The 1,028,343-nt window shown below is 46.4% G+C and overlaps 119 protein-coding genes, 7 long non-coding RNA genes and 2 other non-coding genes across 279 annotated transcripts in view; 57 read left to right on the top strand and 71 right to left on the bottom strand.

Annotated features, from left to right (window-relative positions):
• Nucleotides 1-1,771: 1,771 nt before the first annotated feature.
• On the top strand, nt 1,772-5,106 carry LOC133397576 (uncharacterized). 2 transcript variants are annotated; one of them, XM_061668621.1, is made up of 11 exons: nt 1,772-1,872; nt 2,137-2,320; nt 2,425-2,609; nt 2,678-2,815; nt 2,897-3,005; nt 3,076-3,262; nt 3,803-3,938; nt 4,030-4,179; nt 4,264-4,310; nt 4,722-4,801; nt 4,874-5,106. In XM_061668621.1, exons 1-11 carry the CDS (start codon nt 1,832-1,834, stop codon nt 4,979-4,981), a joined length of 1,365 nt encoding a protein of 454 aa, XP_061524605.1. In that variant the 5' UTR covers nt 1,772-1,831; the 3' UTR covers nt 4,982-5,106. The 2 variants fall into 2 exon arrangements, with proteins under 2 accessions (XP_061524605.1, XP_061524604.1); XM_061668620.1 differs by lacking the exon at nt 1,772-1,872 and adding an exon at nt 1,929-2,024 and having other exon boundaries at nt 2,126-2,320.
• Nucleotides 5,107-6,823: 1,717 nt separating this feature from the next.
• On the top strand, nt 6,824-10,755 carry LOC133397679 (uncharacterized). The gene is made up of 10 exons (XM_061668861.1): nt 6,824-7,038; nt 7,127-7,311; nt 7,627-7,764; nt 7,845-7,962; nt 8,064-8,247; nt 8,630-8,771; nt 9,289-9,441; nt 9,513-9,559; nt 9,989-10,068; nt 10,142-10,755. The coding sequence occupies exons 1-10, from the start codon at nt 6,931-6,933 to the stop codon at nt 10,346-10,348; spliced, it is 1,362 nt and encodes a 453-aa protein (XP_061524845.1). The 5' UTR covers nt 6,824-6,930; the 3' UTR covers nt 10,349-10,755.
• A 467-nt stretch (nt 10,756-11,222) lies between these two features.
• On the bottom strand, nt 11,223-19,904 carry otud4 (OTU deubiquitinase 4). Of its 2 annotated transcripts, XM_061668859.1 has the most exons (19): nt 19,606-19,904; nt 18,956-19,039; nt 17,968-18,018; nt 17,841-17,887; nt 17,701-17,773; nt 17,534-17,615; nt 17,039-17,223; nt 16,826-16,922; nt 16,696-16,760; nt 16,509-16,609; nt 16,033-16,121; nt 15,572-15,695; nt 15,386-15,515; nt 14,980-15,298; nt 14,478-14,879; nt 14,358-14,398; nt 13,402-13,549; nt 12,364-12,413; nt 11,223-11,490 (listed from the first exon to the last, which is right to left on the bottom strand). In XM_061668859.1, the coding sequence occupies exons 1-19, from the start codon at nt 19,717-19,719 to the stop codon at nt 11,275-11,277; spliced, it is 2,418 nt and encodes an 805-aa protein (XP_061524843.1). In that variant the 5' UTR covers nt 19,720-19,904; the 3' UTR covers nt 11,223-11,274. The 2 variants fall into 2 exon arrangements, with proteins under 2 accessions (XP_061524843.1, XP_061524844.1); XM_061668860.1 differs by lacking the exon at nt 12,364-12,413.
• A 912-nt stretch (nt 19,905-20,816) lies between these two features.
• On the bottom strand, nt 20,817-25,678 carry LOC133398103 (zinc finger protein 335-like). Its single transcript, XM_061669715.1, has 8 exons — nt 25,471-25,678; nt 25,207-25,398; nt 24,125-24,601; nt 23,993-24,053; nt 23,854-23,906; nt 23,398-23,440; nt 23,135-23,314; nt 20,817-22,730 (listed from the first exon to the last, which is right to left on the bottom strand). Exons 1-8 carry the CDS (start codon nt 25,676-25,678, stop codon nt 22,076-22,078), a joined length of 1,869 nt encoding a protein of 622 aa, XP_061525699.1. The 3' UTR covers nt 20,817-22,075.
• Nucleotides 25,679-29,184: 3,506 nt separating this feature from the next.
• Nucleotides 29,185-32,412, top strand: LOC133398102 (reelin domain-containing protein 1-like). The gene is made up of 4 exons (XM_061669713.1): nt 29,185-29,383; nt 29,514-29,778; nt 29,861-30,021; nt 31,122-32,412. Exons 1-4 carry the CDS (start codon nt 29,185-29,187, stop codon nt 32,084-32,086), a joined length of 1,590 nt encoding a protein of 529 aa, XP_061525697.1. The 3' UTR covers nt 32,087-32,412.
• Nucleotides 32,413-32,523: 111 nt separating this feature from the next.
• slc10a7 (solute carrier family 10 member 7) lies at nt 32,524-36,079 on the bottom strand. Of its 3 annotated transcripts, XM_061668863.1 has the most exons (12): nt 35,815-36,079; nt 35,196-35,278; nt 34,968-35,104; nt 34,670-34,745; nt 34,559-34,597; nt 34,441-34,476; nt 34,231-34,314; nt 34,006-34,171; nt 33,277-33,328; nt 33,124-33,197; nt 32,910-33,055; nt 32,524-32,658 (listed from the first exon to the last, which is right to left on the bottom strand). In XM_061668863.1, exons 1-12 carry the CDS (start codon nt 35,912-35,914, stop codon nt 32,626-32,628), a joined length of 1,026 nt encoding a protein of 341 aa, XP_061524847.1. In that variant the 5' UTR covers nt 35,915-36,079; the 3' UTR covers nt 32,524-32,625. The 3 variants fall into 3 exon arrangements, with proteins under 3 accessions (XP_061524847.1, XP_061524849.1, XP_061524848.1); XM_061668865.1 differs by lacking the exons at nt 32,524-32,658; nt 32,910-33,055; nt 33,124-33,197 and adding an exon at nt 33,679-33,723; XM_061668864.1 differs by lacking the exons at nt 32,524-32,658; nt 32,910-33,055; nt 33,124-33,197 and having other exon boundaries at nt 33,309-33,723.
• A 963-nt stretch (nt 36,080-37,042) lies between these two features.
• ttc29 (tetratricopeptide repeat domain 29) lies at nt 37,043-40,389 on the bottom strand. 2 transcript variants are annotated; one of them, XM_061669313.1, is made up of 11 exons: nt 39,674-40,389; nt 39,531-39,590; nt 39,395-39,454; nt 38,917-39,080; nt 38,673-38,852; nt 38,166-38,378; nt 38,014-38,099; nt 37,747-37,838; nt 37,518-37,641; nt 37,362-37,451; nt 37,043-37,278 (listed from the first exon to the last, which is right to left on the bottom strand). In XM_061669313.1, the coding sequence occupies exons 1-11, from the start codon at nt 39,733-39,735 to the stop codon at nt 37,123-37,125; spliced, it is 1,287 nt and encodes a 428-aa protein (XP_061525297.1). In that variant the 5' UTR covers nt 39,736-40,389; the 3' UTR covers nt 37,043-37,122. The 2 variants fall into 2 exon arrangements, with proteins under 2 accessions (XP_061525297.1, XP_061525298.1); XM_061669314.1 differs by having other exon boundaries at nt 37,203-37,278; nt 37,362-37,471.
• Nucleotides 40,390-40,703: 314 nt separating this feature from the next.
• LOC133397697 (serine/threonine-protein kinase DCLK2-like) lies at nt 40,704-47,388 on the top strand. 7 transcript variants are annotated; one of them, XM_061668915.1, is made up of 16 exons: nt 40,704-41,766; nt 41,835-42,827; nt 43,511-43,878; nt 44,228-44,354; nt 44,465-44,584; nt 44,666-44,754; nt 44,844-44,916; nt 44,989-45,094; nt 45,162-45,219; nt 45,436-45,555; nt 45,633-45,779; nt 45,839-45,972; nt 46,049-46,126; nt 46,207-46,303; nt 47,038-47,118; nt 47,215-47,388. In XM_061668915.1, exons 2-16 carry the CDS (start codon nt 42,437-42,439, stop codon nt 47,311-47,313), a joined length of 2,088 nt encoding a protein of 695 aa, XP_061524899.1. In that variant the 5' UTR covers nt 40,704-41,766; nt 41,835-42,436; the 3' UTR covers nt 47,314-47,388. The 7 variants fall into 7 exon arrangements, with proteins under 7 accessions (XP_061524899.1, XP_061524895.1, XP_061524892.1 ...); XM_061668911.1 differs by having other exon boundaries at nt 41,835-41,888; nt 42,245-42,827; nt 44,465-44,754; nt 44,844-45,094; XM_061668908.1 differs by having other exon boundaries at nt 41,835-41,933; nt 42,245-42,827; nt 44,465-44,754; nt 44,844-45,094.
• Nucleotides 43,134-47,722, bottom strand: LOC133397702 (uncharacterized). Its single transcript, XR_009767679.1, has 3 exons — nt 45,442-47,722; nt 44,233-45,209; nt 43,134-43,895 (listed from the first exon to the last, which is right to left on the bottom strand). It is a non-coding gene; the product is annotated as an uncharacterized LOC133397702 (long non-coding RNA).
• Nucleotides 47,723-49,307: 1,585 nt separating this feature from the next.
• Nucleotides 49,308-65,749, bottom strand: LOC133397696 (SH3 domain-containing protein 19-like). Of its 3 annotated transcripts, XM_061668906.1 has the most exons (20): nt 64,487-65,749; nt 63,786-64,282; nt 63,573-63,639; nt 60,972-61,994; nt 58,674-60,097; nt 56,749-56,785; nt 56,326-56,366; nt 56,191-56,251; nt 55,971-56,121; nt 55,747-55,903; nt 54,559-55,500; nt 52,969-53,098; nt 52,356-52,566; nt 52,139-52,291; nt 51,959-51,996; nt 51,666-51,859; nt 51,568-51,596; nt 50,239-50,413; nt 49,931-50,025; nt 49,308-49,856 (listed from the first exon to the last, which is right to left on the bottom strand). In XM_061668906.1, the coding sequence occupies exons 5-20, from the start codon at nt 58,762-58,764 to the stop codon at nt 49,749-49,751; spliced, it is 2,613 nt and encodes an 870-aa protein (XP_061524890.1). In that variant the 5' UTR covers nt 58,765-60,097; nt 60,972-61,994; nt 63,573-63,639; nt 63,786-64,282; nt 64,487-65,749; the 3' UTR covers nt 49,308-49,748. The 3 variants fall into 3 exon arrangements, with proteins under 3 accessions (XP_061524890.1, XP_061524889.1, XP_061524891.1); XM_061668905.1 differs by lacking the exons at nt 63,786-64,282; nt 64,487-65,749 and adding an exon at nt 63,272-63,441 and having other exon boundaries at nt 63,573-63,726; XM_061668907.1 differs by lacking the exons at nt 63,786-64,282; nt 64,487-65,749 and adding an exon at nt 63,272-63,441 and having other exon boundaries at nt 52,139-52,285; nt 63,573-63,726.
• On the top strand, nt 59,266-68,970 carry LOC133397695 (FHF complex subunit HOOK-interacting protein 1A-like). 4 transcript variants are annotated; one of them, XM_061668904.1, is made up of 17 exons: nt 59,266-59,363; nt 60,943-61,171; nt 61,247-61,421; nt 61,546-61,767; nt 61,829-61,991; nt 62,082-62,193; nt 63,894-63,995; nt 64,074-64,130; nt 64,232-64,291; nt 64,451-64,618; nt 64,685-64,764; nt 65,281-65,453; nt 65,531-65,642; nt 65,931-66,901; nt 67,132-67,310; nt 67,595-67,715; nt 67,828-68,970. In XM_061668904.1, the coding sequence occupies exons 2-17, from the start codon at nt 61,016-61,018 to the stop codon at nt 68,055-68,057; spliced, it is 3,081 nt and encodes a 1,026-aa protein (XP_061524888.1). In that variant the 5' UTR covers nt 59,266-59,363; nt 60,943-61,015; the 3' UTR covers nt 68,058-68,970. The 4 variants fall into 4 exon arrangements, with proteins under 4 accessions (XP_061524888.1, XP_061524887.1, XP_061524886.1 ...); XM_061668903.1 differs by having other exon boundaries at nt 64,205-64,291; XM_061668902.1 differs by having other exon boundaries at nt 63,894-64,130.
• A 1,191-nt stretch (nt 68,971-70,161) lies between these two features.
• On the top strand, nt 70,162-76,575 carry LOC133397699 (coronin-2A-like). Of its 16 annotated transcripts, none has more exons than XM_061668925.1 (17): nt 70,162-70,187; nt 70,280-70,352; nt 70,423-70,566; nt 70,649-71,478; nt 71,920-72,032; nt 72,980-73,180; nt 73,243-73,359; nt 73,432-73,581; nt 73,642-73,842; nt 73,902-74,018; nt 74,277-74,381; nt 74,488-74,584; nt 74,806-74,921; nt 74,988-75,078; nt 75,162-75,298; nt 75,424-75,585; nt 76,085-76,317. In XM_061668925.1, the coding sequence occupies exons 4-17, from the start codon at nt 71,334-71,336 to the stop codon at nt 76,187-76,189; spliced, it is 1,857 nt and encodes a 618-aa protein (XP_061524909.1). In that variant the 5' UTR covers nt 70,162-70,187; nt 70,280-70,352; nt 70,423-70,566; nt 70,649-71,333; the 3' UTR covers nt 76,190-76,317. The 16 variants fall into 16 exon arrangements, with proteins under 16 accessions (XP_061524909.1, XP_061524908.1, XP_061524907.1 ...); XM_061668924.1 differs by having other exon boundaries at nt 75,159-75,298; XM_061668923.1 differs by having other exon boundaries at nt 74,806-75,078; nt 75,159-75,298.
• LOC133397701 (acidic leucine-rich nuclear phosphoprotein 32 family member D-like) lies at nt 73,864-80,466 on the bottom strand. 2 transcript variants are annotated; one of them, XM_061668933.1, is made up of 7 exons: nt 80,296-80,466; nt 78,393-78,542; nt 78,192-78,314; nt 77,932-78,115; nt 77,736-77,836; nt 77,243-77,315; nt 73,864-77,146 (listed from the first exon to the last, which is right to left on the bottom strand). In XM_061668933.1, the coding sequence occupies exons 1-7, from the start codon at nt 80,347-80,349 to the stop codon at nt 77,067-77,069; spliced, it is 765 nt and encodes a 254-aa protein (XP_061524917.1). In that variant the 5' UTR covers nt 80,350-80,466; the 3' UTR covers nt 73,864-77,066. The 2 variants fall into 2 exon arrangements, with proteins under 2 accessions (XP_061524917.1, XP_061524918.1); XM_061668934.1 differs by having other exon boundaries at nt 73,864-77,143; nt 80,296-80,463.
• Nucleotides 80,467-81,407: 941 nt separating this feature from the next.
• LOC133397990 (endophilin-A1-like) lies at nt 81,408-87,322 on the bottom strand. Of its 3 annotated transcripts, none has more exons than XM_061669506.1 (8): nt 87,139-87,322; nt 85,285-85,353; nt 84,961-85,177; nt 84,741-84,874; nt 84,508-84,666; nt 84,300-84,403; nt 84,104-84,234; nt 81,408-83,822 (listed from the first exon to the last, which is right to left on the bottom strand). In XM_061669506.1, exons 1-8 carry the CDS (start codon nt 87,181-87,183, stop codon nt 83,626-83,628), a joined length of 1,056 nt encoding a protein of 351 aa, XP_061525490.1. In that variant the 5' UTR covers nt 87,184-87,322; the 3' UTR covers nt 81,408-83,625. The 3 variants fall into 3 exon arrangements, with proteins under 3 accessions (XP_061525490.1, XP_061525491.1, XP_061525489.1); XM_061669507.1 differs by lacking the exon at nt 87,139-87,322 and adding an exon at nt 85,603-85,827; XM_061669505.1 differs by lacking the exon at nt 87,139-87,322 and having other exon boundaries at nt 85,285-85,596.
• A 1,997-nt stretch (nt 87,323-89,319) lies between these two features.
• LOC133397825 (eukaryotic initiation factor 4A-I-like) lies at nt 89,320-94,502 on the bottom strand. Its single transcript, XM_061669162.1, has 11 exons — nt 94,436-94,502; nt 93,383-93,425; nt 93,158-93,290; nt 92,933-93,072; nt 92,242-92,410; nt 91,381-91,490; nt 91,127-91,270; nt 90,921-91,058; nt 90,742-90,831; nt 90,145-90,224; nt 89,320-90,053 (listed from the first exon to the last, which is right to left on the bottom strand). The coding sequence occupies exons 1-11, from the start codon at nt 94,456-94,458 to the stop codon at nt 89,909-89,911; spliced, it is 1,215 nt and encodes a 404-aa protein (XP_061525146.1). The 5' UTR covers nt 94,459-94,502; the 3' UTR covers nt 89,320-89,908.
• Nucleotides 91,592-91,731, bottom strand: LOC133398134 (small nucleolar RNA SNORD10). The gene has a single exon (XR_009767758.1). It is a non-coding gene; the product is annotated as a small nucleolar RNA SNORD10 (small nucleolar RNA).
• A 950-nt stretch (nt 94,503-95,452) lies between the features above and the next one.
• LOC133398015 (sentrin-specific protease 3-like) lies at nt 95,453-102,473 on the bottom strand. Of its 4 annotated transcripts, XM_061669549.1 has the most exons (13): nt 102,122-102,449; nt 101,710-101,815; nt 100,628-100,753; nt 99,134-99,796; nt 98,315-98,428; nt 98,122-98,233; nt 97,890-98,037; nt 97,679-97,726; nt 97,506-97,583; nt 97,296-97,433; nt 97,055-97,138; nt 96,933-96,983; nt 95,453-96,276 (listed from the first exon to the last, which is right to left on the bottom strand). In XM_061669549.1, exons 2-13 carry the CDS (start codon nt 101,723-101,725, stop codon nt 96,166-96,168), a joined length of 1,689 nt encoding a protein of 562 aa, XP_061525533.1. In that variant the 5' UTR covers nt 101,726-101,815; nt 102,122-102,449; the 3' UTR covers nt 95,453-96,165. The 4 variants fall into 4 exon arrangements, with proteins under 4 accessions (XP_061525533.1, XP_061525535.1, XP_061525534.1 ...); XM_061669551.1 differs by lacking the exon at nt 101,710-101,815 and having other exon boundaries at nt 102,396-102,473; XM_061669550.1 differs by lacking the exon at nt 101,710-101,815.
• A 795-nt stretch (nt 102,474-103,268) lies between these two features.
• On the bottom strand, nt 103,269-118,173 carry afap1 (actin filament associated protein 1). 5 transcript variants are annotated; one of them, XM_061669051.1, is made up of 18 exons: nt 118,119-118,173; nt 115,104-115,232; nt 114,753-114,835; nt 111,645-111,753; nt 111,358-111,569; nt 110,760-110,939; nt 110,065-110,145; nt 109,807-109,882; nt 109,570-109,725; nt 108,606-108,817; nt 108,393-108,538; nt 108,210-108,300; nt 107,744-107,908; nt 107,302-107,431; nt 106,619-106,783; nt 106,182-106,372; nt 105,657-105,824; nt 103,269-105,327 (listed from the first exon to the last, which is right to left on the bottom strand). In XM_061669051.1, exons 1-18 carry the CDS (start codon nt 118,141-118,143, stop codon nt 105,301-105,303), a joined length of 2,346 nt encoding a protein of 781 aa, XP_061525035.1. In that variant the 5' UTR covers nt 118,144-118,173; the 3' UTR covers nt 103,269-105,300. The 5 variants fall into 5 exon arrangements, 4 of the variants coding, with proteins under 4 accessions (XP_061525035.1, XP_061525034.1, XP_061525036.1 ...); XM_061669050.1 differs by lacking the exon at nt 118,119-118,173 and adding an exon at nt 116,901-118,108; XM_061669052.1 differs by lacking the exons at nt 107,744-107,908; nt 118,119-118,173 and adding an exon at nt 116,901-118,108.
• A 486-nt stretch (nt 118,174-118,659) lies between these two features.
• Nucleotides 118,660-130,261, bottom strand: ablim2 (actin binding LIM protein family, member 2). The gene is given in 21 exon segments (XM_061669712.1): nt 118,660-120,075; nt 120,264-120,344; nt 120,450-120,457; nt 120,579-120,639; nt 121,550-121,608; nt 121,705-121,813; nt 122,261-122,298; nt 122,592-122,645; nt 122,907-123,014; nt 124,746-124,817; nt 125,108-125,444; nt 125,528-125,605; nt 125,797-125,820; nt 125,822-125,856; nt 125,943-126,030; nt 126,280-126,373; nt 126,442-126,568; nt 126,644-126,756; nt 126,986-127,169; nt 127,838-127,987; nt 130,098-130,261. Coding segments are annotated over 21 exon segments (1,950 nt in total). The 5' UTR covers nt 130,114-130,261; the 3' UTR covers nt 118,660-119,961.
• A 1,863-nt stretch (nt 130,262-132,124) lies between these two features.
• On the top strand, nt 132,125-137,265 carry zcchc4 (zinc finger, CCHC domain containing 4). Of its 2 annotated transcripts, XM_061669032.1 has the most exons (13): nt 132,125-132,822; nt 132,898-133,016; nt 133,283-133,365; nt 133,696-133,968; nt 134,274-134,354; nt 134,476-134,548; nt 134,777-134,927; nt 135,036-135,136; nt 135,465-135,586; nt 135,703-135,778; nt 136,286-136,337; nt 136,462-136,600; nt 136,870-137,265. In XM_061669032.1, exons 1-13 carry the CDS (start codon nt 132,735-132,737, stop codon nt 136,961-136,963), a joined length of 1,452 nt encoding a protein of 483 aa, XP_061525016.1. In that variant the 5' UTR covers nt 132,125-132,734; the 3' UTR covers nt 136,964-137,265. The 2 variants fall into 2 exon arrangements, with proteins under 2 accessions (XP_061525016.1, XP_061525017.1); XM_061669033.1 differs by lacking the exon at nt 132,125-132,822 and having other exon boundaries at nt 132,926-133,016; nt 133,252-133,365.
• Nucleotides 137,266-140,228: 2,963 nt separating this feature from the next.
• On the top strand, nt 140,229-152,403 carry pde5ab (phosphodiesterase 5A, cGMP-specific, b). Of its 3 annotated transcripts, XM_061669207.1 has the most exons (22): nt 140,229-140,337; nt 141,292-141,754; nt 142,285-142,458; nt 143,123-143,212; nt 143,287-143,358; nt 144,198-144,287; nt 144,376-144,516; nt 145,031-145,098; nt 145,363-145,474; nt 145,542-145,626; nt 145,832-146,007; nt 146,131-146,181; nt 147,631-147,777; nt 147,847-147,972; nt 148,168-148,262; nt 148,341-148,428; nt 148,498-148,598; nt 149,370-149,447; nt 149,539-149,602; nt 150,411-150,485; nt 150,553-150,636; nt 151,030-152,403. In XM_061669207.1, the coding sequence occupies exons 1-22, from the start codon at nt 140,258-140,260 to the stop codon at nt 151,147-151,149; spliced, it is 2,580 nt and encodes an 859-aa protein (XP_061525191.1). In that variant the 5' UTR covers nt 140,229-140,257; the 3' UTR covers nt 151,150-152,403. The 3 variants fall into 3 exon arrangements, with proteins under 3 accessions (XP_061525191.1, XP_061525190.1, XP_061525192.1); XM_061669206.1 differs by having other exon boundaries at nt 148,341-148,598; XM_061669208.1 differs by lacking the exons at nt 149,539-149,602; nt 150,411-150,485; nt 150,553-150,636; nt 151,030-152,403 and having other exon boundaries at nt 148,341-148,602; nt 149,370-149,434.
• Nucleotides 151,967-154,712, bottom strand: mad2l1 (MAD2 mitotic arrest deficient-like 1 (yeast)). The gene is made up of 5 exons (XM_061669210.1): nt 154,560-154,712; nt 153,994-154,140; nt 153,157-153,277; nt 152,834-152,937; nt 151,967-152,744 (listed from the first exon to the last, which is right to left on the bottom strand). The coding sequence occupies exons 1-5, from the start codon at nt 154,621-154,623 to the stop codon at nt 152,572-152,574; spliced, it is 609 nt and encodes a 202-aa protein (XP_061525194.1). The 5' UTR covers nt 154,624-154,712; the 3' UTR covers nt 151,967-152,571.
• A 3,578-nt stretch (nt 154,713-158,290) lies between these two features.
• sox19b (SRY-box transcription factor 19b) lies at nt 158,291-160,886 on the top strand. The gene is made up of 2 exons (XM_061669059.1): nt 158,291-159,117; nt 160,625-160,886. The coding sequence occupies exons 1-2, from the start codon at nt 158,459-158,461 to the stop codon at nt 160,884-160,886; spliced, it is 921 nt and encodes a 306-aa protein (XP_061525043.1). The 5' UTR covers nt 158,291-158,458.
• Nucleotides 160,887-164,681: 3,795 nt separating this feature from the next.
• On the bottom strand, nt 164,682-167,527 carry LOC133397760 (mannose-P-dolichol utilization defect 1 protein-like). The gene is given in 9 exon segments (XM_061669037.1): nt 164,682-164,915; nt 165,079-165,181; nt 165,253-165,382; nt 165,623-165,690; nt 165,772-165,812; nt 165,814-165,905; nt 166,367-166,432; nt 166,515-166,661; nt 167,448-167,527. Coding segments are annotated over 8 exon segments (780 nt in total). The 5' UTR covers nt 166,642-166,661; nt 167,448-167,527; the 3' UTR covers nt 164,682-164,762.
• Nucleotides 167,360-171,340, bottom strand: mpdu1b (mannose-P-dolichol utilization defect 1b). The gene is made up of 7 exons (XM_061669036.1): nt 171,009-171,340; nt 170,737-170,802; nt 169,438-169,570; nt 169,276-169,361; nt 168,488-168,606; nt 167,933-168,043; nt 167,360-167,674 (listed from the first exon to the last, which is right to left on the bottom strand). The coding sequence occupies exons 1-7, from the start codon at nt 171,133-171,135 to the stop codon at nt 167,534-167,536; spliced, it is 783 nt and encodes a 260-aa protein (XP_061525020.1). The 5' UTR covers nt 171,136-171,340; the 3' UTR covers nt 167,360-167,533.
• A 106-nt stretch (nt 171,341-171,446) lies between these two features.
• On the top strand, nt 171,447-172,174 carry lto1 (LTO1 maturation factor of ABCE1). The gene has a single exon (XM_061669435.1). The coding sequence runs from the start codon at nt 171,498-171,500 to the stop codon at nt 171,945-171,947; it is 450 nt and encodes a 149-aa protein (XP_061525419.1). The 5' UTR covers nt 171,447-171,497; the 3' UTR covers nt 171,948-172,174.
• A 668-nt stretch (nt 172,175-172,842) lies between these two features.
• Nucleotides 172,843-175,234, top strand: mblac1 (metallo-beta-lactamase domain containing 1). The gene is made up of 2 exons (XM_061668557.1): nt 172,843-173,284; nt 173,840-175,234. The coding sequence occupies exons 1-2, from the start codon at nt 172,871-172,873 to the stop codon at nt 174,080-174,082; spliced, it is 657 nt and encodes a 218-aa protein (XP_061524541.1). The 5' UTR covers nt 172,843-172,870; the 3' UTR covers nt 174,083-175,234.
• tm4sf21b (transmembrane 4 L six family member 21b) lies at nt 175,131-176,762 on the top strand. The gene is made up of 6 exons (XM_061668558.1): nt 175,131-175,175; nt 175,243-175,455; nt 175,769-175,834; nt 175,918-176,069; nt 176,144-176,330; nt 176,591-176,762. Exons 1-6 carry the CDS (start codon nt 175,173-175,175, stop codon nt 176,591-176,593), a joined length of 624 nt encoding a protein of 207 aa, XP_061524542.1. The 5' UTR covers nt 175,131-175,172; the 3' UTR covers nt 176,594-176,762.
• Nucleotides 176,763-176,987: 225 nt separating this feature from the next.
• Nucleotides 176,988-182,607, top strand: gal3st4 (galactose-3-O-sulfotransferase 4). Of its 2 annotated transcripts, none has more exons than XM_061668556.1 (4): nt 176,988-177,156; nt 179,404-179,520; nt 180,114-180,414; nt 180,552-182,607. In XM_061668556.1, the coding sequence occupies exons 2-4, from the start codon at nt 179,405-179,407 to the stop codon at nt 181,605-181,607; spliced, it is 1,473 nt and encodes a 490-aa protein (XP_061524540.1). In that variant the 5' UTR covers nt 176,988-177,156; nt 179,404; the 3' UTR covers nt 181,608-182,607. The 2 variants fall into 2 exon arrangements, with proteins under 2 accessions (XP_061524540.1, XP_061524539.1); XM_061668555.1 differs by having other exon boundaries at nt 176,988-178,286.
• Nucleotides 182,608-184,376: 1,769 nt separating this feature from the next.
• Nucleotides 184,377-192,634, top strand: trappc14 (trafficking protein particle complex subunit 14). The gene is given in 12 exon segments (XM_061668553.1): nt 184,377-184,852; nt 184,854-185,033; nt 185,321-185,404; nt 186,260-186,389; nt 186,640-186,726; nt 186,798-186,921; nt 187,221-187,368; nt 188,057-188,118; nt 188,191-188,385; nt 188,387-188,570; nt 189,335-189,468; nt 189,885-192,634. Coding segments are annotated over 12 exon segments (1,794 nt in total). The 5' UTR covers nt 184,377-184,516; the 3' UTR covers nt 190,015-192,634.
• On the bottom strand, nt 191,990-229,424 carry zanl (zonadhesin, like). Its single transcript, XM_061669711.1, has 98 exons — nt 229,315-229,424; nt 226,387-226,412; nt 225,961-226,110; nt 225,622-225,887; nt 224,493-224,577; nt 223,861-224,013; nt 223,613-223,777; nt 223,200-223,297; nt 223,043-223,121; nt 222,010-222,203; nt 221,787-221,928; nt 221,435-221,679; nt 221,184-221,332; nt 220,957-221,085; nt 220,695-220,833; nt 220,455-220,596; nt 220,134-220,330; nt 219,906-220,044; nt 219,755-219,805; nt 219,482-219,675; nt 219,259-219,400; nt 218,907-219,151; nt 218,656-218,804; nt 218,429-218,557; nt 218,167-218,305; nt 217,927-218,068; nt 217,606-217,802; nt 217,378-217,516; nt 217,227-217,277; nt 216,954-217,147; nt 216,731-216,872; nt 216,379-216,623; nt 216,128-216,276; nt 215,901-216,029; nt 215,639-215,777; nt 215,399-215,540; nt 215,078-215,274; nt 214,850-214,988; nt 214,699-214,749; nt 214,426-214,619; nt 214,203-214,344; nt 213,851-214,095; nt 213,600-213,748; nt 213,373-213,501; nt 213,111-213,249; nt 212,871-213,012; nt 212,550-212,746; nt 212,322-212,460; nt 212,171-212,221; nt 211,898-212,091; nt 211,675-211,816; nt 211,323-211,567; nt 211,072-211,220; nt 210,845-210,973; nt 210,583-210,721; nt 210,343-210,484; nt 210,022-210,218; nt 209,794-209,932; nt 209,643-209,693; nt 209,370-209,563; nt 209,147-209,288; nt 208,795-209,039; nt 208,544-208,692; nt 208,317-208,445; nt 208,055-208,193; nt 207,815-207,956; nt 207,494-207,690; nt 207,266-207,404; nt 207,070-207,186; nt 206,545-206,669; nt 205,571-205,716; nt 205,257-205,400; nt 204,687-204,794; nt 204,238-204,407; nt 203,143-203,345; nt 202,783-202,927; nt 202,272-202,522; nt 201,707-201,884; nt 201,454-201,562; nt 200,848-200,942; nt 200,597-200,773; nt 199,975-200,328; nt 199,620-199,717; nt 199,393-199,539; nt 199,169-199,333; nt 198,301-198,428; nt 197,342-197,613; nt 196,459-196,667; nt 195,774-195,918; nt 195,138-195,385; nt 194,319-194,448; nt 194,054-194,240; nt 193,809-193,970; nt 193,440-193,570; nt 193,085-193,287; nt 192,686-192,821; nt 192,346-192,483; nt 191,990-192,078 (listed from the first exon to the last, which is right to left on the bottom strand). Exons 1-98 carry the CDS (start codon nt 229,422-229,424, stop codon nt 191,990-191,992), a joined length of 15,153 nt encoding a protein of 5,050 aa, XP_061525695.1.
• Nucleotides 229,425-230,003: 579 nt separating this feature from the next.
• On the top strand, nt 230,004-230,085 carry trnas-uga (transfer RNA serine (anticodon UGA)). Its single transcript has one exon. It is a non-coding gene; the product is annotated as a tRNA-Ser (tRNA).
• A 997-nt stretch (nt 230,086-231,082) lies between these two features.
• Nucleotides 231,083-235,697, bottom strand: c23h4orf54 (chromosome 23 C4orf54 homolog). The gene is given in 3 exon segments (XM_061669710.1): nt 231,083-231,140; nt 232,153-232,568; nt 232,570-235,697. Coding segments are annotated over 2 exon segments (3,537 nt in total). The 3' UTR covers nt 231,083-231,140; nt 232,153-232,159.
• A 1,786-nt stretch (nt 235,698-237,483) lies between these two features.
• On the bottom strand, nt 237,484-242,714 carry tp53 (tumor protein p53). Of its 2 annotated transcripts, none has more exons than XM_061668826.1 (11): nt 242,566-242,714; nt 241,729-241,811; nt 241,584-241,638; nt 241,313-241,492; nt 240,041-240,215; nt 239,020-239,132; nt 238,822-238,931; nt 238,624-238,748; nt 238,357-238,448; nt 238,214-238,284; nt 237,484-237,924 (listed from the first exon to the last, which is right to left on the bottom strand). In XM_061668826.1, exons 2-11 carry the CDS (start codon nt 241,809-241,811, stop codon nt 237,828-237,830), a joined length of 1,101 nt encoding a protein of 366 aa, XP_061524810.1. In that variant the 5' UTR covers nt 242,566-242,714; the 3' UTR covers nt 237,484-237,827. The 2 variants fall into 2 exon arrangements, with proteins under 2 accessions (XP_061524810.1, XP_061524811.1); XM_061668827.1 differs by having other exon boundaries at nt 242,588-242,714.
• Nucleotides 242,715-243,958: 1,244 nt separating this feature from the next.
• LOC133397664 (solute carrier family 2, facilitated glucose transporter member 4-like) lies at nt 243,959-250,400 on the top strand. Of its 3 annotated transcripts, none has more exons than XM_061668824.1 (11): nt 243,959-244,191; nt 244,596-244,691; nt 244,978-245,138; nt 246,513-246,637; nt 246,714-246,829; nt 247,185-247,263; nt 247,622-247,809; nt 247,885-247,989; nt 248,559-248,660; nt 248,738-248,941; nt 249,234-250,400. In XM_061668824.1, the coding sequence occupies exons 1-11, from the start codon at nt 244,159-244,161 to the stop codon at nt 249,450-249,452; spliced, it is 1,428 nt and encodes a 475-aa protein (XP_061524808.1). In that variant the 5' UTR covers nt 243,959-244,158; the 3' UTR covers nt 249,453-250,400. The 3 variants fall into 3 exon arrangements, with proteins under 3 accessions (XP_061524808.1, XP_061524807.1, XP_061524809.1); XM_061668823.1 differs by having other exon boundaries at nt 247,101-247,263; XM_061668825.1 differs by lacking the exon at nt 248,559-248,660 and having other exon boundaries at nt 247,101-247,263.
• Nucleotides 250,401-251,019: 619 nt separating this feature from the next.
• Nucleotides 251,020-253,786, bottom strand: LOC133397666 (Y-box-binding protein 2-A-like). Its single transcript, XM_061668828.1, has 9 exons — nt 253,661-253,786; nt 252,634-252,697; nt 252,526-252,559; nt 252,373-252,462; nt 251,895-252,116; nt 251,680-251,768; nt 251,423-251,603; nt 251,234-251,347; nt 251,020-251,163 (listed from the first exon to the last, which is right to left on the bottom strand). The coding sequence occupies exons 1-9, from the start codon at nt 253,737-253,739 to the stop codon at nt 251,125-251,127; spliced, it is 912 nt and encodes a 303-aa protein (XP_061524812.1). The 5' UTR covers nt 253,740-253,786; the 3' UTR covers nt 251,020-251,124.
• A 2,736-nt stretch (nt 253,787-256,522) lies between these two features.
• Nucleotides 256,523-263,966, bottom strand: serpine1 (serpin peptidase inhibitor, clade E (nexin, plasminogen activator inhibitor type 1), member 1). 3 transcript variants are annotated; one of them, XM_061668686.1, is made up of 8 exons: nt 263,869-263,966; nt 259,910-260,154; nt 258,903-259,127; nt 258,288-258,482; nt 257,996-258,194; nt 257,561-257,661; nt 257,360-257,446; nt 256,523-256,836 (listed from the first exon to the last, which is right to left on the bottom strand). In XM_061668686.1, the coding sequence occupies exons 2-8, from the start codon at nt 260,151-260,153 to the stop codon at nt 256,712-256,714; spliced, it is 1,176 nt and encodes a 391-aa protein (XP_061524670.1). In that variant the 5' UTR covers nt 260,154; nt 263,869-263,966; the 3' UTR covers nt 256,523-256,711. The 3 variants fall into 3 exon arrangements, with proteins under 3 accessions (XP_061524670.1, XP_061524671.1, XP_061524669.1); XM_061668687.1 differs by having other exon boundaries at nt 263,873-263,966; XM_061668685.1 differs by lacking the exon at nt 263,869-263,966 and adding an exon at nt 261,564-261,672.
• Nucleotides 263,967-263,985: 19 nt separating this feature from the next.
• On the top strand, nt 263,986-277,754 carry trmt10a (tRNA methyltransferase 10A). The gene is made up of 10 exons (XM_061668695.1): nt 263,986-264,411; nt 265,110-265,281; nt 265,352-265,423; nt 266,182-266,256; nt 266,512-266,661; nt 266,768-266,873; nt 267,088-267,274; nt 273,208-273,388; nt 275,286-275,434; nt 275,562-277,754. Exons 1-8 carry the CDS (start codon nt 264,218-264,220, stop codon nt 273,212-273,214), a joined length of 963 nt encoding a protein of 320 aa, XP_061524679.1. The 5' UTR covers nt 263,986-264,217; the 3' UTR covers nt 273,215-273,388; nt 275,286-275,434; nt 275,562-277,754.
• On the bottom strand, nt 268,396-277,917 carry slc1a1 (solute carrier family 1 member 1). The gene is made up of 12 exons (XM_061668684.1): nt 277,655-277,917; nt 276,652-276,792; nt 276,470-276,562; nt 275,303-275,417; nt 275,136-275,178; nt 274,960-275,058; nt 274,269-274,453; nt 273,667-273,774; nt 273,243-273,365; nt 271,872-272,066; nt 270,563-270,697; nt 268,396-270,162 (listed from the first exon to the last, which is right to left on the bottom strand). The coding sequence occupies exons 1-12, from the start codon at nt 277,752-277,754 to the stop codon at nt 269,922-269,924; spliced, it is 1,578 nt and encodes a 525-aa protein (XP_061524668.1). The 5' UTR covers nt 277,755-277,917; the 3' UTR covers nt 268,396-269,921.
• Nucleotides 277,918-277,964: 47 nt separating this feature from the next.
• On the top strand, nt 277,965-289,809 carry rap1gds1 (RAP1, GTP-GDP dissociation stimulator 1). Of its 2 annotated transcripts, XM_061668682.1 has the most exons (15): nt 277,965-279,238; nt 280,470-280,577; nt 280,647-280,769; nt 281,478-281,603; nt 282,497-282,643; nt 283,015-283,143; nt 283,436-283,561; nt 284,183-284,326; nt 284,410-284,541; nt 284,694-284,828; nt 284,980-285,105; nt 285,622-285,761; nt 285,875-286,001; nt 286,079-286,207; nt 287,418-289,809. In XM_061668682.1, exons 1-15 carry the CDS (start codon nt 279,235-279,237, stop codon nt 287,543-287,545), a joined length of 1,824 nt encoding a protein of 607 aa, XP_061524666.1. In that variant the 5' UTR covers nt 277,965-279,234; the 3' UTR covers nt 287,546-289,809. The 2 variants fall into 2 exon arrangements, with proteins under 2 accessions (XP_061524666.1, XP_061524667.1); XM_061668683.1 differs by lacking the exon at nt 282,497-282,643.
• A 95-nt stretch (nt 289,810-289,904) lies between these two features.
• LOC133397607 (tetraspanin-5-like) lies at nt 289,905-295,671 on the bottom strand. Of its 4 annotated transcripts, none has more exons than XM_061668697.1 (10): nt 295,233-295,671; nt 294,197-294,247; nt 293,837-293,983; nt 293,552-293,722; nt 292,835-292,960; nt 292,709-292,756; nt 292,249-292,365; nt 292,118-292,179; nt 291,700-291,799; nt 289,906-291,034 (listed from the first exon to the last, which is right to left on the bottom strand). In XM_061668697.1, the coding sequence occupies exons 1-9, from the start codon at nt 295,311-295,313 to the stop codon at nt 291,727-291,729; spliced, it is 876 nt and encodes a 291-aa protein (XP_061524681.1). In that variant the 5' UTR covers nt 295,314-295,671; the 3' UTR covers nt 289,906-291,034; nt 291,700-291,726. The 4 variants fall into 4 exon arrangements, with proteins under 4 accessions (XP_061524684.1, XP_061524681.1, XP_061524682.1 ...); XM_061668698.1 differs by having other exon boundaries at nt 291,707-291,799; XM_061668699.1 differs by lacking the exon at nt 291,700-291,799.
• On the top strand, nt 295,193-299,791 carry LOC133397608 (eukaryotic translation initiation factor 5A-1). 3 transcript variants are annotated; one of them, XM_061668702.1, is made up of 6 exons: nt 295,195-296,533; nt 297,852-298,024; nt 298,092-298,196; nt 298,275-298,406; nt 299,146-299,219; nt 299,365-299,791. In XM_061668702.1, the coding sequence occupies exons 2-5, from the start codon at nt 297,857-297,859 to the stop codon at nt 299,206-299,208; spliced, it is 468 nt and encodes a 155-aa protein (XP_061524686.1). In that variant the 5' UTR covers nt 295,195-296,533; nt 297,852-297,856; the 3' UTR covers nt 299,209-299,219; nt 299,365-299,791. The 3 variants fall into 3 exon arrangements, with proteins under 3 accessions (XP_061524687.1, XP_061524686.1, XP_061524685.1); XM_061668703.1 differs by having other exon boundaries at nt 295,193-296,533; nt 297,855-298,024; nt 299,146-299,791; XM_061668701.1 differs by having other exon boundaries at nt 299,146-299,791.
• Nucleotides 299,792-300,624: 833 nt separating this feature from the next.
• gps2 (G protein pathway suppressor 2) lies at nt 300,625-304,886 on the bottom strand. 9 transcript variants are annotated; one of them, XM_061668692.1, is made up of 11 exons: nt 304,746-304,886; nt 303,992-304,109; nt 303,787-303,896; nt 302,840-302,952; nt 302,680-302,759; nt 302,536-302,615; nt 302,179-302,350; nt 302,019-302,102; nt 301,159-301,235; nt 300,998-301,093; nt 300,746-300,915 (listed from the first exon to the last, which is right to left on the bottom strand). In XM_061668692.1, exons 2-11 carry the CDS (start codon nt 304,083-304,085, stop codon nt 300,823-300,825), a joined length of 999 nt encoding a protein of 332 aa, XP_061524676.1. In that variant the 5' UTR covers nt 304,086-304,109; nt 304,746-304,886; the 3' UTR covers nt 300,746-300,822. The 9 variants fall into 9 exon arrangements, 6 of the variants coding, with proteins under 6 accessions (XP_061524673.1, XP_061524676.1, XP_061524678.1 ...); XM_061668689.1 differs by having other exon boundaries at nt 300,625-300,915; nt 302,536-302,759; XM_061668694.1 differs by lacking the exon at nt 304,746-304,886 and having other exon boundaries at nt 300,746-300,939; nt 300,977-301,093; nt 303,992-304,103.
• Nucleotides 304,887-305,309: 423 nt separating this feature from the next.
• On the bottom strand, nt 305,310-307,757 carry LOC133397728 (gamma-aminobutyric acid receptor-associated protein). Its single transcript, XM_061668967.1, has 4 exons — nt 307,536-307,757; nt 306,325-306,403; nt 305,843-305,961; nt 305,310-305,763 (listed from the first exon to the last, which is right to left on the bottom strand). Exons 1-4 carry the CDS (start codon nt 307,623-307,625, stop codon nt 305,683-305,685), a joined length of 369 nt encoding a protein of 122 aa, XP_061524951.1. The 5' UTR covers nt 307,626-307,757; the 3' UTR covers nt 305,310-305,682.
• Nucleotides 307,758-308,555: 798 nt separating this feature from the next.
• Nucleotides 308,556-314,297, bottom strand: LOC133397899 (serrate RNA effector molecule homolog). 4 transcript variants are annotated; one of them, XM_061669316.1, is made up of 16 exons: nt 314,042-314,297; nt 312,963-313,085; nt 312,532-312,642; nt 312,314-312,460; nt 312,188-312,248; nt 311,773-312,070; nt 311,559-311,704; nt 311,136-311,468; nt 310,995-311,056; nt 310,846-310,924; nt 310,362-310,760; nt 310,139-310,292; nt 309,955-310,067; nt 309,657-309,888; nt 309,324-309,516; nt 308,556-309,246 (listed from the first exon to the last, which is right to left on the bottom strand). In XM_061669316.1, exons 2-16 carry the CDS (start codon nt 313,079-313,081, stop codon nt 309,171-309,173), a joined length of 2,523 nt encoding a protein of 840 aa, XP_061525300.1. In that variant the 5' UTR covers nt 313,082-313,085; nt 314,042-314,297; the 3' UTR covers nt 308,556-309,170. The 4 variants fall into 4 exon arrangements, with proteins under 4 accessions (XP_061525300.1, XP_061525302.1, XP_061525299.1 ...); XM_061669318.1 differs by having other exon boundaries at nt 311,136-311,429; XM_061669315.1 differs by having other exon boundaries at nt 308,557-309,246; nt 310,362-310,514; nt 310,596-310,760; nt 311,136-311,704.
• Nucleotides 314,298-314,401: 104 nt separating this feature from the next.
• On the top strand, nt 314,402-317,350 carry ift46 (intraflagellar transport 46 homolog (Chlamydomonas)). Of its 2 annotated transcripts, none has more exons than XM_061669319.1 (6): nt 314,402-314,529; nt 314,916-315,017; nt 315,110-315,402; nt 315,642-315,735; nt 315,807-315,938; nt 316,475-317,350. In XM_061669319.1, exons 2-6 carry the CDS (start codon nt 314,922-314,924, stop codon nt 316,820-316,822), a joined length of 963 nt encoding a protein of 320 aa, XP_061525303.1. In that variant the 5' UTR covers nt 314,402-314,529; nt 314,916-314,921; the 3' UTR covers nt 316,823-317,350. The 2 variants fall into 2 exon arrangements, with proteins under 2 accessions (XP_061525303.1, XP_061525304.1); XM_061669320.1 differs by having other exon boundaries at nt 314,402-314,674.
• A 1,391-nt stretch (nt 317,351-318,741) lies between these two features.
• Nucleotides 318,742-323,985, top strand: si:ch73-71d17.2 (RPA-related protein RADX). The gene is given in 19 exon segments (XM_061669709.1): nt 318,742-318,966; nt 318,968-318,998; nt 319,064-319,238; nt 319,377-319,480; nt 319,543-319,653; nt 319,725-319,888; nt 319,970-320,126; nt 320,616-320,727; nt 320,962-321,050; nt 321,135-321,251; nt 321,354-321,449; nt 321,509-321,670; nt 322,111-322,235; nt 322,334-322,476; nt 322,552-322,599; nt 322,682-322,776; nt 322,933-323,208; nt 323,396-323,545; nt 323,625-323,985. Coding segments are annotated over 19 exon segments (2,502 nt in total). The 3' UTR covers nt 323,747-323,985.
• asgr1a (asialoglycoprotein receptor 1a) lies at nt 323,932-326,234 on the bottom strand. The gene is made up of 6 exons (XM_061668968.1): nt 326,058-326,234; nt 325,882-325,971; nt 325,690-325,755; nt 325,483-325,575; nt 325,144-325,415; nt 323,932-324,160 (listed from the first exon to the last, which is right to left on the bottom strand). Exons 1-6 carry the CDS (start codon nt 326,194-326,196, stop codon nt 323,948-323,950), a joined length of 873 nt encoding a protein of 290 aa, XP_061524952.1. The 5' UTR covers nt 326,197-326,234; the 3' UTR covers nt 323,932-323,947.
• On the bottom strand, nt 326,078-328,731 carry LOC133397730 (cytochrome b5 domain-containing protein 1). Of its 3 annotated transcripts, none has more exons than XM_061668970.1 (6): nt 328,593-328,731; nt 328,050-328,177; nt 327,419-327,510; nt 327,130-327,348; nt 326,509-327,046; nt 326,078-326,165 (listed from the first exon to the last, which is right to left on the bottom strand). In XM_061668970.1, the coding sequence occupies exons 2-5, from the start codon at nt 328,171-328,173 to the stop codon at nt 326,816-326,818; spliced, it is 666 nt and encodes a 221-aa protein (XP_061524954.1). In that variant the 5' UTR covers nt 328,174-328,177; nt 328,593-328,731; the 3' UTR covers nt 326,078-326,165; nt 326,509-326,815. The 3 variants fall into 3 exon arrangements, with proteins under 3 accessions (XP_061524954.1, XP_061524953.1, XP_061524955.1); XM_061668969.1 differs by lacking the exon at nt 328,593-328,731 and adding an exon at nt 328,324-328,423; XM_061668971.1 differs by lacking the exon at nt 328,593-328,731 and adding an exon at nt 328,324-328,423 and having other exon boundaries at nt 327,419-327,495.
• plod3 (procollagen-lysine, 2-oxoglutarate 5-dioxygenase 3) lies at nt 328,607-334,862 on the top strand. The gene is made up of 21 exons (XM_061669708.1): nt 328,607-328,622; nt 328,696-328,806; nt 328,902-329,078; nt 329,516-329,607; nt 329,670-329,806; nt 329,886-330,049; nt 330,738-330,850; nt 330,923-330,986; nt 331,072-331,169; nt 331,352-331,453; nt 331,525-331,656; nt 331,897-332,018; nt 332,098-332,202; nt 332,275-332,400; nt 332,504-332,645; nt 332,741-332,854; nt 332,929-333,000; nt 333,510-333,614; nt 333,716-333,862; nt 334,060-334,185; nt 334,273-334,862. The coding sequence occupies exons 1-21, from the start codon at nt 328,607-328,609 to the stop codon at nt 334,426-334,428; spliced, it is 2,421 nt and encodes an 806-aa protein (XP_061525692.1). The 3' UTR covers nt 334,429-334,862.
• Nucleotides 334,863-335,501: 639 nt separating this feature from the next.
• Nucleotides 335,502-347,507, top strand: camta2 (calmodulin binding transcription activator 2). Of its 6 annotated transcripts, XM_061669180.1 has the most exons (26): nt 335,502-335,687; nt 336,190-336,283; nt 336,362-336,450; nt 337,325-337,392; nt 337,448-337,583; nt 337,662-337,733; nt 337,861-338,008; nt 338,087-338,215; nt 338,526-338,709; nt 339,362-340,100; nt 340,385-340,855; nt 341,153-341,279; nt 341,356-341,490; nt 342,072-342,241; nt 342,296-342,477; nt 342,698-342,776; nt 342,860-343,061; nt 343,133-343,258; nt 343,586-343,719; nt 343,799-343,971; nt 344,044-344,266; nt 344,335-344,406; nt 344,596-344,616; nt 345,117-345,313; nt 345,388-345,462; nt 345,524-347,507. In XM_061669180.1, exons 2-26 carry the CDS (start codon nt 336,247-336,249, stop codon nt 345,576-345,578), a joined length of 4,044 nt encoding a protein of 1,347 aa, XP_061525164.1. In that variant the 5' UTR covers nt 335,502-335,687; nt 336,190-336,246; the 3' UTR covers nt 345,579-347,507. The 6 variants fall into 6 exon arrangements, with proteins under 6 accessions (XP_061525164.1, XP_061525169.1, XP_061525165.1 ...); XM_061669185.1 differs by lacking the exon at nt 344,596-344,616; XM_061669181.1 differs by lacking the exons at nt 335,502-335,687; nt 336,190-336,283 and having other exon boundaries at nt 336,361-336,450; nt 337,271-337,392.
• zgc:85858 (uncharacterized protein LOC405879 homolog) lies at nt 345,821-346,612 on the bottom strand. Of its 2 annotated transcripts, XM_061669192.1 has the most exons (3): nt 346,362-346,609; nt 346,158-346,233; nt 345,821-346,094 (listed from the first exon to the last, which is right to left on the bottom strand). In XM_061669192.1, exons 1-3 carry the CDS (start codon nt 346,443-346,445, stop codon nt 346,054-346,056), a joined length of 201 nt encoding a protein of 66 aa, XP_061525176.1. In that variant the 5' UTR covers nt 346,446-346,609; the 3' UTR covers nt 345,821-346,053. The 2 variants fall into 2 exon arrangements, with proteins under 2 accessions (XP_061525176.1, XP_061525175.1); XM_061669191.1 differs by having other exon boundaries at nt 345,821-346,233; nt 346,362-346,612.
• A 66-nt stretch (nt 347,508-347,573) lies between the features above and the next one.
• On the bottom strand, nt 347,574-349,071 carry nppcl2 (natriuretic peptide C-like 2). Its single transcript, XM_061669193.1, has 2 exons — nt 348,970-349,071; nt 347,574-347,810 (listed from the first exon to the last, which is right to left on the bottom strand). The coding sequence occupies exons 1-2, from the start codon at nt 349,069-349,071 to the stop codon at nt 347,574-347,576; spliced, it is 339 nt and encodes a 112-aa protein (XP_061525177.1).
• Nucleotides 348,865-350,681, top strand: LOC133397837 (uncharacterized). Its single transcript, XR_009767698.1, has 3 exons — nt 348,865-349,077; nt 349,982-350,038; nt 350,582-350,681. It is a non-coding gene; the product is annotated as an uncharacterized LOC133397837 (long non-coding RNA).
• Nucleotides 350,682-350,752: 71 nt separating this feature from the next.
• On the bottom strand, nt 350,753-355,901 carry eno3 (enolase 3, (beta, muscle)). 2 transcript variants are annotated; one of them, XM_061669187.1, is made up of 14 exons: nt 355,399-355,901; nt 354,445-354,530; nt 354,269-354,364; nt 354,142-354,200; nt 353,296-353,365; nt 353,096-353,229; nt 352,545-352,661; nt 352,375-352,480; nt 351,753-351,950; nt 351,613-351,689; nt 351,417-351,541; nt 351,210-351,318; nt 350,990-351,048; nt 350,753-350,877 (listed from the first exon to the last, which is right to left on the bottom strand). In XM_061669187.1, exons 2-14 carry the CDS (start codon nt 354,527-354,529, stop codon nt 350,808-350,810), a joined length of 1,305 nt encoding a protein of 434 aa, XP_061525171.1. In that variant the 5' UTR covers nt 354,530; nt 355,399-355,901; the 3' UTR covers nt 350,753-350,807. The 2 variants fall into 2 exon arrangements, with proteins under 2 accessions (XP_061525171.1, XP_061525170.1); XM_061669186.1 differs by having other exon boundaries at nt 354,445-354,534; nt 355,399-355,900.
• A 986-nt stretch (nt 355,902-356,887) lies between these two features.
• Nucleotides 356,888-359,544, bottom strand: slc25a11 (solute carrier family 25 member 11). The gene is made up of 9 exons (XM_061669190.1): nt 359,336-359,544; nt 358,861-359,013; nt 358,682-358,799; nt 358,501-358,589; nt 358,106-358,196; nt 357,912-358,002; nt 357,449-357,548; nt 357,330-357,381; nt 356,888-357,246 (listed from the first exon to the last, which is right to left on the bottom strand). Exons 1-9 carry the CDS (start codon nt 359,398-359,400, stop codon nt 357,091-357,093), a joined length of 915 nt encoding a protein of 304 aa, XP_061525174.1. The 5' UTR covers nt 359,401-359,544; the 3' UTR covers nt 356,888-357,090.
• A 761-nt stretch (nt 359,545-360,305) lies between these two features.
• LOC133397833 (voltage-gated potassium channel subunit beta-2-like) lies at nt 360,306-363,375 on the bottom strand. The gene is made up of 15 exons (XM_061669189.1): nt 363,341-363,375; nt 362,664-362,937; nt 362,417-362,460; nt 362,296-362,333; nt 362,128-362,207; nt 362,009-362,053; nt 361,887-361,931; nt 361,782-361,825; nt 361,568-361,654; nt 361,365-361,450; nt 361,169-361,289; nt 360,955-361,049; nt 360,749-360,869; nt 360,590-360,678; nt 360,306-360,516 (listed from the first exon to the last, which is right to left on the bottom strand). Exons 2-15 carry the CDS (start codon nt 362,933-362,935, stop codon nt 360,424-360,426), a joined length of 1,260 nt encoding a protein of 419 aa, XP_061525173.1. The 5' UTR covers nt 362,936-362,937; nt 363,341-363,375; the 3' UTR covers nt 360,306-360,423.
• Nucleotides 363,376-364,180: 805 nt separating this feature from the next.
• On the top strand, nt 364,181-366,388 carry trappc1 (trafficking protein particle complex subunit 1). 4 transcript variants are annotated; one of them, XM_061669161.1, is made up of 5 exons: nt 364,181-364,205; nt 365,036-365,134; nt 365,642-365,712; nt 365,891-366,029; nt 366,105-366,388. In XM_061669161.1, the coding sequence occupies exons 2-5, from the start codon at nt 365,036-365,038 to the stop codon at nt 366,231-366,233; spliced, it is 438 nt and encodes a 145-aa protein (XP_061525145.1). In that variant the 5' UTR covers nt 364,181-364,205; the 3' UTR covers nt 366,234-366,388. The 4 variants fall into 4 exon arrangements, with proteins under 4 accessions (XP_061525145.1, XP_061525144.1, XP_061525142.1 ...); XM_061669160.1 differs by lacking the exon at nt 364,181-364,205 and adding an exon at nt 364,226-364,434; XM_061669158.1 differs by lacking the exon at nt 364,181-364,205 and adding an exon at nt 364,597-364,628.
• Nucleotides 366,389-366,888: 500 nt separating this feature from the next.
• Nucleotides 366,889-371,049, top strand: LOC133398024 (7SK snRNA methylphosphate capping enzyme-like). Of its 2 annotated transcripts, none has more exons than XM_061669589.1 (8): nt 366,889-367,265; nt 367,831-368,111; nt 368,503-368,747; nt 368,915-369,185; nt 369,875-370,412; nt 370,509-370,700; nt 370,774-370,882; nt 370,960-371,049. In XM_061669589.1, the coding sequence occupies exons 2-8, from the start codon at nt 367,834-367,836 to the stop codon at nt 370,995-370,997; spliced, it is 1,671 nt and encodes a 556-aa protein (XP_061525573.1). In that variant the 5' UTR covers nt 366,889-367,265; nt 367,831-367,833; the 3' UTR covers nt 370,998-371,049. The 2 variants fall into 2 exon arrangements, with proteins under 2 accessions (XP_061525573.1, XP_061525572.1); XM_061669588.1 differs by having other exon boundaries at nt 370,488-370,700.
• Nucleotides 371,050-372,619: 1,570 nt separating this feature from the next.
• On the top strand, nt 372,620-382,931 carry LOC133398023 (disks large homolog 4-like). The gene is made up of 20 exons (XM_061669587.1): nt 372,620-372,729; nt 372,807-372,917; nt 373,964-374,034; nt 374,696-374,812; nt 377,116-377,166; nt 377,497-377,621; nt 377,696-377,865; nt 377,941-378,077; nt 378,236-378,386; nt 378,673-378,941; nt 379,023-379,125; nt 379,272-379,368; nt 379,459-379,635; nt 379,715-379,752; nt 379,829-379,867; nt 379,980-380,081; nt 380,215-380,387; nt 380,493-380,602; nt 380,706-380,797; nt 381,233-382,931. Exons 1-20 carry the CDS (start codon nt 372,711-372,713, stop codon nt 381,337-381,339), a joined length of 2,259 nt encoding a protein of 752 aa, XP_061525571.1. The 5' UTR covers nt 372,620-372,710; the 3' UTR covers nt 381,340-382,931.
• On the bottom strand, nt 382,184-386,648 carry LOC133398025 (rano class II histocompatibility antigen, D-1 beta chain). Its single transcript, XM_061669590.1, has 6 exons — nt 386,540-386,648; nt 385,316-385,588; nt 384,047-384,263; nt 383,909-383,976; nt 383,187-383,300; nt 382,184-383,109 (listed from the first exon to the last, which is right to left on the bottom strand). Exons 1-6 carry the CDS (start codon nt 386,592-386,594, stop codon nt 383,078-383,080), a joined length of 759 nt encoding a protein of 252 aa, XP_061525574.1. The 5' UTR covers nt 386,595-386,648; the 3' UTR covers nt 382,184-383,077.
• Nucleotides 386,649-386,832: 184 nt separating this feature from the next.
• LOC133398026 (H-2 class II histocompatibility antigen, A-U alpha chain-like) lies at nt 386,833-389,777 on the bottom strand. 2 transcript variants are annotated; one of them, XM_061669592.1, is made up of 4 exons: nt 389,614-389,777; nt 388,524-388,772; nt 388,115-388,402; nt 386,833-387,304 (listed from the first exon to the last, which is right to left on the bottom strand). In XM_061669592.1, the coding sequence occupies exons 1-4, from the start codon at nt 389,663-389,665 to the stop codon at nt 387,183-387,185; spliced, it is 711 nt and encodes a 236-aa protein (XP_061525576.1). In that variant the 5' UTR covers nt 389,666-389,777; the 3' UTR covers nt 386,833-387,182. The 2 variants fall into 2 exon arrangements, with proteins under 2 accessions (XP_061525576.1, XP_061525575.1); XM_061669591.1 differs by having other exon boundaries at nt 386,833-387,312; nt 389,614-389,769.
• Nucleotides 389,778-389,841: 64 nt separating this feature from the next.
• Nucleotides 389,842-398,553, bottom strand: ctc1 (CTS telomere maintenance complex component 1). Its single transcript, XM_061669586.1, is given in 24 exon segments — nt 389,842-390,042; nt 390,239-390,335; nt 390,416-390,572; nt 390,648-390,703; nt 391,402-391,552; nt 391,629-391,657; nt 391,659-391,698; nt 391,771-392,082; nt 392,196-392,365; nt 392,427-392,516; nt 392,892-393,240; nt 393,316-393,430; nt 393,515-393,678; nt 393,943-394,157; nt 394,778-394,919; nt 394,994-395,229; nt 395,321-395,443; nt 395,506-395,763; nt 395,853-395,982; nt 396,595-396,806; nt 396,880-397,108; nt 397,171-397,261; nt 397,772-397,859; nt 398,420-398,553. Coding segments are annotated over 24 exon segments (3,591 nt in total). The 5' UTR covers nt 398,471-398,553; the 3' UTR covers nt 389,842-389,956.
• Nucleotides 398,554-400,209: 1,656 nt separating this feature from the next.
• LOC133397887 (high mobility group protein B2-like) lies at nt 400,210-404,139 on the top strand. The gene is made up of 5 exons (XM_061669301.1): nt 400,210-400,422; nt 402,112-402,270; nt 402,343-402,494; nt 402,592-402,766; nt 403,449-404,139. The coding sequence occupies exons 2-5, from the start codon at nt 402,121-402,123 to the stop codon at nt 403,572-403,574; spliced, it is 603 nt and encodes a 200-aa protein (XP_061525285.1). The 5' UTR covers nt 400,210-400,422; nt 402,112-402,120; the 3' UTR covers nt 403,575-404,139.
• Nucleotides 404,140-405,785: 1,646 nt separating this feature from the next.
• On the bottom strand, nt 405,786-415,043 carry zgc:158659 (uncharacterized protein LOC791141 homolog). 3 transcript variants are annotated; one of them, XM_061669270.1, is made up of 28 exons: nt 414,814-415,043; nt 413,601-413,710; nt 413,425-413,528; nt 412,844-413,006; nt 412,544-412,753; nt 412,091-412,158; nt 411,818-411,946; nt 411,704-411,757; nt 411,457-411,566; nt 411,249-411,390; nt 411,099-411,184; nt 410,817-410,922; nt 410,586-410,738; nt 410,375-410,506; nt 410,159-410,283; nt 409,998-410,079; nt 409,409-409,573; nt 409,226-409,329; nt 409,053-409,152; nt 408,911-408,982; nt 408,725-408,831; nt 407,994-408,115; nt 407,845-407,923; nt 407,602-407,772; nt 407,267-407,384; nt 407,057-407,208; nt 406,840-406,988; nt 405,786-406,376 (listed from the first exon to the last, which is right to left on the bottom strand). In XM_061669270.1, the coding sequence occupies exons 2-28, from the start codon at nt 413,683-413,685 to the stop codon at nt 406,252-406,254; spliced, it is 3,213 nt and encodes a 1,070-aa protein (XP_061525254.1). In that variant the 5' UTR covers nt 413,686-413,710; nt 414,814-415,043; the 3' UTR covers nt 405,786-406,251. The 3 variants fall into 3 exon arrangements, with proteins under 3 accessions (XP_061525254.1, XP_061525253.1, XP_061525255.1); XM_061669269.1 differs by having other exon boundaries at nt 406,283-406,988; XM_061669271.1 differs by lacking the exons at nt 412,544-412,753; nt 412,844-413,006 and having other exon boundaries at nt 406,283-406,988.
• Nucleotides 408,884-422,012, top strand: LOC133397891 (uncharacterized). Its single transcript, XR_009767702.1, has 4 exons — nt 408,884-411,634; nt 411,737-411,966; nt 419,846-420,106; nt 420,205-422,012. It is a non-coding gene; the product is annotated as an uncharacterized LOC133397891 (long non-coding RNA).
• LOC133397885 (TSC22 domain family protein 4-like) lies at nt 415,691-418,933 on the bottom strand. 2 transcript variants are annotated; one of them, XM_061669296.1, is made up of 5 exons: nt 418,855-418,933; nt 417,653-418,146; nt 416,990-417,111; nt 416,867-416,903; nt 415,691-416,338 (listed from the first exon to the last, which is right to left on the bottom strand). In XM_061669296.1, the coding sequence occupies exons 2-5, from the start codon at nt 418,127-418,129 to the stop codon at nt 416,129-416,131; spliced, it is 846 nt and encodes a 281-aa protein (XP_061525280.1). In that variant the 5' UTR covers nt 418,130-418,146; nt 418,855-418,933; the 3' UTR covers nt 415,691-416,128. The 2 variants fall into 2 exon arrangements, with proteins under 2 accessions (XP_061525280.1, XP_061525281.1); XM_061669297.1 differs by having other exon boundaries at nt 415,692-416,338; nt 417,716-418,146.
• On the bottom strand, nt 418,899-422,419 carry mogat3a (monoacylglycerol O-acyltransferase 3a). 2 transcript variants are annotated; one of them, XM_061669291.1, is made up of 10 exons: nt 422,127-422,419; nt 421,674-421,852; nt 421,540-421,600; nt 421,320-421,463; nt 420,984-421,114; nt 420,513-420,556; nt 420,312-420,402; nt 420,102-420,210; nt 419,902-420,021; nt 418,899-418,989 (listed from the first exon to the last, which is right to left on the bottom strand). In XM_061669291.1, exons 1-10 carry the CDS (start codon nt 422,218-422,220, stop codon nt 418,955-418,957), a joined length of 1,008 nt encoding a protein of 335 aa, XP_061525275.1. In that variant the 5' UTR covers nt 422,221-422,419; the 3' UTR covers nt 418,899-418,954. The 2 variants fall into 2 exon arrangements, with proteins under 2 accessions (XP_061525275.1, XP_061525276.1); XM_061669292.1 differs by lacking the exons at nt 418,899-418,989; nt 422,127-422,419 and adding an exon at nt 422,049-422,114 and having other exon boundaries at nt 419,600-420,021.
• Nucleotides 422,420-422,631: 212 nt separating this feature from the next.
• LOC133397876 (uncharacterized) lies at nt 422,632-426,508 on the top strand. The gene is made up of 7 exons (XM_061669279.1): nt 422,632-422,723; nt 423,533-423,905; nt 424,031-424,468; nt 424,542-424,935; nt 425,024-425,122; nt 425,509-425,565; nt 425,643-426,508. Exons 2-7 carry the CDS (start codon nt 423,813-423,815, stop codon nt 426,506-426,508), a joined length of 1,947 nt encoding a protein of 648 aa, XP_061525263.1. The 5' UTR covers nt 422,632-422,723; nt 423,533-423,812.
• A 50-nt stretch (nt 426,509-426,558) lies between these two features.
• On the top strand, nt 426,559-434,094 carry atp1b2a (ATPase Na+/K+ transporting subunit beta 2a). The gene is made up of 9 exons (XM_061669295.1): nt 426,559-426,645; nt 427,774-428,097; nt 429,899-430,027; nt 430,130-430,234; nt 430,894-430,973; nt 431,057-431,182; nt 431,791-431,850; nt 432,165-432,260; nt 432,862-434,094. The coding sequence occupies exons 2-9, from the start codon at nt 427,992-427,994 to the stop codon at nt 433,024-433,026; spliced, it is 867 nt and encodes a 288-aa protein (XP_061525279.1). The 5' UTR covers nt 426,559-426,645; nt 427,774-427,991; the 3' UTR covers nt 433,027-434,094.
• A 178-nt stretch (nt 434,095-434,272) lies between these two features.
• Nucleotides 434,273-438,199, top strand: eif4e2rs1 (eukaryotic translation initiation factor 4E family member 2 related sequence 1). Of its 3 annotated transcripts, none has more exons than XR_009767701.1 (7): nt 434,273-434,435; nt 435,335-435,410; nt 435,487-435,627; nt 435,692-435,796; nt 435,863-436,035; nt 436,673-436,809; nt 437,996-438,199. XR_009767701.1 is itself a non-coding variant. In XM_061669300.1 (7 exons), the coding sequence occupies exons 1-7, from the start codon at nt 434,419-434,421 to the stop codon at nt 438,033-438,035; spliced, it is 663 nt and encodes a 220-aa protein (XP_061525284.1). In that variant the 5' UTR covers nt 434,273-434,418; the 3' UTR covers nt 438,036-438,199. The 3 variants fall into 3 exon arrangements, 2 of the variants coding, with proteins under 2 accessions (XP_061525284.1, XP_061525282.1); XM_061669300.1 differs by having other exon boundaries at nt 436,699-436,809; XM_061669298.1 differs by having other exon boundaries at nt 434,274-434,435; nt 435,883-436,035.
• Nucleotides 438,200-438,279: 80 nt separating this feature from the next.
• LOC133397874 (retinal guanylyl cyclase 2-like) lies at nt 438,280-446,944 on the top strand. The gene is made up of 25 exons (XM_061669272.1): nt 438,280-439,325; nt 439,636-439,693; nt 439,815-440,062; nt 440,270-440,500; nt 440,583-440,738; nt 440,805-440,947; nt 441,156-441,311; nt 441,389-441,538; nt 441,597-441,813; nt 441,948-442,023; nt 442,315-442,399; nt 442,639-442,755; nt 442,821-442,904; nt 442,962-443,138; nt 443,210-443,363; nt 443,611-443,754; nt 443,829-443,977; nt 444,069-444,232; nt 444,324-444,447; nt 445,303-445,371; nt 445,445-445,619; nt 445,809-445,907; nt 445,984-446,069; nt 446,184-446,269; nt 446,363-446,944. Exons 3-25 carry the CDS (start codon nt 439,822-439,824, stop codon nt 446,448-446,450), a joined length of 3,171 nt encoding a protein of 1,056 aa, XP_061525256.1. The 5' UTR covers nt 438,280-439,325; nt 439,636-439,693; nt 439,815-439,821; the 3' UTR covers nt 446,451-446,944.
• LOC133397893 (uncharacterized) lies at nt 444,783-450,352 on the bottom strand. Its single transcript, XR_009767703.1, has 3 exons — nt 449,163-450,352; nt 447,443-447,528; nt 444,783-446,420 (listed from the first exon to the last, which is right to left on the bottom strand). It is a non-coding gene; the product is annotated as an uncharacterized LOC133397893 (long non-coding RNA).
• LOC133397890 (FERM domain-containing protein 7) lies at nt 447,300-452,031 on the top strand. Its single transcript, XM_061669306.1, has 12 exons — nt 447,300-447,598; nt 448,384-448,488; nt 448,556-448,598; nt 448,718-448,796; nt 448,884-448,981; nt 449,165-449,279; nt 449,691-449,838; nt 449,908-450,003; nt 450,086-450,240; nt 450,485-450,553; nt 451,053-451,128; nt 451,222-452,031. Exons 1-12 carry the CDS (start codon nt 447,488-447,490, stop codon nt 452,020-452,022), a joined length of 1,896 nt encoding a protein of 631 aa, XP_061525290.1. The 5' UTR covers nt 447,300-447,487; the 3' UTR covers nt 452,023-452,031.
• A 159-nt stretch (nt 452,032-452,190) lies between these two features.
• stk26 (serine/threonine protein kinase 26) lies at nt 452,191-460,315 on the bottom strand. Of its 2 annotated transcripts, XM_061669284.1 has the most exons (11): nt 460,084-460,315; nt 456,983-457,051; nt 456,260-456,421; nt 456,136-456,192; nt 454,991-455,099; nt 454,747-454,904; nt 454,477-454,662; nt 453,659-453,801; nt 453,379-453,550; nt 453,171-453,298; nt 452,191-452,758 (listed from the first exon to the last, which is right to left on the bottom strand). In XM_061669284.1, exons 1-11 carry the CDS (start codon nt 460,102-460,104, stop codon nt 452,743-452,745), a joined length of 1,221 nt encoding a protein of 406 aa, XP_061525268.1. In that variant the 5' UTR covers nt 460,105-460,315; the 3' UTR covers nt 452,191-452,742. The 2 variants fall into 2 exon arrangements, with proteins under 2 accessions (XP_061525268.1, XP_061525269.1); XM_061669285.1 differs by lacking the exon at nt 456,983-457,051.
• Nucleotides 460,316-460,793: 478 nt separating this feature from the next.
• zgc:77880 (zf-DHHC domain-containing protein) lies at nt 460,794-463,678 on the top strand. 4 transcript variants are annotated; one of them, XM_061669290.1, is made up of 9 exons: nt 460,794-460,927; nt 461,481-461,569; nt 461,648-461,721; nt 461,788-461,900; nt 462,112-462,173; nt 462,256-462,364; nt 462,458-462,530; nt 462,611-462,758; nt 462,819-463,678. In XM_061669290.1, exons 1-9 carry the CDS (start codon nt 460,803-460,805, stop codon nt 462,908-462,910), a joined length of 885 nt encoding a protein of 294 aa, XP_061525274.1. In that variant the 5' UTR covers nt 460,794-460,802; the 3' UTR covers nt 462,911-463,678. The 4 variants fall into 4 exon arrangements, with proteins under 4 accessions (XP_061525274.1, XP_061525273.1, XP_061525272.1 ...); XM_061669289.1 differs by having other exon boundaries at nt 462,611-463,678; XM_061669288.1 differs by having other exon boundaries at nt 461,648-461,900.
• A 302-nt stretch (nt 463,679-463,980) lies between these two features.
• On the bottom strand, nt 463,981-472,893 carry tbc1d19 (TBC1 domain family, member 19). Its single transcript, XM_061669305.1, has 21 exons — nt 472,164-472,893; nt 472,009-472,081; nt 471,890-471,935; nt 470,875-470,953; nt 470,706-470,777; nt 470,519-470,585; nt 469,481-469,527; nt 469,299-469,409; nt 469,151-469,223; nt 468,632-468,670; nt 468,457-468,569; nt 467,110-467,184; nt 466,982-467,044; nt 466,793-466,877; nt 466,675-466,719; nt 465,968-466,000; nt 465,789-465,898; nt 465,623-465,714; nt 464,842-464,957; nt 464,679-464,749; nt 463,981-464,188 (listed from the first exon to the last, which is right to left on the bottom strand). Exons 1-21 carry the CDS (start codon nt 472,257-472,259, stop codon nt 464,120-464,122), a joined length of 1,575 nt encoding a protein of 524 aa, XP_061525289.1. The 5' UTR covers nt 472,260-472,893; the 3' UTR covers nt 463,981-464,119.
• Nucleotides 472,894-472,994: 101 nt separating this feature from the next.
• Nucleotides 472,995-476,447, top strand: LOC133397877 (cholecystokinin receptor type A-like). Its single transcript, XM_061669280.1, has 5 exons — nt 472,995-473,358; nt 473,531-473,782; nt 474,358-474,619; nt 474,692-474,819; nt 474,937-476,447. The coding sequence occupies exons 1-5, from the start codon at nt 473,229-473,231 to the stop codon at nt 475,767-475,769; spliced, it is 1,605 nt and encodes a 534-aa protein (XP_061525264.1). The 5' UTR covers nt 472,995-473,228; the 3' UTR covers nt 475,770-476,447.
• On the bottom strand, nt 475,744-515,556 carry rbpjb (recombination signal binding protein for immunoglobulin kappa J region b). Of its 3 annotated transcripts, XM_061669282.1 has the most exons (12): nt 515,404-515,556; nt 487,194-487,232; nt 485,003-485,098; nt 483,847-484,012; nt 483,431-483,605; nt 482,201-482,338; nt 482,017-482,129; nt 481,800-481,940; nt 480,939-481,094; nt 480,690-480,793; nt 479,637-479,979; nt 475,744-475,846 (listed from the first exon to the last, which is right to left on the bottom strand). In XM_061669282.1, the coding sequence occupies exons 1-11, from the start codon at nt 515,502-515,504 to the stop codon at nt 479,667-479,669; spliced, it is 1,542 nt and encodes a 513-aa protein (XP_061525266.1). In that variant the 5' UTR covers nt 515,505-515,556; the 3' UTR covers nt 475,744-475,846; nt 479,637-479,666. The 3 variants fall into 3 exon arrangements, with proteins under 3 accessions (XP_061525266.1, XP_061525265.1, XP_061525267.1); XM_061669281.1 differs by lacking the exon at nt 475,744-475,846 and having other exon boundaries at nt 476,489-479,979; XM_061669283.1 differs by lacking the exons at nt 475,744-475,846; nt 515,404-515,556 and adding an exon at nt 501,804-502,033 and having other exon boundaries at nt 476,489-479,979.
• Nucleotides 515,557-515,578: 22 nt separating this feature from the next.
• smim20 (small integral membrane protein 20) lies at nt 515,579-517,164 on the bottom strand. 3 transcript variants are annotated; one of them, XM_061669303.1, is made up of 4 exons: nt 516,976-517,163; nt 516,628-516,684; nt 516,005-516,073; nt 515,579-515,746 (listed from the first exon to the last, which is right to left on the bottom strand). In XM_061669303.1, exons 1-3 carry the CDS (start codon nt 517,082-517,084, stop codon nt 516,039-516,041), a joined length of 201 nt encoding a protein of 66 aa, XP_061525287.1. In that variant the 5' UTR covers nt 517,085-517,163; the 3' UTR covers nt 515,579-515,746; nt 516,005-516,038. The 3 variants fall into 3 exon arrangements, with proteins under 3 accessions (XP_061525287.1, XP_061525288.1, XP_061525286.1); XM_061669304.1 differs by having other exon boundaries at nt 515,579-516,073; nt 516,600-516,684; nt 516,976-517,164; XM_061669302.1 differs by having other exon boundaries at nt 515,579-516,073.
• Nucleotides 517,165-517,220: 56 nt separating this feature from the next.
• Nucleotides 517,221-523,209, top strand: man2b2 (mannosidase, alpha, class 2B, member 2). 5 transcript variants are annotated; one of them, XM_061669276.1, is made up of 19 exons: nt 517,221-517,422; nt 517,487-517,633; nt 517,851-517,956; nt 518,026-518,198; nt 518,264-518,379; nt 519,026-519,203; nt 519,293-519,491; nt 519,617-519,807; nt 520,158-520,314; nt 520,382-520,518; nt 520,622-520,899; nt 520,967-521,158; nt 521,236-521,479; nt 521,972-522,082; nt 522,158-522,350; nt 522,451-522,570; nt 522,635-522,747; nt 522,830-522,947; nt 523,022-523,209. In XM_061669276.1, exons 1-19 carry the CDS (start codon nt 517,294-517,296, stop codon nt 523,123-523,125), a joined length of 3,006 nt encoding a protein of 1,001 aa, XP_061525260.1. In that variant the 5' UTR covers nt 517,221-517,293; the 3' UTR covers nt 523,126-523,209. The 5 variants fall into 5 exon arrangements, with proteins under 5 accessions (XP_061525260.1, XP_061525259.1, XP_061525258.1 ...); XM_061669275.1 differs by having other exon boundaries at nt 520,379-520,518; XM_061669274.1 differs by having other exon boundaries at nt 517,487-517,672.
• A 74-nt stretch (nt 523,210-523,283) lies between these two features.
• On the top strand, nt 523,284-526,980 carry si:dkey-19b23.7 (uncharacterized). Of its 2 annotated transcripts, XM_061669293.1 has the most exons (8): nt 523,284-523,546; nt 524,158-524,229; nt 524,313-524,384; nt 524,513-524,691; nt 524,776-524,839; nt 525,324-525,489; nt 525,555-525,752; nt 525,996-526,980. In XM_061669293.1, exons 1-8 carry the CDS (start codon nt 523,535-523,537, stop codon nt 526,100-526,102), a joined length of 870 nt encoding a protein of 289 aa, XP_061525277.1. In that variant the 5' UTR covers nt 523,284-523,534; the 3' UTR covers nt 526,103-526,980. The 2 variants fall into 2 exon arrangements, with proteins under 2 accessions (XP_061525277.1, XP_061525278.1); XM_061669294.1 differs by lacking the exon at nt 523,284-523,546 and having other exon boundaries at nt 524,215-524,229; nt 524,513-524,695.
• A 603-nt stretch (nt 526,981-527,583) lies between these two features.
• si:dkey-19b23.8 (uncharacterized) lies at nt 527,584-531,189 on the bottom strand. The gene is made up of 3 exons (XM_061669127.1): nt 530,878-531,189; nt 528,708-529,381; nt 527,584-528,069 (listed from the first exon to the last, which is right to left on the bottom strand). Exons 2-3 carry the CDS (start codon nt 529,288-529,290, stop codon nt 527,984-527,986), a joined length of 669 nt encoding a protein of 222 aa, XP_061525111.1. The 5' UTR covers nt 529,291-529,381; nt 530,878-531,189; the 3' UTR covers nt 527,584-527,983.
• Nucleotides 531,190-534,278: 3,089 nt separating this feature from the next.
• tnfsf12 (TNF superfamily member 12) lies at nt 534,279-540,262 on the top strand. The gene is made up of 6 exons (XM_061668653.1): nt 534,279-535,027; nt 536,449-536,530; nt 537,720-537,776; nt 537,858-537,881; nt 537,963-538,090; nt 538,273-540,262. The coding sequence occupies exons 1-6, from the start codon at nt 534,860-534,862 to the stop codon at nt 538,546-538,548; spliced, it is 735 nt and encodes a 244-aa protein (XP_061524637.1). The 5' UTR covers nt 534,279-534,859; the 3' UTR covers nt 538,549-540,262.
• Nucleotides 540,263-541,606: 1,344 nt separating this feature from the next.
• Nucleotides 541,607-568,291, bottom strand: chd3 (chromodomain helicase DNA binding protein 3). Of its 6 annotated transcripts, none has more exons than XM_061668648.1 (40): nt 568,077-568,291; nt 566,788-566,900; nt 566,548-566,715; nt 566,327-566,451; nt 566,003-566,241; nt 565,120-565,259; nt 564,924-565,053; nt 564,547-564,722; nt 564,204-564,458; nt 563,464-563,661; nt 562,885-563,087; nt 562,671-562,802; nt 562,513-562,612; nt 562,249-562,440; nt 561,839-562,039; nt 561,636-561,773; nt 561,190-561,311; nt 560,461-560,634; nt 559,670-559,811; nt 559,465-559,596; nt 559,282-559,399; nt 558,490-558,614; nt 558,186-558,417; nt 557,407-557,591; nt 556,493-556,670; nt 556,329-556,415; nt 555,350-555,435; nt 554,978-555,111; nt 554,751-554,895; nt 554,196-554,358; nt 553,949-554,058; nt 553,697-553,877; nt 553,507-553,593; nt 553,288-553,419; nt 552,918-553,026; nt 552,413-552,545; nt 550,829-551,024; nt 549,941-550,104; nt 549,537-549,633; nt 541,607-543,873 (listed from the first exon to the last, which is right to left on the bottom strand). In XM_061668648.1, exons 1-40 carry the CDS (start codon nt 568,252-568,254, stop codon nt 543,779-543,781), a joined length of 6,015 nt encoding a protein of 2,004 aa, XP_061524632.1. In that variant the 5' UTR covers nt 568,255-568,291; the 3' UTR covers nt 541,607-543,778. The 6 variants fall into 6 exon arrangements, 5 of the variants coding, with proteins under 5 accessions (XP_061524632.1, XP_061524628.1, XP_061524630.1 ...); XM_061668644.1 differs by lacking the exon at nt 541,607-543,873 and adding an exon at nt 543,880-546,583 and having other exon boundaries at nt 566,788-566,897; XM_061668646.1 differs by lacking the exons at nt 541,607-543,873; nt 568,077-568,291 and adding exons at nt 543,880-546,583; nt 567,837-567,905.
• Nucleotides 568,292-568,479: 188 nt separating this feature from the next.
• naa38 (N-alpha-acetyltransferase 38, NatC auxiliary subunit) lies at nt 568,480-576,899 on the top strand. Of its 7 annotated transcripts, none has more exons than XR_009767660.1 (5): nt 568,487-570,337; nt 570,875-571,049; nt 571,127-571,327; nt 571,427-571,475; nt 575,601-576,899. XR_009767660.1 is itself a non-coding variant. In XM_061668658.1 (3 exons), the coding sequence occupies exons 1-3, from the start codon at nt 570,302-570,304 to the stop codon at nt 571,264-571,266; spliced, it is 321 nt and encodes a 106-aa protein (XP_061524642.1). In that variant the 5' UTR covers nt 568,480-570,301; the 3' UTR covers nt 571,267-572,106. The 7 variants fall into 7 exon arrangements, 2 of the variants coding, with proteins under 2 accessions (XP_061524642.1, XP_061524640.1); XR_009767659.1 differs by having other exon boundaries at nt 571,127-571,347; XR_009767656.1 differs by having other exon boundaries at nt 571,127-571,475; nt 575,601-576,898.
• On the bottom strand, nt 572,250-576,177 carry dnajc3b (DnaJ (Hsp40) homolog, subfamily C, member 3b). Of its 3 annotated transcripts, none has more exons than XM_061668651.1 (12): nt 575,845-576,175; nt 575,643-575,765; nt 574,878-575,002; nt 574,718-574,792; nt 574,484-574,627; nt 573,876-574,057; nt 573,685-573,804; nt 573,509-573,614; nt 573,312-573,432; nt 573,104-573,236; nt 572,781-572,929; nt 572,250-572,490 (listed from the first exon to the last, which is right to left on the bottom strand). In XM_061668651.1, the coding sequence occupies exons 1-12, from the start codon at nt 575,915-575,917 to the stop codon at nt 572,345-572,347; spliced, it is 1,497 nt and encodes a 498-aa protein (XP_061524635.1). In that variant the 5' UTR covers nt 575,918-576,175; the 3' UTR covers nt 572,250-572,344. The 3 variants fall into 3 exon arrangements, with proteins under 3 accessions (XP_061524635.1, XP_061524636.1, XP_061524634.1); XM_061668652.1 differs by having other exon boundaries at nt 575,655-575,765; nt 575,845-576,107; XM_061668650.1 differs by having other exon boundaries at nt 574,484-574,792; nt 575,655-575,765; nt 575,845-576,177.
• cldn15a (claudin 15a) lies at nt 576,687-579,307 on the bottom strand. Its single transcript, XM_061668654.1, is given in 6 exon segments — nt 576,687-576,992; nt 577,066-577,173; nt 577,248-577,329; nt 578,822-578,894; nt 578,896-578,987; nt 579,059-579,307. Coding segments are annotated over 6 exon segments (669 nt in total). The 5' UTR covers nt 579,276-579,307; the 3' UTR covers nt 576,687-576,895.
• Nucleotides 579,308-579,487: 180 nt separating this feature from the next.
• fis1 (fission, mitochondrial 1) lies at nt 579,488-582,478 on the bottom strand. The gene is made up of 5 exons (XM_061668655.1): nt 582,410-582,478; nt 581,659-581,791; nt 581,493-581,569; nt 581,266-581,371; nt 579,488-581,192 (listed from the first exon to the last, which is right to left on the bottom strand). The coding sequence occupies exons 1-5, from the start codon at nt 582,452-582,454 to the stop codon at nt 581,089-581,091; spliced, it is 465 nt and encodes a 154-aa protein (XP_061524639.1). The 5' UTR covers nt 582,455-582,478; the 3' UTR covers nt 579,488-581,088.
• Nucleotides 582,479-583,269: 791 nt separating this feature from the next.
• Nucleotides 583,270-589,827, bottom strand: taf6l (TAF6-like RNA polymerase II, p300/CBP-associated factor (PCAF)-associated factor). 3 transcript variants are annotated; one of them, XM_061669063.1, is made up of 12 exons: nt 589,741-589,827; nt 588,535-588,748; nt 588,271-588,357; nt 588,035-588,185; nt 587,582-587,632; nt 587,418-587,512; nt 587,277-587,351; nt 586,248-586,468; nt 585,516-585,648; nt 584,826-584,954; nt 584,050-584,537; nt 583,270-583,831 (listed from the first exon to the last, which is right to left on the bottom strand). In XM_061669063.1, exons 2-12 carry the CDS (start codon nt 588,679-588,681, stop codon nt 583,498-583,500), a joined length of 1,911 nt encoding a protein of 636 aa, XP_061525047.1. In that variant the 5' UTR covers nt 588,682-588,748; nt 589,741-589,827; the 3' UTR covers nt 583,270-583,497. The 3 variants fall into 3 exon arrangements, with proteins under 3 accessions (XP_061525047.1, XP_061525048.1, XP_061525049.1); XM_061669064.1 differs by having other exon boundaries at nt 588,535-588,692; XM_061669065.1 differs by lacking the exon at nt 589,741-589,827 and having other exon boundaries at nt 588,271-588,352; nt 588,535-588,622.
• A 559-nt stretch (nt 589,828-590,386) lies between these two features.
• Nucleotides 590,387-592,639, bottom strand: cth1 (cysteine three histidine 1). The gene is made up of 2 exons (XM_061669469.1): nt 592,162-592,639; nt 590,387-591,255 (listed from the first exon to the last, which is right to left on the bottom strand). Exons 1-2 carry the CDS (start codon nt 592,168-592,170, stop codon nt 590,413-590,415), a joined length of 852 nt encoding a protein of 283 aa, XP_061525453.1. The 5' UTR covers nt 592,171-592,639; the 3' UTR covers nt 590,387-590,412.
• A 1,434-nt stretch (nt 592,640-594,073) lies between these two features.
• On the bottom strand, nt 594,074-605,894 carry mta2 (metastasis associated 1 family, member 2). Its single transcript, XM_061668832.1, has 18 exons — nt 605,708-605,894; nt 603,751-603,818; nt 602,148-602,241; nt 599,832-599,949; nt 599,657-599,720; nt 599,371-599,488; nt 599,206-599,308; nt 598,486-598,585; nt 598,222-598,410; nt 597,789-597,863; nt 597,598-597,656; nt 597,422-597,522; nt 596,914-597,053; nt 596,603-596,831; nt 596,446-596,535; nt 595,904-596,022; nt 595,690-595,832; nt 594,074-595,351 (listed from the first exon to the last, which is right to left on the bottom strand). Exons 1-18 carry the CDS (start codon nt 605,733-605,735, stop codon nt 595,195-595,197), a joined length of 1,995 nt encoding a protein of 664 aa, XP_061524816.1. The 5' UTR covers nt 605,736-605,894; the 3' UTR covers nt 594,074-595,194.
• Nucleotides 605,895-607,792: 1,898 nt separating this feature from the next.
• Nucleotides 607,793-621,647, bottom strand: eml3 (EMAP like 3). The gene is given in 26 exon segments (XM_061668833.1): nt 607,793-609,017; nt 609,361-609,491; nt 609,689-609,787; nt 610,037-610,124; nt 610,343-610,440; nt 610,508-610,596; nt 610,784-610,851; nt 610,912-611,043; nt 611,160-611,285; nt 611,663-611,814; nt 612,289-612,427; nt 612,739-612,873; nt 613,446-613,520; nt 613,522-613,542; nt 613,699-613,797; nt 613,891-613,960; nt 614,062-614,126; nt 614,128-614,212; nt 614,296-614,416; nt 614,751-614,786; nt 616,004-616,032; nt 616,121-616,231; nt 617,876-618,322; nt 618,836-618,941; nt 619,018-619,194; nt 621,399-621,647. Coding segments are annotated over 26 exon segments (2,886 nt in total). The 5' UTR covers nt 621,424-621,647; the 3' UTR covers nt 607,793-608,855.
• A 650-nt stretch (nt 621,648-622,297) lies between these two features.
• ecsit (ECSIT signaling integrator) lies at nt 622,298-627,145 on the top strand. Its single transcript, XM_061669628.1, has 7 exons — nt 622,298-622,358; nt 622,861-622,969; nt 623,141-623,516; nt 623,581-623,804; nt 625,110-625,316; nt 626,040-626,145; nt 626,221-627,145. Exons 2-7 carry the CDS (start codon nt 622,868-622,870, stop codon nt 626,448-626,450), a joined length of 1,245 nt encoding a protein of 414 aa, XP_061525612.1. The 5' UTR covers nt 622,298-622,358; nt 622,861-622,867; the 3' UTR covers nt 626,451-627,145.
• On the bottom strand, nt 626,748-635,679 carry si:dkey-28a3.2 (uncharacterized). 2 transcript variants are annotated; one of them, XM_061669624.1, is made up of 9 exons: nt 635,544-635,679; nt 634,937-635,232; nt 632,652-632,842; nt 629,458-631,252; nt 628,549-628,980; nt 628,023-628,081; nt 627,897-627,946; nt 627,516-627,827; nt 626,748-627,024 (listed from the first exon to the last, which is right to left on the bottom strand). In XM_061669624.1, exons 4-9 carry the CDS (start codon nt 631,132-631,134, stop codon nt 627,008-627,010), a joined length of 2,547 nt encoding a protein of 848 aa, XP_061525608.1. In that variant the 5' UTR covers nt 631,135-631,252; nt 632,652-632,842; nt 634,937-635,232; nt 635,544-635,679; the 3' UTR covers nt 626,748-627,007. The 2 variants fall into 2 exon arrangements, with proteins under 2 accessions (XP_061525608.1, XP_061525609.1); XM_061669625.1 differs by lacking the exons at nt 634,937-635,232; nt 635,544-635,679 and having other exon boundaries at nt 632,652-633,114.
• zfta (zinc finger translocation associated) lies at nt 632,300-639,848 on the top strand. Of its 2 annotated transcripts, none has more exons than XM_061669627.1 (5): nt 632,300-634,033; nt 634,713-635,216; nt 635,410-635,757; nt 636,961-637,308; nt 638,097-639,848. In XM_061669627.1, the coding sequence occupies exons 1-5, from the start codon at nt 633,898-633,900 to the stop codon at nt 638,582-638,584; spliced, it is 1,824 nt and encodes a 607-aa protein (XP_061525611.1). In that variant the 5' UTR covers nt 632,300-633,897; the 3' UTR covers nt 638,585-639,848. The 2 variants fall into 2 exon arrangements, with proteins under 2 accessions (XP_061525611.1, XP_061525610.1); XM_061669626.1 differs by having other exon boundaries at nt 634,710-635,216.
• A 578-nt stretch (nt 639,849-640,426) lies between these two features.
• On the bottom strand, nt 640,427-654,856 carry rtn3 (reticulon 3). Its single transcript, XM_061669629.1, is given in 10 exon segments — nt 640,427-642,755; nt 642,832-642,890; nt 643,242-643,288; nt 643,443-643,512; nt 643,947-644,085; nt 644,609-644,816; nt 646,421-647,062; nt 647,064-648,491; nt 650,316-650,363; nt 654,393-654,856. Coding segments are annotated over 10 exon segments (2,781 nt in total). The 5' UTR covers nt 654,484-654,856; the 3' UTR covers nt 640,427-642,706.
• Nucleotides 654,857-655,308: 452 nt separating this feature from the next.
• LOC133398096 (ciliated left-right organizer metallopeptidase) lies at nt 655,309-660,029 on the bottom strand. Its single transcript, XM_061669707.1, has 13 exons — nt 659,756-660,029; nt 659,115-659,208; nt 658,948-658,999; nt 658,700-658,849; nt 658,528-658,635; nt 657,849-658,070; nt 657,590-657,767; nt 657,183-657,252; nt 657,016-657,112; nt 656,643-656,901; nt 656,515-656,528; nt 655,836-655,958; nt 655,309-655,762 (listed from the first exon to the last, which is right to left on the bottom strand). Exons 1-13 carry the CDS (start codon nt 660,027-660,029, stop codon nt 655,313-655,315), a joined length of 2,091 nt encoding a protein of 696 aa, XP_061525691.1. The 3' UTR covers nt 655,309-655,312.
• Nucleotides 660,030-660,254: 225 nt separating this feature from the next.
• Nucleotides 660,255-667,208, bottom strand: lrp10 (low density lipoprotein receptor-related protein 10). Its single transcript, XM_061668714.1, has 10 exons — nt 666,913-667,208; nt 666,164-666,297; nt 666,054-666,086; nt 665,677-665,821; nt 665,314-665,507; nt 664,590-665,128; nt 663,561-663,997; nt 663,010-663,204; nt 662,070-662,199; nt 660,255-661,860 (listed from the first exon to the last, which is right to left on the bottom strand). The coding sequence occupies exons 2-10, from the start codon at nt 666,201-666,203 to the stop codon at nt 661,261-661,263; spliced, it is 2,313 nt and encodes a 770-aa protein (XP_061524698.1). The 5' UTR covers nt 666,204-666,297; nt 666,913-667,208; the 3' UTR covers nt 660,255-661,260.
• A 556-nt stretch (nt 667,209-667,764) lies between these two features.
• mmp14a (matrix metallopeptidase 14a (membrane-inserted)) lies at nt 667,765-677,671 on the top strand. 2 transcript variants are annotated; one of them, XM_061668716.1, is made up of 10 exons: nt 667,769-668,053; nt 672,896-673,044; nt 673,121-673,243; nt 673,316-673,620; nt 673,701-673,862; nt 673,935-674,074; nt 674,191-674,329; nt 674,705-674,855; nt 675,518-675,633; nt 675,705-677,671. In XM_061668716.1, exons 1-10 carry the CDS (start codon nt 667,976-667,978, stop codon nt 676,022-676,024), a joined length of 1,683 nt encoding a protein of 560 aa, XP_061524700.1. In that variant the 5' UTR covers nt 667,769-667,975; the 3' UTR covers nt 676,025-677,671. The 2 variants fall into 2 exon arrangements, with proteins under 2 accessions (XP_061524699.1, XP_061524700.1); XM_061668715.1 differs by having other exon boundaries at nt 667,765-668,053; nt 673,701-674,074.
• A 3,232-nt stretch (nt 677,672-680,903) lies between these two features.
• mrpl52 (mitochondrial ribosomal protein L52) lies at nt 680,904-682,608 on the bottom strand. Its single transcript, XM_061669327.1, has 5 exons — nt 682,550-682,608; nt 682,248-682,317; nt 681,821-681,888; nt 681,637-681,701; nt 680,904-681,148 (listed from the first exon to the last, which is right to left on the bottom strand). Exons 1-5 carry the CDS (start codon nt 682,581-682,583, stop codon nt 680,993-680,995), a joined length of 393 nt encoding a protein of 130 aa, XP_061525311.1. The 5' UTR covers nt 682,584-682,608; the 3' UTR covers nt 680,904-680,992.
• A 1,320-nt stretch (nt 682,609-683,928) lies between these two features.
• ajuba (ajuba LIM protein) lies at nt 683,929-691,359 on the top strand. 2 transcript variants are annotated; one of them, XM_061668706.1, is made up of 10 exons: nt 683,929-684,155; nt 684,261-684,462; nt 684,556-685,924; nt 688,297-688,398; nt 688,476-688,543; nt 688,620-688,682; nt 689,827-689,957; nt 690,046-690,097; nt 690,650-690,718; nt 690,821-691,359. In XM_061668706.1, exons 3-10 carry the CDS (start codon nt 684,619-684,621, stop codon nt 690,935-690,937), a joined length of 1,908 nt encoding a protein of 635 aa, XP_061524690.1. In that variant the 5' UTR covers nt 683,929-684,155; nt 684,261-684,462; nt 684,556-684,618; the 3' UTR covers nt 690,938-691,359. The 2 variants fall into 2 exon arrangements, with proteins under 2 accessions (XP_061524690.1, XP_061524689.1); XM_061668705.1 differs by having other exon boundaries at nt 684,261-685,924.
• acin1b (apoptotic chromatin condensation inducer 1b) lies at nt 688,296-706,959 on the bottom strand. The gene is given in 19 exon segments (XM_061668704.1): nt 688,296-692,479; nt 692,481-692,543; nt 693,348-693,445; nt 694,613-694,970; nt 695,427-695,534; nt 695,610-695,717; nt 695,947-695,958; nt 695,960-696,141; nt 696,202-696,358; nt 696,447-696,593; nt 696,756-696,907; nt 697,015-697,060; nt 700,003-700,123; nt 703,142-703,215; nt 703,498-704,547; nt 705,417-705,487; nt 705,700-705,811; nt 705,908-705,973; nt 706,788-706,959. Coding segments are annotated over 19 exon segments (3,291 nt in total). The 5' UTR covers nt 706,923-706,959; the 3' UTR covers nt 688,296-692,248.
• Nucleotides 706,960-707,013: 54 nt separating this feature from the next.
• efs (embryonal Fyn-associated substrate) lies at nt 707,014-718,029 on the bottom strand. 3 transcript variants are annotated; one of them, XM_061669514.1, is made up of 8 exons: nt 717,915-718,029; nt 717,442-717,572; nt 715,107-716,288; nt 714,718-714,840; nt 712,100-713,053; nt 711,954-712,010; nt 710,342-710,599; nt 707,014-709,987 (listed from the first exon to the last, which is right to left on the bottom strand). In XM_061669514.1, the coding sequence occupies exons 2-8, from the start codon at nt 717,451-717,453 to the stop codon at nt 709,802-709,804; spliced, it is 2,772 nt and encodes a 923-aa protein (XP_061525498.1). In that variant the 5' UTR covers nt 717,454-717,572; nt 717,915-718,029; the 3' UTR covers nt 707,014-709,801. The 3 variants fall into 3 exon arrangements, with proteins under 3 accessions (XP_061525498.1, XP_061525500.1, XP_061525499.1); XM_061669516.1 differs by lacking the exon at nt 717,915-718,029 and adding an exon at nt 717,685-717,908; XM_061669515.1 differs by lacking the exon at nt 717,915-718,029 and having other exon boundaries at nt 717,442-717,908.
• Nucleotides 718,030-718,226: 197 nt separating this feature from the next.
• dhrs4 (dehydrogenase/reductase (SDR family) member 4) lies at nt 718,227-721,546 on the top strand. Its single transcript, XM_061668952.1, has 9 exons — nt 718,227-718,428; nt 719,077-719,192; nt 719,258-719,435; nt 719,504-719,605; nt 719,691-719,761; nt 720,126-720,177; nt 720,255-720,389; nt 720,975-721,030; nt 721,106-721,546. Exons 2-9 carry the CDS (start codon nt 719,080-719,082, stop codon nt 721,218-721,220), a joined length of 822 nt encoding a protein of 273 aa, XP_061524936.1. The 5' UTR covers nt 718,227-718,428; nt 719,077-719,079; the 3' UTR covers nt 721,221-721,546.
• Nucleotides 721,547-721,962: 416 nt separating this feature from the next.
• Nucleotides 721,963-727,652, bottom strand: tinf2 (TERF1 (TRF1)-interacting nuclear factor 2). Of its 2 annotated transcripts, XM_061668950.1 has the most exons (9): nt 727,176-727,652; nt 726,405-726,607; nt 725,818-725,928; nt 725,649-725,744; nt 725,034-725,144; nt 724,837-724,960; nt 722,738-722,799; nt 722,123-722,196; nt 721,963-722,046 (listed from the first exon to the last, which is right to left on the bottom strand). In XM_061668950.1, the coding sequence occupies exons 1-9, from the start codon at nt 727,207-727,209 to the stop codon at nt 722,037-722,039; spliced, it is 825 nt and encodes a 274-aa protein (XP_061524934.1). In that variant the 5' UTR covers nt 727,210-727,652; the 3' UTR covers nt 721,963-722,036. The 2 variants fall into 2 exon arrangements, with proteins under 2 accessions (XP_061524934.1, XP_061524933.1); XM_061668949.1 differs by lacking the exons at nt 721,963-722,046; nt 722,123-722,196; nt 722,738-722,799 and adding an exon at nt 723,377-724,085.
• A 471-nt stretch (nt 727,653-728,123) lies between these two features.
• cideb (cell death inducing DFFA like effector b) lies at nt 728,124-731,105 on the top strand. Its single transcript, XM_061668953.1, has 5 exons — nt 728,124-728,290; nt 729,140-729,254; nt 729,323-729,472; nt 729,938-730,128; nt 730,214-731,105. The coding sequence occupies exons 1-5, from the start codon at nt 728,268-728,270 to the stop codon at nt 730,344-730,346; spliced, it is 612 nt and encodes a 203-aa protein (XP_061524937.1). The 5' UTR covers nt 728,124-728,267; the 3' UTR covers nt 730,347-731,105.
• On the bottom strand, nt 730,651-736,539 carry gmpr2 (guanosine monophosphate reductase 2). Its single transcript, XM_061668951.1, has 10 exons — nt 736,447-736,539; nt 736,043-736,137; nt 735,674-735,793; nt 735,513-735,596; nt 734,749-734,922; nt 734,104-734,185; nt 733,611-733,717; nt 732,640-732,682; nt 732,397-732,556; nt 730,651-731,959 (listed from the first exon to the last, which is right to left on the bottom strand). The coding sequence occupies exons 2-10, from the start codon at nt 736,127-736,129 to the stop codon at nt 731,770-731,772; spliced, it is 1,047 nt and encodes a 348-aa protein (XP_061524935.1). The 5' UTR covers nt 736,130-736,137; nt 736,447-736,539; the 3' UTR covers nt 730,651-731,769.
• A 1,033-nt stretch (nt 736,540-737,572) lies between these two features.
• Nucleotides 737,573-749,850, bottom strand: tesk1b (testis associated actin remodelling kinase 1b). Of its 4 annotated transcripts, XM_061669603.1 has the most exons (12): nt 749,450-749,850; nt 749,222-749,279; nt 748,370-748,471; nt 746,487-746,772; nt 743,788-743,909; nt 743,663-743,711; nt 742,895-743,041; nt 742,747-742,829; nt 740,788-740,878; nt 740,623-740,706; nt 739,804-739,890; nt 737,573-739,734 (listed from the first exon to the last, which is right to left on the bottom strand). In XM_061669603.1, exons 4-12 carry the CDS (start codon nt 746,661-746,663, stop codon nt 738,784-738,786), a joined length of 1,791 nt encoding a protein of 596 aa, XP_061525587.1. In that variant the 5' UTR covers nt 746,664-746,772; nt 748,370-748,471; nt 749,222-749,279; nt 749,450-749,850; the 3' UTR covers nt 737,573-738,783. The 4 variants fall into 4 exon arrangements, with proteins under 4 accessions (XP_061525587.1, XP_061525588.1, XP_061525589.1 ...); XM_061669604.1 differs by lacking the exon at nt 749,450-749,850 and having other exon boundaries at nt 749,222-749,310; XM_061669605.1 differs by lacking the exons at nt 748,370-748,471; nt 749,222-749,279; nt 749,450-749,850 and adding an exon at nt 748,074-748,355.
• Nucleotides 749,851-750,903: 1,053 nt separating this feature from the next.
• Nucleotides 750,904-755,869, top strand: faah2b (fatty acid amide hydrolase 2b). Its single transcript, XM_061669120.1, has 11 exons — nt 750,904-751,138; nt 751,316-751,398; nt 751,717-751,853; nt 752,718-752,927; nt 753,002-753,121; nt 753,275-753,410; nt 753,481-753,598; nt 753,940-754,059; nt 754,123-754,234; nt 754,458-754,643; nt 754,715-755,869. The coding sequence occupies exons 1-11, from the start codon at nt 750,953-750,955 to the stop codon at nt 754,909-754,911; spliced, it is 1,605 nt and encodes a 534-aa protein (XP_061525104.1). The 5' UTR covers nt 750,904-750,952; the 3' UTR covers nt 754,912-755,869.
• On the bottom strand, nt 755,002-762,452 carry nelfa (negative elongation factor complex member A). Its single transcript, XM_061669119.1, has 12 exons — nt 762,303-762,452; nt 761,080-761,289; nt 759,701-759,872; nt 759,432-759,593; nt 759,270-759,359; nt 758,884-759,011; nt 758,554-758,623; nt 758,372-758,460; nt 758,019-758,127; nt 757,540-757,871; nt 756,656-756,755; nt 755,002-756,415 (listed from the first exon to the last, which is right to left on the bottom strand). Exons 2-12 carry the CDS (start codon nt 761,287-761,289, stop codon nt 756,231-756,233), a joined length of 1,647 nt encoding a protein of 548 aa, XP_061525103.1. The 5' UTR covers nt 762,303-762,452; the 3' UTR covers nt 755,002-756,230.
• Nucleotides 762,453-762,947: 495 nt separating this feature from the next.
• On the top strand, nt 762,948-765,389 carry nicol1 (NELL2 interacting cell ontogeny regulator 1). Its single transcript, XM_061669121.1, has 4 exons — nt 762,948-763,174; nt 763,254-763,379; nt 764,288-764,376; nt 764,771-765,389. Exons 2-4 carry the CDS (start codon nt 763,262-763,264, stop codon nt 764,837-764,839), a joined length of 276 nt encoding a protein of 91 aa, XP_061525105.1. The 5' UTR covers nt 762,948-763,174; nt 763,254-763,261; the 3' UTR covers nt 764,840-765,389.
• Nucleotides 765,390-766,759: 1,370 nt separating this feature from the next.
• Nucleotides 766,760-769,915, bottom strand: LOC133398063 (uncharacterized). Its single transcript, XR_009767747.1, has 3 exons — nt 769,841-769,915; nt 769,380-769,445; nt 766,760-766,826 (listed from the first exon to the last, which is right to left on the bottom strand). It is a non-coding gene; the product is annotated as an uncharacterized LOC133398063 (long non-coding RNA).
• nat8l (N-acetyltransferase 8-like) lies at nt 767,189-775,281 on the top strand. Its single transcript, XM_061669657.1, has 3 exons — nt 767,189-767,645; nt 768,363-768,527; nt 772,640-775,281. The coding sequence occupies exons 1-3, from the start codon at nt 767,348-767,350 to the stop codon at nt 773,005-773,007; spliced, it is 831 nt and encodes a 276-aa protein (XP_061525641.1). The 5' UTR covers nt 767,189-767,347; the 3' UTR covers nt 773,008-775,281.
• On the bottom strand, nt 775,090-778,703 carry LOC133398062 (uncharacterized). The gene is made up of 3 exons (XR_009767746.1): nt 778,592-778,703; nt 778,348-778,422; nt 775,090-775,220 (listed from the first exon to the last, which is right to left on the bottom strand). It is a non-coding gene; the product is annotated as an uncharacterized LOC133398062 (long non-coding RNA).
• A 109-nt stretch (nt 778,704-778,812) lies between these two features.
• On the bottom strand, nt 778,813-801,637 carry poln (polymerase (DNA directed) nu). Its single transcript, XM_061669705.1, has 26 exons — nt 801,544-801,637; nt 800,726-800,840; nt 799,907-800,643; nt 799,688-799,740; nt 799,003-799,383; nt 797,547-797,701; nt 797,354-797,466; nt 795,517-795,647; nt 795,393-795,452; nt 795,252-795,312; nt 794,574-794,638; nt 793,457-793,540; nt 793,267-793,362; nt 793,128-793,184; nt 792,961-793,017; nt 792,813-792,878; nt 789,737-789,785; nt 788,188-788,265; nt 787,298-787,409; nt 786,273-786,355; nt 783,330-783,461; nt 781,566-781,676; nt 781,356-781,434; nt 780,347-780,414; nt 780,211-780,272; nt 778,813-780,021 (listed from the first exon to the last, which is right to left on the bottom strand). Exons 1-26 carry the CDS (start codon nt 801,635-801,637, stop codon nt 779,947-779,949), a joined length of 3,174 nt encoding a protein of 1,057 aa, XP_061525689.1. The 3' UTR covers nt 778,813-779,946.
• A 141-nt stretch (nt 801,638-801,778) lies between these two features.
• haus3 (HAUS augmin-like complex, subunit 3) lies at nt 801,779-809,053 on the bottom strand. 4 transcript variants are annotated; one of them, XM_061669649.1, is made up of 7 exons: nt 808,455-809,053; nt 804,658-805,629; nt 804,361-804,570; nt 803,617-803,849; nt 802,981-803,266; nt 802,109-802,186; nt 801,779-802,022 (listed from the first exon to the last, which is right to left on the bottom strand). In XM_061669649.1, the coding sequence occupies exons 2-7, from the start codon at nt 805,579-805,581 to the stop codon at nt 801,840-801,842; spliced, it is 1,914 nt and encodes a 637-aa protein (XP_061525633.1). In that variant the 5' UTR covers nt 805,582-805,629; nt 808,455-809,053; the 3' UTR covers nt 801,779-801,839. The 4 variants fall into 4 exon arrangements, with proteins under 4 accessions (XP_061525633.1, XP_061525635.1, XP_061525632.1 ...); XM_061669651.1 differs by having other exon boundaries at nt 808,459-809,053; XM_061669648.1 differs by lacking the exon at nt 808,455-809,053 and adding an exon at nt 806,414-806,481.
• Nucleotides 806,575-812,724, top strand: LOC133398059 (prostaglandin reductase 1-like). 3 transcript variants are annotated; one of them, XM_061669655.1, is made up of 9 exons: nt 806,575-806,711; nt 807,590-807,718; nt 807,804-807,849; nt 808,278-808,337; nt 808,509-808,676; nt 809,256-809,529; nt 809,594-809,699; nt 812,058-812,176; nt 812,257-812,724. In XM_061669655.1, exons 2-9 carry the CDS (start codon nt 807,613-807,615, stop codon nt 812,365-812,367), a joined length of 990 nt encoding a protein of 329 aa, XP_061525639.1. In that variant the 5' UTR covers nt 806,575-806,711; nt 807,590-807,612; the 3' UTR covers nt 812,368-812,724. The 3 variants fall into 3 exon arrangements, with proteins under 3 accessions (XP_061525639.1, XP_061525638.1, XP_061525640.1); XM_061669654.1 differs by having other exon boundaries at nt 812,055-812,176; XM_061669656.1 differs by lacking the exons at nt 812,058-812,176; nt 812,257-812,724 and adding an exon at nt 810,410-810,574.
• A 1,855-nt stretch (nt 812,725-814,579) lies between these two features.
• Nucleotides 814,580-818,089, top strand: txn (thioredoxin). The gene is made up of 5 exons (XM_061669658.1): nt 814,580-814,704; nt 816,429-816,533; nt 816,636-816,701; nt 817,707-817,772; nt 817,849-818,089. The coding sequence occupies exons 1-5, from the start codon at nt 814,681-814,683 to the stop codon at nt 817,918-817,920; spliced, it is 333 nt and encodes a 110-aa protein (XP_061525642.1). The 5' UTR covers nt 814,580-814,680; the 3' UTR covers nt 817,921-818,089.
• svep1 (sushi, von Willebrand factor type A, EGF and pentraxin domain containing 1) lies at nt 817,840-864,357 on the bottom strand. Of its 6 annotated transcripts, XM_061669646.1 has the most exons (51): nt 864,078-864,357; nt 863,223-863,794; nt 854,735-854,990; nt 853,420-853,596; nt 846,844-847,002; nt 846,558-846,737; nt 845,437-845,616; nt 844,523-844,717; nt 844,328-844,446; nt 844,125-844,254; nt 843,126-843,233; nt 841,368-841,499; nt 840,800-840,991; nt 840,574-840,695; nt 840,389-840,494; nt 840,112-840,288; nt 839,501-839,734; nt 839,267-839,428; nt 838,948-839,109; nt 838,319-838,480; nt 837,790-837,878; nt 837,616-837,712; nt 837,385-837,498; nt 836,874-836,987; nt 836,581-836,782; nt 836,116-836,273; nt 835,809-836,007; nt 835,002-835,177; nt 834,502-834,626; nt 834,226-834,355; nt 833,964-834,134; nt 833,578-833,751; nt 833,378-833,497; nt 832,854-833,030; nt 832,653-832,737; nt 832,293-832,484; nt 831,902-832,069; nt 829,978-830,650; nt 829,513-829,542; nt 826,850-827,061; nt 825,490-825,724; nt 825,263-825,418; nt 823,663-823,726; nt 823,414-823,587; nt 823,019-823,195; nt 822,765-822,938; nt 821,368-821,538; nt 820,115-820,210; nt 818,875-818,970; nt 818,690-818,783; nt 817,840-818,392 (listed from the first exon to the last, which is right to left on the bottom strand). In XM_061669646.1, the coding sequence occupies exons 2-51, from the start codon at nt 863,727-863,729 to the stop codon at nt 818,362-818,364; spliced, it is 8,334 nt and encodes a 2,777-aa protein (XP_061525630.1). In that variant the 5' UTR covers nt 863,730-863,794; nt 864,078-864,357; the 3' UTR covers nt 817,840-818,361. The 6 variants fall into 6 exon arrangements, with proteins under 6 accessions (XP_061525630.1, XP_061525625.1, XP_061525626.1 ...); XM_061669641.1 differs by having other exon boundaries at nt 826,850-829,542; XM_061669642.1 differs by lacking the exon at nt 821,368-821,538 and having other exon boundaries at nt 826,850-829,542.
• slc7a8a (solute carrier family 7 member 8a) lies at nt 862,063-886,272 on the top strand. Its single transcript, XM_061669653.1, has 13 exons — nt 862,063-862,249; nt 866,356-866,462; nt 874,145-874,326; nt 878,088-878,292; nt 880,023-880,174; nt 882,031-882,156; nt 882,761-882,914; nt 883,061-883,184; nt 883,741-883,844; nt 883,932-884,028; nt 884,109-884,258; nt 884,322-884,499; nt 884,865-886,272. The coding sequence occupies exons 3-13, from the start codon at nt 874,191-874,193 to the stop codon at nt 885,011-885,013; spliced, it is 1,575 nt and encodes a 524-aa protein (XP_061525637.1). The 5' UTR covers nt 862,063-862,249; nt 866,356-866,462; nt 874,145-874,190; the 3' UTR covers nt 885,014-886,272.
• A 1,090-nt stretch (nt 886,273-887,362) lies between these two features.
• pik3c3 (phosphatidylinositol 3-kinase, catalytic subunit type 3) lies at nt 887,363-897,498 on the bottom strand. The gene is made up of 23 exons (XM_061669647.1): nt 897,101-897,498; nt 896,214-896,402; nt 896,003-896,146; nt 895,601-895,730; nt 894,847-894,933; nt 894,620-894,715; nt 894,180-894,251; nt 893,971-894,075; nt 893,402-893,494; nt 893,146-893,331; nt 892,910-893,040; nt 892,594-892,675; nt 892,345-892,412; nt 892,159-892,264; nt 891,966-892,082; nt 891,599-891,730; nt 891,384-891,512; nt 890,955-891,024; nt 890,817-890,881; nt 890,617-890,701; nt 890,471-890,545; nt 889,604-889,989; nt 887,363-889,376 (listed from the first exon to the last, which is right to left on the bottom strand). Exons 1-23 carry the CDS (start codon nt 897,163-897,165, stop codon nt 889,362-889,364), a joined length of 2,628 nt encoding a protein of 875 aa, XP_061525631.1. The 5' UTR covers nt 897,166-897,498; the 3' UTR covers nt 887,363-889,361.
• A 1,148-nt stretch (nt 897,499-898,646) lies between these two features.
• rgp1 (GP1 homolog, RAB6A GEF complex partner 1) lies at nt 898,647-901,879 on the bottom strand. The gene is made up of 9 exons (XM_061669240.1): nt 901,489-901,879; nt 901,229-901,344; nt 900,898-901,031; nt 900,727-900,810; nt 900,497-900,646; nt 899,619-899,765; nt 899,421-899,548; nt 899,139-899,316; nt 898,647-899,032 (listed from the first exon to the last, which is right to left on the bottom strand). The coding sequence occupies exons 2-9, from the start codon at nt 901,342-901,344 to the stop codon at nt 898,809-898,811; spliced, it is 1,161 nt and encodes a 386-aa protein (XP_061525224.1). The 5' UTR covers nt 901,489-901,879; the 3' UTR covers nt 898,647-898,808.
• gba2 (glucosidase, beta (bile acid) 2) lies at nt 901,282-912,812 on the top strand. Of its 2 annotated transcripts, none has more exons than XM_061669238.1 (17): nt 901,282-901,440; nt 904,927-905,018; nt 905,137-905,252; nt 905,410-905,628; nt 905,976-906,215; nt 906,292-906,394; nt 906,469-906,622; nt 906,701-906,826; nt 907,365-907,549; nt 907,637-907,741; nt 907,828-907,935; nt 908,390-908,541; nt 908,641-908,747; nt 909,632-909,774; nt 910,072-910,187; nt 911,204-911,395; nt 911,745-912,812. In XM_061669238.1, the coding sequence occupies exons 1-17, from the start codon at nt 901,433-901,435 to the stop codon at nt 911,961-911,963; spliced, it is 2,385 nt and encodes a 794-aa protein (XP_061525222.1). In that variant the 5' UTR covers nt 901,282-901,432; the 3' UTR covers nt 911,964-912,812. The 2 variants fall into 2 exon arrangements, with proteins under 2 accessions (XP_061525222.1, XP_061525221.1); XM_061669237.1 differs by lacking the exon at nt 901,282-901,440 and adding an exon at nt 901,939-902,803.
• A 647-nt stretch (nt 912,813-913,459) lies between these two features.
• Nucleotides 913,460-943,468, top strand: mark2b (MAP/microtubule affinity-regulating kinase 2b). 9 transcript variants are annotated; one of them, XM_061668635.1, is made up of 21 exons: nt 913,460-914,751; nt 922,993-923,163; nt 924,478-924,531; nt 925,145-925,193; nt 925,294-925,359; nt 925,431-925,501; nt 926,301-926,357; nt 927,005-927,241; nt 928,228-928,347; nt 928,480-928,579; nt 928,668-928,780; nt 929,124-929,198; nt 929,364-929,421; nt 929,566-929,717; nt 930,113-930,207; nt 932,883-933,023; nt 935,330-935,596; nt 937,922-937,948; nt 940,517-940,555; nt 940,984-941,093; nt 941,535-943,468. In XM_061668635.1, exons 1-21 carry the CDS (start codon nt 914,701-914,703, stop codon nt 941,882-941,884), a joined length of 2,403 nt encoding a protein of 800 aa, XP_061524619.1. In that variant the 5' UTR covers nt 913,460-914,700; the 3' UTR covers nt 941,885-943,468. The 9 variants fall into 9 exon arrangements, with proteins under 9 accessions (XP_061524619.1, XP_061524622.1, XP_061524620.1 ...); XM_061668638.1 differs by having other exon boundaries at nt 928,477-928,579; nt 929,124-929,162; XM_061668636.1 differs by having other exon boundaries at nt 928,477-928,579; nt 940,520-940,555.
• Nucleotides 943,469-943,718: 250 nt separating this feature from the next.
• On the top strand, nt 943,719-948,112 carry zdhhc21 (zinc finger DHHC-type palmitoyltransferase 21). The gene is made up of 8 exons (XM_061669118.1): nt 943,719-943,785; nt 944,877-945,050; nt 945,538-945,636; nt 945,703-945,814; nt 946,278-946,416; nt 946,496-946,612; nt 946,879-946,922; nt 947,015-948,112. Exons 2-8 carry the CDS (start codon nt 944,897-944,899, stop codon nt 947,145-947,147), a joined length of 798 nt encoding a protein of 265 aa, XP_061525102.1. The 5' UTR covers nt 943,719-943,785; nt 944,877-944,896; the 3' UTR covers nt 947,148-948,112.
• A 5,736-nt stretch (nt 948,113-953,848) lies between these two features.
• On the top strand, nt 953,849-1,018,414 carry LOC133397741 (nuclear factor 1 B-type-like). Of its 7 annotated transcripts, XR_009767684.1 has the most exons (13): nt 954,397-954,817; nt 956,665-957,196; nt 987,695-987,751; nt 990,721-990,789; nt 993,295-993,415; nt 994,195-994,316; nt 996,992-997,126; nt 997,194-997,378; nt 1,000,224-1,000,362; nt 1,000,750-1,000,832; nt 1,004,083-1,004,171; nt 1,009,113-1,009,437; nt 1,018,401-1,018,414. XR_009767684.1 is itself a non-coding variant. In XM_061669003.1 (12 exons), exons 1-12 carry the CDS (start codon nt 954,036-954,038, stop codon nt 1,009,243-1,009,245), a joined length of 1,683 nt encoding a protein of 560 aa, XP_061524987.1. In that variant the 5' UTR covers nt 953,849-954,035; the 3' UTR covers nt 1,009,246-1,010,929. The 7 variants fall into 7 exon arrangements, 6 of the variants coding, with proteins under 6 accessions (XP_061524987.1, XP_061524983.1, XP_061524985.1 ...); XM_061669003.1 differs by lacking the exons at nt 954,397-954,817; nt 1,018,401-1,018,414 and adding an exon at nt 953,849-954,053 and having other exon boundaries at nt 1,009,113-1,010,929; XM_061668999.1 differs by lacking the exon at nt 1,018,401-1,018,414 and having other exon boundaries at nt 1,009,113-1,010,929.
• A 7,625-nt stretch (nt 1,018,415-1,026,039) lies between these two features.
• Nucleotides 1,026,040-1,028,343, top strand: part of LOC133398009 (uncharacterized) — a 2,337-nt gene continuing 33 nt past the window's right edge. Inside the window, exons 1-3 of the long non-coding RNA XR_009767737.1 lie at nt 1,026,040-1,026,132; nt 1,027,576-1,027,745; nt 1,028,274-1,028,343. The exon at nt 1,028,274-1,028,343 is cut by the window's right edge and continues 33 nt beyond it. This is a non-coding gene — a long non-coding RNA (uncharacterized LOC133398009). The remainder of the gene's footprint in view (nt 1,026,133-1,027,575; nt 1,027,746-1,028,273) is intronic.

Below are 1,028,343 nucleotides of genomic sequence, written 5' to 3'. Positions count from 1 at the left end.
GGACTATGAGGCAGATGTGCTAACCACTAGGCCAACGTGGTGCCCCCACTTATTTGATTGTTTGTGGAGCGCAGCATCTTTCAACTAAGCCTTTGCACAATGGTTGTAACACCCTGTTAAAAAAAATAGACACGTAAATCAGGTTGTTTGTTTGTGTAATGCAGTCGCTTGGAATGTGGTCGGCCCAGTTTGCTGTCTATCCATCTTTCTGTTGTAATGTCCAAAATCAGGAAGTTGTGATGTAAGAGTATGTTGTTCAAATATTTTAATAGAATTTGAGAACATGGGTGAGCACACAAGCGTCTATATAATTATGAATCGATTTAATGAAGCCATCTTCTTCCTTGTTCAAGTTAGTTTTCCACAAGATCTGCACGCATTCAAAGAACTGGTCTGGCAGCGGCTGGAGGATGGGATTTTTTGAAGTGCGATGTTCATTCACTACTCGGTTAGGTATTGCTTTGTTTCTGGGCTGGCCACACGGTTCAGCCGTGTGAGCTACTTTTCAAACGAACAATTCAAAATGATCTACCTACACTCAAAAATCCGAATATATACTGTATAGTCACAGAAGAAAATATGAGACCACTTTTGTTTCTGGCGTTTCTTGTTCATTTTAATGCCTGGTACCATGAAAGTTATATTACCCGAAGAATAAAATGAACATGACAAATTGTAGCTGATTTCATACTACTTGATGTCCTATTTGACATGCGTAAGCATAATTGTATTCCCAGTGATTTGGTTCTTATCCAGAAAACATGGAAATAGATATTAGCTCTTAAATTAAACTATGATGAGCTATTTTGGTTTTCATCATTATATTTGTACAAACAAATGAAGGCCTTTAGTTGCACCAGGCATTGAAAATGAACAAAACACTGATTTTCTCCACACATGCCGCTGAGAATTAAGGCCAACAATGTCTATCTTGGTCTCATCAGACCAGAGAATCTTATTTCTCACCATGTTGGAGTCCTTCAGGTGTTTTTTTAGCAAACTCCATGCGGGCTTTCATGTGTCTCGCACTGAGGCGAGGCTTCCGTCGGGCCGCTCTGCCATAAAGCCCCGACTGGTGGAGGGCTGCAGTGACGGTTGACTTTCTAGAACGTTCTCCCATCTCCCGCCAGCATCTCTGGAGCTCCGCCACGGCGATCTTTGGGTTCTTCTTGAACCCAAAGGCTCATCAAGGCTCTTGTCCCCCGATTGCTCGGTCCCAAACGTCTTCCATTTCAGGATTACGGAGGCCACTGTGCTCTTAGGAACCTTAAAGTGCAGCAGAAATGTTTTTGTAACCTTGGCCAGATCTGTGCCTTGCCACAATTCTGTCTCAGAACTCTTCAGGCAGTTCCTTTGACCTCATGATTCTCATTTGCTCTGACACGCACTGTGAGCTGTAAGGTCTTCTATAGACAGGGGTGTTGCGTTCCTAATCAAGTCCAATCAGTATAATCCAACAAAAGTGCATGCGAATAAAAAAACGATGGCGACAAAAGGTCTGCGCAAAACGAAATTGTACAGAAATAACAAACAAGAACAAAACGAGGTGGATGGAGACACAGCTGAAGGAAGGCACAAGCACTACGAGCAAAAACCAAATGTAACCTCCACGCGGTAGAAGTGCAGAAAACTGAAAATGGGTCCAAAGTGAAAACATGGGCACGTGGACAAATATCTGGATTATGGTGAATTGAATTAGTTATGCCAGCTTCTTTCTCATTTCAATAGTTGGAAACACTCACTCGAGATTGGGAGGGAATTGGATCGTTTCTCTGGAGGTAGGAGGAAGCGGGAGTCGAAATCCACTCCCGTGTCACCCTGTCGTCTAAACATGTGCGAGGAACTGGTCCGGCGACCTGGGACTTTTTGGACGTGAGTTGCATTTCCATTCAGCCATGAGGTGCAATGTTCGTTCTCGTCACTTATCTCCTCAAGCTCACGGGAATATGCTTTGGTTAGCAGGCCGAGCCCATATTGTTGCTTTTGAGATCAACGATTCATTCAACACTGCAAAATATGAAATGGTGTGTTGCGCTACTGAAGTCTCAGTACACAAACATGCACTATCGCAAACACAGACATACACACACGTGCACACGGTGCGATCGCACTGTCCTCATGCCAGGCCACCCCCAGAATCAGATTGCTCACTGCGATTCCAAGAAGCCGGTCAGACCAGAGGCACGCACTCGTCGCACAAGTGTGTCTGGCGTCCATCATGTGGGGCCGCCTGCTCGTCTTGTCGCTACTCGCCTGCGGCTACCGGGCGTCCGACTTCTTGGGCACAGTGATGACCTACGACCCTCTCTCGAACGATACGGTACGTACCCTGCGTCTATTCCTTTAGCTGTGTGTGGGGAGAGGGAAGGGTTGCCGTGGAAACCAGCTTAAGGTGCTTTAAAATGACCAACCCCTGCCCCGCAGGTGGCCATCGGCTACAAGGCGAGCTACCAAAACGAGTGCATCTTGGCCGATTGGACGTGCCAGTCAGGGGACTGCGGCTCAAGGTCTTTCGTCACCATCACTAAGTTCTTGCAAATATTGGGAGGCTGTTGCATTGATGTGGTCACGCATCATCGCGTTAGCCAGATCTCCCAGTTTGTGCTGCGGTAAGTCGCCCGGCTGCCTCGAGCACCTCGAAATGAGAAAAAAACGAATGGCGTTCTGGCGCTTCCAGCCTGGACGGCCTCCGGTGGATCAATGTCACCAACGACGTCACGGAGGCGCTGGCCGTCACACGCGTGGACATGAGGACGAGGTCCGATACCGGCCGGGCAAACGCGTCCCCCCGGACCGCCGTGCTGCCCGTTCTCAGGTAAGACCCGCGCCGACATTGAAGTGCGGTCGCCGTGGGGACCGGATGCCACCTCTAAGGCTGTTTGCGTGCGCCCCATAGAGTCCCCTCCAACTGCCAGAGGAACGTGACGCTGACCACCTTTGACCCCGACGGGGACGCGGTGAAGTGTCGATATCAAAACACGACGTCTGTTCTCCAACTCTCGCCGGTGAGCGACCCCTGAAAACAACCGCCTTCTTTCCCCCTGCCACTGAGTGCTGACTGCGCCTTCTTTGCAGGACTGCAACATGATCTTCACTCCCAGAGGCAACGACAGCGACATCGCGGAGGGCGCGTACGCCGTGCAGCTGATCATGGAGGACTTTCCTCGCCAGGACATCGCTCTGACTGACGGCGAGGGGAACGAGACGCTTGTCACGAGCGAGGACGCCATCGGCCAAATCCCCGTCCAGTTTGTTCTGATGGGTGAGCGCGCGTGCACGTCTGGATGTGACTCACTTCGTCGCTGCCCAGTAGTTCCTTTACTTCAGCGGTCCCCAAGCCTTATTGTGCGAAGGACAAGTTTCATCGAAGTATTTTGTTAATGGACTGGCAAAAAACAATGAAATCTAATGATTAAAACTCCCTAACTCTCCATTGCACTGAATGCAGCTGTTGTAATTGGGGTCGCGGGAGCGCTGGAGCTTATCCCAGGTATCATCGGGCAGGAGGCGGGGCGCACCCTGAACTGGTTGCCAGCCAATCGCAGGGCACATAGAAACAAACGACCCCCTACGGGCAATTGAGAGTCTTCAATTAACCTACCACGCGTGTTTTTTTTGGGGATGTGGGAGGAAACCGGAGTGCCTGGAGAAAACCCACGCAGGCACGGGGAGAACATGCAAATTCACAAATCATCCCGTATTTTAGGTAGGACTGCTGAAAATGTCCCTTAAATGCAGCTTTCTTCTTCGTGGAAGATGTTGTCTCATCCAAAGGTGCTTTTTCTTCTGTGTAACTGTGCAGTGGATCCTCCGGCGGCGTCCTGCGTGGAGGGAGAGCAGCTGCCCGCCTTAAGGCCTCCGACGCCAGCCAACGGAGAGCGCGTGTACGCCTCAGTCAACGAGACCCTCGAGATCCCCATCACTGTGGAAGTATATCAGTACGTGTTTGGCAGATGGGATACTTTCATATGGAAAAATGGTAGATTTTTGCGCTGCATGTTTCAGTCAACGAGAAACTTTGGCTTTCAGGCTCTCGGCGGTGCTGTTCTCCGGGCCGGCCGACATGCAACTGAACGTCAGCGCGGGCCGCCTGTTCCTGACCTGGACGCCGACTGAGAGCGACTTGGGCCAAAGTCGGCCCGTCTGCTTCCTCGTCCAATTGTTTGTGGAGGGACTGACGTACGTGTTTTCAGTCTACTTCCGGTCCGCTCATCAGTTGGCACGCACCTAGCATGCTAACGTGCCAATATGGCTTTCCCGCAGCCAGCATCAGTCGGAGATGCGCTGTGTCATTGTGACGGTCAGCCCTGGTGAGTAGAGACTCTTGCTGTCTGTTCAGAGCTTCTCCAGGTTTTTGGGTCCAGGGACCGCTTGTAAGGGAGACATTTTAAAAAATAACTGCCATCTGTACCCCTAAATGACATTGCAATTCAAAAGAATAGAAGGTGAGAGGAAACAAACAATTGTTATCAAAACTAACAATGGTTTCCATCTTTTTTCACGTTTCCCCAACTTTCTCCAAACAGTGATGTAAAAAATTTATGTGATGAGTCGTACAATCACATCAGAGCTTGGCCCAAAGCGAGGGGAGGGCGGAGTAATTGTCCAATTATTGTTTGTTTTATAGGGCGTCACTAGTAGAAATAATTAGACAACCGTATGACGCCAGCCCTTCGCCACCAGGCTAAGCCATGAAAACTGAGTGTGACTTCTGTCTTTAGTTGTGATTGTTGCTAGAGCCAGGCTCCTGTCCGCGTTCCCGCTGTCCATGAATGGCATCCAAGGAGTGGCCTTGACGCAGGTCCGTCATTCGGCATCGGGTGTGCAACGCATCAACACGGCACAGTTTGAGCGCCACTTTTTTGTCCCGCAGCTGAAGGAGCTGCTGGTGGCGCGAGGGCTGCCCGCTGGCATCACGCTGAGAGCGGTGAGCTTCAGTGAGGAGAGCAGCGAGAGAGCTTCCGAAGGGGGCCCTGAGTAGAGTGGGATGTTGGAGCCTTCTATTTGCTCCAATCACATTATGAATCATGTATACGCCACCTATAAACTCATTGCAGCGGTGTTACAGTGCTGCGACTGTCTTTTAATAAATAAATAATATTTACGAATAAACGAGTATGCTCTGCATTTATTGTTGAAGTTGTAGTCCAAGAACAATAATAAAGTGCAACAACATATAAACCCACTTACAGTTGTCAAAATAACTTTGAACAGTGTATTAAATTAATCAAATAAACCACATGTCAGGCAAATACTTAAGTAATGATGGAACTGAACAGAAGTAAGGTGATAACAACCGCAAAGTTGAAAACCAGGTCTTAAAACTATGTGGAAATGTGCAAACGCTTTCGTCAACAAAATAAACTACCTTCGTCCAAACTTAATTTGATGTGAAGTTAATCTTCTTAAATACTCAGCGGGACCACAAGCCACCACCACACCTTTTCTTTGGACTACCACTGCATTTACCGATATTGTTACCACGCCTTTTCCAGAAAGTACAACCCGAATTCCAATGAATTTGCGACATTGTGTTAAACATAAATCAAAACAGAATACAATGATTTGCAAATCACGTGCGACCTATATTTAATTGAAGACACTACGAAGACTAGATATTTCATGTTCAAACTGATCAACTTGATTGTTTTTAGCAAATAATCATGAACTTAGAATTTCATGGCTGCAACACGTTCCGAAAAAGCTGGGACAGGGTCATGTTTACCGCTGTGTTGTTGTTTTAACAACATTCAATAAACGTTTGGGAACTGAGGACGCTCATTGTTGAAGCTTTGTAGGTGGAATTCTTTCCCATTCTTGCTTGATGAACAGCTTCAGCCGTTCAACAGTCCGGGGTCTCCGTTGTCGTATTTTACGCTTCATAACGCGCCACATATTTTCACTGGGAGACGGGTCTGGACTGCAGGCAGGCCAGTCAATACCTGTACTCTTTTACTACAAAGCCACGCTGTTGTAACACGTGCAGAATGTGGTTCGGCATTGTCTTGCTGAAATAAGCAGGGGCGTCCATGAAAAAGACGTCGCTTGGATGGCAGCATATGTTTCTCCTAAACCTGTATGTACCTTTCAGCATGAATGGTGCCTTCACAGATGTGTAAGTTACCCGTGCCGTTGGCACTAACACAGCCCCATACCATCACAGATGCTGAACTTTGCGTCCATAACAGCCCGGATGGTTCTTTTCCTCTTTGGCCCGGAGGACACGACGTCCACAATTTCCAAAAACAATTTGAAATGTGGACTCGTCGGACCACAGGACACTTTTCCACTTTGCGTCGGTCCATCTTAGATGAGCTCAGGCCCAAAGAAGCCGGCGGCGTTTCTGGCTGTTATATCACTTACGGATGTAGCGCCGAACTGTATTTAGTGAACCACTGACATTGGTTTTCTGAAGTGTTCCTGAGCCCATGCGGTGATATCCTTTACACATTGATGTCGGCTTTTGATGCAGTGCCGCCTGAGGCATCGAAGGTCAAGGTTTTTACACGTCCGGGGGAAGCAGCATTGAGGATTTTTGTAGGGCGAGAGTTCCAGAGGCTCTGGAGTTTGGTGTTTGTGATTAAAAGCAGGCCAATGTCAGGGGAGTGCAACTTCCGGTGAAGGGGTGATGACCTCTGGTGGGGAAGTTGGAAGACTATCTGGAAAATGACATGGAGCCTGTGTTCTGGTTCACAGAGGAACAAACGCCACTTTAATTGTAAAATCAATTGTGGCCTGGCACACTCCCACGCGGAAGTTAATTGTGTAATGGCAAGCTGCCAGGCCTCACCCTCGTATTGCGCTCTTAAATTAAGGGGACGTGTTATTTTTGCCGAGAAGAACAAGTCAGACCGCATACAGGCGCTCATGTCAGGCGCTCATCAGTGACTTGTAGTTCGAAGTCGTGCGAGTGTCGTCCCGTCGTCCGTCATGCGAGGCTGCCTGTTGGTCTTGTCGCTGCTGGCCTGCAGCTGCCAGGCGTTCAACTACTTGGGCACGGCGGTCACCTACCAGCCACTGAAGGGCTCCGTCGACACGGTACGTACTCTCTGCCTTTCCCGAAGCGCACGTCGTCTTCTGCCTTCTTAATGTCACAAGCTTCGGCTTGCACCCCGACGCTCCACAGGCGCTCCTCCACTACAAGCTGGCCTTTCGGGAGTGCGGCAACGTCACCGTGGTGGACTGTCCGGTGAACCCCTGCACGGTGAACGTGGTGTCCGTGAAAAAGGTGGACGAGAACAGCGGAGAGTGGTGTCAGCGGGAAGTGATCGCGCACGTAAACGCAGCCAACTCCAAAGACTTCACGCTGCGGTGAGTCTGGAGAACTTCGCGTCCATCTGCTTTCCGTTCGGGCTAGTCGAGGCCTCCGCAACGTCGTCGTCTTTACTCTCCTTGTCCTCTGCACTTTTCGCTCGAGCTGCAGATATCGGCGAGTCTTCGCACGTACCCATTTACGCCACCGACTGTGCCTCCAAACCATCTGAATCAGGCCTCTCTAGCGTTGTCTCCAAAGCTTCCAGCGTGCGCTGTCCCTTATCATGAGCTCGTTCCTGATTCTGTCCATCCCGAATCCGCTCCAAAACTCCCAATTGCGCACAAAAAATAAAAATATTCCTGCTCTTCTAGCCTGGAAGGCACCCAGTGGATCAGCGTCAGGAATAACTTCACCGAGGTGCTGGCCGTGACACGCCTGGACCCGAGAAACAGGTCCGACACCGGCCGGCCGAACGCGTCCCCCCGGACCACTATGCTGCCCGTTCTCAGGTGAGGCCGTCCCGACACTGACGTGTGGGCGCCATGGCAATCAGCTGCCGCCTCACAGAATGTTTGCGTTCCTCCCTAAGGTTCCCCTCCAACTGCTACGGAGAAGCAAAACTGCCCACATTTGACCCAGACGGAGACCTCGTGAAGTGTACCTTTGAAAACTATCACAATCTCTCATCGCTTTTTTATGTCTCTCACGTGAGTGACTCGCCCCAAAAACAACAACACTCTCCTCGGTGAATTGAAATGAAACCCAAAAAAAAGTTCCCAGTCCAGGGCTGACTGTTCCTTTTTTGCAGGATTGTCACATGATATTCACTCCCGTGACAGACAACAGCAGCGTGGTGGGCTCGTACGCCGTGCAGCTGCTCATGGCGGACCTTGTTCGCAAAGACGTCAATCTGACTGACGGCGAGGGGAACCGGACGCTTCTCGCGCAATTTGAAATGATCGGCCGTGTTCCCATCCAGTTTGTCCTGAGGGGTGAGAAAGTGGAGCAAATGAGGGATGAAATCCAAAATTGGATATTCCAAAAATATCTTCGCAGATTGTGTAAAAAAAAAAAAAAAAAAACTCAAATAAAAGTCGAGGTACAGATTCAACTCCCATACCTAAAAGTAAAAAAGTACAGACTCTGAAAGTACAGATGATTTCTTTTTTTTTCAATTATATCCAAACACCATTTTAGTAACTTGGCATTAAGAAAATTGACTTCATGTTGTCATCCATGGAGGTTGAAAAATGTGACTTGTTGCAGTTTGACAAATAAATAAATACTCCAGGGGACGACAGACACCTGAAAAAATCACTTTGGTACAGTAACAAGTATTTGTGTGTCTCTCTTTTCTGCTGTTTAATTGTGTAGTGGATCCTCCGGTGGAGTCGTGCAACTCTGGAACATACCTGCCCTACTTTAATCATCCTACACCAGAGGACGGAAGTCATCTGTACACGCATGTCAACAGGACCCTGGAGATTAACATCCATGCAAAAGCCGCGCACTCGGAGTACGAGTTTCTTTGACGTCATGTAATATTGCCACAGAAATACAGGCTATCTCCTACTGTCAAACTACATTCCAGACGTAAACACGTCATGACAAATGTTCCCGACTGAAACCACTTCCTGGTTGAGTCAGACGCTGGATTATAAAAGCACGCATCTGTGCAAAGTACACAATACATCATACACACCGGAGATTATTCAGTTCTTATTGATTATTTAATGGATCCACATCTGCAAATAGCAAGATGTGTCTTGCTATTTGCATGTTTAAAGTAACCAGATGGCCTTTCAGTCCGCTAGCTTCATGCTAACGCTAATTAACATTTCTGTTGCAGCACTACAACCCTTTACGCAACGCTTTGAACACAAATGGTGCAGCAACACATGCAGGAAGACAATAGACAGTAGCCTGCTCAGTCATATGTATATTCTTTATCCTCTGCGAAGAACAACCGATGTTAGTGCCAAACTGCTGAATATTAGTCTGCATAACATCGACAACACGGACTTGTGTGTTAGGATCACAGAGGTGCTGTTCAGCGGGCCGGCCGGCGTACAAAAGGCGAAAGAGGGCGACGGGCATTTCGTCCTGAAATGGACGCCGACTCAAGACGACGCGGGGCTACGTTATCCCATCTGCTTCGTCGTTCAAGCGTTTCTGGACAAACAATTGTACGCATGTTTGCTCCTTGTTCATTGACACACACTTGGCACGCTAACACGGCAATATTGCTCTCCAACAGGGAACTTCACTCGCCGATGCGCTGTGTCACGGTGGCGGTCAACCACAGTGAGTGGAGTCTCAAACTGTCTCTTTTACAAAAGATTTGGCAGTGGCGGGCCGTGCTTTTGGTACGTGGACCTTCAGCAGGGATGTGCACGATTGAATCCACTGCCGCCATCACGTCACAATAGAAACCATCAATATGAGACAAAACTGCAGGAAAATAACACGTTTTGCTGGTCCAACACTTCTGTTTTGCATTTTTGGGAAAAATCTTTAGCTTTAACACATTAATACCTAATAATTTTGGGGTATTACCTAGTGACGATAACTGGTTTAAGTTAGATGGGTCAGCAGTACTGATGCTGAAGGCCCTGGGCAGATTCCATTGTTACGGCAACACATAGCGGCTGAAATCTGATCGGACAAGAACGGCCCACCACTGCCACTTACTGTGTCCGCCAGACCGAAACCTGAGTGACTTTTTGTCTTTAGATCTTTTTGCCCTGGATGCCAGGTTCCTGATCAGAAGTCACAATGCCTACTTGGAACTCCAAAACACAGGGTTACCTGAGGTATGCAGTCAACACTTCCGGAACACAACACATCGACGCGGACACAAACTGAGTGGCTCTTTTTGTCCCGCAGCTGAAGGAGCTGCTGGTGGCGCGAGGGCTGCCCCCCGACATCACGCTGAGAGTGACGGCCTTCCACGAGAAACTTGTAGAAACACCGAACGACGAACCTAACGCATCATCAGCCAACGTTCTCTTCTCGTCGGCATCTGGCGGGGGCCCCACGCAAATCACCTCCGCCCTGAATGCATCAGCAAGCAACTTTTCCGGTCCAACGTGACCAACCGACGTTTCACGGAACGTCATCCTTCGCTCTCGTCTTCTCAAATCTTACTCTATAGCGCGCTATACCGCGTACCTGTAAATAACATTTAGCACTTCGGATCTGCGGCGCGGTGACAGTCACGCCACCTAACCCGGAAAACAGGCTCGCGGACTTCCGGTGTACGCTGCGCTAACGAACATGACTATGAATTGATGACGCGATTGTTTGTAACCGAACTTGCTGAGCAGAGGTTTTCTTTATGGCTAGCGTCTACTAGGACAAAAGTTAAATACATGTATATTATTTATTTTATACAAACATCATATATGTGAACACAAACGAAGCCTGAACATCGAATATTGTCATGTTTGGTGTCCATGTGGTGACATTTTGTGTAAAATAAAGAAAGAAATTGCAGAGTTTGCAGTTCCAACGGCTGCTTTATTGCAGTCGTCTTCTCGGGAGGGAGGAAGTTCTTCGACCCGTTTTGCCGAATGTGGAAGCAGGTTGCAACTAAACCGGATTGGCTCGTCCTGCGGTCAGGAGTGACAGTGGCACGCGTCGCCTTGACATGCACTCATGGAACAACCTGCCATTATGTGCGTTCCTGTTTCCTTATGTTGTTGCACTTTTGCACTTTCCTAGTACAGGGTCATTAAAAAGATTATGCCAATTATTATATTTGAGTGATTGGCATCGATGCTGCACAACCGCGCTAAATTGTAATTGTTAAATCCCTGCTGCTGTTTAGGGTTAGGATTATAAAATAAAGCGTAGCGGAAATGGAGCAAAGTCCACGTGAAAGGGATCTAAACTTTGAGCAGGAAGCGCTTCCATTGCCGTCAGGAGCGGAAGCAGCACCGTCCCTGAAGACACGACAAGAGGGAAGTTGCAGTTTAGACATCTTTATTGAATAAAGTGCATCAAACGTCAACCGGAAGTCAGTATCCTCTGTAGGTGCCAGGTTGTCGTCCACGTCTCCTCCGGTAGCCCCCTCGCCCGCCCGGTCGTCGCCCTCCGTCGTGTCTGCTCGCCGCCGTCCTCGAAGCGTACGACTCGTCGCCGTCGTCAGTGTTGCAGCCCACCGACGGGCGCTGAGGCGGCGGCGGCGGCTTGTGGCCTCTTGCGGGGATGGGAGCCGCAGGGACTGCTCTTCCCTGAGCGCAAAAAAGGAAAACGGATACATTTGGAACATTTGAACCACAAGTCTGCATTTTAGCTCAATGGAAATACAGTGGAAATCACAGCACAATGGAAAAAAAGGAAACATTTCAGTTTTCTATTCAACCTTTCCTAAGACTAATCGCAGAATTGCCCAAGTTATTTTTAACTCAGTATAAAAAAAACAATTACGTACTGTTTTATACTGTACTGGATTATTTTGTTTGTTTTTTCCTGTTTCCCCAAAAACATTCAAGCTTATGCTCAAACTGCACAATTTTAGTTTACAATAAAACATCCATCTGGTTTCTGATGAACATTTAGGCCAATTACACTACATTATTTGAATGTTGGTCACTACGGGGGTACTTGGAGAGAAGTCGTCCCCCCTCACCTCCGGTGGTACTCTAAAATGTTTAAGAACCACTCATTTCAGCAATTATGGCTAACAATGTAAGATATGAAGATAAAACAATCATGGTACAAATCAGCAAAAACAAAAAAAGGTGGGAGGGAGGCCAGTCTCGAAGATGGAGTTAACCCTGGGGGAGGGAATAAAATAATATAAATAAATAAAGGGGGGCCTTACAACCAGTCCAGTAAAGTTTAAAAATACAGCTTATTACGTACGCTGTAGTCAACATCAGTGTTCAGTCAGTCAGTCCCCGCCTGCCTTTGAATTATCATACGAGTTGCTTTGGCGTAGATCACCGCCTGCTCCCCCGTTGCCCTCTCACAACAAACGACCTTCCCCTGATAGCCCCCCCCACCACCACCCATCCTAAACAGACAGAGAATGGGGGGGGGGAAAGCAAGAGAGAGAGTGCGGGGCGTCCCCCAAAAAGTGGTGTGACAAGGAAATACGCTACCAGTGCTTGGTTGACGTCGAGCGGTGGCATCACGTTCACGCCCTCGTGCCCTGAAGACACGCAAGAGTCTCGTCAATTATGTGCGCGTCTACACAGGTAAACTTAAAATACACCACTTACAAAAAGTTCTGCTACTGGGCTCGACGAACCTCAAATGCACTCGATCGTTTACAGGTCAACTTCGTTCCGCCTGTCAAGGTTTTTGTGCATTTGCGGTTCCTCCGGACAGTTCAATTCATTGCGTGAGCACACTCCGAACACGAAACGGTTGTACTTCAAATGGAAATGCCATTCATCCACGCCAGCCGTCCCCATAAAATAAAAATTGCCGTCATGTGTTCTAATGAGGGAAAATGGTACTCTATAACATTGCACTTTATAAAAACATACTGTCATGATGTAACTCAATAGAATGTAAAGAATGACTGCTTCTGCCATATGTCAATGGACACGGTCCCGCTCCTTGTGGTGTGCATGCCTTGGCCACCCGGGGGCAGGATATCCTACACATGGACACTGTCCTTGGTACACTGCAGTTATAGTCATTCCAGGGGATAAAGAATATATGCCTGTTTGGCTATATTGTCCGTCTTGTGTTTCAACAGCCATAACGTGAAGGAGTACAACACTTCGACACAGATGGTAATTGTTAGCCCGTCTATGGTGGTTTGCATTGCTGGTTAGCATTAAGATGAAGAAAACTTATTGAGGGCAAAGCTATGTGGTCGTTTTAAATACAATGTGGAATTCTCTGTTTTATGTCTAGTTTGATAGTAAACTTCAACTCAGAGGCAATAAATAGCTTGAAACCTCGTTTTCGAAGAAGTGTTCCCAGTCTACCAAACCGTTGCTTGTTGGGAACCGACGCTTGTATCTCCCGAAATTCTCGGGTCACTCGTATCTCAAGGCATCACGTTATCCCTAACTTGTCGCGAGTACTGTCGTGGTCCACGTTGGCGTGGGGGTACGACGGCGACACGCGGTTCGCCGGCTCGCGGGGTGCGGTCCACGCGTCAATGTAGCAGTTAGCGGGCTCACCTGGTTGCGCGGCGGAATACGCGGGCCGGGGGGCGGCGTCGGGGGAACGGTGACTCTGGACTGGCGAGACGATGCCGGGCTGCATGATGTGGGCTTGCTGGAGGGGCAGCAGGTACATGTAGGGCGTGTAGAAGGGCCAGTTGTATGCCTGAAGCACACAAACCCAAACAATAAAGCCCCCGTTTGCATTTGCTCAAAATCTCATCTTTTTGCTGACAATTGTGTCCATTTGCTACTTTTGCGTCAGCCCAAAGCAAGAAAAGTACTACTTTGGCGCCATCTGGTAGAAGCTTGGTCTCATTGTGAGGTTTAATTCCTTTTGGGGTTTTTTTTGGTCGGGGGCTCCTTAAACGAACGTCACGTGTGGTGAAAAGTGAAAGTACAGGTACATGGAAATAAACAAGAAACAACAAAATCATTTTAAATGTCGAAATTAGGCAGGAATGTGTCCCCTGAAACGTATTTCCCAAAGCGTTTAATGAACCTTAATAATGTTTGAGTACTGAAATATTTGTACCATGCTGAGATGTACCTATATGTTTCGGCTTACTTCCCGATATGACTTCCAACAGCCTCTCTAGTCAGCTTTGCTGTAACAATTTGCCTGCATTTCCTCAATTGCATTGTTTGTACACGTCAAAAGAAGAGTTTCATGCCTTAATACCATTTGTGTAAAGTGCTAGCGCACAGATTTGTTTGCCCGTGTGTGATGACACGTCAGTTTTGTGCTAATACTATCGATGAGCCTCGTGAACGTTTGTTTGTCTTTAATAATTTAACAACTGAAGTCATCCATGTAACATGGCTTCAGGATGATGTACATGCTAGCTGCATGGTGTTGGTGCTTTAGGATAACCTCTGGTTTAAGTGCTTTGCTGCGATTATGTGGCATCTATACGCAATTCCCACTTTTGGGGGCATCTGCACTAAAGTAGCCCCCCCATCCTTTTGTTTACCTTCACACCCAAGTTGAAGAAAAACCTCAGAACGTTTACATCTGTAGAAGGACAATCATCAATCAGAAGATCGGATCGGTTGACAAGATGTTTTGCAACACTTTATTGAACCTGCCTCACCTCGGGGGAGGTCTTCTCCCGACTTGTGGAGAGAAAAGTCTGGAGCCGGGAGCACATTGCCACTCTCTCCCAGGGGGAAGCCAGGGTAGAGGAGGTCCTGGTAGAGCTGGTGCACAGGGACGCCTCCGGGGAGTGTCGGGTGGAGTCCGAGGGGGACGGAAGTAGCGGCCGACGGTTGGGGGGTGTCAGAGAAGGGACCGGGCAAGGCCCGGTGAGCCGATGCATTCTCACTGGCATTCTGGGGTGTTGTGTGGATGGGGAGGGAAGGGAGTTGCCCCGACTGGACCTGATGGTTCTGGTTCTGAGGGGGATCCCTCACATCAGCCGCCTGATCCTTCAATTCTTCAGCGGCCCCCTGACCCACTGACACGCTCACGGCATCTCCAGCATCTGGACTTTGAGCTGAAAACACATCGGACAACTCTTATTGTACACTCTTCACAAAAAGGTCAGGGTATTTATTGGCCTAGGCCAACTCCGTGAATGAAGCACCGTGTCTTACTTGGCCCGGGAGCCCAAAGTCCGGGGGCCCCGGTGACTCGCGGAAGAGGCGGCGCCGGCGATGAAGACGAGGATCTCGGGTCCGCCGGAGGACTCGGTGAGGACAAGCTACGGACAGCGGCCGTCGCGGCCCCAGGAGACGGCGCGATGGGAGATATGAAGGTGGGAGCCGGGCCAATATTTGAGGACAGGGCGGCGGAGTCCGTGGAAGGGGGAGACGAGGGACACGCAGCAGTACTTTGAAGAGGTCTAGTGTTGCGCTTCTGTTTTTCCACAGCAGAGGAAGACAGCGCCACAACATCTTCAAGCAGACTCCCCCTCTGGAGAAGACAGATTTCATGAACCCCTGAGGGAAATATGATGCTCAGAACAAAATGGAAAGAACAACCGCTCCGTGATTTTCTAACCCCAAGCGCCGGGAAGCTGTGCTCATCCTTCAGCTGTATCTCCACCAGCGCCACATTCTGCAGCTCCTCCTCTTTGAGCAAACGCTCCTCCTCGGTCAGGCCGAAAGAGGCAGTGTCACATGCGCTCTTCCTGAGAAGCAACAACAACTTGGAACAACGCGGTGGCCAAACGAAGCGGGCACGTACCTGGACCGTCTCAGCTCTCCTTGCGGCGGCCGTGACTTCTGCTGGTGCGCACGCCCACTTGGGGCCGGAGCGCTCGCTCTGGGACCAGAGAAGGATTTTGGTCCGGACTTGTCCCAAGCCGCCTCTGGAAGAGCAAAACACACGGCCGACCCTTGACACGGACATCACGTATGAGCAAAGTACAATTCACACTGTACCGTATGAATGGGGGACAATTTAGTTAATATGAATGCAGGCAACAACGTACATTTTTTTTTTTTTTTTTTTTAAACAATTTCAGGAAAAACAGGCGAATTTATTGCAAGAAATATAGGAATGGACAATGTAAATAGTTAGATGATGGAATAAAGAGCAGACCGGATTGTATGCGTCTGCATGTCGTCAGTGTTTCTAACCTACAACGAGCCTTTTTTTTCTCCCCCCCACCGCTGTCCATCTTACATTGTGGAACATGCCAATACCTCGCGCTCCATCGCTAACTCTCCTCTCCCGACGGAGGACGGCGCTCCGACCCGGGCCATCTGACGTCAGGCTCCCCAGTGGGACGTGTCTGCAAACAGACGGCAAAGTCCGTCGCACGGCAATCAGCGTCAGTGTGTGTAATTAGAGGTGGTGACACTATATTGATACAGTCGTGTACAGTATTGATACTCCAACTACACGAGATGTCGAACTTGTCGTGGTGATCAGCTGATTTACTTCCAATTTAAATTGCATAATGGGGGTCATTAAAATCAGTTACTCATTTAATACAGCAATGCCTTGAGATACAAGTTGAATTTGTTCCACAAAACATTTCACTGTAAACTTCAACTGGGCATGGCAAAAAAAAAATTTTAAAACACCTTGAAGCCTCTTTTTCCAAGAATTGTTCTCTAGCTGCCAAAATGCTGCTTGCACCGCAATATATAGATTTGCACGCGTGTACATAACTCACAGTCGGCCTTCTTCTTCCGTGTAAACCGTCACCAGGCCACCACTGGTCGGGATCTCCTCGATGGTGGCATTGTAGCTCTGCTCACGTCCATCCCGCCACACCTACAAACATTTAGCAGCGATACATCTGTACATGCATTCAAAATGCCAAAATCCCAAATCAGAGGTTCAAAAAGTGCGGGCCAGACCTTACAGCGCTGGCCTACAGTGTACTGCATATCAGCAGCCATGCAGTGATCCCGCTTTTGTTGTGCTAAAAGACAATTACAGTTTCTTAGTGTGCGTAAACACGTAATGCGACGTGTCCACCCGCCTCACCTTTCTTGGACTTTTGCCAGGTGTCATACGCAACATTTCGGTACAGACTGGCACTCAATGAACGGCGCACACTTTCTGGCCACGGAAGTCCGCGGCCCTGGATTCACACAAAATGCATCGCGATATTTACATACACGACAAACAAAAAAGGGTAAAGGTTATCGTGCATTTTAGGTTTCACCTGAGATCCCACTATTCTGATGTTTGACTTACCCTTGACCAGCTGTTCTTGCCCCTGAACGCGTTGCCCGCGTCAGGGTCGGACTCGTCGCTGCTGGCGCACGTCGCCATGTTGTCGTCGCTCAGCCGCTCGCAGGCTCGGCCGCCGGCCCGGCAGGCCGGCAGAGCGTGCCGGCTCACCCGGAAGACGTCGGCGTACAGCAGCTCGTACAGCACGGCTGCGGCGCAAACGCACGTCACACCCGTTAAGTCTCCACCAAATTATGCACGACTGTCAAAATAATTTTGCGAGGTCACTCGTAGCACACTCTTGCCTCACTAGTAACATGCAGTTGTCCTACTCGCGTGCAAAAAAAAAAATCATACAGTAGTCGGGGGGGGGGGGGGGGGGGGGGGGGGTCAGAGTCATTCTACTCGTGTGCTGAATTGTCTTACTGGTAAAGACACAGAGCGCCAGAGTACACGGATTTTGAAAGCAACTCAAACTGCTTTCCATAGCAGGTGGACGATACAGTATTTGGGACTCACACTGGCAGAGCGCGGCGTTCTTTATATGGCTGACGGGATAAACGCTGTCGTAGTGATTCCCGTTCAGAAAAGACAACTGGACCTGGCAGAGGGGGGGTTAAATTTAAGCAACTGACACTCGAGTAGAATAGAGACGAAAACAAAAAACTGAGTATGTGTCACGGTACCTTCTCCTTGAACTTGTCACCGGTGATGTCCACTGGAGGTTTGCCTGGCTCTTGAAAGATCACAAAGTCCTTCCTACACACAAATGATTAAAAGCTTTAACAAGCTGAACCAAGGAGCAGTCATTCAAACTTGTTCTTACTTGTACATGATGGCCAATGCGTTCATCTCCACCTCGCCGGCCCAATGCTGCAAAAAACGGAAGGATGGTATCAGCGGCCACAAAAACACAAAAGGCCTTCAATGTTCAAGGTTCAAGGAGTTCTCACCTGCGGGTCCCGGAGCCGCTGCAAGTACGCTTCAAAATCCCCTTCAATAAACTTCACACACACAAGTTGAAAGTTTTAGCGGCAACACGACCAGCTCATGGTGCCAAGTCGATTATTATTATTATTATTATTAAGTATGACAGCATGTGCCGAAGTTCGGGGACACCCATTGTTGAAACAACATTTATTCGGTGTTGCTTTGTGTGTTATTTTACTGTTGTGTTTTTTTTTTTTTAATTATTATTATTATTTTGTACACTGTGACCTGAAATCAGTGAATCAAAAGCTTCACAGTTATGAAGCTTTTTAAAGTAAACCATGTGACGACTCGTACAAATGCGAGCAGGCAACAGCACAACAACGGCCAGAGGTTGAACAATCCAAATTGGCATGAGCGCTTTCATCCGCAAGCTCCCTGGTGGATGTCATGCGCACACAAAATGCACCCGGGACACACACACACACACACACCTCAGAGCAGCACTGGCCACAACACAGACAAAACAGCATCTTTGAGCACTGCGCCACGTGTTGGACCGGGTGAATCACCGCCAGCCCCGATGCAAAAACGCCACAACGTAGCACACAGCTCAAGATAATCCCGTAAGAGCACGGCAGTTTGGCAAATAGCAGCGGCATTCGTGTCACCCACGTTGCTCAGGCCAGAAGGGACAGATAAACACGGCGCGTCGTAAAATCAGCATTACATTCAAAACAAATGGATAAGTGACACTGGAGCAAGCGCAACAGGAAACAAGAGTCAAGGGAAGGAAGAGCAGATGAGATATTTCATGACTCACATATTGGCAAGAGAAGTGACATTTTAAACAATATGAGGGAGTTTGTGGTTGGTCTTGGAAAGCACTTATGTACGGTGTGCTGCCCAAATTTCCGCACATCCTCAAGTTGCTTTTGAAGTAAATGTACCAAACAGGAAAACAAAGCTACACCTTACTAATATCAACAAACTTGCTCAACGTGCACTCACTGCCGCATAGCTCTCTCTGTGCTGCCTCAGGAAGCGAACACACTGGGCCCGAACTTGCGAGTGAAGACTTTGGCTGTGAAGAACCTGCAACGACAGCATACGTGAGAAAATATGAGCATTGCGAGAAAACAGGTAAAAGACGGAACCGGGCATTTTCTATGTATTTCAACAAGAACGTTCCACTCTGACTAAATTGCTGTCATGAGCAAAGTATGTGAAATATGAGGTGTGTCAGAAAGATTCCAGGACTTTTAGTTGTAGTAACTCCACATAACACACAATTGGACTGCTCATTTTCTAAAAACCGGGTAAAAACGCATGAAAAGGTTAAAAAAGTGTAAAATATTGATTATGGATGAAATTTGAGCAAAAAAAAAAAGGTTACAGTTAAAAGGTGTAATTGATCGACTTTAGTATGTGATATAAGACACCCACGTGAAAAAAATTTAATCACCAAACCGTAGAATGCAAGATTGTTTTTAATCTGATAACTGTTTTTAACATTTTGGATTTATTATTTAGGCCCCATTCTTCTTCCATTTTATGGGTGGAATTGTGTTGCTATGCTCACCTTTTGACATGACGTCACAGGGGCTACAAGACTCACACTGACCTAGCTCGAATTTGCTCCAATGTCACTTTTCTTTTACCTGCTCGGCCACGGCACGAAACAAGCACGAGCCGTCCTTAGCGACCCGTTTCCGATGCAGTCCGATGGAGGCCAAGTAGTCGTCCATGAGCGTCTCCTCCTCGCTCGCTCGCATGTTTCTGGCGCAGTTTATGCTAGTTGACGCTAGCGCTTATGTTTTGAGCAACTTGCAACGTAGCAAAGACGAGCACTCGCCATCGACGACAACCTCAAAGTGACGCGTGCTATGGCGGTGTACACTTCCAGGAAGCCCTGCGCTTCATCGTTAACCGGGCGGTTATGAAAGTGAAAGTAAACTTTTCTACCACAAGCTAGCGGTTTAAAAGCGCACTACTTCCGGGTTCCGGCCAAATACTTCCCGCCAGAAACGCAAGGCGGAAGTCACGCACCCAATAGGCACGCGAGGAGGAAAGGCATCGTCGGGTTGTGGTTTATTTTTGTGTCCCCTTTTTAATTGGTATTAAATAGTGGCGTACTATATAATGGACATACATTCTAGCGCCTAACCTTGTGCTAATAATAACTGCAACTTGACAGTGGTGGTATTTAGAAATCATGAAGTCTCTCACACTCCCCACTGATGGCCCAGGTTCCAAATGCGCTGCTTTCTGTAGCCCCTCTTCCTCTGCTTCTTCCCATCCTCCTCCTCCTCCTTTCATTTAGTGAAATCTAATAATGACCTGTTTGTAAGCTCCCTCGGCTACAACAGGCCAGGTAACCCTGGCAACCAGGAAGGGGGGGCCCATGGCGATTGACACTCATCCTCCCACTCGTGTGTGTGTGTGTGTGTGTGTGTGTGTGTGTGCACAGTGAGGAGCGTGACCTTCATGGCTCTGACTTATTTATTCATTTTCGGCCTCGAGTCATACTCAGATGATGATCATGATCATTCCGAGGCAGAAGAGAAACCTCCATCAGGCGAAGGCGGAGGTGCCACTCGGCTCAAATGAAACTTTATTGATCAAGCAGAAGCAAACAGGATTCGGCGGAGGATACCACAACGACCTTCTTCTCCGGGATCCGTCCGCCTTCCGAGCACGGTGCTGTCCGTTGGCTCTGCTGAATCTGTGAGCTCATTCATGACAAAACAATCGACAGTCGCTGGTCAAACTGTCCCGAAAAACAATCTTGATATGGGACATATATATATATATATATATATATATATATATATATATATGTAAAAAAGGCGTATGATTAGTCTTTTTTTTTTTTTTTTTTTTGCGTCAGCAAGCCAACAAAGTGCACATGGGTCGCTATATACAACACAAAGATCAGAAAGAGCATCTTTGTCCTTCAGAACGTCCATCAACACAACTATTACGCAAGCAAATCAAGTGAAGTAACACACAGAAAGCAAACATTTGAAAGACAAAATATACTGCAGCTGTGATTTAGATTTGGTTTGGCAAAAAAAAATAATACTTTGATACATTTTCATGCACTTCATTCGGGCAACAAGCACATATAGGGATGCACCGATACCACTTTTTAGTACAAGTACTTACGTTTGAGTATTCGCCAATACTTGATTATGATATTACTTGCATTTGTGATATAAATGTGTTTTATCTTAACTAAATATTGTACAAAACACACATTTTTCTTGAGCATCCAATTACATGTTTTTCCAAAAAGTCTTGCCCCAAATTTCACTTCAATGTAGCCTGGAACACAAGGCATCTCAGTTCTGTGGTGTCTCAGTTGGAACACTAGGGGCACTATGTAAAAGGAGTGACGTCGAAGAACAAGAAGTAGAATGCAGAGTCTGGTGGATATAAAAGTAGGGATGAGGGCAATGTTACGTCTGTGTGGTAATGACAAACGACAGTGAGTAAAAAGAAATCCAAGATTGCTGCATAGCGGAGTTCGTCATCCATTTTGCAGGGCATCAATTGCGGCTAACAAAGTGTGTCGTGATCCGTGTTTAGCTTAAAGCTCTCCACACGGCTGACATGGCTCCTACTCCACCTACCCGGAAGGTGTATATCTCAAGCCGGTAAAGTAGCGTCAGTGCCATTTTTTCAAGCTCGAGTACGATTATCGGTGCATCCCTCATATTAATCGCTAATGTTCGTTAGCTGTGGCTATGAAACAAAAACATACATTTAGAGGTGCAAATGACCTCATGAGAATATTTACAGTTTTGGTCCCATAACATCACCATTGTGAAGATGGCAAGGGTTTAGGAAGCTGGCAGTTTCTGAAGGACAACGCATAGTAGTAATAATAATAATAATGATAATAATAGGTGATAATTATAAGAAAATGAGTCTTGATGAGCTAGAGTTGTAGTGATTAGCTAAAAGCAGGCGGCGGGGACTACGATGCCGTCGACGTTCAGCACGTCACTGTTTGACATTCTCAAACGTGGAAGCGGGAGCTTTACATCCATTGGAGTCAACAAGTCCGGAGGAGGAGACGTGAGAGAAAGAAGAAGGAGGAGGAGGAGAGGACGAGAGAGAAGACGTTCACGAAGATGCCAGGCCAAGGTAGCCGAGGAAGGAATGTTTGTTGGCGGAGGAGGAAGAGGAAGAGGAGGAGGAGGAGGAGGAGGAGGGCGGGGGCGCACTCGCGTGAGGCTTCAGCGAGAGGAGTGTCGTGATGGGCACAAGAGGAGACAAATCCCTCCACCCTGCGAGCTCACACAGTGAGGGATGAAGAGGAAGGTGGGGAGAGGAGGAGGAGGAGGGCACGCTGGTGTGCAGCCGCCGAACGTGTTTGCTGGGATTGTCTGCGTGCACGTAGGAGCGGTGCGTGTGCACGTTGCCGGGGGTGTGAGAGGAGGCGGCGGCGGCGGCGTGCGCGCCGTGCTTGACCTTGCAGTGCAGGCGCAGGCTGTCCCGCCGCTTGGCGCTGTAAGGGCAAAGGTGGCAGGTGAAGGGCCGCTCCCCCGTGTGCACGCGCACGTGCTCCACCAGCTTGTTGGCGGTGCGCGTCAGGTGGCCGCAGCGCTCGCACCGGTACTGGTTGCCTTGGCGATGACCCTGGAAGTGAACCAGCAGCTCCGGTTGCCCGGGAAACGACCTCTGGCAGATGCGGCAGCGATGCTCCGAGGTGCTCGTCTCCGGCGGGGTTGCCGTGGCAACTGTCGGCCCGCCGCCAGCGGGAAGGGCGAGGGGGCATCTGGCGGGGGCGCAGGTGAAGTGCGGTGGTTAGCCCAGCGCAAATTAAAACCGCACGCGCGATCGTTGCTGCCTTGGCACTTTTGTTGCTCGGTTTCGCAACTTTTTGCCCCCCAAAAGCACCGAGCCGCAAATTTAGCTAGAGTAGCTTTTACATTTGTTTGGAAACCTTTAGCAAGTTTTGAGGTAACCCAAATGCATTGTTTTTCTCTAAACGACACAAACTGACCTGCATGAACAAATGTCCAATTTTGCTGAGATCGCCGGTCAATTTGAGTAATGTCACTGTGAAATCTACAAAATGCTTTACTTCAGTGCATCTCAACCGTTTTACACCAAGCAGAATTGACACAGACACAAACGAGTTATCGACCCTGCGCAAAATAAGCGACGGCTGCTTCCCACCTGATGGCTCCGCCCAGCAAGTGCTTGTTGGCGTGCGCCCTCATGGCCGCCTCCTGATTGGTGGAGTGGTCGCACACGCAGCAGCGCAGCGAGAAAGAGCCGCGCTCCTGCTGCCGATGCTCCGTCATGTGAGTCCGGAAAAGGAGGCGCCCGTCGGTCTCGAAGCCGCACACGTGACACCTGAGCACGGGGGGGGGTGTGAGTGTTTCTCGTATCCGTGGCGACAAAGCGAGCTTCTCAGTGGATGACCTCCGGCCACTCACCTGTAGAAGAAGCTCACGCTTCCCGGCGGGCTGCTTGGATTTCCTAGAGGAGACAAAATCATCAGTCTTTTTTTTTCCTCAATCTTTTGCACATCTTTAAAGTTTGTATTCAACTTTCTAGGAAATGATTTTACTTGTTGTCACACGTTGTTCTTGCACGCCAAACTATTTTTTCTGTTGCAGTTTTTTTGCAACCCCAAAAGTACTTTGAGTTCTGTAGGCAACAAAGTGCTTTGTCGACGTCCATCGAGCCAAGCCCGCTCTTGTGGCTCGATGTTTTGTCATTGAAAGGCGCACGTCAGACATGTCAACAAACTGCCAGATCTGCTCGCCGCAATGAGTTTACGCTGTAGTCAGTGAATGAACGATTAATAATCGTAACAATAGAGGGCCCCGAAATCCAATTTTGCTTAGGGCCCCATGGAGGTTCTGACTGTGCGTGTGTGTGTTTTATACCATATGCAGGCTGCAAAGGGCAGGACCAGGCTGGCTCCGCCTTCACGACTGGACTGGATGTGACACAAAGACATGTTGCTTATGATGCTGCAGTAGAAGAAGAAGAAGAAGAAGAAGAAGAAAGTATCGGAACACGTGCCTGCTCCTGGCGGGGGGGGCGGTCCACTGTGCCGGCGCACCGCTGGACTTTGCGACCCGTTCTGGAGACCAAGAGCAGAACGTGAATGCGGCGCCGGACGAGTCAAACGCGGACCGCGCTGCGCGACGCTACCTGAGAGCTGGTGCAGCAGCGTGGACGCCAGGTTGACAGACATGTCCTGCCACAGCGCCGCACGCAGGCAATGCTCCGCCATCTTGGCTCCGGAACACAACTGGTCACCGAAGAACTGCCGCTCCTCCACGGCGACCCCCGAGAACAACCTGGGTCGGGCCTCCTCCTCCTCCATTTTTCCACTGAGGAGAATCCGCTCCGCCAAAGTGGCCGCGGAGATCTCCTGCTCCTCCTGTTTGACGCCAAGCGGAACATTAGGAAGAACGCCGTCCAGATGCGGATGCGCCGTCGCCGCCGCCCCGCCGTGCTCTCTTTTGACGGCCACAAGATGGTGAGCCCCGTCGCTTGGAGACGACAGGCCTCGGACGTCTGTTATTGGTCGCTCACGGATGACACCGGACATCCTGGGCGTGTCGATTTCCACGCTCTCCTCTTCCTCTTTGACCTTCGCGTCGGGCCGGGTCAGGAGCTGACTCTCTGTCAATCAAAACATTCTTTGCTCACGTCCTCCATCAGTCAACAGCGGAGTGCATTTGGTTCCTGCGCCTTACGCAACTTAATCCACAACTATCGTTGTTACAGTGGCTAGCTTGATACTTAATTCATCCACAAGGAAATTTCGCTGTTGCGGCAGTCTCCACAACAACAAAAGGCAAAGCAGCCATGTTGAATTACTCATGACGTTCAAAATATGAATAAACTGTATTTCATCTAACGTCTAACGAAACCGTTGAATGGAACGCGGGTCGATCGGTCACGCCTGGAGTCTGCGAGCAAGGAAACACTTAGTTTAAGTTCTGTTGGCCAGGGCCGCTGATCTGACCGCACACGCGCACTGGAGGCAGTGCGGCCGAGAAAAACGCAACAAAATGAAGACAACTGACTGTCGGGAATACGTTTGTCGAATTCCACGGAACAAATATGAGCATGAAGGTTGTAAATGTGTCACTGAAGCGGCGGCGCCGCTTGTGTACCGTCTGGGGCCTGCGATCGGCCGGCGACCGGTCCGGGGACGACCCGCCGCCCCCAGCGGGACAAGCGCTATGGAAAACGGATGCGTGCACGCACGCACGCGCACAAACCTGCCAGTTTCCTGAGCAGATCCGAAGCCAGCGTGTGGCCGGCGGCGTCCCCCTCGGGCGTGTGCGTGAGCGAGGGCGGATCGGGGCTGGCCCCGGGCCCGTCGGGGGACAGGGCCAGGCCCGGCTCCTCCTGCTGCCCGCCTCGTCCCTCCGCTAGACTCCCAGGGAGCACCTGGGCCTTCTGGGTGGCCTCTGAAGACACGCACAAAGAAGACATCAGACAGGCGGCGCCTGAGTGGCTTTTCTTTTTTTTTTTTTCACTACCTGACAGCCTAATGAGAAGGTCAGACGCCATCTTGCTGCTGACATCAGGGCTGAAGAGCGAGGTCGCCGCCAGGAAGGGGCTCGAACCGGTCGCGCGCGTCCCCGGCGGCCGGTGAGCCGCCCGCGTGTGTCGCCGGACCGCGTCCGGCGGAGGAGGAGGAGGAAGAGGAGGAAGAGGAGGCCGTAACACGCTCGGCCCACGCTTCATTTTCCAGCGACGATCGGGAACGGAGTCACACTCACAAGAGAGGCGAGCGATACGAGAGGAGGGATGCTAAAATAAGACGTGAATGTTCTTGGCCGCTCGGAGGCGAGGAGAGCATGATGGGAAGCTGCTCCCCCGACTGCTTCTGACCTGCGAGCGAAGGACGGACGACGGCTTACGAGGGAGACACAAAAGCCCGTCAAAGTCAATCTTCGAATCGGGCGCTTCTTGAATGGAGAAAGCCTGATCAAAGTGTCATGATCACATCGCCATGGTAACAGCCTGCATCATCTCCTGTCCTGACCTTATTTGCAACAATCAATTCTGATTGCGGGTGAGTAAAAATATCCATTAATCGATGCATCGGAACATTCCCGCCCCTAAATTTGAGGCTTTCATTTTTCACTTTTGCGCACCAAAATTGTTGTTATCTTACTGAATCGACATCAAATAATCGAATACCGAATCGCAAACTGAACAATCCGAATCGAATCGAGCCATGAGGTTCGTAACAATACCCAACCCAATAGTCATCAATAACGATCAGCAAGCTGCGAAATTTGGAACTGATAAAATCATCCCAAATGTTCTGCGCGTGTCAATCAAAATTGGCTAAAAATGTTTTTGTAAAACGATGACAAAAGAGTTGTGGCTATTCATTCCGCTGAAACTATTACAATGAAAATAATTAACAACAGTAAGTATCGAACACTGAATCGGTCCACTCTGAACCTTGTCAGCCTCTCGGCTCGACATCCGTGACCCCGTACCTCCATCCCGCCCTGCTCGGTACCAGTCGGACCCACCCCCCCCCCCCCCCCCCCGCCCCAACCGGACTTGGCTCTTCGCCGGTCCCCCTCTCCCTTATCCGCCACAACATGGCTGACACGCCGAGTCACAAAGTCAATTCCCGGCGTGGGAGGACGGTGCGCCAATTTGGTACCGAGCACGCGGCCAATTTGTTCCGTTCCAGCTGGTACCGGGAAGGAGGGCAGGTGTCAAGAGCCCAGTCCCCTCCATCACGCCCCTGCAACACGGCTCAACGGAACTCGACCTCACGAGACCTCTGAAGTCATCGGCTCGGGTCACGTCGCGTCGACAAGCCGCCCCGGGACGACCGGACGACGCCTTCTCGCCGCCGCCCCCCCCCCCCCCTCCTCATCCTCCGAGACTTACCGGTACCGGGGGGGCAGGCGGCGGCGGCGGTTGAGATGGTGCAGTCCGGGGCAGAGCCTATATATAGACCACAAATGATCCCGCCCGCGTCGACCTCCGGGCTTCCTCGCCACTTTGCAGTCGTGCCAGTGAAGGTTGGCAGGGGGGGGGGGGGGGGCGAGGGGAGGAGTGAGGAGGCCAAAGCCGCGGGGAGACGTCTTGTTCCAGGCCGACAAGAGGATGACGGGTCGGTCACTGAGCAGGGCAGATGGAGCTTTCCTCTCTCTCGCTCTCTCGTGCACGCGTGCGCACGCTCTCGTGTGAGCGCGCGCGCGCACGAGAGAGAGAGAGAGAGAGCGAGAGAGAGAGAGAGAGGGACGCAGTGGCTCTGTCCACGCGCCACGCGGGCACACGCAAGGTGAACAATTTTGCCCGTTTGAGGCGAACACGACAGCGCAGTCGAGACTTTTTCGCACAAGCACCAGCCAGAGCCGGAATGGAACCCAGTGGCGTGTTGCTGTGCTGAAATGCTGGCAAAGGAATTTCGGGATCTAGATTCTCTTTCCGACCACTTTGGACTTTTACTCCCTTCATTTGAAAACGGAAATCTGTACTTTCTACTCGTTACATTGTCAAAATCGGCTCCATTCTTTTTTTCTTCCAACCAAGGTGGAAGAAGAAAATAGAGAGGTAAAGCCAGTTGAGAGAGAAGCAAGATATTCCCCATCCGTGGCCTTATACACAGCATCATGCGGCATGTAACGTGATTAGTTATTTTTCTTAGTACGATGTAGGTTAATAAAATAGGGAAGTATGTTTGCTCATTGTGCCAAGTTATCAAGACAGACACTATGTATAATTGAGAGTAAAAAAAATGCAATTTTTTTTATTTGCTACTTTTGTTCCTTTACGGACGTACAGGAGTTGAAACAGGTACTTCTACTTTTCCCAGTTTTTATGGACACTGTGCACACTGTGTGCGCGGGGGATGCACAGTACTTTTGTCTACTCTTGCGCCCCAAGTGGCCACCGGCTGTAATTGAAAATGGCCCTTCTGTTTAAAACGTGCGGAATTTTGGGGCTTTTTTCATGAACTGACACAAAATGCTGACTGTTAAGCACTAAATTGGACATTTTGCGAGAAAATGACATTGTAAAAGTTGCGTTTCAACTTCATGTCAGTAACACGCAGGCACGTTGACTGCTGCAGTACCAAGCATGAGCCTCTAGAGGGAGCGATAGCAGTAAAGCGAGAAAAATGAGAGTCCACCGGAGTGAACAAAGTGTGTGAGACGGCAGCAAACTGTCACTTTTATTTGACTGCATCATCAGTTCATTCAAAGACATGTTGGATTTGAGGTTGGCCTTCACAGGTCCTTCTGACCGCCCTCGTCGCAGGCGCAGCGCAAACGCTACGTTGCAACGCTAGCCTGCGCGTACCCCGTAGGCACAGACGCAATCAGCGCTACGTTAACGGAAACATTTTGGTGCAGCCGTGACACATTCGACAAATGAAGAAGAACTTGAGATTCCGAGTGACATCTTTCGTGCTGTCGGTGGTCCACCGCTGGTCAAAGGTCACGGTGGTTTTGGGCCCGACCTGTGGAAGCCGACTTGGACGAAACCCCAGAGTGGACGCTCTGACCCGGATCGACTGGACTTTATGTTTTCCCGTGGCACACTAGACGATCTCTCAACGTACTTTAACGTGGGTGAGAATCACTGCAGTGGCACTGGATTGGATTTTGTGTGGACTGGGGGCAAGAGGAGGGACTTGCCTCTGTTAAATGTTTGGGAGATCCTGGAGGAAGGCGGCTGCAGCTGGCGTACATCCTGTTGGTGTGTCGGTGGGACGCGGGCGGGGGCGGGGTTAATCCTGTAGAAGCAGATCTTCTAGAAAACACAGAAGACCCAAAAAAAAAAAAAAAAATCCAGTTCTTTACACATCAGCTAGATCTGCATCCTTTCTAGTCTTGAACAGGCTTTTGGTTCGAATCATAGCTGACGCAGGAGCAGCTCTACTTCCTGTGGTTCTATGTCAACTGGCCCCCTCACTTCAGAGCCCCCCGGCCCGAAATCCCTCAAACGTAAAGCTCGTCTTCACATACTTGCTCTCACACAACAGCTGCTGTGCAACACTGCCACGACATCCTAGCAAGGTAGGAACGAACGTCATGTCTAGCCATTTACATTGACCTTTTGTTTGGACTATTTGCTTCATGTACGTTGAAGTTATCCTGAGAACGGTCAAAAGACTTCATTTAGATTTCAAATCAAAACATATAAATGATGATAGTATTGCTCTACCCAGCCCAAATGTCAAGCTGATCAATTCCTCTGTACTTCCTGTCAAGATGGCGTCCCCCCTGCTTTATTTGGCGACGACCGTGATCTTGTCATGCGCTGTCGCCGCGTTCTCTCGCGGCGCCGGTCCCGCTTCCTGCCAGACGATGAGTCCGGGTCACATCCGGGCCCAACCTCAGGACCCGAAGCAGAGCCACGTCACCATTCGCACGTCGCTGCGCTCGTATCTGCCTGGACAGCTGGTTACAGGTAATATTGACCATTCACTTAGTAACGATTGATCAGCACAGCAGAGTTCAGGTGATGGATGATGATGATGATGATGATGATGATGATGTAAAAATGGTCCAACGGCCTAAACAAGATCCTCGGTCCGCAGTGACTGTTCGAAGCTCTCGGGACTTCATGGGCTTCCTGCTGCAGGCCCGCAGTGGTGTCGATCCCGAAGCGGGGGCGGCCGCAGGGTCTCCCGCGGAGGGTCCGGTTCTGGTGGGCGGCTCCTGGACCCTGGCTCCGCCCGGGACCCACACGCTGCGCTGCCTGTCAGAGGGCGACACGCTCACCCACTCGGACAAACAGCTGAAGCGGAACCTGTCGTTTGTGTGGCGGGCTCCCGATGCACCCGTGGGAGACGTTCGCTTTTAGTGAGTCCACAGACCACACCCACCCGTTTGCACATTTCTGGCAGACTGTCCAACAGTCACTGGGCTCTCTTTGTCATTTTAGTATCACAGTGGTCCAGTCCTACTTTGTTTATTGGGCGGGGATTAAGTCTGCAGTGGTGCGTGACGGGAGTCGAAGTCTTTGGACTGGGAGAAACACAACAGGAGCAGAGCGAGAAAGAGCAGTTTTTGGTCTCCGTGATGAGAACTTGACCGCAGTGCCAGGTACAAATATCGAGCATGAGTGTTCCCTTGCGTTGTCATGACGAACACTCCTTCTGGTCTTAAACACAATCGACCTTCCGCAGGAAAACAAGGCTTTACCCCTGATGGAGTCTGGAGCAGCACTGCAAGTCCAGTGCCGCTCGCAGGGCACCAAATGGGTAGGGGGCTTAGTAAGAGGAACAACTCTGGAAATCAAAATCCAAGAAGTCGTTCTAGTGACAACTACCCAGATTTGGGATCCGTGGCTGAGGAGTCAAGAAGCGATCCTTACTCATCGCACCTTCCTTTCATCACCCCGCTCCCACCGGATGAACGTGCAAAAAGGTTTTCCGCTCCCGCGCCCCCTTTTCCGCTTCGCTCCCTCCGCCATTGGAAGGATGAGAGTAGGGAGAGAAAAGACCCAGAAACAAGGACGTCCAATCGAAATCTACTAAAGCCCTCAGAAAATCGCAGTCTCCTCAGCACGAGCCCTTCGGTGCAAACATCCCAGAAACCCACAGGACCACCAAATGTACCAACCAGTTCGTTTGCATACGAGACCCCAAGTAACTTTGCCACGTCCCAGAGGAGGCTCACAATACATGAAAACCAGAGCCAGTCTCTGTCTTTGCTTCAGTCATGGTCACACACTGACACAGATACATCTTCCACCAAGACAATTTCCCATTCCATTCCCTTTTTACCGAATCCTCTGAACTCCCCAACCCCTAAATCTCTTCTCCAGCCCCATACAAAGCCTGAAGAGAATCCATCCCATTCCAGAGACGGACCACCGCAAGCTCCCAGCAGCTCTCGTCAAACGCAGCTGCAAACTTTCTCGGCTCGATCTCGACAGCAAGTTAGCTACACCCCGAGAAATCTCGCCCTGTCTAACAAAGTAGTTGAGGGGCTGAGTACTAGCCCCCAACCACGGCCCCAAGCCCATCTCCAAACCGTGCCGCCCTACACCCAACCCTCAGTATCTACTAGAAGATTAGATGCGTTGCTTTTGGCAACAAGGACCGAACATGCCATTGTCTCTTCATCCACAATGGTGAAAAGCATCAGCCCATTCTATTCCTCCACTTCTTCTCAGGGCGTTATCTCCCTTCAATCTTCAGCAAGCCGCAAAGCTCCTCTTGACGTCTCTGAAGACACAACCACACAGCCATCTTTTACACGTTCCTCCAGCCAAGAAAAAAAGTCTCCTGGATTTTCTGCTCTCCCAAATCCTCCTCCCAAATCGATCTCGATCATTCTGTCCTCCCCTTTCCAAATGGTGTCCTCCTCAACATCTTCAACATTTCTCATGAGCGGTGTCATCAATTCTCCACCATCAGCTAGGCTCTCTTCTTCCAACCCAGGAACAGGGAGTTCCCTCTCTTCTTCTACCACCACCAGGTCTCCAGCTGTCCCCTCCTCCTCCTCATCATCATCCTTCTCCACCAAAGCATGCGTTCCTTCAACTTCTCACCCTTCTCCCTCCATTCCCACCTCAGTGGGACCCTCGTCTTTGATTTTGCCTACCCGTTCTTCCTCCCAGGCAACCTCCCCGCATCCAGGACCTTCTCCGGCTCCACGTCAATCTGACGACAACCGCCCCTCAATACCTCCCCCGCCTTTTCCATCCCCAAGACAGATCCGCGTTGCGTCGTCTGATCCCAAACAAAAGCGTAAGCCATCAACCTCCAGCCGCAAACTCCAATCCAACATCGGGGGTGTATTAAAACCAAAGTCAGCAAAGCCAGATACCAAGCTTCCCTTCAATCCCTCAAAAAGTCCAGGCATGGAGGGCAAGTACCCCGAAACTGTGCCTAGGCATAGCTCTTGGGAGCTGGGAATGCTGCTGGGCTGTTCGGCCGGCCTGGGGATGGCGCTGGTGGTCGGCGTGCGCTACGTGTACCGACAGGCCTGCGGGAAACGCACCGAGGTGACCCTGAACGACCGGGAGAGAGATTACGGGAGAGGCGAGCGACGGATGATCCAGGTTCAGGAGTGTGGCGATTTGGTCCGAGTCCGCCGAATCCGAGAGAACAGCCTTGTGCTTCTTGCCGAGTACGACATATTAGCATCGCCCGGAGACTGAAACGTAATGCGATGTTAGACACAGACACTTTCAAGACTCATTTATTTCCTTTTCTGAAAATAGATGGACATTTTGGATCATTTCTGTAAACCTGCGATTAAAAAGACAAAATGGCAGTCGCGGAGAGCCACAAAACGTTCAAACTCTTTGGTTCCAGTAAACATTCATAGCTTGGGACAACTCGGGTCTTAGTGTTCATGTTGTGTCGTCGTCACTTGGGTTGAACATCCAAGGCTTTAGGTCATATGAACTACAACCTATTCTAGCAAAAATCAAGACTATTGTAACCCAAGTTCACATTTCCCGTCAGTGGAAGCTGGAATAGCGAGTAGAAACTGTAGAAAAGAGCAATAAAAAGGGAATGGTCCCAGCGACACCATGCGTCCTATATCAAATATAAAAATGTACCTTTGCTTCTGTTAAATATAGAAGAATAAATGTTTTGGTTTTTGCCATCGCGAGGGGCAGCGAGGCGGCAGGTGGTCGCTGCTGGTCGGCCACCGGAAGGCACACGATCGCCCGGCGATTCGCTCGCTTCGTCAGACGGGCTGCAGGCTCGACATCTTCATCAGCTGGAAACACACAGAAGAGAACATTTGAAGTACGTGTGTGTGTGTGCGTGCGTGCGGCCGTGACAAACAAAGATGTCGGCAAATCTTTCTCACGCAAGCAAAGTTAATCAAACCCCCACAAGAAACCTTTGGTGAAATCATCTTTTGATGTTAGCAACTTTTGGGAAAATTAGCCAAAGCGTGTAACAACAAAGTCGAATCTAAACAAATCCAAAAAGTCCGGCAGGACGAACAGGAAGCGGCGCGCTCACCTTCTGGCGGCCGGTCATCCAGCTGCGGATGGTCGGCACCAGCACGGATCCCAGGAGGATCTGGGCCGGGTGGTAGATGAGCAGGGGGACCGAGATGAGCGACAGGCGATCGTAGCCCGCGAACACGATCTTCAGCATGGGGATACCTGCACGCCCGTCAATCAATCGCGGTCACAAGCCGCCCGCGTGCGTGTGCGTGAGCGCGGGCGCGTACCTAGCGTCAGCGACTTGTGCGTGGAGCAGAACACGATGGCCACCGTGTCGGCGGGACTGAATCCCGAGCCGGCCCTGCGGACGACACAAGCGCTCGGACAATGCGGTGCCAGGTGTTTGAAGAAGGTCAGAAATAACGTCCGCGCTCGCTCACCTGCTGGAAAATCCAAACGTGAGCAGCATGAAAGTGAGCTGGATGGAGAAAACTGCAAGGAAGCAGAGGATCACACAACCTTCTCAGACGTCCAGGCATTCGTCATTAACTCCGTGAAGTGCGTCGTGTTTTCTCACGCTTCCGACACGCACGTTCTACTCGCTATGGCGACACATTCTGCGTTTAGATCATCCATATACATACACTGTTGTAGTGGGAGTGGCCTTAACTTGCGCGACTTCCAACGTGTTGCCGTTTTTCTTCCTCATATTTAACACGACAAGCCAAGATCGACTGCCTAATCTTTATCTTCAACTCGAAAACTCTTGCTATTCTCAAATCCAAAGCGATGCGACGCCGCCATCCGTAGGAATCCGTCAGTCATTACAGTGGTTTACAAACCTGCATTTCACAGCCAAAATGGGGGAGACCCTCTTCCACGCCTACCTGTTGAAAAACGTACTTGAAGAATAGATACGTTGACGGCAGCAAATGATTGGATTCCTGACAAATATAAACGTCCACGGTAGTCAATGAGCTAACGATCGTGTGACACTAAATGTCATTTTTGATTCTGCGACATCGCAACACTGTTCACCTGCGATTTCAATTCAGAATCGCAGCAAAACGAGTCGCCGACAGTCGGTCACTCGAGAGAGTTCGGTCACGTCATTCGGACCAACCTGTTTTGGGCGCCGCAGACCGGCGTAGAAACATGAATTTACTCACTGATGAGAACGACTACAAGCAGGCTGGTGGGGTCCAGCTCCATGCTGGGGTTGCTGAAGGTGTCGCAGAAGGTGCTGTAGATGATCACGAGGAGGACGGCGCTGCTGACGGTGCCGAACGGAGGTTTCCTGCGCTCCAGAAACTCCCTCAGGAAGCGGCGGCACACCTGCGGGGGCGCACCGTGAGCACGCCGCTCGCTCTGCCCACGAGGTTCCGCCGGCGTACCTGACCCAGGGCGAGCGGCACCACCACCGTCATAAAGAGCTGAGAGAAGATGGAACCGAAGGCCACCGAGGATGAGGAGCCCAGCTGGAGGAAACATTTCAAAAGGTCCCTTTTTACCCATCAATATCTTGAAGGCGAGAAGGCTTTTTCTATATTTGTATGATTGTTTTTATGACGCGTCATCACACAAACATGTCGGCTGCAACTTACAAAAATCAGCAGCAGCGTCGGTGTCACCACGATACCCTGCGCAAGACAAGAACCCGGTTACACGCCGCTTCACCTCCCTCGCGCCACGCCACGCCACGCCACGCCACGCCAATCTTACCAGGAAGCTCCCGAACGCAGAGTTGAAGATGGCGGCCGCCTGGCAACACACGCCCGATCGGTCACCGTGGCAACGACACATTGTTTCTCGCCTGACAAGAGCGCGCCTTACCTCGTTACCGCCGACGGCTTTGGTGAGAATGACGGCCGAGGAGACCGGAGGCGGCATGCAGCTCACCGTTTGTAACCTAGGCAACGACACCCCTCGGAGTCAGGATGCTGTGAATGCTAAATGCTACTCTAAAGCGTGCGGCAGTGGTAAAACTAGAAATACAAAAGAATATACGTTTGCTGTCCCTCACGGATTTTCAGTGGGTGTGAAACAGATCCCCCATCCCGCCCCGTTCACACACTCCGGCCCTGAATGAGCCTTGTGTGAGTACGTCCAGGTCAAGTCAACAAAAAGTTACCCTCTGAGCAGCCATTGGTCGATGGTGGTCAGCGCCAGCACTCTGACCAGCAGCCAAACGGTCAGCGGGAAGAAGACCAGCGTGAACGACTGAACGAAGAGGTGAAGGCGCACGTGAAGCAACGCGCTGGTCAGCTCCTGCACGCACGCACGCACGCACGCACACACACACACACACAATACATTTCAATGGCCGGTGATGTTCCCGCATCTCATCGGGGGGCTTCACCTCTGTCTTCAGCGAGAGGCCGCTGTTGAAGAAGATCAGCGAGACCGCCACATACGAGACGGTGATCTCGGGCTTCAGCGGTCCTGATCGGGCGAACACACACACACACACACACACACAGTTTGAGGGGAAAGTGGTCACTATGGCAACCATGGAAACAGCAGCAAGGCAACGTGTAACATTCAGTAGCAGGTTATCGCAAGATGTAAAGGTGTCCGTGAACGTCTCATCATAAAACGCCTTTAGCTTTGGCTAATTACAAAAGAGAGAAATGGCCTCATCTTCACCAAGAGACACTTTCACTGGCTGTGGTCCAAATGTGCGCACTCGTGAGAGGCGTGCGCGTGCGCGTGTGCGTGCAGAATGCAACGTGTCACCAAACCTCCCTCGGAAACTTCCGGATCCCACACTCACCTTCCATTTGGAGAGATATGCATACTGTATTCTCCCTGTAGTGATACGTCAGACGAATGGGTCAAATTTAAACCTGCCTTCGGCGCACGTTACATTAACATTTGAAATGATTTATAATACTAAAGCCCATATTAAAACGAACACCACTGAAATGGGGCCATGTCTGCATGTCGAATGTGGTGACATGTTCGCATCCTGGTCTCACCTCCTTTGACACCGAGGCCGGGCTGCACTTTTGCCGACAATATCACCAGCACAATCCCAACGATGAACCATTCCTTCCGAATGCTGGCCAGCAGACCCATATTTCGGCACCGGCCACTTCCGGATCACCCGGCGGGCCGCTGAAACTCCGAACGGCCCGCGGCGGATCTCTTTTGCCGGTCTTCTTGTCCACACAAAGCTCGTTTGAAAAGAGTTCCGACTTGTGATGTCAAGTGTTCCTCAAACGCAGCTTCCTCTTCTTCTTGACATCATTGGCGGTTGACAAACAACAATGGCAGGGAAATGGCGCCACCTTCCGGTTAAAGTGCGCATTGGGCTGCTGGACGAGCGGTCGTTGTCACCCGACCCGAGAGGTTTGTGCCAAAAGTCAGCGAAAAAAACAGAAACGTAAAACTCAAACGAAAGTGAAAAGAAAAACAAAAGCGTAAGCGAAAAATACAAACGCAAAAATCGTCATCGCGTTTGCGATTTAAAAGGTTTTGTGTGAATCTTTTATGCACAAATCTGATTCCATACACAGACACAAGTAAGGAAATGTTGAATAACGCTTTGATTTTCAAATTCCATTTTTAAAACGAAAACAGAACATAGCACGGGACACAAATCGAAAAAATGCCTGTATTGTATTTGTTTTGGACTGGCGGAAGTTGTCACTGACAAGAACAGTGCTCATGCTGGCCAGCAGAGGGCGGCAGCGTAGTTCCTTCCACATGCCAACCGGAAGGAGGAGGGGGCCAAATTGGATACTTTTGACTTTATCTCGTGTAGTTTCTCTCATTTCTCCCCCTTTCCCCCCCCCCCTGAATATTACAAAATGTCTTCCTACTAAAAGTGTTACTTCTGGAACTGCCTCCTTCGCTTCTTTAGTGGCTGTTTTGGTGTACCGCCCACACCCAAAGAGTGGATCGAAATAATATAGTTTTGATTTATATTGCTTTATGTTAGCAGGCGTAGCCAGCTGATGATGCTAACTGCTAGCCGCTAAGCGCCCAACTAAAGATAAAGCGTCATTAGCAATATACATAGTTTTAAAACGAGAGCATTTATGCATCAGTAAAGTAAAAACGTAATAAAATGCCTAAAAGTATAATTGGTATTCTTATGGGTCGCAAAGCAGCAACATCTACACCAGCGTCCTCACAGGTCCAACTTTCAGTTTTATTCTTTCCAGACATTTAAACGCTTGTTTAACTGCTTCACTGTTTAAAATCAAGTCGTTTATTAAGTACAACAGTGACTTTTATAGTATTTCTTTGCTGATGGTGGGATTACAGTACATGCCACGAGTCTAATAGTCGCACACGCCAGCGTTGTCACTGCGGTCACGGAGTCCTCTCGACACCTTCCAGTCCAGCAGCCGTGAGAGGGCGGCAGGCGCGGGGGACTCCACGTCGGCGCTGTACTTCCCCACAATGCACCGAGTGTGAGCGCTGGCCAGCGACACCTGACGGACACGCGGGCGGCAAAAGTAGCCAACGTGCGCGTGAAGCACGTTCAGAACCAATGAAGAGAAAATTGCCGACGTACCTGAGCCTTCTGCACCAGAGTCACGTCTCCAATGTCACACGCCACGCTGTAACCCTGGAGCAAACTCTCGCGAGCTCGATCGTACTGCCTCTGCAGGGAGGGAGGGAGAACTGCAACATGACCGTGTTAGTACGTGCGCGCGTGTGCGTGAGATACCCTGTTGGTGTAGACGTTGCCCAGACATAGGCACGCGTCCACGAGGTGGTGATGTAGGCCGTTGCTACGAGAGATGTCAACTAACGTCTCCAAAAGCTGAATGGTGCTGTTGAGGTTTCCCTTGCTGAAACCCAAAACATAACTCAGGCTTGTGAGTAGCGTATATACAGCACACGCCAACTGGATGTGATCAGAAAAGGCGGCTCGATGTGGTTGGTTGCGAGCGCACCTTTCGCATAACTTGGCCACGGCCTTGTAGGCCTTCCCCAGGCCGTCGAAATCCTCCGTGGTGCTGCAGATGTGCATGGAGGTGTTGAGGTACTGCAAACAACAGCGACACGTCAACGCTTCTCACGCACTCAATAATTGGACGAAGTAAGTCCAAGTGAGGAGTAAGCGGTGCTTACACGGCTCCCGCGTTCACTCTCCCACTCTGACATTCACTTGCTCGCCCACACATTTGGTCTCTCTCACACACACACACACACACACACACCTGTTCGGACGTGTCATAGTCGCCGACGCTGTAGTACGCGAGTCCCAGCTGATAGGCGGCCTCGCCTTCAATGTTTTTGTTTTCAGCTGCAACAGGACGCGACTCGTTTTACGACAGGGACGACGGCGAGCGCGCGGCGGCGGTCCGCTTACACTCGGTGGCGGTGGCGTAGCCGCGGTGGAGCAGCTGGAGCGCCTCATCGGGATCGCCGGCCTTGATGCGAGCGTCCGCCTGCCGGCTGCAGATGGCCCACATGCTCTCGCGGGCTCGGCGCGGCAGCGAGCGACCGGACGAGTCCAGCCAGCCGCCTTCGTCGGCCATCTGCACGCACAGCTCGGCCTGCTGCCTCGCTTTTTCCAGCTGACCTGCGTGTGGATGTGAACCCGCTTTGTTTTAGAGGTGCTATGAATATGACAACGGCAAAAAAGTACATGAAGCCAAGGAAGTTTAAAAAAAAAAAAAAAAAAGTACTCTTGAAGGAAGTAAGGAAAGAAGATTAAGCAATTGAAGGATGTAAGGATGCATGAATGGCAAAAAGGTGTGAGGGAAGGAAAGCAGAAACATTTAAGCAAAGGAATGCAGGAATAAAAAGAGAGGAATGGTCAGGAAAGAAAGTAAAGAAGGCAGAAAAGGGGAAGGAAGGCCGCGCGCGCGCGCACCTTGCTGCAGGTAGAGCTCAGCCAAGCACGCGCGGCCCTCGGTGGCGTGCCTCATGCAGCCGTCTTCCCGCGCCTGCGTGCACGTGTGGTAGAAGTGCAAGCTGAGCCACAGGTCCTCCCGCTCGGCCGTGAAGTAGGCGCCCAAATGAAGACGCTGCTCGTACGCCGCCGGCCAACGACCTGCGGCGAGCGTTTGTTGGAGCCGTGCCGCCGACAGTCACCGCGCGGAAACGAGCGTCAGTACCGTCCCGTTGGGCCCGCTCGGCCCGGCTCAGGTGCAGACCGACGCTCTGGACTTTGGCGTGCTGCTCCTCCAGAGGCGTCTGAAGGCTGAGAGCCGAGTTGATCTCGGCCGCCTCCCGCCGCTCCCGATCCAAGCGCAGCAGCAGGAAGAGCTCCGAAAACGACCTGCAACACGCATTTACAGCGTTTCTTCCACGATTGTATTTCTTTATTCCCGACATCGCGAGTTGTCTTCATTTCGTTTCTCTCGGCTCACTCCGCTGCCTTTTTCTGCGTGGCGTGCATGCGCTTACGGCTAACCGCGAGGCGCTCTAAAGCGGCACGCCGGCAGACTATCCAAAGGGAAGATGCATTTGCAGGCTGCAGGCGTGGCTAGCAAGCTGACTGCAGGTCACAATAGCGCTGATGCGTCTTTGAAACTGTATTACTATTATTATTATTATTATTATTATCATTATTATCATCTTCAAGTGAGCTACCTGTGGAAGCCATGTTGGAGCAGGCCCACGCAGATGTTCTGCTTCCGACTGTTAATGAACCTATGAAGGAGCACACGTCAAATGAATTGAACGCTTCATAAAGTGATTGACGAGCCTTCCGAGCATATTTACTCACTTTGCGATATCGTCCTTGGAGAGAATCTGTGCTGATTTTTCTGAGGTTTGGGCAGACTTCCTACGTACGCACACAGAATGTTCAATGTTTCATTGCTGTGCGTGGACCTTTGGGAGCAAGCGTGGCCTGCAGGTGCACCTCACCTGCTTTTCTGCCTCCTGCCCCTCGACGTCACTTCCGGCAGAGAGCTGCCCGCCGCTTCCATCCTCAACTATCACTCCATCCAAACTGTAACGTTAGTGTATACCAACGTTTGGGCCACCCGATACAGTATATTAACTCTCCGTGATATATTTGAAAGTAGCGAGCTTTAGTTAGGTTTATCTTTCACTATTACCGATTAGCCGGCGACATGAGCACGCTAGCGGACACAACGGTGCGTTCCAGTACTGATAGAAAGTCGGTATTTCTGACCACTCGTTCAAGGTGGACTCATGAGATGTTATTTACTGTTGAACGCGAACTCGTTACATGATATTTCGTCTCTGTTAAATGTCGTAACTTGAATTAGTGACCTCACCTCCGCTTGGGCTGGCGACAACGACGTAAAGCACGCGTCTGCTTTGACGTTCTCCCCGAATTTCAGCGGGACGTTGGAGTTCCTACTACGTCACCGATGAGCTGTTTTCTGTGTTGCCATGGCAACTCACCCTTCCATGCGGCAACTTTCACCATGGCAACCAAGGCCAATCGTGTACATACCTCCCTTTAGTCTCAAGACAAAGTTTTCCATGAAATAAGCATTTCAAAGTCAACTCTGTACTCTTTTAAATATTATACGGGACCTCCACTTAACATTAAAAGCTGCACTTGTCACACGTTACTTAATAAAATCACAAAAGTTGCATGTTAATTGTGTGTCCATTACATTCATATCTACACACTGACATATGTTGAGCAGGCATTCCAGTTTCGATTTTTATTTTATCATCAGTATCTTTCAATATTAGGAAAAGCGCAACCAAGATTTGATTTACTTGGATTGTTTTTTTGTTTTTGTACTGCCAATAAAATGTTGTGATTCTGTACTTTATTCTGTACTGTTCCTGTTAAAAGCACTACACAGTAGTACAAGGGGTTAAATTGACTTATTAGTGCCCTCTAGAGGCTCGCTCACGTGACCCAGCGCGTAAACGGGAGCGCGCACGCGCACGCGCACGGTGCCCTCGCCGTTGAAGTGATATCGATGACGATTGCTTCATCAACTGGACGCGGCCGGCGGTCGTCGATGGCGGTCGCATGGCGGGACCTGGGCGGACGATTGGACGGTTTCGGGCGGGTGCACGGGAGAGGCGTTGCCTGGTAACGGCCTGCACGGATACAAGGCCCGCCTCCATCAACAGAAACTCTGACGCTCCATCGTATGAAGAATCTCAGACAGTGCACATAATGTATAATAATGTACGCATCGTGTACTCGTTATGTATCGTAGCGACACGATGATGGTCGTGGTGTCGCATCGTTACAAATGCATCCAAAGTTTGTCCGCACCGTATATGAACTTTTTAGCCCTCATCTTTGCTTTCGTTGGAAAATGTACGCCATGGTTGATATTAGCCGATTGGGTTCAAGAAGATTGCGGATACAAGCGGCTGGAACGAGTTTCCACCACGGGCTCAGAGTTGAGTCGCTGCTCCCCCGCGTCGACAGGAGCCAGCTGAGTTGCAGTGGCGTCTGGGCTCGCCTGCTGAAGCTGCTGCGACCTCAGATAAGCGGAAGTAAACGGATGGATGGGTTATACCCCCCCACAAATGAATTAAAATGAACGTCAATCACTCTATTAGACTTTGCTTTCAACCCTATCTTCGTGCACACGCATACATATACGCTTCAAATCTATCGATCGATCCATCCACCCTTGTAATGATTCAATTCCCTCACGCGTTTGCCATTTTTTTGGCTTTAAAGTGGCTGAAGTGACCAAAATGGGACATGATTGGGGGGAGGGGTCGAGCGAGCGAGACAAAAGACGCGGAGAGAGAGCGAGCCTCGGAGGAGGGGCGGCAGCGGAAGCTCGTCGTGCCGGCGTCTCCTCTCTGCTGCTGCCGTCCGGAGCCCGTCCCGGCGCAACCCGCGACGAGCTCGCCGCCGGCGCATCGCTAATCCCCGGATAGCGGCCCGGCCGTCGTCGCCGTCCGTCTGCCGTATCCAGCCGGAAAATACCGGAACCTGCGCACCGGGGAGGGCGGGGGGTAGGGGACCTCCATAGCGACAAACCGGCTCCACGGCATTATTGGTAGGTGCCTCCCGCCGCTGTGCACGCGCTTGGACGGATTCACGCTTTTGTTCTAATCCCGTGTGCAGGTTGGTGACTGGATTGCACCTGCAACCTTGACCGACACGTTTGCACGCTACAAGGTGATGCCGACTCCCCCGCTGCGAACCATCGGACCCTACAAACACGTGAATACGTTTGATTGGTGCGACTAAGACTGGACCTGGACGCGGACGCGGATGCCGTCGTGACCTCTCCTCGCGATTCGGGCGCCTTGCTTTTCAGGGTGTAACGACAGATTCGAGGCCAATTCTGCTTGCTACGCTTCTACTAAAATCATGTCAACCGTTACAGACAATGACAATCATGTATTTCTTTGCATCGCAATGTAGTTTTGTCGGCATAAAAGATCATTTTGCAGTGCGGTGACCCCAAAGTAGCATTGATTTTGTATCCTTACGTTGAATTGTGGCTTATCTTTCTTTTGTTTCATTTGCAGTGGTCTCCATTCTTGCCGCAGATTGGCATAATCTCCTGAAATCACCACCCGAAAGATCTCGAATGGCTTTGTAGAAACATCGCCGTGGCCTCTTTTCGAAATCAAACATCTCCACGGAAGCTTCTCAGCCGAGTCGAGATGAATCCCGAGTAGCACGACCGCGCGCCCGGACTCGATCTCATCAGTAAGACCATGGAGCTGGAGCACTTTGACGAACGCGACAAAGTTCGCCGCGGGCGCTCCGCTCGGGCAAAACGAGACGACTCGGGCCCGAGCTCGCGGGGCAGCAGCCTGGTTCCGAGCCCGGCGCACAGCACCAACTGCAGCTACTACCGCACCCGCACTTTGCAGGCGCTCACCTTGGAGAAGCGCGCCAAGAAGGTGCGCTTCTACCGCAACGGGGACCGCTCCTTTAAGGGGCTGGCGTACGCCGTTTCCAGCGACCGCTTCCGCTCGTACGACGCCCTGCTGGCGGAGCTGACCCGCTCGCTGGCCGACAACCTCCACCTGCCGCAAGGGGTGCGGACCATCTACACCATCGACGGCGCAAAGAAGATCAGCAGCATGGACGAGCTGGCGGAAGGTCAGAGACACATGCACGCACTCGCGCAATATATGGCCAGCAATAACGTGGGATCACATCGCGGTGGGGCTTGAGATACAAGCGACCCGACTTGAGTTCTTCCAGATACGAGTCGTCGCTCAGCCAATTTTCTGCTTTGACGTGTGAGCGAAACGTCGGGATACCAATACTCACAGACTGCTCTTTATCCTCTGCAAAGAACGACTATTATTCTTGCAGCAGCTGCGACTGTCCAAATGGCCAAGGGGTGCACAACGGAAGGATCAGCACAACGTCCAGTAAATTGAAGCAAAAAAACTGTCTCATTCTTCATATTCCTTTTAATTGTGTTTTTATAAAATACAATATTATAGCGTGGATGACGGCACAAGCTTGGCGCACCTATCTTTGGGCAGCATTCCCGACTTATAGGATTGTAGTTGAAGCGACTTGAACTGCTCCTTTCCCTGCGCTCGTCAATATTGATGACTGTAAAGACCACTAATGAGCACTAATGCACGGAAACTAAGACAGCCGCATCACTTTGCAACGTAACGCGTTCACACACACGTCACACAAAAAGGGGCTTTTGGTTAAGTTCGCCTGGAAAGGTTGCAGTGCATTTGCAGTTTACCAGAAAGCTCCACAACCCAAACTTTTGCTAAGCCGTGTAAGCTCCTCATGAGTCCCGTCTCTCTGCTCAGGCGAGTGCTACGTTTGCGCCTCCAATCAGCCTTACCGCAAAGTGGACTACACCAAGATCTCCGTCCCGAGCTGGAAACCCGGCGCCGGGAGCGCCGCGGCGAGCTCGGGCAGGCCCTCCGTCGCGGCCGCCGGGCCCGCGGTCTGCGTCGGCGGCAAAGAGCGTCCCGAGGGCCGAGAGGGCAAGGACTTCATCAAGCCCAAGTTGGTGACGGTGATCCGAAGCGGCGTCAAGCCTCGCAAGGCGGTGCGGATCCTCCTGAACAAGAAGACGGCTCACTCCTTCGAACAAGTGCTGGCCGACATCACGGAGGCCATCAAGCTGGACTCGGGAGCCGTCAAGAGGCTCTACACGCTGGACGGAAAACAGGTGAGCTCAGCTTGCACCTTGGAACACAAAACGGGACGGAACACTTAATCGACAAACTCTTTCCTTTCGTTTTTTGCTGACTTCTCATACAATGCCTCATTGTTGAGCTTTAATCTTCGGAGTGATTCAAGCCGTGACAGCTACACTTCTGCTTGAAGATACTCTCATCTCTTTCCGTAGACTTAACACATCATATGGAACTATTTTTAAACATGCGTGCACGCACACACGCTCATAGAGAAGAGAAGAGAAGAGCTGATTTAAAAAAAAAAAAAAAAAGAGCGACAGCAGCAGAGTGGACATAAAAAAAATTGGGAAAAGCTTGAGCAGTGTGTTTGTGTGTGCGCAGCTGACCTGTCTACAGGACTTCTTCGGAGACGACGACGTGTTCATGGCGTGCGGGCTGGAGAAGTTTCGCTACGCTCAGGACGACTTTGTGCTCACTCACGGTGGCAAGACGGCGGCCTTTGTTAACGGTCTCGCTCGCAGACAGAAGCGCATGCCATCAGGATGAAAAGTCACCCCAAAACCCAATTGCCGCAACTTTTCCCGAGTCGTGCGCTTAGAGCCGTCTGTCTTTTTTCAGAGTGCCGAGTCAAAGCATCTCGTCCCGCCGTCTCGACTCCTAAGGGTTCCGGTGGATCTGGTTTGGCCTCCTCCAAGGCTTCAGCCAAAGCTGCGGCCCAGGCCAGGTCACCGGGATCGGGTGGGAGCCGGCATCCGCACGGGACCCGTTCGAGACGCTTTCCTATCTTCGCTCAACACGATCCTTTCCTCTCCTCTGCAGCCAACGAGGCGTCAGGATCGCAGGCCCCCGCAAAGTCGTCCAGGTCGAGCCCCTCCCCCACGGGTCCCGGGACACGCAGCAGCCTCAAGGTGGGCTCTTCGTTAAGGTTGCGAGCCTACTCTTCGTCTCGTCTCCATCCTCTGCACCAACACGATCCGCGTCTCGCTCGCGTCCGCAGGTTTCCCCTCATCGCTCTTCATCCGTGGACGTCAACGGTGCGGCCGAGCACGCCGATGGCGTCACTCCCGAAGGTGTGTTGTCACGACCGCCAAACTGTCTGTCCGACGGCCGAGTCACCACACCGGTCAAACTTCTCTTCCAAGAGAATGGAAACCTGACGGTGTCGTCGACGCTCATCAGCAGCAAGTACAATATCGGGAAAGTCATCGGCGATGGAAACTTTGCGGTGGTGAAGGAGTGCGTCGAGAGGTAAAGATAAACCAAGTTTGGTTTTTGTTAGCCGAAAGCGCCGTGACGCTTCTGATGTTCCTGGCAGGTCCACCGGGCAGGAGTTCGCTCTGAAGATCATCGACAAAGCTCGCTGCTGCGGGAAGGTAACGCACACGGCAGAGGCACAGTTAGCAGAAGTCTTGCATTGTGGGTAATGTAGGCATAAATGGGTCAAATAATTGTCTAAACGTGCAGAGACCCAGACAGGACACGTGGGGTGGGGGGAGATTATACACATATCTCGAAACTGTGTGCACAAAATGCTCATTTGTGGCCACGACAAGAAAAGAATCCCCCCACGTCATGTTCCGTATGAATAGGAGCACCTGATCGAGAACGAGGTGGCGGTCCTGCGGCGGGTTCGACACCCCAGCATCATCCAGCTCATCGAGGTGGACGAAACGCCGTCTCAGCTCTTCCTGGTCATGGAGCTGGTCAAGGTGGCCTTCTTCCTCCCGCGTGCGTGACGACCGACTGTAGGGTCAAAGTTACAACTCCGTCTCTGTGCCCGCCTCAGGGCGGCGACCTGTTCGACGCCATCACGTCGTCCACCAAGTACAGCGAGCACGACGCCAGCGCCATGGTGTACAACCTGGCCGGAGCCATCAAGTACCTGCACAGGATGAACATCGTGCACAGAGACATCAAGCCAGAAAACCTGCTGGTAGGCGCCGGCCAACGTGGGCGCCACCGCGCCGTGTGACGCGTTTGTGTTCCCGGCAGGTGTGCGAGTACCCGGATGGCACCAAGTCGCTCAAACTGGGAGACTTCGGTTTGGCCACGGTGGTGGAGGGGCCGCTTTACACCGTCTGCGGCACGCCGACCTACGTGGCCCCGGAGATCATCGCCGAGACCGGGTGAGAGGACACAGGAAGTGAGCACAGGGCTTTCTTTTTGAGCTGGCATTCATCGCTTGCGGATGTGTGTGCGCAGTTACGGACTGAAGGTGGACATCTGGGCGGCGGGCATCATCGCCTACATCCTCCTTTGTGGTTTCCCGCCGTTCAGAAGGTCAGCGAGAATCTACCGCACAGGCGGCTGGACCCAACGAGGGTCCGAAACAAAATATAATTGTGCCTCGTCTTCCTCAGCGAGAACAACGTCCAGGAGGAGCTGTTCGATCAGATCCTCAGAGGCAAGCTGGAGTTCCCGTCTCCGGACTGGGACGCCGTCAGCCTTCCTGCCAAGGTGACGGCTACAGCCATCCACGGAAGAGTCTAGAAGAACGTCCCCAAACTCGTGTTCTCTGCTACATTTCGGATTGCCTACTGCGGTTCCATTACATCGTTTTTGTGTTGTTTTTCCAGCTTCGAACTTTTAACATCAATCATCAAACACAGACAACCCGGAAATATTGATTCGAGTCAATGTGAAGTGAAAATGTCTTCTAAATTTAACACATCAGAGAGAAAAATGTCAACAATCCTGCCAAATTTGAACGATCAAAAAAATATATATAAATAAATAAAACGCGTAAAATGAGGCTTCAAACTTGTGAAATAAAATCAAGCCATTGTCTCCGCTCTGGAATGTTCTAGGCGTGTCCAAACACAAAAAACAAATTCCTGCCTCTTCCGACTTTCTCTGCGTGACATTCGTGCGCTCGCAGCCGACGACGAGGCGCTCTAAAGCGGACGCGCCGTCGGACTATCAGAAGGGAATATGTATTTTCAGGGTGAAGGCATTGCTCACTCTACGGTTCACAACCTTTCCAGTCTGTTTTCAGCAATTATCTTCAAATATCTACCAAGAATTTAGAAACAAATCTCTGAATTCACTTTCTAGTCGTTAAATGTTTAAAACGTGCCGGATGGGTAAAACCATAATCTCCTTTACTTTGTCAATTTTCACAGATTACAAGGGGCGTAAAATGTATCCCCCGTGAAAAACGCAATCTCATTGTTCCGCCATCTTTTCCTCAGATGCTGATCAGTCAGATGCTGCAGGTGAACGTGGACGCTCGCTTCACGGCAGACGAAGTTCTCTCGCACCCATGGGTGACGGTGAGCTTTCCCCTTTGTGAAGATCACCTTTTTTTCCCCCTCTGTTGTTTGCCCCCCCAAAAACGACATCATTCCTTGCCGCGCGCGCTCATGCAGGACGACGCTCCCATCGACTCCGGCAACGAAGATCCCGGCGGAGCGGAAAAGGAACCTCCGGGGCTGGAAACCAAGCAGGTTCCTTCCCCGCTGGTCTAAACCTCAACCGCTGGACCGCAAACCTCACAACATGTCTTTTCCTGGAGAATGTCAACAAATTGAGAACTCCATTCCCATCGGTGACAATCCCCGATTCTTGTTTGTCCAATCACCGTAAGATTATCCTCAACTCTTCCGACTGCTGTCAACTGGAGCACAATCCAGTATTTTGGGAATATCCGCAGTTAGAATTAAAAAAAAAAAAAAAAAACAGGTGCACAAGTCCAGTCTGTGCATCAAGACTAGTGGACTGGTGAGTTGAAGCCTTTCCCCGTAGCCAGAATGTCTTCCACTTTTTCTGGAAAGCAACTTCCTTTTGTATTGGCGGCCCCCGGCAACCAATCTCCCAATCGGAGGCCAGAAGCACTGTGCCTGTCTACACTGATCCACACAGGGTTTAAAAAAAAAAAAAATAGAAAGCGGTCAACAATTTGGCATTTACGATGACCAACGCACTCCGCCGAAGGCCGCGTTTCCGTCTAACAAACCCTGTTAGCTTCCTGCCTTGTTAAAATATGTTGTACACGTTAGCTGTCGTGTGTGCGAGTCGGTCATGAAGTCGGAAAATGTAGTGCCGTCCTTAAAAAAAAAAAAAAAAAAAAAAAGAAGAAGAATGGTGCTTAATTATCCCATTCATCATTCGTGCTGTATGTTGCCAGTGAGGATGCGGGAAATTTTCTTGCTCAACGTGTGGATTTGAAGAATTTAAAGCAGGGGTGTTCAAACTACGGCCCGTGGGCCATTTGCAGCTCATCGTCCCTTTTTTTTTTTTTTTTTTTTTTTTTGCAGCCGGCGGCATACATTAAAATTCACAAGCGAGCAGCGGAGGAGGAAATGCATTTTTAAAATATTTTTAATTAATATACAGAATACAGTGGTACCTCATTTCAATGGGAATTTTTTTTTTTTTGAAGTGTTTTGGGTTCCAAGTAAGGTCACGAAATGAATTCAACTCTTATCTCAAGGCACCACTCTACTGTATATAAAACAACATAATTGCTTCGCATATCTTTACCCCCACTGATGGATTCAAGGTGTTCAATTAAAAGTGAGGGCTGTCAAATTAGCTACTGGAAGAAAACGTTTGGACACCCCTGACTTAAAGGGAGCATAAACCTGAAAAGAACAACAACTGGATGCAGTGTTATGACCCTTTGGTCTTTAGTATTACTAGTTTTCTCTTTGCTAACACCAAACCAAAAGGCGCCTTGCTGTGTGGATGCTGTTAGCACCGCAGACACACACACACACACACACACACACACACACACACACACACACACACAAGGTCGACTTGCAGTTCAAATCTCATTTAAAAAAAAATAAAAAAAAAAAAAAAATAAAAACATGCTCTAACTTATTATGTTTATGCATGTGCAAGACATCATGCCTTATTAACCTTCAATCAAATTCAGTAGATTAGAACTTTTTCCAACCACTTTCCATGACAAAGGTCCTTTTGAATTGCATTTGTGTTCGTTCTGCCACCGGCCACCTCAAACAGCATTTAGGAACGCTTTGCTCGCCCCAAAGCATGTGATCAAATGGGCCAGGGTGCGTTCAAAGACCTTGAAATGGAGGACATAGATGCATTCAACTTTGAAATAAAACTTCGACAGTAAAAACATCTATTTTGTCCTGTTGTAAATGAACACATTAACATAAACGTTTAACTACAGCTATTGCACATTTTTAAAATGTATGTTTTAAGACTTAAATATCCACTCGTTATATTTCTTTTTGAACCATTTTTGTCACCTTGTTTCAGGTACATTATTTGCTTGACTTTTTTATTTATTTATGTATTCACTTTGTTGTCCTTGCACTATAACTAGTTTTTGTTATTGCAGTTTTTTTTAACCCCCCCCAAAAAAAGCCATGTGACTCTTTTTCAGTAAATGCATAGTGCAATCCAATTCGCGTTTACCATTTGACCCTACTTTGAAGTTTGAGCAGGTAGCTCATTTGAACCATAACAGATGAGGTCAACATAATTAGAGAAATGTTGCAAAGTTTTATTAGGCTTTCAAAATTGGAATGTTTGTTTTGCCTACATTCCTATAACCTAACCGCTAACCTTCACGGCCGAACGCCGCTCCAGAAAAAACATGAAGCTCTACATCCATGCTTGCTCACGTGTCAACGTGCATTCATTGCATTGTGACACTTCACGGAAACATCCAACAAGATTGGTTAGTTGCGTTAATATTCCAACACGTTAGGACAAAGAAAGAAATGATCGCACGTTTGCGCCTCTTCGTTCAAGATTTTAACGGAACCTAAAGAGTCCGGCAAAGGTATACGACAGCGAGACGGAGGTTGCGGGTGTGGCCACTGCCGCTTCATTCGATCTTGTCAATCATTGTAGACTGAAATAGCGCAGTCTTCACGCACTCCGCACAACCCAAAAACGTCCCGTCAGCAGATTGTCCTCGTCAAAGAAGCAAAACGTAGTTTTTGGGCACAACTCCCCGCTTACCGCCGACAACTCCCACAATCCACTGCTCATCCCCAGACTCCACCTGCGTGATGATGTCGCCAGGCTGGAGGAAGAGGACAACAGCAGGGAAGAACACTTTGTTTGATGATGAGTTTTGACATGTTTCAATGAGCTCACCTTCACTGTTAGCTCGTCCTCGTGCTCGGCCGTGAAGGCAAATAAAGCTTTGGCCACGCCCCTCACTTCCGCCTTCCGGCTTGGGATTGGTCGATCTGAAACCAGGAAGAAACATTTCAGTCAATGTCTCGATAAACTCGGGAATTGATTTTTTCGTCGGCGATAGCAACGCGAACAGGCCCTGAAGTGGCAAAGCCGTTCCAAACCAACTTTGGTTGGGCAGGGCAACTTTAACCGACAGTAAAGAAATCATAAAATGATGACATCATATGACGGCGCTTGTTATTTTGTGGGTGCCGGTGTCCCACCCTGGCAGGCCTGCGTGAAAGCGGCGGGGTAAAGCCCCTCCCTCCCAGCAAGTCGGCCCCTCCTCCATTCGGAATCCACATGTTCGATCACTTGGATACGCGCCCCCTTGTGGAAGGAGAGATCCTCTGCGGTCTGACCAGGAAAGTCGAACAGCGCCACTGCCCATTCCTCCACCTGAGTGCAATTCAATACAGATATATTGCAATTGATAACGTGTCTTTTCTCGACGAGGGGACTCAAACCTTTTGGGTCCTCAATCTTAACTCCAGTTGAACAAATACCATATGTGCTCCTAATGCCACAGGAATCAAAACGTTGCCTATTTCAAGATGTTATGGTATAAAACCATTTATTTATTTATTTTTTACACAAAAAAAGTTGCAATATTGAGAGAATTGTTTTCTTCTTCTCTCAATTGTAATCTTTACATGAGCAAAGACGTTTTGTCAGGGTAAAACAGTCATTGTCTTCGGAGAATCGAGTCATACTTCCCAAGATCAAGTCATAATGTGGTAATAAGGTCAAAGTTTAAAGGGGGACCAAACCCAAGATGCCAAAACTTTCAGTTATATTTTAAATGTGCATATCTTCTTTATCAGCTGCTCTTTACCTTACTCTATTAAGCATTTATTTAAAAAAAAAAAACAAAGTTTAAAACATTGCATCTGCCTTTTGCTGATGGGTTTTCAGGTTTTTTTCCACTCACGAGTGCGCAAATTTGCAACAAATTGACGTTTATTCGCCAGTTCCGGCTTAGGGTGCATCTTTATTTATGAAGAAAACGATATAGCTATTAAATATTCAGCAACGACAAGCTAAATATCGTCGCTGTCGGGCGGAATCCTCGCGTGGCCAAAACGAAAGGAACAAAAACGCCATCTTGCTTGAGTTACCAAACATCACATCGTTCAAGTTGGTGTTAAATTGCTACCATACACAACAGCCCACCAACCTCAACACAACACCAAAATTGTGTTCAACTACTAATTAAATACACTAAGCGCCCACTGGCGCTAGCTGTCCACGTCAGTCTGGACTTTTGCCAGACAAACAGGCTTTACTACGTCACAAACGCAAATGACGCATTCACAAATTTTTCAGCGCTATGAGTAATGCAATAAATGAAATGACGAGCTTCCTTCTGCAGCAAAGCATTACAGCGATCCATTTTTAACAAAACAGGCTTACTCAAATGTATCAAAGCAAAGTATTTTCACTCATTATTGTCTAAAAAGCATCAAAACTCTCTATCTTGAGGTGACAATTATGCCGAAAGAAACACCAGGAGTAATGGAGAAAAGGAATCTTATGAATCGTTTTAAACTCACCTCTGATTCTTTTGAGGACGTCGGTGCGACTGAGGAAAAAACCAAAAAATATTGAATCATTAGACATCCAAGAATCAAAAACCAATGGCGTGGCTCACCGGGACTTTCTGGCGGGCGGTCCTCAGCGACTCGGGCGAAGCTCAGCGGGAAGAGTCCGACGCGTCCGCGAATCTGGCCGCGGGCCCACTGTCGGTCGAGCGGTTCCAGGAGGCCGATGGTGTCTCCCTGGGAGAAGCTCAGCTCGTCATCCTCCGCTCCCTCGAAGTCAAACAAAGCGACGTAACGAGGGCGGCTGCGCACACGCACGACACGGAAAGAAGTGAACAACAAATGGAGAGGGAAAAAAAAAAAAAAAAAAAACACAAACATGTTGGTGTTTGGTGTGTCGGACCTGACAGGAGGCGGCTCGGGGTGTTTCTGCATGGCCGGCTGATAAAACAAAACAAGTGACATTTAAGTTCCACGCACAAAAAGACCAATGGGTACATTTTATGAACAGAAAGCCTGCGAATTGGTGGGCGGTGGGCGGTCACTGTACTGACCATTGTTTCCATATCATCGCACCTCATACCTGCCAGCAAGTCTCCAAGCCGGATTCTGGTAGCTGTGCTGGGGGCAGCACGTCGAGGTCCAGGAGACACTCTGACGTGCTGCAAAGCGGCGTAACGGCGCTAGGCAAAGGCTCCGGCGGCGGGTCCTCCAGGACGATGAGGACTTCCTGTTTCTGGGACACAACAGTGTGATAGCGGTGCCCCTGGAACTCCTATTTGTGACCTTTTTGTCTGTACCGTGGAGCCGGGAAAGAGCGGATGTCCAGGGTTGGGCCGAGGGGGCAAAGGCGGCCCTCTCTTTGACGCTCTGTGACTGGCCGCCGCAGAAGAAGATGGCGTCTGTGGCCGAGGTTGGCTCGCCGACGACCCGAGGCCCGGAGGTGGCGGGCGAGCAGGGACGGATTTGATTGGTGGAGGTCTGGGGGGGAGGTGCTTCACACTTGAAGGCCTGCAGAGAAGAGCGGAGGTTAGTGCAGACAGGCTAGGCTAACATTAGCATCTGTTTATTTTGAGTCATAGATCTAGCGCAAGGTGTTCGCAAACATTTTGCAACACAGCACTTCAAGTTTTTTTATTTATGAAAAAAAGACTCATCATTGGGAGGATTGTTCAAAAGTCAACGGACTTGAAAATTATGCTGACCGTCATTTGCAGCGACTATTTAGCGAAAAGCTGGGGGAAAAAGTCATTTGGAACGTGGTGTAAATGCGACAATTTAACGCCGACTATTTTGCGGAGCCCCGCGTTAGGGCTCGCGGACCCCCTGTTTCAGAACCACTTCTCTATCGAGTAGTGAAAAAGGGGGCTTAAGAGAACCAATGAGAGATAAGCAGCCCGTCGTCGCGCGTACCTCGGGGGGAGGGGCGGCTCACAGATGCCGTCAGCATTTTTGAGGAGAGGGGACGGCGGTTTGGCGTGGACGGGAGCGGGGTCAGGTGCGGGAGCCTTGGAAGGGACTGGATTTGGTTCCAGAGAGGCTCCTGAAAAGATCAAAAACATACGCTATCATTTGAATCGAGCCCCTTTAAAACAGTCAAAACAGTGAAAGCGACTTTATTTTGAAAAGCATGTGATGATGACGTAGTCGTCAAAAAGTAATCACATGAGCTGGCAAAAATGAGTACCCGCGGAAAAAAATATTAATAAAAAATCATCTTTGGCAAGCTTGGGGTTGTGTCCACACAGAGAGGCTTCTTCTGCGCACACAATCAGCCAATGTTGAAGCCGAATCGGACAACCGCAACTCGCTCACTGTCGCCACACGTTTGCGTTTGGCCTCTGAAAGGCCGCATTGTGCTGCGGCGCACAGCTTACAATACCCACAATGCACCTCAAGAGGTCGGGCAGTTGAGCTGATTTGCAAAGACTCATTGTTGATTCCTTGGTTAGGAAGTATCGACAACATAAGGTGATTTCATCTCCCCGCAGGCACGGAAAGCAACAGGTTTTCCTTTCGTGACGCGTCTTTCCTTTCGTGCAATGTGGGTGTGGTGTATTGAACACATGAAGTTTCAGGGCCAACGGAGGCCAGTAGGTCAAGTATGTAAGTGTCACCTACATACTCACACACAGGATTCCATTGCGTTCACGGTGGGTAAAACAAAAGTCAACACACCCCTGTGGAAATGCCAGGATTTTGTAATATAAAAAAATTGAACCAAGATAAATGATTTCAAAACCTTTTTTCCCCCCCACAATTACATCACTTTCACGTATAACCTGTGTAACTTATTTCGGGGAAAAAAAATTACCATTTCGAAAGAGGAAGTAAAATTAATGAGATAATGTGGTTGCACAAGTGTGAACGCCCTTGGGAATGTGGCTGTGTTCAGAATTAACATTAACTAAGTTTCTAAAGGTCATAAAATGACATAATAACCCTGAGATACAAAGATATTGCCTTAGTTTTACATACCATTATTCATATAAATCAAATGAAATACAAATTGAGACAGCTGACAAAATTCTCTTTTTTTTCTTCTGAACGCATTGTAAAAAAAAAAAAAAAAATGTGATCGGGACATCACTATATGTAATATTTTAATAGGGCAATGATACATTCAAATGGTTTTACGGTCATAACAGCCCCCTAAGGGAAGCCATAACGTAACAACATAACATAACAAAGTGGCTTACGACAAAAATGAGTGTGAACAGTGACCCCTGTTTAGTGCAGGGGATATGTTCAACACCAACTGGCAATATGTGAAAATCTGCGATATAGGAGCGACATCATGAAAAAACGCTTTCAAAAATAGCTTGACCCCGCCACACGCTGCAAGTGTGCTCCTTGTGTTTATGTTTGACTTCTCCTGGTGTGACAAGCGCGTCGGTGACTGTGGTTCTCCTCCTCACATGCGAGGGCATAACCGCAAGCAATTAAAGTGTAGAAACCGTGGGGAACGCTGTATACCTTGGAGAAAAAAAGAACAAGACTTACCTGTCAGGTTCACAGTATCCTGAATGTGGGTTTGTGCCCCCCTGCTGACCTCTGTGAAAGGCCTGGGTGGCCTCGTTGGGGTCACGTGTCCGGGCGCGGTCGCCTTCTCGTGCGGTGGCGCGCCCACGCTCGTTCGTGGGGCAACCGGCGGTCTGGACGGAGATTTGGTTGCGGCTGGGGTCTCATTGTGGGAGGGTGCGGGTTTCTGTGGCGGGAGCCTGGGGGCCGGGACAGGTGTGGGGCAAGGAGCGGTGGAGGGGCGGTGACTCGGAAGGAGCTCTGTGATTAGCAGCGGTTTCGGGTTCAGGACCTCAGCGTGGCAATCGACGGAGTCCACGGCGGATGCTTTTGGGAGGCTTTTGGGTTTAGGCGCAACGGCGGGAGGAAGAACTTTGGCAGGTTGCCCTTGGAGACGAGGGCGGGGCCGAGGTTCGGGTCTCTCGGCGAACGCCTCCTCGCTGGTGCTTGGGTCGCCACGGCTCCCGTCAAGCGCCGCCTGCTGCTGCTCAAAGGCATGGATCCTCGCCCTGAGGGCCGCCATGTCCTCTTCCTCGTCCTCCGATTGGCCGAGGTCACTGTCGTCACCTCGCTGCTCAGGGACACCCCAGTCGTCGGAGCTGAAGGCCTCCAGAAGCTCCTGAAGGTATTTACCCCCACTCCCGTCCCGTTTGCCGACGTCACTGCGAGCGCGGGCGGCGAGGGTGGCCAAGCCGTCTTCCCGCAGTTTCACCAAAGTCTGAACCTTGACCTCGTTGCTGACCTGGGTCACGGTCGACCTGGATCGGGGGGGGGGCCTGGGACGCTCCGCCGCGTTGGGAAGGGGTGCGGCTGCGTGGAGCTGCCCTGATCGGCCGCTGTCGGAAGCTGCGGGCGAACGGGGGCCGATTTTACCGTCTGCTCGAGACGAAGAGGCGGGGATCGGAAGCCGCTGCGGTTTGAGTACTGAACAGAAAAAGACACTTTTTCACTTGGAGGGACGGAATAGTTTGACTACAATTTCAGACAATTAGGTGCTTCCACCGTATGGAGCATCTCTGATAGTAGTACCGTGAACCGCTGCCTAGTCGCAGTTCGCTAATCTCAAACTCAGATACGGTAGTGCCTTGACTTCTGAGTTTAATTGGTTCTGTGAGTGTTTTGGAATCATAGCTTGTGTTTCAACGATTGCTCAAACGAACTTCCTCTCACCCGGAGCTCCAGGAGAGGATCCGGTGTCTGTTTGAGTGGCGATGGTCGTTCTAAAAGCCGGATGAGACGACGATGACGGTGATGGAGCCGATGAAGATATGCGCACACCCTGCTCCTGCGTCTTCTCCCTGATCACTTCATCGTAGGAGGGAGGAGGCTGTGGGCAGCAGGGAAAATGTACAACTGCCACGTGGTACAGCGTGCCATCACGGGAGCGGCGATACCTGTATGGACGGCGGGATTGTGGGTCCCCAGATTTGCGCGGCCGGAGGAGGAGGCGGTGGGAACGCGCCGGGCGTTCCGGCTAACCAGCAAGGGGAGGGGAGCGGTTCGGCCGACAGGATGGTGATCTGTGGTCGCCTGGCAACGGGGCCCCTGAACAGGAAGTAAACGGGAAGAATAAAACACACGCGGTGACGGCGGGAATGACGAGAGTTCCTTTACCTGGCGTCTCTGTCCCTGTCTCTGTCTCGCGGAAGGTCAGGGAAACTGGACCTGCTGGTGGCTGATGGATAAAAAGTATTGGGACGTGCCTCTCAGGCTTTATCTTCAAAACATTTTGCATTTTTGTGTTCTCACATTTTTTGATGGCTGCTCTGAGGGACCAAAGTGGGCCTTGGCTGTACAGATAACAAGATGGAAAAACACCAGTTAGCTGAACGCGCAAACGGATTTCAAGATGTTTTGCGACGTCGGAATGGAGCCTGAGCTTTTTTGTTGCTAGGCAGATTAGGATAGGAGACCAACTCAACACACACACACACAACAAATCCACTTTGAGGTTAGCCCCATAAAGACATGCTGACACTGCCCCTGGCTGGTTGGCATGCCAACAGGCCAACAGCCCAAATACTTTCAAGAGTGTGTCAGAAAAAAAGTGGGGGGGGGGGGAACACAGCAGAGTGCGGATGGACTTGAAGCACAAAACGTTTTAGATGCCAAAAGGGACAAAGAGCGTATTGGGTTACACGCACACACAAAAAATGAAAAAAAGTGTTCAACCTGAGACGATTCTCTGGCTTTCTCCTGCCGGGACGACCTGCGGGGGGGCAGAAAGACGAGACAGAAGTTGTCACAGGAAACGCTCAACGTCAACGTGTCATCGGCAGTCGCCGGCCGTACATCATCCGCACAAGGTCTGCTGCCGAAACGCGACATTTGACCCCAAACCTTCTTTTCGTCGGCCAGTCTTCTCCCCACAAAAACGGAGACGGATTTTCTCGCCGTCCTTTCCGCCGGTCTCCTCCCTACTTTTGACTCCTGACTTTTCTGGCTCTCTCCTCTCCAGGAAGCGGCCCTGCGATTGGTTGCGACAACTTCTGCTGAAGTCATGGCGCCGCGCTTAACGCTTCCAGATGTTTGCAGCCCCCGCCCCCGAAGCTAATACAGCAGCTCCTTCTCTTGGTCACGGGTTTCATTAGAGAGTCTACTATTTTCCCAGTTTTTGTATATAATTGATGGGTTCTATGATTGTGGTGGACTAAGTCCCCACTATAAAATACACAGCCCACCGCTGCATGGACAAAGAATTCCAGGGGGGAAACACCTGCTCAGAACACCGCCTCATCGATCAAGAGCAGCTCGGCTTTCTCAGGCCTGCGCCAGACGACTTTTGACCCCGGACGGCGGCACGAGCACGCGTTGACACAAGAAGCGAGGCGGCGGCACTCGTTTCTAGTCACTCGGTGGTTAATCATCTGCTCAGCTGTTAGCGGGATCGCCCCCGACGAAAAAATAAATAAAAAGAGTCAAGAATCTGACACACCTGGTGTTATTACAGGAATAGTCATCTGATTAGAAAAGCTAAAAAGGTTTTTTTTTTGACAATACAGCCTTTTAATTTTTTTTAGATTAAAGGCATCTTTTCCAGAATAAGGCTGGATTTTTGACATTTCCTTCTTTAAAAAAAAAAAAAAAGACTTATTTCAAATCTGACACACCACAGAAGGGTGCTGTTAACATCCCTGCCAAATTTGAACGATCTAAAAAAAAAAAATGAATAATTGCCACATATATAAAATGAGGCTTCAAAATTGGCGGAAAAAAATAATAATAAATCGCAGCATTCTGTCTGCTCTCCAATATGCTAAAATCACGTCCCGCTCGACCGTCAACTGTTCTGCTACGACCTGGAAAAACGATTGCTACTTCGTCAAGCATATTTTTTATCCCTACGCATAACCGCCGGTGCGCGCACTTTTTCTTTACATTTATTTTTCCGTCCTCCTTGCACTTCCACTTTTCAGTGTGTGACGGGCGCGCACTCACGGCCAACAACGAGGCGCTCTAGAGCGGCCACGCCAGCGGACTATTCAAAAGGACGATGCATTTCCAGGGTGTCGACATAGCTTGCTAGCAAAACACACGTCACAATCGCAGTGGTTAATTGCTGATGTGAATGAAGGCGCTCAACTACTTATATAGTGGGGGAGAGGCGACTCATGCCGGAAGCTTAAGTGCATCAACGGGCATGTTGTAGTCACCCCCCCCCGAAATTGTGGAAAAACAGTTTAACGCTATACCTCCACAATTGAGTACTACATACTTTTGAGTCTTTCAGAATTTACCTTCAAACGTGGATCATGTCGTTCAAAACAAATCTCTGGATTCACTTGACAGGGTCTTTAAACTTGGACCTGAATACAGTATCATAACATTGCGACTTTATTCTTGGACGATTATGACTTGTCATTCTGACAAAAACATTTGTAAAAGTTAAAAAGAAAAATACGTAGATATTTTTCATCGTAACGACCCCACCCCCCGAGAAAATAGGCAACTTTGTTGAATAGGATGATATGAGGGGGTCCTTGTCCTAAAAACGTCTTGGACCCAAATCGTTTGAGAAGCCCTGAAGTAAACTCCACGCGGGGGAAAAAGAACCGTCGTGTTGGCGTCCCGCATTGGTCTCGTCTTGTTGTTTTTACCTTCGTTGCCGCTGGACTGCAGTCGCACGACTCGCCCCCCGGTGTCCCTCCTCGCACTCTCGTCGTCTTCGTCGGGCCTCGCCTCGGCCATGTCTGCCCGACTTTCGGCGTCTCTTTCCCCGGGCGGCGGCGGCGGCGGCGACGTCGTCGTCAACTCAGCCCTCCGAACGACTCCGCCGCCTTTCCACGGAAGCACTTGTTGTGTCGACAGCACAACTTTCTCCCAGCTCCGCCACCGCGGGTGCTCATCAACCGGCCCTATGACGTCAGATACTTCAAATAAAACGTTAAAAAAAATTAAAAAAGTGAATAGAAATACTGTTGTCGGAATTTCCAATTTAAAACGGTGGGTATTAAATAAACGCTAAAAGAAAAGCTATTATCGGCATTAGTTTCACTTGCCCCCTGGTTTAGAATAAAAAATAAAAAATACTGGCGGAAATGGGCTCCCAGTCGGAAAACAGGCGTTTTCAGTTGATATTCAAAACAAATGAAAATGTAAAAAACAACGAGAATGTTTCTGCCTCCCTGGGGGGCGTGGCGTGCTCGAGCCAGTGGGCGTGGTCAGGCATTACCTAGCATTGATGGACAGCTGGGACGCTTAAAGCCCCAGGAGCGCAGCTGAGTTCACAAAGCGCTTGGGACGTCCCTCAGGAGTGACTGCCAGGCCCCTAAATCACAACTGCCAAGGTAAAAACAAACTTCAACTGAATATTTTACATACAGTCAGGGCACATCGGCAATCGACAGCAATATAGCATCGAGCTTTGCATCGCAAATGTTGGAAATGAAGTTATATGTTCATATTCCAGTTGAATAAAACAGTGTTGAAAATGTAATTTATGAAAACATGCATTTTTGCGTTGATCTTTGAGAAACACCCTGTAGAAATGTTTGTCAACACCAACTCTAAAACATGCAAAGTCGACACTTTCTGCGTGTGTGTGTCGTAGAACCCGGTAGTCCATTTGTCGTCAGTAAAAGTCACTTAAATGCACAACTCGTCCAAAAAGAGGAAACCCTCCTTTTGTGTTGTGTGAAGGCATGTGATAGTATATGCGACAGTTAATGGGGACAACACGCACGCGCGCACAGCAGGCCATATGGGATTAAACATCACCGTCTCATTCGAGATTAATCTCCTTCCTCTGCAAACACGTTAGGGCTTCTATTCTTATGAGGGCCGAGGCCAGAGGTCACCAACATGGCGGCAGCCCCTGAAGGATCATTTGGGCCAGTTCGAAAAGTAGCTCAGCAGCGATGGGACATTGTGATTTCCTAGGAATGTTGTAGAAGTGATCAATGGACCATGTTGCCGTGCCGGAGGTGGTTATAAGGATTTGTTGGAGTTGGGAATTCACGGAATGTCCCGGAACACCCAGGGTGGGTCTCACTCCCATTTTCCTGTTTACAACCTCTTGTTCCTGTTCAAGACAATTTAATAGAGAGGTGGCGTGAGTTTTTTTTTTTTTTTTAATCCCATCCGGAATGATGAAGTACAGTGGCGCCTTGAGATACGAGTGATTCGATTTTATTTATTTTTTGCTTTGAACAAAAGAATTGAGATGCAAACGTCATAACCTTATTCGCAGGCATATTATTTATCCTCAGCAAAAAACGACTCTTACTTAAGATTACTGAGGCAGTTGTCAAACTTTTATCTCACTTGTCTGTATTATACTGCCCCCAAGTGGGGAAGGCGTGCACCAGAAGGAGCAGCACAATGTCAATTGAATTGAAGCAAAAAAAATTTTTTTATTTACGCTGCATCCCAGTGGTTCTTAAACTTTGTACACTAAGTACCACTTAAAAAAATACTTGGCTCTCCAAATACCAACATCATGACCATTAATAAATTTCAACATAGTAGGCCTAAGTAATCATCAAAAACCAAACACAAAGAAATAGTGCACTTAACTAATTATCCCATTGTATATTTCACCTAAAAGTTCAATGAAAAAACTCTAAATAAACCTTTAAAAACAGTTCTCAAAGATTGAATGCAAACGTACTGTACTAGTTAAATACAGCTGACCTGTACCAAGACAGTGATTCGTGTGCCTACCACAAGAGGGAGCCAGCGTAGCACCACTGAGAGTAGTAGCGCACTTTGACAACCACTGATCTATCTAATCATGTCATTACTGTATGTTTTAATAAAGTCGTGGAGTAATTGCATGTCCATTCATTTCAATGGGCAACTGAGATCTGAGTGTTTTGAGTAACGACGAGAGTGAAGTCACGGAACAAATTCAATTCGTATCTCAAGGCACCGCTGTATGTGACGCAAATACACACTCCGAGTGTCCAGCGCGTGATCCTGGGCTGGCAGCAATGGCCAGATGCCCGTGCCGCCCCCGGAACATGCCGCAGCTGTCCGGCCACAAGTCAGGATGATGGCCTCAGCCGTGGCCGGCGGCGATCGTGGGAAGTCGATGACGCTGCGAGGAGTGGACCCCGAGACGTGCATGATCGTGTTTAAGAATCACTGGGCGCAGGTGGGCGTGGTCCGCCAAAAAGCATCAGCATCGTGTGATGGCTTCTCTCGTTTACCAGCTCTTCTTGGCCTACAGGTGGTGAAGATCCTGGAGAAACATGAGCCGGGTCGCGGCGGCGCCAGCGCGCTGAGTTTCCTCTCCGGCCACGCCGGCGCCCGCCCCGGGTCCATCCCACCCGACGAGGCCAGCGCCGTCCAGAACTACGTGGAACACATGCTGTTCCTGCTCATGGAGGAGGAGGCGGGTCAAGGTGAGAGCCAAAAGAATGTATCGTTCTACAAGGAACCGTTGTGGACTTTGGGCGAGAGGCGGGGTGATCCCCGGACTGGTCACCAGCCAATTGCATGGCACAATCATCGCACCTCAATCCTCAGGAGGAGCGATGGGTCCCATTTTGGAGTTTGTGGTTCTGGAGGGTGTGATGGAGCGCCTATTCCTGTGGAGCTTGAGGAGACAGTTCACCGAGGACATGAAACTGGAGCAGCTCAGGATGTACCAGATGCTCCTGACCCAGGCCCACCAGCCGCTCCTGCACCACAAGCCCCTGCTGCGGCCGCTCATGACGCTGCTAGCCTCCTGCGGCGGCGCCGGCGCAGGTACGGTACGTGGCCTCGGTAAAAGCGACCCCCTCGGCTGACCGCCTTTGCGCTTTTTTAGACACCGGCGGTCGCGTGGAAGCGGAGCTCGTCCTCCTGTTGAACCAGCTGTGCGGGGCTCTGGTGAAGGACCCCTCAGTGCTGGAACTGTTCTTCCACACCAGCGAAGACCAGGGCGCTGCCAACTTCCTGCTCTTCTCCCTGCTCATCCCATACACGCACAGGTTCTTGAACACACACACACACACACACACACACACAGAGTGAAACTCATTTCCCTAGCGCACGCTGAAGGTCATCCTCAACCCCCTTAGACAAGGTCCGGTAGGTCAGCAGGCCCGAGAAGCTCTTCTGCTCATCATGTCGCTTTCGGCCTCCGAGCCTCGAGTGGCCCAGCACATTGCGCAGAGCACGTACTTCTGCCCAGTAAGTCTCCACACACGCAGCATGCATTCTTCATGAGCGAACAAAACCGCCACAACTACTCAAGGGTGCGTGCAGGTTACTTGATCAATGGGCCTTGACATAGAATTGTGGGAAGCAAGCGAGTTGCTCAGTGAATGTTTTTCCCGATCCCAGGGGAACTTTGATGGCGTTTGCAGCCACGAATGCGGCGGCTGTGTATTTTTGGCGATCACCGTGTCGTACGTTATGTCACAACGTAACGAGGCCATGGCGTTTGGTCAGGGGAAAGTTACTCCGGGTCAAACATTGGGAGGCTGCTGTGAGGGCTCCACGCCACCTGAGGGCGCCGTGCATCATCACCAGGAGCCATCAGAGGAAAAAGGGGTTCGGTGTTAATTTACTTCAAAGTGTCGGCCATGTTGGCTCCATCAGTAAGGAATCAGTCACTTATTCCCTACTCCAGCACTCTGTAATACTGTACTTCACAAACCCATACAATAATGACATAAATAGAATGTGAAGAACTAAAATGTTTTTGCAACATTTTTTGTTTCAACCCAATGCACATCGTGCTGCTCCTTCTGGTGTGCGCACACACCTTCATACACACAGACACTGGAAGAAGGGTTTCACAACTGACTCAGTAAGATGCACTTGCATTATATGAGTCATCTTTCGCAAACGATAAAGCCGGGAAAGGCTCCAGCACGCCCGCGACCCTTGTGAGGAGAAGCGGTACAGAAAATGGTTGGATGGATAAAGAATATATGCCTTTTGAGTATCGTTATATTGTCTTTCTACATGTATCGCAATTGGCGTCACTGTACAGGGATTTTTAGTGCACTTTTTACTGAACTACATAGTCCTCTATATGAAAAACTCTATATCGTGGCTGAGGAGTGGGAATGATGAATGACTCCAAACGCAGCCGCTGCGTTCGGAATCGTACACTCGTTCGCTACCTCCTAATCACTATATCGAGATTTTGAGTGGACTTTTTAGCCACAAAAAAAATACAAATAATCCCATGAGTACCAGTGTGTGCGGCAACTAACATTACGTGTCACCTTCAGATTTAATGCCATGTGACCACCCTGACCTCAATCTTCTTGTAGAGAGCAGATTAGTAAATCAGCACGAGATTGGCCGGCAGTCCAGGGCGGAATTAGTGAGTCTGCGTGTGACTGGAGCGCCATCGCCGCCATTGATGCTGCTCCTGTTTAGATTTTTTTGGGTACTTGAATCTGTGGCTCCTCCCCTTTCCCCAGGCTAAGGAATGGAGGGGACAAAAAGGGTGGGGGGGGGGGGGGGGGGGGTAAATCTCCCTCCCGTTTCTTTCCTGCATAATCCAGTCTGGAATTTCAATGCATGTTTGATTTTGTGTTTTGACCCATATTCACCTTTAGGCACAGCTGTCAAACATGAGGCCCTCGGGCAGATTCACACCACCACATCATTTTATCTGGCCTGCATTAAAAAATAAGTAAAACAAATCACATGCAGTACTTTGTTTCTTGCTGAAATATGTACCAAAATTCGATTCATTAGACTTCACTTCACAATAATTTTAAAAGCAATGATATAAATGAACAACATAAGTTCTGCCAACTTACATCTTTATCTTCAGTGTTGTGCATACACTGCGGACTGCTTTGAGTGATTTGCTGAGATTGTGATTTAACAGCGACAGTATTAAATGTCAAGCTGTGTGCTGGGTCCAGGTTCTGGCCACGGGTCTTTCTGGCCTCTACTCGTCTCTGCCAGCCAGGTTGCAGGTCTACAGCGAAGACTGGCACTGTTTGGACCGGCCAGACTGGCAACAGGTAACTGACAACCGCAAGCTGAGAGTGCAACACCCTGAGGGGCGAGCAAATGACACAAACATTCTGGTGTTTCAACAGGTTCCTGCTCTTGTCCACTTTTTGCACTCGCTTGGCTTCTGCAGCGCCGTCACCAGCGTAATGCAAACAATTGTAGTCTTAAAACAACAACAACATTGTTTTTTATCCTTGTAATCCGAGCCTCTTCACAGGTGACTCATCCTTCCATCCGCTCCCAGCTGCTGAGTTACATCCACAATGGCTTCTTGGTGCCCGTGTTGGCTCCTGCCCTGCATAAGGTACACAAAACACATCCCTGTAGTTCATCGTGATTTGAAGTTTTCGACATTATACCCCTAGCTTTTTGCTGTACGCAATCTTAAAACCATCTGTTGGCAAACAAGGGATGGGCATTTTGTGTGGGTGTGTGTGTGTGTACACGCGCATCTGTGTAACAGCTGACTGTGGAGGAGGTCATGACGACCACAGCCTACCTGGACCTGTTCCTGCGCACCATCTCTGAGCCCGCGCTCCTGCAGACCTTCCTGTCCTTCACCCTGCTGCACACCCACGACAATGTGCACATCCTGGACACTCTGGTCAGCAGAATCAACACACCCTTCCAGGTAACGCGCCCCGGCATGCTGGTGAAAGCAGATCCGGATCGATGACCTCGTCTTGGTGCTCCTCAGCTGGGCACGGTGTCGCTGGCTCTGTTCAGGACACTCATCGGTCTCTTCTGCGAGGACGTCATGCTGCAGCTCGTCTTCAGGTCAGCCTGATGAAAATGTCCGGTATATCTGTGTCTGTATTATACTGCCCCCAGGTGGCCAAGGTGTGCACACAAGAGGGAGCAGAACAATGTCCAGTTTGTTCTTTCTTTACATAGTCAAGGTCAGAGAACCAAGGCAAATAATAAGACATTTATAAATTAGATGACAAAACCCCAATGCTGCTAAAGTGGCTGGTGTGAGTGTGTGCGTGTATTGTGTGCCATAAACTCCAGTAGTGGTGTCCAGTGTTGACTGACCAAGATAGCGTCCCGGCACCAGGCGTCATTGATGTAAATAAACACAGAGTCCGCGAGAATTTTGTCCGCTCGGTAGCATGCGAGTCAGCTTGTTGTCCAGAGAGCGTACGTTGGCTAACACGGTGGAGGGAATAGCTGGCTTGTGTGGTTTAGCCGGTAGCCTAGCTCGGGTACCTCCGCGCTTGTGTTATTTTTCTGAATAAAAGGCGTAATACTATGGCTCACTTGTTTAGCTGAGCGCCGTGTGCGTGTCCCCAGGTTCTTGATTGCTTGTAGCCACCTGAGCAGGAAGCAGCGGTCCTCCTTAACGCACAAGGCCTGGTGCTCCTCAAGCGCCGCCTCCTTCCTGCTCCTCTTGCCCTCCTGGTGCCCCGTCCACCTGACGAACGCAAACGGAGCCTCGGCGCGCATCCACTGGCCCAAAGGAGCAGGTGAAGGTTGTTATTTGGTGGTGGTGGTGGTGGCGTGAGCCCGCCACACATTTACATTTGTGCGCTGTGATGGTCAGATGTGTCGGTGGCTGACAGCGTTGGTTACTGGCGAGGCTCAGACTTCCTGATGGAAGTCAACTACCTCCATTACCTCTCGGACGCCCGACAGGCCATCGCCGCCTCCAACAGGTTAGTGGCCTGTCCATGTGACACATTACAACAGCTAACTCCAGCATATGCGTGGTTTGGCTAACCAGTCGCCCACTGTGCCGCCGGCTATAGCTTTAGCAACTAAAAAAAAAAAAGAAAAAACAGCACTGTCCTGCCGTCTTGTGGTATCCATAGACAATTATCAACCTCTTTCCTAAATTACTTTCAGATTTTCACTATTGGCATATCCCTCTTGAATAGCGAGAGTTTACTGTGCAAGACAAATAAAGATAACTTGCCTTGTTGATTCGCCGTGGCATCCCTCAGGGCATGTCAGCGGTGGTCGGCACCTTACGACGGCCACAAGCCGCCGCCTGCCCAAGACCGTTCTGGCACGGCGGACGGCACCAACGTGGACGACAGAGAACGGCGACTAAAGAGCAACTCCCCTGGCGCCTCCCCGGCCTCTTCCTCTGTGGACGTCGTCTCCAAGAGTCACCAGGCAGGAAGAGCCGGCTCTGCTCTGGAGCTGGAGTGGGATGACCTTTTTGCAGATGAGGATCCGTCATCGTTGGTCGGCAGCTCTGTCGCGCCTTTGCCATCCTTACCTCCTCGCCACATCCAGGAGATGCGACGCAACGCCATCAAGCTGGTGCATGGCGCCTACGTGGAGGAGGGTGAATTTGAGGATGACGTTCTGGTCTACGATCTGGTCGCGCAAAAAGACGCCAACGCTGCTATTTTGGAAAGAATGACTGCTGCAAATCGACGAGCGCACGGAGGTGCCGTCCCCTCTGCGACATCAGGCAGGACGGTACATGAAACCGTTAACTGCATCATGTCGTCACGGAGGATGAGCGAGGATGGAGGAAAGGAGGAAAGAAGGAGTGAGGATTACAGAAGCCAGTCGAGGGAGACGTGTGAGGACCTCAACGATGGCATTACTGACGTTTGTAATGCAGACTGCGCACTGGACGCTCAAAATCACATTCCATTCAATGGGCATCCGATGTTGACAAGCGCAGACTCCACGTGTCAGCTGCCAAATCTGCTCAACAACAAAGTTCAGCGTAACAATGGCGACTTCCTGTCCCAGTACTATGAGCTCATGCGCTCTTTAGGGGCCGAGCCGGAGTGTGAAAACATCCTGGACGACGTCTCCAACTTTAGGAGGCGCATTCAAAAGCTGAAGCAAAGACTGGTAGAGGAGGATTGTGGAGAGAGAGAGGAAAGAGAAGAGGAGACGATGGAGGAGGAGAAGGAAGAAGATAGGGAACGGCACAGTGTTCCATTTACAGGTGGGTTAATAGAGCTTTTCACGATGACATTCACGAACTTCCAGGTGGCAAAAGACAGATTTCTCCGATGTCACTCTAAATACACAACCCCTTCGAGGCGGAGCTTTTGAAAAAAATGTTTTCCTGTCGTCTGTATGTTGATTGTCTGTCAGCAGACTCGGTGATGGATGAGTGATTATGGCTGCAAATCTCACGGTCGTGCACACTAACCTTTACCCATAATGCCCCAGGGCCCTTTATCAGTGTTCTGCTGTCCCGGCTGGAGAACCTTCTGGACAACTCCATCGCTGTCAACCTGCTAGTGACCGGCATCCTGGCTCAGCTGGCGTCGTACCCGCAACCTTTGCTGAGAGCGTTCCTGCTCGGCACACAAACACATTGGCAGGCTGGTGTGTGTACACTGCACCAGGTAGCACGCACGAACACACGCACGCACTCACGCCTCGACGAGCGTCACGGAACAAATTAAACTCGTATCTCAATGCACCACTGTATTCGTGACCTTGTTTAATAGAAAGGAACTTCAATTCAATTTTGTTAAATTCACTTACGTACCAATGATCGCTGGCTTTTCCGAACGGAAAAGCGGACGCCCAAATTAACGGCTGGCGGAAGCCAGGTGCTCCCCACACCCTAGTTTGAGAAGCACTGTCTTAAGGCGTCTCTCCAGACGATGTGTGCGTTTATGCCAAGGTGCTGGTGTCACTTCACGGCCAAATCGAGCGCTACATCCGAGCCCGACCAGAGTACCCCGCCTTGGTCACACAGGCGTGGAGGTTCTTGTTGGCAAAAGACCAGGACAGCAAGCTCAGAGGTTCGTGAGTGTTATTCCTCCACTGGCCACTTGTCGAAAAAGGAATACTGAACCTGTATTAAGTGATAACATGCATTGAGGCCCAGCACGTGTGTGTGTGTGTGTGTTCCAGAAAGCCTTCAGTCTCGGTGCAGCGAAGATCCGGACCGCCCTCTTCCCAACGGCTCCGTGAGGAACTCTCTTGCAGCACCCCACCTCGGCCACTTGCCGGCCTGTCCCGCCATCCCGCCCCAAGATAAGAGCAGAGTGTTCGCCATTGTCCTCTACGCAGAATTCCTGAAGGAGCTGGCCGCCATCGCCTTGGAGCATAGCATCGCTGCAGACTGGACCACAGAGGAGTAGATCTGAAAATGGCATTTTAAAGAGTCATTTTATTTATTTATATGTCCTGGAAGCCCTTGAATTTTTGGACTCTGCAGCAAAATGCGAATATGATTCTATTTATGTTGAATACAAGAACTGACCCTTCTTTTCATTGTATCTTTTGGATTCAAAATGTTTTTTCCCCCTATAAATCATACAATTAAAACATTGATGCTGTGAATTAAAATGATATGGCCAAATGAGACGTGCCTGTACCTTTGTGGGGTCAGTTGCTTTTCTCGTTCTCCTTGGATAAGTTTGGTGTGAACAACTTCTGCTTTCATATCCCATTTGTGTCTTGCCCCAATATTTTAGTTTAGCTGAGATGCTAAAGCTGAGAATATAACTTCTGTTGTGAATTGGCGGTGCACAGGGGCGGACTAACGTGAGGCTCGGGGCCGCCAAATACAGGGGAGGGGGCTGTGGCCCCGGGCATCCAAACGGGCTTTGGTGGGCATCTCTGAGTCCCTCCCAGAGGACCAAGCTTCTCTAAGTTAGACCCCAGAAAACCTGCAGGGAAAACTCCTTTCACTCACTTGTATCCACGATCTTGTTCTTTTGGTCATGACCCACGGCTTGTGACCATAGGTGAGGGAAGGAACCTAGACAGACCGCTAATCCGCCCATGGTGCTATATGAATGAAATTGACTTGAATTGATTTCAAGCGCTGGTTTTAGACTAAAGGAAATGATCTCATGTTGGTGAGCAGAACGAGCGACTACATCCTGTGTCTTTGCAGCCTTTGCTCACTTCCTGAAAGTGAGATCGAAAGCGCGCTGCGAGCGTCGTGTGATTCAAAATATAAGCTATTAAACGGGCAGAGGAGCTTTCTGGGAAGGTTGCATCTGACTGAGATGTAAAGCTGCATCGATATCTTGGTTCAACTGCAACGAAGATGAGCCCTCGATTCTTCTTCCTCGGTGGGTGCAGCGGCGGATCTTATTTGTTGGGGAATGGCCTCCAACAACCGTACGGATCCTTCCCGTGGAAAGTCAAATGAAGTCTCTAGATGCAGTGTGCTTCATACTTCGATCTTTTCAGTTTTAGCGGCAGCTTCTGTATGCCGAGGACAAAACCAAACCGCAACATCGAAGAACCGCACATCAGGTACAGACAAAATGGAGTTGAAATATTCGTCTTCCTGCCAGTCCACATCTCACCTTCTCCTTCATGTTTGCTCCAGATGCTCTCTCTACGTTGGGGACCCCCCCCACGGACACCTCAACCCCAACGGCGCTGTACCATCGCAACCGGACGTCCCCAAATCAACCCGGTGTGCTGTCAACTGCAACGGTGCGGCTGAGCTCCACCTTCATTCTTGTTCTAAGCCGGTGCCTCTCAAACTTTAGTAGCATCGAAAAAAATACCATAATAACATGCATTCAAATACAGTCTCATTCTAAAAGATTCACTGTAATTAAAAATGTACTGCACTGGATTTTTAAAAATGATTACGCAATTGTGCCAATTAAGTAAGATCTTTTCAGTTTTCTGAATTTAAACACACATATGTTGAAAGATGTTTTGTTTAAAGCTTGTTGTCATGGAAACAGTAATTAAAACTCATTGAATAGGCACAAACAGCCGGGACCGAAGGACCACCCTCAACAGTGAGCGACAAAGTCCATGATCCCAGTGAGCGGAAGCCCACAGCGCCAGCGGAGGAGGACCTGGTTTCCACAACAGCGGCGGGTAAAGTCACAATGGCATTCACCAATGCCAAGAACAAGTGGAAAGTATTACTGACGAGTGTTGTCTCTTTCAGCACCCGTGGGCGGCCATGATTCCTGGGGTAAGAATGATGTGATGTTGAAGATGTTCTGTTTGGACCCTTGACAAGATGCCGCCCACGTTCTTTAGGTTACACCCTCCTGGTGCTGCTGCTCCTGGTGATCATCATCCTTCTCGTCATCCTCTACCTGCTGAGGAGGGCGTCCCGGGTAAGAGCGGCACTTTGGCACGCCTCAACCGAGAGGAAGGATAGGCGAGCTTCTCGTTTTTAAATGTTCCTTGCAGATGTACTCGTTTGACCTCCAACGTCCGGCTCCTGGCAATCACGAGTTCGGGGCCTGCAGGCGACTTTGAGGCCCTCTCCCTGGATGACCAAGGTGTGCTCTTAAATAGCCTTTTTACACAGCGCTGGCGCCAGTGCTGACATGGTTACTGGTGCACATGCTGACAAATGCTATGACCCCAAAAGGCCAAGAGACTCCCTGTGACCGTTCCACATCTCCAGTGGCCAACTGGCACGGCTCCACAATCAGAGGAGCACGGTACCGTTTGTGTTCTTTTCAACTCAAACTAAAGGTGTGACGGACCTCTGACTGTACCTGGCTTTTGCAGCACCGCAAGAGGCGGCGCACGTAAACCACGCGAAGGCTTCCGACATCGGAGACTCCAACACGGCGATCGTCGACGACTCGCTCGAGAAGTCCGATCCATCGGACGCTGCTCAGGAGGAGCGTGACAAAGCTGACAACAGCCCATGTGAGACCCCACGTGTTTTACATTTGAATTCTAAAGTGATTTGTGCGGAAATACCATTGTGTGGTTAATGCTCTCTCTCCAGCTGGTTCCAGCGGCTTGTTAGCTGAAAAGGACCTGAATGAGCCATTGCGGTTGAAACCGCTCTTCGCTTCTCCAGAAACTTCCTCGTCCTCCTCTTCTGCTTCCTATTTGGACTGAGCTTTGATGAGGCTTTTCATTCATCTGTCTATGCCAGCGACATATAGTGACAAGCGGAACATTTAAATGCCTTTCCACTAGATGGCAGAAGGTACAACTGATCTAACTGTTGCCAGTCATACAACAGAATAATAGCTTTGTGTTTAATGAAACGGGCCCAGATTTCACACTCAGTAATAAATTTGAGTCAAACGAGACAATATCATCGTTACATCAGTATGTGGGGTTTTTGTCACATTTTTGTTTGGTTTTGTGCCGTGATATTTGGCTCAATAAAGGTTGGAAAACACTTCTCTTTTGTTTTATATTACAGTAAATGATTTCAAAGGGACTCTTGTTAGTTAGTTGAGGTGGGACGGGTCCGCAAAAAGATTTGTGTGAAAGGCAGCTATCACCTTTTTGCAGCAAGTGGAGGCCGAAGTTGTCATCGACAGGCCACCTCAGCGTGTCTGGCGGCGGTGTCGTATGTTGCGACGCGTTTGTGCGCAGGCAGCCGTGCATAACCCCCCCCCCCCCCCGAGGCTCATGTGCCTGGGGAGGCAGGACGTCACAGATCAGGAGGCGAGGCGATGCGGCTGTCAACAGTCAGCGGGAAGCAGTACTTCCTACTTGAGACTGTTCTGCGCTTGCTGAGAAGCCCAGCTTTCATCCGAGGGTTGTTCCAGCTGTCATCTCGGTGTTGCCAGGGGTCCACGCTACATGACTGTGTCAGAGGTAAGAAAGAGTATGAACAGCGGGGCTGTTATACCGCTCGAATCAATGACATCCTACCAAGATCAACTGATGACACAATAAGCGACATGCATTTGCAGTCTTCGTGCTACGCTCATCTGTAGCTTTGTCACACGGTCATTACGGTTTAAGTCAGTTGTGGTTTCTGGCATGTGCAACATGTGCGGCCGTACGGGGCGGCTTATTTACATTTTCTATTGTGTAATAGCGTGACATGACAATCATTGATGTCTATATGGCAAATTTCCATCCCCATGATAGTTGTCTCGTGATGTCACACACCTCTGGACACACCCAAACAAACAATTCCCTTTTCAGCTCAACTGTCATATACTGCCTGCAGTTCCATTATTGGAGTCGGGAGGGCGCTTTGCGTTCTCTCTCTCTCTCTCTCTCTCTCTCCCCTCCTTTCTCTGTTTTCAGCACCTGTCTCCAATCAGCTTTATCACCACCGGTATATAAACCCGCCTGTTCCAGGACATCCTCGCCGAAGTATTGCAGTTACTTTCGGTGGTACCACGGCCCATTTACCTCCCGTAAGTCACCCTATTCCTCGTTACCTTTTTGATTCCTGTCTCCTTGTTCCAGTGTTTTCCCCGTGTTTCTGATCCACGTTATTTCTCCCGCCAAGCCAGCCGCCTGTCCTCACCACCGCCATTACCTTTCATCAATAAACTATTCATTCTTTCACATCTGCCTCCGACTGCTCTTGGATCCAGCCACTCTCTATTCGTGTCATAAACATTCCCCCTTGTATGGAGAGAACCATATTAACTGGGCCCCAAATCCTAACGTGGACAATGTTACTCAATTTTCACCGCCGTCTTCGACTTTGCCAGCCACCTTCCTCTCATTTGCTTATTCGGAAGGTACATCCATTGGGAATTGTAAGAAATAAAGTTTCTCACGCTGTGTTTGGCAACTAAATTTGAGTGTTTCTGTGAATTAGGAGCTTAGCCTGTCACTTAGCTTTAGCGACATTAGCACAATAGTGAAACGAGCCTTAGCGCAACAAGGAAACAATGCGATACGTCAATGTTAGATTGTTGCGTACTCTGACTTCGCTAACGTACAAAAACCTCATTTCGGTGCGGGGTTTGAAGCGGCAAGTGTGTATCTTCCTGTCTTGCTTTCCTCCCCCACCTGCTAAATAGGAAGTTCAAATGTCACCTATTACTATTTAACAAGAAGTGATCTGTTGGAGATGACCAATTTGTCACTTTGCGTGCACGTGTATTGATTTATTATTGATGAGAATATTAAACCCAATACTGACGTTTGCATTATTGATTTGACCTGATCATGCAGCACATTGACTTCGGCACGCACACAGAGTGCTGGCCCTAGCTTTAGGGCCTGAAGCAGAATTTGGTCTATGACTCCCACCACAGCGAGCAAACGACAGTGTTTATCTCGAAAAACATAGTTGTAAGCATGCACACACACACACACACGCACGCACATCTCCGTTGGTCTCCTGCAGATGTCGTGGCGCTCGTCCTTCCACTGCTCCAAGTTCCGACACATCTTCGGGAAAGCATCCAGCAGGGAGCACGGCTTCGACGGCGTTCCCATCACACGTGGCGTCCATGACAACCAGTACTGCTCTGTCAATCCTTGTTTCATCGCCATGGTGACAGAGTGCGCCGGGGGCGGGTCCTTCCTGGTGCTGCCCATCCATCATGTAGGCACACTATCATCATGACTAGCCTGACAAAAGGAGATGTTTGACTTTCCACCTTCCAGACAGGCAGAGTGGACCCTCAGCATCCGAGGGTGTGCGGTCACAGGGCTCAGGTTGTTGACATCAAGTGGAACCCGTTCGATGACAGCTGTATCGCCTCGTGTTCTGAGGACTGCACGGTGTTTGCAGATCACTTTCTGTCTTCCATTCTGGTTCTACTGGCGCTCATGGCTGAACGTGTGACTGTACAGGTAAAGATCTGGGACATTCCGAGCTGTGGTGTCGAACGAAACCTCACCCAGGCCAGGAAGACTCTGATTGGTCACTCCAGGAGGGTAGGGCTGATCGAGTGGCATCCGACCGCTGAGAACCTCCTACTAAGCTCGGCCTACGACTACAAGGTTAGGTCCCGAATAAAGGCAGCGGTCTTGGAAATCATTCCAGAAGAAATCTGTCTCCAGGTCCTCCTGTGGGACGTGTCGCAGGACGGGGCGGTGCTCAGGTGTCCGGTGCGTGTGGTCATGGCGCCAGTCCACCACCGCTTCCCGTCAGAGATGTTGCTGCTGTCCGTCAGCTTCAACCTGGAAGGAAACCGGCTGGCAGTTGCGTCCAAAGACAGGCGCGTTCGAGTGCTGGACCCCCGCACAGGAAGGATTCTCCAGGTGTGTTTTTGTGTTGAGAGACTGGAGACAACACGTGACCTTGTGTGCTGGTGCCGCAGGTGTCCTGCAACAAATATCACAGGGCCAACAAGGTTGTGTACATCAGAGGTTTGAAGATGCTGCTGAGCACCGGTTGCTCGCCCTGGAACCACAGACAGATCGTCCTCTGGGACCCGGTAACTTCAGTTCCTTTTTACAGAGTAGAAAGTTAGGCCAAAAGTAAGTCAACATTGAACAGCTGGACAAGTACATTCAAAAGTTTAGAGAATGTGAAATTAAGGTCTCCTGTAAAGGACATAGTTCATTTTAGATTGATCCTGAAGCTTCACCCGAAAGCTGTATATCCCTGACGGGGGCCGAGTAGTGTATGATTGCACTAAAAGACAGGAAGGAAGCAGCAGCATCTTGTGTTTTTTTGTTTTTTTTGTGAGCAGGATGACTTGTCGGAGCCTCTGTACGAAGAAGATCTGGACGGTTCTGCAGGAGTTCTCTTCCCGTTCTTTGATCCAGACACTGACATGCTTTACCTGGCTGGGAAGGTCAGCGCATCCATTTCAATCAATACATGCCTTACAATGCTTCTATTGCTTTTCATCATCATTGCAGACCAATAGTAGAATGTCAGCTAAAGTAAGTGTGCTGCAGGGTGATGGGAACATCAGGTACTACGAGCTGAGTTCGGAGAAACCTTACATCAGCTTCCTGACAGAGTTTAGGTCCCCGCTGCCTCACAAAGGACTCGGTGAGATACGGACCAACACCAGCCAAGACTAATTCAAAGTTCAAACTATTCAAGACAGTCTTTAGATCAGTTGGCTACTCTCCAAAACAAAGCCTTACCAAATCATCAGTGGCAGAACTCAAACATCACAAACTTTAGTCTTGCACAGGAAGTTTAAGAATTTGCAAAGGGCTGATGATTTCATTTGTGCTACGCTAAACATAACCTCCGTGGCAGCGCAGCGGTGATGCCAAAGCGTGGCCTGGACGTCAACATCTGCGAGATATTCCGATTCTATCGCCTGATCGCTGTCAAAGGCCTGGTGGAGCCGCTGTCAATGATTGTACCGCGCAAGAAGGTTGATCTAACTCACGAGCTCAGTTGCAAATGTAGAAAGCATCAAATGTTTTGTCTGCTCCGTCAGTCGGCGACATTCCACGAGGATCTGTATCCAATGACAGCGGGAAACCGGGCCGCCATGACGGCTCAAGAGTGGCTGACGGGAATCAACAGGGGTCAGTGACCCATCCGAGCCAAGACGGAGGACAGTGGTTTTCCCACATTGACTCAGCAGAAACTCCTCCTGTGCCTCCAGCAGGCCCAGTCTTGATGTCTCTACATCCTGGCATTCGAGCGGTCAACCCTTACCCAGAAAGCCTCGCTGGGAGGAGCTGGTACACCAAGAGGCCGACCACAGAAGCACTGCCCCGCTCGACCCCGGGACTCATGGAGAAGGTACTAACTCGGGGTGGGAATTTTTTGTGTAACAAGCGGTACACTACATCCCATTATATCATTGGCATCGTGGGCAAATACGCTACCCTAACAAAACTTATCATCTTTTTTTTGTTGTTGACTAGAACTTCCTACAGGAACAGCTGGCCTACCAGGATGCCAAATATCACAGAGACACAGACATGCTGTCGGGCTGGCAGTCAGATGAGTCACAGCTGTGGACGTACGACATCACGCCCCACTGCTGCGAGCCTGCGGAGAGGCCGCCGCCCACCACACAGGATGAGGTAACAGGCCGACGCTGTATCACAAACAATCGGAGTTTGCGTTGTAAAATCTCCACCAACCCAAAAAATAAATAATATATTTAGAAAAAGAGTGACCATTTTTCTTTCCAGCTGCAAATGTGCAAATGGGTTCAGGGCTCTTCAAAATAGTTTCTTTTGTAACCAAGCAAATTTGATTACCCCGGAAAATAAAAATCTTAAATTCTTGTGGTTTTGACTTCTCAGAAATGTCCCATAAAAGCAGCTCGTATTTGTCATGCTGAGATGCCAACAAGTGCGTTACAAAAAACAAACACCAACGATACATGCAAATACCTTACAGAAAAACTGTTTGAACTTGTGGAGCCACGCCCTATGTACACATGCTAATGAGAATAGTTCCACTGCCGCTAAATTTGAGCCGGGAAAAACCTGCATATGATCAAAGAATGTCGCAGTTTAATTGCCCCCTAGTGGATAAACAGTTTAGAATCTGACAACCATCCCCGCCCCCCCCCAGCTCCGTGAAGCATTCTACAAACAGCAAGAAGAGATCCGAGGTCTCCGTGAAATACTCGACCAAAAAGACGTCAGTACACGCGGTCCCTGGCGTCCATCTTGGTGACATCGTAACGACCGCACGGCTTAGCTGCCCACTAATGTGTCTCTTCTTGCCACCTGACAGGTGAGGATCGCCGAGCTAGAACAGGAAGTCAGACAAACCAACAACAACCCGAGCGCGACGCGGTGACAGCTGACACGCTCGCTTTTCAGCACAAACCACAACAATAAAAGGAACAACCCACTTTATTTGTGCACTTCTTGTGTTCAACTCCTTTGAGGGGCTGACGAAGCTCCAGGAAATCAATCCAGATATGAGACAGCAAAAAGCAAAATGTTAAGATTTTATTTACAAAGTCCATTTTAGTTTGTTTTGTTTTTTTGGTAGTTTTTTCCTTTAACTTACAGAAAGTACAAAAAAAAAAAAAAAAAAAAAAAAAAAACCCTAGTCAGTGTAAACAAAGACTAAAAAGAAAAAAAGATCAAATAGACTGGAAACATTTTGCCCTGAGCACTCTGTGGGGTTGATGACATCTTGGGTTGGTTTGTTGGGGGACGTTTGGGTGCAATTACCTCCTCTGCCATTGCATACTTATCTCAACTAAGTATAAAAACGACTGTTCTACGAATTAGTCACGAAAACACTTAACGACCTTCTTGAGATGCGTTTATATAAGAGTCGGAGCTTTAGGTCCTGAGAAACTTTGGGATGACGTCAGCGACATCGACGATACAAAACTGAACCACATGATGTCTTCTCAAACTTTTAAGGTGAACTTATGTTTCAATGTCAGTTATGGGGAGACAAAAAAAAAAAAAAAAAAAAAAAACACACACACAAACAAAAAAATAGTGACGTGTGGCGTCAGTGGGAGGGTACCAGTTGGAGAAATGGAATGCAGCACGGGAGTTGGCGAGAGAACGAGAGATGTCAGGAATTACTAATCGTCATCTTTGTCGTCTTCATCTTCATGGTCCCTCTTCCTCTTCTCTCCTTTGGCGGGAGACGAGCCGTCGTCTGCTGTCACAACAAAATGCCCGTCAAAAAATATAGATATATATACATGAACATCGATCCACTTAATGGAAGTGTGCGTGTTGGGGCAAGGTTGCGCACCGTCCTCGTCCTCGTCGTCCTCTTCATCGTCCACGTCTTCATCACTGTCAACATCTCCGTTGACGTGTCCGTCCTGCCGAGACAGGACGTCAGAAATACGGTTTAAGAATTCCAACAATTTTCAAAGCCGCCGGTGCACTTTCAATTGCTTTCCAGAACAAACAAAAAACAAACGCGACTCTCAGCGAATATCCCGATATAAATTACTATTATTAAATTACTGCTACGTTAAGTATATACTGTGGACTACATATGTGCATTTTTTATTTGATTTTATTCATTATATATTTAAATTCAAAATGCTGCGCTGATCCAAATGGGACATCCCTATTTTTATTTGTATTTTGCAATGTCTTATGAGAATTTTTAAAGATATAAATTATGCTTATTAGTTCCGAAATAGCCCAGCTTCAGCGTCAAAATTGACAGGAAATTTGCAGCACTACTAAGAGATGAGTTTCCAATGTGAGAGTGAGTGTTGCGTTACATTCACCTCATCATCCCCGCTGTCATCGTCTTCGTCATCATCCTCTATTGCCACGATGTCCTCTTCGTCCTCCTCCTCTTCATCCTCAAAGTCTTCCGAGTCGCAGCCTGGAATTAAAAAAAATAAATAAAAATTTAAAAAAGGACTGTCTGAGTGGGCCAAAGGCGGCAGAGTTGCCGGAGACGAGGGCCTGAAGCCTCACCTTCGTCGTCGTCCTCGGCTCCGTCCACCTCGCCCTCAGAGTCGGACGCCTCGCAGTTGTCGATGTCCAAGCCGTCCAGGTAGGTGAGGTTGGGGAGCAGCTTGAAGATGGACTCTCTGTAGTCGGCCAGGTTGGTCACCTCGCAGTTGAAGAGGTCCAGACTCTTCAGCTGAGGCAGGTTTTTCTGGCGGGGAGGGGGAATGTGCAGTTTTAATAATGGTGTCATTTCACATCTGATTTAGCTGCCTCGCCGGACCTACCAGTGGTTCCAGGGTGCTGATGTCTTTAAACTTGTTGCCGCTGAGGTGAAGATGCGTCAAGTTCTTCAGCCGCTCGGCCAGAACCTCCAGACCCCCCGATATCCTGTTGTCGCTCAGCCCCAACTGCAAGGAATCAAATACACTCAGTTTCTCCGCTTTGGACAACACTGTGGCTGAGAACAAACGTGTATGAGTACCCACCTTCTTCAGTTTCTCCAGTCTGGGAATATCTGCTAGAGTGGTCAGCTGGACATTGATGAGGCTCAACGTCTCCAGATTGCAGAACTCTTCTGTGATACCTTCAATTCTCCCATCACTGGTCTGACTGTTGTCCAGAATCAGCTCCTTGACCTGAGTGCAGTTTAACCAACGGACTGGGTGAAGTTGTCCGGAGGACTTTAGAAACTCACCTTTGATTCTTTTATCAACTTTGGCAAATTCAGGGCGGACCGTCAAGCAATATGTGCATGATACCAAGTGACTCAAAACACTGAAATAAAGTGACAGAACTATTTCCCCGGATGACTCAAACCTCATGGAGGATACAGTTAGGAGAATGAAATTAGGTTTGAGGCAGCATATATAAAAGAGGCCGTCAGATTGGCAAAATGGGAAGATCTCGAACCTTTACATCCTGGGCTGAAACTATAAAGTCCCTATCTACCCATCCGGGACATTATAATGAGCACAGAGGTACCTACCTAGCGTCACCACAATCTCAAAATTCTGACGTCGGTACTATACTTGCATGAAATACATCCATACCGACTTTTGTTCAAAGAAATTCTTTTTTGGGCAAACATTTTGGTAAATATGCTGTACAATGTTTAATTCTTTGTTTTAGTGTCAAAATCATATAGACTTACCATTGAAATCTGAGTTGTAAACTATTGTGGTTTAGGCTTTTGTTTTCCATAGCAGATTGAGGTATTGTCCCTCTGCGTTTGCTGCACTGTTGTGTGAATTAAGAAAAATGCTCCAGTCTACCAAAGTCATCTTAGTTCTTTCCATAAGTACATTCTACTAGACTGACTAAAACAGCATGACGCAAGCACACACCGAACTGTACAGAAGAACCAGCACTAAAAATGCACGGTATCGTGTCATTTTTGACGGCACGGTATACCGCGATACCGTGCAACCTTCGTGGTTACCTGGAGTTAAAAATGCCTCAAATTATGCTCCTTTTAGTGAGGGCCCATGGCAAGTAGCTGTTTTTCTTCATGAAAACATTATCAATTCAAATCGTAAGTCCAGGTAAGACTGTATAATAAATGTTGGGACAAGCCGAAAGTGCGTTGCTGTGCTAGCTAACATTTACCTCAAGCGTAGTGTACAAAGAGAGTTCGAGGAAGACAGGAGGGTTGACGCTGAGCTCAGAAACAAAAAGAAGTCACGTCGAAGGCTCAACGAAGTAGCTTTCGGCTAGTAGCAGCTAACGTTAGCACCCCGCTAGTCGCGCGCCCTAAACGCGCTGCGAACCCGGGCTCCGACTAATACCTGGAACGCACCAGCCTTATAAACGCGTCACGGTGGATAAAGAAGAAGGGGGGGAAAAAACTAAATAGGAGCTAAATATGCGAGGGTTCGTTTAGTTTGCGACTAATAGCGCAAGTCGTTCAACTTCTCTGCTATTGATGTTTCGAGCACATGTGCGTTTACGCCGACCGGCTTCATATATATTACAGAATTGAAATGACAAAATGAAGCATAAGTCACGTCCTCGACACGCCGACGCACAAGTTGACTTTATTGGGGAGGAAAAGTTGACCCAAACCCAGACGCGTGTAGCACACACGCCAAACACAATAAAGAACATGGCGCCATGTGTCTGCTCGGCCGGGTCACTGACGAAAGACCTCGGCTTCCAAAGTACGCAGTTTTCGGCCGTTTCAACCCCATTCGCTCCGCTCCGGACTGCCTGCCTCAAGCTGACCCGTCGTTCGCACGTTTCCATTAATTTCGGACCGTTTCGGAACCCGCAAGAAGTGCGCCATGTGCTCGTCAGCCTCACTGCGTGCGGTTTTTCCCCTCCTTCTTCTCCTTCTTTTTTTTACGCCGCAACGTCTCTTCCACGGACTGAACTGCAAAAGTGTCTACTTACGTCTTTCGGCGACCGCTGGTCCAGCTCTCGCAAAAGCATTTTCTTAAGGTCCATTTCCTCCGGTTTTGGCTTCAGTTCGGGTCTCGGGCTCGAAAAACTTGTTTCTCCGCGATCGTCGTTGGTCCCAAACACGCCGGATGAGTGTGAAGTCTTTTTGTTAGAAACAGATGACTTCCGGTGGAGACTTTCAAAGCGAATTGACTCCGGCGCTCGGAGTGTAATTTAAAATGAAGTTAGAGAATAGTACAACTTCATCAATTGATGTTTATGGAGATGAAATGCTTTCATGCGTATTTCAAAAACCATCACACGCTTTTTGTCGGCGGTGTCTTTCAGGTCACGTTCATTTTAATTTATGATGAATACTACAGTTCCGGTCTGTAATCGTGCTAGTCATGTCTTACTTTATCCTCAGTGCTACGTACGAAAAAGTGGGTCAGCCGTTTACTGCTCCAAATGTCGTGTACTACGTCAATTATTTGAACGCATTTCAGCGTTAAGCGTCCGTTTTCTCAACCTGATTAAGAAACAATACATTCGGTGGCTTAACCTATGAATTCATGTATCCCAGCTGCTTTGTTGCTTTGAAATGGTTTGTAGGTGTTGTTTACTTATTCCTTCAGTAAACACGTCTCTTTAGCGTACTCGAACACACACACGTAACCTCTCCCGAGTGCACGTTCGTCGAAAACGATGATTTTACGTAGCTTGCAAGCGGTCACAAATGTCCGACTGATTGGGGAGCACGTAAATGCGTCGGAGGAAAGGAGGGAAACGCGTGAAGACGAAAACAAGTTTCAGCAGCGCCCCTGGTGGACACATGGCCAAACTAGACGACATTCAATTGGATTTTCAGTCGAATGACAATAAATTGTACAGTATATTTATCCTTCCAATACTGTTTTGCAAATGCATTGATCTTTTTTATTTCCTATATTTCTATACTTCTTCTAATGGAACCTGAAGCCGGAAAACCACTCCTATATGGTTCTCAAGTCTTTACACGCTTTCATAAATGATCTTCTCATGTGTTTTTAGAAACAAATCTCCGAATTCAAATTACAGGGTCTTTAATGGGACTTTCTGCCTTTAGTAAAAATAGTGAGCATCTGTCGTGTTTATCCTTTATTGTCAGTACATTGCAGGTCTCGTTCACAACAAGCAGATATACACACATTGGTCTTTTATAACATTGTCATCCGATACGAGGAGAGCAACAGTTAGTAACACTGGCTAGCTTGGACCACCTCGCGTCGCCAATGTACGCCACAGGTGTAAAACAATTTTTTTAAAATAAAGACAGGAATAAATAAATAATAAATACAATAAATAAGGTACGCGCGTAGCTCGGCAGAAGACACCAGGTAGGCGTGAGGCTATTTTGTACAGCCGCGAGGCAAAGCGAGGTCACACGATCGCACCGGTTCTGCTGCAGCCGGCAAAATGCCGCAGCGCACATCTTCAAGTACGTCACTCTGCGCGACGTGACGTGACGGCGAAGGCCGCACGGGTCCCTCACCGAGGTCAAAATCAACATGAAGTAAAAGCTCTCGGAAAGGGTATACACGACAGAGCGTCAGGCCACCAAAGCATGCAGCCCACAAACGTGGATTAGTTTATTGGAATATCCATTCTTATTGCCCTCGCCGTGAAAAGCTGTTCATATTGATAGCGGTTGTGTTTTTACTTATGGCAGGATCACTCATTCTTCAAAACGTCACCTTGTGCTTTGCGGCAAAAGTACTCACAATCTGCACTTAAGTCGAAGTACGTGTGTTAAAGAAAAAAGACTCCAGTGAACGTAGAAGTACTGATTTACTTGCTGAACTTGTGTAAAAAAGTACAGACTGACGTGTCCTTAAGCGTTGGCTCCGCTTTTATGCGATCGCGAAAACTAGCTAGCATTAGCTCGACTTTTATGAGAGCAAAACAACTTGCTCCCATTGCTTTGCTCACGTTGTGAACTGAGGTACAAAAGATGTGAAATGAGCTCCTGATAACAACTGAAAAAAAAATACACTTAAGTTATTTTTTTCCGATGAGATGGACAATTTTTGAAGGGCCGAAGTTGCTGGTTTTTAGGCTGGCACAAGACACAAGGCCACAAATCATTCTTAAAGTCGACAACATGGAACAATTCTCTGTTCGATTCTGCCGCTGCCGTCATTTTCTGCTTCCCGGTTCGCGTTCCTCAATGTCACTGCTGTCCCCTCGTGAGACTTCAATCAATCAATCAATCAATCAGGATCTCAAGTTGACTTTTTCTCTATTTGCATCTTATTTTACGTTCTGTCGGCTTCTGTGGAGGTTGAAAAAAGTAACTGTAGTATTGTAATAAGTGTTTTGACAACCTTATGACTTTGTTGTTATAACTACTGCGTTTTCAATGTAGGAAGTGAACAACAACAACAAATTAACATAAGTACAGTGAGGGAGTATTTGAACTTCTCTCCTTCCCACCGCTGTAATAAATACTCACTTAGTATGTGAACACTTTCGCCATTAGCGACCGTCGCTGGCAGTGAATACAGAACCGTTAAGGTGGCCGAACGCTGTTCCGGTTCCTGTTGAGGACGCCGGCATTGCAGCACATCGGCCGCCACCGAGCGCCCTCGTACGGCGCGGCACGGTACACTCGTGCGCTTCGCGTTGCCGCTCGGGTTGAATACAGCCGACTTGTGAAGTTTAATAAAGCCACGGCGACTGCTGCGCCTGCCGCTAAATCACTCACAATGCACCGCGGTGACCTCGTGACACATGTAACACCGATCGATCGATCGATCGATCGATTAATCGGTCCCGCATGCAAAAGCCACATAAAAAAAGAAAACAAGTCAGCGAGCAGCCTCGCGACACAAAACACTCAACTTGGAAGTGTCCGCCTAAGCCCGCCCAACACCGCCAACCTTTTTCTTTTTAACTTATTGCTGTGATCCCATGATGCATTGCTGCCTGACTAGAAGGGCTAGCTCATGCAAACAGCCCGAAGTGGTGTAAGAAGAAGGAAAAGAAGACGAGGCGAGAGCCATGCGACGGCGCCCTGACAGGAACGACGCAAACAAGACGACATGCACGCACGCACACACGCACGCGCACACACACACGGGGGCGACCCCGCTCGGTAGCGGCGCCGCCCGGCGGCGCGGAGCTCTGAGCCGGCAAACATCATCATGTGGTCATTTGCTCGCTCTTCTTCCCCTCGACTCCCGCAGCCTCGACGTCGACGTAGTCGCACGAAGCAGAAGAAGAAGAAGAAGACGCAGGAGGAGGAAGAAGAGGAGGAGGATGCCAAAACAGCACCGTGGCGACGGCCGTGCGGGCGGCGGGGCCTTAATGCGGCAGCGGCACCAGGATGTCGACGTAGTTGATGGGGAAGAAGCCCGAGTGGCCGTGGATCATCCCCTCGTACCAGTTGTCGTCGATCTGATTGGTCAGCGTGATGACGTCGCCCTCCTTGAAGCCCAGCTCGCCGTCGTTCTCCGGCTCGAAGTCGTAGAGCGCCCGGCAGCACGGCTGGTCCAGCGGGGCTGCCACGCACGCACGCACGCACATACACCGTTGGGGGACTTGACTCCCTGACCTCAGCAGGTCACTAGGTAGGCGGGCACCCTGGTAGGCACATTCGTACCTAGCAAGGTGGATGGATCTATACAGTGTCGTGAAAAAGTATTGGCCCCGTTCTCAAATTCTTATTTTTTGCCCCGATGAATGTAAAGAAAATGAAATGAAAATATGGGAATTCGAGAAAGGGGGCCCGTAGTTTTTGACGGCACTGTTGGCAGGTAGCAAGGCCTGCTCCTTTTGGTACCTGGTGATCTTCCGGGCGATTTTGCAGAGTGGAGGCCGCCGTTGTGGCTCTCACTGGGTGGCAGCAGCTCCAAGGTCATCCGCGGTTTGGGAACAAACTCCTTCCTGGGCTTACTGGACACTTGCTTTATCCTGAAGGTTGGAACGTCGGCTTTCAGAAGAATAGCGTAGATGACGACCGCACGGTTGTTGCGTACCTGTCGTCCATCTTGCCGGAGAGCTGCTGGAGGATCTGAGCCGTGCGACTGTGGTACTCCAACTGGGCCTGGACCAGCGCCGCCAGCTGGCTCACCTGCTCAATCTGCAACGCAAGTATACTGACTCAAAGAGTATTGACGGTTTCGAGAATTGGTCCCAGGTACCAAATGCACCTCCCTAAACCGTGACGGCCTATCGAAGTCTTACATCGCTCTCCAGAAGGTTGAACATGCTCTGCTCGGCGATCTCCTTGCTCTCGTCAAACTTCTCCAGCGCTTGCTTGATTTCGTCGTCCTGCACCTTGCCCTGACGCTTCTTCTTGTAGTCGAAGTCCAGGCGGCGACCTTCCATCTTCTTCAGGTGGTGCTGAGGAGGAGAGGAAGGAGATACAGCGCACGCTCGTAGGTTGCGATCTCCTGTGGCCGTTTCCTAGCGCTCACCTGGATCTCCTTTAGGTCTTTGTCGTGGAGGTTCTGCAGCGGGTCGATGAAGTTCTGCTTCACTTCCATGTCCAGAGCGTCCTTCACCTCGCCCAGCTCCTTCATCGCCTCGCCCGTGTCCATCAGCGCCAGGCCTGGACGGAGGAGGACGAGAGGCTGAAGACGATGAGGACGGCGAGGAGGATCGTGAGGCTCGGACGAGGAAGAGCAGGCTCCTCACCAAAGCAGGAGTCGTCCCCGAGTTCCCGGCCGAACTTCAACATGGCGTCTCCCAGGACCGACTCGGCCTGCGGGTACCCGGGACCCTTCTCCTGGCCGCGGATTTTGGACACAGTGTTGATCATGCTGAGTTTGGCTCTGGAGGCCGGGTTGGGCTGCAAGTACTCGGTGGTTTTGGTCATGATGTCCAGAACCGCTCGGCTGGTCACGTCCACTTTCTGAGGAGACACACACGCACACGCACACACACACACACACGAGCGCTGGAGACGCTACCGTCCGATCCTCTTCCTCGTCGTCTTCATCGTCACGTGACCGCGTTTACCTTTTCCATTTCTTTAAAGTCATCGTCTAGCTTGGTTCCTTCGGCGCCGCCCACTTTCTCGCTGACTTTCTGCCGAGGGAGAAGAGCGCGATGAAGTCTATGAACGGGGTGAGGAAGAGCACGAAGAGGGTGAAGCGAGTGAGGAAGTGTCTGATGAGCGAAGAAGAGCATTAAAAGCGTCAAGAAAAGTGTGTGGATAGAGAAGAGCATGAAGTAGAGTGTAAGGAACGTGAAGAATCGCGTGAAGAGTGAGGAAGAACTTGAAGAAGAGTGTAACGAAGCTGCGCTCGCTCACGAGAGAGTACAAACAAAACTCACGACTCCTCCCACACGAGCAGGGCAAAGACCCAAAAGAGCATCAAGGCGCAAACAGGATGGAGGATGCAGTTGCCATGGAGACGCAGCCCTCGGGGCACTCCTCACGCCGCATAAGCATCTCCGGAAGTTATTCCACGATTCCCGCCTCGTGTGTGTGCGTGCGTGCACATTCGCTCCAGACGCGTCTACGCACTCAGACAGGAAGTGGAAACACGACTGCAGAGATCTTCTATATAACGACAGATGAGCACCCCGTCAACTTTAATGGCAAGTCGACGCAAACGTCAACACAGAAACACACGCGCGCGCGTGTGCGAACGTCACGTGTGATTCCCTCGAGGGCCATCAATTATTGACCCAGCCAACCACAGTGCGAGTTGCACTTACTTGCCCCTCGCACGTTGCCATGGCGACAACATCCTCTGAACACTGGGTAGCGGGGAGGTAATTAGGCTGGAGGGTATTTTGGTATCTTACATTCAAGAGCCCGCCAAAACAAAAGCCTTTCGGGCTTGCTGTGAAATTAAAGACCGCTGCACCATCAGGACGATGGTAACCATGGTGACCTGGCAACAAAGTCATTTGGCAATAATATGGCGTAAGAGATGGCATAACAACTCACAAGTAGGGCTGCAGTTTTGGAATATTTTTAGAAACAAGTAGTCTATCGATTAAAATACTTGGGTATTCTAAGGAAAATTGATTTTGCATTATTAAATACAATACCATGTACTATTTGCTATTACTTTTGTCCACTGGGGTCGCCGCCCACGTGCTTTACTGTAGTATCTGTGACTGTTGCGTGCGTATAGCTTTAAAAGGCGAGGTTTGATACAATGAAGTGCTCTTTTTCTTCACGGAAAAAGCACGTAACAAAAAAGGTGTAGTGCCATTTGGATTCTTTCCAAAAGGGAAAATTGAACACGAGTCAATTTAGTTCTGATCTTGGTCACAGAAGCAAATGAATTGAGAAGTCAAGGTGAGGACCGTACAGCTTCTCTCGCCTGATATTTGATTCACTCAGGTGATCGAGGTGTCACGTTTCCGGTGTCTGATGATGGCGACGGCCGTGCACTAACGTTCACGCAAACACGCACAGGCCGAGATTTGTCCCACTTGCGGACCTCAAAGAGGATCACGACGCTGGTGCGTTCAGGGACACACAAAACCATTGGGCACGCCCAAAGGTGAAGTATGGACGTCCTGGGGACGAAGCGCCTGAGTCGGGAGGGGTCGGGTTGAGGACGATGGCGGAGACAGATGCTGTGATGGAGGATGGAGGGAATTCCCTGTGGTGTGCGGCAACAGCCAATCACGGACGCCGTCTCAAAGACCTTTCTGTTACGTAACATTACATCCCACCGTGCGCGTGCCAGCCACCCAGAAGACAGCATCCACACACGCCCATTCTTTGAAAACGGTTTGACAAACTGCAAGAGCGTGAGCAAATGTCGACGAACGTGTTGGAATGCTGCGTTTGGAGGCAGCCCGGCGCGTCGTGTTTGCTGGCGAGGATGCGCGCGCACGGCGGCGTACCTGCGTGGCTTTGTGGAACTGCTTCTTCAACCCCGCGACGGACATCACCGCGTCTCTAAAACGGACACGAATGCGAAGGAAAGGCGGCGACGCTTCGTCCACTCGTGATGATGATGAGGAGGAGGATTGCACGGACAGAAGCAGCAGCCTTTCGTTCGCTTTGCAGTCGACAGAAAAGATGAGCGAGAAGGAGGAGGAGGAGGAGGAGGAGGAGGAGGAGGAGGGTCCGCCAAAGATCGTTTATTAGGGCTTAGTGAGCCAACGTGGTGCATTGACGGTTCTCTGTCGGCGCTTCAACCGAGCCGCCATCTGCTTAACACAAACGATCTTTGTGCGACGCATTTTACTTTTTCACTTCGCCGCCGAATTGTTTTTTTTTTTTTGAACACGTAAAGGAATCTCATTTTAACCAATGCATCTTTTTGGAGATTTAAAGTCATATTTACAGTTTTAACCAGCGCAACTTTTGAAGAATTGTCGGTATTCTTATTTTAACAGGTAGATATTGCGTTTAGATGCGATCAGGCACAAGGAATAAATGAGGGAAATGGCTCCCCCTTGTGGACTTTCTGCTAAGAAATTGTGCTCACTGGTTTGCACATATTTTTCATTTGTTCGTATTTTCTTGTTCATACTGTATTTCAATTTGTTAATGATTTACATTGATAAAAGCATGATTTTACCCTAAGTAATAGGACAACTATTTCATTACCACTGAGCCAACAGTTGAGGACAAATGCGTCATAATGTGGAATTATTTCACACCTGCGACACATTTGAATGGAGACAGAACTGTGGCGCCCTCGAGTGGTCAAGTGGTATAAATACATGCCATCAGATCTTTAATCTGAATTACGAACACTGATTTTTTTTTTTTTTTTTTTACAATCAAAATATTCAATGTCCTTTTCAGCTTCACAAATTTAACATTCAGTTGCAAATTCAACTTTCAGTGTATTGCTCAACCTTTCTTGCACGTGCCCGTAACCTCACTGCGGGTACAGCCAGGCCAAAGCAATCGAGACAGCATCACCCAGCGACAGCCAATCATGTTGGAGCGCCCTTGGTCACGTGTGGCGCGTGCACGAAAGGTTGAGGAATACAGTAAGTTAAATATGCACCGATGTTGAAATATACACTAAATGCTGGCTTGCAACTGAATTCACATGACACTAAAGGCTAAATTTGTGAAGATAAAAGATAGATTGAATATTTTTATTTTAAAAATAATTTCAGTGTCAGTAATTCAGATTGAAAATCTGATGGCATGGATTTGCTTCTCTAAGCGTTTCCGGCCAGCTATGCTTTTACATTTGATGGAAAAGTAATTGTTGCCATGTTTGTATTATATTTTTGTTTTATTGTTAGAGCATAGTTATCGTTTCTGGGTTGACCGCCAATCAGTTTGATGAACTTCACGACAACTTTGGACCCACCAAATTTAGGATGCTGCAGAAAGCAGGTAAATCTCCTCGAGACCCGATTGGCCACTGGCCACTTTTTGGTCTGCCAGCTAAACAAGCTAGGGAGGGACTTATTTTAACACTTACTCAACAATGCAATTTACACTGTTATAAAGGAGACACCTTTATTTTTTTAAGACCATTAAAATAAATACTATACAGAATCCAATGTAGAAAAATTTTGATACACTGTTTCTGTCTCAAAAAGGTTAACAATTCCATAATCATTAAAAACAAAAACACCATACACCTCCAAACAAGATGCCCCCAGGCAGTTTTTTGTTTAAGGAGGCTGTGGAATCTCTATACTGCAAGTTTGGTCCTTATAGAACAAACAGCCCACCCACCACACACATTTTTTGTTGAGGTAGATCACACAAAGTGGCCACCGTCTGAACAGAAAATAAATGCAACACTTCAAAATACAGAGACTACAAAATGGAGTGGGGGCAGTAGGGGGAGGAGAGTTTTATCTACAATACATAAAGCCCAAAAACGACAACCAGCAGTCACAGAACTCACCGTCAGCATCCACGGGGAAGCCGTCCTCCACTGAGTGAGCATAGCGTGTCAAATAAAGATGCCGCGAGAGCAAGGGTGGGCAACCCAGAACAACAAAAAATAAAATAAAAAGCTTCTCGTTTTTTTTTTTTTTTTTAGGGCCCCACCCCTGCTCTAAAGTAAGAAACAGCAGTTAAGAGGCTCCAAACGGTCAAAGTTGATTTTACTGTACAGGTCTTTTTATTGAACATGCCCTGTGTAATGCTAAGCCCCCAAACAACTGGATGAAAGTTAAAGATGACATTCACTGAACTGGAGGTCGCCTTAACACTGCTTGCGCTCGAGTTTGCTTTTTCTATCAACATTCACACCAAACGTTTCAAGCCTCGGGGATGCTGCTTAATGTTAGATTTTCTCCTCGTTTTTAGGTCGCTGTCAGAATGTTTGTGCTTTTTGGATGTGGGGTGGGGCGTCCAGGTTAAAAAGTTCACAATGCAAATTAGCGCAAGGGGGAGAGGAAAAAAAACGAGAATGGAATGTCCGCATTAAACTCTTCAATTTCAGTGAGACTATGTGGCAAACTGTGTTAAGATGGGTCAAGCCAAAAACTGATTTGGGAAGGAATCAAGGCTGCAAAGTCTTCCTTCCCGAGTGGGAAACAGTCAAGTTCAGGAATTTGAACTTGGGGGGGGGGGGGGAAAAAAAAAAAAGTTGGACTTTTTCCTCTTTTCTTTTTAAAACTGGAGAGGTGTGGGGAGGAACGATGGCAGATGGATTTTGCTCTCATGGTTTGGATTTTTTCTTTTTTAGAAAAGATCAGCCACATTCATGGGCATCTCCTCAATGGTGGTGTTGTAGAAGGTCTCGATGTCCCGCAGGATGCGCTTGTCGTCGTCGGTCACCATGTTGATGGCGACTCCCTTTCTGCCAAAACGACCGCCGCGGCCAATCCTGATGGCGAGGGCAAAGAAATGCGGTGAAGAGGGGCTCGGGAGCATAATGGGTCTTGTTTTTTTGGGGGGGGGGACACAACGTGACTTACCTGTGGATGTAGTTTTCCCTGTTGGTGGGCAGGTCATAGTTGATGACAAGAGAGACCTGCTGCACGTCGATGCCGCGAGCCTGAAAGAGACACGAATGATTACTTTTCAGTCTTCGTCGCGCGTGAACGCCGCACGGGGAATGCGGTCTGCCGATTAGTTGCCAATCTGGGACCAGAGCCCAGCCGCAGTGGAGGGCAGACGACAATTTCTCTACCAAGGAACTGTCAGTCCTTCGCCAACACCAGTTGGGAGGAGAGGGAACCCTGGACATTTTTCCTCCCGTAGCAATGTGACAGACTCAGAACCTTTCCAAGGACTCCCTCATAATTCTAACACCACTTAAGCAACTATCATGGGTACAAAAGTAGTTCTTTGCTGCCTCTATAGACCATTACAAACCCTTTGGGGGGGTATTATGCAGATTATAACATTAGGGCTCAGTCCTTACCACCCCCCCCCCTAAAAAAAGACTACATTCTTGGGGGGGGGGGGGTGTATTTCGGGAGGGGCGCTTGCTCGTTTCGAACGGATGACGCGCAGTTTTATTTGTGGAAATGGGTTGTTTCTGGGTGTGTCAAAGCAACAAAGGCACATACCAGCAGGTCAGTGGTGATGAGGACTCGACTGGAGCCAGAACGGAACTCCCTCATGATCAAGTCACGCTCTTTCTGGTCCATTTCACCGTGCTACAAAAAAGTACACTTGTTAGAATTCCAGGAAGCGACAAGTGAGTGACCATACAAGGGAAACAGTTCCAAGGCAGAGGACGCTGTACCATAGCTGAAACGGTGAAGTCCCTGGACTGCATCTTCTCTGTGAGCCAGTCCACTTTTCTCCTCGTGTTGATGAAGATGACGGCCTGAGTGATGGTCAGGGTCTCGTACAGATCGCACAGAGTGTCCAGCTTCCACTCCTGAAAACGGTGGACAGGGATCAGTCGGGAGCCCCGATTCCCAGCAATCGCTTGTCCCGCGCGCAAACCTCTTTCTCCACATTGACGTAGAACTGGCGGATACCCTCGAGGGTCAGCTCTTCTCTCTTGACCAGGATGCGGATAGGATCGCGCATGAACTTCTTGGTGACCTCCAACACGTCAGTTGGCATGGTGGCTGATAGGAGGACAACCTGGAGAGAGAAAAAAAAAAAAAAAAAAAAAAAACACCGCAGCGATCCTTGAATAAAGAAAACCCACAAAAGTAGTGTGGTTCACAAACAGAGCTGTGAGGGACTCAGACCTGTGTGCTGCCAGGCAGTTTCTGGAAGATCTCATAGATCTGGTCCTTGAAGCCTCGGCTCAACATCTCATCAGCCTCATCCAGCACAAACATTTTGATGTATTTAGGAGCTTAAAAAAATAATAATAATTTAGGTCCAAGGTCATACTTGTAAACTACCCGATGGTATTCGGGACTTGTGGGTTGACAAACAAGCGCAATTGGGGTAAGCTGTATTCAGAAGTGTGAGTCTGATCACGTCTCGGGATCCCCGCTGAGCTGAGAACTCTGGCCGGCAAAACGCCGAGCGGAGTCGCAACCCAGCGGGGGGTTCCAGAGTCAGCTGACACGCATGGGTTTCATCACCATACAGCAAGTTGCTCATGGGCTTTCATCGCACACAAAACAAGCTTTTCTGAGAGTGGAAGTTGGCGTCAGAGCATCTTTACACATCTTAATAGACTAGTCAGAAGTTGGGGAGAAAAGAGGCGTGCATTTGGTTTGAAGTGGATGAACCATTGCGATTAGCAGATAAAGCGTCGTTTAGAGTCGAGCCCAATGGTTGCAAAAGGAGGCCCGTCTCTATTTGGGCTGAAGCACATTTGTTTCAGCGCTAAATAGTCTAGGAACCAGTGGAGGTGTCAGGCATTTCTTGGTTTCAAGTGGATGACCCTGCAATGAAATATGACGTGGTGCCTATTGGTTGGGAGGCCAATATTTACAATACACAGAAATGCAGTAGTTGTCTTTTTGTGGAGAGAAGCACACATTTGCTATATGCAGAAAAAGCCGACATTTTGTAGCAAATATAAACTAAAAAACAAAAACGAGGCACTTCGTTGTTTCAAGCGGACGCTTCCTGTAGAATCTAGGGCGACTCACAGATACTCCTGCGGGTCAACATGTCGAAGACACGGCCGGGGGTCCCCACCACAATGTGAGGGCACTCGCCCTGCAGCTTCTGGACGTCGATGCGGATGTTGGTCCCGCCGATGCAAGCGTGGCAACCGGCGCCCATGTAGTCGCCGAGAGACAGCACCACTTTCTGGATCTGATTTCAAGCAGAGGCGGGGCGGACATTTTCAACACACAGCGGTCAACTGGGGACGGTACGTGCAAGAAAGTAGGCCCAACCCGATTAGCAGCACAGAGATTCTGCATTTTTACACATATTGGCATCAGCCTTTTGTAAACAACAAAAAATGTTTTGATCCAACAGGTGATACGGGGTCAATTTAAAACTAGCTAAACTTCAGGGAACTATTTAGTCATTCAAATTTTCAGTTAACTGTAAGAGACACTGCTGATCCCGGGAACTCCCTACATTTTTTGTTTAAACATAAAACAGGGAAGATGAACATTTCAGTTATTTTGAAATCATCGAAAACTCTAATTACTATATAAAACTTAAGGGAGCCAATGATTTGTTAAGACATGCAGCACAAGGAAGATATTGGGTGAAACTTAAAAGCTGAAGCCACGATAACAAGGTGGGCCCCTCCTCGAGGGATTTATAAAAAAATAATAATAATAATAATAAATTAAAAAAAAGGGGGGGGGGGGGGGTTCCTACCTGTTGAGCCAGCTCCCTGGTGGGGGCCAAGACCAAAGCCTGGATGCCCTTCAGCGTCACATCAATCTGCTGGAGGATGGAAATGGCAAAGGTGGCAGTCTTTCCTGTACCAGACTGGGCCTGGGCAATCACGTCGTAACCTGGAACACAGGCGGACACGACACTGCAGTTTGTTGTTCAACCCAATGGTTCTTACACGAGATTCTGAGAAGAACAACTTCTCACCCTTGATACAAGGAAGAATGGCTCTCTGTTGGATGGCAGAAGGCTTCTCGAAACCATAGGCGTAAATTCCACGGAGCAAATCCTCGCGCAGGTTCATGTCATCAAAACTGTCCACAATATCGTTCCAGTTGCTCTGCGGGGGGGGGGGGGGGGGGGGGTAAAAACGTCCACGTTTCCAATCTGAATTTCATGTCCGAAACATCTGACGCACGAGTGGAAACTCACCTCAATGACGCCATCTGGCTCCATGCCTTCTGGGCCATTGTCTCTGGGGGTGAACAACAACATTTAAATGCCACCTCGCTCCTTTTTCAAAAGGTGCATAGTTTTTCCACGCGTATGCAGTCATTTGCCCCAAAAAACAACACCTCAAGAAAAGCATCACACGCGTCCGCCATTTTAGCTTCTCGCATTCAAGATGGTGGCCCCGCGGTAGAGAGGGGAGGGATGCTACCAGACCACATCCGAGCCCAGTCAGTTTAATTTCGCTTTTCTTCGCATTGTTTAGCCCAAATCAATCGCATTGGGTGGCGAAGTTGGTGTTAAAAAAAGGAGAATTAGCCATTTTAGCATCATGGCGCTACCTTTTCCGCCTCCTTGTTTTTTCGTGTGGCTTCAGCATCACCACCGCTGTTGTCGAGTCAGCAGAGTCACACACACGCACAAAAAAAAACAACAACAAATCTACCCAGGCCCACAAAAAAGGGACAGAGTATATGTTGCCCCAAATCGGCGGCATGCGGCCTACTCTTCCGGCATCGTTAGCGAGCACAGGCGTGTCCCCCGCCGCCATGTGCCGCCGCTAGCCAGCGAAAGGGCGAATGGACCTCCTCACAAGGCCGCGGTCAACCGGCGGCCGGAGAAAAGTGGCCATTTCACGCGTGGAATGTACAGAGCACGACATTTTCTCGGTTTCCACCGGAGGCCTAGCAGGTGCGAGGCCCGGCGGCCGCCTACATTAGCTCCAGCTAACAGCTAAGCGGCAGCCGACTACGCTGAAAAAAAAATACGACATTCATAATCACCCATGATATCGTCAGAACATCACCAAATGACACAAGCGAGTAGCGAGCTGACGAAAACCGGCACATTTCGTCCGCAAAATCTGGCATTTTTCCTTGAAAAGGCCACAAGGCAAACTCCCTCATTTGGCGTCGAATAACAGAATCCTCGCTGTATATCGACCACCGTGTAAATACAAATCTATTGAGGCAATTATCGAGGAAAACCCCGCAGGGGAGCGATCGTAGCTCGCTTGGTAACACGAACGATCCTTACCTATTGTCGTTGTCAGCAGACATTATTACAAAGAAAGAAAGTATGGCGAAATTTTCTTATATACGTCGACGGCACAACCTAGCTTTCTTATTGCAACGGACCGCCGTCATTTACAAGTGGTCCCGCCTACATCGGCTTGTGATTGGTCCAAAGGACGTCATCGACAAATGAGGGATCAGAGTCGTATGATACGTCACTTCCGCTCTGACAAGGTTTTTTTTTTTTTTTTTAATCTTAATTTTCTCTGCGTAAACGATCGATTTCTATTGTTATTCCGTGAATAACATAAATACTCAGGCTTTGATACATTGGAGTTTTCATTCATTCACAGGTTTGTAAAGTGCATCATACACATACGAGCAGAGGTCGCCCATCCGTGAACACATACTGGGTTCAGATCAGATTTTTGTTTTTTTTAAAAATAATTTTACCCCCAAGTTTATCCGATACCTTTTAACATTGAGCTTCACTTTAATGCGGTTTGTACTATAAGACAGTTCTAGTTATATTTTGTTGTTTTTCCATTCGGCTTCCCATCTCTGTATGTTATGTTCATGTGTAACTAACCCCTCGCTTTTGCTGGGCCGCAGACAACAACACTGCTACTACGTTCATTGTCTCGATTATCACGTCTCTTGACCTATGGTGTAACCCATGCATGGGTCAATCTGGTTCAGGCCACCCTATGTCCTCACTACGCTAACATTCCACCTCAAATGACGGTGCATTGGGTTAGCCACAAGGTCCAACTCATTGGTCAATTTACCTTTGCCCACTCATCTGTAATTTGCGGTCACGTTTGTCTTCATAAATGTACATGTCCACCCATGATGAGCAACCTGGGAAATAGCCATGTTGAAGAACAACCTCTATTATCCCCCCTCTTGACACATGGTTTGACTCATGGGTCAATTGTGCTTTTGCCTACATTTCATTGCATCATCCTTACACGGGAAGTGATTCACATCGTATCGGATGTTTTCCATGACAGAAACACACAAATATCCTTAGGCCAACTTTCTTTAAATTTATTTCTAGTGACCAGTATGTACTGTAGAAGATATATAAAACAGTCAACTGAATTTCATTACAACTTTTAGGAGGGAACATAAAAGTATTTTGTTACAAAAGTTACAGAGGACAATTTGCTTGATGAAAGAAAACCTGGCCAATTTGTATTCTTGCCCCCCCCCTCAAACAAAAGTAGAGAACTCCTCCTGTATTAACAGTTGTCAAAATGTAGCAACATATTGGAACGACATTAACGCACGTACAAAAACCCCCCCCCAAAAAACAACAGATAAATGCAAAGTAAATGACCTCAATAAAGGACACGTCACATGGCAAAAAAATCTAAATCAAAATACAAAATGTGTTGAAGAGATGGTTGCCGATTCTTCAACACAGGTCAAGAGAACCTTTTAGTAAGACAGCTCATATGTTAGGGGCATGTGTTATGTTTTCAGGTCCGCTCGCATAGCTGTTCCATACCTTTTCTCCATCAACATGGCTGATGTGAGGAAGAACCCTCGGCCCACTTAAAACACTCAGGCATCATTTAGCCAAGAAAGTCAGAACTGGATTGTTTTGGGGTTATCTACATTGAAGAATCCACAAGACGGTTGCGACGATCTACAACGAGGTGTCGGCTGAGAGCGTTCCGTCTCGAGCGCCCCCCTCCGACCCCTTCCATCTCGCTGTGGCTGGTGTGGTTTGGTGGGGGTGAGGGGTCACAGGGTGAGCTTACAGCGACACAGTTCTTTGTACATTTGCCTGCGCAGACGCGGCATGTCCTGCTGGCCAAAGCTGAACGGCTGCCCCAGGGCCAGACACTTGCAGTACTGTAACGATGCGGCGGTGGAAAGAGAAAACACACAAGTCAGTCCAACATGGCCGAAGCGCCTGCCTGAGAACGCTTCTGACTCGGTCAAAATAGGCTCGTTAGCTTTTCAACCTCCACATATGACGACATCACGTAAATATAGACATACAAGTAAGGTGTCATTTTGAACGCTATTTGTTTTGAATCCAAAAGGCTTCTTCATTTCAAAATTTTAGGTGGGACATCTCTGCATAAATGTGAATGACCGTTTTGCAATCGGGCTGGTGGTCTGAAGTGGCAAAATCTTTGGGGAAGAGACATTAGGACATTGTTGTAAGCAGACGCAGCTTCTGTAGGTCTTTTGGGTCATTGGCATCTCAAAAAAAAAGGCCTTGAGGGCAACAATGAAATGTTCGAAAGAGGTGTGAATTAAGAACTCGCTCTCTAAACGCCAGGAGGAGGATTGCGCATCACCTATTGTCCGTTTACTACAATGTCCTGACAAGGCAGCTGGTGATTTTTGGGGATGGGGCCACAGTCGCTGCCCGCTCAAACAGACACTTCCCTTTTCCAAATCAGGGGAAAAAAAAAAAACAGGAACACGGGTAGTACGAGTAACTGTTATTTGTCAGTTCGTTGTTGCTATTGTTCACACATGGAAGTGTGCAGACTTACCTGTAGCACGAACGCCCCACAGTCACTGTCATTGTTCTGCCGGCCCACCTTCTGAAACACACGGCCGGCAGTCTCAGTAACGCGCTCGCTGTACGAACGCAACGGAACATCAAGTCTCTCACCATTTTGAAAAAGCCTTTCCAGCCGGTCAGAAAGTCTTGCTGGTCTTTTTTGATGGCCTCTGCTTGCAGATACTTATAAATGTGCTGAGGGAAAACAAACACAAGACAGATCCAGGGTCAGGCACGGTGACGGTTTCATGTCCAAAATGTGTGCGGTGCTCACAGCGTCGCACAGTAGAGACCGCAGCATTAAATGTTCTCTGAGCAAAATGGAATCATTGGACTTTTTCCGCCGTCCCACCTTGGGGCAACGTCGGTTGAGGGTCCGCTGGGAGTCAAAGTAGGTGATGGCTTTCCGAGGAATGTCAACACTGACCAGCGACCAGTGGACCTCCAGGTGGATGGGGATCAACAAGAGATCCTTCTGGAAGATATCCACCTGGCAGGAAGGGATGCAGAAATGTACATGAATGATCTGATTGCAGAATTCAAAAAGGTACTGCTCGCTTACATTTTTCGTCCACCGTTTGACTCCTTCGTAGCCTTTTGTCCTTAGCTTGTCGTAGAAAAAGCTGTTGAAAAAGTGAACCTGAGGAGAGGCCAGAAAAAAAGGAGACGTTCTGACACACTGCGTGATGCAATCCGGTGGAAAACTCGAGGAAGTTTCAATTGGGCGGCGCGCACCTTCTCTGGAACAGAATCCATGACCAGGTCGCCATACATGTTCATAATCTGAACAAAATAACCAAAGGACAGCAATCGGAAACATTCTCAAGACAAAATTAATTCTAAACGAGCAGGGTTAGTTGCACTAATATTGTGAATGGTCAAGTTAGCGTTACTCGTATGCGTATTGTGAACGTTCGAGCTTTGGCTTCATTGCGTACGGTCATACCTGGTCATTGAGCCAATTCTGTCCATAAAGAGTGCCGAGGTCATCCATGATAAGAACGTGGCGTTTGTAATTGACTCTGAAGGTTTTGGCCAGAGCTGATCCCGAGGAACGCTGGAAGGATTGTATCAAGTGTTGGACCGTGGCTTTCCTAAAGCGTATTCACGTATAGGCGCAAAAAAAGAACTCAGATTACATGAGACAACCAACAAGAAGGTTATGGTGTGCGTCTAACCTGTGTGGCTGGGAGAAGTTCTCTCTGAAGATGTCCTGAAGCCTCTCCACGATGTCTTCGACATGGATTGGGATCAAACTGCCGTATTTCTGCAGGGATTCTTCCAGAATGCCTGGGCCCCGACAATAAAAGACGCGAGTTTATCCGACCGCGCGATGCCGTGCGGCCGCGAAAAAGGCTTACGGACGCCGACCTGTTACGCAGCTCACGTGCTCCTCAGAAAGCACCGGCTCCGCTCGCTTTTCCTCGACTTCCCGTCTGCCTCGCTCGGCGTGCCTGTCTGGAGAGCAGCCGCTCCGCTGTTTATCTGCACAAAAGGAGGACAAACGTTTGAGGTTACTCTTCGTGCAACTTGGGGGGGAATTGATGGGAGTTTTATTTCACATGGTGCAACTTTTTGCAGATTGAGGGAAGCCTTATTTTAACCGTCGCAACTTGCGTGGGATTGGCGATAGTCTTGTAATCAACCTCCGTAACGCTCAGGGACATATGCTCGTCTGACTTGAATTGTTGCAATGTTAACCGGCTTTTCGGTTGTCTCATTTCAACACGTGCGACTCTTTGAGGGATTTTTACATCTTAGTGATGGTCTTATTTCAACCACCGCAATTCTGGGGATTTACAGTATTTGGAAAAAAAACAAAAAAAAGACAACGGATGTCCTGGTGCAATTTTGGGGGGAACTTTACACTTATTTCAACAACTGGAACTTTTAAGGATTTATGGTAGTTTGATTTGGAATGATGATGATTATTTTTTTGTTTTTTTTACTTTAACCACCGCAAATGTTTGGGAGATTTACAGTGGTCTTTTTGAACCCCCGCAAATGTGGCGATTTACATTCATCTCGTTTCAACGTTTGAGGGATTTCCGGTCATTTTATTTCAAACTAACTTTTGGGGTCTCGTATCACCTGGTGCAAGCTTTCGGAGATTTCCAGTCAACCTATTTCAACAGGCACAACAATTGTGGGATTTCCAGTAGCTAAGGTCAATTTTGAGGATTTTAGTACCTCGAGCAGCCTCTGCGAAGCCTCCTTCCTCGCTGTTATCGTCATCGGTGTACAGCGATTGACGATAGCGTTTTATCCTCCTATGCTTGCTGTAACAGTACTTCTGTCCTTGCAGGCTCCAACGGAGCCCGAGGGAGTACACCCGCTGGGCCCGCTGCCGCCAGCTCTTCCAGTGCTGGCTCAGCCGAGAGCCCGGGGGGCCGTGGAATCGCAGCCGGGGCCGGCGCGGAGACCAGAATCTGTGCAGGCGGGGCTCCGAGGTCAGGCGTCCCGTTCCGGCCTGAGGGACCGGCGTCTCCTCCTCTTCCTCCTCCATCGTTACATCTTCATCCTTCTGTGACGCTCCGAAGTGTGCGTGCTGGTAATGCTGGGTGGACTGCGGGAGAAAGTCTGCGATGTCCAGCTCCACCACAGCCGCTCGCTCTTCATCCTCGTCGTCTCCTACTTCTTCTTCTTCTTCGTCGTCCTCCTCCTCATTTTCCTCCCAGCAGCCGCCCTCGAACTCGTCGTCGGCGTCCTCGGCGTCGACGTGGCCCATCCCGTCCTCTTCCACCTCATCCTCGCCGCTCCACACCTTTTCTTTCTGACCCAGGCGGAGGCGCACGGGGCTGGGGATGCTACGGTCGGACACCGGGACAATGAGGTGGTCTCCGGGAATCCCACCTACCGGCAAAAATAAATACTCATTACACTTAAAAGAAACTCAACATCCAGCCGTATTTTTGTATGGTTGATCAGTTCTCATACTCAATGGAACCCAACTACGGGGCCTGATGTCAAATCCTTCTGAATCCGCTTTTCAGGGTGTACCCCGCCTGTCGCCCAGGGTCAGCTGGGATAGGCTCCAGCACACCCGCGACCCGCGTCAGGAGAAGCCGTATGGAAAATGGATGCGTTAAACTAATGCCCCACCGCCCAAAAAAATGTTTGTTGGGCTTCTTAGGGAACACTGCAGTCAGATTTGTAATATGTAATCCAAAACACTACTAGCTAACAATCATATTTATGTCAGAATAATAACATTGGCTTAATACAGCTGCGATTGGCTGGCGACCAGTTCGGGGTGTACCCCGCCTCTCGCCCGAAGACGGCCGGGACAGGCTCCAGCACGCCCGCGACCCGCGTGAGGGGAAGCGCTACGGAAAATGGATGGATGGCTTAATACATGATACATTGTGTGAACAGACACGACCAGCTACAAACCAGACCGGTAGGCACTGGACTGCAGGGAGCGCACCAGGACGTTTGACACAATGAAAAATAAGAGGCTCTGAACTGTGAAATCCATTTTGCATTTTAGTGTAATCTACGCAGAATAAAAAGTCTTCCTTTGAGCCAGTGGACGGCGCGACATCAGTACGCGTTGAGCCAAGATAAGCCCTGTTAGCGTTGTTCGAATTGGGAATTGGCAAGACCAACTCCCAACTTGTTTGTCCAAAACACAATCTTAAGGTCGTCGGCTCATTGAAAACGAGCACAAAATTAGGAATTGACCTCCTCCGGTGTCTTCCTGGCCCACGGCGGTCAGACCCAGATCTCCCTGCCAGCGGTTCTGGGTCAGGCTACCCCCACTGTCTCGCATTATCCACGGACACCCCGCGACCTGCGCCAGCGCGTCACCTGCACACAAAGCACACGATGCTCACAATCTGCAAAAACACACAGGCAGCTTGGAAAGTCACAAAAGAAATGTACTCGCTCTACTTTGTGCAGACTTAGTTGATTCTAGAATACGTTGCCTATTGAATCAAGTGCATTGCATATATAAAATATATTCAGTACGCAGCGGTTGGGCCTAAAAAGCAGGTATACACTTTTTAGATGAAACAAAGGCAGGGAGGAGGGAAGAAAGGATGACAGAAGGAAGGTGGCAGGAAGTACAGAAGGAACGATAAAAGCAAGAATGGCAGGGAGAAAGGGATGAAGGTTTCAAGAAAGGATGGCTTGAAGGAATGAAAGACGGTCGGAAGGAAGAGCGTGGAAGGAAGTAGAAAGGAGAGCGTGGAAGGAAGCAAGAATTGAAGGTAGGAAGGAATGAAGAAATTATGGAAAGGAAGAGACTGGAAAGAATAAAAGGCTGAACAGAAGGATGGAACTATGATAGGAAGGAAAGAAAGGGTGGAGGGAGGCAAGGAAGGAAAGAAAAGGCATAATGAAGGATGCAAGAATGGAGGGTGGAAGGAAGACGAAAAGTGCTAGGTAGAGAGCAAAGACGAAAAGAAGGAAGGAAGCAAGGAAGGGATGGCGAAGGAGGACAGAAGCAAGAAGGGTAGGAATGGAGGTAGGGAGGAAGGATGGAGGGGAAAAGGATGGAAAGGAATATAAGGGAGGCAAGATGACAGGAAGGAAGGAAATAAGGTGGGAAAAAAATGTAAGGAAGCAAGGAAGGATAGATGGAGGGAGGTGAACTGGAAAGAAGGAAGCAAGGAAGGCGTGATGGACGAATGAAGTGAAAGAGGGTGCAAGGACAAATGGAAAAAGGGAAGGGAACGAAAAGTGGGGCGGAAGGAAGGGTGGCGAAGGAAAGAAAGAGAGAATAAAAGAAAGAAATGGTGATGGTGGATGAATTGAATAACCCCGAAACAATTCCATGGCACTTCTGTTTCGGTGCGGTTCAGATCATGAGGGGTCCTTCGGCGTGGATTTCTCCGCGTGAAAAGTCCTCACGTTCAAAACTAAACCCTAATTGGGAGACAATAAAGGAACACCGAGCGAATCGTTAGCAGGCTAATGTTAGCCAGAAGAAGCTTCGCTGTCCAACATTTTCTGCGTCACTAACGACGACGTGAAAAACAACAGCGGCGCCACATCATGAAAAAAAAAAGCGGAAAAATTCGACTTATTTTCGACGCTCGCTTTCTTTTGGGGAAATGTTTCTGCCGGGTTAGCCAGATCGTCGTTAGCAACGCCAGCTAGGCTAGCGTTTTTTATTGTATTAGTTTGCTTAAAGTCGCGACACGTCACCTCCGCGACGCAGCTCACGCTTACCGTTGAGTCGCCGATGTTGTGTAAAAGTGTGACCGAACGATTCCCAACTGTGTGGAAACTGCGTCCTTTTTTTGGGTTGTCCCCAAAAATCCCAGATGCTAACTGTGATGCTAACACTTCATTGAATGAAGTCAGATGAGGGGCTGACGGGAGGAAGCCAGCTGTCGCCTCCTCGGCCGAAAATCTTCAACGCGACCGTTTAAATGCTGCAAACACTCGATGGCCACGACGTTAGTGTCCACATAACGCACGCGGGGAAGGGGAAATGTCTCACTTGGCTCCCAAAGCTAACAGAGACGATCGGCGCTCGTCATCATGTCTTCGAGGCCGTCGCACAGCAAAGGCGTCACGCGGCCAGTTCCGACACAAGGAAACGGGGACACAAAGTCCACATTTCAACCTGCTGCCTTCACTCAAAAAAGAGCGATACAAAGTATTTCCTTTTTTTTTTTTTAAAAAAAAAAAAGCTATTTCTCCACTACTTTCATCAGCCTTTTAATCAACTACACTACTGTATTCATGCGACATACACAACAATGATGGCGTGTGTGTGTGTATTATGGATCAATAGAGTGGGCCAAAAGTAGGGCTACGCTTTAGAAATGACTCGAGTGAAGGAAAGAGGCAGGAAAAATGATTTAAAAAAGACGCAAAGGTGGTATGAAACGAAGGAAGATGCAAGGATGGTAGGGAAGGATGGAGGGCAGAAGGAAGGGAAAAAAGGAAAGGAAGTAGGATTGAAGGAAGCAAAGAAGCGAGGACAATTTTAAAAACATCCTTTCTGTACACAATAATAGGATTTTAATCATACTTTGCTCACCATTTTTAATAAACTACTAGATATACACACACATATTTATAGATATATATGTGTATATATACACACACACACACACACATGCTTAGATACAGCACAATAGTATTAGGCACACAAGCACAATTTCTAGTTTTCTTCTGAGGTGTACTTTGCTAGCACGTCAATCGTTAGTATTTTAGCAATTGTCATTTAAATTGAGACTACGCCGCATAATATCACGGTGGTTGTGATTTGATATAGCTATATATATATATATATATATATATATATATATATATATTCAGCTAAATGTGTTGTATTTTTGTACATGATTTTACAATGCAACGAGGCAACTTTTGAAGAGATTTATTATCATTCGGTCAACACAGAAGGTCTCTCAATCTATGTACAAAGCATGTTGCTGTCGTCAAGGTGGCGACTGTCCAAAATGAAATGAAGTCAAACATTGATAAGGTGCACCAGACAAACAAAGAAAACTCCTCCCCAAAACCATCTGCCAAGCTAAACTACGCTACATGTGGCAGGTTCACAAAGCCACATCATGCTAACAGCATACTTACCATACTAAACGTTATTAGCCATTATTTTAGACAACCAAGGACCTTTAGGGCTACACTGCAAACAAAAAGGATCTCCTTGAAATATTGCCTTATTTCATGGAAAAGTCTTCCAAAATAACAACTTTTATCTCTGACCTTCTCTTTGTGAAATCAGATTGCATTCCTTGGAATATTGTAAAATCAAAACTTGTTTCTCATCCAATTAGAAGTTTCTCTTGTAACTCTTTTTGTTCCCCCGTCACATCGCAGATCTTGTTGAAATATTCTCCAAAATGACTAATAACTTTTTCATTATAAATGACATCTTTATCTTTGAATTTGTCTCCCGTCCCCTTGTAATGTTGTACAATTAGGACTTTCTTCTTGTCTCATTAAATTACAACTTTATCTTCAAACTTTGTTCACTGAATCTTGTAATATTGTAAAATTACGACTTGCTTCTCATAAAGTGACAACTTTAGTCCTTTAAAATTACAATAATATCTGTACTTGGTCTTTGTAAATTGAGATTTTTTGGGGGGGGTGTAATATTGTAAAATTAAGCTTTTTCTAAAAAAATAAATAAATAAAAAACTTTAATTTTGTAAAATTGTACCTTTATCTCTGAACTTTGTCATTGTATTTCTAAACTGAGATTTTGGCTGGAAAATAGTAAAATGAACACTTATTTCTCATAAAATGCCAGCTTTATCTCGTGACACTTTTTTTTCGCCACTCATGAGACTTCTTTTGTTGTAATATTCAGAGCTTTGTAGTTTTCTCGATAAATAGTTTTTTTCCCCTTGTAATGTTGTAAATGTAAGACGTTATTTCTCATAAAATGACAATGTTACGTTAAACAAAAGTGTCAATGCGTCAGTCAATAACAAAATAAGAACATAATGTGTATAGGAACTGGGAATGGTCGACTAGTTATTTGACTTTTTTTCTTTTCAGAGTGGTTGCAATATTTGGTAGGGAGCGATTTAGCGCCACCAGCGTGACCAAAAAAAAAACAAACAAAAAAAAAAAAACAAAAAACAAAAAAACAACAACAGTATCAACAGGTTAAAGGAAGGTTCCCAAACTTGGGATCTGGACTCAAAATGCGTCATTTTTTTCAATTCATTTTCTACATATATAATTTAAATATATCAACATAAATAGAGGGAAGCTACTTCTTTTTTTTCTGGAAACATTTACAAATAAATATTGGATTTGGACTGAATCTGCTGAGAGAGACCTTGGAGTGAAAGACAAGAATAACAAACAAAAATCGGGCAACACAATATGCACAGGTACAGTATGTACACGAAGCATGCTCAACAGTAGAAAAGTGTCAGAAAACCAGCGTTTCTTTGTTTTTTTGGTTTTATGGTTAATACATAAGAGTGTGCGGAAAGACCGTTTTGAATAAATACATCTGTAATGTCACCGAAAGAAAAGAACCTAAGGCTATGTTCACGCTGCAGGCCAATTCCATTTATTTATTTTTTTTGCCCAATGTGTCATGTATCAGATCTTTTTGTCATGTCAATGCGAACAGTACAATTTAGAGTTTTGTTTTTATATCCGACCCAGGCTTCTTTTCATATGCGGACGTAAACCACGCGAATGCAGTGTGGCCGTACAGGTCGTTCGTGCGCATGCGCAACGCGGCGTCCTGTTTTCTGCGCGCGCGTGTGACGTCGCGGACATCGGAAGTCGCTTTTGTTATTTGGAATGCGAATGACTGCATAAAAAGATTGGATTTAACCCAAAAAATCCAAAGTGGGCATGATGCTCTGCAGTGTGAACGTAGCCTGGGAGCAAGCTGAAGGGATTTATGTTCCGCTCTTCTGTTCCCATTCCTGGAAAACAAACAGACACACATTTATTTAGGTCGTCTTTTCCTTTTGAAATTGCTTTTTTAAACTATTTACTTATTATTTTTTTTTATATGCTTGAAAAATGGAAAAACATCTTTTAAAATGACTTTTTCTATTCCCCAACACAAAATTATAACTTTATCTTCCACATACGCACATATATATATATATATATATATATATATATATATATATATAGAGAGAGAGAGAGAGAGAGAGATAGATTGATATATAGAGAGAGAGCGAGAGAGAGAAGGAGAGAGAGAGAGAGACACACACACACGCATGCCCGCACGCATCCATCTCGTGACCTTGGCCTTCCTGAGGACGTGTCCTCGCACCGGCGACGCCTTGGGGACGGCCCGCTGCCGGCGCAGCAGCGAGGCGCTGTTGACGGGCAGGGAGCAGGTCTCCGTGTCGCTGGTGTCGCAGCTGGAGAAGGGCGAGGACTCCTGCATCCGTCGTAACGCTGCCGGTGACTAACGAGGCAAAAACAGCAGTTACTAGACGAACTCGGCATTTTACCTTCATTGAATACAGCGCATGCTTGTGTTTTGGGATCGAATAGTGAGCGAAAGTAAACTAGTAATATCGCTTGGATTGAGGGGGGGGGGGGGGGGGAAACAGAACTTAAAAAAGGATATTACGAGAAAAAAGATTGCAATTTTTTTGAGGAAAAAGCCATAAAGGTTAGGAGTTGTCATTTGGGGTGCATAAAAGCAACTATTAGGAGGGGGGGGGGGAGTATTTTACAAGAACATTCCAAAAAGAAAGCTCGTAACGTTGTGAAGTTGAAATCATGAAGTTGTTAATTTTAGGAGGAGGAAGCAAGCGACCTGGACGGCCGCCGGAGCAGCTTTGGGTTCGATGGTGAGGCCCAGGGTGACCCCGCCGCTCAGCGCCTTCTTCAGGCTGCCTTTGACCTCGGTCAGCTCCAGCTCCAGGTTGACTCGCTCTTCTTCCTTCTGTCTGCACTCGTCCTCCACCTTCTTCAGTCGTTCCGACACGGAGGCCTGCGATCGCTTGCCTGTCGGGACAAACCGGTTTGACGTTTACTGTCGAACTAAACGTCAAAGAGAATGACACGTCGCGCATCGAAGTCCACCAGCTTCATGCTGACACATAACGTGGAAGGCAATAGACAGGCTAACGAATAGCATCTAGGCGCTCGAAGCAACGCCGGCTATAAAACGTCAACCGCGATTCAGCGGGCGAAGACGGCAGCGGTCGGATTGTTTTCGGGCCGTCCGGCCGCCTCTGACCTCCGTCTCACCTGAGGCCGCCTCAATAGCGCTACGCAGGTCCTTGCGTTCCTTCTTCAGAGCGGCCAGATGGTTCCGGATGTCGAGTTTCTTCTTGGTCAGCTCGTCGTCTTTGGCCTGCAGCCGCTTGGCGTCTGCCTCCACGCGGTTTTTCCCATATTTACATTGCTCCGCGTCTGGAAGGCAAACGAGGGGATCGCAATGACACCGTTGCCAGAGACGCAACGCGGGTCGGATCCAGATGAACCTCGACTTCGTCGATCGTGACCCTTCATTCACGTAAGAATTCGTACTTGACTGAACATTTTAGAGATTTCAATTGCAACTCACGTGGATCAGATCAGATCCGGATCAAACTTGACACACACGGCAAGGTCAACTCCAACAGGATAGATCATCTGACATTTGGATTTTGGCCTGTTTTACTGCTGCTTCCCTTGACCACTTGACATATGAGTTGTGAACACTCGTTTCTCATGTCAAATGGAATACATGGCCAACCCGGACCGGATTTCCAGTAAGGCCGCATACTCAGCTAATTTGGTTCGATTCGAATAAGAGTTGACAGAAAGAGGATTTGATCTTTTTCCACCTGCACAGACATATTCTTTGATGACTATCTCACAATACGCGGATCTAGGATGGAGACGGAACGTTTATTAGCGTGGACGCAAGTTCATTTGGCGTAACTTACCGGAGTTGCTGCGTTTCAGCGACGCTGTCCCGTTCATAGCAGCGACTCCGTTCTTCTTTTGCTGACTTCTCGGATCTGCTTTCTGTTTGGATGCAAGCCCGCTGCTTGCGCTCCCCTTCTTCCCCTTAAGCTAATCGGGGAAAAAAACGGCATTATTTTTGCCAAGGGCGGGTGACGACGTCAGCGCGGCATGCACGCTATGCAGAATAAACTTTCAACGCAAAGATCGCGGGAGAACTTAGACCCCCGACTCCCTGAATTTCCGCAGAAATGATGACCAGGGACGCTTAGTGAAAGCGTACGCGTCCACGGCTAAATCGCGATCCGGTGTAAAAGGCACAGGTTGCAGCTTTAATTCTGGAGGATCTCCGACTGACGTAGCAGCAGTTTTATTGGCACGGAAAAAGCAAAGCAAAGCAAAGTGTCTTGCGATGTTAGTCACCTGAGCGCCAGCTTTGGTTTTAGTGTCAGCAGTGAGGAACTTAGAAGAGACTTTACAAACGGGTGCCTGAGAGCGATTGGAAGAGGCGGACAGCTTGGCCCCGGGCACGTTTTCATAGGAGTTGTCATCGTGCGCTTTCTTCCCACCTGTGTCGGGACCGGAGTGCTGCACATTAGCGCCGAGAGAGGAGGAACAGAAAAGATGCGAGGGGACAGAAGGGCGTGAGAAGGAGAGACGTTAGTAGCGTCGGAGCAGATAAGAACAGGGGCCCCTGGCGCCCGGATGCCCGTCAATGCCAGTTCTCACAGTTCTTCCGCACAGCGATGGGCGAAAGGTCACATTTTGAGTGATTACGCCTCGCCCGTCTGTCTTGTTTGAGGGCTTGAAATTGCCAAGTCGGTCTGCTTCAAACGCAAATGCTTTGACTTATCTCCGTGAAAGGGGAAAGGTGAAAGGTGAGCCTCACCATTCCGTTGACGGGTACGTCGTGGTAGTGCAGCGCCGTCCCGCTGGGGCAGGCGTACGGGTTCGGGGAGACCGCACGCTTACTGGTAAAACTGGAAGAAACATCAACGGGTCGCTGAAGAATCGTGTCCGTCGGCGATTGGCCGCTTTGCCGTCTTACGGCCGCCCGTTGCGCGTCTCTCACCAGAGCGACTGTTTGGCCAGCTGGATTACGTTGGCGGTGGTCTCCACGTCGATGTAGTCGTAATGCAAGTTGGCCGGGTCCGCAGCGGAGCCCGTCTCGGCCAGTAAGACCCCTAGCCAGCGACCCATGGCTTCGGAGGAGGATGCCTGAACAGAACAAAAGACCATCGGTGTGCGTACGCGCCTCGGACGCTGATGACGGCGCACACGGTACCTCCAGTACAGCCACCTCCTGACCATTACGTAGCAAGCGGAAGGCAAAAGGGTGCTTGTGGTCCAGGCCGGGGCTGACCTCGCAGCCTCGGAGGGGCAGCGAAGCCATGTGGCTCTTCAGGTCATCCTGGTCTTTGTGCAGCAGCAGCTGGTTGTCTTTGAGGCGGCACCAGCGCTCCCGCCACTGGTTATTGGACAGCACGTTCAGGTAGCCTCAAAACGGGAAACGGGCGGTCAGACCGCAAATGGAACCGAGTGGCGCAATAAAGCCGTTAAATCCGCTAGCTAAAAAAAAATAAAATAAAGCCGTTAAATTAAATTAAGCCGTTAAATCCGCTAGCTAATCAAGTTTGCTCAATTTGAATGCTGAAGAGTTGCCACTCAACGACAGCGACGGAGAACAATTCATCGGAAAAGAGGCGAGAGAGATGTTTATTGAAGTTTGCCGTCAAACGACATCAAACAGGGACAAGTGTATTTCAAACCACATAACTTTGCCTCGAAGTCCGCTAGCTTAATGCTGAGGCATAATGGGAAACGCCATAGATGGGCTAAGGAATGTGGCAGTGTGGTCACGGAACTACTTAAACTCATATCCCAAGGCACCACTCGAGCTTTTAATTTGGGAATGTTTTGGGAATTTCCGGGCAATGTCACGTTTGCCCTGAACGAGCTGGAAAGTTTGAAATTGGAATCGGTCGAGAAAGGTTGCAGATAAATACGACAAATGTTGGTATGAAAATTCGGGCAACGTCCTCTTGCCGTTCCACGCGTCCTGAATAAGATCAACAATTGATCATTGTTGTGGTTCATGTTTTCAACTATAGGGAGTCAAAATCAAAATGTAAAAAATGAATAAATCTTCAAGTCAAGCGCTGATAGCTGAAATAGTGACTTCAGTGCAGCGTCAAAATATTCGCACTCGGTTACTTCCCACGTGTGCGAGCAGCGCGTACTGTGCTTACCACTCGTGGGGACATCTTCCTCCGCCGATGAAGTCTGCTCATCCACGGAGGGCTTCTTCTTGCCCAGCCCGATGATCTTGGTGATCTTCTTCCCGGCGCCTTTCCCGACCGTGCCGGTCTTGCCCTGCTCCGACTTGGAATTCTTTTTTCCTTTTCCTGGAATGCCACCACAGAAGGATCCCACGGATGAATTGGCACGGAACGCTCGGGAAACGAGATCTCCGTAGTGATCGGTACCGTGGTCCTTGTTGTCCACGTGTCCGTTCTCGTGCGCCGCTTCGCCGTCCGAGCTTGGCCTGTCGGACGAGGATTTCTGAAAATAGTGGACCAAAAAAAAACAAAAGAGTAAAAACCTATAAAAGGGTGCAGAATATGCACAAAATATAGTGAACGTGCACAGTTCAGTGGTATTGAACTTTTCATTTCGACATCTGCCGATTGCATTGTTATTATCGGTCGAGGACGAGCAATAATGCATAAAGGAATGAGTTTGACCTTTTCCAGTTCAGGTTTGTGGACTGGGGATGCGGAGCGATCCAATTCATAAGTCCCGTTACCGCACACCTCTCTCATGACCTGGAAACACGAAATACAGAAAGACGGCATTAGCCGCGAGGGGCCGTCATTGCCGTTAGAAGGAGTGGAAAATCGACACGCATTCTGAGGACTGCGGACGGGTGCGTACGGTGCCGGGCCTCGCTCGGCTTAGCGGAAAGTTAGGACCATAAAACACGGGCTGGATTAGGAATCCTGAAAGATTTCCACAGAATGAGGCTGCCTCAGTAAACGTGAACTCGGAATCGAGTTCCTGAGCCTGCAGACGTTTTTCTGCCTGAAATCAACTCGTTGGGATTTCTCCCGACTTATCGACGTCACTGGCGGAGATCTCCGCCTACCTCGCCGGCGCTGTCGACATAACAAGCACGTGACGGAGGCAACCGATCAGAGGAAGGGGGCGGGGGGTGGGTGGGATTCTTAGCCAAGTATGGACAAAGCGGATACAAAAGTGGCTCACGCAGAAGTAGCTGTCAGAGGGAGGAGCCCTTTCTGGTGTTTATTCGTTTTTTATTGTCCATGATTAGTTGGAAAAATACAATTAGATTTTCATAAGATCAAGACTTTTTTGTTTTTACTCCGCCAAAATAATATAATAGCGTACATTAGGGGTCTCGCTTGCACGCTGTTGTTACCTTGAGCCACTCCTCTGCCTGTTCTTTGCTCTGCACGGCAAGCACCAGGGCATCTGCCCCCTGGTGGACAATCTTCAGCTCGTGGCGTTTCTTCTTGCCGTCTTTGGGGACGTGGCTGATGCTGCAACCTGACAGGCTCAGCTCCATTTGCGGCGTCTGGTCTTTGGACGATTTGTAACACTGCGGCGCAAAAGACAAAAACGCATCAAAAAGCGCCCTCGGCTACGCACCGGAAAAATGTCGTCGTGACGACCGACATCGGGTGTTCATCAAAAACTAGGTTTGATTCCTGAAACGTTTTCAAATGATTGTAAACTACTGTAACGTGATGCACATTTTGCACATTTTAACAATGCGCGTAAATATAAGAAACTCAATTCAAATGTATTGAACTTGAAAGTTGAATAAGACTGAACAAATAAATAAACAGAGATTTGATGTTGCACTTTCCCCAAAATAAAAGTGACAAAATGTTGATGTTTGATCTTGAAATCCGCCCCTTTGTTTCCCATTTAGTTCCCTGGCCGTACGGTCATTTGACTCTAGATTTAGGAGGAAAGAGTGATTTTGGGAAGAACGTCGAAGAAGCACTCCTCACCAGGAGTTTGTTATCTTTAATGACGCAGAGAAGCTTGGACCACTGGCCAAAGCGTTTCTTGCGCAGCAGGAAAGCGCAGATCCGAGCGTCCTTCACCAAATCCATGGAGGCCTCTTCGGAGGGCCACTGGTGGCGCGTCTTGCGACCCTTGTCGTCCTCTTCTTCCTCGTCGTACGACTCGTAGGAGCTGCTCATAGCGTCCGAATCGTAGTCTGCGAGCGGAGGCCGTCAGAGAAGACATAAAAACAATGGATTCACGCTCTTTTGTAAATGTGCACGTCGCTCACTCGATGTGATGTATTCCGGCGCTTTGCCGGGGGTTAAAGGCACCGCTTCTTCGTAGTAACCTTCCGGTAGCGAGGAGCTGGGTAGAGGAGGAGGGCCGTCGTTTGGAGCCTGCGGCGTTGGGAAAACGAGCGACAACGTCCGCAAATAGGCGTCAAACGGACAGGCGACATCGGAATGGCATCTGGAAAGACTCCACACTTGACTTGTTTAGTGCAGCGAGACACGGCACACATTTGGCATTTGGAATATCGCGAGGCACACCAGCAAAATGTCGCAGAAAAGTAGATCCAGTAATCGGGCCCCATGAAAAATGTTTATAACTGCCTTTATTCGTAATGGAAAGCATAAATATACCACACGCTATGATCTCGAAACAGTCCTCTAACAACATTGCCCGTAAAAATAAGTTTCTTACAGATGATGTTAAAGTTGTGCAAACAAATGCACTGGAAAACTCTCTGTAACAACCCGGGCTAAACTTAGCCATTTCAGCACACGACTGTGGACCACATACAGTACCGACTTTCTGAACAAAGGGCTGGGAATAGGTCCCGCGGAAAAAAAGGCAAATAGTGAAATTCGTGACTATTTCACTAATATGTGAAAGATTAACGTATAGCGAACTAACGACCTTGTCTCAATGTCCTCTTTTGGTTTAGTTGGGTTGAACACAAGGCCATTAATCTGTTGTAGGAATGGCAAGTGGTGCAAACACAGGTTAGTTCGGTTAGCTGCACATTCTGCCATCTAGTGGAAGATATTTCATTTTTCTGCCCGTCACTATACGTCATTGGCATTGACAGATTAACAAAGCAGTGAATAAATCATAATTTCCCTGACATAGTTGGGACCCGCACCAGGTGGCGCTGTGACTCATAAAGTAACTTGACGCGAATCTCTTCAGGGCTGGACTGTCATCATACCAAAGAGTTTGGACCGAGACCTGGCCTTGCGCCATCAGAACTTTTGCCATCGGTCCCGCTAGCGTGCTTTCAATTTGTGAGAAATCCGTCAAATTCTCGTCTTGCAAAACGCGCGTTTCACAGCGCGGGTTCTCGACACTTTTCCGCGGGGCCTGTCATTGTCAACGTGCGTACCGAATTTCGTTTTGTTAGGTGAAACCGACTTTGGGGGTTCTTTTTCTCTCTCTTAACTCCCACCGGCGAGGGATCGGGCGTCCCGTTAACCTTAAACAACCTCATCTCGAATCTGTGCTGAATGATTGGATGCAAAAAAAAACAAAAAAAGAAGAAAAAGATGAGATAGAGGATCTGTCGAAAGAATGTTTGCGAGGGGGGAAAGACAATAATTACACGGTACTGCACGTCAGATGAAAACAAGGGAAAGGCCAAGGACAACTTTGGGTCGGAGAATATATAATTACGCCTCGCGACGATGAATGGAATTGAGTTGGAGTTGTAAAAGAAAGAGTCAAAGCTGAAAACCGCAAGTCTTAACAGAAAAGGTCAACGTCGGCACGGTTTGCATTATGGCGTTCGCGTCAGGCCTTCATTTCATGAGACACTCAACTCAAATCGAAGGCCTAGCGGGCCGCGGCTCGACGTGTTTCTCGCTTTCGGGATACGACAAAAAGACGGGACCGACGTGTGACGCGCGCGACGAGCGAGCATTCTGCGGCGCTCGCTTCTTCCAGGCGCGCCGCGGCCAAGCGAGCGCGCCGCGCTTGAGGGCGGCGTCCCGGAGACGGACTGAATATCCGAAGCGAATCACGTAGCAAACGGCGTCCTGAGCTCAGCCGCACCGGGCGAGCAGAAGACCCGAGACATGTCGGTGACCTACATACACGCGGGAAAACAAAAATCGCGTAGGCTGTGGAATTTTAACGCTTGCGTGACGCAACGCCCCGTGTGTCGACTCGCCGAGCGGAGGGAGGGTCCGGCCCCGAGGGGCTTCGCGAGAGAGGAGGGGGACGGGTCGAGGGGGGCGTCGCGCTCCAACATCAACACACATGGAAATCGTTTGCGTGCGATCGAAACGCAAAACGTAGCGCGTGACGTAACTTGAAGAGCGGCTCCAGAAGGCCCGAAGGAGCGCCAAACATATTTCTCCTCCTCGTCGTCCACTCGCACGGCCGCGCCGAAAGGGCCGGGCCGCAAAATCGGCCGGCGGCCGCCATCGCGAGTGCCTCGTCGTCGCACGGGACTCCGCGAAAGCGGACCGTCCCGGGAGCGAGCGCGACCCTTCCCGGCGGTCCGGCCGGACTGCGGCCGGCCGGGGCCCTTTCGCCCGCCCCCGCGCTGACCCATTTTCCCACATTTCACGTCTTCGGATCACAGCGACAAGTTAGCCGCACACTAAACCTTCTAATTCTCCTCAGACGATGACTTTCTTCTGCATTGACCTCGCGTTTCACTCGCCCCGGTTGCTCCATCTGCAACTTTACGACATTTGACTTATTGCGACATCTTTCTCCTCGTCTGAACAATGAAATGTTAAGATCTTTTTTCCCTGTGAAAGTATGACGGTATTCTTGTTAAATTTACTTTCCATCAGGTAACTTCCCTACTTTCTTCTTGGACTCGTTCCAACTTTTTTGCCTCTAACAGTGTAACTATACTTTTGTAAAATGGTAATCTGCTTCTTGGAAAACTCCCAACTGTTAACGAATTTCACAAATTTTCCTTTGCAAGATTTCAATTTGTTTTTGGTACTCGTCACAACTTATTTCTTGGAGTATTTACCAGTATGATCTTACAAAAGAAAACATTTCAGACAATGTGGTATCTTTACAAAATTATGACACAACCCAAAATAAATGTTTTTTTTCAAAATTCGGAAAATTAAATCTTTTTTTCTTGTAATGACGATGATGATTTTTTTTTTTATGATCATTATGATTCTTTTTATTTTTTTTGTAAAATGTATGAGTTTATTTTTGTAAAATAAAAACAAAAAACATTTTACTCTCAAAATTACAATTCTGACTATCTGGTAACTTTACGACTTTCTTCTGTAAGAGTGATTTTATTCGAGATTTCTTTTTTGGGTAGCATTTACAACTTTTTCTGGTAATATTTAAGAGTTTATTTTTTTGCAAAATAACAAGAAAACAAAGAGCAAAAATGAGAGGTCATGTCATGTCCTACCAGCCATGGGTGAGGGATTTCAGGCAGCGGCATTTGAGGGGGTGCGGGTAGTCCACTGTGGATCTCTGCTTTGCATAATGGCTCTGTGGAAAATTGAAATGTCATGTAATGAATGTAATCCAATAAATAAATAAATAAAAAACATTTCAAAACAATAAGCGTTCCCGTCATGTGCAATTATCTTGAGCTATTGCTCACACACGGACGGTAAATTTAAGTGAACTAATTGGGATTTGGTTGCTCATCAAAACAGCAGTACCAAGTGGCACGCAAACGCTCTCAAAATCGCCAAACATCTCATTTTTGGGGGGGGTCGTGTGATAAAGCGTTTACCGTAAAGTGCAACGGTACCTTTTTCCGAGAGGACTCGGTTGAGGATGTTGGAGAGGTGTGTTTTCTTCTCTCGGATTCCGGCGCTGAGATATTCCCGGTCCAGCAGGTCCAGGAACAGCCGGAGCTCGTACACCAACTCCTCCATTGCTGCGCAACCAGAGATACAATGAGTCCGTCAATGTCGCATATCAAAACAAAACAAAACGCAAGCCACTTTCATTCCCGCTAAGAAACGAACATTTTTTTGGTATCAGCAAAGGGGGAAAATTGATTCAAATCAGAAATCTGATTTTTTTTTTTTAACATTTCAGACTTTCTCCTACTATCACAACTTTTTTCTCATAATCTTACAACTTAGCAATTTTTCCTCTCTAAACTTTTTGCTTCGTAGCTATACGTACAAAATATTTTTTTATGTCCACGTAATATTACAAGGCCATTCTTGTAACATTACGACTTTTTTTTCCCCCTCATAGCCACGAAAGTCTTTTTTTTTTTTTTTTTTCCCTGGAGCTTTACTCGGCTCTACGCCAAACGGGAGAGCGTTACGAACAAATCACAGGACGGTCAGCGCGGCATTAGTTTCTGGCGAAAGACGAGCCATCTCAGGTCTGTAATTAGGACGTCGGGGCGCATTGAAAGCTGGGTGGAAACATCACAGGGCCGAGTCGATTGCTATCAAACAGGCGGTTTAACGCACAAGCGGATGTTTTCCGAGCCCAAAGTATCCATCTGCCGAAGCTTCGTGTGGAGATGGAGGGATCGGGGCGAAGGAAGTTTGGAGAGAGTGAAGATGCTCCCTCTGGTATTTCTTTCCCAAGGATAATTAGAGGGTGCTCAGATGCTAACCGCAAGCCTCCAAACTGCCGACTGCCTGGGATGAACGAGCGTCGCACAGCAGGCGACGTTCATAAAGCCGGTGGTGGCACCGGACCAAGTACAAATACTTCATGTACTTCAGTAGACTTTTCAGGCATCTTCACTTTACCCGAGTATTTATTGACCTGAGTATATCACGGCTCTTTCTCATAAGCTCTAAAATATATATTGATCAAAAATATTTTGCACAATTGAGATTTGTGTGGGTTTTTTGTTTTACTTGTCGGGACAGTTTGACTCTGTAATTGAGTTTGCGCTGTTTCCACGAGTAAAATGGCCCCCGAAAAGAGAAAATATATAGTATATTCAAAAAAAGTACTTTATCCTGTTAAAAAAAAAAAAAAAAGAAAAAAAAAAAGAAAATGGGTCCCCATAAGTCGTACTTATGAGAAAAATGTGTATCTATAATGACTTTGTTGTCGTACAATTTGGATTGTTTGAAAATATTCGTAAGACTAATGTGACAGTTTGAGTGTGTAATTGAGTTTGCATTGTTTCCTATGGGTGAAAGAGGCCCACAAATTGTCAGCAGTGTGCATGTTGACATTTTTCCAGGCACTCTGCTGGCTGCCCCTCATTCGACTGGAAGTAGCCTGGAGGTGTGAAAGTACATGAAAAAAAAAATGGTAAGTGAAGGAAGGTAGGTAGGTAGGTGGGGGGGGGGGGGGGGGGGGGTCCTATGACCTATATAAGTCATACTCCTCTGACACAAAGACTGTTCTTAATTAGGAATACATTCATCTCGCAAGAACAAACCCATTTAGGCAACAGAGAAGTCGAAAGCTTTGGTGAACGTAAATGTAGATTTTAATCGGTGTGTACATAAAGACGGGAAAATGTCGCCGTCACCAAGTCCGAAAGCGAAAAAAAAAAAAAAAAAAAAAAAGAGAAAAGCATCCAAGATGAGGCCATTCACAAAGTCAGTCGGAAACTCACCCCCGCTGGAAGACAAAAGCACAGGCTCGCTCCTCATCATAGAATCCGCCAAACGACGGTCCATACACGGTTAGACGTCCACGCTGTGATTTTTCGCCGTGGTTCGAGGCGTTTTTTTCTTCCTCCTCTCCTCACTTTCGCCCCGCAGTTTTTCTTCCTCCCTCACCGCCCTCGACGCGACGCCTTCACGGACCCTCGGAGTTCGCGGCACGCTCACTGCTTCGCTAAGAACTCGCGATGCATTCACGACCCGTGAGCGCCCCAAAGGAGTAATGGTCGGAAAGTAGGAGATTTCAACTTCTATCGAAACACAAACAATAAACGCTCGCGATGACAAGACTTGATGGATGTAATTTGATAAAAACGAAAAGAAAGAAGAAAGGAAAGACAGTGTTGAGAGCCACGCCGCCATTTCGGCTGAGCAACTTTGCCCGGGATGCCTGGGAGGCGAGCCTCTTCCCATTGAAGCGCACATGACTTTGCTGGGCAAAAAAAAGTCCTCATGTCACCAAAAACCTTGCAATGTCAGGACAAGACAATCAACAGGAAGAGTACGAGAATACATCGCAATTTGCGAGAAAGTTGCAACATTACGAAAATAAATTCATTGCAAAGTCACGATGATAACGTTTGAATATTATATTATAAGGAAAAGAAACAAAGAGAGGAAAAACTCAAAAGGTTATCAGAAACTTGCTGTAATTAAGCGACAAGAGCCCTAATAGAACAGTTGGAAACGTCCAAAAATATATACTAAATTCACAAGAACAAATGTGTAAATATGACGTGAAAACTCGAGGAAAAAAATATGCCATATTACGTGGTCATTGTACCCCCAAGAAAATACAAATTCCAGTCATATTTAGACACAAAGGGACATTGGTTGCACCCAAATATCCTAAAAATACACGGACACACAAATATACAATTGAAGAAATATGAATGTCATGCAAGCAACACGAATGACAAAGACGTTGTGACAGCTTGACGATCAATAAAACGAGCTTGCTTCCATTTGCCTCAATGACAGGACAATGCAGTACTACGCCCCCCCACACACACACACACACACACACACACACACACACACACACACACACACACACACACACGCACACACTCCCCAACAACAAGTAACAACTTCACTGCACAAATCCAACTACATCTAAAGACAGAAGGGCGGTGAAAGAGGGGCACACGAGTGGGAACGTAGCTCACCTCGCTCCTTTCTCGCCTTTTCCATCTTCCTTATTGTTCGTGCACCGGTGACAGGCAGAGGCGGGGCCGGACGTGACGTCACACGCAGAGTCAGCGGTACAGGGCGGGGCTCGTTGAATGCCATTGAGCAAAAACAAACTAAATACAAATAGCGCATCCATTCCTTTATTTTCCTTACCACTTTAAATAAATAATAATATAATTATATGATATACTAAAAAATCTAAATATTTATAACGTGAAAATTCCCTATATTTAAGATAACGATGATTTTCAGGATGACAATACATTTCTAAAGATGAACAAAGGTCATATCGTTGAGAATTTTTGAAAAAATTCACATGCTTCATTTTTGTTCGATACTATTAATATATGTTTAAAATGAGAATATCAAAACATTTTGAAACAAAAATATACATTTATATTTTAACAAATCTAAAAAATAAGAGAAATAAAATACACATACTAGCAAAAATGTATTTCAATCAAAACTAATAATAAGCACTGTACGGGCATAATGTCAGTGGACAGTTGAGCAGGCTGCGGTTGGATAAAGCACTTTAATGGCGCAGGAATATTAGAAACAGGAAACAGTGTATTACATACAAGGCGCAAAATAAACTTGATATGTATCCAGCTTCTAAAAAATTAAAATTCAATAGAAACATCCCTTCCTGCATATCATAAATAAGTTACGGCGAGCAGCGCAATCTTTGTTTAATATCATATCATTTCAACAGAAAAGAATCATTAGCATGCAATGGCTTGTATAGAGAAATGTATCCAATACAGCATATAGGGAGACGTACTCAGTAGTAGATCCGAACATACATCATGTGTTTTAGTTTTGCAGCACGCCGTGATTCTTTCAAGCAACAAACAAAGCAGATGAAGAGGAAGAAAGAGAGCCCAAACCATATCATATATAAAGTTAGAGTTTTGGATTCACGGCCTCAACGGTCACTCATTGCGGGATCGAGAAAAAAAGATACAGTATGTACGTGTATCGAAACAAATGAGACGGCGAATGGAAAAACGCAAGAAAACAGGACGTCGGATGTTCTCACGAGAATTTTGCAGCCAATCACGGGAAAAAATGTGAAGGAAAAAAAAGGGGGGGGGGAAAAAAAAAAAAAAAAAAAAAAAGAGCCACACTGAAAAGTGAAGGAAGCTTTGTTGACGTCAATGAAGAGACGACGGCATTTTAGTCAGTGAACGAAAGTTTGGAAACGTACAGAACGAAAGCCGGAACATTACGAGAAAAAAGTACGAAAATTGCAAGAACAAGTCGGAAACTAATATTCTGAGGAAAAGTCGTTATGTTCTGAGAAGAAAATGGTACAAGAATAAAGTTGTCGTATAACAAGAAGAAAAAAGTCAGAATGTTATGGTAATAAAATCATATGATGAGAAAGTCCGAAACTTACAAGAACAAAGTCCTGTTAGTACGATAATAAAGTTACAATATTACGAGGAAAAAGCCCTAATATTATGGAGGGACAAAAAAGTGAAAATGAGGAAAAATTGGTAACGTGCGGACAAAAAAAAAATAAATAAATTCCACGGGAATTAATCAGGAAAAAATAGCAAATTTGGATGCAGAAAAGTGGGAGACTTCCACGGCGTTTGACGGGAATCAAGGCTTTTCGGGCTAAATGATCGCGAAAACGCAAAGTTCTGCGCGTTTGACCGCGGGTGGCGCTACAAGCACGGGGCATGCAAACGGTACCGCAGCTGATCCGTAAAGTTGCCGGTCCGACATTCCCACTTGTATTGCACACGGAAAGCTTTGAGCCAGGGGGGCGGGGCCAGGGCGGGGCGCCGATCGCCGATCGGCTCCGTTCTAAAAAAGCCGAGCCCTCTTCTTCAGGTCATTTCTTTTCCAGAGGGCCAGACGGTCGAAGTGATCCAGAGTCATTCCGAACACCTTCCGGAAGTCGTCGGGCGAGAGATGCCTCTGGCAAACCGGGAGAGTCAAAGTCAGCGGCTGCGTTCGGGATTGGGTTTTTTTTCGGAATAGTGAACCGAAAAAGTCCACTTCAAAAGTTCACGATCACATCATCATCATCATCATCATCATCATCATCATCATCATCGCGATCGGGGAGTAGAGAATGAGCTGAACAAGCGGCGATTGACGCTTACCTCCAGTCGGGTGCGATCGACGTCTCTGGGAAGTTTCACTTTTACTCGATTTGTGACCGCCAGCATTTCGTAAGGGTACACCTGGAGAAATAATTGTCAACTAAATTATGTACATTTATCAATACATACCGTGGAATAATAAAATGCAATTGTGACATTTTGCCACGCACAAAAATGACGTCTTACCTTGTACTCTGGGCAATTGGAAAGAAACAAATTGAGAATTAATTAGATGAAGCACACACACAAAATGCAAGCTGTACTTGTAGCAGAAGCCATTGAACCAAAACAACAACAACAACAACAAAATCTCACCTCTCGTGCCTCCCCAGCTTCGGGAGTCTGGATCGATTTCATCCTCAACCATCTCAGCAGCCTTTCAAAAAATATGTAAATATACAGTATATATGAAATAATAAGAAAAGAAAAGAAATGAGACCAAGCTAAATCATTTCAAAATGTTTGCCGCCATGAACTTACAACCGGTACAACTCCATCCATCCATCCATCCATCCATCCATCCATCCATCCATCCATCCATTTTCTGAGCCGCTTATCCTCACACGGGTCGCCGGCGTGCCGGAGCCAATCCCAGCTATCAGCGGGCAGGAGGCGGGGCACACCCTGAACCGGTTGCCAGCCAATCGCAGGGCACATACGAGCAAACAACCATTCACACCTACGGGCAATTTAGAGTCTTCAATCCACCTACCGTGCATGTTTTTGGGACGTGGGAGGAAAGCGGAGTGCCCGGAGAAAAGCCACGCAGGCACGGGGAGAACATGCAAACTCCACACAGGCGGGGCCGGGGATCGAACCCCGGTCTTCAGAACTGTGAGGCAGACGCTCTAACCAGTCGTCCACCGTGCCGCCACCTGTACTACTCAATTAAAAAAAAGAAATATTTTCAAGAGGGTGAATTTAAAAAAAAAAAAAAAAAAAACTGAGATAATGTGGTTGGAAAAGTGCGCACACCCTCTCATCACTGGGGATGTGGCTGCGTTTAGAATGAACCAATCACATTCAAACTCGTGCTGAATGGGAGTCAGCAGTGCACACAGCTGCCACCATTTCAAGCACTTCTGATGAACCCCGAACAAAGTTCAGCTGTTCTAGTCGGCTTTTCCTGACATTTCTTTCGGGATTTGTGCTTACGCTGACCGATATTTGGAACTGTTCATAACTCCCTCCACTTCGACTAGGGGGTATGTTGCCTTTTTATACCAAAACCATACAAATAAAGGCTTCCCTTCAACTCGATGCCTCTTAATATAAACACAGCTCACCTTGTAGATGCCGTTCCTTCCGTAACCAGGTAAGGATGCAGATTTGTGATGAGGAAAATCTGACAAAATATATATACATCAAAATTCATATGGATTTGAATCGTCTGTCTTCTTAATTCGCACCGTGAGCCCAAACCAACAATTGTGCGACTCACTTGGCCGAGAGGTATTCACGGGCAAACTGCAGGTCGACTCGGACGGCCGGTGGTCTTCGGGGCCCATCGGTCCGTCGACGTCACTCTTCAGCGTCGCCCAACTGCTCCTCTAAAAATGGAAGAAAGAAAAAGAATCCTCACAAGGACGAAGACGTACTTCGGCGGGTTGAAAAGTCGCACTCTTACAAGGATATGATCCTATTTTTCCCCGAGATAAAATCGCCACGTTATGGTATAGAAGTCAAAGAAAAAAAGTCACAACTTTTACATTGGGAAAACTTTTACATTGTAGTACATACATATATATATATATATATATATATATATATATATATATATATACGCACAATTTATTTATATTGATTTAGTGTCCTTTTATTATGGAAAATGTGCCTTTATCCTATACATCGTATCATGGATGTTTTTTGGGGAAAAGTACAATTGTTCTTGGAAAGAAAAAAAGAAAATCAGACTACATACAAAAAAATTCCTTTAGTTTAAAAAAAAAAAAAAAAAACGAAGACTCGTGATGGTCAATCTGAAATGAGTCGCCCACCTTGCTATCGTCGCCATCCTGCCAGGACGTTCTGGAAGCTGCAAAATCCGAAAACGTTTGGAGAATGTCACACACAGACCCGGAAAGAAAAGTCACAATCTTACGCCAATGAGATGAAATCATATTTTTCAAGAGTCCAGAAGGCATCGTCGTTTGTCCTTCACGAGCTTGTATCTCCTTGTGAAGATACAGTATGTGTTCATATTTAGCAAGTAGCTACGAGCATTGCATCGCATGTAATTCTGGAGTCTGCGAGGAATGGAGAGCAGAAAAGGGGCATGCAACGCGTCGACCCAGGAGAGGGAAGTGTTAAATAAGAAGTGGACTGTACCATGCTGTTTGTAGATGGGGCGTTTTCTATAGATATTATCTTTGACCTCAGTCTCTGGAAATGGGAATAGGCAAAGAGAGGGATATCGAATGAAAGAAGCAAACATCAGAGAGAGAGAGAGAGAAAAGCATGAGTTAGCAGTTATTTTGGGGATGAGAGAGAAGCCAAAAAACCGCACTGCAGAGCTCGAGTCAACGCAAATGTTCCATTTGCTAGGTACAAAAAATGATTTGCTATCATCCATGCATTCAATTTGCAAATGTGCAATGAGAGGTTATTTATGAGCAGTAAGTGAAGCAGCGGTTTTATGCCTACCTGGGATGTGGAAATGGCGAGGGGCAGCCACGTACGTCGAGGTGGACGACGGGGATTTGCCGTCGGAGAAGGCGGACAAGCTGGGGGTACTGCGGCCGCTTTCGCTACCTGCGGTCGGGAACGGGCGACGGGGCGAACGTTGGACACAAAACGCGACAAAGAGTCGGTTAGCGGGTGGGTGGCCACAGTCGCGGACATTTATGATGAGCAAAGTGTGCAACACGGACGCATTACACTAAGTTAGGGGTTCGCCGACATTTTAGGTCCGGGGAGAATTTTTTTTCAAGGACACTCTCATCATCCTCATGCCAATTAAATGTGCAACGTGCACCTCGTCATGCCATAGCGATTAGCAAGTTGTTAGGATAAAAAGGGAGGAGTTTGTTTTATTGGCCACCGGACTCCATTTTTTTAATGCCGCCACATTATTCATTGCAAAACTTGAGAACCCCGGCGGTGTCACAGGCAAGACATTGCTCGTGACGGCGGCTCGAGACCGCCGACGCACACGGCGGCGCTGCTACGGCGGGCCCTCGCCTGGCTCGTCTGCGAAATTCAGGCTTGTAATGACTAACAGAGGCCTGTAGATGGCGGCGGTGCATCACTTCGGATTTGACATCAGCACAGCTTTTGAGGAGAAGTGAAAGATTTGGGGTGAATCGCGGCACGTCACGACAACTGCACGGGGGAGAAACGAAAGCGAGGGGGAGAATAGAAAGCGAACGAGGAATGCAACGTACGCCTCTACGAGCACCCCAGAGGTCGCGACACGCTTGACAAGTCCCCACGCGGATGACCGGACAGCAAGCGGAATGAGAAAACCGAACGGACCCGACGGCGTTAGAAAAACCGGCTCACCGTTCCACTGAGGCGGAAGGACCCAAGAGAACCGATGTTTTACCATCAGGGGAAGGGAAACCGACACGCAAGGATGTGCCAGGTCGGGGGTCTCGTTTAAACCCTGACAGATTTATTAGGATGTCATCCTTCGAACAAAGCAGCGGTTAACAGTGAAGTTTGCTCAAAGGTCGTCTTGCGTCACAGCACGCCATTGTTCGAGCCCAGCGGACCCCAAAGGGAACGCAGGCAATGGGAGATTTGCTGGCGGCAACGATACGCTCGCAGCCACGTGGCATCTGTAAAGCTGAAGGCGGCGGGCATACGAATGGGCAAGACGGAAAGATTTGTTTTCTCCGTTCAATTTATTAGATTTATTTAAAAAACATACTATCCTGCAAATATGCAGACACCGTTTTGATTCACGATCACAATCAAAAAATACAAATTCATTTCATGGTATGATAAAAAGATACACAACGAAGGCCTCCCCCGCAGTAAACGCCTTCATCGCAGTATCTATTATTTCGTCATCTATTATTTGAATTCAGTATCATTAGTTCTTTGTGGGGAAACAAGCAGTTGTAGAAATGAAGCCCCAATAGGTTGATGCGCTCTCATCGTTGCCACGGAGAGAAACGCAACTGAGCAGGAATGCGGATCAGCGGGGTCTATCGTACACGTTGTTTTGATTCTGTAGCCTTATTTTGTCCTGGAAAACGTCAATATGCACACACACAAATAATCCTCCTTAAATCCGTCCAGTACATTGTGACAAAATGTCCTTGTATGTATCTTACCCCTTGATTAGAATATAGATCGGACTGTAAAATATATGATTTGAACTCCGTATGCTCTCAGCGCTAACTGATGCCGGGTCCGCTCTGCAGCGGCGCCAATAAACGCGGAAGGCGCTCGTGAAAGGATTCCGAGGCTTTTCGGGAGCTTTCGTCCGCCCTCCGGCAAACTGTCCGCCGTCTGTCTGCATGGAACGAGGGATACCTCGGAAGTAAGGGATGAAGTTGTGCCGCTGCAGCACGGACAAGGTGGTCGGGTTGAGGTGTGACGACGCCCCTCGACCGCCGCGCCACCCGCCGCGCTACGCCCTTGGGGCCCCTGGCGATGGCGCACGGGCAAGCCCCGGCCGAGCCGCAGGTGACCTCGAGCGCACCCGGCCACTCTACTTCTGGTCCTGAATGTCAAAGGTTTTGTCACAGAATGAGGAAGAGTGCAAAAGGACGATGAAGGTGCACGGTCGACCCGTGGCCATCAAAGAGGGACGGAACATGAACGCGTACAGAACAGCGCCAACCCTGGAAACCGGCGCGATAAACGCAACGACGAAAGCTCGCCAACGGCGGTACCTGGTCGGCTGTTGTTCTGGGGGGAACGGGACGGAGTGTACCGTCCGTAGCCCCCCGCGGAGCTGTTGGAACTGGGGCTGGAGGGCCTTCGCTGACAGGGTGACTTCTCCCCGTCGCCCTGGACGCGCAAGGCCGGGAGGAAGCCAGAATCAACTTTTTGCGAGACCGTGGACCCCAACAAAGGCTCGTCTACCTCGCCATAGTGCCTCTCTTCGGACGGGTTGCTGACGTAGGGCGAGTATGACAGCATGTCCGGCCGGTCTATGTTGTAGATGGCCTTGGTCTTGGGAAGGGCCGCCAGGTCCTTGTAGTCCAGCAACTCTTCTCCGAGCTTGGCCTGGCAACCGAATCACGTCGGCCAATGAATGAATTGTTAATCGACGGCGGGAGAGTCGAGCGGAGTTGCCGGAAGGGTCTTACGAAAATGACTCTGTTGGGAGAGCCTGAGGCACTGGACGCCGGGACGGACGTGACGCTCTCAGACGAAGTCCGAGTCACCTGGAACACATTGGCTTATTTGTAGAAGCGAAATGGCGCCGTGCCCCAATGAATCCGCTTACCCTCTCACACAGTGTGTGTCAGGAATTTTTTATCCTGAAATATCAAACCTTTTTCGACTGCGGTCTGGCAGTCGCGTCGCGTCGCGTCGCCCCCCCCCCCCCCCACCCCCCCAGGTGCCGGGTCCTTACCTTACTCTTCTCCTCCTGCTTGGCAGGCTTGTCTGCAAGGCGGATGCCAGATGGAAGAACCTGCAGGAGAAGGACGGCTTTTTAGTCCTCGGTGACAGCCGCCCGCCTACATTTGAGGAGACCCTTCGAAAGTCTTCTGGCGCTACCTTGGAGGTACATCTCTTCTCCTTCCGCAAACATCTGCTCACAACGGGCACAGCGGGCACACGATGGATGATAGTGCTTCTCTCCGGCCTGTTGAGCGACAAAAAAACAAAAACAAAAACAAGATGTTGACGATTGGAGTACGGAGACGTGGTACTGTCGTCTGACCACTAGGGGGAGCCGTGCAGTAGTCTTCGGGAAGCGTGTACGGCCACTGAGCTCGTCACAGTATCATTAGCAGGTTGCGACAGAGATGCAGAGAGACTGGAAGAGTCACAGAAAGGCAAAGAAGGGCGACGGGTAGATCGACGGCGGTATTGCAGGCGAACAATGCACGACCTCCAAGACTTTTCCAGTGATGTACTTCTTGCAGCTCTCGCACTGGATGCCGAACATGGCGTGGTAGTCCATCTCACAGAAGGGGATCCCGTCCCTTGAAAGAACAGGAAGGAGGCCGTTTCAAAGCAACAATTACAAACGAAACGCGGTCGGAGCACTCACTTGCTAATGTACTCGGCATTGAGGACCTTGTTGCACACTTTGCACTTGAAGCAGCCGAGGTGCCAGTGCTTGTCCAGGGCTGCGAGGGACTGCTCGTTCTTAAACTCCTTCCCGCAGCCGCAGCAGTCTAGGCGGGAACCGACAGCGCGCTTGACTTTCGGGAGGTACGCGTGCACGTGCAAACCGAGAAGCCGCTACTGACTGTGGACAGCCTGGATGGGCGCGGGGCTGTTGGCGGGAAGAGGCTGGGTACAGTTCTGGCAGATACACTCCTTCCCATTGAAAGTCACTCGGTCGCCAGCTGGAAATGGCTGCCTGCGACATAAAACCTTCATCATGCGGCAGACGGAGACAAATGGAGAGCCCCCTCCGAAGCTCAATTCACCAAGTTCGACGCAAACTAGATGTTCCTATGATAAGACAGAAGACAGCTTCTCCTTGCCCGCGTGCGAGGGCACGAGACTTCAACCTTTCAGGGCGAAAGGTTTGCCCGCGTCCCGAGGAAAACTGAGAAAAAACACGGTTCGGTTTTCCGGTTCCTTACTTGCAGGAGGCACAGACGAAGCAGTGCGGGTGGTAGATCTTGCCCAGGGCGGAGACCACCTCTCCTTCGATGAAGTCCTGGCAGCTGAAGCAGCGAGTCCCGTGCAGACGCTGGTAGTCCAGAGTACACAAGTACTCGCCCTGTCGCACGAAGAAGCCTCCGTTGGCCAGTTCGCATCCACATACTGGCGAGGGGCAAACGACAAGGCGCTCGATTACTTTCACAATGCCGCCGGTTGGCGGCAAGTGGATTTTTCTGCTATCTGCACTTTACTTTGACTAAAGCAAGCCTTTCGTGTTTCCTTCCAAGCCGAAGTATTTTGCACACAAATGCAAGCCAACTCGAAGTCATGTGTGAAGGTTTGTGTTGGCTTTTCACAAGAACGTGAGAGGTATGCACTGTGCGTCTCACACGCCGGAGTTATTCTGCCACTCCTGCCGCCGACAGAGATGGGAACGCGCTGAGCTCGGCGAAGTTAGCGAGTCGACGTGTCTACATCCTTTTGCACTTTCCCTTTATTGGACTGACGCTCACGATGCCGCTACGCCGATGAAGTAACGGAGTAAGGTTCCCGCGGCAGGCAAAGTTAGCGAGCCGGCATGTGATTCCAGGCTCCGAAGAGGACTCGTGTTTACTACGCTGCTTTGGTACGTTGAGAAAAATGGAGTTAGGTTCCCCTGGTAGGAAACGTTAGCGAGTCAACATGTCGGCATTCTTTCAATTTCAGTCATTGAAGAGCTGATGTTTTTACGTCCTGGACTGACGATCCAGACTGACAAATGAATAACGTTAGGTTCCCAAGAGCGCCGACGTTAGCGCCTCCACTGCAACGTGACAGTGAGTGGCACACACCTTTACACACGAAGCACTTGATGTGGAAATGTTTATTTTGGACTCGCAGGGCCTCCCCTTTGCAAGGCTTTCCGCAGTTCTGGCAGGCGACGGGACCTCGTCCTGGTTTCTGCTGCGCCACCGGGCTCGGCACGGCCTGCTGCTGAATCACTAAAGGGCAACACGCACGCGCACGCACACGCGCACACACACGCACGCACACACACACACACACACACACACACACAGTGATGTTAAGACTGTGTGTGAGGAAACACACGTTCTATGCTGCCGGAGCCGCGTTTGCGAATGAGGTTTGCAAGGAACCTGCCCCGAAGGGTTCGGCTTAATTGCCTTTATTTTCACAGCAAACCGGTCTCATCGCCGCCTTCGTGATTGGACATACCCCAAAGGTTCAAGTCCACTTGTGAATGGGGACCAGGTCCGACCTTAGACAGAAAATAAATGTCGAAGTCTTTGGACTCGGCGAAGCAGCATGTGGCTCATTGCCCACATTTAAAGGGGGTTCTCTACTCTCTGTGGTTCCCCGGTATTCATTGCAGTCATATAAAATGTAGTTTTCAATTTTCCTTGATTTATTGCGAATAATGTGGCCCACAAACGCAAATCGTGAGCATCGTGTTTTTTTGCCAAATTACCAAAATTGTAAATTGCCTTCGCTTTGAAAACCAATCCGATACTGCAAGCATTTTTGTCCCCAACACTCCTTTTAAAAGGAATTGAAAATACTTGAACAAAAAGTTTTTACTGGCTTTGGGTATCAAAGCTACTATTGTGTAATAATATAAGGCGATCATCGATTTATATTGTTTGGCAGTCACGGCGGCCCGCCGAGGGAAAACAGTACGAAGTGGCCCGGACCGAAAATGAGTTTCACCCTCTTGGTCTCCTCTATACCACGAATCCCCTTTTAAAGATGCCAGGCTATACTGTATGCCATCTCTAAAAATAGGACAGCCCATAATACTCAACAGCATTCCTGTTCGTGAACTATCGGATATGGAGGCGTGGTCCGACGCTGGCATTAGCAGCAGGCAACTTTAACTGGACTTTGCCGTCTAAAAACGAGCGCAGCTCCGAGAAGTCCAAATCCATTTTTTCGTAAGCGTAGAAGAACATTTCGAGAAAGAGATGCTTCCCGGAAACGGCCCAAATGACTCTAAAATGGCAGGCAGCCTTCCGGCATCTTCAGAGGGTTTTTTTTTTGCACTTCTTCTCATGATTGACATGTCAGGCAAAACTCCATGTTGCTCACGTGGCTCGCAATTTATCTTTCAAATGGTTAGCAGCCTTGTGCGACAAGCGGAGGGCGATCAGAGGAATATCTTACGGGGGCCGATGTCACGCTGAAGCACGAGCTCGGATATTAGAGGGGCTGCCTCTGCAGAAATGTTGACGTCTCAATTTAAGGCTCTCGTGTTTGGTTAAACCACACCTGGAATGCAACTAATTCTCTTGCCCTGCTCACCCCCCGACATCTGGATTTTGGCCTGTTTGACTGCCCCCGCCCTCCGCCCCCTCCTGCTCAGAGAGGGGCGAAGTGACGATGGGCAAAGTGAGGCTGTTGCCATGGAGGATGCCCGTCCCCTTCAATAAATCGCAAAATGACACTTGCACTGCAGAGATTCTCCCATTACTTTTACATTGCTTGAAAGGATTTTGACAAATAACCGTAAATACGACGGATGCCCGAATCTAAACGTAGGTGGATATGACTCAGGAATAAAGCCTTGTGCATTGTTGTCAGCTCTTGAAGCAGAGCAACAGTCAAAACACAAGCCAAGCAGGTTGAACGAGGAAGGGGGCCAAGGAAGTAAAGACTTCATTTCTTATTTTGACTTTGTTTTTGTTTTTTAAATAAAACAATTTAATTAAAGAAAATGATGTCAAATGTGTGTTTATGTTTTTTTATTTAGCATTTTTTTTGGGGGGGGGGGGGGGGGGGAGAACTATTTTATGTAAAACAGGAGTGCAGAACATTCGGAGATTTAACATACAATAGTTGTAAGAATAAAAAAAAAAATAGAAATATAAAATGAATATATTATAAAATAATTATGATATCAAATTTGAAAAACAAAAAGACATTTTTGTATTTCAATAAATGTAAGCATCTAAAAATAATTGGAACCTGACCCAGAAAGTGCTCCACACTTACATAACAGGAAGCCCGTCCTGCTGCAGGTGTGTCACACCCCCCAAAAACAAATCCCCAAGTGCTTTTGTCTTTTCTACTCACACGCCGCGCGCTCATTCTTACCCGTTTCCTCTGGCATTTCAACGGATAAAGTCCTTGTTTTACTCGACGAGATCCAAGCAACCTTCCCGGAGCTCCTGGATTGTCCGCTATGCAGCAGTGGTGTAATAATAAATGAGAGCGTGCCTTCTATCCTGAGCTCTGGAATGAGCTGTGGGTCATGTGACTTTCTCTCTCACACTCTCGCTCTCTCTCTGTTATTCCAGACGCGGTATAAATAGAAGCAGATGGTGCGCAATGAGAATGACACTCGGGTGGGTGGGGGAAACTTTTTTTTCCTATCGGGAGGGGCAATTTGCTCCCCTAAATCGGGGGTTTTCGAACTTCCAGGGACCCCTTACTGGGGAGGAATTTCCCCAAGGATCCCCTCACAATCCTAAAGCCAATTAAACGCAACTGCCGTAGGAGGTAAACGCGGTTGCCTATTTTTAAGAAATGTAACGTTGTGATGACAAGTTCACGTTTTAGAGAAAAATACTGCAGTGTCATGAGAATAAAGTCCGATTTTTCCAACATAAAGTCATATTATTATGATGTAAAAATTAAAATACTGTACATCGTAGCAATCTCCAGCAACTATAGCTAGGTGCTAGCAAATGATCCGCCAACAGGCGAGTCCTTCATGGACAGCTTGTCAATGCAAGGCATGCTAACACTAGCCACACGCGCTAGCCACAAGCTCAGAAGCTCGTGGTGGACACCAGGGGGAAAGAGGTTGGATTGTTGTGGGATCAAACACGTTGACAACGGCTAGATTGTCTTATTCTGTCTGGGGATGCTTGCTGGGTGGGCGGCCATTCCTGTTGGGTACGCCGTCCACCACCCACGGTGGCTAAACCGGAACCCAATCGTGGATACCAAGGGCAAAAAAGCTCCCCTTGTGGGCCAACCAACCACCTAAAGGGGAACGAGCTCCAAGGACCCTGTCTGAGGATGGCGTTCCTGTCAGGGATGCCAGCCCCCACCGGCAGTGGCAAAACCAGAGCCCATCGGTGGACACCAGTGGTAAAGAGCTTGAATTGTGGGGGAACCAACACCGTGACAGAGATCAAGTTTGCCGTACTCTGTCCGGGGCCGCTTGGGTGGGCCTTCCTGTCGTGGACACCGCCCGCCACCTGCGGTGGCATCCTACCCGACCCAATGGTGGGTACCGTGGGTAAAAAGTTTGCATTGTGGGGAAACCAAACATCTTAAGAGGCGCGAGCTTGTATTACCCGGTCTAGGGCCGGTTGCTGGGAGGGCGTTCTTGCTGGGGTCACCATCCGCAGTGGCAACATCAGAACCCAATGAAAGAGCTCAAGGGTAAATAGGTTGGATTGTTGTGGAACCAAACATCTAGACAGGCTGACACATTCTAGGAAATATTTGTTTTTGCATTGACTATGGTTTCACAGCATCAATAACTCTATACAAGAAGCTAGCTCCAACCAAAATGTCTTACCGGTGTTGCTCATGGTGTCAATCGGATGATGCGCTGTAAATAAAGAGCCTCTCCTCACCGGTCCAGGATGAAGGATCCCAGCAGCTGTTGCGCGCCGCCCATTCACCACCTTACGTGGGTGCGTGGGGGAGTTATTCGTTGGGAGGGACCCACGGAGGGTCCTGGTGGCTCCCGGTTTGATGTGACTGACGTCTTATGGCCCGGAGACACTGCGGCAACGCCTCTCTAACGCAGCCAGCTTGGGCGTGAACGTACTTCGCGAAACAAGGCCTGTAAAGACACAAATACAAGTCCATGAGTTTCCTTGGGAGACTACTGAAATAAAAGCACAGCATTTATTGTTCATTATTAAATACACCTACACGCAAAAAATATTGCATTTTACTGCTTACAATAATTGCTCTTAAAGGTAGCCTTGAGTATGGAAAAAGAACATACATTAAAAAATATATATATATTAATTTCTCAAAGATTTTACGCTGAAAGGACACTTCCAGAACCTCCTGGATGGAACAGCAGTGAAATGACGACTCAAACTGACAAAGTGAGGCGCAGGCCTTGCATGGGAATTGCAGTCCCCGAAGGAACGCAACTCCATTCGTTTAGCATAGCGGGCGGCATATTTGGACTACAAGCTCGGGGGCATAACACTTGAACTGTCCCAAATGAAAAACAAGCTACGCTAGCTTGCTAGATAGCCATGCGTGTATGTATATGCGACCACAGTTGCTCCTCGCTCTCCTTAATAGGAAGTAAACTACAATTCATGATTCAAACAGAGTGAAGAGTGACGCGAGCCGAAGCTAACTACAGTAGCTAGGGCGAAATGTATGCTAAGCAACTGGAAGCAGAAGTCACTTTGGTCATTTGACTTACTCACTGGTGCTTATCCGTGACTGTTTTTATTATTGTTTATTTTGGATTATTTGTAGTTGTTGTATTGCGTTGTATATTTTGTTTCACTTCTGATTTTAAAAAAGCAAATACGTTAAAAAAAGAAAGGGGGCGGGAGTACCCGGAACTCTTTTCTGCTCATGTGATTCGTGACTGTCCAATGACAAACAAGGCCACGCCTTCCAAACGGAGACGTGGTTGCAACTTCCAACCTCGGTCTCGTCAAGTCTCTAACATGACTCCACACGTTTAATCGTCTTATATTATAAAAGTGTTACATTTTGTAATAACTACCCGCTTACCACATGGATACAGTCGGGCTGGACGACAGCTGTTTGGGATACGAGGTTATTCTTTCGGAGGGCGACAGATCAACGCCGCGCTGCCCACATGGTAAACAGGAGTCCAGACCCAGCTAATCGATCGTGAGCACGAGCGCTTGCCATGACATTTGCATTTGGTTTGCAGGACCAACTTTGTTATTTGAGAAAGTCGGGAAACGTGGCGAGGGAGGAAGGAGGTTTTACGCGTGCTCGGCTTGCAGAGACCGGAAGGACTGCAACTTTTTCCAGTGGGAGGACGAAAAGGTAGACATTTGATAGAAAACCGTTTTGTTTTAATTAATTCAGTCAATTTAGGGAGTGATTCACAAAAAGATGTGACGAACATCGCGTGATTTTTGCTTTTATGATTCTCGTGGACTCATCTATCTATGCCAGGCAGAATAATGAAATGGTCACCCACCACATGCTAGAAGGTCCAATTAGCCCGCGTACGGAGAACTGAGACAATGTGCAATATGTGCCTTGCTTGTCAATACAGAGTTTGAATGAATCCTCCGCTTGGTTTGAAGGTGTCGGAAGCCAGAGAGTTGGCCAGGCAAGCGAACAACAAAAGGCAGAGGGCCCCCTTCAGCCAGCAGCAGTACAGCGCCAGGTAAGATTAACGGCTATCTGCGGGCTTAAAATGCAAATGTTCTCATTTTGATTTTTAGGATCTCAGTGCAGTATTTTCGAGACATCTTATGCTTGCAATTGTTTTTCTTTCACTATACATAGGATAAATATAGGCTTGAGTATTGTGATATTGTCTGTCTACATGTGTTGCTGCACCGTTTGCGATCAAATCATCCTTAGAAGGCGTCCATGTTGTAACAACTGTAGCATCGATGACGTTTCGCATTTTGTGTTCGCATTCAACTGAAAGAAAAATGAATAAATCAGCGGCTAGCTGGCAGCCAAATGTGACGCCGCGTCGTCCCTGAAGGTTCCGACAGTTTATCTCCCTCCCGCCGGATGAAAAGAAGTTCTGTCAGGATTGCCAGCTCCTCCTCCTCGCCGACGAGATGGACGCGCACGCCGGGCACGCGCGCGTCCCCGTGGCCGCCGCCCTTTTGAGGCAGCCCAGCAGGCTGCTGCGTCCCCTGGACGACAACAAGAGCTACGCCCAGTATCTGTTCACCGAGCGCACTGCCCGCTTCCTGCTGGGCACCCTGGCTGCCCTGGGCTACAACAAGGTGCTATGCGTGGGCACGCCCAGGTATGTGACCGTTGAACCCGACGCGGTGTTCCCCCTGCTTATTTATCGCAGGGGTTACGTTACGTACAGACCCCACCCGCGATAGAGGAAAATCCAAGAAGTAGCGAAGCTTTATGCGTCACACCAGTCCGAAATGCGCACGTGAGGCGCAGATAATATTTTTGTCCGCCCGAGTCATCAGCCGCACTGCAGAGTGTGTGTGTGACTTTGAATGTGTGTGGCTTTAAAAGGCGGGGCCTGTCCTTGTGAGTGACACGGGAGTCGGTGAATGAGAGTGTAGAGTAAAACTACGGGACTCTTCCCAGACTCCACGAGCTGATCAAATCGGGAAACGCGGACGGAGCGGCCGAGCCGACGAAGAGCCTTCTGCTGGACATCGACTTCAGGTGGGCTCGCGCGTAACCGTCGTCGGCAAGACGCACCGTGTCGCCAGCTGCGAGGGAGCGCTGCGCACGTCCGTCCGTGTCGCGCACGTGACAGCAATCTGCGGTGTTCTTCTCTTCTCAGATATGCCCAGTTTTACGGCCGAGATGAATTCTGCCACTACAACATGTTCAATCATCACTTCTTTGATAGCGAGGTAATTAACAGAGGATGCCCAATGCAGTTTGATGGTTTTCTAAGGCACAAATATAAACAGAAGATATTGAGTCATGTTTTTATATATCATATTGCAAATGATTCTGGGATTCCCGACACTGCCGGTCGACTATATCAACGAGCCGCATGCTTGCTGATATTCTTTCGGTAGAGTATCGTATCGTAACGATCGTAGCGATGAGTCGGTAACGAATGATCTTCTTCGCAGGCCTCGAGTGCGGCGGTCCGGGCCTTCCTCAGAGAGTCGGACGGGGAGAAGGCGGTCACGGTGGCCGACCCTCCGTTCGGGGGCCTGGTCAAACCCTTGGCCGACAGCTTCTCTCGTATCTCGCAGACTTGGAGCAATCGGCAACGCGCTGGTCAGTGCATTTTTTATTTATTTATTTTTTTTTTTAATATTTATTCGCCGTCCTGAATATTCTGCTACGGGGAAAATATTTGACAGGTTTTCGTTTGTGTCTACGCAGACGGCAGTAATGTCGACATGCCCTTGGTGTGGATCTTCCCGTATTTCATGGAACCTCGCATCTTGGCCTGTTTTCCCTCTCTGACCATGCTGGACTACCAGGTCAGGGCGGCCATTTTGAGAAAGCCTGCGGTCGGTCGACTTTACGAAACGTAGCTACTTGTCCGTGGCGTAAATGTCGCTCTATTGCCTGAACCCCCATTATATCCCGCAAGTAATGACAACATATACATAGTGATTATAATGCAGTAAAAAGTCAACGTTGTTCCCTCCATATTAAAGGGTGTTTAAAGGGCGTGGGAGCGTTAAAACATTGTTTCATAATGCTTTTTGTTTGGCAGAGAAGTTGGAAACGTATCCTCTGCAATAAATGGGGCTTCGATGTCATTGAATTCTCTTTATGCGGACTTGGTTGTCCTCGTTCTCGCAGGTGGACTACGATAACCATTCCCTGTACAAGCACGGGAAGACGGGAAGGAAGCAGTCTCCGGTCCGACTGTTCACGAACATCACCCCCGCTGAAATCGTCCTCCCCGAGGAGGAGGGTTACAGGTAGTCCCGTATTCTCCCAAAAAGCAAAAAAAAAAAAAAAAAAAAAAAAAACCAAAACAAAACTTCCTGAAGGTTTTCGGGAGCCACGACAGCGCTTCTGCTTCTCGTCCCGCTAGATTTTGCGCCATTTGCGAGAGATACGTGGGGCGCCTCAACGGGCACTGCGCCGAATGCGACGTCTGCCCATCCAAGGTAACTCGCGGCCGTGACTGACCTTTTGTCACCGCTGTCCAATGGAAAAAGAACAACGGTAACCATGGACATTTGCCGCCATGACAGAAGTAAAAAAAAAAAAAAAAAAAAAAAAAAAGACATCATCATGAGTTCGAGGTTAATCTTTGAATTTGAATAAACTCTTACTTTGCACCAAACAAGGACAAAATTACAATGTTAGGGTAGAAGACAAAGTTATGAGATTTAAGTTGGACTTTTGAGTGAATAAAGTCAGCGTTGTATGCGGGAGAAAGTTTATTTTTAATTTTTTTAATAATAATATTACAAGCATTACTACTGTACGAAGAAAAAGAATTATGAGCTAAAGTTGTCATATGGCATTTAAGTTGTACATTTGAATGAAAAGTCTTAATTTTACAAGAATAAACAATGGGGGGAACGCAATGTTACGAGAAAAAGACGAAGCGATGAGACCAAATTGGTCAGTTGACTGAAAATTGCGTCCGATTTTTGTTCTGTTTCCAGGACGGCCGCCAGTGGAAACACTGCGCTCTGTGCGGGCGATGTGTGAAACCTTGTAAGCGCACGTTTTTTTTTCCCCGGTCTTACGGTCCATGACGTAACGAGACTTACATTTCCGACGCAAGTTTGCAATCCAGACGGCTGGAATGACCTTTTATCTCTCGCCACCCTCGACGTAGCATGGCGACACTGTCAGTCGTGCGGCCGCTGTGCCCTCCCGGACCACCCGTGTGACCGAAGCCCAGGCGCCGAGGGTTGCTACAACTGCGCCAGCCCGGCCCACAAACGCAAAGCTTGCCCTCTAAAACACGTCAGCAGGCGAGTGCACATTCATCGTTCAAACGGCACAAAATGTTACACGGACTTCAACTTTTTTTCTTATTATTGCATTTTTTAAGTACTGTTTAGTTGTATTTAAACGGTTAAGGATACCGCACCAGTGCTTAGTTTTTTGGAACTGTTTGTTTTCAAACATTTATTCAGATACAATTCGTGTTCACGTTTATCACATTTGAGTTGAGTCATTATTCAGGTGGTGGTTTTTTCGTTTCGACATTTATTCCTGACTTTTGATTTCCATTCCGCAGTCGTAGGTCCGCATCCAAGAAAGGACGCGTCGCCCGGACCAGGCAGCTCGCAAAACTAAGCGCGCGTAGCGGCGGGATGAAAAAAACCAAATAAAAAGATCTGACCAAAAACGTCTCTTGCTCTCACTTGCCACTTTGGTCAGGTTGAGCGTTTTGACCAGCGGGGGGCAGTGCACTACTTGCCCGGCTGAAGGCCGGGATTTCAGTGCTCTTGATTCAACATATTTTATTTTAGCGTTAATTTATTCGTAACGATTAATAAATACCAGGGATGTCCAAACCTTTTCCACTTAGGGCAAAAAAATGGAAGGAAGAGATCTACTTCAGGTCAACATATGCTAAGCAGTTGCAACGTTCGAAGTGTATACATTTTTTTTGTTTACGAAATTGGTTATATTTTGGAACGAATGTTCAAAATAAAATGAATTGTAATACAGTTTTAATTTGTTTTTGCAATTGAAAAAAAAAAAGGACATTCATTTTTCTATTTTTTTTTTTTTTTAAATAAAAATTGACACATTTTGATTACATTTGTCGACATGAAAAATAATTTCAGTGTGAAACTGTCACTTTTCAGTTTTGTATTTTTAAAATAAAAAGTAGCATGTCCTCTTGTAACATGATTTATTTTATTTATTTTTTTTTAAACAAAACATTTCATTGTTAATTGAATTCAATATTGCTATGATCATGTATCGCTCTGTGATTCCCAACCCAATTCGGAAGTCGGGGGCGGCTCAAAATATGGATATTGTGATCCATATATATATATATATATATATATATATATATATTTGCTGCGGTACAGTGGTCGGACTCATTGCTTTACAGTAATATCCAAACGGCATAAATTGTACACGGTTTTCTTCCAATTGTTCCTAAATCCTGAGCAAGACTTTTCGCTCGATGAAAGTTCTGCGTTTTTAGTCCTGCAAGCGTGGCCAGGAAATGACATCGAAGATAATCTGTTGAAGGAATGAGCGCTTTGTGCCTCTTGTGCTCTTCCTGTGACTGACTTTTGTTTGACGTTACGCAGACACGTTTGTCTGGATTTCGTCAAACGTTTGCTGGATGGGGGGAAGCCATCGGGGCGAGAGTTTGATCCAGCTCGCCGTGCGATTCTCAAGCAAAAGTCTTTATCTTTGAGGGGAAACTCAATTTGAAATTTAATGAGGAAAAAAGTCCCAACATAAAGTGGAATAATATTTGGAGATTTTTGTAAGACGACTAGAATAACGTGGACATTTTGCCAGACAAAGGTGAAACGAGAATACAATTTATGATCATCATGTATTGTTTATCATCATTTTGACATTGAATTAAAAACAGAACATGAAATGTCGCGAGAAAAGATAATGAAGTTGTAACTTTACGAGGAAAAAAAACATTTTCATGGAGATAAAGTCAAAATATGAGATGAAAACTGTTGTCATTTCATGCGAATAAGGTCGGAACAAAAATAATTAAGTGTGAATTTTGTGGGGAAATATAGCAATACTACATTGAGAGAAGAGAATTTGTAAAGTATAAAAATGGAGCGAGAATTTTGTCAAATTTGGGGGGGAATGACAGGATTTGGTGAGAGGTCCGAACATCATTAAAAAGTCGTACCGTTCAGAAAAGCCTTAGTAGTTTAACAATATGCGCGTGTACATGCACATGCTAACTAACTAAAGCCACACACGTTCAAAGCCACAGATACTACAGTGTAAAATGTGAGAAGGGTGACCCGACGGGGGCAAAAACAATACCTGCACTTCACACCCATATTTTGTATTGGTATGATGTAAAAAGTCTTTAAATGTATATGAAAATACATACATACATACTGTAATATGTGTATAATATAATGTGCACCCCAAAATTCTATCCATGTATAATGCATTTTTACAATGCATGATTTTGCTTCTACCGTATGATCAAAACAAAGTATTATCTGTATTGTTTGTTTTTTTAAATAATGATTCTGAAGTTAAGCACTTTATTTGAACACGTAATACTTTCTTTTTATTTACTTGCTCTTATTTTGAAATTCACAGACCTACTTTTATTTAGCAAATGAGAAAACACACAGATATGCTCATATGTTTGATTACCCGGCGAGAGTTATTAAGATGGGTACAATTCTTCAAAGAAAACATGACGAGCCAGGCGAAACACACTTCGTTTTATTTGAATGGAATAACCTCTAGGTGGCGGTGGCATATTAAAATTAACGTGTACCGCTTTTTCATAACCTCCAGATGGCGGCGGACATTTATAAAACGGGAACCTTTTCCCCCCTATACCCATGTATAATGCGCACCATTGATTCTTGACATTTTTTTGACATGCATATTATACACGAGAAATTACAGTAGTCGTCATCTATCGCGGGGGCTTCTGGAGTGCAACTCCCCGCAGATGTCATGTCCAACCGGCCCCTTCTCCAGGGACAGCGGCCCACCATCTGCCAGTAAGGGAACACCAGTGGTGGGGGAGGGGCCAAAGTCAAACCAACGCGCACACTGAAAAGACTGCAAGCTGTCAAACAATAAAAGTCCAGCACCGACAGGACGCCATCTCTAAAAATTGGCCACCCCCTCGGCTATTGCGAAATGTCTGTTGTCGTTTGCGCAACTAGCCTTCAGTGTGTTTTATCTCTTTAAAAGGAAATAAAATATACGACGAGAATTGAGTTGACCTTTTGCAAGAAACGTCGCAATATAGTTACAATTACGATGCGGTATTACAATTAAAAACCTGGCGGCGATGAGAATAAATGACATTTGTTTTGTTGGGAAAAAGTCGTAATAAGAATAGTTTATTTTCACAGCAGTTTATTTTCGTTTTACTAAGAACTCAGTGGAGGTTGTGTGCGGCAAAACGAGAACGAAGGCGAAATAGGGAGTGAATATTGTCGGGCAACGTTTTAATTCCTGCATGGCATTTTTGAGGTGGTCCTTGCAAAAAATCCCTGATTCGGAACTCGGTGAGTAAAAAGTGCAGGCGTTCCACCGACCTGTGCGTGTGCGTGCGTGCGCGCGCGCGCCCGCCCCTGACGCTTGTAACCCCACGCTACGCCACTGCGCGTCCTTCCGAGCCGGTTGGTGTCTGCGTTATCTCCTCATGTTTGACAAGAGGAAGTGTTCGCCTGATCTCTCTGCGTCCGTTTCCCTCCCTCGATTTGATCCCACACACACACACACACAAAAAGAAATTAAAAAAAGTGGCGTCCTGTGATACGCACGTTGACTTTTTGAGTGCTCTGGCTTCGGCGCATTTGTGCTTTGTTTTGTTTTTTTTTTACCTGGAGGGGGCCTGGGGTGGGGTGGGGTGGGGGGGAGGGGGAGGTTGCCATATGGGGAATCGTCGCGCTATTGTGGATATATAAAGGCAGAGCCACGCCATGGAGGACGACATGATGGAAGTGTGGCTGGACGACCACCTCGACTTCACGCGCTCCTACTTTGTCAGGAAAGCGTCCAGGTAAGCGCGAGGCACGTGCACGCGTTCTTTTAACGTCTTTCAATGTGTTCCGACTTGCAATGTGCACGTTACATGGAAATTGCGCAAGGGTCAATTAATGATTAACTTTTACTGTGCGCATTTTAATTTGTGCTCGTCAATGATTTGTCCAAAAATGTGGCTGGACTGTGCAGCAACGAAACACCGAGCGGTTGTTTATGCGAGTAGCATTTTTGCTGGGAGCAATCGTCAAGAATATTTTTTAATGCACATAAGACGCGACTTCCCTCAATTAGCAAACTGTTGGATGGAATGAATGTTCTGGACTCCTTCATCTTGAGTCGATGAAGGCTGGCCAGAGCGCGTTAGTGCGCCCCGAGATATCCAATTTCGCTTCATTTGCCCCAAAAGTATTTTTTACCGACTACAAATAATGCGACGTACAGTGACAGGCAGATTGCGAAAAATCTCAAGTCTGTGATGCCCCGCCTCCATTTGTTGTTTTTTTTTTTTTAAACAATTGCCTATATTAATAGTTTAAACCGTACATTTACCACAAACCATAATCCCGAAACAGTGGAAACTGAAAGTGACATTATCGATAAAAATAAAAAAATGCCTTCCAGATTTGACGTAAAAATAGGCTCATGTCGAAGACTATGTAACAACCCAGGCTAAACCTAGCTCCTCCCCAATCTACCAAGCTCGCCTCTCAGTCGAAATGAGTCACTTCAACAGACTTCTTTGCGCCGACCGCACGACTTCGTATTCAGGCGGGGCTTTCTTTGGGCGTTACAGAAAGCATCCGAAAAACGCCAAAGTTTTCAGCAGGAGGTTCATTTGCCAATATTAAAGCGCGGATGCGCACGGCATTATAGTGTGTACATTTTGCGATATTATTTGTTGGTGGGGTTTTGCCTGACTTCAAATATGTCGTTGATGATGAACGTATGGACTTATTTGCCCTCCTAACAGGGACATGGTGAACGCCTGGTTCGCGGAACGCGTCCACGCCATCAAGCCGCCCGCTTCCAAAGACAGCCAGTCCACCGTCGGCATCTTGGACAATCGCTCCCACGCGGCCAGCGCGGCCCCCAGCCAGTCGCCCGGGGCCCCGACTCGCAAAATCTCCGCGTCCGAATTCGACCGGCCGCTCCGGCCCATCGTGGTGACGGACCCGGAGGGCGCGGTGACGTTTCTGAGCGACGCCGACCGCGAGAGCGCCCCCCCGCGGGGCTGTGGCATGCCGGAAGGTGAAACCGGAGGCGGGAGCGCTAAGGCGGAGGCCGGCGGCGGCAGTAACCGGGGCGATCGTTGCGCTCGACTGCTGGAGCTGGTGAAGGACGTTTCGAGCCACCTGGACGTGACAGCACTCTGCCACAAGATCTTCCTCCACATCAACGAGCTCATTGCTGCCGACCGCTACTCATTATTCCTGGTAGGAGGAGGGACACCGCACTTTTAAAAACGCGATGTTTCTTCTCGGCACAACACCTGATAGAATGAGGGGCCGTTAGGGACATTATTCAGGATTAGCTCCCACGCTTACTATTCAAATGCTTTCACACGCACAAAAACTACTGAAAGGCTCTCATAAACACAACTCAAAAACTCTCATTGACACGACTCAAACACTCTCATACGCACAAGTGGTAATGAGAGCAAGACTCGTGTGTGTATGAGAGTGTTTGAGTCGTGTCAATGAGACCAAGACTTGCGGGTATGAGAGTGTTTGAGTTGTGTTTATGAGAGCCTTTCAGGAGTATGTGTGCGTGTGAAAGCATTTGAATAGTAAGTGTGGGAGCTAATCCTGTATAGCGTCCCCAACGGCTCCTCATATGATAGCGTTGGCATTTGTCAACTGGCGATTAGTCGATCAAAGGCCCCCCCGCTATTTATGGCAGGGCTCGCTTCGGTTGTATTTTTACAGCACGGCGCCGTAGCATGCCTTTTTGTTGGGGGTTTCAGGTGGGCGAGGACAGCTCCAACGCAAAGTTCCTGATCAGCCGCTTGTTCGACGTGGCCGAGGGCTCCACGCTGGAGGAATCGTCCAGCAGCAGCATCCGGCTGCAGTGGAACAAGGGCATCGTGGGACACGTGGCCGCCACAGGACAGCCACTCAACATCAAGAACGCTTATGAGGTAACGGTGACCTTTACAAATGTTACTCAAAACACGGACTAGAGGGTTAGCGGTGGTTTTATGCTGAGATGAACCGAATACCTTCCCGATGCACCGCAGTTTGGAAATGCAAACAAAAGGCCGTTGCATATACTATACATCGTAAACAATGAATGAAAGCACATCGTGTTTGCCCCGAGTCCTGTTTGTGCTTTCGTCAACTCTCTTGCAATTAATGAAGCCTGCTCCTCTAATTGCTGTCCAATTAGTGAGCCTCTCTGTGCGAGTGCTCTTGAGTGTTAAGTGTGTTTATCATTATTTAACAAGTCCAAACAGGCTCACGCGCAGGTCTACCTCTTTTCTTCAACTTGTCAAGCAGATGGACTCACATTAGATTCAAAGTTCTCCCCGCGGCCTTTGATGCTGGCTAAAACGAGGTCGAGCGACGTGCTCGCGGCATGCGTCGTGACGGTTCAACGTTCCCGCTTTTGTTTTGTCAAACGTCGTCAAAATCAGACGGCTAAATGAGCAATTAGCCCGAGTGATGCTAATTGGTCATCGGCGGGCTCTTCGGTCACTTTTCATCGAATCGCGGGAAGGCTTCGCGCGCCAATCGTTATCGGAGCAGCTTTCCTTTCGTGTTGGGCGTTTTGAATTGCTCTCGTTCCGGTTCGCCTCTCCGCAGGACCCTCGATTCAACGCGGAGGTCGATATGATCACGGGTTACAAGACGCAGAGTATTCTGTGCCTGCCCATCAAGAACCACCGAGACGAGGTAACGGCTACGAAAAGCCACGTACAGTATACTCACCGGAAATGGAATGAAATGTCCCTACCGCCCAATGGCAGGTTGTTGGAGTGGCTCAAGCTATCAACAAGAAGAATGGCAAGGATGGAGCCTTCACCCAGCAGGACGAAAAGGTCTGTAAAACTCTATTTGATCATTTTTGGGCCCTTTCCAGGGTTCGTACACGATGACGCAGCAGCATATTAAATGAGCCGTTAACGCGCCTTCTACGACAACGTACGCTCCCGTTGCGAAACGTCGGCTGAACGAGGGGGGGACGTGCTTGGAAAGGTTGGAAGGCCGTGTAAGTGCAGTGCGCTCAAGCGACGGTCAATGCGAGATCGGTCAATGAACTCGAGCGCTAATGTCACGTCGACGGTACTTGAGAAAAAGTCAAAATTCTACAAAACATGACAGAAAAAAGTGGAAGCGTTCCCATAAACAAGACCGAATGATAACACAGCCGCAACGTTACGAGAATAAAGTTGCATTTGACAAGAAACACGACATCATTTTGCAAGGAACGAGTCACGAAGTCACAATGTTAAGAGAATACTGCAGTTGTAAGAATAGCTGAGACGTTACAAGAAACGAGTCACGATGCCACCAGAATGAAGTTGTAACGTTGCAAGTTTGACGCTTCTCACGTTACCAGAAACTGCGAGATGAGAAAGTAGGTCGCAATGTGACGAGAAACAAGATGCAATGCGAGAAGAAAGTCATCATGTTACGAGGATGCTTGGAAGCTTACAAGGGGACCTTAATGTTATAAGAAACGAGTCACGATACAGTTGCAATCTTACAGGAAACAAATGGTAAGTTCCCCAAAATATCTTGGAATCGTGACAAGAAACATGACGGAATGTTACGAGAAATAAAGTTGTAATGATGCGAGGAAAAGTCTTCATACGATGGACCAAAAAAAAAAAAGAAAAAGAATTTTCGCTCTCTCTCTCTCTCTCTCTCCGAACAGGACTTCTCGGCTTACTTGGCCTTTTCGGGCATCGTTCTGCACAACGCCCAGCTCTATGAGACGTCACAGCTAGAAACCCGACGTAATCAGGTACGCTAATCCCTAAAATTGCGTTCAAAAACGTATTATTATTTCTCCATGTTGGAAACAGGCATATAGACCGCTCCGATGTTCTCAGGTACTGTTGGAACTGGCCAGTCTCATCTTTGAGGAGCAGCAGTGTCTGGAGGTTTTACTCAGGAAGTTCGCGGGAACCATCCTGTCCTTCATGCAGGCCCAGGCTTGTACGGTCTTCATTGCCGAGAACGACTCCACAGAGGTCAGCGTCTAAGTGACCCTAGAACACCTCTCGCGGGCCACGTATGGCCCACAGGCCGTAGGCGCCCCCCACCTTTGGTTTTTGGGACTTTTACTTGCTTGAAGAAAAACATCCTTCTCAAAACCACTTAGCTTTGCCAGTGACCCCAAGTCAAGTCCAAACACTGAAGGGTCTTCTATTTAAAGCCCTTTTTTTTATGACTCAAAAGGAGTAACGGTCTGCAAGGGTAGGGGAGCAAAGTTTTCCTAAACAGAAAAAGGCACTAGTTTATCTTGAACATCCTGTTAAAATGGGAAAAGAATCTTTTCGGGAGTGCATGTTGAGCAAAAACAAGTCCCTATAAGGATGGCGGGAGCAGAAGGAAGACATGGAATGTTGAAATAAACTCCCAATCTGGCAAGGCTTCATATGTAATGCACCAGGGCTCGGAACTGGGACAAGTTGCATTGTCTCAATGGCTTGGCTGCAAGAACTATACAGTTGGTTTGTCTTCACTTCAGGCTTTTTCTTTCAGAAGCCCTTTTCCAGTGTCTTCCACATGGAATATGAGGGGCGAGGTGAAGTCCTCAATTCCCCCAAGAGGTAAGGTGACCACATGCGGCTGAACGCAAAGGCTCGAGGCATTCAATTCAAAGTCCAACTGTCATAAGAAAACAAATACGATATAGAACGATATTACGAGAAACGAGTTGTAAGATAGCAACAACAAAAAGACAAGTCTAACCTTTCCCATAATCCAACAGTGCGACCGATGGCCATGCCAAATTCACGAAAACAAATATATAATGCAACATTGAGTTCATTTTCATTGTAATCTCTTGCACATTTTGCTGCAAATGTCCACAGGGAAGCTCGTCGTGTCAACCAGATCAACTACATGTACGCTCAGTATGTTAAAAACACCATGCAGCCCCTCAACATTGCCGATGTCGCCGAAGATCAACGCTTCCCCTTGACGGTCTGTATTTGTATTTTTTGCACCTTCCTTTTCTTACCGAACGAATGTTTTTGTTTCACGCTGGCAGTGTGAAAAGCGACATCAGACTCGTAAACAGACAAAGAGTTTGCTCTGCACTCCAATCAAGAATGGCAAGAAGGACAAAGTCATAGGTAGGAGATGCTACGAGCGCGAGTATCGCTACGTGAATAAAGTAAAGTGACGATAAGTTGCAGTATTACAATTGAACATTTGCTGAAATGAGGAAGCAGAATGCTAGCAGACCCAAGTTGCAAAACTACAAGAAGCAAGACCAAGTGTTAAAAGGAATAAAGCGTGGCAATTTTCCAAATCACAGAAACACGCGCGTGTCTGTAGGTTGCTGCCAGTTAGTGAACAAGATGGACGACGTGTCGGGCGCCACGAAGGCCTTCAACAGGAACGACGAGCAATTCTTGGAGGCTTTCGCCATCTTTTGTGGCCTGGCCATCCAGAATACCCAGATGTACGAGACCGTGGAGAGAGCCATGGCCAAGCAGCAGGTCACTTTGGAGGTCGGTAGCCGCCGCGTCGGCAGAAACCACAAAGGATCGAGGCCGGTCATAAGTAGGACCTCGAAGACGCAACTGCTGCTCTCTGCAGTGTACTCGATAAACTGCCGCTGGTGTGTTTTGCAGGTCCTCTCATATCACGCTTCCGCTGCTGCAGAAGAGTCCCAGTGGCTCCAGGTAACCACAATGCGCCCCAGATAGCAAACAAGCATACGGAGCCTTGAAAAAGTATTTGCCCAAATAAACCAATCAAACTCATTTTTTGTAACGACAGATGAAAGAGTATGATTTCTTTGTCTATTAAGGGAGAAACACAATCAAAACCTATCTGGGCCCCCATGTGAAAAAGGCATTGCCCCCTGAAGCTAATAAGTGCTTGCGCCACCCTTGGCAGCAGTAACTGAAATCAAGTGTTGGCAAGAACTGCTGATGAGTCTTTCGCATCGCCGTGGAGGAAACGGGGCCCCCCACCCTTCTTCGCACAATTGTTTTACCTTGGTCATGCTGGAGGATTTCAGAGTATGAACTGCCCGTTTAAAGTCACACCACAACAGGCGTGGATTTCTTTTTAGCCATTCATCATCGTCATCGTCATCGTCATGAAGTACGTCCCGGCTTCTAGGGGTTGTGAGTTCTAAGATTTGAGACTCGCAAAGGGCACTGAAAAGTGATGTCAGCTGCGGTTGGCCGACGTGGTTTGCCATTCGTAGGTGGACTCGTTGGTATGTTTTAAGGTTTGGCGCTTGATCTTGAGCGAAATGATTGCACGATGTTTACCTGCAGAATTTTCTGGTAGACAGCAGAATTCATTGTTCCGTTTCTCGCAGCAAGTTGTCCAGGTCCGACTCCTGAAGGAGCAAAGCGGCCCCGGACCATCAAACTGTCGCTACCGTAATTAACTGTTGACGTGATGTTCTGTATATCAAATGCTGTGTTATTTTTACAGCACATGTAATGGGCCAAACACCTTCCAAAAAGTTGACCTGGGCAAATGTGAGAAAAGCCTTTGTGTTGGTTTTGATCTCATCAGCAGTGGTTTTCACCTTGGAACTCTCCCATGGATGCCATTCCCCCCCCCCCCCCCCCAAGTGTCCTTTCATGGTTGAGTCAGCTACACTGATCTAAACTGACACCGGTTGTATTGTGACCTCCTGGCTTTGTCGTCGTCGCATTTACTCTTGGGAGTAATTTTGGTTGACTGACCGCTTCTGAGAAGGTTCGCCACTGTTCCCGGTCTCAAAGCCTTGGAAATGGCCTTGTAGTCCTTGACTACACTGACTTTGTTTCGCATTTGTTCTTGAATTTCCTTGGATCATGGTATGATGAAGTTCTTTTTTAGATCTTATAGCCTACTTCACTTTGTCTGTCAGGTACTTGGGAAGGTATTTCAGTGCTTTCTTGACTCAACAAATCTGGCAGGAATCAGGCTTTGGTGTGGCGCGTGAAATGGACCTGTTTTTCAAAAACAGGTGAACCCACGATTTAACAAAAGGTGGGAATTAGGTTTTTACATAACGACAGATAGATTCGTTTTTCCCCGCTTAACGTCGGAATGTTTTTTTTTGTTTTTTTTTTAAACATTGCGGTAACGGTTAACCACCTCGCCGATTCCTGTTCACTGCGCAGGCGGCCACAATTCCGTCGGCCCAGTCGCTGCGACTGCTGGACTTCGGCTTCAGCGACTTCGACTTGTCAGACACCGAAACCACGTTGGGCACCGTGCGCATGTTTGTCGACCTCGACCTGGTGCACAACTTCCAGATGAAACAAACGGTAGGCTTCATCATCGTGTTCAAAACGATCCAACTCGGATGAACAATCGTGACTGCTGCATGCTTGTAGAATTTATGTCAGTGGATTCTGAGCGTCAAGAAGAACTACAGGAAGAACGTGGCCTACCACAACTGGAGACATGCTTTCAACACTGCCCAGTGCATGTTCGCACTCCTTAAATCGGGGCACCTGCAGGTTAGTGAAGTTGTATTAGCGGCATAGCAGCAGTATCATATCGCACCAAATATTGCTAATCGGTGCAGAAACCGGGTAGTTTCCCCCCCCCCCCCCAATGCTCTTTAGTCGCGACAAGTCATGTTGAGTTGTAGCAGTAAACCGGTAAACAAAAAGCTCATTTCAAGCTAGTTTACAGCATTTGTTTCCTGAAAGAATCGTTTAAGGGATTTGGAGGTTCTGGCTTTGATGATCGCTACTCTCTGCCATGACCTGGACCACAGAGGAGTCAACAACTCCTACATACAGAGGTACGGAAGCAGAACAAGAGTCGCGGGAGTATACGCTGTAAGTCAGCCGCTGGGCATTTAACCGTGTTAAATCATCAGGAGTGAGCACCCGCTGGCTCAGCTTTACTGCCACTCCACCATGGAGCACCACCATTTTGACCAGTGCCTCATGATCCTCAACAGTCCAGTAAGCGCACGTGCACAAAATGGTGGCCTTTATGACACATCCGAGGTTCTCGTTCTCGAACTGTTTCAGGGCAACCAGATCCTGAGTGGCCTCTCCCTGGATGAGTACAAATGCACTCTAAAGATGATTGAGAGAGCTATTTTATCCACCGACCTGGCCCTGTACATGGAGTAGGTACAAAACACTGCAAATACAAAGGGAAGGAGGGAAAGACGAGCATGTCCAATTCCGATTTTCGCAGCAATAAAACGTAGGCGTTCGCTTTCCAGTAAGAGCGCAGGCTTCATTTACGGAACGGTCGGACCTTTCGTAAAAATGACAACTTTTCGTACCTGTAGTTTTTTCTCTGAGAAAACAACTTCATTCTGATCAACTCAGACTTGAAAAATGTAGATATATTTTAGTCTTATAAGTATCTATTCACCTAAAAATTAAGACAACAAATATATCCTAATAATAGACTTTATTCTCGTAATATGACTTATACAATTCCGACACTGTAACCTGTAAGATTTGTTTCCCCCCCTCATAGATTACCTTTTCAAAATGATCCTGTAAGTACCATTTGCATTTATTTATCTTTTTAAACTTTTTACACTTAGATGGTACTTTCCCGATTTTTTTTAATTTTTTTTTATTTTTAAATGGGAATGAAGTTGTCCATTCGTGAAGATTCTTCAATGGCGATCAAGCGGTTCTATTATGAGCAAAATTACTAGAATATTTGCGTGAAATTTACAGTCCATGTTTTGTTGCCCTCGTTCGTCACAGAACCACTATTCATGTATAACTTTACAACTTCAGAGTCCTAATTTACAATGTCCCCCCCTCATAATAGAACAACTTTATGAGCATTTTACGACCCGTTTCGCAAAACATCCCGACTTATTTCTCGTACGAATTGCAACTTTTGCCCCATAGCCTTGTCTGTCTGTCAACAGGAGACGCGAGGAGTTTTTTGAGCTCACGCACAACAGACGGTTCGTTTGGGAGTGCGATCGCCACCGAGACTTGCTTAGGTGAGCTCAAATTTTTCCGGTCGCGCGGCTCCATTTTGAATACCTCGTTTGCCGTCTCGATCGACACGAGGGCTCTGCGTTTCCCATTCAGGTCGATGCTGATGACTGCGTGCGACGTATCGGCAATCACCAAGCCCTGGCCGGTGCAAAAGAGGGTAACCGAGATACTAGGAAACAAAGATGTGTCCGATCATTGAAAACAGCGTGACGACACTGTGCCAAAACTTTGTTTCATTGGGTTTTTTTTGGGTTGTTTGTGAAGCTTCCGAAAAATACCTTATATTAAATATTAAGAGATATTTTTATTTATTTCCACTTTGCTCCCATTAAAATTATTTCTTGTTGTACTATTAAAACTTTTGGCTTTTACAAATGTTTTGTCTCATAAAACTACAACTTTATTCTCGTAATTTCTTTGCAACATTGTGACCTTTTGTCTCGTAAAAGTAATATAATATCATAATATTACGACTTTTTCCTTGTAGATTTCTGCCCACGACTTCATTCTTGGAAAATAATTAACATTTGTAAAATTTCAACTTTCTCACCTGCAAATTACATTTTCCGTTCCTTAATAAGCATTATTTTATGACAATCCCTGTCCTGGGGACGAACATAAAAGGCGCCCATCTTTGGACAGCAAACTAGTTGACACCCCCAAAACTCTTTTCTTATAAACAGAATAACTTCTTTTGACAAACTTTATTTTTGTGGAATGAACGTTTGGTTTACCCCCCCCCCCCCAAAAAAAAAATTCTTGTATTTTAGAATTTCTATATGTGAAATGACCCTAATTGACATAAAAATAAGATTTTCCTATCCGTTACGACATCTGCGCTAAATTCCGATTTTCTTAGCCTTTCAAATACGAGGCTCATAGAACGACTGCCTCATGAAATGACCTTTTTTCTGGAATCGCTTCCATTATAGCTGAAAGTCAATACTCCCCCCCCCCTTGTGCAGATCGCGGAGCTGGTGGCCACCGAGTTCTTTGAACAAGGGGACAAAGAGAGACGAGAACTGCGCATCGAGCCCTGCGTAAGCCAATGACGTCCCCTCTAGTTGTTATTATTCCACTCGCCGCTACGGTCTCATTTTATTTCAGGACCTGATGAATCGGGAGAAGCGAGATAAGATTCCCAGCATGCAAGTTTCCTTCATTGACGCCATCTGCACGCAGTTATACGAGGTAATAGAGCAGTAAATATGTTTCATTTACGGTTCCAAAATACGATACCGTCATTCTGCGATACGAAAGTACTGTTAAAAAAACGTTAAAAGGGCATTTGTGCATTTTTAATTGAATTTTCAGCCGTGAAATCGGTCGCAATGGACACATAAAGTTCCAAGAAAATATCCTCCAGATATTTTGACAACGATGAAAGACATTTTCAGGAAAAACAAAACAAAAAAACATTTGTTGTCATGGAAACGAACGACCAAAATGCGTTTAGACCAATTTTCTGTTGAAACCGGTGTTCTGTCATTTTGTTAAGAAGAAAGAAATGATTGCTCAATCTGGATTTGAGCGTACATCGGCGGGTACCGGTTCTGTCACTGTCCCCAACTTTTTTCACCTCAGACCCTGGCGGGCATGTCCGACTTTTGTTCCCCTTTGCTGGAGGGATGCCGGACGAACCGTCAGCATTGGATGTGCTTGGCGGAGGAGCGCGACAAAGGCCCGGTCAACAGTCTGGCGTGAACGTGAACGAGGACGCTCATGGGACTTGCTCACATTGTTCTTACTTTTTTCACATGTTTTTTTGTAAGGTGATGGGGGGGGATAAGATTCTTTTCACAACATATACGTTATTAAGCTATCACGAACAACAGCCTACTGACTAACGATACTGTGACAGTATTCCAAGCACATCACAATAAAGCGATGTATTAAAAACTGTCACGTCAATTTTGCCAATGATAACGATGGGTGTATCGGTACAGCAATCGTGCGATGCAACGGTAGAAAACTCGATTCATCACAATATCGACTGTTAGCGGAATCGCAGGAGTAACCCGCGATACGATATTGCAATATTTGGCCAACGGTGTCATCAGAATACAGAGATTGTGTGACAATTCACACGGTGCAACTTGCACATACAAAATGATCCCAACACAGCAACTGTGGCATAACGGACATGAATCTCAATTGATGCACGAGAAGCGCTAGTGCGTTTTTGTTATTTCCTTGTTTGTTGCATGTATTATAGGAATAGGCAAAGATCTCTGGTTACCATGGCGATGGTCCGCTATTGATGGACCAGCCATGACGGCTCTCCTTGCGTGTCGGTCGGTACGAAGACTATTAATTGCAGTGCTTCTCGCGAACACAAGTCGTTGGGCACCAATTTTTTTTTGTCAATACAGTACAGAGGCTATTTATTTTTATTGTTTTTCACCGAGTGGCTTCGAACTCATGATGAACACACAAGTTAAAAAAAAAAAAAAAAAAAAAAACTTCAATTGGGATGCAGATTATATCTACAGACTACTGCAGTGTGACTCTCACAAACATATTTATTTGTTGAATGTATTTATTAGCCTAATGTATATTGTCTTTTTTGAAGCACTTTTTTCAGAGGACACTATTAAATTGTTATTTTTCATACCAAGTTAAAAAAACACTTTTTTTTTTTTTTTTTTCCTCCACTGCCTTGTCATAAAATAGTCACAAATACATTTTGGGAAATGTGCACGGTGATTTAATTCAACATGGCTTGACAACCAGAATTTCGTAATCAGTTCCAATACGACAATTCGGAGCTACCTCTCAGACGACGTTGCCCTAAGAAATAAATTCTGTGAAAGATTGTTTTCTTTTGCCTCTTTCTTAACACCACAGCTCTGATAAGAAACACGAAAAGTTATTTCAAAGAGTTCCCTACCAAGGAACGCACAGAAACTTGTGTTGAAGTCAACACTGCGCTTACCTTCTCTTGCTTGCTTAATGGACGCTTTGAAAAGTCCAAGGAGTTTGCTTTCAAGCAGGAGCGGCTGTTTAAGTTGTGCATACTAAATGTACGAAAAATGATGTTTCATAATTATTGTAGGATTGGGTTCATTTGTGTTTGGGGTTTTCTTGAGTTTTTGTTGTTGTTGTTGTTGTTGCCCAGCCCGGGCTTTAAAGTGGGCACGTCTTCTTGTAAGTGACCTGGCTGCAGACTTTGTGGATGGTCGTGGTGAAGGAGCGCAGGCGCACCTCCTCCGGCTGGCTGATGTAGTGCGGGCTGGACTCCTCCCACTTTTCGGGGATGGCGAGGTCTTTGTCGGTGTAGATCAGGAGGTTGAAGCCGCCTGGCGGACAAAAGGAAAAGGTCGGGAGAGGCGGGCGTTAGGGGAGAAAAATGTCCGCGAGCAAACCGCGAGCGGGCGACTCGTCTTACACGGGGTTTCCAGCAGCGGCAGAAAGGTGACGGAGGCGGTGATCTGTCGAAGGACCGAGCGGATCTCACCCTGGATCGTTTGAATGGGCTTCTCTCGAGGGGCACTGACAAACGACGAGAGCTTATCATCATCAACGTAACGCTGTGCTGCCATCTTGTGGCGTCCGCATTGTAATGGAAATGTTGATATTTGATATTGCGCGACTAAAGTAAATTGCAACAATTGGCTTCATTAGAACACACAAGCGACTCCAGTCTGCCTGCCCAAGAACAATGAATGAACGGTTTTGTGCCGAGGGAAGGAACAAAACGGCGGAATCCACCTGCACTCCATGGCCGACTTGTCGCACTCGATGTCGAACTGCCAGCGCTCCAGCACCTCGTCCGTTTCCAGGCATGTGATCACCAACACCAGCTTCTGCACCGTGCAGTTGAGCAGCCACTCTGTACCACAACACTTGAGAATCGCTATGCTGTTTTGTGATATCGCTCGCCACATCAGAAGTCAGAACTGTCACACTTGCCAGCAGAAAGCAGAAAATGACTTCCTGTTTGATTTGTTCCGCAGCCCATTTAGGAATATGCCAGAGTGCGCCCTCTGCTGTTGCTGCCCTACATTTCAGGGGCCCCGTTATGGAAAATGTCCTTTTTAATGTTTGGGTGTAAAGAAACCGGAGTGACTTTTAGGCCAGCGAGTACGGAAGCCGAGACCGGTCACAACGATTGCAAACGCCGCAATACGACGCGTCAACGTTGATGAAAATTGACGCAGTCCGAAAGCGCAAGTACAAGCAAGACGAGTTCAACGGGCGGAGGAAGTGCCGGCGCTCACTTCAGTTGCAGCTGAATGTCGCGGTGTTGTGGTTTGAATGTGTTGTGGCGTTTGCAACTGTTGTGACCCGTTTCCGCCGCCGCAAAGTGAGCGCCCACACACAAACACTCGAGCATTCCCACTGCACCCCAAAACGGGGGGGGGCACTTTGGGAGGGCGTCAATTTTCAGAGGGCTCGAGTTCAGCAGAAGCCTGCCACAGACGTGTTCGGAAGACACATTTGACATTCTGAAATAAAAATGCATCATGTCTGCTTTAAATACCATCCACTGCTTCAGGAGTGACGGCGACACAACATCACTGTGGTCAAACATCACGCATCGGTCACCTTTGAGCTGCGACACCACACTGTCCAGATAGTTCTTCAGGTCGGGATCCGAGGTGACTTGGAGGCTCATGTCGTACTGGCTGACTCTGGTGAATTTCTCCGGAGGGTAGATGCCACGCTGGTACAAGATGCTGTTGATGCCGAAAGCTGCAGAATGAGCCACAAATCAATGAACGTCTGATCAAACTCATCGTCGTCCATCTTGAACACTCGTCGGCCGTTGCCCCTCACAATAGAGAAGCTGCGGTGCAATCTCAGCACTGACATGCTTGACAGGTTGTCATGGCTACACCCTCAATATCAAGGCACGCGAGCCCACCAAGAGAAGTGTTGAGAAGATGTCACTTCGGGCCTTCAAACATCAACATGTGGAAGTGACCTTCCATGACCTTTCAAAGTTGTTACACTGGCCGTGACACACCGGACTCTTACGGGTGAAGTGCACTTTCGCCGTTACTAAACATGTATTCAACAATATTGGGGCCCAAAGAGGACAACTGAACATCTTGTGCCAAATTGTGTTGGCCATTTTGGATAGTGGAACGCAACACAGTGTAAATACTTACAAAAGAAGTCGGCCACCAGCTCCGCGCTTCCTTTGAGTGTAATGCCTTTCAGTGTGCTGGTCATTGTGTGGTTTGCTTTTCGTCTTACTTTTCAAACGCATTAACAACAAACGTTGGCCGTGTTTTTTTTTTCCCCGTCTTGCTAACGTTGCTACAATGCCGCCCGCCGTTTTGTTTGAAAATGGCCCGCCCCATTAAGGCTACTGCGCATGCTCCAGATGTTTCGTCGCCACCACTTCCGGGCAACGAAAAAACATTTACCATTTCCGTGCCGACGGCGACGCGAAGCTAGGGAGGTCAAAGTCGTCAGCGCATTCCGTGTTTGTGGACGGCAAGAAAACCATAGGACCAACGCCATACAATTATGTAAGAACATGTTACAATTACTACAAGGGAACTGGGTGTCCCTTGCACATGTAAGAATGTTTTTTGTTTTCAGAATCATCTTTATTTGCCAAGCATGTCCAAAACACACAAGGAATTTGTCTCCGGTAGTTGGAGCCGCTCTAGTACAACAGACAGTCAATTTACAGAACACTTTGGAGACATAAAGACATTGACAAAAAACAATTGTGCAAAAAGATGCAGTTTGTTTGTTTTTTAACAAATGTTGCTATTGATAGCATACGCGTTGGCATGGACAAAACAGTAACCCCTCATGAAAATTGGTTGAGAAATGAGCAAATTGCCACTTAATTTCGGTGGTCATGCATTGCCTTGTATGGGGACGTCGACCTCCCCAACATGGCCGTCACGTCAGCACGTCTGTTAGCTGGGCGGCTAAAGTGCGCTGACCTATCTAATGTTCATATCTATGGGAGCTGCCTTCCTGCTTCCGGCGGGGTCTGGCGCCGCCTTGTGGCCAGAAGTAGGTCTGTTTTAGGAAACTTTTTTTTTAAAAACAAACAAGCTATGGTCTTTTCTTTTTTAAGCCTGTCTATGGATATGGTCGTGTTTTTTTAAGCCATACATACCAAATGTCCTTTTTTTTTTTTAGATTTAATGTACACATAATATACCAGGATACTAGGTAGGGTTGCGGCTCCCGTCTCACTTTACACACGAATTGATTTATTGTGAAATCTGGTCCTGTTTAGTTGAACACAAAGCTACTATTCTGTTGCATGGATGAATGTAGATTCATTGTACCCTTTTGCCATCAAATGAAAGAGGATTTAACTGCACGGCCTGTCACTACGCTTTGCTGACATAGATTAGTAAATAAAATATAATTTACAACTCCAGGTTACATTTTCCAAAATATGTCATTGAGCAGTATACAATGACTGCTTCTGTGCATTGATAACATACAGAATGTGGTGATGTGAGCAGAGAGAGAAGTACTGTATATATCTCAATTGATTTTCTTTGAGGAAAACCGCTTTTGTTGACACTTGATGCAGAGCATGCAATCCATCATCAGAGTGAATCTATATTTTCCCAATAGAACACTCCAAGAGGCTTTTTTTCTCAAATTTTAATGTACATCTTTTCTCCCCATCTCTCCGATCCCAGAAAACAAAAGCAACGGATAGTATCACGGCTCAAGTCAAATAATACCAAAACCAGAAAAAAGACGGAGCTGTAGACGTGTGGTCATTCCAAGTCCCAAAACCTTCACCGTCCAGGGATCCGCTTTATTCTTATTGATAGACTTGGGAATTCAACAGTCCATCTTTGCGAAAGAAACTCGTATTCGGTCCAAAGACAGTTCCTGAAATGCAGGACAATTCGGTGAAAACTACGTACAGCAATATTTCACCTTCTGTCGGACGAGCGTGTCTCGTGTTGGATTACTTTTGAGCGGAACCCAAAAAGTCGAAACAAAAGCGTTTACAGCCGAGAATGATTTCCGCCCCGAATAGTCGAGTAGATTAGCGGCACTCGGCTGTGACTGTGGAGTCCGCGCATCACGTGTGCAATTGGAAAGCGTCTTCGCGGATCACGAAGAGCGCTGGACGAACGTCTTTCGTGATCGCGATTATTATGACGAACAACGGCAACAGGAGCAAATAGCATGCACCTGGAAGCGCCGTGGGAAGTAAACACGCGCTGTTGTTCGTTCTAGGTGGCCTCTTCTTCTTCTTGCGGAGGCATTTTGGGAGCTACGCCCCACGCCCATCCCCCCCCCCCGGCCCTGTCACCCCCTGTTGGGCACCGGGTGGGGGGATTATGCGGAGTGGGAGGCTCGTAAAGGCTCTGCCAGGCTCTTTCTGTTGTGTGACGGATGGCCGGGAGGCTGAACGGGGGCCTGCTTTGCATGAGAAGAGGAGCCAGCAGAGGGGAGAATAGAGGCCCATTCAGGGAGTCCTGTCACCCTCGAATCAGCCCCCCGCCCCCCACGCACCCTCACCCTTCCTCATCCATCCCTTCATCCTTTTCATCCCTCCTCCATCATTGCTTTTGCTCAGCGGCCATCCTTACTTATTGATTTCATCGCCACTTCATTTCTGTTCCTTCACATTTCCCCTCCTTTCCATCACGACCCCCCCGCCACCGACCCTCACAGCCATCCGGTGCGTTCCGTAACATCGGAGTCGGGAGTCGCGCCATTGACGCAGGTCATGTGACTCGCTGCTCCCGACACTCCGTGTCCGGCGGGAGATTTTACCATTGTGATTATTCTTGTCGTTTTTACAGCATACTGCGAAGCCGATCCGCTCGGGGGCAGAAAACCACTTTTAAGACGTCCCGTAAAGTCATAATGGCATCACAACAACACAGGCGGTGTCCTGGCCGGTCCGCAAACGTTGGCGCGAGCTGGGGAGAAAAATCAATCCATCAATAAATAAATGTCCATTTCACATTTGGATTATTTGTATGCATTTCAAAAAATATATTGTATCCAATTACTTTTAACGTATTAGTTGAGTTTAGATTTCGTATTTCTACCCGAATTGAATGGAATGTAAAGAATGAAGGAGTTTGGGCGTTCCGATTTAATGATTGAATTTACTGGGCTATTCCTTCGGGGTTGCAATAATGCAGACACGAATGCAGAAGAGCTTCACAATTAGCTGCTGTAATGTTAGCCGTCTTTGGCAGAGGATCAAGAATATATGCCTGCGAGTGCTGTGACATTGTTTGTCTATGTGTTGCGCCACCATTTGACTTCAACGATGCGTCGCTCGAAGGGTTACGATGCCACGACTATCGATGCTACCTGTTAGCCCGTCAATGGCGTTTTCCATGACGTGGTAGCAGAAGTATGATAACTACTGGGACATATTTTTTTTTTTTTTTTTTTTTTGGTCATTTTAGGACAACCCCGCCTTTCCGCACCCTCTTGCCACTCTAGTTTTATAAAACCGTTTTGTTTTCCAGTTCATAGAAAAACCTCGACATGAAACTTGATTTTCTTTTCTAAGTGGAGATTCTGCAAAGTTTTGCCCTTATTAAGATATTGGCTCGCTCTCCTTTCGCCCTAAAAAAAAAAACACACCAAAAAAAGTCTTTGAGATGCTAATAGACGCGCTCACTCCTGATTGGTCGGCTGCAGGCCGGACGGAGGGAGGAAGTGGGGGGGGCCCCGGGTGGGGGGGGGGGGGCAGGCAGTCGGGCTCGAACCGGGAGAGCGCGCTCGAACAACAAGTGGTTCAGAATAACAAGTTGCGACCAAGAGAGCCAACTAACTAAGAAAGAAAGCAAAACACCCAAACAAACAAAGTTGTGCGTGGTTTTTGCCGCACTTGAAGAGAACGACGGCGCGCGCCGGTTGAGGCTAATTAGTTAAATCGGTTCACCCGGTGCTCCCGCACAAACTGCGGGAACACCAGGTGGACTTTGCCGGCCAGGTGCGCGGCGACCCCAAAAGCAGGGGGGGGAAAAGAAGAACGAGCGCTTTTTTGTTGTGTTTTTGTTTTGCTTCGAATTGTCCCCCTTCGAGTTCACCGCTCGCCATGTACAGCATGATGGAACACGAGTTGAAGCCCAGCGGGCAGCCGGTGCACCACACGGCCCAAGGCATGTCACCGGCCCCTCCGGGCAGCATGACGCCCGGCAACGGCGTCCCTCACCCGGGCTCCAAAAGCGCCCTGGCCCCCGGCGGAGGGGACCCCATGGATAAGGTGAAGCGGCCAATGAACGCCTTCATGGTGTGGTCCCGGGGCCAGAGGCGCAAGATGGCCCAGGAGAACCCCAAGATGCACAACTCCGAGATCAGCAAGCGGCTCGGCGCCGAGTGGAAGCTGCTGAGCGACGCCGAGAAGCGGCCGTTCATCGACGAGGCCAAGCGGCTGCGGGCCGTGCACATGAAGGAGTACCCGGACTACAAGTACAAGCCGCGGCGCAAGAGCAAGCCCAGCATGCTGAAGAAGGACGCGCAGGTGCCCAAGTACCCGCTGGCCGCCGGGAACCTGCTGGTGACGGCCCAGGGCCAGGGCGCCAGCCCCCGGATGCACGAGAGCTACGGCTGGGGCCCCGCGGGGGGCTACGCCGGGATGCAGGGCGAGGCGCTCGGCTACACTCCGCAGCTGCACCGCTACGACCTGACGGCCCTCCAGTACCCGCCCGCCATGACGGCGGCCCAGACCTACATGAACGGAAGCAACTCGTACAGGTGGGTCGCAGACATTCCAGCGTCGCTCGCCTCGGGCCATATTTAACAACATTTCCAACATCTCCATTCGCGCATGGGGGGGTCTTCTTCAAAAACTAGTCAAAGTCTCGTCTTGGCTTTGGAACATTTCAAAACATCTCGAGTGACTTTTTTGCTTTTCGAAATCTTCTGTTACAATGTTGTCACCTAACTTTTGCTTGTAGAACATACAACTTAGATTTCAAGTGACATTTTTGTCTTTTCGCTTTGAAATAAGTGAAAACATCTTAAGTTGCGCGTCAAGTCAAATATAGTTTTAAAATATACATGCATAAAAATTCTCAAGTGACATTTTGTCTTCTTGGAGCCCGAGCCAAGTCTTGGGTGACTTCATATTCAGGGTGTGGCATAAAATGCCATAAATATGCTACTATTCGAATAAGCGCGTCTTGCGCAAAGACAAAATAACCGGACAAGCGCTAAAACCTTCTGGCGAAATCGTTCCGTATTTGCGCAAACGGCAGGCGGGCTCCCGTCCGGAATGTTGATCAGCTGCGTGTGTGGTCCCTTTACCCACAATGCCTCAGTGCTGCCTCGCGCACCGTCCCGGTACGCGTCTCCCTCAACGCCTACGTGCCCGCTACTCTCTGCAGTTGAGTGAATGTAGAAGTATTATGACTTGTAAAAATAAAAACTATTCTTACGACTGCATTTATTTAAAAGACCTAACCTGACTGTTAAATATTCAAAATGTATTTCCATAAATAAAGGCCGTGCTCCGAATAAACGTCTGCCGTGCTCTGCGGTCAAGTAATCAATGCATTACTTGACATTTACTGATTTGTAGGAAAATGTATTCAATGTTGCAAATTTGTAAAAATAAAAGCCTCACCCCAAATAAATGTCCTGCCAATAAGACACCACCTTCTCTCTGCAGTCAATGAGTTGACATTTACTCAATTGTAGTAAATATATGAAATGTTGCACGTTTGTAAATAAATAAAAATACAAATTAAAGGCCTCACCCCAATAAAAGCCTTGCCTCTGATAGATGCTTTGGAATTTGTGCAGTTAATACATTTGCATTTACTCACTGGGAGAGAAATGAAATCACCCCCAAATAACGCCTGGCCCCTAATAGATGCCTGCTACTCTCTGCAGTTAAGTACGGTGAACCACCATTTATCACAGAGGATAAATTCCAGTCCGTAAATGTCCACTAATTTTCGACCCCACGCGCACTTTTTAACTCGTAAAACACAAAAATGTTCTCCAAATAAGAGGCATAGCGTGCTTGCTTCAAGCGGGTTCCTGTAAAACTAACGCGTCACTAAACATTTTCGATTTAAACGGCGATATGTTCAACCAAACCTTCTACTGCTAACATAGAATGGAAATGAAAATTAGCACGCCGCTACTTTTGACTCAAACGGAGCCTACGACAACATTGTCGTAGGCTCGCATATTGACTGGCATCCTTTTGCATGTATGCGCTGCTAACGATTGTGCCTCAACGCCGCCCCCGCAGCCCGATGTCGTACAGCGGCAGCCCCCAGCAGCCCGGCCCGGTTCCCGTGTCCATGGTGAAACCGGAAGCCGTGTCCCACTCGCCCCCGACGCCCGCCCACCACCGGGGCCCCCTGCAGGGCGACCTGCGGGACATGATCAGCATGTACATCCCGGGGGGCGGCGACGGCGGCGGCGACCCGGCGGGGGGGCCGGCCCCCAGGGGCTACGGCGGCGTCCAGCAGCACTACCTCGGCGGCACCGTCCCCCTCACGCACATCTAGAAGCGCGCGGGACAATCCGCACTCACGTCTCATGCTGTTCCTGTGGGATGTCGTCGTTCCGCATTGTACAAAGTGGCTTATTTTTAATACGCTTTAGTTTGTTTTTACTTTTGATGAAAATCTCTAGATGCCGTTGGAAATGCCGCATTTCGGTAGCTTTACGCGGAGGGCGTGGAAGCCGTCGGCGACGCCCTTCCTCCCGACGCCTCTCCATTAGTTTGAATGTGTAAAGAGAATGTATACTGCTAACGTTGCTGTTTAACTTCACCCGTGGCCAACGGCGTCGACTTGTTCTGCCTGTCACGATACGTCGCCGGCATAGATGAGCAAACGTTCCATTGTCATCGATCCGTTTCTTGTTTTTCCTTTCGTGTGAAATTGGCTCATTTGGTTGGGACTCATTGCACATGACTTTGAACGCAATTTCCCTCCCGAACCATCAGCTGCGATGTACTGCGTGTGTATAATCTGTACAGTATGTTGTAGCTGCTGCTATGGACCTACATTTGGTTTATTTCTCCATCCATGACTAACTAGATACACCGTATTATTATTATTATTTTTTTTTTAAATGTCGTGTAAATGTTTACATTTTTAGCTGTTTTTTTTTTTTTTTGTAGAATCCATTCTCTGTGGTCTAGTTACTGTACGTAGCGCTCTTGTAAATAATGTACACACTTTAGGCTCTTATACTAAGAGTCTTGATGCCTTTTTGATTAAAAAAAGTATGGATTTCATGACTATTAATAAAAAGTACAAATCACGTCAGTCTTATCATTGATCAAAATGGGGAAATGTGTGACCAGTATGGTAAAAAGGCTTTAGAATATTACAACTAAAAAAGGAAACGCCATGTAACGAAAGGCTTTGAAACACCATTTTATTTTTTTGAAGGTGTCGAGACTGCAGTGAAGTTCATGTATTGTAAATGTTATCGAAAGCATTAATACTATTTTGTAGTATTGTTCAAATTGAAATGCACTTGTATGAATAGGGCCTCCCCTAACGCGAGCGCCTTACCCCTCATAGTCGCCTGGTAAACTCTGCAGTTGAATTCCTAAAAATGGTCAAATGTTCTTTTGCGCCATAAACGAGGGGTGCTTTCGACTTAGCTTAGCGTAGCCTCTTAGCAAATTAGGAAGGCCTCCCCTTCGTGAGCGGAGCATCAGTCTCGGGTACCCTCTGCAGTTGAGTAGATGTATTTGAAGGGAAACATTTTGAATACATTTGTAAAAAGAAGGCCTCCCCTGGTACACTTCAGCCGAAATCATGTATATTGTAATACGATCTCAGAAATACGAGCAACATTTGTCCAAATGAGGCCTCCGCCCCCAATGAACGCCTTACCCCAAATGGGCACCGATGACAAACCCGTCGCGGCGCTTTAAACATGACGTCGTGCGTGTCCATAGAGGACGATGACGCATCAACCTTGGCTGCATGGGAACACGGGGGTGAATTGGGGGGGGGTCTGTGTGTGTGGGCGGCAGGGAGCGGGGGGGTGGATGATTTAAAGCTTTACTTTATCTTTGTCCTCTTTAAAATTCACTTTCTCCCCCAAACAACGCGCACACACAAAGCCGGTGGATGGCCCGCGCGTAATTGGCCGTTTCGGAGGCGCATTGTCCGCCGCCTTTCAGCACGCAGGTGCATGTAGTAAAGCCGCAGTCTCCGCTCCTCCCTCGGGCGTCTTTGTTCCCGTCTCCCGGCCCCCGCGCCCCCCGTGCCCGACACCCCCGCTGTGCAGAAAATGAGGGCTGCTTTCTGCTTTGCTCGGTCCTCACGGGCTTAACCCTTTCACCGACCGCCGCCTTTCTCATGGAAATGGGCCAGAACCCTTGCACCGGCTAATCGGTCGGTGAGGGGAGGGGACGGAGGTCGGAAAAGGGGGGGCGGAGATAGGGGGGCTTCCGCAATCAACTGAGATTTACCAGCGAAAAGTCTTTCAAAGTTCCCGAACGCGAGAGAAGTCGAAGCGACTCGCTCAACTCGCGAGGCCCTTCGGAAAGGCCCGAGTAATGCAGAGAAAAATGAGAAATGCCTCATCTGCAAAAAGGAAAAGAAGACAAAAGCTAAGAGGAATGCTCCGAACTGCCCAAAGATACGCGTGCCAAAAACATTTGTAAACACGGCCAATGCGACGTCAACAAAGGCTGCAGATTTCAGTGTTTTTTTAGTTCGAATACGTTTGCAAACATTTCTGAAAACATTTTCATTCTGTCCTTATCGGGCCATTGTTTGTAGGGTTTTGAAGAGGAAAAAAAACAATTGATTCCATTTTTCCAATTCGCAGATGCCACTTACCAAATATTACGCACCCGATAGAGACTCCCGGTGTGTTCAAGAAAACTGGGAAGTCGGTAATTTCCCACTTGACACGGAAACGCCAATCACAGTTCAGTTTCTGAATGTTTTACTGGTGCGTCCTAACGAAGCGCTGTATGCAGCCTGCTCGGATGAGAGGCGGAATGTCTTCTAAAAACGGTCCACTTGCCATCGATTCAATACCCCGAGAACAAACGACGACTCACTTCATTCGATTTGAGTTATTGACTTATTTTTACACTTCCAACACAGAAGAAATGTTCCTAAGACGAGTTTGGAGTCACGAGTGAATGAATGAATTGAACATCATTTCAAATCAATGATAAATGAGTGTGTTGTTTTGGCACCTTTCAAGGAATATGTGTGGTTGTTTTGGCTGGAGCGCATGGGGAGGGGAGGGGACGGGGGGGGACGGGGGTTTCTTGGGGGGGCGTGTGTGTGTGTGTGGGTGGGTGCTTTGTCAATGGAGGGATTTTCTGGTCCAGTAGCTCCAATCACCTAGCAACAGGCAGCGAAGCTTCAACAAGTGGTTGCCATGGATGCGCCGAGGCTGACTTAAAAGTTTGGCACAAAGAACTGCGGTAAGCGGAGGTGTGTGTGTGTGTGAGTGTGTGTGTGTGTGTGAGTGCATGTGAATTTATTTGTGTGTGCGCGCGCCGAGTTTTAATCGTACACAATTTCAAAACTAATCATCAATATGTTGGTGTGGCTTGCCCAAATAGCTGCAGCCTCGATTGCCTTTCTTTGGGAGCCACTTGTTCCATGATGGGCTTGATCACCACTAGAGGGCACTGTTCGGAACCGCCGATTTCATTTTGAAAATGACATGCATTCATTGGAATTAAATATCTTTTTCACAACATTAAAATAACTAATTGAATGGTGATCACTTACAACATATTTTTGTAAAAAAAAATAATATTTATTGTAATCTGTTTTCAGAACCAAATTAAAGAATAAAAGCAATGGCTTTCAAATTAAAACTACGTTTTAAATACTTTGAATTGTTTTTGAATAATTTGGTCATAAATGAAAGTAATACGTTTTTCAATTCATAAAAATATGGAGAAAATATTGAATTCTATATTTATTTGTTATTGTAATTTAATAAAAATAATTGCATCATATTTACAAGTACTTTTCAAAAATACATCAAAATGTAACGGTAAAGTATGTTTTAATAAAAAAAAATGACAATAAAATGTAGAATTTGAATAGACTAATTTATTTACAATTAAGTTGGATTTTTAATACATTTTAATTGTAATTAAATTTGAAAATATTCAAATAAAGTACTTAAAACAAATGGAATTGTCATTAAAGAAAGCCTTATTTGGAATCAATAAATGCTTTTATTTGATTTAATTTCATACAAATGTAATAATCAGAATAAAACAACGTACTTTTAATCAACCATGTTACCTTTTTAATACCTGAAAAATAAATCCATTAAATAGTAATCAAGCACAGCAGAGGTGTCGGTAGACCACTACAGTGTATCCCCGTGGGTACCTGCTGTCCTTTTTTTCGCCAGGCGTTTCCGATTCGCAACTAGGACGAGCGCATCTGCTGCTGCGTTCGCCGGCGCTCGTGTCGTAGGAAGCTTTTGGTGGGCTTCCGGTAGTAGAGCACCTGCGCCACGATGAGGCCGTTGCAAGCCACCGACACCACGTAGGTGACCACCAGCAGCGTGTCGCCCGTTTCCTGGGGACACAACATCCACGCAAATCGGTTAAAAGGTAAAACCGCCATCATAAACCTAAACGCTGACGCTGAAAAGCCAACAAAAACCACTGAAATTGAACGTAAATATGTATGTCTATCTGTATCCACACGATCATTAAAACTGCGTTTTTCTCGCACGTACCTGCACTGAGGTGAAGATGCGCGCGAGCGACCCGGCGAACAATATGGCGACGGTCAGAGCCGACAACTGGCCCGTGTGTGCGTTGCGAAGGTTGGTGGCCCGCCTGAATGATCTGCAAGCACCACTGAGCGTCAAAAACGCTCAAGTACGACACGCGACGATCGCTTTGGGAACGTTTGCCCGACCCTGCTGACGGTGACGGCGGGCATGTTGGAGGCCTGCAAGGCGGCGAGCGCTGACGAGGGGACCAGCGGAGACAGCGGGACGAGCAGGACGCCCGAGTAGACCAGCAGAAACAGCGCGCCTGCGGGAAAGATCCGCAAACGGCCGCGAGATCCCCAATCTCCCCTCGGACAAACGGCCCGAGAGGCCCACGCCGGCGTGACGACCTCGAGCGGGCTTCAAATTTGGCTTTTGTAGTTCTGCAAAGCGCTCATTTGTCCCCTTTTAATAAGCTGCTACTCGTGTGTACAGACGTGCTCGTGGATGCGCTACGCTTTGGATCGCGAGCAGTCGGGCGAGCTCCCGGCGGCGGCGCCCTCACCCGCGCCGCTCCTCCCTCGGAAGCGCTGAACGAGGAAGCCGACGGCGAAGAGCGCCTCGCCCCAAGCGCTGCCGGAAGGCACGTCACAGCGCGAGCGAGTCGGCTTCCGCGGGACGCGACGCGACGCCGGCGTGTGCCCGGGGACGCACCTGCAGGGGAACCCGTTGGCGACGGCGTACGCCAGCGAGCCCCGTGATGGCGAGCAGCTCGCCCAGCAGCGACGGGAAGCTCACGCCCTCGGCGCTCCTCGCGGCCATCGGCTTGACGATCTGAGGCAACTTCACTGCGCAAACACACAACTTGATTTTGTTGCCGTTTTTCATTCATTTATGTCATTGATTGATACTTAATTCTTTCATTCTAATGACATTCATGAAAAAAATAGAGTGTAAAAATTTGAATGATTTTATTATTAAAATGAACTATTTATGTTGTATTTGTTTGTTTCTTCATTTTGCTAATCAAATAATTAGTCTATGAATTCATGTCAATAAAAATAGACTAGTAGAATAAACGATTTTCACATCCAATTAAATTGTCATTGAATTTGCAAAATAAAAAACTCAAGTGTAAAATGTTTTTATTTTTATTTCTAATGCAATAATTGATCACAACTAATTAACTGCGAAGGTTAAAATCCAAATCCAAATGCACTTGCTTTTATAAAACTCAAAACGGGGCCAATTGAGCACGAAAGTTGGCCCGGCTCTGCTTTAAAGTGCAAAAAGAAGTTAAGCGGCATACCCAACATTGATCCCAGTAGAACGACGGTCCCCGGGCCTTTGCTGAGCAGAGTCTTCAGACACGGCCCTGAAACACAAAGAGCCACTTATTACGCCGCGTTGGTTTGCGGTCGTCGTGGCCCGAAAGTTCAAGAAACGCGCGTACTCACCGCCCGCGAAGTTGAATCGCAGGAAAAAGGCGTCGTAACATGGCTGCGGCATTAAAAACTCCAACAGACGCCCTTGAAAGGGATCCAGGAAAGAGGTCCCTTCGTGCAAAAGGATTTCCTCCGCCATGACTTTTCTTTTTTCAATGACTGAAGATTCAAAGTTCAGCGGATTTTATCAGTCACATGCTCTCTCTCTCTCTTTTTATTTTTTTGCAACTGGCAAGGAATTGGACCTTAAATTACATTGTCAAACTACTACTGTACAATAATACTAATTCTACTCTTAAAAATGAGTATAGTAACTTTAATTATTATTAACAATAATAATAAAATACAATCTTGCAAGACTAGGATACTTGGTTTAAAGATAGGGTTTAGTATATCATAATTAACAATAACACAATAAGTAATCGATTTTATTTGACAGGAAACGGATATGTATGATTGTGCATATGGTTTTGAATCGAGAGATGGATTTGCATTTACTTTCATTTACATCTTTTGAAATAAATACAGACAAAGAAGATAAGACGGTTTGGTGCATATGAAGAAAAATCTGATTCATACAAGAAATACTCACAGAAATACTCGTACTCATTAGCTAAGATCATTTTAAACTGACATTTAAAATGAACAATAAATGGAATGCGTTACAAAAATATAATAAATAGCGGTGATGATAGTCATTTTTTTACCATCATTCTTATTGACTTTCCGCACGCGCGCACAGCGATAAGAAGAGACCGGCTCGTCAGCGGCCGAGGGCAACTCGCGCGGCTTCCAGGAACGTTCCACCTCGGTCAGATACGCGAGGGAATGGAAGGAACGACGACAGTAAATCAAAGTGAAGCTGCGTACAGTTTTATTCATGTTCATAATCAGAATTCTGAGGAATTGTCAGAAACTGAGGAATGTCACTGTGGTCGTTTTCACCTTTTTGGGGGCACGCTGCGTTTCTCGTCAAGTTTCCCGGATCCCTTACAGCGCAAGAGTTGTTCTGGAGCGGAGGGATTCTTTGCCTACTCCTTCTTCTTCTTCTTCTTCTTCTTCTTCTTGCGCTCGGCCGAGCCGTTCCAGTAGTAGAGGACCTGCAGGGCGAGGATGCCGTTGCAGGCCGACGATATGACGTACGTGCCAGCCAGCAGCGTGTCGCCCGTTTCCTGCGGGCGCGTGCAACAACACAAGCTCATCACAGTACAAACGACAACAAATAAAGCAATACAATTGCGCGAGTAAAATACTCACTGTTCTATTGTCTATTATATTTGTTCTCAATCTTCCATCTTTTCTTTTTTTATATGAAGAAAAGCTGTGTAAATTTTGAAGTATTACGCGGAGTCCATTTCTTAAGTTAGCGGTATTGGAAGTACGTAAACTTCCCAGTTGCCGCAGTACGTTTCAAACAAAATGTCAGATACCTGCAGGGAGGTGAAGATGCGTGCGAGCGATCCTGCGAACAACAAGAAGACCGAAATGGCCGACAATTGGCCCGTGTGTCCGTTGCGGAAGTTAGTGGCGGCCTGAAGCAGCTGGAAAACACAGCACACACACACAGTTGGTCACGATACCGTTCTTCTCATATACATTTGACTTTTTGTCACATTCAGTAATATTATACATTTATTCTGATAACATAACTTTTTCTAACCCCCCAAAAATATATATGTACAAGTTGATCTTACCACTTTTTTGGTTTTGTTTTGTTTTTTTTTCTCTCAAAAATATATTCCGCTAATGGCTCAGCATCGTGGGGATTTACGCAACAGACAAGTAGTTGGTTGTGTTGCACAAAAAATGGACAATATAGCTCGGCCACCGTAGGAGGGCCGGGAAATGTAAGGAGTAAATCAATATGATGGATATGAATAAATATGGTAGTTTGTGTATTGGCTGAATCTGTGTACAATTGCAAAATAGCTACAGCATAACATAATTTCCTTGGTGTATATTTGACTGCGGCTGCGTTTGCCCACCCTGCCGACGACGATGGCGGGCACGTTGGCGGCCTGCAAGGCGGTCACCGCGGACATCGGGGTGACTGGAGACAGCACGAGGAGCAGCACGCCCAAGTAGACCACCAGAAACAGGAAACCTGCAAAAAAAATATTTCTCAATACAGCTTTTTTTATTCATTAGGGAAAAAAAAAAAACTCTTCGTATTAGCATACGATCACAACAAATGACATTTTTTTTCCTCTCGAAATATGACAACTTTCCGACTTTATGCTCGAAATAGCTTTTTTAAAAGGAAAAAAACGTCTTCATTTGTGTAACGTTACATATTCTTCTTGCTTTACTTTTTAAAATATCAAGACTGCAAACATGACAATTTTGTCATCACAACTTGGACCATTCGGACGCAATTCTTCTAATATTACACCTTTTTCTCGAAATGGTGCAACTTTTGACTGGCAAAAAAAATGATGTAATATCATAAGGGCCCACATAAATTTCTTCTGGGAAAAAAAAAAAAAAGAATACAGCTTTACCCCATTAACTCATTCACTGCCAGCCTTCCCAGTTAACATGGATGTTTGACTTCTAAAGCCGTCAATGGCAGTGATGTGTTAACATGGAACATGACTTTATTCTCAAAATATTTTATTTTAACAAATAAAAAATAAAAAAAAAGGTCTTCTCAGTCTTCATGTAACGCTATGCATTTTTCTTGTACAATTCTGACTTTATTCTTGAAGCATCTTTTTTTTCTTCCTACTTTGCATAAAAACAAATTCTTGACTCGCTTGACGTTGAGTCTCACCTCTGCCGCTTCGCCCTCCGTAGTGCTGAATGAGGAAGCCGATGGTGACCGTCTGCAGCATGAGGAAGAGCGCCTCGCCCCACGCACTGCCGTGACGCACACATGGTCGTTTAATTCGAGGCGGCGGCGCGCCGCGAAGGTGCCGCCGGCACGGGGTCCCACCTGAAGGGGAACTTGTTGGTGACGCTGTAGGCCACGGTTCCCGTGATGGCGAGCAGCTCGAGGAGCACCGATTGGAAGCTCAGTCCCTCGCCGCTCTTTGCAGCCATCATCTTCAGGATCTGAGGCAGCTTCACTGGAAACGCAACAAGTGGCTCAAATTAATATACAATACGGTGAAACCCCGTTTATCGCAGGGGAGAGGTTCCAGACCCACATGCAACAGGTGAAACTCCATAGACTCCTTGTGAAAAATACTGATTTGTAAAAACTCGTTTTTCCCCTCTCACATGCTTTGAACACATTAAAACTTATGAAAAGATACTTTTTATACACATTGTACAAAATTTGCTAGCATAAAATGTAAAGACTATTCTCATTCAAGCAGGTCATTTCATTCATAGGGCGGTGAATCGATCAGAATTCATCGAGATAATACGGCTCGTTCTGGTGTGCACGCCTCGGCCACCTGGGGGCAGTACAATACATCCGTCCATCCGTTTTCTTTACCGCTTATCCTCACTGGAGCCTATGCCAGCTGTCTTTGGGCGAGAGACGGGGTACACCCTGAACCGGTCGCCAGCCAATCGCAGGGCACATATAAACAAACAACCATTTGCACTCACATTCACACCGACGGGCAATTTAGAGTCTTCAATCAAGCTAGCACGCATGTTTTTGGGATGTGGGAGGAAACCGGAGTGCCCGGAGAAAACCCACGCAGGCACAGGGAGAACATGCAAACTCCACACAGGCGGGGCCGGGACCGTGCTGGCCAGTACAATACAGACATACAGATATACTGTACACAGAAACGGTCCCAACTCCTTCCGTCCCTCGCAGTAATAGTCGTCGTTTTACGCAGAGGGTAAAGACAATATTCCTGCCAGCATTGCTACATTGTCTGTCTACATGTGTTGCTTCACCATTTGTGTTCAAGTATCCGTTATTCATTAGCCCGTCTATGGTGTTTTGCATTGTTAGCATTAAGCTAAGCGGCCCGTCCAAAGGTAAAGCTATGTGGTTGTTTTAAATGCACGACGTGTGATTCTCTCTATTTGATCTGCAGTTCGACGGTGAACTTTAATTGGGATTCATATTTAATAGCTTGAAGACTCATTAGCGGGACAGAAGATGGTGGGTGGGTGGATGGATGAATGAATGAATGAATGAATGAATGGAAGAGACACGCCTCTGTGCCATTAAAGCACAAAGGCTATCATCACAACACTTTGCTGTGATTATTTACAACATAGTATGATAATATATGATTTGTATGGAGGTGTCAAAAGAGTGCTTTACCCATCACTGATCCCAGGATGATGGCGATCCCCAGGCCTTTGCTGAGCAAAATCTTTAAACATGGTACTGAAACACACAAACAGGAATACAATCAGACAGTCACCTGCACATTAAAATGACAGCAACATGAACAGCAGAATAAAATAGTGAAGACAATATCCCCAACGGGACGTGTCGTTTCATTTGGTTCTCAATTGCCTTTGGGCTCCGGGAAAATGAAACAAACGGCTGTTTTTGTTCGACTACATAATACTCAAACACTTGTCACTCACCGTCGAGAAAGTTGAAATTGAGAAAAAACTCATCGTAGCACGATTCTGGTATCAAATATGTCAGCAAGACGCCTTTAAAAGGGTCAATAAAAGAGGAACCTTTCTCCAAAACGACTCCTTCCGCCATTGTCGAGCGGTGACGTGCGTGTAATACAGCTAATACAGTCCGCCGACTACCAAACAAAGCTATTAACAAGGTTCCGTATGGAAATATGTCCAACTACTTTCCGTGTGGAACCAAACTTTGCACTACTAGCTATATTTTTTTATGACGAGCTTTCAATAACAAATAACATGGGGTTGTTTTGCATAAACCTAGCTCTGAAACAATGAACGGATGACTCGATTATTATTCTCACGAGAGGATGAGGGAAAAAAATCTTTCTGTTTTCACATGTTCGCGTCACGCGACGCCGTCGCATCTTGATCGCGTCACAATTGCGCCTCACGACGATTCCATCTCCAGTCTTTACGAAGACTGAAAGCCAAATGCGAAATCGATCTGGCATGAAGATGGCGGTCGACACAGACAACAACGATATATTTGATTGTATCGTCATGGCGGACGAAAAATTCCGCGGGGAGGGCTACGAAGAAGGCTTTAAGAAAGGGACCCACCAAGGTCTGCAGACTGGCCGCAGACATGGAGCCTCTCATGGGGCTCAACTGTCCGCGGAGATTTCCTTCTATTATGGATTTGTCGTGACGTGGAAATGTCTTGTGCAGCACACATCAGAGCCCAAACAAAGAAAACGCCTCAAAACCCTAGAATCGCTTCTGGGTTTGATCCAGAATTCCAGCTACGAAGAGCCGCAATCTGCAAAACTCAAGGACGATATGGGGAGGCTTCGGAGCAAATTCAAACAGGTCTGCTCCATCCTCAGCGTCCATACTGACTTCAAGGATTACACCAAAACGTCGACTGGAGCTTCGTTCTAAGTCTTGGCAAGACTCGAGTGGCAAACGCGACACGAGAAACTATATGACGTCATATCTGTAAAACCCAAAGACGCAGCGGCATTGTTTCGACGGATGTGCAACCTGGATATCCACACCACGATGGAGACGCGAAGCATTTGTTGAAGTCTTATTGTTTTGTTGTTTCATTCCAAAATACGTTGTATACGTATACGTTTGTAAAGTTGACAAATAAATAATGATTTGCAGTTGGGGTGAATCAATTTTGAACGGAACCATATATATATATTATATTTATTATATTGTCCATCCAAGTGAATTATTTGTAAGCTTCAAATTCCATTTCATTTTTTGTGTAGGGGTTAAAAAAGTACACAAAGGCTCAGCAAAACAGTAAAGAAACCAACAACTCAGAAATGAACACTTATTTGTATTTTTATTTCAAGTCAAGCAAAACAAACATCAAGAATAGTCAATAGTTGCAATGTGACCATACGAAAATAAATTCATTCATTGTAACCAGACCCCCCACCCCCCAAAAAAAAAAACTAAAAGCAGCATACATCATCTATTAAATTTGTCTTTGCCTCATAGTCACTATTATGACTGATTTTATTATCATACACACATTACGAGAATTATAGTTTGTTTTCGTAATATCAATCTCGAAAAGTTAGTTTTTGTTTTTTTTATCAGTGGCGTGTCCAATCCACGAGATGGCAGCAGAGACAAACAATTTGACGACTTGGGGCTCGAACGCATTTTTAAATATTATTAGCGCAACACGGATGGACAAAGTCATTTGTTTGCATTCATTTTTAAGCGTACAATCATCTTTAAAAAAATTTTTTTAATCTATTTGACCAATATGTATTCTAGAAGTTTGGTAGTGAACGTTTTAATGATGCGACGGCAATGACGTCATCAAAGGCGGACGTGCGCGAATGGCTTCGTGTGATGAATTTCAAAAAATCCCTCTGGGTGAATCTCAGCTGGACTTCCCCGGCCGCCCTTACTCGGTGTCGGTCCTGAAGGTGGGCTACAACCACCCGCAGCCCGACGGAAGCTTTCGAGCCGACGGAACCGTGACGCTCGTCACGGCAGCGGGCGGCAACAACATCCTGGTGGACACCGGCGGGCCTTGGGACAGGGACTTCCTCGTGGAAAGCCTCCGCAAAAAGGGGCTGGAGCCCCGGGACGTCCGCTTGGTCGTGGGGACTCACGGCCATTCGGACCACGTCGGGAACCTCGGTCTCTTCCCTTCCGCTGACGTCATCGTGGGCTTTGACGTCAGCCGAGGGGACGTGTATCGGCCCAATAAACTGGCGCAGGGGCACGCGCACGTCGTGGACGAGCACGTACGTTTACGCAAATCAGTTTGTAATTTGACGAAACACAAAATCGCAATCGCGTAATCATATGCAATTTTGCTCGGTTAAAAACTCGTAATTTGACATCGTTTCAGTCATCATTCACGACCATGAAATGGAAATACAGCAGGAATTCGGGGGCGTCGCAGGGTTTTGACGTTTGGGGCGGGGCTAATATAGTTTTTTTTTTTAAATACTTGATTTGTTCTTGCCCAAAATAGGGCGAGCAACTCCACTGCGTGAAGTCATCATTTTACGAGAAGTAATCATTTGCTAGAGGCCGAGCTGCGTAGTCATCCGTGTTTGTGTTTAGCAACCGAAAAGTGCCTCGGCCACTGTGGCTCTCCTTGCCCGCGTGGGAGGGCATCGCAGTCAAATGGCATACAAACCCATTTAAAGTGATCGCTTAAAAAAACAACAACAACAACACAAAGCGATGGAGCAAGGGAACAAGGGAACGTGACTTTTTGGGTGTAACATCACAAACGTACGCGCATGGGGAATACGATTTGTATTCTGATCACTCTGACCCGCGTGTTCCAGGTGTGCGTGGTTCCCACACCCGGCCACACCGGACAGGACGTGAGCGTCCAGGTGAAGGGAACCTCGGCGGGCACGGTGCTGGTGGCGGGGGACCTCTTCGAATGTTGCCAGGATGAGGACACGTGGCGCCACTCGAGCCTCGACGCCGCCGCGCAGGAGACGAGCCGCCGGAAGGCGCTGCGGACCGCCGACGTGGTCGTACCGGGCCACGGCCTCCCGTTTCGGGTCCTTCGAAACTCCTGACGTCGCGGGTCGCTGACTGCAGAAGACGCTTTGCGATATGATATGTATTACAAGAGAAAAGACAAGATCTTTGCTCATAATCATAAATTGTCATCAGAAAATAGTTTGTCCTCATTTCGACTTTCGCATGAAATGAGTAATTCACAAAAAGGCGCAGCTTGGCCAGATTTGTGATTTGCACAAATGGAAAGGAAACAAAATGGAATGTTATCAGATAGAAATGTGTTATATAGCAAGGCAAAAAAACGACGTTGCCAGATAAACAATCATTTGGAAATAGTACGGGAATTACGTAAATCAGTTTGTAATTTTACAAAAAAAGTCAAACTTTTCATACCGTCCGTCCTTGTCAAATGCCAAAAGTCATTTTGTAATATTCAGACTTTTTTCCCTTTTAAAACGCTAAAATTGATCAAAGTTCTGTTCTTCCAGAGATAACTTTGTTCCTGTGGCATTTTATTGTCACCTTAACTGATTTTGTCGTTTGGCCAAGTCCCTCCCTACAACATGGTCGTATTAATTATTACCCTCTGCACCCATCCAAGCTATCAGGGTGGCAGTGCCAGGCACCGAGGACATGCATCGTTTACGTAAGCGCCACGTGTGCGTGTGTGTCAACTGTTGGCTTTGGACGCCGACACGCACGAACATCTCCGTAGCGGCGTAATTCACAGATAAGCTCATCAAATTGCAACGCGCGCCTCTATCTGGGCAGTTGTTGCACAATTGCGCAATGCCATAAAACTACGCTTAGGTCCAAAAGTATCGGGACAGGTGGGTTTGCTTTTTGATGTGGTATGCTTTGGATGGTGAGCAGTTTCTCTCGAGATGTTTTTCACTGACATCCGTCTTCTCAAACTGTTCGCGTCTCATATTGACCTCAACTTGGACATTTTTTCTCTCCTCAAATGACCAATTTTCTACTCTTGCAAAGGAGAAAGACGCAACGCAAACAAAGCAGACTTTTACGGCTCCCGTGGCAACGCTGAAGATACACACGCCCATTACATACGGTCATAAAGTGTCTAATCAAGTTTTGTGTGCTTATCGGCGTCGATAGGTTCACCTTTTTCCACACCCACCCGCCCACATGGTACATATATATATATATATATATATATATATAGTCAAATATGCGAAACGGGAACTCCCTCTGCTAGTTTGCGCTTCGACCAGCAAGCATGTGTACGGGAGCGTGCGCCAAGGTGGTAGCGGTGCCCCTCTACATCCTGGCCTTCTTGTCCATCGTCTGCAACATCGTGCTCTTCTTCCCCGACCTCGACACCAAGTACGCGGCCGAGGATCGTGAAGGACAGGCCCGCATCACCGAGGAGGTGAAATACATGGGAGGGGCGATCGGAGGAGGAATAATGGTGAGTAATTCGGCGACGTGAAAAGGAACCGCAAACGGCCGCTTCCAAGCAAAATGGCCGACTTCCTGTGTGGGGTCTTGAGACTTTTTTTTTGTCGGTGTGCTCGTGACAGAAACGGCTATTAAGTTTCATGTTGCTCAGCGAAACTGGCCTGGAAAGGGAACCCTGGAAAACCCAAATGGCCGACTCGCTGTGTGTTTTCCTGCTCGTGACCCGAAAAGAACATTCCCGGGACACGAATGTCCTGTTTTCCCCCCCTTTTTCTTTGAATGCCATCTTTTTGTTGTTGTTGTTGTTGTTGTTTATCTCCAAGGTCCTCATTCCGGCCATCCACATCCACCTGAGCAGTTCTGGCAAATGCTGCGCCAACCGTTGCGGGGTGAGCACAAACGAGCCGTTTTCTCGCGTCGAAGTCCGCAAAAGAGCTCGCGGCGGCTTTTGACACGACGTCACTGGGCGCAGATGTTCCTGTCCATCGGCTTCGCGGCGGCCGGCGTGGCGGGCGCCGTGTACAGTCTGAGCGCGGCCGGCCTGGGCCTGGCCAACGGGCCGCTGTGCTACTGGAGCAACCGGCAAAATCCCATCCCCCAATGGGGGGTCCCCTTCGCTAACAGGTTTCCGTCGGCTGAATGTTTCGCGCGGAACGAGCGACGAGTCGACGGCGACCCTTTAATATTTGTCCTTGCAGCACGGGGAGCTACCTGACGGAAAAGGACACGTGGAAGTGGTGCGTGGTCCCGAAGGGCGTGGTGGAGTTCAACGTGGGGCTGTTCTCCACCTTACTGGTGGCGGCCTGCCTGGAACTGGTCCTCTGCCTCGTTCAAATGATCAACGGGCTCTTCGGATGCATCTGCGGCACCTGCTCCGGGAAAGAGGTCACGCTAATCCCGTATCGTTTTATTTGACCGGCGCCATCGTAATACGGCGCCTACGCGACGCGCCGATCGACCGGAAGAAAACATCCGCTTGAAGTGATTTGAACCGTGATACGCTGAAACAATGTTGTGATATTTCCGCGATACGGCGATAAGTGGGAAAAGCTCGGCGTCCGTTGGCCATTGGGAATCGGAAAGTGCAAAACGTCGGCGACGGTCCGACGGCAATAATCCCGACGTGCGCTTGTGTCGTTCAACAGTGAGCCAGGCGAGCGCCCGAAGAAGAGACCGCGTGGATCGACGCCATTTCTCCGTTTGCAATTGAAAATCTCGCCGGGATGGAAAAGCCTGACGACGCCGCGCAGGCCCTCTTGTTTCTCCGCGATGTGATTCCGCTCCTTTTCGCATGTACATGTTTGAACGTATTTTGTAATAAAGCTCAGGATTAACAACTGTGAAATTTCACGCATTTTTGGGGGGAAGGAGCTGAGCTGAAATGGTGTGAGAAATTTCAAGCCAATCCAACTTGCTGCATCATAGCCCACACACATCCAACAGCGGAAATTCGCTATTGTTACATACTACGGGTATTGGTGGTTTACTTTTGTTGCGCTGAGGTTTTAAATAGTCCGCGACAGGCCGGATTAGCGGCTGGAGGAGAAGAAGGGGGAAGGGATTGCAGAAGAACGCCGTCAACTTTCAAGTCCTGCGCGTAGACTCGTAAACGTTTCTTCAGCCGGCAGCGGTGGCGAGATGACCTTCAACTGGCCGCCGCGTGCAGATGAGACGCCGCAGATTTAGCGGCGGCAAAATATTCCAACGGCAAGTGAGTGACTCGGGCAAACTCCACCGCGACGGTACAAGTCAAACGGACTTTTTCTTCTTGAGGCATCTGCACTTTGCAATTTTCTGTCCAAATAATAGTGCTTACGTTTGTTTGTTGTTTTGACCATGTGACCTTCACCTTTGGGCTTGCAGAAATGTGTTGTTTTTTTTTTTTTTTGGACAATCGGCCATTTTCCAGGTGTGGCTTTATCATGTTCAGGTTTAGCAACAGTGTGAAAATTCATGTCTTTCTTTCAGAGGACAACGAGCCGCAATTGTTTGTGAAATTTCAAGTCAGTGACTTATCGTTTTTGAAGGATTATAATGTTGGGCTTAATAACAGTCGTCCCATCAGAGGAAAGTTTGTCAGTTTTTTGGGGGTGGAATTTTGTGAGCAATCCCAAACCAACGGTATTGTTGAAATGTGGGAAAGGCCTGCGGCCGCGTGAAGGGAGCGTCGGTCTCGTTCGCCATACGCGCGTCTCGCTGCAAGGCCGCTTCTAAATCCCCATTGATCAGCTTAAGGCGCAGACAGCCGGCCGCGATCTCGTTTGACCGATCCCTGCGGTCGGAACGTCAACGTAGCCCGAACGGGCGCAAGGAGCCTTACAGAGTATTAACAATCTAAAAAGACCCAAAAGTCAGAAAAGTTGCCATCGTGCCGAAATAAGATAACACAGAGAAGAAGACGAAAATGACGACGAGGCCTAGTAGTTCATAAAAAAATCTTATATTATTCAGTTTTGTCAATGGTTCCATCGTCTTTTTCGAAGCATGTAGAGGAGAAAACGTGAAATAGGCCCACACTGCTTGGTTTTATTTCGGAGGTGACCGGAAGTGCTTCCCACCTTCGCCGGACTTTTATTCTGCAAGTGAGCGGAAGTCAGCGGCGTCTTTTGTCTCGCTCGCCCGCTTTTTCTTTTCTGTGCACGATTAAGCAGCTCAAGCAAATCAAAAGCACAAAACACCTCCGACGTTTTGCGGCCCCGCTCGCTTTCCGAACCGAACCCCGGCCCCGGTTCACCTCCTCCCCGCAGCGAGATGTTCCGAGCTCCCGGCGGCTGCACGCGAACAACGCCGCCGCCGATACCGGTCCGGGGACACAGCGATGCTTTTCAAACGGAGAGCCAGGTAGCGTCCGCTTTATGCATGAGGGAGCAAAAAAAAAAGGTTAAAATTAAAATTTAAAAAAGGGTGCAGGTGGAGAAAAAAATGGAAGAAATTGCAAAACGGGGATTGTGTAGAGAAATAAATGCAGACATAGAAGGGGGTGGGGGGGCTCGGCGGGGTGTGCGTGTGTGGGTGGGGGTGGGGGGGGGGGTCCCTTCCCCTCCTCACGCAAAGGCCTTTTTTTTTTTTTTGTTTTGCTTTAAAACAGAGGTGGGTCAAGAAGAGCCAGCTCCGTTTTGAAATCCAGCCCACTGAGCATCTGTTGTTTGGGGTCCTCGAGTATTTCTCGCATCCATCGGGGGAGAAACATGTTGCAGTGTTGTGACGGAAAGGCTCGAATGTCAGTGCCATGACGGTCGCGTTGTAGGGTTACATAGTTCTAAAAGAACGTACGGAGTGTTGTGAGGGGGCAGGTCACAGTGGTCCCTGCAAAAAGTCCGAATGTTACGAGAAGGACGTTGTGATGTGAGGAAAAAAGGGCACAGTGTTATGAGGGTAACAAGATAATAGAGTGCGGGGGAAAGTCCACATGCTTACAATATTAAGGTCATAAAATTGTGGAGAAAAAGGTCAACATTTTGCAACAAAAAGAAAAATGAATGTCATAAGAATGTCGTCGTAACATTGTGGCAGTAAAGTCGACATTTTGTGAGGAAAAAAAGCTGCGATGTTTTGAGAATTTTTTTGGTCCAGAACAAAGTTTTCATACTGTGGGGAAATTGTCTATAGTTGCCCCCCCCCCCCCCCCAAAAAAAAATTGTGCGGTTTCGAGAATAACGTCATATTTTGGAAACAAATTGCAATGTAACGAGATTGAAAAGTCATAATGCTACGCCGATAATGTCATCATATTACAGAAAGAGGAGGAATGTCACAAGGCAGAAAGCCTTCGAGAATAATAACGTAATATTACGGAAAATAAGTTGTAACAAACAAACAAAAAAAGCCACTTTTACGAGAAAAAAAAAAAGTCATTCGTCATTTGAGGTGGAAATTGACCCGAAGGAGCGAAAGCTTGTCGCGGCCGCGGCCGCAAATGTGACATACGCTCATCTCGTGGCTTCCGCGCCCCCGGCAGGATGTTGCGAGCGCTGGCGTGCGGCCGGCTGGGGCCGCTTTGGATGTGGAAGGCGCTGCTGCTCTTCGTGGCCGTCGCCTTCGCCGGACAACTGCTGGGAATCATCTTCAGCAAGAGGTAACCGGAGATCTCTGGCGCACCGTCGCCGCCGGCAAAGTCGGACGAGGGTTAAGGCTGCGGAAAAAGTCACGGGCGTTACGGGAACGAAGTCAAAATCGGTCACAAGAAAAGTCGGAATATGATGAGAAAAAGACGCAGTGTCAATAAAGTTATTTTCCGAGAAAAAAAAAAACCACTTACAAGAAAAAAGTCGTAGAGTGGCGGGAACAAAGTCGCGACGTAGGAAAAAGGTTTGGGTGTTACGTGGAAAACGGTGCAACTTGCCAAGAAAAAGTCGCATCGGTACGAGATTGACGTCGGAATATTGCGACAAAGAAACTTCGTGGGAAAAAAAAAAGGGCGTAATAATGTGGAAATGATTGCGAGACTAAAGTCCTAATGTGAGAATAATGTTGTAATATTGGGGGGGTTCATAATGTTCGGGGATAAAGTCAGAATAGTAGCAAGGAAAAGAAAGTTTCGGGCGAAAAAAAGTACATTTTACCGGCGGAAAGTCCGAGTATGGCGGCATGTTAAAAGTCGTAAGGTTTTGTGGGAAAGGTCACGCCGCCGTGGGAATGACCGCGTTGCTAAGGCGCTTTCTTTTCCAGCGGCGTCCGTCCGGCCGCCGGCTCCATCTTCTCGTCCCCTGACGGCCGGGGTCCGTCTCTGGGCCCCTGCCGGCCGCGCACCCACATCATGTTCCTCAAGACGCACAAGACGGCCAGCAGCACGGTGCTCAACATGCTGTACCGCTTCGGGGAGGAGCGCGGCCTCCGCTTCGCCCTGCCGCCGGGCTACCAGCTGGGCTACCCGCTGCCCTTCAGCGCCCACCGAGTCAAGGGCTACCGGGGCCCTCGAGCGGTGGAGTTCCACGTCATGGGCAATCACATGAGATTTCAGAAAGCCGAGGTGAGCGCGCGAAAGGATTCGGGGGGGAATTCACGGCATTGAAACCGAAGCCAAATGTCACGGGAGAAAATGCGGAGAAACGTCCAAACGTGGCCGTGCCGCCCTTTATGCTAGCCAAGTCTTTTGTGTCGTCTCAGGTGGAGAAGGTGATGCCCGCGGACACCTTCTACTTCTCCATCGTCAGGGACCCCGCGGCTCTGGCCGAGTCGTCCTTCGCGTATTACAAAGAAGTGGCGCCCGCCTTCCGGAAAGCCAAAAGCTTGGGCGACTTTGCGGACGACCCCGGCAAGTACTACGACCCCCGCGCCCGCAACAACCACTACGCCCGCAACCTGCTGTGGTTCGACTTCGGCATGGACCACAACGCCAACTTCTCGGCGGCTCTGGCGCGACGCGGCGAGGCCGCCGTGCGCCAGACCTTCAAGCTGGTGCTGGTGTCCGAGTTCTTCGACCAGTCCGTGATCCTCCTGCGCCACGCCCTGTGTTGGCCTCTGGACGCCGTCGTGTCGTTCAGCCTCAACGCGCGGCAGCGGAAGCCGGACGGCGACGGCCGGGCGGGCGGGGTCCGAAGCGGGCGCCCGCCGGCCGGGGCGCCGCCCGATCCGGTCCTCACGGACGGGCAGCGGGAAAAGCTGCGCCGGTGGAACGCCTTGGACTGGCACTTGTATCGGGCCTTCAACCGGACCTTCTGGCGGGAAGCGGAGGCGTTCGGCGCGGCGCGGATGGAGCGGGAAGTGGCGCTCCTGCGCAGCCGGCGCGAGGCCCTGGCCGCGGCCTGCCTGCGCAACAGCGGCGAGCCCGTGGAGGCCCACCGCATCCGAGACAAAACCATCAGGCCCTTCCAGAGCGGCCCGGCCAAGATTCTGGGCTACGAGCTGCGGCCGGGGCTGGACAACGGCACCGCGGCGGCCTGCCTGAGGATGATCCGCCCCGAGATCCAGTACAAAGACGCGCTGGACGCCAAGCAGTTCCCGCGGCCGCAGTCGCCGCGAGCCCCGCCGGGGCGGCGGAGCCCCGTGCCGGCCTCTGACGGGTCTTTTTTCAAACGAGACCCATCGGGCACACGGGAGAAGGGACGGCGCCCCGGGGGCAGGACGGGGGAAGAGGGGCCGCTGGACCGGGACGGCGGGCGGTCGATGAGCCGGAACCGCAACGATTCCGCAGCGAGGACGAGGACGCGGGAAGCCGTTTGAGCGGAGCCCGCTCGGATTCAAAACGCTTCCCTTCTACTTCCGCTTTGGGCCTTTCGCTTGCGGACGCGTCAAGCCGGATGACGGCTGCCGCCGTACCAAATGAAACGAGCGCGGTAAAAGAAACCTCAAACGGTGGGGGGGGGGGGGGGGGGTCCAAAAGTTACAACCAGAAAGTTGCAGTGATGCGAGAAAAAAGAAGAAAAGTTACCAGTTAAGCTCACATGAATCAAGCCGGCCGGGAAAAGGTCGGAAGTTACACGATCCAGTTGGGCGTTTTACAGCAATAACGTCGTCCGGCTGCAGGATGAAGTCATCGTTTTACATGAATTACGTCGGAAATGTGCAAGATAAAAAAAAAAAAAAATGCAAAAAACATTACGAGATCCAATTTTTCAAGTGCAATTGTATTTTATGCCAACATAACCGCACAATTACGAAGAAAAGACTCGTAACGTTACCATCTTTAACTTTATCCGCGTCGTGTTAAAGTTCAAATCTTAGGTGATTATTTGATTTGTTTCGCGACAATGAAGTTGTCGTATTCCGAGGACAAAAAAGCTAAAACGTTACAGGAATAAGTTCGCTGTGTCACGAAAAATGTCCGAATTTTGCAAGAATCGGAATGTTACAGAAATAAAGTTAAGAGAACTTTATTTTATTTTGAGAGCTTTAAGTCGGAGTATTATGAGTAAAAAGTCATAATGCTACAGGAATTGAGGAATTTCATAACTTAGTGAGAATAAATTCATAGTATTCTAAGAAAACATCGTGTTAAAGGGAATAAAGTCGTAACGGCACGAGAAAAAGGTCATCATTTGTCAAGACGAAAGTCGCAATGTGACGAGAAAAAGGTCGTAATATTGCGAGAAACTGAGAAAAAAAAAGCCCTTCAATTGCAGGAATAAAGTTGTAAAGTCTCGAGAAATAAGTCATCATTTTCTAAAAGGCGAAATGTTACAGAAGTCGTAAATGTTCCCAAAATAAAGTGTTTGAGCAAGAACGAAGTCGTAATATGCAAATATTTGATTCTGCTAAAATGACGGCGTTTTTCTCCCAAAATTGCAACTTTTCCGAGTAATATTTGGACTTGTTTTTTTTCCCTCTTCCGTGTGCGGCAGCAATTTTGCGGGCGGACCGCATTCCCGTTGCTGTCCCAGTTGTTTACCTTGACGCATTTGCACATGCTTGAAAAGCCACTTGGAAGATACATATTCCGACCACAATGAAGAAATATTTCACGTGTTGCACAACAGCGGCTGTGAGAATTCAGTCGGCTTTTGAACAAAAGGGCAACAGTTGAAACATTTACATATTTGATGGGATTATTTGAAAGCTCTTCATGTGTTTATTCATCAAATTATGATATTAAAATGCAGGGCAAAGCTTTTTGTTCAATTTCCTCCTAAATTCTCGAATCGTGTCACGAGGCGTGTACTGTATTTCCTCAAATAGCGGACCCTGCTTTATTTTTTTTTTTAAATGCCGTGCCTCGACTAACGCAATGAATAACTAAGCAGCCTTTTTAATTATTTATTAAGGTAGATATTATTCTATTGATTATTTATGTGTACAGTCTGATATTACATATTCTAAAAACGCATTGGTACGAATGAAGGCCTTCTCGCTAATAATAATAATCGTACTCTGCCCTAAATAAACATCCCTGGCCACTATTTGAGGAATATTTTGCCACCGGAGAAGCCAAATCATGTGATCCTTGTCTTTTTTTCCTCCTTTCTTTTTTGTAATTACCGCATGGTTTTCCGGAACCCGACAACAACGCGTCCATTCATAATTTGTCACCGGACTCTGACCATTCGAGTTGACAATGACCTTAGTGTTCAAGTCCATGAAATAAAAAGGTCACACCAACAGACAACAGAGTCCCGAGCTAACTTTTCCAGTTGCACTGCGTCAACAAATACTCTTCATGAACTATTAATCGAGAACACAACAGATGTGAATTTGACTTCCGTGTACGTCGCTCACGCGCCAAACAAACACCAACTCGATTCCAGCCGGGTGTCACTCGACTAGGCCACGCCTCTTCAAGGCACACCCGACACACCGATGCTACGTGACGTTTCTTTACATCCTCTTATTAGGATTTTATTTTTTCATACAGTACAGCTCTATTGTTTTTCTGTAGCAGAAACATTACTTTTTTATTATTATTATTATTTTGGGGAGGCTTTCTCTTTTTTGCTTTAAAAAAGAAGTCAATGTTATGCACATTTTCTCCATACAATTAGCGGCTTTTCAAGAAAAAAAGTGGTAAAATAGTCACGTTACAAGAAAAAAGGAGTAATATGATGAAAATATGTTTTATGGAAAGACTTCAGTTACAATCATTTGTTTTTCAAGAAAAAAAAGTTGAAGGTCTCAATGGTACAAAAAAGGCCTAAAATGTTTCACATGATGTAACACAATCATTTGTTGTTTTACAAAAACAAAAAGTGGTAAAATTACAATAAATTGACAATGCCATGAGAAATATTTTTTACAGGAAAAAAAAGTAGTACAACTCTAACGAAATAGTCACATTGTTACGTGAACATATGCAAAAAATATGTCAAAAGTGAGAAATATGAATTACGTTACAACAATGAAGTCATCATATTACAAGACAACTTGCTAAATGTTATGGAAATAAAGTTGAATACTAATTATATTTAACATTTTGTCCTATTGTTATTGTGCGGCCTAAATCTAATTTGTGCAATATTACATATATTGTATTAAAAAAAATAGATACAATTTTGATGATTTTTAATTTTATGTGGTCGAGTAGCAACCGTCGTCGACCAATCAGCTCGTCGAGATTCAAAGGCTCTCGGCGATCGATGCCTTTGGTCTGGTTCAAACTACATCCGCATCATCGATGAACCACTCTGCTGTTTTATCAGCAAATGGTCCTCAACTGGGAAGTAAGCGTAGACTTTTTGGTTGCTTTGTCTTCCTTCCGACATTTTGCTAAACTCGTCTTGGCTTTTTCGCAACAACCGCCTCCCCCTGTTTGTTCACATGGCAACATATGGCTAAGCAGCTCCACTTGTTTTTATTCATCGCCGGTCATGGAGTCGCCGCTGTTTGGACACACAGTTTATTTTCCCGTCGCGGGTGAGGCGGCGGACCCGGCGAAGTGCGACACTCTTCCGCAGAGAACGCACTTCTACCTCGGGGAGAGCGTCTATTTTCTACTGGTTCTGCGTCAAGGAAGTTTGTTGAGGGCAAAGCAAATGGCACGACTTGTTCGCCGTGGCGACCGTTGGCGCCCAGCACGACGCTAATGAGAGCGTCGAAGAAGAAGGAGAAGCGGCGGAGGACCGCAGAAGAAGAAGCGGCCGCGCAGAACACCGGAAGTTCGTCGAGTGCTACCCGCTTCTCGGCCACAGCAATGCACGTCACAGGATGGAACCGGTCAAGGTAAGTCCCACCTTCTTCCACTAAAAATATTTTATCAATATCCATACAATTAGATATTTTTTCCAATATTTTGACAAAAAAAATACACATTCCGCCACCCGGTGGCGCCCTTGACTGTTAGGTTTTGTTTTGTATGTGTACCTTTTAAGGGGCGTGGCCTCGTGAGTAGTTCAGGTGCCTTACAACAGCTCGTTACCAGTGTTCTCGTTTTTGTTTGCACACTTGCGAGGGCATTACAGTGGCTTTGTTCAAGGGTCAAATATTATTGTGCTCTGCTTGTCCTGCAGTCGACGCCGTTGTCAGAAGAACAGGTTGCCTTCCGCCTTACGGTTTGTTTGGACGAACTTCCGGTCAACACTGTCCGAGCCGAGGTCAGTCCATATATCTCATGCTTTAACCTTTCACCTCTACTAAGTACATGGAATTTAAAAAAAAAAGTAATGTTACGCGAAATAAAGTCATGATGATTGGTGTAAATACCAAATAGTAACATTACAACAAATGAAACATAATGTTACGAGAAAATTACATTTTTTGAAGAACAAAAATATAGGGGGCGGGGGAAAGTTGCATTGTTACGAAAACAAAAATACACAAGTAATAATATAAATACAGTAATATAATGAGGAAACACCCAAGAAATAAAAATTAATATAACTAGAAATTCTGGGGGGAAGATATCTGAGAAAAAAAATATGGTGTTACAAGAATGTCTTATTAGGAAAAAACGGTATTGTAAGAAAATTTATATAATGAAAAATGCATTTTCCCCCCTAAAAGATAGAAACAATATTAGAAATATTGCAATGTTATTAAAATAAGGATGTAATAAAAACAGAACAAAATTTGTTATGAAAATAGTCATTTTCTGACACTCCCCTCCCGAAAATGTAATATAAATAAGATGTAATATAATAAAAATATATACATTATTGAGAAAAAAGTTGCTAAGAATAAATATTATAAGAACAAAATTCGAATTCTATGAGAATAGTCACATGAGAACCAAAATGTCAATTTTGGTTCTCATGTGGGGGGGAAAGGAATACTACTCCAAGAAAAACGTTGCAAAGAATATTGTTGTAATAATTAAACCAAAAATGAAATGAAATGTCACGAGCATGAAGTTGTAATATTCCTCCGGCATCATCGGCCGTTTGTAATTGGACTCCAGCGTTTGGCGGAACAATCTGCTATCCTGTCGCTGTGCCGTGTGCTTTTGCCAGATTGTCGTGAGCGTGTGGGAGCGAGACGAAGACCTTGCGGTGTCGAGGCCGCACGGCTGCCTCGGTCTCCTGCAGCTCCGCTCGCCCGTGCGCGCTTTCAGGGATGACCTCAACAAATTCAAGGCAGAGGGTACGGACCGTTTCACATCATTCCTCCCCAAAATATATTGACCAAAAACATTTACATTGTCATTTTTCATTTATTATGCCAGTGGTGTTGCGTGACAGGCAGGAACATGAAAGTAGTCCTTCAAATTAGCATACGAAGTCCACTTAAAACGGAGATGATCATTCAAGAAGAACACGCGCTCGTATTCCGTTCGCGTTACTCACTCAACTGTGCGAGCGACGCTTTTGACCTGCGGCCTCGTCCTCCCCAGTCGGCGCCACGCTGAACGTTCTGCCGCCCCCCGCCGTCGGGTGTCGGCAGCTGACCGTCTCCGGAAACCACCTGACGTTCCTCAAAGGTCTGGCGCGTTTCCGAGCGGCGCGGCGCGCGGCGAGGCTCCCGGCTTGACGGCCGTCCTCTCGCCCTCAGTGCTGAACGGCGGCTCTCGAGACGAGCTTTGCATCGCAGACGCGAGGATCCTTCCCAACTTCAACTCGCGCTACCTTCCCATGATGCCCGACGGTTCCGTTCTTCTCGTCGACAACGTCGTCTGGTAAGCGAGTGACGCGTTTCGAGCATATTTGCCCCCCTTTCAGTGTGCACACCTGTGCATACTGAACATGTGGCTGTGTTCATACATAACCAATCACGTTCAAACCGATGTTAAATGGGAGTCAGCACACCCCTGCCGGCGTCGAACGTGCCCCTGATTAACCCCAAGTACGTTTTGTCTGTTCTAGTAGGCTTTTCAAAGGTTTGCATCCCAAAACGTGCATTACGTAGCGGAAATGTTCACCTTTTGTTTCTATGTCTCCTTTTCTTACCTGTCTGACGTTTCTGTCCGCGCCCAAGCCACCAAGCGGCCGAGGTGTCCACGGCGTCGTTCTACCGCGTGGAGAGCGAGCGGTCGCGCCTCCCGAGCTCGCTCGGTGCCCTGGAGGAGCACAACTTCCTGTTCCGGCTGCAGCTTCGGGACAAAGACGACGGCCGGTCCTGTGAGGTGAGAGGCTGAATGGAAGCGGGTCACTTTTTTGCTACAGTATTCAGGTTTTTATATAAGCGCGATCCTGGAGTGCGTAAAAGACAGATCATGTCCAAAGTTTGGGATCATTCCCCACTTAAAACAAGAAGATAAAGCCCAATGTGTCTACTGCAAACCAGGACTGGCTTACACAACCGCACGTGTACGGTAAACATGGTTAACTAATTTAATCTAGTCTACCGCCGCTACTTTGAAACAAATTGTAATCCTCCACAGTCAACATCTGAGCTCTCATTCGCTGACTCGCGTCACGCAACCGGCCAGGCTCCGCCTTTTAAAGTGACACGCATTCAACGTCACAGATGCGACAATGTATAACCTGAGGATGGTGACCCCAAGTGGACAAAAAAAATACTTGCACCTCAATTGCATATTTTTTTTGATTGGTATTAGGGATAAAGCTTTAACGTATCCATGAATAATAACCAAAATATCTGTTTGCATATTTTCGTCTATCAAGGGGGGCTCTGGAACGTAAACCCCTGCGATAAACGAGAAACTTTGGGATATTGGGATGAAGTTAAAATGCACTATAAGCTTTCCAGGTGAACTTAATTTGAGCTGCTTTCAACTTCCGAATGCGCATGTCCAACTGTTCAATGTTGCCTTACTATTTATTTCTTATTCTTGTCTATTTTGCGCGTAGGGTTTGGAAGTCCCCCTGGTCGCTGTGTTACGATGGCGCCCGTCAACGGTCCCCGACACGAGGTAAGCGCTCCGATATCGGGCCGGGACCGCCGGCTCGCGGCACGGCTGACCTTCCGGCATTTTTCCGCCCAGACACATATCCACGTTTTACTCGCTGCCCGGCATCCGCTTGAATCGTCCTCGACTGGTGATGACCGCTTCCTGTCCGAGCGCCGTCAGGCCTCGCGAGAGCTTCCCAGTCAAGTACACCCTGACGAACGACCTGCACGACTTCCTGTCCGTTCGGCTGCGCTGGAATTCCGAGGGTGAGCTCTCCCGGCACGCGGCCTTCGGGTGGGTGCGAGACTCCGTTTTCGTCCTCTCTTTGTGCAGGCGACGGACGCGGAGGCCACCGGGCCACTGCGGCGGCGGCGGTGTGCCGGTCTCCCTTCGCCGACCTGGGACGATGCCGGAAGGGCTCCAGCATCTCTTTCACCGCCACCTTCCAAATCCTCGGAACGGGACTCTTTGAGGTACACGACCAGCAAACCATACTTCTCGCACTGGCACACCTCTCGTCCTTTTTGGTTCATTTTTTAAATTGATTTTTATCTTTTATAAAAGTGCTAACTTCCAACAGACAATGTTAACTATAAGATAATCAATTGAAAATGTTTTTATTTCACTACAGCCAAATGTTTAATTTAGTTTTATTCACCCAATTTGATGAAATGGCGCCTCAATGTTTTTATTTTTTTATAAAAATGTATTCGGTGTTTTTTTTTAATAATAGGACATCACCGGAAATGTCACTTTTCATAATTTCATTGAATAAAATGTTATTTTATATTCAAATATAAACCTTAAGCATATTCAATAGAATTTTGAAAACGAGCTGGCGGCACGGCTGGACGACTGGTTAGCACACCTGCCTCGCAGTTCTGAGGACCGGGGTTCAAACCCCGGCCCCGCCTGTGTGGAGTTTGCATGTTCTCCCCGTGCCTGCGTGGCTTTTCTCCGGGCACTCCATGCATTAATTGGGCACTCTAAATTGCCCGTAGGTGTGAAGGGGAGTGCGAACGGTTGTTTGTTTTATCTGTGCCCCGCGATCGGTTCAGGGTTTATCTATGCGCCCGCGACCCGCGTGAGGAGAAGCAAAACGGAAGACGAATGAATGAATTTCCCAAAAATCTGTCCGTGAACATCTGCTTTGATTCAAATGGTGGGTGATGTTCTCAAATGTCGCGAGCATCTTTTCAATTTGTTTCCGACTTTTGCCGCATTCGTGACACCTCAGCTAAGCCAGCACGTGAAACTGAAGCTCCGGTTCACGGCGCCGCCCGAGGAGCCCCGGTCGCCGGCCGACGGCGGCGCGGGACGATCCCTGAGCTTCTCCCACCGGCCGCCGCCTTCCAGACCGCGGCACGTCAGGTATGGAGGAACTACGCTTTTGTTTTTTTAACCTTTAGCGGCCACTGCTACTTAATGGCCAACGTCTTTTTTCATGTGAAAATTTGGCGGCTAACCGGTTGGGAGCTACAGCTAGTTAGTGGCTATGGTCACACGGGTGGAAAAAGAAGTGAACCGTCATATCATGTAAAAGCAGTGAGTCGCTTTGGATAGCAAGCAGCGACGCGGTGAATCTTTAGCGGCGGGCCGAGTTGACGACTCGTTTGGCATCAACCCAGTTGGTTGCTACTGCTAATTACAGGCTAACATGAGCAGCTAATGGTTTTAGGGGAAAACAGGTGATGATTCGTTTGGCGGCTACGGTTTTCTTGAGAAGGACACTTTGGAATGTTTTTCATAACGGCAACTCGCTAACGCTAATACTTGCCGGCTTCCAGGACGGGCAGCGCGACGGAGCGTCCGTCCGGCAGTCCCGCTTACGCGCCTCCCGAGCGGGGCCCGATCCCCCCGGACAAGGTTGCTAAAAGACCGTGTAAGGTGTTTGTGCTGGAGCACATCAGCAGGTAAAGAAAAGACATTTTCAGTCAGGCGTTGCGCACGTCTCCATTTGAAGAGGCTCTGCTGCGTTGGCGGCCATTTTAGTCACATTGCCTTCCCTTCATCCATTGCTCGTTAGGGTACGCTTCCACACCTGGCTCCATTTTGCCTTCCGACCTCAGGACACGTTGACACGTGCGGCCCATCCAAACGCGTTTTCTATTATAGAGTGGGATACGTCAACCCAGCTGAAGTCTTTACACTGGTGTTTTTCTATTCTCTATTTATTTTATTTATTTTTAATCATTTAAATTTGTTCTACTCATTTCAAATGCTTGATACACTGTGCACAGCACATAAATCCACATTTACCTGCTTAGATTTTTTTCTCATATTTAAAATTTCTCGTTAATTAGTGACTTCTCGATCTTATCCCTATCATTTATTCTCTTAATATTTTGACTTATTTTGAGATTTTATTTTGGGTAAATTATATATATATATATATATATATATTTGTAATAATACAACTATTCTAATATTCCCTTTTCAGCTTCCCCCCCCCCCCCCCCCCCACACATAATAATGTCTTTATTTTCATACTTAAAACATCGCCATACAATTACGACTTTCTCTTAAGACTATTCTTGAAAAATGACAATGATAAGACAAATATTCTCATCAAATTATGACTTAACTGTCGTAATACTGCAATTTATTTTTGATGTAATTTTCAGAATGATTGTAAATCATTATTTTGGTGCGTTCTAATCATTTCATTGCTTGGGATACTGTTTTGAAATGTATATTTAAGGTTAAGTAGCACGTCATATTTTCTCGTATTAGGTCAACGTTTTTTTTTTATTGTCAAATGATGACTGTCACAAAACATTTTTGTAAGTTTACAACATCTCAATGTTTATTATATTTTTTTCTAGTATAAAAAATTGCAAAGAAAGTACCTTTTCTCTGATGGTTTCAGCTGTATTTCAACTTTTATTTTTTGATTGGTACATCATTTTGAATGATAATTAGAACAATAAGCCATGTTTACCTGCTATGGGTACCAGCAAAACAATTGTCTATTTTAAGAATCAATATGTGAATTTCGTTCCCTTTTTTTGAAACGCGTGTCAGTTTTATTGATAAATAAAAGAAACCCAAAAGGTTGACTTAACATTCCAGTTTTGACACAATTTCAATCCCAGGAATTTTGTCATCAAAAGAAGAAAAAACATATTTTTGAGTTGGAATTTAATTCACACACAAAAATACAGAAAATGTAAAAATCTGCACTTATTGTTTCCAGTTTGTTTGACTGTATGTTAACAATGCAACACCAAAAGTGGAATACGTAGAACATTGACCAAAACGTCTCCTTTCCATTTCATTTGTACTGAAGAAGACACTGAAAATCACACTTTTATAATAACAGAAAACAATATTATCATCACATATTTGTCTTGTTGTTTGTCTTTTCATCCATGTTCTCATAATAGGGGACACCTACAAAAACAAAAGCACCCAAAAATCCAAATCAGCTAATATATGTTTCGAACGGAATATTTTTTGCTTCTACTGCATTTTTTTATTTTTTATTTTTTGGGGGGGGATTGAAATTGAATATGACTGCAAACCTTATACGGCATTAATATAATGGAGAATAAAATAATGGTGTTACATACGTGACGTAATTTTAAGCGTGTTGTCTTTCCACTTGTTTTTCCTGTGAACACAATGATGCGGACTTGGATTAACATTTTGGGACATTAATATGAAAATAATAGTACAAATCCAAGATAAAGCAAAAGAGGGGCAAACTAAAGAATGAATTAGTTCCGTAATGACCCATTTCAAAAATATACACTGATATAGGCATTTTTTTGTTTTGTTAAATGAATTGATATACATTAGAATGCCATCTTGAATATTTCTAACCGCTCGCTGACATTATTGCTATCGGTTTCAAATGTTTTAACTCGGAGGACAAAAAGGAAAAAGCGACTTACTTGCGGACGCTTCTGCAAACGCACACGACGGTGGTGACGACCGTGACCGACACCAGCACCGCGATCACGATGATCCATTTGCTTTCTGGAGGGCAACGTACGATACATATTTTCACACCCAAATAAACAATGAGTTACTTTTCCGCCTCATAAACCTTCAACTTTATCAAGTAAGATTCAGACTTTTTATCTATTATTCCAAACATATATATATATTGTAAAATTATGACTATTGTGTTAGTGACAACTTTGTCTCACAAAATGAAAACGAAAATTCTCATATTGCGAATATTATTATTGTATTTTCTTGCTCAATTCTGACGGATTCGGCGGCTCCGGTGTCGGATCTTACCGAGCCCGTCGGTGTCCGTAATCTCGTCCTGGCAGTCGAAGCCCCCGTAGCCTTGGGCGCAGACGCACGAGTAAGAGTCGCCGCCGATGTGGTTGCACGTTCCTCCGTTCCGGCAAGGGCCGCTGAGGCACGGACTCGCTGAAACACACGACACGGCAAGTAAGTCCTGCGCCATTTTTTGCGGAAACAGATTTAGTTAAAGATGCAAAAAGTTACCTTTCAAGTTACAATTTCATCATGTACATTTACCGCTTTTGACTTGTAATGTGTTTTTTGTTTTTTTTTTTGGAAATATTGTGACCTCAAATGGCATACGAAGCATCTCCTGGCACGCACGCACCTCTGTGACAATCGCGTCTGTAGTCGTAAATGGCGCAGACGTAACCGTCCTGGCAGCTGTTGGCTTGGCACACGGCGCCGGTGGTGGTGCATTCGCAGGATTGGGCGCAGTCCTCGGTCACGAAGGTCTCCTTCAGCTGCACGCCGGCACACAGAGACAAGACAACGTGCGCTCGTCAAACATTTGTTCTTTTTTTTCGTCATCCGGTTGAAAAACAAAAAAAAACCTATTTTGACAACGTGAGCGGGAGCAGGTGCCAGTTGAAGTTTACGATCAAACTAAACACAAAACAAAAGAGAATTACAACCGCGTTTTTTTGAGTCTCACCCAGATGAATGGCATTTGCATTCATTTCCCAGGAGAACGTCACGGACGTCGTCGATGAAGCGCAGTACTCACCGGGAAGTATCTGTCGAGGAAGCTGCAGCCGCAGCGCGCGTACGGCACGCAGGCGCCCTCGCTCATGACGAAACCGGCGGCGCACTGGCACCCCTCCACGCAGGAAGCGACGGCGCACTCCGACGGCGCCGCCAGGTCGGCGCAGGAGGCCGGGCACGCCGACATGCACGGCACGTACGTGCTGTTGCTTTCGCACGACAGCGCTGCCGGACGTACGGAAGGACGCTCGATGTTAGCTCGTGCGTTTCTTCTAGTTTACATTTGAAGTAATCTACCGCTTTAGTCTGAAAACATATTTTTTTTCTCCTCCAATGGCAATGTCACTAAAACATGCAACGACTGTCGAGCTTCTTACGACATCCCAGCTGTTGTCTCCAGAGTCCCAACGAGACTCCGGCCTCCTGGCATGCGGCTGCGTAGGCGTCGTAGCTGGCGCAACGCAGCTCTTCGCTGCCCCGTTCGGCGCACAGGTCGAACACGCAGTCGCTGCGCAAAGCAAAGAAGAATCATGTTGAATTGTGGGTTTGAATCTTGTAATCATATTTAGGATCATGTTGAAATCATAATTAGAATCACGCTTGGATTCGGGGTCAGAATTGCGTTGGAATCAGGTGGGATACGCGGTCAGAATTTTGGTGAATCTTGCTGGAATTGTGTTTGCGTCACGGTTGGAATCATGTTGGATTCATGGTTTGAATCACGTCGTAATGCCGGAATGACTCACTCCCGGTAGGTGGCGGGCGGCAGGACGGCGTGGCAGGAGGCAAAAGGCCCCGCGGCATCCGATATGGCGCCGCACACGGCGGGACCGTTATAGTCGTCCAGCTGGGCTTCGGAGCAGTCCGGCGTCTCAAATCCGGAATCGGGATCCGTCTCGGCTTGTCGCCTGAACGCCGCACAAGCGAGCCAACGCATTGACCGTGACGTCGCGCACGATACGGCGATCGTGCCCAGCGGTCGCCTTTGCACCTGTGAACGCGGAAGGCGCCGTCGCGAGCGTCCGCCAGTCGGTCGCTGACCCTCCAGCTTTCTCCGAAGGCGTTCAGGTCCCCGACGACCGTCCCGTCCGGCTTCGTGTACTCGTTGCCGCGGATCCCGTCGTAGTTTCCGCACAGCCCTCCGACGGCGTCCTTGTACGTGCTCGGCAGGATGATCTCTGGACGCGCAAATGCGGGAACGTGATCGACGGCGGCGGGGCGGGGCGGGGCGGCGCCCTCGTGTGAGGTTCCTTTACCTCCGCGACTTCTGCCGTCGAAGCGCACGGTGAGTCCGAAGTCGGCGGTGAGCTGAACCTGCCTGGAGTTCATTGTGATGAACAAACCTTCGGCCGGACTCAGAGGGGGCGACACGCTCTCCCCGTTCACCTGCCGGAGAAACACAAATCGGCACGCTTACGAGCTTCATTTCGTACGTTTTAGAAATTGCCTGATTCAGCTTTATCAAACTAATGTGTCACATTTTCGCCCTCATCAAACTACAACTTTGCCCGCTAACTGATTTTTTTTATTCCTCATCATATTCTGACTTAATTCTATCATTTTCTTGACGAAATGGACATATTTTCGTTTTGTCAACTACAACTTCATCTCGTAAATGTCGCACTTTAAAATTCCAACTTTGTGTCGTGAAAGTACGTACGTTCATCCTCGCGTAATGCTGCGACTTTCTCTCTTAACTTTGACCTTTTTCTCTTGAATATCAGGACTTTATCCATGTGCAATTCAGATCATCTGGTAACTTTCCAACCTCCTTCCTCATAATAATGTGATTTACGTTTGTAAAATTGCAAAATTCTTGGGTAAATTTACCATATTTCCTTGGAATATCATGATAAAAATGCTAACATTATCCTCTGACTCGCTAACTTTTTTTTCTCTTCATTCTTGAAAGTCTCTGACTTTTTTTTTTTTTTTCCCCCCTCACCGAAATTGTAGCTCAAACTGGTTCCGACGACTTTTTTCCTCATAATATTGTGACTTCGTCAACGTCATCTCGTAACTTTGATATTTGGAAAAGGAGGCGAAGAAGGAAAGCTCGACGGCAGCGAGCGTACCAGGACTCTCTTCCCCTGCAGGAAGCGTACGTCGAGGTCGTAGACGTCGACGAAGACCTGGTCCAGGAAGGAGACCTTCTTGTTTCCGCCTCGTCGGATGTTCTTCCCCCTCACCGTCAGGCGGGGCAGCGAGCTCTGCGGCCGGCGGTCGGCCGTCAGGACGTACGTGTAAGGCCCCTGGAAGTGATGCGTGAAACCGTCGAAGGTCCGGTAGTGAGGATCCCCCGAGACGCTGCACTTGTCGAACTCTACGAAAGGATTTGGTCCAAAATATTAACAATAATTGATCCTCGTGCTAAATGAGGGGAAACAATCCGCTCACTTTATTCTATTACAACTGTGTTTTCTGCCGGAATATTTCGACTTCGTCCTGTAAGATTACAATTTCATCTAACGTTATTCCGATTTGTTTTAATATTACGACTGTCTGGTAACATTTTTTTGTACTTTTTTCTTGTAAAATGATGACTGTCCTCATAGTATTGCAACACTTTGTCTTGTACAATAACGACGATCTGGTACAGTGACTTGACGCCGTTCTTATTTTTTTTTCTCTTCTGTTTTTCCTCGTAACATTGTGTTTTCCTTGGAAAATAACAACTTTGCGTTGATGGAGGCGTGAAAAGCGCGACTCACTGGCGGGCTTGCAGAAGACGTCTCCGTACTTGTCCAGGTCGCACACCGAGTCGCCGTCGCAGCTGTGCTCCGCGCACACGACCAGGCCGCCCGGGTTACAGGCGCACTTGGAAACGCATTTGGCCGTCAGCCACGAGTCTCCCGCCTACAAAAACGTACGAAGAAAAACAATGAAAACAAAAACAATGAAACAATTGTTCAAGTGCAATTTACAACATTTGTTTCGTAATGTTGCAATTTCCTTCTGTATATCTCGTACATTTTATAACATTGTTGTGAGATAGTGATTTATGTGCCTGTACTTTTCCCCCGATAAAGTTCGTATTTTATTTGCCAATTTTAAAATATTGCCCCTGTAACATATTTTTTTTCATGTACAATTCTAACTTTTCCCTCATAAAACTAAAATTAAATTAAGATCTATCTCATTATACAGCATTTTTTTCCAGCAAAAATTGAAATTTTTTTCATCGACAATTTCAACTTTTACCTGAAAAAAAACCCAACAAAAACCTGCTCATTTAATGACATTTATCCCATAATATTGCAATATTACCAAAAAACAAATAAAAATGATGTGGTTAACTTGAGAACATTGTTCCCTGTGGTCACTTGGCCGCATTTTCCCGGCGGTCTAAATACGGCGGGCGCTCCCGCCGCTCGTCTTTGGCGTTTGCGGACTTACGTCGTGGTACTCGTCGTCGGAGTCCACACAGCCGCATTTGTCCAGAGGCACGCACTCGCCGTCGCTGAGGACGAAGCCGGCGTCGCACTGGCAGCCCTCCACGCAGCCGGTGGGCGGCAGGTGGCAGAAGACGGGGAAGAGGTCGGAGCAGGTCGGGGGGCACGGGGCCGTGCAGTCGGAATAGTGGCTGTCGGGCGGGCACGGCAGCGCTGCGAAAAACGCGACCCGTTACGAATACTCAGAAAAAGGACAACTTTACACCTTTCTTGTTGTTGTTTTTTTTTTTATTACCCTTTTCTCTTTCCCTAAATTGCAAGTCTTTCTTCATTTCATAGCTATGACTTCATCGATGTAAAATGTATTTCCTGAAAAGCTCCCGTAAAAGTACACGTTTAGCATTCCAAATTTTGTGCCCTGTAAGATTGCAACTTTGTCATACGGTTACAAATTCATCTCATAACAACTTATGCCCCCTAATAATAACATTTTACATCTTGTTATATCCATTTATCTGGTTACAATATTCACATAAATTGACATATTTATCCTGTTCTATTGCAATTGTTTTCTTGTAATATTCATTCCTTTATCTGCTCCCCCCCACCCCAATATTGAATTTTATCGGAATACTTGATAACATTATCTGTGCGTAATCTTGTAAAATGATACCTTTATCTCAAAAGATTGCGAAATGTTTTTTGTCTCGTAATTATTTATAACTATCTGCTAACTTTGCAACTTTTTCATGTCATTCAACATTTTCCCGCCAATATAGCGATTTCCTTCTCGTCAAATGAGCGCTTTTTTCCCCGCCCCTCGGTAGACTTCGACCGACGTATTTGTTTTGGGGCCGCGGCGACGGGTTTTGCGAAGGCGGACTCACGACAGAAGGTTCGGTTCCTCCAGCCGACGGCGACGCCGGCGCTGCGGCAGGCCTGAGCGTAGGCCTCCACGTTGTCGCAGAGCGTGGCCCGCATGCCGTCGTACGCGCACATGTCGTACACGCAGTTCCCCGAGAAGGCTTCGGGGTTCACGGTAGCGCGGCAGGCTCCGAAGCTGTCGGACAGGAGCGCGCCGGCGCACCGGGACTCGTACCGCGCCTCTTCTTCCGCCGTGCAGTTGGGGTGCACGTCGGGCCGATTGTCCGGCTGGCAGCTGGGACCCAAAGCGCAAACGTTACAACGACATTTCAAAGGGGATGGAAAATACTTGATTTTAATATGCATTTTTTTTTTTTTTGTGTATTGAATCGTCTCTAATGAACCAAACTACTGAATAAAATAATGATGTAAAATAGCTATTTTTAATAATTTTATATGTCAATACAAATGTGCATTTAAAATAATTTGTTTGCATATTGTAATGAATTATCTAATGAGCAAATTATTTGACAAAATAGGTTAAAAAAAAAGCTTAAAATTGCTCATTATAAATAAAGAATTCCTTTTTTTTTTTTTTTTAATTATATATATATAATCAATTATTTATGGGTTTATTTTAAAATCATTTTTTTCACTTGAGTCCTATCTAATTTACTAATTATTCAATCCAATGTTTTGAAAAAATGACATTCGACTGTGTGAAATGGTTAAATTTGATGATGCAATAGTTAGTTATATATATCTAATTCACCCATCATTTTCAAAAAGAAGTTCAAAACCTAAGAATGTGGTTGTAAAGTGCATCAAATAGGTCATTTGAATAATCAGGCAGGCAGTTGATTTACTTCTTTGGCATGCAATGAGGCGCATATGAAATGAAGCAATTGTTGACTCAAAGAAGTAAAAGACAAATTGCGATGTGCGTGCGAACGAGTGGATTTTTCCCGAAAGGGTTCCCGACCCGGGATCGCCGTCTCCCTGCGCCTTCCAGCTGTTGCCCAGTTCCATGACGTCCTCGGCGGGTTCCCCGTCGGGCTTCAGGTTGTCGTCGGACGTGTTGTTGTTGTAGTTCCCGCACATGCCGCACAGCTGGGGAACAAATTGCCGCCAATGTTCATCGTCGGTGACCACTCCCCAACCGCGATGTGGCGCTTCATCTTTCGTCGCCCGTTTTGAACCGATTCTTTCGACGACGTCTTACGGTAGACGGTCCGAAGAGCGCTACGCGATGGTTTGGAGTCGAAAACGAGTAAATGCTAAAAACCGCGTTTCAATGTTTCATTGTGTTTCAAGCGTGTGGGAGGGGTCAAACGAGGATGATAACATTAGGATTTGACGCACAGTTGGCACAAATGAGAACTTTTCATCAAATCACCACTAATGGGAAGCGTCACACATTTTTATTTCCACGTAATATTGCAACTCGTTTTGGTAAAAACTGTTGATCTTGTAGAATTTGGACTTTTTCTTGGAAGATCGCAACCGGATTTACGCTTCTCATGATATTGGCAACTTTACGATTTATTCTTGTAAAACGATGATTTTATTCCCATCAAAAACGAGAATGCCTTTTCTCATAATATTGGCGACAATTCCGAATTTGGTTTGCGGGAAAGTTAAGGTTTTTCTTTTTACATTTTACATTTTACAACATTACCTGGGAACTGTCCAAGTTTTTGATCGCGACATTGCAGCGATTGTCAGAAAAACCGCAACATAATTTATGCCAAAATTAACTGACGCGTCATCTTGATTCTTGTCAAATTAAGATTCTGGGACGTTCCATTTCCAATTTTTGTCCGCAGCCCGAACACGCCGGCGACACGTACCTTATCGAAGTATTGGCCGGGCACGGTGATCTCCAGGCGGTGAACGCCGTCGAATTTCACTTGCAGACCGAAGTCGGTATCCAGCAGATTGTACGCGCCACTGCTGATCACCTTCGCTCCCGCCGCGCTCAGGGAAATGGGGGTCCGCACCCGCCGCCCGTTCAGCTGCGGCAAATGAAGTCGCTTGAAAGCGGAAGGTCAACGACTCGCCCGGAAAGCCTTACCAGAACTCTGCGGCCCTTGTGCAGCTCGACCTGGGTGTCGCGAGGCAGGTACACCTTGACGGAGCGGACGTAGGAGGCCTCCGGTTGGCCGCGCTCCTCGTTTTTGGCCACGATCCGGAACGGCGTCACCATGGCGGCGTCGCACACCTGAGAGAGAGACGGGCAAAAAAAACGCCGTCACTCCGTGCGCGGCGTCCATTTTGACCGCGGCGAGACGGTAGCGGCACCTCGACGAGAGTGTAAGTGCACGTGCCCATGAAGGTGTGCATGACGCCGTCGAAGGTGTAGTAGTGAGGGTCTCCGGCTACGTGGCACGCGCCTTTGCCTGAGGGAAGAGTACAACTTGACGGCTGACCGATCATGGACAAATTGTGACTGTGCGCAAAATCCGAATGTCTTTTCTCATCATAGGAGCAACTTTATCCCGGCGAAATGAAGACTTTTGTTCGGACAAAGTGAGTACTTTGAACTTTACTCGCGTAACAGGACATCGGCGACTTCGTTCTTTCGGCTTGTGAAACGAAGATTTCAATCGACGCGTCCTGTTTTTTTGGTTTTCCGTGGGTACGGATGACAGCGTACCTGTCGAGTGGCAGTCCAGCACTCCCTCCTGCGCTCGGCACTCCTGCGCGGGGCCGCACCGCCACGGCTCGCAGGTCACATTGCGCTCGCCGTGACACTCGCAACGCACCGAGCAGTCGGCCTCCGTGAACCAGGCGGCGCCCGCCGGCCTGTACCGGCCGTCCTCGTCGGTGCAGCCGCAGCGGCCGAGCGCCACGCATTTGTCTCCGCTCAGAATGAGGCCGGGGGCGCACGCGCATCCCTCCGCGCAGGGCTGGTCGCAGGGGCCTCCCGGGCCCGCCGGATTCTGACAGCTGGGCTGGGCGCAGGCGGAACCGCACGGGGTGTATTGACTTCCGGCGGGACATTTGAGAGCTACGTCGGGAGAAGGGATGGAACGTTACTCGCAAAAAGATGCAATCTTGTTCTTCTTCTCCTAAAACGACCTCTCCGGTTTTTAAGAACGCGTGGTGACTTTTTTCTTTACTATTGAGACGATTCTTTCCAAATTCCAACCATCCGGTACCTTTGACTTTTTCTTCCTCGTAACAATCACTTTTTTTTCCTGTTCTTGTACAAATACCACTTGCATCTCAAATAACGTCGCGTATTATTATCTTGCGGCAATTTCCCGCCGACTCACGGCAGAAGGTATTGTTCCTCCACGCGATGGCGACTCTCGCCGCGGCGCACATGTCGGCGTAGCTCTCCAGCGCCTGGCAGAGGGCGACGGTCTGGCCGCCGGTGGCGCACATGTCGTACACGCAGTTTTCCAAATAAGGCTCGGGGGGGACGACCGAGTGACACGGCTCGAAGATACCTGAGGCCAGAAGGACACGGGGAATGTTTTTCACATGACTTCCCACCGAGGATAAAAACCCCTACTGGCGTTACCGTTGGGATCGGCGATCACGCCGCAGCTTGTCGGCTTCTGGGCTTCGGCCTCCACCTTCGGGTCGCAGTCTTCCTGTCCGCCGTCGTTGCTGCAACTGGACAAAAAGCGGGAATAACACTTAGTGACGACAGTAAACCCACCAAATGATCATCTCTCAACCATTTTGGTCATTTTTAATATTACAGTCGATTTCTGGCGATTCGCGACAGAGAATGACCAAAACTACTTCTGTAACAGTGGCTGGTAAACGTTACTGTGCGACTAGTGGTACGCTGGCTCCTCCTAGTGGTGCACGAATGAATCACTGCCTAAGTACAGTGATCCTCTCCTCCCCCCCCCCCCAAAATAAACAAAAAACTAAATAAGCGGGTGACCGGGTCCAAAACACCGCGAGGAATCAGAGGGTGGGGGAAAACCGCAACTAAGGAGGGTTTACGCGATAATAGGTGATTGGTTCCCTCCAAAAATCTGTGAATAGGTGAATCCACAAATGCCAAAGCGCAAATAGGCGGGGTCCGCTGTTCGTTTTTAGGAATCGAGCCCCTGCTGATTCGGGTGATAAGAAACAGGCCCCCCGAAGCCGCGAATAGAACGTGTGGACTTACTCGGGCCTCGGGTCAGCAACCCGCCAGCTGTCTCCGAGTTCATTGGTGCTCAAAGCGGGCGTCCGGTCCGGTTTCAGGTTGTCGTCGCTGGGATTTCCATTGAAATTTCCTGTCGCACAAGAAACGCTTGCATGACCCGTTTCGACTGGTGTAGAAAGTTAGGACGTTTCTCGTAATATTGCGATTGAATGTGGGGAAATTTAGAAGGAGACCACATGAAAGTGGCTCAACCGCCAATATTGTTTGTTCTTACCACACATTCCGCAAAGCTGCCCGTTGTAGGAGGTCGGCACGGAGACGTCCGCGTGGTGGTTACCGTCGAATCGCACCCTCAGGTGGAAAGACGTCTCCAGGACCACAAACTTGCCACTCAAGTAGATCTTTGTCCCGCCGATCCACTCGACAGGCGGAACCACCGCCGTCCCGTTTACCTGCAGGTCACACAGACGCTGTGTCAAGGAGACAAAAACAGCACATCTGCTCCAGCCGGGAGCCTTTAGGGCCACCGTGCTTCTTCTTACGTGTAACAGCGATAGTCGGTAGAAGTCCGAACGTTGTCATGTCGCGATATTACAAGGGAAAATGAAAAATTGGTTCAATTTTCTCATGGAATATTGCTGTTTTTTTTTTTTCTTGGAATACAGGATTTGGTTTCAGAGAAACCAATCGGAGAAAGGGGACAAAAAAGAGGAACTCTTCAACAGGTCATTGGAATATATTATTTCGCTCACTGACAACAATTGATGAGCGCTGCAACGTTTCACAAATATTTTGTCGTAATCCTTCTGAGCAAAACGAGTAATAACAACAAGGCGCACCTGGACAGTTCGGCCTTTGCCGAGGATGACCGTCACGCCGTCCGCCAGCGCCGCGACGGCCCTGACGTACGAAACCTTCTTGTTGCTGCCCCGGCGCTCGTTTTGGGCGGCCACGCTGAAGTACGGCAAGCCGGAGGAGGAGACGTCGCAGGGCTCGGTCAGGGTGTACGAGCAGGCGCCCATGTAGTGGTGGGTGCGCTTGTCAAAGGTAGTGTAGTGGGGGTCGCCGGATACCGAACACATTCCATTTCCTGTTGGATGGGGGGGGAATTGTCTTAATAGCAAAAACGGGCCTTTTCCAGAATCGAAGGCGTGATACTACGAGAAATGTTACAACTTTATTCTCGTAAAAATGTGTCTTTGTTCTCGTAAAGATTCTGCTTTTTTTACCTCGAATAATTCCAACTTTATTGCGATTCACACTCTCGCAATATATGTTTTCCTCTCCAGAAACGATGACCTTTGTGTGCTAACGTGCCGACTTTTGTCTGGAAAAATGGGGATAAGCTACCCAAAGGACGGCAGCGGTATTCTCCATCGTGCAGCTGGCAGATCTCGGCGCCGGCTTCGCAGCTGCTGTGGGAACACCGGATCCGGCCTCCGTCTTGGCACGTGCACCGCCGCTCGCAGCCCTCCGAGTACCAGCCGTCGCCCACCTCAAACGCAAACACATCTCCGTGACGGGCAGGATAGCTCACAAGTGCTGCGCAAACAGCGTGAGCGTCTTGCAGTCAATTCGGAGCGTTTCGCTTGAGAGAGAATGTTGCAGTCGTGTGCGGAAGCTACAAATGGTCGGCGTTACGTGCGAGAGTGTTTCAGTAGACACAAATCGTGTGAGTGCCAAAACCTTTTCAGTAGCGCCACGACTTACCGGATGGTACGAGCCGGCGGTGTCGACGCAACCGCAGTCTTTGAGCGACACGCACTTGTCGTCGCTGAGGATGAAGCCCGGGTCGCAGGCGCATCCCTCCACGCACACGTCGCCGCAGCCGGGCGCTCCCGCCGCGCCCGCGCACGTCTCCGGGCACGAGCTCACGCACACGGAGTACGAGGTGTTGGCGGGGCAGTCCGGGGCTGCGCGGGACACGTCGAAACATCGCCGTACGTCAGATACGCCAGAAAGCAAATAAAAACCGTCCTATTTTTAATCCTTTATCATTTATTACCGTCTCTATTGCATACAGCTATCTTTACGTTGAAAGGACCACACGTGCTTATTGTACATTTGTATTTTATTTTACGATATCTTTTATTATTTTCAGATACGATATCATTGTATTGATTTTAATTTAGGAATATACACTGTATATCAAAATATTTCAATATTTTTGTTTTATTTTTAATCTTATGTAACTCATCTTTTTAGTCACTATATATAGTATATGTGTAATGTTTTAAGGGGCGCACATTTAGTATTTACTTTATTTTTTATGATTTGTTTGTATGATGTTATTATTGTGTTTATTTGTCTTCAGTAATATCCATCTGTATGTTTACATCCTTTACATTTGAAATCTTATTTTCTCCATATTTGTAATATTTTAAGGACACACAGACACATACACAATACCAACGCACACATATATTTGTTTTTCCCCCCCAAAAATATCCGATCATATAGATTAAGTATCCAAATAGTGTAAGTTGAATATTGTACGTGTTGTTAATTTTACACAATATTATACACAAATAAATCCCATATTGTGCATGTGGAAGGGGTACTTTAAGGCTTGAACGAGATTTTGTATTGTATTTTTGATTCCATTATGATGATCATAATTCCATATTTTAGATACAACTTATGCTTGCAATTTGTTTTTGCCATTCCAATATGTTTACGTGCGCTTTAATAAGTTGAACTCTGTTTAAAGCCTTTTGAGTTCCTGCCCATTACGAGCCCTCGCGTGTTCAATGTCGGATGTCACGGGTCGCGTCTGGCGTCGCCAGGTTCTCGACGGCGACTTACGACAGAAGCGGGGACTCCTCCACTGGTGGACTTTGACCCCGGCACTGTGGCAGGCCTCCGTGTAGGCCTGCAGCTGGTCGCACAGTACGCGCTGCCGCCCGTTGAAGCGACACATGTCGTACACGCAGCTCTGGAAGAAGGGGGCGGGATTCACCACGCCGACGCACTCCCTGAACGATGCGGAGATAAGGCCCAAACTCCGTAAACAATGCGGTAGGTGCGGGGGTTTTACTGGAGACCAGAGTCCAGCAGGGACTCCAAGAACTATAATACTAATCTGGCTTGAGAGATAAAATGATCTTGCTGATAACCAGAGTTGCGTTTAGAGCTACAGGACCCACACACAAAAAAAAACATTGTCCCGACAAATAAACTGAAATCCCCCAGCCCCGCTTATCGGTGACACGATCAACAAATCAAACGTCAACCCAACGAGGTAGGTGACTCACCGGAAGGGTCCGGCGCTATCCTTGAGCTTTCCGCATTTCTCCGGTTCGACCGCCTCAGCCTCAAGATTTGGATCGCAGTCCGGGTCGGGCTCGGTGCCTGGGGAACACCTGAGGAACCACAACAAGTACAGTGCGAAATACGTCAACACGCCATACGTTCCACGGGAATACACAACATTCATCCATCCATCCATCCATCCATTTTCTTCCGCTTATCCGAGGTCGGGTCGCAGCCTCACCGGGGAGGCGTCCTGGCCCCCGCCTGTGTGGAGTTTGCATTTTCTCCCCGTGCCCGTGTGGCTTTTCTCCAGGTACTCCGCTTTCCTCCCACGTCCCAAAAACATGCGCGCTAGGTTAATTGAAGACTCTAAATTGCCCGTAGGTGTGAATGTGTGCGCAAACGGTTGCTTGTTCGCGTGTGCTCTGCGATTGGCTGGCGACCAGTTCAGGGTGTACCCCGCCTCTCGCCCGAAGATAGCTGGGATAGGCTCCGGCACGCCCGCCGCCCGCGTGAGGAGAAGCAGAAGGGAAGACGAATGAACGAATGAATGAATGAACGCGAGAACTCACGAGTCGTCCTCGTCTTCTTCCGTCTGCCAGCTGTTGCAGAAGTCGTTGACGTTGGCGACGAGAGCGCCATCTGGCTTGGCGAAGTCATTGTCCGGGTTCCCGTCCAAGTCCCCACACAGACCGCACATCTGATCGTGGTACGAGCTGGCGAAAAAAAGCAGGATTAAGAGACGGAAACAACGTCTCCGGGCTAAGTCTCGCACGGACGGCCACAAGTCGAGAAGTGCGGAAACGATTTTGAACGATAATCGATGTTACATAAGAGGACGAGCAAAACAAAAGGTGATTGAGAAAAAAAACCATTCAAGACCGACCTGGGTACGGAGATTCGGGCATAATGGTTCCCGTCCCAGCGCACTCGGAGGCCAAAGGAAGTCTGCAACGTGACGTACTGACCGGCACGACTGACCGTGACCGCGGGAGACGGGGCGTGAGGTAGCGCTACACGTAGTCCGTTCACCTGTGAGGATGCATGGATGGATGGAGGAACACAGGACAACGTTGGGACCGCTCACTATAATACACGAGGCCTTCACTAAATCCCACTTTGTTACACGGCACAATTTGGATGGAATGTGTCGGCTTGGCTGTCCCAAAACGCAGCGGTTTATTGTAATTGTTTGTTTTTTTGACATGAATATAAATGCTATATACTGTTGAAAACATTTGCATATTGATGACAATGCAAGGCTCCGATTGGCTGCGGGTAACATCACGCGTTCTCAAACCTTTTACAAAAGTACCACCTCAAAAAAAATATTCAAACAATGATTCCATTAGAAATGTACTGCACATAAAGGTTAAAGAAACAATTTATCGAAATAAATGTTGAAAAACAAACAGTTGTTAACGATTAAATGCAAATGTGTTGGACTAGAAAGGTAAATCATCATGTAACTGATACTTGAACAGTACAAGAGCCAGCGATTCTTTTGTGTCGCACGAGAGGAAGCGCGACCTCCTACGTACTCCTCGTGATAAATAGGGGTTCACTGTATTTCAGAAGAAGAGTGTTGAATGTTCAAGGTTATGAAATATGTATTCGTGCTCGTCGTCGTTGAGGGATCAAGCAGATTAGGGATTTCGTGGGATGATGGCAGGAAAGATGAGGAAGATAAAGCACAAATAACGTGAAGGGAAGGAAGCCTTGATTGAGATGCAAGAACACTAGACCAGGATTAGTGATGCAGCTGGCGTGAAGAGTAAAGTTGGAATGCTATATGAGAGAAAAGCAACGCATGGGATTTGGTCCACATTTGTGTGACGGACTGCAAGGTGCCGTACTGACCAGGGTCCTCTTGGCTTTCATCAAAGTCACCGTGATCCCGTCCACCGTGATGTAAAGTTTTCGCAGGTAAGATACACCCGGTAGGCCTCTTTCCTCGTTCTTCGCCTCAACTGAGAACCAAGGTCCTGCGCCACAATGATCACAATACCAATTATACCGGAGTCACACATTTTCCAAGAAGGGTTATCGTTTTTCAGAAGTTAAGTGTGGCCCTCAGAGGACTTTATAGAACCGGAACCGGAAATGCTCCCAGATAGGGAAAAAGTTCCCTTCCCGTCTTACAATAATATGAACCTATCCTATTTCCCCACAAATAATCGCCGGGTTATACAAGTGGGTCACTGTAATATGGAAATAAAGACCACACCTCAAATAAGACCACTCAATTTGAACCTGTTCTGTGAAAAATAGACCGCTGTAATGCTTGAGTGCTGGAACTGGTCAGTTTTTTTTAATTTTTTATTTTATTTCCTGAAGTGTTGGTCATTTTGGAGACGTGAGGATTCATGTAAATATTGTTCTCACCTCTGTTGTTCCTGCAGGTTCTGGCCAACGTGTAGGTACAGGAGCCCATGAAACTGTAGAACCTTTTGTCAAAAGTGTTGTAGTGTGGATCTCCAGAGACGATGCAGTTCTGGGATCCTGAACATTGGAGCGCGAGAACACCGCCTTGGTAAATAGCCGAAAGTAACGTACTGTCTGGTGTTTGAGGGTTACTTACCTGTGGGATAGCAGCCCAGCTCTCCCCCTTGGACTTGACACTCGTGCATTGGGGGGCATTGAGATGCCTTACAGGTCACCAAGGGCGCGTCACAGCTACACTTCAGAGTGCAGTTCTCAGCATAGAACTCCTCTCCAGGCTGACAGAAACACAAAGTGCATATATCAGTTAGGTTTTTGGGTGTCTATCACGGTCCACGTGTACAGTTGCTTGTCCATCTCACGGTACCTGATAATACTGGCCATTGGTGTGTTGGCAGCCACATGAAGCGTTGGTGACACATTTCCCGGCACTCAGGATGTAGCCGGGATCACACACACAGGACTCGGTGCACGGGCCGCTGCAGGAGGGGGGTCTGCCCGAACACGTCTGCTGACAGGGGTCCGCGCAGGGCTCGTAATGGCTGTTGGGGGGACACCCAAAAGCTGTGCGGCAAATGAGATGGCTGAAGTTAGAAGCGTGTCTTTCAAAGTCATTGAGATCTGGACACATTCCAGAAAGAAGGCTACAGTAGAGTCCCATGTCAACCATCTGTATCTTGATACTCACGACAGAAGGTTTCGTTCCTCCAGGGTCCGATGTTGACCCCACGGTCCTGGCACGCATTGACGTAGGCCTCAATGGCTTCACACAGAATGGAATGAGCGCCATCAAGCTCGCAAAGGTCAAAGACACAGTCCTTGAAGTAATCCTGCAGGCACAACCAGCATGCGACATTCCATCTTCACGAATGAAAACTCAAAATTCCACTTTAGGGGTGCGAGGTTGGTCCAAGTACTTGTGACTTACATTGGGGTTGACCTTGGCGTGACACGCAGCCAAAGGACTATTTTTGTCCAGCAGGATGCCACAATATCCAGAGCTCTCATAGAGCTTCTGCTCCTCTGCCTCACATCCGGGATTAGTGGTGTTGGGTTTATTGTTACACCTTGCGCAAAAGGAAATATTAGACACAAACAAAGCACAAAGCAATGTTCAGAATCTGAAATGATCCAGTAGACATACAATACTTGCCAAAAATGAAATCCAAATCAAGAAAACTAACACTCACTCTGGATCAGTGTTCCAACTGTTTCCAAAGTCATTGGGATTGCGGGTCAATGATCCATCTGGCTTGCGGAAGTCGTCTTTGGGATCTCCATTGTAATCTCCACACAGTCCACACAGTATGTTCTTAAAGCTGCGGGCGAGACATTACAAGATCCTTCATTCATGAACTTCTCGAGCTACCTGTTCTTTTCAGTCTTCATTGACAACATGTGCTCAGGTTACACTCACTCTTTAATCACTTTGATGTCCATAAAGTGGTTTCCGTCATAGCGCACAGTCACACCAAAATCCAAGGACACGGTGTAGTGCTTTCCGGATTTGAACACAGAGACACCTGGGAATGGACTGACTGGAAGGTTGACTTTGATTCCATTCACCTGGATGCGGAAAGCAGGTGAGACTGATAAGTGACCAGGCGAGGAAGGGAATTATCCAATTTTGGTCACAGTACGGACAAGGTTTTCCTAATTCCTTCTTACATGCACAGCGCCACCTTTGAAGATGGAGACACCACCGGATTCTACATGCACATGAACCGCCTTCACATAGGAGATGGTGGGTCTGTTATAGCGATTTTCGTTGTCAGCGTAGACCACAAAGTTTGGTAAAGCCGATACATTGCAGACTCCAGTCATCGTGTAACTGCAGTTGCCCATGAAGTTGTACTTGCGCTTGTCGAAAGTCGTGTAATGTGGATCTCCGGATGCGATGCACGAGGATGTACCTTCATGGAAAACAACAAGTTCCTTTTGTGACACTTCAGTTACAGATGATCGGTTTGATGACGACTGATCAGAATGAAGCGTTTAAGAAGATTCCTTGACATGAAACCTTTCGGGTAGCATCCTGGGACACCGTTAACCTCACGACACTCCTCAGTGGGATCACAGGTGTTATCCACACATTCCAAAGTGTAGTTCCCCGCGCAGCGACACAGCTTTGAGCAGCCGTCTCCAAATACGATCTCTCCAGGCTAAAACAGGAATAAAGAACTTGCTGAGGGGATACTGCCTTTCTTTTGAACACAAGTATGGGTACGGGGTACTATTCGGACCTCGTAATAGTTCTGATTGTGATCCAGGCAACCGCATTTCTCCAGTGGCACACAGTGTCTCCCCTTGAAGACAAACCCCGGTTTGCAAAAGCAGCCGGTGATACAGGAGCCGCTACAGTTGGTGGAGGGTTCCATGCAGGTGGGGATGCAAGCTGGGCCACATTCGATGTACTCTGCATTTGGAGGGCACCGAACTGCACGGGGAAAAGAACAGCAACGGTTTAGTAGCTAGTGAGTAGTTCCTGTCTTAAGCTATTTAAACAAATGCCATACTTGGTTTTGGTGTCGTCGGTCTTGGAGTTGTTGGTCTGGGTGTCGTCATTCCTTAGATATCACAGACATTCATTTTACGTGAGAGTGCGACAAAGATTGGTTGTGTCCTTTGGTTAAATGAAAGAGAACGAGTGAAAGACTGTGAGCTTACCTGTGGGATAGCAGCCCAGCTCTCCCCCTTGGACTTGACACTCGTGCATTGGGGGGCATTGAGATGCCTTACAGGTCACCAAGGGCGCGTCACAGCTACACTTCAGAGTGCAGTTCTCAGCATAGAACTCCTCTCCAGGCTGACAGAAACACAAAGTGCATATATCAGTTAGGTTTTTGGGTGTCTATCACGGTCCACGTGTACAGTTGCTTGTCCATCTCACGGTACCTGATAATACTGGCCATTGGTGTGTTGGCAGCCACATGAAGCGTTGGTGACACATTTCCCGGCACTCAGGATGTAGCCGGGATCACACACACAGGACTCGGTGCACGGGCCGCTGCAGGAGGGGGGTCTGCCCGAACACGTCTGCTGACAGGGGTCCGCGCAGGGCTCGTAATGGCTGTTGGGGGGACACCCAAAAGCTGTGCGGCAAATGAGATGGCTGAAGTTAGAAGCGTGTCTTTCAAAGTCATTGAGATCTGGACACATTCCAGAAAGAAGGCTACAGTAGAGTCCCATGTCAACCATCTGTATCTTGATACTCACGACAGAAGGTTTCGTTCCTCCAGGGTCCGATGTTGACCCCACGGTCCTGGCACTCATTGACGTAGGCCTCAATGGCTTCACACAGAATGGAATGAGCGCCATCAAGCTCGCAAAGGTCAAAGACACAGTCCTTGAAGTAATCCTGCAGGCACAACCAGCATGCGACATTCCATCTTCACGAATGAAAACTCAAAATTCCACTTTAGGGGTGCGAGGTTGGTCCAAGTACTTGTGACTTACATTGGGGTTGACCTTGGCGTGACACGCAGCCAAAGGACTATTTTTGTCCAGCAGGATGCCACAATATCCAGAGCTCTCATAGAGCTTCTGCTCCTCTGCCTCACATCCGGGATTAGTGGTGTTGGGTTTATTGTTACACCTTGCGCAAAAGGAAATATTAGACACAAACAAAGCACAAAGCAATGTTCAGAATCTGAAATGATCCAGTAGACATACAATACTTGCCAAAAATGAAATCCAAATCAAGAAAACTAACACTCACTCTGGATCAGTGTTCCAACTGTTTCCAAAGTCATTGGGATTGCGGGTCAATGATCCATCTGGCTTGCGGAAGTCGTCTTTGGGATCTCCATTGTAATCTCCACACAGTCCACACAGTATGTTCTTAAAGCTGCGGGCGAGACATTACAAGATCCTTCATTCATGAACTTCTCGAGCTACCTGTTCTTTTCAGTCTTCATTGACAACATGTGCTCAGGTTACACTCACTCTTTAATCACTTTGATGTCCATAAAGTGGTTTCCGTCATAGCGCACAGTCACACCAAAATCCAAGGACACGGTGTAGTGCTTTCCGGATTTGAACACAGAGACACCTGGGAATGGACTGACTGGAAGGTTGACTTTGATTCCATTCACCTGGATGCGGAAAGCAGGTGAGACTGATAAGTGACCAGGCGAGGAAGGGAATTATCCAATTTTGGTCACAGTACGGACAAGGTTTTCCTAATTCCTTCTTACATGCACAGCGCCACCTTTGAAGATGGAGACACCACCGGATTCTACATGCACATGAACCGCCTTCACATAGGAGATGGTGGGTCTGTTATAGCGATTTTCGTTGTCAGCGTAGACCACAAAGTTTGGTAAAGCCGATACATTGCAGACTCCAGTCATCGTGTAACTGCAGTTGCCCATGAAGTTGTACTTGCGCTTGTCGAAAGTCGTGTAATGTGGATCTCCGGATGCGATGCACGAGGATGTACCTTCATGGAAAACAACAAGTTCCTTTTGTGACACTTCAGTTACAGATGATCGGTTTGATGACGACTGATCAGAATGAAGCGTTTAAGAAGATTCCTTGACATGAAACCTTTCGGGTAGCATCCTGGGACACCGTTAACCTCACGACACTCCTCAGTGGGATCACAGGTGTTATCCACACATTCCAAAGTGTAGTTCCCCGCGCAGCGACACAGCTTTGAGCAGCCGTCTCCAAATACGATCTCTCCAGGCTAAAACAGGAATAAAGAACTTGCTGAGGGGATACTGCCTTTCTTTTGAACACAAGTATGGGTACGGGGTACTATTCGGACCTCGTAATAGTTCTGATTGTGATCCAGGCAACCGCATTTCTCCAGTGGCACACAGTGTCTCCCCTTGAAGACAAACCCCGGTTTGCAAAAGCAGCCGGTGATACAGGAGCCGCTACAGTTGGTGGAGGGTTCCATGCAGGTGGGGATGCAAGCTGGGCCACATTCGATGTACTCTGCATTTGGAGGGCACCGAACTGCACGGGGAAAAGAACAGCAACGGTTTAGTAGCTAGTGAGTAGTTCCTGTCTTAAGCTATTTAAACAAATGCCATACTTGGTTTTGGTGTCGTCGGTCTTGGAGTTGTTGGTCTGGGTGTCGTCATTCCTTAGATATCACAGACATTCATTTTACGTGAGAGTGCGACAAAGATTGGTTGTGTCCTTTGGTTAAATGAAAGAGAACGAGTGAAAGACTGTGAGCTTACCTGTGGGATAGCAGCCCAGCTCTCCCCCTTGGACTTGACACTCGTGCATTGGGGGGCATTGAGATGCCTTACAGGTCACCAAGGGCGCGTCACAGCTACACTTCAGAGTGCAGTTCTCAGCATAGAACTCCTCTCCAGGCTGACAGAAACACAAAGTGCATATATCAGTTAGGTTTTTGGGTGTCTATCACGGTCCACGTGTACAGTTGCTTGTCCATCTCACGGTACCTGATAATACTGGCCATTGGTGTGTTGGCAGCCACATGAAGCGTTGGTGACACATTTCCCGGCACTCAGGATGTAGCCGGGATCACACACACAGGACTCGGTGCACGGGCCGCTGCAGGAGGGGGGTCTGCCCGAACACGTCTGCTGACAGGGGTCCGCGCAGGGCTCGTAATGGCTGTTGGGGGGACACCCAAAAGCTGTGCGGCAAATGAGATGGCTGAAGTTAGAAGCGTGTCTTTCAAAGTCATTGAGATCTGGACACATTCCAGAAAGAAGGCTACAGTAGAGTCCCATGTCAACCATCTGTATCTTGATACTCACGACAGAAGGTTTCGTTCCTCCAGGGTCCGATGTTGACCCCACGGTCCTGGCACGCATTGACGTAGGCCTCAATGGCTTCACACAGAATGGAATGAGCGCCATCAAGCTCGCAAAGGTCAAAGACACAGTCCTTGAAGTAATCCTGCAGGCACAACCAGCATGCGACATTCCATCTTCACGAATGAAAACTCAAAATTCCACTTTAGGGGTGCGAGGTTGGTCCAAGTACTTGTGACTTACATTGGGGTTGACCTTGGCGTGACACGCAGCCAAAGGACTATTTTTGTCCAGCAGGATGCCACAATATCCAGAGCTCTCATAGAGCTTCTGCTCCTCTGCCTCACATCCGGGATTAGTGGTGTTGGGTTTATTGTTACACCTTGCGCAAAAGGAAATATTAGACACAAACAAAGCACAAAGCAATGTTCAGAATCTGAAATGATCCAGTAGACATACAATACTTGCCAAAAATGAAATCCAAATCAAGAAAACTAACACTCACTCTGGATCAGTGTTCCAACTGTTTCCAAAGTCATTGGGATTGCGGGTCAATGATCCATCTGGCTTGCGGAAGTCGTCTTTGGGATCTCCATTGTAATCTCCACACAGTCCACACAGTATGTTCTTAAAGCTGCGGGCGAGACATTACAAGATCCTTCATTCATGAACTTCTCGAGCTACCTGTTCTTTTCAGTCTTCATTGACAACATGTGCTCAGGTTACACTCACTCTTTAATCACTTTGATGTCCATAAAGTGGTTTCCGTCATAGCGCACAGTCACACCAAAATCCAAGGACACGGTGTAGTGCTTTCCGGATTTGAACACAGAGACACCTGGGAATGGACTGACTGGAAGGTTGACTTTGATTCCATTCACCTGGATGCGGAAAGCAGGTGAGACTGATAAGTGACCAGGCGAGGAAGGGAATTATCCAATTTTGGTCACAGTACGGACAAGGTTTTCCTAATTCCTTCTTACATGCACAGCGCCACCTTTGAAGATGGAGACACCACCGGATTCTACATGCACATGAACCGCCTTCACATAGGAGATGGTGGGTCTGTTATAGCGATTTTCGTTGTCAGCGTAGACCACAAAGTTTGGTAAAGCCGATACATTGCAGACTCCAGTCATCGTGTAACTGCAGTTGCCCATGAAGTTGTACTTGCGCTTGTCGAAAGTCGTGTAATGTGGATCTCCGGATGCGATGCACGAGGATGTACCTTCATGGAAAACAACAAGTTCCTTTTGTGACACTTCAGTTACAGATGATCGGTTTGATGACGACTGATCAGAATGAAGCGTTTAAGAAGATTCCTTGACATGAAACCTTTCGGGTAGCATCCTGGGACACCGTTAACCTCACGACACTCCTCAGTGGGATCACAGGTGTTATCCACACATTCCAAAGTGTAGTTCCCCGCGCAGCGACACAGCTTTGAGCAGCCGTCTCCAAATACGATCTCTCCAGGCTAAAACAGGAATAAAGAACTTGCTGAGGGGATACTGCCTTTCTTTTGAACACAAGTATGGGTACGGGGTACTATTCGGACCTCGTAATAGTTCTGATTGTGATCCAGGCAACCGCATTTCTCCAGTGGCACACAGTGTCTCCCCTTGAAGACAAACCCCGGTTTGCAAAAGCAGCCGGTGATACAGGAGCCGCTACAGTTGGTGGAGGGTTCCATGCAGGTGGGGATGCAAGCTGGGCCACATTCGATGTACTCTGCATTTGGAGGGCACCGAACTGCACGGGGAAAAGAACAGCAACGGTTTAGTAGCTAGTGAGTAGTTCCTGTCTTAAGCTATTTAAACAAATGCCATACTTGGTTTTGGTGTCGTCGGTCTTGGAGTTGTTGGTCTGGGTGTCGTCATTCCTTAGATATCACAGACATTCATTTTACGTGAGAGTGCGACAAAGATTGGTTGTGTCCTTTGGTTAAATGAAAGAGAACGAGTGAAAGACTGTGAGCTTACCTGTGGGATAGCAGCCCAGCTCTCCCCCTTGGACTTGACACTCGTGCATTGGGGGGCATTGAGATGCCTTACAGGTCACCAAGGGCGCGTCACAGCTACACTTCAGAGTGCAGTTCTCAGCATAGAACTCCTCTCCAGGCTGACAGAAACACAAAGTGCATATATCAGTTAGGTTTTTGGGTGTCTATCACGGTCCACGTGTACAGTTGCTTGTCCATCTCACGGTACCTGATAATACTGGCCATTGGTGTGTTGGCAGCCACATGAAGCGTTGGTGACACATTTCCCGGCACTCAGGATGTAGCCGGGATCACACACACAGGACTCGGTGCACGGGCCGCTGCAGGAGGGGGGTCTGCCCGAACACGTCTGCTGACAGGGGTCCGCGCAGGGCTCGTAATGGCTGTTGGGGGGACACCCAAAAGCTGTGCGGCAAATGAGATGGCTGAAGTTAGAAGCGTGTCTTTCAAAGTCATTGAGATCTGGACACATTCCAGAAAGAAGGCTACAGTAGAGTCCCATGTCAACCATCTGTATCTTGATACTCACGACAGAAGGTTTCGTTCCTCCAGGGTCCGATGTTGACCCCACGGTCCTGGCACTCATTGACGTAGGCCTCAATGGCTTCACACAGAATGGAATGAGCGCCATCAAGCTCGCAAAGGTCAAAGACACAGTCCTTGAAGTAATCCTGCAGGCACAACCAGCATGCGACATTCCATCTTCACGAATGAAAACTCAAAATTCCACTTTAGGGGTGCGAGGTTGGTCCAAGTACTTGTGACTTACATTGGGGTTGACCTTGGCGTGACACGCAGCCAAAGGACTATTTTTGTCCAGCAGGATGCCACAATATCCAGAGCTCTCATAGAGCTTCTGCTCCTCTGCCTCACATCCGGGATTAGTGGTGTTGGGTTTATTGTTACACCTTGCGCAAAAGGAAATATTAGACACAAACAAAGCACAAAGCAATGTTCAGAATCTGAAATGATCCAGTAGACATACAATACTTGCCAAAAATGAAATCCAAATCAAGAAAACTAACACTCACTCTGGATCAGTGTTCCAACTGTTTCCAAAGTCATTGGGATTGCGGGTCAATGATCCATCTGGCTTGCGGAAGTCGTCTTTGGGATCTCCATTGTAATCTCCACACAGTCCACACAGTATGTTCTTAAAGCTGCGGGCGAGACATTACAAGATCCTTCATTCATGAACTTCTCGAGCTACCTGTTCTTTTCAGTCTTCATTGACAACATGTGCTCAGGTTACACTCACTCTTTAATCACTTTGATGTCCATAAAGTGGTTTCCGTCATAGCGCACAGTCACACCAAAATCCAAGGACACGGTGTAGTGCTTTCCGGATTTGAACACAGAGACACCTGGGAATGGACTGACTGGAAGGTTGACTTTGATTCCATTCACCTGGATGCGGAAAGCAGGTGAGACTGATAAGTGACCAGGCGAGGAAGGGAATTATCCAATTTTGGTCACAGTACGGACAAGGTTTTCCTAATTCCTTCTTACATGCACAGCGCCACCTTTGAAGATGGAGACACCACCGGATTCTACATGCACATGAACCGCCTTCACATAGGAGATGGTGGGTCTGTTATAGCGATTTTCGTTGTCAGCGTAGACCACAAAGTTTGGTAAAGCCGATACATTGCAGACTCCAGTCATCGTGTAACTGCAGTTGCCCATGAAGTTGTACTTGCGCTTGTCGAAAGTCGTGTAATGTGGATCTCCGGATGCGATGCACGAGGATGTACCTTCATGGAAAACAACAAGTTCCTTTTGTGACACTTCAGTTACAGATGATCGGTTTGATGACGACTGATCAGAATGAAGCGTTTAAGAAGATTCCTTGACATGAAACCTTTCGGGTAGCATCCTGGGACACCGTTAACCTCACGACACTCCTCAGTGGGATCACAGGTGTTATCCACACATTCCAAAGTGTAGTTCCCCGCGCAGCGACACAGCTTTGAGCAGCCGTCTCCAAATACGATCTCTCCAGGCTAAAACAGGAATAAAGAACTTGCTGAGGGGATACTGCCTTTCTTTTGAACACAAGTATGGGTACGGGGTACTATTCGGACCTCGTAATAGTTCTGATTGTGATCCAGGCAACCGCATTTCTCCAGTGGCACACAGTGTCTCCCCTTGAAGACAAACCCCGGTTTGCAAAAGCAGCCGGTGATACAGGAGCCGCTACAGTTGGTGGAGGGTTCCATGCAGGTGGGGATGCAAGCTGGGCCACATTCGATGTACTCTGCATTTGGAGGGCACCGAACTGCACGGGGAAAAGAACAGCAACGGTTTAGTAGCTAGTGAGTAGTTCCTGTCTTAAGCTATTTAAACAAATGCCATACTTGGTTTTGGTGTCGTCGGTCTTGGAGTTGTTGGTCTGGGTGTCGTCATTCCTTAGATATCACAGACATTCATTTTACGTGAGAGTGCGACAAAGATTGGTTGTGTCCTTTGGTTAAATGAAAGAGAACGAGTGAAAGACTGTGAGCTTACCTGTGGGATAGCAGCCCAGCTCTCCCCCTTGGACTTGACACTCGTGCATTGGGGGGCATTGAGATGCCTTACAGGTCACCAAGGGCGCGTCACAGCTACACTTCAGAGTGCAGTTCTCAGCATAGAACTCCTCTCCAGGCTGACAGAAACACAAAGTGCATATATCAGTTAGGTTTTTGGGTGTCTATCACGGTCCACGTGTACAGTTGCTTGTCCATCTCACGGTACCTGATAATACTGGCCATTGGTGTGTTGGCAGCCACATGAAGCGTTGGTGACACATTTCCCGGCACTCAGGATGTAGCCGGGATCACACACACAGGACTCGGTGCACGGGCCGCTGCAGGAGGGGGGTCTGCCCGAACACGTCTGCTGACAGGGGTCCGCGCAGGGCTCGTAATGGCTGTTGGGGGGACACCCAAAAGCTGTGCGGCAAATGAGATGGCTGAAGTTAGAAGCGTGTCTTTCAAAGTCATTGAGATCTGGACACATTCCAGAAAGAAGGCTACAGTAGAGTCCCATGTCAACCATCTGTATCTTGATACTCACGACAGAAGGTTTCGTTCCTCCAGGGTCCGATGTTGACCCCACGGTCCTGGCACGCATTGACGTAGGCCTCAATGGCTTCACACAGAATGGAATGAGCGCCATCAAGCTCGCAAAGGTCAAAGACACAGTCCTTGAAGTAATCCTGAAGGCACAACCAGCATGCGACATTCCATCTTCACGAATGAAAACTCAAAATTCCACTTTAGGGGTGCGAGGTTGGTCCAAGTACTTGTGACTTACATTGGGGTTGACCTTGGCGTGACACGCAGCCAAAGGACTATTTTTGTCCAGCAGGATGCCACAATATCCAGAGCTCTCATAGAGCTTCTGCTCCTCTGCCTCACATCCGGGATTAGTGGTGTTGGGTTTATTGTTACACCTTGCGCAAAAGGAAATATTAGACACAAACAAAGCACAAAGCAATGTTCAGAATCTGAAATGATCCAGTAGACATACAATACTTGCCAAAAATGAAATCCAAATCAAGAAAACTAACACTCACTCTGGATCAGTGTTCCAACTGTTTCCAAAGTCATTGGGATTGCGGGTCAATGATCCATCTGGCTTGCGGAAGTCGTCTTTGGGATCTCCATTGTAATCTCCACACAGTCCACACAGTATGTTCTTAAAGCTGCGGGCGAGACATTACAAGATCCTTCATTCATGAACTTCTCGAGCTACCTGTTCTTTTCAGTCTTCATTGACAACATGTGCTCAGGTTACACTCACTCTTTAATCACTTTGATGTCCATAAAGTGGTTTCCGTCATAGCGCACAGTCACACCAAAATCCAAGGACACGGTGTAGTGCTTTCCGGATTTGAACACAGAGACACCTGGGAATGGACTGACTGGAAGGTTGACTTTGATTCCATTCACCTGGATGCGGAAAGCAGGTGAGACTGATAAGTGACCAGGCGAGGAAGGGAATTATCCAATTTTGGTCACAGTACGGACAAGGTTTTCCTAATTCCTTCTTACATGCACAGCGCCACCTTTGAAGATGGAGACACCACCGGATTCTACATGCACATGAACCGCCTTCACATAGGAGATGGTGGGTCTGTTATAGCGATTTTCGTTGTCAGCGTAGACCACAAAGTTTGGTAAAGCCGATACATTGCAGACTCCAGTCATCGTGTAACTGCAGTTGCCCATGAAGTTGTACTTGCGCTTGTCGAAAGTCGTGTAATGTGGATCTCCGGATGCGATGCACGAGGATGTACCTTCATGGAAAACAACAAGTTCCTTTTGTGACACTTCAGTTACAGATGATCGGTTTGATGACGACTGATCAGAATGAAGCGTTTAAGAAGATTCCTTGACATGAAACCTTTCGGGTAGCATCCTGGGACACCGTTAACCTCACGACACTCCTCAGTGGGATCACAGGTGTTATCCACACATTCCAAAGTGTAGTTCCCCGCGCAGCGACACAGCTTTGAGCAGCCGTCTCCAAATACGATCTCTCCAGGCTAAAACAGGAATAAAGAACTTGCTGAGGGGATACTGCCTTTCTTTTGAACACAAGTATGGGTACGGGGTACTATTCGGACCTCGTAATAGTTCTGATTGTGATCCAGGCAACCGCATTTCTCCAGTGGCACACAGTGTCTCCCCTTGAAGACAAACCCCGGTTTGCAAAAGCAGCCGGTGATACAGGAGCCGCTACAGTTGGTGGAGGGTTCCATGCAGGTGGGGATGCAAGCTGGGCCACATTCGATGTACTCTGCATTTGGAGGGCACCGAACTGCACGGGGAAAAGAACAGCAACGGTTTAGTAGCTAGTGAGTAGTTCCTGTCTTAAGCTATTTAAACAAATGCCATACTTGGTTTTGGTGTCGTCGGTCTTGGAGTTGTTGGTCTGGGTGTCGTCATTCCTTAGATATCACAGACATTCATTTTACGTGAGAGTGCGACAAAGATTGGTTGTGTCCTTTGGTTAAATGAAAGAGAACGAGTGAAAGACTGTGAGCTTACCTGTGGGATAGCAGCCCAGCTCTCCCCCTTGGACTTGACACTCGTGCATTGGGGGGCATTGAGATGCCTTACAGGTCACCAAGGGCGCGTCACAGCTACACTTCAGAGTGCAGTTCTCAGCATAGAACTCCTCTCCAGGCTGACAGAAACACAAAGTGCATATATCAGTTAGGTTTTTGGGTGTCTATCACGGTCCACGTGTACAGTTGCTTGTCCATCTCACGGTACCTGATAATACTGGCCATTGGTGTGTTGGCAGCCACATGAAGCGTTGGTGACACATTTCCCGGCACTCAGGATGTAGCCGGGATCACACACACAGGACTCGGTGCACGGGCCGCTGCAGGAGGGGGGTCTGCCCGAACACGTCTGCTGACAGGGGTCCGCGCAGGGCTCGTAATGGCTGTTGGGGGGACACCCAAAAGCTGTGCGGCAAATGAGATGGCTGAAGTTAGAAGCGTGTCTTTCAAAGTCATTGAGATCTGGACACATTCCAGAAAGAAGGCTACAGTAGAGTCCCATGTCAACCATCTGTATCTTGATACTCACGACAGAAGGTTTCGTTCCTCCAGGGTCCGATGTTGACCCCACGGTCCTGGCACTCATTGACGTAGGCCTCAATGGCTTCACACAGAATGGAATGAGCGCCATCAAGCTCGCAAAGGTCAAAGACACAGTCCTTGAAGTAATCCTGCAGGCACAACCAGCATGCGACATTCCATCTTCACGAATGAAAACTCAAAATTCCACTTTAGGGGTGCGAGGTTGGTCCAAGTACTTGTGACTTACATTGGGGTTGACCTTGGCGTGACACGCAGCCAAAGGACTATTTTTGTCCAGCAGGATGCCACAATATCCAGAGCTCTCATAGAGCTTCTGCTCCTCTGCCTCACATCCGGGATTAGTGGTGTTGGGTTTATTGTTACACCTTGCGCAAAAGGAAATATTAGACACAAACAAAGCACAAAGCAATGTTCAGAATCTGAAATGATCCAGTAGACATACAATACTTGCCAAAAATGAAATCCAAATCAAGAAAACTAACACTCACTCTGGATCAGTGTTCCAACTGTTTCCAAAGTCATTGGGATTGCGGGTCAATGATCCATCTGGCTTGCGGAAGTCGTCTTTGGGATCTCCATTGTAATCTCCACACAGTCCACACAGTATGTTCTTAAAGCTGCGGGCGAGACATTACAAGATCCTTCATTCATGAACTTCTCGAGCTACCTGTTCTTTTCAGTCTTCATTGACAACATGTGCTCAGGTTACACTCACTCTTTAATCACTTTGATGTCCATAAAGTGGTTTCCGTCATAGCGCACAGTCACACCAAAATCCAAGGACACGGTGTAGTGCTTTCCGGATTTGAACACAGAGACACCTGGGAATGGACTGACTGGAAGGTTGACTTTGATTCCATTCACCTGGATGCGGAAAGCAGGTGAGACTGATAAGTGACCAGGCGAGGAAGGGAATTATCCAATTTTGGTCACAGTACGGACAAGGTTTTCCTAATTCCTTCTTACATGCACAGCGCCACCTTTGAAGATGGAGACACCACCGGATTCTACATGCACATGAACCGCCTTCACATAGGAGATGGTGGGTCTGTTATAGCGATTTTCGTTGTCAGCGTAGACCACAAAGTTTGGTAAAGCCGATACATTGCAGACTCCAGTCATCGTGTAACTGCAGTTGCCCATGAAGTTGTACTTGCGCTTGTCGAAAGTCGTGTAATGTGGATCTCCGGATGCGATGCACGAGGATGTACCTTCATGGAAAACAACAAGTTCCTTTTGTGACACTTCAGTTACAGATGATCGGTTTGATGACGACTGATCAGAATGAAGCGTTTAAGAAGATTCCTTGACATGAAACCTTTCGGGTAGCATCCTGGGACACCGTTAACCTCACGACACTCCTCAGTGGGATCACAGGTGTTATCCACACATTCCAAAGTGTAGTTCCCCGCGCAGCGACACAGCTTTGAGCAGCCGTCTCCAAATACGATCTCTCCAGGCTAAAACAGGAATAAAGAACTTGCTGAGGGGATACTGCCTTTCTTTTGAACACAAGTATGGGTACGGGGTACTATTCGGACCTCGTAATAGTTCTGATTGTGATCCAGGCAACCGCATTTCTCCAGTGGCACACAGTGTCTCCCCTTGAAGACAAACCCCGGTTTGCAAAAGCAGCCGGTGATACAGGAGCCGCTACAGTTGGTGGAGGGTTCCATGCAGGTGGGGATGCAAGCTGGGCCACATTCGATGTACTCTGCATTTGGAGGGCACTGAACTGTGGAGCAAAAACAAAAAGGAGTGGGTTGGCACAGTGGAAGACGAGCAGTGTGTCCAATCAAGCATCGCCGTCAGTAAAAATAAATAAATTAATTCATAAAAATTAAAAAATAAAATGCCTGATTGATTGGTTTAAGTTGAAGAATGTTTAAGTGGCCCTTCCCCCCATTTGTCTGTATGCGCCCCTCAACGCAAAAGGTTTGGCCACCCCTGGTGTATGACATATGTCTCTGCACCACACGCACAAATTGTGGCAGATGCGGAGGACAAACAACCCTGAAAGCAAAGTATCAATACTGGGACGGGCCACAAGACAAGACATGCCATACTTGGGTTTGGTGTGGTCGGTCTTGGAGTTGTGGGTTTCGGTGGAGTTGTTCCATTAGTTTGTGCTGAAGTCGACACTGGTGGTTGTGGCGTCGTTAGCTGACCTTTAAATGAAAGATTTATATTTTGAAAACTGCTGTCAGTAGAGATAGACTGCTTGACGTGAGGATTCAAAATGAGTCATTTCCAAAAATGAGAGACAACCAATGAGAGAAAATCCCCCATCGACAATCTCCTTTACAGTTGCCTTGATTGTTGTCAAAATCTTGACTCTTTGGGAAATCTTTTGACGCAAGAAAGTACAAAGGCAGTGACGGTAATACTGTTTAAATCAGCCTTACACCCTGATAGATTTTCATTTTCAGGATTCTCCACAGCTTCTCAATAGGGTTGATATCAGGGGATAAGGAGTTTTTTCACCATTTCTACCAATGTAATGTTTTTCCTTCTTGAGCTCCACAGATAATCCTAACCCACTGCAGTGCCAAGTATAACTGGCCAGTTTCTTACCTTGACAGGCCATGACACACACAGCATCAACAGCAATATCGGTCTGATTCGTCTCTCCGTAGGTGCCCACAATAACAAACTGAAATTCCATGTGAAAAGATTATTTTCACGCTCCATGTATTGGCGCGTATACAAAGACCGTAGCTCGAGTGTTTACCTGGACGCTAGTGTTCCCGAGGTGACGGACTTCTGCAGGCTTCCAGGCTGGACCCTGGTTCCCCGCGACAGTGAAGAGAGAGGGTCCGAGGAGTCCCCCTGGTAAGTGCAGAATGCAAAGTCAAGACCAACAAGGAGTTAATTTCATCTCATTGTATCCAGTTCAGATTGGGTGGCGATTGGGCGAGGCGTTTGTCTGAGTACGACCCCTGAAAATCTCAGAAAAATGACACCTTCATACCAAGATGGTCAACTCCCTGTGCGTTTCACAGCATGGATTCCTGAACGATTTTTGGGCTTCTTGTCATCGTGTTAATTTGACAAATCGGTGTCGTCTACTCCATGGGGTTTTTAGGGGCTCCCGTCCACAATTCCAACTGACGAAGGGGGGGGGGGAAGAAAAACACCTCTTACCTGTCAAGGTGTGGACACTGAGCTGCATGGTCTCGCTGGTGCCAAACAGATAGTAATGGAACGTAAGCTCCAGGCATCCGGAATGAGTGCCTATCACAGGACTTCTGATATGCCCCTCTCGTCCAGGGACAGAAAAGCCAGAATCCATCAGCATGTAGAATCCCACTAAGAGGACATTATAGAGTTTTCGAAATGAGTTGCTTGGGTGTAAAGCCTGACGATAAATTCCGTCGGCCCGAACTACTTACGCCCAGGCTTGGAGAAGTCATCATCAGGTCCGGTGCCTTCTGTGTCTGTTGGACCAGACCATTGCTCAAAGCCGGATATTTCCACGTCAGGTATGAACAGAGTCCACCCACAAGTGTCACCCGAGTTGTCAAAGTCGCAGCCAGAAACGCAAGCTGTGGACCAAACATAAGAAAGGCAATTTAGTATCCGTATAGTACCGAGATATCGTCGACAAGTATTACGATATGCAGTGCAGACAATACCTGAACAACCTTACACTGTGATCCAAATTGCAACGGTACCATGAGCAAGGCGGAGCCAGGGAGTGGCCTGGGGTGGACGCGGCCACCCTAGGCGGAAACACGACCACCACGATGGCAACCCCCGTCGTGTGTATTTTACTCACATATTTTCATTCCATTTACACAGAGTCACAAGACAACAAGGACGAACAGGAACAATTCCATTTGCACTCCTCTCCCCCCACCCTTGACGCTCGCTTTTCAGGTTCTCAATGGGGCTGAGGTCAGGGGATGATGAGGTTTCTCCCTTTCTACTCAATGTCGTGTTTTTCTTTCTTTCGTTCCACAGATATCCTTCACATACATTGTCATTGGCAAAATACTGAGATCACGTGGTGAGTTATACTTACTGGGACATGACCCTTCACTGATGATGATGTTGTCGAGTGCTGAGTCGCAGGAAGAGGAGGAACCTCGCTGGGCCTCGAAGACAATCTAGAGTGAGACAAGTGACAAATCAGTCAATAATCGGCAAGGTTAACGCGTCAACGAGAATTCTGATTGTCGTCAGCGTTACGTTCAATATTGAGGAACTTGATCAAAAAGCGCACTCGTCCATCGTGATTTGTTTGAGAAAGAGATTTAGCTTGGCTTTACGTCTATTAACATCTTTTTTTCAAGTCGTGCTATCATCTTCTGCGGTTGAAAAAAGCAACAAGCCTATTTTGACGAAGCAAGGAGTTGAAAGAACAAACGCCTGTTTTCAAAAGCAGGGTGTCAAAGTAAAACAAGGAAGAAAAATAAAGCACAGATACCTGAAAAATCGACTTAGGTACAGTAACAAAGTATTTGTACTTCGTTACTTCCCACCACTGCAAAGCATACACGTGAGAGCGTTAACTCGTGCTATCGAGAACGTACCGGGTGTAGCGCAACCTCAGTGTTTTTCATAAACGCTGATAATTGCTAACACTGCTGGGATTGCTTTACGGCAGCTATAAAAGCAATAAAAGGGCAAATAATTGAACTGAGACTGGATGAAGCGATAGGGCTAACTTCTACCTGCACATGTTTAGCTGTACTGATTAGATATTGGTCAGTGTATGCTTTTCTATTTCCCACACCAAAGTCCGCTGCAAATGATGGAGTGGAGAACCTATGGTGAATTTAAAACCGCATTTATTCCATATCCCAACTTCACCCCAAATCCCGACTTTAACCCTTGACCGAACCTTACTCTTCAGCCAAACCCTTACCCCCAATTCTAACTGTAACCTTTAGACCTAACCCTCAAGCCAACCCAAACCTCCTTCCCCAACCCTACTCCAAACCTTCACGCCAAGCTCAAACTTTCACCCGAGTCCTAACTCTTAACCCAAGCCAGCCCTTAACCCCAACCCTACTCCTAACCCCAACTTCAACCCTTAAACCTAGCCCTAATCTTAGTCACCATGGCGACAACATTTTCTCCTGATTTCAAATCCTCAACGTGCATTTGAAGCCACAATGTTTGCTTGTTGCTTGGAAGGGAACACTCACCGTGACCTCCTGACTGTCTGAATTGGACACGGTGATGTCGCCCTTCAGCCACGACTTACTCTGGGTACCAGTCTTCTTCCACAGCTCGTCCTCGCTATTCGGCCTCTTCGCCAGCACTCGCAACAGATTGGAATTGTCTGAGCCGTACATGTAATATCGGAACTGGACGCAGATCTGTGACGGCGGCATTAAGATCGTGGAACTCAGCAGACGGATCTTCTGCCCGTTTCCCACGTTGTCACATTCCTGGTAGATGTAGAATCCCTCTGGGAAAGAAAATGAATTAGATTTTTTTCCGAGTGGTTTTGGTGCTGATGGCCGATGAGGTGGAGGACCGACTTCCATCCGGGTAATCTCCTTGAGGGCCCGTGCCAGGCGTCGGGGTTGGACCTTTGTGCCGGGTCCAGTCGCCACTGTCCTCAGAGACCTGGCGGAATCCGCAGAATGGCACGGCATCGTTGTTAAAGTCGCAGGACGTCAGCACGAGAGCTGGGGAGATGGAACACGGGAATCAACGAAAGAAGGACTATGGCCATCCAAACCTTATGACTTTTACTGACACGTGTTTGATCAGTATTCATATTCAGTATTTACTAAATCACAGATTTTCACCTACAGCGGGTGGGTCGGCTTTTAATACGTATGCTTTTAATGAAAAACGTCGGTGTTCATCGGTCGTCGCAGGATAGCGACCATTCGTTACCCGGCTCACGTGCTAAACACTAGCACGCTAGATGCTAATAAAAGTCGGGTCCTTTAGCTTACCATCGTTGGTCGGCACGCTCTGGAGGCTGAAAGAGGACACAGATGAATAATTAGGCATGTCACACCTAAATATGACTCATTTTCTTTGATATTTGTTTGCGTTCATGTATTCTGAAGGCACGCCTGTTTTGAACAAACACGTTTTATAAGAAATCTCTTTTACGGTCTGAATGCTCTATTGCGTAACAATCTCACTTCACAACCAGTTAAAAGATTTTTTAAAAAGGTACAAAGGAAAAAAAACAAAAAAAGATAGATGTAAAATCTTAATTTATAATGTATGATTTTATGTTTATGATTATGAAATAATGTGATGCACTTTGGTATTACTTTTTACAGGTGATCAGAACACAAATTTGAAATTATAATTTTTGTAATCATAACCGTAAAAAAAAAAAAAAATCTTTTTTGTTGTGTTAAATTGGAGTTTCATTTTAAATCTCACTTTAAAATCCCCCAAAACGTTCGATGAATTCCTATTATCATATATATATATAGATGTATAAATTTAGTGGTTGACATTTTAATTTTTGACAAATGAGAGTAATAATTAATTAAATATTTTTGATTTTAAAAAACACTCTTGTGTAATTTAAATCAAGGAAAAATGTATCCCTATTGGGGGAAAAAAACGACAAAGTGTAATAACTTCAGGTGTACTTCAAATACTTTATTTAAATTGAATGTGCAGACGATTTGGTGATTACAAATGAAAATATTTGATTAAGATTTTTTTCCCCACCAGTATAACGGATGATTAACATTTGAGGGAAAAGTTGGTAATAGCCCTAAAAGTCTTGGAAAAAAATATGTTTTCCCATTTTGATGAAGTACTCTACAACAGAAAAGAATATCATTTTGTTGTTGTTGTTGTTGTTTCCATTGTCCATCCTATTCAAATGGATCGATTTTGGGGCTCGTGACCCCATCCACAGTTTGGGACTCACCTCTGCTGCTTTGTCAGTCCACACATCCATAAGAGCAAAATAAAAAATCGCATCGCGTCCACGGCTAACTGTGCAGCTAGCAGCGGATGAGGACGCAGGGACACAATGGGGGGCTATATGTATATCCACGCCGTACTGTACGTATACAGTGAGCGACTATTGGGTGGATACTGTAAACCGTGATTGTTGCAAAACGTGTAAATAAGTAACAGTGCTTGATATGGACAGGGTGCGTTCTTTGTTTGTAGGGGTGTGTCTTCTTTTTTAACTCTACGCACTTCACACAGGGTTAGTTATAAATTAGCTTATAAAATACCGATTTCTTCCGTGTGCACAAACCTCATCTGATTAGTGCATACGTACATTCCGATGTTTTTCATTTTATAGTAAAATGTGCTCTCCCAGTCAAAGTTGGGCTAGCCTCGTCATTCATCAAGATGGGGACAGTTTATTTGAATTTGGATGACAAGCGTTTATTTATCATACACAGGACAGGAATGGGTGGAACGGTGGGCGACTGGTTAGCACAGCCGCCTCACAGTTCTGAGGACCGGGGTTCAAATCCCCGCCTGTGTGGAGTTTGCATGATCTCCCCGTGCCTGGGTGGGTTTCCTCCCACATCCCAAAAACATGCATGGTAGGTTGATTGAAGAGCCTAAATTGGCCTCAGGTGTGAATGGTTGCTTGTTTATATGTGCCCTGCGATTGGCTGGCAACCAGTTCAGGGTGTACCCCGCCTCTCGCCCGAAGACGGCTGGGATAGGCTCCAGCGCGCCCGCGACCCTTGTGAGGATAAAGCGGTACGGAAAATGGATGGATGGATGGATGGAGGAGAAGGAATGTTCTTTTTTTATTTTGGTTTTGATCTTGAGACTTACTACTAACCATGCCAATGTAATGCCAATTCAAGCAATATACACAAAAAAACATTTTGTCTCTCCAGGGGAATGACTCAAAAGGGTAATTCCACATTTTATTGTTTTTTTTTTAGCAGTGAAAGCGCCTTTATCGACATGATAATGGACTTTCAGCATCAAGCGATAACATCATCGTAAACATCAATCGGACAAAGCTCCACCTAAACGCCGTTTACGGTAATGAGAACAATAAGAAGAGTATGAATAACTGGAGAATGCAGCTTTTGCAGAAATTGCGCGCTGAAGAGAAATGCTGTAGAATTAAGTACAATTTAGGAAAGGTACAATGTGAGAATTACAATACTAAAATAAATAAATACTGACTTATAGTACGAATAGAATGGGAATGACTAAAAATCAGTGCGACTGATGAGGATTTTGCATTTTGCAAATGCTGACATGCTAACAGTAGGTATGCTAACACATAGCAAAATAGTAACCTGGGAATGGAAAGCAAATGTCCCAAATAAGACACCAAAATTTCAAGGTAGAATATTTTAAATCCTCTATCAATTGGAAATTTTAGTGTGGAAATGTGGAATTCTGAACAGTTTTACTTACTGGAATGTGTGGAATGGTTTGAATTGGTCGAGAAATGTGGAAGGATTCGATGAAAATTCAACAGTTGGGAGCAAAATGTGAAATACTGAACACTTGTTGGATTTATCTTACCCAACATTATAAAAAATAGACACCAAAGGAATGAAGACGCTGGTTTCTTTTTCTCATGAGGAGGGCGTATGCGAGATTGTTCCGATTACAGCCTCTCAACACGCTCTAAACAATCTCTCCCGTCGCTCCTGTATTTATTTGAAATAGGGAGGTTTCTAAGTTTACAAGACATAACACACTAAGGGGAGGGTTTCAAGGTGATACATGGGACCAACACCTGCCACGTCCTTCTCTCTGATGATTCCTTCTGAGTCACCTCCTTTCTCAGAATCGTCCATAATGCTAATGCAAGCTAAGCAAATAAATGATAACTTCTACAATATATTTAACAACACTGTAAGACTTTGGGGGAGGTATAAATACCTTCTGATAGAGTGTATGTCACAAATTACCTGAATATTTGAGGGATGTAGAAGAACCCAGTCGCAAATGATTTTTGTCCTTGGAGGCTAGCCGTAGCGTCAATGGGCTTCCAACATGGCGGCTGATTGACGCATGTCATGATTAGTTTACCTTGTTACTTCGCCTGAGTTTCCGCATTAAACTCCAGTCTCCATTTTGCCCACAAGAAGTTTGTTTTCTTCATCTCCTCTGGAATAAAATTCGCCTCCTTAACGCAGACAGACAAATGAAAGCGTCCCACTCCACGTTTGTAGTTGTTGGCGTTTCCCGCCTCGACTAATGCGTTTGGTTGTGTCAGATTGACCATCGTTATGAAAAATATAAATCCAATTTTGTCTTCACGTTGCATTGGTGAATGACAGTATTGAGATTTACGTGCAAATCGGGGTTACATCGGTGTCGTCGGAAAGGAAATCCGTCGTAGGACCCCCTGTATTGACCTGTGCTGCCATCTGGAGGACGAAAAGAGAAACGACCGCAGTTTAGATTTACTGTGCAGTAGTAAAACTGAATACTGAGAATGTACGTTTCTCTCGCTCTCTCTCTCTCTCTCTCTCTCTCTCTCTCTCTCTCTCTCTCTCTCTCTTCTAACATGAAAAGCACTGTTATGTTATTGCTAGCGCTAGCTCGTGTTTGTCATCACAATTAAATGATAACTTCTTCTGCAAGTCTGCGTGTGGCTGCGATGGCCGAGTGGTTAAGGCGTTGGACTTGAAATCCAATGGGATCTCCCCGCGCAGGTTCGAACCCTGCTCGCAGCGAATTCTCTTTTATTATGTAAAACGTTTATTTTGGGCAGTGTTAAAATGAATTATGGTCATAATCCTTTGTACAGCTACGTTTGTCGTTGTATTATGACTATCATTGTAAAATTACAATTTAAAACCTAATTATATCATGACTATTGTAGAAAATTCAAACTTTATTTTGGTTTATTGCTTACTTTTCTTTGTTGCTATACTGTGGTTTTATTCTCGAAAACATTATTTTCTTGCTTTATTACAACTTTATCAACGCTTGTACCTTAACAAATAATTAAATCCGAAATATAAATCAGGTATAACTCTATAAAATTCGAATGCTGTTTGCTATAAATTCTATCCTCCCACCCACATACCCACATAAACAATCATACGGAATTAAGAGGGGGAAAAAATCCCCCCAATAAAGTTGCATAACAAAAGATTTACCCCAAATAAAGTTGAGCAGATATAAAAAAAAATGTAAAAATATATATATTTTTTTTATTCAGCATTGTTTGGATATGAACATCTAACAAAGTTGAGCATTCATATCGTATACGTGTTGCTGACAACATTGAAAGTATTCGAGTCATTTACACACAGACTCAAAGGGAAGAAAGGCAAGTGTGGGGGGAAAAAAAAGGTTTTATTCAAATGCTCTACCAGAAATGAACGTAAATCATCAACTTCTGTCGTGCAAATAAGAAGTGAGAAAACACAACTGTGGACTTTACTTAGATTTCCTTGACGGTTTTTCCCCTTTCAGTGTCTTCAGTGCTCTCGAGCAACCCCGCTCGTCTTACCATCCAAAATTGCAACGTACAACTCCTCCTCTTCCTTTCCACTTCCGTTTCCCTTCCCACCGAGGACATACGTATAGAATATACACGGGGCAGCCTATATGCGTACGAATACGTCATTCAAACTTGATCCGTTTGCGGCGTCACCCTGGAAATCACAATCCCGGTGTACGAAACATCGACACATTCATTCCTCCACAGGGAGGAGACATTCAAAGCCAAGCAGTCCAATCCAGAAGCGCTACATCGTGGCCACGCTCGTCTTCCAACCTGCTGGGAAATTGCAAGAAAAAAAACAAGTCAAGCTCTCATAAACCGCGACATTCAGACAACCAACCCGCGTACGTGTCCACTTACCTGCTGACGAACCATCTGACTTGCATACCTACCAAGTTACCAACCTACATAATACCTTAGCAACTTTACCTACCTACACCAACTAGCAACTAAATACAAAGTATTGCGCTACTTACATATCCACACTTCGACCAAGTCAATGCAATAACACCTGCAGCCCGACCAGCTGACTTGCATACCCACCTACAATCAACCGAATACCCGCCAACCGACTTGTTACCAACCTACCAACTAAACATTTACCGACTGACCGATTTCTTGCTTCCCGACCGAGTAAACACTCGCCTATTGAGCTGCTTATACGCTGTACCTACTTAACCAACGTTTCAAGGTTCAAGGTGTTTTTTATCGTCGATTCTTCAATATGCGTAACACTTACGTCGGTACTCGAGGGCCCGCCGTGCGACAAAAGACATCAATGTAACAAGCTACATAAAACTATGGTATCGACTGTAGAGAAAGCATGAATTGAATGTGCAAATATCAAAGATATGTTTGGTCTAAGTAAACATGACATACATGCGATTCCCGCCCCTCGGTATGCCGATCTGACGAGAAAGGGCAGCCGCCACGTCACACGCCATGTTTATGTAATCGGTGTTGATCGGAAGCCGGCAGAATTTGACGCGTCACTCTCTGCTTCTCCTATAAAAAGCCCGCTGACCCTGCCGCTACCCGCCTCGGTGGCTTTTGACATTCAGCGGCAGCTGAGGGCGTCCCAGAGGGTCTCCGTCGCACTTTCTATCCATTTACTGCCGTCTCACCCAACTGCCTACCGACACATTTCCCCTCCTACAAACCTTCCTTGCTACCCATTTAGATACATTTTTATATCCTCTGTGGCTACCTTTCAACCTACCACATTAAGATTAAGGGCACTCGCTTCGGTTGCTTTTCAGCAGCGGTATAAGTCGGGGGGCGGACTCACCTACTTTTCACCCGTGCTCAACCACGAAGCTCACGGTCGTCCCGTCAAACGAAGGTGGCGCAATAATCCGAGGGCCCTGCTGCGACGTGACGCCGAAGACCGGCCGCTCGCCACTGGGAAAACCCTGCTGCGGTCTGGCGATGCTGAGCACATTGGGGGTCCCCGGCGCGGCCTTCCCGGTGGTCATGTAGAAGGGCGTTTCCACGTACAGGCCCTCGGACTGGTGGGGCAGCGCTTTCTCGCTGCTCTCCACCAGCACTTGCGGCTGAACTAGCGTCCGGGTCGAAATCACAGGGGGCGACGTCACAAAACCGGGGTAGATCATGTAGGTGTGTCCGTATGCGGCAGAACCCAAGGCCATCGGGGAGATTGGCATGGGAACAGGGGTCACGGGAGGTAGGGGCACGGGTACCTGCCACGTAGTGGCCCGTTTCGGGGTCGAAGAGGCGTCGCGTGGAGGGTTGAGCCGGGGTGTCCACCAGGTAGTAGCTCCCACTGGTGGGATCCAGGAGCATCTTCCTCTGTGTGGCCTGGAAAGGGTCTAGCACAGGTGCGGGGGGTATCGCAGGGGAGAAACAGTACACCTGTGGCTGATTTGCGGACATACCCAAAGGCACGGAGTGATAAATGGTCGCAGCTCCGGAGCTTCTCTGGGCCTGCTCTTCCTGACCCTTACTACCTGGCGCAGGGATATGCAAGGGAAGACTGGTTGGGCGGGACTGGCTGGAAAACACCGCCAAGCCCTCTTTACCGCTGTTGGCGTGAGACTTAACCGGAATGGTGAGGTAGTTCTGCTCGGCGGCCAGAATTTCTTTCGACTCGCCGCTCGTCTTTGGTTGGAAGACTTTTAAGGGCATGGGTAATTTAGGAGACTTGGGGGCAAATGTTTTGCTGTTGTAAGATGCCGGCGCAGCGTTGTTTGGCTGCAGAGCCTTCGCGGCGACACCCACGCTGAAACCAACAGGAGCTGCTGCCAACCTGGCTTTGAGACGCTCGTCATGGTCTCCCCCAGTCCTTAGCCAGTTCTCAGCTGCCGCAGCTGGTGGAGTCTCGTTCAAACGAGGGTATGAATCTCTTCCTGCAAGTTCCTCCACAACGGAGGCCCTGAGTGCTTCCTCCTCACTGTTCTCCTCACTTGCAATCAGCGAGAGCACATGGCTGTCCATCAGGGGCCGTGTCTCGTTTTTCCTTTTCCATTCATTTTTGTCAAACACGTAAAGCTGCTCCATCGTTTTCACCGCTGCCTGAAGCTTCTCCAAAGCCACCTGGTTCGACATTGGTTGCTTCTCTGTAACGTCTTTCTTTGAAAGCACTTTGCTCTCGATTCCTGAACTCATCTCCTCCGGAAGATGATCTAAGATCCCCTGGGACGCTCTTTGCATCGCCGAACCTTTAGCTCCTTCTGGAGACGATGCATCCTGAGGTAGACCGCATTTGCTGCTGTTTGTATTCACCGACTGGCATTTTATCACAACGGGGGAGGCCGATGTAGGATGTTGACAGTCTTGGCGGCTGTCGGCGGTGGCAAAATTGGATTTGGGATCCAATGAAACAAAGTGATAGGAGCTTTTCACCAATTTACGCACATCCCTCACTTGGTGGATGGGGGTCTGCAGCTTCCCTTTACCATCCCGAATGCCTCGAACCATAAAATGCGGCGGTTTATCCGAGGAATCGCCCTTCAAAGACGCAGCCCGGGCCTCCTTGCCTTTCGAGTCATCGGTTTTGGTCAAACTGGCTGCGTTACAGCTCTGGAGATGAATTTTGATTTCCGGAGATTTGGACGCGGCGACACCTTTTGAGTCCGCGATGTAGAAAGTGTGGTCAGATCCGGGCTGGAGCTCCCTGTGCACCTCCCCGCCACTGGCCACACGTTGGATGTTTGGCACAAACAAATGTGACATTTTAGTCAGCTTGCCACCGCTGGCCGAGTACTCATCCCCCATTCCCTGTGGAGGTGCCGTCTCTTCTGGGGTTTTATGGTTTTTATGATCCTGTGGAAACTCTAGCTCCTCATTCCTCCAGCATCTGAAGGCGCTATTTTGGCTGCGAAGCAAAGGCCCTCTGGACACTTCCATTGCGCCCCTTTTAGCATCCATTGCTTTACCCGGCGTCTCTTGCGCCCGAGAGTCCCATCTCGAGCCGCAAGCCACAATGTCGGCCAAGTCGTCCGCGCTGTCGGAGTTGCTCTCGGAGAGTTTGGAGCTCTGTCTTTGCAGCGCCTTGCTCCGGCGGCAGCCACCCTTGCGGTGGGTTTCCTCCACCTCCCCCCTTTCCATCCGGCGCTCCTGCTCAAACTGCATCTTTTTGGAAAGCACATTTTGAATCACGCTGGACGCGAAGACGGCTTTCTTGTGGGCGCCCTCCATGCTTTTCGACTGAGCAGTGGCCCCTCTCCCCCTGCTGCCCGGCAAACTGTTGACGGTAACCTCATCCATGGAATGTGATCCCGCTCCTGTGGGGTTTGGAGCAACGCTAGCGCTCCTTTCTCCCGCGGACATTCCCGATTTGACGTTGCAGCGAAAATTCAGGGTCTCTGTGAGCCGTATCACTCCCTGACCAAACTTCCCCATAAGTTCTATTTTCTTAGTAGACGAGGCACTGTGGGGAGCTGCATCCCCATTCAGCTGCTGAGAAAAATCGCTTTCCAGCTCAGCTGTTGGCTGGGAAACAAGACTCTGGCTCACGTTGGAGTACTTGAGGTCAACAAACGTGGACCACCTATTGATCCCGTGTTCAGATGTAGAGGACTCGCTGGAGGTGCTGAAGTTGATGGCATCCAAGTACGGATAAGCAAGGCTCTTGAAGGCTCTGGCCGTCAGGTTGCGTACCTCCTTGTCAGTGTCGTCCAGCTCACTGGAAGCACAACTGGAATACTCGGGGCTTTCCTGCGCTTGCAATTTGCCGCCCGGTGCGGGAATGACAACCTTCGCCCTATCACGCAGCTCCTCGATGTTCCCGTCCACTCCCCCCGCCGCCGAGGGGCACGTATCGCTGGCGTCTTTGGCATGATAAACAGTATTTTCTTGGATGGGGTCATTTATAGCCTGGGAGGTGGTTTTGATTGACATTTGGACCCGTCCGCCATCGTCGCCACGAGCGCCAAACGGCAATGACGGATCGCTTTCGCGCAGACCGCTGCCCGCCGCGCCCCCCCCCCTCGTCATCATCAGCACTCCATTGGACTCGAACGAGGCGTAATCCACAAAGAAGGAGAACACCTGGTGACCGTCCTCCACATCCCACGTGGACGAGGAGGAGGAGCCGGCTCCCGGGTCCGAGTCGCCGTCGTGACCGTCAGACAGCTCCGAGAGCCGGATGGCGTGCGTGGTGATGTAATGAGACTCGTCCTCGGTCAGCACGGTCGCGTCGTCGTCGTCGTCGTCGTCTTCCTCACGCTCATCGGAGTCCGTTTCGATCCCTAAATCGGACATCTCTTGAGCCAGGTCTTCGAGCTCCCGGTTCAAAAGGTCGAATCCGCTCTCCTTCCCGTCGGGCTCCACGACTTGGAGGAGGTCCGGCACCTCACGGAGCGTCGGAGGCATCGCCGCGTGGCTCGGCTCTGTCTTCATAGCTTCGGCGCAGGGAGTGAGAGCACCCCGGGGTGCTGCTGCTGCAGACGGTGCGGCGCGCTAAACACCCCCCCTGCCCCATTGCAGCTGACATGGAAGAATATAAAAAAGGGGCCGAGACATTATTGACTCCTGTCTGGGCTACATGATACTCTTAAGATGTGAACCAATGGGAGGCCTTCTTCAAAATTAACTCATCTGTCCACGTTGTTCTCAAGCAAAATTGTACGAAATAAACCACTCTTATATCAACGGGAGAGTATGTGAACGTTGACATCGTGTATTCCTCGAGGGGGCCGGCTTCTTGCTGCCGATCTGCCCCCTAAATGAATGCGAGTCAATGGACTGACCTTCATACAGCGCCACCTTGACTCACCAGCAGTGTTGGGAAGATGACTTTGGAAATTACAATCACAAGTTACCCTGTCGACAATGCGATAGTAGTGGATGTTTCCTCTAAAATGGGGATTAACACCGTAGCTCATTGTTTTGGGAAACAACCACAAATATTAAAACTGATCACAAAATGTGATGAAATGTAAATCAATAACAAAAAAAAAACCTGTTTGTTGCATCACATGTACAGCATGTGGAAGACATGATAGCATGTTGACCTAGAGACAAATGTGCACAATTTAGACAATTTATCGCTTTACATGACAACCTAGATGAGTGAATGTTTGACGACTGTATTATACTGCAACCCGATTGGCCGAGGCGCGGCGTATTTTTGGGCACATTCTGTAACAGGCTATGATGCCAGAGCTAACAGAAAATTAAAAATTGGTGTCAAGGAAGTATGTTCAAGTCATACATTTTGACTTTTTAGGGTCTCTGCATGTTGGGTATAAGGGGCCAGGTTTAGCCTGGGTTGTCAGTGGATGTTCTTGAGAGTCTTTGCCACATTTGTATGTTTTTGCTCGCTGAAATCAAATCATCTGTAAACTATATATTTTTAAGGCTGTTTGTAAGAGGATTTTGAATTGAGATGAGTGTTTTGGGATCTCATTTTGTGGCATGCAGTGTATTTACTGTTTTCATATAAAATCAATTTTGTTGTCACTGTTCGTGGCAAGGCTTAGCGGGGGTTCACGATGTGTTGAAATTCGATGAACGAAACTCATTCTGTCACTTGAAAATAATCTTATATATAAAAAAATATATATACATATATATATATATATATAATATAATATCAACATGCTTATTTGTCCACACAGTTTGACGCGTGACTGATATTAGATTGACAGGACGCTACCATTTGGATTCTAGGGCGGGGGTTTCCGTTTCCACACACGGGCGGTATATTTAGCACACCATTCGAGTGCGACTCTGTAACAGGTCTTGAGAAGATACTGTTACTTGTCGAGGCCGCGTTATTAGCAGCATAAGGTTGTGGCCAACAATAGATAATAGAAAATTGAAAAATATTCATATGAAATAGGTAGTCATTTACAGCAATTGACAATGCAAACATTTTCTTATGCAAACAGACAATATTTTATATAAACAGTCTGTGTAATATTTGAAATCTTCAAGTTTAAAACGATGCCAAACGAAAACAAATGTTTACAAGGCCTTGGATGACCTTTAAGACGCGGGATAATTTTAGGGAGGACGTCAGTTTGCCAGAGCTTGGAATAACCCTCTTGATTTGTTTTACATCTGTCACTTAGCGTTAGCATCCAAGTGTGTGCGAGTGTGTGCTTGAGGCGGGGGGGGGGGATAAAGCGCCGTTCCATGAGAAGGAGCCTCTGAATGTAGTTTGGGGTTTTTATTCAATGAAAAAAAGGGATGCAGCAATTTATTCACGATTACGGCGTAAGGTTCAAAAGCGAGCGTACTGCAGAAATTGCCGGAAAGCACCGAATGACGTAACAGAAGACAGCTTGCTCCGCTCACAACGGAGGACCCGGGACCCAATTTTGGTCAGATTGCAGTCAAGTACATTTGATGATACAGTAAAAAACATTTTAAAAAAGGAATGATAAGTGAAACATAGAAAAATAAGAGTACAAATTCTTTCCGTCACCATTTGCATGTTTTTTGTTTGTTGTTTTTTTGGGGGTGGGGGGATTTTTTTGTTGTTGTTGGTGAGACTTTTTAATCCGTGTCGCTGCGCTCTTCTTTGAGCAAGAGTCGCTTCCCACTGGACGGAAGCGGCACGTCCTGTTTCACCGCCACATTGGACTTGTTTTTTCTGGAAGGGTAAAAACAAAAGAAAAATGTATAATTTCAAGAAAATGCATTCAGCATTTTTCAAATAGATATTCTATTTACATACGTTATTTAATTTGACAAAGTTTAAAAAATACTAACATTTTTAACGCTATCTCTGCCCTGAACGTCAACTGACGCCACCTGGGAGGCTACCACAAATCTTCGAGCAAAATCTCTCGAACGAGAAAAGACGCCCGCAAATGGCCAAAATCAACCTAAAATGCGCTCTTAAATCAAATCAAAGGTTTCTGTAAAAGCCATCTTCTTACCCTTCCTTTTCCAGCAGTTCCAGGCCGTCGTTGAGTTTCTTCAATATTTCATATCGCTCGCGTCCACGAACCTGCAAGGAAATATTACAATGTTTCAACAAATAAAGCAAATAAGTGAAAATTGTACCTTTGTGGTGACTTACCGCCAAATAAATAATGTCTTTGTCGTCTCCATCGGTGCTGGAAGTTGGTTTGGGCTTCTTAACTGGGGCGGCGGCCGCGACTGGGGTGCTCTCTGTGGATAAATTGGAACAAATTATTGTTACAAATGGATATTTCTGAGCATTTGTGGGGGAACCAGAAAATTCAGCCCCCAAAGGCAGTTTCACATAGCCAACACAAAAACTGCAAAAAAAGGCTCAAGAACCCGTGTTCGAAGGAGGCATCTGAGGGTCATTTTGACCACTTACTCCGTTTTTTGGTTTCCTTGGTGCCATTTTGCTTCTTGGTGTTGTTCTCCTCTTCGGTTTTGCGATCCCGGCCGGGACACGCGCAAATGCGCACCTCAAAACACCTGCGGCCCAAAATCAGCCCGCTGAGGAGAGGCAGAGATAAATGAGCCAGTAAAGGGACAAGGGGTCCAAGTACAATCAGAGCGCAGAACTTACTCAGGGGTCTCCAGAGTCATAATGGTGAGGATGGGCCGGCGGTTCATGCCCCCCATGCAGGAGCTGTTGCACATGAAGCTGAGCAGGATGGTCGTCATCTCGGAGCCCAGCTAAGAAACGGACAACATTTCGTAGTTTGGAGCGCATTTTTCAGCTGGAGCTGTTCACGCCCGCGAGGTCGACGTTTTCGCGACCGACCTGGGGGGGCTCGTAGGGGACGGTCACGCTCTGCCTCTTGGTGTGCACGTCCTCGAAATACTGCGCCCGCTGGCTGCCCTCCATTCGGATCAGATGGCTGCGGTACTCCGCGGCTAGACGTCAACATATGGACAATGTTTATGTGGACGCCCTTGGCAAACACTGTATATGCCGGAGAGCAAGGGTGGGCAAACAGTAGAAATAAGTACGCAAGTTCAACAATAATGTGGATGTAAAAAAATAATAATAATTTTACACCCAAAATTTGTTTATTTTATTATTTAGAATTGATTACATCTAATTAATTTATGAGAGAAAATATTTTCAAAAATGTTACAATATTTCTGTAAAATATTTATTTTAATTCAATTGTTTTATTTATAATTACATTATGATGAATGATTGAATGCAAGGATTTTTTTTAACCTTGTTATTGTGTAAGATACATAAAAAGTACGTTTCTAATGAATTCCCATTTCAATGGAATGATTCCTAATTATTTAACCAAATTCGCTAACAAATTAAATTAAGTTTCATTTTTAAATGACTATGCAAAATAGTTTATCAATAAAATAATTCTCAATTAAAAAAAATATTTTTAATCAATTAATTCTAATTATTCAACCGAATACTTTCATACTAATTATTTAACCAAATATAATCAATTTTTTCATTGCATGATTTGTAACTAACTCTATTACTATATGTCCATTTATCCGTAAGTAAAATTAGCAACAACAAAAATGTTAGTGTCCATAAAAGTTTATTTTAAGAATAACTCACTCATTTGTTAAATTTGATTTATGTTATGATTTAACTAGAGTTACCAATTAATACGACAGTAGAATATGATTTGTAAAATTGTTCATTTTACAAATATTTATTTTATTACTTACAACTAATCAATTGACCAATTATTCAAAGAGATACATGAACAAAAAATGAATTTTTGAAATGAAAATTTGGCATCGCTTGGGACGAGCAGCGCTGTTTGTCGTCAGGGTGTCGCGGGCAGACGTACCATCCAGGTTCTGGTGGTGAGGGCATCGGCGCACCACGTCGGCCACGTGGTCCGTCTTCTTGTAGACCGCCGTGGCTCGGAGGACGGCGCCCGCCGGCGGCTCTTTGCTCACCAGCACTTCCACCGGGCTGGTCTTGGCCAGCTGGCAGTACAGCTTGTCGAGCATCACGGAATACTGACGGGAAAGGCGCAACATTTATTTTTGGGGGGTTTTGTTTTACCTCGCCAAAGTCCGTTTTTAACCCCTCGTGTGCTGCAGGAAAGGCAGTGAGCGGAACATGTCCCGTCATGTTTAGCTCTTGCTATCAAGTCACCAGCAGGGAGAAGGTGGGGTGGGAGGTTTTAGGGCCAGATCAACCTATCTTGGAGGAGGGAAGAAAAAAAAAAAAAAAAAAAAAGAAAAGAAAAGGGGCCAACCGGAGCGCGCCGTGGGTCGCGTCGCAAGCAACGGCATTGGCTCGCGGCGGGCGAGAGAGAGCGATGGTCGTCATTCGGCCAGAGTGAATGACATTCTGCGGCGCGATGAGAGAAAGAACAAAAGAGCAGTTCCGAATGGATGCCAAGGTAGGATTTTAACTTGCATAAAACCTCGGTTCCAATACGTTTTCTATTCTCGCTTGCTGGATATTAGCATTCAAAAGTAGCCTGAGCAAAGCACGGATGGGGGTGGTGACCTGCTGCTGCTGTTGCTACTGTAGATAATCCACAATCAAACGCCATTAAAAACACACTACAAATATTTACATAGAAACTTTTTATATCCAAATTGTTTTCAATTTTTAAATAATTAAGGTCCCCGATAGTTCAGAATATTCAAATTCAGGTTCATGCCGTTCAAAGTGGAGGGGGGGGGGGGTTGAAGAAGAATTTTCAATGTTTAAAAAGAAAATCAGAATATAACACAAGCCTAGCACAGGTTTTCAGGTGAGTTCAGTTCAGTTTCAGGTTTTTGTTTTCTGTCTTATAAAATTATTGCTCACTTGTACTTTGGTTTTGTTGCAACTTTTTTTCTTTTTGACAGAACTAAAAAAAAAAAAGAAAACAAAGCTGAAGTCTTTTTTGAATCGTTGATTTTGTTCTAAAATTCAAATCCATATTTCTAGAATATGTAAAACTAAACTAAAAGGATTTTCAATGTATTTATTTCCTCCATGGCCAATTGGCGCCCATCCTTATGAGTCCCTTGAGAGGCACTGTACAAACCCAAGTTATTATTATTATTATTATTATTATTATTGATGATGATGAGGATAGTTTGAGCCTGGAACTCACAGTGGACGTGACCGACTTGGCGGTGCCAGAGTTGTGGAAACGGAGGAGGAAGCCATAGTCCCCGGGATGGTCTGTGGTGACCGGCACGGTGGAGGCCGGCGGGGGCACGCCGTCGCTGACGGGCGCCTCGGCCGCCATGTTGAAGAGATTCTCGTCAAATTGCTCCGGCAAGCCTTGGAGCTGCGTGACGGTGGCGTGGTGAGAAAAAAAAGACACCAGAGATTCGCCAACAAGGAAAAAGCAGACCGAGTACAACTATCAGGTGGGTTACCTGGTTGGTGCTCGATGGGTCATTATCTTCATTGGGAGGGAAGGGGCAAGTCAGGCTGGGGGTGGGGGGGGGGGACAAAAAAAAAAAGTGTCCGATTTTCCATTCTGAAGTGATACCACAAAGAAGAAGAAAAAAAGGGACTTACTAGGTGCCCCAGACTTTCAGGAATGATTCCTGGCTCATCTGGAGCTCCTGGCTGATAGACAAGTCCTCCAGGCTCGACTCCATCTTTCATGTCAAGAGACGGAGACGACAAAATGAGCAAGACGGCACGGGAAACGCTAGTTGACAACATTTCGACATTCAAGATGAAACTGCCATGGAAAGACAAACATCGGGAGAAATGATGCAAATCCCAGAACGGGGGAAGGCGAAAGTAGATTGGAATATGTCATTGTCTTTCGCTTTCTCTATATGTAAAGAGGGGTAGATAAAATAAGATTTCTATGACAAAAAAAAATAATAATCTGGGATTTTGCTAATCACAAGGTCACTTTACATCATGCTAAATTTTAGTATTTCAACTTTTTTAACTATTAGTATTTTAATTTCTTATTTTTGCACGTATTTAAACATTAGCCTCATTTTTAAGCGCAATAAATTTGATGTGGTGACTGTTTTTATTGTCCATCGTTGACTTGCAAATAAAGTTTTTTTCATCAATTGTATTTGTGGGAGGGAGAATTACATCCACCTCGCTAATGCTAATTGTTCAGCTAGCAGGCCATTTTGCACTTAATCGCAGTTGCCCTTACTCCAACATCGATTAGTTCGGTTTTAAACCGATTTGTATGCATTATGAAACCGCATAGCAGAGCGGAGTGCGTTCAACAAAGTCCGCGAAAGTCGAGGCGGAATGGCGTTAGCATAGCTGGCTAATTAGCATGGCCATTCGAGTTATGCAGCGCCATGGCCGACAGACTTTGTGCTCCAAATAAGTCGCTGTAGTTCGCCTCACGCACACACGATGTGACACACGCACCTGGTATGTATGCCCAGCTTACCACCGAGTGGCCAAATGAGTCACTTTGCGCGGAGGAATGTTCCGAATTGAGTCAGTCGAAAAACAAATGCCCAAATATTTTGAGCCCAAAACGTCGAGCACGTTGTTGTTTTGGGGTTTTCCACCAATCACTCCCACCAGAGAGTGGTGAGGGGGCGGGGCTTACTCCCTCGTGACTTCTCATACACCAATCAACGGGCCGCGGACCTGAACACCGCCAAAACCTCCTGCTGCGTTCATGGTCATCGTAGTTTTTTCAGTAATAATGAATGTATTCATTTTATTAATCTTCTATTCATTTATCTTATTCATTGAGTTGATTAGTTGAATAGTAGTAAAATAAAATCTTTATACTGAACAACATAGTATATAAATAACAATGTTCTTTTTATTTTGCTAAATAATTGGTTAATTCAACTATAACTACTACAATTTGGAATGGAATGACTTATCCAAATATAGAAATATTCAGTAAAATAAAAATATATAATGTCTGTTTTTTAATAATTGTTTACCTAGTCATATATAATAACATTTTTAAATTGCCGATTAATTATTATTGCTTACTTGCTACGTACTATTTAGATTTTTTCCAAACGGTATCTGAACACCCTGAAAATGGGAAAAACAGATTTGTATTTATCGATATCACCATGTATCGTTATTGATTTCGATACAATATCGATACACCAAATAATAGAATATTAACATCGTTACTCGATGCAGTACCAATGAAACCAATTCGGTTTTTTGCATTGTTCGGATGTTGTTCTGAGAAGTCGATACCGTATCGAAATCCTGGATATATGCGGTATGGATTTGGATACAGTATCAATACACCACACCGTCACATGTGGATACGGTCACTTTATGACTTCTCCCAATATCATCCGAACAACGAAAAACGGATTCGGTTCTACCGATATTGCCAATGGTCAATTTTGCTCGCCATACGATATCGACACATCAGCAAGAAATTGAAATGTCACTTTAAAAGCAAAACGCCCAACGACTCATAGAGTATGCGATTTTTGGGTGTGTCGAGCAGCGTCCCTTAATGATTAAGGTAGTGTGTTCCCAGATTGAGATTGCGCCAGTTCTCCCGTGGCTTTGTTGTGTGTCTCGAACACGAGGGTGGGTGGTGTTAGGGCTGCGGGCGACCTTCTGGCATGTACCCTAAAATAGAAATCCATTTACGGGCGGTGGGACGTACAGACAATGGCGACGATCGGGATCAGAGACGAGCCCCCCGTTCCATAAAAGCTGTCTTTCATCGCAATAGCCCAAAGGCCCGCTCACCTTTTTGACCTTGTTCTTCAAGCTTCGAGCCCCCCCCCCTCACCCCGACACTCCCACCAGCGACTACCTAACCGCCGCCCTCCCCTTCGGACAGAGGCACGCACATGGTTGCGCTCGGTGTCACTTTACAAGACAGTCCTGGACGGTGGACGGTCTTCCTCCAACGCGTTTCCCTTTTGGATTGTATCACGTTTTGCCTTGAAGGTTGACGTCCAAGGGGGGAGCTCGGCGCGCTCTCTTTAGGGGCGGAGGTCGACGGAGCTGCCAAAAGTCATGCCGGCCGGCTTTCAGCAACTCGGAGGAGAGGTCGGTGGCCTTGGGGGATTTGCCGGGGAGGGTTTCGGCCAAGCGGGTGCTCACGATTGGGATGAAATGTGCGTCTTCGGCCGAAAAAGCGAGGCCTCCGGAACCAAAACGTTCCTTGTTTGCTTCTGCGCTTTGACCTTGAGGTCAGCTCGTTTGACTGCTACGCCGCCCCTGTAGATTTTATTATTATTATTATTACGATGTTCGTCTTTGCGGAGTTCCCATTTAGTTAGAACGCGGCATCAGAAACCGCAGGCAAGGTCCCCTGTCTGTCACCGTGGAAACAGGTGCCTGTATGGTGGCCTAAGGGGAATATGTGGGTTATATTTATATACGGTGTGTATTATTAGGTGTGTACGCGTGTTTGCGCGTGATGTCTCTTCCAAATAATGTGCGTGTTGCAGACGGTGACCGGAACCCTGGCTCTATCGGTCTTCACTGCTGTCCTGGGATCACTGGAGTTCGGATACAACATCGGCGTCATCAATGCGCCTCAGAAGGTACGAGCAGGAGTCCGGAATTTCAGAAAGTTTCACTCAAATCGAATGCAATTAAAGAAAAGGAATACACACAATTGCTGTAAAACAAAAATACGCAATGAATGACATTGGCTTATTCGTCATTGAAAGTTCAAACTTTGGGCTGTTACTCCCGAGTCATGTGACCGGCTTCACCTTGACAGTCACGCACACACCAGCTGACAAGCGCAGCCAAAATAGGGGCCGAGATATTTATTTTGAACGCAGGCGAGCGTGGGCTCGTGACCGGATATTGTCGTGTGCTCAGATCATCGAGGAGGACTACAACTCCACATGGGCGCACCGGCACGGACAAGCCATCCCGGCGGGGACCCTCACGTCCCTGTGGTCCCTGTCGGTGGCCATCTTCTCCATCGGAGGCATGCTGTCCTCATCCTGTGTGGGCTTTGTTTCCGAGTGGCTGGGCAGGTAACCGAGCGAGCGCTACTGTAGAGTTCGAACGCAAACGCACGATAGCTCAGTAAGCCGCAGTAATAATATTACTTGGTCTTTGCAAAGGATAAAGACTATATACCTGTAAGTAGTGTTATATTATCTGTCTATGTGTGTTGCTCCGCCGTTTGTGTTCAAAAATCCATTGCTACGCTGCTATCCCGTCCACGCCGTTTTTTTTAATCGTCTGTTAGCATGAAGCTATTGCAGACTTTGGGCAACGCTAAGCGCTTGTGTGTTCTTACGACTTTTTACTTTTACTCCGCACGTTCCAAATCCTTCAGGGGCGGGGTACATTTGTTCAATGCCTGCGCTCGTAATTCAAAACACTCCGAACTTCACTTTGCTTCACTTGAATGTACTTTACGCTGCTCCTATTGGTCTGTGCGCCTCGGCCACCTGGGGGCAAAGGTGGGTAGTACGCGCGACATTTACTCAAGTCACATTTCCGATCGACTGTGCTTGTCAGAGTACTTTAAATGCACCGTACTTTTTACATTTACTTGAGTATTTATGTGAAGGAGGATCGATACTTTTACTCCGTTGCAAAGATGGATTTGCCGTTCGTTACTTTTATTTATCCATCCTTGCGCGTGCGAGTCTATTTTTAGACTCCGCCTTCGACTTCCGCATAGGGCGCCCGCTGCGCCAATCACTAAGGTCATTTGACTCCAATTCACCAATCAGACGACACAAGGCAGTCACGTGACCGCGCACGTAGCTTTGGGAGAGCCAATCAAAATGAGTCATTTTGAGGGGAAAATAATAAATAAATAAATCAAATAAAACAGCAGCGCTAGCGTGTTTACTTTCCAGACAACATTGCACATGTTGGTTTTTGTTATTCACAAGTTACTCTTTACTTGTGTAGTTTTTTCCATTTAGTACTTTCTTCCTCTTACTCAAGTATATTATTTGGATGACTACTTTTTACTTCTACTTGAGTCATATTATTGTAAAGTAACAGTACTCTTACTTGAGTACAGTGTTTGGCTACTCTAGTAGCCACCTCTGCCTGAGGGCAATATAATACAGACATAGTGTACAGCCAGTCAGAACTCTTCAGCAATGTTCGCTGTTTTCAATGTCGTTCTTCGCAGAGGATAAAGAATGGACGCCAGTGAGTATTCTTCAATTATCTTTGTCAATGTGCCGCTGCGCTGTTTGAGTTCAGAAATCTGTTGCCGAAAGCGTTACAACGCCGGAGCGTAGATGCCATTCGTTAGCCCGAGCTAGCGGACGTCTGCGCTCGTTGAGACACGGTGTGTGATTGTCTTTGTTTTATGTTCAGTTTCCAGTCTGTCATACGGTGTCAAGCGCTGCGAATCGATCCCGAGTGTCGTGTTGCAGGAGAAAAGCTCTGCTGATCAACAACCTGCTGGCCTTCGTGGGCGGCGGCCTGATGGGCCTGTCCAAGCTGTGTCGCTCCTTCGAAATGATGATCCTCGGACGCTGCGTCATCGGCGCCTACTGCGGTGGGCCTCGCCTCCCGCCTCGCGCTTTTCTTCGGCCGCCGCGATCGCGTTTGACGCCGCTCCTTTCGGCCCCCAGGGCTGGCGTCCGGCTTGACCCCCATGTACGTGGGGGAGATCGCGCCCACCGGTCTGCGGGGGGCGCTGGGCACGCTGCATCAGCTGGCGATCGTCACGGGAATTCTCCTCGCGCAGGTGAGAGGGCAGCGAGTTTCGCGAAGGACATTAACACACAACGACTTTAAGCCCCACCGGAAGTGCGCTCCCGCTCCCTCCGACTGTTTCATTCGTGAATTGGTTACCGGGGCCTCACGTTGCTCCGCTGAGGGTTAAAGTCGTTCTGTTGTGGCGTTTGCGTTTCCATTGCGCGTTGTGCTTTCAACATTTTGCGCTGCGGCGCTCGCAATTGTCGTGAGCCGTCTCGGCCACCGTAGTCACGAATCCCAAGGCGCCTGCCTCGATTTAGATCTTAGGGCTGCAGCAGCTGCTGGGCGGCGAGGAGCTGTGGCCCGTCCTGATGGGGCTGACGGTGGTGCCCACCGTCCTCCAGATGGCGCTGTTGCCCTTTTGCCCGGAGAGCCCCCGCTTCCTCTTCATCGTCCGCTGTCAGGAGCACCAGGCCAAGAGAGGTGAGCGCCGCCCAAGGGCGCAGCAGCCCCCGGATGACTCCTTCACGTTCTTCCCGAGTCCTCCTCGTCTTCCCGCTCTTCCACCTTTTTGTCCTCCCGCCTTCTTCTTCCTTCTCCCTCTGCCTCCTCATCTCCTCTTATTCTTCCTTTTCTGATTCCTCATCGTTGTCTCCATCTTCACCTTCTTTTCTTCCTCCTCCTCTTTCTTCTTGCTCCTCTTCTTCCCGTCTCCAACTCCGATTCTTCCTTCCCTTCTTCCTCTTCGCCCGACACGAAAGCGTTCCCGTGGCATGTCAACAAAAACATGAAACGCGGTTGACCGGCAGGAGTTTAAGCGGCGTTCCCGTCGGGTTTTCAGGCCTGCGGCGGTTGACCGGCCGTCAGGACGTGGGCGACCTGCTGGCGGAGATGAAGGAGGAGAAGAGGAGGATGGACATGGAGCGGAAGGTCTCCATCCTGGAGCTGTTCCGCTCGCCGGTGCACCGCCAGCCCCTCGTCATCTCCATCCTGCTGCAGCTCTCCCAGCAGCTCTCCGGGATCAATGCGGTAAGTTGCCCTCGGGAGATGTTCCAAATCTATTCGGTGATGTCGTTTCTTTTTTCTCTCTCCGCTTCCGCGCAGATTTTCTACTACTCCACGAGCATCTTCACCAAGGCCGGAGTCCAGAGTCCGGTTTACGCCACAGTAGGAGCCGGAATAGTGAACTGTGCTTTCACCGTGGTCTCGGTCAGTCGGAACAATTTCTCGGTTTTGGATTCACGGCGCTTCTCTTTTTCCACAGCCAATAGCGACAATGTGAAGAAAAAAGACAATCGCATGCACATTTGCTCTCTTTTGTCGATTCACCCGTGGTGGCAGTTTAAACATTTTGTTTAAACCAATGCCACAGCAGGTTGGCACATACCTCTCGGGCGCCATCAGGTTAGATGGGCAGCCTTTTTGTAACTGACTCACCGGGTCAGGCACACAGATTGAACCACAGATACTAAGATGGCGACCCCAAGTGGACAAAAATAATACATGCGCCTCACATGCATGTTTTTTTGGCATTATGCATAAAACTTTAAAAGATACACAAATAACAGATTTTCATTCATTTCATTCATTGCACTACTGAACATGAAATTTCATTGTTTTAATTGATTAACAAATAACTATTATGGAGTGTTTTGTCTAAAACTGAGGAAAACATTTCTTTAATCTGTTTTGCTGTAGCATCAACTTTGGGAAAAGTGGAGTGCTGAGAATAGTTTCCAGATATGTCAGGAATGAATGAGACTCCAACTTCTTCACAGCTCTTCCTCGTGGAGCGGATGGGCCGGAGGACCCTCCACATGCTGGGACTGGGCGGCATGTGCGTCTGCGCCGTGCTCATGACCGTCGCTCTCAGCTTATTGGTCGGCCTCCCCGCGTTCCAGTCCGCCCGCGCGACGGCGGCTGTTTCCTGACGCTTGTCCGTCTCCGCTCCTCACAGGACACGGTCCCCGCCATGAGCTACGTCAGCATGCTGTCCATCTTTGGCTTTGTGGCCTTCTTCGAGGTGGGTCCGGGTCCCATCCCTTGGTTCTTTGTCGCCGAGCTGTTCTCGCAGGGTCCCCGGCCGGCCGCAATGGCCGTGGCGGGCTGCTCGAACTGGACCGCTAACTTCGTCGTCGGCATGGGCTTCCAGTACGTTGCTGTGAGTACGCTCCCCGTTCCCCTCGCAATAATTGATCGTGTCACTTATCTAAAGTAGCTCCTCGCCAAGCAAAGAATATGGATTCCTTTCACGGAAGACTCATGATGTGGTATGCTTTGGATCACGACGGGCACATTTCGATACGTGATGTCATCCGATTTTGTTACCGTTCAATAGGCGCACGATGTGGTACGCTTTGGATCACAAACCGTTCCTTTTGACGGACGTGCTCTCCTGATCCCAAGCATACCACATCACGATCCAACACATCGGTCCGCTCCATTCCCGCCAGGAGCTGTGCGGTCCGTACGTCTTCCTGATCTTCGCCGTGCTCCTGCTCTTCTTCCTCATCTTCACGTTCTTCCGCGTGCCCGAGACGCGGGGGAAGACCTTCGACCAGATCGCCGCCAACTTCCACCGCAGCTCGCCCGACGCCATGATGGACATGGATATGGAGCTCAACAAGACCAGCACGGAATTGGACTACTTGGGGGACGAAAGAGTTAACTGAGAACTGGACATTTTCCATGACGACGTTTGAGGGGTTTTATTGTATTTATTATGGCGTGCTTTGGTTTCCGACAAAACGATTTTAACTCTTATTTCCACAGGACGCGTAACGCACATTTACTTTTAATTCCACACTGTAATTTCTGCACTTTAATAATATACATCAGTGGCTGTTTTTGTTAAATACAAAAAAATAAAGCCTCAAAACAGGAACGCCTGTCAAACATTTCATCTGACTTTAACCGAACGTATTCGACAGACTCATGGTAACGCTGAATTACAACATATTTGTCACATGGTGGGTAAAGTTCGATAACGAATCCAGGAAGGGCTACAAACAACTTTTCCCAGACGTTTTCATCCAAGAGCTACACAATTTGTAACCATGCTAAATTATAGACATTTTGCATTTTTTGTCAGTGTGTGAGCGAAGTTGTTAGGTGCCTTGACAAATCACTACCAGATGGTAAAATACAAAAGTTTTCCATTTTTTTTTTTTTTTAAATAATGGCATGACAGCAAAAATGGATTAGTCAGGTATTAAAAAACATTGCAGAAAAACAAAGCGGTCTTGGATGTTTGGCTGACACGAACCCAATTTCAAACATTACCAGATGAGTGATGCTAAATTACAAAACTAACATGTGCAACAGTCAATGATTTATTGAAAAGGCAAAGTCATCTTTGACGTTCCATCTTTTCACTACCCAATTTTAACCACATACTCGACAGTAAATTGCAACCATCTCAACTTTTTGCAATAGCTTTCACATCAAGCAAATTTAGCCAAATGCCCATCCCTGTAGTGAACATACATTGAGCCAGCTGGGACTTTGGAGTGTTTTCCTACTTAGAAGAAAATCTATTCCGTCAATACCTCGTGTAGATATTCATTTCAAATCATTTTAGATGTACATTTTCTGCCCCGATGTAAATAAACTGCAATAAAAACAGCTCAGGATTGCAAACATCGTTTTATTATCATTGACTTAACATTGCACATAATCCCCTCCATGAAAAAAAGAAAGAAAGGGGGGGGGGGGAGAAAAAAAAAAAAAAAAAAAAAAAAGTCTTTCCATTAATAATGCACCCTCTGACAAGGATAACGAACCTTTAAGAATTGTCCGGCGGTACCAAATCCCAGCCCCGTAATGCAGCTGCTTTGTTGTCCCCTCTTCAAATAAATTAAAAAGTTAAATAAAAATCAAGGCTAGTTCCTGTAGTAACTACTTGATGCGTCAATTTAAAGAAAATTCTTGTTTAAACAGGGAATTTGGGCAAGTACCGGTCATTCGATTTCCCTTTTTTTTTTTGCCCCTTGTAAAGATCAAATTAGACACCCGTCCCCTGTTTCGACACCTGCGTCCTATGGAGGAAGGCGGGGGAGGGGCCACAGGTGGGCCGTGGGGCGAAGCAGGTTTTGGGGCGTACAAGGAGGGGAGATGTGCGTTCTCAAATAGGGCCAGTCCTTCAACACATGGACCTATTACAAAAATGGAGGTACCAAAAAAAAAAAAAAAATACAAAAAAAAAAATACAAAAAAAAAAAATACAAAAAAAAAGGCTATTGAAACTGGATAAAATGTTACCATTTGGCCTGCTAACATTTAACACTGAACTAAAAGATTCATCTGCACCACTTCGAGGGTCCCACGACTGTCCGCTCGGGGACGTCACTCAGTCGGCGCCGGGACAGTTGTGTCAGCGGCTTGCTGCAAGTCAGCGGCAACAAGTCAATGCAGTCACCCTCTCGAACGAGCAGCGGTTTATTCGGCGACTTACCTCTGGCGATTTGGGTGAACTTTGAAGGGAGCCCTTCTGGGATTTGACTTGCACATCCACCTTGGATGTCTGAGGAGGGGTACCGGTTTCCGAGGCAGACTTCTCAGTACCGTTCTGCGGCGACAGAGTGGGAGCTCAATTCCGGTACAGACCTAACCAAAATGTGGAGTTTACTAGGCGCGGTCTCACTTTGGAGACAGATGACTCAGAGTTCCTCTGCCGGCGGCGGCCGGACTGGCGCCGCTGCTTCGGCCCGTCGCCGCCACCGCCGTCGTTTTCGGATGATTCCGGTTGGTCCTCGGGCGCGCTAGCCCGCCGCTGCTTATCTTCCGCCTTCGGCTGATCCGAAGCAGGCCGCGGACGGAACGGACTGGAACCGTTAACACATGCGGCAATCAATAAAGCAGCGAGTCAGCAAAGAAAAACAAAAAAACAAAAAACGTTACCGCCGATATGGCCGCCAGAACCGACGTCGTGGTGGTGGTCTTGATTGTGCTTGATCTTCTCCTGTGGCTTTTGGCTCGCCAGCTTCACCCTGAAAAGAAAAAACAAAAACCCTAAAACTGGATAAAATGCTAACAGTTGGTAGGATAATATTTGGCACAATAGCAATAACTGTACAGAAAATGCTAAGGCAGAACCATAAAGTATTTCATCTCACGTTTTGCGGCTCCGGACGCGGTCGGGGAGTCCTTTGGCGGCGCTGCTGGGGTCTGCCGTTCTCCGCATGCCCCTCCTCGTCGTCGCCTACGGGCCGGCCGTCTGCGGCCTTGTCGTCGGGCCGCGGGAAGAACCGCCGCCGGAAACGCCGCTTGTTGGGCGCGTATCGACTGCCCTTAACGGGCACCCCGCCGGGGCCAGTCACGTTGGCTGCTTCCGAACCCTTGGGAGGAGAGGTCATCAGAAAGAACTAGCAGTTTTGCAAGTTTTCAAATTTAAGTACCACTTTTTCCCCACAGTCATCCAAAAATAAAGTCATCACAATTTGTCAAAAATACAATATTCCTAAATTGAAGAAAAAAGTATTGTACAAACTAGCAGTATAAAATACTGGGAAGGAAATCAACATTTTTAAAGTCCTATTAAAATAGATTTTTTGTTTTTTTTTTAATTAAAAATCAAAATGGCTTTCAGCTCACCTTGACAGCTTCGATGACATCAAACTCGACCACCTCACCATCGCCAACACTCCGCAGGAACTTTCTCGGGTTGTTTTTCTTGATTGCAGTCTGACAAAAGACAACAAGTCACCAACAGTCACGAGCCGAAGCCAAACGTCAGTCTTGCTCTACCTGATGAACAAAAACATCTTCCTTGGTATCATTCCTAAAGAAAGAAAAAAAGATCAAATAAATGATTCTGCTTGTAAGATGATCCTAAGTACCAAAATAAATAAATACCTGTTTATGAAGCCATATCCATTACGTACATTGAACCACTTCACTCTCCCTTGCACCAAGGTGGCTAAAGCAATGTTAGCATTTGATTAAAAGCAGAGTCAATAAAACACACAATGCTAATCATGCTAACAACTAGCACAGCAGTAAGAATTTTAGGGGAGGGGGATTGTCCACATGATTCTGAAATCTGCATCATTTGTGTGTGAGATAATCATTAACAAGACTTTGAGATCAAGTTCACCAGGTTACAAGGAAGTGCCACAATGTCATAAAAATAAGTCAAATTCTCAAAACACACCACTTTCCATCAGTCATCTTAAAACAGGGCTCGCAATCCCCCCCCCCACTCAATCCAAATTTTCATCCCAATCGCAAAATCAGTTGGTCATTGGTCCTCAATTCAGTGTTCTCAAACATTACAGAACGTACTACCTAAAAAAATAAATTAAAAAAAATTGGCTCAAGCAACAACAAAATACAGTTAAAGTTAAATTTTACCCGTTTAGAAACAAAAAGTCCTTAAAGATTAAATTCAAACATATTACTCAAGTTAAATACAACTGAACTTTATGCAACTGTACTGTAGTTTAAGCCTCCATTTACTGTAAAGCAGTGATTATTTCACATACTACTAGTGATATTCATAGTTAAATTATTATTTTTTTGAACACCAATAGAAACTCCCATTTCTCCACCTCCCCGATAATGTTTCTAAAGTCAAGTTTGAATTCCTGGCAAACAAAAAAAAAAAAAAAAAAAAAAAAAGTTGAAAGGTTTTGAGCTCTCAAATTTGAGGGGCCGACACTTCAGTTGACCTCATTTCGCAATCACTTAATTAAACTGGAGGTTGCACCTGAGCCCACAAATACATCATTAAGTGCCCTGTTAGAGAAATGTAGGCCAAATAAACCACTCAGACTGCACAGCAACTTTTATCACAAACTCACATAACAAGACAATAAAAAATGGCGTCACAGGTGCGCTCACTTACGCCGTGATTGATTAGCCAGTCACACACTTGACCCACCTAAGACTTTTCTTTCTGCTTGTGGCTTGTCTTCCTCTGGGGCCGCAGGTGGAGCGCTCTGCGCCTCGGCGTCGGACATGCTGAGTGTAGTACCTCGGTCTCCTCGCCCTGACTCCCGACCTAAAGTTCTCCGACCCACCGGCCACCTGTTCACATTTATATCCAGACGTCGCCCGGTGCCACCGGGCGGAAGTCGCCTCCTGATTGGCTAAACGAGCGCAGGGGCGGGAAAGGAGGAACGGGTAAAAAAAAAAAACATAGAAGAAGAAAACGAAGAAAGGAGCGGAAGTTTGGTCGAAAGTGCAGGTAGGCGAGCTCTTATTTTACTTTATTTCTTACATTTTATCCCTCTTAATCGACACCCAACAGCAAAAATAAGTTACCTAAATGTAAAATAAAATAAACAACAAAACAAATAAAACTTCAGAGGTTCAGTATCTGTCCATTGTGGGATGGGAAGGTCCCTTGTTAATCTGTGTAAACTGTTAGCATCTTTATCTTTATTTATTCTTTATTATTTTCTCTCGAAAAAATGCCTTCACAATGTAACTTTGACGAAGAAGGCATTTTTCGACATTTACAACAGTCTATTTCTTTGTTTCCCCTGTAAAATAATTAGTTACAGTGGGTACGGAAAGTTTTCAGACCCCTTTCAATTTTTCACTCTTTGTTATATTGCAGCCATTTGTTGAAATCATTTAAGTTCATTTTGTTCCTCATTGATGTATACACAGCACCCCATATTGGCAGAAAAAAATATTTATTGAAATTATTGCTGATTTATTAAAAAAGAAAAACTGAAATATCACACAGCCATAAGTATTCAGACCCTTTGCTGTGACACTCATATATTTAACTCGGATGCTGTGCATTTCTTCTGATAATCCTTGAGATGGTTCTACACCTTCATTGGAGTCCAACTGTGTTTGATTGTACTGATTGGACTTGATTAGGAACGCCACACCCCTGTCTATAGAAGACCGTACAGCTCACAGTGCATGTCAGAGCAAAGGAGAATCATAAGGTCAAAGAAACTGCCTGAAGAGTTCTGAGACAGAATTGTGGCAAGGCACAGATCTGGCCAAGGTTACAAAAACATTGCTGCTGCACTTAAGGTTCCTAAGAGCACAGTGGCCTCCATAATCCTTAAATGGAAGACGTTTGGGACGACCAGAACCCTTCCTGCCTCGAGCTGGCCGTCCGGCCAAACTGTGCAAACGGGGGAGAAGAGTCTCGGTGAGAGAGGTAAAGAAGAACCCAAAGATCACTGTGGCAGAGCTCCAGAGATGCATTCGGGAGATGGGAGAAAGTTCTAGAAAGTCAACCATCACTGCAGCCCTCCACCAGTCGGGGCTTTATGGCAGAGCGGCCCGACGGAAGCCTCGCCTCAGTGCGAGACACATGAAAGCCCGCATGGAGTTTGCTAAAAAAACACCTGAAGGACTCCAACATGGTGAGAAATAAGATTCTCTGGTCTGATGAGACCAAGATAGAAATTGTTGGCCTTAATTCTCAGCGGCATGTGTGGAGAAAACCATCATCACCTGTCCAATACAGTCCCAACAGTGAAGCACGGTGGTGGCAGCATATTGCTGTGTGTGCTTTTCAGCTGCAGGGACAGGACGACCGGTTGCAATCGAAGGCAAGATGAATGCGGCCAAGTACAGAGATATTCTGGACGCAAACCTTCTCCAGAGTGCTCAGAACCTCAGACTGCGCCAAAGGTTCACCTTCAAAAAAGACAATGACCCTAAGCACACAGCTAAAATCCCGAAGGAGTGGCTTCAGAACAACTCCGTGACTGACTTGAATGGCCCAGCCAGAGCCCTGACTTAAACCCAATTGAGCATCTCTGGAAAGACCTGAAAATGGCTGCCCACCAAAGTTCGCCATCCAACCTGTGAGAACTGGAGAGGATCTGCAAGGATGAATTGGAGATGATCCCCAAATCCAGGTGTGAAAAACTTGTTGCATCATTCCCAAAAGACTCTGGATTAGCTCAAAAGGGTGCTTCTACCAAATACTGAGCAAAGGGTCTGAATACTTATATGGCTCTGTGATATTTCAGTTTTTCTTTTTTAATAAATCTGCAAAAATTTCAACAATAGTTTTTTTTCCCCTGTCATATGGGGTGCTATGTGTACATTAATGTGAAAAAAATGAACTTAAATGATTTGAGCAAATGGCTGCAATATAGAATTTTTTTTTTTTTAATTAAAATTTAAAGGGGTCTGAAAACTTTCTGTACCCACTGTATGTTACCATTTTTCAACATGAAATTATAACTTTATTCACATAATTTTGCAATTTTATTTTATTTTTTTGTCAAGTGAAAGTGTGACTTTCTCATAATGTTACCACTTTTTATAAAATGTATAATTATGACTATTCACTTTTAAGTGTAACATTAGAAGTTTCTTCTCGTAATGTTAGCATTTTTTGTGTCGGAAAATTTCAACTTTATTATTGTAATGTCACCACATTTTTAAACATAAAATTAAAATTTTACTCTCGTAATTTGAATACTTTTTTTTTTTTTTTTACAGAAAATTATGACTCCATTCATGTTACTAAAAAAAATGTTTATCTGACTATTAAAATATTGTAAGGTTAAAGTACAACTTGATAATGCTACCACTTTTTCCCCACATGAAATTGCAATTTTATTCTCAAAATGTTACTTTTTAAACTTAAAATAATTACTTCATTCCCAAAGTATTATGACTTTTTTTTTTTTTACTTTTAACTTGATCATGTTACCGCTTTTTTTCACATCAAGGGACTTTTCTGGCAAAAACAAATTCGCCTTGAGGCTGTAACTTTGATGACGGACACCTTTTTCAACATTCACAAAGAAAGAAGTTAAAACAATATATATATCTTTTAATAAATACAATATAAATACACACGTAGCATGGGAACAAGACTGAGTGAAAACGAGCAGAAAGAGGAAGTGCATCAGTGTCATGTCTGTCAAGTCCTAGTTTTGAAAAGTTGTCTTGTGGTGTCGAGTCGTCGTCGGTCGGATACGGCGGAAGTCGTGCTGGCTTCTCAAGCGGGATGACTGAACTGGCCCATGAACAAAATGGCCCCCGTGCGTTTGTGCTGGATCAAGAAGACAAAAGGCCGATCCAAAGTCAGCTCCTCCACTGCCATTCGGGAAAACATCACCGCGGCTGAAAAGACAGACAAATGCGGTCAGGACGCGCCCTTTGCACACCACTCTTGACTATCTCATATTAGGACTTTATTCTCGTAAAGTAATGATTTTGTCACATCAAATTATGACTTTATTCTCATAGTGTTATCACGTTTTCTCACATAAAATAACAACTTTAGTCTTGTACTTGTTACCACTTTTTCACGCAAAATTACAACTTTTTTCCTCATCAACTTTCCACTTTTTTCCCCAGCTAAAATTATGACATTCTTATTGTAATATTACCACTATTTCCCATTTAAAAAAAAAAAATCTTTTTATTCTAGTAATGTAACCATTTCCCCCCCAGCCTCTAACCCAGTAACGTTGGCCACTTTTTTTTTAACGTAAAAATGTAAACTTTATTTTCCTAATGTTGCCATCTTTTTCAGTCCAATGAGAGCGTTCCACTGCTATGCGGTTGCTCCGCCATGTTGTGCGCGTTTTTCAATGTATTCAAATGGAGGCCTCGCCCATCTGCAGTCGAGCACCCGCCTTACCCGTTGCCGCCGCTCCCTTCGTTCCTCGCTCGTTGACCTCAAACTTGACCGTCTGCAGGACCTTGGACACCCAAAGCCTCTCGTCGGCTGAAGGCAAGAAACCGACATTAAAAACGCCGTAGTTCCTCAAATAGGTGGTTAGATGCCGCGCCCCAATGAATTGCAACCATCTGAAATAAATGCGTTTGTTGTTGCACTCACTGGTAATGTGGCTGAAGTCGGCCGTGGCCGGACTGAAGATGTTGGCCAGGCCCACGTCGGTGAGCGCGGCCTTCAAGTTGACTTCCGAGTTCAGGGTAAACCTGCAAACGCCAACAAACGCTGCTTCATGCTATTCTCGCCTAAAAGGCCCAAAAGATTTAGCGACGTAAAATTACAACTGTAGTCTCTTCATTTTGTGATTTTTTTTTTTTTTTTTTTTTTTTTTTTTTTTTTTTTTCCCCCACTTCCAATTCCGACTATATTCTAGTAACATTTCGACTCTTTCCACAGAATATTACAACTTCATTGCGGTCATTTTGGACCTTTGGATTTTTTTCCCCGTGAGGCAATTACGGGAACGTTCCGACTTCGTTCCCGTAAAATGACAACTTCGGTCTCCCAGTACTGAATATTATATGCGGCGGGATTCCTTACCTGGGCATGGTTAGCTGCCGCCGAACGCTCCTGAGCGCGGCTCGCCACTGCCGGATCCTCTGGCCGCTCAGGTCGCCGCCGAGCGCGCTCAGCGGCACGTCGGCTTCGAAGGGCGACACTAGGAGCATGCTCAGCGAGTCGCTCTCGTACGGGACCTCCACGACGTCATAGTCCACGCCGCTGGCGGTCACAAACTCCCCTGTGGACGCAGTCAAAGGAGAGTTTAGACCAAGAAGTACAACAATTTAGCTACTGTACTTAACTAGATGCGTGAGTGTTATTTTGACGCTACCGTAGTTGAAACGGTTGATGAGCGTCATCATTGGAACGGGCACAGCGCTGCCGTTGGCGCAGTGGAACATCCTCTCGTGCGTCAGCTTGGGGTCGAAGGGCACCTTCCAGAGTCCCTGGAAGTAGAGCGCGTTGAGGAGCACCAGGCGCGTCTCGTCGCTCAGAGATCCCCGCGCCAAGAACTCGGGGATGGCCCCTGCAAAAAAAGCAACAGCGGCAGCGCTCAAAACGTGAAAAGGAAAATTAAAAGACTGAAGATCATTTTGGCGGGGGTACAAGGGAAAAAAAGGATGATTATTCTCGTAGCATTACAACTTTTTTGTTGTTTTCTTCCTTAAAATGAAAACTTTATTCTCGTAACCTTTGTAAAAGAATTTACGACTGTTCCACAAAATGTCAACATTTTCGGACTCCCCCTCGTTCTCGTAACAGTGCGACTTTTTAAAGTCGTCATGTTCCGACGAATATGGCTTTACTCTCGTAACATTACAGTTGTCTCGTTGCAATAATGAATTTCCTCCACGACTTTTCTCGGGCAAATCTTGACTTTGTTGGGACTTTTGCATGTAATATTGCGACTTTTATCGGGCACTGTAAAACTGTGGCTTTTGGGTACCGGCGGTGCGGTCCGAGACCCAGGCGTTGATGACGTCCAGCGCCTGCTGGGGCCTGCTGAAGTCCACTTGGTGCGGGTGGGTCCTGAAGGCCTTGGACAGCGCCCGGCGGTATCCTTTGTCCAGGCTCAGCTTCCTCTCCACCATGACCCCGCTAGCCATCTCCAAGCCGTCCTCGGCGTGGAGGTCGTGCTGCAGGAGGCGCTGTTGGCGAGACATTCCTCGCTCTGCGGGAAATATTTTTATTAAAGCGCCGCGTGAGCATTTGCGATAGGCTTCAAACTGTAGATGCCATCGCTAATACTTTCAACAACATGGGGAAAAATGTGTCAACTTACAATTTCTTTCTTGTAACATTACAACTTACTCTCGTCACGTTAAGATTTGTTTTTCGTGTAAAATTCTGCGGGGTTTGCTTTCCCCTCTGCAAAATGTGCATTTTTGTTTTAATATTCAGCCTTATTTTGACTTTGTTCCTGTAAAATTCAGACTTCTATTCTTGTAATATTCAGAATTGATACTTAAAAAAAAAAGTGTTAGTTTGACTTTTGTTTGTCAAATTTGCATTTTTTAGTTTTCTCATTATATTCAGATATTTCTTTTAGTAAAATTAAAACCCGTTTCATGTAAAATTCTGACTTTACTTGAGAAATTACTTTTTCCTCATATGCAGACTTTTTAAAAGTAAAATTGACTTTTTTCTTGTAAATCCAGACTTAAAGAATTCACTTTTTTTCCTTGTAATATTCACATTCTTTCGCAAAAATTACTACTTTCTTTATACTCGTACAATGCTGACATTTTCTAGCAAAATTGTAACTGTATTTTGTCAAATGTTGACTTTTTTCCCCTGCCCTTTTGACTTTATTTTTGAAAACTCATTCTTGAATTTTCCCAGCAATTCCGAACAAATATTTTGATCATTTTTGATCATAGGAGGCGAGCAGCCATTCACAACAATACGAGCAACCGCGTCTCCGTGGTCGTACGACGCGCATATCGTCGTCACCTTGCAGGGAAAATCCCATCGCGGCGGTCATGGCCTTGCGAGTGTTCCCCGCCGCTCCGAGTTGCGTCATCGCCAGGACGGAAGAAACGCCGTACGGGGAGAAAATCACGTTGCGGTCCGCCGAGGCTGCGGCCAAGCGGGCGAAGAGCCTCAAGCCGAAGTCGCTCTGTTTGTCCTGCAGAGAGCCCAGCGCCCCTCCGCTCGCGGCCAGCAACAGCACAACCGAAAAGTACCTGCTAAACATCCTGTTGACGAAAACATCACCGCTTTATTGTTGGAACTTCAGTCTCGTCATATTACATTTTTTTTCTCGCAATATAAATTCACGACATTATCCTCTTAATGTTACAAGCTAATTTTTTTTCTCGACTTATGTTCTCCCACCCAAAAATGGAGGTTATGCTAAAAGAAATTCTAAAAGAAATAAAAGTCGGATTTTATTCTCATAAAATTATTACTTTTTTTCTAAAACAAATACATGAAATTAGGAACTTAATCACATAACAATGCAACTCTTTGTCCTTGTAATATTAGGACTTGTTTCAAAGCAATATGATTTTATTCTGATAACATTTCAGTATTTTTTCTAAAATTACAACTCTTTTAAAAAAATAAGAGTTTATTTGCGTTTGCGTTCACACCGGCACACCAGCGCTTTTTGGCCGACGACCTTTGACTCGGGTCGTGTTTGCGCAACGAGTCTGCGCCAGCGTTGCGCAAACGTGCAGTCCAAATAGAGGCTTGGAAAAGTTCACATTTGAACATAATGACTTCATTTATTTGAAGCAAATGACAACTTTGGACTTTGGACTTTTTTTGTTTTTGATATTTGGTGTTTTCCCCCTGTAATAATATGGCTGGTCTTGTAACTTTACATTTTCTTTTTCTCGTAGCTTTTATGACATTTTATCATAGCATTAAGCAACAAAGTGTTTTTTCTTGTCACATTCACATGACAAAACGACTTTTCACATAACATTGCAACTTTTCCCATAATGTTTGGGATTTTTTTTGTAATAATATGACTGTTTCGCTCAACTTTACGACTTCTGATTCTGATTTCTTTTCATAACATTGACTTTTTCTTCTAACTTTCCAACCTTTTTTCCTCATAGCAATATAACTTTTCTGGTGACAGTACAACATTTCTTGTAACATTATGATTTTTTTTCTGTGACATTGTCATTTTATTCCTGTAACAATACGACATTTCCGTTTCCCCTTACATGACGACCTTTTCTTGCAAGAATAAAAACTTTTCTCGTGACATTACAACTTTCCACTTAGCATTAAGACATTTTTTTTGTGATTTTATGTCCCACCAATGCAATGACATCATTCTCATAATATGACTATTTTTTTCTTTTGAAAGTCTGACGTTATTCTCTATAAAAATATGACTGTCCTGTTATTAGGACTTTTTCCTGACACAATGACTAAATATAAGTAAATCAAAAATAAAGGTATAATGCAAAAAAATAAAAATAACGAAATAGATTTTCCTGCCACCATTACAACTTTTTTCCCTGCTAAAACGTTCCCAAATAGAAAACCTTGTATTATGATTGCCTTACTGGACGAGCGTCGCAAAAGAATAATGTCTGCAAGCTACGTATAACAAATAATTAGCAGACAATTATCGAAAGGTTCCTACCTTGTCAACGGCGTCTAAGCTATCACGTTTGCTGTGGCTGCTGCTTGAATGTAAATGACCCGAGGAGTTCCTTTGCTTTTATAGGGCTTGAACACACACGCACGCAGTAAGTTGCGGTCGAGTCTAAAGCCTAGCCCCCCCCCCCTCCCCGGCTTGCGCACACAGAGGTTATTTGTGATGATGATGTCATTTGGCACTGTCTGGAAAGGCTTCCTTTTCATACACTTGACACATCCGCCCACTCGTTCTGTCTGGTGTGTGGAAAAAAGTCACTTCAGTGTTTTCTCCTCGCCGCTAAAACACACACACACACACACACACAAATCCCTCTGGTATGCAGGAACTGTCCTCACAAGGAGAAAGTGAAACACTCAATGTGATCAATGACATAAATATGACAAGTATTTTGTAAAAATACGTTTAGGATGACTATGGCCCGATTTGTGGGAATAGGGAAAACAATGTGCATCATTGATTTAGATTTGTTTTGGTCCTTTTTTTTTTTAAGGGCTATACAAATAAACGTGCCTCAAAATCTAAACAATGGCTGCATCAGTACTGAAAAGATGCCCAATGGCGGTCCAGTCAAAGTGCGCACGAATGCGTAAGAAAACTGACTTTACATCACAGCGATGCAATTGACACATAAACCGGAGCAATGTTCGTCTACATGTCAATCATTAGACACTACTGTGACGTAGCAATGTCAAATATTACTAATACTTCATCATCATCTATTTTTTCCATGTATAACTTGACAGCTTTATTTCCCTGAGGTTGAATTCCACCATAATTCTCGACATCGTGTGTGCATGCTATGTATAATTGCTTTCAAAAAATAAAAATAGTTTATCTTGAACACAGTCGTTGATCTGTGGAGGGTGACGCATCGAAAGAAAACATTTTCTAGAGAATAACAACATTCCTTATCACTCATCTCACCGAGCATCTGGTATATGCAGTACAGTAAATGGGAAGTAATGGAATTTTTCCATTCTGGGCTGGGGGTCAGGCATTTGGCAACCCCCAAAAAGTCCCGAATGGGGTCATTTCTTATCTAACTGGAAGACTTATAGGCACCCGCACCATAAATGGAAAGGGAACATTTTAGAGGGACTGGGACAATCGTGTCTAAATATAAAAGGATGCATCAGCAACATCTGTTTGCTGTTAGCAACAAAACAAAGCTTTTTTTGAGGGAGGGGATAAAGCGCCTAAAAGGTCACACATGGCAAAAGCATCCAAAAGTACATTTGAAGCTTTTGCTATGCTCACAAATCAAAACTCCTCAAAGCCAATAGAAAAATTGCATGACAAAATATTTTTCTCAATCAGAATATGATGATTATTTTTGTTTTGTATTTGAACATCAACCTTTCGGTTTCTCCTAATGGGGTCTATCGCCATGGCAACAGTCCAGTACATACAAGCCGATTGTGTAAAGCGAGCGTGAGCGCGTTGTGTTGAAGTTGGCCGCCGCCTCGCTGACTCAGCAACACTTCATCCTTTCCATTCCTTCTTACCGCTCGATGACTCCTGGCGTGTGCTCACTTCATTCACTTTCCAAACACTAACATGGAAATATAGGGAACGAGGAAGCAAGGAAACAAGTAGGGTATGAAAGGAAGGGAGAAATGCAAGAAGGTAAGAAGGAGGAAGGATTAAGGGCAGGAAGGAAGGGGAGGATAGAAGGTGGAAATTATGAAGGGAGGAAGAAGGAATGTACAGAAAAATTAAGAATGGCATGAAAAGAAGGACACAAAGGAGTAAGAAAGGAAGGATGCACTGGAGGATGTAAGAAAAAGAAGGAATTAAGGAAAGGAGTGAGGAAGGGCAAGAGAAAAGATGGAAGTTAGGAGGGAAGGGTGAATAAAAGGAAGGAACGATGGAGGGAGGAAGTATGGGTGAAAGAATTAAAGAAAGGAAGGCAAGAAGGATGAAAGGGAGGATGGATGCATGGGAGGAAACAATTAAGGTATGACATGAAGGAAGGAAGGAAGGAAGGAAGGGGCTCACAGGCATGCAGTTCAACACACAACGGGACTTTAAACCTTAACACTGGTCTTGAAACCCCATTTTGAAACCTTAACCCCAAGTTAAAACCCTAACCCTGGCTTCCAACCATGACTTGAATCACTAACTGCCAACCCAAACCCAGAGCCCCCATTTGAAGACGCTAAACCTGCCTTGAAGCCTTTTTTTTTTTTTTTTTTTAATTAATGAAAAACGTTGTTGTGTTCAATACATCTAGTTGTAAAAAAAAACGTGTAAATGTAGTCAAAATAAAAATGTTTAAAGTACATACCTACCTTTGGCGCAGTCTGTATTAGGAAATGGCCATTAAATAACGTTTAAAATGTCTGTAAGCTCGTCGACGGTCGATTATGCGTTAAACAGAGACGTTTGAACGCACCTGGCGCGCTTAAATTACGTCAGCAATACGCGCCGCCATGTGTGAACTCAGCTCGACGTTGACATTCCTGTTTTCACTTGATTGGCATTTTGCTTTTAATTAAAATCCTGTATTCGGTATTAGACGTTCATTTGCATTTAAACTTGTTTTTCCTTTTTGAGGGGTGTTATAATAAATAATAATAATAGTAGTGAGTCGGTTTACGTTGCCCCTTTTATCGACAGGACGTCCAAATTAACAAATGGAAGATGACGACAGCGTTAAGGGCGATGACAGCAAACTCCTAAATAATAATAGTCACAATAATAATACTATTAAAACAGTGGACGGCGACAGAGAAGACGGAGAACCCACCGAGAAGCAACCTTTGTCCAAACGGCAAAAGAAGAAGCTTCTAAAGCAGCAGAAATGGGAGGAGGAGAGGGATCTGAGAAAGTAAGATGGAAATTCATCATATAACGTTTCACCCCCCCCTTCCCAAAAAAGACGAGCGTTGCAAGTGGGAAAAATACACACATTTTGTGCTGAAACAAAATTGGAATATTGCGAGGAAAAGTAATTTTACACCAATAAGGTCATACTAAAACAAGAACTCATCTAATTTGTCACATTGCATCCATCCATCAAGACCATAGTCCAAGTGGTAAATAGAGAGGGGAGAAAATATTATGAGACTCAAGCCGTAATATTCCAAGAAAAAAGTCACAATGTAGCAAGAAAAAAAATCTTCATTTTATTAAAGTCATAATATGAAGAAACAAATGTAATTTTAGGAGAAAGTAATTATGTAATGTGAAAACAAATTTAAGAATAAAATCATAATATTCAGAAGGAAAACAATTCAAAGGATTAAGTTGCAGTGTAATAAGGAAAAAATAAACTCTAAATTTTATGAGGATACATTTGTATTGAGAAAAACATGTTTTAAAACAGTAAAAAAAAAAAAGAACAGGAAAAACTTGACTTATTTGGAAATAAAATGTACATTATTATTGAATATTACATTTCTGCAAGAATAAAGTTGTAATCTAACAAAAATATTTATTCACAGGAATAATGTGACAGAATATTTCCATTTTATTGCATAGAAGACCTGTGACTGCCTGATTGACTGCAAATGTGTCGCGATGCAGGCAGAGGCGCAAGGACAGGAAGCAGCAGCGCCGCCTGCAAAGGCAAATCGACCGTCAGGAGAACGAGGGCGAAGACCAAAGCAGGGCCAGGAAGCGACCGCGGCGGGAGGTCACGCCTGCCTCGCTCAGGCTGGTGGTGGACTGCAGTTTTGACGACCTCATGTTGACCAAGGTCAAACGCATCTGGGAAGTCCCAAGTCCAACATTTGCTTCCCGGTTCTCACGTATTCGCTTCTCCTCAGGATGTGCACAAGCTTCACAAGCAGATCCAGAGGTGCTATGCTGAAAACAGACGAGCCTCGCGACCAGTCCAGGTGGGTCGCCACTGACGTCTGCGCATTTTATTCAGGAAGAGGTTATGGGCAGTCAATAAACAGACCAACACTTTTGGGGCGGCGATCGATTTTCCACTTCAAAATAGTACTGCAGGAATCTATGGAAAAGATGCTGCATTCAGCTCATCAGTTGGAATAATGCATGTTATTCATGAGGAGACTACGGGCAGAGGGAAAAGCTAGTGCATTTGGCACGATTGGTTTTTCACTTCAAATCAGTACAGCTTCAAATTTCGGAAAACACACCTCGCTGAATGCATTGGTCGGAATGACATTTTATTAAAATGGAGACTACGGGCAGCGCTAAAATGAAGCCAGTGTGTTTTGGCTGATTGGTTTTCCGCTTCGAGATAGCAGAATAATAGTTCTAGAATCTATGAAAAACCTGTCACACTGAACCGCTCAGCTGTAACAATAATTCTTATTTAACAGGAGATTATGGGCAGAGAGAAAATGGGGCCGCTGGGGTATTCTATTTTCCACTTCAAAGCGGTAATCCACAAAAAACATGCCGCGCTGAATACATGAGTTGGAACGGCCCATGTTATTCATGAGGAGACTACGGGCAGCATGAAAACAAGCCAGTGCGTTTCTCTAAGTTTTCTACTCCAAATCAGTACAGCTGCAAACGAGGAAAAACACACCACACTGAACGCATCAGTCGTAATGACATTTTTTATTCAAATGGGGACTACGGGCAGGGAAAGCCAAAGCTTATGTGTGTCCCTTTCGTCCAGTTTTACCTGACAAGCCTTGGTGGACAACTTAAACAGAGTATGGACGAAAAAGATAAAGGATGGATCAACTGGAAGGTGAGTACACTTTTTCTTTATCACACAATTTAGTTGTAATATTACATGAAAAAGTGCAACCATCAAACAATATAATGAAAATATTGAAAGAATTAAGTAACAATATTCTGAGAGAAAAATTTTAATTTTGAGAGAAAAAGAGCTATTACAGGGGACAAAAATATTTTTACAAGAATAAAATGGTAAGATTGCAAAAAAAGGAAGAAAAAAGAAGTACATTTTATGTGAAAAAGTCCCAAGTGTTTGTTTTTGCAGGATATCAGCATTAAATTGGAGCACTACAGCGAAGTGCTGGCCAAGGAGGATGTGGTCTACCTGACGTCGGACTCCCCCAACGTGCTGACTGAACTGGACCACAGAAAGGCGTACGTGATCGGCGGGCTGGTGGACCACAACCACCACAAGGTCTGCGCTCCAAACGCCTGAAAGCTGCCTCCGAAAATGTCCACGGTGTTCCTCAAGGCGCTCCTTCCTTCCCACCTTCATTTCTTTCTCCGTGCGGACTTTTCAGGGTATCACCTTGGAGCGGGCCCAGGATCAGGGGATCTGCCACGCCCAGCTTCCCCTCAGCAGCTTTGTCCAGATGAACAGTCGCAAAGTTCTAGCCGTCAACCACGGTACTGCGACGCTTCTCCTAATATTCCCACTTTATTCTCACTATCATTACATTCTTTCCTCGTGATAACAGCATGTCTTTAATCTCATAACATTGAAAACATTTTTCTCATAATATTTGGCCTTCATCCTGGTCACAGTAGTTTTTTTTACTTTATCCCCCCCCGTCGGACTGCGTGGCCTTTTGTTGAGGGTGTGGTGTTTGTTCCCCGACAGTGTTCGAGATCATCCTGGCGTACGTGGAGAAAGGCAGCTGGCGGGACGCCTTCTTCTCCGTGCTGCCTCCGAGGAAAGGAGCCAAGGCCGTGGCTCGGGACCCGGGAGACGACGACCCCCGAGAAGATGGACGAGAGGACCGAGCGGCCCTCCGCTCGGTCCTTGACGCGCCCCCATCGACCGACAAGTGAGCCCCAAACTCCTGCTACCGAATTATTTATTGAGCTTGTTCCGGGCTCCTTCCTTAGTTGAATTGTTAACACGACTTGACTTTTTATTTCCATTTTGAGGACTTTTGCTTTCTGATTGTGCCAAATCGATTTAAAATCCAACGGGATGACATCATGGATGCGTTTTGTGTTTATTGAAATGGTGCTCTGACACATTAGAAGTATTAGGGCCACACTCAATGAAGTCGTCATTTTACAAGAATGAAGTTGAAATATAATATTTTTGAAAAAGTAAAAAAAAAAAAAATCTCATTTTATGACTATTTCTTCTAAAATGAATGTATTTTTCTCATAAAATTATGACTTTATTCTTGTAAATTGTTTTTTGCTCAATACACCTTCAGTCTATTAAAAAAAAATTCTCGTGATATTACGAATTTATTTTTGGAAAATTAAGAATTTTCTTTCTCTCTCGCGAAATGAAGATTATTTTTCTTCATTAATACTACAACTTTATTCTTGCAAAATGTTTTTTTATTGTACAACGGTGCTTGTAAAACTAATTTTTTTTCACAAAATAAGGCTTCATTCTTTTGAAATAAAACGGCTTCATGCTTGTAAAATAAAACAAAATGCTCTGGATATTATGATTTTATTTTATCGCTATCATTAAGGTTTTCTCGTAAAATATCATTTATTTATGCTCATATTATGACTACATTAATGTAAAATTAATTTTCTCATAGTGTTACAGCTGCATTTTTGTAAAAGGAAAAACAAAATCTCATTACAGCTATTCTCATGAAAATAAAACTTTACTTTTTTTTTATATATAAACATTAGGGTCCGTTACACGTGAGGACGTGAACAGGTACAAGCACTTTGGAGGTGCTTTGACTTTCAGCCTGGAGAAGTGCGGCGTGTCATTAGGGGCGGGCGGGCGTGGGCGTTAAATCACTGCGAGACCATTAAAGGCAAACAGTGAAGCGTCTGAGGCCGTAGCTCAGAAGCTACAAGAGGAACATTGCGATCTATTGCACGAGATGTGCTGAAGCAGGCTTCCATTCCGATCGGGTTTCTTGTCCTCAAACCGCGTCATAAATAACCGCCGGCAGCGACCGACTTACCCACGGAGCAATAATCAATAGTAATTTGTGCTTTGGAAGCGACTTCTTTTTATTCATATATTGGACAGCGAATACATGAATCGACAAACTCATCAAGCGTTCGAGCCACGTTGCGCCCGACAACCTTGTCCGCTTTCAATGGCAAAATGCGTCGGAGGGAATTTAGTCGTGTCTTGGAGTACACTTGGAAAGCTGACTGGAGGTAACAAGAGCATACAGTACGGTACCTTGGTCTCCTTGGTGTGTGCGTGCGCGTGTGTGTGTGTGTGTGTGTGTGTGTGTGTGCAATTTGGTCTGAATTACAACATGAACAACAAGAAAAAAAACCGGGTTCTCATCTATTTTGTAACAGCCTAAACACAAGGCGCGACTCGAAAAGCCTGTTCTCGGGAGAATTTACCAATGTGATTTTCTTCTCATATTGCCAGGTTTTCGCAATATTACAACTTATTTCACACAGTATTACTGATGTTTTCTTTCAGTTTTCTGATGTTAATTTTCCAATGTTGCATTTTTTTTCTTGTAGCGTCACAGTTTCACAATCCTACAGCTTTTCCTCACACCCTCATCACTTTTTTCTTATATTCCAACCCTTAATTTGTCGCACTGGAATTTTATTTATTGTTTCTGATGCTGTTTTTTTTAAATTTAATTGCACATTAAAATAAAGAGACTCAACTTTGTTTTTTTTTTGTAATACCACAACTTTTTTTCATAACTTTGTGATCATTATGAATCATGACAACATTTTTCTTGTAATATTCCAAACTGAAATCTTTTTCTCATACGACCACTTTTTTGGAACTTTCCGTTTTTTGCCCACACGTTATTGCCACATTTTTCTTGTAATTTCATCACTTCGCAACACTGAGACTTTTTTCCCTCATATCTTTAGCGCAACCCTATGACCTTTTCTGAAACTACACATTTTTCGCAGCATGACAACTTTGTCATAATACCATTTTTTTCGCAACAGTGCCTTTTTATCACAACATTTTTTCAAATTTCTTTCCTTATGCGTCTCAAATCATAAACCTTACACCATTCTGTCTTTGAACTTTTTTCTTGTAATATTCCAGCCTTAATCTGGTGACGTTACGACTTTTTTCTCACAATATCGCAACGTTTCCTGCGCCATTTCCCCCCCAAAATTCTCACGAGAACAGGGCGGTACGCTTATTATGTGGCCAAAGTTCACAGTGTTTCACGACTCGAGCCGTCAAGGCAACTCACCTCTTCACAGGCTTGGCACAGTTGTAACATTTCTGTACAAATAGTTAATAGTAGCCGTGCGTTTCTACTCGGAAGCAAATAAAGCTGCGTTGTGGAATGTCACTGCTTGATAAACAGGCCTCTCATCCGTCCACTAAGGACTTTTCCAGGAGTATAAATGTATCGTTTCGGTGTAAAAAGGAAGCACTTGAAATCGGTGGCAAATGTCAGTGATGAATGGAAGCTGCTATTGCTGATGATAGGTGCTGATAGAGGCTATTAACCCTCAGGGTATGTGGCACTTTCTTCAGGCGGAGGCGGGGTTCTAGAACTGCGACGTTTCGGTAAAGGAGATGGCGTCCGTCTTGTCGACGGCGAAGCCGCCGTTGACGTAGGATTTCTTGTCGCACTCGTCGCCGTCCAGCGTGGCCTCCAGGGCGAAGGGGTTGGCCAGGTCCATGTCCGAGCTCAGGTCCGTCCTCTCCAGCTCGTGCTTGGAGAGCTTCTGGACGATGCCGGCGCCGTAAGCGTCGCCCAGCACGTTGATCATGGTGCGGAAACGGTCTCTGCGTCAGAACCACATTAGCATTTTGACGTTTTTCTGGTAACATTATGACTTTTTCTCGTGACATTAGAACTTCATTCCCTCCTAAGTTTACAACTTTCTTCTCACAACCAGTATGATACTTTTTTCATAATATTATGACTTTGTTTCCCTATAACGTTCCGTTTTTCTCGTAGCATTTGGACTTTTTTCTTTTACCGTTCCAGCTTTTTTCTTAAAAAAATAAATAAAAATACCTTATGTTTCTCACAGTGTAATTTATTCTCACCAATCGTGGCGAAGTGGAACTGCAATGCTATCAAGTGGAATTGAGTAATTTGACGCACGCGATGTAGAAAAACATGATGTTAATGTCAATAAAGTCACCTGCCAGGTCAAACATATCGAAGCGTTTGACTTACAGCAGCCAATCCACAGCGACGATGAGCGTGACATCGCTGGCAGGTAGTCCGACAGCTGTCAAGACGATTACCATAGTGACCAGGCCGGCGTTAGGGACCCCCGCAGCTCCGATACTTGCCACTGTTGCTGTAATACTACCACAAAGAGGAAACAACATGTCTAATGGGTTACGGTCGTGATTGTCAGTGTGGTACGAAAAAAAAAAAAAAAAAAGAAATCGGCATTTTTGATAGGAAAGGCCGCAATATTTCGAAACAAAAGTAAGAATAATGCATGGAAAAAAGTTCAATCTTGTGACAATGAAGCTGGAACCTTTTATGAGGAAAAACGTTGTATAAAATACAGTCACAATATTGTGCAGAAAAAAATTGTTACGCTACAGAAAAGTCGATACATGGAAAACAGCATCAAAAGAACCAAGTTGGTAGTATGAAGAAAAAAAGTCACAATCGTACAAAAATGAGAGCAAAGTTGAAATAAGGGAAAAAAAGGCGTAAAATTAATTATTTGAGATCCCTTTTGTTGAAAATTTTAAATAGAAACCAGGTTCGTATGTCTGTTATTAAATAAGTGTCTTTTTGACAGCGGCATGGTGTGGACGACTGGTTAGAGCGTCAGCCTCACAGTTCTGAGGACCCGGGTTCAATCCCCGGCCCCCCCTGTGTGGAGTTTGCATGTTCTCCCCGTGCTTGCGTGGGTTTTCTCCAGGCACTCCGGTTTCCTCCCACATCCCAAAAACATGCATTAATTGGAGACTCTAAAATTGCCCGTAGGTGTGACTGTGAGTGCGAATGGTTGGTTGGTTGTTTGTTTGTATGTGCCCTGCGATTGGCTGGCAACCGGTTCAGGGTGTACCCCGCCTCCTGCCCGATGATAGCTGGGATAGGCTCCAGCACGCCCGCGACCCGCGTGAGGAGAAGCGGCTCAGAAAATGGATGGATGGATGGATGGATGGATGGATGACAAGGCAGAAGTCTGAATTTCTTGAGGACAAAGTCTGTTATATAAATATAAAATATAAAAAAACATTACAATAAAAGTCGTGATCTTATGAGAAGTCGTAATGTTGACAGAACAAAGCTGGATGTTATACAAAAAAAGTCATATGAAACTAAAGCAGTTATGTATCTTATGAAAATAAAATTGTAATGTTTGCAGAGCAAAGTTACAACGTTACAAAAATGTCCACGTTACGAGAGAAAAGTCGCAATAAGAATTACGAAAGGGTCGCAAAGTGCAACGAGGCCTGAGTTTGAAATGAAACGTATCGATTGCGGCGTATGTCCGACAGGCGAGCGAGCGCCGCACCTGATGGTCACGATCTGCCCCACGTCCAGCGCGTAGTCGTTGAGCTGGGCGATAAAAATGGCGGCGACGGCCTCGTAGAGCGCCGTGCCGTCCATGTTAATGGTGGCGCCCACGGGCAGGACGAAGCGGGTGATGCGCTTGTCCACGCCGTTGTTTTCCTCAGCGCAGCGGAAGGTGACGGGCAGGGTGGCAGAGCTGCAACACACATTCACCGACATTTATATCGCAATCCGCCTACCGCGGCCCCGCGACGTGTACATCGGACAAATCGACTTGTGAGTCGTGGAAATCGCACTTCTATGGGGTTTGAAAGCTTTTTACAGCAACATAAATACTGTACAGTATTGACAACCTAAATATAGTGGTGCCTTGAGATATGAGTGACCCAACTTACGAGTCGTCGTGACTTTTTTTGTTTTGTTTTTGCTTTGACTTGCGAGCACTGTATGGGCAGTAAAATTGACTCACTTCACAAGCAGCAGTTTGGCAGATAGTGGACAATTGTTCAAAAAAGAAGCTTTAAGCTGTTTACTGTCAAACTAAACATCAAACAAAGAGAGTTACAAACTGTGTATTTTGTTATTTAAACAATATGCTAATTTAAACAATATGCTAACATAATGACAACTGTCATAGATGGGACCAATTAGTAGCTATGTTGCGGGGTTATAACGCAAAGTAACAGATATTTGAAAACAGACGCTGCATCAACACATGTAGACAAACGATATAACAACATTCACAGGTGTATTTTCTTTATCGGCTGTGAAAAATTACTTGTATAACTGCAGTTTGCCGAATCACCTACAGGAGTTGTGAAACTGATTTTTCATTTGTCTGCGCAAATGTAATATGCTGCCCCCTTGTGGACAGGTCGTGCATGTCAGAAGGAGCCACAATGAATGATGATGAATGATACACAAATTGTTTAATTCTTCACATTCAATTTTTTTTCTTTAAGCCTAATATTATAGAGTGCTATTTTGCTTATTCACAAAAAAAGATGTTTTGGGAGGCTGGAATGGATTCATGGCATTTTCCTTCATTTTGAGTGGCAAGCATGGTTCAACTCCTATCACCAGGCGCGACTGTCTTAGAAATAATGTTGGATTTGAGAACAGGTGTTTTTCCAAGAGGAAGCACTTATTTTCATCACGTCATAAGCGTTTCTAGCCCAGTTTTGGGGACCCCTAAGATGAATCCAGGCACCCCTAAAGTCTGATCCTAGAACCACCCCTAGTCATTTACTTTTTCTAAAAGCACACGAAAGGAAACCATCTGTTAAAATCATAAATGAATCTGAATCTGAAAAAAGAATCTGAGATTTTCTTCGAAGGCCGTGAATTAGCGGGCGAATGACGAGCATCGCACCTGGAGGAGATCATGAGCGCCGTCACCAGGGCCTGCGCCATCCCCAGGGTGAACGCGTACGGGTTCTTCCTCACAATGACGAAGAAGATGAGCGGCAGACAGACGACGGCGTGGATGGCGAGACTGTGCGAGAACAAACACGCACCGTGAGTGATGCCGCTTCCTTTTCCTCAGCAAAACGTTCCACCAAATACCGTTGAAGTGCGGGATAAAGGTGTGGGTGTGTATCCTTCTTGAGACCTTACCGCAAAGAATGTAGTCACCCTTACTTAGATTTACAGGTGTGAGCTTATAACTTTCATTACGCTATGTGCAGGTTGAGCAGTTTCGAAATGTCCTTGCCTTATCTGCGGCCACACTGCAGTCACTGGACGGGAGAATTGGCCCAAATGTCAAGCATAAATCGCGCCCCGCCCCCGCTTACCCGCTCAGCACCGTCACCATATAAAGACCCATCTTCCGGAAGATCTCCCAGTCTTCCACCTCGATGATCTTCGCGGCAATTAGGAACATGATCCCGATTGGCATGTAGCTGAAAAAACAAACAAAGAATAAACGACGTCTTCGTTCGTTTGGCCCTATCGACGACAATTGTCAGCTTCCCAAAATCTGCTGGAAAAATAGCATGACACCCCCCCCCAAAAAAAATTGCTTTAAACGACCACAATAACGCTTGTTGTAAATTTTGCAGTTCAGCTCCTTGTTCGAGAGGAGCAACTTGTGCAAAACATATTGCAACATTAAAAGTTTCACCTGTAAATTGAATGCATTTTAGGTTCTCGTGACATTTTGCTGCATGCTTTGAATGGGGGGGGGGAGTAGCGCCATCTGGTGGATAAATATACATTTTTGTCTCACTAAGAACAAATGTCATTTCTCTTCTCGATTTGCTATTTTCGGCTATTTTAGGGAACACAGGTGACAAAAATTGTAGTCATTCAATACAGCCAAAATGACTTTCGAATAAAAATCGGAATGGCAAAAATGTCCCGAGAATGCCTTCAGGGTTAAAGAAGTCTGACCTACCACATAATTATGTGCACCAGTTTCATGGTGGCATCGTTCAAGGCGTCGAAAAACTCCAGAAGGATGCGTCCCTTTTCGCCCATCTTCCCGATGACGAGTCCGAACGCAACGCAGAATACGATGAGGCCCAAAACGTTGATTCCGTCGGAATACGTGCCGCTGATTTTGTAATCTTTGGTGATGTTCTGATGACAAATGGAAAATTGCTGGTGTCAAATAAATTAGGTTCATCAAAAAAAGTCAGTCATTTTTAAATTGTATTTAAAAGTTAATGCTAAATGCATATTTAAAATGATACATATTTTTTAACCAATTTTAGGGAGGGGGAAATGCATGCAATAAATAGGACTCTTGATAATGTAAAAAATATAAAATAAAATGTACGGTAGAACACCGCTATTTGCGGGATATAGGGACCGGGCTGGACAATTGATGCCCATCATAATTGCTTGAAAAAAAGCGTTGTTTTTTTTTAACCCAAAAAAATTCTTGAATAAGCGGGTATCATCGCCCCCCCCCCCCCCCCAAAAGAAATGTAATTGAAAAAAATTGGGGAAACATTTCTTCAAAAACATCCGCAAATAGGTGAATCCACGGGTGCTGAACGGGCCATATGTCATAGCTGGCATCTGTAAAGCTGACCCTTCTAATAACACATTAAACCATGTGCATTCATAACGGAGCAGCCTACCTCCACGGCGGCCATGACAGTGGTCGCGAGAGGAGGAATGGCCGTGTTCGCGACTGGAACCTTCTGAGGCGGCTCCAGCTCTTTGCGCTTGGTTTTGTACTAGTGCAAGACACTAGTTAGCATTAGCGTCAGCGGCACATGATGTGAGGATCACTCGTTGGTGTACGTGTGCTTACCTGTTGGAAACAAGCCTGAACCAAGTTTTCCGGGAACATGTTTCTGTTTATTAGAAATTAAATAGTGATAAATGTGTGTCAGAATAGAAATGTAGATGAATCATCGTTTAAAAAAAAATAAAAATAAAAAATAAAATAAAATAAACATAGATATTGGAATCACACACCTGAGGAGGTCCAGCAGCGTGTCGACGGTTGTGACGTTGGGCGTGGTTCCGGCTCTGTCGATGTGCTGCGCCGTTTGAGAGACTCCGGGCTTGATCGTCATCACCAAAATAATACCTGCCGAGGATCCACAGGTACGTTCATTTCATTATTTTCACCATTCTCAAACTCACCTCCTCGCCTATGTTTACGTAGAAGCTAAGTAACAACTATTGGCTGAAAAAGGCGCCGATCTGTGGATTTTTGTACGCTTTTCCTAAGATGCCGCCCAAACTCCGGCTGACGGGCTCGACAGCGAACAGCAGCGGACGGAAGATTCCAGTAAAGGTCCAAAAGGCAGGTGAGGGTCTTGGGGAGCTTGACGTCAGAAAAAGCAGGGTGGTAAACTGCTCAAGACGCTGCAGAGAAAGGTTAGCTGCTAACGGCTAGCTTGTTAGCTATGTAGCAAAAATTACATTGAGAAAAAAAAAATTATTATTACGGTTGGCGATGTCGCAATATGAGGATAAACTTGTAATATTACGAGGAAAAAAGTCAATGTTGCGAGAATAAAGTTTTAATATTACAAGAAAAAAATGATGCTACTTTGAGAAAAATCGTATAAACACGGACAGAGACGTTAGGTGAATAAAGTTGGAATATTTTAAGGGAAAAGGTCATAATTTGACAAGAATAAAGTTTTAATTTCACGGAAAAATACATGAGGGAAAAAAAATCCAGAGAAGTCAATATATTAGAATAAAGTTGTAATATTATGAGAAAAAAAGTCATAAATGTTACAAAAATAGTCAGAACAGTACGAGAAAAACCTTGCTACTAATGGACGGGTTACTCAACATGAGAATATTGCTGCAATATTACAATGAAAAAAAATGTACTGTCAATATGGAAAAAAAAACATTACAGACAGAGAAGTCATAACATTGGAATAAAGTTGTAAAAACAATTTTTACGTAACAAGAATTGAGTTTTAATATGAGAAAAATCCATAGTGTTACACTAATATATTCATTTTCGAACAAAAAGTGTGAGATGTTGTGAGAATAAATTTGACAAAAAGTAATATCATAGAAATACAGCTGTAATGTTATGAGAAGAAAAGTCATCCAATTCTGACAAAAGGTCTGTGTTGGTTTTGTTGTTTTCAACATCCATCGAGTTAAACTCACCAAGGACGACGGCGATAATCGTCGTGGAGAAGTAATAAATGACAGCTCGCAGGCCGATCTTGCCTGACACCTCCGAGTCCAGGGCCGCGACACCTGTTGTGCGTGCGCAGCAGAGACATGACGCACGCCACGTACCGAATTGTTCAGCATTCACTGCTTGGATCGTCGCCTCGCGCTTTTACCTGTTATCATGCTGGAAATGATCAGTGGGAGGATGACCAGCTTAAGCATTCGCATTAGAATCTCTCCCGGGAAGCCGAAATACTGCTTGTGAAGATGGGACAGGGAGGCGTACTCTCTTACGGCAACACCCAGACTGATCCCTGCAATAAGAAGCCGATTGCCTGCTGAATGTCACGACGATACAGTACAAGAGCGAGAGACGCTCCAATTGTATATACATAACAGTACAATCAGTATTTTGTAGAAATCTAGAGACAAAGGTCATAATGGCACGAGAGATTAAAGACATAATCTTGTTAGGATAAAGTTGGAATCTTGCGAAAATAGCCAAAGTGTTGCAAGGCTGGTAAAGATTATCGTTTGTCATGTTACGAGAATAAAAATCCTGTGATGGGAGCGAAGTCATCAATAATCGCATGAAAATAAAGTTGCGATATCAGAAGGCGCAGTCTTCTAAGGATAACGTCGTTATGATACGAAAACGTCCTGGTATTACAAAAATAAAGCAAATAAAACCGCAAACTTGTGAAAAATAAAACCGAATCTTGCGGGAATTAAGTCATAATGTTACGGGAGTAAAATCGTGGCAACGACGTTACAACGAATATCTCTCATGTTTCGAGAGTGCAGTCGTATTCCAACAAATAATGTTAATGTTATGAGAATAAATTGTAAATTCTGACTTTGACTTTGCAAGTACGTGGACTTTATTGTGGTCATATTATTTCCAAGCCCAATCGCGAACACATTTTTGCTGGCATGCAGGAAAAAAGCCTGAGAGGAACTACGCCATAATAAAACATTTAACCTACAAGCGCTGGTTGGATGGTTGCATCCTAATTTTTTTTTTCATACATTTTGCATGGCCCCCTGAGGACTTGAGAGGGAAAAGCCTCCCCCACTCTTCATCTAAAGCATCACGTATGCGCTCGGCGTGCACTGCAAAAGAGGCTGAAGGCTAAAATGGAGATGGATGCGCATGGAAAAAGCGCCGATGCATACCGAGCAGGACCGATGCCACCGTGGCGATCAGCAGCCAGTTCTTCTTCAGCAAGCCTTTGCAGTTGACACGTCGCCGCTTTTTGTCACCCATCATGTCCATGGTGGTCCACAAAGAAGGTCTCCCCCCCTCCTCGCTCAGACACAAAAGCCGGAATGTCACGAGCAGATGAGGCTCTGCTGCGTCGCGACTCGGGCTGAGCGTCAGACGCTGCTGGTGGCCGGCGATGCCGTGAGGGAGGGGTGTGTGCGCGCGTTCGCGTCCCTGTGTGCGTGTGTGAACCCCCCCCCCCCCCCCCCCCCCCCCACAAGCATACATTTTATCCTCTACACAACACAGAAGGGCACAAGTAATGGAAAATGGGGGGAGGAAAAAAAATAACATGCACATAATGAGGCAAGAAAAAAAATTGAAAAAAATATTCCGAATCGCCTGCAACAATATTACAAGAAAACGACAGTCAGAAGATGATGTCACATGATTTGACATGATTTAAGAAGTTGTAATATGAGGACAAAGCATCAGAGTAAAGGCGTTGTATTCCAAGAAATTCTTTTCCTGAGATGAATTCCTAAAACGCTAATGGTGGATTTTAAAGCAAACGAACAACGAGGCAGGTATCACAATATTTATTGAGACAAATGGAGCACACAAGCCTGAGGGAAATGCAAATAACAAGCGCCTTGACAAAGGTTACTGACGCAGGAGACTCCGCCCGCCAACGCTCTCTATGGAGACTGCAACTGAAAGACAAAAACACAAAATGTTGTAATAGTATGAGGAAAAGAAATGTAATTCAGTTGTGCAATTACATGGAAAAACTTTGTAATATTACGCACTATGAAAGTAAAATTGAACGACTACGAGAATTACAAGAATATTCCAAGAAAAAAAAATAGTTATGAGGAAAAAGAAAGTTTTGAGAAAAATTATATTGGGAGAAAGATGTCTTAAAAATGGCAATGCTGCAGAACGAGCAAAAAAAAAAAAGAAAAAAAAGTTGTAATTTCACTTGAAAAACTAAAAATTTTACCAGAATATTTCAAGAAAAAAATGGCAATATGGTGAGGAAAAAACAGTTACTCGCTCATACATTTGAAGGGAGCTGCTGTGAGGTTTTATTTTGAAGGTGTAGCCGGAAGCCTTTCCTTCCTGACGTGTCTCTGCTTTCATTTTGAAGGCTTAACCGGAAAATTGATCTTACTGCGCGACCCCACTTTGTCACCAAAGTGGTACTGTACAAAAGAGAGGCTCTGACCCCCCAAAAATTCCTCCATAAAAAATCAACTCTTTCCGTGGGTGGGGTGGGGCAATGAGAGGAAGTTAGTCGCGTCGCAGCGTGTCACAGCGTTTTACCTTTTTTAAGGGACTTGCTGAGTGCTAGCTCGTTAGCTCACTCGCTACATCAACGAAGACGCGACGAGACAAGTGTGGCGACAAGAAGAAGAGCGGCGCGCGCGCGTGTGTGTGTCTCGGGGGGGAGCCGGCTTTCATTAGAGGCCGTGACGACGAGCTGGAGAGCTTCCACACACCCCCCACTCCCCCCACGCTCGTCTCTTTTCCGGTGCAGCATCCCGTCGAGATGGGTGAGTGGCTCGCTAAGCTAACCAGCTAACCTGTCAATCCAAATCGGCTTTTAATAATGACGTCACCCCGTTGCTATGTGGCCAAATGGGCAGGCTAGCCTGCTCGTCTGGTGCCATTGCAACCGCAGTAAATACTGTCCGGCTTCCTGGGAGGCTCGGGTGTGGGCTCCATCCTCTGAAATGGCACCGATGGCACTCCTCCATCTTTACAGCTGTTACGCAACACAATCGGGCTCCACCGGAGCATGTAGTTCTTCATTTAAGTCGGGCCCTAGAAAAGGTAAGGCCCGGGGGCCACATGCGGCCCGCCCGTCAGGACCAGCAAATGCCTTCTGCTGGCAGAAACACCATCACAAGAACCGACCAACATTTTCAACCGAAATTCCAATAGTCCCTGCGTGAACTTTTTCCCAACAAGCTATTCTCTTCATTTCGTAGCATTTCTCTTGGCTGCACTCCTTCCAGTATGTGGATATGGATGGATGTTTGATTGCGATTGTTTTCAAGGATTGGGTATATTATAGCATCTATATGTATATGTACAATTACACTGTCATCCCAAGCCACCACTATAAATATATTTTACAATATTGTATGTAATATGATGAAAATGGATATTGTGCAATATTTTTTTAATCTCAATGTTCCATCCATCCATCCATTTTCTGAGCCGCTTCTCCTCACTAGGGTCGCGGGCGTACTGGAGCCTATCCCAGCTGTCATCGGGCAGGAGGCGGGGTACACCCTGAACTGGTTGCCAGCCAATCGCAGGGCACATACAAACAGACAACCATTCGCACTCACATGCACACCTACGGGCAATTTAGAGTCTCCAATTTATGCATGTTTTTGGGATGTGGGAGGAAACCGGAGTGCCCGGAGAAAACCCACGCAGGCACGGGCAGAACATGCAAACTCCACACAGTCGGGGCCGGGGATTGAACCCGGGTCCTCAGAACTGTGAGGCTGACGCTCTAACCAGTCGTCCACCGTGCCGCCCTCAATGTTACCACAAAAATTATATTAAAGCATATAATAAAAATACGCTTTAGCTTCCTCTTTAAACTGTAACCGTAAGATACAGCTTTACAGATGCCACGTCTGCACAGCAGCCAGTGTGCATTGTAGTAAGAAGTGAAGTGCTGACAGTCACAGAATCGGTCAATACAGCCACCTGTTTGTGGCGCGTAATGTTGCTTATTTTGATTACTATTGTGTTTTTTGCTTCCAGACAACCTGAGTGACGCCTTGGCGAAGCTGAAACTTGCATCCACAGACGGCGCCTCGGACAGCGTGGAGAGCTGTCTGGACTGCCTGCTGAAAGCGCTCGTCAACAACAGTACGTAGGGTTCCAAACGGGCGCGCCCGAGCTCCGGCGCTGACCGTTAACTGGGTGGGTTTTGTGCAGACACGGAGACCAGTCTGAAGATCCAGGAGATGGGTGTTCTTCCCCTGCTCCCCACCCTGCTAAGCCCCCAGTCATCCTGCTCCCCCAAAGTTGCCAATATCGTCGCTGAGGTGGCCAAAAATGGTGAGGAGTCAGACATTTTGTTTTGCAGCTACCATGTTAGGCTCCAGGGGTCCTACAAAGACAAACCGTGTATACTTGACACGTCTGGTCGTGTGTAAGCCCCCCCCCCCCCAAGAACCTAGAAAAATGCCCCTCCATCACAGGTGTTACATTCCAGGCCCCCAACCCGATCCAATCCTGTAGTCTGATCCAGCTATAAACTTGTCTGCCTTCCTTCCGACGTGTTGGCATTTCTCTCCCTCATAATTTCCGTGAAAGGCAGAGATTCGCCCCCCTAATCGTTACCTCCTACTCAAAAACTGTGCTGATCGCCACTCCAGCCCAAAGCGATGCAGTGTGGCCATCTACAGCGATCGTTAGTCTTGGCGGTGATTTACAAACCTGAATTCCACAGGCGCTTGGATTTCAATTGAAGAATATAAACGTGATCGACGGCAGCGAATGAGTTGAAATCAAACTTTCATCTCGACACTTGGTCCAAACGCAAAAGCCAGTTTAGCAATGTGAAATTTGGCAGGCGTCTCTATTATTATGAGGTAAACCCCACACACACGCATACACTTGAAGTCTGCCATTTTGTTGTGAAGCAGCCAATTTCCAGTCATTTAGAACACTGTATAGTAGACAGATTGCGTGACACTGACTTTGAACCAGCCCGCTCTATGCTTGGTGCGATGCGTTCAAATGATGAAGCCTTTTCCTCCCTAGAGTTCATGCGGAGTTCCTGTGTGGAAGCGGGCCTCATCCCTCCGCTCATTCAGCTGTTGAACTCCAGCGATCAGGAGGTTCTACTGCAGACCGGCCGGGCTCTCGGCAACATCTGTTACGACAGCCGTAAGTAGCGTTGCTGTGTGAGCGCGGTTTTGGGTTGCGAGCATTGTGGCCTTTGGGATGTGACATTTGCAGGGGAAAACAGCAGAGCCATCAGTCATGCGTATCGTCTTAATGACGATTTTGACACTGTTATAAATGAGTCAAAATAACAAAAACATAGACTGAAGTGTTTTTATATATTTTTTATTTAAATGACATTCTTCGGACAGCGATTGATATGCGAACAGGTTGTGAATTTATATTTGTTTCCTCTTTGGAAGAGGGTATTGATAAATTAGGATACGCCAACTGCTTTCAAATTTTGGACTTCTTGATACGTTTTAAAGACGGATTAAAGCGTGGCCATCGGTGGAGCTTTAAATATACCCGCTTTCGGTTCTGGCGCTTCCCGTACTGAAAGCTTGCTCATCTGTGGAATTCAGTGGGATGTGGCCTTTGTTTTTGGCTTGATTCTGGACTCAACGGTGGAAGTGTAATGAAGCATGTCGCTCATCCTTTTGCTGTGTAAATCGGTGGTGAGGAAAGACAATAGTACTGAGCTTTCCCTTGATTCAGAGAGAAGCATTTAGATTGGTAGCTAACGCATCATTTATGACAAAAAAATTATTTATGAAAGAAAGTGATTGTCAGGTGTAAAGATCTAACAAGATCAGTCTTTGTTAGACAAACATTGCGAGCAAATAGCACAGGAAATTAGCAAGAAAATATATTTTTGGACCATTTTCTCAACGTTTGTCTACATTTACAGTTGACTTTGTTACACTTCAGGGATAATGTACATTACTTATTTTTTTCCATCAAGTGGTTATTTTCTTTATTTTCTTTTTCCTTTTTTTTTTTTTTTTTTTTTTTCTTTGTGGTTGATTTGTGTCTGGGCCTCTTTTGTTTTGCAGATGAGGGCAGGAGTGCAGTTGACCTGGCAGGAGGGGCTCAGATAGTAGCTGAACACATTAAAACCCTCTCCCAAAATACAGAGCCGGAAAATGAGAAGCTCTTGACAGTCTTTTGTGGCATGCTGATGAACTATAGCAATGATAATGGTAATGACCGTCAGAACAACTGTCATCTAATGCGCGGGTGTTCTCTTGTACACCATTTAAAAAAAAAAAAAAAAAAAAAAAAAAAAAAAATGCGAGGGATTTTTCTTTCTTCTCATCTTTTTTCCCCTGCTCTGCTATTTTCCAGCTTTACCTCTGAAATTAGATTGACATACACTCTACATAAAACTCATGATAACATACAGCATTCTACTCGCGACCCAATTAAAATGGACCTCGACCCATTTTGGGCCCTCGGTGGGCAATATGTCAAAGGGGTACAAACTTTTTAATGGTTTCCTTCACAGTCACCATAGTTTTACCAAAACCTCTGTCTGATTGTATTTTCCCAACGACCCCCGCCCCCTGTGTAGATTCCCTACAAGGCCAACTGATCAGCATGGGCGTGATCCCCACTCTGGTGAAGCTGCTCGGCATCCATTCCCACAACGCCGCCCTGACCGAAATGTGTCTCATCGCCTTTGGAAATTTAGCCGAGCTCGGTGAGTTTAGCCGCTCCGCCCACACGCAAGAAGGGAAACGCAAATCCTTCGCAATTTTGTGTCATCCGTCTGTTCTGGAAACAGTTAGAACTTGATTGCGTTCAGGTAAAACTTTGAGGACTTATTTGCCTGACCGTAAAATGGCCCTGCCAAATAAGCAATCTGTGCAACGGCTTAAAATGCGATGCCTTAACGTTATCGCCTCTAGTAAACTCAGAATCAAAGCTGACGTTCTGCTACGTGGAGACGACGTCCTTTGCGATTTGTGACGCGGCCGCCGTTGTCTCGTCAGAGTCGAGCAAGGAGCAGTTCGCCTCCACCAACATTGCCGAGGAGCTGGTGCGCCTTTTCCAGAAGCAAGCGGAGCACGAAAAGAAAGAAATGATATTTGAGGTCCTGGCTCCCCTGGCGGAGAACGGTAATGTGTGATAGTCTTTTTCATCGTGCACACTGCAAAAACCGGGCTTAAAAAAACAAGGGGGGGAAATCTGCAAAATAGATAACCCCTCGTCCCATCTTACTTAGTCTGACAATGTGTATTTATTACAATAATGAATGTATCTTTCATCTATGTATGCCAGTGACTCATCGTCACTGGTAGAACAATTCAAGGCTCTTCCACCAGATGGCAGACGGTACAATTAAACTTTGTAGCCTCCAGTTGCATTTCATACAAGAGCATAATAGTTTTGTGTTCAACTACAAAGGCCTGCGTAATTAAATTTGTGAGGAAATCTAGACGAGATCATTTCAATGTATATGCTTTTTGTCAAATACATTTTGGCTGGTGTGCCGTGAAAATGTTCGCATGCAAATACTGATTGAGAACTTGGCAGTCATGGTTGACAGGTTCCGCATTCAAAGGGTTTATTTGTGTTTTACTGACGTGTAAGATTTGCTGTGAATTTTTGGGATGAGCATTTTTGACTGCTGTGTTTATGCGTCTATTGGTTGTCTTGCTGGGCTGCTCTTGCTGTAATCCGATAGCAATGTTTGAGGCCCACATGACTGACTGGCCTCCTCCTTCGCTCCCGTCCAGATGTGATAAAGTTGCAGATGGTGGAGGCGGGCTTGGTGGAATGTCTCCTGGAGGTGGTGGCCCAGACTGTGGATGGCGAGCGGGAGGAAGACGTCGCCCAGCTGAAGACGGCCTCTGACCTCATGGTGCTGCTGCTGCTCGGAGGTAACAACGCCGCGTTTACAGACGTTGCGGTGCATCTGCGCTGCGGCTCCATTCTTGGTAATCATTCTTGACTGTCTGCGCAGACGAGTCCATGCAGAAGCTGTTTGAGGGCGGGAAGGGCAGTGTCTTCCAGAGGGTGCTTTCTTGGATACCGTCGCACAACCACCAGTTGCAACTGGCCGGCGCTCTTGCCATTGCTAATTTTGCCCGCAACGGTAAGACTGAAGAAGCTGCTGGTTTGTTCGAGCATGTTGCTAATTGAACCCCAAAGCCATTTTCACACCACATACGAGACCAGTGTTTCCCAACCTTTCTCGAGCCAAGGCACCCGTTGGAGATGCTTGTTTCTTTTTCTTTCTGTGGACAGACGGGAACTGCATCCACATGGTGGACACTGGTATCGTGCAGAAGCTTTTGGAGCTGTTGGATCGACACGTTGATGAAGGCAATGTCACAGTTCAACACGCAGCTCTCAGTGCTCTTCGGAACCTGGCCATACCTGGTGAGCGGAGTCTTAATATACACTGCCGGCCAAAAGTTGGGTCACTTCTTCATGTAGTGTCTGTAAATATATACAGTACAGTTGTGTTACCATATTTCATTGTACGGGGGCCAGGATTCCACTTTGATCTCATTGTTTTATGTCCCGCCAGTTGTGAACAAGTCCAAGATGCTGTCAGCTGGAGTCGCAGATGTGGTATTGAAATTCTCGCAGTCGGAGATGCCACCGGTTCAGTTTAAGCTTCTTGGGACTTTACGCATGCTCATCGACACACAAGGTGAAAGTCTTTGCATCCTTCTTGTCATACATACGCTTATCCTTCCAGACCCACCCGCAGTTGCCATATGAAGAGACCAATTTACCACTCCCACAACCTTTAAACATTTAACATTGGTAAAACACACTGAACAACATATATCATGTCTACTCAAGTAGCAGCTTACTAAAAAGAATACAACTCCCTTTATATAAAACATCCAATTCATACCAGCAGCCAAATCAGTCCAAGAGGATAAAAATCCCGCAACACTACTTATTTCTATACATGTTAACTTTTTATAGCATTTTAATCAATATCTGTTTTCAATACTGTAATAACATGAGAGGCTGTAAAAACCTTTACTAACGATTGCTATCAATTGCATATTTCTGCAATAAAATGAGTATTTCTGCGGCAGATGGATAAATACGTTTAAAAAAAAAAAATCTGCGATATAGCAGGGGAACACGGCGTCGTCACAATGGAGCGAACGGTCATGCCGACGGCCTGACTCTGTCTCGTTGTTGGTACCAGTGGAAGCAGCGGACCAGCTCGGCACCAATGAGAAACTGGTGGAGCGGCTGGTGGAGTGGTGTGAAGCCAAAGATCACGCCGGGGTGATGGGCGAGTCCAACAGGCTCCTTTCTGCTCTCATTCGACACAGCAAGTCCAAGGTCTGAGCCCACGCAAGACACAGGAAGTCAGACGTTTTGCTTAGAAGCAGCCATTTTAGGCTCATTTCCACCGATTGGTTCTCTTTCTCTTTTTTTTTCGGCTCTATTTTCAGGAAGTCATCAGGACAGTCATCCAGGGAGGTGGAGTCAAGCACTTAGTTACCATGGCAACCAGCGAGCACATGATCATGCAGAATGAAGCGCTGGTGGCACTGGGCCTCATCGCAGCGCTAGATTTGGGTGAGAACGACGACGAGAGGTGACTCGCGTCTCTTAATCAGTCGCCCGAATGACCTGTTGTTATGATCAATGCATAGTTGCAGCGGAGAAGGACTTTGTGGCCGCGAACCTCGTAGCTGTGCTTCACAAGCTCTTGTCAGATGAGAGGAGTGCGCCGGAGATTAAATACAACTCCATGATACTCATCTGTGCTGTCATGGGCTCCGGTGAGACCACACACACATTTAATGATTGATTTACTAAAATACCAAATAGCGGCCGCGAAACTGCGTGTTCGCTCACTGAAACGGATTGCGCACGCTGTTGGCAACAGGTTTAAAAGTGGTGGAGTTCCCGTTTTTAAGAGGGATTTGCACTTGAAGCAGCGCTGACGGTTTCCATGATTGAATATTTAGGAGGGTGAGCACGGCAAGCGCAAAATGAAATTCGAAGTGATGGAATTGGAAGTGTTAGTGGAAGACGAGCATTACTTATTTACAGAAAAAAAAAAACTGATCTCGCCGCCGATGTTGGTGAAACTAGCAACTGTTTGATTTAGCTCATCCCGAGTACCCATCGAGTGTATTTAAAGATGCAAAATCAGCCATCGCAATTCGTCTTAGGTTTAATAAATCACATTGCGTGGCCTAAATGAATCAATATCGCTGTTGTCGAGTGGAATCCTCGCATTTTCCAAATCATTGAAATTTAGGAGATGGGCGAAGAAAAAAAACATCGTGCTTGAATTACCAAACACCGAATCATTCAAGTTGGTGTTATACCGTATAAGGCTATCATATACCGTTGTGCACCAACATCAACACAACACCACCCCGAAATCACCTTCAATTGTTCATCTAATACACAAAAAAATGGCTCATTTATTACGCTGTCATTGATTAAAATGCGAGGACAAAAAAGCCTTTAATACTTGACAAACGCGAATCGTCTTCAACTAAAACAAAAAGCTGACTAAACGCTCTAATAGGTGTAAATAAATGTGTACATCTTTGTGGCTGACTCAGATCCTTGTGCACCGAAACATTACAACGATCCTTTTTTTAACAACAACAGGCATTTCATTCAGTGTTTAAAAAAACATCGACTATCAATCTTGAGGTGACATAATGCCACACGTCTCCCGCAGAATGAGGAAACAGCCAAGTTTTGCGATACTTGTCAGGCGGTTCAAATGTCCGACACAGCTAATAACGGTTGTTCTCAAGCTATTTTTTACGCTTTACGTTAGTTAATAATCTGTTAAAATAACAGACAACGTGGGGACAGAGCTGTAGTATGGATTTGTGAAAAAAATGACATTGACCATATTTGGACCAATGGGCCCCATGGATAATGACATTAGTATGGATTCATTTTTAGTTTTGTAGATTAATTGTGTTTTGAAGAAGCAGCGTTGACTCCTCTCTGTTCTGTCAGAGCCCCTCCACAAAGAAGTCCAGAGCCGGGCCTTCATCGACGTGGTGTCCAAGCTTCGCGCGCACGAAAACAAGACCGTGTCGCACCAGGCGTCGCTGACAGAGCAGCGGCTAACCGCCCAGAGCTAAACGACCGTGTTCGCCATCAGCCCCCCGCCCCCAGCCACGGCACCCCAAAGCCCTGCGCCTAATCACCCGATGAATGCTCTACCCCTTGTACTGTAACGCCATCGTCACGTGCCAAGGTACCATGTTGCGTCGACTGCCAGACAGACATCCTCTTGACTCGTGCTAAGGACAGACCGACGTACGTCACGTATGAATTGAGTTACATGTGCGGAGTACCAAAACCCGCCGTCATAATAATGCGATTTAGCTAGGTGAGGTAGCACATTTTGACGCGTCAGGCTTTCCTCGGTCCCTCGGCTTGTGCATGCTAGTGTTGTCACGGTACCAAAATTCTGACTTTGATAGTGTACCTGCATAAATTACCTCGATACCGATACTGAAACGATACCACGGCAAAAACCTCAAACATCAGTAACAGCGGTGGAATCATATTGACGAAACACAGATCTTCAAATTCTTAGCATTTCAAAAAAAATACTGGGCAGTGTCAAATATTTCTTGAAATGATTCAATAAGTATCATTTAAAAGGTTGTTCCATCAGCCTGTCGCTGGTCTTTCACATTGTTAGCATTAAGCTAGCAGACTTTTGTTCGAACAAATGATGCGGTTTGGTTGAAGATTTTAGGGCTTAACTATACTGTACAATGTTTAGTTCTTTGTTTTAGGTATCGGTTTGACACTAAACTTAAACTTGAACTTGTAGTGCACTGCTGATTAGGCTTCAGGTGCTGTTCTTCCGCGCTTGCTGTACTGTTGTTGTGTGGGCCCCCAGAAGCTGAATAAAGTCGCTACAGTCTACCGCAGCGCGTTAGTCCGGCTTTCGTTCTTTCCACATACAAATACAGCACATATTTCTTACGGGAGAGACCAATAAGCATCTTCAAGCGAGGACATTCTATCTCTTTTTTGGGAGAAATGTTTGCAGAAGTACCGCTACTAAAAATATGTGGTATCGTTTCATTTTGGATGGCGAGATATTGCGCTACTTTTGTAGTGCCGGTAAACCGTGCAACCCTCGTGCATGCGTCTTTGCGACACTTGTAGAACAAACGTGACGCCGGCTGCCCTGTTAAACCCAACAGTGTCGCTCCAGAATGGTGCATGTTTTCCTTTGGCCAGCAGAGTGGGGAACCTCTTTTAGGTTTTATTTTTTGCATTCTTTTGAGGTTTGAGTCTTATTTTTATTTATTTTTGAAGTTTACGTTGATCCAGTACGTGGTCTAGCTGCTGACCAAAGGGTCTACAGATCTGTGGAAAAAGTCAGAACTAAAGAGTGAGGCACCTTTCATTAGTCAGGTCTCCTTCACTCAGAAAATGACCGTGTTACCTCATCGTGTTACCTGGCTGTTTATATCCAAGTGCAGAGTATCGGGCATCTGTGATCCTTTTGCACTCGGCCAACGCAGGATATTGAAATTTGGTAGGCACGTCTGTCATGAGTAGAACCACAAAATGTCTTCAAAAAACTGCCTGAAAACACACAGGAAGTCAGCCATTTTACAGTTTTTTTGGGGTCATTTTCTGGTGTTCTCAAAAGACGAACTTGTCCAATTGCTACCGAATACGCGTACCCGACTAAATTGCGAAACATTGGACTTTTCGTCACTGCACGTGGGCACCATCAGCTTTACGGATGCTACGTCTGCTCCGGACACCGGCTCATCTCTCCTTGGTAAACGTCAGCTCTACTGTATTATAGGTAGTGGAAAAGGGGCTCACGAAATGAAGAATTGAGTAACTACGATATGTTTGAGAGAGTAAATATGGATCATGTTTATGCGAATCATTTCCCCCCTAACCCCACCGGTGTCAATGGTGCATTGCCGAAAACCCGTTGAAATATTGGTGACTTTATTCATTGGGAGCACAAAAGCGCAACAAAAAAAACAAACAAAAAAACGCAATGAATTTTTCGATGTGGTTTTAGCAGTAAATAAAAGCGCAGCTAGCGTCGGTAAGTGAATGCACATTAGTGAAGAAATGCATGAGCCGCCACAAGAGTGGGATCAATGAAGGATGCTTTCTCATATCACATCACACACACTGGAAATCTTGGCATGTCCCAACCTATAACAAATGTTACCATCTCGTTGTTGTTTTTTTAAAAAGGTATGGATGGTTATTGATCAGATTTGTGATCTTAATGAGTTGCATCCATAGCAACAGCATAAAAGTACTATAAACAAATGTTTGTTGTAAACGTCAAAGCGTTGTACATTTGGAGGATTGTAACACAGAAGATAATTAAAAGATAGCTCGCGCAGTTTGCTGTCTTTTTTTTATCAGAACTAAAAAAAAATGTTTGACGCTGAATAACTTGATGTAGCGACACAATACTAACACTTCACAGAATGTTTTGACAAAAAAATTCATTCTCACCAGTTCAGTCATTTATTTTAAAAGCAGTCTCATTTTTAAGGTAATGAGCGAGAACACAACATAAATTAATAACTTTCGTGGGATTTGCTCTGATCTAAAACAATCCAAGGTGTTGGTACAGTGGACAGTGATGAGTATTTTACACACGATTCATCAAAAACAATGCTTTTTTTTTTTTTTTTTTTTTAATGTATTTCAGCACATTTAGAAAAAAATGCAGATGCTTGTCAGATTTGATTCAAGTCCAAAAACATACAATATGTCACGAGTGAGTGGCAAGTACAATATTAAAATAAAAGGTGACAGCTCCTGCTGCAAACCCAAACCAGTAACATTTTTTAACTGTATTCAACTCCTTCCAAAAATAACTACTTGTATGGCAAACCTTTCACATTGTTGAAGATCTCAAGTGACAGTTATCTTACAATAAAAAAAAACCGAGTCAAATATTGTACCTTCAACGGCACATGTTTTGTGAAACATCTTCAGCATAGTAAATAACGTGTTTTAAATGGATAAAGTTCGAACCCTCGAGCTGCTCACGAATTAAGTAAAATGTCACACGAAACATTGTGCAGTAAATGGTATATGTTTTGATGGCTGAAGTTGTAACAAAGCTAAAGTCTACGCATTGTATCACGCAAACAAATAGTTAACTACAGCCGGGCTTTATGGACTTAGCAATGACGCATTATGGAAAATACTGATGTAATATTAAAAGCATTTCTCAAAACGTGTTTGGTGAGCAACGCATGAGCCATGCTAGCTCAAAATGCTAACGTGAGGTCAAGTTAGTGGCACTAGCAAGCTTAGCCTACTCGGCTAGCTCCCGGTTGGCCCACGTTTTATTGCCTTTTTTTAACGACTGTAATGGTAAATACTAGAGAACTAGCCAGCATTACGGGAACAGTGTCTCAACTACAACAGTAAACAAAGCGGGGCAGTGTTTTTCATTTTACACGTACATAACTGTACATACATCATCGTTTTCATACAGTGGTGTAGTGCCTTTAAAAAGGTGCTGGCTCTGTGAGTAGTGCGGGTGAATGTCCCCTTCGTTGACGTCCTCGTGAAGGCCTCAAGTCCTGCAGCTGACTTGTCAAAATCCACTAGACCAAAATAAGAGAAACAATTAAAAAATAGGCTTTTTTTTTTCTTAAAGCTATTGCTCAATATTCCTTTTTGAGGCTCGCAGTTCAATGGCTACGCTTGCACAGACAGCAATAATCTGACAAATGACCATGGGGAAAAACCAAGGTTGTACTTGAATGGTCCTTTTATGATGGACTTTTGCTGTCCCGCTGACATTTGACCTTCTAAATGGGAAAACGGGAGGTACTCGGGTGGGGGGTGGGGGAGAGCACTGTTTCGATGTATTTATTTTGACTAACCACACCAAAACAAAACAACATGCTGCGAAAACTAATTCAAGGGAATAGAGCTGTCCGTGTGGAAAATAGCCCTTTAATCCACTGTTACCTGTTAGGATTAAAAAGCAGTTTCCGCTCTCGGCAAAGAAACTAGAAAAAGGAGGGATGGGAAGCTTATTAGCAAGCCGAGACATCACAACATACTTCAACAATGTCACAAAGCGCTAACGCAAGAAATGTCCTGGCTGCTCCGCCAACAACAGATGCTATTATCTTTATTACTAGCAATTTGTATGAATTTTTTTTTACAAAATATAATCATCTTTTTGTATAAATGTAACTAAAATGACTAGTGGTGCAAAATTCAACTAGAAGTAGGTCACATCAAGCCAACCAAAACCCACCGCATACCAACACGCATAGCACGTGTCTCACGAGTAGTACGCTGGCACTTTCTTGCTCGAGTGTGGCGGGGCTCGACGGACGGACAGTTGGGGGGGCACCCTGATGAAGCATGCGGAAGGGGGGAGAAAAAGGGGCGCAGTGAATTATCGTCGTTCCTACTTGGAACCGCTGAACTCAAAGCCGACCAGAGAACAGGAAAAGGACCGGACCTGTGCGACGCAGTCGGAAGAATTTGGAATTGAAGCCAAATGTTCTGAAATCATACAAAGCCAGTGACGGCAACGAAGGTATTCGGCTTAAGAGGTTCCGCTGTATCCTGATCGCGTAGCGAAATGGAAACTACAATAGTGGTGACAAGATGGATTCGGGGGCAAAACAAAACCAAGCGCCTCTGTGGCGTTCTGCTCATTTCCTTACCAGCTTGCGCGCACAGCTTCGATGTCGCTCACCAAGTTCTGCGCCAAACAAATTCCAAAGATCTGTGGATGGCAAAATGGCACCTGGGTAAATGAAATGACAGAAAAGTCAAACAAGTTAGCAAGGCTGACCTGGAGCAACGCAACGCCGATGAATATCCCGGCCACCAAGGTCAGGTTGTCCTGCAGCCACTTCTCAAACTGCGGCACGCAACCTTTCACATTGATGTAATCCTTCTGCTCCGAGTCCTGCGGAACGCAAGCGTCAAATCGGTCAGATGGCTCGCGTGAGATCGTTCCACGCTAAGAATAGCCGAGACGGTGAAGAGTGGAAAAGCAGCTCGGATCTATCGATCTTGACATTTGCAGGGAGTGGTAGAAAATGACAAACCACACTGTTAGTCACAAAAGGGCATGGTATGCATGGGAAATCAGGATAGATCAATATTCAGCGACAATTTTCAAACAAGAAGAAAGTGGAGGATGACGACGAAAGTTCAATCTCAAAGGTAAATCTGTCAATATGGTGAAATGCTACATTTTGTGACAGAATTGCTGCTTCGACGAATATGTAAAACGATGACGCACTTACTGATTTTGCCCGAACGTCATATCCGCACTGAGTGTTTATTACGTCCTCCTAAGGACAAAAAAATATGTTGAGTATCAGTCGAGTAATAGTAACGTGTCCAGATAGACTCTGTGCCGCTGCACGCACGGCGGGGTCCTTGGTGCAGCAGGAGAAGGGGACGCCGCACTTTTCCCGACTGGGGTTTGTGTCGGTGCAGTTGAAGTAGATGTTGAGGTTCCAGTCGTCCGCTCCAAAAGCACCGCAGCACTCCCACTGATGGCAACGACAAAAACGTGCCACGTTACGGAATAGCGTCTATTTGAAGGCGCGCCACACGAGGACAGATGCGTTAAAATGGCACTCGAACCACATATTCTGAAAACATAGGCATTATCATTAAATAGAATGGAAAGAATTCCTGGGGCAGTGTAACACAGGCACACATGGAGACGGTCACAACTCCTCGGTACGCTGCAGTAAAATCCATTTGTTGCAGAGGATAAAGAACACGTCCCTGTGAGTATTGCATTGTCTGCTCGCCAGACTGCATTACTTTAAATACATAGTCACTTTTTACTGCAGTTTAATCAATGTTTATATTTTCAATTTTGACATTTGTGTAAAAACCCATAAAAAAAAAAAAAATGATGGCTATAAACCCAAGATGTTTGCGATTATATCCGGGATTTCCGGCACAGAAAGTAGATCTATTCGACAAAAACGAAAATCTGCGGTATACAGTAGCAGAAGAACACAGTATTCTGATTTTCTATATTTCGAAGGTTACTATTATGCTGGAATAGTCCCGACAATTAACGGTTTTTTTCTCGTCGCTTTAATCGACTGTGTCCGAGTTGACCTTACATATTCCTGCGTGAAATCGATGAGGTTCTGCAGGTCGATGTCGTCCCGGTAAGCCCGGATGTTGTTGTTGATGAACAAGTTCAACTGGTCCTTAATCCAGTCCTTGAAGACGAAAGCCAGGATTCCGGCGGTCAGCTCCAGAAAAAAGATGATTCCCAGGAACACGGAGAACTGCGGGAGGAAAAGATCTCAGCCCCGCGGGGAGGACGCCGTTCACGGTCAGTCGTGATGGTTGTCGGTCATTACTGAATGGAGATGAGTGCTCGTTAATCGCATGCGACATACAAATTTGAGCAGGAAGGTATTTTCCCGCAGCGCTCCGATGCATCCGGCAAAGCCCAAAATGAACATGACCCCACCGACCACCATGAAGAGCCACACCGGGTCCAGACCGCCCAGGTCGGTGATGGATGAAATGTTGGACAAAACCCCCTGGAGGAGACACACAGCGGGAAACTGGGAAAACCCAACCGGACGACAAATTGCATCCGAGGGGAGACTTTGCGGCAGCGGCAAAAAACGGGGTAAGCCAACATTAAAAAGTCAGAATGTTCTGGGAATAAAGGGTGAAAAACAAAACTCATGATGCTACCGCACTAAATAATGTGACAAATGTCCAGCAGAGGGTGCTGTTATGCCGCTCACCTTCTCACTCCATGCCCACAAGCCAATTCCCACCAAGGCCATGCCCAGCAGCTGAAAAACAAATCAAACAACTACAGTCACAAAGTGGACAACGAAACAAAGTTACATCATAAGAAATGTTATGAAATATTCCCCTCAGTCTTTCCCGACACGCGTGGGTTCGGGACTGAGAACAGCCAAAAACTGCCGAGTAATTGACGCAGCCAACCCCCCCCCCACTTAAAAATGTTAAAAATTGCCTATCCCAATAGTTTAAAATATAAACAAACCGTGATATAAGTTCATTTCAAACTCATCTTTAGCCCTAAAATAAATGGCTTACAGATGATGTGATTGAAAAAAAAGTCATAATAATCCGGAGTGTACTTCACAACATCTGGCCACAATCCGTTCACGAGGTTTCTTTGCAGCAAAAGTCGAGTATCGCTTGTTTTTGTGGCAGTAGGTCACATTCGTTTTTCCCAACCGTGGGTCCTAAGGACGTGAGAGCTGAGACGAATAAGCTAAAGATGGCCATTGAATTGGAGCACAAAATCGTGAGCGAGGGTGGCGTGACGTGCAACAGAAGGATTTGATCCATGATAGAACGAGCATTAAAATACTTTTAAGCTGCAGACCCCTGACCATGAAAAGATGGAGGAAATGTGGCGAAAATTGACCCAAAAATAAAAACCCAGGTAAAGAGCGACGCGAATAACGAATCGCTTATGTGCGGGGTGTTGCTGCAGAACTACTTTGGCCCAACTCTGTATGGAGAAAATGTAAAAAAAAATTTGAAGTGGATTCCATCTTTTTACTATGACAATTGTCGCCTCCACCCTCCCAAACAAAAACAATACTACTACAAATAACACCCCCCCCCCCCCCAAGCTTGTGCCTTTCCGTCTTTGAAAGCTTGACCCTGAAGGGCACCAACAAGCCGATTAGCGGCTGTCGGCTGTCGCTTTGGGCGCTGCACCAGCAGGGCTCGATGCCGTTCTTTTCTTTTCCTCTTCGAACGCGATGTGGACTGATCGGGATCGGCCTCGTCGCTTACCCAAAAGAGGATGTTGAACCCAAAAATGAAGTATTTGATGCAGCAGCTGACTTCGTGGCCTTTGTAGTGATTCCCTGACATGTTTGCTCATCATCGGCCGATGGAGCTCAAAGAAATAAAAAGGCAAAGAAACACAATTGCGGACAATAGGACGGGCGGGCCTGCTCGACGGGCTTTGTGGGGCAGGTTCAAGTAGCGGTCCGTGGATGCATCTCGTCACCGGGACCGCTAGCCCAAATGACGTCCAAAAACGTTCCCGGGCTACTTTGCTGACGTGCGAGGCGCTCACGTGGCACGGATGCACGCCGCGATCCAAATGTGACGAGCGATTTCCTCCGTTTGTCGCCGCGACATCCGAGGTGCGTTCGGGGGTTTTGCTTTGGGATTGTGCGCCCAACGGGAGGCGGGACCGCACAAGCAGGTGCTGTCGCCTCATTGGCCAATGACCACACTGAAGGATACCGCTGGGAACCAATCCGAACGCGGGGGCAAAGGCGTTTCCGGTCGAGCCTTTCGTCACTTCCTGTTTATGATCGCTCGCCGCACAATATTTTATTCATCCGGTAATAGGAACAATATGACGGTGAATTAACACAAGTAGAACAAAGTCAGATTGCATCAGATATTGTCATGTTACAACAACAGTTGCGACGAATTAAGTCACAATATTCTGAGGGAAAAGTGGTGAAGTATACGAGAATAAAGTTGGAATATTACAGGGGCGAAGTTGTAATAGAAAAAGCTCATGGCACTCTGTAAAAATAGCAATGTCCAAAAAAGTCGCTCTTAGGAAAAAAACATCGTTACCGAGGAAGTTGTAATATTGCGAGAATAAAGTCATTTTCATGTGACGAATATTGGCTTCAACTTCAACTTGACTTCCGCCTTCAATGTAATCGACACACGCCGAACTCGGCGAGGGCGGTCGACCATTTTATTGCGAAGGTCCCAAGCGGACGTTGCGATCCACAACTCCGTCACAAGACGGCCGAGAGGGGCGGGGCGGGGAGCACCGGGGCCTGTGACGTCACAGCCAAATAACGGGACCGTTGGGCGGGCGTGTTCACTCCGGTCCGGCGTCGGACTTTTGACGGTTGAGGCCAGGGTGAATAAAGACGCAGCAGCAGCAGCAAGAAGAAGAAGAAGAAGAAGAACAACAACAACAAAGCCAGTCGGGACTGAAATGAAAGACTAACAACGACGACGTAGCAGACGAAGGCGAGCGAGTGGACGACGAGGCCACGGCGTTGGGGGACTTGAAACCAAGTGAGGCCACCGAGGAAAGTCTTTGTCCGAAAAGGGTGAGTTACGCACCAAAACAGTGGCGAGAGCATCGGCATTGCCGTGCGACATAGAAACATGTCAGCGTTAGCGGGGAGTCTGATTTGTCCTCCTCCAGCCGAAGTGTTCAGACACCTGCACATTTGATTCGAGCTAATTAAACCTCCACAACGCCAAACCTTTCCCCCGAATGGCACATTTCAAGTACATGCAATTGCGCACGGCATTTCGTTTGTTTGTTTGAATGTTTTCTTTCGACGCCTGCTGGCCGCCTTACAAAAAGGTGGAGCGCAAGTGCAGCAGCAAGTAATGGCTTCGTCATGACACTTGGGGCTAGCTCGCAGCAGCTGCGCTAGCGGGCCGACATGCAAGTCGCCGAGGAGGAAGACTCGGGCCGGGTTGCGCGATCGCGACGCGGTTCGAGCGCGTGGCGACTTTCGGGCACGACGGCGGTGACGCGGACGCGCGGCTCGGGCGAGGCCTCAGGCAGCGGGACGCGCGAAATGAATCAAGACGCGACATGTTTGATGACGGCAAGAGTCGAGTCACTTGATTTTGAATTTGAATACGTGAGAAAGGGAAGAAAAGACAAATTGTCTCAATTGTCCTCATTTGATTTTGTCGGACATGATTCCTTTTGATTTGACAACAGGTCTCGTGCAGCGGTGGTTCTACTGATCACTCCTCTTTTAGCACGATGGCATCTATTGGAGGGGAGGCGTTTCTTTTTTTAAGTGGCTGCATGGCATCTATTCCGTCGACGCTCACTAATTGAGGAAATCATGTTCAATAATGTTTGCGCAACAAAAATTAGTTACTCCATTTACATGACTGCATCAACTACAGAGTAGTAGGCGTTTATTTGACACAAGGCATTTATTTTCGAGGAGACCTTTATTTGATTGACAGACGGTTGCCTTTTCCTGAGGGGAAAGGGGCGTCTATTTGAGCTGAGCCATTTCCTCAAGTGGACGCACCGATTATTCGGGGGTACGGCGTCTATTCGAGCGGAGGCCGCTATTTGTGGAAATACAGTTCATGCTTGTTTTAAGCAACGACTTCAAAAATGAACCCAACTGCATGTCGCCGGTTCTTTTTAGTTTGACTAAACTACAGACGGTATAATTGGAAGTAAGGCATTTAGGTTCGAGGAGGCTTGTGTATGATACCGACTGCCATATTTTTCCTTCTGGGTGAAAAGGGATGCATCCGTTTGGGACGAGGCATCCCTTGAAGCGGACGAGACGATTATATGGGGTTCGGTGTCTAATTAGCCGCGGCGGCCGTGTTGTGAAAATGACGTGGTAGGAAGTGTGTGCCCGCCCGTGTGCCCCGCAGCAGACATGGCAGACGCAGAGCTGGACTTCCAGACGGGCGATGCCGGCGCGTCGGCCACCTACCCCATGCAGTGCTCGGCCCTACGCAAGAACGGCCACGTCGTGCTTAAAGGCCGCCCCTGCAAGATTATGGAGATGTCCACCTCCAAGACGGGCAAGCACGGCCACGCCAAGGTCGGCCCCGCGCCCAAGCTGGCGTTTGGGATTCCGACCCTAACCGGAGTTTGGCTCGCTTCCGCAGGTCCACCTGGTTGGCATCGACATCTTCTCCGGGAAGAAGTACGAAGACATCTGCCCTTCCACCCACAACATGGACGTGCCCAACATCAAGAGGGTCGACTACCAGGTGAGACCTGGCGGACGCGCCCCCTTCGCCGCCGCACCCCAAATTTTCGCATCTTTTCCACCTCCTCTCCTCTCCCAGCTGATCGGGATCCAAGATGGCTACCTGTCCCTGCTCCAGGACAGCGGGGAGGTGAGAGAGGACCTGAAGATCCCAGAGGGCGACCTGGGCAAAGAGATCGAGAGCAAAAACGAAGCCGGGGAAGAAATCCTGGTCAGTATTGACTCAACTGCAGAAAGCACCGTACGTTTATCGGAAGTCAACTCGTCCAAGAGCAAGTATGATAGACGCAAGCGCTTTGGCGAAGTTATTCAAGTTTGCGCTTGCTGTACTCGAGCCTTACTTCAAACAGATGGCAGGCATTTATTTGAAGAAAGGCTTTTATTTTGAAGGAGGCCTTTCATTGTGCTTGGATGACTGCCCCTGATGGCTGAGGGGGGAAAAGTGGTGCGTGTTTGAAGTGAGGCGTTTCTAACAATTGCTATGGTGATTAATCAAAGTATGGCATCCATTAGAGCAGAGACAATGTGATTGTTTTCATAGGAGCTGGGGTGTCCGGTTACTAAACTGAACACCTGTCATGGTTACCGTCTTTGGGGGGCATCTCATTGAAGGGAGACCGTCCTTGAAGTAGACCCGGCAATTATTCGGGGCACACCATCTATTAGAAGGGACACCACGGGTTGAGAAAATACAATCGTTTTCCTCAAGGCCAGAGGCATTCATTTACTAAGCTACAGAGACGAGCTGGTGTTTAATGAAGTAGGGCTTTTTATTTTCGCGGAGGTCGTTTTAATGAGGGGATAAAAAAGGAGGCGGCGCTTAAATTGGGGCATGGCGTTGATTCGAGTGGAGGCCATCGTTTTGAAAAATAACGGCGGTCTGCAGAACACTTACACTTGTTTCGGGGGAGATGTCGATTTGAGGCGAGGCGTTAACTTTTGTCTTGCAGGTGACCGTTCTCAACGCGATGGATGAGGAAGCTGCCATTGGCATCAAAGCTTTGGGGAAATAAGCGGCAGCCAGGTCAATAAATCCACAGCATGCACATTAGCGCCATTTTGCATTTAGTCCTCGTTTCTATCGGGAAACAACTTTTCTTCCTTCTGGTTTCGGAGCGCCCTCACACTTGTTTCTCTTTTCGTCTCTTCTTCTTGTCACTGTGTTACAGGGGCTGCCGGACCTTGGGTGGGGAGGGGGGAAAAGGAGGGAATGTTGCTGTCCTTCCTCCTTTCTTTCTTTTTCATAACTTCCCTCTGTATACTTTAGAGCACAGGTTTATAATGTTTATGATGATGATTGTATATTATGAGCATTTGGGGGTTAAATGTCCTCAGAGCAATTGGGAATATACACAAAAGTATAACAAGGGTTCAGGGAAGGCAGAGGTGAAAGTGGCGTTCATGCAACTATTTTAATTTTTTTTGTGTGAACTTGTTCCCATGTTTTATAAAAGGGCTTTCATTGCAAAATGATGAAGGCTTGAAATACACTATGGTTTCCTCATTCGAAGTGCGGCCATTTACAGCATCGCTCCTTGTTTATTTTCGCGAACGTTCATCACAGGCAAGTCCAATTAAAACACAAGTAACCGACGAGTCCTGTTGTTGTAATTGAGTCTTGATTCAATTTATTTGCTGGCGAGAATTGAAAGAAGCGAAACACTGGTTCATGCAAACGGGAGTTCAGAATCTTGCTGTTCAAAATACTTTAAACGCGTTTCGTTTTTCTGACGTCTAAAAGTAATTTAAAAATGTTAATTTTTAAATGGGTAGATTTAAAGTGCAAGTGGAAATTATCTTTGACAAATAACCAACTTTTACATTTAAAAAAAATGCCCTACTCAAGGAAATTAGTTTTCTCCATCAGTTGTCAGATTTACGGGGGATGGTTACTGTCATACATTATTATTATAATTAAGAAATTGTCTTAGTTAAAAATTTATTTATTGATAGGTATTTTAAGGACGATTACCCCCCCAAAAAATACAGAAAAATGTAATGTTAAAAAAAAATTAAAAAATATATAAAATATATAATACCGACAAATTTATCAATAGTTTCTTTGCCCTATAATTATACCATTAAAAATTATTTGATCAGAAATTTAACGTGGGGAAGAAAATAAACAATAAAACCACCTAAAGTGAATTACAATGTTAAAACAAAAATAACGTATTGTAATTGTCAATAGTGTACCCCAAAGATTTTCTGGGGGTGGTTATCAATAATGATTTCACATCGCATTCATTAAAAAATACATTTCAACATCTAAAATTAATAACACAACGATCAATACGTTTGCCTCCAGTCAAGCAAATGTTTAAAAACAACTATCAAACTCCTTTAAAAATACTTAAAATAATTGACAAAAATGATCCTTTTCTTTATCGTTGATCAAGGAAAAATAGAAATACACTCAGGGAGTTGCACAACATTTTATTAAGCAACAAACAGTAAAAGCTGTAAATAGAATATACGTCATAACGTGAACATATGCTGTACATAAACTTACAATCAACAACACGGATGAGGGGAGGGGAGGGGAAAAAAAAAAAAAAAAAAAAAAAAGGATCCAACCATCGTCCCACGGGTGAACTCAAGCCGAGAGCAGGAAATGCCAGGACGGCTCACTTGCCGTGGTGGTAAAACCTCTGGCCGCTCTGGCCGTGGGGCAGGAAGCTGTGACGCGGCGCCGCCTGCGGCGAGTTCTGGAACGCAGCCTGGGCGACGACAAAAAGGCGTGGCTGCAGCGTGCGGTTTTTACCGGTTAGCCGAGCGGACGGCTCGGTGCGGGCGGTTCACCTTTGCGCCGGGAATCTGGACGGCCATGGTCGGCGCGGGCAGCAAGCCTTGAGTTGAGGGATGCATGGCGGGCGGGTGCATGGGCCTCAGGGCGCCCTGCGGGGACAAGCGCAAATGGAACGTTTGGGCCGCCGCTACGTGTGCAGAAAACGGGCACGTACCGCGTCGGTGAAGCCCGACTGCTGATTGGCGTGTTCCAGCTGCTTCTGGAGGGGGATTCCGGCCCCCGGGATGTACCCTGAGACGATGAAACGCTAAGTCACAACAACTTGATTCGTCCCGCTATATGTGGTGATAACTCATCCGCCGGATTTGATCGATGGAAAAGGATCTTGGAGGCACAAAAAAATCGAAGCCTGGATTGACTGAAAAATGGATCAAACATTTTCTTTAGTCTAATAATGACTTAACAAACCACCTAAACTATACAATGTTTGGAATTTACCACTGCCCTGTAGTCAGTCAAGGAAATTAACATTTTTTTTTCCTTAAATCAACAAATAAACCATTCTAAATCTAAAATGACAGACATAATTAGCAGCCAATCAGATTTTCTGGGGGTCGTTAATATTATTAACGCATGAATTATTAATGATATGGAACACATCAGTTATAAATGTATTAACATTTGTTTTAAGTAATTCCATAACCCCCATCTAAAATTAACAATTTTTAATGAGTGACAAATATTTTTTCTTTAGATTGAAAATAAACCAAACATTAACAATTGCAGTGTAAAAATATAACATCTCAAATGAATATAAACATTTCTGAATAAATTAAGTGATGAATATTTTTCCCCATGGTCAGTTGAAATAATTAATAATAGTTTTATCAGATTTTCTGGGGGTGGTTGTCATGATTTTTTGAATTCTTTGAAAAAAAAAATAATATATATATATATATATATATATATATATATATCTTAGCATTTTAGGTAAATGCGTGTCAAAAAAAATGGGTGCTTTTGTGTGCATTGCAGTCAACTATTGAGCGCATAGTGACAGGACCGGGAACTGACCGGGCTGGGAGGTGAAGTGACCGTGGACCGGGTAGGCAGGCTGCTGGTGGGGCAGGTACTGCATGGCCTGGAAGGCGGACGCTCCTGAAGGGGCGACGAGGGAAAGCCACACAGTTCCAGAAACCCTTTTCCCGCATCGGTTTCGATACGCCGGCCGTACCTCTGATCTGAGAACCGCCGGCGAAGCTGACCGGGACGGACGGTCCGGCGGCGTAGGCGGCGGGATGCTGGGCTTGGGCCACCCCGTAGGACTCGTGGACCCCCTGCGCCCCGCCGAATTGGCCGTGCTCTGCCGAAGCCGAACTGAACGCGGGCGCCTGATAGTGGCGCGTCTGAACAAAGAAAAGACATGAGATTTGAAGGACGCCCGGATTGCGAATCCCTCCCTAGCCGCGATATCAGAGTTGGCCGTTTTGCTGCGCAGTCTCATCACAAGCGGGGAGGGGCCAGGTTTTCGGCGTGGAGGGTTTCGCCGAACAGACTTTTTTTTTTGTGAAAGCCGCGGGCAGATACTCACGGGAAGAACAGCGCTCTGGAAAAGCTGCTTGCTCCGATCTCCGAGCAGGGCGCCGGGTCGACTGTGGCTGACGGGGCTGCCTGCGTTCGAGCGGCGACGTTAACATTTTGCGCCGCCTTGCGGTGACTTTCCGGAGCGACTCACCCTGAATGCTGAGGAGGTGCTGGCCCGCGTGCATGGGAAGACCGGCCTGGTAGCTGGCCGACGTCAAGGTGGTGATGTCGCTGAAAGGACAGGACAGCGGGTGAGCCCACGGCGCGTCGGGAAAACGCAGCGGACGTCGCTTTCGGCGGATGGCGCTCACCTCTGCTCCTTCCGGCGTCTTTTCTCTTCTTCGTGGAGAACTTTCTTGAGTTGCAAGAAGAGCTGATGTTTCTCCTCTTGGAGCCCCTGAAGCTTTTCGCCCATCTTCATCACCTGAACGAGTGTTCAAAAGACTCAATTTGGGAAAGGTAATTCATAATTTACATTAGAGTCCTGTAATATTAGTTGCATTCGTTTTGGCCAGTTAAAAAGTACTTATTCAATTACTCATTAAATAATCAAAAATATCAGCGGGGGAATAAATGGCTGGTACATTTTCATAATATTAAATATTATTGGTTAATTGATTATAGCTTAAGAAATGCGATGTAACAAAGACAATTAATTATTTGACTATTTTTTTTCCCCATTATCTTTTTAAGGAAATGTGTACTAAAATAGAATCATTTTCAGCATTGTTTCACTACATCCATTTGCACCAAAATGAACTACGAGACATGCAAAGTTCTTTTTAAATGTCTATTTATTTCAGTAAGTAATCGGGTTCTTAAATCTAATTATAAATTAGATTTAAGATACAAAAACATATTTTTCAAGTAATTACACATTAAATAATACACTTATGATTTAATTAACTAAATTTATGCGAATCAATTTTAGCGATAGGCAAATGTACACATTTTCCATACACTTAAAAATAGTTGAGCAATTTTACCAAAAAATGAAAAAACTGAATTTTCTTCAAATGAATTTACTGTACTGCTTTTATCGTGCTTTGTTTTTACTCCGCATCCGGCTCGGCGGTGAAAATGAGAATCTGTTCTCCGTTACCTTAAAAGTTAAATCAAAAATAAATAGGTCCAATGAATAAAATGGAATACATTCCTATTTTATTATCAAAATAAACTATTCCATACACATTGTAGCTATTTCACTTATTGCAATTGGACTTGACTGTGAATTTGCATCGGTTTTATTTATCCAAACCTGCTCCTTGGTTTCCTCCAAGGACATCCTCTCCTCGATCTCTTTGGTCCTCTTCCTCTCCTCCTCCTCCTTCATCTTCTGCTCCATCATCTTGTCCACTTCCTCTTCCTCTGGAGAAAACAACAACAACAACAACCAAAGGCGTCCGATGGGCCGCGTCGTCAGCGCTGCGTGGCGGTGGTCGTGCGGCGTGCTGGGGTGTCACCTTGTCTCTTGCGCTCTCGCTCCCTCATGATGTGCTTGTGGAGCGCTCGGGCCATCGCGTTGGACAGCTTGGGTCTCTCCAGCAGTGCGGGCATGGTGACGGGCAGTGGAGGGGCCAGCTCCAAATCATAATCACTAGTTACTATACTTTGGCATTTTATTATAACAGAAAATTGCATCTAAAAAAATGTACACAGTCGCACATTATCATAGTTCTTCAGGTAACTACTGTTATAGTATTACAGTTTTCCCCTAAGAAAAATATTTCAAAGAAAATATATTGTGGCAGATTTTTTTTCCCCTGAAATAAATCTTTAGTTCAATAGCATTTTCTCCATGAACTTTTCACCTATATTTTATTTTTACAATATATAATAAATATATAAAATGTACTTATCTTTTTATGCATTTGTTTTTGTGGCAGATGACCATTCTGTACATCCTAATTAATAACAAATATTTTGACCAAACAGCCATATTCATTGTGTGTTACTTTTATCTTGTATCGTTAAAAATATTTTGACAGGAAGGCCTACAAGCCACTAAGCTTCTTTTGCAATAATAACGGAGACTGCTTTTGCAAATGTACATTTATAATAACGTATTAATGCATAGTAGTGACGGAAATCGTGCATTTGAACAAGCAAGTACGTTCCCAAAAGCAACAAAATGGAAGCAGTTAGCTTCTCGTACGTAACAAGCTAGCGGCGTCATTTGGCCAACGCGGATACAATAAATGAGACCACAATGCTTACTTTTGACGTCGCGTGTCTCCTTTAACGTGAAGTCAGTTGAACTGCCAACTATTTTGTACTCTTGACGCTTGGCTTTTATACAGAACAACACAAGCTCCCGCCGCTAACTCTCAACAGAGCAGTGATGGTGACGATGCATTGTGGGTAATGGCGTTTTCTTCACGAAAGGGGCTCTCTCGCGAGACCTTGTGGGGGAAATAAAGCATGGACCTAGTGTACCAACGCATTGTGGGTAATGGCGTTTTCGTCACACAACGACTTCCCTCGCGAGAACTTGTGGGGAAAAAAAACATGGACAGAGTGTACTAACCATACGTATCTAATTAAAAAATATAAATGTAGTAAAAATGCTAAAATAGTTCTCAAAATACTCGATTTTTATAAGTATTTCAATTACTATATTTATTCACAAATACATACAGTATCGTTTCAAAAGTGGCAATCCCCATATACTATTTAGTTTAAGAATTATTTTACATACAAGCATCAAAAAACTTAATACTGTATTTTTTTTTCAATAACAAGAACTTTAAATATCTTAGAATTGAAGACAAGAGACACCCATTTAGCTTTTTCATCAAATTTTATCATTTTATGGTCACGAGTGGAGAGAAAGCGCCAGTAATGCAGCTCTAGAGAGTTCTTAAAAAAAAGAAGAGGAAAAAAAAATTGCACTCAGCTTCACGATACAGTAAATAAAGCCATCTAAAATTAACAATAACCGCAATAATCATAGTCAATATAACTGTTCCGTAGCAGTCGGGAAATAAGAAACGGAGGCCGATAGATACAACGTGACACTGATGGAGATAGGGACGGGTGAAAGTGCATCTGACGCCTTTTGCTCTGTGAACTCCGAGCTGCTGAGCTAGATTAAATATTCCCAATGGATGTATGTTTGCGTCGCGGGAAGGCGGGGGGAGACAAAGAGCGGGGATCACATTTCCCTTCGGCCGCTCCCGTACACGCTCTCGTCGCTGTAGGCGATGTAGAGGAAAAAATCCTCTTCGTGGTGCTCCTGAAAACGTAGAAAGGGGAGACGTGCGTAAACGACGGGGGCGTTTTTGAAGCCTGAACGGCGCGAGCGATGACCTCACCTGGTACAACAGTCCCATGGTGGCCGAGGTGGGTGGAATGACGTTGTTTACGAAGAAGAAGAGCGCATCCTCGGCTCGCAAGTGGATTCGTTTTCGGATGAGGAAATAAAACTGGCCCACTGGATTTGGAAGACAAAAGTGGGGATTATACACGCCTTCATGTTTTGAGAAATTATTTTTAAAAACAAAACAGAAGTACAAGAGAAAATGACATTTTCCAGATCCAGGGATCTTACCACAAGCCCTAAAGTACAATAAAAAAAAATCTCAATACTTACAGTAGCAGATTACCGTATGTGCGCAAAAACCTTTTTTCTTAAACATTTTATAAAAATCACACCTGTCAAATGAATATGAAACAGTGGCGCGAGGCCGCGATTGTAAGGAATAATGACACAAAACCACCTACATTTGATTTGTGATTGCATTGCGCAAACAGAAATCATGTCGTTACCAGTAAGTAGAAGCAAATGTTTATTCACCTGTCAGGTCGGAGGGGACAAGATACTTCTTCTTGTCCAGATCACCTATTCTGGCTTTGGGAGCTTTCTCCACAATAACCTGGAAAATACATATACATTCATAAAAATGAATTTTCATGAAATCATGAATGTGCCTGTATTCATGACAATGAACGTGATTCTTCACAATAATGCAGGGGGGGAAATAATTTGGTTCCTCCTTGGTGAAACTAATCTATTAAAATGTATAAAATTATCATAAAACGGACATACTGTACATCAGGGGTGGGCAAACTATTTTTAAAGTGAATGTAATGTATAATTCATCCCATTATATCAAATAAAATACTGAAAAATGTTTTCAAAAATGTTAGTGTATGTACACTCATGCTAATTTTATTTATATTTACCCATTTATTAGTAAATGTTTTTTTAAAAGTAGATGTAATTTATTTTAAACCACGTTTATTTATAATTTAATATATATCCCTTTAGTTAATAAAGCAGTTGTCAAAGTTTGTAAAAAACAATTTACCTTTTCATGTACAATTCTCAATCAAATAAAAAATGGTTTTCAAATATGTAAGTAACAGTTTATTTTAAAAATAAAATGTATTTGATTTAATTCAGAATAAAACGAAAACAAATGTTAGTTTAAAAACATGTGATAATTTCTCTAATGAGAAAATACTGTTTTCATTTACAATTAATGAACCAATTATTTAATAAAATAAGTAAAAACTTTTAAAAATTGAAAACTGAAAAATTATTTTGCAAAGATAAAATAAGTTAAATAAAATTCATAAAATAAGTAAACATTTTTTAAAAACATTTGTAAAATATCTACTATTTTTATTTGTCATGAATATAAGCCTTATTTCCCTGTATTGGTTTATTTTACATATTTTCATTTTGATTTGACAACAAACCAACTGAGCAATTATTAGGTGAGCTAACTTATTTATTATTAGCGGTGTCGCTCCCAAAACGCGGAAGTTTTTTTTTTTCTATATATATATATATATATATATATATATATATATACTACGACGTTGAACGGAAAGCTAGCTCGGCCTGTTGCTGCTCACTGAATGCCACATGTGGCTGCATTTTCACCACATTTGTAGAAAGACAGCACATACACGCACACATTGGGCCGAGGGAGCGCCGTGTGGAACTAGCTCACGAAAGCCAGCCTCCTAGTTAGCCGCTAACGTTAGCACACTACTTACGGGAACCCTATCCGGATACTTCTTCCGAATCTTCTCGCCTTCGGACCGCCTTTTCTCAAAGGGATGCTCCTCTTTGTATTGGAACTTCATCGTTACGAGAGATGACGGACGGCGAGTCAGTCGGTCGCTCGTTCCGGGTTCGGGGGGAGAAAATCGCTGACAAACCAACCACGACAACAACAAACGATGCTAAAGTGGCTAGCTATGGCGCGCGGAGGGATATACAATAACAACGTGACGTAAGAGGGCTACAACCACGTATAAACCACATCGACGTATGATGGCAATTGGGTCGGTATATTACAGCAACTGTTTCTTTCCTAAAAGGCGCCATAGCCCCAAACCGAGTGGGAGTGTGTCTATGTGTGTTATTTGGTGGGGGACTACTTTATTTTGATCATCCGCTGCGCCTGACCACCTGGAAACAGAGTGGTGAATCGGCCGCTGCCCTTGTCATATGACACTGCGGTTCGGCCGACTTCCGCTTTAAACGGAAAGCATGACGGTAAAGCGCCGCTTTCAAAATAAAAAGTCAGCAACCAGGATGATTGTATGCCACAGGCTTTTAAGGATTACTCTCTAATTCCTACCGTTCTGCAAATTACTAAACGATCCTAGGATTCTCCGGAAATTGATTAAGTAGTATTTCAGAATAAAATCCCTTTCAAGTCTGTGTCACGAGCAGAAAATTCAGTGACATGAAAAAAACAAAACAAAAAAAAAACACTTCTGTCAACTTCCTGGGTGGCAAACCTGAAGGGAGTCCAGTCAGTGCTACAAGTGGAATGGGTTATTGCACTGATTGTCAAAGTTTGGTACGCAAAAAACGCAGAATTACTGAGTTAAATAAAAAAGTTTGAGAACTGGTTTGCTGATCCTGTGAATGCATTCACGACTTTGCAGGGTTTTTAATGTATACATATGGACATTATTTACAGTACAGTACCCATCTTTATTTTTTTTATTTAATTTTCATTGTTACTGCTAAGTAGTGTGCAATATAATAAACGTAAGGTCAAAATACGTTAAATAATTAACCCAATATAGTGTCTCTACTTGATGGAAATTCGCTTATCGCGCCCAGCCCTGGAACCTAACTCCCACGATAAACGAGGGTTCGCTGTACTTTGAATATCCCTAAATTTAGTTGACAGTCATCACATTTACAGATTGAGTTTATTAAAAATTCATAACAGTTAATGAATTGAAGCAAGAATTTACAGTCAATGATAAAGCTACATGAAAAGGAAAGCACACCTAAAAAAAAAAGCATCCTTAAAAAAAGAAAAGCAGCAAAGCACTGGGGGTGATCAAGAGAAGGCTAAAGCTAACCTGTCTCACACAAGTCTAAACGCAGCTCACGTTTCCGATTAGCGGGTGAACAATCGGACGTTTGGTGAAAAAAAAAAGTCAAAGTTGGATTTAATTCCGGGGATGGGCTTGTATTTTCCAACTGGGTTTAAAACAAGCAAAACTAGTTCACTGAATTCAAAGAGGAAGGTGTGGTTTTTGTTTTCTTTAATATGACATCATGGCTTTTTAAAAAGTAATCTTGGTCCAGCTGGAAGGAACACACACACGCACACGCACACACACAGAAGCAGAGAGGGAATCCTGGGGAAGAAAGCTGCCGGTTTAAAAGAAGTCCAGGTCGTCCGGAGCGTCCAGGTCTCTGTACTCGATGATGGAGCGGGGGTCTCCTCGCATACCCCTGCGCACACACGAACACGGAATTACACGCGGTGCACGCCAACATGGGCGGTGTTGACCGTCATCGTGTTTCCTCACCTGTTGTTTGGCTGTTTCCCCGGGAAGCCTAAGTTGCCCCTGAAGTTGTCATAGTGACCGCGGCCGGCCCCGAACTGGTTGGCGGGGAAATGGGGAGTTCCGGGGAAAGCGGGCAGCAGAGGCCTGATGCCGGGCGGGTATCCCAGAAGGCTTTGCGGTTGAGGTGACACTGTGGGAAAGCTGGTGGGGGGGGCTAGAGGCAGGAACGCAAAAGCGGGGTCAGGGGACGAGGTGCCTGAGGGTTGACCTTTCCTTGAAATGTGGGCGGAGGGAGCTCGTTCTGGGAACGAGTCGACTCGTACCTTTTGTCGGGACGTCTCTTTTCGAGCTTACCTTGAGCCGGAGGCGGCGGGGGCTTGTTCTCGGGCAACACCGGTCTCTTGGCGTCCATCAGGTAGTTGTTGAAGTAGTCCACTTCCTGTCTGACGGCATCCACCTTCTCGCCGTGTTTGTTGAGGATGTGTTTACGCACAAACTCCGGAGCCTTAAACTTCTTGCCGCTCAGAGGACACAGCCACTTGTCTTTGCTGAGCTCCTGAGTGTTGGCCGCCAGGAACTTCTCCACCTGCCAAACGAATGCCGTCAATACTGACCCACGAGACTACGTGATAGTGGCGGCGGAAAGTCTCACTTCCTGTTCCGGGTCTTTCTTCCCCAGGCGCGAGGCGTCGTCTGCACTCACCACTTCGGGCGGACTCAGCAGAGGAGCCAGACGCTCCTCACACATCTTCAGGTGTTCACCCACTGGCCGACCACAGCAAAGTACGTCACGGCGGGCTCGACCGCGCGGGCGCGCGTGCGCGTGTCTGCTATACCTTCAGCCGCTGTGATCTTGGCCACGGGCAGGGGTCCCCGCACATGTATCAGTCCGCAGCGATGAGGCATGTGGTCCTCAGCGGGATACTGGCAGAAGTTGTAGTAGTCCAGCGAGTGGACCACACGCAAGTAGAGCAGCAGCGTGTCCAGCACCTGCACACAAACAAACACGCACTGCAACACCGCATGAAGACAGCCACACACACAAACAGCTGGTCCCACCTTCAACAACGTCTTATCAGTCTCCACGGTAACGTCCGAGGACACCGCGTCTTTGGCGTCGCCGGCCTCGCCGCCCGTCAGCTCCTCCTCTTCGGCGCTCACCTCCTCGATGAGGTAATCGGTGATGTTCTTCAGGACGGGGTTGGTCTCCGTCTGCAGTGGTGCATTCGTACGTGGGTTCGGAGCCAAACAGAAAGTGCCGAGGGGTGGAGGCGGGGCAACGGGAAGCGGCACCTGTTCCTGCCACAGCTCCGCCCTCTGGTCCAGCGTGTGCACCAGCCTGGCGGCCAGGCGGACGTCGTTCCTCGCCACGGGCTTGTGCTGAGTCAGCCCGTTGACGCTGCGGACGCGACGGCACAAATCTCGGTTGACCACCGGGGAAAGCTCGCAGTCTCGGAGCTGCGAGGGGCCGGAGAAGATGAGACGAGTTGGAAGAAGACGGTAGCAGACGGCGGCGAGGGCGCGACCGTGTGACGACGGTTACCCGAATATTCTGCAGGTTCCAGCATGTCTCCTTGATGTTGACGCCGCGGTCGAACGTCAGCCAGCACCGCCGAAAGAACCTGGCACACATCTGTATTGTGATGCGCAGTCGCCGGTCACGCTTTTTACCATCGCACACTTTCTACTCACCTCCTCTCTGGCTGAGGGTCTGACAGCGCCACCCGCAGGAAGCCCGAGTACCTGCGACACAGCTGCAAACACAGAGGGCTCGAGTGCGCATTCAGGGGCAGCGGAAGATGCCGATCGGCAGCGGGGGCGGTGGGCACTCACTGCGGCGATCTCCTCTTTGGACGCGTCGGGCGGGACGCTCCTGATGAAAAGCGAGGTGGTGAGGTGCAGCGGCCGAGGCCTCACCGGCGACGCGGGCGCCTTCTCTTCCTTCTCGCCGTCAGAGTGCGAGGAGTCGGAGGCCGAGCCTTCGCCACTGTCAGCCGACATGCTGCGCTTCCTCTTCCTGCTTTTCTTGGCCTCCTCTTCTTCCTTCTGCTCCTCCTCCTTGTCCTCTTCCTCCTCCTCCTCCTCCTCCTCCTCGTCTTCCCCGTTCTGCTTGCTGTCCTCATCCTTCTGAGGTGTGAAATCGTCATTGAGTTCAACAGCGATTCCCTGTTTATCACGAGGAAATGTTCCACAATATAGAGGGGCTTTCTGTGACAAAGAAAAGCAGATACTAGAACCCCCACGCTGTACTCTCACCTGACTTCGGGTCCTGCCCAGCTCGCCGTCCGCCGGCTCCTTGCTCGGACCCGCCGCGGACTCGCCTACGCCTCCGCCGCCGCGCTCCCCGCCGGGCTCCAGCACCTTCAGGTCCAAGTCCGTGCCACCCTCCATCTTGATGACGGCTGCGGACGAGAACGCGAGGTCAGAAGTCACCCGTGCGGAGCCTCCTGCTTCCTGGACCGCGGCTGACCTGCATCCAGCACTTGAATGATGGCGGTGGCGTGCTCCATGTCCAGCGCCACGCCGTCCAGCCACTTGTTGTCCCACAGGAAGAGGAACACACCCAGACGGCGTTTGAGCGCGGCCAGGGACTCCGCCTTCCTGGCCGCGATGTCGTCGGGGTGGTACTTGGAGCGGAACCACTCCTGCTCTTTGTGCTGGACGAAGAAGTCCTGCAGCTGCTGGCGCCGGAAGTCCACTTTGTACTGATTGTAGCGCTTGACCGCCTCCGTCTCGTCCACGCTGTCCTCCGTGTTCAGCAGGAAGTCCTGCGCGACACACGCAACAGCTTAGGGCTGGGTTATTCATTTGTTTATTTGTCAGGACAAATTTGTATTCCAAGCCATTTTCTTTCCCGTGACACCCTGACCGCTTGCTTCACTCACCTTGAAGCTTCTCATGGTTGGAGGTCCGGGGGGCGGCAAGTCAGGATCCACCATCGCCAACCTGAGGGAAGATAAAAGTGCGTGTATCGCTCCGCCCAGCACGCGCACGTGTGCCCGTGGACGCACCTGCCCTGCAGCGGGTGAGCTCCGTGATGCATGGGTAATTGCGGGATGTCGGGGGGCCAGCCTTGAGGCCCCACCCTTGGGAACAAAGCGCCGCCGCCTCCTCCAAAGGGCTGCTCAAAGCGGTATGGCTCGCCCCGGTGGTCGTCCCTGGCGAAACCAGGACACGTTGAGCTGCGGCGCGTGGAGGTTGACGCGAGCCATACGCGGCCGCCGCTCACCAGTCTCTCCTCATGCGCTTGTGCTGAGGGCTCATGTGTCTCGGCGGCGAAAACCTCTCCCTGCGACCACGGTCGTAGTCCCGTCTTCTCTCTCTGCCGCGTTCCCAGTCCCTGAATGTGCACACGTACACTCATCACACGAGCCGTCCAGACATTTTCTATTCTCTTTAAGGGTCGAGTGGAGATCCGAACTCAGGATCTCTGGACTGCGCTACGGGTAGGACCGCATAAGTTTTTTACTTCTTCCTACTTCCTATTGAACAAGTACATTAGTATCAAAGGACAAACTCTACTGCTGCCTTCTATATGTGTGTGTATGTTTTCACTTTTTGAGTTTTTTTCCTTTGTTTTACATGTATTGTGTTGAATTGTTTGTATATGCCCAACAACTACTCCGTCGGGAAAAATATTTTTTTCAATGACGGTTCCACCTGTCGGGCCAGTCGTCGCGTCGCCTCTCTTCTCGCTCTCGGGATCGCTCCATGTCGCTCCGCTCCCTTCGGAACTTGTCGCGCCGCCTCCTGTCGAACTCATCATCACTGTCACCCATTGGTCTGCACACAAATACACATTCTGAGCCTCTCGGGACTGACCCACTGGCCTCCGACAAGGGACTGTTAGTAAAAAAGAAAAACTATCCCAGAGCTTTGCATTTGGGAGGTGTTATTGTGATTCTTCCATAGTGACAAAAATACCTTGCTCTATCAGCATATTTGCAGAATAGAACTGAAATGTCACTGACACAGAAACAATGAAAATCACTTCGACATCCCACAATTTGCAGCATTGAGTAATAAACACACCATCTCGCTACAATAATGCCTATGCCAGTGTCCCATAATGACAGACAGAACAATTAATTGTGCTTGCACCTGATGGCAAAAGGTCAAATTAGCGTCTGTATCCTCCTGTTAGTATTCCTATAACAGAATGATCGCTTTGTGTTCCACACACTTCACACTTAGGAAATAAATTTGAGATTAAATTCATATGCGATCATCATTATCTTAGTGTATATATACTTATGTTCTACTGTAAAATATATGCCTTGGCACAAAAAAAGGTTGCGAAACACTGCATTAGTGGTGGCCTAAGACTTTAGCACAGTACTGTGCATACACTAGTAGAAATACACTTACATATGATACTAGTTACACGTACAGTAGAGGAAATATACATACACTAGATAAATGCATACTGACATAGTAGCCGACACATAAACAATCACGTGTTCATTTGCGTGGATGCTTTTTGCTCATTATTTATTGTACTGGCAAAAATATAGAAAATGAATAGTAAAATCAGCTGTGTGGTATAGCAGAATGCTGGAATAGTAACTTTACATTAGCGGCTAACAGCTAGGGCTCGCTCGCCGCTAGCCTTCCTTTAGCTTAAGCGCCGCTAGTTAGCCGCACTTCGCTAATGACTACGAATTTGGAGCGTATTAAACAAAACTTTGTTGACGAGTCCCTGTCGATATTTTTGTTGTTGATTTTGTTGTACAATTTACCTGAAAACGTTGCCGGACGAAAACAAGGAGACCAGCTCACACGAAACGGTCCCGCCGCCACAACGACCAATCACGACACCCTTTCCGGGCCCAAGTTGCCCTCTAGTGCCCTGGAGGAGCTAAAACACCGCCTTGAAATGCACTTTTTTTGTACAATTAATTAATACGATGTAACGTTTAACTTTGGTGACTTTTGATATGATGCTGGCACATTTTCTCGTTGGCAGAAAGCTTATTTAACTCGCTGGCGCACCAGTCCACACGGTGGCAGTAGAGCGCGCTTGCAACGAGCGGCTTTGTTTGGCGATATAGAAGAAGAAGAAGAAGAAGAAGAAGAAGAAGGAGAAGAAGAAGAAGAAAAAGAAAAAGACGAAGAAGAAGAAGAAGAAGAAGAAGAAGAAGAAGAATACAACATGGCGTCTGCGGTTGCTAGGCTACCAAAGCGTTCGTTGTTTTGCTTTTGTGCCTCACCTGAGCGAAACTAGACTGTAAATTTCACTTTTTTTTTTAAAAACAAAAAAGCTTGTTTTCTACCTTTATGTGACAGGAAACGGCGCTTTAGGACAACATTGGAAACCGTCGCGAAAAATCTTTCGCCTTGCCTACAAGAAGCCCATTTTTCACTGGTGCTAGGTGGCTAACGTTAGCAATGATAACGTTAAATAACGTTAAATAATAAAAGGAATTTAACAAGTTCAATTTAGCATTTAGACTATCCTGACGTGTTAAATTTAAGTTAGCGTTGTGTGTGTGTGAATGAAACATTTATTTAACCTTTATTTATTCAGGGAAGGGAATTGAGAACAACATAAGCGATACGATGCTAAAATATTACAATAATCAGTAGGTTAATAAGTAACTTGTGTTTGTGTAGTTGATCATGGAGCGAGCCGACTGTCGGCTTGTGAAGAACCAACCATACGACGAGAGCGTGGAAGTGAGCGACTCGGCAGAGGAGGCGAGCGTCCGCGGCCAGGTAACGAGGGTCTCCATCCTCATGCCTCCTTATTCTTCACGGGGGACGTGGGGCGAGGGTCAGGGGCGGCCGTCAGCATTTGTGCTTTTTAGGCCGAGCGCGGGAGGAACAGGATGGGGCGTAGCCACATGTCCGACCACAGCAGCAGTGACGAGATGGACAAAGACCTCGAGCCTCCGAGGGGTAAAGGCTCAATCGGCAGGCAGCCCGGCGTCAGCCCAAACGAGGAAGACGACGAGGACGAGGAAGAAGAGTCGGGGGAATCGGAGGACGAGGACGAGGACGACGAGACCAGCGAGGCTCCGGAGGGCGCGTACGACCCGGCCGACTACGCCATCCTGCCCGTCAGCGCAGAGATCAAAGAGTTATTCCAGTACATCGTGCGGTGAGTTTGGAGCGAGGTCTGTGTGGCGGCGATGCCGCTGACTGACTGACTGACGGAGACAACTTTGGCTGACTGACACTGACTCACAATGTCTGACTTACTGAGACTGGTAAATGATGGCATTGACTGACGCTGTTTACTAACCGACACTGATGCTTTTTGACATTGACTGACCGACTGACTCTGGCTGTCTGGTGGACGGACTGACTGACTGATTGTGTGCGTTGGGTCTTCCCAAGGTACTCTCCTCAGTCCATCCAGCTGAAACACAGCCTAAGACCCTTCATCCCGGACTTCATTCCGGCCGTGGGCGACATCGACGCCTTCCTCAAGGTAGGTTCCTTCTTCCTGCTCCGCTCGTACCCAAGTCAAAGATCACCAGTCTTCTCTTGGGCGGCGCGCAGGTGCCGAGGCCGGACGGCAAAGCGGACGGGCTGGGCCTTCTGGTTCTGGACGAGCCCAGCGTCAAGCAGTCGGACCCTACGCTCCTGTCGCTCTGGTTGTCCGAGGAGACCAAGCAGCATGCCACCGGCGAGGTAAGCTGAAGGGCTTATCCCTGCAAATTGTGAGATGCTGAACTGATATTCGTTATTCCTGTGACAGTGACAAAGTTCTTTTCTTTTCTATTCTGTTTTGAGATTTTTTTTTGGTGACGGTTGTTGTTATTTATTGGCTGACGTTAGGCCATAAAGTTAGTTTGTCAAAATGTTTACTCTATACAAATGTGTTTTAGAGTAGACAAGGAAGAAATATGTAAATGCGTGCACCCTGTCACGTTGTAGGAAACATTAATTAGAAACCGTTTTAAAATGCCAGTCACCTTTGGAAACTGGACAAAAAGACACATTTAAATTTGAAAAAAGCAATTAATTTTAATTACAACATTCATTTAACACAAGAAGAAGGCATCTTGCAAATGTAAACAACTGTCATGTCTGCCTACGACCCAGCCAGCAGAAAGTAGGAGGTGTTGACGTCTCGTCCCAATTCTTCGAGCCGTTTTGGGGAACAATTGGCATTGGCCCTAAAAATCGTGTTATTAGATAAATATTGATTGACGTGCGTCTCCCAGCTGAAGGTGACCAGCGTGTCCAGTCCTCAGTCCAACCCCCGCGCCGTGGACAGCTGGGTGGAGAGCATCGGCGACCTGCACCGCTCCAAGGCGGCGGCCAGCGTGCAGTACGCGCGCGCCATGCCCGACATCGACGCCCTCATGCAGGAGTGGCCGCCGGAGGTGGAGGAGACTCTGGGCCGCGTGCGCTTGCCCCCCGCCCGCCTCCACTGCAGCTTGCCGCAGTACTGCGACGTCGTGTGCGCCCTGCTGGACGTCCCCGTGTACTGCAGCCGCATCCAAGCGCTGCACCTGCTCTTCAGCCTCTTCCTGGAGTTTAGAGACTCGCAGCACTTTGCGCGCACTTGAACGCGCCCATTGCGACCGAGGGATTTTTCAAGCCTCCTTCTGGAAGACCGCATTTTCAAGTTTGCACGTACATGCAGCGACGACCCCGTAACTTCCGCTAACAACCCAGGCTAAACTCGGTTCATCAGTCGAGATCCGTCACGTCAGCGGTCGCCAACGTGGAGCCCGCGGGCAACAGGCAGTCCCCAAGGACCATGTCACCACACCTGTTGTAAAAATAGCTCACGAGTGACCGGGCATTGCGATTTCCAAGGAATACTCTCGAAGTGATCATTTGAATATGTAAACACTTGCAGAGATTTATAGAAATCAAGTGTTGCATGTTTATTTTTACGTTTCCTGCCTTGTTAAATCATTGGTGATACTTATTGTGAGAAATCATGAACATGATCAGTGTCTTACCATCGATGAATATCAGTAATTATTTATGATAACACAATTAAAGGTCATTTTTAGGGCTTCAATGATTATTTTACTATTCCATTAATCTGTCTGTAATTTTTTTGATTAGTCAATAAATTGGATAGAAACCAAAAAAAATTCTTTTCTATCCCTTGATTGAAAAACAGAACATTATTCCAAATTAACTGATTACGATTGAGGGAGGGGTTTGGTCCTGAACATGTCAGCAAATATGTAAACTTGGTGATCATTGCTTTAAAAAAGTAAAAAGCAAATGTCTTATTTTGATGACGAAGATAATCGGTCTGCTCTCATGGAGGACTGCAGACATATGACGATATTTCGTGCTGAGAGGCTGAAGCGCGAGTATTTGGACAAGGTTGGTATCAGGTCAACATACTTCCTTGACGCCAATGACTACTTTCCTAAGAGTAAGAGCTTTGGCCTTGTCTTGTTTGCACAAGGGGTTCATTTAGACTTGTTACATATATGCAGTCACAGTGTTTGGGGGGGGTGGGGGGGGTAACTCTATACGTTTTATAATGACATCATCTAAATACATAATTGTAATCTATTACATTACTGGCAGATTGTGTGTAGTTGTTGTGAAGCCGAGACTTGTGATTGGCTCTCTCTGGTCCTGTTCCATTCTGTTGCCTTACTAACATGAAACACTTTTCCAAATTTGACCTTCAAGCGTCACCTTGGGGTTTACTTTCATTAGCTCTCAATAATTTTTGTCCCGCAAAGGTTTCCGTCGACGCCCAACCACGCATGCGCAGCCTGTGGCTTCTGCCAAAAAAACAAAAAAAAACCGTAGTTTTTGCAGCATGGCGGCAACCGACTGCGTCTTACGCCGAACTCTGAGGCGGTCCAGAACCGCGCCAAATCAGGTCCTGACATGTCACATATCTTCAATAAGAACGAAAACCAAGCCCTTCATGTCTGCATGTGACGTTTGCATGTGTGCGTGCGTGCGTGTGCGTGTGTGTGTGTGCGTGCACGCGCGTGCGTGCGTGCGTGTGTGTCTTCTGAAAAGAAAAGAGAGAAGGATGTGCAACTTAACGTTAGTTTCGAAACATTACACGAGGATTAATACCCAGCGGATATCGGTACCATTTTGTATTATTTATATGTTTGAAAGCATAAAAGTACACAAAGCATGTCGTTTATTGTTGTTTGAAGCAACTACAGCAAAAATGAGCTTAGCTATATGTTGCCAGTTTGACTAAACTGCAGAGAGTAGCTGGTGTTTAAGGTAAGGCATTTATTTTGAGAGGTGGTCTTTATTTACACTATTTCCGCTTTTGTGTATGACACTGACTGGTACATTTACAAGGGCCATCTCGATTATTCTAAGTATTAGAAGTCGATTATTTGGGGTACGGCGTTTATTGGAGTGGATCGGCGAGACTAGGGATGGGCGAGGGAGGGGGCCGCAATTTTTCAGCAGCGCTACCAGGGCCACAGAGGAAAAACAATGTTGAGGGGGTGTTAATCAAGGGGCCAGCGAGATTATGGGCGCGGGTCGCCGGTCGCCCACGCCTGAGCTAAGGACAAGCGCCGTGGAGGATGGATGGATTATGATGACGGGTAAAGAAGTGGGAGAGCGACGGAAGGACCTTGAGCAAGCCGGTAACGTAAAATCTCAAATCAAGTTGTGTCTTCAGCGGTCCCAGGTGGTCTGCAGGGAGACGCTCTACGTGTTGGACGTGTTGCGCTACACCAGAGACCTGGGCTCCATCCATCTACTTCCCGCACACCGTCTTCAGCGGTGAGTGCGCCGCCCTCTCCGGGGTCCTCCCGTTCACCTCTGACCCGGGCCGCTTCCGTGTCCAGGCGACGACCTGTACGACGTCACGCTGAGCGACCGCGACTGCCGCCTGCGCGTCACCCTGGATCCCGGGCTCAACGCGCTGGTGGAGAGGCACGTCCTGCGGTTGGGCGCGGTCTTGCGGACCGCCACCCTGGCCCCCGCCATGGTGGGCTTGGCGGACCGCACTGAGGACCAAAGGTAGCCGCGAGGGTTGCAAATGGGTGGAAGATTTCCGGTCCAATTTCCAGGAGAAGTTTATACAAAAGAGTAATTACAAAAGAGCTAGCAGGGGGCAGTAAAACAGGCCAAAGTGTCGCATGTCGTCCTTGTGCGCAGCTTCATCTTGGTCAACGTGGAGATGAGCGTGGCCGAGGGCGACGACGTGAGCCGGGACTCGGATTGGGACTCGCTGCCCTGGAGCGGCTCGCCCGATGTGTCAGGTGAATGAGCTGAGCCGCGCCCCTACGCTCGCGCGCCATTGGTCAACGTGCGCGCTCTACAGGTCCTCTGCTGGCCAGTCGAGCGTTCTTTCTGCCACTGTGGAATAAAGTGGACTTCCACGGAGACGCCTGGAATCAGACGCCGCCTCCCATGAGCGAGCACGACGGGAAAGGTGGGTGGAGCACGGGCACAGGACACATTGACATACTTTATTTCTTTCTCTCTCTGATGCTGCGGCCGCAGTTTACCACCCGTCCGTGACCATCAAAGGCCTCCGCGAGGGATTTTTAGGGCGCAAAGTTTGGGTCCGGGGCAACATCCTGCAGCGGCTGATCCTGCGCATCACGGCGAAGTCAAAACTGACTTATTACGGGAAAGCAGATAGGAACTCCAAGTGTCCTTATCAGGTGGGTGAAGGCGTCGCCATCGAGGAAAGCGGACGCGGCGTCTTACGCACGCACGCACGCATGCGCTCGCTCGCTCGGCAGGCGCTGTTGGAGGCGTGCGACCGCACGGGAAGCGTGTCGGTGGTGATGTGGAACGGCCTGTGTGTCAACTGGTTCTGCGTTCTCAAGCCCGGTGACGTCATCAGCCTGAGCCACTTCCGGGTCAAGCGGCGCTACCTGTCCGAGGGCGACGACATCGGTACTTGCTTCCTTCCATCTTTTCTTATTTCCTTTCTTTCTTCCTTTCTTCCCTCTTTCCTTATCTCATTCCTTTGTTTTTTCTCTTTCCTTCCTGACTTTCTCTCCTGGCTTTCTTTCATCTTTCCTTTCTTTTTTCCATTCTTTCCTTGCTTCTTGATTTCTTCCTGTCCTTCCTTCCTTCCTTCCTTCCTTGCTTCTTCCTTCCTCCTTCCTTCCTATTCTTCTTTCCTTCTTCCTTCTTCCTTCCTTCCTTCCTTCTTTCCTTCCTTCCTTCCTTGCTTCCTTGCTTCCTTGCTTCTTCCTTCCTCCTTCCTTCCTTCCTTCCTTCCTATCCTTCTTTCCTTCCTTCCTATTCTTCTTTCCTTCCTCCTTCCTTCCTTCCTTCCTTCCTTCCTTCCTTCCTTCCTTCCTTCCTTCCTTCCTTCCTTTTCTTCCTCTCTTTTCTTCTTTCCTTCCTCTCCCATCCCTTTTTTTCCTGGGCGCACAGAGATCAGCGCGAACAGCCAGAATCTCGCCGCTCGCATCTCTCTGCTCCCGGAGGCGTCGGTGGCGCCCGCCCGCCTGCCGCCGCCCGCGAGCGCCTACGACTTCTGCGGCAGGTAGGCGGCTTCAAGTCAAATCTCCTTTTTCAAAAAACAAATATGGACATTTAACAATTGTAATGGCCTACACCCCTTGTTTTTTGGGAAATTGCAAGTAGCAATGACATTGTTCAAGAGTTTTGCCCACAAGATAATTTTCCTGCTACTAAACTTCTCTTTTCCCAAATTTGAAAAAAAATTCCATGGGCACCGCGTCTTCGGCGAGCGCGCTTGACTGCCTTCTTGTCACAGTGAGCAACTTTCGGCTCGCGCTCACGGCGCCGTCTGCGACGTCATCGGCTTGCTGGTCTTCGCCGGGCGCTCCGAGCGGCTGAGAAAGGGTGAGGGGCATCGCCACGGTGACGGGGATGTGGACGCGCTTACTGAACCCGCGCGTCCACGTGCGTGTGTTTGCGTGTGCGCAGGGTCAGAGCTCTCGGAGTATCGCTGGCTGCGTTTGCAGGACGGGCGCTGCTCTCGTCCAATCTGGATCCAGCTTTTCGCCACCTCTCAGCCGCAGACTCACCGCAGGCTCCACCCATGTGAGATGAAGGAAGGAACCGAAGATGGAGGCGAAGGAAGCGAGAAGTCACGCTGACAAGCGGCGTGTGTGTGTGTGTGTGTGTGTGTGTGTGCGTGCGCAGTAATGGTGGTGGTGTGTTCTCGTCTGAAGGTGGTCCAGACGGAGGCGGGAGTCTTGTACCTGACCAACACGCCGCACACAATGCTACACATCTCAGGTACCAGCTCTTTTTGTGACTTCATCATCATCATCATCGACGGCGGGCTCGATTGACAGGCGGGCACAGAGGTTACGGCCAGCTGCCGGCGGTGCAGCAGTTCCTCGACTGGCTGCGGCGGCAGGACGACAAGCGGCTGAAGCGCGCGGCTCTGATTGGCGGATACTTCGTCTACCCGCCCCCTCCCGTCTCCTTGGAAACGTACATGAGAGACAACCGAGGTCAGCTGACCGTCACCGGCGTGCTCGGAAAGGAAATTCAGCGCCCTCTCACCGTGTGTCCCTCTTCCTAAATTCCTTCCTTCATTATTTCTTACCTCCTTTACTTTCATTCCTTCCTTTCCACTCCTTCTAACTTTGTTTTATTCTTTATTTCTTCCTCTTTCTTCCTCCCTTTCTTCCCCCATTCTGTCCTTTCTTTTTTACTCACTTCCTTCTTTCTTTCCTTCCTTCCTTTCTTTCTCTGTTGTATTTGTAATATCTTTCCCTTCTTTTCTTCCTTCCTTTTCCCCCTTCTCTCATCTTGCCTTTCCTCATTCTTTCCTACCTTTCTGTTTCTTTCTTCTTTCCTTCGTCTATCCATTTCCTCCTTCCTTCTGTCCTTTCGTTCCTCCCTTTTCTTAATTCCTTCCTTGCTGGCATCCGTCCTTTTTTTCTTTCAGGGGAGCCCGGTTTCCTCCGGGGGACTGCGCTTCTGCGGGAGATGAAGAAACTTTGTTACAGGGAGCGACGCACCTTCTGTATCCAGGCCACCGTTACCATGGTTGCATACTGTAGCCGAGGAGAGGTACACACACAATCACACGTGCCAATAATTTGACCGATTGATTGTTTATGCATAATAATACTGTAGTGAGATCATAATTTGTTCGCTCAATGCTTTAGGAGGGGAGTTGCATCTTTTGGCGAGACGCATCTTCGTCTCTGTCCTCCTCGTCCTCCTCGCCCTCCTCCTCCTGCCGGGTTACGCCGTCGCCGACTGCCAGTCAGCGGACGTCCCGCCCGCTGACATCCACCAGCGGCGGCAGGTCACGGCATTTCCGGCCTCGGTTTCCCCTTTGAAATCTGCCCCGTTCATGCGAGCTTGTGTTTGCGCACGACAGGCCGTGTAAGAGGAAGCTGCTGCTGCACTCGGACACTCCGGCGAAAGGGTGAGAACAGGCCACGCCCGCTCATTATAAATGGATCGCTCCGATCGGTCGGATCGATGACCTTGTCCCTTTGTCTCCCAAGACGTCCTCAAGCGACCGTCCAACCCAAAGGCAGCAACGAGACAGGTGTGTCCGTGTGTACGTCCGACACAATGTCCAACATGACGTGGCGTGACGGTATGACCGAACACAACATGGCGTGATGCCACGCAACACATTCCTCGCGACAACACAACACGTCGCGGTATAAAAAGACAACATGGCGGAGTACGACAACAACGACATCAACGTGACATCGCTAACGTGTGTGCACTAAAGTGTCATCTTGTCCAGACCTTCTTTTCGAGGCTACCATGGAGTTCCTCCATGACACCGACGACGACGAAGAGGAGGAGGAGGAGGAGGAGGAAGAGGAGGAGCAGGGCGACACTTCTTATTACACCAGCAGCCCTTCCCCGCCGCATTTCCCGCACGTCGCCGTGGAGACGCTGGCCATGCGCTACAACCCCGCCCATAAGAAAGAACAGGCGGTTGCCGTGACGATGGGAGGAAGCCTCACCTGTGCCGCCGTCTTCGCCTGCGACAATTACTTCACGCTCAGGCTTAAGGGTAATACCCCGCCGACCCCCGCGGACACGTGGCAGCTTTCCGTATCCCTTTCTTCGTTCTTTCTGTCCTTTTTCTTCTTTCCTTTCTTTCTTCTATTCTTCCTTGTCTCCTTACATTCTTCCTTCCTTCATTCCTTTCTGGGAAACGGCGCCTCCCCCCCCCCCCCCCGCGATGTTGACCCACACAGCTTTGTCGGACGACACGTGCATCCACGCCATCTTCCTCCCCCAGTCGTCCTCTTCCTCCCTCTCGCCACGCCCCGGCTCCCACGGCAACACCTGGGCCTCCATCTTGTCCCACGGAGCCTTCTCGTCTCACGCCCCCCCGCCGTCGCCAGGTGCGTGCACGCACACACTCGCGCACTCACGCAAACCGGCTCTCGGCAGTTAACGACGGTCGCTGTCTGGCTCCGTCAGGTGACCTCATCGCCACGGCAAGGCAGCTGGCCAATCGTAGGTTGGCGTGTTTGCTGGATGTGTGTCATCTGGGCGGAGACTCCAACGAGGTGGTCATCAGCCGAGCGTTCCCGATGACCTGAGGACTCCCAAGTTTGTTTTGTCACGTTTTTGACATTGAGCTGCGCGGTTGAATTGCAGTTACGACGTCTACCTCACTGTCTGCAACGTTCGGCGTTCGATTGTTTGCAAAATCGTTTTCGATGTCTGTTTTGCACTTTTCAACATGTTTACAAGCAGAAGCTGTTGCACACGTTTTCCTGTAGGAATATTATTGTTGCACTTTATTTGGTTTTCATTAAAAAGTGTCGTCGCAAGCGTTTCTTTGTCTTGTTTTTTCCCGGCGTGGTCAGGCGTGCCTCTGGCAGAGGAAGCGCAGCCTGGTGGAGCAGTGCAGGTCGTTGAGGCGTCCGTCCGTGTGCACGTGAGCGCAGTCCTCGTCTCCGGGTCCCAGGCCGTGGTGGGTCCAGCTGTCGGGCTGCCCGGGCCGCCAGTGCCTGAGCCAAACGAACGACGGGTCAATTTATATATATATTCTCGTTCATGATCTTTTGTAAGTACAAAAGGAAATTCGTATTCATCAAAGGTGCGGACACATTTTGTACGAACACAATTAAGTCGTGTGTGTTGATAAGTGCCACCTGTTCGAAACTGCCACGCTTGTGCACTATTTGGCCTCATTTGCATTGAAAAAGGCCTCAATTGAAAATACTATTTGGAACAGTTCATGCAGGCAATACCAACAAAAGGGGGAAAAAAATGGTGTGGGAGAAGGTATAATTGCTGCTGTTAATTCTGTTGGATCAGAGAAAAGAGCAATCTCGTAAATAAAAAAAGACATTTTTGGACCTCAAACTCAATGGCAAAAGATGAGAATTATCTTTAACTGGAGCGGGACAATGAAGCAACAACCCGACTTTTCACCACTCGTGCTTTTCGATGGTTTCATTGTGTGACCCTCTTATTGTGTTCTGTTTGTACTTTCGCAGTTCTACCACAAAGTTTTGTGTGTACGCACGATCAGAGGTGTGTCTACATTTACGCATGTCCTCACGCCCGAGTCCAACGTGATAAATGTTCGTCCGCACGCTTTACGCACACTTCTTGGCGTGCACACGCTTGATGCACGAGTGCTATATAGTCTGCAGGATTTTGTTGACATTTTCAGGGACAAAGGTTCATTTTGTTTGGAAGCTGCACCTTCTATTCATGATATGCTCAGCGACAGTTTTGTCGTGACATATTAATCCCAAAGGGAATATTTTTATGGTTGAACATTTGAAATGTTTCGTTAAAACGCATCAAGGGGTGTGCTTAAAGGAGCACTTTTAGAGTTTTGAATATGGTCATTGTCACGCTAATCTACGGGTTTCAGTTAACATTCGTGGACAACGCATCGGCTATCGGTGCTTCCTTTCACCCCAATAAACCGAGTGTGCCACAGGATGAAGATGGAGACGTGAGGACGGGCGCCGCCCACCTGCGGTTCATGACGTAAGGCGTCCTGGTTGACCCACTCCCACGATCCCGTCCTCTCGTCGGTCAGGCCCACCCAGAAGAAGGCTCCCAGCGACTCCCGCTGCACAAAGTCCCACTCCTTGTCCGTCAGGATGATGGCCAAGTGCGACTCGTGCCCGTTGCACCAGTCGCGGGCGTCGTGCCAGGACAGCAGCGACCGACCGTAGAAGTAACAGTTGGAGCCAAAGCTCTGCCAGTCCAGAGGACAGCAGTTGGAGCCTACCGATGTCGACCCTTTAAAGCACAAGCCCTCAAATGTCCACTCTGTGTGGGTTTGTGTGTGTTTGTGTGCGTAGTGTACCATTCTTGATGATGTGTTCAACGGAACATTGGAGGGAAGCCACCACCCTGCTGATGGTGTCCAAAGTGGCTAGCTGCTTCAAGGCCTCGGAAGCTACGTGGCATTGGACAAAACAACATGGCGGTGTTTAACATGACCACAACGACGTGGTACGACACAGCTTGGCATCGTGCAACACGACACGGTTATGACATAACAAAATCTCACTTGAGCGCAGCTCGTCTTTGGCGCTTGCCACCCCGAACTTGAGTCGCTCCACATCTTTGGCGGCGTCTGCGACATGAGCGCACCGTGACAAGGTGTGACACGCGCGGCGCAACGAAACGTGGCATGGTACCGCGTGACAACAACGCAGCATCGTGCGGTACGGTGTGACCTAACGTGATTGCGCAACGTTACCTGCGGTGAGTTTCTCGACACTGCTCAGTGATTGGCTCATGTTGGAAACACTTTGCTCCACAGACCACAAACGACTCGTCAACCTCGAGTCTGTCACACACACGCGTGCACGTTCACTTTAGTGTGTGTAACAGAAGCGTAGAAGTGTGTGTGTGTGTGTGTGTGTGTGCTCTCACAGCTGGCTCCCAGTGCAATTCCCAGACTCAAGATGGCTGCTGCGGTCAGAAAGGGAAACAAGCGGCGTGTGAGCCTGGACACGCCTGAACGAGAGCGGAGAGCGGGTCCTGATGCACAAGTTTGCACGTGAGTTGACATGAAGTCACACACGCAACACAAACTACACAAAACACACAATATACCCAAACAAGACACGCAACATATTACACGTACACGCTATACAACATGCACACCCTATAACACAAGCTCACACCATGCACAGCACACACACATACACACCAGAGACCCACGCAAAACACAATCCATACAATGTACACACCAGACGACATACACCACACGACAGGCAATTCTTTACATTCTTTACACAACACCCACACCAGATATACAATATACAACACACGCAATTACACAACAGACACAAACACCAGAAATACAATATACATCTTGTACCTTTATTCCAGAAGCTGTTGTCCTCGTCGACGTCGTCGTGATATTCTGTCGTCATGGTAATCAGCTTCTTTGCGGCGTCTTCGTGATGAAGAGGAGCGGGGCGACAGAGAATGTCGAGGCCGGCTGGAGGTGAGTGACCGCCGAGCGAACTTTGAACTACACTATGTGTGTGTTTGTGTGCGATCCAGTCGCAGTTTTTGTAAAAGACATCACACGCTTCAAACGCCAACACACAAACACATGCTTTATTCATAAAATGAGGTCATCGCTCTCTACGCGACACGGCGTGATTGACACAACGTGGCATTCATCCCTCAGTCAGGTCGTCGTTAAAGTGGAGGAGGATGGCGGGCGTGAAGAGATCGCAGTCGAGACGCAGCTTCTGGAGCTTGACGTCGTCGTCGGGGACGTTGTTCTGACTTAGCGTCTTTCTCATGTCCAGGCTGGCGCCGTTGTGCTTCCACGTGTAGCTGCACGCGTGCGAGTTGTACGGCAGGTAGCGCTCCAGGACCTCGCCCAGCGTCTCCTCGGAACACACCTGAGGCGGAAGGAGGGCGGGGGAGGAGCCGTTAGCCGAGCTTAGCGTCAATTGCGCGAGGCTAGGCTAGGCGTGCGGTTCACCTCCAGCCGCTGCTCCTGCGACGTCAGCGTGTTGATGACGCGTATCCACCTGGTCTTGGCGGACAGCCGTCCCACCTCGTAGCGCCGGTCCTTCCACCAGGCCGGCTCGATGTCGCTGGCCCAGTCGGAACGCGGGCCGGCCGGCGGGACGTGCACGAAGCGTCCCCGCGGCGTGTAGTAGCTCACGCAGTCGGTCAGCGGGTGCACGAACGTCAACACCTGCGCACAGGTGCGGATATGAACGGTAAAGGCCGCTGTGCGATTGGTTGCCGTGTGCGCGCACACTCACGTCTTTGGTCTCGGGGTCGAACCAGCTGCTGATGTCCTTGCCTGCAAACTCCATGATTGGAAGCAGCAAAACATCGCCTGGGAGAAATCGTTCTTGTTCGAATATTATCGTGTGAATGTTGGAGAGCATTTTCCAATATTTCACCATTTACATGACAAATGAATGGAGACATTTTAAAAAATATCTAATCCTTCCACATTTCTCCATCAGTTCAAACCATTCCAACTTCAGACTGTTCCGCTAATTCAGGACATCAGTGGAACTATTTCTCACATTCCAAAAATTACCCATTTTTGGGAAATCCCAAAATTAAGCAACAGTTTTTACATATTTCCCGATTCAAGCCATTCCAACTTCAAGTTGTTCAGCTCATTCGGGACATTTGCTTTCCATTATCAGGTTACTATTTTGCTATGTTAGCATACCAACTGCTAGCATGTTAGCATTTGATAAATTCTCGCGAGACCTAGTAGCTGAATCGTATGTTCAATTTATTTTCCAATTCTCACGTTCTATGTGACTGACATTTGACTTTGTCCTATGGAATTACAGTTCAGATCTTCACCCTTCACACGCAGTTTCTAGATGAATTGAAAATGATTACAATACTCAAGATGCTCGTGCTGCTCACCCTCATGCTGCCTCACCAGGGGGGTCAGGTCACACACTTTGCCCAGGAAGGACACCCATAGGTCGGCCGCTGTATTGTGAGCCGCCACCTGAGCGGGCGTGAAGAAGCTCGGCCTATTTGGCATCAACCTGTAAAAAAGTTCAAGAATTTGAAAAGAGCCAGTTTTTTGTCGCTACCGTGTTGCTAGGTTACCATGACAACAAGGAGCAAGGGGAGTTTATCGTGACAAAAGACAAGAAAATTAAAAAACAAACATGATTTTTATTTTAATTACATCATATGGAACTAAAGTGTCACAGCAGCCTTTTGGTTGGCGATAAAAACATAAAGAGTAAAATTGTGTGACGTGGCAAACGAGAACTTTCCGTAGCCCCAGGACGCAACAAAAAAATAAAAAATAAATCCCGTTTGTCTCTCTGTGATTGGCTCGTTCATTGACACGCCCGATTGGCAAAGAGCCGCGTGGGCCAAAGCTGGCGAGCTTTTCATTGGCCGCCGCGTCAAGGACGGACGGCCAATCACTTCTCGTTGACGTTTACTTACCGCGGTGTAATATGATGAATGACTTGTTATGTAGTTTAATGACGTCATAAGTGTTTTGAAGTAGTCACAGCGGTCTTTAAGTGGACACTGAGAACGTAAATAGTGAACGCGTGTGACGTGGCAATCTTGGGGTCCGAACTTTCGGTGGCCGGAGGACAAAAAAAAAAAACTCATTTGTGTTCTGCTGATTGGAAAGAAGCCCCGTCAATCAAAGGTATCGAGCTTCTCATTGGCCGTTGTGTCGGGCATGGGAGTCCAATCACTTCCCGTTGACGTTTACGTGCCAACTGGCATTGTTGTTCTCGCGAGATTCCGCTGGGCTTCCGTCGGAGCTGCGAAAGGCAGACGAGAGGAGCGAAGAGGAGTGTTCTGCGATGGAAGGGAAGCGTTTCCATCGACAAGTGGCCGCCGCCATGTCTTCTTGGCTCCTCGGCTTGCTATCACTCGGGGTTGCGCTTCACGCTCAACCGCGGAGCCTCTCGCCAGGTAAGGCCGATCTGGAGCGTCTCCAGGCGGGCCAGGGGAACCGCCGTGTCCCGCTGAAGTCTCTCCACACGTTTCCTGCTTTCCGCTCCTCTTACGTCACTGCAACTTTTGCTTATAATGACGTCGTCGACTCACTCAAACTCTCTTGAAGTTACTCTTAGCTTCGAAGGCACTCTTAGTTGAACTCCTTGATTTTTATGCCCCGGCAAAGACTAGAGTAAGGCCGAGTACAGTGAAGCAAGCCCCTTGCTGATTCGCATAGAGGGAGGGAGGGAGGGAGGGAGGGAGGGATGCTAAGCTAGGCTGTTGTCATGGAAACCACTGCAACTTTCTGCTTAAACGCCCCTAGCACTCCCCCCTGCCCCTCCCTCTTTTTCCCACCTCAGTGTGGAATTCTTTCTTTGAAATAATTCAAAAGTATGAGTTTGTGTGTGCAGAGAATCTTCTGGTCGTCACGGCCGCAACGGAGGAGACAGACGGCTTTTTGCGCTTCATGAGGACTGCCAGAGAGTTCAACTATACTGTGAAGGTAATCCTGCGATGATGATGTTGGCCGTGATGATGGTTGCTGATTGTGATGCTGGCGTTCAGGTTCTAGGCTTGGGGGAGGAGTGGAAAGGGGGCGACGTCGCACGTACGGTGGGCGGCGGGCAGAAGGTGCGCTGGCTGAAGAAGGAGCTGCTCAAACACTCTCAGCAGGAGGACTTGGTGGTCTTGTTTGTGGACAGGTAACGCCCAGCTTCCTTCCTTCCTGCGCCAAGGCATTGGCCCGGTTCTGAAGTGGACCTCCTGTGTCCGGCCCTCCAGCTACGACGTGGTGTTCGCGTCAGGTCCCGAGGAAATCCTGTACAAGTTCTCGCGCCTGGGCCACCGCGTGGTGTTCTCCGCAGAGGGCTTCTGCTGGCCCGACCAGAGGCTGGCTCCCAAGTACCCCGCCGTGCACTCCGGGAAACGCTACCTCAACTCGGGAGGTAAGAGAGCCTCACGACGGCATTTTTGTGTCTCAGTTTGAGAAAAGTTGGGTTTGGGTTAGGGTTCCTGACTCAAGTTGATCCTGAGATTTAGTCTAGACGTGTGTGTGTGTGTGTGTGTGTGTGTGTGTGTGTGTATATATATATATATATATATAAAATATTGCTTATTATTACGATGATGATTATCATCTTTGCGGAATTTTCTAAAAAACACGAAACAAGCACTTCTGTTGATTGCTGACGAACATATGCTTCCTGGCCACACTGCTCTTCTCACGAATGAACATTATTTGTCTTTTTTCGCTATTGAAGTGGAGTTTTTAGGGGAAGTGACGCCGTTTGAAACAGCACGGTCATTTTAACGTGTCCGCTTAGCGAACCCCTCAGAATTTCGGCCTATTCAAGCTTATTGGTGGATATTTTTAACTAAAAGTTGTCAGCCAACTGGAGAATGGGTTCCCTGAGTAGCAGACAAAAAGATATTTTGAGAAATAATCAGTTGATACTCTTTTACTCCAATTTGGGTTTTTTCCTTTAAGTGATATCACATCTCAATTCCTCTGCAACCAATCATCTGATTTTCAAAATTTGAGGTGTTTTGTTCGCAGGTTAAATTGGACATTCAACTAGACTCAGCATTTTGACATTTGCTACTGAAAATGTCCTTATCTGTACATCTGTCAAGGGTTCATGGGCTTCGCACCGGATGTTAACACCATGGTCCAGCAGTGGAAGTTGAAAGACTACGACGATGACCAGCTCTTCTACACCAAAATCTACTTGGACCGCACGCAGCGGGTAAGATGGCGTCCGGCCGGCCACACTGACGCCATGAGCATTATTATTATAATTTGTTTTCGTTATCCTCAGACGAAATTGAACATGACATTGGACCACCGCTCCAGAATCTTCCAGAATCTCAACGGTGCCGTTGGTAAGACCCCGCGAGCTGTTAGCTGTGTTGCCAAGCGAGCTGTTATGCAATGTGCCCGCTGTCTCCTCGACCTCGTTTTTCTCAGATGAAGTCGTCCTCAAGTTCGAAAGGGCCAAGGTCCGCGTGAGGAACGTGGCCTACGACACGCTTCCTGTCGTCATACACGGCAACGGGCCCACCAAGGTAGGCTGCTTAATACTTCCTGGAGTACCAAACACAAATTTCACAAAAAGTTTATATAGTGATGGAAAAGCATTGTTCCACTTATATCACTGGCGTAGACGGATGACCCAAGATACATTATTTGTCGTCAATGTGTCATAATTTTCCGACCCATAAACTGTGATGTCACTTGTGCCCCGCAGCTGCAACTCAACTATTTAGCCAACTACGTTCCGACGGCGTGGACGTACGAGGAGGGCTGCGGCAACTGCGATGACGACCTGCTCTTCTTCGACGAAATAGATGTGCGTGTGCCGCCGCCGCCTTGTCCGCGATAGGGCCACATCATTCGTTGTTTTTGTGTGCGCGAGTTCAGGAGCAGGACATGCCGCTGGTACACGTGGCCGTGTTCATCCACCACGCCACGCCCTTCATGGGGGACTTCCTGGAGCGGCTGACCACGCTCAACTACCCTCTGACGCGCCTCCACCTCTTTATCCACAACAACGTGAGTTTGCGGAGAAGCGTCTAAACTTCTCCTTTCACTTAGTAACAGTAACGAGAGAATGCACTTTAAAAATAAAAGGGAGTGTAAATGCCGAAGAACTGATGTCAAACAGAAAGTGAAATGCTGACATGCTAACAGTAGGTATGCTAACATATGGCAAAATTGTCATCAGAGAATGGAAAGCAAATGTTCTGAAGATGATTCTGATTCAGATTTTTTTTTCCACCTCCGCCCTGGCAGGTGGTGTACCACGAGCGGCACATCCACGAGTTCTGGCAGCGGCACCGCGCTCTCTTCCCCGACGCCGTTCTAGTCGGACCCGAGGAGAACCTGCCGGAGGATCGGGCGCGCAAGATGGCTGTGTGAGTGCACGTCGAGTCACAGTGAGCTCGGATGCTTCCAGAACTGATCCCCGGCTTGTCACCGTTCGTGTGTGTGTAGGGAGGCGTGTCGGAAGGATTCCCGTTGCGATTACTACTTCAGTATCGACTCGGATGTTGTCTTGACCAACCCCGACACCCTGAGGATCCTCATTGAGGAAAACAAGTGAGCATGAACTCTTCACCAGGTTGCGCTCACTGCTTGATGATTGTTATCGTTGCTGCTGTTGTTTTCCAGGTCCGTCATCGCACCCATGCTCTCCAAACCCGGAAAGCTGTGGAGCAACTTTTGGGGTGCCCTGAGCGCCGAAGGATACTACTCCAGATCAGAAGACTACATCGAGATCGTTCAAGGGAAGAGGATGTGAGTCTCGTAGTGCCTCGTCCTCGACCCCCCCCAAACCACCCGACCACTCGTTGACTCACCACCATGTGTGTGTGTGTGTGTGTGTCTCTGTGTGTCACAGCGGTCTGTGGAACGTTCCGTACATGTCCCAGGCCTACCTGATCAAAGGCAGCGTGTTGCGCTCCAAACTGTCCAAGGTCAACCTGTACGAGGACCCCAACTTGGACCCGGACATGGCATTCTGTCGCAGGGTCCGAGAGCAGGTAGCTTTCATCGCCACAGTCGTTAAACATGGGGAGGCAGAAAAAAAATAAAAAATAAAACCAGTAACCTTTCCATGTCTCCCACCCACACATAGGGAGTGTTCATGTTCGTGTCCAACCGCTACGACTTTGGCCGTCTGGTGTCGTCCAACAACTTCAACACGTCCAGGCTGCACCCGGACATGTGGCAGATCTTTGACAATCCTCTGGTGCCCTTAACACACACACACACGAACAATATACACAAATTGTAAAACTGACACGAATTGTGTGTTTGTGTCAGGACTGGAGGGCCAAGTACATCCATGAGAACTACTCCAAGATCTTTGAAGACCCAAAGAGCTTCGTGGAGCAGGTAAGTGAACACGTCATCTTCTCTTCAAGGAGTAAAAGATTAAATGTATTTGAACCATGTGAGAGGGATCAAACAAATTAAAATAATTGATTTATGGTCTGTTGTGGATTTTCACCTATGGTGGGTGGGTCTGCGATGAATGGGGGGTTCACTGCATCTTGTAATATTAGTCGTATTTTCCCTAAAATAAAATTGTAATATTGTGATATTACCACATTCACTGCCATTGACGGCTTTCGAAGTCAAATATCCATGTTAACTGGGAAGGCTGGCAGTGAATTAGTTAAAAGTCAAAGTTGAGGGATGTCAGATTTATGTGATGATAGGTCACAATCGTATCAGAGCTAATCTAAGTTAGGGAGGAGTAATTTCTTTGTTTGTTTTATTCACTAAGTTAGGGAGGAGTAATTTCTTTGTTTGTTTTATTAGTGCACCTTCCCCATGTGTTGGAATGCACTTTTTAAAATTCTACAGCAATTTACTGCAAATTATTTTGCCAACCGTTACAGCCGTGTCCGGACGTGTACTGGTTCCCGGCTTTCTCGGAAAAGATGTGCGACGACCTGGTGGAGACCACTGAGGACTACGGCGAATGGTCCGGCGGCAAGCACAAGGTGACCCCCTGACGGGCCTCCGTGCTCTGTACGCCAGAACCCGCAAGATTGGTCTCTGAAGTGATAAATGGCATTTCGCGTGCATGTTGTGCGTCACGCAGGACGAGCGTTTGGCCGGCGGCTACGAAAACGTTCCCACTGTGGACATCCACATGAACCAGATTGGATTTGAGAAGGAGTGGCTCAAGTTTCTCAAAGAATACATTGCCCCCATCACGGAAAAACTCTACCCCGGATACTCGCCTAAGGTACAAGCTCCACAGGCTCGCAGTCGGGTTGAGGTCAAGGGATGACGGTGGCTACACCATGAGGTTTGCTGTTGCTATCTGGAGGCATTTGTGTGACAGAAACTTCATCGAAACGAACCCAACTCGCTCTCGGTCACACACAAATTATTTAACAATAGAAAGACTATCTTGCTTTTCTTTGGTTGTGCCGGACGCAGGCTCAGGCGATCATGAATTTCGTGGTGCGCTACCGTCCCGACGAGCAGCCGTCATTGCGGCCGCATCACGACTCGTCCACGTTCACCATCAACATCGCCCTCAACAGCAAGAACGTAGACTACCAGGTACTTTGCGCTGGCCCAACTAGCCTTCGCTCACCTTCGCCCACCTCAGGCTCGACCGACTAATGGCGTCTGCGTTGTGTGTGTCAGGGCGGAGGTTGCCGGTTCCTGCGTTACGACTGCAACGTGGAGTCGCCCAGGAAGGGCTGGTCCTTCATGCACCCCGGCCGCCTAACTCACTACCACGAGGGTCTTCCCACCACCAGCGGAACCAGGTACATCATGGTGTCCTTTGTGGATCCCTAGAGCTGTGAACGGACAGATACTTGTCTATTTTTTTTATGGGATCCTTTTGTCACAGTGGTGCCTTTTTCTAGAAACTCCAACACACTGTGTGTGTGCATGTGACTTTATAAGACATTTTCGAGAGAGAGTAAAAAAGATTTTAGTGTTGAATTTCCTTTTTACTTTGGTCATGTAAGCGGGGCTTTTCCGTGGAATATTTATATTTGAAAAAAGGATCCACCGCCATGCTCGGCTTTGTATAAACTGCTTTAAATTATTTAAAAGCAAATGAATAAACTTTTAAAAATCTTTAGGCAAAAGAAAACACTACAAGCTCTTTTTATTCCAATTGTCTTGGATCAAGAGCACCACTGACTGGTGAGAATGTGAGCTGTGTTGTTGTAACAGTGTGAAGAAAAGTGCTATACAAATAAAGTATAGACTTAAAATGACAATGTATATATTTGCTGTTTCTTTTTTACCAAAACGCACAATACTAAAACCCATACAGCCACATTTGAATAAATCCAAAATGTATGTACTGAACTGTACTGAAGCAGAAGTACTGATTCATTTCCTTTACCGATGTAACAGTAAAATTGTACTCACACTGTACTTAAATAGAAGTACAGATACTTGCATATAAAGACAAAGTAGAAATACTGTTTGGACTCATGTAAAAGCACAGAAGTAGTCAAACACTTTCCTTAAGAAGTACAGACACTCAAATATATTTGCCACTGTTCCACAATCACTTCCATATCACACCAGGAACCGCAATGAATAAATCATGAAGCGAAAATGGTTTAATCCGTTACATTCTATTTAATTATGCTATTTTAATTATGCTTTTTTGAAGTACAATATTATAGAGTTCTATTTTCCTTATTTAATTTTTTTTTTTTTTGTAGACTGGAAGGAATTAATGGCATTTCTATTCATTTCAATAGGGAAAGATGATCTGTGTTTGAAGCGCATCTCAAGGTGCCGCTGTTCTCATGTTTAGCCAGCAGATGGAGCTCCTTTTAAGTGCGTCAACTAGTTTCTCCATCCCAAGTTTCAAGCATTCCATTCCAGTTTTGGTTTGCCAGCAGTCATCCCGCTACCTGATCTCTACTAGAATCTACCATCCCACTGCTATTCGCTGTAAAGCAGAAATTGACGAATCTACCAGCGCATGTTCAGTCGGCATTACGGTAAAAGCACTCCTACTGGGCATTACGGTGTCTGCGCCAAGACGTCAGAGGAAAGTAAGATGGCTGCCGGTCTGAAGGCGGAAGGTAAAGTAGTTTGTGGAGGTGTTTGTGTCGAACCGCCGTTATTGGTGACGTGTCCCCAGCTTGAGCGTCGGCCGGCACCGCCGCACTCTGTGGTAATAGAGTGTATAATTATTTCGGAGGCGTCAAATCAGTGCTGTTAGCATGGTTAGCACAGCAGGGCTAATGAGCAGCTAATGATAAATATTACTCTCACTTGACCACTTTGACTTGGTGTAACGCGTTTTGGTTTAGTTGAGCGTGTTATGTAAGATGTTATTAATTATTAAAGCAGTTAAAAAAAAAGTTCGCTTCCGGGAGTGAGTAGAGCTTGTAGCCGGCGGAGATGCACCGGGAGTTGGGCGAGTGGCTAAGTGAGTGCCCGGTCTGATTCAGGCCTCCACAAGCAAAGGCACCCTCCCGTAACGGTGGTTGCTAGGCAACAAGGAACTGTGTTTTCCCATAGTTGGCCACTGTGAGTTCAGTGCGTGTGTGCGCGTGTGTGTGTGTGTGTGTGTGTGTGTAGTGGGTCAGTGCAGGTGGCCGTGCTTCTTGTGAGACCACCCTGCATGGACTCATCGCCATGAGCAACAAGGAGATGGTTTCCACAGGTTACACTGGTCAGTGTCAGCTCTGTTGCTATGGTAACCCTGTACATGGAAATATCAAGCTATGATGTAGTGTGTGTGTGTGTTTAGAGAGTAAAGGACAGAGGAACAAGCTGCTGGAGTGCCTCCCTCGCTCGTCCTGTCTGCCCAACGAGCGTCTGAGATGGAACACTAATGATGTAAGTGTGTGTAGACTAACTAGCAGAGACGCTACTCTACTAACGAACATTTGACTTGCGACCAGCATTTCGGTCATATGGGCCTGTCAGCCGATCATGAGTGTATTTCTTGTGATGTGGTCACATGGGTTACACGGCCAATCAGATGCATAAATAACGTAACAAGGAAGCGGCGAGAGCGCTGTAAGCAGCCCAGCTAAGCGACGTGCCTACATATAGCCGACCCAGAACTACATTTTAAGCACAATGGCTCTTGACTTTATCCCGAGACAAGACCACAATAATATCGAGGCACTTTTGATATCGTGACTACGTGAAATACGGAAAACGTAATATAACAGCACATTATGTGGAGCTGTTCATAAAAGTAAGTAAAATAAATCCTATTCACCAGAGATGCTCATTATTAAATGTATTGTGTCTCCATTGCTACAAATGTGTTTTGCCTGTCTAACTTGGCCTGTTCTGACAAACCAATCAGAGGACAGAAAATGCTGCTATCTTTGAGGTCGGATTTGGAATTTGACTGGTCCAAGAAACCATCCCATTGCTAATATAGTTTAAGTTACAAGGGCCAGCACTACTTATTCCGAAAGCCCTGGGCAGATTAGATGGACATGGAAACACATAGAGGCTGTAATCTGATTGGACAAAAAAATATATTAAAAACATACAAATAGGGGAAGCGGTGTGGACAAAAGAAATGGATTACAAAGCCTCGAGCATACCGAAAGCTGTCATCTTCTTACGAATAAATAAAAACTTCGGATACCCTTCTTAACGTATTTGTAACTAGGGTAGTGTGTTTTTTTTCATCCAGTCTTGATGGGAGATGAGGTCTTTTCCACATAACAGAGCCTGTGTTTGTCTACAGGAGATCGCGTCTTATCTGGTAAGCTTTGACAAGCATGACGAGTGGCTCTCCTGCACCCTGAAAACCAGGTACACACACACATTCATAAAGATGGTGGACTCTTCTAACCGTAGATTGTTTCAGGCCAAAGAACGGCAGCATCATCCTCTACAATAGAAAGAAGGTCAAGTACAGGAAAGATGGCTACTGCTGGAAGAAACGCAAGGATGGGAAGGACACCCGAGAGGACCACATGAAGCTGAAGGTGCAAGGCATGGAGGTGAGCAGCGGCGCCCCCCGGGGGTTTGTTCACCAGTAGCGCAGTCATGATGGAGTGTGTCTTTAATTGCGCTTGCAGTGTCTCTACGGTAACTACGTCCATTCCGCCATTGTGCCAACATTCCACCGCCGGTGCTATTGGCTGCTGCAAGTAAGCGCACACAGTGTTGCCCAACCTTTATTGAGCAAACACGCACACCAAATGATCTCAAGTTGGGAATCACATGCATAAACATACCAACGCCAAATATACAGTTGTGCCTTTTGCATTTGAACAGAACCCAGACATTGTGCTGGTCCATTACCTGAACGTGCCCTCCCTAGAGGATTCTGGGAAATGCAGTCCACTGCTGTGTGCCGTGACCAGTCGCCACGACAGCATGAAATGGAACCGCGACGACTTGCTCGGACAGCTCAAGCCCATGTGTACGACGCACTCCGTGGCACGTGTGTACACACGCGTAGTACACGTCAATGCAGTGTGTGTGTGTGTGTGTGTGTCAGTTCACAGCATCAAGTGTTCCGGCGGGAGTGGTGATTTCAGCATCGAGGAGATGGTGCAGCTCATCCTGGAGCGCCAGAGAACCAAACCGCAGCCGCGCACGCACGCCTGCCTCTGTAACGGCAACCAGGGTAACGCCCCCTCTGTGACATCACACACATGCGCTCGACCAGCGGTGGGCAGAGTACGGTTCAAGCGTTTACATGAAAAAGAGTCCTCTATTACTTGGTGTGTTAATTCAGACTTTTTTTGTTTGTTTGTTTTTTTCCCAAAAAGTGATTAGTTAAAATGTATTTATTCATTCATTTTGTCAGATAATAGATTTATTTGACTAATAGATTTTGTTGTAAATCGTCAAATCACAATTTACAAAAATCTTTTTACGTATAACTGTAACTTCGTTTGTGAGAGATAATTTGTCAGTTATAATGTGTGTGTCAGGACGGAACATTCCCCACAGCTGCAACAGCACCAAGCATCGGATCATCTCCCCCAAGCTGCCCCCCTCGTCCTCCTCGCCGCTGTCCTTGGAGACGGGGGAGCTTGGGGGCGGCGGGGGGGACGCCAAACTGCCCCAGCTCCAGGCTCAGGGCAGCCCCGCCTCCTCTCCCAGCCCCGCCTCCACGTAAGTCGGCATTAGCAGAAATAAGCGACTGTACCTAATGTATTGTCCTTCTTGTTTACTTCTGTGGGGTCTAAAGACAGTTGGCAAAGCAGCTTAATGGCACACTACTACCACCAACTGATATTTTCCTTCTACTGCAAGGAAACCAATGTGAATTGATGGTGACCAGGTGGCGGTCTGAAGCACACTCATATCTCAAATTTTGATCTTATCTCAAGACAAAATTCGCCTCGTAACTCAAAAAGCTCGTAAGTCAAGGCACCATTATATAGCAAAAATGTTCATCTTTGTCATTATATTTCCTACAAAAGCTTTATGGGTTGATTTGAAATCTATGAATTTGGCTGTTTTTGTATTTGATTTATGGATGATTGTTCATTTTGATAAAATGGCAACTTTTGTTTTGTAGGTTTTACAACAATACTTATTGTGACCTTTTCTAATTTCACCCCTGACAAAAACGCCATTTTACTAAAGAACTAAAACTAACACTAAAATGAATAACTAAACTGAGCAACAAACAACAACTGGCAAAACTTTTCTAAAAGCTAATAGACAACTAACTGAATTTGAAAAACAAAAAGTCAAAACAGAATAAAAATGAAAGAGCCCCAAACTATTCTAACCTTGACCCCGTGTGGTGCTCTTGCAGGTCGGCCACGTCCCCGCCACTGACCACCGTGGCGCTGCCGCACAATGCCCTCATCGTCATGGCGACCACCACCGCCATCTCCAGGGGCGGCGGAGAGGATCCGCCCAAGGAGAGCCTGTCGCTGGGCCGCTCCAGCCAATTACTTCTCTCGCCCTCCCTCCCCCATCACGGCAAGCCTCCCTTGCCCTGCCCGCCCTCCCCCACAACTCCCTCCCACCCCGCGCCCGTGCACCACACCCTCTCCCTCACCCTCCTTCCCTCGCCCGTCATAGGAGGCCTGCTTCTCGCTCCCTCCTCTTCCGACTCCCCTCCCCTGTCTTTTTCTTCACCCTCTCTCCCCCCGCCATTCCTCCCGCCCGCTTTTGACCCAGACTCCTTCCTGAACTCCCCCAAGCAGGGCCAGACATACGGCGGACCCCTTCCTCCCATCATCTGCGCCGCCTCCTCCCCGCTCTCTCCCTCCTCTCTGGCGCTGTCGCCCACGTCCACCCCGCCCTCGTCCATCTCCCCTCCCTCGTCGCTGTCTTCGTCCTCCTGCGAGACGGACAGGAAGGACTCGGCCTCGCTTCCGCCTTCCTTCCTCCTGTCGCCCACTTCCTCGGTGGCGCCGCCACTCCTTCCCCTCTGTCTGGAGCTGGGAGCTGTCGAGGTCCCGGCGGAGGCGGTGGGATGCGACCTTGAGGGAAATGAGCGGGGAGATGACGTTCGCAGCCTAGCGCCTCCCACGAAGCTGCAGCAGGTGAGCGCACGTTGGTGCTGGGCAACAAATTTGAGCTTTCAGCGAACGCTTCCACTTACAACATGGATGCAAACCGAGAGGACCTAGTTTACAAAAGCGCAGTCAGTCTTGCCATTTGACTCCTCTAGTGACTTCAAATGCACAACATGACCGGAATCATTTTCATATTTTGTTTCCGTACGACAAGAAATGTAGCCCTGTGGAAGATGTAAGATTTAGATAGATTTAAGTGCATATGCATTTTGCGTGACCATAATCACCACGGTAACGTCTGTGTGGTGCAGCCCAGCCTGTCGTCAACGCCAGGAAGTGGCACCGCATCGCAGGAGCGGCCCTACGGTCACCTGCCCGGACCCCCCGCCTCCGCCAACCCAGAAGATGTCACCATGGAAACCTCCGCTCAGGCGCCGCCCGCCCTGCAGGTGAAGGAGGTCAACGGGCCGGGCCACGATGCCGACACCCCTCCCATGGACACGCAGCAGGAAGTGGAGGATCTAGAAATCTCCTTCGACAGCCAGTTTCCGGACCTCATCTCTGACCTCATCACAGTGGAGGCCAATCCTGTGGCGGCGGCGCCTCCTTCCGCTCCCGCCGACGTGGCCCCCAACCCGGTCGTTTTCTCAGCTGGGATTCGCTACGTGGTGCCCCCGCAACCTTCCCCTTCCACTTCCTTCCTCCCCTTTCCTCACCCGCTGCCGTCTTCGTCGCCGCTCGCCTCCATCACGGACTTCTCCCCGGAGTGGTCGTATCCCGAGGTAACCCGCAGCCACAACCTGCTTTTATGGAACAGCTGTTTTGCAGTCTTGGCAAAAGTACTCACACTCTGTATTTAAGTAGAAGTGGAGGTACTTGTGTAAGAAACAAAAATTCATGATTCCGCTCATCACAAGTAATTTGTGCTTCCAATTCTCCAGACAATCCGCGATAAAAGTAAAAAAAAAAAAGTGTAGAAAGTGCACATATGTGCTTAGAAATGTAGCGAGTAAACGGTTGCCAGAAAACCAGATACTCCATTGAAGTACAGATTTCCTGACTGTGTGTGTATTGTGCAGGGTGGGGTGAAAGTGTTGATCACAGGACCGTGGAGTGAGCAGTCGGGTCGCTACACGTGCGTATTTGATCAGAGCGCTGTCCCGGCTTCGCTGATCCAGCCCGGCGTGCTGCGCTGCTACTGCCCTGGTACACACGCGCACATGCATGCATGCACACTCAAAGGTACAAAGTCTAACTGGACCTTTTGGTCTTCTCTCCACAGCCCACGAGGCCGGTCTGGTGTGTCTTCAGGTTGTGGAGTCCGGGGGTTCCGTGTCATCGTCGGTTCTGTTCGAGTACCGCGCCAGGAATGCCAGCTCGCTGCCCAGCTCTCAGCTCGACTGGCTGTCATTGGACGGTCTGTTCCGTTATTACCGCCACGTTCCTAACAAACACTAACTGTTATTTATTCCATATGCTGCAGCTTTAACTACGGATGCAACTAACAATTATTTTTAATAATCAATTAATCTGTCAATTGTTTTTTTTTTCCATTAATCGACTAATCGTTACTGCTGTGGTCCATAACATGAAAGAAAATCAGCAAAAATGTTGATCGTTTTCCAAAGTAAAAGCAGATGTTTGCAAATGTCTTATTTTGATTAAACAAAAATAATTCATCTGCTTTCATTGAAGACTCCAGAAATCAGAATATTTACTGTTGAGGCTGAAATTGCCAGGATTTGGACAACTAAGTTAAACAAGGTCTCTAAACGATTAATCGATAATCCAAATTGTTGTACGTCTACTTTTAACATTACACTGTAAATACTGTTATTTATTCACGGTATATTTCATTTTAGTCTGGTATTGTTTAAAGTGTTTTTTATTTGTAAACACAAATTTGGAGTTGCACCCCAATTTTTTTTGTCTCAGCACTGTTCTGTTCCAGTCTAATCGAGTGACCGCTGAGCTCTTTTTGTGCTTTCTGTTCTCCAGACAATCAATTCAGGGTGTCCATCCTGGAGCGCCTGGAGCAGATGGAGCGCAGGATGGCAGCGATGGCGGCCCGCGACATCGCGCAACGACAACAGCAGCAGCAGCGACGTGGCAGCCAAATGGCCGCCACCGCACCCCTTCCTCCGCACACACCCGAGGACCGCAACCAGGTGAGGAGGCTTGACCCGCGGCCGTGACGACGACATCATCTAACTCATCATCAGTCGTCCCAGTGGTTCGAGAGGAGGATCGTGCGAGTGTGCGAGAGGATGATGAGAGGAGTGCGGTGGAGCGGAGGCGACGAAGAGCGGCTTCAACACTCGGCGCTCCACCGAGGGATGACGCTGCTCCACCTGGCCGCCGCGCAGGGTTACACTCATCTGATACACACGCTGATAACCTGGAGGTATGCACGCACGCACACACTTTCACCTAAAAACATTTTTTTCCACCATTATTCAACCAATTAATTAATGAGGTATATAAATTTTAAAAAACACATTTTAATTAGGCAACATTTGTAAAAACTGCTAGATTCATGCAAATAATATTACATTATTCTTGATGTAAAATGTGCTCTGCTGTCTGAATTAAAGCCCGTACGTGAATCCACTTGATGTTTGTAGACGTGTACACAGCGACAGTTTGGACCTGGAACAGGAAGTTGACCCTCTTAACGTGGACCACTTCTCCTGCACGCCGCTGGTACAACACATTCTCTGTTTGCCGATTGGCCGGTTCAGACTTGGGGTCAAAATGCTCAGTCGCCACGGTTACCCGTGTTTCAGATGTGGGCTTGCGCTCTGGGCCACCGGAGCGCGGCGGAGCTCCTGTACAGCTGGAGCGGCGTGGCTCTCGGGATCCCGGACTCGCTGGGCCGCCTCCCGCTGGCCGTGGCCCGCTCGCGAGGGCACACGTGTCTGGCCGCCGCTTTGGAGGAGCTGCACACGCTTGCCGCGGCCTCGCCCGCGTCGACGAGCCCGGACACAGGTGACGCGCGCGGCGTCATCGTCATAGTCACCTTTGCCCTCTCACAATCTTGCCTCTGCCTCTCCCTGCAGGCGTCAGCTCCTCCAGCAGCCTCCCCTCCTCTCCCTCCCAAAGTTCGGCCGCCCCCATGGACACCTCCCCCTCGTCCCCATCCTCATCCTCCTTGTCCTGCTTGCCAGTGGAGGAGCCGCACGCAGGTAAGATTAGATTAATTTACAGTTACTATATTGAATTTCATTTTTATAGCGCCAAATCACAACAGAAGTCATGTCGGGGTACTTGACATATTGACCAGGTCTAAAACCACACTCCTGACTTATTGAAAGGCTAACTACTTTCCCATTAGCCGTTTTATTACGTTTCAGACTCAGTGATAAAGAAATACTTCCGTTTTTTAAATACATGTGTTGCAAATGACACTTGAGAGAAAACTTCACAAGTAACTGATTCGAGAATTGGCGAGGGTTGCCTGTACAAGTATGGCGTCTGTGCAGGACTGGCGTTCTCACTCTTGCTTCTTGCAGCTTTGACCCTCTCGGAGTGTCCGAACGAGGGCCCTGCGTGCCCCCGCCTGGCGCCCACGCTGGCAGAGCAGCTCCTGAGCTACAGCGACAACATGGAGAACGAGGAGGACGAGGAGGATGAGGAGGAAGAGGAGGTGGAACGACTGCACGCCGCACAAAATGTCTGTTGCCACAGGGACACACGTGTTGACTCTCTCGCCTCCCGTGTGATAGGTCGACATGGCGACACTTGCGGAGCAAATCATAGAGGCGACGCCGGAGCGAATCAAACACGAGGAATTTGCCGGGGGGGCCGACTCGATGCTCAGTGAGAGGCGGGACATCCAGGACACCTGGCTGGCGACCTACCTGGACACGGTGGACGCCCACGCGGATGCCCTGCCCAGGTAGCCCCGTACGCGCTGTGCACATACACCACAATTTAGTTCGCAGTCTACAACTTGTCCGCATAGCAACAGGGTTCTGCGTCTGCGCAGGCGGGTGTGCCCCCCCTCGCCTCTCAGCGCGTTGGCCCTCCAGAGGTTGCGCCCTCCCTCCTCTGCGGCATGGGCAGAGTTTCTGAACGCGTCGGCCAACGGGAGGATGGAGCGCGACTTTGCCCTGCTGACGCTGACGGACGGCGAGCAGAGGGAGCTCTACGAGGCGGCCAGGATCATCCAGAACGCCTTCCGGAGATACAAGGTGAGCTTTTTACGCTTGCGCATACTGCCCCCTGCTGAGCCTCATGCTCACTGCCTCTGTGTGTGCAGGGTCGCAGGTTAAAGGAGCAGCAGGACATGGCCGCAGCCGTCATTCAGAGATGCTACCGCAAATATAAACAGGTGTGTGTTAGTGTTTTTATGCCTTTTTTTCCATTTTTTTTTTTTTTTTTTTACATTAACATAAATCCTAAAAAAAATAAATGAAAATTGGAGAATTCTTGTATTTTAAGGCCATATTGCCCAGTCCTAGTGTGTCCTCCAGATTCACTAACACTTAACTGCTGCCTCTCTACCTCCCTCTCTGGCTAGCTAACATGGATAGCTCTCAAGGTAATATGGTGACCAGTAGACCTAGATGTGTGTGTGTGTGTGTGTGTGTGTTTGTCAGTAAGTGTAAGAAGCCCGCCATAGACTAACCAATGTAACTGAACTACACAGAACTGGATAATAGTGAACAAATCAAACATTTGGGCAGAAAGTAGGTGCCACCCGTTTAGCCAAAACAGTACCACAGACAAACCGTTTAGTCAAAAAAACTAGTTAAGCGTCAAATGTTCCTGTGTTTAACCAGTTTGGGACGTAATCTGGTTAAGCCACAATCGCTATCCTCGGCAACCCATTTATGCAGAAAACACACTAAACCTCGAATGCTACCATGTGCCACCGGTCAAGGCAGATAAAAGGTTAGGTAAGCCCCTGTTGTGTTATGGCGACATTAAGGAGGCTTAATTGGTACAAGTGTCTGGAGTAGTGGTCAAATATGAAATATTTTCCACCATCTTCTGTTGACCGGAGATCACTTCCTATCTCTTCTTCGCCCCCGCCCCCAGTACGCCATCTACAAGAAGATGACCCAGGCGGCCATCTTGATCCAGTCCAAGTTTCGCTCATACTACGAGCAGAAGCGCTTCCAGCAGAGTCGGCGCGCGGCTGTGCTCATCCAGCAGTACTACCGCAGCTACAAGGAGTACGAGAGGCTCAAACAGAGCCCGGGCATCTGCGGCGCAGGCCACAACCCCAAAATCAAGTAAACACGGTGTCCATTGTGTGTGTCTGAACCTACCAGTCCCGGATTGATTGTGAGCCTGCGCTGTCCACCAGGGGGACCTACCTGACCAAGAAACAGGACCAGGCTGCACGCAAGATCATGAGGTTCCTGAGACGTTGCAGGCACCGGTAAAACACACACACACACCAAACGACTCGCCAATGATCTGACAGACTCGTATTGGTGCAGGATCAAGGAGCTGAAGCAGAACCGGGAGCTGGAGAGACGAGGTCTGACCACGTAAAACCACAGCGTAGACCCCCGCTCGGCATCCTGATGAATGTAGTTCCTGACAGGGAGTGCGTGGAGGCCAATGTCCATCTTTGTTCATATTGACATGTCGGTACGCATGAATCCACACGTACAATACACGGGACTTTTCAAATGCTGTTATTTATGACTGCAAGTGAGTCTTAATGAACTGAACTGTGATTCAGAGACAGCAGTCTCACTCGTTTTGCATGACATCGACAAAAGAGGCATGTAGAGAAATATATCAGCTTTATTTCAAACACGCTTTGAACATCAAAAAAGCAAAGCATTGTGAAATGTGTCGTTCACATGCTTTGTGTGTGTGTGTATGTAAAAAAAAAAATTAAAACAAAACAATCATCAATATCTGATCAACAATGAAAACAAACTAAACAATGACTAAACGAGAACAGTGTGTATGTGTCAACAAGGTCCGGGGAACATCAGAGCGGCTCAGCTCCGGGTCATCACATGCCCTGTCTGATACTTTGGATGATCTGGAAGATGGCTGCAACACACATTGACACGCTCAAGTGGAGGACTTGAAGTGCTGACGTCTGAATGGACTCACCTGATCCACAAACCACGAAGACGAAGAGCGCCAGAAGCCACGGACCCACCGGAGACTTGTCTTCGTTGACCGGCCGCTGCAAGACAAAAACTCCCGCGGTCATTTTCGGAATGGAAGCAGCTCAGAGCAGCAAATGACGTAGAAATCGAGGCGCTAAAAGAGCGTCGGTCCGGTTAGCTGTGCTCCTTCGCTGTCGGTAACTACCGAGGTTTTCTGGACGTGTCCCCGCTGCGTGATGGTTTTGCTGTGCCGTTCGTTCGCCACCTTCATTCGCTGCACCGCCGACATGGTTGCGGACCGGAGTAGAACCGGGACGGGAGGGCGACGACGCGGATTGGTACCGAAAGAGCGGCGCTGCTCCTCGCGGCAGACCTTAACTGTTAGCAATAGCCACCAGGCGGAGGGGAGCTCGTCACGTGACGCGGTGGTTAGCAATAGCCTCCAGACGCAGGCCTGCTCGTCACGTGACGCGATGAGACTTCTTCGCGGCATTCAAGCGTCGGTGGGCTTAGACCGCCGCCAGCTGGACGGCGTCGCAATCATTTTTACCCTCACGGAAATCAAAAGTGAAAGGAAATCAGTGAAGCTAATGTGTGTTTTTTTTAATCAAAGCGTGAACGTCAACCAGACAAAATGATTAAAATGGGAATGTATAACTTCCAAAGTGAACGTCTCATAGACATGACAAACCAAAACAAAAATCGCTCAAGCAGTAATTCGATTCATACAAAATAAAAGCGAGTACAATACAGCTCAACGTAACAGGAAAAAGTATTGTATTTTTTTTTCTTAACCAAAGTACATGTCAGCTTCCTTTTAAACGGGGCCTATTGACCCGTGGGTTGGACCGTGTGTCATCGAAGTTATTTAACCCTGGTTTACATCACTCTGAGGACAAGTGTTAGCAAAAATTACATAGATGGCCTCAGCTTTTGACGCATGGGTTGTGTCAAGGTTGCTGATGATAGAGGTTGTTGTTGTTTTTTGCTCCAGATTCCTCCTCATTCAAGGTGGAAATCTACCCTAATGAAGACAATTGTGAAAGAAAAGAATGGATAATTGGCCTAAACCAAAGTGATTCTTGGGTTTGACCATGTGTCAAGAGGGGATCGTAGAGATTATTTTTCCCAACACTGATATCCACCAGTTTTGTAATCATTCGAAGACATTTACCCAATGAGTACTGGAGAAAAAAAGATGGATTTGTGATTGAAGTAGAAGACAACTAATGAACTTTTTCCTCTTTATTTCATTCTTTCTGTCACACACACTTTCATCCAGTAATGGAATGTTGTCCCAGTACAACAACTTGTCAACACTCAAATGCACATGTTTAACACACGCTTGTCTTGTCAATCGCACGCAGTCTTCCAGCAGCCTTTTGCCATGCATGGGTCAGAGGTAGCGTGTCAGAGTTCAGCATCCGAGACGGCTGACCGCGCCGATGCGATCCATCTTCAAGCCGAAGCATCCTCGTCCTCCCAGCGCCGTCCACTTCCCGCCGCGCCTCCTCATCTTGGCGTGTCGCCGCAGGTCGTCCACGAGGGAGCGTGACCCCGCCGCCGCCGGACCTTCCGCTGAGCCCTCGGACGGGGGCGGCGGCGGGGCCATGAGGAGAGAGGAGAGCCGCGAGCCAAACAGTGCGGTCATGGCCTGACAACACAAGCAAGACATCAGTAAGTTTGCTGACTGAAAAGGAAATTAAGTGGGACCGCGGTGCGGTAGTGGTTCGCACGTCTGCCTCACAGTTCTGAGGCTCGAGGTTTGACTCTTGGAGTTTGCTTGCCCTCTCTCGCCCCCCGTTCTTGCATTGCTCTCTTCCCCACAGGTTTTCATGTGGGCTGAGGTCTGGAGGCCACTACACCATCTCAATATGCTTCTTCTCGAGCCTCTCCCCGGTCGTATGTTTCGGGTGACGCTCGTGCTGCAAGGCCGCGCCGCGTCTCCGAGGTGTTTTTGACAGTACAGGGCTGCGTTCCCGCCCGCGTGATTGACTGTGACAATGGTGGTGTTTGCCTCATACTGACACTTTTTCATCTTCCAAACACGGCAGGTCAACTTGATGCCAAATAGCTCAACTTTGCTTGTATCTGACCACAGCAGATGTTCACTGGCCAACGTAAGGGGCCCTATAAACAGTACGACAACGCAGGCAGTTTTCCGAGTCAGTGAGGTCGCAATTGCCTTCAGTTTATTAGCAAGTTCTCGCCATGTATTTTAAGATAGCTCGCTTAGCTTAACTTCAAACTCTTTCAAGCCAAGAGCACTGGATGGTCAATCAATTTGTGTCTTTCACACCAATAGTTGTCACTTTCTCACCGAGCCCTTTGCAGATCTTGTCTCTGACATCTTCAGGCTTGCCCTGAGTGGTATAGAGCAATTCTCAAACTTTTGGGCTCCACAGACAATTTTTGTCTTTTCCCGAGCCCCCTTGCAATCTCGACACAAATCAAATGTCCACCCCGAGTTAAATACCCTCTGAATTAAAGAGTTGCATTTTGTATTATTTTAAAAAGGTGCAATGTTACCATAAAAAGTTCCTCTTTTTTAAGAGAGAGAGAGAGGTTATATTTTTTAGATAAGATAAAGTCGTAATATGGTGATGGGCCATGTGGGCACCAGCTAGTCTCTGGGAGCATGAATTCTAGCGGAGTTGCAGGGAATTGAACCCATTATGCATTTTTGATTGATATTTTGTCTGTTACCAAATTCAATAGCATAAAATACATGAGCATATTTTTTGTCGGTCACGACTTGAAGACGCTAACAATCTAATGGTAGGTGACGGAAGGCCATCTGGAGCCGGACCGACCTTGACATCGCGACCCTGAGACGCAGGCCCGGCCTCGGCGGCGAGGTTGAGGATGAAGATAAGGACCAGGAGGGAGAGGAAGGAGGCTGCAGAGGCGTCCATTTTCAGGTCAGTCACGTTGCGCTGAGATTGGCCGGAAGCCGTCGCTCGTTGTCGTGTCGATGCGCTTCGCAGGACTCGTACCGAGATCCCGACACAACTCGTGTCGGTCGTCGTTAGCTAATGAGCCCCAAAAAAAGTTCCTCCCGGTCGGGACGCGTCTGAGGACCGAGGTCCCTGCCGCCCTTTTATATGCATTCGATGGCGTGATGTCACACATGCTTGGTACCGGGGTCGCCGTGGTGACTGCGTGTGTCTTTCACGCACACACACGCAAAGTGAAGGTCTCGTTGGAAGTGTTGAGGCGTTGGGAGTGACTGATGCTTTGACGGGGAGTCACCTGGACATGATTCCGTACATGTTCCATCATCGGTCGTCTTCTGCGAGAGGCGGGGGACACCCTGGACTGGTCGCCAGCCAATTGGGGCGTGCATATAGACAAACAAACCTTGCAATTCACACCTGCGGACAATTTCCGTCCTCCGTGCCGCCTCCTCACAGGTTCTTGTGGGAAAAGTCGTTGGTTACCGACGCGCATCGTCATCGTCACTTTTTTTCCCCCCACGGTGACCCCTGGACATCGCATCCCGCCCCCTCGTAAAGCGTCGCCGTGGCGACCGGGTCGTCCCGGTAAAATATTTCCCGAGGGGTTCACATGGTGCCGACCCAAAGGTGCGGCTAATGACCCGCCCGCCCCGCTTTTGTGTCGGACGCCTTTCAGCAGATTGACGTCATCGCGCGCACACGCAGTCGTGGGCCTTTTTGCCTGGTGATTGATGCGCTATTGTGCCTGTTGGCAATACAGAGAGTGGCCGCACACACGCCCGCACACACACATGCATACATACTGTGTCTCCAGAAAGTAATCACAGAGTTTCACTTTTCCTACATTATCTTGTGTTTGTTTGTACAGGTTAATTGGAGTGGGAATTTCCGTCGATTTGGAATGGCACACACATTTCTATATACGGTAAGCACAAAACAAGCATGAAGTCAAAGTAGTGTCCGTAGACCTCCGAGGCAGGATCGTGCGAGGCGTGGCCGTGAGCGAACCCTTCGGACTGGAATCGGATCGGATCGGAAATCTTTGGAGCGATATGAAAGCTGAAGCAGATCCAAACGGCACAAAGTCTGCCATCGTATTCAAAAATGACTTCAGATTGTGATTGCTGACAAACGTGCAACAACAGACTGTTGACAATGAAGAATTATTATTTTTAAGAAATTAGCAAAAAATTAAAGTCTTATTGTGGGGTGTCTGTGTAGAATTTTGAGGGTTAAAAAAAAGACTTTGGAATAATGATGGAACATGTCTCTCTTTCTCTCCCTTTCTCTTCTCTATTTCTCCCTCTTTTCCCACCTCTCTCCCCCACTTTTTTTTCTCTCTCACACCCCATTTCCCCTCAACCCTTCCGCCTTCCTCACTCTTAACGCCCTCTCTTCTCCCTCTTACCCTCTCATCCCCCTTTCTCTCTCTCTCTCTCTCTCTCTCTTTTTCCACACGTAAACACAGAAGTTGGTGGCAATGGTTTTGTCTTCAATGATGTCTTGTCACATGGCCGCCGCCCATCGCCAGGCAACCGGCGGCCTTCGCCCAAACGTCCACGCTGACGTCAGAGGCATGTGTGTGTGTGCTTGTGTGTGTGCATTGACTTAGTGGCATTAGATTGATTTTTTTGTCATTGTTTTTATTATTTTTATTGTTGTTTTGTCTTCTGTAGAAAACAATAGCCAGGGCCTCAGTGGATCTTGGGGTGGCGGAAGTCCTTGCCAGCGAACGTGGCCTTGTCGCCCAGCTCCTCCTCGATCCTGGGGGGTCGCACATCAGAGAGGAGGTGGGTACGCGCACGGAAGTAAACCAGGAATTAAATCAGAAAGTCAACCAAAAAGTCAACAAGGAAGTAAAAAGGGAAGCGCTTACCTCATCAGTTGATTGTATTTGGCCAAACGCTCGGACCTGCAGGGGGCGCCAGTCTTGATCTGCGGCATCGACATTTGGTTGCTATGTTAAGACATGTTAGAATAGCAACTGCTAGCATGTTAGCATTTGAGCTGGTAACAGCCCCAAGATGAAGCGCAAGAAGTGAAGGTCTGAGCAGTCGTAGCACTTTTTGTCTTGTATTTTTTTGTGTCAGCGTCACCTGTCCGGTGCAGAGTCCGACCACCAAATCTGAGATGAACGTGTCCTCAGTCTCTCCTGAACGGTGGCTGACCATCACACCCCAGCCGCTGTTCTGAGCCAGCTTACACCTGCCACACACACACACACACACACACACAGGTGAGGTCAGTCGGACGGACCGACCGATGGCCCTACCGACGGACTGACGGGTAGACGGGCGTCTTACGCGCGAATGGACTCGGTGACGGAGCCGATCTGGTTGACTTTGAGCAGCAGGCAGTTGCAGGCCTTCTTGTCCACCGCTTGTTGGATCCTCTTGGGATTGGTCACGGTCAGGTCGTCCCCTACAATCTGATGGGATGCTCTCTTAGTTTGTGCGGACGCAAGTGTTTGCGTGCGCGATGCGAGACGGCGGCGGTCACCTGGATGTCCACGGAGGACGTGAACTTGGCCCAATGCTCCCAGTCGTCCTGGTCAAACGGGTCCTCGATGGACTGGACTGTATGGAGCAGGCAGGGGTTAGCCGCCTCGCGGTTAGGCGCCTAGCAATTTTTTAGCCTACCGGGGTAGTTCTTGATGAAGCTGCGGTACAAGTCCCCGAGCTTCTCGCCGCTGATGTGCCTAGAAGGGTCATCGGGCGACTTGAAGTCCAGGTCGTATTTCCCGGCCCGGAAGAACTCTGACGCCGCCACGTCCATGCCAATGATAATCTTGTCCGGGTAGCCGGCCTTCTCGATGGCCGTCTTCAACAGCTCCAGAGCTGCGTCACAATCGAAGACATCAGAATGTACGTGAACCTCGCCGCCGTATTGGATGTGTCAAAGTGGAACAAAGGCTCAAGTATTTTCTATACAGCTAAATTCCCCGAAAGCAAGTATTCTAATTGTTGTTAGTTGGTGAATTAACATTTATCATACTGTGTGTATGCGTGTGTGTCTATGTGAGACAGGTGTGTGTGTGTGTGTGTGTGTGAGTGAGAGAGAGTGCGTATGAGTATACAATGTGTGTGTATTTGTGTGTGAGAGAAATTCTGTAAAGGGTGTGCGCATCAGTTTAAATGGCAGATCTGCCACATCCAATATGGCGGACACGCTGACGTATCCAATATAGGGCTAACCCCCCTCAGGCGGGGTCGACGTATATTTGACGTTTGCGGCGCCGATGACGTCATCTTTGCGTCTCACCTTCGTTGTTCTCCAGGATGTTGGGAGCGAAGCCTCCCTCGTCGCCCACGTTGGTGGCATCCTTGCCGTACTTGGCCTTGATGACGTTCTTCAGGTTGTGGTAGACCTGCGGGCGGGACGGACCGTTAACGCGCCGGTGCCGCGCCAACTACGGCTACACGCCGCCTCACCTCGGCGCCGATCCTCATGGCCTCGTGGAAGTTAGAGGCGCCCACGGGCAGGATCATAAACTCCTGCATGGCCAGCTTGTTCCCGGCGTGACTGCCCCCGTTGATCACGTTGAACGCCTGCGGGCACCGCGCGACGCCCGTGAGACGCTAGGCTATGACCGCTTATGCCACGCCCTTTCAGCATTTAGTCAATATCTTACTAGTGCAGTGAATTTCCCAACTAGTAAGACAATTCAATGCACCCGTAGAATGACTGTCTTACTAGTGATGTTTTTTTTGCCACTGCTGTTACATTTCGACGCACTAGTCGAACGGCTAGTACGCATTAGTGGTAGTACGCATTAGTGGAACAACTAAGATGCACTAGTGGAATGACTGTGTTGCACTTCGGTATGACATTTCTGTACACTAGTAGAATGACTAGGACACACTAGTTGGACAACTACATGCTACTAGTGAAGCAAAACTGTACACAAGTTGACAAGTTGATCTTGACTAAATGCTGGAGTGGCTTGCCATAAGCGCTAGTTATTTGATCCCATCCCACTCACGGGAACGGGAAGGATGACATCCTTGTGTCCGGCCAGGTCGGCGATGTGGCGGTAAAGGGGGACGCCCTTCTCAGCCGCGCCCGCCTTGCACACGGCCAGCGACACTCCCAGAATGGCGTTGGCGCCGAACTTTGCTGCGGGGGCAGACGGGGTCAGGCGGGGTCAGATGGGGTCCAACGGGGTCACACGCACAGACTTACATTTGTTTTCAGTGCCGTCCAATTCCAGCATGAAGTTGTCAATCTTCTCCTGCTCGACGACGCTGAGGTTCTGGAAGGAGACGGAAACACATGTACTACTTTCCTATTCGACACAATAGGGCTCATTTTCAGATCATTTGATCAATAACGGAAAAGACACAAGAAAATCTAATTCAGCAGTTTTTCCTGTTTCCAATCATCAATAACTTCCAAAGGTTATTGATGATTGCAAATTTGCAGATGGTGGCCGCCCACTCAAATACACTTCTTGCATAACGGTAAAGACAAAATTGCATAATTATAAAGACATACAGTCGGATCCATCGCACAACTGACACGTTGCTCTCGGTGGATACAAGTACAAAAAAGATCCGAACTAGTCATTCAAGTACAATCATAATAACGGTAAAGACGTGCAATAGATCCGTCACGTTCACAAATTCATAAAGATTGATGATGGATAACAACTGCCAATAATTCAAATACTCAAGTCAAATTAATTGATTTTCAAAAGGAAATTCTTTGGGCCATGTCTTTCCTCCCACATCCCAAAATCATGCATGCTAGGTTAATTGAAGGCTCTAAATTGCCCTTAGATGTGAATGTGTGGGCGCATGGTTGTTTGTTTATGTGTGCCCTGCGATTGGCGGGCAACCAGTTCAGGGTGCAACCCGCCTTCCTGCCCGAGGATAGCTGGGATAGGCTCCAGCGCTCCCGCGAGCCTTGTGAGGATAAGCGGCTCAGAAAATGGATGGATGTCTTTACCGTTATGCATCAAATTATATGAAAATGACCCATTGGTGAACTTGTGAACTGAAAATCTGCAGGGGGGATTTATGTATCAACCTTGGCAATGAGCTTGGGGGCGATGTCCTTGTTGACGTGCTCCACCGCCTTCAAGGTCCCTACAAAAAAAAATAAAAATTAACACGTGAATGGCAACGGCCATGTTGGCACCAACGGGGGGGCGTACCTTTGCCCAGGTAGCGGCTCTTGTCACCATCTCGCAGCTCCAGAGCCTCGTGGACCCCGGTGGAGGCGCCGCTGGGGACGGCCGCCCGGAAGTGACCTGTGGAGAACGCACGTCTGAGTCTTCATGAACGGCTACGCTCAGCTGTGCCGGGCTCGCCGTGCCCCCCCCCCCCTCACCTTTGGCGGTCCACAGGTCCACTTCCACGGTTGGGTTTCCCCTGGAGTCGAGAATCTCCCGAGCGTGGATCTTTGTGATGGACATCCTGTCTGAGGACAGGAAGTAGCGTTTGTAAAACTCTCTCAACACTGTCCCCCTTCCCTGCCAGCCAATCAAAATCAACAGTGTGTGTGTGGCTGAGGGGGGGAGGGGGGGGGTCAACACTGTACTCCACAGAACTATTTGTGCTATTAATAGCGTGACCTTCTCTAATCATTTCAGTTAGTCAAAGTGTTGGCTGAGGCTGCCCAGCAATTGTAGCAAGCGGTAATGAAATGAAATGCTTGATTGACATATTGTTAATTATAACAAACTTACATATTAGTAAAAAATTATAATTTGGTTAATGCACTGTAATTATAATAAATTTAATAGAATGAATCATTTTATTAAAATAAACAAAAATATAAATATATTTACATTTGTTAAATTAGACAATTGGTTGATGGTTGAAATTGATTATACATTTTTAAAAAATTGAAAAAATAATTGTTTGTAAAATAATATAATTGTAAGATAATTTTAAAACAGTGTTTGTAAAATATCAATTTTACATAAAATCCTCCAAATTTGTAAATTAAAATGTATTTTTTAAATTAAATTGTTCATTCATTCATTACAACTACATCAGTTGTAAGCAGTACAATTTGAAATGTATGAATTGGTTTTATAAAAATAAAAATGTAAAAAACAATTTGACATTTACATTTTTGACTTTCTTCAAATCAACGTATGACCTGTCCGTTTTAAAAGTCCAATGTGGCCCTTGAGCTCAAAAGTTTGCCCATCCTTCTGGACTTTGTCCTCACTTCCTGTTTGTCTCAACTTTGACCTTGTTGTGAAGGTCTCTCACAAATGACTAGAAAATAGCACAAGTGGAGGGCCGCAGAGGTGTGTGGGGTGGGGGCGCCTACCTCAGCTGTCTTCGGTGAGGGAGGGGGGCTGCTGGTGCTGGTGGTCTGCCTGATCAAAGAGGAAGTGTCCCACGGCCTTCAGGATGTGTCCCGCAACGGGGGCTGCGAACCGCTTTTTATGGGCGTCAGCCAGCCGGGGGGCGGGCCCAGCGGGACGCCAAGGGAGTGTGTGGAAAAGTCGCATCTTTGTGTGTGTGTAAGCGTTACTGTAAGGTGTTTGTGTGTCCATCCATGGTCACTTGATGCAACAACATGGAGATGTCCCAACTTTTTAATTGACCCTTATCATCATCATCTGTAACCATGGTTACTCGTGGTTGGGGCAGGGATGTTAAGCCACGAGAAGCGCGAAACAATCTAAATCCAGATTTGTTACATTGCTTCTACATAATTACATTTTACAGTGTGTGTAACAGTCAGACGGTCCCTGGCGTGCACCAAGAGAAGGTCAGAGTTCATCCAAAGGAGAAATGTGACACGCTCAGCCTTCAAGCAAAGGTCAGTCACACACCCACACACACACTCTAACCTTTACGTTCACCTTAAGCAGCGGAGAACAGAAATAGAAAAGTCATCTTCAGGGCTGGGCAGCATGTAGGGGAAGCGGTCGCACGACCGCCTCACAGGTCCGAGGCGCGGGGTTCGAATCTCTGCTGCGGCCGTCCTGTTAGACTCCGTGTGCTGCGTCCGGCTTCCCCCCACGTTCCAAAAACACGCCTGCTAGGGTCAATGACGACTCGAAATCGTGCATAGGTGTGAATGCGAACGCTTGTTTGTCGCTGTGTGCGTTGCGATTGGCTGGCCAGCAGTCCAGGGAGGACCAATGAGGAGAAGCGCTTTAGAAAACAGACGATGTTCAAGACTGCGTGTACGACGACAGTATCTCTGTACTTATTATTGTGTAACAGTTAAAGTTACCGTTTGTTTGAGTGACTTCAAGTGTTGTGTCACATGACAACTTTGAAGCGTCTATATGTGTGTGTGTGTCTCCACGTGTGCGTCTGTCCGTCTGAATGCCTTTGTTTGTGTGTGCGTGTCTGTCTCTCTCATATTATTTCAGTGCGTACCAGAGTGTTTGTGTCTCTGTGTGCATCTCTGTCTGTGTGCGAATCTCCGCATTTGTCTCCATGTCCCCCTTGTTTGTGTGTCACTCAGTGTTTTGTGTCTCTTTGTGTTGGTCCCTCTGTGTGTCAGTGTGTGTGTTTTTCTTCCTCCAGGTTTGTCTCGGTGTGTGTATCTTATATTTGTGTCCCTCATTGTGTGTTTGTACCTCTGTCCATTTTTGTGACTTAGTATGTTTGCCCGTCCGTGTCACCATGTTTGTGTGCGTCTCTCGTGTGTGTGTGTCCCCATTTGTGTCTGCGTCCATGTTTCCATGTTTGTTTCTGTGTGTGTGTGTGTCCTTTTTAGTCTTATCAGTGTGCACATTTATGTATCTCCGTGTTTGTGTGTTGATGATGCAACAACACGCCATTGACCAAGTCCAAGCAGTTGTCCCAATGTTTTTAATAGACCCTCGTCATGATCAGTATCTGTAACCATGGTTACGCCTGTTGTTGTTGTCTAACCCATGATCGAAATACCCACTTGTTACATTCTTTTTACAAAAAGAATTAAATTATAACACCTATGCGTGTGAGTGCATTGCTCTCTCTCCGTGCGTGTGTGAGCGTGTGTGTGTGCGCGCATGTGTTAGCGGTCCAGCACGTAGGTCTTGTACAGGCGGTTCATCTGCTCCAGGAAGATGAAGGTGAGCACGGTGTGCGGTCCGAGGCGAGCGTAGTACGGCGTGAAGCCTTTCCACAGCGAGAAAAAGCCCTCCTTGCCCACCACGCGCACCAGCACCTCCTACAGGTCAGAGCACACGTGACGGGCCTCGTCATTTTCACCATTTTGAAAAGCCGGCGTTCGCGCGGTCGTCCGAAACTCACCAGGCCGTTCTTGTACTCGGGTTTGCCGTCGATCATCCTCATGTTCTGAATCCTGGAGACAAAAGATGGCGACGCGGTGAGAGCCGCGCGGCCGCGTCCGGCGCCCGATCGGTGCTCACCTGGTCTTGACGATGTCGACGGGCATGGACGCCGCCGTGGTCACCAGGCCGCTGATCATACTGGCGCAGAAATGACACAGGATGTCGTCACCGAAGTAGCCTGAGGGCACATGGCGCGTGTGAGTGTCTGCCAGCTGCGGGAGTGTGTGTCGGTCTGTGTTACATGTTTGTGTGCATCCATCTGTGTACGTCTGACTTGTGTGTGTGTGTGTTTTTGTCCATGTGTCTCTGGGTTTACGTGTGTGTGTCTGTCGGTAAATACGTGTTTGCGTGTGTGTATTTGTCTGTCCGTCAATATGTGTTTGGTGTTTGTGTGTGGCTTTCCGTGTGTCTGAGTTCGTATTTCCACACAATATGTCTTTGTGTGTCTTATCTCTGTTTGTGTGTATTTGTGTCATTGTGTCTGTCAGTGTGCATGTCTCTGTATTTGTGTGTCTTTGTGTGTCTCTCTTTCTCTGTATACCAGAGTCTAGCAGTGCCTGTTTGGACTGCGAATAAGATGCCAGTTGGGCAGCGTTGACCACCACCGCCCGCGCCATGGTGGGAATGCAACCCTTGAGGGGGAAATAACAAAAACCAAAAAAAAACACACACATCAGTGAGCCCGAGTGGACAGACACACATGCGTGTGGCAGGTAGGTAGGTGGGCGTTCTCACCCTCCACAGGGTGGCGACGCCCTCTTCCCGCGTGATTCGGGCCAGGGCGTTGAAGACATTGGTGTATCCTCGTCGCTGGTCCGCAGGAAGTCTGCACGCGTGATGTCATTTGAGATCTCGTCACAATTGCGCAATCACACGCCACTTGCCACGTAGTGGTGATGAATGACTGATGTAGTAGCAGTATGTATGCATGTATGCATGCAATGCTTCTATGAATGATTTAGTTGCGATGTATGAATAAAAGATGGGTTGACGGGTGAATAACGTATTAGTGATGTACGTAAGGTGTAGTAGTAATGCACAAATGATCTAGTAGTGACATAGTAGTAATGCAAGAATGTTGTAAAAGTGGCTTATGATGTAGTGTCGTATGATGAAGGCGTGACCCTCACCGCCCGTCCGCCGTCATGCGGATGAGCGCCACCTCGGCCGGCGTGCCGACGAAGGCTCCGGTGGCTCCGGCCGTCATCCCGATCAGCGCCTGCGGGGGCAGCACAGGACGGAGTCAGAGCGGAGGTTCACATTTTGGTCCTACCTGCCGACAGGTGCCGAGAGCAGCATCGCTTCGGCCACCTTGAGGAAGAAGTTTGGCGGGCGTCCGTCGGCCGACGTCATCTTCTCGAACAAGATGGTATAGATGCCTAGACGGGTGGTGGTGTACGTGGCCTGGCGCAGCAGACCTGCAGACAGACTGACAGACGCGGCAGATGTTAACCGCAAACCCAGAAAGGTGAAAAGTCACGGCGGGCTACCCGGTGTAGACGCCGCTGATGCCCTCGTTCTTCAAGATGGAGGCGAGCGCGTGGAAGCTGGTCTTGTACTCGCGAGCCTTCGTGCCCTGACCGCTCAGCTGCATGCGGTTCTTCACGAGGTCCAGGGGCTGCACGAACACCGTGGCGCCCATCCTATATAACACAGACACACACACAGTTAATCTGGTTTGTGACATTCAGAAAAGTTGGCTTTGTTCCAGCAGCTTTCTATCTGAAACCCGGCTTTACCATTCACCAACAAACGTTGTATCAACTTGTTTTGATTATTTCAACACTCTTGCGAGTTGATATGGATGATTAATATAACGTACAGGATGCTCTTTATTGGCGACAAAGATGGGGAGGGGGGGGTGAAGACTATCAATAAACTCGGGACTGGAAACAGCTAGCTGGCTAACGAGCTCGTTTGTTAGCAGTTAGCACGCCAGTCTAGGAAGCTAGCGGTGCTGCTTACCCGGCCAAGCCTCCGAAGAGGAACTTGATGGCCTTCGGAGACGTCTTGCTCTTCGGAGACGTCATGGTTGGGCCGCTCCGATTCCGATTGCCGGCTCCCTTCCTGTCTTTGTGCCTGCCTGCCTGTGGGCCGGACAGTCCACCTGAAGCAGCCCGGGCCAAGGTGACACTGAGGAGGCACGGTCGGCTCACGTGAGGCCACGGGCCAATCCGCAGCCCAGGCCGAAGGTGTCCGAACACTCGGTTCGGGCAGCGGACCAATCAGCAGCTGAGGCCGAAGATCTCCGAACACAATGTTGCCTTCAAGTATAGCTCGGAAATGTGATTTTCCGTTGCTGAGAACAACGTGAAAAGACGTCTACGCACAGCTCATGTTTAGAATCGACTCTCTGTACTTCTGGCAGTAAAAAAAAAAAAAAAAAAGACATCACAAAGTTAGCTAGACTGTCCTACTTTAACCTGTTTTGGGCATTTTTTTTTACATGTTTTATGGGGTGACGTAAACGTGAGGTGTTTATGTTCGCAGTCGACGCTTATTGGTTGAGCGCCTAAGTGGGTGTGGCGAAGAAAAGTAACAAGCTAAAGCGGTAAATCCTCAATGAGGAAACCAGTCCGAAAAGCCAAATACGCTATTGTGTCATTTTCAATTAATTTAAGAGCGATCGTTGTTGGTGGTGTTCTCCCAATAGCACAAAGCGAAGAACAGCGGCACACATGAACACCCTGCGTCAAATACAGTGGAAAATTCTTCGGAACAGCTGTCTGATCAGTGCTAAGCACAAAAGGCCATGCAATGCTACCATCTCGTGGATAGCTGGAGTAACTACATCCAGGTGGGAATAGGAACTGACGTCATGCATTTGGAAGTGACGTCTTTTTGTGCGTGAGTCCGTGTCCGTCGGAATGTCACGTGTGAGTGTTTCACTGGGTTTTTTTCTAAAGAGGTTCATGTATTCATTCAACTACAGAGACAAAACAATAAAAGTTATATTTTATTCGTCAAATAAGATTTTTTTTTAAGTGCTTGTCATTAACATCCGGGCCACCTTTGTCTCCGCCCCGCCCCCCTCATTTGCATATGTTCGCCTGTCAGCTTCTTGCTTCCTTCTTGGACTTCCGAGGCTTGTTGCCTAGCAACGTGTCCATCTCTGCAATGAGGGATGGAGTCAGTTGTGAGAGGACCTGGAAGAGAGCAGGAAGTGCTCGGTGATTCAGCTGGCGTCTGATTGGTTGGCTGTTCGTCGCCGTGAGTCACCTTGATGGAGCTGAGGTTCTCCACGAGCTGCTGTGTGTTGGAAACGCCCAGTAGAACCGAACTGACGCCTTCACTGCGCAGACACCATGCTGACACACACGAAGTCACACTTTACTACTTCATTGCAGAGTGTGTGTGTGTGTGTGTGTGTGTGTGTACCAATGGCGAGCTGAGCGGGGGTGCAGCCGAGCCTGTCGGCCAGCAGGTGAATCTCTCTGACCTTACTCAGCTGCTGTTTGCCCTCGTCGCTGCTCAGACGCTTCTTCAGCCACGTGTGAGCCTGCACGCGCAGGATTGGTCACCATGGCAACAGACGCGCCTCATTTAGAGATGACGATGATTGTTGTTGTTGTTGCTCAACGCACCTTAATGGCAGCTCTGGAGCTTTGAGGGACACCGTTGTTGTATTTTCCTGTGAGCATTCCGCAGGCTAAAGGTGACCACGTCATAGCCCCAACACCTGCAACACACACGTGTCTCTGTGTGTGTGGGGGTTGTGTACGTGTGTGTCGATGTCTGTGTATATGTGAGCGTGCGTCTCTCTATGTTAGCGTTTGTGTTTCTGTGCGTGTGTGGTACCAATCTTGTGGTAGAGTTCAGGCAGGTGTAGTTCCACTTTGTCTCGTTGGAAGAAGTGATACTCGGCCTGCTCGCACACCGGAGGAACCAGATTAAACTGGCGCGCGATGGAGTACGCTTCCTGTCAGACACACACACGACATACAGTAGCTGTCGCACACAAAGGTTTGAGGCTGCAGGCCCAGATGGAGTTTACCATGATCTCCATCACATTCCAGCGTGAGGTGCCCCAGTACATGGCCATGCCCTGCTCGATCACAAAGGTCATCGCTCGCACCACCTCTGCGTATACACACATACACACACACACACACACACACGCACACACACACACACAGGGCTGTGTGTCAGCATGCTAACGTTAGCATCGTGAGCTTGGGATGCAGCGCGCTCTCGAACCCTCCATGGGCGAGTTCACGTCGCTCCTGTTGGCAAAGACGATGTCGACGTAGTCCAGCTTCAGCCTGGCGAGAGAACCACGCAGCCCTTACACACACACACACACACGCACACACACACAATTTTACCTCCTGATGTGTCCTTCTGAGTTCTTCTAAGCTTTTTTAGATGTTTTGTGAGCTGCTAAATATAGTGTTTGTGTTTGTGTGTTAACCTTCGATGATGTGTTTCCGTGACAACCCTCGCTCCGTCTCGGCCCTGCAACACAAAGTCAACTTCTGTGCTCGTCTTGTGATTGGTGGCTGCCAATCATACTCACTGTCCTCCCCAGTAGATCTTTGTAGTCACCACGTAACTGGACCTCCTGGTCAATAACAACAACAACAATGAGAACACAACAACAATAAGAACAAGCAGGACAGATGAGTCAGGCCGCCTTACCTCCAGCCTTTTTTCTCCAGAATGTTTCCCAACGTTGTCTCGGCCCTGAAATACACATAGTCGTATGACTCCATCTAACGCACGCACGCACGCAGATGCACACGCGGTGTGTAATTGACCTGCCAGAGGCGTAGACTTCAGCCGTGTCAAACAAGTTGATGCCGTTGTCGTACGCCAAGGTCATCACACTATCCGCCATCTACACACACGCACACACAATACACACGCGCACACAAGCAGTCAAGATGTTTATGAGGTGATCACGAAAACTGCACACGCAAACACACCTCATCTGAGATCTGAGAGCCAAACGTCACCCACGTTCCTGTGAAGAGAAAAAAAATATAGCAGTCCGTGAGCGTGTGTGTGTGTGTGTGTGTGTGTGTGTGTGTGTGTGTGTGCGTTCACCCAGTCCCAAGCAGGACACTCTGAGTCCGGATTTTCCGAGATTCCTGAAAGAAACCAAACGGTGTCAGCATGGTATCTTTGGGATCGGGATGAATTCAATGGGACTTTGTTTGCTTTTTCTGTGAGCGAAGGTGAAAATTGGATTCAAATGCCCGATGGTCATTGGGTGTCATCACAGCCAACAGACAGGAATTGCGGCGCCCATAAAAGGAAGTGCTGTGAGCGTGTGTGTGCGTGGCGCACAAACCTGTAGGCCATGCCGCTGTCTTCCATAGTGACGTCACACTCGCGCATGTAGATTTCCAGCCTGCGTCTCTCCATCACTCTCTTGGCCGCCTCCAGGATGTGCGACGCCAGCACCGATTCTTCTTTCTCCTTCGCGTCCTTCCTGCCGCCCGCCTTGTCCGCTTTCGCGCAATGCCCTCTGGTAACCTTGGGCTTCTTGGTGAAACCGTACAGCTCTTCCATGGAAAACTTGGTGCCTTTTCCTGCCGTCGCTGGCACCCGGCCCGCGAACATGGCTGAAACGGAGCGCCAACGTTACCCCGAAACATTAGCTTCGTCGTGAGATGCCAATATGAACTTCTGAACTTAGCTTGGATCACGTTGTCTAACGTTAGCTTCCAATGTTAGTTTTAATGTAAGCTTCAACATAAACGTCTGAAGTTAGCGTCCAACGTTAAATTCCAAATGTACCTTCCGACATTACTCTTAAGCTAAATATCCAATGTTAGTGTTGATTGATTGTTACCTCTAATGTTAGCTTCCAATGTTAGCTTCAATCCTTACCTCCAACATTAGCTTCTAGTGTAAACTTCTGAAGTTAGCTTCAATTTCAACTTCTGATGTTAGCTACACAATGCAATAGCTGATGATGCTGATGCTAACGACAAAAGAGTGCGTTTCAGGTGTGTATCTGACTACCTGGTCGTCCGGTCGTCCGTCCCCTGCCCGTCCGCCCACCTTTATCCAACCCGCTGGTTCGCAGGCTTTTTAAACAAAGCCTTCGCGCTAATCTGACCAATCACGTCTCGCGTATTCTGATTAAAAGTAAAAAAACGCCCAAATAGTCAGGCCTGTGCACAGATGTCACACATGGACGCTCGCCCAATTCTTGATTTGATCGCACCCTAATCCTCGCCCCCCTTCCCCCCCAGCGTATGTGCTTACAGCTGTGACGTCTGACGTCTGACCCTGGTGAGGCCGGAGTTTAGCTCACAATCCATGATGACCTTGAACGTAGGACAGAGGATTTGGTTTCTCGTGCTTTGAGATTCTTGCAGGTGCCTTAATGATGATGATAACCTCTATTATCCCCCCTCTTGACACATTGTCGAAGCATTGGTGAGTTTTGCTCAGGCCGTCCATCCGTCCATCCTTCCATCCATTTTTAATTGCTTGTCCTTATTAGGGTCGTGGTTGAGCTGGAGCCAATCCCAGTTGACTTTGGACGAGAGGCGGGGTACACCCAGGACTGGTCACAGTCATTCACAGGCCAAATGGAAACAGACATCCATTCACACTTCCATTCACACCAATGGGCAATTTAGAGTCGTTAATTCACTTTAATCAACAGGAGGGATTCGAACCAAGAACCTCTGGACTCCCACTCGACCTACGATTGGCATGTCAGGCTGTCTGTCTGCTATGTGGGCGGGGACATGTCACTGACGTCACTAGAATGGATTGAGCGTGCGTACACAGTCATGTTTCCAGGCAACGCGGCTTTCTTTGGCAACACAATCATCTGAGGCCACCTGCTGGACATTCGTAGAGCAACAGTTCCGAGGTACCAAGTGCACGAGATTGTTTATTGGATTAAGTCTCACAACCCATACGTTTAGTAGCAGATCCTTCCACATTGATGGCCAAAAACTCTGCACTGACTTCTTGACGGCCGTTATGTCTTAAGAACCTTTATACCGCTCCAAAGGGAGTATTTTATTTTTTACATTAACAGGACCCCAGGCTGGCTGCCCCATGATGTCGCCGACGTCCACTCGACGCGTTACGCTTTGGTTCGTAGTTTCAAAACTGCACACAATAATATGGTTCATTGGATGAATTAATATATGAGCGTGTGCGTTGTCTTCGTGTTTATATATTTTTAAACACTTAAATGATTATACGGCGCGAAAATGTTAAACAGGCATCTGAGCGGACTACCCTGCATTGGGGGGTGGGGGGGGCCTACGGGAAATGGACCTGGAGGGTAAATACAGATTCCGCTTCGTAAATGTTCTCTCTATTTTCTCTTTCGAAGACGTAATATTCTTCTTTCATATCGAGACGTTGATTTGTAACAATATCGCGAGGACGAGTGCGAGCTTGTAAGGGAATTGGCCGTTTAAATCCCTCGAATTCAAATGTGCACTTGCAAAGTAGGCAACACGGCACGTCTGCCTCACAATTCGGTGGTTGGTCAGAAGGTTTGATTTCCGGGTCCCCCCACATAACCAAAAACATGTATGTTCGGGTCATGGAATACTGTATATATGTGCCCAAAGTCCGCTGGGATTGGCTCCAGTTTACCCACAACCCTGAAAAAGGAAATGGATGAACATGTGAAAAGAATATTTATCAAAATGATGATTTTATTCATGCATGTGTGCGTTTCAGATGACAGTCCATAACGTGTACATCTTCGACCGAAATGGAAAGTGCCTTTATTACAATGAGTGGAACCGTAAGAAACAAGCCGGCATCTCAAAGGAGGAGGTACAGTTTTGTTTTCTTGGCTTTGGTTATAAACCTTAAAAAAACAACTGATATTTCAATACAAATGGTACAGCAACACATTCAAACAGCATATGGTTAAAAAAAAAAGAATATTACTGCAAATCACATGTATTTCATCGGCGTATGTATTTTAATGCCCCCTCTGGTGGGCAAGGCACAAACACCAGAAGGAGCAGTACAGTGACCATTGAATTGAAGCATTAATCATGATCACATTGTTTAATTCTTTACCTACAATTTAATGATGTAATTACTGTATGTTTTTATAAAGTGCAACACTAATACTTAAACAGTTTTAAGTATATGGGGTGTTTTATGGGGGCTGGAACAGATTTATGGCATTTGCATTTTTTTCAATGTGGTGATTTGAGTTTATGACCATGGGAACAGAGCAAATTAGCCTCCTATATTAAGTACTTGAAAGCAAACAAAAATCCTGTGTTCAAGGAGGGGAAGAGAAAATCAAAGTGACTGTTTTGCCTGCAGGAGTATAAGCTGATGTACGGCATGCTTTTCTCCATCCGCTCCTTCGTTAGTAAGATGTCGCCTCTGGACTCGTATCCTTTGGCCAACACGGCTTACCTGTCTTGTCTGTTTGGCATCCATTTATTTTCTGTAGCACTTGTCCTCATTAGCGTACATTTCTACTTGAAATCGTAAAGAATCAGGTGAACGTCGGTGTTACAGCACGGCCCGCCGGTCAGCATTGCGCACGTGTTCCTTAGCCGTTTTCAGGAAGGAGGGCTTCCAGTCTTTTCAGACCAGCCGCTATCGTCTTCACTACTTCGAGACCCCCAGTGGACTCAAGTTTGTCATGAACACCGATCTGTCCGTGAGCAACGCCCGGGACGCGCTGCAGCACATCTACAGCAATGTCAGTGATGCGCCACGCAAATCAAAACCATTGTCTCCACGGCAGTGACGTGCACACGTGTTGTGTGTGTTTCAGCTGTACGTGGAGAATATCGTCAAGAACCCGACGTGCGTCTTGGGTAACACTTTGGACAGCGATCTTTTCAGCACACGACTGGATGCTTTCGTCAGAGCGCTGCCGTATTACAACCCCCGCGTCACTTGACGCATTTTCATATGAAGGGTTCCAATGGAGGTGGCTGGATGTTTGAGGGAAACATTAAAGTGGGTTGACACTTATATAAGCATTGAGTCTTTTATTTAAAAATAAAAAAAAATAAACACAAAACAGTTTGAGGCATCCTTGCTTCATCCACCCTTTATCATATTTTTCCTTGACTCTTTCCTCCATTCAGATTTTTCTGTTTTGTCATGCACGACAATGACAATAAAGTTATTCTATTTTATGAATAACGTCCTTGTTTCCTTTCTTCCATCCCTCCTCAGTCCTTTCCTTTTTATGGTATCCTTGTTCCCCCACTTCATCCTCCCTTCCATCCTTTCATTATACCCTCCTTGTTTGCTTCCTTCCTTCCTTCCTTCCTTCCTCCCGCCCATCCTTTGTCCCTTCCTTTCAGACATTATTTTTCCTTCTTGGTCCTATCCTTCCTCCCAAACTTTCACCCTCTTTCTCTCGTCCTTTCTTCCATACAACCCTTGTTTCCTTTCCTTAAATTAGCACTTTTGCCCCATCCTGTGACTCGAGCTGTCGCGTGTTTTTAGTCAGGCGCGACTTAAGACGTTCCTTCTATTCGATTGGTGCTTTTGCAGGAGGCGGAAGCGCAGCCCGTTTTGTGATTGGTCATTCTCGTCGTCGATCACACAGGCTGGCATTTTCTCCCTCCACGACTGGTGTAAATTAATACAGGCCGTCTCGCCACTTCGAGAGAGGAAACCAAACAGTTCCACGGGGGCTAACGTTAGCTATGTCGTCTGGTGGAGATATATTCGAGACTTACGTACACTCGAAGCCCACGGTATGCTTTGTTTGTTGTCGTTGGGCTTCGCGGAGGACTCGAGTTAGCACTGAGCTAGCCACATCTTACGGACAGCTAATGAGAAGCTAAGTGTCCGCTGGGCTCGGTCCGCGATTGGTGCATTCAATTTCCGGTGGGCGGGACTAAATGAGACACTTTTAACTTTTCTATTTGTATTCGTTTGGCAACAACACGCTGGAAAAGACAAGATATTAGACCAAGTAAGTCCCACTCCCCCACAAAAAAATTTAGACGATTGTACTTGTGTATGGTCGCACCCTGGACCTGACATTCTAACCAACGTGTAAACATGGTTTGTGGAGACAGGCACAGAATTCACCAGGCTTAACAAATATTTATTACAATGGTTGTCAGCTGCAGCTGGCATTTACATTTTCCACTTTGTGTCAGTTAAGAACAAAAAAGAAAACGTAGTTTTCTTGAGTAGTAAAAAAAACAAAACACACCTTCGCAAGGCAAGTTTCATTAGTATAGCACAATTTTAAAAATAAATAAATAATAAAGACTCAAAGTGCCTTACAGAGACAGTAAAACAGAAAAAGAAACGAAGAAACTTAGGAGATGCAATTTACAAATCATTAAAACAGAAATAAAAATTGAAAGTTCAAATTATTTTGAACAAAAGTTAGGGATATTTGGCTCTTTGGGTCTAACTTCTTTAAACTTTTGTGGCAAACAACGCCATAGTGCGTGACACACTTTTGAATGCACATGTCCAACTGTTGAACGTTCCATTACTTTTTGTCCAACTTGCTGTTCTCTAAGGAGATGATGATGTCGCTGGACAAGTCCAAAAAGGTCTCCATCGGGCCTCGGCCCCGCCCCCCGACGAACGGCAGCGGCCAGAGCGCCCTGGCGGCGCCCGCTCAGCGCATCCCCAGGAAGCGCTACTCGGTGGGTGTCGCCTTCAAGGGGCCGACCAAGCGCCGTCGGCGCGTCCATAGTGACAGTCAAGTGGAGTCCCTGCTGCCCAGTCACTTCCTGATGGGCGGGAACATCTTCGACCCGCTCAACCTGAACTCGTTGTTGGACGAAGACGTCAACAGGTGAGGAAGAGCTGGCATCCAGAAGTGGCAAAAGGCCACACCCCTTAAAGGCAGAACACACCAAAACTACAGTGCGTAATTTCGTGTTATAGAACCAGTTCTTTACAATCGCTTCTATTTTTATACAAGATTTGAAGTCTTTTTTGAGGAGCTTGAACAGATATATTTTTTTACATGTCATCTGTGTTGGTTGAAAAAAGTAACATGCCTAGGAGAAGGAGAAGAAAGTATGTGTTTTTAAATCTATGGAGTAAAAGTTGCCTGAAAAATCAACTGAAATATAATAATGGAATATTTGTACTTGGTTACTTTTCACCACTGCCGATACGCATGTTGTTCCGTGCCCGTATCATCGCAGTATCTCTGAATTTGTTCCGTTGCTTGTCGTCAGGGCGACTAATCAGACGACTCCGAAGTGTTCGCCCCTGCCGTCCCGCAGCAGGGACCCCGTAGACATCCTGGTTCCCCGAGACATCACGGACCCTTTGAACCTGAAGGGTGAGGGAAGGCCTGGCGGCGAGGCGGCGGCCGTCCTGCTGTCCCCCCTCAAGTCCAGGAGGAGACACCGGAACCATCATGGCGGCGACAAGCAGGCGGTGGCCCGGCCCATCTTTCGCTCCACAGATGGACTGACTGGTGAGACACCTGCTGGCATATAGATGCAGTGCAGTCAACCTCGGAATGTGTATCCTGCGATGAACGGTGGTTCACTGTTAACACGTTCCACAAAAAATCCGCAAAGTAGTGTGGCAGTGGTAAGTAAATGGCAATTTTACACGGTAAATAATGTTTTGTTGTGACAGTTCCAGTGTTGTCCAGAGAGGGCAGTGCGGCGGTGTCCCCTCTTCCTTGCGAGCTCAACACGGCCATCACCTGTCGAGAGGACGTCGCCCCGCCCCCGATCCTTCCCAGGAGACACTCGCACCCTCTGCCGGGCGGCACGCGCAAGTCCAATGACCGGCGCCAGAGGACTCGACGGCGCACCACTTCTGCAGTGTCGACGCGCGTCGTCGCCGACACGGCGGAAGCGGCCCGGTTCCGCACACCGCTGGCGGGAGGGGCGGGACTCGACAAGTGAGTGTTCCGGCTGAAATGCAAACACCGGAATGTGATGGTTGTTTTAGTCAGCAATCGCATTATGCTAAAATGTATTTCCCCAAGTATGTTTTAAGCTCCTTATTAACTTTCAATTTGATACATTCCCCAAAACCGTTTTCAAAGCAGAGTTCCCCATATTGTCAGTCCGTTTTAGAGCATTTTGTCTGATCTAATATTGTGCTCTACGACAATATAAGCCCCGTACCTACCAAAAGAGTACACTCTTTTCTTACACCAGAAAAAAAGTTTGTTTCTAGCTTTTTTTGTTCTTTAGTAATCAGCAATAAAAACAAATTTCACAAAGACACTGCTTTATTCACGTCAAGCGGAAGTTTCCTTTGACGCTAATATTTTTTTGATTTTGTAACTCCTCCACGCTACTATCTACTGTTAGTTAGTGGGTCTGTTTGTCAGGACAATTGTTTGCAAACCTGAATTTCAAAGACAAGCTGGACAAGACCCACTTCCATAACTACCTGTTGAAAAACATTCTTGACAAATATATACGTCCTTGGCAGTAAACCGTTGTATTCCTGTTGACGAATGTAAATGTCCACCGCAATGAATGAGTTAATTCCCATGGAATGTTTCCACTTTTGAAAATTCACAGAATTTTGAAATTACCGTGATTGGCTGCTGGTCCACGTGACCGTTGCGCTCCACAGGTGCACCCGTAAGCCCCCGGAGAAGAAGGACAAACACCGCTACCAGTACGGCAACTATTGCCGCTACTATGGCTACCACGGTTTCTATGGCAACGGTTGGGAGGGGCGCATCGGGCCTGCAGAGGACGCGCGGCTCCGCTTGCTGCAAGCCGATTGGTTCCGAGACAAGAAGGCGCTGGACGTGGGCTGCGGCGCCGGTCACCTGACGCTGACCGTGGCCCGCACCTTCAACCCCGCGCACATCCTGGGGGTGGAGATGGACGGGCGACTGGTGCGTGCCGCCAGGCAGAACATCAGGCACTTCCTGTCACATGACCTGGTGGAAGAGGAGAGGAAGAGGAGGAGCGCCTCTCCAAGTCTAGAGGGAGCCAAAAATGAGGAGGAGAAGCAAGAGGAGCTGAAGGAGGACAAAGCCGTGCGCCTCCTGGCCTTCCCGCTGTCGCTGAGGGTGAGTCGCGGTCCTCTGGCCGCGCCCCCTCTCCTCCCGGCCACGCCGCCGCCCTCGTGCAGGTTTCCCGACAACATCTCCTTCATCCAGGTGAGTGTCGCGCTCTGTTCCTGTTTGCGGTCATCACGGCGCTTGAGAGGTTTAGAGCCCTGCGCTCAACTACAGGGCGACTACGTGTCAGAGCAGGAGGCGTGGCCTGGGCGGGGTCAGTATGATGTCATCATGTGTTTGGGCGTGACCAAGTGGGTGCAGCTGCAGGCCGGCGATGAGGGCGTGGCCCGACTCTTCAGACGAGCCTATCAGAGCCTGTCGCCGGGCGGATTTTTCATCCTCGAGCCTCAGCCGTGGCGACGCTACGGCCGCAGCAAAAAAGCCTCGGTACTGCGCACGCGCACACACGCGTAGAGGTTCACTACATGACGCCATTGACATGACTGGTATTGTCTCCTAGGCGACCACATACCATCACTACAGGAGTTTGCAAGTGAGACCAGAGCACTTCACCTCCTACTTGATGGACAATGTCGGCTTCAGCTCCTACAGACTCCTCACACACGCTGGTACACGCACTGGCACACTGGCACACTGGCACATGCTGGCACAGGCACACACTGATCTGAAGTTTTTTTTTTTCCAGGTGAGAAACAGCCCATCTACCTGTTCCACAAGAAGTGAGCCTCCATGGCGTCGTGAGCTCGTGATTGGACAGCACCGGCTCCTGTCGTGTGATTGGATTACGTGATAGGAAGTGACGCTCGTTTGTTTGTGTCGAGAACGATGGGGGTGTTTCCCCGTCATGCATTTGGAGAGGTTTCGCCTCAAGTCGGACGGCCGGATGGGCTGGTGTTCGCCGTCCCCGGTCATGTCAGCTGCTGGTCACGTGACCCTCCGTCCCGTTTCTTTAGCGCTTGTCCTCATTATTGGGGCCGACAGCTGACTTTGGGCTAGAGACGGCGTAAATAGAGTTCGAGCTCACCTCTGGAGAAAAACAACTGAACTTCAGATGAGAGGACTTTGTAAATATTCAGCTCCTTCGTATTTTTCTCTTAGACTTTTTATAACAAAACAATTGTTGTCGTTAAAAAGTGTAACTAGAGAGCTATAGTTTAGATTAAGGCCCAACCGTCATGGCTTTTTTAAGGCCACTTCCCGATATCTGTGAGAAAAAATCATCCAATTAATTTGAAACATCTATAATGAATAAAATAGCTCCCTTAATGCTTACAACAACAAAGATATGAATTACAGGCAAAACATTTTACTGTTTGACAATACTTTACAACAGAGTGGAATTTCCAAGTACACAAAAAAGCATTAACTGAGGAATTAGTCTTTAGGTTTAGGCCATAAACGTTTGCAGCATATAAGCAACATAACGAGTGACGTTACTGGCAAAACGTTATTTCTGCAGCCATCTGTTGCCCTTTAACATTAAATCACATTTCCTCCACTCCATCGTTTTCTTTGCCCAAAATTGATGGCTAATGTGAACCAAAATAAAAACCAGAGACGCCTTTCTCAGATGTCAAAGCGGGTCGTCTTTGACTGAGTTGCATCTCAAATATGTAATGTGCACAGAGAAAGCGAGAGTAAAACTGAAATGGGAGAATTGTCGAGTCATTGTTGATTTCACGTCATTCTAAACTCGCTTGTCTCAGCCCTGTAATGTTGGCTGCCTGTCGCTCACTTCGGTGGGGACTTGACTCTCGCAACAGCTGATGTTTTCCTTATTAGCGACACAGTATCGTTCCAAGAGATGAGCAACCACGTCATCTAGAGCAACCACGTCATCGTCTCAGGAAAGATGCCGAGTGGACTGATTGGAGTCAGAACTCCCAACGGCGTGGCGCAAGGGTATCATTCTGCGTTTACTGTTTACTGAAGTTTCAATGAAGCACTGAGCGGCGGAACCTGCAAGTCCTTGTTGGTCCTGGTGAGAAGAAGCAGCTCGTCCATTTTGTTGGGCAGAGCGCGTAGGTTGGAAATTCCCGCTGGAAAAGCTTCACCAGTAAGCCGCCGCACTTCCCTTTGCGGCGTCGAGTGCCCCCGCTGCCCCGGTTAATATCTCTGAAAAACATTGTGGATTTGATAAAGGTCCGACGTGGTCTGCCTAATGTATAGCAAGTCTTCCTTTGTGTATGTATGTGCCATAGGGTCACCAAAAACGGAGAAAAACTACACCACCCATCGTGCTTGCCCACCTGATCATTCGAATAAATCGATACATTTGGCTTAGATTTTAATCAATGGTGTCAGTCATTGCTTCGTGTGTGACTCATTCCCGCATTCGGGGCTGAGCGGGCTCAATCTTTCGGCGGACTTCGCTACCCAGCGTGCAGTGCGCCTGGCAAATCCCTAAAGAGGATTTCCGTGGGATCAGAGGACGACATGCCGCTGAAGCGAGACGGTGAGATGTGACCTTTTTGTGATTTTCAACAAATGGTTCTTTGCGTCGGCTCACGTGTCGCGTCCGTTCGTTTCCAGACACCCAGCGAGCGCTGCAGCTGATGGAGGCCTGCTCTGACGGGGTCAAAGGGAAAGAGGCGGAGAAACTGCTCAACATCTTCCAGAGTGACCTGTTTCAGGCATTGCTCGGTACTGCAATTTCATGTCTCGGCAATAGACTGTAGCGTGGGAACGGGTGTAATATATGTGTATATAGAGTGCATATAATAAGTCTACACACCTCTGCTCAAATGCCAGGTGCGTCTGCTGTAAAAAAAAAAAAAAACAAATGTAAAAGTTTTTCCACCGTTGTCATTTATAACCTATACAACCATATTGGAAAAAAATCAAATCTTTGTGAGAGGGGAATTTAAAATGCATGATGATGTAGTTGCGCAAGTGTGCACACCCCTCCTAAAACAGGGATGTCATTCTTCAAAGGTTTCACTCAGGATTGGGATTCGAAAGAGTTTTCAAGGCGTTAAATATACCATTGAGCACAGAATAAATGTCTAAAATTGGACACCAAGAGAAGAGTGTTGTGAACAACCATGCCGAATTTGAAGGAGCTGTAAAATTACGCTTCAGAATGGCGAAAATAAAGCTGTTTTCCCCACTCTCGGATGCTCTGGGCCTGTCCACTCAATTGGCAACTGTCAATCAAATATATATTATGACCTAGAAAAAATGGATTCTACTTCGTCTAGCATCTTTCTCATGGCGACACATATGTTTGAGCCACGAGAGTATATTCGCTTCAAGCCGCCGGTGGATGGAATAATTCCCACAGGGTCGTCGTGGGGCTTTTCCGCGGCCTGACAATAGGGCGCTCTAGAGCACGAAGCCCTGTCCACATGCTCGCTGTCACATCAAGAGTTTTTAAAATGGTTTTGGTCTGTGCGTGCACTCACGGCCAACAGCGAGGCGCTCTAAAGCGGCTACGCCAGCGTGAAACTCTGGTCCACGCGCTGGCTTCCTTTCTTTTCCCCCCTCCTCGCTCTTCCGTCTTTCTCTGCGTGACGTGCGCGCACTCACGGCCAACAATGAGGCGCTCTAAAGCGGCCACACCAGCAGACTTTTCGAAGGGGAGATGCATTTTCGGGTTGTTGGACGAAATATTTCTATGTAGTTGTCAGTCTTTGCATGTTTTCAGCAATTACACTGTATCTACAAACCTGTAATAATTGTGGGCGCAGACATCCAGGAGTTCTACGAGCTGGCGGTGTGTGAAAGCCACGCGACGAGCCCTCCGCAGACACCTGTCCAGGTGCGCCTACCGTCCAACAGCCGGCTGCCGTTCCTTAGCAACAGCTGCATCACACCATGGCAACAAGCGCACAGCCCCCTCCTCTCCTCTTTCCTCTCGCTCTGTCGTCAAGGAGGTGACCCCCCCCAGCAGAAAATAACACACTCGTTGCATCGCCCCCCATACCCCCCCCCCCTCCCCCACCCACCACCCCCCTTCCTCCTCGTTGGCTCATTGTCGACAGACGGTGGGAAGCGGAGGAGGAGAACAGCGGAGAGAGGGGGGGCCACAAAGAGCGATCAAAGTGTGTGTGTGTGTGTGTGTGCGTGCGTGCGTGCGTGCGTGCGTGTGTGTGCGTGTGTGTGTGTGTGAAAATGTGTGTGTGACTGTGTGTGTGTGTGTGGATATGGACTGCCTCTGCATTGTCACCACCAAGGTAAGAGCGGAGCGACACACATCAGTGTGCTCATGTGTGTTTTAATGTAACCCGTCTGTATTTACACTTGTGTGCGCGCGCGCGTGTATTGATTAGCACGTACCACTTGTGTGTCTTCCACTTCCTGCTCCTCACTCGGGTCACACAAATGTCGGAAGACGGCGCCGCCGGCTGTTTCCGGGTCACGCTAGTCGCTGAACGCTAACGCTCGCTTTGTGACTGTATGTGTGTGTGTGTCCCTTGCAGAAGTACCGTTACCATGACGACGATGACCAGCCAAGCCCTGGAAACGTGACTGACAGACACGCCCCCGAGTTTGCGCACACACACCTGGACACACTCGCACAGCCTGCTGCTCTCACTGTACGTACCAACACACACACACACACACACACACTTTCCTGTTCATCACCATGGCAATGGGCAAGAAAAGGGGGATGGGGTCGCCATGGTAGCAGTATTATTTTGTGCGTGTGTGTGTGTGACATCACGCAGGGGAGGTGATTCCTGGCATAGATGGGGGAGGGGGGCAGAGAGAGAGAGAAGAAACTCAGCAGTTGGGTTGATCATAGTGAGCGGGGGAGGATGAGGATGAGGATGACGAGCGCCGATGAGCGTCGTCCTCTCGTCGGATTTGCTCGTTAGTCCGTTTCTTTTTTTCCCCCCTCTCACCGGGATGAACCGAGCCGACGGCAAGACCTAACGAGACGGCTCGATCGTTCATCCGTCACTCCTCCATCTTTATGTAATCCCCCCCCCACCCCCCGCCACGAAGGGGGCGAGACGCCGCGGAGACAGGAAGTGATGTTCGTGTCGGTGTGGTACGCCAAGAAGATGGGACGACGCTTTATCAACAACGTGCGCAGAGCCAAGCGACACAGGCAAAGGATGATGGTAACGTTTACAAGTTCACCTTTTGCCGGACCGAGTCAGGCTCAACTAATTGGGGGGCGTGAATGGCGTAGTGGGCGGGGATAACTGCACGGCTTGCTGTGGCATCCTTGCGTCGATTAGTAGCACGGTGGAGGGGTGGTTAAGCTGTTTGCCACACAGTTGTGAGGTTGGGAGTTCGAATGCCTTCCTTTGTGGGGAGTCTGCGTGTTTGTGGGGGGCCCGTGCTTGCGTGGGTTTTCTTCGGGTACGCCGGCTTCCTCCCACATTCCAAAAACATTTTAGCTCCAACACAACCTCTTCCTCCTCGTTGTGTGATAAACGTTCATTTTTGACCTCCACAGACACGCACGCACGCGCACACACACACACACACACACAGAGGTGTCATGGGAAACTGAGTGTGAAGTGTAACTAACATCGCTGTTACATAATCACAGACTCCACAACCTCCTCCTCCTCCTCCTCCTCCTTCTGGACATAAAACGTGTCATCTCCTCATCCTTCCACCTGCCACGCACCCATTCCGCTCCCCACTCGGGCAAAATGATGATTTGTTACCGCCGCCAAGCATTCAGGGTTCAGTCGACCCCTGGGAATTGCAAAAATTGACGCCTCCACAAAGTCTTTTAAAAATTGCCTGTGTGCCGTAAACATATCATAAACTACGGTCCCAAAATCCCCAAAAGACTACTGGAGACTACTGTCAAACTAAACATAAAACAAAGAGAATTACACCTCGTCTATTTAAAATAACCAAACAATTATGCCCCCCCCTGCTAGCTTAATGCTAACACTTAATGGAAAATGCCATTGACGGGCTAACGGGTAGCATTGATAGTTGCGGTGTTATAACCCTTTAAGAAACAGCCACATACAGTAACTTTGTCTTTATGTCCGCTAGCTTAATGCTACACAAATTGAGAAACACCATAGACAGGCTTATGAATAGTATCTATGTGGCGGTGTTGTGATGCTTTAGGGATTGGATATTTGAACACTAATGGTGTTGCAACACATGTCGACAGACAGTATCACAATACTCACAGGCATATATTCTTTATCAACTGTGAAAAACGAATATTACAGCAGCAGAGTAGTTGAGAAACTATTCTTTGTTTGTGTCTGCATGACTGTATTATAATGCCACACAGTAGCCTAGGCAGGTACACCAGAAGGAGCAGCACAACGAATTGAATTGACGGGTATTTGCAAGATGCTATTTGTGAATTTAATTCTTTAATTGTGTGTGTTGTTTTCTGTTTTTTTGTGTCTGATGCCACCAAAGCCCTGAAAGTAGTAATTTATGTCAACTCTGTCTTGAAGTGATGCATCTTGACTGAGAGACTAACTAATGTTAACAAGTTTAGCCTGGGTCATTAGCAGGAGATAGGGAGAGTCTTTGCCCAATGTACATCTACATGCGCACTTTCGCTGCATTTTTCAGGGATATCAAATCATCTGCAAGTCATTTATTTTGAATGTTGTAAGATAAGTTTGAAATGACATCGAAGTGTTTCGGGGATTATAGTTTCTATTTATGGTTTAAACCATTAACACGGGCAACCTGAAACATTTTTCCAGGGAGCGTCAGTTGCTCACGCAGGACAGGCGGAAGTGATGTCATAGCAACAGCGACTTGAGAGACACGCTCGGCGCGGCTGCCCGTTACGGCAGCCCGGGCCTGAAGGCAACTGTCGCCGTGGCAACCGGTCATCAGACGTGTGTGTGTGTGGGGTGTTGAATGCGATTTAACCCTTGGTGTGTTTTCACAGATGAACGGATCCGAAGGAGAGCTGGAGTATGAGGAGATCACGCTGGAGAGAGTGAGTGCACACACAGACACACTTTAAAATTGCTAGCTTAATGCTAACACATAATGGTAAATGCCATAGATGGGCTAACCCTGTTAACACAAATGGGGCAGCAACAACTGTAGATATAGTTGCACAGTATGCACAGTCACAGCTATCCTCCGTGAAAAACGACCAATGTTAGTGCAGCTTACTGAGTTACTGACAGTAGTATTCATGACTGTATTATACTGCCCCCCGGTGGCCACGTTGCGCACACCAAAAGGCGCCGTAATGAATCAGACTCGTATCTCAAGGCGCCGCTGTATAGTTGCGAGATTCAACTGTCTCGTGCGCATTCAGGGAAACTCGGGTTTGGGCTTCAGCATCGCGGGAGGGACTGACAATCCTCACATTGGAGATGATCCATCCATCTTCATCACCAAGATCATTCCCGGGGGGGCCGCGGCCCAGGACGGACGTCTGAGGTACGTCCGCAGGCGCGCGCGCACGCACGCACGCACGCACACGCAAACGCAAACGTTTGCGCGTCCGTCCCCAGGGTCAACGACAGCATCGTGTTTGTCAACGACGTGGACGTGCGCGAGGTCACTCACTCGGTGGCCGTGGAGGCCCTGAAAGAGGCGGGGCCCGTGGTGCGGCTCTACGTCCTGAGGCGACGCCCGCTCGGCGAGCACGTGGCCAAGATCAAGCTGATGAAGGGACCCAAAGGTGGGAAGGGGGACGCCTCGGTTTCGCAGTGCCCGCAAAGGACGGACGTTGACGTGTTTTGTGTGCGCGCGTCAGGTCTGGGCTTCAGCATCGCCGGCGGGATCGGCAACCAGCACGTCCCGGGAGACAACAGCATCTACGTCACCAAGATCATCGAGGGCGGCGCGGCGCAGCGGGACGGCCGCCTCCAGATCGGCGACAAGATCCTCGCCGTGCGTACTAGAGTGTGTCTTTCCGTTGGTGTGTCTGCGTCTGTATTTTTTGTATGCGTGTGTGTGTATTTGTATCAGTGCGTGTACGTTTACATGTTTATTTGTATACGCTTGTATGTATGTGTGTGTACCTGACTGGTCAACTTTGACCCCTGCAGGTCAACCATTTATCTCTAGAGGACGTCCTGCACGAAGACGCCGTGTCGGCCCTGAAGAACACGGGCGAGGTGGTCTACCTGAAGGTGGCCACGCCCACCTCGCACTACATCCACCCGGCCGAGCGATTCAGCCCACCGGACCTCACCAGCTGTACGTCCGACTGTCGGCATAAACCGTGTTGTATGTTGAAATGAGCTGAGGAGCTTCATTTTGACAAAAGTAGTGATTTGCCGCCATCTTTTGGTGCCAAGGAACTCTGTGTACGTGAGTCGAGGAGTTTCATGTACTGCTTTGTCACAATCTTGTGGCATTTACAGAGTATTATACAACTTTTTGAAAATGGAATTTTTGTGATAAAGATCAGAGATAGTCTTTTAAGGCCACATCGTCCAGCCCGAGCAGAATGTCGACATCCGCTTCCATTTCCTCCTCGCAGCCTACATGGAGCCGGACTACATGTGCGATTACCCGCAAGCCCTCCCGCCGCCGTCCCCTCGCCGCTACTCGCCGCTGCACCGCGGCATGACGGGAGAGGAAGACTACGGCCGAGAGCCGCGCCGGGTGTGCGTGCAGCGCGGCGCCAGCGGCCTGGGCTTCAACATCGTGGGCGGCGAGGACGGCGAAGGGATCTTCATCTCTTTCATCCTCGCCGGGGGGCCGGCGGACCTCAGTGGGGAACTGCAGAAGGGCGACCAGATCCTCAGCGTGCGTGTGACACGCAAACGCCAACGCGGTGGCATCGCACCTTCAGCAACGGTGTGTGTTTGTGTGTGTGTGTGTGTGCAGGTGAACGGTGTGGATCTCAGGTTCGCCACGCACGAACAGGCCGCAGCAGCTCTGAAGAACGCCGGTCAAAGTGTTACCATAGTAACACAGTACAGACCCGAGGGTGAGTGCACGCGCAAGAGCGCACCATCGGCACGTTGACCTCAGTGTGCTGACAAAGTCAGTGTCCAGCTGTGTGTGTGTTCGCGTCCTTGTGTCTGTTTGTTTCTGTATGTGTGTCTCTGAGAGCCTGTGTGTGTGTTTATGTAGAATACAGCCGCTTCGAAGCCAAGATCCACGACCTGCGCGAGCAGATGATGAACAGCTCGCCAGGAAGCCTGCGAGCCAACCGAAGCTTCTACGTCAGGTAACACACACACACACACACACACACACAGGAAGGGAAGTGCGCCGCGGGTGACTCAGCGAGGCGTCGACGGCGCCCTTTGTGTGGCAGGGCGTTGTTCGACTACGACAAGACGTGGGACTGCGGCGTTCTGTCCCAAGCTCTGGACTTCAACTTCGGGGAGGTGCTTCACGTGATTGACAGCTCGGACGACGAATGGTGGCAGGCCAGACGGGTCAACCAGCAGGGCGAGCTGGAGGAGCTGGGATACATCCCGTCCAAACACAGGTAACCCAGTGCACGCACCTTCACGTCCGCTTCGGCTTCGTGGCTGACGGCGCCCGTTTGATGCGTGTTTTTGTTTCAGGGTCGAGAGGAAGGAGTGGTCCCGGATGAAGAGTCGAGGTGAGTTGCGTTGTGATGACGAACGCGAGGACGGGACCGAGAGGCCGCGTGTCATTGCTGTCCTTTCCCGCTGCAGGGCTGGTCCAAAGCTACGAGGCGGTGGCGCAGACTGAAGGTGGGTCAACGTGGTACAGGCCCTCCACCCCCAACGTATTTGCAATTCAGCATTCCTATTGGCCACTTCCAGTTGTTAACAATTAAACGTGACGTAACTGCTGTGTCCGCAGTGGACTACGCCCGACCCGTCATCGTCCTGGGGCCCACCAAAGACCGAGTCAACGACGACTTGCTAACGGACTTCCCGGACAAGTTCGGCTCCTGCGTGCCACGTGAGTGTGACGGACTCGGGACCCGCAGACTTGACGCAGACTCGGGACCCGCAACTTGACGTAGACTCGAAACTGCGGTGGTCGCTTGAGATACGAGCGAGCCTACTTCCAAGTTTTGGTCCCACCTCCGCAGATACGACTCGCCCCCGCAGGGACTACGAGGTGGACGGGCGGGACTACCACTTTGTGTCGTCCCGCGAACAGATGGAGCGCGACATCCAATCGCATCACTTCATCGAGGCGGGGCAGTACAACAACCACCTGTACGGCACGTCGGTGCAAAGCGTCAGGCAGGTGGCCCGGCAGGTGAGACGCGGCGGTCGCTATGGTGACGTCTCCGCCCGGTAGCAGCTCAGGTTGCTGCGGCGACGCACGCACGTGCGCTTTTATAAGTCCCGCCGCTGCGTGCAGGGCAAGCACTGCATCCTGGACGTGTCGGCCAACGCCGTGAGGAGGCTGCAGGCCGCTCAGCTCCACCCCATCGCGATCTTCATCAGACCGCGATCTCTGGAGAACATCCTGTGAGTGCGTCGGGCCACCTGCGCACCGGTCGGGAAATGCTCGTGGTCTCATTGCGCTTGCGCATGTTTGTATATGCGTGTGTGTGTGTGTGTGTGTGTGTAGCGACCTGAACAAGCGTCTGTCTGAGGATCAGGCCAGGAAGGTTCTGGATCGAGCCATCAAAATGGAACAGGACTTCCTGGAATGTTTCACTGGTAACTATAGATTCACTTTGACACTTTGACTCATTCGAAGTTACGTAGGCCCAAGATGGGAGCGGAGACCGTTTTGAAATTTACGCCAAAACTAAATTAGGGATGCGCCGATTATCGGCCGCGCTGATTAAAAGCGCCGCTATTCGGCATTTTGATGCATATTGTAGAATTTTAAAGATGTCTAAAATTAAAATAAAATCAAACTTTAACATGAAACTGTTTAAAAACACATATGCTTCAATGCAATTCTTCACAGTGCTGGTGTTTGTATTGATCAAGTTTTTGACACCAATCTCTTCCCTTTTACCGCAAATGAATATCGACTCCAAATATCAGTTATCGGCCTCCTTGACCACTAATAAACAACACGTAGAAATGTGAATACCTTTGCCGATGTCCTGCCCATTTACATCATGTGTATGCGTGTGTGCGCAGCCATCGTGCACGGGGACACCTTCGAAGAGGTGTACCACCAGGTCAAAGTGGTCATCGAGGAGCAGAGCGGCCCGTACATCTGGGTGGTGACCCGCGACCGCCTCTGATCGGTCCGCGGAGGTCTCCCTCCTGCCCCTCCCTCCCCTGTGCACATGTTGTGTATCCACGGCAACGCCAGAGCGAGCGAAGTATGATCAGTGTAGAGTGTAGGTAATGTGTTTATAATTCTGCTATTTATTTACAGATTGATTGATTGATTATTGTGCTATACACACACCATGTGCGTGTGTCAATACAACAATGGGGCTCAAACACACACACACACACACACACACACCCCCAGTGAGTTCAGGGCTGTAAGATCACATGATGCTTCGCTTTGAGCACAACAAACACTGGACTACATCTCCCACAATCCCTTTGTGCATCATCAACAACACTGTGGCCATGGCTCCGCCACCTCAGCTGTACAGCACAGAGACTCGGTGAGCTAACGCTAACAGCTAACGACTGTCCGTTGACACTTTCCAACGATTTCTTCTCGCCGCTGCGTCAGCGGGAGGAAAAAAATGGCGAACGCATTTGTGGAAATCTTGGAATAAATTGCTAAGAAAAAAAAGAGCCAAGTCTCCCGAGTTGTGACTCCGTGTAAACGGGATGGAGGTGACTATTTATGGCAAGCCGTTTGAGCGTTTATTTCATGTCCTACTAGTGCGCTGAATTTTTCCACTAGTAGGTTATTTGGCCTCACGAGCAAGACAATTCAGCGTTTTTCTAGTATTATTATTTTTTTTTCCACATCTCACATTTCAGTCTGCACGTGCGCTAACTTGTCGTTCTATTAAGTACAAAGAGCGTACTAATGCTCAAACAGCTTTCCATAGCCCTTGGTTCCTGCTCCTGAAGTCCCGAGCCTCCTCGCTTCACCAGCACACAAAACAAGACAACACATCACAATCTCTGAAGTTTATTCATTAAAAAGCAAAGTGAAGTAGTTTAGCTAAAATAATTGGTTCGTAATCTAGTCTGGATTGTACCCGTTCATCCAATATGGTCTGTGGTAGTCTGCTATCGGGTTTTGTAGTCTAATCTGAGCTGCTAGGCTAATCTGGTTGTGTGCTAGTCTGGTCTGGATTGTTCTAGTCTAATCTAATATGGTCTGGTGTAGTCAATAGTAGTCTAATCTTGTCTGGTCCTACACCAGTCTAGTCAGGACTGTTCTGGTTTGTTGTATTCTGGCGTAATCTCATAATTCCAGTCTGGTCTGTTGTATTCTTTGCTAATATGGTCTGTCGTTGTCTTTTCTAGACTGTTCTTGTCTGGTTTAGACTGTACTAGTCTGGTTTGTTGTAGTCTAGGCTGGTCTGGTCTGGCCTGTACTGTTGTAGCGCAGTCTACTTTGTTCTAGCTTAATCTGGTATTTCTTGTTTGGTCTAGACTGTCCTAGTCCTGTATGTTAATGTCTAGTCTCGAACTGTTGTAGTCTGTTTGTACTAGTCAAATCTAATCTGATCTCTACTAGTCTGGTCTGGTCTGGTCTGGATTGTTTCCATCTAATTTGTTGACTACACCTGTCAGTTTTAGTTTGGTCTGTTAGAGTCCAGTCTTGATTGTTCTCGTGTTGTAATCCAGTCCGGTCTTTTCTAATCTAGCCTAGTTTCATAATAAAGATCTATCCAACATGTGCAGGGAGGCGCCTTATTGGGTGACGGGCGGAGTCAATCGAGCGGAACGAATCGGCAGCCAATCACTTGCAGTTGTCAGTCGCAGCTAACTAATTAGCGGAAACGTGTAAAATATCGATGAAAAGCGGCAAGGCCCACCGAGGCTGATCCGAGAGCAGGCTCAGTGGGTGGGAACCAAAATGCTACCCGCATCTAAAAGTCAAGAAGAAAAAGTACGGCCGGTCAAGACGAGGCAGAAGGAATCGTGTGAGGTGCTGAGGAAGTCTTACCGCAAGACTTCTTGCGGTAGTACAAGAAGCCTCCCAGGGACAGGAGCAACCCCACAGTCAGTCCGGACGCACCGATGGCCAACTTGTTGATCTCCGACTTGGGGAGGGACGGATCTGCCCGGAGGCGAGACACACACACACACACACGCACACAGGCGAGTGAGCGAGTCACACACACTCACACACACAGGCGAGTGAGCGAGCGAGCGAGCGAGCGAGCGGCAAGCGCGACGTGCACCCCGGCTGGTACCTTTACATTTTGATTTCAATTTTGATTTCTCCCCCTGCTCGCCATTCTCCAAGCTGATCGGCTCCCGCGGCGCAATTAGTGACTTGAAATTCGCATTTCCCAAACCGAGCAAATGGGCGAAGAAGCGACTTCTCGTACGCGTCGCACCCATTCACGCGTTTGCATTGACTTCATATGCGATCGGTTCGATTGGCGTCCGCCGTTGAACGCGGCATTCGACAGGTGAGAAGTGAGTGAGACGGTTTCGCCTGTGTCGAAACGGTGCGAGAGTGAGACGAGCGCGAGAGTGAGTGAGGTTAGAGAGTGAACGAAACCAGCGGGTGAAAGAGAGCGATGACGAGTCAGACACGTTCGAGTGACAGACGAGAGCGGACATCGGTGGAAAAAGTGAGGAAGGGAGACGGGCGAGAGAGCTCTCGCGCCGGCAGACAGCAGGAGAGCGTAAGACGGGCGGGAGCGAGACGGCCGTCACCCCAGTCGACATGCAGAGGTTCCTCGAGGCTGACGTGTTCCACCACACACGTGATCTTCTCTCCAAACCTTGGGCACAAGCGCCGACCGTCACTTTGGTTTTCACGGCAACGTCGTGACGGATCGACGGCGGACTCACTTGGGCGTGTAGGCCAGGTGAGAGTGGATCTGGTAGTACCAGTCGCCGTCGGGCAGCTTGTCGGTGTACGTCACCCCGGACGTGGCTTCCCGGCCGTCCCTCAGCCAGGTGACGCGGACGTGCTTGGGGTAGAAGTTGTAGACGACGCACACCAGCATGGCGGCGCCGGTGCTGTCGACAGGGGGCGACGCCCACTGAAGTCTGACGTAAGGCTTTGCTGCAACGCATCACACGCGTCGAAGCTCGTCGTCGTCGTCCGTATTAACGCCGCTTCCGGAAAGTATTCGCTGCGCTTCACTTTTCCCACATTTTCTTTTGGAACAACTTTATTCCAAAATGGATTCAGTTGAGTTTCCATCCATCCATCCATCCATTTTCTGAGCCGCTTCTCCTCACGCGGGTCGCGGGCGTGCCGGAGCCTATCCCAGCTGTCATCGGGCAGGAGGCGGGGTACACCCTGAACTGGTCGCCAGCCAATCGCAGGGCACATAGAAACAAACAACCATTCGCACTCACATGCACGCCTACGGGCAATTTAGAGTCTCCAATTCATGCATGTTTTTGGGATGTGGGAGGAAACCGGAGTGCCCGGAGAAAACCCACGCAGGCACGGGGAGAACGTGCAAACTCCTCACAGGCGGGGCCGGGGATTGAACCCGGGTCCTCAGACCTGTGAGGCTGACGCTCTAACCAGTCGGCCACCGTGCCGCCTCAGTTGAGTTTTTCCCCTCCAAATTCTCCACCCAACACCCAATGATGATTGAGATTTGTACATGCTCCGTTGTATTCCTGCTTAATCTGCTCTGTTCCGGTCTGGATTGTGGTAGTCTAGTCGAGTGATTCTCAAAGGGTGGTAGTGGTCCGCAAAAGTATTTCACTTTAAATTTTAATACATTTGCGTTTAATCTTTCACAAAAGTATTTTTGGAAACATTTATTTAGCTACACTTTCATGTGCGAAACGTTCTTCCTTCAAGCAGTGCTCGTGTTCAAACTGTGCATAATAATTCAGCTGCTTGCAGTGAAATCAAATATACTTTTTGATGTAAAAACTTTGAGAACTACTCGACTTGAGTCTAATCTGAGCTGGTCTCGTGTAGTCTGTGTATACAAAATAATGAATTTCATGTCATTATTGGGTGTTTGAATTGAATCGGTTTTCGAGTAAGGCTGCAACATCAGAGCTGCAAATACTTCCCAGATGCAACGTGTGTATTACGAACACGCGCGCACTCATCGTTTGCGATTGACCCGTTTTGTTTTTTTGTACCTGACTTGGTGAGTGCAGCTTGATAGTAAATCTCAATGTTGGGTTTGCAAATGTGCTCCTTTGTAGCTCTCATGCTGCTTATGTAGGCGGCGTCCATGTTGAAGTGGTCGGCCTGCTTGATGCCAAACTCGGTGTAGCCGACGAACTTCCCCAAAGCGCTGCTGAAGCGAAACAGCTCCAGTTTGTTGTAGATATGCGAATAGGTGTACTCGATGTCGTCCAGGTCGGTCGAGTTGAACATGCAGCGATCATTGTAATGAAGCAGGAAGCCGTCTGTCCGCACAAATGACTTGATTATTCATTTCACTCACGCACTTCATCCATCTTGATTTCGATACGGAAATGTATCCGCGTAGTTGTCGTGTCGTTATATACAACTGTATATAATATATATAAACTGTTATATACAGTATATTTACAGCTATACAATACAGATGCAGTTCACAGTATGTATGTAGTCATATATAGTATATATTATGCATTTATATATAATATGTGCCTATGCAGTCCATCTAGAGTGGACCCGTGGCATATTCTCGGTATGGCATTTGCAAATTCATCCATTTGCAACTTTTTGGGCGGACTTATCCCTCATTATTCACGGAAACTCCTGCTTTGTCGTGTTTGGTTAGTTTTTCAGAAAATGTGTTTTTTCATAGCAACTATAAATTTTCACTAGTGACAGTCGGGCCCGGTCCCTCTTCCCCACGAAGAGCTAGCGTGCACTGTATACATCTGAACTTAATCCGTGGCACTTTAAAGAGTGGCAGGTGTGTGCTGACGGCCATTTAACATGAGTTTGAATGTGATTGTTTAAGTATCTCTGATTAATTATGAACAACACAACCAAATCCCCACTGATAAGGGGGTGTGCACACTTGTGCAACCTGCTTTATTGAAGCTGCTCGTTTTGTCTTCCCCTCTCAAAAATTCAAACAAAACAACCCCCCCCCCCCCCCCAAAAAAAAAAAAAATCAATCGAGTGGTATAAATTATTTCTATTAATGGTGGAAAAAGTTTTGAACTGATTTGTCCTGGTCTCATTTTTTTTGGTATATCACATAAACCTGGCATTTGTGTGAACTTTATTTATCCACTCGCGTAGTTTAACTTGAAACAGAATATAATGTGTGTACCTGTGTAATGAATATATCTAATTATATACACTGTACATGTATAGTTTCATACAATATGCAGTTAATGTTTTTATGCCATGCCAAGTACCTGCCACGTAGAAGGTGAGGAAGAGGAGGCCGACGACCCGAGCAAAAGAAGCCATGTCCTCAAGTCCAGAAAAAGTGTGAAGAATGGCTGGATGAGGAAGTGACTCCTCTGAAAAAAGAAGCGGCTGGTCACATGGGCTGCATCACTTGTTGCCAGGCAGACGAGTCAGCCAACCTGAGTAGAAACAAGTCAGAAGTCCTGGGAAATCTGGATCCCAATCTGAGGAATCCAGTAAGAATATTTCAAAGACTAACTGAATTCTGGGGTCTGGAAGAAAGCAGCGTTACAGAAACCAGAGGAAGATCCTTTTATTTATTTATTGCCGTCTCCCAGGAGCTAAAAACTTGGCGAACAAGCAGGCGGAATCACCGGAGAACAGAGTGTACAGGGAACCCCCACGAAATTGTGGTTCGTCTCTGGCGCGGGCTTTTAAGCAATGATTTGGATGGCTCCCTACAGTATGAGTGCTCATTTCCGCAAGCCAGTCTATGACATTTTGTGTTATATGTTAGCATTAAGCCAGTGGATTTGTGCTTTAATGTTTAATTGTACATTTTTGGTATGTAAATATCCACCCATCATCAGACATAAACAGTTGTGTTTATTTAAGCAGGGAAAAAAGCGACGGCGTCATCAGCGTCGCTCAGCCAATCAGCTGCACTTGTTTCCTTTGATGAAGAAGAAGGTTCCGGTAGCCACGCCGGCGAGTCCCACCGTCAGTCCCAGGACGCAGAAGACGGTGGTTCCGATACTCGGCTGCTTCACCTGCACCACTGGGAACAGAAAGTTGCGGTTAGCGCTTAGGGGGGTTGCGAAGGGCTGCTACATTTCCGTGGGGCGGGGGAGGTGGGGAATTAAAAATAAAATAAAATAAAACTATTCTTTTTTTGATAACAAAACTAAAACTGCACTCGACTGCATTGTCGTAACGTTTGCTCTCCACAAAATGCGAGCACAAAACACAACTCGACCTGCCTGGCGGGCCGCTAGCTAAACGCTAACGTTAATTAGCATCTATGTTGCGGTCTTTAAGCAGCAGAAGCGAATACAAACGGCGCAGAGGCATATGTAGAAAGACAATGTATCCTCCGCTAATATTAGTGCCGTACTGATGAGCTGAGAGGAGTTGAGTCTCAGTCTCACTGCCCCCAGGTAGCCAAGGCGGGCACACCGGAAAGCGCAGCACAATGTGTAACAAAATCAGTTTGATTTGTTTGAATTCTAATGATGTCATTACTTGATGTTTTTAAAATGGACAACAATTGCGGAGTGCTATTTTTCCTTATTAAAATACACACCACAGCGATGTTTGATTTTTGGGGGGAAGCCTGCAGCGGATTACGGTGGACTGTACCGGCATTTCCATTCAGTTCAGAAGTGTTTTGAGTTATGAGCACGGTCACGGAACAAATTCAACTGGGATCTCAAGGCACCACTGTACGTGCCCCGATGAAATGAAAGTTGCCTACTTGGAGCCAAGCTGCAATTTTCTACATTCCTGGTTTATTTCCCGTCCTTTCCAACCTTTTGCAACCTTCGCCCTTCTCAAGGTCGCTCGAGGTGACCCGTTCTCACCCCAGGAGGCGCCGCGCGGCCGCTCCAGGGCCGCGTGTTCCACGACGCAGGTGTAGATGTCCCCCTGCGCGGGGATGTAGTCCAGTTGGAACGTCTGGTGGAAAGAACCGTCCTCGTCGGGGTAGGGGCTGCTGGAGACGCGGCCCGGGCCCGCCGCCCGCGCGCCGTTCTCGGTCCAGCGGACTTTGACGGGCGCCGGAAAGAAGCCGCTGACGTGGCAGACCAGCGTGTTCTTCTTTCCCAGAAGCTCCTCGTCTCTCGGGTAGACGACGGGATGAGAGGGACGATCTGAAAAGACAAACGTATGCCGAGCGGCTTCGTGTGAGGGTTTGTTTGAGTTTCTGTATGACCTGACAAGAAACGCGCGCGCACGCCTGTTGATGTCAATTTCTGGGTTCGGTCACGGTACCATATTGTAGCGGTTGATCCCTCAGCGCCTTCCGGGTGATGTTGAGGTTTCGCCTGCATGTCCTTTGATTGATCTCGGCGTAGTCAAAGGTTTCTTTGGGGAAGGTCATGTGCGCCACGAAGGGGGGCTGAGGCTCCACGCCCCGCTTGGCGGCGAAGTCGGCGAACCACATGTCCTCGCCGGCCAGAGCGTAGAATTGTTCTCCCTCCGTGTCGGAGCAGCCGACCACGCGAATGTCTGTATGGAAATCTGAGAAGAAGACGAAGCGGCCCGTCAAAGACTCCGTCTCCGAGCGCTTAGACTTGGATATATTTTACATGGTTTACTGTCAAGCGAACACTTTGACTAATTGACCGCCCGTGTTGTTGCCTGTACAATCGCGCCACGAGATTCGAAAGACTCGAATTCGGACTTTTCAAGATTGCCCCTTTTTGTTTTGATTTTTGACTTGTGAGCGCTGACTTGAGATGCGAGCGCCGAATGGCGGCAGTGAACTCAACTCACTTCCCAAAATCAGCACTTTGCCAAACAGTGAAAAAACAGTGAATCGTTCGCCCACTTGAAGTTGACGCAAAAATTCAACATGAAACAAAGAATTACACCTTGTACATTTACAAGCAGAGGAACGCGTTACAATGACACAAGTAACATTTTGGATAAATTGGACTTGTCAGAATAGATGTAATGCATCATACTTTTAACCCTCACTGGAGTATTTGGATGAAGAAGAAACGGTACCTTTATTCGGTCAGTGCTTTTATCGCTACTGTTATTTATCGATTATTTACTGATATTGAAAAACATCAGCAGGAACTTGCGTCTCAGCTAAACTTGCAGCTATCAGCTCACTTTTGACCCTGCGCATATGGCAACATTCGCCCTATTTTCTGCTGATAAGTAACTTGTAGTTCTTTCTCATAGTTGTTCCCCCCCCCCCCCTCTGCTTTGACTGTACTTCCAATACTTAAGTACATTTAATATCTGAAAATGACTTTTGACACTTAAATACAGCAAATGTCAGATACTTCAAATAACTTTTACTCAAGTAGCATTCTAAAAGTTGACTTTCGTGTCTAGCAAAGTGATTTACTTGCACCGTCGCTGCCGCCGAGGAAGAGCACGAGGAAGAGGAGCGCCTTCATCTTGCAGGCTCGAAGCTTCTGCTCCACTGTCGCCCGAAAGCCAGACGCTCAACGGCAGCGGCTGACCTCGGGCCAATCACGGTGCAGAGAATTGCGGGTGTCATCGGTAACCGGGCAAGCCGATTGCGACGTTCCCAAGCTGTTTTGTGAGTGAGGAAAAAAAATAACGGGGACTTTTTTTTTTTTTTCTTCCACTTCACTTTATTTCACATTTGAAGTAAATCACGTGACTTCCCGTTATGGCAGCTGCTTGCCACGGTGACCGAGCACACAAACACACACAATGTTGGCTCAGTGAATTTGCAGACAAGTGAGCTTGAGGGTCGGCGCTATCCTGGTCAGGAAGTCTCTTTTGCCACGGCGTAACCTTTTGACCTCTGAAATAAAACGACTGAGCAATCAATTTAGCAACACATTGATCCATTGTGTTTGTGTGAGTCTCTTTGTGTGTCTGTCCATCTGTGTTGCTGTGTGCGTATATCTGTGTGAGTACTATTTGTCTATGCGTCCATGTGTGTATTTTTTTTGTGAGTCTCTCCGTGTGTTGTGTGCGTTTCCACGTGCGTGCCTCACCTTCTTTGCCGTGGCTTTCTCTACTGCAGGTGAGAAACAACGCGTTGACGCCGTGCACGCACGCCAACAGGAAGAGAAGGAGCCCGTCGTCGCACTCCTGCAAGAAGGAAGCGGGAAGCATCTTACTGACGAGCGGCCAGTCACCATCATTCAGTGAGCGTTGGGGCGTGACCGGACCTGGCTCCGCCCGCGAGGGTACACTTGGATGTGGCCTCTGGCCTTCAGTGCTCTTTGAAGCCCCTCCCACTGGGGACTGCTCAGTGCCAGCAGCTGGCGGACGAGCGCCCCCGCGAAGTGCACGTGGGCCTGGCCTGTGCCGTCCTCCATGACCAACCTGACGGCCATCATCATCATCATCATCATCATCATCATCAAGGTGAGGTGGTCGCCGGTCATGTGACACACTTACTTGGCGGTGCAGTCAAAGACAGCTGAGGACGAGAGACAACGGCCACCGCAAGCTGACTGAGAGAGAGCGAGAGGGGTCGTGTTTTAAAGGGGGCACATGCAGTATTATGGAAAATTAACTTTTAAAGTCCTTATAAGCCAAAGTGTGTCCAAAGTCTGGCCCGCAGACCAAATGTGGCCCGTATTCAAATTTCCAACGGCCTGCAGCTTCCGTCATAAAATCAATAATGTGTGGCCTGCCAGCACTGTTGGCCAGTGCCCCTCCCTTCCCCCCCCTGCCCCCCTCCCCGTTGACAATCACCCATGGCTGCGGAAATTCTCAGAGGTGCACAGGGCGCCCAATTTATGGGACGGCACATTTTCTGGCAGGAATGCACCCTACTGGTAGTAGTGTGATGGTCTGGGGCTGCTTTTCTCCTTCAGGACCTGGACTTGCTGTGATTGATGGAACCATGAATTCTGTGTTTGTGAGCTAATTGACATAATAACCACAGCCCCACACAGTTTTTCCGGCATTGACTTGATCAGCTAGGCTGGGCGAAGATCCAAAGCCACTTTTAAGCGACTGCCACACTGTCTGAAACCTATCACGCAGAGGGACAGCAACTACTACTGTGTGGTGCCCCTGCTGTCATGTCAAAGGCGAGAGGTAAGCAGAGCTGCATTGTTTTGTTGGATGCATGGATTAGCATTAGCAAAGGAATGAGTGCACATAGGCCATACGTGTGTATTTTTTTGTGCGATTGTGTTTGTACCTGCGTGTACACACTCTCACACTCAAAGCATTTCCACTGCAGCTGCATGAAGAGGAAACACACCACGTGCCCCTTAACTCGGCCCACGGTGCAGCTGCGCTGTGTCCACTGGGCCAGGTGCATGATGGGAGCGGGCGGGCGCTCGTCCGACCTGCTTAACAAGTTCGGGTGACGTGTGCGTTTGTATGTGTGAGTGCGCGTGCGGGAGGTTTGACGCTTGCCGTTACCTCGCGTCCCGAACCCGCACCACCGCCACCTGAGCTAACTGCGATGTTACTGCAATACACACGTTCTGACCTGGAAAGCACACACACAGTGTAGTAGTATCCCGTGTGGGTGTGTGTACGTCTCCGAGTGTGTGTGTGTCACCTGGACACCCTCCTGCGGAAGGCAGACAGCAGCAGTGTGTTGCCCGGCAACATGCCAGGCGGGTATGTGTTATGGTTGAAGTTCAGGAAGGCATGGATGCTCCTTCCACTTTGGTCACACACTGTGAGACGCACACCTACACACACACACACACACACACACACACTGTCGGCGAACTGCTTTCTTTTGTCTAACGTGTGTGTGTTAGTGTGTGAGAGGGACAGACCAATGTTAGTGTGTCCGGTGTCCTTTGTCCTATCATTCAGATTGATCCGGTCTGAGACGAAACCCTGAAAACACACTATATCTGCACTGCATGGAGACACACACACACACACACACACACACACACACACACAATGACAAACTTGATCGGTTGATCCGTCATGTGACGTTAACGTCGTCACGTGACGGGCGTTATCCACCTGCCGTCCAGGACTTGCGACAGCGTGAACGGCGCCGCCCACTCGCTCCGTGCGCAAGCGCGCGCGAGGAGGGGCCGCGTCAGCGTGTGAAACGTCCAGTCCGAGCGCACCGGCAGCGTGACGTCCCGGCTCCGCCAAGGGGCGGACTCGCCCGCCAGAACGCCGGCATCCTGACGGACAGACGGACGGTGAGTCGACGGAGCGGCGGCGATGTCGTCGTGGCATACGTACGCGCATGCCGCTCGCCACCAGTCTGTAGAAGCATCCCGGCTGCAGGAAGGGAAACCAACGAGCCGACGCACCTGAACACACCACGGTCACCTGCGCGCACACACGCGTGCATCATGGAAGCGTGTGTCTCCTTATTCTTGCATAGCCATATGCGCGTCGTCCGTCGCGTGTGTCTCCATCCCTGTCTGTATCCCTGTGTGTGTCTATTTGTGTGTCTGTGTCTCCTTGTGTCCGTTTGTGTCTCTGTCCATGTCTGTGCATCTCCATGTTTATGTGTCGTGTATCCATATGTCGGTAAATCCATCTGTGTGTGTCCGTCCAAGTAAGTGTCTTCATGTTTGTGTGTGTAACTGCATGCATGCCCTGTGTGTGTGTGTGTGTTAATGTTCATGTGCCTGGGTGCGCTGATTGCCGATTGCCAATTGCCGATTGGCTGAAGCCTGAAGCCTTTTTTTGACCTCTCACCTTTTTCTCGTTGCCTGCCTCAAAGTCTTTCATTGGCCCGTTCTTGGGGTCCCGGTCCCAGGTCGCCACTGGCCCAATCACGGCCGCTGTGACGGAGAACGACGCCTCCTCGTTCGCCCGCCACATCACGCCGTTCTTCTGCTGCACCCTGAGGACCACCGAGACGCAGGTCGTCGCGGTAACCGAGGAAGACGAGGGCTCCGGTCCCTCGTCCTCTCGTCGTCTCTTCCTCGCCATAACTTCCTTCTCCTCTTCTCCTGACTCCCCCTCTTTGTAGCACAGGTGGGTTTCCATGGCAACGGACGGACTCAAAATGTGTATGCTCTTCTGGGAGAACTGGAGGTAAACGCTGTTGCTCACACACACATTTACACACAGTCAGGGACCATAAATGTATAGGTTCTGTATATGTGTGTGTGTGTACCTGGAGTGTTTATGTGTGATGAACTTGTGCTGATCCAGGTGTTGGTAGGAGGGGAAATTCGATTGGAGGAATCGCTCCGTTACCATAGTGAACTGCAGGACACACACGAGACAACCTGAGCACACACACACACACACACACACACAGAGGAAGGATTAAATACATGTCGTACTTGTTGTCAAACTGTGCGCGCGTGTACCTATCCATGCCGTATTGAAAGCCGCTCGCTGGCCTCCCGCCTCTTCCTGGCTGGTTTCCGTGACGACGCAGGCGATGGCTCCCGTGTGGTCTCTCAGCTGCAGCGTATGAAGGGAGGTGCGCGACGGCAGCTCCAGCACGCCCACGAGCAGCAGGGGGCGCTGTCTGTGGGTTGGCATACGGTCAGACGAGAAGCCCCGCCCAGGCAGACATTTTGAATTTTTGGGGTATGTTTTCTGTAGCAAAAATAACATTTTGTATTTATTTTTCTTTGAATTGTATTTTTTTCCCACATATTCATGAAAATATTTTTCACATTTTCTACCTTTTCCACATTTCGCAAGGTCCAAGTCCAAGCCTCCACTTGTATTTTTTTGCCCACATTTTTCACATTTTTGTGCCCAGGCTCACGCAGGGCTCGCGGTTTACCTGAGCGTGTCTCCGGGCCGCAGCTCGTGCCTGGGGTCCGACGTCAAAGTCCTGCTCGACCAGGCCAGGGCGGCGTTCATCTGGGCTCGGGTCAGACCGTCTCCAGCGGGTGGGAGCAGCGAGCGGAGCGACAAGGACGCCCAACAGTCCTCCTGGAGGGATTCGCGGAGCTCTGACAGGCCGACGTATTGATGCTGCGCCGAGTCGCTGACGTACTGGAGAGTTACGCAGGCACAGACCCCCCCCCGCAGTGGAGGACAATCCGCAGAACAGAGAGTGCATATCAAAACATCTTCATAGAATTGTGCCCCTCCCACAAGTTCTGAAAACATTGAATCTTATTAAAACACATTTGAAAGGTATTTCAACACAAGAAAATGCTCGCATGAAATGAGTTGAAAAGGGTGTATAGTATTGGTAAGTATACAACTAGGTGGCAGGTTTGGAGTTTCGTGTTAATGAAGTCATTTACATATTGGCCTGCAATTGAATATTTATGTTTAAAATACTGTTCAGCAGTGGTATGCGGGCTCTCTCTCCTCGAGTGGTACTTGAAGAATCACTGAATTAAATACGTTAAAATGAATAGTAAATAATGTAGAATCCAGTCTGACATTTGTTAAGTACAGTTCAGTTGTATTTAACCTTATCGTAAAACACATTTTAATTTCGTCTATGAACTGTCTGGTTTCATAATGATCATGGGATCATAATGGTGGTACTAATACTTAATACGTACTGCTGTAAGGTATTTAGAATAAAGTAAAAACCCATTCAAAAAAAACAATTGCTAGTGAGGTAGTGTTGTTTATGTGGCGTGACGTGGAGGGTCTACCTGAGTCAGCGGACAAGTGTGCGGCTCGTCCAACATCTCGGTGTAGATGTCTCGCCTGTGTCGTTGTCCTTGTCCAAACGCGAGCTCCATCAGTTTCCAAGACAACAGGCACGTGCACTGCGGCGACACCCTGGGAAGCAGGCTGAAACGGGCGGACACGCAAGTTAGCGCGTCCTAGACCCCCCCCCCCCCCCCTCTCCCCCTTCCGTCCTTTACCTGCGTCGAAGCTGGGAGCACAGGTGGCACGTCCACAGGTACCGGGACACGTCCGGGTTCTTCTCCACCAGTAACCGCTGCAACACGCCGTCGTCGGGGCAGTTGCGGTCAGGCTCCGAGCGCGAGTTCAGCACCGCGCTAAACTTTGTCACCCTCACAGTGGAGCGCAGGCAAGTGCAAAGCATGCTGGGAGGGAAGTCGGGACAGGGCCGGTACAGGAAATGAACGTGATGGAGCTGAATTGGGAGGGCAACGTGGATCCTGTAATTACGGCTAGCACGGAAAGCCCCGAAAACTCGGACGCACGCTTGGCGAACGGGATCTCACCGCCACCGCGTCGCCGACTCGGAGCTTCCTCTTCACCTCCGGCTGATAGGCCAGACACAGCCCCAGGTTCCCGTCCATCACGTACAGGCCCGCCCCCGCGCTCACCACCTCGGTGACCGTTCCCTACCACGTGGAAGGAGCGGCATTAGGAGAAGCCTCCGGAAAGTATTCGTAGCGCTTCTCACCTGGTAACTGATGACTCTGGACTGTTTGAGCCTGTCGGCCGATTGGATGTCGTGTCTCTCGGGCTGCGACTCCGTCGGCGGCAGCGTGTCCTCCGCCGCCGTGCGCCGCTGATCGTGCGTCTTGTGGATTTCGGAGTGTTCGGTCGCACACAGGATGCTTTTCCCTCCCCACGGCATTAGGCCATACACGCGCAACGCCGTCACGCGCACACACTCGCCGACAGACATGCACTGTGGCCACCATAGGCTGCTGCTGTTCTACACACACACACACACACACGCACACACACATTACAAACAGAGTTCAGAAGACAATGACGACCGTTCAGGAGTGTGTTTGTGTGTACTTTGACCAGGACGGATAGTGTGTGCGTGTCGTCCGACAACGCAAAGAAGAAGAAGGAGGTTCCTGAGATGACCAGCAGGGGGCAGACGGATGCCACCTGCCCACAGATGGACAAACGCTGTCCTCGCACCCTGACAGACAGACAAGAGGTAAGGACTGAAGAAAAACCTATTAGTGCACGTTTGTGCTCTTTCTGTAACTTGACGGCTAACAGCAACGTGATGGAAGATTGCAGCAGAGGTCTCACATGGGAGCTAATTGTGGAAGCTACTGTTGGTCTTCTTTAACTCTAATATTAGAAGCAAAGTTAAAAGCTAACATTGGAAGCAAACAGAGGTAAAGTGAAAATGATATTGGAGGCTAACATTAGACGTAATGTTGGATGCTAAGTTCGGAATCTAATGTTAGCTGCCAACATTGGAAGCTAATGTTGAAGCTAGCCTCGGAAACTGACATTGGTCTACGTTAGCGGTACGTTGGTAGCTAACTTCAGGAGCTAATGTTGACGCTAACCATGGAAACTAACGTTAGCTACGGTCAGTAGATATGTTGTTTGCAATGTCAGTGTTTATAAAAAATTTAAAATAAGAGTATATCTTTATCACTGGGTCAAAAACACAATAATATGGCTATTAGGAAAGTAGTCATTGCTAGTTTTATTTCAAACTCAAATCATCTGTAAAGCATTTAAATTGAACTGGAATGTTTGTTATAAGAGTTTGGAATGACAAAGTGTGACAAACCTGTTGTGTACTAAGGCCGCCGCCTCTTTGACAGTGACAGGACTGCCGGCCAATCCCTGCACAGAACCAGGACACAGCAGAACTGGAGAACCAATCAGCTCCACGTAGCCTCCCGCTTCAGGCTGCGCTTGCCCAGGGGCACTGTGGGGGATGTAGTGCCAGTGAGGTAGGAAAACGAGACGACCCATCCACAGAGGTGAGGGCGAGACAACCTAGACAGACAGACGTCTTTTCCTGAGCGGTATAGAAAATGCGTGGATGTCAGTAAAGTTGCTAGTTTCTCACCTCACACACGACGCTGCCGCCGGCGTCCGTCAGCGTCCACTCTCCGTCATGGCCGTGCGTCAGGCGGCCGATCAGCAGGAGGTGCGCCCGGGGTAGTGCCCGCCGACCCGGCGACGTTGCCACCGCCGCCGCCTCCTCGGCCGCCGCCCGCTCCCGATTGGTGCTCCACGACAGGTTACTGACGCACGCCAGCCGCTGGTGAGCGAGAAGCTCGGAGACGCACACCAGCCTGGTGACCGGACGTCAAAAGTTAGCAACGACGGCGGAGGGAACGGGCACGGCGCGTCTTACCTGTAGCTGACGGGCAGCGTGTGCGTGCTGGACATCTTCCCCCGTATCCTCTTCAGCACACTCGCACTCAGCCGAGACACACCCTCCTCCGCTGCAAATCATAGACCGTGTTCCAAATCACTCTATTCCACCGTGACTTAGGACTTTCATTCGTTCCGTGACCATGCTCCTCGTTGAAACGAATTGAAATGCCAATCAAAGGAAATTCATGTGTTCCAGCACCCCCAAAAAACACCCCACCAATTTTGTTACGCATTTTCTCGTCTGGAAAAAATGGCACCGTGTAGTATAAAAACAAACACAGTAATAACAATTACATTAAATGTGAAGAATTCATTTTTTTGCATGAGGATTTCAAGCTTTAATTAAATAGATATTGTGCTGCTACTTCTGCTTTGCGCACCTTAGCCACCAGGGGCGCACTATAATAAATCCATCCATCCATTTCCAATACCGCTCAGCCTCATTCGGTGTCACAGGTACGCTGGAATCTATCCGAGTGGACTTTACACGCCCAAATTCTATTGTATATCTGTATATGCACATATGGAGACATGTATACATCGACTATGCATGTTATACATATGCGACGCCGATTCACCTGTCCGACAGCCGGGGTCGGGGCCAGACATCAGAGGCCACACGTGCTCTCTGACGAAGCGGAGTAGCTCTTCTAACCATTTGGCCTCCTGCGGACAACATAAGAGGAAGTTTTGCACTTGAGATTCCTTCAAATTGAAGTTGACTCTTTAACTCAGTAGTAAAAAAAACAAAAACAATTTCATGTCGTGTGTGTTGTACATCTGTCGTATTGTCACACAAAACACCCGGTTAGCACTCTGAGAGCTTAAATCTACCACAAATGGGCAGTTGTGGTTGTCTTAAAAGACGTTTCTGGTTCCGTAGTTCATGCACAGGTGAAGAAGATAAGACAGCTCGAGCCTGAGCGTTGGTGTGGACAGCTGCGACCATTCATTGTCCACTTGCAACATTCTCAAACAAATGCCAATGCATCTTAACTACTGTCCTTCGGCATCCCAAATGAGTCCATTCGTGGTTGCCAAGGGGATACGTAGTATACTTTCCACGTCCACACTCAAGATGGAGCCGTCCTATCTTGCCTGTGTTTATGAACTGATGGAGCCTGCACGGATGAGAGTCGAATTATTTCCTAGACAGCTGTTAACAGTCGAGTTACGATCGAGTCCGCAATCTAGGCTTTTGAACGGTGAGTCTTTGTGATACTGACGGCTTCACTCTGCGCATTAAACTGATCCCGGAACAGCTGCACGGCGTCCATGTCCGCCCAAAACTGTACATTTGTAATTTTGAAGACAAAACACAAAAAACGCGCCGTGAGTCTTCCGCGGTGTAAACACTGCACTTCCTGGAAGGCTACGGCGGCCGCTGAGGCTCCAAAACGACGCGTCTGCCGCAGCAATATCAAAAGGCCCACTTGTCTTTAGTACGGATTTTGTAAATGATAAAGAAGTCTTCGTTGCATATTAGTAGTAAGAGTATAAAGATATTGAGAAAATAAATAATTGTACTTCTCCTTCAATAATTTGAAATAAAATAAATAATTCTACTTCTACTTCAATCATTTGTGACAATCAAAATTACATGAATAATGACATTATTTATCAACGAAAACGATGTTACCAATTGCACAGACATTGAAATCTCCCCCCCCTTATCATTGAATGACAACGTGGCCCATCTGTCCGTTTTAAAAAAAAAAGTGTCATAAATTTGTTCGGTTCTGATTCAAATGTTTTTTTTTCTTTTTGCACACATGCTGTTCTTAGGCATTTTTGTACTTTTTTAAAATTTTTCCTTTGACCGTCGTTTTACTCATTTTACATCAGCGTGTGACATGAAATTTTGCTGGGAACTTTGACTTTAGTGATCCCCCCAGTATCTTTGATTTTATGTTGATAGATTATGCACGCTTTGGTCGCCTTTTATTGCCCCAAAAAATGTGCAACATGCAAATCAACATCAATATTATTTTTCATAAATCACTCCTTCACATCTTTAGACCTGCTCAAAACAACTGCTCCGACAACGTAAAGAAGAAGGAGGAGGTTCCTGAGATGACCAGCAGGGGGCAGACGGATGCTACCTGCCCACAGATGGACGTGATGGAAGATTGCAGCAGAGGTGCTCAAGACAACCCAAAATACTTTTTAGGAGTTTAAACAAAATTACAGTTTTATTATATGAATTAATTAGTTTGTATGACAAAACCTAACTTGTGATTACAGACATGTCAGAGATTTGCAACACAATTTAAAGTATCCATAATATAAGAAGCAAAATAAAATTATTTACTGTATGAAAAAAAAAAAAAATATATATATATATATATATAAATAGAACGTTATATATATATATATATATATATATATATATATATATATATATATATATATATAACGTTCTATTTAATGGGTTAAAATTCTTAAAATGACGAAATATATGATAATTTTGATCAGGGATGTAGTTGGTTAAGGGATTAAAGAAAATAAACACATTTAAATTGAACTATGAAAACATTGTGCATGTATTATATTACAGATTAAAGGTATTTATTGCAGTTTGTTTCGCAATAATGTGTCCAAACGGTAGTAAATCTGGATTAAATTAGATAAACGTGATAAACGTGTGTGTAGTGTTTCGGTTGTTGTTTTACTTTGTCGTATAGTTTCGTATGCCTTCCAGTTAGTGTGCCCTGAATTTAACGAAGTCTTTGTTTTTACAAATGCATTGCAAACTCTCCAAAAGCAAATATTTCAATCGGCGCCATTTTACCAAACAAAACAACGTAATGTGACTCCGACGTCATACTTTGACGGACATCGGCTCTGACCAATTACACGGCGCTATTCACTTGCCCGCCCCGACGAAACAACAATTTCCGCCCCGCGTCAACGACACAGCCAAGCAAATGTGAGTATTGACCCAAACCCCGCCCAAGGGGCCTCCTTCCTCCCCGCCCCTCCGATTTGGAAGACGCGACGTTGGGGGCGTGTTCTGGGGGCGGGAGCGGTCCTCGGCTCGACCCAGTTTGAAAGTGAACGGACGGTCCAGTCTCCGCTTCAGCCACCAGACGTCAACAATAAGCAGACTTGTCAAAAAAAAAAAAAAAAAAAAAAGAGAGAGAGAGAACGAAAGAAAGAAAGAGAAAAAAAACCAAACAAAAGCCCCGGTCCTGAGTGTGCTTCAGCCTGTCGCCGGCCCTCCTAACGAGTGAGTACAGCCGGCCATCTTGTATGGGACGCGGGTTTACAAAAGCTGGGGCACAGCTCGGCCAAAGAAAGGGCATAAAATTGCGGTGGGGCTCTAATTGGCACTCTGCTACTGCCGTTTTTCGTGCGTACCCTGCGGCGACTGTTCAAGCCGCGTTGCGGTGACCAAGAAACGCCCATTTTGAGGCACCGTGGACGCCAGGAAATAGTCTGCGCCGCCCCGTGCCCTGCTCACGTCTCCAGAGCGTAGCCGTAGCCACCGTTGTTGGAAATGCGTAGCTGTGTGGCACTGGGGAGCCTATTTCCATTGCGAACACTTAATGGGCGCTCGGATAAGAAAGGCGGAATGGAAGAATCATGTTCTATTTTCTGGGCGCCTTTGTGCTCCAGAACGACCCCGTTGTGACGACGTCTTGTAGGGGGGATGGGAGGCTCGCTCCGCAGAGGGCGGGAAGCAAATGGTGGCTCATTGTTCTGGTAGCCAGGCTAAGCTAACCGTTGCTAACAGCCAAGACCCCCCCCCCCCCCCCCAAACCCCCACCACCACCACCCATCCATCCATCCATCCCCCCGACGTTTCTTCTTTTCCTCCCGCTCCTGCGTGCGGCCTCGAACGGCTTGCATGGCCGCCCGCACACCCCCGCCCCCCCTCTCCCGTAGACACATCCCGGGCTCGTCACGTTGTGCCCCCGAGATCCCCGACTGAGAAAATGGATCCCCATCGCTTCTTTGTTAGTGGCCGGAGGATGGGCCGTTATTTGGCCCCCGAATGGAGCGTGAACGTGACGCTTGTTTGGAAGTCAAGAGTCAAGTCCATCACTATATATGTTGATATATGATTACTAATAGCTACAACTGTATTATTCTTTTTTTGTATCATGTAAAAATGACACGTTTGTTTTTAATGGTTTATGGATGAGACTACCATTTATTTATTTCCCCAGTTTTTATAGGTTTTTATTTATTTTCTAAGAAATGTGCTCTGTGGTTGGCCGGCGACCAGTCCAGGGTGAGTGAACCTGGCCTCTTACCTGAAGGACAGCTGGGTTGGATGGGGCTTGAATATGTTAAAAGATTAGCTAAAAAAATAACTGTCAAAACTAGAATAATTTAGTGAGTCAACCTACGATGGTGAAATTGGTTGAATTTCTTAGTTGAGAAACACTACAAATGTCAATTATCAGTCCTCGACTACCGGCCTCTCGCCCATAGTCAGCTGGGATAGGCTCCATCTCGCCCTAATGAGAATAAGCAGTATGGATAAATAAATAAATAGGGGGCTGGGGCTTTGGTGGTGATTACAGTCTTTGTCTAAAAATTAGCAACAAAATTGAAAGTATTCATAACGTAGCTGCCAAAAATAAAACATTTTCTTAATCTGGTGGAAAACATAAATAAATGTCAATTGTTAGTACTTGCCTACTCACGTCCAATAGTCAGCTGCGATTAGGTCCCAGCTCACCCTGGACCGTAAAGAGAATAAGCAACACTATATTTAAAAAAAAAAAACATCGATTATACAGTACAGAACAAAGAGATGTTTGACAGTGCCCACATTTAATTTTTGTTCTGTCGAACTCCTCGTCCCATCAGTGTGAGAGTGATGGACACCGGAGCGGTTTCTAATATGGGCGGCCGCCCTGGGCGACATTCTGCGGGATAGATGTTTAACCTCTGTGTCATGTCACAGGCCGCCACCATGATGCGAAAGGACGCGAACAAGCCCAAGGGGAAGACGTCAGCGTACGCCTTCTTCGTGCAGACGTGTCGAGAGGAGCACCGCAAGAAGAACCCAGAGCAGTCAGTTAACTTCGCCGAGTTCTCTAAGAAGTGCTCGGAGCGATGGAAGGTGAGACCCGCGATAAGAGGGCACGGGGGCGGGGGATTCTGTCAACAGAGGCGAACGTTTGTCTCTCGACAGGGTTTGTCTACTCTTGACAAGAAGTGTTTCGAGGACATGGCAAAGGCTGACAAAGTGCGCTACAACAGGGAGATGCGAGACTACGTCCCACCCAAAGGCTTCGGAAAGAGGGGCCGCAAGAGGAAAGACCCCAACGCACCCAAACGGCCCCCGTAAGTCCGATCCCTCGAAAGAGGGCCAGGGCTTTAAATGTGCCCCTTGCCTCCACAAGGGGGCGGCACCTTTCTCAAGCTAACGCGTGTCTCGTAGGTCCGCGTTCTTCGTGTTCTGCAGCGAGTACCGTCCCAGCGTGAAGCAGCAGTTCCCCGGCCTCTCCATAGGCGACTGCGCCAAAAAGCTGGGCGAGATGTGGAGCAAGTTGTCGCAGTCCGACAAGCTTCCGTACGAGGAGAAGGCGCAGAAACTCCGGGAGAAATATGACCGGGTTAGAAAGCTTAAACACATGTACAAGTGCATAATACATACGCTACTGCTGACACGCTATTTTGTGGATTTCTGTCACGGAAAGATTTTATTTTTAAGATACAGCCTTTTATAAGAACATAAGTACTGTTCAGTATTGAAAACTTGACCATTTAAAGAGTGTAATTCTCTTGGGCTCTGATGGCTGCTGGTTATGTCACGCCATTTTACTTTGCTTTTAAGCACTATGTTGGTCACCTGAGGCTTCTGGTAGTGAGCCCAAGCGCCAGAGGAAGATCCTGACCATTCTGGAAAAAGAAAAAGTGATATTGAGAACGCTTCATTGCGGTTCCCTCGCAACATGACAAAAAACTCCATAACTTTAGGGATATTCACAGCACTTATCAATACTGACAAAAGATTAGAATCGAATAACATATATTACTCCCACAATGGGGAAAAATTGCAATATCAATACATTTTCTATACATATTACTTTAGCTCTTTTTTTTGTGTTCAGATACATTTACTACGTGTGTAAAAGTGTGTTTTAATACGTTTAAATAGTTTAAAGCATGTGGCAGGGGCGAAACTATGCAAAAATAAAGTTTGGACAGGGTCTGTCTCGCTCCCGGATTTCCCCCGACTGCAGGTAGATCCGCAATGTTTTAAACATGTACTCACTGTACTTCCTGTCCTCCCAGGATATGGTGGCGTATCGGGGCGGCGGCTCGTACGCCAGGAACCCCGGTTCGTCCGCTCAGGGCGGTGAGGAAGAGGAAGACGACGAGGGCGAGGACGACGACGAAGAGGATGATGATGATGAGTAGGGACCCGCAGTTGGATGTGTGTGCGTGCATGTGTGGGTGCGAGAGAGCGTGAAAGAGAGGAGGGGCTACGTCAAATTTCAAACATTTTGTGTGTTTTTTTTTAAGACACCACGTCTCCAAGCTGCTGATTGGCTTATAAAGTGGCAGGGGCGGAGTTTCACAAGAGGCTCGGTTACAGCTAATCAGAGGCACTTGTGTTGCCGCGGTGACAGCCCCCCACCCGCACCCCCAATGGGCTGATGCCTTTTAAAAATTTTAATTACTTGAGTTCTCAAAGCACCTTGCTTCCTGTGTGGTGGGTCCCAGATGTGACGTAAACACACACTCTGGATGAGTGACTGCGTGTGCGTGTGTGAGATGAGGTCCGAAGTGGACGATAATAGAACCCCACCCCCCGCCACTGTTGCCATGGTTACCCTTACACCAGCCCCCTCCCCTCAGCCATGCTTACCTGTATGTTGCCATGGAGACCCTGGACTCTTCATTGTCATTAATTTTTTTTTAATTTTTTTGTTCACAGTCAACGTAGAAACAACTTTTATAATAAAACGAGAGGGAAAACGCACACAGCAGTTTTGTTTCCTGTCTGAAAAATGCTTTTTGTCGTTGTCGTGGCAGGTGTCGCGTGTTGGGAGACGGAGCAGTGAGTACACTTGGTGAAAAGTCGCGGTGGTGGTTTACTGCACTGTTTCCTAACATTTAAGCACACATTTTGCACTGTAAAAATCTCATGACAATAATTGTCCTACCTGTCACAACAGATCGCTAGCATAGATAGATGAACAAAGATATTATTTTAGTAAATGCATTTTCTGACCAATAAAGTGAAATTGGATCATTTCCTGCAGCACACTGCAGTGGCAATTGGTTGGGAATCGCTGGTATTATTTCCTCTTCCATTCTGAAAACGCAATTCCAAATGCCATTAAGAGTTTCTGTAGTAATCATACTCTTCAAACTTGTCATTCCTAAAAAAAAAAAAAAAAAAGAAGCTACTGATGTTGCACTTTACTAAAAAGAAATCAGCACCAAAACAAGTGAAATTTTGTGCAATTTCACTATACAGCGGTACAAATAGTGCACTAACAAGTTTTTCAGTTTACAATTCACAGGGCCGGTTTATGCAGGGGAAAGAGGGGGCATGACCCCCTCAAAAAAAAAAAAAAAACAACCACCGCGCCCCCCAAATCACATCCGCACAAGCTTCCTCAACTCTGTCTCCTCGGGCAAGTTACAGTTGTTTACTTGCGCAAAACTGGCACCCTCTTCCCTCCCAGAAGGAGGAAGAACCACAGGGTTCTGACCAAGCCCATCAACGAGGAGCACACAGGATGTCATTGAAACGTTTGACCAAACAGATGAGTTCTAATGCGTGCAGCGCTCCCTTGTTTTATCATAGTGGAAAAAAAAAAAAAACAACACTGGATTTACTCCCACATTTTGCGCTTGTAAATTCTAATCTCGTCATGGTAAGTTCACAACTCACGTTTTCTTTCAGAATAGTTACACTAATTGCTGGTGTGTCGATTGCAGTGGCGTAAGTAAAATGAGAATGAAAAATGTGAGGGATTATAAATATCCGTTTCTCGACATAGACTATTCATTACGTATGCATTTTCTGTACAAATAAATGAATACTTTTTTCCCGTTTTTTTAAAATGTTAAATTGCATGTGTTTTAGGTTTTATCACCGTTAGCGCCAGTTCGCGGCCTGTATAGACGTACCATACTTGTAGCAATTGACATTCACTTAAGACACATTCTATATTATTTCATGCCTTGCATTCTGTATATACCTTTACTTACAGGTAGGTACTAGGTAGCTAGGTACTTCTACTTCTATACCTTATTAATCCCATGAGGATATTTCATGTTATTTATACTTGGTTACAATAAAATTGAATTGAATTTTGATCAGATATCTGCTCAGCTGTTTTTTTGACCAAACCGCTATTGTGCCAGCCCACCCTGCCATCAGCAACGATGACACGGAGGAAGATGATGACGCGCCGGACCCAGACTTTGTCCCGCCGGACCGTGACCTAGACATTCTCAGCACAAGTGACTGGTCCACCTGCCAAGAGGAAGCACATGCAGCCTGCTGTGAACTACTTCGAGAGGTACTCTAGCCCTGAACTCACAGGGCATCTCGCCAAACAATCTTGCATGCATCTAAAAAAAGAAAACCACTCCTCTCAATCATTTCTTTCATTTATTTTGCAAAAGTCACACTTATTCAAGTGCAGGACTGCCACACAGTGCAAACACCACTTTACACGTCGTGGACCAAATCAATAATTACAACATTAACCAGTCATTCCTTGAAGCATACAATCTTAATCATTCACCAATTATGCCGCTCCGGATGAGAAATTCAATGGTTTAACCCCAAATTTCAAAGGTTTAACCCCCTCTGGAGGGAATTTACCAGTGCTCTTACTCCACCCCCTGCTGAAAATATCCCCACTGATTGGCTCGGGCTGATTGTCTCGAGTTTTTATTGCTTTTATTGTCTTCACAGCAGTTGGTCAGCAACGTTTGATTCGAATGTATGCTACAACAGCAGCTCACTGGCTTAACATTAGCACCGAAGAAGGGGAAGACGCCTTTTGCATTCTCGGACCCGCGACCCTGAGATTGGCGTTGCCGTGACAACGTTGTAGTGCATGTGCATTAGTTAGTGCTCGTTGGGCATGTGTCGGATGGTGTGGAAGATCCAGTCCATCTTGGTGCTCCAGCCTCCGTGGTGAGCGTCGTTCATCTGTTTGCTGAAGTACTCCAGCGCCTCCTGCTGGCTTTTCTCTGCCCCCCGCCCGTCCCCCCCCCCACAAAAAAAATGTCATCAATAGATGCCTTAATGGCAAGCCGTTTTATCTATTCAGTGTTCTTGATATCCAGCTCAAGGTCATTGTACTTGTATGCCCTCACTAGTAGCATAATGTTAGCATACTAGTAGGACAGCTAAATTTGACCAGTGAGGCAAAATTGCACTAGTTGACATATGTGCACAACTAGTACTACAAGTGAAGCACAATCTGTTAACTCGTATAATTTTATGATGCTGCATTTGTCAGCGAGTGCACACTTTTGCATCACTATTAATGTAGTTGTACTGCTAGTAGGCCAACGTTGTCTGGTGAGGACAAAGAGTGTAATAGTACATGGGCCTTAAGATGGAGATGAAGGATATCGAACAAATGCGCAAACGTCTTGCCGTAGGTCTTTAGTGTTTTTCTTTGTGTGTGTGTGTGCGTGCGGGTGTTACCCAGTGCCAGGGTTTTCCTCAGGTAGGCGATGTCGTCGAAGCTCTGCAGTTCAGGCATACCGCATCCGAGTAGCAGCGAGAACAAGTTGATGAAGAGGCTGGCGTGCTGGCGAATGGCCAGATAGGCCTTGTAGCACATTTCCTGAAACCTGGTGGTGAGACGAGTGGGTGAGAAACTTCCTTGGAGACAGACGGGCGAAAACAAAGGCCAGACCACCTGTCAAATTCTTTTGTCTTGGTCGACTCCTGGACGCCTTTGCTGATGACAATCAGGAAGTCCTGCGTGAGGACGAAAGGGACGCGCTCCCGCTTGTAGCCGAACTTTTTCTTCTTGTGATCCAGGAAGTGACCGAAGTCGATGTGGAAGAGCTGCGACAAAGCTGTCGGTCAGAGTCAGGGTGGCTTAAGGGGGACGGGGGGGGCTCACCTGTCCGTTCTCCTTCACCATGATGTTGGAATTGTGGCGGTCGCCGATTCCCAGAATGAACGTGGCCACGCAGTAGCCGGCACACGATCTGGTGAACAAGTCAATGGCACGATCATACCTGAAAGAGAGCATGAGGTTACACTTATTAACACCAATAACCGCTCAGATTGATGTCGTGTGTGTGTGTGTGCCCCCTCCCCGCCATAAATTGCAGTTCACCTACCGCGGCCCTACGATATGACAGATACCTCGTTTGGAACTTATCTACTGTTGGTGCGGAAACTAACTTAGGCCGACAGACAGACTGACAGACTGACGGACGGACAGATACTGACGCCTCTCCACGGTTCTTGTCTTTAATCCAGTGGTGCAGAGTGTTGGAATTGAACTGCAGCGCCCCCTTCAGGCCTCCTTTGCACTGAATCTGCATAATGGTGAAACTGCTCTTCACCACCTCGATGAGACCAACGCAGTCGCCGATGGACAGGCATCCATAGGGGAGCATGCTGCGACCAACACACACGAAGAGTGAGTCGAGTGTCATGGGTGTCTGTCATTTATTTTTGCCGATTTCTCACCGCAGGTCCAGGCCTTGGTTCTGCCAGATGTTCTCCATGATTTTGATGATCTGCAGTGTCAGCATGTCCTGCCGTAGGTCTGCAACACACAAACACACGGCGGTCACAAGGCCACCACGTTACCACCGGTCCCGTGGAAAACGTTCTACCGTCGCCATTCTTGAAGATGATCTCGTTGTTGGTGAAGAGCAGCTCCGACATGATGTCGGGGTTCTCCCAGTTCAACCACAGAGGACGCTTTGCCGATGACATGATCCTGCACTCCTCCAGCCTGGCCACACAGGTCAAGTTTTATAGAATCACCGGTGGCAGCAAGTCATAAAGGAGTCTCAAGTCTTAACCTTCAGGTTTCAAGCATGTCCCATGTTACTGTGATAAAAAGCAAGCAAATTAAGTCAAGTCACCACTAAATTTCAAGCAAGTTAAAGAGCCTGAAAAGATTTTGGGGGGGAAAGTCCATCTTGAGAACCAGCGTGTGGACCAGGTCTTCCGGCTGGCATGGCGCCTTTACAGTGCCTCCTTGTCGGCTGTGAGCGTGCGCGTGTTACAGAGATAAGGCGGAACAGTAAGAAAAAAAAAAAGCAAAAAAAGCAAAAAGTCCGCGGGGCAGCCAGGGTTGGAACAGGAGCTTCCGATCCCCCTCCATCATAATAACGTTTCAAAAAACAAAACAAATGGCACACTACCTCGAAAAAAAACAGCCAAGACTTGTCAAGTCGTGTTCAAGTCTAAGTCGGGTCAAATTCAAGTTGAGTCTTTCATAAGTTTTTTGTCAAGCAAGTCCCAATTCCTAAAACTGGCAACTTCAATCTGACTTGAGTCAAATGCCCCACTTCTGCATAGCAAAGCATAGCGGCGACATTGGTGGGAGGGGTATCACCTGAGGTGTCCTAGCTGGTGCACAGGGTTCAGAGGAGAGACAAATCCCTGCAGAGCTTCCATGTAATCTGGACGGGACATGTGCTCAACCAGGAACTTCATCTGAGTCTAACAACCAATCACAGCACGGGATTATTTGGCAAGTCAGACCCAGCACTCAGATGCAATGCATACTTCGGCTTCTTACTTTCTGAGTCTCGTCTTTCTTTTCCTGTTTCAGCGTATCTGTGAGGTTCACCAGTTTATCCATGGCCTCCACCTGAACACAAACATGCATACACCCTGTGGATCAACCAATCAAGGACCAAATAGCGAAAGAAGGACCTCACCTGTCGGTTCAGGTGTTTAAGGTACATGCCGCAGGCTCTGCAGAACGCCTCCAGCAGCAGGCCAAAGCGACGCGACACCGTCTTGTTGTGCATCTCGGACCTGCTGACAACAAAAATGTATTGGTTTCACATGTTGGCCTCACAAGTTGCCCCCCTTTTGCCTCGTCGCTCACTTGAGATGCCAGAAAAAGAAGTGTCCAATCCTCTGATTGGTCAAGGCTTTCTTGATCAGGAAACGGGCCAACGGGTTGTCCAGGTACATCTCGTACTTCAACACCTGAAAGCATAGTAAAATGATACTTCTGCTTGTGTCACAAGAACTGCATTTTACCTTTCCCTGAGTCTGAGCAGCGAACCTGTACGAGCTGCAGCAGGTACTGAGACAGCTTGTCGTCCGTCAGACTTTGGACCAGGCAACGCAGTGCAAACTCTCTCACCATCGGGTCGGGGAAGTTACAGTCCAGCAATTCCAGAGCCGACTCGGACTCCATCAGAGGCCACTCCTTCAACAGGCAGTACATCTGGTGGTGGGGGTTCATATTGAATCGCAACAGTCGGTCTTGTTAGCAGACACAAGAAGTGAGTCCAGTCTGTCTGTTCGAGAACAATAGCAAAAGGTGGAGGTGTGAAGCCGACTGCATGCATGTCTGTGAGAGGAAGGTACCACCCTACCCTTTGAGACCACCTGACTGCCTTTCTGACTCGAATTGACTTTGCCTTGACTCAGGCCTGAGCTACAGTACATGATACTGATGTAACGGAGCAAGATTGTCTGATTTATGACTCACTTAATCCACTTAAATGACTCGACTTGCCTGAAATGTAGTGGGGAATGGACTGGATTTGACTTGCTTAAAACTTGAAGGTTAAAACATGTGCCTTGCACGCTGAATGTGTGCCTTACTCCCACGTCCCACCTTTGGAAATTGGTTGTACAGCGCCTACCTGAGATACTTCATCCCTGGAATTCCACTTGACGGAAAGAAGCAGCTTGGGAAGGGACTCTGGAATATTGACACAGTAATGTCTGCAAAGGAGAGATACCCACACATATAAAATAGTAAGATGAGCCCCTTGGTTGCGTGCGTGGAAAGTTCAGTCCTTACCGGTGTCTCCACAGGAAGTCCTTCTCTTGTTCCGAAAGTTCATAAAGAGGATCTTTAGAGCAGAGACTTCGAAGCTGCTCTGCGTCTGTCGCTGAAACACTGCTGTCACAGGCCAAACGACTGCTCTACAATACAGTGAGACAGGCTCTATCTGTATGTCTGACTGTCCTTCTGCCAGGCCATGTTTGTGTGTGTGTGTGTGTGTGTGTTTGTTACCAGGCCATGTGTGTAGTTGAAGCCTAGCTCCCTGCTGATGATCCAGTTGGCATGTTCTTCAATTTGCTGCTCGTCTGGAAACACAACTGGCTGGTTGAACCAGGAGAACTCGAGTTCTACACAGGGAGACTCCTGGAGATAAACAAGAAACGAGCAATTGGGAGAGGTAATCTTGGCCCCAAGGCCAGATACAAAAACCCCAGGTGCGTACCTTGTTAGGATTGGAACCGGCCACCCCGATGGGGTTCAGCAGGTCCTCGAGGCCGTGAGGGACGGGCCATAAACTGAGCGCCACTTTCCCTGAAACCAGAATGTCCTTATAGTCGAAGAGGTTCACGTTTCCCCAGGCCAGTGGACAGTGTTCCTGATGGACAAATGGACAGAGACATTCATTGGGTGGGTTCTCCTCTTCTCTTCTCAAACTTCCTGTTTCCTTTCCTACCTCCTTGGCTCCTTTCCTTCCCTTCACAGAGCAGATAGACAGGCAGAGTCGGGCTGAGCGAGGCAGGTCTGCCAGGTAGATGTCGTAGGTCAGCCATTCGTTCCACCTATGTGTTATGCAGGGGTGGCAAAAGTACTCAAACTGTACTTAAGTAGAAGTCGAAGTACAGATCCTTGTGTAAAAAAAGACTGGTAAAAGTAGAAGCACTGATTCCACTCGTGTACCAAAGTTGCAGTAAAAAGATCAAGTAAGTGTCGCAAGTCAGTGTTCAGTGTGACTTACCTCGGGTTGGAGCAGGGGACTCTTTGTGTGTTGACGTTGTCGCACAGTGGTTCTCCTCCATGATAAATCCCCGTTCTTACGTAGATCTACACACATCATTAGACAAGAGTCAGACAAAGATGGCCTGTCTTCAAAGACAGGCAGACGGACCTTGTCGATGTCTCGGATGTTGACGTTGACGTAGGTGGCGCAGAGCAGTCGGACCCTCAGCCGGGTGTTGAAGGCCCAAAGCGAGCGCGGTGGAGAGCCGTCGGACCCTCCCGGACAGGGAGACGGCTGCGGAGTCCGGCGACTGAAACCCAAGCCAAAGTCTTCTACCCGGCTCTTGATTGGTTCTCTGTTTGAGCGGCAGCCTTACCTGTAGGAAGGCGTGACGAAGCTTGAGGCGGGAAGCTGACAGTACAGACTGTCCTTGGAGACCAGCATGAGGTGAGGAAGACGACCTACGATGATACAGGAGCGGATGTACTGCGGGCAGACGGACGTCACAGATGAGACCGTTTGTTTTTTGACCCTACTACAACATGGACCTCAAGGTGATAACGGATAAATGCTCAAGTGGCTTTCCATAGCGGTGGGAGGGTCCTATCCGTGAAAGCTATTACCTTGTACTGACTGAGTGGATACTTTTCCAACAGGTACTCGTCACAGCCACACACCTGAGGAGATAGGCGTGTGAATTCAGACGGCCATGGTGAGAGTTGAGTTTCCAGGTTTACCTTCAGGATGTACTGGCCCTGGTACTCCTGTACACAGAGGCGGAGCTGCTGAGGGGAAAGGTGCATGGATCTGCTCTTCTTCCTGATGGACTCTGCTATCAGCTGTTCAGGAAGGCTGTCGTGGCTCACCTGTACATGCCGAGGAAAAGGTATCTTTCAGTTGATTTACTGAGGTAAAAAAACAACGTACAGAATGTGTTTGAAGCGTTAAAATGTTGTTGTTTTTTATATACATGATCTCTCCATGGTCTCTTAACGTATCCTCAAAGTTACCTTCAGTGTATATTTCTGTTTGGAGTTGGTTGGTGACACAATCACCCAGATGGTTACAATCAGTCTTCCTGTGGACAGACACAATGAAGCATGTCAGTTCTTGTCCTTTCCTTGATGGAAGCGTCTGGAGCAGGGGTGGTCAAAGTTTCTTCACGTCCCAAAAAAATTCTCCACGCCTCTTCAAATCTCTTCAAGTCTCTTAATGTCCCCACAAGTGCCGACAAGTCTCTTCATGTCCTCACAAGTCTCTTCATGTCTCTAGAAGCCCCTTCAAATCTCATGTTCTTGTCCCTTCAAGCCTGTCCATGTCTCTACAATTCTCTTCATCTCCCTACGAGTCTCTCAGTGTCCTTAAAAGTCCCTAGAATTCACATCCCTACAAGTAAGGTCAGGTTTCATTCGGATGGTTCAGTTTTGCAGGTGCGAGTGATGAAATGTAGGTATGTCTTGTACCTTTGTCCAGCTTGCTGTAGATGTGCTGTGGGAGTTGGGGGCTGGACTCCACATTTGGGGGGTAAACATAGAGTGCTTGGCTGTGGGCGCCACCCCCCTCCCGCTCCTCCATGGCCTCCCTGCACACGCCCAGTATGGCCCGACGGAAGTCCTGAACCTCTGGGTCCTTCATCATCTCAAACTCACAGATTGGCATCCCGATGGCAAATCCTGCACGTAAACAGTGTGTTGTGGCCCGGGAATTCTAGTCAGGCAGCCGGCACTTTGCGCCACGGAACCCCCCCACCTCCCGCAGCTTACCGATCTCTCGGTTTAGGATCTTCTCCTCGCGATTTCCCAGCGGCTCGATCACTTTCAGGATGGGATGGAACAGGCGGAGGTCGCACAGCCGCCTCGTCTCGTCGTAAAATTCTTCCCTCTCCGCTTCCTGGGTCACACCCACAAAGATGTAGCTGGACTCCTCCTGGAGTCGAACAGAGAGCAGAGGGTCCATTTCACTTCATGTTCCTTCAAGTCCCTACAAGTCTTCTCATGTCCCCACAAGTCTATTCATGTCCCTACAATTCTTGACACATCTCATGTCCCTACAATTCTCCTCATTTCCCTTCAAGTCCCTTAATGTGCCTACAAGTTCCTTCATGTCCTGACAAGTCTCGACACGTTTCTTCATGTCCTTAAAAATCCCTATAACTCCCTTCATGTGCCAAGAGGTCATGTCCTTTCAAGTCCAGACAAGTCTCTTCATGTCCCACAATGTCCCTGCAAGTCACCTAATTTCCCTAGAAGCCTCTTCATGTCCATGCATGCTCCTACAAGTCTCTTCATGTCCCCAACACTAATGTCCGTCCAGTAAAGGCCGTTATTACTGAAGATGGCTGTACCTGCAGAAGGTGGTAGAGCGGATACTTCTTGGCCTCGGTGAAGAGCTGCTGCTTGATGCTGATGAGAGGAGTTTCTCGAAGACACTCCAGACTCACCATCATCCCTGCGCACACAACAACGCGGACATTGGAAATGGCCTCGGATTTGAGCGCTAAACAAGGAAACAAACTCTTACCGTTGGGAAGGCAGCAGTCCACCAAGATGCACGGGGGCATCAGGTGGAGGCCCCATAGTTCCCCTGACGACGGCCGGGGCGCCATGGCAACCACCTCACCTCCGCAGCACCTGGTGACAGACAGACAGACAGGTGGACGTGGAAATTTCTGTAACATTTGTTCATCATTTTGTCTGCTTCGAATCTATTAATGTTCCTACAAGTCTCAGAGTTCTCCCTGACGACGGTCAGGGTGCTTGGTGACAGACAAACAGAAAGACAGACAGACAGCTGGGTGCGCTAATTCTTGTGGCCTTGTCGGGCATCTTCAAATCTCTTCATGCCCTTCCAATGTCCCTACCAGATATCTTCATGTCCCTACAAGTCTCTTACATATTGTCAAGTCCTTAAAAACCCAACAAGTCTCTTTCTGTCCCTAAAAATCCCTTCAATCTCTTTATCTTCAAGTCTCTTAATGTCCCTATAAGTCTCTTGCATCTGATCAAGGCCTTAAAAATCACTGCAATTCTCTTCATGTCCCTCTAAGTCATGTCCTTACAATTCCCTACAAGTCTCGCCATGTCCCTGAAAATCCCTACAAATCTTTTCCCGTCCGTACAAGTCTCATAGTTCCCCTGGTGACCATGCCGTGGCAACTGCATCACCATGTCATGTCTGTGGCCTTTGTTCCTCTGATCGTCCTCTTCAAGTCTCATCGTGTCCCTAAAAATCCCTACGGGTCTTTTTTCATGTCCCTCCAAGTCTCTATGAGTCCCCCAGGTCCCCTGATGACATTTAGGGTGCCATGGCAACGGCCTCACCTCCGACAGACATACAGACAGTTGGACGTGGTAATGTTTGTGGGCCTTTTGTTCGTCTTTGGAGAACCTTTTTGACGCACTTGGCTGTCTTTTCTCGGAAATCTCCATTTGTGTCTTCAAATCTTTGTATGTTTTCTATGGGGCCGTCAAACAAAGGCCAAAAAGTAGGACACGTGCGCGCACACACACACACACACACACACACACGTTTCCTGTTGCTCTCCGCGGAAGAGGATTTGTCACGAACATGATTTATATCTGCTTGGAATACCTTGACATGACTCGATCATTATGAACCAACAACCTTCTTGTCTCCTCGCCATGACTTCAGACTATGATATGGTTGCCATGACAACAGGAAAGGGTAGCATCAGGCTATGATGACCCCTTTGTTCAGTGTGTGTGTGTGTCACCTGAGCTTGTTCCCAGTCCGGCAGCGTGTCTTCGCTCAGAGCATCCTTGGACCGACACGATTTGTGTGTCTTTGTCTCCGGTTTGAGTGTCAGGCTCCTAATTGTGCGTCATCAACGGTGAGCAGGCGTTCCATCCCCCCGCACCAAAGGGCGAGCGTCCACATCCAGCCCAGGCGTCCGTCAGTCTGTCTGTGTGTGTTTGCAGCGGAGGGCGGCGTGCGGAGGAAGCCGCTTCTCGCCGGCAGTGGCAGAACAATGTGCTGGAGGAAGGGGGTGTGGGGGTGGTTCCGGGAGGGAGGGGGGGGGGGGGGGGCTTATCTTGCCAGCTTCCCCTCTTAAAGGGCCAGCATCCTCCGCCAAAGACAGGAAAACAGGACCTCTCACACCAGGATGCCATTTTGTCCAAGGATTATTGCAATTGATTGGTTTTAGACTGGAGTTTTTGGTACTCTCGAGTATTGGACACCAAATAATATTCCCCCCCCCCCAAAAAAAAAACCTGTTCGAAAGAAAAACACTGTTGGGCTTCACTTGAGTGTCAGAGTGATGCCTCTATCTGTAGGTGACATCTTTGAACAAGCAGAGGTTCAGTGATGTCACATCAGCTGTTAATGCTACACTCTCACTCTCACACACAGTAGTTGTCAACAAAGACAATCAAGTCAAAGATGGGGGGTGGGAGGGGGGGTTGACAGAATGTGAGAATCATGATGCAGTGTGTCTTCTTGATGTTGGTGGTTATAAAAAGCACAAGTCCTGAATTAGAACCTTTTGGAATCATTCATTTTGTTCACTTTCCGTGTGTGTGTTGGTTTAAAAAAAAACAAAAAACACGACAGAGCTTTTGTTTTTTAGACAATTTATTTTAAGCTCCCTACATCTCGCACTGAGATCACACAGGGACATACATAGCCATCCAACATCAAATCAACTGCCAATATTGTTTATTTGATGGGCAGCACGGTGGATTGTTGATGTTCTCCCCATGCTTGCTTAGGGTTTGTCCCAGCTCCCGTAAATATGTATGTGAACGTTTGTTTGTCAAAACCTACCCTGTGGTTGGCCGGCGACCTGTCCAGGGTGTACCCCTACCTCTCGGGACCCGAATGAGGACGAATAGTGTGGAAAATTGATGGAAGTATGTCATGTTAACCATGGGTTAGACCATGTGTCAAACGGGGGATAATAGTGTTTTTGGTTTTTTTGTACACTGTTAGGCACTGTTGTACAATTTGTGGAAATTTATGAGCACTATAGAAAATGGATTGATGTTTGTTTGACAGAAATGTGAAAGGCGCTGTGGCCGTAGCAACCCTCACACTCCCTCCCGCATTGGACCGTCGTCCCGTTGGCCCGTTGGCGCGGCGGAGGGCGAGGGAGGCCTTGGGTCCGAGTGCGCGTGCGTGCGCAGGACGCGGTTCTCGGCCTCCAGCTGCTGGTTCTTCTCTTGCAGCTCCCTGATTTGCTCCCTCAGAAGCTCCACCTCTTCCCGTACGGCCAGCATCAGGTGACTCTTCACCAGGTCCTGAGTGAGGACAGGGTACATTTCAGTTGGGAGCAGACATCAGGGATTTTTTCATGTCCCTTAAAGTCCCTACAAGCATCTTCATGTTCCTACAAGTTATGACAAGTCTCTTCTGCCTGTAGAAGTGTCTTCATGTCCCTACAAGTTTTGAAAAGTCTCTTCAGTCCCCACAAGTCTCTTCATGTCCCTGCAAGTCATGGCACTACAAGTTCTGAGAAGTCTCTTCTGTCCCTACAAGTCTCTTTACGTCCCTAAAAGTGATGCCCCTACAATTTCCAGCAAATTTCTTCTAAAAGTGTCTTCATTTCCCTACAAGCCATGTCCCAACGACGTCCGACAAGTCTCATCAGTCACTACAAGTGTATTCATGTTCCTACAAATCCAAAAGAGTCTCTTTATGTCCCTAAAACTCTCAATCGAGTCTCTCGATATAGCAGGTAGGTGAACCGCACTATGGCGGCGGAACACTGTAACCCATAAAAGGTGTATGTGCCTGATGTATGTCATCTCTTGACGCTAACCACTCACCATCGCCTGTTCGATCTTGTTGTCGATGGCAACCACACTGGCGACAGACCAAAAACAAAACAAAACATTTGATCATAAAAAGCTCTCCCGCGTTGCGTCGTCTCCATAGCCACGCAGCGCTACCTGATGTCCGCCGGCAGGCTAAAGGCGGCGCTCTGGTCCAGGCCGAACGCTGCCCGAGTGGGGATGACAGTCAGAGTGGGAGGAGGCGAACTTGGTTGAGAACGTGACAGCCTGAGGACAGACTGACACACAGCGAAAGAGGACAATTTGTGAAATACTTTTTGAGTACTGTCGCATCAGTGACTGCGGCACATCAAATGTTACAAGTCCTTCCAGGTCCCAACAAGTCTTGTCATGTCTCGACAAGTCTCTTCATGTCCCTGCAAGTCCATACCAGTCTCTTTGTCTCTCAAAGTCTTGCCCCTACAAGACCCTTAATGCCTTCAAAAGTCCCTACAAATGTCTTCTTGCCGCAAAAGCTCTCTACAAGTCTCAAGTCACTTCATGTCCCGACAAATTTCATGACCCTAAAAGTCCCTACATGTCTTCAAGTCTCATGTCTGTACGAGTCCAGAAAGTCTCTTTTTGCCGCTGCAAATCCCTTCATGAAAAAAGTCATAAATTGAGTCATATCCATACAACTTACTACAAGTCTCTCCTTGCCCCTACAAGTCATGTCCCTATAGGTACCTACAAGTCTCGAAATATTCCAGCAAGTCTCTTCATGTGCCTACAAGTCTCGATAGGTTGCTTCATGTCCCTATCGGTGATTATTGGTCATACCTCCCCCCCGGCATTAACGGCCAAGTGTAATGGAGGATGTGGAGAAGGCACTAGTCGGCCCACCGTTTCCCCGTGCCTGACTGGCTGAGATGGTCCTCGAATTGACTCCAGAGACTCCAGCGATTGGGCGTGTCTCATGCTGTCCATGACCCGCTTTAGCCCCGGCCCTTCTGTAAAGTCCGTGCACATCCAGCGGCCACGCCAGTACGTGTCGCCATGTCCCCGGCCGCCCGTGCCACCTCCTGCCAAGCGCACCAGTCGAAATCTGGAGGAAGCGCCCGCCCCCTGCCCTAAGGCATCGTGGGAGATATGTTTCCTCTTCAGGGAGGGCGTCGTGGGCTGGGAGAAACTGCCCCGGGGACTATGGGAGGCGCCCGTCGATTCGACGACTGTCAGGATCACACCGGGAGCTGATTGGCTGAATTCGGACGTCACGCTGGTGATTTGGAAGCCACTCCGCTTTTTTTCACAGGTCATCACCGAGCATACGCTCCCTGAACACACACACACACACACACACACACAAATAGGCTTTTAAAATTACTGGATGCATGGCCTAAGTAAAAGTGGCTCGGGGGTAGGAGCATGTGTCAAGAAGGCAGGAAAATAGCATTTTGCTTAACACTGGTCCGCACCTGGTTGCTCATCATTTGAGGTTGAAATTTGCCCTAATGAGAATGAGCGCTGTCAAAAATTGGTTTTCAAAATGAAAAAAATGAAAAATGATTTTCAACGCTGGTATGCACCAGGTTGTTCATTTACTGAGCTGGTAATTTACCCAAACGAGAACAAGTACATTCATTATTAATTATAATTAAACATTAATCGATGGTTGTTTGTCTACGTGTCCCCCTCCGATTGGTCGGCGACCGGTCCAGGGTGTACCCTGCCTCTCGCCCAAAGTCAACTGGGACAGGCTCCGGCTCACCTGTACCTCATGAGTACAGATGGAGGTATGCTATGGAATTGCCCAGGACTGCCGGTTTGACCAGATCCTTTGCCAAGTCTAACTCTCCTCGCATATTTGCACAGAGGGAGAAGTATTTCCCACTTCTATGGTGCACTAATACTGTACATTTTCTGAGGATGAATTCAATCCTCTTATTTTTTGGGTCAAAGCTGAGAGCAGCTTCTTCCTGCCGTACTGGTAATGTTGTGACGTCTCAGCTGGCACGTCATATATTATTTTAGTTTGATCTCACCTGCTTTTTTTGCGTCTTTGGAGTTGTTGTCAACTTCCTGTTTCTCTCCTCCACTTTTCTTCTTCGCTCGTTCAGTCAGCTGCGGCTTCAAGCGCTTGCGTCACTGCGCGTGCGTCAAGAGGCTTCTCTTGTGTCCTAGAAGGGCGGAAAAAAACATGAATAAAACAATTCCGAGCGCTTCCCCGACGAGGCACAGTTGTTTTGTCTTCGTCCACTTTAGCGACAATGCGGTTAAATGGCATTTTCGGTACGCGTGACGTCACAGTACTCGAGTAGAACACTCGAACAGCTCCGCCTCCGTCCTGCGACGACGTCACAATGGAGCGATTTTCTTTTCCCTTTTTGTTTTTTTTGTGTGGGGACATACCCGCTCAGTGCGCATGCGCCTTTCACGACTTGTCTTCCACCGTCCCAGAAGAGTTTACGTTTATTTTTCCAAATGAAATAATAATCGTCCAGATGTATTTTCTTGATGTTTTATGTCTAACGAAAGTTACCACTCCTTGACATTGCTTGCATTTGTTTATGTTGTAGTTAATATTTGTAATTCAGCTGGTTGTCAAACTTTGTGCCAAGGGCGTTTTATTATTAATCTAAAAATGAATTGACTGTTTTTAATGGTATTTATTTTAAGTGTGAAATTCACATTTAAAAATGTTGATTTTGCCAATGTTTTACACGTGACAATTAATAAACCAATTATGAAGTGATATATTTTAATAACAAAATAATTTTGATTGTTAAATTGTATTTTTTAAATGCATTTATTTTGATGTTATTATTTCCAATAACAAATTAAAACAATTATGAGATGATAAATGACTGAAAAAGAGGATTTTAAGAAAAAAACAGATACACAGTATTGTATTTCATGTCATGTAAATGCTTGGTGGGGGAGATGAAAGAATGCTTTGCCCAATTCTGCTATGAAGCAATAATGGCAATTCCTAATGTAAATCATGGATGTGTGCGTGTCATTTTTAATGGACAGAGAGGAAGAAGTACAAGAAGGTCAGATGAAGGTCAGATGTTGGTGCTCCTGCAGACCGTATTGGTGTTTGTGCCGCTCAAACAGCTTGCTGAGATGCTCCAGGTAGACTTCATGAAGCGCGTCGATGTCCTCACTGCTCGGGTTGGGACTAGTTGCAACCGGGATGGGCTTCCCGACTGCAAACAGACACACCGCTGAGTGGCGCGGAGAAACGGACGCGGACCTCGGGAGGGGCTCATGTCTCGAAGGGTCGTACCGACTGTGAGTATTGCCTTCCTGTGTGGCAACAGCCCGAAGCTGTACTGGAAGACTCCTCTGCCGTTGATCAAAGGCAGCGCTATTCCCATAATGCTTTGCAGGCGGTCCTGTCACAGAACAACAGACTTCATGTCCCTGCAAGACTCTTCAAGATCCTAAAAAGTCCTACAAGTCACGTCGTATGTGGTACTATGGCATCTAGACGGACCTGGAGTGTCCTGAGAGGAGAGCCGGTCGGGTTCCGAATCTGATCAAACAGCTCGTTTTCTCCAAATGAAATGACGGGAACCAGTTGAGCTCTGCGCACGTGCACATGCGCGCGCACACAAATAGAAATACAGAACCTAGCGTGTCAATGTGCTTGTGTTAACTCGCCGAGCTCCCCGACCCGCATGCTGAAGTCACAAACCCGTGTCTCAGCGCCAGTTTGATGAAGCCCTTCCTTTTCCGCAGCTGTAAAAAGAAGACACTTTTTTGACACGGACGTTTCGTGTCCCTACAAGTTCCATCACATCCCCATAAAGTCATCTCCTGTCAAGTCTTCTTTCGTCACTACAACAAGTCATGTCCCTACAAGTTCCTATAAGTCTGTTCATGTCCCTACAAGTCATAAGGCTATACGTTTCTTCATGTCCCGAAGAGGCTCTTCATTCTCCGCCAAGTCATGTCACCCCAGGTTTCCTACAAATCTTCTCATGTCCCTACAAATGATAATTTCTCTACAAGTCAGGTTTGTAAAGTTCCAACAAGTCTCTTCATATTCCTACAAGCCTCTTTATGTCCCTAAAAGTCCTGTTTCTACACATTCCAAAAGTGTCTTCATGTCCCTAAAAGAACATTTATTGACACAAACAAAAACCTTTCTGTTAGACGTTCATACCTGTAACATCAAAGCTCCCGGGCGAGCATCCAGCGCTTCTGGAGCTCCGCCCACTGCAATGACGGCAACGTTTCCTCCTTGAGGACGACTCAGCAGGTAGGAGAGGCCGGACTTGGAGCTTGACACCAGACCTGAGGGACACAGAGGTGCCACATTGTTCTCTTTGTTTGCGCTTCAAACGAATCAGAACCTCTGGAAAATGTAGCGCATCAGACAGACAATCGGGAGGCGGCACCTGGTCACTGCTTCACATGTCCCCACAAGTCTTCATGAAACTAATTAAGTCTAAGTCTCTTCACAATAATAAGTCAGACAGACATACAGACAGGTGTGTACCTCCACACATGATATAATCTCTGAAGATCGGCACTCGGAACCAGAAGGGAAACATGAGCAGGTGAGACTTCAGTCCAGGAAAAAGACTGGAGAAACCCGTGGACTCAGTGCAGAAGTTACAGAACGCCCCGGTGGCCAGCACGCCTGGCGAGGCAGACGGGCGGCGAGTCAGACGGGCGAGACAGACACAGACAGGTGGACAAACCGGTACGCGTCTCACCGTGTGGATGAAATCCAAATATGTAGTTCTTGTCAGGGTCCAGGTCGACCGTTTTCACCAGCTGAAGACAAACGAGACCCGTCAAGTCTGCGTCGCGCGACACACTCGTGACTCGTTCGTGCGAGTGAAGACACCTTTACGGGAAAGTAGTCGCGGAAATGTTCCCACACGCTCCAGCGCTGGATCCACTGGCACCGGCGACCTCCGCGGTTGGGCGTGTCCCGGTCCAGCCACAGCCAGCCGGCGTACAGAAATGCCACCATCCACCAGGCGGACAGAGACAGGAGGATGAAGGCGGCGAGACAACATTGGGCTGAGGGACACATGGAAGACATGTTCAAACCAGTGTCATCATTGATCATGATTTTCTTGCTCCCCCCAAAAAACAAGAATTAGACACATTGTTGTTATTATAGGAATATTTAGAGACAACCATTTATTATTATTATTCTTTAATATAATTATATACAGAGTGTTTAATATGGTTACGTTTTCCTTTATTCACTCACAGATTTTCTTCCAATATATGGACTATTACATCGTTGAAGATATCTCACAAGAACACATTTTGGCAAGTTCCCTGTTACCTAACCCCAGGAAGGAGAAGATCCATTGCAGCACGGCTGCGGTCTGCAGTCTTCGCCCCAGCGGGACTTTGAGCGGGGAAAAGCGGATCTTCATGGGAAATGACCTCAGGGGAGGGAGTCCCGCAGACTCAAACTGCTCAGACGCCTGGCGAGTTGTTCTCACGAAAACATTTACACGGCCAAACTTGTAAACACGCTCCGTTTGTCGCTCCCAACGGCGCGCATGCGGGGTGGTCGTGGGTGGAACGGCGACGGCCAATCGCAGTTCTTAGTGGAGCGCGATTGGTTTAAATATTGGTAACGCCTCTTTGTTTGCATGAATGTAACATTTGAGACTAAAGCTGTTTTTTTTTTTTTTTTTTTTTTGTTAATTCACTCAGCTTTTGTAAAATGTATTTTCTGCGGAATGTCTCTCATGCCTTGATCGTATAATTAAGCTTTAAAACAAATTGGTGACAGACTTTCACCTGCAATTCGCTTCCTCACCGGCAGGTAGCGAGCGAGGTGCTGCTTCTCGCGGGTTGAGCCGTACAAGCCAAAGAAGACGGCGAAGAAGAAGGAAGGCAAGGGCGGGACGAGGCCGCTGTTTGCTGCTTCGTATGTTTCCCTTTTCAAGCAACATTTATTCCGTCTCGTTATTGTGTTCGTTGGTTGACACTGAATGCTTGAAGATTATTATTATTATTTTTTTTAAATACTGGCTCCCTTTACATATATGTTATATGCTAACGTAGCTAAATCATAATTGGGGGATGGGGGTGCTTTCATTATCGGACGCTACCTGTTTCTTGTAGCAGCTCGATGGCATATTGGTTATCACTTCCGTCTCCTGTGTGGAAGCAAGTCCCAAGTTATTGTGGCAAAAGAAAAACAAAATCTTACTTTACCTTACTTGGGTGAAGCAAGTCATAAGTAATACAATCTGTCTCACATACTAGTCACTTTGTTTTCAGTATCTGTACATGTGTTAGTTAGCTATTCTAACACATTAAGAATCACAGTTTTTTCTTTCAGGGTTTCAAAACCAGTTTTGTCTATTACTTTATTGTTTTTTCAGTTAAACACCATGAAGCTTAGTAATTGTTTGACCACTTATTGGTGAGCTCAATTGTGATGTTAGTGTAGCTTACTTGTCTGTGGGTTTTACAGTGACGGATGAATTTAGATCTTGGAGTTATTGTCTTTGATCTTGCTCGTCTTGTGTGGCAAACAGAAGATAAACGTCATTGGTGACACAATTGCACAAAAAAAGAAAAATGACAACAGAACCAGAGAGAAAGCTTCCGGCTCAATCTAATTTTGGACCTCTCACTGTATGATTGAACTGGCTTCCTTTTGATTAGAAGAGTCTTTATTTCCATGGCGAGTGCTGAGAACAATGCCAAAGTTGCCCTGGTTGACTGCAGCCCCTGTCCAAACAAAGAAATCCCAAAGGCAGATGGCCGTGGTCCCCGCCAGCGAGCAGCTACTGCCGCGGGCAGGCGAGGCCAGAGAGCGAAGGAAAAGCGACGACTTCAGAAGGGCAAGAGACGGGGCCAAGAGGAGAAGGCGGGCGTAACGGTGAAGAAGACATCGAGTGGCAGCAAGCGGCGGTGGGATAAGAAACATTACTGCGTGTTCTGTCGGCGCCCGCAAGTGAAGATCGCTCGCCACCTGCTCAGGAAACACGCCGATGAGAAGGACGTGATGGCCGCCGGCGTACTGCCTACGGGCTCCAAAGAGCGCCACCTGCTGCTGGAGCAGCTGCGGTGCCGAGGCAACTACCAGCACAATATCGAGGTTTGTTAAACCGACAACACGGACGTCTACGGCCCATCGAAATGCCATTTTATATCACATGATCTCTCACAGCCAAAACTATGTCTGAGATCATCTCACAGTTTGTTGATTGTTCTGTCCATCAGGTGATCAGACAGGGCAGCGGGGAGATCGTCCCGTGGCGTCGGCCCTCACAGGAAGTTGATGCCAGGAACTACCTTCCGTGCCCGGGCTGCCTCGGCTTCTTCCTGCGTGCTGACCTCTGGAAGCACCAGGCCTCATGTCGTAGGAAAATGGCCTCCGATCCCGCTAAAGATTCGAGTCACCCTACGGCGGACCCATCAAAGGACTCCTCCTCTGATCCAACAAGCGAGGGCGGCGCTAACTCCCCAGAAGACCCTGCTCCTCCACATTCCGGTGAGAGCTCGAGATCGAAGCAGCTCGGGGCTTCTGATACGGAACCTCCCAGGAAGCGCCGCAGAGTCCAGGCTGCCGCGTCCCGCCTGCTTCCCATTTCCAGCGGAGCCTCCGAGAGCTGCAGCGAGGTCCTGCACCGCATGAACCGGGACCACGTCTCACACCAGGTCATCTCACGTCTTTTTACCCGTCGGACCTCTGTCGCACTATGTGTGTCAACTGGTCTCCTCCTCCCTCCAGGTGAAATCTGATTGGTTGATCTGTAAGTATGGGAACACACTGATGGGGAACCAAGACGGCAGCCAAATGAGGTATGAATACGTCAGTCAGAAGCTGAGGAAGCTTGGCAAGCTCCTCCTGGCTGCCAAATCTTTGGACTCCGCCATTCAGAACCTCCATGACCTCTTGGCTCCAGGATGCCTCAGCCTGGCGCTGGCCGCCGCCAGGAAGGCATCGGGTTACCGGTGCAGCTGCCTCCCACGGTCGGTGAAGACTTTGCTGAAGGCTGTGTGCGAGATTGCTATACGGGAGAGCCTTCAAAATGGCGATGCGGCGACTGCAGCCAGGACCGACGAGTTTTATCACCTCTTAGGGAGGGACTGGGACAACCTGAGGCTGTCGACCACTAAGCCAGGTAGCGCCTTGAAACGCTGTGGTCTCTGACAGAGTCCAGCTCTTCATGACGTCAGCAAATGACAGTTTTTGAATTTGTGGTGCATTAGCCGCTGAAGAGGAAAAGAGGCAATCGGTCCAACCGAGAGGTGAAAAAAAGTACCAGGGTGAAGGCCCAGGTGACGAGAACTCTGACCTTCGACCACCGAGTAAGTCCTAACTCAGAACACAAATTGCTTGATCCTGATCCCACATGCTGTACAAAAAGTAGAAGTACTGATATTTGTGTAAAAACAAACAAAAAAAACCCTACTGATTCAACTCCTTTACTTAAAAGTAAAAAAGTACAGACTCTGATTGTAGGAAGTAGATATAACTGTTCTTAAAAGTAAACAGTAAAAGTGAAAAGTCGTCAGAAAAATAAATACTTAAGTTGAGTACAGATAACCTGAAAAATCTACATAAGTCAATGACTTTGTTACCTCTCATCACTGCTGCCAACTGAACTCTGAACTACACAACCGAAACCCTAGTAGCTGACAATGTCCACTGGCTGGTGGTGTTTTACATGCATGTTCATCTTGCGTGTCCAAAGTGCTGTCAAAGGGCGCAAGCACAACGATGGAGTCCACACTGCAGCCTGCTGCGACAGGTGGGTGCTTAAATGTGTCAGTAATGTCTGTTATGGGTCCGTCTTTACCTTTGTCTCATCACCATTCTGTCTGCTAGCCCCTTCCGCGCCCAGGAAGGTCCATCGTCGTCCATGGTCGTCGGCGGAGAAAGAGGCTGTCTGGAGACAGCTGGGAGTCCACGTGTTGGTCCAGACCGTGCCAGGCAAGGAGGTCTGTGAGCGATGTCTGGACCTGGAGCCTGTCCTTAGGGGACGGCACTGGAAAGACATCAAGAACCAAGTTCACAACCAGATCCAGAGCCAAAAGAAACAGCAGTTCCATGCTCAGATCGAGCTTCTGGAGAACCAGGTTCAGCAAGACCTGGCCCGAGACCAAAAGATGCAACAGCAGAGTCATATGAACCTACAGTCCAAAGACCTCGTCCAAAGCCTAAACAAACAACAGTGTCCTCCCCAGTTGGATCTGGGGCAGCAAATCTCCAATCACGTCAAACACAAATGCCAACCTCAAGTGGACGGACAAGCCCAGGACTACAATAAGAATAAACCGCAGTGTCAGGCTCAAATGGACCACCAACACCATATGCAGGCACACGAGAAGGATCAGTACCATGCCAGACTAGATTACCAGGAACCCGTTCACGCCCACAAGAAACACCTTTACCACGTGGATCAGCAGAACCACAGACTGCAGATGAGTCTGAAGAGGGACACTTTCACGCTCAGCGATAACTTCTTGGGACCCGATGGCCCAGAAGAGTTTGTGGATAGGGACTCGGCCATTAGTCCTTATGAACTCGGAAGAACCACAGGGCCCAACGTGGACCAGATATTGTCTGGACGCACATGGGCAGATGAATGTCTCGGGCAGAATTACGCCGTCAGCAGACCTCGGGCCAAGAACCTCCTCCAGGAGGCAGGTGCCGGAACAGCCAATCCACATTCTGGATTTATCCGTTACTGACTCTATTCATGACTAGTCTGATCTCTGTTGAGCTTCTTGGGTTCCACGTAACAAACCTTGTCCAGCTCACAAAGTCGTAAAGCATTTTTGTGTCATGCTATACACCGAATCTTGACACGAAGAGTGACAATTTGCAAGTAAGGACCATTGTTTTGAATTTCCTATGTTAGAAGTTTAAAGCAAAAACTATGGTCCAAAAACATTTAACATCATTTCAAACTTACATACAATATTACCCTAAAAAATAAATTTGATTTTGAAAAAAATGCACCAGAAGTGCAAGGATGCTGGGGTTTTAATTTGCCACTTCATAACCTGTAGAAATATCAATTATTACTTTCTTTAAGCCCATGTTTTTGACTCACTGATACATGCACTACCATTTGAAAGTTTGGCGCACTTAACTTTTGTATTTTTTTTTTTTCCAGTTCAGATAAAATTCAATTTATCACAAATGAAGTCCAGAAAATGTCAATGTGGTTTAAACAAAAAAAAAAAAAAACCAAGCTTCTGAATAGAAGTGTACATCGCGAATGACTCTTTGCCGTCAGTTGGGCACTTCCTGTACTTTACGTTGAGCAATTAGTAATTAGCAACTGATCACCACAGCCATTAGTGGACTGGGAGCCAGTTCTCACCAGGAATCGGTTTTTGATTCCCACCCTGACTCGTTGGAACCTCCAATGTGAGATTTCAACTTTAAGTTCAACTTGAGCTTGCAGCGCTAGTTTACCTTCCTGCTTTCTCTTGTATCGACTCCACAAGCAGCCTTGCCTGCCCGTTGGACCTTTTGTGGAATCTTCCATCATGCTGCTGTCAAGCCAGTGGCCAAGTTTCGTCGCTAACTTGACGCCTAATAAGGAATGGTACATACAAAGCACAAAAGAATGTATACAGCCTGTAGTTTTGTGAAGTCCTACAGAAAGATTTGCGAGTAGGCAAGGGTTCACTGTACATTTTATGAACTAACTCATTTAGTTTTAGTTTCATATGACTCAATGAATTGTACTGAAAGAACGGATTAAATATGTAACTCTGTGCATTTAAAAAAAAAAAAAAAAAAAATTTTTAATGAACCTTTACATCAATGCAATGCATTGATTGCGCAATAGGAGAGCCGTGATATAGCGAGGGAGCACTGTCTATCATCTGGAGCACAACAAAAACGTAGCATGTGGAAAACAATCAAATGTGTCATAGCGTCTCCAAAATATTGACGATGTTAAATGAGTGTTGTGTTTTTTCTGTCTCCCTCCCACAATAAGCGCGTGCGTGACGCGGCGTTACGCGCACGCGCAGAGAGCGACGCGCGTGACGTCACGCGGGGAGGTCCGCAGCAAGTGACGCCATCGCATCCCTTCCCCTCGCGTTTTCGTCCCGATCCGTGACCGTCATCGCACAGCATCTTCCTCGCCATCACCATCTTCATCATCATCATCATCATCGCGCGAGCCAGGCCTTCATCCTCCACCTCCTCTTCATCATGTCCGCCGCCAAGCAGGAGGCCCGCAAGGGCTCGGGCGAGTGGCGAGAGTTCTTCTGGAACCCGCGCACGCACGAGCTGCTCGGTCGAACCGCGGGCAGCTGGGGTGAGTCACGCGCACGCGCACATCAAATAGCCTGCAAAAAAAAAAAAAAGTCAGGCTTGACTTACATTGGATCTTACGTAAGCCCGTAAATGTAATAGTCGTGGCATGTTTGGAGAAATTGGGTTTAATTTAGTTTTTTTTTAAATCAGTGTTACTTGTACGTGTGGTTCTGGATGTTCGACGTCATTATGATTTTTTTATTTCCAAGGATGGAGAACTGACACCAGCTGCCCCCTGCTGGCTCTCACGTCACCTTATTTTTCATGTTTTATTTTCAACACACACACACGCGCGCGCACACACACGCGCACACGCAGAAAACATAAGGACATCCACTCTTTGCATAACCCCCTCTGATGATGTCATACATCCCAGCATGCACCAAGGCATGGCGCTTTGGCCTTGATGGAAGCTGAAGGACACGCACACGCTCACACACAGATGAACAAGCGCAAGGAACAGAGGTGGAAAATCTGTGTGTGTGTGTGTGTGTGTGTGTGTGTGTGTACACTTTAATCAGGATTATTTGCTGGGACGCAGTTGAGTGGATTGTAATCTGTTCAAACATTTTCCATACCTCCGAGGACCAGCGCTGTTGAAGTGTGTCCGTCACAAACACTACGATGCGCACCGAATGCCACGCGAGTGATTACGGCTAACGTTGCCGTCTAAATATTCATGACCTGTTTATTGATTTTAATTGGACATTCATCCCATAAACTATCTGATGCGCACTGCTTGCACTAACAACATGGCTGACAACATAGAGGCGCTCATTTACAAGAGCACGGTCGGTGTTTGCGTATTTATTTAAATACTGCAAAGAAACAGACATGTTGCAAACTTTTGACCCGAGGTATGTGCTCCCAAACAGCAAACATTTTGCTCAGGTCATCTTGTACCGCCCCAATTGAGAAAGCGTGTGATAAAGCTAGAAATATAAGCTTTGTATAATACATCACAATCTTATGTTCTAGCAAATGATACCACATCATTTATTGCTCATCATTTTTGCGGACCCATCGCGGTCCGTCATTCGCAGCCCAGCTATATCGCAGGTTTTTTAAGTGATGATTTTCGTCCTGCCATTTGGGAAAGGAGAGCCACGGTTGCCAATGCACTATATATTTCTTCAGATACGTTTACAATGTTTAAAAACGGTTTTAATCGGTTTAAACGTGTTTTCTATATTGTCTTTTCGGTGGATTTTCACCTCTTCCTCATGGGACGAGAGTAGACCGTATTCCCTGTGATAAACGGAGGTTCACTGTATCCCGTTAAAGCTTGAAGGGTTGAAAATGAAAACGGAAAGCCTAGTACTCCTCGGGCCTGGCCCCGGTCCAGTACTGCTGAGCGAGATCAGTGCGAGGATTGCGGCAATCCTGTTAGTCCAAACGTGTTAATCTTCCAGAGACGCCAACACTTTTAACGACTTTAAGTGTGCACGAGACCTGCGAGTCCGGACCCACGTGGGCGCCCACGGGGCTCCTCTCGAAGACCCTCTCGCGGGGTTCACGATTAGGGGGGAGAAGATGCAGGGGCTGGAAAGTACGGGAGGTCGTTCGATGTTGGATTTGCGTGATAAGAGGATTTTAGGACTCTGCTGTTGATGGCTCAAAAGTGTCAATAAGTGAAAAAACAACACGCATGGCAGCCTCCACTCCGTTCATTCTGAATTGGGTCATCGGCAGGGGGCGGGGCTCAACAACACAAGAGGATTATAGACGTCGACTTCCTTGACGGGGGAGGGGAGACGGCTGTCCTGGACCCAAATAATGAGTGTCGCCCACCGCCTCCCCAGGTCTGATCCTGCTTTTCTACCTGGTCTTCTACCTGTTTCTGGCCGGGATGTTCACTCTCACCATGTACATCATGCTGCTGACGCTGGACGACTACAAGCCCACCTGGCAGGACCGCCTAGCCACCCCAGGTGGGAAAAGAAATGCGGACGGGGGGGGGGGGGGGGGGATTACGATTGGTTGACGAGGTCCGGCCCGTGATTGGTTGAAACCATGTTGTCGCCGTCTTTCAGGGATGATGATTCGTCCGAGGGGCAACCAGCTGGAGCTCACCTATTCTCTGTCGGAGACGCAAAGCTGGGAAGGCTTCGTGCAAAATCTCGACTCGTTTCTGTCCCGTAAGAAGCCCCTTCGTTGGTTACGGTTCATGATCCCGTTGTGTGCGTATAAAACCGGGGGACTCCAATCAGATTTAAGGTTGAAGATTTTGGACTTTTATGAATGAGACTCGACTGACTTGAACAACACGACTTGACGAGTTTCGCCTGTTTCCGTTTTCAAATCTGCATTTTCCAGATGAAAGAATCATTTTAAAAACACCCCGGTGTGGATCTTATATATTTTTAAAAGGCCGTATGTGGAATTATAAACAAATTATGCACCAACAGCAAACAAATGATTTGAATCGAGAGGAAAAAAAATCAAATGAAAACAACTCTTGCATTGCAAAAAGAATTGTTTTTTTTCTCAGGAACCTTTTTGCAATAATTTTGGCTTTGTTTCCCACCACGCATGCTTTGGTTTATGTTCAGAATTAGATTGTTCAATTATTTCAAAAATGTTGCCGTCTTACAATATTCTTGTGCTGCACAAATGTGTTGTCGATGCTGAGGCCAGTTAAACGTTCCCGAGACACGGGTGACCTCAAGTGGGTTTTCATTCCGTTTTAAAAAGGCATTTCTTCGTACTGTGTTGACTTATTATTGACTTATTATTTGCTTAATGGCGCAATTTACAAATGGAATTCAGGTCCATTTTTCTGTCTGTCCGTCGACAGCATACGACGACAACCGGCAGGTTCAGATGAACGACAACTGCCCTCCGGATCAATACTTCATCCAAGAGGACAGTGGAGAGGTCAGCCCGTCTGTCTCTCACCCAGCTGTCTGTCTGTTTCTGCCTCAACTGTCTCTCTTTTTGTCTGTCTCGTCTGTCCGCAGGTTCGGAATAATCCAAAGCGTTCCTGTCAGTTCAATCGGTCAGTGTTGGAGGACTGCTCGGGGCTTCCCGATCGTTTCTACGGTTACAGCCGAGGACAGCCCTGCGTGCTGATCAAACTCAACCGGGTATGTGGCAACCTTGTAAACGGCTGCCTGTTCGTGCACACATTCTCCACTCTTTTGTTTTACCTTGCAAGCAGTATTTGCCCATCGTTTCTTTGATGTACGTTCACAAGCAAGCCACCAGGGGGCGCGAGATCTGTGCTACTCTGTCTACGTCTGCGAGCGCTTATCCTCATGAGCAGCCTATCCCAGTTGACCCTGGACTAATCACCGGCCTCATATAGCATTCGCACTCCCATTTACGATTACGGACAATTTAGAATGTTGCATTGACCTAACAAGCATGTTTTTGGAATTTCGGGAGGAAGCCATTGTACCCAGAGAACATGCAAACTCCAAACAGAATTGAACCCCGAACCTCAGAACTGTGTGGCAGACAAGCTAACCGCTGCTTCACTGTACTGCCTTAGAGGAGAAACATGCTGCATATTCCCCCCCACAATTTCAAACAGTTCCGTGGTGTCTCAATAACTTGTCTGTCACATGCTTTAAGTAAGAGCATTTCACTTCCCTTAAAAATCTATCAAGCTTTTACAGCTTGTTATTGACATTTAGTAACTGGTAATGAGTTTGAAACCATCTTAACAAGCCGTCCGTCTGTCTACCTGTAGGTGATCGGGATGTTGCCGGGAAAGGACGGACAGTCACCTTTTGTCACCTGTGCCGCCAAAGTAGGCCTGTCTGTCTGCGCGTCTGTCTGTCTCTTTGTGTACACGGCGTGTCTCGTTCCTCTCTTCCTCAGTTGTACAAAGTTGGAGAAGACGAATAGAATGTCGCTGAGCTCACAATGTAGCCTACAAGTAGAAGTCCGATTTTTTTTTATTTTATTTTTTTTAAATGTATTAAACGGTCGCTCATAGCTTTTAGCCGTGGCAGAACTCTTTGTCAAAAAGCACCCTAGATGTTTAATGGAGTACTGTACTTGCAAATGTTTATTTCCTGTTTGACCAAACCAAAGTTTGTGTGTGTGTGTGTGTGTGTGCAGAGGGAGGACAGCGATAAAATGGGACCTCTGTCTTATTTTCCTGCAAATGGAACCTTCAACCTCATGTATTACCCTTATTATGGCAAGAAAGCTCAGGTGACACAAATCTACACGTCATTCTACCGTCTTGCATAGAACTTAGTGGGCCAACAAGGTCTTCTTTGCGGGCCTCCACATTATCAGAAGCAATGACTTACATTTACCACCGAATTTCGAATACTGAATTTGTTCCGTGAAATTGTATCGCCGTATTCCCAACAGTCAGTTCTCTTCATTCCGTGGTGTTTTGCTCTCTTTTTTTTTTTTTTTTTTTTTTGGTCCAATCAGATTCCAGCTTCTGTGTTGCCATGTTAATCTTTCACAATCGGTCGTGCGGTCCCTTGTAACTTTAACTATATCAGCGGGACTGCTTCTTTCACCAATCAAATTTAAAATTCAAAAGCTAGCTGGCCCGCAATAACGTCAGCATTTTTACATCCTCTTGATGGGTTCATAGTTCGAGGAGAAAAACATGTCTGTCACGATCAGCACACATTAACACACTTAATAATCAGCGTCTCCGGTGTATGATATTGCACGACGTACACTATTTTATGTTATGTTAAGAGGTGGATAAAGTCAGCTAAGTCTCTACTTCTAACGCACGCCACCGTTGGAATGTTGGATGTTCACGTTTTGCTTCTTGCGTGTGTGTCAGGTGAACTACACTCAGCCGCTGGTGGCCGTCAAGTTCCTGAACGCTTCTCTCAACACCGACATCGACGTCGAGTGCAAAATCACCTCCAACTCGCTCGACCCCGGCAGCGAGCGGGACAAATTCGCCGGCCGAGTGTCCTTCAAGCTACGAATCGACGACAAGTAGACGCACAAACGCGCTAGGTCGCAAACGTCACCGCGCTGCAATCATGACTCAGACCACTCCCGGTTTCCCCCCCCACTTAGCGCACAAACTCGCTCACCCACCACAGTCCCCTCGCAGTTTGACGTCAGCACACCAGAATCTCAGTCTACCTTCCCTAATCACAAGCAAGCTCTTTATTTATCTATTTATGTATTTATTTTTGTATTTATTTTATGCACCTCACTGTCACCGTGTCCTGGAACCTCGGCTGGCATTTCTATCGTTTATTTCAGTGATTCTCAAACGGGGGTTCTCGCACCCTAATGCACAAGCTGTAGCTTGAGGATCTGCAAAAATGATTAGCAAACAATTATTTCATATCATTTTTAAAAAGTGGATACCTACCTATGGGGAAAGGTGCAGCAATAAAATAAACCTAAACCAATTACTCCTCCCTACCTTCGTTCTAAGTCAATTAAAAGCTCTGATCACATTGTACTATTATCAAATAAATCGTCCATCTTTGCACAAAGAAAACCCGATTTTATTTTTGAAATAAAGGTGTCTTCCAGAATAAAAGGCGTAATATTGTGAGGATAAAGTTGTATATGACTTTCTTCCCTCATTGAACGATGACTTTCACATCTCTTGGAAGAGGAGAGAAATTTAGTCATGTGAGATTATGACTGTTTATCCTGACAAAATATGCCTTTTTTTATTGTAAGGATTACTGCCTTTTTTTCTTGAAAAAGTACGACTTTATTCTGACACGATCATGACATTTTTTTTCTCTAAAAAAATAGAAATTAGTTATCCTGATGTTACAAATAGCAAACTTGTGGGCAGCCACAGTCTCTCAGGTGTCACAATAGTATTTTTTTTTTTCTTATCAAATAATTATTGCAATTCGTTGTGGACTTAACGGAGTTGAAGTGTTTGCCTCTTACTGACTTTTGTGTACTTTCCCCACAAGTGTTCTCTTCCCATCACCTTAGTTCGCCTTAGTTCGTGTGCAGCCAATTAAGATGTTGTATGATGTCATGTGACTTCGGTTGTCATGTCTGAACGTCATTAAAAAAATCGATTTTGTCTCCTCTCTTATTTGAGTGACTTTGTCATTTATCTAGTGTTATTTAAAAAGTTTAGTGAGCTAATCACGTCAAATTGTAATGTTGGTCAATATAATATACAATATATATTTAATTTCATATTGTGCATCGAAATTAAATATCGCTTGTCCTTTACCGGCTGCCGTAGTGTCACTTATTCCTGCGCATGCGCGGTTGTCGACCTTTGCAGGAAACGAATTGTGACGCATGATGGGAACCAAGAGTGGGAGTTAAAGTTTACAAAGCGACAACAAAAGAATGTAGCTAAACTCCGGGAATTTGCAGAGTATCCGACAGAAAAGGAATGGACCCGCTGGAGTGGTAAGACTGCACTGAGAACGCGAGTTTGACGAAGAAAAGCATCTTCAAAACAGCTGCTAACAATTAGCATGCGGGTAGTCACACAGGTGGATTAATTGGCAGTGAGGTTTATATGCACATTCAAAGACAGAACGAGACAACAAATATATTTTTTAATGATGTTACCACTCTTGTTGGTTGTTTTCCCCGATGTGCCAGTTATATTTGCTAGCACGCTCTTTTTATATCTTATCAAGACTGTATATCAAATGTAAAGTGCGTTTCAGACTGTGCAATTTCTGGAGATAATGGCGTGTGAATGCTGAAATGCTGATTGAAATCAGGTGGAATGTTATTGAATCGTTTGGAATGACGTGGAATGATACTGGATTAAGTTGTGTGATGGAAATACAAATAGTAACGATGGTCAATACTTAATATAATCTGCAAAATCCATCTCTTGGGGAAAAAAAAAAACGAAGTAATTCAAAACAATCCCCAAAAATCCAATGTCACTAAACCTTTGAGCTGTGTGCTTCTTTGGAAAGTAATCCCCGACTTTGCACAATTTGGAAATGTTTCGATAGTTGTATTCACTTGTAAAACCCAATAAACAAAGTTTGAAAAAAAAAAGAAACGAAATCTCCCCCCCATCAGTTTTTGCCGCCATTGTGCTTATTTTTAACCATCAAGCGACATCATATTATGAGAGAGGCTCACATTTTAAAAAGGATTGACATCTTGTTATAACTACCCAAAGATATTATAAAATGCAAACTCTTTTTGTATTGGTTGTGAAATGATTGGAGACGAAATTATTGCTGAGCCAACGTTCAATGTTTTTGAATCACTAACGTCACTCGCACGCGGCAAATGACATCTGGAAAATAAGAGTGACGCTCCTGTATTTGCATTCGCAGTCCAAATGAAGGCCTGGAAGAGACGAGATGTCGTCCTGACAGCAGACAAGTCTCCAACAGCAGCAATTGTTGCAAGGTGCCCCTTGAAGTCACCGCCGCGTCATGCCCGCAGTCTGTCGCTGTGTCTCCATGTGTGCGTGTCACGTGTCTAGATGCAGACGGTGAGTCCCGCCGCAGGGGAACACCCCCTCCAGTACAACTACACTTTCTGGTACAGTCGAAGAACACCGAGTCGTCCCGCGAGCACGCAGAGTTACGAACAAAACATCCGACGGATCGGCACCGTGGCATCGGTACGCACGCGGGAACGTGCTCGTTTCCCCGGATTTTCCAGTGTTAAAAAGTTTGTGGGTCCAGGTGGAGCAGTTCTGGAAGTTCTACAGTCATCTGGTGCGTCCAGGAGAGCTGAGTGGACACAGCGACTTCCACTTGTTCAAGGAGGGCATCAAGCCTATGTGGGAGGTAAAGGACGGTCGCTTGTAGCAGATCTTGACGTAACGCGTGACGGACCTCGTTGTAATTTGTTAGGGTCCGTGTCCTCCTCTCAGGACGAGTACAACCGCAGCGGGGGCAAGTGGATCATCCGGCTTCGGAAAGGGCTGGCGAGCCGATTTTGGGAGAACATCATTCTCGCCATGGTGGGGGAGCAGTTCATGGTGGGGGAGGAAGTCTGCGGCGCCGTCGTATCGATACGCTTCCAGGTATGACAATGCTATGCTATTGCCGTGCTACCACTAAAAGCGGTTTGTGCAGCTGGAATGAGGTTGCGCTTTTTTAAAGTTGGAAAACGTCCATTGGAGCAAGCGGCGATAAACAAGGAATTTACAACATTGAAGGTTGGCTCTGAATGGGGAATTTAAATGTTGCTTGGGACAATATCGTTTCAGCATCATGCTAACTAAAATGAAAATGGAAGTCAAATTTCCTGTCACGTACAGCGGTACCTTAATTTACGCTTGCCCCAACTTACCCATTTTTCAAGTTACAGTTAAATTTTTTTTGCTTTGTGTTACAAGTAAACTTCAAATACGCCACCGCTCCTCGTGAAGTGAAAAGAGCTCCCGATGGAGCATTTAAGGTACGGTGCTGGCCTCGCATGCGGGAAAGGAGAGCCCAGTCACTGATGCCTTTTTCGGCTGTTCGTCCAACGCCTGCAGTACAGTAAAACAAAAACACACTCGCGCAAGAGCTGCTGCTGACCACAGCTCACGCCCAGACTCTCAAAACGTCGCACGCCACCCAGCGGGCCCCGCCTCTCAGAGGCACATATTGTACCGTCGCTAACGCGGAGACTACAATACGTGCAGTAGGTTCTGTATGTACGTTTGTGTGTGTCAGGAGGACTTCCTTTCAATCTGGAACAGGACGTCCAATGATCAAATCACAACGTCCAGAATCAGAGACACTTTAAGACGGGTTCTCAACCTTCCTGCCAACACCATCATGGAGTACAAGACTCACAATGACAGCCTCAGGTATGAAAGCCACAGAAGAGAATGCCTTTTATTGTCACTGTACACGGGCACGAGCGAGATTGGCAGCAGCTCCTTCTCCAGTGCCAACGTGTATGTAAAGTATATTAAAAAAAATAATAATAAATTGGAGATATTTACAACAAAAGGTGAAGTCATGCAAAAATAATAATGATGATGAGTAATGAATAGAATTGAATACGCAGTGTTCGAAATCACGATGGTGATTTATGTTAAATATGTCAGCTTCTGCGGAAATAGAATGTTATTGATACCGTTAGGTTCCTGAAATAAATATTCTACAGGTTTGATTAGTTTCCCATTTGTGCTGTTGATTGTTCCCTCGCAGTAGTAGTATTTATGAAACCATGATAGAACTTTTTTTTGGGTATGTGTTGTTGTTGCATGATTGATGGACAGCTGTGGTCCATTTTGACAATCTTTATCACATAAGTTGGACTAGAGAGCAAAATGTTTGTTGACAAAGAGGTGAACCTCGCCCCATCTGTGCTTGTGAGTGACTGAGCAATTCAGGGAAGCTCCTTTTCCACCCAATCGTGGCACCCGCCTGTTCCCAATGAGCCCGTTCACCTGTGGGATGTTCCAAACACGTGTTTGATTGGATGAGCCTTCCTCAGCGTTCTCAGTCTTTTTCGCCACCTGTCCCAACTTTTTGGGAACGTGTTGCAGCCATAAAATTCTAAGTTCATGATTATTTGCTAAAAACAATCAATTATTATACATGAAATATCTTGTCTTTGTAGTGTATTCTATTAAATATAGGTTGAACATGATTTGCAAATCATTGTATTCTGCTTTTATTTGTTTAACACAACGTCCCAACTTCATTGGAATCGGGGTTGTAAAATGAACATCGTGTAGATTCTTTCAAAATACCGTTGGAATTGTGGTTGTTAAGAAAAACAAATACCCCATAATAATAGAAGCTAATGATTGTTTATGATGAAAAAAAAAAATCAGTCATTGTAACTCCTTGGGAAAAATCTACAAAAACAGCATATGGTTAATTGGTGTCTTTTGTCCTGGTCCTTCTACTGTTACGTTGCTCGTGCTATTACTTCACGATGGTTATTACCATCCGGTCATTTGAAAATATTAGTCGATGTCGTCCAACGCGCTTCGCTCCTCCTGCAAATTAATATCACGCTGCATTTGTGTTCTGTTTTAGGGACAACTCCAGCTTCAGAAATACAAAAATTTCCTTATGACGGTCGTGGCTGCCGGCTCTGCTGTCCACTCGCAGAATGCAACGCCCCTCGCCATGCCCTTGTCTTGAGTTATTTGAGCTCACATCGCAGCAGATGTGTGTGTGTGTGTGTGTGTGTGTGTTTGAATGTCCGCACGGTGAACCGATTAAAGCCAGTTGAAGTCGTTTCACTGTTTCGCTCTCCTCTTTTTGTTTTCGCCTTTCACTTTTTGACTCTGTAAATGAGAACAGCACTTATCTTACGCTTTTCCAGTCCTTTCCCGACCGGGCTAATGCCGCCTCTATTCCTGGCCGCAGACCAGCTGGGACAGCGGACGTAATCCAGAGCCGGATTATTAGATCGGCTTTCGATGGCAAAGCGCTGCACCCGGTGAAAGTAGGGTCCAGATCAAAGCTTCTCTTCACATCAGAGATTCGCAACCACTATGTAGCCGTTTTTATTTTTAGTTTTTTTTTCAAATTTCCAATTGGTCCAAAAATGATTTTACTACAAATAATGTTTATTCATCTATTGATTCAAGCATCGTATACTGACAGGCAGAACGATGGAATGCTCATCCTGCCTATATTCTACTTGATGGCAGAAGAATTAACCTGGGTATCCACTTTTGGTAGTGTGCTGGCAGGTTTCTTTTTTTTCCCTAATGTGCAATACGTGTCCTGGCTCAGTAATATAATCTTGCAGAGTTCCTGGCAAAGCCTGATTTAAAAAAAAAAAAAAAAAAAACAAACGCAAACGTAGACAAAAATGACATTGGGCATAGCAACAGTAGTCATGCTGTCATCTGTAGTCGCTAATGCAGCAGCACATCAGTACTCGCACGGTACTTCAGTAGAATTTTAATAACTTGGCACAATGAAAGCAAAACTCTGCACACAAAATCGTTTCCCTCTTTTAACTTGCGTACCGAGAAGAAGAATTAACAAATCACGTTGCCACACGAGAAAGCAACAAGGTCCCGTAACTGTTTGTTTGCGAACTGAGTAACAAAAGCTAATGCTAACAGCCCAAAAAGTGTTTTCAAATGTAGAGATTAAAATGTAAACCGCTCCCTAAAGTACAGATGTCTGAAAAATCTTTAAAAAAAAAAAAAAACTGTCGTTGGTTCTCAACTTGGCAGCGCTGGCCAAATGAGCGTTTGATGTCCTCGAGGCCGATTGGAAGGCACGCACGCGGCCATCAAGCGCTCATTAGATGTCACCTGAAGCTAAACGAGATTAAAGTCAAAGCCTCTTTCTGCCGCTTCAGTTCGCAGGCTTTTCTGTGGACCAATGAAGCTCGGACACGAAGGTAATAGTGCTCTTCGTTTGGTGACCGTTTGAATATTCACTCTTAAAATTTCAAGTGTTTGATAGACGGAGGACATTCCTGAGGAGAGGAGGTTAAATCAGTGAAATTGGATGTTGAATATGTACGTATTTTGTATTCGCACTGGACTACGACATGCAGTTAGGGTGATCTGACAATGTTGCCGTTTCTCATCTTGTGGGGGAATGAACGATAGCCGCCTCGTATATTTTCCCCGTGAGAGTCCAGTACAAAGACCCGGTCGAGTCCTTCGGTTGCGCGAGAATTCAAATGAAAGTGCTTCTTTTCCCAGTTTGACGCTCACGGGCACCGGGTGTGACGTTCGCCGGCTGCTCGGCTGCTCTGGAGAGGTGTTTAATCCCGTCAAAATATCCCTGAAACCTAGATTAGCTGCACGCACACAAATACGCACGCACACCGGCTTTTGTGTTTTCAATTCGGCCTTTTGGATTGTCCCCCTTTGCCTTCCAGAGTGACAATGCCGCTGGCCAGGTGGTTGCTGGGGCTGTGTTTGTGGTGGCTAAGCGTCGCAGAGGTTTGGACCGCCACCTTCAAGTTGGCTCTCATTGGCCCCTGGTCCTGTGATCCGATGTTCTCCAGGGCAATGCCAACGGCGGCCGCCAACTTGGCACTGTCCAGGCTACGCAGTGATGGCAGCTTGAGCCAAGGCTACTGGTATGATGTCAAACTGCTTGATGAGGACTGTTCCACTTCCAGAGGTGCGTTTCACGGGAAGAAGTCGGGGCACTTGCAAGTCCGTTGAAATGGGGGAAATGATGTACATACAAAACCAAACCAAACCAAAAACAACTCGATCCATATTCTGTATCCCGTGCGATGAACGTCGGTTAGCTGCAAAAGCGAACTTGCTAACACGAGCTGAAATGTTCACAAACTAACAATCGCCGGCCACTGTGATTTTTAAGCTCTAACGGAACTTGTTGACATGGAGGGTTACGGTCACGCCTACATTGGACCCTTCAGCCCCGCCCTTTGTCACGCCGCCTCTTTATTGGCTCAACACTGGGAGGCGGGGCTGGCCTCGCCCGGCTGCCTCGATGCCGATTGGCCGAACCTGCCACCCGTCCCTCCCCCCAGCAGGGTCCTGTTCACGGTGCTCCGGTTCTTTCGCTGGGCGCACGTTGGCGTCATCTCAGGTCGGGAACGGGATGCGGTCGAATTTTGTCCTGAGGGTTTTAAGCTCGCTTATCAACCGCGTTCTCTTCCGTCCCGTCTTAGCGCCGGTCGACATTTGGAGGAGCACCGGACAGGAAGTGGCCTCCGCCCTCAGGGGCCTCGGCTTACCGGTCGGCCCGGTTGTCACCGTGGAAACGAAGGCGAAAGACGGCCCTCGGAATGCGCTTCGAGTAATCAGAGATGCGGACAAGGTCAAAGGTAAGCACTGCTTTCGTATCACAAAATCAGGCCTCGTGAGCCCTGAAGTTGCTGTGTTTTTTACAGTGGTCATCTTGTGCATGAGCTCCGTCCTTATCGGTGGGGAGGATCAGAGAACGCTCCTATTGGCCGCTCTCGATATGGGCATGGTCTCTGATGGCTACGTCTTCATCCCTTACGACGCCCTGCTGTACGCGCTGCCCTACCAGGTAACTGACGTTTTTGGGCCCCATCGCCAACGCAGTTTTTACGACAGTCCAACATCAGTAGTTGCACCTCGAATTTGCCACCATTACTGCAATTACACAAAACCCCCAAGACCAAAGATCCAAAGCATTACGTAACGATTGTCGTTTAGTTGTTGTGTGATATTTAATTCAAGCAGGCTGAAACGATTTGTCTCCTTCCTTATTGAAGGACACCGTCTTCCCCCAGCTGAGCCGCAGCACCCGACTTCGTCACGCCTACAGCTCTGTTCTGACCGTTACAATGGCGTCGGATCAGAATTTCTACAAAGCTTTCCGTCAGGCCCAAATGAACAGAGAGATCCGATCGCTCGTGCCGGCAACGGAGGCACGGAACTTGACGGCACGCTCCAACTGGTAACTGACAACGACAACTAGTGTTACGTGGCTGTTAATTGTCGACAGGTGTCGCCGCTCTTTGGGACCATCTTCAACATGGTTTACTTCGTCGCGAAGGCCGTGGAGGAGCGTCGGCGGGCGGGCGGCGGGCGATGGGTGACCGGTGATCAGCTGCTCCGGTCGGACGGAGGCTTTGAATATCAGGGATTCAATCAGGTCGGTCCTCGTTCCAAACCCAAGCGGTGTTCGCTCGCTGACGCGCCGCCGTCGCCAGGTGTTGTACGGCGGCAGAGGTGGCAACGGTATGCGGGCCGGCTACGTGGTGTTGGACTGTGACGGCGACAAACTTGTGCCCACGCACACGCTCGCTCCAACGCACATCATCGGGCCGGTCGGAAGTCTGAAGCCGCTGAGGCGCTCCTTCGACTTCCCGGGAGGGAAACCCCCGAGGGCCCGCTCCTGTTGGTTCAATCCAGACGAGGCTTGCAAAGGTGCTTCGTCATCTCGCCAGAGTAGTTTAAAGTGGCCGCGATATATTTTGTGTGTGCGTGGAACATCAAAAACGTGTCTTCTCTTTAGGCAAGTGCAACATCAATAGTTCATGATATTTGATGTTTTTCTGAAGACACAGACGCTGTGGCAGGCTTGTTTTTCTTCACGTTGATCTGCCTTCTGCTCGGAGCCATTTTCTTTTGGATCAGGTAAAGAAACGACTTGAAATATGAGCCTTCGATTTGCCTTTGCAGTAAATATTCATATGAAAAAAGCCCTTGTAGGCCATAACTGTTAAACAATCGAATGGAAAATATAGTAAGCACGCCACTTACTGAGTGTGCCTCGTTGTGCCGCACGGTTACGTATTCTTACACGGCCGCGCGAGTTAGTTCAGTGCGCGCTGTCCAGACCGCCGTACACCGAGGCCCCCCCCCCCCCCCCGTATACTGACGTCGTCTTCACGAAGTCGTTCATTCAGTCACCACCCGTTCGCACAGGAAGCACAGGGGAGCAGAGACCACCTCGAAAGTCATTCTGACGCTGGACGACGTCATCTTCATCGACACTCAAGTCAGCAGGAAGGTTTGTGTTGCATATTCTATTTGTATTGTTTACCTTAAAAGTATCTGCCCGCAGCTGACGTGCGTCCGACTCCATTTGCCTGAAAGTTATTTGTCAGGCCGCTTACGTTTTCGGTGCGTAGTAGCAGAGCGTTGTTTTCCAAGAGCCGAGTTCGAGTACAGGGTTAAATAATCGGCACTGATACCGATATCGGTGTGGGTGCGTGTCGTACACACTGTGCTGTTCATCGACTCCCGTAGAAGCTGAACGACGAGTCGATCATGAGGAGTCTTCTTGAAATCAAAACGCCTTTCCGCTCCATCGCCAGAAGCTACATATTGACGACCCCCGAGCGCTCCAATATCGGAATACTGGAGGTACGGCGCTTGCTGTTTGACCGGGCGTGTTTGCTCCCTCTTACTTTGCTGCATCGTCAAATCAGGGTGACTGGGTTTGGCTGAAGAAGTTACCGGCGGCGGGGAATATGACAGCCGTCAATCAACACACACAGATGATCTTCAGCCAGGTATAACAGAGAAGCACCGCAGGACTCTGCCAGGTCTCTGAAATTCAACATTTGCAGTTAAGGGATATGCGACACGAAAACCTCAACCTCTACTTGGGCATGTTCGTGGACTCTGGGATCTTCGCCATGGTGGTGGAACACTGCCCTCGCGGCAGCCTGGCTGACCTGTTGGCCGACGGCGACATCAGGTTGGATTGGATGTTCAAGTCGTCCTTCCTGATGGACCTCATCAAGGTGACGGCGCGATTTCCACGTTGAGGTCCGACAGAAGTCGCAGCTGACCGGAATGGACGGGTGTGTTTCAGGGGATGAAGCATCTCCATTTACGCGGTTTAAGTCACGGCCGTCTCAAGTCCACAAACTGTCTGGTCGACGGACGCTTTGTCCTGAAGATCACGGATTACGGAGTTCCCATGATCCTTCACTCGGAGAGACTGGACGTTTCTGAGGACCCGCAAGGTGTCCGTCTGTCTTGTGAAAGTTTCCTTCGTCGGCTAAGTATCCACAGCGCTTTTGTTATGCTTTATTCCCAAATTCATTCGATTGATCTTTTCCCCAAAATTCTGCACGTAAAAGCCCGTAATGACGACATAGGTTTTTGGGGAGATTTTTGCCAAAATGTGTGTTCAATGTATTCCACTGGACTGAGGGGGGGGGAATGAATCGAATCGAATCCATTTTCAAATGTGTGTGCGCGTTGTGCCAGAGCTGCTGTGGACCGCACCCGAGATCCTGAGGCGCCCGGTCAGAGGAGGCACCATGGCTGGGGACGTGTTCAGCTTCGCCATCATCATACAGGAAGTGATATCACGAACGCTCCCCTACCCCATGATGGACATGCCCGCCCTAGGTGAGGACTACCCTCCGTTGCGTGCGCGCTCGCATGCGCCGCAGTTGACTCAGACCGCCCGCCTCGTCTCTCAGAGATCTTGGAGCGCTTGAAGCAGCCTCCCCCTCTGTGCCGGCCCATCGTTTCGGTGGACGAAGCGCCGCCCGAATGTCTCTCTCTGATGAACGAATGTTGGAACGAAGACCCCGCCAAGAGGCCGAGCTTCGACGAGATCTTCAAACAGGTGGAACGCTCCCAGCGTGCTCTTTCGTAGGACCGGTCGATATGACGTCGAAGATGACTTCGTTTACTTCTCATCTTTCATGTCGCCGCAGTTTCGGGGCATCAACAGAGGGAGGAAAGCAAACATCATTGACTCCATGCTGCGGATGTTGGAGCAGTACAGTTCCAACCTGGAAGATCTGATCCGAGAAAGGACGGATGAACTCGAGGTGGAGCGAAGCAAGACGGACAAGCTGGTGGGACAACTGCTGCCCAAGTAAGACACATTGTCGTCATTGTTGACATTTTGGGAAATGGTCGAGTGTCACGTTTTTATAGATAGTTAACGTGGAGTATGACGGTGACAGGTCTGTGGCTCAGGCGCTGAAGAAAGGGAAGCCAGTTCGCCCGGAGCATTACTCGGACTGCACGCTCTACTTCAGCGACATCGTCGGATTCACAACCATCTCGGCTCTCAGCGAGCCCATCGAGGTACAAATATGGGGCCGCAAAACCATTTGCAAACACGTCTTTCCGTCCACAAATGGGTCAAAATCTGGATCTCTAACCAGTCACAAATGCGTAACTACGTGTGATCTGTATTTATATTTATGGGTCCTCTCGATAGGATGTATTCTTACACGTGACTTTTTTGTTACACTCCTGTCGCCGGCGACTCACAAATGCGTGCGGTGATTTGCGAAGACATGTGCCCCGTAACTGCACACGTCAGACTACCAGGGGGCGCGAGCACCGATAATATTGGCCACAATTAAATGTGAGCAATATTTGACAGCAGCTACCTCCTACTGAGCAAAAAGAAACAATTGGCCTCACATTTCACTTTATTTTCAATTTGAAATCCACTCACAAAATGTAAAAAAATGTGAGCAGCGTCACCGCATTTAACCAAATATAGGGGATGCAATGCAGTGAGCTCACAGAATGACCACTCATTCTACAACTTTCAGGAGGGGTCGTCAGTGCGCCCTCCAGTGGACCAAAATAGCAGTGAATGTTTTCTATCTCCACGGGCCGCATTGAAACCCCTGCCGGGCCGGTTCTGGCCCGCGAGCTCGACGTTTGACACCTGTTATACATCTTTGTTTGGGGGGAAAAAAAAACAACAACCTGACAACACATTAGTGTTTGTCGTTTAAAAGATGCCATATACATCATGCTTAAAAAAAAATGCCTGACTGTTCGCGCCATTAAAAAGAAACCTTTGTATGCGTCATGTTGTTTAAAAAAATGCCTACTTGCGATATATCATGTCTTATAAAAAATGTCCACCAACGCATCGTGTCGTTTAAAAATGCCTTCCGATACGTCCTGTCCTGTGTGTAGGTGGTGGACCTGCTCAATGACCTCTATACCATGTTTGATGCCATCATTGCGTCCCATGACGTCTACAAGGTAGGACTCCACTCCAGGGAGCATTTGAAACGCAAGTTTGACCTCAAGCTCATAGTTTGCTGTGCGCGTTCAGGTGGAAACGATCGGCGACGCCTACATGGTGGCGTCCGGCGTTCCCAACCGGAACGGCCATCGACACGCGGCCGAGGTGTCCAACATGTCGCTGGATATCCTGCACTCCATTGGAGCGTTTAAGATCAAGCACATGCCGGAGATTAAAGTCAAGATAAGAATCGGACTCCACTCTGGTATGTAAACATTGGCCTTGTTACGATACCGTTTCATACCTTACAGTGGGAGGAAGAACTATGTTTGGAATTTCCTAAATGGAGTCTGATCCTCCAAATCACAAGAATAAACAAACGGAGTCCACTTAAAATAATAGCACACATACAATTACATGTTTTCATTACAAGTGTAACGATTTGTGTGTCCAGGTCCAGTTGTGGCAGGCGTGGTGGGTCTCATGATGCCCAGGTACTGTCTGTTCGGAGATACTGTGACCACCGCTTCTCACATGGAAGCCAGCGGACTTTGTACGTGCAAACAGCTCATCCAAACCGTCCAATCATTTGGGAATGTTGAATAAAGTGCTTTTTCGTGCTTTTGCAGCATACAGAATCCACATTAGTCTGAGTACAGTGAAGGTCCTGACGAGCCTCAAACTGGGCTACCACATGGAGACCAGAAAAGCTCAGGTACTGAGTTTCCACCATGTTGTGTTTTTAGGCTTACTGTGCATGTTTAAAAAAATCAATAAAAGAAATGCTTACTGTACGTGACCCTCTGACAATTAGAGCATGTGCTTTTAGGTGAAAGGTTCAGAGGACACCTTTTGGCTGGTGGGGCGAGACGGCTTCAATAAACCTCTGCCTGTTCCCCCGGACGTGAAGGGAGGGTAAGGACCCGCGCACAGACGCGTACACTCGGTACTGATTTATTGGCGGTAGGAAGGGCAGGTCGCCGAAGTCGCTGTGTTTGCGTCTTCCAGGGCCAGTAACCATGGGATCGGTCTGGACGAAATCCCCGTTGAGAGAAGACAGAAGTTTCTGGACCGACAGAAGAAAATCAAGAAATAGACAGTGCCAATAATAAACGCGCGCCCGGGCGCACACACTACCTCTGAGTCTGAGCATGCACAATTTACTGTAAATTTGAAAACAGGGTTGTTTTTTGTATTTTCTTAGGGTTAAAAAAAAAATACAAAAATCTATGTGGACACTGTAGTGTACCAGAAGTGCCCTGCTGAGAAAGTGTTGAGCAAACCAGCCTGTAACAGGTAAAAAAAAACAACAACAACCTTGCATGGATCCTTTTCCAAAAGGCAATGTAAGGTAAGTAAAACAAGTTGATTAGGTAGCCAATTTATGAAACGTAAATGTTATTTTAACACTGAAAACAATCCTTATTTTGTGCTCACTAACCCTAACGCAATCGTTAAGATGCGATTGATTGCAAAATATCAAATCTGTTTTCAAGTATGTTGGAGTAAGTACATGTTCCGAATCAATGTCCATATCGTTTATACTGTATTTTAATACGGTAATTGTGTTGATGGATAAAAGCATGTGTTCAGAGCAAGTGAGTGTGTGACTCATTTATTCCATGCAGAATCAAAGCGTGCATTGTTTTTCTTGAATTTCAAAGACATAAGCGCCATGTTCCACCATTTACCGACAAATGCTCAAATGGCTTTCCGTCACTAAATATCTCATTGATTGACAAGTTCCTCTAAGGTTTTAATGCTGCTCGATTTTATACCGATTTTGACACTTATTCCCATCAAAAAATAATCCAAACGGACGGGCGCTAGCACCAAATTGTGGGGGGGGCGATACAGGAAAGTGTGCAAATGTTACACACGCACACGCACAGCTCAGTACACGCTGGAGGCTACAGGATGCTTTTGCACTACTAGCCTACTTTACTCAAAGACGGGTCACGTCCGTCAAAGCGTCCAGCCACCGTGAAATGTCTTTTACTCCAACAACACGCACACACATACACACTAGTAGGGAGAGTGTGTGTGTGTGTGTGTGCGTGTGTTGAAAGAAAACACGCAATAACTCACCAACAAACGTTGATTTATTCCTCCGCTGAATCTTTGTGGCGCGCGATGGCCGAGCGGCAGACGCGCACAAGGACACGCCGCAAAGTCTGCAAGGAAAGCAAATTGAGACAGCGAGTCGTTTTCCTGGACGACAGTGAATGCACCTTCGAGGTGGAGGCAAGTCCAGTTTTATTTCTAAAAATCATCGTGTAGTACCTACACGACACGACGACATCATGTTTCTTTGTCCGAATGCCTGACGACGGGTCATGTTGTTTTGTAGAAATGACTTACATGTCATTTTTTACTCTTTTAGTCCTGCTGTTTTACATTGTTGGGAAAAAAAAAAATCCTTCCTCTACACCATGTCATTTTATTTAAAGTCTTACAATAGATTTTGTATTTTTTTTGTTTGACTGTACTTTTTTTTTTTTTTTTTTTAATGCCTTGCCACATTGTTTAAAAAAAAGCCTTAGTGGACTTCATAGTTAAAAATACCCTACATGCTCCACATGCATTTCTTTAGTCTGGCTGGATGTTTTCAAAAAGCCTTTAACTATACATCTGGTCATTTTTTAAATGCCTTACTATACTTAAAATGAAGGATTTAAGTCTCACTATGCATGCTGCCGTTTGCTTTTTTTTTAAATGCCATCCTGACTCTATTTACTTTTTATTTTGAATGACTATCTTACCATCATGTCACTTTCAATTTTTTTCCCCAACCTGACCTATTTTAGTCCGACGAAACCTCCCGTTGTTCTTTAGTCCTGCTTTTTTTGCCGTCGTCTGACTACGCACGTCCTTTTTTAGTCCGACGACAGACCCCGTTGCTTTTTCCGCCCGACTACACATTCTGTGCCGTTTCCCTCTACTGCACAACGCAAACATTTCCGAGATGTCGCCCAATGCATCCCCAAGAATCCGGCGAATGTGACGCTTCCGTTCTGTTGACGCGCTAGCAAAACGTTTTGGGCTGCGACTTCTTCAACAAAGTGTGCAGTCACCTGAAGCTGCTGGAGAAGGAATACTTTGGCCTGGAGTACCGACACCACGGCGGCAACTACGTGAGCCTTACGAGACGTCGCGTCACGCGCAATGATGCCGTTGGACCGATTTGTGTTTGTGTGGCAGGTGTGGCTGGAGCTGCTCAAGCCGCTAGCAAAGCAGATTCAACGTAAGTGTGCATTTATGACAAAAACTTTGTTTACGGACGCCAGGCAGAACAATGAAATCGCATTCGGGAGCGAGTCCGGCACGGCAAGCTAAGCGCGAGGTTTTTCCGTCTCTCTTCAGACGCCGACGATCGGTTCTTCAGGTTCACGGTTAAGTTCTTCCCTCCGGACCCGGGACAACTCAAGCGGGGCCTCACTCGGTAGCGCGCGCGCGCGTTTCCTCATCTCTCGACAGCGCCGTCGCGTGTGCGCATTCCGTCATTGACGAGCACGTGGCGTGCGCGCAGGTACCTTTTTGCCTTGCAGATCAAGCAGGACCTGGCCAGCGGAAGTCTGACCTCTAATGACAACAGCGCCGCCCTGCTGGTCTCTCACATATTGCAGTGTAAGGACAAAACAAACTCGGGCGTGAGCGTCGTCCAACGTACTTTTACCACAATCATTTGTGTGCGAGTCAGTGAGCGAACGGGTTGGTTCCGATCAAGGCGTAAAAAGAAAAGTTTTTGCCGGGCGAAGGCCTTCGTGTTAGGAAAAGAGCCATCACAAACACCAACTGGGGTTCTTACAGCAGAACTCGGGGACTACGACGAGGAGCTGGACTGTCAGCACCTGGGGATGAAGCAGTACGTCCCCAACCAGGAGTACCTGGACCACAAGATCCTCCGCTTCCACAAGAAACACAGGTACAGCGAACCCCGCCGGTCATCGACACCCCTCCCTCTGAAAAACAACAACAGAAAAGCACATAATTGCCTACAGATGCCACGAGCGCGCCATCTCGCACTATTTCGGGTTAAACGTCACCCCTCAAATCATTTCAACATAGTTCCTTGACACCGAGATGCCACAAGATGGCGACAAAGCACTGGTTTTGTCTCATCAACTCACTTCAAAATCGTTCCTTGACATCGAGATGCCGCAAGATGGCAGCGAAGCAATATTTTGTCGAAATGACACTCCTCAACTCACTGCGACATAGTTCCTTGAGAGTTAGATGGCGCCAAAGCACTACATTTGTCTAAGTGAAACTCCTCAACTCACTTCACAATCGTTCCTTGACACAAGACGGCAGCGTGCCCAATCCCCCCCCACAGAGGTTCGTCCCCGGCCGAGTCGGACGTCCACCTCCTGGAGTTGGCCAGGAAGCTGGACATGTACGGCATCAGGCCGCAGTCGGCCAGCGACGGCGAGGGCGCGCGCATCAGTCTGGCCGTCACGCACTGCGGCGTGCTGGTCTTTCAGGTACGGGCTCGTCGGCTCACGTGGACCTTCCCGCCCCGCTTCGGTCAAACTTTGGATTGTTTTGCTCAGGGAAACACCAAGATCAACGTGTTCAGCTGGGCCAAGATTCGCAAACTGAGCTTCAAACGCAAACATTTCCTCATCAAGCTGCACGACGCCGTCGGGGTGAGAGACTTTTTTTGTTTCTTTTTAAGTGGGGCCACGTTAGTCGGTGACCTCGTGTGTTGACGCGCAGCCGACCCGCAAGGACACGCTGGAGTTCCGCATGGCAACTCGGGATGCGTGCAAAGCGTTCTGGAAAACGTGCGTGGAGTACCACGCCTTCTTCCGGCTGGCCGAGGAGCCCGCGGCGGCGCACAAGATGCCGCTGCTGTCGTCCAAAGGCTCCAGCTTTAGATACAGGTGACGCCTTTATTTGAACATCATGCGCAGTCCATCTGGACGCTATTCACAGCGCTTCACTTTTTCCACATTTTTGTTATTTACAGCCTTATTCCAAATCGGAATATTCTCCCCCCCGCGCCCACCCCCACCCCTGTCAAAATCCCACGCACACACACACACACACACAGCTAACCTGTGAATATTATCCCCGTGCACCGTTTCGCCTCTGATGCTGATGTTTGGTCTTTTCAACGGTGGGCAGCGGGCGCACACAGAAGCAGCTGCTGCAATGCTCGGGATCGAGCGAGAAGAAGCCTCCGCACTTTGACAGGTGGGCTTGATTCGGTCCGTAACGTGGTGGGGACGCGATATAGCGAGGGAACACTGTGCATCGAGTCATTTGGGGAAAAAAATAAGCCTTTCTATACATCGTGCAATAGTCTTAAGTACTGCAGCTTACTGAGTTTAGTTGGTTGTGACCGTCTCCTACTGCCGCCAAGTGGCCAAGGCGTACACAACAGGAAGAGCCGCAAGCTCTCACTGAATTATAATGCTCTTTTATTACTTTACATTCGATTTCATTATTTTATTACAAGTATACTGTTATAGAGTGCCGTTTTCCTTATTGAAAACCCACGACATCGTTTTGAAATAGACAAAGATCATTCTCGCGACAAATGATTTGAGTGACGAGCGCGCTCACGGGATGAATTAAACTTGTATGTCAAGGCACCACTGTACATTTTTGTGGCTGTAATGCGAGAAACGTTTCGCACGCCACTGTATCTGAAGTCGTCGCCAGTCGTCCGCTCACCTGCGTCTCCGCGCAGCGCTTCCCGTCGGTCGGACTTCGACTCCCGGCAGTGCCGATCTTCTCCCGATCTCCTCACCGACGTCTCCAAACAAGTAAACACGAGACGCGAAAAAATGTCACACGTGATGCGGTATGTTCAATCATTTTGCGTGTGAATGTTTTCTTTTTATGATGTACTTACCCAGCAGCGTGAGGGCGCCACTTGTGCCTCGGCGCTCCGGAGTCCAGAGCGCGGCCGGCCGTACGCCACCACGCGGTGCCGCAGCCTCGCCCGGGTCACGCCCCTCTCGCCACGGGTGCGACCGGCGTCGTCGACGGAGGGCGCGCGGGACCGAGCGCCCGGGCTGACCGCTATCTACGGCGACCGCTCGCGACGCCGACCCGTCCCGCGCCCGGACGCGCCGCAGCAGCTGGTCCTTCTCTATCCCAACACTCCCGCCTACCGGTACCGCCCGCTGCTGCCGACGTTCCCGCGCCCGTACATCTGGGACCGCGCCGCCTCGCTGGAGTGCCTGCCGCAGACGAGGAGGCGGGACGGGCGACCGTGGCCGTCTTTCTGCCCGCGAGGTCGGGCCGGGCCGGCCGAGGCGCGCCGCGCGGGAAGCGGCGGGGCGGGGCTCACGTGCCGTACGGAGGCTGGGCATTACAGCGACGACTGCAGCTTCCTCCCGGGGCTCCCTCGCCAACCGGACGTCAACTTTCACATCCCCGCATCTGAATTCCGCCCGCTGGGTTACTATCCCCACTTGTCGCGCCCCGCCAGGCCCACCTACCTGCCGCTCAACGCCGCCCCTCTGCCCCAACACTCCGCGGGAAGCTACAGCGACTCCGAGCCTGACGTTTTCTACCCGTGTTATTGCCCGCCGCTGCGCCCCGGCCGACCGGCACGGATGAGGCTCTCTTCCGGGAGCCTCCGGCTGGATGAGGAGGACGAGGAGGCGCTGAAGAGAGAGGAGACCAAAGGCGCGACAAAGGTCACACTGTAGGCACGTCGAATAGGAGTAAAAATAATCAAACAATCTTTTGTTGTCAAATCATTCCAGGTGAAAAAATTGCTCATACAAATATTTTTGAAAATATGTCTCGGCGTGTGGACGCCATCTCACGCGTTTCTTTTCAACGATGCACGAAAATGGACATAGACAACATTTGAATCAAGCTTAAATATTTATTCATAAAACTCTACGTCCCGCTAAAGAGGAAAACATTTTCCTAAAAATAGTACGTTCCCGCTGTGTAAGCATCGTAACATCCCTTATCCTATACATACAAAAATAATATACACAATGACCAAGTTTATAGGTGTCTTTGGTTCAAACTGTCAGTAACACTTGACTAAGCGCTCCTCTTATGTGGCCTTCATTTTGCTTTGTTGGTAAATGAGGATGCTGCTACTCTTTTTCAAGTGTTACTGAGGACAACAAAAGAATATTGGCATATCATCTTCGCCAAGTGCGACTGAGCAAATATTTGCGTTTACAAATCAACAAAAGGTAAAGCGGTGCTGCTGGATTAGAACAAGAGGACCACAGCGCCACAAAGCATCGCAACTCATCACTTCTTTGTCCAGCAGCAGTCAAGGAAATGACGTGTGTGTGTGTGTGTGTGTGTGTGTGTGGAGACATTGCACAGCAGATCTCCGATTTGAAAGCGCGGCCACGCTGAGACACAGTCTCTCGTCGCCGCGTCCACTCGCCCGTCTATCCTCAGCTGGCGTTGAACCTGAGGGCGGCATTTGAAGACGTTCAAAATGCAGGAAAACCACAAGATTCAAGCAGCTTTCTCACTTTGTCACGGCGAATCCTCAAAACGATCATCTATCCTTGACGCCGCGCTCAAGTTCAAGTTCAACGGCAAAGGCAATACGACTCTCGCGTCTTCCGGCCGAGGCTCATTTGGCCGCTTCAAATCGAAACGGCCGACTTCCTGTTCGGTTTCAGGCACGGCCCTTGAGACTTTTTCCTGCGTCGTCTTATGACAAACGCGTCCACCCGATATCGTGTCGATCGGCGAAGCCGGCGGGGATTATTTTGTCAAACTTTTCAGGACGCGATACCGAGCGACAAAATATCTTTTCCTACACGCACGGGCGTTTTTCGGCCATGATGATAAGACGACCAAAAAAATGGCGTACCTGGCGATGATGCGCGTCACCATGCGGTCCGTGATGCCCGGGCACACGTCCTCGGCCAATCCGATGTTACGTTCCAGCTCTTCGATGGCCAATCGCTTCTCAGAGTACTCCTTGTGTTGCTGCTTCATCTGCACGACAGCACACGCTTGGACGACGTCTTCCCTGTGTGTGTGTGTGCGCGCGCGCGTGTGTGTGTGTGTGTACAAACCTCGGTGAAGACGGGCGAGATGACGGCGGCGAGACTGGAGGACGCGCTGACATCGGCGTGCCCGTCGCTCCTCAGCTGTCCGTTGATGTGCGGCCGCTCGTCCGTCTTCCGCTTGCGGACGGTGGTGAAGCTCCACTCGGGGGACTCCTCGTCCTTCTTGTCGCCGGACTCGCTGAACACGCGCGCACAAGTCAAGCAAAGTCGGCGCGTGCGCCAGTCAGCTGCGGCCAAAGGAGAAACGTTGAAGACAAAAAAGAAAAAAAAAAAAAAGAAAAGTTACCCGTCGGAGTCGTCGGGGCTGCTGTCGCCGTGGCCCTGCTCGCGCCACCTCCGGTATCGGTCGATCAGCTCGCTGAGGTAGGACGTCTTCTTACAGTGTTTGACGATGAACTTGTGCTTGAGCAGCTCCTTGGCGGTGGGACGCTGACGGACGGAAATCAGACAGTCAGTCGTAGCGCACACGCAGACAAGCGTCCGTCCGTGCGTTTTCTATCGGTAAATTTCCACCTCAAACGACGAGCGACTGACGACTGAGGTTGAAGGTTGAAAATGCTTTTACACCAGGAACCGCCTGAAAAAATATTTTGCTCTCCGAGGACCTCCGTCGTGATCGACATTAAATGCACAACTGCACAGTACTTCGGAATTGTGCTGTGCTGGATTCAAAGAAAGCTGAAGCCCCCGTAATACGATTGACGTCATTCATTCTTTCACGTGCCACTAGAGGGAGCTCGTGTACTACACTTCCAGAATCACTGGTCTAACCCATGGGTCAATTTGGCTTAGGCCATCCATTTTCTAATCGCGCTTGTCCTCATTAGAGTCGCAGGTGAGCTGGAGCCTCTCCCAGCTGACTTTGGAGGGAGAGGAGGGGTACACCCTGGACTGGTCGCCAGCAAATCGCAGGATAAGGTAGACAAAAAAGCTCTCACTCCTATGGACAATTTAGGGTCTCCAATGAAGTTACAATTTTTGGTATGTGGGAGTACCTGGAGAAAACCCACGCAGGAGGCCCCGAGCCGAGATTCGAACACCAGCACGGTGGCCTAGCTAACCGCTAGGTCACCGTGCTGCCGCTACATTTGGCGAGCGTCTTACGAAGGCGGGGTCCTTATTGAGGCAGGCTTCGGTGAACTCTTTGAAGCTCTTGGAGAAGTCGCCCGTCAGCGTCGGGGGCGGCGACTTGGGGATGAGGAAGAGCACCCTCATGGGATGCATTTCCGAATTGGGGGGCTCCCCCTTGGCCAGCTCGATGGCGGTGATGCCCAGCGACCAAATGTCCGCCTGTGCACAAATTAAAAAAAAATAATAATAAATAAAAAAAAACAGCTGCCATGCGACACTCGCCTCCAAAATGTTTCCGCTTACCTTGAAGTCGTACGCGGACTGCTGGATGACCTCGGGCGCCATCCAGAACGGCGTCCCCACGAAGGTCTCCCGCTTGATCTGCGTGTCCGTCAGCTGACCGGCCACGCCGAAGTCGGCCAGCTTCACCTGGCCGTGCTCCGACAGAAGCACGTTGGCGGCTGGGGAGGATGGACGCACGTCCGTTATAGCGAGGCCAGGCCAGGCCAGGCGCCGCCTTTTTCAAAACCCGAGTCGAACGGCGCACCTTTGATGTCTCTGTGGATCTTCTTCTCCGAGTGAAGGTAGTCCAGACCCTTCAGGATCTCCTTCAGCATGGTGGCGATTTGGGACTCGTCGAACGGACCCGCGCGAAGCTGCACGCGCACAATGAAAGGTGACCGCAACCATTTTTCACGGCAGCAAAAAAAAGGCAAAACAAAAGACTGACCTTCAACTCGCCGTAATTTCTCGACCGACTCAAACCAACATTTCAACTCAGTTGAAACATTTCACTTTTCAACAAGCCCCAAATTTCAAATATTACGACAATTTGTAACATTCTGTATGTTCCATGACAAAAGTCCACAAATGAATGAAACGTTTTTAAAAATCACCATTAGGTCACCATTTCTAACTTCAACTTCAAAATGTTCAACATTACAAAAACGGGCTTTTCGGGGGCCAAATTCCACATTTTCTATAAGCCAATTACAAAATGAATGAAGAACTGTTACAAATGCAATATTTCTCAACGTTCCAAACATTACCACCTTTTGAAGAATGTGAGATCTTCCAGAATAAAATTTCCAAATTACTGTCGAAATGTTTAAATTCACCTTTTCTCAAGTGAAAACTCTTACACCCTTGGAAGAATTCAACATTTTCCATGGGGAAATTATCTCATGAATAGAACTTGAAACAATTACGCTCTAATTCACATTTTCTCAACCGATTCCAAAATGTTTATATTCTGAGAATTTTGACTTTTGGGGAAAAATTACACTAATGAGAAAACGAGAAGAACCAAATAAATGAAGATATTTCACAAATAAATCTCAAACTCCACATTTCCCGACAACTTAATGTTTACTTTCCCAAATTTCGTCATTTTTGAACAATGCTGCATTTCCAACAAATTCAAACAGCTTTCGGAAGAATTCCCTAATCAATGGTCCAATTGTAGACCTTCATCTCAAACTTTCCACTGATTCAAACCAACCCAACTTCAACATGTTTAACATTCCAACCAAATGTTATTTCTTCAGTCATTTTGCATTCTCTATGAAAAAATATACAATATTTCAACGTCAGCTCTTCAGCATTCACGTCAAGAAATCGCCTCCCGAAATGTTGCGGTTTTATGAGTTTCTGAAACAATCCAAATAAGCGCGTCCCACTAAAGTCACTCACCAAGTCGAGTGCAGAACCTCCACCGAGGTACTCCATGATGATCCACAGTTTGCTGCCCTGAAAGACGTCCGTGATGATGCAGCAAGCGCTCCAAAATGTCGGACAGCGAATGCTGCGTTCTCACCTTGAGGTAGGAGCCGTAGTACTTGGTGATGTAGGGACTGTCGCACTGGCTCAGCACCGTGATCTCCTGCTGGATGTCCTCGATTTCGTCCTCGGCCTCCTCCAGGTCGATGATCTTGATGGCCACCACGCTCAGCGAGCGGTTGTCGATGCCTTTGAACACCTGCGGGAGAGCCGCCGTTCGGCATTACCAAGTTAACTACACCACTTTTGTTTTTGGTTTTTTGGGGAAGAATTCAACATTTTCCATGTAGAATTCTTAGAATCATTGTCGGGAAGAAAAAAAAAAATCACCTCAGTCACAATTGGAAAAAAAAATTCAAAAAAGCATTCCAAAGATTCCTCGTTTGCTTTCTGAAGAATTCCACATTTTCCAGAAGAAAATTCCCAACTCAATGAAGAAATCTGGCAACCTTAACTTCAATATTTCTCAACTTTGTTTACTATTCCAAACGTGAGAAAACTCTCCAATTAAAAAAATAAACTGATTCAAACCAACATTCCAAAAATGCCTGCTTTTCCCAAAGAATTCCACAATTACAAAAGGCAACTTTCCCAAAGTCAGCGCGATATTAAACAAACACAGCTCAAATTCACGACTTCTCAACCGGTTCAAATATCAAAATGAGGAAAATAAAAAACAATAATAATAATAATTAAAACAAATCCACAAATTCCCAAATCAATGAAGACATTTCACAACAGAGGCACAGAAAGAGCTCACCTCTCCGAAGGATCCTTTGCCGATGCGGTCCAGTTTGGTGAACAATTCTTCCGGATCGATCTGCGAACTCTGACAGGGGAAAACGCATTCAAGTCACGTCATCGGATGCTCTGTTAGCGCTTGACCAGATCCGTCGCTAAAGTTCACGTCGGGCTGATGAATGCGGCGTGGGATCACGGGACTCGTCGTTGAGCGCTGTGCAATTCCGCGAACATTTTTCACAATTCAGGATTGTCCATCTGTCAGCAAGCATATGTGGCTCAAAGCAGCTCGGGATGGCGCCCCCCAAAAAAATTTTTAAACGGCCACGTCAAACCAAAATGGTCGACTTCCGGTGTCTTCGTGTTGCGAAATTGAACTAACTTCAGGGCGGAATTTTCCAGAAATACAAAATTAAAATCCAGTTTGGAGTTGACCACACTTCTGAGTTGAGTGCTTATATGGACAACGTCTTGACCTGTATATAAAGCATATACTTAAAATAAGTCATTTACATTTTTTGGTGCACGCAAACGTTGTCAAATAGAAGGTGGCCCTCGAGCATGTTTTTGGCAAGGTGTCAGGGTGCGAGCGGCGAGGAGCCTCTGCGGCCGCGCTCGACTTTCCGCACAACTTAAAAAAAAAAAAAAAAAAAAAAAAGAAGGAAGCGGAACGACACGCGGCGGCCGCGGCAGGCGCCTGCCGCGGCCGCCGCGACCGCAACACGCAATGATCGCGCCACGCCCTCCCAGCGCCACCGCGACCGCAACGCGCGGCGGCCGTGCCACGCCCTCCCGCCGCCGGGCTCGGATGACGTCGAACGACAGGAAAGCAGCCGTTCATAGCGGACGTATTCGGCAACAACCGCGGCTGGAATTCTGGGAAACGCAACACTTTTGCTCAAAATGAAGGCGTTTCCTCCACTCGTTCTGAAATAGTGACGCAAATGATTATTTTTCTTGTCAGCCAGTTTGACACAATTGCCGTTTTCAAACTTGAACACAGGGCTCAAGTTTGACCAATTTCATTGTTTAATTCAACTTTGTCCAGGTGATTCTTTTAAGCGGCGTAGTTCAAAGCGTGTCCTCTCGAGGCCTGCAGCGATCCAATAGTTTTAGAATCGAGCATTTTACCGATTAATTGGATAAAAACGGATTGTTCAGGGTTAGACACGATCTAGCAAGCGCATGTAAGGTGCAGCTATTTTTTTCAGTTGACTCGGGGGCAGTGTATGGGTTTAAAGGGTGAGTGACGTGGGCGTCAGCCAATAGGAGCAAAGAGCGGGCTGGCCGTTAACCGGATAACATTTTAGCCAGTCTGTACGGTCCTTTTGGAAAGTGTTAATTTTGCCAAGCTTCGAAGCAAATATTTTGCGTCATCCTTTTTTCGGAATGGAGATATTCAAGTTATGCGATTCGTCGTCGCTCCTCGCTGACGTGCACGGCGGCAAATCAAAACATTACAATCGAAGAAAAATGACGTGCAGAACAGTGCAGTGCGTGTATGCAAGTTCCCGCGTTGGCGAAGCACCCTGAACACAACTGTGTTGCTTGCAGTAGCAAGCGTGTGACGTATGTTATTCTGATGTCTCCGAGTGCGCTTGAAGCCGTTTATTGATAGCCCAGATGGAAGTTATTGTCAAAACAAACACACACAAAAGAATTACACACACTGCATATTTAACGATAAGACATTGCGCTTTTTAGACACATCAGCATCTTAATGCTAGCACTCAATGGAAAACCCCATTGACCAGCTAAGAAAAACAAATTAGCATTACACAGCACAGGAGGGATTTAACTTCGAACACAAATGCTGCTGGAACACTAACAGACAGGAAATTCAACAACACTCAAGGACATTTATTCTTCCTAATCGGTGAAAAAAAAAACGAATTATATTCATTAAGTTTGCCACTTTCTTCCAGTCTTTTTGTCTTAATGTAAGTGTAACTCCAAGTTTAGCCTGGGTAGTTACCGTTACAGTCTTTGCCACGTGCATGCAAGGGCGCACTTCAGGTGCATTTTTTTTAAGGGTAGTGGTGTTTGAAATAATACTCAACTGTTTTGGAATATGTACGGTTTAAACTATGAATCTAGGCAATTGCGGCTAAATATATGACGCGTCGGTTACTCGTGTTTTTTTTTTAAATTATTATTATTATTATTTATTTTTTTGCAATTTGCGGCCGTACTTCCGTAATTTATTAAGGATCATGTTTACATACGTTTTGACTAAAGCGACATTTTCCCAACAGGAAGTGCAAAATGACATCGCTGCACACGGATTGCTCACAGATGCAAACAAACAAGGTTAAACATTAAACCAAGTTTAGGAAATACGAGGAAGTGGAAAAAATTACAAAAAAATCAACATTCGACCCCAACCCGAGCGTGCAGCAGTCAATCATTTCTATTTCTCTAAAACATCATCATCTGCCGCACTTGGCGTTGCATTCAAAGACCGAGCAGCGACTGCACCCAGGCAGGTTACACAGGTCGACACACCTGGGAGACACCCAACGTGCAGCCCCAAAAATAAATAAAAGATGTATAAATTCAAAAGTTCCCCGATCACAGCATTCAGTCATGGATTAAGGCTAAGAAATGTGAGAAATTGAACTATTTAGTGGAATGATTCATGGAGAATAACACATTTGTATAAAAGGATGACTTAATATTACATCCAATATGTACTGTGTCTAAAACATGATATGCATAATATGTACGCATAGTAATAGTTCTACTGCACATTGAAACGTGAAAGCTGTTAAAATCTTGTGACAATTCCCATCCAATCTTCTTGTACGGCACCAAACATCCAGTTACCATGCAAACAGTCGCAAGGAGGCACCACAAGGAACCGTGTTGGGGCCTGGTGACTTTTATATGTGTGTGTGTGTATATATATATATATATATATATTATATTTTTTTTTTTTTTATTTTATTTTATTTCGGGCTCTACGTGTGTACGTCGCAGGCTTGATTTGAAGATTATGGTATACTTGTGCCGTGCCGAACTGGCTTTGAAAAAGTGGCCGACTGTTGCACAATTGCCACCACAACTCTTGAGCAACAGGTTTAGTTGGCTTTAGTTAGCCTGGTCCACCTTCGTGCTTACCTGCATGCCGGGAACCTCCATAGTGACTTTTTAAGCGAGAACGCCCTCCTCCCGCTCCTCCAGGTCGCTTTTGCCCTTGAATGGTCGCTTGGGAGCTCGACGCAGGGCAAAACAAAACTCCCCCCCAGCAAAAGAGTGACTTCCAGCCGACGAAAAAGTGAAAATACCGGGAGAAGAGTGGGCTAGCGTCCTGTAAGAGAAAGTTGAGCAAACCACTGAAGAGAAGCTTGTTGCTCGGTGGGCGGAAGAAGGCGGAGCTAACAACCTTAAGCAGTGTTGGTGACGTTCGAATGTTACTAGTGTTTAAAATAGATTTGCTGTCAAATAAAAAGGTGTATGATACCATACATGGTCTGTTATTTTTAGTTGTATTAGTTTTCATTGTATTTCTTTGTTTTGGTCCTTTTCGTCCGACGATGACGTCATCCCGAGGTGTAACGGAGCCTCCCTTAGCGCGTTGGCCCGTTGCTGCGATACGTTAGCGCGTCCGCCATATTGGATAGGACAACTCTGCCCCAAATCCGCAACACACAGACACACGCTAACATTGATAAATTGGTGAAAATATTTGACATGCATCGTTTTCATAAGCATTGATTGTTACGTAGTCTAATTTTTTTTTTTTTTTTTAAACGAATTTTTTATTTTCGCCTTCGTGACTTCTTCATCCACTGACGTCATCCGGAATCGGACCACGCAGGGGTGGAGCTTAACCGAAGATGGCGTCGCTGCGCTGCCGGCGGGACCCGTGCGGCGTCGTCTGTGTTTTTTTGACGTACTTTAGCGTGTTCTACGCGGACTACGTGGTGGTGCAGTACGTCCTCATACCCGCGTACTCGGGCAGGTAGGTGGCGCACACTGTCGGGGGCAAGGCGACGCTAGTGACGTCACGGGCTCCGCTTGTCGTTCTCCAGTCAGGTGAGTGACGTACGTACGTGACGTCACTGTTCGGTTTTAATACGTCATTCGGCGTCTTCTAAAGGTTTTGACACCAAGTATCACCTAAACAAAAAAAACCTTCGCCCAAGTACCGACAACCATTAACATAGTTGTATAGTAGGCCTAAGTGTTGTTAAAAAAGTACATTAAAGATTGCAAGTCACTGTAACATGTAGTTTCAACATGATCAATTGTTTAAATACTGAAAAGTATTTTATTAAAAAGTTAATACAACTGTACTCAGTCATTGAATCTTTTGCGTTCTCCTTGACAGAACCCACGTAACACTCGTACCACACTTTGACAATGACTCTTCAGAGCAGTGTCGGAAAGCAACAAAGTACAAATACTTAGTTACTGTACTCAATTAGAAACATTATGCTTTTAGTGTTGTAAAAACCGAGCGCGAGGACTTTAGCCACCGCTGCTTCTAAGTGCCGTGTGCCGCCTTCTGACAGCGTGTGGTGCAGCCTGCACGGGTCCGCCTTCAACGTCATCCTGCTGCTCCTGCTCGCCTGCTACTGCAAGGCGGTCTTCTCGGACCCCGGTGAGTGACGTAACGGCGCTTCGGCGCCGCAGGCGCGCGTTCCCGCACCCGCTCAGCGCGCGTGGCATTCGCTTTCAGGTGTGGTGCCGCTCCCTGACACGGCGCTCGACTTCTCCGACCTCCGCTCGCAGTCGTCGCGGATGAGCGACCGGGTAACTGTGAAGCGGCGACGTCGTGTTTGCGTTTCCTGTGCGCTGATGTGCGCGCGTGTGGTGCAGGGTTGCGAGGGCTGGACGGTGTGCAGCCGCTGTGAAACCTACAGACCCCCGCGGGCGCATCACTGCCGCGTGTGCCAACGATGTATACGCCGCATGGACCACCACTGCCCCTGGTGAGACCAGTTAGCCGCAGCGACGCAAATCGAACGGCCGCGTCGGGCCGAAATGAGCCCTTTTCAAATCTGCTTTTTTGGTTTTGTTTTTTTAAATAAATTACAACATAAGACAAAGACGACTTTCAAACAACCGAACCAAAGTGCCGGATGAACTGAACCGCCGCACTTTCCAGTCCTCATGCGTGCGTGGGCGTTTTTTCTCTCCAAGGATCAATAACTGCGTCGGAGAGCTGAACCAGAAGTATTTCATTCAGTTCCTCTTCTACACGGGTGAGCACCCACCCGCCCGCACGCCGCCATGCATCCCGTGAGGCATGTGATATATATATTATATTCCCCCCCCCTTGGGCAGGCGTGGCCAGCGTGTACGCCACGCTGCTGGTGGTGTCGGCCTGGGTGTGGCACATCCGGACTGAGAGGGACGGCGAGGCGGAGAACGCGCCCGGCAAGCACCTGATCGTGTGAGTCCCATTCCGAGCCGAGACCTCGAGACCTGGCGGCGGCGGCGGCAACTCTGCGTTTCTGACCTGTGCGCGTGTGTGTGTGTTCTCCAGCGCTCACTACATCATCCTGCTGGTGGAGTCTGTGCTCTTTGGCGTCTTCACTCTGGTCATCTTTTACGATCAGGTAGCGGAGCTCGTGGAAATATTCCAGGGAACCGTCGCCTGTTTGTTGTCCAAAGAACGTCAATCTTCCGTCCTCGCCAGTTGGCGTCCATCATCGCCGACGAGACGCCCATCGAGCAGATGAGGAACCGTCTGATGATGAAGGAACCGGGCTCCCCGTCATCTTCGCCGCCGCACCACGCCACGCGCAAGCCCAAGCTGGCGCTACTGCGGGAGGTTTTCGGGCGAGGTGAGATCCCGCGCCTTGCCCCCCAGCTCTCAATTTCTGCCGTTCCTCTCCTCCCATCAGGTTCCGTGTTCTGCTGGCTCCTCCCGCTGCACTCGGGCGGCCCGTCGGTGGGCGGCGTCGCCTACTCGGCCCTGCCGGACTACGACGTCTGACCTCGGGAGTTCTCGGCGGACGCGTTCGCCGCTCCCCAACTCCCAGGATTCTTTGCAAACCCGGTTACTGAACCGTCGGCGTGAAGCCGCCTCGCACTGAAAACACACACACTGAGATTCCTTTTTTACATTTTTGTTTGTTTGTTTGTTTGTTTTTGCACTTTATTTATTTATTTATTTTTGTTTTCGGGTTTTGTAGGTCTTACTGACGAACTGTTGACACACAGTCTAATTGACACATGGTGGAAATCACGGGTCAGTTTTGCTTCGGCCATTGAGCATTTTCTATAGCACTTGTCCTTATTAAAGTCAATTTCCACCTTAAATGAGAAACAATACCAGTGTTGAAAAACAATCTCGATTATTCCCCCCCCGCTTGAAACATGGTCTAACCCATGGGAATTGCACCAGCAACCACCCATCCATTTTCTGTAGCATTTGTCCTAATTAGGATCACAAGTGAGCTGTTTTATTTGTTTGCTACCTTTTTTTGTGGTTGAATGGAACGTTACTGACTGTTGCGCGCAGTACTGTGTGAAGCTTATTTTATTTTATTTTATTTTTTTAAACGTTAAAAAGGGATTGTAGATGATTTCTTCTTCAATGCTGCTAACAGTGGGAATGTTTGTCATAAAGTGATCACAGTGGCCACATCCACTTTTTATACAGATGAGGCAAGAGGACCTTACAAATTTTAAATTGGATTTTCTACATTTTATCAACCAATAAAATCCTTATTTGTGCGGTTTTCAGTCTTGTTTCCCAACTTGAGTGGTTTTGAAGTTTATTCCTGCAACTTTGAAATAGATACAGTACATATATAGCGACTGTGTATGATTTGATTTTGGATTAAATGCACTTAAATCAATTAAAAAAACGACTTATAAGGATTCAATTCAAATGTACTGCTTAAAAGTTACATTTAAAAATGTACTAAATTAAATTCAAACAAACAGTTTACAAAAAAGATGAAATGGAAATGATTGTACTTAAAAAGTGAAATATAACGGAATAGTTCTCAAATGTGCAGGATTTAAAATAGTTTAAGCCACTGGGGCACAGTTTGAACATTTAAGTCGTTTGATCATTTTTATTATTTCATTCAGTTGGCACGAATTAAATACTTTGAGACTCACTACTAGAGGACACGTGTCAACAAATAAAGAGTGGAGTGACATTTACTTGCTTCTTGCGAGCTGGGACGCTTGGCTAGGTGGCAAACAGGAAGATCTGGATGAGCGGCATGACTTTGAGGGTTGAAAGATCAGCAAGGACAGCCTGCAGTGGACCACATGACGAAAAGGTTACTTCATGTGGCTCCTGTATAGTTTTCTGTACATGGAGTAAACATGCTTCCTAAAAAAAAAAAATACTTAAAATGCCTGAAATCCAAAACCCTAAAAATCCCTAAGCTTTTTTGACCGGGGACCAACTTACATTTCAACTACAACAGATCAAATAAATCAGTTTTTGGGGTATGATTTTGTTGCTATGTCTTCCTTGTAATTGTTAAAACATTTCATTTCATCACTAATATACTTTAAACAGTATTAATTACGCTTTGAAGGTATCTCAACATACACGCAACTGTTATTAAAGCCTTTTTCGACAGTAGAGGAAGAGAAAGAAAAAAACGTGAGCAACTCGACTCAGCAGAAATGACATCAAGCTTGTGTCTTTTTTACCAATGTTTTAAGACCTAATGGATTACGTCACTCAAACCAATTCAACAACAAGTCGTGTGTGTGATCGGTGCAGCGGAGTCTACCTCAGCTGAAGCCAGACACGTCACTTCCATCAGGTTCTCGGCCCGAAAGGCGAAGATGGCGGCTGCCAGCACTGGAAGGGGTTCATATCGGTCACGGAAAAAATAAATACGTAAATGCATTTAAAAGAAAAAGAGGCTGCTAAAGGCTGAGAACAAACGTTACCTGCTATCGGCTCCAGTGTGTCGTAGCCCAGGATTCGGTCCCAAAGAAAAAGCAGTTGGTCGGTGCAAAGATACCCCGAAAATGCTCGGACCATCCACTTAAATGCGATCTGCAACCTGCAGAGAGAGAAAAAAAAAAAAAAAGCATTTAAAATTTTCTTTTTTTTTTTAAAGTGGCTGAACGCAATGTTTTTGTAGTGAGACGATGAGCCACAAGGTGGCAGCACTACAGAGTCCGGTATCGTGTCTGGAAGTCAGGTTCAAACCCGAAAAAATTGTACATAACAAAGTCGAAAAAATTGTACATAAAATATTTCTTATTAAATGGTTGAATAATTATGATTAAGTGAATGAAAAAAGTTTGAAAATGAATCAGTCTAATTAAAGATAAAAACTATATAGTATAAAAAGCAAGGTTTTTTTCCTCATTAAAAAAAATTAAAAACAATTTTACATGCACATTTAACTGTCTGGTATTACATGCACATTTAACTGTCTGGTATTTTCTTTAACCTCATCGACCTTTTAAAAGTCTGCAAATTGTGCAGGTAGCGTAAATGTTCACCTCAGTTGATGAGCATGAAAGTGCTGGAACTGAACCTTGATCATTCCCTATTCTTGACACACGGTCTAACCAACCCATTGGTCGACTTTGCTTAGACCAGTTCCTAAAGCGCTTGTAGCTACTAAATTAAAATTCTACCTCAAATGATGAACATCTTGGTGCACAGCAGTATTGAAAACCAACTTCCTCCCCGACACTTGGTCTAACCCAGACTTACGGCTGAGCTCCGATCTGTCGAAGGTGGTAGAAGAGCTGCGGCAGGTGCGTTTGCAGGAGCCGCTCGAAAAGCAGACACAGAGAGACGACGCCCTGCGGCGGAGGGAGAGGGACGAACGTGAAGTGTTCCCCGATGGCGGCGCGAGGCGACCGCGGAGCGTTCTTACCGAGCGCGCCGAAGAGACGGAGTGCAGTCGGAAGAAGTAGCGAGTGTACATCTCCCGGAAGACGCTGTACAGCTCGGACGGCTCGTTGTACAGGAAGCACAGCGGCGCCACTGCAAGATGCGCCGGCGTCGTTTAAGAGTTTCCATCTCGTTCAAGTGCGCGACGACCGTTTGACTCACCGTACATTGAGAAGCCGTGGAACGGGACGACACCTGTTCCAAAACGACAGGACTGTCAGATACACCATAGTGTGAAATTAAACAACCACGTACATCCTTTGTTTGCTGCCTATTTCTGAAAATGTGTCGCAGATCCATTCTGTGATAAAGCGCTGCCTCCACGAGTGAAAATACTAGCGACAACTACCTGCATGGCTGCTGGCTTAATGGAGGGCGGGGCATATGGTTAAATCAGCCAACGGTGGCATTGCGCAAGCGCCGTTCATTTGCTGCCTGGCTGAGGAGATAAACATCTGCTGAGGAGGGTCACCAGAGTCTTCAATAAGACCACAAATGTCACTAGACTTATCAAGCCGGTCGCTCGAGGGGACGGGAAAATTGCAAAGCTGGGTAGCCGCCCGCTCGTTGCAACGTCCTAGCTCCACCGCGTGCCGTCAACGTGACGAGAGCGCGCCACTCGTGCAGGTCACACGACACTAACAGACTGCTATCTAAATGTAGCGGCGGCACAGCCGCGCGCTGTCTGCTCGCTGAGCGCTGAAGTCAGGGGTTGCTTGTCTCGTGTGGATACTTGGGAAACGGTTTAAACTGTGAAATAAAATGTCTCCTTTAAAGTGCCACTGAATAATGGAAAAATGTAGCACGGCTGACAATCGATATTCACTTTGAGAAAGGCGCAGGCTGCGAAAGCCAAGATGGGGTCTCACCGTTGGGAGGATAAAACACAGCGCAGTCCTCATCTCCTTCTTTCCCTGTGAGACACACACTTAGGACACAAGTACGCCACACGTGCACGAAGGCGTGTGCGTGCGTGCGTGCGTTCACCTCGGACGTAGGATTTGGGTGGAGTGGCGCTGTTGTACTTGAAGTGTTCCAAGACGGCGGCATCCCGGGAGAAGCACAGCAACACCTGAAGCGGAACGGATTGGTGACGACCGGATCTTGTCGGGTTCCTCGGCGAGGTTGCGGTAACCCGACCTTGTCGAGGGGGCGACGCGAGAGAAAACTGCGTACCTGGTAGAGGAAGTCTTCGAAGACAAAGTAGTAGTCGTCGTTACTGGCCGCCAGCTTCACATCCTGCAGGCCGAAAAGAGGACAAAGCACGTCACTCTTCCGGCGAGGCGCCGGGGAGGTTTGCTTACCTTGTAGATAAGGTTGTCCACCAGCAGGTCGTGTTGGAGGACTCCCGCCTTCAGCTGCTCGTAATGCATCACATCCTAAAAAGGAGCCGATAAAGTGCGTCAAATAATCAGGCCACACTTGGAGGGGAAAAAGGTGGGGCCATGTGTGCGCATGTAAACAATAAGGAATGTGGCTCCACACAGAAAGCCACAAGTGGTTTGCGTCCATTCTTCCTGCAGCTGAAGGAAAGCTGGGAATTTGCTCTTAAGTGCAGGTATGGCTGACGACAGCTCCCAGGTAGCAGACGAAGCCGCTACATTTTCATCGTGACAAAACCGCACATTCTGTCGGCCTTGTCACGTGTTTTTTTGGGGAGGACGTGGCGCCGTCTCGTTCAAGTGAGGCCAGCAATATACTGCCAGGCGAACGGCCAATCCGGCAGCACCTTCAACTTGCCAAAGCCGAGCCCAGAGTGTTGGGGGGGGGGGGGGGAGAAGAAAATATTTCACTGCTGGATGCAGCACTTCTTCTACTCCACTTCTTACCTCTCAATTAGCGTACGGATCTGTCATAAAAGATTGACTTGGTTGTTTAATTTCACACCGACTTGGGTGGGCTGGCACCCGACACCAAACAATTCAAGTCACTTTGACTTCATCCGGGAGAAGATGACGTGTTTGAACGTCGCTTGCGCTTTGTCACAGCAGGTGCTCGTCTGCGACGAATGCCATTTCCGACAACGCGCCTCCACTCGGCGGCGATAAAACTGTCCCGCAGCGAGAGTTGCGAGGTGATGGATCCGTGCTGCGGAAGTGGGGAGAACAAAATGGAGCACTACAGTGGACGTTTGGCTCCGCTTTGGAGTACAAGCACAAGAATCATCTATTTAAATAAATAGACGCACTTGGGATACAAACGTGAGACACTCTCCAGACTCTCCTGCCAGCATCCATCTTGCAGTTTTATTTCCTGGTTTACATAACGGGAGACATTGTGCACATTCTGTTTGGACTGAAAGTAGTAGAACGTGGCTCAGGTGGTCGACTCCCAACTCAAAGGTTGTGGGTTCAATCCTCGGCCCCTGCGACCGTGTCCAGTAGGTGAGTGAGGAGACGGCCTTTGAGCGCTTTAAGTACTTTGAAGGTAGATCAGCAACAAGTGGAAGCACATTTGCTACGTAAACATCCAATCGGCACAGCTGGAGGATCGCAGTGTATTTGACACAGTGTTAGATCGTGCACTTGCGGGGCCAAATGGCCAAAAAAGGAGCGATCACTGAATCAAAATAAAAGCCTTTTGGGAATCACCACAGCTGCTTTAGAACAAACATAGATGGTGTGTGCGTGTCAAGCGCATTGGTTACCAACCTGCGACTGGTTGACAGAATTCAGGATGAGGGCCCAGAGGTCCGCCCGGAGCCCGGTGGGGCAGCCCCGCCGGCTGTATTGCTGCGCCGCCGCGCTGTCCTGCTCCGCGAGCACTGCGGAGACGCGGGAGGATGAGAGGCTGCGAAACGAGAAGCAAGCGACCGAGCGCTCTTACCTTTCTTTCCGATGTCAACATAGTCATTTTCGAACAAATCTGCAAAGTGGTCAAATGCGCGTTAGTATTCAGGGGGATAAAGAATTAGCGAGAACCCGAAACTCCAGTAATCCCTTGCTTGATCACGGTTCACTTATTGCGGATACAGTGCACAGGATTTTTTATTTTATAGGTCAGTGTAGTGCAGTTAATCACCTACACATCTCTGATACAGCTAGCTTTAATGGCTATATGATTTTGATGTGGCAATATTGACTCACATAAGGTCAACTGGGTTCTTAGTGGATAAAGAAAGCGTGCCGAGTAGTCTCCACTCGTACATTTGGCAAGTCATCAAACTGCGTTATGATATAAAGAACGTGGAAAGCCAGCCTTTAAACAAGCCAGTTTTTTTTATGAAATACTGTAACTGACTTAAAAAACACGTACGTCACGGTGACACTGTAATTGATAAAAAAATAAAATAAAATAATGATGACTGAAATGAAATATGAGCGGTGCTAATTAAAGGGTCAGTGCCTGGGTGGATATGCGCGTTGTCGTCAATGCCCAGCTGTCCGGCGGTGAGGCTCAGCTCCGCGTAAGCTCCTCTCTGAGAGAGGAAAAAGCCATGAAAAGCACGAACCAGGATGCAGCGGTGAAGTGTCAACATTGCCCACCGCCCTACCAGCTGTGTGACGTCCTTGACGTCCAGGGGGACCCGGATGAGGCCCCAGTGGCTCTCGGCGCCGATGTCCTCGCCGCTGCCGTGGTTGGGGCTGCGCAGGGCGACGACCACCTGCGCGCAAGCCACGCGATGAAGGTGCGTCGCACGGAAAGGGCGGCAGCCACGCCGCGACGTGCACTCACCTCCAGGAAGTCTTTGGGGGCGTAGACGGGCCTGAAGCGACTCAAGTCTGCAAGTGCACAAACTCTAACTTGACAGGTAACATAATGCACAGTACTGTACGAGAGAATTGCACATTGTGTATTTAAAACAACCAAACAACTTTGCCGAAGAAATGCTCCTGCTAGCTTAATGCTAACACATAACGGATTGACGGGCTAACGATTAGCATGCATAGTCGCTGTGTCGTAACGCCATAAACAATGGACATTAAAACATGCAGACAGAAAGCAACACTCACAGGCAAATATTTTTTTCATTTGAGATAAACGACCAATATTATTACTATTACTTACTGAGTCACTGACAGCAAACTGATGAATTCTTTACATTCTATTTCATTGTTATTACTCTGTTTGTAGGGATCATAATATTATGCAGGGATACTATTTTCCTGATAAAAAACCAAAACATTTTTGTTGTTTTTTTGTTGGAACTGCTTAATGACACTTTCATTCATTTCAAAGAGGAGACATGATTTGAGATACAAGTACTGTGAGTAACATTTAGTGATTTGCACTTAAATGTTACTCACAGTGGTACCATCTGGGCCGCAGGTAAACCTTGCATATTTATAGATGATAATTGAGACGGTGCGTTTTAAACTCTGAGCGCACATTTCTGCCAGTGCCATCGTGCACCGCGACTTCAGCAAGCAGAACAGGAAGACGGCGGCACGCTGGAACTTTCCGTCCGGCCAGTAAAGTGCGCCGTCATCCTCGGGAGGCCCACGTCACCACTTGGACAGAAGGAAGGGGTTCGACGGGGTCTGGACAGCTTCTATATCTGCCGTGTTTATAGCCCCCTGTCCTAAATGCTATTCAACAAAGCTGTGCTGGGATAGACCAAGTACAAGCTCGTGCAAGCTCTCCGATAAAAGCTGCATCTACAATACAATAACGTCGTATCTGACGGAATGTAAAGTATCAATAAAACAATGTATGGTGGGGGATGTTTAAAAAAAACAAAAACAAAAAAACTACAAAAAACAAAAACAATACCTGGTTCATCCGTGCCCATCTCGTTCCATTTGTTGCTTAGCTCCTGTTGCTCGGCCGCCTGGCCTCTGTGGCGCAAACACGACAAAGTCACACAATGGTTACGCACACACACTCGCACGAGCTGACTGCTTGCTAGTTTATTTTTTTCCCCCCCCCCTTTCTTCAACCGCTGTGTGTATTTTACCATTCGGGCCAAAGGCACTGCCAGCTCGGTGCTCATGCTGTTCAGACTTTTCAAGATGCGCCTTTCCCAGCTGGCCTGTGACAGACACACACACACACACACACACACGCGTTACAACAGACTGAAGGTCAGAAGTCACAGAAGTGGCAGCAGGAGTAAGTCAGAGGCTGACCTGGGCCTTGCGCATGTAGGCCAAGGGCTCTTTTAGGTGCTCTGGGGGGGGCGCCGAGAGGCTCGGTGGCAGCCCACCGCTGGAAATAAATGCAGAGGTCTTTATTTCTCCGACGCCCCAAAAGTCAAAGCCGTCGTCTTTTTCTTTCCAAACAGGTGGGTGGTCATGACTGATGCGTCCTTAGCGCGAAATAAACCTCATTGAAGCTCATCTAAACAGCTGCAAGTGCATGCGGGGGGGCTGAGTGATGGAGGGAGGGTTGGAGGGGGGGGGGGGGGCAGTTGAGTGTTTTCATCTGGAGAAAAGTTGAGAGCTGCTCGTTTCGCAGCAGCCTCCGTAACTGACATAACGGGATATTGGAAGCATTTTGAAAGGACATCTCTCCCCAACAAACTGGACAAAAAAAATGTGCAATTAATTAAAACCATTTTCATAACTCACAACTAAGCTGTTATCTGTATTTAAATAATATTTTTCGGCTGTGAATCCAAAGTCAGGAGAATGTTTTCATCCTTATAATCTCCTTAACAGTGCAGAAAATACCTACTGCCAATGTGAAATTGGGACTCCAAGAGAGTAGTTAGTTTTGACATGCATTTTCTTATTGTTGCAAAGGCGTGACCCAATTATTTTACAACTTCAGAATTGAAAATGTGCATCGATTACTGAATATCATAATCTTTTTAAACCACGTATTTACATGTTCAAAGTGCCTTTCATAATACCTTAAGAAATTAAGGATGAACGTTACAACTGCACGTACAAAAAGTCAAATTGAATACATTTGCACAAAATAAGTTACGTCATGGTACTGAGCTTTTCTTTTTAGGAAAGGAAAACAATAGTTTGTCTTCCTCTTGGGAAAGTGCTACATTCACTGGTTATAATAACCAAAGCGGCTAAGCTTGAAATGTCCATGGAAACTAAGGAGCTCCTGTGCATTTTCTTTTGGGGGGGGGTCCCAATCGGGGCGTTCTCAGTGAGTGTGATTGTCAAGAAGGTTGTTTCTACTTACACGTGTAATTCTCGATGGACTGCATTCTGGAGCTTCCTTTCCCAGCCTGTCGAAAACGCAACAACAAACAACAACAACAACAAAATAACCCGTGCGCTGCTTATCTAGCAATGTCGCACCTGAGCTTCTGAGGAATCTGCGCACGTCCTCCTTGAGAGAGTCCAGTTGGATCTCCGGTTGATGTAAACAATCCTGGAATCGGTTCGAAAGAGAATGCGAATGAATGTTTGTTGTTTGTTTGGGGTTAGCCGGACGCTAATGCTAGCATACTCACTCTGGCTTGCCGCTCCATTTGAGCGTGCAAATGGCTTCTCTTCAGGCGTCGGACAAGCTGAGTAATAGTCAGCGACAACTCGGTGTCTTCGTCCATGTTTCTGTCACGCAGGCCGCGACGCGTTTGAGGACGAAATATGTTTGAATGGCGAAGAGAGATTTTAATTCGGCCCGAACTAAAAGCTGCGTCTGCTACGGCGAGGCCACTGGGACAAACCTAACAATTCGGTAAACAGCACAGACGTGCTGTGGAGTCATTGGAAAAAGACTTTTGCGTCAAGGTCCTATTTAATAATCACACCAACTATTAACGATATGAGTTTATATACAATCGTATTTTCTTACTTGAACTTTGCACAATAGAGGGTGGACAAAACGTAGGTTTACAGGTTTTAAATTAACTTAAAGATGGTATAAGAAAAAGGAAGTGAAGGCAGGAGGAAAAAATCAACATAAGGAAACAAGGAACTATGTAAGGAAGAGGGATAGGATGGAAGTACACAAGGATGGTAAGAAAGGAAAGAAGGGTGAAAGGTAGGAAAGAAACGATCTATGGATGGGAGGAAAATGGAAAAGGAGGATGGATGGAGTTAGGAACTGAACAGGTAAGATAAGGACGACCAAGACAACAAACATTTAAAACCCTACCTAAAAACCTTAACCCATGCTGGAAACTCTTCTTTGAATTGATGACACTAAATTGTTTAATAAATGTCACTGTCACAAATAAATGCACAATAAAATAAAAAGCAAAAAAAAAAAACTTTTGTCCGACCCTGAAGTGTAAATACATCGCCACGTGACGTCACGAATCCCGAATGACGTTGCGGGGGGCGGCCGTCTGTGATGCGCCGAAGTGTCACTAAGTGATGACGTGAAGAAAGCCGACTGGTGACAGGCACAGACCCTTGAGGGGCCACTCGAAGCCAGAAGAGAGTCCAGAGCAGACCAAGTGCAGCCAGCCAGCCAGCCAGCCAGCCAACCAGCACGGTAGTGGGGGGGGGGGGCCGGGGGGGGAAGAATCCAAAGAAACTCATACAAATCACACATTCCCCCTCTCCGCACCATGGACGCCTTCACCTTGCGCGAAATGCTCAACTCGACGGAAATGAGCAGGTTTTTGTGCAACTTGGGCGTCAGCAACTTGTCGGGTTGTGAGCCTGCGAGAATCGTTCGACCGGACGTGAGCGTGAAAGGTATCGACTATTTGTCTGCTTGCTTCCAATTATTGCCCTTTGAACTTGGAATGGACGGGTTCGCTGCGTAATTGCGCATTACGCACGCTGGAATTCAAGGCCATTCCAAAGCGTCTGTTCTGCACGTACGCGTCATTTTGAGTGTTGTTCTTGTGGCGTCCCACTCACGTAGATTTCGACAGCGCCGTGCGTGTCTTCCTGTACTGCGTCATCTTCCTCATCAGCGTGGTGGGCAACGGTCTCATCATCGCCGTGCTGTCTCGGAACCGGCGCATGCGCACAGTCACCAACCTCTTCTTGCTCTCCTTGGCCGTGAGCGACCTGATGGTCGCACTGGTGTGCATCCCCTTCACCCTCATCTCCAACCTCATGCGGACCTTCATCTTCAGCAACGGCACATGCAAGATGGTCATGTACTTTATGGGTACGGTGCCGTGGAATGAATGCCTCCTTACAGTACTGACATTTTCTTGGGGTGTACAGAACCAGACATTGTACTGAGCTGCCACTGGACTTTTTGACGTGCAGTTTTGGATTAAGCTGCAAACTGATCAAGACCATAACACGACTGTGTGCCCATTAGTTACCTAAACGGTCAGACATCAAACACTAACGATTGCAACCCATTTTGGCAGTAAACGCTACCATGCGGAACCTATTTCTGCAGCAAATAGGTTCATCCCCTAACGCTTGGCACTTGAACCCTTTTTGGCAGAAATTGTCTTCAACTCCTAACGCTACCCTCTGCAAGGCATTTTTAAGGTTCAACTTTCAGGCGTCAAACTGGTTTAAGTCCTTAACGATACCATGTGCAACCCGTTTAGGCAGCACACAAATTAAGCGCCTAAACGCTACCACGTGCAGCCCGTTAAGGCAGCAAAGAGGTTCAGGCCCAAACGGTAACAGGGACGCATCCTCTAATGCCACGTTGAATGGTTTTCCTGAGAGTCAGTTAGCCACGCAATGGAACCCTAAATTCAAATGTTCTTTTTGTCCAAGGGGTCTCTGTGAGTGTTTCCACCTACAACATGGTGGCCATCGCGCTAGAACGCTACAGCGCCATCTGCAGACCTCTGAGCTCCAAGACGTGGCAGACCAAGTCGCACGCGCTGAAGGTCATCAGTGCCACCTGGCTGACGTCCTTGTCTCTGATGCTGCCCTACATCGCTTCCAGCTCCCTGAAGCCATTTAATCGCCGCGACAACACCGTCGGCTACATGTGCCGCATGATGTGGCAGAACCAAAACCTCCTGGCATACTGGTATGCTGAAAACGAGAACCAAAGATAGACAGCATGGATATGAGCTGGATTTCAGGCCTTTGTCACTTGCAGGTATACGTCCTTGTTACTGCTGCTCTTCTTCCTGCCCGGTGCCGTGATACTGACCGCCTACGGACTCATCTCTGTGGAGCTCTACAAGGGCATCAGGTTCGAGCTGTCCAACAGGACATCAGCCAAAGGTACAGCAATCTGCGACCCATTCAGGGAGGGAACTGGTTAAGCCCCTAACGCTACCATCTGCAACCTGTTTAGGCAACTGGCACCGTCTTCTGACAGACATTCTCTTCTATTTGCAGACAGACCGGCCAGCTTTAGCAGCCTTCGAACAAGCGACAGCGATGGCTGCTACCTTCATTTAAAAAAGCGATTCACCGCGCAGGGGAAAGGCAATGCCGGCGCTGTCACCGCGGTGGGCCGCTTGGGCATCCGAAGCAACACCGCCAACCTGCTGGCCAAGAAGCGAGTGGTCCGCATGCTCCTGGTCATCGTCTGCCTGTTCTTCGTGTGCTGGACCCCCATTTTCGTAGTCAACGCGTGGCAGGCTTATGACCCGCGGTTGGTACACCGTCTGACGGGCGCGCCCATCTCCTTCATTCACCTCCTGTCGTACACGTCCACCTGCGTCAACCCCATCATCTACTGCTTCATGAACAAGCGGTTCCGCCAGGGAATGGTGACCACCTTCTCGTCCTTGCAGCTCAAGGCGCGCACCATGGACCTTTGGACCCAGATCATCGAGGCGAAATGGTACGAGGGGCCCGAGGAGAGCGCTCTGCACAGGCGCCAAGAGAGGCGGCGGCAGAAGCGCCACCAAAAGCACCAGGAGAAGCGCCAGCAAAAGCTGGCGCGGCGCCACGTGCCGTTCCCCCAGCAACCCGTCAAGGAGAGCGTTCAGGAGAGTCCCCAGCAGATCCCCGAACCGATCCCCGAGCAGAACAATGAGAACTCAATTGAGGAGATCGGCGATTCGTTCGTGGAGCTGTACATCCCTCCGTACCCTGAGCAGAAAGTCGAGCAGAACCCAGACCAGAACGCCGAGCAAAACCAAAGTCAAGGGGCTCTCGGCACCCTCACCTCGTACATCAGCTTCACCAGCATTCGCTCGCTGCTACCGCCGGAATTGGTCTGAAGTGGATTTCGGTGATCGGTGTTGTGTTGTCACAGAACTCGTGTGCTGCCACATTTGCACAGCATTTGGACTCTTGACTGTGGAAAAATGGTTCCTTCATCAGTCAACATGTACTTCAAGGCAGGAAAGTCTTCAAAAAACATTGTGCAGCACCAAAGTAGCTTTAGAAGCTCCACAGGCCACAATATTCTCCAGCATAGTCCTTCTATATACACACTACACATGTACTACCATAGGGACCAATGAAAAGGGATGGTACTAAAAGGCCTTGGTTTACAAAGCAACAGTCTTACTTGAATATCAAAAAAATTTTCCGATATCTTTGAAGCCAAAAAGCAAATACATGGAATTTTCCAAGATGTATGATGGCTGACTCACAGACTCACAAATCACAAGCTAGTGTTTATTCTCAGACCTCAGTCTTATCTTTATGTTAGTGGGATGTAAACACCTGCACCTTGGAAACATTCCCAGTATTGCCCAGCAGACTTCCACGGACTCAATCTGCAAACGGGCAGAATGAGGTCATTTCACCTGTACAGAACATTTATTGATGCTGTGTGTGCCTATTTTTCAAAATGGCTATTAACTTTGAGATGATTGAATGTAGACCACAAAAGAAGTTCCAGTTTGACTGTGACCCGGTTCTTGGGTGGAAATATTTTTCATTATGCTTCTGCTGACCCATTAAAAAAATAAAAAAAAAAAAACATACAAAGTTGGACTTTATTACTTTTTGTTTATTCTGTTTTATGCCATTTTCCCCCTTGTTTTTTTTTCCAATGACATACAGGTTTCAGATCCAGAGCCGTGATATGTACAAAAACAAAGACTATGCTATTCCCCAAAAAAATTCAATGAAATACAAAATACTCACCCCCTTGTTTTTGATGCTATTGCTAAATGTTAAACAGTACAGGTTTCTACCCTTTGAGCACTGAGTATACTACCACAATGACCAGTACTAGAATAACACAGATACAGTGAGTGAGCGAAGGATAGTGACAGTGATATTAAATAAGGGGTGTAAATAGTGAGAGAGAGAAAAAAAGTTTGCACTTTAAATTGTCTTGAAGGTCCCATGCCATCAAAATAATAATAAAAAAATGGTTTATGCATAAGTAGGTCAAAACAAATCTGACATGGTTTTAAGTTTGACATCTATGCTGTTTGTCGATTGAATACAAAAGGCAATAAACGAGATAAGGCTTGCAAAACGACCGGATGAGATTTCTCTGTTTGTGATGTAGATGGTTACTAATTATTCAAGTACCTGCCCACCTGGTGGTTGGTACCCACCCGCTCAACTCAGCTGAACGGCAACATGGCATTTCTGGGTTCTAAGCGAGCGAGTCTCAGCCGCTGCCAAGCCATACAAACACAGTCTATAAAGTATACATGTTGGTTTACAACAAAATGTATGATGCCACTGTTGATAAAACAGTAAAGTTTGCATTCATTGTCTCCAAAATGTGCATGAGCGATATACGTTGCGTGCAGACTTCACTTCAAGTGAATTGGAGTGGAGGACGAGCATAACCTCAAAATACTAATACTAATATTATTAGTGGGCCAACAATCCCAACGCTTACTGAATTGTGCTCCGGAACGATGGATCTTACAACGAAGGGATCCAAACGCAACGTCGCTATGTACGCTTCGCTGCCACATCACCACCAAGGACCGATCAGAGCAAAGCTAGTTTATATATCAAATAGGAAATCCGGCCTTCCCAATTGCCTGGTGTAAAAGACCAACTAGAATGGCCTGATAAAAGGCATCCTGGGCATTTCCAACCCAAATTATCAGGCACACCTGATAAAAGGACATCAAAGATTTTGACAACAAAAACAGAACAATGATGGCATGGGACCTTTGAGTATGGCTTAGCGAGATTTTTATTTATTTATTTTCACTGTTATGTTTAAAGCTGCCTCTCACTGTGCAGTGCATGAAAAAGACCTACATGATCAGACATTTGGCATTTGTAAGAGCTTACATACATTGTTCGGCTCTCATTATAACCGTTAAAAAACAAAAGCTGCTTCCAGAAGAGAGGGGGGGAAAAAAGGGATAATGATAAGAAGGCATGTAACATGTTTTTGCAGCCCTCCGTGAAGTCCCTTTAAACACAGAAAGGCTCACAGTTCGAGCCCGGTGTACTCGTCGGACAAGGCGCGAGATGAGGAGGAAGATGAGGGTCGACATGTAAACAAAACCCAAAAATATCACCGGAGGCGGAGGAGGGCCGGACCTGGCTGCTAAAGGGTATTTGTGTCGCTACACTCTGCTTCGTTGCTCGACAAATCCACACATTTACCGATGATCATGATAACAACAACACAAATCCCAGGCCCACCGAGGCAGCACAGGCAATAATGCACTTTTTTGACATGAGGGGGAAACTTTGTACCAATAATTTAAAATATTAAAATATCAAACATTACATGACAAACAGGCAGATGAGGGTGGCATAACTTAATTTGTGGTTGCCTTTTTTTTTTTTTTTTTTTTTGTTCCAAACTTATTGGCGCACTTCATTCAGCACACATTCAACTTTACAGTCGTATGGTAAGGTCACACGTATTTGCCTGCTTTATCTTCCTTTTGGACTATTTGGAGAGTCAATGGAGTGTGACCAACTCAATATTTCTTTTCAACAACACGCACACACGCACGCGGCATATACTGGCTGGTGAAGTCGTAGTGCTCATGAGCTGTACAATATTGCTGTTAGGAAAGCTTGAACAACACAAAGAAGGCCTTGATATGCTCCGTGAGTGCAACCACTTGATTTAGAAAAACGAAGGCTCTCGTGTGACAGTACCGGCGGAGAAACTGGACATGAAGGTGAGCAGAAGCGTTTTTTTTTTTTTTTTGTCACTGAACTTGTCAGTAAGGCCACATTGAATTGAAAAAGTGTCTTTTTTGTTGCTCTCACTTGGAAGACGCATCCACGTGATCCACGGACACACATATGGACTTTATACACACACAGTTCTCTTGCACAGGACTAAGGCTCTCTTGCTCTCTCTTTCCAGACTTGTATGAGTCCGTCCTTTTTATTTTTTTTTTGTCCGTGAAAAAAAAAAAAAAAAAAAAGAGCTCCAGTGATGAGTGGGAATCCAAAGCGGAGACATGGCGCACGTATTGCAGGCAAGGCAGAGGCGTTGCTTAAAGCTTTTCTTTTAAAGACTTCATAAAAACCAAGGAGAATAAAAAATAGGCCCTCTGAGGTGGTTCCCCTGACACACACACACACACACACACACACACACACACACACACTTTTAGATTCTCCCCCCTCCAACAGAAGAAAGAGGGAAAGTAAGGGCAGGGGTTTGGGGGGGGGCACAAGTTCATAGGAGGAATACAAACTATTTGGTAACAAAAGTGTACAATATGTTTTATATAAAAAAGGTATGGAGAAAAGTGTACCTTTACTAAAGCTTATACAAGATCCTTGGTCCAGAAAAAAAAACTACGTTAACGTCACGTTTGTGTGTCCCTCTGCGTCCTCGCGCCGCCTCCGACAACAACACATCCCCAAAGCACAGCTAACGCAGGAGGAATACTTGGGATTGGGAAGCATTTGGAGGGCAGTGCAAAACGGGAACAGGAACCTGTACCGGGAAGCGGCGACATTCCCGAACACCAGGACCGGATCCCGGCGGGGGGTGAGCGGAGACCACGTTCTGCCCTGTCCTGTCACGAGGGCAGCTTTGTGACATCACTCCTTCAGATTTACCCCGCGTTTCTTCCTTTGTTCCGAACATTTATTTCGTTACGTCATTTCCATATTATCCATAACTGAAACACAAAACTTTTTTTGTGTATTTTGTTGAAGTATTCCAAATTGTTCTCTACCTGGCGGTATCCTAGCTCGTGGATTGAGCGTTAGGAGACCACAGCGGCGGCAGCTGACGAGGACGTTACGCCCGTTCCGGGACCGTAGACGCCGGCTCCCGCCTCCGGGGCGCCGCTGTTGCTCAGCAGGCCCGAGTTGCTGGCCCGCAGGATGGCGCCAGCGGCGTTGCAGTGCGGCCGCGGCCCGGGTTCCGGCGTGTAGGTGAAGGTCAGTGAGGTGGAGTAGATGAGGCCGTCGTTCCTTACCAGCGTGACGGGCACCTGGACGGGCTGCCGCACCCAGCGCCAGCCTTCGCGGAAGGCAGAGATGTCGGGCACTACGCACAACATGCTCTCCGCACACCTGCAGACAGGAAAATTATTTCTTTTTCTGTGATGCACCGATACCATTTTTTTACAGATACAGTGGTCCCTGCTATCAATCCGTTCCAACTTCCCTCCCACCAAAAAACTAATCGTTTGTAATGCACTCTATAATAGTACACATACAGTAAGAAGAATTAAACAAAGTAAAGAAATGAACAATTCTTGTCACATTTCAGACTTCAAATCTCACTTTGTGCTGCTCAATGTGCTGTGGCCACCAGGGGGCAGTACAATAAAGACATACTGTACGTGGAACTGGTCTCAGCTCCTCAGTAAGCAGCAGTAACCCAAGTCATTCTTCACGGAGGATATAGAATGCCTGTGAGCCTACATGTGTTGCTCCACAGTTTGCGCTCAAATATCCATTGCTTAAAGGATTATAACCCTTCAACACCAGTGCTAGTCAAGGAGCCCATCGATGGCATTTCCCGTTATGTGTTAGCATTTAACCAGTGGACTTTAAGGTAAAGTTATCATGGTTGTGACGTAATTGTCTCTGTTAAGTTTGGCACTACAGCTCAACTGGGAGTGGTATTAAACAGCTTGAAGCCTGATTTGGAATTGTTCATCTTTTATATGGTCTCTATATCACAGATATTCATTGTGGATGGGTCTGGCATGTACCCCCTGTGAAAAACGGGCATTTACTGTATAGAAAATGGTTGGAAGGACATGGCAAAGACGCACCTGTACATGGTCTCAGCCTCGACGTCTCCGAACCACACACGCAGATTCGGAGTGAAGTTCTGTCCCGTCAGCTCCAGCATGGCCACGTCTCCGCCACCGTTGAGCTGCACAGAGACAAACATGGAACAACGGGTCAGGACTCTCAGTCCCTATCGCATACCGTACAATTGCTATGATCGGACACAGAACACTGCCGAATCCATGATCGTGTGGGGACAGGTCAATAAAACGCTCGGCAATAAAAATAACCTGCAGGCTCTCGACCACAGGCACGGGGGTGACAGGCGACTGGACGGGGCCCATGCCCTCGTAGAAAGTGTACTCGGCCTTGTCCGTGCTGATGATTGTCCAGGAGGCGCCGTCGTTGATCATCTCCTTGTTTGGTTCCTTTGGGCACGGTGTGGCCTGGAAGAAGGGAGCGCGTGATTGCAACAGACAACAGCCATTTTTCTCCGCAAAATTTAAAAATTAACTAATTCAGTTCATACTGGAAAAAAAACAAAAAAAAACGAACTGGTTCAAAGATGCTTCATGCTATTACCCTCAAAATACTGGCATCTCCCCATAGTTGGCACACATTCAGTCCACACTAAAAAATAGTGACTGAAACCAAGGCATTGCAATTGCACAAATAATGCTTCTAAGAATAAATTAATGACAAAATTATTAAACTATTTACTTAGCACTGACATTGTAACAATGCACAATATAAAAGATTTTTTTTTTTTTTTTTTAAAAGGCAGCAGTCTACAAACGTTTTAGCGCCACTGACCATTTTCATGTTAAGACTTTTCCCCTACTAGCTCGTGTATTAACATCTCAGAAGGGGCATGTCATATTTGCCCATGTTCATTTTTATTGCGAGTCCGAGTGTCACAAGCCACGTTGCATACATGTCAAGCACGACGCCTTCAGATGAGAATGGGCGCCGCTGCGCTCAGCCGCTCACATTGAAAACAATGAACGGAATTTTTTTTACATTTTTTTTTTTTTTTTTTTTTTTTTTTAACTCATGCATCTGTGTGTGTGTGTTTTTATTTTATTTTAAAATTTTTTAAACTAATGCGCCTGTGCCACCCCTCGGGATATTGCCACCCCTATCCAACCCACTTGAAACTGGATGATCCTTTCTTGCGAGAGGCACAGGTACATGCGCTCGGTGTCCTTCAGGTAGAAGGCACACTTGTGGAGCTGGGAGACCGGATCGTCGGCGTCCAACAGCGCCGTCTGCTTATCCACCTTACGGATGATCTGACGAGAGGCAGAAGGATGAGAGTTAAGGAGAGTGAAAGAAAGGAGTCGGGAAGGGCAGGGCTTTCTTCCGTACCAGTCTGGGCAGCGCCATGCCGGTCACCGAACACACGAGCTTGACCGTCTGGCCGTAGTGGATGTAACCGTCTCTCACCGTGAACTCTTCCCCCTCCGACTCCTCGTCATCCACTGGAACAGAAGAGCGACCGCTCAATTATCACTACGGCACCGTGCGAGGCTTTTGGGGTGGAGGGACTTACGCAGATGGATGTAGAAGGCTCCCCATTGCTGGGAGCTGGCGTGGAAGTTGCCCCCCTCTACATGGAGATAGCGTGTGCTGACTGTTTGGGAACGCAGACGATTGAACAGCGCCACCTTAGTGCCTGACGCGATGCATACTGGAGACAAAGAGTAGAAGGAGGTTTTTTGTGTTGTTGTTTTTCCCCCTCAATCAGGCCCATTGAGTATTAACATTATCAAAAGTCCTGTAGTATTTTTAGTATTAGTATTTGCCCTATTTTCCTAAATTGGTTAATGAAACCGTATTGTTTCATTGATCATGAAATAAATGGTTCATTTATTAATTGTAAAAATAAATGTATATATATATATATATATATATTTTTTTTTTAAAAGTAAAATACTGTTTTGAAAATATTTGAAATTATTCTAAAAATGTTTAACCAAGTCAATTTAATCGAACTTACAAAGAGATTGAATTATTTTAAAAATGTAATTATTGAAACCAACTAACAAATTCAACGTTCTATTTTATCCAAAATTGGTTGTATTTTTGTATTTAAATTGAAATCAAATTTAAATTTAAAACCAACACTGCAAATGAAGTTAATGTTATTATTTATACTCCAATTGTTGAATTAAAATGAAAACAAATTTAGCTGAAAATTTTAGATTTTATTAAATATACAGTAATTATGAAAATAAAAATGAGAATGAATTATTGGTATTATTGAAATGAACTACTTTCCATACAGATTCAAGATTTTATTTTACGAAATTGGTTAACTCTATAACCAATTTATTTGAATAAATTACTTTATTAAATTAATTTGAATACATTTGCATTTATTGATTGGATTACATGGCCAATTATAATTAAAAAACTAGATTATTAGAACATTTTACATATACATTTTGTATTTACCTAAATAACTGCTTGATTAATTAAATTATTGCATTATTACTAATTATAATTTATAAAAAAACACTCATACACGTTTTAACTTTTTTTTTTTTTTTTTAACCACCAAAACTACAAATGACCTGACCCATGTGTCCCTTTTGAAAATCAAATATGGCCCTTGAGCACAAAAAATGGCCCAACTCCGGGTTCCACCATGACCCCACGACCACGACCCCCTGCTTCTAAAGCAGCTGTGTTAACAGTGAGAGATAAGCGTCGAAAAAAATAGCCTGTGAACGTTGCAGGTGCCCTGCTTGTGACATAACTAAATGACCGCACTACTTACAGTCGGCATTTTTCAGGGACTGTTTCTTTTTGGAGGGCTTGGAGATGACCTTGATCCTCTTGCTGAGGAAGACACCGATGTCGGCGCTGTTGCCGTAGAACATCTTGACAGACAACATGAAGTGCTTTCTCTTGTCGGAGTCCGATATGTACAAGGTTTTGGCAGTGCAATAGTTCTGGGGATGGGAGATGGTGGAGGACGAGGTGATTCATATGAGCGTGGGGCATGAAAAACAATGTAAAGTGGTACCATGAGTTACGATTTTAATTTGTTCCGCGACCAAGCTCGTAACTCAATTAAATACCGGTATATTGAATCAATTCTCCCCACTAAAAGGCCACAAATCCGTTCCAGCCCCCAAGCGACGTCCCGTAACTCGAGGTACCAGTGCAATGGGGCGCAGGCGGGCGTCGTACCTTCCCCTCTAAATTAAGCTGCTGCATTTCCTGGTCGCTGTTGCCGATGCCGATGAAGGCGCACGGCTGCGACTCCTGCTCGGAGCAGCCGTCCCGCTCCATCTGCTCCTTCTTTTTTTTCCAGCCGCTGCCCATCAGGTACACACAAGGGGGAGGGCAGAAGAACCTGGAAACACGAGCAAAGGCCAATCAAATTCAAAACCTGTTAACTGACTGATCAGTTACTGTTGTACATCTGCATTGTCATCATTTCCCCAAAAGAAGAAAAACTGTTTTATTGCACTTTCCTAAAGAGAAGACACTATGTTGCAGTCTCCTAAAACAAAGACGAACTAATGATGCTCCACTTTTCTGCAAAGAAAATATTCAAGTTCTTTAATATTTTTATTTTCATTTCATGGTATACATTAATTTATTTCAGAATTTACAGTTTGGATTTGTTTTGTTTTCATTTAAATGTTTCATCTTTTCCCCTTACTCAGTGAAAAAGTAATTTTCCCTCGCACGATTAAAATGTGGTAAACTGTCGAAATTTCCCCCTTTTCCACAAATCCAACATATTTTTGTTATCTATGTTTTAATCACGTGAAACAGATATACATGTGCAAATTAAGTAAATTCAAAGGAATTTTTTTCCCCAGTGCTGTGCCTAATATGTACCAAACTGGGATTTGTAGCATAGCAATCATACAGTTACAACGCTGCAATGTATATGGTTTCACAGTTCTAAGTGGCCCTCCAAGGCCAACCCTAACTATGACGTTAAATACAATTTGGACAGCCCTAGCTTGTGAGACCAGAGTGCACTGCACCTTAGCCACCAGTAGAGGGCAAACAAGCACCAACAGTGAGGGAAACAAACCCACTTCTTTTCATAAACGTGTGACACTCGCAATCTTTGACTCATTAGCATTCTTTAAATACTTTTGAGAACTTGTCCTTTAAATACTTCTCATGTAACATCAGCTGTATTCTTCATTGGTCATAATAAATCCCCATCCCGAAGCTGAACTTTGAACTCGGACTCTCCCGAGGCCATCTCCGCCGCTGATTTACAGAGCACCAATCTGATGATTGGCCAAGGAAAACAGGCCTCTACGAGCCCGGACAGTTGCAAAAAAGTCAGGAGGGGAAAAGCCGCAGAGCGAGCGTTCACCTTTTCTCGTTGCCGTAGGATTTTTGTGCGACCTTTGCGTGCAGGATCATGACGGTTTGGTCCCCTCGCTCCTTCAGGTAATTCCTCATGGCTTCTCTGGAACAGCAACACACGGGTGGAGGGGTATATTTAGGGGTTTAACTATTCATATATACAATTTATTTATTTATTTTTAAATGGGCTGGGGGTGTCTACTATCAGCGGTGGGTTTTGCTCCTTTATCCCAGCGTGTGGGTTCACTGTACAAAGTAACATGCGTGCATATTTTACTCAGGTTGACCCCCTTTAACGCCTCCGCACCCAAAAAAAGCTACACTTGCTCCCTCCAGCTGGGTCCATTCGAGGCTGGAGATGACGGGTGGGGGTGCGCGGAGCTGAACCGTTGATGACCGGCTAGGAAGGGGTGCGGGGGGGGGGGAAGGAGACGGAGTTTGAGATGACGCGCGCAATGCGCCCCTCGTCCATGCACAGATGTCAGTGACACCTGACACGCTCGTGCTTCCCACTCTGCCTCGCAACACCAAGCCGCACACTCGGGTTAGACGGGGCCTTTGTTATGGTAACCAAGAGGCCCCTCACAGTGTGTGGGAGGGGCCCTTTATTTATATATATATATATATATATATATATATATATATATATATATAAATATATATATAAGAGGGGGAAGGCTGAGGGAGATTAAGGTTGAAATTTACAGCCTTGCAATTAGGCAATTACACTACAGTGAACCCCTGTTTATTGAATTCCAGACCAAGGGGAAAGAGAGAAACAATATTTTTAAAAACTGTAAAAAGACAAAAACAAAAAAATATATACACACACACAAAATGTTAAAATGTCAGTTATGTCAAGTTGTTAGTCTAAAAAGTGTTATATATTATATTTGAGTGCAATTTATGCCATTTAAGAAACATTTTTGAACAATATTTAAACGCAAATTTTATCACAACGGTGATAGTGTTTCAGTACGTTTTGCATAACTTGCCGTTGTCTGCAAAATTCAGAACAAGTATTTGATTCATGAGTGGACCCATAAATTTCCTGGCATAAGTGCTCGTTTTCGTCACCTTCCCTTCTAAGTCATTAAGCCGGCCAATAAATGAACAGCATGCGATTGCTTGTGCTCTTCTAACCATAGAGGAGGGCTGGCCGCAGCGATGTTGTTGATGTCAGCGACGCACAATGGCGGGGGTGCACTTAAAACTACGGAAGCTGATATTTAAAGAAAATAAATAAATTAATCCTCCTGACAAATCAATGAATTGATGAAATTAATTAATCACCCAGGCCTTCCCTATGGTGTCACTTTACAAATGCAAATGAACATTTAATATTGTTATTACTAGCTCATCAGATTTCTTTACATAGTTAAATATTGAGATGTAAAGCGATCCCGGTAATGGCCATAAATGCCACCAGAATTTAGTCTAGTTTCATTTCATAGAAATAATCCAATGTTAAGAGCAACTACATGGGCCTGTTCCAGACCCAACAGCACAGCCTCTCTATTACACAATTTAGCTTTCACTCACAGCGGGTTTTTATATATTACTGTCACCCGCGATGACATTTTTAGTGCCGACATCCACCTCGCTTCACCCTGTAAAAACATTTGAATGGATTCAAAGCCTCACGTGCGGCAGCAATCACGGGAAACCGAATACGTCGTCACGAGACAGGGCCGGCGGAGGCTCTGTCATCCTTACAAGCGGCCAAGCGCTGCTCATACTGCAGCGTTTTAATCAAATTCTGATAGGGAAACAAAGATTTGCAGTGATTTGAAATACGGCAAGCTGAACAGGAGCAGCGTCACAGTACGCACTGAAATACACATCCAGGTAATTTGTCTCCAAGGCCATGGATTCACTTCTGACGCCTCATTTTCAGTCAGGCGGCAGCTCGGGCAGCTAAAAGACTTGAGCGCTGCAGGGGCTTTTTAGGGGAAGCCCCGTCAGGACTGCAAACACAATGCCCGACATTTGTACTGCCAGTGAGCCTGCATGTGCATGCACACATTCCCCTTACAGTATCTCTCTCTCGCTCTCTCTCTCTCTCTCTCTCTCGCTCTCAAACATGGACACACACAAGGAAACCACAAATTTTAAGTAAAAAAAATTAACTCAAGTAAAACAGTGCTATAAAAAAAAACTAAAACAAATGGGAGTGTGTGTGTGTGTGTGTGTCTCACCTGGTAAGCCGCTGTGGCTGAGGGCGCTCCCCAAACTTCCTGAAGCGAGAAGACACAATGGCATGCTGCTATTAAAAAAGACCAGAGATGTCTCATCTAAGAAAATGCAATGTGACAACTGAGTGCGAGCACGTTTGTTAACGCTGCTCAAAAGTAGGATTACATGCATGATCCAAATCACACTCCATTTCACCGTGACAATACTTTTGTCTTTGAGTATGACAACTCTCTGCTCTACCATTGGAGGTGCATGCCATCAACAAGCAAACAGTGTTTCCCCTCCCCCACTGGGTCGCGATGTTGGTAACGAGAAAGAGACGCCAAGGAAAGATGAGAGAGCCACGATTGGTTGGAATCCCTGTAAAATGAGGGCGATCGATAAGGTTCCCACAGTGAAGCACGCATGCCTTCGCAAGCTAATTGAACCGGAGGACTACTTGCCCAAGTGCTGCTTATTGTGAAGTGAGCTGAATTCACTGTCACCATACAGTGCTCGTATCGCAAGTCTGCGCTATTTCAAACGGCAGAACAATGGCTTGTATCTCGAAAAAGTTGAGTCACTCTTATCTCGAGGCACCACTGTACTTCCTTTATACCAATTATTGTACTACTTTATTATTGTACTACTATGTTGCGACGTTTTGTCTTTTCAGAAAGAGCACAAAAAAAAACTGCAACGAGGTTATCGGTATGCATGTACCCTGCCCGCTTAAGAGGATACAACGCAGGAAGCCACAATAGGCAGAGTTGCAAACTTTCTGCAACAGCAGTTTTTCCAGGTATAAACCTCAGTCCAATTTGCCTGACACACTGCATCAACTCCAGAAATATTCTAAATAGTCTAATGACAAGATCTGTGTTAGCTTGAGGGCAGCCCTCCACGCTACGCCTTTGTAGATGTTGCGTTACAGCAGAAAACGAAACGATTACTGAATCCCTGAGGGCTTTAAGGTGCTTGAGAATGTACAGTCTGATTCAAAAACGTATATATAAATGTATAAATAAATAAAAATCAACAGCGACACTAAATGCCTGACTCAGAATGGGAGCCCAGTAAGAGGGCACGGCTCTTAACTGAAACACGTATGAGGGAGAACAAAACTCATATTCTGGCCTCCCTCCACTGGCTGCCTGTGCACTTAAGAATTCATTTTAAGACTCAGTTGTTTGTTTTCAATTCTCGAAATGGTCTTGGCCCTACCTTACCTCTTAGCTGCTCCATCCCTACATGCCTGCCCGCTGCCTCAGGTCAGCTGACCAGCTACTCTTGGAGGTACCGAAGTGCAAGCAGGCTGAGGCTGAATTGGGAAAATAAAGCCTATGTGATTGTGTTTCACATGCGTAATGACGCTGGTAGCTGGTAAGATCTGGACTAAAAAAAACATTTTTAGCTGAAAGACTGTTGAGGCTCAGAGAAGGAGAAGCGTTGTGGCCTGTAAGAAAGTGTCTGGTTTCCTAGCCCGAGGGCTGATAGCAGATCCTCATAGTGGCGGCACACCTCATTATCAACACGCCTCTCCCGTTCTGTGATAGCAACGGGGCCAGTTCTGTGACCGTGACACCAACCTCATCAGAAAATCTGAATGAAATGGCTGATACTAATATGGCCGATACACTGGTCATTTTTGACGACACAAGGTGGATCAGTGAAAATATCATCAAGCCTTATGTGATGAAGGTGCTGAAGTGAAGGGACGGAGGCTTTTGTTCAACACGCCAGGTCTCGCCATGCAAAATGGTCATTGTAGCCTGCGAGTGACCAGCTGAAGAATACCTGCGCACTGATGTCACACGGGTTACATAAAGAATTAAGTCAAAATACTCCTGTAGACTCACTTCCTCAGCAGCGTTACACCATGCTGTTTATGGCCAGCTATGGCAAGCTGTTTGACCATTTATTCAATATTCTACTAGTGCGCTGAATTTTCCATGCATTGGTACGCTCCCATCTTTTGGTCACACACTTAATCATTGAGAAGAAAAAGAAGTCACAATGAGGGCAGCCAAGTTGGGGCACTAAAGTCTTATCCGATGCAAACGAGCCAGATGAGAGGAATGACAATTCCAGAGGTTGGAAAGACGGTAACCAGGGCGACGGCTAAGTGTGCCTGGGCTGGCGCCGCGCTTGGCACGGCGATCTGGCGTGTGTGTCCCGTGCGTGCCCACCCATGCAGCAACCACAGCAGCGCACCTACAGAAAATACTCCGCAATCTTGCCTCTTTGCCAGCTATTCATGAATAGGAGAGTGGGAACGAGAACGGCAACATTTCAAGGAAGACGAGCCGATTGAGGAGACATTGATCTACTGGAGGATCTTAACATTAAGTGTGCTCACAGTACATTGAGCAATTTAATAACAGTTACGTGGCATTGTACCAGCTATTGCAGTGCAGTAGATGACTTGTACAAACTAGTCTATAGTTTGTACAAGCCATCTAATGCACTGCAATATGGCCAGTTCAAAGAGCAATTTTGCGGCTAAAATAAAAACACATTGTACTTGGCTGCTACTTTGAATACAATGTTAGAGAATATGATTCATTTTGAATGCCCGCTATAGGTAAAAAAAAAATCCATGATATGGTGAGACTAATAGTACTACCCCCTAACACATTTTAAACACATTGTAAATGTATTTGAAAACATATATTGATGAATAAAATATAGAAAATACTGTGTGTGTGTGTGTGTGTGTGTGTGTGTGTGTGTGGGCGTGAGCTGTGGTTAATTTTAATTTAAAGTAACTCATCCTTGAGATTTTATACCATCAAATTCAAACTTTGGGTGTTTCATCTTAATATGTAGTTATTACAAGCTTTTTATTTCGTTGAACGCTGTTGCCGTGGCGACGCAGTATACTTGTCGTTTCACTGTGACAACAAAAGCTGCTTTAACTTGACCACAGATGCGCATATCTTTTCTAAACATCACACACTTGAGAGTCTACATTGTACTGCATTTTGATTTGATTTTGAAAAATCCAATTGCTTAGTTTCACTTTATGTACATACAGAGCACGTTCAATGGAAATTATTTCCACAAACATTTAAATATAATACAGAGAGCTGTAATTGCAATACCGTGATAACAGTATTTTTGCTCACGGTTATCATACAGTCGGCATCTGATACCGGCCCATGCCTAGTCAAGAATGACCATTAAGTGTCTAAAAGCATCCAAATACGGCAACGGACCAGAGAGGTCAAGTAAACTAGAAAATGGGCACTTTCTAGTAACACAGAATCACCAGATGTTTCATGTTTTTTTTTCCACTTTACAGCCTCTGTAAATGAAACAAAAAAAAAAAAAAAAAAAAAAAAAAAAAAAAAAGAAATGACCGCAGCAGAGGAAGGAGATGGTAATATCAGACGACGAGCCTTGATGAGGATCCAAACGGGGAGTTAAGTGTCACACGAACAGACGCGCTTAGCCAAGCGCGTTCAATGACTGCTGATGAGCAGTCTGACCCTTCTGGCTAACTGAGTGCAGATGGCCGAGGTCTGGAAGCTGGCCTGAGATGCCCCGCTTGGCAGCTAAAACCAAGGGCAGGGACTCTGCTCGCTTGTGCTCGTGTGCGCGTGTGTATTTGGGTGGGTCACAGTCTGAACTTACACATGCACACAAGGCACCAGCTCCATCTGGCTTTGACATGGGAGACCTTAATGACAGAGGCAGAAAAGCCAAAGAAAGGCCTCCCCATTCTCCCTCCCCCTCATTTTCCTCCTCTGCAACGCTCTCCCTCTTGACCGCACTCTCCATATGGTCTCTGGACAGACTTTTGAAGAGGTACTCTTGGCCTGGCACACGGTCAACGTGGCACCAACCAGACGCATTAACAGCGCACTGCGGCACAGAGGCCGGAAGACACTAATAATAATACGAAGTCGAGTCATGAAGTTTCCAACGGGTGCTGGACTCACCCAAGACTTCTAGGGGATGCTTTCGGGAAGCAGCGTCTGGATAAATCAAAATGGACACGTGCTGTCCGACTGTCACCTGAACACGTTTAGGTTGAACCTCAAGGCCAGACATATAACCAAGTGGTCAACAGCGGCTCCTACATGAGTGCGCTCAACGGGGCTCATTCACCAATGTGTAGAGATGTTCTTCCTCTGCGTACAAGTTGAGCGCATACGCAAAATCGCCGCCGGTTTCGTGATTATGTTGATGAATCTCAATTCATTCTAAATGACTCGCTCGTGCCAGCGGTGCACCAATCTGGATAAACCGCATCCCCGTTTCCCTATCAAAGGGCATCCGTTCGACACATCTCAGCCAATGAGTGAAGGTTGAAAGCTGCGAGACATGGCCCCGAAACATTTCCAACTTTCTTAAATCTCTTATTTTCAAAAGGGTTGTATCATCGGAAAGCTTTCCAACCACAGAAACTGACAGCATACAATAATCATGTTAAATCATTTTTCATCAATTACAAAATTAAACTAGAGAATGCTACACACAACACACACATAAAAAATTAAGAGCCAAGAATGGAAAAAAAAAAAAAAAAACAACACTGAACAGCTTGTTAAAATAGTAAGGGATATATATATATATATATATATATATATATATATATAGCAGAGCGGCATTTGTAGTTGATAAAATACATGAAATTAGCCTTGGAAGCGATAGAAAATATATAAAACATGCCACTCCAAGTTACGTTACAAGCAAGTCAGCGGTAAATTTGAGGAAATGTTCAAAATAGATAGCACACCTTAGCTTAGTGTGTACTTAATCGATACGAATCAAGTACAAACATATTGATGAATCACAGATTAGTGCGTCAAACGTGCATACGCACGATTTAAGATCAAATCTGTGCCTTTGCACGGTTAGTGAATGAGGCCCATTGTGTTTTACCTTTTCCAACATTTAATAAATGGCTGAAAAGTGCACCAATGAATGAGGTGCTCCTTCCCAACATACAAGAGCATTACAGCAACCAAGTATATTATTAAACAATCATGAAAAGCAGACGCTATAAAACACAGATTTTTGCAATGTAGCGTGGATTTCCGCTTCACATGTAGATATATTCCACAAAAATAAAGAAAATCTTTTTCATTATCTGCAATTTAGCCGGGCCACCGTAGATTAGCCGCGCTACAACAGGGGAATACTGTACGCTCACAGGGCTTTGAAAAATGCAGAGGAGCTAAAACAGCGTTACAAGGTAACAACCTGTAGTAATGCAGCATTTTTAGCTTAGACCACCAATGACTTTCCAAACTTGTAAAAGACAAACTGAACAGTGAAGGTGGTGAGCTTATAAAATGGGCAAAATATGTGGGCACAAGGAGTGGCTGGGGTTTAAGGGTTGAGATAGGTCATGTGTTCGGAGGTGGTTGGGCTGTCAAGAAAGAGAAAAGTGGGGGGATGAAGCACAGAGGCCTTGAACCCTGAATGAACCAGACTTTTCCCGCTTCTCACTCGCGGCTGAGCTGATGACTCACTGCTGGAACCAGAGCGCACCCGGGGGGATGGCTCACCGGGGGAGAAAAATCGACCGCAGCACCACCGTTGCGAGTGTGTTTTGGCTCCGGGAAAAGATTCAACAAGCTCACGGGCCGCTACGAGGATGTGGCTAATGGGCCACTGAAACATTTTGCAGTGGCCGCAAGCTATTGACACTTCCATCTTTCAAAAGTGTGGAAAAAAAAAGAGAACAGAGTCAAGTACATCAAAGTGCAGAAATTCTACATTCCAAGAAATCGTCAGTTGATCATCTGGGAAGTTTGCCATCAATTATTGATGCATTATTAGTCACAGTGAAATATTCCAAGAACCTATATTGTCCTAGCAATTAAACATTAACAACCTTGTTTGTACAAAAGAAGATAAAAGACTGAGACACTCGTAAAGACGAGGAGCCTCAGGCTCAGGGCTCAACCTCTTCACGTTCAAAAGCACCAGTGAACTGAAACGACAGCCCAGTCATTCTTGTTGAGAAGCATGAGCACGTTTACAGGCAGAGGCACTGAGGCGCTCATTTTGCCAGCCTGGGGAATCTCAGTCCATTCATATTCCAGCACACTGTCGCCTCTTTTACACAGAAATCACAAAAAACTGCCCGTACAGCCTGAGCTGGCAAAAGAAGAGACACTCTGTACTCAAGTAAAAGCACAGACACTTGTGAAAACTCTGCATATCAAATAATTTCCCAATCAACTTGCATTATGCACGTACTGAGAAGACTTTTTTTTTTTTTTTTTAAATAAACAAAGTTAGCTAGCAGCAGCTCGACTTTTACACAATCAAAACAGTGTTGCCATAGCTTTGCCAACGTTCTTACTGACTGGCAAAGAAAAGAAAAAAAATAATTCACCACGATTCACTCTTGAAGTCAAACATCGAACAATTCTCTTCCCCCTGCACACGACCTAGCCCTTGCCCAGACCATCATCACCCATTGATGACTAACATGTTTTTAGCCTGAAAAAGAACTGAAGATAACTCAAGACCGAGCAGTTGGTGTGTTGTAAACTGAGTTTGCCAGTGTCAGAACGAGTGCGGTGGCCTCGGTTGAGTCTCCGGCAAAAACATCACAAGCGCTATTTGCAAAACAGCTCGGACTTTCACTACAGTGTATACACAGTTATTTTTTCCCCCGGCATATTGTACGGCTGACAACAAATGTCGCCGCCGAGCCTCTGATGTAACACAGCGGTCCCCAACCACTGTGTGACATTCGGTACCAGGCCACAGGGCCTGAGCAAAAAAATATTGTATTGATTGTCGGTGTCTGAAGAACTAGGATTGTAACGATACATCAATGTTAAGATTTCAAATCGTATTTCAAATTCTATGCTAGTCCATCAAAAATATTGCTTGATGTGTAACCGGACTGCTGATGTAACAGACGGGCCGAGCACTCGCGGATTATTACAGAGTCACGTTTGTAAAGGTCGCAGGAAGCCTACCCTTAGCAGCTCATGAGCAAAGATTCTATGAAAGCAGCCAGCTCATTAGTACATGGTGCTCGAGTGTTATGGAAAGGTTCATGCACTTCTGACATTTGAATAATTCTCTCTGGAAATTAAGCAGGAGACAAACAGACATTTGCAGACATCCCAACACACATCTATGTGTGTGTTTATGTTTGTAAATTCACTGATGTGTGGTTTCAGTGTTGCCGTCAAGGTGGGGGTTTGTTGCACTTGCAAATTATTTCCCTTCAACAAGCCATCTTTCCTGAACAGTCACTTCAGTTAATAAGAAAACGAGTTCACCAGGCTAATCAGAAATGGTGTTGTCATGTGCAAATTGAGTTTTTGGAAAAACTCTGGAAGGGAAAGTGGAATATTTGGACATTTTCACTTAGGGGTGCAGTGTACTCACTTTTGTTGCCAGCGTTTTAGACATTAATGGCTGCGTGCGTGTGTTTGAGAACATGTGTACATGCAGAAAGGGCCTTGCGTAAAAATTTTCGAGAGTACATAAAACTGAGATAACCAACGGTTCGAGCTTCGGACAAGCAAAGTGCATTGTTCTTTTAACCACAATCAATGGAGTGTCCCACAAAATGACAGCCACGGCCGTTACTTCATTGTGATTGTAAGCGAGCGCCAGAAACCTCCTGACGTCAACAGCCACAGGAATGCCACCAGGCAGATTCTTCTGTGGAAACGGCGCAGCAGCCTTAGTTAAACAACCACACAATGCAGAGAAACATTCAGCGATAACAGTGCACCTTTCCTGGAAACCGAACGAGTCTTTCACACTGCTGTTTTCCTTGACTATTTTCTCTTTTTTTTTGAGAACTCCCTCATGTGCCCTTGTCTCGTTTTTAAGCCGAGAGGGAGAGTGTTGCCGGGGCGGGGGGCGGGGGCAGTGGTGGTCACGCTCAGGGTGATGTCCCCACAGGCTGACATGCAAAGTTCATGGCACAAGCTTACTCTACAGGGAGCAAAGGAAACACTGTTCATTGGTTATACGCAACAACATATTACATTTGCACAACACTATCATTGGGATAGCAAGTGATCAAAGTGGCCCAGTCGAACCCAACATATATTCATAATGGCTACAATTTATTGATATACTAAATACATTTGTCAGAGTAGACCGTGCCGGTGTCTGCTTCCGCGCCGTACTTAAATTAAGTTCAGGATGGTGTCTTTTAGGTGCATGAACATGTTCATGACTTGCGAGTTTTTGGAAGCATTTGTGGAAAACTGTCTGGGTCTTGTTGACTACGCAATTTCCATCACTGTTTTCAACCGGTTAACCAAAATGCTCCCATACTGCTAACTTAAATGACCTTGGACTCGGCGGGTCCGTAATTTCAGGGTTATTTGTAGCACCAGCCATGTTTATCGCTTTTCTCATGTAATCTAACTAGCATTAGCGGTAGCCACAGTTTTGCTCACTCTGGTCAAATGACCATCACCGAAAAATTCTAATAAAGTGGGAATGCGTTTTTCATTAATGCTTGTTTATTATATCCATAGTTAATTTTACATTATAACGTTACAAGGGACAAAAGATATTTAGGAAATTTCACCTGCACTGTCCAGTATCAAGGCATTTATTTCACAGTCGGACTGGTTAAATTTTTGGCTAAAAAGTTACCGAATCAATTTCAAGCCACAGAATCGTTTCAGATCATATGAACCACTATCTTCCTCGAATCAAATCGGCAACCAGCAATCGTGATACGGATCGTAGTTTAAACAAATAGGTAGCCCCCTATAATTGTGTCTAGATGATATCAGCAAAGCACCACTTTTGTCTAAATGAAACTCCTCCGCTCACTTTGACAGTTTATTGGCACAAAGATCCCACAAGATGGCAGCAAAGCACCAACTGTGTCGAAATGAAGCTCCTCAATTTACCTCAATACTGCTCCTTGGCACCACGATGACACGATGAAGCAGCAAAATATACTTTTAATTGCTTTGGCCTGAGCACAAATACAGCAAAATCATTTGTAGATGAGCGCAAACGGCTAACAATGAATATGCCATGGTTCACTGTACTGTAAAGAATAAAGAAAAAAAATCTGCCTAATAGCAGGAGTGCGAACTGTGAACTACAATATACACTGTACATGCATAACACCATGATCAACATTCTGAGAAGTGACAAAGCATTCCTTCCAGGGTGGCTACTGCAAGCCATCTTACCGCTTACCACTTCATTCTTATCTAGCGTGGCGATAGCGGCGGTTGCAGCTCGCCGTGGGAGGTGCAGTCGATTGGGGCTTTCCCGACACTGGGGATCCTGTGTTTCCTTTAGGGAGGTGCTTTTTTACCCCCAGCATGTCATGGTAGAAAGGGTTTTGTTGCACTTAGATGGTGCGCACGCGCCGCTGAGCGGCTTGAATATCAATCGGAAATATTAATGCATGAAAAACAATGACATGCCTTCAGCCATTTAAGTCTATTGGGCTTCGCTCACCTTTTCCGACGGCTTCTAAAAATACACGCCGCATCTCCATCAAGCAAATACATGAAATTTCAAGAATATGGCAAAATGCCTTAAAGAACCCTGGAAGTGAATTCAGAAATTTCTTTCCAAATACATTACACATTTTTGAAGATAATTGCTGAAAATGTGGAAAGACTGAAAAATATAGTTGTACTCATTTTCTAGTAGTACTGTATTATACTTTAAACCTTTTCATCTCTTCTATTTTCCTGATTTTTTGGACCTTTGTTCAAATTAGCAGTCATCTGGCGCAATTGTGAGGTGCACTTAGCTAGTTAGCGATGCCCATAACCTGAAAATATATCTCCTCCCTCCAGATCTGCTGGCATGGACACTTTAGAGCGCCTCGTCGTCGCAACTGGAAAAGCCCCGCAATGACCTGGATATAGGCCTTCCACTGGAGACTCTTCGGTGTGTCAAATTTACTTATTTTCACTTTACAAGGATTTTGAAATAAATTCATATTATTTTTACAAAATCGTTTTACCCTTTGTTCTAGAAAAAGATGACGACATTATTCAAAACAAGTTTTGCTCTGTTTATTCCCAATGTGTTTAATTTCTTCTGATACCAAACAAGCTTTGAAACTCTTTCCCCAGCAGTTGCATCAACTTCCATTCGAAATTAACTTTAGTTTGAAATAATCTGAAAAAAAAAAAGATAAATTGCCCAGCCTCACTGTGTACTTTCCAAAAGGATCATTGGCAATTGTTCTTTCCCACACAAAACAACCAGCCACTTCTGTGTGTGGTTGGACAGCCATAAATAACCATGAAAGAGGACAAAAACATAACGTGGGACAAAAATTTTGTCTGTTCGATGAAAACTGACAAATTCCAATCAAAACCAATACAACAAGTCGCTAAGTGCTTCCCCACCAATACTGAATGACAGGAAACGTTCATCATATGGGCAGAAACACTTTCGTGTTTTCTGAATGAAACATCCTGAATGTGGAGGGACAGCGGGGGCGAAAAGCTGAAGCCACCGTCTCTTGGCAAGTCGTCGCCAAAACGTCGGCCAGAGGAAACTCTTTTGGAAGAGGCCAATTTATGTAAGAAAGACGCAGAGGCGCTCCAAACCGAGCGTCAGCACAGAGGTATCCGCCGCCTGTGGCATTAGCGCTCGTTCTCCACTGTGTACTTGACTGACTTAGCCAGCAACAACACCACTGAGAGCACTTTGGGCCCCCATCAAACATGATGGTGGGTCTCTTTGCAAAACCACACTGGCCTTTTCTACATCAGAATGTTCCGTCCCTTACTCGCCAGAGCAAACTCCGGAGCCCCAAGTGACGAATCGGCTCGGACGAAGGACACAAAATAATAGACGAGATTTGTCAATCTCAAGGAGGTGCCATGGGACGAAAGGACGTCAGAAGCACAGTAGCGCCAGCCGCTAACACCGGCCACTGGCACAGTATAATAAAATTTTAAACAATGACAGCGTAATTAATTTGCGATTTTTTTCAGCATCTTGAATTAGCGGTTGAACATGATTGAGCATTTGGGATAGCGTTGTATACATGATGGCAACAGTACATGATGGCAATACAAACTGCACAAATGTGTGTACATTTTTATTTTCAGATGTTTTTATTGCTTAAAAAAATGTGACGTGACATAAGTTTACATGGCATCAAAAAATTGTTCAGCTGACATGCGCAAAAAATATGCGCAGTGCGGTAAAATGGCTTGAGCAATTCAAGTGGATAAAACTAAAAAAAATCTGGGGTATAAAACGAATGTGTTGATTTCATGGCATTTAGTTATGAAATTTGTACTGGCCCAATCTGTAAGGTATGCGGTGGCCCGACACAGTGCCATACTGGCCTAGGGCCATTGGGCCATCGTTAATGTCAGATCCTGTGACCTTGCCAAGATATCAGGGAGGCACACATCCCCTGATGAACTGCATCCAGAATTGCCCCCCCCCATCCCAATGCCTCATACAATAACGACTGTAAGCAAAGCCTTTTTCTGTCATATTTTCAAACATTCCTATTCCACTGTTACACAAAGACATATTAACAGCAACTGCAGTGTGCGTAGTGCGCTCCGGTGTGGCCGTCTTACACCACTTTCGAAGGAGTGGAAAAGGGGTTCAAGGTGGGGGTTGTGGGGCTGGCTTTTAGCTCCAGGCCGAGCCTCTGCCAGCATAAAGGTCAGCGCTTCGACATCTGCTGCTCTATCTGAACCTCTCTTTTCATGAAAAGAGAAGCCGGGAAGAGGAGAGGACCCTCGGGGAATGGACGCACGCGCGCGCACACAAAACCGCCCTTGTGTCGCGGTGCTCGCTGCGCACCCATGTTCACAGTACACCGCAGCAGGGGAGCCAAGAAGCGCACGCCGATGCAAACAAACGCGCACTTGAAAAGAAAGGCTTGGCGGTGTGCACGGCCTTACAACTGGGATGTGGATGTGTTTAGAATTAACCAATCACATTCATGTAAAACTGGGAGTCAGCACACACCTACCATTTAAAGGGCCTCGGAGTAACCCCGAATAAAGTTCAGATGTTCTAGCGGGCTTTTCCTGACATTTATTTTGTTTTCCTGCAGAAGCCTTAAGGTTTTGTGATAACATCGACTGCTATCTTGAACTGTTCATAATTCCTTCCGCCTTGACGAAGGCCTAGTTCCCAGCTAAAGAAAACAAAAACAAAAAAACGCCAAAACATGATGCTGCCACCACCATGCTTGACTGTAGGTATGGTGTTATTTTAGTCAACTAAAGATAAAATACCATTTGTGGTATAAGGAAAGGCTTTTATCCCTGCAAAAAGGACTATACCTTAAGATAATATTTTTCTGGAAAAAATTCATATGAAAAATGTCTTGAAAAAAACAATTGCACTTTTTTTCTGAAGAAAAACAACTATATCTTCAGACGATTTGCTGATTTTGCAACTTTCGGAAAAAGACTTCTTGTAAGATAATTTTTTTCTATATTAACTACAAGATTTTTTTTTCGTGGGGAAAAAATAATTGTTGGTTTAAAATCTAACAATATACTCTTAATAGTACAACTTCTTGAACCTTGTCTTATGATATATTTTCTTTTCAGTAGAGCCCCAATAATCCGTGCTAGTACCTTTTCCTATGCTCAGTAAGGGGGGAACACAGCAAGAGATATCATCTGGACAGGTGGCCCACCACCCAGACCTGACCCCAGTGCCCTCTAACATGCTCCCCCTCCCCCCTTTAACTGAAAAACTCCCTCCACACATACATACACTAACAAACGCACAAACCTTCCTTGATCCTTGAACATTATTGTCCAATATAGCTTTGTGTGCAACAATATAAGCACGAGGAACAAGGAAAAATGTGACACTCCCATGATGAATTATTGCACATTTTCCACCAATTGATCCCAAGGACAAGTTTCAAATTAGAAGCTCAATGCTGATGTGTGAAAATATCACTGATGTGTTACCTGGTGGCAATAAGAGAGCAGGCTTTGAGCACAAAACTCAAAATGATGGAATGTCTTGACTGTGAGCAAGTTACTTGAGGGCGTTTGTACTGAGATGCACTCTGTATTTGTGTGTGGCACATTTTATATTTGGATATGGCATATATAGCGTATATATACTTTTATATGGCATGTTCCACTTGTCATCATGTTTATGTGAGACCACAGCGATATTTTAAGGAACGAGCTACAGTAGCCCATGGTGTTATTAGAATGTCATTACGCGCACCATGTGATGTGAAAATATGCTGTTCTTGTACCCTTGCTACATTTCTTCTCAAAATAGAACACTATTTTCAAAAGAATGCTACTTTTTTTTTTCCTTGAAAGAAAAGGCAAATTTTCGTAAGGTTGCTTCTTTTTTCTCAAAAAATATGACTAATCTGGGAACATCGTACAAGTTTCTTGCAAAATTGCTACTTTTTTCTCAAATGTAGTACTACTAGTATATCAATGCATAGTTTTTGTTGAAAAACAGACTAATCTTAAACATTGCCACTCCTTTATAAAATATATTTGATTAAATTGCTACTTTAGTTGAAAAACATTGTAAAATTTTAATTTTCTCAAATATGAATATTCTCGTAAAACCTTTTTTCTAGAACTGCTCTCATAAAACAAAATATGTCAAAAATTATGACTTATGATTGCTACTCCCCCCCCCCAAAAAAATATCACCTTATTCTTGCAGGACCGCTACATTTTTTCCTCAAATAAGACTGTTTTGAAACATTGACACTTTTTCCATTGACACTTTTGTAAAATTGCTCCATTTTTCTTCGAAAAAATAAGACCATGTAAGTATGCTATTTTTAAATACAAAAACACTCAGTCTTGTAACTATATTTTTTGCTCAAAAAATGTTAAGTCTATTGCTACATTTGTTATTCTAAAAATATATTTTGTAAGAGTACCACTTTTTTACTGACAAACTATTTTTTTCATCAATAAATTACTATTCTCATAAATTGTATTTTCCTCTCAAATAAACTGTTTTATAAGACTGCAACTTTTTTCTTTGAAAAAAATTATTCTCGTAAAATAACCTATTCACAAAAGTACGACTTTATTCTCGGAAAATTACTTTTCCCGCAAAAAAATAAGACTGTTTTAAGATTGCTACTTTGTTTTTATTTTTTCATAAAACTTTACAACAGTCGTACTTTTTCAAAAGAAAAATATATTATTCTGAAAGATCGCTACATTTTTGTCCCCCATAAATAAGAAGAATTCTAGAACAACACGACTATATTTTCGTCAGGTTCACAAAGCAGCAACGTGATTCACTCGGATATTGCTAGCCGGTGCCCATTATCGGACAGCCCATTGCCTCAAAGTAGCAATCCTTCCCCGGCTATGTGGAGAGAACAAAGCCGAAGAGAGGCAGTTTGTTTACCCCGACGCTTTCCAGTGTGCGCCCTCGTACTGTAGCCTCATTTTGTTGTTTTCATTAGCTGCCTAGCACACATGCTAACGGCTCGCGTGAAGCTAGCTCACCAAACAGCACCAAACAGTGTGAAGGGGGAAAAACACCGCTTAACACATTAGAACAAAGAAACGACGTTGTGTGGTGAACATAGCGGCGGAGAAAGTGACCACAGAGCCGGGCGAAGGTACACAAATATGCGGCGAAGCCACTCTTATAGACTCGGATTCACTTGAACTCCCCGACACCAAGCCCCCGAATCTCAGACTCACCCCGTCACAACAGGCGCCATCTTCCACAAACTCTCACCAAAACTCCAATACTCGCGATATCCCTTTTTTTTGGGCCTCTCCCGTTAGCCCCGGTAATCCGTCCAGACAACAAGAGGCCGAATGGAGGTGTCGAGACGAGGGAGAAGGGAGAAAGGGGTGGGTGAGGAGACACAAGAGAAGGGGAGGCCACACTTTGGGAGGGGGCGGGCGAGTGAGCGAAAAGGGCAGACTCCACAACAACAGGCGTGGGAAACTTCCAAGGTCGCGCGAGAGCTGGAAAAACTCTCACAATAGACGAGCGCAGAGGGATCGCCCACTCTCGCGAGACTTGGTCGCGGTACTTTCCCCCAAGTGTGTACTCGTTTATCAAATTCACATTTATCATTGAGATTAATTGAAATGCCATGAATCCGTTCAAGCCCGCATTTCTGCAATTGGGCATCGTCTAATCATCTAGTGGCTCAAATTTGTCAGCGCCTGGAGAAAGTCTCTAGGACTCCTTAAAGTGGCCAAAATAGCAGACTTCATGTGTCTTTTTTGTGGGTCTACTCACGATCGATAGAGATGCCTGGCAAATTTCATGTCGCTAACAGAAACTGGCTTCGGGGGCTGAATTTTCTAAATATTCGAAAGGACCCCTGGAAATGACCCAACTCACAAACACATATGTTAACATGAAAACATTAACTTACATATTATAAATGGATTTATGGGTTCGACCAGGTCTGAAGAGGTCGTTTTTCAACACACCACCAAACAACTCACGTGGGCAACATTGCACTTCCTGTTTAAAAATGGCGAAACAATTGTGCGAACACATGCGAATGAGCCATACAAGGCAGATTAGTGCATTTGCCAACACATTGGGGAGTCACAGTCCCATGACCAGGCAAACCTCAGTGAAAGTACCAGGCAGGGCATTATTTCAGTGGTGCCATCCAGGCTTTAAAGGTTGAGCCTCTTCTACCTTAACGTGCATTCCTAAGTGCCCCATTGTGATGTGATCTCTCTCTGCCACAATAAACAGATTGGCTCATTCTGGTTTATCTGGGAGGGGTCGGGAAGCCATAAACCTTCATGTAGGTCTCCCTTGTAGGTGTTGTATTTTGGGCAGCCCTCATTTAAATCTGTTTGCCATCTTTGTTCGCCGTAGCCGTCCCTCGGAGCGGGAGGCTTTCCGACTTCAAAGTAAATACTAGGAGACCACACCGGTGGCGAGTGAATGAGAGCATTTGTTAGGTGCCTGCAGCTATGTGCAGAGGGGCGGGGGGGGGGGGGGGGCACCAAAAAAAAGCCGTTCGAGTGGATTTTCTGACTGAGTAATATATGCTTGAAAGACGGTATATTGTTTGTCTATATGTACCCCACAATTGACTGGCGACCATTCCAGGGTGTGACCCATCTCTTGGCCAAAGTTGCACATTTTGACCCAGGGAATCGGAACCCGCTACAAAGCTCATCCCGTTCTCTCGTTAGCGGCAAAACAATTGGTTCCGATAGCGAGGTTGCCAACTGAAGCAGTCGTGACTAAGCCGCAACCTCCAGTGGATAAATCCACTCCAGTTGACTACTTAAGATGGCGGCTCAGCGCGAGATTGGGATAGAACACTGGAAGTCTGTCTTCACAGCTGCAGTCTGTAAAATCTTGACACGCCACCGCGATTTGCCTACAGAAAAGGCAAAAAAAATTTAATAAAAAATGACTTCTCATACTTTTTTGCAAAAAAAAGACTATTTTCGTAATTTTGATCCTTTTCTCTCATAAATATTTCCTCCTATGTTACTTTGTTAAAATACTGTACATTATTCATGTAAGATTGTTATATTTTCCCCCCCAAAAAAGCCCAAATTGGATTTTGGGGATTTAAAAAAAATAAATAAAATAAGGCATTTTTTATGAGAATAGCTGTCTTTTTTGAGAAAAAAGTAGCATTGCAAGCACTAATTCAGGTTTTTCTGAGAAAAAAAACGAGCAATCTTATACCTCACCTACTGACATTTGGATTTTGGCCTGTTTTACTGCCGCTTCTCCTGCACGGAGAGGGTGCCAGGTGGCGATGAGTAAAGGGAGGCTGCTCTTTTATGATTAAGGGCTGTACAAATAAATCTCACTTGACTTGACTGAACAAACCACCAAACCAATTCAAACCAGAGAAAGCAGACGAGACAGTAGACCGCGAGAGGGTGGCGAAACTTCCTGAAATGAGCGGTGTCAAAGAAGCGAGAAGTGGGTCGAGAGACACACCGGGCCAAACGTCGCAGACTGTAACCGCTGCTCATGAATCGTTACGGCAGAATGAAGGCACGAAGAAGGACGTGCCGGAGTAACGCACCTTGGCGGTGAGGACGTCCCGGACACTGCAAAGACAGACTGGGGGAGGAGACAAGAGACGTTTCCCCTTTCTCCCACCGGCGCGGTTCACAGCGAGTTCAAGCTGCAAAAGAGAACTGCACAGGCAGCGCGTTGTGACATGGAAAGTAAGCCACGTGATTGACATCCCAGCAGCTACCTGCAGAATCTGGCGCTTTATGCCTGCGATAAAGCCTTTGCACTGCATCCGGAAAATATTCACAGCCAGTGCTTCACGTTTTCTTCCACATTCTGTTATAGCACAGCCATCTTCATAAATGGATCCAAAATTGTACACAAAACACCCCATAATGACAACATTAAAATAGATTTTTGAGAAGTGATTAAAACCAAGGAACTAATCATATCACCCGTGATCATCCTTAAGACGTTTTTATAGTTTCATTGCTGGAGTACATTAGGTTGATTGGACATGACTTGGAAAGGCACACAACCGTCCATCTAAGGTAAAACAGTTGGGTCCTTTTTTTGTTGTTGTTGTTTGTTTTCTTCAGAAAGTTTAAAGGAAGTTTCCGGAAGAAGGATTGTGTGACACACATACACACACACACACACACACAGACACACACACACAGTGTTTGGCCAAGTGACTGCACCGCTGAGGCCGTGACCCTCCTTGCAAACCCCCCTCCCTCCATCACCCGGGCTGTCTGTCTGGGGGACAGAGGGAAGGGGACGGGGGTCTTGCAGGAAGAGGACTGCTGATTAGAATGGGGGAGGGGTCATGCCCCTGACCCTCTGTTGAGAGAGAGAGAGAGAGAGAGAGAGAGACCTTGCATGATAAACATTGATTCAAAGAACCAACAAGATTACAGTGATGTATCACAAGTGTCGTATAAAGTGCTGCAACATGCAAAGGTGCTCTGCTTGACAAAAAAAAAAAGACACTGCAAACATAGTAAAATAATATATGATACTATATGACAATACTCAGACATTCTTTTTCCTTTGTAGAAAAGGAAAAATATTACAGTGGTTTACTGAGCCATTTGTGAAACTCTTCATGTCTGCCTCTATGTCTGCATTATACTGCCCCTAGGTGGCCAAGGCGCACACACCAAAAGGAGCAGCACAATGGTCATGGAACTGAAACAAAGTGACAAAAATATGTTATTTATATTCGATTTAGTTATGTCATTGCTGTATGTTTTTATAAACTACAATATTATAGAGTACATGACAAAAAAAATACTTTTTTGGGAGTGGGGCTGGATTAATGGCATTTCCATCCATCCATTTTCTACCGCTTATCCATTCATTTTAATTGACAATGATGATGAGAGATGAACGCGATAAAAGGGAAATCCGAAATCAGACTGGATGGCTTGCCGTGAAATTTGTCCCAGTGGTGTGCGCTTCCCAGGTGGTGCGTCCTAATTACGTCATTGACCGAAGTGTCCGGGCGAATTTTGTGTCATTTTGAGCTAAATGAGCCCACAACTATGAGATCGATTAAGGATGAAATGCGGTACAGGCATCCATGCATTGTAAACATGAAGAGAAAATTACTTTTTTTTTTTTTTCACCAAAAAACAAGTTAAAACAAAAATTCCACTTCCTTTTTTCTTAAAAATTACTTTTCCACAAACCCACCAGTTAATTTAATTTTAAAAACAAATTGACGTCCATTTTTTTTCTCTCAACAATTTTTGTTCACAAAAATTCCTACTTTTTTTCCCCAGAATAAAACAAATTTTTTACCATGAAAATTTACATATTTTTCCTACGTCTACTTTTCTTTTCTCTTATTTTTCCACTAACATAATTCTTTAATGTAAAAGAAATGTTTTTCAGAAAACACACAAATTTACTGCCATTTAACCCTTTTAACCACATTAAAAATGAGAAGACAATGTATATATTAAAACAATATATACAATAAATCTAAATATTATACATATACACATATACACAAATTATAAATATTTATGCGATGCATTATTTCAAGAAAAATCCTGGCGGTCCCGAAAAAGTGGCGTACAAATGGATTTCCAAGGAAGGCTTTTCTGTGCGGAAGGAGTGGTACCAACTGTTCTTCCGCACATGAGCAAGTGGATAAAAAGGACCGGTGAAGAAGTGGGGCGGCGGGCATTCAACGAGTAGGGGTTCCGGGGGGGGCTTTAGAAATGCAGGTGCCTTAATTGTACCCCCGATAAAGCCTCGGCGAGTGGGCAAAGCTGTGAATGAGTGCGCGGGTAAAAGGAGCTATGAATGGACGCACGTGAATGAATGAATGAGTGACTGAATAAGGAGGACGTTGGACGCGCGCGTGTAGGGGGGGTTCAAGACCCCAACCGGACACAAAAAGAGACCCGGCGTGGCATGTGGAGGCTGGACCGGTTGCCGGCTGGATGGGGTACCACCAAGGTGCCCTTGAGCCACGACTGGTTGCTCCGAGGCACAGTCCAGTCACTCTGCGAACCAGTCGGGAACCACTTCAAAACACAAGTTCCTAAAACCAAGTCAGAAACAATCAAGGACCAAGACAAGAACCTGTTGAGAACCGAGTTAAGGAACAAGTTAAAACCAATCAAGAACAAAGTGAAGAACCAAGTTAAAAGTCAGTCAAGGACCGAGTAAAAGACCAGTCAGGAACCATTTTTAAAAAAAACAAGTCAAGATCCAAGTCACAACCAATCAACAATTAAGAACCACGTCAGAACCAACTCAAAAGCCAGTCAAGAACCAAAGCAAGAGACGAGCTCTTGATTGGTTGTTCACTTGCTTAAGTCGATATTGACTATTGTTTGATTTGGTTTTCAACTTGTTTTTTTACTCATTTCTTGACTGGTTTTGACTTGGTTCTTTCTTACCTTGGCTCTTGTCTGTTTTCTTACTTTGTTTTGAGTTGGTTTTTGAAGTGTTTAACTTGGTTGACAGCTATTTTAACTTGTTTCTTGATTGGCTTTTGATGCGGTTTTTTTTTCTTCTTTTTTTAAATTGGTTCCTGACTAGGTTTTAACTTGGTTCTTAACAGGTTCGTGACAGTTTTTTGATCATGCTCTTAACTTGTTTTTAAGTGGTTCTTAACTGTTTTTTGATTTAGGTCTAAACATTATCCCTGATTAACATTTTAACTTGATCCTGACTTCGAACTTGACTGGTTTTGACTTGGTTCTTAACTTGGTCAACAGGTCATTGACATAGTCCTTGACATGGTTTTTGACTGCTTCTTGACATGGTTCTTTAAGCAAATCAAGCATGTTAAGGAAATAGGTCAGCGCGGGACAAATAACGGATGTCTCTTCTTTGTCTAAGCAAAGGTGAGTAAGAGAGGGACTGCAGTGGATGGGGATCTTGGGGGGCGCATGATGAGGTTTGTTTTGGGACCAGGGATGAGGGGGGTGCAGACAATAAAGTGACACGGCACACGCGATTCATTCCGCCTCAGAAGAGAGACCCTGCCTCACCATCTGCTCAGGGTCAGGGGCGTTTGCCGGGGTCGGCGTCACATCACATAACCAACCACCACCCCTTCCTCCCCTAACACAAAACGCCAGTCTCCCCACCCTTCAAGCCTCGCATGGCAGACACCCGGTCAGGCCCGCGCGCATTTCCATAAAACAATCGGCAGCCAACCTGCTCCTGTGTCGAGGGGAGTGGAACGCCCCCCTACCAAAACAATGGGCTGTCAGATGAAAAGGACCCCAGTGAACTTGATATACATTACAAAAGAGCCACACCAGCGTATGGCTACCCGCGCTTGAATTTGAGCTTGGCGTTGCGTTGTTGTTTTTTTTATTTATTTGAACACACGAGGACTGCTGCTCAAGCAAAAACAAACAAAATATATTCAGGAAATATTATGAAAAAAATTATTAAAATATTGGGAAAAAAATATGTTTGAAGATATTTTGTTTTATACATTTCAAAAAATTCAAGAGGAAATGTTTATTTTGTATAAAACATCTAAATGTGTAATTATCATCAGCATTAATAATGACTAAGGCAAGCAAAAAAACTAATATTTAAACCTCAAAATAGTTGAAAGATATTTTTAAAAATGTCATATTTGTTAAAGCCTAAACATCTGGCAAAGTTGTTCTTGAGGAAGCTTTTTTTCGCGTGCCAGAGTCGCCTGCCTTTGGGACCCTAATTCTCTGGGTGCTTACGTTTGGGGTGGGATTAGCGCTAAAACGAGACAAGATCAGACGGCTGGGAGAAGTATATCACTGCGTGTGTGTTTTTCTTGTGCGTGACTGTCAAGCAGGCGTGCGAAGGAGTTCTCAAGTCTCCCCCTGTATGCCTCTCCCCCCACCCCAAGCCAAATCCCTTAATCTGCTCTCGGACACGTCTGGAGGGCAAAACAAACAAATAGGATCCCCCTCATCCTCCCCCCAAATGGCCTCCACCCATCTCTGAACCGACATCACTTCAAGGAGGGAGAGGGTGGCGTTAACCCTCTCAAGGTTAAACGATAAAGGCGCTCAGGTCCTCGTTTATACCCGTGCACGTCGATATGTAAAAATAATGCACATCAGACACTACAGCAGACAGCTATTCGAAAGCTATTTCCATAGGCACAGAAATCAGCTTTTGAATAGTGAGTGATGCGCAACTTCTGGGTTTGCTGTTAACTGTAGTGACTGATGCAAACTTTGACATCGGCTGTAGTGACTGATGCCCAATTCTGACGTTGAGACTCACGCATGTAGAATGAAAAAGCTTTTTAAATTGCTGTCCACTGTAGTGACTGATGCGTGACAGCGGGCCGCCCAACACCCGACCGCAGATCCAATGATGAAAGTCAAATATTGGCCGACATTGACGACACCCGCAGAATATCTATTTATACGCGGATATGTCTGCACTCTATCCGGCCTCACTCTCTCCTTCCCCTCGCAGTGGCCATTAAGAAACCTTATTAACTTAAATCACACCATCTTCTCAAGCTCTTTTGTTTCCGCTCGGCGGCGGGCTGACGTGCTGGCTGGGCCAAAAAAACGTGATGTCACCGCTGTTATTTTTAAGAGTGGGGGTGAGCTCATTGGAGGAAAACCACAAAAGTGAGCGAGCGTCGTCGACATCTCTGGTAGCACATCTGCGGAACAGCGCTGCGACCGCTCACCACTCGCTCCTTCCAGCAGTGACCACATTTGTCAAGTCCAAATAATAGACGCCCTTTTATCCCATTAAGCGGGGAACACATACCGACAATCGGGACGAATTTGAGAATGTTTCCCCTCTTCCGATACAAGCCAGTAAAGGCTCTAAAATATCATCCCGAATGATTATCCTGTGGTGTGGGGCGTGTTAAGAGTCATTTTCCCCTCCCCTGTCCAAAAGCAGTTGGGGATGACCATCATATATGTTAAGCCAGGTACACACATACTGATATGGGCTGATTTTGAGACTCACTTTCTATTTGCGATCAGATTCAGTAAAGGCTTGATTGCCGGATGTCTCTACAATATTATCCTGCTTTGAAAACAATCCGGGCATTGTGCCAATCTGCATACTCCAGGCCATCCCGGAGCAGGAGAACAGGAGACGGGAGGCGATAAGTTGGAGACAGAGAGGCACAAAGTGAGACTGATTGATAGATGAGGAAGAGGGAAGAAGCATGGGAGTAGCGTGTGGGTGGGGGGCGAAGTAGGGGGGTCGCAAGGTCTCTGGGGGGCGGTGGAAAAGGGCTAAGACGAAGGAAGCGTGCACAAAAGTGACAAGGAGAGGCTGAATTCCTTTTGGCAGGTGTTGAGGCCACTGCAAAAGCGAGCATCATGACTGTGCCAGATCGGAATGAGGGCTGGGAAATGGTTTGGTTCAGGAAAAAGAACTTCGAAGAAATCAGAAGAAGAAAAAGCTGCAGCAACAGCAGACAATGCAGGAGAAGACGCAGAAGCACAAAAATAAAATAAAAATTAATGGAACAAAGAGGAAGAAGTAGAATAAGAAAAACAAAAGCAGACAAGGAACCAGAAGCACAAAAAAGAAGGAGCCAAGAAGCAAAGAGGAAGAAGCAGAAAAAGGAAAATGAAGCTGAAGAAGCAAATGACTGAGTTGAACATGAAGCAGAAGAAGCACGAGACATATAAGCAGAAGCAGCAGGAAGAAAACGAAAAATCAAATGAAAAAATGGAAGACAGAGCAGCACAGGAGGCAGAAGAAGCAGACGAAAGAGAAGAGCAGCATGATGGGGGTCTTTCCTAGTACTACTAACTATCGATTTGTCTTGGTTTTTTTCCAGTCACTGAAACTGAATACTTCATACTGTATTTGCCCAAACGTGCAACCAATCGCAAAGATTTCTCTTTTCACTGCTGTGGCCGCACAGTGCCACCAAAGAAAGAAAGAAAGAAACGAGTGTCTATGTTGGTGCCAGCGAGGTATATATATCAGGTTTCCTGAGACTTGTTTTGCTGACCTTGTCCTCCTGTAAGCGCCATCTACTTCCCCCTTTTACACACACGCATGCGCGAGTACTCCCTCTCCTCAAATTGCGAGGTAGAGAGACTTTCAGATAACCGAGCGAGCGCAGATCCCTCGGACTATTCCCAAACAGACGCTCTGGTTACACCATCACGTTCCAGAGCTCAATTCCTCAGCGTTGCTGCGAGTTGATTTAGGCAGATGCTTCTCCCCGCCTCCCCGTCCCCAAAACGCGGCGCAACCGCCCCCACAGCGCCTCATCTCGGCCTGGAAATCTATTCCTGCGTGTCATAGAACTCCACGGCTGGATGATTTGGTGTGGAAGTTCCTAAACTGACATTTTTCCAAATGAAGCAGAGGGGGGTGGGGGAATTATAAAAAAAAAAAAAAAAAAAAAAAAAAGTACCAGCAGAAGAAGCAAACGTCAATTACTACAACACAGTAGTAGTAATTGCAAACGTGGGGGGAAAAAATCAAAAGAAGCAGCTGAAAAAAAGAGGAAGCAGAAGAAAGAAGAGGATTTTTTTCCAAAGAAGCAACAGCAGAAGAAGCATTCAAAGAAAAGCAGAAGGGAAGCAGAAGAACAAGAAACACAAGCTGCAGAAAAAAAAAAAGCTGAAGAAACAGCACAAGCAAAAAAAAGCAGAAGAAAAAAAGTGAAAAAGCAGCAGAAGAAGACGGTCCTTAATATGGCCGTTTTTCCAAATAACAATCGGGATAGAAAATTAGGAGCGAGCTGTACGCCAGCTAGTGGAAGCGAGTCAGACGCGCAGTAAAGTGCATCAGGACTCCACAAGCCACAAGTACACGTTTGGCTTTCCTTCTCAAGCCCGCAAGCCAAAACGACCATCTTTGCGATCGCTCGTCCACCGTCCCGATGATTCCGAAATAAAATGGCCGAAACTCATTTTGGGCCGGTTCCTCCCTGGAACACACGTGGTTTGTCCTCCGAATGGAACGAACGAGCCACTTTCGGTTACAGATCCGTGTCGGAAAATTCCGGTGAGAAATTGATCCAATAACGCTCCGTGAGGCGTCCGTGTCGGGTTTCTTTGGGAGTCATTTTACTCAAGTCACAAAAAAATGAAGATGTCTGCTTTTGTATTTCAACTGTTCAATTTGTTTTATTGGCACACCAGTCCCTATATGTAGAACTTTTGGAAATATAAATCTATTGCAAATTACAAGTTGCAGCTCACAGACCACAGTTGGAGAACAACTGCGCTAGCGGACCAAATGCATAACATTGGGAACGTGCGTGTCTCCAGTTCGATTCAAAGAAGAACGAAAAACAATTCAAGTGTCATTTTGCTCCTGCAGTGGAACAGGCTCCAAGACTGGAAAGATGAGGTCTGTGCATAACAAAGATTTTCCTCTGCAGCGAAAAAAAAAAAAAAAAACATTTAAGAAAGATGGAGGAAATAAGAACTCCTTTCCAGCACTTTAAACTCAGGGGCTAATTGCTTAAACATTTCCTGCACGGCTCCAATGCAGCCGCAGGCCCTCGTGCGACAGGATCCTGGCAACCTCGACGCCGCGGTCGACAGTTTCCTGCTCACCTCATTTGGAGGTTGCTCAACCACAGCCAAACTTTTTAAGCTACGCACCCCTCTTCCTCTCGCAGATTTTTTTTTCAGCCCAAAACCACATGAAAACACTGACAAACACGCGAGATTAATGAACATCGGACGACCTAAGTGAGCCGCTTCCAGCTGGACAATAGCATCCCGTGAAGAGCGACGCTAATTACAAGCTGAACTGTTGTGAAAACGCAGGACGTTCATGCAAAAATTACAAGATGGATGTCGGTCAGTGGTGTCGGGAGACAAAAACAGCCCATAAACAGGCAAACAAACAAAAAGCAGCACGTGTCCTCACAGTTCGAGTTTGTCAGAATGATTATTATTTTTTTTTTTTTTTTGCGCGTGTCAGTGGCTTCACTCGTTCAAAGTACATCCCCCGCTGATGTGCACCGCTTCCATGAGCAACATGGCTGCAAACAGAGTGGACCATTTGGTCGCTATTTTTAGCCACTTTTCTGACCTCTCGAGCGAATATATTTCCAAAAAGCGACTCGCGACTTTAATCACCTTTAGGGCTAGAAGGATTTAAGATTTTTCTGATGAAAGTCGAGTCGAAGTTGATTAGTTGATGACGTCATTGATATTTTTGTATCAGCCAGGCTAAAAATAAATTGAGCATTTGTTTCCATTTAACTTGTGCTTTTATTGTATTTTGGGAAAGACTTGCATTATTTTGTAAGTCACCGCACTACCAATCTTATTTTTGATCAAATATTTCCACACACAGTGCTAGCATCCATACGGCTGTGTAGACAGACGTCAGTGACGTAAAGATACAAGTTTTGCTTTCAGTGCAGTGAAGCTATGCAAGTGTCGCCATGTTGGTGCGCGTCGTATCGTACAACTTCTCTGATGAATGAAGTGCCGCTGCCCTCGTTCCTCGCCGCAGCTGGTAGGAATCTTTAAAGACTCGTGGCGATCGGAATAGCCAAACTGCCACGCTGTTCACTAACCATCTCATTTGCAAATTTTCATGTATCTGTACTACACTATTTAGATTTCTGGCAACTTCAACTCCACCACATTTCATGACTAAAACGTCGCTCATTAGCCAACATGCAGATCTTTAACTATTGAACACTACTGAAGTTAACTAAAGACACAGGTACCCCAACTTAGTTTTTCGGATTACGAGCCAACTCTCGGCAGATTTACTGTCTTGAGTTGCCAGCAACAATTTAAGCTACAAGCACCAGTGAACTTCCCGACGGGCAGCAGTTTGCCAGACAATGAACAAACGCTTCAAAAAGGAGGCCAAGTGCTTGCTTCTAGCCATTTGCCGCAACTCCTGGTTGACGTATACTGTCGTGTTGCGTCACGGATGCACACGCTACAAAACTGGTATTTGTACAGAAACGGAGCAGCAACACGTGTAGACAGTACAACAACACACTCAGGCATATTGCTGGCCTATGGTGGAAACCTTGCATCTCTCATCAGGAAACAAACAAAAACAAAACCTACATGTTTGTTGATCCATTAAAGAGAGAAAGCCATTTTCAACACTACATTGGTCAATAATTTGTCAAAATAACATACCCACGTGGGGACTGACCAATATCCATTTGTGAAAAAATATGAACTCGACCAAATCTGGCATCGGAGGTTTCGACCCGACAGCAGCGATATATTGTTTATCCTATGCGGAAAACAACAAATATTGCTAGCGGAGCAAATAGCGAGACGTCATCCGACACGAAGCGCTGCACAGCCTGGCGAGGCCATGAAGGCAACACAGAGCGTGCGGCTGTACACTGCACGTAGGTGACGCGTCGCCTCAAGAATGCGCTTCCCTTCCTTTGGCCGCTCGCTTCAATTTCCCCCTCGGCTCGCGGGAGCCGTCGCTTGAGGAATCTGGAAAACACCAGCGGGGGAATGAGAGGAATTTTCAGACCAGGCTATGGAGTTTTCTCTCATTTCGGAGCTCGGCCCAACAATAACAGGCTCGCATAAACAATGGGGCTGTTTGTCGATCGAGGAGGAGAGCGAGCGGCCCTTCTCCTTCGCCTGGCGACGGGCCAGAGAGTCCCAAAGTACAGGCTACATGGAAAGATGGAAGTGCACGAAGGAACATAAACACATGCTTGAGCTCTTTCTTCATCTCTCTCGGATCCATCTTTCCTCCGAGGGATGCTGCTCAATGTCAGGAAACCACAAAAGCAGAAAGGGGGTGGGGGGGAAGGGGCACTTTAGGAATTTCTCTGCTTTTAGTCACACTAGGAATACCAACGAACATCTTTTGAGCCTACATGATGTCTTCAGGTCCCTTTTTTTTTTTATTTTTTTTTTATATATACCTCACATAACTCAACTGCTCATTTTTCTCAAAAATAATCACAAAAACAGATAATGCAGTAACTTCATTATTTATAGTAATTGCTCACCACACCAGAGTGGAGCCCACCCACCAACAGAAAATCGCCAAGCAGCAGGAGAGCTCCCCCACGTGGACAAAAGAGGACAAGCGTCCACGCCTCATCACCAGTTAAACCACTTGATCAGCGAGGTTCAGTGCGTTACTAGTACCACAAGGGGCACGCGGGCGCTCTCTAGTGGTATGGAAAAAAAACATCACAACCAAACTAAACTAGAAAAAATATAATTACATGGATGAATAATACAAGATGATTATTGGACACTTGCTCACTAGAGTGGAGCCCCCAATAACAAAAAAATGTCAAGCAGCAGCAACTGTTGCCTATTGAGGCTTTGTAATGACATTTTAATCTAAGAAAAAAAAAAAAAAAAATCTGAAAAACATTGTACAGAGATTTCAAAATTTATTATATATTATTGCTAGCTAACAAAATAATTTGACATAAGATATGTTTTCAATATTTTCTTTATTTTTTTTAGAAATATAATTTTAAAAATTACAAAAATTAAAGTGGTTACTTATTTTCTTTTTTAATTTAAAAAGCAGTTTTAAATATATCATTAGATTATTTTATAGCAACTAATAACAAAAAAACTAAAAATTAAGACTAAAACACTTTTTTCAAAAATTACATTAAAGAAAAGGTGGCAAATACTTTTTTTGTAACCTGACAGCTTGGATCGTATTTTCCTTCGTGGAGGCAGAACTTCAAAAAATATATATATATTTCATTAAAAATAAAATAAATAAAAATCACACTTGTCAATGAGTGTGCGGATCTGTGTATCTGGCGCACGCAGCAGACATATCATCAAACACAAATACACCAGCCCACCACGTCACTAATCAGAAGCTAACGCTAATGCGTGCGCACAACAAAATAGATGCAGCTCTGCTTACCTTTTGGCTTTGACGTGACATGTTTTTCCGACACGCAGTGAGGTCTTGCCGTAGCTTGAAAGTGGCCTCTGGATCTTCGCCCAGCCTAGCTTCCAAGTCATGGCCGCAGAAACTCATTGTGGGGGCGGGATTATATAAATTTGTCCCACAGATTTTCAGAAATAGGCAGATAACAAAAGATTTACTTGGTTGTTTAATTTCATACCTGATGGATGGACACGCACTCCAGAGACCAAACTATTTGTATACAAACAATAAATAGTTGTGTTTCAGACAGTGGAGTGGCTTGACAGTGGCTCTTAATCTTCACCCGGCCAAGCTTCCAAGTCATGTCGGAGAATCTCTGCATGGAGGCTTACATTCAGACCTCTGGACAATTTAGAGTCTTCAATGAACCTAACATTTGGAATGCGGGAAGAACCCGGCGAAAACACACACAAGCAAGTGCAAACTCCACACGGGAGTCGAACCCTGAACCTAATTTCTGTGAGGCAGAAGTGCTAACCACTCTTCCACCATCCCCATTAAAAGGTTACTTTAGCATAGTATGTTCCCTTGAACGCAACAAAATAATACAATGTCAAATCCTTGGCTCACTCACACGCCAAGCACTCTCCAGCTCAGTCCATCGGGAATCACTTCTTGAATGGATCAGACCAGATCTTCACACCTTCGGGGGGGCGGACAAAAAAAAAAACCCGATAAGCTCTAAAATAACATGATTGTGTTAATTATTTTAACATGGTTTCAAGTTAGACTACAAGACAGTTTTCAGGTTTCTGTTATTCATTGTTTGAACAACCTGGTGCATGCAATTTCTATCACCCCCCTCCCTTAGACAGCTGGTCTAACCCAGGGGACAATTGTACATTTTACTGCTTCAATTAATTAAGTTGTACTTGTACCATGAATACTGATATTCACAGTAACTTTGTTATTGCTAATACAATCAATATAGGACACACTGCTTCCTTGTCCCTGTTACAATCCTTCTGTCCTATCATTCTCTCTCAGCCTCCTGAGTTTCATTTAGACAAAAGTATTGCCCTGCTGCCATCTTGTTGGATCTACAGCCAATTACAATCTTTTTACTCACAATCTCTATCACTCACAGGTTGTTGTTTTTTCATAGTAGTCTCAGGGCTCGTTTCCTAACATTGCAAATTAGTTTAAAAAAAAAAAGAATTGATTAATACCACAAATGGTGTCACCCTGGGAGCTTACCAACGGGCTGCACGTCAGCCTGCTCGATTCCTGCCCGGTTCATCTTCTGGAATTCTCCTGAAGGGGGGGGGGGGGGGGGGGGGGTACACAGTTAATTCACGCACGTTTAGACCAATTCACGTGTTAATCATGCCCACTTTCTGATTGCCACCTGTCAGAGAACTAGCCTGTAGCTAAAGATAACCCACAATATTGAGAAAAGGCATGAGGAAAGAACAGTCCTGGCCCAAACTCATTAACAATGACCAACTTTTAGCCATTAGAATGCCTCGAAGTGTGTTAGCTGAACGAGGCAGGGATGTAAAAAGCTAAGGCACGACACAAATTTGCTAATTGTCAGCCACTTACTGTATTCGGTTTTGTGGGCGAGCGGGTAGAAGAAAATGGGGTAAAACGCAGCGGCAACTGCCGTTACAAACCCTCCAAATATGAAAGCTATTTTCCTGTTTTTGGACATCACTCTTTACCGTTCGGCGTTGGGAGAAGTTCACCTCCAAATGTGTTTGAGTAAATGGTTCCGGGTTCAAAGGTAAGCGAATGCAAATTGACTGGGTATTTTCCCCCTTCGGTGTTTCCGTAGTCGGTCACATGACGTATCACAAGACTAACACGGAAGTCGGGGTTTGTTTGGCACTGGTGGCCGGTTCGATCAATATAGTTTTAAAAATGCGACTTTTACCCGTCATGTTTTACTTGATTTCATACTCGAATGTATTGACATATGCAAACGAGCCAATTCAGACGTTTGTAATCCCGCACAGTCACATGGACGTCGGCTGGGTGTACACTATCCAGGTAATGTTTTCGCTGTCTTTTGTTGGTTTTCCACTCAACTTGAATACAAATGTGATATCCGCAGGAGAGTATGCACGCCTATGCAGCCAACGTGTACACCAGTGTGACGGAGGAGCTTTCCAAGGATAAAAATCGCAGGTTCATCGCTGTGGAACAGGAATTCTTTCGACTGTGGTGGGATGATGTGGCTTCGGTCTCCCAAAAGAAGCAAGTACGACCCTGGCACAATTCATGGAAATGCCAATATACGGTTGCACGACTAAATTACTCACCTCGCTGTAATATTATGTGTTGCTTTGTTGGTTCATTGCAAACCAAAATAATTTACAATGGGACGAGGAGGCAAAAGTGCACGCTGTCCTAATGCACCCAGAGCACGCAGCGAAACCTCAACATAACAACCCAGGCCGGCTTGTCTTCCTGTCCAGGTTCTGCAGCTTGTGAAAGAAGGCCGACTCGAGTTCGTCCTGGGTGGCCAAGTGATGCCCGACGAAGCTGTTACGGATATCGATGATTTGCTGTTGCAAATGACAGGTAGCGTCGCTACCGTTTGCCGCCACGTCGCACATTAGCGGGAACGACTTTGCGCACTTGTGATTCCAGAGGGCCACGGCTTCATCTTCCAGACGTTCGGCGTGCGTCCTCGCTTCTCGTGGGGCGTCGACCCGTTCGGAGCCTCCGCCGCCACGCCGGTGCTCTTCGCCCTGTCCGGGTTCCACGCTCATCTCGTCTCGCGCGTCGACTACGACCTCAAAGACGCCATGCAGAAGACGAAGGTCCCAGCACTGCCACTTGTAACCACCGTGATGCATCAAAACCTTTTTCTTGGCTTGTGAAACAGAAATTGCAATTTGTGTGGAGAGGTTCGGCCTCTTTGCAAGAGCAACAGCAGATCTTCACTCACACCATGGACCAGTTCAGCTACTGCACGCCATCTTACCTGCCATTCTCCAACAGGTGATGTTTCCTCAGTACTAGCACAAAACAGTGTTCCTCGCTTTATCACAGTTCACCTACGGCAGCGTTGTTGATTTAAGTGAGCCGGGTATGGTCAGCGCATTCAGGGGACACAGCCACAGCGTTTGACTGCAGCAAGATCGGCTTCATTTTTCATGATTTTGAAGCCTTATTTGATATATTTGGCGATTTATTTATTATTATTATTATTATTATTTTTTTTGATCATTAAAATTTGTCAGCGTTGTTAACAACACTTCTCCGTGGTGTGACAGGTTTATTTCTACTTTGCATGGACTTTGAGCAGTCTCACGGGATGATCAATCACTTGGGCTCTGATTGGCTGCAGGTCACATCACTCATTCTCAGTATGAGGACGATCCTGACCATTCAGCAGTCCATAAAACTCCTGGATATGTTTCGGGACGGACAGAGTTGTGCGTCTGTTGTACTGAGAGCGCTTTATTTCCGTTTCCTCTCACCATGACAACGGCGATACCGTGGGCATTACTGCCGCCTAGGGGTAGTCACGGCACAGAGCACTTTAAATACTAAACAGCGAATGTGAGGTTTTTCTGCAACACATCCCCGCGACAAACTTGGATTCACTGTACTATTCGGATTAACATTCGGGCCCGCTTCTCAGGTCAGGCTTCTACTGGAACGGCGTGGCCATGTTCCCCGATCCCCCAAAGGATGGCGTGTACCCCAACATGAGTTTGCCCGTCACCAAGCAGACGCTGCACGCTTATGCCAGCACCATGGCGGATAACATCAAGCAGAGGGCCGGCTGGTTCCGGACCAACCACGTTCTGTGGCCATGGGTGACGAGAACGCGACACTTTTTGTTCTGTGAAGCCGGAAATTTTTTGCCACGTCAAACTAACAGACGAGCCGTCGGATTGCGTTTCAGGGCTGCGACAAACAGTTCTACAACTCGTCAGTGCAGTTTGCCAACATGGACCCATTGATGGACTATATCAACCAGAACAGTAAAGACTTCGGGGTCACGGTCCAGTATGCCACACTTAGCGAATACTTCCAAGCAGTACACAATTCGCAACTTGTCTGGGATGTGCGTGACAGCGAAGACTTTCTGCCCTATTCTACAGGTAGCAAACAAAATAAGACATTGCTTTAATAAGCGTCAGTGATTGTTGACATTTTTGGATATTATGTCATCGTCTGAGGACATCTTTGCTTTTGTCCAAATGGATTACTTGTCTTGTTTTGGTAGACTCCCACCAGGCGTGGACAGGCTTTTACGCTTCTAGAAACATCCTAAAAGGCGTGGCGCGGCGAGCCAGCGCCCAACTTCACGCGGCGGAGACTCTCTTCACGCTGTACCGTATCAACTATCCAGACGGACCTGTCGCTAAAGACTGGGCGCTTGCTAAGCTAAGAGCTCTACGCTGGGCCGTCTCCGAGGTAGATTGGAGCGCGATGCATATAGTGCACGTCACATTTTTCGACATATTGGATCACAACGTTTCATGGGACAACACTGGAGAAACAACATTTTGCTACAAAGTGAAGTAGTCGGTGCACAGCTTGTATAAACGTGTAAATTTACTGTCCCCTCAAAAGCTCAATACACAGCCACTAATGTGATCATGGCAAAGAACTTTCTGAGGATCGTAAAACAAGAATTTTGTATATCTGGGGGGGGTGGGGGGGCTACTTTTGTGAGATACTGTATCCTGAAATGTCACCTGAAAGCCCAATTTATTGAAGTCATGTATCCAAGTGTGGGATATATCTAAATGATTTGTTTTTAGGTCCAGCACCACGACGGCATCACTGGCACGGAGTCTCCGAAAGTGGCAGACATGTACCTGCAGCATCTCACACGGGCCATGATGGGCGGGAAGGAGCTTCTGGCGGCCATCTTCTTGCTGCCACACAACATCGACATCTTCAGCAGCCACAAAAAAGGTCTTGTGGTTTTCTTTTTAGTTTGAGAAATAACGGGGGGTTTAAGTCAATTATTTGATATTAGCAGATGCTCACCAGGCTTTGGAACGACACCTTATTGTTTACAACCCGTTGGCCTGGAACATCTCAACTGTCGTCAACGTCACCGCAAACTTCCCATGCGCGAGTGTCTTTGATGAGTCGAGACAACCCGTACCCACGCAGGTAGATGACAGCATGTTTGCATTCGTGCGCCATTTAAGGATATATTTGTTCTTTTTCAAGAGTCTTTCTTTCCATTGAAGGATCAATCTGGTGTTTGTCACAGATCCAAAGATCTGCCGCGTCCAATGTCACCTACGACCTGTTCATCCTGGCAGAACTGGGAGGTCTTCAGCACCGGAAGTACTTGATGAAGTTCTCAGAGAAGCCGTGCCCGTGGAGGCCCAAGTGTGGCGGCGCATTCGAAGCCAGAGCGGTTCCTTTCGAAAGGCGCAGCGTCCGGGATTGGAGGAAAGTGGGCAGGAGGCTCCTCCCGGTTCTGAGCGACTGTTACAAGCTCATGATTGACCAGGACACCAATTTACTTCACAGCATCACACATCTGTAAGCCACTCGCTCTGTTCAACGAATCGCTCTTCCTCCGACGCGCCCTCTCGTGTGTCTCCGGCAGGCAAGACAAAAGAAGAGTACGGGTGACTCAGGATTTTTGGGAGTACCGTGCCAACGGTGACGTGAAAGCAGGGCCCATCTCGGACAACTACATCTTCAGCGCCAACGCTTCAGCTGTGCGGGCGTACGAGGCGGTGCGAATGGAGATCATCCCTGGTGAAATTGTCACCGAGATCAGGCAGTACTTCTACAGGTGGGTAGAAGCAACGGCCTTTTTCTCCCGAGTTGCTCATCCAATCACTTTCAAACCGTCTCGCCTCTTGCGTCTAGAAAAGAAAGCGATGAGGACTACGTCTTCTCCATTGTCACACGCGTCCCAGAATGCTTCGGGAGCAAAGTGCGGTGTCACGGGCTGGAGCAGACGTACTCGCTGGGGCCGCTTGCCGTCAACGCCGAGGTGGTCCTGAGGACCGGCTCGTCTTTGAAGAGCGGGCGGACGCTGTACACTGACGACAACGGCTACCAGATGATGAAGAGGACACGCAAAGAGTTTGCAAACAACACGATAGCCCGAGTAGGTTCCAGTGAACGGACTTGCGCCACATTTCGGAAAAAGCCGGGGATGAAACCGTACACTGCCGCGAAAAGCAAAAATCAACCAGTGATTGAAGCCCCCGTTTTACAAAAGCTTTATAACTGCCTATAGATGTCAACAAAGTCCTTAACTCACTTCAACATAGTTCCTTTCCTTGACACCAAGATGGTGGCAAAGTACGATTATTATTTAAATGAAATTCCTCAACGCATAGTTCCTTGGCAGGAAGATGCCACAAGATGGGGCCAAAGTACGAGGTAATACTTTGATTGCTTAGGCCTAAGCAAAATAACAGAGGCCAGGTTAAAAAAAATAATAATAGAAAATCTGTGCTATGGAGACCATATTTATAGTTTTACCCCTCCCTCACATTTTAATGCATGTAAACAGCCTTTTTTAAACACGTTGTAAACGTATTTGAACACAAACTGTTCACTTGATCTCATTATGCACATATTGCCAATTTTGCAGAATTATTTCCCCATGGTTCGCACGGCTTACATCGAGGACGGACTCAGCCGGCTGGTGCTGGTCGGCGACCGAGCCCACGGCGTGTCCAGCCAAGTCGGCGGACAGCTGGAGGTAGACGTCCAGTCCCCGTGGACGCCGGAAACTAAAGACACGTAACTTCCCCCTTGTTTGCTCTTTTCTCCCCAGGTCATGCTCCACAGGCGTCTGTGGAACAACCTGCCCTGGAACCTCGGTTACAACCTGACCCTCAACGACAGCTCGGTGGTCCGCCCCACGTTGCGAATGATGCTGGCCTCCAAGGGTGTCGCCTCTAAGATTTACCAGAGGGAGGCGGTAGAGCTACAGCACAGACCTGTCGTCGTGTCCATCGACCTGCCACGTGAGGGCACACTCCAACTTTGCAACAAACTACTCAGAGGAAGAGGTCCTGTTTCGCTTGTCCAGGAGGAAATGGCTCATTTTCACCACATTGGTCTTAGAGATGCACTGGACGGAGAAGGCGCACGAAGGAAGTCGTCGCGCCAGTGCCGTGGTGCTGCCGCCCAACCTCCACCTGCTCACCCTCAGCATCCCTGGCTGGAACTACAGCGTCCACTCAGGTCAGCTGCGCCAAGATCACTGAGTTTAGAGCGCGCGCGAACAACTCTGCTCATGCGCACTCAGGTGAAAATGCGCAGCCCGAGCCGGACTACGACCGCGTCCTGTTGAGAATCATGCATCTGTTTGAGGAAGGAGAAGACCCCGAGCTTTCAAAGCCCGTCACCATCAACTTGAAGGTGAAGATACGCTGCATTACAATCATCCTCGGAAGTATTATTCATAAAGGGTGAAATGTTAGTCATTTACCTGTGTGCACAGGATGTGCTGTGGGGCATGGGGGAGGTGTCGGCCATAGAGGAGCGTTCCCTGACAGGAACCTGGGATGTAGGCAGCCTGCAGAGGTGGACGTGGAAAACTGCAGATGGCAAAGCCGGGAGTAAGACTTTTGTTTTGACACTGAATGTTCAGATTCACACTTCCTAAATGTTCCCTCCATTTGCTTCGTTACAGAGAAGAAAAGCCGCAGGCGGTTTGGAGACGATCCTTTCTCAGTGACCATTTCAGCCAAAGAAATACGAACCTTCTTTGTTTCCTTTGACTCCAGGAATCTTTAAGTCGTCTTCTGTGAAGCTGTGCTCTTTTTTTTTTTTTTTTTTTTTTTTTTTTTTAAGAATATTAAATGTTTTGCTTCACCTCACTGCCACGATTTATTTTTTTTAGGTCATATTGTATGATGAGTTTGCATTCACGCTTCAATTCCTGCAGAGGCTCATAGAATAAAGTTGGTGTTTCTTACTTTATTGTCATTCTAAATATGAATAATATTGTATCAAATAATTATAAATATCAGCAATTTTCAACTAATAATATGTACGTGGATAACATTTTACTTACAAAGCGCAAGAAAAAATACTGTAGTGCTGCAGAACGATGAAGTTTACACCATGGCCTCTAGGGGCGCTACTGACTTAAAGTCAACACCGGAAGCTGCAAACAGCCAACACATGCAGTGCTAAAATACGAATGATGACCAGCGTAAGTCTTACGAGTGTTGTTGTTTTTTTTCACCGCCCCAAAATGCTATCATTTATAACTGAAGCATGTATTACTGCGTTTTTAAGTAAATACTCTCATGGGCGAATTAATGGAGCGAGGGTCCGTTCCTAGGATACTCGAGCAGCTTAAACGTCGCCTTTATTTTCATACATTTTGCTGCGGGTATTTTTGTTTTTCTTTACCTTGGCATGTTTCTCGTTATATGACCGCTTGTGGAGAAAAACAAAGGCGGGCTGTGGTTAAGCGACAGTGCCTAGCTGCCAACAACACGTTACTGCGCATGCGTTCTTTGACCGCCATATTGGAACGGTATTTGGAATGTTGTTGCAACCTTTGACTACAACACATTTTCAGAAAAAAATATGGTTAATTGCCTATTTACTGAGGTCAGCACAACACACAGACTTGTTATATTGTATCTGTTACATCAATGACCTTTGGCTGTGTATATTGTCACCATAATATTGTTCAATAAAGTTTCGTTTTGAAGCAGTTAGCCTAGAGAAAAGTCTGAATTTGTACACCCAGTTTTGAAACTACAGACGTAGGAAAGTAACTTGAAATGGCACATTCTATTTTTCTGTGTGCAGAAACGAGAGAGGGAGCAGTGGCGGAAGCTGCAGCACTTTTTAGCTGACCTGGCCTTACTGGGTTCTTTACAGGTGCGATCACTTCAAATGTGGGACACTGTTTGCAGATTTACTGAAGATGAAACACTGGGACAGTTTCTCTCGTTCCCTCCTAGGGTTTTAAGTACTTCCAGCCTTGGTTGAGAGGAAAAGAGGAGCTGCTGCTGACTGTTGTCAATGAAGATCTGGTCAGACTTCTTTACCAGTCTACAATAAATGCATGTTGGACGCTGCTAGGAGACCAAAATTGACAGGTTGTCCTTAAATAAACTTCAGTGAATGTCATATATAATAAATCATTTTACTTACCGATCAGGGCTGGCGCTCCCCGGGCTTCGCTGTGTCGAGAGCCTCCGCCAGCGGCGGATCCAGCAGCAGTAGCAGCGATAGTTCCGCGTCCAGCAGCAGCTCCCCCAGCCTGGCCAGCCGGGCCGGCTCCCCTCTGTCCGCAGAGCCGTCACAGCGGGCGCTGGCCTCTCCGACACGCGCTGCCAGGCGAGTGCGTTCGTTCTCACCTGCTCTGCTGATTGGACAGATTTGGATCTTGTGTGACCTGAGTACTTCTTATTTTGCCCTCAGGGACCCCAGCAGCGAGGAGCATCTACTGCCAGCCTCCCCCAGCGAGCGAGAGATGGCAGTGCCTGTAAGAGATGTTTTTCCACACCACGTTCCAGGCCTTCTCCCTCTGGTTGTCACCCTGGGATCAGCACTTTCCCACTTTGATACACATGAACAATAAAGAAAAAGATTTGTTCAAGAATAGCCTTTGAAAACATTTTTAACATAACTTCACATTCTTACATGTTGCGCGTGCCTTTCAGAGAGCCTTCTTAAGAAAGTGAAAAGGAACATGACAACTGCATGTACAAAAATTAGTTGCACAAAATAGTGCAACACCAATAGTTTGTATTGTTTTTCGGAAATATACCCACTTCTGGGTCCCAACCCACCCGTTGACAACCACTGGGTTAATTGTGTCTTCTGCCATCTAGTGGAACAAAATCTTTTTTTGTTTTGCTGCCTGTCACTACACGTCACTAACATAAGTAGATGAACAAATGTACATTATTTGTAATAAGTAAATTTTTGGTCCACAATCTGAGAATCGTTCCCCCAAAAATCTCCAGGAGGTGAACTGCACCCTGTTTTTACTGGCCGGCTACGTGAAGTACGGGCGGCCTCACGCTTGGATTCGCTCCAACCACGAGCGCCTGGTCGGCGTCCGAGGCACGGACTCCGTGGTCAGGGACACGCCCATGAAGCTCAAGTCCATCACAGACTGGCAAACTGGAGGTATGGAAAGCAAATGGAGAAAGTTCTTCAAAGATGAAAACTCGCTGGGGTTGCTTTTCACGCAGGTAGTCGCGTGTGGGACATGGTCAGCGAGCTGGTGAGTGTGTGCACGGTGCCCTTCCCCTCCAACCCATTCGCCCTGGACATGCGCTACATCCGAAGCCTTCCCGTGCCGGAGCGCTTCCTCGCCACCGGAGCGCTCCTCAACTTCCTGGAGACGTACGCCGTCTGCGGCAACCGCGACGAGTTACACTACGACAAAGGTACGATGGATCCAGAAAGTCAGCGCAGCGCGGCGCTTCGCTCAGTTCGCGTTTTGTTATGTTACAGCTACATTACAACATAGGATAAATTCCAAATTTTCCTTAGAATTCGACACACAGCATCCCACACTGACGACATGAAAAAACAGGAATTTTTTACAAATTTACTGAAAAAATAATAGGTAACACATTTTCAAAAATTCACTTTTCGAAATAAGTCTGTAACATATTGTTCCCCTGCAGTGCTGGAGGAGGTGAAGCCTCTGAGGCGTCTCCACGTCCAAACCCTCCTGGAGCTTCAGCGGCTTAAAAAGACGCCCGCCGAGCCGGACCCTTCTGTCGAGGATTGACCGTAAACACGTTCCATGAACTCACTTGAAAAGCGCTTCTGTCAAGCATCTTGCCGCTCGTTTCTTTTATCTATTTATTTATTGTTTTTGGGGCAGCTCAAAGTGCGCCCCCGTTGATGTGCCCTGCTCACGTTTAACAAGGCTAAAAAAATAAATAAGTGGCTATATTTAGCAACTTTTCTGACCTTTTCCGCGACTAACTCATTCACAGTTGTGGACGTACATATATATTCATCATATTTTACTGCCACCGACGTCCATTGCTTGAGTACATTGATCATCAGATAAGCTGGGCGAGCCCCTCTGTGAAATTCAGGTTTTTAAACCACTGACGTGACAAACGGATCCTGTAGATGGCGGCGTTGCATCGCTTTGTATTCAAGATCAGCACACTTTTTGAGTGGACGACAAAGATGAGGCAGCGACTCGAGTTGTAACGAGGGAGCGAAATGCCAACGCGTTGCACAAGTTTAGGCACCTCACACGAGAACAGAGTATGGAGATGTATGGTACAAACAGTATCCGTCACAGTGGGTGGTAGAAAGTGCGGCGCAGCCCTGAGAAAAGATGAACGCCGTGTAACAAAGCCACTGACATTCAACTGGCAGCCATGTAGTCAGCTTTGCTAGTGTCTCTAAGATCTAAATCTGTTGAGAAACTGACATCAAAAGCCCTTTGTTTTATAGTTTGAGGTTTCATAAAGGCGGCACGGCGGTCAACTGCTTAAGAGTTCTGAGGACCGGGGTTCAATCCCCAGCCCCGCCTGTATGGAGTGACACATGACAATTTCACAAAAAGCTTGTTTTTCTGCTTTTTGGTGTTTTTGGTGGACCCAACCCATGTTCTACTGGGATTACTAAAGAGCAGAAAAGATTTTTTTTTTTTTTTTTAAATAAACGTTTTTCTTGGTGTAAGAAGAGTCTTCTCTGTCTTTTGGTATGTTTGGTGCTTATATTGTCACAGAACAATATTCTGTGGGTCTTGAAAGAGGAGTCAAAATGCCAACTCTGGTTTGGAAACGGCTGAGAGTCAATGAGTTAATGGTCCAGGAAAAAAACGGTTTCAAAGCTTCTTTTGCATCAGGAGTAATAAAGCCGATCCCAGGAAGGACCAAAACATTTTTTTAAAAAGCAAAACTTGTTGGGAATAAATTTCATTCGTCTTTCTCCGTGCAAAAGGGAACAAAATCAACTACAGTAAAATCACAAATTGGAGTTTCTGGGGGGGGGGGGGGACATTTTAAGGCTATATCACCCAGCCCTACTCGAAGCATCAAAAGTAGCTATAAGATGCTTTACGACTCCGGGAAACTTGTCACGTGACTGAGAGTAAAAAGTCCCAGACCCTTTTAGAAACATTTTTGCCCCTGGCGTCAACCCTTCACACACACCGCAGGACAAATGTAACATTTGAAGGAAGCAGACTCGTTCATCATCAAATATTTGCCTGAGACCATGTGACGACACTTGGATAAACAAATGTATATAAAAACATTTTAATACTCCAGAAAATACATATTTCATGAAATGTACATATTACACTTAAAAAAATACACCTTGAAGCAGGCACTTGAGTGTGCTCTTTGTAAAGACATCACATTGAAAAGCAAAAATTCCTTTAGTGACATCGGTGAAAAAAAAACGAGTGGAACCTTCAGCATTATGTTGTCATGGAAAGGTAAATGATGCAAATGCTGCTCACGTGGAGGAGGGGAAAAGCACACTGTGGCGTCGCTGCACACTGCTGGACGGGGAGAGAGGACGTGGCGGCGTCGCCCAGTGTCCCGGCGTCGACAAAGCCGCAAGTGTTCGGAATATTAAAGCTGTAAAAACGCCACATGACCCACCGATGCATACAGTGAGGAGGGGGGGAGGGGGCGGCTCAGCTCCAGTTGTCAGAGGCGGACCCTCGTCTGGTGATGGCTCGAAGTGGGCTTCGGGACACGGAGCCCCTCTTCCTCCAGTGAACTGGATGAGAAAAGACGCAGCTGTTAATTCGTGGCCAGCCAGTCGCCAACTGCGCCGCTCTCATTCGCTGACACCCGCGACACTCACCAGGCCAGGCCCCGCCTTTTTAAGCCTATACACACATACAGATATATATAATACCTGCAACTGAAACACACGTTCTCATTTAATAATGTAAATGCTGGAGTATTTGAGTGTTGGATGTGTGCCTTTAATGGGCGTGGCCCAGTGAGAGGTCAGCAGCTGGAATCGGTCAGTCTGCGTGTGAGCTTTTGGGTGCGAGTTGTGGCCTACAGCAGCACTCCTTTTGTGTTTGCGTGTATGATAGTTTGTTCCATCGTCCAATAAACGGCTAAAAGTACATCGGCCACCGTGGCTCTCGTTGCCCACATTAATTGCCTTTTTTTTTTTTTTTTTTTTTACTTAAGCTCCAGCATATTGAATAAGCTTGTGATGCAAAGCAAACTGCAAAAAATAAAATAAATAAAAAAAAGTCTTACGCCGGGGCAGTCGTGAGCCGAGGTAGCAGCGTGTGGGGTTAAACAAAATCCTGACCTGATTTTGTCTGATGAAATTGGATAAATTGGCCGAAATTCCCAGTGTTTGGGAACGACTGCAGCAAAGCACAGACCGCTTACCTTTCCCCAGGCTGGCAGGAAGCGTGGAGCTCTTGGCGGCAGCGGAGCCGGCGGACTCCTCGGCGCTCGGCGACGGCGGCGGCGTGGCCGAGCCGTCCCGCTGCCAGTCGCTCAGCGCCCGCTGGAAGGAGAGCGCCAGGCAGCCGGTCATGTCTCGCGCCCGCTCGGCCCGGTCGCACCAGAACACGCGGCACTGCAGCTGCTGCCCGTGGTGCTTGCAGATGTACAGGAAGACGTTGGGGCGGTCGGCGTCGGCGGCGCAGTACGCGATGTCCCGCAGGTACGTCTTGGCGAGCTGCCGGCCCGTGCTCAGCTCCTTGACCTCCACGTAGCGGGGTCGCACCACCAAGGCGTGGTCCTCGCTCAGCTTCTTGCCGCCGGCCACGCCCGCCAGCAGCCGGCCGATGGCGTCCCGCGCCTGCTCCCGGTCCAGGGAGAAGATCTTCTCGGTGCCGAGGTAGTGGACCTTAAAGAGCGGGTCGCCGTGGGACAGCGACTCGGTGCGGTCGCGGCGGAAGCGACGGCGCAGCGCGGCGGGCGAGTTCTTCAGCGTCTGCATGAGGCGGAAGGCGCCGAGGGACATGGCGCCCAATCCAAGGCGTCGCTCCCCGTGGTCCGCCTCTGCCGCTCTCCCCTTCTACAGACGGCGCCGCAGTTGCATTCGCTGCGTTTGTCTGGAAGGAACAGTGGACGTCGGACTTCAAGCGAGCGCAAACGGAAGCTGTGCAAATACGCAACAGTGAAGTCGAGTTCTTCTACATTCAATTTGAAACGTGTCCTGCCGCGAAGAGCCAAAATCCGCAAAAAAGCTTTGTAATGGCCTACAGATGCCACAAGATGGCCACACTTGGTTTTCTAACTCATTGGAGCTCCTCTCCTCACTTCCACGAGAGGGCATCAAAACCGAATTCGCCACTTTTGTCATCAGGCCAAAGGCAGAAATGTATTACGTTGGCATCTCGGTGCCCAGGGAACTATGTTGAAGTGAATTGTGGAGTTTCTTTCAGACAAAAGTAGGGCTTCAATCTATGGGCAGTTATAAGCATTTTTTTAGGGGGGTTGTCAATTACTCGAAGATTTTGCGCCACAAGCGCCAGGCCTCTTCCCCATTGTGTCGCTGAAACCTTTTTCGCCCGCCATTCTTCCAACATCCCTCCTCAGACGCAAACCGCCGACTCTTTGACCATTGTTAGCCGAGACCCACGCAGGAAACGGCTTTGCGTCCCCCGGCCCCAACCTCTGAAATATTTGTCGTCTCCAAACAATGGCTCGCTTCTGCGAGCGCGTCACATCAGTCAAGACCGACCGAACGCTTCGACACGACACCAAACGAGAACTACCATTTTGCTCCGGTCATGAATGTTAAATTACACAAACGCAGTAATTCCTAACCACTGTACAAGTTGCTCTAATTGCTTCAAAACGGACTTATTTACTACAAATGCATCTCTGTTCATTTATCTATGCCAGCGACATATAATTGGTGCTAGAACAATTAAAGTCCTCTTCTGGCGGGGCCCTCCCACAAATAGTGGAAGTACCCCCCAAACGTTTCTAATTGCCTACAGACACTACAAGATGGCAGCACAAGTTCATTTTGTCTAAGTGAAAGTCCTCAACTCATTTCAACATAGTTCCTTGCCACTAAGATTGCCACAAGATGGTGGCAAAGCGCGACTTTTGTCTAAATGACTCAATAACGCAGAACCGCAAACATCTACTGATGGCATCAAGTAATAATACATTTCCGCCATTTTGCCAATCATACAACAAAATAAAAGCTTTGCGTTCAACCGTGCATTTGGGAGTACACTGAAACAAGAGCCACATTATTTCGGTATACACATGACGTTTCAAAATTGGGGGTATTGTCCAAGAAAAAGTATATTGAAAAAAACAAACAACAACCACAACAACTGTTGCAAAGTATAAGGAAGCATGCCCAACATGAAAGCCATACAGAATCAAAGTGTACTTAGAAAGTAGAAGACAGAAATGTGCCAGCAATTTGATGGGCACACTTAAAGAGATTGTGCGTTGCGAAAATGAGTTTTCATGGAAAAGACGCGCTTGGCGTGACAAATTCAATCGGCGAATTCATGTTCAACTTCAGAAGAAAAAGAAAGTTCACAGTTTTAATGAACAATCGAAGCCAAAGAATCGCTCGCACCTGGCCGCAGCTGAAGTCTCGTGCGAACCAAGTCCGTGAACGCCTCACGTCAAAGGTGGAGTGCACTGCGAAGCTATAATTTAAAAAATAAAAAACAATAATAATAAATAAATTAAGAATTTTAAAAAACTCCGACTACACACAATATTGGTGCTAGGTTATTGGGTTAGTGTCTAGTTACATACACCCTCGGCTATTTGCCGCTAATGCTATGCTATGCTATGTTATGCTAAGCTACGCTACCCTATGCTATGCTATGCTATCTGTGTGGCGTTCGTGTGCTCGGCTCGGTTCCGCTCGCGACTGTTTTAAACGACGGGGGCGCGCGCTCGCCAAACGGGCACGCGCACCTGCGTCAGAGTGGCGAGGGGGGCGGGAAACCATAAATGACGTAAAGCGCGAGGTGGAAAAAAAAAAAAAAAAAAAAAAAAACAATTAACCAGCTTCTGTCATGTTACTCCAAACTGTCGGACAAAAAAAGTGCTTGTTGGGCTCATTTGAGCTCTTATAAAGTCAACTTTTCTTTCTTCTCACCTTTTCGAGCTTGCTCTTTGTTTGCACACTCGAAGAAAAAAAATGGAATTGAAAACTCAATTGTCCACAGCGTGAGAATGGTTGCTTGTGTCTGCGCCCTGTGATTGACTGACAACCGGTTTAGAGTGTCACGCATTTCTCGCCAAAAGTCAGCTCGGACGGGCTGAACTTTGACCCAAACGCAAATGGCTGGATTGGTTGCAGCTCACTCGCGTCTTTCGTGACGACAAGCCGTCGAGAAAACAGATGCGTGGCTGAGCCAAATCTATTTTTAGTGCCACCAAAAGCATTTTTATTAGCATTACTCGTTCGTCTAGTGGGCCTCGCAGGCCTTTTGAACCCTTAACACGCCTCTCTGTGTGCGCGTGCGTGTGCGTGGCGGCTAAACAGTAGCGGCCCTGTTTCCCCGCTGGGTCCGGCCCAAAAGCAGTCACACCCGCCGCGGTGCTTCGCACACTGGAGCCATTCTTGCTCGCCGGCGCGCCGACTCCACGCGACGTCATGGAAGCGCCTCGGACGGACGGGCGCTCGTCACACGCGACTCCCAAAAACGTTCGGCTGGAATTTCAGGATGAACGTCCACCCGCATGTTGCAATATCTGTTGCTTGAAGGCTTACGCCGTCGCAACGTCAACGTTAGTTCCGTTAGCCCGTCTATGGCGTTTTGTATTGTACATTAGCATTAGGCTAGCGGAAGGCAACGTCGCGCGGTTGTTTTGAATACGCAACGGTGAACGTTGAAGAATTGCTCGCTCATCCGCCTCGTGGCCGCTCTGTTTCAGTTGTTACCGTAACATCGGCACAAATCTCCATTAGCCCGTCTATGTCGTTTCATGTTACATGATAGCATTGCGCTGCCTGACATTATTATTCTTTTTTTTATACGCTTAGGTTGAACATTTTGCTGTTTGAATATGCACTGTTGAATTCTCATTTGCGTATGTGTCACTTTTACTATTACTATTTGTGCACTTTGTTTGTATCTTCTGTTATGCCATTTTGTTTGATATCCGGCGTGATTTTTGAACATATATAACATATCCCCTTTTTTTCGACCTGGTCGAAAGCGACGCTCTCACAAGGTCGTCACCGAGTCGTCGACGGCTCGATTAGGTTCGCTCGAAATCAAGACGCGGGATTTGCGAACAGGATAAATCGAGCTTCAAACAAAAGATGGCCACTGCGCGTTCGCATTAGGAATGAAGGCGGTCATTCATTAGAATGAAACAAATCGTTGAAATGAATGCATAAATGTTGACCATATATAGCTATATACATATTTATTATTTAAATGGTCATACGATCATAAAGATGTGTTTCTCTCCAAGGGAAATAGTCTTCCAAAATAAAAATTGTAATATTATGAGACTAAAGTTGGAATTCCCCCAACCCCACCAAAAAAGGCAAGACAAGAACAAATATGTATTTTGTCAGGATAAAACGAAAATCAGTCTGATGAGAATAAAGTGAGATTTGTTTGGGGGGGGGGGGTGGGCGGGGGGTGAAAAGACAACTTCATTCTCGTGTGTTCCTTTTTTGTTTTATGCCTTTATTCTTCAGAAATCCTGCATGTCCCCTCGTCGAGGAGTCACGTGACTCACGGCTGACGCAGAAAACGCGGCGCACATGTCCAAATAAGGTCGCGCGCGATGGCGCACATCGAATGACAACACGTCTGCTTGCCTCCACCCTTTTTCTTTCTTTTTTTTTTTTTTTTTTTTTTTTAAGTGATCTTAAAGCGACAGATAGTGTTTAAAAAAAGAGATTGAGCTCATTTCCCTTTTCGCCGACTGAGCTTCTGACCAATCAGAAGCCAGACTAAACAAGAAGCCCGGTCGTCTCACACAACGACACGTTCTGAACTCCTGTCTCCCTTTTATGAGCTCGTCAGCGAATTTCCCCGGAATGAGAAGCCCCTCGCCGTCGCGGTCTGACGAACATCTGCGCGCGTCATCGCCGACATCTGCGAGATTTCGGGAGAAAGAAAAAACTAAAAAGAAGACAAAGAGTCATTAGTCAGCCTTCGGGAGACGCGCGTGCTATTAATAGCACGCAGGCGGCAGCAGCAGGGCTGCGGATTTGAAAAGTCCTCATTTCCTCCCCACCCACCTTCTGACACAATGTGAGCAACACACACACACACGCACACAAACTTGCCCAGGGAGAAAAACAAAAAAGGGGAGAGAGAGGAATGAAAGGAAGAGAGAGAAAAAGGAAAAGAAGAGGGCTGGAAGAAAGAGAGAGGCGTTCGAGAAAAACAACGAGAGAGGAAAGAAAGGGGAGAGAAAAGGAGAGGGAGGAAAGAACGAGACAACAACAACTCGTGGATGCAGTGGTGACAACGCTGCACTGTGTGTATGTGGCATGACATGAAATGGGCCCGTTTTAATAAATAGTTTTAGGGCCATAGCGCCCTCCAGTGGCTGCAATGTGAAAAGACAAAAATGCATACATAACATGAACCGCATTATTATAAAACGTATGTTTTTTTGTTTTTTTTTAAAAGTATAGTCTTAATATTATGTGAAAAATGTAAATTTTTCCCACTTATACGGCTGGAAAATGATGTCATTTTATTTTAATTTCACAGCAACGAAGTTTGAACAGCAGATTAAAGTCCGACTATTACAAGAAAACGTACTAATGTGCTAATATTATGAAAAAAGTTTTTTTTTAAAAAGGTGTCGTACTTTTACATGAATGTCTTAAAATTACGTAAAAAATATTTTAATATGAAGAGAAACTCATAGCAACTAAGTTGAAATATAAAAGGAAAGAATTTTAACTTTAAAAAAATAAAGTTGCAAAATTAAGTCATATTACGAGGGGAAAAAATGCTTTTTCACCCAAAAATAACGTTTAAATATACTTTTTTCCTTTAATATCACGAGACTAAAAAGTTGTACTTTTACAAGAATAAAATTGTAATATTATGAGAAAAGGTCTACAGTTTTGAGAAAAGTTGCAACAGTACGAGAAAAAGAAAAAAGTGACAAGTGACAAGTCAGGCAAACGAGAAAGAGGATCGTTATCTTACACTCTGCCGCCCTCTCGTGGCCACCTCGGGAACTGTCCGACGTTCCACATCGAGTCAAGTTGATTTGATTAAAAAAAGAAAAGAAAGAAAGAAAGAAAAAAGAAAAAGTGCTGCACAGAGAGACAGAGGAGTGGAGGACGAGGCTCTCGGCGTCAGATCTCAACTCGGGAGCCCCCCCGGTCGGTGCTCATGCGCGTGCAGTCTTAAGAACGAGGAGAAGGGCGAGCCCCCCAGCGACACGAGCCCACAGGGGGAAGCGAGACGCCGGGCCACGCGTGTTCATTAAGCAGCCATGGCCGAGGGCCAGGGGGGGCTCGAGTGCGGCGTGTGATGATCGACAGCGGCGGCGGCGGCGGAGGCGGAGGCGGAGGCTGCGGCGGCGGAGGCTGCGGCGGCGGCGACTGAGTCAGCATGCATCGGATCGCCCCGCGGCGGCGCAAGCTCCGGGCGCTGTGGGCTTCGCTGGCGCTGCTGGCTCTGTCCGTGGCCGCCTGCAGCGCCCTCTTCACGGCGTGGACCTGGCGCCAGACGCGGGACCTGTCCCAGTCCTTCCACATTCTCCAGGAGCGCCTCGAGCAGGTCGGGGCCACAACAACCACCAACCAGGAGCAAAGTTGCTGGTGGTGGTTGTTGTTTTTCGGGGGGCTAAAGTGGTTATGCAACTGAACTCGTGCATGTGGTTACGGGAATCATCGTGGGGGATGTGTGGTGGGGTTTTTTAAAATACTCATTTCCACTCTCGAACCCACGGATTTATTGTCTTTTGGGGGAAAAAAAAAAAAAAATTCCAAAAATCTCAGTTTACCGGAAAGCCTCTCAACGTATTCTCGTTTGTTTTCTCCGAATTCCAAATTTGACTTGACATGTAAGCATCAGTGGCCAAAGCCAACGAACTTTCCTTAATACGCCTTTCCAAACGATTCACGAATTTATTGCGAAAACGATGCATCGCCTGGTTTTTGTATTGCTCCACAAAAGAATTTGCATGTGCATATCTGCGACAAATGCAAACAGCATTTCCTGAATATGCCTCCCCAAGTTTTGATTGGATTCAGGATTTGACTGCAGTAACGATGCCCTGGCGTAGCATTGCTTCTTTCATTTTTCCTCTGTAGAATAACTTACATTTAATAACTTTGACGCATTTCAACAAACTTTCCTTAATACACCTTTCCAAGTTCTGAAAGGTTGCTGTATTTTACTGTACTAACCATGCCATTGGCAGATGTTTGTTTCTTCATTAAAAATATATGACCTTTATGTATCTGTGACAAATGTGAACAAACTTTCCTTCATACGCCTTTCCAAGTTCTCAAAGGATTCAGCATTTTACTGCAGTAATGATGCCCTTGCATTACCTGTTTTTTTTTTTGCGCTACAGAAGAAAACCTTCCATTTACGCATGTTTGACGAATGCAAACAAACCTTCCTTAATTAGCCTGTATTAAGTTCTCAAAGGATTCATGATTACCTGGCTGGCAGTAACGATGCCACGGCATTGGCTGTTTTGTTTTTTTGTCTATAGAAGAATTTACATTTAACATCTGTGACAAATGAGAACAAACTTTCCTTAACAAGCCTCCAGAAGTGGAAAAACACATTTCTTGCAATAAACACGTCCAATGCGAATGTCCAAGGAGGCCTAGTCGCCTCCTGGGGGAGCGCAATGATATGCGGCGATGCACAAAGCCGTGCCGAGTTGGTGCGCTCGCTCGGGACACGTGGAGCGCCGACGCTTGCGACACGAGTCGCGAGTAGAGCGATGGTAGTTGTCCGTTCGCACACACGCTTCTCCTCCAGCGGGGCCCCCCGCCAAGCGTTTCAAACTCTGCTGGCTTCACAAATCTCCTTTCTTTCCCAGAAAGAACGCAGCGAGCGAGGCCAAGCACTAAAAACGTGCAAGGGGTTGGGGGAGCCTCAAGTGGGGGGTGTGGGGGGGGGGGGGGGGGGTGCACACTTGTTCATCTTGCGTGTGTGTGTGTGTGCGTGTTTCTGCACAGGTCAACACGCAGAGGAAGGCCATTGTGCAGCTCATTCTGGAGAAGAGAGAGCTGCTCGTCGGCCAGCGAGTGAAGCGAGACGGTACACGCACACACACACGCGCGCGCGCGCGCACACACACGTCTTTTTGGGCCGTACGCCACTCGGGCCGCAGCTAAAAGTCGACACAGGAAGCAGTAGGCAGCTGGACGGCTGTGGCAGAAATTACAGGTCTGACCGGCGCGGCCTCGCAGCCCAGAAAACCAGCTGGCTCGGGGACGAGGCCTTGTCGCACGCTTTCGGGCCGTCAAATTGATTTTCGGGGGGGCCGTCGCCACTCCCGCACGCGGCTATGATTTGTCGTGAAAGCGGGACATTTGATGACCTATCATCGCGACAATTATAGCGGCCGTTTCGCGAGCGGCTTGATGAACCCTTGAGACCGCAGGGTGGGCGAACTCTGGTCCGGGGGGGCTCACATGGCCCGCTTTGATCTGTAATCCGGCCCACGGAGAATTTACACAATCATCCATCCATCCGTTGTCTTGACCGCTTATCCCCACGTGGGTCGCGGGATGCCGGAGCCTATCCCAGCTATCTCCTGAACCGGTCGCCAGCCAGTCGCAGAATTGACACAATCGAGAGTGACCCAACGGAGTTTTCCAGAGTTCTTCAATTTCGAGACTTTGTCTTGAGTACAACCCCCGCTATCTTAATGCTAACACCATTGACAAGCTAAGCGTTAGCGTCGATAATCGCAGGGTCAGATGGCTAACTTGAACAAAAACAGCAGGGCAACACGTAGACAAACAGTATAACGACGAGCATTTCCCTTCAAAGTATGCAAGATTCTAACAATGTCTCGGAAGTCTGTCCTTTATTATATTTCAGTACAGGAGTTGAATCCGTACTTCTTTTTCTTCGTGCACCTTTTGCCACCAGCTTCAGTGAACTTCCTGCGTGGCGACGCGAGCAGCTGCAGACCCTTCGCGCTGGCTTTTCCGCCACTCGGTCTCTCTCATTCCGTTTACATTGGATGCTTCGGTCTCCTCTTTTTTTCGATTCCCTGCGAACGAACGGCCGGCCGGCCGGCACGCTCCGATGATGAAAAGAACAGTTTGAGGAAATATATGAAAAGCACGTGACGGGAAACCCTTCGGCCATCTGCTAAGCGTGTTAAGACGGCGACGAGATGGCGGCAAACGAGCGCGGCGTTAAGAGACAGATTCACATGTGGAACCGCAGGCTTGTTTTCTTTGTCACACTCACATTCTGTCTGTCCCGAAAAAAGGGGGGACGCTGCGCGGGAAGCACGGAAACGGCAAGAAAGCGGCGTCTCATTTCGAGAGTAAGTGGCCTGGCAGATGCCTCGTCTGCAGAAATCATCCCCAAAAAGCCTTAATTGACTTTGCTTTTTCCCTCTCGACAGTCACTAAAGTCTCCTCTCAGCAAGGTAAGAGGGGGGTAACGTCAGGGGCGCGTGGGGGATACGCCGCACGTTACTCGTCCGACGTTGCGCTCGCTTTGGTCTCAGTGGGAGAAGGAGGCGTGATCAAGGGCTGGGAGGAGCGCGTGCTGAACATGAGCAAAGCGGTGAGCTACAACAAGGAGGAAGGCACCTTCATCGTGGAGAAGCCGGGCGTCTACTTCCTCTTTTGTCAGGTACGACCGCCACGAAGACCCCCAAAACGTTCCTTCCCACAGCGGGACGCGGCACTGTCGCGCGACCGAAGCGGCCAGCGATTCAGAGGCCGTCTCGGACGGAACGAGAGCGTGGAATCGAGCGTAGGATAGAGTCCGACGCGGCCGAGTGCGAGGTTTTGAAGCTGCGGCGTTGTCCGCAGGTCCTGTTCAACGAGCAGGAGTCCCAGTACGTCAAGCTGGACGTGGTGACGGGCGGCCAGAGGCCTCAGAAGCTGCAGTGCATGGAGGGCTACGGGACCACCCCGTCGGCCGGGCCGCACCCGTCGCACTTCCTGAAGCCGTGCCAGGTTTCGGGCCTCCTGCGCCTGGACAAGGGCACCGAGCTGCACGCCGTCACGGGCCCGTCCTTCCGGCTGCACACGGTGGGCAACCCGTCGGCCTCGCCTCACGTCTTCAGCATCTTCAAAGTCAACTGACGGTTCCCCGGGAAGCGGACGGCGGTCCCTCAAGACTTCCCCGAGGGCTCGGTTTTTGGGGAAAGCGGACATTTTGCGGACGCCGTTTTGCCCGGCGACGCCGATGGGAACTGGAAGCCGGATCGTGCCGTAAACCGAGCGCCTGTGTTTGGACACTTCACAGAGTACAAACTGGGAAAATGTTTGACATCGTACAGATGTGAATTTCTTTTTTACTCTTTTTCTAACATCAAATTGGACTGTTTAATCTTTTTTTTTGTGGGGGTTAGGGGAGTAGTCACTTCTTTCTTTTTGTTGCTATTTTTGTCTGTCAAGTGCTATCAATCAAACCACAAGTAATTGTTTTGCTCATCAAGTGGAACAAAAGGGAAAGGAACATCAATGCAACTTTTGACATTTCCTTTGGGCCACTAAAACATGAAAAACACTGTGTTCCAAAACATTAAGCAGATGCAGTTCTGGCATTTTTACTCAATCAACTCAATAGGGTTGAGGTCAGGGGTTCGGTTTTTTTTCCTCCCTTTATACCCAAAACACAAATGAGGCATGAAACATGCATAAAATGGTTATGAATTAATGTTTGGAATTGAAAAAAAGTTGTCTTTCCAGAATAAAATATTTTTTCAAGGAAAAACAATTCTCAATCCGACGAGGATTAAGTCAGATTTTTTTAAATTGTATTTTTCAGATAAGAAAGTAATCCATTTATGAGAATAAAGGCAGATTTTTCAGAAAAAAGGCAGTTTTACAAGAAGTCTGATTTTTTTTTGGGGGGGGGGGGAATAATGGCGCAATCTAAGGAGAATAGCCAGCCTCATTTTACACAAAGATCTTGTGATTGTCAGCTTTATTTTGAGAAAAACTCCTTTTTTTTCCAAGGAAAAAAAAATGAGCAATTTTGCAACAGTAAAATATATACATCATAATTGAGAAAATGTCTTAATCTTAAAAGTATTTTTCCAGAAAAAAAGAGTTGAATGAGAATGAAGTCTTTTTTAAAAAAACAAAAAAAAAAGTCACATTTATGAAAATAATGTATCGAGAAAAAAATGATCTTCACTGTCCATTTTCCTAAATCCTATATGCATAATAATTTGGAACACAGTGTAAATATGAACCCATCATAACCCCCAAAAAGGAACATTCCAATCATGTTTTCCATGGCGAGTACGTTAATGGAGAATAATCCGCTAGCAAGCTAGCGTACGACCTCGAGAGGGCCGCCGTTTCTCTTGCGCAACCCAAACAAGCGTGTTATTTCCAGCCGTGGTTTTCCTTTGTTTATAAGTAGTTTTTGTGGCCTCGCCGCATCGCTCTGCCCAGGGCACTTGGGATCCGTGCCGCGCGGCCCAAACCTTCCCAACATGTTGCGAAAAGGAACATGTCACCATTTTTATTCTCTTTTCATTTCCTCGGCGTCCTCCTCGGGACATTTTCGAGTAAGCCCCCCGCCGGCCCCCTCATATTTCCCCCCGTCAGCACACGCACTCGCACTAAAGCCGCCATCTCCATTTTCACTTCCTCAATGTGAAGTTGGAACATCTACATTGCCACACACGCATGCAAGCGCACCCACACTTCCTTGCTCTTATTCCTATTTTGATAAATGTCAAAGTTGACGCACGGATACCTTGGGAGGAAGCGTATGCAAAAGCCTGGATGCTTTGCGTTAGGGGGACGCTAAATAAAAAAAAAAAAAAAAAAAAAAGTTGAATGCAGTCAATTGGTCATTTTGGGAACGCAAAACCCAAAACAAAAAAACATACCGATAAATACATTGTGATATTAATACTGTACACAGGCTATACAGGTAAGAGGTCTTTCATAGACAAGCTAAAAGGTCAAATGTGGATGCAAAATATTTTATTTTAATAATAAAATGTCATTTTCATTTTTAAATTGTATTTCTAATTCATTTACTTGTGATTATTTAACCTATGATAGTGATGTTTTTGCGGGGATGTATGTATAAATTTCATTCACAATATCCATCCATCCGTGTTCCGTACTGCTTCTCCTCACGCTTGCTGGAGCCGATGCCAGCTATCTTCGGGCGAGAGGCAGGGTACACCCGATCGCAGGGCACATATAAACAAACCATCATTCGCACTCAAATTCACACCTACGGGCAAATTAGAGTCTACAATGAAACCTAGCATGCATGTTTTTGGGATGTGGGAGGAAACCGGAGTACCTGGAGAAAAGCCACGCGGGCACGGGGACAACATGCAAACTCCACACAGGCGGGGCCGGATTTGAACCCGGGTCCTCATAACTGTGAGGCAAACGTGCCGCCTCATTCGCAATATATAATATATCATTTATTAGTTACAATAAATCAATGAACAAGTATTTACTAAACCAAAAATAAAAGAAAACTTGAATAATGTTACATGTTCAATTGTAGACTTATCATGTTTTTTTTTAAATTGTATTTACAACTATCCAATTACTAAAAAAGTGATACAAATGAATAAAAAAACAAAACATTCTGATTAACCAATTTTAGGAAAAAAACGGCTAAGTTAATGCAACAAAGTTTATTACACGCATTAATTTTGAAAAATATATGTTTTTATCATGATTCTAATTATAATTAATAATAATGAAAGACATGCGTGAACAAATAAATAATTTTACGAATTAATCAATTTCAGGAAATGGCTATATTAATAGGACACACTTCAAATTTATTTTTCAATAAATTTGAAAATATTTTTTTAATGTTGTCATTATAGGGTGTTGTGTGTAGAATTTTATGGATTAAAATGAATGGAATCCATTTTTTAAACTAAGGCTGTAACGTAACAGAATGTGGAAAAATTGAAAATTGAAGCGCTGTGCATACTTTCTGGATGCACTGCAAGCAATGATGATCTAGCATTGAGCCTTGTGGCACTCCGGTGGAGAAAACACTTATTTGACATTAACATACACACGCTTCCCACGTTCGTCAACATGCTCGGCGAGCGCGACATTTGACGGTCCTTTTACTTGTGCCCGTCCTTTCACAGCTAGTCTCTGACACTTCGACAAAAAAGTGTTCGCAGAGAGTGTGTCTCATTTCATTCTGTTTTATTACAAACAAAAAAATAAGGAGATGCGCAATTTTTGTAAATACTTTCATTGCCGGCCAACATTTGATAGGCGTAGTGACAAAAGAATTTAAAAAAACAAACAAAACAAAAAAGGACAAAGCAAAGTGCTTCTTTTTTGGGGCAACATTTTAGTTTGGAAATGTTTTAATGAAATGAAAACATTTTTTTTTCCATTCACTTTGTCCATCATTATGTTTTAATAAGGCGTTTTTGTTGCTGTCTTTTCTTCTTCTACGATGTTGCGTACCAAAGGCAATTAGTTATCAGACGTATATATATTGTGGCTGGTGTTTACAGTGGATATATAAAGTCTACACACCCCTGTTCAAATGGCAGGTTTTGTGATATACAAATAATGAAAGACAAATCATTTAAAACATAAATGTAACCTATAACCTGTACAACTCAATAGAAAAAAACCTAACCTTTTCGAAAGGGGAATTTAAAAATACCCAACTGAGATAACATGGTTGCACAAGTGTGCACACCCTCATAACAGGATGTGGCTTTTTTCAAAATTAACCAATCACATTCAAACTCATCTCAAATGAGTTAGCAAACACCTGCCACCACTTTAAGCGCCTCTGATTAACCTCAAATAAAGTTCAGATGGTCTAGTAGGCTTTTCCTGACATTTTTTGCAGTCACACCTCTGGCATTTGAATGGGGGTGTGTAGACTTTTTAAATCTACACTAACAATATGTGTGTGCATGTACATCATCTGCAAGTTCCAAATGTAAAATGGAGGCATGATAAAGCTACTTCTTCGTTTGATCCTCGTTATGATGTAAAAAAAAAAAAAAAAAAAAAAAAAAGAAACTAGGCAACAACTACGAAGAACTAAAAAGTGTGTATGTGTGTGTGTGCGTGTGGGGGCGGGGGGGATGTTGGCTAATACTGATTTGTTAGCAAACCATCAGAAACATTCATTGGGAGCTTCGTGGTATAAAGAGAATTATCCGACTGTACACTGTGTTGATGGTTGATGCATGCCACCAGAAATTTGCATGCAGCTCTGAGCGCGAGGATGCTGCTGGAGTGAAGTGTGATTGTGTGTGTGTGTGTGTGTGTGTGTGTGTAAGCCTCCGAAGAGGAGGCTTGTTGAGGAGTATCTTGGTTTGAGGCAGAAAAGCGAAGGAATTTAGGAGAACTGCAACTGTGTGTGTGTGTGTATGCGCGTGCATTAGGGCCACAGTGAAAAGAAAGCAAAAATAATTCTACAAGAATAAAGTCGTAATGTGATGAGTCTTTCAAGAAAAAAAATCTAAATATTAAAAAACAAGGTCGTCATTTTTTTGTAGAAAATCTTACAAGAACGAAGCCATAGTCTTGCGAGAATTAAGTCACATATTTCGGGGATAAAGTATTTTATTTATTTTTTTATAGAAAAAGGCCAGATTTCTTTACAATAAATTTCATTTATTTGTGAAAAAAGTCGTAATTTTGCCTGAATAAAGTAATACTGTTACTTTGAAAACATTAAAAAAAAGTTTTTATGGGAGCAAAGTTTATTTTTTTGAGGAAATCTGTTGCCTTACAAAAATAAGGTCATAATTTTATGAGAATAAAGTCAGCGATTTTACCTTATCGGACAAGACGTTTTTTCATGAAATAAATCAAAGTCGGATTTTTTCAGGAAGTGGTAATTTTTCAAGAATTAAGTCATAATCATGCGGGAATGAAGTCGTATTTTTAGAGAACAATTTAGCGAGAAGTCAATAAAGTCATACTTTGATATTTTTAATTGTAATTTAATGTGAAAAAGACCATTTTGTAAAATTATTTTACAAGAACAAAATCAAATTTTGGGAGAATTTCGTCAGAAACCTAGGAGAATTGTGTCATATTCTTCCAGAGAAAAAAAGTTGGAGTCTTAAAAATAAATGTGTTTTTAAGTGGGAAAAGTCAATCTTGCAAAGCAACTCAAGAATAAAGTCAGTATTTTTCCAAGCAAAAAGAGTCACAAAACGTCGTCTTGTTGGAACAAAGTCCATCAAAAAAAGATCGACGTCATTCTCATAGTATACATTTTTGTTTCTTTTTAGTGTTGCTTGAATACTCACGCTTATGTGTGTGTGTGTGTGTGTGTGTGTATGTGTGTGTGTGTGCGCACGCGCCAGGTGGCATTAACCTAGTCGTCAATACAGATGACCTCGCCGCTACGTTGCTCCCGTCGCAGATCTCCTTCCCGCTCTTTCTTGACGGACAAGGGGGGTCCGTTGAGCACTGCGAGGGTGGGGTGGGAGGGAGAAGCAGAGTTGGAGTTTAGTCGAGAATACTTTCCGGATGCACTGCAAGCAATGGTGCCCTAGCATGGAGCCTTGTGGCACTCCGGTGGCGAAAACAAGCATTTGACACGAAGGTGCATACGCTTCCCACGTTCGTCAATGTTCTCGGGGAGTGCGACGGAGAGTTTACAGCTCCTTTCCCAAACAAAAGCCAGGAATAGACGACGGGCGCGCTCGCACCGCGGCTCGAATGTCATAACAGCGCTTCCAGATCTGCCGCGCGATAAGGGAGGCAAGACTAACTCGATTCATGGCGTTTTGCCAGTGGGGGGGGGGGGGGGGTCAACGGAGGGAATGGAAAGAGCGAAGGGAGGGTATCACATGAGAATTAAAACAAAAGGAGGTGAAGACTGGGTGAACAAAGAAGAGAATCAGCCGTTGCGCATAGCTCGTCCGCCAGAGGGCGCGGGCACATTTTCCCGCTCCAAATATTGTTTTTTGTGGTGGCCTTTTATGGTAACATTTGGTCAAAGACAGCTTGAATAGGCTCCAGCTCACCCAGGACATTAACGAGAACGACCGCTATACAAAAATGGATGGATGGATGGCATAATTGACTCACGGGTTAGACCATGTGTCAAAAGGGGGTGAGGAGGGCTGGGGGATAATGGTGGTTGTTTTTCAACACTGGTATGCTCCAGGTTGTTGATAACTCGCAGTTACGATGACAAAGATGACATCCGTTGACCTCGGGATCGTGTTGGAGCGACTCAGCACGCACCAGATGAAGCAACTCAGGTCCAACAGATAATAAAAAAACTCTCTCCGGTGGGTCCCGTCTGCTATCTGAGCGACAAGAGCGCTGCCATCTTGGCGGAGCGAGGCAGAGATTCAGCTCGGTCGACTGTAGCCGTGCCAAAGAGTTCTATTCTGGACCAAACGTGTGTGTGTGTGTGTGTGTGTGTGTCTCAACGTGAAAAGTGCAGGCTTCGACTTCAGAGCGGAGAGTCGCTCCAGCTGGGCTTTCATAAATCCGCACGCCGCTGGACTTTCTCAATCGAGAGGGAGAGCAGGAAATCAGAGGTTGGAAGTGATTTGCACGGGTGTCTGAGCGCCACTTTGACACACATCCATGACACAGCAGCAGCAGAAGCATTCTTTGGGCTTTTGCTCTCCACCAAATCCACAAGGGGAAGTCTGCTTCTTTCGCGGATATAAAAAATACATTTTAAAAAGCCAGAAGCTAAATGCCGCTGCTGGGAATCTTTGTGTACAAAGTTCCAAACAGATATCAACAAGCGTCCCGAAATGAACTGCGTAGAAATTTACCCTAACGAGGACAAGTGCCATAGAAAATGAATTGATGCGTGGCCTAAACAAAAAAATACCTGCGGGATAGACCACGTGTCAAGATGGGCGGAAAAAAAACTGGGGTTTTTTTTTTTTTTTTTTTTTCAACACTGGGACGCACCAAGTTGTTTGACATTTAGCATAAATGAGGACAAGCGCAAGGATAATAGAGGTTGTTTTTCAACAATGATATGAAACCAGGTTGTTCATTGTGAACTTGACCCTAACATAGACAAGCGCGACAGAAAATGGATGCATAGTGACTTCCCACATCGGTATAAACAGCGAGTCATCGACATCGGAATTGTGGCTTTCCACCAGCGGCGTCAATGTCGGCAAATTGATCGCAACTGATCGGCGAAAGCGCGCAAACTTGACCAAGCTCTTTCCTCACCTCGGATTCCTTTAATTGAGAGTTTACCAAAAGCATCCACAGACCAGACCAGCATAAACGAACTGATCCAAACCACATGCCCCCCCACAAAGAAAAACTGTTTAAAGAGCCAAATCCAATTCAAGCGAGACAATGAAGACTTGGCCCCAACCCTGACGCTGTGTGTCCAAGGGCTTGGTGTTCCCGGATGACTTTCGCCATTGTCGTTCCTCTGCTCAAAGTCAGCAGATACGTGAAGTTCTTTGCGAGATTCTGTGTGGGGTCCAGACAGTATGCGCGCGTGTGCGTGTGTATGTGCGCAGACAGGGGGGAGTGGAAGACTGCGGTGGAATGAGGGAGGATAGGGTCAAAGCCAGGAGAAAGGCTCCTTCACTATGCCGGTGGATGAAGAATTGATTCAAGAGGAACTTTTCTTTTTTTTTTTTTCCCCCAAAAAAAAAAACCAAAAAAAAAGGGGGGGGGGGGGGGGGGGGAGCTCAGGAAATCAGGAATGTATTTGTCTTCCTCTCTCTGAATTCCTGAAAACCTGCGATTGCATTAACATGCAGTCTTGTCTGAGGTCCACGTCAATCCATTCTCCGTTTTCCCACCCCCACGCAAGTCATTCGTGCCACTTTCCGACATCTCCCGCTTCCCGTGTGGCACTTGACCTCCGACTTGCAACTTCTCTCCCTCGGCGTTCCCCAAGGCACGGTCACGGTCACGGTCACTTGTCAGGGTTTTTTGGGACGACCGTTGCGCGGCAGGTTCTCCACCGTGTTGCTGAGCCGGTACTTGACGATGATGCTGTGCACCGTCGACTTGGGCATCCGCAGCTCCAGGCCGATGGCCCCCTCCGACTTGCCGTCCTTCCAGAGATCCACCACCCGCTGCCGCTGCACCACATCGTGCTCCTTGGTCTTCTGGCACACGCCGACAGCGGCCGGCCCCCCGCCGGCTCCCCAAGCGGCTCCGCCGGTGGCTTCTGTGGGGGCAGACAAGCGGCAGACTGTAGTGGAGGCTTGCAGAAGGGGCGCACGATAATGTGACACTTTACTGGTCCCCGGCGACGGGGATTTAGTCGGTCAGAGGGCGGCTACTGGAGCTGGCGGGGAGGGGCTCGGTAGTCCTGCGGGTGCTTGAATGAACCCACGTGGCGCACATTAAGGAACGTTTCTCTCGTGGCGAGTCCAGGTGAGGAAGACGTGATGGATGAGCGGCTAACAAGCGGCGGGCGCGACATCTTTCACTGACCCGGTGAAGCTCAAGAAGACGACACACCGTCGCGACAGCGAGCGCAGTTTTGCCTTGCCGCAACCACCACACACATCGTCAGCTTTTTTTGGGGGTCAAATTTCAGGTCGAACCTGAAATGCACTGAAACGTGCGCAGGTGAACTTCAATTGACGTTCTCGAAACTTTTGAATGGGGATCGTCGCATGTTTCGGCGCTTTTTATTAGGGCAGCGCCGATATCGATAGCGGCGCCGATACTGTGCGTCTGTACTTGTACTGAGTCTGAAAAATGCTCCGATACTCCAAACCGCTACTGCTGACCGCAAATTCTGCTCTGCGAGAGAGACGATCAGCTCTGCACAGGCGGCGATCGAGGCATCTCGAGCCCCGTCGCTGGCCCCGTTAAAATGTCAACTATAAGAGTGTTATATGCGAGTGAAAGTGATACAGTATTTCATGAAAATAAAACACATTTTCATCACAATTCCAAGATGTAATATACCAAGTATCAGTCCCCTGCACTCTGTCGGTAAAAAAGTGGTATCGGTGCATCCCAAAGTTTTCCACTACTTCCTGTTCTTTGACAAGGAACTAATGGGAAAAATTCATGTTTGAACCTTGAAAATGTTCACGGAATTGCTTTCTGTGACTCTTCCAGTCCCTCTGGATCTCTGCTGCAATCTGCTGCAGACTCTGTGTGCCACTCTAAGCTCAGTGGCCATTCGCTTCCGATTTGATGGCGAGGAACCGCTGCACAATTGGGAGGGGTTGTCTTGGGCTCACGATGCCAAAATGTCAACAGCGCGATGAAGCCGACCGTTTGAACAGCCGCCACTGCCGTCTGAGGACCAACGCAAAATGGTTCCACAGCTCCCTCCCCAAAGGAACAAAGGCCTCCCCGCGAGCCCCCGAAGCCCGTTACGGACGAGACCTCGGATGGCGGCTCTGAAGTGTTCATGGGGTTCAGGAGCGCTCCCTCAGTGAACTGGACCCCCCTGAAAAACACTTCACAACAAGCACTGTGGGACTACATTGGAGTTTTATGCAGCCAAGTGAGTGGGGGTTGAGGGGGATCACATGGGAATGTCTCCGAGGAGAGGGCTATTATAGGAGCTTGACGGTGGCCAACTCTTTGGATTTTGTTGTTTTTAACTCTGATCACATCTCCAGCCAGCTTGCTTTCTCCCTCTCTGGTCAGGACCCCAATCAGGGGCGGCGATGTGGCCTCGAATACCCGACTGCACGCAGACTCGGGAGCCGGCAGGGCAACTCGCGGCTATTTCCGTCACGCATTTACGCGAGCAGAGTGCCTCTGCGGTTGGCGTCCCTCTCAAAATACCTCCTGCGTGTTTTCTTGGCGTGGCCTGGGGATAATGACATTTTCGCCGATGGAACGTGCAATGCCTTTGACAGATGTTTCGGTCTCCAATTACACCAAGACGGCGTAGCGCGCTCGAGCCGTTGGGGAAAGACCAGGTTTCTGCAGTTATCTCTGCCACATCTCCGTTAGCTAAACATCTCCACACACACACACACACACACACACTCACGCACGCACGCATGCTGGCCAGCAACAGAGTGCGTCTGGCGAGCACATGCCACGGTGAATATCAATTCACGAGCTGCTGCGGGAGGCGGCGGGTCGGACGTCGCAGCCAAAACACAATGTGCACATTCCTGAGACCCAAATGAGTCGTCAGACAGGTCTAACATTTTGGTAAAACAACCTTAATATAGACACAGTGTGTTTGCTAATGTCTGTTTCAGGTGGTTGTCTGGCCTCTGACACGAGAACTCTCCAACCCCCCCCCCCCCCCCCCTCATTGTGGACCTTGAGCGTCTGAGATGAACACTCTATTGACAGTGCTTCACATTTAAGTATCATGTTGACATTGCATTTTTCCATTCCTCCCCCACAACAACAGAGATGGATATCTTTAAATAGGAGCAAGGTTCTGGACGGCTTTTTGCCCGCGTCATCAGCGCAGGGCCGCTGGGTAATCAAGTCCAGAACTGGAAAGCAAAGACCAAATCCTCCTCACTGCCGTCACTGCTTTATGCGAGTGCCCCGTTTGTCCTCCATTTGGATCCAACGAAAGATGGCCGGACGGACCATAAACCATACACTATGATCCTAAAACAGTTTTATATCATTTCAAACTCATCTTAAGACATTACCCTTCAAAAATAAAGGGCTTACACATTATATGATTTTGGTAAAATGCACCGGAAGTGGGCTTGTACATGTGGCGACGACGACTTCTTCTTCTCGCCGAAACTTAGCTCCTCCCCAGTATACAAAGTTTGCATCTCAGACGAGATGTTTCACTTCAACATAGTTCCTTGGCACCAAGACACCACAAGATGGCCCCAAAGCCCCGTTTAATCGGAAAGTAGGACAACTTTACCGTAGATGCATGGGTACCTTCCTTGGGTCCCTACTGGGTAGGACTACTTTTTTATTGGGAAGGGCTTTGCTGCCATCATGTGGCATCTTAGGGCATTTTTGGCAAATAATGGTGGATAGGTTCCCCAAAAAAAAAAAAAAAAATATCCACGAATATGTAAATTGGGTACCGTCCTTAGTGCCACTGTCATACCAAGCACATGTCCAAAAGGTGTTGATGAAGACTTAAGCGCTAAAAGATGGAATTCATCACTTGTGTAAAGTCTCTTTGGTAAAGAAATTAGAGGCTCACTAACCTGATATGAAGGATCCGGGTGGCATCTGACTGTAGTTGGCCGGAGCGAAGGGGGTTCCGTAGTTCTGAGGGGTGGCGTAGAGTCCGGGAGGGATAGGCTGCACCGTGGAGAGGAGGGGGGTAAGTTCAGACAGGATGGTATTTATGAAGTGTGTGTTTGTGTGTGTGTGTGGGGGGGGGGGGGGGGTGCTACGAGGGGTAGACAGCAGCAGCAGCAAGGGAAACGAGAATAACATTATAAAGTGCTTAAAGATGGTGAAGCAAATCTGCTGACTAAGCAGTTGTGGAGTGAAATAGCGCAGGTTGATGGGCTCTGTGTTTTTACTGGCCGCCCTCCATCATTTTTCCACTGGCAGCCTGCACAGGTTAGAGTGTTTGCGTTCGGAGCGAAGAGAGGCGGCTGACCGGGGGAGCGTGCGTCTCCGTGCCCTTGCTGGCCAGCCGGCTCAGGATGCTCCTCTCGGACATTTGCAGGCGCGCGGCGATGGGCGGCACTCGGGACAGCGCGGCCGGCAGCCGGGTCACGTCGGCCTTCATGTCGCTCAGCAGCTCCTCCAGCTGGTTGAGCACTGCAAGGACAACAAGAGATGACTCCACCGCTCCCAGCTAATAATGTCTTCCAGGTGGAATTAGCTTCTTTTTGTTTTGTTTGGACTGTAATCATACAATTAGTATCATTTTCCAGGATTCTTATTCAATTCAACCATATTTGGTTCATTTGGAATGACACAATTTGACTCAAGGACTACAAATCCTTAGGGTGAGTGTTTTGGTTTTTTTTTCTCTAAAAAAATCCTGACCCAATACAACTGTGCAAAATAAACACCAGGAGAGTACAAGTGAATATTACCTACTTACCAACCTACCTTCCTTGGGTACTTGGATACCTTCTTTGGATAACTAGGTCCCTACCTTAGGTACCCAAGGAAGGGGTAGCCAATCAAGGTACCAGAGTACCTCAAGGAAGGTACCCTAGTAACTAACTTGGGGTACCGAGGTACCTTCCTGAGGTAGCCACTTTTGATAAATGGGTATCTTCCTTAGGTAACCACCTACCAAAGACCCAACCTACCTGCCAGGGGACACACCGACTGTAGCTCTTCTATCTAGGTAGCTCCTAGTTACCTACCTGACTACCTACCTCGGTACCAACCTACTCTACTTACCAGAGTACACCCAAATACAAAGGATCACAGATTTTTTTTCATGAGATCATCGTTCTGCTTTTTCCATTCTGCTGCGTGTTGTTATAACTTACTGTATACGCATAAAAAATGCGCGGGTGCCGCTGACCTTTATGCAGGACGGCGTTGGCTGGCTTGTTGCCCGCCAGCGACTCCTTGCTGAGGTGCTGGTGCGACTCGGCTAGGCACTCCACTTCGGCGAAACGCGCGTTGAGCGCCATGGCCGGGTGGCTGGGGTCCTGCGTCATGTTCAGGTAGGCCGCACGCCGCAGCTGCTCCTCGATCACCAGCGCCTGCTCCAGCAGCTGGGGGGGGGGGGGGGGGGGGGGAATGTTGACGAGTTACGACAGTCCAGGCCTTCCTCAACCTTTTGTCTTTATAGATATAGAGACTACTTATTAAAAGATGTATTACTTTTGCCAAAAAAATATATAAAATATATAATACAAATATATATATAACAATGCAACTGTAAAACAAATACCAGGAACTTGTAGGTACCTTCCAACCTATTTTATATCTCTAGTGGATATAAACATGACTTTTTATACACACCCCTGTCCAAATGCTAGGTTTTTGCGATTTAAAAAAGTTAGACCAAGATAAATCATTATTATAACAACGTGCAATCGTTTTTTTTTTGGTTTTTTTGAGGAGGGACATAAAACACAACATCTGAAATGTGGTTTCACAAGTGTGCTGACTCTCTTAGAACTAGGATGCGGCTGTGTTCGGAATTGACATGAAATCACATTTAAAGTCACCTGCCACGATTAAAAGCACCTCTGATTAAGCCCAAATCCATTTCAGGTCATGACGAATACAACTTGAACAAATGATGATGAAATAACATTCTTACAAATGAAAAATCAGAAAATGCATACAAGTTTTTGAATGTCGAGCAGTGACAAATTCGCCACTCTGCTTGGCTCATAAACTGTAAATCTGACTCTAATGTCAGCCACAAACCTCACCATGCGTGCCGCATTCCTTCGGTACCTACTTACATTCATTAACAAGTTACCAGGGTACCTTCAAGCTACCTATCAGCGGTACCTACTTACCTACCTTAAGTACCTCCCTTAGGTAGCTACAAATTTGCCGAATATTCACGTTGCCGTTTATTCACGTTACATCACGCAATCAATCTTAATACGCTGAAGAAAAAACAAAACAAAAAAACTTTATCATTATGAAGTCGTCATTATTTTGAGCAATGGGTAAAGGGACGACAGATTCCGTAAATGAGGATGTTGGATGATGCGGAACACGTGAGGCCGTCAAAAAGAGGATGAGGAAGGCTGCAGTCAGCACTTTGGCCCGGGCCGAGCGCAATGTGCGCCTCGGGGCATTTTGTCAGGTGATCGATGACAGCAAAGCGCTCTTTCCTCACAAAATGTCAGGCTAACTAAGGAGCTGGCCAAGCATTATTATCCGTGTTTGTGTTTTACACAGAAAAACATCGGAAGGCATCAAATCTGTATGTTTCGAATCCTACACAATATTTACAGTACATTAGCGTGAAAAGCTGTACAAAGCCACAAAACACTATAAACTCCAGATTTGCGCGACACAGCGGAGATTTACGCAAAAAATAAACAGTCGGATTTGAAATACAGTGAATCGCTGTATTATCGTTGTTTAAATTGAAGGGGGGGCGGGGGGGGGGACGACGACGTTTGCGTTGTCTTACCTTGAAGCGCCGCGCCAGGAACTTGTTCTTCATCTCCAGGAAGTTGCCTTTGTTGGCCTGCGACTTAAACGGCTCGTTGACGATGGCGAACGGCGGATCGTTCTGGATGTCCTGCCACCGAGCGTAGCCGTGACTGGTGCCGAGGTCAAGGAACCTTCCAAACGACTCCATTTACAACGGAGATCAATTCGCGCACAACGCTGTCGAGAGGTCACGTGTCACAAAGCCACGGAAATGTATCAGCTGCCCCGTTAAAATACACACAAGAACACTGTACTAGCATGGGAGCGCTATTGGATGTTCGGTGCCGACTCGGAATTTTCCAAGATGTCAAATTTATGGCAGAACTCCGTGTGAGCGGCATCATAAAACAAGATTGATGTCATTGATACGCAGCCCTGACTCACAAAATAGCGAGGACAACATGTACTTAATGTTTGAGTTTGCTGTTAAAAACAAACACGCCAGGGGGGCTGGGGGGGGGTTACCGCGCCGCCAAGGATACATGACGATTCCTGCCAGGAGCCAGAAATCGTGGCGGCGGTGCCAGATCTCGCTCATCTTTCCCGAGGAGATGGCGGCCCGCTCCTCGTTCTGCCAAAGAGTGTGCAGCTCTGCCGAGGGAGACGGAAGCGTTTTTACAGCCGTCTACTTCATATAGAAGTAGCGATCATTTCCCCGGTGCACAAATAACTCCCACGTGCCTACTTACCTCCTCAGCTAGCTTCCTTCGATAGCTCCCTACCTACCTCCCTATCGACCTACCTCCTAGCTACCGACATACCTTCCTTACCACCTTCCTTAGGTGGAGGAGAGGGAGACGATAAAAACACGGTCCTCGTTAGTTCTAATTTCAAGTCCACGTCGCGACTGACCAGTGAAGCCGCCGTCAGCGATGTTAAACATGAAGCGAGGCCGCTCAGCAGGCGGCTTCCCGTTCCCCTCGGCGGGCTCCGCCTTCGCCTCCCCGATTTCTTTCCCAGCGTCCTTGTCACCTTTCGCCTCTTCTGTTGGCGACGACGAGCACGGGCGGCGTTGAGAGGGGAGCGACAAAACAAGAACAATGCATTTTGATTGACGGCTGTCCGATCGACCTTCGTCGGGTTCGGCGGTCTCCTCGGCGTCTGCCGCTTCCGGCTCGTCCGTGTCTTTCCGCCGATCCCGATCCACGTTTGCTCCATCTGAGAGACACACAGGGCTTGAGCGTTTTAGAAAGAGCAGAAAAAAACGTGAGTCGAGCAAATCGGTGAATTTGTAACTCGTGAAGCGCCAATCTTACTGTACCTGTTTTCCCTTCTTGCACCCGCCCATCCCGCCGGGTCGGGACTTTGCTCTCGTCTGGCGAATTCCTCTCCTGTGGCAAAGCGTTGCTCGGTCCGTCGTCCTCCTCCTCACGTGATTGGTCGCCGTCGTCTTTGCCCTCCGTTTTCGGACTCGGAGGAGGCGCGCTTCGCGGTGTGCCGAGCTGCAATGATGGCAGGGCCACAGTTGAATGAGGGAAAAAAAGACACAACTCAAGTAAAAAGAGTTTCCCACCTCTTTGCGCTCCTCTTTGTCGTTCTCCGACTGGGCCTCGTCATCCTCCTTGTCCTCCTTCTCGCCCTCCTTCCCGTTCTTTTCAGGCTTGTCCGCCGGCGCGGGCGTCGCTGCATACGTCAACAAAACGTCATGAGCTCACCTGTCTGTCCTCAGCAGAGGGAGGAGCGCCCCCTGCTGGAGAGCCAGTGTAACTGTGAAGTTTTTTTTTTTTTTTTTTTTCCCTCCCCCCGCCCCCGCCGTCTACCTGGCTTGGAGTGGCACGGCGTATTGTTGTAGCTGGCGTCTGGCGTGGGCGTCGCCGTCTTGGCGGCGGGGGACGACGCTCTGGACGAGGATTTGTCCAGGCTGACGTCGGGCTTGAGCTCCGGCAGACTCCAGCGCCCGTTGATGTGCTCAAACTCCTGAATCTGGAGCGATGGTATTTCCATTCATTTCGATCGGGAAAAAAAAAAGTTCATTTCAGGTACGAGCGTCGTGACGGAATAAATGAAACTTGTAAATCAAGGTACCGCTATTTGTTCATTTTACCTTCTGCCATCTACCGGAAGAGCATTTAATTTTTCTGCCTGTCAATAAACGTTACTGGCATTGATGGATAAACAAAGACATTATTTCTAGGAAACAGATGAAAGGTTTTACACCAATTAAGTGGAATTGGATCATTTATCGATGGCACAACGGTTTGGAATCACTGCGCTACTACAAGTGTTCTCAAACTTTTAGGGTCCATGGACCACGTAGATTCTGTCAAATTAAGTTCTCAATTAAAAAAAAAAACAACAACAAAAAAGAGCGCCACCTTCTTCTTGACAAGCGACATGACGCCGATGCGCGTGAGGACCGGCTGGCGACACAGGCCCTCCCTGGGGACGCCGTCGGCGAACGTCTCCGCCCCGTCGGCCACCGGCTCGCACAAGTGACGCATGAAGAGCGACACGTACGCTCTGGCAGAGACACGGCCAAGCCTGAAGCTTCAACGCGCTGGCTTCAACGTGCCTTTGTTTTTTCCCCTCTCCTTCCACTTACTTGAATTCCTTCTCAGTCTTGCCCCTGAGGTCTCTGACCAGCCACTGAGAGGCGAAGGCGTCCCGAGACGGCATCCCCCAGCGCATCACCGCATTGAGGAAAGCCTTCCGCTGGCGTGTATTGAAGCCGAGAACCTACCCGAACGAAAAGACTGGTGAGAACGATCTGCATAGAACAATATTCACTTGCTACGCTTTTATCCAGCTATAGTTGTTACTCCACTACTTAGCCGAGGTTTACGTCATACCCGACTGCTTATGGAGAATATTTAGCGGTACGTGAATAGTTACAATGCCGCTGGCTATTCTTGCTTCCATTCTGCATATAAACCGTATATATGTGAACATTTGAAAGGAAAGCAGGTGGACAGACTTCAAGGTTGCCGCCCACTCTGGCCAGAAGAGGAGGCAGCGGTTTGTCTTTCTCGTTCCTCAACTGGCGGCGGGACTGTCTCCGACCTGCAAGGGAATCAACGGGTTCAAAAAAACAAACAAACAAAAAAAACACACAAAAAAAAACAAGCCCTCAGCCGAGGAAAAAAAATTCTCTTTGCGAAGGCACGTTTTGAATCTAGTATCGCATGCTCGCCTTTCAAAATGATTTTCAGGCGATGATGAAAACTCGACGCTCCTTGGCGGAGGTCAGGAACGGAGAAAGTGAGCGTTCACTCCGAGATGGCCGTCTCCGGCGCGCGTTGTGTGTTTTGGCAAAGGGCTTTGCGCGAGTGTGCCAGGCAACTGGATCAGCTAAATAAGAATTGATTTGATTGTACAGCTATTTGCAGACCCCACACACAAAAACAATGTTTCGAATGCCCTACAGCAATAGTTTTGAACTTTCATTTTGGCACAAAGTCCGATCCCAAAACAGGTTAACTTTAATGTCATTGTCAATATTCTTTGGTTGGACATTTTGGTGTTGAAATATACCATGAATAATTCTCTTCTGTGATATGTGGGTTTTTTGGGTTTTTTTTTTTTTTATTTTATTTTATTTTTTTCGCTGCTCCTCGTGTGTGAACGAAGCAGCTGTTTAAAGGTTTAGTGTCAAACTCATTTTTGTCACGGGCCACTTCTTAGTCATGGTTTTCCTCAGAGGGCCCTTATGACTATTAAAACAAAAATGTACAGTCACGTTACCACACAATTGCACCGCCGATCGCGTGGTAACTTATATTGCGAACAACAAATTGAATTTGAAATCACAAGTCATGGAAAATTGGGGCATACAAATATAGTATTCATGATATTATTATTGTTCACTTTATGTTAAGAAGGGATTTGGTGAAAAAAAAATCATCTGTTTCAAAAAAATTAAACGGGGATTGAGAGTCGGCGAATTTGCGACTCGCCTTCCGGACGGTCGTCGAAATCCTCGTCTTCCTCCTCGGAGCCCACGGAGTACTCGGACTGGTTGTCGGAAATGTCGGCGTGCCACTCTGAAAAACGGCCAACGTGACGCGGCGCCGCCAGGAGAAGAAAAGCAAGAAGAAGAAAAAAAAAAAAACGGCCATGCCTTGGTCTTCCTGCGCTGCGTCGTTGTAGTTGACAGGCTTGCGATTCCTCTTGCCTTTGCCCAGTTTGCTGGCCAGGTCCTGCTGCTGCTGCTCGTAGTGGTGCCGCAACAGCTTCTCCCAGTAGTCGGGATCCACGTTCTCCTCCTGCTTGATGATCTCTCGCTCGATCTCGTCGATCTGGAGCACCAAAAGCAGGTGGCGATACGATCGTCTCTCGCCACACGGAGCTAAGCGGACTTTCCGAAAGGCGAAAGCTGCGTGCTTGTTTGAAGAAGCGGGTTTTATTCGCTTTGCTTCGTTTTGTTTGACAGTAAACGGCAACTCGGTGCGGCATTAAACAACTATTTGACAAACTGCTGCTCGTTGTTGTGAAGTGAGTGAGTTGAGTTCCTGCCACCACACAGCGCCCGTCTCTCAATTGTATTTTTATTTTTTTTTATTGCAACTCAAAGCAAAAAAAAAAAATCTTTTTCAATTTCTTTTGCAAAATATGTGCCTCGGCTCAATAAAGTTTGCGAAACACTGCGATAAGCAGTGTGGGAGAAGAGCAGGCACGCCATAATCTCGCATATCTGTGCTGCGTGAACGAGCTCTTTGCCCCCATCGCTAATGTCTTCAAGCTCCATACTGAAATACAGATGTTTCTTCGCAAGGAGCGGATTAAAGCAGCGGCCGTCAATATATTTATACAGCTCCGATGAGAAATGAGAGCGTGAGTTATCACCCCAGTTATCTGCAGCGCTATTTTGCTTCTCTCGGTTCATTATTTCACCGCTTTTTGGCGTAAACCAAGATGAATGCGGCAGCGCTGCCAACATTCCCCCCCTTTCCTAGCAACAGCCCAAAAAAGGTAAAGCTGGAAGTGAAATAGAAAAAAAAAAAAAAAAATCCTTTTCTTCCCTTCGCCTCTTACCTTGTCCTCCTCTCGGACCATGTAGCGGGCCACTTTGAAGGAGCTGAGGTACTCGTTCATGTTCTGGACGTCCGAGTCGTCGGTGGCGTCCTGGCTTCGGTCCAGCAGCCTCTCGATGGCCGCGCCGTCGTAGTGGATCACGTTGCCCTCGTCCTCCGCTTTATCCCCCGAGGGATTCTTCATACCTGTCAGGGACCGCCGATCGATTCAACTCGAGCCCGAGTCAATTATTAGGCAATGTATTGCGCAACAATACTGTATAGAGTACATCCGGAAAGTATTCACGCCGCTTCATTTTTTTCTCTCCTCATGTTGCTATTTGCCAGCATTTTTCCAAAGCAGATAAAATTATTTTCTGTCAAATTCTACACACAACAACAACTTAGTTCTTGTCATATTGCAACTTTTTTTCTCTCCCAAAAGTAAGACTTTTCCAAGAATGCAACTTTTTTTCCCCAAAAATACAACCTAAATTGTAATAATACTGCTATTTATTTCAATTAAAGATATATATATAACTTAATTCTATTCTCTTTCAAAAAACGAATTCATTTGAATAATGTTGAACTTAATTCTTGTAATATTGCAAATTTAATGTCGAGAAAATAAGACTTAACGCCACGTAACGTTGCAGCTTTTTCTCTGGAAAAAATACGAGGTAATTTGGCAAAATATCCCCATTTTTTCTTGAAAGAAATGCAACCCAATTCCTTTGCCTCGACAATACAAGACTATCTGCTCCTCTCAAATCATCAGACAATGGAGCCGTGCTCAGTCACCTTCTGCTCCATTTTTGAACAGCTCCTCGGTTCCAAACTTGAGGATGTCGTCCAGTTCCTGCTTGCTCATGGAGCCGGCTTTGGAGCCCAGGCCGGGCCGGACCACCAGGTGGGTCAGCATCATCTTCCTCTTGGCCACCTGCGTGATGCGCTCCTCCACGCTGGCTCGCGTCACAAACCGGTAGATCATCACCTTGTTGGCCTGCCCGATGCGGTGAGCCCGACTGAAGGCCTGAAGGGTGCGCAAAAAAAACGCTTTAGAGGAGAGCGGAAACAGGAAAGGCCGCAAACCCATCGCCGCTACCTGAATGTCGTTGTGAGGGTTCCAGTCCGAGTCGAAGATGACGACCGTGTCCGCCGTGGCCAAGTTGATGCCCAAGCCTCCGGCGCGGGTGGACAGCAGGAAACAAAACTGACAAGCGCCAGGAGCTGCGAATAGGAAAGCCGAGCACCGAGGACGATTCGGGCTTAATTGCAAAGGGGGAAAAAAAAAAAAAAAAAAAAAAAAAAAAAAAAAAAAGCATATTTTCGAGGGGAAAAAAAAATTCTTTTGGGGGATAAAGCGGTATCGCACGGGAAAGGAGTATTATACTTATTGTCATTATTATTATTTAAAAAGCTTAATGTCAAGAAAAAAGTGGGCAAATTAATTGCAACTCAAATACTGGACTCCAACACTTTGTGTTGTAAAATACGACTTTCTTCCTACAACAATTCAAATGGAACTTAATTCTGGCAATATTATGACTTTTTGCACCAAAAAAAGGTGACTTCATTTGCAACTTACGTTCATTAATATATTCAGCGATGTTGTGACTGTCTTTTAAAATAAAACAAGACCATTCTAATATTGCCGACTTTTTTTCTGGTAAAAAAAACAAAACTTAAGTCTAGTAAAATAACCTTTTTCTTTAAAAAAAGCTGTTACTTTAGACTCGTCTTGTCGCACCGTTTTTTGTGACAAAATACCACTTCATACAATATTTGTTCGACTACAATTCTAATAGTATTGAGTGTTTTTGCTCCAAAATAAGATTTCATTCTCGTAATAGTGTGCGTTTAACAAAAAAAGAAAGAACTAAAGCTTCGGGCTTACCGTTGAAGCGGTCGATGGCCTCCTGCCGCAGCGCGCCGGTGATCCCGCCGTCGATCCTCTCATACTTGTAACCTTCGTAATCCAGGAAGTCTTCCAGCAAGTCCAGCATTTTGGTCATCTGCAAAGGGCGAGCGTCACCAAAACCGTGGCGAACGAGAAACTGCAGGCGACGAGGGTGGATACCTGTGAGAAAACCAGCACTCGGTGTCCCTGCTCCTTTAGTTTCCTCAGCATCTTCTGCAGCAGCGTCAGTTTCCCGGAAGCCTTGGTGAGGGCGGACCCCTCGTACGCACCGTTGGGCGTTTTCTGGGCCTCCTGGAACGAAACGAGCGACCGCCGCTGTAGCGTTTTTGCAAAGGCGGTGACGGAACGCGAGCGCTTTTCCCACCATGGAAGCGACGGGGAAGAGGTAGGGATGGTTGCAGCACTTCTTCAGATCCATCATGATGTTGAGCAGGGACACCTGGTTCCCGCCGCCTTTGGAGTTCAGCGCCTCAAAGTTCTTGGTCAGAATCAGCTTGTAGTATTTTCTGTGTTTACGGACGGAAGAAACCAAAAAGACGGAGGCCTTGTTCCATTTGACAACCCTTTCAGCTTGTCGAACAACCACAAACCGTTTGGCTTCGAGCTCGCTGAAGTTGACTGTCAAACTAAGCAGCAATCCAAGAGAATTACATGTTGTATTTTTAACAAAACCACATTAACGTTGCCTTTTGAAAGGCTGCTACCTTCGTGCAGACAAACGACGCAAAACACCGCAGGCTGGCTACCCAAACTAGCATTGACGGAGCAGTAATTATTCACGCGTAAACAATTAACAATTGAAAACAAACGACTATTTTCTCATCAAAATGAACACCTTGAATTGTTGATTGTCATAGTTCAGTAACACTTTTTCTCGAAAAAATACCGCCTGGCACAATATTGTGACATTTTTCTCAAAAACACAACATTTTGAAAAAATACATCTTGATTCTTGTAATATTGCGACTTTTTTTCCTCAGAAAAACACAACTTCAATCTTTGAAGTTTACTGTCAAACAAAGAATGATAGCAAATGCCTATTTAACCACCGCTTATTTTCAGTACCGCTTTTGTTCTCATTTTACATTTGCATTAACAGAACTAAAATATTAACAAAAAAAAAAAAAAAAAAAAAAGAGATATGGAGTTTTGTACTTCTGCATGGGGCTCAGCTCCACCCGCACGATGAGCTCGGTCTTGGTGGGCATGTTCTTGAAGACGTCGGCCTTCAGCCGGCGCAGCATGTGAGGCCCCAGCAAGTCGTGCAGTTTCTTGATCTGATCCTCCTTGGAGATGTCGGCAAACTCCTCCAGGAAGCCGTCCAGGTTGCTGCGCAAGCACGTACCATACGGACATTCCCACTTCAACGTTAAATATAACTTGATTCTTGTAGTATGTTAACTCTTTTTTTTTTTTTTTTTTTGTAAAATTATACAACTTCTTTCTCGTAATATAACAAGTTTCTTCTCCCCAAAATTTTCGCAATATTGCAACTTTTTTTCCTCAAAACATTCTTGTAATATAGCAACTTTCCTTGAAAATAATAGAGCTTAATTATCATATTGTCATTTATTTCCTCAAGAAAATACCATTTTCTAATATCATTTTCCTAAAAAAAGCCACTTGAGTCACATGATTTTCTTAAAAATAAAAAAACACTATAATTCTTGAAATATAGTGATTTTCATTCTTGTTATAGTGTGACTTTTTATGACTTTTATGACAATGACTTTTTCCACACGAAAATACGACTTCATTTTTGCAAGACAGGAACTGATTTTCTTGACGGAAAATAACTTCATTTTCATACGTTTATTGAAAGAAAGAAAAAAACCTACATTCCCTTCATGTTAAAAACACTTCTTGTGTGTGCGTGCGCCCTACTTGAAGCGGTTGGGCGTGAGGAAATTGAGCAGGTGGAAGAGTTCCTCCAGGTTGTTTTGCAGCGGCGTCCCCGTCAGCAGCAGCTTGTGGTCAATCTTGTAGTCGTTCAAGCGCCTGAAAAACTGCCAACCGATTGTGCGTTTTGACACAGAACGGCCACCAGAGGGCAATCACGTACGTTTCTCAAGTGGACAGTCACACAAGCAGTACTACTGGTACTGTATGTACTTACTGTACATACATACAATACATATGGCTCCCGACCTCTCTCAGGAAAAAAAGCCTTCTCGTAATATTGAAACCTTTTTCTCATATACTGTGACTTTTTCTACAAAATATGAATTTGTTATCATAGCATGATGACTTTTTTCCTGGAAAATATGCGCCTATTTTAAAATCCTGTGGCATTTCGGGGCAGGCGTGGTATTTGTGTTGATTCGGCGTACCTTGGACTGGTTATTTTTCAGGCGGTGAGCCTCGTCCACCACCAGGCAGGCCCAGTCGATGGACTTCAGCGCCGTCTGGTCGATGGTCACCAGCTCGTAGGAGGTCAGCAGCACGTGGAATTTTATCGGCGTCTCTCTCTGAACGAGAAGCCTTCGGTCATTGGCGCGAGCGCTCGCGGCGCGATTGCGGGACTCGGCCTCACCCTCATCTTGAAGGCCTTCTTGCCCGCCTTGACGGGCGAGTCGTCGAAGGAGAACTCGTTCTCCCGGATGATGGCTCGGCTGTCCTTGTCGCCGGTGTAGGTGACCACGTAGAAGTCGGGCGCCCACATCTCGAACTCCCGCTCCCAGTTGATGATGGTGGACAGCGGGGCGCTGACCAGGAAGGGGCCCTTGGTGTGACCCTAAAATAGACAAAGAAAAGGCTTCTAAAGAAAAACAAACAAAATAAGACTTCATTCGCATATTATTGCGACTTTTTCGTTACTTACTTACGTTAACTTAATTCTCGTAGTATCGCAACTTGTACGACTTAATAAATGCAAACTACTGATACTGGCCCAATAAAAAGGTGTGAAAAATTTGGCGCACTGCGTTGCTGGAGCGCGCGTACCTCTTTAAAGAGCGAATAGAGGAAGACAATGGTCTGGATGGTCTTGCCCAGACCCATCTCGTCCGCCAGGATGGTGTCGGTGCCCTGAGCCCACGAAAAGCGAAGCCAGTTGAGACCCTCCATCTGGTACAGGTGCAGCGTGCCGCCCGTCGACGTCACAAAGTCGGGCTGCTCCTCGTATTTTATGGTCGGCTGCGAGGGGCAAGAAGATTCGGCGTTTTTCTTAAAGCGACACGCAGCCACTTCCGTGTGACGGGCGCTCACGTCGGTGACGGGCGAGGCGGGAGAACACTCGTCTTCGCCCTCCCGACTCTTGCTCCTCATCCCGCGGGGTTTGTCGGGGTCTTCCTCGGTGACGGCGTCCCTGCGGAAACGTCGGGTAAGCGCGGGCCGCGTCGCCGCGAGGGGTCAAAGGGGCGTACCTGTGTCTCCGGTAGTTGGCCTTGTAGATGGCAAAGTCGGGGATGTCCATGTGGTCTCGTTCCCAGGTGCACTGGTCGTAGGTCAGGTCTCGCCACTTCACCAGGTAGTGGCACATCCCTCTTTTATCCACACTGGCACACAGAAAGGAATGAGAAAAGGACGGAAAGAAGGACGAGGCAAAGAAGGACGCTACGAATATCATCCGCCTTTCACCTGTGGTTGATGATGCGATGGATCATCATCCACTCGGGCTTGATGCCGTATTTGTAGTACTCGTCTTCCATGGCGCGCCTCTTCTCGCTTTTTCCCACCGAGCTCTCGTCCTCGCCGCCGGAGCCGTAGTCCAAAGCGGGCGGCTCGTCCATGTCCGTCTTCCTCTGGTAGTTTCTGTACATCACCGAGTGGAAGATCTCCAACTGGAGGGTTCGGATCATATTAAAGGGGGAAAAAAAGCATTTTTTTATTGAAAAGGTATGTTTCCTTTTAGTGGTACACAGGCTCCCTCTGCTGGTACACGGGGGAAAGACAAAATAAAAATAAATCACTCCCTAAGTACAGTTCAGTTGTATTTAACTCGATCTTTTTTTCTTTACTGTTATTGATCACATTATATTGAAAATGACCCATATATATATATATATATATATATATATATATGGGTCATTTATATATATATATATATATATATATATATATACACACACACACACACACACACATAATAAACAAATTTAAAAAAGGAAGAGGTAACTTTTACATTTGTTGATGTGGGAACCCAGATTTGGTTTTCACCTGGAGCTCTGTGATCCACGTGCAGTGCCAGTAGGATTGTCCAGCCAGCTTGACGAAGAACTCCCGCTGGGCTCGGCCCTTCGCGGGGGGCGGCGGGCGGTCGGGCGCCGCGTCCGGCGCCGGGACGGGGGCCGCAGGCGGGGGCTCCCCCCACCGCCAGTGAAGAATCTTTTGCACGCGTCCTTTGATGGGCGGGCACTTGAAGGTTAACACAATGAGCCAATGGATGAAAAGTGTGGATGCGAAAGAGAAGAGAAGGAATAACATGACGGCAGGGGCTGGGCGATTGAGTTGAGTTTAGTCATGAATTCGAACTTATGGCTCAGGATATTTTTTTAGAAAAGCACCAGTTTCCGCCATTCAAAAATTCTCCATCTATTCTGAATCTATGAGCCTCTCACACCGCACTCAAGCTTGCCATATTTGTCGCCGGTTGCTAAGCGACCTAACAGGAAGCGGCCCGGTGCCTTTTCCCGCCTTGTTTGGACGCGAAGTAGGCTGCAATTCCGCAATGTCGATTCTTCACCTTGACAACGGAAAGCCGCGCCAAGAAAGGGCAACGGGGGTCTCGGGGAGTTCGAGGAAATCTAAAGCAAATCCCAGGAGGAGGAGAGAAAAATGCGATAAGCAAAGGTATTAAACTGGATTCCGGTGGAAAGATTTTGGCCCAGCCCGAACCGACAGCGAGCGCGTGACGTGACAGGCACGCGCGGGAGCCGGCGAGCGTCGGCGGAACTAACCGTGCATCGCGGACACAACCACTCTCCATTGGGGATCTCTGGCAGCGGAGGGTTGAGACAGTGGATGTGGTAGGAGGATGTGCAGGTGTCACAGCACAACAGTTCACCTCCGTCTTTGCACACCCGACAGAACTCCATGTGGTCGTCGTCCTCCTCCACCCCCGCCCCGACCTCCGAGATGGTCCTCTCCTCCGCCTCCTCCTCAAAGTCCTCAAAGTCCTCGTCTTTTGCCTCCCACTGGATTCCTTCTTTTTCCTTGTGTGGGGGAGGGCAGAGCGGAAGGAGAGGGTCAACGCGGAAGCCGCGCGGCGATCGGGAACGCTCGAAACGTCGCCGGACTCACGCAGTGAGGGCAGCTCCACTTGCCCTCGGGCGCCTTTTCCAGCTCGGGCTCCAGGCACACCAGGTGGTAAGCTCGCGGGCACGTGTCGCAGAGGATGATCTCGCCGCCCTGCTGGCACACCTCGCAGTAGTCCTGGTGGTCCGTCTCGTAGCCGTCGCCCTCCTCGTCGCCGGGGACTGGAAGGTACGCGAGAGACTGGGGGGGTAGATCTCATTTCTGTGTTTTCTGCCTCGTCTGTCCTCTTTTGACGTCAGATCCTCCCACCAACCGAGGGGCGAGGATAAACCGTTTTTTTTTTTCTTTTTTTCTATTTCTATTTCACAATACGTTGCTATTTTTCTCGCAATGACTTTTGCAATGCGGCAGGCGACGCTTACTTTTCTTCTTCTTCTTGGCCGGCCGCCCGCGCTTGTTCTTCTTCACGCGGCCGGAATTGTCGGAGCGAACCGAGGACCCGCGGACGCTGGAGTCCTCCCGCTCCGAATCGTCCTCGTCCACGTCGTCGCTCTGACGGAGACGCGAGGTTAGCCCGCCCGCAAGCGTCACCCGCGCGGACGCCGCGCTCGTACTCACAGAGCAGCTCTTCTTCCGCTTGGCGCACACGTGAGAAGGTTTGAGCCGAACGGCCGCCATCTTTTTGGCCTTGGCCGCGGCCAAAGCCTTTTTCTTGTCGGGGACTCGAGGGCTTTTACTGCGCTTCTTGTAACCCGGACCTGCACATTCAAAACTCAGCGTTATTAGCGTATGTAACATTTCGACCGCATTTCTTTTACCCCAGAACTAGGAACCTTACCGTCGACACCCACGGCAGTCACCGGGTCGGCCTTACGGAGCCACGCGCATTCAAAGTCACCCTTAGTATAGCTTGGAATGTGAGGATCCCGACCCCGAGTGGACAAAAATAAAAACATGCACCTCACGTGCATATATTGTATCCGTAGTGTTGTTTTGCAAAATCAGCTTTTACATGATTAGGCTAGGAAGAATTTGTTTTGCCACAAAAACAGCATGCACTCAAAATCCTGCAGTACGGCGGAAAAAAGAAATCCGCACTGCACGGAATCTGCAATCGGTGAAGCACGAGATAGCGAGGGAACACTGTATTGCGTACTTATGAGCTTTTTCAGTGTTGTTCAGTTTTTTGGGGAAGGGGGACGAGTTGCTGTTTCTGTACTCAGTCCAAAACAATCACAGTTTTGCTTTGAGTGCATGTGGTGGCATCTCGGTGCCAAGGAAATCATTTAAAAGGGAGTTGAGGAGCTTCATTTAGACAAAAGTCGTCATTTGGTGCCGTCTTGTGGCATCCACAAGCAATTACAAACCCTTCTACTCACTGATTTAAAGAGGACTCGGTGTACTAGGACTTTCCAGAGGCCTTTGGGTCTTCCGCGATGAACATAACCGACTGGAACCGAGCGGGACCAAGAACAGGGAGAACACAGCAGCCAGGACTGACCTTTGCCTTCTTTCGTCTTCGCCTTTCGGACGGGCGGAGGCGGCGGCGGCGGCACAGGCGAGGCGGTCGCCGCGGAGACCTGCTCGGCGACAGCGAGGGCGGCGGCGGCGGCGGCCGCAGCCACCGCGGCGGCGTTGCCTTTGAAGGGGTTGTTGAAACTGAACTCCCTCCACTTGGCCCCCAGGATGGTCATCATCTTGGACATGGGGATCTTGGGGTTCTTCTTGGCGATCATGGGCCTGGCAGAAGGCGACATACAAGTACGTCCCTGTGGCCGCAAAGCAAAACCCGGAGCGTCTCTGCGGGCGGTGGCGCGAGTCGCACCTCATGAACTGACTGAAGGCCTTGTAGTTGGTCAGCTGCCTGTAGTCCTCCTCGGTGAAGGTACGGTCAACATCCTCCAGGCCCCACTCCTCGGCCAGCTGGGCCGAAGTCTTCTGCTCGGCAGGCTGCTGACAAGCAAGCAGCGGTCAGACAAGCCCGAGCATCAAAACCGCAACCACGACTCCGCATTTTTCAGGTATCTGTATTTTATTTTATTTTACCCTCGTGGTCTCCTCCTGACTGCTGTCTCGGTCCTCGTCATCTTTTTTCTTCCTCTTGGTTTTCTTCTCCTTCCTTTCTTTGCGCTTCTTCCTCTTCTTCTTCTTCTCGCTGTCCGAACGGTCGTCGAAGTCCCTTTCCCGCGCCGAGTCCCGCTCTACGTGGCTGCCCTGAGCACACGACAAAACGGTGACGAGCGGCCGATGAGACCGAGCGGTCGACGCAGATGCGCTCCGACGTACAATCTTCTTGCACTTTTTCTCCCTTACGGGTTCCCCCTCTTTGTCCTTCTTTTTCTTTGGCCGTCCTTTCTTTTTACACGGGAACTCCCTGTCGGACGCGTCCGCCTCGTCTTCTAGGGAGAAAGACAATCGTCAGAAAGGGACAAACAATGTGCGATCGTCCCCGCTTGAGATATTGACTCACAACAAACGCCGCTTCACGGGAACATCCGCAAAAAGCAATTTTCTATCGAGCTTGTCCAACTTTGGCTCACAGGTGAGCTGTCTATCCCGGCTAACATTTGGGAAAGAGTTGCGGTACACACTGGACTGGTCGCAGGGCAGACAAACAAGCATTCACACCTACGGACAATTTCGAGCCTTGAATGAACCTAACATACATGTTTTAGTCATGCAGAAGAAAAGCTGGAGCACCCGGAGAAAAGCTACACAAGCACAGGGAGAACAGATTCAAAGCTCAGACATTCTAACCACGAGCTCACCGCGCTGCCTTGAGAAAAGAGCAGCTGCAATACAGGAAAATAGTTCAAAAAACAGTTCCACTGCTTTAACAGAATGGGAAATATTCCCAAACAAAAACATCGTAGCCGAGAATGCACTCGAGCTTGCTAGCTAACCCTGGCTAATGCAGTCTGGTAACAAGCGTTGAATGTGTTTAAATCGTCCAACTTCCCGGGTAAGTATTCGGATGCTAACGCCGACGACGGCGCGCCGAGGGGCGGCCGCTGTGCTCACTCGAGCTCGGGGACTCGAAGGCCCCGCCGGTGCAGGGGCGGGGGCTCGAACTCGGGCCGCGGAGGTCACGAGGGGGTTAAAGAGCTCATTTATCAATCTGACACGCCGGCGTGTTCGAGTCTCGCCCATTCCAATCTTTGTTGTTAGAAACGTTAGAAAGACGCGACTTTGCACACCGTTTACTAGCAGTCCCGGAAACTTCTAGAACTCACCGAAATTAGACTCATTTGAGACAAAATGCGAAATAGACCTGAGATAAACCTGTTTGTAAGTCACCCGCGAAGCAGCAGCAATCGTCCTGTGTGTCGATTTACCCCGATTGCGTTTGAACGCATCACGAAAAATGTCCTGGAATGCTGTCATTCCTGTGTCACGGCGTGAAAGGGGGGTTGGGGGTGCGGAAGATGACACTTTGGTCGTGGACACAAAGTTCCCGAGAAGAGCGAGCGTGTTTAGTGCACGTAACGGTGCTTAAAACGTGCATTATTTGCAAGGACCGGGCGTCCAAACGTCGTTTTCAAAGTGTTGTTTTCACCCGGGACGCCTTCACGTACCTGGGGCGGCTGCAGTTTGCCGAGGCGCCGCCGGCGAGTTGATGTCGCTTCTGGCGTCTAATAAGTCTCCACCACCGCCGCCGCCGTCGTCGTCGTCGCCTTCTTCCGCAAAATCTCCTCCCTCGGAATGAAGCGCCGTGCCCTCGTCTTCCTCACAGGCCTGCGGAGGATAGGACATGATAGTCCTCTCATCGGGATCCCGTCCTTGTGTGCAAAAAAAAACCAAAAAAAAAAACAAAAACAAAACAAAAATTGTATCGTGCTGTTTATTTAATATTCAAATCTGGGGGAATGTGAGGGGGGGGGGGGACATTTTACACTAGGCAGAGAGCAACAAAGATGGCCGCCCTCTTATATTTATTTTTTAACAACCCCCACCCCACCCCACACACGTACCCCCCCAATAAGGAAAAAAAATCCCCTTACATAAAAAATGGCTGACTTTATTATTTCAGCACCCCCCCCCTCCCCTTTCACTCTGTGCGGCCCCTCCCTCCCCCAAAAGCTCCACATTTGTTACTGTGCAGTGAAAGGGGGGTTGCGACTAACGTTGTTTTTTATACTTGTTTGTGTGCCCCCACCTCCCAGACCGAGCTTGTGTGCCATCCCTCCCCCACCCCCCCCCCACCCACCCATTATCCTCAGAATTGTGGTGTCACTTTCTGCATTGCAGAGCAAATCCATCAAACATGGCCCCCACCACTGGATTTTAAAAAAATATTTGTGTGTGTGTGTGCTGGGACAGGATTAAGAAAAGAAAAAGGGGGTGGTGGGTGGTTGTTAGGAAAAAAAAATAAAAAATCTGCCGCAGCCATGCCCATGATTTACATCAGATTGTATTGCTTAAAAAATTAACCGCTTGTGGTGAGGATGGAAGTCAGTGAGAGGGGATGCGAGCCCTTGTTGGGTACCGTTTCCGATGGCAACCGATCAAACGCTAACATCGTTGCTAACAACAACGCAGTTGCTTGACAAGATAGCGGCCCGAGGCCGCTTGAAGTTGAAGTATTCAGAAGCGATGAAATGCTGACAAGCTAGCACTTGGTGTGCTAACGTTAGTATTGCGACCCGAGTAACAACAAAATCTCCATGGCAGATAAATAAGAATTTTACATCCTGTCATGTAATCAGATGCTATTTCTAATGAGTTGATCAAATGTTAACATGCCAGCAGTTGCTATGCTAGCAGATGGCAACCCAAGCACACAAAGCGCTACAATGCCACTGAACGGGTATTTTACACCTCGCCGTGTACGCAGCCGGTGCTATTTGTAACGGCAAGTGATCAAATGCTAGCATGCTAACAGGTGCAATGCGAACGCAAGGCACCAAAGGACAGTGGCTGCATTGTTGACCGTCTAATACAAAAGCTCAGGCTGCCCTTGAAGACCAACACAGAATACAGAAATGTCATGAGGGCCAATAGTGGCTGCAGTGTGCACTTGTTACATGAAATTAAATACCGGAATGGGAGAAGGATGTATGAAAGGTACGAAGGAAAGGATGTTGGAAGGATGGAAGGAAGGAGAATGGTGGTATGAAAAGGAGGTGGAAAGAAGGAAGGGAGGGAGGAAGGAATGGAGGGTTGAAGGATGGATGAAGGAAACGAGGGTGGTATCCAAGGGACGACGAAAGAGGGAAGAGTGGAATGGATAGAAGGAACAAAAGGAAGAAAAGAAGGGCAGAGGAAGGAAGGATGGAAAGAAGAGTGGATAGAAGGTAGAACGGATTGTTGCAAGGAAAGAAGGAAGGGATGAAGTTAGAAGGGATTGGAGGGTGGAAGGATGGAGGGAAGGATGGAGGTAATATAGAAGGAGCGAAAGAAGGAAGGAAGGAAGCAAACAAGAAAGAGAGAGAAGGAGAAAAGAAAGACAGACAGAAAGAAACAACCATGGTATGAAAGGGAGGGAGGGTGGAAGACAGGAAGGGACAGAGGAAGACAATGGAAGGAAGGTATAAAAGAAGGGAGGATGGAACAAAGGAATGAAGGAATGTGAAAGAAAGGAGGAGGCTCATCGCCAGTTTCTGGCTCTCCACGGGCCAAAACCCAAAATTGAAACTTCAACCTCTGTTTTAAAACCCTAAAAATGGTTTCAAACCACGATTGGTTATGCATGTCATGACCACAAGTGACCACTAAGAGTCGCTGTTTAACAAAAGTTGCGTAGGAAAACATCCGTGTGTCAACTACTTCCGGCAGGAAACCACAGAAGAAGAATGCACACATGGCAACAATCGAGGAAAACGGACCACCGACTCATGTATGTTCATTTCGTCTTGTAAATTTACGCTCTTATTATTATTGTGTTGCATTTCAAACCGAAAAAGTGTCTGTTTCCCGGAAGCTTTTAAACAATCCTGTAGCTAACGAATTAGCGGTCAGAAGACTCAAATGAACGGACACTTAAACATAATCATATAATATTCAGTTCGTATGTAATTAATGTCATGTTTTCGAGCCGTTTGCACAGGAGACCAACGTCATAATACAGAACATTGTGACCATGGGTATCCATAGTTTCCTTGTTGCTAAGTGAAATTGAGCCAATCAGAAAATCCTGTCGGTTGGCTCATTACATCACGAAAAGAAATCTTAGCTCTCCATGCACCACATAATGACCTATAAAAACAGTTTGAAAACACAGGTCTTTAAAAAAAAAAAAAAAACTTAACTGCACTAATTTTTTTAAAAAGTTGAGGTGATGGTAACATTCTGCACGTTTTGAACATTTAATTCATTTTTTTTTTTTTGCATAACTGAGAATCACTGCACTAGCGGGTGTACTTGGTGTACTCAGGACCAGCGTGACGCGTCGTCGTCGTTCCAGGCGAGGGAGAAGCTCCAGGGCCTGCTGAACAAGAACATGAGGATCCGTATGACTGACGGCCGGACCTTGGTGGGCCTTTTCCTCTGCACGGACCGCGACTGTAACATAATCCTCGGATCGGCTCAGGAGTTCCTCAAATCCACAGGTGAGCGCGGAGCCACGCTTAAAGAAAGGTTGCCGAGCAGTTCGTTAATTTTCATGTGTTTTTTGTCGTCTTTTAAGACACTTTCTCCCAGGGTGAACCCCGAGTTCTGGGCCTGGCCATGATCCCGGGTCACCATGTTGTCTCCATCGAAGCCGAGGCAGACACGCTGGACGACGCGCAAGATTTCGGAGTGAACCATTCGGAAATGGACCTTTGATAGTGGAAGAATGGCCGTTTTCTTTAGTTTTTTTTTCTTTTTAAATACCTTGGACAGCAGGGTGAATAACTTAAATTTGATGTATGTTATTAATGTCTTTTGGGTGGTAAACGTTGGAGTCTAGCAAATTTGAGTTCATGAGGCTGTATTCTCTTTGCAGAGTCAATAACTTGAGTTATCCCTGCAGGAAGAACTGAACTTCTGAAATGGTATGTCATCATGTTACAGTTTTCAAACAAAAACCCACTGCATCATCATTATTCAAACAGTTTTGTACTGGAATCTTGAGCTAGACAACTATGTGCCCTGTGATTGGCTGGCGACCAGTCCAGGGTGCACCCTGCCTCCAACTTGCTTTTTTATGTCAGGCACACACGCGTACACAGTTTGTATTTTTGTTTTTGGATCATTTTTAATGCAGTTGAATTGGACCCCTGCATCAGAGTGACAACAGAAAATGCGAGAGCACAAAAAACAAAACAAAAAAAAACCTCAATAAATAACCTATGTTCTCCTCCATAAATTACAGTGTAAATAGTGGTATCGGCCCGGCACCCCGCGTCTCCGAAATTAAATTCTGACAGGTCACGGGACAAATTAAACTTCTATTTCGAGCTACCACTGTACTTTGAAGCGTCAGTCACTTTATTAAGACACTTTTGGCTTGGCAATAGTTGCAATTTGAGAGCCTTTGTTTCGGGAAATGTTGCTTCTGAAAACAAAAGTGCAGATTTGGAAATGACAAAACAAACAAGCAAAAATAATCGTCTCCCAGCATTCATTGTCCATTTTGGACAATTACTGACATCAGTCTTTGAGCAAATCAGTAAAAAAAAAAAAAATGGCACATAAAAAAAAAAAATATATATATATATATATATATATATATATATATATATATATATATATATATATATATATATATATATATATATATATATATATATATATATATATATATTTTTTTTTTTTTTTTTGCAACGAAGCGAAAGTGGCTTTGCAGTTTTTTAGTCAGTCAGCCATCCCCCTCCCCTCCAAGCGAGTAGTCCGCGCGTTGACGCTGCAGGGAGTCGGAAGTTTACTGGAACTTGAAGTGGAAGCTGCCTCCTGACTCGAAAGGGTTGAAGGGGAAAGGCCAGGCGTGTCCGTTGTGTCCGCCGCCCTGCTGCTGGTGGTTCTCCGGGTCCAACGGATCCTCGCCTGCGTCAAACTTCTGCCTCATTTCTGAAAATATGAAGACGGATAACTTTTAATTGCTCGTACAAATAGTCGGGTCTAGAGCGCCTGCCCACATACTGTATCAAGGGTGAAATTATTTCTCTTATAAAGGGGTTTGAATCCAGGTCACATGAAGGACGATTCGGTAATTCAACAAGCAAACCTTCACGCGAGGCTCGTCAATAGTATTAGCTTACACGCTAGCCTAAATATGTTGCAAGAAGTTGAGTTAACAAATCAGCGAGGGCTCACTGTAATGTGATCCATGCTAAATAAACATGCGGAAGTTTCCTGACCCGGGTCGGTGAGGACCTCCTTGGCCGAGGCGATGTCGATGAACTTCTTCTCCGCCTCCTTCTTCTCGGCCTCCAACTGGAAGTTGTCGGGGTGCCACTGCTGCGCCAGCTTCCTGTACGCCTTGATGATCTCCTGCTTGTTGGCCGCCCTGAGGAGAGCGCTCAAAAAGTCAAATCACTGGAGAATTTTTTATTTTTTTTATCACAACAACACTGATCACATTAGCTATACAGCTACTAAAGGTTTTATGGTGGCAACCTATTAAAAGTGACTAACTTTTTCTGAGGGGAAATGGCTGCTTGTGTGTGTGTTGAGGCAGTACCGGCTCACTCCGAGGATTTTGTAGTAGTCTCTCTTGTGCGAGATCTTGAGCAGCTTCCGCGCTCGCTCCAGCCCTTCTCGGATGTCGTTGCTGTCGGCGTCGAACTCCTGCGCCTCCTGGTAGTCCTCCACGGCTGGGGGGGGGGGGGGCGCGACATCCGAGTGAACGACAGCGTCAGCGTACGGTACCGGCGCAAGGCGTGGCTTACCTTTCTCGTAGTCCTGGTTGAGGATGAAGGCCTCGGCGCGGTCGCGCAGGATCCTGGCGTTGCGAGGGTCCCTCTGGTGCGCCTCGGAGCACACGTCGATGGCCTCCGTGGTCGCCTTGACCTGGAAATGGCCGCATGCGTTCTGTCTATACATGGGTGGATTCGCGTAGAGCCCTCACAGCAAGACAGCGTCTCACCTTGACGAGACAGAAGCAGATTCTTTCCTTGGCCAGGTTGGTGTAGTACGGCACGTGGGGGTCCGCCTTCATCACGCCCTCGTACTTCTCGATGGCGTCACGGTACCTGTTAGACGAGCGCAGCGTGTCTGAGTAAAGGGGGGCCGAGAGGGCACGGCGGCGGCGTCGCGCCCCACCTTTCCGCTCGGATGAGCTCCTCGGCCGAGTCCAGCTGCTTGCTGAGCTTCTTCACCTGCTTGTAGTGGCCCAGGCACTCCTTGTCGTCCTGGTCCAGCTTCAGACACTCTCGGACTTGGCTGCGTACAAGGCAAGGAGAGAGTAAGGTGGGCGGGAGAGAAGCGGGAATGCGGTGGGGGTCCCGACCCACCTGAGAGACTCATGGTGCTCCCCCAGGCTGTAGTGCAGCAGGCTGATCTTAAGGAAGGCGGCACGGTTGTCGCTGCGCAGCCGGGTGGCGGGCGCCAGGTCTTGGATGGCCTTCTGCGGGTCCCCAGTGCGGAGGTAGCAGTCGGCGCGGAGCTCCCGCATCTCGGGATCCCACGGCGAGATCTAGCGGGAAGGTGGCGACAAGTCCAATGTGGGCTAGGGATGGGCGATTGGGCCTTCACATCAAATCTCACATTTGCTGCACGAGAATTGAGATTTGAAATAGTTTTTTTGCTGTTCTCGGCAGGGCTCGCTTCCTGTAGCGCCACATTTTCCTGCTCTACGTGAGGCGAGATTTTGCTGACATTTGCATTGGCTCGATAAAATGTTGGAAAAGTCTGCACTTGGGGGAATCGGAAAAGTTACGAAATATAGCGACCCGTTCTGTAAGTAGGCAGCATTGACTGTTTTTACAACCATGTTGTTCGTGGAAGTGGTGCACATCAGCGGGGACATGCTTTGAAGTATGGAAGCCACGGAAAAAATAAACAAAAATCGTCCTAACAAATAAAGGTTCACCCCGAATCCAAGAACCCCTTCTTCAAGTACCTCAATGACTCGCTCCAGCACCGAGATGGCGGCGCCATAGTCGGCCCGGTGGTACGCCATCCGAGCGTCCTCCTGCAGCTCCTCCAGGTCTCGGGCTCTCGCCAGCTGCTCTCGTGCGTCCGCGTACTCCGGAGAGGGCCGGAGCTGGACGGCGGAAAAACAACAACGGTACAACCTCTGCCTCAATCTGAGCCAGGAAAAACCCCGAATAGAAGGCGCGTTAGATGCGCTCACCACTGCTTCGAAGTCGTCGCGGGCCTCCTGCGCGTTGCCTTGTTTCAAAAGGATGTTGCCCCTCTGCAGCCGGGCCTGGGAAAGCACAGACGGACGTAATGGAAGGAAGGTGTCGCGAAGCCAGCAGGCGTGGGATTTTTGTATTTTTTTTCCCCCTCACAGCAAGGAAGTCGGGCTTGAGCTGGACGGCCCTGGTCAGGTCGGGGAGGGCGGATCGGGACTTGCCCATGGCCAGGAAGACAGCGGCGCGTTTGTAGTAGGTCAGGTAGTTCTTTGAATCTACCTCTGGACACAGCAAGATTCTGTGTTTAGTCGTGTAAACCATTCCAACTTCAAGCCTCAAATTCAACAATTCAGTTATTTCCACGGGATTTCAATTCAACTTCAGCTCGTCGTCATTCACAACTACAAGCAATTTCTACAGAAATGGTAAACTCTTGTTCAGTGATTGAAAATGAAAATGCGGTACTCAGTGAATTAAATCAAATTGTTTATTTAAAACATGCAAACCAATTAGGCATAGGACAGTGTCAAATTCTGATTGGATGACAGCGAACTGATGTTACCTAGTTATCTGACTCAGTAGCAAGTCAATAGTATTGATTTCGCCAATTGTGAACAGGCTAACTCGTAGCTGGTTGCAAAGGTTCAATTAATTAATGTATTGATGTTACTTTGTCGAAGAGCGATATTGCAAGTATCGCCTCCTCTATTTAACTTTTAAGTCCAGCAAAATACATTGAATCATAAAGAAGAGTGTGGTGGTAACCATTTCAATACAATTGACGAAGAAATGTAACAAACTCACCTCAACTTCAACACTTCGCATCAGATTTAAAGCGCTCTAAATGTTCAACATGGCTACTTTTTTTTTTTTTTGAAGGGACTCTTGCGCCGGATTTGAATGAGTGACGACCGTGATTACCGGGGAGCTTACCCACAGCAGAGTGGTAGTGGGACAAGGCTTCAGCCAGCTGACCGGCTGCCAAAAGTTTGCGGCCCATCTCCAAGTGATGCTCAATCTCGCCGCCAGTCGCCCCCAACACGCCTGGAACCCGTCGCGGTCGTGGTGAATAATCAAACACGCTCCCAGCGAGCATTAGACACAGCGACGTGTGCCGCCTTACCGTCCAGGATGACACAAAGCAGCGACAAGGAGCCCAGCACCCCGCCCGGTCCGGTCAAGCGGCCCCAGTCCATACCGGCGACGGTTGATCAATTCACGTAAAACGACGTGGAACTCATTGAAACGCTATCCTGCCATGAAAGCGTTCTCCCGACTGGAATTGCTCGGAGGAAACGACGAGCCGAGTTTACGGTCCGGCTGTGCCAAAGTTCCGTGTGAAAACGCAATGCTCGGCAGGAAGGTTCCCGCACGAGACCTGGCGCGTTTAACGCAACGTTTCGCATCAGGTAAATAAATAAATAGTAACTTCGATTTGACGTCTTAGGAAGGAAATAACTCGTACATACACGCAAAAAAATATAAAAGTATTTTTTTGTGTGCGGTATACGGCGACCCCGCCCCTTACGCAGTTTCCTCGATATGATTGGTCCGTATGGCAGCACATTCGCTTCTGGTTCGAGACGCGGCCTCTTCTCATTGGACAACAAGCGGCACGTGGCGTTCACGCGCAAAAACAAAAGAAAAAAACATCCCGTAAAATCGATTCAAATTAACTGACGTTGAGAAGAACTAATTCCCCTAGAATTCAACATTTGTCAATTGATTCAAACCGTTCCGATGTCAGTGTTATGTGCTGAAAATGTGTTGTTTATTATTTTTCACCTTCCCACGTCGTTTCAATTAAAAAAAACTAATTATCAGACAAAATGAACAAATTCACCTTAAAATCAGCATTTCAAATTCAAAATGTTACAACATTCCCACCAAAAATCCTTGCTTCTTTTTTGGCCATACATTTGTATTTGTTGTTGTACAACTCAAATGACAAAATTAAAAGCAATGTTCAACATGCACAGTATGTTTATTGTGCGTAATTGTAAAAAGAAATGTACAAAAAACACATGACTCGAGAATCAAATGAATAGATTTACACATGTGAATACTGGACATAAATAACATTGCGGAACATCGAGTACAAAATATAACAAAACAATGAGTCTATTCCACTAGAAAATGTAATCATTTGATGAGTATAAAAAGAAAGATTCCATTCAAACGTATGCATTTCGGCCATACGTGCTGGCAGCCACGCTTCTGGTCCGGGCCGGTCCAGAATAAACCGTACCCCTGCTTTGATGAGGCAAAGAACTGCGGAATTCGTAATTAGCACAAGGTTAAACCAAATAACATTTTGGGTTCAGAGCGGGACGGCGACACTTACAACTTCTCCTGCGAGCCCGTCCTGCAGGAGCACACGAGACAGGCCCCGCCGGCGATGGCGAGCACGGCCGAGCACCACCCGATGTAGAGCCCCTCGCCGATTTCGTACCTGCGGCGGGAGAGACGCGAGGGTCAGGGCGGGGGCGGCGCTCTTCCCGCTCGCGCGTGTCGCGGCGTCCGTACCTTATACCGGGGTAGAACGGGTCGAAGAATTCCTGGGTGATGTTGAAGGCGTACCAGGACACTGCCACCATTGTGCATAAACCTATATATATATATATATATAAATGTTGAAATTAATCATTAAGAAAATAGCAGATGACAAACAAGTCCAAAGTCTTAATTATTACAAAAAATTATTTCAGGCTTCCACATTTCTGAACCAATTCAAACCATTCTGAAGTCACAACGTTACACTCATTCACGACATCCAGGTTATTATTATTATTATTATTTTTACTTTTCTTGAATTCCCACTACTCCCATACTTTTACAAAATAATAACAAAATGTTACAATTGTCACCTCGAATTCCACACTTCTCAACCAAGTCGCACTGTTCCAATGTCGAAATATGCAACTCATCCAGGAAATCTGGGCTCTTATTTTCCACTCTCCCTACGATGCGGTAATTCAAGTTAATGGCGAAATTAAACAAGGTCACCTCAAATTAAATGATTCAATTCAAATGTATTGCACATAGAAGTGAAATAAAAACTGTACTAGAACAAAAGCTTAAAAACAAACTTTTTTTTAAGCTGAAATGCAAACGTGTTGCAGTGAAAAGTTGAAAACAACCGAACTGTACTTAGGGAGTTATTTCTTCAAGTACCACTAGAGGGAACCCGCATACCGTTAGTGGTACTAATACTACACCTCGAGAATTATTATCCGCTGATTTTTGACGCTTCCACATTTCTCAACCGAGCCAAAGCATTTCGACGTTCAAATCATTCAGAATTCCACAACATTGCAATTCAATGTTATATATTTTTTTTTGTTTTAACTGGAGAAGTACTACAAATGTCTCTCCAATATTTCAGCCTTTTCTTTTTGTATTGGATTCTACATTTCGTCTCCAGGATTTCACTGTTTCAATTTTGCAGCCTTTACGCAATTTCTACAAGGGGTCAAAGAATTCTCGAGCACACCAGGACAATGGCCACCATTGTATGCAAATCAATATTTTTGGGGGGGTTATTAATCATTAAGGAGACAGTGGCTGCCAAACAAGTCCAAAGTCTGACAGGAAGAACAGATTTTTATAAGTCATAAAATGCATCCTTTATCATCTTGAAGGTGCTTTATAGCAGTCATATTCGATGATACAGTAAATCTTGAAGCAGTGATTCCCAGCCAGGTCACCACGGAAAGTGATCCAATGTCATTTTATTGGTCCAAAATTGATTGGTTACATGCTGCAAATGTGACTTTGTTCATCCGTCTCTGCCAGCGGCAGAGCAATTCCATGCTCTTCCACTAGATGGCGGAAGGTCCGTATTAACCTGTTAATTGTGCAATCCATTTTGTTCCATCCGGCCAATCCAATCCGGTTGCCATTCATACAACAAATTAAGTCATGGCAGGCTCACAGTGAGTAAGTCAATTCGTTAGTAAAGTATTAAATATTTTAACACCCCAAAAAATGCCCTGCAAGCATAAAATGCATCCAAAAATACCGTACGTATCGTAGTGTCTGTGTCCGCGCATGTTCCTTTGAGAGGCGGGACTTGGAAGTCGCATGTACTGTAACACTACCTTGCAGGACGAAAAGCACGCCGGCGCAGCCCGCGATCCGACCCTTGAGCACGTAGTTGTCGCCGCCCTGCCTTGGAGCACTGCACGCCCACCAGCGCCGCCATCAGGCCGAAGGCGCCCATCACCACGGACGTGATCATGAGGGCGCGGGACGCCTGGATGTAACCTGGGGGGAGGACGAGGACATGCCGAGGTTATCCGGCTTCCGCAAAGCGTCGGCCGTCGGGTCCGACTTACCGTTCAAAGCGAGCAGGGACGGGAATTCCCGACAGTTGTGGATGCCGGTGGAGTCGGTGGCGCAGGACATCCAGAGGTTCTCGTAGATGGTGGACGTGGTGATGACGTTGCCGTCCACCGTGGACGTCTTCCAGTAGCGGTTGGGCAGCGCCACCCCGACCATCACCCAGCCGAGGAAGCCCAGAATCGACGCCACCACTTCCACAGTCGGATCCATGATCGAATCCCTCCCGCCCCGCCCACCCTCGAGTCCAAAAGCGCCGAGCAGGAAGCGTGCAGATAACGGGAAGGCCGATCAAAGCATCGGCCCTGACGGCTTGGAGGAGAAGTGTGAACGCTCGCCACAGACGTGGATTTATATCACCTGCTCTCTCCACCCACTTACACACACACACACACACACGCACGCACGCACGCACATCTGCCCCCACAAACACCCCCAAAATGTAACAGGTGTTTATCGGTTCACGTGGAGTCCAATGGTCACACGAGCAACCGCGCACACTTTGCATGTTTTTTAACTATATACACACACATTCAAGGTAGTTTGCAGTCGCATTTTAATCATTCTATTCCATTTTAAATCTGTATTCCTCCTTTCGCTTTTCTCTCTTTTATGAGGATGAGTTACTAGATTTTTCCGCGGTGTCATTGACCACAAATTAAACGAAGGCATAAAACTGACGGCAGGAGGCGTTGCTTTGCAAACAGCTCCAGCCGTAAATATTTATGACAGGGCAGGACGCACTCGTCAAGTGATTTCATATGAACAACACGCCACACTTACTTGACACCAATAAATAGATCCTCTGTCATTGGGTTATTCTAGGAGTAACCAAGGCAATCAGACGTGTCCGAAACATTACTCGTAGGCCGCCAAATTGGAGATCGGCTGGCGTTTTTATCGGAACGGCGTCACCTCGGTGACCTGTCCGCGGCCTCTCTCCCGCTATCAGTCGGCTAATTAATCCAGACACACAAACACAGAAAGCATGTTGGGCAAGCGGAGACCTTTGTGAGGGCATTTTTTTCCCCACTCGCCCCAATTCAAGCCAAGTGGAAGGGGAAAGGAAACTGATGTGCGCTAAATATTGCAAAGCCCTCCGTAGGGCGCAGGGTGCCCACGGAGCCCGAAAATGTCAAAAATTGGATTTTCACGCTGTACATTTTTTAATCTATGAATATATATATACATCAGAAAAATGTCCTTCATTCTAGTAAGTAAAATATAGTGTTAAAACAGATGACTAAAAAGGAGTTTAAGAATGTAAATTTAAAAAAAGTTTTTAAAAAAATTGAAAAAAAACCTAACAAAATGTAGCATTTTATATAAAAAAATATTTTGTGTAAAACCAAATATATAAATATCGCTATGAAATAATACAAACTAATCTAATAAATCATAAAATAAGTTCGACCATAACAAGAATCAGTCGTTTGTCGCTGGGGAGTTTCGGTGCTGCTGTCAGGTGAGTTAATGAGTAACACACCACGAGGCAGATAACACACACACACACACACACACACACACACACACACACACACACACACAGCGTCGTAAAACAACGTTGACAAATTGTATTTCATCTTTGTGTCAAGATGAATAGAAGGCTAGCCAACGAGGTCAAGTCGTGTCGTTTACAATTTTTTTCCCATGTTGACGTAAATGCTCAAAAGTTAAGATCGCGATGTACTCTGTGGTAACTTCCTGTGGCGGTGCCGATAAGGATGGAATTGTTTGATGCGAGCAGGTGACTCAAGTCAACGTGTTTCCGTTTTTTTTTTTTTTTTTTTTTATTGATGATCAGGGAAAAAACAAGCTATTAAATTGGGGACATTTGACAGAACATTCCCTTCTCAGGAGATTAGCATTAGAACAAATTGGAATATAAATAAAAGCTATGTTTTGATTCTTTTTTTTGTTATGTACACAGGTGGCAGCGGCGGATGAATGGTCAACGGCAATGCAAAAGATAATACGTCAATGGAGCTGCCCAGCAAAAAAAAAAAAAAAAAAACGTTCCGGTCGGTTAATATTTGGGCCCTCGCTTTGCCACGGCCAGGCCGATGAGCCCGGCTAACCCGGCCACGCCCAGGCTGATTCCCCCCACGATCGCCATGCCGACCAAGCCATCTAGAAAACAAGACGGGTTCAGGCAGCAGTCGCACACCCGCACTCAACACTCAGTCAAATTTGTCAATTTTACCTTTTTTCAAAGCCTTGTCGATGAGCGCCTGCAACTCCAAGGCCTGCTTGTTGCCGGGCTCGTTCCTCAGGAGGATGCGGATGTACTTCAGGGCTTCTTCGTACTCCTGCGAGAAGGACGCGACGCCATTCACGTATAGTGTTGTCCATCCGACGCCACTGAATAGTCTCAATGCTTTTGCTCACTCAAATATATTTATTCGTGCGGAATGAGGTCGAGCGTTTCACCTTGAGACGGTAGTTGGCCACGGCAAGGTAGAAGAAGAAGTCGCGCGTGTCATCCTTGGAGGCTTTCTGGACAAGTTCTTTAAGACGACGACAACAACAACACGCAGAATGTGAGGGCAATTACGAGGACGCAAAAGAAGGCAACACTTGCGCTGACAACGCTCACCCTCCAAGAACGCAATTCCTTTCTTGATGTCGCCGGTGTATTTGCTCCGGATCAGACACCAAGCGTATTCAAACCTGGTCTCCTTGGACACGGCTCCCTTCGCCAGCTCATTGTTGTATTTCTTCTCAAATTTCTAGAAAAACCAAAACAGGAGTGACCTACGAAATTCAGTTCATTTCAGCATCACACACAACGAAAACGACATCACCTCTGCCTCAAGTTGAGCCAGGAAAACCCCACAGTCAGCATCAAACTTCAGATAAAGAGTTGTTGGAATATAGCCATCTTAGAAATAAGAGTATCTACGTATGGCAGTCTCAAAAGGTGGTAGAATGGCTAAAAGGAAAGTCGTAATTTGTATTTTTACCCGGTTTTTGTAATCTGTAAATGATCCTTTTCAACTGTTATGTTGGAAAATGAGTATGAAATGACATTTACGTGTGCTCGGATCATAGATCGGGGTGTATTTAGGGTTTAACACGTGAATATAAGCAATTATAATCATTTTGAAGTAGCTGGAGCGTACTTCAAAGACTTTTGTTAACGTTATTATAACATCCAAAGGGTTAAAAGGGGCATTAGCATTAGCTACGCATGTGACGCGACAATGAGTCGCCGAAAAGAAAACTCTCGGTGTTTGGGAGTGTGGAAGCGGTGTTACAAGCACGCCTGCTGCTTGGACTGCGAGCTGTCGAACGATGAGAAGGGTGCAGAAAGGGTTTGTAAAACACGGGGGGGGGGGGGGACTTACTAGCAGGTCCTCGGGAGCCACAACGTCGCTCAACACAGCCTCCATGTTGCGGAAGTGGCACGCGTCCGACACGCCCACCTATAAACGTCACGCGTGACGTCAACGCGTAGGCAAAACGCATACGTGTAAAATAAATCAATAAAAAAGGAAAACGTTCGATGAAAAAATATGAACTTGCTTATTTTTTAAATAAACAAAATGGAAGAAAATATACGTATTTATTAAAGAATTAAATAAACAAACTTACAGTGGTATATAACAATACCAAAATAGTATTTGATGTCATCGAACACGAATTCAAAATACAAATTAATAAATGCACTTGAGTTCATTCATTCGTATTTATTAAATACAAAAATACTTTTAAAAAATGTATATTGAATAAACAGAATCAAATACAAAACAAAATTTCGCAGTTTTGTATTCATTAAATAAGAATGAATACATAACGAAAATGGATAGCAGTATTTAATTAATATATTAAAATTTTACATTAAAAAATATTTCAATATGAAACACAAATAAAAACAAACTTATTTACTTAATTAAAAAATAAATGTACTTATTAATAAAAATAAAATATATACTAATATTAAACAAATATAATCAAATACAAATAAAAATACTTTTGTAGTGTATTTCTAATTTTGGGGGATTCTCATTTTACATGAATCTAAAATATATAATACGAAATAAATAGAAAATAACAAATATAATCAAAAACAAAAATGTATCACTACAGTATATTTCTGGGACATATCGTTGTAGTCTATCTACCCAAAAAAAGTCTGGGATATTGTGGCGATCACATAATAGGAATTAAAAAATATGCCTCACATAAAAAAAAAAACACACCAATGTGATTTCCGTTCTTTATTTAATATTACTATTTGTAAAACCAAGCATCACAGCATTTTACATGTACTATTCTGTCAAAAACAACACCAAAAGCAAGTATCCAACAAAGTTTGATTACAAAAAGAAGAAAAACTGAAGGAGCTGCTCTGGAGAAATCTGCCAAGAAATGTCTGTCAAAGTCAACATTATTATGTCGTATCATTTTAAAAAAGTGCTTGAGAAGCCCTTCTCTAAAGGGGAAGGTAAAGGGAATAGTGAGCCCAACGGCGAACGGGTTTTCCCACCCGACCGATGACGGGCAGTTTGTGGGCGTAAGCGCGCGGCGCGACGGCGGCCGACGCCGGAGTCAGGGCAAAGGTGGTCTGGAAAGGGCGGCGGCCCCGGCAACTGCGGCCCATTTGTCTGCCGCCAATGAGGAAGGAGAAGACGAGGGGTCCCGCCTGAGGGGAGGTGAAGCGAGCTTTGGGGAAAACGTCGCGAGACGGACCCGCCTGCCGCTGGCCCGGGCGTGATGCGGAGGGTCGAGAACGCTGAACAGACGACGACGAGGAGCGAGCCGCAGCCCTGGTGGGGAAAAAATATATATGTGAGCATTTGAAATGTTGTTTATATCAAGTCTGATATCATGTAACATTCAAAGTTATTTACATCTCATAATGAAAAACAAAAGTCATAAATTACAGTTGTTCTTTTTCATCAAAAATAATGCGGCGGGCCAAAAAAAAAACGAAAAAAATGCAGCGGTCTGCAAAGGTTCACCCACGGAATTTTCTTCTCCGTACCTTCCGGAGCCGGTAGCAGCCAGGCTGGGTGGGGGCGGGTCGGTCCGGGGACTCCCATCCTGCCTGGGACTGATGTTCAGGTTGGCCGTGAGCTGGGGCATCTTCCGGGCGGTGTCGTGATTGGAGGCGGGCGCGGGGGGGTCTTTCCTGGCATCGCCGGGCTGCGCGGGGGCGCCGCCCAACCCGGGCCCGGTGCTGAAGCGCACCGCCAGGCTGTCCCCGAAGAAGGAGTAGAGCTCGCAGTACATGGCGGGCAGCGGGACGGGGGTCCAGTCCTCCCACGGGCACCCGGCGCCGCCCGTCTGAAGGTGGCTGGCGATGCCCAGGGCGGCCTCGGACAGAGGTTCCGGCGGCGGGCTGAGACCGGGGGAGCTCACCCTGTACGCCAAAACGCCTGCCGCCGAGCCCGAATGAGCGCCGGGGCCGCCGTCGGCTGCCGGCTGGGTCAGGGACAGAGCCTTCATCTTCAGCAAGCGCTCTACCGCCACCTACGCACAAGTTGAAATGTGTTTCAGTGGCTGGGAGGGGTTGGTTCAACATAATTTGTCTCAAATTACTGACAGACGTGCTGAGTATAAAATGACAACGCTATGATTCTGTAGTTTGAAGAGCAAAACGTGGATACGCTACCGTCCGCCATCGAGCGGAAGGAGCATTGATTTATTCTGTCATTCCTGCCACTCTACGACGCTGGTCTAGATACAGGAACAATGATGCCGTACTTGAAGTCGATAGATAATGATTTTGGGAGCAATTAGGGATCCTTGCGGACTAACCAAGATGGCTCCGTAGACCTTGTGTCCGTCTGCTTTGACCTGGGCGTTGGACACCGAGTAGTCGTCCAGCACAGCCTGCAGGTTGGCCCAGTAGGCAGGAAGATGTGGGAAGAGAACTCTTTCCACAGCCTGTAACGTTGGGCGCGAGTTTTAAAATAAGTAATACATAATAAAATCATAATTGTTATCATTATTCAACGATTAAACACAATTAATTCCAAGATGTACACGTAAAATCACTTCATATCTCTTTTTATTTTTCATAATAAATCAGCTAACCAAAAACTAATAAAATAAATAAGGCCAAGTCAGTCATAGATGAGGTAAAATGTGTATGTAAAATACATGAAATTGCTTATTTCAATAGAAAATTTCAATCTAATTTATTTCCATTTAGTTTGAATTTACTTACAATTGAAACGTTAAATGTATTTTTCAGAGAAATTAGAAAATGTTAAATATATGTGTATTTTTAAAAAAATATATATATTTATACTTACAATACAATCAATAGGATGTAGCTGTACAGAAAGCGTATGGATGGACTCATATTTTTCCTAGATTATTTTTTACAATCAATCAATCAATTATTTCACGAGAAGAATTAATTTTAAAAAAATGAAGAAATAGATTTTCATGAAGCAGCAGAGCCGCGGACCATTCGTCGCCCTCCTCACTAGTGGAACATACCTTCCATCCGAGAGCATGAAGGCCCACCACAGCTCCGTAGTGGGAGCACAGCGGTCTCACGGGATCCGACAGAACCTTCTGAAGAGACAGGAGGATCTGGTGGTAGAGCCCGCTCACCAGATCGCCGTGAGTCCTGGAATCACATTTTGAGAACGGTTACCGCCGCTTAGCGCTTGTCGAGCTGGGGCCTGCGAGCCGGAGCTGAAGGGAAGAGTGCTAAATAATTTGAAAGCTTTTCATCCAGACAAAATACGCCTCGCTCTAGTAAAGACTACTTTTTTATTTTTGAAAAATACCACTTTGTCATAATTACCACTTTTTTTCTTTAAAACATAGGAATTTGTTTTCAAATTTTAAATTTCTGTCATCCACCAGTAATTGACTCCCTCCTAAAAAGGTTTAAAGTTGCCTAGAGATGCCACCAGATGGCAGCAAAGCACTACTTTTGTCTAAATAAAGCTACTCAACTCACTTCAACATAGTTCCTTCGCACCAAGAGGCCACAAGATGACAGCAATGCACTATTTTTGTCTAAATGAAGCTCTGAACACACTTCAACATAGTTCCTTGTCATCAAGACCCCCCCCCCACACACACACCCACACGCAAAATCAACCAATAGTGCCAAACCATAAATATACAGGGGTTCACTTTCCACATAGTTATAGGGATTATGAGGGGGTCCTTGCCAAAATGTCTCCCATGTAAGTGGTCCCTGGGCGCCTCACCCACCAGAAGATGTGGCTTAGGAGCAGGGCGGCGTAGTCCCTCAGGGTCCAGTGGTCGTTGAGCGGGTTGATGGAGGCCGCCAGGGGCTCCAGAATGCAGTACATGACACTGGAGACGAGGCTGCGCACGTACGAGCCCAGGTACAGGTAGGGGTTCTGGACCAGACTCTTCACCATGTGCAGGAGCCGGTTGAGCTGCTCCAGGTCGTGGCTAACTGACTTCACCTGACAACAGACACAAAAAATAAAACATCTCGTGACCGATCAGAGAGACACCTCATGGAAAATGTACTCTGTACTTTTGCATACAACTCATTCTGCTCAGTACCACCTTTTTTTTTTTTTTTTTTATTTGTTCTGTGAGCACAGTCGTTACTCAAAACAGTTGTATCTCAAATCATCTTTCGCGCCAAAAACAGCCATTTTTGTTGTGTTTTTAAATAGGATATGAGAGAACTACAATTTTGTGCTCCATAAAACAGATAGTGGACCTTCAAAAGACAAAGTGATGTGGTTTGGTGCAACACACAACATCCAATTCTCACTTAGCTCAAGCAATGGCTCACGTCTCAAAAAACCGATGAGTCGGTTCCTCGTAAGTCGAGGAACCGGTAACCACTATATTGCAAATAGTTTTCCAACACGCCAGCAGAAGGAGCTTTCGCTTCTTCAATTAAAATGGAATCCTTCGCCATGGTCAGCAGAGAGTATCTCTACTTCTTCAAAACAAAACACTCAACTGAAAATTTGAGTTGAGGAAATTGCGTCACTCATTTGCTCCAATGGAGTGCGGCAAGCCATTAAAAGCCTTTTTTGGAATGCAGGAACATTACATGAAATTGCTCTCTGGTCCAAAAAGTCATACATGATGCAATGTAGTAGAAAACACTATTTTAAAAAAAAATAATACAAGTGTTGGGTCTAGAAAGAAACCCATTTTACCCAACGTGGACACAAATGGCCAACATAGAGCCCAGAGGGTTTAGTGACTACAACATGCACAAGCAGATAAGATGGCTTTTGGCAGGCTTACCCCACTGATGACATAAACAAAGTATGGCAGCAAGGCAGCAATTTTGGAGTTAGACTGCACGTCCAGCAGAGCCACCTGGAAGAAGGGAAGAGCTTAGATGGAGCTCGCAACATCTGAGCGAGGGCAGAGCATGAGGTTCACCTTCATGAGTTGAGGGTCCTCTCCCAAAATGGCCCGCGTGATCTGCTGGTAGTACTTCAACAGGTCCTCCGACAGGGACTGGACCGCTGAAGGAACTTTGAGAACACGGCAGTTAGTCATGGCATCCGTCGTTTTGGTCAGGGCGTCCGTTGTTTTGCTCTTACCTGTTCCCTGGGGTTCCACATTCCCTTTCCCGTCCAGGTACGACACGCTCACTGGCCCAAAAAAAAGTGACACCGTGAAACCGGACATAAACCTTGGACTTAGGAAAGTCTGCTGACTTAATGGCGACACAAAATGCAAAACACTGTAGATACGCTAACAAAACTAGCATCGATAACCTAGTCGTTATAACCCTTGAAGCAAAAGACATTTGAACAGAAGCAGTCCAGCAACACATAGCATATATTCTTTATCCTCTGCAAAAAAAAAAAAACGACTAACATTACTGCAGCTTACTGTGCTTGTGACAGTCTTCTTTGTGTATTTATTATGCCTGTATAATACTACTGCCTGGTGGCCAAGGTGTGCACACCACAACGGCAATTCAATTAAAGCATGAACTCATGATGCACAATTGTTATTCTTATTTACATCCCATTTAATCATGTTAATACCTCGAACCATAGTCTCGGCGCAGCCCTTGGGAATGTTGGTGGCCAGGGCCAACTCCACCAGGTTGACGTCGCGCTCCTCGATGAAGAAAAGCTCCCCTTCTTTCACCGAGCGGAAAGGGAGCGCATCTTGGGACCCGTAACCACAGATGGCCTTAAGAGTTTGAATTTGAGGGTTGATTTCTTTTGAAGTGAGGGACGTACAGTATGAATCAAATCTGATTGCTGGATTGACAGACCTCCACGTTGCTCCAGCGCAGAGCTCTGTTAAAGTCTTCCACTGTCAGCTTCCTTCTCTTCGCATGTCTCATGAAATGAGAGCTGCTCTGTTTCATTGTGTCCAAAAACAACAACACATGATCAGTACTTGCATATGTATACACTGCTCATCACGACTGCTGGTCAAAAGTTTGAGGTCACTGAGAAAAGCGCGTTTTTATAAAGGTCTGTTTACATCACGGATTTGGTTCTGAAAAGTATTCCCCGCATGCATGGTCATTCACCTGCGTCGCCTCCCTCAGCCGGTAGCAGACGTCCTCGGCCAGCAGAGCGGCCACGTCGTCGCCGAGGTCCACGCCGGCGCTCTCGGCCATTAGCTTGACGGACCCCAGCGACACTTCCGCGAAGCGTCGCTCCTCTCGCTCCGCCATCTGCCACACCTCTTAACATGCAGCAGCTGAAAGTGAGCTTTCACTTTCAGCTGCGGGACTTTCAGCACTTTCAGTGGCGGGAAAATGCAAAAAAAAATTAAATTAACAATGTTATTAAATTGAAAAAAAATCAGCAATTAAGGAAAAACAGTATAACGACATTGAAATTTGTTTTTATACAATACTGTACAGCGCTTTTATTTTTGAAAAACAACTTACAAAAAATGTTGGTGTTTTTCTGGTAGCTGGAACAGACGAATGGCATTTCCATTCAATTCAATGGGTCAAGTTGACTTACGATATGAGTGAGTTGAATTACAAGAATGGTCACAGAATTAAACTCGCAAGTCAAGAAACCACTGTCGTTTACGCCGTAATTATACCACAAACTGCAATCCCTAAAAAGTTAAATATCATTTCAAATGTCTTAAGACAATCTTAAAAATAAATGGCTAAAAGATTATTTGAACCCCCCCCCCAAAAAAAAAATAACCAGGGCACGTGAACAGGCACATGGGGAGAAGACTCTCCTTAACTTCCATTAACAACCCAGGCTAAACTGAGTTCCTTTACAACAAAGAAAGATATGAGTCCAGATGTATCACTTCAAACTACCTTGCCTTTTTAATTGATCTTGTTAGGAATACTCTTTAAAACTATGCTATATAAAATACTTTGTATGTCAATCGGTTCATAAACTGTTAAAAATATATATAATCACATGAAACAAGTGCCTTGTCCTCCCAAGATAGCACAAGTAGTTTTAAAAGCCAACAGCTTACTCGTGAAAGCCGTAAACGTCACGTGAAGGCTACGCCGAATGAACCAAAAAGCATCTCAGATAAGACTCTCACTTTAAAAGTGGAGTTGCTCAAATGCGTGTCCATGTTATGAACGATTTTTCCTGAATTGTAGCATTCTTCCAACGAGGTTTGGTGGACAGTATTATGCTAACGCTCGAAAGCTAGCTTAAAACCAATCGATAACACAAGACTATAACAGTTCACTTTTTAAGTAGGTTGATAGGGCGACTAATAAAAATTCTACATTTCTTCTTACTTTATCTGGATGGAACCCGAGGGTGAATGTTAAAGGTGAAAGCTCTTCTTGGCCGTCGGAAACGGATAACGCCATAGGTGTCAAGTTCGTAACCGAACAGGAAGTAGAGCTAATCCCGCTTCAAAATAAAACAGACAACTGTTATGTTTTACGTTCATGGGTGTTTTTCTACATATCGTTTGGTAAAAATAAAAAGTCAATTTATGGCTTTAAGTGCACTTTAGCTTCAGCTTCTGGCAAACCATATGCAATGCCTCTCGGCTAGTGTCACTTTGGATAGAATCAACACAATGGTGACAAAGACTATTTTCTGAAGCACTTGTCCTCATTTGGGTGTACTGAGCCTATCCCAGTTGAGAAAACCCCCACTTAAGACAGATTTCACCCCAAAAGTAAGGCTTAAAAATCATTTTATTCACAGCAAGTCAGACATTGCTCCCAGTATGTACAATAGTTAAAAATTAAATTACACTTAATTGTTGTGAATTAGTAGGACAGTCCAACTATCATCTTATGGTTGAAAACCACATTTAAACTTTAAAAAAAGTGTAAGGGTTTTAAAAAAAAAAAAAAAAAAAAAAAAAAGTTTAAAAAAATGTAAATGCTAAAAATAAAAATACATTTTAAAAAGGTGTTCAGTGCTAATATTGGTTGGAGATGCGGTGGCTCCAGTTACACTTGTTCCCACATGTCACGGATCATATTGCTCTCCATCCGCCGTAGGTGCAAGGCCAGGGGCAGGAGCATGTCGCTGAGGTGCTGGCTGGAGAAGGTGAAGGCGTCGCTGGCCTGCGGGGAGGTGGCGGGCGACGCCGACGGGGACTCCAGAGCGGGCGACGCCGGGCCCGAGCCGGGCTCGGCGCTTTTCACCGTGCAGGGGAGGACGTGCCGGAAGCGGCATCGTGTGCCGTACAGGCAGAAGCCGAAAGAGCTGAAGGTGTGGCAGAAGGCTCCCCGGGACTTCCGCTCCCACGCCCCGGGGGGGCTCATGGGGGTCTTTTCGCTCGACTCCGAAGCGCTCGCCGCCTCCTCCGCGTGCAGGAAGTTACAGCGCGCGCCGTACGGGCAGATGCCGAAGTTACTGTAGGAGCGGCAGGGCACGCCGCGTCGGGCCCGTCGCGGCACGGGCCGCTGCTCGGCGGCGCCGTGGACGAAGAGGCAGCGGCTGCCGTAGTAGCAGTAGCCCTCCGTGTGGTAGCTGCGGCACAACTCCGTCTTGTACTTGGGGTGGCGGAAGGGCACGTGGAGGTCCTGCAGGCCGTGGGCGAAATTGCAGCGCTCGGCGTAATGGCAGGAGCCCGTAGCGGCGTAGCGGACGCACAGCTCAGTCTTGTAGCGGGTGGAGCACAACCACGGGATGTGGGACAAGGGGGGATCCAACACGGGGAGGAGGGCCTCCACCAGGGAAACACCACCATCATCATCGCCACCATCCTTCAATGTCTCTTCACTGGAGAGCAGGTTGTCCACCAGCTTCTCATCGTGGTACGAGGGAAGGAGTACGTCACTGCTCGCCTGTGACAAAAAGGGTCAGTCGGGTCAAATACAGGCATACCGTAAGTTGCCAGCTTCATGCTAATACACAATGCCATAGATGGGCTAACGAAGCTAGCATTAACAGTTTTCATGGGAAAATATAATTGCGCAGTCTCTGATAATGTACATTTTCTCGTGAACTTTAGATGCAGGCTGCATTAATAGTGGGCTAATGGAGAGAAAGAGAAAAAATAAATAAATAAATAAATAAAATAAAAATAAAAAAACATGCAGATACAGCAGTGATTCCGAACCACTGCACCAGGAAATTAACCCATCTGACTTAAGCGCAGGCAGCACGGTGGAGAACTGGTTAGCACAGCTGCCTCACAGTTCTGAGGGTCAGAGTTCAAATCCGGCCTCAACTATGTGGCGTTTGCATGTTCTCCCCGTGTGCTCAGGTTTCCTCCCACATTCCAAAAACATGCATGCTAGATTCATTGAAGACACCAAATTGTGAATGTGAGTGCAAATGAATGGTTGTTTGTCTATTTGCGCCCTGCGATTGGCTGGCGACCAGTTCAGGGTGTATCTCGCCTCTCGCCAGAAGTCAGCCGGGAGAGGCGCCAGCACATCCGCGACCCAAGTGAGGACAAAGCATTCGGAAATCAGCTATACATTGTAGTGTTCAAGCAATAAAATGAACAGCAAATTGAAAAAGTGGTCTGACTGACAGGGATCATTACAGGAAGATTTTATGTTCATCCACTAGATGGCAGGAGGGAGCCAATTAACGTCATGACGAGTTCCTTCTTGTGTCAAGTCAAACAATGACCATTACAGTTATAATCTAATTTAGGACTAACTAAAATACTGAGTTTTCATAGTTTTAAAGTTGTAAGGTTAAAAAAACAACTACAAAAAAACACTTTTGAAATGATTTACCTCAATCATGGCTTCCGTGCAGTTGCTCGGCTACTTGTTGTGGACAGGTGAGGTGACCCCGAAATTAACTGAGCACAAGAGACGGTAAAAGAAACGTTTTGATGACAAAATGGGGTTAATTGCATGAGGGAATTGGCATTAGCCAGAACGTTAGCCGCGCTCCTCTGTCCCGGTGTCGCAAGCAGAAAAAGGGTGAACTCGGGTGGTTTTTGAAAACCCAACCGAGAGGGGGGGGGGCGTCGTCCAAATTAGGATCTGGTGTGCGCGTGGGTCATGTGACGCAGGCGGACCAACCAAGTGCACCGTTTTTTTTTGTCACGTGCTACACGTAACGACGATTATCAGCGTTTATATTTTTAACGAGTGAGTGATGAGGCTGAAACTTGAACTTGAGGGTGTTATGTATAATGCGATTAGTGGCTGTGCCCCACAGGTAGGACGTGACCTTGAGGTGAAAGAGAAATTCTGGAAGGAAGTAGTTCTGAGCATCCCAGACACAGAGAGAGAGTCGTGATTGGTGCAAATCGTAATGGGCATGTTGGTGAAGGAAACATGGGTGATGAAGAAGTGATGGGTAAGTACGGCATCCAGGAAAGGAAGATGGTGATAGACTTTGCAACAAGGATGCAAATGGCTGCAGTGAACACTTTTTTTCCCAGAAGAGGCAGGAACATAGGGTGACCTACAAGAGCGGAGGTAGAAGCACGCAGGTGGATTACATCTTGTGCAGACGATGTCATCTGAAGGAGGTTACCGACTGGAAGGTAGTGGTAGGGGAGAGTGTGGCTAGACAGCATAGGATGGTGGTGTGTAAGATGACGTATCTTCTGGCAGGAAAGGAAAGAAGGAGACTTGGTGGTGGAACCTCACAGTACAGGAAATCATACAAGGAAAAAGGTTCGCTAAGAAGAAGCGGGACACTGAGAGGACCGAGGAGAGACGAACGGAATACATCGAGATGCGACACAGGGCAACGGTAGAGGTGGCAAAGGCCAAACGAGGCAGATGATGACATGTATGGCAGGTTGGACACTAAAGAGGGAGAAAAGGATCTATACAGGCTGGCCAGACAGAGGAGTGAAGAAATGGGTCCAAGCAGGTTAGAACGGGTGGAGGAAGGTGTCAGGAGTGTTATGTGACAGAAGAGTCGCTGCTGGGATGAAGGGCAAAGTTTATAAAACAGTAGTGAGGCCAGCCATGACGGAAGGATCAGAGACAGTGGAACTGAAGAGACGATAGGAAGCAGAGCTGGAGGTGGCGGAAACGAAGATGTTGAGGTTTGCTCTCGGAGTGACCAGGTTGGATAAAATTAGAAATGAGCTCATCAGAGGGACGGCCGAGGTTCGATGTTTTGGAGACGTTAGAGAGAGCAGACTTGGGTGGTTTGGACACGTCCAGAGAAATAGTGAGTATATTGGTAGAAGGATGATGAGGATGGAGCTGCCAGGCAAGAGAGCGAGAGGAAGACCAAAGAGAAGGTTGGTGGATGTCGTGAGAGAAGACATGAAGAAGATGAGGGCAGTTGGTGTGAGAGAGGAGAATGCAGGAGATAGGCTTACATGGAAAAGGCTGACGCGCTGTGGCGACCCCTAAAGGGACAAGCTCAAAGGAAAAGAAGATATTTCAAACAAGTCACTCACAAATACAAGCGTCGGCCGAACGTAGGTATGCACTTTTTCAATCAACTCATTCAATTGAGGTGGGTTAGTAGGATTAACGAAGAGAAGAAGAAGAGTAGGGATCAAGGATGGTAAAGAAATAAAGGACAGAAGAAATTAAAGGATGAATAAATGAAAGAAAAGAAAGGAGGGATGGCAGAAGGTTGGAAGGAAACATGGATGTGAGTGGAAGGAAGGAAAGTAGCATGGTAGAAAGGAAGGAAAACAATACCTTGAACTGCTTGACCACAAAGGAAAAAAAAAAAAAAAAACTTTATTTCTTTTCTTATCAAGAGACATTACAGGATACAGAGACGCAGGAATAAAAAAACACTTGAGAAAAAGTTTGTCGCATATTTCTCTCGCTGCCATTACAAAAAGTACAATTGAATGTTCACATGATCGGCCCCCCCCCACCAAATGAAGTAGAGCCAGCCATGTTTCCCTCACGTACATTTGCCACGATCATGGGGCTCAGTGATGCACTTCAGTTTGGGAACAAAGAAAAGGTTTCCAATATCCCAGTCATTTAATTGCCTTTTCTTTACACTGACTACTATTTGCTACAATTATTTTTGTGTTGAGAACAATAAAGCCCACATTGGGCTTTTGAAAACAAAATCCTTGCAACCCTCAAGTGCCGTGGAACTCGGAAATTATGATGATCCAATTATGCTTTTATTAAAAAGGTATTGGGGGGGGGGGGGGGGGGGTTTAAAATGGGATAGTGAATGAGAGTTGAGGGTCTTGAACAATTTAGTGGCGGCACTAACTGTTCAAGCAAGCACAAAACAAGCCCGTGTATGTGTGTTTAATTTTACAGTTCAGCTTTATGATTTCATATTGGACAAAATGGGTGTAGAAACACAAAACATTCTGGATATTTGGCTGGATTTTTGGGGAATAATTTTTAAAAAAGCATAAAAGTTGTTTTGTGCTTGCCTGTGTTTGTGACATCCAAAAATGGAAGTGTCAAAGTGCAGGACTTCATTATTAAAAACCAGGTGACAGGAAGATGCGGGGTGGGGAGTTGAAACCGCCAAAAACCAGTTTGAGTTGTTAAAGCTTCAGCCCTCCATTTTGGGCACCTACAGCGACGACACACACATTTACACGTCATGTGCTTCATCGTTTAAAAACGTTTCAGGGAGGAGAAGAGAAAATATCTCTGCCTTAAATTACACATTTAAAAGTAGGTGGCGTTAAAAAATAATTCAGGACCTGGAATAAAATCCTACAAAGCCTGAGCTGTTGTGTGAATGTCAGTGTGTGTTGGAAATATTAATTGGTGGGGGACAACAAAAAATGGGGAAATAAAAGACGAGGCTATGGACACAGAGCCCCGTCCCGTTAAAAGAAACGCCCCCCTCGCCATTCAATCCTCGAGGACGATGGGCTCGCTGGTGCTGGAGGGGAGCAGGGGAACGGCCAGCGGGCGAGGGGGCGGCGGCGGCAGCTTGATCCGGACAGGAAGGTGAGGTTTCCGAGCGGCCCGGCGCATCTCGGACTGAGTCAGATGTTTCCTCAGAGCCCTGCAAAGAAAAACAACACGTTTGTCGATACGGCGCATCCGCAAAGTAGTCACGGCGCTTTCGGCTTTTACATAAGAAAATTGGGGGGGGGGGGGGAGATCAACTGCTGTAAATACGAGGCCCCGACCGACACACATTTTTTTAAGCCGCTGCCAATTCCAATATTTGACAGAATAAAGTTCTGATAACAAATTATATTCTACATTCTTTTATTCCATAGTTTCTGTGTGATTTTTATTACTTCAATTGTGGTTCAATGTGTAAATGTATGAAAAAATAAAATCTGACAAGGGCTAACATCGCCCGGCCCTTGCAAATACGTTCCAGATCCACAATACCTGGTGTCCTTGGTGGCCACGAACACAACAGGGTTAGGTGCTTCTCCCTGGCTGACCTTCTGACGCTTGATGACGGACTGGGAGGTGGTCCTCATGCCCGAAGTGTACGACCTGCCGTTGGCCGAGTAGGGCATTCCTGTGGCCTGTCAAGAGCAGAAGTGCCGTTTTAGTTGAATTTCGTCGGCGTCGGCTGTGACCGCGCGAGGACACTCACGCCGTCGAAGCCCCTCTTTCCCAGCAGGCCCGGGCCCACCCGAGGCTGGCTGGCCTGGTTCCTGTTGATGGGCGTCGGGGGTCCCCTGGACGCCTTCAGCTTGAGAGGAGCCGAGATGGCTGCGGAGAACGTGGAGGTTGTGGACTGAGACTGGAGAAGGCTCACACTAGGGCTGGCCTATTTCTGATTATATTAATATATACCTGTGAGTTATGTTGTACGCTCTGTTTGTATGAGTTGCTGCGTTACATTTCCACTCGTTTGAAAGGTTTATAATTATCATCACATCTATGCTAATTTAAGTCAGCCCATCTATGACATTTTGCATTATATGCTAGCATTGGCTAGTAGACTTTCGTTAGACGAATTTATATGTTTGGGCTAAACATTATGATGTTAGGGGGGGAAAAAAGAAAAAAAAAAAAAGTTTAATTCATTAGTCTCCAATTTCTTGAAAGCGGGAGAGTGAGAACAGAGGCAATTTGCCCATGTAAGTCAGACACAGCAGAAAAAGAAGAAGACAAGAACACGGCTACTCTTACCTAAATCCTTCACAATGTTTGCCAGCGACGGCCGGGGGACCAACTTGCTCTTTAGAGGAGTTTTTGTCGCTTTGGGCAACCGGATCATACCTGAAGAGAGCGGAGTCAAATGTGGGTTCGAAACCTCGAGGCCGACAGACAGGACGCGCCTACGTACACTCAGCTTTGACGGCGTTGGCGTTGATGGAGGCGTACGGCCGGCGCGCTGCCCGCCGAGGCTGCAGGATGTCCTGGCAGACCCGCCGGGCCACGCGCGTTAGCTTGGTAGTCTGCAGGATGAACGTCTGGCGGTTCTTGGCCAGTAGCTTGGCGCGGCCCTCGTTGCGGGTAAACGGCGACAGGCCTTGGACCTCCTGGCGGGTCATGTGGCTGCGGGGCCCCGATTCCTGGGGTGGAGGAAGACGGCCGACAGTTCAATTGACGAGTCGCGGACAGATACCGGAAGAAACCACGAGGGACGAGACGTACAGAGCCAATTCTCGCGGCGCCCTCGAGCTGCGTAGGGGTCTTCAAGCCGCCGTACTTTTTCCAGTAGATCCAGCAGGAGGCACACAGTCGGCATTGCATGTTGGGGGGCCCCCAGGCGTACCACTGAGGCGACTGGGCCGCTGGGTTGAGACCGCACAGTCGTGAATTGAAACTCAAAAACCAAGGCGTCAAGCAGACCTAATCCCTGCATTTGTTCTTTCCATTCCAAATGACTTCAACATCCTTATTTTCAGTCCTCTTTCACCCACTGAATAATGATATGCGAGGAACTGTGATGCTAACAAGCTAATGTCTCTTTACTAATGCTCATTCTGCAAATTCCTGTTCAAGTAAACCCAACCTATCAAACAATAAACCCAAACTCAGTCCTGTGATTCCTATTTTTGATGAGCATAACATTGAATTTTGCACAACCATTAGTTTTTCAATTGTCAAATGAAAAAGAAAAGGATGAAAGATGAGATAAGGATTAGACCCAATGCCTTACTGTGACAACTCTCGCAGTTGAGTCCTTTCTGGAAGCCCGCAGCCCCGTTCATGCCGGGCTTGCTGCCCGGCACCATGATCTGGTTGGGGTTGGGTTTGGTGCTGGTCGAAAGGGGGGGACAACAAAAGTTCCTTTAGGAGTTCCCCAGTGATGGTGCAGTGACTAGTAATACTCACTAGGTGGGGATGTAGACCTGCTTCAGTTTACTGTCCGCCTCCGCTGCCTTTAGTCGTTTCTGAGATTACCAGCCCGAGAAATGATATTTGGGGGGTAATTGTGGTCACAATATAAATATAACATCAGCACTAATTTGTGGCTATAAAATACAAATTGGTGACCACAAAACATAAATTGTGATGGTGTTTACCTGCTGGATGTAGCGGTCTGTAGTTTTCCACATGTAGTAGAACTGGACCACACTGGCTAAAGACTTCCAAGGGAGCTACAAATGGGAAGGCGACCATTTAATAAATGTATATCATCAAAGCAGTGTGTACACACATACACACACACACACACACACATCAAAACTGTATTTTCCTTCCTTTTGAATCAAGGTCAGCAAAGGCCAAACTCTGAGGTCTCTGAAAGATTCTGATCAATTATCCGGTGGTGTGCTTTGTGTTCAGAGTGAGCTCAAAAGTGTTCTCTGTCAACAAAAGTGTTCTCTGTCAACTGACTGTCTGTTGTCGTACTAGAGTGGCTCCAATTACCGGAGACAAATTCCGTGTGTGTTTTTTGAACATACTTGGCAAATAAAGATGATTCTGATTCTGATCTTTCCTCGGCGATCTGCTTACAAAGTCCTGACGGATGTCATTGAAGTCTTTGCCGTATTTCTCCAACGCTTCTTCAAACAACATAGCCTCGGAGGCGCTCCACTCCTCCATCTCGTCGCGACAGAGCACGGGACCCCCCTGGGGCACCAGCGTGGCCATGGCTTGGGCCAGGTCGTAATTGTTCTTTTGCAGCGTGTCCATGGCATGGAACTTCACACAAAAGATGTACAAGAGTGAGGAGCTATCCCGTGTTTGATTATTTAAGAACGTGTGTGGATGTCTCACCAGCGTGATGTCTCGCGAGGCCGCCGCCGCGCTCATGTGCAGGCTCGGCTGCCGAATGGAGCTGCTGCAGTCCAGGGCTCGAGCGAACGTCCCGACAGCTCTGTGGAAAGCGCACCGTAAGACTATCAGTACTTCCATTACTGTTCATGTGAGTGAGTCGTTTCCAATTCATTTTTTCACAATTCACAATTTAATGACAATGCGAGTTTTTTGTTGTTGTGGGAGATTTGTACAATTAATCGATTAACAAATTCATCGGCACATATTTGGGTAATCCTGTAGAGATCTTGTTTGATTTTAAATTCTTGGAATTTCAGCTTCTCAACTGTAAATATTCTCTTTCTGCAGTCCTCCATGAAAGCAAACGGATTATGTTTGCGTTTAATCAAAATAAGACATTTGCAAACACGTGCTTTACGATTTTCTGCGATGTTAGGGACCAAAGCAATAACTGAATCATAATCAATTCATTGACAGACTAATTGATTATTAAAATAATCGTTGTGGGATCATATTTCAAAAAGACTTGAGGCAGTCATTGCTACAAGATGCAAGTATTGAGCAAAGGTTGTGGATACTTATGAGCATATGATCTTCGTATTTTCTTTTAAATACATTTACAAAAAGTTCAATATAACTTTTTCCATTTCCATTTTGGGGTCTTGTGTGTAGATTTTGGAGGTCAAAATGAATTGCAGTGCAAAATGCGTCGGTTGTTACCTTGCCACCACCAGGAACTGGTCAATCTGGGGGTCTTTGAGTTGGTTGTCGGGGTCCCACACCTTGGTCTCCAGCTTCTCCTGGATCCGGCTGTCCAATTCACCTGGGATTAGAAGGCATTGGCGTCAGTTGAGTACAACGGGGCGGATGCATTTCCCTACTCACCCTCCGTTAGCTTGTCAGGGACCTCTGCCTGGTACTTGGAGCCCACTCGGATCTCTCCCTGGTCGGCCAACAGGGTCTTTTGGACCGGGTCGAACACCAGCGAATAGAAGAAACAGTCCTGAGAAGAACAAACGACACGGATGGTGATCACGATGAAAAGTGCTACGTCGGCCTAGGCGCATATGGTAGAATTTGGTCAGTTGAATAAATAGCAGGAAAGCTTTATGTTTTCTCCCTAAAACAGGGTTGCGATGTGAAATGAAGCTGAAGATCTCAAAAGTCTCACCTCTTTCTCTAGGTATCCTGCTAAGACATCCGTTTCATTGAGGAGGGTGACATTACATTTGCCCCTGGGTAGACAGTGAGTGGCAGTCGTGAACACATGAAAACAAATGTACAATTTTCCTAACGGCGGTGGATCGAGCAAACAAATTCATTTAAAATGCAACAACTTGTATTACCTGATATGAGTGGCGGGTAGCGATTCAAACTGTCGCGAGAGGAAGAGTTCTCTGTGTTTGAGTTGGTGCTTCTGCTGTTCTGCCAGCGCCGGCTGCTTGGACTCCTCCTCGAATTCCCCTGCGACCACAAATATGATTGGGAAATTCGCACACTCCGACAACTCGGCACAACGGGGAACCTTCAAAATTCATTTCTACTTTTGTACATTACAGTCTGTACTTTTACTGAAGTAGAGGTCTCACTTTTGTACACAAGCATCTCTACTTCTACTTAAGTACAGAGTGTAAGTAGGTTTGCCACCGCTGCTATAATGAGAGCTGTCTCTCATATCTTCGGAAGAATCAATTAACTGAGTTGAAAACAACGTCATCTGTTAAGCATTAGTACCAGTTGACATTCACCAGTTGTATGGGTCTCTGCGCGTGTTTGTTTGGCGACACGATTGCGCATTCCTAATTTTCAGGCGGCCCAGCAGTTTGTTGCAAGCCGAAGGGGGCGGCACTATCATCGCTCCATCTCTGGGAGGACTCCGCCCCTGCGCTCTGCCACAGGAAACCCTGTCAGTGAGGGCAAGAGAGCGAGGGCGCGCGCAAGAGAGGCTGCGCGCACACATTGGGGGAGGGATGCAACCCTGGGCTACACCCCTTTCCTGTTAACCTCTAAACCCTCTAAACACGTCCTCCCCCTGTCCGGCTTGTCCCTGCCAGACAATGTCGGAAACCCTGTGTACCAAACCTGAGGCGCCCATCCCCCGTTACCCCCCAACATGCATCCCAACGCGCAACACGCACACACGCAGAGCAACAAATTCCATCTTAAGGAAAGACTTGCTTTTGCGCTAAAAGAAAAGACACACTCTCCAGAATGAACACATTAGTTGCCGGGGCACCGGGGACACATGAAGGGCCGTTTGTTCTGCCATATGCGCGTGTGTGGAGAGAGCAGATAGGAACCTATATTATGATTATTTCTTATGGACGACCACACTGACTGGTACGAGTAGGAGGCCAACAAGTACCAAATTTGGTATTTTTGGACCGATATTGTCGACAATGTCCTGATGTGACCGGCGTACAGTACGACGGGCTAACTGCAGCGCCTCTATTTTTGAGGTGGGCACGTCTTTGTCTGAGGCAGCGCATCCAGGAGGGGAGGGAGGGCTTGCTAATGAGTGAATGTGATCAGACTCCGGTGGGCTGTGTGTCATGAGCAGTGCCCAGCCTAGCTTCTTATAGCACACGTGAGACAAAAGAGCGGGCTTATCCTTGGATGTGGGTTGTAGACAGTAAACCCTCACCGGTTCACGAATCACCTATTTGCAAGTTTTTCTGTTAAACATAAATACAACTATTTGCTGAAAAGCACACATTCACGCCTAACCAGTCTATTTCTGTGCCCTTTATTTAACGTTAGTCACTGGCTGATAGACAGCCAGCTTGACAGTAAACAGCTGCGTGATGGAAGATTGCAGTAGAAGTGCACCGGGAGACTTGTTGGGACATGAAGAGACTTGTAGGGACTTTTAAGGACTGAAGAGACTTGTCAGGACTTGTAGGGACACGCAATGACTTAAGGATGTGAAGAGACATGACTTAAGACAGTAGGGACATGAAGAGACTTGTCAGGAAAAGACCTGAAGGAACTTGAGACTTGTAGGCACATGACTTAAGGACATGAAAAGATTTGTCAGTACATGACCTGAAGGAACATGGACACTTGTTGGGACTTTTAGGGACTGTAGAGACTTGTCGGGACTTGTAAGGACATGACTTTCAAACTGCCAGGCCTCCATGTTTACATGGATATTTGAATTCAACAGCCATCAATGGCAGTAAATGAGTTAAGAACGTAGGCTTATTGTGACACGATTTGAAGGAACATGAAAAGACCTGAAGGACATGACTAAGGACATAAAAAGAATTGTAGGGACGTGACTTGAATGTACATAAGAATAAAGAATGTATGCGTGATTTATACATACAATGTATGATGTATTACATAATACATATGACATACATACAATGTATGTCATATATAATATGACATACATTGTATGTAATAAAATACAATGTATGTAATACAATGTAACCATGAGAAAATTGCAAACAGGAGAGGAGTAATTGGTCCTTTTACAGGTTGTACATACACCCCGGTGTCCGAGGACAAAATTAAATTGCGTTTTGGAAAAACAGATCATAGATTGGAGTATATTTAAACTATTAGTACAAGTAATTCTAAACATTTTTGCAGGGGATGTCTACACTGGGTCTTGGTCTCTAACCGACACCAATAGCATTGCGATGGGTGGCACTTACTTGCATTGCTGTCGGCGAGAGTGTTGAGGTTGCCCGAGATATCTCGTCTCCTGAAGAGACACACCACCTTGGCCTCCACGTTCCCATTAGCTGTCTGCAGAAAAAACACAAAAACTAGCGCCTCAGGCCATCATATCTCACAATTGTTTCCACTGAGATAGTCACGAGGGTCTCTTGCAGAAACGCTGGACAGCCCGACTCAAACTTGTGCGCTAAATTATGTTCCTTAGATGGTGGCTTTTGTTCTGATAGCCGCCGTTTAACGCAGTGCACTCACTGCTTGCAGTTGGACAACTTGTTGTATATGCATTTGCTTTTATTTTGCTTTGGTTTACTCTGGTGTCTGCAGCCAGGTCACCTTGGCAAATGAGAATCTGTTCTCCATTGCCTTACCCGGATAAATAAAGGGTAAATAAAATTAAATAAATGAAATATGTCAGAGAGGCACTAAGTTTAGCCTGGGTTGTTTGCAGAAGTCACAGAGAATCTTCACCCGATGCAAACACGCACTTCTGAAAAAACTTTTTCAAAATCAAATCATCTGTAAGCCATTGAAACTAAAATATAGACCATTAGAAACATTTTGAGGGGGGCATCAATTACTTGTGTTTTCTCTCAACCCCCATCCTCCGCAGGGCACATAGAAACAAACAACCATTCGCACTCACATTCACACCTACGGGCAATTTAGAGTCTTCAATCAACCTACCACGCATGTTTTTGGGATGTGGGAGGAAACCGGAGTGCCCGGAGAAAACCCACGCAGGCACGGGGGGGAACATGCAAACTCCCCTCAGGCGAGGTCGGGATTTGAACCCCGGTCCCCAGAACTGTGAGGCAGATGTGCTAACCAGTGGGTCACCGTGTCGACTATCCAATTCCAACCTACATTTTTTTTTAAAGAAAAATCAGTAGATTCTGTGTTGTGAACCTATACCATGAGTTTCACTTACTGAATTGAACTTCTGTAATTAATATTGTATATTCTACTATTTTAACCCAGTGATTCCCAACGAGCTGCGGTAAATTATCCAATTTAAATTTATTATTTACAAATAATATATATCTTTGTGCATGTATCTATGCCTCTGTCTTCTGGTGACAGGAAGAAGGATTATATGTTATTCAACTAGATTCCAGAAGCTCCAGTTAAACTGTGTCTCCACCTGTTGCCATTCACACAACAGAATAATAGCTTTTGGAAAACAGGCCCAAATTTCAGAGCAAAGTTAGTACATTTGTGGGTAAATTGACATTATTATGTCAGTGTACTGCATATACTTTTTGTAACTTTGTTGTTTGGCAGTGTGCCGCGAATTTTTCTCTAATGATGAACGTATGCCTTGGCTCAATGAAGGTTGCCATTCATGTTGCACTATGGCAAAGCAAAAGCAGCCATTAGCCCTCCGGTGTGAGTGTGTTACATAAAGGATGCTCCTTCATCTTTGACTGGGCAAAAAAAATCTGCTGCTGCCGCTGGGGTGTTACATAAGGACGCTCGTGTGCCAGTGTTGGGTCACTACGACACATAAGAGAGCGGTCTGCGTCGCGACGAGGTCAAACCGAGTAAAAGTAAGGGGTGGGGGAAGCGAGACCGCCGCACCTTGTTGAGCTCTTCTATCCTGCGGATCAGGTACGGGTTGCTGGAGGAGTTCTCGAAGTACACGTAATCTGGAAGGAGAAAACCACGACAGAGATTACGTCGACACGCATTGAATAGCATCCCTAAGCCTTGCCACGGCGATCTTGCAAATCTCCATGCGGTCCACATGAGCACCAACATAATTAACATCTAACAAATATCTCCAAGTTGTGTTAGATAACTAGAAAAGGACTTGGTGTGCACGTTGTGTTATAGACATCTGAAGCGACGGGACAATTATGTGCCCCCCATCCAGAAATGCCCAGAAGGCGCTCGCGCTAATTTGCATGTAGCTGTTGCGTCTCCAAAATGGGAAACCAAAACAAGCCGGGAAACAGATACAAACAGAAGCACAGAAAATAAAGACTCAGAAACGTTCTGCACATAACGCTTTTCAATGACGAGCACTGTCCTTGACACCAAAATGTTAGTATGAATCACTAAGGTTACACTGCAAAACTTAACCAAGATGAAACATCTCAAATCAAGGCAAAAAATATGCTTGTTCTTTGTCTTGCTAATGAGTGCCAAGAAAATATTTCTTCTTACCAAGCATTTTTTTCCTAAAAATCTTAAGGTATTGTACATTTGTTATTGCAACGTTAATAGTGGTTATGAGTAACTTTAGCTTATGTGATTATGTACTGCCACTCGGCAGTGTTGTATCGAAATAAAGTAGTACAATGGGGTTTACATTAGGGCTGGGCGCTGTATTTGGCAACTTTTCCGACATCTCTCGAAACTATTTAACAACAACAACAACAAACATTTTTTAGAAGCGGCACACAATTTTAATTCCCGCAAAACAAAGTATGAGCGGAATCATTTTCAGTTTGTTTTTGGATGACAAGGAAGGAGCTTGGTGGAAGGCAATCGTGAAGACAGTGGCCATTTATACTTGCTATGTCATTTATTCACATGGTGGAAACTTTTGACCCGAGGTGTGTGCTTTTAAGCTTCAAAATGTTGCTGAGGCTGTCTTGCCACACCTGGACAACCCTACATGGAAAAAAGAGCATTGTTTAAGATTGGAATAAATAAAGCTTGCTAAGTAAGCACTTCTGCACCACGCTCCCAACCACCGTATATACACAGTTTGGAAATTGCGTATTCAACCTGGCGCCAAGGAACTACGTTTATGTGGGCTGAGGAGTTTCATTTCGACCCAAGTCTTGCTTTTTCACAATATTTTTACTTCTATGGTCAATTTTCAACTTCTTTTAGGCAATGACATTAATTACTCGTAGACTTTCACTACTCAATAAATGCTTTCTTTTTATTTTTGCAAGTGTCGCATGGACGTCTGACTTGTGAGTGGATCAGAACTCTTGATGTTCTCGTCTCTCGTGAGCAACACTTCAAACGAGCTGCAGCAACTGCCAAAAAATAGCCCGTTTCTGTTTTGCTTTCTCAACGCGAAGCTAATGCTAACTAGCATAGTGTACTGGACGTGAATGTAAAGACTCCACTTGAGGCCCAATGTTATCATGAAACAAAAGAGGGACAAACTCTAGCGCTAATACGCCGAATGTTGTGTTCTAAACCGAGGGAGCACAGCCGGTAACTTTATTGGCGGACAACCATGTCACTATAGAATTGGAAAGTTGACCTTCCACTTACGCGCACTTTATGGGTGTAAAATTGTCCCTTGGGTGGGAATATGACCACAAAAGCGGCTTTGTAACTCCTAGCTAAAGGGTTGCATGACTTAAATAGTTGACTAGGAACGAAGTAGACGTACGCACGGTTAGCCTAGCAGGATTAGCGGCTAGCTCAGTTAGCGTGTGGCTAAGCTAATGAAGCCCGAAGGAACAACCACGCTTGAGGGGGGTGGTGGAGGGGAGTTATAAAAATAAATAAATAAATAAATAAAATTATTTAAAAAAAAAAAAAAAAAAAGGAAAATAAGACAATTTACCTCCCACTCGATACATGTTAGCAGCCATTCTTTAGTAATGAGATCCAGGGTACTGAGAACAGGTCGACTGCGATACTGTTTTTAGTCCATTTATAGACGCCCGCGTCGCGAGACAAAGCCGGCCGGCTCCGAGGCACAACAAGCCGAGTGAGTGGTAGGTTTATTTATTTAAAAAAAAAAAAAAAAAAAATTAAAAAAAAAAAAAAAAAAAGTTGAAAGTTTCCGTCACGAAACGCTCCTACAAAACATTGGTCTTGAATTCGCTCCCTCGCGACAATCTTGTCCTCTTCCTCCTCCTCCTCCTCCTCCACCTCCTCCTGCTTACTCGCTCATTCACACGTCTTTTCCTCTCATCATCCTCCTCCTCCTCCTCCTCCTCCTCCTTCTTCTTCTTCTTCTTCTTCTTCTTCTTCTTCGTCGTCTTCACCTCCGCTCGGTGACAGACGCGCTTCGTCATCTTCGGAAATGTTCGGCGGATTTCGGAAACTTTCCCAAACGAGGCAGATTTGACAAACGAAAGAGTACTGTCAGAAAAAAACATAAAAAAATATAACGTGTTTTTAAACGATCATTTATACCTTTTTTATGAATACATCTGTAAAAAAAAAAAAACATCCTATGGGCTCTATCAGTGGCGAGGCTAGCCCTATTTCGAGTCAGCTTGAACCCACCCAAAACTTGCCTTAGGCCACCCTATGAATTCGTCCTCAAATTAATTTTATTATTTATTGATTTTTTTATTTTAGAAAAAAAAATTCTGTGATGATAACACAGCACGCGCTTTGGCAATGACAAAAAAAGTAAACCTCATGAAAATCGGTTGAGATATTAGCAAGTTATGTGAATTTCAATGTCCATGCATTGCCTTGGAGGGGAACATCGACCTTCCCAACATGGCCGCCACGTAGGCACGTTCGTTAGTTATGGTCATATGCATGATAAGAACCGCTCCACATATTTCCAGCTGTTCACGCTAATCACCAGCCAATGCTTGATGTACGTCGCTGACGCAATCTATGAAACGACAGCTGACCACACAGCTTCAATGCCTCCTACTGAATTGTCAAGTGTCGACACTGACTCGGCAGGGGCTTGTAATGGTGCGTACTGCGTAGCTAGTAGCCAATAAGCTAATTAGGCACTTGTAGCTATCGCTAGCTAATTGAATAGCAAAGAGTAGCAAGTAGCAAATGTCTGCCTTTCAATAGATGAACAGACGCTATTTCTTTAAAAGAAGTCAGCCAGATGCAGGTGAGAGACTTAAAAATAATAATAATAATTGTTGCATGATAATACATTTTCATAAAAGAATACAGTATTGTGTAATACTGTATTCTTCTGTTTCTGCACATCATTCCTTTTTACATTTGGGGTCATCCTTAAATATAATTAGAATCTATCTTGTAAATAATAATTTATTTACGTTGAAGGATAAAAGTTGTCTTACATTAAAGTTCAGAACAAGTGAGATGGACTGATTATTAATTTGGATTTTTTTATGTCCGTTTCTTCACATAACTGCAAATTGTGGCCGTTTCCTGTCAAATCCTGCCTTCCGTGCATTCAAAAGGTCTGTGCTTGTCTGACAATAAGAGGTGTTTATTAATTGCTAACTGCACTCCAATGGAGCAACCGAATAACGCAGTTTTGGTTGCTGAACATGGAAAAACTTTCATTTCATTTGACCAATAACATAACTGCCAAAGTCATATTTCAACATACTTGGAAAACTATAAAAAAATAAATAAAAAAAACACACACAACAAATTCAACAAACAAGTCCAGTTGCCTCGAGTCAAATTTAGCCAATTACCGTAACCTGGAGGATTATACACATACATAAAAAAAAATCTCGAAAATTAAAGACTTCGTTTGTCTGTGGCCAAGTGAAAGGGTCGTAAAATGAAAAAGGCCTGCAGCTTCAAAACAAAAACGGTCTCAAATTGGCGTCAATGCCGCCATTGCGAAGCAACACTGCCCCCTGCCGACATCTAGGCGGCACAGGCCAACCTCGACATTTGAAAAACACACACTTGAGGTTGGAGGAGGACACGAAAATGGATGGATGGAGGAATTTGGAAGATACAAGGTCATTGAAGTCATTGTATTTTCGGAAATGTATACACAAATACAGTACACGTAATAATGGTACAGTCCAAGTAAAATGCACAACATATACGCCCCTAAAAGACAAAGAAATTCAAAAGCTGCCAGTTTTTGAGAACAATTCTAATTTTAAAATAAAACTTTTTTTTTTTTTAAAAGAAAAATGGTGTAATTTATGAGAAAGAAAGTTGTATTTCTTCAAGAAATCATTTCAAGAAGAAAGGTGTATTTTGTCAGGATAAAATGTCATGTTATGAGAAGAAAGTCGTATTTTTCCAAAATATAGTTGTAATATAATATTAACGACAAAGCTCAACAGGGGAAGAAAATTTGATTTTAAGAAGTGAAATACGAAAATGTTTTCTTCTCATAATATTATGCCTTTATTCTGGAAAAAAACAAAACAAAAAAAACCCCGTGTAATTTGTCCTAGTAATAATAATCGGCCAAACAAATCATGCAAGTGATTTGCTGTGGCGATCCCTGATGAGACAAGCTGAAAGCCCCAACAACATTCCTGTTATAATACACCTTTTGTTCTTGCAAGGAAATTGGACTTCATTCTCATAACAATGTTTTTGTTTTAAAAAAAAACAACAACCAGAGATCTATGCAGTGGTGTCGTATATATCTGATGATACATCACAACCATATTTTAATTGACCTTTTAAAGTTACTGAGGAGTCATTGGTTTAGTATGTTTTTCTTCTATTGGCGTGCCAGACCCCATATGTACTGTGTGTAGGTATGCCATTTTTATTTTATTTTTATTTTTTTAAATGATACCCCATAATAATGTTTTGCAGATTACTTTGCTCGTAAAACCAAGGTACCATGGTAATTCCAGGGCATTTTCAGTGTCATACACCACAAAGAAAGATAAACGCCAAAAAAGCAGGAATGTTCTCCAAACATCACATTTGGTACTTGGAAGACAATGTAGTCCTGGAGATAAAATTCTCCCCACACACGTGCGATTCCAGAACCTCGCAGTCTGGCGCCTGTCCACACTTCACGCGGACACACTTTTTGTCGTCACCGGCTACTGGCCGGCGGGGGCGGGTTCCGGAGAGCCGCCTCGGACCACCCGCCACTGGAGGATGCACGTGTCCTTGCCGCCCACGGAGAGCAGGTGGGAGTCGCTGTGGGTGAAGCGCACGTTGGTGACGTGGCTGCCGTGGCCCTCGTACCTACGGCTGGGCGCCTGGGGAAGGCGAAACAAACGCCGACGTTGGCAAACAGAAAAAACACTCGCGCAGAATCCGTGCTAACCACTCTGCCGCACAGAATATATTAAAAACAGAAAAGGCACTCGCCCAGAGACAGAATGCTTTGTTGGTGTTTTTTCCACAGCAAAAGCAGCTTTCTAAATGAATCCAGTCATTTAGGAGCAAACGGGAGTAAAATTCAAACTCAAAGCAGCGACGAAGTGAAGTTAGTCACGCGCTCACGCACCTTATGTAAATTCCAAAACAGGTTTTGCCTTCAACATTCGGAGGAGCGCTAGAATAATATTTGCCTCGGCGAAACACAGCGCGGCGCCGCACCTTGGGTTTGGGACAGGGGTACTGGAAGAGGTGAACTTTGCAGAAGTCGTCGGCCACCGCCACCACGCTCTCGCTGTGGGAGCGACACAGCGCGTTGATGTCCGTGCCGTCGGAGCCCTCCAACCACACGCCTGGTCAAAAGCCGCAACGTACAACAAATCAGATAGAAAAAAAAAAACCAAAGCAACATTCACATTCTTTTACAACTCCCACGTGCGTTCAAACACATTTTAAAAAGGGTTATAATTGCCTGCTTATGCCACAAGATGGCGGCAAAGCATTTTATCCGGGATCCCGAAATTTGTTGTTTGTTTGTTTGTTTCCTCACCCATGACGTGGAAGCCCAGCACGCAGGTGTAGGAGGCCCACTCGCGGTCTTTGCTCTCGAAGCGATTCCTCAACAGTTTGCAGCCTGCAGCAATGTCCCCTGACACCAGACAACATAATGCGCATGAACGCCACTCGCAGGCCTCTGAAAGTCGCCGTTTGTCCTTGAAAAACATTTCCATCTCGTCTCCATTTACTCACAAATGTTTTTACTCAGTGTGAAATTCGGGGCTGTCTATTTGAATGAACGGTAGTTGTAAGCATTTAATTGTTCTGTCGCCAAACGTTGCTGGCAAAGATGAATTATTTGTAATAAATACAACAACAACAAAAAAGTGTATTCACTTACAATAGAGAATTTCATAGTCGCCTGAATTTGACATGATGTACTTCCCGTCTTTGGACCAATCCAAGTGAGTTATGAAACTGGAGTGGCCCTGTGAGGACATATGAACATAAATGGTCACTTCCATTAGTCTTCATTCATCCGATGCATCGGCCCCATAGATGACCAAGATGTATAATAGCAGACATACAACACGCACATTAGTCTTCTTTGTTCTATTTTCACATCTTTTGAATCAGTGAAGTGTAGCAAGATCGGACTGGATGTTAAACGGGATGTGTAACGGTCGTATTTGCGGATGTGGCTCACGTTGCATTTCCCGAAACGAGCGTACCGCCGTCCGCTTTCTGTCACGTTGTAGATGTAGATGAAGTTGTCATGGGAGCCCACAGCGAGACAGCTGCCGTCTGAAAACACGGATCGAGGGCCGCTGGTCACGCCAAAAGAGGATTTCCGCTTTGCGCTGCGTACTACCTGGGGAGTATCTCATGACGGAAAGCTGCTCATTCCCGTCGACCGACTCGGAGACGACCTCTGCGCTCAGCAGGTCCAACGCCACCCATCTGTTGGGGAGGAACAAATACAAATGCACATTGGTATTCAAAAACATTTTCTTACGTGACGGCCTTATTTCGAAATGGAATAAAGTCACGTTTCTCCTCAGCATTCTACTCACAACACTTCCATCGTTTTATTTTTTTCTAAACATAATTCACGACACCGCATGCGGTTTAGTGCGTAATAGAGTACCTTCCCGTGCTGAGGCCGACCGAAACCACCGATCCATTTGGGCAGAAATCGGCACACAACCCATACTCCTGTGGAAAAACACCGTTGAATCTTTGCCAAGTAGAACATCGCCAGCAGTTGGCTCCTACCTCCAGGGCGATGGACCAGTTGAGCGTGTGCTCCCCGGTTTCCCATAAGCACACCTGCCTGTCGTGGCCACAGGAGAGGAAGTTGTCGATGGACGGGTGTGTCGCCAGCCCCCACATTTCGTCCACGTGACCCTGAGAGAAGGGAACCTTTGTTACTGCAAAACTGCAACCAATTGTCTTTTATCCTTTATGGTTATGTCAGTAAAGCGAAAAGGTACCTGCCTCTTGAGAGTCTTGCACGTACTTACTTGCACTATGGGCACAAAGCCGTTGGAGAAGCTGCCTCTGAGGATGGCGTTTCTCGTGGTTCCGACTAACAGTTCCTCTCCATCCATATCGACAACGGTGCGCACCGCCCCAAATTTTTCAAGAATCTGGACCCGTGAAACACGACAACAAGGTACAACTAATTACACAGTGCCGTGAAAAAGTATCCGCTCCCTTCCTGATTTTTTCCCACAGCTCGTTGAAGGGTTATTGGGGGGGGGGGGGGGGGGGGGATTTTGATACTCGGAAAGAGTAGAGCGCCATAAGAATCATCATGAATCATGAATCAAGTGACTCAAGCGTAAAGAAAAACATCGGGCAAAAATGGCATCAGTGAGAAAAAAAAGAACACAAAATGCTCATCTCACGTTTGCCAAGAAACATCTTGACGTTCCCACCCGAGGCTTATGGACTTTTTGCCGGCACCGGATATATAAACCTACGGGTGTAGTGTTAGGAAGACGCGGGCACGCTTCTGGTTCACCTCACACTCGTGCTCGGGAGCCAGGTCGGCACTCCAGCGGATGATCTTGCGGTCTTTGCTTCCGCCGCTGAGCAGCGCGCCGCCCTGCAGCGTGCACAAGGTGAACACGCTGCCCTCGTGCGCTTTGGTCTGTCGCATGATCTGGAAGGTCTCTGAAGGGAAATAGAACATTCAAAAAAAAAATGAAAAAAAAGAAGCTTGAATTCAATCATCAAACTCCATGGAAGCCGATCATCAATTTGTCTCATGCCGAATAGCAAACAATACCCCAGAAACAGGAAATGTATTATTATTATATATTTTTTTGTATTGGTATCACGAGATACACCGTGGAACTTCGGTTTTAATATGCCGCAGCTTTCGACTCGGATGAATTGGATTTGCGTCAGTTTCTACTGGGAATCACAAAAGCCGAGTTCCCGCTGTTTTGCTTTTCCGGCGACCGTCGGTTGTTCACTACTTCTGACGATGCATCGTGCGATCACATTGACTTAGACAAACTACACAATCAAACTGCACTACATCATGGTGAACTCACTATATACTCGCAGATTTTCGGCGATCGCGGGTGGGGTCAGGAAAGTGCCGCCCACCAGAAACGGTATCTAGTCAGATATGGACGCTACCTTTGGCTCCTTTGCCAAGAGTTCTGACAGCTGCGGCAGACTTGCCCCATGTCAGGATGTTGCCCTCGGAATCCCCTGTCAGAACTTCACCAGTCAGGCTGAACACAAAACACTGGATAAACTTGGGCTTCTTGTATTTCTGGGGGGGGGGGAGAAGAAGAAAAGACATTGTTTCAAGAACAACAAAATGGCGCAGTCGTGTTGTGTAGTCATCTGCGGAGGTTTCAAAAAGTATAAAGCCCATTTTGACCAAGCAAGTTGTACGGCTATCGGTTTTCAAACGTAGGGAGTAAAAGTAAAACGTCGTCAGAAAAAGAAATGCGTGAAGGTACAAATACCTGAAAAATCTACTTAAGTACAGTACTTCGCTGCACTTCTCCATTTGTCTTATAGAGAGATGATTAGAGAAGTGAAAGTGGCGTGCAGGACATCGGCTCGAGTGAGTCTTACGCCGAAGATGCCTTGCTTCTTGGCGAACTGCCCCGCGTTCAGAGTCCAGAAGTAGACGTGGGATTTACCGCAGGTGATGATGTTGCCATTGTCACTCGGGTGGAAGTCCACAGCCAACACCGTCTCGGTGGTGGTCTGCAAGGACAAAAAAAAGCCACTAAAATGCCATTTTTCTCTTGTTGACAAACTTAAATATTGAATCATACAGACGAGTGGTAATTTAAAGCAAAAAGTGTTGCATCGCAGACATATTCTCAATAATATCAATCGTGCTTTCAATAGAGGAAGAGAAAAACAGTGAGCTACACGACTCAGCAGAAATGACATCACACAATATTAATACCAAGAGGTTTTTTTTGTTTTTTTTCTTTAAATATTACAGCTCAGTTTGTTCTTGACTACTTAGCATAGCAACTAACACAGTTAGCATGTAGTCTTGAGCAAACGTTCTGGCACAACCCTGTTTCCATAATTAGAGTAATACTGAATCAAATTAGTATTCAAATAAAATTGAACTGGATTTATCAGGTGCCTGAGTATCTGCAGTTGGTTTGTGCCAAACACAGCAAAATATATAGGACAAATTAAATATCCCATAAAGAGTGTACCGTTGATGGTTTCTTTTTTTTTTTTTTTTTCTTCTTGAAAATATAATGAAAAATGATTCAATAAAGCGCCCGCAAACTTTGGACTGCTCTTTTCTTTACCTTGACCTCGGCTTGCTTGCTCCCTCTGGCGCAGTCCCACACTGACAACATATGCTCGTTGGACTCATCAATCACTGCACAGGAACGCGCCAGAGTCCTGCAAACGCAAGGGTGGCGCGCACATTCCGGGCGGGGAAATCAATTACAGGAAGATTGTCGCCTACTCCTAGTTCAACTGTGACCCGAAAGCAGGGTGGTCAACTTCTCCAGCTAATGCAGTAAATATGTAATAATAATCACCACAGTGGAAAACGCGAACCGATCCCACTCCTCTCTGGAAAGTCCCGAGTCCGATCTGCTGCAGGGTGACCAAAGTGGCAGAGTCCCAAATATGCACGCAAGGCTGCAGGGGCTACCAAACAGTAACACACGTAATCATTCAGATCATTGGAATAGTCCGAAAGGATCAATGGGAAAAGTTCATCAGAATCGGAACTAACGCCACCTTGCCGTCTTTGTCCACGCCGGCGGTTTGGCCGGATGCTATTCGCACTTTGTCAGGATGCAGCGTGAGACTGAAGGAAAAGCACAAATATTCACGTCGATCATTACACTAGACAAGAAGTAGCCCGAAGTCGCCATCGGACATTAGGATCAATTCCTTTTGTCCACCGACCAGCGAACGCAGTCCGTGTGTCGGCGGTAGTGGCGCTGCGCGCGGTTGCCGATGTGGTAGAGGACTGACCACGCAGGCGATGAAGTAGACCGCCTCGCCCGTCGGGAGGAAGTACAGGTTGGCCCGGCAGTCTCGCCCCCGGTAACCGTAGCTGTGGCGCCGCGGTCAAGGTTGACGGATCTCACGCGCGCTTTAACGGCTGGCGGTTTGAGGGGGGTGGGGGGGAAAGGATACACCCAGTCCAGCTCCAGCCTCTCAGAAGGCGGCTCCATCTTCAGGTCTTCGTAATTTTGGATGTTGGCGGGGATGTACATGGTGATTGGACGGCCGCGGATGAACATTTTGATAGACTGGCCTGGAGAACAACACGGTATCAGTTCTATCACGGCTCAGGTACCGTGGCCCCGAATGAAAAAGATGCACTTTCAGCCAATTTTGAACACATTTCGTGCTTGCATGTTTTGGGTGGAGTTCAAATATGTTTCCATTTTGTTTAAAAGAGTGTGTCAAGTATGTGGGATGGGCCAAATCATTTTCCAAAAGTACTTTTCTCTGGTCTCTCCACATGGCGGGAGTTTCACCTTTTTGCAGGTGGGTCTGAATCATAGTCAAGATTCAAAGCGTACAAGATTGATTTGACGGGGGGCGGGGTCACGGATACAAAGCGTGTTGACGGCGGCGCTGCCTACCTTGACTGTAAGTTCCTCTTTTGGAGCCAGGGGATCCTGTGTGCGACAATTCAAGGGGACATATTATGGAAAGCAGAGGTTTTTTTTTATTCTTTTATATATTAAAAAAGTGCTGATAAATCACATTTATACTGTATGTCAGACCTTTTCAGCCTGGGAGGAATACTTTGTTTTACTGGTCCCTATGTAGGTTTGCACTATTTTTAAATGATATGACATTCTAATTTATTGCATTTTATCTCGTGGAGCCCGAAGCTACTGCGTGCGTTCCCAGTTTCCAGTTTCAGAACCACCGCTGTAATAAGATTCAAACTACACACCTTTGCAAATGGATTTTTTTATTTTTTTTTCAAGCAGATGAGAGCTTCCAGATGCTTCTAGAAGTGCGGGTGAATGTTTCCTCCACACTGCAGGAGACGTGGCCTTAAAATAAAGTTGAACCGTAACCTGCTATAAAAAGCAGAACCACAAACGCTGCTGGCTTGGACAGCTCACAATCACTCCGTCCCTTACACAAGAGAACAGTGGTGGGAAGTAATCAAGTACAAATACTCGGTTACTGTACTTTTTTTAGGTATCCGTACTTGATATTACTTTTTCCGACACAAGGTTTGAAAAAGTGTGGGGAACACATTGTTTTGATCATACAGAACTCGAGCCCTTCATGTTTTCATATGAGCAGTATCAAAAAAAAAAAAAAAACGATATCGTTTGCCAGGACATTTTTTTCCCCCTGTTGCATTTTATGCAAGTCAAACTATAAGTTCATTTGTATTTTTGTCCACTTCAGTCTGTACATTTGTACTTCTACTCGAGTATACAAGTTCAATCAGTTCTTCTCCTTTCACACGAGTACTTTCTGTACTTGCACTGAACAAAAATATAAACGCAACCCTTTTGTTGTTGCTCCCATTTTACACATGCTGAAGACGTCTATGTATGTACACAAAATGCTTCTCTCTCTCCAGTATTGTCCACAAATCAGTGTTAGTGAGCCCTCCTTCTTCTTCTTCCTCTCCGAGATAAACCGTCCACTTCACAGGTGTGGCATATCAAGATGCTGATTAGATTATTTTTGGAGAGGTGCGCCTTTGGCTGCCCACAATAGAAGGCCATCTCTAAAATGTGGCGTTTTATTGTATTGGGGGCGAGAGTATTTGTGCTACCTGTGCAAGTGAATACAACGCCCCGATCTCCATTTTTTGTTTTTTTATTAAAAAAAAAAAAACAAAAAAAAAAAACAAATGCATCACCTGCGCTGGCAACAAGCTCCTTGGCGCGACTGTGAATGAAAGAAGACAAACAGGATGAACGGACGCATTGAACAAAGTGAACAAGAAACGACAAGCGCGCGCGCGCATGTGTCTCACTTCTCCAAGCTTGCGGAGGGGTTGAGGAGGGTGGCCGAGGACGCCGCTTTCTTGTCCAGGCGCTTGACTTGCCTCTTCAGGTTCCACAATTTCTCGCTGTTCCTCCGCACCCTGGAAGACAAAAAGAAAACATTGGGCATCCCGAATGTATAGTATAGTTTTGCACATGTTATTCATAAAATAGATTTGCAAAAATGCTTTTTCACCTTGTCATTATTGTTTTGTTTTTTGTGTGTGTGTGTCAAAAACAAATTGAATTCACGCTTTCCAGATGCACAGTAAATATTCAAACACAGTGGTAAAAAAAAAAAAATCACAATCTGTACTTAATGGTAAATAAGCAGCCACATTGTCAAGCGGTCTGAAAAGCAGGAAGTGAAAATCAACTGCCGACACTCCTCCCTGAACATCAGCGGGGGGATAACAAACAGCTGTGGCGTGTGTGAACAATCGATGAGAAAAATCAACAAACTGCAACAAGGAAGAAAGCATGCAAGCACATGTTGGCTGAAATCAAAGGCTGCGCTGCCTTGACACGAAAGAGTGAAAAGACAGCACAAGATCATTGATTTGTATTAGAAAACACATGAAAAATAATTAAGAAAGGGTGTTCCTGTAAAAGACAGTACCAATGTAAACACATGCTTTTTCTGCCCACAAGATGTGGATCTCAAACTAACTCGAAATGGGGGGAGAAAAAAAAAAAAAAAAAAAAAAAAAAAAAAAATGGGATACACTAAAACACCAAAGTTTGGATGAACCTAAAATGCACTACAGCGTTTACAAGTGAACTTAATTTGACCTTCTCCGAAATGTTGAAAGGACGATGATGAATGTTTGAGTGCTTTTTGCAGCGATACAGAGACTGAACGTCCGCACTGGTGCTCTGATGCTCCGATACGGCCGACTGCAAATGACGCGGCGCAAAATGGATGACGGCGGCATCTGGAGCCCGGTCGCCCGCTCCCTTAAAATGTCAGTTAGGACAAGTTGTTACTCTAAAAAGTGTTCAACTGGAGCCAAACTGATACAACACACGTTTAATCACATTTGCAAGTACTCAAATGTAAGTACCTACACTCAGTCAGAAAACTCTGGTATCGGTGTATTTCTAATTTCCGATGTTTGTTTGATCCATGAACATTTCCAATGACATCCACTCCTATGCCTTTCTGTGACTCTTCCAGTCTCTCTGGATCTCTCTCTGTGAGCAGCATGGTGAAGAGGACGGTTGACGTAACAATTCTAATCGGGCCACGAAATGTCGCGGTCAAGCGCCTGTTGTGAATTTTGCCGCTTGGCTCCTCGTGAGAGAACGGCGAGCTAACTTCAAGGAAAAGCCGATAAAGCATTTTGGGTTCATCCTGAAATTTCCCCCGAACGTTTGGGGAGTAGTGTTATTCCCATTGCATTTATGAGTGCACATGGTGGTTTTGCTTTATTGGCGTTAGGATTATCGAGGGGTCCTTGGAAAAAAAAGTTCTCCACCTGGAACGAAAAACTTTGAGAACCACTGTAAACACTCGCTAAATTGCCCCAATGTCACTTTTTCCACTGGGCCCGAATATGTACACTAACTTGGAGGCGTCACTCGCCGGTGACGGCAGTTTCCAGCGCCTCTTCCCACTTGGCGTGGTTGGCTTAACGCTACACGGTGGTTGGGGGCGCAACTGGGTTTTGGAGTAACACCAGAGAAAGAAGAGTCGCACGCATTCGCGCGGACGACACGGAGAGATTTGTGGCGAGCTCACTCACAGAGGTTTCTGCGGTCCTTGCCGGATCGCGGACGCGGGGCCGAGGTTCTGCTCGGAAGGCGCGCCCGCGACAGCGCCTTCCGGGGAACGACTTCCACCCCGGAGGCCGACGACGGCGCTCGCCTGTATGGGCTCCTCCGCGGACGCGATCCAACTCAGCTCCTTTTCCCGCTCCGCCGCTTCTTCGTCATCCTCCGGGTCCTCGTCTTCCTCCACGCTGGGGGCGCGGTGCAGCTTGGCCCGCGGAGGGAGGGCGTCCTCCAGGTGCAGGCTCTGCACCCGCCCGGATAAACTCAACCTGCCCTGCCCCACGTTAGGCTCGGGATGCCAGGCGGCCTCGCTCGCCTCCGTCTGGGTGGACCGATCCGCTGTCGCCGGTCTCGGTTCCGCTGACATCGAGCATGTCGTGTGGCCGTTTGTGCTGGCTGCAACACTTTGCAGTGATTGGCTGGACACAGAAGTGGAGGCAAAATGCGATCAAAGTCTGAAAACACCCGATTAAGGGACGCCTCTAAAAGATTATCCTCAATGATTATCGTGTTGTTTAGGGTGCATTAAGAGTTAGGCCCAACCGATATTGATTCTTTAAGGCTGATGCCGATTCCGATCGCTGACAGAGTAAAATTCTGATAACCGATTAATCGGCCGATTACTTTGAAAAATATATAATTAATAAAAGAACGTCCTGTTGGTCCCTTTACGCTTACAACAATAAAGATATGAATTACACGCTGTTTTACAATACTTTGTCCTTTTGTATTTTTTTTAAATTTACAACGGAGAGAGAAATGGGCAAAAATCTGCCTTTTGTGTGCCTTTTTTTGTTTGTTTCAATGCCATTATCTTTGTCTTGTATTGTAATGTGTAAAAAAAAAAAAAAAAAAAAAAAAAAACAGCCCAAGTAAATCCACCGATTTTTGCCAATTTGAAAAAACGGAAAACACTCGGAAAAGTCCAGTACCTGGAACCACACTGAAGGACTCCGTCACCGAGGCCGAAACTGGAGGAGCGCTTTCCGCTCTCGTGGCAGCAGACTTGGTTGATCAGCCTGGCACAAGCGGGATTCACTAAAAGCGACAGACACTCGTGAAGGTCAAATCGAGTCCATCGAGTCGATCCCCGGGGAAAGAGGGTCAAGCAAACCTGCGACGAGCTGCTGCTTCAGGACGGAAAGAAGCCGATCGTGGAGGCGGAGCCGGCGCAGGGCGTCCGCCAGCGAGGCCTTGACCAGCGTGATCTCGTCCTCCTGCGCCTGAACACGCGTTTCCATCACCGACGCCCGGTCGGCGAATTCCACGCTGCCGTCCGCCGACGCGTCATCTGAGGACAGAGCGAGCGATGGCGTGAATCGGAGGAGTTTCAGAGACGGCCCGAGGCATCAGCGAAGCACCCGACTAGCGGTCAAAAGAGCCTGACGTACTGAGGAAGAACAGAGGAACATTCAAATTCACTTCACTCGAGCGGTAGCGTATCTGGAGCAAGCAACTTTTTGAAACCCTTCGTTTCACCTTGATTCAGGTACTTACCGACCTTTTGAAATTGACATACGTGATTATCAATGATCAGTAATCAATATTAAAGCCGGTAATAGAGGGCCCCAAAATAAAACTTTTGCCATGGAGAGCATTTTTTCTTAATTATTGCTCAATTCGCCCTCAGGTGACTCACGCGCAGGCTGCTCACAAGCAACAAATGCGACCACCAGCTGACATTTTGTCGTGATCACACACACGCACACGTGCTATCGGATTTTTCTTCACCAATTCTCCCCAGAAAAAAGACACGAAAAGCTGCGCTAGCGCCACACCCGCTCCTGCCTCTCCGCGGGATCTGCTACCGGCAGCCGTCGTTCCACTTGGCGGACCACTCAGGAGTTTTATTGCCTTTTTCCTGTGGCTCTTCCTGCTTGGAACAGGCTTTCAGAAAACGGTACAGCATGCAGGTCTACGTTTTTGGCCCACAGCCTGACCCAGGTGGCTAAAATGTAGCGGTTGCAAAGGTACTCACACTCGGGACTTAAGTGGAAGTACACACGCCTCTGTAAAAAGACTATAAAATAAAAGTAAGCAAATGCATGACATGTAGCAGCCCTGGCCCTGAGATCCTAATTTATGGGAGAATTCCAGCTGCAAACTTGCCCCCCCACAAGGAGTTTCTGGAATGATGACCTTGGTCCGGGGTTGACCGTCACCGATGCAGTTGTTCCTGTCAAACTGGTTAAACGCAGTAGTCATCGTTATTATTCAATCAAATGTAAAGAAATTCAACTATTTTGTCTGCATTTTTTTGCTTCAATTCAATGGACATTTTGCTGCTACTTCTGGTGTGCGCACCTTAGCCACGTGGGGGCAGTATAATAGACAATATGTGTCACGAGATTGACAAATGACCACTCCAGGGTGTATCTAAGGATAAGCAGTATACAAAATGAATAAATGCATTTGTTGTAGGTTTCCATTTTCAACCAGGACCACTTAACCACGTACAACTTGTCAAAACCTTGATTTGACATTTATGCAAAGTTTGACCTGGTCACTGCGTGCGAAATCTGAATGTAAATATTGTTTTCCAATACTAGCCTCCTGCGATGTGACATTTAAATGTTTTTCCTCTTAGGCAAATAATTTCAGAAAAGAAAATGTACTTGCAATGATTAGTTGAGTTTAAAAAAAACAAAACAAACATTAATTCAGTGCACACATGATGTGTTGCAAGCAGCTGACTCAAACACACACACACAGACACACAGAGCTAGTAAATGGCGTGATTGTGGCTATAAAAAACTTCCACATAGTTCCTTTGCACTAGGATGCCACAAAACAGCGGCAAAGCACTACTGTTGTCTTAGGGAAGCGCTTCAACTGACTTCAACATAGTTCCTTGCCACCAGAAGGCCTCTAGATAGTGGCAAACCATTACTGAGGTCTTAATAAAATGTCTCAACTCATGTCAACATTGTTCCTCGGCACCAAGATGCCACCACATGGCAGCAAAGCTGTACTTTTAAGCTTCTCAACTCACTTCAACATAGTTCCTTAGCACAGAGTTGCCACAACATGGTGGCAAAGCACTGTTGTTGTCTAAATGAAGGCCCTCGACTTACGTCAACATAGTTCCTTGACACTATCAGGTTCATGGGGTATTTTTTGCTGTTTTTTTTATTTAGAAACTGCATTTTACATTTACTAGGGTTTTCTTGTATTCAAATTGATGTGTTGATCTGAAACATTTAAGCGTGATAAATATGCAAAAAAAAAAAAAAAAAAAAACTGAAATCAGGAAGTGGGCAAATACATTTTTTCACGACACTGTATGTACACTTTAATTAGCACTACAGCTACAAAACCTCGCTGAAAAATTGAGTTTTCACGAACAAGGAAACAGTTGATTAAAAAAAAAAAACACACACACAGACACAAGTGGCCAAACTAGCTAGCATCTGCCTCCACGCCCACGCACTGATACACGCATGTTCACTCAAGAAGCTTCCACAAACTAATGCCGAGAAACACACGAGTACTCACCCAGGCTGTTTGTAGAGGACTCCATGTTGTGAGGTTTTTTTTAAATTATTATTGTAATTATTATTATTATTATTATTTTTTTATGACGCGTGTCGTCGAGAGTCCCGAGGCGAGCCGAAAGAAGTTTGCTCCGTCCCCATGTTGGAAGAGGGCAGTGTGGCTCGAAGCCAAGTTGTCACGGAAGCCGACAAAAGTTTGCTGCCAACGTCATCACGTCGAGGATCTGCACTGGAGTATTCGTTACCTCTCTCATTCGCTTCTGTTTTAACTTCAGCGTGATACGCCTCGTTTTATGCGGTTGGGGCTTTTTGTCGCCATCATGTGGATGCTGCACTTGTTCGTGCCGTTTCTGCGACCTGCACCAGAATCATAGATTTTAATATAATTAAGAAATAATCGTCATTAATAGATCATAATTCATATGATAATACATATTCATATTTTCCTCCCTCTTTTTCTTCTTCAATGATTTTCCGGGGCACTATATGTTGAAATGTGGAGAAATTTACTCCAATTACGCCCACGCAGTACGGTATTTTAATGGAATACATTGTAATGTTTTTATATCGTAAATCAGTTACGAATAGTAAATAATATACGATTTTCCTCCTCCTTTTCCTTCTATGTTTTTCCCGGTGCTACTTTTTCCTAGCACATTATATAACATGATATCATGAAATTTATAGAACCAATTTCATTACAGCGGCTAAAACAAGTCTGAATATATTGATATCATTTAATAATTTTCTATGAATGGTAAATAATTGTACCGGTAGATAAGCTTGCCCACAAAAAAAAAACAGAAACAAAAAAAAACCCCCAAAACAACAACAACAAAAAAGACCGGAACGAATGAACGAATTCCTGTTGTCACGGCCGGCGGCATTTTCGGGGTGGAACCCGGATGTCAGTCCGCGTTTCTACATGGTGACACTCATGAAGAGCAACCTGAAGGGGACGGTGAGTGGGGGAAAAAAATCGTTTAATACACACATCAATATAATACGGAGAGAAAGGTTACTTTTTAACCTTTATTCTTATGACAATACTCATGATATACCGTTTGAATGAATAAACTGTCATCTCTGTAGTGTTTTATTCCTTAAAGGCATATCTGAAATTATTGTAAGCCACTTTAAGCTTATCCACTGTTTGAACTAGAACATTGCACTTCAATATAGGAAAATTAAAAAGTTACTTAAAAAATGTTCCACTGGTTTGTCATGAAGTGCTGTGTTTTTGGCTGTAAGATGGTCCTACCACCGGGCTACTTTCTTGTCAAACAAGGTGAAAATGGCTCCCCTTATATTTTCCAGGAATTAAAGTTAAAAAAAAAAAAAAAGTGGTTAGAGATAGCGACTAAATGGCTGAGTTGCCTACACTGACTGTAAAATAATGTATTAATATAGCGCGTAACAATAGTATGTGTAATCGACTGTCATGTGCTTTCTTCCCACTGCAGCTGCATCATGAAGTGCACACGATGCCTGCTCCGGCTGCTGGGCCAGTCCGCCCACACCGCAGCCCGGTCCGCTCGCCCCACTTTGCCACGCAATCCACAGCATGAGCAGGTAAAGCGGTGGTTCTCAAACTGAGGTGTGGCTTACAAACATTATTGTTGGTCACGTTGGGGGTACTTGGGCAGCTAAGTCATTTTTTTTTTAAGCGGTACTTGGGTGTAGAAAATTTGAAAACCCCTGAGGTCAAGCGTCGACACACATTCATACTACATCTTTGTACAGGCGGTGAGGCGTTTCCGCGGTTACAAAGGCGGCCCCGTGCCCGCGGAGTTCGTCGGCGAGGACCCCGGGAAGAGGTCCGTGGTCCCGGGTGACCCGTTCGCCACGGAGCGCAAAACCAAGGCCTCCTTCGCCGAAGCGCTGGAGGTGTTCACCAAGGCCGACGTGAGGCGACGGGGCCACGTGGAGTTCATCTACGCCGCACTCAAGAAGATGCCAGAGTTCGGCGTGGAGCGCGATCTGGCGGTCTACAACCAGCTGCTGGATGTCTTTCCCAAGGAGGTGTTCGTGCCCAGGAACTTCATTCAGCGCATGTTCAACCACTACCCCCGGCAGCAGGAGTGCGCAGTGCAGCTACTAGAACAAATGGAGAACTATGGTGCGTGTCACACTTTGACAACGTGCTCAAATTGGCAAGCTGAATTCATTGTCGGTTTCTTCAGGTGTCATGCCCAACGTGGAAACGAAGGTCCTGCTGGTGCGGATTTTTGGTGAGAAGGGCCACCCAGTGAGGAAGTACCAGCGCATCATGTACTGGTTCCCGAAATTCAAACACACCAACCCCTTCCCCATCCCGCATCAGCTGCCCGAAGACCCGGTGGACCTGGCCCGCTTCAGCCTGAAGCGGATCGCGAACCACCTGGACGCCAAAGTCACCGTTTACCAGGTACCTTTGCGGAATCGTCCAGTTAGGGCTGGGCCATTAATCCAATTTAAAACATTATTCAGTTGGAAAAAAAAAACCAAAAAAAAACATCTTACAGCGAGGGGAACTCAAAACAAACTGCAATGTGGTTTCATAAGTGTGGACAGCCTCATAACTAGTCATGTGGCTTCGTTCAGAATTAGCCAATCAAATTCCAACTCATTAAATGGGAGTCAGCACACGCATGCCACCATTTAAAGTGCCTCTGATTAACCATAAAGTACAGATGTTTTAGTAGGCTTTTCCTGACATGCCGCAAATCTTTTGCCGAGGTCGCGTTGCCTCTCCTGTATAACTCTACACGAAGGGGTGGACCCAAAAGACAGCTTGTCGTGTACGGACCAGCCAAGCCGTGCGGTCCGACGGCTCATTTTATGATTCCCAGTTTTGAACATTTAAAATGTTTATTAGTGTTATTGTATTGATATACACTACTGTTGAATTGTTTTGGGGTCCCTCGGAAATGTTTACAGTGTCAATTCTAATTCTTTTGTTATCCTCATTAGAAAAAGTGCTATTCTTTAAAAAAAATATATATATATATCAATAAATAAACAAGGACATTTCTAAATGAACGGTAACTGGACCCAAAAGAAGACTGAGACTGAGGAAGCAGTTGGCAGAGGCTTATTAGGGTGAAGCGCGAGGTGAAGAATTCCAAGGCTTGAGCTGGGAGCGTGCAGGAAACCGCAGCGTGCGCAGAGGTGAGTGAGCTTGGCAGAGCGGTTGGTGCGAGCGTCGTGGCAGGAGACACAGGAGGGCACTGGAGGAGGAGGAAAAACAGGGAGCAAGTTCAGGCACGGCTGTCGGGGAATCTTCTTATGATCATGAGCGACAACAGTCTGGCGCTGGAATACTGAAACTAGCAGGCTGAAATGCAGGCTGTGATGGTTTGATGATTGGAAGCGGGTGCGCTGGCGAGGTGAGGATTAGTGCTGGAGAGGGAGGGGAAAAAAGAGGCACTAAGCGCCAGCCATGCTTTGCAGAGGAGCTGCAGGGCACAGATCATGACAGGACTAAACTTTCGAATGGTAGTGTACAAAGTTTGGACAAAAGTGAATTTTTTCCCCCCAATAGGAAGCCCGTATTTTGGCTGGGAATAAGGAATAGGAATGGTTTTGTATCAGGAGAAATACTGTGGAGAAAACCTTTTGAATAATGTCATTGTCATTTGCTCCAAAATGGAAATGTTCAGATTTTGGCTTTAAAGCCACATTGGCCTGCCCAAGCAGCAATAAAGCGTAGTAACAGTCATCTCCTCACCAGATGCCGCGCACAGACGTCACAGATAGCGGAGACCAGATCGCGCCGCCCCACATCGTAGGCATCCAGAGCCCCGACCAGATGGAGCTCCTCGGCAAGCACGACCCCGGCAGGCCCGTGTTCGTGGAGGGACCCTTTCCGCTGTGGCTGAGAAAGACGTGCGTGCACTACTACGTCCTCCGGGCTGAACCCGTGCCACCCGGCGAGAAGGTGGGCGAGCCGAGGCCTGCTCATGAGCAGAGGTGGATAAAGAACTCAAAAAGACACACAGGACCTAAGTTTAAAAGTAAAAAGGGATTTTGTAATGTTACAAAAACTAATCTAAATTGGCTCATTATAATAACAGAAAAAATGCCATACCTGTATGTGACAGAGAATTTTGAATGCCCGCAGCTGGTAGTTTTTTAAAATTTAAAAATTTTTTTTTATTTTTTTTTAGGCTAAAGCAAAGCTTTCGCCACCAATCGTTCTTGGGGCTCTTAAATAAGGCCACATCGTGGCGTCTTCCGCGCAGGATGGAAAAAAAGTCTCGAGCCTTTTTTGACAAAGGACTAGAAAGTATCGACATACATTTTCAAACGTAGAAAGTAAAACCCTTGCAAATAGAGCCACAAATTGCCATAATCTGCACGTAATTGATGTTCCCCTAAAAAAAAAAAAAAAAAGCTTTTAATTGCCACAAGATGGTGGCACAGCGCTATTTTAGTCGAATTCAAGTGTCGTTCCCTGGGACCAAGATGGCGCCAAAGTAACGCTTTTATTGCTTTGGCTTCAGTGAATTGGAATGCTTTTCAGGTTCCAAAATGAAAATCTGCTCAATTTGCAAATGCTCTAACTGTGAATATGCAGGAGTTCACTGTACTTCTGTAAATTTCACATCCCTGAAAAGTCCGCTTATGTAAGAAGTATTTGTGATGTGTTTTTTTATTTTAGGTGGAGGAGCCTTATGATCCAGAGCGTTGTTTTAACTACCCTCTGCAACTAGAACTAGACTTGGATCGGGACCTTGGGGACATTGAGACCTTCGATGTAGAAGACTGTAAGATGATCATATTTTGGATACAGTATTAAAAAAAAAAATCTTCTCTAACACAATGGTGTGCGTTTTCCCCAGTGGATGAAGGTCCGGTGTTTGCCATGTGCATGACCAGCCAGGGGGACCGGGCCACCCTCAACCGGTGGATCTCGGGTCTGCAGGAGAGCAACCCCGTCCTGGGTCACATCCCCACCCTGTTCCGCCTGCAAGCCGGCCCCAGCGAGCTCCGGGCGGAGACCCGGAGAGATGAGTCGCCGGCTGAGGAACCCGAGCAAGAGGAGGAGGAGGCCAGGAGGAGAAGGAACTGACTGTGTCTGTAGGACTCAGCTAGACATCCATATTCAATAATGCTTGTCCTCATTAGGGTCATGAGTCAACTTGACCTTGTGCCAGCTGACCTTTGGGTCGCCAGCCATTGGCAGGGCCAGTTTAGAGTTTTCAGTGATCCTAACATTGTGGACGTGGGAGGAAACCGGACTACCAGGAGAAAACCCACACTAAGTGTCCAGAGCCGAGACTCGAACCCCGGACCTCAGACTTGGCGCCCACGAATCTCGCTGACCGTCTTCTTGGTCCTCAAAATGTTTTTTGTATTGCAGCAAAAGAAGACCAAATGATCCCAAAGGTAAACAAGATTTAATTGTGGAAAAAGGGGCATGTGAAAATGTTCCTTTTTAACCAGTAAACAAGTCACAAGTTCACTTTGAGAAGCTCAAACGGCTCGCTCCGCTGCAGAGGTTGACGCAAAAGGTTGGCAAGTCAAGTGCGCCGTGATCATCGATGGCGTCCTCAAAACAAACGATTCCTCGATGGATCGTCGTCGTTATGGGAGAGAAGGTTCAATTTCTTGGTCTTATCCCGCAGCTCAGTTCCTGTACGTTTCTGTGAAAACAAGTGTGGGGGAGTTATTGATCGATACCTCTGCCGCAATTATGCCATGTACTGTAAACAAAACAGTTCATGTATTTGGCAGGTACCAAGAGTATATTGAAATGAACAATAAAGTGTGTTCCAAGTTATCGAGCGCCTGCTGTTTTTGCGATGCATTTGTGTGACAGATATTCCTGAAGAAGCCTTTATCGGAATCAACCTGAGACAGACGGTTGATTTTCTTAAAAGTTTTAGTTTTAATAAAGTGGCTTCTCAACAGGTAGCTCTACACAATACAATACAATGCACTTGCAGGACAGAAACTCTTTAATACGCCTTTCTTGTGACGACCTCGTTTGCTCCCTGAGTCACACGCAAATGACTTTCTTTTTTTAAACAAAAATACCGTATACATCGTCATTCGAGGTTACGTAACGCCAATCTTACAGCACAGCATCTGCTCATGTTGTTGCATCAAGGCAGATAAAGAAGAGCATTCTTACCTGCCAGAGTCACGCCGCGCTGCTGCAGCTGCCTGGTGAAGAAGCGCTCGCGTCGCGACACCTGCTCGTCCCAGGCCTCCAGGATGCGGCGTCGCTCGGCAGGCTCCAGGGCGCGGGTGTGCGGGTGGGCCTCGTCGATGTGCGCCACCGCGCCCTCCAGGCTGTGCGAGTGCTGCAGCTCGCCGCACGCCATGCACACCAGCAGCTGGTTGAGGGGGTCGTAGTCCATGAGGTACGAGTGCCTCCACGTGGCCTCGGTCACGGGGCCTTCGTCGCCGCGGGGGCGCCCGTCCTCGGCTAACAGAAGCTCATCTGGCGACGCGGTCGAGCAATATTAACGTTGATCTTTTTTTCCTAGAACTTACGTCTGCAATACGTCACCTTGTAGTGGTGCTGCGTAGTGAGAGTAGGCCCCGCTGTCCGCTGAATTGCTGTGAAAGAAAAATAACAATGCAGAAAACGAACAGCAGGCCTCAAACCCCCCACGATAAAATACGAGTTTTCTACCCGATGAGATGTTCTGACGCCTCACTCAAAGGGTCGCACGTCGACCGCTGACAAAGATCCTGTGCGGTGATTGGACAGAAAGATGAACAAATGCAATGTAGTGCATCAAAAAAGGCAATACAGTCTATATGTGTCGCTGTACAGTTTGTGTTCAGTCCGTTGCTTCAAGGGTTATAGAGCCGCAACCTCGATGATTTCAAGGCATTTCAACGGATTAAAACACACTTTTTTTAGACACAACCTATTCGGACTGCAAGGTGGACGTGCACGTCGATTCGACCTTCTAGTGGAAGCGCATTTAATTGTTCTGTATGTCGCTGGCATAGATGGAAGATAAAAGATACAGCATATTATTTGTATGTGGTGGCGCCATGGTTGTGAATCATTGTACTACGCTGGCTTAAAAGAAGGAGATTAGTGTCTGCTGTTGCCATGGTGACCCCAGATGGCCTACTTTAGCAGCCTATACATTAGCAAGCAGCCCTCCTCCCCACCTCCCTTGACTTTCTCCAACCCTATTTTGTACCTGAACGGGCGGCATGCAGGACCCTCTCCTCGGGGCGATCCGCTTCTCGCCCACAGCCTTCCTGGCTCTCTGCTCCTTCTTTTTGATCCTCCAGTACTCGCGCTTCCTTTTCAGAAAGTCCTCCTCAGACTCCCCGGGGCGGCGCTTGGGAGGCCCCGTGGCGTTGAGCGGCGCCGGGGACGCCCAGAACCGTTTCAAGGGAGCGGAGCGCACAGGTCGAGCGGGGGGTTCGATGGGGTGCAGGTTTATGCTGGAAAACGGGTTGTCAGGGGGTTTCAGAGCAGGGAGGTCCGGGTCCAAGTCCACGCATTCATTAATACCCGAAGGCCCGCGGACGGGGCGAATGCTGCTCCCCGAAGACAAGGAAGGCTTAGGAAGGAGCTTCAGTGGAGTCTTCGCAACATTTATCGAGCGCGCGGCGAGAGTCGGAGTCTACGAGACAAAACGACACAAATACATGACGTGAAAAGTAAAACAAAGAGACAAGAAACAAAACGCCCTTCAAAGTGTCACATTGCAGTAAATACCACTGAATCTATGGCTGCTCTGGGCATAAAGGGAGAAAAACTCATGCCGCCATCAACCCCTGACCTCAACACTATTGAGATTGGATGAGAGAACGGTTAAGGTGACATTGAATATCGACTGACGGATTGATCCATTATTGCGTCCCTAGACTTTTGTCCACACAGCACGACTGCATCTCTTGAGAGGGGCCCGGCTCGTGAAAGCTATTTTTTGCTCGCCCGCAGTGTCAAATCCCGAAAAGACGTTTGCAGCAACGAATCGGGTTTCAGCTGGAGTGGACAGGGACGTGCGCGCACACACGCAACTCCAATAACCGAGGCACCGTAGACTGTTGAATGGGGTGCTCAAACAAAGAAATGTGTAAGAAAGCTCGGGTGTCACCTGGTTGCCCCTCAGATGAAGACGCCCACCGCCACCGGCATCGCCGCCGCCGCCCTCGCCGCGCCTCTCCTTCAGCCGGGCCCTCTGCTGCCTCTTCATCAGCTTCCAGTACTCCCGCTTCTTTTGCAGGCTGCTCGCCGCGCCGGGACGTCGCCGCGGGGCCGCGTCGGGGTCTCGAGCTCGGGCGACGGGGGCCGCCTCCGTTCCGTCGGGCTCCTCTTTTACCTTCGTTCCGACGTCGGGCTCTTGGAATTTGGCGTCGCTCACCGTGCTCAGAGACTCCTCAAGGAGCTTCTTCATGGAGGCCACGGCCAGCAGAGTGGTCGTCTGGCAATCCGCGGCCGGAACCGGGTCGGGTTCGGGCTTGGGCGCCAGAGGTTTGAGGTCTGGACAGAGGGGCTGCTCAGGGGCGGGGTTTAGGTCAGGCTCCCGTTTGATGGCGTTAGTCGGCTCGATCCGGTTCAGGAGAGGCGCTCGGTACGCCGCAGCCGCTCTCAGGTCTTTGCTCCTTCTGGCCGGCGCGGCGAGTCTGGACTCGGCGAACCCTTGCCTCAGCTGGGCCGCGCGCGCTGCCCGCTGTTGCCGCTTCATCACCCTCCAGTACTCGCGCTTCTTGGCCACGCGGTCTTCCTTGGTCAACGCTTTATCCGAAACGAGCATTTTCATGACGCAGCCGGCCCGGCCGGCCCAGGTGGCTACGTCGGGAAAAGTGGACTTGCGTGGGCCCTGAGGACGAGTGAGGGTGAGGTGACTAAAAGGTTGGACGGGTTCGGTCTTTGTGCTTCGGGTGGGCGCTCGTATGGGGACTTTGCTACCGGAAACCCCGAGTCCATCTTTCCCCGTGCTGCCATTCAAGGAACGCATCCGGGGAGCGCCGGCAGACACCGTCCCGTCCTCTTCGATGAAGCCCCCGAGGGTCTCCGGGCCGCCCCCCGACGCCCTGGCCCTCCTCATCTCCTCCAGGATGTGCTGGTAGCGTCGGACTCGGCGCATCAGGGAGTCCTTCTCCTTGAGCCGGGCCTTCGCCTCCATCGACATCTTGGCCCGCTGCTCTCGCTTTTTAACCCGCCAGTACTCCCTCTGTTTGGCTATGATCTGCTCCGGAGTGTCCCTGGTGTCCATCGGGGGGACGCTTCTGATATTAAACGCCAAGGGCGTGCACAGGGATTTGACTTTTAGATGTCTTTGAGCTTCCAAAAGTCTCTGCCGAGGCGTTCTGCATCGAGAGACGTCGGACGGAGGAACAAAATTCGGAGTCCGTCTTGTCGATTCACTCGCCATTTGTGCGGATTTGTGCGAAGTCTGCCTTGGTGTTTGGCCACCTCGCCGGTTGGCGTCACGAAGGAGAAATTGGGCAGACGCGGTTATCACCGGTGTGACTTTCTCTCTGGTTTTGGCGAGCCTCGCCGCCACCTTGGCCCGCTGCGCTCGCTTTTTGAGCCTCCATTGCTCCCGGCGACGGGCCACCTGCTCTTCCTCGGACTCGGGCGCGAGGGCGTTCCCGGTTGCCGACGAGCGCTCGGCCTTGATCCGCGTGAAGACTCGCGTCCGGCCGCCGTTGGTCATCGTCCCGACAGTCCGGGTGGTTTTAGCCAAGAGCGCTGAAGAAGCGGAACTCGCCGGGGTGGCGTCATCCAACTCGAACGCCGAGCCACCTTCGCTTTTGACCGTCGGCATGCTACTGCCGGCCCGGGAGGTCCCGTCCCATAGATTCCTTCATTCCTTCCGCCCGGAAGGTTTTGTTCTGATGTGTGGACCTGCGCTCGTGTTAGTATCACGCAAAGAGTCGTGTGTCCTACGGAACAGAGAGCACATCACGCATGAGCCGACGCGATCCCGTGCGGGAAAATGCCAATTCGTTCAATCGTGCGCTCGAGAAATGTGCGGCACGAGTACCACGAGAGGTACAAGGGCTCCCTCGAGCGGTACACGAAAGAGTCGAGGAATTCAATATAAATAACATTTACAGCATTTAAAACATGAAATGCAAACAGACAGACTGCAGCTCGTTGCGATCGCATATAGTCTGTTTGAACTTACTGTTCAACAACAGTACACCTTTAAGTAGAGTTCAGTTGTATTTCACTTTTAAGTACCATACATTTGCATTTACCATTTGTTCGTTTTATTTTATTGGTAAAATAAAATTCTAAAAATGTCTGTGTGAAAGAATAATAATTAAAAAAACTAACGCATGTGTGTAAAAAAGACAAAACAATAATGAAGAAAAAAAAAAATAATAATTCATGTGTAAAAAAAAATTAAAGGAAAATAAAAACAAAATTCTGTTTTTGGAAATAATAAAAACAAATCAAATGTGCATGTTTAACAAATATAAAGAAAAAAGATAACTGATAAAAAAGGAAAATGTCAATGTGTCTGTGCAAAAAATAACTAGAATAAAAACAAGAAAACTATATATAATAGTGTATGTGGAAGAAAAAACATAAATGCGGGAAAATAAACACAAAATCTAGAAAATTTGTAACAAAAAACAAAACCGGGCATGTGTAAAAACAAAAACTATAGGGAAAATAATAAAATGTGTGTAAAAAGAAAACAGAATAAAAAAAGTGTGCATGTGTAAAAAGAAAACAAAAACTAAATCATTCAGAATTTGTATGAATTTGTAGAATGTGTGAAAAAGCTATGAAAATGCTTGTGTGGAAAAAAAAAACTAAAATAAAACCAAAAAAAAAAACAATGTAAAGTAAAACAATAACTGTCTTTAAGTCTGTAAAACTTTCCTGGAAGTACAATTGTAATTACATTTTTGTGTGCAATACTTGTTTTTTGTTTTTTTTGCGGGGGGAGGGTAGCAAAGCCGTACTGTCCCTTTAAAAGTGTCGTCATGGTGACACTATCCCTTTAAATCTGTCCCCCTGTACCTTTAAACACGCCAATTCCGCCCGCCGACCGTCAATATTTCCCCCTTTTGGACGCGTTTAGCTCCATTCAAACCGCAGCGAACGACGGGGCCGGCGGAGTACGCGAGCCGAGACGACAGCAGAGCACAGCGGCTTCCTCAGGCGGCGGCGTGGGGGGACGAGGCCGGGGGTCCAACGAGGCCCCCAGACGAGGCGACTGACCGTGTCTCGCCGTGGACATCTTGTCCTCGTCGTTTGGGGCCGACAGCGAGGAGCGGCGGAAAGGAGGAAGGAGGAAGCGGAGTGAAAGCATGCACGCTCGTTTACCTTGTCATTGAGGAACTTTAGTCTTTTTTTTGTTTGTTTGTTTGTGGCGGGGGTGGGTTTCTTTTTCGGGGTAGTTATGAGGACAGCTCGATCGGGCGGGACTCACTCCGCCGTTAGCTCCCGCCGCTAGCCAGCAGTCAACCGGCTGCCTTGACAACGAGCGCCGAGTACCCGGATGTTGGACCGACCTCCTGCAGAGAAAATACACGTCTCGTGTGTTTATGGCAAAAAAAACAAAGACAAAACAAGATATTAAAAAGATGTCTGTCTGTGTGTAAATGAGTACAAAGAAACAAAATAAAAATGAAAAATTAATAAAACAAAAAATATGTAAAAACAAAAACCAAGAAAAAACAAAAATGCTCGTATGTTAAATTTACTACTACAATAATGTGTACGTGTGTAAAAAAAAAATAAAAACCATTAAAAAAAAAAAAAAAAGTATTAATTTTAAAACGGGATTTACCTTAATGCATTTTATTTTGGCCCTTAATCCCACACAGTGGAATTGACTTTGAGTTGATTTCGGTATTTAAAAATGAAAAAAATATATATATTTTTAATATCTTGAAGCTGTTTTAGATACTGTTTAATATGAAAAGGTTTTTCATATGCTGCTCAGTAATTGGGCATGCCTGCTTTCTCTCGTGTTGTTTTCATTTTGGAGACTCCCGGGACAGTTAATTGAATAATAATAATGTAGACCAGATCTAATTTTCCAAAACAAGGTGTTTAAAGACACATTTAAGTCACAAGTAAGCCTTGCAGAATAATAAACATGATGCACTTCCTTTTTAATTATTTTCCGTTTCATTTCTATTTAACCGTAATATAAAGACTATTGGACATAATTAGTTTTCCGGTGAAAAATAATGACGCTCCAGTAATGTGTGACGACGTCAGAGTTGTCCTGGGCTCGCGTCGACGCGGGTACTGTCTCTTTAAATTTACCCAGGAGCCCCTTAAGGAGCCCCAGGGGCCCCTCGTCCGGCTCCCCACCCTGAAGACAAGCAAGAGTCTCCAAAATACGCCACCGGAGGCCCACGCGCACGCATTTGCCTTTTACCACGGAACGTTTGGAATCTATGAAAAGTTAACTTGTCAAGGGAGGAGGGGGGTGGGGGGGTTGGCTTGAGGGGGTCGCGCGCACGCACGCGCGTCGTCGGAGCTCCCGTGCGATGCCAGATGCGAGTCGCGAACGTGCTCGTGCGCGCGTGACACGTCCCGTAACCGGAGCGAGCGCGGGATGGACGACGGCGCCGCGGAGCTCCGGCTTGCCGAGCGCCGGGCTCAGCCGGAGCCCGGGCCGCCGCTCTCATTAACTGTCCGCGGGGAGGAGGAGGAGGAGGAAGAGGCGGCCCCCGGCCAGAGCGACTCGGGAGGTAAGCTTACACTGGGGGAAAATAAAAGATAAGAAAAGAAATGGTTGGGTTTGCATGCGTGCGTGGCTGTCAAATCCACGGCCATTGTCAGTGGGACAATACCAATACGGCTTGGCCCCTCTGTCTGTGTGGGCTCCTGTAAACAAAGGCTGAACAGCACCGTACGCGGACGCCATCGTGTGGCGGGTGGAGGCACTGCAGCCTCCGGAAAAAAAAAAAAAAAAGAAAAAACACCCGAGCTAACCAGTTAGCCTAGCATGAAGGCCCTAAAAGGGACCAGCCATCCCTTTTCGAAAATGTTGCCCTTATGAGGGTCACAGGTGGACTGGAGCCGATCCCAGCTGACTTCGGGGCAGCTCGCCGCCCAAAACGGAGGGACGGCTGTTTTGTCTAGAAGTGCCCTGCGAACGAGCGGTGACCGGTCTCGGGTGTGCCCAGCCTCCAGCCCAAAGTTGGCCGGGATAGGGTCGAAGGCTCCCGTGACCCGAAAGAGGACAAAAACAATATAAACATGTTTGATACTTCTGTCTGTTTAGTTTATCGATAAAAATAAATGTCAACGTGCTTCAGCTGTGATGGATGTAAGAGGAGGAAAACCCCTGACCTCAACCCTATCGAGAACACAAATAGGATGCTTGGATGGCGAGTTGAGCCCAAGTGTGTGTTTTCTCTTCAGCAGAGGACGGGCTCGCGAACGGCCACGCCGCCGAAGACGAGCCCGCGGCGGGCGCCACCAGCTACTGGAGCATCAGCGAGGGTCCGGACCACCCTCTGATCCTGTCCCCGGCCCCGGGGCCGTCGGGACGCAAACCCCGGGCGCGGCGGGCCTCGCGGCCCGGCCTGAGTCGCATCCCGGGCCGCGACCACCGGCGCTACTACCACGAGTACTGGCGCAGCGAGTACCTGATGGACTTCGACCCGCTCCGGCACGGCATGATCTGCATGGTGTGCGGCAGCTCGCTGGCCACCCTCAAGCTGAGCACCATCAAGCGCCACATCCGCCAGAAGCACCCCGACTCGCTGCTGTGGAGCGCCGCCGACAAGGAGGTGATCCGCTCCGGCTGGGAGAGCCACCTGAGCCTCGGGGGAGGTCAGGGGTCGTACGCCGAAGCCAGAGCCGGCGAGCCCGCCGGGGCCGAAGGGGGTGACGAGTCGGCGCTTTCGGGCTTTCCCGTCGCTGCCGGTGAGCAGTACTAACCCTTTCACATCAAATAGTAAAAAAAAAAATAGTAAAACAAAGGCATTTACATACAGTATGTACTCAACATTAAACAAATATATATTATACATAAAATCAAATACAGAATTTTATTCATAAAATAATAATTTTGTGCAACTGTTTCACATCCCACCACTAGTTGCCCTTTTTTCCCCAGAATCGGCCGAGGAGCCGCCGCCGCCGCCGTCGCGCGGGCCGAGCAGCTCTCCTGCGCCCGAGGCGGACGGCGACGGCGACGCCCGCCGCCGGGAGGGAGCGGTCCGTCCTTGCGCGCGCGCGCTGGAGCGCTACCTGAACGCCTCGCTGCACGCCTGGTTCCGCCAGGAGTTCCTGATGGAGTACGAGGCGGAGGCGGGCCGGCTGCTGTGCATGGTGTGCGGCGGGCGGCCGCCCTCGCTGCACCTGGACCACATCAAGAACCACGTGCTGGAGCGACACCCCGACTCGCTGGTCTACAGCTCCGAGGAGAAGCACCGCGTGCTGCAGGCCTGGGCTCAAACTCACGGTGAGCGCCGCAACGTCCTTGCACTAGTACACTCTATGTCCTCACTAATAAGACACTTCAGTGCACTAGTAGAACAACTGTCTTACTAGTACATTTTTTTGCAACTAGAATGCGCTAGTAGAACTGTGACATTTATTCCACAAATGTATGATATTTGTGTGCACTAGTAGAATGAGCTGGGGCACAGTAGTAGCTATGTAACTAGTAATGTTTTTCCTCTACTGCCGTCCACAACTATATTGCATTTCTGTGCACTAGTAGTACAACTGTCTTACTGCTAAAACTTTTTTACGCCACTGTATGACATTTTTGCACACTAGTATGACAAGTACATTACTAGTGAAGAAAAACTGTGCACTAGTTGACCACTCTATGCTACTTGATACTTTGATAACGTATGCACAACTGGAGACAAAAGTATTCTAATCGACATTCAGCATTTCACTAGTAGTACTAGTAGCATGCAGATGTCATCTAGTGCAGTTTTGCCTCATTAGCAACGTGTCATCCTACTACTAGTGCGCTGAATTGTCTTACTAGTAAGGACAAAGAGTGTACTAGTACATAGACAATTCAGCACCCGAGTAGGACAAATGCACAGTAGCAAACGCTCAAATGGCTTTCCATAAAACCTTACAAGTAAAACATTTTCCCCCATTACTAGCGCCACTTTTGGCCTAGTAGTACACAAAACATCCTCGTAAACTACTGTGCTGCACTAGTAACACTGCTAGGCCAAACTAGTTATGCCAAGTCATGCACTAGTACCCTCCCTTTCAAAGATCCATCTTAAGGTCCATGAACTAGTATGCGCCTAGTCCTCACGAGTAGGATAACATGTTGCTACGCTGCAAAAAGGAATGTACTTGTTCTAATTTTGACTTGTTTCTGAAGATCATATTTTAAGAATTTTATCAAGTCCATTCATACTAGTAGTTCCATTGGCAGATTATTTTCACGTTCACAAAATGTAGTTTTTAATATTTTCAAACTTGTTTTGAGGAGGTCATTTTTTTCCCAGTGGAGTGAGTCCAACCCTGCACGACTAAAATCAAATTCTACTAGTTTACATTCATTAGTAGTACTCAAAGCGACCAGTAGTGCGTGACACATGCCTACGAGTTGGACTCGGCAGCGTTACTAGTGAAGCGCAGTAGTAGTTTACCGGTACTTGAAATCGTCGTCTTCTATTGGCCGCGACAGACGAGTCGGAGAACTCCATCCAATCAGAAGCAAACTCCAAAGATGACGGCTCGCCGTCTCGGGACGCGTCTCTGAACGAGGACGACGGCGGCGCGGCGGGCACCGCGCGCCAGAGGCGGGGCCCGCGGGGCGGCGACGCGCGACACCTGCGCCTGGACTACCTGGTGGCGTACGGGCCCCGGGGCCGCGCCGTCTACTGCATGGTGTGCTCTCGGGTCGTGCGCGGGAGCCGAGTCCGGAGCTTCCGGCAGCACATCCGCCAATGTCACCCCGAGACGGAGGCCCTGAGCCGGCAAGAGCGCGAAGCCGTGGCGGCGGCCTGGACCAAAGACCGCCGCGCCGGAGACGGTGAGGAAAATGTCTTCGGAGTTCTGAGAGCATCGAGCGCAACCGCAGAAGTGTTCGCAAGCGCTTCACTTTGTCCACATTTAAGTTCCAAAGACGTCCACTTCTTTGGCTTTCTGTGACTCTTCCAGTCCGACGCGTTTGAGAACATCCTGTTGAATGGCGACGTACTGTTGATCAATTGTTAGGTCAAAATATGAACAGCGCGATGAAGAAGATGACCGTTTTCAATATTCATTCTAATTGAACGAGGGACATTTATGGTTCAATTCGTGGATCAGGTCAAAGTTCACCTGTAAAGTATGGAGGCTCCATTTTGGAGAGTATTCTCTTCATGATTTCCAAGTTTAGAAAAAAATGTTTTTTAATAATTTTTCCAAAATTTAAAACATATTTCATGCCATTGTGAAAGTAGTAAGTGTTACGAGCAGAATTTTGAGGGAAAATATTTGTTTCCCCATTTGGGAATAAGGCTGCAGTATAACAAAAAGTGGAAAAAGTGAAGATGACAATGATGAGTCAAGGCTGCGAATACGTGACTCAGTTTCCTAGTTTTTTGTTTTTTTTAAAACAAGTCAACAAAAATTTCAAAACATTTTTCATGTTGGAATTATGAGGCGTTCCATGCAGATTTTTTTTTTGGGGGGGAATGAATTTATTCTATTTTGGAATATGGCTGTAATGTGAAGCAATGTGGAAAAAGTGAAGCGCCGTGAATCCTTTTTGATGTCGTTTGCAAGCCCAAAAAACGACTTCCGTCCCTTCTCGCTTTTGACTTCCTGAATCTGCAGAAATCAGCACAAGTGACGCCGGTGTCCTCAATACCTCCGGCGGCCCGAACGAGGACGGCTCCCCAGACGTCAAACCGTTGATGAAAGAAGAGGAAGACGAGGAGGAGGAGGAGTTGGAGGAGGAAGGAGGCGGAGTCAAGGACACGGCCAAGGACGCTACCCCGCGCCAAGGCCACTACCCGGGCAAGGACCAGCGGCGAAACTACCAGGTGCGCTGGCGCACGGACTTCCTGATGGACTACGACTGCCGGCGGCACGGGCTCATCTGCATGGTGTGCGGCGCGGCCTTGGCCACGCTGAAGGTGAGCACCATCAAGCGCCACATCCAGCAGGTGCACGCGCACTCGCTGCGCTACGGCGCCGACCAGAGGCGCAGCGCCGCGCTGGCCTACGACGGCGACGCCGCCGGACGCTTCGTCCACGCAGACGATTGCTTCCTCGCCTGGGATCACGCGCGCAGCGACACGGGGCCCTCGCACGCGCACTGAGCCGCGGCCGACCGCTTCCTTGCGGGCCCGGGACGGAGTACGCCAAGCGGCGCCGCTCCTCCGAGTCGATAGTTAGCTTTCCATATCGGGGGGGGGGCGCTTTGTTTCCGACCTTCAGAGATGAAAAGCGACTCCGAAACCCACGTGAGAAATGCGCCGCCTCTGCAAAGTCGCCGGAGCCATTCACATTTTCCACGTTTGATGTTACAGAATGATTCCAAAATGGAATTCATTATATCTTTCCCCACAAAAGCCTGCACCTACCCGAAAAAAGTTGTCTTAAATTGTTGCTAATTTATTAAAAATAACTATTCATTTTAAGTTAGAGCCTTATTCTAAAATGAAATAAATTATTCCCCCCCGCGCCATAATTCTGCACAAAATACCTCTTAAAACATGAAAGTACATTTTTAGAAATGTATTCAGACTTAACAATCACACGTTCACCAAAGCACTAATATAAAAGTCGTGCTTTACCGCGGTGTCAAGGAACAATGTTGAAGTGAGTCGAGGAGCTTCATTTAGTGCTTTGTGAATTTTGCCGTTCGAGCCATAAACGGACCAATGCATTTCCTGCTTCCGTTATGGTTGGCATTTAAACAATACTATTAATCAAGCTGTTGACATTTTGACCTCATGAGACCAAGTCGACGCCCAACAATTGATCAACAGTACCTTGCCAACCGTGATGTCCTCAGAGAGAAGTGGCCACTGAATACTTTCCGGAAAGCCATGTACGCGCCCCGTGATTGGCTGACGAGCAGTCCAAGGGTGCACTCGCCTCTCGCTCAAGTCCGCCGGGCGACCCTAATGAGGGCGAGCACTACAGAAAACGGAGGCATGAGCACTTGCTGAGACTAAATGCATGAGTCACGTCGTGACAACTTGTTGTTCTTCTCAACCTGGAAAATCTCAGGGATTGCACATTTGTTTCAATCGAGGTTCTTGGAAGACGCGTGTGTTGCAAACAGAACGTCGGCAAAGTTTTAGGAGGAAAGTGGAAACGAAATGTGTTGGTGAAACCAGCAAAAAGGCACTTCGGTAATGTTCGAACACTTATTTTCCAGACAGTGGCACTTCACGTGGAAAGCACACACAAGAAGTGACATCATCGTCGTCGTATAATTTCATTGGTCCATATGCAGCACTTAACGCTTTTGAAATGATGGGAATGACTTGTCGACATGTTTTTGTAACTTGTGCTTGGCCTCCACGTCACCTTTGATGCAATAATGCAATAAATGGATGCCTGTTTTTCCTTGTACACCACCCAGCAACTCTCAATTCCACAAAAGTACTTTTAATTTTAAAGTTTGATTCGGATTGTCATTTTGTACTGGTGCCGGCCTTACCCACAACGCAACGCGGCGAGTTGTCCGCACTCCAGTTAGCCGCCGCTCATGACTTTCTGACTTTGGTCCTGTTCTGAAACACACCACATCCACTTCAAATGCGCCACTGAATGGATTTCGGATGCATTTCTTTTATCGCGTCAAGTCTCCTACTTGACACGAGAAAAAAAAAAGTCAACAAAAAAAGACCTGACCTCGTTTCAATTTACTTACCCAGTGCGCGTGTCCTGACGTTTTCTGTAAGTGGATACACAGGTTAATGACGTGCCTACTGCCATCTAGTGGAAGTGCATTTAATTGTTCTGCGTTTTACGTCACCGGCACAAATAGATGAAACAAATTACAAATTAACACATTCACTGCCATTGACGGCTTTAGAAGTTAAATATCCATGTTACCTGGGAAGGCTGGCAGTGAATGAGTTTTAAGTGAAAATTGATTTTTTTTCTTCTTCTTTCTTGAGTTGCATTATCATTTTTGTTGTTGTTGCAAGACAGAAGAAACCAGCAGTCCTTTTGACGTGTTTTTATTCATTTCACTGGAACATGAGTACAGAGACCACATATTTGTTTCCCCCCCCCCCCCCCCTCCATTTATTTTCTCTCTCCTGTGACATCACTCACGGGAAAAAAAAGTAGAACCATAATAGCTAAACGGAACATGTTAAGAGAACGACATCAAGAGCAATAAAAGAACGAACACGACACTCCTGTCTCTCTCACACACACACACACACACACACACACTCCCATACCCGATGAAAATCAGCATGCTTTGCGCAACGCGGCCTCATTCATGATATCGTCCAAAAAAGGAGAAACATAGAAAGCCTTCGGGAACTAGTGCTTGAACTGAGCCAAACGACACGATAGCAGGAAAGGGGGCGCGAGGGGGCGACGGTCTGACAAGACATCCGCGGTCGCGCGGAATGTCGGACCCGTCAAAGTCAGCAAACGCGGCGGAAACGGAACCACCAAGCCCAGCGTCTCATTTTCCTTCAGTATAGCCGGAGCTCCTCCAGCGCGCGGCCGTCGAGACGCCACTGCTAATACAAACGCGACTAACGCAACACAACTTGGAATATCGGTGAGAACTACGCCAGTCCTGAAAAAAAAAAAGGGACAACAACAACAAAAAAAACCCTCCAAAAGCTACACGCACTAGTATCGCATCTTGAAATTGCAATGACTTAATTGTCACCTCTTCAGAATTACTGTAGTAGTATTAGTAAGTGTATATACATGCACGTACGTGTACGCAAAAACGTTTGAGCATTTATTCAACTAGTACACTCTGAAAGACAATTCAGTACACTACTAGAACATATTTTCACAACTGTGTGACATGTCTGCGCACTTGTGCAACAACTACATGCTACTAGTGAGAATGGCAAGGCTTTGGAGGCTTTACCCAAAACCCTACTAGTGTGCTGAATTGTGCATGTTCTAGTGCACACTTTGTCCTCACTTAGGACAGTGCACTAGTTGAACAACTAGGGGACAATAGTGAGGCAAAACTGCACAAGTTGACAACTAGGTGCTTTTAATGACATAAGACTCTACTAGTTAACATCTAGCGCTTCACGAGTAGTATTGCTATTGCACAGATGTCATCTAGTGTAGTTTTAGCTCACTAGGAACATGTAGTTATTCTACTAGTGCAGCAGTCTTTCTAATAGTGCGCAGAAGTGCCCAAGTAGTGGGAACAAAATTTCACTAACAAGAAAGTCCTTCAGCTAGTGCGCCCGAGTCCTTCTACGAGTACACTGAATTGTCTTACTAGAGAGGGCAGTGCATTAGTACATGGACAATTCAGCGCACTAGTAGGCTATTGAACGAATGCTTAAATATCTCCTCGCTACTGTTATGACTAGCGAAGTGCTAAACGTTAACTAGTAGGCTCTTATGTCATTTGTAATAGTAGTACAAGCACACAGCTGTCAACTGGAGCAGTTTTGCCACACTAGAAACATGTTCTACTAGTGTGCCCTGTTTTTTCTACAACTGCACAGAAATGTCACAGTACTGGAAGAAATGTCACTAGTAAGAAAGTTCTACTAGTGCAGCCTAGTTTTTCTAGTCGTGTGCCCTTGACATGCTACCAGTGTACAGAAATGTCACACAATGGGGGGGGGGAAACAAGTGGGTCATTCTACTAGTGTGCTGAATTGTCTTCCCAGTGAGGCAAAAAAGTGTACTAGTACACAGACAAGTCATTGCACTAGTAGGCTATGGAATAAACACTCAAACGGCTCGCCGTACTAGCGCGGCCCGTGTGAACTAGACTAAAACGGCGAGTGCTGCAAAAGCTTTTAATCGTCGCGATTTCAGGCCGCTCTTCGGCGTTTCCAGAAAAAAACAAAAAAACAAAAATCAGTGCAGAAATGCGCGGACGACAGGCAAAGCCGCTTCTACGAAAAAAAATAAAAAGAATACAATTGAGGACACAATCTATGCGGAGCGACGCCAGCGGGATGAGAACAGCCACGACGCCGCCGAGGACAAGCTCGGGAGGAATAGACGGGACTTTCGGAAGGCGAGGGGAACGGCGTGCGTTGCGTACAGACATTTTGCTCGCATGCGCCCTTGGAAGCCGGCCCGAGATTCAGTCTAGTTCACGCTCTGCTACAAAAGCGCAGTAGTTTTGACATTAAATAGAGATTTGCTTTCTACCTAGTAAGGTTCAGTGTCGACGGGTGGTGCTCGGGGAGTCTATGATGGAGATGACTGGGAGGATGTTCTTCTCTTCTTTGCGCGTGTTTCGAAACGGATCATTCGGCTTTGCTGCGCTTCACGGCGCCGGGGAGTTTCTCTTGCAACCTGGGAAAACAGCAAAAACGTTTGCGGTCAAACCCGAAGACGGAGACGGCAGCGCAGCGGCAGCGGCGTCGCTCACTTGGCGATCGTGGTGTTGATTTGGCCGCGTGCCAGGTCCACGTACTGGTCGATCTGCGTCTGCGAACGGAACAAGAGGCTTTTTTTTTTTTTTTTTTTTTTTTTTTTGTGCACGCGGACAACAAAAGATGCACACAAAGCGCCTCGGGTGAGCTCAGCGCCGGCGGACGCGCTCTCCGACGGCACCCTCGACACAGCAACACTTACAATTCTTTGGGCTGTCCAAATAAATTCACAACGCATTTTAAAAAGCGTTTTCATCAGTTGAAATGTGTTGCGGGAGGGGATAAAACTACCCCGAAAAGTTTCATTCTACAGTTTCTCTTCATAGCGGTTTCCCCTCTCGCGGAAGGTTCTGGAAGGCGATAAGCACGGCTCGACTGCATTCAGCATCGGCGCGATGTTGCTCACCTTGTTCTTCTCGTAGACGGGCGGCACGGCAAAGAGCAAGATGTCCGCTGCGGAGAAGCACGGACAAATCAGAAAATTACATTTTGAGCCCGTCGATCTTCCCGTCGAAGTCGGAAAAATCCGTTTTCTTTCCTGACTTTTCGGATTATCGGCAGTCGCTGAAATACTATCTATCCCGAGCGTCTCCGTCGCGGGTCTTACCGAGGATGAGGATGGTGATGCCGTTGAAGACGGCACCCACGTAGGTCAGCAGCCACATGACCACGGCCAACTGCGCAAAGAGCAAAAGCAAACTCAGCTCGGCGCCATCTTTTCAAACTCGTCCACGTGCTGCCAAGTTTCGATCAGCTGTTTATCACGTCCTCATTTCGACGACACTTAAGGAACATTTCTGATAAATTGGAGCCAAATTCAGCAATCCCAAGTCATAATTCTTACGGGAAAGTCCAAGTTATTTTGGTAAAAATCAAGCAAGTCAAATTGAGTCCCTGCTAAATTTCAAGCAAGTTAATTCATTACTCGCGTTAAGCGAGTCATAAATCAAGTCATGGGCCACATTAGCCACTTGCATTCACAATTCACAATTTCAAGTTATAGCCGGGCTCATGTCTTGACTGGAGTCAAGTCACGTGACTCAAGTCCCCCACCTCGGGTCTGGCGCGGTCTCACCCGGGTTTCAATGAAAGCGTGCGAAAAGCGACTCACTTTCAGGGAGTCCACGAGGTCCTCGACCAGGAAGAGGCGGCTCATGTGCTTGAGGGCTCGGTTAATGTAGGTCAGGCCGGTGTCCACGTGCTTGCGGAAGTTCTCTGGGGGAATGCTGACATCCTTCTCGATCAGCGATCTGCGGGGAGGAGGAAGAGATGAGGCTTTGAAAATCAGGCTTCCGTGCCTGCCGCGAAAGTCCTTCGGCTCAGCGGGCCCCGACCGCCGGCGCTGGCCTCCGGGCTATTTTTATCTTTGCAGAACCTTGGGGACGGCTGCTTTGCCTCCTAAAATAAGAAAGAAAAGCTCGGGTTTGGTCGCACTCAGCTGCGATCGGGGGCTTCGCGGCTGGAGGACCAACGTGACAGAACCCTCGCTGACACCGCGCGGAGGTTTGGCTCCAAAAGAAATCAAATAAAAAAATTGCCCTGGAGGCGGAGGAGCAAAACGTCAGAGCGGGAAACGCGCCGGCGCTCGCTTCAGTGGCGACCGTTTCAATGAAAGGCAAACTCAGCCTTTTTCCTCCGCACGTCATTTGGAGGCAGCCACGTCCCTCCCAGTTCAGAGGGGCCACCTTTCCCCCCCCCACCGGTTGGACATCACAGTAAGTACGTACAGCGGAACTTCGACTCGGCCTCCATCCGATAACATTTGGGTCTTACTTGAAGGGGTGGCCGTCGCTGGACTTCTGCACGGCCTGCACGACCGACTTGTAGATGCGGAAGGTGATGGTGACGCAGAGCAGCGCCAGCAGCAGGTAGGACGCCACGCTGATGACGCTGAAGGCGGCCAGCGACAGCAGCAGCAGCATGGACACACCGAACACCACGCCCGACTTCTTGGGGTCCCGCCAGTGAAGCAGATCCTTGACTGTGGACAAGTGGAGTTTGGGGGGGGGGGGGGGGTTATAAATTGTGCACCATGACGGAAATTCATACAACCAGCCTGAATAAAACACGTACAGTTTATTTAACCCAAGAGCCGCAGTGGATGCCCTTTCCGTGTTTGTTGAGAGTCGCGCATGCAGAAATGATTGCCTCTATTCGAGAGTTACGTAACGTCAAGAGTGGGTTGGCGCTCTCAAACTGCCAGCGGGAAACAAAGGTGTGTGTGTGTGTTCAAAGAGTCACGCGTCACGCGGCGGAGACGTCATGTGACTCGCCGCCTCAAGGACGTCTCCGGTCCCGGTGGTGGTGGAGTTTGTTTTGCGTGGCCCCCAATGCAAAGTTTGGAACTTTTACAATCCGCAGACGCCGTTCAGTGGAGGAAGATTTCCAAGGAATCCTAACGCCGATTAAACGACAGTACCGTGTCTACCACCAAATGCTGCACCAACTAAAGTTTTACTATTTGGGTGAAAAAGAAAAAAACGTTAGAATCTTACAGAAGTCAAGTCAGAGTAAGACATATAGTAAGATATTAAAATTGAAGTTTACTGCAAAATGTGGCCTTTTGTTTCGTGGAAAAATGTATTTTTTATGTCATTTAATTGACACTTTCTAAAAGGGTGCAACATAATTGAATTCACGGAATTCATTTTTGACTTTACTGCCTTGAACCACGCAAGTTTACAACAGGAAGAAATGAACACAAACGACAAACAAACAAAAGTGGCAAAAGGTTAACGGGAGCGTTTCACAATTCGGATCATGCAAAAGAGATGACGTGTCGAGCAGCAGCGCTGTCGAAGGCCTCAAAAGGGGAGCAAAAAGGGCTCCGCTGTTCCCGACTCAAGCGGCTCTAAGCCAACCGTGAGATCGTGTCAATAAGCGCATACGTCGCCAGAAGCTTTCCTGCGTCATCCGCGGAGAATCCGTAGGCTCAAAAAGGAGCCCTGCACAAAAAGGCCGCGTGTGCGCGCACGCGTTTCAGATCGGCCGTCGCCGGATCGGCCCGTCTAACCGCGGCTTTTCGCTCGGCCCTGCCCTCCTTTCGTCGGCGCTCTGGTGCGGCCGACCCGCTTATTGCGCAGTACGGCGTCAAGCTCTTAAAGCTGTAACGCTGCAACCGCGAGACGCTTTGCTGTATAAAAGACAGACTGACCCAAAAACAAAAACAGAAAAAAACAACATTTTTTTTTTTAAATAAATCAATCACACCAAGTGAAACAAAAGCCACAGAACACAAGCGCAAGTCTTGAGGGGGTCCATTCTCGCCTTCCTGATCACAGGAAACCACTCAAATTCGAGAGGTTCCAAAATGTGGATCAACAAATACGCAAGTAGTACGCAAGATTAAGTTGGAGACAGACCAGGACGACTTCCTACTCGTGCTACCGTTACGTCCCGCTCTGCATACTGAACAATTTTCCTGCACGGACTTGTTTTCTGTCCGTGTTTCGCCGCTGAACATTCCGACAGAACGGCACCCATTTCAATCATCTACTACCCGTGCTACAGCAACTCCAGCGACTACGACTTGACGCACAGCCAACGAAAGCCGCCCAGGGAACTAGCCAAAAGAATTAGTATTACCTGATACGTGGGTTAATATTGCCGTCAAGACATGCTCCGCGAGATGATAGGCCTCCGCGACCCATATGTCCACGGCGTCTACATCATCAGAATATGTGCGCTCGGTGCCGAGCACGTCGCTTTGGGAACATGGCGCGCTCGTCGGCGGGGTGAAGGAAGCTCGCTGGATGCTTGCGGCGTTAGCATTTTGCGGAGTCTTGGATGGAGGAGCCAGCGTTTCCTCGTCTGCCTCTTGACTGCTGCCCAACTGTTTGAGGGCACTGATCGTAAGCCGCTCCTGTTCCAGATCCATCAGCACGGTCGGAGGGGACTGCGGACCGTACTCGTCGCTTGGAGAGTCCTCTGGTCCTTCACCTTCCCTGGATTTGAGGCATTCTCTCATGAACTCCACAAAACTATCGACACGCTCGGAAGCGGAGCCGTTTTCTGAACCCGTTGCATCTAAAATGTCTGATGGGTTCTGGGGAAAACGATGGCTCGCAGACGCGTTTGCGTCGTTACGATTTGGCAACGGTTCCTGGGTTTCAGTATCAACTTCAGGAGAGTCCAAAAGAAAGTGGTCATTCGGCTCCTTTTGGGGTGACCTCAATCTCACGGAAGGGAGACGGCTGCTCGTACTCAAACGACTGTCCCTCGTAAGTATCACCTCGCATAATGCTGTTCCGAGAGAAGACAACCACGTCCTTGTCGTTGTCCGGGGCCCTAAAATCAGCTTGGTCTTGTCCAGCCATGGTTTGCAGCGCGTCGTCTGACCATTCATCCTCATTGCCGGGTGAGTTGATGTCTTTGTTTGCGTCCGGGGACAAATCCAATCCGGAGTCGTTAAGTTCTGATGATTTCTCCAGGAACGCATCTGGTTGAGGATTGAGGATCGTGTCTTGAGGAGCGTATTCCTCATCCGATTCGACAGGAGAGGAAGGAGGAGAATAGCCTTCCATGAATTCAGTTTCTACAGGCCGTCTCTTAGATGCTTCATTGCTATCCTCCGGCGGCGTTTCTGCGGTTTTTGCTCCCTCGTTCACAACCTCGTCGTCTTCTTCCTCAAACTCCATTTCCATCTCATCGTCGCTGCAGTTTGGCTCGTCGGTTTCAATGACATTGATCGTGGGAACCTGCATTAGCTTTCTTTCTGACCTTACCGGTGGCGTCACCCTTTCTGCGTCAGGGGTCGAGGTCGCGGGAGAGGAAGTGATGTCACTGGATGGTGGCCAATCCGATTTTGGGGAGGGGTCAACAGCGGTGAAACCGTCTTCAATGACCGTTTCTTCAGACTCCCCTGAGCTATCCACTTCCTTAGCCTCTGCCGACTCGAGATCTCCAGTCCAAGCGGTCCTCTCGTCATCCGGAGCGTCCAGAGTGTCATCGTTCGGAGGGGACGGGGATTCAAAGCCGGAAAGAGGCTGAGGTAAAGCCTCGTGCTCCGAATCGAGCTGCGACGGAGCTCGGACACCGGAGTTGTCCTGCTGAGTCCACATGAAGGCTGTCGGCAGGAAGTTCAGGTCAAAGTCCGCTTCCTCAACACTGCCTTCTTTCTGTGGATCCTTCACTTTTGAAGCATCGTTGTGGACACCAGCAAGAGCAGGAAGTGCAGTATTTTCCTCGGTCGGCTTCCATTCGAAAGAAACGGCCCCTTTGACGAAGCCTGCAGCGTGCAAGTCTGGCACTGGCGGGAGATGAGCCTTCATCCAAGCTTCTGTTTCTTCAAATTCATTCATTCGTCTGAACTCTCCAAGTACCTCAAAGGGCGATTCGGGTGAATCTAGATCAGGAGAGCCTGTTTTGGTTGGAAAGGCCGGCTTAGTTTTCTCCATGCACTGCTTGGGAGATTTGTCGTGGTGGCGGTCTTTGAGGTGCGAGCAACAGTCGCTTCGAAAATCTGTCTGCTTTTTGCCGGCGAGGGCTTCCAGAGCCTTTATGCGCTCAGAAACTGGAGACATCTTTACTGGCGAATCGGGCTGCGGCTCGCCTCCGTAATTATCGGGCGAAAAGGAACCCGGCTGAGAGGAAAAGCGAAGGGACGTGGCGACCCCTTCGTCACCGGGCTTACTGGAACCCAGCGCCGTCTTTTTGTCTGCATTGACACGCATGGAGGACGACAGCAAAGGAGAAGAGAAAGCAGGGGAGGTCATACAGATCGCATCTGAACTCCCATGCAATTGTAATATTCTTGACTACGGCCTTACTGCTACTGCAGCCTAAGCATTCATGCATCGTATCATGGGAATGTGACGCCGGCGGGCCTTCCAGTTTGCCAGTAGGTGCAATGAAGCGGCAATTGACATGGGACCCGAATCGTGATGATAGCATGGAGCGGCACACCAAAAACACAACTGCGACTTGTCCATTGCATCAATACGTTGCGATGAAGTACCTCAACACACTCGTGTGAGCGATACACAAAATGCTGACGGCACTATAATATTCAAAAGGCCCACTGGGCATGCAATTGTCAGTCGGTCCACTCCGACTGACAATCGATGCAGCACGGGGTGATGCTGCAATTCGGCAAGTAAGTCGCAAAACTCAAATGTCGTGCAATACTGTTGCGTATTCACCTATTTGCGTTTTTTGTGTGTCCTTTCTTAAATGCCACAAGACGGCGACAAAACGTCCTGCTTCATCGAGGAGGAGCGGCTGGCGTCGGCCGGCGGCCGATAGTCGGCGAGCGCGGCGTGACGGAAAAATTCCACTTGAGGCCCGACAGGCGAGAAAGCAGGGGGGTACACTTCAAGGTGAAAGGTCAGCGCTGGAGAACGTTATGTCAAGTACAGAAAGTACCCAACCACAGATAGAGTTGATTGCAATAAATGTGGGTAAAAAGAGACGAGCGATGCATCACCGAGTCCAAAATGGAATCAAATGCCGAACAGGAAAGTAGCAATCGGTACTTTGGGGGGTTGTGAAGCGGCGACATACACGTACGGTGCATTTTGGAGCGCTCAAATCATCTGGAAGCCGTTTATTTTTCAGGGTTAGGTTGAAGGACGACTATGAAACTTTTGGGATCACGGCTTGGGCTATATTTAGGTGTAAACGAGCAATTTCAGGGAGGCGTCAATTATTGCCCATTATTCTTTTGATGTTGCCCTTTTGTAGTAATGGAGGAAGTTGAACTTCACAATATTTACACTGAACACAAAGTGTCCTGACCGTGGAGTAAAAGCGTTCCATTCCGGCATCATGGAAGAGTGGAAACCAAGAAACCTTCGGGTGCAATACAGCACCGGCACCGACCTAGCGACTTTCTAGGCCAACGTCAGTACGCAGCACAGACCTACCGATGGCGTCGCGTCGTAAAAAGGAGCTCGACAAAGATGGAAATAAAAGCGAAGTCTGAATGGCCGAAGCAAAGATGTGTGACATGCGCAAAGCCACAAGCGGACGGCGATCGGGGCGGCGGGCGCGTGCCCCCACTGGGCCGTGGGTGATCTCTTCTGTGCCACTCTTCCTCCCCCCGGGGCCCCTTTGCTGCCGAGGGGGATCAGATAGTGGCGAAGGAGGAAGGCGGCACCCGCAGCCCTCTCGCGCCCCTCCCTCGCCTCCCCACGGGGACGCCAACCTGATCCATTTTTAGGTTCCATACAGCGTGAACTTCTCTTGCCGTCTTAAAATAAGGGTGGCAATCTGGGGATTATCTCAAACCTGCGGTCGGTCCCGCTGACCTCAATAATGTACACTCGCAGCCGATAAAGACTGAAACGGATCAAACCAGCGGCGCCCGCAGACGCCCGCGTCTTGTTTGTAAAGACAAGCGGCACTTGTGACTTTGGCAAGAATTGCATGGCGAGGGTTCTACGGGCAAAGACCGGCGCGCTGACTTTCGGGAGCAAGAGATGGGCACTAGAAAGAGGGGTGAAGAAGCAGGCGAGCGGCATTAAGAGAAGCGTACACTTGCCTTGTGACGACTGTATGAGAGATACAGGCGAGGAGGAAAGAAAGGAATCTGAAACAAATGAAATCAAAACAAAAAAAGGACAGAAAAGTGGTGAACGCAGGAGAAAAATGAACCCCCGTCCACTGCACTGTACGAGTACAGAAGCACTTCTATAGACTTACTCCACTCTATCTTTGGGAACCTTATGACATGCACATGCAGGTTTACAACGCTGGGACGACCGCATTAAAGTCGATTTTTCACTCTTCGTCAGTGCTTTAGCCGTAGTTAAGGAGCTGCATCTGTACGTCGACTTTTACGGTACTTTTTGCACCTCTGAGGGTTTGACCGCACAGTTTTGCAAGCCTTAAATGGAGACTTTCTTCTCCGTGCTTGTGTTGCGATGCAAGAATTCAGCATGACACAGCAAGACCACGTGCGCTCGAGTCCCCGTGATGCTGCTGTTTCGCGTCTCAGAAGCTAAAATAAATGGACGACAGCCTCTTCACTCTGCCTCTTGGGGGAATGAATCATGCCGAATCTGCAGGGTCGCGTGGTTATTTCGACGGCGCGGGCGGCCGCCTTTCCGCGAGCGTCGCGTTCTTCTTCGTGGCAAGGAATGCGCGGGGAGGCACGACGACGCCTATTCGACGTCGCCTCGGCGGCGGGGGTGCGGCACGCGGACGCGATACAGGCTTTGCAGGTTGGGGTCGGCGCGCCCTTGCGCGGCGGCATTCCGTCTCTTGGCGCGCTTGAGGCCGTTTGTCCTCAGATGCCACACCTTCGCTAGATCAGCTCTCAGGTTTTCCCACAGTAGTCGGACTCCGTGTTCAGTTCTGCGGCCTTCCGGAGCCCTGCCCATGTTGATCAATGGCCCCTTTAGGGAGAGGCGCCGCAACACGGTTGGAAAAGCGAAGCCACCTGAATACGGTGACGGCGTTATCGTTCACGGCGAGGACAAAATGCAACCGTGCTGTGAGAATCAGTAACACCACATTACATTTGCTTTATAAAAGGTGACGCACGGGTTCACATGCTGCAAAAATACTCATTTAGCCCAAATTAAATCTCAAATTGAGGCAAAATATGCGTATTCTTGCAAAGACAAAATTCCATTTTCCATCGGTGGATAATTTGATTTAAAATCAACTCATACATTCAGACATTTCCCCTCCCTTTTTTAAAGCCCTTTTGTCCCCAGCATAAAGGAATCATGCCGGCAAAAAAAATAAAAATAAATAAATAAATCATAAAAAAGTGTGAAATCCGATGTACTCTGATTGAAATCGGGCCTCTTTCAAACAATGAGAAAACGACGATAAGCATCAAGCATTGCGACTACAGCGTGTCCGGTCACAAATAATACAGCGCGCCCATTTCAAAAATAAACAAACAACCCCCATTGGCAATATTACAGCAAAAGCAGTGAGCATTCAATCGTGTTTGAATGGGGTCCATTAGGTGTATACTTCACTTTGCACTAATTATACAAATATTACTGTAACATCGTTTGCCAACATTTATTACTTACCACATCCCGTACCAACATGCAATATCATATTCTACCTTCATTTACACCATTGGTGTGTGGTCCCTGCGCAAAGGCACTGCATACACTATGCACTTTCTTTTCATGACATATCGGGAGTAAATGAGGCTGCAGGGCAAATGGCGTCTGTGAGCAGATTTCCTCTGATGCAACGCAGCTGGAGAAACGAGGTCCTCGTCGTAAGTGTGCCACTTCCTCCGCGGCCTGTTTCGTCCGGATTTTTACGTCAATATCAAAACCGATTGAAAATGCAGTCAAAAGTCAATAGGAATATAAAATAATGCACATTTAAGATGTGTTTTTAGACTGCACTAAAGTGGGTTTTGGGATAGTTTTTGATTTTGGTTTGTTTATTTTCAGGCTGTTTAAGTGTATTTTGTTTGCATTGTTATTTTGTGCTTCACCACAGATACGCTCCCGAAGGATTTGATTTGTTTACTTGGTTAGAACCACTGCTGCACGACACTTCTAGACATATGAAAAGGTAACATGCCTGGATACTTCCAAAAAAAATCAAAAATAAAAATAAGACAATTGAGACAATTTGGATGCACTTTTTTATCGACACATATTCAAAATCCGGAAAATGTTTGGGACATTTCCTTGCAAATCTTTTGTTTGTACTTATACAAAATACCTTTACAATGAGTTCAAAATACGAAATTTAGTTTAACACAGTTGAATTTGTTGTAAGCGTGTGAGAGGCAGTGTTGCAAAGAGGTGGAAAATGTCTGGTAAATTTATGTGAAAATACTGTATATTTTCCCCGATTATAGTGGCTACTTGACTTACAAATGCTCCAAATAACGTTTTTGGTTTTGTTTGTTCCCCAAGTGTATTTATTTATTTTTAATTGGACCAATTGAGGTACTGTAGCGCCCTCGCACGTGGGCAAGGAGAGCCAAAGTCACTGATGCACTTTCTGCCGCTCATTTGAACGGGACAAACGCACCAATCCGAAATGAAAACACTCACAAGGGGCATGGACGAGATTCGCTCCTGACATCGCTCACGAGGCCACGCCCTTGAAAGGCACACGTCAACACACAAATACTAGTGTGTGTGTGTGTGTGTGTGTGTGTGTGTGTGTGTGTGCGCGCGCACGACGTTCGCTTTAATGACACCTCATAAAGCCATCTTATTTCTTTAAATTTAGTTTTCTTACTTGTATTTTACAGTGCTATTTATCTTTATTCAAAACACCTAAAAAGTAATGGTGGCGTTTTTGGCTTAATGGTATTTCAATTAATTTCAAGGGGGAAAATCGATTTGAAAATTGGTCACAGAACAAATTAAGGAGGGAAATCAAGGTACCATCTGTATATTTAAGATCCCTATTAAATTCCTGATTTATTCCCATGAATTAGTTGAGTTGGAGAGTTTCCAACTTTGAAAATTCAAGCACACCATGAGGCAGTAATCCGTGTTGAGAATGCACGGGCGGGAGGGCTCGAAAGGCGACTCATTCAGCCGTGTCGTTGGGTCAGCCGATTTTAAAAGTGTCGTCATTCCGCCGGCCGACAACCACATTTAAAAAAGGCACGAGACAACCTCTTTTTGTGTTTTGTCTAAATTAAACAAAAAACATGTCAGCATTCTATTCATTGTGGCTTCCAATAGACACTGGTGGAACAGCTGAGCAGTGAAAGATGACAGCTGCTTATTGTAGGGATCGTATGACAGAAAGTAAAAGAATAGCCTACCTGATACTTGGCCATAACGGCGGGGGAAATAAGAGATCAATTGAGCTTCAATTTAGACATTTAAACGTGTTCAGAAATGACACAATGTGCAACGGCGTCATTTGACATTGCTTCAAATGTATTTCATTCAGCAAGATGATTTCCTGACTCCAATCCAAAAGTCCGATTCGCGTCATATCGGTGGCATCGCATGCCCCACCCAAGCATGTGTAAGTAAGGAAAGAACTTTTATTTCATGCCTTTGAAGATTCTATTTTAAAGGGAAAACATAGGTGGCGCGATGGTGCAAGCTGCCACTCCCTCACAAAAACAACAATAAGCAGCCTATCGGGCCGGAGGTGACAACTCTGGCAGCTTGTGTGAATGGCTTGGAGAGGTTAAGATGAGAAAAATAAAATAAAAGGAAATGACAGCTGCTTTTTTTTTGGTCAATAGTCACGCTTTTGTAATTATTAAAACGCGGGGCGGGTACTGCGCCTTTAAGAGATGCTGCCTTCAGGGGCACTTGCCTCCGTAATTCCCCCGCAGTGCACAACACCCAACATTTTACACCTCCTATAAAACGTCGCTATATTTATTAACTTGGTGTTAAGAATCAAAAAATAGGACAAAAAAACGACAATAACGAGTCAGAACCACGCTGGGTGCTATTTTTTGGGGGGTCAAATATGATCACAGGTGTATCCCGGACAATGGCCATCGACAATAGACAAAAATAAAAAAAATAAAAAAATAATACAGACGAAATGACGGACAAGGACGCTCGCGAGTCAAATAGTTCACGATGATAATAATAATAGTGTTAAAACACTAAGTTCCTCGTAACAGCTGAAGACTGTTTCTTACCGGATGGTCTCGGTTCTTTCGACGCAGAATTTTGTCCATCGGCGAGTCCCTGCGACGAGGATATTTGGGCGGACTGAGTCATTGGCTCCATATTGTGCGCTCGACGACCAAAGAAAAGAAAAGGGCAGAAAACGTCACGCTTCGGTCGAAGTGGCCTCAAACGTCGTCGTCGTCGACTTTGTGTTCTTCCCGACCCCTCCGAACGGGACTAGCGCGTCGCACCGCTGGCTGCGTCCGTGGAATGAGCCACCGAAAGCCCAACTTGCCGAAGATGGAAGGCAGCGAGGCGGCTAATGGAGGACGAGAAAAAAAACACGTCGGGTCGCTGCTGACGCCTTCACGGGCCCCACTTGCGAGTCGGACATTTGACTTGCGAGTCGCCGACTAACTACGCGAGGCTAAATGATGTTGACTTGACTTCATTTGATTATGGGCCACCGATACACCCATTTTCAGCTCTTGCAAAATCGCACAAATGAGAGAACGTACGTGCCAAGATCGTCGTGGAGGGTGTCATAAAAATAAAACGTTTTCTTGAACACAAGTTTTTGCTGCTCGTCAACAATTGTTCAAAAGGCTTAATTGGACAATTAAAAACAAATGATAGGGAAATAGTAATAACAATAATCGTAATTAATATGCTGTCACAATGTACGTGCTTGGTCACCGTGTGAAAAACGCCAGGTTAGACAAATGGACTACAGTCCAACTTCCTGGTTCTGCCACCAATCACTCTCCCCTCACACGCTGTCACGTACAACGCTGCCTTCACTGTCCTCTGGAATTCGGGGAAACATGCACAGAACGGATAACCTGTTTCCAAATTAAATTTTTACTCATTCAACAAAAAACTACCTCAATTATCCCCGCTCTTGACACATTTTCTAACCCAAGGGTCAATTTAGTCATCTTTATTTTATTCATAGTTTCAAAGCATACCACAAATGACCAAGTTTTTTTAAACAGTGGCACAGAAAGAGGGTATTGTTAAACATCCCCCGAAGCCGCGTGGATCCGGATGTTGCAGGGAGAACATCTGGAGCTCGCGAGACCGAGGACCACAAGAAGACCCAGCAGGGCCAAAAGACAGATTCCCGTGGCCACCGGGAGGTCTGCAGCGGGTTTGTGCGCTGACCGGGTGTCATCCTGGAGCAACGTGCCATCCAGTTGACTGGTTTGAACCCAAAAACAAAGGACTCTTTATTTACATTTACTATCACCAGAGGGTTGTATGGGGGGGGGGGGGAAAATAAAACAAACTTCACTTGCCCTGTGGTGAAAACGTCATCAGTTTCTGAGGGACGACTGACATCGGAGTCCAGACACAACCTCTTGTCAGGGCAGAAAACAGAACCCTGGTATCCTCTTATCTAAGCACATAACAGCCGAGGAAGGAGTCAAGTCGAGTCTTGGAACATTTCAGAAGGCGTGCGAGTTTCTTACCTGAATGCTGCCTCCTGCCGGGCACTCCGCCCAATCGGAGCCCAGCACCTGGACTTGGTAGCGGTTTGGTCCTGTGCACTTGTGTCTGTAACAGCGTCCCGTCACTATGAACGCACTCTGGTTCTGTTAGAGAAAGACGACACAGTCAGCGGTGACTTTTTTTGGCACCCTTCAAATCGGGGTACCGACCTCGAGTCGTACAATACGGTCCCCGAAGGTGTCACGTGTTCTTATACATTCTGGTTATTCTACAGTGCATCTGTACCAGTTGTACCATTTCTTTTACGTTCAAGCATTATTCCAAAATGCGATAAAATAAATGTTTCCCATCCATCCATCCATTTTCTTTACCGCTTCTCCTCACTAGGGTCGCGGGGTGCTGGAGCCTATCCCAGCTATCTTCGGGCGAGAGGCGGGGTACACCCTGAACCGGTCGCCAGCCGACCGTATGGCACATAGAAACAAACAACCATTCACACCTATTCAAATGTTTGAAAATTTCCAACAAATAAAAAAATGAAGAAACCACGTACGTATTACATGATTCAAAGCCTTTGCTCAAAACAGTGAAGCCCCGTCGAAATAAAATTCCTCAACTCACCTCAACATAGTTCTTTGACACCAGGATAGGATCAAAGCAATATTTTTGTCAAAATGAAACTCCTGAACTCATTCCAACATAGTTGCTTGACACTGAAATGCCACAAAATGGCAGCAAAGTTTTGTCTAAATAAACCTAAATTCACTTCATTATAGTTTGCGTCTGCCTTTCCAAATCATGTCAAATACACAGAATTTTTTAATTGCTTCTGTGGTTCTTTAATTTTAATATATTTGCAAAAATATTTGTTATGGGGGCGTTTTGTGTGTTGAACCTTTGGGGGAAAAAAACGTATTGATCCATTTTTGGAAGAACGCCGTGAATACTTTGCCAGCGCGCTGTACGGCATGTGCCTACAAGTGTCGTTAGCTCGGAGAAGAAACAGCGGCTGTCCGAGCCAAAAAGCTCCCCGCCGCGGCGTTCTTCACTCGACTTCCTCTCGTTTTCTTTCTTCCAGCACTCGCTCTGCGAACACAGGCGTGAATTAAAAAAACAAAAAAAAAACAAATATATATATATATATATATATATATATATATAAATGCAGTCGACCGTCTCGACAAAACGAGAGAAACTTACTCCGATCTCAAAAGCTTTGTAGACGCGACAGCCGTCCAGGAAGGGATCAGTCTGGCACTTCCCTTTGCGGAGATGTAAATGATGGCACCCGAGTCCACTACAGCGATGGAAAGACATTGTTAGAATTGGATGAAAACGGGAAAGAAGTCATTGAATGTCGGGTCTACCTGCCGGTACAGAAGAAGGATGATGAGTTGTCAGCACAGGTCAACGTGGAACCAAACAAAGCTCCTTCGCCTTGTGGAGAAAACAAAAATAATAATAATGTGCTGAGTGGATGAGAAGTAATAATAGAAAATACAATAAAAAATGAGAAGGAATATTTTATTAGAATATTGATGGATTCATTTGATAATTGGTTTTAGTCTATAATTGAATTGATTCTAATCTTTTTGTAGTAAAATAAACTATTTTACATGCATATTTTTGTGTTCATTTCATTAAGAAAATAATTCACGCTTACATCAATTTGAAAGAAAAGAAAATAGAACGCATGATTTCATTTCACATATATAATATTTCTTTTTGAACTTCAAAAAACCGACTGCACAATGTCAACCCTCAGCTCTCGTACCCTCTCCCCAGACGAGACTCTGGGCCCGGCTGGTGTTGACGGCGTACCAGCCCATGTCCTGAAACGCGGCCAAGGTCAGCGGGTCGATGCGCGTCGCGCCGGGCTGGCTCGCCAACATGACGGAGCCCTGCAGAAGTCGGGACTCCCAGTGGGAAGAGACGCCGCCCGGGGGTGCGTCCTGGAGAGGAAGGATAAAGGAGTCGGGGGGGGGGGGCAGAGGAGAAGGGCTAGGCGTACTCGGTCAACGACGGTCGCGTACGGAGTTCTCGAGCGGCCCCCCCAGCTCAGGATCGACGGCTCCCAGGTGCCTTTGCAGGGCCGAGATTACGGATGGAGTGTAGATCCTCATCTGGCCCGTTCCGTCCATGTGAGTCACTTTGCCCCGAGGAGAACAGGCGACACTGGCTGAGAAGCAGTCTCTCCACGTGGGGAAGAGATCCTTGGAGAAGCCCAGCGCATGGAACAGCTCATGGACCACGGTCTGGGTGGTGGGGGATGTAATACAGTGAAACCCCACCTATTGGCAATTTGCATTTTTTATTTAACCTATTTGATTAACTGGTACAATTAACCGCTCTGAAAATTATTTACTTAGTTCATCTATACTAATGATAGACAGAACAATTAAACGCTCTTCCACTATTGAACCTGTGTCGCCACTTTTTGTGACATTTTTTGTTGTTGGCATGCTGTTAAGTTTTGTTTAATGTAAAATAAATGCCTTGGCTCAATAAAGGTTGGGAACCACTGGACTAAGATCTTTGTATGTCGGGGAGGAGCTAAGTTTAGCCTGCCTTGTTATGAGTCTTCATTGTACGTGCGTGTACGCAGACATACGGAACTTGCACTGGCGAATAGTTGGGGATTTCTAGACTCAAAATGTCACGTAAAGACCTAAACAGGACATTGGAAGGAATTGCACATGTACATGTACAGACCTGGACAGTCAGTCTTGTGAGTCTATCCCTGCAAATGACCACAACGCCGGCCAAAGGTCTCCCGCCGGTGTCCGTCTGGCAGTGGGCGGCGTAGGCCAACAGGCCGGGCTGGTGAGCACGAGCGAACGTAAGCCTTCCGACGACATGCCTTCGTACAGGAAACGAGCACTACCTGCGACCTGCACCTGTCCGACGCTTGGACTTGGAGGTAAACCAAGAAGTCGACGTCGGGCACTCCGGAGCCCGGAGGCCTGAGAGTGACCCGGCGGGCGGCGTTGGCCTGCGGGTGGACTTCGCAGCCAGCCAGGTGATCATCCGGGATCTGGGGTGGGGGGGTGGGGGGAAATAATAATAATAATAATCAGTTTTGAGTTCCAATTTATTTTAAGGCTATATCGTCCAGCCCCAATATGTACTCACCTTCATGTCCAGACACGTCTCATGTCTGTAGTTGCTGTTGGCTCGACCACACCTAAAAGCATCGTTTAATTAATTCATTAGGAAGATGTTGGGTGGGATACAGTGGAATAGTCTAGAAAACCTTTGTAGACAGACACTCACTCACACTCACACACACACACACACACCTGTTGTAGTTGACGGTGCTTGGATTCTTCCACAGAAACCTGCAGTATTTGTTGATGTCCCTCCTGAGCAACAATGGGCTTGAGGCTCTCTCCACTATGAAAAGATAACGTTTGGCTTCTTGTTTGCGTTCGTCAGATAAAGTGGAAAAAAAAAAAAAATCTCTTTTGTTCAAACGTATGTAAACACCATCCTGAATAAATTAACATGGCAAATGTTCAATAATTTCTCATTGAAAAATACATTTTTTGTTCAAATCTGACTTTTCTTCTCTTGTTGAACTCTGATTTTCATATCATAATATTGTAACTTTATCCTAGGTAAATACAACTAAATTCCGTAAGATTAGGACTTTTCATCCTGAAAATAGATCTCTGATCTTTGAAAGATTTTTTTCTTGAGCAAAATAACCTTTGTTCAAAACATAACTTTTTTTCCTCTTAAAATAGGAATTTGTTACCATAACATGAAGACTTTCTTTCTAAAAAAAATGCAAACTTTTATTTCCAATGGCCTTTATTGGTCCACATGGCAGTGGATATAAAAAGTCTACACACCCTTGTTGAAATGCCAGATTTTTGTGATACAAGTTTTGAAATGATCTTGCTCTTTTTTTTTTTAATGACAGAAACCTGGTATTTACCCGAGAGGAACGACGCCACTGTCCTCACAGCCCGTTGCACGGTGGCCCTCATTGGCCCTTCCTCGCGTTCCGACAGGCGGTGGCTTTCCCCGGAAATCCAGGTCCCGATCCTCATGGGCGCGACCTCACCCGGGCTCAGCGCACGAGCTCGCCGGGCGGTGCGGACCACTCGCACCCGAGCCTGAACCTCATCGAAAACGCACCGGTGAGGGGAGGCGAGGAGCTCGGCACACAGCAGAGGCAGACACAGCCAGAGACCTCGCAAGGGAGCCATCGCCTGTGAAGTGATGAGAGGAACGCCAATTTGAAAGGAATTATTTGTCCTTACCGGGTCAGCGGAGGCTGTTCAAGGCTTGGCGAGACGTAGCCGCACACTGATTCTTCAAGGCTTCCTTGGGGAGTACTTTTGGGCCGTCGTTGTGAAATTCCACAAGACCTTTTTTTGAATACAAAGCTACAGGTGTCGAGTGAGGTGTGGAGCAAACAAAGACCCCCGGCAAAAAGTGCAAATCCTTTAATCGCAGCCACATTTTTGACTTATATACAGTGAAATTGACCCTAATAAACTTTCTCTGACTCATCTCAGTACATTGCAAAGTTAAAAACCTCCGAGCTATTCGATACATTCAACAAAAAGCAACAAAACTAATGCTAACAATCTGAATGGCACAAGTGTCAAAATTAATTGGGGGGGGGGGGGGGGTGTCTCTCACGCGTCCTAAAAAACAGCTTCAAAGAAACACATTTCCACACATTCGCCTGGGGAGGGTTGAGGAAAACGGCACGAAAACCCGCATCCGAAAGGTTATTGCCAGCGAGCCATCAGTGCGTGTTCTGTGCAGCCTGTAACTCAGGGAACCATCGATGCGAAATTCCTCCAAAAAGGCACTTAAATAGGTAAGGGGGATGCATTTTCTCTCTCTAAAACACCCGAAGACGATCTACAAATGAATGCATTCACGCTTAAATGTTATTCCTCAGTCAAATGAAGTCAAAAAGTGGATGGGGACGATTCTCCTGTGCAAAAAGCTGACCTGACGCGTTCTCGCGTGAAGCGCAACACGTACGAACAGGTCAGCCATGCTTGTGCTCGAAAACAGTGGTTCCCAACCAGGGAAATTATCCAATTTCAGATCACTGGTCTGAAAAGCTTTATGTACATTATTTACTACAAATGATGTATCTTTGTTGTTGTATCTATGCCAGTGATTTATAATGACAGGCAGTAACAATTAAATGCTAGACATAATTAAGATGGACATAATTACCTGTGTAGCTACTTTTTGTGATATTTTTGTTTAGTAGTGTGCCGTGAGAATTATTATATATGTATTTTTTTAAAAAGGGTTCTGAAATGATATTCAAATGTTTTGTTAGCTTGATAAAGGTTGGGAAACGCTGCTCTAAAACACTCAAGTTGCTCGTCTAAATGGTAAAATACTTGATTTCATAATTTAAAAGCTATTAAACGACAACAGAAAAAAGGCACTAGTCACGGAGGTGAGTCAAGTGAGCAAGGGCACGTCGTCCTCTGAGGTGGCGTCTTCGGAAAGCGGGATGAGCAGCACGTCGTCGTCGGAGGAAGACGACAAGGAGAAGGAGGGGGAGGCCGAGAGGGGCATGGAGTTGCCGGACGAGGACGACGGTGACGCTCTAAACAAGGACAGACTTAGGCCCAGCGTGTGGAGGATGGAGGCCAGAGAGGGGCTGCTGGGCGGGATGGCCACCGGGGGCGTTTGGGGCGCCTCGGCGGGCGGAGCCGGGGGAGCGTACGGAGGCGGAGGCGGGGAAGCGGAGGGCGGCGACGGAGCCCGAGACGACAGGATCGCTTTCTGAGGCACGGGCCGGTCGACGGCCTCCACGGGAGACGCGGAACCGGCGGGGGCCGTGCCCGTCGGCTCCTGATCCGGAGGAGCGGCGTCGGGCGGCCGCTGGCCGTCGCCGGCCGACCGAGAGGGTCTGGAGGGCGGCCTGGGGATCAGGCCCCACCTCCTCATGCGGCGGACGGCGCGGCGGACGAATCGGGGCCTGCGTCTCCGGTGCGGGGAGGTGACCGCGTCCTGGCGAAGGAGTTGCAGTATTCCCCTCAGAGACAAGGACGAAGTCTGAGGGAGCGAAACGTCATCGGGTCAGTCGCATTGATTTTGAGTTTGGACGGCAAATGAACGCGAGTACAGATAGAGAGTGCAAAGTGGCTAATGTGCAAATAGATGTGACTGCGCTAACTTGGGACTTGCTTGAAAATTGACAGTTAAAATTTGAGACTTAGGACTATGTAACTCCTACCTCTGGTAAAAAGTCATGCGTCGCTCACCTCATTGGGGTTTTCTGTGGGGAAGTCCTCCACTGGGGGGATAATGCCTTGTGCGATCAGCTGACCGTAAGAGGGGGGTGCTTGCTGCTGAATCAGCTGAGCCTCGTGCCGGTTAACCGGTGCAAACATGCTGCATGCACAAAAGACATTTGGATGCATGGACACTCACTTTCAATTGTTTTCACCCACAATTTATTGGAAGATTCAAGTTGAGGTCCGACAGGAGACTGATTTAGATTTATAGGGACAAGACATACAGGGACTCCAGAGACTTGTCGGGACTTTTAGGGATATGAAGACACTTGACTTTTAGGGCCTGAAGAGACTTGTGGGGACTCAAGACAATTGGGGAGACTTGAAGGGACAATAAAAGTCTTGTCGGGACTGACAAAATTTGTAGAGACTTTTATGGACCGAAGAGACTTTTAGGGACTGCAGAGACTTATCGGTACTGGTATGGACATGAAGAGACTTGTTTGACTTTTCGGGAGATAAAGAGACTTGTAGGGATTTTTAGGGACACGAAGAGATGTAGGGAATTTTAGGGGGGGGTGAAAAGATTAAGGATTTCTAAGCAGATGAGGAGACTTGTCAGGACTTACATGATGAAGGGACTTGTAGGGACTTATCGGGAGCTTTTTAGGGAAATCAACTCATTTGTAAGCCTTCTATTTTTCAGCGTAATGTTGTAAGGAGAGATTGAAATTACGTGAGTGTTTTGGGATCATAGTTTGGGGTATATTTACGGGTTAATCTATTTTTTTAGCAATTTTTATGGGGGATCCAATATTCACGAATTCTTGTAATTGGCAGCACTTGATTGTTAATTTCACACTTGGTGGGCAGGAACGTCCGAGACGCAACTGTTTGAATACAAGCAATTCAAAGACCAATTGTCCACGATATGTCCTCTTGAATGCCCGAGTGCGTCAGCGGGTACCTGTACTCCCTGGTCCGGAGCGAGTACAGCTTGCAGGTGCAGCCCATGGCGATGACCAGCAGCAGCCCGCAGACCAGGCTGCCCACCGTCGCCGCCGTGATGACTTTGCGCGGCAGGACGACGGTGCAGTTGAGCTCGTCCGTGCCGTCCTTGCAGTCCACCTGGCCGTCGCAGCGCCAGTTCTCGAACACGCACCTGGGAGAAGCAGACATTGAAACGGAAAAAAGTTCTGCCTCACTAGTAACAGTTGTTCTACTAGTGCGCCCTGCAAAGGCACAGAAATGTCAAACAGTAGCGCAAAAAATAAACCATTACTAGAAAGACTCGTTCTTGTAGTGCGCCACAGTCACTCTACTCGTGTGTGGCTGTGTGCTATTAGTATTACTAGTCAAGCGCTAGATGTCGACGAGCAGAATTAGTCCTGAATAGTAGCAGCAAACACAGTTTTTAACTAGTGCACTTTTGCCTCACTAGTAACATGCAGTGGTTCTACTAGTGCACTGCGAATACTTTGCAGATTTTTGAGGGCTTTTAACAGTATTACGGCTGACCTGTCACTGTCACAGTGGAAGGTTCCGGGCTGACACAGGGCGCAGTCCCTCTCGTCGCTGCCGTCCGCACAGTACAGCTGGTAGTTGCAGCGCTCGCTCCCCGGATAACACACGGGGCGGCCGGCGAAGCGGCCGGACGCCGCCGCCCTCTGGCCGGGGACCCCGCAGGCGAACTGGTCGCGTCCGCAGCCCCGGCAGCCCTCCTCGTCCTTCCCGGTCTCGGGGCAATCCCACTTGCCGTCGCAGCGTCGCTCCTGGGTGAAGCAGCCCCCCGAGGCGCCGCCGCAGCGGCCCACCCAGGGGGGGCAGTAGCTCCCGACGTGGAACGTGGCGTTGAAGCCGCTTCCCTCCGAGCCGGGAAGCGTCTGGTACGTCAGCGACAGCAGGCCGGTGAGGGACTCCACTTGGACTCCTTTGTAATTGGAGGCGCTTGTGATCTGTTGGTGAATCAAAGTCAATGAAGGCTCCCAGGGGGTCAATACAAGACAAGTTCATATTGACAGTGCAGAAACATGTCCGTCCATTCAAATCTGCGCCAATCGCGACTCGCCCTCTGGCTGTGATGCTCTGAACTACGTACTTCGTCTAGCTGCTTCCAGAATTTCTCTCTCCTCTAGTTCACGTCCTACCCATGGGGCATAACCACTAATTACATTAAAGCTAACACCCTTGATTTCAACTATCAGCCTCATACTCGATCTGACACTTTTTCCACCTCTTAACTAACGCTTCCTTGAAGTTAACCCCTAGTCAGTTTCTCTTCCCATCTACACTGTGGTCAAATGCAGTCATGTGAACAGCGCTCCTAAGCTTCGAGCCTTACTTTTCCACCTACTCTCTGGAAAGAAAATATATCTACCTTTCTCCTAATCATCATGTCAACCTTTCCTCTCATTGATTATTAATAAATAAAATTGTCAAAATAAAGCATTGCACCTTTTCCTTTTTTTTCCCCAAATCTGCGTCCTAAGCACAAAAGTTGACCCACCTCTGCTTTTTTCCTTTCCAAATTGCGTGACTAAGACTCACAATTTTAATCAGGTCTCCTTTGCCTTGCGCTCTATTGTGGAGTTTGAGCGTGTCCCCGGGCCCCAGCACCAGCTGCTGCAGGTCCAGCCTCAAGGGTCGGGAGTCGTCTGGGTCCAGAGTCCAAACGCATAGTAAAGGGGGGCCCCGAAGAGCCGGAGGAGAAAAAGTCCCATAGAAGGTCCGGAGAAGTCCTCCACAGGGCCACTCGGCGGGAGCGGGCGTCACAACGGGCTCCCTGTGGAGCTCATTGTCCTCCCTCGCCTTCAACAAGGCCAGCAGCTCATCTGTCCTGTCGTCCTTGTGGCTTTTCACAGCAGGACTTTGAATCCCAAAGTCCCCGGCACCGTTCCTCTCGGCCGTTTCGCCGTATTCCTGCGTCCCCGGCGGCGTCCCCTCGCCGCCGCAGCCCTCCTCGTCCGTGCCGGCGCCGTCCCCTCCCCCGAGACACTCCACCTGGCCGTTGCAGCGCCACGAGAGGGGCAGGCAACGGCCTCCCAGGCATTCGAACGACGTCACGGGGCATTCGCCGGAGTCTGAAACTGTCAACACCATACAAAGAATTTTGCATTCCCATAAATCCCATGGAAAATTCCTCATTTGGAATAGTTTCCAAATGACCCATCTTAACTTCCCATTGAAATTTACCATAAATGTTCCGCACCTCCGCAACTCTACAAAGAAGCCCCTGTACAACTTCACAATTTGAACCCAAAAGAAAACGCACCTCTGGCGTAATTCAAGCGAAATGATGACACGGGATATATGTGTGGCAGGAAATGGTGCACCACTGTGATGTTCCCGCCCGGGAATTCAACTGGCGGCGGCAATTTGGAGCCGCACAGAACGAGCGGCGCGCCCCCAGCGGACGATTTGACCGACAGCCACTCCTTCCTGCACCGAGCCGAAAACTGGGAGAAGCTAAAAGAGGCGAGAGGTTAAAATGCATTTAAAAAATAAATACAAATCAGCAGATGATTCACACACTACTCTCAAAACGTATGGGATATTCAGCTTTAAGGTGAAATTTAAGAACGAACATAAAATGTACTAAAGTGAACCCGTGTATTTCACGGATGCATGCGTGTACCTGAGGACGACCGGTTCCCCCACCGAACCCTTAATGGTCCAGCAATCATTCGTGGCACCAAAACGGTAGGAGTAAGTGTGGTAAGCAGAACTCCTGATCTCTCCCACGTCACTGTCCAACACTTGAAAGGAATGCCCACAGTGGTCTGAGGAAAGCCGGACCCCCCCACCCAAAAAAAAAAGAAAGAAAAGTAATGTTTCACTGCAAACTAAGCTTGAAAAAAATACAACAGGAAGCTTTCACCTTGCAGGAGTTCAAGTAAACATAGCTAGCCTACTATTGCACTTACAGAATGCATTCACTCATATCGGTTAGATTTCAGTTTGTGCAGTTTCTGACTAAAACACCAGCATGAAACATTGAATGACAGTCCTTACCGAAACAAAGCACCAGACGTGACCGGCTGCAAGCTGCGGACAAGCAAAAACATGAGGTTAACAGTCTGATACACTTTGTCAAACACATTCATGAACTTCCATTTACCCACCAGCGAAGCAAAAAAGCATCAGGCTGCGGATGTGCACCATCGTGGACACTCAAACGTTTTATTTAAAAAAAAAATAATAATAATAAAAGTCAGCAAAGTGCCATTTTTGGAGGTTGTGTTCTGGAAGACGTCACCTGTAGAGTAAAAATAGATATTTTGTAAAGTTGCATTTAGAAAAGAGAACAGGGATTCCCAACTTCACCTCATCTGTCCGGAAGTTATAATTTTATTTATTTTTTTTTTAACTAATGATTCATCTTCGTTCATCTGTGCCAGCGACATACTGTATATTACAGTACAGGCAGAAGAGTTAAATACTCTTCAACACAACATAAGGTACAATTAAGCTGTGTCAACGTTATATTATATACGTTCCATTTATAGGAGTTAGTGCGTGTACATCTTTTAACACGAAAGTGTCCAAAAGGTTGTACTTTTGAAGAGCACACAAGGGTTTTAAACAGGCATAATCTCACAAGTGGCTCGCGTTAAACTTCACTTCATTTTACTCCCCCACCGGACCCCACGTTTCCCCGAATTTATGCGAAGCGGGTTAGTTTCTGTCTGAAAGCCACAAGAGCTTTCCTAGCCTGTAGCATCCGGTCGAGCTACATGCTAACGTCCTCGCTTCCCTCCCAAGTCCCATTTGCCCAACAATGTTGTGTTATTAAATTATGTTAAACACTGCAACATATAAATATGAACTGTCGAAACGTAAGCAAATAAAGGGGGGGAGGTTAGTACGTTACCTTGTCTTTCAGTTTCTCGTTGCCAAGTTCGGAGCAACTTCCGTGTTGTTTTTTTTTAGCACGATGACGTATGAAGGGCGGGGTTTCGATGTCACGTGATTACACGTTTGACTTCAGAAGCATGTTCCCTTTCTTAACGATAGGTGTCACTGTTGCTCAATTTAAATTGCCGGAAGCTGCCCATCGTTTCAGCACGTATGCCATATTGGATGGGGCGCATCTGTCCCCGAAACTAAAGCAAGTCACTGGACGGACGGAATAAAGAGACATCCTACTAAGTGTAGAACATTAATGCCTCTCATTAATATATTTCGAAGACAGATAGGCAGGCGCCAAAAACTAGGTATGTCATTTTTAATCTGATGATTTTCAATGTTTAGTCGATACGTTTCTGATATAAGTAAGCAGTAAGCACCAAACCAACAAGAGAAGGTTTTAGTTCCGGGAGAAATTTAAAAGGTTTTGGTCCCAAGAGAAAGTATTAGTTCCAAGAGAACATTCTCGTCCCAAGAGAAGGTTCTAATCAAAATAGAAGTTTCTAGTCCCATGAGAAGGTTTTAATCTCGAGAGAAGGTTCTCATCCTGAGAGAAGATTTTAGCCACAAGAAAAAGTTCTAGTCAAAAGAGCAGATACTAATGCAGAGGGAAAAAAACTTGTCCCAAGAGAAGTTCCTACTGTGATCTGTGATTATGAATATTGAAATGCACTTTGCCACATAGACTATAGCGTCAACATACAACTCGGTGCCCAAGACGTGTGTGTATGTGTATGCTGGACACACAGCAGGGCCAGGGAGGGAGAGAGGCAGTGGGGGGAAAAATGCACACACACATCTGGAGGAGGACCCAAAGGCTTATCCATCGCTCTGACCACGTCCACACACGCTGTAAAACAATCCCATCCCAGCAAAGGGGGGGGAGTCTAGAAACAACAGATGGGACGATTTCACCATTTTGTCTGGAGTTCTCAGTTCAGATTTGACTCGCGCAAGTTCGTTTTTCTTGGATCATCCGGGAAGACGTCAGGATTTGTGCAGCGAGTCGAGGGGGGGGAGGAAAAAAAATGTTGCCACTCTTGGTCGCCGCCGTGGCCTGCGCCCTCCGGTGCTTTTCGGCCGCTGCGGATGTGTTGAAAGCAGAGGTAAGTCACAGTCGCATTCTATTTCTTGTACTTTTCCCACTTTTAAGACAACCTTGTGAGCGAAAGACCCCCCCCCCCCCCCCCTTCCGCCTGGCAGGGATTTTTCCAGACACGTGCCGCAACTGATGCTCCAGTGTATGGAAAAAGCCTGGTCCCAATGAATGCCCTTTTTCATCAAAGTCTGGCTTCTTGTGACTCACGCTGACTTGGAATCTGGATCACAACGATATTCTCTTGTTACGACACGTTTATCTTGGGGTTGTTCCGCTTTGTTCAGAAGACACAAAAGGGAGAATTTTTTTGGTTTCTTTTTCTTCTATTTTTCTGCCGGGGGGAGGGAGTTTAACAGTTTTCATCTGCCTGTGCAGATTGAAGACATCTGGGGTGCAAACGTGAGTCTCCCGACGTGACCGTTTGACCCAGAAAGTGACCCAATTTTGCTGCAGGAAAATGATTTGAAATAAGGCTCAGTATATTTACCTGAGACACAGCGGGTCAAAAGACAATTAAGACTGTTTAGAAACAGTTAACACAGTGGACTGTTTATACTCTTTCCCTTGGGTAAGCACCCATGACGGGAAGTGAATCACACATTTTTACTTGGCTGTGCAGGACGCAGGACCGAAGGACGTCGTTAGTCACTGACCGCAAGGCCGCGCGGACGCAGCGGCCGTCCGTCGGACCGTATCGAAAATAGTTGCATCACCTGCGCACCAAAGCGTGTGATTAAAAGACGGAGCCGTGACGTCAGTGCGTGGACAAAAATATATGGCGAAACTGCACAAACAAGCTGACTTGAGACGAATTTCGCTGTTGCTCAACATTCCGAGAAACGCTTCCATATCCGACGCAAGTTCTTGGACCAGATTTCATCTTCTGCTTTCGCCTATTTGTCAAAGATGGCACAAGTACTCGCACGGTATATTGAAGTGGAAGTGCAGATGGGTGGAAAAGAAAGTACTGATTCAACTCCTGTATTGAAGTAAAAAAAAAAAAAAACTACAGACTCTTAAATGTACTTAAACTTCCCGAGAGAATAGTCCAGTCCCAAGAGATCTTTCGAATCCCGGATTAACGTTTAGTTCTCAGAGGATATTCTAATCCCAAGAGTCCCGAGAGAAGGTTCTCTTCAAAGAAATGGGTCTCGTCCCGAGAGAAGGGTTGAGACCCAAGTGAAGGTTCTAGTTCAGAGGTAAGGGTCTAGGCCCGAGAGAAGGTTTGGCAGCGGGCCCAATGCTCCCCGGTTCTGGTCCCTGGTCCATGTCGCTGCTGTCCCTGGTTTTCCTCTAATCAGAACCCCAAATCTCAAAATCTCAACCACGGCTGACTTTACATCTCACGTTGTTCCGGAGGTTGAAAAAAGTCCTGAGCCTATTTTGACAAAGTAAGGACTGGAAAGTGCAGGTCATTGTTTTGAGGAGGCAAATCTACTTGAGTACAGTAAGAGTATTTGGACTTGGTTACTTCTCACCGCTGCTATTTGTCTACGAAAAGTGCTTAGCTGGAGCCTGTGAGTGAAGGAAGTGGGCAGCAGTGAAAACAAACGGGTGGAAAAGTGATGATGCCAGCGCTTCACGGCCATCTGGGTTCCATTGGCTTCATCTCGACTTGACGCTCGCACCGAAGACGCCGTCGAGCGGAAAGCGACAACTCCGGCGACCGTCGAGGTTTTTCACGCTCGCTCCGGGTTTCCCCGGATACGGCGGCACCGGCGTTAAACTGGGTCGCCGGGGCGAGGAAATCAAAGTAATGTGAGATTCCAAAGACGCGGGTGTGGGATTTTATTCATTTTTTAAATTGTTTTTATTTTTTTCCCTTTCCACTGGCGCGGACACAGGAACAACTGACTCGGTCTCAAATTGAAATTCAGCGATACTTCCAAACTCTCTCTGGTCTCGTACACTTGAACTATCTTGACCTCGCCTCGCCTTGACACGCTCGCGTTCTCCTTGAGCCCTCCCTCACCTTGAAAACCTCCCAGAATGCACTTCCAAAGGAAGGTTTCAAATCCAACGGGTCACATGGCAACCTCAATGGGCGTTTAGGGAAAGTACTAGTTATCCTCACTCGCAAGAAAATTCTGCGCACTAGTAGAACTACGGTTACACGTGAAGCAAAACGGTGTACTAGTTGACAACTAGTGATATCAAAACCTACTAGTTAACATCCAACACTTCACTAGTAGTACTAGTAGGGCGCAGATATCCACTCGTGCAGTTTTGGCTCACTAGTAGCATGGCGTTGTTCTACTAGTGCGCAGAAATGTCCTACAGTAACATAAGTCACTTGAGCATTCATTTGACATCCTTAAGGTCCATGTACTAGTCCGCACTTTGTCCTTACCAGTAAGACAATTCAGTGCACTAGTAGAATGAGGAGGGCACACTAGTAAAATAACTGTCTTACTTGTAACGTTTTTTTCCCCACAACTGCCTTCCAGTACTGTATGACATTTCTGCAAACTAATAGATTGACTAGGGTGCACTAGAAGAGCAACTACATGTTACTAGTAAGTATGGCAACATGTTTAACCATTTATTAAATGTCCTGCTAGTGCGCTGAATTGTCCACGTCCTAATACGCTCTTTGTCCTCACTCGTAAGACAATTCAGCGCACTAGTAGAATGACCAGGGCTCACTAGTTGAATGACAGTCTTATGAGTAACATTTTTCCCCACTACTACCTTCCACAACTGTGGGACATTTCCGAACACTAGTAGAACTACAGTCCACGTTACTAATGAGGCAAGCACTAGCGGACATCTGCAAGCTAGTAGTAGTACACTGTTAACTAGTAGAATTTTCTAATGTTACCAGTAGTACTAGTAGCATGCAGTTGTATGTTTTGCCTTGTGCACAATAATGTCATACAGCAGTAGAAGGAAGTAGTGGAAACAATGTCCCTAGTAAGGCTGAATTGTCTTCGAAGTGAAGACAAAGAGTGTACAAGTACATGCACAGTTTGGCGCACTAGTAGGATAGCGGATAAATGCTCAGCGCCGGACATGACACGACTCGCGTATTAGCGTGAATACGCGGCCGCGGACACACTGCGCACTCTCAGGTGTGTGTGTTTACCCAAAGCGGCAGCCGCCAGCCCAGCGGCCGCGCGCGGCCAACAATAGCAGCCATGTTGGAGTCTCGATAAATAGGAGCTTTGATGCCGCCTGCTGCTCCGTTGGCGCGGAAACAGCGGCAGCAGTCAGGAAGCCGTGAGGATGAATCCAATCAAATGTCGAAGTCATCCCGAGCGGCGGGCCGCAGCCTTTTTTTGCGCCGTGCTTCACGTGAAGCAATATTTTGCGGGAACGGCATCGAAACAAATACAGTGAACCCCCCCCCCCCCCCCCCATATTCCTAAATTTACGATTCAAGGATTTTGGGGGGCCAAAGCAATAAAAATATTACTTTGGCGGCATCTCGGTGCCAGGGAACTAGGCTGAAGTGAGTTAAGGAGCTTCATTCAGGAAAAAAAAAGTCATGTTATTTTCTGGCATCTGTAAGAACTAATACAACTTTTCGGGGGTGGGCGACAATTACCCGCGGCTTTTCACTATTGGCGGCAGGGTCCCTCGTGAATACCGGGGCTTCACTGTAAAAACGGATGTTTAAAAATCCAACTCACTGAGCCGTTGAAAATAGTTGTTGTCATGAGTCGGAGCCCTGCACTCGTTTCTTTTCAACGAGCCAGTCCCATCTTGGGGTCATGGGAGACAAAGACACCCAAAGTGTTTGACTTCCATAGTAGTAGTAGGAGCTAGTTTGCCAAGTACACAGGCCGTGGCGGATGTACCCGATTTCAAAATAAAACTTCTTTTCGACTCTTGACGCGCAATAAAATGTTTTGACCGCCGGCCCAGAGGACTTTGGGCCAACATGGTGGTGATTCCGAGGAGAACGTGCAGCGAAGTTGAGAAGTTGCCACTGTGTCTGTCGACATAAGTGAACCTTGTTCCTCAGCCGCCGCGCTGCCACGTCACCAACAGGTAGCCGTGTGTGCCCCCGGTCCCTCCGTCCGAGTCGCATGCTGTTGCGGTCTTGAGGAGAGAATCAGCACCAGAGGAGACAGATGCGAGATTTTGGAGTCGTTCCCTTTGGACTTGGTCGAGACCAGAGGCGGCAAAAGTACTTACAATCTGGATTTAAGTGGAAGTAGAAACAAGGGGCCGGCCGATATGGACTTAAAACCGATTCATCGGCCGATCAATTCTTTCAATATATAATGAGTAAAATGACTTCTTTGTTGGTCTCTTTACACTTACAAGAATAAACGTATGAATTACAGGCAGAACATTTGACTGTTTCACCAAAAATTGACCAAAATCGGTCTATTATCTTTGTATTATTTTGCAATTTGTTGTTATAAAAATATCGACCAAATTTCTTCTGATGTGAAAAAGGCTAATATCGGCCAGTCAGTGAATTAGTCGGGCCCTAGTACTGATACTTGTACTACAACAACAACAACAACAACAACATAAACGACTCCTGTCCTCAAGCGTGGATTTCTTTGGCCCAGTAACAGAGAGAGGATGGACTCCATTACTTTTCCAACATTGGGAGTCGTCTTTGGCTGCGAAGGTCCAGACAGACTTGTGGGTCGCGGTGACTAAAGCTTGGATTTGGCGCAGCGTTACGCTCTCATGTTCAGCACCTCGGCACGAAACGCGCGCGTTGCCTTGCTCTTCCGATCTGCGTGGCTTGTCTGAGCTTGCCACGCAGGTCCAAACGAGCATCGGAAGGTGATGGGAAGCAGCCCGTACGTAGCCCCAACGTGTGCGTTGCAAAAGACCCTGCGCTACGTTTCATTGTTTGCCCTCCATGTCCTACTCTGTCTTGAAGGCGTGGCTGCAGCAATATGGCTACCTGCCTCCCGGTGACGTCAGAGCGCAAGCCTTGCGCTCGCCGCAGTCCATCGAGACGGCCATCGCAGCCATGCAGAGGTTCTACGGCTTGACCGTCACCGGCTCAATAGACTCCAGCACGCTAGCGTGAGTCTCGAGAAGTCGTCTGAAAAAATCCGCCAGATTGTCTTGACAGATCCAAGACATGAGAACTTTGTTGTAGGGCGATGAGTCGTCCACGATGTGGAGTTGCGGACAAATTTGGGCCAGAGCTCAAAAGCAACCTGAGGAGGAAGCGATACGCCGTGCAGGGGTTGAAGTGGGACAAGGCTGAGGTGACGTTCAGGTCAGGATTACACGCTACGATTCATTGTTGTCCTTCTGCGCCTCAGGTCTAAATCGGTCTCTCTCACGGTAGTATACAGAACTACACGCCGAAAGTTGGCGAACGGGCTACCTACGAAGCCATCCGGAAGGCCTTCAAAGTGTGGGAGAGCGCCATCCCGCTCGCCTTCAGGGAGATCCCGTACAGCCACATCCGGGGCAAGGTGGACAAGTACGCGGACATCATGCTCTCCTTTGCCGAGGGCTTCCATGGCGACAGCACACCGTTTGACGGCGAAGGCGGCTTCCTGGCCCACGCCTACTTCCCCGGTCAGGGGATTGGGGGAGACACGCACTTTGACCTCGCCGAGCCCTGGACCGCCGGGAACGTGGACCAGGGTGGGAGGCCAGAGACCGGTCTTCTCTTGGACTTGTTTTCCCCAGAAATGAAACCATGTACTGTTTGTCTCTTCACGAAGGCAATGACGTTTTCTTGGTGGCCGTCCATGAATTGGGTCATGCTCTGGGTCTGGAGCACTCCAACAACCCCTCTGCCATCATGGCCCCCTTCTATCAGTGGATGGACACGGAAAGCTTCCAGCTTCCAGACGACGACCGCAGAGGCATCCAAGCCATCTACGGTAAAGAGCTGTCCAAAGATAAACGGCATCATTTCAAATTGAATACGTTGAATTCCGTTTCTGATCCCGCAGGGACCAAGACAGGCGGCCCTCCTCCTCCGCCCCGACCCACTCAGTCCTCCAGTCCCAAGAGACCAGAAGACGGTCCAGACATCTGCGAGGGACACTTTGACACCATCGCCATTCTTAGAGGAGAAAAGTTTGTCTTTAAGGTATCGTCACACCTCATATGCGTCGACCACTTTCTACTGCGGTTGCAAATTTCGCTTTGGGCCACCAAGCTGATTTGATGACCGCGTTTCATCATCACCGTTCATGAACCTTCCAGGAGAACTGGTTTTGGCGCGTGCGCAACAATAAGGTGCTTCCAGGCTACCCCATGGCCATCAGCCACTTCTGGAAGGGCCTGCCCTCCAACATCAACGCCGCCTACGAGCGGGACGATGGGAAATTCATCTTCTTCAAGGGTAAGTGCCACGTGGCGAGGATTTTGGACCCTCATTTAGGAAGTCACCGCAGCAGCTCCTGCCTACGAAGGCCCAGACGTGACATGGGGAAAAACATTTGGAATTGATCATGGAACAGAGTCAATCGGGTTGATGAGTAGAATTCGTGTACAGGCTGTAGTATTCATGTGTTGGCTGTGCCTGTAAGGGGCGTGGCCTAGTAAGTCACATCAAGTTCTGGGTCAGCGGATCTGAAGCTCGCTTGTAACTCAGCTTTCGGCTCGCAACACAGAGTTAAAAATCAACCAAGCAACAGCTCAAACTAGATAAAACTATTGCGCTTGGATAAGTCAAGGTACCACTGTATCAACAATTTATCTTTGGTTTCCCATACAGGTGACAGGTACTGGGTCTTTCGTGAGTCCACAATGGAGAAGGATTCCCCCAAGAGTCTGAAAGACATAGGGACCGGTCTCCCCAAAGACAAAATGGACGCAGCTCTCTTCTACACCCCCACGGGACAGACGTACTTCTTCAGAGGCGCTAAGTGAGTTGGCACTAAAGTCTTCATCTTGCCTTTTGGACTTTCTGAGGGACGTTGTACCTCAAAGCCATCACTCCGAAGAGGTCTTTTTGCAATCCAGTTTTAGAGCCAACTGCAACAGGTAAAAAAAAAACGTGATTATAGAGACCATACCAAAGAAACGTGTTTTTTTTTTTTTTAGATTGACACCTCCCACACACTTAAACTTACTAAAAAAAGGAATATAAACGCTATTCCTTTGCGCCTGTTCTCGCTCTCTCACTGTCAAGAATTTTGCATAACACGCTCTCGCTCGCACAGTTCTCCAAATAATTTATTTGTCACTCCCAGTTCCGGTTTACTGTAAAACTGACACATAAAACACAAGAGATTTAAATATTGCATATTTCAGCACCAAAATGTCAAACCAAACCATATAACAAACGTTGCTAGCTTAATGCTAAAATATACTGCAAAAGGCCATCGACAGGCTAATGGAAATGAGCATCGACGTTCCATTAAGCTGCGCGTCTTCCACCGGAGGTCACGGCTGCCTGGCATGTCGCGGCACAACGTCGGACTACACTGAAGGGGCGCGACTCTAAAGTCAGACTTGCCTCGGGGGGTGGGGGGGTGTCACGAAATAGCGGGGGTTGACCGTATTTGCACCCACGTGGCCCTTGCAGGTACTACCGCTTCAACGAGAGGACTCGCACTGTGGATAGCGGCTACCCGAAGCCGATCAGCATGTGGAGCGGCGCGCCAGACAACGTCAAGGCCGCCATTATGAGCGAGGACGGTTGTAAGTAAAGTACAAGTCAAATTGAAGCTCTCCTCCCAAGCAAATGAGTGACCGAGCCCCCTTTCCTTCAGCGTACACATACTTCTACAAAGCCAACAAGTATTGGAAGTTCAACAACCAGTACATGAAAGTGGAGTCCGGCTACCCCAAATCTGTGCTGAGCGATTGGATGGGCTGCGAAGGCGAGGAGCCCAAGAAGGGTCGCGAAGAGGAGGTGATCATCCTGGAGGTGGACGAGGCTCAGGGCGGCGGCGGACCGGTCGCCGTGGTGATCCCAATCCTCCTCTTGGTCCTGGTGGTGGTCACCCTGGGGGTGTTGTTGTTCTTCAGGAAGTACGGCACGCCCCGGCGCCTCCTCTACTGCCAGAGATCCCTTCTGGACAAGGTCTAGGCACCAGTGACTGATGGACTAGCACAGAGGGACCCAAAAATGCGCGGGCGAGGGCCAAGTGAAGATGGAAACTGGGAGACGGGATGGCACGAGCAAAGTGAAGACGGATGATCGGGGTGTCCAAATATTTGGGCGGTTTCTACATTATGTGTCGCGCAGAAGCCCAAATCCGGTGTATTTGTACGGTAACTATTTACATGGACTGTGTCGCAGATTAAGAACATGGCTACAACCTCGACTCCAGAAGGGATGCACAGTACCAACGAAAACAAAAAGCAAAAAAAACACCAAAAAAAAGACAATGACTTTTCAGCTTCCTCCCTCATATTCTACTTTTTTCCCCCTCTTTTACATACACTACTCCAAAAAAGTTAAGGATTTTGATTTTAGGGGTCAAATTTCAGGATGAACCGAAACCGCTGTAGTTTTTTTTGACTTTCCCATAATCTTTTGATTTCCAACCGTTCAATGACAAGGACATTCCACCTTCTAGGCCTTTCTGTGACTCTTCCAGTCACTTTGTTGCAACCTTTTCTTTTGCCATTCTGACGCTCAAAGCTCATTGGCCATTCCCTCCTCCGAACATCCCGTTTTCTCGCAACTTTGAGGCTGTGAACGAGATGTTCTGAGAGGGAAGTGGCCGCTGAGCCGAAAGTCTCATCAGCGGGTTGCAGCAGCGATACGGAGAGACTGGAAGAGACACAGAAAGGCAGAAGTGGACGTCTTTGGGAATGTATTGGTCCATTCGGCCGCTTGTTGGAGCACAGCAAGCAAACAGTTGTGAAACATTGAACGGGTTTTGACAGCTTTCGAGAGAGTCAAATGAAATTCACCTCGGAAGGTTCCGGAGCATTTTCAGTTCATCCTAAAATTTCACCCAAGAGCTGAATATGCCAAACTTTTTGGGAGTACCGTATGCCTAACTGGACGACTCCGGCTGAACTGCTGTTTGATTGTGAGACATGAAAGCCACGTATCATTTTCTGTTGCAAAACGTGCAAAAGATATCAGATTTTAGATCCAAATGCCAAAAATAATGACAGGCATAGAACGTTCCTACATTTTAGTTGTGTGTTTTTTTTTTTTTATCACTATTGCGTCCACAGATGTTACTGTGGCACAAGCGGAGATATTACATAAATAGTCCACGTGGTACAGAATTTTGTTGTTTTCTTATCTGCACAGCTGCGGTCAGAAGGGAGAAAAAGGGATCGGCAGAGAGATTCCAACAATACGGTGCAATTTTTGGGGGTTTGTTTTTGTAAATTATCGGTGCATTTGTGTAATTATTATGTTCAGTACAGTTATAGTTATTGTTGTCTCCTAGGTTGTTGTTTTTCCCTTCTTTTACATCTTTACATTGTCAAGAGTCCTGCTGGACAGAGGCACAGCGCGACAATGATTAAGCGAGTAATCCAAGTTTACAGCGCGCGCGCGGAGATGAATCCGATCAAATCAGGTGATTATTTTGAACGATAATCCAGACATTAGCACGTGATAACAATCAATGCTATTTATGAACACAGGGTGCTGAGTTTCTTAAAACAAACACAAAACAAACAAACAAAAAATAATCGAAGGTGAATTGGAGTTCAAACGATTATATTTATAATGACGAGTGTATCAATAAAACCGAATGAGATCGTTCTTGTGGCTTTTTATTGCCAAGCATCTGCACTCCCTGCAAAGGGAAATACTGATGAGTCTGAAGTTTTTCAGTTTTTTTTTTTGTGCTGACACACTGTCTCACAGTCTGGCCTCTCTGTGCCTTTGCGGGAAGTGGCTGTTTGCAATTCAACCTGGATTTTTGTTTTTTTTTTTTTTGTTCGAGTGACCTACATAAAGGCGCCTCAACAGCTACTTTTTTCCGACTTCGGAAAACATCTGCTAAAAAAATGATGCAGCGCCCCTTTTGGTACGCTGCAAAATGCCAATACGATGTGCATCTGGAAAGTATTCACCGCGCTACAGCCTTATTCCAAAAAGGATTCATTTTATTCCCTCAAAATTCTACACACAACACCCCATAATGACAAGATGAAAAAGGTTTGGGGTCGAAACATTGAAAAGGTGCTGCAAAGAGGAATGGACCAAACTGCCCAAAGATACTGAAGTGTTCTAAGCTTGTGACACTTGGGGCTGTGCGTACTTACAGTTGAAACCAGAAGTTTACATACACAATATAAAAAGACACGAAATCAGACGAAACATTTCTTATTTTTCATTTTTCCATTAATTTCGTTAGAGTCAGAGGTTTATATGCTGTAAGGTTACAATGCCTTTAAACAATTTGCGAGAACCCAGATGTCATGTGATGTCTTTGGCAGTTTCTGGTAGGTTTATTGACAACGTGAGATAATTAGAGACACACCTGTGGATGTATTTGAACTACACACACATGAAACACACTGCTTCTTTGCGTAACATCTTGGGAAACGCAAAAGAAATTAGCCAAGACACCAGGAAGGGAATTGTGGACTTTCACAAGTCTGGCTCATCCTTGGGTGCAATTTCCAGATGCTTGAAGGTGGTGTTACATTCATCTGTTCAAACAATTCCACGCAAGGACAAACACCATGGGAATGTCCAGCCGGCATAGCACTCAGGGAGGAGACGGGTTCTGTGCCCCAAAGATGAACGTCCTTTGGTCCAAAATGTGCAAAACAAAGCATCACAAAGCCCTCATTTCAATTCTATTGAAAATGTCTGGGCAGAACTAAAAAGGCATGTGTGAGCAAGGTGGCCTACAAACGTGCCTCATTACACTTTGAAGAAAGTAATGAAAACTTGTCTATAAATTACTCTCTCATTAGTCTGACATTTAGCAAATAGCAATTTTGACAATCCTAACTGACCAAAAACAGGAAAGGTTTCGTTTAATTTCATGTCAGTGAGGATGAAAAAGCTTTTGTGTCTTTTCTTATAGTGCGTCTAAACTTCTGGTTTCCTCTGTACGTACATGTAAATTATTATTATTATTTTTTTGTATTCTTAGTAAATATGAAGAAATTCAAGTTGTCATAGTTGGGTGTTGTGTGTAGGATTTTTAGGGGAAAAAATATGAATTTATTCCATCTTGAAATAAGGCTGACGCCCACCAAAATGAGGAAAAAGTCAAATATAATTATGCGGACGCACTGTCATATACGGGTACTTCCTGTGTTGTCAGCTGATCTGCCATCACCCAAACAGACGTCAGCCCCTTCCCCCTCCTCACAATAGCCGACATCTGCTTCTCATTTCCTCAAAAGCAAAACAAGGCGAGGAGGGAGGAATGAGTCGGTGGGTGGGAGGGACGGGGGGGGGGGGGGGGGGTGAAAAGAGGGAGGAAAAAAAGCACTTCTAGAGGAGGTCTCACGTGGACAACCCGTCAACCCGCTGTCCTCGACAACAGTTCTGTAGGTCAGCAAAAGTATGAATGGTGGCTTACCTGTTTGGGAGTCCCGTCCCGCACTGCTGACTCGGCTTTTAAACACCGTCTGCAAAATGGTAGAGTGACACCTCAACAGTACGGTGCGTCCGCAACCTCACAACGAGACCTGCGATCAACGCTCTCCAACGCTTCGGGGACGTAACAAGAAATATTACGTTTACTATTGAACAGCCTTTGGGATGATGCGTCTTATGCATTATCAAAATGTCCACATGACATGAGTCCTCCAATATTTATTATTTAGAATGTTATTTTACTATTTTCCATTACTTACAAAAAATCTGTTAATCGATTTAGTTGAAAAAATAAGTCTTATAATTGTTCATTTTACTAATATTATTTACAGAAACCAATAAGCCAATAAAAACTTTGAACATATTCATATTTTTATTTACTTCTCTACAAATAAATTAACCATTTAGTAAGTCATTAAAATATGTATTCAAAACCGCTTAGGTGACTTTTTAAATTATTAACCTTAAATAAAACGATCAAATATTAAATTGAGACAACAACTAAGAAAAAAACGTTACAGGAATCAGTACTTTATTCTTTTATTTCCCAAAAAATAACCCATTATTCAATACAATATCTTGGCATATTTAAAATTATTTACAATAAATAAAGCAGTTATCTAATTGCAATTTTTAACAGTTTAAATGTAGAGTAAATTTCAAATCGTTTTCTTATATTTTTAGATTACTAACAAACTCATATGCAAATTACAACAATTTAAACTATCAATGTATTTGTAAAGTTGTTTATTTTACATTGTCTACAACAATTTATGTATTGAAGAATTATTTTACAAATATTTCCAATGAATTAACCAATTATACACCAAAACTTATTTTTGGGATTATTATTTCCAATAAAGCAACCATTTACTTAATAAAACAGCTTACAAATAGTGTGTTTCTTTATTTCCCTTTGAAAATATTTTCAATAAATATAACTAATTATTTAGAAACTGTATTTTCAATAAATCATTTGAGATACGTGAGCACACACAAAAAAAACTACATTTAATTTAATAATCAATTTTAGGGAGAAAGAAAAAGCCTAACTTAATACAATAAATATTAGTGGAAACTTGACCGTGTAAATGCTCGGTGGGACAGATGAAAGAACATAACAGGCCTTTGTTTTTAAATGTCTTTTGCTTTTTGTTTGAAAACGCTTTTAGTCATATAAAGCACAGTGAGTTACCTTGTGTATGAAATGTGCTATGTAAATACATTTGCCTTGCCTTCAGGTGGCCCCCGGGCAAGACAAGACTTAGCCCACCCCCGCACACTGCTGAAATTAGGTTCTTCCCTCTGGCCAGAAAATGCACAAAATGGCGTTTGTGACTTCCGATTGACCCTTTCCTGGAGCAACACTGCCCCCCAGTGGAGGCTGGAAAGACTTCAACAACAGAAAATCCCAAAGATGGCACAAGCCCAGTAGAAATCATTTATTCCATTAAAATGCCACACATAACTGGACATTGACAATAACATAATTGGGGGGAGTTGTTATTTACCAGGCTGCTTCTAACTGTGAGGCTCCTTGTTCTTCTTTAGCAGCTGCCCTTTAGGTTTGAGCAGCAGAGACTTTTTGTGCTCCTCGATCCTTCGAGCTTCCTCCTCCCTCTTCCGACACGACTCGATGCCTCGGTCTACCTCGGAATCGAGCATGACGATGCGCCGCTGCGGAAGAACCCTTTAATTTTACCCGAAAGCATAAAACTAATCGGCCATTGATGGAAATTGTTTTTAATGGGGTATTACACATGTTTATGTTTGCTATGAATCATTACAGTATTGAACACATTGAATAAAAAGCAGTAAAAAGTAGGGCTGAAACAATTAATCGAATAACTTGAATAATTCGATTACAGAGAAAAAGAAAAGGTTGAAATGCGGCCTTTTGTTTTTTAATAATAGAAAATCAACTTTTTCCCCGATTACTCAGTGCATTAGTAGAATAATCGATTCGAAAAATATCGGAGTAAAAATCCATAATGTAGTTTCGCATGAGTTGCATTCTCTCGGGCTCCGATTGGCTGCTGGTGACGTCACGCATTGTCGGCTAGATCTCTTTTAGGCGCATCCGCTATATACCGTGCCCTATATAGTGACTTTGCCCTTCAAACGTGTAACAAGCACGGGTTGAGATTCACGTGTGGGATACTTACCGCTAATTCTTCCCTCTCCCGCCTTCTCCTCAACGCGCCCTTCATTGGAGGTGCCGGCCTGCCATCTGCAAACACAATTGAAACCCAGCGGACCCTTTTTTTAGGTACACAGTGCTTCAAGGACACACACACATTATATGTGTGTATATATATATATATTTATTTGTGTTTGGTGAATTTCTACCTGCAAAAGACCAATCAGGTAGATCAGTCAGCGGTCCATATTCGGTGCCACTGCGTGCAAGTCCATGCCTAAATGACAAATATCAAACTGTATACTGTCTATATTTACAAACTACAATTATCAGGGGTTTGGGGGGAGGGGGCGGTTATAATGGCGAAACCACATAAATGTGGAAAAGTACTACTACTACTGTAAATGTAAATGTAAATAATTGATATACAAAATTCCTTTTTCCTTTTTATATTTAAGTCTGTAATTCATTTATTTTTAGCAAAACAGTCGCATCAGTACTTCTTTTTTTATTTTTACAAGCATCTGTACTTCTACTTAAGTACAGAGTGTGAGTAGCCGTAGTTAAATGCCCCCCCCCCCCCACACACACACACACAAAACTTTGACAACCCAGTAACATTTGAGTCCAACTTACTCTTTCCTCCACTTTTCTCCAGCTTGAGCTCCTCGCGTCGTGCTCAAACTTCGGCCGCAGTGTTTTAACGCTGCAACAAAACAGAAAAGGAAGAAACAAATGAGTGGAGACGTTCAAATGAATGTAATCTCGACACTTGCTAACATTAGCCGTTCGCCAAGACAACGTCACCGCCGTTAACCGTTTGCCGGTTAATAAAAGGTGAAACCCACGAAACGAACTGTTACTATCACACAAAACGGTACGCTACTCAACAAGCGTGGCCATGTCAACACATAAGTGAAACGCATTGTCTGTCTCACCGGGGAAACATAGCATCCTTACGGGAGCCGCCATGTTGCCTGCAGTTACACCCAATGACCGTCAGAGGACGCCAAAAGACACTCGCGTGCCTGCAACTGCACAAAATGGCCGCTAGATGACGTCAAAAAACACTCGTTTTCCCTGCGAATATATATAATATTAAAATATTCAAGACAAATATTTTATTATTCTCCCACTTTTTTTGTCCTCGTAAACTTCCACAAATACTTTAAACCATAACAAAGTCAAAACATTCATGTCATTCAAGACATCCCGACAAGTATTTCCCATTTCCCAACTGCACACGTTCCCCATATTTTCTATGAAAACAAATCCAATTTAAATGGGGATGGGTCTTTTTTTTTTTTTTTTAAACTCATCGTTGCATATTTCTCTCCTTGTTCAATTATTCATCAAACCTTTCCAACATCAAATATTCCGCTCATTTGTGACATATTGGAAAATACTTTTCACATTCCCCAAATTCTCTCATTTTTCATGTCAAAATTACCAAATGAATGCAGAAATTATATAATTTTGTTACCTAACTCACAATTTTTCCCCAGTATTTCAGTACATTTCCGAAGACAAAACCCCCAAGTTACTATTAGTATTCTATAAATATCGATTCCGAACTGCTATTATCGATAGGAGTGGCATTAAGAATCAGTGCAGCCGTGAAATATTTTTATTGGCATATGCCAAATGAAATGAAGAGAATACACTACTGGCGTTACATTTCATGGAAGAAATATTCTAATTTAGGTTGTAGGCCAGCGTGTTCTAGATGCTCGTTTCGAATGGCTGAAGAAGAATTCCCACTGTGAGCTTTTCAGACAAGTTGCCACTCGCCGGCGAGGCCAACGGGGCGCGTGTGCACCGGCAGGCCGACGGCGGCGGGGGGATTTCGGGGTGAAGGGCTCCGTCTCTCCCCGGCGGCCGCCTCACTCCACTGTGTGCCTCCGCGCATTCCACAGGCTGCTGGTACAATCAAATAGTGCCACACACACACTCACTCACACGCACACACAAAAGCACCGCCTCGGTACGTTTGAGGGTTTCTTCGCGTCAATTAAAGTCGGAAAGCGGTGTATGACACAATAATACAAAATTAGGACTAGTATTAAATGAGGTGAGGTGTTCCAGTTCGCAAGGGGGGGGCGGGGGGGGGGGGGAGAAAGGGGGTTACAAGCCGCCGCCGTTGACTGATAAAGAAAACGAGGAGAGTCACGCTAAACCGCGACGGAACGCCCGAGTCACAGTCCCGCCTTCAAAATAAAACACGCCGCGCCACAGTCCGCTTGGTTGCAAGAGGACGCCAGCAACGGCAGGTTTAGTGTGAAAATCCCGAAACGGAATTAGATAACCTACTCGTAGTGGACTTGACTGTTGTAGAAAAAGAGGGGGAGGTAAGTCATTATTTAGGGGAAGAAAGAAAGAAAGAAAGTTGTCGACCGTGCAATGCACACAGGGAGGGATTTTATAGATACCGAGTGGCTCTTTTGAGACGGAGACCAGTCGGTAGAACAGAGTTTTCCTTCTCTTTCCGAACTTCCCCGCTAGCGGAAGGGATCGAGCAATGCCTCCGTTTTCTGAGGACGACGAGTGAGTTTTGTTTTTATTCCCTGGATGAATGGCAGGAGTCGGGTGAGTCGTGCACAGACGGATCTGTTGTCTCGAGTCTAGTATTTGTTCCTTTTCTTTTGCAAGCCAATGAGAGGAAGTCGACTTCCCCAGCAGACTGAGCCAAAAGCAGATCGAAGCAAGACTTGGGGACGATGCAGATGTGGAGCCACGCGAGGGGCCACAAAAGAGGCCCTCCACCGTTAGAAATGTCCCGCATGTGTGCTTCTTCTGACTAGTCCAGCGGAGCCGACCTGCGCCTGTAGGTTGTCCACATGACGGCCAAGCAGTAAGGATTAAGTCATGGCAGGAGTCCTCCCGATGCCCTCCTTGGTCTTATTCAGCTAGCTTTCTATGTATTTTCTGCTGGAAATCATTTCAGGGTGCTCATTTCTTTGAGCTGCGTTTGAAGGTTTAGGAACGGCAGGAAAAAGCGGTCTTCGCCATGGATCGACCGATAAGCAAGTTGCTGGAGAAACTGAAGCTGACCGACTCGGGCAGCGTCAAGTTCAGCGGCTCCAAGAAAAAGCACGACCCGGCCGGGAACGCCAACAACAGCAACGGGAACGGCGGCGGCGGTCCCGGTCTGGGAACGTCCCCCTCTCAGCTTCCTCAGCCGTCGTCCGTGCAGCCAGACGGAGACCAAGCGCCTCACCCTTCCACGTTGGCCCCGCTGAGGCGTCGCTCCCCTCAGCAGAGGGCCTCGTGTTACCTGGGCGAAGGACTGGACTCCCACCTGAGGCGAGAGTCCGGCCCGGGCCCCGAGTGCGACGTTCCGGGCCACAAGGCGTCCCTGAACCAGCGCCGCTACTCCCTGGAGCTCCAGCAGCTGGTCCGAAGGCAGCAGCTCCTCTCCCAACCGCCGCCGCCGCCGTACCCGGCCACCGCCGGATACGGGTCGGCTCCCAGAGGCACGGCCGAGACGGGCTACCTGTCGGAACCCGAGAGACACAAGCGGCTTTCCCTCCAGGAGGCTTTATTCTACAAACGCCTGAGCGCAGGGAGCGAACTGTGGGAGAGCCCGAGACCCGCGTCCCTTTCTCATCCGCCGCACCGTCCCGCCGACGGCTTCCTGTACCCGCCGGGGCCCGCCCTGAGCCCGTGCTCGTCCTTCAGCCTCCAGGAGTCCGTGCTGGTCAGCCCCCGGTCCAGCTTCGCTTCCAGCACGGCCAGCGGAGGCGGAGGGGGCGGCAGCCCCATGGGGAGCCGCTGCAGCAGCAACCGAACCAGCGGAATCAGCCTGGGCTACGACTCTCGGTACTCCCTCCCGCCGCAGCAGCAGACCGCCTCCTCGCAGACGGGGCCAGTGTACGGAAGGACCCCCGTGGAGGCCTGGACTCAATACCTGGACGGCGGGCTACGTCAGGGGGCGTACGACAGCCGGCACTCCTATCCGCCGGCGGTGGGAAGTCCGGCCGCGGCGTGCTACCGGGTGGGCCCGGAGTGGTGGGACGAGCAGAGGTCGGGGGCGAGAGGCAAAGAAGGGGGCGTCGCGCCGGCCGAGAAGAGCCGCCACTCGGACCTGCCCGGCACACGCTACCAGGAAGAGCTGACCCGGCTTCTTCTGAGGGACGCGGCTCTCGAGGGCGGGGGTCTCCTGGAGGGCCTGATGCTGAAAGATCAGTCTGCGGCGCTGACCGCTCAGTCCAAACCCGGCGCGGCACCGGGACCGACGTCGGCCGGCGGCGCCCCGCTCAAAGCTCAGGAGGAGCTCGGGCCCGCCGCTGTGGAGAACCGTCAGGAATTCTTTGGTGAGAAAAGTTTACTTTTCGTGTCCCTCACATTGTCCACTACTGTCTGCCTCATTGCTGTTCCACAGGACAAATGCGAAACCCAAACACTAAGTCAAGTCAGTTTTATTTATACAGCGCAAATTCACAACAGAAATCATTCGAAGACGCTTTGAGCAGGTCAAGAACCATACTCCTCATGCATTATTATATATTTGATAGAAAACCAACCGAACCACATGAGCGAGCACTTGGCACTTGATGGAACCTCTAAAGAAGGAACCTCGAACACAGCCCGGGCTCTGTGGGGCGACCGTCTGCCTCGGCCGGTGGGGTTGAGATGGAGCGACAGAGGGTAGATAGCGAGAGTAAACTGGATGAAAGGGGTCGAGCGACCCGCGGAGCGGCAACAGAACAACGGGCACGACGACAGCCACATGAGTACGAGTAGTGCCGCGACGACGATTGTAATCTGGTCCCGACGCCGCCGTTCCCGACCGCCACCCGAGGTCACACGGTGTCCGAAGATCTGGGAATTGCGGGGAAAAAAGTTCCTTTATTTCTCCCGTCACATTTTTGTCCCGACCGCACGGAAGCTGCCGGGACATGCAGACGTGTTTTAAAAACTGATCCGGACAAGTAGGAGACGGGCCCTTTATTGTTCCTATTACAGACTTGTCATTGGGGCTCGGGCGCTGGGCATCTACCGTGAAAAATAACAATCTTGGAGAAAATTGCACGTTTGGATATAAGCGCCAGCCACGAGCGTGAGTCACACAAGGTTGCATAGGACCCAGTATGTTTTTGGTGTGTGCGTTACAGTGGCTGGATGAATGTGTGGGTGGGTGTGTGTGTGTGTGTACCATTTCTTTGTGGCAGGGTGTGTTTTCCCCTGGTGACTTCAGGCCACAGTAATGCTCCGCAGTATGTGTGTGTGTGGATGGAGGGGCGGTGTGCTGCAGCCTGTTTTTCTGCTCAGGTATGCATTCCCTCAGGGGACGTGCAACGGCGTCGCGCTTTGCCTATTGGGAAGAAATATGAGCCTCGTCTGTCGTCATCTCGCCGGCAAGTGTATGCGTTAACCGCGAGCTGGATCTATAATCACGAGTTTATTTTTATTTCGCCACCGCGGTCTGAACTAGCCGCTTCTGCAAGCAGGAGCCAGCGGCTGGCCGCAGCGCGCACACGCCGGCGAGAGGATGAGCGCCAGCCCGCTGAGCGCCACAGAAGAGGAGAAAGGCAAAAGTCGGCTGGAGCGCAATCCAGCGCGCACTGTAACCCAAGCACTTGCTAACGAGATCCGGTGTTATGCATACATTTGCTGGAAACGTCAGCCGGAGTACACGCACTCGCCGGCGACATCCGGCCCACATTGTTACACATGCACTCGCCAACAAGTGTGTGCGGAAGAGTGGACTGCGGACTGGAATTCACCGGCGAACGAGTGCGTTAAAAGTGGAGGTTGGATCTTGCTGGCGAGTGTGTGCATTCCGGTTGGAGTTCGTTATCGCACCAGCAAGTGTATGCATACGAGCAGGCCGGATCTTGTTGTGTGCTTGAGCTAGGGTCGGATCTCCCTGGCAAGTGTGTGCATTCCAACCAGTGTTTTGATTTCTCCTCGTCTGCGTCATCTCGCCGGCAAGTGTATGCATAACACAGGATGGATTTTGCTGGCGTGTGTGTGTTAATGTCAGGGGCTGGATCTCACTGACAAGGGTGCGCATTAGGGCATCTCTATATATATTTTTTTTTTGGGGGGGGGGGGACTTATGCGCTTTTGTCTCTTTTCTCAAGTCAAGAGTCATTTTTTGCAGACGTGTTATTTTGAGGACCGGAGCGTTCTGGCGATGCCAATTTTGAGCGGGGCGCAGGAATGTTCTGTTTGCGTGGCACTCACTCAGCCACATTATAAGAAAAAATAAAAAATAAAGTGGGCAGATCCCGGAATAGATCACAGGGCATGGAGTGGGATGAGGGGGGATGACCATAGCGCTCAGACCGCCTGAGCGCTTATCCTTCAATTTGGAACGCACGGAAGTGGAGTAGTAAATGCTGACTGGCCTAATTAGTTTTTAGCTATGGTTCCTGGTTTATTCCAAGCGATACCTCCGCTAAGGGCTCCTGCCATCCTGGTGGGCTCGCACCATTTTGCAGCTGAAGTTAACACACAGAGTGCATGTTTCCTCTCAGGAGTGAGACGTGTGGAGGGAGGGGGTTTACAGGAAGTGTTGGAATTTCCCTTTAATGTCAGCGTCTGAGCAAACGGGCCTGGCTCCTGGGTGTGAACCCCCAGTGCTCCCCTCTCGCGGCGGTGCGAACGAGTGGCTTTACAAGCGTCGACGCGAATCCCGCCCCCATCTTAAAACACCCCGTTTCTGTCTCCCTCTTGCTAGGGACCTGCATCAAGTGCGGTAAAGGCGTGTACGGCGCAGACAATGCTTGCCAGGCTCTGGACAGCCTTTATCACACGCGCTGCTTCACATGCGTCTCCTGTGGTGAGTAAAAAAAAAAACAAGTGTTAAAATTAAACACGCGACAAAATGGATTTTAAACTGTTGTTTTGTTCCCGCAGGACGCGCCTTGAGAAACAAGGACTTCTACAATGTCAACGGCTCTGTGTATTGCAAAGAAGATTACATGGTTAGACTCTTGTTTTCAATTTGTTTTTTTTTTTTGTTGCCAACTCCTCATTGTTTTTCTTCTACTCCGATTGCAGTTTTCCGGGTTTCAGGCCGCCGCCGAGAAGTGCAGCGTGTGTGGCCACCTCATTCTGGAACAGGTGCGTGTGCGCGTTCTCCAACCCCAAAGAGGACGGAAACAAAGTTATTTTTCTTTTTACAAATTGAACTTATCCTTGCTATGTCTCAACCAATTCCAACATCAAAATGCTCCACTCATTCAAGGTTGGAGCATTTTTTTGCTAAGACTTTTTTTCCCACAATCCCGGAATTCCAAATTTTCCATGAGGAAAAATTCTAATTATTTTTCTAACAAATTTCATTTACCTTTCCATGTTTCAAACAACTGAAACCTTTGCAGTGTCAAAATGTTCATCTCATTCAAGACCTCCGTGTTACTATTGCTCACATTACAAATGCCCGTTTTTTTTTTTTTTTTTTTTTTATAAACAATTTTACCCTTTCCAGATTAACAAATTTCTAAATGTTCAACATTTCATTGTGAAAGATACCAAATTGAATGAAAAACTTCCAAATGTTCATTCATATTCATAATTTTTTTTTTATCCCGAGTAAATTCCCAAATGGAAAAATTGACCATTTCGCAAACCATTCACACAATGATAATCCCACATTTTGTTTGAGAACATTCACAAATTAAATGGAAAATGAAACAAATTCAGTTTCAATAACTTCATATAACATTTCTACTTTTATTAAGAATTCCATGGGAAAAACTCAAGTCCCCATTTCTAAACGGCTTCCAACTGTACTGTAAAATGTTCCACATTCCAAAGTCCCACTTGAAGAATTCCACATTTTCAGTGTGAAAATTCCCCAAATAATGGAAATGTCTATCGTATAACTCGTCCCACCGAATTATCCAAAATATCTCCTTCAAACTACAGTACAGTACAGATGTAGAAATGTGGTGACATCCTCGTGGAACTCCCTCTTTTGCTTTCACATGACATTTTCCATAAATAAAAGGCTTCTTAGTGGTGAACTTTCCAGAGTGGACGACTCAGGCCACAGCTCTGAATACATGAGAAAGTCCAGAAGATTCCCTGCGGGGTATGTCACGGGCCACTCAATGAACAAATCCGGAATTCTTCAAGCAGGCACTTCTAGCTCGGTGGGAACCCATCCCGGAAGGCCCCAGGGGAACCCGATACTTGAACTCCCAAATTCGAACAAACATACAGAACCAAGAAAAGTGTCTTACCGTCGTCGTCGTGGCCTCAGATCTTGCAGGCCCTAGGGAACTCGTACCATCCCGGCTGCTTCCGCTGCGTGGTGTGCGCCAAGGCCCTGGACGGGGTGCCCTTCACCGTGGACCAGCACAGCAACATCTACTGTGTGGCCGACTACAACAAGTATCCATCCGCATCTCGTGTACCACTCCCGCCGTCACGTTAGCGCTCCTAGGTCATCTAAACGTTGCTGTCTTTTCCCACTCTGCAGGACTTTTGCCCCAAAGTGTGCTGCCTGCTTGCAGCCCATCTTACCCACTGAGGTAGGTTCCTCGATGGCCACTGTGTTTTTTTTTTTTTTTTTTAACGTGCTTCGACTTCCACGTTTCTGGGAAAGTCGAGGGCGTCAGAGGCTTTGCCAAGTGCAGTGTGAAAAGTGTTCAACATCTCCCATCTTCTACATTTTCAGTGAGACAATTTTACAAACATACGTTCATTTTATAATTCAGCTTTTTTTTTTCCACATATAAGACGCACCCCCGGCCAAACTAGGAAAAAGACCGACTTAATAGTTTGAAAAATACGGTAACTTCGAAATGTTCCACATCGCAAAAGTGTCCGCATTTTCCTTGAAAAGTTAAATTACTGGAGGAAAAAAAAAAAACTAACTAACCGATTCCAACTCCAAAATGTTCAAATCATTCTTGGAAATTCCTACTTTTTGAAGAATTCCACCAAATTTCTTTGGGAAAATTCCTAAATTGAGACATTTTACAACTGTACCTCCATCCATCATTCCACTTTGTGCAGTTTGTAATTCTTTCACACACGCCATTCCTCCAGCGATGGGTTTATTTTGCAATTGTGTTTTGCAGGGCAGCGAGGAGATCCTCAGGGTTGTGTCCATGAATAAGGACTACCATTTTGAGTGTTACCACTGTGAGGTGAGTGACAACACACACACAGCCCGCAACCCCCCTCGTTCCCCTTTTGTTTGCGCAAGCTGACGTCACTTCCCGCGCGCATTCCTTATCTCCTCCTCGCAGGAGTGCGGCAAGCAGCTCTCCGATAAGCCCGGCTCGCAGTGCTTCCCGCTGGACTCTCATCTGCTCTGCCACCCGTGTCACATGAGCAGAGCGTGCAGCGCCGCCACGCACAACTGAGGAGCCCCTCCCTCTCGTGCGTCGGTTCTTTAACGCTCGACATGTAACTGCTGATATTAAGACATTCCCACAGCTCCTTTTGACCTGCATCCACCCTCCCCTAGACTCCATTGTACCTGCTGTTGTTCTACTTTTACTGTAAGGTCACAAAAAAGGGAACAGGAAAGAGACTACTGCTCGTTTGCTGTAGAAGAACAAGGGATTCTGCTAAACTGTTCATATTGTGTTGTTAGCAAATGTTTTGCACTTAAATCTCAACGTTACTGTTAAGAGATTTTGTAAACCAGTCAAATTTGAGGACAATTACTGTCATTTCTGTATGCTGTAATAACATGTTTGTGTTCTGACTATAGATTAAATAAGACAGCTTTGTGGTTGTACATTTCAGAGATCATATAAAAGAGATTTTGAAGATTTCCAGCCCGCCCGTCTCTGAATACATTTCCCTCCCAACAGACAGAGCAAAAGGCCAAAGTTTTCTCAAGTTGAACAGCACTTTTAAATTTATTAACTTATTTGTCATAACTTGTGATACATTCAGCAACAACAAAAATCTAATTTCCAACTAAAAACAAAATTAAAATAGTAAAAATGGGACTCTTATCTAGAAGACGACAAACAATTTGGATCTCCTATTAGATGCACTACAAAGAGGTAAGGATATTTGGCTTTGAGGGGAAAATACGGAATCAACCTAAAATGCATGAGATCCTTTACAAGTCAACTTAATGTTGCTTTCTACAAACTATTGAATGTCAAACTACAGCTCCTTGTTAGAGACCAACAAGTTGTGCCTGAAGTACCCTGAACATTCAAAAGTTTAGAAAGTCAAATGAACATCACTTGTAAAGGATCAAGAGTATTTGAGGTTCATCCTGAAATTTCACAACCAAAGCCCAACATCCCTCACTTTTTGAAAGTAATGTATATAGGATTTTACAGGGGGGAAAGCTCTCTCTCATCCTCTTAAGAAAAAAACAAGCATTACGAGTGTATTTTTTTTTTTTTTTTTTTTTTTTTTAAATCTGTTTCAACAAGATCAAACGTAAAAAAAAAGAAGAAAAAAAAAACTAAACAAAGAATCTTCAATGGTTTGTAAAGTTCAGAGCTGAAGCAAGTAGAAACACTAAAACTGCTTAAAGAAAAGTGTTGAAGGACAGGGGAATCTATTTTGAACTTTATTATAGGGCTTTGGGAGGAATAAACTGCGGAACCACAGAAGTTGAAGGAAAAAAAAAAAAAAAGGCCTCTCAAACCTCAGGAGGACAACGCTGCCCCCTCCGAACGGATGCCACATCACGAGGAAGCACTTCAGCGGCGCCTGTCTCGGGTCTCGCTAGCGCTACGAGAGCTCCGCCCGGGTCGGCGCTCGCCCTCCCGCCTCCGCTCGCTCTCTTTGTTCCGGCCTCGCTCCTTATCCCGGTCTGCGTCGGCACCCCTGCCGGGCGCCGGCACGCCGCCGCCGCCTCGGTCTTCTTTCTCGCGGGCCTTCAGCCGCTCCTTCTTCCGCTCCTCCCGCATTTTTTCCTGCTCGTCCTTGCAGCTCCTTGAGTCGCCGCTCTCGCTCCTTTTGCCGCTCGTTGCGCTCCAGCACCCTCTGCGCCGCCTGGTGGAGGGGGAAATAAAACTTTAAAAAAAAATTGTGCTACCTTGACTTACACGATTTTCATTCTGTGACCACGCTCGTAACTGAACTCAATAGTCTCGAAATTCAAACTTTCCTCATTGAAATAAATGGAAATGCCGTTAATGTAGTCCAGCCCCCAAAAACAACAACAAATTGTTTTTAGTAAAAAAAACTTTATAGTATTGTACTTTTAAAAATATCAAGTAATGATGGAAATAATTACCCAGTTTTTTCTTTCCAGTGAAACCACAATTTTCGCAGGAGATAGAGACTAAGCCTGGCCGCTAATAGCCAAAACTCAACGAATAATTGCCTCTCTCCCTAAAATGGCGGTCACAATTACATCTACATGCCACAAATCATTTGGAACGGAGGGGATAATCAAGCATGCGCGCAATCATGAACCCACGTTACATAGACTATTCAGTATTTAAGTTAATGGCCATAAACCACCTTCACATGACATGAGGCTCAGCAATAGTATTAGCTAGCTTTGTAGCCTAAGTAACATGCTAGCACAAGCAACTTATGCACACTAGCACTTCACACAAACAGTATAAATCATTGAACTCAATTTTTGGCGTGTATATATATATATATATATATATATATATATCTCTCTCTCTCTCTCTCTCTCTCTCTCTCTCTCTCTCTCTCCATATCTACATACATACATAAATGTTAGCAAATACAGGCAACTTGTAAGTTGGGGCACTCCTAAGTCAAGGTACCACTGCGTATACATAATACTGCGACTCCCTTTGCTCGCTAACAAACACCAACCTGTTCTTCAGTGAGTGGGAGCCAGTATATACAAGGAGCCGCTTTGGTCTTGAGGAACAAGTCGTCGAGAAGCTTTGCAGGAGGCTCATCTGCCTTCTCTGGTGATGACAAAACAAGACAGTTGCATAAATTGGCTGGGCGATCAATCCATTTGTTTTCCCCCGCTACTGTAGATCGCAGATTTTTCTGTGGCACGTATCTCCATATCTTTTGTGGGTATGTACAGTTTTGTTTTCTGGGTATTGACAGCTTTTTAAATAAACATACATACTGTCCAGTGAACACTTCACTTCCGTTCCCTCTCAACATCACTGGCTCTACAACGCCATTCTTTTGGCATGACTGCTAGAGGTATTCACTGCGGACAACACATCCCATGCCTGCAATTTTTGGGGGCGTTCAAATATGTTGACGCTTGTATTACGAAAAGGTGTTTTAATAAGTTAAAATATGTTTCGAGAGTGTGGAAGGGGTAAAACAAGGTCTAAAAATAAGGTAGATGCTCACCTATTTAGGGTGGGTCTGTAATTCGAATTTATTTGACAGGAAGATTTTTTTTGTGGCCCCCAAAGTCCAAAGTTTGTCCTCACTGACAAGCACTACGTCCACTAACATCTGCGAACATTCGGTGTTGACAATTTAGCAATATTGCAACCCCTACATCGGCTCTCCCCCCGAAAAAGCGATGAGCAACGTTAAATAAGAAACGGATAACGTGAGTAGAATCATTTTCACAGATAAGAAAGCACACAAACTGATTTATCGACATGTTGTAAACTTTTGACCCGAGGAATGTGCTTCCCAGCCGCAAAGATTTCGCAGGTCGCCTTGCCTCACCCGTTCAACTTTCCATGAGAAAAGAGCGTGAGAGCTGACGAGCGATCTTGCAGTTCAGTGGCTCATTTTACTTTTAAATTGTTGAACATTTTCAAAGTTAATTTATTAAGCACTGCGTTTACATACATGTTTTTACAAAAAGACTTATGTCACCAAGAGGAAGCACTGACTTACACATTATCTGTGGGGAAAAAAACATTTCTGTGGAGGTTGTTGCAAGTTAATTCGGGGGTGGACGGGGGTAGTTTTAAAGCAAAACCCACAAGGGAAAAACAAAACTTTTGAAGTTTGCTATTGTAATTTACATTTTCTATAAATGAAGGGTGAAGAAAAAAAATATATGGTATTGTTGTATTGGGCTTTAATTTTGAGGCCATATCACCCAGCCCTAGGTTGCATTTGGATAAACAACTTCTCTAACAACTCACCCTTCTTGTCAGCCTTCCTCTCCTTGCTCTTTGGCCTTTCCCGCTTCCGTCGCTCTCGGTCACGGGACCTGGAGCGCCGCTCCCCCTTGTCCGCCCCCGGCCTGGAGAACTCTCGGATCTTGTCGCGGTCCCATTCGCGCTCCCCGCGGGCTCGCTCGCGGCGCTCCATTTGTCGCTGCCGCTCGGCCCACAGGTCCCGCACGCCCGCCGCGCCGCGGTCCCGCTCCCTTTCGCGGTCCCGCTCCCTTTCGCGGTCCCGCTCGGGCATGAGCGGGGGCGGCCGGGCCGGCGGCGGGGCAGGTTGAGGCACTTGCGGCTCTTCGCGGTTTGGCTTCAGCAAACCTTTGTGAAAGTCGAGCTGTGCGAGGGGAACAGAAACAAAAGTCAGAATGATACATGAAGAGTGCGTGAAACTTGGAAACTTTGCTTAAAGAGGAACGAACTAAACTAAAAAAAAAACAAAATGTTTTTTGCAAGAACACATTGCATGTGCCCCATATTTTGTCTAAACACAGTATTCTGATTGATACAGCGTTCGCGGAATTAGAATTAAACAGTTTAACTCATCAATTTTCATCCATCTCATGGGGCCGCCACGTTGGGAAATATCGCCCTCTGGTGTTGACCGAAAACAACGTCACAACTGCTCTTGCGCTTGCATAGTGAACGTCAAGTGACCAAACCCGGACCAAGACATACACAATTTTGTGAATGCTGCGAGACCCAGCAGAACTACCGAGTGTCTCACTCTGTATTACGACAGACAGCGCTCTACGTGCGGCGTGTAAATCCGGACGTGCGTAGCCTGCTGTACCTCATCCTGTTCACAGAAGTCCACACCGAGCACTTTTGGATTGCTCTGAGGCCACTTGACCCCGTGAAGAACCTCTCTGGTCGCCGCCGCCTCCTCTGTTGTAGCGTACTGGGAGGAGCGGAGACAGGAGCGTTAGCCGACGGACAAAGGTCCAAACTGAGAACAGTCGCGTCCGCGGCTCACAGTGACGTAGCAGTGCGACTTGATCTTGTCAATCCAGAAGCCCTCCTCCAGCACGCTGCCAGTCTGCTTCAGAAGCTCTTTGAGCTGGCCCAGGGTGAACGGTCGCACCTTTGAATGTATAGAATCAACATTTAATGTGGGTGTAGTGTAATAAAACTCTGAATGAATCATTTATTACCAATACAAAATAGTCAACGATATACATTTTCCCCCCCTTATTTCATTTACGAATGACCCGGCCCCTCTGTCCATTATAAAGATCAACGCGGCCCTCGAGCACCAAACTTTGTCCAGCCGTTATAGTGAGACTGTGGTTCAGCTTGGGTTCCAAACCCACCAGGTTGGTCACTGTGGATGATACTTGAGAGTTTGCCGCGGGGCGGCGAGGGCCGCCGCGCGGATCGGATGGGGTCGTCGATTGTGATGGACACGCCGGACCGCTGCGTGGATCGGACGGGGTCGTCGATTGTGATGGACACGCCGGACCGCTGCTGACTGATGGAGCGACGCACCAAACTGTCGGCGGGGGAAGCTAAGGAGGAGACGAGCGTGAATGGAAAGCTCAAAGATTGAAAAAAGGAATTTGGTTCACCTTTCTTCAGTTCTCCGTCGATCTTCTCAGGCGTCTTCTCAGGAGGAGCTTGCCTGGATTGGTCTACGGGGGTCGGTCGCGGGGTTTCTTGCTCCGCCGTCTCTGCATCCTCGTCTTCGTCGCCCCGCCCGTTCTCCTGGCTGTCCCCGGGGACCACCTGGAGACAATGCGCGCATACAAACATTTACAGGTTGGCGGACAAAAGACGGGACCCCCCCCCTCCCCCGTTCAGACGCCTCCCTTACCTGCGTAACTGTGCGTCGGATCTTGAGGCCTTCATCCTCGTCGCCCTGACCGTTGTCCCTGGGGTCCTCGTCTCCGGACAGCTGCAGCTCCTCTGGGTGCAGGTCCACCACGGCCTCCTGGGCTACTTTGATATCTGGGATTAAAGACTGCAGACCACATACAGGGACAGCATTGAGACATTATGAGAAAACCTTCAACTGAGAGAGATGAAAATGATCATGACCAAGAATGAGCTCTGCCTGCTACTCGAGGGCTGAAGTCAGGGATCCGTGCACAACCGAAATGAGAGTTTTCTTTTATTCCCACACCTTGAGTGAGTCGGTAGTGATGCTGATGGACGGCTTCTTGGCATTGACCGCCGTGCTGGAGCCCCAACGCCTCTTCCTCACCGCCGCTCCTCCAGCGTCGGCGTCTCCGGCTCCTCCGTCGGCGTCGGTGGCGACGGGCGGCGCCTTGTTGCCTGTGGAGAGCCAAAGTCAAATGAGAGAGAGCGAGCGAGAGAGAAACAACAAAAACCAAAAACAGGTAGACTAGAATCCAAGGGATATCTCGTTTCGGGCCACCTACTGGTTAGGGAGATCTTGCGAACGGCAAAAGCCTTTGGAGTGGTGCTCTGGAAAGAGAGGGAGAGACAGAAAAAGAACATACAGAAACCCCAAAGGGTGCAGGGGGTGAGATGGGAACTCAAAACGGACAACAGGAGGTCAAACAGGAAAATGTGGCGAGGAAGAGTTTTTTTGGGGGGGAGGGGGGGTTAAAAAAATGTCTGAGGAGAGCTCAGAGACATCCGTGTTCCACCTTTGCTCAAGGACACAAAGATAAACCACTGAGATACTACTTATTGTGTGTGTGTGTGTGTGTGTGTGTGCGTGCGCCCGCCCGTATGCAAGATTCAGGGTAAAAATGAGAATGATTTGGTAAGTGTCCGCATGGTAATTTTCCCCACACATTTTGTTTTAAAGCTATATTTTCAGACTGTGTTAAAGGTCTTTCAAAACTGTCGCATGATTTGTGCCATTCCTTTTGAACAATTCCTCCAATTTTGTTTGCATTCTGTGACGCAGAGGTGGAAAACGGAGCCCTGGAGAATTTGTTTTTTTTCCTTAAGTCACTAAGGATTAGCATATTTAACAATAGACTGCAGAGTATCATCATGTTTTAGCACTACCACTTGAGTCAGACTATCACAAAGGAAACTGCAGTATCAAATAATTTCTGTGAATTACGATGAGGAATGTTAATTCCTCTAGCAATGATACATTTTAAATGGTGAAAAGTGATTGCCTGGTACCATTTGACACCTGATTCCTTACTGGCTCGACTAGGGCCCAACCGCACAACCCTGTGCACTGTATCTAGGCAACAAGGCTCCAATCGGGGAAGGCGGAGGAGTGAGGGCATGCCTCGATTTGAGTGTGCAGGAACTGATCACTGTGGCGGACTTTTAGTCTTTGGGGTTTGCCGCGTTTGCTCATCAGCGGCTGTTCACAAAGTCACAATCGTGTCCGTGAGATGGCTCGGGTGAGGTTCACTTTCACGTCCTTGTTTCAGCAGGTAAAGTACAAATCAGAGTCTTTGGGAAGTCCTTGTGACGATCTCAAAAAAAATAAGAAAAATAAAAGAAATCTCAAATATCGAAATAACTCGAAAAATGAAAAAGTCCATTGGTTGTGTTCAGAATTGTAATCCAGGAAGCAGTTGCACATGCGAGAACTCTGCCAAGTGCCAAGATGTGGGCAGAAAGACATCACGGAGGCAGAAGCAGCAGTTTCACATTTACGTCCATTGTGGAACATCTTGGCAACACGACCAGCCACAAATGACATTTCCATGGCTGACTGTCCACTGAAAGTTTGTTCAAGGGGTCCATGAAGAACAGCTTCATTTAAACCGTGTCTGATGGTGTCATGACAGACATATTTCCATTGGAATCGGAGAGTGGGAAAAATGTCCACGTTTGACTTGTGGTGGAAGTTCAGTCCAGTGTCACAAAACAAGAGGGCACCTGGCTGTCGGGAGGCTGCACCACCTTCCCTAGGCCCACAGTCAGCACCGTGAAAGTACAGTCCAGTTCCGTTCAGCTTCCGACAACCGCGGCAAGGTTACCGTGACAACTTGGGTTCTGCCGTTACCACGGCTGCCGGTCTGACCTGAGCTCCAGTTCCAGCTGGTGGCTCAGACTTTATTCAGTGCCACAAAGGGGTTGCAGACTCAGGGCCTAACTCGGGTAGCAGCGACGCACTCAGGCATATCGGGACAGGAGTTGAAGGAGGAGTAGGAGGAGTGGAGGAGGTGTTGGTGGTGGTGGTGGTGGTGGTGGTGGTGGTGGTGGCGGTAGTAGTAGTAGTAGTAGTAGTACGCAGCTTGTACCATTAGGGGCAATGGAAGAGGCATGGGCACCTTCATAACAAAGCAATCAATGTGGTTTTAAAACAACAATCACACCATAAATATATTTAAGAGAGATGCGTTCATGAGGGGATACAAAAGGCTAAAGAAGGAGAGAGGAAGAAAAGAGGCAAGAAACAAGCCATGATGCATCACTACACACCCCACTACTGATTAAACGATTTACAAACTTATTAAGACCGATAACTCGACCACATTAACTCCAGATATGACAGTATACAACGCTTGAAGTGCAACTTGAAGCGAATAGTGAAAGCACAATGCGACCGTGGCTACGTGACAAACGAGCCCTTCGATGCGGGACATGCACCTCGGGCAGCCTGATTCGGACGACCTGAGTCAACGACTACCCGGCGTCTGCACTCTCGGGCGTTATGAGCAATTAGTTGGGTTAAAACGCAATGAAGTGCCACGGCACCCAACTCCAACACAGCTCGGGAGGGGTCCAATTGCAAAAACTGGTCAAGAATTAGCCAAAAATACAGTGGTGCCTTGATTTAAGAGTTCAATCTATTCTCCGACCACATTCGTAAAGCAAAACACTTATCAGTCAACTCATCTTTCCCCATTGAAATGAACGGAAAGGCCAATTCATCTGTTCCAGCCCCCCCAATAAAACACCCAAAATTATCATTTGTTTTTTTAAATAAATATTGCATTTTATATAAAACTGACAGTAAAATTTATACCTGCAGTAATCCCCCTCCACCGTGGGGGTTAGCTTTCAGACAACCCCTGCGTTAAGTGAAATCCGCAAGATAAAAATACCCTATTTAAACACCCGAGGCATGTTTTAGCATAATTTTTGTAAGGTCTTTAAACACACTTAAATCAATAAAAACATTTAAACACACGAGAGCAAGAGGAATGGGTAACAACAATATTGTACAAAAAAAAAAAAGCAACATCAAAGCTAGTTTTGTTAGCCCGTCTATGGCATTCTGCATTGTGTTTTAGCATTAAGCTAGCAAATTTGGTAAGTCGGGTCACTCGTAAATCGAGGTACCACTGTACTCGTTTTCTTTCCAGGTTGTGTTGGTTTCAAGTGAGCCAAGTGTCAGCTAGTCATGCTCGTTCGTGGATGAGTGAGGATGCGAGGTTTTAGCGGGAGACGGCCAAACGCCCGGCCCGCTCGGCCAGACTTACCTCCTCCAGGCGGCCCTCGCCGTCGACGGGCTCGGCGTTCGGCGCCGGCTGCCGGGCCTCGGCGCTCTCGGAGCGGGGCTCCACCTCGGACACGGCCGCCTCGGTGGGCTCCGACACCGCGCTGCCAGAAGCGAAGAAACTGGTTACGTCTGATAAATAACGCCGGCGGGTCACACGCACACCCTCCCCAAAACAAAAATGTCTTTGTCAATTGGGTCACTGGAGAACTGGAGCCAATCACAGCTGACTTTGGGCAGAGCAAAGCACATCCGAGACGGGTCGCCAGTCAATCGCTTGTCACATAGACAAACAACTATTTAAACTCACAACAATAATCAATTTTGAGTCTCGCATGCTTTTGGAAAATGGGAGGAAGCCTGGAGAAAATTCACACAAGCGCGCGGAGAACACACCGGAGCGGAGATTCGAACCCAGAACGTCTCTATTGTGAGGCAGGCTTGATAACCACTAGCACTACGTACTGGCAGTCTTCAAACATCTGCCAAATCTACAACCAAACTTGCATACTAACCTTTTCTTTAATAGGTGTAACGTTAAATCACCTGGAGCATGTAATTGATAGTTCGGTACTGTACTGATCAACTCACATCGGCAATCAGCGTGTGTGTGTGTGTGCGTGCGCGAGTTGGTTCTCATCCACATCTGCTCTAATGATATTCCTCGACAACAGCAGGACGACATTGCTCCCCAGAGGACGATTAAGTTCTGTTGTTCTGATTGTCTTTTTTTTTTTTTAATTACGTAGCACAATAACAGGACCCAACAAAAGACACCCGTCGCCATTCCCACATGCTCTCTATCCATCAGCACCACCCAGTGTCGCCCTCTGGCTCGCTCCCGTTCTTACCCGTTTTTGTTTGCCTCGGATAGCATTCTCGCCGGTCTCGCGGAAGGGGCGACCGGCGACAGAAATGATCCCCACTCGCGCTAAGCGGTCGTCCCGGTCGGCGGAGGGTTTTCCAAAAAAATTACCTCCCGTCGGAGGTGCTTCGCCCACAGCGCGGCTAGTTACTGCGTCGCTACCAAGGATGCAATGTGGGCATGCCAGCCATGTTGGCTAGCGAAAGCGGTGTCAGGTAAAAGAAAAAAACAAATAAACAAAATAAACCGATTATATTCCGTGTTCACGAGCGTAATAAAAGTTACATCAACGATTCTCAACTCTTCCTATAATATAAACATAAGACAATATTATTAAAACGTCTTGTAATGAATTAAAGGCCGGGTGCCGCGGTTAGCTACGAGCGGAAATCACACCAAGATGTAACAGGACGACGACGAGGACCCATTAGGGAAGGGGGGCGGGGGGGGGGAGGCGACAGCCAATCCAGTGGAAGGGCGTCCAATAACATGCCTGACAAAGTATATCAACGTCCTCCACGACGGTATTAGCGGGTTTATTTCAGCTTTCTGTTTGTTTCGTTAAATTACCTGTAATGTTGTGTAATGGAAAATTAAAACGCAATTAGTAGTCTAATAGAATAGTTTTGTTCAGGCACACAAACAACATCTGTCCGTCCATTTTCTATACGCCAGCACCGCTTTGTAGCAGCCCGGCTTACCAACGTGCCTACGTGGCAGCCATGTTGGGGAGGTCGACGTTTCTATCAAAGGCAATGCACGGACATAGATATTTAGATGTAACTTGCTCATTTTCAACGATGTTCACTTTTTTAATCAATGCCAAAATGGGTGTTATCAATACATAACATTTGAAAACGAGTAAAAAAAAAAAAAAAAAAAAAAAAAAAAACCTGGTTACTTTTTTTATTACTATTATTATATTATTTTGGGTTGGTTACTCTCAGTTTCCTTGTCGTAATTGTACAGCGTTGTGCACAACCGTATTCAGTATGGTGTACCAGCATCCTTGGTCTTTTGGCTTTCTTGCCGTCCACACACTGAATGTGCTGACGACTTTGCCGCTCCTAGCTTAGCGTCGCCGTAAGAACGCAGCAATATAAATCATTAAGAGTCACAGGTGACTTTGGGCAAGAGTTACTCCCTGGACTGGTTGCCAGCCAGTCAAAGGGCACATGCCAACAACCCATCTAGTTTCTACAATGCTTATCCTCATTGTGGTCACTGGTGATCTTGAGCCAACCCCAGCTGACTTTGGGCGAGAGGTGGGGTACACCCTGGACTGGTCACCGCGGCCAGTCACAGTTTACATACAAACAACAGTTCACACTCACTTTCGCACCAATGGACAATTTGGAGTCTTGCATGTTTTTGAAATGCACGGACCAAAAAAAAAACCAAACAAAAAACCACACGGGGAGAACAAGGAAACTTCACAGGAATGCTAGCGCCTAGATGCGAACTCAGAACCTCTTGACTGTGAGGCATGCGTGGGAAGCACTATTGCGCCGTGATGCCTCGCTAAAGAACAATCGCATCGTTAGAATTAATAGAAAATATAAACTCCACTACAGCACAATCTACTTACCCGTAAGATTGAAGTGATTCTTGTGTCGCACTCAATATGTTGTCATTGTCTAATGTTATAACATGACAGGAAAATAATGGTGTTCCTGTCAGAAGTAAAATAGCACAGGAAAGCAAGCCTGACCGTATCTTATCATGTTTCTGTTAGTTTTAGGAGCTGACCACGCTCTGTAAATACATCACAACATTTGACATACCATAGACCAGGGTTGAGCAAAGTTCGGCTCTGTTCTGTTATCATTTGCATGATCAAGAGTCCTGTAATATTTATTGCAATCAATATCGCTAAAATTGTAGTATTGCTATCTAATTAAATAACTTGTTAACTGATTTGCTGTTAATAGTGGAATACAAAATTGGAGTAAAATATTTGTTATTTTATTAACCAATAGTTTGAGGATAATTAAAGTCACTGTAAATAAAATTGAAAATGATCAATTTTATTACGAAACTGTTCAAAATAAATACAAAAGTAAACTAATTTTACGTTTCATTTGATCAACTAGTTGGTTAATTAATTATAATTACAAAGAACAAAATCCAAACGTGAGCATTCTGGAGGTCTAAGGTTTGCTGCCGGCTACGTGGCGGCAGACGCGAGACGAGGGTTTGAATTTGTGGCGATTCCAGTGGTGTGGGCACGTTGTACTGGCGGAGGGTGGCTACAAACCTTTTCAGGTGGTGTCCTTTCTCGGGCCCCGTCCCCTTTGTCTCATTATCTGCGTCTTGTCCTAGCTCGGCTGTCTGTGAGATGATAGGACGCACACATTCAAATGCAAACGCAAGTGCATTCGCGTTCAACTACACGACACAACAGGCACCCTTATGTTCCCAGCTCTTTGCCAGTGCTCGATCCCCAGTGATTCCTAACCCCTCATTTGGGATGTAATTTCATTTGATTTGGATGTAAATTATGATGTATTGACCACAAATAATAATAATAATAATCTTTGTTCATCTAACTATGTTGTGGAATACACTGAGGGCATTATATAGGGAATAAAGTTTTTCAGCTTGATCACTGACCTTCGTCTGCCTCACATGGCGTGACTCAACCCTGACGGACGTGGATGATGAAGATGATTTGGACGAGGAGTCGGACCGCGAGTCCGAATCCGACGAGGATCCCGAGTCCCGGGCTTCGGCTCTGCGGTTATCGTCGGTTGCCTGCTTTTTCTTGTCAAGCTTTTCATCATCTCGCGTTTTTGTCTCTTTCTCCTTGCGGTCGCCCGTCTCGTTTTCTTTCTTCTTGCTCCCCTCCGGAGAATCGCTGGTACCCGCGCTGGTCTGCGCCTCCTCCGACTCCATCTTGTGCACCAGCAGAGAAAGCGGGCCCGGTCTGCGCTTTGCGGGGGGCTCGGGACTGCTGGAGCGGGATCTCGAGTCAGAGTCTTGCCTCTGCGAGACGGCGCGCGGCGCTCCGGAGCTTTCCCCCTCCTTGTCGTCGGTGTCCGGTGGGCTCTGCTTGGGGGTGTCCGGGAGGGGAAACAGGTCAGGAGGTGGCGAGGGTGGGGGCGTCGGGTGGCGCAGCTGCATCAGGTTGTGGTGCGGCTGCGGCGGCGGGATGTGCTGCGGAGGCTGAAGCTTACGTTTGGACCTCGCCGCACTGGCGGGCATCTGCGGAGGCAAAGGGGGGGCGCGATTTCCTTTTCGGGCTCCGCCGGGCCCGGGCCCCCAATCTTCGTCATCCCCGCTACGGTCATCGTCGTCGTCGTCGTCACTGTCCTCCTGGACCTGACCTCCGGCTGAGACGCCGGCCGATCGGCTGAGGTGGAGCACGGGATGGGCCGATCCGGTTTCGCTGGGCGCGACGCCTTCTTTCTCTTGGGCTCTGGACAAGGCCGGGGGCAGGCCCTGGCGGTCCGGCTGGCCCAGGACGCGCACCGACAGGGAGGCCACGGCGCGGGGAGGAGAGGGGGCCGGTGGCTCCTTGTGTCCTTGAGGAAAAGTGGCCCTCTGCATCCTGGCTCCGGGAGCTTCCGGGACCTCCCGGTGACCGGCGGCACCGTCTTGCCTACGTGACATCGCCCCTTCACCCCTCAGAGATCCCGCCCTCTCTGCCACAGGGTGACTCTGCTGTGCAGAAATTCACACGTCAGACTGACTTCATGAATATACTGCTCGGGTCATTCCCAAAGCATGGTGGGGAATTATTTTATTCTTACAAATCTTAAAAAGATATTTTAAAATAAAGTTCAGTTGTATTTAACCTTTTAGAGCAATATAATTCTATTTAAACTAAATTTGTTGATTTGCATTTTGCTTTTGCTTTTATGAGCAATACATTTTAACCAAATCATTATTTCCTGACCTGGATTCTCTGTGTTCAGCCATAGGTCATCATATTTTTACTCCCGCTGACCCCCCACCCCACCACCCACCCCCTTTACCTGAGCGTGTTTGTGTGTGTCTGTACTGATGAGTGGTGGGACGGGACAGTTTTTAAACTATGTAAGGCACTTTGAGTTACATGTCATTGTATGAAAATGGCTTCACAAATAAGGTTGGATTGGATTATTAAAGTACTGTTTTTTATTACTTTCCTATATTTAAGTAAAGCGTTAATGTTCAAAGTGTGCACAATCTTAGTACTTATTTTAACTTTTCATGTACAGTACATGTTTTGAGTCCAGTTCAGTTGTATTTAACTTAAGTATGAAGAATGCGTTGTTCAACATTGATTTATTTACATTTTACTTGTCAGACCAATCCATTTCATTTGATTAAATATTTACGTAGTTTTTTATTTTCCTATATATAAGTGCAGTGTTAATGTTCAAACGGGATAATGTTACAGTGGATTATAATAATAAATACACTTTCGAACTAAAACGTCCGCTTCGTTTTTTGACCAAAACTTGGACCCGCTGTGCTACTGTATACTTGGAGCGCCAAGTTTTTTTTTCGGTAGCACTTGTGTACTCGTCAAGTCGCGGAACACCGACCTTGTCAGAGACGCAGGGCGAGCTGTCGTCGTCAGACTGGTCTTCGTCCTCTTCCGGCATTGCTGGGCTTTCTGTCAGGGGGAGCGAAGAGTGAGTCGTTACTTACGACAGCGCGGCGTCTCTACTTTGTGAATCACAGCTCGCGCACGTCAACATTCGCGTACCCGCAAATTTTTCTGGGGTGCATTTTACTGGAGTCACTTTCGCGGCTTCTCGTTCAAAACAACGGCGCAATGATTTAATATACTCGACGATTGGGAGCGTATTTACGAGCTTCTTATACCGTCGGTCTCGTCCTCAAGCTGGGCTTCTCGCTCCAGTCTATGACGGAGGAGTTCCTGCTGCTTGGCCAGATACTGTTGGATGAAGCTATTCTGACTCATCTCCTCCCCGATCTGCAAAGAAAGAAAGAAAGAAAAAAAAAAAAAAAAAAGAATATCCCTGCAGCGTGAAACTCAAATACTTAAAACAGTGAAGTGGGCATTCATTACCTGAGAGTTGGGCTGCAGTCCGCTGTGAGAGGTGGACGACTTTTGCAGGTTCTCCAGCATCAGTGCCTGCACGGAACAACGAAATGCCATCAGATCAAACTGCGGAACAACATTTTATATTATGTTTCCCCCCCCCCCCCCCATTGGACTTATTTATATTTAGGGACTGGAAGTGTTTTCGTGCAACTGTGGCACCGGCACGCTGACCGTACTTCCTGTTTTGTTTTTTATGGCCCTGAAGTGTTTGTCATACAAATATTTGCTGTAATTCTGACTTCACTACTACGTTAGCGTAGGTTAGTGACCGGGACCGAGTTCCGTATAATTTGCGTCGGAACCGCGTACTTAAGTCCACTGTTGGGTGGAGGTAATTCGAGTCCACATGTAAGCCGAGCTCCACGGCCTTGATACGGCCGCAGGCTTTGATGGCAGAAATGACAACAAACAGAACAACGTGGGCCCACATGACACAAGTGGTGAGTCGTTACGGGAATTGTGCTTTTTTTTGTTGTTGTCGTTTCCTTTTTGACGTCCACGGTGAGCGGCTGTTCGCTCGCTTAGGCCTCGACTTGACAGGTGCACACTCCAAGTGTGTGCAACACGGTGCCCCACTGGAACTAGTTACCAAATTGCGGCTCGTAGCGAAGCTCGCGGTTAGCTTAGCCGTGCCGGCGACGTCCATCATAGGAGTGCACCGCTCCAAGTGTTGCGTGTACTATCTGGCACCGACGCGCTTCCTCGCGTGCTCGATTGCTTGTTCCCGCACAACGTCGGTCGGTTAAGACCCTCCACCCCCGCTTCCCTCCTCCGCCAGCCTCCTGCTAGTAAACTTGTCCACACTCAACACCAGGCGCCCCCCAAAAACAGTCACCAAACTCACCCCCTTCAGTCGCTGGATGAGTTTGTTCTTCGCCCCGCTCTTGGACAGGTTTCTCTGCTCCAGCGCGGCTTTCAAATCGGCGACACGGAGGGATTGTAAAGGCTGTCCATCAAGCGTAATATCCTCGTCCGCCATCTTGTCGAAAGCACTCCCGACAAGCGTCGTTTCGGCTGGCGCTCGGCGTCGGAGTTCGGCACTTTCCGGAAGACTTCGGCACGGCCCGAGTGACAGTTAAGGGCGGACAGGAACCGACGAGCGGCTGCCGTTCGGCAGTTTCCGGAAAACGTCGGGACGCCCGATCGCCATTTCAAGGACAGTGGGAGTTGAATTGGTTCTGTGACAGTCACATCCACTCTCTTCATGCTCCTTGAGTGTGTTTTCATTTTGAATTTGACTGTTTGTCCCGTTCCCCCAACAAAGTAAAAAAAAGTCACCATAAATTGGGGCACTCGTGAGTAAGGTACCTTTGTGCAGTGCTGTAACAGCAATAAAGTCATGTTGTTTACTGACTGCAAAAAAGATGTTTATTCTGGAATACAGGGCAGACATAGCAGTGTTGAAAAGTGAAGAAGTGTAGTTCTGTATTGCTAGAACTCGGCATACTGGGTTGAGTTCACGAGTGTAGAAAACCTGCCTTGTACAACATAAACAGTAACGGGGACATTTTTCCACGAGAAAGAAAGGGGATCGAAATTTCTTGACAATAGACCAGGGTTGTAGAACCTTTTCAGTCCAGGGGAGAATTTTTTTTAAATCCCAAGACCAATTAAACACAACTACAATGTGCATTATGCAAATTATCTTTCGTAACATGTCAACCTAAATATTCATGACCTGCTAATAGAAAGGATCTGAACCATTGCCGCAAGTTGACGTGCTCTACTGACACCAACAACCTGGCCGGGAACTGACAAAGAGCTGGTTTACAAAAGCCCCCCCCCCCTCCGAGCGACCACTTTGAGAACCACTGCAATACAGCACCGAACCAAATCACACAAGAATGTGCATGACAAAGTCAAGCATAGTAAAGTTATGAATGAAAAAACAAAACATGTAAATGATCATAATAAATATAAAGGTTACTTGCGTCTCTTCAAACACGTAACAGGTGTAGTTTCCAATAATACTTCAAACATCCACAAGGTGACACTACAGCAGAGAAAATGGGACAGGAGGGTTCCCGAAAGCATGCTTGGAAGGATGAGGTCAATAATTGTAGTGTGTCCATATGATCCTAATCCAGACAAAGTAACAGGTGATGAGTAGCCTCGGCGACGGGCTTAACGACGGACCGGCTCCGGAGAACAGAGATGAAACACGGCCAAAGGTGCCATTCGGTGCCACACCAACGTCAAAAACAAACAAAAAAGATGACGACGAAAGAAAATGAAGGATGGAAGGTATTAGAATAGCATGAAAGAGAAGGAAGGAACAACAGGGGCATGAAAGGAAGGATAGAAAGAAGGGAGACTGAAGGAAGGAAAGCGGGATCGTATGAAGGGAGAATGGAAGGTGGGAATGATTTGACAAAGGACAAAAGTGAGTGGAAGAAAGGTAGGGCGATGATGGCGTGGCCGTATGAACATCACTGAGACAAAGACACACTGGATGAGCATCTCGAGCAAAGGGCCGGCCGGACGATGGTCCGCATTTGTAGAACACGCCAGAAAAGACTTGCAGAGGAGCGTGAGCGCACTCCACCATTTAGTGCCGCACCAATGTCAAAAAGCAAGTCGCGACGTGTGGAGATCGGGGAACTCGGTCCACAGGTTTTGTACGCCACCAGACCGTGGGAAAGAGGAGCGGCCCCGGGGGCGATTTGGCCCCCCCGACTTGTTGACGTTCCGGGAATTCTCGCCAGGCGGGAACTGTCACTCGAGGTGTGTTGGGATGGATTACTACACAGCGCGTCATCTTCACGTCTCGCACAAACTCAACACGAGCACAGGCCGAGGATGGATGGAGGCCTGCGGGAGTGGTGAGAACAAAATCGCCTTGGAGGTATCGCAGTCAAGAAGTAGGCCAGAACCAGAATGGAAATGGGAGTAAGTCACATATGGAATCTTACAAAAATGAGTACACCTCACATTTTGGCTCTTATCTTTTCATGGGACAACACTTGAGAGTTTCATTCAGGGGTGTACTCACTTTTGTTGCCAGTGGTTGAGGGGACATCCCAATAAATCTAGTTATACAAGCTGTTCACTGCCGACTATACATTGCAGGAACGTGTCACTTCTTCAGTTTTGTCCCATGAAAAGATAGATTTACAACAATGTGAGGGGTGTTCTGACTTTTGTGAGACACTGAAGGTATAAGTCAAGTATGTCTTAACCAACTTAGTGTGGGGAAAAAAAGTCCATTCGAGTCACTGCTAAACTTCAAGCCAGGTGAGTCCGATCATAACTTGGGTCATAAGTCAATACCACAATTCCACAGATGTACACCAGCTTTAAGACATCGGCGGGGGTTTTGACTAAGAAATCTCGACAAGTCGAAATTTCCTGTTCTATTGGCAGATCATTTTGCTTTAACTTCTCATTTCAAGTTTTTTGTTTAAGCCCAGTTTTTGGAGTGCGCACTCCACATTTTAGCATATTAGTTGGGTGTCAGGTTTGCGCGCACTACACAAAATTTCCCTTTTCTTTAAAAACACAAAACTCCTCACTAGCATAAAACTGAAGATTTTCAAATGTAAACAGACAAGACTTGTCAAGTCATTTAGTTCAAGCCCAAGTCGAGTCTTTCCTAAGTTTCCCAAGTCCTAAAACTGGCGACTCGAGTCAAGGGAAGTGACTCGAGTCCCCCGCCTCTGACATTTAAACTCGGGAGAAAATGAAATACTCCAGAGTGGCTTCCGGTCCTCAATAAGTTAACACGCACAAGAGGGGAAAGGGCAGAACCAAGCCACACAGCTGAGAAGGACAGGACCAAAAAAACAAAATAGTGTCATAACAAAATAAGGCAAGGTGTGTAGTGTCAACAAGGTTTGTCACGCGGCCCGTCCGAAAACATCACGAGGAGATCTCGACCAGGCGCTGGAGCAGAGCGGAAAAGCCGGCGGCCTGCTGGGAGAGCTCGGCGACCCGGTCCACCATCTCCTGGGAGGCCGACACCGACGGGTAGTTTTGGGCCGCGCCCTTTGTCGCCACGACGACCGCCTTCAAGGCCTGGCACAGGCGACCCCCGGAAGTTGTGATCTGAGAGGAGAGGGCGGCTTGGAAAAATACCATTTGCACAAGGTACATTTTTTTCCTCATGAAAGAGGACATTATTTACAATTACATTATGGAAAGTTGACAGAAGGTCGGACGAAAAGATGGGAAGAAAGACTGGACGGACAGAGGAAAGGAAAACAAGAATGTAAGAAAGGAAGGAAGGCCGGGAGAAAGAAAACAAGGGTGGTGGGAAAGAAGGAAGAATGGAAGGAACAAAGAAAACAAGGATGTAGGAAAGGAAGCACAACAGCAAAGCAGGAATGAAAGAAGGGATGGAAACAAGAAATGAAAGACAGAAGGTCCCCTCGCGAGCCGCCACCAGCGCCGGCCACGCACCTTGGCGCGCAGGTCCACGGAGGTGAGGAGGCGGGACAGCGTGTCGCCGATGAACACCAGCTTGTGCGCCGTCACGATGAGGCTCTTCCCGCGCGCCACGAAAACGCGGGGCGGCTGGTTGCCCTGCACGCTGGCGAAGAGCACGTCGATGGCGTCGGCCAGGCAGGAGAGGTGAGCCAGGCTCTGTGACGAGTAGAAGGACAGCAGCTCCGAATCCTCCAGCGAGAGGGACACCGGCAGGGGAGGGGACGGAGTCAGCTGGAGACAAGGTTTGAAAAACCGCTCAATAAACACGGCCGCTGTCCCCTTCAAACAGAAATCACTTCGCAAACAAGGCAGTAGCAAAATAAAAGCTTGTTTGAAGTTCAACTAAACGTGGAGTTACTGAAGCTAACAAAAAGCTACCACTGTCCAGTAACCTCCCGCAAATTCACAGTTGACCTACGGTGAAGCCGAATACCGCGGGGGAACCGTTCCTCACGGGTTCTCGCCATTGGCGGCCAGGGCTCGGTCCCGATCTCTGCCAATAGTTGGCCGTACGTGGCGAAAAACACTGGCAACAAATGTATTCAAATGGGACCCGGGAGACCCAGACAAACACAATTAGATAGAGTACGTCAGTGAACGTCTGTTGAAAGACTCCTTGTCTTCGGCTTGTTGTCCTGCAGACTCCCGGTCCTATGTAAGGCCAAATTGTCACCATACACAAGTGACCACTTGTTGGCTCAACTCAGGACTCCACAAGCGGGCCAAAAATGCAGACAGCGCAAGGAAAAAAAAAAAAACCCCAACAAGAACACATTGCTCTTCCGCAGGAGACTGGATAACAAAATGCAACGCTTGTTTGTAATTGTGTCCCAGGGTCCCGTGATGTCTTCATATTGACACTGACATTCTCAGGAAAACAAACAAAAAAAATAAAATGTTTTGACAGAATCATAGGAAAGGTAATCAGGAAGGGCGCCAACGTGCTGGATTCCTGAGTCACACGTCTCATTGGTGAACAGACTCAAGCCGTGACTCATCCGCTTTGACGAGTGATTCCGGACCGCTGGGCCGTGAGAGATCGTCGGGAAATTACACAATCTCACTCAACTGGTCCAAAAATTGGGATTTAATATACTTCAATGCTCTACAACTAGATGGCAGAAGGGACAATTGATCTGTGCCCACCTGCTGCAATTTGTACAACAGAGCAATAGCTTCATGTGCAACTCAACAGCAGTGGTGGGAAGTAGCAAACTACACATTACTGTGCTGAAGTAGATTTTTCAGGTATCTGTATTTTACCCGAGTATTAATTTTTCACATTTACTCCCAACGTTTGAAAACAAACCAGTACGTTTTACTCCTTACTTTGTCCAAATTGGCATGTTCATTTTTTCAACCTCCACGTCAGAGTCTGAGTACTTTTGACTTTTGCTCAACAGATTTCACAATGAGTAAATACATTTGTGAGTACTACGAGACGAGCTCATCATTATTTCACACTACTTTTGTTTGGTGGTGTCACGTACAATAAGTGCCTTGGCACAATAAAGGTTGGGAATAAAGTGGCTTTGACTGCGGAAACACAAAGGACGCCATCGTTCGGACAGCGAAGGCGACTTACTCTCGGCTCTGAAGTGATCGTTTGTCCGTTCTGTGCCGGGGGAAGCTCCGGTTTTCCCTACATGGAGATAAGAAAACGGGGGACGCCCGGTCAAACAACAGCATGAACAACAACAAAGAATGCTCGGTGCGCACAAAATAACTGACCTGCAACTTTACATATCCAACACTGTCACCGTTAGGGACCGGGGCTGGGACGGGAGTCAAGCCGATGCCGGCGTATTCGTTGCCGGGATCTTCGTCGCCGTCGCCGTGGCCCACCGTGAGCGTCACCGTGGCCAAAGTGGGAGGCAAGGGGAAGGCCGGCTGAGGAGTCGGGGGCAAAGGCCGTTCCTGAATCCAGCTACTCTTACGGGAGCCCATACCGCCTCCCGTCGACTTCCCGTCAGACACCGGGAGAGCGGGCAGCGGCCTGCGGGACAAAGACTCCTGGGAAGGCAATCGGGGGCGACCCTGAGTCTGCAAGAGGACGGCGCTTTCCTCCAGGGAGCGCCGGACCAGTGACAGGAGTCCTTCCGACGGAGGAGCGTTGCCCACGGCAGATAACGCGGGGAGGAGGTCCGACAGGCGAGCCCAAGCCTGCTGAAGGGGCAGCGGCGGCGGGTCGCCGGAGAGGCTGGCTTTCCATGCGGACAAGATTTCAGCTAGCGACGTGGCCAGATCACGGGAAGACAGAGCAGCGGGCGAGCAGGAAGCGGCGCTCAGCACGGCGTGGACCAGGCCGGAGAGCGAGGACCTCCACTGCACGTCCCCGGAGCCGTTGCTGGACACGGAGAGACGGCGAGTGGAGGTGGAGGAAGACGAGGACGAGTGGGGGAGGACTTCGGCGGTCAGGGCCGGCATATCGTAGATCCCGCAGTCCGGGGAGTCCCGCTGCCTGTCTACGGCGCTGGCCCGCTTCTCGGAGGCCGGGACGCAACACACCTGACCGTTCTGGGTCGCGTCGTCCCCGGAAAGGCTCGCGGCGGTCTCCCCGGGAGCCGGAGGCACGCCCGGAAGAGTGGGTACGCTGTAGACGTCGTCCGCGTCGGCAGGCACGGCGGCGCTCGGTGGGACGTCCGAAGTGGAGCCATTCAGTGTTATGGTCGGGACGTCGTAAACCTGTAAGCGGAGACGACCCATTCGTTATCAGCCCGCCATCCGCTTATCCTCATTAGGGTCGCAATGAGATGTAGCCGAGGCCAGCTGACATCCTGCCCACCCCACCACCAAAAAAAAAAAATCATCTATAGATACCACAATATGGCAGCAAAGCCCTACTTTTGTCTAAATAAAACTCAACATAATTCCCACTGATGTGGGAGTGAAAGAAGTGAAGTCTGGGTTGTAAGTAGAGGTGGAAGAGTCTTTGTCCCATGTAGACAGACGTTGCACTTTGGATGCATTTGTTGGAAATCAAAAAATCTGTAAGCCATTTATTTTTTAAGAGTAATATTGTATGAGTTTAAAATATGTATTGTGTGATCATAGTTCGTGGTACATTTATGGTTCAAACCATCAATCAAGGCAACATAAACATGTTGGGGGTTCGACAATTATTTGCGGCAGGGCTCGGTCACGTTCCGCCCGTGAAGAGAGAGGGATTACCGTACCGAGCGGACCGTCGCAGTAGGAGAGGTAGCGAGTTGGCCGGGCTTTTAAACGCACCATTGAAGTAAGAACCTCTGGGAACCCACACGCAGATGCATCAAAGAGTCGCTAACCACCAAACGAAGGCCAGGATATATTTGTCCACTCCAACATCCCAGTGTCAACGCATATGCAGTCACTGGAGCAAAAACAATCCGACAGCTGGCGCGCACATTCGAGGAGCATGAAAGGGAGACCACTGGCGCTGCGGCCGCGGCCTAACCCGAACAGATGGGCGTGACCGGGAGAAAATAGCGGCAGCGCTTGGACCGGATAGCCGGCCTACCGCAGCAGACCGAGACAGGTGTGGCCTCGCCTTGGGGGGGTTAACAGACTTTCGGAATGCAGTCCAGTAAGGTGCATTCAGGCAGGGAGCTAAACTCCTCAAAAGGACGCCGAGGAAGGTTCGGATCATTTTTGGCAGGGGTGGAACAGCTGATCACAGTCCGGTGGAGTCGATGCCCAACTAAAGATGGAGTCTAGTGCAATATATGTACTTTAAATCTTGCATCAGCGAGTCAAAAATGCAATAAAATGACGAAAAGGAAAGTAGTAGTCAAAACCCCCCGCTATTATTCACGTGGACAGAGACCGAACCCTCAAGCAAATAGTTACAAATCTGCAAGTAATTGACGCTCACCTAAAAAGGTTTATAATTGCCAATCGATGCCACGACAGTCAGATGGCGACAAAGCTCTATTTTTGTCCAAATGAAACTCCTCAGCTCACATCAACGTAATTTCTCGACACAAGATGGCGGCGAAGCAATATTTTTGTCCGAATGAAACTCCTCCACTCATTTCAGGACAATTCCTTGACACCGGGATTGCACCAAAGTACTATTTGTCTGTATGAAACTCTTCAACTCACTTCGCCGTAGGTCTTTGACACCAAAATGCCGCAATAAGGCAGCAAAAGTAAGACTTTCACTGATTTTAGGGCTGATCACAAAAACAGCAAAACAGGTCATCATTATTTCAAAATATTTACAGTACTTTGTGACATTTTTGTTTGGCAGTGTGCCTTGAGATTTTTGTACTGTCAAATATGTGCCGCTCGGGAAACAAGGCACAAGACAAAAGCTGAAGCTGTTAAACCAACGGACAAAAGCCGAAAGAAAGCGACGTCGTCATCACCTCGGTCTCCGTGTGGAGGTGCGCGGGCGCGGTGCGAGGCGTGTCGTAGATGCCGTCGTCGTCACCGCTGAGCACCGTCGGCACCGCACGCTGCCACCTGCCGCTGGGTGGGGTGTCGTATACCTATCAAAAAAATAAATAAAATAAAAAAAGACCATTTCCAAATAGGATACACTGAATATATCGAGACCACGGCCTTCAAAACATATTTTGAATAGTTTAACCCTTAAAACTTCACACACTTTTTAAATGTATTTGAAAAAACAAAAATGTGTATCAGCATAGATGTATATAAAATACTGTCCAGTATTGATAAGTGACGTGCTCTGTGCCGGTTGCTGTGTCGAGCGGGAACGGAAATATTCAGTTTATTGTTCCGTGTCACAAACCTGATCATCCACGGGGTCTGCATAATCTTGATTTGGCCCTTTGCTGTTGTGCGTGTTGTTGGTTTTCTCCAGGTCCTGGCTCGTTTGTCTGTCCACCTCCCGGTCGGGGGCCGCGCCGCAGTCACCCGACACGGGCACCGGCCGCTGCCCGTCTTTCCGTGTGACTCCCCTCACCGGGGGCGCCGGGGGCGGGGGCTTTCGAGCAAAATTTGGCGATCCGGGAACTCGGGGGTGGCCCGCTCGAACCAGCAAAGGGGACCCCCGGTGGCAGACGAGACCCGGTTTGCCTCTGGCCACAGCGGTGGTGGGCGACGGGCCCTTGAGGAGGGGTCCGGGGGCCGCTTGGGCAGGGGACGACGAAGTCCTTTGAAGGCTTACCGGCATAGAAGAGGGCGTTTGGTACATCCCGGGCATATCCTGACTCACTTTAGCCTGGTGGGTTCCGCTGACGGAGGAGGGCCCATTGGGGCAGGCGGCTAGAACTCCTCCTGTTGGGGTTTGGTAAACATCCTCACCGGCAAGTGGTGTCCCTTTCGGCACCAAGTAACAGTCATCAGAGGGCTCTGCGCTTAGCGTTTCCCGGGGGACGAGATATGTGGCGTCCTCGGACTCGTCGCCCCCCCTCGCGACTCCGCCGGGGGAGAGGTACACAGACTCTGCGGCCGTTTGAGCTCCTGGCTGCCTGGCGTGCTGAGCAGATGAGGGCAGCGGGCTCACCGGGGTCTGATAAAGAGCTCCGGTCACGTCTGCGCCCCGTCCTCTGAGGGAAGGCGAGCGCGGGCGACCCCCCGCGCCCATGTCCCAGTCAGGCCTGGGTCGGGATCCGGAACTGGAGTGCGAGCGCGGACGTCCGCCGTCCGCCTTGCGGAGCTCGCCGGGTCTGGAGGCGGCGCCGGTCCCTCGGCTTTCGCCGGCGGCCGGCGGGGAGCGGTACACGCCGTCCGCGTCGTCCGCGCTGCCGGGGGACAAATAGACGGAGTCCGGGCCGGGGGCCGGGGCGGTCCGGAGGAGGCGCAGACGATTGGCCGGGGCGATGCCCTGCCGGCCGTGCAGGGAGCACAGCCACCAGCCGGGCCCGCCGCTCTGCTCCTGCTCCAAAACCATCAGGATGTCGCCCTTCCTGAAAGCCAATTCCTCCGGGCTCTCAGCTGCGTTGTCAAAGAGCGCCTTCGCCAGCACCGTCTGTAGAGGGGACACGTGTTCAAAAACAGGTTTTTAATAGTCTAATTTCAGACGCACAAGACAAACTCACATTTGCGCATCACGAACAACAAGTACATTGATGCCAAAGCTGAACAGCTCGGTTGTTTCGTGGGAAGAATACAAGAGAAGATGGACGACGTCCACCGTGACAGGAGAGGAATCGCAGACTCGAGTGCCGTCCATCCATTTTCTAACAGGCTTACTTAGAGTCTTGTGTTACGCATGTTATTTTGGAGTTCAAAGAAAGCGGTAACATGGCATTTTTGGGCACATTTTACGTTTATATTACCACCACACACTGGACTTCCGTGAGGGAAATTTGACATGACCTTTTAGGAAAACATATTGGGTGTTAAAATGTCAGCAAATGTCAAGTTGTTACTCTAAAAAGTGTCATACTTGAGTAAAGTATATGTATTTGTTTCAAACAAAACCCATTCTCGTCACAAATGCAAGACGTAATAGCATCATCGAGTATCGGTTCCCGGTGGGTAGTAAAATGTCGGTACTTGCACTCGTACTGGGTCTCAAAAAATTGTTTCGGTGCATCCCCACCGCTTACGCTCATTCGGGGAGTGGGCGAGCCCCTATTCCATCTGATTTTGGGTGAGAGGTCGTACACCCTGGACCGGTCGCCAGCCAATGGCAGGGCACAAAGGCGAACGACCATTCACAGTCACATACGGACCTACGGACAATTTCAAGTCTTTAAGAGACCCGGCATGCACGATTTAGGTACGCGTAAGCAAGGAGGAGCACCTGGAGAAATCGACGCAAGCGCAGGAAGAACATGCAAAAGCCACAAAAGCCAAGAGTCGAACGCCGAACCCCAGAACTGTGAGGCAGGCGTGCTATCCACTAGGGACTCAAACTAAAATATTCAAATATGCAGTGATCACGAAGGGCCATAGACGGCTGAGTGGTCAAATGGACAGAGCGGCTTAATGGTGTGAGCGGGGGGATGGGGCAGGAGAGCCACATCTGTCCCTTGCCTTCACTGCCAACCCAAAAGCCCCCCCCCCCCCCCCCACTTTCATTTTTGGGGACCAGTAGCATGTGGCCAAAATGCTCGGGCCACAAAAACAGTCGAATCCCTCCTTCGTGCTAGGACGTTTCCGAGTCGGATACTTACAGAAACCGACATGGCTGTGAAGTGCTGAGGGTTCGTCGCTGTCGGGGAAGGTCGAACTCGAGTGTTCCGCTCGGTCAGCGAGCTCCGTGCGGCTCACATCGTCTCCGCCTTGTCAAACACAAACGCTGGGCCTGGGGACCGTTCGGAACCGTTACTTTAAGCACGCATTTGTCCAGAAAGATTCATTGCGACTGGCCGACACCTGTCCCGTCATCCCACGCCCCGGTCATGTTAGGAGCTAACCTTAGCTTAGCATCCGGTTCGGTGCTCCAATGATATCCCAATTGGCCTTTTGCCAGGCTGCTTAATTGCGGAATGTCGCCCCGTTACATTACTGGGGACATACTCGACTCCCGCGGCCTACTTCGCTAACATTAGCGGGACGAAAACGCCGCTTCTCTTCTGCAGTTACCTCACAAAGGAGGTCAAAACCATCCAAGAGTATGTTCGCCGCGGCGAAAAAAATAAATTACCTTCCTTGTTCGTATTCGCCGGTAAACTTCCACATCGGCGATCTGTGTGAGATGGGGCGAAAGCGCTTCTTCTCAAGCGTAAAAACCGAGTGGCCATTGGCTTTCAATCATCTTCGGCCGATGACAACAAAATGATCTCCGCCTTCTCAGACGCTGACGTACTTTCGACGATCTACAAATCATCCGGAAGGGTTGACGGCAGTTCGCTCGATTTAATCCAGTTACTTGTTAGATCGCGTAACTTGGCCACTCACTCGCGCTCTGATTGGCTCCTTGCCGTGAGATGCGTTTAATGGCTAGATTAAAAATAAATGGTACATCTGAAGATCAGTAGCTGTAAATTAAAATCGCCAAACTCTTAACGGGATAGAATGGACGACATAAACCTAAAATATGTCTAAATCCCCAATTTTATAGATCCAATCGATAGCTATTGTATGCTTTTATTGTGACAGTTTTTGTTCACCGGAAGAACAACTGGAGTTCCAGTTCACGCAGTACGAGGAGTTTGAAGGTCTTGAATTGTTTTTTTTATTTGATTTTAACGACTGTTGCTGTAGTTGGTGTGTTGAAATGTGGCGAGATAACGCAATTGCCAACTACGACACGTAGCTATCTTTCAACGTGTCGTTTGCGGTCCAGAAATGGTCATTGAACGCCACTATTGGCCTTCATTTGGCTGGCCCCGTGTGTAACAGCAGAATTGTTTCTTAACCAATCAAATTTCAAATCTGCAAGGCAACTGATCCTGGGTTTGGGCGATCAGAACAAAACTTGTTGCAGCTTACGTTTTTGTATACCATTTGTAGTAACCATGATTACAACGTGATATTAATAATTAGTACGAATTTTTGGGAACTTACTTGTTTTTTAACACACCTATTTTCTGATTTTGTACTGAAGCCAAAGTCACTCAAATATTACTGTGGCGCCAATTTGGTGTACAAAAAAAAAACAATGTTGAAGTGAGTTGAGGAGTTTCATTGAGAGAAAAATTGTGTTTTGGGTCCTTGTCAAGGAATTCTGTTAAAATTGAGTTTCATTTGGACGAAAAGAGGTTTGCCGCCATCTTGTGGCATCTACAGGCAATTATAATTGTTTTTAAAGCAGATTTGCACACTGCTTATATATAATGTCTGTGTACCTGTTTGTGACCTCACAGGTGATGTTGAGGGTTGCCTTCAGGTGCCTTTGGAACACTCCACTCTCGGGACCAAGAAATATGTCTCAGAGCAGTCTTGCAGGGAAAGTGGCCATCGTCACGGCCTCGACGGCTGGGTAAGAGTCTTGTCCTGCCTGATTTAGAAATCCCAGAGATTGGAACCCGTGTCCTCCGGCTCCAGCATCGGCCTGGCCGTAGCCCGGGCCCTGGGCGAGAGGGGGGCGCACGTGGTGGTGAGCAGCAGGCGGCGGGCCGGCGTGGACGAGGCCGTGGCCCAGCTGCAGAGCCAGAACGTCCGCGTCACCGGCACCACCTGTAACATCGGGAACCAAGGCGATCGAGAAAGGCTGCTTCAGACGGTGGGAAAAGTGCAGCGCTTTGAATGCTGCCCGCATGCACCGTAAATCTTGTTGCGTCTTTTACATAGACGTTGGATCAGTGCGGCGGCGTTGACATCCTGGTGTCCAACGCGGCGGTCAATCCTTTCTTCGGAAACTTCATGGACACCACAGAGGAAGTTTGGGACAAGGTTAGTAACAGAATGGCCGTTTTTTTTTTTTTTTTTTGGGAGGGGGGGGGGGGACTCAAATTAACTGTCGTTCCGTCATTTTTAGGTTATGTCCGTAAATGTAAAAGCAGCCTTCCTTATGACCAAGTTGGTGGTGCCTCATATGGCAAAAAGGGGGGTGAGTTAAAAAAAAACCTAGCTTTTATTTTTGATACATTTATCTCATTAAATAATTTGTTAATTCATTGTAAATTATAAACTACAGAAATATTATTCGAGAATTGTTCAAACCAATCATACTACAGTATTTTACAAAGGAAAACATGAGTACAAATTAAAATAGTAAAAAATAAAAGCATGAATTTAAACACTTGACTTTGTTAAATAAGATTAATTTTCAATAAATGATCAAATTAAAATATGCACATTAATTCTACTATTAAAAAACTTTACCTTTTTTTTTTGTTTTTTAATGATTTTAAAAAATCCGTTTGCGTACCGCTGACAGAGAATTGTTTTTAATGCTTAGTGCTTCTTTCAGAGGGGGAAATGTCGTGTTTGTGTCGTCCGTGGCTGCCTACCAACCGATACAGGTCAGGCGATCAACACCAGTGACGGTGAGCGACATCGCAAAGATTGTATTCTGACTCCGAGGATGACGTTTCTGCAGGGCTTGGGGGCGTACAGCGTGAGTAAGACGGCCTTGGTGAGTCTGACCCGGGCGCTGGCCCCCGAGCTGGCTCAGAGCAACATCCGGGTCAACTGCGTGGCCCCCGGCATCATCAAAACTCACTTCAGCGCCCCGGTGAGACATCCACTTCTTACTTCCGGAGCACTTTACCTTTTTTCTTTACGTCTTTTTCTTTTGGGCCTTAATTTAAATAACTGGAAGTATACAGTGGTACCTTGACTTTTTGCTTGTTTGATTTATTTTTTGCTCTGACTTTTGAGAAAAAACGAGTGGCAGCAGCCAACTTCGCTTTGTGCTCGCATTGTAGTTTTATTTATGTATTTGCCAAATTTCTCCCCCCCCCCTCACCACGGGTCCAAAGAAAGTGAACGAGTGGGAGTCTGTAAAGGGTATAACACCAGCCGGGGGCATCAAAATCATTTCAAAGCTGCCAACTTCTGTCCATGAAAAGATGGAGCTTCTGCTGAAAGTGTGGAAATAAAGGCAAAAAGTAAACCGTTAAGATTAAGTTCAGTGGACAAACAAAAATGTAAGTTTCATTCTTACAGCAGTATAGTGCTATTTTTCTTATTAACCCCCCCCCCCCCAAAAAAAACAAAAACAAATGTTGATGTTTTGATATAAGTGATTTTAGTTACAAATTAAACTCTTAAGTCAAGGCGCCACTGCACAATACAATTATCGCATCACTCATTGCAGTTGTTGCAAAATGATGACATCATGGATCACATCAAAAAGCAGATGTGCATTAAAAGGTATAGTTCACCTCTCGTCGGCGTATTAAACCCGCATCTCGAGGTGGCAACGTGCAGTTTTCTTCCCAACGGCAGAGTCGGCGAACCGGATGAAATCGGGGGAGTGGTCGCCTTCCTGTGCACTCAGGAGGCCTCGTACATCACGGGAGAGACCATCGCAGCGACGGGGGGGATCGGCTGTCGACTGTGATCGCAAAACAGATTGACAACTCTCCAGATACTGCTTCCTGTTTGTAATCTGAAGATCCGCAGCTCGTCTGCAGCTTTCTAATTTGTTTTTTTAAATCGAGTATTCTACTGATGATCCCATCGATTAATCGGGTAAAAATAGATTCTGCATTATCATCATATTTGTCCACTTGGGGTCACCATTCTTACATTCTACTGTAGTATCTGTGACTCAGTGTGTATGGCTGGTGAGTGACGTGGGTGTCGGTGAATGAGAGTGTGTTATGTCTGAACATGCTTATGTGTTTCTTTTCTCACTGATTGGTCAATAAAGATTTTGAAAATGCACTGGTGCCTGTGTTTATCCTTGACAACTTACAGGTCATTACAGTACATTCTAACTAGCAATAGTTGGCTATACTAAATGAGTTGTCCATGCGAGCGCAGTAACATTTCTATTTTTTGGAATCAAATTGTTTGTATTGTAAAAATGAATTAATTTTTTTTTTAAATAAGGATGTAACATTGTTGTAATGTGGAAAAAAAAAAAAAAAAAAAGGCTGTGAATACTTTCCGAATACATGATACAAACAGCACCAAAATGGGCAAATTAACACAAACTCAGCATAAAACAAGCACCACGATTTAATTTCCAATGATTACAAGAGTTACACTTCAATGATTGATCATGTGACACATAAAAAAAGTGACATCAAAATGTTGAAAGGTCAAAGTCATGTTCACCGTCTGCCGAGAAGTGGTTTTGTGGGGTTCCCCAGCTTCCAGAATTCCCGCAGAGTGGGGAAATAAGTGCCGTGTTTTGTTTTGCAGTAGCGCTTCATAAACAGCTGAGGGAGACGACAACGGGGGGGGGGGGGTTAACGTGGGAGGCGCGACGGGCGGCGCCACACGTTTTGGGCTTACCCTCTCTTTGAACTTCTTGGTCGCTTCGTCCTCGGAATCGGCAACGTAGTCGTCGCCGGCGAGGCCCGGCGCGTCTAAAGACAAAACCCAATCACAAATGTCGGAAAGCAAAGTTGCATCTGTTGCATTCATCGCTTTTCATAGAATGAGTGACTATTTTGATGGTAGATGGAATGATGTCATTTGCCTTCTTATAATTTTAGGCAGCTGTAAAACACTTTGAATTACCTTGTGTACATATTGCATATTTGTTTTTATTTCTTTCATACAATAGTTATTAATTGTAAATATTTTTTTAAAAATGTAAACCATTTACATTAACTTTTTAAAATGTATTAAATTGGTTAATGTATTGTAAATAAAAATGTAAACTAAACCTTTACATTTGTGAATATTTAAACATTGTAAAAAACTGGTAAAACTACAATTTTACCTAACATTTAACATTTTAATAATTGGTTATTTCATTGTAAATTCCAATCAAATTTGACAAACAATAATGATTATTTCATTATTACAATAAGCGATTTTAGATGTTACTTTTTTTTTCTTTTAAACTGATCTATAAATGATAGATTCTGTCCCATTTTAAAAAACAAATGTAGCACTTTCTACCTGCGTCGCTCCGTCGCAGAGATGATGACAGGGCGCCTCCGCTTTCTCCTGTGTGATTATTCCTGTTAAGCAGTGGCACAAACAAAAACATACATTGGTTAATACTGGAGATGTCATTTATTGTTTTTTTTTTTTTTTTTAATTTATTCATAAAAAAGTAGACATATTTATACACAAAAAATACATACATATAACTGTACATAATAGCTATTACCCCTCCTGTTAAGTCTGATTTTCAGGCAAGTGTCTGAAATAAAATCTCATTGACGTATCCTTGTGATCTTTATTTATACTTGGTTACACTTTTTCCATCCAAAACACATTAAAATGAGTCAGTTTGACCAGTGACATAACAAGGAGTTAAATATGAATGCAAGGGAACAAAGCTGAAGGAAATTTTTTTTATTATTGTATATTAATCATTTAATTCATGAATATACCACAAACTATGATCAAAACCACTATTTAAAATAAAAATATAGATATCAATTGAAACTCATCTTACATCACACACCCCCCCCCCCCCCAAAAAAAATGCCTTATAGGTGAGTCGATAGATTTATTTATATTAAAAAAAAAAAAAAACATGCAGCCCAAGTGCGCATGCATGTACATGCACACACGGCAAACACGCTCCGGAACAACCTCGGCCGAGCTTAGCTCCTCCTCGGCATACAAATACAAAGCTCGTCTCTCAGTTGAGATGTATCACTTCAACCGGACCAGCTGTACTACTTTCCTATTTAAGCAGGCGGCGGCAATTCAGAAAAAACCCAAAAGACGAACAACGGGTTAAAAAGAAACGTGAAGAGGTGAATCTGTGAACCGCGAGTGGGGACTTGACTTTTTTAAATTTATATATACACATCATTACTGGTTTCTTACTCTTTATTGTCTAAGCTGCGGACTTCCATGCGGAGAGCCGTTTGAGGCCGGCAGCGCCCGGGCCCGTTGGACGTCGTTCCCGCTCTAAGGAGCTCGGAGCGGGGCAGTTTTCGGATGACGACTCTGGCTCGGCGGCGCAGACAGGCGGCCGTAAGGGGGCAAGGATTCTTGGAGGTCGGCGTTTCCTCCTCGACGCCGTCTGCTTGCTTGCGCTTTGCGTGGCGGCTCCTCGTCGCCGACAACCTTGTCATCCGGCCACCATCTTGTTCGGCCTTTTTCACTGCCGGCGTGTCGTCGGTTATTGGCCCGATCGCGACGGCGGGCGTTTTTTCTTGTCTCCGCGCGGGTTGATCCCCGGAAGAGGACGCGGCAGGGTCTTGTTGCGGATTTGAGGATGCTTTTCCGGAGAGGGGTAAAGAGAGGGACGCCAAGATGGAGTCTCCCATGTTTGGAGGGAGGGATGCTGTGGGGGGGGGAGCAACACCCGGAAAGTTTTCACAGCACAGCACTTGTTCCACATTTTGTTATGTTTCAGCCTTAGTGTAAAGGGAACAAATTCAAAACTCTACCCACAACATTCCATGACGACGACATGAAAACCCTTTTTTGCACAAATTGGATTAAAAATAAACAGTCTTTGGCGGCACGGTGGACGACTGGTTAAAGCGTCAGCCTCACAGTTCTGAGGACCCGGGTTCAATCCCCGGCCCCGCCTGTGTGGAGTTTGCATGTTCTCCCCGTGCCTGCGTGGGTTTTCTCCGGACACTCTGGTTTCCTCCCACATCCCAAAAACATGCATGAATTGGAGACTCTAAATTGCCCGTAGGTGTGAATGTGAGTGCAAATGGTTGTTTGTATGTGCCCTGCAATTGGCTGGCAACCAGTTCAGGGTGTACCCCGCCTCCTGCCCGATGATAGCTGGGAAATGAAAGCAGTCTTTTTGAATATGATGCCATAAGTTTTGAACAGCTATGTTCCATGCCATAAGTTTTGAACAGCTAACAGCTATGTTTGGGCTGCTCAATCTTTCTAGCTGGGCCACTTCAAAGACATGCCTCCAGACCAAAAAAAAAAAGAAAAAAGAATTGAATCCATTCTTGAAATAAGGCTGTAACAAACTGTGGAAAAAGTGAGGCAGTGTGAAAAATTGTCATGCACTGTAGTCTACTCAAGGCAAAGTCGGGCAGAAGGCGGCGGACGCCATCTCCGTTTACCTGCGGGTTCGAGATGCCCGAGACAGGTTTGATGGTCGAGCAAAATCTTCAGGAGCTGGGGCTGGGTGGCCGCTCGGGCGCACTCTTCCAAAACGGCGGGGGTTTCGCTCAGCCAGGACACCGTCTACACGCCGGACCAGAGACGTTGTTCAATACCGTCGGCCGTGACGGCTGCTTTTTACAGTTGATCCCCCTACCTGAGAAAGGCTGGGCACTGGGAGCAGTTGATCCAAACGAATGAGAAACTCCCACAGCAGCTTCTCCAACGCCTGGTCGAACAAAGGACCGTAGTCGTGAGGGAACTCCTCCTGTCCGGAACAAATACAGTAAAAGCTTGTTTAATACGCAGGGCACCCCATTCGCAGGGGAAAGGGAGCGGGCCTTAACGCGAATAGCTAAAATCCGCGCGTAATTGATGGCCATTAAAATTGGCACACAACATTTTTTTAAATAAAACTTTTCCATTAAAAAAAAAAAAAAAAAAAAAAGAACAAATAAAAAAATATATAAGCCAATAAGTGCCACCCCACCACCCCATTTGCTGAATGGGACAAATCGTCAAACGCACAAATACAAAACGAAAACACTTGCAAGGAGCATGGAGAAACGCTTGCACTGCACTGCGCGATAAATAGCCAACCGGAGCTACACTTTATAAAAGCATTTTATTTCTTCTATTAAGTTGTTACATTTGTATTTTACAATGCAGTTCCATTTTCTTCATTAAAAGCACAGTGGTGTTTTTTTGGGAGGTTAGTGTAAAGTAAAATGAAGATCCGTTGCTTATGTGCAATTGGCCGACAGCGACTCGCCTGGAAGAACTCCTCTTTGGCGGCCGGGTCGGTGAGCAGCTCGTGCACCAACGTGTGGAAATTCGCCACTGATTTTTCCACCTTGACGTCCATCTTCTGCAGGGACCAAACAAAAATAAAAAATGGTTGAGGGCAGATCCCATACGAGAGATCGAATGCGGGCGCCTACCACAGTTGGAGCCGAAGACGTCGACGGGGTGGAAGCAGCGTAGATCCTTCTCAGGTGCGTCTTGATGACCCTCGCATCAGGTTGGGGGGTGCGCAGAAGCTCCAAGATGAGCTGAAAAGGAGAAAGAGTTGGCGGTCAGGATCTGACACCGTGGACGGGTGAGCCGCACGCCTCCTTGACTTACATGTTCGCCATAGTACTGGTGTACAGGCGCAACGATTCATCGACAACAAATCGATCATCATATGAATTGACCACTATTTTGATTATCAATTCATCGTTTCGAGACCTTGTCCAACAGATTAATCATTTATTAAAATAATTGTTAGTGAGCGTGAGACCCAATTCTTTTTAGTCGTACAGAAGAGCACGTTACCACACAGAAAACATTAGGTAAGGGACACCGCTTTCTTAAAATGAAGACAAACTATTGACTTCGCTAAAAGGAAGACAAACAATTGACGACGCACTTTCCAAAATGTTGGACTTTCGTAAAGATGACTTTTCTCCCTTTATTTTTGTCTGCATGTCTTTTATGCAGCTAAAGACAAACTATTGGCGTCGGACGCTCTTAAAAAGATACCCACCCGGGATCTAAGCCCCAATGTGAGCTTGACCTGGTGCCTCAAGGTGAGCAAGCCCGACACCATCTCGCACGTGGACGACACAAACTCCTCCAGGACGCCGTACTGCGCCACGTCCCGCTGCTTCATCACCTTCCAGAAGGCGGCGGACAGCAAGCGCACGGGCGGAGCCAGCCGCTGCAAGGCGGCGAAGGGGAGACTGACATCTGGGCGGGAGGGGCAACAAAAGGGCAATGAAAACCCAAAAGACTTGGGTCAGCGGAGTCAGGCACGTCCAAGCGTTTTCTACTGAGGGCCACATACAGAAGAAGACTTGCTCAAGCCAAAGGCTTTCATCTCCAAACTTTCTTGTAGAATTTGATTTGTACACAATTTCCTTAAAAGTAACAAGTATTTACACATTACAATACCTTGGCGACTTCTCTTTCATAGACTTTGCATGAAAAGGAGGCAACTGGGCCTGATCATTTTTGCACATTTTTCCTCTTTGTTTGATTGTTAAGTTTTGTTTTTTTTGTACTTTACGAGAAACACAATGTTATATTGTAATTGTCTACCTATGTTTTAATATTCATATAGGTTAATAAGAATTTCAATAGATTTTTGGGTGGGAAAAAAAGGTCGATATAGTAAAACATTTTTTACTGTTTTTTTAAGAGAATGAAATGACGCCAGCTCCTACACACAACATAAGGAAAAGAAACCGAATCCCATAGTCATTAAAAGTGGAGCCCAGTGAGTAATTAATCAATTCATAAAAGTCAGGCCACTCACCAGCAAACATGTTGTTTGGTTTTCTCGTCGCCATTCTACAAGTCAAAGAAAACGTTGACGGCTAGCTTAGCAAGTGGCCAGGCCGCCTCTTGATTTAACCAAAAGCCAAAACTAAACGGCGCCTACTTGGGAAATTTCCCCAAGATGGAACTGATATTTGGCGAAACCTGCAGATGTTTATTTACCGCCTACGCCGCAATTCGAGCAATAGTTGCAACGAAAAGTTCAGCTTCAACTTTTCGCCATCCCGCCTTCAGTTAAGCGATTAAGCGTTAAATGTTATTCTACCGCACATACCGCACGAGCGGTGCTTAAAAAAACTCCCTTCGTCGGACGAGCCCCGCTCACTCAGGTAACGCAGTTTACAAACGAGTGCACCCCAAAACCTATCCGGATATGACGGACATTTGCGCATTTCCCACTTACTATTTTTTTTAACAGACTTGATTGACTACAACACAATATACAATATCCCAAAAGTACATGCCTATTTTTTTTTTTTTTTTTTTTTGCTGCGGGTTCGAATTTTGATTTGAAACAATTATTTACATCAGTCCAAAAAAATGTAAGCGTAAATACATTCCCAAAACAAACGGGTTACTGTTCCTGTGCATTAGCACAAAAAGTCAATGTTAATCTTATATTTTCGCAGCTTGGTCTTTACAGGGTTTGAAAGACATTTGGAAAGTGATTTCTCTCACTTTGCTTTGAAGTCAATATTTTCTCGGAAAAAGCCACGGCAGATTCAGAATCTGGTAGATCTAATGACATTTTAAAATAAAAATAAAAAAACAAGACGACATTGAAAAAGTTTTCTCTTTTTTTAAATGCAAGGAGTAAAAGTAAAAACTTGTCAGCCCCCCCCCACACACACACTAAGTATGGATAAGTGTTTGCACTGATGATTTAAAATAATAGCGCTTTTCTGCGAGAGTCTGTTGACATCTTTCCACATACGTAAACAATCTGGATGAACTTTGGCTTGGTGTTCCTGTTCCGGGATGGTCACCACTTTTGGAGCAAAGTCCAGGCTGTCCTACTCAAAGGCAAGCAGACAACTTTGTTACTGTGACAACAACACATTGGAGCAGAATGGACACATCGTCGGCGATTAAGTAAGTTTTGCTTATAGGTTGTAAAAGTCTGGCCATTTTCAAAGTTGGAAACTTTCCACGGGAATGAACGGGATTTTGAAAAAAACATAATTTTGGGGCAATAACGCAGCACTTTACAAAATTAAAAATATATTTGAGCATAGTCCTAACTAAAACAATCAGATTTAATTCAAATGAAGTCTCGTATCTTGATTTAAGAGTGTTTTTTCAAGTTATAAGCGTCGTTCGGTTGATTTTGTTTTTCATTATTATTAAAAAAAAAATACAACATCCAGCCACATTCAGTTCACCTGTTTGAAGATTAAGTTAGCAAAAAGTCAAGTGACAAAAAAAATTAGCAATTAGGGATGATTTTATACAGTACAATACTGCGCAGTGCTACTTATTAAAAAAACAAAAATCATGTTAGGCCCTAATTTCTTCAATTGCTTTTTCATTTTAATGACTGGTAACACTAAAGCTCTATTGCCTGAAGAATACAATCAACAAAACAAAAATGCAGCAGATTACATGCTACATTTTGTCCGATTTGACATTTTGAATTGTATTCCAAGTGATTTTGGTCATTATCAAGAAAACCATGGAAAATGGCTTGGGCGGCATTATGGTTGTCATCAATACATTTGTCCAAACAAATGTACATTTAGTTGTACCAAGCATTAAAAACCCATCGAAACTGGAACAAGCGTGGTGTAATATTTTTTTTTTTGTGCTTAAATGTGACACCCTTCCATTAAAGTAGCCTCAATTTTCTAAGGAAGGTTTCCCATTTGGAATACTTCATGTTCACCCCTTTGTAATCGTAGCTGTGATTGTGCCTCCAAAGTAGTCATTTTTAGCCTTCCTTAGGTCGGTCATCAAGCGGGTGTGGTCCGCGCCCCAGCGTCCGTTCAGGGTGCGCAGTCACAACAGGGAGGCCAAGAAGGGCATCACGGCCGGGACTCTGGAGGAACTGAAAGAGAGGGTACATTTTCCCGCTAGTTTTACAGTGTCAATGTTTTGTTTTCGGTTTTTTTGTTTTTTTTGTTCCAGGTCTGCCGGGCGTTGTCACTGGCATCGCTGGCGTCCCTGGTCTGCGAGGAGGACGGGACTGAGGTGGACTCTGACGACTTTCTGGCGACTCTGCCCGACAACGTTGGGATCGTGGCCTTGGAGCCCGGACAGACGTGGCGACCCCCGTCGGTACCGGAATTTTGCAACGAGTGGATTTTTTCGATTCAATCATTTTGGCGCGCAGCTTCTGTAGTTTTATTTATATTACATTTGAATACATGAATATGAATATATATTACATTGTCACCCGGTGGGCCAGGCGGGCACACCCGAGGAGCAGCCCAATGAATTGACTTGAAGCATGAAATCACGACGTACAAACTGTTTTAAATTTTTACATTTCAATTTAATTATGTTATTACGCTATGTTTTTGTGAACCTCACTGTTCTTATTGGGAAATCGCATTTTGAGACACCACATACAGTAAACCTGCACTACTTTTTTTTCATTGAACCACAAACAACATGGCGCGATTGTCAAGGAAAAACTGGATTGCCCTGCCCTCTGTAGCTATATTCTGCTAATAACAACCATGTAGCTTTTCACCTCTAGTGTCGCTTCCTGACTAACTAGAGAATCCCCTTTCACCTCAGGGCGCGGACGTGGCCAGATGTCAAGACAAGATCAAGTCCAAGGCGGGAAAAGACATCGCCAGCGTCACCTTGGACCTTTACAAAATCAGCCCAAAGGATTTGTTCGGCTCTCTGAGCGTGAAGGCCACTTTTCAAGGCCTGTACTCGGTGAGCGCCGACTTCCAGTGTCTGGGGCCCAAGAAAGTCCTCAGGTAGGCCGAATCTGCTCTTTTTCCCGGCACGGGGTCACTATGATACCAAAGCGGGACCTTTTTTCTCCCCCCCCCCCCACCCCAGAGAAGCCCTCCGCATCGCCTCCGCCCTCCTCAACGCCGCCGGTCACCTGCTCATCACCTCCGCCTCCGTCATCCGTCGCATCATTGAGGGCCCCGAGCTCTGGCAGACGCCACAGAGGGCTTATCTAAATTGAATGAATGTTATCGTATCAAAAAAAATAATTTAGTTTGGGGTGGCACTGTTTTGAAGTTGATTTCGTACGTACGTCTCATGCAAAATTCTTATTGCAGGTCAGTTGGGCTTTTGTGCTGTGCTTTGTGTCATACCTTTGTAACTTTGTATCATCACGAATCATCCATCCATTTTCTATAGTACTTGTCCTCATTTGGGTCAATTTCCTCCTCAAATGACCAACAAGCTGGGGCATACAATTTAGTCTTCAATGAACCTGTCACGTTTGTTTCCAAGCGGTCTCCAGCAAAGACATTGGCACGTGCGCAAGTGGAACAGCTGTATTGTAATGTACATGAATGAAACAGACACTCGTGTGACCTGACATAAACCCGTACAAGGAACACTTACTGTCAAGGCAACAATGAATAATAACATGACCCGAAAGTGTACATCACTTAAAAAAAATAAATTAAAAATTACATTTAACTTTGGGATTGGTCGCAGTTAAAACAAATAAAATAACATTATTATCGAATTATAAACATCCTTAATTTTGTACCCTTAGAACCTTGAAGAACGATTTTGTTGCATACAACATTGAAGCTTTCGGATGCAATGATTCGCAACTACTGTGCTGCCGTATATGATCCAGTTTCATGTAATTGGTCCACTAATTACGATTTATTTACCAAAAATAACGTATCTTTGTTCATCTATCTGCGCCACCAACAATTAAACGCTCTGCCACTAGATGGCAGAGGGTCCAATTGTCGCTTTGTGGTCAACTAAAAAGTCCCCGACGACACGCTTAGTAAGTCAATTTCGGAGTAAATTGAGATGAGTATACAGCGAATCCCACGCCGCATCGTCGCTGGTTTCGTGCTCAAGATAAAGCAATAAAAATATTACTTTGGCGCCATCTTGGAGCCAAGTTATAATGTTTAAGTGCGTTGAGGTGGTTCATGCAGACGAAAATAGTGCTTTGCTGCCATCTTGTTGCAACTTGGTGTCAATGACTAATGTTGAAGTGACTTGAAGAGATTCATTTCGACAATAGTAGTCCTGTCCCCAGTGATTTTTGCCATCTTGTGGCATGGATTAGAAATGGTTCGGTGGGGATGTCAATTACTTTCAGATTTTCAGTGTCTGCTGCTCTATCCCCTGTGAAGAGCAGGGGTTCACTGTGTATCATTTTTGTGACTTTTTGCAGGGGCTTGGTGCCATGAGATTTAAAATATGTGCCTAGGCTCAATAAAAGTTGTGAAAGACCATTCTGATGAACGAGATGTCCAAACTGAAACCTCAAACTAAAAGGTTGGAGGGATGTAAGGAAGTGAAGCATTAGTGCGTCAGATTTGCCAGTCTAGTGGGAGTAACATAGCAGGAACGGCAGTGTGACTGTATGCGTCCATACGAGCAGTGTTGAAGACTCTGTCGGGATTTCAGCCGTCGTTGCCGAAGACGGTGTTGAGCTGCTGGGTGACCCTGATGAAGGTGGTCCTGCGGCTCAGCTCCTTCAGCTTGGCCGCCCCCACGTAGGTGCACGTGGAGCGCACCCCGCCCAAGATGTCGCGCATCGTCACCTCCACCGGACCTTTGAACGGCACTTCTACCGTCTTGCCCTCGGACGCTCTAGAGGTGGGGGACGGGGGACGCAACACGAGTGAGAAACCTCTTTGGAAGTGTCAACTGTCTCTCGTGAGCAGCGGTGAGAAGTAAACAAAGTGCAAATACTTTGTCGCTGCACTAAGTAGAATTTGAACACACACAAGCAAGTTGTACTTTCTCAGTTATCATCAGTCCAGTCATGTTGTTTCTCTCTTCTCAAAATGGAAACGACTTTTGAGAAGTTTATTTTTTCATTGTGGCAAGTGATCGAAACGGGTATTGTATATAATTGACAGTAAAAAAATAAATCATATTTTTTTACTTTTGTCAAGAAGTATATTTCAGAGTTTGTACTTTTACTGAATTAAAGGTGATTAATCAGTAGTCTTTTTCTTTTTACACACGCATCTGTAATTGTACTTAAGGTGTGAGTACTTTTGCTACCTGTGCTTGTGACTGACCTGTACTCAGCCAGGACGCCAGCGTGCTTCTTCATGGCTACTTCGGAGCTCATGCCGTAGAACAGCTTGTACTTCTTGCCGAGCTTCTCGATGGTCTCGCCGCCGCTCTCGCAGTGGCCGGCCAGCATTCCGCCCAGCATCACGAAGTCCGCTCCGGCACCTAAAACACGTCACATTGGTTTAAAAAAAAAAAAAAAAAGAATAATAAGCTTTTCATTGCATCTCATCCATTTTCGAACTCACCGAAAGCCTTTGAGACATCTCCGGGGCATGTGCATCCCCCGTCCTGTGGGAGAGACGCATTCTGGTGTATCATTTTTTTAAAAAGTCCATACCTTACATATGGGGACCAGCCCGCCAATAAAACAAACAATAAACTGTCTGTTCTTAACGGGACTTAAAGTTGCTGGTGGCTTTTTCAAGAAATAGTCTCTAGAGAGGTTGCAAAAGTCGCTGAGTTCCTCAACACGGACTTTTGTAAACTAGCTCCGACGATGGAGAAATATTAAATTATTTGGTTAAGTTAAAGCGTTTGAAAAAGAAATAATTGCATTTTAGGATGCACATGGTAGTTCTATTCAACGGGTGGCATCCCTGCTTAAATAAAAGCAGTTTTTTAAATTTATTTTATTATTTTTTTAAGAACAAAAGGCATAATATTACAGGGATAAAGTCCTTCACGATGTTAAAAATTAGATTTATGAGAATTTTTTTTTTCATCCTGACAAAACACGTTCTTGTAAAGATTCTTATTTTTATTTATTTCTTTATTTCCATCGTATGCTAAGCTGAGCTAAGCGTTACCTGGCGACTTACCAAATATATAAGATGCCCGTGTGTTCTTCCTGGTAATTACATGAGGTCAAAGAGCCTCCGTTTGTCTCGGATGACTCATCGCCGCCACAAAACAATTATGGCTGACAACGTCACTAAACAAACTAGCTACATAGGCTTGCCTTTAAATTTGTTGAACATTCTTGATCTTACTGATGGAGAGGACCTGGTGGAAATGTTGAAAGCCACGTCTACCATCTAGTGGTCGATGGTGCTACTACAATGTAAAGCGGATCAGGTGTAGTAGAGGAAACATGTTTATAATTTCCCACTCCCCCAATTTATTATTATGTTTTTTTTAATAATCGAGGGGCAAATCAGAGTGTGGGCGGTCCCTGCTTTAAATCTTTTTCTGGCACTCATTGACAATCAAGGCTCACCGAGATGATGTGGCCATTCAGTCCGTGGGCTGCGTCGGCGCACTCGATCACCGCGCTGAGCTGCGGGTACCCCACGCCCGTCTTCTTGCGAGTCGTACAGACGGAGCCTGCGGAAGACATCCAAGTTAGAGCACGCTCCATTTCGCCATTCAAGTCTCCCCTCGCCAATTGGCAAACGCACTAATTTTTTCCGGAAAACAGAACTAAACCGATTCATCTATTTGTGTGCTCTTTCCATAACGCCCTAAGGAAATGAAACATACATTTAGTGCCGAACTAAAGATAAAGAGTCCTTTTATCTTGCGATTTATATGAAAAAAGAGAGAGTATGTATGTATCATTCATTCAAAAACAGAATAAAATGGCTAATAGGGCAGTAGTACTTGGTACTTTGATGAGTTGCATACATAAAGGTGGTTGGTTCCTGACCCCTGCGAACAAGCAAAGGTTCACTGTAAGAAGCTTCATGCAAAATGACGTTTGCGGCGATCACCTGGTCCGATGCCCACTTTGATGATGTCCGCACCGGCCAGGATCAGCTCCTCCACCATCTCTCCCGTCACCACGTTTCCTGCCTGAGCCCGCCCAATACCCCCGCCCCACCCCCCCCCAAAAAAAGTAGCCAATCAAAAAAATTGCTGCAAATCAAGTAACACAGTGATTCCCAACCGCTGTGCAAAAATCCAACAGAGATTAAATATCTCTCAAGAATGCAAAATATGATTGTTTGTCTGCCAAGAGATTTCTTTTAGGATTATGTTATAATTTGTTATTCAGATTGGATTTCAAAGTTCCGCTTAAAAAAGGAAATCCAGTGCAGCCTGCATATTCGCAGATCGACATTCACAAATTCCCGGCAATATACTATCTATTAATACTTTGGCGCCATCTTGGTGCCAAAGAACTATGTTGAAATGAATTGGAGGGTTTCTTTTCGACAAAGTTAGCGCTTGGCCATCTTGTGGCATCCATAGGCAATTATAAATCTTTCTGAGGGAGCGTCAATAGAAATCCACAAGTCTTGTGAGTTGTGAATTCCAAATATGTGACATTTTTCTAATGTGAGATACGGGACTTGGGTTCATAAAGGTTGGGGGGGAAAAAAACGCATGATGCGACAAAGTAAACTTTTACTGACCATTATCGTGTGCGAGGGGAACTTCTGCCGAACGCCCTTGACAAAGTGCACGAAATGCTCCGAGTAGCCGTTCGCCACGTCCACGCAGATGTACCGCAGCTGCGGCACGGCTGCCAAGATGGCGGATATCTTCTCGAAGTCGGCGTCGCCGGTGCCCGTGCTGGCCGCGACGCTCTTGGGGAAAACGGTCGAGACCAAAGGCGTGCTCTAGTTAGTAACTAGAGTTGCCAATTCTGGCAAACTTCCAAGTTGGAAACTTTCCATCGGAATTAACGGGAATTTATTGGGACAAACCAAGGATTTATAACAATGAAGGTTGGTTCTTAATAAGGGATTTATATATATTGTCGGGCAAAATATATTTGAGCATAATCTTGACTAAAACAACCAGATTTCATGCAGGTTGGAAAGCATTGGAAAAACTCCACCCAATCTTCGCTCGCTCCTCACCGTGCACACCACCACCCGCAACTCTCAGTTCCAACAGTTTTGTTAACCTTTTAGTTCCAAAGGTCCGCACGACTTCTGGTTGATCTTCAATAAAAGATTTTAAACTCAATAAAGTTCTGCTGTTAAACAAATCTGTTGTAATGTCCTGCTTTTAAATTGTCTCTTGCATGGATGAGTACAATTTGGACTCTTCTTCTTCTTCTTAACGTCTTGTGACAATATACCAGTTGCATTCTGTAAATTTCCCACCCCTTTGCAACCTTATTAATAAGAAGAAAAAAAAAAAGGGAAGAAATAAATAATGCAATGACTACCTCCAGGCATTCCGGGTGCTTGGCCCCAAACTCCCGCCAGTCGTCAACAGAGTAATGCTTATGGACAGCGGTGAAGACGGTGAACTAGTGCAAGAGAACAGATGAACTAATTACGCGTCGTGGAAAAAAGATTCTGGTGGCCATGGGGACGCATAGCCTACGTTGTTCAACGCCCGGGCCATCTCAAAGGTGCCCACGGTGTCCATGTTGGCGGCAATGATGGGGATGCCGGTGTAGCTGCCCTTGGAGTTCCTGAAGGTGAAGCTCCTCAGCAGGTCCACCTGAGACGGAGACACACCGGGTCACCAATGATCTTCGACATCAATCTTTGTTTGTCTGTATGTGCCCTGTTATTGACCAGCTCTTGGTCAAAGCCAGCTGGGATGGACTCCAGCTCACACACGATCCTAAAGAGGACAAGCGCTGTAGAAAATGGATGCCTAAGCATGGGTCAGCCTTGTGTCAGGATGGGTGAATGATGGACAGCGGACAATTAAGTGGCTGCCTAGATACTAATAAACAGTACCTACCTCACTCCTTGATTTGAGGGTACTGCGCTTGGGCCGGAGGAGCACATCCTTGAAATCCAGCTTGATGTCATTCTCAATGCGAGGCATTGTGGAAACTGGAAGGACAGATCACAATAATAAGCACAGATATGGAACTACACTGTTACAACATCAAGATCCATCGGTTCCAGAGCCGCAGGCACGGTAATGACGGATTTAGAAGACTAAAGGAACATGCTTGTGGTTCTATTCAACATTTGCTGCGACTTTCAGCTTGTCCCACAAATAAGAAAAAAAGTGCACGCCAACAGGATTGTAACTCCATCTTCAAACTTAACCATCGACAATTCAAGGCACTCAATTTGAAGCTGGCACAAGTCGAAGGCACTATAAGAGAAGTTCGTCTGCTTAATTGTTCATCTTACCGGTTCACCGTATAAACTAGAAAAGGGAATAGTGTAACGTCCAAAGAGTGAGCGGCATAAGCTTCCTTTCTCGAAGTGGATGCGAATACTGAATGGCATGCCAGAAAGCCGCCTTGTAGTTTTTTAGGTCACACAAAGCGTGCACGGAGTAGCCCGTAGAACTACATATTTCAAAAATGCTTTACGGCACGTAAAAATCATGTAAATGGCGACGGGGGAAGCGGAAACAAGTTTTTATTTTTTTTTAAACTTATAAAATTTTTACCATAAAGATATACGACCACTATATATATATTCATAACCATCACTAACCTATATATTTGTTATATATGATATGTATGCATATTACCCTGGACCGATCCATCTCGACCAACAATTGCTCCCATTGTGCACACCCGTCTACAATTATGGTAACTGGCGCCGCCTTGTGGCCAAAGAAAAGAGCTTCGATTACACTTCACTCATATTTTTGTATGTCATAATTACCCATTTCTGCCCTGACCCGACTCCGGATACGCAGAACAAAATGGATGGATGGATAATTACCTATTAATATATCCGCCCCGCCCCGCCCCGCCCCCATTTCCCATGTTCATATTGGACATCGTTACAGATTCTGTTATTGTGGCAGCGGTTGTTGTTTCCGCATGTCTATTTTTTGGGTGATTTAAATTTAAGAAAATTTTTAATGTAATAACTCCTAGGGCTTTTATAGTAAGGCATTACAAAAATGGCATGGAAATGTTTATTTAAAGTATGCATAGTAGGTCTTAAAAAAGGTGCTGTCCTTTTAAAAAAAAAAAGGCTTTTAAAAAGACATGTATCGTAAGGGATGTTTTAAAAATGTGTATAGTAATTTATTTATTTTAAGACTATGTATGGTGTAGTAAGAGCTTTTTATACCTATTGTATTTTTTAAATGTATACTGCTGCTGGCCTGAGTCCTTTTTTTAAGTTGTACTTTATGTTTTTTAATTTACAGACACCCATACTCCCATACACACATTGGTCACATTTACCCATTAACATTTCCGAAGAAATAAGCACAACAGGCCAACAGACACAAGAATCTGCATTCTACATTTTTTTTGTTTTTAATTCATTATTAAATAAGAATACGAACAGCTTGTAAGCAGGTCTCGGACCGTTCATTCCCTTGAACGTTTCAATAACAGCAGGAATTCAGTTGAAGTGCTTTAAGTGGCAACCCCAAGTGCCAGTACAGACTGGAGGGCAACAAAGTTAGCCTAAACAGTAGGCAACACACACACACACACACACACACACACACACACACACACACACACACACACACACACTTTCTCTCTCTCTGCACGCACACACGGTGCACCATACAACTTAAGACTTAACAGCACCAAACATCCCAAAAACAGGATTGTTGAAACAATAATACTAAGCTTAACATTCCTCATGGAAAGCGGTGGTTTCGAGTCATGTGACGACCTTTGCATGCTGGACTGGATGCTTGTGTAACGGGTTGGGCGTATATCCACGCCGGGCGGGGAAGGGGCACCCTCAACCCAGCAGAGGGTGCCATGTAAGTGAAACCCAAAACCCCGAGACTCGGGGGTAAAACCCGCATGTTCGCGGTCGGGTGTGCGCAAATTCAACCAAGCAGTAAAACTATTTACTATGGTGCCATCATGTGCCATTTTGGTGTCAAGGAACTATGTTGATAAGTTGAGGAGTTCCATTTGGACAAAAGTAGGGTTTTGCCACCATTTTGTGGCATCTATTGGCAATTTCTCAGACTTTCACTCGCGGGGTTCATTGTAATAAGACTGCAAAATTCATTGAAACTTTCCATGGGAATTTCTGGGGATAAACCAGGATTTGAACAAAATTAAGGCCGGGTCTCAAAAGGAAAAGTTAAATTTAGTTGGGGGAAACGCCTCGACTGCCAACTGCCCCAGTCGTTCGGTTGTTTTTGTTTGTTGGTTTTTTGCTTTGTGCTGCGAGCCAAAATTTGAGGTACGAGCAAGCTACGGATGCTGCGTCATTCGATGTGGGGAGAGAAAAAAATAAAATAAAATAAAAATGATGGCGCTTGCATGTGGGCAAGGAGAGCAATCTATTTTTGTATGGATGTCTGCTTCTCACAAAATGTTTATATCTATACTTGAATATGACACTTTTAATAAATTCCGCTGAATTCCCATGGAAAGTTTACAATTTGGAATATTTTCTAAATTCAACGGCTTATTTTCTCAAGTTTCCGGAAGTTTACCAGGTCTCCACCCCTATGCCACATTCCATTGTATATTGCTGCGTTAAAATCTGTGCAAATTTTAAAGGTGGCTTTCACCCAGGCTTGATTTATTGGGGCCCCATGCGGGCGGCGGCCGGCGTAGGAGAGGGCGGCAGGCTTTTGGGACTCAGCAGCCCACGTGAGGCAGCGTGGTCCCCGTTCAGGTTTTTGTACGCGTTCCTGTGCGGCATCCGGAGACACACCGAAGAGAAGCGGAGGCCCGCCAGGCAGCACCCCGGACAAGTGAGGACCTCGTCCTGGTCCAGGGATTGGGCGTCGGGCTCGCTGGGAGGCGAGCGGCAACCGTTGTTGTTGATGCCTGCGGGGGCGGCGCTCCAGCCCATAGGTCCCCTCAGGACCACTTTGCTGTTGTCCAAATGAGGCAGCCACCCATTAGCGAAGGGCCCCGAGGAGGGTTGCGAGGGGGTGGAGGCATGGGTCGGAGGGGAAGATAGCTTGGAGTAAGACGATGAAGAGGAGCCGTCGAGAGTATCTGGGGAGCTGGTGCAGTCCATAGGCACGGCCTCACCCTTCTCTTGGTCAAGAGAGAGGGGTTCGAGAGACAGGGGGAGCCCCGAGTCGCCCCCACCGTGCATCTCGCAGTCACACAGGTGGGGCGGCAGGTAGGGGGGCAGTGTGCACGGAAGCGAGTGGCAGCGCCGAAGCTGCCCGGGTGGCCGCTCGCCCCGGTGGGAGTCGGGCGGCGGGGGCAACGCGAAAGTGAGAGAGATGACCGACTTGCTGGGGGTGTCGTACAGTTTGATCTTGCCTCCTTTGAGGTCGTCGCGGCACGAGAAGGGGTTGACCCGCGTGGGCGGCGGCGAGGGCTCGGCGGCGAGGCGCAGCATGTCCGATTTGCTGCGAGAGAGCCGGGGGTCCGACGGCGGGCCCGGGGAACGCCTCCAAGGGGGTCCGGCAGCCGGGGGCCGCTCCCCGACCGCCGGCTCGTCTTCTTGCCGTCCCGTCCGCTCGAGGTCGGCGGCGATCTGGGAGAAGGACGGACGCTGCTCGGCTCTCATCTGGCGGGGCGGAGAAAACAGAGTCACGACGTGATGGGCTCGGGACAGCGAGCGTCTCGCTTTTCGTACATTACAGCAGACGATGGCCAGATTCAGGAAGTTTGCCGGGCAGTCGCCGACCATCTGCGTGAAGGCCTCCACATGCAGACCAAAGTCCTGTGCAAAACAATGAAAGGAGATTCTCAACTGCAGGACCATAATGTGGTGTATTTTTCTTTGCAGTCTATAAATCTAAATCTGTTTTAGGAACTCCTTTAACTTATTTTAAGAATTTTGTACTCCAGTAGATACAGGCCTCGTGCCAGACACTCCTTTATAAACGGGTCGGTCACGAGCAAATATGGGAAATGTATGAATGCAGTGTGACACTATTGGAAAGCAAAAGGATCAAGGTAGGCCAAGAAGTGTGTGGGTCACTTTTTCCATACATCCCTTTTAAAAACAATATTTTGGTACAGAAATACCGGAATAAGGATTGGTGCAAATCAAGAAAAAAAAAAAAAAAAGGTTAATAATTGGTGAGACACCCCCCCCCCCCCCACTATTTTATTTTTTTATTTTTTACAATTGTCTATCGATTTAAACCAAACATATACCACAAACTAAGATCACAAAAAATATCATTTTAAACTCCTCTTACTGTGCATATAAAACGTTTCCAGATGATTTGATTTCAAACAATTTTCAGATCTCACATGAATCACTTCCACAGCCTTCCTTGACACCAATTACTTTTCCTATTAGCCAGGGCTTTGGCGCCAAATTGTAGCATCTTAGCGCATTATAGAAAAAGTAAAAAAAAATTCAGCTAAGGTGCTCAGAAAAAAATATAGTGCGAATTGTTAATTTCGTGAATAGTCAACTGCGAATATGTGGAGATTACTGTACCTCGGTGCGTGGTAAAATGTCAGGGTCCGCCTGTATCCTTGCAATGACTTCACACAGGATTATGCCGTACGCGAACACGTCCACCTGCGGAGAGCAACACAGCGGTTAAAAAAACAAATAAATAAAAAGGAGCACATTGTTTACGTGACAGATTTCCCGACCAACCTTTTCGTTGTACAGCTCGCCACGGAGCACCTCCGGAGCCATCCAGTAGGGGGAGCCCACCACGGCCAAAGGTTCCTGGTCCGCTTCTTCACTGCACCCAAAAGAAAGAAAGAAAAGATGAAGATGGAAATACAATCAATGTGTTTTTCAGTTACTTGGTGAAAGCATTGTGCAACTGCGAGCTGGAGAAAGGGGAAGGAACTCGCAGGGGCAAGCACGTACCTTCAACGCACTTCACTTTTTCCACTGTTTGTTATGCTACAAGGTTTTTTTTCCAAAACTAGCATAAAGTCAGACACAATGTAACAATACTCAAAGGCATATATTCTTTATCCAGTTGCAGTTACTGAGTCACTTCCAGTAATTGTGAAAGACTTCTTCGTTTGCGCCTGTGTGACAGTATTATACTGCCCCGCTGTGGCAAAGTCACACACTAGAAGGAGCCACAATTAATTAATCATTATGCACAAACTATTTAATTCTTCACATCGTTTAATGTTATTACTGTTTTACTAAAGTACAAGACTATAGCGTGCTATTATACTTATTAAAAAAACATTGCAAAATGTGGAAAAAGTGAGGCGCTGCAAATACTTTTCTGTATACATGCTACTTCCACTCTGTGCTATTTCTGAAAGTGAATGTGACGGTTCCCAGTGCCATTCAACAACCGAGTTAAAAGCAGTCACCAAAACAAAACAAAAACAAAAAACAGATTAATAAAGAGCAGTAAGGAGCTGCAAGAGGTAGACTGAAATAGTTTGACCTTATTTGGAGCCACACCCCCGCCTTAACCCGCTCACCCCATCCCTCCCACAAACACTGTACTCCAACACAAACATGCGAGCCAGGTTGTCAACAGTTCTGCCTTTCGGTGTTCAATAAAAAGCAAATGGAATTACAAAGAGAGAATTACACCTTGAGTTTTTCAAACTATAACTTGGCCTTTCAGTGCGCTAGCTAACACTAATTAGCATTGATGTTGCAGTGCTTTAAGCCTTTTGGCAATGGAGCAAAAAAATATGTACATTGACAATATAACAGTCCTCACATTCATATAGCTTCTGCGGTTAGCGGCTAATATTAGTGCCATATCAGTGAGTTGAGAAAGGAGTTGAGGGGCATAAAAAAATCCCACTAGAATTCTAGGATGGACACACCCAGCTGCAATATGATTGGCTAATGCATCAGGCAGGACTCGATTCAACAAACAATTATATTGTTGCTAGGTGTGTCCTGCCTAGAACTCTAGTGGGATTCATAATGCCTCAATGAAAAGTATAGCCGTCTGTCTGTCCATGGGCACACCAGAAGGAGCAGCATTCAATTAATGCAATGTGACAAAAGATATTTAATTATGTCATGATGTATGTTTTTCTAAAGTTGAATCTTGTAGAGTGCTATTTTCTCAATATAATACACAGTACTACTGTATATCATAAAAATATTTGTTTCACAAAATGTTTCCCCCCCCCCCCCCCCCCTGTATGGGTTGGGTTAGGCTGTTGAACGAGGCTCGCGGCATCCACACGTGGAAGTTGCGCCCAGAGTGCGCCAAAACCCACATATTCATTCATACGGCATACACATGGTGTTTGAAAATTATGACCTCACAGTTGATTCCATCTCGCTGCACCGCCCGCGCAACCATTTATAGTATCAATAAAATATGCCACGTAAATGCCAGTGTGCAATAAAGGCAGACAGAAGTCGACAGCTCCAACACTGGCTGTCCGTCCAGTTCCCTATTTACACAGTGGCTCCGAAAAGGGTGTGAGGCAGTAAGACTGGGCCTCACCTGGTGCGAGGGAGGACAACAAGCAGGTGAGATATTGCACCCAGTCCAGATAAGGAGGGAGTGAAGGAATGTGCTTTTATCGAGGCGCGGGCTTGGAGCACTGGGCAGTGGTTTGTTAAAGGACACACAGAGTCTCTCAAACACTTTACAGTCACACAAACCTGTAATCCGGTATTTTCTCCGCCAAACCAAAGTCTCCCACCACGGCGGAGCACACGCCACCTTCCCAGCGCACCAGGCAGTTCTGCATAGACACACATGTAAAGAAACGCGCCTTTTAAACCACAGATGTGTCGCTCACAAGCCAACCTTGGAGGTGAGGTCGCGGTGGAAGATGCCCTTGGCGTGCAGGTAGCGCAGGCCGCGGGCGATGTCCAGCGCCAGGGCGAGCCGCGCGCTCCACGACAGGTACACGTCGCCGTCCAGCAGCTGCTCCAGGTTGCCGCCGTTGATGTACTGGATCGGCGGAAACGCGAATAAGAACAATTAACACACAGGTGACAAACCCAAGGCCTGTGGGCCAGATTTTTTTTTTTTTTTTTTTTTAAGTCAGAGTACAAGATCATCTTTTCCAATGACTTCTTTTCTAATTAGCTCTAAACATGATGAGGAAAACGCAGCATTTAGCATAGCATGATGGGCTGATTATTGGGCTTTTCCCTCCCACAATATATGACGAAGGGGACAGGAAGTAGAACCGCCTTGCACTCAAATCTGTAACCAAACAGCGCAGCTAAGCTTCTGACACAAAGAAGTCATGGCTAGCTAGATGTTGTTGTTGTTTGTTTTTTTGTATTAATTTTTTTTTTTTTTTTTTTTTTTAATGAGCTCAGTACAAACGCACCTACAGCAACATTTAAACAGACTCTGCCGGGCTGTGAAGATGCAGCTAAAGAAGAAAAACTGCTGATGTTGCATTTTCCTAAAAACATTTAGTCTATCGATTTAATTTCAAATGTCATTAAATCTCTTCTTTTTACCACAAAAGATATTCGGTTTCTCATCGTGTACCAAATGTGAACCAAACCATGACCTTAAAACCAAGCGACAGCAAGTATTGAACCACTCGCATCCTACCTCAGTGAGCGCGTGGAGTTGCCCCTCATGGACGCACACGCCAATAAACCTGCAAGGCGGAACACACGGACACGCGTCACACACACACAAATGGGGACAGGTCGGCGCCCGTTTGTCCGTGTTACCTGAGGATGTTCGGGTGCGACAGTCTGTTCATGAGCTGGACCTCCCTGAGCATGTTGGCTCGGTTACTGGCCAGGATGTTCATCTTGAGCGCCATCACCTGGCCCGACACGTGATGCTGCACCTGGCGGACAAGGCGGGGATGGGGAGTGGAGGGGGACATTTTGGAGTTAGGGTGCTAACATTTGAGCAGGGTGAATGTTGCGGCGCGTGTTGGCATATTTTGACGGCATGATAACCTTGTGCAAAAATATCGCTGCATTGCAATTACAGCTCTAAAATGTGTTATTTTGAAATATCTGGGTAAATAACTTCTTACTCCATTACATACAATGCATTTTATTTTTCCCCAAAAATATTGAATATTTGGTACATTAATAAATGTGCACCATGCTAAGTCAAAATAAATCCAACCAAAGTAAATGCAGTACTGTACCTTCAGTGAGTAAACAAAAACAAAATACTTGAATTCTTTCTGTAAATAAGCATTTCTAAATTAAATAAAAATATATATATGCAAACTGTAATAAATATGTAATATAAACCTACAGCACAACAATAATCAACAACAACAAAAAATGCATTTTTTTTCCTATTAAAAAAAATACTTAAAAATGAATGGCAGTATATTAGGCTATATAAATCAAATTTATAATTATTAAGTTGTTTGTTTTTGGAGACTTGATGTGGATGCTCAAGTACTACTAATGCCCTAAAAAGAAGAAAAATAATAGACAAACATGTAAACTTAATCTAAATCTGTATAACAGTTAACTCTGCTACAAATCAAATGTGCTTTGGAAATATTGTATTGGATTAAACGCATTTAAACACAGTATTACATTATCTGATGGATTTTATGGAAAAACAAATCCCACCACTGTTCGCTGTTCACGATGCACACACGTGCTCGACGGGATGTCTGTCTGTCATATTGCAGCCTTGCGGGTCCTGTTTAGAATTTAATTGGGATTCATAATAAACGGCTGCACATTGGCAGTGGCATGCAGGTCCTTTAAAAACTCCCCCACCCCCCCCCAAAAAAAAAACAGCTCTTTAAAGTAAAGACAGTAACCAAGACTTTTTAAAACCGCGGCCCCCAGCCCATGCCTCGGCACGCTTGTGGAAAAAAGTGTATGAAAGCACTTATCATTTGTCTCATGAGCCAGGGATTTTCTTTCAGAATTCAAAAACACACACACCTTGGTCTCATATGCACCTGAGTTGCATGCGCTGGCACAGATGCACACACACACAAACACTCCTTACAGTCTTACACTTGGTTGTTTAATTTCACACTTCATGGGTGGGCAGGCCTTCCAGAGACCCAACTAGTTGTGTGCAAGCCGACACAAAGTCAACTTTCCAAGGCACATGGCAGAGACATCCAACGCTCCGAAACACAAACTGGCCTGAGGGTGTTACACAATTATAACACTTTTAATAAATAAATAAAAAAAGAACAACAACAAAAAAAATGCAGATTATCGAGGTTGACAAATCATCAAAAACAGAAACGTTTCTTGAACATGGCATATGTTTCACTCAAATAAAACACTTCTTAGAGGAACAAATTATTACTTAACTAACATAACTTTGGTCTCAGACCAAATGTTTATGACCTGGGGGTTTGCCAGGGGTCAATCCAAGGACCCCCTATTGTTCAGTCTGTACATGCTTCCGTTAGGCCAACTAATACGCAGCTATAAAGTGTCCTTCCACAACTATGCTCATGAAAAGCAGATCAACGAGTCACTAATGGCGGGAGAATACAGGCATGAAGATTCACAGCAGCTAGAGGAAGTTCATCATCAATTTTGAAGAACCTAATTTGCAGTTGGCATATCATTGTGTAGTATTGGAGCATTTGTTTTTAGTCAGAGTACAAGTACAGATCTACAGTATCCGCACCGATAGCATATTGTTAAATCTCAAATATAGAGAGAGCATTTTTGTTTTAAATAGGTGCAGGTCACCTTTGAACATACTGTAGTCCCAATGGGCCAGAGCGTTCCCATCTAGATACAGAGCCACTAAAAGGTTTGCTTACCTTCAGGCAAGGGAGCGGCCTTCCCAGAGACCAAACCTACATGTTGGCGCTCATCCGTGTCAACAAGAGAAACTTAAAAGTCAACTAAACGGCGGAAAGGTGCATCTGCGACCATGGCTCTCCTTCCCCACATGCAAGCGCTTTCAAGTACAGTAAGTGGACTGTAAAATCGATTGTAAAAAATAAATAAATAAATAAATAAATTTTGTTCTGCAATACAGCAGTGAAAACAGTATTGTTCTGCATTTGGGAGGGGGGACAACGTACACAAGATGTGTTTTGACAAGCATGTATCTCTTCCCGAGATTGCACAACGGCAGCAGATACCCCGTGCTCGCTCCGCCGCTCGGTAAATGGCATCAGCCGGTGAGCGCGCTGACATTTGCCTGCTCATTTTGCCATTCAAAAATGAGCAACGCTTGACGGAATGGACCTCTGTAATGGGGTCTGTGGAATGGGACATTATTTATAGGACGATTGCATATCAAGCCACACATCCGTTTTCTATCGTGCTTGTACTTAATAGGTCGCGGGAGAGCTGGAGCCTGAGGCGGAGTGCGCCATGGACTCGCCGCCAGCCCATCACAGGACACGTACGACCAACCGTGCATCCGTTTCCTGGTTGCCATGGATACCACTGGAGGAACTTACCTTGAACACCTCAGAGAAGAACCCGGCGCCGATCTTCTCGCAGGCGAAGTCGTCCAAGCGGGCCAGGCTGGACACGGCGCTCCGCAGGGCTCGGTAGGAGGACGGCCGAGTCCGGTTGGCGCCGTGCACGCTGTGCATGGGCGGCTCCGCCTCGCTCTCTGGCTCCACCCTCTCCATCTCGGGACAGACGCGGGAGTGTGGCTTCACAGTTTGGTCGGGGTGGGGTCTACGTGCGTCATGTCACCAACCCCTCCACGGTTCCGGTCGGGTCCGGTCCAGATGAGAGCTGCGAGACATCAAAGTCATGCAATTGAATGACTAAGCAAGAACTGCATGAAGCATCAACCCATATGGGCAGAACTTTTCCTTCCTCCTGGTTTCACAGGCACACCATCAATACATGGTTAAAAATTAAAATATAATAATAAATTGTTGTTGGTATCCTCTTACAACATATAGCACCTTGCAAATTTGTTGGATTAATTTTGAGGGTGGCAAATAACTATCTCAAGACGATTCTCCTCAACTCACTTCAACTTGGGACCTTGGCACCAAGATGCCACAAATTGGAAGCAGGCATTATTTTTGTCGAAATTAATCTCCTCAATTCACTTCGAGATAGATCCTTGGCACTAAGATACAACAATATGGCGACAAAGCAACTGTTATTGCAGTTGAATAATACAATAACAAATATTAGTAAAATAAAACATCTTACACATTTTAATGGGACTCAAATGATGTCATTTCAAAATAGCTCAATCATTAAACAAAACATAATAACACATAACAAATAAAATAATGAGATGGTCCCGCTTCAGTCATATTTCCCCAAAATTACCAACAGTTCACACATTTCACCAGGGTATGTAAAGTCTGGTGCACAACTGTGCACACAAATTATTGATAACTGATCAAGTATTAGTTTCAATGAGTCAGAATAAAATGAACCATAAATTAAAGCAATTACTAAATTTCCCTCCTGCTGGTTTTGCATATTCAATGCATTAATTCAGCCACCCCCCAAAAAATTGGTTCATTTAAATGATTCATTTTTTAAAATTTAATCCTCTCATTAAATAATTGTGAGTTAAAAAAAAGAGTATGCATGCACGTAAACGTATATATAAACACATTTACATATTTGTTATATCAAACAGCTCGTCGAATTAACTCTAAATAATACAACAGCGAATATTAGTAAAATAAAAACTTTTTACACCTACCTTTAAAAAAAAAAAATTATATGAAACGTCAGCTCACTTGGACATAACCTGTCCCTCCTCTTGGTTTCGCAGGCACAAGAACCACGAGAGACGTAGATATTAAAAAACAAACAAACAAACAAAAACGGCCCTTGTTGGAGTTATCTGGTCTCAGCAGATTGTTAGCGGCCGCCCTTTGCACACACACACGCGCTTACAAATTGATCCAATTCAGGTTCTCGATGGAGAGAAAAGGGGGTGTGGGGGGGGGTGATTAGATATATCGGAAGGCCCCTTCGCCCGGTTATCTGTCAACGTAAGCGGCGACGGAAACGGACTCAAGTCAGAGAGGCGACGCGTTCATGTACCGGACGTCGCTCACCCGCAAAAATAACGACCACCACGACGACGTCCGCCTCGCACGGATGGAACCTCAACGCAGCGTCCCCGCCCCCTCGTTCCGAGCTGTCGTCCACGCGAAGGCCCCCGCAGAACAGAACACAACCGACTCGCTGTGGCGTCGTTTGCACACGCGGATGGGAGCGCCGGCTTTTACGGAGGGGGGCGGGGAAGCTGCTCACGTGACCCCCAACGTTACCTGTGCGTGCGTGTGTGCGTGGGGGTACTTTAAATTTGAACACGTCCGTCGGAAATGCGGCAAAAAAATGTCACTATTACCTCCGCCACGGCGCTTGTGTTTTCATGTGAAGGCGTTTAGTCTGCTTGCTTTGCTCGGGTGCCACTTCCGGGTAAGGGGCGGGGTTGCTGTTCACGTGATTACTTAAGGAGAGAAGAGAAAAAAAAAACGGAACCGTCATTAATTTGGTTCCTTCAAGACTTTTAATAATCTATATTTTAATATGCTTTATTTAACACTATACCAAAACAAAAATGGCCAGAACTGTCATTTTGGATTTGTTCGGACGGAGTGACGCTCTTTTATGACGCCATAAAGAGAGCACGGTTTTTTTTAAAAACGTGATATTTATGATATATATATTGGCGCGCTTTATGACGTACTTAAAAAGATCGAGTTCAAAATTTGCTTTTTTAATGACATATTTGCATATTAGTAAGTATGTAGTAAACTTACATTTAACTTGTTTTATTTGATAAAACAATTTAATATATAACGAAATTAATGATTCAATTCAAAATGAGCACGAAAACTTTATACAAATAGGCCTAAACTATATCCTTTCTGGCGATAATTTAGCCCTTTTTGCCCCTAATATTGATTTGTTAAAACGTATTATTCATTTTTCTCACTAAATAATTGGTTAATGGATTTCTTATTACACAATAAAAAAAAATAGTCAAATACACTATTTGCATATACATTTAAAAATAATTGGGTAATCAATTAGAATTAAATTAATCACCAATAACATTTTAAAATGACAACGATTTTTATTATTGAAATAAACCATAAAAAGCAACTCCCCCCCACCCCAAAAAAAACAGTTGTTTTATTAAAATGTATTGTAAAAAAAATATATTTAAAAGTGTGGAAATGTCCCGTGTGCTCACCTTGCATCACAACAAGCACTGAGCGACTCCCTGCATTATTCATCAGTCCATTGAGGTTCTGGAGAGGGGGGGAAAACTCTTGTCACAGCATTGTTGCAGAAAGTATTATACAGCATTTATTATTTAAAGCAGCCGATATCGAATGGAATGTTGGATTTGTCTCAAGTTCATTATGATTACAGACAGAGACCACGATTGGGGTTGGATAATAGGTTTTTGGATACGCACCAGCTGTGCCACGGGAGCCCCATGAATGGAGGCCAGCTCTCATCTTGTTTGAATATCACTGAAAGGCCGTATTAGGAGTGAAAGCTGGTTACCGTTCTCTCATGTTGACCATCAAGAAGCCATAAGTAATGAAAGTGTTTCCACATGGCCCAAACTCGCCCAGGGGACCGGCCTATCAGCCTCCGGACCTCAGGAGGTGCCAAAAATCGGATCGGAGAAGTTGATTACGGCCCGCTTTCAATGTCAGGAACCAGATGGCTTTTTTCTCCCGTCCACTAAATGAAATGCTGGCTGCTAAATGTCGGATACCCAGTCGAAAAACAATGTCTGCTTGTCTTGACTTGCACACGGGTTTTCTGAGACAGTGTAAGTTCAGGTTTCACCTTACAGGCAGGGATCAGTTCCACACACACACACACACACACACACACACACACACACACACACACACACACACACACACACACACACACACACACCACCTCCCTCCAGTGTTTGTGATGTGCTTAAATAGACTAAAAGATGGCATTGTTTTCTCCCCCCCAAAAAAAACTGTTGAAAGGAGGTCAATCAATCAGGAGGCAACAAGCAAGTGTGTAATAAATGTTATTTAATAGTATAACTACTGTATGTAACTGTGTAAAAAAATGTATTCAAAATTTGGTTGTAACGTGTGGATTTAAAAGTGTACAAAAAATTATTATAAGTTTTAGGAAGTGTATTTTAAAGTATGTAAAATGTGTACAGTGAACCCCCAGATTTGTTTTTTGGGGGGTGGAACATATATTTTTCTCAAGCGATCAATAAAAGTAGTGCTTTGCCACTATCTTGTGGCATATTGGTGCCAAGGAACTATGTTGAAGGAAATTGAAGAGTTTCATTTTGACAAAAGTTGTGCTTTGCCGCCATCTTGTGGCATCTAAAGGAAATTACATGGCATGCCACCACAGCTGTAAGCCATGAAGTTCAGTTTTTCAGTTATACAGCCTTTAGTTCTTGTGACATTCCCTAAAGGTAAGGTTAAACATTTGTCCAACTTGGCAATCATTTAGCGACAGCCAAGTCGAGAGGTAGGCGCCAGCTCACCGACAACCCAAGTGAGGACAAGCGGTATTGAAAAAAATGGCTGGATAGTTGTTTGACAACATGTGCCGTGATTGACTGGCGACCAATCAAGGGTACCCTCGCTTCTTACCCAAGGTCAGCTGAGATAGGCTCCAGCAGTTCTAGTCCAGCAGGGGATCAAATCATAAATATTTCCCCTATTGTACATACAGGCTATACTCACGTTGGATCGGATTTTATTTTGTAAAAACAACTCTGGTTGGATCGTATTTTATTTTGTAAACAACTCTAGTTCCGGTCGTATTTTATTTTGTAAACAAAACTATTTCCGTTTGGGTGCGCTCACCACCGCTACCTTGACGTCACAAGCCATATCAACGCCGATTGGCCCAACGTGCAGTCGAGTACGCATCAAACCGGTCTGACTTGACAACAAACATGGCTCCAAGTGGGATGGAACGGCTCCAGAAATTGATCTACGACGCATTCGTGGCCATCTGTTTCGCCATATATCGCTTCGTGTTTGCCCGACCCACCGAGAATAAGAGAAAGATCCCGCCGGTCAGCAACCCGCTCCTGGCCGTGTCAGCTACCCAACTTGCCGGGAGGATCCGGCGACGAGAGGTGAACATCGGCCTCAGTGAGGCTCTATCCTCGGTCCTGGTGGTGGAAAATAAGGATTTACCATTCAGTCCAAATGTCATTTATGCAATATTTAGTTATTAAAGTCAAAATTTTCACTTACAGTATTGCACTTCTCATCCATTTTCCATAATCATGCTAGTGTGTGTGTGTGTGCAGGTTTCCAGCGAGGAGGTGGTGCAGGCTTACATTGACCGGATTCAGCAAGTCAACCCTTTGGTGAACGCAGTGGTCAAAGACAGGCAAGGTTCTTTTTCGATTACATCCCCCAAGGACCGACTGTTCCCATCCCATTTCATGTCATTCTTAATCTTTCATGTATATGGTGCAGAGGCACACAACTGCTTCTTCTCAGCACTCTTTCTTTAGACAAAGAAATTTGACAAAATACCTGCGAACAAAACAACTCAGGTCATCAGGAACGGATTTTGGGCGGATGTTGTGAAGCTCGCTGCCGCCATCTAGTGGCTGCGCGTACAAAGTTCACTCATACAAGTCATTGTGTGTGTGTATATATATATATATATATATTTTTTTTTTTTTCCTTTACCCCCGTCAAGGTTTTCTGCCGCGCTCCAAGAAGCGGCCCAGGTCGATAAACTGATTGATGAGGAACCAGGTGGTGAGGAGGTGCTGGCGGATCGGCTGCCTTTCCTCGGCGTACCTCTCTCGGTCAAAGAGTCCTTCGGCCTCCAGGGTAACGTCTCGCTGGACGTTATGCAAACTCCCCCCAAAAACATCCTCATCTCATGCACAGCTGCCTCCCTAATTTGATGCCCGACAGAAAATTTCCTTAATACACCTTTATTTTAAAAAAAAAACCCTGTTTGCTTTTGTATTTGCACAAAAAATGTAAACAAAAGCATTTTGTTGAAATTCCGTTTTTTTTTTTTGCTTTATATGCCTTTATTGTAATAATCCCATTTCTTTTTTAAATCACACTCAATTTATTTAACAGCAAATGTCAAGCAATTTCAGAGGCTTTTCAGCAGCTGCCATTGACAGAAACTTTGCTCAATATGCCTTTATCCTCAAATAATTTCCCTTCAATTCATCCAGAAAATGAAATAGTACAACTTTTTATATTGCTTTCACAACAGCTGTACCTGTACCAAAGTGCTGTACAGAACTACTAATAATAGATGGTTAAAAAAACAAAAGCAAAAATGTAATAGAGTAAATGTGGCCATCAGATGTTTTTATCCAGATTTATTTTTTAACAACAGGACAGTTCATGTATGAAAAAGTAATTTTGCTTCAGTTAATTAAAAAATAATAATAAACAAGGCCATCAGAAGACGTTTAATCCGGATTAGTTTTATGTTTTGTTACAACAGTGCAATAATGTATAATATTCAATTAGAATATCTGTTATCTTATTTGTGATTTAAACAAGACAGGAAAAAAACATATGCAAAAACTTCCCCAGAAAAATCTATTTAGCTTGCATCCTACTTGCAGAATATCAATGGTTAATTTAAAGTCCCATAGAGTTAAGATTAAGCTTTGCCGTCATTAATAATTTACCTGTTCTCCAACCTTTGCCACTTACCATTTCAAGGCATGCCGCACACCTCCGGCATCGTGTCCAGGCGAAGAGTGGTGGCGTCGGTCGACGCGCCGCCCGTGGCCCTGCTCAAGAGGGCGGGTGCCATCCCGCTGGATGTCACTAACACCAGCGAGGCCTGCATGTGGGCAGAGTCGCACAACCACCTTTACGGCATCACCAGCAACCCGTATGACCTGGAGAGGATGCCGGGAGGGAGCTCGGGTTAGCGCTCTTCCAGGAGCCATCATGCGGTCGAAAAAAAACAAAAAATAATTAAGGCACTGTGTCCCCATCAGGGGGTGAGGGCAGCTTGCTGGCCGCGGCCGGCGCGGTTATCGGCCTCGGCTCGGACATCGGCGGCAGCATCCGCATGCCTTGCTTCTTTAATGGAGTATTTGGCCATAAAACCACCCCTGGTAAGTGAATCGGGTGAGAAGCAACAGCCGGATGCAACGCAACCCCTTTCTTAGTAAATACAATTAAACACACCCGTTTATGTAACATGGGTTGCGTACAAGCTAAATTATAGGTGACCTTCAACTGCGGCATCCCACTCTCCCCTCTCGCAGGTGTGGTGTCCAACGAGAACCAGTACCCCCCGTGCACCGGCAGACACGATGAGTACACCAGCACGGGGCCCATGTGCCGCTACGCAGAGGACCTGCTGCCCATGCTGAAAATCATGGCAGGACCAAAGGCGCATATGTGAGCTGCCAAACTGTCACACCTCGGTTGGTCCAATAGCTTATTATTCCTTTTGTTAATTTTTGCACAGGTTGTCCCTGAACGAGAAGGTGGAGCTCAAGAAGCTCCGATTCTTCACCGTCCCGGACGACGGCGGTTCTCCTCTCACGTCTCCGGTCAGCGAAGAACTCAGACGAATCCAGAGGAAGGCGAGTTATGTGGCCATGTGTCAAACTCAAGGCTCTAGCTCCAAACTAGTTGTACATCATCACTATACTACGAATCAAAACCGGGGCCAATTATTAAGGTTCCCACACAGAATTGATGTTGAACTTTCATAAAAAGAAAAGGTTTAATAGTATAAATGTCATTCAATCTGTTCCTGTTTCCACAAAACATACGTAGTTTTGCATTTCTATCCATTACTGTCCCCAGTGTGAATTGAACCTTGACCTTGAAACCAAGCTATGTCTTTTAGCACACCATTCCACCCCAAAGGGCTTTTACTTGACACTTCTTCTCAACTCACAATGTTTCTTCCCCGTCCTAGGTGGCGGAGCGTCTGGAAGCGGATCTCGGGGTGTCGATCCAAGAGGCGCGCTTCCCCGAGCTCCGCTACAGCTTCCGGATCTGGGACGCCTACATGGGTCTCCCGGACAAAGAGGGCAAGGTGTGAGGAGATGCCACGGCGTACGTCACATGGTCGCCAAATCACTCACATCTTCTCATGCAGCCTCCGGTTTCTTTCGCCGTGGAGTTGGGAGAGCCGGGCCGGCCCGTGTGGCCCGTTTGGGAGGCGCTGAAAAGCATGCTGGGAAAATCTGATCATACCGTCGCTGCCATTAGTGAGTGTCAACCCTTTGATATAAACATCTGTGTCGAAGTGTTTCCCAAACTGTTTGAGCACTGTCGTTGGGAATCACCTTCAAACACCAAAATACTTTGCGGTTTAACTAAAAAGTTGCCTATTAATTTGAAAATCAATCAGTTGTCAATTAATTGTTGCACCTCTAACTAAAACGTTTACCTGCGTGCGATACACATGAAATGTGCACGTGACGTCTGCAGGTGTGGCCCTTTTAGAGAAGAGGCCAGCGTCCACATCCATCTTCCTTGTCGGCTTGAAGGAGAAGCTGCAGAAGGACGTGGACGAGCTGCTGGGGCCCGACGGGGTGCTTTTTTACCCGTCGCATCCCAGGGTGGCCCCTAAACACCACCACGCGCTTTTTAGACCCCTTGACTTCGCCTACACTGGTATACGAGTGCAATTGATCTGTTCCATTCCATCGCAACAAGTCGAGTATATTCTTTCCCGCTTTCCTTAGGAATCTTCAATATTCTGGGTCTGCCCGTGACCCAGTGCCCTTTGGGGCTGAACGAGGAGGGTCTGCCCTTGGGCGTGCAGGTGGTGAGCGGGAAACTGCAAGATCGGCTGCCCCTGGCTGTGGCTCTCTACCTGGAGAAGGCCTTCGGAGGCTGGAGGGAGCCTCCAGCTAATGTCCACAAGATGAAGATGGTGTAGTGGTTACTCTAATTGTGGGGGATAGGCACTGACCCCTGCCATGTAAAATGTAACTGACACCCCCCCCCTCAATTATTTTTCAAACATATCTATATTAAGTTCAACCCGTAACTATACCACAAACTATGATGTGAAAACACTTTTTTATTTTTATTTCAAAGACATCTTAAAACATGAAGACTCTAACTCCCACTAACAACCCAGGCTAAACTTAGCTCTCCCACACAAAGCTGGTCTCTCAGTTGAGATCTATCACTTCAATATACTTCCTTGACACCAATTTCAATTCTACATTCCTATACTGTGAATATGTAGGGGATTACTGCCTTTTATTCGTTTACTCGGTTTCACTCAGTTTGAAAAGATAAACTGTCTTGGAATCATAGTTTGTGGTATATTGACAGTTTAAACTATGAAAATAGCCAGTTGTAAATTTTTTTAGGGGGGCTCATTTACATTTTTTCAGTATTCACAGCAGGGCTCGAGTAGAGTGGGTTTACTGTAACCACAATCAACACTTGTTTGGCTGTTTGCCATGATTTTTAACATTCATGGACGTTTGAGCCGACACTGAATGTTCCTAGAAGAAGATCATTTCTATGTACACAGGGGGCTACTTCATTTCACGTCCACTTGATTACGCAGTACCCCGTTTCCCAACCTTTAGAACCATGGCATATTGCACAAAATCCTGTGGCACACCACCAAACAAAAATGGTACAAAAAGTATGTGTACTGAAATTAATTGTTCTGTCACTGTTTGCATAAATAGATGAATGGAGATATTTTATTTGTCGTAAATATTTGGAGCTATTTAGTTGAATTGCATAATTTAAGTCTGCCTTTTAAAAACATTTGTTCCGATGGTAATCAACTGTGAATGCTTGTTGTATGCTACAAATCATACAAATAAAAAGATCTTGTTTCTACTGCGCAATGACAAGCACAGAGCCACCCACACAGACTCATGGTCAATGTTTTGAATTAATTCAATAAGTGATAACAGTCTGATGTCACTTTATTTTCTTTCAATTTGTCTGGGGAAAAAAAGGTGACGAAAAAAATGGTGCGTTGTTGACCGCTGGCTGTTTTGCGAGACATTCGCACAGATGCCAGAACTAAATGATAAAGGGGGGAGGAGAATGAATGAAATTTATATCCTGTGTGTGTGCGTGTGTGTGTCTGTGTGCAGAAGGAGGAAGAACCTTCTCTCCTTTCGTCAGCACGGCCCTCCCCGGGTCCTCATTTTGGCCCCAATGCGAACACTTGAATGTCAGCGAATGTGGTCGTGAGCGAGTAGAGTCCACCTGTTGCGCTTCTCACGAGGTGTTGGTGATGGGCTTGTACTTTTTCAGGCGAGTCCACTGACCCGTCGAGTAGTTCATTTCGAAGACCGTGTCCACCAACATGGTGGTGCTGCCAGTGCCGTCCGCTTTGGGCAACACCTCGGTGTGCTCGCTCAGCTTGATCTGGATGATGTCACCCTGCTCCGGGCACGGGTTCTCTGCGAGACAAGTTTGTACAGTTAATCCCCATTTATTGCAAGGGATTTTTTTATTTTTATTTTTATTTTTTTAAATAGATGGACCCCTATGTCTCCTCCTGAATGGTCAGAATGGTCCTCTGGCACTTAGACTCACTACCCGAAGCATTAAAAGATGCAGACCGCAGATTTCCACGAGTAGATGGGACAGAACATCCAAAGCCATGACAAGTGACTGCTCAGTCCAAGTAAGTTACGTACCTCTGGATCCTGCCATAAAGCCCAAGATGAGGGCCTTCTCTGGTCTGGTGACCTTGTTGGCCGTCTTGAACATCTCCTGAGCTGCATACATCTGGTCCCTCTGAGAAGAGTGGAACATAAAGCCGAGTGAGGTCGAGACTTGAAAATGCTTTGGTAAGACTTTTTCCAAAACCCAAGTCCAGAAATGAAATTTTTGAAACAATACAGTAATCTCTTATTTCCAAATTTTTTTGTGCCACAAGAGTAAGCGTTTCCTTTTGTTGGAATGCAAAACAAGTACATTATAAAAATATTTAGATTTAGTAACATTTTAAAAAATATTTTACAAAATAACCTTAGATTTCTTGAGAAAATGTTGTTTCCATTTGTCATCTACATGTGTGCATAATAACTGATCACAGTGATTGTATTTTAAGGTCCAAAAGTTTAAGTCATAGGTACTTGGAACTGGAAAATATAGTATTGAACTTTAAAATCATATTAATTTATGAAAACCTAGGAATTAGGTTTATTTATTACCAATACCAATTATTAACATTCCATTTTCTACACAAGCATATTTACCAAGTACTGGTACTTTATGTATTTAAAAATAGAGCATCTTGGTATCACTGAGTCAAAAATGTAATTAGCTGATTGGAAAGTAGAAATTGGTATTTTTACAGGTTGCGAAGTGATGAGATATACGGAAGTGTCCTTGCATTTTTGGGGAAATCCAGTCATCTTGTATAAGGTTATTATAAGTGCTCAGGCACCATCCCTATTAATATAGGCAATTCTAAACATTTTTAGGGGCCCTATTATTCATTGTGCCTTTTGGTTCACTGTACTTGTTTGTGTTATTTAGGCGTAATGAGAAAACAAACACAGAAGTGACACTTTACCGTCAGTGAGAGATTCTTTTTGGGCTGAGGTTGTGGCGGCGTGGGGGTGGGTGTCGGTGTAGGGGTCTGAGGCGTGCTGGGGGGCTGAGCGGGTGTCTCGGGCTGGCCGGCTGTGGCGGCCGCCGGTGGCCCGTTGCTGGCGGGAGTGGAGGCGGGCGTGCTGGGGGACGTCGGCGTCGTCGGGTTCGCCGTGGTGCTCGCGTTGTACATCGGCGTCCTCTGCTTGTACTGGCCCGGGAGCGTGGCGGCGGGGGCGCCTGCGCCCGCCGTCGCCGACTCCTCCGGTTGGCGAGCCGACTGCAGCGTGTCCCAGCCGGACCCGCCCGCGTTTGCTTGAGGGGAAACGAGACACGACATGACACGATGACTCGGGTTGCAAAGAGATTCCGGTAATTCCTGAAATGGGTTATTTATCCATCCAGCCTTCCATGTTCTGAGCCGCTTTTCAAAATTGGAAACGTGAAAGGAGGATCCCTCACCTGGCTGAGCCTCGGAGCTGGGAATGTAGGAGGAGGAAGGAACCATGCTGGGCGTTGCCGGTAGGTAGCTGGTTGACGGCAGCGGGGTCTCGTTCAGCGCCCCGAGTTTCTGCAACAAAAAACAACCTTGAGAGCTACTTCACAGCTACCCCATTTATATTTATACATTCCAGACACACCTCCAATAGATGAAAATGTATGATATAGAGGATCATATACCAGACTTTTTAAAATGGTTTTACCCCTCCCACACACTTCCATCATGATTAAATTTATTAAAACACTTTTTATAAACCCATTCCCGACCTAGAAATCTGGCATTTGAACAGGGATGTGTACAACAATTTCAGCACCTGTGCAGAGACGAGGCCCGCGGCATAATCCGGTGTGGTGTTTTCGACCACTGCTTCTTCTTTGGCTGCTTTCTCGTCCGCTTCCGTGTCTACAAAAGGAAACGCATTACCATGACATTCATAATACTCTGTGAAGCGAAGTGTAGATGGTTGGACTGGGGTGGTGGTTGAAATGTTGTTACCCAAGGTTTTTCGCCGCCTTTTTGCTTCTCTCCCGGCTCCGACCATGTTCAGCTCCTTGATATCCAACAGCTGCAGAAGAAGGGAAAATATATATATATTGATTGGCTACTACCAGGTTTATGGCTTGTTCACTAGTCACTTTTTTTTTTTTTTTTTTTTAAATGATCGCTAAGGGAGAATCGGAAAAGTCACTATGTTGGCAACACTGACTGACCACTGTGTTCATATCAATGCACTTTGAATTAACAAACCTGTCCTGACATTTACTAAACTTAAATTGAGTGAACCGTGCACGCATGTGTGTGTGTAAGACAACACAGGCGTCCTACCTTGACCCCACGTTCCTTCCGCAGGGGTGTGCGTGCTGGTGCAATGGGTGTTCGGTTGCTGGGGGGGCTGAACATACTTGGGGCTGTGGGGCTGCGAAACGGGGCCTTGGGAATCCCTTTGAGAGGCGCTAAGAAAGAAAAACAATACATCTCTTTAACCAGTTACTCACGATGTTTCCAAGATTCTACATACACTGCTTACAGAGAGATAGGGATATTGGGGTTTGGGGTGACACTTCAGGATGAACCTGAAATGAATTTGACCTTCTCTCGACATCAGAATGCACATGACCAGCTTCACAACAGGCGTTTGATCAGTGATGATCCGCAACCCCAACAGTCCGAACTTTTTATGTGTGAGTGGTTTAGTTTAGTGCAGCACTCACTGGTTGTGTCAATCTTTTTGACTAAACCTCTCCCTTTGGCATGAAAAGGCACTCCGGCAGTCTTCTTCAGTTGCTGTGCAGTCTCTGTGGCTAGAACACAAAACCAGTACATTTAGCGGCACACACTAGAGGGGTTTGGTCAACGAGGGGAAAAGGAATTACATTTCTGCAACAGCTCAGCTCTGAGGGTGGCACTCTTGGGCTTCCTCTTCAGCTGGAAATGTTTCACGGGAGGCGTGAGGGGTCCCACCAGTGTGGTCAACGCGCTCTTGTTCAGGTACTGGCACTCCAAAGGAAGCATGGCCGACGCCTCGCACTCCCCCACTACGCGGGTATGCGAGGGAGAGAGATTCCATCATAAAATCTCATTTCACACCAGCATCCCCCCGACCCCCCAAAGAAAAAAATAAAACAAATATCGGCCTGCCTACCTTTCTCCCTGAGCTCGCCAAGGATGTCCTGCACGTTTGGATTCTGCTCCTCCAAGTCTAGATTGAGGGACCCCGTCTCTGGAAAAGACTTGAGGATGTCTGCGACCATCAACACCCAAGGCTCAGAGTCCACTGTGGCCAGCTGGATTATCTCGGAGAGGGCCTCCTTCATCTAGCAAAGAGGAAATCTCTTGTCATTTAGCATCGAAGACTCATCATGGGGTATACATTCCATACCCACCCGCTATCACTGAAATCCGCAATATTGAGACAAGGGGCCGATCGCTAAATCAGCTGCCCCCCCCCCCACATTAACACTTCACAAGACAAAGACATTAAAACAAAAATCTTAAAATAATAAAAAAATAGATTTTTGTCTTTGTTGTAAAGAAATAAATAAAAAGGACAAACTACTGTAAAACAGTTAAATATTCTGCCTGTAATTCATATCTTTGCTGTAAGCATTAAGTGACCAAAAAATATATTTTAATCATTATATATTTTTTAAATTAAACATCCGATTAATCGGTTAGCGTTATTAAATTCTGCCAAATATCATAATTGCCATACTTTTTTTTTTAAAATCACTATCGGTTGGGCCCGAATAGAAAACTTATTTAAAAACTTTTGGGGTAGTTTTCGGCTTTTGCACAATAAAAAACATTTAAAATGATTAAAAACATACCTTTTAACAATTTCATTAACATATTAACATATCATATCAGTGTGTTAGATTAACATATCAGTGCATGTGACGTCGGCTGTAACATGGATATCCGATAATCTTTAGTGGTATAGTAATCAATTAGTTGTCTATTAAATCGATTTAACTGTTGCAACTCCGTAAAAGGTCTTCTGGGAAAAAGAAGTACAGTACTCCCCACCACTAGTTCAGTATAAACACACTTTTTTTTTTTTACTTTATTGATGATGTGCCGTGACATTTTATGAATTTAAAACAAGTGTCTCGGCTCAATAAAGGTTGGGAAACAAGGTTGTAAGGATGGTACCGCCCCCTCGGTTCTGTCTTTTTCCCCAGTCACACCACACAGTCTGAACGACAACCACAGACGTTCGGTGATATATGCCAACGAACCGGTCGACGTTAGGTTTGGAAGGACTGGATCAGATAAAAGGGGGGGAACCTTTGGTCTTCTGCTTAATTCCGCTCATTAATTTCTCGTCATCGTATCGCGGTGTTGGAAGCTATCGTGCTAATGCTAAAGTAGCTGACTAGTGTTTTTATAGTCCGGTGAAACACTATAGCAACGACGCGTTCGGGTGAAGTGAGTAAAGTAAAGCAGTTTTTTGTCGTTTAAAGGCAGCCTGGCCGAGGATAAGTGAAGGCTAAAAGGATAAACAGGGGAGGGGGCGCCCACCTCGTCCACGGTCCGCCGGGGGAGATGCAGCATCCCAAGGAGCAACTTGAGCTTGACGGGCGGCGACAAGCTCGAGAAGCACAGGCGTATGTTGTCGATGACGGACACGGTGAGGAGCGACGCGATGCTCGACGGCGTCCACAACTCGTCCGTGGAGCCCAGTTTGTTGTGAAGCCACAGGCCAGTGTCGCTGTCCTTCATCGACGCCATCTTGGAAAAAGAAGTGTTTTGAGTTCGGGCATTTTAATGGGCTACTAAGAAAACGGCAGTCAGGACCCCGCCCAGATCTGTGTGGACGCCATTGAACTCCACTAGTTAAATTTTTTTTTTTTTTTTTAATATTTCAGATTATTATGCCACAAAGTGTGAGGAAACTTCACTTCATCATCTCATTCATTCCATACCCCCCAAATTAAAAAATAAATCATAAATTGACGAGCACTTTTTTTTTTTACATGGTAAACATTGCGCATGCGCAACCACGGAGGCTGTCTTTAAAAAAAAAAAAGATTTTAACTTTATTTACCAAGACAGACAACATTATCAGTGACGTATTCATCACGTCATTTTTGAGGGATAAATACTTGAGGTCCTAAAATCAGTAGGATTATTTATTTTTCCATATGACTTTTTACTTTTACTCCCTACATTTTAAAACAGATATCTGTACTTTTCTATTACTTAATTAAACCCCCACGGTTGAAAACGGGATGTAAAAATGTTGCAAATGCGATTTTGATTCATTGAGATCTTTGGAACTTATAAGGCCCCCTCAAAAACTGACCGCAGGAACGTGAACTAGCGTGCATTAACAAAAATGATGCAACAGATTCAGAGAAGCAGTTGCATGGTATACCCTAGAAAAGTATCGAGATACTTTGCTGTTAAAAATGAAACGATATGACGCGCTTTCGATATCGGTACGTCTGCACAATTCAGCAGACAGTGAACAGTGATCCAAAAACAGAGGCTAGCTCTGCTTGCTTCATGCTGTGTAACAGTTACTCTTGTAAAATAGTATTTGTATTTAGTGAGGATAAGCGGTACGGAAAATGGCTGGCTGGAAAGAACAGAAGCGCGAGCGGAAAACTTCAACTTCGGCCTCCGGCCATGCACAACACTACGACAAGTGCCCAGGGACAACACGTAAAGCAGCTATGGACGACAAAAGTGGAATCCACAATACGTACATAACGAACTAAGAGTCTATAGTCATCACATACCAGTGGCTTCTATGAGCTTCTTCACTTTAGCATGCATCATTTCAGTCGTCCTCCTCCGTCTTTTCTAGCTGATGACTGTACTCGGACTGCTGCAGTATTTAAGTGGAAGACTAGCTCTTTTATCCTTTAGTCAACTGACATGTCATAGCTAACAAAGTCTTGTGACATCATTTGTTATTCATCACCCAGGTAATCTTTCACAATTTATGTCAGAAAGCAAAACAGACATTGATCTTATTAACAACGAACAAATGTTTTGTTAAGAATCAGAATGTGCTACTTGAGTGTCTAAACAGCATACAGTTTTGTTATAAAAACAAATTTGTTTTTGTTTTAAGACAAGATGTTAGTTTGATGATCCCAAGAGGGAAAATTCTGGTGTTACAGCAGCACACAAGACACAGCAGTGTTACAATATAAGAATAACAATAAATAGTATAAAAGTTCCTTGTACCTTGTTATCACAACCGGTGTTGTTAAGTGACAGGAAAATTAATTTTTGCTTTTGTACATTTCAGTCTACATTTGTACTTTTACGGAAGTAAAGGAGTTGAATCAATACAGAATATATGTACTGGACAGTACAGGGTGAGTACAATCGCCACATCTGCTTAAAATGTATTTATTTACATTTGGGGAGGGGGGCGGGGCCATTTAGGATTTTAAAAAACTCGGATAGATACTATTTTAGATTTATTCTCATTTCTAAGCGCGAGAGTGCTTTTTACCGTTCCTGGATAGGTGTGGGGTCGTAGCCTATGATTTAGAACATGGTGAGCCGTGCGCATGCGCAACCGCTCCATGAAAAACATCTTCACGGGCATTTCGCGCTGACCTGGTGTTCCGAATAACATACCGTCGACAGATTCGGGGTAGGTAAACGAACCCCGCATTGTAAATACACCGCATTCTTGCAACCGTGCAAATAACAACCTAAATCAACACGTGTAGTTTGGAACATGGCATCCGGAGGTATGATGCAGGCAGCGATGCTCCTGCTGGCGGCCCAGCTCGTCCTGTGCCGCGGCGGTGCTGCAGATGTGGACCGGGAGACAGGGACGGTCATCCCCGCAGAAAGTAGGTGCTTTTCATCTTGTCTCAATGACGACCCGGTTCGGAAAAATAACCTGCAGTGGTGACGACTGGTTTCCGTACGACGTCGTCGGAACATACTACGGCGTAAAGTAACGTACGGCGAGGTAACCAAATGTACTCGTAGTCCAAGTCGAAACGGGTAGTCGTCTGTCACTAACCCCCGCTAATGCAAGCGGTAAGTCTTAATTACAGTCAGTACTAGGATGGGGAAAAAATGTTCACGCATGAATTTAAAAAAAAAAAAACAAACAAAAAAACCGTCAGCCGGTGGTAACTGAGGGTGCCTTCTTGTACCGCCCGATGACGCATTCAGTACAAAAACGGACAGAATTTCAGTGTAAAAAATGTCGAAAACCGAATCCTACGAAAACTAGAGCATAGGAAAACCGAGGTTCCACTGTCTACATAATGATGGCGACTATACATTCATATGTCATAACAGCCCCCCGAGGGACACCATAACTACCTTGTGGCCTGCAACAAAAATTTGTTTGACACCCCTTCCTTAGTCTGTCACTAAAATATGCCAACATAGTAAAGTCATAATTACAGTAAACGTTTGTATGAAAAACACTTCTGGGCCGTAAATAATTCCCCAAAACAGAGGGTATCGTGGTAAGTGAGCATCTCTACATGTGCCGCGTGACGACGTATTCTTACACAAGACCGTAGTCTATCACTAACCAATGCCAACACAAGAGTATTTTATATATATTTAATATCTTAAATACAGTAAATATTTGCATAAAGAACACTTCTAGGGTGTTTGTAAGATCGAAAACTCCCGCCACCTCCCACCCCCCTCTCTTTTCCTCCCAAAGAGGAGAGCTTATGAATATTGAGTATGAGCTAAAGATAGGAATAATAAACCAATGCTGTCGCTTTTCCAGGTCGCCCATGCGTCGACTGCCATGCGTTTGAGTTCATGCAACGGGCCCTGCAGGACCTCAAAAAAACTGCTGTCAGCCTCGACGCCAGGGTATGGAGGACCATCTCATTCATCGCAGAAGAATATTGCATTAATGTTCTGTCATCGCTCTGCATGTATCAATACTACAGTAGATATAGTTTGAAAATATTAACTCTCAAAGGTATCATTTGTTTTAAACGTGAACTATCGGTGGGCAGAGGTGGCAAAAGTAAGTACTCATAAACTGCAGTTAAGTAGAAGTATTGTGTAAAAAAGAACGCTGGTAAAAGTAAAACTACAGTCTCCAAAAAGTACAATTTTTATTTTCTGTTCATTACAATGGTACCTTGACATTTATTTTTATGCTTGAAAAAAAAAATGTGTTCCCATAGCACTCGTTACGCTGTGGTGCTTCTTTGAATTTGTTGGGCTAACGTGTGCGTGGTGTTTTTTTGTGCCACAGACGGAGACGCTGGTGCTGAGGGCGGAGACGAGGGCTCTTTGCGACTGCATGCCCAGCTCGCTGCGCTGAATCCTCACAACGCGGACGGCTCTTCCCAAATACTCTACTCATGTACAGCGATTCTAGACTCCCAACACAGCGGACACTTTATTTTAAGCTCGTCTCATCGCCATATGCTTGGAATTGTTTCTTTTAAAAAAAACAAAACACAGATGTCAAGTTTTTGGGGTGAGTCCTTTTCATCAAATAAATTTTTTTTGGGGGGAGGGGTGGGGGGAGGTTGAGAAAGAAAACTTGAGAAAGAATCCACTCAGATTTGTTGGACTTTCCTTAGCACAGCACTGTAGCATGAATTCACAGCACCTTTTTGTAAACGTAGAGTGTATGTATAGATTTTGAGGTGACATGAATATTGATATGTAACAATTGTTTATCCACAATGTACTGTAACATTCACTGGCGGTACTCAAGTTTGCAGTGGAGGAAAATGTGACAAGTGTGTGTGTTACTGTCACCGTTGTAGGTTAGCGTACAAATCAAATAACGTGAATATTTTGTCCCTGCGAAGGTTTCTGTGTGTGGGCGAGGAGGACTGGCCAAATAAAATGTGCGTACTTACTGTTTTTCATTGGATTGATTTACATTTTTGGGCAAGAAGTGTTTTTAATTAGAAATATTTACTGTAAGTATGACTTTACTAACGCGCTAGCATAGGTCAGTGATAGACTAGGCCTGGTGTAAAAATATACCGTCTCGTGGCACAAAAAGACACGAGACTTACTGCCTTACTTATTGTTTTTCATTTGAATGTTTTATACTTATGGCCTGAGAGTGTTTTTCATACAGCTATTTACGGTAATTATGAAAGTACTACTACATTAGGATAGGTTAGTGACTTACGTGTAAAAATACATTGTCACATGGCAAAAGGAGGCACGCTCAGTTACCGTTAAACTTAGTTTTTCTTTGCATCGAGTTATATTTGTGTTTTTCATAGATATTTAATGTAGATGTGACCACGAATGTGTTAGTGATCAACTACGGCCCAATGTAAGCATACGTTGTCACGCAGTACAAAACGACGACATGTTCAGTTACCGCAGTACTTCCTAATTTTCCCATTTGTGAGATTTAACTTAAAATGCAACTCCTCAAGTCCACCACTAGAGGGGGTCAGTAGACAAGGGGTGAGGCGACGTCGCAACGATGCGCCATTCTCCCTCCCGGATGGATGCAATGCAATGGATCCTCCTGAGGGGAAATAGACCTTTAGCTCTATAAATAGACCCATAAACTGAAAGCTCAAGCGCCACCTGCAGCGGCCTGGCGGCAACAACGTCACGCTCGTGGCCCAAAGTCAAACCACCATGTCGAAGTGAATTAAGGAGCTCATTTCGACAAAAGCAGTGCTTTGCCGCCATCTTGTGACATGCTAGTGCTCAGGAACTGTTTTGAAGTGAATTGAGGAGCTTCGTTTGGACACAAGTAGTGCTTTACTGCCATCTACCTAACTTTACACGACATAATATTTGTTGAACTTCTAGCCTAATACCATTACAGAGTATATTATATACGTGGAATATATGATCAAATTTGTGAACATTCTGTTTGTTCATCAGTGAGTAGATTACGGTGACAGACACAATTAATTACGGCTTTAATATTTGTTTACTGGCTCACATTCACATCTAAGGTCTATATGCCCTGTGATTGGATGGCGACCAGGTGTATCCCACCTCTTCCAGTTGCTGTTGAGTAATGGTTGCATTTTCCCACGAGAAGAAGGCAGCACTGATGACCACTGGGAAACTACAGTTTGGATCGCCATGTGTCCAAACGTAATTGCACTGCTACAGGTAATGATGAAAGGTTATGGTGTGTTTGTGTTTGAGAGAGCGAGAGAGAGATAGAGATATAGAGAGAGGGAGAGATAGAGAGAGATGGAGTGGGGTGGGGGGCGTCACTGTGTACTACTTGCGTAAAAGTGGCGCGGGGGCGTGGAATCACTGCAGTGCAGCAGTCATCTGATGGCGAAGGATGCGCAACCGGGAACCACCTGAGGGCAACAAAGCTCCTTTAATACATACACATATATATATATATATAAAATGTCGATTGGGCTTTTCCAGCCCCTCTGTAAGGATCATGAATATCAATAAAAAAAAACGGAGAAATCCTAAATTCCGTTTGACGCATGATCACGGATGTCGAGTTTGCACCCCTCCCTTCAAAACGACCCAAATACGCACACACAGGCTGTGCGGTGCTACGGATGCGATACACAAGAGAGAGCTAGGGGGCCCGCACGTCTCTCCTCCTCCATCAGCATCTCACGGCTTCCACCAATCGCGGCGACGAGCGGACCTTCATCCACACGCCCTGCCCCGCCTATAAATACAGTCGGTGGCAAGCCGGCGAGCCTTGGTCGCCAGAATCGCTCAGGGTTGCAGTAGAAACCCCCCTTCCTCCTCCTTCGTCTTCTCCCCATCCATCGTCTCTTCTTTTCATCATTTGGATTTATTTTGAAAGGAAAAGCTGCACCGTACTCGTTGGGGGGTCTACTCGGCGGCCACTTGCATGCATTGTTCGTCTCCCAAAATGGTTTGCGAGACTAAAATAGTTGCGGACGAACACGATGCTATACCCGGGAGCAAAAAGGAGCCCATGATGTGGAGCGCCAGCGGCGCCTCGTCCGCGTCCGGCGAGGCCAAGGACGTGAGGCGGGACGCGGTGTTCATCCGCGAGTTCGAGCGCGGCGACCAGGAGGAGGTGCGGCGCATCTTTTACGAAGGGATCATGGAGAGGATACCCAACACGGCGTTTCGGGGACTCGGTCAGCAACCCCAAACCCAGTTTTTGTACGCGCTTCTCACAGGTAAGCAAGCCCCCGCCCTATCCCGTTCGCCTTTTACGCATGCGCGCTATTCGTACGTGAATGATTCCACAGGTGTTTGACGCACCGAGTCGAAATTTGTTGCAACAAAAGAAATGGGCGGCCGCACTGCGCATGCGTGGTAACCGGCGGCCAGGCTTGCAGATGAGGCAACGACACGGGCCTCGCCTGAAATGAATGAGCAAATTTGCCAGCCCCCTTAAAAAAAAAAAAAAAAAAAAAAACTCAGCCCACGACCCTTTTTATTCCAAAATTGAATTCACAGTTCCGAAGCTTTTGTGCTCCCTAGCGTCAAAGCTGTGCACTCAGTCTCACATGCAATCGTACAAAGCAAAACTAACACCTGTGCAGTCTATTTTGCCCATCGAAATGATGATATTGTTCTGCCGTGGATTTGTTGTCGACAGTACAAACTCAGCCGGAATCCTAATGAGGACAAGCGGGATCAAAAATGAATGGATGGCCGAAGCAAAATTGACCCATGGGTTAGAGTTAGACCGTGTGTCAAGAGCGGGGATAAAATGGGTTGTTTTCAACACTGGTATGCAGCAGGTTGTTCATCATTTGAGATGGAAATTGAACCTAAAGAGAACTAGCATTGTAGAAAATGGATGGATGAATTTGTTGTCTTTCTGTGTCTCAAACTTGTGATTCTCTCTTCTGACAGGTTTCGTTTGTTTTTCTCCCATTTCTCTGCAGTGATGTGCTTTTTCATGACCAAATCCCTGACGCTGGCCTGCTGCGCGCCGCTCGCGCTCATGGGCGCACGTTATTACTACAGCGGGAAAGTCATCCACAGTTACCTGGACCACGCCTTGCACACGGACATGGCGGACATAGAGGCGTATTACATGAAGCCCGCAGGTAAGACTCGGGGATCAGAGCGGGCGTGGGGGGCTCTTATTGGGGTCATGTCCAGCTCCACCAACAGGTTTTTAGAATGAAGGACAAACAAAAACAAAACAAAACACCCGCTGACACGTGTGTGTGTGTGTGTGCGGTCAATTCGCTGCCCCTCCTCCCAGCATTTTTCCTTTTCCTTCCCCCAACTTGCCTGTTCTTTTGAAGGTCGGGATTACCAATTGATTCCTTAGGGAGGAGGAAGAACTGCATGGCTCGGTATTCAGGCTTCAATGGTCCTGGACAATGCCATGTAAACTAGTGGGGAGGGAGCACTTGAACCTCAGTTTTGCAGTTATCCGCCACGGTGAGGGTAATTTTAGTTTATTGGGGTTTTTATTGGGGTCACGCACAACAAGAAAATAACTTCAGCATGAAACTTAGTGATAAGGTTAGAGCCAAAAAATAATGAATGCATGCATCTTGATGAGTACATTTTGCTATTATGCAGGACACGGTTATCTATGAAGGTGGTTATTAAAATTTCCTTGGTGATTCACAAACCCAAAAGTAGGGCTAAGTTTTATGACCTCAAAATGTCATAGTTCTTTTTCAAAAATCTGATTTTGAATTGTTCGAAAAAGCAAATGACAATATCATTCAAAACATCAAAATAGTTTTGCACAAGCACCCTTCAGAGATTTGCTGTATTTCTTCTAATACCAAAGTTTTTTTCAGTCATGTAGAGTTAGTTTTACAGATGAGGCAGGCAATCTCGGCAAAATATGATCAGTTTGGAAGCACATACCCGTCCCTTGGGTCAAAAGTTTCCAACATGTGGATAAATCACTGCTTTTCCAGTGTATAAATGCTCACCATTTCCTCGTCAATGTTTGGCACAGTTGACTTCACGATTGCCTTCCACTGGGCTCCTTTCTTGTCCTAATATGAAAAAGATGGGAAAAAAGTCGCGAGAGGAAAATTCTCTAAGTTGTAAACCGTGACTGTGCTTGTGTAAACTAGCTCCACAGTAGTGCACAACAGCAAGGACGCACTTTGAACTCAAACTATTCAATAAACTTAAATTCATTGATAAAATGGATGAATCGCCCAAACCTACCACAGAAAGCCCAGTCAGTCATAGTGGACAAAAATCATGGGACAGTGTCACACAGGGGTCTTTTGATCATTTTCTTGACTGCACTTGTGTAAAAACAAGCTTGTCTTTGGACTCAAGACTTTGCGATGTGACCCATAGCTCACAAAACAGTTGCCGTACGCATGCGACACAGAGAGAAGGGGCTTACGAAACATGATTGGAAATGCCTCATACGTACCCCAGTGCTGAAAGTTGGACTTGACCGTTGTGCAGATGGAATGCAACAGCAGCTGGCCCAAATGTCCTCATCTCCTTCCCCGTGCTGTGGGAGCAGTGAACCCACAATAGGCCAATCGCACAATCAATAATTGTCATTCAAGGGGTGATTTAATAACGAACCTTCGCCGCAAATAGCTCAAAGAGTTCTCGTCACACGGGAGCAGCCCAGTGAGGAGGAGGTGGTTATAATAGAATGTATAATGGCTGTGTGTGATACACGCACACTCTGCTTAATGAAGGGTTCGTTATAAGGCCCAGAGTGTGAGCGCTTTGAGAGTGGGAGGAGGAAGTCCAGCAAGTGATGAATAAATGAACATCTGCAGGAGGAATCGCAAAAGCTGATTATATTAATGGTTGTGTTGGATTTGCCTGCAACCTTCTGACGGCATTACAGCGGGAAAGCCTTTTGAAATCTGGGGGGGGGGGCACAAAGAACAGGTTTAAATAGGGTAGGAGAGAAAAAAGAAAAAGAACAGAAAAAGAAAACAAGGGGAAAGAAAAAAAGAAAATATATGTTTTACATTTGTGCCTAGTAGCAAGGAAAAAAAAGAAAAAAAACAAGAAAGAAATGAAGAAAAATGAAGTGGAAAAACAAAAACAGAGCAAAGAAGAAAAAAGGAAAAAAAATTCAAAATAGAGTAGCAGGAGAAAAACGGAAAAAAGGAGAGGGGACAAAATGGGGAGAAAGAAATCGTTCAAATCCTAAATATCAATATGTAGACACGACACTCTCTTTTTGAGCTGCATGCCTACGGCAACGCTAAGCTAGGAGGGGCAACATCAGCATGTTCCGTGTGTGTAGACGTCAAGAAAACCATAAGACCGAGGATGCCGGTACATTGTGCTGCATACGGTTGCGTACAATCTCATACAATTACAACAAAGGAACTGGGAGTAACCTTTCACGGGGTAAAAATATTTTTTTCCCAAATGCTATGTATTGATAGCACAACCGTTGGCTCAACCGTTGGGAAATGAGCAAGTTAAGTTACGATTTCATTTCAATGTCCAAGCATTGCCTTTGAGGGGAACGTCGACCTCCCCAACATGGTCAAGTTGGTTAGCCGGACCGCTAAAGCACGCTGGCGTATCTAGTCTCCATATTTATGGTTCAAATAGAGTAGGAGACAAAAAGGGTAAAAGGAAAAAAGAGAGAGAAAGTAATGAAAAAACAGGGGGACAAGAAAATATGGAAATAAAAGGAGTTCTAGGAGAAAAATAGAGGAGAAAAACAAGAGAAAATTAATGGGAAAAAAAGGGGGGGAGAAAAAAGGAAAAGTTCAACAAAAAATGGAAAAATTTAAATAAAATAAAATAAATAAATACGAGGAAAAAATAATACCAAAAGTTTTAAGTAGAGAAAACATTGGGAAAAAGACAGAAAAACAAGAAAGAAAAAGACAAGGTTCACTTAAAAGCGGTGTTCAGGCTGATCCGCCAGACTACGAAAACTATGTGGATGGGGACTCGCCATGGCAACCACAGAGATGCTATTCTAAATATAAGTCTGTTAAGCAACTACAAGCATTTCAATGTTGCCAAATGTCCACCTTGTTGCTTTATTGCAGTTTTAATAAAGTCTGCTTTTAATAATAGGAGGAATGTGAAGCCGCTCATTAATGTTGCATTGCCGTCTTTCTTACCTCCATGGGAGCTGCTGCTTTAGCTGCTTGAATCAATACAAAACAATCCAGTAAATTGCAGATCCAGGCCTGATTGAATTCAATAAAAAGCATTAAAAACACTTCCTCCTTGTAACTAGCCGCAAACCACATCTGACATCTTGGTGTAAAAAAAACAAAAAACGCCCCCAGTGAAGCTCTTTGACCAATTGCACCGCTGAACAGTGGCATGCACACAGTAAAGTGTAGCGTGTCTGTAAAATGTTTCCATAGAAGCCGTGAGAGGCGGGAAAAGAAGGAAAGGGTTGCGGCGATGTGTAATGGGTGGATGGATGGATAAAATGTGTTTTTTTCTTCACTCACCGTCTTCCTCCCTCTGATTTATTTCTTGCTTGGAGATCATCAGCATTCTCAGTGTCCCCTCCCCCTCTTCTCTCGTCTCCATCTGCCCCTCCCTTGCTCAGGATGTACGCCCTCCGAGCCATAATGGCTCCTTTCAAGACTCCGGAACCATATATTTGTCTTGTAACAGAAGACATACAGGTGAAAAAATGACATGAAGACGGATTGGAGGACATTGAATTTGTGTTGCGTTCAAGAACAAGCAGTCGGTTAAAACGGCAGCTTTCTCCAAAGTGGTGATCGCAGGAAACGTTGAGGTGATGACAGTTTTACTGTCAAGCGAAACATAAAACTTACTGAGAGTGACCATATCCATGTCTGTATTATGCCCCCAGGTAGCCAAGGTGCGCATATCAAAAGGAGCAGCACAATATCCATTGCATCATAGCAAAACTGTTTAATTCTTTACACTGTATTCAATTACCTCATTACTATATGTTTTCATAAAGTACACTATAACAGGGTGGTATTATCATTTAAAAAAATTACAAAAAGTTGTTTTTTCGAGAGGTTGGAACAGATTAATGGTATTTTGATTCATTTCAGTGGGAAAGATGATTTGAAATATGAATGTCAAGAGTTGCTAGAGTGGTTAAGGTGGAGCGTGGAATTAAATTTGTAAGTCAAGGCACCACTATAGTTTCTTCATTTTAGGAAAGTGCAACATCAATGGTTGTATCAGTATTTCTATTTGAGAACAGTGTGTGAGTACTTTTGCCACCTGTGCGTCCCAGGCTCCTGTTTCTGGGTGGCAGTGCTGGACGGACGCGTTGTGGGCATCGTGGCGGCGCAAGGCCGCGAGGATGACAATGCAGTGGAGTTGCGGCGCATGTCGGTGGATTCTCGCTACCGCGGCAAAGGCATCGCCAAGGCCCTGGGTCGACGTGTTCTAGAGTTTGCCGTGCGCAACAACTACGCGGCGGTTGTCCTGGGCACCACGGCGGTCAAGATGGCCGCACACAAGCTGTACGAGTCGCTGGGTTTCCGGCGAACTGGCCAGAGCGAGGACTACAGGCTTCCCGGGATGAGCCGCTCGGCGGCGGAGAGGCTGTTCTTCCAGATCCGGTACAGCCGGTACCGCCTCCAGCTCCGTGAGGAGTGAGAGGTAGAGAGATGGAGGAGAGAGGGACAGAGAGAGAGTGTGAGTGAGAGAGAGAGAGAGAGAGAGAGAGCGCTTTTATTTATTTTATTTGACATAATCACTAACTTTAAAATCAAGATTTATCATCGCCAAACACTTCCATTGTTGTTGCTTTTTGTAGTATTGTTTTACATTTCAGAATTTTTTTCCCCTCTCCATTTTTGTATAATTAATCTTTTTTGGTACCATTTTGAATAGAAATTAGTGGCAGCATTTCCATGTCCCTTTGCTGCCAAGACCCCGGAATGATCAATAGCCCCATTCATCACTATGACACAGGGAGGGACTGGGTGAGGATGGGTGTATGTGGCTTCCTCGATCATGTTGTTGTGCGATTGTGTGCATTGTTCACACACATGCACATGACACTTTAGTAGCACAGTGAGCGAGAAAGATGAAATACAGTGAGCCCTGATTCAATCACCTACTCGCAAATGTTTACACTACAACTATTCTCAACTGAACTCTGGGAAGCCAAGGAATAAAAATGGGTTTGGGTGCTTGTCAAGTGTGCACTGGGAGGTCGTTCTCAGCTGACCTGCAGCACCAGGGCAGGGGCGTACACAAATAGCAGAATCTTAAAATTAACTTTAAATTGCACAGGAAGCCAGTGGAGGGAAGCCAGAATTGGAGTGATGTGCTCCCTCTGACGTGTTCCAGTCAAGAGGCATGCGGCAGCATTTTGAGATTCGCTGAAAAGCGCACTGACCTGTAAGTCCCTGCTCCTTTTAAGGCACTATGTTAGCGGAGCAGTACCCGTAGCTATATGTAATGAACGAGAGTATACATATCACTCGTCAGAAACACATTTAAATGGGTAATAGGAAAGTAGTAATTGGTACGTTCTTGATTACATACATGCCAGCGTCTTCATTTTTAGGGAAAACAAATCATCTGCAAGCCATTTATTTTTAGGGAAACATAAGATGAGTTTGAAACGATATTCAAGTGTTTCTGGATATTGCCTATAGAGAGTCCATTTTAAACCTTTTTAGGGATTGTGCTTATTTTTTTCGCAAATGTTTGCTATTTATGATAATAGTGAAGGTTCACTGTATTGACTGTGTGGCCACACATTGCATCGTCCCAATTGCCCTATGTGATAGGTCGATATAACGGAAAGGGCGGAGTCTCACACTATCTGAACTGAGCATACCGCACACCTTCTGTGTCACCTTTTAGCACACCAGTAGAGTAGGACAGAGACATTTAGTATGCAAAAACAACAAAACCAATTTCCATAAAACCTTGTCAAGAGGTGGTGCGTGACAAGAATCTAAAGGTACAGATAAGGAATATCTATTTTCTACATTTTTTACCAGTTGCAGCATGGGGTAGCGGTTAGCACGTCTGCTGCACAGCTCTGACCATTGGGGTTTGAACTTCAGCTTTGGCTTTCCTGTGTGGACTTTGGATGTTTGCCAGCATACCCGGAGAAAACCCACGCCAGCACAGGGAGCCATGAATCTCAGGCTTCCATCCGCATTCTGAACACATGCATGTAGGATGAATTGAAAACAAATTAAAGTCTTCGTTTAACTTAACATGCATGTTCTTGGAATGTCGGAGCAAGCCGGAGTACCCGCAGCCGGACAACTGCAAGGCAGATGTACTCAGCTAAAATCTAAAATCACACATTAAATGCCTGTTGGGCAAAGACACAACAACTAGCAATACCTACAAATCTTCAGCACAGGAAAAACAGATTCCCTTGTCTTTACATAGCAAAGCCAGCGATGTTCATCCCCCCAAAAATGTCATTAAATCTTTTATAAAAGTCAACTAAAGAAGGGGGAAAAACAAGAATAAAATACACAAAAACCTCATAACATGACCTTCCTTTCTTCCCATTTAATGAGTCTGTCTGCAACTCTGTGCCCTCCCCCAAAAACCTTTGACCTTCCTTGTCCCTGGCTTCACCCATTCCCACCATTTCTGCATGAGCTACATAGCCTTGCTGCACTGCTTTGATTACGTCATTTGAAGCTTGTTGGGACACACGAAGGCACGCACACACAAACACACACACGCATTCAACCCTTATGTGTGTTTGTGTCTGTGTGTGTGTGTGTGTGTGGAGACTCACCCAATGCAAGACTGCATCTCGCCTGCCAGCCAAGCAAAACGCAGAATGCAAAAGCAATGCAATTTGGCATGCCTCTGTCCCAAGTGTGCTGGAAAAAATAAATGTAGACAACAAATAATTCATATATATTTATATATGCCTGCTATATATAATTATATAGAGACATATGAAAATGTGTTACTTTTTTTTTTTTTTTTGAAAATGTGTAACATTTGCATGTAATATCGTCCTCAAATTGTAAAGGGGATTTACTCAGAGCACACAATTTAGAGTGAAAGCGGTTTTGATAGTGAGTGTAAAGAAGCAAGAAGATGAAGTGGGTTTGGTTTGCATGGCATGTTTTGCCCAAGCTCCAGCTAAATACCTTAACATATGTACTCTATGTCGAGCTCGAGCAAACAAAGCATCCCTTATTGTGATCCTGACCTATTTGTATGGGATTGGAATATCTTCAAATGTTATATCGCCATGCTAATGTGGTGTACGAAGTCTCGTTACCACCATCGCGCGCAGTATGAATGTTTAGAGTAAGAGGCAGCCTTGGCAGAGTTGGGTCGAGCCGTTTACACTGCATGCATGATGACATTTTAAATGTTCCTCATCTTGAGGAACGTTCATCGCGGTATATTCTGAACAAAGCATTCAGAATGCCTTATGCAGTGAAATAAATAAAAGTAAAGTTCAAATGACTGAAAGGCCTAAGTAGCTTAAAGGTGATTTGGAATTGTAAAGTGCACTAACTATGATTTTATTTTTATTTTTTTAAATGTCTGTTTACTACAACCAATTCATAGCAGAATGTAGAAAAGGTTCTATATGCAACTTCAGAGTGCGTGCCGAGGTTCTGCTGGTGTACAATCTCACCTTTCTTATGTGGATTTTTCAGGATTTGTTTGTTTTTTCCCATTGGTTGAGAAGGTATGCTGCATCGAGGCCCCTCCCGTAGGAGGAGGCCCGTTTACTTGAGTGCTTTAGGACCCACAGATAGCAGACACGAAGACACAAATTGCCAAAGTTAAAGCTGTTTTAAATCCTCCGCAGTGGCCAGCAATCACGTTCAAAATCCAATTGTTAAATACAGCTCAGCAGTTTCTCATTTGTACTCCAAAACAGCACACATATACCGATGCTGTGTGTGTTTTTACTCTGATGATGTCAAGGGGTGAGCACCCATAGGCATGAATGTAAACTGCTGACATGAAGCTTTTTTCCTTAATTTCACTTTTGAGGGCACGACAAGAAGTAATAAATACAAAACATTAGACATGAGGTGTGGTTGTAAATAGCTCTATTGCCACAATTTTGCAAATGTGTTTAATTTAGGGCAATCTGTCATTTGAATGAGTTGCATCCCAGAAGAAGACCGCGACGTGGAATGTTCCACCTTCTGAAGAGGGCGAAGGAGCAGTGGGGGAAAACAAGCATGTGTGGGGGGTTTGGGGGTATGCTGCAACGAGGAGGACATGGACTCCCTCTCTCTCTCCACCTCTGGAGAGGAGCTAGCTTGCTTCACTGTGGCCGACACAAAAAGGACTCACTCTGGACTGAGGCCACAGGTGCCAAGAACACTTCAGCACTTGTAGCACAACCGTGTCTTGTATTACAGTCCAGGTTTTGATTGCTTTGTTTTTACAGATAAAGTTTGTATTCCAGACAGTCATCAGCATTTACTCAAGACGTCATTGCATGATGTATTACTCATACTGACCAGTGGCTGTTTTTAGAAGTGTCCAATGCCAAATGTGACCGTGACTGCTGCGTTTTTATTCTTTATGTGGCGATATTTTATCGAAAAAACTATTATTTGGGAAAAGTCCTGCCCATGTGCCATTGAATTGAGCAATAAAAACAAGTAGGCAAAACTACAACATACTTTACACACAGATTTTATCATAACAATGCTGCAATGACGACATTTATATCCCTTACACAATACCACTCATGCTTAAGACTTAAGGGGTGTTTAATTGTACAATGAAGTGATTTTTTTTTTCTTTTTAACTTTAATGTCAGTGTATGCACAGATGTACAGTACCTCTGCATATTTGTACAAATGTCAATAACAAGTGGTGGAATGAAAGTATGAGTCCAAGCAGACAGGAAAGAAGATGGCGTGGCAGCACCCTGAACATGCAAAGTCGCTTTATAACGACCACTTTGGTCACACTGTTGAGGATAAAACAAGCCAAAATCTTGACTCACTTCTTGTTTGTAGATTGAATTTCTAAGATAGTTAATGTAAAGCTGTATAAATACATTTCCTGTAAATAGTATTTGGGGGTTATTTTTATTCACTTTGTAGCAGAAAATGTACATTCAAAGACACGCAAATTATATTTTAAAGAGATCTAGGGCACCGATTCTTCAGTAATGATGGTAGTAGTGATAGGTTCAAACCCAGCCTTCCTTTTCCTGCCTGTCTGCTTGAATTCCAGAGATGTCAAAGGTGAGCTCAGCACAGTCAAAAAGCACTGTTCCACCTCAGTTTTACCATCAGTGAGATGCCCTGTCATGACTGCTTTATGTTGCTGGGAAACAGCCCCGCACGCAGCGCTGCGGGGAACTGCTATGCAGCCACGCTGTTCGGAGGCAGGCGGGTCATCCAGATGGCTGCGATAGAGGAGTGGAAGGAGGGACTAGCTGATAGATGGTGGGACGCGTGGGCTTTGGGGGATGGGACTGAGGGAACTTTGTAAATGGGGGTTAGGGGGAAGCAGTTGAGGGGGTGTGGAATTTGAGAAAAGGGGCCCGTCATCACTAGAGGCAATGAATAAATAGCACCTGAGGCCTGCTGACTCGTAGAGCTTATAAAAGGGGATGCATTGGGAATACAATCCAAAGCACAGTTATTTGGGAATAGCAGTGGTGAGAGTTCAAGAGCTGGTCTGCCTCAACCAGTGGCTGGAGTAATAGCTGTTTTTTATTTTTATTTTTTGGTTGAGTTGCTTTAGTTCCCTGTCTGTCCCTCATGCTGTACCACCACACTGAGAATACTAGCTGTGATAATGAACCAGTTTTGTTTTCTTTTTTAAATATATTTTCAACTGGAATGCTGTACAGGTGTAAAGGTGGGATTCCATGCATTATGATGAATGTGGGTGTACATATATTGTATCAATTAAAACATGCTTTAAGCTTGAACACGTTTACACCGTGGTTAAAGTTTTTTCATTTGAAAATCTGCATTCATCACACAATTATATCTAAGTACTCACACGTTTTACAGTTGCCATGGCAGCATGGCGAGGAAGCTCTTACTGTTGCCCATGCCAACTGGACCATTCTTACTCCTGACATAGTAGGTCGGTATAAAAGAGAGCAAAAGTCAAGTCGTTAACTTCATTTCCATCCATCCTGTTCAGCATTTGTATTCAAATGAGGTCAAGTAATTAATTACGAAGCATTATACTGTAATGTCAGTCATCCTGGAGAATGGTTTTGCAAGTGTGTTTGTTCTACCTGTCTGACTTTGGACACCACTTCTCCAAAAATGTAGCGAGCCCTCGAGAATGTGCATATGCCGGTCTCACGCTCCCCTCCGCAGGGGAGGAAGAAGGGGGGGGCGGGGGTCCACTCTTAAAGCAACAGAACAATGAGAGTATAGAGGACCAGATTTCCATAACACTGTCCAGTGCAAGCTCCGCTCAGATAGAGCCTTGATGGAAAAAGTAGTTGTACAATTTGTAGCCACATTGGGGTGAACACAGGGGGCTACGGTGGATATCAAAAGTGTACACACCCCTGTTCATATGGCAGTTTAATTCCACTTGAAACATATAGTAGACGTGATAAAAATAACCCAGACAGAGACGATTGATTTGTGACACAAATCTATGATGTGACATCTTAAATTGCCGTCTTGATAAAATGACAACATTGAGGCGCGAACGTCTCGTTTCTTCAAACATTTGTCCCTCCTCGGTCCTGTTGTTTGGGTTGTTGCTGCTGTCCAGAATTGTTGAATGCAGTGACACTGCATATGAATGATACTTACATCTTGGTCACATTTTTTAATCACAAAAACCTGGCATTTGAACAGAGTTGTGTAGACTTGGACCAATCACATACGTAGATACTCAATATAAAAAGAGAGCATGGTTGCCTGAGACAAGGGAATTCGGTCACTGTGCCTGGAAGTCTGTACGAGTGCATTCACAGTGGCCTGGTGGTGGATACAGAGTGCATGTGTGTGTGTGCTTGCAAAATGTGTACGAGTATTTGTGGAATGCGTGCGTTTGTGCGAGGGGCTCGAATCAAGACAAAAGGCGTTTGAGCCAAATGAGTGTTGTGGTAGCTGGTGGGGGGGTGGGGTTGGGGCTTGAGGTCGAATTCATTGAATACAGTATATTTGAGAACATGCATGGTTTATCCAACAGATCACTAAGGTGCAGAACATTATCTTGAACTGTATTAACAAATCTATTAAGTTATATAAATATGTTTAAATAGCAATCAGTGAAACGTGTAATGTAAACATGAGAGAGGGAGAAAGGAGAGAATTTTAGAATTAAGCACAGCTGAACTGAGCTGAACCAAAAATATTAAAGTATAAATAACACTCATTTAAATGTGTAATGTGAACGAAAGCAAGAGCAAAAGAGAGAGAGGGAGAGGAAGAACTGGTCCAATCCAGTCTGCGGCTCCTGCCGTTGCCCCCGGATACGGATGGAGTAAAAGCGAGCGCCGGGAGCAGCTGCCGGGTTTCCATAGCGATGTGGATGCTGGACAAATGAGGCGTGACATGAAGAACCGAGTGATGAAGACACCCGCACTCAAATATAAGAATGTAGAGAAAGTGCGATACGAAAAATGGGCTAAGCTGGTGGGATGGGAAGCGCAGACATGGAACCCCAGGACTTGCCACGGGAGACTGCCACCTTCAGGCGGACCTGCAAAACACACAAACACACACAGAATGTGGGAAATGAATACCACAGATTTTTTTGAATATAAAATTTGGAGGCGGCCCCCACTGCCTAATTTTTTGCTGAATTGTACCACATCTGCCTCAATTTGAGCCAGGAAAAAACATGAACACGAGCCAAACAGTATGCTGTTCCACTATTGCATGCACTCACATTAAGATGGACTCCGACATGGTTGATGTGGCTTAAAGACTCCATGGTGCGCTTCACCAGAGCTGCGCACAAATTTTTTTCTGTTTGACCGCTTGTAAAATGCAAATGCAATTATTAAGAAATCAGAGGTAGTCACCTGCAAACTCTTCCACCTGTGCGTCCTCCACTTCAAAAAGGAGCTCATCCTTGAACTGAGCGATTAGCCTACAACACAAGAATGTCATTTGACACTTTTGACACAATATTAAGCCTCCTGCTATATTAGAAGTACATTTTGGCTTTTGTGAACACATTTCGATGGCTTGGGTGTTCCCCTGCTATACTGCGACGACTAAGCACAGCTGAACTGCCTTCAGCACGAAGAAAGGGGCACCCCTTCAGTATAATACAGTACCACATTTGGGTGTTTTAATAAAGCAGAGAGAATATATGAATTTGAGTATTGTTGTACGCTCTGTTTGAACAGTATGTGTTATTGCTCGGCATGTTAAAGTAGCAGTTGTTTGAAGGTTCATAACTGCTATTGTTCTCAGTTTTTTGCTTTTGCACTTTTTATGCTGTCCCTCCTCTCACAAACCTTGTTCTGTCCGACTGCATGTCAAAGAAATGCAATCCAAACAACCACAGAGTATTTCAAAGTCCCCAGGTGCAAAGAAAAAAAAACAGATCCAGCGTAAAACGGCACACAGAGCCACCAGTTAGCATGACCAAGCAGCTGAACAGAACAGGTTAAAAATATATATAAACAAAATAGTTTATAGTTACTGTTACATCATTGTTATTGTCTGTTAGCTGTCTATGTTAGCATGAAGCTGGCAGACATTCGTTAGTTGAAATGATTTGGTTGAGCATTGTATTGTTTAACTATATAATGTTTAATTCTCTTATGTCTGATGTGTCAGTTTTACATTTCAACTGGGAGTGACAAATAAACAGCTTGAAGCAAGCATGCTTTGGCTCTTAGGTGGAGAATTGTGGGAGCGAGAGAGTGATAACAGGCGCTTATAAATACTTCAATAAGTGTGTTTTAATAGGTTTGTGTTTTAATAAGATTACATGTGTTTAACGTTTTTGGGCAGGGTAAAGCTATAAAAAAGTTTTTTTACATGGTCTCTCGATCCCCGCGACAAATAGAGTAGTCGTACCTGGCTGAGAGCGTATGGGAGGTGGAGACTATCTCGGAGATTTGGATCATGGCAATCTTACAGAGGTCAGCAGCTGAACCTGCACAGAAGTACGAAAACAACAAATGCAGTCCTTTAAAAAGCCTTCATTTACAAACATTCAGTTGCACGTTTGGTTTTCTTCTGTGGAAGTGGAACACGACGACGATGAATAATAAGCATGTTGCCTACCTTGAAGCACAAAGCCAACAGCCAGCTTCTCTGATCGCAAGCGAAGCGTTGCGTTGTCAGAATTAATATTTTCCAGGGGGCGCTGGCGGCCCACCAGGGAACACACAAAACCTGAAGAAAATGTAACTCTTGGTAAGCTGTTTTTATTGTTTTCGCTGTCAAGTAAAGGGAACATTTTCTGAACTGCCATTGTCTGAAACCTTGTTAATTCAGCTTGAACAGGCTCTCGCTCACCTGCGACCCTAATGAGAACAAGTGCGATAGAAAATGGCTGGATTGATGTTTGTTTGTCTATATGCGCCTTGTGATTGACTGGCAACCAGTCCAGGGTGTACCCTGCCCCCTACCCAAAGTCAACTGGGATAGGTTCCAGCTCACACACGAACTTAAAAAGCACCAGGTGTATAGAAAATGGATGAATGTAGTAGAAAAGTGTCAGAAAAGTACAACTAGCATCTATAATTCAGTGTAATATATGTGTACTTTGGTTCCAGAGAATGTGAAGTGCTACAAAGATAACACACAAACCCATGATCACATGCAGGTATGCGTCAATTTGTACACACACACACACACACTCACACACAGCAGACCAGTACATTCCAATAGCTGGACAATGGGCACGGCTTTACAACTAAATCCCCTTAGTATCCCTTACTGTGAGGAAAGTCAACCGGGGCATGGAACCTGAATGGCCCTCTTCCCATTAATGCGCGCGCACGCACGCACCCACGCATGCACACACACATTCACACGCACGCACTCACACACACACACACACACACTCTCACAGCCAAATACATAGGAAGTGAATTCACAGCAGATACCGGCAAATACAAAACACCTCCACTGACCCGTGACCACGTTCATGGGGCTTTTCGCCAAGGTCATGACCTTTGTACCGGGCCCCAGTGGCATTGACGGGCGGCGCACTTTGAGGCCGCAAATGATGCTTCCATGTGTGCACTGGCGTGGCTGTGAGTAACGCTGGAATGTGCTTGCTGACACTGTACCATCCTATATGTTATGTATGGATGTGCATGCTTGTGAACATAAGGGATTTCTAGAATCTCCCTGAGTCACACACAGTGGAGATAAAACTCCTAGTAAATCCAAACACACTCGCTTCTTCTGCTATGTGCGGACTTAACAGCATTTCGTGTGTAAACTGGATCCTTTTCCAGCCAACTTGTGAGAGGTGCGGTCCACCCTGGACTGGTCACCAGTCAAATGAAGGGCGCAGATCAAATAACAAATCCTTCCATCCATTTTTCATCACACTCACTAACCATCCATCCATTTTCCATCACGCTCACATTCACACCTATGGACTGTTTAGGGTCTCCACCTAACCAAAGAAGCATATATTTGGAATGTTGGAAGAAGATGGAGTATCCAGATAAAACCTTAACAAGCTCAAGACAGGTAGATGTGAACCAAAATTTGAATCCGGGACCTCTCAACTGTGAGGCAGACGTGATAACCGCCCCACCAAAATGGTGCCCCCTTCTATTCAATAATTAATTAAAATGAAAGATTGTTGACACACTGTTAACAGTATTTTGTGAGTCGAGCGTGTACAACTCTCAGGTGTGCTGTGTTGACAGTTCAGATCCAATATGTAGTAAACAGTATTGACTTGCTGCAGTTTATCTTTCTCCTGCCAATGAGTGTGCATCCCTTCCTCAGCCAAGATCATTGCAAAGTGTCGGTCCAAACCACGGTCCTAAGCAAGATCAATCTTGGGGGGAACACCAAACATACCTTGTCTGCGGCACTGCTGGATTATCGTCTGTGTGAAGGCTTTTACTCTTTGGTATGTCAGGAAGAAGTTGTCTGCAAATTGGCGGGCCTGCAGCGCGCTCACCCCCATGATGCAGGTTAGGCCATCACGGCCTGCAGAGGGGCACATACAGTCAGAGCACTATGTTTCGGATAATGCTGCGCTTCCAACTATGTGAGGAAATGTTTTAGGAAAATGATAATGTACTTTACAAAAACAATATCCATCCATCCATCCATTTTCTGAGCCGCTTCTCCTCACTAGGGTCGCGGGCGTGCTGGAGCCTATCCCAGCTATCATCGGGCAGGAGGCGGGGTACACCCTGTAATGGTTGCCAGCCAATCGCAGGGCACATATAAACAAACAACCATTCGCACTCACATGCACACCTACGGGCAATTTAGAGTCTCCAATTCATGCATGTTTTTGGGATGTGGGAGGAAACCGGAGTGCCCGGAGAAAACCCACGCAGGCACGGGGAGAACATGCAAACTCCTCACAGGCGGGGCCGAGGATTGAACCCCACTCCTCAGAACTGTGAGGCTGACGCTCTAACCAGTCGGCCACTGTGCTACAAAAATAATAAAATAATACAAATAGTAATACAATAATTAAATAGAATGTAAAGAATTAAACCATTTGCACATCATGATTTGATCCAATTCATTGTGCTGCTCCTTCTGGTGTGCCCACCTTGGCCAGCGGGAGGCAGTATAATACAGTCATGCAGACACAAATAAAAGAGAAAAGTACTTAAACTACTACTGTGACTCAGTAAGACACTGGAATGTTAGTTGTTTTTCATAAAGGATAAAGAATATATGCCTGTGAGTATTGTTATATTAGCTGTCTACATGCGTTGCTCCCCCGTTTATGCTCAACTATCCGTTGCTTCTAAAACCGCGACTCGTGATGCTAACGTTAGCATGTCAAAGGTGTTTTGCATTGTTTGTTAGTATTAAGATAAGCAGACTTTCATAAGGAGTATGTGGTTGTTTTATATTCACAATGTATAATTCGCTTTGTTTTGTTTAGTTTGACAGTCAAGTCGCAAGTCAAAGCAAAAAAATGGTCCAAATGACGGCCTGTGTCGAAAAACTCTCGAGTCGAGTCACTTGTGTCTCAAGGCACCACTGCTGTAGTTGTGTCTGTCTGTGTGTGTGTGTGTGTGTGTGTTTGCGTGTATGTGTCTATAGAACCGCTATGCCCCTCCTCCCTGGCCTGATTATTGTCCTGCAGAGAATGCTTCATCTTAGTATTCCATCTCCACGGCAACACACCCCTCCACCAGGAGCTGTCTGTCTATGCTGATCATAAGGAGCCCCCTCCGTTTATCTTTTCATTCTCCCCTCTCACAACCCCTTTTCTCTACATTCGCCCTCGTCCTTCAGCATATACATTTTCCTATATGTGCTTTACAAATCCCACTCTGTGATCAAGCTTGCACCCTCCGACACACCAGAACCAACATTTTTATGTTGCTCATTAACACACTCGTCATGTTGGGTACCGCTGTTAGGGTATTTTGAGTTCTGGTGAGTGGCCTTATGATGTCCAACTACCACAAAGCACACACTATCTTTTGCTTGAAGAGCATCAGCCCTTCTGGAGCTAATTAATTGACCACAGGTCTCCTTACATGTACTGAAGCTTGGATGCTACAGTATACAGTGCATCTGGAAAGTATTCACAGTGCTCACTTTACAGCCTTATTTAAAAATTGAATAAATACAAGTTTTCAAAATTCTACAGCCCATAATAAGAAGGCTGTGCACTGTCACATGGAGAACTCAATAATATGCTTACTGGAACGGATGTCACTTCCTGCGGCCATTACGGGGCCCTTCTATGGAAAAAAGCTCTAAATCTGGTATCTTAAATAGTAGTAAAACCTGATGAAGAGTGGCGGCAGATTGCCATTAAAGCTTAATTTTTCCTCCATCATTCAGGTGGACGCACAAATGCACATGTAAACATGGACGGGTGGATGAAAAACATGAGCAAACATTTTATTTTTGAACCTTCCTTGAAGTAATTTGCATCGAAATTCATTGCGAAACATAAAGAACTTGTGTTTGAGGAGACAGATTTGTAGCGCAAACATCAATGTGGTTGTTACATGTCACAAAGATGTCAAACGAGTCCATGTGCACTCACGAGACAAAGCACATGTGTGAGGACCATAAATGGGTCACCGGTGACACACACGCACACACACCCACCAGCTTCTGTGCAGCTCACGAGGGTCCATCATATGTTCATCTTACACTCTATTTTTATCCTCTCCACCTGCCATCTTGTTTAGAGCATAACATGAAAGAAACACATATTTGTGCAACATGCAGGAAGTGCAATATTTGCTTTTTCAATTTTCATTTTGATGACATGTGTTTGTGCTAACATGACAGCACGGTGAGTAGCGTTTAGCGAATCTGTCTGGAGTCGAACCTCGGCTTGGGCCGTTCTTTGTGGAGTTTGCCTGTTTTCTCCCTTGCTAAGTGTGGGTTATCTCCCACAATCCAAAAGATGCATGTGAGGTTAACTCAAGAACCTAATTTGACCATTGGTGTGAATGTTTTTTTTTGTTCTTTATATCGCTGATGTCGGGCACAATCCTCGCATCTCCAAAACCATCACTTTTCAGTAAACTCCCCAAAAAAAGGCATGTTTGTTGAGACAGTAATATTGCATCGTCAAAAAGAGCAACCCATTTTCAACACTCTAGATTGCTCAATAATTTGTAAAACTAACAGATCCCCATGGATTTGGGAAAAAATATTAAATTCAGCAAATTTGGACATGGGAGGTTTCTGCCCGACAGTGATGATATGTGCCTTGCAATTGGCTGGCCACCAGTTTGGGGTGTAGCCCACGTTTGCCCAAAAGTCAGCTAGAATAGGCTCCAGGATGTTGTTTGTACTAACCTTGCCCATACAAAATGGAGGACACGATGCGCTCGGCTTGTTCTCTTTCCTCTGATGTCACCTCATGCGCGTGTTTCCATTTCCTGAATAACAGACAGCTGAAAATTAATAAGATCCATCCATCCATCCATTTTCTGAGCCGCTTCCCCTCACTAGGGTCGCGAGCTAATAAGATCACATCAGATATCAAATAATAATGCGACTGAAATTATGTTTGAACGTTGTTCATGTGCCTAGCTACCATGTCTAAGGAAAGTAGATTGGGACCTAGAATATGGAAAGGCATTGGGACAGAGTTAGGAAGGGACAGAGATATTCATGAGTTGTGATAAGTGGAAGCATCCGACGGGGTGGGATGACACCTCCCCAAAGTGGTGTGTCTGGAGGACTGACAAGGCGCTGCCATCGTTCATCAGTGTATCAATGTCAGGGTACATTTCCTCGAGCTTTGTCTCACAAGCAGTCGTTTATCTGTTGCCGTACATGAACATTACACCAGTGCTTCACCTTTAGACTGAATTGTTATACAGTGGACCACTGTATATTCGCATATAATTTTTATGATGGATAACTAGTTTAATAAATAAAAAGGCCTGAAAAAGGGAAATAAAAAGGCCTTGAAAATATTCCCAAAGTTCAGTTCTAAATGTTCTGTAAAGTTTGATAACAAGTAATGTAACCTTTAAACCTTGCCATGAGGCTCTTAGGATAAAGGATCTTACTTCTTCTGGATGTGCAATAACACAAGAGTGTATCATAGTTAAAAATTATTTTAATAGATTGCTCATAATCCTGCTAAATTACAAAGAAACGGTTTGCATCTGAGTGGACCCAAATTTTATTGGTTGTTGTACATCACTTCAGCACCGATTTATCCCACATACAGATGAGAAATTTAAGAAAATGTGAGGAGTAGGCTGTATAATCAGTTTCTAAATGAAGGTAGAAATACACTTTGTGTGAGAAGTAATCCTTTGGCTACACATGTTGCATATACAAAGCCTTTAAATGTGTGTTAGACCCACCATTCAGAGGTTAAAATGGCAAAGATGTCAGCCCCGGGGTCAGTAAGAAGGTGGAGCAGTTTGGGGTCACAGGAGAAGTGAGCCAGGAGTCGCAGCTCCAGTTCGCAAAAGTCTGAAAAGATCACCCATATTAATCCACAATATAATCTAAAGGTCAGCCCACAATGTGTGCCGCATCCAAACGGTACACTATGTGGAGACGAAAGGCAAAACAACAGTCATTTTGAGATGAGACAGGGACTTTCTAAAGATATCATCCCATTCATGTTTTATGAGTCTCATCGAATATCCTCCAGCAATGGCCAACAGGCTCATTGAACATATTTTTTTTCCTAACTTTCCAAGATCCTTTTGAATTGGGTCCTCAAATGGCTTCTTCAAACCAAAATGGGCCTGAAATACATACGTGCTTTTGAGTTTTCAGGCATTTTGAGGCCTCTAAAAAGGCCATTCATTTGTCAAAAGTATGATTACAATAATAAATAAACACATCATTGTCAATTCTGCCTGAACAAAGCAATGAAAATTTAGGGACCCTCGTAGTGGGTCTTTGCCGTTAGAATGCATAACATTCCAACACACAAAATGTCTTTTGACATGCCTCTGAGTTGAACCTTTCCTCAGGACACTGGCAAGTGGATAGTTTGGGAAGGGTATGAAAAGGATGGCCAAGTGAGGGCTTCCCTGAAGCGCTTGTTTCCATGGCAACCTGGTCGCTGACTCTACAATGTGCAAGTATGCTTGTTTGGGTTGTGAAGCTGCGTACGCCACGTGTCTTCCTGCTCATTCCGGTTTCATCTCTCTGCTTATGTAAGTGCGTCATACACTGTCACCCTCGACGCTGTATCTAACACTGTGGATTGAGTGGATGTGAGTGTTTAATGCTTTACCTGCTGCGACAAAGGTCCAGCCTTTTGCAGGGATGTACATGGCCCGAGGATTAACATTGATCACCTCCGGCTCCTCGCCTGTGAAGAATAGAGTCAAAAATGACATTCACACAGTGGTGGGAAGAAAGAAAGTGCAAATACTTTATTATTTTATACAAGTAAATTATTCAGGTATCTGTACTTTACTTGAGTATTTTTTTTCCCAGGCGATTTTGGTTTTACTACTTACATTAGAAAACAGCTATCTGTACTTCCAACAATATAGGCTCTTTACTTTTTTAAATCTCCGACAATGTAAAAAAGACGTAAACAGAGAGAGGAAAAGTACACCGCGGTTGAGAGCTTAATTGGAAAATAATAATAATAAATAAATAAATAAACCAGGAACATAAGTGACATGAAGGAACGTGAACCAGGGTACATTAATGATGATGACAAAACACATCCAGGTCAGGGATATTTTTAAATATTTTTCCTTCTCAGTAAAAAAGAGCTATACAAGTTAGTAAAATAGGTGTATGCAGATAATTTTTCTTTTCCATTGTGCCAAGTTAACAAGATGGTTAATTATATATCATTGAGAGAAAGAAAATCATTTTAACTTTTGAACCAAAGTACATTTCAGAGTATTTAATTTAACTTAAGTAAAGGAGCTGATTCAGTACTTTCATCAGTCTTTTTTACATAAGTAGCTGTCCTTCTACTTAAGTACAGAGTATAAGTAGTTTTACCACCTCTGCATTTAAACACCCGCAATGTGGACAGTTTCTATAACCTATGTTGGCCTCCGTGCTGATGATGCTACATCAAAATCACGGTGTACTGACAGCGGAAGAAGTTGGACGTGAGAATGGCGGGGTGCTGATGGAGAGAAAAGCGGGATAGGAGGACAAAGGGGGGAAAGCAAAAAGGAAGATTTGATGACAAGCAGCTTTCGGTGGAGAGCAGAGGTGCTGATGTTTGCACCTAGGAATCACTATAGACAGACACACACACAGAAAAAGAGCTAAGTGTGGCCCTGTGTGTCAATGTGATCTGGCCATGGTGCCAGACAGAGCAAACAGTTTGAATGCTTTCTTGCACCACAAACTGGTCAATTAAGTGTTTGCCACATGTATATGGAAAATAAATGTACACCGTCATTCATCTTCATAACCAATAAAACAAGAGCAGATTTTAAGATAGAGTGAGTGCGCAAGGGATGGGAAAATGTTTGTGGTCGATGCATGCTAATGCATCCATAATTCATTTAGATGTAATTAATTAACTTATTATGTAATAAAATACACATTAAAATTTGTCTATTATTCACAATACTTGTACATCAATTAACCAATTATTTAACAAGCTAAAATTTGGAAAAGAAGAAACTGCATTGAAATTTTAATTCACCAATGTTATTGGGAAAAATGCTAAATTAACTAAACAAATATTACAGAGCTATTGATAATGTAACACATGGTGAGCTGAATTAAAAAAAGAAAAAAAAGAAGAGCGGGCTGTATGTGGCCCCGTGCCATACATTGTGCACTTCTGGTGTGCACCTTACCTGTGACATGTCGCTTATGAATCAGCTTTCTTGGGATAGCCGCAAAGTTCTAGTTTGGGGGAAACAAACGGTAAGTATGGAACAAAAGCAGATACATTAGATTCCTCTGTAATAGTCTTCTGATTGAGTTGACACTGTTATTTTAAGTCAAGTAAATTTTATTTATATCGCGCCAAATCACCACAGACAGTACCTTTTAGAATTTTAGACATAGAGGTCTTAGAGTCAAGGTCCTCACACATTAAGAAACTAACTAAACCCCATAAGTCAATAGGATGTAAAATTTGTGTATAAACTGAGAAAATTCGTCTTACATTACCCTTAAAAATAAATGGCTTACAATTTATTGAATTCTGAAAAATATTTACCTTGTACATGCACATGTGGCAAAGACTCCACAACCACTCTAACCAGGCAAAACTAAGCTCCCCCCCCAAAATGTAAGATGCTTGTTTCTCAGGAGAGATTGATAATTACTATTTTCAGCACTGTGGTGCCATCTTGTGGCATCTTAGAGCAAATTTACAAATAGTGAAGCACGAATAGCAGGGTTTCACTGTATACAATTTTTGTGACATTTTTGTTTGGTGGTGTGTAATTAGATTCAAATAAGGTATATCAAAATCTCTTTATTTTCCCTTAAATAAAAAAATATTTATTATGTATTTGAAAGAGATGTTAAAACGTGCCTATTTTCAGTAAGGATTGGGAAATGGCTGCACTTTGGACACACCAATACCTCCAATTCCCAAAAACTCAGAGCTCAGACTTGATGCATGTCATGTCACAGGCGGTGTGCATATGGAACATTGGAGAAGGTTTGTGAAATCGGTTACAAAATATATATCCATTCGAAAATGTTGTCAAAATTTTCACATACTGTATAAATCTTTCACTTTTTCAAAATGAAGCGGATAAATTCAGTTTGCCTAGGACATGCGGTAAGATATTAATATTTCAAATGTTTAGGACATCCTGTGCTGTTCATTCTAATTACATGACATCTTTGAAACTCCACAAGCAGGGGTGTAAGATTATACATGACAAGGGCTATTGTGTATTTGAGACTTTTTGACGCATCTTTAAATAGCAGCAATGACGATCTGAGAAATCTGAGAAAAATGCCGCACATACACATAATTAAATGGGCAGCTATTTTCCAGCAATGCAAGCTAAACAAGAAAGTGATACAGTAAGTCACACTGCATGCTCTGTGAAGTATAGCGGGAGACTCAGCAGTTCCATTTCAATCACCAATAATCTCCCTGCATCCATCTTGACAAACACTCGCTGAAGAAGTGTGTGTGAGTACATTGAGGATGCTGGGCTCCAGAAACGAATACACCTACAGTAATTGCGCTCGCTTCAACCTGACATTGATCTGGAGAAGAGGGGTGAGGGGGAATACTCTGCTTCCACACGTTATATATTATTCAGCAGAGAAAGGGGAGGGAGTGACAGAGGCAAGGGTCGTGAGAAAGAACTGCAGAGGCAGTGTCTGACCACACAACAATGCAAATGTGCAACAGTGACAACAGCACAAATCAGTAAGTGGGGGATAACAGGGACAATCAGGGAAAGTAAATAGTTGATTGACTAGCTTCAGAATCTTGTTAAACAGATGGACCTGAAGTACTTCTGGAGGGCAGTGTGGGGCAATTTAGTCCCTTCACCAATTAAATGACTCATCATAGAACATACGCTCATTTAAAAAAAAAAAAAAAAAAAAAACATTTGTATTTGATTCACGTTGCGATCACACACACTAAAGCTCCATCTGCTCCGCATTGGCAGTAAGATTGGTGCTGACCTAGCAATAAAAAATGGAGTTGGGTGGGTGGTAGTGGGCACTATGACTCAGGACAGCAGCAGTTACACTTTGACTTCCAGGACATCTCAAAACAGATCAAGCAGGGAAGGGTGGAGGTAGGGAATCTTTCCTCTGCAGAAAAAAAAATGAAAAAGGCTTTGAAGGCCTTGTAAAGTGAATAGATAAAGACATTATATAAGTTTGAAGGTAATTGCTGAAAATGGGCAAAGACAGATAATTATGTAGTACTCAATTGTGGAGGTACAGTATAACTAGAGGTGAAACTGTTTTTACCACTTCAGTTCAGTTTTGGCATGGCGAAAATGGTGTCCGATGACACACTTCGGCATCAGCAGGAGTTGTAACACCTAAATGAGAACTTGAACGCCTTAGTTCACATCAGCAGTAATATGGCGCAATTGGGATGTGCAGCTAGCTAGCTAACTCTGCCTACACCCTGAAAATGCATGTTCCCTTCGGACAGTCCGCTGGCATGGCTGCTGAAGAGCGCCTCGTTGTTGGCCATGAGTGCACGCATATCACAAAAAAAAAACCAAAAAAATGAATATAGAGAAGGGAGATTACATTTTTTATTTTTTTTTAAGCAATCAGACTTGACAGTCTTTCTGTGGACCGACCCGTTATGTTGGCATAGGTACTTTTGAGCGACTCGTTATTGCAGAGTGGAAAAGACGACCTGTTGGGATATACAGTATTCCAGCTAGGGGCTTCAACCAGATATATTTTCGGGACACAAACATGTAGTTATGTGTAGGCATAAAAGAGATGCTAGATGAAGTTGCATCAATTTTTCCAGGTCACAGAATGTTGTGGAGCTGCGGCAGACGAACCCCGATATTGAGGGTCAACACAACACTGTATTGTAATCCAGTAATCCCTGCTGTATCGCGGTTCACGCTTTACAATCCCGCCATATCGTGGATCTTTTTTGTAAGTACTTATTAGTTATTTTTGTATTTTTTATACTATTTGTACATTATGTTTGTGTTATCTAATGCTCTTGCTCTCATTTAAGACATAACATTTGTTTAAATGTGTTTGTATTGTTTTAAAAGTGTGTTTAAAGACCTTAAAAAAATCAGTTCTGTAAATGCTATAAAAACATGCTGAGGGTGTATTTAAATATAGGGTATTTCTATACCGTGGATTTCACTTATTGCGGGGGTGGTCTGGAACATAACCCCACCGATGGAGGGAGGACTGTTGTCGGATGCTGGAATTTCACCTCACTTTCAAAGAACTTACTGGGTTATTTGAGGAGATTCTGCCCATCACCGCACGTGTCTGCGACCAGTTCGGGGACATGTAGCCCTAAGGAGTTTTCAAGAGTGAAAAGGGAGGGTTTCGCTTTATTTCCACTCTGGATGCTCCACGTCACATCAAACTGGCTCACCTCATCCTTCATGCACACATAGGCCCAGTCGACAAATTTGTCCTTGGTCTTTTGAACCTGAAGAAAACAATGCAGACTTTAGAGACTTACGGTACTTGGCTCTGAGTGCCGTTTATCCTCAGACTTTTAAGAGTAGGCTGGTGACACCCAACCGTTGTATACTGTACCTGTCTGTACTCTAAAATAATGTTTGGTAAAGGATGCAGGTCCCTGTACATCTGCAACTGCAACAAAGATAGAGGATTAGTCTTTATAAAAAGATTGTACTTGTATGTTTTAGTTTGTAAATGCAAAGTTGGGCTGTACTGTTTCATTTGACGCATTTTTCTGCAATGCTGCGATGTGCGAGGGAAGCCTCTTCTTGTTAAAGCATTCGTGTAGGCGCAAATTCTCAAAGAGAACCTATTAAATCGAGAAGGAAGATAAAAACAACAGGCAAAAACATTTGACCCGTGAGCTAGGAAAACCACGCCTATGCACACATCGAGTTACTGACTTTTCGGATTTGGTTGCAGCTGGTGATTAGGAAATACTCTCCAGCAGCTACATGGGCGGCGCTCTCCAACTGGTTCATCTTAGTCTGACAGAGACGGCAGTTTAAAATAAAAAGAACAATACGAAGACAACCATGCGCCAGAGGATCATTGCAGCTCTGACTGAAGTAGAACACAGACAAACCAAAACGGCCGACCTGTTCAATTCCATGCATAGGACCTTGCGACTATTTTGTGCATCCTCTTATGATAAACACATCTAACCAATTTGGTGACGATTGGTGAAACTGGTGTCAGGGTGGCTAATTCTTCTCTAACCTTTAAGCCCTCTTTTCATGGAATTAGAACCCCAAGTGGCTGCTTTGAACCAAAATGTCTGCCTTCTTGTTCAATTTCACATATGGGTCCTTCAGACTTGTGACATGCCCTCCCACTTCAATGTCAATCAGTGTGGTGCCAGTGGTCAATTTTGTTTTTAACACTGCAGGCCCCTTTACCTTGGAATTTTGGTCCTTGAGAATTATTTCACTCAATTTTCATCCGGTGGCAATTGTTTTCTAACTGCATAATATCAGAGATGTAGAGTTGAGGGAACAAAAATACAAAAATGCGGTCTTCGCAACCCCTGGTGCATTTGTGGTGGAATGGGACGAAGAAAGGAGACATTTCATACTCGAGCCCCAAACCTAAAATGTGTTCTTTTTCTCACCCCAAAGCTAGTGTCAGACTGACTCATCAATATTACATACAAGCCCTTCAGTAATGGATTCAAACACACACACACACACACGCACACACACACACACACACACACATAAAGAAGCAGCCTTTGTAGCAGGAGAGATGACCTTGCTCATGCAAACACACCCGACTCAGCATGTTGGCCGAAGCACACAAACACACACACAAGCGTGCACGCACGCATACACCCACACCTCAGAATTTTCATGTTATTTATAGAAACACAAGACTCTTGTTCCCTCTAAAGTGACATCCCATGTGAGGGCTCACAAGAGGACGTGATGAGGTGAATGATCACAGCAGTCTTGTATTTGCGTCGCACAGCTGTGGAAAAGTAGCACCGACATATTGGAACACTTATTTGTTTTGTCTGCTTACCGTCAGAAGGTCTGACATATTTTGCCAAACACCTTTGTCCATTTGGATGTGTTGGCTCTCCATGGCTGAAACAATACAAGCGCATGACACACAAGCATGACACGTTCACAAGTGTGGAAAATTTTGAGAGCCCAATAATTAACCCTATAGATTTTTACTGTCACTTGACTACATCCGGTTACTGTTCACAACCGTTGCCTTACTGGATGACTGGATTCTTCACATTGCCACAAATATGGCTCAACAGTGACAAATGATGGCTAATAAGTCTTTGGGAAAGTATCTGAGGGGATTAGATCTTATTTTAGGAAAGCGGTATGGTGCTCATGTGACATCATACAACTTCTGCTGGGTGAAAAAGTATTTGCCCCATTCTCACGTTATTATTATTTTTTTAAAGCTCTTAGATTCCAGCGAAAGAGTGAGATTAGTGAGAGGGCCATTATCCACAAATGGAAAAAACATGGAACAGTGGTGAACCTTCCCAGGAGTGGTCAGCCTATAAAAATTACCCCAAGAGCTGTTTGCCACACTTTGCACTTTAGTTTGGTGGTGTGCCTTGACACTTTTCGAATGTTTAATACTGGATGTGCCTTGGTTGGGGACTTTTGCTATAGAATACATTACATACATGTTGAGGTAGTGTCTTTTAATCCCAAATGGACATAAGCCAATCACCTGCTAGAATTGGAATCATTTTCAGCTCAATGTCTGAGTAGATCCTCCAAAGGCCCTGGCTCTGGAAACACATGAACATACTGTATGAGTGTATGGGAGTGAGAGTCGAGTGACAGAGAGAGAGAAAAAAAATCATTTTACCTCTAGTTTAGCACAAAGCATCTCATTCAGGCAGTAGAGGGAATACAGTTCTGAGAAGACCTGGGACAAAAGCATGGAGTTGTTCTGTGGGTCACACTGACACTATGCACTTAAAGAAGCTTACATTGGCAGGTGTTCCATTGGACAGCCATGTATATTTGTGTTTCCGAAGAAGGTCCTGGTAGCTGAAGCAAGGATCTGCAGGGTCCAATAGCCATGCTGACACCTGAGGGTCCTGGATAAGGCTGCTTGACACTACAGAAGACAGAAAGGCAAACCTACAGGTTACTTCACAAGCACAACAAGTTACCGATCCAGTGCGATTTGATAGCGATATGAACTAGTGAGTGTTAAGTGATCGAGATGAGTGCATCTCAAACTGGGGTCCCTGGGCCCCCCGAAGGTCCACAAGCCATAGCTTCAGGGTGCACTAAACAATTTGTAATAAATTATTGTCATATCATTTAAAATGCCAATACCTACATATGAAGACCAGCGCACCAATATATATATAAAAAAATAAATTCAATAATTACACATATTTACATTAGCTTTAGGCCAATTAAAAGCTCTAAAATGATTTTGACGCACCATGAAATAAATTGTATTGGTACAAGAATAAAGTCCCGAAGTTTTCTTGAGAATGTACAGTGGTGCCTTGAGGTACGAGTTTAATTCTTTCCATGACCACACTCGTAACTCAAAACACTAATACCTCAAATCCTCTCTGTACATTGAAATGAATGGAAATGCCATTAATTCATTCCAGTATCCCGCCCTCCAAAAAATTTAAAAAATAGCACTCTATAATCTTGTTCTTAAACTAAAAACATACAGTGATGGCATAATGAAATAGAATAACAAATAATTACTGTTTTTGTCACACTTTCTCCTTCAATGCACATTGTGTTGCTCATTCTGGTGTGTACGCCTTTGGCACATGGGGGCACTATGAGACAAAAAAACATATACTGTACTGGAGAATCAACTCCACTCTCGGCTTATTAGGACAGCAATAATAACAGTTGTTCTTGCAGAGGATGAAGAATATTTGACTATTGTTATATTTTCTGTCTACATGTGTTGCTGCACCGTTATTGTTCAGCCATTCATTGCTTAAAGGGTAACGAGACTGCCACACAGATGCTAATTGTTAGCCTGTGTGGCTATGGTGTTTCCCATTGTATGCAAGCATTAAGCTAGCAGAGGCTATGTAGTTGTTTTCAATGCAAAACATAATTATCTTTGTTTTATATTTAGTTTGACAGTAACCTTCAGCTGAGAGAGACAATAAACAGCTTGAAACCTCTTATTTTAAGAATATTTACTAATGCCAAACTGCTAATTGCTGTGAAGTGAGTTTAGTCACCTGCCACCATACAGCGCTCCTATCTCAAGTTTGCGGTTGCTTGTCAAAGCAAAAAATTTGGCCAATCGACGGCTCGTATCTTGAAAACCTTCTAAATCAGGACTCTCGTATCTCAAGGCACAACTGTAGTGCGATTTCTTTTCAGAGATAAGGCATCTTTTCCAGAATAAATGGTGCAATATTACAAGAATACTGTAGTTATTTTTCAAACTCACTTGATATGACTAACATCGTTAAACTTTGACTTTAATATCATTATTATGACTTTATTATCTTAATATCATTATTATGACTTCTTATCCCAACAAATAGATATCTGTTCTTGTAAAGATAACTCTTTAAAAAACTTTAAAACTTTATTCCCATAACAGTAAAAGTCTTTGCTCAACAATGACTGCTATTGTAACATTACGCTTTTTTTTTTCTTTCTAAACAAAATGCTCAAATTTTGAATTTAGGGACATACATGCTAGTTATGTTTAATTGGCATTAGGATTATGAGGGTGTGTTGGTAAAAAAAAAAATCCTCTGTAAGAGATCCCTGGACCCAAAAAGTTTGAGAACCCTAGATCTAGATGTTTGTTTGCTATGCCTTGTTTCCAGCTGAGATGTTGTCTGTTCAACTGCAGAGCCGTGCAAAGAAATTCCTTGGCTCCGTAGCACACCGTGATACCAGCTCGTGACAGTACCTGCAGCACCAGGTCTCTGTGGCACACAAATGTAAAAGCAAAAAGCAAAATATACAGAACTCTACTGCACGTACAGACGATGACGCGGAAACATACCTGGTGAAAATCTGCTGTTGGGGCTCTGTCGAGCTGCAGTCCAGTTTATGGTACAGCAGGAGGTCGTTTTGGTTATGCGAGTGGCTCGCTAGCCAGTTGTCCAGATCATTAATGAGAAGTAGACGGAAGCCACACACTGACTGATTCTCTGGACCCTAGCAGAGGCACAGATCACACTAAAGAACATGCTTTTTAGAATTCATTTGTTTTTGTTTTGTTGTGTGAACAAAAGAAAACTTAAAAACCTTTTTTAAATGAAGACAAGATAAACATTATAGACATTTAAGAAGGTTCATATTTCAGTCACAACAAACAAGGACTGGGTGATTAATCTTTTTTTAAAGAAGGGACATCCCCCAAATTTTTATCATTACACTAAACCCACACGACTTGCAGGGGATGACTCTGCTGCAAATGGCAGAAAACTTCATGTAATTGACCCCTTCCCCCAAATTAAAAAAATAATGGGCTCACAGTTGATTTGAGTTTGACAAAATTCTCAGGCAGTGAAGAATCTCGTAACGTTTTCCACAAACAACCCAGGATATATTTTTCTTCTCCCAGACATACAAAGATCTTAATGGTCAAACATAGTTCCTTGACACCAATTTCTACTTTTATAAGACAGGGCTTTGGCACCAACTTGTGGCATCTTCGAGTGAAAGGTTTCACAGAAAAATACAAATAGGTGAGTTTTCGAATAGTGAACTGTGAATATTATTTTAGAATACTGTAGGTTGCAAATGCAGAATCAGTGTGGCCAAATTCAGATTCAGAAAACTTTATTATACCCGCGGGGTAAGTAACCCCGACCCCGCTCGCGACTATTTTCCCGAAAAGCGACTAGTGACTTTAATTTCCTCTAGGAAACAGACATGAGCGGAATCATTGTCACATTGTTTTCCGTATGGCAAGAAAATAGCCCGGTAGAGGCAATCAATGCATCAACCACGCGAAACATTTCCAAATACACAGTGCACATTCATACGTTCCAAAAGGAGTGATTTATTGGAAACCTTTAACCCGAGGTATGTGCTTCGAAGCTGAAAATATTTTGCAGAGGTCGCCTTTCCATACTTGTACACCTCTACATGAGAAAGGAGTGTGAAAGAGCTGGGGGTGTGGTGATGTTTTATGATCTTAAATTGTAGAACATTTTAAATATTGCGTTTTTTCCCCTGAGAGGAAACACTTATTTTCAATATTCCAGGGGAAAGAATATTGATATAATTTTTGTGGAAGTTGATAGAAGTTAATGCTGGAGAAAAAATTGATACAAAACTTCAAAGTTTGTTTGGTATCAGGAGAAATAGAGCAAATCCCAGAAGAGGAAAACAAATATGTTATTGCCATATACTTTTTCGCTAAGCAAATTGATTGAAATGGTAAATCAGATTTTTGTGGAAAAAAAGGCTGTATCGCACTGCCTTACAACAAATAAATGCACCCCGCTTACCAATGCTGACTGTAACTGTGTGGTACCATCTTGGTATACCAAGGTTAGCAGCAGCGCCTTAGCCTGCCTAACATTCTCCAGCATCTGCATTTTCTCTTCTGAGATCAGTTCCTCAGTGCTCTTCACTTTAGGGTTCCATGTCAGAAATTGGAACGGCCAGTCTTGTTGGTAAGTGGAGGCGCTGGTTTGTCTTTGTTGGGTTTTCTGCCTCGCGCAAGAAATAATCAGTTGTTGTTTACACCTTTTAGTGTGAGCGGGTGGTTTGGGGGCTGACGCTGGATGGTTGGGGCTCTGCCAAGAGGAATGGTGTGGCTTCATTTGGGGAGCCTTTTCTGACCGAAGCAACTTGCTCATTTGCTTCGAGGAAGAGGTATTCTGGCCCTAAATAAACAGAAAACCACAGTGTTGTGTCATTAATACACTACTGATTTATAGTTATGTAAAGGAGTTGAATTAGTACTTGTACTTTTACCACAGTCTTTTCAAGCTAGTATCTGTACTGCCTAAGCACAGAGTGTTAATACCTGGGCCCTAGTACCTAGTATGTTCAGAGACTTTTAAGACTCAATAGAGTGATTTCTATTTGCATCAGGGATATAAAACCCTAATCCTTTACAGAGCAGCCATTTTGAATCTCAGAACTTTCCCCGAGGGTTTCTGTAGTAATATTCCCAATAGTACTCACTTGGATTCTTTTCAATGATATTGATGGTGGGCGGCGTTTTCTCTGCGGCTCCCCTGAAAAAGAGGAGGTCAGAGGATTTTACAGTCTGATCATCAATTTTCCAAGCTGCAGTAATGTGAACAGAAATCTCCTGTCACTGCAAACTGTGTACAGTGTTTGCTGACAAGCAAATGAACTGTGCACGTGAAAGGAAATGAGGTTACTTTATCGGTATATCACCTGTATCAGTATATAACTTAGTCTCCATCCAGTTGGTGCAGTCTACCAGTGGTCCTCCAGTGGGGCTCTTGACTTCTGTATTGGAACAGTCATTATTACGTTTGACATCTCTAATTTCAAAACTGCACCCAAGGTTGCTCTCCTCCTTATGCTCATTTGCACTCTCTGGATTCATCCACTTCTCCAAGTCAGTTCTTGCAGGTGAATGGGTTTTCTCAACATCTTCCCGGTTGTAATTTGTCCATCGCAAGCTCTCAAAAAGATCACTGATGACACCATCTGGCCACACGTTTACTGAATCAACCGCCATATCTGCTGAAGGCATCCCTATAGCAGTAGTAATCTGATTGACAATGCTGGCAATGCGCTCCTTGGTGGGCAAGGTGAAAATATCACAGTCCTCAACCCTAGGAGGAGGTCTACTGCTAATTTCACCACACCACATAGGGTCATTCTCTCTCATAAGCACATTTGCACTCTGTGGATACATCAACTTGTCGAAGTCAGTTCCAGGAGGCGAGCAGATTTTGTTCTCCTCATCTTTCCAAATGTCATTTAGCACTGTCATATTCCCAAAAAGCTCTTTGTTGATTTCATCTGGCCACATGAATCCTATATCATGCTCCAAATCTTCTGAATGTATCGCTGTACTGGAGAGGGTTTGATTGATCTCAATATCACACCTGTCATCCTTTGGAGAAGGATTACTGCTAAGGACCTGTAGCCCAGTTGCACTGCTGGGAGACAAGCCAATGACAAATTAAGAGTGACAACTTTTTGACGCACAGAAATGTGTTTGTCTTATGTCATTTCAATTACCAATATGTGTCAATCCAGTCTCCCGCGGTCTCCTCCCAAGTGCTGGAAGCCCCAGCCTCCATCTGGTCACTTGGAATCATCTCCCAAGACATTTGATGAAAGGAAAAAGCAGGACCTAATGGCAATAAATTAAATAACCACAATTAAAGTAACTAAACATTGGATCTCTGTCTTGAGTACAAGCAGTGTACATGAAGTAAACATACAAGCATACTATGGGAGTGTATTTTAGTGACATAGAGCTAACCGCCATTTATCGCAGGTGATATGTCTCACACACCCGCGATAGGGGAAAATCTGCCATGTGGAGACCATATGAAAAAAAAAAATATAGTTATACTCCTCTGACATGCTTTGAACACGTTAAATTTATACTCTGGAGTCTATGCTGGCCATTTGTGTCCACCTCCTTTTTCTGAACTATTTATGTAAATGCCATGAAACTTTCTCAGGGTGGGGACTTTTGTCATTTTTAAATTCAGTGATATGATGTTTTAGACATCAAGTCATAACTTTTGGCCCAATTGAAACCCATGAAAACTACATTTTAAAAAAGTCTCATTTACTAGATTGAATCAGACAGTGTGGGTAAAATGGCTTTCATTCCAGATGCATGACTTGAAATTTTTAGCATTTTAGTGTTAAAAAATTACATCATTTAATATTATAACTTTGTATATTTCAAGTTTGCAAGACGCATTTACTGCACTCCAACACATTTTTATGCTATGGCTGTGTACTCAACGAACACACTACTGTCAATCACTTTGGTGGCAAGTATGGGACAACACAAATTATACCTTCACAACATAACCTACTCCGACTCAGACTGGCTTCTGCAAACTCAGCCTGCTGAACATCCACGAACCGCTGGGCATGCTTGGAAAGAGTTCCGATGCTGGGTTCTTCCATCGCGATCGGGCTATTTGTTTTCGATCTACAACAGAATCACAATCATCTTTATTGGCTGCATGTTAAAAACACTGTCACTCATAGCAAGAAACATACAGAACAAAAAAGACATTTAGACTATAGAACAAAAAGTGCTTTATTACTAATCCATCAGTGAGAAACACAGAACAGGTGCTTTATTTATCAGAAGACATGTCAAATCCTAAAACAAACACACTTGTATAAGGTTAATTATCATTTTAACAGAACTTCTTTCAACAAGTAAGCAGACAGTTGAGATCAGCCGTAATGGAGGCCATGTGTTCATTCCAGCAGACGACACTATGGCTGTGCTCTCGTCAGGTTCATCCTGCGCTCCAGGTCCTCCACGACTTTCTGCAAGAGACTGATGTCCAAGTGGAAGTAGATATAGAGGTCCCTCTCCCGCCTGAGGAGGGAATTGCGCTCCAGCTGGGAGTGCTTCGTGTTTACCCTGCCTATGATTTCTTGCATGGCCTTTTGTAAACGCTGCAGTAGCGACTCTGCTCCAGCCAGATTTTCCGTCAACTCCTGTGGCCAGAGATGGGAATTCAAATACGTAATCAGAGTATATAAATCAACTTTCAACCTATAAAACTGTAGTGACATACCAACAATCAGGCCTAATTTTGCTTTCCTTTCGAGTAAAGTCAGAAAAGGCCTGATTGTCAGATGTCTCTGGAAGATTATCCTTAGAGCTTATCCTGTGATGTGAGGTGTGTTGAGTGATTTTTGCTCCCTGATCTGCTCGGCCAGATGTTAAGCAGGGTATACACATACCGATAAACAGGCCTAACGTGAGCATTTTTCCTTTCTTCTGAGTAAAGTCAGCGAAACCTGATTGTCGAATGTCTTTATACAGTTGTTCTGTGGTTTAGGGTGTGTTCAGAGTGATTTTTTGTCTCCAATCTGCTAGGAAAAGAGTTGTGTACATCAAATCTTAAATGCTGAACCTGTTCAACATTTACAATCACAAATTCTTACGTGTGTGTGGTCAACAGCAGTTCGGATGCCCTGTTGCACCATGTTGCCTCTCACAAGTTAGTACACCACACACTATAAGAGCACCCTGGGTTTTTCTCAGCATACACTGTGTGGAGTCTTTCATGTTATAAAAATCAGTATGTGTGTACCCCTCTTTACACTTATGTCTCGACTGGACATCCGTAGCAGTGATAGTGGCTCAAAAGAGAAAAAACATTGTGCCACCAACGTCCCACACCAACAGTCATTTAAAAGTCAACACACTTACATTCGGGATTTCGTCTGAAATGTATTGTGGTTGATGGGGATGATGTGCGTAACATAAAAGATAACCAACCCACCTGTGCATTGGGGCAGAGCAGCTCCTGGTCAGCAATGGCTGTCGGACATACCTGTGGCCCTAAGACCAGCTGCTGGAACTCTGTGGACATGGCCCCTTGAAGAGCCTCGCAGTGGCCTTGAAGTTGAGCCACCGTGTAATACTGCTCCCGGCTGGCCGCCGCCAGCGCTTTACGGGATGCCTGGAGGTTGTTTGCCAGGCCATGAGCAGCCTGGTCCAGTGCCTCGTAAGTTTGAAAAGGTTCTGCCCTCCCGTGGGATGAATCATGGTCAAGGATCTGCAGGAGTCTGGGAGGAAAACCGGTTGGACAAATGAGAAACCTGTTTCTGCGCCACCTAATGGTGAAGATGGTAAATTACAGAAGCACTGGTGTAAACGTATTGTACAAGCAAACGACTGGATCCATTGCTGGGTAAAAAATCCTCCGCTACCACTGAAAAACCTACCCATTTGTGTATTTTTGTGCTCTTTCTATAACGGCCTAGGATGCCACAAGATGATGCCAAAGCCCTGCTAATAGGGAAGTACTAATTGGTGTCAAGAAAGGTATTGTTCTGTGATACATCTTGACTGAGAGACTGAGATATTTGGGGTATCCCCCGCGAATGGAGGGCGTTTAGTACGTTAATCATGTTACCTGCTGAATGTGGCATCGTTAGTGCTGATGATCGGATTGGGCCTCATGTTTAATGCCAGCTCGGGATGTGCCAGAGCCTCAAATCTGAGGGACGTGACTTCACTTTCCTTGACAAGCCTGCTGTTCACATTGGTGAGATGATTTAGGCACACTCTCCACTTCCTTAACTCAATCTGCTGGGCCAAGTGGAGGACATCAAAGGAGGCCTTCTGGTAGAGTAGAGTGTCACGTACCTGGTAGGAAAATTTGATAAAGATGTTATTGTTTCAGTTTCTTTTTCATATTGTCAGTCCGTAATAGCTAATAGCTGGTCGGCTTGACAATGAAAAGCAGCGTGATGAACAACGGATAAGGAAGGTGAGGCTTCTTGTGGGCTTGAAATTGGACAAAGTAAGGTAGCAAACTTCTCAAGATAATGCAAAGAAAGGGGTAGAATACCAGTGTCAATGTTAGAAGTTAAAAACTGATCACTGTAAGGTACAGTAAGTGGCCTACTAAAGATTGCGATATATGTACTTTAAACAAATTTTACAATAATATTAATAAAATAAATCATTTAAGATTTTTGGGGGCTTATAGTTTGGGGTATACAGCTAACCCCACATCTTGAAGCACCTTCAAGTTAGGAAACTATGTTGATGTGAGCTGAGTAAGTTAAGTTTTAGTACAGATTCACTCTATACAAATGTTTAGTATTTTTTAAGATAAATATTCCAAACAGAGGAGGTCATGTCGCTAACAAACCTCATTCTGTTTGGCTGTGAGGTAGTCTTGCCTGGCCAGTTGCAGGGCCAGGTCTCCCTTCACCACCGGCACATTGAGCAGCCGTGCAGACTCCTGAAGGGCGAGGGGCACCGGTCCGTGGAGCAGAGCTTCGATCTCAGCCTCCACGTCTTTCAATTCTTTCTTGGACGCCGCCTCACGCACGTGAAGCGAGGCCGAGATGGCAATGCTCTGGTAGGATTAAAAGGGTCAACAAAAGAGATGATGCCGAAGCATCAAATAGTCCAAAACATTCTTGTTGTGCTGTTCTGTGTTTACCTTGACACTCGAGGACTTCTCAGACAGCCAGTCCAGACCGGCCGTGACACTTTTCTCTTCTCTGACGGCTTGCATCAGCTGGTGCTGGGCCACAATGTACGCACGCTGAAGTCTGGCCAATTGGGTCCTCCTTTGCTGCACATCAAGCTTTTCCTTATCCTCTTCTTCCTCTTTGCCATCAAAAGAGCTGAGGTCCAACACCTGGAAGTGCTCTGAGCAAGAGTTCTCAACAAGATCTGTGAAGAAGTGCTTCCGAGTGAAAGCTGAGAGCGTTTTGGTGTTGAGCTCCTCTTGACGCAGATAAGGATTCAGAGGAAGCTGAGAAAGAAGAGACGCGAGCATTTTGCTGGCGGATGTGTGCGTGCCTTCCGCTGGAACGGAGAGGTGCGATGCCAGCTCGCCTACAGCGTCTGCAAGGCTTTGTAGCACAGCGTTAGTATTGGCGTTCTCGGCTCTGAGAAAAGCGTTGGCCTCCGATAACTGGGACGCAGCACTCTCTAGTTCGGCGGTGAGTCGAAGGTCGACATCTGCGCGAGAAGCGGCCGCAGCCTGCAGCCTCTTGCAACGCTGTCGCTTAAGCTCTTTCTCCCTACACAGTGCCTGAAGCTCTGCTTCCAAATCTTCTATGGTAACACCGTCCTCGGCTGCGCTGTCCTCTTCGGATGGTCCAACGGTTTTAAGGACCTTGCCCAAGGCCGCTTCATCCAGGATGGGCCTGTCGGACTTCTGGAGCTCCTGAAAAGCCTGCACCTCCTCTGTGGTCAAAACATGGCTCCGGTTGAGGCTCCGACAGACAAAACGTAAGAAATGAAGGTTTTCCGGGTCACTGTTGAACAACCAGTCAAACTCCGAGGCCTCCAGTGAGGATGCGTCGGGATATCCCAGGCGAGCCATGGCTTCCACAAACTGCCCACCGTTTAACATGGTGCTTAGGTTGTTGCTGCTGCTGCTGCACAGCTGGACCAGAGGTTCCTAAGAATAAATATGCCAAAAATCTGGTAAACTGTTTTCATTCCATCCATCCATTTTCTGTACCGCATATCCTCACTAGGGTCACAGGCGTGCTGGAGCCTATCCCAGCTATCTTCAGGCGAGAGGCAGGGTACACCCTGAACTGGTCGCCAGCCAATTGCAGGGCACATATCAACAACCCATTCGTACTCACCTACGGGCAATTTAGAGTCTTCAATCAGCCTCCCACGCATGTTTTTGGGATGTGGGAGGAAACCGGAGTATCCGTAGAAAACCCACGCAGGCATGGGGATAACATGCAAACTCCACACAAGCGGGGCTGGGATTTGAGCCCCGGTCCTCAGAACTGTGAGGCAGATGTGCTAACCAGTCACTCACCGTGGCACCTGTTTTTATTCCAATCCAATTTATTTATAAAGCACATTCAAAACAACCAAATGTAATTATTTCTGATCCATCTGAAGCTATAAGCATCTTACTTTGTTGTTCAATATATGAAAACGCGTACGGTTATGTTTAAGAATTTGATACATCTTTTCAAAGGCTATTTTTGAACAATTACGTTTTCCATAGTGTGTAAAAGTGGGTCTCGACTAAACAACAGAGTGACAAAAGAGGTGGGTTTCATATATGAAAATTTAAGTTAAAAGCAAACATTATGTACTAAAATGACTGAAATAACTAACATTACTCCTGACGTTGATGTCGAAGCCACGCTGTTTTGTTTTTTTTGTAACAAACATCTTCAAGTCAAACGGAAGAAAGCAACGACTTCTCTACTCACAATTTCGGTCACGAAATCTCGACTGTTTAGCAAGTAGCGTTAGCCACTTGTAGCCCGCGCTCAATTTCAAGATCGATTACGTCATACAAAATGGACGGTGTCGAGGAGATGACGAACATTTGCTTTCAACCAATGGCGTGCGACCTAAACATCTTTGTTTTCCGCCCATGTTTCTCTCCCTTCCATAATGCCTCAAATCGAAGTCGCCGCAATCACAACTCCTCAAGTCCACAACAACAGTCGACAGTAACTGTTAAGGAAAAACGAAAACACCGGAGGAAAAAAGCGCAGCGAAAAGGTAATGTTCCTTTCTGACTTTTTGACGTAATTTTATTAGAAACCTCACTAAATAGCATTTTCGATTGCTTTTAACAAACCCGCTAAAGATCTCACATGGTTGTTTTTCTTAATCATACTGATACTAATTCGACAACCGTACATTCCAGATTATCCAATATTTGCTCTTATATTGCACATAGAAGAGTAATTATCACGTGTTTAACTCAGGGATGGGCAAGTTTTCGTTCTCATGGGCCAGAGGCCACAGTGGATTTTTAAAACCGACAGATGGGCCAGGTCATTCGTAGAGAATTTAAAAATAAATAAATATAAAAAAGTTTAAATGTGTATGTAAAATTCCTGTCATAATTAAATAATAAACAATTCTGATGTTTAATTTTAATATAATTATTTATTACAGTGAAACAGGTAAACGTGTATTTTATTATATTTTTGTATTTTATGTTAAGTTTATTTTGATAAAGTATTTCATGCTAATTTTATTGTACTTAATTAATTACACTCAAACAGTTATTTAATTAAATAAAAACCATCTACAAATGTTAATTCTGCTAATGTTTTTGTATCGTAGTTGGAATAGTTTACAAATTTCATGCTCACTTTATTTAATTATCACTGAGAAATTTGTACAATAAAATTATTTATTTGACTAATATTGTATTATTTACACTAAATCAATTAACAAATTAAATGTATACATATTAAAGACCTAATTTTAAGTTTAAAAAAATGCTAAATTAATGCAACAAATATTACAGGACTGAATTAAAGAATTGTTCCACTCCTGGTTTAACCTGTGGAATCCCTCTCAAGTTATTATCATACATTTGGCATTACATTGGAATATGTTACTTAATGCTTATGTTACTTATGCAGGCCCTTCCTGTTATCCGACAACCATGGTTCAAGCTCAGATGTGGATCCTGACCAAATATTTTGACGGCTTCCCCAAAGAAAGTGACTTCCAACTTCAAGTGGAGGAGCTGCCCGAGCCTGAAGATGGACGTATGACCTTTTTTCTACGTTAAAATATTAAACCTTGGTCTCTGCGACTCATTGACTTTGATGCTCTCCATTTGCTTCATTTCAGAGGTGCTTTTGGAAACATTGTTTCTGAGTGTTGACCCTTACATGAGGTGGGTGAAAAGAAGGGAAAACAAACAAGTCAGCTAGTCCTGCTGCTTCAAAATGCTGCTGCGCACCTCTTTTAACTGGAGCACGTAAGAGGGAGCATATCACTCCAATTATGGCCTCCCTCCCCGGTTGCATGTGCATTTTAGAGATCATTTTAAGATTATTTTATTAGTTTTTAAATCTCTAAATGGTCTCACCCCGCCTTATCTCTCTGAACTATTTCATCTCTACGCTCATGCCCCCGTGCCTCAGATCGGCTAACCAGCTACTTCTGGAGGTGCCAAGGTCACGGCGGAAGCTCAGAGGGCATAGAGCTTTTTCTGTTGCCGGTTCCACGCTGTGGCATGACTCTCTCTGCACATTAGAGAGACACGGTTGAGTTAAGAGTATACATCGCCAAACGTATTAACATCGCTTCTTGTTTCCTCAGGCCGTTCAGCCACTTTCGCATGAAAGAAGGAGATGTGATGATCGGAACTCAAGTGGCCAAGTAAGAAAAAGAAAACGTCAGAGGAGCGCACATCTTGCACATTTGGTTTACAGCAGATACAGAGAAAAAAACGGGATGACTCACTAGGACGGAATTGGAATGTTTTGGATTACTCACTCACTGGATTTTTCCAGAGTGCTTCAAAGTTCTACTGGGCTTGTTGTTTTGCAGGGTGATCCAGAGCAAAAATGCGATGTTTCCCGTGGGAGACCACGTCGTTGGCCGCGGCGGATGGAGGACTCACACCGTGTCGGACGGGTCCGACCTCCTTCCCGTCATGCCCGACTGGCCTCAGGACATCTCGCTCTCCCTGGCTTTGGGCACAGTCGGCATGCCTGGGTAAGAGAGATGTGAAGTTACTACTCTACGTTCATACTACAACTCTGTATATACTGTAAATCAATGGTTCTCAAATGTTTTCCTTCCTAAAAAATACTCAGCTTTCCAAGGACCATCATGACAAACAAGAAAATACCGTAGCTTAGTAGGCTAAGTATTAATCAAAAACAAGGCAGAGGTTTTATTCCTAAAAAGTACATTTACAATTTTTGTAAGATACTGTAACAGTATGCAATTTGAACATAATACTGCGCTTAAAGATAGGAAAATAAAAAACTGGACTAAAATAATTTTCAATTCAAATGTATTGTAATAAAAATTTTACCTAAATAAATACTTCCAAAGAAAAAGTTCTAAAAGACTAAATGTAAAGGAGATGTATTGTACTTAAAAGTTAAATACAACTGAACTGTACTTAACAAATGTATTGTACTGGATTTAAAAAATGTTTGAGAATCACTGTTTCCAAGATATTCAATTCCAAAGATTAGGAATCTAATCCAAACATGCCAGCAAGACAACAGTGCAGTACTATAAATGATGATGTTCTTACCTATTGCACGTCCTCCATGTAACCAGGCTGACGGCCCTGTACGGAATTGAGGAAGTTCTGGGGCTGAAATCGGGCGAGACCCTACTGGTGAACGCGGCAGCGGGGGCTGTGGGCTCAGCGGTGGGCCAGATCGCCAAAATGAAGGGCTGCAGAGTGGTCGGCTCGGCGGGGTCCGACGCGAAGGTAGCCTTCCTCAAAGAGCTGGGCTTCGACGAGGCCTTCAATTACAAAACGGTGGCCTCCCTAGAGGAGGCTCTGAAGAAGGCCGCTCCAGACGGATACGACTGCTTTTTTGAAAACGTGAGACAATACCATGATCTTTTTCCAACCGCTTTCTGTACTTATTTATATTATTATTATTCAGGTGGGAGGCCCTTTCTCGAGTTTTGCCCTATCACAGATGAAAGATTTTGGAAGAATAGCCGTGTGTGGAAGTATATCCACATACAATGACACCGAGTCTCAGACAGGTATGTACCCTCTGCTTATGTTTTTACTCAAGTGATTTAATTAGGTGAACAACTGGATGTTTCATGTGGCTACATGTTACTCCTTTGCAGTTTATTTCAGTAGAGGGCGACATTCTGCTTCTAATACATTGTGTATGTACAACCCTAATTCCAAAGAAGTTTGGCCGTTGTGTTAAACATAAATAAAAACAGATACAATGATTTGCAAATCATGTTCAACCTATCTTTAATAGAATACACTACAAACACAACATATTTCATGTTCAAACTGATAAACTTGATTGTTTTTAGCAAATAATCATTAACTAAGAATTTTATGGCTGCAACACGTTCCAAAAAAGCTGGGACAGGTGGCAAAAAAGACTGAGAATGTTGAGGAATGCTCATCAAACACCTGTTTGGAACATCTCACAGGTGAACAGGCTAATTGGGAACAGATGGGTTCCCTGATTGGGTATAAAAGGAGCTTCCCTGAATTGCTCAGTCATTCACAAGCAAAGAGGGGGCGAGGTTCACCTCTTTGTGAACAAGTGTGTGAGAAAATAGTCGAACAGTTTAAGGACAATGTTCCTCAACATGCAATTGCAAGGAATTTCATCATCTATGGTCCATAATATCATCAAAAGGTTCAGAGAATCTGGAGAAATCACTGGATGTAAGCGGCAAAGCCGAAAACCAACATTGAATGCCCTTAACCTTCGATTCCTCAGGTGGCACTGCATCAAAAACCGACATCAATGTGTAAAGGATATCACCGCATGGGCTCCGGATCACTTCAGAAAACCAATGTCAGTAAATACAGTTCGGCGCTACATCCGTAAGTGCAACTTGAAACTCTACTATGGAAAGCAAAAGCCATTTATCAACAACACCCAGAAACGCCGCCGGCTTCTCTGGGCCCGAGGTCATCTAAGATGGACTGACGCAAAGTGGAAAAGTCTTCTGTGGTCCGACGAGTCCACATTTCAAATTGTTTTTGGAAATTGTGGACGTCGTGTCCTCCGGGCCAAAGAGGAAACGAAACATCCGGACTGTTATGGATGCAAAGTTCAAAAGCCAGCATCTGTGATGGTATGGGGCTGTGTTCGTGCCAACGGCATGGGTAACTTACACATCTGTGAAAGCACCATTAATGCTGAAAGGTACATATAGGGTTTGGAGAAACATATGCTGCCATCCAAGCAATGTCTTTTTCACGGACACCCCTGCTTATTTCAGCAAGACAACGGCAAACGACATTCTGCACGTGTTACAACAGCGTGGCTTCGTAGTAAAAGAGTGCAGGTGCTAGACTGGCCTGCCTGGAGTCCAGACCTGTCTCCCGTTGAAAATGTGTGGCGCATTATGAAGCGTAAAATACGACAACGGAGACCCCGGACAGTTGAACAGCTGAAGCTGTACATCAGCCAAGAATGGGAAAGAATTCCACCTGCAAAGCTTCAACAATTAGTGTCCTCAGTTCCCAAACATTTATTGAATGTTGTTAAAAGAAAAGGTGATGTAACAAAGGGGTAAACATGTCCCTGTCCCAGCTTTTTTGGAACGTGTTGAAGCCATAAAATTCTAAGTTAATGATTATTTGCTAAAACCAATCAAGTTTATCAGTTTTAACATTAAATATCTTTGTAGTGTATTCAATTAAATATAGGTTGAACCTGATTTGCAAATCATTGTATTCTCTTTTTATTTATGTTTAACACAACGTCCCAACGTCATTGGAATTGGGGTTGTATAACAATACAAATGACAAATAAAGTAATACTATAATTCGAGGGGGAAATGGCTAAATGAATAAAAGAAATATTACCAGACAAAATGACTGAAAGAAAAGTTCAATTGACAGTTAATTGGCTCAGTTACACCAGTTCTAAGAAGAAATTCAGAAGAAATGGAGCAAAATTATTGTGAGAAGCTTGTGGAAGGATATCCAAAACATTTACCCAAGTCATACTTTTTAAAGGCAATGGCACTTAATACTAATGAAATATACTATATGTAAAGTTTTGACTTTGAAGAAAGTAATGAAAAAATGTAAAAAATAAATAAATAAATGATTCTCATTATTCTGGCATTTAGCAAATAGAAATAATTTTGGTAATTCTAATTGAACTAAAACAAACGTTTCGTCTGATTTAATGTCAGATAGTGAGAGGAAAAAAAAGTTTCATTTTATGTAGTATATGTAAATATCTGGTTTCAGCTCTATCGAGGGGTGGAAAAATCTAAATAATTCACAAAAATGACAGCACTCTTGCTAATGCTCAAAGAATGAAGCAGGCTGTGCGTGGCCCGCGGGTCATACTTTGCCCACCCCTGCTGGAAGGAGCCATTTCAAGCTCATATTTGTTGTTCCAGCAGGCCCGTATCCTCAAATGACCATCATCGTCAAGCAGCTCAAGATGGAGGGCTTTATGCAAAGCAGATGGGAGCGAAAGCACCCCGAGTCGCTCAGGAGGCTCATGGGCTGGTTGAAAGAGGTTTGTCAATGAAAAACACATCGTTAAGATTTTCTGGTCTCCTCTGTAAATAATCACCGTTTTTTGTTTACGTCTCATAGGGTAAACTTCAGTGCCGCGAACATGTCACCAAGGGCTTTGAAAACATGCCGGCGGCTTTCATGGGAATGCTGCGAGGGGAAAATACCGGCAAGGCTATTGTGGCGGTCTGATGTGAAAGCCAGTATTATTAGTACCAGCGATTGACTAAAGTGCATCCAGAAAGTAGTTGCACCATTTTCCCATTTTCTGTTGGTCCAAAATACAAGTTATTTTTCCCAATCTAATCTAAAACACACAACACCCCATACTGACAACACAAAAAGTATTTTCGGACCTTTTTTTGTGAATTTATAAAAACATTTTTAAAAAAACGAATAAATCACGTGTATGTGAGTATTCACAGCCTTTGCTCAATACTTTGTTGATGCATCTGTAACTTGCAGCAATTACAGCCTCAAGTCTCTTTGAAAATGATTGCACAAGCTTGGCACACTGACAGTGGAAATAAAAACTCTCTACATCCAAAATTTGTTCAAATGCCAGGTTTTTGTGCTAAGAAAAAGATCAAGATAAATCTTTTCCAGACATTTTTGTAGTCACATTTTAGAGCACAGAGCTTCCACAGCATCAAATGGATCTTATTGATTAAAGGTTTCGGGCAAGAGAAATGTACAAAAGAATTTCCAAGGCATTAAATACCATGAAACAGAGTGAAGACTAAATGGAGAAAATAAGGTACAACTGTGATGTTATCAAGATTTGGATCTCCCTCCAAAACTGATAATACACTGATGAGAGGCCGACAGCAACATTGAAACAGCTGGAGGAATTTTTGGCAAGTACTGGCAGTTTAGGATGTGATAACAATCTCCCGTCTTCATATAGAGTAGGGTGGCAAGGCAGAAACCTTATCTTACAAAAAAAAAAAACATCATCTAAGCCCAGCTACATTTTGCAAAACCCGACGAAGGAAATTGTGTTATGATCCAAAGAAATAAAGGTTGAAGTTTTTGGCCATAATTCCAAAAAGTATGTTTGGTGTAACCATAACACTCCACATTATCAAAAGAACACCATAGCTACACTGGCGTATGGTGCTGGCAGCATCATGCGTTGGGTCTGTTTTTCTTCAGCTGTAACTGGGGCCCTTGTCAAGGTGGAGGAAATAATGAACAGCTCTAAATAGCAGTCAGTGTTGGCACAAAACTTTCAGGTTCTGCTCAAAAGCAAATAATGTCAGGAAAAGCATACTAGAACAGCTGAACTCAATTTGGGGTTAATCAGGGGCACTTTCAATGGTGGCTGGTGTGTGCTGACTCCCATTTAACATGAATGTGATTAGTTAATTCTGAACACAACTCCAGCCCCAGTTATGAGGGTGTGCACACTTGTGCAACCACACTATTTCAGTTATTTTTAATTCCCCTCTCCAAACGTTTTTCCACCTTTTCTTTTTTCAATTGAGTCTTGCAAGTTATGGGTCACATTTATGGTATAGAAAAGTTTTGAAATGACTTTTTATATCCTCTGTACCTTGATCAGTTTGTTGCATTTATAACCGTCCTGATTGAAGATAAAGGTCTCCTGCTAAAGTGGACCGTCGTTGTGTTGCACGGATTTAAATCTCAACGGGCGGCGGCGATGAGAGCCTCGTTGCCTCGGTTACCAGAGCTGCTGTTCATCTATTATAGTTAAGTGAACCACTTGGTTGTGTGTTGTTCGGGCAACGCTGATGTGTGTGAAGCCATCATTAAATAGTGTAAAATCAAATCATATGATTTGTTTTTAAATAATACACAATAAAATGTGCACACTTAGAGCTTATTGGACATGAACAAAACTCTTAAATGATTCAAATAACTACAACAACAAAAATAGTGTGAATAGAAGAGCAATACTGTTGACTGAATTAGATTGATATGACAGACAAATATAAAGACTAACATTGTTGACTGAATGAGGTACATATGACATGGTCGAATCTGTTTTAAGGGGGACGTATAAATGTTTTGGTGACCACTAAAATACAAACATTTACATTACGGAGCATGCTTGCAAAAATGGGTGAGGCGAGAGTTTTGACTAATTATTCGCGTTTCGCTGCTATGTCAAGCACCTTGTTTCGGTAAACTCCCAACAGGTGAGCCACCAAAATAATCGTCAAAACATCCGCATGCAATCGAACCCAACTAAAAAAAATAATAATAAAATAAAAACTAGTACATCACACATTAAAAGTAACTGTATGTATAATTGCAACGACCGAAGGTGGGAACTAAGTTAGTATTTATACTTACCCTACTCACTTTTATTTTCGAAAATACGACTTCCTTTTATGGCTGTGTGCGTCCAGCTTGACTTTGGCTGGGAGGAGGGCGTTGCAAATAACCAGCCGTGCCTGTGCAGAAACTCTTGTCATTTTCCATTTCGCAGTTAAACCTTCTGCAAAAGTGTGTTGTGTTTTTCCCCCACCAACAGTCGCCATGGTTATCCTCATCAAAGACTTGGTACGTTTTCTTTTCTTCAATATCTTTAAAAAAAACAAAAACACTGCTTATACAGTACTTGTCAAAGATAGCGTAGTTTCGCTCATTAGTTTATATGCAATACGGATGGACCAATGCACTGTAATATGTAATACTGGGATATGTTGCTGTCACGTTAACTACGGAAGTAATGTCAGTTCGGACCTCGTAATGACGTAATTACATAAAATAATAATTTGAATTACAAAAAAGGCGAAAAGTATGTCGTTAATGTCGCCCCAAAAATTACAAAATAAAAGTAGTTCTAGAGAGTTAGGCGCGAACGCGGGGGCCACTGGATATAGACTCGAGCACGCTAAGGCCGAGCCCGGGCTAACGCTCAGGCTAACGCTCAGGCTAACGCTCAGGCTAACGCTCAGGCTAACGCTCATGCTAACGCTCATGCTAGACCGACGTCACCGGAACACACGTTGGCATCACCATTAACTCTAATATATCCGAACACACGGTTTATTCAAATAAAGTAAACTCAACGACGAGAATAAAAGTTTATTTGGAGTGTTTTGGACCGGTGAAAGTTAAGCTTTTATGTAAAAAAATGGCGACCTGTTGGAGCGGGAAAACGGGGTAGTTTTATTTTGCCCCTTAACAACTAAACAAACTCGACAAATTAACTACAATAGGCTGCAAAATATGTCATTCTTGTGATTTTTTTTGTACACTCACCTTAATTAGTTAATTTTTTGGTCCTACTAGCTCGAGTGCTTGTGTAAGTTCAACATGTAAATTCATTCGAAGCGAGGTTCCCGACGGTCATCGTGATTGACAAGAGTACCTCAAAATGGAGATCTGTGGAACCTGCCCCCCCCCCCCTTCCCGCCAATATATTTTTAACAATCTTTATTGAAAAGATTCAATTTAAACGAAAATAAGAACAGACAAACACAGCATATAGTCATTAATACATAAACACTAAAGGAGATTTCACAAGAATAATTATTACATTTATAGTGGTCACTGTCATTATTAAATCACATTTTTCCAATGATGACAAGGCACAGTCAATATGAGTAATGAACGTTATAAAGTTCCAAATAGATGTGGGATTGCACAAATTTTTTTTTTATTAAATTGATTTTAAAGGTATGATTCTGGTTAGTAAAATTGAGGAAGTTCAAGCCACCAGCCTCATAGGTGTTCATTACAACAGACCTTTTCACATGAGTCATATTTCTCCGTAGAAAAAAAAATAAATAAAAAAGCTTATATTACAAGTCTTTATTTTTACAAAGGGAGATATTGCTGCATATGCAAGACAGGATAACAGGTCAATGACATTATGCTGTGTTCAAGGTCAGCAGGAGAACTGGAGATGGGGTATATAAATTGAATTCGTTCCTTGGCCAAGATCAATTTACTTGGATACCAAATAAATTTTACCCATTTGAAATAAATTGAAAGGCCAGTAAATCTTTTTATTTTATTTTTTATTTGTTTTAAAGAAAAAATAAAATAACACTGTATTCTTAAAAGGAAGTATAAAAACATCCACATCCCTCCCACCAAACAATAATTATGACTGGCAGTGTAGATTTTTTTTTTTCTTTTTCAAAAATCATTATCTATTCACTAGTTTCAAGGGTAATGTTGTAAAATGTGTTTGAAAGCATACTTAAATGTTTTGGGGTTATAGTTTGTGCTATTTTATGTTTTGTTAAACCTTCTACCATATTCCTTGTTTCCAGGAAGAGTTTGATGGTTACCTGAAAAGCAGTGGAGACAAGCTCATTGTGGTGGACTTCACAGCCACATGGTGTGGACCCTGTAAAATGATTGGACCAGTTTTTGATGTGAGTTGATGACTGCACCTCCCAGATTCTTGATCAAGTCCTCTGTTCGTTGTTGTGCTTGGAAATCGCAAAACAAAAGCTCATAAGTTGATTCTCTTGCAGTCAGCGTCAGAAAACCCGGCATACGCCGATGTTATATTCCTTAAAGTCGACGTGGATACGTGTGAGGTATGCTTCCTGCTTATCTTTTATTTTTATTTTTTATTTTTTTTCCCCCCCCTCAGAGATAAAAAACTATTGCTTTGAAGCTTGAGTATTCATAACTATTTTAAGAATCTTAAACACTGTTACTCTCTGCGGACCATTTGTCTCCTTCGTTTATCAGTGTTAAAGCAAATGTAATTAAAATTCAGAAGGTAGAGATTTTTGTCAGATTTTTATCTTTTCCAACATCCAGCTCTTCAAGTAGCTCAACTGTTTACATCAAATTGTACCTTCTGGCTTGACGTGACCCATTTTTGCCCAATTGAAATACATGAAAACTACATTTAGTTCCCTTGTATTTACTGTATTAAATCATACATTTTGGATGAAATGGGATACTCAACACTTGAAAATTATATATGTATATTTTTTGAAGTTTTACCATATTACAGCTTTTATCAATTTTTGAATAAGGTAGCAATTTTATGCAGAGCTGTCAAATGTTACAGAAATCCGTATTTAGTTATGGAAATCACTGAACGCGGTACCCGGCCACCATGACGAAAATTTCAGAAATGAATTTTATGAAATAAACACTATAGTGTTTAAAAAAAGAAAAATCCTATGAATCCCCCCTCCTGTAAAAAACACTGTATTATCAATGAAAGGAAAAAAGAAAAAAAAAAGTGGTGCTGAGGCTATATAAATGTCATTTTTTAGGTTTTCCAGTCAGTGCTTTATGCAAACAAACTGGAATTTGAAGGGTTAAAAAATAAACATGAATTTATATTAATGACAAGAATTGATGTGAGTTGAAAACGATGCAACAAAAGAAGCAAAAAAAAAAAAGTCCCGCCCCTAAACAAAAAAATCATAGAAGCTTAAAGTGTAGTAAAATCGAACAAGGCCTGAGGGTTAACCAGTGACAAACTTCATCTCTCGTCACATTTTGTTTTGACTTTAAAAAAAAAAAAAAAAAACAATACAGTGCTAGTTGCACCTTCACTGACTTTCACTTTTGCTTTCCAGGATGTGAGCACGAAATGCAAAATCAGCTGTATGCCCACATTCATCTTTTTCAGAAATGGAGTCCAAGTAAGCTTAACTTTTTTTGTCTCCTCTTGTTAAGAGCGTTTTTTTTCTATTAATTCCCATCTTACTATTTTTACAGATAGATAGCTTCTCTGGGGCCAACTCCACGAAACTGATGGAAAAGCTCGATGCTCACGCAAAACGACAATGACAACACTCTTTATTCCACCGAGCATCATCCTGTTAATTCAGTGCATGTCTTGAGTAAACAATTGACAAGAAAGTCTGTTCAATGAAACGTTGGCTTGACTTGCTCAGAAACCTTCTGTATGTAGTCTCCAACAAGGTGGATTTATTAAATGGTGTATTGGGACCCGTCATACTTTTTCTTGTCATGAATGCATAACACTCACCAAGTGTGTCAAAAGCAAGTTATTAACGCCCATTTATGCTTTAATTAAAAAAGAAAAAACTTAGTTTACAAGTACACTGGACAAAACACATCCATCATTTTTACAAGTATATAGCAGCATATGTTCAATACTGTTGTTTCTTTATATGAAAAAATACAGCTTTATTTTACAAATTAGTTCTTGCTTTGCTGGAGATGCTTTGTGAGGAACTTCCCTCCATACGGGGTCGGGTGGAACGTTTAGAAGTGATAGTAGCCTGACCTCCTTTTCCTTTGACGACAAATGGAAACGTTTTAGAATCTGACCACATGAAACATGATGCACTACCCACAAAGTTGCAAAGGAGGATATTGGGTGAAATGTCAGGAAGAAGCTAACATGTCCAGCTGTTCAATGGATCAGTACTTTTTGCAAAACTTGCTGTTCTCTGAATGGCAGAATTCAGAACAAGTGTTTGATCCATGAATGGAGTAATGCATTTCCTGGTTCAATATTAGAACACTCAATTTCAACCCCAACGTTTTGTGAGTAGTGTTCATTGCACATTAAATATCTTTAAACCCGTACCTGGAGCAGTGGTGTCCGCTCCAGCCTGGACTACACTGACACCTATTTGGCCTGATGCATCTGCCTCCATTCAGACATGGTGATGAACACACAGCTGTAAACACACACACACAGACACAATAAATATGAACACATTGCTTAAAGGACTGATGTCACTGGCCTCCTTGAAGGTAACGATCACTCACCACTGTGACAGCGGGTGCCCGTCCACCCGGTGGGACAGTCACACTGGTAGGGAGCCACACAGCGCCCTCCGTTCAAGCATGGCAGGATGCAGATGGCTGTTAACAGAGGGACAATGACATTGCTCTCCAATTCCTAAATTCACTTTGCTATAATGTAGTCAATGTAAAAGTATTGCTTTGATGCCATCTTGGTGCCAAGGAACTATGTGGGAAGTGAGTTGAATTGAGCTTCTTCCGGCAAAATAATTCAACACGCAGCCATTAGTGTAAAATGGGTGTCGACAAAAGTGAGTACACCACTAAAGTGAAAATGTCCAAATTGGGCCAAAATAGCTATTTTTCCCTCCTGGGTGTCATGGAACATCATGATAATATTCAGTAACATAAGAAACTACATATGGTTATGAAGCAAAAACCTTTAGGCACAACATCAAACCTGTTATCTTATTTGTCACTGAGTACAAATATCTTAGTGTTGTTGTGTAGAATGACTAATTAGAGGATCAGGACATAAGAAGGGAGACTGATGCGGAAATTCTCTGGTCAGCCAATTTAGATTTGTTTCATTTGTGTATTTGATATGGACATCACAAGAACATTGGACAAACCAGACGCGATGCTTGAAGTGTTTTTGTACGAGTGCTAATTCTCAACACTTGTCCAGATGCTGCTCTGAATCCCTGAGGCTTCCAAAGGTCTAAATTTCAGCTCCGAAATACACGGTGAAAGGTTTAATGACCTGTGCACACTGATACAAAGTGGGCTAATGATACTCATCTGACCTGACTCGCTCCATAATCCCGGGCCCCTCGATGTGTACATGGTCTTGTTAAAAAAAACCTGCTTGGTGAGCAGTTGGGTGGGTTAGTCTGACAGCTATGTTGCAATTGTGGGAAGTAACTCATGTACAAATAAATGCGTTGTTACTGTACTTGACTACCACGTATTTTCAGGTATCAGAACTTATTAACATTAATTTTCTCGGACAGATATTTGTGCTTTCTACTCCTTATTTTGTCAAAATACACATTACGTTTTTCAACCTGTCAGATGCGAGTATGCTCATGTCACGAAGAGGAGGAGGAAGACCCCCAAAAAAAAAAAGTCTGATGTGACAGCCAGCGTGTGGACACTCTTCTCTGGTGTGTCAAATTTAGAAAACATTTATTTTCACTTTAGAGGAACTCGAAGTGCTTAGTGTGAGTACTTTTGCCTTGTTGCCAATGAATAGGCTACTCACGCTCCTCGCAGAGTCGGCCCATCCATCCTTCGGCGCAGGCGCAGGTGTTGGGCCGTTGACACACACCTCCGTTCTGGCAGGACAGCCAACACACAGCTGACACACACACACACACACACACACACGTTATGTCTAGGTAAGAATGCATGTCGTAAGTTGTTTTCATACTTGAAGTGGAGAGTCCTGCCACGAAAACACAATGTTCTTTTTCCAGTTCGTTTGTTTCACAACAGCCCACAGATTAATTCTTGCGAAACTCAAACTTCAAAGGCATGTCAACAGAAGGTGACTCGTCAGGCTGACTTCCTGAATGTCGGCTAATTCCTACTATACAGTACAGTCAACCCCCGGCTATATCGCGGTTCATCGTTAAATAGCCTCAATGTGGGATCTTTAACATCGATGTTAATTTATGTTTGTCTGTCTATGGCATTTTGCATCACATGTTAGCATTAAGCTCGAGTGACATCATCTCAAACTGATGTCTCTGTGAAATGACATTGAGGATCGAGCATCTCATTTCTTCAAACATTTGTTCCTCACTCACATTGTTCTCCTTGACAAGCTCTCCAGTGGGAGGAGCTAATGTAAACAGAGCGAGAATCGAGCACTGTGGTTGCAAATAAAGAAATGAGATTCAGCCAATATAACTGAGTATTGTTGTACGCTGTTTGTTTGTGTTGTCGTTTTTAGTGACGCTTTACCATAATTACCATAAAATCTATACTAATTTCCCTAATCCATCTATTGGATTTCATATTATATGTTAGCATTAAGCTAGCCGGCTGTTCGTTACATTACATTACATTTTGGTGCTTAAATATACAATGTATAATCCTCTTATTTCATGTGTCAGTCTTACAGTAAACTTCAACAGCTTGAAGCACACATTTGGAGAACTGTGAGTGAGAGTCTTCTTTTCATCGACTCAAAGTGATGTTATATGGTAGTCTCCCATTTCTTGACAGCAAGAGGAATACTTTAAAAAGTGTGTCTTAATAAGTTGAAATGTGTTTAAAGCAGGTGAAAAGGTTTACACTATAAATAATTTTTTTTACAGTTTCGTGGGCGGGTCTGGAACATACACCCTGCGATAAACCGGTTCAGTGTACATGGAACTGAAGGTCCTAGAAAGTTACAGAGGACAGAAACAGGCGTATGTTGGAAGAAGAGGGTGGGGAAAGGCAGAGAGACTTTGCCATGAAACCGGACAGGAGTCGGGGTCCGTTCCCCCCTGGTGTGGATCGCTCTACCTCTGCACGTGGGAGGCGGCGTCCAGCTGCCGTTCTCCAAACACCGACTCCTTCCGGCGCCCTCCATGGCGTAGCCGCCAAAACACGAGTACGCGGCCACGTCCCCGAACTGGAACACCGCCCCCCGCACCACCCCGTGAGCCACGTGGAGTGGGGGGCCACAGGAGACCCCTGTACAACAGCCCAGATGGAACGGCCGACCGGTTACTAACTAACTTAAAGGGCATCTAACAGAAAGAGACGTCTGTATTGCATAGGCCAGGGGTTCTCAAACCTTCTGTGTTTGACCCAACTGGACATTGTGTCATTTGTTTTCCACATCATTCGTCATATCCACGAGTAAATCACCTTGGAACCGAAACAGGCGTTCAAAAGATGACAATGGCGCATGCACGAGGAGGAATACGCGCAAAGCGACCGCACTTGAGCCAGACCAAGGGCTTATGTGACAATGGTTGCTATAGAAGCGGATAATTACAGACGGGGACAACGTTAGATGCAGCCTCAATTGGTCGGGATCAAAGCTCTGTGAGGAACACAAAGGACAAGCGCTCAAGCCGATGTTCATACGGATTTGGGCAACGCTGGTTCGTGCAACGACAAATCATGAAAGAAGGCGTGAGCTCCAATGATCCCTCATTTATCACTGGGGTTACATCCCAGATCCACCCGCGATCGGTGAAAATGCTGCATTTTCCCCCCCATTCTATTATTGCAAAAGAACTACTTTTGTCGAAATGAAACTCCACAATTCACCTCAACATACAGTAGTTCCCTGGCACCAAGATGCCACAAGACAGCATCAAAGTAATATTTGTATTACTTTGGCCAAACCGCGTGAATATGCGGGGTTCACTGGATTTGCTTCGTTAGTGCTCCTCTGATTTTTTGAACACGTAAACGTATTTGAACACGTAAAAAAATTGCAAGCAGAAAATGTATAAAAAATATGTGAATGTATGTGTGTGTGTGTGTGTGTGTGTGTGTGTGTGTATCGTCAAATCGGTGAATCTTCGACTGCTGAACTGTGAGTATGCATGGGGTCCACTGTATATTTTTTAGGCATAAAAGCTCTGCCTCATTTTTGAGTACTTGGCCATTATGATGGTACTGTAGTATGAGAGTATTTTTTTTGAGGTTGTACTTTGTGTACAAAGTTTGAGAACCACTGGAACAGATAATAAAAAGTTTTTTTTTTTTTTTTTAAATCGCTTGAGCATTAAAATACCCCCTGCCACACACTGTAATCACATTAAAACTTATTTAAACACACTTTATAATCACATTGTAAACATATTTCAAGGCAAATAAAACTAAAGAAGAAAAAGCTGCGATATAGCGGGGGATCCTACTGATTTCCTCAAAGCTAAATGAAAAGATAGGAACGGTCTACGTACTCTCGCACACAGCGCTGACGGGGCTCCAGGTCTGGTCCGGCCTGCACGTGATGCTGCCGGCCCCTCTCACCTGCTGGCCTTTGGGGCAGCTCACCCGCACAGACTGCCCCACGTAGAACTTCCGGGCCTCGGTCCTGTCGTCCTTCCAGCCCGGAGGAGTCGGGCACGTCTTGGCTGTGAGCGGGGGAAACAAGTAGTATGAGCGTAGTTGGAGATTGTCCGAGTCAGCCGGCGGAGGTTCCCTGCTTTCTAACGTTGGCAAGCGGGGAAGGTGGAGCTCCAGATGTTGCCCCCCATACACATCACCAGGGCGTCTCCCACCAGGCTGAAGCCTTTGTCGCAGTTGAATTCCAGAGCGCGTCCAGTGGTCAGGTTGTGCTCCTGAACCTTGCCGTGCGGAATCTGCTTGGGGCTTTCGCAGCCTTGAGTCGCTGAAATGACACAATTAGATCATCATCATTGTCGCCATTAACCCAGTGTTTCCTAAACCTTATTGAGCCCAAGGCCAGTGTTTGGAAGTAACTAAGTAAGCCCACGTACCACCACACCGAGATTAAGAATGAAGTGCAAATTGGATAATGAACGTGGCGTGGAACAAGTGGTTGGGAATCTCTGGTCTCTCCAATGCATGTGGGGCTTTGGCCGTTACCTTCACAGGAAGGTACAGGCAGGCTCCACGTGCCGTTGGCCAGACAGACGAGCGTAGTCGGGCCAACCAGCTGCAGGCCGGCGTCGCACGTAAAGCTGGCATTGTGCAGGTACGTTTCCCCTGTCGCCTGCACTGTGGCGTTTTTCACTGTCGGGGGAGGCCCGCAGGACTGTGCTAGGGAGACGACGCACGCCCGCATGAACAAAGCGTCGGGCGACTCCACTTTGTCGCCCGTCTGAACAAACTTACCAAGACACGCTGGCCGAGTGCCACTCCATGTTCTGTCCGCCTGGCAGGTCTGGACCGAGTCCCCCTGTGGAGAAGACAATGAAAGCTATACGAAAACAACTTACAGGATACGTATGCATTGATTCCATATCCGGCTTAACACACAAGCGTACTCGTAAAACCACGACGACACACTCGTAGAACAACAAGGGTGCCCAAGTAGAATTGTCTTACATGTTACTTTTTCTCCACTGCTGTATGACAATGCTACGCACTAGTGGAGCAACTAGGGCGCACTACTAGAACAACTACGTTACAACTAGCATACACCAGTTTACTGCATGTTACTAGTGAGGCAAAACTGTGCACTAGTTGGCAACTGTGTACGACTAGTGACATAAGATTTCACCAGTTAACCTCTAGCACATTACATGTAGTACCAGTAGTGTACAGATGACAACTCGTGTACAGTTTTCCCTCACTAGTAACATGTAGTCATAATACTAGCGCGCAGAAATGTCAAATAGTATGGCAAGCGATTTGAGTATTTATTGGATATCCTTGATATCGACAAGGGCACACGAGTACAACACCTACATATTACTAGTGAGGCAAAACTGTGCTCTAGTTGACATCTGCCTGCTACTAATACTACGAGTGAAGCCCTAGATGTTAACTAGTATACTTTTATGATGACATTCGTAGGGAGTTGCTTGCTTTCTGCCACAGCAACTTGGGACTTGCTTAAAACTCGAAGGTTAGGACTTGAGACTTATGACTTGGACGAACTGTATACCACTTGGTCACACCTCGAGTTAGTTGCAAAAAAAACAAAAAACAAAAAAAAACACATTTTATGGTAATGGGATCACTGCATTTATTACTTAAGTCCTGCCTTTCACACAGTTCATGATGCAAAATCCTCCTTGGATCAATACAGCATAAGAGCCTGGCGTCCCTATCAAGGAAGTTGCTTATCAGATCTCGCTGTGTGCTCAGCATAATGACAACTGTTGCAGGGAAATCACGTGAGTTTCAGTAACTGGATTCTTGGCCATTACCTCAGCATTGTGGTGCGCTGAGAGTGAAACCCAGATGAATTTTTACACCAGATGAATTATTACACCAGTTGAATTATTACACCAGATGAAGACTGTAGGAAAAAAAAAGAACTGCCTAAATATTCACTAGCCACTTGTTTTACGCACTTATAGAAACTAAGAAAAAACAGCACACAACTGTGCCACGTACAATCAATATACAATAACATGAGGGGGAAAAAAATGTAAATAAAATACAATATACTCACTCAAATGCTGATTATGTTTTAATGTATGTCGATCGCTTACAGACATGTTTTGCTCGTCAGACTTGACTTGCTCTGACCAACCAATCAGAGCTAGGAAAATGCTGACGGTATTGTGAGCCAGCTAGCTGGGCCTCTGAGGACGAATTTGAAATCTAATTGGTTAAAGAAACAGTACTGATTTTAGAAATACGAGGAGACAAATGCTTAATGTGGTAAATGTAGGTCAGGGCTTCTGACAGTGCTTAGGTCACTGGTTTTAATCACATGTGACAAAGGGTTGAGCAGCTCAGCTACTTGTGGTGAGACACTAACCTTGATCTCAAAGCCAGGCAGGCAGGAGTACATGACAAAGTCTCCATAGTTGTAGCTATCCCCTTCACGGACACCGTTCACAAGAGGAGGGGGGTTTCCACACACCACCGGCTCACATGAAACCGACGCGATGCTCGGGGCCCAGCCTCCGCCCAGCTTATGATGCAACAGAAAAGCAGAAGAGCTTTATTTATTCTCTTTCCTGCTTTAAATGAGAGGTTTCGTACCTGACATTCAGCCAGCGCTGAGCCTTGCAGGTAGAATCCCGCAGGGCAGGAGAGGGTGACCGTGCTCCCGACAGGGGTGAGCTCCTTTCCGGTGATCGCCAGGTGAGGGACGGCGTGATTAGCGGGGAGCCCGCAGGGGATGGGGCGGCAACGAATGCTGTGCTTGGACCAAGTGCCATCAACGAGACACGAGAGAGTCGCCGTCTGTGTTGCCACCTCGTACCCATCCTCACATCTGGAGGAAGAACAGGGTGAAACAGTTTAGTTTGGACAAGAACCTCCGCACATCAGGGAGGATACGTTCCAGACCCACACGCTATGGGTTAGAAAAAAACATTTTCTTATAGTTTTACTCGTCGCTAGTCACAAGTTCACCTATCCTATTAGAAGCTATGCTCTTCTATACAGTTATTCATGTGCCTGGGCCAAAGCCCTGCCTGATACAAAAGTAATGCTTTGGCGCTATCTTGTGGCGAAGAGCTCCTGTCTAACAGAAAAGTGGTGTTTAAGCTGCCATCTTGTGGCATCTATCGGTCATTAAACATTTTTTGTTGGATGTGCCAGTTCCTCACGAATTTTCAATATAAAAGGGATTTTCTACAACTCAAATATGAATTCCACCATGTAGATTTCTTTTGCGATCGTTTTTATTTTATTTTTTTGACACAATATATAGCCAAGTATGAATTTAGCGTTGCAAGCCTTCAGTGCAATACCATTTTGTGCCACAATATTCTCGGTAGTACTGAGGTCTATTGGAAGAGATGCAGTAATTATATAATTAAGAGCAAGAAAAAGAGGCAGTGGTTTCCACAGAGCACAAACAATATATGCCTGTGAGTAGAGTTGAATGCTCTGTTTGTATTGTTGCTGCTCTGTTTGTTAGTTAAAGTAGCAGAATTACCATAACATCACTGCTAATTTCTGTTAGCCTTTCTATGGCCTATCACACTATATGTTAGCACTAAGCTAGAGGAATATCAAAATTATATGGTTTGATTTAACATTTTGGTGTTTAAATATACAGTTTAATTCGCCTTAGTTTTATGTGTCAATTTTACAGTGAACTTCAACTGTGCGAGACAAACAGTTTGAAGCAAGCAGTCTTTACCTCTTATCTGGAAAACCCTGTGACAGTGAGAACTGGCACTAAGGAATACTCTAAAAAGTGTGTTTAAATAAGTTGAAATGTGATTAAAGTGTGTGGAAAGAGTAAAACTGTTACTGTTTTTTTTTTAATAGTGTCTCTACCTATTGCAGGTGTGTCTGGGACGTATCCCCCCCCCCCTGTAATAAACAGGGTTCACTGTACAGGCTCCTCATAAAAGGCACTTTCAACTAATCCTTAACAGCAGTTTACCTGTATGTGACCTGGTTTGGGAACGTATAGGCCTCTCCTTCCACATGAGAATGGGCAACAGCAGGAGGTTTTCCGCAGCTCACAGGCTCACAGCTGATCTTCGGCTGACCCCATCTGCCATCTCTCCCGCAGGAGAGGTGTGGGTACCCCCTTGGCTGGTAGCCGGGCCTGCACCTGTATGCGACGGTGTCTGGGAAGGTGCCGCTGCCGCCCTGCAATACAGTATTTGGAACTGTAGGCGGGGCGACAGTGCACCTCCCGCGGCCGCACACGGGCACCCCGGGGCTCCACACCCCTCCCTTCTCACACACGGCGTCAGCCGGACCGAGCAGCCTGTATCCGTCGTCGCACTGGAAGTGAACTTGGTCACCGCAGGCACGGTTGCGACCGAGAATCACCCCAAATTTCAAAAGCGGCAGGGCGCAGACGCAGGGTCGACACTGGGGCACGGTTCCGACCCAGAATCCTTCAGCTGAGCACCGCAGCACGGGGTCCCCGACTACCACGTAACCTTCGAAGCAGACATACTCCGCAATGTCGTCGTGGTTGAAACTGGAGCCATTCAGATAGCCGTGGCTTATGTCCTCGGGCGGATCGCAGCTGATAATACCACAGCGTGGCGCTGGTTTGTCCCAGAGTCCGTCAGCCTGGCAACGGCGTGTCGGATCGCCATTGATAGTGTATCCTTCATCACATTCATACTTCAGCTTGCTGTTGAAGCCAAACTCTGACCCCAATATTCGCCCATGAGGTATCGGAGAGGGCTTCTCACAGTGGGCAGGTACACAGGAAGGAGACTCATGACTCCAGGTTCCATCAGCCTGACAAACGCTGACAGACTTCCCTTTAATGAGGAAACCAGGCTTACAACTGAGTTCAATCTCCTCATTATAGACAAACTCTTTGCCTTTGAAAGTGATATCAATGGGGAGCTTGGGAGGACCACATGACACCAACTCACACCAAGGTTTCTGTCCGTTCCATTTCCCATCAGCCTGACAAGTAATACTATCACCACCCTTGATGACAAAGCCGGGATTACACTTATAGTGCAGGACTTCAGGGTACACGATGGCACCTCCATGAGCTGTGCCATTAGCTACAGGACCTGGGTCCCCACAAGAAACAGGGCGACACCCTGGGGCATCATTGGTCCACAGTTGCCCCGATAAGCATTGCCTCACTGGTTCTCCCTCCAGCTCATATCCTTCCTCACAAGTGTACGTGACCATACTGCCAAGGGATGTGTCAGTTACGTTCACCCGGCCGTGCTCAGGGCTCGGCGGCGTCACACACTCGGCTGGGACACAGGAGGGCGCCGTCCCATTCCAGCTTCCGTCTTCCTGACACGCCAACCTGGTGGGGCTCGTGAGGTCGTAACCCTTGTGACATCGGTACTCGATGGTTGTCCCGTGGAGAAAGGTCAAATCTCTCGGGGAGCCTCCCCCAGGCTCCGTTGCCCGAATGTAGTCTCCGAAGTCAATGTGAGGCGGCAGGCCACAGTCTGAGGGCACGCAGACAGGAACAGCACTTGACCACCCAAATTCCTCGCATGTGAGGTGGTCCTGGCCAATAAGCTGGAAGCCAGGGAAACAGCTGTAGAATATGGTGACACCGAAACCGTGATCCTGACCTTCTACGAAACCGTTTTCAATGGGTTGGGGAGGACTGCAGGATATTTGCACGCAAACAGACGGTTCAGCATTCCATTCCCCACTTGCAAGGCACTCGAGATTCTCCGGACCTTGAAGACGGTAACCGCGGCGGCAAGAGTAGGTGACACTGTGACCAAACTGAAGTTTGGTGAAAGCCACTTTTCCGTTGGCTATCTGCTTAGGAGGTGAACATTCGATTGGGCGGCAAGAAGGTACCCCTCCGATCCAAAGTCCCTTCTCTCCGCACAGGACAGTTGCATTGCCCACTAAATGAAATCCAGTCTTACAGCTGTACAGCGCCTTGCTGAGGTACATAAGACCCTGAACATCAACAATGCCATTGGAAATCTCCACAGGCTGAGGACATTCAACCGGAATACACTCTGGATATGGATTACTCCACTTCCCGCTTGATAGACACGTCACAGAGTCTTCTTTTCTTAAAGTGAATCCGTCCATGCATTTGTAGGTCACCACGGAGTCGAATAGAAAAGGGGGAGAAGACGAGGAAGGGCCACCGAACGACACATCAGGCAGAGGCCCGCAAAGCACCTGCTTGCACACCGGAAAGGTGCCATTCCACTCCTGGGAGGCCAAACAGCGGAGGATCTGAGGCCCCTCCAGGACGTAGCCATCCTCGCAGGATAATTCCACAGTTCCCGTTTCAGAGTCCAGGCCTTTCAGAACCAGGTGGTTCTCCTCCAGCTGCGGCTCCGGACACTGCACGGGTGAGCAGCGCGGTCGCCTCGACTTGTCCCACCGTCCGTACTTAAGGCAGGTCCAGATGGCGTCACCTACGAGCTCGTAGCCCTCGTCACAGAAGTACTCCACTTTCCGACCCACTTGGAAGTCTCGACCCCTGTAATATCCGTGCGCAATGTTAGGAGGGGAGTCACAGGTCAAAAGGACGCAGGAGGTAGGGTCGTTGTCGGACCACTGCCGGTTGGCCTGGCAAACCCGCTCTGGACTACCCACTAGTCTGTAGCCGGCATTACAGGCATAGATCACCTTGTTGTTGAAGGTGAAACGACTTCGGACCTTTAGAGGAGAAATACAAGCGTGTAATCAGATATTTCAAGCGTACACTTGTAAGCCACATAATAACGTGAATCCACATACGCATTTTTTTGGGGTGGAACCTATCCTCTGTTATTTGCTGAAAAACTCAACAATTTGTTAACGTGTGGCTAGCGTGTTATTTCGACCAGTATGCTCGGTAATACTTTTGATGAGCCTCATGGGAAGGTGGTTTGTTTGTGTTGAATAATATAACTACTGAATAGTCATTTGTGTAACTTTATGAATGTGTACATGCTAGATGTGCATGGTGTTGATGCTTTTCTGATTATTCTTCTGTGTTGTTCCAGGCGACAGTAAATCAAGATTTCCAAACAGAATACCATACGAATACAACACGTTGAGAAACCCTGGAATAGTACATGTACAAAATTTGGTGTGTGCTCTGTGGCTAACCTGGATGTAGCCATTCTTGAGCGGCGGAGGGGAGGAGCACAACACAGGGACACAAGAGGGCAAAACTCCGGCCCACTCTCCATCGGCTTTGCAGGTCCGCCTCTTCTCCCCCTGGATCAGGAAGCCCTTGTCGCAGCTGTACGCCACGACAGCTCCGAAACTGTAGTCGCCGCCGCTCACGTAGCCCCGATCGATGCCGTCTGGCTTGGAGCACCTCACGGGCACGCAGCTGATATCGTACGGCCGAGGCTCCCACTCCCCTCCCATGAGGCACCGCAGTGTCGCCGTGGTGTTGAGCACGAAGCCCTCCTCGCACTTGTAGCTGACTTCCGTGTTGCTTGAGTATTTGGGTTTGCCGAGCGAGTCTAAAATGGAGTGGGGGAGTTCTGGCGGGCGTAGGCAGAAGTTGGCGACGCACCGAGGGGCCTCCTCTCCGTCGGGGGGCGCCCACACGCCCTGAGTGTTGCACACCATCTTGGAGTTGTTTCCCACCGTGTACCCGTCGGTGCAGTAATAATTGGCGGTGTCTCCGAAGAGCTTGTGGCTCTCGTAGGGCTCTGCGTGGTCAATGGCAGGCGGGGGTCCGCAGGAGCGGGGCACGCACTGAGCAGAGCTGTCGCTCCATTGGCCGCTGGGCAGACACTCCCTGGTCTTAGAGCCAATCATAGTGTAGCTGTCAAGGAGACCGAGAAAGGAGATGGAGTTATTTTGAAATGCGGCATAGCCGGCCCAAGCCTCCACGGAGCCCAAAGCTAAAATTTATTTTATAATCAAGAAGTATATTGAATTTACCCTCGAGGGATTATGAGTAAAGTGTCATTGACAGCCCTCTCCAAAACGGTTTAGCACTGCCTATCAATGCCACAAGAAGGCAGCAAAGCACTACTTTTGTCTATATGAAGCTCCTCAACTCTCTTCAACAGACAGTCGTTCCTTGGCAAAAAGATGCCACAAGATGGCGCCAAAGCACGTTTGTCTAAACGAAGCTCATCAACTTCAACAAAAGATGCCACAGGATGATTCATTAACACTAATTTTGTCTAAATTAAGCACCTGAACTCACTTCAACATAGTTCCTTGGCACAATGCCAAAAGATGGCACCAAAGTACTTTTTTCTAAATGAAGCTCCTCGACTTACTTCAACATACTGGTAGTTACTTGACACCATGATGCCACAAAAATGGCAGCAAAGCAGTACTTTTGTGTTGATGAAGTTCAACTCATTTAAACATATTTAATTCACACCAAGACACCACAAGATGGCAGCAAAGCACTATTTCTGGCTAAGTGAAACTTCTCAACTCACTTCAACATAGTCCTTGGCACCAAAATACCACAAGATGGCAGCAAAGCACTAGTTCTGTCCAAGTGAAACTATTTTTTTGCACTATTTCGTTTAAAATGAAACTCCAACTCAATTCAATGTAGTTCCTAGACATCAAGATTGTGGCAAAGCACAATTTTTGTAACGTAACAAACGGTGACAAAAATTGTTTTACTACGATAACACTGAAAATGTACAAAAACAAAGTACTAAATGAAAAAAGACAATAAAATATCAAAACATGATGTGACTGAACAGAGGTACCTAAAAAAAGGGGACAAAAATGGTTTTAAAAAAACAAACAAAGTTGAATTGTTAGCTCTTTAAACTATGTAGAAATGCACAAAATTAAATCTAACTACCCTAAATCAAACATTTCTCTTTGTTAATGTTAGTCTGGTCTTTCACAATACTACTCTAAAACAAAGAAATACTACTTCAGACTGTGTTGATTGTTAATTACTCTTGGGGGGGGGGGGGGGGGGGGGCGCTTGTGGTAACGGGGCACTAAGCAGGTGCTTAGTTTGCTTATGCCTTGGGCCGGCACTGAATATCGGTGTTGGTATATTCTCATTTTTGAGCAAACCAGCAGAATTTACCCTTCCTTGCAGACATAGTGCACCTTATTCCCCAGTTCATAGTTCTCTCCTTGAGTCACGGCGTCTTTCAGGGCGGGGGGGTCGCCACACAGGACGTTGACACAGCGGGGATACGGTCGGCTCCACTCCCCTGTATCTTCACAAACCACTTCCATGGGGCCCTGTGATCTTTGCGCAAACAAAATCCTTGCAATTACATCACTTGTATAATAATGACATCAAAACTGCTGCGAACAATGACGTAGACTAGGGAGAACCGCACGGCCAAAGAGTGTTACAGTTTTTCACGACACCCTGTGGAATCAGAAATGCTTTTTTCGCTTGAGGAATTGCGCAAGAAGAGAGCTGACCGATTCCTGCCATATTTGTTAGAAGAAACTTTTACCCATACCTGAACTCTTCTGCACAGGAGTACGAGACAGTCGACAGGTACGTGTTTGTGGTTAGGGTGTAGTAGGCGTTCCGGACAATCGGAGGTCCCCCGCAGGACACTGGATGGCAGAGAGGTGGGATCCCGCTCCACCTCAGACTAGAAAGACACTGGAACTCGTAGGGGATTTGAGGAAGGAAACCTTTCATACAGCTGCAAGCAAAATGAAGACATGCATGTCAAAATTCGGAAATCTTGTCAAGGCTATAAGATAGTTAAGATCAATGTACTTAATGAGTTTGGTCGTAGCCTCTTGGAAAAACCACAGAGAGCAGGGATCTACTTTTTGTGGTGAGAAAACGACGTGGTGTTAAACGGTACCTGAAAGTCACCTTGCTTCCACAGGTGAAGTTGCTTCCTTTCATGAAGGAATTCTCTGGAACAGGTGGCGCTGGGCAAGAGAGAGCTGTTGTGCAACCGCAGAGGAATAGTTAGAAAACAGGAGCAAATATAACGTCCTTAAAACCAACAAAATGCATAGTAAATGCCTCGCATTCATATCTTCAAAGCTCTGCTAATCACCTCTGCAGTACGGGACGGGGCCGTCCCAGCTCCCCGTCTCCAGACACTGAAGTTGAGCGACTCCGATTAACTCGTAGCCATTCTCGCAGTGGAAGATGACTTTGCTGCCCATCAGGAAGTTGCTGCCGTCTCTGTGGCCGAAGTCGAGGTCGCCGGGGTGGTCACACTTGACTGGCTCTGCTCAAAGCCGCCACAGTCAGATAATCACGTTTTTTTTTATATAAAAATGTACAGTACTTACAGTACTACCCAGTTGTAGGAAGTAACAGTAAAACTTCATTTTTACTTTTGTATTTTTTGTCAAACAACTTAAGTACAAGAGTGGTATTAGTACTTTTACCAGAGGTTTTTATGTACCCAAGTACAGTGTTCCCCCGCTATTTGCAGGGGTTCAGGACCGAGGAAAGGTTTCCCTCCAAAATCAGCAGGGGTAATCCGCTTCTCAAGTATTGTGAATATGGGAGGGAACAATGTATCTCTACTTCTACTTAGAGTGGAGGTACTTTTGCCACCTCTGGGTTTACCTGTGCAGTTCTTGCCATCTCCACTGTATGGGTGAATACAGGCGCACGCGTAAGAGCCGTCAGTGTTCCGACAACTCGCGTGACTGTCGCAGTCCGATCCCAGGGCGCACTCGTCCACATCTCAGATGCGGGAAAAAAAAGAATATTAAACGTACTGCGCTTCCGTCTGTGCAGATTGAACACAACGTGACGGGAAGTACCGAGACAAGCCGGTGGATTTCCTCCCCACTTGCCGCTATTGGGGCAATGCACCTTGGCGTCTCCCAGCAGGTAAAAGCCGGGGTTGCACCGGTAGACGACCGAGCCGCCGGCGTGGAAGTCTTCCCCCTGAAACTCGCCGTTATCCAGGGGTCGAGGAAGACCGCAGGATACCTCTGTACCATGCAAGAGAGGAGATATTAATGGATAACGTAAATGTGGATGAACAGGAAACGCAGCACGACAATCTGAAAATGAATCAGTGGAAATAAGCTCAGCTCATCCCACAATTGCACAAATGCGGCACCATTTAAACGGGAAACTCACAAGCTTGCCAACAGAATAAGATATTTTGCCAGCTAGCCAAACACAAATGTCCTTTATTTACGTTCACATCTGGGAAGAGCGTGGCTCCATTCTCCTTTATTTTGGCACTGTAGAACCGGCTCCCCCACCAGGTAAAAGCCAGGATCACAGGAGAGCTGAACCTGGGCACCAGGACTCACCTCCACAGTGGAGGCATGAAGGTGAGGCACAGCATTCTCCAGCTGTGGGCAGTCTGCAAACAAAAGAAGGGGTCACATCGATCGCAGTTTGCTCTGCAATGCCAGTAGGAGGCGCGAGCTGGGTTAGCATCGACACGCACTTACCAGCGCAGAAGATGCTGCTGAGGTTTACTTTAACTCGGCCGAGACCTCCACTGAGAAAGTCTGGCCAGGCGAAAACATTTCCCCTGTGAGTGACATGGGAGCCGGGGCAGCTGCTCGCAAGCACCTTGATCTAGACAACCATCATGGCCAACGTTAAAATACACTAGCAAAACATAAAGACATGTTTTAAAAAAAAAAACAGTTCTTGAAAATGAAGTTAAATGCAGTGACCACACCTTTGCTGGGAATGATAAAGCGATGACTTTCCGTACTTACCTGTTGGGGTGTGAGCACGCGATCCCAGATGTTGAGTTGGCTGATGGAGCCGACGAAGGATTCCACAGGGTTGAAGCCCTCACCCCTCTGGTCTTGGTCCTGACCCAACACCAGCGCCCCTCCACCTACAGGACATGGGTCAAGCCTCAGCCGTTAACACCCATCGCAAAAAAAAAAATGAAGAAAAGAGCTTCTCCGAGTCTACAGAAAACCCTCGCATATTCGCGGTTCGGAATTGACAGATTCACCAATTAGCAGCTGCTGGGGAAAAAAATCACCTCTCTGTTTTTCTGTTCCGGCCGAAAGCCACAAAAGTATTGCTTCGCCACCATCTCGTGGCATTTCGTTGCCACGGAACTATGTCGAAGTGAGTTGAGGAGTTTCAGTCAGACACAAGTAGTGCTGAGCCGCCATCTTGTGGCAGAGGGGGTTTACTGTACTTGCAGACTACAATTCTAATGGCTGCATGCGAAGTGAGCGGGCAGAGGATAGCACTACACCTGGGATGCTGGTGCCGACTGACAAGCCTTTGCCTCCGTCTGAGGGCTTCCCGTTGATGTAGATCCTCCAGTCCCCGTCCCAGCTCCTCCACGACACACCAATATGGAACCAGCTGCCGGTGTTCACCGCCGGGCAGTCGGTAATTCGCTGCTTACCGTTCACGTACAGCACCCAACTGCAGGGTCAACAAGAAACAAAAACTGTCACAATGTTGTTGGGATAAAAGGTTGTAATCTTACGAGAACAAAGTCGTAGAACTATGATACTGAAGTCAAATTTGAACAAGGGAAGAAACTCGGGTTTTATCAAAGTGTCATGGGTGTGCGTTGCGGTTGTTGTTTTCCCGCCGTCTCGTACACACCTGCTCCTGAGAGCATCTTCCCCACCTGTGCCTCGTTCACCCTAATCACCCCTTGCATTTAACCTCGTGTCTCGTTCTGTCTAGTCGCCAGTTCGTTGTACCTTGTCGTCGCGTTCCAGCGTTCCTTCTTTCCACGTCACAGACTCACAGTAAGACCAGACCCTGTTCCGATGATCGACCTCGCCTTTTTTGCCTCACGTTTTTGGATACCGTTGCCTTTTTCGGATTGCCTGCCTGCGTACCGACCTCTGCCCGTATATGAAACCTCTCTTTTTGAAACTGTCCATTTGTTTTGGAGTCGTGCATTTTTGGGTCCTATCCTCTGTTCCGTCCATGACATAAACAAGTGAACTACAACTCGATTCTTGTAATATTAAGCCAATGCAAATCATTTTGCGCACCACCAAGCTAGTTTGCGAGCCACCGTATTACGTATGTCACTGACCCGTTGTAGTCTATGAGAAGAAAAGCATTGTCGCTGCTCTCCACGGCGTAGGAGATGGGCGTGCCATAATTGGTGGTGTCCGATGACCTCATCCAGAAGGTGCACGTGATCTCCGTAAGCGGCGGCATCACTCCATCCATCAGCACGTAACCATGGATACCCGACACCTCAAAGTCCAGGTTGAATGCGGAAGACATTTCTGGCGGGGAAAACAACATGTTTTTTTTTTTTTATCAAGGAAGAGGTTGACAGAAAAGCAATCTCCACGGCAACCAAAACAACTTGTGCATCGTCTGTCCTATAGTACCTGTCTCACACCTGGTTCCGTTGAACCCAGGGAGGCAGCGGCAAGTGTAGGACCCGAGACCGTCCATGCAGCTGGCCCCGTTCACACAGGGGTTAGGGTCACACTCGTCCACATCCACCTCGCAAATTGGGCCAATGTAGCCCTGCACACACTCGCACCTGCGAGTCAAGAATATCTATGAGAGGCCTTCCCAAATCACAATTGGACAACCATGACAGTCACGAATGATTTACTCTTCTGGCTGACTGACGTTTGCATTTTACACTATAACCTTTTCAGGTGAACTTACACAGAGCAGAGAGAACAAACAGTATACATGTATTGTTGTATGCTCTGTTTGTATGTGCTGCTGCTCCGTGTGTGTTAGGTAGCGTTTGTTTCTGTTGCAACCTGCTGATACCGTTCTATCGCACCCGGAGGCCAGTAAATTAATTAGATGGAGTGAAATTGAATTGAATAAATCACCTGAAATCGTTAACGCCATCCAGACAGGAGGCGCCGTTAAGACAGGGGGCGCTGTTACATTCGTCGATGTTGACCTCGCAGCGGTCCCCCGCGAAGCCGACGGCGCAGTTGCAAGCGAAACCGCCCGTCAAGTCCTCGCACACGCCGCCGTTCTCGCACGGGTCGGACAGACACTCGTTGATTTCCAGTTCACAGCGAGATCCTGAGCAAGTGGGAGCGAGGGCAAAAGGAATGCAAAATAGTGCATCACGCAAATGTTCGGGAAAACTGAAATTGCCCCACTTTCGTCTAACCTGTGAAGCCGCCGACACAACTGCACGTGAACCTGTCCACCTCGTCCACACACACGCCCTCGTTTAGGCAGGGGGACGAGAGACATTCGTTGACCTCCGCCTCGCACACGGAGCCTGACACAAAGCGGCAGGGGAGGGGTTAAAGTTGACTTTGAACCGTATTAAAGTCGCCATCAAGGGCCGGGCGATTCCTCCATTTTGATCGAAAAAAAGGCAGTGCTGCCAATTTAGCGACTTTTCCGACCCCATTGCCAACCGTATTCATTTTTCTTTTCTTTTGAAAAGCGACTAAACCGGCTTGTCTGTGAAATTCAGGTGTGTAAACCTCTGTAACGACAAGACGATCCCCATAGATGGCGGCGTTGCATTCCGCTAAGGAACATGAGTGGAATTATTTAGCTTTTTATGCTACAAAAAACAAATTGGAGATAATATTTCAAGGCCATATCACCCAGCCCTTGTTGCCATGTAAATTGTATACTCTCGTGCATCAAATCAAATAATCTCTGACCTAGAAATCCCGGCTTGCACTGACACTGGAATTCTCCCATGCCGTCCTTACACAGGCCTCCGTTCTGGCATGGAGTCGAGTCACACTCATCCACGTCGACCTCACACTTGGCACCTGTTGAGATACAGAGACATGGGGGCTTTTTGGGAAATTTTCTCCGCTCTCAGGACTCCCTGGACCCACAAAAAGATTCAGAGCCCCAGGCCTGAATGAAAGCGCGCGTCTGCTTACCTGTGAATCCAGGCATGCAGGTGCAGACGTAGCCAGCGCCGACTTCTTCACACGTTCCCTTATTCTGACAGGGATTTAGGAAACACTCATGGAAAACCTGCTGGAACAGATCGGAATCAGGCACAACTCGTGGCACGGTGGGCTCGGGAGGAAAAACAAAAACTTGCATCCGACCTGGCTGCTGGCTTGGTAGTCGTTGATGACCTCGACCTCTGGAGCAGCAGTCACACTCTCCTCTTTGGGAAGAAAGCTGGAGCCAAAACCTGAGGAACATCCGTTTTAACAAGAAAATGTCATTTTTGCACAATGTAAGAATGTGAGATGATGTTGGAATAGTTTGAATCAGTCAAGAAATGTGACATCAGGAGGTAAATATGTAACCTAGGTCTTAGTGGGGAATTTTACTGTGAAATTGTGGGAATTTTGCTCATGTGATAAATAGTTCGGTTTGTGTCCTGATTGAGCTGAACCGTTTGAAGTCAGAATGAGAAAAAGAGAATGAAGTCAATATGAAAAATCTCTCTTCATTTGGGAATGTTGTGACGATGTAGGCACTTTTGGAACGTGATAAATAGTTGCATTTGCAGTTTGAAGAATTGGAGGTGAGCAATGTGGGAGGAGGAGGTAAATGGCTTTGAATTTGGCAATTTGATGTGGAAGGATGAGGATGAGATATGTGAAAGGAGTTCACTTGAACTCTCACTGGAGCAATGCTGGATGGTGGTTGCCCCGGTAACCGTGGTCGTTCCATGGAAGGGGCAGGACAAGCAATAAGAGCGTCCGTGATCGGGCTGGTAGTAATCTCTGGGGCAAGCGTAGCAGGGAACCAGGCCGGTCCGGGAGAAATGACCTGCCGAACATGGAACTGCGCAGGAGACAAGAAGACAGACATGAAGTGCAGGAGACAAAACAAAAGGCTCATTTTAACCAGTGGTGGTAAATATGTATATATATATATATATATATATATATATATATATATATATATCTACGTCACTTGACTTTTTAGTTTTTCGCCCTACATTTGACAACGGATATCTGTACTTTCTACTTTTTACTTTGTCAAAATAGGCTCTAGCAGCTGTACCAATACAGCATATCAATTTTGTGTTTCATAATAATAATGTCATATATACTATATATGCCTGTGAATGAAAAAGCAAAGCGTGGAGAGTCTCTGTCGCGCAAATGCACAAGTGCACTCAAGGAAGGCATTTTCTGGTCTTTTTGTACTTCAGTGCAGGAGTCAGATCAGCACTTCTACTTTGACTGAAGTGTTTTTTGTACTTCTACTCAAGTACAAAGCGTGAGTCCATTTGCGAGCGCTGTCACCTCCACATTCCATCTGGCCCACTGCTCCCCGGGTGACAGTGGACGTCTCGTCAGGACAGAGCAGACACTCCCTGGCGCCGTAACCCGGCTGGAAGTGACCCAGCGGGCACGATTCGCATATCTCCAACCCGTTCAAAGAGTGACTGCCAGGCTTACACTGCCCTGAAAACACATTTCACACAGAAAAGTGAAATACAACTCAGCTGCACTAAAATATACTGTACTATTTTCAACAGCAGTGTCTATTCGCATACCGCATTTTGTTTTATTGCAATGCGAATTCAGAAAGTGGGAAGAGTTCCACATGAACGTGGCACACCTTTGCATTCGGCCATGTTGCGAGAGTGCAGGTAGGCAGTGGAGGTCCCCTCGGGGCAGGATTTACACTCCAGCTGACCCTCCTGGTCCTGGTAGGAGCCCAGCCAGCAGCTCTCACATTCATTATACTCCAGGGAGAAATACGTTCCCACCGGACATTGGACTGTAAACAACGCGCACAATCAACGTCGAGGTGGAAAACAAATAACGGAGGAGCTCATACCGGCCCACCTACCGCACATCCTTCCTTTGAGCACCGAGCCGGGTCTGCAGAACAGCAAAGCCTTCCTGCTCTCCAGCGACTTGGCATCAGCTACGATCATCTCCGAGGACAAGTGGAAGCTGGACAGCGGCTGCCTGGCCAGCGTTCGCTTCAGACGATTGGTGAGCTGCTCCAGGGTTCGCAGGAGCCTCCTCTGATTGGCCACCTCGATCGAGTCGTTCCTCGACAGAGGGAGAGGGACGCTTGCTAGGGGAAATGGGCCAAGTTCAGAAGCTTTAATGCCATCGAAGTCGAACTTTTGCTGCGGCACAATATTTATCGGATTTGACAGCTTAGTCACAGACTTTTTCAAAAAGTGTCACGTTTGTCTTTCGTAGAAATTGCGTTAAAATGTACAAAACTGTGAAATTTATCTCGCCTGGCTGGGAGCCCGGCACCCAATAAACGGCCCCTGCTGTACGGTACTATTTTTCTTACACGTTACAAAATAATGTTCGTGTTTTTGGGGGGCTGGAACGGATTAATGGCATTTCCATTCATTTCAATGGGGAAGGTTGATTTGCGATACAGAGTGCTTAAACTCGTAGCACTCTATTAAACACAGAAAGTCCCAATTGTTCTACCTGTGATGTTGAAAAAGATCTGGATCTTCTGGTCCCGGGTGGGGCCCCTGATCTTTCTGTGCCTCTTGCTGCGATGGCGACGTTGCTGTCTTCTGGCGGGCTGGCGGGCACCTGTGGCGAAGCCCGACTCAAAGTAGGCATCGTCTTGCGTGCCCTGAGGACCCCAACCCCCTGGTACTGAGGGATAGGAGACATGAGGGAGGAAATGAATGAAAGTTGGAGTCAATATTTGAACTCCAAACCATAGGTTCAATATGTATTTGCAAAATATACGTACCAATGGCGAATCCATTCTCATAGTCGTAGTTGTACTCCAGACAGTTGCCTTGTGACATCACTTCCAGTTTGCAGGTGATATCATCGCCGCTACAAATGTTTGGGAGCTGTGAGAAAAACAAAAAAACACATGAAAAGAAAAACTGGGGGGGAAAAAAAATCCTCGTCAAAGTAGCTTCTCCTCACCATGCTCCCCAATTTGGAGTTCAACTCCCCCGTAAATGATTTGACCAAGTCTACATCGTCGCAGTGCGAGGCTTTAAACAGCATCTCAAACGGCTTCAGCCCGTTGTTAGCCACTCGGTTCACTGGTTAAAAACGACAACAAAAACACATTTCAACAGGGAGGTGACTTACAGGCCTCGATCATTTCAAGCCAGCTAACAATTTAAGCGTCTCGCGGTGCGCTAACCAGAGCAGTCGGGTCTGTCCGGGGAGTAGGGTGGCTCCCACAAACCGTTGTGGGCACAGAAGTAGCTGTGCACTGCGTCCTGAGTCAAACTGTAGCCCTGCTTACAGTGCAACGTACAATTGACACCTTTCTCTTCCTCCAAACAGATGAACTCTCCATTTATTGGTACATACGGTCGCTCACAAGTCGTGCCTGGACAAATGAAAACGCTCACAATATTATATATATTCCAACTTTATAATGTTGGACTTTTTTAATGGAACTTTCACTTATTTGGTTTGACATATGAATATCTAAATTGTGCACATTTGTCATTAGGTCAACATGGTATCATGTTTTCCACATATCTGTACACATAATGCAACAAACATGTTTTTGAAAATGATTTTATTATGATGTATTATTATTATTTTTCAATTATTATTGATTATTTGTGTACTGTAAAGAACAAATGTGTAAATTGCAATTGTGACCAACTACATTTCCAAAGTCACCTTCCCAACACTGAAAAAGAAGTACTGTGAATACTTTCCGGCTGCACCGTATCCTGTGATGTTGAATCGCGTACCTCGCACAGTGACGGTGATGTTGCAAGTGCGGCTGTTTCCTGCCGCGTCGGTAGCAGCGTACTGGACCGCAGTCTCCCCTGCCGGGAACAGTGAACCCGGAGAATGGCTACTGGTCACCGACAGCCGGCCGCCTTGAAGAAACACAGACAAAGAGTCAAGTCGACAGCGGCGTGATGCGCAATCCATCATCACAACTTGGTCAAAAACATTCAATTTAGTCTTGTTATCCTGCGGGGGGCAGTCATAGACTTGGTTTAATTTTCAGGGCAAAATGCATTAAGAAGCATTTCAACTAACTTAGCCTTGCTTTGCCTATCACTATATGTCGCTGGTATAGATAGTTTAATTGAGTTACATTATTTGTAGTCAGCGAAGATTAATTTCAGACCAATTCAGTGAAATGTTTGGAAGCTGGGAATTAGTGGGAGCGTTTCTCAGTCACTGATAAAAAAGGTAAAAAAAAAAAAAAGAAAGAAAAAAGTACACTAGTGAAATTATTTTCGCCCACGCCCACTTCTGAATTATGTTGCTTGACGGTCCCTCGTAGAGAGGCTGCCCTTCTTGGCTCATACGCATGGTAGACTAGGAAGAAAAATAAATTCAAGGGCAAGGGTCGTAAAACCCGAATGCCGACTCGTCCGCCCCATTACAGCACTTCAGAGTAGCGACCAGCTGGGCTGACACACGTCTGGGGTCTCCCTTTCCATTCATTTCTTCATTCATCCAGCCCACACAAAAATATACGTCTCGTATGTGCGCGCTTGTCTGGCGAGTCGCGACTATATTTAGAGCCAGGCCTGGAAAAACAAAACATTGACGTCGAAACGGAGCCGGGCTGACGTCGTGCGGCCCCCGAGGGAAGCAGAGGCAGCCTGTTATTACACATGGGCGGGGCGGGGGGGGGGGCTGCAGACAGGTGGTCGCCGAAGCACATCGAGGGCCTTGTTGAGACGCGAGGTGAAAGTGTTTGCGTCTGTCGCGTGCACTGGTGGAAAGTAACAAAGTACAAATACTTACTGTACTTTAGTAGATATATTTTTTTAGGTGTCTGTACTTGACTTCAGCATTTATTTTTCAGACTTTTTTACTTGTACTCCCTATATTTGAAAACCGCTATCTCTGCTCACAGTGTACTGTGCCTCAGTAGAAGTACAGATACACGTTTAAACCACCTCGAGTCACGTGCTGGGCAAACGCACAGCGAGCACGACGGTAAATGACGTCGGCCGGCGGCCGCCCAGAAATGCGTTTTGTCATCTTTCACCGCAGCGGCTTGAGACCGGCAGGCGGCTCGGTCAGCGTGGCGGCGGGGCCTCGACACGTCGCTTTCCAGCGGGATCCGGACAGGAAGCAGAGGATGCAAATTAAGGCCTCCGCAGGCCACAGTGGATGAACATCACAGATGTGCGTGTGACCTCCTTGAATGCGAAGGGAACATCATTTGAGGCGCTTTTCAAAAATCGTGTGAACGATTTAGAGCAGGGCCAAGGAAACGTTTGTGGTCAAGGACAAGGGGATTTTTAAAATCCCCCACAAAAGAGAGTCTGTTTTTGGCACTGGTGTGACAAATTTCACTTCAACGCCCGTTCTCTTTCTTTCAGAGAATTACAATCCATCTTTCATCCAGTGTCTCTAACACACACACGCACAAACCAGACCCCTTTTTTCCAGTCACTCAGTGGAAAAGATCTTGTTTATCCATCATGTGAGAGGGAGTGGCAGAGAAGAACCCACCAGAGTGCAGTCGCCAGACATACCTGAGTTATCGGAAAACTGCGGCTCCTCCCAAACCGCCGCCGTCTCCGCGTCCGTGGCCTGGACCGCGGCCGGGGACCTGCACCTGTCGATCACCGGCGGCTCCGTATCTAGACGATGGTCGCACAGAAAAATAAAAAGGTCCGAAAATCAGAAGGTGACGGAGGCTGTCAGAGGACTTCAACGCACGTTTCCGATGAAAAAAAAACCAACGAAAGAAAACTCAGCTCCACCCCCATCATAACATATGGAAATGTTCATGGGGTTTTTTTCCCCACTGACTACTGGGATTGCAGTCCTGTTTTTTTACTTTTTTTACACCTGCTGAGATGAATGAGCTGCCTGAGTGACTAAGATCGAAGGACATTTCCTGTAAATGTCAGCCTACGATTACACTTACTGGCAATCTGACGCCAGGGTTCTTTCCAAACATTTCAGAGGACTCTGGGCACCCTGGACTGGTTGCCAGCCAATCACAGGGCACAAACAATGAACCCTCACGAATAGTCGAGCCCTGCTGTGAATACAAAAAAAATGAATATTTATAACTGCCAACAGATGCCGCAAGATCGTGGCAAACCACTATTTTTGTCCAAAATAAACTCCTCAACTCACTTCAACAAGAACTTCCTTGACACCAAGATGCCACAAAATGGCGACAAAGCACTACGTTTGTCTAAATTAAACTCCTCAACTCACTTCAACATAATTTCTCGGGAACAATATGCCACCAGAGGGCAGCGAAGCACTACATTTGTGTAAAAGGGACTCCTCAACTCACATAAACATAATTACTTGGCACCAAGATGCCACAAGATGACGGCAAAGCACCGGTTTGTTTGAATGAAACTCCTCGACTCACTTTAACATAGTTTCTTGAACCCCAGATGCCACAAAACGGCGGAAAAGCACGACTTGTCAAAATGAAAAGTCCTCAACTGATTTGAACACAGTTGTCAAAGCTGTGTCTTGGCTCAACAAAGGTTGGGAAACACTGTTACCAATGACAGTGACCGTGAAAGAACAGTTGGCCTGATTCCCAGAGTGGTCGGCCGCGATGTAGGTGATGGTCTCCGTTCCGATGGGGATCAGTTGCGGGGGAGTGTACACCGGTTTCACCTGCACCGTCACCTGGAGGAAGAGCGACGGCTTTTCAGAAAGAAAGCTTTCCCACATTCTACATCATTTCCGCAGGGGCTCGAACCTCCTCTTTGGAATTGTCGGTGGCAATCGGCGCGTTCCAGACGACGTGAGCGGTGCTGCGCCGTTCATCCGTCGCTGCGACGATACTCTCCGGGCACTGGATCCAAGGTGGCTCGATATCTGCAGACGCAAAGCGCAAAAATGTCCGGACAGGTCAGCGGCCTACCGCAGGGTCGCCGCGCACGCAACGGAATACCTTTGCAGGTCGCCTTATGGACATTCGCGGTCCAGTTCCCCGAGCCGAGACACACCGCCTTCCTATTTCCTTGGAGACCGTACCCTTGACGGCAGGTGAACATGCAGGCGGAGCCCGGGGAGGCCGTCCTTTTCGTACAGGCGGGGGGCGACACCAGGATGTTCTTCAGCGGCCCGATCGGGGGGCAGCGCGCCTCTGCGAGGGAGGGAGCCAGGTAGTGAGATGCATCTGACAACGCACTTAAGGGCATGAAAAGCATTTGATCTCCCGCACGCCGGAATCACATTGCAACGCGTTTCAAAACATTTGAACTACTATTTTTTGTCTGAACTGCAACACGATATCACGATGCCAAAAAAAAAACAAATAAAAAAAAAGCCCGATTTCTGTCTCGATGAAACTGACATTAAATATGCTCCATTTCGATGTGAAGATGAAAAACAAGATATCTCGGCGTCCTCTCCCGGAGGTTGAGGAGCTGGCGTTACCGCGCTGTGCAAACAAAATGACTCGGAGCCGAGACGGCCAAAACAAACAAGCCGCGACTCGGACACGTTTGGGGGAGCGCCGTCAGGAAGCGGGCGAGCCGGGTGTCGTAAAGAGGAGCGCTGGCCGTAAACTCTCTTCCGGCTCGCCATTTTGCAAATACTGAGCGTGCTTCACACTGGCCACATTGAGATTTTGGGATGTTAAACTACTGAATGTTTTCAACGTTCATATATTAGGGATCGTATTTGCATACGTTCAGACAAGACTGATCATGTTTTTCCGAGAGTAAGCACTTATTTTCACATGATCAGTTTATTATTTGGGGGCTGTTTTGAATATTGTAATGATCATTTTCTTTTTCCACAAGCGAAGGGGGGAAAAAATGAGCTTCATTGTGGCTTGTTGACCAGAACAAGAAGGCTTACCCACACACCGAGGTAGGGGTCCACTCCACTGGGAATTGGCCAGGCAGGTGATCTTGGGGTCCCCCTCCACTCGATGGCCTCGGTTGCAGTCCACTTGGCATTCCGCCCTGTAGGAAGCGCCGCCTTTGCTACACTTCAGGGTGCCGTGGGGGGGCTTGGCGAGGGGCGGGCAGGAGCGGACTGCGCGAAGAAAATCAAATAAACGTGCAACACAAACACAGACCGACAGGACAGCTAAGTTGCACACTACACGTTCTAACACAAACAACAAGTAACCCTCGAGAATTCATTTCCTGCGCACAAAAGATTCTCAGTTGTTGTTTTTTTCGGCAGGCGATTCTCATTAGTTTTTGTTTTTTGTGTGTTTGTTTTTTTTAGCAGGCGAATGTTGCGGGTACCAGGTTAATATGTACGCCTCATGCAGCTGCTAACTTGTACTCGAACTCGAGTTACTTTTAAAATCAAGTACTCTGTAACTATATGACTTTACGAAGGAGTATTCGGTCATCAGATTACTTTTGTGAGGTAACTGTGGTGTGAATGTCAATGGCCGTGTGTCCATGTGTGCCCCGCGTTTGTCTGACCGAGAAAATGGATGTGTCGAATGTGTTGAGACAGACTGAGGGACCACAACTACTTTTTGTGCTTTCTGCGCCGCAGATGTTTCGGGGGAAGAAAAGGTAGGCAGGGTCCAATTAAAGAGGGAGCTCAGGAAGGAGGAAGGACACACCAAGAGGAAGGAATGTTCTGGAGGACGTCAGGGAGTTTTTTTTTTTGAATGCGGAAAACGCCACTTTCGACGTGGCGTCGGTTTGCCGAGTGCGCAGCTTCACTTGTGTGATGTTCGGACGACCTCCCGGCTTTTTAGGCCCGAGGGAAGGGGTCTCCATGGTAACGCCGGTCTGTCTGCTGCTCGTGAAACTGACACAATAACACACTTTTTCTTTTTTTTATAACTTCTCATAAATGTTCAATGCGTAGGGACTTTTCAGCAAAATCCCATAAAAATCACCAAAAGCGGTTACTCAACTCTTTTTGCGTGTGTTTTCTTGTTTCATATTTTCTGTAGGCGTGAGCTGGAGCCTATCCCAGCTGACTTTGACGTTTGAATTTTTGCTTACGTTTACAAGAGGCCGGCGAGCCCGACCAGGTGCCGTCGGCCCGGCACAGCCGGATGCCCGTCCCCTGGCCGTCGAACCCCGGCTGGCATTTGACGCCGCAGGCCGCGTCGTAGTGGTTGTTGCATATGTTCTGGATGAAGAAGCCGTTTTGCGGCGGGGACAACGGAGGGCAATGAACCACTGGAATGAAAAATACAACAACAACAAAAATAATCTAAATCAATCAATCAATCATCTGGCGATTGGTAGCGGTTAACACCGACGTGTGACCGATCGTTCCGGTTACCCTGGCAGGTCAAGTCCACTTGCCGGAAGCCCGGTTTGCAGACGCAGTCGCTGAGCGAGGTGCCGCCAGGCCGGGAGGTGTGCTGCTGGTCCGGGCACGGCAGGCAGGTGCTCGAACCTCCGGGCGTTCCCTCTGGTTTGTAGGTGCCGGGTGGGCATGCTTAGGAAAAAAAAAGAAAAAGAAAAAAGGAGAGCCTGAATGATATCACCAGATATACTGGAAAAAAAACGAAAACTAAAAAACAGTTAATGATATTCAGAAAGGTTCATTCGTTTAAAAAGCATCCATCTTTCCTTTTCTATGTAGCAACTGAGGCAGACGTGCTGACCACTAGGCCACTGTGTTGCCTGGTCTAAAATCATTTTCAGGATAACACTTCTGATTAAAAACCGGATGCAGAGTCTCCCCGTTTTGTCCTCTTTTTTTTTGTGTGTGTTTTTTTTTTGTACAATTTAATATCGGCAATCATAAACTCTGCGAGTCCACACCCACGCACATGTTTAAACATGCTCGGGAGATGGAAAAATACACGGGGAAAAAAAAAAACCTCTCCACAGGGGATATTTGATGGGATTTGTAGGCCTTAAGCAATGAGACATATTATGAGTTTTCCTTCCAACCCATTTAGAATTCACAGTAGTTGCAATGTCTCCACATGAAGCTTATGTGAAAGATGGAGAGTAAATACTCAACATGCCACTCTTACGACAAGTCATTTATAGCGGAAGCCATTTCAAAAGGCACTTGTGTGAATTCACCGACCGCCGCAAAATGCGGTAAAAAATGTCATGCCTGAAATTGAACAGCAAGTCGGCCATTTTGGTTTGAAGCATCCAACCGGGGCCGAAACTCCTGAAAGGTTGCATGTTTTGGCTTCGGATGCGCACAGACAGATCCACACACAGTTCCGAAAGAGCAGACGTTCTGGCCCGTTCCGCCAGGAATCGGGCCAAGATGGGAGGAAGGAGCAGGAAGTGATGAACGACGAAAGAATGAACTTGCTTTCGAAACGTATCAGCACGCCACAGGCCACGTAATGAATCCGCAGCAATTGCGCTTGGACGCCGCGGCGCTCGGAATTACACAGCAGCCAAACATCGGAGTCTTTATTTAGAGAGGAAGTAGGGCGTCAACTGGCAGATGAGCGGAAAGCAGAACGACGTTTGACTGGCTCCCATTCTTTCATTGAACAATAAAAAAGATATTGTACTTCATTAAATTCCGGGACAAAATGGTCTATCGCCTGCGCCGGTATACATAGTAAGCAGCAGCCACGAAATTTAAGAAAAAGCGGAATTTTTTGAGAACACATACTGGGCAGTAGCGTGACACGGGTCGCGTTCATTTCTCACGTTAAGCAGTAGAAAGTCAGCAAAGTCAACTCATTTGATTTCAAAACCTGATCATCGTGAACAGCGAACGCGATGAACAACCCCAAAACGATCGGCATTATTTTAAAGGCGCTGGGGTTAATAAAAAGCTGGGTAAGAAAAAGGACCCTTGCGTTTAATACTAGAGATAAGCAACTCCAGCTCGCCAGGCTAACCTTAGACGAGATTTCGCGAGAACGGGGTAATCGCTTTCTGAGCAAGAAGTGGGACGCCAGGAGAAAAAAGAAAAAAAAGAAAACGCAAACAAAGTGCAGGCCAGTTCATAAGCAAGGAGCCAACGTTACAATCACACGAGAACGTTTGGATTAGACCCGCCTAAAAAAAGACTGGGACGAACACGAAAGGTTTATTCAGAGGACCGCAGCGACCGACTTGGAGAGGTTGGTTTCATCTCAGAGGGTCACATTCGTCGCTCGCTGTGTACATTGATAGGCTCGCTCCCACAAAATCCACAAACACATGCTAGAAAACGCACGGCCAACCACACGGGGCAATTACGCACGCTGCTTCCCACCTCTTATCTTCGACACAAATTATTTAATTGCAAGGCAGCAAATCTCACAATTTCATGTTACCGACAGAAATATGTCTGCACATCTGGTCCGAGTCATCATCTGGTTTATTTTATTCTGCAACCGGAGCCGGCCGATTCCAGATGGGGAATCGAAATTCTGCCATCTCACCGTTTGAGCGTGGACCGCTAATCTGAGCGCTTCCCAGAACACGTAGGCCAGAGGAATGGATCAAAAGTCACTAGTACTACAAGTATCGCGATACAAATATACAGTGAAATCCACTTTATCGCGAGGGATACGTTCCGAACCTTTCCGCAATCGGAAAATAAACAAAAGTGTATTAAAGAAAAAAAAAAACAAAAAAAAAACCTGCCGTTCCATGAAAAAGGGGCCAGGAAGTTTGGAAGAAGTAGCACCGGACACGAGTTTCGCCAATCGCTCAATCATAACAGGACGCACACAAAAAAGACCCGTGAATGAAATTGAACAGGAAGTCAGCCATTTTGATTTGAAGCAGCCATTTTGGGGCCAAATTCCATGAAAAAAAAACATTTGCCCCCTTCTCCAGTTCCACCGATCGTCCCACTTGCGACTGAGACTCAATATGTGCATAAATAGACAGCGGAAGTGTCCGGTCTGGCCCGCGAAACACATTCACGCCAGGGTCGGACATGGGGGAGTGATGAAAAAGCTGCTTTTTCGGTATATACTTTGCCTGTGACACTGGTGTGATTTGACATGTTGGACCCCCTACCAAGTATCCGGGGAGAGGGAACCAGCAACAATGACCATTTTCTATCCCCACACACAACAAAAGGGAATTTCAAGGAGGACGTCAAGCAATCCCGAGCTCATCGGTAGAGCGACGATACCTCTCGCTGACTCCCAAGGACAGACTGCACGTCTCGCTCGCTTATTACAGACTACGGGAACGCGGGGACTCGTCGGGGAGGTTGAGGCCAACCGCTGAACAACTGTACAAACACGGGCAGCTCTCCAGTCTGGTGAGTTTGATTATAGATGGCGGTGTGCTGGGAAATAAGTGACAAAAAGGCCAACAGTGCGTCCTCGGTGTGCACGGTGTAAATAAACACTTGGAAAAGGGATTGACGCCACCCAATGACTCGGAGTTACATGACAAGAAGTGGAGCTGGGAGACAATACTGGACTCGGAGAGGGACAAATATTACAAGACTCTCCATCGTGTAAACGATCGTAGGGGCAATTAAAGAACTGTGGCCGCCATATGTCGCCTCGGGATGGTACGTTGCCCACCCCTGCCTTAGAGGCTCGGAATCATATCCGGGTGTTTGCGCAGTGTTGAATTCGCCACTTATTTATGCCCGGTGCGCTTGGCGACACGCTCGACTCGTCGCGTAAAGGATGGAAAACTCGCCGTGCCGACTTGTTTTTCGCGCTCGCCGGCGGAGGAGGGCGCGTTTATAGCCCTGACCCAGAAACAAGAAGAAACAGCAGCAGGAGGCATCAATTCAAGCCGTTTACAAACCCATTTGTGTCGTTTCATGAAGGGAGTGGGCTTTCCGTAACGCTTTATCTATTCGTTATCACGTGGGCCCCGCGTTCGTAGCTAAACACGGAGGGGATTTGTGTTTTATCTCCCACAGCGGAACAGAACCAGATGTCCGAATGAGGCTTTCATTCGCGACCCCCGAAGAAACGAGAAGGTGGAAGGAGACAGACACGCTGTCCAGACAGTTTGCAGTTATTGCTGCTGTGGGGGGCAATTGAAGCTTGACCCAGGCGAGCGGTAACGGCGAGTCCTTACTGTTCGTGGAACAGGTCCGCTCCTTCGGTAGAAACGCAGAATGCTGACTTATTACAGCATCCAACCGTAAATGACAGAAAATAGAAGGCCACTTTTATCCGTGCGCCGGCCAGCGGTGGACGTTTGCTTCAGGCACTCCAAAACGAGACCTGATTTGGAAATGTTCACTTTGAACCACCACGTGGACCCTCCAATGCAGGTCAATCGGGCAAACTAGCGTCTAATCTTCATCTTCCCAAGCTCCTTTTCACACGATTTGGCCCCGAGGTGGCTGCTTCAAACTAACGTGTTCAATTTCAGACATGGGTCTTTGAGACTTTTTCGTGCGTCCTGTTACGGCAGACGTGTCCACCCGAAGTTTGTGCCGAGCATCATTTCTGACGTTTCCAGTGCAGCGCTACTGAGTAAGCTTCATGACACCCCATGAACATAATCCAGAGCTCCTGTCATTCCCTCCGGTTCCAGAAGAGGTCACGGACCCCGTTTGACTCTCGGTCCACAGACCCACTTCTCGTGTCCTCTTCATCGAAGATATTTAAGGCGCAACAGCATTATCCGCAAACGGTCAGAACGGGGCCTCGCCTTTTGTCTTTATCTGCTGGAATTCCTCTGGTGTTTTGTTGGATGAGACTGTTTCTCTTGGCGCGGACGGGTCTATAAACAATACTCCCGTACACAGTGGAGATTTGGATCTGGTTTCCAACCAAGTTGCTCGGTCAATAATAATAACGGCCCCACTGCAGGACTGATGTTCTTGTATGTTTTTGGAAAAGGGGAGCCAAAAAAAAAAAAAAAACCGCAAACCTCAGAGTCTAGACGGCAAACCCACCTGAATCTCCCCCCGCCACGCACACACGCACACACATACGCACACGCTGAGGAGGGGGAGGCTTAACTCTGGCAGCAGTGTTTTGCTGCGCCTGTCAAAAAAGCTGACCAGTGACGCACGCAGAGTAGCCAGAATCCACACAACAAGCTCTGCTTCAGCCAGACCGACTTGAGGTAAACTGAGCCTCAGTCTTGACTCCATCAAAAGTCAAAACTTGAAAGTGAGGTGTGCTTTTTCCACTGTTATCATGAGCTAACTTTGCATTTTTCTTGTTACGAAGTCCACAACATTAGCAAAAGAAATGTCAACCCAAACAACATGTAACTTGATACCCCACCCCCATTCTTCTCAGTATGAGCACTATGTAAGTTAATAAAATAGGGAAATCATTTTGTGTGCAGAGGAGTTCATTTAAAAAAAAAAAAAAAAAAGGTACTTAAGTCATACACCGCCGTGGACATTTCTATTCATCAACTGGAATTCAACCATTTACTGCCACCGACATTTATTTGTCAAGTACGTTTTTCAACATGGAAGACGGTCTCGCCCGGCTCGTCTGTGACATTCAAGCGTCTACGTAAGCGCAATGACAAGCAGACGCCAGTCGATGGCGGCATTTGCATCGCGTTGGATTTGAGATCAGCGCAGATTTCGGGTCGACGATAAAGATCAGGGTGTGAACCTCAGCCTGTCACGTCAATTATGAGGGAACAGCCTACTCTTTCTTGCGGTGGGTTTGGTTCATTTATTTTCACCGACGGCTATACTGTATTCCGTGGCTCCCAACATGACGCAAAAAGCCACAGAAACCCGTCTGTTGGTACCACTGTGTGTTGAACAGAAAATTCCGCAGTGGGCGAACCGCAATCTGGTGGGGGATTTACTGTACTGTATGTACCTTTTGTGACATTTATGTTTTTCTCGTTTAAAATATGCGCCTCGACTCAATAAATGTTGGAAAACATTGGCCTTTAGTGTGTCTGTATCAAAGTTAGCTTTCAAAACGAAACACTTACTCAATCACTCAATTTGGAGTTCCTGCATCTGTTAGTCATTGCGCTGCAACACACACACACACACACACACACACACGCACGCTGAGTTTGTGCCTCCCAAACGCAGTGAACATGATGCAACCTTTAACACGACGAGACCACCTGCGTGTGTGGAGTCGCAGTGCGCCGCCGCCGCGGAAACACGAGACAGGGCCTAAAGAAGCGACGTAAATCAAAGCGAGATGAAGGAATGCGTCATGACTCGCGGAATTCCATCGTCGGCTGCAATCGAGGCCAATGAGGGAACACGTCGCGCCAAAGTTCCTCGACCGGATCACGTCTGGCCGGAAGGAGAGGGACGGCCCTTCAAGCGTTGACTTTAACAGAAGACTCAGAAACTAATATTGTGACATTTTGCCTTCTTCTCAAAAAATAGGCAGCCTTTTCATTCCTCTGGTATTTAGGGGTACACAAGGTATTATGTTTAATTGGCATTTAATTGGTGCGTGAATTTCGTCGTCTGTGCCTCCACTCGTCTAAACACAGTATTCTGATTGACATGATTTGTGGAAAAAGAATGAAAGCGATGAATTCATCAGTTTTCATCCATCTCAGGGGGCCGCCATGTTTGGCAGTGTCGCCCTCTGCTGTCGACCGAAGCGAACGTTTGGCGCGCTTGCGTTGCGAACGTCGCGTAGACCAAACGCGGAAAACAAGTAGCGGACTCCTCGTGTATGCGGCGCTAGCTCGCAGATCTACAGCTTGAGGACTTGATGGTGTTTGGGTTCAAACCATTACGTCATTGTCATCATGATGCGGTTTGTTTTCAAACCGCTTAATGTTACAGTGGCAACAATAATATTAAATATACTTAAATATACTCTTTAGTATCTTGTTTTTGATGAACAGTACTAGAATGCTACTGTATGTCACTGTTGGTATGATGGTGGCACTTGGTGTAAAAGGCTGGAGAACCACTGACATCGTGCTTTGCTGACGTTTTCGGCCGAGAGGATGAAACAGACAAAAGTTGAGTCCAGAGCCTTTTCGGGCTACCTACCCGTGCACTCGTGCTGCAGACCCTTCCCGTAGTATCCCTTCTCGCAGATGCAGTCGTAGCGTCCGGTGTGCGTGCCGCACTTGCAGCTGGCCATCACGTCGCAGCAGTCCCGGCCGGCCTCGCACAAGGACGAGCATCGGGACAGATCCTCCTGGATGTAGCTGCCCGTGGGGAGATCTTGGGAAATGAGGCGGAGGTGTTAAAACGAGACATCAAACCTAAAGATGTCTTCTTCCCACGAACGCGACGAGTGGCCGAGCGTGTGACCGAAAGCCTCCGAGCAGGCTTTGAGGCTCCCTGGCCGACTTCACGAAGAAGCGCAAGCGAGGCCAGAGCTGCTTTTTGGTTCTCACGGCCTTATCCGCGTCTGCCTCTGATCTTTACGACTGACGTCTCCCCAATCCGGGGCTTCGGACGGCCTGGATTCAAGTCCACGCTTGTGATTTATAGGGTTTTTAGGTTTTTTTCACATTTTGTTACTTTTTCCAAAATGAATGAAATCCATTTTTCTTTCTTCAAAAATTCTACAAAAGACACCACATAATGACAACATGAAACAGAGTTCGGGGAGATTTTTTGCAAATCTATTAAAAATAAAAGACGAGGAACAGACAGTATTCACAGCCTTTCATGAAGGTCAAAATTGATCTCTGGTTTATCCTGTTTAACTGGTTAGCATTAAGCGAGCGCTAGCGGAAGCTATGTATTTTCTTTAACATCCAGCACAATGTGCAATTCTCCTTATTTTGCGTTAGTTTCACTGTAAACGTCAACCGGGAGTTTCAATAAACGGCTTGAACTCTTTTGGAAGAACTGTTCGCTATCTGCCAAATTGCACACAACCGCACATTAGGGAGGACAAGACAGTGTAGTACATGACAGCCTGGTAAACTGGTATTGGGTACCTCGCGATTTGACGAGATGTACAGTAGGGCACCGATACCGATACTGGGATACTGTCGCCAATCATGGGATTTCCCGCTTGACGTCAGGCAGAAAATGGGCTCCACTTCGTGAGCTAATTGCTTAACAGGCAAAACACACCTCAACCAATTTAAAACGTTAGCTTCTCATTGAGATCTGATGGCAGCAGAGCTGTGAAGTGATCTTATATAGCTTCAAGGAGTAAATGGAAAGAGTGCAGAGGCGCAATCCGATCCTAAAGTCCGTCAAGTAGGATAACAGATGTTTTTTTTAAAGTCGGTTAGCTCATCCTAAGAATTCTGTCATAAAAAAGATGGAAAATTGTTTTGGGTCACCCTACAAAAGGGGGAATAAAATATGGTCCGATGCTAAAGCTTGTCAGATCTCGCACCTTCATGCAACGCACGGCGAGCCAGGGCTTCGAACTCGGCAAAGTTGTGCACCAGGTAGCAGTGCTGGTCCTTGGGGTGCGAGGCCATGTCGTGCAGCTCCCGGATGTTGCCCTGCCAGATGCCCAGCGTGAAAATTTCCACGCCGCGCTCCCTCAGAGCCGCCGCCACGGGCCGAGGATCTCCGCCGTTGGAGTAGCCGTCGGTGATGAGGAAGATGACCTTGCTTGCATTTGCGCGGGAATGTCGCAGGATTTGCTGTCGGGCAAAAAGAGAAACGCATTCGATGGTAAATACATTGGATAGTCAGTGCACAAACTGGACAATGCGGTGTGACTTTTGGGGGTTTTCAGCTTGCTCTCACATTCCAAAACTATGAACGTGACTAACTCGTCTTTCGGTGTGAATGCGGGTGTTTGTCTATACGTGCCCCGCATTGGCTGGCGAACAAGACGGTCGACTTTGCCTCTTGCCCAAATCAGCTGGCATAGCTCCAGCTCACCTGCCGCCCCAAGGAAGACAAGGACCAAAGAAAATGAAAACAGAGAGGCTCCACCAACTGCTTGTTATATTATCCCAGGCTTTAGCGATATGGGAGAACGTCACACATGACCACTAAAAGCAACCCTCAATTCGAGCGTTCTTCAAATCCCGACCTCAGCAGGCGCGCGGGGTGAGAGAAAAATGAGAGAATGGCCTAAAACTAGAGTGATTTCTCTGACAGAAAAGCCAGCTGCTAGCCAGAGAACCGCCCAAAAACACTGGGCAGACGCGCATACAGTTCCTAAACTAAGTGGAGGCCCGCATTTACAATCCACCCCGTACAATTAGACGGGACGTCCAACTCGGTGAAGCATTTATTTTCAGGGGTCTGAGAAGCCGAAATTCTCTCGCTGTTCGGCGGACCGCGGAACCTGGAGCGGCCTGACGGTCGGGAGGCAACTGATCTTGGTGCCGAGGAACTAGGTGCAAATGAGTTGAAGAGTTTCATTCGATAAAAGTGAGGCAATTCTAAACTAACTGAGATTTTCTCGATTGTTCGGCAGGGGCTTGAGGGGAACGCTGCATTGTAAATAACTGACGGTAAACATTTGTACTCAAGCACTAGGAGTCGAATCAGTATCTGTGTTTCTACTTCAGGACAGCGTGAAAGTACTTTGGCCACCTCTGAAAACAAGAACTGATTTTCCCCACATTCTGAGCCCAATCCTAGGAAAGAAGGATATGAAGGGTGTGACGGGGTAAAGGAGAGAAAGTTCTGGTCTTTATTGTCTAATTGGCCAAACATCAAGCGGCCTCTGGCAGGAGGAGCGTAATTACAGAGGCCACGAAGCGAGGGAGCGAGGGAGGAAAAGGAGGACCGCCAGCGGAACTGGTCGCACCGTTGCATTCGGGAGAACCGGGCGCTCCGTGGTACCACTCGTTTGTTGTGCATAACAGCTGTGCGTAAAATAAAATGTAAAAATACACTGCTGTTAAACAAAAAGCTCATGTGCCCAAAATATATGTAACAAACAAAAAGGCAAAACACAGCTCGTGCTTTTTTTTTTTTTTTTTTTTTTTTTCTTCTTACCCACAGAAGTGTGAAGAAAATGAGCAGATTATAAGTGAAGGCCTTTTTTTTTTTTTTTTTTGCAATGACGCCGGCTGGGGTTTAAATTGCTATTGTATGCGCCAAACAAAAGAATAGCAGTAAACTAAGGAATCCCTGTGTCTTAAAGGGATGTGTCTGAGATGGGGCTGAAAAGATCATGTTCTTGCTTGTGGAAAACACTATTGGAAGAATTAAAAAAAAAAAAAAAACATCGGGGAACGAGATAGAACATACACGTCTTGAACCTAAAATTTTCACACAAACATAAGGCTTCCCGCGCATTTCTCGGATGCTGCGTTGGGCCGAGTCTTGTCGGCCACGTTGGCGCAGGTCCAAGGGAGCGACAACAAGCCTTCAACAACGGGCGCATATCAGTGTGTGTGATTTGGAGACAATGATAGAGGATGTGCTAGAAGAGTGTTGAAAGCAACCAACAGGCCTGGAGGCATGAGCAGTGAAAACATCAACAAACTCCCGGCGTGGCAACAGACGTGGTCATTTTATTATGATTTTTGTTTTGTTTTTGTTTTTTGCATCCACGATCCAAAAACAACAACAAAGGCCCGCAACAGCAATCTGACCACATCCGCTCAGAAAAGCCGCCCCCGCCGTCCCCGTTGGTTTCGGAAGCGAGAGTGCTTATTTTGACAGGCTATCCGCTCTGCTCTCGGCTTGCTTTCGGTCAGACAAACGTCAACACGCAACTCTCCACCGGCGGCGCTACTGAACAACATTGCGCACAATCCGAGTCTAACATTCCATTGAGTATGACCGAGTCTGCTCGTTCGGTTGAGTGCCAACCGAATTCACCATATTTACAGTTGCGAGCTTTGTGCTCGCGTCTTGGGGAGTGAGACGTTTGCCAAGACATAAGGTGTGAAAGGGATCGATTTTGGGACACCGAGGGTGACGACAGCGGCAGTGTGAATCGGATCCGAAGAGTGGACACAAGAAGGCAAGCAAATGTATGGCGCACATTCAAATGACAACCGGGTGGAATCTGGTGCGACCGTGAACGCCAGGCATAACCGAAGGTGGCGGGCCACGCCGCCGACAGCCGCTTCCTTCGGCGACCCCCTGACCCTGCCAACAAAGTATTTGTCTTCAAAGCGTCCGCAGCGCTCACAACCCGTGTATACGCCCGTCTCCTCATCTCCACACCTTCGCTGGCTTTCATTTATCAGCTCCCGCGCTTGAGCAGGCTGGCCTCCCGATTGCGGCGCTCTATTTTAAGCCTCGGGTGGCTGATGATTGTGGACGTTTATGTGCAACAGTGGACTCGGTGGAAGGTGTTGGTCTGACACCGTGTCCCTTCTCTAGGTTGGCCGACTACTGACGTCGTAATTCCATAAAACACAAATCTCTCGTCATTTCCGGTGGTCCTTCAAACGCATACTCCTCTTCGAGACTTAGTATCCAATTCATTATTGCCGCACGATTCGAAGAGCTCCAGACCAATACGGGCTGACGGCGGGGGGCAGAGGCGGATCGTGTATCTTAGATTGTCTGAAGTACGAAAACAGATACTAAAAGTAAAAGTACAAGTAGTGACTCAACTCCCAAAGTTCAAATTGAAAAAGTATAGACACTGTTATGATAACTTGGCACAATGAAAAAAACAACAACAACAAAAAGAAAAAAACAAAAACAAAAACGTATCGACTTAAAAGATAGCTTCCCTCTCTTACTAACTTTAAAAAAATAACTAAATACTATAGTAAAGGAGAGTGGACCAACGCATATTTGCGGTTTGGCATTTGCCAAGTCACATTTCCAGGCCAAAGCATTACAAGAGCTTACTTTGGAACCAAGGAACTATGTTGAAGTGAGTTAAGGAGTTTAAAGCAACTTGTGGCATCTGAAGGCAATTCTGAACCTTTGGCGGGGCGGCAGATGCTTGAAGGAACACTTTACCTGAGAAATAGCGCAAGTAACTTGCTTACTTCCCACCATCCGTACTATCTGACAATCATTTTCTACCGCTTATACGTTGTCACGGGTGACCGGCGAACGCAGCGTTTCCAGGGAATAAACACATGGCAATGTAACGTCTGAAATGATGGAAAGAATCTGCGCAGTCACGAATGAGGAGGCCACGGGGTCCTTTCTTTCGAGACGCTCAGTGGCTGGAAAGCGGGCCCGAATTTCTGGAAAATATTCCGCATCCATTTCAGAAACGAGGGCGGGAGCGGGGAGTCCCGTGAAGGAACGATCGTTTGTCAAACAATTCGGTTGAGTGGATCATCCTGGCTGTTGAGATCATTTTCTCTCGCCGTCCACCAGCCTGATTTTTTTGGAACGCTGTCCTAGATTTATGAGGTGCTGTATACCGGTGACGTATGCTTCGACCTATGACCCGCTTCTCTCTGCAGATCGTTAACTCCCCGTGTCTGCTCTTATCGCGGCGAGGTGAAGCATCCCGGACACCGAGGACCAGCCGGACGGGCTGCGTGGCGGCGACACCGCGAGCGGGGGGGGAAACGATTAAGGCCGAGATGGCGGGAAGCGGCGCTTTGCCGAGACAGGAAACAGAGCCCCGTCTTATCATTTTATCACGGTCCGGCCTCGCCCTTGGGAGCCGGATCAAACACTTGCACCTTGCTTTCATTTCGTGCAAAGGATGCTCTTTCGCCAAGGTCCTTTTTCCCCCCCTTCGTGAGAAAACACAATTGCCAACTACTGATGTTGCTATTTCCTAGAAAGAAGACCGACTATCGATGGTGCATTTTCTTAAAAAGTAGACAAAACTATTTCTGTTGCAATTTCATAAACCAAAGACACAGTGCTCTATTTTCACAGACGGCGCAGCTGCGCTTCAGCGTAAAAAACTAGCGCTTCCTGATTTCCGTACAAGCGCAAGGCTCACTTTGCACTTTGCGAAAAGCATGCCGCTACTGACAGAGCACTTCCCCAACTTCTTGCAAATGATTTTCTTTTGGCTTGGTTCTTCTTATTCTCTTGAGAGACAACACATTTGCAAACTATTTTGTGCCTTTTGTCACTCCAAAATGTACGATTCATCAAAGCTGCAATTGATTAACTCGTGTTAAAAGACGCCACGTGACTAATTTTCTTTCGAACCAAGAAGCCAGCCATTGACATTATTTTCCAGTATTTACGTGCCACAGCTCCTCGGTGGCAGGGCCCCGGGGGTGGATGAGATTCCCCCGGAGTTCCTAAAGGCTCTGGATGTTGTGGGGCTGTCCTGGTTGAGACGCCTCTGCAACATGGCGTGGACATCGGGGACAGCGCCTCTGGATTGGCAGACTGGGGCGGTGGTCCCCTTTTTTAAGAAGGGGGACAGGCGGGTGTGTTCCAACTACAGGGGGATCACACTCCTCAGCCTTCCTGGTAAGGTCTATTCAGGGGTGCTTCGGGAGTACGGGGTACCGAACCCCCTGATACGGGCTGTTCGCTCCCCGTACGACCGGAGTCAGAGTTCGGTCCGCGTATCCGGCAGTAAGTCGGACTCGTTCCCGGTGAGGGTCGGACTTCGCCATGGCTGCCCTTTGTCGCCGATTCTGTTCATAACTTTTATGGACAGAATTTCTTTTATGGACAGAATTTTTGCTTTGCGTAGAGGGGGTCCGGTTTGGTGGCCTCAGTATTGCATCTCTGCTTTTTGCAGATGAGGCGGTTCTGTTGGCTTCATCGATCCGTGATCTCCAACTCTCACTGGAGCAGTTCGCAGCCGAGTGTGAAGCGGCCGGGATGAGAATCAGCACCTCCAAATCTGAGACCGTGGTCCTCGGTCTGAAAAGGGGTGGCGCGCCCTCTCCGGGTCGGGGATGAGATCCTGCCTCAAGTGGAGGAGTCCAAGTATCTTAGGGTCTTGTTCACGAGTGAGGGAAGAATGGAACGGGAGATCGACAGGCGGACCGGTGCGGCGTGTGCAGTGATGCGGACTTTGTATCGGTCCGTTGTGGTGAAGGAGGAGCTAAGCCGAAAGGCGAAGCTCTCGATTTACCGGTCGATCTACGTTCCTACCCTCACCTATGGTCACGAGCTGTGGACATTTTTACTATTATTATTATTTTTAAATGATCTGGACCATCTTTTCATTTTAAAAATCAAATGTGCCCGTTTAGCAGAAAACGCTTGCTCGCCCGGTTTAGTGTTTGTTTTTTTTTTTTTTTTTTTTTACACGCCTATCTGTCCCACAGCTTAAATACAGGGTGTGTGTACTTTTGCCACCTCAAATGTCATGACCACGGGTCTCATTTAACCTCGCAGACAGTGTGCGAACAGGTCTTCGGTTTGGACGGAAAACATCGAAATGGGAGGAATGGGAGACGTTGCGCTGACTCACTGGAACGAGAGTCACGTTATTTGTTTGGCCTGCTGTGGCTTGGAAAGGCCCACGACGACCATTTATATTTTTAGCGCTAGGTTAGGAGTTATTGAAGCAATTACATGACACAGACGCACTCGTGTCTGCTATATGGCCGTAAACCGCGGGCACGCGTTCGCACTTACAGCGCTCTAATGTACTCTTCATTACGCTGGATGACAAACACGGAAAGCCGGTCCATAAACATTTCGGAGTGATGGATGAAGCCCAAACGCTTCCCGGGGTGAGTTTGGAAGCATTCAACGCAGGAGCGGCGCAAAATGTCAATTACCCACCTCCAAGTCGAAATCCTGGCTGGCAAAGCAGAAGGAAGGGCCCGTGCCAGTAAATCATTGCAGTATCTCTTTTGACCCAGATTCATGCTGCGCCTTTAGCAACAGTTAAAAAAAAACAAAAACAAAAAAAAACAAAAAACAAAAAAAACACCATTCAAATTCTTTCTTGACCTCTTCAGCGGTTTCCCTCACATTCTTTCGTTCCTCACGCGCCTCTCTCGTGCCAACTCCTTGGGACAATAGAATGATAATCACAATCAAACGCTTTCCTAAGTCGAGTACCGACCACTTTCCTAAAGAAGACCAATTATTTCTGTTGCTCTTTCCTAAAAAGAAGACAAAGTATAGATGTTGCATCTGTTAAAAGGAAGACCAACTGTTGATTTTGCGCTTTTGTCAAAGTTTCCTCATGTGGGGAAAAGAAAGAATTCTCTATATTGTCCACTAACTTTCTGTCTGCATTCTTTCCGCAAGCAATGCAAAAAAAGATATACAAAATTATAAAGGCAAAAATGAGACATCACGACGACACATGCTGCCGACGCTTGACGCCGATGCCGAGACATGAGACAGATGTAGACCGACGAGTCGTTCGTGTCGCTACATGCAAGCCTGGTGGAAAAATGTCTCCCGCTCTTAATGGATCCCAGCCCCCGAGAGTTGCAGAGGGACTAAAACATGGCTCGGTTATTATTATTACGCCGCAATTCTCAATTATCGACGTCACTGTCGTTTTCCCAAAGAACACATCAAACAATCACGTCACGAAAAACGGGAGTCTTGCTCAACAAAATGACATCATGTGGTGAGTATTTAATCGAATATGTGCGCTGCAGGGGGGACCCTAGTCCATGAGGTGCAGTATTCAAAACCACGCTCACATCATTCGATCAATCACCGAGGCAGAGTTTGGAAATACTGTGAGAACGCTGCAGAACCAACGCTCGGAGAGATTTTTTTTCTTGGTATTGTTGTGGTTTTTCGAAGCTGGGACTGGGCCAGGAGACTCCTTATCAGCATTTAACTTAAGGAGGTTGAGCTGAAAAGCTGTCCAGAGGGCCAAGCTGTTAGCCAACGGATAGGGGCCAAGGCTAATCGTTGGAAACGCGGGGGAGACGCCAGTGCAAATCGCTCGAGCGAGCTCACTGGACGTGCGTGTTATTCTACGACGTGTAGCAGTAGACCGTTACTTCCCAACATTGTCCCAGACACAAATGTACTAAATGCTGCGCAGGTTGAGGAAGGCAGACCTGAGGCACGAGGTTCCTGTACACCACCAGCCTCATACCACCAGCATGTAAGTGGCGACTCAAATCAACAAACATAAACAAGCTAACCTTGGAGCTGCGCTAAGATGGCAAACTCACGAGATGGCAACGAGAGTACTACGGCGGAATGATAAGGGTTTTACATCCCTCCCTGTATTCAGGCACTATTTCTAATGGGAACTGATCCAATTCTGCCACGCTAACAGATGCTATGCTAACAGATAGTAAGCTCGCAGTTGGTATGCTAAGATAGCGACCAGAATAGGCCAATCGGTTTTACATCGCTCCCTGTTATCTTGGTTTTATTTCTTAAGAGAATTTATCAAATGCTAACACTTGGTATGCTAACATATTGTAAGATAGAAACCTGAATAGAGAAAATGTTGAGGCCAATTGACATGGTTGTGATATCTCTTCCTGAATTAAGGTACTATTTCTGATGAGAATTGATCAAATGCTAACCGTTGCTATGCTAACACATTCAGTAGGAAGATGGCAACCTGATAAGAGAATTGCTGATGCTAATCGCATGATAGCATTTGGTATGCTAACATATAGTAAGATCAGAACCCGAATGGAGAAAGTTTTGACGCAGTATTCTGGTACAAGTGTGACCCTCCGTAAATTGGTGATTTGGCGATAAAAGTATGACTTTGTCATCTGGGTGCCAAGGAACTATGTTGGTGAGAACTGTGGCGCTTCATTTAAACAGAAGCAGTGCTTTGCCACCTGCTTGTGGCATCTTGGTGCCAAGGAACAAAGTTGAGGAGTTTCATTCAGACACAAGTAGTGCTTTCGCACCATCTTGTGGCACCGACAGGCAATTATTTGCTGATTTTCACTGTATTTCGGAAGAGAATTGCTCAAATGCTAACATGCTAACAGTTGCTATGCTAACACATGGAAAGATAGCAACCTGACAATCACGTTTGAAGTGTTTCGCTGCAACTTTGGAGATAAAATCAGATCCTCTTCCGACACGCGTGGCATTTTTCGACTCACCGCAGCCCGCTGGAAGGCTCCTTTGGTGTAAGTACCCCCTCCTCTGTAATTGATGGCCGGGATCTCCTTGTTGAAGAGGGAGCACTTGTGCTGGTGCGGCTTGGGGGCCGTGATGTGGTCCACCCGCGTCACCACGTGGGTCTTGGACGAGAAGGTGACGAGGGCCACGCGCGTGTTCTCCGGCGCCACGGGGAAGTCGGAGAGCATCTTGCGCACGAAGCGCAGCTCGCTGCCGAAGTTGCCGGCGCCCACGCTCGACGACTCGTCCACCAGGAAGACCAGGTCCAGGCAGGCGCTCTTTTCACGGAGCTGCCGGACGTTGCGCTTGAACGCCACGCCGAGGCGCGCCACTTTCCTTTCGGCGCTTTCCGAAAGGTTACCGGCCCATGATGGCGACGCCATTTGGCGGGAGGAGCGGGGCTGCGCCTGGCCCGCCGTCCATACGTCCAGGACGCACAGGAACAGGAAACAACAAGTCCACCACAGCGTGGACCTTCGCCACCACATAGTGAGGAGCGCTTAGGGAAGGTCTCGGCGGAGCTCAAGGAGGACTTACGGGAGATCAACGCGTCCTACGCACAGGACAGAATTGACAAATTAATACGTTTGACCCCGATAACCTCATTCAGGACATCATCTCAATGACATACATGATATAGATTGGAAAGTGCTTTCCCATTTTCTCAAAATTCACCAATGACTGTTGGCATTTGGCAATTTGACCTCCTGCTCCCGCATTTCCCCACCGATTCAAACCTTTGTAACTTCACAGTATTCAGTTCATTCAGAACATCGCAGAACTGTTTTCCCACATTCCCACATGAATGCAGTCATTTGACAATTTTGGGGTTTTACCTAATCCTTCCACATTTCTCGACCAATTCAAAGCAGCAGAATTCGTGTCCTCGGAGCTCAGTGCGACGTTCCTTAAAAGCATCGCTTCTTCCTCAATCCAGTGCTTGCTTGGTGTCTCTCCCCCTCAGACAGAAACCTCTTGCCTTCAGAAAATCTCAACAAACCTGTCCACAAAGCCCATCCTTTTAAGTCCAGAGGCTTCCCTTCAGTCCCAGTGTGCAGACCCTCTCCTATGTGACGCGCCCCGCTACGAATGCTCCTTCCCTCTCTTCCAGAACCATTTAGGAAGGAGGGAGGAAGCAAAAGTTGGGAGACAGAGAGAGGCTGAGGGGGGAAAAAGGGGGCAGTCCAGCCGTGGCAGTGAAGTCATTTTTGTTTTTTTTTTCCCCTTCTCTCACCTCCCCCCCTTCCATCGTCTTCAATCTCTCTCCCAACATGTGTGCGGACTGTCAAACATTCCCGAAGAAAACAGCGGGGACGAGCGCCGCCAAAAACACCAGAATGGGACGAGGCTACGGATAAAGTCGTACCGTCCCAAAAGATGGGAGGCTCTCATCTCTTTTCTCTTCTCCCCCGGAGATTTTTATCTGCAACCAAAACAAAGACGGAGGCAAGGGAATTACCAGGGAAAAGGAGCAGCGGCAGACGCTCAACGGGTGGTGAAAGTGAAGAGCGGGAGGCGGCCCAATTCTCTCAATTGGCCCTTTTCATTGGCACACATTTCATTCTTCGCCAATAACGTCGAAAGCGTCACATCCACATTTCACTTCAAACCATTCCGGCGTCACAATATTCAGGACATTCAAGGAACACAAATTCCCCACTTTTGCCACAATTGCACATATTCCATTCAAAAATATATACCATTGAAATGAACAAAGAATTTTCCACATGTAATATTTATTCAATTATTATTCAAACCATTCCAACGTCAAACTTCTCAGCTCAGTGGAGACATCTTGGAAAATATTTTGCACATTGCCAAATTCCCCACATTTTTGCCATACCACATTTCCCCAACACAAAATTCACACATTCTGCAGAAATGTGACAATTTTGACCCTGTCCTTCCACGTTTTCTAAACCGATTCAAAGAATTTCAACGTAAAATGGTTCAGCTCATTCAGGACATCCCATAATTTTTTTCTCTTTTTCTTTTGAGTCTTATACATTTTCCAACACAAAAGTCACACATTAACACAGAAATTCTAACCAAACCAAATGCTTCCACAGGTGTGAAAGTGATTCGTACCATTTCAACCATTCAGCTCATTCAAGACATCTAGGGAATTATTTATCACGCTCCCCACATTTTTACTTTTTACAGTACCGTGCCGCCTGAGGGATCAAAGGTCACGGGCATTCCATGTCGGTTTTTGGCCTTGCCGCTGACATGCAGTGATTTCTCCAGATTCTCTGAACCTTTTGATGATATTATGGAACATGAAATATCTTGTCCTTGTAGTGTATTCAATGAAATATAGGTTGAACATGATTTGCAAATCATTGTATTCTGTTTTTCATTTATGTTTGACACAACGTCCCAACTTCATTGGAATTGGGGTTGTGCATATTAACCTCCTCCTCCTACATTTCTCAACCATCTCAAGGCATTCCAACTTGAAAATTGCTCGGCTCGTTCAAGACATTTGCTTTCCGTTACTTGCGTTCTCTGGTTCCCCAGCGGTGAACATTTTCAAGTCATCTGTGCCATTGTCTCATACGGTTATGTTTCTCCGTCGAGTCAAGTGTCTTCGGTTTGAACCCTGAACGGGACTGGGGTAATGGGTTTATGTTGTCACAACATAAGGAACGCAGACACGCAGACACACACACACACACACACACACGTCAACTCTCCATTGCACAATCCACCATGTCCCCCTTGGGACGATCACCGAGTCTGATGAGGTCTGCAGTGCCAAAAAGCAGGAAGTCACAGCTGTGCATGTGTGTGTGTGTGTGTGTGTGTGTTTCAACTTTCCCCAAAAAAATGCTCCTTTTATCAGTATTCCACATTTTCCATGGCAAAAACTAATGGAGGCATTTTCAATAAATTCTATTTTGTTATGTTAGCATACCAACTGCTAGCATGTTAGCGTTTGCTCAATTCTCATGAGAAACAGCGCCAGATTACGAGGAGGAATGTATAACCCGGTTGGCCTCGGCATTTAGCTATCTTACTATGTATTAGCATCGCAACTGCTAGCATGTTGTTAGCATTTGGTCATGAACATTGAATTCGATGAGAAGAGTTAACATGCCTGCTTTCTTGCAGACTGCCTGTCCTCTCTCTCGATCTACCCTATGCACCATTTGTCGTTGAAGAGATATGTTACACTGCCCCCTCTTGATGGCTGAACGCCATTACAAGTGCACCTCGAAGTAAGTCGTTCTGGCTCATTATAGTACAGCACTCAAACGGATTGAATTTTTCAAGTAAGTTTTGATGCACAAATATGAAAGCAGTAAAAAACAAAAAAAAACAAAAAAAACGGTACAACATATGTAAAAAGAAAACAATTCAATTTTATTTGATTATTTACAATTAATTTAATGAAAACGAATTATACAATATTTATTGAAATAAAAACGTACTTATAATATTTTTATTGTATGATTTACAATAAATCAATCAAGCAATTAATGAGATAAACAAAAAAAACTCAAATACATTTTAAATAAACAAATGTGGAAATAAGGGTTACATTAATGCAAGACTCTTGGTAATGTAAATGCGTGCTTGGTTGGCCGGATTAAAGAAAGCATAAAAGCGTAATGCGCGTGTTCTGCATAAGGAGAGGTATGCATATGACCTCATTCATTTCTTCTCGAGGCTTTTCCCTTCTGCGAAGAAAATATGCAGCTAAAAAAGCTTTTTTTTTTTTTTTAAGAGGTCGGGTACATCCTGGACTTGGAACATCCCCCTAAAAAAAAAAAAAAAAAAAAAAAAAGGTTTCTACTGCAACTGCGTACTGAAGGCACAAGATGGCGGCAAAGCGCAAAATGAAGCTCCTCCAATGCACTTCACCATCGTTCCTTGGCACCAAGCACTTGACACCTTTTCGGTCACGCCTTCTGTTTCTGATTGGCTGTTCTTCCTCGGGTGCGGTGTTTTTTTTTTTTTTTATAAAAATCCAATTGGAGGTAAAAGCGGGCCCGGAGAGGGATGAATCTTACACAGGTCCTTTTACTCCAGTTTGAAGTTGTTTTTTGAACATGCAAATTCCCCTTTAAAGCAGGAGCGCTCCATTTGCTTACCCAACTGTTCGGGAATGATATTAATATTATGCATTTCAATCTTGTGCGCATATTCGTGTGCACAAAGTACCTCACTCATCAGTACCTCAAAGCACAACGGGTTTGTGCGAGGTGTGGAACGGTGTGAGCCAGAATATCAAAAGCCACACGGTCCGGAAGATGCGACGCGCATGCAGCACGTTGACGAAGCAGCAACCGTCTGGCCGTGTGAACTGGTGCGTTCATGTTCCGATGCTATATATAACCCTCGAGCTGCACTCCTGTAAATATTTAACGGTTCCGAGGAGCCCTCAAGAGATCCAAGCGTCCAAGTAATAAAAACCTTCCAATCTCTATTCTAAATGATTTCATTGCATCAGTTTACAAAGTGCATACCTGCACAATTGCTCATTCCTACCTGCGCTTTGAGCCAATTAAAAGCTCTGACATTTTCGTCCAATAAATTTGACATCCCTGCATGAAAATGTGTTTTTCTTTTTCTTTTCCAGAATGAAAGGCATATTAGGAGACATGAGAATCTTGTTAAAATATGACCCTGGCTATGAATTTGACTTTAATATATTTCATATCTCATTATTCTCATAAGAGTACAACTTTTTTATACCGAAAAATTTCAGTTTTTGTAAAAATAAGGACTTTCCTAATTCCTCTTTTTCTCTTTATTTTTTTAAATTATTATTGGTATTGCCTTTTATGTAGTTATGTTAGAATTTTTAAAAAATATATTTTTATAATTTTTTTTTTTTTTAAATCCCTGCTCTATACCACTATGGGCAAAACTAAAGGAACTGTCAAAAAATGTCAGGGACAGGACTGCAGACCTGCGAAAGAAACTATCATGAGACCCATTAAAGTTGAAATGCTCAAGGGCAGAGCAAGCGAAGGAACGAAGTGCCGTACAGAGCGATTAAAAAAGGACATTAAAAAAAAGGCAAGGCGGGGCGGGCCTATCTGGTGGCAGAGAGAACTGGATTCAACCAGACTCGCATCGTCCCGGGGCAACAGCCAAGGGGGAGGAAATGAAGATGAAAGCCACAATACGCTAATTCAAGTAGAGGGGGGGGGGGAGACATGTTGTCTCTGGTTACAATGTTATTCCACATTGTCCCAAAAGAGCCTGGCTTTCTCGCTCTTGTTTTGACAAACAAACAGCGAGGCGACGAGCGCGAAGGCCGACGGAACGCAGACGAGTCCCGACAGGTCGACTGAGGAGAAAAAAAGTCGGTCGCTGGGACAATTTCAATAAACAGTCGCATAGTGCATCGGATTTGCCACGTGTGTGTGATTGTGCTGTAAAGAGCCGCAAAAACTAAACAACAACGATAACTTCCACTGCACATTTCTGTTAGACGCAGTGCTGCGGAGTAACTCGTTACATGTAACGAGATGATGTCATTTCATTACAAAATGTATGTAATTGGTATTCATGACATGCCTGCAGAAAACGTGTCATTAAATTACAGTTGCTTTCGGAAATCTGTCATGGACTTTTAAACAGTCTCATCTTGATCATTTTGGACTTTTTAAATAGAACTTTCACTTATCTGGTTTGTCATATGAAGCGATATTATCTAAATTGCGCACATTTGTCATTAGGTCAACATGGTATCGTCTTTTCCACATGCTGTACACGTAATGCAACAAACGCTTTTTTCTTTTTTATTTACATTTCATCATGTTTTGCTATCAGTTTATTATTTGTGCAAAAAACAAATATGTGGTTAATTCCAAAATAATGATCTCCAGTTTTCATCCACTTTTTAGAGGAAACCTCCAAAGGTCCTGTTGATGCATTTATTCAAAATGAAGTCATCAAAATGGAAATCAAACGTAATTAGTTATATTACAATGAGGAAGTAATTGAAATAGTTACACGACTACTACATTTTCAGCAGGGTACCTTGGAAGTGTAACCAGCTACATTTCCAAAGTCATCTTCTCAACACGAGTTATAAAGACGTCTGAGCTCCTCGCAGGGGATAAAGAATACATGACTGTTAGTTCTGTCATACAGAATGTCTAAATGTGTTGCTGTATCGTTTGTGTTCAAATATCAGTTACTTAAAGGGTTACGTTATGCCTTTCCCATGATTAATTTTCCTTGATTTATGTTTAGTTTGAATCAGAATCAGAATCAGAATCGTCTCAATAAGCAGCTTGAAGCCTCTTTTTTGAAGAACTGTTCACTAGCTGCCAAACTACCGCTTATTATAAAGTTAGTTCAGTTGAGTTCACTGCCGCGCCCGCAATTGTCTGCTCTCGAGTCAAAGAAAAATAAACAAAATCATTTAAAAAAAAAAAATTCAAAAATCAAATACATACAAACAATATGAAAACACTTGCAAGGAGCATGTAGGAGAACGTCGCAGTGAATGAACCACGTGGCAAATGGACAACTTGAGCTGGAGTCAGAGCTTCTGATGTCACTCACCAGGCCACGCCCCCTTTCAGGCACACACCAACAGACAAATACGAGCGAGTGAGAGACTTTCTAAAACCAATTTACTTCTTTACATTATCTTTTATGTTTTACTCTGTTTTTATACATCACTGTGCTATTTTTTGGGGAAGTTATGAAACTCGTCACGGGGGCCAAGGAAACTTTACATTATACTACTGGACTCTCTTGTCAGCGCAGTTCCAGTCAAAGGAACGATCCAAAAGTAGACTTTGAGCATCGTGGTTGTGTGTTCAGGCCGTATTGTATTGCTTGCATCAAGCCCGGAGGCGCCTGTCATACTTTGGCATTCATATTTAGCGACTGGGCGGGGCCTAAATATTACAAACGGCTCCCGATGGTATGATTCAAAGTGGACGGCGAGCCCGGCACGTGTTTTTGGAACACATGGTCCCCCGGGGCAGGACCTCATATGTTTCTCAGTGCGGGGTAAACACAAGTCTCCGATTACCCCCTCGCACGCCCCCTTGGCTTCGCTCCCTCCAACCCTTCAAGCTCCACCTGCTTTCCCCTCGCTTCACTGTAAAGTCACACATTCTTCTTTCCCATCTTCAAAATGTCCCCCCCCCCCCCCCCCCCCCCATAACATCCATAACCATAATCCAAAACCTAATAAATGGACGTTACTTTAAAAAACATATGACTCATAAAAACTTGAATTGAACTTCTTTTTGAAGTCACTTAGTTTTCCTTAAAGGCAGCAAGTTTTATGTTTTACAGTGCACACACATCCAGCCGCTCCATAAGAGCGCAAGCTGTCGGAACGTCATGTTCCCATGCCACCTCCCGGTACTTTTGAACACTTTGCTCTCAAAAGGCCGCGTGATCATCGGACGGGCTCGGGCTACAAGGCCCTTTGTTCTCCCGCCACCTCGGGACGGTCACGTTACAGACGGGATCGTTTTTCCGTCGGCGGCCGTGCCGAACTCCCACTCGGAGATGTTTGCAGAGCTTCAGCGCCAAATTCGACAACAAACCGCAGTTCCGCTTCCCTTTTGCCGTGGGCGTGACAGCGCCTCCGCGTGGTCCAGCGGACGGATTCTGGCCGCGGCTCGAAAACGGAGGGCCTTCACCCGGTCGAGCTGCCAAGTCGTGGGCGGAGAAACCCGTCGCGGGGGAGGGTCATTATGCAAATTCAGAACAAAAGATCAAAAAAATGACCGAATTGGTTGTGTGATTTCGCACTTGAGACCAAACAATTTGAATATAACAATTACAAAATATTTTTTTACATTCCAGCATGTAACCGCTCGAATGACCACGGCTTCCTCAAATGACAAACAACATATAGCCCCAAAAATGTTAATACTTGCATTATGGCCCTTCTTGACACACGGTCCAACCATGAGTCACTTTCGCCAAGGTCACCCATCCATTTTCCATCCTACCTTTTTCCACCTCAGCCCGTTTTATTTCACCTTCGACACAAGGTCGAACCCACGGGTCAAAGGTCTTGAGCCCATCCATCCATTTTCCGTACAACTGGTCCTCATGAGGGTACATTTTCACTGGGCCGCTTGTATTCCAGCCTTGACGCAGGGTGTAAGCCATGGGTCAGCTTGGTTCGGGCCATCCATCCATCCATCCGTCTGCGATCCTGCTTGTCCGCATCAGTGTTCAACAAATCTAACACGCGCGTTTGCAACTGGAGAGGCGGAAGTTAGACTGCTACGGGATCTGTCCCGGTCCACTTGCGACGGCAGAGGCCGACATGTTTGTAAGTCGTCGATTCAATTTTCCAACCACTGCGCAGCAAACAACACGAAACAGGAGGGGCGGGAGGGGGGGGGGGGGGGGGGGGCTTACTTATTAACAGCCTTATCTGGACAATCTCGATAGCGTTCACTCGCCAATCTGTCACTTGCCGCACGTGCGTGTGTGCATTCCAGCCCCCAAGCCCCAAGCCCCCCACTAGAACTGCCGCTGGCTAACCACTTTTTCACCGCGCTGCCCCTCCATTAACACCATTTGCTTCCCTTTTCATTGGGTGGAAACTCTAGCTTCCTTTCTACGGCGTCGGTATCATTTCGACCGCGTCTCGCCTGATTGCTTTTTCTCAAACGGTCCACTCTGATCAAACAAAAGCACTCGCACGACTCCGGCAGGCCTTCAGGGAGCTCAACAAATACAAAGCCCTCCCTAAGTGGCGCAGCTCACATGACAAATGCAATCGACGGCACATTTCATTTGCGCCCTCCTGATGTCATCGACAAAAAGGAGCGCTAATCCAATCAAGCCGACAGCGACAAATCAGGAGCTTGTCGCCTTTGCGGCCAATAACTGTCACGGGAAGATCACTGAGGAGCGTTGTGACTGATCACGTCAACCTAACGCTGATAAGACAACACTCAATATGTGCCTCTTGTGCAGTTTAGTTCCTTTCTCTTGACATAAATGTGTTTAGGGGGGTGGAGGCTTTAAAGTGAAATTGCACAGTCAGCGACAAAAAACAAAACGCCACAAAAAAACGAAAAGCTCAGTTGGCAGTTATGCAAGTCTTTTGTCTGCCGGCTGTCACGAGGCCGCAGGAAGCGTCGGTGTCTCGCAGGTAATTTGGGGGCGGGGGAGGGGCAAAAAAAGCACAACCGCTCACATCCAGGTTTGTTTCGCAAGGTCCGACTCACAAGTTGTGTTACCGTTAGTGTGACTAATGCACAGAGAACGCTGACAAAATTGCCCCCCCCCAAAAAAAGTGTGTGGGATTTTTTTAATAGCTTAAATTGTGTCATGGGGAGCGCAGTCACTCCCAACTTGACTAATAAGCGTGTGTGTGTGAATGAACGCGTAATAGTGCCGTTTCATAGTCAAATTGTCATTTGGTAATTTTAGCTCAAAAGGATGACCAATGAGTGGCACACCCATTTTGAAAAACTCTCCCTCATACTCCCCAATCTTAAAACTCATAGTTTTGCTCGAGCCGACCAGCCGTCCATTTTCTCCGGTTCTTCTCCACCCCAATGAAGAACAATTTTAAAGATAAAATAAGAATTACAATTTTTAAACTGTATTATTTGGGAGGAATTGTATTATAATCCATCCATCCATTTTCTGAGCCGCTTCTCCTCACTAGGGTCGCCGGCGTGCTGGAGCCTATCCCAGCTATCATCGGGCATTCGTCAGGCAAATATTTCGTAACATGCATGTTTAAAATTATATGTAGAATTGACAAATACTTTCTTATTTACAATAAATTAACTACAATTACTTCGTGAGATTATTTTAAAACATTTTGACTAACCAATTATTTAATAAAATAAAGTGTGTATAATATATATATATATATATATATATATATATATATATATTTTTTTTTTTTAATCATTATTTTGCTTATTTTTTGAACAATTAACCGAAACGTGAATTTGCGCATTTTACTAAAATTGTTATTCGACTTTCACAATAAATTAATGAAAAATGGAATAAATACTTTTTTTAACGAAGGAACTATTTAATCAAATCAAATTAATCAAATGCAAGTAAACACATTCCTATGACTGAAATGTTTTCTTCTCATTTTTTATTTATTTTTCATTTAGGATTGTTTTGATATCAAATGTAAAGGGTGATAAGGCACATTTTGGGGTGGTCTGCAGCCCTGTACCCCACTAGAATAGAATAGATCGCCCCTGCATTATGTTGGGGAGAAAAAAAAAAGAAAAAAAAAGTTAATACCCTCCAAAAACCACTTTTTTTTTTGTAAATGTAGTGAGTGATGTCGGCTGTGTTAAATGTTATTTTAAGCAGCGGGCCTCTAAAAAGTGGAGGCCGGGCCCCAAATGGCCCCCGGGCTGTAGCTTGGACACCACTGAGATGATTTTAATTCACTAATTTGGGAGGGGAGGGGGTAAATAAATACAAGAAATATGACAGGACTCTTGATAATGTATGTCATACTTGGCCCACCCCCGGTGAAGACAAAAATCCAAAATCAAAACGGGGAGGAGGCAAAAACAAGGGCGGCGGGGGCGGGGCAGGTCTGAGCGCCCCTGTCACAATAAGCGTATATAAGGCGCTCGGCGCAAAAGCCCACAGCGGATGTTTACGCCGCGCAGCTGACGCATCATGCTCCTGCGCCCCCTCCGAAGCCAAAACGCGATTTCCTTGTGACGGACGGGGAGAGTTTGCGCGCGCTGTGTCGTTTGGAATATGCGCCTTCGGCACGACAGGCGGACTTTGCGCGTGTTCCCCTGAGGCCACCGGTGGCTTTTGGATTTCTATTTCCATGTGTGTGTTTTTGGGACACTTCTTCTTGCAAGCGCCCGCGTCACAGGTTGCTGACAGCGCATCCGCTTCCCCTCAGAGCAGATAAAGCGCCTCGACGCGCCTTTTGCTTTTTGCATCCTTGTAGGGCAGGTGGGGGACACTAATTCGGAAGGCGCGCAATCTTTTTCGAGATGTCGGACGGTCCCAGACAGCGAGGCGCGGCCTCTCCTTCCAAGGATGCTGCCGGCGAGGAGTCCGGAGAAGGAGGAGGAGGAGTTGCGCTCAAGAAGGAAATCGGCCTTGTGAGCGCCTGCGGTATTGTCGTTGGTAAGCATTCAAAAAAAGCACCATTATTCTTCCTCTTGACATATGGTCCAACCCATGCGTCGGTTTGGATGGATCCATTTCCACCTCAAATGATGAACAACGTGGTGCAGATAGTGTTGAAAAACTTATTCCTCCTCTTGACACAAGGTCCGACCCATGGGTCAATTTTGCTGAGGCCATGCATTTTCTACAGCGATTTCCCTCCTCCGGGTAAAACTATCTGTTGCATATCGAGTTGAATAACAGCCTCTACTATTCCCCCATCTTGACGCAGGGTCCAACCCATGGGTCAGTTTCACTTCCGGCGTCCATATTCAAAACCGCGCGTCACCATTAGAATCGCGGGTGAGCTGGAGGCCGCGGGCCGTGAAGAGTCGAGCTTCAGGAGCGCCACCTGCCCGCCTACCCGTGTGGTCCTTCCATTGACCTCGGCAGGTGGGAGGGGCCGGCGGACTGACGCGGTCGGTCTTGCGTTACCACGGTAACAGGAGGAATGACGACCGAGGGTGCCGAAAAGTCCCGAGAGGGGGACGATTGGGCCCAAGGAGAACATGACATGAGAACACATTGCATAATTCAACGCCGAAATGTTCAATTCAACCATAGATGGCAAAAGTCCGCGTGGAATGCAAAATACCATAGATGGGCGAACAGAAATGAGCATCGATCTCCCGGTCGACATATATTTAAACAAAAATGTTCAACCGGACCATCCAGTAAAACATTTCTCACAGGCATATATTCTCTCTGCATCTTCTCTTCTTTTAAAAAGTCGGCACTGTCACGTACGGGGAGTAGCTGGATCCAAGAGCGGGTGTAAAATCGAGTTTATCGAGGAAAGGTGATGGCGGTGGTCCTAGGTGGCGAGGACAGGCGGCGGGAATGACGTGGATCGGGAACATGGGGGGGGGAAACACTGAGAACAAGCGGACACAGGAGGCCAAAAAGGGAGCGAGGAATAGAGTGACTTACGTGAGGTAAATGCGCCGTGGTACCGCTGGAAGGAACTGCGACACTTTGGCGAGGATTTCCTGGAACAGGCAGGCTTATGTGCCGGTGGTGATGAGGCTGATTGGCGACAGGTGGTGAAAACGGAGAGGGGAGCGCCCTCCCGGCTCCAATAATGGAACTGCGGGGCAGTATATGACAGTACCCCCTCTGTGCAATTGCCAGGTTTTTGTGATATAAAAAACGAGTTCAATATAAATCATTTCACAACTTTTTACAATGAAACCTACAATTTGTACTACTCAAATGAAAAAGTCAAAATAAACTGAGATAATGTGGTTGCACAAGTGTGCACCCCCTCTTATAACTGGGGATGTGTTCCGAATTAAGCAGTCAATTCACACTCACGTTTAACGGGAGTCGGCACACGCGTGCCGCCATTTGCATGTGCCTCTAATGAACTCCAAATAATGTTCAGATGTTCTAGTAGGCTTTTCCTGACATTTGCTGAGGCCTCTGGATGTTTTGTGCTAACTGTGTTACTTGGAACAGTTTCATGTCACTGTTATGCCATATTTTCTTCACCTGGTGATCACTTTCTTTAATGTGTGCCATTTTTGTACCACACTGACAAATTCGGATTTGCCTGTATTGCCTGGATAGAGTACAGTTGGGGGGGGGCTCCACTGGTGTGAATTTGTGGCGTTCGCTGTCATTTTATTATTGTAGGAGTGCAGTTCACGGGTTCTATGGCCCATCCAGAGTGCAGACTTACACGTCACGTGGGCCCGGCGTGATTCGTCTCAGCCGCGATCCTCGTTTCCAGGAACATCAAAGAATCGCATAGCCCCATTGTGTCCGCGTGCGCACACACACACACACACACACACTCGAAACAGGGATTAGAAGTGAACTCTTGGCCGCTTGCAACCATTCCCCACCTTGTTAATTCAGTTGTATTAGCATGCTCGGCTAAACCACATGAGCTGGCAAGCGCTCTCTTTATTTCGCGGAGTTCATTTGTCGCTATAATGCGACTGACAAAAATGCATGTGTCACACTTAAATAACTTGGGGAAGTGAAAAGCACGACGACAAGCTTTCACCTGAAAAAATGGAGATGTCTCTCTTCACATTTTCTAAGGCTATTTTTTCACAATAGACTCCAGAAGCACTTTTACTCATGCGGCAAAAGCGCGCGGTGTTGCTCCTTAACCATTTCTTTGATTCATCTGAAGATGGGCCGGCCAAGAGAAAGCGCCTGAGCTCGCCTCGCTGCGGGAGGAACTGAAGCGGAGCTCGGGCTTCCGTAAAAAAACAGTCTGAAAGGAACAGAAATCTGCTCGGCGAGCATGTCTGAGAGCCGACATCTTCCTTTTTGAAACAACGAGCCGGCTCCGGCCGTCGCCGCGGACCCCCGACCGTTCCGCATTTGTCGGCTCGTCGGTCTCGCGGCTTCTATGAAACGCGCATCATTGTTGATTGCGCGGACAGTTTATGACTACCTTGGACTTTTGTACTGTACTGGCTATCATGCAAGGCGGTAACGGATCAAAGAAACCTTTGACATCGGCGCCCTTTTATGAGCCACTCAACCTCTATCTTCTGCAAGCATCTCTAGTGCGGTATCCTGCAGAAACCCCTCACCCCACCCCACCCATCCATAATCTATTTGCTACATCAGCAGATTACCACTTCCCATTTGGCCCGATGACTCGGCCGCCATTTCGCGGCGACAACAAGCGACCCCCCCGCACGCCTCCCGCACATCTGTCGCTCACAGTTCAATGGTTGTCTTTTTCCTGTGCGCGTTAGCCTGCAAGGCAACTTACAACGTTAAAAAAAAAAAGATTGCAAAAAAGTCCCTCGCTCTCGAAATAGTAGTAGCATCATGTGCGGAAAACCACAAGTCTGTCTCGAAAGTACAACACAATAATAAGGGGCTGTGCCACAAGCTGGTGTGTCGCGTTCCCGTTCAATTTTCAATTTAATTGAATCGCACCCATTGATCACGTTCCAGTGAAAAACCGCCACGCAGACCGTATTTAAAAACACGTTTTCGAAGTTTTACCCCTCCCAACACGCTTTCAACATTTAAACCGATTAAAAAACTTTGACAGTATTCCTTTGTCGTACTTGTAAGAATTCATCGGTTCTCGCTCTCTGGCTCGCGCGAAAGTGTGCTCCAAGCTGTTCTCACTCTCGTTTTGTAAGATGACAGAAATCCGAAGATAATATAGTTAAACACCAAAATGTTCAAACAAACAAACTCCGCTAGCTTAATAATGTTTAAAAAAAACATAAAGACCGCTATCTTAATGCTAACCTATTATGCAAAACGCCATTAGCGGACCAGTGGAAATTAGCATTGATGTTGCAATAATGGTATAGCTTCGAACTATTACTTTAACATGCTCGGAGCAGCCTGACATCCATCCGAAGAGAATGAAATATTGCATAGTTAAGAAAGAGTCGCAAAGCACCACAAGAAATTGACACCCCCCTTCCTTTTTTGTTGTTGTTGAAAGAATTGCCTGGATTAATCATCTAAACTGTTGAAATAATTACAAAGTCATCCTGCAAGATTGCCCTGAAATATGAATGGCTTACAAAACGTTTCATTTGCACGGTCAGTAATTTCCGCTAAAAACCCGGGCTCAATCGAGCTCCCTTCCGACATACGAAGCTCGTCTCTCTGTCGAGATAAATCACTTCAACGTAGTTTCTACTGCATGTCTGTATTTTCATGTTTATGTTGTAAAGTTGCATCGGGAAAACTGCAACAACTCTGCCTGCTCCTGGCTTTTCTTCCAGGTAACATTATTGGCTCCGGAATTTTCGTCAGTCCGAAGGGCGTGCTGGAGAACGCCAGCTCTGTGGGCGTGGCCCTCGTCGTGTGGATCATCACGGGCATCATCACCGCCATCGGGGCGCTGTGCTACGCCGAGCTGGGCGTCACCATCCCCAAGTCGGGGGGGGACTACTCCTACGTGAAGGACATTTTCGGAGGCTTGGCCGGGTGAGCGAACACCCGACGCTTCGATGGGGTCCGAGTGGAAGGTTTTAAGGTGTCCAAACTACGGCCCGAGGTCCATTTGCCGCCGGCTGTACATTTTCTGGGCAGCGTGCAGCGTGTACTACAAATAACCTTTGCTCGCATCGTACTACTTACTTTCTACAAGGCAAGAGAAGTTCTCACTTTGTTTTCCAATCACACATTATCCAAGAAACTATGTTGACATGAGTGGCGGAGTTTCATTTTGACAAAAGTAGTGCTTTGCTGCTAACTTGTGCCATCTTGTTGCCAAGGATCTATGCTGAACTGAGTTGAGGAGCTTTATTGAGACAAAAGTAGCGCTTTGCCACCATCTTGGTGCCAAGGAACTACGTGGAAGTGAATGGAGGAGCTTCATTTCGACAAAAGTAGTGCTGCGCTCCCATCTTGTGGCATCTTGGTGCCGAGGAACTATGTGGAAGTGAGTTGAGGACCTTCCTTTAGGCAAAAGTAGTGCTTTGCTGCCAACTTGTGGCAACGTTGTGCCAAAGAACTATGTTGAAGTGAGTTGCGGAGCTTCAAAAAAGTGATTTGTACTTTGTATATTTTTCAAGCTGATCTATTCTACTGGGCCGTTGGCCACCCCAAAACCTTGAAAAATCTTTGACATTCTCCTTTTTCATGAACCCATTTTTAAAATATATATAATAAAAAAATAAAAAAAAAAAAAAAAAAATACAAACAATATATAATTGCCGAGCATATCTTCACCAACACTGACGGAGTGGGTTAAATGAATTAAAGGTGAAGAATGTCAACGTGGCCAACGTGGTTTTCGGGAGCTCTAAAGCTTTAATAAAGCATGGTCAAAAGTTCTCTTTTCAACATCTGACATTGTTTATACTTAGAAGGGGGTGGGGGGCTGAATTATTAGAGTTAATATCCAAATAATAAAAGATGGATTTAGGACTGGATGAGCCTGTAGGTCAGACATATGGACTTGGAGGGGTTTGTAAATAGGCAGGCTTACAAACCACGACGGGGGTTTTTGTTGCTGCTGTTTGGGGTCTTTCAAGTGCATTCGCGTTCGCCTTCCGCTCATTCATTCAAGGTGACGCTAAGCGCCAGCGCTCGGGAACTCCACGACATCTTCCCAGAAAACAGTAAAAACACGCTGTACTTTCATCCAGACTGTAAACAAAGTTGAGATCCCCGTACGAGGCCGCCGCCAGGGGCTCCAATTATCACAAGGGTACTCGCAAATCGGGATGTATTCTGGGAGAGGAATTCAACCAGACAAAACAGCCAAGGATTGTTGTTTTTCCCCCACTCTGTACAGTGGCTACCGATATACATCAATGACCTTTACCTGCTGAGACAACTTCAGCTCGGGTTGAAGTATCGGGCCTCCCCGTGCCCTCCATCTTGGATAAATATACTGTGTTTGTTTGTGTCCGCCCCGCTTCTTTTGTGCACCGCGTCCGCCGAAACACAACTTCAATGGACAAACAACAAAGGCGACGAGGGGGGGCTTATTTAATCTATAGCGGTGTCGTCGACAAGCCGCTAGAGCTGGTGCGTCCTGACGAAATATTTTTTCGCGTCAAACACACACATTCCTGCGGGATGATCCTTCATAAGTCGCCGTTAAACCCCTGTCCGAACAAAGGTTGCGATTTGAGCGAGCGAGCAAAATTCCAAGAAGTCAACTGTGTCCTAATCCCCGACCACCGCCTCCCCGTCGTCCGCTCCAGGTTCCTGCGCCTGTGGATTGCCGTGCTGGTGATCTACCCGACCAACCAGGCCGTGATCGCGCTGACGTTCTCCAACTACGTCCTGCAGCCGCTGTTCCCCACCTGCTTCCCGCCGGAGTCCGGCCTGCGCCTGCTGGCTGCCGTTTGCCTCCGTAAGTCTTTTTTTCCGTACGACCTATCCTCACCTATTTGCCAAAAACGTTTGCAGAATCTCGATACACTTTCTGTCATGCCATAAAATGCCACAAGATGGCACTAAAGCCTTGGCTAATAGGACAGTAGTAATTCGTCAAATAATCGATTTGAAGCCTTTTTATTATTATTTTTTTTTTTATTTTTAGGGGAAATTTTGTAAGATTAGTGTGAAATGATATCAAACCGTTTTGGGACCATCGTTTGTGATACAATGAACCCCGATTAATTGCGGTGGGTCCAATGCAGACCTACCCGCTCCAGGTGAAAATCTGGAATATAAAGACCCGATAAAAAAAACCTTTGTTTTTGTTGAGATTTCGTGTTTTAACTTTCAACTATATAACAGCTCTAAAAAGTCAAGAGATGCCCGTGACATTCGAGTGTAAATGGATCTCACGCTTTATTTTTTTTAATATTGAGTGTTTGCACAGCTCTGCGAGCAGTTGATCGGCATCCCTCTACAAACTTAACACGCGACGGGCAAATACTGCACGCAGACATCAGACAGTCGGCGAGACGCGGCGACATGACTGTGAGCTTTGTTGCGCGGTGTTTGTTTCAGCAACCCTCGCTGAGAAAGTTTGATTTTGTGTGAAGATGCTCCAAAGAAGACAGCGTCCAGCTGCGCCCCTTTCGTACTCCTCGAAAGGGTTGCCAAAAAACCGGTACAGGGGGGTGGAGCGGGTGAAAGGTGAGCTGGGGGCGCTTTTCCGCTCCAGCAAATACACATGCGACCACCTAAAATTACCCCTTGGAGCGTATGAATGAATGTAGCCTTACTTAAATTAGGGACGTATTCAGAAACGGTGGGTCTTCTGTTACAACAACATAGTGGGAGGAGCCTGGCTTGGAGGGGCGAGGTGGCAAACCAGTCGTCTTGGCGCGCGATTTTGTATACTCATCTTACCGACAGCTGAGCGGCCCGCTAAAGAGCGCTGCAGTCGGAAGTTCACGTTTGAGTGGCAAAAAGTGCCGATTCAACTTGGGTACCGAATTCAAAGTGAAGAAGCCCAGACTCTGAAATGTACTTCGTCGAGCATCTTTTATTATGAGAGGTGCGAGCCACCGGCTAGCTCGCGAGCTAAAAAGCTTCCGTGGCTCCTCTTAGCCGAGGGACGGGCGCCGGGATCGCTTGGGAATTTCAAAACACGACATCCAGCTGTTCCGTAAACTGTGGCATCGAGGCAAGGTGCATTTTCGGGACGTAGGCATTGTTAGCTCGCTAACCGCGCGCTGTCGTTGTAGGAATGGGCCCGAAGGCGCTCAAGAAAGTTCTTATCAAGTGCAAGTGCGCTAGCTAGCTAGGCCTAAAAATAAAATCATGAAAACTGAAATGGTGAAAAACAATTTAGCGCTAGAGCTCCGCATTTCATTTTCAGCAATTAGCTTCAAACGTTTAATGTATTGAGAAACATACTTCTGAATTCACTTTCGACATTCTTTCAGTACAGTCACAAAGTGTTCGCATGCTCGCATGACTGCTTAAAGCTGCTCCAGGATCTAATCTTAAAAAAAAGAAGAAAAAAAATCCATATCCGTGCCGAATATTGAGTCAAAGAGGCCATTTTGAATGGCGACCTATTGGCCTGAACCCATTGGCCCGTTAAGTTTGCCTCATTGCGCAAGCCGGCGAGGAAGTTCAATGCATATGAGCCACGTCGAAGGTCCACGTCCAGCCTCTCCGACCTCTGACCCCGGACCACACGTGGTCACATGACAACTTAAAGCCCCCCCCAAGGCTTCCCAGCTGCGAAAAGTTACATATGGATGACACGTATACAATACAGTAGATGTTTCGGGTTTGTGTGTCCAGTGCTGTTGACCTGGGTGAACTGCTCCAGTGTGAGGTGGGCGACCAGGGTGCAGGACATATTCACGGCGGGGAAGCTGCTGGCCCTGGCCCTCATCATCATTATGGGCATCGTGCAGATCTGTAAGGGTGAGTATCTCCTCGAGGTGACTGGGGACGTACCTCCCCCTCCCACCAGGAACATCGTGGCGGCTAGCGGGCTGTGAAGCGTTAACGTCAGCGTGCTTTTGTAGCTTTAGCAGTCACAACACGGCCGAGCGCTAGTTATTATAGGGGATCGCGGAAGACGAGGCCCCTGAGACAACAAGACGGGAGTGTTCGGAGACAAAGAATTTGGTGTCTTATGTCAGCGGTCCCCAACCACCGGGCCGCGGCACATTTGGTACCCGACTGGACTGAAGATATTTTATTGATCATCCTGGTCAGAAAGAAGGCTTGTTTTGTGCACCCTGTACTTCTCCACATATAAAAGCGCTCATCTCGGCCATCTGATAATGGTAGTAAAATAATAAACCCAGAAGCCGTAAAGATTCGGGGAAAAAACACAATTCATCTTTGGGGAGCTTCTTCGGAAAGGGGAAAAGGCCAAACGTAAGAACAAAATTGCCATGGAGCGCTTGGGGATTGCCATCTTATTGGATGAGGCATTAGGTTGTGATCGTGCATTCGGTCATAATACGTGAATCTGTGAGAAATGAAGTTTTTACTTCATTTCTTGCACTTGTACATGCAGGGGAGTACTACTGGTTGGAGCCAGCCAATGCCTTCGAGCCCTTCCAGGACTACGACGTGGGATTGCTAGCCTTAGCCTTCCTACAAGGCTCCTTTGCCTACGGGGGTTGGAACTTCCTCAACTATGTCACAGAGGAGCTGGTGGATCCTTACGTGTAAGACTTCGATTGCGTTCCCACAGTCGTGAATGAGTGCCCTTGCCATTCAAACCCAGATGATCCCCGATGCCTTATTGCAGATCCCCGAAGGACTGATTTTCTGTTTTAATTTCCTGCTCTAAACCCCCATCCTTCATCTGCAGGAACCTCCCCCGCGCCATCTTCATCTCCATCCCGCTGGTGACCTTCGTCTACGTCTTCGCCAACGTTGCCTACGTCACGTCCATGAGTCCACAGGAGCTGCTGGCCTCCAACGCCGTTGCCGTGGTGAGCGGCTCTGACGAGCTCAGGTTCTACCCGGCAGTTAGTAACCGTCAGTGGTGGGACGTCAAGTAGATTTTTCACGTCTCTGTACCTTACTTGAATATTTATTGTTCAGACATCTTTCTACTTTTACTCCCTACATTTGAAAACACAGATCCGATTTCTGATTAGATTTCACCCTGTGGAATTAGGTGATTCACCGCTCTCGTTAGTGCAAAGAGCCGCTCGGCTGCGCTCCCCAGACTCCCCTTCCACGGTCTTGGCGCTCCCCTCATTAGTTGGCCTCCCCCAATCACCTGCAGCCAGTCCACCTCATCCCTATATTCATGACACAACGTAAATATGACGGAAATAGGGAGAGGTAAGGTCAACCGCGGTTGAAATTTCGACTGGTTGAGAACTTGGGGATGAGGCGGCAAAAAACAGGGACCACAGCGACGTAGGGGAACGTGAAGCAGGGAGTATTACAGATTGGCTCCTTCCCACCATTGTCCACAAGAGAAGAGAGAAGGCCATTAAACATGTTTGGCAGACTCAAAGTCTTTCTGGTCCATCCCAGACGTTTGGCGAGAAGCTTCTGGGTGTGATGGCGTGGATCATGCCCATCTCTGTCGCTCTGTCAACCTTCGGGGGAGTCAACGGTTCCCTCTTCACGTCGTCAAGGTGCGTCGGCCTTCTGACGACACTCAAAACGCTTCCCGCGGTGGAGTCGTTCGCAACATTTGATATATTTCTTTCCGTCCTTTCCAGATTGTTCTTTGCTGGGGCCAGAGAGGGACACCTCCCGAGTCTGCTGGCCATGATTCACATCAAACGTTGCACTCCTATCCCGGCTCTGCTCTTCACCGTGAGTTTACCCGCGCTCGCCTCCGCGCCCGTTTTTGTTCCAAGCGCAAGGAGTGACCTTCGAACCCTGCCTTTCTGCAGTGCCTGTCCACGCTGCTCATGCTGTGCACAAGTGACATGTACACCCTCATCAACTACGTAGGATTCATCAACTACCTCTTCTACGGTGTCACCATCGCCGGGCAGATTGTGCTGCGGATAAAACAGCCCAACTTGCACAGACCCATCAAGGTGTGTCCGACTGACAGCGTTAGTTTAAGAAAGTCTTGCTGAAAGTCCTTCTTTTGCTTCCAGATCAGCCTGATTTGGCCGGTGATTTACCTCCTCTTCTGGGCCTTCCTGGTCATCTTTTCGGTTTACTCCGAGCCCGTGGTGTGCGGCATCGGCCTGGCCATCCTGCTCTCCGGCGTGCCCGTCTATTTCCTGGGCATCTACTGGGACAACAAGCCAAAGTGCTTCGACGCGTTTGTCGGTAGGTTTGTCCAATGTCGGGCTGTAAACTCCTCTAGTATACAGTGGGGCTAATAAATTGCTCGCTCACACAGAAATGACAAATCTCAAATGTTTATGGTTGTTCGTGGTAATAGATGAATAGCAGTCACGACATCCTTTTGATCCCCAACGACTTTGCCAGATTTATGGCTCCCATAGATTGGCTGGTGCCCATATGGCCCAATTAACGATACTCCTGACCTCAGTCGCCACACGACAACCCAATAACTGTCGATTCAGTACTTCTACTTAAATACAGAGTGTGAGTACGTTTGCCACAAAGAGTTCATTTCTTTCACCAAGCGGCCACTGTGAAACTAATGCCACGTGCTTGTCCTCCTTCAGACAAGATGACATATTTGGGTCAGCGGTTTTGCTTGGTGGTTTATCCCGCCCAGACGCCGGACGACGGCGACGAGGGCGAGGAAATGAAGGAGGCCAGGTCCCCTCTGTCCAAAGAGCACGCCGAAAACAACAAATCGGCGGACTACTGAAGCCACAAAGTCTGTGCCGCAGTTCGACGTGGATTTACTGCTCAACACGCGTACCCCCTCTCTTACTGCATACCTTCAGTTGCATCTTTTTGTTTTTTTTGTATCTCTGTGCCAAACATGCTGTGACATTCTTAAGAGCAATGTTGCCCCCATTATCGTTCACCAGGGGATTTTTTTTCCCCAAGTGTGCGATAAAAAACAGGTTCGCTCATCGTCTTCACACTCCTGTAACAGAATCATCCTAATAGTTTCTTATTATTATTGATAAATGACTTCACTGTGAGGACTTTTTTTTTTTTTTTTACACTTTTAATTCAATCTTGTACATTTGTTCTTTTTCCCCCCACATATTCAAAACACCAAAATTGATTGTCTAAAACCAAAAGCTTTCACGTGGTGAAGTATGTGAAGCGCAAAAATTCCAGAATGCAATTCTTGTTTTGTCATTGTTTCGGGGTCGATTTTGTTTTTTGGGCGATATTTTAGATGTTATGTGTTTAATTTTAGTTCGCTGTATAGCACGCAGATGATACGTGATGTCGTTTGTCTTAATTTCATGACATTTTGTTCGTCCTCGTGTAGGACTTTGATAAAATACAAAAAAGTCATTTATTTGCCCATTTTAGTGGCTTTTTGTGTAGTTCGAACCATGCGCATAACAGCACGGGCACCCCCCCCCTCACCACTACATTTGAATTGTTTACGCATTTAATCCCGCCGACACCTGAATGCCTGTGTGGATAACACTGAATGGAGAAGAAAACGAAAAGGCATTGATTGCCTTCTCTAAAGTATTTTTGTAACCAACCATTTAGCTGTTTTAGGCAGAGCATTAAGAGTTGGGGAAAAAATCTAATTAAACACGCACCTTTAAATTGTACCAGTTGTATGATTGTTGATATACTGTATCATGTCCAGACGTGTTCCTCATACTCCTGTACACTTTCTGCAATAATCATCTCGGTTTCTCAGGGCAACCCAGCCTCCTTAAATACGCTGCACACACACAAAAAACGCTAAACATCTGTACAGGTGCTACTTTGATATTTATTCCTCTCAGGAGTCCCACGGTCCCCCCGGAAAAAAAACCAAAATTGGAAATATAAGCAATGTTGGGCCAGTTTTGTGTCCGTTTCTCTTGTTTCAAGTGTGTCTTTACAGTGACAATGCTGAGATGATGTGCCTGTTAACGTTGTGTACACGGTTGAACGTCTCCTAGCAAATAAAACACACTGACAGATGTCTTTTGGAATCTGTAATTCAGGAGCTCCTTGTTCTTCCCCTTCTGCGCAATCGCAACTGAGTTTTTCAGGCCTAGTTGAGAAAATCCTATTCATATTTTCAACCATTTTGCATGGCAGACGCAGGGCATGTACAGCGGATAGCGACAGGGACCAAATGTTTACGTCACAGTTGCATTGTTCTTTGAATAAGCCTCGTAAGTGGGCAATTCCACTTTGTTCCCATCTGCTGAAATGAAGATGTATTTTGTTTTATCTTCAAATCCGGTTTATGCCAGATTGGGAAGAACACACACGAACATACACTGAGATCCTGTGGCCTGCAGACTTTTCCCACCAGACAGATAAAGTCCTTCAACAGTCAGCCTGTTTTAATTCTGGATAAAATTGATGTTCTTCACTAGGCTGTAAAACTATACTGTAAAGTGATTACGCAGTAATTAAATGTAGATTCCACTGCATCATGGGATTCCACTGCATCATGGGATTTAGTCACACAATATAAAGAGAGTTGCTGTAATTTGGGAAATTGATGTTATTACGATAGTAAACAAAAACCGTTATGATAATACAGCAACAGACATCGATTTCCAATCTTGAGTAGAAGTTAATGCAGTGCGAAACAAATCCGGCCAGCGGGCCACATTCGGCCCATCCACGGGTCAGTGGTTTCAAACGAGCTAAAATGAGGACTAAAGGAATCTATAACTTGACTCAAGCAAAATGATCTGCCAACAGAACAGGAAGACAGTTGCTGAATCCAGCAAGAAAAGTGCTGATTTTGCCTCGAGGTGCACCGCACCACTCACGAGAACAGCAGTGAGAATATACACAATGACTTTGGTTTTATTGCCGTGTGTGCTTAAAAAAAAATAAAATAACAAAAAATAAAAAATAAAAAATGTTCTATGTGCCAGACTGGCAGCTGCCTGACTGTGATGACGTCGCGGCCCACAGCAGAAGAAATCCCAATGAAATGGAAAAAGTTTCGTTTCGGTTGGACCGAAAGGAACGACAAAAGCAAAAACAGTGTGGTTGCGGTTTGCCTCCAAGCGCATCACTTCTACAAACGAGAACAACTTGTGACCCCCCCCACCCACCCCCCCTTGCACCCCCCTAGATTTGGATTTAAGTTATTATTAGATCTTTAATATTAAACAAAGCTGAATTCAGCTGCACGATGTTGACACAAGCACGTGGGACCATCCAGATGCTCCACAATGCTCAATAAATAAACGCAACGGCATTGATTACAGGCTGATATGATGTGATCAAGTTATGGGTCATATTCATGTCATTTGATCAATATCGGTAAAGACTTGCAATTTGTTGATGCCGCCTTGGTTTTCTATGGGTAAATGTCTCCCATGATGAAGCAGTCCTATTTTCAAAAAGGTAACCACTTTTGAAAAATGGTGGTGGCCCACTGAGATACAGTTTTTGCATTACGGTAAAGACAAACAGCTTCATAAAAATCATGTGAGTGGCACAATTTACATGCGTTGCCCTTCAAACTCTGCAGATACATGTGCATAAATTGTCCTAACTACTCATTAAGGCCAGTACACTCTTGTTTTTATACAATCGTAATAACGGTAAAGACGCGCAGTAGTTCCGGCACTTTTACAAATTCATACATATTTATTCATATATCAGAAATAACACTATTTATTTTGCTGTGTGCTATTGTGTGAATGCAAAATGCACTTCAGATCACAGATCCCTCCGGTGTATTGCAACAAAATAATAAGTGGCAGTAACGGTAAAGACAGCTTGAATGACCAAGGACCGTTTGTAAAACAAGCAGAAAAAGAAACTCTGAAGACACTTGGATGCATTTGTGTTCATTTTCATGGAAAAGAATACGAAGCATTAGGAGAAAAATGCAATACTGTATATCCAAAAAATGTCATTAGCAGTTTCAAAAAACTCGCTCATTTTGAACAGTTAACGGTAAAGACATTTTAGCTTTCAAAGCTTGAAAAACATTACTTTAGAATATTCTTTTCTTCAAAACAATTACGACATTTTGATGGATAACATAATTTTTCATGTATAATGCGTATCCCCCCCCCAAAAAAATGTCAAAAGTCAATAGTGTGCGTTATACATAGGTATAGGGGAAAATGGGGAAAAAAACTTTCACATTTTATAAATGTATGCTGCCATCTAGAGGTTATGAAAAAGCTGAGCACTTTGATGCCAAGATGCCACCGCCACCTAGAGGTTATGTAAAAGGTGTTTCCTACACTTTCATTCCAATATGACAGGGAAACGTATGACTGCATATATGTACAGTTGTGCTCATAAGTTTACATACCCTGACAGAATCTGTGAAATATTTTATTTTTTTTTCAATACAACTGATAACTGAACAACAACCATCATTAATTTCTTTGTGGTTATGTTTTGTTTAATGATAATGCTTTTCTGAAATGCTTGACAGTTTCATTTGAATCCCATTAAAATAAAATAAAATGCGTTTGGCCTGGCCCTTCATGTTTCCTTTAAAGAATTGTCCCCATCTTACAGATTCTGTCGGGGATAATCAAACATATGAACACAACTGTGTGTTTTCTCATTTACTAAATAAAAGTAGGGCTGTGAATTTCAAAATAAGAGCAAGTAAGAAAAAGAAAGTGTTACGTGTTCAAATAAAGTGCTCAACTTCAGAATAATTATTTGAAAAAAACCTAACAAAATACAGATAATACTTCATGTTTTGATCATATGGGTAGAAGCAAAATCATGCATTGTAAAAATGCATTATACATCGGTTGAAGGGTTTTCCAGAATTTTGAGGTCAACTTCGGGGGTGCGTATTATACATGGGTGCGTATTGTACATGAGAAATTACGGTAGTTGATTTTCAAAGGGAAATTCAGTGGTCCATGTCTTTACCGTTACTGATCAAATTATATGAAAATGACCCTCATACATTTAATCAATTAATTTGAACACTACATATTTACAAGGATAAAAAAAAAAAAAAAGACAGAGCATGTCCTCATCAGCAGCCATCTTGCAGTTCATTTGGGGCCTTTCACCCCCCACCCCCCCCAGTTTCACTCTCTTCAGGCCCGCCGAGTTCGGCCTCGCCGCACTGCTCACCGACGCCAGTACTGTACACACAAGGAAAAAAGCACATTGTTCTTGACGGGGGAATGAACAGACGAGCTTGATTTGGTCTAAGTTGTCACGCTGGACATTTGGAGAAAATCTTTGTACTGTTAAAAACCATCTTCGGATGCATGACACATATACTTATTTTGTATTGTACGTGAAGTATATAAACCACCCCCAACCCCCTGACCTCAACCCTATTGAGAACCCGTGGAGCATCACTTACTTGAGCAAACTTGTGTATCTGTTCGACCACGGCGGCGAACAGGGCACCAACGCTCTCGTCGATCAGACTCTGCATGTAATGGACGGCCTCCTCGTCCGACAGGTCCAGCCGGAACTTGTCTTGCACCTTCTTGACCGTCTTGTCCGGCTCCAAGGCGATGTCGGGAATATTGGCGTCCACCATGAGGGAGAAGAGATTGAGGATCAGGTTGGAGTACCTGCGCAGGTGCAGGAAGGCTGTGTAGCACTGCTTTCGGAATTCCTGGTACTGCTCGCTCTGCATGCCCCCCATGCCCTCCACCATCTCCTTGCTCAGCTTCATAGGCGGCGGAAGCGGCTTGGGATCGCGGCCCAGGATGTAGCCGAAGTCGATATGGAAGAGTTTCCCTGGAGGAGAAGGAAGTTGGATACAGTATTATTGGAAGGGAAAAAACACACACAATTTTTAAACAATTTGAACACACACAAAAAATGTAAGCACAAAATGTAAAGAAAATACTGTACGTGTTGTACTACCCATGTGTTGGACATATGCCTTTAAGAGGCGGGGCCTGGTGGGGCGGCGTGCGAGTCCTGTAAGCACCTAATATATGAAACATTTCGACATTCAACATAACAGTACTCACAGTCGTATATTTTGTATCCTCTGAGAGGTGCTGAGAAGAGGCGAGAGTTCTACATAATACCGACATCCGTGTACGTTATTTGCGTCTGTCTGTCTTATACTGGCCAAGGTGGGCAAAAGCACAATGGCCATTCAGTTGATACAAAGTGTGACAAAAAAACTGTTTAATTACTTTGAATTCTATTTAATTAGGTAATTCTCCAATATGCCAAAAGTGGGTGGAGGGCACCGTCTTTACCGTACCCGTCTTGGTCAGGAGCAGATTGTCCAGATGTCGGTCTCCTACGCCCAGGATGTACGTGATGACGCAGTAACCGGCTGGAATGCATCAGAACAAGCAATGAGACCCTACCGTGTCGCCGCTCCCCTAAAGACTCGAAAAGACTCACCGCAGCTCTTCACGTAGGTGTCCATCACTTCGGAGCTGATGCCGTACGGCCCCTTTTCGCTCGGCGCGTGCTTCCTGAAGAAGCTCTAAGCCACACGACACAATGTGGGATTCGCAGTTTGTGACCAATCCCAGCCACCTGGCTCAACAGCGGCTGGGAAACACTGATTTCGACGGTTACCGAACGCGATTGGCCCAGACCTGAATGTTGCCTTCGGTCGCCAGAACTTCGGCAACAGGAACCGACTGGACAAACTGCATGAAACCTGAAAAAGAAAAACTAAAACATGAAATAATCCACCTATGAGCCTCCCCTTTGACCTACGTTGCCGTAGTTACCATGCTTGGTGCTGGTGGCTAACACTTTGTAAGGTGTCAGCTTCAGGTCCAGGTTCTCTTTCCTTAACAACTGAAAAATATTGAGAGTGCTTAAACAAATGTAAATATTAACACAGCACTGCTTAATTCAACAGTTTGTAGAAATATAATATTATCAATATACACACACACACATATATATTTATAATTTAATAAATTACTTGAAAAAAAAAAAGGATTATTTATGATTATCCATGCTTTGATACATATGTTTTTGTAAACAAATAGCTAGCTAAAACTTGGACAAAAACTATACTTAATTCATTCATTATTCATTACTAAGACTGATCATCTTTTTTAGGTGCTTGAGGTCTACCAATAAAGATCCTGAGGGTTAAACCTGAAGTTAAAAACCTCAAAGTTATCACATGACCCAAATATGACGCGTACTTGGTCCATGAGCGAGATGATCTGGAGGATGAGCTGATCCTGTCTCAGGTCGTCGCCGTGTTTGAAGATGACCGGATAGGTGGCGCCGTCCTCCGTTTTGAAGATCAGCTTGGCGGGCATCAGCGCGCTCTGACGAGAGAGTCGAACACACACAGACGTCGTCGTCGTCGTGGGGGAGGAGGGGAAAAAGTCGGTAAGCGAGCGTTTTCTCGAACCTTGAAGAGCGTCGCCGTCTCGGGGACGATGCCTCGGATCCGGATCTGAGGCTCCAGCGGGAGCGGGATGGGCTCGATCTCCGAGAGGTAGACCTTCTCGTTGTCGGCCAGGAGCGCCTGCAGCCGCTCGGTCTGAACACACACGCAAACGCACAAACACACACGTCAATTTACAAATCTTAGGAAGATGTGAAACAGTTGAGATGCGTCACTTCATCGTCAGGCTTACATGATTCCTTAAATGATGAAAATGATGTTCAATCTACAAACTTTCCCATTTACAAACCCCATTCAAGAACCACTTAAGATTGTAAATCGAGGTTCCACTGTGTACGATTTTTGAGATGTGTCCACAATATTCCCACACCTTCTTCTTGCGATTGCCGCTCTCCCTCTGCACAGCCTTCATCAACTGCACGAGGCGGTCCACGAACGTCTGCTGGGTGGCGAGGAGCGAGCGCATCACCCTCACACTCTTATCGCCCTGGAGACGAAAGACAGTCAGCAAAAGGAAGGGCAGCGGCGATTCGGGGAGTGGAGGGTGGTTACTTGGGGCGCACCTTAAGCAGAGCCTGGCTGAACCTCCTCATGACGTTCAGGTACATCTCGTGGGTCTTGGGGTCCCTCTGCCGTGTGTCCTGGTCCTCGCACTCCACGATGACGTACCTAAGGAGGCACGGAGGGGGAACGCCGAGAGTCTCAGCCGAATTGAGGCGGCGGGCACGTGCACAATCACACACACGTACCAGTACAAGTAGTTGGCCAGTGTCGAGTTCTTGCAAGCGCGTGAGATGAGAAATGTGCAAAGGTCTTGCTGCACATAAATGAGACAATAAGAATGTTGTTTTGGATGAAGGCCGTGTGAAAACAATTGACAGATGAATCACTTATGAAAATAATTGTTAGTTGCAGCTCTAGTTATTATTATTACGCTATGTTTTTGTAATGTACACTATTATACAGTTGCTATTTTTCTTTATTTAAAAGCATTTTACCTCCAGACTCTCCCCGTCTGCTGCTTCTTTGCCTTTCTGCGCGGCGGCGAGGGCTCCAGATGCGGCCGCCAGGATCTGCGAGCTGCACGGACAACAAACGCAGCGTCAAGAGGCGGGGCAACGGCCAGGCCGTACGATTCGGGCCGCTGATCTCGCGAAATCCAAACACGCAAGCGGCTCGTATTTGTGTGCGAAAGAAAAATCATCATAGCCACCGCACAGGCGGCGCTTCGCAGTTAGATTTCGACGAAGAGATGATTCCCAGCCACAAATGCAGCGAAAAGCATCGCAGCATCCAACATCCAACAGCGCTGACCTGTCCAGTGTGGAGTCATCTGAAAGTCCCTGGCTGTCTCTCTTGCTGCCTGGCTCCAGGCCTCCTTGGATATCGCTAAAGTTCTCATACTTGAGCGCCTGGACCAGCTGGAGAAGATACATGAGCAGGTCCTATAGAGGGGAAACAAAGTGTGTAAGACAGATTCCGTTTTAAAAGATTAAAGCAGTGTTCTCCAAACTTTAATGAGTCAAGGACGGTTCTTCTTGAGTAGCTACCTCGTCGTCCGCCTGCTGCAGCCGCGCCACAGCGTAGCGTCGCACCGTGGGGTTGGCGAACTGCGAGGACAGGAGCTCCAGGGAGTCCTCCACATCCATGGGCCTCCACTTACCCAGAAGCTCCAGGGCTTGCTTGGCCTCCTGGGGCAGATCCCAGTTGACGCACTTGAGGAACTTCGTCAGCGCCTGCGGCAGAAGAACACGAAGAGCTCTAACTGCGAAGAACGCACGCCGGGACAGAAGAGTCGGCGCCCACTTTTTCCTGAGTGGTGAGGTAGTATCGGAACTTCCACACCAGGTCCTGCTCTTCCGAGCTCAGCAGCTTGGTCGGAGGGTAGCTCACGATGATCTGTTGACACACGCAGACGCACAATCATTTCGCTCCTGAGCACAAACCCGACAATCCGCGTCAAACAACTAAAAAGTGACTGAATATTTCATTTTCAGTTTTTACACCAGATACCACCTAAAAAATTGCTTCTCTCCAAGTACCACCATTGTGACGCACATTAAAATACAGTAGTCTAGTAACACTGCGCTTAAATAAAAAGAAGTAAAAAAATAAATAAATAAATAAAAATAAATAAATAAAAACTGTACTTAAATAATGATTAAATTCTAATTCATTTCACATACAGGTAAGTAAAAACAATTGTACCTAAATAAATACAAAACAGTGCTAAATGTTTAAACACAAATGTATTGTACTTAAAGGTTAAATACAACTGAAATGTACTCAACAAATGTAGATTCCCGAATTAAAAATAAATCAACAAATGAAATTTAAAAAATGTTGATTTTGAAATGATTTGTAACCTAACTTACATTGAGCTGGTCCCGTGTCGCCGCGTTGGGCTTCAGGTCGTGGTCGGACGGCCCGCTGCGGAGGCTACGGGCCAGTTTGTGATGCTTACTCTCCACCAGGTTCTCCTGCGGACGGTAAATGGTGAACACAATTACGATGGACCACGTTTTTCTTACGCCAAAGAAAGTGTGTGTGTGTGTGTGTGTGTGTGTGTGTATGCGCTGCTCACCATGCCCATCTGCGGGTCAGGAACTTTGACGATTTCACAGCTGGTGAGCACGGGCGCCGCATCATCTCCATCCTAAAACAAACAATTCTTCAGTCCGCCACCCGCGCAATGAATGTTTCTCATACTCCAGACGTATTATGGAAAATATCATTTTTATTTGCTTGTCCAGACTCCAGCAATTCCCCCCCAGATAGTGGAAAAAAAAAACACCAGTAATTGATGCCATCCAAATGTTTACAATGTCCTATATTAATAGTTCAAACTATAAATATACCACAAAATATGATCCCAAAACAGTTGGATATTGTTTCAAACTCATTTTTCAAATTCCCTAACCCCCGAAACTCAGGTTAAACTTAGCTCCTTCGTGACATCCAAAGCTTGTCCCTCAGTCGAGATGTATCACTTCAAGCGAGTTCCTCGACGCCAGTGGAGCTCACCTTTTCATAGTAGACGATGCTGTATTCCTTCTCATTCATTTTCACTCGGGGAAACTCCACCATTAGGTACATGAAATTTGAGCTGCGCTTCTCGCTCTGGCAAAACAACAAACACCCCCCCCAAAAAAAAAAAAAAAAACAGAATTGCTTATCACACACGCAAGACGTGCCGATTAAATGTCACATTCCCCAGCGGAACTGTGGTCAAAACTTGATCAACAATTCACCTCGTTGATCATCTCGATCTCCCTGAAGGTCAAGCGGTCCAGCCAGTCCACCTTCACCATGTGGCCCTGCCGATGGGCCTTGGTCAGCTGTGTGGGGAAGAGAGTGAGCTGAGGGCTGAGGTCAAGGCCAAGCGACAACAACTACACGGTGCACAATATTTGTTAGCAAGCGTACACACTGCAAAAATCGGGGTAAAGAAAAAACAAAAACAAAACCCAAAAACAAGGAAAAAGGTCATCTTTAAACTAGTTTATTTAGACTAGCTGCACCTATAGAATTATGGTAAGTTGTGCTGCAGTTATTAAATACTTTTAGAATCAAATCGACTAAAACGCAAACGACAATAACAATATTTAGAAGAGTCTTTGCTTTTTTTAATGTCCCTGATGTTGTTAGTGCAAGCGGCGCACGTAAGCGGGAATGCACGGGAAGCTGCTTTCCAAAAGAATGTTCTGAGCAATAAACTCTTCTTAGATTAATAGCCCAGCCCTACACTCCCGAAACGCTTTATTCCTAACAAAGCTGTATTTTCTCATGCGCGCATACAAATGGTAACGAAGTCCATTTCAGTCAGAATTCACTGTGCACATCCGTGAACTCCGACTCCATGGTCACACACACGCACGACTAACTGTCCCACTCGTACTCACATCACCAAGTACCTCCAGGTCGGGGCCCTAGAACAATATGGTGCTTTAGAGCGAAGGCCTCGTGTCAGATACGTACGGTTCTTCGTCTGGCTAAAGAAAATACCTTGGCGAGTCTGCCCATCTGGTCCTCGGTCAGACTGTTGCTGGTGCGTCCCGGCGTGGCGGTGGCCTCTGCGCCGTCGCCCTCCACACCAGGCCAAACCTTCAGGTCGTGCATCCCTTGTCTGAACATTCTGCGGCGAGACAGGAGGTCATTTTTTCACGCGTCCGTCCAACCATTTACTCGAAAACGTATTCTCATCAGGGTCGTGTATTTATTTCAACTTTTACGTCTCATCGTGCCTTTGCAACTTTGAAGGTAAGCTGGCAGATATTTAGGTTCCCTATTAAGAGCCAACATTCAATTGAGTAAATTCCTGGTTTATTCCAGTGGAAAGTTTCCACCTTGGAAAATTCCCAGAGTTTTGCTCCCCTATTTTTACAGTGCACAGCATCCACAACTCACCCGTATTTGCCAAACAGGGTGACCGTGGTGCCCCCGACGGGGACGGCTCGACCGGGCCCGTAGATGTCCCACACAGTGAGGGCCACCTGGGCGCTTTGGGGCAGGTCTGGGTACTTGACCGGCAGTCGCAGCCACTCATTCCAACTGTAAGAGAGTACGTGGTCATTTTTGGAACGCTTGCGGTCGCCGACCGACACGTCTCGGGACTCACTTCCAGCGGGTGCTGAAGGCCTTGTAGGAGGTGCGAACCGGCAGGGCCAGAGGCTTCCCTTCGGCAAACACTTGGCAGGTGACGTAGAGGTCTGAACAGTGCTCCTGGTAGAGACCCGAAAAGCGCAGCATGGGGTCCTCCAGCAGGGCTTTGTAGCTCTTCTGCTCTCGCTTGCCTTCCAAACTGCCTCTGATGGCGCGCGTGCACACAGTGTTGAAAGTGTTTTTCTTACAAATTTCAAACTTAAACTTAATTAGGAATGTACTACTGTGTTAGCGTAGGTTAGTGCTTCAGACCCCTTAAAAACTTTGTCAAGCCCCCCCCAGAAAAATGTGGTAGTATGTGTTCATTTTTATTCTCCCAGCCCCCCTAAACAAAAATTGTTGTCCACAAATTCTAAAACATAAATTAAAATAATTTGCCATCACCTCCTACCCCCACCCCCACCCCAACGTCACAACCTAGCGACGCCCCTGGGTCATATGTTTTCAAAATGACACATATTTGGCATCGATGGAAAGAAAATTGAATCCTCGTCATGCGACACAAGAACACTTTACTTCCTGGTTTCAAAAAATTATGTATGACCTAGAAGTGTTTTTACCGCAGTTATGACTTTCTTACGGCACTAGCGTAGGATAAAGACAGACAACGGCGAGCCCCGACTTACGTATACCATCGTTACGTCGTTCGCCGACATAGGAACGAAACTCGAGAACCACTTCACATTGGCGCTTTTATAAATCATTCCCTTGTTTTTTTTTTTTTTTTTTAATAACAAGAAATAACTATTAATATGACAAATCAGATGAAAGACGAGCAGGTCACAAGATACCAATTATCCTCCGCCCTGTGACAATTATGTAAATTTGGAAGACACGACTTACATTTTAAGATGAACATTGATGTCCAAGTCGCAGCTGTAAACGTAATTAAACTTATCCGTGTCCATTTTCCGGCGGAGAAAAGCCAGAATTGGATCAAAAAGATGTTCATAAATCCCACTCGCTTGCTGAGCAAGACTTTGACAGCAGTGGTTTGTTTTGCTACAAGGCCTCGGACCGGCACAAAAGCACTTCTACGCGGACTCGAGATGCTCTTAGTGGACACAAATTCAACTATTACATCCGAATAGTGTATTAAAAGCAAATATGTTATTTTGGGAGCCTTTTCCGGGGCTTATTTATGTTTTTTTTTTACGGCTACACGGCGCCCCGGCAGCGAGCGATAGCTGCTGTCAGACAAAAGCAGGCGATTACCAATGCGACTCGGTACAGAAAATCAAACAGAGGGACGATCGATGGGGTTGTGGCTTGATTAGAATCCCTGGCGGGGAGAACTGCTGGAAGTCGGGAAAGGGGCGGGGTTTGAGGCTTAAACTAAACGTTGCTTGAATTTAAAGGGCAATACGGACCAATAAATGAAAATGTTTTGAAAACGTTTCGTATTGTGTTTCTTTGTTTGCGTCAAATGCCTTCAATATACAGGGTGAACCAAACGCAGGGGCATACTTTTTAAAGTGACTTATTTTGTCAAGGATGGGCCGAAAGGAAGGAAGGTGGGATCCAAGGAATGGAGGGAGGAAGAAAGAATGAAGGAAACGAGGGAGGAAGGTAACAAGGACGGTATGGAAGGAGGGAAGGTGGGGTGGAAGGGAGGATAGAAGGAAGAAAACAACAGGTAGCAAGGATGGAAAGGGAAGATGGATGGAAAGAATTACGAAATGAAGGAAAGAAGAAAGGATGGAAGCATTGATGAGGGAAGAAAGGAAAAGGGTGAATGAAAGAAGGAAGGAAGGAAGAATGGAAGGAAACAAGGATGTATGAAAGGAAGGAAGAAGGGAGGGAGGAGAAAGCATAGATGGTAGGAAGGGAGATAACAGGGATGTGAATGGAGGGAAGGAAGGATGATAGGAGGAAGAAAGGAAGAAAGGAAGGAAGGTATGAAAGGAAAAAATGATGTATGAAAGGAAGGAAGGAAGCATGGAAGGAAGGTGGGAAAGACTCAAGGAGGGTATGAAAGGAAGGACAGAAGGAAGGTAGGATAATGGGAAAACAAGGATGGTAGAAAATTAAGTAGGGAGGATGACGGAAGGATGGAAGGAAGAAAGGAAAAATCCAATGTTGCCTTAAAAGGATGGATGGAAGGAAAGATGCAAAGAATGCAATGTAGGAAGGATAGAGGGAAGGAGGCAAGGAAACTAGTATGAAATGAAAGGAAGTACAACTGGGGGTGGGGGGTGCCTACCAATACACATCACTGGCACAGCTAGATGAACAAAGATATATATTTGGAAGTAAATCAATAATAACTGACCTCTGTGCTGACCAAGCTACAGAGTCGGGGAGCTATAGGAAGAAATGCACTGTGCTCCAAGTTACTGAAATGGAGCCTGAAGTTATGCTAAATAATACTACAATACAGAATCCACTTTCAATCACACTTTTAATGAGGATGTATTAACATATAATTTTCATTGTGAGGTATGCAATCAGCATTTTGACGAGAAAAAGTCGCTTTAGAATGGCTCATCTGACATCAAACGATGTGCAGAAACTTTGAGGGTCACCATTTTTTGATCATCTTGGTTCAGAGTCAAATGTTTATGCTGTTGGTGCCCGTGAACTGCGACTCGTAGGAGGCCAAGGCCGGGTTGGTGGGCAGGATCTTGATGGGCAGGTCCCAGCTGAAGGTGTCGACCTCGACGTGCTCGGCGCCGGCCCACACCGTCGCCTTGGACTCGTTCTGGAGCACGACGGGCGGCTCGGCGGGCTCTCGAGCGGTGACGAATTCGAAGTGCAGGCGCCACCTCAGGGTCACTGGAACGTTACGTAAGGCAGGATTTTCCGTAAGTTAATTTTCGGCTCAGATCAAAAAACGATTCGATTACCAGTTGAAAATGGTTCGCTTCGGTCGTCGACTCACCGATGTCCGTGCCGAAGCCCGGCGTGACGTTGAGGGGGACGGGGAGGGAGAAGTGGCTCGACGCCGTGTGCAGGCACGATTCCAGATGACGTCCGTGTCCGGTCACGCTGAAAGGCTGGCCGGGACGCCGCTGGTACTCCTGCCGTATCTCCTCTTCGCTCTGGAGGCTCACGGAATACTGGCAAAAGAGAGAAACGGACAACAGCTGTTTTCATGGTTGTTTATTCATTAAGGTAATAGACAGAATACCCATCAGCCAAAATTATTGTTCTGTGAAAGTACCTGTAAGCAGGGAATGTCACCCTCGGAGAAGTTGAACGAGCCGATGATGTCCTCTCCGAGTCTGTACAGGGTCTTGAAGATGCAGAACTTTGCCACTTTCCCTCGCACGTTGGTGATGTTGAACATGTCTGGAGAGGGTCAAATTGAGACATGACTATTTGTTACTTGTAGCGCTGCACAGCAGCCAGGACAACTCACGCGGGCAGCGTCTCGACGTGGAGACCATGAGCATGTCGAGCGCTCTCTCCAAAGGCCGCGCATCCCTCTGACTCGCTTCCTCTTCCTCCAGGAACGGGTTAGACGGGGAAACCTCCTCATCCTGGGTAAATGGGGGTTCTGGCATGCCTGGAGATCAGAACAGAGTGTATAGCGGTTACACATTGTGGGATAGAGCACATCACCAAACAAAACGTCACAAAAAGTGTCATATTTAAGTAATTAAGTGCAAGCGGAGGCAGTGAAGGTCCCCTACTAAGTTTCAGTCATATTCGATCCCACAGAGCAGAGAGAATATATGTGAGTATTGCTGTATGCTCTGTTTGTATGTGTTGCTAGTACGTGTGTTTTCAATTAGCAGTTGTTTGAGGTTTATAATTACGCTAATTTATGTGAGCCCGTCTATGCCGGTTTTGCATTAGACTTAGATGAAATCCTATGGTTTGGTTGAACATTTTGGTGTTTAACTACACAATGTTTTGCTCTTTCGTTTCACAGCAAACTTCAACTGGGGAGTGACAAATAAACAGCATGAAGCAAGCACGCTTATTTGGAGAAACCTTGTGAGTGAGTCTTCTTTTTGCTTGCATAAAGTGATGTGATACGACTGTCTCCCATTTCTGCCAAAAAATACTTAATGAATTCAAATGTGTGTGTATCTTTTTTTTTTAATATATATTCTCTCAATAGCACGGATTGTCACCGATCACGGGGTGGGTCTGGAACATGTTTCCTGCGAAAAATGGGTTCATTGTATAATAAATTAATGATGATGATCTTTCAATTTACTCACAAATTAACTTGTGAAATATGTGCCTGTTCAGTTGAACACAACTAACTCATCTCAAAAATGGTCTCACCCTGCAGAACTAAAACTCGGAAGGGAACTCTGAGAAGTTTGATGGGAGAGTTGACCCTCTGACAGCCGATGGTCAGTTTGTAGACGTACTTCACGGCCTGGCCGCGGAAACTGGGAGGGCCGTCGGCAGGTACGACCTCGCTGTACGAATCTGCGGCACAAAACAAGATCGGATCAGAAAAAATAAATAAAAAAAACAGTTAGTCTTGTTTTAATTGCACATTGACTGACAGGTTTTGCTCTCTCCTGGATCCAGACACAGGTCACAGAACAGGATCTTGGGTGGCGTGTCCAGAACACATTGGCCTCGCTCTCCTGGTGAAGACGGACGGGAAGATGCGGAGTTAGATTTCAGCGTGATACAGAAAGTCAAACGACACCTTTGTGTCTTCACTCACTGACCTCTGCTCGGAATGAGGACTGTGTCGCTGTCGGCCTGGACGTCCTGCTTGCTGCCCCGACTTGGCAAACTCACTCTGCTCTCGCTGGCGTGAAACTGGCAGTGGATCTGGGCACTGGCCCACGCCAACATCTCACTGGGACACAATACAAGAAAACAAATTGGAAAATGACAAAAAAAAAAAATAACAAACAAATCCAACATCCTAATACACGCACTGGAAGCAATGCAGCCGAGATAAACACTGCAAAATGAAAATAATAGACTGTTGTGAATACATTAATACAAGTTCATGGAACAAATATAAACATTTGTGACGGCATTCCAATTTACCTGCTCGCAGAGGTGGAGAAGTGGGTCATGGGGTTCCTGAAAGTGACGAGACACTCCATTAGCTCCCCGGCCAGAAACACAGGGCCCCGAGCCATTGATGCCACCACCTCGATCATCTGGATGGAGGAACACGACAGATAAATCCCAATGAAACCACAGAGGACAAGCTAACAGAACCCTACACTGCAGCCTGTACACACAAGTATGCTAAGGTAAGCTAAGATAAGCTAATATAACAGCTGCGGAAATGAAACGCACACCTTGTCCCGCGGAGTGTCTTCGTTCGGTTCCCTTTGTCCGAGTTATAAAGTTAAAACGGGATGTCCTCTTAATATATCCGCGTAGTTTCTACGCAAAACCGATTTCTATCCGGACCTAGCATCGTTTACCTCCGTTGCTAGCAGTGGGTAAACAAAACAAGTGTGTCCGTGTGGACGACGAAAACCGAACCGTGTGGTGAAAAAAACAAAACAAACACAAAAAAAACTTGACGGTGAAAGGAAAGAATACCATGTAGTTTATGAATTTGAAAAAATATTTTTTTCAACGCCACAATAGTAACTCTATCCCACTTCAACTAATTTAGAGAAACCGAACACGGATGGAATTACAGCAACTGTTTCTGGTTGGCCATTAAAAAAAAAAAAAACATGGCTTGGCAGAGGCCACGCACACTACAAGGCGGTATGTTGCTATGGTAACTTTATTGGGTGTCAGTTTATGCTTCATTTGTTCCCGTTAGCCTCGGGGCTTTAAAACGTTTTCAAACTTCATTGGTGGAACACAGTCGCTGATAGAAAACGATAACTAGTATGAATAGAAGCTCCTACACCCCCCCTCATTGACTACAAATGGTTTCGCCGCGAGTGGTGGTCTCGGTTTCTCGCTTGTTGTCAGACACCGTCGTGACTTCCTGCCTTTTGGCCGAGCTCACCCCGTCGAGTTCCACTCGGAATTGAACGCTTCCGCTGCTATTTCAAGGTACTTCGTACAAATTCGCCGGCTGCTGAGAGGCACGGAGCTTCGAGGTCTGTGTTGGTCAATGGAGACGTGACAGAAGCGTGTTTGTATTGGATTTTAAGTGTCCCCCCCCCATCCATCCGGCATCGAGGCTGCCCCAAGAAGGACGGTCGTTAATGCGCGCTTGAAAAACTCAAGAATGGCCCTGGGGCCTCCAACTTAAAGGCGCTTTCATCAGCTTTTCGCCCCTGACCTAGAAACGAGTGCAAACCGGTTGGTGTATCAGAGGAATCACGCTGATTCCGTGATAAACACACTTGTGTTTGACAAAGGGGAGTGACAGCTTCAATTCGTAGCCACACGCTGCTTCCTGCTCGAAGCAAGAAAAAAAACAACAGCAGCAACAACGAAATAGTTGAAAATGACTGAAGATTGGGGGGAGAGATCCACAGCGGAGCTCATGAGCAGGTACCTGCCCAAAGAAATGGGGCATGGGGTACCCACGGCCGGGTGGCGTATCTGTTTGGCCCATGAGTTCAAGGAGAAGAGGAGGCCTTTTCAAGCAAAGGACGTGTCCCTGGCTAACATTGTGGAGCACACTGGCCTTGGAATCAGGTGATTTCATGTCTTTAAAGTAGGGCTGGGCGAACGAAATCTCAGAATTATAGTTTTCTTTTCTAATTCAAACTGCATGGCTCACTGGTCTGTAATGCTACTCCGTCTCGCTCACGGTCTTTTCTCAAGTGACCTCCAAATATTTGCAGCTTACACATCAGCACATACCTCTGGTCAAAAGTTTCCAACGCCTCAGTAAATCACCCTTGCCGTCTTACCAGGCCCTTTTTGTTTTTTGTTTTTATGTCCCGTGGAAAACAACAACAACAACAAGAAATTTTCCCCCTCGGGTAAAAATCGCCAGTCACTTTTTTTGAAAAATAGTCGCAAGAGGGGTCTGAAAAGTCCTAGCTCCTCTTTGTTCACAGCCATGATGTTAGTGGATGTCACCAAGGATGCGCTTTGAACTACGAAAGCCGCTAAAAAATAAAAAATAAAAAATAAAATCATTCTGACCAGTAAGTTAAAAATAATCGACAGCCAATTATTCACCTATAAAGTTTTGAGTCGGACTGCAACTAACGATTATTTTGATAATTGATTCATCGATGAATCTAACAGAAGTGTGCTAGCCTAATGCTAATGTTGTCGTTTCAGTATCGGTATCGAGTTGCTTTATGCAGGTATAGTATCGAACAACAACAACAACAACAACTGGGCAGTGATCACGCAGTATATATTTCCATGCGTCCCGCAAAATACACAGGGAGCTGCCCCCAAGCCGGTTCAACGGCAGCCGTGTGTATACTGTGTGTATGTTGCAATCTCGAGGACAAATTTAAAGACTCCCTTGTCCACAGGGCGTGGCGGCTTTTGTTGCCAAGGCAACATTTGTTAATTATTGCGCCAGCGGCCGGTTGTTTGAAGAGGCAGACTTTATGCACTGCGCCCATGGGCGATCACGGCAGACAGTCCTGTTAACATCGTGAATAGACATCAACGCTGTGGGAATAATAACTTCTGTAATCCCACTATTTCAGAACCCCCCCCCCCCCCCTGTGATAGGTGAAAAATCTTGATATAAAGAGACCATGTAACAATAACAATTTTTAAAGTAGTTTTGCCACTCCACCACTGTTTAAACAGATCAATTTTCTACATATTGAAACAGGCTTTTAAAGTGTTCCTGAGTAGGAGCTTCAAGCTGTTTATTTGTCATTCTCTGTTGAAGTTTACTGTATACTGACATAAAACAAAAGAGAATTAAATGGACATTTAAACACCAAAATGTTCAGCCATGCTATGCTAATGCTAACATATCATGAGAAACACCGTAGACGGCGGCTAATGGAAATGAGCAGAGATGTTACAGTAATTTCACCCTTAACACATGAAAGAGAATGGAACTAAAATTCAAACCCCAAAATGTTCCATCACAAGCATTACGCGCACTCTGCTCAGTAGTGGACCGTCTCGACCAATTCTTCTTTTCTCTCAAAATTTAGACCTGGCGGTATACTGTATAAATCCATAAAAGACATCGCTTAAACATCTGCTCTTTAACTCGGGTGTGGTTAGTATATAAAAGTTTGTATTCCTCAGTTTCCCTGTATGTTCGCGCTGAGGTTTGCTTTTCAGATGCTCTGCTCGAGGAGAGAGCATAGGAGGGTGGATTCAGGTCAGCGTTTGTTGCTTGCCGTCCTAGATCCAGATCGGGATGACAATCGTTGTCCCTGTCCGTGGCCTCGGCCGACCGACCCTGCGGAATAACAGGCGGCCTCGCGTGAAACGTCCCGACTGATCCCTTGGCACGTGGGTGGGCTGTTATTGCATCTCTGGCCATCACTCGCAGGATAATTGATTCAAATTCACAATCCCGTGTCGAATTGACTCCAACCTGTAGCCCCCCTACCCCCTCGGCCTTCGGAGTCATCTACATCAGTGATTCCCAAACATTGTGAGAGGTCATCAGGCGTGTTGCGGAAATCATTCCATTTCACTTAATTGGTCCGAAAATAATTTATCTGCGATTGGCCGGCGACCAGCCCAGGCTGTACCCTGCCTGTCGCTCCAAGTCAGCAGCGATACGCTTCAGCTTCTACTAGATGCGCAACAGATAAGTAGATGCAGCAGAAGTGGACTTTTATTGTACGATTATTTCTCATGCATTTGTGCTCATCCAGGTATCTAAAATGGTGGTACAAGAAGACACAGGTGGAAAGGAAGGCGCCGTTCATCGACATGTTTCGTGCACAGCCTTTGCGGCAGATATACGGTGGGTTCGTGCCGTCTCTATTGTCGAACCGGTTTAAATGATTTTCTCGTATTTTTTTTGCATGCATTTTTCTCCAATATATTTTTCTCAACTCCTGAGTTCCTCGCCGATTCGGCAGGTGCCCCGCTCGGCGGTATCGGAGGAGGGACCATCACCAGAGGTTGGAGGGGCGAGTTCTGTCGGTGGCAGCTCACCCCCGGCATGTATCACTACAAGACTGTCGCGGCTGATCAGGTACACTGGAAAAGAACATTTATAATAAATCCACCCTGCACAATCCAATGAGAGATCTAGTGATGAGAATAAACTGCACCGCATCTCAGCAAAATTGGGAATCTCTAATCTACATTGCAAGTAATAACCAAATGGCGTTATTTTTTGTGTCTCTCAGTTTACTGTGTGCTTGCGTCGCGGGGGACAAACGGTTTACCAACAGGTGCTCTCCGTAGAGCGCCCCCCGACGCTGCAAGGCTGGAACTGGGGCTACTGCGGCGAGTACGCCTTCTACCACGCCCTGTACCCCCGCGCCTGGACCGTCTACCACCTGCCGGGGCAAAACGTCACGCTCACCTGCAGACAGGTTTCCCCCGTCATTCCTCACGACTACCAGGTCAGCGGGGTCCAGGGGGGTATGTCAAATATGTGCATGTCAAATAGTTTTCGTCATGGAATAATGATTAACCGTCACTTTTTAATTGTATTTGTTCCTAATCCATTTAATTAATAAAAAAATAGAGTGGGATTCTTTATATTTCATCCATCCATTTTCAATACTGCTTGTCCAGGTAAGGGTGCAACTAACGATTATTTTAATAATCGATTAATATGTCTATTATCCTTTTGATTAATTCATGAATCGGATATTTTGGAATTCCCATCCCTTTGTTCGAAAACAGGACATTATTCAATGTAATTATTATACAATGTAAATGTGAAGTAAGATCGGCTTTCTGGCAGGACTCCTGTTTGCCAGTGGTGGTCTTCGTTTGGGATGTGGAGAACAAGAATGACTTCGCGCTGGATGTCACCATCATGTTCACGATGGTCAATGGGTCCGGGCACAAGGACGACAAAGGTGGGGGCCACTGGAATGAACCATTTCATCTTGAAAAGGAGGGGGAGGCTGTGTCTGGAGTGTTGCTGCATCATTCCACAACAGTGAACCCTTACACTTTATGCATCGCAGCTCCAGAGCAGGTTTGATATTTATCTGAAGTGGATTTTTGCACTTGCAAAATCCAAGTTAAGTTTTATTATTTTTATTTTTTTTAAGCCAAACAGGGAAGTCAGCCATCAGACTGCATTCAGTCCAAAGGGAACCTGCTGTGGCCTGTGGAGTGACCTAATCGCTGATGGACGCCTGGACTCTCCCACGGGTCAGCGTCACAAAACACTCTTTTGGTGGAGAATCACCAACCCAAAGATGCGTCTTTTCCGTCCGCCCCTGCAGGCTCCAGCCCGCCGACGCCCAAAGGAGAGAAGGTGGCAGCGGCGCTGGCAGTTGGCTGCTCTGTGTTGCCTCAGAGCCGAAACACCCTGGAGTTCTGTCTGGCGTGGGACATGCCCAAAATCACCTTTGGGTCTCGAGAGAGGCAGCACCACAGGTATACAAGACACTACTAACATACAATATGTCTCCTTGCTGCCGTTGTCAAACACAAGACACCTGATTTCACTTCCAGGCGGTACACTCGTTACTTCGGGAGCGAAGGGGACGCGTCGCCCTCGCTCAGTCACTACGCCCTGACGCGCTACAAAGTGTGGGAGAAGAAGATTGAGGAGTGGCAAGCCACCATTCTGCAGGACAGGTACGTCACATGACGTTGCCCCACCGCATCATTTGGCTGATTCACCTGTTTTGTCATCGAGAAAAATAGCAAATACATGTTTTTAGCCATGACGGTATTTGTGGATTAATGCAAAGTGAATGAAAGTCTTCTAGCTTAAAGCTAACGCACAATGCAAAACGTCATAGACGAAAATGAAACTAGCATCAATGTCGCAATATTTAATTTTTTTTTTTTTCATTTCTATTTAATTGTCTTTTCTACTGTAGTGTTATTTTTCTTAATAAGATCATGTTACATTTTTTTTTCCCCTCGTGTTTTATGGGGGTTGGAACATCTTCATGGCATTTCTATTCATTTCAATACGGAAAGAAGATTTTAGATACCAGTTAAGGCCCCATTGTACTCAAGTAAAGTACAGATAGCTGAAAAATCTGTTTAATTACAGCAACAATGTCTTACTGTATATAGCCCACCACTGCCAGTTTAAATGTCTGTAATATGGCGGCGCATTTGGCAAATTAAGCCAATAAACATTTGTAATATATTGTACCTGAAGTTCCCTCCCCTCCTGGTACAAGTCGGCTTTGTTCAACGAGCTGTACTTTGTGGCCGACGGGGGGACGGTATGGACGGAGCTGCAGGAGGACGCCGACGTCAGCGGCGGCGTGCGCAGCGAAGACGGCGGCCTGCCCGCTCAGCCGGCCATCGTCAAAGAGTACGGCCGTTTCGCCTACCTCGAAGGTAAACGTAACGTAATGAATGCACTTTCCTTCACTAAAGCCACTTCCGTGTGCGCTAAATCTGTCGTGTGCTCGTTTTGTCTCTCAGGTCAAGAGTACAGAATGTACAACACGTACGACGTGCACTTCTATGCTTCTTTTGCACTTATCATGCTTTGGCCCAAACTTGCCTTGAGTGTGCAATATGACATTGGTATGATTTTTTTTTTTTTTTTTTTGTGTGCGGTAGGTGGCGGGGGTAAAATTTGACTCAATTCCCTAATTTGAATCTCCCCTCAGCTGGCAGTGTAGTTCAGCAGGATTTAACTGAGAGGTTGCATCTGATGAGCGGCAAGTGCGCTGCGGTCAAGGCCAAAAATGTGGTGCCTCACGACATCGGAGATCCAGGTACACTGAAGGAGGGCTGTGCGATCACTTAAAGTAGTGTTTCGCAAACGTTCTGTACCACCATAATGACCAACATTTAAAATACACTAGCATAGTAGGCCACCATGAACACTGTGCTGAACTATAAAAACTGTGCTGAAATAATTAGGTAATTAAAATGCATTGCACATAAGGTGAATACAAATTTTACACAAATAAATGTTTGAAAACAAACAGTCTAAAAGATTAAAACTTAAGACAACTGAATTGTACTCAACCAATGTACTCTACTGGATATAAAAAAAAAAAAAAAAAAAAAAATTCATTTTAGTCAATTCACAAAAAATTTAGATTTCCGCTTTTGCATTTGAACCCTACACTTTTTGTGTAATTTTTCGTTGTGTGCCGTGGGATTTTTCTCATGTAAAAGAAAGGTTGGCCGTCACTTGCATTGCTGTCTTTTTTTTTTTTGTAGAAGACGAGCCGTGGCAAAGAGTGAACGCCTATCTCATTCACGACACCGCCTACTGGAAGGACTTGAACCTAAAGTTTGTCCTGCAGGTCTATAGGGACTATCACCTGACGCAGGACGGGCAGTATCTGCGGGACATGTGGCCCATCTGCCAGGTACAACCGACCTTATTTTATTTTTTATTTTTTTTTTAAACCACTGTGAAGACTCCTAGGCTGAGGGCTGGTTAGTATTCCCTGTGCTCGGTCTTCTAGGCAGTGATGGAGTCGGAGCTGAAGTTTGACCTGGATGGAGACGGCCTGATCGAGAACTCTGGCTTCGCTGACCAGACTTATGATGGTTGGACAGTAACTGGACCAAGGTCAGAGGAGACTTTTTAAATGGTTGATTTGAAGTTTTAAATGAATTTTAATAGTGTATTCCAGACCCTTTCGCTATAGGGCGAAAGAGAGACCTTACACCGAACGTATGTGGAAAAAAATGTTTTGGCAAGCATAAAATGTATGGAAAATGGTGTACATATTGTAGTGTCTGCGTGTTAGATATGTACCTTTTTAAGAGGCGGGGCCTGGTGTATTCACTTGCTCGCACAGTTCTCCAAATAAGATACACAGCGTGCTTGCTTCAAGCTATTGTCACTCCCAGGACAATTTATTGTCTAACTGACACAAAACAAAAGAGAATGAAAAGTTGTATATTGAAACACTATTGAATCTACGCAACGCATCTAAATCCCTCTGAAGAAACCCTGTTAGTTTAATGCTAACACATAATGCAAAATGCCATAGACGTGCTATAGGAAATTAGCATAGCTGTTATGGTAATAAGAAACCTCAAACAACTGCTACTTTCACACACAAGGCATATATTCTCTCTGGTCTGTGGGAACAATTAATGATTTAAAACAATCGTTATAAACCGCAGATTTCGGCGACGTGGCAGGAATTTGCAACACAGATGGACAGCGATGTTCCACAAGAAATCTGCGATACATAGTAGCGGGGGCACGGAGGATGAAGCGTGATTATAGGGGAACAATTTATATTCTTTGGCTTGGTGTCCGCACTGGACAGCTGGGAGGAGGGATGAAGGGAAGGAAACCATGATAGGAAAAGCATGACTCCTGACAAAAACAGGAACTTGGGGATTTTCCAGCTTGGACTGAGACTCAAACTTAATTTGGGATTCTTTGTATGTCGCCTGCGTGATTTGTTTGTACCCTCAGTGTCCCATTCTACGTTGCAGTGCGTACTGTGGCGGGCTGTGGCTGGCGTCATTGTGCGTCATGTGCAAAATGGCCAGCCTGGTCGACAACGAGGAGGCGCAGCAGCGCTACAGAGACATCTTAGACAGAGGCAGCGTCGCTTTTGATAAACTACTGTGGAACGGTAAAACCCAACATCCAGCGAACCCTCGCTATTCCCAGGGATTTAGGGAATAATCCCCGGTGGTCGCCTGCCCTAGAAGTATTTATAAGTGCCTGTATTAATACTTTAAACCCTAAATATACCCCAAACTATGATCCCAACACACTGTTATAATGCCAAATTCATCTTACATTATCCTAAAATCTATTTATGTTTTGTATGGACTCTTATTGGGCCACCTGTTTACATCTCGATTAAGGCGACTTTTTTTTGTGATCAGTCCTTAAATGATGTGTGCACTTTGCCCATTACATTTAGGAAGGTATTACAACTACGACAGCAGCGGGAGAGACCTTTCGAACAGTGTCATGTCCGACCAGTGTGCCGGCCAATGGTTCCTGAGAGCGTCTGGCCTTGGAGAAGGAGACTTCCAGGTAACTAACTTTACGCGATACATCAAATGAGACTCCCCCCCCCCCCCCCCATGATTAAAACAGTTCCCAGATGTAATAAACTTTGTCAGGCCTTGTTGTTGTTAAGCTAGGAATCAGGAAAACTGAAATGGTGGAAAACAGTTGACCACTATATCGCCACGATTGAGGACTTACATGGTTCTCAGTGTTTGCACGTTTTGAGCAGTTAAATTCAAAAGTACAGTTGTGCCTGAAGATACGAGTAACCCAATGTTGTTGTTTTTTTTTTTTTTTTTTGCTTTTACTCGCGCAGACTTGAGATGCGAGCGCTGTGTGGTTACACGAGGCAGCAGTTTGGCCAATAGTGAACAATTCCTCAAAAAAACAAAAATGGCTTTGTGCTGTTTCATGGCACTCCACGTTGAAGTTTACTGTCTAATTTAACATAGAACAAAGAGAATTATACTTTGTCTATTTAAAACAAGCAGATAGCCTTTCAGGCTGCGAACTTCGTGCTAACGCTAATTAATGTCTGCTTAACCCTTTAATCAACAGATTGAACACAAATGGTGCCGCAACATGTAGACAGACAATAAAACAGTACTCAGTCATATTCTTTATCCTCTTCGTAGAACGGCTAATATTTGTGCCGTACGGATGAGATGAGAGAGGAGTTTGAGATCTCAATGAAGTGGTAATATGAATCCCACATGACTTCTAGGCAGGACACACCCCGCTGCGATCAGACAGTACTGCCGAGGACTCAAGTGGGATTCTAATGATGCCTCACTGCTGGCCCTAGGTGGCCAAGGCAGGCACATCAGAAGGAACCACGTTATGTTCTCAATACCACTGAAAGCCATTGGACCCAAATGGTATAATGAATAGTTTTCATGGGTTTCAATTTGCCAAAAGTGACCATGATAGAGCCAAAAAGTAAAATTGGATATAAGCATTATATCATTATTTATAGATTTGAAGAGCCGAAGTTGATCAAAATGTCCAATTTAATGATGACACTTCCTCTCGCCATCCAGGTTTTTCCCAAAGAAAACATCCGGGCCGCACTCCAAACGGTTTTCGACTTGAATGTGATGAGCTTCGGCGGCGGTCAGATGGGCGCCGTCAACGGCATGCGGCCCGAGGGCGTGGCCGACCGCTCCAGCGTCCAGTCCGACGAGGTTTGGATCGGCGTAGTTTACGGACTGGCCGCCACCATGATCCACGAGGTAAAAAGTATAAATACTGCACTTAGTTACTGTACTTTAGTTGAGGTTCAAGACTCCCTTGTTTGGTTTAGCGTTGAACTGATTTCCTAATTAACCTGATCTGATGTGCGTAGGAGATTTTAGCCAGGCTTGAATGTTTTCCTTTGTAAAACATGGTTTCCATCTTGCCGCCCAGAAATATGAAGCAGATGGGAGATTATTGTCACCTGTTCTAAACAGCCAGGACTTATCTTGCGGCCTCCCTAACCAGTTTTCTTCTCATCAACATGATCTCGGTTGTTTTTATTGACTTCCCCTGTTGAAAACCTTTCCGATATTTTTTGTTTTTCTCCCCCCCGCCCCCCTTCAGGGCATGTTGTCTGAAGGCATGCGCGCGGCAGAGGGCTGCTACCGCACGGTGTGGGAGAGGCTGGGCATGGCCTTCCAGACGCCCGAAGCTTACTGCGAGAAGGCCATCTACCGCTCTCTGGCGTACATGAGGCCGCTCAGCATCTGGGCCATGCAGCTGGCTCTTAACCGGTCGCGCGATGGTCGCCACACGGGGAGCGGAGAAGGTGCGCGTCAATGAGATCCGCCGAGGTCCGTTTGGAAATCCCAACTTTGATCCGTTAGGTTTGTCTGCAGCCTGCAGGTCATAGCGTTACTTGAATTCTGTTTTTCCTTCCATCTTTACGATGCCGGGTGGTGTCAAATCGTAACCCGTGTGTTCCGACACCTTGTCAATTTTCACACGTCATTATGCGAGTACTGTTTATCTTTTTCGTATTACAGGTGCTTGTAAATTGAGCAGTTACCGAAAAACGTTCTATTTTTTTTGTAATACAGAATTTGCGGCCTTATTGCACGTTAGCTTATATCAACGTAGCTGCATTCCTAAATGTTTTCGTACACGCACACTTATGACAATCATCCTGAATAAATTACTGTCAAGGAGTATATATGCCTGTTTTGTGTTTGACACGTCTTTCATCACAAGCCATTAGTTTTTTCACGATTGTAATACGAGCATGCGTGCAGCAGAGGGCGACAAGCGCTCATATTCATATTTATATTCTCCTTAGCATTTCTATAACGTGCTCACACCATGTACCATGACCAGCATTAGAATATTGTTGTAGTGTAGCAGTCATAAAAAATACAGCAGTGGTTTTCACTGAATTAAAAGTACAATTTTGCTCCTAGATGGAGTCTATGTATCACACTTTGCGAATCACTGACGTAGTGTTTCCCAACCTTTGTTGAGCCTAGCTAGGCTCATATTTTACACAACGAATGTCACAAAAGCGGAAACACAGGTTGATTGTGTACTTTCTGCCATCTAGTGGAAAACCTTTTAATTGTTTTGCCTGTCACTATATGTTGCTTGCATAGATAGATGAACAAAGATATGTTGTTTGTGGTAAATAAATAATTTTTGGACCAATTCAGTGAAATTGGATCTTTTTACTGCGGCACGTTTGATGATCTTTCAGAGCACATTGGTGGTATTGGGATGATCCAATAAAAGCAAAATATGTTATCGCTGGGTTTGATCAAACATCAGCTCTCCTATTCATCCCAAACAAACCGCACACGAACATGCAGACACTTCATTTCCCCTCTTGTCTTTTTTGAATGCCATTATGCCACATCCTGTCATTGTGAACATTCTGCATTGCATCCACCTTTTTTTCGTTCTTTCAATGAGTTTAGACATCTAAATGCAGAAAAATAGGTTTCAGTGAAGGAAAGAAGGCTGTAAGGACGCATGAATACAAAGTGGGTGTGAGGAAAGGAAGGAAGGAGGGAGGCATGGATGGAAGGGTAGAAAAGGAGGTTTAAGTCAAGTAAGTAAGGATGCATGAATCCAAAGTGGGTCTGCGGGAAGGAAGGCGGCCACAGGGAGGAAAAGATGCCAAGAATAAACCTGCAGGTGTAACAAGCTTATGAATTCTTTTTTCAACGTATGCTTGCTTTTGGCCTATCAGAATGGAGAGGGATGGGGACTGTGGCCGATGGGCTTCCCGGAAGGAGCCGAGGAAAGCCGAACTCGCTCTCTCCCTCCCTCCCTCCGGTTGTGTCTAGGTGGTGGTGCAAGCAGCCATGTTGCCGCGAGCTTGTTCCGGTATGAGGGCTGGCTGCTGCGTTTAGACCGCATTCGGTCGCAGCTCGTCGCCTGGCTACCCCCGACTCGCCCCTGGAATCGACAGTCCCATCGATGATGGATCGTACAACCTGATTTCAAAATCCAGGCAGTCGGCCAAGCTGCTGGTGGACCATCGTCATCATCGTCGGGGACTGGGGCTTGGTAGATATCGGCCACACCGCAGTGCAGTGCGGTACTGGTGAACGACCTTATTATTCCTATGAACGCAAGAGACCCCAGGGCGCCGCTGGCTTTGGTGGATTTTTGGACTTTGGTGGCTCGCTTGTGTGGCACCGGGCTCCTCTTCCCCCTCCGCCGCCGCCGCCTGTGGCCGCTGGAGCGCTAGCGGCTAAGCGAACTAGCCCAGTTAGCTCCGCCTTGAAGGCAAGTCGGGCTAGCTCGATGGGCTAAAAAAACCAACCCCAAAACAACAAAAAACATCCGAACAAATAATTCTCAACAGGGCCATGTTATGGTTTTCCACAGTGGCGCTTTTATTCGTCGGATACCCCACCCTGGATATCTCGCCGGGGACGATTGTTTCGTGTGAGTTGGCAAGGTCGGGACAGGGACCTCGCTGGGAATAACTTCGGCCTGAAAGTTTTTTTCCCCGACTTGCTTTTTTTTCTCCCCCCACACCAAGGAAGGAACTGTCTGTGAAAAAAACCCACAACAAATAAAAACACGAGCCCTGATGACAAACTTAGTTTTGAGGATTGTCGTCTATTCGCTCGGCGTTGTACTGGCTTTAGCATGCTAGTCACCTAGTTGAAACTTGTCTTGTTAATACAGCCCCATTAACTATTTTTGTTCTTCCTTCGTCGCCACCGACTTTTTGAAATGGTAAAAATCAACCCGAAGTCTCCATTGTGACATTCTTTATTTTTATTTTTATTTTTATTGTTGACAAACATGGGACGTGCGGTTGACAAGCTAGCGGGCTAAGTGTGCTAGCCGCCGATGTGGGATCCAACTTGTTGATTCACGGGCTATTTGACGTGCTGCTAGCACCGGGGCTCTTTTTTTTATTTTTATTTTGGGGCGAGATTTGTACCCACATCGAGCTTAAATGTACAAAAGCCACTGAATATTATTTTTTTGGGGGGTTGGGGGGGAGGTGGGGGTCACTGCTCCTCTGAGCCTTTTTTGCAACAAACAACCCTCGTCAAGTCAATCCAAAATGTCAACAAGGACCCCACTGGTACAAGTCATTGAAAATTCCTCTGGGCAGGTAAGATCACATCAACTAGTGTACAAAATATTGATATAGTCAAATATCCCAATGTGCACAAAATACGGCCACACAATTTCACTTAATTTGGTACTGATCTTTCATTTCTAGGAAAGTGACTCATCAATACTTTGTCTTTTTTGGAATAAATATAGTTTGTCTTCTATTTAGGAAAGTGCAACATCAATTGTTTGAATTCTTTTTAGGAATTGAAGGAGGGAGACAAGTGCGACCGTAACAGTTTGACCAGTCTGGTGGCATTTGTTATTTGAAAGTCACTTTAAATGCAGCTGGAGGTTTCATTTGCCCAGTGCTAGTTTTCTTTCAAACTGCTTGGATATCCAATTGAGTTTTGACGTCGTGCCAAATGCATATCGGAAGGGAAAGCGTCCGTAGCCAGAGGCTGAGCTGCACTGTTTGTGTTTATGGTGTAGCCATGTGTGAAGGTGTCAAAATTAAACCATTAGCCTAATCAACAACTAATCGATCATCAAATTAACGGACAGCTATTCTGACCAAGGAATAATTTGGAGATTGTATCCAAATCATCTGATTTCAGCCTCTCAAATGTAAATATTCTCTCTTTTCTATAGTCCTTCATGAAAGCAGATTACTCTTATTTTGTGTTTAATCAGAATGAGACATTTGCAATTTACATCTGCTTTTTCTTTGGAAAACAATGATCAACATTTGTTACAGACCAAGCCAGCAACTGAATCATAATCACTTTTATGGAAAACATAATAGTCAGTTTACAATAGTAGTGGTTTATATGATGAGCCCACTTGTTAGTATTTTTTATTTAAGCCGTTTCTGGTCATCCGCTTGCTCCAATTCTGTATTATTGCCACACAAACTCGTAAAAGTACGTGTAACTACCTCTTATAAAGGTCATGTATAGAAAGGCGTAAGCGCTGTTTCTTTATCTATTTTTTTTTTGCGATGTAACTTGAACCCGGAAAGATGTCTCCATAAATGCGCATATTTTTAACTCGAGTGTTATGAGAGTCCAGGCTTTTTCGTTTGCATTGGCCTTACATTAACTCTGTTATATTGTAACAAATGATCCCCTTTTCCATTGTAATTTCAAAATATCATCATCGGTTATCAATTATATATCGCGACCAAGCCCACCTGGAGCATTAGAATGGCAACCACGAGTGGACAAAAATAATACCTGGCTCTCACATGCAGATGTTATTGTGTTGAATAATGCAAAGTAAGTTTTTAATCGATTCATTGATGGGATAATCAGTAGAGTACTTGATTCTAAAAATGTTCTACAGCTGTGGGCCTCGTGCCCATAATACATTTCAAGCGAGGTGGAAGCATTTCGGTTCACCATTGTCCTGCTAGCTGCCAGTGCCAGCGCTAAAGACAAGCTACAGCATACGAAGCGAAATCTCTAATCTTTTTCCCCACAAAAATCTCAATTTCATCTATTATTCCCCCTTTGCGTAGATAAATCATAGAGGGGGCACAAACTAAAACTTAGATACACTGACTGTTTCCAACAACTCTGTTCGCAGCCAGGTTGTTAGTGCGAGCAGTGCACATCTGGGGGGGATGTGCTTTGAACTACAGAATTGTCCTGACAGATAATTTAGAAGTTTTAAAGTTGCGCCAGATGCGATTAGCGTAGACAAGTTTTCAAGTTACGTGACTCACTCGCAGCTCTGGTAAACAGTTTGGGAATATGAGAGCAGAAAGCGTTGGTGCTTGAATTTTACAATGTTGCAAGGTCTGAAACACAAAATGCACACCCTTGGATCCAAACGTCCTGTATGTAATATAAATGTGTTGAAAATGTATTCTGATACAGAACATGAGCCAAGGCCAATGAGTCTGAAAAATATATTCTTTGTATTCATTTTCTGAGACAAATGACTTCTGGTGTCAACTTGATCATTGTTTCCTTGACAAATGTGTTTTAAGAGAATTCCAGGTTTTGGACCAATCAGAATGTAAACAAGGCAGAGTTTTGCTGTGGCTTTAACTGGTAGTGCTTCAAAAATTCTTTTGATTCATGGGCGACAAAGGTACGTACAGAGCTTGCAAATCCATCCAATGATGAAGTCCCAGATACCAAATCAAAGAATGGCCAAACACAGGAAGGAGCAATTTGGGTGATCCTCGGAGATTACGGCGTAACTGGGATGGGATATTTTACCACACTTAGGTGTAGGTGTCAATAAAACATTTTCGGTACCGGTACCAATACCGATAGCTTCACTTCCTGAACAATACTTTTTCAGATACCAATTTTATTTTAATTCTAACAAAAAAAAAGACATTACACATTTCAGTACTAATCTTGAGTTTTGTTGTCCACCTTTGATATTTTTCCAGTCCAAGCAGTTTTCTTGCATAAGAATAATGAACTACAAATAATTGCCAGTGCTGAAGTCATTGTCTAATTCTCACTGCTGTTCTGTGGACCTTCTCACTCAGCAAATTTTCCTTAAAAAAAAAAAGTCTGCTTTTTCAGGACACAGACAAGCGCCCTACTGAGTAATGGTGTAGCAGTAGTAGGAAAAAAACCCCACTGAAGGTGGGGATGATGCTTGCATAGCGAGATAACCTGGTTGCCAAGTTTGATAGGATTGGCAGAGTGTGCCTCACGTTCCACCCCCAGGTCATTGAATTCACTGCGCTTCGGGTAGATGGCAGACCTCTGTACCGCTGTTTCACTACCTGAACCTTCTCTGTGGTGCTAAGCGTCTTCTTATTTCAACTGCCATATCCTCATCAGCAAGTAACTCAACTCAACGGCGGGGAGCTTTGGATTCTGGTTGAATTATGACCACTGATGCCAATTTTGCCCATCCATATAAAAGTTTGTCTTAGGGATGGATAAGCAGGTCTTGGATTATATTGGATAATGCGTTAGTCAACGGTTGTTCTGTTTTAGTTTCCCTGTTTTTGTCCATTGTCATCATGCAACAAGTACCGGTTTGTACTAGCTAGTTTCTCAAGCTCCATTCACCACAAATTCTTCGAGTTCCAGACATATACTGTCCAAACAATATTTGTGGTCCTCGTGTTTAGAACAAAGCAAAATCAATTCTAAATTAAACACGTCTGTGTAAAACTCACAATAATGTTTTCATCGTTGACATAACATTCACACTATTTTACGATGACCAATATTCAGGTTGACTTTTTTTCTTTAATTAACGATAATTACAATACAAAAGGGTAATACTGACCATTTGAAATATTTTCACGGTCTAACGATAGACCATTCACTGACTGCCTCCCTACAAGGAATCGGGTACCGAAAGGGGTGTGTATTTATTTTCTCAACAGCACATGGGCATTTTTGGAATTATATGTAGCAATTTTAGTGATATATTAAAATGTATTCTCGCCACATAAGGTAAGATCATATGTAATACCATGTAGAGACTGTTTGTATGGTTTGGTGCTGTTGTTTTGGTGAGCAATGCAGTTGGCAGCCAAGTTCAAATGAGCTCAGCAGTTCACTATTTAGTGTCCGTGTTTGAGGAAATACGGTATTTCCTGTTCGACAATGTTCTCCCGTGTCTTCTGAAAGAGACAAATGGAGCTCGAAATACAGGTCTGCACCTGACGTAATCGTTCATCTCAGCGTTTGGGGAAGTCGCACGGTAGCCTGGCACGCTGGCGGCATGGCTTGAACTAGCCGTTTCTTTATTTGAGAGGTCCCCGTCCGCAATGTTGTCCCAAAACGAACAGTCGTGTAGAACTTGGCGCTAAATGGCCAATCTGAGCTGGAGTTTCTGACGCCACTCACATGGCCATGGCTCTTAAAGGGCCGTGGCGTTGTATTCACATCAACACATGAATACTAGTGTTTGTGACTTTTGGCTTGATTACACTTGATAAAACCTTTCTTTTCTTTTCTCATTTTTTAAAATTCTACAGTATAGTGCTATTATTCTAGTTTTAAAACATTTCGTTTTTTGGGGGTACTGGAGTGGATTAATGGCATTTGAAATAATTTCAATGGGGAAAATTTATTTGATAGTTCTGAGCCTGGCCACGGATCGAATAAAACTCGTAAAACAAGCTACTGAACAGATTACGGCAAAAGTTCAAACTGTTTAAGACACTGAGGCATTTGCCTGTTTTTTTTCCTTTCTTTTTTGCGGCGCTCCTCATTCATGCTCCCGTCGAATGAGTCATCGCGCGAGCGTGACGATCCGTAGCGAACCCGTCGCCGATCCACCCAGGAAACCGTAAATTCCGCCTCTCTCCTTTAGCAGCGCAGTCGCTAGGCAGAAGAGCAGAAAGGGAGACAGACAGCTAGCTGGGGTCCTAGCAACAGAGAACCTACCTCTCACACACATGCGCACATGTGAGAACATTCATACTTGTTCTCACCAGCGCACACAGTAGCCCTCCTTCAGATACACACTCAGTTTGTGTTTCACTTGACTGGAACGACATTTTAATTGAATGAGCTGCGTCAGCAGCCCTGTTAATCGCCGCATGAACAGGTGCTTCAGTGAGGCACTGTGCCTGTGCTGTGTTTGTGTATGTATTTGTGTGTGTGTGTGTGTATAGGATTGTCTAAAAGAGTGCAGAGTAAAACAAGCCTTTCCAGTTGAGTGGAGTGGTAGGTGTGGCAGCACACTGTTGACCTGCCTTTAGAGGAGCGGAGACTTCCCTCTCCGCCACGACGCCTTTGTGTCTCGTGGGTTGCCATGGAAAAGAACTTGAAGTGGATCAATCTTATTGTTGTTAGCATGATTGGCCAGCTAAATAGTTATGCGAGCTGGGGCTGGGCGATAGGGCCTAAAGTTCATATCACTGTATAACTTGAATCCTGTCACAGTAACGGTATGCATCGCAATACAAATGTAACTGTAAAAATGAAAAATTGTCTCTGAATGGGTTATATAGTGCCTTCGCAAAGCTAAATTGATAAAAATCAGATAAAACAGATATAATTCAGATTTGAGAAATGTCTTGGAACCAGCTGCGTACCAAAGAAAGAGACCATGTCTTTCTTTGAATAAGTGTTTGGCTTTTGTAATGTCAGTCCAATCCTTACTCTTTTTTTATCATGGGGAGTACTTTGCAAAAAAAGCTTGCGCGGTTTAGTGGGCGTTTGAGTCAAGCGCATTTGACTGTTAAAATTCTGGACCGAGTCCAAATCACTGACGCTTTTTAACCGGGGCCTCCTGCTCCGTGGTCTTTGTGCGTGAAGTCGTTGTCACGCTGCCTGAGGCAGATAAAATGACTTCATCAACACCTGTTATCGCGATTGGCCGGTAGAGTTCAAATCTCTACGGTAGGTCGAATGTATCTTTTATACCGTCAGGATATAGAAGCAAGCGCTGTACTGTGCTGAATGCTCCATATGCATTCTTGCATCTTGGGGTAATCCAGCCCATTCACACCAAACTGACACCCAGTGTGACACCGCCATGCTAAAGTTAACTGCCTGTGTATACTGTATGAGTAATGGAGTGCTTGCGCAGCCTCGATTGGAATATTGTAAACAAGAAGGACCTGGAATTTCTATTAGGTTGAAGTTACACTACAGGTCCAACGGCCCAGTTCTGATTTTAAAATTAAAACAAAAATCCGATACAGGCATTAAAGTGTCTATTTCCATGTAAATTTCAAGTGACGCATTTCCAAAATGCCTTCTTTCAATTACATTGCGGGGATTTATTTTTATTTTTTTTTAATAATTGGGTTTAAAATGTCAATAAGCGATTGCATCCCCCCCAAAAAAACGGAAAGAGAATGCTGAAAAAAACCATCTGCAAATAGGTGAATCCGCGGGTGCCGAAGCGCGAGTATGTGAGGGTCCTCTGTAATCCAAATATTACATTTTGAGTTAGCCTGGGCTGACCCCCAGGACGTCTTACTAAAACGTATAAAAGGTTCGGCTTGATATTCACGAGACTCGACTTGACATGGACCTGATTCTGATCTGACGATAGCCGATTCCATGCATTTTTTTAAAAGTTTGGTTTTGTTTTTTTGCGCTGCCATGACACGAGTGAAAAGTCGGAATTCTGTCACTTAAAACCATAAAATGCAAATCCAGCCCCCAGGTGACGGCACAAAATGCAGGTTTGTATTTTGTTTACGAGTGTGTGTGTGTGTGTGCGCGCGCTGCGGGTGGTGGTTGGGGGTTATGACTTGCTTGCAGCTGCCCAAAAATGAAGGAAGAATCAGAATACAAAAATAGTCCCGACTTGAAACATGGCTAAAGAGTTGCGGAATGTAGTACTTAGCGGTGTATCCTACCTACCCGTCCCACCCTTTACTGAAAAAAACGAATTCTTCTCTGGAAAAGTGCCACAATGTGTGCTGTCATTTTCTCACATGACCCAATTTTATATTGAAGTTTTGTGAATGGATTCAGAAAGTGTGACACGGGGATATTGGGCAGGTTAGCACGCAGTTGACAGCCTGCAGATGCATTTGGACGCGGTCGCAATACCCGCTGCGTGTGTGAAGTGAACGGGGCCTAAATGGATGACAAATTTCTTTCAGTGGCGAGAATATACTTGGTTCACGCATCATTGGGATATGTCACTATGGTAAAGTCTCTCCTTTCATGCAGCTGTTGTCAGTCTGCTGTGGCAAATGTAGCACTGAGATTACTATAGTGGTATTTTGTTGTACAAGTTTCCCAATTTATGTTTTTAAAATTACCAGTCATCGCTGGGTTGAGTTTTTTTTTTTTTTTTTTTTTCCAGTTGTTCTGACTTCCGGCTTGTCCCAATGTACATTATTGAGTTATAAAACCAGTTTATTTCGTTGTTTTGTGCTGTTTTCCTTTGTTAAAACACTTAAGCCCCCCCCCCCCCAAAAAAAAGTTATTTATTTAATTTTTTTAGGGCTAGAACAGATGAAGTGAATATTGCACGATTGATTTGAGCTTGGTCACCGAACGAATTAAACTTGTAATTCGAGGTACCGCCATATTTTCTTGAGAAAAGAAGACCTATTTCGTGTGACCCTGGTATTTACTGTGCAGTACAATTTTTGGAACGAGCATAAAAACAAACAAACAGGGAGTCCCCATTGTGTGTCTTTGTGTTACAGTTGTGTCCATGATGACATTGTCTGTCTCCCACTCCTTTGCCCTCACGTTCCAAAAATAAAAATCCTTTGCTCCACCCTCACACAAGACCGCATAAGGATCTCCGCTCAGCTCCCGGATTGATGCAAGCGACCAAGATGAAGCACCCCCATTCCACTTTGTTCTGCGCAGTCAGCATGGGGATGGAGGCTTTTAGACAGGAGACCTTCCATTTGGAGCCGGGGAACACAATGGAGTAATCGTGCTTCTCCCAGGGCCCCGAAAGTGCGGTCACCTTGGGAGGAAGATGTCGCTTGCGGTCTGCGGCTTATTCGAAACACCGAGCGAGCCTCTAATTTGTCCCCGGATGATTGCAAATAAAATCACAAGTGGGTGTGGAAACGGGCGGTCAGGAGAGTTCCAACAGTGCCATTGAAAACTCTCTGAGGGGATGCGTGTGGTTTGTGCCACTCTCCGTGCCCGCCCGTGTGCTTGTCGGTGCATGCGTGCCTTTGTGCGCATGGGATGTGTGTAGACTTGTGTCGCTGTGCGCTTGCTTCTGTGCGTGTTGTCACCCCGGAGCCAGTTTGACCCTGATCCCTCTTTACCTGTCCGCTCAGATCTCGCTCAGACACAAACACACAATTAACCTTTCCTGGATTTGGAACATTGTTGCCAGTCGTGCTAAAACCTGCCAGAACGGGATTTTGTTTCCCTCTTTTTTGTCACTTCTCACCTGGAGCGGTGCTAAGGAAACACAAACAATATGATGTATTCCGTCAAATCCCGGGATTAATGGCTCATCACAGGATGTAAATTGTGTGTTAAACGTTAACCACGGGAAAACACGGCAACAGGAAACCCGAGACTTGGCCTGCGATATTTGCACCCGTTGAGCTGCATTTCCCTGTTACCTTTTGGCAACACTGATTTAGTGGAATACAGCTTCACATGAGTTTTTCTAGACTTTCATTTACAGTAAAATAATGGAGTAATGAAAGAGATGAAATACAGCGGCACCTTGACTTACAAGTGCCCCTGTGTTGTGTGCATTGTGGCTATTTTTGTTTTATTCTGTATGTCATGTTTGTTTGAATGGCGTTATCTTTGTCACAGTAAATGTGTTGAAAAAAGGGACATTTTCTATTATCGCCCAGTCCTAAGCTACAGTATGTATGACACTTCTTTTCCCATTTCTTCCGACTCGTTAGGACTCCAAGTCATTGTCCAGCCGCTCCAGCATGCCGCGATGTCGGAACTCCATCACGACGACCACGTCGGACGACCAGCCGCACATCGGCAACTATCGGTTGCTGAAAACCATCGGCAAGGGCAACTTCGCCAAGGTCAAACTGGCTCGCCACATCCTCACTGGAAAGGAGGTAGATGTGTGTGCTTCACGCACGCCACACTGAACGACTGATAAATGAGAGTGAAAGATTTAAAAAATGTTTCCTGAGTTGAAAGTAAAGTTACTGATTGTGAGAACGTTGAAGGAGACATAAATGTTTTTTCATAAAGGTTTTCTGACATTTATCCTTCAAAAAACACAAATGATAAAGACTTACAGGACACTTTTAAACTCGTGTTGGGATACTCTGGTTCAAATCGCACTGTTTGGGAGGGCGCTTGTGTCTCAATGCAGACTACTCAAAAAAGCAATGGGCAAGAAATCGAGCAACTTTTTGCAGTGTTATCGAAGAGATGATTAATCGTCTGTGTCCAGACTGCAAATGCGTGGCGTGTGTGTGAAACCACCACTGGCTCATTGAACCACCTACTGTCCCCATAAAGCGAGCATCCATGCAGATTCCATGTTGTTTTCAGCTTTTTTTCCCCCCCCCCATTTATTTATTTAAAAATGTTTTTAATGGCTTTTTGTGTTGTCAATTGTCCACTGTTTTGTCACCTTTAAAGTGGCTTCCTGGTGGCAGACGGAAGGCGTTCATGTGTTGATGTTGCCATAGGTTTGTGAAGAGCCACAGCTCATATGGGGCATGGAGACCATACATCCCCTTGCAGATAAGCTCGCCATTGTTTACCGCATTGGAGAAGCCTTAATGTCTCCGGCTTACACCAGCGTTGTGTCGCTTTAAGGGGAGAGCGGTACGGGCATGCCGGCGCTCCTCCTTTGGACCAAGTCAACAGGTTGGTTCGGCGGGACGTGGGTGGGCTCTGTCAATGTGTGACAGCTCTCTGCCTGACACCCTGATAACGCTCCATGTGACTCGCTGGCGCGCACACACGTGCACGCACGCAAACAGTTGAAAAACAAGGGAGAGTCAGAGGGTACGAAAGAGTCAAATGAGCACCGTGAGAAAGATGAGAGGAAAAAAGCACTCGGTTGTCTTCAGTCCTTTGTTCTCCTGCTCGTTTTCACCAAGCTCTCTTGGAACTCCCCCCATCTCTGTCGCACTTCACACTTCTTTGTATCCCTCCCATCTGCCTCTCTATTTTTGTTTCGGTTTCATTGCCGCCTCTCTCTTTTTGTACGGTGCCGTCGACCCTTGCGCGTGTCCGTATTCTGCCCCCATTATGCAACCGATGCCTGCTGCCTTCGTGTTGCCATCAAATTCGTGCACCTCAATAAAGGGGTGCTCGTCCTCTGAGGCGCACCCGTATCTGATCTGCTTCTTGTGTGATAGATGAACACGATTCATGTTTTTTTTTTTTTTTTTTTTTTTTTTGCCTCCTAGGTGGCTGTTAAAATCATTGATAAGACACAACTCAACTCCTCCAGTTTGCAGAAGGTGGGTGTCTCACTCCCGCTCACACTCTTTCTCCCACACATGTTCATATTGTTTAAGAAAAAAAAACAGTCCCCATTCACTCTCTTGTCACTCTCACCCTGCTTTTCTGAAGAGGCCCAGTTTTTCAGTGAGTTTTAATTACAGGAAATAAGCTGCAATTACTTCCTTTGATCGTGGCTGGGTGGGGTCTATCCACTTGCATGAACACACACACGCGCGGTCTTGCCATGTGTGTTTGCGTCAAGGCAAATAGAAATGCAGAACCACTGCCTGGCTTGCCACATAACTGCCGCTGCTTACATCCCCCATGTATATTAGCACAAAATGGTAAGTATACTGGTTCTCCAAAAAGTCGTGTTACCACTTGATTCTAGTGGTATTTTGCCCCAACAATGACAATAAAGACAATTCTTATTTCTATTTTACTCCACAACACAATGTTCGACGGGCATAGCCCTCCCCCGTCCTCCAGTCCACATGTGTAGCGTATCCATGGACATGCAGACTTTCTAATGGCAGGCACATGCAGACCCCCAAATGGTGTTTACTTAGTCAGGAGCGCCGCCTGTGTCCGATGAGTGTTTGACACAGCTGTGTGTGGCTTGTTTGCCAGCTCTTCCGGGAGGTGAGGATCATGAAGATGTTGAACCACCCCAACATCGGTGAGTCAAAAGGAGAGCCGCGTTTCAAATGGAATGGCTACAAATAACGGCCACTCACTGTTCGTTTTGTTTTGTTGTTTTGTTTCCCCGCCACCATTAGTTAAGCTCTTTGAGGTGATTGAGACCGAAAAGACTTTGTACTTGGTAATGGAGTACGCGAGTGGAGGTAAATGTGTGATATTTTGAGCTTTTTCTTGAAATGAAGGATTGAGCCATAATTGTGTGCTTCTCTTGTAGGCGAGGTCTTTGATTACTTGGTGGCTCATGGCAGGATGAAGGAGAAAGAAGCCCGTGCCAAATTCCGACAGGTATGTTTGTGTGCATTACAAACTAAATGATTCATTCACTTTACCTTAGTGTGGGCGATATGGCTTTCAAACAAAAACTTAGATTTTTCTTCACAAAAATCTCATTTATCAAATTTTGCTTTTTTTTTTTTTTTCCCTGAGATTTGCTTTATTTCTCCTGATACTAAACAAGCTTTGAAAACGTTTCCCAGCATTCACTTGTATCAAACAAGTTCTTCCTCTCGGAAGAAACAACTATTTCGTCGAAATGTATGAAAACATGGTCCTCAATACAATAGAAACAATAAACAATTTATCATTATGGTGCATGTCTTTTGTCAAAGAGAAACGTCGCACCCTCGCTAGCTGTCTCGTTTTTTTTTTTTTTCCTTTCCCCCCCTCATGTAGAGTTGTACAGGTGAAGCAGAGTGACCTGTAAAAAATATTTGTGGCTTGGAAGCACATACCTCTGGTCAGAAGTTTCCCATATGGTGATAAATCATTGCTTTTTATAATGTGTAAATGGGCATCATGTTTTTTTGGCAATGTTCAGAGCGTTTGACTGTTCGAATAAGTGAAGTGACCATATAGCTAAATTGGCACCGGTGACTTCTGTAAAGTAGCTTCTCTGTTCGTAGCCATGTTGTTCGTGAAAGCAGTGCATGTCAGCGGAAGCGCCAATTAAAAAAAAAAAAAAAAAAAGAAAGCAGTCTTCCAGGTCTACGTTACCATTGCAGTTGCTTCCTAATTGTTTTTTTCTTTCATAATACAACCAGTCTTTTTCTGCTCTCTGTCCCATGCTCACTTTCTCACTCCCCAGATTGTGTCAGCAGTGCAGTATTGCCATCAGAAGTGTATAGTACACAGAGACCTCAAGGTGACAACACACGCGCGCACACACATGCACGATGATGAGCTGGTAGTGACCGAGCCTCTTTTGTCTATCACGTAATGCACAAACTGCATTACCACTGGCAGTATTTTCTTATCAACTCCAGAAAGGTTTCTGGAGGGCAGACACAACTCATCGTAGTGATGTGTTCCATTCTGCACTAAACCCACTGATCGGCGGGTCGTAATGAAAAGGACGTCATATGCTTAACACCGGTGGAGATGTATTTTTTTGAATCAGCCTGAATTGCACAGTGAAGTGTCGCTGCTCGTGCCGCAATTAGAAATGCGGTGTAGCTTTCGTAAGAGTTTTTACCACTTCATTGATCATTGTCTACACCGTCTCCATGTAAGCGCTCCCAAGCCTTGAGATCATACACGTAGAAGGTACAGAATATTTAGAGCATGTGAAAAGGAGAGTGCACCTGTTGCTAGGCAACCAGGGCCTACTTGCTCAATAGCTCACTTCAAGCTTCGGGAAGCGTCATCGCTGATTTTTCCCATTGCGTGCTACCTGATATTTCAAGCAATGTTTCAGACACTCAAGTTGGAAGATTAAAGTATAAAATCAAATCCAAAATTGACTAAATCCTCCAACTCCATTTAAATGCCCTCCTTTTTGTCTATCGGCAGGCCGAGAACCTCCTCCTGGACGCAGACATGAACATCAAGATAGCGGACTTTGGCTTTAGCAACGAGTTCACGCTGGGGAACAAGCTGGACACGTTCTGCGGTTCCCCGCCGTACGCCGCGCCTGAGCTGTTCCAGGGCAAGAAGTACGACGGGCCCGAGGTGGACGTGTGGAGCCTGGGAGTGATCCTCTACACGCTCGTCAGCGGCTCCCTGCCTTTCGATGGACAGAATCTCAAGGTTTGGACCGGCGGCCTAGGCCACACGTGTGTGGATCCAGGGCTTATATAAGCGGCTGTCGGTTTCGTGTGGGTGGTTGTAGTCTTTGCCTTTCTGACTTCCGTTCCTTCTACCCAGCGGATTGCACCGGTTTGAGCAAGAGCAACTGTGTATTTATTGATTTGGATTGTATTTTGATGAGAAGTGGTCAAGCCTCGCTTCTTTGCACAAACTGCATTTCTTAACGCCACCTACCATGCTGTGCATTCAGGCAGCACCCGCATGACACATCCTGAAAGCGCAGACACATTTTGGGTGGGCGATCTGATACCAAATGTGATGCTGATATTAACATTCCTGTGAAGTATCTAGGTTTAGCAAGTTTGCCTTTTCACTGCGTCACGCTGTGTATGGTTTTGTTAAACACTGACATCTCTTGTCTTACTATTTATTTAACAAACGGGCTGTTAATGTAAAGTGGTACAATTAAGGAATTAATTAGTTCAGTGACCAAGCTCATAATTTATTATGCTGATTTATCATATCAATTTTGCCAATTGAAATGCCATTAATCCATCCCAGTCCTTCCAAAACACGCCACTATTTTTTTTTACTTTTTAAATAAAGAAAATAGCACCTGTGTTGTAAAATAGAAATTAAAAAAAACGTACTACAAAAACAAAGATTTATTTTTTAAGTTTCCTAAAGTGTACTGTAACTAAACGTGCGAAAGTCACGCACTGCATTACACCGTGTTTTCATGTGTTCGTTTTAGCTCATCGCTTGACTTGGCCTTTTCCCACGTGGTTTGTTAAGTATCAGCATCTGAGCCGTGCTCCTTGCGAGTGTTTTCTGTTTTGTATTTGTGCGTTTGACTGAACTCGCTCGTAACACAAAGCAAAAAAAACGACGGCTCGTAGGTTGGCGCACTCGGAAGGTACCCCTGTAATTGCGGACTGAAATAAAATAACCCAAAAATGACTTTGCACTGCCCTGTCCATCTCCAGGAGCTGAGAGAGCGCGTTCTGCGTGGCAAATACAGGATTCCGTTCTACATGTCCACCGATTGTGAGAACTTGCTGAAGAAGTTCCTCATCCTCAACCCCTCCAAAAGAGGCAGCCTTGAGGTACACGCATGCACAAGCACGTCCCAGTTCATATCGCGACACGACAGCTCTCTCCAAACCCCTTAAAAAAGATGATCGTCCTCGCCAATGTGTCCGTTGCTAACGTGTGTTTTTGTGCTTTTCTCCCAGCAGCAGATAATGAGGGACCGATGGATGAATGTAGGACACGAGGAAGAGGAACTCAAACCCTACATTGAACCCCAACCAGATTATAAGGACCCCAGAAGGACAGGTACATACGTACAGACACGCTTCATACACACAAATGGTGACTTATATCATTTGTTCAGAAGTCTAATGGGTATGCTGCTTGTGTGCAGACATTATGCTGCAGATGGGATTCTCTCAGGAGGAGATCCAGGACTCACTGGTGAATCAGAAGTACAATGACGTGATGGCTACCTACCTGCTACTGGACTATAGGAACTCTGAGGTACGCACTCTTCCCCAGATGTGCCCACGATGCTCTCGTGTCATCAGCGGTAAAAGAGTGTTCCCCTGCTACATGGTGGTTCAACTACTGCAGTTTTTCCGTGAAACGTTTCTACGGTACTTGTATTGGGGAAATTTTAACACGTTTAAATATGTTAAAATGCTGTTGAAACTATTTGAAAAAATTATATGGTGTCTGTATATTGGAGGTTTTTAACCTATTAGGGGTATATCTGGAACGTAACCCTGGTGATGAACAGGGGTTCACTGTACTTCTCACCGACACATCAGCATTGTGGCTGTCGTTAAATATCTCTGTTAATTTTCTGCCTTTTGTTCATCAGCTGGATGAGGGTGGTATCAAGCCCCGGCCCGGAAGTGATGTAAGCAACATAAATGCCCCCTCCCCGCCACACAAGGTACAATGTGAACTATGACTAACTAATAGCCTCTGTATTGTGGCCAGTGGTTGCCAAAGATGACGACGGACTCATAATCACCATTTCCGCAAACGTTTTACCTGCACGCTCGAGTGCTGGGCTGAATCCTCTAACTGCCTCAATGGTCCTTCCCATCTTTCTCAGGTACAGCGCAGCGTGTCGTCCAACCAGAAGCCTCAAAACCGCAGAGCTGCTGACCAGGGTGAGACTGGCGTGTGACATAGTGGAGGCCAGAGAACTGCGAAAAAGCTGGGATGCTGGGATTACATTCAAATAGGGCCATTGCCAGGATCTGAGGATTTTGGTCTGTAGAGATGTTGACTGCAATGCCTCGTCTCCTCTCCAGGCTCCTCCTACTCAAAGAGAGGGGGGCAAGCAGACAACCGGACCGCTGGAGAGGATTCTGGAAGGAAAGGCTTGTCAGGTAGCTCCACTACCAAGGTGGCCGCCAGCCCCTTGGCCTCTTCTGACCGCAAGAAGAGCGCCACGCCCTCCACCGTGAGCTCCAGTGCATTTCTTATTTCAAAATCCGACAACTTTGCAATATTACCGATTCACTTGCTCCCGTTGCTTCACTGACAATAAAGGGAAATCTGGAAAATGCAGGCGTTGTGGCTGTATTTGATCTGATGATCTGGTCCAAAGATCGAAACGGAAGCTAGTCACTAATTAACCTGATTAATGGCCATGTGACTATACCACGGCCGAACATTAACTTCTTGCTTAATGTTGAACATTTGTTTTAGTTGTTTTATTTTTCTGATATAAGAACACCATTCTTTAGAGCACGGCCACTTCTGTCATTTCCAGTTCAGTCCAGTGCGGTTGATTGACAAATCATTCCAGATTGTTTATTTATTCCGAATTGTTATTGGTCCTATTTATCCTTTCAGAATAGCATCCTGTCAACTGGCACTGGTCGCAGTCGGAATTCTCCTCTGACTGAGAGAGCCACGCTGGGTCAGGGCATCCAGAATGGCAAGGACAGGTAATAAGGCAATAACATGCAAAATTGCCAACGAGCCATCTTCGGGTACACAAGTGGAAACAACATACAAACATGCACAGTTTTACATAGCACAATCTGCCTCACCCTGCTTAGTGAATGAAGCAATCTCACAGCTGTCTGTGGCTCTGTCCCAGACCTTGGCTGGTACTCTCCTGAGCTCAGCCAGCTGGCTCAGGGCGCCCTCCCGCCAAACCCCAGATTTGACCCCACCCCACCCTGCTGGACAAGGAAATCAGGCTTTCCTGAGAATTTAGGCCAAACCTCCAGTAGATTACAGATTACCCCAAGTGGGTTCGATGGACGCCGGCCAGTCGGAAGTAAGGCGGGATTTGGTGGACACGCATACACAGGCACCCCTTTTCCTTGGAATATGTATTTAATCACCACTCGAAATCATACAATAGCGCACAGATCTCAAATGCCCTTGATCATCAGGATTTGTACTTGTGCTAAACACACCTTGCACACGTCCACACATGCAGCATAAATACGTACACGCCGCTCACGCTTAACCCGACCGGTGCTTTGTGTTACTTCCCTTTCACGTTCAACATGAAACCCTCGGTCCCCACTGACTCAGCGCTCAATTGTCATTACCGCTTCATGACTTGTTTTGCTCATCATCAGTCTCAAATGACCCGCTACCAAAGCCTTAGTGATTCAGTTAAATCTGTTTTTATTTATTTATCCTCCAGTGGTCATTTGAGACAGCACTGCTTTTTCTACTGTGGGTTGGAGTTTTGTCATTAATGCATTTATACAGTACATGTTACACCCCTACCCTCTTACCGACTCCTGTTGGTGCTCTTTTCCTCTTAAAATGTTCCTCCTTTCCCTTTCCCCACCTTTATTTTCCCCTTTCTTGTCTTTGTGTTCCCCCGCAACTCTCTCTTAAGGAGATTAAAATGACTTGTGATGGAATATTAACTCTTAGCGGCATGACGTGGTCCCTCTTAATAGGCTTACACAGAAAATGGCCACGCCTGCACAAACACACACACACAGGTAGTGTTGCGGCCATAGTATACAAATTCACTGTGCGGCTCACAAACACGGTTGACGCGTGTAGTCAAGTAATATACAGTAAACCCCTCCTATTTGGGGAATCTGTATAGTTTTGGCATCTTTCTGTAATGCTCTTGGATGCGACAAGATGGCACCAAAGCTCTGACCTTTAGTAAAGTCGTAATTGATGTCAAGGAAGTATGTTGAAGTGATACGTCCTATGATCCTTGTATGTTGTTGAGGAGCTAAGTTTAGCCTGCGTCTGAGAGTCTTTGCCACGTGTATTTTTTTCTTGGCTGAGTGCCTATTATAAAAGGACCCCCCCGCCCACCCAAAAATAATAATAATTCAATTAAATCTGTAAACAATTGATTTTTAAGGGTAAAGTTGTACGATTAATTTTGAAGCATAGTTGAACTTAATGGTATATTTATGGTTTATACTAGGAATATAGGATATTACAATTAACGGGGGCATCGATAACGCTTGTTTTTTCGCTATTTTGGGGTTTAATGTAGTACAGTCTTTAAGGAAGCCAATAAAACATACTTTTATTACTGCACAATTATTGCCGCAAGGTGCAAGGCCACAACTCAATTATTTACTCAGCTAATCATGATTTCTTTTTTGAAAACATGACAATGCAGTTTTAGCAGTTAGCCTCTTCTTTATGTCTGTCTTTACGCACTACTGTGGCAAGCTGTTGGAGCATTGCTGTAATATTCGTCATTCTTATAATTCTCTTTGATGTTTACTTTGATAGTAAACTTCAACTGTGAATGCCTCAATTTTACCCTGGCAAGTCAAAGCAAAAAAAAAATCGGGTCACTCTTATCTCAAGGCATCACTGTAGTTTTACGATTGAAGCGATAGATGTAAACTAGCAGCATTTTATGTCTCTAGTCGTACGCAGTCTACTAATGTTCAGTTTGGCCTCCCTAGTATAAGTTTTTTTGTTCTAGTGCGCAGTAATGTCATACAGTAGTGGACAAAATGTCACTATTCTGACATACATCTCAATAAATTTGTGCCAAAGCATTAATTTAGTTAGGTAGGTCAATTCAAAAAATGAAACTCATAGCGAAATGTTTCATGATTTTTTTAAAAAATATGGATAATTTTGATTATAGTTTAATGTAACCCAAAAAACAACAACAATCACCATCTCTACAAACTAGACTATTACATAACTAACAATCAACAAACAATTAAAAAAAATGTTAATGGTGAAATTAGGCAGGAGTTTGCTCCCTGAAAAATATTTCCCAAGTGTTTAATGAGTCTGTATAATGTACGAGTACTGAAATAAATGACCTTTTCTACCGTAGCCTCATTTATTTAGAAATACTTGTAGTCGTTCTCTCAGTGTGCTGAATTGTTTTACTAGTGAAGTCAAAGAGCGTACTAGTACATGGATATTTCAGCACACTAGCGAGATATAGAATTCATGCTCAAGCGGCTTGCCATACATTTCCTCTGTCCCTCCTTCCTGTATTCTTGAGTTTCTACCTCCACCCCTCCCCACCCCCATTTAGTGTGTTTTAATATGCGCTGCCTCTAACCATACTCCACCCCACCGCCCTGCCCACCCACACACAACCGTGTCTGTGTGTATTTGTGTGTGTGTGTCTTCAACTCGTCCCACCCAGCTTAAACACTCCGGGTTCCCGCGCCTCCACTGCCTCAGCCGCCGCCGTCCTCTCCTCCTCCTCCTCGCGTCCCCGCCACCACAAGTCCTTGTCCTCCTCCAATCATCCATGCCCCTCTGACCTGCATGCATCACGACCCAGGCAAGTCTCTCACACGTTCGTAGCTGGCTCGTGTTTTCACTCACCAATGCAGTGTCCAGAGAAAAATGTTATTTGTCAACTTCAGTCCTGTAGTGCGCCTACTAAAATGGATTTTAGATTTACTAGTGGGTGTTGACTCAAGGAGAATGGTGAGAATCTTGAACCTGTGTATGCCATAAATGTGTGTATTTTTTGTGAGACACAGTCCTTGGAACTGCCTGTGTAACCACCACATTTCCACTGCTCCCCGCAGAAACATGCACCTTGTTGGTTTTTGAAGAGGGCATTGCGAAGAATATTGGAACGGTAACAGAGAGGGACAGTGGTTGGGATGTAAAAACAGCATAAGAATGGTCATACATACTAAACATAAAGGACAGATGTCATACAAAGGTCAGTGTGTGCCTAGACGCAGGTGTGAGATTGGCACCTACAAAAACAAGTCATATGTACGTGTGATAGATGTTCTTATCCCAAAATGAGTGGTGTAAAACAAAAATACACTTTCCCTTTTCTCTGCAAAATTCAGGATTAATCATCCATTTATTAATGACGGACAAGATCTGTAGTTCAGAATTTGACGTAGACAATTATTATAAAGATTTTACTGGCCTGGGTCAAAATTGACCTACGCATGGAAAATGAGAGCATGTAAAGTGACGCCAGTGTCGTGGACCGAACAATCGGTGCGTCGAAGTAAGAGTTTTTCGCTGGCAGGGCTGGAGGTGTTTCTCCCTAGAATTGAAATACATGGTTATCTTTGAGCTGAGTCTGCAGCCAAAGGCTTACCTTCGATAGCTTGGGAAACACCTGTCTCCATCTCATGGCAGCAAACCGTACTGCAGAATGTCTCATTAACAAACCAATCCTGCGTTTGGTGTGCGAGCTTTGCTGTTGCATTTTTGTGGGCTTGCTTGCTTTAGTCTGATTGTCGGCCACTTTGAGGTTTCCTGGGAAGTAGCTGGGCCTGTTCAGCAAAAAAAACAGCGACGTGCTGCGCAAATGTCAAGGTGGCCCCGCAGCTCTTTGTGGCTTTTGTCTGCTTCATTTTGAAGTCTCTTTATGTTGCATGCGTCCTTCAGCAATGAGCTCGGGCTCTTCAGAACCTGGTTGGGATCGCTGGACAGAATATATAGGCACCCCCCCCCCCCCCCAACACGCTGTCCTCAAGCGCTTCGATCTTCTCAAAACGTTACATTTTCTCATGGTGTCGTCGCTACATGCATACAGAAACAGAAACATATCCACTAGATCGCCCACCTCTTATCACATTACATGTTAAATCCAATTAGACTCCTCTACAGTTTGTTTTGTCGTCGTCTTCCCCCTCCTTTTTCCTCTCAACTTATTTTTTTGACTCTGTGTCTGTACTTTTGGTTTGCGCTTGTGCACTTCTCTGTTGTTGACTGCTGAGAATGAGCTTTTGCGCGAGACTATGTTGATTGTACGCCCGACGCGATTGCGGCGTGCGAGTGAGAAGTTTTTTTGATGATGTCAATGTGAAGTCTGGCTGGATGGAGTTTGTTTTACCTGAGCTCAAGTCAGCGTTCTGACTGGCTTGTAGGGATGACACGTCAGAAAGACCCAACAGATGGATTTTTTTTACTGTATTACCTCTCACGCAGGTAAGTGCTCCAAACAAGTTAAAGGAGACAAATTAGGCAAGTCAGAGCTAAGAGTGTTGATGAAAAAAACAAAAGTAAGTGTCTTTAAAGATAATAACAGGATTTTATCTCGCAGAGCACTACTTTGTGTATGTGGGGCAAGGACACATCACCAAACGTACATATACCTCCACCACACATTTGCAGAGCTTGGCAGATCATTACACACTTTCGAGGACGGACCCAGCCCTGACGCGAATAGCGGAAAACCTGAAGTAATTGACGCCATAAATATACCAGAAACTAATATATGACCCAAAAATGGTTAAATATAATTGAAAACTCATCTTACGTTTATAGTTACAATTCAAGAGCTTTACAGATGATTTGAATTTGGAATGCATATGGAGTAAAGATTCTTCGTAACCTCCACTAACAACCCAGACTAAACGTAGCTCCCCCCGACATACAAAGCTTGTCTCTTGATCGAGATGTGTCACTTGAACATACTTCCGCGACACAATTTACTGTACCACTTAGGAATTTGTAAATAGAGACTTGCGATCGATCGGGTCACTCGTCTTTTGAAAATACAACTATGTCCCGTTTAATGATGGCGGTCTTTCTGTTCTTCGTGTTTCTCTTGCAGTCGTTCACTTCCTCCATTATTTTACCCATTCCTCTCTCTACTCTGTCCTTCAGCGCCCCACCTCAGCGGGCGCCCGGCGCCTCACCGTCGGCCCACAACATCAGCAGCGCCGCGGTGACGGACCGCACCAACTTTTCCCGAGGGGTGGGCATCCGCAGCACGTTCCACGCGGGCCAGCAACGGGGGGCCCGGGACCAGCAGGGCTCGGCCTACCCCGGCGGGCCCGCGTCCCCGTCGCTGTCGCACGGCAACAGCCAGGCCCGAAGGACGCACGGCGCCACCGGGATTTTCAGCAAGTTCACGTCAAAGTTTGTACGCAGGTGAGTGATGCAAAAGAGAAGCTTAGTAAAATGAAAAAGGGGAGGTTGAAATGGTAGGAAGTGAGGATTGTACAAGGGAGACAAGGCAGCAGAAGAGGAGTGGACGTGGCAGAAGACAGCAGGAGATCCAAATTCTCCTCGTGTGGATGAGCGTGACAGAAATAAACCTCGCTGCGAGTGGAAAGCCGTCGCGATAGCAGCCGCTTCCTTGAAGTGCGAGTACAGCTTGAGCCTTTTTTGGCCCTTTGAGGTTTCAGACTGAGCAGAAAATAACTAGGTTTATGTTACATGTCATTTAATGTGCTCATTTCCTCAGAGGAACCACCTACTGTACGTCGATGTCATCGCTTTCGAGTGCTTTTTGAAAGGGGCTGCGCTCCTCTCTCGCCCGTCACTGCGCTTTTGCTGATGTGTTGGAAGGGAGAGCGATCCCAGCAGCTGGGTCTCCTCTATAATTTGGCTGCACACAGCGGTGACCGAGGAGTCATTGTGGGTTTGCGTCTGAGCCTCGCGCAGTTCGACTCTTGACTTCTGGTGCAGGCCGGCGCTCTCGGAGTCCCATCGAGGTTAAGTCTGAGGCCCCACGTCGGCGCTAATTAAGGAATCAACCCGATAGGCTACGTATAATTCGACCCCCGTATCTAATGTTGATGTTCTTTTGGATCGCTCCACCACTGACACAGAAAGATCGCATCGTGCAGGTGTTAGAGCACGGGTGGGCAAAGTTTTGTGTTCAATGGCCACTTCATTGGTCATTTGTAGATGAGGTAAAATAGTTTGTTTGAATAATTGATTGATTATTATTGATAGTGATTATTTATTCATGAACACGTGAATTTTTTTCCGTTTGTGTACTTTAAATCAATTAACAATTGAAGTGAATTTTAACTGGGCAAAAAAAGCTCAAACGATGCAACCTTACAGGCCTTAAATGTAAATGTCTACGTAAAACTGCTTACTTTGCTCATGTTTTTATTTTGTTTACAATAAATCAAATTATATAATGACATGGATCGAAAATAAATCACAATTGAATTCAACTCATTTTATTCATCCCATTTTAGAAACACATAATAAATATATATGTGCGTTAGAAGATGCAGCGAGGAAGAAGAGCAACAGCGAGCCCGGCGACCCTGTTGTCATTATCTAAGATGGAGGAGAGGACGGAACAGGAAGCGCGAGTTTAAATCAAAGGAAGTCCTTGAGCCATGAAATCACTGTGGCAATGGAACGATCCAATGCCCCGTGTGCGGGGGCGCAGGCACAGCCACGCAGGCGCTCTCGAGGCCTCCCACTCGAAGCTACAGTAGCGCCGTGGCGACAGTATCCATGGTTACAGCGGGGATCACTTTTCCCGCAACTATAAATACTGCAGGCGGGGACACCTTGACACACGTGATAACTTGTCACAATGGAAGGAAGTCGAAATGCACAATTTAATGTGACCGCATCCTGTGCTTTTTATTCACATATATTACTCACAAAAAAAGTTGGCTATATTGATAATCGATTCATCGTTTCGAGAGCTTGTTTAAATTAAAACTGTCCAAATACTGAAAAGTTATCAACCAAACCAATAACGGAATGATAGTCAATTTATGTTTATGCATTTTCTGCGCTGTCAATTTGAAATAATGTCCTGTTTTTTGAATAAAGGGATTGAAGTTAAAATGTTTTTATATATATATATATATATATATATATATATATATATATAAATCTGATTCATCGATTAATCAAATATATTTGACAAATAAATTGCTCATTAAAATAATAGTTGGTTGCAGCCGTAAATATTGGGCTTTGGGTGACATTTCAGGATGAACCTTATAACCAATAGTATGGATTTGTGAAAAAATAGGAAATTGACCAAATTTGGACATTAAAAGTTTCTGCCCGACAGCAAAGATGTTTTATATCACGGATTGGAGCTGATTCTTTAAACACACGCGGCCGTTTGTTTTGCATGTGTGTGTGCTCAGCTTGTTGTTTTGTTCTCTGTGGTAAGTGCGCGCGTTTTTTTTTTTTAAATCAACGTCCTTCCTGTATTCACGTGGCGTTTGCTTTCAGGATCACCTCGACCAGTGTGACCACTGTGTGACACGCAAGCCAACGAAAGCCAGCGCATGTGTCCTGTTGTGCGTCTGATAATGTCTGATTAGACGCGAACAGTATTGCTAAACGCAATCCGAAGGCCACGATTTAGTTCTTTCCGATCCTTTGAGTGCAAATTTGCTATTGAGAAGGCAGCGTGTCGTTAATACACACGTTTATACATACGTTTCTTTCTCTTTCTTTCTTATCCCTCTTTTGTTCTTGTAGAAATCTCTCGTTCAGGTTTCCAAGAAGGTAGGCAAACATCCCCAACGTTAACTATAAAGCCTTGATATATCGTATATTCTCCTCTTCATATTTATTTTACATATCAGTATTTCCTCCCTTTTTGGTGTTTTGTGCAGCTCTTTGTTGAAATCTTCCCCTGTGCCTTGAGCCTTATCCTTTCTCCTATTTATTAATTTCCTGTTTTACAAGCAATGGTTTTGAGTTGAGCTGTGTTTGGCCCATTTTTTTTTTGGGGTGGGGGAGTGGGGGGTTTATTCATGGCACTAATGTCCCTCCTCACCCGCCCACGCACCTAACTCACTCACTCGCCTGCTCGCTCTCATCACGACCACCGTCACGCGACACAATAACACCTCAGCCCTCTTTCTCTTCGCCCCCCCTTCAGCACCCAACGCATCCCCCCACCCCACGAACATTTAATTGCCGGCTTCTGTAAGCGAGAACAGCCGAAAAGGCTTCCTACCTTTTTCTCTTAGCAGCAGAAGCAACTTGTAGTGTTCTTCCCCTTGGATAGAGGCCTACACAAATGACTAATTTCACCAGTTTATTAATAATTGTACACAATTAGAATCTAATTTATCATGATAAGTCATAAGATCACATGCTGCTAACTGTTAACACTTGTGAATTTTTTGTTTGTTTGTACATCCCGACCCAAAAAGCGAGTTTAGTGATTTGTAGCTCAAATGTCCCACTAGTGCAGTTTTCCCCAACTTTCATTGAGCAAAGGCAACATATGTTACATCAGAAAACTCTCATGGCACGACTGGAAGAGCATTTGCCCGTCACTAAATGTCAGTACCATAGATGAACAAAGCTATAGGAATTGTCATGAGTAAATGATCATTTGGATCATTTGCCGCGACACGGGTGGGAATCACTGCACTAGCGGGCCAGCGGCAATGGTGGAGTTGGGGGACTGGATGGAGGTGGAAAGGAGGAGCGGATACCGGAGGGATGGGGCTTTATTTTCCCAAGGCTGCACTCTGTCACTGTGTTTCCTCTCACTGGCTCTCTTTTAACAGTGGCAGCAACAGAACTGGCTGGCTTGGAACTTTGACCTCTGGTTGGACATTAATGCTGTCAACGCACACACACACTCCTGATGTATATTTGCATGATGCAAGTCATTTTACATTTCTAGGGGGAAAAATGTCATCCGACTTGCTGCTTTGAAAAAACATTTTTGTCATTCATTTTGATACAAGTTGTGTCGCTGGACCATTGTGCCACCCGATGGTCAGAACATGTAATGAACACTGCCAATTGAATTCCCCACATTTCCATATGATGAGCTGAGGTACATTTAGACGTACAGTGGTGCTTTGACATACAAGTTTAATTCATTCTGTGACCACGCTTGTGACTCAAATCAGCCGACCTCTAATCGTCTTTTCCCATTGAAATGAATGGAAATCCCATTAATCTGTTACTGCCCCCCCCAATCCCCCAAAACAAAAAGAAAACAGCGTAATAACATTTAAAGAATTAAACAATTTGTGCATCTTGATTTTATGATGCAATGCAGCTCATTGTGTTGCCCCTTCTGGCATGCCCGCCTTGGCCACCAGGAGGCAGTACACAATTCTACAGTTATGCAGACACAAACGAAGAAGAATAGTACTACTTGTACTGCTACTGTACGTGACTCAGAAAGATACTGTAATATTAGTCATTTTGCGTCAAGGATACAGAATAATATCCCTGTGAGTGTTGTTATATTATCTGTCAATGTGTTTGTGTTCAGACATCTGTTGCTTCTAAAACCAAGCCTATTGACGCTAACCGTTCGCATATCAGTGGCGTTTGCCTTGTTTGTTGGCATTACGCTTTTTTAAAATGCATTGTTTTAATGTTAAGCTTGACAGTAAACTTCAACTGGGAGTGCCATTAAACAGCTTGAAGCCTCTTTTTTTGAAGAATTGTTCACTATTTGCCAAACTGCTGCTTATTGTTACCGCAATCGGATCTCAAGTTTGCGCTTGCAAGTCAAGGCAAAAAAAAAAAAAAAAAAGGAAGGTCCAAACTCTTATCTCGAACAACTTGCAAGTCGGGTCACTCGGATCTCAAGGCACCACTGTATCTTGTATCGATGTTTTGTTCCCTCTTGATGCCACAAAGCCGTTTTGCATCCCATCATGTCGCAATGAGCATGCAAAATGGAGCACCAGATTTCCCATTGAGCCTGTTTTTCTTTTAAGACATCTTCCTTTTGGCAAGAAACAACAACAATTGTTTTTGTATGTTTTCTTGTCTTGTCTTGGTGTGCGCCATATGCATATTGTGATCCTAACATATTTATCCCAAGCATTTCAATCATGACCAACCAAACTATTCAAGCCCATCGCTCGCTCATTTCACATCAGCCGTCTTTGCGGAGTGTGCTGGCAAAGAATTGTGGGCCATGTATAGTCCTCAACTGGATCTTGGCATAATTGGAAGTCTTCCTTAAGGCCGGAGTGGGATTTGATATGTGGTTGGGTTCTGCCGGACCGTACGCGACCAGCTGGTTTACTGTTACCCCCCAACTGGCTATGGCCCAAAAAGACTAAACTTGTGTTGATTTTTCCCGAGGAGTCCGTATGAGGGAGAGGGTCGGGAAGAGGGCAGCAGGTGAGCTACAGAACAGAACGACCCGCCTACCCGCTAATCAGTAGACTGAAGCCAAACGCAGTAGATGATCTCTGAGCTGGGATTTAATCGGGTGGTGACGGTGCTAACGGCTCGGCCAATCAGGATGGGAGATTAGTGGTGCGAATGATGGTGTGGAGGTGATCCTGCATGGTTATGTGGGTGCGTGTGAGTGAGGGGGAAATTGTAGCCTTCCTGTACCCAAATGCGTGTTTGTGTTTGCCACAGTCAACACACAACCGAGTCGTGAGAGGCCCACGCAAACACACACAGGGGTACTTAATTGTTTTTTGTCGTCGTTCATTCATTGTCCTCATCGTCTCACTCTTCCTCTTTATTCTCGCTCCGCTTTTCAAATAATTCTTTCCCGCCTCTTCCAACCCTCCCCCCGCACCGCCCTCCTCCTTCAGGTCCATGCTGAGCAGCACCGTGGACAAGTCCGAGAAGACGTCCGGCGGCGTTCTCTCCTCCTCTTCCAACAATGACGAGAACAATTCCTCACCAGGATCCGGGAACACTGGTATGTATAGGTGCATCTCAACAAAATAGAATATCGTGGAAAATTTTATTCATACATTCACTACACACAATCGTCGATGCCAATAACATCCAGTCCCTACCCTCTGCTCATAGTTTAAAGTTTAAAATAGTTTGTTCAACTTGTTTTTAAAAGAAGGGTTTGGTAACAACAACAAAAATATGCTGCAATATCTCAGCATTATTAAAAGTAAATAAAATGTGTAATTATGATACAAATTTGAGTAAGAAACATGACGTAGACACACATGATTTGCTTTAGCGGGCCACGTAAAGTAATGTGGCGGTCCGGATCTGACCCCCGGGGCCTTGATTTTGACACTGTGGACTTGTGGATTCAACCACTGTTTTCCACGGTATTCTCGCGACCTGTTCGTCTGCCATCTTCTCTTATCATTGCCCTCTTTGTTCATCGCCCCTCCAGGCGGCACGGGCACGCCTCCCGCCATCGCCGGCCAGAAGGAGTCGGCCAAGCCGCGCTCGCTGCGCTTCACCTGGTCCATGAAGACCACGTCGTCCATGGAGCCCACGGAGATGATGCGCGAGATCCGCAAGGTGCTCGACTCCAACAGCTGCGAGTACGAGCTGCGCGAGCGCTACATGCTGCTGTGCGTGTCGGGCAACCCGGCGCGCGACGACTTCGTCCAGTGGGAGATGGAAGTGTGCAAGCTGCCGCGGCTCTCCCTCAACGGCGTGCGCTTCAAGCGGATCTCGGGCACGTCCATCGCCTTCAAGAACATTGCGTCGAAGATCGCCAACGAGCTCAAGCTGTGAGCGGCGAGGAGAGCGGAGATCGAAGGGCGGATGCAGGAGGAGGTTTTGAGCGGGCTGGGGTCCATTTTACATAACACCGGTGGTTTGCAGCAGGGCTATCCGTTCTCACCTTACTGTCTCGAGGTTTTGGTTCCAAGGCAGTCGGTTCTTCTTTGTTTTTGTTGAGTTTATTTTTTTCGTCCCCCGTCATCACTCTTCTGCATGTCGGGTCTGCTCCTGAGCACTCCTTTCACTTCCTTGCTATTTATTCTGCGCACAGCCCCTTTTTTAGTAGAACGGTTCTGGCCGGGGATCTCGGTGCGGCACATTCTCTATGAAGGATCAGCTGAAACTTTGTGACGGAATGCGGAGCCTTGGCGTTTTCCCCCCGAAGTTTTTTCTCCTGCAAAACTTGTTGCGTGGACTCCCAACTGAGCCAGGACTGTTGGCTCTCATGTCCACATATACGCACGCACGCGCACACAAGATGGTTTTGGATGGCTTCTTCATGCCTCTGCCCGAACGATACCTTCCTCCTCCCAAACCTTCCGCACCCTACATCCATTTCCCACTTTCCTCCCCGCCTCTTTGATTTTTGTCAGGTCAGCCCAGGCCATTTAGACATGACGTTAATACCCAAAACAAAATGTGTATTCTCCTTCTTTTATGGCATTTTTTTTTTTTTTTCTCAACACAGTTGTGCACTGGAAAAGAGAGGTATATGTCTAACCCACCTTCCCCCCGCAATTGATTCCCCCACCACCACAAACACACTTTACCGCCTCATTTGACTGGTCAAAAGAGTGAAATGCACAACCAGCGCATACGTGTCGGAAAGATCTCCAAAAACGACGGCAAATGGTGCATTACTCTCTCATACTTTTGATTTGATAATATATTTTGGTGTTGTTATACTAATTTGGGATTTGTAAAATGTGTGCAGTTTTTCTGTTTGTTTTTCTTTCGGTGGGGTCGTGTCCAGTTCATATCATTGCTGCCTTTTTTTTTTTTTCTGTTGGTGTCGTGCACCTTTTGGACACATTTATCATCCAGGTTCAGCACCAAACCCCCAAATTGAGGATTTCTCAAATGTATGGTATTAATGGTGGTGATGACCACTCCTTTTTGTTTTTGGATTTTTTTTTTTAATTATTATTATTTTTAAATCCCCCCCCTTTTTTTTTAATTTTATTCTAACAGCCACAACGCAGAGGGAAATGTTCCAATGCCCCAACCTGCATCAATTTCTTTGTCCATGCTCGACTCCAGTTTGTTGAAGCAGCATAAGCGCGCGCGCACACACACACACACACACACACACGAACACACACACACGGGATGTGGTGGGACAAGGATTGGTCACATTCTAACATGATGACACTGTCCTTTATTTTATTTCCTTTAAAGTCAGTTTTTCTTTCAAACTTGATCATTTGTATTAAGGTGCTGGGTATCGTATTCTAATGATTATTCTGGCTGTTGCTGTTATATTATCTCTTTCAGGGTTTTTTGATTTTATCTCGCATTATTTTTTTGTTTTAACATTGCTGTAATTTACGTTGATTTTTAAATGTTTTTGAGCAAACTGTAACTGTAGTGGTGGGTTTGGGGGAGGGGGTAAGGGAGGGGGGGTGGTCTTCAGCTCATGTAATGTATGTTTTTTGTGCAAAGATTCAACGATGAAAACTTAACAATGATAGTAATAAAACAATGATATAATGATAGTGTGGCCCTGAAATCCATCGTATTCCATTTATATTTTTTTTGTCACAGATTTCCCCCTCACGAGCGAATGCTATTGTTTTGAACGTAACAGGAAGAGCGCTCTTATTTTTCACCGACACTTCCTGTCCCGCCCATGGAGGGTTGAATGCGGAAATATTGACGAGGCCACCTGCGCACTGTAGGACATCATCCAAAAAGTATGTCTTCATATTTTAATTCCTAAATGACGTGGGTAATATTCTGAACTGAACGAGCATTTAACCTACCGCAGAAAACGAGCATTCATATTTTGCACGCCAAACCCACGCGATTATCACAGGGTAATAATTGCGTATGCTAGCTAATGATAGTGTTTTCACTTTTACAAAACTGATGTTAAGAAGAAAAATATTTATTGAGTCTTCTTGCTATTATTCGCCAACGAAAATTGTATACATTTCCATTGATACTATTCCTGAATTCTAACTGATGTCATGGATCCAAATCACATCCTATCCACTTTTAGGGTCATTCCAGAATTGGAGGGTCACCATTTGAAGAAAAGAGAGGAAAAAAATACCTTTTAGGGGTTTTCATGTTAAAAAAAACAACAACAACTAAAGAAAGCATGTTATAAATATTTGATTCATCTAGCTCAAGCATCAACTCGACTCTATCATGTACTGTACTTTATTTTATTTGTCATATGTTTTGATATTGTTTTTTGGCGCTCACCTGCCACAGATACTCAGACACTGGAAAAACATTGAGAAAATATTGTTGATAAAATCCTAACCAGTTACATTTTGAATCTTATCGAATTTTTATTTTGCTATTAACGGTAACAGGGTTCCAAGTCAAAGCTAATGTTCGAGCGTTAGCTGCTGGGCGAAACGGTTAAGAACAAACTTAGCTGTGTGATATGTTTTTAAAACGTGAAAAACTGTCCTTCTAATAATATGAGTCACAGTTTTGTGTCGGTTTGAGCGACACGGTCCTTTACCGCTGCCAAAAAATATAACGAAGGACTGCTGAGTCATGTTTGTCACTTTTTTTCCTCTTCCTCTCGATGGCTTATAGCGTTGAGTAACCGGCTCGAGCCAGTTTCAGTGCATGATTAAAATATGGCCGCGATAAAACAAAACGTTTTAACAAGTACGAGGAAGACGTCAAGAAAATCACACAAAAAGAAGCTAATTGAGGCTTCTTGATAGTGTTAGCCAACAAAAATCCTCCATTTTCCATTTGTACTAGTCTTGAATATTCTTTCAAGTTGCTTGTGCCGTTTAACCCCCTGTTGTTTTGGTAGCGCTTGGAGGTGCAGCAGCCATGAAACCCCGACTGCACTTGGTGGTGGACCCCGCGGGCTGGCTGTGCGTCGGCGTCGTCTTCGGGATCTGGCTCTACAATTCCGTCTTCGTTCCCGAGCTGGTTCTGCTGCCGCACTACAGAGAAGGCCACATACCCTGGGCTGTCGTCATTTGTAAGGACTGCACAATCCCCCCAAAAGGAATCAAACACAAAAAAAAAAAGTTTCACGTTTCAATTTTTAACTGCGATCCAAAATGCAAAACGGCAGTGGTGGGAAGTACAAATACTTCGATACTGCGCTTAAGTGGATTTTCCAGATAGTGGGCAGATATAAGTCATTGAAGCCAATTACTGTACAATAATGCCTCAAACATGTTTCTACTTTGCGAAACTTTCCAAGGTACACTGTACTTGCGTGAAATCTGGTGGTTTTAGTCCGGATTATGCGAAGATATGTTCCTTATTCACCAACCAAAAAGATTAAGATTAAATTCAGACCTGTGGCCCATTTTGACATTTTGTATTTTTGGAGCTAAGTTTAAAATTGAAATGTGAAAAACAAATGAAATAAAAGTATTGAGTGCCTCTCATCTTTTTTGCTAATTGAAAATGGCGGGGATGTTTCCCTGCTGCCCCTCCACTGCACGGTGTTTTTCCAGGTTATTACGCCGCGTCAGCGCTCTGCTTTGTGGCCCTGCTCAGGGCATCCACGGCGGATCCCGGCCACCTTCCGACGAACCCGCATATACCTCATTCCGGTACGTGAACGGACAGGACACGGGGGTGTTGGAGTCCGACACCCGGTTGCTGACTTTGTGTTTCAGAGCGAGAGCACTGGGAACTGTGCAACAAGTGCAACCTAATGCGACCCAAAAGGACCCATCACTGCAGTCGTTGTGGTCACTGTGTACGCAGGATGGACCACCACTGTCCCTGGTAACTGGTAACCTAAATGCGCAATATCATTTCAAACTCATCTTACATAGTAGTAAATAGTGTTTAGATTGTTTGGATAAAAAATTAAAATTATAATAATGCACCGGAAACGTGCATGTATACGCACATTATTGTTTTTGTGAATAAGGTAAATATGGGTGACAAGACTTTTAGCTGACTAGAAATTCTGCTCTGCTCTGAGTTTGGGGGCCGTTGGCCCGCTCCGCTCGGCGTCGGTCATCTGCGGAGTAAAGACAAAAAGTATTGCGCAGTAATCCCTCGCGATATTGCGCTTCGCTTATTGCGGAGTCAGAGCATCGACAATCTTATTTTTGTAGCGTTGTGCAGTTACATCTCTGACACAGTTAGTTATTCGAGTGTTTTGGGCTCCTTGTTTGTTGAATATTCTCGGTTTCAACTATTAACATTGGCCATTATAAACATGACTGCACTTTCCTTCCAGGATCAATAACTGCGTGGGGGAAGACAATCACTGGCTCTTCCTGCAGCTCTGCTTCTACACACAGGTCCTTAGTGGCTTCACGGTGGCGCTGGACTTCTGCCAGTACTATTACTTCCAGCCCCTCGCGCACCTGGACCAGGTACTGGGCTTTCTGACATCACACGCCAACGCTTTTCCCCGCCGCTTCATTCCGCACTTGTTTTTTTTCCCCCCGCCAGGAGAAGTTCACGACGCGGCACGAGCTGGCTCTGCTGCGGGCTTCGGCGATCACGGGCGTGGTCATGTTCGGCGGCATTTCGGCCTTGTTTTATTCCCAGCTGGTCGGCGTCCTCTCGGTGAGCGCTTCGGGTGCATTTTTTTCAATATCAAATCATCTGTAAAACATTTGTTTTGAGGGGAAATTTGTAAGATGAGTTTTGAATGATATTGGAGGTATTGGATATGGAGTCCAGCTGTTGCCCGCACGTTTTAAGGATCGCCATAATCGTTAAGAGAGATCCGATAATTGCCTATTTGCGTTCGTTGATCAGACAGAAGGAAATTGCTCAAATTTGAACGGATTTTAGAACTAATACCGAACGTATGTCTTGATACTTGACAGGATACCACCACTATCGAGAAGATGACTCAGTTCTCGAGTGAAATGTAAGCTCGCAGCTTCTTCTTCTGATTCGTCATCGATTGCCGATTCTGATTCCGATCCCCTCTCCTGACTTTTGTGGTTTTGGCCTCCACAGACACGGCCTGAAGAAATCGTGGCAGCGGGCGCTGGCCGAGGTGTGCGGCACCCACCGGAAGGCGCTGTGGTTCGTGCCGCTCCGAAGCAGGCGGGCGCTCCTAGCCGGCAGCCGCTTCGGAGCCCAGGTGTAGCCCCCCCCCCCCCCCAAACGGTATTGTTGGCAGTCATGCCAGTGGAAGCAGCCGGTAAAAGCAAAACGCTCTCAGGTTGGTTTGATTATTATGATGTCGTATTACACAAACACTCCAGCTTAAAAGTTTTACAGCTGTTTTATTTTTTTCCCACAATATTACGCACCGATCATCAATGGTACTCTTGAAGGCACGCTTTTCAACTGTATTTCTCCAGATCGCATCTGTGTCGAGAATTTTGAAGATGGATGTTTTTTAAGATTCTATTTAAAATAATATATTTCAGGTTGGAGTGTTTATGATGCTGTTTGATTGGGTTTGAAGTATTTTATGTTTTCTCGTGAGTCTTTTTAAAAAAAATAAAAAATAAAAAAAAAAATTAAATGCTATTTTTTGGGGGGAATTTTTTGGTAAAATGAATAAATGGAATTTGTATCAATTCTTAATATTTTTTCACATCTTTTTGTTTTTCTTTCCTCCCTTTTGTCTTCAATTGTTATCTTTTTTCGGTGTTGTATTTATTATTTTTTTCAAAAAATATGTGGCCAATTACGAATTGTCTATTGATCACACCCGACAGCGGTGCTAAGTGTGAATCGAGTGATGATCGTGAAAGAAATCCCACGCTTACGAATGGAGTTATGATATTATTATGATTGAATGTGATTCAACTATGCCACTGCTTACATTACTTACACTGTGTTTCAAATTATGACGCAAGTGCTCTTTTTGTTCATTTTTCTAAATAGTCAATGTGGTTTGCAGGCTTTCTCATAATGGGGATTTTATTGAACAAAACCACCACGGCGATAAGCATATTTTCTCCGAAATTTGGAACACAGTGTATTTATTGCGCCGTTCGTGGGGTTTCTGTGTTTACTACAAAAACAGCAACGTTGTTATTTAAAAGTGTTCTGTTAATTTGCACTTGTTTGAGTTTTTGTCCAAATAGAAGGGGAATAAATCACTGCATTAAGTACTTTGGACTCCACCGCCCATGATTTATGCATGCTCTGGAAATAATAAGAATTGGATCTGTTTAAGAGTCCGAGTGGCGGCTCCATTGTCCTGAAAAGTTCTCGCGTCTTAGTGAGGCGTGCGTAACGCGTGCACAGCCGTGAACATAATCGACGTGTGTTGTCTAAAGCGCACACACGGCGTTTTGTGCTCTACAACCCGGGATAACTGGACAAACAAATGTCAACAATCCTGTGCGAGATCCAGGTCAAGATAACCTCCGCGGAAGCCAAAAAAACCAAACAAAGCAAAATAAACGAGACTTTATCGTCGCACATCCTGCTCAGTTTCAAAATGAAGGACACACAAAAACGGCATCAGCAAATAAGGTCAACCTGAACGAGACCGGATCAACGTTTAATTTGCTAAAGGAGTCCCTTACTCGATAGCGGCCGTCGAGAGAAGCTCTTAATCTCTCGTAATGGTTGCTGGAGTGGACTAATTCAATAAGTGGCCACCTGCCACTTGGTCTGTCCGTGACATCTGGCTGAACAAAAGAAATAATAATCAACAAAATAATCACATCAACTTTGTGCTGCGGGACGTCCCGAGGCGGCGTGTACCTGCCTCGGCTTGGCGTTGGGAGACACGGATTAAGCGGAAAGATGCGTTTGCCCCAGGTCGCTAATATCGCGTCAAGGTTCTAGTTTCCAGTTGCGGTGTTCGGACTTCCGAAGTCTCCCGGGTCCGATTGGCGCCGATTTGGCCACGTCCGCGCTTGCTGTCGAGATCAACTTGTTTTCTGTAACGCACAACTAAAACGTCATTCGTATTTTAAGGGACATTTCCCGTGTGTTTCGTTCGCCCAGCGGGGTCTGCCAGTGAATTTCCATTGACGACTTCCTTTACACGCAGGTTATTGATTGGCCTATTGATTTTCAAATAAGCTCTCATTGTAGAAAGTCGAAATCCAATTAAAAGTTGAACGAGAAACGCTTAATCCCATCAAGACGATGAAACGTATCGATTTTTTTGGGGCCTGCGAAGATTTTTTAGTATAATCGCATGACTTCTTCCAGATTGATGGCTACTTTTTGTCTTTGAATGCGACCTGTTGCCATTTAAATATTTACCACCCTGAGAGTCTTGTCGCTGAATTACGACCTCAACGACAAAAAACACAGCGAAACCGTGCGGGTGTTCCTCTGTAATTCGCTGAACAACTCACTTACGCAATTAAAGTAGTGCTTTGGCGCCATCTTATGGGATCTCATTGCCAAGGAACTATGTCGAAGTGAGTCGAGGAGCTTTATTTAGTCATCAAGATGTGTTGAATATACAATGAATATTTACTTGATTAATAAATGGCAATAAAACATTATTGCGGTCCAATCATGCATCAAAATACTACTTTTGTCTCAATGAAGGGCCTCAACGCACTTCAACTGAGTTATTTGGCACCAAGATGGCGGCAAAGTACTACTATTGTCTAAATGAAAAGCTCCTCAACGCACTTTGACAGAATTCCTTTGCACCAAGGTGCTGCAAGATGGCGATAAAGTACTACTTTTGACCAAGTGGAACTCCTCAACACACTTCATTACTGTTTCTTGGCACCAAAATGCCACAGATGGCAGTAAAGCACGACTTTTGTCTCAATCAGACTTTTGTCTAAAATTTTGCTACTTGTGGCGGGGGGGGGGGGGGGTTCTTTTTTTTTTTATTTTTTATTTTTTTTTTAACTTATTTTTCTTTTGACATTATCTGTAAATAAACATAAAAAGCAAAAGATATATTTCTGAAAAAGTGAATGCTCGCAAAACTCATTTTGAATTTCAGTTATTTATGTTTTCTGTAAGTAAAAAAAAAAAAAAAAAAGGGGGGGGGAGGGAAGAAAAAGATCTGATGTTCGGCCATATTTCGAGTGTGGTGCCCTGTCGGTAAATGCTTTAGGAATAATGTTGCAATGTTGTCTGCGGTGGAGATTATTGCACAAAGTGACTTTAATCTCAAACGTAGCTCACAAAACATGAATTCACATATGATTGGCAGTTGTTGTCATTAATCCACATTCAGGGGCGGGGGGTGTCTGTATGAGGAGGGGTGGCGGGGAGGGCACCCGCGGGGTCACGACCGGCGTAGTCGCCGCATTCGGGTCCGAGCCGCTGCCGACGCGCTTTCTCGGGCTCCGTGGTCCCGTCCCGTCCCGCGCGATGGCTGCCAACGTGTGCGAGAGGCCCGTCAGATGGCAGCTGTGTTACGATGTGGCAGCCAGGACTTGGTGGATGGTGAGTGGACACCTCTGACCAATTTGGACCTCTTTGTTCAAGCGGCGGTGGGAAGTACAAATACTTCATTAGTGTACTTAAATGGATCAATCGGGTAGCTGGACTCGAGTCGTCATTTTTGACGACATTTTACTCTTTCGGCCTGAAAAACTGCAGGACTTTTTTTTGTCCTTTCTTTTCTGTACAGCGTGTGAGTATATTTACCACCTCTGGATTCAGGAACTATTTTCTGCCTAAGATCTTCTGATGACATTTGTCATTTGAGTAATGTCAACACACATTCGTATATGAATAATGATTGATTTGGACAAAAGCTCCTTGTCCAGCCCGCGGCTTTCCCACGACGACGAGGCCTGCCGAGTTGAATATGTATTGACTTGACGCACAGCAGGACCATTGTCTGCGTTTGCCGTCTTTACTTTGTACTGTATTTTGTTTGCGACTTGCAATTAATAACTTTATGAATAACCGATTATTTGCTGCAAAACTCCCTTATTCAGTTTTTGCGTTCAGGCCAAAGTAATGCAAGCACAGTGGACCCCTGCTATTCGTGGGCCCAACTGCAAATCGCAAAAGTCTGAATAATTGATGCCTGTAATAATTGCATAGAATTTGTTGTTGTTGTTTTTTCATTTACCCACCAATATTCGTACCCTGGTGCCAATAAACTATGGTGAAGTGATTTGAGGAGCATCACTAAGACAACATTAGAGCTCTGCTGCTATCTGGTGGCGTATAAAAGCAATTCTGACCTTTTTCAGGCGTGTGTGAATCGCTTGGGAGAACTTTAAATCGGGTTTTCAAACTTTTTGGAATCCAGCAAACCCCTTCCAGTGGACACATTTGACCCATATCAGAATCAGAATCAGAATCATCTTTATTTGCCAAGTATGTAGTAGTATAAAACTCAGGCAGCATAAAGTCATTGGTAAATTAGAAAAAAAACTAAAATGACCATAATTAATCGGATGATATGAAAATGACCCCTATTGTTTTTGCGCATTTTGTCTGATATTTCAATTGTCAAATGATTGCCCCCCCTCGTACAACCCCAATTCCAATGAAGCTGGGACCTTGTGTTAAACATAAATAAAAAGAGAATACAATGATTTGCAAATCATGTTCAACCTATATTTAATTGAATACACTACAAAGACAAGATATTTAATGTTCAAACTGATAAACTTGATTGTTTTTAGCAAATAATCATGAACTTTGAACTTTATGGCTGCAACACGCTCCAAAAAAGCTGGCACATGGTCATGTTTACCACTGTGTTACATCACCTTTTCTTTGAACAACATTCAATAAACGTTTGGGAACCGAGCACACTAATTGTTGAAGCTTAGTCGGTGGAATTCTTTCCCATTCTTGCTCGATGTACAGCTTCAGCTGTTCAACAGTCCCGGGTCTCCCTTGTCGTATTTTACGCTTCATAATGCGCCACACATTTTCAACGGGAGACCGGTCTGGACTCCAGGCAGGCCAGTCTAGTACCTGCACTCTTTTACTACGAAGCCACGCTGTTGTAACGCGTGCAGAATGTGGTTTGCCGTTGTCTTGCTGAAATAAGCAGGGGCGTCTGTGAAAAAGACCTTGCTTGGATGGCAGCGTATGTTTCTCCAAAACCTGTACGTACCTTTCAGCATTAATGGTGCCTTTACAGATGTGTAAGTTACCCATGCCGTTGGCACTAACACAGCCCCATTCCATCACAGATGCTGGCTTTTGAACTTTGCGTCCATAACAGTCCGGATGGTTCGTTTCCTCTTTGGCCCGGAGGACACGCCGTCCACAATTTCCAAAAACAATTTGAAATGTGGACTCGTCGGACCACAGAACACTTTTCCACTTTGCGTCAGTCCATCTTAGATGACCTCGGGCCCAGAGAAGCCGGCGGCGTTTCTGGGTGTTGTTGATAAATGGCTTTTGCTTTGCATAGTAGAGTTTCAAGTTGCACTTATGGATGTAGCGCCGAACTGTATTTACTGACATTGGTTTCCTGAAGTGATCCGGAGCCCACGTGGTGATATCCTTTACACACTGATGTCGGTTTTTGATGCAGTGCCGCCTGAGGGATCGAATTTAACGGCCATACAATGTTGGTTTTCGGCCTTGCTGCTTACATGCAGCGATTTCTCCAGATTCTCTGAACCTTTTGATGATATTATGGACCGTAGATGAAGAAATCCTAAATTCCTTGCAATTGTACGTTGAGGAACATTGTCCTTAAACTGATCGACTATTTTCTCACACACTTGTTCACAAAGAGGTGAACCTTGCCCCCACTTAGCTTGTGAATGACTGAGCAATTCAGGGAAGCCCCTTTTCTACCCAATCATGGCACCCACCTGTTCCCAATCAGCTTGTACACCTGTGGGATGTTCCAAACAGGTGTTTGATGAGCATTCCTCAACTTTCTCACTCTTTTTTGCCACCTGTCCCACCTTTTTTTGGAACGTGTTGCAGCCATAAAATTCTAGGTTAATGATTATTTGCTAAAAACAATCAAGTTTATCAGTTTGAACATGAAATATCTTGTCTCTGTAGTGTATTCGATTAAATATAGGTTGAACATGATTTTCACATCAATGTATTCTGTTTTTATTTATGTTTAACACAACGTCCCAACTTCATTGGAATTGGGGTTGTACATGAAGACTAAAATTGGTTTTAGGTGTTGAGAGCTGCTGGTGAATGCCGGGCGCTCTTGCGAAAGCTCCACAGGAAGTGTGGGGCAATTGGTTGACAATCAGCACGAGTGCAACGCACAAAGGATGACGTCAAGGTCCGATTTTGCAAATGTGGAGCAACACAACAACAATCTGGAATAGAAAATGGATCCCCGTTTTACATGACAGATGTTATTATTAGTACTTCTTTAATCACTCATTTATTTATTTAATTACATTTATTTTGATTGGGGAAGCGGCTTCTAGCAGTTATGATTGTAGCCACCCGAGGGCGCCATCACCATATTTACTTGGGTTCACCATGCTGACGTCACATGACCGGAAGTAAGATCCCAGGTGGGGCCGGTCGGGGTGTCCCGCTTCTGGCCAATCAGGGAGCGGAATTCCAACCCTTGTGGGGAAACGTATCCGCGTCAAGCTTACGTAGTACATCAGTACAGGAAGTTGTATTTCAAAATAAGAGACAAAAAAATGTTGTTATTGTGCCATTTTATGATGAGTACAGCTTGAAATGCAATCCGAAGTGTATTAAATTCAACGCTCCATATAAAGAATAGTTTACGGTTCGTGCGTGGACGAGTTTGCGAAAGAGCCGAAATGTTACGTTGAAGGCGCTTCTGAAGCGGAAAGTCTGGACGACGTTTTTTTTTTTTTCTTTTTTTCCCCTCTCTTTTCCCAGCGAAGCGCTGCGAGGCTGGCGGTCACAGGCTGGCCGCCAGTGAAAGTGAAGGCGGGGACGACAAGCCGAGCCGGCCTCCCCTTTTGGATCAACTTCACTGGACTTTGGAAAAAAGGAAAAAAAACTTGGAAGAGGAAGGAAGAAGAGCATAAAAAAAGTAGGGGAGGGATACGCGACGTGCTCCCGACTTTTTCCAGTCTCCCCCCCCCCCCCCCCGAAAAAGTTGAGAAATGTGTGCCTCAACCGGGCTGTCAACCTTCAGTTAAATCCAATGCAGTACAGTGCAATGGTACGTGATATTCCCCATTATTATTATTGTTACTATTATTGGTATTAATAGAATTGCAAAGTGAAAGCACATTTTGGCGGGTGTAATCAATAGTTGCGTTGTTCATTAACCCACTTTTTTCTGGTCCAAAGTGTAAGAAGCGCCCTTTTTATTTAAAACAAATTTTTTTTAAAGGAGTGATTCTGCAGAAAAGGTACTCTGTGGATGGCTGCAAGAGGAGGAGTGAGAGAGGGAGGGAGGGAGGGAGGAGGAGAAGGAGGAGGAGGAGGAGGAGGAGGAGGGGTGTGAGCGTGTAATTACGTTGGTTAGAAAAAAAAAAAAAAGTTGGTCTGATTTGCTGGAATCGCGCATGCAGGAGCGAAGGTGCGCCGCATATGAGGCAGTTGAGCTCAGGGCGCAACATCACACGCGCGCACACACACGCAAACACACGCGCGCGTGCAAGAAAACACGCTGCAGCTTTTTTACTTTGACGCCCGCTGCAATTGTTTTTTTGTTTTTGTTTTGTTTTTTGTGTGCGTGTGATTTTTTCCCCTCTTTCCCCCACCGCCCGTTTCGACAATCTTTCGGACCGCGAAAGTTGATGGATTTTCTCGGAGGATTTCTTCTTCTTCTCGCTCGCCGCGGATGAGTTGGGCTCGCTGTGCAGGAATGGCACGATAAAAGTCAGCACCAACTCCTTTCCCCCTCTTCTTCTTCTTCTTCTTCTTCTTCTCCTCCTCCTCCTCCGACTCGTCATGTATTCTCCAATTTGTCTCACTCAGGTATTTATGGACTTTTTTTTTTCTACAATTGAATCAACGCAATCATTTATATATATATATATATATATAAAAAAAAAGGTCTTCTGGCCCTTTAAGAGTTTCAAAAAATGCTGTCCTCTAATAACCTGGCCAGCTTCAAGTGTTTCAAAATGTATATTTTTATTGAAGGAACCCCCTCCCTCCTTGTGCGTGTGCGTGTGCGCGCGCGCGTGTGTGTGTGGAGATAAAGCCACTTTCACCGAGGAGATGAGGCTCACAATAAGGTCCAACCAGACTGACTTTGACTGTTTATATTTTACTTGGCATTAAGTAAGTGATTGACTGAGATGTGGTTTAGTTTGCGCTTAAGAGGATTGTGCTTTTTATGGCCCCCGGCTGAAGTACAGGGCAGCCCCGCCCCCCCCCCCCCCCCGCCACCCTCCCACCGGCCAAGCTATTTATCTTAACAGGATTTGGATTTGTTTAAAAAAAAAAAAAAAAAAAAAATAAAAAATAGAAGGTGTTTAAGAAATGGTGCAATTTAACAATTTTGCTTTGCTAAAATAGCAAAACAGTCACTTTGCATTTTAGAACCAAGGAGTAAAAAAAAAAAAAAAAAAAAAAAAAAAAGGCTTGTGTGATTTTTCTAAATTGATCTGAGCAGTTTAATGCTTTGTTGGAATAGCAAAATGAAGAAATAAAATAAAGTCATTTACATTTACCGCTTTTCAAGTGAGCTATTTTGCGATTTGTAATTTTTTCCCCAAAGTGATCCGAGCTTTGCAATAAGTCAGCGGGCCTGACACACGAATTGCAACCCGGCGAGTTCTGCACTACAGACTTTTTGTGCTCTTAAATCACCGTCCGCCACATTGCCACACTTCAGACATCATTTGGATGATGATCATTTTTATACAACAATAATAATAAAAAAAAAAAAAACAGAGGGTCCCAAAACATTTTGAGTTGCTTTCCATTTTTGCATCACTTTTTAAACAATTTCAAATGTGCATGTAATTGTGGGTGTTGTAATTTGGTGTCAGATTTCGGATAATTGGCTCAAACAAAAAGGTGATGTGATTCAAATGTCTTTTGTCGCAAGCGACCCCGTGAGCTACGCGCAGCGTCCCTTCTTTTTCCTGATGCCTCTCGCAACTATTTCTTTTTTCAAACGAGCAACTCAGCGACTTGAATTCCCCCCGAAGCAAAAGACAACACGAGTGGAATCATTTGATCGTTGTTTGGCGCTTGTCAAGAAAGGCGATCACGGTTGCCCGTTCATTTATATGACACGTTGGAAATTATGGACCCGAGGTATGTGCGTCCCAAAATGTGGGCGAGGTCGCCTCGCCTGACCTGTACAACTCCACATGAGGGGGAAAAAAAAAACAAAACAAAACAAAACATGAGAGCAACTGAGTTTTACAGTTTGACAACTTCCTTTTGCTTTACAGTGGAACTTTTGAAATGGTGAATTTATTTCATAGCGTGTTTACATACAGTTATGGACAAAATGGACACTTATTTCCAAAGAATATATATATTTTTTAATTTCTGTTTTTTGCTGTGGAGGTTTATACAAGTTAATGCTTGGATTTATTATTATTATTTTTTTAAAGCTCTCAAGGTATCAGGAAAAATAAAGCCACTTGCAGAAAGGAAATATTTTGACATAAAGAGAGATTTTTCAAAGAGGAAGCGTGTATTTTGACATTATCTGCAAGGATATTTCTGGGGAAGTTGTTTTTACCAAATCTTGTTTGGTGTCAGGTGCAATGACACAAATCCCCAAATGCAAATTTTCTTGGGGGTATGTTTCTCTCATTTTTGTTGTCCAAGCAGTTGATTTCATGTCACGTCCTCTCCAGGATGAGTTCCATCCCTTCATCGAGGCCCTCCTCCCGCACGTCCGCGCCATCGCCTACACGTGGTTCAACCTCCAGGCGCGGAAGCGCAAGTACTTCAAGAAGCACGAGAAGCGGATGTCCAAGGACGAGGAGCGCGCCGTCAAAGACGAGCTCCTGAGCGAGAAGGCCGAGGTCAAGCAGAAGTGGGCCTCGCGGCTCCTGGCCAAGCTGCGCAAGGACATCCGGCAGGAGTACCGGGAGGACTTTGTCCTGAGCGTGACGGGCAAGAAGCACCCGTGCTGCGTGCTGTCCAACCCGGACCAGAAGGGCAAGATCCGCCGCATCGACTGCTTGCGGCAGGCCGACAAAGTGTGGCGCCTGGACCTGGTCATGGTCATCCTCTTCAAAGGCATCCCTCTGGAAAGTACGGACGGCGAGCGCCTGGTCAAGTCGCCGCACTGCACCAACCCCGCACTTTGCGTCCAGCCGCACCACATCACCGTCTCGGTCAAGGAGCTGGACTTGTTCCTGGCCTACTACGTCCAGGACCAAGGTGAGCCCCGCCTACCTCGGAACGGCCTCGACTCGGCCCGTGACGTCTGCTTTTTATTTAAAAAAAAATTTTTTTTTGACAAAAATCGGCCCCGATTTCCGAGAACGCGATCAAATCGGGACGACTCTAATCGGGGCCGATTTTGGGGAAATTGAAAACCATGAAAACTATATATATATATATATATATTTAAAAATTCCTTATTTACTAGAATCACACAATTATTATTATTATTATTATTATTATTTTTAAAGGATCATCACTGTCATGTAATATTCTTTGTTCCCGAAAGAGGTGTTCAATGTCTTACTGCACGCCAACGGAGCAAATGAATGATGCGATATGGATTTGAAGACGTGGAGAAAAGTCTCTGCTTGCTGTCCGAAGACCAGAAAAAAGTAATAATAGTAGTAATAGTAATAGTAATCGCCAGAATTTAGAAACAAATCCTTTCGGTCTTCAAATTGGAATTTGAAGGGTTAAAAAAAATCAATCTGAATGGATATTTTCTGCTCCTCCATCCATTTTCTAAAAGACCAAAATGAAATAAGGGTTATATTTTGCTTCACGACTGAATACGCATTGAAAAAAAGGGCACCAATGATTTATTCTTCGACATTCGGATTTTGTTTTCAAGGAGCGTCCGTTCGAAGGTGTCAAGAGCCTTTGATCTTATTCACAACCCTCATGTGAACGTTTGATGTCTTTATTTATTCTCGTTTTGCACCTTTTTTTTTTTGTTTGTTTTTTTTTGACCGAAGCCCGGGCGCCATTTTGTGTTTTGATGGCGTACCAGGGAAAGCAGACGGCGCAGTGCGCCCCCAAGAATGGTTGCCGCTGGCACCGGGGTTGGCATCGGAGCCTCTTTTGTGTCTTTTGTGGGATGATGCCAGCGCTTTCTCTTTGCGCTTTGCATCTGCTGCACGCCTAACCAGGCAACACCAAACTTGAATAGGCCCTCCTCTTTTTTTTTTTTTTGGAAACTCGAGAACGTAATTTCAACAAAAATGACCAAAGCTTGACACTGAACTGAATGAAATGCTGTCGAATTGATTGCATTGTCGTTGAAATGCGAGAATGTGAGTGAACAATGCGGGAGGGGCATTTTTCTTACAGTGCCAAATTTGTGTATTTGTGAATTCTTGAAATGTGGCGAATAGATTTGAAGATGAAAATGTTGAAGTTGGAATGGTTTGAATCGGTCAGGAAAGGTGCTATGAGGAGCTCAATGTGTAAAATGTCTTATTTGGGGACTTTTGTTTCAAGAATGTGGGAACTCGCGGAATGTGTTGAAAGTGTTTTTTGTTGAAAGTCTCATTTACTTGAATGTTTGTCCCATTCCCCAAATTCCCCAATTTTCCCAATCCAGTCAGACATTATTTGACATATTTACCTCAGCCTTCCGCATTTCTTGGTGGGTGTAAAATGTGAAAATGTGGGAAAACTGGCACTTTTGGGAATGTGAAAAATAGTTGCCACGTGTCCCGAATAAGGGAAATGTGTTGAAATTGGAAAGTTTTGAATTGGTGGAGAAATGTTTTGCTGTGGCATAACGTGTGAATTCACACAATAAGCAAGATTTGTCACATTACGGCAATTATTGCTTAGTTCCGCTGGCTGGAAATGTATCTTTAGGGCCCGACTCCAGACAATGCGGCCATGTTGTGTGTGTTAGTGTGCGGCGAGGCGCCATTTTGTTTCGCGCCGTGCCAAGAAGGCAGGCGGGCGGCCCACCAAGCCGGCGGTGGGCCGTTGGAGGGTTTTTGAGGTTGGCATCGAACCCTCTTTGTCTCCCTGCAGCATGCCTTTGATTCGTCGCTTGGCATCCGCAATGCAGCCGGCGCGATTTTTTTTTTTTTTTTTTTTTTTTCTCTTTCCTCTTTCCATAGCCATCGCCGCCGCCGCCGCCATTTGCGTCGACGCAAATGCGCCACCTCCATCCAGGGGCACAATGTGCGCGGTTTATTATTTTCAATAACAAAAATGGAGAGCGGTTGTGGGGCTGGCAGAGAGGGGGTACACGGGCGTGTTTGGCACCCCTGTGCATGGGCAGATGAATGCCTGCTGGGGAGTGAGTTTGGGTGGGGGGCTGTTGTGATTTGTTGTGTGCCATTCATTGTGCCAACTGGCAGGTTGAGTATAAGCTTCTCTCTCTCTCTCTCTCTCTCTCTCACACACACGCAGACGGTTCTATCCACATTCATTCATAACACAATTTTCGTATACATAATAAATGTCTTCCATTCCCACCCGTGCGAGTTGAAAATCTGCGATATAGTGACCCTCATGAAGCAGTTTTTTTGTTTTGTTCTACCCGTCCCACAGGCTTGAAATGCACTTAAACTTACTAAAACCCGCTTTACAAAAAATTCATATATTTTCCTGAACACCTGTTTTCACTCGCATGAGCACAGTTACCCCATGAAGAGGCAGAGTGTGCTTGCTTCAAGCTGTTTGGAACGTTTACTGCAAAACAGACGCAACGAAAGACAAACATTGGCTATTCGAGCAACAAAATGTCCAACCGCGCTGTATATTAACAAAAGTTAATGCTAGCTTACCAGTAATGCTAACGTATAAAGAGAAATGCCATAGACAGGCGAACGTAAGTTAGCTTAGATGCCATGGTAGTTCTAAAGCTTGAAAGAACTGCTACTTTAACACATATGGAGCAGCAACACATACAAACAGGCCATACAACAACCGGCGTATATTACACAAAACATTTTCAGCAGCTTAGTAGGGGACCTTCTCTGCCTCTTTTTCTTGCCCTTGTGTGTGAGAGCGCTCGAAAGAGACACATGGACGAGCCATGCAGCTCATTATATGATGTTAAATCTTACAAATTATTACAATTGATCAAGGATTGTTTCCATACTGGCGGCGTGGTCGACTGGTTATCACATCTGCCTCACAGTTCCGAGGACCGGGGTTCAAATCCCGGCCTCGCCTGTGTGCCGTTTGCATGTCCTCCCCGTGCCTGGGTGGGTTTTCTCCCCCCACATCCCAAAAACACGCGCGCTAGGTTGATTGAAGACTCTAAATTGCCCGTAGGTGTGAATGTGAGTGCCAATGGTTGTTTGTTTCTATGCGCCCTGCGATTGGCTGGCGACCGGTTCAGGGTGTACCCCGCCTCTCGCCCGACGATAGCTGGGATAGGCTCCGGCAGCCCGCGACCCTCATGGGGAGAAGCGGTAACGAAGATGGATGGATGGATGTTTTTATACATATTTTGACAAAAGGGACATGCAAGAAAAAAGTATTTATATTATTTCTGTGCAAATCGATGCAAGTTAATGCAATGTTTCATAAAGCAAATCCCAAATGATGAAAGACCCAAAAGCAAAACTGTTATTGTCACATCATCATTAGCATTTTCCCATGCTAGCGTAACGTTAAATGAATTTGACCCCAAGTAGCAGTCGACCCACGGAGGGGGCGTTTGACTGCCTCTTGCGAATGTCAGCAGATTGCTGGGGGAAGTGACAGCAAACAAGTCCAGAGCACTCTGCCACCCGACGTTAACACGGCCGTATAACATCATTACCATTTTTTATTTCCTTTTTTCCCCCAGGATAGTTTGTGGAAATGGATGGATTGCTGGCACGCACACGGCTGCCGTGTTAATGGAGAGCGTGTTTAACGAGCCCCAGGCTTAACCTTTGGCCCCCGGGGGCCGTGACCCTTGCGAAGAGATGTGGCGGGGTGTCCTGTGAAGTTTAATTGAGCACAACAGACCGGTTCAGAAAAAAGTAGTCCTCGTAAGCCTGCCTCGTTGACCTTTCAGATGATGGGGTCAAACTGCACGGCGAACCAGTGGTTTTGCACAAATGCCTTACAGTTTGAAGGCCTTCCTTTGGAGTTAGCGTATTCTCCCTGTGCTTACTTGGCTTTTCTTCCATTTTCCAAAAACATGCTAAGGTCACTGGGGACTGTAAATTGTCCATAGATTTGAATGGTTTGTCAATACTGTATATAACCGGCGGCCAGTCACCAGGCTGGACCCGCCTCTTGTTTCAAGTCAGCCAAGCTGAGCGGCTTGCAGACGGTCGCAGGTCTAAATGCGTTGCAGAGGGTAGTGTCGCGGGCTTAGGCGTTTGGAGGACTCTTACTCAAACGGAGTATCCCAAAACAGTCAGTGGCGGTTTCTCGGATTTTCTGTAGGTTGTCCGCCTGAATGGGTTGCAGGTGCTAGCGTTAGGGGCCTTAGCCAGTTGGCGGCCTGAAAAGGTTGCAACGGGTCCAAACAGCAACAGAAAAACCCGTAGCCAACATCATCCTCTGAACTCAACCCTACAGAGAACCTGTGGGGCATCCTTGAGAGGGAGATCCACAAAGTTGGACGGCAGTATACACCCAAACGGAAACAGAAAAACTTCTGGTCTGGCCACCGTCATCCCCTGACCGCTACTCTATTGAGAATCCGTGAAGTGCCCTTAACAGGAAGATCTGGGAGGTTTGGCGGCAGTAATACAAATTCGGACCTCATCCCGAAAGATAAAATCTTGCCGCTCACCGAGCGAAGGAACCGACTCGTGGGACTGTAGTGCCAACGTGTACTCAAACAGTGTAATGAAAAACCCCACGTAGGTGGAAAGATCTCATTGTTGTCCACTTCCTGTTTCTAGTCCATCACGGCGCACCACCCCCGCGGCACCTCTCCCTGATCCGCGGCCACTCCGGGTCTCGACAGCGGTCCCGGTCCGAGGCGCCGGGCCAGATCGAGGCCGCCCGGGCTACTGCCCGGAGTGTGAATCCAAACTGGGTGCATTAAGCGCACTTCCCAATTTTGGCTTTCGTGTTCTCTTTAGCGAAATGGATGTTTCGGAGTTGTGAGCATTCCGAACGCAACGAGCGAGACATGAAAGTAGGAAGCCCGCGGGGGGGGGGGTGGTTGCGGAACTTGAGCTGTACAGAAAAGCTTTTCAGAGTGAACTGTGCAACCCTGCGCTTAGCTTCCACTGTGGCTTCCTTATTAGTATGCAATAGAGCCTGCGGTGTCTGGCCACCTCTATCTGAGAGCCATAACCTATCGAACACATTCCCTCAATCTAATCCACTTAGAACGCCTTCCCAGCTTCACCGCTTGCCTTATTGATTTCCGCTTCCCACTCAATGTCTTCCCAATCTCTTTTCCTCTTAACCCAGGAGCTATTTTGGTTTTGGTTTCCCTCGCTCATCTCGCCCGTCTTTCATTGCCGGATGCTTGTGATCTTCTGCTCTTTTGTCAAACGCCATCCCGGGTTGCGGTGCGGCTCAGTGTGGGGCTTTGTGTTATTAGCAGCGGGGTTTTGCTGGAGCAAATACCGCAAGGCTTAAATGGGCCCTGTTACCTCCTTAGCCCTTTCTTTTGGTGAGCCATGTGTACATAAACCTCCATGGAAACAAGGCAACTCTGAGCAGAGGCCGGCGAGAAATCTGGGTGCCTTTTTTTCTCTCTCTTTTTTTTTTTTTTTTTTTTTTTTTCTCCCTCGCCGGAAAATTTACAACTTCTTCTTTTCCTCGACAACTGTGTGTTTAATTTGCCTGTGCAACACACACACACACACACACACACACACACACACACACACACAAGCGTTCGTGGCTTTTCTTTGGAAAAAAAAAAAGCGCGGACATTGTGCTGAAAAGGCTTTTCTTGTCTCGTTCAGCTGGAGACTTCACTCGTTTTGCTTTCGGCGGCTCCACTTGGTTAAGGACTGCAGATTGTGTCATTAGTCCACGGTTAAGATCTCAGCTTCCCCGCACTTTCCCAGGCTTTTGGGGAGGACCCCGAATGCATTTCAAATCCCCCCGAGGCCACTTGACTGGAGGGCCGGCACCTCCCACTCCTCCCGGATAGATTCCCCCCCCCCCCCCCAACCCCCAGCCTGTCCGCCGGTCCTCCCAAATGAAGACAAATGGTCACGTTCACCCCTAACCCGGGCATGACGCTGTACTTCACTGTCCTGCGCACAAAAGCTTTCCCTGCGTCGCCTCTCCATGATCTCGCCCAAGCAGAGGTGCCGAAAGTACTCACACGCCGTACTTTAGTAGACGTACCGATACGAAGGATTTTGTTACTTCTCACCACGGGACTTGACTCGCTTTACCCGAGTCATGACTTCCGACTCGAGTCGACTTGCTCGAACTTGAAACTTGCAGGTTTTCCACGAGCCGCAAGGAATAAAATGTTTTTTCTCTTTTTATTTTTTTAGGGTGGGAGCTGGGACAAAAACAAAAAAACCTCCAGCAGCAGACGTCCTCGCAAAAGCCAGCCGCTTTTCGCCTTTCGGACAACCAATGAAGGGAAGAAAAATGGGAAGGGGTAGAGGAGTAGGTGGGGCGCGATGGGGAACTTTAGGCAGGGGCAGACAAGCAGAGTGGTTGCCCGGGAGACCCTGACTTCTCTGTGCGCCCCCCCCCCACTCTGCTTTGTCCCATCAAAGTCCTTTCAGTGCAGACAGGGTCGATCATTGGCCCAGAGTGATGGTTGTCTCGTCCTTTGTAAGGCCCTACAGTACGGCCCGTCACTGTGACGGCTCGACAACTCCCGAGCGGGACAGAATAAGAAAGTCCCACCGTCGCCGCCAAATGTACTTTTGGGTGGCCACGTTTCCGCCGATTCGAGGCCAGGTTTTTGCGCGCCAGGGTGAATGGGGGTGGGTACGCGAGTTCTCCGGCACATATGTCAGCGTCAGTCCTCGTAAAACGGGGGAAAAAAATAAAAAAGCTCCCAAAATCGACTTGAAATCCTCCGCATGTGTTTTTTTTGCTGGGCCGCAAATGTGAAAGTGTGAGCGCATTAAAAGCGTGTTCCGCATTTAACCAGTCAGCTTTGTAATTAGGCCTCCGACATGTGCTCAGCCCGGCAACCAACAATTACTGCTGCGGATTTGTAGAAAAAAACTCAACAAAAAAAAAAAACCCTGCTCCTTGCCAGTCTTAGCATACTTCCTTGACACCAATTTCTGTACTTCTTTGCTATTTAGACAGGGCTGTGGCAGGATTTTAGTTTTTCAGCAAATAGCTGGTGGTGGATTGGGAATCGCTCGCCCATAACACCAATAGAGTGGACCCCAGCTACACTTTTTTTTGTATGTTATTTTTTTAAACTCCACAAATCCTTCAATAAGTGAGGGGAAACTGCCAATTTTCAGGATTGCCCCCCTCCCAAAAAAAAAGAAAAAATGGGAAAAGAAAAAGGTGCGAATCCGCGGGTGCCGAACCCGCGGGTATGCGAGGGTCCACTGTCATGACAGATTTCCAGCCCATAATAGTTGCTCCGCCCCTACTGTTGTCTTTTGGCATCCACCCGCTCGGCTCGTTGCGATTGCGAGCGGAGTCCGCCTACTTGCGGTCCGACGAGGAGCGCCATTGTCCGTCGGGCGGCGGCGGCGGCTGCGCGCGTCGCAGCTCGACGTTTTCCCTCCAAAACTCTGGCTGCAACTCGGCCTGACCATGTGTGTCTTGTTAAGGGCAGTTATGACAAATGGCAGCAGCTGTACAAACTAATCCCTCTGTAGCTTTCACACATGGCGCCCAATTAACAATGGACCACTGTGGGGCCCTAATCCGCGGCGCAGCCATCCTCCGGTCCTCCTCTTGGGTCCGCGTGCAATTCAGATGCACGGCTTGGCGCGGGACCCCTCGGACGTCGGGAGCGGGGGTTCGCAAACTCTTTGGGGCCGGGGGAAACATTTTTCCAAGGGCCTCCTTCGCAATCCTAACGCCAATTAAACATCGCCACCACGTGCTGTAGCAGTTAACACCAAAGTTGCTTGTTTTCGAAAATAAAAAGTCTCAAAGTGACTTTTGCAAATTCATTTTTTGAGCACAGTGGTTCTCAAACTTTTTCTAACATGTAGCATCCCATCGTGACCAACATTAAAATACAGCTGAACCGATTCTTACACGTGCAACTTTATGACAGGAAACAAAAGCTGTCATGTTAGGAGACCTTTTTTTTTTTTTCAAGGAAAAAATTATCGGAGTCTTTGAAAGAACAAAGACGTGTTGTTCCAGTCGTATTTTGCCAAGATAGTCGTAATATTAAGTCGAAATTTAACGAGGTAAGAGTCATCTTGGCACAAATGAACTATGTTGAAGTGAGTAGAGGAGCTTCATTGTGATAAAAGTGATGCTTTGCTGCGATGCTGTGGGATCTTGAGGGAATTGCAAAGCTTTTTAGTGGCGCGTGGGTCCCCCGTGCTCGGGTGGGTTTCCTCAGGCGCTCCGGTGCGCGTGTGAGTGTTTGGGCGTGAGCTGTGGCCGGCAGCAGCTCCGTCGTGAGTCCTCTCATTGTGTTTTACTGTTCCCCCGCCGTTCAAGAAAAGGCTGAAAAGTGCATCGGCGACTGCGGCTCTGCTTTCCCACGTGCGAGGGCATTTCCTACACCTCCAATCCCCCCTCAATGATTGGACTGGAGTTTTGGCTTTTGAGAGTTTGAGACGCAAGCAGAGGGTGCCGAAGTGCGGACGGGCCATCGGACAGAATGCCGGGTCGCCCCTTGCCAAATCTGCGGCGTGAATGAAACGGGGAGGGGTGAAAATGGTCCGGTTGTGTGATCTCTGGCAGACGGCGTCAATGCATTGCCAACTATTATGAGTCGGAAGCTTTGGCTGAGTTCATTTACAAAGAAAGAAAGAGGAGAAAGAAAAAAAAAAAAAAAAAAAGGTACAGTTAAGTGTCGATGGCTGAGGAAGCTTGGGGACACTTGATGAACATCACAGCCAAGATGATGCAAACATAGCCTGAAGAAAAAGGCAAATGCGTTCTGCAAAGAAGATGAAGCTCTTTTTGTTCTTCTTCAGTATGTCCTCATGCAGTACGCCGTGGACATTATAATGGATGAAGGGGGACAAGTCAATGGTGAAGCTATTGATCGGTTGCAGGCAGACGCACTTTTCTTAATGTATTCGGCCGATTAGATGGAAGGCGGCGGCATAGGGGCCAGATGAATGCGTCCAGTGCCGTATGTACTGTATAGGACCCGACAAGGGCACCGAGCGGGACGGCGTGCGGAGGCGTCGGGTGCCACGCGTACTGCCGGCCGTGTCTTGCGTTGATGCAGTACGTCCCCGCCTAAGGTCTGCACATATTTTCCCCGACAGCGAATGTCGAAACAGTGAATCCACGTTTTCTTTAAGCGGTTTATTCGTCACTTGCAGTTCGTTTACTGTAAAACCGACACATAAAACAAAATAGAATTAAACATCGGATATTTAAACAGCGGCACGGCGGACGACCGGTTAGCACATCTGCCTCGCAGTTCTGAGGACCGGGGTTCAAATCCCGGCCCCGCCTGTGTGGAGTTTGCATGTTCTCCCCTGTGCCTGCGTGGGTTTTCTCCGGGCGCTCCGGTTTCCTCCCACATCCCAAAAACATGCGTGCTAAGTTGATCGAAGACTCTAAATTGTGAATGTGCGCGCGAATGGTTGTTTGTTGCTGTGTGCCCTGCGATTGGCTGGCGACCAGTTCGGGGTGTACCCCGCCTCTCGCCCGAAGATAGCTGGGATGGGCTCCAGCGCGCCCGCGACCCGCGTGAGGATAAAGCGGTGCAGACGATGGATATTTAAACACCCAACGCTTCGACCAAACCATATCATAAAAGAAGGCCGCTAGCTTAATGCTAACATAATAATGCGAAACGCCATTGACTGGCTAACACAAATTAGCATTGATGTTACTGTAATTATAAACAACTGCCACTTTAACACACACGGAGCAGCAACGCATACAAATTGGTTCCTGGCACAGATAAATGAGCAGGCAAATATTATTTGCCGTATTGTAATTTGTGTCGGCACACCTGATGATCTCTCGCAGCACAGTTGTCGGGAATGACTTCGTTAATGAATAGCGCGCGTGTTTGTTCTAATCGTGGAGAACGGGAACATTGTTTGCCTTCCACGGTTGAACTTTCCCCTTCGACGGCATCTTGCATGCCACGAACGCAACCCGGGGGCGTACAAAGCTGCCGCTGTCCGGGAGGCGAGGTGGGGGGGCACAAAACAAAAACAGCGCTTTCCCTAACCCTTATGGCAATCAAAGCAATTTTATCAGCGATCAACAAGTTCTCACCCTGAGACGGCGTGGAGAAGAATGCCCCATTGACTGATACCGCCGCCCCCTTTCTGCCCGTCTTATGTACGTCTCAATACTTTGAGGAACTGGGAGGGGGGCGGGGTGCGTGTATTGTTCGAGTGCCGACTGTGCGCTCCCATGCCGGCGCTGTAAGGGTGGCGGGGGTGAAAAGACAGAGCCGTCACCTGCCAGACTGCTGGAATGTTAATGCCGGGGCTCTGATAATTGGATTTTGTGCACACCGTCTACGAGGAACGTCCAGCCACTTTCCGCGGCCCCCCTCCCCCATATTGTTCACCTCGGCCCCCGGACTCTCAATAGGGCTCGTCTATGTTTATACAAGCACTCATGTCTCAATAAAGACTGTTTACTCTGTGTGTGTGTGTGTGTGTGTGTGTGTGTGTGTGGTGCATATATATATGTGGAACCCAAGTGTGTGTGTGTGTGTGTGTAACCCAAGTATGTGTGTTTGAAGCACAAGTCTGTGTGTGATAGGATAAGGAGGATAGGTGTGTTTGTGCGTTGTGCGTGTTTTGAACCACAGCGACTGATCGTGACGTTTGTGTCCTGCTCGCCATCGGTGGAACATGTGCGAGGGGCACACGATGTGGGATCATTAGAGGACTTCTGGCTCTTGTTTGCGTGCGTGTGCGTGCCCGAGGAGGGGCGAAGGTCTGGAATCAGGCCGGGAGCCGTGACGCGGGAGCCGTTCCCCCCCCGACGCTGGCCTCCTGAGCTATTTCCACCCGGGCCGCAGCGAGCGGCTCCAGCGCGGTTCAACGTCTCCGTGACCTAAATTCTCGCGATTCACCTCAGAAGACCCTCGCCTTAGTTTAGTCAATCCAAATGTTGTTTTTGTTTTTCCCTCTCCCCTATGCCGCAAGCATATGCTTTGTTTGCGTTGGAGTGTATAAACTCCGGAGCTCTGTAAAACACCAGCAAAGGAAAGCAGCTGTAATCCTGCTGAGCCTCCCAGCCAGGAACAATGACAGAGGTTTTTTTTTTTTTTTTGGCTTTTGGCACACCGACTTGCTGTGGTTAGATAAACGAGCTGTAATTGCATTTAATCTGCGTTCAAAGTTACACATTTGGAAGAATCACTTCAGTTGTTTACCGAACAGCTGTTGTGTGGCTCCAGACTCAAACGTGCACCGGACTCGCATTTTTCATGCACGTTTGACGATTTGGTGTACACGTTTCACTTTTTGATTGAACAAAAGAGTTATTATAAAAAGTACTGACTTTACATACATATTTAAAGTTATAAAAACATTTGACAATCACTTATGTTTTTATTTTATGAAAAAAAGTTTCATTATAAAATAATGATCAAATAATTAGTAATAGTAACGTAAATAATTAGTGAAATATTTCAATATTAAAATGAACAATGTTACCTATCTCGCTTTGACATTTTAAGTTTAAAAGTGTAATAAAACATTTTACATATTTACAATTTTAAGTTTGTATTTATAAATAATACAATAAAAAATAAAAGGAATTATTTGAAGTAAAATAAAGAAGTCTACATATTTTACATATACTCATTTTTTTTCTTTCACTTTTTGTTTCATGAAGTCAAATGTTTGCCTGTCCCTGGAAAGATGTATTTATTTTTCAAAATGTATCCCTTGGGCTCTTTTGACAGTTGCAATAGTTTACTAAATGCAAAGATGTCCTGGAAAAAAACCCAAAAACGTTTTCACTGTCAATGCAAACAAGCCTCAAGAGCAACACGCTCGGATGGGCCCAACGTTGACGTGAAAACTGTGCCAGCGTAAGAAAGTGCCGCAAAAGAAGCGGAATATTCATGACAACGTGCGGCGAGACGCACGCTCCGTGCGCGGCGGACTCGACTCGCCCACCACCTGTACAAACAAGCGCGCTATTGCGAAACGAGAACACCCCCCCCCCCCTTCACGCCCCCCTTCCCGGCCCCTGGCCTTGTTGTCAGAATGAGGTCAGCGAATTCTATTTAGTGGCTCGAGGCCTCTCCGAGCGTCGGTTTTGGTGGACGGGTATTGGCGGAAGGTCGTCACAATGACGCAATCGCAACACCTTTCGGCTATCGGTCCATCCCTGTTGCATGACATCATTTCGCCCTCTTGCTGGCCTTTTCGTGTTTGTTTCGGGAAAAACTTAATTCCTGTTTCCCGCGCGGGATACGTTCCAGACCCGACTAGGATAGAGACCGTGTATATATAATTTTATAGTTGGACCTCCACGCACGTTTTAAACCAGGGCCTGACGGTTATCGATTTTGTCGAGGCCGATTCCGATATTTGGCAGAGTAAAATTGCGATAACCCATTCGTTAGCAGATTCATTTAAAAAATATATAATTAAATAACTTTTTCGGTCCCTTAATACACGCAACAGTAAATATGTGAATTACAGGCAAAACATTTGACTGTTTTACAATAGTACCTGTTTTACAATTTACCTTTAGTATCTGTTTAACTTTACAATTGAGAGAAAAATCTGCAAAAATCGTCGGTTATAAAAAAATGTTTATTATTTTTTTTTTTTTTGCTGATTTTTATAATTGTGTGTTTTGATGAATGTCCTTATCTTTGTCTTACATTATCGGCAAAATATCGTTGTTGTTTTTTGCCAATCAAACCCCACTTTTGAAAGTTTCCTTTCGGGCTTGTTCTCATTCTCTCACTGTCAAGAAATGTGAGAACATCATATAACATCACTTTGAAGGAACGAAAAGAAGACTCGCTCCAACAGTTCTCCAAATAAGAAGCACAGTGTGCTTTCTTCAAGCTGTGAAGTTGTCACTGCCAGTCAAAGCTCACTGTAAATGGAAGACATAAACATGGTGGTCCCGGGACTTAAGAGTGCGATCCATTGCCATCATGATTTTGTATTTTTTGCTTTTTGTTGCATGTCCAAATTTGGGCATTGGGAAAAAAAAAAAAAAAAAGTACAATTCACCTTGACGCTCACTATAGTTGTTGAAATCAGCAGGAGCCCTGCACTTGTTTCTCTGCAACGAGCCAGTCCCATTTTGGGGTCATGGGAGACAGTGACACCCAAACTTGAATGACTTAAGTTGACTCGACTTCCAGCTTCACAAATGTTGGGTAATGGAAGCAACGTATTTCAGTACCTGAAGCCTTTTTCAAACTCTGAGCAATACAATATTGTTCGTGGTTTGGGAGACCACGACGGCCCCGGCAGAGCCCAAATCTCATGGTAGTCCTAATAAAGGCCACGGGCCCCTCCCCCCCGCACGACCCGTCTCCCCCCCCCCCGTCTAGCGAATCGCCGCACACACCGTATGTGTCGGCAGACCACAAAACGCTGAAGCCATTACTAGGGCCCGCTTTCATTAAATTGAAAGCAGGAGCCAGGAACAGCGGCGGTGGCGGTGGTGGCGGAGAGCTCATTTTGGCTGTGTGTCTGTGGCTGGCGTTTGGGGGTGTGAGGCTTTGGGGGGGGGGGCTTCCCAGTCAGATGGTAGCGCACATGCTGGCTCGTAGACTGCTGCGTTCTGCGGACGGCTGATGTCTTGTTATCTCGATGTTGACACTGTGCGGTCTTGTCTGCTTGGGAACCAACTGCAGTCGAGCATCGTTATTCACGGACGGGGGGGGGGGGGGCGGGTTAGGGACCAAGACCCGACCCGCTCCCGACTCCCAAATGTTTACAGCGGTCCCTTGATTAACGAGTGCCCCCACTTCCGAGTTTTCCGGGAGCCACGGCCGCCGATGCACTTTTCAGCTGTCGCTACTAATGGTCACGCCCACAAATCCAAAATGAGAACACTCATAAGAAGCAAGATTAGGCCGAAAGCCACGTCCAGACCCTCACACCTTGAAGCAGCCCGAGTAACGAAAGGCAGATTGATTAGGATCTTACATTTTAAAACTGATACAAGTGATTAAAATCAAAAGTGCTCGCATGACGACGTCGCTTCCTCGCGGTGTTTACATATTGCATACACCGCGCAGTGTCAGAGATAAACCTCGGCTGATGCTTATCCCCTGGCCGCAATGTGGAAAGCGCTCCGATGTCATGCAAACCGAACGCCGCGGCTGCCCTTTCATGTCTCAAGTGCCAGTCCCGCAGCTTGCTTCCAGGGCTTCCGATTAAGAATCAAACCGCCGGGGTCGGTTCTTCTTCTTTCTTTTCTTTCGCCCCGCTGGGACACGAACGAGGCACTGGAGCTCACGCGTTCGCGATGCGTCCGAAAGCACCGCTTTGCCTGAAGAATGCCCTCGCTAGCTTTAATGCTAACACATCATGGAAAGCAGCAACGATATCATAAAGTGCTATTTGTCCTAAAACAAATAATAATACAAACACAAGAAAATGTTGGGGCGTTGTCAATCACTCGCTGTTTGAATGATTGCACCCTGCTAACTTTAGCGCTGGAATCCCATCTGCAGGTGTTCACACAGCATCTGTGCCACGCCCAAGCTTTTCTGAAGCTTGAACTGGCGATAGAGACGCACGCTTACAGTCGGATCCCGTACAGTTGCCGGGGTTAACTTAGGCAAATCCGCACCGCTCCGTCAGGTTAGGCTGGTTTGCACCCAGCCCCAGATCCTTCTCCATAAATGCGCTTGATTCCTTGACATCTTTTTTTTATTCCACCCCCCTCTGGCACTCACGGGCTGCTATAAATCAGAAACTAATCCGCCAAGTGCACCCCTCTTCATTAATTTGCCAGCTTTACATCGGCGACAGTGCCTCGAGTGACAGCCGAGCCGCAACGTGACGTCGAAGGCTGTCTTTCATACCGTTTTGTTTACTGCAACACGTTAGCGGCCGGCAAGCAACTGGCATTAATTTTCTTTTCGGGAATATCAGTTGGCTTGCGCGTGCTAGTTGCGCGTTGAAGCTCTTTAGCCCTTTTGCCGGACTGTTTGTATGAAAGCAGCTCAAATCTGTTGTAAAGCAGAGAAGTGGCTCTTTTATGAGCTGTTAACGGTCTGCTAATTCTTGAGGAAAGGCAAAGTGACCGGTTCGTTCAGCCAGAGTGTTGACTACCCGTTGCCCTTTGACCTCTTTTCCGCCGGGGTGAAGCCGGTCGAATGCACTCCATCGTTTACTTTCCCTTCCGACACGCTGGTCCGAACTCGCGCACGGGACGCAATGTACGAAAAGTCTCAGGACGGGACACGGGCGCAGGTGGGCCGGATCCAGCGATCCCCCGTGAAAGCTTGCCACCATTTTTTCTATCGAAAAAACAAATAAACACACTATGTATGTCTGAAAAATGTTAAGACTCAAATGAAGGGTAAATTCTGGAATCAAATCGGCGATTTTTAGGGTTCCTACGCGTCAACGTATCAGGTTAAGGCACGTGAAGTGTATCTGCCTTATGCCTACTCTGTAAACAAACACAGCGTTGCTCATCCTCTGGTTAGCAAGGCTAGCGGCAGGACATCAAACTCATTGACCCATATAAAAACGGCGTCACACGGACGTGACTATCAGCCTAGTGTGGAGGAAAAAACCCTAACGTGATACAGACGGAACTTGCAATTTAGGGCAATTCAAACAACTCCTCGCGAAAGCTAATACACTTTCCTAAATACGACAAACGATTGACGTTGCCCTTTCCTAAAAAGAAGAAACTATTTTGCAGCTTCCTAAATGCGACCAACTATTGATGTTGCGCTTTCCTAAAGAGAAAATATTTAAGCTGTTGACATTTCTGGCGTACTGTTCCCACCCCTAAGGGATTATTCATCTATGTCGTTTCACCGTTCTAACGGCCCCCTGAGGGGAACTATAACGACGCTGCGGCCTGTGATGAAAACAAGTTTGGCTCCGTCGGGCTCAGTTGAGGGGTTGGATGTTTTCGCGCCTTTCTGCGCTCCCGCGGTTGGATGGGTTTGCTGGGGAATCATTTGAGAGTAACCTCTGACCCGTGCGTTTCTACATAGCCTGAAAAGCAGAAGCGTGCGTTCCATTAGCTCTTCACAAGGCGCTGTTGTGTCGACGCTAAAACGCGTGCAAACAGCGGCGGATAAAACGCGAGGTGATTTAGCGGCCCTCGTCACAATGCGCCCCGCTTCCTACCTTTGTGTGGGCCGAGGGGGCGGCGGGGGCTTGGGGGGAGGGGGCGGCTAGCGGATACGCGTCTCGGATTCTGGCAGGCTCCGACGAGGGAAGGAAGCCGAGTGTCAAAGGCGATTGCTCGCCGCTTCTGTTATCTGAGCAACAGACACTCGCAGTCAGGCGCGGAGAGAGGCAGACAAATAAATGGCGTACGCCGCGGGGTGAACGCGAACGGCTTGGTTTTTTTCCCAGATTTTTATTTATTTATTTTTTGGGGGGGGTCGAAACAGAAGGAGAAGGAGGGGCGGACTCCGGCGTAAAAGGTGTTGCGTGTGGAGCGCCGATGCATGGCTTCTTTCTCCTGCTCCTCTCTGCACAGGCCTCTCCTGTAACCTTCAGAGAAGCCCACGCAGGCCCCAAGTTCATCGAGTGCACGAGGCATATTTTCGCTGAGCATGCTTGGACCGCCCCCTGCTAAACCCCTCGACCCCCCCCCCCCCCCACACACACACACACACACACACACCCTCCCTCCTTTCCATACATACAGTTTTTTTTTTTTTTTTTTTAAATCTTCCCCTCCGCCTAAAGAGGACTCCCTGTAGGCTTCACCTTTCACAGTGCCTGCAAAGGAAATACATTATGTGTAAAAAGAATTCCATATGGTGTCATATGATCTGTGTAATTCGCGCTCAATTGATGAAAAAAAAGAAAAAGTCACCTTGTGTGCACAAGTCTGCCCATTGTAAGAGGACTGTACTCTTTGCACTCATTTTCCCTTCCAAACATTTGCACAGGAAATGTAACAATGTCCATTTTCCGTTTTAAAATGACACCCAACTTCAGGACGCCGGTCAGATAATAACTCTTTCAAGCCGGACGTTAGGCAGAGGCTCGCCCTAACCCAAACTCATCTTACAACATTAGCTCTCAAAATAAACAGCCTACAGATGGTTTTATTTTTGAAAAAAATAAAAATAAATAATGCATCGGAAGTGCGCGTGCACCTGCACATGCAGTGAAAACTCCCCCCTAACTTCTTCCGTGAACAACCCGAAATACAAAGCTAGTATTAAAAAAACAAAACCACCCAAAAATTGTAGTGCTTTTTTTTAATGAGAAAAATAGCACACTATGTCAAACTTTATAAAAACATACAGTAATTAAAGTGACAGATATAGTGGTCATTGAGACGTGCCAACTCCTGCAGCTCATCAGTACAGCACTAATTCATTGTGTTGTTCTTCGCAGAAGATAAAGAACATACGACTGTGAGCACTCTCATCTCGTGTCTGCATTGTTTGTGTTCAATCCATTGCTTAAAGGGTTAGCATCACAACATAGATGCTAGTCAGTGTTAGCATTAAGCTGGTAGACTCAATGGCTTTGCTATGTGCTTGTTTTAAATATACAAGGTATCATTTTCTGGTGCTTTGTTTTTGTTTAGTTCGACAGTTACCTTCAACTGGCGACGCCAATAAACTGCTTGTAGGATCTTTTTCGAAGTGTTTCAGAAAGCACGCCGCGTTGTTTTTCAGCAAATGCTGTCGTATCGTGTCCACAAAGAAAACAAACAAACAAAAACAACACGAAGTGGTGAATTTATGACGAGTGAAACGCAAATATACGAGGGATTACTGTCGCAAGCTGAAAGTTGTATTTTTCGAGGTGCGGCTGACTCAGATGCTAAGAAGCCAGAGAGGGAAGTCGATCGCGGTGCCTCGTCGCAGCCGTCTCCGTGCGGGGAGGCCCTGCCAAGCTCAAGCGGCTTGGATCGCGCCCGCAAACAGGAAGCCCGCGAGCGGCTCCGCCGCCTCGTTGCGGTTTCGGCTCGGCTTTGAGAGGGGGGGGGGGGTAACTGTAGCGGATTGCCAGTGTGGCTTACGTGGAAAGAGGTGTGCAGGTAAAACTGGCCGATATTGCTGCTGGTGTGTTAGGCAGAGCTTGAAGTGCATAACAGCTGACACTTTTGATGTTGTTCCACATCTGAAGAGGACAGCCCGTGCTTGCGCTTGCTTCATTTTTTTTTTTTTTTTGCCTTTCGGGTCAGAGTAACGCGGCGTGAAGGCCCCCGTGGCGCAGCAGGACGAATCCTGGAAGGAGTGCCGGGAGGCGGGCTGGTGGGAAGGTGAGCGGGCCACAGAAGGGAGCTGAAGGGGCGTGGGCAAGGCCGGGGGTAAAGGTGACGGGGGGTGGGGGGGGAATTCCTGTTCTGGAGCTTAAAAGCGAAGGGAAAAACCGAGCGCTCCATCTCCCGCACGCCGCTCCGGCGCTGCCGTCATCCGTGCAAATATTTCCCGAGATTATTGCCGCGGAGCCTCGTGGGAACATCGCGGCGTCTCGTTGCTCGTAAGCCTCGCTCCTCAACGTTGTCGAAAAAGGCGAAAATCACATCCGCAAACTCAAAGTCTTTTAGCGTTCCTGAAAGCACAACACAAACCTGCCAGGTGGAGCACGATGACATGTGTCTTTTGTTCTGTGTCATCTTGGCATTTTGGCAACTGCCCAGAAATAATATTGAAACAAAGGCCCTTTGCCGTCTCGGCCTAAAATAGCGGAGGAGGGCTGCCGAGCGCTCACCTTTGTGTCACAAGCGGCTCGTTGCAAAATGAGATATGCGGCTCTTTAGATCTGGAAAAAGTCCCCCCCCCTGAAAAAAACAAAAAAACAAAACTAAGACTGCAGTCAAGTTGCGTCAAGGCCAGATGAAATACTTTTTTAATAATACCAATCTCACATCCTTGAAACACATTTCAATTTATTAAAACACACTTCTTAACAAATCGTGACCGTATTTCCAAGACGCAAACAATTTTATGCATCAAAAAGTATAGAAAAATATGTCAAAATAAAGAAGAAATGAATACATTTGTTTTGTAGTGTAAGCCTGCAAATATTGCTTTCTACTGTAATCACATTGAAACTTATTCCACACTTAAAAATGTTTTATTTCAGCACAAAAGGTGGATACCACAATGACAAAGACGTTCTTATATTCTTGTGCGTGAAACAGAGTGCACGTGAAAGTCAAGAGTGTGTGTGCGTGTATGTGTGCATCTGCGTGTGTGTCTGTGTGTGTCTGTGTGTGTGTGTGTGTGTGTGTGTGAGAGGAACGCAAGTGTGTGCACGTTTGCGTCCCCCAACCCAACTCGACTTCACTCTCGCCATCTCCGGCTTTTTGATTCGAGCGTGCGGCTCATTGACAGGGAATGGAAGCGTGAGGGGAGGGGCCGGGGGCAGGGGGGCGCCTGCGCTGGAGTTGCGAGTTGAAACGCTCGCCACTTAGACTCATTACGGTGCGGCTGTTAAGACTTTGCCAGGCGTTACACGAGCCCCTGTCGCCCGACTGGTCGTTTCGACAGTCTCGTGTAAATAAACGTACAGTAAATGCTCGCCGATTTGCGACGTTTTTTGGAAAACATCGCAGAAAAGTGAGTACACTTTTCACTCACCTCACATTTGGGGAAACTTGGCTCTGACCGATATGGATTATTTTTTTTTTTTAGCTTAATTCCAATATTCGGCTCGCGCGGGTTTTCTCCGGGTGCGCAAGCTCCCACCGCTGTTCAACACACGCAGAGCAGCGTCGCATACAACAAAAGAGAATTCAACATTGCGCTTTGAAACGGCTCTGAGAAGAGTGAGGGTTCACTTTAAATACATTTGAAGGCTTTTCATATAAATATATTTACTGCAGCCTGACTGGCTTAGTTGGCTAATATTAGCCATCAGTTTTTCGTCTTTACACATTACAACATAAAACAAAGACAAGGATATTCAAACAAAACAAAAGCAAAAATCGGCGCAAACAAAAAATGCTCCCTGTTGTAAAGTTAAACAAATGCTCATGCACAAAAGTATTGTAAAACAGCAAACGTTCACATTTTAATTGTTGTAAGGTTTAAGTGACCCAAAAAGAAGTTCTGTATTCAATCTTTTTGAAATGGAATCGGTTATCGGAATAATATCGCAATGGGCAAAAATGCCCGTGGGTCGGGCCTCCATATTAACCCCGCCATTAACCGTCGCCATGCGTGTGGGAAGAACAGCTTGCGAAACGCTGAAGCGGCAAGACGCTATCCTGAAGAGGAAACCTCCACGGGGTGTTTTGTTTGCACCTGCAGCTTCTTTCCCTTCCCTCAGAGTAATGGCAGAAATACATCTGTTGGCAACGTCGCTCGTCCGTTTGTATGCCCGCAATGACACATTAAACTCTGCGGTTGAGCTTTCCCCGCTTTCCAGCCGATGTCCCGTTTCCAGGGAAGCCGTGCCAGCGGAATCATCTGACTGAGTGCGCGCTTTGTTTTCTTTGTCTGTTTCGGGCCAAGTTGCGGTGCCACGCACCGATCCCGTCGCTCTTTTCCCCTCCGAGGTGTGCGTTTGTGCGCGTTCACCACCCCCGAGGCCGAAGCCGGGGAGGGCGACGTGCGGGCGAAGGCGCGGCGGGCGTCCGGTCGCGGTGGCCTCTCGCCCAGCTGGAGGACGGCCATTCTTCCGCCGCGCCCGGGATCCTCGGCTGCCGCTCTGCCAGCGGGAAACTCGTCTTGGCGCCGGCGATCGCTGACACAACACAGTGAGCCTTAAAATAAAATCTCCAATTAGTTTTGCCACAAAAATCCCATTTCCAATGTTTCCTTCCTCCCTTCATTGTATGATTTTATTTCTGAAACCAAACAAGCTGTTCTCCCCCCCCCCCAAAAAAATAATTCTATTATCTATTTTAATCGCAGTTTTAAAAAAAACGAATTGCATTATTTAAAACAAGTTTTCCTGTTTTTCTTTCCCTCCTGGGATTCGCTTCGGTTTTCTTTATACAAAACAAGCATTCAAACCAGTTTTTTTTCTCTCTTTTTTTTCAGCTTGTATCAACTTCCACAGAAATTCTGTCATAGAAATAAATTTTTCAGGACCATTACAACAGATAGTAGATATTTTAACAGAAATAAAGTAAAGAATATAATAAATAAAGTGTTCAAATATGACTTTCATCCCTTAAATCTTTCCTCCTTCACTACGATCATTTTACTCGTTCAAAGGTACTTTATTCTCGTAAATACATCGTTGTTCTTGCAAAGATAACTTTTTCTTGAAGGAAAATATGAATTTTGAATTGTTTCATTGCTCCTTTTTTTTTTTGTGCTTTAAAAAAAAACTGTGAACGTTTGAAATGATTCAAGAGGAAAATAGCAATGCTTCTTTGTTGATGAACTCGATATTAGAATTTTCTGCTCTTCTAATGCATATTTTCAGTTTCCCATTTTGAGCGTGTCACGCGGAGGGCCTGTGAGAACGCGAGAACGTCACATCTGTGCTATAAACAATGAGCGCCTCAATGGCGGAGCTCCACAAACAATTAGCTTTGTCGCGGTGTAATTGACTGGCAGGGGCTGGCTGGCATTTACATTGGCCCGCTGTTGCCACCCTGCCATTCAGTCGGCGGGGCGGGAGGCGACAAAGAATGGGTCCATACAGGGTCGGGAGCTCGGCCACGTCTCGAAGACGCTCGCTTTCTTTCCGTGGTGGCAAACCTCCAAGAAGGAGGAAGGAGAGAAGTGAGCAGACTTTGGATTGAATTATGCATGCGTGTATTCTCATTCATTGCGGTGCTGGGAAGGGGATCGAGGAAGGTGGGGGTTAAAGGGGGTGTGCGATGGGAGGCCTGGGGCGAGACAGACCGGTGACCAATGGCATTCCGTGGTCGTATCCCTCCTCCTTCCACGCGAGGAGCAGTCTGGGAGCGAGCCGCCATAGGCTAATGAGGTGACACTCAGCGTCTGGAGACTAGCCAAAACAGTCCATTAACTCCTAGCCAGTAGTTAAGAGGAGAGGAAGGAGAGAGGTGGCCGCGAGGAGGAGAAAAGACGAGAGGCGGGTGACGAGGGGCAGAGGTGGGCAGAGCGTACGAGTGAAGTGAAGGGCTCTGAAGTCTTTCAGGGTGGACGGGCGAGGGCTGTTCTTGCACTTTTGTGCTTGCCAATGAAGCAGCGGGGGCAGTCGTGGCAAAAAAGTAGATACAGTAACCCCCCCACCGTTTCGTACGCTCAAGGGTGGAATTTATTTCTTCTTCTTCTTATTATTTTTGTTTTGTTGCCGATACAGTTAAGCGCAGTTTATCGCGGGGGATGCAGTCCACACACTGAAACTTTTGAAAGTCTTCCCCAGAACCCGATCTCTCGCTGTCAAGAAATGCCAGACTGTAGCATAACATCACTTGAAGGGAATAAAAAGAAGACTCTTACACTCGCTTCAAGGTGGTTATTTGTCGTCCCCCCCCCCCCCCAGTTGAAGTTTATTGTACAACTGACACGAAAAACACAATAGAATTAAAAGTATGTCTAAGCAACCAAATTTTCAACCGAACGGACTAATTTTGTCAAACGGAAAACTACAATCTTAATGCTAACACAATGTGAAACACCACACACGCGGCGCAGCAACACATAGAAAGCGACATTCCACCCATATTTGCTGGCAAATATTTGTTCTCTGGAAACAACAGCAACTATCTCAGATTGGACGATGTTTAAAATTTTATGCACATTTTGTGATCGGCTGCAATGTCTTAATTCGCCGATCCGATCAAGGACATCACTGATTCGGCGAATTAAGACATCGCAGTCGACACAATTCCCGTGTACTCCGGGGACGTAATAGCATAAATGTGTTTCTCTCCTCAACACGCGTGCGCAGTAATGGTAGCGGTAAGCCGGTTCAACGTAAACAACAGCTCATGTGATTTCCCGAGCGAAGCGTTGGCACTGTTGCTCAATGTAGTCAGCTAAAAGCATCGTGGGAGTCCAGAATTCATTACAGTGATGTTTTTAATGACAGTAGTGTAGTTGTAGAAAATCGAGCGTAACGTTGCTCTTTACTTGCATTTGTTCCTTTCGGTATCGTTATGAGTTTGTGCGCTCGCTAGTCATCAGGCTAAGGTTGGTATTTGTGAATTTATGTCATTGAACTCCGAGTGTGGCTTGTGTTTTGAACAGTGACTTTCCTTCCTGTCATGTTCTTTGTATCCTCGAGCAACTTGGTAACTTACCAAATGTATGAGTCGAGATTACTCAGTAAGGTTCCCTTTTCGGCTGACCTTACGTGAATCATTGCCGCCGCATTAAAATCATATCACCAATAAAGTTAACTGTATCAGAGGTGTGCAGGTGAGTAACTGCACTACACTGACCTATTAAAAAAAAAAGCTGCTATGCACTGAATCCGCAATAGTTGAACCGCGACATAACGTGACATGACTGTATTTATGATACGTTTATTGAGTTCGAGGCACATCCAGTATTTTACATTGGAAATATCTCACTGCGCACCGCAAACCCAAAAATGCCACAATAAAAAGTATATAGAGTGGGGTGGGCAGAGCATGGGCGATGGAGGGCGGGGGGGGGGAAGTCTGGGGGTCTGAAGTCTTTCAGGATGTAAGGGTGGGGGGTATTTCTGCAGTTTTGTAGTTGTGAATGAAGCAGCGGGGCGGCCGGTCGCGAGGGGGGCTTAGATGAGGGGGCGGCCTGTGCACGAGCGCTCGCTGTCGGCGATTATGCTCAGCGGAGGCATTCCTTTAGGGAGGCCGCCATGAAGAGGGGCTGCGCCGGGCGGGCCGTGGATGAGCGCAAGGGGAAGAGGACAAGGCAGATAGATGCAGAGAAAAGCCCCCCCAGTCGGGCAGACAGACCTTTGACAGAGGAGCTCTGTGAGTCGCCGCTTTCATCTCCACAACCCCCCCATACAGTCGGATAATTATGAGACAAATGCGGCGGACCCCCGCTGCTTGAGTGGCAACGGGCATGGGAGGGCGGCAACGCAGAGAGGGTTCAAAACCCGCACGTCTCGACGGGTCCGCGGGGAGGGCGGCGTTGGGAGCGGGGCCCTGTGCTGCGTTTAGGGGGTGTGGGGAAATTCCCCAACTCTGCTCAGAAACAGAGAGATACGGTCAACGGCGCGAGCGAGGCTTCATAACTGGATTTCGACTCGAAATCGGTCATGGTTGTTTGTCCGTTTGGGCCCCGCGATGGCGTGCTTCTCGCCCAAAGTCCGCCGGGGAAGGTGTCGGGGAAAAAAACAAAACAAGGAAAAATAGCGCTCCCGAATATTCTACTCTACAGAATCATATTTAAATGCAATGTAAAGGATTGAACAGTTTGTACTTGATGATTTAAGGCCGCAGTTCAATTCGTCGCGTCGCTGCTTTTGATGTGCCCGCTGTGGCCACCAGGAGGCAGTACAGTGGAAACCCCCCCCCCCCGCATACTCATGGCTGTTTGTTTGGTGGCACTCGAATGTGCACGTTCATCCAAAAAGTATCCTTTTCTTTTTCTACTTTTTTATTTTGGTGAAAAATATGAAGCGGCAAATGATGATTGCCTCCCCCACATCCATTTCGCTTCCTTTTCAAGCCTGCCGGTGAATGGCACACATGGGTTTACGTAGGGGAGGGGTTGGCACTCAGATGTCTGACGACTCAGAGGGGGGGCGGGCATCGCCGGTTGGCAGACCTGGCACACAATGGCTGGCACGATACGTCGTGGTTCGAAGGTTCCTTCGCCGGATCCTTTTGTTCCCCTCGTCGGGGCTCGCGGCTCGTCCCGATAAAGGCCCCGCTTTGTGGAGACAACAAAGCGGCAGAGAAGGCCAGACGTCGACACAAAGCGATAAAGAGAGGGGAGAGGGCATTTTTTTTAAAAAGGAGTTTATTTTTTTTAAATTGTTGACTCACAAGATAAAAGCAGCAGAACAAAAATATCCACGAACCCAAATGACTTCATTCCGAGCACACTGCGAACACAAAACAAAAACCTTCAGCCAATTGCTTCGGTTACGATTGGTGTCTTCGTTTTTCGTCTTGACCTTATTTGCAACCATAGAGAAGGCGTGAAAGTTATTATTGAGTTGTTGTTTTTCTTCAAGTTTGCTGTGTGAGCGGGGATACAACGTAAGTGCAAATTCTTACTTTCTTTTTTTTTTTTTTTTTTTTTTTAAATGAAGCGTTTGATTGGTAGATCGGGTGGTGGTTTGGCTGGTGTCGTGAAGATCGAGAGGAACAGGTTCCGGAAGTCTGGCGGGGGAAAAACGTGAGATCGTTGACAAAGCGGCGAGTGTTGGAGAGCGGGAGCACCGGCGGACACGTGCGCCCGACGTATGCGGAACGCACGAGCGTTTCCAGGTGAGGCCCCCGCTGCCCGACAAAGTGTGCGGGGGCCGCGTCAAATATTTACCCGGGAGCGGCCGTATTGTCGAAACATTACACGTCCGAGCGGCGTAATGAGCCCGATCCTTTCTGGCCCTCTCACTGGTTCCCGGCTTCTGTTGGGAAGTCCAGCCCTCTCCTCCCCCTCCTCGCTGCTGAAATGCGTCTTGGCTCGGGACCCGGGCCTCCGGCAGCCGCAGCGCTATACGTGTGCGCAGAACCCCGCTCGGCATAAAATGGCCGCCAGGCAGCCTTCTCCTGAAATGTCGACAGCGGTATGCATCTGCGCGTCTGCGCCTTCCGAACGTGGACCGCTGCTGAAATCAAGTTCCCCAAGCCGGTGTTTCCTCACCTTTATTGAGCCAAGGCACATTTTACATGAAACATTTTTTGAATAAAATAACAAGTCCTGAAAAAAGGAATCATTTTAAAAGGAAAAAAAACTTTACGGTAATCCTGGTTGGTATATCATGGTTGATCTATTTCTTTCTACTTTTTGGGGGGATAAAATACTTTTACAATGTTTAAAAGACCTCAAAAAATGAATAACAAATAAAAAGTCTCACCACGCACCCCCTTCCCAAAAATGTAACAATCCCCCGCTATAAATTCTTCATGTTCGACATTTTTCTTTTGTGTGTGTTGAAACGCATTTCGAATGCGTTCAAAAAGTGGTTAAGTGTGGGAAGAGTTTTATTGATTGATTGATTTATTTTTGTTTTAGTTTTGTTTGTTGGGAAGAGCAAATTTTGCAACCCTCAAATGTGCCAATTCCGATTTATTGATACAAAGCGTTACATTGTATTGTTTTAATCATCTTCTACTTGTACAGATATGGTCCCTTGTAATTACAAAATAAAATTGTCAAATAATGAGCAGTCATAAAAATATGTACACACATTGGCATATCACTGCCAATCAACATTGACAAAAAAAAACGTCTGCAGCGTGCACGTTTACAAAAATTTTATTCCACTATTATTGCATATTTTCTACACATTTTATGCTTGCAAAATCTGCGTGTGTGTTCAAATGTTTACACTGTGTCTAGACAGTGTGTTTTAATAAGTTTATGTTTCTGCCTGTCACTTTATGTCACTTGCATATGTGAACAAAGACACACCATTTGTCGTAAATAAATGGATTTTTTGTTAGTTTTTTTGGGACCAATTGAGTGAAATTGGATCATTTCCCGACACAGTGGTTGGGAATCACAGCCCTAAACCATCCGTCTAATTTGATCCACATCGTGTGTGTGTGCGCGCACTTTAATGGAAACGGAATGGAGATGATGGCAAAAAAAACAACAACAAAACAAACAAAAACAAAAAACGGCGGTCAGGGGGAGTGTGTGTGTGTGTGCGTGTGTGTGTGTGTGTGTGTGTGTGTTTTTTATAAGCGGTTATAAAATCCAGGCGAGTGACACACTTGGGCGTGGAGGAACCGCACAACCGCACAGAAACTTTCTTGCCGAGCCAGATTTCTGTTGCCATTAGCCTTAATTGCCCTAATCATTACTGTGCTATGATAAGTATCCCACTGGACAAGAAGGTGTAAGAACTCCCATTCAAAATACCCACAAGCCTTTTTTTTTTTTCTTTTTCTTTTTTCTTGCAGCGCAACAGGAGATAATGGCATTGATACTGGATTTTCACTTCCTTCACGTTTGCTTATTTAAACAAGTGGCAAGAGCGACGGGTGCCAAGAAATGTTGTTTCTGGAACAGGGCCGTGTGTGTGTGTGTGCGTGTGTGTGTGTGTGTGTGCGCGCGCGTTGTGATCGAGCCCTGCCAAGCTCTCAGGGCAAAGCCCAACCCTCTCGACCGCAACTGTTTATTTACAGGTTAGCCTACTGTTTATTTGAAGACTATCGGATTGGAGGGGCTTGTGCACAGGACGCGTTTTCCGACACATTTCCCCCCACGCCTGCGTTACGCCGCGCTGCTGTTAAAAAGGAAAAAGAAAAAAAAAAGACAAAACTCAAACCCCGTCGTCGAAGAGTGTCAAGTGTAGGCATGGGCCGATATCACACGATGACCTTGAGCAGATATATTGCGCTATCGCAGAAGTGCGGTGACAGCTCAAAAATCTATTCTTTTCCAATGTTTTTTTTTCTTTTCCAATTATTTTATTTCCAAGCAAACATCATATTTGGTACATGAGTCGACGCAATTTTTCATAAAATTCGTAGCTACTTTGCTGCGGTTTGTGAAGTGATGTCAGAGTGGAAAGGAGCTGACGTTAGCCATGCTAGTTAGCCATGTACTCTGCCTTTGTGAGCGCAAAAACAAAACAAACAATTGAATTTGTCGAAATCAAAAAAGTACCCATTTCTCAGAAAATCAATAGCGACAGTACTCTTCTCTGCTTTGTGAAGTCACGACACAGCAAAAGCGAGCTGATGTTAGCCACGCTAGTTTGCCGTGTTCCCTGCTTCGGTCGGTGCAAAAACAAAATAAACAATGTAGTACAACTGGAAAAGTACTTATTTATCAGAAAATGAGTAGCTTCTTCTCCGCGGGTTTTTAAGTATCGGAAACGACGGAAACGAGCTGATGTTAGCCATGCTCGTAAGCCATGTTATCTGCCTCGATAGCGAGTCTATGGTATCAATTTGGCCAATTTTAGACTTGATAACTCTCGTAGCTGGACAGCATTTTCATTAAAAAGCGAGCGTTACTTTGAATTTGTTGAATAGCGATGGGCGGCGGGCGCTCTTGTAAATGTCTCGTAAATCCGTCCTCTACCCGGAAAATTCCCGAAAGAGACGACCTTTTTCGACAAAGGGCAAAGTCGTAATGCTCACTGACCACCAGCGGGAGGGAGAGGGCTATGGAGGATGGATGGATGGATGGATGGTTGGACAAAACAAAAACATGTTCAAATATACGGCACCTGTGAAAGGGAGAAGAGGTGAAAGGTCGAAATGTAAGGCGATAGAGGCGGTGTTTCCGGGCCTGGCAGATGCGCCATATGTTTGCATCCCACCTTGAGTCATCCAGGTGGCGTCGCCCGGTGCCGCAGTGGGGCCTCCTGCTGGAAGACGCTGCCTGGGTTCTCTAATTGCCGCCGCCATCTGCTCTTTCTTTTTTTTTTTTTTTTTTTTTTTCTTTTCACGCAGTGGCCCCACCCATCCTGCACCAAAAAGGCTCCACGGGCCAATCGGCTCGAACCTCCGCCAAATGACAAAAGCCGTTTGTAACAACAACAACAACAACAAGCCAGATCGTGTATGCTTGGTAGCCCCTCAATTTGACGTACACAGAAATAAAGTGAGACACGCTCGGCTTTTGGTTTCATATTTTTAGCCAATAGATTTTATAGACCAGGGGTGGGCAAACTTTTGCACTCACTGGATTTTGAAATGGGACAAATGGGCTTGGTCATTCGAAGGTGAAAAACAATGAACAATATATTATCTGAATATGCAGATATTTAGTTTGAAATATATTTTATGTAATAAAGTTATTAATTATTTCAATAAATCGATTCAAACATTATACATTCATTGAAATGAATGAACATTTTAATGAATGTATAATTAAAGTAAAATCAATTATGCCATGAAATACATTTAAAAAAACTAAAATGTATGTAAAATGTATCTTATTTTACTTTATATTTATTTTTATTTTAACATTATTTGAGGTACATTAATATAAAAATGAAATAAATGAAGTTAACGTAGCATACGAAGTAGAATATTTTAATTTTGAATAGTAATTCAAATTACTCAAATGCATATTTAATTTAAAAGAAATTGTTGGATATATTTTAATACGGATCATAGCAATTAAACAATGAGATTAATGAATTTTAAAAAATTAGAAAATGAAGCAATTTGAAGAAAAAAATGACTAAATACGGTTTAATATAATGTAAATGTAATATACAAATAGTAAAAAGAATTGTTTAATTCACTCAATGAACCAGTAATGCCAAATGTGTATGTGAAATTGTTTATCTCGTTGAGTTCTTAACAATAAATCAATAAACCAATTCTTTAATGAGACGAATTAATACAAATAATGAATTTCAGGGGGGAAACCCCCCCCCAAAAACAATAAATATAACCGTACTCTTGTAAATGCTCTGTGTGCCAGATTAAAGAATTTTCCACATTTTCCATACATTCCGATTCCTCCCCCTCCCGAACATTGTCGTCGTTGAGCTCCAGCCAAGAACATTCTGTTTTCGTTTGTCTTAACGGTCACGTTTGAAGCGAGCGAGGACAGATGGAGAACATGAGAATGGTGAAATTGCCTCAAAGGCGGCCCGAAGAGTTTGATTTTGAGCTACGGGGCCTCACGGGGTCGCCTCACTTGGTTTTGGGGCGAGGAAGGGGGTTGCATTTATTTGGGGGGGGGGGAATCCTGTACCCAAGGGCCACGTTTAAGTTTTTTACGACTGATGAGATAAAGGGAAAAATGTTTCTGTTGAATAATCTTAAATACTATATATAAAGAAATTATAATATAGATGTATCTATGTGTGTGTGTCTATATATTTATATATATATCTATCTATATATATACGTATATATAGATAGATATATATCAAATGTCTCTCTCTCTAGCTATCCTTCTCGCTCTATTTCTCGCTATCTCTGTATTTCTATCCTTCTCTGTCCCATAGCTCTCTATCCCTCTTTTTCTATCGCTACCTCTTTTTCTATTTCCCTTTATCGCTCTATTTATCTTTCTGTCTCTCTCTCTCTCGCTCGCTCTCATATTGCAGGACTGTTGATAACGTAAAGGCGTACTTTGTCTAACGGAAAGCTGATAGGTGTTAGTGAAAAATGAAGAGAAATTCCCCTCTCATCGAGTCTTTGAGGTAAAAAACAAAAGCTCGCCGGAAAGAATTCCACCTATGTCGCATCGTATTTCCCCGGCCCCTCCTGCGGGGGGGGGGGGGGGGGGGGGGCTCGGACCTTGGCGCAATCCAGCAACCTCCAACGGCGGTTTTTGGGAACACTGTTCCCCAAATGTCAGCGAGCTGCTTTCACGATTGCACAAATCTATCTTGGTTCTTTTCTCTTCGTGACTTGTTACGTACTCGGGGGGGGCAACAACAACAACAATTCCATGGTGCAAATTTCTGCTGCTTTAGATGGATACTAGAGATTTAAGGGAATGATAGCAATCTTGCTTCATGTACAATCAAGCTTTTGTTTTGCTGTCCTAAACCCTTGTTGTCCTCCTTTTCAATGTGCTTGCAGACTCCCACCAGTCAGGAAGTCCAAGTAACAATGAGCCAGGCAAGAACCCTCTTCCAGGTATGTCGAGTACCAGTCATCCTTCCTCCACTCCATTGGGCCATTGTTCTTCCACCATTAATTCACCGCACACACACGACATATGCCCCCCCCCCCCCCCCCCCCATCTCCCATTTACTGACTTCAAAAACGTGCCTGACAAGCATGTAAAAACATTTTTGGAACGAACAAAAAGCGTCGCATCGATAGCAACTACATAGTCAAAGAGACACATCTGGTGTCAAGGTAATTGCAACTTAAAATCATTGCTGAGGGCGGCGTTTCTAAAATGGCGTGGCCTGTGCGGGGATAAAATTTGATTGGTAATAACAAATTAATTAAATTGGCAGCACGGTGAATGAGTGGAAAGCACGCTTGCCTCGCACTTATGAAGTCTGGGGTTCGAATGTCCGCTCTGGCCTTCCTGTGTGGAGTTAGCACGCTCGCCCCGCGCTTGCGTGGCTTTTCTGCGGGTACTCCGGCTTCCTCCCGCATTCCAAAAACACGTTAGGTCGGTTGAAGTCTCCAAATTGTCCATAGGTGTGAATATTAGTGTGAATCCTTGTTGCCCTGGGATTGGCTGGTGACCAGTCCAGGGTCATGCTACGAGAATAACAACCAGCAGAGCCGCGGCTAACTTAAAACGCTAACATTTTTTGTTAAGGTGTTCAAGTAGCTTTATGTTAATGGGATTGAAAACTTGGCGAACGATGACCGCGGCTCAGGCGGAATTCTTTGTTTCACATTTTTTGTTTGGTAGTCCAAACTTGGAAGTAGCATGCTAACTAAGGATGTAGGACGCTAACAAACTGTATGACCTGAACGCGCATTTGTGACGTCTGACGTCAGCCGGGAACCAGGAAGTAGTGTGCTGACTGAAGTCGGCTAGGCGAGGCTCCAGCTCAGCCGCGCCCCGAATGAGCACAAGCGCTACGGAAAATGGATGGACAACATTAAATGTCGTCATTCAGGACATGAGAGAGCAAAACCCAAAATATTCCCCGATGGTACTGTTATGTTTAATTGAAGACTCTAAATTGCCCGTAGGTGTGTGTGAATGTGAGTGCGGATGGTAGTTTGTTCGTATGTGCCCTGCGATTGGCCGGCAACCAGTTGAGGGTGTACCCCGCCTCCTGCCCGATGATAGCTGGGATAGGCTCCAGCGCGCCCGCGACCCGCGTGGGGAGAAGCGGCTCAGAAAGTGGATGGGACTGTTATTTCCTGGTCATAGTGCTGGAATGCAGATAGTTTTGGCAAGTATACTTGGCTACCTCAAGAGCAGGTTCTGCCGAGATGAGTGCCAAGGCAAACATGCCACCCAGCCAGCACTTCTGGCTCGGGAGGCCGTGGGCTCACCCACCGCACCGGGAGCACCCGTAGGTGCCAACTGAGTCGCCGCCTATCTCCGTGGCACGTGGCAAAGTCGAGCCATGCTGGTCTTTCGACTCACTTGAGTGCTAATAACCTTCCGGTCGTCTTCCGGGAGGCCTGACGACCGGGCCAGGACAAATCGACACCTTCGAAACAACTGAGCTTGTGATTTTTGTGATCTTGTGATTTTTGTGAGCGAACACATTTGGATTCCTCAATAACGTCAACATGATGTCGTAATTTCGACTTCAGACAACAAGCAGTGGTTCTCAAACTGAAATCCACGGGCTGTAGCTTGGGGCTCCGCAAAATAATTTTGCAATAAAAGATTCTGTTGTATCATTTAAAAGAGTGCATACATATAAGGACTGGCGCGCCAATAAAACAAACATAATTAACCTATTACTCCTCCCTGCCTGAGCTTTGGGCCAATTAAAAGGTTTGATATGATTGTGACATCTGACAGTCCTTCATGAATTAAGTAGTTTTTTTCAAGACTATAGTCTTTTTTGTTGTTGTTGTTGTTGTTTTTTTTTTTTGGGACAAAGGCGCCTTTTCCAGAACAAAAGATGTCATCTTACAAGAAGAAAGTAATATTTTTGAAATTTGCTTAATATATGAATTTCTCTCTTCGTTTAACTTTGACTTTCATATCATAATATTATGGATGGATGATTATCTTGGAATAATTTCTCGTCAAATTACGACTTTTCATCACAAACAAATATGTCTTTGTTATTGTAATGATTACAGATTTTCTTTTCTTGAAAAATACAACTTTATTCTCATAACATTAAGACTTCTCGAAAAAAACTGTTACCTTTGGCTGTTCACGAGTCGGCGGTCACTCGGATTGGCATTTGAAAAAAATGAACGGCGCATATAAGAATTTTTGGATTCGAATCGCAACGACTCAAAGAACATACATACGTACATACTACTGAATTTCTTCTGACAAGAGCTGCAACTGCTGCCGTGGCGCATTTGTTTAAAAAAAAAAAAAAAAAAAAGAAAAATATTTCACTGTGCGCATTTGGCCTCGGTGACCGCAGTGGGGATGGCGACGAAGCCCCCCACCGAGACCTCCGCGGGATTCGGCATGTGAAAGCCAACCGAAGCCGCCAAGGAAACATTGCCGGTGGCTAGCCGGCTCGCTAGAAGGAAGCAGCTGAACCAAGGCAGCGAGGATTTACAGCACCGGCAGTCACAAAACAAACTTGGGTTCTTCTACCTTTGGCCCCGGTACAGCAAGGGATCCTGGTTAAAGAAAGCCATTAGAGTTAGAAGCGGCAGCCAAACTGCGCCAGCGTACTCTTTCCAGTTCGGATAGTTTTCATTTGTTGGACTATGACGTCTTTATATGGGAATAGTGCAAGGAGGAAGGATAACATCCAGATTCGGAAGTCATTCGCTACTGTCAACACGTATTATGAATATTTTTGGGGCGTACAAAATTGGAGAACCACTGTCTTTATGGGCTTTAGGGGAACACGGGGTCTCTCAAAATTGAAAGATCATTCTGGATTTTCACCTTCACATTAAACCAATGAACATAATTTACTGACACTATTATTGAGAAAAATGATGAAAGGAATATCTCCTTGTGCTTCTATTGACAGTCTATTTGGAAGACAGCTTCATCAAATCGGGAGTGTTCAGCGTCGCGGAACTGGTGCGAGTATCCAGAAGTAAGTGTGTGCGCGGTTGTCGGTCGGTCGGGCGGGCCGGTTTGGCATTGAAATAAAACCAAATGACAATGATTTGATTTCAAACAAGTTTTGCCTTTTCACCCGTAACACTGGACTTCCTTCACTCTAACATGAGATGTCACGTTAGAAGCTAACTTCAGAGGGCATTCATTCATATACATCCTGAAGGAAGCAGGGTGGTAAACTTGTCAAGATGAATGCGGACAAAGGTCCGACTCGCAGCGTGTGCCAAACTTTAGGAAGACACGTTTGCGATATGTTTTTAAAGAATGGGAGAATCTAAATACGCTGAGTCAAAAAATCTAATAAAATGGCGACTGAAGTAGTAACGATTTACCTGCCTTTACAGGTAGAACAATGCCAGAGATGTGTCAGTCAGTGTCGAGCTACACACCCACGCACGCACGCACGCACACGGTGGTAACTGCAAATTAAATGCTCAGGAATGTCGGCCACCTGTGATTCCTGGATTTGTCAGAATACGACGCGCGTTACCTCGAATTACGCTGAGGCGGCTGTCATTTGCGATCACATATTTAGGGCATTGCAGTCGATCCAGTCGGGCCAGTCTGCGTCGCGAAAGCGGGAACACGTCCGTAAAGAAGCGCTGCGTATGTGTATCGACACGTCCGCCTTTGACGCTCGCTCCTCCAGGAATCCTGGGCCTCCTTCAGAGAAGGAGGCGTTTACCTGCTCTTCTTTTCTTTTTTTTCTTCTTTTTTTTTTAAGCTCAGGCTTGTTACTATGCCAGTGGAACAAAGTGTACTGAAGAGGAAACAAACAAGCAAACAAGCAACGTAGCCATGAAAATACAATCAGACACAATGTGTTTTTTTTTTTTGTGTGTAGCTTTTAATTCGCTGCTCCGTCCTGTAATATTAAGAAGGTCGACGGAAGCACGGGGATTTACCCCTAAACTCTCCGGTGAGACGTTTATGTAGCCGGTTGTCCATCATCGCTCTGCTGAGACATTCTTAGAGGTGCATGAGTGAGATTTCAAGGCTGACGCTCCCTTTTAAAATGTTGCTGTATAATAGAGCCGGGCAAGAGGGTCTTCAAATAAAACCAGATCGCTATTATTCTTATCGTTTTTACAAAAATGAAATTCCAGATTTTTCCTCCCCCACCTCCTTGCTTATAGAAGTAATTATTTTGTTAATGTTTCCATTAAGCTCCTTGGTAATGAACAGCAAGTTGTGCAAAAAGCAATCTTATATAGTTTGACGTGCATTCAAATGTTAAGAGCTGAAATTCAGCTCGCCTTTTTCGGGTTCATCCTGACATTTCATCTGGAAGCTGCAGAGCCTTTAAAGTCCTTGTCCAGATTTTTTTTTTTTCCCCCGCTTAGTTTCATCTCTTCCATATACTTTAAACACATTGAAAATGATTAATACAAAGTTTTCTTTTGAGCATTCCGCAGCGTCTCTTTCCACTCAGTCAATGGGAATCCATCGTACAACATCACTTTGAGGACTTGAAAGGATTTGAAGACTCTCGCGAACACACACACACTTCTCCAAATAAGAGGCAAAGCGTGCGTGCTTCAAGCTGTTTAGTTGTCACTCCTGGTTGAAGTTTCGTATAGAACTGACACATAAAAGAAAAGAGTATTAAACATTCTATATTTAAACATGTTCATTCCATCTAACAAAAGTATGCCAGCTTAATGCTAAAATATGATGCGAAATTCAACAGATGGGCTAATGGAAATTAGAATTGGCGTTTTGGTCATTTTAAACCATCAAACAGCTGCTACTTTAACACACAGGGAGCAGCAACACATACAAACAAAGCATAGAACAACGCGCACAGGCGTGCAGTATAATCTTTCCGCTCTGCGGGAACAACAACAACGGCCGCGCATCCAGCGTCCGCAGGACCTCCGCGGACGTCTCGGCCGTGGGTAGCGGTGGGTGGTGGGCCCCCGCCAGGCCCGCAGCGGGTTGCCAGAGCGGCGGACGGCGGTGGGACGGTGCCAGTGGCGAACCTCAGACCACAACAGAAGGCGCCACACGCTCCATCCTCTGGTCGGCCCCGAACCCGAGCGCACCAACGAACGAGAGAGAGCGAGAGGAGGCGGCGGTGAGATGCGGTCCTTTTGTTCACTTCGTTCTGGCCCGCCCCTCACCTTCACCGCAGTGCTGGAAAAACCTCGTCCGCTGTAAATCATGTTGCGGGGGAACCGACGAAACCGCCGCAACTAATAATAACAAGGAGCGTCTATTTGGCTTGCTATCGCGCAGAAACGATTGAGCTGCTTCTTGCCCGCGATGTGTGGGAAGCGGTGACTTTTTAATCACAGGGCTCAGCAGAAACGCTGTAATGGTCAAACAGGAGCGTTTAATTTGATGCGCAGGGCCTCTAAAGCGTCAATAATGACCACTCATGCAATTCTACAATTAATCGCGTGTCTCCTGTTGCAAGAAAAGACAATCTGCTGCTCGTCGGCTTTCCGGCTCACCACCTCGACTTTTTCATCCGCAGTGCCCATTACCCACGGCGCGCCGGTGAACTTCTCCATGGCGGACATGCCCGGCCAGCCCTACTATCACGACCTGAACTCTAGCGTGGGGATGCATCGCTCCCTGTCCTCCCCGCCCGGCAGGTCAGCAACCGCATGACTCAAGCGCTTGTTTTCTTGTGTGTACTAGTGACAAGTATATCCGGGAAATTATTCCTGACTTTCATTTTATGATTCCAAAATGGATGAAATTCATCATACACCTCCAAATTCTACACACAACACACCATCAGGACGACATGAAAAAGCATGCTTCTTTTTTTTTTTTCTTCCACATTTCTCCACCGGTTCCAACCATTCCAACTTCCCCCAAAAAAATCAAAAATCACACAATGCAGAACATCTGAGATATTACCTTCCACATACATTTTTTTTTTTTTTTTTTTATATATACACATTTTCCACCCAAATCAACTCAAGTGAATAAGACATTTTCCCATCTTTCCCATTCCAAATTCTAATTATTCAGCTGAGTACATCCCGGACTATTTTCCACAATCCAGCAATTCCCACATTCTCAAACTTCCACACTTTCACGGTAAAATTCCTAAATGTTCACAAATAAAATTCCCAAACTAGAGAGATTTTACATTTTTACCACCACACCAAATTCAGCAAAACATTTTTTATGCTGTCATTATTGGGTATTGTGTTTAGAATTTTGAGGGGCGGAAAAAATGAATGTAATCCACCCTGAACATAAACTGTGTTGAACGTGAAGGTACATGAATACTTTCCGGATCCCCTGTATATATTTTACTGAAGTCACTCGGGCTAAATGAGTTTCAGTCTTTGGCCTTTTCACTCATTTCAAAGTTCAACATGTATTGCTCAAGCCTGCCCCTTGTGACTCCATTCCGCAGCAAAAGGCCCAAAACCGTCAACATGGAGGAGAACATGGACACCAGCCCGACCGGTCCCGACTTCTACTCGTCGCCGAGCTCGCCGGCCAGCAGTCGGGCAAACTGGCACGACCGAGATGGAGGTGATTTGCGCAGCCGGAGGATCTCCAGCGTCCGCGGCGGATTCGCATGAATTGAAATATTTTTTGAACTCGAGGGCCACCGCAGGGGTCGTAAATTACCGCATTTCAAAGCCGACACGTTTGTCTTCAAGCGCGCCTGCTCTTCCGGCAGCGTGAACCTGTTCAACCCTCTCAAAATACATACCGTGACAGAGATAGCAGCGGGGGCGCTCTCAGGGTCGCCTGTAGGCCCGTTTGAACTGCTGCCTGTCTGAATGCGAGTCCCGGCGCTCGCACACCTGTTGCCCGCGTTACAGGAAACGGCCGATTCCGCGGGGCAGAGTATCCTCGACCAGAACAAAGTGTTCCAGCTGTAGTTCATGACACAGTATTTACCGTGCATTTGGACTGAAAAACTTTGAACTGACAGATCAAAATCGCTCGAGGGGAGCATCTGCAAATTGCGTTCTACAGTTTACCTACTGTTGTGTACATTTGTATTTACCTTAGTTAAAAAAAAGAGTGACTCTTACAGAGCTCATCAAACCTTTTTGTTGGTTTGGCTCCTCCCACACGCTTTGAAATTTAAAAATGGTTTGAAGTGGAAAGTGATCCTTAGCGCCTTTTCTCACTGTGTCCCTCACACAATTCTCCAAATAAGAGACAAAGCGTGCTTGCTTCAAGCTGTTTATTGGCCACGCCCATTTGATTTGACTGTAAAACTGACAAAAATGAACTCAAACACACCCAAATGTTCAACGAAACTATGTAAATATGTCGAGCTAAAGTTAGCGAGCTTAATGCGTATAATGCAAAACGCCATAAACGGGCTAACAGCGTAGCTGTCACAGTAATTATAAACCTTCAAACAACTGCTACTTGAACACACAGAGAGCAGAAATATGAGCACGGTACGACATTTCAAGGCAAACAACTCTGAACTCTGAAAAATCCGCGATACAGTGAGGGTGCAAAGGATGAAGCACGATATATCGGGTGGGGGGGCTATATAGTCATCACCTCAGCCGTCCTCGCACTTCGAGGGCTTTTTTTTCTCTTCATCAAATGTACCGCATGTTTATTTTGTTCCCCAAAGCTTGTCTAGTCTGCTGTAATGCAAGAAACATCCGATACACAAGACAAACCGCAAGTGGGACTCAAACCACAAGCCCGGTGTGGCCGCATGAAATTTCAGACGCTCCCTTGGCGCCTGGCCTTCAGAGCGCCGCTCTCGACGCGGACTGAAGCAAACCCTCCCGAGACGGCCGTTATTACGCTGCCAGGAGGAGCTGGGATGAGCGGCGAGAGTCGCAAACGAGTGACGGAATGTCGAAGATGTCACATGGTGGAAGACGCCATGTGCATGTACATGCAGTTTGGCGTCTCGTCAACAATTACAACCAAAATGGCTGCCTTCCTCCTTTTATGACAGGCGTATCCACTCAATTTTGTGACAATCGGTGAAAGTGGTGACTGGGAACTGATTTGTCTTCTAACTTTCCAGGCCCCCCTTGTTTTTTTTTTGTTTTTTTTTTTCCTTCTTCATGGACTTTTGCCCAAAAATGGCTGCTTAAGACCAAAATGGACAACTTCCTGTTCAGTTTCGGGCAGTGACACGTCACTCCATCATTTAACTACGCATTGTAGAAGATATCAAATGGTGGAAGGAATGCGTGCACTTTTCTGGCCGGCCGTGTGTGTGTATGTGTGCGCGTGTGTGTGTTTGGTTTCTCGTAATTAATTTTGCATTTCCCGAGGCACTCCCCTCACCTCTCCGAAGGATTCCATTAGGTGAAGAGAGGAAAAAGCTCGAAGCGCCACGGAAATATGAAGCCCTTATCCTCTCACAACCTCTTAGTGGGAATCCCCCCCCCCAGCCCCGCCCCCTCCCCCCCCTCCCCCCCACACACGCAAATTCCAGCAACCTTTACCGCTCTCTTCTTTGGAAACAAGCAATTCTTTCTGTCACAGGGCCGATTCTTCCCTCTTGTGGGTAAAGGGAGTGTACTGACAACATACTTTATGGGGGGGGGGGGGGGGTGTAAAAGTTATACACTCACAGAGAATCAGTGACAAAGAACTTTAGGAATGTCCCTAGAAAACATAAGCCGTCCTGTCTCGGGTCGGTTCTGTTATCCGGTTCCCCTCAGAAGCCCCGAGTCCGAGCGTGGAAAATTGAAAGGCACACAGTTGTGACGGCGGCTCACGAGAGCGTGTGAGCGTCTTTGCTTATTCTTCCACTTTCTTAACAAATTTCATGTCTCCTAAAAAGCTCGGGGATTATCCACGGCGGATTATGGAAGCTTGTCAGACGGCGTGCGAGGGGCGAGCCGAGCAGATGTCAGCCGCCGATTTTGTATTCATGATCCCTCGAACGGCCGGGATCTGATCTGACGTCCTCGGACGTGACAAAAAGGAGTTTTCACAGGGCTCCTTTTTCTCCGGAATGTCTTTTCCCCCCCTAAACCGCACGTGTACAATTTGCAAAATCAACTTTTCCACCTGCCCCGCCGAGGATCCTAATCCACGTAAATCCCATTCTCACGACAACAGGGACGTGTTTCAATCCATTTTTGGCAGGACGAACCTCACTTTTGTCATCTTTCCAAACATGTTCCGAACCGGCCCGTTCGCTTTGATTTGGATAATGAGAATGAAAATGTGCTGAGCGTGTGCATGTGTGTTTTGATATCCAGCAGACATGTCCTCGCCGAGCATGAAGAAGCCAGAGAAGCCGATGTTCAGCCCCACCTCCCCGCAGGAGTCCTCGCCACGAATCAGCACTTTTCCTCAGCCTCATCACCCGGGCTTGGCGGGCGTAGGACACAGCGGTGAGTTCCCTCGGCGGTTCCCTGGACCGCCCCTGATCCTGAACGCCTTTTCTTGTCCGCCTCGCAGTTATATCGACGAGGAGTCCGCCGCCGCACTCGCCGCTGCAGTTCTCTGCCTCGGCCATCCTGCCCCCCGCGCCGTCGTCCTACTTCCCGCACACCACCATCCGCTACCCGCCCCACCTCAACCCGGCCGACCCCCTCAAGAGCTACGTGCCGTCGTACGACCCGTCCAGCCCGCAGAGCAGCCAGGTGGGTCCCCCTGTGTTAAATGAGTTTGCTTTGCGTTTTAGGTATAATATTTCACAATATAGATTTGTACATTTTCACGAAGAGGTGCATTCACTTTTGTCGCCAAGGATTTCGGTATTTTAAGGGGCCTGCGAATTTACACTGTTATACAAGCTGTACAGTGTAGCAAAGTGTTATTCCTTCAGTGTCGCCATCTCCCGGAAGAGTCCCGGCGGTGAGGAGAATGGCATCTCGTTCAGCTGATACCGCCGCGCCGATTGTTCCCAACGGCCACTTTAATCGCCGCCATTTTAAAATGCGGAAAAAGCAAAGTTTGAAGGAAGCACGCTGCGGCCGGAGTGTTGTATTTGGAGGAGAAGGGGGCAGGCGTCTCAATTGAAGAGTCCCGCGTGACATTTCTGAGTTTTATATCCCGGTGCTTCACACTGTAAACAATGAGCTCCATCTCCAGAGTGCGGCGGAGGCGCTGGGTTTAAGAGAGTTGGTACCGGCGGCGCTGTGCCTTTTTTTTTTTTTTTTAAGGGTGTCTGTTACTCCAGAGAAAAACCATGGGGAATGATAAAGGTTGTAAATATTTGCCGTTGCCGGGCCCCGGCTCTTTTGCAGAATTAACTGGCCCTCTGCTCGTCGGGAGGGTAGCGAGCAGTGGGGGTGGGGCCCCAACAAATAACGCGGCGCTTATAAGCCCGTGGACGAGTGCCAAAATGTTTTTATGCTTGCTTTAACGCAGATTATATGACACTCTAATTAAACATTCTATTCACATCCAAGGGAACCCTCTGGACACAATTCTTTTCGAGAAAGGCCTGTTTGAGTTTTGAACTTAGGGCGGTCCTGAAATGAACGGCGCAGACAGTCTCCAGCCGTCCAAAAGAGTCGCCCCCTTTCTTTCTCTTTCTTTCTTTCTTTCTTTCTTTCTTTCTTTCTTTCTTTCTATATAGTCTCTCTGTGCTGGCGCATTCATGCCATTGTGACCGCTCGCTCGGCCCGTCTTTTCACGCCCCGGATCCCAGTGAATTCCATTTATGAGCGCTATTAAAATCATTGTGCAAAATCATGTAGGAAATCCATACTCATTGACTGAGCGTCCCCCTTCAGAGTCACAGTCATAATAGTGACCGCTCAAATCTGTTCTTTTAATGTGGAACCGGGCTGGTTAAGAGACAATAGTGTGCTTTATTGAGATTAGCAGAAAATAATAATAATCAGAGCTGCAAGCGACGATGAATAGGCCCTCGCACCCCCTTTTTCGTGGCAAATCCTCAATTATAATCAAACTTCGGCGCCATGCTCCACCCACATCAGATGGCCTCGGCAGAAAAGCTTCTCGCGTACTTGCTTAAGTTCAGGTCTGATTCGGGCAAATTCCCGAGCAGGAGTTAATGGCAGGACGAGCCTCGGAATTCAACAAAAATGGCTGCTTCAAACCAAAATGGCCGCCTTCCCGTTTAACGTCGGGCCTGACGTCTTGAGACTTTTTCGTGTGTCCTTTCACGATAGACCCGAATTTGTGTCGATCGGTGAAACTGGTGACAGGGGGACGAATTTTCCAGGAGGCTTTTTCAGAAAATGTGGCCCTCAAACTGGCTGCTATGAACGAAAAGCAAACCAAAGCAAAGCAAATTGATTGAAACAGCGCATTTCATACACAAGGTAACTCAACGTGCTTGACATGATTAAACACTTTTAAGAACAAAAACAGCTTATTAAACATTTCAAACAAAGAGAAATACAAAATTAATCGAATAAACCTGAGTCTGTCGATCTCAGATCCCTACTGGGTTAATATTCCATTAGCATTTCACTCATGTATTCAGGACTTAAACGGTTTAGTGATTTATAGACCAGTAGCAGAACTTTCAAATCTATTCTAAAACTGACTGCAAGCCAGTGTAAAGACTTTAGAATTGGATTCATATGCTCTGACCTCTTTGTTCTGGTGAGAACCCGAGCCGTAGCATTCTGGATGAGCTGCAGCTGTTTAATGCTCTTTTTAGGGAGTCCAGTCAGAAGACCATTACAATAGTCAAGTCTACTTGAGATAAAAGCATGGATGAGCTTCTCCTGGTCTGCTTGACACATGCCACCCTTCAATCTGGATATGTTCTTCAGGTGGTAGAAGGCAGTTTTAGTAATTGATTTGATAAGACTGTTGAAAGTCAGGTCGGAATCTATCAGAACACCAAGGTTTCGAACTTGGTCTTTGTTTTTAAAAGAGAGTGACTCCAGGTATTTACTAACAGCAATTCTATTTTCTTTATTGCCAAAAACAGTGACCTGTTTTGTTGTGGTTTAATTGAAGAAAAAATTGCCTCATCCAGATATTTATCTGTTTTAGAAAGTGACACAACACCTGCTAGATATAACTGTGTGTCATCTGCATAGCTATGATAGTCAAGATTAAAGTTGACACCTTTCCCGAGTCAGTATTCAACCTTATATCATTTAGCACTTTGATAAGAGCAGAGTTCGCATTTAGCAACATTTTAGCAACATGTACGGTAAATGTTCCGTTCAGTTTCAGGCATGGGTCCATTATGACACATCTACCCAATTTTGTGGTTTCTATTTTCTTTGCAGGGGGCGCTACTGAGTCTGTGTTCCAATAAATACTACAACTACTACTACTGCACTGCAAAAATGCAAAATCTTACATGGTGAATTTATCTTATAATTAGTAACATTTGAGTGTAGTTATTTTTAGACAGTTTTGACTTGAATTTTCAGCAAGAGGTCCTTTTCTTCCAGTGTATTACTCTTAATAATAATAACCTTTGTGACTAATGAGGATGAGCGGTACGGAAAATGGATGGATGGAATACAATAACTTTTGCTCCCCCTGCAGCCCAACAGCAGCGGCCAGGTAGTGGGCAAAGTCCCGGGCCACTTCACACCCGTCCTGGCTCCCTCCCCGCACCACGGCGCCGTGCGACCGGTCTCGCTGTCCATGCCCGACACCAAGCCCATCACCACGTCAACGGAAGGTGAGTCCTGCTCTCGGGGGCACAAAATGCTTTGTAGGCATTTTCATGGTACGCTGGCTCGTAAAAACGCTTTAGTAATGCTGGAACAGGCTACACCCCCCCCACCACCCCTCATGGTAACCTCTCTTTGCAGACATTGGTTGTTCTCCTGTTTTACTGTTAAAACATTTAAGGGGGATTTACGTCATGCTTGCAGGTTTATTACCCGCTAATTAAAGTGGGCCCAAAATCTGACCTTGTGGTGTGCCCCACTTGTCACTATTGGACGCTTGCCATGCTGATAACTGAGCCAGAATTTATAGAGCACTTCCAATCAGTGGCTTTATAGACGAGAGCGACATGTTACACCACACCCGTTTTTGATGTCGGCCGCTGTGTGTCGCCCAGGCTACTCGGCTCCCGGCACCCCGACGGCGAACCGCTTCGTTGGCCTGAGCCCCAGAGATCCCGCCTTCCTCCACCAGCAACAGGTGAACCCCCTCCAGCACCTTCCTCCATTTTCCTCTTCCCCACCGCCCCGCGCATCACACAAGACATCCCTGCCCTCTCCTTTGGTTACAGTTACAGTGCATCCAGAACATACTCACAGTGCTTCACTTTTTACACACACTGTTATGTTAGAGCCTCATTACGAAATGGAGTAAATTCATTTTTTTCCTCTCAAAATTCTACACACAACAATCCATAATAACAGCATACATTATTTTTTTTTTAAAATAGATTTTTAAAAATCTATTTAAAAAAACAAAACAAAACATAAATTACATGTATTGATAGCCTTTGTTGACAGCAATTCCGGCCTCTAGTCCCTTTTGACTGTGATGCCACAAGCTTGACACGCCGACTGTGTCTTTGGCCAGTGTGGCTCATTCCTCTTTGCAGCACCTCTTGAGCTCCATCAGAGGAATGCTGGAGCTCTGAGCTCTCTGAGGGTCCATGGTCTTGGTCACCTCCCGAAAGCTCACTTTAGCCAGGTGGCCGGCTTTGGAAGAGTCCCGATGATTCCGAACGTCTTCCATTTACGGATGATGAAGTCCACAGTCCTTTCTCAGCAGCAGAAATGTTTCTGAATTTAATCCGTTTTGGAATAAGGCTGTAACATGAAATCACGACGCGCTGTGACTACTTTCGGGATGCACTGTCCAGCTCTTCAAACCCGCTCTTGCCGTCCTCGAAGGCCCTTTTGCCGCCATCTGAGTGACAACAGTTCCATATCGAGTTGAAACGCGTTCTGTTTCGGAGTTGCAAAGGCTCGCGTCGCACTGCGGCCGCTGTCGGGCGTCATTATCAGTATTACTGGAGTCTTGCTGCGCCGCCATTTCTCAGGATAGGTGAGGTGTGTCCGTGTGCGTGCGTGTCCGTGTGCGTGCGTGCGTGTGCGTGTGTGCGCAAGTTTAGAAGAGGACACACTGGAGAGTGTGTTCCCCCCCTCCTCAACCTTTTTAAGTGCTGGTTTGAGGCCAAGGCTTTTCCAACCACAACTAATTGAATGCATCTGTACGCCACCATATAACCATCACTCCACAACTACACCCCCAACCTCTTTTTTTTTAATTTTTTTTACAAATGTTCAGTAATAATGATAAAGCTCCATTTGGCTCCTCTCTCATTCTCTCTCTCTTTTCTCTGCCCCCCTGTGCCACGACAAGACAAGACAAAAAAAAAAAAAACGATTGATTCTCACTCAGCCACAATTTTAAAATACTATTTTGATCCAGATTTTCAGTGTTGTTCAAATAAATACCAGTCTCGGGATCAAGTAATCAATTTAAATGGCACTAATTTTGATTGCATGAAAACAGTATTTTTGAAAATGCATGGATGTGAAAAATACAATTTGGGTTAAAGAGCTTCTTCTACATACCGGTTTATGGAACATAAAACGGTAATTACCAATGCTGTGAATTTAAACCCACTGTGGCATAAAGCGGAGATTGGATGCAGAATACATTTTTTGAACACCGAATGTGGATGATGTAAAGATGGAGGGGGGGGGGGGGGGGGGGATGGGTCCCCGTCCCCGTCGCCACACTTTTATTCTGACTTAATTTTTCCAGAATTCCAAGAAATCTGCTTTTTTGGCCCTGGTGAAATAGCGCAGCGAGAAAGAGTCTGCTTCAAAACAGAAAACACACACACACGCACACACACACGCACACACCTGCTCCACGATTCCCAGGCAGCGAATATGTGAGAAGCCTCCATTCATCTCTCGCCTTGGTTAACCCCTCCAGGGAATCACCACCATCCAGCATTCCGCTGGGAGAGATCGGTGATCAGATGTCATTTGGCATTATCTAAGCAAGGATCCTAATCCGCAATCTGCCCGCATCTGTTAGTGCCCACCCCCCGCCCCTCCTCGCTCACTCCCGCCCGTGCCGCTCTGATGTGGCGGTGTCAGCGGGCAGATGGCGATCCCCTCAAGGAGAAGCCGCCACCGCGTTTGTCGTGGACGCGCGACGCCTCGTTTATCCCGCTCGGCCTCCGAATGCTCACGATGCATTTTCTTGACCGCTGCCGATGAATATTCAGCGCGATCTGATGAAATGGCTTTTAAGAGGCGGCGAGAACGGAGAGTGCCGACGGTGCGCTTTTCCGTCCCGCCGCTTTGCCAAATGAATGCGGGGCAAGGTTAGCCCGACGTCGGCCTCTCAGCTGGATTGCAGGCACGTGCGCTGGCATAATGCGCGCTCGCCCGTTTGCTGTGCGTATGCGAGGTTGCCTTTTAAGAGGTCCGTGGAAGTGTGTGCGCATTGTAAGCGTGAGCCCTCATCCATCCAGACCATGCGTGTCGACCTCGCCGAGTTGTAATCAAACTGAATTTCAACCACGAAAAAAATCTTGTCGCACAGATGTTCATGTACCCGTAAGGATTTGCGGTGGCAAATATTGAACAGGTTTCTCTATTGGAGCTGCGGTACTCTGGTGTGCTCTCCCCTTGTAAAAAACGTTTCAATCTCGATTGAAGATTCATTTCTACAATCTTGAATTCGCAACTTGTCTCTTGTCCTGCCTCAACCCCAGACATTTGGATTTTGGCCTGTTTTATTGCCGCTTCTCCATTTTTGCTTGGTGGTGTGCCATGAGATTTTTCTGGCGTAAAATATGTGCCTTGGCTTAATCAAGGTTGGGAAACACTGGTTTATACAATACATAAACGTACTATGCTCCAGTATGAGGTGCTTTAACTTGACTTGGACTTGACAAGCCGAGAGTCACCGCCTAATCTTTACCTTCAAGTCAAAACCTGTGCTGATTTAAAATCCAAAGCAATGCGGCGGCGCCATCCGCAGGGATCTGTTTGTCTTAACAGTGGTTTACCAAACGGAATTTTCCTCTTCCACGCCCAGCCATTGAAAAGCCTACTTGACGAATGTTTGTGGCAGTAAACGGTCGGATTCCACTTGACGAATAAACGGGGAAATCGATGGGGTCCGATAGTCGCCATGTGTGTGTACCCCCGCTTAAATGTGTCGGACTGCCTCGCAGCATGAACAAAAACAAGTCGCTCACCTTGTGCAACTAACTAACTCCATCTTTTGTTTTCTTACTTCCAGGTTAGCCGTGATTGCATGTTTTTCCATTCCTTTTTCAGCACCCCCACCCTTTTTTTTTTTTTTGCCCATAACACTCTCTCCTGCATGATGCTTGTTCTCTGTCCACTGTTGACTTGTTGTCTGATGGCCCAAGTGATCTGACCGCGAGCATTTCAATTGACAGCTGAAGAAGTGTGACTGGAGCGTGACTCAAAACGGCAGGCATTATGGCCCCAGTGCCGTCGACGACACTTTGGGGATTGCTTGGCAAAGGTAACCCTTTTTTCACTCTTTCACGCTCACCTCTCGTTTTTTTTTTTTTTGCGCACACACTCAATCACCGTCCATCGCTTCATTACTCACGCTCCTTCTTTTCATGTGTCCTTCATGTACGGTATGTTGCTCAGTTTGTTAGCCTGCCTTTTGACCACGGCATCATTTTGTCTTGGTCTGCATGGTTGGAGATGGCCACAGTGTATCCTTCGCTCCCATGTGGATTAAAATAAAATTATTGTGTATAGCAGTTGCGGTATGGATTTAAAATAAAATCAGATTTTTACGTCAATCATTTTTTAAAAAAATGGAAAAAGCAAGAAACAATAAAATTCATTTGCAAAATATTTGTGAAATGTTGCTAAATGCAGAAAGCCGGCAACACCGATTACTTTTTGTAAACTAGCTGCTCTCTGTTCCGCAGCCCTGTAGTTAGTGTAAGCAACAACAACAAAAAATCTATTTAAAGAAAAACTAAAATCTTCCTGGCACTATCTTTCAATGGGCAACATTTGGTAAGCAAAATGCTCTTTCCCTTGAGTGTTTCAAATGAAGAAGGGCCGACGAAGTCCGAGCAGCGGCGGCCTCACGCACATCGAACTTTCCTTATTCCAACAAGCCGCGTTTTGTTTGCCTCCACGCTGAAGTCATGCCTCTTCAACTAAAACCTACCAAAAGAAACGCCCCCCACCCCCGCCTCCCCCTACACACACACACACACACACACACACACACCACCACCCCAGCTTCCTCTCCAGGGGGAACAAAGCCTTATGCCAGCGAGCAAGCATGAACTCAGGCCTGTTTTCCCCGGTTCCGTCTCCCTTTTCCACTTTTCCCTGGTACTGGGCGTGCGCGTGCATGTGAGCGTGTCTGTGTGTGTGTGTGTGTGTGTGTGTGTGCGTGCATGTGTATATGTGATCGTGTTAATTAAGGTCTTTCCGAATACATGCACACACGAAGAACCCCCTTCAACGGGCCTCCTAAATCGGCCAGAGGAGGAGGAAATGTCCTCACGCGCCACTTTACGCACCGTCAAATCAAATAGGTCCCAAAAACATTGTTTCTTTTTTGGTTTCCAACCGTTGAGAATACGTCTTGTATCGTTGCCCTCCATGTCGAAGCTGAAATGGAATTTCTCATGCGACAATTGCTGTGAATCTTCAAGTGTATTCTGAAAAAAAATGTCGTAAAACTGCATTTTTGTTTTTATTAAAATCTCCAATTCTAGTTTTTATAGTCTAATTAGATTTTTACAATGAGATCGAAAAACATAAACTCAAATACAGATGAGCTAAAGATTTTTGGTGTAAAATCATTTTCTTTCATAAATAAAATAATAATTTATTCTCATTTTTAAATTGTGTTATTCGTAATGCAATTATTATTAATTAAACAATTAAGAAAAAGAAGTGTTCAGCGTATATGTAATTGTTTTAGCAATTTTCTATTTTATTTACAATAAATCAATTCGGCAGTTATTGAATAAAATAAGAAACTTTTCATTTGCTAATTTTAGGGAAAAACTGTGAAATGAATGCAAGAAATATTACAGTGTAATGTTCAATGTTGATGTAAACTGGTTTATATAACTGATATATTTATATTACATATTGTATGTATGCATTGTGTATGTTGTATTGAATATATTGTTTGAGTGGTCGAATATGTCAGGCTTGATTTGTGGTTATCAATATTGGGTCTAAAAAGATGAATTCGGTGGGAAATTCAATGTTCAAAAACGGTCAAACGCACGCCGGCAGCCTCGCCAGTATTTTTCCACTACTGTATGACATTTCTCTGCACTAGTAGAATGACTAGGGCTTACTAGTTGAACAACTCCAAGTTACTCGTGAGGCAAACTCTGCACCCATTGACATCTGTCTCTCCTTGTGAAGTGCGAGATGTTACTAGTAGAATTTTGTTACTGGTCGTACTATTTCCATGATGTCAACGAGTGCTCAGTTTGGCCTCACTATTGTTCTTCTTAGTGCGCCCTTGTCAGTCCACTAGTATGCAGTCATGTCATACAGTAGTGGGAGACAGCAGTGGAAAATACGTTACGAGTAAGACAGTCGTTCTAATACCGTAGTGCCCTTCTTGTCCTTCCACTAGTGCGCCATAGTTGTCCTACAAGTGTGCAGTGATGTCATGCAGGAGTGGTTAAACATTACTAGTGTGGCATAGTCGCCTTACTAGTGCATGCTAGTCGTTCTACTCGAGTGCAGTAATGTCGTATGGTAGTGAAAGCCAGTAGTGGGAAAAAAAACTCGCTCTGCTCGTGTGCCCTAGTCGTTCAACTGAATTGTCTCACTAGTGAGCACAAAGAGCGTACTAGTACATAGACGTTAAGATGGATATCGGATCATGCTCAACAGCTTGCTCTCAGGGGCGAATGTGCAAAATTGTGCCCGACTCGCACGTTGCCATCGTGCAGGCAATCCATTAAGATGCCAGTCGATAATCTCATTTGGCCAGCTAATCCTCAAACGTGTAGCGCCTTCGCGTAGCGGCCCGTGTGCGCGGAGGCCGCGGGCAGGGTTTCCCCTCCGTCCCGCAAGGCCCTGTTCTAGTCCTGAAACATTTGAGAACATCTTTGTTGCCGTCCTAAGCTCATTAGGCACTCTGAACCTTTGTTGTTGTCGTCCACACTCGCCGCCCACTTCCAAGTGAAGCGTCCATTAGCGGTGACGGGATGAGCCGAACCGCGGCTTCTTTTTAAGCCCGAGACGCAGATCGAATCTGACAGCCATCAATTTGAACTCGATTCAAAGGGATACGGCGGCTCCCTACAAAGTGCGCTTTTGTAGCCGTGTGGTCCCCGCGATGTTTCATTACCTGAGATGGAAGACGGAGCGAGGGATAAAGAACGGGAGCAAACAGGAAAAGAGAGCCACTCTTGGCCGCTCTGTGCGCTCTTTGTTCAGCAAGGTAGGAAAAACTTAATCCCCACGCGGCACCGCCGCTGCCCCCCGTTTCCTGCCCGGCGAATTTTGGCAGGAGGGCGAGGAGGGAGGGGAGAAGGAAAAGAGAACTTGGGGACGAGTTGGACAGGAAAAGAAGCGCAGGAGAGGATTATCCTCTGTTTTTCGCTTGTTCGAGAAGCCTTCGAATGCGATCTGGTGACGTCTTTCTCGGACGAAGTACCGCTGACTGTTACTTCCTTTCGGACTCTGTTCCAAATAAAGGATCGTTTTCGGGGCTTTCCAGTACTCAAACTCCCCCCAAAACCTGGGATGATTCGAAAATGGACCAAAACAACCCTGAAAGGGAAACTTGTCGCAAGTTTGGGTTTGAACCCTCATGTCGTCAACCCGTAGTTGCGCACGGGGAGTCCGCTACCTGTTGTCCGGGTTTGGTCACATGACATTCACAGCACAACCGGGAGAGCACTTGTGACGTTCATTTCGCTGGATAGTAGAGGGCCACGTATGTCAAACGTGGCGGCCGCCGAGATGGATGAAAATTGATGAATGAATCGCTTTCATTCGTATTCTGCAGATGCAATATTAACCAGAATACCGTGTTTCGAATAGTGGTGGCACATACGATGTATTCTTGCCCAAAAAAAAGAAACAAAATAGAGATTTTGCAGTTTTTAGGCTTCAGCTCAAACTTTTTTTCAATGTAACAGTGAGGCGCAGGTATCCACCTCGCGCTGGGAGAGCTGAGATAAGTGCCCACTGGGGCCGAGGGGCTCTCGTGGGGGAAGGGGGTGGGCAGCAACGTGAGGGTAAGGGGGGCTGGCGGGCGGGGGGCTAATTATCTGACATGTACGTAACGCGGTACCCCTCGGGAACAACGCGCCGCTTGTTCCTGCTCGCGTTTTCAGTTAGCACCGTTGCTCCCCAGGAACAATCCCAGTGTTGTTTTGCCATTAGCGTGATATGAATAGGGATGGGGCGGCTTTGTGGAAGGACCCCCGCCAACGCACACACAGACACACACACGCCCTTCATAGAGGAGGCGCAAGCTCTCACACAACCTTTTAGACTGCATCCGAATAAAACAACACGACACAAAAAAAGGACTTAGACGAATGTGCGCCTCACCCCTAAATACAGTGTTCCCCGCTATATATCATATTTCATGAATAGAATGTTCCTTTTTATGAAAAAACTCTCTCAAAACATTAAAGCAGTCGGTGACACCGAATCACTCCTGCAGCGCCTCGGCTGTCTTGAGACCAAACCGCGACAGGTCGCCTGGCGTTCCTGTTGGATGCGAGTATGTAGTCCGAAAGTATCTGACGTGTGCTGCGCTTGCGTTTTAACATTTCCTGACATTAAATGCACTCAAGTATTGGACGTTAACGTGTAACAAAAACGGTTGGTCAAAAATACAATGACTCGTAGGAAAATAGTACAGTTGTGCCTTTTTAACTATTTAATGTCACTCCCATTTGAAGCTTGTCAAACTAAACATCAAACAAACGAAAATGACAAGTTGTGTTTTTGAAACAACCACACAACTGTGCCTTCCGCTAGCTTAATGCTAACACCGAAAGCAAAACGGCAAACACGGGGTAATGAATACCAAAGATTGTCGTGGTGTTATAACCCTAAAAGCAACAGATATTTCAACACAAACAGCGGACCAACACATAGACACACAATGTAACAATGGCATATATTCTTTATCCTCTGCGAAGAACGACTCATATTCGTACACTTTACTGAGTCACTCACAGTAATGGTGAGTTATTTTCGTTAGTCTTCATGAATATATTTAATCATGACGTACAGACGCTTGAATTCTTTTACGTTCGATTTTATGATGTTTTTACTGTAGGTTACATTTGAGTTGAGTTTTGGGGGGAGGCTGGAACAGATCAACATGAAGTTTTAATGGGGAAAGATGATTTGAGGGTTTTGAGGTAAATTCTTATTAGTTTTTGTTATTTGAAATCCTTTCCGCATGTGTCTCTTTTTGTCCACACAGTCCTGGTACCTGGGCGAGCTTAGTTCCATTCCAAGTGTCGAACGGGACGCCGATTCTGCCAACAAATGTCCACCAGAACTACAGCATAAGCATCATTGGTGAGCCGCTGGTCCCCGCTGAGACTGGGAACTGAGCCCAGAGGGCGGATGAGTGTTTCTGAGAAGGTGCGCTTGGGGGGGTGGGGGGGGGGGGGGGGCGGGGGCGCAGAAACCAGCAAATGCAGCAGCAGCTGTACAATCTCAACACTCTTCCCAAACTGTCCCAACCCCCTCGCCTGCTTTTCCCTGGGTTGTGATGGACGCTGGAGTAAGGAAGGAAGCTTCAGGTGTGCCCTCCCACCCCTCCTCCTCCCCCTTTACACACACATAACTACCCACCCACCCAACACACACACACACACACACACACATACAGTATACATACCAGCCAGTTGTTGTTTGCAGGACTTTCCAATGCATTCAAATACTGTGATGTATAGATGCCTTAATGTTCTACTGCATGACACTCAAATCTGTGCTTCTGATGCTAATCGCGGGGGGGGGGGGGGGGGGGGGGGTCAAACAAAGTCACTGTGTACACCGTCGAAAAACATTCAGCGTTCTTCTTCGTCGACTGTGATGCCGGGAGAAACAAAATGTTTATTGTTTTTCGTTTTGTTTTTGGGATACTTCCAACAATTAAGAGAGTTAACTTGAGATTGGAGCCCTCACTAAAAGATTTGTGACCCCTTTAAAAAAGGTTTTGGTTAAAGAAGAGCAATTTCCATGGAGGCAAGTGCAATTGAATTATTTTGAAGGGAAGCTATCAGTCTGTCAGCCCTCAGACTCTAAAGGAAAGGGGGATAAACATGGAATGGTTTTATGGGTAAATGTTTTTTTTTTTTTTTTTTTTTTTATAAATACAATTTGATTTCAGTCCCAATCCCAGCAGCAACACCAGCACTTGTTTTTGTTGAGTGCCCTTCCTCAATTGTACAGGGACATATTGTTTATTCTTTTCTTATTTATTTCTTGGAAAAGGTGGGAAAATAACCCCTTAAAGAAATGAACACATGGTGTGTGCAAAAAAAGAAAAAAAAAAGAAAATAAAAGGCATTTCTCTTTTTTTTTTTTTTTAAATATAAATAAGATCAAGAGCATTTTGGCCGTTGGCTTTGAAAGCGTATGTTTACAAGAGGAAGAAACAAGTGTTAATTGATGGAAATGTACAGTGAAATTGTCAATCAGTCAGGCGGTGGCAAAAAAAAAAACAAAAAAAAATTCAAACTGACAGCCATCAGTCCCTGCAGTCTCTCCACTTCATTTGCACGACGATACATGACGTCCACATGACGTGCCTTTCTGCATATCTTCGCACGCACGCACGCACGCACACACGCACACACACACACACACACACACACACACACAGACACACCCCACATTCATTTTGATCTTTTTAATCATTGTAGAAACATGCAGAGTTAACATTTTTAAGGTTTTTGTACTCTGAAAATGAACTGTTTAACTTCACATACTATTTTCTGTGTCACTGTTCCATCGCGTATCCGGGCTGTGTATAGTCAAGTTTGTAATCGGTTTGTTTGTTTATTCTCCCTCCAGTATTTTTCCCCGCGGCTTTTCTAATAACCTATCATCTTTTCCCTCCCTTTCCGCACTCATCCTTGAATTCAGAATTATAAAAATTATGCAATACCGAGTTTTGCCTATATAGGTAGTGCTTATAGACGGCGTCAAATATTAGAGGCTAGTTTGGAGATAGACACTATTGTAATGCATTTATTTTGTTGATGTTGTTGTTGTTGATGTTGTTGTTGTTGTGGGTGTTTTTTTTTTTTTTTTTTTTTTTTTTTTTTTTTTTTTCTCTTCTTTTCTTCTCTCCCCCCCCCCTCCTTTCTTTTATTTGACCAAAGTGGGGGCTGCTGTCTATTCGGTCTCAGACAGGGTCTTCTCTCCCCGCTTAGGTCTAGTCTAGTTAATCATTTGTAAAGTTTTGTTTTTTTTTCTTCTCTCGCTACAAATACATCCACGTTGGTTGTACGGCTGCAAAGTCACCACTCGGTCTACTGTGACCTTTTTTTTTTTTCTTTTGCCTCCGGAGAGACGGCTCGACTTGAGGCCGGGACAATCACGCAAAGACATCGCACGCGCACACACACACACACACACACACACACACACACACACGCGCGCGAACACACGTCATTTGGATGCAATTCCCGAGTAGATGCCTTAACAGCAACCAGTGGCCTGTCATCTGTGCAACAATCACACACAGCGACCAATCCTGGTGAGGATCCAATCCAAATCGGTGTGTCGACTCCCAACCGCTGCGAAATGACCCAATTTCACTGAATTGCTCTGAAAATGATTGATGACAAATATCTCATCTGGTCATCTATCCGTGCCAGCGACGTATAGTGACAGGCAGAAAAATGAAATGTTCGTGCATTCGATGGCAGAAGGTACAACGCGTAATAAGTCATGGCACCCGTACACTGAGTAAATGTGTAAATACAGTAAACCCGTTCATCGCATAAAAATGAAAAGCCGCAATATACAGAGACCATATAAAAACAATTTTTAAACTAGTTTTGCACTTTCCACACACTTTAAACACATTTAAACGTATTAATTTGACATTAAAAACGTTTTCGTATTTGAACACAAAACAATTTGCAAGCATAAAAGGTACAGGAAAATACTGTACGTATTTGATAATGCATAACGTACATCATAGCGCGCAACGGCCGCATAATTCCGTCCTTCCCGAAACCTATCCGGGAGTTTTGTCTTCTCCCGAATTGTCGAAGCCTTCGGGGGCGGGGCATAAAAAAAGCAAGCAAGTCTTTTTATCTGAGAATGGTGATGTTACAAATAGCCAATTGGAGCCTACGAAAAAAATCTAAATCTCACAATACTGCTTAAATGTTCATTATTTGACGTATGCATTTCGTTTTTACTGCATTTTAATGAACACGTGTTTGCAAAATTTGTGTAAGGTTGATGCGTTCCACATAAAACATCTTCCCAGATTTTGGGAAGCGCGATATAGTAAGGAAACACGAAATAATCCTTTCGATAAAATACTTTTGGGGCTATTTTGTGCCGTGAGATTAGTTTCTAATGTAAAATAGATGCCTTGGCTCAATCAAATTTCAATCAACACCACATATACAAATATATATTCCCATAGTCGATTTTGCAATTCTCTTAACCCCCCCCCCCCTTAGAAGGAATACATAGCACTTAAATCGCAGCTAGGCAATCCCTCCTCTGTTTTTAAGCAAAACCTCTCAGGCGTATCACAGGGGCATTATGCATGTCAATCAGTGCAACACGGGTTGACACCTTTTTTGCACTCGTTCGCCCTCCCGTTTTGCGCAAGCAGGACGACAAATCCTCAAGTCCAGCGGCATCTCGCCGACCTTTTCAATTTATTTTGGTCCTTTTTTTTCTGGAGTGCTTTGCAGCCTGCGGCCAGAGACCCCATTGAAGTGCATTGTCCCCAAGACTGTGTGTGTGTGTTTATCGGATTGGGAGGCATGATAGTGTCAATGACGGTTGTGTGTGTGTGTGTGTGTGTGTGCGTGCGAGCGAAGATAAAGGTCTTCTTATGGACGAAAAAAAACAAGTTTGTACACTGTAGTAAACCCTTCCTGAGAGTTTAACGCCCTTATATGTAAATCTTCTGATTCGCGGGGGGGAAAAAAGTGTCAATTCCATTTTAGGAAAGAAAAAAAGTGTTTTGGAGGCTGGTTTGGACTCAGAACTCCTCATCCCCTGGATGAATAGAATCTGTTGTTGTTCTCTTCCTGTATGTAATCTAAGGGTTGATTTTCCGCTAGTGTATACAGTGAACCCCCGAGCCCTGCCCTGAATAGCAGAAATCTGCAAATAAATCGACACCCCCTTAAAAAATGTTTTTAGAATTTCCTATAGATGCCACAAGATGGTGGCAAAGCACTATTTTTTGTCAAAATGAAACTACTCAAATCACGTCAACATAGTTCTTTGCCACCAAGATGCCACAAAATGGCGGGAAAGCGCTTTTTATCAAATGGAACTCCTCAATTCACATCACCATAGTTCCTCGGCCCCCGAGATGCCACAAGATGGCGGCAAAGCACGACCGTTGTCTCAATGAAGCTCCTCAATTCATCTCGACATGGTTCGAAATCGTGAATAAGCGGGGGCTTCACTGTACGAGATGACAACAAAAAATGAAGGCTTATCTGTTGAATGGTTATGATTTCTCCGAACTTGCTTCGCGCTCGTAGATATTGAAATTTGGAAATTGTTAATTCCGTAGTGTGGCCACAGCACGTGTGATGTGATATATCTTTTCTCGTTTGTTTGGTTGTTTTTTTTTTCATGGAAAAAAAAGATGCGATTTCTTGTCCAACAAGACGGCGGTGTGAGTTTTTATTTTTTTGTAGCAGCTGGGTCGAGACCCACTCCCCCCACACCCCACCCCACCTTACCCCCAAGATTCTATGAGAAAAGCAGGGTTTAAAAAAAAAAAAAAAAAAAAAATGTTCTACTATCAGATAGTTGTCGATGTTTTTTTTTTTTTTTTTTGTGCTATTTCCCAATTGGCGCTCGTAAAATGTTCCTTTTCGGGGGGAAAAAAAACCCCAACAACAACAAAAACGCTCGCGAAGCCCCTCCCATTATGCACTTTTTGTGAAATGGAAAGCATTGATGGCGAGCGCTTGACCATGAGGTACCGTACCTTCCGGTCCATTCGAGTTGCCGGCCAGGGTTTGAATGTAGAATCAGTGTTCCACCCCTTCAAGTATTATTGCATTGATGACTTTTTTTTATGCAAAACACGTGCAATTTCCCACTGACGCCACCGTGAGGGCTCGTACCTGCAGGAAGTCTTTTTTTCTCTCTCATCAGCCAGCAATCCCCCCCACCAAAACAAGACGAGCAATGCAGTGCCTGTTCCAAGCTGTTCAACTTGTACATACATGTAAAATGTGACATAGACTTACTTTTTCGGTGGGGCTTATTCATGTCCGAGCATGTCGGCACACATGAAGCTTGCTTTTAGCAGAAAAAAAGAAAAAAAAAAAAAAAACACACAAAAAAAGGAACCTCTTTGTTTGTTTATTTGTTTGTTTTTGGGGCAGCGCTACACATGAAGTGCAGTCTTTTTTTGAAATGCAGGGCAGGTCTTGTGGCACTTTTACTTCCCCGTGTGCGCACGCAACAACAACAACAACACCAACGAGACGTTATGTATACAGTACGTACTGTATGCAAAGCAGCAGTGATGATAGTTCCGCTGCGAGTGTGTGCAAGAGGTCTTTGTATCTGAATGTACGTTTTAGAGGACTTTTTTCTTTTTTCTTTTTTTTTCTTCTCACTTTTCAATCTTATTTTAGGAGCCACAAGGTGTCCATTGTGAACTGTACAGGCCTCCTTTTGCTTATTTTATCAGTGTTTTTTGTTGTTGTTGTTGTTGTTTTTGTTTTTGTTTTTTTGAAGTGACGCCTTCCAGTCGGTTACATTTGGTGCAGGGGTTAAAATTGCCACAAGATTAAAATCAGTGTAAATAAAGGCTCAACTTTTTTTTTTCTTTTTTTTTTTTGTGATTGTTACTGTTATATCCAGCCTATACTGCTAGCAGCTGTTCTTACTGCAGTCAATTACTGGAAGTGGATATATTTCCTATGCAAAAACTGTTTAAACAATAAAATGAGCTATGCTACAACAAAAACAAAAATGTCTGTGTGGTATCTTCCTCGATTGCATTTTTTTTTTAAACCTGTTCGCTGACTGTTGACCGGATCGGTGAGCGTTAACCTTTTTTGTTTTGTTTTAAATAGTTTACATCAATAATAAAACAAACATGCATTGTAGTTATACTGCATTAAATTATAATTATTTAATAAAACGAGAATATAGGCAAAATGTATTTTTTTTCCATATGCAAAATGTATTCTTTTTCAAAACATGTTTTCAATTATTTTCTTTTCATTCATATTCTTTATTCTACTAGTTATAAAATATAAATCAACCCATCATTTAATGATATTGAATGAGAAGTATGTTTTATTTAACCAGTTTGAGGGGGGGGGGGGAAACTGAAATCGTGCAACAAATATTACATTACAGTAAAAAAAAAAACATTGAAATGTGTATGTAAAAGATAATTTGAATAAAACAATGTATTCTCATTTTTTTTGTATTCATACGTAATTTCATTATGATTTAACAAAGTCATTTCCCAGTTTTTTTTCGTGTATCTGTAAGCGTTTATTTTACTGGTACTTTACATTTTAATTATTTACATTAATTTAATTCATTTATTAAGACAAATTAATAGATTTTTTTAATGAATTACTAAGATTTTAATTAACCAGTTTGAGGGGAAAATGTAATCTTTTGTAATCTGTTGCAACCAGAAAAGACCAAAAACAACCACGAAAAATGTAATTTTTCAAGATGCCTTCACTGACGACGTATCGCACTAATTGGATTTCATTCATTCTCCGAAGTGTTTTTATTTATCTGTTTATTTATTTTGATCGTCCCCTGTTAATCGTTCAATCCCGGAGAGCTGGGAGACGATTTTTGGGAGCGCATCGTGTCCCTCGGGTCACTGGAGGTAAAGTCCATGTGTGTCTTAGTGTCAAGTCCAGCCAGTTCTGATCTAGTAAGCCTTCCTAATGGGATGGAGGCAGCAAAAGTCTGTCTAATGCTCCAATTACGCGTCATTGCCAGCTTACGCGATTTGCCTCAGATGCACCAGCGGCGACCCCCCCCCCCCCCCCGCCCGTCCCAAAAGGCCGGCCGCGGCGCTCGCCGGCCAACGGGGCACGCTGAAGTAAAACGAGCCGATCTTTAATGGCAATCATTGCGCCGTTTACCCAAATTGGCCATTGGGAGTCCGCATCTGGCTTCAATAGGAGTCGGTGAAGGTCTTGGCACTCGCTTGTCTCTTCCATATTTTCCACTGTGCTTTATCAGTGATTTGCGGGGGCCAAATAAATGATGATTTGGCCCTATTATGTTTCGCTAAAAGGATTTGTTGATTGCCCGTCTCTCCTCGGATGGATCCACGAGAGGTTCCCATACTTCCCGGGCTGCGTGCGTACGGGTGCGCGCTACTCTCACACGCACTTGTGAGCGCAGAGGTTGGACTGGACCCGGGCCAGCGCCGGCACAAAGAACTCTGTCACATCCCTGAGCTGCTTCTTTGTGGCAAGAGTGCGGATCCTGGTGAAATTGTACGCAGCGGACCCCGGAAAGCTTGGAAAAAACAACAACATTTGCCCCCTGTCACCAGTTTCACAGATTGAAACTGAATTATCTCTCGTAACAGGATTCTGAAAATGTCTCAAGGTTAAAGTTAGAGCAAATTTCACCAATTGACACGAAATTGGGTGGCAAGAAAAAGTCTCAAGGACCTGTGCCCGAAATTGAGCCTGAAGGCTGCCGTTTTGGTCCGAAGCAAACACTTTGGGGCCGAAATCCTTGCAAAAGGGGCGTGGGAACTGAGAGAAAAATCACTTTTCCACCAATTGACATCAAATTGAGCGGACGCGTTGATAATAACAGGACGCAGAAAAAAGTCTCACAGACCCATGCCCTGTGATTGAACCATTTTTTGGTTGAAAGCAGCCACGAGTTCCAAAGGTGGGACTTTGAACTCCTACACAAGACATTTGTTGCCATCCATTTTGCGTAGAACCTTGCTGCTCGGGCCGCGGTTGATGAAACCAAGATTTGAAAAGGGACACAACAACCTATTTTGCAACTGAAGAGGACTTGGGGGGGGGAGGGGGGGGGATGAATGCCTTAAATAGTGTTCTCATCACCGCGTATTCCCACACACATTTGCATAAATTTCATAGTCTTAAATCGTGGATTGGGGATCGGAGCGTGTTATTAGCGCGTGTTTAGGTACTCGTACGAGCCCGTCGCGCTGAGGCTCCTCGTTATCTCGCTGAAAGCACGAGCCGGGTCTTAAGATCGTGGGATTTGTTCCCATATTAAAGCGGCGGGACGGGCTCGGAAAAAGAAACAGGTGTTGGGTGTTTGCGCGTCCGTAGGTTGCAAAAAACACGCTGTTCATCTGTTGTGTTTGTGAGTGTGTGTGTGTGTGTGTGTGTGTATACATGTGACAGAGGGGCTTCAGTGGGGGAGGGAGGGGTGGGGGCTTTATTGAAAAGTGCGCCTCTCCTCCCCTGTTCAACATGCTGGATTAGCACCAGCAGTTTCCCATGGAGCAGCCCAACACACACACACACACACCCTCTTCTCGCCCCCCTTCACATTTGCATAAGGCGCAGACAGGCGGAGATGTGACAAACAAACCACACACACACACACACACACACACACACAACGTGCCAACCGGCTGCCTCCTATACATGAACCCAAATAGGAGAACTCTCCCCAAACGGTCACCTTACAACATATTTGACTCCACGGCTCGGCTCTCTGCGCCGCTGTCCGGCCGCCAAGTTCCCATCAGGCGCCTGATTTATGGCGCTCCGCGCATTCCTCGGGCCGCCCGAGCTGAAATACGAGACGAGATGCAGAGAGGATACTCGCTCTGCGACGAGAACATTCGACAGAGGCCGCGCGGACGCAGCGTCGCAGAGCCCCCCCCCCGCCCCGTGCATTCGTGTTCGGTTCCAAAATGGCTGCTTTGAAATTCCTGTTCAAATGTATCTACGTCGTATAGGGGCACGACACGTGACTGCCCCGAGCCCGCTCGGCAGCACCCGCTGAAAGGTTTGAAAATTCCCCCGATCACAGTTTATACTCAGGACAGAACTTGGGTGAAGCTTCTAGCTAAATAGACACGTAAATGACACACACACAAAAACATTCTTTGTCATAATGGCAAAATTTCATCAATTATCATCAAACCACCGAGTAGAATGAATGTGTTTTCAGAAAACACACAAAAAAATATATAACATTTTGGCCCTTCCATGTAATTTTTTTTGGGTGGGTGGGGGGCCTTTGTAATAAAATAATGATTAAAAAAAAAATCTAAAATATAAAACAGACTAAAATAATTATAGTGTCAATAAAAAAAAAGTTGAGTGTTTTGAAAAGCACGAAAAAATAAAATGCATTTCTATTGTTGATAATAATAAATCACCCCAAAACAGAATTTGAATAAACATTGGCCAATATTTGATAAAGGAGGGAAAGTCAAAGTAATGATTGCATATTTTCATTTCCATGTGACTGTCATTTGTTTCATTTTCTGCATTACGCTGTTTTGCTCATCTACCTGCACGTCAAAAACACTGCCCAGCGGATGCCCGTCTGACAGCATCAATCAACCAATCAGGCGTTTGTGGGCGTGGCCACCCCGCTCACCATCACCCCCTCCGCACACACACCTGCTCCCAATCTGCTCGACTACTCTCAGGTAAGCGCTGCGTGTCTTCGTTTCAAATGTTTCATGTGCAAAATGCAGGCACGTTCACTTGATTGGTCAGTATGATTTTCAATGTCTGTTATTTCTTGAGGACCCCCTAAATTGAAAATGTCGTCTCCGTGTGACATTTTTGCGCGTGTTGTGTTGTGCAAACACGCGACGTGTTTGCACACCGTTGCGAACGCGTCGGCCGGCCGCTCGTTTCCCCGCCCGGGTTCTCCTACGCTCTCGGCTCCCTACCTGCGGGAGCCCGAGTGGCGCTCGTGGTACAGCGCCGCATTCTTTCCCTGGAAAGGAGAGCAGGCAAGCCATGCAAGTGAGTCCTGTGTCTGTGAAATGAGCAGTTGTTTGACGGTTTATAACCTCCATGTTAAGTTCCCTTAGCCTGCCTGTGGTGTTTTGCATTATATGTTAGCGTTAAGCTAGCGGCCGTGCAATAGATGAAATGACGCGGTCCGGTTTGGTGTTTGAATATACGATGTTTAACAGTAAAGCGCGCTGGGCCTCTTATCTGGTGAACCGCGTGAGTGACCGTGTTCATTTCCTCAAAGTGATGTTATACGAAAATCTAGCGAGAGAGCGAGACCGGACGTGAGGGAATACTGCACAAGCAGTCCAACATTTCCCGTAATATGTCCGCGTTAAATGTAATCCGTAATGTCACTTCCTCGCGGGATGCCGCAGCAGGACGGTAAAATTCCCCAAAGAATTCCACCTGGTTTCCCGAAAGCACAACACGGCGGCTTGGCGCACATCTGCAAGCGTGTGTGCCCATTTGAGGGCTTTTTTTTTTTTTTTTTTTTTTGACTTGCGTGTTGCACGTCGGCTGTGGCACTTTGGCACCTGCGTACCATTAAAAAGCTAAAGGCCCCGATAATAAGCTGCAGGTGCACCCCTGGCAAAGGGTGGGGGTGGGGGTGGTGGCACTTGAGTGTGCGTGTTGTCACTTTGCATTCTGTATTAATACTCGTCTGTATGACACGTTTGCTCTAGGGGTGGAAACAAAAGAGACACTTGTGTCCATCACGGCCGCCCATCTGTGGCAGCGTCGATACATATTGATGTCAATCACCATGGTGATTTTTATTTATTTTTTTGCACGCTAGCTGCGTTGGCATATACATGCAAAACCCTCGCCATTGACGGCAACGAGTGGAAGTGACAGCCAATAAGGAGGCAATCAACTTCCTGAAAATGTAATTACGCGATGAATGCGGCGATGTAAAGACTCCGGGACCGTAATATCGGCACACGCCGGAAAAATTGTTTGTTTTGCATGTGCTGTTTTGACACCGCAATCGAGTAGCTTTCCGCAAACAGAATCCTACAAAACCTCCTGACTGAGCATGTTTTTCTTATTTCATCCCCCCCCCCCCCCCACACCCTTGAGTTTCTGACTTCCAGCTGCTTTCTGCAGAAGATTGATGATAGAAATTCGCATCATTAAAGTGCTGGAATCCCTCACCTGCTTAGCATTTACAGTACTTTGGACGCAGGGCCCACATGTTCTTCTCTCTTTTAAGCGCTTCCAGATTTCACCAGTGACGGGTTGTTCCTCTCTCCTGTTTGAAACGGACTCAATTTTCGCCGCGTGTTCATGTTGTGTAGCGCAGCGCTGTATATGCTACTTGAAAAGGCTGTTTTACTTCATTTAATATCGCTCAGGCCTTGCGCACGCGTAATGATTTTACGCAACGCAACGCAGCTGCACGCATGAAGATTATGTTCCACCACCGATCTGGAATCCAGTCCTCAAAGACGCACAAACATCGCCGGGCTGTTTTTGTCCCAATTTTGCCCCTTCCCGACCAAAGATGTCAAACTTTTTGTTTTAGAAGATTATCCTGCGGTCTGAAGTGCGTTGAGTGAATTTGTATCTTAAATACTCAACGGGTTCAATATTTACGACCCAAAATCTCGTCTCGACGACTCCCGAGTCACGGAAGAAAAACTGTCGTCATTTGTACGCGTGTGTTCACCAGATGGCAAGTATTTTCCAAAGCTGATGACGTCACCGTGCGACCGCACTCAAGTTGATGTTTGTTGCCATATAAGCCATTTGCAAGATGCAATTAAAAGACAAACTACGAAACGCGATTTGCTTAAACCAACTCGCGTGCAAGTAAAAAAAAAAAAAAAAACGCATCCTCGTCTCGCAAAGACGTCGCAAGGTAGATGCGCAGGGATGAACATATGGATCGCGTGCTCAAACCTGGCAAAGAGCGGAAGATTAATAATGATTTGTGCGAAATGAAAGGGACCACCCGCAACCCCTCCCTCTCCACCTCCTTCCAAAAAGAGTGTGCAAGTATAACCTTCACTTTCATGTGCCCATGGGAGTGAGGAAGACAAATGGGGGGGGATTTTATTTTTTTTATTCCTTCCGCTGTGTTTGCAGGGTGCCGCAACTGCATCACACGCACGTTCCCCCATATGGCGGATGGATCGGGGATGCAAGGATGCGGCGGCTAAGAAGAAAAAGAAGTCCCATATGCGTGTCTGTTTCTCTTCATTAGCTGACGGCCGGAACAGAAGTAGCTCCTCGTCTGCTTGACTGAAACGAAAGACGGTAAACTCGTTTCGACGAGGACTCGCCGCCGCCGACATCTGACATTCCCTTGAGGGGCAGCGTTTGCTTTTCATGCGTTTGAAACTGCAGGCTAGTAAAAGATGATGATTGCCGTTCTCGTTTCTTTTTATCCTAGAGACGGAGTTGCAACCGTTCACGCTTCAGCGGCTTCCATTGTGTGGAGACCAAGCCGTTTTTCAGCCACACCCCTTTTAATCGCATCGTGTTGAGAGTTATTTTTCACAATTTCAAAGCGTTTCCAGGTGTTTTAATAACATTTCCGCGACAGGCTCTCGACAGGGTTGAGGTCAGGGTGCGTACGTGGCGCACGGACTCATCGCCGCCACCAGGTGGACAACTTCGGCCGATGCGAACCTGCTCATCCAACAGCGCTCAATGCAGCTCTGCTTACCTTTTTGCCTGTTAGGCCAGAGAAGCAAATATTTGTATGGAGGAAATTAAAACATAAATTTTCCCTATGATGTCCCCTCTAAGCTTAAGAAATGCTAACATGCCAACACACTTATTTTTTTTCTCCCAAGCAGAAAGCGAAGGGCCCCTATCCCCCCTCCTCAACTCCTCCTTGGGCCACGAGGCGAGGAATAAACTGATCCCGTGTCAGACATTCCCTGGATAGTACAGCGTGGCCCACGGCGCTATTAAGGTTAAAGAGCATTCTGGAGCGCTTCGAGAGGCGGCGGTGTGAGGAGGGAGGGGGAGGGGGGGGGGATGGAGAGACCTGGATGTTGTAGCTGTGAGGAAGCGATGCCGGCAGAAGGGTGCGTCGGGGCGGGAGGGGGGGGGCGGCGGTACGAGCGGATCGCCCCTGTTCGCCCCTAGCCACCCTCCTCCGACTGCCATCTGATGTGAGGTAACATGTGAGGGCGAGCATCCATCTGTCCGCGGTATACGCGAGCAGAAGGTGCAGCTAATGAGGCTTGATTTGCCGCTGCACCTGCCTCCAATCTGGGGGGTGATGGTTGCGCATGTGTGCATGTGTGCCAGGGATGCTCCATCTCGCCAGCCGCCCCTCAACCCACACAAACCTCCATCTACACCCCCACCCTCGTCCCTCCTCCCTCCAGGTGGAATCCTCGCCGAGCTTGAATGGGAGCGCCTGCAGGTGGAAGGATCCTGGGAATTCATTAGGAAGTAGGTGAGACCCTGGGTTGAAAGCGCCTTTCGACCCGCCTCCCAAACACCGTCGCGTTACAAAAGCAGGAGATTTCCGGAAAGGAAGAAGCAGCACCGAAGCAAAGTTCTCCGTTGTAAGAATGTGTCCGGTCCAGAGGTGGCAAAAGTATTCACACTTCCAGATGCTTGTTTAAAAAAAAAAAAAAAAAAAAAAAGTACTGATTCAAATGCGTATTAGGAAAAAAGTTTTTTTGTCAATTCCAATAGCTATTTTGGTAAGTTGGCAGTTTTCCTCTTAACTTTCATATTAAGAAAATACTTGGCTCGATTTTAATGCAATGAAAAACATGTTCCTATGACTTTGCTAACTAACAAACAAATTGTGAATTGGATGACACTGGCGGGGGGGGGGGGAAATGCTGTATATTTTTACAGATTAAACGGAAATGTGGGTTTTCAGGCCAGCACAAGTCAAAACACGTTTGCCCCAAATCATTCTTGTAGCCAACATGACCAAATAAAAAAAGCAATGGATGAGAAATATCTAACTCCTTGGTTCACGTTCCTCCGTGGCAAAGTTATAAGATCTCATTCACTCATTTTTTTTTTTTTTTTTTTTTACATCAAACGGCAGCTGAAAAACGGAGCGATTAAGGCAACCTTGAAAATACAGATCTGTTTTCAAATGTAAATTTCAAGTCATTAAAAAACAAAATAGTCAAGTACAGCACAGGCACCGCTCCAGTGACACAACATTTGTACTTGGTTACTTTGCACCGCTGGTCCTGCCCACATGTCAAATGCACGGTGAATTATGCTCACCGCCGCCCTTCTCTGCTCCCTGTCACAGATCCCGTCTGACACGAGAGCTCTTCGGGGGCCAGTTATTCCAGGCCATTGAATCCAGATCAAAACCAGCCCATTGGTGTTCCCTGCCTGCTTCTGTCTGGAAACCAAAACCCGGCGTGTGGCATCCACCGCAAGCCGCAAATATGAGCTAAGTTATTGGTGTTACAGCGTCTGCGCCGAGAAGCACTTAGAGGAGATGAAATGTAAATCAAGGCCGCAGACAGAAGAACGGATTGGCGGGAGATTTGACACCATGACGACTGTTACTTATTTAGAGTTGAGCAGCCTCGTGTGAGGAAAAACAGAATTCTGTCCAAATGTCGAAATTTCAATTGAGTGGCTCACTATATGGCATCCCCGCAGCCGTTTCCCGGGATCTGTTTGTCGAGAGGGGAAAATGAATTGCACCGCCATCTTCAAATAAATCCAGCAACGGCTAATAAATCCCAGCCTCGTGTTGAAACCACGAGGCGGTTCCATGGGAAACGGAAGGGGCGGCGTTGGGGAGGAGAATGCCCATCGTCCCGTCAGACTCATCTGTTTACTTACAGATTCTCCCCACAAACGGGGAGGGGGGGTAACTCCAAGTGTGGCCATCTTGGTTGCCCGACCTGTGGTGCGTCCTCAATCTACGAGAGTACAGAAAACCCGTTTATCGTGGGAAGTTTGTTCCAGACACAACCGTGATACGTGAAAATCTGCGATATAAAAAGACGTTGTTTATAGTTACACTTGAAACATATTTCAATGTATGAACACTTGGAGACTATTGTTTAACATCGCTTTGAGGAAATGAAGACTGCCAGAACTGCATCCCATTGCGTATATATGCAGGTGCATTATGAGTCGCAAAATACCCCAACAGAGACATCAGACTGTTGAGCAACTCAAGTTCTACATCGAGCATGAATGGGAAAGAGTTTAACTGACAAATCTACGTGTCCTCCGTTCCCAAATGCTTATTGTTGGTTACTTATGTAACACATTGGTAAACATGCCCCTGTGCCAGCGGTTTTCTGTGTTGCACGCAAGTTTATCAGTTTGAACCTTAAATATCTTGTCTTTGCAGTGTATTTAATTGAGTATAGGTTGAAAATCCTTGTTGGTTTTTTGTTTTGCAGAATGTCCCAACTACATTGGTATTGGGGTTTGTATATCTGAGAACCTTTTGTGCCGCTTTCTCTTAATGAGGCTGCATCTCTTCCAGTGGAGCTCAGTGCTGCCTGGCATGGTACAACACCGACGGTGAGCAAATCTAAACTTGGATGTATTTGTAAACTAAAACCCATACAAAAAAAAATAAAATAAAAATGAAGCACTGAAGCGTGAGGGTGGACTTTTAGCCTTCTGCAAATGAGATGCAGGCAGAAAGTAACCGTGGACTTGCATGTTAAATGAATGAGAGAGCTGTTCAGGCGGATATCAAAGAAGTTTACTTTCCAATTATTGTGGCTTTGGAATTGGAGCAGTATGTTGGTGCGTGTCACTTGAGACTGCACACTGCCCTCTTCTGGTGTCAGACTCTTACTGTGAGTCACACAGCGTGATGGCCACTTTTCCCTCTACCGTTGTAATGATGTGATATCCCCCCATAAATGATGGAATAAATGCAACATTTGCAATTGTTTGCAAGCGCAATGTCCCCGTCAAGTCTCTTAACGACCGCTGTAAATCGTATATTGGAGCAATGTGTAAATGCCATATGCTCGGGACTACCTCTCTCTTGTGGTAACGGTGCTCCATCGTCGCTGCTGACGTGGGTCAGATCTCCGGGCAGGTGGCCGGGAAATGGAGGCAGATGGGCCCAGTGGGCCCGCCTGCCCGCTACCGCCGCCGAATCTGTGAACTTTTCTCGCTCTCTTCCCTTTCTCTCTCTCTCTCTCTCTCTCCAGTTTCAAGCGGCACTGATGGGCCCTTGAATTATTACCGGGCCCCCCATTCATAATTACTCCGGGCCTGGTGGGGACCAAAGCCCCACTAATGACGCCTTTGTTGCCGCTGATCAACGGAGCACAATCAACAAGAGAGGACGTATGACTGAGAGAAGCATTGAGCAATAACGTGCCTTTAGGGCAGCCTCGAAAACAATCACGCATGCTTTCTCTTGGCTCCCCTCGTTAAAGACGGCTGTTCACAGGGAGCGTGAGACTCGGTGCGTGCGCGTGCTCTGCTACGTCGCTTCCCACAGGCTTCACCGCATCTAACACATTTGATGTCTTTTAGACTGCAAACTACAGCGCTGCTTTGAGATGCAACTGAACCCCCCCCCCCCTCCCCTCCCCGATTTAAAGCGCAAAATTGCGGACCAAGCCGCCATCTTGACTCCCCTGGCCAGCTCGCCGTCACTTGCGTTCACTTGTATTGAGGTCACTTTGTTTGGCTCCAATAAATTAATCATAACTCACTTAATTCTTTACCGTGGGTAATTTAGAACAATGGTACAAAGATGGCTTATGGTTGCAGACTGCTTAAAGGGCTCTACTGTTAGTTGGGTTGTCCATGAGGTAATTGGCACTCAGGGGGGGCATATAAAAAACCATTGAATATTCGTTGTTTCCGCATTTCTGAAAATCCGACTGTGCCACATTTCAAAACTAACGTCAAAGCGGCAGCACACGTCAAAAGACTGATCAAACGGTGCTATTTCTGGAATATTAGTGCCATGTAATGGTTGTCGTTTGAAAGTGGAAACTAAATCAAACTTTCCTCAAATTACAAAAAAAATGTATTCTACAGCACAGTGTAGCATATATTTTACTGTGCTATATTGTACTTTTTGTATTTTCATTTACTGCCATTGACGTCTTTTGAAGTGAAATATGTTAACTGGGAGAGCTTTATACCACAGTACCTTTTCTTTTATTTATTTATTTTTTTTTTTTTTAAGATACCGAAAATGAGGTATTTGCAGTTTTATCGACATTGGTGTTTCTCCTTTCTAGGTGTCTAGACGAGATGAAGCTTGAAAATCGGATGGGAACTTTTCGGTCCCGATGGAGCTCAGATTGAAAAGGATTAAAGTTTTCAAGTTGGCAAAGCAGAGTTGAACTCAGGGTAATGTTTTTATTTTTCAATATTAGAAATAAACCGCAATGCCTCAACATACGACAAAACAAATCTCGATTTTCAAGTCCATTTGATTGCTCATTTTCTCACACGTGGGAATAAGTTGGCACTTGAAAGGAGAGTGAAAGGGACAAGGAATGAAATGCACCTGCTGTCCTCTTTATAGTTGATGCCAAAGGTGCCAGGGTGCCATCAGCGATAGCAATCATGTCCACGTTAATATCCCGCTCTTCGCTTTTGAGGAGATTCTCTTGAACGTCCTGCCAGCCTCTGAGGGATCCTTTTGGCACATTATCCGTCGTCTTGGCTGGCAACATGGCGCCGCAAAAGCATCTGTTTTTCGCTCGGCGTGATCCAGAAAAGGAGGGAGAGGATTTATTGAGTCGTTTGGTGGAACCTACAGAATGTTCCTCGCGTAGCAAGCGTCTGGCTCCAGAAAGACTTGACGGTTAGCTAGCTGCAGAATGTGTGGGCGGACATCGATCTGAGATGGGTGGCTCCTCGAGTTGAGAACTTGGCTGCTTTTCAAATGAAAAGTGGATGGGCGCATTTTGATTTGGCCGCTTTGATGGCTTCACTCCTCCGCCCGCCTGCTAAGTCATGTGTGCGGGGACCGCCACCTACCGCTTTCCTGTCCCGTTGAAAGTCTCCAAGTATTGGGGTTATGGCCCAATTGGGATTGTATCATCCCACACTACGGTGAGAAGGGGAAGAAGAAAAAAAAAAAAAACTAACTGCCATGATTTGTAAAGACGAGCAAAAGTCTCATTGTGGCCATTTCATCCCCTGACCTCAACCCTATTGAGAACCTGCAAAATTTAATAGGAATTTTCTTTTTTAAGATCCTTGTGTAGTGCCCCAAAATGTTTTTGGGCAAACCTTCTTTGAACACTTGTGCATAATAAATTGGAACACTATGTTTTGCGTAACAATAATATCGTAGTGGTTGTTTTCTTCAATAAAATGCCAACTATTATAGAAGCTATTGAAGTTGATCAAATTTTTATTTTCACTGCAATTATTTATGATTTCAATCTGGAAATAAGATTTTTTTTTTTCAGGAATATTTCATTCACCCCACAATATTTCTTGATTTATTCTCTGAATTGTGCAATTTTGGAGTAACCTTTTTCCTTTTTGACTCATGTCCAATGAAAAGCATTTAGTTACGATTGGGTTTTATCCTGCAAAATCTGTAACATTGCTTGCATTGACTTTGAATTAACAATGTCATATGCCTCATCATTTGGAACACTGTGTAAGTCTCAACCATTGTTCATATTTTGCATTGATAAATAATTTGGGTGAACATTTTGGGGTTGTTTGTTCAATTGTCTTTTGTTTTACCTTTCAAAGTCAACTGAGTCACAATATCAGCTGGAAATGTATTATTTTTTTAAATAAATTAAATTTTTGGCACTTGTGTTCCAGAGGCGCTCAAACGAATGCCGTCCCCTGAAACTAACCACAGTGAAGAGGCCAAAGTGAGTCAAGTGTGGTGGGAGAGTTTCATGCTCACTGGCACGCTGGACAAGATCGTTGGCAGCCAATTGTTCATGAGGGCTTGGATGCAGTGAACCCGTTAAATGAGGACCAAGGAGGTAAGGGTTCAAACTCCTGAATGGGGTTTTAAGTTGTTTGCAGAGTACGGCTTTTGTTACCATGACGACCCTTGGGCGGGGGTAGCGGAGCTATGGCGTATAACCGTCCCATGAAGACCAAAATAAAAGCAGCATTTGTATTTTCGCTCACGGGGGCACCACTTCATCACCAAGGCGCCGTCAGTTTGTGGAGTTGTGCAAGGTCAAACCCAAATGCGCTGCTAAGTCACTTGCAAAATGCAGGATCTTGACCCAGCCTACCTTCCAGGTCATGGGTGGTTACGGTTGCACAGGGCTTAGAGTGGGGGCGGTTATGACGTAAATTAGCCGCACTGTTGTGTCACATTGCAGCAAGATTTAGAACGACTCTCTTGCCGACACATTTTCCAAATTAGGCAGCGAACAAAAGATGTACTTGCTTAGTTCACTGTTTTGGTATCTGAAGAATTTTAAAATATTTGTCCCTTTTATGCAGCTTGGGGGGGAAAAAAAAAGGAAATTCAAAGTGCAATTTCCTCTTACCAACAGGACATTCAGGGTAGACCAGCGCTACTGAAATTATTCATCCTTTTCCCAGTTCTGGGAACGCCGCCATGTT

This window comes from Phycodurus eques, chromosome 23 (assembly GCF_024500275.1).
Source record: "Phycodurus eques isolate BA_2022a chromosome 23, UOR_Pequ_1.1, whole genome shotgun sequence".
In the NCBI taxonomy this organism is placed as follows: domain Eukaryota; kingdom Metazoa; phylum Chordata; class Actinopteri; order Syngnathiformes; family Syngnathidae; genus Phycodurus; species Phycodurus eques.
This window is presented reverse-complemented; position numbering and strand designations above follow the sequence as displayed.

Bases quoted from the DNA above. Each gene is read 5' to 3' on its own strand.
- mogat3a (XM_061669291.1), bottom strand. From the start codon at position 422,220: ATGAAGATCCGCTTTTCCCCGCTCAAAGTCCCGCTGGGGCGAAGACTG. The intron at 421,601-421,673 runs GTGTCTTCACTC...GTTTGTCTTCAG, and splicing joins GCGACTACTTTCCCGTAAAG to CTGGTGAAAACGGTCGACCT. The intron at 420,403-420,512 runs GTTTGTGACTTC...GCACGTGCGCAG, and splicing joins AAACTGGCGCTGAGACACGG to AGCTCAACTGGTTCCCGTCA.
- naa38 (XM_061668656.1), top strand. From the start codon at position 570,302: ATGGCAACAATCGAGGAAAACGGACCACCGACTCAT. The intron at 570,338-570,874 runs GTATGTTCATTT...TGGTGTACTCAG, and splicing joins AAAACGGACCACCGACTCAT to GACCAGCGTGACGCGTCGTC. The intron at 571,050-571,126 runs GTGAGCGCGGAG...TCGTCTTTTAAG, and splicing joins GGAGTTCCTCAAATCCACAG to ACACTTTCTCCCAGGGTGAA.
- pde5ab (XM_061669206.1), top strand. From the start codon at position 140,258: ATGGAGGACGACATGATGGAAGTGTGGCTGGACGACCACCTCGACTTC. The intron at 142,459-143,122 runs GTAACGGTGACC...GCCTCTCCGCAG, and splicing joins ACATCAAGAACGCTTATGAG to GACCCTCGATTCAACGCGGA. The intron at 145,627-145,831 runs GTAGGAGATGCT...GCGTGTCTGTAG, and splicing joins CAAGAAGGACAAAGTCATAG to GTTGCTGCCAGTTAGTGAAC.
- zdhhc21 (XM_061669118.1), top strand. From the start codon at position 944,897: ATGAAACCCCGACTGCACTTGGTGGTGGACCCCGCGGGCTGGCTGTGC. The intron at 946,613-946,878 runs GTGAGCGCTTCG...GATACTTGACAG, and splicing joins AGCTGGTCGGCGTCCTCTCG to GATACCACCACTATCGAGAA. The intron at 946,923-947,014 runs GTAAGCTCGCAG...TGGCCTCCACAG, and splicing joins ACTCAGTTCTCGAGTGAAAT to ACACGGCCTGAAGAAATCGT.
- LOC133397666 (XM_061668828.1), bottom strand. From the start codon at position 253,739: ATGTCCGACGCCGAGGCGCAGAGCGCTCCACCTGCGGCCCCAGAGGAA. The intron at 251,769-251,894 runs GTGAGATGAAAT...TTTTCTTTTCAG, and splicing joins CGCGTCCGGAGCCGCAAAAC to GGTGAAGCTGGCGAGCCAAA. The intron at 251,164-251,233 runs GTAAGTCGCCGA...GCTGACTTGCAG, and splicing joins GTTCACCCAAATCGCCAGAG to CAAGCCGCTGACACAACTGT.
- lrp10 (XM_061668714.1), bottom strand. From the start codon at position 666,203: ATGGTGCACATCCGCAGCCTGATGCTTTTTTGCTTCGCTG. The intron at 665,129-665,313 runs GTGCGTTTTCTT...TGGTGTTGACAG, and splicing joins TCGCTTGAATTACGCCAGAG to TTTCAGACTCCGGCGAATGC. The intron at 663,998-664,589 runs GTGAGTCTTAGT...ATTCACCAACAG, and splicing joins AAGGAGACCTGATTAAAATT to ATCACAAGCGCCTCCAATTA.
- LOC133397664 (XM_061668823.1), top strand. From the start codon at position 244,159: ATGCCGGCCGGCTTTCAGCAACTCGGAGGAGAG. The intron at 244,692-244,977 runs GTACGAGCAGGA...TCGTGTGCTCAG, and splicing joins TCATCAATGCGCCTCAGAAG to ATCATCGAGGAGGACTACAA. The intron at 247,264-247,621 runs GTGAGCGCCGCC...TCGGGTTTTCAG, and splicing joins GGAGCACCAGGCCAAGAGAG to GCCTGCGGCGGTTGACCGGC.
- pik3c3 (XM_061669647.1), bottom strand. From the start codon at position 897,165: ATGGACACGGATAAGTTTAATTACGTTTACAGCTGCGACTTGGACATC. The intron at 894,076-894,179 runs GTGAGCAGCGCA...TACCGTCCGCAG, and splicing joins CTGACCCGCAGATGGGCATG to GAGAACCTGGTGGAGAGTAA. The intron at 891,731-891,965 runs GTGTGGGAATAT...GTGTGTGTTCAG, and splicing joins GCGGCAATCGCAAGAAGAAG to ACCGAGCGGCTGCAGGCGCT.
- taf6l (XM_061669063.1), bottom strand. From the start codon at position 588,681: ATGGCGGAGCGAGAGGAGCGACGCTTCGCGGAAGTGTCGCTGGGGTCC. The intron at 587,513-587,581 runs GTAAGAGCAAAA...GTGTTCTCAAAG, and splicing joins TGTGGAACCCCAGGGAACAG to TTCCTTCAGCGGTCCAGTCC. The intron at 584,538-584,825 runs GTTAGTCCGCAA...ACTTGTGCGTAG, and splicing joins AGGTCTACGGAGCCATCTTG to GTGGCGGTAGAGCGCTTGCT.
- LOC133397825 (XM_061669162.1), bottom strand. From the start codon at position 94,458: ATGTCTGCTGACAACGACAATAG. The intron at 90,225-90,741 runs GTATGTGCCTTT...TGTCTCTTTCAG, and splicing joins TCATCACCACTGACCTGCTG to GCTCGCGGCATCGACGTGCA. The intron at 90,054-90,144 runs GTAAGTCACGTT...CCTCGCCATCAG, and splicing joins AGGGAAAACTACATCCACAG to GATTGGCCGCGGCGGTCGTT.
- rbpjb (XM_061669282.1), bottom strand. From the start codon at position 515,504: ATGACTTGGAAGCTAGGCTGGGCGAAGATCCAGAGGCCACTTTCAAGC. The intron at 482,130-482,200 runs GTAAGTCCCTCC...CTTCTGTTCCAG, and splicing joins AGCCTTCTACATCCATCTGC to TGGATGACGAGGAGTCGGAG. The intron at 480,794-480,938 runs GTTATTTTTATT...GTCTCTGTGCAG, and splicing joins CTGTGGTCGAGAGCCTGCAG to CTCAACGGTGGCGGAGACGT.
- LOC133398023 (XM_061669587.1), top strand. The intron at 372,918-373,963 runs GTACTGCAATTT...TTGTGGGCGCAG, and splicing joins CCTGTTTCAGGCATTGCTCG to ACATCCAGGAGTTCTACGAG. The intron at 380,603-380,705 runs GTGAGTGCGTCG...GTGTGTGTGTAG, and splicing joins CGATCTCTGGAGAACATCCT to CGACCTGAACAAGCGTCTGT.
- LOC133397890 (XM_061669306.1), top strand. From the start codon at position 447,488: ATGGCCGAGCGGCAGACGCGCACAAGGACACGCCGCAAAGTCTGCAAG. The intron at 448,982-449,164 runs GTAAGGACAAAA...GGGTTCTTACAG, and splicing joins GGTCTCTCACATATTGCAGT to CAGAACTCGGGGACTACGAC. The intron at 449,280-449,690 runs GTACAGCGAACC...CCCCCCCCACAG, and splicing joins CGCTTCCACAAGAAACACAG to AGGTTCGTCCCCGGCCGAGT.
- LOC133397730 (XM_061668969.1), bottom strand. The intron at 327,511-328,049 runs GTGAGCAGCACG...TATTCGAACAAG, and splicing joins CCTGGTGAGGCAGCATGAGG to AACGATTTCTCCCAGGCGAT. The intron at 327,047-327,129 runs GTGAACCGCACG...CTTCCGCCTCAG, and splicing joins CGCAGGAGCAGCGGCTGGAG to GTGTGTTCCGAGGAGACGCT.
- LOC133397899 (XM_061669315.1), bottom strand. From the start codon at position 313,081: ATGGGTGACAGTGATGATGAGTTCGACAGGAGGCGGCGCGACAAGTTC. The intron at 311,705-311,772 runs GTCAGCCGCGGT...TCTCGTCCGCAG, and splicing joins CATTCAAGTGCTGGATGCAG to CCGTCATCAAGATGGAGGGT. The intron at 310,925-310,994 runs GTGAGTAGAAAG...GATGTGTGCCAG, and splicing joins GACCCTCAGCCAGAGAGGAG to GTTCTTTCGGCGGTGCTGGC.
- LOC133397874 (XM_061669272.1), top strand. From the start codon at position 439,822: ATGCCGCTGGCCAGGTGGTTGCTGGGGCTGTGTTTGTGGTGGCTAAGC. The intron at 443,139-443,209 runs GTGACGGCGCGA...GGTGTGTTTCAG, and splicing joins TCCTGATGGACCTCATCAAG to GGGATGAAGCATCTCCATTT. The intron at 443,755-443,828 runs GTGAGGACTACC...CTCGTCTCTCAG, and splicing joins GATGGACATGCCCGCCCTAG to AGATCTTGGAGCGCTTGAAG.
- cideb (XM_061668953.1), top strand. From the start codon at position 728,268: ATGGACACATCGTCGGCGATTAA. The intron at 728,291-729,139 runs GTAAGTTTTGCT...AGCCTTCCTTAG, and splicing joins GACACATCGTCGGCGATTAA to GTCGGTCATCAAGCGGGTGT. The intron at 730,129-730,213 runs GTAGGCCGAATC...CCCCCACCCCAG, and splicing joins GGGCCCAAGAAAGTCCTCAG to AGAAGCCCTCCGCATCGCCT.
- LOC133398025 (XM_061669590.1), bottom strand. From the start codon at position 386,594: ATGGCTTCTTTTGCTCGGGTCGTCGGCCTCCTCTTCCTCACCTTCTAC. The intron at 385,589-386,539 runs GTACTTGGCATG...TTGTGCGGACAG, and splicing joins CCTCACCTTCTACGTGGCAG to ACGGCTTCCTGCTTCATTAC. The intron at 383,977-384,046 runs GTGAGTCCGCCG...CTTGTGCCCAAG, and splicing joins CACCTGGCCTACACGCCCAA to GTTTGGAGAGAAGATCACGT.
- tbc1d19 (XM_061669305.1), bottom strand. From the start codon at position 472,259: ATGGACGAAGACACCGAGTTGTCGCTGACTATTACTCAGCTTGTCCGA. The intron at 470,586-470,705 runs ATGGTAAAATAC...TGTTTGCGCCAC, and splicing joins TGGCAGTGCCTTTGGCCCGA to AGAGGCCAGGCGGCCGAGCA. The intron at 465,899-465,967 runs GTGAGTCAAACG...CGCATCTTGCAG, and splicing joins CCACGGCTTCTCAATGTACG to TGGCGCCGCTGTGCTTCCTG.
- dhrs4 (XM_061668952.1), top strand. From the start codon at position 719,080: ATGTTGAGGGTTGCCTTCAGGTGCCTTTGGAACACTCCACTCTCGGGA. The intron at 719,436-719,503 runs GTGGGAAAAGTG...TCTTTTACATAG, and splicing joins GAGAAAGGCTGCTTCAGACG to ACGTTGGATCAGTGCGGCGG. The intron at 721,031-721,105 runs GTATAGTTCACC...TCCCAACGGCAG, and splicing joins AAGCAGATGTGCATTAAAAG to AGTCGGCGAACCGGATGAAA.
- LOC133397695 (XM_061668901.1), top strand. From the start codon at position 61,016: ATGCCCGTGCCGCCCCCGGAACATGCCGCAGCTGTCCGGCCACAAGTC. The intron at 61,422-61,545 runs GTGAGAGCCAAA...CTCAATCCTCAG, and splicing joins GGAGGAGGAGGCGGGTCAAG to GAGGAGCGATGGGTCCCATT. The intron at 67,311-67,594 runs GTAGCACGCACG...GTTTATGCCAAG, and splicing joins GTGTGTGTACACTGCACCAG to GTGCTGGTGTCACTTCACGG.
- mrpl52 (XM_061669327.1), bottom strand. From the start codon at position 682,583: ATGGCGGCTCCCGTAAGGATGCTATGTTTCCCCG. The intron at 682,318-682,549 runs GTGAGACAGACA...GTTTTGTTGCAG, and splicing joins AAGGATGCTATGTTTCCCCG to CGTTAAAACACTGCGGCCGA. The intron at 681,702-681,820 runs GTAGAAATTCAC...TTGTGTTTGCAG, and splicing joins ACCTGATTGGTCTTTTGCAG to ATGGCAGGCCGGCACCTCCA.
- trmt10a (XM_061668695.1), top strand. From the start codon at position 264,218: ATGGAAGATGACGACAGCGTTAAGGGCGATGACAGCAAACTCCTAAAT. The intron at 264,412-265,109 runs GTAAGATGGAAA...GTCGCGATGCAG, and splicing joins GAGGAGAGGGATCTGAGAAA to GCAGAGGCGCAAGGACAGGA. The intron at 266,662-266,767 runs GTCTGCGCTCCA...CGGACTTTTCAG, and splicing joins TGGACCACAACCACCACAAG to GGTATCACCTTGGAGCGGGC.
- rgp1 (XM_061669240.1), bottom strand. From the start codon at position 901,344: ATGATCGAGGTGGTGGCATCAATGGCTCGGGGCCCTGTGTTTCTGGCC. The intron at 901,032-901,228 runs GTAAATTGGAAT...ATTGTGTCCCAG, and splicing joins TTCTCCACCTCTGCGAGCAG to TGAGATGTTGGCGTGGGCCA. The intron at 900,647-900,726 runs GTCAGTCAATGT...TTTGTGCCGCAG, and splicing joins TCCAGGAGAGAGCAAAACCT to ATTCGTACAGCGAGGTCGTA.
- LOC133397877 (XM_061669280.1), top strand. From the start codon at position 473,229: ATGGACGCCTTCACCTTGCGCGAAATGCTCAACTCGACGGAAATGAGC. The intron at 473,359-473,530 runs GTATCGACTATT...CCACTCACGTAG, and splicing joins ACCGGACGTGAGCGTGAAAG to ATTTCGACAGCGCCGTGCGT. The intron at 474,620-474,691 runs GTATGCTGAAAA...TGTCACTTGCAG, and splicing joins CAAAACCTCCTGGCATACTG to GTATACGTCCTTGTTACTGC.
- mad2l1 (XM_061669210.1), bottom strand. From the start codon at position 154,623: ATGACCAGCACACTGAAAGGCATTACACTCAAAGGAAGCGCGGAGCTG. The intron at 152,938-153,156 runs GTGGATTCCGCC...GTCGTTTGTCAG, and splicing joins AAGTCGGCCATGGAGTGCAG to TGCCCCTCGAGAGAAGCCCA. The intron at 152,745-152,833 runs GTAAGACGAGTC...TTTGTCCGCCAG, and splicing joins GCCGCTGCTGGAAACCCCGT to GCGGCTTCAACCTCCTGATC.
- mark2b (XM_061668634.1), top strand. From the start codon at position 914,701: ATGTCAACAAGGACCCCACTGGTACAAGTCATTGAAAATTCCTCTGGG. The intron at 923,164-924,477 runs GTAGATGTGTGT...TTTGCCTCCTAG, and splicing joins ACATCCTCACTGGAAAGGAG to GTGGCTGTTAAAATCATTGA. The intron at 928,348-928,476 runs GTACACGCATGC...CTTTTCTCCCAG, and splicing joins CCAAAAGAGGCAGCCTTGAG to CAGCAGATAATGAGGGACCG.
- haus3 (XM_061669649.1), bottom strand. From the start codon at position 805,581: ATGTTAAACGGTGGGCAGTTTGTGGAAGCCATGGCTCGCCTGGGATAT. The intron at 804,571-804,657 runs GTAAACACAGAA...TAATCCTACCAG, and splicing joins AGAAGTCCTCGAGTGTCAAG to AGCATTGCCATCTCGGCCTC. The intron at 802,187-802,980 runs GTGGGTTGGTTA...CTCTGGCCACAG, and splicing joins TGCTCTGCCCCAATGCACAG to GAGTTGACGGAAAATCTGGC.
- dnajc3b (XM_061668650.1), bottom strand. From the start codon at position 575,917: ATGGACTGGGGCCGCTTGACCGGACCGGGCGGGGTGCTGGGCTCCTTG. The intron at 575,003-575,654 runs GTAAGCTCCCCG...TGCTGTGTCCAG, and splicing joins CCACTACCACTCTGCTGTGG to AGGTAGATTCAAAGAACTAC. The intron at 572,491-572,780 runs GTCAGGAAACTT...TCATATTTTCAG, and splicing joins GGAGGTCCTCACCGACCCGG to AAATGAGGCAGAAGTTTGAC.
- efs (XM_061669514.1), bottom strand. The intron at 712,011-712,099 runs GTCAGTTATTTT...ATCTCCATGTAG, and splicing joins TTGGATATGTAAAGTTGCAG to GGAAAACCGGAGCTTCCCCC. The intron at 709,988-710,341 runs GTGCGTGGCCGG...CTCTCCTCTCAG, and splicing joins CCGTGGACCTGCGCGCCAAG to ATCACAACTTCCGGGGGTCG.
- tesk1b (XM_061669603.1), bottom strand. From the start codon at position 746,663: ATGGAGAGGGTGGAGCCAGAGAGCGAGGCGGAGCCGCCCATGCACAGC. The intron at 743,712-743,787 runs GTAACACGGACA...TCCGCCTTGCAG, and splicing joins TCGCACCCGAACATCCTCAG to GTTTATTGGCGTGTGCGTCC. The intron at 739,891-740,622 runs GTACAGTAATCT...TGTTTTGCACAG, and splicing joins ACATTTTACCACGCACCGAG to GACTTTGGTCTGCATGTGGA.
- eno3 (XM_061669187.1), bottom strand. From the start codon at position 354,529: ATGTCCATCACAAAGATCCACGCTCGGGAGATTCTCGACTCCAGGGGA. The intron at 353,230-353,295 runs GTAAGTCTGTGC...CTGCCCCCGCAG, and splicing joins GGACGGCACTGAAAACAAAT to CAAAGTTCGGCGCCAACGCC. The intron at 351,049-351,209 runs GTGACGCTGACA...TCGATGCCGCAG, and splicing joins TCGGACTCTGCACCGGACAG to ATCAAGACTGGCGCCCCCTG.
- sox19b (XM_061669059.1), top strand. From the start codon at position 158,459: ATGTACAGCATGATGGAACACGAGTTGAAGCCCAGCGGGCAGCCGGTG. The intron at 159,118-160,624 runs GTGGGTCGCAGA...CCGCCCCCGCAG, and splicing joins AACGGAAGCAACTCGTACAG to CCCGATGTCGTACAGCGGCA.
- LOC133397607 (XM_061668697.1), bottom strand. From the start codon at position 295,313: ATGTCAGGGAATCACTACAAAGGCCACGAAGTCAGCTGCTGCATCAAA. The intron at 293,723-293,836 runs GTATGTCGCATG...TTCCTCCCGCAG, and splicing joins ATACCTTCCTGCTCAAATTT to TTCTCCGTGTTCCTGGGAAT. The intron at 292,366-292,708 runs GTAAGTGCGTCA...TGCGTTCCGCAG, and splicing joins ATGACGTTCGGGCAAAATCA to GACTCGGAGCAGAAGGATTA.
- LOC133397741 (XM_061668999.1), top strand. From the start codon at position 954,791: ATGTATTCTCCAATTTGTCTCACTCAG. The intron at 987,752-990,720 runs GTATGTCGAGTA...TTCTATTGACAG, and splicing joins AGGCAAGAACCCTCTTCCAG to TCTATTTGGAAGACAGCTTC. The intron at 993,416-994,194 runs GTCAGCAACCGC...TCCATTCCGCAG, and splicing joins CTGTCCTCCCCGCCCGGCAG to CAAAAGGCCCAAAACCGTCA.
- tinf2 (XM_061668949.1), bottom strand. From the start codon at position 727,209: ATGGCGACGAGAAAACCAAACAACATGTTTGCTG. The intron at 726,608-727,175 runs GTGAGTGGCCTG...CCTCCCGCCCAG, and splicing joins ACCAAACAACATGTTTGCTG to ATGTCAGTCTCCCCTTCGCC. The intron at 725,929-726,404 runs GTGGGTATCTTT...TCTCCTTTTCAG, and splicing joins CATTGGGGCTTAGATCCCGG to CTCATCTTGGAGCTTCTGCG.
- mpdu1b (XM_061669036.1), bottom strand. From the start codon at position 171,135: ATGGCGGAAGGAGTCGTTTTGGAGAAAGGTTCCTCTTTTATTGACCCT. The intron at 170,803-171,008 runs GTGAGTGACAAG...TGTGTGTTTCAG, and splicing joins CAATTTCAACTTTCTCGACG to TACCATGTTTAAAGATTTTG. The intron at 168,607-169,275 runs GTGAGACTCAAC...TTTTTTTTGCAG, and splicing joins CGGAGGGCGAAGCGGCAGAG to GTTTCCTGTTTCTGGTGGTC.
- gal3st4 (XM_061668555.1), top strand. From the start codon at position 178,264: ATGCTTTTCAAACGGAGAGCCAG. The intron at 179,521-180,113 runs GTAACCGGAGAT...TTTCTTTTCCAG, and splicing joins GGAATCATCTTCAGCAAGAG to CGGCGTCCGTCCGGCCGCCG. The intron at 180,415-180,551 runs GTGAGCGCGCGA...GTGTCGTCTCAG, and splicing joins TGAGATTTCAGAAAGCCGAG to GTGGAGAAGGTGATGCCCGC.
- tp53 (XM_061668826.1), bottom strand. From the start codon at position 241,811: ATGGAGTCGAGCCTGGAGGACTTGTCTATCAGCCAGGAGCTCCAGATG. The intron at 240,216-241,312 runs GTGAGTTCCAGG...CTTTCCCGTCAG, and splicing joins CCAAGTCGGTCACGTCCACT to TATTCCGTGATGCTCGACAA. The intron at 238,932-239,019 runs GTCGGTCGCGAA...TCCGTTTCTTAG, and splicing joins TCCCCTACGAGCCCCCCCAG to CTGGGCTCCGAGATGACGAC.
- LOC133397576 (XM_061668620.1), top strand. From the start codon at position 1,947: ATGCTTTGGTTAGCAGGCCGAGCCCATATTGTTGCTTTTGAGATCAAC. The intron at 2,025-2,125 runs GTGTGTTGCGCT...TCCTCATGCCAG, and splicing joins ACACTGCAAAATATGAAATG to GCCACCCCCAGAATCAGATT. The intron at 2,610-2,677 runs GTAAGTCGCCCG...TGGCGCTTCCAG, and splicing joins ATCTCCCAGTTTGTGCTGCG to CCTGGACGGCCTCCGGTGGA.
- tm4sf21b (XM_061668558.1), top strand. The intron at 175,456-175,768 runs GTGAGTAATTCG...TTTATCTCCAAG, and splicing joins CGATCGGAGGAGGAATAATG to GTCCTCATTCCGGCCATCCA. The intron at 175,835-175,917 runs GTGAGCACAAAC...CACTGGGCGCAG, and splicing joins GCTGCGCCAACCGTTGCGGG to ATGTTCCTGTCCATCGGCTT.
- si:dkey-19b23.7 (XM_061669293.1), top strand. The intron at 524,692-524,775 runs GCGAGTGCGTTC...TTTTGCCCTCAG, and splicing joins TCTCCGACACGCGCTGCCAG to GGACCCCAGCAGCGAGGAGC. The intron at 525,490-525,554 runs GTATGGAAAGCA...CTTTTCACGCAG, and splicing joins CACAGACTGGCAAACTGGAG to GTAGTCGCGTGTGGGACATG.
- gps2 (XM_061668689.1), bottom strand. From the start codon at position 304,085: ATGCCCGCACTGCTGGAGAGACCCAAGCTGTCCAACGCGATGGCCCGA. The intron at 303,897-303,991 runs GTGACACCCCAG...TGTTTTCTCCAG, and splicing joins GCGAGAGCGCAAGAGACAAG to AGGAAGAGGAAGTGGACAAG. The intron at 302,760-302,839 runs GTGAGCGCCATC...CTGTCCTTTCAG, and splicing joins AGACGCCGGAAGGAGCAGAG to CGACATCACCACCTTGACGT.
- slc25a11 (XM_061669190.1), bottom strand. From the start codon at position 359,400: ATGACGTCTCCGAAGAGCAAGACGTCTCCGAAGGCCATCAAGTTCCTC. The intron at 357,549-357,911 runs GTATACAGAGAA...ATGTGCCCTCAG, and splicing joins ACAGGCACTGCTAGACTCTG to GCTACTTCGGTGACGACATC. The intron at 357,247-357,329 runs GTGAGTTTCGGA...TCTGACCTGTAG, and splicing joins CCGAGTACAAGAACGGCCTG to GAGGTGCTGGTGCGCGTGGT.
- mblac1 (XM_061668557.1), top strand. From the start codon at position 172,871: ATGGCTTCGTGTGATGAATTTCAAAAAATCCCTCTGGGTGAATCTCAG. The intron at 173,285-173,839 runs GTACGTTTACGC...CGCGTGTTCCAG, and splicing joins CGCACGTCGTGGACGAGCAC to GTGTGCGTGGTTCCCACACC.
- zgc:158659 (XM_061669269.1), bottom strand. From the start codon at position 413,685: ATGGCGCCCCGGCCGTCGTCAGGGGAACTATGGGGCCTCCACCTGATG. The intron at 411,567-411,703 runs GTAATAGCTTTC...GTCTGCCCGCAG, and splicing joins ATCCACTCAGTCAGTACAAG to TACATCCGCTCCTGTATCAT. The intron at 406,989-407,056 runs GTGGTCTGGCCT...TCTCACCACCAG, and splicing joins AAGACAAAAGAATTTGACAG to GTTTCAGGAAATGTGCTACA.
- chd3 (XM_061668644.1), bottom strand. From the start codon at position 568,254: ATGTCCTATCCTCCGCAGGCCTGTGAGGAAGACGAGGGCACGGCGCTT. The intron at 562,040-562,248 runs GTACGCGCGCTC...TGTCTATTTTAG, and splicing joins TCTATTCGCTCTTTAAAGAG to GGTCACACCAAGGGCCCCTT. The intron at 561,774-561,838 runs GTGAGGCCGAGT...CTTCTCGTTCAG, and splicing joins AGAAGGCCTTCAAGATGAGG to AGAGAGACGCCGATAAAATT.
- LOC133397608 (XM_061668703.1), top strand. From the start codon at position 297,857: ATGGCAGACGCAGAGCTGGACTTCCAGACGGGCGATGCCGGCGCGTCG. The intron at 298,197-298,274 runs GTGAGACCTGGC...CTCCTCTCCCAG, and splicing joins TCAAGAGGGTCGACTACCAG to CTGATCGGGATCCAAGATGG. The intron at 298,407-299,145 runs GTCAGTATTGAC...TTTGTCTTGCAG, and splicing joins AAGCCGGGGAAGAAATCCTG to GTGACCGTTCTCAACGCGAT.
- serpine1 (XM_061668686.1), bottom strand. From the start codon at position 260,153: ATGTTTAGCAGGTACTTTTCGGTTGTGCTGTTGCTGGCCGCGAGCGGA. The intron at 259,128-259,909 runs GTGACGACGATA...TATTTCCCGCAG, and splicing joins GATGGGATTTTCCCTGCAAG to AGCGAGGAATGTCTCGCCAA. The intron at 258,483-258,902 runs GTACCCAAAAGC...CTTTTTTTGCAG, and splicing joins GGTCTCGGACCGCACCGCCG to GGGCCATCCCCGAGTTCTTG.
- afap1 (XM_061669050.1), bottom strand. From the start codon at position 116,964: ATGGACCGTCGTTTGGCGGATTCTATGATGAGGAGCGAGCCTGTGCTT. The intron at 111,754-114,752 runs GTAGGACATGAC...CCAACGCCGCAG, and splicing joins AAATCCCTCACCCATGGCTG to GCTCCAAACGACGGCCCTCC. The intron at 106,373-106,618 runs GTGAGACGGAGG...TTGTCCCGACAG, and splicing joins CGCTATTGAGGCGGCCTCAG to GCAAGCGATCGCAGGCCTCC.
- LOC133398102 (XM_061669713.1), top strand. From the start codon at position 29,185: ATGGCGTCCCCCCTGCTTTATTTGGCGACGACCGTGATCTTGTCATGC. The intron at 29,384-29,513 runs GTAATATTGACC...CTCGGTCCGCAG, and splicing joins GCCTGGACAGCTGGTTACAG to TGACTGTTCGAAGCTCTCGG. The intron at 30,022-31,121 runs GTACAAATATCG...TTCAATCTTCAG, and splicing joins GAACTTGACCGCAGTGCCAG to CAAGCCGCAAAGCTCCTCTT.
- zfta (XM_061669626.1), top strand. From the start codon at position 633,898: ATGGACGACGGCGCCGCGGAGCTCCGGCTTGCCGAGCGCCGGGCTCAG. The intron at 635,217-635,409 runs GTGAGCAGTACT...TTTTTTCCCCAG, and splicing joins GGGCTTTCCCGTCGCTGCCG to AATCGGCCGAGGAGCCGCCG. The intron at 635,758-636,960 runs GTGAGCGCCGCA...TGGCCGCGACAG, and splicing joins GGCCTGGGCTCAAACTCACG to ACGAGTCGGAGAACTCCATC.
- LOC133397697 (XM_061668910.1), top strand. From the start codon at position 42,437: ATGGAGCTGGAGCACTTTGACGAACGCGACAAAGTTCGCCGCGGGCGC. The intron at 45,220-45,435 runs GTAACGCACACG...CCGTATGAATAG, and splicing joins AAGCTCGCTGCTGCGGGAAG to GAGCACCTGATCGAGAACGA. The intron at 46,127-46,206 runs GTCAGCGAGAAT...CGTCTTCCTCAG, and splicing joins GGTTTCCCGCCGTTCAGAAG to CGAGAACAACGTCCAGGAGG.
- smim20 (XM_061669302.1), bottom strand. From the start codon at position 517,084: ATGTCCAAAAACAGGAAAATAGCTTTCATATTTGGAGGGTTTGTAACG. The intron at 516,685-516,975 runs GTAAGTGGCTGA...CCCCCCCTTCAG, and splicing joins CGCCCACAAAACCGAATACA to GAGAATTCCAGAAGATGAAC. The intron at 516,074-516,627 runs GTAAGCTCCCAG...GCCCCCCCGAAG, and splicing joins GGCTGACGTGCAGCCCGTTG to GTGTGAAGATCTGGTCTGAT.
- nat8l (XM_061669657.1), top strand. From the start codon at position 767,348: ATGCATTGTTCGTCTCCCAAAATGGTTTGCGAGACTAAAATAGTTGCG. The intron at 767,646-768,362 runs GTAAGCAAGCCC...ATTTCTCTGCAG, and splicing joins TTTGTACGCGCTTCTCACAG to TGATGTGCTTTTTCATGACC. The intron at 768,528-772,639 runs GTAAGACTCGGG...TGTGCGTCCCAG, and splicing joins GTATTACATGAAGCCCGCAG to GCTCCTGTTTCTGGGTGGCA.
- txn (XM_061669658.1), top strand. From the start codon at position 814,681: ATGGTTATCCTCATCAAAGACTTG. The intron at 814,705-816,428 runs GTACGTTTTCTT...CCTTGTTTCCAG, and splicing joins TTATCCTCATCAAAGACTTG to GAAGAGTTTGATGGTTACCT. The intron at 816,702-817,706 runs GTATGCTTCCTG...TTTGCTTTCCAG, and splicing joins TCGACGTGGATACGTGTGAG to GATGTGAGCACGAAATGCAA.
- fis1 (XM_061668655.1), bottom strand. From the start codon at position 582,454: ATGGAGGCTGTGTTGAGCGACGTTGTGGCTCCCGAGGACCTGCTA. The intron at 581,570-581,658 runs GTGAGCGTTGTC...GTCGTCTTAAAG, and splicing joins AGGAATTGCGTTCTTGGAGG to AACTTGTCCAGAAAGCCTCC. The intron at 581,193-581,265 runs GTAAAATTGACA...CTTGTTTTCTAG, and splicing joins CGACAAGGCTTTGAAAAAAG to ATGGCTTGGTCGGCATGGCG.
- plod3 (XM_061669708.1), top strand. The intron at 332,019-332,097 runs GTGAGTGCACGT...GTGTGTGTGTAG, and splicing joins CGGGCGCGCAAGATGGCTGT to GGAGGCGTGTCGGAAGGATT. The intron at 333,863-334,059 runs GTACAAGCTCCA...TGCCGGACGCAG, and splicing joins ACCCCGGATACTCGCCTAAG to GCTCAGGCGATCATGAATTT.
- LOC133397679 (XM_061668861.1), top strand. From the start codon at position 6,931: ATGCGAGGCTGCCTGTTGGTCTTGTCGCTGCTGGCCTGCAGCTGCCAG. The intron at 7,765-7,844 runs GTGAGGCCGTCC...TTCCTCCCTAAG, and splicing joins ACTATGCTGCCCGTTCTCAG to GTTCCCCTCCAACTGCTACG. The intron at 8,248-8,629 runs GTGAGAAAGTGG...TTAATTGTGTAG, and splicing joins CATCCAGTTTGTCCTGAGGG to TGGATCCTCCGGTGGAGTCG.
- LOC133398024 (XM_061669588.1), top strand. From the start codon at position 367,834: ATGATGATGTCGCTGGACAAGTCCAAAAAGGTCTCCATCGGGCCTCGG. The intron at 368,112-368,502 runs GTGAGGAAGAGC...GCTTGTCGTCAG, and splicing joins TTGGACGAAGACGTCAACAG to GGCGACTAATCAGACGACTC. The intron at 370,883-370,959 runs GTACACGCACTG...TTTTTTTTCCAG, and splicing joins CAGACTCCTCACACACGCTG to GTGAGAAACAGCCCATCTAC.
- nicol1 (XM_061669121.1), top strand. From the start codon at position 763,262: ATGGCATCCGGAGGTATGATGCAGGCAGCGATGCTCCTGCTGGCGGCC. The intron at 763,380-764,287 runs GTAGGTGCTTTT...TCGCTTTTCCAG, and splicing joins GACGGTCATCCCCGCAGAAA to GTCGCCCATGCGTCGACTGC. The intron at 764,377-764,770 runs GTATGGAGGACC...TTTGTGCCACAG, and splicing joins CTGTCAGCCTCGACGCCAGG to ACGGAGACGCTGGTGCTGAG.
- zgc:77880 (XM_061669287.1), top strand. From the start codon at position 460,803: ATGGCGTCGCTGCGCTGCCGGCGGGACCCGTGCGGCGTCGTCTGTGTT. The intron at 461,570-461,647 runs GTGAGTGACGTA...ATTCGCTTTCAG, and splicing joins GGCGGTCTTCTCGGACCCCG to GTGTGGTGCCGCTCCCTGAC. The intron at 462,174-462,255 runs GTGAGCACCCAC...CCCCTTGGGCAG, and splicing joins TCAGTTCCTCTTCTACACGG to GCGTGGCCAGCGTGTACGCC.
- gmpr2 (XM_061668951.1), bottom strand. From the start codon at position 736,129: ATGCCTCGCATTGAGAATGACATCAAGCTGGATTTCAAGGATGTGCTC. The intron at 735,597-735,673 runs GTAGGCTATGCG...CTCTTGCACTAG, and splicing joins TGGCCCGGGCGTTGAACAAC to TTCACCGTCTTCACCGCTGT. The intron at 734,186-734,748 runs GTCAGTAAAAGT...GGGCGGGCTCAG, and splicing joins TCCCCTCGCACACGATAATG to GCAGGAAACGTGGTGACGGG.
- gba2 (XM_061669237.1), top strand. From the start codon at position 902,610: ATGACTGAAGATTGGGGGGAGAGATCCACAGCGGAGCTCATGAGCAGG. The intron at 908,748-909,631 runs GTCAGAGGAGAC...TCTACGTTGCAG, and splicing joins TGGACAGTAACTGGACCAAG to TGCGTACTGTGGCGGGCTGT. The intron at 909,775-910,071 runs GTAAAACCCAAC...CATTACATTTAG, and splicing joins TGATAAACTACTGTGGAACG to GAAGGTATTACAACTACGAC.
- LOC133397833 (XM_061669189.1), bottom strand. From the start codon at position 362,935: ATGTTCGCGGGCCGGGTGCCAGCGACGGCAGGAAAAGGCACCAAGTTT. The intron at 361,290-361,364 runs GTAAACTCCATC...TGTGTCTGACAG, and splicing joins GGAATGTGATGGAGATCATG to GAAGCGTACTCCATCGCGCG. The intron at 361,050-361,168 runs GTACCACACACG...TGTGTGTTGCAG, and splicing joins TGAACTCTACCACAAGATTG to GTGTTGGGGCTATGACGTGG.
- zgc:85858 (XM_061669191.1), bottom strand. From the start codon at position 346,445: ATGTCGGCGGTGCAGCGAATGAAGGTGGCGAACGAACGGCACAGCAAA. The intron at 346,234-346,361 runs GTAGTTACCGAC...TTTGTCTTGCAG, and splicing joins GACACGTCCAGAAAACCTCG to CGGCCGGTCAACGAAGACAA.
- LOC133397696 (XM_061668906.1), bottom strand. From the start codon at position 58,764: ATGGCCGAGGCGAGGCCCGACGAAGACGACGAGAGTGCGAGGAGGGAC. The intron at 51,597-51,665 runs GTGAGCCACGCC...TTTTTTCCTCAG, and splicing joins CCGCCCGCCAGAAAGTCCCG to TCGCACCGACGTCCTCAAAA. The intron at 49,857-49,930 runs GTGAGCTCATTG...CTCTTCCTCCAG, and splicing joins AGGACGAGCTAACAGTGAAG to CCTGGCGACATCATCACGCA.
- eif4e2rs1 (XM_061669298.1), top strand. The intron at 436,036-436,672 runs GTATGACAATGC...TGTGTGTGTCAG, and splicing joins TCGTATCGATACGCTTCCAG to GAGGACTTCCTTTCAATCTG. The intron at 436,810-437,995 runs GTATGAAAGCCA...GTTCTGTTTTAG, and splicing joins ACTCACAATGACAGCCTCAG to GGACAACTCCAGCTTCAGAA.
- man2b2 (XM_061669273.1), top strand. From the start codon at position 517,294: ATGCGACTTTTACCCGTCATGTTTTACTTGATTTCATACTCGAATGTA. The intron at 517,423-517,486 runs GTAATGTTTTCG...TGATATCCGCAG, and splicing joins GCTGGGTGTACACTATCCAG to GAGAGTATGCACGCCTATGC. The intron at 521,480-521,971 runs GTAGGTTCCAGT...CCAATTTTGCAG, and splicing joins CAAACAACACGATAGCCCGA to AATTATTTCCCCATGGTTCG.
- LOC133397887 (XM_061669301.1), top strand. From the start codon at position 402,121: ATGATGCGAAAGGACGCGAACAAGCCCAAGGGGAAGACGTCAGCGTAC. The intron at 402,495-402,591 runs GTAAGTCCGATC...CGTGTCTCGTAG, and splicing joins AACGCACCCAAACGGCCCCC to GTCCGCGTTCTTCGTGTTCT. The intron at 402,767-403,448 runs GTTAGAAAGCTT...CTGTCCTCCCAG, and splicing joins TCCGGGAGAAATATGACCGG to GATATGGTGGCGTATCGGGG.
- atp1b2a (XM_061669295.1), top strand. From the start codon at position 427,992: ATGTCCGCCGCCAAGCAGGAGGCCCGCAAGGGCTCGGGCGAGTGGCGA. The intron at 430,974-431,056 runs GTCAGCCCGTCT...GTCTGTCCGCAG, and splicing joins TCCAAGAGGACAGTGGAGAG to GTTCGGAATAATCCAAAGCG. The intron at 431,851-432,164 runs GTAGGCCTGTCT...GTGTGTGTGCAG, and splicing joins TTGTCACCTGTGCCGCCAAA to AGGGAGGACAGCGATAAAAT.
- LOC133398103 (XM_061669715.1), bottom strand. From the start codon at position 25,678: ATGAAGCGTGGGCCGAGCGTGTTACGGCCTCCTCTTCCTCCTCTTCCT. The intron at 25,399-25,470 runs GTAGTGAAAAAA...GCGTGTCTTCAG, and splicing joins CCTTCTCATTAGGCTGTCAG to AGGCCACCCAGAAGGCCCAG. The intron at 24,054-24,124 runs GTAGCGTCGCGC...CTTGGTCTCCAG, and splicing joins GCTGCTGCACCAGCTCTCAG to AACGGGTCGCAAAGTCCAGC.
- ttc29 (XM_061669313.1), bottom strand. From the start codon at position 39,735: ATGGAAGCGGCGGGCAGCTCTCTGCCGGAAGTGACGTCGAGGGGCAGG. The intron at 37,839-38,013 runs GTGTGTGTGTGT...TGTTGTTTGCAG, and splicing joins ACTATGACACGTCCGAACAG to TACCTCAACACCTCCATGCA. The intron at 37,642-37,746 runs GTGCGCTCGCAA...TTTGGGTTTCAG, and splicing joins GTGGCCAAGTTATGCGAAAG to CAAGGGAAACCTCAACAGCA.
- faah2b (XM_061669120.1), top strand. From the start codon at position 750,953: ATGGCTCCAAGTGGGATGGAACGGCTCCAGAAATTGATCTACGACGCA. The intron at 752,928-753,001 runs GTTAGCGCTCTT...TGTCCCCATCAG, and splicing joins GATGCCGGGAGGGAGCTCGG to GGGGTGAGGGCAGCTTGCTG. The intron at 753,122-753,274 runs GTAAGTGAATCG...CCCCTCTCGCAG, and splicing joins TGGCCATAAAACCACCCCTG to GTGTGGTGTCCAACGAGAAC.
- nppcl2 (XM_061669193.1), bottom strand. From the start codon at position 349,071: ATGGACGCCTCTGCAGCCTCCTTCCTCTCCCTCCTGGTCCTTATCTTC. The intron at 347,811-348,969 runs GTCGGTCCGGCT...TTGTGTTGTCAG, and splicing joins CTCAGGGTCGCGATGTCAAG to GCCATGACCGCACTGTTTGG.
- zanl (XM_061669711.1), bottom strand. From the start codon at position 229,424: ATGACATGCGTCAATCAGCCGCCATGTTGGAAGCCCATTGACGCTACG. The intron at 217,148-217,226 runs GTATGGCATTTG...TTCCCCGTGCAG, and splicing joins ACCGACGACACCAAAACCAA to TTCGGTGCCCTCCAAATGCA. The intron at 215,275-215,398 runs GTGAGTATCAAG...TTTGCCGCACAG, and splicing joins GAGGAACGAAACCTTCTGTC to CTTTTGGGTGTCCCCCCAAC.
- svep1 (XM_061669641.1), bottom strand. From the start codon at position 863,729: ATGTGGTGGCGAAGGTCCACGCTGTGGTGGACTTGTTGTTTCCTGTTC. The intron at 833,498-833,577 runs GTACTTCCCGTC...CCCGCATCTGAG, and splicing joins AAATCCACCGGCTTGTCTCG to ATGTGGACGAGTGCGCCCTG. The intron at 818,971-820,114 runs GTGAGTAGCCTA...CTCTGTTAACAG, and splicing joins GGGCCGACTCTGCGAGGAGC to CCATCTGCATCCTGCCATGC.
- LOC133397701 (XM_061668933.1), bottom strand. From the start codon at position 80,349: ATGGACCTTAAGAAAATGCTTTTGCGAGAGCTGGACCAGCGGTCGCCG. The intron at 78,315-78,392 runs GTGGGTACTCAT...GATTCCTTGCAG, and splicing joins GACTGGAGAAACTGAAGAAG to TTGGGGCTGAGCGACAACAG. The intron at 77,837-77,931 runs GTGAGGCTTCAG...TTTTAATTCCAG, and splicing joins AGCCGAGGACGACGACGAAG to GCTGCGACTCGGAAGACTTT.
- slc10a7 (XM_061668863.1), bottom strand. From the start codon at position 35,914: ATGGGTCTGCTGGCCAGCATTCGGAAGGAATGGTTCATCGTTGGGATT. The intron at 34,315-34,440 runs GTAAGTTGCAGC...TGTTTCCTCCAG, and splicing joins CGACGCTGCTGCTGATTTTT to CTGGGCTCCTCATCCTCGGT. The intron at 34,172-34,230 runs GTACGCCGGCGG...GCGCCCCCGCAG, and splicing joins TGCCGCTCGCCCTGGGTCAG to GTGTGCCGCCGCTTCCTGAG.
- LOC133397885 (XM_061669296.1), bottom strand. From the start codon at position 418,129: ATGACCTGTGAAAAAAAGCGGAGTGGCTTCCAAATCACCAGCGTGACG. The intron at 416,904-416,989 runs GTAGCGCTGCGT...GTCTGTCGCCAG, and splicing joins AGCCTGCCGGCGGACATCAG to TGTGGTTGCCATCGACAACA. The intron at 416,339-416,866 runs GTGAGTGGTTAG...GTCCTCACTCAG, and splicing joins ACAAGATCGAACAGGCGATG to GACCTGGTGAAGAGTCACCT.
- poln (XM_061669705.1), bottom strand. From the start codon at position 801,637: ATGGAAGAACCCAGCATCGGAACTCTTTCCAAGCATGCCCAGCGGTTC. The intron at 787,410-788,187 runs GTAAAGCATTAA...TGATCTTTTCAG, and splicing joins CTGGACCTTTGTCGCAGCAG to ACTTTTGCGAACTGGAGCTG. The intron at 781,677-783,329 runs GTATGTTTGGTG...CATTTTCTTCAG, and splicing joins CCAGCAGTGCCGCAGACAAG to GTTTTGTGTGTTCCCTGGTG.
- trappc1 (XM_061669161.1), top strand. From the start codon at position 365,036: ATGACAGTCCATAACGTGTACATCTTCGACCGAAATGGAAAGTGCCTT. The intron at 365,713-365,890 runs GTATCCTTTGGC...AGCCGTTTTCAG, and splicing joins AAGATGTCGCCTCTGGACTC to GAAGGAGGGCTTCCAGTCTT. The intron at 366,030-366,104 runs GTCAGTGATGCG...TGTGTGTTTCAG, and splicing joins TGCAGCACATCTACAGCAAT to CTGTACGTGGAGAATATCGT.
- tnfsf12 (XM_061668653.1), top strand. From the start codon at position 534,860: ATGCATCGGATCGCCCCGCGGCGGCGCAAGCTCCGGGCGCTGTGGGCT. The intron at 536,531-537,719 runs GTACACGCACAC...TCCCGAAAAAAG, and splicing joins CCAGCGAGTGAAGCGAGACG to GGGGGACGCTGCGCGGGAAG. The intron at 537,882-537,962 runs GTAAGAGGGGGG...CTTTGGTCTCAG, and splicing joins TAAAGTCTCCTCTCAGCAAG to TGGGAGAAGGAGGCGTGATC.
- camta2 (XM_061669180.1), top strand. From the start codon at position 336,247: ATGAGCAACAAGGAGATGGTTTCCACAGGTTACACTG. The intron at 343,972-344,043 runs GTAGCCCCGTAC...GCATAGCAACAG, and splicing joins CACGCGGATGCCCTGCCCAG to GGTTCTGCGTCTGCGCAGGC. The intron at 344,407-344,595 runs GTGTGTGTTAGT...CTCTCTGGCTAG, and splicing joins GCTACCGCAAATATAAACAG to CTAACATGGATAGCTCTCAA.
- LOC133397876 (XM_061669279.1), top strand. From the start codon at position 423,813: ATGGCCGCCGGCGTACTGCCTACGGGCTCCAAAGAGCGCCACCTGCTG. The intron at 424,469-424,541 runs GTCATCTCACGT...TCCTCCCTCCAG, and splicing joins GGGACCACGTCTCACACCAG to GTGAAATCTGATTGGTTGAT. The intron at 424,936-425,023 runs GTAGCGCCTTGA...GTGGTGCATTAG, and splicing joins GCTGTCGACCACTAAGCCAG to CCGCTGAAGAGGAAAAGAGG.
- ajuba (XM_061668706.1), top strand. From the start codon at position 684,619: ATGGATCGACCGATAAGCAAGTTGCTGGAGAAACTGAAGCTGACCGAC. The intron at 685,925-688,296 runs GTGAGAAAAGTT...CCCTCTTGCTAG, and splicing joins GAACCGTCAGGAATTCTTTG to GGACCTGCATCAAGTGCGGT. The intron at 690,719-690,820 runs GTGAGTGACAAC...TCCTCCTCGCAG, and splicing joins TTGAGTGTTACCACTGTGAG to GAGTGCGGCAAGCAGCTCTC.
- slc7a8a (XM_061669653.1), top strand. From the start codon at position 874,191: ATGTCGGACGGTCCCAGACAGCGAGGCGCGGCCTCTCCTTCCAAGGAT. The intron at 878,293-880,022 runs GTGAGCGAACAC...CGTCCGCTCCAG, and splicing joins ATTTTCGGAGGCTTGGCCGG to GTTCCTGCGCCTGTGGATTG. The intron at 883,185-883,740 runs GTGAGCGGCTCT...GGTCCATCCCAG, and splicing joins CCTCCAACGCCGTTGCCGTG to ACGTTTGGCGAGAAGCTTCT.
- ecsit (XM_061669628.1), top strand. From the start codon at position 622,868: ATGAAGTGCACACGATGCCTGCTCCGGCTGCTGGGCCAGTCCGCCCAC. The intron at 623,805-625,109 runs GTACCTTTGCGG...TCTCCTCACCAG, and splicing joins CCAAAGTCACCGTTTACCAG to ATGCCGCGCACAGACGTCAC. The intron at 626,146-626,220 runs GTAAGATGATCA...CGTTTTCCCCAG, and splicing joins GACCTTCGATGTAGAAGACT to TGGATGAAGGTCCGGTGTTT.
- si:dkey-19b23.8 (XM_061669127.1), bottom strand. From the start codon at position 529,290: ATGTCCCTCGGCGCCTTCCGCCTCATGCAGACGCTGAAGAACTCGCCC. The intron at 528,070-528,707 runs GTAAGCGGTCTG...TTTCTCATCCAG, and splicing joins TCCTGCCAGCCTGGGGAAAG to TTCACTGGAGGAAGAGGGGC.
- slc1a1 (XM_061668684.1), bottom strand. From the start codon at position 277,754: ATGGACATGATGGGTGACAAAAAGCGGCGACGTGTCAACTGCAAAGGC. The intron at 275,418-276,469 runs GTGAGTTTAACT...GATCCTCGGCAG, and splicing joins GATTATCGCCGTCGTCCTTG to GTATTATTTTGGTGATGACG. The intron at 272,067-273,242 runs GTGCGATGCTCG...TGTGTGTTGCAG, and splicing joins GCGCTCATGATCTCCTCCAG to CTCTGCCACCCTGCCCGTCA.
- LOC133397990 (XM_061669505.1), bottom strand. From the start codon at position 85,494: ATGCTCTTCTCTATCCACACACTTTTCTTGACGCTTTTAATGCTCTTC. The intron at 84,875-84,960 runs GTGAGGAGCCTG...TCCTCCGTCCAG, and splicing joins CGGGGACGACTCCTGCTTTG to GCCTGGCGCTGATGGACACG. The intron at 83,823-84,103 runs GTACCAAAAGGA...CGTGCGTGGCAG, and splicing joins ATCGCCCGGAAGATCACCAG to CCCCGCTGGACCAGCCGTGC.
- LOC133397728 (XM_061668967.1), bottom strand. From the start codon at position 307,625: ATGAAGTTCCAATACAAAGAGGAGCATCCCTTTGAGAAAAGGCGGTCC. The intron at 305,962-306,324 runs GTGAATAAACAT...TTCCAAATCCAG, and splicing joins TGTCCCCTCCGACCTGACAG to TGGGCCAGTTTTATTTCCTC. The intron at 305,764-305,842 runs GTGAGGTCATCG...CTACGTTTTCAG, and splicing joins CCATGGGACTGTTGTACCAG to GAGCACCACGAAGAGGATTT.
- rap1gds1 (XM_061668682.1), top strand. The intron at 281,604-282,496 runs GTAAGTAGCGTT...TTTGTTTTGCAG, and splicing joins CAACATCTGTTACGACAGCC to ATGAGGGCAGGAGTGCAGTT. The intron at 285,762-285,874 runs GTCTGAGCCCAC...CTCTATTTTCAG, and splicing joins TTCGACACAGCAAGTCCAAG to GAAGTCATCAGGACAGTCAT.
- LOC133398015 (XM_061669549.1), bottom strand. The intron at 97,727-97,889 runs GTATGACCGTAC...TATTTTGTTCAG, and splicing joins AGAATTGGCTCAATGACCAG to ATTATGAACATGTATGGCGA. The intron at 96,984-97,054 runs GTGAGAGACTTG...CGTGTGTTTCAG, and splicing joins GGAAAGGCTTTTTCAAAATG to AAGGTGGGCCGGCAGAACAA.
- LOC133398026 (XM_061669592.1), bottom strand. From the start codon at position 389,665: ATGAAGGCGCTCCTCTTCCTCGTGCTCTTCCTCGGCGGCAGCGACGGT. The intron at 388,773-389,613 runs GTAAATCACTTT...TCTTCTTCTCAG, and splicing joins CGGCGGCAGCGACGGTGCAA to ATTTCCATACAGACATTCGC. The intron at 388,403-388,523 runs GTACCGTGACCG...TTGTCTTTTCAG, and splicing joins GGATCAACCGCTACAATATG to ATCGTCCCTCTCATCCCGTC.
- zcchc4 (XM_061669032.1), top strand. From the start codon at position 132,735: ATGGATACAGTCGGGCTGGACGACAGCTGTTTGGGATACGAGGTTATT. The intron at 133,366-133,695 runs GTAAGATTAACG...TCGTCCCTGAAG, and splicing joins CAGCAGCAGTACAGCGCCAG to GTTCCGACAGTTTATCTCCC. The intron at 134,355-134,475 runs GTGGGCTCGCGC...TTCTCTTCTCAG, and splicing joins CTGCTGGACATCGACTTCAG to ATATGCCCAGTTTTACGGCC.
- LOC133397699 (XM_061668916.1), top strand. From the start codon at position 71,334: ATGCGGCTGTCAACAGTCAGCGGGAAGCAGTACTTCCTACTTGAGACT. The intron at 74,019-74,276 runs GTAACTTCAGTT...TTTTGTGAGCAG, and splicing joins AGATCGTCCTCTGGGACCCG to GATGACTTGTCGGAGCCTCT. The intron at 75,586-76,084 runs GTAACAGGCCGA...GCCCCCCCCCAG, and splicing joins CGCCCACCACACAGGATGAG to CTCCGTGAAGCATTCTACAA.
- mmp14a (XM_061668715.1), top strand. From the start codon at position 667,976: ATGTTGCCACTCTTGGTCGCCGCCGTGGCCTGCGCCCTCCGGTGCTTT. The intron at 674,856-675,517 runs GTGAGTTGGCAC...TGGCCCTTGCAG, and splicing joins TACTTCTTCAGAGGCGCTAA to GTACTACCGCTTCAACGAGA. The intron at 675,634-675,704 runs GTAAGTAAAGTA...CCTTTCCTTCAG, and splicing joins CATTATGAGCGAGGACGGTT to CGTACACATACTTCTACAAA.
- mta2 (XM_061668832.1), bottom strand. From the start codon at position 605,735: ATGGCTGCTAACATGTATCGAGTGGGAG. The intron at 603,819-605,707 runs GTAAATTGTCTT...TTCTCCTTCCAG, and splicing joins TAACATGTATCGAGTGGGAG to ATTACGTGTACTTCGAGAAC. The intron at 597,523-597,597 runs GTGAGTATTACT...CCTTTCGACCAG, and splicing joins CAGGTCTACATCCCCACCTA to CACCAAACCCAACCCCAACC.
- si:dkey-28a3.2 (XM_061669624.1), bottom strand. From the start codon at position 631,134: ATGCCGACGGTCAAAAGCGAAGGTGGCTCGGCGTTCGAGTTGGATGAC. The intron at 628,082-628,548 runs GTACAAAATAGG...ATCACCGCACAG, and splicing joins CCTGCATGCCGCCCGTTCAG to GATCTTTGTCAGCGGTCGAC. The intron at 627,828-627,896 runs GTGACGTATTGC...CCGCGTCGCCAG, and splicing joins CTACGCAGCACCACTACAAG to ATGAGCTTCTGTTAGCCGAG.
- LOC133398059 (XM_061669654.1), top strand. From the start codon at position 807,613: ATGGTTCAAGCTCAGATGTGGATCCTGACCAAATATTTTGACGGCTTC. The intron at 808,338-808,508 runs GTAAGAAAAAGA...GTTGTTTTGCAG, and splicing joins ATCGGAACTCAAGTGGCCAA to GGTGATCCAGAGCAAAAATG. The intron at 808,677-809,255 runs GTAAGAGAGATG...CCATGTAACCAG, and splicing joins GGCACAGTCGGCATGCCTGG to GCTGACGGCCCTGTACGGAA.
- otud4 (XM_061668859.1), bottom strand. From the start codon at position 19,719: ATGCGAGCGAGCGAGGAGGAGACGCTCATGGACGACTACTTGGCCTCC. The intron at 16,923-17,038 runs GTAAGTCAAACA...GTGTGAATCCAG, and splicing joins GCAAGAACAGCTGGTCAAGG to GGCCGCGGACTTCCGTGGCC. The intron at 11,491-12,363 runs GTAGCGTATTTC...TTTTGCGCTCAG, and splicing joins TCGACGTCAACCAAGCACTG to GGAAGAGCAGTCCCTGCGGC.
- nelfa (XM_061669119.1), bottom strand. From the start codon at position 761,289: ATGGCGTCGATGAAGGACAGCGACACTGGCCTGTGGCTTCACAACAAA. The intron at 759,873-761,079 runs GTGGGCGCCCCC...CCTCTTTGCTAG, and splicing joins CCCGGCGGACCGTGGACGAG to ATGAAGGAGGCCCTCTCCGA. The intron at 759,360-759,431 runs GTAATTCCTTTT...TTTGTGTTCTAG, and splicing joins AGCTGAGCTGTTGCAGAAAT to CCACAGAGACTGCACAGCAA.
- ift46 (XM_061669319.1), top strand. From the start codon at position 314,922: ATGGAGCGAGCCGACTGTCGGCTTGTGAAGAACCAACCATACGACGAG. The intron at 315,018-315,109 runs GTAACGAGGGTC...TGTGCTTTTTAG, and splicing joins AGGCGAGCGTCCGCGGCCAG to GCCGAGCGCGGGAGGAACAG. The intron at 315,736-315,806 runs GTAGGTTCCTTC...GGCGGCGCGCAG, and splicing joins ACATCGACGCCTTCCTCAAG to GTGCCGAGGCCGGACGGCAA.
- LOC133398096 (XM_061669707.1), bottom strand. From the start codon at position 660,029: ATGGCTCCCTTGCGAGGTCTCTGGCTGTGTCTGCCTCTGCTGTGTGCC. The intron at 657,768-657,848 runs GTACGCGACCGT...CTTCCTCTCCAG, and splicing joins GGGGGCCGCTCGAGAACTCC to GACGCACCCCCGGGCGGCGT. The intron at 656,902-657,015 runs GTAAGTTTCTCT...CTGTGTTCGCAG, and splicing joins ACAAAGCTTTTGAGATCGGA to AGCGAGTGCTGGAAGAAAGA.
- lto1 (XM_061669435.1), top strand. From the start codon at position 171,498: ATGCGAAATCGATCTGGCATGAAGATGGCGGTCGACACAGACAACAAC.
- asgr1a (XM_061668968.1), bottom strand. From the start codon at position 326,196: ATGTCAACTCACGTGCAAACTTGTGCATCAGGACCCGCTCTCCGCTCT. The intron at 325,576-325,689 runs GTGAGATTTTGT...AATGCCACGTAG, and splicing joins CAAAGACGAGCTGCGCTCAA to CTTCCGAGGCCTTGAAGCAG. The intron at 324,161-325,143 runs GTGGGCGGCGCC...CGTTTGGCTCAG, and splicing joins CCTTACGTCATGAACCGCAG to GCACTGGCGGCCCGGGCAGC.
- stk26 (XM_061669284.1), bottom strand. From the start codon at position 460,104: ATGGAGGTTCCCGGCATGCAG. The intron at 455,100-456,135 runs GTGAGTGACTTT...GTGCGCGTGCAG, and splicing joins GAGGTTCTGCACTCGACTTG to CTTCGCGCGGGTCCGTTCGA. The intron at 453,299-453,378 runs GTTTGTACACAC...GCTGTCGTGCAG, and splicing joins TCTCGCCCGTCTTCACCGAG to ATGAAGCAGCAACACAAGGA.